This window comes from Kogia breviceps, chromosome 15 (genome assembly GCF_026419965.1).
Source record: "Kogia breviceps isolate mKogBre1 chromosome 15, mKogBre1 haplotype 1, whole genome shotgun sequence".
Classification (NCBI taxonomy): Eukaryota; Metazoa; Chordata; class Mammalia; order Artiodactyla; family Physeteridae; genus Kogia; species Kogia breviceps.
The window spans coordinates 85,110,620-86,147,459 of NC_081324.1; the positions used below are offsets into that span (position 1 = coordinate 85,110,620).

Consider the following 1,036,840-nt stretch of genomic DNA (forward strand, 5'->3'; position numbering starts at 1 on the left):
TAGGTTGTGCTAAGTGAGCCCAGGACAGCACACCTGCTAATCCGAGGGCAGTCTTTTCTGTATATTTCTTTAAGTCACCTCAACTCACTGTTTTATAAATGAATTCTTCTCCACCCTAAGCAATGCTATCTGTGAAATCATGGGTTTAGTTAGACTTTAGGTTGCTTGCAGTCAGAGAGAGAGACGCCCCCCCCCTCCCCGCCCAAGAACCCCACTGTTATGGTGGCATAGATAAATCCAGACATTTACTTCTCTCTTACATAATAAGAGTCTGGGTGGAAGCCGTCCAGAGTCGGTGCAGAGTCAGGGACTTGTAATTGCTATCTTGTTCCACCTTCCCTAAGTGATGCACTCAACCACGTGATCCAAGATGGCCCCTTCCACACCCACATTCCAGCCAATGGGAAGGTGGAAAGAGGATGTGGAGGACACACCCCCTTTTGTCATCACTGCTGCTCAAATCCCATTGGTCAGAACTCAGTCATATGTCTACACCTAGCTGCAAGGGAAGCAGGGATATGTAGTTTCTTCTGGGAGAAATTTTGGGGATTCTGTTGACATAAAAGAAGGGGAGAGAGAACATTTGGTAGTTTCTGTCACAATATGGCGGTTGTGTATTTTTCTAATAGATATTAAAATAAATCTTACTAAAATTAAAAAACAGTTTATTCCTGTACCACCTCCCATCATTTGGTGTGTGTATCACACCTGAGAAGACAGTATTGTAAGTCATCGTCCTTTGTGACAGTCATTCTACTGGAACCCTTGCCTTGTTGCAGGTAGAACAGAAGTTTGGATTTTCAGGATGTGGGCCTCGTCTTTTTTCTTTTTTTTTTTTGCGGTATGCGGGCCTCTCACCGTCGTGGCCTCTCCCGTTGCGGAGCACAGGCTCCGGACGCGCAGGCTCAGCGGCCACGGCTCCCGGGCCCAGCCGCTCCGCGGCATGTGGGATCCTCCCGGACCGGGGCACGAACCCGCGTCCCCTGCATCGGCAGGCGGACTCCCAACCACTGCGCCACCAGGGAAGCCCTGGCCTCGTTGTTTTTTATTAGCAACTCTGGGAGAGGTTGGACCCTCCTCTTTGTGGAGAGGAGAACGCCCCAGCTCCTTGGAGTATGTCGATATGCTCCTGCAGCCTTACAAGGGCCACCTGCCTACTTTCCAACCCATCCTCCAACTTCCTCCGGGAGTTGCCATCATGCTCAGACATGGGCAGGAGTTTAGCTGGGGAGTTCTGCTTCAGCTCTCAGAGGCCTGGGGAGTGAATATTGCTGACATCTCTGAACTGCAAACCTGCACATGCTGTTCCCGAGGCTGGGATCTGGCCTAGCGTGGATGCGTCCGCTGGAGCTCATACCTGAAGTTCTGATGGGAAGCAAGATCCAATTTTACTGACCTGTCAGCACCATGTGTGACGGCAGCCGCATGTCCCCAAGCTGGGGGAAGCCTCTCTGTTAAACGTTAATGATCTAAGAAGTCCTGACAGAAAGTAAAACCTGGAGTGAAATTCCATGGTGTTGTGGACAGTTAATTCTTTATTAGGTTTTCCTAAGATTGGGCTAAAAAGCATTTAATCTTAATTTTAAGTTTTGCGTTAACGCGTCATTGCATTTTATTGGTGCATTGATCTCCATTTGGCTGATCTGGGGCGGGGAGTGGAAATCTCTGTGCTGTGGTGTGGCCGAAAACTTCCTAACAGGTTACCGACCTGTAATTTTTGTTTTGGTGGGGATCTCAAGTTTGAAAGAGGAGGCAAATGCGGACCAGATGGGACTGTTTGTGTTCATTCATGGCTGGCTGGTGTTGAGTCTCTGTTTTTCTCTGTTGCCGTATGTGTTTAATAACTTCATGCTCCACTGAAGTTAGAGATTATATTAATTTGTTTTGTCTGAGAGAGCGTCGTAATGTGCTTTTTTGGAGAGAGAAGAAGAAAAATCAAAAGTTCCAGGCTTCACTAGTTTCGTTGCTATAGCGGTTGTCAAAGCAGAGATTCATTTTTTTTCAGAGTCTGGTGCCAGGAACGGAAACTCAGATGCCCCAGGGGCAAGGCAGGTGACGTGATGCGTTCGTTTGGCCATCTGGGGGCTGCCTTCACCGCCCGGTCCAATGAGAGCAGACCCTGATCACCTCCAGGCGGGAATTGGGGTCTAGAGTGGCCAGATTTTCCAATTTTTCAACCGTGGCTGGAATCTGGACTTTTATGAGAAATGTAGGCAATAAATCTAAATTAAAAATACTATGCAAGTGTCACAAAACACACCTGTAGTCCAGTGTAGCTCTTGGAATCTCAGGTTTTAGCAGATGGTTCATGAGGCTTATTCATCTCCAGCCACCTCCTCCCCTGCGCGCTAGACTTCTCTGTCTGTCTACGTGACATATCTCCCTGGAGGTCTCATGGGCATCTCCTCCTTGCCTGGTCTTTGCTCTGAACCCATTCCTCCTGCAGCCTGCCCTATTTCTGTTGATGGCCACTCCATCCTTCCAGCGGCTCAGGTTGCAAAGCCTGGAGCCATCTTTGATTCCTCTCCTCTATCACATCCAAGCCATCAGCAATTCTTGAGACTCTGCCTTCTAAATATATCCGGAATCTGACCCCTTCTCCCCCCGCCGTACTGCCTGCCCCTGCCCCTAGCCGCCGTCATTGTTCACCTGGACTGTTGCAGTAGCCTTCTACCTGGTCCCCCTGCTCCCTGACCTCACTCCACCCCAATCCTTTCTTACCACAGCGACCAGGGCAGCTCTGCTAAGTGTTAATTGGATCACATCCCTCCCCTGTTCAAAGTGTTTCAATGGCTCCTGTCTCATTCCAAGTAAAAGCCAATATCCTTAAAATGGACCAGAATGTCCTAAGTGAGCAGGCTTCTCTACTAGCTCTTCAACCTCCTATCTGTTGACTTGACCCACTCTGGGGACAAAGGCTTTCTACTGGCCCTGGCATTTTCCAGGCACGTTTCTACCTCAGGACATTTGCACCTGCTCTCCCCTCTTCCTGGAACCTCATCCTTTCTCTCACCCTCACCTTCTCAGACCTTTCTGCCAGTGGCCCTTGCTGAGAGAAGGTTCTTGACCTTCCTGCATAACATTGTGACCACCCCACCCCACTCCTGCCAACATTCTTTATCCCCCTTCCTGTCTTTGTCTTTCTTCGTGGCCCTTGCTACTGTCTAACACGCTATACATTTAACTTTTTTATTCTGTGGGTGATCTTTCTTTTTCCCACTAAAACGTCCACTCCACAAGGTCAGGGATTTCTTCCTGGCACGTGGAGAGGACTCATTTTTAAATGAGTGAATGAATGGTGTAGATTCAGGAAGGTTTTGTGCATTATTATTACAAACCCATGGATTTGTACAAAGTTATTATGTTTCAGTCTGTCACGATTGTTACTCTCTTTGATTTCGGTAAGTTTCTTTCTTTTTTTTTTTTTTTTTTTGGCGAACCTCGTAGCTTGCGGGGATCTTAGTTCCTGGACCAGGGTTTGAACCTGGGGCCACGGCAGTGAAAATGTCGAGTCCTAACCACTGGACTGCTGGGGAATTCCCTAGGTAAGCTTCTTAACCTCTCTGTGCCTTGGGATCCTTCCTGTAAAATAGGAATAATGATAGCACCCAACCTCCTAAGGCTGACGTTGGATTAAATGGATAAACATATGAAAAGCACTTAGAACAGCATCTGGCAAATAGGAGGCACCATCTTAAGGTTTGCATTATTATTATTACTGCTACTATTATCTATCCACGTGAAAATTAAAATGGCACAAATAGGGGTCACAACTATTATGGTCAGTATCCCAAACCCCGCTTCTCTACCACGCTTTCTCATCAGAGATAACCACAGCTACTACAACTTTTCCTTTATTTCAGAACTTTTCTATGCAGTTAAATACAAACATACGTACCTGTAGAAAAATACAGCACTTAGGCAAATAAATGCTATACTTCGCATAATTTTCTGCAACTTGCTTTCTTTTTCTCTCTCGACCACACATTGCGGAGATGGTTTCACACCGTTTCATAGACGCCTGCATCGCTCTTTGCCTCTGCTGTACACTGTTGTAGAATATGGGGCTGCTTCAGATTCTGTGGCTCTTCCCCACCCGTGGACATTTAAGCTGTTTCCAAGTTTTGCTGCTACAGACAGTGCTCAGTTAGCATCCTGGCGTCCGCCCCGAGAATGCACACGCCCTTCTCCAGGGTAGACTGAGGCACGAGATCGCTGTGTCCAAAGGTTGATGCGTTTGCCATTTGAATACATTTCCCTCTAAAATGGTGTTGCGGGCTTCCCTGGTGGCGCAGTGGTTGCGAGTCCGCCTGCCGACGCAGGGGACGCGGGTTCGTGCCCCGGTCCGGGAGGATCCCACGTGCCGCGAGGCGGCTGGGCCCGTGAGCCGTGGCCGCCGCGCCTGCGTGTCCGGAGCCTGTGCCCCGCAACGGGAGAGGCCATAGCGGTGAGAGGCCCGCGTACCGCAAAAAAAAAAAAAAAAAAAAAAAAAAATTTAAAATGGTGTTGCCATTCACTGTGAAAAGCCTTTACTTTCTTTTTTATTTTTTTAAATTGTAATTTTTATTTTGAGAAACAAAATAATGTGAAAAGTACGAAGAGTAACGTAACCAACATCAGTGTACTTAGCACCTAGGAATGTCAGCTGTGAACAGTTTGTCACATTTGTAATGTCTTTGATTATTTTATTAAAAATAACCCCAACATTACAGAAGAAGCTGACATTCTCTTTTGCACAATTCACCTCCCTCCCCAAAGGCTATCACAATTATGAATTTATCTTGCACCCTTGCAAACCATTTTTATATTTTACCTACGTGTAGAACCATGAACAATATCTTACTTCTGTGCATTTGACATTTTTATCTCAGTGTTGTATTGGCCACAGTATTGTGCAACTTGCTTTTTTTCAGCCAACAGTGTAGCTTGTAGACCTATCCACCTTAGCACATTTAGCCCTCCCTCGTTCTTTTTACCTGCTGTGTAATATTCCTTTGCACCGTGGTTTATTTCCTCTTCTCCAAATGATGGGCATTTAGGCTGCCTCCAGCGATCCGCTATTCCAACCAGTCCTGAGAAGAACACCCTAGTCAGAAAACATTCAGATTCTTCATCGTGTATTTTTATAGTGCTTTGGTTTTATATGCCATACAGAATAAGATGCTCTTTTTCTTCTCATAGACATAGAAAAAGCTTTGAAAAGAACACTACCACTTTAACTGTCTTCTTCCACCTGCCAGATGCTGATTCTTTCAAGGATAGAAAGACTGGATATTTACAGTTTGCTTTTATTAATTTGGTTATTGTCATTACCGATGGACATCAAGATGGAAAATTCCCACACTCTAGGATCTTAATTATTTGAATCTTTTTGTGTTGGATGTTCTCTTTCATTGCACCGATACTCGCTGGGTACCTACTACGTGCCAGGCTCTGTTCCAGGCAGGGAAAGCTCAGACATGGTCCTTGTAGTCATGGATCTCCATTCTTGGGGGAAATGGACACTAAAACAGACATAAATCGGCACCTGCTCTTCCCCTTCTAGAGTTCATTACTGAAGAGGTAATGGAGATGTGTTTCCTTGGCCAAGTCTGTCTCCTGGCCGAGCCCTCAAGGAGATTTACGGTGAGCGGTTTGAGTGGTGTTCTGCTTATGTATCGTTGCATAACAAGCCAACCCAACGATGACATTTATTTTGCTTTCTAATCGACAACTGGGCCAGGCCTTGGCAGGGGCAGCTGTCCCTGTAACTTTCACCCTCATCTGGGGCATCCGGCAGGAATCATCTGAAGACTTGCTGGCTCACGTGTCTGGAGGTTGACGCTGGTTCCCAGCAGGACCTCAGCCGGGCTGTGGCGGGGCCACCTCCATGAGGGCTCCCCGTGTGGTTGAAGACGGTGGGTTCTGAGCCAAGCATAACCACCCCCATGGTTGCCTGACTTCCTCACAGTAACGGCGGCCTGTTGCAAGGCTGAGCATCCCAAGGGGACCAGGCAGCAGCTGCATTGCCTTAGCCTCAGAAGTCACATGGAGTCACTTCTGCTGTCGTCACAGGCCAATTCATACCCAGGAGGAGGGCACGTTGGCCCGTGGAGGTGTGTCGATGTCGGTCGTAAGAAGGGCGTGTGGCATGGATATACTGGTGCGGCCATCTTTGGAAAACACCGTCCACCCCAAGGTGGGCCTTTAAAGCCATCCTTGGTCCTGTACAGGTGTTTAGCCAGATCTGCCAGTGGGTAGTGGCATGGCTGGCCTGGATGGAGACGGCCGTGTGGACTGTGGCTGGTACGGCGGCAGAATCACTGAGGGCTACTCGATGCGTTAAGACCTTGCACGGTCTCCTGAACGCCGCGCAACACCTGTCGTCTCTCCCATTTTACAGATGAGGAAACTGAGGTTGGGAGCCCTTGCGTAAGCTCCGGGGTCCACAGTTAATAAGCAGGGATGCTTGGCTCAGAACCCAGGCATATCAGTTAGAGTCCCGTCCTCAAGTCAGCATAACCATCCCCATCCGCCAGGGAGGGCAGGCTTCTCTGCCCTGAAAGCTCCCAGCCATGGGACTCCACGGGGCTGCCTCTCCATGGCCACCTGGTCTGCTAGGCCTCTGGTTACCATGGCGACAGTGGCCAGCCACGCAGAGAGACACCGGTGACCTTTCTCCCGTCCCCCCACTCAGTGGTTCTTTCCCTTATTGAGCAGAGAGAGGCATCAGGAGGACGTCTCCTGTCTGTCCGCTAATGGGCTTGTTGATTTGAGAAATGGTCCTAGGACGTCTCCTTGACTCAAGGCACGGGCGGAGCAGTTATAAAAATGAAATATGACGTCACGTCAGGCGGCCCATCACGGAGTTCTGGTGCCCGAGACTGTTCAGTTATCCACACCTGTTTCCAGGCTGCCAAACTCTTCTGTAAAAGACCTTTCAGGGTGGAATTTTTCCTGCTCCTTCCTCTGGGCTATTTTGGGAAGATATTCACATATTCTTAGACGTAACTGAGCATGATGACGAAAGGTGGGTGTGTGACGGTGTTTGCGGAAGAATCCTGTAGTCCATGGCCCTTTCAAAGGGAAATTCACACTTAAGGGTGTTCCTGGCTGTTTAGCACTCACCCCGCATGGCACCTCTGTGTATTAGTTGTAGGGTAGCCGGGCGACTGTTATACAAGTGAGACCATTTCGATCCTGGGTTATGAGGGGAGGCAGCTGCCGCTTCCGAATGGTGGTTTAAAATCAAAATGAATTGGGATTCTTTTTTTTTTTTTTTGCGGTACGCGGACCTCTCACTGTTGCGGCCTCTCCCGTTGCGGAGCACAGGCTCCGGACGCGCAGGCGCAGCGGCCACGGCTCACGGGCCCAGCCGCTCCGCGGCACGTGGGATCCTCCCGGACCGGGGCACGAACCCGCGTCCCCTGCATCGGCAGGCGGACTCTCATCCACTGCGCCACCAGGGAAGTCCGGGATGCTAAATTAGTTGAAATAGACATGAAAATTTCACATTCACAAAACACACCCGGCCACTGATGGCAGTTCGTCCTTCCGGTTTGCGCAGGTGCACGAGTCATGTCATCCCTAGCTTCGAATACCCAGGATCTAATCGCATCCTTGCCCTCCACCTGGATCCAAGCCCCATCGCATCCTGCCTGGGATCTGCCATGAGCCCATCATGTCTCCCTGCTTTCATGCTGGTCTCTTTACAGTCTGTTCTCATTAAGGAGCCAGAATGAGTCTTTAAAAATGTAAATCATACCGCGGTGCGCCTCTGCTCAAAACCCCAAACAGATTTTGCAGAGAGTGGACAATTCAGAGGCCAGGGAGGGTGCATGAGGACATGATACATCTTTTTTTCAGTAGCTTGCTATTTCCTTCCTGGCCGTGTGAGAAGCAGCCTGGGGGAAGCTGGAGTGGTATCTCCTTTTACTGGTCAGGCCAGATCTGACTTCCCAGGAGGGCCGGACGAGGGATGTGCCAGATGGGAAAGGACATTTCGGATCAGAGTGACAGGCACGTGGTGTAAAGGGGTGAAGTGGGTGCTCGCACGACAACCGAAGAGCTCCTGGGACCCTCCCTCCAGGTCAGGTAGTAGGGAGTGGTGGGAACCCATGTGCGGAGCCTGTGAGAGACTCCCCAGCCCTGGCCAGCTGTGGTCATACGGGAGTGCGGCTCTGATGCTACCAGATCTTCCAGGTTTTCAAGAGAGGTCAGGAGCCCGGACCTGTGGACTCTCCCTGTTTTCGTTCTTTGGCTATCACTGTGAACCCAGGGATTTTAGCATACTCCGTGTGTTTCAGCCGTGGAGTCACTCCTTGTTTGGATGCTCTAAATCACCCCAGCTTCGGCCGGCACGCGCTCCTTTCAAGCTGCCTCACGTGTCTTCCTGACCCATCCCCGTCAGCTTTGGAGCGTTCTCCTGTTCCCTGGCACAAGCTATTCTAGGTTCATCTGGTACATTCCTGCTCCAGAATCAACCATTTCTACAAGAATCCTGGAGTTGAGCCCTGTTTTAAAACGTTGATAGTAAACCCACGTTCAGAATGAATACTCAGCGGTGGCCAGACCTGCTCCTAGGGCGGCCCCCTGGGGTCCCCGGGTAGATGTTTCTGCACCGTTTGGAAAACCCCAGGCTGAGTGCCACCATCTCTGCGGAGATTGGCCTCTGCTCCCGGGCCCTGCGGGGCTGATGAACGACACAGCTAAGGCATCTGGACGGTTGCATTCCACTTGGGGCAGCCACCCAAGAAATGTCTGATAGGCACTTTCCCCGAGAGCTGCTCTCACAGGTTTCATCTCACAGAAATCTGTCAAGACTCAGGTGTACGTTCAGAGCAGGTGACAGAGCAGGCTCTATAGACCGCGTCATTTCCCCCAGTCCGTTGTCTGTGCGTTACTGTGAAGTTACTGGGAGACCCATGATGGGGCGGTGTCTGGAATGGGTCGTCCCTAAAGCACAGACCGTAAACCCATGGAGAGATCTCCCTTAAGAGCTTCTGCCTCTGCCCCGTAGGCCACTGGGTGCCGCCTGCGTCATGCAGAAGCCTGCCCGTGCTGAGGACGTGGACTCCGTATGATCTCTCTGGAGCATCTCTAGCGCGAGCCCGGGCTCCGATCGCTGGGGTGTTGAATCCTGGCTTGGCTACGGACTGGATTTGGAACCTTGGGCAAACTACTTCATCATCCTGTGCCTGAAACAGACTCACGGACATAGAGGACAGACTTACGGTTGCCAAGGGGGAAGGGGGGAGGGAGAGGGATGGACAGGGAGTTTGGGGCTGGTAGACGCCAACTGTTCCATTTAGAACGGAGAAACAAGGTCCTACTGTAGAGCACAGGGGACTCTATTCAATCTCCTGTGATAAACCATCATGGAAGCGAATATGAAAATATAGTGTCTGTATATGTTTAACGGAGTCACTTAGCCGTACAGCAGAGTTTGGGACAACATTGTAAATCAACTATACTTCAATAATAAATAAATAAATTAGAATCAAAGGGGACAAAAAGCACAGACTTGCAACTATAAAATACGTCATGAGATGCCATGAAAAAAATAAAGTGGAGACAGTAGAAACCGACCTCAGAAAGTTATGACAAGTAAATGAGTTAATACATGTAAATCCCTTAGAACAGTGGCCGAAACACAGCAAGGCTTGATAAACGTTGACATTTATGATTATGCGAATTGCTGGGTCCAGGCAGGCGTCAACAATTCCTGGGGTGTGAGTTGCATGGTCCAGTACATTTCTTTTTTCTTTTCCTTTTTCTTTGCTTTCCTCTCTTTTCTTTCTTTTTTTTTAAATCAACTTTATTGAAGTATCATTTACGTACAATTTAATATACTCATTTTAAGTGTATAGTATTTTGGTGAATTTTGACAATTTATATACACATTTAATCTTCACCATAATTGAGATAGAGAACATTTTCATCACCCCCAAAATACCTTATACCACTTTCCATACGGTACATCTCCCACTCCATCTAACCCTCTCCAGCCCCAGGTAACCATTGTTATGCTTTCTGCCACTATGGATTAGATGCGTCTTTTCTAGAGTTAAGTATAAAATATCCTCTTTCTCGACTCCCTTGCCTTTTTCCCTCCCTCCTTCCTTCCCTCCTTCCTTCCTTCCTTCCTTCCGTTGGCTTGAACTATGTTTCTGTCACGCGCATCCTCTGCTGGCTTCGTGGACGTGTGACCCGTGCAGTAACACAGAGCGCCACCCTCGTACTTTGTTCAATGCTTTGCTGTCGCCGGCTGGAAATTCTTCATAAGTTTTGAACGAGGGCTCCTGCGTCTTCACTTTGCATGAGGCCCTGCAAAGTCCACAGTTGGTGCTGCATGTCACCAAGGCAGTTCTCTCTGGTGGGGCGCCTCTGGTTCTCTGTGTCCGGGCACACGAGGGGCTTTTTCAGTGTACGTACTGATTGAGTGGAATTCCTATCACTGGGGCTCGTGCATCTTTTCCCGCCTCTGTTCTCGCCATCCAGCACCCGCCTGGGCGGCGTGTGAGCTCGTATATAACTGTGTGCAGAGCGCTTTATCTGAGTGTGCGGAGGGAATTCGATGACTCTCTCCTTCTCTGCAAATCTCCACCCAATCTGCGGTCAAGCAGCCGGCTCAGCTTTGGGAACCAGCCTCGAATGTGGTGTGGGTGTCTGAAAATATTAACAACGTCTTGTTTTCTACAGCCTGTCCTCAGTAGGTGGAGGTCTTGCTGAAATCTGACATCAGCTTGACAGCAGGGGGCAGTCCGTCCCCTCCATCCCGCTCAGAGCAGGTTTCCAAGTAGAAATGGCCTTCTGCCCTGGGTGGGCTGGGAGGACCGGGGGACAGGGGACAAGTGGGCTCCCGTGGCATCTCGCTCCGCACTGAGTAGGCACCTCTGCATACAGGCTCACGAGAGGCTCAGCCACTTCTTGCAGCAAGAGGCTGAGCGAGCCAGGGCCTGGACCCGGCAAAGCCTCTAAGCTGGGAAGAGCTCAAGGTTACGAACCCTCGTGAGGGAGGCACAGAGACCTTTTCTTCCAACCCAAGTTAGCGAAATTGCCAGGGGCTGTTGTCATTTTTCGGCTGAGTCCGAGGGATTGGGAGTCGAGATGGACTTTCCTTCTTTGGCGCGAATGAGCAGGCCGCCTGGCTGTTCTTTCATCGATTAGAATCGAGATGAGCTGAGACATGTCTTCTTTGTGCAAAGAGCTCTCCGTGGCGTGGCAGCCACCTGGCAGGTCTGCGAGGCTGGCCGGCCGGCCGGCTGGGGAGACCCGGGCACAGGCTGTGGATGGGTGAGCGCGGTGCTTGCAGGCGGAGTGCGGGGGCCTGGGCGACGTTAGCTGGGCCAGGTTCTTCGGTGCCCTGGCCTGGCTTCCGCTGTTTTTCCTCACCCCAGAGAGCGTCCTGCTAGACTTGCCGACGGTGTCAGTCGCAGAGACCCCGCAGGCATGCACCCAGAGAAGGCAGATTCGGGGCTAGAGAAGGCGCAGCACGATCGCCCATTGCAACCGAGCGATCATTTGCCTGGGTGCGGATGCGACGTCTCCTCCAGAGGATGTGCCGCGGGGCTTCTCCCAAGCCCTCTTCATTTTCTCCTGCTCGCTTACTGCACTCCGCAGCGCCTTCCTGGCCCAGCTTGTGCTTGTGTTGGTGGTCTCCGCTTTCCAGTTGTTCTCGGTGTGTTTTCAAAGGGTCAGTTCCACAGGCGGCTTTCGAACCACATCCTTAGACACCGGTAGGAGCTCAGAGTGGGCAACCTGCAACTGCCTGGCTTCAAATTCTGCCTCCGCCCCTGCTAGCTGTGTGGCTGTGAGCAAGTGACTTAACCTCTCTGTGCTTCCATTTCAGTGCCTGGTGGAGCTGACCATGGTACCTCTGCTTGTAGGGAAAGTGAAAACGGGTTAATACATGTGAAGTGCTTGGGATGGGCCCCTGGCACAGGGTGAGTGCTGTGTAAATATTAAACACTGTTACTTAAATCTCCCGAGAGCTTTTCGTGGCCTCACAGGCATCTGCGGAGAAGAGGCCACGTGCCTCCGCCTCTCATAAGTAGTTGATGTGCTAAAAGCACCAGGCCACAAGCCTCCCTGGCTTGCCAGCTGGGCAGCACTAAGAAGGGGGTGACATTCTCTCAGCCCCTGTCCTTGCCTTTTCCTGGGCTGGGAGTGGGACACTCGCTTTCCATCCTCGTCCTGCCGTCTCCGTGATGGGTGCCTGTCGGCGACATCCTGCCTGCTGGGCGGCTTCCACCCTGAGCCTTCACCTTTTGGGGCTGCCGAGAGGGCGGGTAGGCGTCACTGGGAGGGGCTCCAGACCTGCCTCTGCTACATCCAGAAAGCTCTTAGCTCTCATCTTTATTGGCTTCCCCGTAAGAAAGTTGTTCCTTCCTGAAACTCTACTCCTAGGTAAGTGGAAATGCAAATAAACGTAAACAGGGAGACACGTAGGAGAAGTGTTTCTTAAAACATTACACGTCATCACAGACACTTGGAGCCCCTTTCCAAATCCAGCAGGAGAGTGCATCCATATGGCATTTCCATACAATGGGATACGAGACAGCAGTAGAATGAGTGGGTGACAGCAGTGAGCATCGATAGACGTGGATCTCACAGATACAGTGTGGAGTGGAAAATGCAAACTGCAGAGGAATAGAATATGCTACCATTGACGGGAAGTTCAAAAGTCCAGAATCAATACAGCATGTCATAGTGTAAGTAGACATTATACGCTGTAATCAGGGTTAACAAAGGATGCAACCATGAGGAACCCCGAGTTCAGAAAAGGGGTTCCTCTGGGGTCAGGAGGGGAGAGTGATCGGGGAGGGGGCCCAGGGCCTTTAGCTGACTCGTGATGATTTATCTCTTTAGCTGAGTTTTGGTACACGTGCATTCGTTGTGTTTCAAACGCTCTTTTGTAAATCTTAAATATCGCATCGTATATGGTTTCTCTGAATAAAAGTTTGTAGAGCTAAAAAAAGGTAAGTCTGAAAGGTACTGGACTGCATGTCCTTGATTTCCTCCCTGGCCCTGAGCCTCTGGGATCCCCTGGGTGTCCCCAGAGGCCGCCAGTGGGACCTTGGTTTCCCAGGCAGGTAGGGTGGTGCCGTGGTAAGAGAATCGGAGGAGGTGTCTGGATCGTCCTGGTGACCTTGGATAAGATCTGGGTCCCCTCTGAGTGTCAGTTTCCTCACCTGTAGAATGGGGAGAATTCAGCCCCTGTAACTCTACTCACAGGGCAGGTGCAGGGACTTGCTGGGGTGATGGTGCCTTAGGGCATTTGGCTCAGAACTGGGTGCCGTGAACGTGCAGGACATAGGAGATGCTGTTAGTGATGATAGTGAACTCGAGAGCGACAGGAGGAGGGGAAGTGATGAGGACATGCCCTCCGCAGCAGAGACTTCTGCTTTGGTAGCTCCACATGCCTCCACCGTCTCAAGTTCAAAGCCCCGGAGGAGCAGTTTTGACTCTCGCAGCTTCCCAGCCTTCTCTTGTGGTCGCACACGCTGCTGCTCTTCTCTTGGCCACAGGCTGACCCTGACCCTGACCCATTGCAGATGGATCCCATGACTGATGGTGGCCTCAGACTAACCTCCCCATCCTGCCGGCCCCGGCCCTGACGCTGTGCTTCCCCTCGGGGCTGGGCTGGGCTGCGCCCCCCTCCCGGACTCTGGCTGGTGGGGGCAGCCTGTCCACCCCCTGCTCGTGGGCGGGCCCTTCTCTCTGACGGAGCAGGGGCTCCGTTCAAACGGGGAGAGAGCGCACAGGGAGGCTCGCTCTTCGCGGGAGCAGTCAGATGCCCTGGGCAACCCCGCTCCAGGGCCGAGAGAGCTGGAGTGGTCTGCCTGGCCGCCTGTTTTGCAGCAGGCCGTAGGATGCACTCCACTGGGTCACAGGGAGTAGAGCTGACCGGGGACAGAGGAAACCCACAAGCTAGAGAGGAGGAAGGGGAAGAAAGGCCAGGCCCCGTCTTCGCATCGGCCGCGTGGTGGGGTCTGTGGGGCCCTGGCATTCTGCTGAACTTACTGCGTGGGGTTTGCGTGGCGTGGAGGGTCACTGCCCAGGCTCACCCGCTTTTCGTTGGAACTCGGCAGAGAGCAACCTTGTTAGTGGGGAAATTTCCAGGCTGTTTGAAACCAGGCAGTGAGGACTCGGAGGGCCAGCTGTGTATCCAAATCATCTGGAAATACCAACAGCCCATACGTGGGAAGCTCGGGCCCATCCCTCCCGGCGGAGGAGAGCAAAGCCCCCGGCCCTTCGGGAAGCGGAGCGTGCTGTCCAGTTAACCCGTGCTGTACACCCAAGTCCTGACTGGACGGCCGTGGTCCTTGCACCACCCCCGTGCTTTCCCGCCCGCCTGGGACCTAGATCTGGGGCATTATGTCTTGGTAGGTGAAATCCTGTCTTCTCCAGCCCTCTGAGGAATCAGACACCCTATTTACTATCACAGAGGGCTCAGTTTAATCATGGGGTCATTTTCCTGGGCTATGCTCAAAAGTGATGACCTCAGTAAAGGCGTTTTTGGTTTCAAGAGACAGAAAACATTAGACAAGGGAAAATAGGAATGCATTGGTTCATGTGGTTGAAAAGCGTCACGTGTGGCTTGACCCAGCAGTTCAAATGGTGTTACCAGGACCTAAAATCTCTCCTTGTCTTGGATTTCCCTTGAGCAGGACCTTATACTGTGTGCATCCATATGGGCATAAGGCGGCCTCTCAGTAAAGCCCAGAGGGAATTAACAGTTCTTGCCAAGTATTTCAAACAGAAGTACTGTGTCTTATTATCACTGACCTGTGCCGGGTCTGTGTTTGGCCAGGCCTGGGTCAAGTACCCATTCCTGGAGATGAGAGTGGACTTGCAGTTAGCTGAAACACAGAGAGAGGGAGGAGATAGTTCCCAAAGGAAAACTGGAGTACAGTTACCAGTAGGGGGTAAATAATCACGCCGAATGGCTAATAACCACAGATGTCCACAGGCGTCTGGAAGGGAGCTACCCGTCTCAGGCAGCACAAGTCATTGTTTCCGACAAGGACTTGGTCTCGCTTCGTAATGTCTCCAAGTCCTGAACTAAGCCTGTAGCCTTTGTCGGGGACGTTGGCTTGAATCCTGGTCTTTCGCCCGGAGCCCCTCGCTGGAAGCGTCAACAGTGGCCCCGAGAGGGAGTCCAGCCCGGCGGCCTCCTTCATACAGGAACCAGGGAGGAAATAGGAGCAGAGAGAAATTGCTGGACTGTGTTAAATTCAGATTTATTCTGCTGGAGCTAATTGTAATCTTTATTTGGTCCCAAGTGATTCGTTCTTATAGTTCGCATTATAGCGGAGAAAATTAATTTTTATTCTGCCATAAAGGTGGCTGTAATAATCTGGGTTCAGGGTGGGGGATTACTTTAATAAGATTTGCCAATAGGTTTTGAAGGAGTCAGCTTTTATGAGCGTGGAGCAAGCCTGTTGAGGAGAGGACGCAAGGGGGGTCCGGGTGGGATTGCCAGGAAAAGGAAAAGGTTTGTTTGCTCCGTAAAGAGTACAGGCGGCATTTCATTCATTAAGTACAGCGGAGGCTCCAAGAGCGGGAGATGCAAGCAGATCTCAGAGTCTTTGGCCGACTTAAATGGAAGCAAATGCATTTAACCAAACCCCGAGCCTGCTCACGGGACCAGGGAAAATGCCCTCGGAGGTCAGGGCGGTGCTCTCTGTGGCCACTGTCAGGATTTGGAAAGCACACACCTTCTTCTGAGGGAGCAGGTGTTACAGACCCGTAATCTCTCATTTGAAATTGCAAATCCTGAAAACTCTGAAAACTAAAATGCTTTGGGTAAATTTTCAGCAGGATCATTTGGTGATAAAACCTCGCCTGAACTCATTTATAACTTTACTTGCGCCACTGAGGATGAGTGTTCCTATCTTTGACTTTGGAACCATTGTTGGTTTGATGAAAGGGTGCTGCCCCAGACCCCACTGAAAATGTTACTGTTAGGCGGTATATGCAGCGTATAGCTTTCCTATGTCAGAAAAACAAGAAGGCAGGAGATCTGGCAAAGAGGTGTTGGGTCTCTGTGAATGTCAGATTTTTCTGACTTGGGGGAGAGAGATCAGAGTTCCTGATTTTTATGTGAAATTCCTCAGTTTCTATAGGTTAGTTTCAGATTCAGATTTTTAAGTATCTTTTGAAGACAGAAGAAGATCCTCCACACCACTAGTCATCAGGGAAATGCAGATTAAAACTGTAATGAGATACTACTGCATAACCAATGGGATGGCTAAAATAGAAAACACGGCTGATGTCAAGTGTTGACAAGGATGTGGAGAAACTGGAACCCTTTGCTGGTGGGAATGTAAAACGGTGCTGTTGCTTTGGGAGACAGTTTGCTAGTTTCTTGAAAAGTTAAACAGACTTAAAAAAAAAAAAAAAAAGTTCATCAGCATTGCCCTATGACTCAGCAATTCCAGTCTTAGGTATCTACCTAAAAGAAATGAGAGACTTGTTTATAAATGTTCCTAACAGCTTTATTCATCATTGCCCCCAACTAACTGGAAAAGACCCAAATGTCCATCTACTAGTGAGTGCATGGACACACTATGGGATACCCATACGATGGAATAAAAGGGAATTGCCCAGTGATTCATGCGACAACGTGGGTAAATTTTAAATAATTATGCTGAGTGCAAGAAGCCAGATGCTAAAGTCTGTATATAGTATGACTACATACATATATGAATTTCTAGGAAAGGCAAAACTCTAGAGACAGCAGATCACTGCTTACCTGGGGCCATGGGCGGGGATGGGGGTTACCTGCAGACTAGCACAGGAACTTTAGGGGATCAATGGAAGGGTTCTAAAACTGGATTGTGGTGATGATTACGCACCTGTACAGTTTCACATTGAACCGCACACCTTAAAATGGGTGCATTTCATGGTATGTAAAGTATACTTCAATAAAACTATTAAAATACGTGAGGACAAATACATTCATTGAGTTGAAATTTAAAAAGTATAGAAATGACGATAAAGAAAAAAAGTGATTATGGCTGCTCCATCACTGATGCAGTCACTCTTCTATTGGTGGACACCTGGCTCGTTTCCAGGTTTCGGCCCCTACGTAAATACTTGGCCAAGTTGCTTCACCTCATGTTGTCTCTCAGCTTCCTCATCTTTCGGTGGAGCTCCTGGTCTCACCTGTCTCCCTCCCATAGTCGTGAGGATGAAGTGACTCATCTGTAGAAAGTGCTTAAATGGTACCTGGCACACAGAGACTCTATAAGTAAAGCATTAACTAGTATAATGACTGCTTCCGAGAGGAAACTTGCACATCTGTCATTTGACCAGTGTGCAGGTATATATATTAGGATAAATTTTGAGAAGTGCAATTACTCAATCAAAGGATACGTGCAGATTAATTCTGTTTTGTTCTTTTTTGTTTTCTGGGGGTGTGGGTATTTTTTTGCCACAGTATGTGGCTTGTGAGATCTTAATTCCCCGACCAGGGATCGAACTTGTGTCCCGTGCAGTGGAAGTGCTGGGTTCTAACCACTGGACCGCCAGGGAATTCCCAGGTGCAGAATAATTTTGGGTGGATTTTGCTATATGATCAATTTTACACCTTTGAGTGATGAATGAGATTGTGTCCCCAGAGCCTCACCAAACTGCAGTAGATCTGATATTTTGGATTTTTGTCAGCCATAGAGGTTAGAGGTGGCATCTCCCAGTTTGGGGAGGAAAAACCCTCCACTTCAGTGGGGTTGAAACAAAGCTCTTTGGGCTCTCACTGGCGTAGCCTGTTTTCTACTGGAAATGCAAAACAAGAGAGCCCTTCTGGGATTCTTTCCACTGAGATAGCTGGTAACCAGGGGAAGACCTCACAGCCTGTGGCGCCAGCTACATCACGTTTACATTTTGCAAATTGAATAAGAAATGCAAACGATTTCTCAGGACACAGCTGCCATGTCCCGGAACACATGGATAAGGTACAAACACAAACACATGAAACCCAGAGAAAAGCACAACATCCCAGCCGACAAGAAGCCTTTTGATTTCTCATCAAAACGTGAATGTTCTGAGGCACCGTAAAATGCGTGGCTATGTGAGAAGCATTCACAATCAGGGCAGGAGGAGAATGACATGAAAAGCACACGCTTTATGGAAGGTGGAGCGATTTTCCAGTTCAGACTGGCTTGTTTTGGATCTGACTGTTTGGAAGAAGTGGACACAATGGAAAAATGATTAGAAAGTAATCTGTTTGTCAATGTATTTATTCATTAAGCATTCAAAGAATGATTATTTGAACGCGTGGATTGTTGGCATTGGAAAGTCATCATCAGAGATCTGACATTTTTGCAAAGAATTCCAGAAACTCGGGGCCTCCGGTGTCTCATTGGAAGCTGGTTTATTTTTATGGTGCAAGGAGATGTTCATTTCTTGTATGTTTCCCTTTGCCCTTTGTTTTTTAAAGGACTTTCTGTTTTCTGTTTCCAACTTTTCAGCTGGAACTTTCTGGCTGCCTGTCTTCTGGTAGGAGTTTCTCCTCTTTCTACACAAGTCATGGAACCTCACAGGATGCCATGGATTCAAGATGTGTGCATGTAAGAGCTCCTCTAATCGGAGCCAGCGACTTAAAAAAAAATTTTTTTTTATTGGCGTATAGTTGCTTTCTGCTATTGTGTTAGTTTCTGCTGTACAGCAAAGTGAATCAGCTATATGCATACATATATCCCCTCTCTTTTGGATCTCCTTCCCATTTAGGTCATCACAGAGCACTGAGTAGAGTTCCCTGTGCTATACAGTAGGTCCTTATGAGTTATCTGTTTTATATATAGTAGTGTGTATATGTCTGTCCCAATCTCCCAATTTATCCCACCCCCCTTTTCTCCTTGGTAACCATGAGTTTGTTTTCTACATCTGTGACTCTATTTCTGCTTTGCAAATAAGTTCATTTGTACCATTTTTCTAGATTCCACATATAAGTGATATTATGTGATAGAGGCAGCGACTTGACCCAGCAGCTCTAAGGACCCAGTTTCTCGCTGACTTCCGGTTTGCTCTCCATGGTGTGGGCTCGAACTTATGTCCCTGGAGCTCTGAGCTCCCTGCTCAGTGCAGAACTACATCCCTCTGTAGTTCCCAGCCGCCATCCTCACACCACACTGCTCCTGGGAGGAGGGGAGGTCTCTTTGGGGAACTTTGCAGGGGTCCAGAGAACTTGTATCTCTCTGCAACTGGCCTGCATTGGGTCACGTGCCCATTAGTGACCAAATGGGCAAGGTTTCCCCCAAAGGGAGAGAAGAGAAACAGATACTGGGGAGGCAACTAACAAATGCCTAAATAATAAGAAAAAGACTTCTAAGAGTCTGGCAGTTGGCCAGTCCCCGTGCCTTTGGACTTAGGAAGAATCGACTTGGGATCTGTTCATTGCTTTGGGGGGAATGACTCTTGCTTTGAGTGATTGGTCTTGGGCTCAACAGTCTTTATTTCAGTACTTCAGATTCTGCTGAAAAAGCTACCCGCCCTCTTCAGTGACCTGTTTTCAGTAAAGAGGGTATGAGCTCAAGATGGAGCACACTCTGACATTCCGTAGTCATAGCAACTCGGGTGGTAAACATCAGCTTAATGCTATTTATTTATTTTATTTTTTAAATATTTATTTATTTATTTTGGCTGTGCTCGGTCTTAGTTGCAGCACACCGGCTCTTCGCTGCAGCATGTGGACTCTTAGTTGTGGTATGTGGGATCTAGTTCCCCGACCAGGGATCGAACCTGTGTCCCCTGCATTGGGAGCGTGGATTCTTACCCACTGGACCGCCAGGGAAGTCCCAGCTTAATGCTGTTTAAAGGGGAGGGGTGACAGGAATTAGGAATTGTGAGGGGATTTGAGGAAAGCTGGAGATTTGGAGCCGTAGTCTAAGCTCCAGATTCTACGGGAGATATTCAGTGGGATGTCTGGGCAGACACCATTTCTGGCTCCACTAGGGGACCTCCAGAGGGAATGCGTTGCAGCTACCAGGAGAGGGTTTCAGACCAGACCCAAGGGAGGGGCCTCTAACTCCTATCCTGATCCCCCCTTTATGGTCCACTTCTTGAAAGAGCTGTCTGTTCTCGGGGCTCCCCCTTGTTTTTTTTTTTTTTTTTTTTGGCGGTACACGGGCCTCTCACTGTTGTGGCCTCTCCCGTTGCGGAGCACAGGCTCAGCGGCCATGGCTCACGGGCCCAGCCGCTCCGCGGCACGTGGGATCCTCCCGGACCGGGGCACGAACCCGCGTCCCCCGCATCGGCAGACGGACCCTCGACCGCTGCGCCACCAGGGAAGCCCCCCCCCCCCCGTCTTTGTGTTCTGCCCACTCCTCGTCGCCATCCTTGTGCTTCTGGCCACCACGTCGCCACTGAAACTCCACTGAGTTCACCCAAGCTGTTGTCAAATGCTCGGGCTCTTCTCGGGACAGGGTCCCTCCTCCTCAGAGGTCTCCCCAGCTCTCCGATGGCTCTCCTGACACACGTCCGTCTCCTTTTCCGCCCCTGCCCTGGATGCCCCTCGGAGCCTTCTCTGCAGGCCTCGTGTCCCCCGCCTCACCCTCACACGTCGGGGGGTCTCGTCCCAGCCTGCCGGTGTCTCTTTGGGCTGCTTTTCCTCCAGTGACCTCTGTCGCCACCTCCCTTCCGACAACACCCACTTCTTGGCTCCGAGACCTCCCGAGCTGCAGCTGCCACGTCCAGTGCGTGAGCTGGCGGGCCTTTCTCCTGGGTGGGCCCACACGTCTCTCAGACTCAAATCTGACCCCAGCAGGATGCACCGTCCTCCCCCAAAGGCCGCTCTCGCCCATCTCAGTGGCTGTCCTGCCCTTTGCCCAAGCCTCAACCCAACACAGCTCTTAATTCTTTCTTTCCTCTCCCGGCTCCCTTTTCTTTCCCACCAGAGCTTAGTGGTTTCCTAGTCCTTTCAACATCCCTTGAACCTTCTCTCTCCGTCCCGTTGGCCCTCTTTGCAGTAGAGACTGGGGTGGATTTGAGGATATCGGAGCTGACCAAACAAAAAGATATGACCGTGAGCTGGCAGGAACCACGAGGGAGGCAGGGCGTTCCTGGGGGAGGCGGGCAGTAGTCAGGGGGCCCCAGATGACGTCCCTCACCCGCTTGGTGGGAGGTCAGGAAGCTCCCGAGGGCCATAGCACCTGGGGGCCTTTTATAGCCCAGGGTTTTTCTCATGGAAGGTAGCAGATGTCGGGTGCTTGAAAAGCAAGCAGTGTCTAGATAGTTAAAACCATGCTCATCTGGGCTACATTTAAAGCAATTGCATAAGTAAAACATTGAGTTTGGCCCCAGCGGTCTTTGGGTTCATGGTCCTCGCCTAGTCTCAAGAAGTAACCACGTGGGCAGGAGACAGGAACCTTCTCTGGTCCACGTGTGTAACAAGGTTACCACCCTCTATGACTTGGACCTTGGTGTCTGTGTCTGTCTCCGTCATTCCCGTTTCCAGCGCATTCTCCATCATTCCAGGGTGATGGTTTTTACCAGTTGCATCGAATGGGGCCATGTTCCCATGACGTCAGCGACTTTAGAGGCTTTCCCGTTACCCCTGGGATGAAGTCCAGGCGCCATCAAGCAGCCTCCGCCTGGCCCCGCGCGACCTGGACCTTCCTTCCTCTCCAGCCTGTCTGCCTCTCTCTCCCCCTCCCCCACACCTGCTCCAGCAGGGCTCTGTGCTCCCCGCTCTGGCCCTCTGCCCGGGCTGCTTTCCTTCCCCCAAAACCCTGTCCCCGCCCCTGGGCCTCGTTGATACCATTCATCCTCTGGGCGCTACCCTGGATTCCTGTGGCTGCTGTAACACACGATCACACCCAGGGGGGCTTAAAACAACAGAAGCCTGGTCTGTCACAGTCCTGAAGGCCAGAAGTCGAAAATCTTGGTGCCGGCAGGGTTGGTTCCTTCTGGAGGTACGGAGGAGTCCATCCCATGCCTCTCCTGGCCTCTGGTAGCCCCGGGCATTCCTTCTAGAAGTTGCTTCACTCCAGTCTCTGACCCCGTCTTCACGTGGCTCCTCTGTGCATGAAAACCCCTCTCCTTTCTCTTAGAAAGACGCCAACTCCCGGATTTTATCCAGTATGACCTAATCACATCTGCAAAGGCCCTACTTCCCGCTACGGTCATATCTGGGGGTTCCAGGTGGACATGAGTTTCTGGTGGATACTGTTTAAGCCACTGCAGGTCCCGTCTGCATTGGTTCCATCAAGCTTGCATCAGGGGGCCCCCTCCGCTAGCACGACTCTTGCTTTTCTTTCCTGGAATGGCTTATTTATGTTCAAACCCCAAACTAGACAAAATCCCTTGATCCATTGTGCCCTCTGCCTTTGGTGATTGGCCCAGGGCTGGCCCCTGATAAGCACTGAGTGAATCCCTGATGGGTGAACGGCCATATGGACTGAACGTTCCTGTCCCCCCCTCCCCCAAATTCCTGTGTTGAAGCCCTACCTCCAATGTGATGGTATCAGGAGGTGAGCTGTGGGCAGGTGATCAGGTTTGGCTGAGGTCATGAGGGTGAAGCCCCCGTGAGGCGATAAGTGCCCTTATAAGGAGAGGAAGAGACAACCGGGCTCCCTCTCTCTGCCATGTGGGGATACGGGGAGAAGCTGGCCATCTGTGAGCAAGGAAGCAGGCTCTCAGCAGACGTCAAAGCGGCCAGCACCTCGATTTTGGACTCCCCAGTCCCAGAACTGTGAGGAAATAAATCTCTCTTGTTACAGCTGCTGCACCTATGGTATCCGTTGTAGCACAGCCTGCACCGACTAAGGCACTGGGTATGCCTGATCCATCCCATGTGAGGCCCATACCCGAGGATCGTCTTGTCTCCCTTTTTCCTGTGTTTCTCGGGATGGCGGGCTGGGGTGCTCACCGTGGTGACCAGCTGACTGAGAGGTGGGCTGATTTTCGAGCCAAGGTCACCTGCTCTGGAGCCCAGGCTCCTCCCCTACTCGTTGGCTTTGAGGGGGGTGCTTCAAGGAAGCCAGGAGTGTGGGCAAGGCCCGAGTGACCTCTGGCTGGAGGGAGAGCAGGTGATGGGCTGTGTCCTTCCGTGGGGACGGTTCCCTAGTGGACGTCTCAGTGCTGGGTGGTCCTGTCCTCACGTCACTGTCACCACGCAGGCTGGATCCCTGTTCGGATCGGTGTTTTCACCTCTTCCCTTCCCCGGGCCTCTCGGCGCTCAGGTGGTCACTGAGAGGGAATGTCGAGGACATTGAGTCAGAGACTGGAGAGATTTCCTCCTGGGACAAATAAAACTGAAAAAAGGGAAGAAAAACCCTTTCATAAAACCACCAGAACTTCCCTGGAAGGGTGTGGCCGATAGAAAAATCATTTCTTCTCCTTTCTGTGACTTCTCCGGGGGAGACTAGCAGACAAAGGGAAGGGAGAGAAAAGGGTCATGGGGGCAGCCTGGAGCTCTGTCCGGCCCTCTGGCCGATCAGGGGGTCTTCGTAGCCCGTTTGTGGTGGGGAACACCCAGCTGTGTCTCCTCCCCCCTGGGTGCACTTTCACGTCCCTCCAGAGAGCGGGGACGCTAGCTGTGTTGGATGCTTCCTCCCCCGCCCCCCACCGTTTTACTGCCTGTGGTCTCCTCTGTCCCAGGCTGAGGTCTGGGGGGGGAGGCGACACCCTTTCTCACTTAAGCCCACCCGCGTTGGGGTTTCTGTTGCTTGCCCACAAAGAATTTGGTCCTAGAGAGTCAGCGTGCTTTGTCTAATGGCTTTCTGGCAGAAAGCAGCGGCAGGTCTTGGTTAAAGTCCCCAAAGCGCTCGAAATCGCCCCGAATCTGCGTTTCAGCTCTGCAAAAGGGGTACCGACCACCTGCTTCGGGCTCAGTGGGAACAACCTCGGCCACTAGGTGGCAGTGTTGTCGCACACGAGGCCCCTGTTCCCGCAGAGGCCACTGGAGAGGGGAACCCGTGGTCTGGGGCAGCTGGGGGTGAACCTCGTGCCCGAACGGGGCTGTCCCGGGCTGGCTGCAGGTGCCCGCACCGCGGCATCCCCAGGGACCTGCCCCCAGCTTCAGGGATGCTGTCCTCTGGGTCCCTTAATTTCCAGGATGACTCTGCCCAGCACGGAATCAACTCGGAATTAAATGAGAGAGCAAAAGGGACTGAGGGTTTTTTGGCTTTGTTTTTCCCCACCAAGACTCCCCAGAGCTGTTGCCAAGAGAAGCGGTTTGACGTGTGACAGGGGTTCACGGCACAGCCCCTGGAGCCAGTGTGGGGAGGATGTTTCTATTTCTTTGTGTTCTTTATGGGTTTTATTCTGGGTCATGTTATCAGTCAGAAGCTATAATGGAGCCCTTCTTTGCTTTGGTGAAGGGAGATGGCTGAGTCTGGAACGTTAGCCGCCATGGGACCAAACAGAGGAGAATAAGCAGAAACGTTCCGGGAACCCGCAGAGAATAGCAGTCAGAGCCTGGACTCTGGAGCCCATTCCCGGCTGCACCCCTTACTTGCTGTGTGACCTTAGGCATGGTTCTTGACATCTCTGTGCCTTTGTTTTTCAGTCATAAAATGGATATAATAATATTACTTATAAATTATGTCAATATTAATAATATAATAATCTGAAAATAATATACCATCTCACAGGATTGGGTAAAGAATAAATGTGTAAAGAGCTGATACACATAAATCAGTTATAATGGTGCCTGGCACGTAGTAGGCACTCGACAAATTTCCTAGTTATTACTACTATTAATTCATTCATTGGAGCCTGCTAGTGATAAACTTGTGATAATTCCCAGTCAATATTGATCTCTTCTTTCTCTGAGATTTGGCATATGTAACTTATTTCAGGCAAGTTAATAACAGATCTTTTAGTTTCTTTTATTGTTATCAATTTTTAAGATGTAGGTTTGTCTTCTCTTCTCCATTCAAATTTTAAGTTCCTCAGAAGCAGGCTGTGTCCTCTGCTTGTTTTTTTGTTTGTTTGTTTTCTTGTCACAGCTCTGCACTCCATGCACGCTGACTTACTTGACTTACTTGATTATCCAGAGAAATTAATCCCGACAGAAAATACGCTTGTTTTTTTTGTTTGTTTCTGTTTATTTGTTTTTTGCTGGCGGTAGGGGAAACGACATTTTCTAGCAGTTGAATAGCCTAAAGAATTGTAAGAGGGATGTTGAAGTCATATGAGCTCTTGGTGTTTAAACTCCTAACCCTGAAAGAACAGTCTTAAAGATTCATTGAAGTAGATTCTCTAGGCAGCAGCCACAAAGACTGGACAACCTTTGTTGCCCTTCCTCTCGTTACTTCATGTGTTTGAAAATTACAGACTGCATTAAAAAGATAAGGACGAGAAAGAAAGATATTCCATGAATGATTTTGGATTGATCCAAGCTAGCCTGGGTTAGTAGTGTTTTATTGTATTTGTCCAATGCCTTTTCTGCATCTGTTGAGATGAGCATACATAGGATTTTTCTCTTTCTTTTTATGAATGTGGTGCATCATTCATCTTTTAATTGTGCAATACCTGTTGTACACGCAAACAGAAGAGCAGTGAACCCACGTGCGGGATCCTCAAAATGACACAGTTCATATTTAATAGATCGTAACACGCATACGCATTTTAACATGACCAGAATAGTGGAAATGGTGCACAGAACTAACTCGACTGGTTTCATTTCACTTCTGGATGTGGGCACCTTCTAGCAGTGTGAGCTTCAGCTTGCTGATGTGGAAGGAAGGACTGGGAGGAAAGGATCACTTCTTCCCTTTCTTTCTGTGTCATCCATTTTCAGCATCAGTTGTCTAATGCAGGACAGTAACGGGAGTAAGAACGAACAGGATGGGGGTTCTTGGCTGGTTGTGTTTTACAGAATGCCTTTGCCTTTTTTGCTGCATTTGAAGAAAGTTCTGGTTTAATGGCAAGCTTGCCCTCTCTGAGCTGTCAGTGGACCTGCTGATTTGTCGTCGATGCGTTACACTTACTTGTACTGGCTTTGTGTCTTGTGGACGGAACTCCCATGCCTCAGGGCCACTGGAATTCTGTGCTCACAGGGCATCCAGAACACAATATGCAAATAGGGCACCAGCAGACAAGCAATTCCGTGTACCTCCTTTGCTCATGCGAATGCTTCGTTGTCCCCTTAGACTTGACTTACAAAGCACAAGTTCAAAGATAAAACTCTTAAAGATTTCAGAGGTATAGAGTGTGACCGCGGGGCACTGAACCAAGCCCGGGCCCTTCTGAGCATGGGGCCCTGTGTAACTGCATAGGTCACACGCCTAGGACGCATGTATATACTTCTGTTTTGTATACTTCTGTTTGTTGTTGGTTTTTTTTTTTTTTTTTTTTTTTTTTTGCGGTACGCGGGCCTCTCACTGCTGCGGCCTCTCCCGTTGCGGAGCACAGGCTCCGGACGCGCAGGCGCAGCGGCCACGGCTCACGGGCCCAGCCGCTCCGCGGCACGTGGGATCCTCCCGGACCGGGGCACGAACCCGCGTCCCCTGCATCGGCAGGCGGACTCTCCACCACTGCGCCACCAGGGGAGCCCTATACTTCTGTTCTGTCACTGCCCGCTGAGATCACTTTTGAAGACTCAATATCCTAAAGTAAACATATTAGCCCTGCAGTGGAGGTTGGTTTATTCTGGCCCCTGGGTTCAGATTCTCCAACTTGTGTTTCATACGGAGAATGTCAAACTCTAAAAGGAACACACTTCTTCAGGGTAATTAATGAAATGTCTTGTGTGTGATCTCAGGCATATTCCTGAGTTTTTGTTCAACAATAGTACTGGCAGTAAAGAGATCAGCCTTGACTTGGTGTAAATTGTTTCATTTGGGTAATAGAGTAGACTTTTGTGTTGCCTCCTACAAAGAACATCCTTTTTCTTCTTGTCAAAATGGTGCCCTGATGATGCTTTCAGGCATCCCCTACTTCATACTTCAGTTGAAGCCCACCTGTCTCCAGGCTCATGGGAAGAGACACATGACATTGGATGAGCCAATCAGAACGGGCTGCTCCCCCCCCCCCGCCCCCAGTGATTGGTTCAGAAATGGGCATGTGACCAATCAGAGACAAGAAGATGCACAGAGTTTTTTTTTTTTTTTTTCTTCCGAAACTTCACGAGAGAGACACATACTGCTTCTTGTTGGATTTTGAAAGAAGGAAAATATGAGACTTGGCGAGGCTAATCTTACTGAAACATGGAGATTGAGAATGAAGCCAGCTCCATGGAAGAGAGCAGAGTGATAGATGAAAATGCATCTTTAGAAATTTTTTTTTTTAATTTTACTTTCAGTAGACTTCACTCTTTTTGGAATATAGCACTATGACTTTTTGACAAATGCATAGAGTCGTGTCATCAGTGCAACAGTCAGGATACATCATCCCATCCCTAATTCTTTGTTTTAAATTTTTAAAGTTAAACCCTAGCCCTGATCCCTGGCAATCACTTCTCTGTTCCCCCATCCCTCCAGTTTTGATTTTTCTAGAATGTCACAAAAATGGAATCATGCAGTAGGTAGCTTTTGCAGGTTGCCTTATTTTAGGCAACAAAATGTGTTTGAGATTTATCCATGTTGATGTATGTGTGTCCATCGTTTGCTTTATTTCTAAGTTGCCTTCCGTTCAATGGCTGTACCAGCATTTGTTTGTTTATCCATTCACCCACTGAAGGAGATCTGTGAAGATGCACGTGGATGATATTGTTTAAACGCTGCATCCAGCCAGACCTGAAGCTAACCTCTCTCTCCAGCTGTGACTGCCGTTAAATTCCGGTTTCGTTTAGACTTGCATGGTGCGAATTTTCTGTGCATTGAAAGAATCATTTTTGATATCAACAATGGCCGGGGGATGGGAAGGCTAGTCTGAACTAGTGGGAAGTCTAGAGCAAACACACTCCACATATGACATTCCTACTAATGCAGTCACACAATTGCAAGTCGCATTATTGGGTTCCCTCATGGTATGTCCCTGGTGGGTGGCAGGAAGTGACACCTTGTTTGACACAGAGGGAAAGTGAATCCCAGGGGGATGAAGTGACTTGGTGCATAAATTGAGCTGATGGCAGACGTGCGATGCCAGCCCAGGTGTCCTTTGCCTCTTGTAAGCCTCAGCGACCTCCCTATATCTGGCAGTGGCAGAGCTGTCAGGGTTGCTTAGTGAATTTCCCTCTCTTACTTAGACAATCTCTGTGGGGTCCAATTTAGAATAAATATAAATGGAAATTAGAACAAGCTCGTCAACATTTCCCACTGTTCAACAGCTGACGGTGCCTTAATAGGAGGTCAAAATTACTGTCACTAAGATCTATATAATCCGTTTAATAATGCTCTTTTTACATCTGGTGCCCCATGGAAACCTCTCATGTTGGCTTAAGAGCGCTTCACTTTGTTTCTCCGAGTGCCTGTATCTCCTTGCTAATGAAAGCACAGTTTACCTTGAGGAAGCCATGTGACATTTGTTCCAGCTTTTTAGTAGGGGCAGGATCAAAGCCATCTGAATTGTTAGCCTATACAATGTTGTATTAGTTAGGTATCCCTAGCTGCTGTAATAAACAAACCCCAGCAGTGGCTCAATACATCATAAAATTCTTTCTTGCTCCCGTCTAATGTGGGTGCCATATTTGGCAGGTGGCTCCCCTCCAGGTGGAGACTCAGGGGTCCAGGCTCTTCCCATCTTATGGCTCTCCCATGGCCTGGGGCCTCAGAGTCACCTGCTTCTCACTGGTGGAAGGTGAAAGATATGAATTTTGACTTCAAAGTGATACGCAAGACAGGCTCTTATTTCATTGGTCAGAACTAGTCACATGGCCATGCTGGAATGCAGGAGAGGCCGGACGGTCCCTGGCTGAGTGGCCATATGAGATACAATGGATGGAAGGTTTCTGGTGCTGTGTCTTTTTTGACAGGTCGCCATCTCTCCCATAGACCCGACGCCTTGTGGTCGAGATTAAGGCCACTCTCCCTTTACCCCACACTCAAATTTCCAGCATCTGTTCAACGCTGTCCTCCCCTGCTTGGCTAATTTTGGGTTCATGCAGACAAAGCCTACTCGCCCTCAGAGTCGTGCATGCATATGGGGAAAATAAAATGGCTCAGGATAACTTTCAAAGAAAGGCAGTCTTCTTCCATCCCTCTGTAGCTTTGGTCTCTCTCCCTGAAGTCAGCCAGGTCCAGCCATTCTGCCTTTTTGTTCTGTTAGTGGTGATTATTTTATCATTCTACATACCATTCCCTATACCTCTACTCCTCGCGTTAACAAATTTAAACAGTAGCGCTCTCTCTATAAAAGATGAGAATTTAGCTGATTTACGCTCCTCCTTACTTTACTACTTTCTTACCGGTTAACGCTGTATTTGGTTGTAAGTCACAGAAACCCCTGTGGCCGTCATAGCTTGTGAATGGCCATCTTCCTTCTATGTCTTCACGTGGCCATCCCTCTGTGTGTATCTATGTCCTAATCGCCTCTTCTTACAAGGACCCCAGTCACGTTGGGTTAGGCTTAGGCAAGTGGGAGCTGGTGTTATTCCACTGGTTGTTTAATCTCACGTTGTGGTTCGTCCCTTCTGACTTCTGGCGTTACTTTCTCCGTGTGTACCTTCCGTGCTCATGGTTGCACGGTGGCTGTTTCGCCTCCACCCCCTCTCAGGATGGGAGTCCCAGCACCCACACTTTTACACCTGACATTCCCGTCAAGGGTTAATTCAGGTTCCTTAGAGAAGGGCTGAGTTTTGACTGGAGAAAAAGACCAAGTATTCTGCCTTTTACTATGGGTGGGGATTTTGGGAGGAGGGCTGCCTGGACAGGGTGTCCCATCTGCAGAACTCAGTTACTCCCTTGGTTTTCAGGGAGTAAAACTACTTTCTACTCTTGTCCTTACTCTGTGTGCCAACATGGAGTCGAGAGCCCCTTGGGGCTCCCAGTGGGCAGAGTAGTTGCAGCTCAAGCTTTCCTCTGTTGCCTTGCCATCAATACGCTTTCATCCACTTACTATCTGCCATAAATTTGTTGAAATATTTTATCTTCAGATGGCCCTCCTCCATTTCTCTTGTTCATAAATTTATTCCTTTCTGTACTTTTATGCCTTTATTTCTCCGGTGTTTCTGTAGAGATGCAAGGAAATGAGTGTGTTCAGTTTGTTACTTAAAATCAAGTTCCATATCTTTCTTTTTAAGGGAAAAAAATGTCAGTATTTCTCTTAGATTAAATAAGCAAGAAGACATGTTCATTCTAGAAAACTTGAAAACACATAGAAAAATGTGCCAGAATGGACTTCCCTGGTGGCGCAGTGGTCAAGAATCCACCTGCCAATGCAGGGGACACAGGATGGATCCGTGGTCCAGGAAGATCCCACATGCCGCGGAGCAACTAAGCCCGTACACCACAACTACTGAGCCTGTGCTCTAGAGCCCACGAGCCACAACTGCTGAAGCCCACGCGCTCTAGGGCCCGCGTGCCGCAACTACTGAGACTGCGTGCTGCAACTACTGAAGCCCGCGTGCCTAGAGCCCGTGCTCCGCAACAAGAGAGAAGCCACCGCAATGAGAGGCCCGCGCACCTCAATGAAGAGTAGCGCCCGCTTGCCGCAACTAGAGAAGGCCCATGCACAGCAGCGAAGACCCAATGCAGCCAAAAAAAAAAAAAAAAAGGCGGGGGGGTGGATAATGAAGAAAAATATGGCAGACAGTGGCAAGGCATCCGTAACCTTCATCTTCAGCTAAGGGTCTGACTGGGTTTGGGGCAATTTGATGGAGTGAATCTAAAGTGATCCTGAAGACAAAAAAAAAAAAAAAAAAAAAAGGCAAGATGAACTGATAGAATTTTGATAAAGTAGAGTAATCTCTCAATTTTAGGGCTCCCATAACAAAGTACTGCAGATTGGGTGACTTAAACAACTGAAATTTATTCTCATGGTTCTGGAGGCTGGAGTCCAAGGTCAAGGTGTGGGCAGGGCTGGTTTCTCCTGAGGCCGCTCTCCTTGGCTTTTGCAGACGGCCGTCTTCTCCCTGTGTCCTCACGTGGTCAGCCCTCTGTGCGTGTGTCTGCGTCCTAATCTCCTCTTCTTATAAGGACGCGTCATAACAGATTAGGGCCCACCCTAACGACCTCATTTTAACTTAATTACCTCTTTAAAGCCTCTATCCCCAAAATACAGTCACATTTTTCAATTAAAAACCCCTTAAACTGTGAAGTCAAAAAGATACTTCTGCCGGCTTATTCAGTTGTGTGCCAGCTTCCAACTACTCTCAGATTCGTACTTTACATGATACCCCAAAAGAAACTTCAGATGGGTTCAAGAATTAAACGTAATACATACAATTCGATAAGAGGGTCGATCCGAAGTATTCTCATCACGAAAAATATCAGTTCATACACCCGTCACCGCAGATTCATCATCTGAGGTGATGGGTACATGAATTAGCTAGATGGTGGTGATTTGTTCACAATATAAGTCATCAAATTGTACACCTTGAATATATACAACATGTTTTCCTCTTTGAAAATTGAAGTATAGTTAATTTACAATGTTGTGTTTCTGGTGTACAGCAAAGTGATTCAGATATATATATATATATATATATATATATATATATATATATATATATGTAGGTAGATATATCTTTTTTCATATTCTTTTCCATTATGGTTTATTACAGGATATTGAATATAGTTCCCTGTGTTATAGAGTGGGACCTTGTTTGTTGATCTGTTTTATATATACAACTTTTAATGGCCCACAAGATACCTCGATAAAAAAGGATTAAAGGCAAAAATGTAGACACACACATGAATATACATATACCCACCCATGGAAACCCAGTGGAGAGCATAGCTGAGTATATATTTGATCTTGGGATATTGGGAAGGACCTTTATGGCATAAAAGGAGTGGCGGACCTCATGAAGAAAAGGTTAATACTCTTCCTTATGTTTTAAATCTTGTACACTGGCCTTGGATGGTCTATGTAGAATATTTGTGCCCCCAGATCTTGCCAGAGAATATAGTCTCACGACCTCTGCTACTTACCCCTTTCTAAGACCTTAGCTGGTTTGGTAAGAAAGCACGTTCGTGGAGGAGACTTTGAAGGGTAGAATTCTCCTCTAGGATCTTATTCCGGATTTTATTTTTCCATCAGGCCAGACCTTCCAAGAGCTGTCAGCTGTCTTGCCTCACAATCCTTTGTCCTCTGCGTAATCGCCTTGGCCTGATGGTCCTTCACTGTCGCATCCCGCCTTGTGCGGACAGCACCACGAGGAGCCTGCCAATAAATCCACTGTATTGTAGGGATGCCACTTTGTCCCTCGGGACACCACGACCGGAGGAATTTCTCTCAGAGCCAGGAAAGGCTTTGCCTCTTGCTTTCATCTTATGAATGGTGTCCAACGGGTGACCTCATCGCGTGCTTTGAGAGCTGGACAATTCAGAGGCACATTTGCAGTTCCTTTAGTCACTGCCGAAGCTCTCACAATGCAGACTTTGCTCGCTAAGCTTTCCTCTGGCAGCAGAACATAGTGGTTAAGGGTGTAAACTCTGCCTGGAGCTTGACAGCTTGGACCCAGTTTCCCCTCTGCCACTTACTAGTTCTGGGATCTTAGGCCAGTCACTTAATGGCCTTAGCTTCCCCATCTATGAGTGGGGCTGATAATCAAATCTCCATAATCCCCAAATTGTGAAGATCAAAAGAGTTAATACCTGTGAAACGCTTAGACTAGTGCTTGGTACCTCATAAGGATTGTAAATAAATGATGACTGTGATGATGATTCTATTCTTTTCTCGTTGCCCTTATTTCTCTCTATTTTTTTTTTATTATCACTGTAATTTATAGTCATATCTAATCCTTAGTGGATTTACCGGTATATGACCCAAGACTTGCGCTTAAGACAATGAGTGACTATTCATTTTTGAGTACCGACACCCGCCTGCTTTTTGAAAGTTCGCTTTATGCCACTTGGCTTTTACGAAAGGATTACATTAGTGCCATTTTTCGCTAACCTGAAAGAAATCTAAAGAGGATCTCCCCTTTCACAAAAAAAGGCCCAAAGCGAAAAGAGCGTTCAGCATCGGTTTTGCAGGGAGTCTTTTTACAGAGGTGTCGTGCACCCCGACGGGTGAGAGTGGCAGCCCCAAGCTCCTTCCCCGGAACTCCATACACTCAGCATCTCAGCATCAAGTCACCATAGCTTTGAGCCCTATGAACACCTGTGCTTTAGCTCCCTTCCTTTCGTGCGTCGTTGGCAAGACGTGCTCTGAGGTAATTGCTTCCTTGCTTTGTGCGTTCCGGCTTACGAAGGACTTCACAGGAATGTTTCACTTTCAGATAGCGGGGGAAGCCTGTATACACAGAGCACCTACTGTGTACCAATAGTGTCTTTGAACTTTCAGTGGTGTTTCTTTCCACTGCTGTTCAGTTGAATCATCTAGAGAACACAGGAACTATTGGGCCCCTCCCCGAGACCACTTAAATGAATTCTGGTGGGCAGGGCCAGGTGTAATACATACGTTCTTTTACCAGGTGTACCTACCGCGTAGCCAGAGTTCAGAATCCCTATCTTAGGACGTGGCACCGTGTCTAAAAGGAGTTTACCTGTGTGTGGAGGTGAAGTCGGTGTCCACCTCCTCCTGAATCCACATTCATTTTCTCACCTGTCTCCCCATCATCTCCCTTTCACCTTAACTCAAACGTGTCCAAACCAAAGTCCTTATCTTTTTTCCTCCAGACCGGATGTTATTCCCATATTCTCCGTTCCGTTGATAGTTCTACAAACTACAATCTAGTACCTAGGAGTTCTCCATGGTTCCTGCTACGATTCTGCAGCCTCTGATGGGGGACACACAATTCTGGATTCCTGGCTTCTTCTCTAAAAACTCTCACTTTCTGGGTTTTACTTTGTGTTTCTCTAGAGTCTCCCTGTCTCCCTCTGGACCAAGAAGGAATTATGGGACAGCCTGGAGATCAAGGAATAAGACTTCTTCCTTTCCCCAGCAGGCTTGGTGTGAAACTCTAGGGCGGTCGTTAGGGGTGTACATTATAGAGCCAGTTTTTTGGAATCCTGACCTGGAACCGTCATTTACTAGACTTAATGCCTCTCTGCTGCAATTTTCTCTTCTGACAAATGGGATCTCCGTTGTTAAGTTACTGTCTCTTAGTTCCAAACTCATCTTTCTGTTCTCTGGTCTTTAATGCTGGGGGCTGGAATCTGAAAACCACATTTCTCTTAGCCGGTCGTTTCTTGTTAGTCTCTACTAACGGGGGTGGGGGGAGATGCTATAGGAGATCGCAGGGCTGGAGCTGGGAGAAGGGACCTGTTCCCTCCTGTCCACTTCCCGTCTGCTTCCTGTTTTCCCCCGGCTTCTGGTCTGCTTTTTATCTGCTTCCTGTCCTTGTGAACAACCCACGTTAGGCCACACAGGGCTCCCCAGTTTGAAATTTGAGGAGAATCTTGGGACAAAGGCCAGCAGCCCTCCTGCTTGATGACCAGCCGGCCTTGGTGGCTTCGTGCCCTCTTGTCTCTGTGGTCTCTCCTTCTCTCTCGGCCATGGTATATTTTATCTGGTTGAGAAAGACAGAAGCTCGTCTGACTTTTCCCATCTCACTGTTATATGGGTGGCTTTTGAATTCAGTAGTTAAGTATTTGCTGCCTTTTCTTGGTTATGTGACCAGTGACTTGGGTTTCAAATGCAGAGGCGTGGAAGGATCTGGTCCCCAGGTACCGCGACGGGATGCAGTTGGGGGTGGGAGCGCACTGGATGAGGATGAACAATAAGTTCCAGCACAGCTGGTCGTTTATGACTAACTCACCATTTGCACTTCTCCTCCTTAACCTGAGAGCGTTTGGCTTGACTTGTTGCATTGGCTACTCCTGAGGCTCCGGGCCATGTGCAGGGGTTTACAGGTAGCAGTGCTTTTCCACGTTTATTGTTACCTTAAAGGTATGGGTCTCTGGCTGCTTTGCCGGCAGCTGGGTCAACTGTATCTATTTTCCTGCTCTACCTGGGAATCCAGGCCGGTATCTGGGATGGGAGACAGTCACCTGTGATGGTAGAGTGATGAAAGCCTCACTGGGCGTGTAGGGATTTTGTCCATGAAGCTGGAATAGTGAGCATTGAGTTCTAGCTTCTTCAGCTGACCTGGACATAGCCTTGGCCTCACGGCAGAACCGCCAGGCCAGTTGGCGCTATAGGGCCATACAGAGAAGTGGAAAAAGCCTTCGGGATCGGACAGAGCTGGTTTGAACCCTAACTTCGACCATGTCCAGATTGCTTCATTTCTCTGTGCCTCAGTTTCACCATTTTCCAAAAGGGACTAACTGTTCATCTCACAACCATCGTGATAATCAACGGACTTAGCCGTTATATATGCCCAGGTGTGTTGGCACAAGTGCTCTGTAAGTGCTGTTTCTCCTTTAAGTGGTATTTTTTCATTCCACGTGAGAATTGCAGCTCTTTGCTTGGCAAACCTAGCAACCAGCTTAGTGACCACAGCGATGTGATATTTGAGAGGACGTGAATGGAGTAATAATATGATGGAGCAATGATTTGTTAATACTAATGATATCTATTAGCAACCCCGGGGAGAAGCCAGAGAAAGGCTCAGAAGGAACACAGAGAGATTTATTCTCTCAGGCATGAGACCATATGGCAGTCTTAGTTGATGGACATTCACTCAGCACATATTTGTTTACTTTCTTCTGCTAGGTACTGGAGATTCAGCAATAAACTGCATATCAAAGTCTGTGCTCTCATGAGCTTGAATTTTAATAGAGAGACTAGATAGAAGATAAGCAAACAAGTAAAAAAGGCTAATTTCATACGGTGACAGTGGCCTTGAAGAAATATAAGAAGAAGGTGTGATTAGTGACTGGATGTATTCGTCAGGCTTTAGCCAGGAAAAGAGAAACCACTCTAGTTATTTCCACAGAGGGAATTTAATCAAGGGAATTAGTCACTCGGGTGATGGAAGATCTGCGAAACCAAGTTGGATGTGGTAAACACCTTCTGGGAATGGTAAAGTAATCCAGAAATTAATAACAGCAGGAAGCTGCTACCAGTTGGACTGAAGGGACAAAGTGAGGAAATTGGATTATCAGAACCCAGAAGCTGGAACCATCCAGTAGATGTTAGCACTACTGCCTAGGAGAGCTGTATCCATGGTGGGGAGCGTGAAGAGGGCTGGAATCAGAGAAGAGGCACTGTCTCTGCCAGGAAATGCTGGCAGACAAGGGGAGAAATACCTCCCATGCTCCGTCTTCTACCAGAGCATCCCATTGCATCCAGAAGCCAGGGAGCAAAGGTGCTTGGGAAGTGTAGTTTCCTGTGATGCAGAGAAGAGCAGGGACGGGGCTGGAGAAACCCTTCCTGAGCTGAGAAATCCTGGTAGGAAGGAGTCTGCTCTGCTCACAGGTGGGTGATGAGCTTCCCAGCAAGTGCAAAAGTTCACAGAGGAAGACGCAGGAACAGGGTGGAGATAGACAGGAAAACACGAGTGTGAACGAACTCCTATCATTCCTCCATCCCAGAAACAACATCCACTGCACCATTCTGAACGGATAGGAACGCTTCCAAGGGCCTCCTTGTAGTTTCTGGCCACCGTGACCGTGGACACGGGGGTGCCCAGATGGTGGAAGTAGATGACCAGCTATTCTTCAGGACCACCCTTGGACAGATCAGTGAGCAGTTTCTCTTGCTGTTTCCAAAGACCTGGCCATCTGGCCCCCTGGAAGGAGAGCCTTCTATCCCTGGCTGTGCATGTCCGTGTTGTCTTGGGGGAATGAGAAGAGACTCAGCTGCAGACATGTCACAGGCCTTGACCCCCGGGTGGGTGACCGGGAGCCACAAGACTGGTACTCAGCTTCCAGGTAGGGCTGGCGATGGGAGCGGAAAGGTCTGTGAGTCTGTGGGCTGCATTATCTTGGAGCTGCAGGTCCCTCCGCTCCTGACCAAGGCACGTGCCCAGGAGTATCTTTTGTGCGCCAAGCACAGCCGTGATGTCTGTCCACGCACTTTGGGTCACAGAGTCCATGCCGGCATCTCCAGCGCCCTGGGAGTCCCTTCACTCTGGGAAGCTGTTAGTTTCCCCGCGAAGTTCTCTCTGGGGCTTCTCGGAGCCGTCTGTGAGTCAGAGCATCCGTCTGGGCACCTTGTGCTCTTGGTGAACCTGCCCTTGATTTTCTTCTGGGCTCATAAGGGGGCCAGTGATGAGAAGCCCTTTGCAGCTGGGCCCCACTAAAACATCCTCGTTTTCTATTTATTTATTTACTTATTTTTGGCTGCGCTGGGTCTCCGTTGCTGCGCGCGGGCTCTCTCCAGTTGCGGCGAGCGGGGGCTGCTCTTCGTTGCGGTGTGCGGGCCTCTCATTGCGGTGGCTTCTCTTGTTGCGGAGCGCGGGCTCTAGGCGCTCGGGCTTCAGTAGTTGTGGCACACGGGCTTAGTCGCTCCGCGGCATGTGGGATCTTCCCGGACCAGGGCTCTAACCTGTGTCCCCTGCATTGGCAGGCGGATTCTTAACCACTGCGCCACCAGGGAAGCCCAAAACTTCCTCATTTTCTGCTCTCAGGACCCACCTCATTCAGTCGGGTGGTGAAAAGCCCTCTAGGAAATCAGCAGACTGAATAGGGCCTCGTTTCACATTCAGAACTCTGGCCACACGGTCTACCTGCCAATGGGAAGAAGAATGATGCCACTATATGACATTAGGGGACTAAAGGTAGGGGTGTTAGCGTCTCAGACCCCGGATGTCTGTCTAAGGACAGTCTCTCGGCTTCATAAAATGCTCCTAAATTTGGATGTCATATTTTGTGGCAATCTGATTTGAGGACAAAATGAGGATCTGGGCAGCTGATGTTTATGGCTTTCCATATAAGTCTTCAGACAAAATTTGTATTGCATTTTGCTTGAGTTATGGTGGGACAGGATTGTAAACTTCACACTGTCATTTCAGGTAAAATGCAGGCCTTGGCCATAATAAAGAAGAGAGAAGGCTCAGCTTTAAATTTCTTGTCAATCAGATTTTGAGAGGTATAAAATATTATGAAATATCAATATAAATGATAATGAAAAAATAAAAGAAGTCCACAGTGGGAACAGAGCATATTAAACTTTGCATTTATTTTAATTTCCTTTTCCACATCTGTAAATAAGTCAGAATTTAAACCTTGCCTTGGGCTTCGCCGAGATTTTATGAGAAGATAAAATTTGAACCTCTTTCTTCCTAAATCTGGTCGGCTGAGTGCCCACCCCTCTCTGCTTAAGGGTATTGTCAGGCTGTGGAAGACAGACTTCCCTCGTTGCCAATTAATTTATGGGTAAATTCACCAAGAATTTAACTTCTTGGTTTGGAGAGGGGAAATAAACCCATCAAAAAATAATTTAAATTTCATCCGGAGTGGTGTTTCTGCATTGCTTGACATTGTCAAAATACAAATTGCCCCTTGGTGGCGGCAACAGCTAAAACTTCCCTTTGGATGAGGTTCCTTCTTCAAAGTCATCTCTCTTCCTCCTCCGTCTTTGATCCGAATCCTGCCCCATCTATGGGGATGCAATCTGGAGGAAACCCAGGTCTATATTATGAAAGTGAATGTATCATATGCATATTTATGTATGTATATATATTACATACATAAAATATCTACTATTGAAAATATATTTTAAACAGATATGGGATAACTTAAATCAAGACTTGACGTCTGTTCTTTCACTTAAGATGTCGTAAGCATTTTCTCACGGCAGTACGTATTTGTTGAAATCGTGGTTTTGACGACCGCTTAATATCTCACACAGAGTAAGACTTTAATCATTTATGTAATCATTTGCCCTCATGATGAGTTTTTAGGTTGCTTCCTGTGTGTTGCTGTTATAAATCGTACTCGTGTTGATGCTTGTACAGTAACCTCCTTTCTGATGCCCTCTTATTTGCTTCGCATGCACTCCTAGGTGGAGAGTTATTGGGACGGGCGTTTTGAAGGGTCTGAACGTTCACTTTGGTAACTGCCTTGTGTAGGTTATAGCCGTGCCTTTCTCCAAAGTCTGCCCGCTCCTTGGGGCAGAAACCACACCTGTCTTGCCCCTGTAATATCCCTACCAGGGCTGGAAATATAGTAAGTAAATATATTTAGATAGATAATTGGAGAAAGGAATAATGAATGACACTTCTCCTCCAGTAATTAATCTGACCCAGGACTGGCCATATTGATGACACTTGAGAACTTTCTTTCTTTCTTCCCCCCTGACCCCATGCACATCTTATTTGGTTGCACTGGGTCTTAGTTGCGGCAGGCGGGCTCCTTTAGTTGCGGCACGCGGGCTCCTTAGTTGCGGGACGTGGCCTCCTTAGTTCCAGCACGCATGCGGGATCTAGTTCCCCGACCAGGGGTCGAACCCCGGCCCCCTCCATTGGGAGCGCGGAGTCTTAACCACTGCACCACCAGGGAAGTGCCTCCCCCCTCAGCTTTACTGAGATATCACTGACCTGTAAAAAGCGTATATGTTTAAGGTGAACCATTGGATGTTTTGATATATGTGTACATTGTGAAGTGATTACCATAATCAAGCTAATTAACATATTCATTACCTCCACCTAGTTATCACTGTGTGTGCGTGTGTGTGTGTTGAGAAGATTTATTTTAAAATCCATTCTCTTAGCAAATTACAATGTACAATACAGTGTTGTTAACCGTGTCACATTAGCTCTCCAGAACGTGGTCATCTTGCTTAACTGAAACTTTGTGCCCTTTGACCTACATCCCCTCTTCCTCTCCCCCCAGCCCCTGGCAGCCACCATGCTACTCTCTACTTCTACGAATTTGACTGTTTTAGATTCTGCATGTAAGTGAGATCGTGCAGCATTTCACAGAGAATTCACCTTCTGAACACCTTCTGGGAGAAAGTATGCGGCAGCCCCTTCGTGGTTGTATCTGTTTCACAATCTCCTAATTACAATTTTGTCGTCCGCTAGGAAAAGAAAGCTCACCAAGGACAGCCCCGAAAAGGCCAAAAATTACTCAAGTCAACAGAAAACTGTATTTCACAGAATTTGTAACGGCTGCAGAAAAAATGTTACGGGGAGTCAGAGTCAATGGAGTATTTATTTGCCTTTTATCCTCTGGCGATGCTGTATTGTAAACACTGCTGCCTGGTTTATTTCCTCTCGCTCTGGTTGGAAGCCAGGCTCCAGGGGCAGAGGTTTATTTCAGGGCAAGGAAGCATTCCTGTCCGTTCTTGGCCTGATTTGCCAACCCTGGTTCCTGGTGGGCTGTCTTCACTTTGAAGAAGCTTCTTGGGTCTTTGCTCTTTGTGTTTCCCTACTTGAAAGAAACACACACACACACACACATACATATACGCATGCCCACATATACATGTTTATGTATATTTATATGTGTTTTAATTAACAAAGTAATACATGATTATGGTAACAAGTTTTAAGAAGATAGAAACATAAGTGGTAAAAGGCAAAAGTCCTTTCTGGAGTCTATAGATACCAAACATAAATATATGTACATTTACATATGTATGTATAAAATCTTAAAAAATTACCCCAATAGGATCATATGTGATACATTTATAATTTTTTATGCTTAATAACAGATTGTGGACACTTTTTCGAAACATGCTGATATAGCTCTGCTTCATTTTTCTTACAGAGCTCTGCCCGTTACCCCACTTTAAAAGTGTATAGTTTATCTGGTCTCCTCTTAATAAACCTTTGGAATGGTTTAAACTAGTAAATAATAATAATGATAGCAGGAGGTAAAGATTGAGCATTTATGTGTGTCAGCACTGTTCTAAGCGCTTCATATTTATTAACTCGTTAATCCTTACAATCATTTATATTTATATCCTACTTTATATGAGGACGTTTGAGGCACAGAGAGGTTAAGTAACTTGCCCAAGGTTGCTCAGTTAGGAAATGGCAGAGCCAGGATTCAAATCCAGGCTTCTGGCTCCAGCACATAAGATAAGTTTGTCTGCAGTTCACAAGGATGCTGCGGTGGACATCCTTGTCGATAAACCGATCTTTATGAATTCTCACTCGTGTTTCGGAAGGAGAGATTTCTAGAAGTGGGAATGCCGAGCCACCGCTTCACCCTCGTTTCAAAAAGAGTTAGGCGATGTCTGAACATCCACGTGGACACCACATCTAGGCGGGATGGGAAGAAGCGTAAATGTCAAAGGAATCAAGCATTAACACGTCATACCCAACGGCCCAATGGCTGGTTGCGTGGTGGGCTTGGTAGGCGTGCAGCCTGCTCTCTGGGGGGTGATTACAACAGAGATGACCACGACCCTCTGAGTTCGGGGCCTTGCAAGAGCAAGAGGGTGCGACGTTTTCCCTCCGGGGGTGGGTAATTCAGTCACGGGACGATTGGATCCGTGGTACACGGGGCTCCTTCCCGCCCTTGCCCCGGCTACTTCGGAACACACTTTACGTAATGACGGGACTTTCACCGCGAGGAGACCCAGGAGTCGGATGGGCGTGGCCAGTGGGTGGTGTGTTGTGCGGACGGGTGGAGGCGGCCCTACGTTAATTTCAGCACCTCTTCCGACGCGCCTCTCATTCTCCCTCTGCTTTCGTTTCTCGTGCAGTGACGGAGAGCCGCGCCATCGTGGACAGCCTGCAGAGGTTCTCCTCGCTCCCTGCGTACCTTCCCACGAGCTTGCACGTCTCTAACGCAGAGGAGTCCTTCTTCCTCAAAGAGGCCAACCAGGACGTCACTCGGAACTGCAGTCTGCAGGCCCGGGTGGAGTCGTTCTTTATCTACCGAGCCAGGAGCCCCCCGATGGTCAACGCCAGCTATGGGCCATTTTCCGTCGAGAAGACGGTGCCCCGGGAGCTCATGCTGACTTCTGCACCCTTTGGCAACATGGGCGAGTTTCCCTTCAACTGGAAGTTGAAAGCCCACATCCTCGGTAGCTCCATCTACTCCAACAGACCCAAAGTGCAGACCTTGTTCTACATCGCCGGGATGGGCTGGGCCGACGGCGACCCAGCGGAACAGCTGCCCTGCGTCAAGATGTTTGCTTTCCCGGAGGCCAGGGAAGTGGCGGCCAGCTGTCGGCTGCAAGGGACCCCTGGGCTGTGTGTGGCTGAGCTGGAGGTGCTGCCCGAGTGGTTCAGCTCTGGGCTGGACCTGGAGCCCGAGGAGGAGATCCCAGCCCTGCTGGGCGGCACGGCCATGGAGCTCTTCTCCACGCTGTACCCGGCCGACCAGGCCGGCCGCTGTCCCCTGGAGGAGGACAGCAAGTGGGAGAACAACATCCACTGGGGCCAGGACAGCCCCCCGCCAGCGCCTCCAGCCCGGGAGAGGATCGGGAGTGTCGTGGTCTACCCGACCCAGGACGATCTGAAGTGGTCCCTGCTGAGCCTGGATGAGAACGTCGTTATCTCCGTACCTCTGAACCTCATCCGGGAAGGCGACACCGCCACCTTTTTGGTCTCTCTGGCCAGTGGCTCTGTGGCTGACCACTTCACCCTTAGGTAAGAGGCTTCGCGGGGTTGGATGGGATGGAGATCAGCTCTCGATCATCAGTGAGTTGTTAGTCTGTCAGGTGGCTGGGGATGCTTTGCTGAGGATCCAGCATGGTGAGGATACTTACAAACATAAAAGAAGACCCATCAAAACAACACACCAGACAACGTAAAGCAGAGTATTTGGGGGTGGGCCCCGGGCATCCCTGTTTTCTAAGCACCCCCTAAGTATAATTCTGGTGTGAAGCCAGGATTAAAACTTCTGCTTTGAGAGCAGCAATTCAGGCTGTGAGGTCCACGTTTGTCCCCTTCAGGCTCCCACGTGGTAGTCTGAACCTCTTCCTGCCCCCTTGACGTGCCAGGCAGAATCCCATAGTGCCCGGAAGTGGACACCTTGTAAATGCATTCCAATTTCTAAATCCATGAAGGAGCTTTCTGAGACAGTGTTTCCCACCTCACAGCTTTCCATCAGTAAAGAATCCTTTATCAAAGCAAAGCAGCTGTCTCTATCTACATGACAAAGACTTGGTTTTAGGATTGCAGAAAGCGAGGAACTTCTCTGAGCGAGGGGGACAAACCTGTCTTTAGCTTATTTTGCTCACATAGGTTCCTGGGTAGCCGCAGGAAGCAGCAGTAGCTCTGCTACATACCGGCTGTGGGTCCTGGGGCAAGTCACCTAACCTCTCTGGGCCTCAGCTTCCTCTTTGGTAGGATGGGGATAATGATGGGATCTATCTCCCAGCGTGGTTGTGAGGATTACACAAGTTAATAAAGTTCTTAGAGTCACGCGTGGCATATGAGGGGTCTCCACCGAATGTTAGGCTGTGGTGTTTCCTGGTCCTCAGACGCCGAGCTGGTAGACATATAAACTGAAGTGCTTGTGGGGCTTTGTTTTGCTGGGTGCAGGTGAGGAAAAATGAGAATTAATCGTGAGTCCAGTATGGTCCTTCTGATTCTGACGGAGGCCGATGTACCAGATCACGTCTGTTTGGAGGTACGCTTGTTCAGAGCCTGGCAACAGGATCCCGAGTCTCTGGCAGATCCCAGGTGGGTTTAGTAGCCCGCAGGAAGCGGGCTTCCTATTCGGAGCCTCTTGAGTTAGTCTTGGTGGTAAAACTGATTCAGAAATTGGTGTGGACCCAGCCCTGTGCTAGTCACTCCACTGGTGGGGCTGGGGTGGTCTAAAACCCAGTTCTTGCTCTGAAGAGATTCTTCCAATGCAAGGCAGTGCAAGCTGCTCACTGTAGACCAAGAATGGCAAAGGGATGGTTTCTGCTTTCCTGCCCCTCCCTCTCCCAAGGCAGACATGACCAGTCAATTGCAGCACCTCAACACTCCTTCTGCCGTGGCAGACATTACTAATCTACTGCACTGAGCTCAGAACTCCAGGAAGCCCCTACCAATTCATGTGAGGTAGAGGGTATGACACTTAAGACTGAACTTATTTGCCATCCCTGATGTAGAGAGAATGTTGTTGGGTGAGAAGTTTGAGGAAAGGGAGAGCAGGTGGCCTGGTGGTTGGGGAAGTCTGGGAGCCTGGCTGGGAAAGGCATTTCAGGACAGGGGAATATCATAAACAGTACTTAGGTAACTTTCACTGAGGACTTAGAATGGTCCAGGCCACATTCTAAGTTGTTTACATGCCTTAACTCACGGAATTCTGACAACAAACAACTCAAGGAGGCAAGTACGGCTATCATCCCCATTTTTCCGAGGCACGGAGAGGTTAAGTAGCTTGCCCAAGGTCACACAGCTCGGGAGCAGTGAGTGTGAATCCCGGTGGTCTGGCTCTAGAGCCTGTGCCCTTCACCCCCATGGACCACTGCCTTTCGAAGACAAGAGGGGGCAGCTGTCGCACCCCCAGGCTGCATGTGGCTCAGTCATGCCAGAGCTGAGGGTCAATTTAGGGAGGCAGAGGCTGCTGAGACCAGAAGAGGATCCAGCCTACACAGTGTAGAGGCTCCTGAAGTGTTATCTTCTTGGTGAGTAGAAACCCCTCAAGGTTTTTCTTTCCCGCAGAAGTTAATTTTAGAGCTGAAATGGACGATAACACTGACTTTCCCTTGAGAGGTCAAATCGTGAACTGTCAGCCTCCAGGAAATAGTAGCCACAGGGCCTTTAGTTGTGGGGCCTTGGGACTGTCCCAAAGGAAGAACATCTAGCCTAGAGTTTGCAAACTGGTGGTTATAGCAAATCTAGGCCACAGATGTATGCTGGTTTTTTTTTTTTTCTTTTTAAAGCTCATATGGCACCCCTTAAAATATTTAAAAGAGTTGCCAACCTCTAATAATAGGGAGATCTCATGTGTCATTTACTTGGAAAGTGTTGAAGATTTGGTAACTTGGCAACAGTTGGCTGTAGTTAGGGAGTGGCTTTCCCCTTTAGATGGATCATGTATCGCCTAGTTCACCCCAGTCCCCACTACACCCTATTGTCCCACACCCGGCCCATTGCACTCACTTATCTGGCTCCTGTGAGCATTTAAAAACTCCTGATATAGTGTTGAAAAAAGGGGGATGCAACGCTTAGAAGAGGGGCTAGATTCTAATCTATGAAGGCAGGCATCACCGACTCATTCACTGTGTGTCAGGGAGACAGAAGTGGGCAGTGGGTGCATCACGGGAAATGAAACCTCCCCTCCATCATCACCGGCGTTATTTAGTGAATTAGTTGCTTCATGTAAAGCAGTTAGAAGGGTGCCTGGCGCCCTGTAGATGTTCAGAAAGTGTTAATTGATACTATTATCTACTATAATTGATGCTGTTATTCATACTATTATGTGTTAATTGATACTATTTAAAAATTTTTTCTATTGGCGTATAGTTGATTTACGGTGTTGTGTTAGTTTCTGCTGTACAACAAAGTGAATCAGTTATACATATACATTTATCCACTCTTTTTAAGATTCTTTTCCCATATAGGCCATTACAGAGTATTGAGAAGAGTTCCCTGTGCTCTACAGCAGGTCCTTATTAGTTATGTATTAATATTTTATATACAGTAGTGTGTATATGTCAATCCCAATCTCCCAGTTTATCACCTCCCCTTTCCCCCCGGTAACCATAAGTTTGTTTTCTACATCTGTGACTCTATCTCTGTTTTGTAAATAAGTTCATTTGTACCGTTTTTTCAGGTTCCACATGTAAGCGATATGATATTTGTCTTTCTCTGTCTGACTGACTTCACTCAGTATGATCATCTCTAGGTCCATCCGTGTTGCTGCAAATGGCATGATTTCGTTCTTTTTTATGGCTGAGTAATATTCCATTGTATATAGGGACCACACCTTCTTCATCCATTCGCCTTCCATGTCCTGGCTATTGTAAATAGTGCTGCAGTGAACATTGGGGTGCATGTATCTTTTTGAATTATGGCTTTCTCCAGATATATGCAATCGATACTATTAATTCATGCTTTTTAATAATTATGTATATCGTGCCAGGATCAAGTCGTATCTCTTATTGTATTATCATGGGCACCGTACAAGGTATTTGTGCCCATTTTATGAATGTGGAAACTGAGACTCAGAGAGGTTAGGGGTAACTTGCCTGAAGTTGTGCAGTGGGGAAGCGGTTGGGACTGGGGTGTGGATCTGCATGCAGGAGTTGAGAACTCCCTTTTAAAAACACTCTTTTCGGCTGTTCTGCTTGTGTAGGTGGGGACTGAGCTTTACTTCTCGAATCCTTCTGGGTCAGCATCTAGAGTTTCTTGTCTTTATGCCTTCCTAGATAGGACTTTTATTTCTTTTTGTTTGTTTGCCTACAGAAACTTTATTCACATGTAAATGATATGACAATAAATTTGATTGAAAAAACCAGTATATAACTATCAATTGCATTCTTATACAAGGATAAAGTTCTCATTTCTTTTACTGGAGTGTAGTTAATTTACAATGTTGTGTTACTTTCACGTGTACAGCAAAGTGATTCAGTTACACATACATACATGCATATATATATATATATGTATATATTCTTTTTCAGATTCTTTTCTGTCATAGGTTATTACAAGGTATTGAGTATAGACGACTAGTATTTCTTATGCTGTACTTTATGGCCAGAGAAGACTGCACTGAAATTATGGCAATAAATGAAGATCACCCAAATGAGGACACACAGAGCCTATTTATCCAGCGCTTTTTGCTGTATGGCCAGGGGTCAGTCGGCATCACTGGCGTGTGGCAGAGACTCAAGGGCAGACGGGGAAGGGGGGAAGTTTTTCATGGCAACAGGGAAGCCCGGGTCTGCTCCGATTGTTGCCGTGGGGAAGCTGCAGGTAGGCCCCCCAGCAGTGAGCATCCTTATGTGACAGATCTGGGGGGCATATTTGGCTTTTTTCTGGTTGACCTTGAATTGGAAGCAGAGGCTGTAAAAAGGGCAGCTGGCAGTCGTGGACCAACTTCAGACCTTTCTGGGCTGATTGTTGCCAAGGCTGTGGTTTGGCTTTTTGGCTTGGTTGCGGCCAGGTTGTGGGTCAGACTTTCATTGTCATATATGGTCTGGCTGTTGTCTTTTTGTGTATTCAGGCTCTCAAAATAAAACAGTTTCGGGGCCTAGGGGAACATGTTATTTCCCAACATAACTGATTGTCTGTTTTAATCATGTCTTTTATGAAAGAAATGTGACATATTTCATTCCGGCTCAGATGAGACCCCGGATCAAAGCGTGAACGTGCACAAGATTCGCTGAGATCTAATTTTAGAGCTGAAGACGTATGGACAGGGACAGATGTGTGCAGTTTTCATGTGTCACGTTGCTATTTCTGACGGCATATTGTATCGGGGCCAGTTTGAACAAAAGTTGGATTGGTTATTCTCTAACACAAATAGATCCTGTTAAACGCTACTATCTAAAAGTGACCCTATATTGAAAAGCCTTTTAGCAAAGGGTTAAAACGTGTGGTTTGGAGGGGTTGGGGGCTGCTGGCAGGGCAATGCGAGGCTGGATTCGGGGTAAGTCTTTCAAACCAAGAAAGTGTGACATGTTACGAAAAATTCCCCACTCCATCTATAATGTCTCCAAGGCTGAGAGTGATCCTGAGAAACTTTATCCCTGATTTATGAAAATAGCTCTTTCTCAGGTCACATAGAGACCCTCCCGGGCTGACCTCTCGTCCTGTCAGGCTGCGGAGCCCAGCGGTTAACATTGTAGACCCTGCGGCCAGACATCCTGGGTTCAAATCCTGGCCCTACCACGTGTCAGCTGGGTAACTTTAGGCAGGTTGCTTAACCTCTCTGTGCCACAGTTCCCCCACCTCTAAATGGGGGCAGTTCATGCTCTCAGTGGCTATTTAGGAAGCATCAGCTTTGTGCTCAGCCAGACTCTCCCATTTCATCTGTTGTCACCCAGTCCTCCCGGTTGCTCAGGCCAAACATCTAACCACCGGACTGACTTTTGCCATTTTCTCATACATCCCCTCCATCTGAACGGTCCTCAGATCCTGGGGCTCTTCCTGTACAGTATCCAGGATCGAACAACTTTCGTTGCTACGACCCAGGTCAAGCCAGGGGCCGCTCTTGGCTGGATGCCTACAGGAGTCCCCTGACGGGTCTCTCTCTCTCTCTCTCTCTTTGCCCCCTGAGGTCTTGAGCGAAAGCCAGAGTCCTCATATGGGCCCACAGGCCTGCCATGATCTGACCCTACCCCACAGCCTGCCGCACTGCTCTGATTTTTTGGACATACTTTATCATTTATGTTAATGACATACTATATCGGTGTTTATGGCCCACCTCTTCCAGCTAGAATGTGAGGTTCGTGGGGGCGGGGACTTTTGCCTCATTTGTTCTTTGATGTGTCCTAAGGAGCCAGAGCAGTGTCTGACACACAGTAAGTGCTCAAGAAATATGTGTTGGAACACACGTTTATGATAAGAATGCTCCAGAAAGTAGGCATAGAGGGAACTTACCTCGACATAATAAAGGCCGTATATGACAAACCCACAGCCAGCATCGTCCTCAATGGTGAAAAACTGAAACCATTTCCACTAAGATCAGGAACAAGACAAGATTGCCCGCTCTCACCACTATTATTCAACATACTTATGGGAGTTTTAGCCACAGCAGTCAGAGAAGAAAAAGAAATAAAAGGAGTCCAAATCCGAAAAGAAGTGAAACTGTCACTGTTTGCAGATGACATGATACTATACATAGAGAATTCTAAAGATGCTACCCGAAAACTACTAGAGCTAATCAATGAATTTGGTAAAGTAGCAGGATACAAAATTAATGCACAGAAATCTCGTGCATTCCTATACACTAATGATGAAAAATCTGAAAGTGAAATTAAGAAAACACTCCCATTTACCATTGCAACTAAAAGATTAAAATATCTAGGAATAAACCTACCTAAGGAGACAAAAGACCTGTATGCAGAAAATTATAAGACACTGATGAAAGAAATTAAAGATGATACAAACAGATGGAGAGATATACCATGTTCTTGGATTGGAAGAACCAATATTGTGAAAATGACTATACTACCCAAAGCAATCTACAGATTCAGTGCAATCCCTATCAAACTACCAATGGCATTTTTAACAGAACTAGGACAAAAAATTTCACAATTTGTATGGAAACACAAAAGACTCCAAGTAGCCAAAGCAATCCTGAGAAAGAAAAACGGAGCTGGAGGAATCAGGCTCCCTGACTTCAGACTATAAAAGCTACAGTAAGGCTTCCCTGGTGGCGCAGTGGTTGCGAGTCCACCTGCCGATGCAGGGGACACGGGTTCATGCCCTGGTCTGGGAAGATCCCACGTGCTGCGGAGTGTCTGGGCCCGTGAGCCATGGCTGCTGAGCCCGTGCGTCCAGAGCCTGTGCTCCGCAATGGGAGAGGCCACAGCAGTGAGAGGCCCGCATACCGCAAAAAAAAAAAAAAAAAAAAAAAAAGCTACAGTAATCAAGACAGTATGGTACTGGCACAGAAACAGAAATATAGATCAATGGAACAGGATAGAAAGCCCAGAGTTAAACCCACGCACATATGGTCACCTTATCTTTGATAAAGGAGGCAAGAATATACAATGGAGAAAAGACAGCCTCTTCAATAAGTGGTGCTGGGAAAACTGGACAGCTACATGTAAAAGAATGAAATTAGAACACTCCCTAACACCACACACAAAAATAAACTCAAAATGGGTTAAAGACCTAAATGTAAGGCCAGACACTATCAAACTCTTAGAGGAAAACGTAGAACACTCTATGACATAAATCACAGCAAGATCCTTTTTGACCCACCTCCTAGAGAAATGGAAATAAAAACAAAAATAAACAAATGGGACCTAATGAAACTTAAAAGCTTTTGCACAGCAAAGGAAACCATAAACAAGACGAAAAGACAACCCTCAGAATGGGAGAAAATATTTGCAAATGAAGCAACTGACAGAGGATTAATCTCCAAAATTTACAAGCAGCTCATGCAGCTCAATATCAAAAAAACAAACAACCCAATCCAAAACTGGGCAGAAATAGACATTTCTCCAAAGAAGATATACAGATTGCCAACAAACACATGAAAGAATGCTGAACATCATTAATCATTAGAGAAATGCAAACCAAAATTACAATGAGATGTCATCTCACACCAGTCAGAATGGCCATCATCAAAAAGTCTACAAACAATAAATGCTGGAGAGGGTGTGGAGAAAAGGGAACCCTCTTGCACTGTTGGTGGGAATGTATATTGATACAGCCACTATGGAGAACAGTATGGAGGTTCCTTAAAAAACTAAAAATAGAACTACCATATGACCCAGCAATCCCACTACTGGGCATATACCCTGAGAAAACCATAATTCAAAAAGAGTCATGGACCAAAATGTTCATTGCAGCTCTATTTACAATAGCCAGGATATGGAAGCAACCTAAGTGCCCATCGATAGATGAATGGATAAAGAAGATGTGGCACAGATATACAATGGAATATTACTCAGCCATAAAAAGGAATGAAATTGAGTTATTTGTAGTGAGGTGGATGGACCTAGAATCTGTCATACAGAGTGGAGTAAGTCAGAAAGAGAAAAACGAATACCGTATGCTAACATGTATATATGTAATTTAAAAAAAAAGGAAAAGAAAAGAAAAAATGGTCATGAAGAACCTAGGGGCAAGATGGGAATAAAGACGCAGACCTACTAGAGAATGGACTTGAGGATATGGGGAGGGGGAAGGGTAAGCTGGGACGAAGTGAGAGAGTGGCATGGACATATATACACTACCAAATGTAAACTAGATAACCAGTGGGAAGCAGCCGCATAGCACAGGGAGATCAGCTCGGTGCTTTGTGACCACCTAGAGGGGTGGGATAAGGAGGGTGGGAGGGAGGGAGATGCAAGAGGGAAGAGATATGGGGATATATGTATATGTATAGCTGATTCACTTTGTTATACAGCAGAAACTAACACACCATTGTAAAGCAATTATACTCCAGTAAAGATGTGGAAAAAAAAAAGAAATATGTGTTGGATGAATGAATGAATTTGGAAGTATTGCAAGGTATCATTGCTGGATGAAGGGTATGAATTGTCAAGACTATGAATTTATGAAGTAAATATGTAATGGTTTCATAAGTATTGAAGGTAGTGACACTTGAGGATCCAATTCTAGCAAAAGTTTCCTCTTGGCTACAATGTGAGAATGGATTCATCATTTCTAATGAAATGACGGGCAGTGCCAGTGTATCCTAAACATTGGTAATTCACACACCACCTTCGGGATTTTTTTTGTGTGTGTGTCATATCAGATACCACCATATCCTACCATCATAATTTAAGTCATATCCATGTGCCTTCTGCATGCAATTTTTATTTGCTCTTTTTCTTTAAATTAAATCACTTTAAAAAACTTATATAAATACATTTTAAAGAACACCTCACATCTGCCACCATAAATAGAAACCAGTATTACTTATTCACATGAAAGGGTATTACAAAGATAAATTACAATAATAACAACAGCAAAAAAACAACAACCCACTACTAAGTTCTAAGTAGGTACCATCACCTGTGGAAGCCATGAACCTGAGGTCTGCTCTCTGAAAGGGAGTTGACCATGTGCTGCCAAGAGATGAGGGCCACGGAGACTTTCCCCTGGAAATCATCACAGGTCCTGTAGGAGTCTCACTCAGTGACTCTCTGTTATTTAAGCCACATCTGTGCAACATCAGGACCATCTGCAGACCCAGGACCAGGCTTTGGGAAAACTGGCTGATGATGAGTTTCTCATCCACGGGATCAAGGAGGCACCAGGAAGCATCACTTCCTGGTCAGCTCAGTCTCCGCCATGGATGTCCTTTCTCTGACGTCACTTCCTGTTCCACGCCACTTCCTTGGGGACTTACTCTGTACCTTGCATTGCTAGTTAACGTTCCAGGTTGAGAATGTCAGACACCCCAAAGCCTCTAGATCCCCTGAGCACATACACCATCTTCCTTCATTTCAGCACCGGCAGCAGGGAGGTCAGAAGGGGTCGCAGGCAGAAAATCTCGTTGACTGCGGTGGGTGAGCCCTCAGGCTCGAATCTAGCTGTCACTGATGGAACAAATATTTTTGTGATCACCTATTAGGTGTCGCCCACCTTTGGTTTGCTTTTCTTTTTTCCTTCTTTCTTTTGAAAAAACCACACATGCTCTCGTCCCTCATCAAGTTCACACTCTCTCCAAGGAGGAAGACAGTAAAAAAGCAAGTAAACAAAATTATACGTCCTGAAAGCCCATGCCAAGGGCCATGAAGGAAACAGACAGAATGCAGTATATTTAAACTTCATTTATTTTAATTTTTAAAAACTTTTTTGTCTTGGGATAATCTCAGACTTATAGAAAAATTGCAAACAAAATCCAGATTTCCCCTAGTGTGAACATCTTAGGTAACCACAGTATGAATATCAAAACTAGGAAGTTAACATGGGCCTAATATTATTAACTAGTCTACAGACATTATTAAAAAGTGCCGTGTGTTCCTGTAACCTGGGAGCCCGCATGGCATAGAGTTGTATTTCCCTAGTCTGATGAATCCTAGTCTTCAGTCTTTTTTTTCCCTTTTTCTCTCTTGCATGACTTTCATACTTTTGAAGAACACTGAGAATGTTTCTCAATTTGGGTTTTTCTGGTATTTTCTCATGATTAGATTGAGGGTGTATGTATTTGTCAGGAATCCCAGTGAAGCGTTCGTCCGTCTCAGTGTCTTATGGGAGGTACGTGCTGTTGACATGCCTCATTACCAGTGATGTTTACTTAGGTTACCCTGTTAAAGTGGCATCTTAGGGCTTCCCTGGTGGCGCAGTGGTTGGGAGTCCGCCTGCAGATGCAGGGGACGCGGGTTCGTGCCCCGGTCCGGGAAGATCCTACATGCCGCGGAGCGGCTGGAACCGTGAGCCATGGCCGCTGGGCCTGTGCGTCCGGAGCCTGTGCTCCGCAACGGGAGAGGCCACGACAGTGAGAGGCCCGCGTACCACCAAAAAAAATAAAAATAGGAGTTCATTTAAAAAAAAAAAAAAAAAAAAAGTGGCATCTTTCCAGTTTCTCCATCGCAAGTATGCTTTCCCCCCTTTGTAATTAGTAATAACATCTGGGACGATACTTTGTGACTACCAACATCCTCTTTCATGTTATACTTTTGAATTTTAGCATCTGTTGATCATTCTTGCCCAGAATGCAGGTTTTTTTTTTTTTTTTTTTTTTTTTTTTGGCGGTACGCGGGCCTCTCACTGTTGTGGCCTCTCCCGTTGCGGAGCACAGGCTCCGGACGCGCAGGCTCAGCGGCCATGGCTCACGGGCCCAGCTGCTCCGCGGCACGTGGGATCTTCCCGTACCGGGGCACAAACCCGCGTCCCCTGCGTCGGCAGGCGGACTCTCCACCGCTGCGCCACCAGGGAAGCCCAGAATGCAGTAATTTTTAAATAATTGAACCAGGAGTGAATATTACAGGAGAATTTTGGCTCTTCCTGATCATTTCTTATTTGTATATAAGGAAGTGAGCCAACAGCAATTAGTCACCACCGAAGTCACTAGACTTCTTCTGCTGAAATGAAGGCAGATGCTCTGTGTGCTCCCGCGGTCCAGAAGGCTTGGAGGTGACTGCCATTCTCGACCTGGAGCGTTAACTAGCAACGCAAAGGTACAGGGTAAGTCCCCGAGGAAGTGGTGTGGACAGGAAGTGACGTCAGAGGAGTGAGATCAGTGCGGTCCAAGGGGGTTAACCAGGGCAGGCTTGAATGGGCAGGTTTCGATCCGTTAAAGGAAAATGGCAGGGAAGTATGATCAAAGAGTGTGGCGTGCCCGGGGCACTCTTGGCAGGCAAGGTTTTCACAGGGTTAGAATCACTGAGGCTTGCTGTCGGATTTCAACTCCCCCTTCCTGGCTGTGTGACCTTGTACAGGTTACCTCACCTCTCTGAGCCTTGCCTTCTTCTCCTATATAAGGAAACGAGTAATAGCATCTGTCTTTTGGGATGGCCGTGCAGAGTAAACGAGATAATGCAGGAAGGTACTTGGCTTCAATTTTGCCTGTGACGCTTGGTGCTGCTCTCAGCAGCATCTAAGTGGCGCCTGGAAGCTTCCTCCAGCACACGCTACGGGGACTCCCGCCACATGCACTTAATGGGCATCAGTCACGTGCCAGGCTCCCCATTAGACCTTATGTGCATCCTTGTGACAGCTCTGGAACTTACCTGTTTCCTCTACTTCCAGATGAAGAGACAGGCTCACAAGCACTAGGGCAGCTGCCAGAAAGTGACAGAGCCAGGACTCCAACCAGACCCACCCACTTCAAGCCCTCACGCATCTCAAGGCCCCCCCATTTCAGATGCTAGTAACCTCAACTCGGGAATTCCCTGGCGGGCCAGTGGTTAGGATTCCGCCTTCCACTGCTGGGGGCCCTGGGTTCGATCCCTGGTTGGGGGACTAAGATTCCGCACGCCGTGTGGCACAGCCAAAAATAAATAAATAAATAAAAGTTTTAAAAAAGTAAAAAAAAAAAAAAAAATCTCAGTGCTTACTTTCATACTTAATAGCAACCTGTTTGAGTAAGGTACCTCAGGTGGCACCCCAAATCCAGGCTTTATTAATTTTTTTCCCCCAAAGAAAACTCAGATTTCCCTTGGGGAAACGGTGTGTAGACACAGATGCTCTGAAATCTGCAATCTCAGAGCCCAGATCAAGTCTAGGGCTTAGAGCTAAGGTTTCAGCAGAGCTTAGAAAAAGGAAGGCAGGTGATTATTTCCCAAACAAACCGTAACCTCCACAGTGTGTTTAGCCAGCTCCAAACGTCATGTGCTGCGTCCAGTGAGTGTTATTTCTGTTACTTAGTGCACTGTGCTCAGGCCCAGCTCTACCCTGCTTTCCCTCCCAAGTTCACCGGAGTCTGGGAGCTCCGAAGGAGGTTGGTAGGGAGCAAGCGTAAATTTCAGAGGCTTGAGGATTCTAGCTACAGAGGGGATTTGTTTTGTTTTTTTTTTTTGCATGAAAGGTTCTTTAAATTCTATAGTGCTTTACAGTTTTCGAGAGTTTCACACATGCGATTTCACATAATCCCATAATAACCCTTTCCCACACCCCCGTGTTGCCCCTCCCCCCTTCCCTCTCCCCACTGGTAACCACTAGTTTGTTCTCTACATCCGTGAATCTGCTGCTTTTTTGTTTCATTCACTATCTTTTTAGATTCCACATATAAGTGATATCACACAGTATGTGTCTTTCTCTTTCTGACTTATTTCACTTAGCATCATGCCCTCCAAATCCATCCGTGTTATTGCAAATGGCAACATTTCATTCTTTTTTAAATGGCTGAGTAGTATTCCATTGTATATCTGTATCTGTATATCTATATCTATATCTGTATCTATATCTCACGTCTTCTGTATCCATTCGTCTGTGGATGGACATTTAGGTTGTTTCCATACCTTGGCAATTGTAAATAATGCTGCTATGAACGCTGGGGTGCATGTATCTTTTCAAGTCAGTGTTTTTGTGTTTTTTGGGTATATAACCAAGAGTGGAACTGCTGGATCATACGGTAGATCTAGTTTTAGTTTTTGGAGAAACCTCCACACTGTTTTCCATGGTGGCTGCACCAATTTACCTTTCCACCAACAGTGTACGAGGGTTCAAAAGGGGATTTTTTTGTGTGTAAATAAATGTATTTATTTATTTTTGGCCGCACTGGGTCTTCGTTGCTGCGCGCGGGCTTTTCTCGAGTTGGCGGCGAGCAGAGCTACTCCTCGTCGCGGTGCGCGGGCTTCTCATTGCGGTGGCCTCTCTTGCTGTGGAGCGCGGGCTCTAGGCGTGCAGGCTCGGTAGTTGTGGCGCACGGGCTTAGTTGCTCCGCGGCATGTGGGATCTTCCCGGACCAGGGCTCGAACCTGTGTCCCCTGCATTGGCAGGTGGACTCTTAACCACTGCGCCACCAGGGACATCCCCAGGATTTTTAAAAATTTATTTCTGTATTGAGGTAACCTTGGCTCATAACATTATATAAGTTTCAGGTGTACAACATTGTATTTCTACTTCTGTATACGCTACAGCCTGCTCACCTCCAAAAACTTAGTTTCCATCCCTCAGTAGATGATCCTCTTTACCTGTTTCCCCCTCCCTGCCCTCTTCCCCTCTTCCTACTCTGTTCTCTGTATCTATGTGTTTTCACTCATATGTGGAATGTAAAAAACCAAACAAACCAAATAATAAATGAACAGACCAAACCAAACAAAAACAAACAAAAGGAGATTTTGACCTGTGTGGATAGCTTTCTCTCAGGTCGTAAGTCTGGAAGACTGGAGTGTACCTAGATAAGGGCGGTGACCAAAACCTTGGTGTCCATTTAGTTCAGCCACACTTAGATGTTTCGTTGCTTTAACCTTGGCAGTCATGCTAGGAGGTTGCGGTGGTTATATCTTCAAGGCTGTCTTACGGACTGGGAAACCTAGCCTGCCATCTCCTTTCCAGAACCTTCTCCTGCCTGTGGGCATAGAGAGGGTGGCAAGTACCCGCAGTATCAGCCGCTGCTCTCCTGTGCCAGGTGTTGGTGGTGGGGCTGCTAGTCTGCAGGTGGCCGGTGCATGACCTTGGCACCCACAGCCTCAAGACCCTTCTTTCCTCTCCCTGCTCAGGGTGGCCCTGTTCCGGGGCCATTGATTGAAGTGCTCGCAGGGTGTGGCTCCATCACATCCAGGGATGTGTCAGGCACACCATTACCAGTCTGGCAGCTCAGACATCATCGGATAATTGTTTCTGTGTGTATGTGAGTGAGAGACAGAGAGAGAGACACAGAGAGAAAGAGAGAGAGTGTGTGTGTGTGTGTGTGTGGGGGGGGGTGCATACACGTGTCTCCATCATCTGGTTTCATTTGGCCAATGGCAGGCATTGGACAAGAGTCTGGACGGCGACAGAGAGAGAGGGGACAGCACAGCTAGTCCCCCTCTTTGCCCTCTGCTGGGCTGTGGTGTGGTTGCATCCCTTCATCTCTTGCCATTGCAACTGCTGGCGGCTCCTCTCCGGTGATTCTGGGATTCTGTACTCACTCCCTCCTGTCGTCCCTTTAGACTAGGGGTAATATGGTAGATCCACGGCTCCACACTGTTCCAAACATACTTAAAAGAATTTCCAACAGCTGAGTGTCAGTGTTTCCATTCATTAAAGTAAAATAAAGTTACAAATTCAGTCTCAACTGAACAAGGGTCCCCAGCATCGCCCACACGGGGCTGCTTCACCACCCCTAGTCAGTGTCTCTGCCCCGCCCACACACTTCTGTGAGTAGCCCCTCCCGAGACCTGCTGGGGCCCCGCTGGGCACAGTGGAGAGTCAGCCAGTGGGGTCGCCAGGGAGGAAGATCTCCGGATGCCGCTTCAGCTACCTTTGAAGGTTTGCCTGACATGCTTCCCTGGCTGAAAGTGAGGGTCTCGTTGCCGCCTTAGGGTCTGTCTCCTCTTCAGAAATTTAACCCTGTGAAGGACACAGCTAGGAGTTTTCGTACTAGGTGGTATTGATGGGGCCGGAGCCAGATGGGGTTGGCTGTCCCCCCGGGGCCTGTCCCATTCTTTATGTTTCGGATTCAGGGTGCTGAGCACTTGCGTGCGTCGGGCAGACACTGTGCTAAGTGCTTTCCATCCGTCCGTCTTATTTACTTCCTTTCAGTGGTCCTCAGTGAAGACCACCCCCATTTGTCACATGAAGAAACTGAAGCTCAGACAGATACGAGACTTCCTCAGGGGACACGAAGGCAGGATTGGAACCCAGGTCTTTCCATTCTCGGAATCTGAGCCCCTCGTTGCTACACTCAGAGAGACCACATCTTGAGATGATTTAGCTGAAATATCCATCAGAGGAGAATGGATAAGCAGTTAAATATTTATATAAAGAAATACTCTACAGACATGGAAGTGCAGGCATGCTACAATTGTTGGACAAATCTCAAAAATTTGCCAGCTCATACCTACAGCAGGATACAGTTTTAAAACGTGCAGTGCAGTTCTGTGTGTCGTATATAAACTCATTCATATGTAGAGTCCATGCGTGAAATATGCATATGCACATCATAAACACTAGCATCAAGAGAGGTAGGTTGAAGATACACCGGGTATTTCAACTATGTCTGCATGTTTTATTTGTTAATCTGGTTGGTGGGAGATACGGGTGTTTATGTGTTCATTTTATTATCCTTCATACTCTTTTAGGTGTTGGAAATATTCCATAATTATAATTTCACGAATATTTTATTATAAAACATTTCAGATAGATGGCAAACTTGAAAGAAATTTATAGTGAGAATCCACATGCCAACCACTTAGATTCTACCGTCACTATTTTACTGGTTTTGCTTTACCACGCGTTGGTCCATCAGTCAATCTCTCTGTTCGTCCATTAACCCATCTTATTGTTTGTTGTATCGAAAAGTAAATTGCAGACAGCTATTCACTTCCCTCTAAATAGTTCAGTATGTGCATTGTTGGCTAGAATTCAGTATTCATATGATTTTGACTGGGATTGCATTGCATCTATAGATCGACTTATGGAGAATTGCCATCTTAACAATATTGAATCTTTCAATACATGAACGTGGTCTATTTCCCCATTTATTTGCCATCTTTAATTTTCTTCAGAAATAGTTTGTAGTTTCTAGTGCACAGGTCTTGCACATCTTCGGTAACTTTATTCTTTAATATTTTATTTTTTAATGATATTATAAATGGAGTTGTTGATTTTATTTTCATTTTGACATTTTTGTTGCTGGTATGTACAAATACAGTTGACTTCTATGTATTGAGCTTGTACCCTGCAACCTTGCCAAATTCACTTATCTGTGTTTTTATACTTAAAATGTGTCTCTTGTAAACAGCATATAATTGTGTCTTGTATTTTTATCTATTTTGATGATCTCTGTCTCTTAATTAGAGAGGTAATTGCATTAATATTTAATGTGATTACTGATGTTAGATTTGGGGTCACTGTTTTATTATTTGTTTTCTATTTGCTCCTCCTGTTCGTTGTTTCTCTGTTCTTCTCCTGCCTTTCTGGGGATTATTTGAGTTTTTTAAAGAATTCTAGGTTAACTTTTCTGTAGGCTGCATTCTCTTGCATTATATTTTTAATGGTTGCTTCAGGGCTTGCAATATATATGCAACTTTTCACAGTCTACTTTGAGTTCGTGTGTCATTTCTAGTAATATGTAGATAGATAGTAGGTCCATTTTACCACCCGTGTCCTTGAAAGCTAAAGTTATATAATTCCATAACATAAAATATGTTAAAAACCCCAGAAGACAGTATTACAATTTTTGCCTTAAATGGTTTTGTGTATTATAAAAAATTGAAGAAAAAGCAAAAAACAAAATAGGTTTTTGCATTTATCCAGTTGTTTTGCCATTTCTGATGCCCTTCATTCCCTTCTGCTGGCGGGTCTGTCTTCATTTGTTGCCATTTCTCTTCAATATGTAGGACTTCTGTTGGAAGTTTTTTTGTAGTGCAAATCTTCTGGCAGCGGGTTCCTTTTATCTGAAAATGTCTTTATCTCATCCTCATTCTCAAAGAGTATTTTTGCTATTTATAGAATTCTGGGTTGGCAGATTTATTTTTTCCTTTCAGCACTTTAAAAATGTTTCACTCTCTTTTGGCCTCCATAGTTGCTAGTGAGAAGACAACCACGCATGGAGTTGTTCCCCTGTAGGGAATGTGTTGTTTTCCTTTTGCTGTTTGTTTGTTTTATATGCCTTTCAACAGTTTGGCTATGATGTGCGGAAGCATGGCCTTCTCATGTCTGTCTTGCCTTGGGTTTGTTGTGTACTTGAATTTGTGCATTTATGTCTTTCATCCACTTTGAGAACTTTTCAGCCATTATTTATTCAAATATTTTTTTCTGTCTCATTTCCTCACTGCTCTGCATGTCAACTGTAGGCTGTCATTGAGATCATTTGCTATTATCTAAAGGTTCTCTGACACTCTATTCATTTTTTTCTGTCTTTATTCTTGTTCTATACACACTGGATAACTTCTCTTGACCTGTCCTCAAGTTCACTGAATCTTTTCTTTGTCATCTTTATTTAGCTATTAAATTTATCAAGTGAAATGTTGTTTTCAGATATTGTAGTTTGATGTTTGAATGGAGAGGTGGAAAGGGTAGTTAGAAACATGGGTCTGAAACTCAAAATAGTTGTCTCTCCTGGAGATGGAAATTTAGGTGTCTTGGGTAGTTTGATCATAATAATTGAAGCCTTGGGGAAGGATGAGATTTTTTCAGTAAAAATGCTGAGAAGAAAAGAGGGCTTGTGACTGAGTCCTGAAGAACACCAACATTTAATAGTTTGATAAATAAAAGAGGAGAGTCTTCAGAAGAGCATCCAGAGAAGGCGCAGAAAAACCAGGAGAAGGCGCAGAAAAACCAGGAGAATGTGATGTAACACACACCGAGAGAAGAGACAGAACACACGGGAGAGTCAATAGAGGAGAATGCTGCTGAGAGATCAGGCAAGGAAATGAAAATTATCCTTTGCATTTTATATCTGGAGGCCATTGGTGACTTTAACAAGATGATTAATGGACTCTTGTGGATAAAAGCTAGATTGCAGGGGTTTGGGGATAAGATATATTAGTTAGAGATTAAGGTCACCTACATGTAGTAGAAATCCCAAAGAACACTGACCTCACCAAGACAGGGATAGATTTAGGGAAAGGCAAGAACTTCCACAAATAAGTATCAGTCTGGTGGATCAAGGATGTCAGAGCATCAAGGATTGTATGATTCCCTTGGCCTTTCCCTCATTGTCACAAGATGGCTGCTGCAGTGGTGGCCATCATGTCTACATTCCATGCAGAAGGAAGGAAGGAGGGAGAGGGGCAAAAAGTCATGTGCACCTGAGCCTGCCTCGCTTTAGGGAGATTTCCAGAAGCATCAATCAGCACTTTTTGATTAATGCCCAATGGCCAAACTCTTCTCATGATCAAATCCTTCCATGGTGAGTAGGGAAGTGTAGGTGTTTAACTGGGCATAATGCCAGTCTCCTCACCCCAGATCAGGGTTTTCTTGATGAGGAAGAAATGGAGGATGGGTGTTGGGTGAGCAATTAGCAGTATCTGCCACCCATGATTTGATGAACACAGGGAGCACAGTGTCTTTCAACGTCATTTCCAGGGGTTAGCTGGGAAGAGGAGGAGAAGCCGGAGAGTAAACTGGGCACCTGGGGTATCAGGAGGATTCTTTTCCCTAAAGCTGAGGGAAGCCTGTATGTGTTTAAATGCGGAAGCAAAGCTCAAAATCCTGGTGGGGCTGATTTCCCAGGGCCAAAAAGAACTCCTCTGTGTACCTTGTAGAGTTCCAGGACACAACTGGGTGCCCACACACTTTAGAGTGGTCAAGAATTTTATTTAAAAAAATAAGTAGGGCTTCCCTGGTGGCGCAGTGGTTGGGAGTCCGCCTGCCGATGCAGGAGGCACGGGTTCGTGCCCTGGTCCGGGAGGATCCCACGTGCCGCGGAGCGGCTGGGCCCGTGAGCCATGGCCGCTGGGCCTGCGCGTCCGGAGCCTGTGCTCCGCGGCGGGAGAGGCCACAACAGTGAGAGGCCCACATACCGCAAAAAAAAATAAAAATAAAAAATAAAAAAATAAGTAATTGTGTGCACAGTACATCTGATCCACGTGATTCATTAATGTGAAGCTGGTTCGTTTTGCTCTTTCACCATTTTGTGGTTAACTGCCAGTGACTTGGGCAGTAAGTAATTGTAGAAAAATTCCAAGAGGCAGTACTAATCAGAGATGCAAACTCCACTCTGTGATCCTTTCATCCTGATCGGTGGAGTGTTGCTTGGCGCCAGTTTCATTAGATTGCCAATAAAAGTGTAGTGTGCTATTCACCTCTCTGTTGATTCCATTAGAAATGAAAATACAGTCTCTACCGCCATTATGGTAAGTGACTACCATTCACTGTCATTTAGATAAATTTCATAAAGCTGGGAAGGAGGAAGATAATGAATTATATAATGGTGAAGCCTATAATCCATAATTTTTTTTTTTTGCGGTACGCGGGCCTCTCACTGTTGTGGCCTCTCCCGTTGCGGAGCACAGGCTCCGGACGCGCAGGCTCAGCGGCCACGGCTCACGGGCCCAGCCGCTCCGCGGCACGTGGGATCCTCCCGGACCGGGGCACGAACCCGCGTCCCCCGCCTCGGCAGGCGGATTCTCAACCCCTGCGCCACCAGGGAAGCCCCTCCATAATTTTAAGGTTAGATTTTTAAATTGCATTTCTTTCTATTGCGGTGGTCTAAATCCACAAAACTTTTTACCAGAAATTCACCAGGCACGCCTCCGTGTTCTTGGAGTATTTTACTCACACTTCTTGATCTAGCCTTTATCCCAGCACATCACAATTAACTGAATTTGTGTCAGTGTCTGCTTATTCGCTTCTGCAGCTGGGGACTGCTGATTTGTCAGTCCGTGTCCCCGGCGAGGACTGGCGGGCCGCCTGTTAGAGTTCATGAAGTCTCCCTTGGGTCGAATTAAATTTGAAATCCAGAATAAGAAAACTTGCCATTTACCTCCAGGGTCCCAAGTAATGATTTTTCTTCACTGATGACAGCTCAGTCGCACCTGTTACCTCGTGAATCCATGGGCAGTTTCCCTCTAAGTGGGAAATCAAAAATCTTTCCCAGGACTTGTGCCCTGGTGGGTTTAGCCAGAGGCGCCTTCTGCCTGCCCTTGGGGCTGGGACGTCCGGATCAATGTTCAGAGACATTTTTTCCAGAGGGAAGGAGCAGAAATAAAGATGCCCATTTTGCATCGGTGAGGATCATAGCTGCGGATACTTTATACACAGTATTTGAAATTCTGCTTGGGTTAAATGGCAGGAGAACAGTAAGGTGGCACCTTTCCTGTTGCAGCTTTACGGTGATCGTGATTGTGACCTAAGGAAGAAGGGAATAATATAAGGAGGACAGACCGAATGTTGGTGAAGACCGGCTCCTCCTCTCCTTCCTCATCTCTCACTACGTTCTCACTGCCTACACCGTCTCTTGGTTCCCAGAAGCCGCCACGTCTCCTCCCAACGCAGGGCATTTGGTTCGTCTGCTCTACCTGGGCTGCTCCCCCATGGTGAGCAGGGCTGGCCCCTCATCACCTTTCACTTCTTACCTCGAGTACCCCTTTTTATTCATTTTTAAATTTTCTGGCCACACGGCTTGTGGGATCTTAGTTCCCCGAGCAGGGATTGAACCCTGGTCCCCTGCAGTGGCAGCGTGGAATCCTAACCACTGGACCGCCAAGGAGTTCCCTGAATACAGTATATCCCTTTTTAAGATAAGCCTTCTGGACCATTCCTAAATGGTCACCAACGCCAACCATGCTTCTCTTTTCCAGCCTCTTTTCTTCCTGGCCCTCATCACTGGCTGAAGTAAACCAGGCTACTTATCAATATTTGTTCACTTATTTCTTGTCTATTTCTCCTACACTGGCAAGCTGGCTTCATGCAGGCAGGGACATGCCCCTGGCTTGTCACTGGGACTCAGTAAATGGGGAACAAACACACCTTGCCATCCCAGATACAGCAGTTAGCTCGTGGGTGGACGCCTGTTATGGACCGAATTGTGTCCCCGACAAGTCCATGTGTTGAAGTCTTAACAACCCACCCCCAGTACTTTAGAATCTGACTATTGAGAGAGAGAGAGAGAGAGAGTTAAAATGCCATCATTAGCACGGACCCTAATCAGATGTGACTGGTGCCTTTATGAGAGGAGGAGGTGAGGACACAGGCATACATACAAGGAAAAACCATGTGAGGGCCCAGCAAGAAGGCAGCCACTGACAAGATGAGAAGCCTCAGGATAAATCAACCCAGACGGCATCTTGATCTTGATCTTGGACTTTCAGGCTCCAGAGCTGTGAAAAAATAAACGTCTGTCATTTAAGCCATCCAGTCTGTGGTACTTTATTATGGCACCCCTAGAAAACGAGTTCAGTGCTCTACAATGGAAAACGAATAACTTTTAATAGAATTAGCTGGCGGTTCAGAAGTTTCTTACCTTCCCTGATCCTTGTCCTCTCCTTCATGACTCCTTTGTTTTTCATTCTGCTTCATTATAAGTTTCAGACTTCCGGGAGCACAGATTTTTATTCTGGGGTTGGATTGATTTATTGGGGGTCTCTGCTTGACAGATATTTGATCCACAAGGATCTTGCTCTGGACGTTGGGTGTGAAGAAGATTGTTAGGGCAAAAGGAAAAGATCTTACCAAGACCTTCTTAATCCCAAAAGTCCTCTCCTTGGAGCCTCATCCTTCTTAGATGGGAGATGACATTTCCACTTAAATTCTCCTGGGGCACAGGAAATTCTCCAGTATTCTACAGAATTCTTGTGAGAGTTTGCAGAGAGGCGAAGCTCTTAGCTCACTCACAAACACGTTTCTTTCCTTGTGTAGATGCAGAAGGTGGCTGTTTTTAACCAGTAAATTAGTCCCTTGAGTCCTAGATGTTTCCTGCCAGGGTTCAACTTGAAACAGGCAGACTCGTGCAAGGAGACCTCCTCTGGGGCTTCTTGGGAATTTCAGCCACGCCTTCCTAATGCCTCTTCCATTTCAGAAGCCCCCTCCCTTCCCCCATGCTTCTCTTTCTTTCTGGTGTGTCTAGGAGTCTTCACTCTTGCTTGTGCAATCATGTGTGTTGCTCAATTAGTCTCCCTCAGGGGTCGCTGGCTAATAGCAATTATGTACTGTTCAAGAAAACGGAGAGCAAAAAGAGACCATTTGTGACTCGAGAGAGAAATGGGAGAGAGTGGCTATTTCCAATGCTGCCTACAGAAAGGAAAAAAAAAACAAACCCTCAGTTTTGGTGGCTTCATGCTGCGTGTCGAGAGTTAAATTTCATTTTTGTAGCAGGACTGGATTGCACAGCTGAAATCCGTAAGATCAGATATAACATTTCCATCACTGAGCAGGTTAATAATATCCATAATAGGATTTGCTGACCATGAGAACGGCAGACCAAGCTGCAGAAAAGTTTTATTTATTTGCCATCTGTACGTACATTTTGCTATTATGGAAACTGTGTCAGAAATTGGACTGCAACTGGATTGGACACAATGTACTGTAACATTTGAGCTAAGATACACACACACAAAGCCACCTCTGTGTGTGTACGCACGTATGAATAATCCAGCTCATTGTCGCTTTCTCTAAGAAACTTGGTCTCAGACTCTGAATCTAATCTCTGATTACCGTGGACAAGCTCATTTAAATATGCAACAGGCACTCAAAGACTAGGAGATGGGGGTGCGTTTCCACGGCAGAAGGAGTGCCCATGCCTTTGCCTTATTAGTTGATCTCAATCCAGTGCCGGTCCTTCCTTTTGTGACACCCCAGGTGACTGTAAAGAGCCCATTTCATTGCTAGAGGACAAGTATTTTTGGAGTTAATTATAGCTAGTCAAGGAAGAGAGGAACACCTCTTTGCTTTTATCCTGAAAGAAGCTCAACTGACACGAAGAAATTAAATTGGGACTCAGGAATGTTGATGTCAGCTATGTTACATAATTAACATCCTGGGGTTGGTGAGCAGGCAGTGGCTGCCTTTAAGGAGCGTACAATCACACTCTGTCTCACCCGGTTAGAAAGTTTGATTGGCCACTGCCTCCTGTTCCCATAGTAACGCTGGAGTCCAGAGAAAGTGGTTAGACTATTCGGTGAGACCCACACATAAATTCAATCACTTTCTGTGTTCCCGTGAGTTCTTAATTTTGTTGTTTTACTTACTTCAAAAGCTACCAGGTTCTAGAATGACTTTTCTCTTTAAATTCATCTTAGATACCACATAAAATCAGTCTGTACCTTACACTTCGGGAGCTGTGAGTTCAGGGGAAAAGTTATTTCAGGCTACACCCGAGATGAGTGTAGGTTTTCAAGTACTAAACATAGGTGCTTAGGTAACACTGAGTTATCCAGTGAGAGTTGATTCCTTTTGCCTCCTCTTTCTACCCTGGTTCAGTCAAGGAGGTAAGTCTCTGTCTGATGCTCCAAAGTCCCTTGCATCCCCTGACCACTTGCTGATCTCCTTGTTGGTTGGTTTTGGTTTTTCTTTGAACAGTGAGAGTCCACACCCCAGGTTGGGAGCCTTTGGCAGGCAGCAGTGGCTGGCTAGAATTCAATAACATTGTTTTTATTGTACTTAGTTTAGGGGTTTCTTGTCTTTATGGAACGTGATATTGGGTTTTTCAATTTAAGTGCAGATACATCACTTCCTCCCCAGATAAATTTGTGTAAACGCAGTAAATTTGTTTAAACACAGTGAGAAGATTTAAAAGAAAATATTAAGTAAGAAATAGTACAGATGGTACTTTAGTAAGAGAGCATGGCATGGTGCGGGGATGCCTGGAGACTGGGGACGTTGGTTTGACAGCACGTGCCCCCTTGAGTCAGGCTCCCTCAGTTGAGACTGCACTTGGACTTGTTTCTTTAGAAGTAGCTGGGATGGTTGGCTCTGAGGTGGACTTTTACACACCCCTGTCTTGGCAGCTCTTCACCAGTGGCCAGCTGGCTGGTAGGGGCTATTTTTTAAAAAATTAATCAATTTATTTATTTATTTATTTACTTTTGGCTGTGCTGGGTCTTCGTTTCTGTGCGAGGGCTCTCTCTAGTTGCGGCGAGCGGGGGCTTCTCTTGTTGCAGAGCACGGGCTCTAGGGTGTGCGGGCTTCAGTAGTTGTGGCTCGTGGGCTCAGTAGTTGTGGCTCGTGGGCTCAGTAGTTGTGGCTCGTGGGCTTAGTTGCTCCGCGGCATGTGGGATCTTCCCGGACCGGGGCATGAACCCGCGTCCCCTGCGTCGGCAGGCGGACTCTCCACCACTGCGCCACCGGGGACGCTCTCCTCTGTCTTAAATGCTCAGTTGTCCCTGGTCTCCTGACCACACTCTTACTGCCTCAAGAGATCTGGGGAGAGAAAGGGAGGTGCTGATTTTACGTGTCAGCCTCGCTACCAAGCATAGTTTGTGTCCCAAACTGAAGTCTGCCTCAACTCTGTCCCAGCTTGGGGCATTCATGAGCGGGTCTGGTAGGACTTTAGGGGTTTATATTCCACACAACTTCCAACCTGCTGGGGAGTCCAAGGCCCTAACCTCCTTCGGGGAAGAACATTGCATGGTGCACAAGTGAGCGTAAGATGTGCGTGTAGGTCCCCAGTACATCCTAAGACAAGGAACTGGGGCCCAGGTGGCTCATCTGGGAGGTGATGGCAGAAACCAGAAGTGTGAGGTGGGGAAAGTGGGGCAGGGAAGGAGGAGAGGCTGATAGAGCTGCACGGAGGGGTTCCTGGGGGCTTCATCCGTCCTTGGAGCTGTGCAGAAAGCGCCTCAGAATTGTCTCACTGGAAGGTGGAGGGCCGGAGCGCTCGTCTGCTGGCTTCCGTCCCAGTCGGTTGAATATGGCCCCGAGGAAGTAACTGGGAAGAAACGTCAGGGACGCCAAGAACACTTTGGTTAAAAGCCACAGGCAGTGTATATACATGACCAAACGTAAAATACATAGCTAGTGGGAAGCAGCCGCATAGCACAGGGAGATCAGCTCGGTGCTTTGTGACCACCTAGACGGGTGGGATAGGGAGGGTGGGAGGGAGGGAGACGCAAGAGGGAAGAGATATGGGGATATGTGTATACGTATAGCTGATTCACTTTGTTATACAGCAGAAACTAACACGCCACTGTAAAGCAGTTATACTCCAATAAAGATGTTAAAAAAAAAAAAAAACGCCCCAGGCATGGGCGCACGGAGCTGTCCACCACGGCTGTGCTGAAATCGGGCTGAAAGGCGGGGATGCGGAGGGATGCTTCACACGTGTCTCGTCTGTTCGCGTGTGCTTATGTGTCTATACGTGCGTGCACGTGTGCGTGTGCACGTGCATAATTCATACAGGGACCGGGTTGGGCAAAGGTGCGGTTCCTCCTACTGGCTGGTCTACAAGTGGTATATGCATCTGCTATGGAGGGAAATTCTCTCTGGATGTCTGCGGGAGGTGCAATTACTGCAGATCACAGGTACCTGTGATGTGTGGTGCCAGCTGAAGTGCATGCTTGGCTGGGGTCTGGTGATTCTGATCACATGGTCTTGGTGGGAGTCCTGCCAGTTACCTGCCCTGGATCTGGGCCCACTTCTGGATTTGGATTTCCATCCTTCCCCTTCATTCTATGACATACCTGGTCTCTCTCTCTCTCTCTCTTTTTTTCTTGCGGTACGCCGGCCTCTCACTGTCATGGCCTCTCCCGTTGCGGAGCACAGGCTCCGGACGCGCAGGCTCAGCGGCCACGGCTCATGGGCCCAGCCGCTCTGCGGCACGTGGGATCCTCCCGGACCGGGGGTCGAACCCGCGTCCCCTGCATTGGCAGGTGGACTCGCAACCACTGCGCCACCAGGGAAGCCCTCTCTCTCTCTTTTAACATCTTTATTGGAGTATAATTGCTCTACGATGGTCTGTTAGTTTCTGCTTTATAACAAAGTGAATCAGCCATACATATACATATATCCCCATATCTCTTCCCTCTTGCGTCTCCCTGCCTCCCACCCTCCCTATCCCACCCCTCTAGGTGGTCACAAAGCACTGAGCTGATCTCCCTGTGCTATGCGGCTGCTTCCCACTAGCTAGCTATTTTACGTTTGGTCGTGTATATATGTCCATGCCACTCTCTCACTTTGTCACAGCTTACCCTTCCCCCTCTCTGTGTCCTAAAGTCCATTCTCTACATCTGCGTCTTTATTCCTGTCCTGCTCTTAGATTCTTCAGAACCTTATTTATTTATTTTTAAAGATACCATATATATGTGTTTGCATATTTGTTTTTCTCTTTCTGACTTGCTTCACTCTGTATGACAGACTCCAGGTCCATCCACCTCACTGCAAATAACTCAATTTTGTTTCTTTTTATGGCTGAGTATATATGTGCCACATCTTTATCCCTTCATCTGTCGATGGGCACTTAGGTTGCTTCCACGTCCTGGCTATTGTAAACAGAGCTGCAGTGAACATTGTGGTGCGTGACTCTTTCTGAATTCTAGTTTTCTCAGGGTATATGCCCGGTAGTGGGAGGTTCCTTAAAAAACTAAAAATAGAACTACCATATGACCCAAAAATCTCACTTGTAAATCTCTTTCTCATAAGCTGGCCAGATGGGGTTTCTATTGTGTGCAGGCAAAGAACTGTAACTTATAGACTTCCATGAGTGTTTGACTTTTGAGGTTATTATCACATGATTTTATAGCAAACATAAATAATTTCCATTGTGCCTCCAATATCTTTAGATTCCTAAAACAGAGACAAAAGTAGGATATGGTTCACCTTTTCTTCAAAGGCAACTGTAGTTTCTCAGTGCAGTTTATCATCTCTTATTTTTCCAGTTGAGATCACTTGGTTTTATCTTTTGCATTCCAATAGATGGTCCCAGGATATTGAATGATAATTCTTAACAGGACATTTGGTGCAAGAGGATGAGGAAGTGCATTCTTAACTGCCTTCTTTTTTTTTTTTTTTGCGGTACACGGGCCTCTCACCGCCGTGGCCTCTCCCGCTGCGGAGCACAGGCTCCGGACGCGCAGGCTCAGCGGCCACGGCTCACGGGCCCAGCCGCTCCGCGGCACGTGGGATCCTCCCGGACCGGGGCACGAACCCGCGTCCCCCGCATCGGCAGGCGGACTCTCAACCACTGCGCCACCAGGGAAGCCCTCTTACTGCCTTCTTAATGAAGCAAGATATTGGATGGCTGAGAAAAAAGACACCTAGGTCATTTCACTTCTCTGAGCCTCAGTTTCTTAATCATAAAACCATTAGAACAGCTGAGATGTACTCCAAATGCAGAGGTCCTTGGAATGTTTAAAAGCCCAGGAAAGATAGGTGGTTTGATGGCTGTAATCAGATGTCCAGAAAGTCCACTAAGCCCAGTTTGATAACACTGCTCTTGAAGTGTGTTTTGGGGTTGAACCACTCTTCAGATTATTCTAGCTCAGTCTAAATTTGTGAAAGCTGTGGGTGTTTTGCTCTTGAAAAATCTGTTTTCTTTGCCTTCTCTTTGCTTGAAAATCCTTTCTGCTTGTGGCTTCCGTTCTTGGCTGTTCAGCAGCAAAGACAGAGGAGACGCAGACACAGGTGAAGGCAGGGTGCCGTTGTGTTCCCCAGCGGAGTGCTTTGACAACTGAAGACAAACTCATTTCCTTCTCAGCAGCTCAATTCCTCCTCCAGATAGGCTTCCTTCTTTCTTCTGAGCTGTTGAGCAAACCTAGCCTGGAGTGGGACTCTCAGATTCCTCTGCCCTCAGCTGAATTGAGCCAGACAGGGCTTTCTTGTGGTAGAAGATTGCCTCTTTGATTTGCAGCTTGAAGACCCCTGGGTGCAGCTGCAGGTTGGCTGCAGGGTGTGAGGCTGCCTGTGAGAGCTGGTTCAGCTCATCCCTGGAACTGGTGTTTCCCAGAATTCCAGTTTGCCCATCTCTACCCACTACCCCAAACTCTTTTTCCCTTACTATTTTCATTTCAATTGATACCCATTTTTGGGGGGGGCAATACATTTATCTCAAAATAAAATCTTATATTGCTCCCTTAAGGCGGAAGATTAATCTCTTGATTTTCTGGCTTTATTTTTTTTCTAGTACACATGAAAATAAATGTGTAGCTATGGTAGGAAGGAGTTTATCACCTAAACCTATTTACCTTGGGAAAATCCTGACCAGAGAGACTGGGCAGTTGGCATATTGTCCTTTTCCCATGAGATTTCACTATTCCTTCCGCCTGTACGTAACACCAGTACTGCTGTTCAATTAATATTTTTCTTTAAATCAGCTCATATTTTTCTTGAATTTACCTATAACAGGAACTTTGTATCTCTTCTATAAATGGAAAAGCAGTATCATTTGCTGTAAATAGAAGACAACTGTAATAATAATTATGCACAAAAGCCAGTGTTGTAACATTCAAGCAAGCAGGTGGCAGGCTCTAAAATGCCTTGGTTTGGAGGCTCAATTAGTTTTCTCTGTTTAAAAGGGAGATTTGCAAGTGTTAGAGGAGGTTAAAGACATTAAGACACTCAACTGGAACTTTCCACCTGATTTAATCAAAAGGGTGGATAAAAATTAGAAGCTCTCTTTTTTCCAGCTCAGTATTATTTAATATTATGTCCTTGTCACGCCACCTAAGATATTCTCACGTGCCCTTAGGTGTTTGTCCCACGTCCTGAAAACACAGTTAAAAACAAAATGTAAAAAACAAACATTTAATTTCAGGTATTTAAAAAACTGAATGGGTTGCAAATATTTTAAAATTTGGCGAGGTGAAAGCTTGGTTTTTATCTCTGTTCCTTCCTGACTGCGTCTGATGGGATGGAAAAACTGTATGTGGCCTCTTGAGAGTTGGATGTCCAAGGGTGGAGGGGCCCCGGCCCCTGGCTCTTTGCTTCCCACCTCTGGGCTGTCGAGGGAGGCCGCCCTTAGCCCCTTGTTTCCCGTCCTGCCAAGGGGCGTGGCAGCTGAAGGCCGCCTGATGGACCCTGTTGTCGGTGTTGGTTGATGCTCTTTGCACTTTCTGTCCAGAAGGAGCCTTTTTAGTAACAGGGAACCAGAATGTTCTAGGTCACATGAGAACAGACGCCGATAAAATGTGTGTTCCACACAGCCCTGATGGAGCTCTCGGGCTACGGTTTCCCAGGGGAAAGCACCATCACTGTTGTGACTTTCCTGTACTTTAGAGTAGCTTTGGCAACGAAAAGAAATACGAGAGATTTCTTTGAACAAGTTTCCAAGGAATGCCAGGGTCTTAATAGTATGTTTTTCATTTAACTCATGGGAGGCAGATCAGTGTCATATACTGTTTCTCTTTTTTTTTTTTTTTTTTTTTTTTGCGGTACGCGGGCCTCTCACTGTCGTGGCCTCTCCCGTTGCGGAGCACAGGCTCCGGACGCGCAGGCCCAGCGGCCATGGCTCACGGCCTTAGTTGCTCCACGGCACGTGGGATCCTCCCGGACCGGGGCACGAACCCGTGTCTCCTGCATCGGCAGGCGGATTCTCAACCACTGCGCCACCAGGGAAGCCCTACTGTTTCTCTTGTGGGAGGTTCGTTCATTTATTAACTCAACCAATATTTGAGTGCTTTCCATTGGCCAGGTAGTGTTATTGTGCTGCCTCTGTAGTGGGGAAGGATGTAGTTCTGTGATCTCGTGGAGCTTGCATCCTCACAGGTGAGGCCCTTGGCGTCCTGGTGTTTGTGGTGGTCCTGTTTTCTGCACCAAACAAGAACTGGAGTACTTTCTGGTTCTGAATGGAGCCAAGTCCAGATGGACCCACAGCGGGAGGGAGGGAAGGTCAGCTCACTGGTGAGGAGAGAGAATATCTGGCCAAGAATGGTCTGGACGTGGGTCAGCATTGGGACTCTTGATGTCTTCTGAACCGGGGAGTGGTGTATGAAAAGTGATTTTGTAAGACAGTCTCTAGGTCCGGCCACATCTTTGTGGAATCTAGAAAAATGGTACAGATGAACAGGTTTGAAAGACAGAAACAGAGACATAGATGTAGAGAACAAACATGGACACCAAGGGTGGAAAAGTTGGGTGGGAGGAATTGGGAGATTGGGATTAACATATAGACACTAATATGTATGAAACAGATAAGTAATGAGAACCTGCTGTACAGCACAGGGAACTCTACTTCACTTTGCTGTACAGTAGAAACTAACACAACATTGTAAAACAACTATACCCCAGTAAAAAAGAAAAAAAAGGGATTTTGTAGCATTGCCAGCAAATGGAAAAATGCCCATCACAGAAGAGCAAATTAGTAGATTCCGCTTGCTTTTGCATGTTTGTTCTTAACAGTTTGTTGCCTTTTGTTCTCTACTTAATGATTTGTTTGTTGCTGTTTAAAACGCCTGTGGACACAAGACAGGATACATCAGTGAGTGAAGAGGCTGAATCCAGTGAGATGGGTGTAATGACGGAGCACCAGGAGAGCACAGAAGAGGGCACAGCCAGTGCCAGGCTCCGGGGTGGGAATAATCTTGGCTTCTAGAGGAATAGAAAGGGGGAGGGTTTTCCCAGATCCAGTCCCACCTGATTAAGTTTTTGCTTCTGCAGAGATAAGAACAGTTCACCAGATGAAGGCACCTCGGAGATGCAGTTTTGGTGTCGCAACAAGCAGTGTCATGATCCAGCTGGTATCACACCGGGCACTGTTACCCAAGTTTGAAATAAATCTCCAGCTCTCTAAGACCTGGGGCTTCTTGTCTTATATGCCTCCGGATGTTTATTTTTTTTTTTTAATTTTAATTTTAATTTTAATTTTTTTTGTGTGTGTGCGGTACGCGGGCCTCTCACTGCTGTGGCCTCTCCCGTTGCAGAGCACAGGCTCCGGACGCGCAGGCCCAGCGGCCATGGCTCACGGGCCCAGCCGCTCCGCGGCACGTGGGATCCTCCCGGACCGGGGCACGAACCCGCGTCCCCTGCATCGGCAGGCGGACTCTCAACCACTGTGCCACCAGGGAAACCCTACATGTATCTTTTTGAATTATAGTTTTCTCTGGCTACATGCTCAGGAGTGAGATTGCTGGGTCATATGGTAGCTCTATTTTTAGTTTTTAAAGGAACCTCCATATTGTTCTCCATAGTGGCTGTTATCAATTTACATTCCCACCAACAGTGCAAGAGGGTTCCCTTCTCTCCACACCGTGGATGTGTAATCTGTCTCTGAAGGCGGTTTCTGAAGAGACGACGCACAGTTAAAGAGTCTGCCGGACAGGGTAGACTGTGCCTGAGACAGTTCTGAACAGCCCGAGCTGCGTTATCCACGGCTTTGAATATCCCAGACACAAATCTGGTCTCTTTACAGTACTTGCTTTTTCCCCCCTCAGGGTGCATTCATGACCCATTGCACAGGAAGTCTCGCTTTTGAAAGGAAGATTAAGAAATATGGTTGCTTCTCACCTTCCAAGTCTCTGTAACTTTGGAGCTTATTTCACAGACAACGGCTAGAAATACAGGAGCCTAGAACACAGGTACCCAGCGGGCTTCTCTAGTTGTTCATTCATCAGACAACGGGTGGGTCTCTGGTCTGTGTGCAGAGGACAGAATTGCCCCTGGCAGGATGCCAAGCAAGGCAGTGTCGCCTGCAGCTTGCTCTCCCTGGTCTTTGAGGCTCCCACATCTACCGCAGTCGAGAACTGATGTGTCACCCAGCTTTTTTGCATCTGTAGGATCTGAACTAATGCCTCATGTTTTGGCCACAGCAGCATTGGAACAGGGATTTGACTGAAGGATCGTGTGTGTGTTTGTGCGTGTGTGTGTGTGTGTGTATGTATGTGCTTGACTCTGTGTCAGCGAGGTCTTGGGAGATTGTGCTCCTGGGCTGAACAAATTGAGGAGTATTGTCCTGCGGTGGAGAGAGCAGAATTTGCTCTGGGAACACCTCCCAGAGAGCAGCCTCGGGGCTGCAGAGCCGCTGCATTTCAGTGGATACAAAGTGGAGCTCCGTACGGGGCACAACCAAGTGGGTGGCAGGGCTTGTTACCAGAGGGCTCCTTGGACGTGCTAAAGGCAGAGGTTTCTCACGGGCGTCCCCTTAGGTTGGGACGTGTGAGTTAGTTACCTGTTCACTGTGGTATCCCTGGAGGCACTTGAGTTTACAATCATGGGTCAGAGGAGCTGGGACCCGGGTAGCCTTCTAGAAGCCCCCCAGCCCCGAGGCTGGCAGAGAACTAGTAAAGACATCACCCTCGCACACTCCCACCCCTGACCCGAGGGGCCACGGGAGCCGCTGTGGCGGACATCTCAGGGACAGTCGGCGAAGAACGGAAGTCCTCGTAGCCTTCTACCCCCTCCCGTCTTTGTCCATCCACAGAATCCCACTCCTCCCCCATCCCTGGAGCGGAGGAGAAAACCTCAGGCAAGACTAAAGCAGCCCGGCCAAATGGGGCGGAGCATCAAAATTAATTTGAATTTTAGGAAGTAAAGAAAATAATGAGTTTGTGGACCGAGGGTCATACCTGTTACATGTCTCGCCTCCCATCCACGGGCCGGTGGGAGGTGGAACAGAGTGGAATAAGACGTCCACCTTTCCCCAAGGCTGTGGCTGTTATTTCATGAGGACAGGTTAGTTTGATGATGGTTAGAAGGTGCACAGAGGGGGTGAATGCATACTTGTCTGCCGTATGCCAGGGCAGGCGTTGTACTGTGGGGGTGTACATACATTCACGCATTTAGCACTGAAGGCTACCGTCCAAATGGGCACTTCATCCCCATTTTATAGACACGAAGCAGGCCCAAGGAGGTTAAAATAATTAGTGTTAACTCACACAGATAGAAAGTAGCCAAGCCTGGCTTTGAACCAAAGCATCCGGGTCTGGAGGTGTGCTCTCAACTCCTCTGTTGCAGTGCTTTCTCAGGCATTTTCCACCTGGATAAAAGGGACCCTGGAAGATGGTTGGAGCACTTCACCTGACAAACAGCCAGGAGGATGCAAAGCCCTCGGGGGGCGGGGCTGGCGGGCGTCCTCCTGGGAGGAGCCGTGAGCTGGGACCTGTGACCACAGAACAGCCAGACACAGCACAGGGATGCAGCCCCGGTTCTGTGTCTGCCCACTTGTGTGATTGTGGGCGTGTGAATCATTTCTCTGAGGCGGTTTCACAGGTTTTCACGAGGAACAAATGAGAAAGTCCCTGGCAAGCATTCGGGTGGTAACCAAATGTGAGGCACTGTTTCTGTGGCTACTATAAGCCGCACGCGAGGAGGGGTGAGACCTCGTCCCGGGGCCTCAAACTCCACGCCAGCTTCCCTGCCAGGCTCAGTCTGCCTCTGTGCCCGAATTTGCCACCGAGGCTCCAACACCAAGTTTGGCTAGAGAGCCTTCATATTTAGCCACTGTCTCAGCATCGGAGAGATGCGGGCGTAGAGGCCTCTTCTGAGCGCATCTGCCTTAGGTTGAGAGGCAAACGTGGCTTGGCCTGGACATCGCTGCTCTGTTTCCTGCTGTGTTGGATGCAACCCGGTCATTCCAGTTATGGGGACCCACTGCATTTCATTGTGTGATTGATTACTTCGACAAGTGTACACTGAGTACCACGTGTGTGCAAAGCAGCATATGAAGTGGAGGATGTGGTCAAACGAGCCCAATGGGGTCTCTGCTGGTGTGTGTCTTCCAGTCTCGGGCACCATAATGTATATAGAAACCTACACAGGGAATTATTTAATATTAGCTGTGATAAGTGCTGGGAAGGGAAAATCGAGGTGCCGTAAGAGAAAAAAACTAACTCAGTCCTGTGTACCTGGGAAGGCTTCCCTGAGGAGGTGTTGATTAAGAATTGAAGGATGGAAAGGAAAGATCTGGATAGTTGGAGGTGGAGGGTGGTGTGAGGGAAAAGCTTCAGGCATAAGGAAGAGTATTTGCAAAGGGCTGAGGCATTCAGGGTTCAGGTGGGACAGAGCTGGTACCCCAAAGAGAATTTCATGGAGGGGCTTTGACTAAGTGGGGGCAGGGTCAAGGTGGTAACTGGCCCAAGGGTAGGGAGGAATTGCAGGAACCCAGGGAGAGCGGAGACTGAGGGACAGGGCTGGACCACAGGAGCTGTGCTCACAGGGAGGGGAACTCAGCCACCGTCACCAGCAGAGAGAAGCCAGGGGTATTAATGCCCCAACTTCTCTTCTCTCACCGTCTAATCTCCTGTTGTGCCTTCTATTGATTGAACCCAACTGGAAGCCAGAGGGAGGGCAAGGGGGGCCTCCATTGATGCTGTGCACAGCTGTCAGCCTCCAGTGGTACTGGACAAGAAGACAAGGATAGAAAAAGGGTCTGCAGGAGAAACAGAGACTAACCCGTATAGCCAGGTGCAGGGAAAGTCTGGGGCTTCCGAGGAACTGAGAAGGACCAGTAGGAAATCACAGAGCGACCATCCTAAAGAGAGAATTAAAATTGCACCTGCTAAGTGCTTAAAATTCAATCCTCATATGACACCTATGAGATGGCTTCCGTGCTTCCATTTTACAGATGAGGAAACTGGGGCTCAAGAGAGGTTGAGTAGACCGCAGAGTAGATAAATTCTAGAGCCAGGATTTGAATCCAGGCAGTATGGTTCCAGAGTCTGTGCTTTCAGTCACTGCGCTATTAGCCACTGCCTCTGCCGGGCAATTTTGTGATCTCTTAATCATGGTCCAGACCATGCAGGGTCTTGTGGGATTTCAGACTTTTTCTAACAAAGGTGGTAACCAGTGAAGAGTTTTAAGCTTGGGATTTTGATGGCTCAGGATTTGGAGCAGCTCACCCTGATTGCTCTGTGGCTTGTAGCAGTGGTTGCAGGGTGCTTACGGCAGTGACACACACAAGGACGATGGCAGGGGACTTGCTGATGGGCTGGATATGGGAGGCAGTTACAGAAAGGAGGCTGTCAAGGTTGACGCCCATGTTTCTGGTTTCATCGATTTGGTGGATGGTGGTTGCCCTGGACTGAATGGTGGCTGCTATGGACTGAATGTTTGTGTCCCCCTGCCTCCCCACCCTGCATTGATCTGTGAAAATCCCAAGCCCCAGTGCGATGGTATTTGGAGATGGGACCTTTGGGAGATAATTAGTTCATGAGGGTGGGGCTCTCACGATGAGATTAGTGCCCTTATAAGAAGAGACACGAGAGAGCTTTCTTCCCCCCTCTGCTCCCTGCCATGTGAGGACACAGCTGGAAGGCAGCTGTCTGCAAACCAGGAAGAGGGCTCTCAGGAACTGAATCTCCAGCACCTTGATCTTGGGCTTCCTAGACTCCAGAACTGCAAGAAACAAATTTCAGTCGTTAAAGCCACCCAGTCTGTGGTATCTTGTTATAGCATCCTGAACTAAGAGAGTGGTCTTTTCTCAAAGAGGACAAGAGAAGTAAGGTGGTTTTTGTTTTTATTTTTGGCTGAGTTGATCGTGAGTTCAGTTTTGGATTTGTTGAGTTTGATTTTCCTTTGAGACTTCTAAGAGGTGATTTCAAGTGTTCATTTAGCTATGCATTTGGGAGTTAGAAAGTTCTGTGTTGTAAAAATAACTTTGTGGATCATCATACTCTAGAAGGTAGATGAAGTTGGGAAAATGGATTTTTGTGTGTGTGTGTGTGTGTGTGTGTGTGTGTGTGTGTGTGTGTGTGTGAGTGAGAGGGAGAGAGAGAGAGAGGAAGAGAGAGAGAGAGAATTTATTTCTCAGGAGCTGTAAATACCAAGTTACTGAAAATTACTGACAAGTTTTCATGGAGAGAAAATATCCAGTGTAGCAGGGTGATGCCTTGCTTGTGTCCAGGTTGGAGAGGGAAAAAAATTCATAGTTGTTCACAAAATGCTTTAAATTACTATGAGGAAACGATTCTTTACTAGGCATTTGAAAATTTATATCACTAAACATTCTTAAAAAAATAGGTTTGGGGGCTTCCCTGGTGGCGCAGTGGTTGAGAATCCGCCTGCCGATGCAGGGGACACGGGTTCGTGCCCCGGTCCGGGAAGATCCCACGTGCCGCGGAGCGGCTGGGCCCGTGAGCCGTGGCCGCCGAGCCTGCGCGTCCGGAGCCTGTGCTCCGCAACGGGAGAGGCCACAGCAGTGAGAGGCCCGCGTACCGCAAAAAACAAACAAAAAAGGTTTGACAGAAAATGAGTTTAATTCCATAAAAGGTCAGGTTATTTTTGAGTTATGAATTGAATTTTTATACTTTAGCTTTGTTTATTAATATTTGGGATGTGTATCACAAAGGGAGAGGATCTCTGTTTCTGTAGATTCCCTTTATTTAATATTTGCTCTCTGTGCTCACAAGGACTTGGAAATATTGAACATCCTTTCACCATCTGTTCTCCTGTCCTTGCATCACAGGTGGTAACTTAATATGTGTATCTCTGTGAACTTTGGGAGGATTTTACTTGGTACTTTGAGTGGTAGAAATGTCAGAACCTGGCTGTTTTTGTCAGTACACTTTCAAATGCAAATGGAAGAAACCCACCTCAGAGTGACTTGAAGGGAATTTACTGGCTCATGTAACTGAAAGACAGCCTCAAGTCTGGCTGGATCCAGGTGCTTATACAGTGTAACTGGAAAGCCATCTCTTTCCACCTCCTCTTACCTTTGCTTTCCCCTGCTGGTTTCATTCTCAGGCAGGTGGTGGGCTCTTGCAACACTTATTGCTTAGTGAAAAGAGAGCTGGACTCAACTCTCCCTGAAAAATTCTGGGTGACATGTCGATTTCTGGGCCAGTCAGTGCAGGGCATGGGATATGCTGATTGGTTTGGTTGAGTCACATGCTTCCTCCTTGAACCAGTCACTGTCCAGGAGGATGCAATGCTTTGAATGGCTACACATACCAACTCCTGAAGCCAAGGGTGGGGTCAGCCTAGCCTGGCATACCTGGACTGAGCATAAGTCGCTCCCAAGGGAAGTCCAGGTAGGAGCTGCATCGGAAGAGGAGGATGGATGCTGGGTAGACTCTACTTGTCCACCTGGTCTTCTGTGGATCCGATGCAGGGCTGGGAACTTGTTGGATGACTCTCGTGACAGCTTTTCTGCACTTCCCAGTCTGTCTCTGGAGCATTTTAACACCAAGGGATGGTTCTTTGAAACGTCAGCATTTAGAGCCGGGATGGGGTCACCACGTGGGCATTCCTGTCACCGCCACCAGCATAGTGAACCCTGCATAGTTGCTGTATGCCAGGCTCCGTTCTAAGCATTTTGTATAGACCGTCTCCATTTCATCCTTGCAGGGACACTGTGCAGTAGTACTATTGTTAATAGTCCCATTTTACAGACAAGGAAACTGAGGCACAAAGAGGCTAAATGACTTTTCCAAGGTCACACAGCAGGAGTCCAGGTGTGTTCTCTTGTGTCCTTTTTTTCTTTCTTTCCTAGAGTCCAAGTTTTAAGTCAGAAATGTGGTCTTCACTTCACTATTCCGTCTGTCTGTTTCGTAGGACTGTTTCTCCTGCACATAGTAGGTGGTTAATGCCTGGCGTGTGGTAGATTCGCAGTGTGTAGACCTTAAGTTAAATCAAATACTTCTGAGTCACATTTGAATTCCAGAGCCCCGAGGCTGACTGTATCTGCTTTCCAAAACCCCTTTCATTTCAAAAGCATTTCTGGTTCTTAACGGCTGTACGTTTACTAATCCTAGGTTCCCATAAAACAATGTTACCTTGCTAACTGGATCATGAGAAGCCATTAATCGGGCCCTGAGAAATTATCAACCTCCCTGCCCCTGATGCTTGGGTCGCTCATGGGTGTGTGTGTGTGTGTGTGTGTGTGTGTGTGTGTGTGTGTATTGAACAGCTCTGCTATCAGAGAGGCACACATTGTCTTTAACTTCACTCTGTGGGACATGAAGATCAGAGACAGTGGTTGGGGGTCAGAGGGTAAAGCTGTCTGTGTTTTGTTGTGTCACACGTTTAAATGTGATCTGAAGGTGGACTGGTTTTCATGGTGGGAAGCCAACACTTGGGGCTCTGCAAAGAAGTAAAGTGGATGAACAGACTGTATTCCTGGTGGTACCACCATAACGGTCTTGAAATTGTGGCACACGTTGGCTTCATGGCTGTGACACAGCACATCCGGAATGTGTAGGGGAGCTGCTTCCCCTCCTGTCCACTGACACTGAAAAATAAGCATGTGCTTCACGTGGGGACAGGGGCAGCGCAGTTAGGGAGTGTCTGCAGCTCAGCCTGGGGTCCGGTTCGCCGGGGAAAGCTCTCCCAGGCATTTGTGCTGGGGGCAGGTGGTGGTGGGGATATTGTCTCTACAGAGGCTGAGAACTCAGATGTCGACAGTGTTTCTTAGTGGCGGCACTATTGGCATCTGGAGCAGGGCAGGACTGTTCCATTCACGGCAGGGCAATTAGCATCCCTGGCCCTAATCCTTTACTTATTAATTTCTTTAACGATGTTTTTGATGTGGACCATTTTTAAAGTCTTGATTGAATTTGTTACAATAGTGCTTCTGTTTTATGGCCCCGAGGCATGTGGGACCTTAGCTCCCCGCCCAGGGATCGAACCTGCACCCCCTGCATTGGAAGGCAAAGTCTTAACCACTGGACTGCCGGGCAAGTCCCCCTAATCCTTTAAATGCCAGCATTCTCATCTGAGTCTCGACTGGGGAAGAATCGGCTTCCATACGAGCTGGCGCTGGTGGCAGAGTGTATCTCCTTGCTATTGTAGGACCGAGGTCCCTGGGTTTTTACTGGCTGTTGGCCCTCAGCTGCTAGAGGCTGTCCAAGCTCCTTGTCACACGGGTGTCCCAACATGGCTGCTTACTTCCTCAAAGACACCCGGGAGAGAGATTCTCTGGAGCTGCTCTGCTTGCAAGATGGAGTCTTACAAAATGTAATGGAACCGTGGAATGACACTTCATCTCTTTTATCATACTATTCCAGCTAGAAGCAAGTCACAGGCCCTCCCCACACTCAAGGGGAAAGGATTCAGCAAAGGTATGGTCACCCGGAGTCGGGGGTCATCGTGGACCACCCCAGAGTTTGTCTGCAACACACGGTATGGACCAGAAACAATTAAGTGGCTAAGTAAGACACGCTGTAGGCTGGATCCAGTCTTTTTTTTTTTTGCTGGTTTTGGATGTCTGGGGCCAAGGCAGGGTTTTGGATGTGCTCATCTTAATGCCTTAGGAAGTGTGAAGGAGGGAGTGATTTGTCAAATTTCCGATTTGTCAAAAGCTATACGTATAGTTTGCTTAATTTTTTAACTTTCTTGGGTGAAAGATTAAGTTAAAAAATGAGACAAGAGGGGGAGAGAGCCCCATGGGAATCAGCATGTGTTACTTCGGGAACGTTCTCACTGGCATAAAGGTCCCACTTTGCATGTCCCTGTTCTCGGGGCTGAAATCCACGCCCTCCAACAGTCTGCTCTGTTGGATGTGATTTTCCAGCACTGGTTGTCTGTCTGTCCTTCAAGCTGGCTCCTGTTCTCTTTCTGACTGAGACCAGAAATATCTGTCCTCAGCATCCAGGTTCAGCCACCTGGACCAGAGGGAGCCCCACCTGCTCTGTGGTCATGAGCACGGTGGCCTCCTCGCCTTGACCCTTTCTGCTGCCCTGTCATCTTTCCAAGTTTAAGTCGTGGTCTGAAATGAGCTCTCAGCAGAGCCTGCCTTTGCCAGCCTCCAGGTGCCTAGTGGGAGAGGCGCACATCTCTCTCTGTGGTTGATTTATCACAGAGAAAGTGGTTTGCGGGGGAATCCAAATTAAAAGTATCTTTACACATCCTGAAAGTGCTCCAGTGCCCAGGGCTGGGCTAATCTCAGAAAGTGGTTCGAACACCAGATGTTCCCTGGCATTATTCTCCTTGACAGAATGCGATTGTCTGAAATGTGTCCCAAGCACTCTTATCCAAAGAATGTTCTGGGGACCACCTGCATCAGAATGGCAGCCTGTTTAAAAACACAGCACAGCTGGGTTCCGCCCCAGACTTGAGGGATCGCAGTCTTTGGAGGTGGGATCCAGGTACCTGTAACTAGGCGATTCCGATGTGCTTAAAAGCCCGAGAACCTCTGGTCCATAGGGCTCCAATGCCTCTCTCCTGTGACCATGGTAGCTTTCGTCCCTTACTGGACATCTTCAGCCCTCAGTCTGATATTTATGGGCACCCAGAGACAGATCACACCTTAGATAGAGACCTTTCATTCTACCAACATTTATTAAGCACCTCCAGTTTCCCAGGCGTGGCTCTCAGAACCAGGGATAATGCAGGAAACAAAACATTAAAAGAAAAAAACCAAAAAACACCTCCCCGCTCTCCTGGTGCTTCCATCCAGTGGAGGAATGCAGAGCATAAACAAGAGAAGCAAAGTTTGGGAGTATTAAATAGGGCTTTTTTTTTTCGATCGGGTGGTCTGGAAAAAGCTCAAAGAGATGACATTTGCCCAGACCTGTAGGCGATGAGGGAGTGAGTCCTGTGGGTGTCAGGGGAGACCTTTCCAGGCAGAGGGAACAGCAAAAGCAAAGGTTTAAAAGGTTTAAAGACAGGAAGACACGTGCTGTTTTAGGAACCACGAGGAAGCCAGCTCCCGGCCAATACAGAATGTTAGCCTGTCTCACACCATAAAATATGCATTTTTTAGACCATTGCCATTTAAAGCTACAGGTTAGTTATGGGAAGTTCTTCTTTAATTTGAGAATACTTGGCCAATGAAAATTAATCCACTGTAAATGGGAACGTAAAATCAGGTAGAAAATCTTGAGAAGAAGGAAACGCGATTGGGATTTTTCTTCTTCCTTGAGAAATAAAGATAAACAAACAAGTTTGTTTTATCTTACAGTAAACAAAATTCAGGCTCAGTAACTCCCTTTCTGTGCCGCTCGGAACAAAGCATGCATTGCCCGTTGACAACTTTTTGTTGTTGTTTTCCTCCAATTTTATATAACTGCGCAGTAGCGCATTTTTCGTTTCACACTTGACATTGCCAACAGGATCACAAAAAGGATCAACTCAGCGGAAGGATTCCAGGGCTTTTTCCCAATTTCCCCAAGGGCTTCACTCTGCCTTGCTATTAAGACTGCTCTCTTTTTTGTTTGTTTGGTTTTTTTTTTTGCGGTACGCGGGCCTCTCACCGCTGTAGCCTCTCCCGTTGCAGAGCACAGGCTCCGGACGCGCAGGCGCAGCGGCCACGGCTCACGGGCCCAGCCGCTCCATGGCACGCGGGATCCTCCCGGACCGGGGCACGAACCCGTGTCCCCTGCATCGGCAGGCGGACTCGCAATCACCGCGCCACCAGGGGAGCCCGGAGACTGCTCTCTTTTGAAACACTTATCTTTTCTTGTTGGTTTTCCCTCCTTCACTTGTGAACCGTCAGTAGATTTGTCTTGAGGGGTGGTTGGTGGATCCCTCCCTGCTGGACCCTCTTTCTCAGTAGCTTTGCTGGCATTTGTCAATCCTCCAATGCTACAAGATTCGGCGGTTTCACTCTGCAGTAGATGTGCATTGCATTTGCGTTGTGTTTATAGCTGAGCAGCAGCAGAGCCTGACGGCCCACCCTTAGCAAAGGCAGAGGTGCCGCAGCAGGGCTATGGTACTGTCAGCCGAAGGTCAGGTGAGAGTGAGGACTGATTTCCTTAAGGCTCTCAGCGCATCAACAGATATTGATAGTTTCTTAGTCAGCCGGTGTATTCTCCTGTATGTAATCCCTTAACTTCAAGAATACAGGTAACAACAGATAGTTGTATAACGAAGACCCTATCGAAGTATGAATGTAAGTTTTTTTGTGTGAATGTCAGGAAGTAGTTGTTATAAACATGAGCCAGAGACGGTCCCTGTAGGTTGGCCCCTGTGTTGTTTATTTCTTCATAGCAGACTGGGACCTATTAGCTCAAGAGCCAAACTCAATTTTTTACCCATCGAATAGTTTTAAATATACCCTAAATAAGCCAATTTTAGCCATTTAGAGCCTGCTCTGCATACCCTGCAAAACTGTTCCCAATGTCTGTTAGCCATAGACCTTGTAGCTGAAAGGCCTCAAGCTGCAGCTGCCCTTTGGAGCTGTTTGACCTGGAGACTTCCCACAGTGCTGCTTAGTGACATGTAAGCGCCCTCTCTGATCCTCTTCTCCCTGGGGTTCCCTGCCCTCTTCCCCTTCGGGCTAGTGGCCCTCATGCCATGTCATTTGGAAGGTCTTAGGCTATGAGGGACTTAGGCGTCACACAAACTTGTCCAGTTGTTGCCTAGGTAAAGCTTGTTGCATGCTACTGCCACCTTGTGGTCATATCTTTCCCTTGATCAGCCCCCAGATCCCTCAAGCTCATTACAGTACTGAGACCATTAATCGCTGTCACAAGGTTTAGATTATTGTAGTTTTTAAATAACAGGAGTTAAGAATATCACCAAGCCTAAAAATATTTCTCTAAAACAAACTTAATGAATATTCAAGACATGGATTTTTCTGGGCTTAGATTGTTCCAACAAATAGAATCTAAAATTGGGAAGGATTTGGACTAAGAACTGGGATTTTGGAACAATTTTATAACTGGCATGTAGGAGGGAGGCAGAACCTCAATAATTTGGCTTCAGGCTTGTGGTTTTGGTTTCTACCATCCATTTCTTCTGTTGTAACTCGAATTTCCTTTGGGGAGCCACTCCCTGCTAACCCCTCCTACGTGGTTCAGATGGGATTAATTTCACTCTTAGTGCAGAATAGTCCTTGTCTGGGCAAACCAATAAGCATTGTCCTTTCACCCCCTTAGGCCGCAGTTATAGGTCCAAGGTTGAGCGCTCAATCAAATTTAGCCAATGAAAACCTGGCTCCAGGAGTTTGTTCTAGGAGAGAGTCTTGCTTTTCCCTTGTGGATAAGGAGGTGAGATCCGGAGCTGTTGCAGCCACACTGTGACCACAGGAAGAGAGCCTGTCGGTGCACAAACCCCACATATGTGAGACCTGAACAGAGTCAGGTGCCTAGGGAAGTGGGGACATCGTTTGAACCTTTGTGTTAAGCCACTTCTAAAGCTGGTCCCACTTCTGGACATTGAAGTAGACTAGACACGAACCAGAATTGGATTATCTCTTTGGTCAACTACAATCACAGAAAATTTCTGAGACTTTGTCAGGTGCACACTGATGTCCTTTGAACCCAAAGTGTCGAGGGTTCAAGTGTAGAGTAACCTTTATGGAAAAAATAAAATAAAAGGATTTACTACGGCAAATGGGGGGTTTGCTCCGTCTTGGGATATGAGAGGAATTTCCTGCCAAGGAAAAGGAGTAAGATCAGGGAAATCATATCTAGAGAGGAGGTGGCTGGGGTCCCGCGTGGAGACTTAGAGCAGTTACAAAGGACATCTCACAGGGAGGGGGCTTGATGCCTGAGTGTACGATCTCTGGAGAGTATGCAGTAGTTCATGGTGAGAAAAATCATAATAGCTAACGCTGATCAGTTTCTTTGTCCCAGGTGTTCTTCTAAGCACTTTATATATAGTGATGCACTTAATCTTCATATAAACAACACTATCGGTAGATATTATTACTACACGCACTTTGTAGATGAGGAAACTGAGTTGCAGATGTTCAGCGATTGGTATCCGAGCTCTCACAGTTAGTTCATTGTCATCGTCACTAACTCCACCACTTCCCTGACCTTCATCCTTAGAAGCATCCAGCTCTCCTAGGCAGGTAGGAGTGCCTGGGGCTTCATAACCATCCAAAGGCAAAAATAGTTAGAATGTATTTCTTTTGGGGAAGAGGTAGTTAGGGAGTTTGGGATTGACAAGCACACACTGCTTTATTTATTTATTTATAACATCTTTATTGGAGTAGAATTGCTTTACAATGGTGTGTTAGTTTCCGCTTTATAACAAAGTGAATCAGTTATACATACACATATGTTCCCATATCGCCTCCCTCTTGCATCTCCCTCCCTCCCACCCTCCCTATCCCACCCCTCTAGGTGGTCACAAAGCACCGAGCTGATCTCCCTGTGCTATGCGGCTGCTTCCCACTAGCTGTCTGTTTTACGTTTGGTAGTGTATGTATGTCCCTGCCACTCTCTCACTTCGTCACAGCTTACCCTTCCCCCTCCCCATATCCTCAAGTCCGTTCTCTAGTAGGTCTGTGTCTTTATTCCCGTCTTGCCCCTAGGTTCTTCACGACCTTTTTTTTCCTCTTAGATTCCATATATACGTGTTAGCGTACGGTATTTGTTTTTCTCTTTCTGACTTACTCCACTCTGTATGACAGATTCTAGGTCCATCCACCTCACTACAAATAACTCAATTTCGTTTCTTTTTATGGCTGAGTAATATTCCATTGTATATATGTGCCACATCTTCTTTATCCATTCATCTATCGATGGACACTTAGGTTGCTTTCATGTCCTGACTATTGTAAACAGAGCTGCAATGAACATTTTGGTACATGACTCTTTTTGAATTATGGTTTTCTCAGGGTATATGCCCAGTAGTGGGATTGCTGGGTCGTATGGTAGTTCTATTTTTAGTTTTTTAAGGAACCTCCATACTGTTCTCCATAGTGGCTGTATCAATTTACATTCCCACCAACAGTGCAAGAGGGTTCCCTTTTCTCCACACCCTCTCCAGCATTTATTGTTTGTAGACTTTTTGATGATGGCCATTCTGACTGGTGTGAGATGACATCTCATTGTAGTTTTGGTTTGCATTTCTCTAATGATTAATGATATTCAGCATTCTTTCATGTGTTTGTTGGCAATCTGTATATCTTCTTTGGAGAAATGTCTATTTAGGTCTTCTGCCCAGTTTTGGATTAGGTTGTTTGTTTTTTTGATATTGAGCTGCATGAGCTGCTTGTAAATTTTGGAGATTAATCCTTTGTCAGTTGCTTCATTTGCAAATATTTTCTTCCATTCTGAGGGTTGTCTTTTCGTCTTGTTTATGGTTTCCTTTGCTGTGCAAAAGCTTTTAAGTTTCATTAGGTCCCATTTGTTTATTTTTGTTTTTATTTCCATTTCTCTAGGAGGTGGGTCAAAAAGGATCTTGCTGTGATTTATGTCATAGAGTGTTCTATGTTTTCCTCTAAGAGTTTGATAGTGTCTGGCCTTACATTTAGGTCTTTAATCCACTTGGAGTTTATTTTTGTGTGTGGTGTTAGGGAGTGTTCTAATTTCATTCTTTTACATGTAGCTGTCCAGTTTTCCCAGCACCACTTATTGAAGAGCCTGTCTTTTCCCCACTGTATATTCTTGCCTCCTTTATCAAAGATAAGATGACCATATGTGCGTGGGTTAATCTCTGGGCTTTCTATCCTGTTCCATTGATTTATATTTCTGTTTTTGTGCCAGTACCATACTGTCTTGATTACTGTAGCTTTGTAGTATAGTCTGAAGTCAGGGAGCCTGATTCCTTCAGCTCCATTTTTCTTTCTCAAGATTGCTTTGGCTATTCTGGGTCTTTTGTGTTTCCATACAAATTGTGAAATTTTTTTGTTGTAGTTTTGTGAAAAATGCCAGTGGTAGTTTGATAGGGATTCCATTGAATCTGTAGATTGCTTTGGGTAGTATAGTCATTTTCACAATGTTGATTTTTCCAATCCAAGAACATGATATATCTCTCCATCTATTTGTATCATCTTTAATTTGTTTCATCAGTGTCTTATAATTTTCTGCATACAGGTCTTTTGTCTCCTTAGGTAGGTTTATTCCTAGATATTTTATTCTTTTAGTTGCAGTGGTAAATGGGAGTGTTTTCTTAATTTCACTTTCAGATTTTTCATCATTAGTGTATAGGGATGCAAGAGATTTCTGTGCATTAATTTTGTATCCTCTGCAGTAAATTCTCTGCATGGGGCAGAGTAGGAGGGAAGGGGAGCAGGCTTTGGAGTCAGGGGATCTGGTTTCTAATCCTGGCTCTGTCACTGTCTAGCTCTGTGACCTCCAGCTGGTCACTCCCTCTGGGGGTGTGAGGGTCACAGTTTGATCATCACGATATTGGGAACAATAGTAATCATCCTGACCGTGGGACTGCTTGGTCAAATTGCTCTGTGATCCGTGTATGTGGAAGAATGTGATAAGCCATTAAAGTGGCAGGTACTGGTAGAAATGAGGAGGTGCTCTTGACAGTGGGAGGACTCTGCTTATGGAGACATGCATTCTGGAACATTCTCTCCAGTTGCCCCTTTGGCAGCAAGATGGAATGGCTGGAAACAGGGACACAATGGGATGCCTGTATTCATGGCTTGCATAACTCAATTCCCAGAACTTTGTGATGGCAAGAAAGAAAGCTCTGAGGAGTTAGCATATGTAGTCACCAGAATTCAACAGGAAAAGCCATCTAGTTGGGACAAAGAATGGCACCTGAATCTCTGGAGGGGGTCAGGAATGCCAAATGCAAGAGCGAGCAGGTGTATGTCTTAGCATCTGTGTTAAGGTCCTATAAGAAGGGAATACAGGAAGCAGAAACTTTAAAATATTTAATTAGATATGCAAGTATATGAGTCCCCTGATTCCACCCCAGGGTTCCTTATGGTAGGCAGCAAAATCAGGGGCTTTAGGACAACCTTTGAGTCCAAACCATTCTCTCCTGCTGCTTGAAATTCTGCCTTTAGGGATTCCCTTCTTTGGGTCTTTTTTGGATTTTGATAAATCCTTTTTTAAAGTTTCAGTCACTCCTGGGAGGGTCCATTCACCTGTTTTTTCTTTCTTTTTTAATTGAAGCAAATTTTACATAACATAAAATGTACCATTTCTAAGTGAATAATTCACTGGCGTTTAGTACACAGTGTTGTGCAGAGACTGCCTCTATCTAGTTCCAAGACATTTTTATGACCCCAAAAGGAGACCCCGTACCTGTTAGCTAAGCAGCTACTCCTTGTTCTGCCTCTCCCAGTCCCTGGAAACCACTCCTCTGCTTTCTATCTCTGTGGATTTACCTATTCTGGATATTTTATGGAAATGGAACCGTATGATACGTGGCCTTTTGTGTCTGGCTTCTTTCACTTGGAGTGATGTTTTTGAGGCCCATCCACGTTGTAACATGTATCAGCACTTCATTCCTTTTTGTGGCTGAATAGTATTCCACGATACATATATATCACATTTTGTTTATCCTTTCATCACATGATGGGCATTTGGGTTGTTTCTGCCTTTTGGCTGTTGTGAACAGTGCTGCCGTGAGATGCATGTACAAGGGTTTGCCTTAGTGTCTGTTTTCAATTCGTTTGGGTCTATATGCAGAAGTAGAATTACTGAGTCATATAGTAATTCTATGTTTAACTTTCTGAGCATCTGCAAAGGTGTTTTCCGCAGTGGTGGCACCATTTTACATTCCTACCAGCAGTGTACAGGGGTTCCAGTTTCTCCACATCCTTGTCAACATTTATTATTTTCCCTTTTTTGATGATAGCCATCCTCATGGGTGTGATGTGGTATCTCGTGGTTTTGATTTGCATTTCCCTGTTGACTAATGATGCTGAGCATCTTTTCATGTTCTTGTTGGCCACGTATATCTTCTTTGAAGAAACATCTATTTTCAGATGAGTTATTTGTCTTTTTTTGTTGTTGAGTTGCAAGAGCTCTTTATATATGCTGGATACTAGACCCTTATCAGAGATATGATTTGTGGATGTATCCTCCCATTGTATCCTTTCACCTTTGTTCATATGTTTTTAATTGCATCTTAGACCCTGCTGTTATGTGTGGATTTGATTAATAAATCTCTTGGAGGGAATCTTTGCTTCTAATTTCTTGGTGGCGGTGGAATGTCTGTCTTGATGAATCTGTCTTTGCTGACGCTCCTGTAACTCCTGCACACATACCATTTTTTTGCATCGTGGCATTCCTTTTGCCTTCTCTGTGGAAAAGGGTGCCCAGAGCCTCACTGGGCATTTCTCGTTAGTCCACAGGCCTCTGGGAAGCAGAGGGGTACCTTCACAGGTACCTTCGCAGCCAAGCATGTGCCGACCCTCTGCAGCATTAGTTCATGCACCCGGAAGTCCGATGACACCCTTTTCGTATTACTTACATTTAGTTAAGCACAGCAAGCAGCTTGGCCTTCCATGGCCCTGTCTTCCTCCTGATTGTTCTCCAGACAAGTCCACAGCATCTGGGCAAGTCCCAAGGCCATTGTCAGAGAACTTGGATGCCGCCTTGCAATCCCCGTGGTTACAGAGGAGATGTATTCTGGTTAGTAGCAACATGAAGATAGTTTTAGGAGCAGGGAAGAAACGGCAGACAATCCAGGCTGGGAACTCTCTTTGGCCTTTGCTCAGTGGCTGAAGCAGCTGGGGCCTTGGATTCTTCCTTGGGGAATTGAGTTCTGCAAACATCGTACCAGGCAGTACTTGGCCCCTTTAGCCCGCCTGAATGCTGTATTTCTTTTGCTCCTCTGAGGACCGCGTGGCCCCACTGTTTCCTCTTCACAGTGTGACCAGTGCTGCCTGCCTCCCCCTTGGTACCCTGGATGGCGCCATCCCGTGGGCTGGCATAGCCCCTGCAGCCTCTCAGACCCTCCCTCCTCATGGGGGCCCTTCCCCATCCCCAGGGGAAGAACCGGGCCCCGGATTCCATGCACGCCTGCCAGACACATCCGTCTCATCTCCGTCCCACGGGACCCCTGAAGCAGAAAGCGATCTGGTTCCCAACACACCGATCGGACAGACAATTAACAGACGTGGCAAAACGCCGGGGCCCCTACTTTGGGGCGCTTGTAAAAGTAACAGGACACTTAGTTTTCAAAGGAAAGGCATTATGGCCACTCTTCCCTACATGTCCCAGAGGAAAGGGGAGAGCTGTTCCAGCTCCCTGTTTTTGCTCCTGTTTTGAACTAAAATGGTCATATATATATATATATATATATATTTTTTTTTTCTACCCCACAGAATTAAGGCAGCAGCAGGTGTGAAAATAACCGCAGTGAGAGTCAGCAGCGAAGACCGGTGGGCAGTCCAGGAAGAGATTGACAATGACAGTGTTCAGACGGCAGCCACCCTCACCTGCAGGGGTCATCAGCCGGACACACAGAGCAGGTGAGCGCTGAGGTGCTCAAGGCACCTCGGCAGTGGTGGCCTGGGGACGGTCGCAAACGCTGATGGGAAAATCATGAGTGTGTGGATAAAGTGGTGCCTCTGCGTTTTTATTTTTTTGTGCCCTTAAAAAAAAATCTTTTATTTATTTTTTCATACATCAGGTTCTTACTAGTCATCCATTGTATACACATCAGTGTCTACATGTCCGTCCCAACCTCCCAGTTCATCCCCCCCGCCACCCCCCTCCACTTTCCCCCCTTGGTGTGCATACGTTTGTTCTCTACCTCCGAGTCTCTGTTTCTGCCCTGCAGACCGGTTCATCTGTACCGTTTTTCTAGGTGCCTCTGCATTTAATGGGAGATGTGTTCCTTTGAATTCACCCGCTCAGCTCCGTCCTCCAGCTTCTGAGCGTATTATCGGCTGTGCTGCGGGATGAGGGCTTTTTATCCTTTATGCTCTTTATACATCAATGACCTAACTAGGTTGGCGATCTCAAAAATTACCTGAACTCCTGTTTGATAACTGTTATTTAAAAATTTTATGATTGTTACTGTTATTGTTGGCAGTGAAGAGCTGAAGAATGAAATGCGGAAAATAGCAATGATTTAAGAGGCAAAAGGGGGAAATGTACATTTTTATGAGTGAACTGAGGGTGCCTCTAGCTGTCAAGTAATTGTCTCTCGGTGCTGAAAGGTAGAGGCGTTTTGCAGCTATCACACCTGGGTATTGGGCATGTGGGCTCGGGATGTGAAGTTGGGGCACTTGGCACTGCTGGCAGGTTTTCTCCAGCCCCGATAGCAGCCTTGCGTTTTCTGGGGCTGAGCTAGCCTGGGAAGCAACAGGAGGTTGTTGCTAATAATCTTGCATCTGGGCCCCCAGCAGGCGGAACGAGCTCTCACCCCTGTCGCCACAGTCTTTTCTACCGTCTCTTGGCCTCGCTTCTCCTCCCTTTTGGCTGAGCAATTCTGGCCACGCAGTTCCCCCTGGCTTTAAAACCACCAATGGCTCCCACTTCAGCCAGGATGAGACCCCTACTCCTCAGGCTGGCATAGAGCCCTGTTTAGATCTTTCACTTATCATCTTCTAGCGTCATAACCTGTTCTCTTTTCTTTCGTTTCTTGTTTTTGCCACAGCGCGTGGCATGCAGGATCTTAGTTCCCCGGCCAGGGATTGAACCTGCGCCCCCCGCAGCGGAAGGGCGGGAGTCTTAACCACTGGACCGCCAGGGAAGTCCCTCTTTCCCTGTTTTTAAACCCTTTGAGGTCCACGATGTTGGGCACCAAAGGGGCACTGGGGGAGTGAATGAGGGAGCCGGTGGGTGGGTGGGAGCGTGAAAAATGGAGCAGTTGTGTGGAGCTTGCCTTTTCTAATGGATTTCTAGGCTGAGGGCTGTCTCTGCTTGGGCGACCTCAGCCAACCTCAGCGAGAGCTCTGTTCTGCCTGATTTTGAAGAGCTCTTTCAAAGGGAAAGAGTGACTCAGGTTGAGTGATCAAAAGCCTCTGATTAGGAATATTGATCAGGTGATCTGGGTTCCTCTGTCCTTTACATCCCTTGACAGAGCTTTTAGTCTGCAGCCTCACGTGACCCACGGCTTCCCTGGAAATCTGAGTCTGCTGTCCGAACACTCCCCTATCCTGAGCTGTCGATACCAGGAAAGAGTCTAGAATTTTTATATTTGCTCAGTTGCAGGTACTAGAATTCTCACCTAAAAGTGGCTGCAACAATAGGATTTTGTCATCTCATGTGACAAGAAGCTTGGAGGCGGGTGGGTGGTTCCGTGGTTGGCTAATCCAGCAGCACAATTGTGTCACCCAGGTGCATTCCGTCTTCCTGCTCTATCATGCCCAATTCACTGGCTGTCATCCTCCCGCTTGTTTCCTCACGGCTGCAAGATGGCTGCAGCAGTTCCGGGCATCACAAACGTATCTAGTTGTATACAAAGACTGGAAGGGAGGGGGGCTTCTCTTTCGGCCAGGAAAGAAGACCTTTCCAGCTGGAAAGAAGACTTTCCCTGGAAGTCTAAGATCTCATCAGTAGTTCCGTGCCTTTGCTCAAGAAGCAGGGTAGTCTGGAAAGTTGAATATCTGGTATTATTTTCAGGCTTTGTACTGAGAGATGGTCTTTGATGTCAGGGAGAGGGGAGGTCAGCTAGCAGTATTTGCCACGCTTCTTAAAGGTGGGATGTGTCCAGGGTTGTGCCTCGATCTATGTTTTGACTCCACTGGAAGACTTCCTCTTGGTTGCGGGGCCGTTTATCCGGTGGACTTTGTCTGACCGATGCCCTTAGGTACCACACGATTGCAGCCCAAGCAGAAAGGGCTCCTCGACTCCTTGTGCACGTGAAGAAATTCAGGGGGGACGGGTACCAGAAGTGTCTGGATGCAGCACCCTTAGCACCCTGTCCCTCTGTCTTTCCTCTGGGTTGGCATCCTCTGCAGCAGGTCTTCCAGCATCAATCCTCCTGGCTCGGCCACTTCAGGGAGAGCCCTGTTCTGCTTCGTCACATCCAGCGCAAGTCTCTGGGCTGCTCGTCACTGGATCTGCCTGGAGTAGCATGGGTCTTGTACTCACTCTGAACCAAACTCTGTAGCCAGCTGTGAAAGCAGGGGATGGGGGGACCCGCCTGCATGACTTGGGCTTAGGGTACGGGAGAGGGTTCTGGGGGGAAGATGGGAGGGGCAGGAACAGGAGGTGGCCAGGAAGTTACGACAGTCCTGCTTGCTGACCCTCTTGTTGGGCTGGAGGAGCCCCAGGGGGGCGCCTGGACTTGCACCCTCAGAAATCACTGTGTGGGGCTCTAACGGCCGTCTCTGCGGTCTGCACATGGGAAATTGACTTGGTTGAAATACCGGCTGGTGGAGTGGTGATGTTTAAAACTGAAGGGAAAACACAGGCTGTGGTTATCACTTTGGGTTCTGAGAGAATCAATTTTGCATTCTCTTCAAAAGAGATTTAAAAAGTTACAAGAGAAAAAAAAAGTAGTTACATAACCAGAGTTACATAAGTATCAAACATTGCAGCGTCCTCTTCTTCTCTTGCTTCACTTTCCATTTTTGCCCTTCCCTGGGCTGTTAGAAGGGCAGGGATTGTTGCTGGCATGACAATTGATGCTTATCTAATACCCCTCTACAATCGCTTCCCTGATCTAAATAAATAATTGCTTCTTTTTATACTTTTGTGTTGTTGTCGAATTGTGAGATCAAATGAGGTGTGAAATACCAGCTCATGGACTGTGTTTGTCAGGCTAACAAAGTGAATCTATGAATATATCCCTCACAAAACATCCCGCCGAAAGCTGTAATCTCTGAATTGTGACAGCCTTGGGTGGAAGAGGGTTTTTAATAGAATATAATGTACCAACTGCCTGAAGTTCTGTGATAAGAATTAAAAATGTGTCAGTATGGGAAGACTCCGTGGGCTCGGTTAGGAAGGCAGAAAGGTCTTAATTCAAAATATTTTAATGAACGCTCAGTGTGAGGAAATGTGAGTAATAAAGATGGAAACCACAAGGCGCTTCCCTGGGGGCGCAGTGGTTAAGAATCCACCTGCCAATGCAGGGGACACGGGTTCGAGCCCTGGTCCGGGAGGTCCCCACATGCCACAGAGCAATGAAGCCCGTACGCCACAACTACTGAGCCCATGTGCCACAGCTACTGAGCCTGCGCTCTAGAGCCTGTGCTCTGCAACAAGAGAAGCCACCGCAATGAGAAGCCCGTGCACCACAAAGAAGAGTAGCCCCCGCTCGCTGCAACTAGAGAAAGCCCGTGCGCGGCAATGAAGACCCAACGTAGCCAAAAATAAATAAAATTAAATCTTAAAAAAAACAAGATGGAAACCGCAAGGGGCGTCCCTGGGGGCGCAGTGGTTAAGAATCCACCTGCCAATGCAGGGGACACGGGTTCGAGCCCTGGTCCGGGAGGTCCCCACATGCCACAGAGCAATGAAGCCCGTACGCCACAACTACTGAGCCCATGTGCCACAACTACTGAGCCTGCGCTCTAGAGCCTGTGCTCCGCAACAAGAGAAGCCACCGCAATGAGAAGCCCGTGCACCACAAAGAAGAGTAGCCCCCGCTCGCTGCAACTAGAGAAAGCCCGTGCGCGGCAATGAAGACCCAACGTAGCCAAAAATAAATAAAATTAAATCTTTAAAAAAAAGATGGAAACCACAAGATAACGGGTCGCATTGCCCAACGAAGCGAGAAGGGATTAGAAAAGTAAGCAAATCTGAAAGTGTTCAGAACAGATAAAACGAAACCAAGAGAAATGAAAGCCGGACGATGGACTCTTGGTGTGGGGAAACCACGTGCAACGAGCTAGGTTGAGATGAGGTTGTTTCTTCAGTGATTTCTGTCTGGCCGTTGGGACCCAAACCTCAGAGGAAATACGGTGCCACTCTGTGTGGTCAGAAACCACAAATGCAGAGCTCATTCTCATCTGAAAGTTGGTACCAGAGGCAGAGAGAAGCTCCGGGGTGCACCATAGAAACGGGAGTCTGTGCTTCTCCATAGGATAGAAGAGTGGAACCCTAAATTTACGTTTGTTGTATATGATGAAAAGCATGGCAAAAACAAACTTCTGTTAATCGATGTTTGAGATTTTTCTGTGAAAAGTTCTTGAAAGAAATAGACACACGCCACATGACTGTAGCCCAGTTGAAGGTGAAATCGACATCAAAGTTAAATGTTACCATGTCTGAACATCTGGATTCAATGTCTCAGGAGTTTTTCTCGGCCTGCTCTAATCCAGAAGTGATTATAAGGGGTTGAGCGGAAGAGATCACCCTTTCAACTAACTTGACTAACTCATTGCTTTTTGTGAAATTTAGCAGTTGAACCTTAAGGAACAAACAATGGTAACAGAGGAAAAGTCACCATGTTGTGTGTCATTTTATGGATCTGTGAAACACGAGCCAGGCTAAATCTTTTATTGTGCTTAAGGCATCTTATTCAAGTTAGAGAAGAAGGAGGAAGAGGAGGGGGAGGAGGGAGACAGGTCAGTGATGGTAACAGTTGCCTCCGTTTCTAAGAAGTATAAGTAGGTTTTTCCCACCAGACTTAGTTCAGGGTGGTTACTGTCCTTCTGTAAAATGTTTTATTGAGACGTAAAAGATAGAACACGTGGAACGTTGTAGTATGTCTCTGAGGGCAGTTTTGCGTGATTGTGTTCCTTATTTATTTGAAAAACCGTATCATTCGGTGCCTGACACCATTGTAAGTCTTTGTGGGAAAACACATTTTTTTTTTTTTTTTTTTTTTTTTGTGATATGTGGGCCTCTCACTGCTGCGGCCTCTCCCGTTGCGGAGCACAGGCTCCGGACGCGCAGGCTCAGCGGCCATGGCTCACGGGCCCAGCCGCTCCGCGGCACGTGGGATCTTCCTGGACCGGGGCACGAACCCGCGTCCCCTGCATCGGCAGGCAGACTCTCAACCACTGCGCCACCAGGGAAGCCCGGAAAACACATTTGTAAAAGTCAGAAATCTTAGAGCCCTAGGAGGCAGATAACTATTATCATTCCCATTCAACAGATGTGTAAGTTGAGGCACAGTTTCAGTGACTCCCCCAGATCTCAGAACCAGTAAGTAGCCAAAGCACTCTGCCTTTCGGGTCCACGCTCTTGTCCACGACGCTGGGCTCTCCACGAGGCATGAGGAGACGCCCCTGCTGTGAACTCTCCTTGCCCCCCCCGACCCCATCTTTCAGCTCTCTTGCCTTAAGTGGACTGAAAACTCAGTAAAAAGCAGCGTCCACAGCACTAGCAGATCATCTGGCATGTGGAAATAGGCGCTGTAGTGAGTTGAAGCGTGGCCCCTCAAAGGATGTGTCCACATCTGAATCCCTGGAGCTTGTGACTGTGACTCTATTTGGAAAAAGGGTCTTTACAGAGGTAACTCAGAATCTTGAGAAGAGGTGATCATTCTGGATAATCTGGGCAGGCCCTCAATCCAATGACGTGTCCATATAAGATATGTTCATTGCAGCTCTGTTCACAGTAGCCAGGACATGGAAGCAACCTAAGTGTCCATCTACAGATGAATGGATAAAGAAGATGTGGCACATATATACAATGGAATATATCAAAAGAAACGAAACTGAGTTATTTGTAGTGAGGTGGATGGACCTAGAGTCTGTCACAGAGAGTGAAGTAAGTCAGAAGAAGAAAAACAAATACCGTATGCTAACACATATATATGGAATATAAGGGGAAAAAAAAGGTCATGAAGAACCTAGGGGCAAGACGGGAATAAAGACACAGACCTACTAGAGAATGGACTTGAGGATTTGGGGAGGGGGAAAGGTAAGCTGTGACAAAGTGAGAGAGTGGCATGGACCTATATACACTACCAAACGTAAAATAGCTAGCTAGTGGGAAGTGGCCGCATAGCACAGGGAGATCAGCTCGGTGCTTTGTGACCGCCTAGAGCGGTGGGATAGGGAGGGTGGGAGGGAGACGCAAGAGGGAGGGGATATGGGGATATATGTATACGTATAACTGATTCACTTTGTTATAAAGCAGAAACTAACACACCATTGTAAAGCATTTATACTCCAATAAAGATATTAAAAAAAAAAAAGACACACAGAGGAGCAGGCCACGTAAAGATGGAGGCTGAGGGCTTCCCTGGTGGCGCAGTGGTTGAGAATCCGCCTGTGGATGCAGGAGACACGGGTTCGTGCCCTGGTCCGGGAAGATCCCACATGCCGCGGAGCGACTGAGCCCGTGAGCCATGGCCGCTGGGCCTGTGCGTCCGGAGCCTGTGCTCCGCAACGGGAGAGGCCACAACAGTGAGAGGCCCGCATACCGAAAAAAAAAAAAAAAAAAAAAAAAAAAAAAAAAAAAAGATGGAGGCTGAGATGGGAGGGATGCAGCCACAAGCCAAGGAAGCCTGGTGCCACCAGAGGCTGGGCAAGGCAATTTATGGATATCCCCTGGAGGCCCTGATGACACCTTGATTTTGGAGCTCTGGCTTCCAGAACTGTGAGAGAAAACTCTATTGTTTTAGGCCATTACATTTTTGGTAATTTGTTGAAGCAGCCCTAGGAAACGAATATGGGGGCTTAATGACTACATGGCCAATGAATAAATCAAGGCATCTCAATCCTGGATGTGTTATCAGAATAGCCTGGGAGTCTCTGAAAAGCACACACTCCTTAGACCTTACCCCTCATTGGGTCACAGGCATTGTTATTAACAAAACAAAACCCTATGGGCTTCCCTGGTGGCGCAGTGGTTGCGAGTCCGCCTGCCGATGCGGGGGACGCGGGTTCGTGCCCCGGTCCGGGAGGATCCCACGTGCCGCGGAGCGGCTGGGCCCGTGAGCCGTGGCCGCTGAGCCTGCGCGTCCGGAGCCTGTGCTCCGCAACGGGAGAGGCCACAGCAGTGAGAGACCCGCGTACCGCAAAAAAACAGAAACAAAACCCTAGTGACTTGAATGTGTAGCCAGGGATACAGGAATCAATGAAATGTTAATGAATTTCAGCACCGTAAAGAAGATAAAGGTACTTTGTTTTTTAAACAGTTTTAGGATTGGAAAATAATTGACTCGGAACACGTAATTCTTGGATTTACAATAGCATTTGCCACTGCACGCCTGGAGACCTCTGAGTACCAGCTACCACAACAGTTCAAAATCAAGATTTGATGTATAGAAATGCATCGTGCCCTGGACTCGTTTGTAATTCTCTCTAGAAAGTGGCAACAAAATTCACCTATAGGAAACACAGGACTCCTCCTCTCCCCCCAGAGGGGACCAGACCAGCGGAAGAAAAGAAAAAAAGAAATATTTAAAAAATATTTCTCCTCTTTTCCTAACCAGTGGGAAACTCTGTGCATTTATGCAGCTGGCTGGTTTCAGCCTACGTGTCATAGAAAGCTTCTTACTTCAAAAGTAATAGATGCTTAGCTGTAGAAAATTTAGAAAATACAACTGAGTCAAATGGAGAAGATACAAGTCATCTCTGAACCAATGTATGAGTCATAGGCAACCATTGTTAATATTTTGATGAGTATATCTGCACATGCTAACTGTTCACATATACACGAATGTACATAAATACATGACTTTTGTCAATACTAGAATTTGTTTACCTTTGAAAGCTGTTGTTTTCTGTAATAATGTAGAATAAATACATGGCAGCATCTTTTCATGTCATTAGATATTCAACCATAAAAAGAATTATCAACCTTTTGACAAACTGATGAAAGTGGTGGATTCTTCCCCCGCAAAACTACAAATATGCACACATAAACATTGTTTTCTAACAATTTCAGATTAATGGGACCTTTCCATGAACCTGTAATTTTTAATGTAATATTTAAAAGTGGTATAGTAGTCTGTTGATATTATAGAGGTGTGTCCTGTTCATTTACCATGTTTCTTTTTTACCTCTTTAAAACATTGCTGCTGGCCATTTGTATGATGTTTTATTTTTTCCTCCTTTTAAACATTGTTTTTTTTTTTTTTTTCTTTAAACATAAAATGTCTGTTGCATATTCCTGTAGATAAGTCTTTGGGAGAGAAAGCTACAAGTGAATGGGTAGGTTCAAAAGACGTGACTGTGTTTTAAGTTGGTGATGCTTTTGTGAAATGTTCCTGCCAGTTTACACTGCCAGCTCTGTGTAAGAGTGCCCGGTTCTCCGTTCCTTTGCCAACTTCGGGCATTGCCTTCAAAAGATAATTTGATAGTTGAAATATGGCTCTCTGCTTGCATTGACATGATTTCTGGTGAAGTTTAACAGTTTTTGTCATGTTTGACTGCAAATGTTTTTCCCCACTTGTGGTCTTTAGTGGGGTTTTTTTTTTGTTTCTTTTGTTATTTTTGTATTCTGACTTTAGCGATATTGTAGGCTTTTGTGTGGTCCAATCCAGTCATCATTTTCTTTCAAGTCAAGGGCTCCCACCTGGAGGAGGGATGGTGTAGGGGCGAGCAGGACGTGTGAAAGGCTCTGTCAAAACTCAGCCACGAGGGACTTCCCTGCTGGTCCAGTGGGTAAGACTCCACGCTCCCAGTGCAGGGGGCCTGGGTGAGATCCCTGGTCAGGGAACTAGATCCCGCACGCTGCAACTAAAAAAAGATCCCATATGCAGCAACTAAGACCCAGCAGAGCCAAATAAATACGTAAATAAATATTAAAAAAGAAAAAGAAGACCACCCATCAGCCCAGCCTCTGAACGGTGTCAGAGAGAACCAGAGCCAGACACTGGTTAAAGTGGTGGAGAGAGGCTTGATTCAGAAACCATTGCAGTGAGGGAAGAGAGACCCCAGGGTAGAATTGGGCTCCGTTCCCAATACAGTAAAGACAGCTGGAGGTTTCCAGCCAAAGAACAGAGTGGGCGTGGTGGCGGTCGATGGCAAGTTGCCCAAAGGAGACACGCAGCGTAAGGGGGGTTCTTGCTAGACCGGCCACACCAGCTAGATCCTTGCTGAGGACAGGCGGACCGATCGGACAGCAAGCCTGGGCGTGAGGGGTTTGACTGGATACGCAGGGTGATCAGCTATCAAGGGTGGGGTGTGGTGCCTCTCAACTGACGTAGCAGGATTCTTGCTGTAATTGGGCTGCTCAGGTGTGGCGAGGACACGGCCACCGTCAAGAGGAGGGAGGGCTCAGGGGAGCCGGTCCGTCTCAAGTTTGGTGAAAGCGAGAGTCTTTGTCCAGTGCTGCCCAGCGGTGCCCACTGCTGGCCTGGCAGAGAGGCGGGTGGTGTGAGTGAGAATTAAACCTGGTCATCTTAAGCCACTGAGGGTGTTTTTTAAAAAATTGAAGTATAGGGCTTCCCTGGTGGCGCAGCGGTGGAGAGTCCGCCTGCCGATGCAGGGGACACGGGTTCGTGCTCTGGTCCGGGAAGATCCCACGTGCCGCGGAGCAGCTGGGCCCGTGAGCCGTGGCCACTGAGCCTGCGCGTCCGGAGCCTGTGCTCTGCAGCGGGAGAGGCCGCGACAGTGAGAGGCCCGTGTACCGCAAAAAAAAAAAAAAAAAAAAAAAAAAAACAACCTAAAAAATTGAAGTATAGTTGAATTACAATATTATTTTAGTGTCAGGGTACAGCAAAGTGATTTGTGTGTGTGTGTGTGTGTGTATTCAGATTCTTTTCCTTTATAGGTTATTACAAGATATTGAATAGAATGCCCTGTGCTGTACAGTAAATCCTTGCTGCTTATCTCTTTTATGTATAGTCGTGTGCATCTCTGAATCCCGAACTCCTAATTTATCCCTCCCCCTTTCCCCTCTGGTGACCAGAAGTCTGTTTTGTGTCTGGGAGTCTGTTTCTGTTTCGTATCTGGAGTCGTCTTGTTACCAGCCCGAGCCGGAACCGAACTCAGGTTCGGCCGCCCATCGTCTCTCAAAAATTCAATGTTTGAGAGGCAAGGGGGGGTGGAAAGAGAAACATGCTTTATTCAGGGAGCTGCTGACCCCGGGAAGATGGCAGAGTAGCATCCCCCAAGTGACCTCCCCATCGCCGATCGGGGGGCAAGAGCTTTTAAAGGAAAGCTTGCAGGGTGCGCAGGTGAGAGCTACGTACAGAATAGCACAGTCGGCTCTGGTAGGCATCCTGAAGCTGGTTGTATGGTGGTCTGGTCAGCGTCATCTCGATTGTTTTAAGCACACTTAATCTTCAACTCCAGTGTTGGTTTGTTCCCATTTTCTTGGGGCCAGTCCCTGGAATTGTGCAAGCCGTGGATTCAGTACTGCTCTAGATGGAGCAGCTTGTGTCATGGGTATAGTTTGATTATCACGCCATTAGCTTTTTTCCCTCTGGTGGCTGTTTTAGTATCTGCAGAACAACTCAGGAATGTGCGTCAGACACTGTTATCTAAGTCCTTCAGGGAGGAACTAAAGATTCTGTGATGCTATTGCCCTAACCATTAACTGCCTGAGCCTCCTCTTTAGTGACTCAGGGGAGGCCTGGGAGACTACAGCTTTTCTACAAACAAGAGACGGGGCACATGGAAGGGCCTTTGTACATGGGAGGGGCCCTCAGGGCCCTGCTCGTTTTCAATTCGTATTATTTTTTGATTCTCCATATACGTGATATCATATGGTATTTGTCTTTCTCTATCTGACTTGCTTCACTAAGTGTAATATTCTCTAGGTCCATCCATGTTGCTGTAAATGGCAACATTTCATTCTCTTTTATGGCTGAGTAATATTCCATTTTTTATATACACACCACGTCTTCTTAAACCAGTTGTCTGTTGATGGGTACTTTCTATGTCTTGGCTGTTGTAAGCAGTGCTGCTCTGAACCTTGGGTGCATGCATCTTCTTGAAGCAGAGTTTTTGTGTTCTCCTGGTAGCCCAGGAGTGGGATTGCTGGATCCCATGGTAGCTCTATTTTTAGTTTTTTAAGGAACATCCATACCGTTCTCCATCGTGGCTGCACCAATTTACATTCCCGCCAGCAGTGCACGGGGGTTCCCTCTTCTCCACACCCTCTCCAGCATTTGTTATTTGCAGACTTTTTGATGGTAGACATTCTGAGAAGGGGGAGGTGGTACCTCATTATGGTCTTGACTTGCATTTCTCTGATACCTAGCGATGCTGAACATCTTTTCATGTGCCTGTTAAGCCACTGAGGTTTGAACTCACGTGTTACCACAACATGAATAGTCTATACTGACTGATACAAAGAGAATCCAAATATACAGTTAAAAAATACGAAGATTTTTTTCTGAGCAGTTTCAGGTTTACAGAAGAATTGAGTGGAAATTACAGGAAATTCCCGTATTACTGCCCGACATAGAGTTTCCCCATTATTAACACCTGGCATTCTTAGTGTGGCACATTTGTTACAATTGATGAGCCAATATTAAAGATGCATTCTTTTTTTTTTTAACTTAACTTTTATTCTATATTGGCGTATAGTTGATTTACAGTGTTGTGTTAGTTTCAGGTGTATAGCAAAGTGGTTCAGATACACATACACAGATACCCATCCTTTTTCAGATTCTTTTCTCATATAGGTTATTGCAGAATATTGAGTACAGTTCCCTGTGCTCTACAGTAGGTCCTTGTTGCGTATCTATTTTTTATAGAGTAGTGTGTGTATGTCCATCCCAAACTCCTAATTTATCCCTGCCCCCCTCCCTTTTCCCCTTTGGTAACCATAAGTGTGTTTGCAAAGTCTGTGAGTCTGTTTCTGTTTTGTAAATAAGCTCATTTGCGTCATGTTTTTTAGATTCTACATATAAGTGATATCATATGATATTCGTCTTTCTCTGTCTGACTGACTTCACTTAGTATGATAAAGATGCGTTCTTATTAACTAAAGTCCACAGTATGCATTAGGGGTCACTCTCTGTGTTGTACATTCTCTGGGTTTGGATGATGCATAAAGACAAGTATCCACCCTGCCCGCATCACAGAGAATAGTTTCACTGCCCTAAAACTCCTTTGTGCTCCATCGAATCATCCTTCCCTCCCTCCCCCCCAAACCCCTGGTAACCCCTGATCTTTTTATTATCCTTACAGTTTTACGTTTTCCACAATGTCATAGAGTTGGAATCACAGAATGTAGCCTTTTCGGATCGGCTTCTTTCACTTAGTAACGTGTATTTAAGGTTCCTCCCCGTCTTCTCATGGCTCGCTGGCTCATTTCTTTTCAGCGCTGAATGATACTCCGTTGTCTGGATGAACCACCGCTTATTTATCCGCTCACCTGCCAAGGGACATCTTGACTGCCTCCAAGTTTTGGCAGTTGGGAATAAAGCTGCCATAAACATCTATGTGTGTATTTTTTGTGGGCTTAAGTTTTTAACTCCTTTAGGTAAACACAAAGGAATGTGATTGCTGTATCTTATGGTAAGACTATGTTTAGTTTTGTATGAAGCTGCCAAACTATCGCTGAAAGTGACGGCACCATTTTGCATTCCCACCAGCAAAGAATAAGAGCTCCTGTCGCTGCCCTGTATCCTCACAGATATTTTGTTGTTAGTGTTTTGGAGTTTAGCTACTCTAATAGGTGTGCAGTAGTTTCTCACTGTTGGTTTAATTTGCAACTCCCTAAGAATATATGATGTGGAACATCTTTTCATAGGCTTATTTTCCATCTGTATCTCTTTGTTGGTGAGGTGTCTGATCAGATCTTCGGCCCATTTTAAAAATTGGGTTGTTATTTCTTATTGCGGTGTGTTAAGAGGTCTTTGCAGATCTTAGATACTTTATCAGTTATGCGCTTTGCAAATATCTTCCCCCAGTCTGTGGCTTGTCTTTTCATTCTCTTAATCAAATATACATTTTGAGTAGTGATACCATGTAGGGAATAAGTTCCTAGGTTTCAAAGTGGCTACATTTATTTGATGAAGAAGTTTTCCTAATTCTCAGTGTGGCTACTTTGGAGCAGAAACCTTTATATTTGGTTGTTTGGGTGTGGTTGCTAAAAAAATGTGTCTTACTTTATGCCTCTGAGTCCCCCTGTTGACCAGGAGGGCCTTGCTGGCTGAGGACTGTATTCCTGGCAGGCTCATTCCTAGAAATTCCTTGCAGCCACCTCATGGCCTCTGACTGCGGTCTCTCCCCACGGATCCATTCTGCTACCAGCTGCCAGACTAATCTTAAAATACCGCTTTCATCACCACCTAGCGGTTCCCTGTTGCCTACCTCAGCAAGTCTAAACAATTGGCTTGACTTTTTATGGTCTTTTTATTTTTTATTTATTTATTTATTTTTTGCGGTACGCGGGCCTCTCACTGCTGTGGCCTCTCCCGTTGCGGAGCACAGGCTCCGGACGCGCAGGCTCAGCGGCCATGGCTCACGGGCCCAGCCGCTCTGCGGCATGTGGGATCTTCCCGGACCGGGGCACGAACCCGCATCCCCGGTATCGGCAGGCGGACTCTCGACCACTGCGCCACCAGGGAAGCCCTATGGTCTTTTTAGAAGCAGGGTTCTCTCTGTCACCCAAGATGCTCAGAACTCTGGTGCAAGAGACAGATTCTGGGACAGCGAACTCAGCCAGTAGGTGACGCTCTGGTCAGTTTTAGGACAAGAGCCCAAGTTCAGCAGAACAAAGAGGATGCAATGGAGGAAAAGTCATCTCAGAGGAAGGTGACATCTGAATTGGTCCTTAAAGGATGAGTGGAAGTTTAAACCTAAACAATTCATTAAGCCATTCTTTAAATAATACTAATGCTGTATTGTGTTCGTTTTCCAGAATGTTCTTTAATGCACCAGTTTGATAGTGGTTGGATTGTCTCAGAATATGGAGCATCTGTGGAGAGTAGACTTGGATGGGGCCGTTTTGAATAGTCTCGGAAGGTGCCAACGTGGCAGGAGTTTTCAGGGGGTGTTGGAAGCAGATCCTATTAAATGCAGCGCTTATTTAGCACCTACTTTGTGCCAGGTTCTATGCTGTATACTATCCCTGTGAATTATCAAAATATACCCATGAAGAAGGTAGAACAAATAACCCCGCTTACAGATGCGGAAAGTGAGGCTCAGATATTAAGGGTCCACAGCTAGGTCCATAGCTAGGACTGGTGGATCTGGGATTTGAACCCAGATTTCAAGATCCTACAACAGTGCCTGGCACACAGTAGGCACTCAACAAACGTTTGTCAGATCATTCTAAGGCCAAGACTCCTTCCCCAGTGCCAGGGAAAAAGAGAAGAGAGCGGTGCTGAAGAGAAACTCTGCCAAAGGTCAACACTTGGGCAGGATTTTGGTGGCCTCCCCAAATCCCCAATTTAAGCAACATTGTTTGAGGCTACAGGAAGCTCAGGCTTAATCATTGCTTTGTCAGCTTCATGCATTATGGGTCCTTTGTGAAATAGAAATAGAGAACAGAGTTTCTCTGAGACACTCAAGTATCATGGAGATTCAGACATGCCCTTTCTTCCTGAGTGCAAATTTTGTTTCTACTGTGGGATTTAACTTCTGTAGTTCCCGGATGCAGGCAGAAATCGAGCCAGAGGAAACGGGAGGCTTTCTTTCCAAAGGTCTGCCCAAATGGTGATCTGCCATGGGAGCCTTTGCAACAGATTTCTGATGGGCGGTTGATGAAATTAATCGAGGGTAACCTGCAAAGTTGATGCTCTTGGGAATGACTCTTTGTTTGACCTTTTAGGTTGCTATTTGTCAGAAACCCCAGTCGCTCCATTCAATCATTTTTATGTCATTATTGTGATGTATTTATTTACTTATTTTGACGTATTTATTATGATGACATTATAGATGTCATTGACCAAATTGACCACTGGAACTAGGAAACCTTCCTCAGGTCTGGTGCAAGTCTTTGACAAAAGCAATCAAATGAACCTTTGAGCGCTTCCCCCCGGGCCCTCCACCCCCACACTTCCCTCATGGTTCCCTGGAGAAAGTAATCTGTGATTGGAAAGTATTCACTTAATGCAACCTGCCCCAACCAAGCATCAATTCCTGTAAATCTACAGAAAAGGTAGTACACCTGGTTACCTTTTTTTTTTTCTCCTGTGTGAGCAGAAACCTCTATGTTTTTTGAAAGGACATTTGATTTGGTTTTATCCAGTTCCATGGCCAGCATCCTCTGTTGCTTTCCACGGGTACAGGTGCAACGTGGCTCCATATTCTGTCACCTGTATCCAAACATAACTATTTAAAGCCACTTGATGCTGTTTGCAGGAAGGATGTGGAGCCTTCCACCCCCAAAGTCGTTCCTCTGTCTTATCAGAAGATCCACTTTTTTAATTAGTAGACTTTCTTTTTTCTTTTTCTTTTTGTTGGGTGTTGCTTTTTTTTTTTTGTTCTACTTTAGACTTTATTTTTCAGATGAGTTTTAAATTTACAGAAAAATGGAGCTGAGATTTCCCCTATAAGTTCCCCACCACTGCACACCCACTTTCCCCCATTATTAACACCTCGCATTAGTAAATTGCATTTGGTATAATTGATGAGCCATTATGGATATATTATTATTAATGAAACTCCATACTTAATTCAGATTTTTTAAAGTTTTCACCTAACGTTCTTTTTCTATCCCAGGATTCCGCCCAGCACACCACATCACATTTAGTCATCATGTCCCCTCAGGCTGTGACAGTTTCTCAGACATTCCTTGTTCTTGGCGACCTCGATGGGTTTGGGGGGGGGGAGTGTTGGTCAGGTCTTTTGTGGATGTCCCCCCACTGGAATTTGCCTGATTTTCCCCCCCTCCTGATTAGACTGCGGTTATAAGTTTTTGGGAGGCAGACCACAGAGGTGAAGTGTCATTTTCATCACATCACACCGAGAGTACCCACGACCGACACTTATTTTGTCACGGTTGATGTTGACCTTGGTGACCTGGTGGCAGCCAGTGTTGGCTAGGTTTCCCCACTGTGAAGCTACGCCATCCCCTGCTGTCCGCACCGGCCTCTTGGGAAAGGAAGTCACCACGCAGCCCATACGTAAGGCTGGGAGTCACGGTCCCCTCCCGTGTGGTGGGCTGTCTGCAAAACGTACTTGGGATTTTCCTTGCTCCTCCAGTTTTACTTCCCACACTAATTGCACCTAGTCTGTGAGCTCCAGGACTGAAGGATCTGTGTGTCTTTCCACGCAGAGTTGCTGTTGCCCAGCGCCATGGCTGGCACATATTAGGTGCTAAATAAGAAACGACTGGCTGCATGAATCATGAAGGATGATCTAGTTAGGCGCGCCTCACCTCCTGGACTTCCTTAGCAGCGAGGGACCTCAGCTGCAGAGTTGACGGTGGGTGGGTACGCTGGAGATTTGGACCTCACATCATCCGTCAGAGTTTCACTTCAGCCGCGGCACACAGTGACAGGCGTGTCCGCAGAGCAGACCTGGGGTCATGTGATGGAGGGTGAGCAGCACGGGGACGGGGCTGCGGTAGATAGGGGGCTGGGCAGAGAAGGTCTGCCGTTGGCTCTGGAATGGGAGTGCGGAAGAGCCAGCCACGAGATGACCTGGGGAAGGACCTTCTAGGCCGAGGGAGGAGCAGGTGGTACCTGGGTGGCGGGTTGGAGCTCTGGGAAGCATCCAGCCGAGCTTGAGCCAGTGTCTACTGAAGGTTGTGTCTACACCCGACAGGCCACCTAAGGCATCACAGGTTCTGGGGCTCAGGATGTGGATGTCTTTGGGCGATGCTGTTCTGCTTACCCCCTTGTGTATTTGCAATCCCGCAGAGTTGGGATCTGTGATGTGTGTCTCCCGGGCTTATGTGCCCGGATGCTGGGTCAGCGGGCTTCCGTCTGGGTCTGGCCTGTGGGCCCCACTGCAGGAGAGCAGAGGATGGGAGGGAAAGGAGGCAGGGTGGAGACATCCCTTCTGTCGCTGGCCCCGGCAGTGGCTGCACCCTCCTCACAGCCCAGCTCCTGCCGGAGGGGTGGCTATGGTCAGTTTCCATCCAGGGGTCCTTGGGCTCCTGTCTGCCCACCTCCCCCCATTGCTCCTCTAGCCCGGAGGAGGTCCTGGCTTCCTGCTCTTCTGATCTCTGCTTTCTCACCATCCCGTCCTACTTTTCACATTTGCTGTCACCTGGGCAACCACTTACCTGCACTGAATTCCCCTTCTTGTTTATTCCTGAGGTAGTTTGCATCCTGCTCACACACTGGCCTTGTACAGTGGGGCTGGGGGCCAAGAGCTCCCCGTCACGCTGAAGGGTTTTGGTTTTGTTTTTTCAGTATGAAACTCAGAGTGCATGAGAGGAGGGCCTGCGGTGGTTGAGCCAGCCTTGGATTCTTGCTTCACTAAGTGTTCTGGAAACCCTGAGGAGTACCCCTTCAGTGCACCTGAGCCATCCCTCACCCCATCGCCGCAAGCAGACGGGCTGATTGGGGCCCTTGTCTCTGGTTCCTGACAGGGACTGCTCAAGTCGTCCCCTCCGGACTGACACTGTAGCATTGCAGACCCCCGGCCCGAGGCCACCTGGTTGGGAGGCCCTGCTTTCTTGCTCTTTTGAGTGACATCTCTGTGATTATCTGGGGAGATGTTGGCATGTGATTTCCAAGAGAGGAAGGAGAGGGTTGGGTTCGGTTGCCACTAAGATTGGGGTGCAGAAAGGAGTGGAGCCCCCCGCCCTGCACATCCGGGGCCAGGACAGTCTCCCGGTGTCTCCAGGGAGAGGACTGAGACATGTGCACCCCGGTCCCCAACAAGGACACGCCAGCCAGCACCGGGGTCCAGCACTGCCCAGAAACATTTATTCACTCAATGTCTCTCCCTTGTGAAGTTTACATTCTAGTGGGAGGAAACAGACAATAATCCGTATTTACTCTAAGATGGAGAAAAGTTCTAAGGAGCTGAGGTCATACTGGAGTAGGGTGGTCCTAATCCGGTAGGACTGGTGTCCTTACAAAAGGGGGAAATTTGGACACAGACACATAGGCAGGAGAACGCCATGTGAAGCTGAAAGCAGAGATCGGGGTGATGCTTCTACAAGCCAAGGAACACCAAAGATTGCCAGCAAACTCTCAGAAGCCAGGGGAGAGACAAGGAACAGATTCTCCTTTGAAGCTCACAGAAGGAACCAACCCTGCCAACACTTTGATTTTGGACTTCCAGCCTCCGGAGCTGTGGGAAAATACTTTTCTGTGGCGTAATCCACTTTGTTACGGCGGTCCTGGCAGAGGGGTACACTTCCCCTTCTTCCTTTGTCCCCCTCCTGGGAATATAGATCTACAGCGGAACTATTTACAGTTGAGCGGCTGGCGTGGTTCCAGCCCATCTTTTTTTTTTTTTTTAACATCTCTATTGGAGTATAATTGCTTTACAGTGGCATGTTAGTTTCTGCTGTATAACAAAGTGAATCAGCTATACGTATACATATGTTCCCATATCTCCTCCCTCTTGGGTCTCCCTCCCACCCTCCCTATCCCACCCCTCTAGGTGGTCACAAAGCACCGAGCTGATCTCCCTGTGCTATGCGGCTGCTTCCCACTAGCTATCTATTTTACATTTGGTAGTGTGTATATGTCCATGCCTCTCTCTCACTTCGTCCCAGCCTAACCTTCCCACTTCCTTGTGTCCTCAAGTCCGTTCTCTATGTCTGCGTCTTTATTTCTGTCCTGCTCCTAGGTTCCTCAGAACCATTTCTTTTTTTTAAGATTCCATATATATGTGTTAGTGTACGGTATTTGTTTTTCTCTTTCTGACTTACTTCACTCTGTATGACAGACTCTAGGTCCATCCACCTCACTGCAAATAACTCAATTTTGTTTCTCTTTATGGCTGAGTAATATTCCATTGTATATACATGCCACATCTTCTTTATCCATTCACCTGTCGATGGACACTTGGGTTGCTTCCATATCCTGACTATTGTAAATAGAGCTGCAGTGAACATTGTGGTCCATGACTCTTTTTGAATTATGGTTTTCTCAGGGTCTATGCCCAGGAGTGGGATGGCTGCAGCCCATCTTCTTTTCCGAGTCTCAGAATGATCTCCCCAGGGTGGGATGCATGTCCATGCCGCCACCTGGGAGGGTTCTCTCTGGGCTCCAGGTGGCCTTCGCCCCTCCAGCACAGCTCATCTGCAGAGCACAGATGTCTCTGGGTGGATGATTCCGGTGGACACAGGGGTGAGAGATTCATGCCACATACTCGTTTAGCCAATAGATATTTGGCTGGGAGCACCGATGAGGGAAGGAAACCCAAATAAGACCTTGACTGCAGATAGCCCTGCCCACCATCTACTCGGGAGAAGAGTCTGCCCTGGAGGGAGCATGGGACAGGAGGGGGGCCCCGCCCTGCCTTGGTCTGGATGCACTTTCCCTCGGTTTCCCGTACCCTGAGCATCTCCGCACCCTGACTGCCATCCTGGGCCTTGCAGATCTCAGATTTTCGTGTAACGTGACCCTAGCACAAGCCAGCTACCAAAACCAAAAGGTGGACATCTGGGTCATTTCCACCTTTTGGCTATTGTGAAAAGTGCTGCTATGAACACTCGTATATAAGTTTTTGTTTGAACACCTGTCTTTCATTATTTTGGGTAGATGCCTAGGAATCGCCGGGTCACACACGGTAATTCTGTGTGTAACTGATTGAGGAGCTGCAGCTGCGCACTTCACTTTCCTATCAGCAATTTACAAGGGTTCTGATTTCTCACACATCTTTGGATGAATTAAGAAAATGTGGTCCACCTGTATGGGAAAAGAGTCTCAAAAAGAGTGGATATATGTATATGTATAACTGATTCAATGTGCTGTACAGCAGAAAGTAACAACCCTGTAAATCAACTGTACTTCAATAAACATTTTTTAAAAAGAATATGTGGTCCATCTATACAGTAGACTATCATTCAACCATAAAAAGGAAATGAAACACTGACACAGGCTACAATGTACAAGAACCTTGAAAACATGATGCTAAACAAAAGAAGTCAGATCCGAAAGGTCACATATTGTATGATTCCATTTATAGGAAATGTCCAGAAGAGACAAGCCCACAGAGACAGAAAGCAGGTTGCCAGGAGCTGGGGGGAAGTGATATGGGGAGTGATTGCTGAATGGGTAAGGACTTTCCTTGCAGTGTGATGAAACACTTCCAGGACGAGATTGTGGTGATATTTGCACAACATTGTAATCTACTTAATGCCACGGAATTGTGTGCTGTAAAATGGTTATGAGTATTTTACTGAAACCAAAACAACAACAAAAAAAGAGAGAAGTTCCTTTCTCAGCAAAAACCACCTACAGTGTGCTTTAAGGCCACTTTAAGAGATATTCAGAGGCTATCTCTGACATGTAATTTTTACCATCCACGTGGTCTTTCAAACTAAACCCCTATGTAAGAATCAGCTCCCGATCTGCTGCCTATAGTGAGACTTTGCAAGAATTAAACATATTTTTTAAGAATGCAAAGTTAATAATTTCAGAGCTTACAATTCCATGTGGGTGGTTATTCTAGCAGGAAGGATCCTAGCAAGGCTTTATGAGAATTAGCAACGGCTCCAGATTCAATCCCAGAGAGGTGTGACTCTGGAAAGAGCGAGGAGGCAAAGCTAAAACACCCACCACTGAGAGGCAAAGCAAAACAGGAAACAAGCAGATACCCTGGCACGCATGATCCACCATGGTGCACACGCAGGTCCAAACAGCAAGGAAGCTGACTGCTGTCTGCTCCCTAAGTGGACAGGTTGTTTTTCTTCACTCTTCTTTCTTTAAGAATGATCTCAAGGGACTCCCCAGGTGGCGCAGTGGTTGAGAATCCGCCTGCCAACGCAGGGGACACGGGTTCGAGCCCTGGTCCGGGAAAATCCCACATGCCGCGGAGCAACGAAGCCCGTGCGCCACAACTACTGAGCCTGAGCTCTAGAGCCCGCGAGCCACAACTGCTGAGCCCTCGTGCCACAACTACGGAAGCCCGTGCTCCACATCAAGAGAAGCCGCCGCAAAGAGAAGCCCGCAAGGAAGAGCAGCCCCCGCTTGCCGCAACTAGAGAAAGCCCGCGTGCAACAACGAAGACCCAATGCAGCCAAAAATAAATAAATTAATTAATTAAATAAAAAAACCCGATTTCAAGCCTATTTAAAAATATAGAGACTATTGTAACAAATATCCGTCTATCTGCTGCATAGCTTTGTCACACTTTGATATTTTCCTACATTTGCTGCAGAGCTTAAAAAAACAAAAGCAAAGGGAATTCCCTGGCCCTCCAGTGGTTAGGACTCCACACTTGCGCTGCACAGTGATCCCTGGTCGGGGAACGAAGATCCGGCAGGCCGTGGCGCGCAGCCGACTAAACAAAAGAGAAACAAACAAAAACCCCCAAACAAACAACAAACTATCCTTACTGTCTCCTTCCTTCCTCCTTAGAGCTAACCCCTATCCTGAATTACATGCTTCTCCCTCTTATGATTGTTTATATAATGTTATTGCGTAGATACTGCTAGGGTTCAAATGCTTGTGTCCCCCACCCCCCACCCCCAATTTATATGCTGGAATCCTAACCTTCAAGGTGATGGTATTAGAAGGTGAGACCTTTGGGAGATGCTTAGAGGTCATAAGGATGGAGCCCCCATGATGGGATATGTGCCCATATGGTAGAGACCCCAGAGCGGTCCCTCCCCTGTTTCACCACGGGAGGACACTGCAAAAAGTTGCCTTCTGTGGGTCCGGAAGTGGGCCTCACCCGGTCCTGAATCTGCTGGCACCTTGATCCCAGGCTTCCAGCCTCCACAGTTGGGAGGAATCAATTTCTGTTGTTTATAAGCTACCCAGTGGGTGCTATGTTGGTAGAGCAGTCCACATGGACAAAGACAGGTACAATTGCATAGAACTGTGTCTGTCATATTTTCAAACTATGTAAATGACATCATGCTATCAGGATCATTCTGCAACTTGTGTCTCTTTTCCTCAGTGCAACATTTCCTATGTTAAATTCTTGCCTTTCTAGATTTCAGTGCCCATTCTTGTAGGTACAATCTTTTTTTTTTTTTTTTTTTTGGTGGTACGCGGGCCTCTCACTGCTGTGGCCTCTCCCGTTGCAGAGCACAGGCTCCGGACGCGCAGGCCCAGCGGCCACGGCTCACGGGCCCAGCTGCTCCGCGGCACGTGGGATCTTCCCGGACCGGGGCACGAACCCGCGTCCCCCGCATTGGCAGGCGGACTCCCAACCCCTGCGCCACCAGGGAAGCCCGGTGCAATCTTAAATGTTTGCACCAGGTCCTCTGGGACAGTGGTTTTAAACTGAGGGTTGTGACTGTTAATGAGTAGTGACAAGTATTTTTTTAAAAAAGGGAAATTGATAGATGAGCACAGAATAGAAAATATCAGAGTCCATAGCATTGAATAAAGAAAACTATTATTTTATGAAACTTTAGTGTTGTTCATGTGTGATTTTTCGGAGTGGCCTTGCAAAATCTATTCCTTACTGGGGACCGGGGTAAAAAAAATGGGATGCCCAAGCTCCAGGGTCTGTCCTAGCAATGGGATTGCAGCGTCCTTGGGTGTACATATCTTCAGCTTTCTACATGTGGCCAAACGGCTTTCTGAAGTGGTTGTACCAACTGGCAAGTTGTCTTTGAGTTCAGAAGTTTCTGAACTTTTGGAAGTGAGAGGAGTTTTTCAGAGGCTTGTCCCTGTCCATCTTGTTTTGCGCTGATGTTCTTCTGGCTTAATTTTATGGACCCGCTGTTGGTGTTTGGTTGGGGAAACACTCATCTTAAAAGTCTTGCCGTTTAATTTCTCTGCTGTCAAGAGGCAGGATGAAGTTATTCCTCTTGTTCAAAGAATGACTTAAGTAGAAAATAATGAATGCAAAATGCTGTAGTTAACCATCAGCAGACAAGCTGTCACTTGGATCTTGGCTCTAAAGGGAAAGAAAAGGATATTTAATCATTTTCAAAACACAAAACAGCGGTGATGAATTCGCTGCACTTTGACGCTGAGTGACTCATTAAGGGTGCACTGTTATTTTCCAGTTAAAAAAGGCGCCTCGCATCTCCCCTTTGATTACATAGCTGTGAAGCGAGGTCTTTGCTTTCAAGAGCCCACCAGGTCTCCTGCACTGTGTAGACGTACGAACTATTGCTACTTATCGTGGGGTCAGTTGGGATCTCCTATATCCAGGTGGCAAATTGGTAGACTTCGAACCCGTTTTGTGTGACCTACTGAATGTCTCCCCCCCCCCCACCTTCAATTTGGGCCAACATTTAAAAACTCAGGAGCTCTGACTGCAAATACACATTTCAGGCATCTCTGGAGAAGCGGGAGGTCAGCAACATGGAGTCAGGCTGCTATTGGATGACCACAACTGCTGATGCTGCCTGTGGCCACTCTGTTTGCAAGGGACTGAGCTCTCTTATTTACCACAGTCCTCTCCACTCCCCACTGCCCTCCCCAAACTGGGTAAAAAGCCTGAACCCAGTTCCAACGTGTGTGTGTATATGGGGGTGGGCGGTTCCCCCCATCGCACCAAGCAGGGCTCCCACACCAGCTGGGTGTCCTACAACTCAACTCGATTCTGACTGTCCACCTGGAGTCAGCATCGGGTCCCACAAGACTGCCCTCTCTTCCCCCACTGAGATGCCAGCGGCAAGTCCAGGGTGTCACCTGTGCTTCTGAGTGACCAGCTGTACGTCGAAGGTTCCAACGACCCCCTCCTGGGCTTGTTTAACTTGCTAGAGCAGCTCACAGAACTCAGAGGAACTTTTTACTTCCTAAATTACTGGTTGATTATAAAAGGATACAGCTCAGGAACAGCCAAATGGAAGAGATGTGCACAGGCAAAGAGTGCAGAGAGGGCACGGAGAGTCTGTGCCTTCTCTAGGCCACCGTTCTTCCTGAATCTCCACCTGTCCATCAACCTGGAAGCTCTCTGAACCCCATCCTTTTGGGTTTTTATGGAGGCTTCACTACATAGGCATAATTGATTAAAAAATCATTGTCCATTGGCGAGCGATTCAACCTCCGGCTTCTCTTCCCTCCCTGGAGGTCGGGGAGGGGTGGGACTGAAAGTTCCACCCCTCCAATCACATGGTGGGTTGCCCTGGCAACCAGCTGCATCCTGAGGTGAGTTCCAAAAGCCACCTCACTAACGGAACAAAAGATGCCTTTATTACTGTCATCATTTAGGAAATTCCAAGGGTTTTAGGAGCTCTGTGCCAGGAGCAGGGACAGAGACCAAATAGATCTTTCTTATTATAAATCACAATATCACCCTGGGGTGGGCTGTTAGTTGGCATTTATCATTAAGCACACAGTGGTGTTTTTTTTTGTTTTTTTTTCTCTTAGGAATTATTTCTTTTTTAAAAAAATTGAAGTAGAGTTGCTTTACAATGTCGCGCCAATCTGGGCTGTACAGCAAAGTGACTCAGTTACACACATGCAGACATTCTTTTTTTCATATTCTTTTCCACGATGGTTTATCACAGGGTATTTTTTTTTTTTTTTTTTTTTTTTTTTGCGGTATGTGGGCCTCTCACTGCTGTGGCCTCTCCCGTTGCGGAGCACAGGCTCCGGACGCGCGGGCTCAGCGGCCATGGCTCACGGGCCCAGCCGCTCTGCGGCATGTGGGATCTTCCCGGACCAGGACACGAACCCATGTCCCCTGCATCGGCAGGCGGACTCTCAACCACTGCGCCACCAGGGAAGCCCTATCACAGGGTATTGAATAGAGTTCCCTGTGCTGTACAGTACGACCTTGTTGTTTATCCATCCTATATGTACCAGTTTGCATCTGCTGACTCCAACCTCCCACTCCATCCTTCCCCCAACCCCCTCCCCCTTGGCAGCCACAAGTCTGTTCTCTGTGTCTGTGAGTCTGTGTCTGTTTGGTAGATGGGTTCATTTGCGTCGCATTTGAGATTCCACATGTAAGTGATATCATATGGTATTTGTCTTTCTCTTCAGGAAATATTTCTTGATATCACCACGTATTAGCTGTGTGACCTTGAACAAGTTATTTGAACTCCTGTGCTTCCATTTCCTCAACTTTAGGGAAATTTTTGTATCTACTGGTAGGGCTGTTGTGGGATTAAACTATTTTATCTTTTTAAACTGCTTACAGCAGAGTCTGGCACAGAGGACGTGACCTGTAAATATCGCAGAATTAATATTATTATATCCACCTCTGGGTCAAGGTAAACATAAAAGGTGATGTGCTTTAAAGGAAGTAAGTACCAAAGAATATTCCTGTCTGGCTACTATGAAAACGAAAGATTTCCAGGTTGAAAGAAACAATTTAGAGCACCCATTAGAAATAAACCTTTGTACCACTGTGATAAATACACAGAAGTGATGGACAAGGCACAACGGAATGAACTGATAAAAACGCCCAGATTTCAACAGGGTTTCTTTCTAAATGCAAATAAGCTGAGTGCTGCTTTCGAGACCCACACTTGTGTGTTGTATCTGCAGGGGTCTCACCCTCTGAGGGTGTCTGCTGACCCTTCCGGCGTTGAGACCCCCCCCCGGCCCCCACACCACCCAGCGTCCGGCAGCTTTTTTTTTTTTTTTTTTTGGCGGTACGCGGGCCTCTCACCGCTGTGGCCCCTCCCGTCGCGGAGCACGGGCTCCGGACGCGCAGGCTCAGCGGCCACGGCTCACGGGCCCAGCCGCTCCGCGGCACGTGGGATCCTCCCGGACCGGGGCACGAACCCGCGTCCCCGGCATCGGCAGGCGGACTCTCAACCACTGCGCCACCAGGGAAGCCCTGGGAGCTTTTTAGAGGCAGGTGTAGCCTGGGGTTTGAGAGCAGAGAGCTGGGTTCCACTGTGGTGCCTTCCTTCATCTGTGACCAGCTGTGTGACTTGAGTCAGAAGACAAACTGTCTGAACCTCTTCTGTGAAGGGAGAATTTCCTTGCAGGCTCACTGTGGGGGTTAAATAAAGTAAAATAGAAAGAACAGCCCAGGCTTTGTCAATGCTCTCTTAACAGTTTCTTCCCTCCGTAGAAATCCACGCTAAAGAGGCTGGGATTAGCAGGTACACACTACTATGTGTGAAACAGGTAACCAACAAGGTCCTACTACTGTACAGCACAGGGAACTCTGCTCAGTATTTTGTAAAAACCTATAAGGGAAAAGAATCTGAGAAAGAATATATATATAGGTATATATAACCGAATCACTTTGCTGTACACCTGAAACTAACATGATAGTCTACTATACTTCAATTTTTAAAAATCCACCATAAAGACTTGAATCCAAATGCTGTGTTTTTAAAGAAGTTTTTCCCTCTAACACTGATTTTATTGACCCCAAACACACAATTAGGCAAAAGCAAATGTATCCTTAAGGAGAATTTCAAGGTTCGTTGTTTTGTTTTTCTCCCCAGAAGCCTATTTGGATTCCACCTTTACCTGTTTCAAAGGCAACAGCAAATAAAGGAATAGCTTTACCAGGGGCCTGGACCATGATTTATCGAGGAGCAGAAAAGACAGGAGATTTAGAAAGTATTTGGGAGAGAAAATTGCTGTGAAATCTGTTGTCTGTGTTCTTTTACTGCCTCTGGGAAAATTGAGCTGGTGATGTCTGAAATAGAGAAGTAGCAGATAGCTGCTTACATTTCATGGCAGCCCATGTTCCTAGGATTGGGAATTTGATTATTACCTATAAGCTGGGGATGGTTTTGGGATTTGCCCGAATCGTCTACTGGGAGGTAAATACTCTAGTCATTGAAAATTACAGTCTTTAGAGTCAGATCTGGGTTCAAATCTTAGCCCTGTCATTTCCTAGCTGTGTGACCTCAGACAGATGACTCAGTCTCTCTGTTCCTCAGTTTCTCATCTGTGACATGAGGAAGAGAATAATACTGTGAGGTTTGCTCTGGGGACTAAATGAGATAATTATCTGAAGTTTTTTTTTTAAGATTTATTTATTATTTATTTATTTCATTTATTTTTGGCTGCATTGGGTCTTAGTTGTGGCACGTGGGATCATTCGTTGCAGCGTGCGTGCGACCCTTTCATGCAGTGCACGGGCTTCTCTCTAGTTGTGGCGTGTGGGTTTTTCACTCTAGTTGTGGCATGTGGGTTCCAGAGCGCGTGGGCCCTGTAGTTTGTGGCATGTGGGTTCTAGTTGAGGCGCGCGAGCTCAGTAGTTGTGGCACATGGGCTTAGTTGCCCCACAGCATTGGGGATCTTAGTTCCCTGACCAGGGATCGAACCTGCATCCCCTGCATTGGAAGGCGGATTCTTTACCACTGGACCACCAGGGAAGTCCCTGAAGTTTTTAGTACAGTGCCTAAAACAGTGTAAGCCCTCCATAAGTGATCTCCTTAAAAAGATAAAAGAAGAAGTTCTAGTTAGGAGCAAGGAACAAAGGCTCAATAAGGAACACCACCCCATGTAAGCCGAGACCATGGGAGGGGTTTTTCTCTGTGCCAACTTTTGATCATGACGCATAAAATCACAGTCTATCCTGCAAGTAGGGTTACGTTTGGGACACAAAAATACATACCTTTCTATGAAATCTCTAGACACTAATTTAAGTATTGACACATGCTGAGTGGGCCAGCGAAGATGATCTGGGGGTCAGAGGTGGCCCCTGCTCTCCAATTGCCAACTCTCAAACACTGAGCAAATCCCTCTGAGTTGTGAGAAGTAGCCCAAGGGATGGGTGTGGCCGTCCAGTTTCTCCTTATGGGGGGTGGGGAGTACATTCAGATTTTATCTTATAATTACAGTCAGAACCAGGAGTCTCTGAGCCGCCTTTGTGGGTTATTGCTGCTCAAAGCGCTTCTTTTTTTTTTTTTTTTTTTTTTTGCGGTATGCGGGCCTCTCACTGTCGTGGCCTCTCCCGTTGCGGAGCACAGGCTCCGGACGCGCAGGCCCAGCAGCCACGGCTCACGGGCCCAGCCGCTCCGCGGCACGTGGGATCCTCCCGCACCAGGGCACGAACCCGCGTCCCCTGCATCGGCAGGCAGACCCTCCACCTCTGCGCCACCAGGGAAGCCCTCAAGGCACTTCTGTTTGTTTGTTTTTTCTCCAAGGGAGAGTATGGGCTTCTGTTGGTTTCCCTTTTCCTGATCCATAGCAGGAGACCCAGGCTGCGGTGGATATTGTCCCTTGTTGTTCTAGAGAAGTCCACCAGGTCCAACTGGTGGGTGGAGGGCTGCCTGTAATGTTGAGGTCTGTGGGAGAAATATTTTTGAGTTTCCATGGCTGGAAACTCGCTTTATTTGGTGCAGGGAGAGAGTGTAGGACGACCTCTTTCTCGGTCAAGTTCAGTGGAGCGCGAGAACTTCCTGAGGACCTGGTGGGGACACTGATTTTGTGATTACCTGTCGGTCCCTTAAAGACGCCTAAGTGGCTGTTCTGGGATCCCAGGGGGAAGGATTGACTGGATTCCTGCTTTAGGAGAGTTTGTGGGGGGCGCTGGGTAACAATCACTGCTGTGGATATTTTCCCACTCTGTTGCCTTGGGAACAGTTTTCTTAAGATAGAAAGCAAATTTATCTTAAATTGAAATGGAAACATTATAATTAAGCATTTACAACCAAAGCAGATTTATAGCTCTCGTGGTTACATTTCACATTGTCAGCAGATGCCATTGAAACTAAATAACCCATTGGAACTGTAAGAAAAAAAACCCCAGTTTTTTTCAAAACGTCTGCTAACAATGGTAGTCTTTATTCTATTTGTTTTCTCTGGTGCCTTCGTGACAATAAAATAGAAGGCAGTCGTGCACCGTGAAATTGAGCTGAATCGGGAAGGGCAAGGCTGGTGAAAGTGTATTTTTTTTCCAGTAATTCATTCAGGTTACCTTCACAGTAACTTGGGAAGGTAACTGGGGCTAGGAAATGTCCCATGTATTGGGGGTCTCTGCTGGCTTGAGGGAAGTGTCCTTTTTTCACTTTCAACCTTTTCTCTTTTTTTCTGTTAAAGATGAGAATAGGTCATTCATTGACCTCATGTGCATACAAAAGACTTGGGGTCTGTAATAGGACAAAACACTCCTAATTACTGGAATGACATCTTGCTTTTATACACGCTTCCTTAGTTTGCATGGAACGTTCTTCTTTATTTCACTCCGTGTAATGTGGAAAGTAATGCAAGGTCATTGTCAGAAAATTGAAAAACAGAAGCATAAAGAATCACTGTTACCGTATTTTTCTAGTTCCACTGAATGCTCTTATTCTCCGAATTTATTACATTCTGTATAAACAATTTTCTCTCCTGCTTTTCTTGGCTTAATATTTCATCACAGGCATTTACAAATATAATTGTAAATATTTTGTAAAGCTTTCACCAGCTCTGCACTATTTCTTCAGACGAATGTTACATAGTTTGCTTAATTTCTTGAATGGGGCCAGTTAGGTCGTTTCCAAATAGTTTTCTGATCTAAATAATTCTTGAAGCTTTGTCTTTTAGCGTATTTTCTTAGGTACATTTGCAGAAGTGATGGTACTGGATGTTGATATTTTAAAGGCTTATTCAATGCTTTGGAAAACTGCTTCTCTGAAAGTATTAGCTAGTACTTGTGATGGTCAGTTTTATGTGTTAACTTGGGACTAGACTATAGTCCCTGGTGGTTCAATCAAGCGCGACTCTAGGTGTTGCTGTGAGGGGTCTTGTAGATGTGCCTGATGTTCATCGTCTGTGGACTTTACGTAAAGGAGCTGATCCTGGATAATCTGGTGGGCCTGATCTAATCAGTTGAAACACTTCGGGATCACTTTTATTCTGCCTTTGTTAGTATTTTATTTAGTACTGTTTGCTATAGATAAATGTTATCTGTTTTTGTTGGAATGCAAATACCTTTATTTCATTTTTGTTCTGGAAGAATGATCTGCTTGGTAGTAGAAATCTAAGTTGGCAGTTATTTTCTGTCAGCACTTTGAATATAGCATGATACCGTCTTCTGGTTTACATGGGCTGTGTTGAGAAGTTACTGTCAGTCTATTTTTACTTTCAAGGCAATCTCTCTTTTTTCTGTGGCTGCTTTTTAAAAAATAAAAAATTCTTGAGGTACAGTTTGGATACAATACAACACGCCCACTTTAAATGTACATTTTGATGAGTTTTGACAAATTTATTCACCCGACTAATAAGTACCACTAGACGTTTCCCTGTGTTATTCCAGTCAACCTCCCCCACTCCCGTTCCCAGGCAACCACTGACCTGCTTTCCATCTCTATAGCTTAGATTGGCCTTTTCTACAGTTTAATATAGATGGAAAGATGTGTCTGGCATCTTTTGCTCAGCATAATCTTTTGAGATGTATCCATGCTGTTGTGTGTGTTACTACTTCATTCCTTCTCCCCTCCCTGGTATAGATACAATTTGTTATCTGTTTGCCCATTCATGGACATTTAGGTTGTTTCCAGTTTCACGTTATTATGAATAGAGCTGCCATAAGCATTCGTATACAAATCTTTGTGTGGAAAAATGTTCACCGTTCCCGTGGTTAAATAGTCAGGATCATTGGATCATATAGAAGGTGTATGTTTAATTTCATAAGAAACTGCCAAATTGTTTTTCAGAGTGCCTGTGTCATTTTATACTTCCAACAGAAGTGCGGGAGGGTTTCATTTGCTCCTACTCTTTGTCAACTTTTGACACTGTCAGTCTTTAATTTTAGCCATTCTAGTGAGTATATAAGGGTATCTCATTGTGATTTTATTTACATTGCCCTAATAACTAAATATTTTGAGCACCTTTCCCTGTGCTTATTTGGCAATTCATGTATCTTCTTTGTTGAAATGTCTGTTGAAATCCTTTGTCCATTAAAAAAAAAATCAGGTTGACTGTTTTCTAATTATTAAGTTGTAAGAGCTATTTTAATATTCTGGATACTAGTGTTTTATTAGATATAATCGGCAAAATTTTCTCCTGGTCTGTGGCTTCTCTTTTTATTTTCTTACCAATCCATTTTGTTTTTTTGTGTTTTTAAAAAAATCTTCTATCCATTGCAGAGCATTTATTTTCTTTCTTTTTTTAAAAAAAAATATTTATTTATTTATCTGGCTGTGTCAGGTCCTCGTTGTGGCGTGCGGGATCTTCAGCACAGCATGCAGGATCTTTTAGTTGTGGCATGCAAACTGTTAGTTGCGGCATGTGGGATCTAGTTCCCTGACCAGGGGTCGAACCTGGGTCCCCTGCGTTGGGAGCCCGGAGTCTTAGCCATTGGACCACCAGGGAAGTTCTTACCAATGCCGTTTGAAGAACAAAATTTACCAATTTTTAATTTTATGGTTCGTGTTCTTTGTGTCCTATCAGTTTTCCCCTGAAGTCATAAGGGTTTTGTACTATATTTCCTGGTAGGAGTTCTATAGTTTTAGGTCTATAATTCATCAGAGATTATTTTTGTATATAGCAGGAGGTAAAGGCCCAGGTTCTCTTCTTTTCTTTTTCCTTTTTTTCTCTCTTCCTCTGTTTGTCCCTCCCTCTGGCTCTCCTTCCTTCTTCTCTGCATCTGTCCCTTTCTCCTTTCTTTGCTACCATTTTGTTGTTGTTGTTGTTTTGGCCAATTATTTTCCAGCACGTTTATTGAAAAAAATTCTTTCCCCATTGGAAGTATCTTGCTACTTTTGTTGAAAATCAATTGACTCTATACATTTGCAAGTCCATTTCTGGACTCCCTGTTTTGTTCCTTGTAGCTATACGTTTATTTGCCTACATTATCTTGATTATTTTGAAACTAGGTAGTGTAAGCTCTTCAACTTTCATCTCTGCTTCAAAATTGTTCTGCTAGTGTAAGTCTTTTGAATTTCAGCATAGGTTCTTTCGAGATTGCAGTTTCATGGGTAGATTCCCTGGGCCTCTGCCGCTTTGTGGGCTCTGGACTCCAGTATCTGCCCCAGCCCTGTGAGGCTGTCAAAAGCTCGCAGCCCCTCAGCTGTCTCCTCCGGTACTGACAAATGCCCGCGGACGGAACGACACCCCCAGTCCTAGGCTCATATTCCTGGCCCTCCGCTGCCTCCTGGATTCTGCTGCAGTAATTCTTCACTTGTTTGTTTGTTTCTCGGATGCCTTCGTTAAGTCATCCTTATATTTTGAGCAGCTTTTATTGTGTCCTCAGCAGGAGAGCTGGTTGGGATCATCCAGGCAACCATTACTGAACAAGCAAGGGTCTTCCGGCATGATTCTGTTTTAAAAATTAAGGCATAATTGACATATGACATTATATTAGCTTCAAGTGTATAACCTCATGATTTGATATTTGTATATATTGCAAAATGGTTACCATAATAATCTAGTTAACATCCATCACCAGCAGTCACAAAATTTTTTTTCTTGTGATGAGAACTTTTAAGATCTACTTTCTTAGCCACTTTCAGATGTGCGCCTCGGTATTATTGACGATAGTTACCGTGCTCTACATTTCATGCCTATGACTTATTCATTTTATAACTGGAAGTTTGTACCTTTTGATCCCCTTCATCCATTTTGCCCACCCTTCTCCCCCCCCCCTCTGACAGCTCCTAATCGTTTCTCTGTATTTATGAGCTTGTTTCTGTTTATTTGCTTCTTAGATTCCACATATGAGATCATACAGTACTTGCCTTTCTCTGTCTGACTCACTTCACTCAGCTTCATGCCCTCAAGGTCCATCCATGTTCTTGCAAATGGCAGGAGTTTCTCCTCTTACGGCTGGATCGTATTCCACTGTATGTATAAACCACATCTTCTTTATCCAGTTGTCCATCCTTGGGCACTTAGGTTGCCTCCGTTTCTTGGCTACTGTGATAATAACGCTGCAATGGATATGGGGTACGTGTATCTTCGGCTTGATTCTTCTAACTGCTACAAAAGAGTCAGTGGTTGGGATACGTCGTGGCTTCTTTAACCATTCCTGCATTGGTGGATGTTTAGTTCGTTTATAAATTTTCTCTGTCTCCCATAATGGTGGGTTAATTGTGTTTGCACGTGTCTCGTTATGAACGTGTGTTAAGCACTTTTCTAGAAAAAGTTCCAGCAAATGGAAGTGCTAAGTCAGAGGGTTTGCACGTTTTGAGTATTTTGAAGCGGCCAATTGTTTTCCCCAATCGCTGTGCTGGTGGATACCCTCCCAGCAACGTCTGAGAGCTCTCATTTCCCTCCACTTTTCTCGGTGCTTGATATTATACAATCTTTTAAATAATGTCAGTTTGATGAGTGACAGTATCTCCTTATTGTTCTGATTTTCATTTCAGTGACTGTTGGGGAAGTCGAACATCTTTTCATACGTTTATTGACCGTTTACATTTCCTTCTCTGGGAAATCTCTTTTCATATCATTTGGCTGAGTTGCTTTTTCTTTACTGATTTATAGGTTCTCATTGTGTATTTTGGATATTAATGTTTTATTGATGTATCCAATATTGTCTTCACTTCGTCCCGTCCCTTCACTTTTTTGTGAAGTCTTCTGTTGCATATGTTTAAAATTTTATGATAGTCGAATTACCAATCTTACGTTCCATGACTTGGCATTTTATCTCTTAACACTAAAATCTTAAAGCTTGTCTCCTATAATTTTCCTAATAATCCTGCTTATGTCTTTGCATCTCAATGACTTGCGTAGATATACAACCCAGTATTACATTTTGTTGTTATTCACTCACATATTGTGAGCTTTTGCTGCTTGTACTTCACTTTCAGATTTCGTGGTATGAATTTTAAATGAGAGCATGTGGTGACCTTTTTGTAGGCTGCAAAAGGAGCTGCTTTTCCCATCACATCTTTTCTAGTTTTTTTTCCCCCTCTCATGATGACAAGAAGCCATAGCATAAAATGATGACGGAACACCGGGTCGAGCTTCAGGGGAAAACAGACCAGAATCTTGACCACCACCCGGCTTGCTGTGGGTCTGTCCACGCACCAGTATTTTCTCTCTTGGGGCCTCAGTTTCCTCTACTTAAAATGAGAGTGTTAAGTCTGCAATCTCGAAATTCTTTTCCAGCTCTCTTCCTAATTTTGTTGGGTTGGCCAAAAAGTTCATTCGGGTTTTTCCGTAACATCTGACGGATGTTACGTATAATATATACAATACAGTACTAGCATGATGAAGCTGGTTCTTTTAAAAGACTTGTATCAGTGTTGCTTAAGACCTTTGGCCTGAAAATAAGTTATACACTGAAAACCAGGGGCAATAAGATAAAAATAAAACTACAACAAACATTGAAAACCTTCTCTAGCATAGTTATGTCGCAAAGGTCACATACCGTTGATTGGTCTCCTTAGAGCCCCTCCATGAAACATTTGGAATACATTAGGAAAACACGTTTGGAAAATGCCTCATACTGTATATTCTCTGTTCATATTCTACTCTTGGAGGTTGCAAATGCACATTAACTTCGTAAGCTCTGCCAGTTGATGGGGGCAGGTGACCGTCACGAAAGCCCGGACAATGCCGGAATTCTCAGCCCGGTATGCGCAGAGCCCGCTTGCCTTGGCCAGTCACACCGCCCTTTGGCATCGTCCCTGTCTTGTTCGTGACTGTTTGGGCAGCTTGTCCTAATCCCCTACCCTCGGAACAGGGCCAGGCCTGACAGAAGACATCCCTTGTCCTTGCTGAATTGACTATTGTTTAGCTTCTGCACATGGCTCTGGAGAGCTGAATGGAGCTTTCAAGTAGGGCTTGTTTGAACAGAGATTTCTGGGTTCTGGCTTGGACCCACCTAGGCTGACTGTGCCCTGTCGAGAATGCCAAATTTGCGTTTTCAGAAACAGGCAGCAAAGTTATTACGATGACAGGTTTACAGTGAAGAAGCACTGTGGTCTAACTTTGATGTGGCTTCTAGAGTAAAACAGTAGGTGTCAAATAGGATCCTGGCATTGAATTCGCTGCCTCTCTTCCTCCTGGCTCAGTTTTCCACCGTGAGCCTATTCAAGGCAGCAGTTGTTCAGAAAAATGGCTAAAGGAGGTGTCTGCATAAAACACAAGTGTGTGTGTGTGTGTGTGTGTGTGTGTGTGCGCGCGCGCGTGCCCGCGTGCCCGCGTGTGATGTTCCTGGTCATTCCTAGTGCCCCACGGGATGTGAAGGTGATTCGGTGAGTACTCCCTCTGTTTTGAAGCCAAGTGCCAGCAGATAGCTTGGCCTCCTCATGAATTTAAGATCGTTCATATAGGCATTTGCAAAGATAGAGCTGACATGGTAAGCATCTTGCCTAAGGCATAAAAGAGAAAACATTTCTGTCATCCAGAAATCAGCTTATTTATCTCTTAGGAAAACATTTATAAATATAGTTGTAAGGAGACAGAAACCATTCCATTCTGGGTGATCTTGTTAAACTTCTCAGTTTGTTGACTCTGCATTTGAATACTTTCCTATTTCCTTTGCTGTTTCTCTCGTTAAGTGGATCTGGCGTCTTCTCTGATGCTTATTTTCAATCACAATGGAAACTGAAATATCTCGAGGTTAAGAAGTGAAATTTTAAATGCCACGCGCTGATACTTTTCTTCCCCTCTCTGTGAAGCTAATAAGAGAACTTTCAGTGTGGGTCTTAAAATGAGTCGACACTGAATTGGACTCATTAAAAACTGAAAAGACACCTCACCATCCAAGGCCCTCCAGCAATTTGAACAGAAGGTGCTCTATGTATTAAGAGAAGAAATAAGCACTTTGAGTTGAAGAGACTGCAACAAACAGCCATTGATGATTCAGGGGAATTCTGGACGGATTCCTAATTGGGGGGTCGGGGTCAGGGAGAGTCTGGAGCGCTGTGGAGGCGAGTGCACATTTCAGGAGCGGGGACAATAGGGTAGAAGGAAATTGGAGGGATGGAGGGAGAGAGAATAAAGACCCGGCTGGGAGAGAGAAAAGGAGGGGAGGAGAGGAAACTTGAGAGCCCTAAACACTGGTGGTCGACGCTGTCTTGGGAACGGAGGCCTTGGTTGAGAGGCAAGAACAGAGAGCTCTCAAGGATCAAGCCTGTCACTTCTGTCACTTCGGGACATTTGTGGGAATCACAGCATGCACGTAGCGACTAAAGTAAATCGGATTTGACATTGTGCCCAGTTCAGGAAGGCACAGAAGACTCCCCGAGAGGGCTTGAGAGAAATTTGCAAGGATATGGGGGTGCCAGGAGGTTTGAATAAGAAAGAAAAATACTGGGGGTGGGTTGAATTGGGAGATTGGGACTGACATATAGACACGACTATGTATAAAATAGGTAACTAATGAGAACCTACCGTATAGCACAGGGAACTCTACTCGGTGTTCTGTGGTGACCTAATGGGAAGGCAATCTGAAAAAGAGGGGATCTATGTATACGTATAGCTGATTCACTTTGCTGTACAGAGGAAACTTACATAGCATTGTAAAGCAACTATACTCCAATAAAATCAATAAAGCAAAACAAAACATAATAGCTATCTGACATTGAGCAAATCAATCTCCTTACGTTCCAGTGTTTACATCAGTAAAATTAAGGTGACAATAATACTTCTTATACAGGATGTTGTAAGAATTCAATGAGAGAGTGCATGTGAAAGGGTCTGGCACGTTCTATATTCTCGATGAATAATGTTAGCTATTACTGTTACTACTAATAGTAATACACGCTATTATAAATGCTTAAAATGCAAAAGGCAGATTTGTTGATCTCTGGCAATAAAGAAGGGAGAAGCTGGGAAAAAAAAATACTAATCAGAGAAAGACTATGTGTGTTGGTGGGTGTCTGTTTTTTTTTGAAACGGTGTCCTTATTCTTTCTTGACTTTTTTTTCTGAGTCTCCGGAAAAGGCCAGCAGACCAGATGGCTTCCATATGTGGTTTTTGCCTGGGATAGATCGTTTTCGAGGGTTTGCGGAATTCTTCATTTTCAAGAAAGGGAATCTGAAGGTGTGTGTGGTCACTCCTGTAGTTCATCAGAAGTTTGATTACACCTCCAGCCCGTGTGGTAGGGTAGAGCCACGTGACCGTTTCTGGCCAATGAGTCGTGAGTGGCAGCATGTGTCATTCACATGTAATTTCATGCCGGAGCATTTATGTACTGCTGCGGAACTTTCCAGAACTCTGCTCCAGGGGATTGGTCCTGGGGTCAAAGGACAGGCGATAGACCAGGGATCAACACACCCCCTTCTATAAAGGGCCAGGTAGTCAGTATTTTTCCCTTTGCACCGTGTGCAGAAAAGCAGGAAGCAAATGAGTAGGCCAGGTCCTGATAGCCCTTCAGTGTACGAAAGCCGGAGGCTGGCCGAATTTGGCCCGTGGGCGGCCTCGGTGCGCTGATCTGCAGAAGAGCGCGCCCAGCCGGTCCCCGCCAGACGTGTCACGTGAGCAATAAACTAATTTTTTCAGCCACTCTCAGTTCTGGGCTGGTTTGTGGCCTCTGCATACCTAGACTGATAGAAGGTGAAATGGGGTCAATTTCTGGTTTATACAAGTGAGGCCGCTTTCCTGGGAAGATGGTCAGGATGAATCCCCAGATCATGTCAGTTAAATCTGCATTTCTTGATCGCCAGCTGTGTGCTCCTAACTGTTCTGATGCTTCTAAAACTGTTCCCAGGGGACAGTCCAAAAATGTGTCCTTGTGAAAAGGATCCGAGAGCGGGGGTCCTGACGGGCCTGTGGGGATGATGGGGGTAAAGATGTTCTTTTTTAAGTTCTTGCATATGCACATTAAAAAAAATATGTATTTATTTATTAAGGCTGTACAGGGTCTTAGCTGCCACACGGGGCATCTTCCTTGTGGCATGCCAGGGGATCTTAGTTGCGGCTCGCATGCGGGATCTGGTTCCCTGACTAGGGATCGAACCTGGGTCCCCTGCATTGGGAGCGTGGAGTCTTACCCACTGGACCACGAGGGAAGTCCCAAGGTGAAGATTTTTATTTGTTTTCCAGTCTTCCTTGCTAGCGCTCCCTCCCGTGAGCCCCTCCTGGGTCTCGTGTCTGCTTCAGCCACGCCATCCGTCGCGCTGCATCCTCTTGTGTTTATTCTCCTGTCTCACCCATACATAATCTCTCTGTGCTCCTCCAAGGAGAGAACCCTGCCATATTCATCTCTGTGTCCTCGGAGGCTGTCGCTTCAGAAATTCCTGTGGCCCCTCAAATCCTGAGCCTGAACTTCTGGAACTTTATTTATAATTTCTGTAGCAAAATCCACAGAATTTCGAATTCCCAGGTAAAACCTCTGCTCCGTTGGCTGGAGAGCCTCTTTCCAAAGCGCACCCTACTCCACCTCCTTTATGACGGTCTGTTTTTCTCATCTCGGAGACATCCTCGGCCCGTCGTGCTCCGTCCCCTACACCGGCCGGCAGGTTTGCGCTGGGACGTGCCCTCGTGCAGCCTGCCCTTCTGAAGTTCACGCACGTTTTGTGACTCAGAGGGGACTTTTTACTCCCTCGCTTGATAGGAGGGATGCGTGTACACGGTGACGAGAGGCTGAGAGACGAGGGAGCTGCCGGGAACTGTGTCCTTGACTCCCACCCTCTTGTCACCTTCTTCGCGGGGATCCGTCCATCTCTCCAAGACTGTCTTTTTCCTCCTGATTCTGCTTGGCTTGAACATTTGCTTTCAGACTTGCTCTGCTGATGTCATTCTCCCACTTTGGGTCCTGGGTGGGGTGGAAGATGAATCAGTCCCCTGCGCTCGGAGCGGGACCCGGGGCCTCTGCTCTCTGGGGTCCCCTGACGTCCGTATCAATCAGAGCCGGCCTCTGCTGCCCACCGGGGCCCGATTCAGTCCAGCCGGAATGTGAGCATGTAGTGTGTGCGGCATCCTCGCAGGGCTCAGGGGATCAGGGGCAGGCAGCTCCTGCTCTCCGAGTGTTTGCAACCCCGAGAGGACAGGCAGGCACACAGCCCACCAGGGGTCCTGGAGGCTGGTGGTGTACGCCGGGGGAGGGTTAGAGAGAGGAGGGGACAGGCAGTTTGACTGGGGCGAGGATCTTACAGGTGATGGCGGAGCTGCCAGGGGCTCTCCTAGGGCAAGCCTGCAGGAAGAGCATGCTGGGGCAAGGGGAGAGGCTGGGCAGAGGCCCTGGGGGTGCGCGTCCCGGTGAGCCTGCATCAGGGGCCCTCGGGTGCGCACGGGCAGGTGAGCCCGGATCAGGGGCCGTCGGGTGCGCACGGGCAGGTGAGCCCGGATCAGGGGCCCTCGGGTGCGCACGGGCAGGTGAGCCCGGATCAGGGGCCGTCGGGTGCGCACGGGCAGGTGAGCCTGCATCAGGGGCCGTCGGGTGCGCACGGGCAGGTGAGCCTGGATCAGGGGCCCTCGGGTGCGCACGGGCAGGTGAGCCCGGATCAGGGGCCGTCGGGTGCGCACGGGCAGGTGAGCCCGGATCAGGGCCCGTCGGGTGCGCACGGGCAGGTGAGCCCGGATCAGGGGCCGTCGGGTGCGCACGGGCAGGTGAGCCTGGATCAGGGGCCCTCGGGTGCGCACGGGCAGGTGAGCCTGCATCAGGGGCCGTCGGGTGCGCACGGGCAGGTGAGCCTGCATCAGGGGCCGTCGGGTGCGCACGGGCAGGTGAGCCCGGATCAGGGGCCCTCGGGTGCGCACGGGCAGGTGAGCCCGGATCAGGGGCCCTCGGGTGCGCACGGGCAGGTGAGCCCGGATCAGGGGCCGTCGGGTGCGCACGGGCAGGTGAGCCCGGATCAGGGGCCCTCGGGTGCGCACGGGCAGGTGAGCCCGGATCAGGGGCCGTCGGGTGCGCACGGGCAGGTGAGCCCGGATCAGGGGCCGTCGGGTGCGCACGGGCAGGTGAGCCCGGATCAGGGGCCGTCGGGTGCGCACGGGCAGGTGAGCCCGGATCAGGGGCCCTCGGGTGCGCACGGGCAGGTGAGCCTGGATCAGGGCCCGTCGGGTGCGCACGGGCAGGTGAGCCTGGATCAGGGCCCGTCGGGTGCGCACGGGCAGGTGAGCCTGGATCAGGGGCCGTCGGGTGCGCACGGGCAGGTGAGCCCGGATCAGGGGCCGTCGGGTGCGCACGGGCAGGTGAGCCCGGATCAGGGCCCGTCGGGTGCGCACGGGCAGGTGAGCCCGGATCAGGGGCCGTCGGGTGCGCACGGGCAGGTGAGCCCGGATCAGGGGCCCTCGGGTGCGCACGGGCAGGTGAGCCTGCATCAGGGGCCCTCGGGTGCGCACGGGCAGGTGAGCCCGGATCAGGGGCCGTCGGGTGCGCACGGGCAGGTGAGCCCGGATCAGGGGCCGTCGGGTGCGCACGGGCAGGTGAGCCCGGATCAGGGGCCGTCGGGTGCGCACGGGCAGGTGAGCCCGGATCAGGGGCCGTCGGGTGCGCACGGGCAGGTGAGCCCGGATCAGGGGCCCTCGGGTGCGCACAGGCAGGTGAGCCCGGATCAGGGGCCGTCGGGTGCGCACGGGCAGGTGAGCCCGGATCAGGGGCCCTCGGGTGCGCACGGGCAGGTGAGCCTGCATCAGGGGCCCTCGGGTGCGCACGGGCAGGTGAGCCTGGATCAGGGCCCGTCGGGTGCGCACGGGCAGGTGAGCCTGGATCAGGGGCCGTCGGGTGCGCACGGGCAGGTGAGCCTGGATCAGGGGCCCTCGGGTGCGCACGGGCAGGTGAGCCTGCATCAGGGGCCCTCGGGTGCGCACGGGCAGGTGAGCCCGGATCAGGGGCCGTCGGGTGCGCACGGGCAGGTGAGCCCGGATCAGGGGCCGTCGGGTGCGCACGGGCAGGTGAGCCCGGATCAGGGGCCGTCGGGTGCGCACGGGCAGGTGAGCCTGGATCAGGGGCCGTCGGGTGCGCACGGGCAGGTGAGCCTGGATCAGGGGCCCTCGGGTGCGCACGGGCAGGTGAGCCTGCATCAGGGGCCCTCAGATGCGCACGGGCAGGTGAGCCTGGATCAGGGGCCCTCGGGTGCGCACGGGCAGGTGAGCCCGGATCAGGGGCCCTCGTGTGCGCACGGGCAGGTGAGCCCGGATCAGGGGCCGTCGGGTGCGCACGGGCAGGTGAGCCCGGATCAGGGGCCGTCGGGTGCGCACGGGCAGGTGAGCCCGGATCAGGGGCCGTCGGGTGCGCACGGGCAGGTGAGCCTGGATCAGGGGCCCTCGGGTGCGCACGGGCAGGTGAGCCTGCATCAGGGGCCCTCAGATGCGCACGGGCAGGTGAGCCTGGATCAGGGGCCGTCAGGTGCTCACAGGCAGGTGAGCCCGGATCAGGGGCCGTCGGGTGCGCACGGGCAGGTGAGCCTGGATCAGGGGCCCTCGGGTGCGCACGGGCAGGTGAGCCCGGATCAGGGGCCCTCGTGTGCGCACGGGCAGGTGAGCCCGGATCAGGGGCCGTCGGGTGCGCACGGGCAGGTGAGCCCGGATCAGGGGCCCTCGGGTGCACACGGGCAGGTGAGCCCGGATCAGGGGCCCTCGGGTGCGCACCGGCAGGTGAGCCTGGATCAGGGGCCGTCAGGTGCGCACAGGCAGGTGAGCCTGGATCAGGGGCCCTCGGGTGCGCACGGGCAGGCACATGCAATGGCCGGAGCAGGAACCGCCTCCAGACGGGCAGGCGGTGATGAGGTGACCTGAGCGTCCTCCTAATGGCGAGCAAGGCCGCTGTGAGCAGGGCTTGTCTGGGGATGAGCACAGCTGCGGTGTGGCGGGTGTGCCTCAGGACGGCGGCCCTGCTGGGGCAGGAAGAACGAGAGGCAGAGGCCTGCCGTGACGCAGCGTCAGTGAGGTTGACGGGTGGGAGGGGGGAGGACGGCGGTTCCAGGGGGGAGTCTGGCTGGAACCCGCAGGAGCCGGACAGGTTCCATGTGGCAGACCAGAGCGGAGTAGGAGGCCGAGGTGTTGAAATGTGGGCCTGGAGGAAAGCTCTGGTTCACGTGTATTTATTTTCAAGGGTTGCTCACGGCCTGTGACCACGGTGGCGTCCCTGGCTGTACTTGCCCTCCCTCTGCAAACAGCTGAAACCCGGCCAGAAGACATGAAACTGGTGGCACAGACCTGTGATCCACGGGGGAGGGAAACAAAGGCGGCTGCGACCCCAGGAAGCCAGCCAGGGTCTCCCGGTTTGGGTGGGACCTTGCAGGGACTGGGGAGCCGTGAGCTCCATAATTCCCGGAGAGTCTTCAGGGCTGGGCGTCGGTCAGGTTCGGAGCAGCTGGGTGGAAATCGGGGCGTGGACTGTGCCAGGAGCACGGCCCCTGGAGGTGAGACGTACGCTCAGAGAGTCAGCTGTCTGGGGTGCCCACCTCTAAGGATGGCTGGCCTGGGAACCCCGATGGAAGCAGGCCCCGCCCTGGGTCGCTGTCACGCTGAGAAGCGTAATTGCAATGACCCACGTGGGTGCTGGGAACGGGAGGACCAACGAGAAACAGAGGAGGGTGGAGTCCTGTTCACAGAGCCAGCCGGCGGGAGGACCATTGCTCACCTGGTTGCTTTTACCTTCTTTCTGCGCCCCAGCACCCGCAACGCGCAGACAAGGCCAGATGTGGAGTCACGGATGTTTACGTTATCTGCACACTCGAAGGGCACACCGGCGACTGATGTCATAAGTAGGTTGCCTTACAGCTCAGTCTGGGGGTGGTCCCAGCATCTGCTCAGGACCTCAGCATCTGTCCGTTGCACAGTCCCTTCCAGAGCACCCATCAATCTCCTGCCTACGTGGAGACAGCTAGGTCTCCTCAGGCTTGGGCTGCTTACCACCTTCGGTGGGGCCGTGCAGGTTAACACAGGCAGGGGGCTAAAACTGAGGCTGCCGGGAAGACTGCCTCTTAGCTCCAGTGCAGGGACCCTCTTCTGCGTCTGGGGAAACACCAGCTGTGTTCTTGGCTCACGTCACCTTGGAGGTCGTGGGAGTCTCAATTCTCGGCAGCCTCCGACTCCGCTGTTATCCCGTCTGCTGCTGCGAGGGTCTCGCTGACCAAGGCACATCTTTCTAAGGCTACTGAGAACGCATCTTAATTCTTCTCATCGAACCAAACACGTCATCTCTACTCCAGCTGAATCCATCTCCTTCTTGAACCGTGGCAGTATCACGTTAAGTGTTTCTCTCTTTTTGAGTCGGGGGCCATTTCTCTGTTCTCAAGCCATAGCCCAGAGTCAAATGATGAAATACAACTGAGTCCATCTGAGACCCCAGACGTCAGTGCATGTCATTGACACTGGATCTGAAGGGAAACCACTTCTTGTGAGGACTAGCTACTGACCTCATAGGCAAGGAGCTGGAAAATGTTCTCCTGAAATCTAATCTCAGCCCTTCTTTGTCATCTTTTAATTCTACTCTTTCTGAAGATGATGGACCATCATCCTTGTTGCTTTTCATTTTGGAAGTTTTTAAGAAGCTCTTTAAAATTCAGCTCCTCCCAGAAAGTTACCTTTGTCTTCTATTTTCCCACGTCTCCTGTGTTTTTCATTAATGAAGCAAAAGGGAAGGGGCGTGGGTCTCTCCCCAGTGGAACCATCTGAGTTATGAGTCTGTTTATTGCAAAGGGCTTCCTTAATCATTTGAATGATAAAGGCCATCAGGAAGGTGATCTTATTGAGAAATAATGTCAAAGTTAGATGAGAATGTTCACCGGGGGAGGTGCTGACTACACCCAAGACAGCAAAGCTGGGAGGTTCTCGAAACTTCTTTAAGTAGGGCATCTCCTGTCGACTGTTTCAAGAGAAGATGCACGTCTCGATTGGATGTGAAGCATCTCAGTTTCCAAATGATGACACTTTTATTTTATTTTAATTTTATTATTTTTTTATAGCCACGTCGCGCAGCTTGCGGGATCTTAGATCCCCGACCAGGGATCGAACCTGGGTCCCCTGCAGTGAAAGTGCTGAGTCTCAACCACTGGACCGCCAGGGAATTCCCCAGATGATGACACTTTAAAAGTACCACAAAGGGCAGCATATCTTCAGACCAGTTTATAAACTTTGTAAGTCGCCCTCTTCCATTGTCTGCTGAAGGTTCTTTTGACTTTATGTTTTCTTCTCTCCAGAACCTCAAAACTCAGCCTAAATAAATCTTGCATCCAAGCAGGGCATTCCTTTCAGGCTCTGGCGTGCCTACCTGCCTGACATCCATTTTACCGCACTGGTCTCACCAAGTCAGGAAAATTGCTCCCCTGCCCCTTCCTCTTGCTTTAATTCCGCTACCTTCCTCTGTGCTCTTCTTCTTCTTCTTCTTCTTTTTTTTCTAGTGACAGAGACACCAGTGGTTTAGGGGATAGGGAGATCTTAACACATCTGAAGCAAGGTGGTCCTGGAGCACCGCGCCCCCGCGTACAGCAGAAGTCGGGCAGGACGTGGCAGTAGTCTCTTCTCTGTGCTATTCTTCGGGTCTCCAGCAGGTCCTCCACTTCTTTCTGCCCTTCTGAAACTCATCTGCCCTTCAAGGGCCAGCCCAGTTCCAACATCTTCCGAGAAACGCTCTTCAACTGGATTTGGAATTCATTTTGCCCCGATTCTGTGCATGAAGTGGTTTGATGGAAAATACACTGGTCTCAGGGTCCCTAGCTTCATTGGTATTTTACGGGAGGCTCTCCTCAAGCAACAGAGACCCAACTCTAATGCCTTAATCCATAAAGGAAACAAATTAGCTCATAGACTTAGAAAATCCAAGGGGACCCCTGACATCAGGCACAGCTGGATCTAGGTGGTATAATAATACCAGCAGGAATCTGTTTCTCCATCTTTCGGATTTCTCTAGGTTTTGTTCATTTCCATTGGGGTGACAAGATGGCCCAAAGCAGCTCTCGGCTTTCACCCTCTCAGTAGTGCAATCTTTTCACCATGGATACTTCTCTTTCCCCGTGGTTCCAACAGAAATCTCAACTTGTGTTTCACTGGCCCACCCTGAGCCATGTGTCCATCTCTGAACCAATCACCGTGACCAGTGAAATGGAACACATTGGTGCGCCTGGCCTGCCCCATGACAGCCCTTGGAATTTCAGAAGAACCTACGGCCATCTGAACCACAAGGACTCAAAGTGTGGTGTGCGTTTTTCTACTGTTATCAGAAGAAAGGAAGTAGATGCTAGCTTGGCTAAAATCATATACATCTGCTACACTTGGATCTCCAATAAAATTAGAAAATTTAGAATTTGTAAACCAGCACTCTTAGCCAGTTTTATCCCTACGTAGATAGTAGTCCTTTTCTTTATTAAAGTAAGTGATAGGGCTTCCCTGGTGGCGCAGTGGTTGAGGGTCCGCCTGCCAATGCAGGGGACGCGGGTTCGTGCCCCGGTCCGGGAGGATCCCACGTGCCGCGGAGCGGCTGGGCCCGTGAGCCGTGGCCGCTGAGCCTGCGCGTCCGGAGCCTGTGCTGCGCAACGGGAGAGGCCACAACAGTGAGAGGCCCGCGTACCGCAAAAAAAAAAATAATAAAAAAATAAAAAAAATAAAGTAAGTGAATACATAAATATTTCTGTTTTTATTCGCTGTGTGATGTGCTTGGTTGTGTCTGTCTGTGCTGAACAGGCAGAAAGGGACAGCTTCTGATGAGCCCGGCAGTGAAGCTGGATTCTCCGGAATCACCCAGATAATTAAGTATAATTATGAGACGTGCTGTTAAAGGAGAAATATTAGGAACTTTAGAGTGTAAAACAGGGAAGTCTGGTAGAGTCGAGGAGTGATGGCTTTCTTGAAGAGGGGACCTCAAACTGAGACCTGAACGGGAAGTTGGTGTCACCTAAGGGAGGTGGTGGGTGGGTTGGGGGATGGGTGTTGTTTCCACATGCTCGGTAAACCCAGAACGGATACTGACATATCTAGCGGCATGGGTTCAATTTCTATAAAGACTTCTTAACAAACAACAGCTTCTTTGCATTTTCTGAGGAAGATTTCACCACCTTAAAAACTTGGCTATCCGATCCGCAGTCAGCAGCCGCTGAACTTTGCGCCTATATAATTATGGTGGTAGTTTTGCTCTTTTTGAACCACCCACAAAGCCTCATGCCCAGCACCCACAAGCCCATGTTAAAAGCTAACTAGCCAAGGGCTTCCCTGGTGGCGCAGTGCTGGAGAGTCCGCCTGCCGATGCGGGGGACGCGGGTTCGTGAGCCGTGGCCGCTGAGCCTGCGCGTCCGGAGCCTGTGCTCCGCCACGGGAGAGGCCACAGCAGTGAGAGGCCCGCGTACCGCAAAAAAAAGAAAAAAAAAAAAAAAAAAAAAGCTGACTAGCCAAGCTTAGGGATGGCATTTGGCCCCAGAATGAAGTTTCCCACTAGAAAGCTAACTGGTTCCCAGGATGTTGAAACGTTCAGCCTTAGTCTTGAAACGCTTATGATCCAGTTATTCCAACTTAAAGTTTGCAGGGGTCAGAATTGATCTCCCCAAAATTAAGTACACTAAAAGCATTGAACGTCTCTTTCTGAGCTAAAGCTTCCACCTGATAACATTTCCAATCCTCTCCTGACCCAGACTGCTTAATTCAAATCTTACTTGTGAGCAAATGGGTTTTCGTCAGTGGCAGGATATATATATATATATATTTTTGTTTTTTTTTTCTTTTTTGCGGGACGCGGGCCTCTCTCCGCTGTGGCCTCTCCCGTTGCGGAGCACAGGCTCCGGACGCGCAGGCTCAGCGGCCACGGCTCACGGGCCCAGCCGCTCCGCGGCACGTGGGATCCTCCCAGACCGGGGCTCGAACCCGCGTCCCCTGCATCGGCAGGTGGACTCTCAACCGCTGCGCCACCAGGGAAGCCCTGTGGCAGGATATTTTTAAAGTGCAATTTTCATAGTGCCCTTTAGCCGACCCTCCCCGGAGACGGGAGTAGGAGCTCACCCTGTGGTCCGAGTCGCTCCATCCTTGGTGATAAAATACCGCCGCAGTAGATTGGGTGTTGATGGGCTGGGCTCAGAGTGTGACGTGCATTTCAGAATCACATTTCTTCTCCCTTTTCTAAGATAAACACTCTGTTAGTTGTTTATAGATTTCCCCCTCTTTGTGCTGATGACTTCTCACATTTTTTTTTTTTTTTTTGCGGTACGCGGGCCTCTCACTGTCGTGGCCTCTCCCGTTGCGGAGCACAGGCTCCGGACGCGCAGGCTCAGCGGCCACGGCTCACGGGCCCAGCCGCTCCGCGGCACGTGGGATCCTCCCGGACCGGGGCTCGAACCCGCGTCCCCTGCATCGGCAGGCGGACTCTCAACCGCTGCGCCACCAGGGAAGCCCACTTCTCACGTTTTTGATGTATAAAATCAATTTTATTTCTCTTGCATTTTCTCTATCTACGATTGTGATTGCCTGCACTGGCTGTTCTTGGAAACTCATGAGTGTGGACTTGAAGAAAATGAACAAGTGAAACATCCAGTCACTTTACAGCAGGGTCCTTGCAATCTCGACCCGGTCTGGCTTGAAAGGAAGCTCTGGAGCCACAGCTCACCTCGAGCTTCTCTCTGCTGGGAGGGAAAGAATTAGACGGATGGTAAATGGAGGGCGATTTCTTCCTCTCCTGTGTGGCCCAGGAAAGTCACTCAATATCTGTCCATTTGAAAGGTTGATCCGATGCTAATGGTGAAAAAATATTAACGTGAAGCCAGTGAATTTCTTCTCTGCCAGAGGTCACCTCTGCTGGGAGAGGACGTCAGTTAGCCCTGGGCAGCAGTGAGGTGAGAGGTGACCCTTTGGACTCTGTGGGCTGTTCTCTGATTCAGTCCAGAATGTCAGATGTCTGCTTGGGGCCGGGTTCCCTCCCTCTTTAGCTTTTTGGATCAGGGGATGGCCAGAAAAGTGACCATGATCTGCAGAATTAAAGCCAGTCTGAACAGACACCAACCATCGCTGCATAGTGTGGACCGAGGGATACTGGGCACCTCTGGTCTGCACGGTGAGTGCTGTGTGCAAGTTACTCAGTTGCCCTGCGCCTGGGTTCTGGAATTGATTTCCAGACCAGACTGCAAGACTATTAGCCCAAGGCTGAGCTTAGCAATCAGCCTCAGGGGCATAGGGTAATTATTTATTTTGCTAAATAACACAGACAACGCTCTGGCTTAATTATAGTAGTTCTGCTGGGAAAAAGAATGATGGTGGTTTTTGTGTCACTGTCTGTCATTAATGAGACTTTACTCATTTTTATTAGCGAGACTCGTCCGTGCCCTTTGGTTTGAAATGATTTTCTAATGTGCCCATGTCGTTTATGAAAGAGGAATGTTTCCAGACTATCTTTTGGAGGTGAAATCATTGTGTTTTGGGAAAGCCTGAGTGTTCATCTCTTCCTGGGTTTCAAGACTTGACTGTGTAAAAATATACCATCTTCACCATCTTCATATGTCTCCATCAGGATTTGTTTTAATCCCAGCATTAAGAATCCCAAGTGTCAGGGCTCTTTTCAGGGGTCCTAACGATTGACCCCACTGACAATCAAGGGTCCTGGGTCTGAGTCCCAGCCCTGTCACCAGGTAGCTGCGCAGGGCAACTGAGTAACTTGCACACAGCTATTACCGTGCAGACCAGAGGTGCCCGGTGTCCCTCGGTCCGCACAATAATTTGCCTTGGGCAAATTCTTTAACGTTTGTGAATCTCAGTTTCCTAATATATAAAACAAGTGGGCTTATTCTTCTATTCACATATTAGCTGAGTGGCTACTGAGCCAGGCACTGTTGTAGGTACAGTACTAGGAATATGGTAAGAGAAGTAGGTAAGATTCCTGGTCACCAGGAGTTTATATTCCAGTGGGAAAGACAGACAGTAAGCACATAAGTGAATAAATGAGATCATTCTAAGACACAAATAAAAATGTCATTGAGACAGCTGGGAATGGAGAGGGGGAGGCTGCTTGTGGGGGAGGGGGCACAGGGCAATCCTCTCTGAGAATGGGGACATTGGGAAATGGTGGTATTGGAAAACTGAATAAAGCAAAGGAACCAGATCTGCAAAATTTAGAGGACGAGCCGTTCAGGCAAAGGAAAGAGCAAATTCTCAGCCATGCAGGCGGGTCCCTTGAAGTGTCATCCAGCTCTAAAATCCGGAGAATTATGTGCCAGGCATTTCTTTCTTTCTTTTTCTTTCTTTTTTTTTTTTTTGGCCATGCTGCATGGCATGAAGGATCCTAGTTCCCCGACCAGGGATTGAACCCGTGCCCCCTGCAGTGGAAGCACGGAGTCCTAACCACTGGACCACCAGGGAAGTCCCAAGGCATTTCCAACTGTGTCCCACCATTCTTTCAGGCTCGCTTGAGTCAACGCTGTTTACTTATTGTCCTGGGTCTGATTTTTGTGTCCTTACGGAGGTTTAGCTGGTGTCCTAAGCACCTCACTGTTTATTATGTGTTAAGCCTCCCTTCTCTCCTGGCCGCTTGCTTCACTGTGTGCCTCCAGTGAAATTCAGGCTGGGACTTGCCCTGTATCATCTCTGTCAGTTTCATGCTCGACGGGCACACCTCATTTTATTGTGCTTCACTTTGCATACACTGCGTTTTTGTTTTTTTGCAAATTGAAGGTTTGTGTCAACCTTGCGTCAAGCAAATCTATGGCGCCGTTTTCCTAACAGCATTTGCTCACTTCGTGTCTCTGTATCACATTTTGGTGATTCTCGCAACATTTCAGACTGTTCCGTTATGTTATGGTGATCTGTGATCAGTGATCAGAGATGTTATGATTGTAATTGTTTTGGGGTGCCACAAACTGTGCCCATATAAGACCTTGAACTTGGCTGATAAATGGTGTGTGTGTTCTGACTGCTCCACCAACTGGCCCTTAGCTCATTTCTCTCCCTCTCCTCGGCCCTTTCTATTTCCTAAGACACAGCAATATTGAAATCAGGCCAATTAATAGCCCTGCATTGGCCTCTTAAGTGTTCAAGTGAAAGGAAGAGTCTCAGGTCTCTCACTTTAAATCAAAAGGTGGAAATGATGCAGCTTAGTGAGGAAGGCAGGTCGAAAGCTGAGACAGGCTGAACGCTAGGCCTCTTGCACCAAACAGCCAAGTTATGAAAGCAAAGGAAAAGTTCTGGAAGGAAATTAAAAATGCTACTTCTGTGAATGCACTGAAGAACACTAAACAGCCTTATTGCTAATATGGAGAAGTGATAGTGGTTTGAACAGAAGAGCCAACCAGCCACAACATTCCCCTAAGCCAAAGCCTAATCCAGAGCAAGACCTTACCCATCTTCAATTCTGTGAAGGCTGAGAGAGGTGAGGAAGCTGCAGAGGAAATTTTGAAGCTAGCAGAGGTTATTTAGTTCCTGAGGTTTAAAGGACAAAGCCATGTCTACGTAACGTAAAAGTCCAAGGGGAAGCAGCAATTGCTGATGTAGAAGCTGCAGCAAGTTATCCAGAAGACCTCACTAAGATAGTTAATGAAGGTGGCTACACTAAACAACAATGTAGACAAAACAACCTACTCTTGGGAGAAGATGCCATCTAAGACTTTCATAGCTGGAGAAGATAAATCAATGCCTGAATTCAAAGCTTCAAAGGACAGGCTGACTCTCTCGTTAGGGACTATTGCAACTGGTGACCTGAAGTTGAAGCTAATGCTCATTTCCCATCCTGGAAATCCTAGGGCCCTGAAGAATTATGTTCCATCTACTCTGCCTGTGCTCTACAAATGGAAAAACAAAGCAGCTCATCTGCTTACAGCGTGATATACTGAGTATTTTAAACCCACCGTTGAGAACTACTGCTCAGAAAAAAAAATTCCTTTCAAAATATTACTTCTCAGTAGCGATGCACCTGGTCACCCAAGAGCTCTGATGTACAATGAGATTAGTGTGTTTTCATGCCCGCTAGTAATGCAACGTCCATTCTGCAGCCCACGGATCAAGGAGTGATTTCAACTTTCAAGTCTTATTCATTAAGAAATACATTTTGTAAGGCTATATCTGCCCCAGATAGTGATTCCTCTGATGGATCTGGGCAAAGTCAATTGAAAACCTTCTGGAAAGGATTTGCCATTCTAGATGCCATTAAGAACATTTGAGATTCATGGGAAGGGGTCAAGATATCAGCAGGAGTTTGGAAGAAGTTGATTCCAGCTCTCATGGATGACTTGGAGGGGTTCAAGACTTCAGTGGAGGAAGTCACTGCAGATGTAGCAGCGCAGGAAGTAGCAAGAGACCTAGAAATAGAGGTAGAGCATGAAGACGGGACTGAATTACTGCAACCTCATCATAAAACTTTAACAGACGAGGAGTTGCTTCCTATGGATGAGTGAAGAAGGGTCTTTCTTGAGGTGGAATCCACTCCTGATGGAGACGCTGTGAAGATGGTTGAAATGACAACAAAGGATTTAGAATGTGACATAAACTTAGCTGATAAAGCAGTGGCAGAGTTTGAGAGGACTGACTCCAATTCTGAAAGAAGTCCTACTGTGGGTAAAATGCCATCAAACAGCACTGCATGCTACAGAGAAATCATCAGTGCAAGGAAGAGTGAATCAATGCCGCAAACTTCACTGTTGTCTTATTTTAAGAAACTGCCACAGCCCCTCCAGCCTTCAGTAACCACCACTCTGATCATTTAGCAGCCATCAACACCAAGGCGAGACCTCCCACCAGCAAAAAGATCACGACGTGCTGAAGCCTCAGTTGATGATTAACATTTTTTTTGCAATAAAGTGTTTTTAAATTGAGGTATATACATTTTTTTAGACATAATGCTATTGCACACTTAACACACTACGGTATAGTGTAAACATAACTTTTAGATGCACTGGGAAACCAACAAATTCATGTGACTCAATTTATTGTGGTCTGGAACCAAACCCGCAGTATCTCTGAGGTATTCACTTTTCTTACCTCTCTCCCAGTGATTAGAAATTGCCTGAAAAATAATATGCAATTTAAGATTGTAATTCACCTATTCTTTTCAGCAAGGTCTAATGATGAAAAGTGCTGGCACTTCTAACCAGTGTTGATATTATTCTAACTCATGAAGTCGATTAGGAGAACCAGGCAGCGACTAAGTAATTGATGTCTTCAGCTGGCAAGGCACTAATTCTTCCTATGAATGCATTATGCCTTTATGTGTCTACCTGGTATCTAGAAATGAACTACTCACTGACAATGTCCGATGCATCTCAGTACACTACTAAAGAGTGAATGGTCTTAGAGCCTGGTTCACATCCTTTTGGGCAGGCCTGGACCTGGCTTCCCACCATCTTGGGACCCATTGACCCAGGGAGTCCCACCTGGATGGACAGACTCTGGCTCTTAGCCCCATTTCCAGTGAACGCTACCCTCCACATATTATTGTGATTTTCTCAGGCCAGTTGCTCCAAGGTCCATCTGGTTAAGCTAACCTCCTGAAGGGGCATCTGGTCAACCCACTAACCAGGCCCCATGGTCAACCCATCTTCCAAACAGTTATTTATCATGATTATTGAGTTTCCTTGGTGCCCTCTTAAATTTTATGCCCTAATTCTGGCCCTGATGTCAGGCTTCAGTGACACCAGGAGGGTTCCTTCTTCCTGATGGCCCATATGCTCCCTGAAAGCATGTTGGCACAGTCAGGCCACGATATTGCCTCAGTTCACTTGTTTGTTCAGGCTAGTGTTTGTCTGGTCTCTAAAAATTGCTTGGAGGATCCACGTATAGAAATGTGTCTAGATATCAGGCAGCACTAGCCCCTCTCATGCTGGATTCGACTTACTAGTCTCCTGACCTTGGAGAACTCAGTGTCTTCATGTATTCCTTCCTTCCTTCCTTCCTTCATACATGCATTCCTTCATTCTGAGTGCCTAAAAACATGCTTCAGTTTTTCCATCTGAAACTTGGTGTAACGATATCAACTTTAATAATACATCATAAAACAATAATACAATCCTATCTAGACTCTGTATTCAGATCTTTGCATCGCCAGCCCCTTGGGGTCATTCAGATGTCACCTCCAAAGGCAGACCTTCTCTGACCATGAACCAAAGTTGTCCTTCTTCACCAGTGTCTATCACATCGGCCTGTTTTCATTCCTCTCTAGCAATCGCATTTTGAAATTCTGCTTTTGTGTATTTGCCATTTGTCTCTCTCTCTTTTAGAATGTCGGCTCCATGGGGGTAGGGACCTTATTGGTTCTTTAAATACTGTTATATCCTCAGCACCTAGAAGACAGTCTGGTGCGTAATAGACGCTCGTGAAATTATTTGTTGAATGAAGGTCAGGGCACGGGTCAAATGCCGCGCCGATGTTTGTGAGAGTGTTTTGTTTCTTTTCAAGCTTCGTATATATGATGAAAGGTAAATGCTTGGAGGACTTTGGCCCAGCAGTCTCTTGGGAAAGTAATTTTAGTTCTCGGAATCTTGGCCATCTCATCTGTAAAATGGCAGGAATGGTAGTACGTGCCTCATAGGACTGATGTGAGTGTTAATTTGATAAGATAGCATACGAATAGCACTTGGCATGGGACTAAGTGACTTAACAGTCACCGTGGTGTGATGAGTTCATGGCACCAGCCTCCATCTTCAGTGAATTTCAGAAATACCCAGAATTTATTTAATGTCCCATTAGAGACTTTTTTTCATTATCAATTGATCCAGCCCTTTAAAACCCATTGCAGTGTGAGGTCATTTTCAGAATGGTGAGTTCTCTGAGTTTACTCTTTGGTTGTTAAATGGGAACTTTCAAAAATTAATCATGAATCTCCAGGTGTGATTTAAGTGGAGGTGAGCTTTCGTGGACTCCTCCTAGGTCTAAGTGTTGTCCTCTCCTAGGGCATCTCTCTCTTCTGTGTGATGTTCATTCAATGATTTTTTACTGAGCACCTACTTGGTGCCAGGTTCTGCTCTTGGAGCTGAGTGGAGAATAAGATAGGAAAGGTCCTTGTCCTCATGGGCTTATTCTGTTGATGGAGAAGTAACATGCATATGCACAAGTTAAGTGAACACACATACATACATGTAACCTATGTGCAGGGGAAGATGCTATGAAGACATAAGACAGTATAATGCAATAGAAGAGGGATGTGCTTGATTGTGAGGGGGGGTGGATGATTGTTTTAGATGAGGTGGCAGAGCAGACCTCCATGAAAGGGTGGCGCTGCAGGAAATGGGAGGTCCAGGCACGTGGGTGTCTAGAAAGAGCATCTAAGACAGCGGGAGGAGAAATTGGAGAGGCCCTGAGGCAGGGGTGTGGTGTGCTTGGTGTGTTTGGCTAAAAGAAGTTGGCCAATGCCACTGGAGCACTGGCTACCTTCTTTTTGCCAAACAGAGGGGAAGTCGTGCCAGAGAAATGCTGGAGCCTTTGTCTTTGGGGTCTCGCAGGCCTTGGTGAGGGCTGTGGGTTGTACTGCGCGAGGTGGGAAGTTATGGGAGAGAGTGGCTTATGTCTTCAAAGGATATCTTGGCCGCCCTGGGGAGTCGCTTCTGGGGGAGGGACAGAAGCAGGGAGACCAGCGAAGCAGCTGTTGTGATGGTCCAGGTGAGAGATGATTCTGGCTTGGGTTAGGCTGCCGTAGAGCAGGGAGCGAGGAACCCGCAGAATCTGGGCTTGTTCCCACAGTGGAACTGATTGGATTTGCTGACATTTTGGAGCCCTGGTGTGTGAACGAAAGACAAGCATGGAGGATAACAGCAGAATTTCACCCGCGCGACTGGAAGGTCATGGACCCGGGGAGGAGTGCTGGGAGGGGCCGGCCGGGGGGCAGGGTGGCGTCATGAGACTGGTGTTTGGCCACAGCAAGTTTGAGGTGCCTGTTCAATATCCATGTTAGGGAGTCTGGAGATCAGAGGAGAGGTCTGGCCTGGAGACATAACTTTGGGAGCCCCCAGTGTAGAGTGAGTATTAAACACAATGTCATTTCCTGGTGTCTTAGATTTTATCACCGTCCCCTCAATTCACCTTTTCCCACAGGAGCCGGACCACACACTGGCTCCTATCCCATTATCCCCACTCCTCGTCAGGGTGAGGTCAGGTCCCACCCAAGTCAGTAGGCTGTCCCGCTGCAGCCAGGGCGAAGCCGCCGAATGGGATGAGTGCCCAGCGGCGTATGGTGTGAAAATCTGTGCTGCGAGAGAGCAGCCCGTGGTGTAGCGGAAGTCGCCCTGTTCCGGGTCGTGTCACTGGTGGGGAAGGGAAAACAGGATACAGTCTGTTATGGGTAGATCTCACCAGGGCAACGGTGAGATCCCTCCCTGTTCGCAGCATTACTGCTCTGCTCTCCAGAGCAACTTACATGATTCACATGGTGCAGACGTGCCCAGCCTATAGTGTTTTCGGAGTTCTGAGTATCTCACGGGCTAGTGGCCAGAAGTAGAAAAAGAGGTTCTTTGTAACTGGGGAGAGAGGAAGAAAGTGCTGGGCTATGAAATTCTGAGAGCAGAGGCTCTACCACCTGGCGCTGCAGACCATCTCCATCCTGGGTCTGTGCAGAGGCTGTACCTTTCACGGGGACCTGTGACAGTTTTCCAGCAAAGACCCACCTGTTTGTGTATTTCTGTGACAATGAGTCATTAGTCTGGACCTGGCACTGGATAGTAAGGGGTAGGAGACATGTGCCTGCCCTTTAGGGCCTGACGGGAGACACACACATAAACGAATGAAGTTTACATGCTAAAACAAGGGTACAGGGATGGTCTAAGGAGGAACTGACAGACTTTCCTGGTGGAACAAAGAAGACATTTCCAAGGCTGTCCCTGTATCCGCCCGTAGTGATGACATGGGGATGGGCTTATGACCCAGCTCTGCCTGATACCAGGACCGAGACTTCTATTTTACTGCCAGGGAAGACGACAGTCCTCTCTCTTTCTCTCTCTCCGTCAAAACGCTGCTGTGTGGGTATATATTTTCATCTCTCTCAGTGTCTAGGAGTGGACTGGCTGGGTCCTATGGTAAATAACTTTTGGAGAAACTGCCAAATTGTGCTCCTGTGCAGCTGTACCATTTTACATTTCCCAGCAGCAATGTGTGACAGTTGCAATTTCTCCCCTTTCTCCCCAACACTTGTTATTTTCTGTTTTTTCTTTTTTCTTTTTCTTTTATCCCCTGGATGAAAGCCATCCTAGTGGGTGTAAATATCTGTTTGTTTTGGCTTAGACTATTTTAGCTCTGTTTTCTGTCCCTTGCCCGGAAGAGTTGTATTTGGTGCATTTTGGAAGGATGGTTTTGACATGTGGTGTTGGTAGGGATAATAAGTTCCGACCGAAGGAACTGCATAGGCTAAAGCATGGAGGTGGGAAAGCCTAAAGGATGTTCAAGGAATTGCAAATCATCTGGGGTATTGGGAATATGGTGTGTGAAAGGCCAGGAGGTCAAGGTGAGGGGTTGTGATTTGGGGAATCTTGGCTATCAGACTGAGAAAGAGCTAGTGGGGTATCTGAGTGGACAGATGTAGTTCATTGCGCAGTTAGTTTCTAACACCTTTTCTAAATGAAAATTTTTTTGTGGTTACTATGTGTGTACCAAGAAAGCTAATAACTTAGGGTTTGGTTGTGGTTTTTTGCGGGGAGAGTTTTGTATTTTTTGGGATGATTTGTTCATTTTTCTAACTTTACCAAAGATTGCAGCTTATACCTCAACAGAACAGGGATATTTTATTTTTTATTTTTTTTATTTTTTATTTTTTATTTTTTGCGGTATGCGGGCCTCTCACTGTTGTGGCCTCTCCCGTTGCGGAGCACAGGCTCCGGACGCGCAGGCTCAGCGGCCACGGCTCACGGGCTTAGTTGCTCCGCGGCACGTGGGATCTTCCCGGACCGGGGCACGAACCCGTGTCTCCTGCATCGGCAGGCGGATTCTCAACCACCGCGCCACCAGGGAAGCCCGAACAGGGATATTTTAAATCGCATAACTGCATACAAACTGGAGCAATATTGTTTTAAAAGTTTCTCTTTTTTCATTGGATAGCTAATGAAATAAACAAATAAATGCAAACTAAGAACTATGATAAACATCATGGGAAGATTTATTTGTCTCTTGGGGGTTTAAGTTTCTACCACCTTTACCGGGAGCCGTGTGCATCCTGGATGCTGCTTTGTCCTTTTTTTTTTTTTTTTTTTACTCATTAAATGATTTTTCTTTGGTTATACAGCAGTCCAACAAAGCTAAACACATGAGTAACCCAGAAGAACTAGACCTATAGCCCAGTCTTTCTAAACAACACTATCATTTTCTTTCTTTTTCATGTTCTTAAAATGAGAGAGTGTATGGAACACAGCTTGCATAATACCTGGGGCACGGTAGGTAAACTGTAGATATTATTGGACCATCGGTACCAGTCCACACCTGTGCACACGTGCCTTTTCACCGAACATGAGGCACTTTTTTAGGAGTTTGGGATTAGCATATACTCACTACTATATATAAAATAGATGATCAACAAGGACCTGCTGTATAGCACAGGGAACTCTACTCAATATTCTGTAATAACCTAAATGGGAAAAGAATCTGAAAAAGTATATATATATATTATATTATTATATTATATACATATTATATTATAATATTATATTATATTTATATTATATTAATATTATATTATATATTATAATATATATTATATATATTATATATATTTATATTATAGTATATATATTTATATTATATATTATATTATATATAATATATATTTATATTATAAAAGTATATATATTTATATTATAATATATATTATATTATATATTATATTATATTATATATATTATATTATAATATATATTATTTATATTATATATATTTATATTATATATATTATATTTATATTATATTCAGTTATATTATAACTGAATCACTTTGCTGTCCACCTGAAACTAACACAACATTGCAAACCAACTCTACTCCAGTATAGAATAAAAATGAAAAAAAGTAAAATGATGCACTTTAATGGTCTACTTTTTCACTTACCGTTCTATCGGAACGATCTCCAGTGTTGCCGTGGTGTCACAAACACCCCTTGAGTGCTGCAAATGTCTGTCCAGGGAGTTACCGTCATGTCACTGCTTGTCCTCTGTTGACATTCACAGCTGAGGGGAACCTTGACAGCTTTTATCCTGTCCAGTGTCTAGTCTTCCTTTGTCTGGCAGGCGCCCCCCTACTGTGTCACGGGTCACAGGGACCGTCCTCCCCGCGCTCGGCCCGCGTTGTTCAGGGTGAGGGTCACGCCCTTCCCTGCTCCCCGTGGGGCCACGTGTCCTGGGCTTGGACACTCCGATGACTTCATCCCTCTGGACACTGTGATTAAGGCTCGGGCATGTCACCCAAGTCTTGCCAGTGAGAGGCAACCATGAGCTTTTTTTTTTTTTTTCAACCCAACCATGAGCTTTTGTGTGAACAGTTTGGAAAAAGATTTTCTTTCCATGGAGCTTATAAGCAGAAGGATGAGGGGGTCTGGACTCCCAAACACCACCTCCTGAACCTGGCGTCAACACGAAGAAGTAGAGAGAGACTCTGTCCTGATGATGTTGCTTTGAGCCCAAGATCCAGTCTGCCCACATTGCAATAGTCTGTCATAGGAGCCAATACATTTTCTTTAGTTCTTTTTTTTTGTGTGGTACAAAAAAAAACCACCTCGTACCCTAAAATTGACCATCTTAGCCATTTTAAAGTCTACAGCACAGTAGTGTTAACGAGAGGTAAGTTGTGCAACAGGTTTCTAGAATTTTTCATCTTGTGAAACTAAAAATCTATGCCCATTGAACAGCAACGTTCCCTTTTCCGTCCCCCCAGACCCTGGCAACCACCCTTCTACTTTTAATTCTGAGACTTTGACTACTTAAAGCCCCGTATAAGTAGAATCATGCAGTATTTGTCGGTTTTGTGACTATCTTACTTCACTTAGTGGGATGTCCTAAAGGTTCATCCATGTTGTAGCATAGGATGGGATTTCCCTCTTTTTAAAGGCTGCATAATATTCCACTGTATGTGTGTACCTCATTTTCTTTATCCATCCATCCATCCATCAGTGGTGGACGTCTGGGTTGCTTCTGCCTCTTGGCTATTGTGAATAAAGCTGCAATGAACGTAGAGGTGCAAAGATCTCTTCAAGATCCTGTTTTCACTTCTTTTGGCAATATATCCAGAAGTGGAATTGCTGGGTGATATGGTAATTCTATTCCTAATGTTTTGAGGAACCGCCATACTGTCTTCCATAGCAATTGCACCATTTTACATCGAACCAACAGCGCACAAGGGTTCCCATTTCTCCACATGCTTGTCAACGTTTGCTATTTCCTGAGTGTGTTGTTTGAAAAAAATCCTATCAGATGTGAGGTGGTACCTCACTGTGGTTTTGATTTGCCTTTTTTGTTGTTGTTGCGGTACGCGGGCCTCTCACTGTTGTGGCCTCTCCCGCTGCGGAGCACAGGCTCCAGACGCACAGGCTCAGCGGCCACGGCTCACGGGCCCAGCCGCTCCGCGGCACGTGGGATCCTCCCGGACCGGGGCACAAACCCGCGTCCCCCGCATCGGCAGGCGGACTCTCAACCACTGCGCCACCAGGGAAGCCCTGATTTGCCTTTTTCCCTGATGATTATTGATGTCGCGCATCTTTTCATATGCTTGTTGGTCATTTGTATACTTTCTTTGGAGAAATGTCTATTCAAGTCCTATGCCCATTAAAAAAAAATCAAGCTATTCTCTTTTTCTCGTTGTTGAATTGTGGGAATTTTTTAATATCCTACGGAAATTAACCGCTTGTCAGATATATGGCTTTGCAGGTATTTTCTCCCATTCTGTAGGCTGCCTTTTCACTCTGTGGATTGTTTCTTCGGCTGCGCAGTTTTTCAGTTTGATGCGAGGCAGGGTGGCCTCCACTAGACCGCAGGTTTCCCATCTTCCAGCGGAGTATCTTTTACCCTTGAAACGATGAGCTGCTGTGTTTTATTTGTGGCATTGCAGGAGAAATCCTTCAAATGCAACTGCTTATTGAAACAGCTGCCTGCTAGTTGAGGCAGGTATTCAGCTATGAAATAAAGACAGTCTTTCTTGTGTTTCCACGAGACAGCCGTGTGCAGGGCGCTGGAGTCAAGGTGAAAGCTTCGTTCCTCGCGCCTTAGAGCCTGAGCCGCCAAACCACATTCCTCAGAAGGTTCTGCTGTGTGTTGTGAAGACAGCTGTGCCCTAGGAAATGTCCGAGAACGGGCCGTGTTCAAGGCAGGGAGGCTGTGTAACTCCTCTACATTAAAATACGATCTATTTTGCTTTCCAGTGACCATTTTCAAAAGGCATGTGCAGGTGGAAAATCCCATTTGCTGGTTGTAGCTGGCGTCCCCGGGGCAGAGCTCCACGCCCACATTAGGCATCTCCCTTCAGGAAAGACTTGCTCGTGGCTGCAAGGAGGACAGTGTGTGACAGCCTCCAGCTGCTACCACCCACCCTCACGGTCCCTCCGGGCTGCAGAGCTGAGCTGAGGCCACTTTCTCCCCAGGGAGCCCCCAGCCATCGACTGTGGACCACACGGACTCTGTCTGGGCTCTGGCCATCCCTGCCCCAGGCTGGACTTGTCTCCCAGGCATCTTTGCTCCAGAGCCCCGCGCTGGGCTGGGCGAGCCTCTTCCAGGTCTGCGTTGTTGTGGTCGGAGGCTCTCCCTGCGCCATCCTGCACCCTCCTTCTTCTCTCTCTCCAGGGCGTCACTCTCAGCTCCCTCCCTCCCAGCTCCATTTTAGCAGCTGCCTCTTGAAGCATCGAAATGACACAGGGCCCAAGACGCGTTCTCTCTTCGCGTCCCTCGCGTTCTTTGCTCCTGAGCCGCTGAACCCTGTTTCTTTGTGAGGCATATGTCTCAGTGGCTGGTCTTTCACACTGGGGGTGGGGGGAAGAAATAGCAAGAAGAGGTTGTAAAGAAAAGTTCCCAGCTCGTGTCGCTTTGGAACTGAGGGTGGGAGCAAGTACGGACAGCACGGGTCGTATCTGGGGAGGCCGGCTCCCCACCTGGGGTCGCTGATTTGCTCAGGGGTCAGAGTAAGGAAGCGGTTTGGATGCCTGGCCATCTTTTGAGCTGACGTCTTTCTCTGGGAGTCGTTTTCCCTGCTTTACCACCCTGCCTCCCCGTATTTCTGTTAAGTGTTCATGCTCGCCTAGACCAGGCCGATGGGCCGCTTTGCTGAGATGAGGTAGAGGCGCCCTCCCTGTCCCGGCCAGCTCCAGTCAACCCTGAGATCGCAGCTTAGCAGCACGAAGGAAAATGACTGGTTGGCGTAACTGCTGAGTGCAGGGCAGGGCCGGCTTCAGGCACAGCTGCCTCTTGGGGGGGCCCCCCTGCTGCCATCAGGACACAACCTCTGCCAGCCTCTGGGCACCGTGGATCCTGGGCTGGTGCCACCCTGAGGTGGCTTCTCTCCTGGGTGTGGTAGGGGGGCCTCCATCAATTCTAGGCTTCCCTCCTGGCCCCAGACAACCCCCCCTGGGAAAGATGTCTGTTCTCACAACTCCAAGCAACGTGCTGGAAGTGGGTTCTGACTCGCCGTACCTGGAAGGAGCCGGGGGTGGAGTCAGCCCCACCCGGACGGCGTGGACAGGGTGCGGGAGAAGTGGATCCCTAAGAAGTGGGTCTCGGGGGTGTGACAGGTAGATGTCGCGTCACCCGGAGGACAGGTTTAGAGGAAGGTTTGAAGAAACGAGGCGTGTGGGGGGCCACGTAGCACAGCGCCTGCCTCACAAGCACTTAGTCGGCGGAAGCTGTCGTTTAGGTTCGTATGACTGGCATCGTTTTCACCATCGTTATTATGGTATTTTTTTTTTTTTTTTTTGCGGTATGCGGGCCTCTCACTGTTGTGGCCTCTCCCGTTGCGGAGCACAGGCTCCGGACGCGCAGGCTCAGTGGCCAGCGCTCACGGGCCCAGCCGCTCCGCGGCATGTGGGATCTTCCCGGACCGGGGCACGAACCCACGTCTCCTGCATCGGCAGGCGGATTCTCAACCACTGCGCCACCAGGGAAGCCCATTATTATGGTATTTTATTTTATTGTTTTATACAACAAAGTGTGTCAAGATGCATATTCCCTTTACATAGCTGTAGAACTAAGAGGAAATAAGCGAATTCTCCCCGTACCTTTCTTTGTGACGGTGAGAAGTACATGCCCTTGTCTTCTCTTTCTAGAACACTAAAGAAGCATTTGAGACATCAGTTCAGTTTTTTTCTGTATAAGGGTTGCTGTTACCAACCTTGAGTTTAAAAGTGGCTGTGAAATTTCGCCCTGGTTTTTCTGTTGACATTGATTGGATATGTAACTCCGTCACCTACTTTGGTACCTTGTAATTAAAGCGTGACGTGTTTGCGTTAACGTCTGGGGAGTAGGGGCTCCAAAGGTGTTTAAAGAAGGCAAGTTTGACAGCATGAGCCTATGTATTATAAAAATGGCAAAGGTTTGACTTTCGGGGGTAAGGCAAATTGTTATCACCTTTCACTGAGTTGAAATTCACGTGATGTAAAATTAACCATTTTAAAGGGAACAACGCAGTGGCGTTTGGCCCATTCGCAAGGCTGCGCCTCCAGCATCTCTAGTTACAAAACGTTGTAAGCAGTTGCTTCCCAGTTTTCCACCCCTGCCCTCGGGAATCACCCATCTGCTTTCCATCTCTGTGGGTTTACCTTTTCTGGGTGTTTCATATAAACAGAACTATGCAGCACGTGGCCTTTGGTGTCTGGCTTCTTTCTCTCGGCAGAGTGTTTTTGAGGTTCATTCACATGGGTGAGTCTGTCATCCCTTGTGTGGCCGAATGATAGTCTGTTGAGAAGGATACACCTCAACGTGTTTACCCGTTCATCAGCCGATGGACATGTGGGCCACCTCCAGCTTCTGGCTATTGGAAATAGCGCTGCTGTAAACACCTGTGTGCTAGGATCTGCGGGAGTCCCTGCCTTCCTTTTTTAGGGGGGTGGAGTACATACCTAGGAGAAGAACTGCCCGTTCATAAGGTAATTCTGTGTTTAACTCTTTGAGAAAACGCCAGCCTGTTTCCAGGATTGCCTTTTGGAAATGATAATAATAACATCTACCTTAATTCTCGGGCTCGAATGCCAGCTGGGACCGGTCTTCCAGGAAGTAGACATGTGTAAAGCTGGTCTTCCTCACAGATATGCAACTCCATGGGAGACCGGAACAGAGTCAGGCTCATTTGCATCGGTCAGGCTCAAATGGCGAGAAATGATTTGCAAAAAGCATCGTAAAGCAGAATCTTCCTCTCCACCCAAATCTGTAGTCGTTGGTGGATGGCACCCTATTATGTGTGGACTGCTGAGTGTTCTCTGGGAAAATCTGTCTGGATACTTGTAGTCAGGTGCAGGACAGCATTATACTGCAATCCTGATTTAACGCCAGCCCTGTTAGAAGCAGGCTCTCATCAGCTCCACACAAACGATAATTTATGTCTTCATCGGCTGCGCACTTTACTTCTCACTGGCTTTTGAATCAAACCTGGATATGTATCTCCTTCTTTTTAAGAGTACAGTATATTTCACTTTCACTTAAAGGCGTCCGAATGGATTGTGAAAAGATTCAAACTCAAAACTGATCTTACCATAATTTTTAAAAAAATTATTCGGAGAAAACGGAGCCACTTGGATGTAGCCAAATCATGCAGTTATATCCTGATTTATGGCGCAGATTTTCTCACTCTCGCTCAATCCACCCCTTTCCTTATGAGAACGAATTCTGAAGAGTCTTTAAGCTAAGTTAGTTAACTCTTCCTTCACCTGATTTTTCTTTCTCAAGAAAATCCCTTTATTTTTTTCCAAGAATCTAAATTTTTTTCTCTTCCTACGCTGAGACAAAATTATTATGTTTTTGGTATTGGGACTCTTCTATTCTTCCAACTGTAGTTAATACTGACCAACTATTGAGGTTCTGAGGGGTAAAGTTCAAACATTCCTATCTTGGCATTTTGGATTTTTAATTTGCTTCCGTTTAAAGAGCAGATTAAAAGCATTTTGGTTCTGTCAGTTGGTTGAGTTGGTTTTTTGTGGCAAAGAGAAACATCACGTCTTGTGGCATCTGTCTTATTAGCTGAGGTCTGGGTGAAATGTTTTATCTTGGACTAGACAGGGCCTATTGCTTTGGGAAGAACAGAAAACTAGATGTGAGTAAAAAAACGGTAGTTTATTGGGAGGACGCTAGGTTAGTGCATGAAATTCGGAGGTCCACGCAATGACTGAGCTACAGGAAGATCAAAGCCAAAGGTATTTCTAAAGACCTCAGAGGAAGGAATTCCAAGAGACTCACTTCAGGGTTCTGTCCTCAATATTGTCTTATCTCTCAATCTTACTCTTTATTTTCATTCATTCGTCCATTCATTTTGGCTGGGCCGCGTGGCTTGCGGGATCTTAGTTCCCCGACCAGGGATGGAACCCGCACCCCCTGCAGCGGAAGCCTGGAGTCCTAACCACTGGACCGCCAGGGAAGTCCCTCAATCTTATTCTTTAAACTCAGTTGATCAAAAGAAAATCTGATTGGCTCTTTGCTATCCCGTGGGCTGGCTTTCCGTGGGTCAGACATTGCTCCGGTCCAATCAGTTTGGCTAGATGTAGGCTGGTGGGGGAGAAAGGGTCACCTAACACAGGCTTAGCTGCTGGAGTCCAAACCTCTGAAGAGTCTTTCTCAGGGATGGGCTATGAGCTGAGCAGACACCCCCAAAAGGTGTCCTCTCACCCCCTACCCCTCTTGTTGGGTGACATCTGTGTAACCCAATCTTCTCTACCTTTGTGTGCACAAACTACATGGCGAGAACACCGTTAAGTTTGGGCCACCCCACGTCCGTATCTGCTTCTTTTCGTGCAACGTCTTGACTTCCTTCTGGGGTCTTCCTTCCTCTCATCACGAGCATCGTGGATGGGCTGCAAATTAAGGTGCCCTACGTGCACTGGCCGTGCTCTGGGGACATCACCTGGTCAGTCAATCAGCGCTCTCTGCTGGGACGTTGAATCCGGACTGAGTGGCCGCGAGGTTGGACAAGACACGATGAGCACATCCATTTTATCTGTGCAACGGATGAGCTGTCACCAGCTGCCCTGGTTTCCGTTCTTTCTGAGACCTGTTTTTTTAAGCTTTTCTCTTAAACCAGGGAGCTGTAGCCACCTGGTGTCCTCCAAGAAATTCGACAAAGTCTGCCTAAGTCATTCAGGGTCAGTGTCTGTTGCTGACACCCCCAGAGCCCTAACTGAATCACTGTTGAAAGTCAGGAGAATGGCTCCGAAAATTTGGGGGTGTGGGTCCTTTGTCAGAGAGGAGAGTGTCAGCTAAGGTCACTGGGCTGTTTTTACTGAGACCAGAAGATAGTCTCCAGAAATTATTTGTAAAAGCAGGGAAAAAAGGCTCTAAAAATTCTCACTTGACTCAGTTTGGTTAGCTCTTGAACACCCTGACTCACTAAGGTTCTACAAAATCTCCTTCTCTTTTAACTGACCATGTTTTTGCTTGTTGCAAAGTGGGAAGGTAAAATGAGTTGCCTTCTGCCTCTTTTTCCCTCTTGACAAGGGTCTTCTTGTCCAATACTCCCATTTTGCTGCCGTGATCCCCTGCCAGCGGTGTTCTGTGCTGCATTTCTGTGCTGCTTGTACACCACTACCACGCGTAGAAAGAGCAGCACACCCTAACATACTTAGCTGGGACAAGGTCTCCTCATTCCCCTGTGACCTTCGTGAGTACTGGAACAAGGTCTGATTTCCCTTCTTACCTGTTACGCCATATACCCAGTACTTGGCACTTAGGGGTACTCAGTCAATCTTTATCGAATTGAATCGTGTTACTATTCTTTTTACCAAAACCTGTGCCTGAGTTTCCACTTTAGAATGCGTTGAAGGTATTGTGGTTCCGTCCATTGAGTCAATTAAGAGCTCCGGGTCTTTCCTCTGGGAGAGGTTTGGAACCTGAATTTTAATGTTAAACGTGGTGGGATTAGGCAAGTTGGGCTGGAAGTAAAGACCCCACGTGGCTACCTTACGGCTCCTTGACTTTTTCCACCCGCTGCCAGTGGAACCGCTCTTAAGCTACTGTTTCTCTCCGGCTTTGATTCTGAGCACCGACTGCAGTCCAGGCTTAGCTGTCATCTTGTTTCTGTCTACTAGCTTTCAACCGAAGGACCTGCTTGTCGTCCAGTTTAAGTATTGGCAAGAAGGCCAGAATTACCCGGGACTAGGAAAATTGTGTGGGGTGTGTGTGTGTGTGTGTGTGTGTGTGTGTGGTGTGTGTGTGTGTGTGGTGTGTATGTGTGGTGTGTATGTGTGGTGTGTGTGTGTGTGTGTGGTGTGGTGTGTGTGTGTGTGTGGTGTGTGTGGTGTGTATGTGTGGTGTGTGTGTGTGTGTGTGGTGTGGTGTGTGTGTGTGTGGTGTGTGTGTGTGGTGTGTGTGTGTGGTGTGTGTGTGTGTTGTGGTGTGTGTGTGTGCGGTGTGTGTGTGTGTGTGGTGTGGTGTGTGTGTGTGGTGTGTGTGTGTGTGGTGTATGTGTGTGTATGTGTGGTGTGTGTGTGTGTTTTGTGGTGTGTGTGTGTGGTGTGTGTGTGTGTGTGGTGTATGTGTGTGTGTGGTGTATGTGTGTGTGTGTGGTGTGTGTGTGTGTTGTGTGGTGTGTGGTGTGTGTGTGTGTGTGTGTGGTGTGTGTGTGTGTGTGTGTGTGGTGTGTATGTGTGTGTGTGGGTGTGTGTGTGTTAGCACAGTTATGGGCAGAGTGATGGCGGTCCAGGGAATCATAAAATTGCCCCTGGAAGGAATATCATTTATGGCTATAGCTTATGCTCTATTCTCCTCAGCCCTGAGACGTGTCCAGTTAATAAAAATCTGTATTTGAACAAGAAAGAGCTGGTGAAGAGAAAATGAGAAGGATTCCTCGGTGGAAGGGGCATGGACATAAAATCAGGTGTGATCCTTGCCTTACTGTAGTCTATCACTCCGCTGTATTATATGATTAGTGATAGAATATTAGCGCATGATATTGTGTGTTCCTATATTGTGTTACACTGTATGGATTATGAGAGAGAGTAACTGTGACATTGGACGGCTTGGGATAAAGTCTTGACCCTACTGTGTGCTGGCTGTGTGACCTTGGGTGAGTTGGGATGGTTTGACCAAGAAACACATTTTTGAGGTGTTATTAGAACGGGGTGGCTGTAGTTACAGCGGTCTGGTGCAGATGTGAAAAATTCTGGGCCTGAAGGTTCATGGGTTCTCGATGTATTACGTCTGAAGGCCTTGAGAACTGATATCCGAGGCCTGATGGGCTGTGACAATTACTCTTGAACTTCTGAACCCCCAGAACCTTATTTTGCTGTGGAGTAATATTGTCTTCTAAATACGAAGCTCTCAGGTGCTGTAAGAACCCTCTGAGGGTGTGGCCGTTGCTGAATTTCTATTTCCTGGCGTCAGGAGACAAATGTGCCTAATTGTTGACCGTCCCCGATTTTTTTTTTTTTTGGATTGACTTAATATCTTCAGTGGAATTAATTATGATCTCCCTTTGGGGTGGGGTCAGTTTTGATGTGTCTTGCTTGTGTTATTCTCCCTGCTGAAGTTAAGGGGATTGATACAGTATGCAATAGCTCACTTGAAAGTGCTAAGATCAGAAGGTAAAGAATGCCATGTGCCACCCCACTTAGACTTCCTGTTGTACAATGCCACTTTATATTGTAGCTTTTAGGGAAGAAAGGAACGTTGCTGAAGAAAGATCATCATTCCCTGGGCCCAGCAAAGGGACCAAGTTTCCAGAGCCCTACGACAAGGGGTGACACCCCAAAACATGGACTCACTCTCCCCTCTAACTTCATTGGCCGAGCAGCTGTCAAGAACAAAGGCCGCATCTCCTGATACCTGGCAAACAAAACAAACCGACTGCTTCTCTGAGGTACCCACCAGTGTATTTGGGGAGAAGTTTCGAGAACAAGTTGAGGAGCGGCTGCCCTTCTACGAGACTCTGGAGAGATTCCACGAAAGAATCTGGATGTCACGAAGGAGGCAATGGTTCAGGCAGAGGAAGCTGGAGAAACAGGAGAAGAAACGCTTGAAGAAGGAAAAGAAAAGGCTGGCTGCGATTGACCTGGCATCCTCAGAAAACAGCAGCGAGACCCCAGAAGAATGTGAGGGGACAAGTGCAAGACCCAAAAAGGAGCAAAAGCAAAATCGCCAGGGAGCTCCTCGGGAGAATGGAATGGAAGACCCATCCGTCTCCTTCTCCAAGCCCCCCAGAAAGAAATCGTTTTCCAGGGAGGAGCTGGTTAGTAGTAATCTTCAAGAGGCAGCTGGCAGTGGGCGTCTCACCAAGAGGAAGAAATCTTTCCCCAGAGAGGAACCAGTTAGCGACCCCGAAGAGTCAGGAAACAAGAGGGTCCCCAAGAAAAAGAGGAACGTCTCTTCCAAGGAGGAGCCTCTCAGCAGTGGACCTGAAGAGGCTGCTACCAGCGAGAGCAGCAGCTCCAAGAAAAAGAAAAAGCTCCGAAAGCTCTCCCAGGCAGATTAGAATGGACATTTCCCTAGCAGGGCATCACTTGCAGAGATATTTCCCAGCGCATCCCCTATAGCCCAGTAAAAGTCAAACCAAACCAAAACCAAACAAAAAAAGAAAGATCATCAGCATTGTTTTAAAATACAAGTAGCAGCAGGGTACTACCTTCGATTCAACTATTTTAAGTCCTTGTTTTCCCGAGCTAAGTCCCTTATATGTGGAATCTTAAAAGAAAATGATACAAATGAACTTATTTACAAAATGGAAACAGACTTCAAAAACAAATTTATGGTTACCAAAGGGGAAATGTGGAGGGGAGGGATAAATTAGGTGTTTGGGATTGACAGATACACACGACTATATGTAAAATGGATAAGCAACAAGGACCTACGGTACAGCACAGGGAACTCGGCTCAATATTCTGTAATAACCTATATGGGAAAAGAATCTGAAAAGGAATGGATACATGTACATGTATAACTTTACCCTTTGCCGTACACCTGAAACTGACACAACCTTGTAAATCAACTCGACTCTAATATAAAATAAAAAGTAACTTCAAAGGAAAGTTAAGGGGATGAAGTGGGAATTGAACACTATGAAATCTCCCAAAGGACAGTGTGCGTCCCTGGGTGGCCTTGTCTGTCTCTCCCTGCTGGATTGTTGCGGCGGTTGGTTTGAGATTGTGTTGAAACCACAGGAGGCCTGGATCCCGTTACCTAGGCGCTAACTCCGCAGTCTGCTTGGGAAGAGAATGCCTCAGTCTGTTTTCTAACTTTTCCTTTGAAACACTATTTAGCATCTCTTTCAGGCCCCCTTTATTCAACAGCCTTGGTGGAAGTAGGTTTATTACCACAGGTCCCTCCCTCTTCACAGGAAAATCAATAAGGTTCTTTCTTCCTTAGCTCCAGAAATGAAGGCTGTCTTTGACAATGGAAGTTGAAGGCTAGAATTGCAGGCCAGTGGGTCTAGCATAGGGTGACTGGTCTCTAAGGAATTCACCGGGATATTCCAGTTGTTAGATTCTTTGAACGCACCCCATCACAGCTCTTTGTATTCGTTAAGATGATTGATGTTAGCTGCTGTAACAAATGACCCTGTATCTCAGCGGCATAACACAGTCCAGCAAGGCCTGGATGGAGTTTCTGAGCTACATCCAAGTTCAAGCCGTGGTCAGGGACTGCTGCTGTCCTATGCTGTGCCATCTGGAAACTGTGCTTGTTGCCATGCCATCCGTAGAAGTTTCCATGGAAACCCTGGAACATCTCACTGGGTGTTTTCAAAGGCCAGGTTTGGCAGTGGCTCATGTTACCCCCCTGCACATTTCATTGGTCAGTAGGCAGAGACAGGGCTTCGAGGGAGGCTGGCAAGTGTAGCCTTTCTTCCTGTGCCCAGGAAGAAAAAACAGCGAGGTGAACGTGTGATATAGCCTTGATGCACACCCGTCAAGTACATTTTGCCGTTTTCCACCCTTATATTGCCTTCTTCTCATGGAATTACTTGTTTTCTTTTCTTTCCTTCCTCCCTCCCTTCCTTCCCTCTTTTCTTTTCTTTCCTTTCTTTCTTCCTTCCTTTCCTCTCTCCCCTCCCTCCCTCCCTCCCTTCCTTCCCTTTTGAAAGTCACACGCATGTTCCCCTCTGGAGGTCTGTTGAACTTGACCTTATATCTTTCGTATTCATCATCTGACTGTATATGCTGTTGTGTCTTATCCTTTAAATGTTTCTTTGTCTCAGTCTTGTCTCTCTCATCATCACCTGCTCAATATGTTCCCAAAGTGGTCGGCTGGGAAGAAGTTTTCCATTTGTCTGGAAGGGGTCGCTGCTCAGTGCCTACAGCAGAATGAGAGCAGTGCCTATTTTAGCTCTTAATTTATGCAAAAACTCTTAGCAAAGTAGAAATAGAAAGGAACTTTCTTAACTTGATAGACAGTATCTTTCAGAACTCTACAATAAACATTATGTCTAATAGGAAATCAGAGTTAGGACAAAAGAGGAGGAAGTGTGTTAGTATCATGGCTGACATTGTACTGATTGTCTAGCCAAGACAATAACACATGGGAAAGAAACAAATTATGAAGATTATGTATCAGTTTTTGCTGCAAAACAAATCACCCTAAAGATAACAACCATTTACTTAGCGTGTAATTATGTGAGTCTGCAATGCTGGTCGGGCTCAGCTGGGCAATTCTTTTTATGGACTTTGCTCTTGTACTGGCGGCCACCTGCTGGATAGTTGATTGTTGTTGTAGCCACTAAGCTGGGATGCTTCATTTCACAGAGGAACCTAACTGATACAATTAGAAGAAAGGGGACAACACGCTCGTTATCTGTGGATGATATTCTAGTCTACTAAGAAGATCTTAGTATTAGGAACAAGACTGCATTGAAGAAATTGGTTTTATCACATTTAAGCATATGTATACCAGTCAGCATTTTGGGGGGCCAGATGTTGGTCCTGAGAGACTTTTTTCTTCAAGCGATGTACTTGCAATCATCATCTGCATATGCAACGATCCCTTTAATTATCTCTGGGTTTGTCTGCAAAAGCTTTCTTGTTATCCAATCTCAGATATCACCCACAGATGAATTCAGAGAAGTCGAAGATGGTTAGCACTTGACAGAACATGAGAAATCAGGTATTCAGTACCTTCATTTAGGGTTGAGAAAATTGAGGCTAAGAGAGGTTAAGAGACTTGTCCATGGTCACACAGCTAGCATAGAGCAAAAGTATGTGTTATCAATAGAAATATTAGTGATTAGAAGCTAGGCTTTTTGATGCCCAGGTCAATGCTCTTCTAATATCACAGTCACAATTCTCTGACTTATGTCCACTTAAAAGAAGAGGCAGCCAATGGGAATGATCCTAGATGGAAGAGGACAAAAGTAGAACCCTCCATCGGTTCTGGCATCTTTTGAAGGCAGAATCTACCTAAAAACTTTTATGAAATTTGAACATTTGTTGTGTCCCAGTACAACTCAGTATGTCTTGGAGACATCAATGACCTTATATCATGTTGTTATTTGTAGGACACTGTTTAAAACTTAGCACTTAGAGTGGACAACCTTATCTTGTTTCTCATCTTAGAGGAAACGGTTTCAGTTTTTCACCATTGAGAATGATGTTGGCTGTGGGTTTGTCAAATATGGCCTTTATTATGTTGAGGTAAGTTCCCTCTATGCCATATGGAATCTAAAAAAAAAAAAAAAACTGGTTCTGAAGAACCTAGGGGCAGGACAGGAATAAAGACGCAGATGTGGAGAATGGACTTGAGGACACGGGGAGGGGGAAGGGTAAGCTGTGACAAAGTGAGAGAGTGGCACGGACATATATACACTACCAAACGTAAGGTAGATAGCTAGTGGGAAGCAGCCGCATAGCACAGGGAGATCAGCTCGGTGCTCTGTGACCACCTAGAGGGGTGGGACAGGGAGGGTGGGAGAGAAGGAGATGCAAGAGGGAAGAGATATGGGGATATATGTATATGTGTAGCTGATTCACTTTGTTATAAAGCAGAAACTAACACACCATTGTAAAGCAATTACACTCCAATAAAGATGTTAAAAATAAATAAATAAAGTTGTATCTACAAAAAAAACTTAGCAGTTACACATTTAAATAAATAATTATCTATTTTTGAACTATGTATATCCACTTATAATATTTTAGTGATGTTGAAGGGGGAGGGTTACACCAGAGATTAATGTGCAAAAGATGCTATATTGTTCTCCTTTACTCTTAATAGCAATTAAAGTATTAATATGATGAGTTGAATTCTTGCTAGAAGCCAGGCGCTGTGTTGAACACTCTGCATACGTTATCTAAGTGAATTGTCACAATAACTAGGCAGTGTAGGTACTATTATCCACATTTACAGATGAGGAGACTAAGGTGTGATGGGATTAAACCCAGGGTAATCAAATGACAAAAGGGGGATTCAAACCCAAGTCTGTCTAGCCTCCAAGTTCCAAGTTCAACTCTTGTTGATGTTTGCTCAGTAGGCCTGTGATAGTTTGAAAATAGGTATATTCTTATGACACTCCCTCCTTTAAGAGGTGGAGCTTAATGCCCCTCCCCTTGAGCCTGGGCAGGACTTAGTGACTCACTTCTAAAGAATAGGAGATGGTGGGAGTGATGGTGTGTGACTTCCGAGACCAGGTCATAGGAGGCATTACGCCTTCCTCCTTGTTCTCTCTTGGATCTTGCACCCTGTGGAAAGCGAGCCACCATGTCACGAGGACACCAAGCAGCTCTTTGGAGAGGTCCGTGTGGTGAAGAACTGAAGTCCCCAGCCAATGGCCATGTGAGGGCGCCATCTTGGAAGTGGCTCCTTCAGTCCGTCAAGCCTTTCGATGATGCAGCCCCAGCCGACGAGCTCACTGCAATCTCATGAGTGACCCTGGAACGCTGCTCAGTTTTATGTAACAACCTAAATGGGAAAAGAATTTGAAAAAGAATAGATACGCGTATATGTATCACTGAATCACTTTGCTGAACACCTGAAACTAACACGACATTGTTCATCAGTTGTACTCCAATATAAAACGAAAAGTTAAGAAAAGAACTCATCAGCTCAGCTCACTCACTCTGACCCATAGGAACTGTGAAATAATAAATGTTCATGGTTTTAACGTGCTAAATTTGGGGATAGTTGGTTATGCAGCCCTAAATAACTGAATACAAGCCCTTCCAAGGTAGACATGAACCCAGGCAGGCTTGTCTGAGTGAACGCCAACCCTGAGCTGCTAAGGGCCACATGAGTCAAGTTCCCCTCAAAGTTCCAGCTCGATGAGGGTAGCTTGGTTTTCCCCCAATGTCATAATGTTCACGGAGCATTCAGGCGATGCTGCTTGTGGGCCACTGGGGTACACAGGTCTCAGGCGATACCTCTTCGAGTGTGGAGAGCCCCGTGCCTAGCCTTTCACCGTCTCCAGCGTGGCTGCCTGTATACCTGTGAGCCCACAGGAGAGTGGGATATTCCGTTGTGAGTGGACACCACCCACGTGCACCCGGCTGAGATTACCGCATTGTCCCTGTGACTCAGTGGATCAGCAGACCTTTGCTTGTTCGACTCAACCGTGGGGCCTGACCTGGGCAGACAATGCAGCCAGTCTTCTCAGTGCACCAGAGACTGAGGATTTCTCTCCTGCTCTTACCTGAGGCCACCTTGGAAGACATAGCATAATATTTAAAAGAGACCACTTGTTTTTTTTTTTTTTTTTTTTTTTTTTTTTACATACACACGTATCTATTCTTTTTCAAATTCTTTTCCCATTTAGGTTGTTGCATAATATTGAGCAGAGCTCCCTGTGCTATAGAAGAGGTCCTTGTTGGTAATCCATTTTACATATAGCCGTGTGGACACGTCGATCCCAAACTCCCTGACTATCCCGGCCCCCCACCCATCCCCCCTGGTAACCATAACTTCGTTGTCTAAGTCTGTGAGTCTCCAACAGACCACTGTGAATGAGCAGGAATGGAAAAGTCGACCTCTTTCTCTGGGAAACAGGGTTGGGGTAAAAAGGAGTCTGCAAAGCCAGGTGTCAGATTGACGATTCAATCAGATTAAGGCATTGGATTTTCAGGAAGATGCCTGGAAAAGGGGAGCAGTTCATCAAGGAGGCCCCGATAACCCTTTCACGTGGCAGTGGCTCAGGGCCCCGGGGACCTGGGTGTCCGCGGGCTCATGAGAGCGCCCTGCTCCCCCTCCCGCCTCGCCTCACAGGACCGGGGAGCAAATGGGCTCCTTGACCGTCTGTGCGGACTGTGCCGCGTTCAGTTCAAATCTGAGGCTCAGCCTTTGTCCGCCTCCTGACGTGACCGCCGCTCCTTGCGGTGTCCTCCAAACACCGCTTCATGCTGTCTGCACAGCTAACCGCGCGTACCCCGTGTCCGGTGGGGCAGGTGTGAATGCGGCTGCGGCTTTGCCTCTTGCCCGTTACTGGGTGCCATGCGCCCCGCACCCCCCAGGGCCTTTCCAAGTCCACCTGCCATCATCCTTTGAAGTTTCGCGACCTCGGGGGGACCTGCGGCCAGGACTTCGTGGACGCAGGTCAGGCTGTACAAATGACGCTCTGGGCAGGCCATGGGGTCCTTGGGGTCCTGGAGGTGGTGGGAACTCCGTGGGAGTGACAGGAGGGCTAACGGGATCCTACCCTCGGCGTCCCTGCCTCCCGTCTCAGCCAGCCAATCGCTGCAGGGATGGATGGGGCAGCATCCGGGGAGAAATGCACCACCTTAGGCGGGCACAGGCTTCTCTGGTCCTGTTTCTTGGCAGTCACGTGAAGGAACCCCCTCTGTCCTTCACGCAGTCCTGCGAAGATTTCATTTAGCTCCTGAGAGGTGCCGGACAGCGTGGGTGGCCCGGGGACGTGGTGTGAATAACAAGGACACAGTTCCTGCTCTCTGAAGCTTACATTCAAGTGAGGGAGAAAAAAAATGAACCCGTAAATGTGCAAAAGCGCCTAATTTCGGATGGCGGCGTGTGCTGTGAATGAGAGTACAGTGAGCTCTGAGAGAGAGTAAAAGGGAGGGGACTCATATCCGGGGCAGAGAAGTCCTGTCTCTGCAGGTGGAAATCTGCGATCGGGATAATAGTTACGTGCAGAGCAGTTTTCTGCGTGCTCCCCACATGGGCTCCTTTAATCCTCTCAGCAGCGCTGTGAGGTCCTCACCTCCCCAGCCTCAGCTTTGCGAGGACCTTGACCACACTGCTTGAAGCATTTTGTCACGAGGCAGTTTGTCTTAGGTCCGTCGGTCAGTTCACGCTAAGGCACAAAAGACATCTGGGAAGGCGTGTGCGATATGTAAAAGTTGCAATGCATCCATATTTCCATATGCCCCCCCTTCCGCCCTCCAGAATCCCCCGGAAGCTCCCTGGTGGTCCAGCCTAACTGGAAAGAGACACAGGAGTGCTGGAGATGTATCCAGCCTTGCCAGGCTGGCACTCTGCAGAGCCGGCACCCCAGCAGGCGTGGGGCACCTAGGGGTCCCACCAGAGCCAACCTCACATGACAGGCTCACGACTTACTCTCTCTTGGCCCTCAGGCACTCCTCTCTGCCGTGTGATTTTGGGGTTCACGCCAACAGGCCGAGTCACCTGGGCTCCCTGGCCGCTGGCTTCTGGCCGTGCTCAGCCAGTGGGAGGCCTTCGTGGGAGACCAGAGGGCAGGAAGAGAAAGGTCCTTCCTGCACGTGTCCCCCGCAGGGCTACAGCTCCTGCTAGATGGCCCCCCCCCAGCCACCAGCTCTCACGGGGCTCCAGCAACACTGTTCTCCTCCACTCCCCCCCATAGCCCTTCAAAGTCGGGGCAGTGACCGCTTTTTGCTGTCGCTCCCCTCTGGCTTTTTCAACATTCCTTGTTATTTCTCTTATGCCCGCTTGTTCCTCTGCAAACATTCCCTTCGTCCCATACTATTCCATTAAACCAATATGAGTGGAACCCTGCTTCCTGCTGGGACCACTACGGCGCACCAGGCAGCAGCCCTGAGTCTTCGGCGTGTGAGCAGTGAGCGGTGTGCGTGGGCTCGCTGACGTCTTCCTGCAGAGGACACCGGGCAGGTGGCCTAGACCAGCCCCTGCCACATCCCGTGTGTGCTGGGGTTACTGCGTTTTGAATAATATTGGGGCTGGAAGGATGCTGAGAATTCCTTTGGTGGCAGGTTCTTGAACATGTCTTCATCTATTAATACAAAGTCCTTTTAAAAAAAAGACTTGGGGCTTCCCTGGTGGCGCAGTGGTTGAGAGTCCGCCTGCCGATGCAGAGGACGCAGGTTCGTGCCCTGGTCCGGGAAGATCCCACATGTCGTGGAGCGGCTGGGCCCGTGAGCCGTGGCCGCTGAGCCTGCGCGTCCGGAGCCTGTGCTCCGCAACGGGAGAGGCCACAACAGTGAGAGGCCCGCGTAACGCAAAAAAAAAAAAAAAAAAAAAAAAAGACTTAATATCGGACTGCCATTGCTTGAGAGACTAGCCTGAACATTTTTTTAAAAAAATAATAGCTCAGGGGAGTAATTGAGGCTTGTACTAGATTAATTCTTTTTTTTTAATTGTTTTTTTTAAGATGTTGAGGGTAGGAGTTTATTTATTTATTTATTTATTTTATTTATTTATTTATGGCTGTGTTGGGTCTTCGTTTCTATGCAAGGGCTTTCTCTAGTTGGCGGCGAGCGGGGGCCACTCTTCATCGCGGTGCGCGGGCCTCTCACTTATCGCGGCCTCTCTTGTTGCGGAGCACAGGCTCCGGACGCGCAGGCTCAGTAGTTGTGGCTCACGGGCTTAGTTGCTCTGTGGCAAGTGGGATCCTCCCAGACCAGGGCTCGAACCCGCGTCCCCTGCATCGGCAGGCGGATTCTCAACCACTGCGCCACCAGGGAAGCCCCTAGCCTGAACATTTTAAAATGCACTTTGGTGCAAGATGGTTGAGAAGCTGCGAGAGATGCTGAATTCATTTTGATCCATTTGAGTTGTAACAAGACATACCCTGTCCTCCCGAAACTATATTATCTTCAACTCTGTGCGTTCTTCACTTGTTGAACTATGATGGATGCTAGTCACTTAGCTCTAGATTTTGAAACAGAAAAAATAAACTGGGAAATGATCTCCCTGGATTTCAGGACGACCTATATTATAGAATGGGGTTGGGAGATGTGTCAATGTAAGTGTTAGTAATTTAGGCATTTTAAGGAGGTTTCATACTGGCGTTTGGGTCCATTTTCTGGAAATATGAGGGTGCCCATGACAGGCAATGCTAGACTTTAAGAAAGGAGGTTTGCTAGCACTTGGTATTGATTTATTGCTCACTTCGGCTCTCCCCAAAATCAGCTGAAATATGGCTGAACGCCACTGAAATGTCACCAGAGTTGAAATTATGAGGCAAGTAAAATAATGCCACTTGTGTATCGTGAGATACTGCATCTCCATCTCATGATAGACTTGAATGCTATCATACTTACATCAGTGTTTTTTAGTTGCAAGCAGAAGGGGCTTAAATCAGCTAACCAAATATCAGAGACAGTGCTTTGGCTCTAGTCCTGGGACAGTCCAGGGCGTGAATCTGGCTCCTTGGCTGGCTCTAGGACCTCCTAAGATGTAATCTTCTGCCTTGCTCTCCGCCTCCATCACCTCTTCAGCATCTGCATCCCTTTTGCCTTCATTCTCAGGCAGGTGCCCTTTATAGGCTGAGAGCTGAATTCTACCAGCTCAGAATCTCCTCTCTAAAGAGACCAAGGTTCCTAATTTCCTCCACCCCATCCATTTCTTTCTGTGCTTTGCAAAGGCCACTCTCTGTTTGTTAGTGCAGACTTTCTTTAGGTTGTGGACCGTAGCGTGGATTAGGTCTCAGCTCTTTTCCTAACAAGCATATTCTGGTCACGACCTTGGAGCCAGCTATTGCTTTGGATCCTGTTTCTAGGATTTCCTAACTGTGGCGCTGTAAGAAAGTCACACAGCATCTCTGAGACCGCCACATCATGTGTAACTTGGCAATGACAGAGCCTCTGTCAGAGGGCCGTGGTGAGATTGAAGTGATGAAGGCCCTGGCACAGTGCTTGGTACATGCCAGGTACCGGGCGGGGTGCTGTTGTAAAACACCTGGGCTCATGCCTTGGCTCAGAGAGAAAGTTAACCCAACTGCAGAACCGTAGCATCCCTTACGTCTGTGGTTGTCTCATTGTTTGGAATTCTTTTCTTTTACTTTATGCTGATAAGGGAACTGGATGGGGTCCGGTCTCTGGAGCCAGGGGTGGGCTCTACAGTGGCAGCTGGTTTCTGGAAAGCCCTGTCCCTTGGTGGGCTGTGTGAGATTTTATGAAAAGGGCCTGCATGACTGCTGACTCGTTCTCAGGGCTGAAGGCTGGTGCATGGAAGTATCTGCAGATGGACCGCAGGGCAGCCCCCTGTCTACCCTCTGCTTCCTGCTCCCTCCGTGAGTTTGTGCTGGCGTGTGTGCCCGCGAGCGTACGCGTGTACAGGATGTGCGTGCTTTTTGCACACGGCAAACTTATTGCCACCCCAGGACCTTTGCCCCTGCTGTTTCCCCGTCTGGAACACTGGTCCATGTCCTCCATCAGTGAAACCTCAGCTCTTAAATATCTGTTCTCAGAGGGGCCTCTTCTCACAGCTCTAGGCAAATGATGCCACCTCGCCGTCACTTCACCCCGTTTTATCTTTTGCTCTCTGTGCCTCTCTGCATCAGTCAGGATGGGCTCGTTGATGCGGTGATAGCAAACCACCCCCAAGCCTCAGTGGTTTAAAGCAACAAAGGTTTATTTTGCACTCACGCTGTGAGCCTCTGGGGACTCTGACCGTCACAATCTCGAAGGCGGCCGAGACGGCGCCTCGTCTTGAACTAGAGGCTTGTGCTGGTGCCGGTGGTGAAATACTTGCCCAGAACGAGACACACGATGTGTAGGTCAGGCTCCATCCAACCTCAAGTGGGCCAGAAAATAGGAAACGGCAAGTCTTTAGGGCAAGTCACTAATGACTATCAAATTCACTATTTAATAGTGGCCTCATTTAATTTTATATTTGCTTTGTAATCGTCTCCTTCTACCAGAATATACACTCCAGGAGAGCAGGACTCACCCCGCCTTCCTCACGACTGATCCCTAGTGCGGAGAGCAGAGCTTGGCGCCCACGAGATGCTAACACGTTTTATCACACGTTGGAATGAATGAGTTATACCAGAACTTAAGAGACCCAGCGGAGAGTGTAAGTTTGTGAAACCCTGGCAGAATTAGAAACTGGGTATAGACTACAGCTGCGCTTTTTTTTTTTTTTTTTTTTTTTTTTTTTGCGGTACGCGGGCCTCTCACTGCCGTGGCCTCTCCCGTTGCGGAGCACAGGCTCCGGACGCGCAGGCTCAGCGGCCACGGCTCACGGGCCCAGCCACTCCGCGGCACGTGGGATCCTCCCGGACCGGGGCTCGAACCCGCGTCCCCTGCATCGGCAGGCGGACTCGCAACCACTGCGCCACCAGGGAAGCCGTACAGCTTCTTTATATGTCTTCCTGGGCACATTGACCGTGCTGTTCTGGAACAGTCCTAACTTAAGACGTTTGGTTCCCGTTAGAGGCTCACAAACCTCCCGCAGCACGCTCTCGTTCTGTGCTCAGACAGCGTGGCCCGCCAACTCCTAGCATCTCTCAGGAGGGTGAATCCAGCCAGTGTGCAGCCGAGGAAGCAAACTGTGGCCTTAAGACCGAATAGAGTTTTCAAGGAAACTGGCTTTGCAGGCACTGACCTTGAAGGTTCAGAGGCGAGGTAGGAATTTCTCGCTGCTCAGATGTGGGGCCTGAGTCCCAAACCTGCCCTTTTCACCCAGCTGTGCTCAGTCTCCCAGCGCACTCCAGCCCGCCCCGCCCCCGGTGGTGGAGGGTGCATGGGGACGTGCTCAGGACGCCAAAGGTCGCCTGGCCGAACGGCCACCGCGAGGCCACAGGGCCGCTCATTAGTGCAGAGTCTGGCTCAGGCGCCGGAACAGATGTTGCCTCTTTCATCTCGTGGTTTCAGGCCAATCAGTGGTCGCCTTCCTCCGAGGGTCTGACCTGGCGCTGACCTCCGCCGCATCTCATCATTATCTGGAATCATTTTCATTCCTTGAGAACATACAGAGGTGGGAAATGAGATTGATGGAGGATGAGCCCTGGGCGCAAGTTCAAGGTGCTGGTACAGGAATCCTACGTGAACTCAATGTCTCCGTCCCTGGAACCCATACACAGAGGTCTTTCCCTGTCCTGGAACATCCTATTTTTGCATCCTGTAATGGGGTATATGAACAGCCTTGCATGACAACACCAAAAAAATCTAACTTTCAACCACCGTCTCCCATTATTTCATGCATGATTCTAGCTCATACTTGCTCCTCTGGACCAAATTAGTCTCTTAAAATATGACAGGATAGGCTCAATTCTGTGTAAAGAATTTCAGGATTGCTTGAATAGATACAATCAGCAAAGGGGAAGTTGAAGAAGTTACATGCACATAATTCTTTCTAATTGCGGTTGACTTGAGACCCAATTTCTATAGAGTAATTGGCCTATAAGAAAGATTTTTTTGAGGCTATTGTAATTAATACAATGGGCCAAGTAGGAGACGTGATGGGATCATTGGGTTTTAATTAATCAGTGACAGGAGAATTCCTGTTTCCTGAAGGGGAGCTTCTCTCTTAGGGAGATATACACACTGTGGGAATTACAGGGGCCTGCGAATCACCTCCATTGACTTTCTGCCCAGCTGACATTTATTGAAAAGCTGCCAGGTAAATTGAAGGTTCCAGGAATTCTAATCTGATTTTCGACCCAAAGGGCATTCAGGATGTCGGTCTATTTGTGGGATTCTCTTAACTCTACTCAGTTTCAAGGTTAATGAGGTTATAGATTCTGTTTGGGTTTGTATTTGAACACCCCAGCCTGTCTGTCTGGCTTGCCTTTAATTTTTTTGTTTGCTCTTGTGATGTTGAAATGACTCCAGGTGATTTGGAGGTGCTTTGAGAAAGCTAGAACCAAAGGTAGATATTTTACCTTCTTAGATTAAACTGGTAATCACGATTATTTGTGATCCTCCTTGGAAAAGTGGTCCTTATTATCCTTACTTCCCAGTGAGTCCACTGTAACAGTACCTGCCTTCAAAACATCAGCATCGGATGCGAGGTGAATAAATTCTAGAGATCTGCAGTACAGCCCTGCCTATGGTTAACAATACCGTGTTGTACACTGAAAAGTTGTGAAGAAGGTAGGTTTGTGTTACATGCTCTCACCACGATGAGAAAAATAGCATCGATGATTCCAAGCCCAGTAATGGCTGAGGAGTTGGTATCATGCTAATACCCTCACGGTTGACTCTGCAGAAAGTACAAAAACACCCAGATACCCGAAGGTTGTAGGGAGTGACCAAAAGAAGTAGACACCTGGCGACAGGGAGCAGTACTGTATGCATTACCCATTTTATGACTTATAGACTGACTGTTGGGAGGCCCCAGGCAGGGAAGCGGACACTCAGAAAATCCAGGCTTTCTCAATGCTGTTGTAAAGATGCCCACAGAGGAATACGTACATTGGAAGAGGGTGGGAATGAGTGATGCGTGGGTGGACCCAGCTAGGGACGGACTGGGGGGACCTCACACTCAGGGATCCACATGTTACACTCCGAGGAAGCCAAAGAGGTGTGGGGTTGAAGGGTGCACTCCGAGATTGACCGCTCATTCATTCATTTATTCACGGTGTATCTACGGAGTTCCTCCTATGGACCAGGTATTTTCAAGGCGTTGGAAGTATCCCAGGGAACATGAAGAAAAATCCCTGCCCCCATTGAGTTTACAACCTAGGAGACAGAAACAGCCCACAGCAAAAGCAAGTGAATAAATCGAGGAACTCCCCTACGTATGAACCTTCAAGTTGTGAACTTTCAAAGATGCGAACGTGCGTTCCCACGTCCGGTCGCGTAAGCTAGTTCACGTGTCTGGCGTGCATTGTCACGTGCGGGCGTCCTCTGCAAGCGGCTGTGCTTTTGTGTCCTTTACTGTGCAGGACTGTATAGAGTGCAGCAGTGCAGTATCTTTACTTCTCGCCCGTTCACTCGATGCCAGCCCCTGGATGCCAGCCCCTGTGGTGCACTGCTGTGCTTGTCAAGGTCCTGTACTGTAAGATTAAAAATGTTTTCCTGTTTTTGTTCGTTTGTTTTTTATGTATTATTTGTGTGAAAAGTATTACAAACCTATTGCAGTACAGTACTATAGAGCCGATTGTGTCAGCTGGGCACCTAGGCTAACTTTGGTGGACTTCACGAACACGCTCTCGCAACAGAGCTCATCCGTATGTCGGGGACTTACTGAAGAGTATGTTCGATGGCCTTAAGTGAGAAAAAGCAGGGGAGGGGGAGAGGGCTGGCCCGTGGAGGAGACGGGTCTTTCCGCAGCGTCACCTAAGGAGACAACACTTAAGAGGCGGCTTTTCAGGCCTTCCCTGAAGGTGAGGGTTGAGCTGTACAGGTGTCGTAGGGAAGGGGGTCCAGGTAGAGGGAAAGGCAGCAGGAAGACCTCAAGGCCGCCTCATGCCTGGTGCTGGAGGAACAGTGAGGGACCAGACAGAGTGACCGAGGGGACGGTGGCAGCAAAGACGCTCAGGGAAATAACAGGCGTTGGCGCGGGGGCCCCGGGTTGTGGAGGGCCTTATAGATCCTTGGAAGGAAATGGGCTTTTATGCAAATGAGCTGAGAGTTCCTTAAGGGTTTTTTGAACAGGACAGTGAAAGTATTTGCCTCTGATTTAGCAGGAGTACTCTGGCTGCGGTGTGGAGAGAAGAGAGTAGAGGGCTGGGGGTGAGGGTGGAAGCGAGGGGTGATTTAGGAGGTGATTACAGTGACCGGGCAAGAGGTGGATAATGGCTTGGACCAGGGCAGGTGTAGTAGATATGGAGAGAGTGAAGGCATTTAAAAAATATATTTCCCAGGCGGAAGTGACAGGCTTTCTGGACAGCACAGATGCTGGCTATTAAGGAAGGGGAAGCGCTCAGGATGACCCAGGTTTTGACCTGAGTAACTGGAAGGATGGATGGCCTTGCCTTTGATGGGGGTGTGGTCTTGGCCTTGGGGAAGAGAAGTTCGGTGTCAAGTCTGAGATGCCTTTGGGGCCCCTAAGTGGAGATGCTGAATAGGCAGTTGGATGAGAGTCTGGAATTTGGGAGACAAGTCCTAAGCCTCCCGCTTCTCTCTCTTTTTTCAAAATTTATTTTACTGAAGCACAGTTGATTTACAATGTTGTGTTAATTTCTCCCGTACGGCAGAGTGTGATTCAGTTATACATATATATGCACGTTCTTTTTTTATATTCATTATGCTTTCTCACAGGATAGTGAGTAGAGTTCCCTGTGCTGTAGAGTAGGACCCTGCTGTTTATCCATCCTACGGATAATAGTTTGCATCCGCTGACCCCAAACTCCCAGTCCACCCCTCCCCCGCCCCCGCCCCCGCCCCCTTGGCCGCCACAGGTCCGTTCTCTGTATCTGTGAACCTCATGATTCTTGCCCCCTCTGACTCCACCCCTTAAGGGCTGTGAATCCTCCTAGTCCTTACTGTTCGATGTCTGTGGTCTTTAAATGATGCTGTAGGTGAACGTGAACTTTCTTCTGATCTAGAGCTCTGCAGGCAGCTCCCCTTGGGCCTGATCTTCGCTGGGTTGGCCACGAACGTTCCCCTGGTCATCTAATTGTTGCAGTCCCCTTCACGGGGAGCCCGGTGTAATCCCTTGTGCAGGATGTGGCCCCCGTACCTCAGCGGGGAAAACACCAGGACGGGCGATACACTGGCACTGCTTGTAGCTGCCAGTTGGCCCCTGGTGACCAGGGTAGCCTGCCGGCTGCTGGACTCATAGGTGGCCTCCACAGCCACCTGCAGGAGCCCAGCTAAACGAGCACACACGGGGCGCGACCTGGGGACCCCAGCCTCATTAGCAGCTGCTCTCCTTGGAGGAGCCACCTGCCCCATAGGCAGCAGAAGAATCCGCGTATAATGAGGCCCTTCCCAGTGTAGGTGCAGAGAAATCCTGTGCAACACGACAGGAGAAAGGCTTTCACTGAGAAACAGACTCTTTGAAAGATAATTAGAGTCTTGCGTGTGCCTCTGCTTGTATATGTCACTGGGCCTGGCACAGAGGTGGGGACACGGTCCTTTCTATAAACGTGCCAGCGTGAATGAGTGAGTGAGTGCCATGTTTACTCTCCCTCCGGCATGACCTCTTCTCTGGAGTCAGACCGGTGGTGAACCCCAGAGACTGCATCGGTACCTCCATCGGACCTGGAGGAGAATGGTCTCTGCTGGGGCCCGTGGTCAGATGGGGCCACGTGACTGGTCCCATCCTCACTTCCAGACCAGAGCACTTCGTTGCCAGGGAGAGAATGACCAGAGCTCTCCTTTCCCTTTGGGTCAGAGATCAAATGTTCTAGAGGCAGAACAGAGTGTACAATGTACACCGTTTCTGTAAAAACAAGGCAAAAAGAATCACTCGTGTTCAGGCTCGTAGGTGCCCGGACTATCTCTGGAGGACCAATGAGAAAACGAATAACTTTGTGCCATCTGCAGCAACATGGATGGACCTAGACATGATCGTACTAAGTGAAGCAAGTCAGACAGAGAAAGACAAATACCATACGATATCACTTATATGTGGAATCTAAAAAATGATGCAAATGAACTTACTGACAGAACAGAAACAGGCTCACAGACTTAGGAAACACGAAACTTATGGTTACTAAAGGGGAGAGGTGGAGGGGAGGATAAATTGTGAGTTTGGGATTGACATATACACACTACTGTATTTAAAATAGAGAACCAACAAGGACCTAGTATAGAGCACAGGGAACTCTGCTCAATATTCTGTAACAACCTAAATGGGAAAAGAATTTGAAAAAGGATACATGTATATGTATAACTGAATCACTTTTCTATACACCTGAAACTAAGCCTTGTTAATCTACTATGCTCCAATATAAAATAAACATTAAAAAAAAACCCCAAACAACCAAACAGCAGTGGATTCCATGAGTCTTGGTGCATAACAAGAGTATCGCTTAAGGTTGGTGGCAGGAACAAACAGAGAGAGGACAGCTCTGAGAAGCTGTATTCAGGAAGCCGGTGGGAGGTGGTTTCTGGTCCGTCATTTCCTACAGAGGTTTTCAGAATGTTGTCAGAAAGAGAGAGGCAAAGGGGCGGGGGGAGTTAATCGTGACGGTGGTCTTTGCTGTCTCTGAGCTTGCCATGGTGATGCTGATAGAATCAAATAAGCTGGAAGTGAGGGTGAGTTGTTAGTGGGAGAAATAGTCCAGGATCTGGTAGCTGAGAGGGTGGAAGGGCCCATGGTGTTCGCTCATTATCAAGATTGATTGTTTTCAGCTCCCGGAAAATGTTGGTAAGCAACACCTCACACCAGTCCGTGAGGTACTGTGAAATATTTAAAAGCGGAAAAAAGAAGAATTTAATATCTTTCTTTTTCTGTGGTTGGAAAGTGGGGCAGTGAGTTGGCTGACTTATCCTGAGCTGCTTTGAGTTATAGGTGGAGAGTTTCTGGGAGTATTTACCGCAGGAAAATGTGTGTGAGATTTCAACACAATGAGAATAAGCCAAACAAGGGGGAGTTGACGATGGTAGCTTTCCTTTTTTTTTTTTTTCTATTGAAGTGTAGCCGATTTACAATATTGTGTTAGTTTCAGGTGTATTGCAAAGTGATTCAGACATACACACACACATATGTATTGCAGATTATTTTCCAGATAAGCAACAATGATTTACTGTGTAGCATAGGGAACCACAATATATTCTATATCTTGTAATAACTTATAATGAAAACTAAAAGATATATAACTGAATCGCTTTGCTCTACAGCTGAAACTAACACAATATTGTGAATCAATTATACTTCAATTAAAAAGAATAATGCTACAATCAACACTGGTGCACAACTTTTTATGCGGACGTATGTTTTCATTTCTCTTGCGTATATACCTAGGAGTGAACTTGCTGGCTCACGTGGTATGCTCTGTTTAGTTTTTTGAGGAACCGCACAGCTGTTTTCCGAATCAGCTGTACCATTTTACATTTTCACCAACAATGCATGACGGTTACCTTTTCTTCACATTCTTGCCCACAAATTTTTGTCTGTCTTTCTGACTACAGTCATCCTAATGGTTTGAACGTGGTATCTCACTGTGGTTTTGATCTGCGTTTCCTTAATGGATAATGATGTTCAGCATCTTTTCATGTACTTATTGGCCATTTTTATATTTTCTTTGGAGAAATTGTCTATTCAAATGCTTTGGCCCATTTTTTTTTTTTTTTTTGCTATTCAGTTGTAAAAGTTCTTTATATATTCTGGATACTGATTTTTTTTATCAGATATATGATTTGCAAATATTTTCTCCCATTCTATAGGGTGTCTTTCCATTTTATTGATAGTATTTGAAGCATTAAAGTTTTAAATTCTGTTTCTTCTTCTTCTTCTTTTTTTTTTTGTGCTTGTGCTTTTGGTGTTATATCTGAGAAACCATTGCCTGAACCAAAGTCACAGAGATGACTGCTTATGTTTTTTGCTAAGAGTTCTATAATTTTAGCTCTAACACTTAGGTCTTTGATCCACTTCGTGTGAACAGCATCCTGCTGTTTCGTTGCCGTGTGGGAATGTGGGCTAGAACCATCTATATTGCCTGCTCTTCCAATTTTTCCAAGAAGCCAGAAATACCAAATTTTTTTTGGTGTGAATATCCTGCATTTAAAAACATTGGCACCCGGGTCGAATTTCGTGAAAACGCAGTAGTGGAGGCGGTTAATAACATGGTCCTAGCCAGGCGCAGCACAGGTGCCACATTGTAACCTCTGGGTTTTCTCTTTAACTTCCCTGGTCGGCTAGAAATGCCATAAACGAACCCCTGTTCTTGGACTATTCCCGTTTGACAGTCTCAGGCTTTTTAAAAGGTTCTAGATAGCAATTGAATGAGAAGTCTTGAAATTAAACCAATGAGGAGAGAAGAGTTTGAGTCCAAAAGTCCCTGCTCTAAACTAGGGGCTTTTAAATGTTTTTAGACCTTTGCCTGCCGACTACAGTCTGATTCGCCAGCCTGAAACATTCTTTCCACAGCGAGCTCAGAGAGAGCAGTCAAAGCAGACAGGAGAAGGCAGTGCCTGGATCTTGTGAAATTGCAGGAGATGATTTATTCATGCCAGGTTCTGAGAGCTGGTCATGAGGTCATGACGAAAGGAGCTGCGTGACAGGCAGAGAGACGGACTAAAGACCCTCTGCCCGATGTGGATGGATCTGGATCTAGAGACTGTCACACAGAGTGAAGTACGTCAGAAAGAGAAAAACGAATATTATATATTAACGCATATATGTGGAATCTAGAAAAATGGTACAGATGAACCGGTCTGCAGGGCAGGAATAGAGACGTAGTTGTAGAGAACGGACATGTGGACACGGCAAGGAAGGAGAGGGTGGGCCGAACTGGGAGATTGGGATGGACATATACTCACTACCATGCGTCAAATAGATAGCTAGTGAGAACATACTACGAAGCACAGGAAGCTCAGCTCGGCGCTCTGTGACCACCTAGATGGGTGGGAGGGAGGCCCAAGAGGGAGGGGATATAGGTGTACATATAGCAGATTCACTTCATTGTCCAGCAGAAACTAACACTACATTGTAAAGCAATCATACTCCAATTTTTAAAAAAATTAAGAAAAAAAAAAAAAGACCCTCCGCCCTGTTGATGGGTTTGGTGAGCAGAGAGGTTTGTGTCGTTCCTCTCTGGGAGGACAGGTGTCGGGGAACGGGGGAGTCACGGAGTGGGAAGGACGTCTGGAGGGGAAGAGCGTGTGATGAGGGGCCCCAAGCAGTGTTGCCTCTTGTCTGAGCCCATTCTGCAAAGATTGGCCTGAGTCCGACCTCCTCCAGGAAGCCTTCCCTGACTTACCAGTTTCTCTCTCCTGCCAACACCGTGATACAGCCTCTCTGGCTTCTCTAAGCACACATTCCTCTGAGCTCTCGCTCAGACTGTTGTTTGATATTCAGTGCTTCCTTCAACGGGTATTTAATGAGCGCCAGCTAGGTCCCAGGCTAGGGGCAGAGGGGTGAGCAAAACAGGCTGAAATCCCTGCTTTCCTGGCGCTTATGTGCACATGTGAGATACAGAGAGAGAGAGAGAGAGAGTCAACATAACAGATAAATAACTTACTTAGTATGTTATACACTAAGTCCCCTACATACAAACGAGCTCCGTTCCGAGAACACGTTTGTAAGTCCAATTTGTTCATGAGTATATGACAGAGTTAGCCTAGGTACCCACCTAACACCGTCGGCTATATAGTGCTGTACAGTAATAGGTTTATAATACTTTTCACACAAATAATACATAAAACACAAACACAAAAAAATAAAGAAAACATTTTCGGGGCTTCCCTGGTGGTGCAGTGGTTCAGAATCCACCTACCAATGCAGGGGACACGGGTTCAAGCCCTGGTCCAGAAAGATCCCACATGCCACAGAGCAACTAAGCCCGTGCGCCACAACTACTGAGCCTGCGCTCTAGAGCCCGTGAGCCACAACTACTGAGCTCGCGTGCCACAACTACTGAGCCTGGCAGTAGAGCCCATGCTCCACAACAAGAGAAGCCCCCATAATAAGAAGCCCGCGCACCACAAAGAAGAGTAGCCCCCGCTCGCCGCAACTAGAGAAAGCCCACGCGCAGCAACGAAGACCCAACGCAGCCAAAGATAGATAGATAAATAAATAAGTAAATACTAATTGTATTTCTATAAACTATAAATAATTTGAAAATGAATAAAATTAATTTTAAAAAAAGATTCATGTAACACAGTGTTCATAGTAGCATTACTTACAAGTGCCAAGAAACGAAAGCGGTCTTTGTTGCTGTGCGCGGGCTTCTCATTGTGGTGGCTTCTGTTGTTGCGGAGCACGGGCTCTAGGCACGTGGGCTTCAGTAGTTGTGGCTCGCAGGCTCAGTAGTTGTGGCTTGTGGGCTCTAGAGCGCAGGCTCAGTAGTTGTGGCACACGGGCTTAGTTGCTCCGTGGCATGTGGGTTCTTCCCAGACCAGTGATGGAACCCATGGCCCCTGCATTGGCAGGTGGATTCTTAACCACTGTGCCACCAGGGAAGTCTTTTTGAGTTAGTGTTTTTGTTTCTTTCGGCTATAGACGTCGGAGTGGGATTGCTGGGTCATGTGGTATAAATATAAAATTGTATTTTTTAAATTGCAAAAAGCTTACTTAACTTTTTAAAAAGAAATTTCATTCTTCTATTTTATTTTTAGGATAGGATTTATCATGACCTGGGCTTACCTTGTTTGTGTATTTACCTGACTATTAAGAGAGAAATCTCGTCTATTTTGTCTACCAATGAATTCTCCGTGGCTAACACATATTCACTGCTTAATAAATGTCACTGAATAAATGAATATGCCAGGGATTGTAGTGACCACGGTGTTATGATAGGTTTTGACCTTTGAGAACTTATGTTCATAAGATTTAGCAATTGTGCTCCTTGGTATTTACCCAAAGGAGTTGAAAACTTATGTCTACACAAAAGCCTGTACACGGATGTTTATAGCAGCTTTGTTCATAATTGTCAAAACTTAGAAGCAGCCAAGCTGTCTTTCAGTAGGTGAATGGATAAATAAACTGTGGTCCACTCAGACAATGGGATATTTTTCAGTGCTGAAAAGAAATGAGCTATCAAGCCATGAGAAGACGGGGAGAAGCCTTAAATGCATATTATTCAGTGAAAGAAGCCAATCTGCAGAGGCTACATACTATATGATTCCAACTCGATGACACTCTGGAAAAGGCAAAACTCTGGAGACAAAGAAAAGATCAGTGGTGGCCGGCCAGGGGTTGGGGAACGGAGCAATGAATAGGTAGAACACAGAGGATGTTTAGGGCAGTGAAAATACTCTGTATGAGACCATAATGGTGGAGAACTGTACTATACATTTGTTCAGACCTATAGAGTATACAAAACCAAGAGTGAACTGTAATGTAAACTCTGCACTTTGGGTGATAATGACGTGTCCATGTAGATTCATTGATTGTAACAAATGTACCATCTGTTGGGGGATGCTGATAATGGGGGAGGCTCTCTGTGTATGGGGGGAAAGGGGGTATATGGGAAACCTTTGTACCCTCTCCTCAGTTTTGCTGTGAACCTCACACTGCTCTAAAAAAATAAAGTCTTTAAAAAAAATTACATCCTAGTAGTAGAGACAGACCCATCTTATCAAAGCAGAGCATATCAATATTCGTACCAGGCAGGCAGGAGAATAGGGCTCAAAACCCAGCTGACTGGGACTTCCCTGGTGGCGCAGTGGTTAGGAATCCGCCTGCCGATGCAGGGGACACGGGTTCGAGCCCTGGTCCGGGAAGATCCCACATGCCGCGGAGCAACTAAGCCCGTGTGCCGCAACTCCTGTGCTCTAGAGTCCGCGAGCCACAACTGCTGAGCCCACATGCCACAGTTACTGAAGCCAGCGCACCTAGAGCCCGTGCTCCGCAACAAGAGAAGCCACCGCGATGAGAAGCCCGCGCACCGCAACGAAAACGAGCCCACGCTCGCCGCAACTAGAGAAAGCCCGCGCGCAGCAACGAAGACCCAACACAGCCAAAAATGAATACATAAAATAAATAAATTACAAAAAAAGAAACAACAGATGACTGGTAGCTTCTCGTCTCCCAGAATGCACATGACACCCCCCTACACACAAATTGACAGGGTGTCCTACTTGGTCTGTTGAGTGTGTTTAGAGACTTAAACAGATACGTGTGGAACTCCTACACTTTTCCAGGCACCGTGCCAGCTGCCACAGTCAGAGCAGCAACAGTACAGGTACACGGTTGTCCTGGTGGCATGAACAGTCAGGAGAGGAAGTTGGAGTTCAGTCTCATCGTATTTACCGCGAGTAACCAGCAGGCTTACTCTGGGCCATTTGCATGGTGTAATCATCGTTCAGTATTTACCTGGCTTTTGGGTCATCTTTTAAAATAATGCCCAGAAAAAGGCTCATAAGAAAAAAGCAGAATCCCTGAGACCAGAGACAGCCTCTCTTGCTCCATTTCTAGAAAAAAAAACTCCTATGGGGAAAGCATCTCGGCCTGGTAGCTCAGAATTCTCTAGAAGTTTGTGGGGAGAAAAAATAGTTTAGGTGAATGGTACAGCCTGCTCGAGAGCAGTTCAAGCTTTTGAACTCTCCCTGGTTCTTTACTGCTCTCTCCCCGCCATTGCCTTCCCTCCCCATCACCCTCCCTCCGCAAAACAATCATCATTGCCATCGTGAGGGATTATCTGCTGAGAAATGGCAGGATGTGCTTCCTAGGGACCAGCTGCTGGATTGAGGCCCATCCATCTCCCCTGTTCCCATTTCTCCGCCTCCTTCTTGCTGGCGTGTCTGAGCTGCAGCCGTACTGTGCGCCCGAAAGCTGTCCCACGGTCACATGGAGGGGGCTTAGCTTTTATTACAGGGCGGGTTTCCATGGGAAACAGGGCTTCTGGGAAGCAAGTCCTTTTGGGGAGAGGCTGTGTGTTCTAGCTTGAGGCGAGAAACAGCCAAGTGGTGTTCCTGCTTGACCCCCCACCCCCCACCCCACCCCCACCCCCACTTCTCCACCCCAGGGAAAGGAAAAATATCTGATGATTATCTCATGACTGACCCTGATTCCCCAAAGGCGGCTGGTAATTATTAAATTGAGACAATCATGGAACACTTTCCAAATGGAAAGGCTTATGAAGAATAGATCAGGAACAGGTAAAGTTAATAGTTATAAACCCATTTCCATAGAAGTGGACTTACTAGCGGGCATGCCAGCTGCCTAGAAGTAAAAGACCCCCTTCCTCTGGTTTGAGGGAGATGACTTCAAATAAAAACTTACGCATAAAAGTGACCCTGACTGGTCCTGGGCAGCTTCCTGTAGGTAGCAGGTCCACAGGGGAAGAAGAGCCCACAGTTAAGGGGGGGCCAGCCTTCCCACACAGACCCCGCCCCCTTTGCCCCAAGACTGGCCACTTCTGCACCCCAAGACCAGAGTGCGGATTGAGCAGGATTAAGCTGCTGATAACGAGAGAGCTACGCTCCTTTTCTCCTCGTGCTGGGTCTTCACTTTTCTCGGCGGTCGTTTTTCTGAAGTTTACTGAGTGCTGAGACCCAGGAGGCATTAGAAGCAGCTCCTTAGATCTCCTTACAAGCACGGTGCAGACTAAAGAGAAACTGAAGATCTGACCTGATATGGCTGAGCATCTCTTACAGGAGGAGACTTAACAGATGGATAAGTGGAGAATCCCTGTGACCGGAGAAGTGACTTTGGGTTGGGATGTGGTGGCTGGGAAAGGGGGGTGCCCGAAGCCGAGAACCGAGCGCTCAGGTTCCTAGGATCCTGAAATCCCTCTCGCAGGGCCCCGGGAAATAGGGGTCCCCTGTTCCCACGCGAGCGCACTGTCATGCTCACGTGAGGCCAGGTCCCTTATTCAACACACATTCCCTTCCCGTGCAAAACAACATGTGCAAATAGACACGATGCTTTCCCAGGCCCACGTAGGCACCAATATTCTCCCCAAATTCTAACGCTCAGAGTTTGCACCCCGGGTCCACAGCCACACAGGTAAGTAGCAGTAGGAACAGCCAGAATCGAGGCCGTGCCTCACGAGTGGAGTAATGGTGGCCCTAGATGAAGGTGTCGGGCCACGTCCCGTGTGCGTGGCGCTTGGATCGTGGCGTCCGCAGGCGTGGGGTTGGGGAGGACTGAGCTGTGACAGCGCCCAGAGATGCGGTGCCGTCTGAGCTGCTCATTCAGGGAAGGACAGGGCCCTGAAGACGGATGGTCTGTCCACTCGGAGATGTGGGCAGCCTGTGAATCAGGCTCTGTCGACACCGCCTGTGGCCTGTTGAACTTGGCGAGCCTCCTTTGGGTTGACAAAGGAGAATGTGGCAATTTGTCGCTTTCTTGACATTCTGCTGAGTCTCAGGTTTTAAACCGCGCTTTACCGTGTGTTTGTTTTGCAGAACAAATGGCTCCTCGTATGAGATCTTGCAGGTGGACTTTGGAATTGACAACAGCAGCGGCCTGGCTGGCGCCCAGCAGATCACCTGGCAGGCGGAGTACCCGGTGGAGGGCGCCGCGAGGGGGCTTGTTGTCTCTGAGATCTTCGTCAGCCAGACCTCCTTTGTGGGCATCGTCCCGCTTGCAATGGTGAGATGTCGGGCTTCAGAGTCAGTGTCACAAACATGTTTCCCTCGAGTACTTTTTTTTTTTTTTTTTTGCCTCGCCGTGTGGCATGTGGGATCTTAGTTCCCCGACCAGGGGTCAAAGCCTGGCCCCTGGCAGTGAAAGCCCGGAGTTCTAACCACTGGACCGCCAGGGAATTCCCTGAGTACTTTTAATATTCAGAGAAACATGAGCATTTTATAATCTGCTGTTTTCTATGCACCTTGAAGTTGCTTGAGCAAGGGAAGCACACTTAAGTTATATCTTATTTCCTTGCTTTCTGTAACGCCTCCTTGGAAACGAGGGCCTGCTGCGTAAACCCGCTTTCCTTTGTGGACGCTGCTGAACCGCGTCCCGGGGAGCCCGTGGTTTTTATTGGCTCAGCCTGTGTGCGTGTTGTCCTGAGTGAAGACAGTTGCGTCGAAATGCATCAGGAGTGTGTGGTGGACAGCCTGTCTGTATGCTGAGTAAACAGCCCCTGGTCAGGTGCCCTGGGAGTTCCCATGTAGCTTGGGGATATTGGCAAACTCTAGAATGCAGATGGACCGAAAGAGCCTCGTTGGGAACTGACCAGATGAACCTGGATAGGGTCCCAGAGACCGCAAAACCACATGTGTTTCTGTTTCTGGCCTGGGGGGCGACCAGCTCTCTCCTCTGAGCTTGGCTGAAGCTCTCCTCTTCACAGTCAGGCTCAGGGAACACCTCTGAGAACAGTGTCGTGGACAGGGTTCCAGAACCTTAAAAGACGGGTCACAGGGATAATAGACCCCGGGAGTGCAATATCGCGAATGCCCTTTCCCACACTGGAAATGTCCAAATACGTTCTGCGCTGCTTTGACCTTCCTGTCTGGGGCCAAAGCATGGGGGTCCACACCTAGCGGTTCTAGGACAATCTGGGGGTACTTCTATCATCCACACTCAGAGTCGGATACCAGGGGTGAGATCCTTGCAAATAAAACCCTCTGTCCTACAATTAATCCTGCAATTCCCGTATTTGTGTTCTTGACTCTTTGCCCCCAAACTCCCTTTCCCTGCGTCTCCCCGTGTCTGGCTCTTCTTGATTCGACTGTGAAGAGGCACCTTCCGTGACCGGGGAGGCCAGGCTGGCCCTCCATTCCCCTGACCCATCCCTCTCTGTCCACATCTTCATCCTCTTCTGTCTGCTTCATAGATATCATCAGTGTTTGAGGTTTAGGACTCATCATCTGTGTTCCTCCCCAGAAGGAGAGATCTGTGGCGTAGGCTTCCCGTCAGTTTTGTCTACAGCCGTGTCCCCAGCACCTAGAACGACGCCTGGGGCACCTACGATTTGTCGAGTGAATGACTGAACCCCGTGCTGTAATCTGAGCTACCGGGATCACCTAGTTCTGGAAGGCTAGACGGTTGCAGACGACCCACACCAGCAGTGGTCTGCAGTTGGGTTTGAGGGTGGCCACAGTTTGGTGGGAAAGAGCCCCGTGAAGGTGCAGAGGTGGCTGGATGAGGGTTTTAGGACAGAGTGAGACAGTCCTTTGTTCCCTTTCCCAGGACCTTTTCTGTCAATTCTCCAGATCGACCAAGATCTGGCTGAGGTTGTGTTACCTCTTTACCTGAAGTCCTTAGGGTTTTGCTCTATGTCTCATCAGTACCAGGCAGTTCCCTGGGGCTTCTGCAGCCTCCTGCTGCTTGTAAGGACGAGTGTCGTGCCACGGGCAGGTGTTGGTTCCGAGAGGAGCTAGAAAGTGATGTGATGTGTGTTGACCCGCCAGGAGGCTGGAACCAGGACAAGGGGTCGGCCCAGTGCAGCCCACCGACCGATCCAAGCTTGCCGCCCGCGTTAGTAGGAAAAAGCCTTACCGGAACACAGCCTGTTCGTTTGTTCCGAATTGTCTAGGTTTGCTTTAATGCCGTGATGGCAGAGGTGAGCATTTGGGACGGAAAGTGTATCCTTGGCCAGAACTGTAACTTTAGCGTCTTGTAATAAAGTAACCTAAGGAGAATTCTGGTGAATGGGGACTATTATTCTGTTGTTATAGGGCTTCGGGGGATATTGCCTCCTCGTGCGGCCTTTCCCAATGAGACCTTTGCTTGCTGAGACCCGGAGGTGAACCCTTCTGTCACGCTGCTGCCTGAAGACCTAGCTCATGGCCCTGGTCTGGGTGGGGTGCTCGTCCCTGGGTCAGGGCACCTGGTGGGATGGGACAGGGCCTGGAGCAGGAGGAGGTGGTGAAACTCGGGCGAGGACGGAGAGCCTGGCAGAACGGGAGAGCAGGCCAAGATAGAGGTCGGCGTGGGCGACCTCCCCTCGGCTGCCGGCACCGCCCCGCGGCTCTCGTCTTCTGTGCTGTTCCTGTTCTTAGTGACAGGCGCGTGATGCGGCCCCGGGAGGGGTCCAGCGGACGCGAGCGTGCGCTTATTTTGGCTGCATCGCCGGCGCTGCTTTGTTCTCTGTGGCACTCGCCCCGCCACCCCGCATCTCCTCCCCCGCTGGAGCCCTCTGAGCCGCTTGCTTCTCCCGGCTTCCCCGGAGGAGGCATGTCTGTGACCGTTAGTGTCTCCCCACCTGGCTGATCGTTACTTAGGGACGCTTTCTTGCCTTTGCCTTTAATTCCCACTGGCTGGGAAGCGCCGGGGTTGGATGGTTGAGTGGTGTCGTGTATCGCAGTGCGTCTCTTGCACCCCTGTGAAGAGTGGCTCTGAAATGCCTCCAAGGGACCAGAGCTGTTTAATAAAGTTTGCGGTGGAAGCAGAGCTGGTAGTTCCTCTCTCCTCTTTAATCAGTTGTTGCAGCTGCTCTCCAAACCCGTAACTGCAGCAGGGTGGCCGTCAGGGGAGAAGTTTGCCCACTGCTCTTAGGGCGTAAGTCACTTTTATGTAATTCTCCCCCCCCCCACCTTCTTCTCCGTTCCCTTCTCCCCCTCCCCCTCCCTCTACGTCTCAGTGGCAACTAACCCTGTACACCTTACGCGTGACGTAAGGGTTACTCGTCCGTGGAATGTTCAGACAAAATTGGGCTTGTTACTGTGTCAGACTCCGCTGAGGAGTGGAAGCCACTTCCGTGGTGAGGACAGCAGAACTTTCAGTGGGAGCACTCAGGAAGGTACACAGGAGGCAGGACAGATGATACGCCAGGAACAGCACACAGGAGGCTCAGGAACCGTAGCCGGAGTGGGAATCCACGCACCCCTGGGCTGGGAGGCAGGAGGAGGTGATCTTGGGGCCCAGGGCTGGTCTTTGGGGTCAGCGCCTCTGGGAGCCAGAACCCATCAGAGGGGAAGGCCTGGGAATGGATCCGAGGGCAGACAGGCTCCGGCCGATGCCCTGTTTATTGTACGATGTGAGCCTGAGGTCCCGAGGTGTCCCAGAAGCCTTGTGCATTCAGAACCTGGCCACGCTGAGCCTTGGTCCTGCTCTCGTCTTCTCCTGGCTCACCCTTGACCCAGGGCGCTCCGTTTGGCCGATTTCTCGTCTCTTTCACCCTCAAAGCCAACTCTCACAGGGGGTCCTCCTGGCCACTCCAGCTAAATTCGTTCTCTCGCTCGTCTGTGATTCACGCTTATTTACGTGATGCTTTGTGCACTGCCTGTCTCAGTCTGGGCCCAGTCACGAGAAAGAATTTGAGCAGGCGGAGGTTGATATAAAGGATCATTAATTATAGCAGGGGCTAGAATAATGAGAGATTGCTTGCTAAGAAGTGAAGAGAGCTCTGAAGAATCTGGAAATGGCAAAGTCAGGAGCCTCCACTGCCCCGGGGTGGAGTTAGGGCGTCTGAGCCAGAGGCCTTTCCCCCAACCCTCCGAGATCCGGACCTTGCCGGAGAGGGTACACTCACAGCCCACTGAATGAGGAGAAGCCGCTGAGGTAGCATACCAGTGGAAATTGCTGGAAGTCTGGGGACAGCTGTCCACAAGGAGCTGTCTCAGCAGAAGCACTTGCTACCAAACCACTCACAGTGGATGCTGGTGAAAGATGCAGGTCACTGGGTGCTGCAGGAGCTGGATACAGGGGTGGGGGGGAAAGCCACCAGTGCTGGAAGAGTGCCCCAGAATCAGAAGGCAAACACTTTCCTACTGAAGTGTCTCTCCAGCGCCCCCTACTGACGTCGCGTGACTCTTGCCCCTTGGCAAAGGACAACTGTCAAAGGCTCAGATCCATTCTCCCAGAGCAGGTCGTGAGGGGTGCATTTGGAGCCAAGAGGCACTGAACTGATGACCAGAATACTCTCTGTCTTCCTGCACTGGATCACAAGCTCCTTGATGGGAGGGACCCTGTTTGTTTTCCTCACCAGATGTTTTCTCAGCACCAAACATGGTGCGTGTTGCACAGTATCTGCTCAGCAAAAGAGCAAACGGTTACATTTACCATCAGAACCTGAAACCCACTAGCTGGATAGCCCTCATTTGCTGTATCAGTTTCCTTCTGCTGCAGTAACAAATCACCACAAACGTCATGCTTTTAAAGGAACACAAATTCATTATCTTAGGGTCTGGAGGTCACAGGTCTGAAATGGGTTTCACGGGGCTAAAATCAAAGTGTCCGCAGGACTGTATTCCTTCCGGAGGTTCTGACGGAGAAGCTCCTCCAGCTTCTAGAGGCTTCCAGCATTCCTTGGCTTATGGCTCCGTATCACTCAGACCTCTGCTTCCCTCATCACATCTCCTTTTCTGACCCTCCTGCCTTCTTTTGCTTATAAGAAGCCTCGTGAATACATTGGGTCCCCCTGGATAACTCAGTGTCGTCTGCTCACCTCAGGATTTTTGACTCTCCCATTTGCCGTGTAAAGTCACACACTCACGAGTTCTGGGGATTAGGATGTGGGCACCTTTGGGGGACTGTTACTTTCCTACCACTTGCCTTAGGCAGGATCCCAACTCTCCCTGTCTTGGTCTTGCTCAGGCCGTGCACAGTGCCCTCCATTTGCTCCTCCCACGACCTTGTTTCATCAACACCCCTACCCCAGGCTGTTCCCTGAGCAGCTCTCTGGACCTCAGGGTCTTCCCCAGCCACCCAGCACCTCTGACAGCTCCAGGCTCCTGGGGACACCACACTCCTTCGCCAGGGAAGCACAGCAGAGCTGCCACAGGCGTGGTGACCACAATCTCTTAGTTTACACACACAGCCTCGCCCCAGGGAGGATGTGGACCACCATGTGCGGGGGCTGCATAGGCTCCTGTTACAGCTCCACATCTTCCTCCTCCGACCTCGGGGCCTGGGAGGAGATCGGATGGCGGAGCCAGCTGGCCTCTTAGTCTCTGTGTAGCCTCAGAGCAGGCACCTAAAATCCCTTTGCTTTAGTTTCCTGTGTGTGAATTTCCAAGTGAGAATACTTCTCCTGTCTGTTGCACTGGGGTGTCAGATGGACCAAATGAGATACAACAAAAACAAACATGGTTAAAATATCAAGGCAAATATAAAAGCCGTGTATGCAGTGGGAAAGTGTCACAGATAGATTGGAGCAGATTCAGCTGTTACGTAGAATTGATGACCCTCTCTGCCTTGCCAGTTTTGTTATCCTGTTGATTTACCTGGTTGGGGGGGCGGGTGTCCATACTGACAAAATTTTCAATTGTTTTCTTCTTTGAGGTAGTTGGCAAGGAAATATTTTGGTCAAGAGTACAGGCTCTTGGGCCAACCTGGCTAGATGGAAATTTGGACCCCAGTGTTTACTAGTTTTGTCATCTTGGGCAAGTCACTTAACCTCTCTGAAACTCAAGCTTCGTCATCTGTAAAATGTGAAAGTGGGGTTGCCTGCCTCGTAGAGTTTTATGAGGATTAAAGATGTACTGCAGGAACACAGCTGACAAAAATCCAGGGGAGGGAGAGGACCCCAAACTCTCCGTGAGATCCACTCCCTCCACCCCCAATTCCATGGAGCTCCTCAGCCTTTGCTTAACCCACATTATTTAATAAACTCAAGTGTCTATTGTGAAAAAAAAGAGCATGTTGGCCTGGCACATTGTAAGCACTCAGTAATATTTAGCCATTGTTATTTTCATCATTGCCATTGTGCTGTCTGACCACGTGTAAGTATATGTGTCAGAGTTTGGTGAAGGTCAAACAGAAGTTCAGTCTCAGTACGGGTGGTGCATTCTCCACCTAGAGGAAAGAAAGAGCTTATTTGATGAATCAGACACAGCCGCGGTGCAGGATGGAGAGGAGAGATGATGGTGGGTAGGTAGTCAAGGAAGCTGCTGCCCACTGAACATCTCACTCAACCTCACAGCATCCTCTGAGGAGGGACTGCTGTCTTGGGATTCAATCCCAGTATTATGATTTAGAAGTTTGCTGCCACAGTGTGTGACCCTGTGTAGTGTGGGGTGCTGTGGACACCCCTTGGGTAGCAAACCAACCTCTACTTCAAGAAGGTAAATATACAGCTTTAGGGGAAATCATGATAGAACTGGGGAGAGACCCCAGGCATGGAAGCCAGGGTGGGGGCTGATGCAATAGTCCAGGCAGGAGGGTCTGTAGAAGGACAGAGAGTGGTGATGTACTCATCTACCCACTCATGCATCCCTGCATCCATGCATCCACCCATCCATCCACCCATCCATCCATCCATCTATCCATCCATCCATCCATCTGTCCATCCATCCATCAATGCTTCCATCCATCCACCCACCCACCCATCCATCCATCCATCTATCCATCCATCCATCCATCTATCCATCCATCCATCGATGCTTCCATCCATCCACCCACCCACCCACCCATCCAACCATCCACCCACCCACCCCCCCATCCATCCATCTATCCACCCATCCATCCATCCATCTGTCCATCCATCCATCAATGCTTGCATCCATCCACCCACCCACCCATCCATCCACCCACCCATCCATCCATCTATCCACCCACCCATCCACCCACCCATCATCCATCCACCCATCCGTCCATCCATCCACCCATCTATCCATCCATCCTCATCCATCCATCACCCATCCATCCACCCATCCGTCCACCCATCCATCCATCCATCCGTCCACCCATCCATCCATCTATCCTCATCCATCCATCCATCCATCCATCCATCCATCCACCCATCCGTCCACCCATCCGTCCATCCATCCGTCCACCCATCCGTCCATCCATCCGTCCACCCATCCATCCATCCATCCTCATCCATCCATCCATCTCTTGGTCCATTCATCCGTCCATCTGTCCATTCATCTGCCCATCCATCCATCCTTCCATCCCTCCGATAGTCCATCAATCCATCCATCGAGCGATCCATCGATTGATCGATCCATCCATCCATCCGGTCAATCATTATACAATCGACCACTTATTTAGCATACGCTGGGCTGTGTGCTGGATTCATTACTTTTTGGTGCATGGAAAGGGATAAAATGGAACTGATGGAAATTTTGAGTTGATCACCAGGCCTTGGAAGCCACTGTGTCTAATGTTTCCATTTTAGCAGACAGCACAGATGGTCAGTGCCTTCAAAAATCCCGTCTTAAAAAGCACAGTCAAAAAAGGAGTGTCACAACCTAGGGCAGTAACGATGTTCTCTGCATCATCTTTAAAATCTAAAATTTTTAAATCGTCTTTGTGCTGCAGGGAAATGCCAACTTTGTGACTGTTTCTCTTGCCTTCATAAAGAAACGCCCTTCTTTTCTTTATGAAAGCGTGAGTTTTCTTTTCTCCCCCCCACCCCCAACTCTGTCCCTCATTCCCTTTCAATTCTCTGCAGTTTTATGTCCAATTACCGAGCTTTGAGCTTAGAGATTTATTTCCGTGGGTGGCTTGGAGTTTAGGGTTGCAGCCCACCGTTCCACTACAGTTCTTAAAACTAAAAAGCCCAGCTCTACTCATGCAGATAAAAAACACATTATCTTTCAAAAAGTTGGAATCAAAAAATGAACCTGCTTGGTGAGTTTCTAAGCAACTGGGCACGCAGGCGTGGAAAAAGCAAGAGATAATCAGACTCCTTTTTAGCCGTATTGGCCTGAAACTTTACAGCAAGGCCTGGGCGCAAATACTTCTTTATTTCAAATAATATTTGTGTGTCTACTCTGTGTTCTAGTGAATGACGATGAACAGACAGTCTCAGCCCTCCTGGTGCTTCCATTCTAGGAGAGGAGAGTACAGAATATAAGAAACGAGTACATCTGATCACTTCAGGCAATGTAGGCTATGGAGAAATTCATGCCGGGTCACAGAACAGAGACACTGGGATGGATGGAGGTGGGCAGCGCTAAGTGATCAGGAAGCTGTCTTAAGGATCTGGCGTTTGTTCTGAGAACTAACTGAGGAGAAGGAACCAGCTCTAGAAGGCTGCGGAGGGAACACTGCATCTTCAAGCAGGATTAAACTTGGTTTATCTGAGGAGCTCAAAGAAGGCCAGGCTGTTGGAATGTAGACCACAAGGCGGGGGGTCGGGGTCGGGCAGGGGAAAGCGATGAGATTGGAGAGGAAGCCAGGGGCAGCTTTTGCAGGCCTTGGTAGTAACAGATAACCTTTCCTGGGCTTTCCAGTGTCCAGTTATTTAGTCCTGATGGCACGAAACAATCAGGGACTTCAATCTCGTGAAGCTCCTGCTTCATACCACAGAGCACCTCTCTCCCTCCCTCTGTGCTGTTTTCTTCTTGGCCCGTTTGCTTTGCATGTGGCCCAGGCTTCAGAGGGGGCAGACTTTGTCCTGGGAGTTTCCGGCCCAGATCCAGCTCTAAGGAGGTATGTTTCGTTCCCCGCAGGCAAGGTCCAGCAGGCATCTCCTGGGCCTCTTGGGGTCTGTTACAGCTCCAGGGGGTCTTAAGTAATTAAGTCGGTAATTCAGAAAGCTTTGAAGGCTTGTGGATAGGTTTTTTTCCCCCCTGTCCTTTGTCTTTTGTTTTGTTTAAAACTTAAAAGTAAAATCTAACTAAATAGCGCTTGAATGCATCCTCCTAAAATCTTACCGATAAGGCTCAAGAGTTCATGGACTACGCAATTCCAACCCCCTTCCCTAAATGAAATTCGTTTTATCCTTTTATTTTTTTTTCATCCAGGGCTTTGTATCTACCTTCATACACAGATGTGGGGCTGCAGACAACAAAGGGGTTTGTTTTCTACGTGGCTGTGTGTGAAACCAAAGGGCACTGTGCTGTGTATCACATTCTGTACAGCCAGCACTATGTCTCAGAGGCTTTTTCATACCCGTGTGAATAGAGCTGCCTCGTTCATTTTTAAAAAAACTGCTCTTTAGTAGTCTGTGGTAGGCTATTCCATAGTTTATTTCCCTACTGGTGAATATTTAGGTGGTTTCCATTTCTTTCTCTCTCTCTCTCTCTCTCTCTCTCTTGTTTTTTTCTGCTACCATGAATCTTGTAAAGCTCCACCTGGTTTAGAGGTGAAAAGCGGGTTCTAGATCACGTGCCAGAAGGTGTAGAGGGGCTGTTAGAGGCAAGATCAGTCAATAGTCTGTTCGTTTCCTGGGGCTGCCATGAAGAATTACCACCAACTGCATGGCTTACCACAACGGGAGTGGGTTCTTTCACAGTTCTGGAGGCCAGAGCTCTAAAAATAAGGTATCAGCAGGGCCCTGCTGACTCTGATGACTTGAAGATTCGAGGTTCTCCCTTGCCTTCCAGCTTCAGGTGGCCCCAGGCATTCCTTAGCTTGTGGCCCCATCACTCACATCTCAGCCTCTGCCGTCTCAGGGCTGTGTGTGTGTCTGCGTCTCTGCGTGTCCCCTCCTTAACAGTACACTGGGCATTGAATTTAAGCATCCGGTATAACCTCATCTTAACTAATCACATCTGCACAGACCCTTTTTCCAAATAAGGTCACATTCTGAGATTCCAGTGGACATGAATTTTGGCCGGGTGGGGGGGTACACTATTTAACCTACTATGGGGGTAAGAAGCGGGGAGGGGCTACACATCGGCCACCCAGTCGCCAGCTAAGATCTGGGTGGTATTTGGAGCAGCCCCGTCCTACACCTTCCACATCTTTAGTGCGATCTGATGTTCTGGAAACTGACTCTCAAAGGCTGTTAGGTCTTTAGTCATTAACTCAGCTACAAAGCCTTCCCATTCTGTAGTGTCGATTAGACTCCATTTCCCAGGAAAAGACAGAGATCCCAATGCCTCTGAAAGGTATGTTTGCGGAACCCTGACTTCAAAAGTCCACCCAGATGACCTGCGGTCTCTTCTTCCACCAGAGCTAGTGAGTCGGTATAATTACTCGTTGGAGATTGCATACAACACCTTGCTGTAGGAATCCAGAGTGAACCTGACTCAGCTCTGCCTTTGAGGCTTTTCTTATATGCAAAAAAGAGCAAGGTGGTCTGCAGGCAGCCGTTCCCTTGGCCGTATAGTCAGAGTTTCGCCTGATGGGTCCAACCTGCTCACAGCTGAAAGGAGCGATTTTAGACTCCGTCCAGGAGAAGGTACATCCAGTGGACATACTTTACAAATGGCCAGAAATAACCATCTTGGTCAGATGACGTTGAAGCCACCCACTTTGTAAGTGCCACCACGTGCACCTGTCCAAGTGCGGGAGGCAGGTCAACTCCCCACAGCCGAGAGTTACCCTGGCTCGGGGTGCCAATGAGCATATGCAGTGAACCTGTCGCTGCGGTGGCCCCATAGCTGGATGTAGCTGTTCTGTCATTTCCTAACTTACTTAAAAATAACGGTATAAAAAGGATTGCCCTTGGAGAGTGAACTGGAGTCAGCTAAGTGGAAAAGGAGTAGGAAAAAACCCATTAAGATGTTTGGTTCCATTGACCCGTGTCTTTCTGGCAAACCTTTGCTGACGTATAATATCTAAGATGAATGGGAAAAACAGACCCAAGAAGCGAGCCTAGGAATGAAACCGGTGGCTGTCAGTTGAAGGAACAAAGTGATGGAAGTCTGGGTGTTTCTGTTACAGTAATGTGACATGACAAATTTCCAAGGCTCTGTCAATACCATGAATATTTATGACCTATCTATCTCACCAAAACCCTCCGTCAGGCGGTACCTCCAGCAAAGACTCCTGCTCGGGAATTGTTCTGTTTTGTTGGGTGATGAGCCCTGAATGACAAAATTGGGAGCAATTATGTGAAGGGTTTGTGCTTCTGTTTAACACGGAGGCTGTATTCTGAAGAAATAAATTTCTTTTTGAAAAAAAAAAAATCTCTTTTACTGTTGGCGGGTGAACTGGATTATTTGTCACAAGATGGAGCTGCCCATATGCAAGTGCTTCTGGGTACTGACCTCCAGGGGCCTCCTCTGAGACTCAAGTTCCTGTGTTGTTTGCTTGTTTGTTTTTAACATCTTTATTGGAGTATAATTGCTTTACAATAGTGTGTTAGTTTCTGCTTTACAACAAAGTGAATCAGCTATACATATACATATATCCCCATATCCCCGCCCTCTTGCGTCTCCCTCCCTCCCACCCTCCCTATCCCACCCCTCTAGGTGGACACAAAGCACCGAGCTCATCTCCCTGTGCTATGCGGCTGCTTCCCACTAGCTATCTGTTTTACGTTTGCTAGTGTATATATGTCCGTGCCACTCTCTCACTTCGTCCCAGCTTACCCTTCCCCCTCCCCGTGTCCTCAAGTCCATTCTCTAGTAGGTCTGCGTCTTTATTCCCGTCCTGCCCCTAGGTTCTTCATGACTTTTTTTTTAGACTCCAAATATATGTGTTAGCATACGGTATTTGTTTTTCTCTTTCTGACTTACTTCACTCTGTATGACAGACTCTAGGTCCATCCACGAGGTTCCTGTTTGAAATGACAAACCAGAGTCCTGGCAAACCAGAGGACTTTGCCCACCTGTGTGCTTGTCAGTGAAGGGACAACCCCTTCTCCACAGCTGGGGAAGTGTGGAGGCGTGTGTGCTTAAGAGATGTCACGCTGCCACAGCTCGGATCTAACCTGCCATTTACTTAAACTTTGTGATCTGAGCCGGCCTTTGGCGCCTCAGTCATCCTATCTGCAAAAGGGGTATGTAATATAATCCCTACTAGGACAACCTCAACAGGTTACTTTGAGGATTAAATGAGGCAACATTATATGTGCAGTTCTTGTTACAAAGAATACGACAGGTGTCATCAACTTCTTTTTATTAGTAACCCAGCACGCTTAAACGGGAGACATTTAAGAATAGTGGTGAAATTAAAAATATTTCCTAACAGGGTGGCATGGTCACTGACCTCACGTGACCCATGGGACTAGATGCAGCTTGTAAGTAATTGTCGAAGTCCCTCCCCTCCCCGCAGGGCACACCAGCTGTGCATCGGCGCCGCCTGAGAGAAACGGCAAATAAATGTTGTAATGCGCTTTTTTTTGGCATAGCTTATCGCGGAGTCCAGCACATCTTTTTCTAAATAACTTTAATTTTGCAAACTGCCAAGATGGCGTTTTTGATTGGCTTGAACTCTTTTTCCGAGGCGAGGGGCCCACAGGCGGCAGTCCCCGGGGTGCCCACTAGATGGCGCTCACAGACCGACCAGCTCGTGGCCGCGCTGCGCCTGCGCTCCCCTCCCCCGAAGGCTCCCGCGCACACCTGCCCCGCGGCCCAGTCTTCTCCCCAGTCCGCTGACGGCTTCATCCAGCCCTTTGGTCCCTTTCGAGTCCCGGTCGCCTCAATCGTGAAAAACGAAGGCCCCTCCCGCAGCCCCACCCGGCACTCAGCACGGCACCCGGGACGCACCTGGGCCGCACCTGGCCCGCGGCCTCCGGGCCCTCGGACAGGAGCTGCCCCTCCGCCGGCATCACCGCCCGCCCCGCGGCCGGATGGAGCCTGCGGGCGGCCGCTTTGCTCGCGAGGCTTTATCTCTGTAATGTGAAATCATACGTATTCGTTACAAAAATGTTAAACATAATAAAAAACACCCAACACTCCCCATAGGACGTTAGTTATATCGGAGAACCGTCTTTCGGGGCGGCCTGTATCCGTGAATCCGCGGCGAGAGGAGTGGCTGGCTGCGCAAGTAGACGGTGGTTGGACGCCGTATTTTACAGCAACGAACTCCTACTCTAAAGCTGGATTCTATTCGTGAAGGGGTTACATTCCTTTTTATTTGTAGATCAAAGAGGACAAAGAATCCAAAGTAGAGTTGTCGTACTTCATAAAAGAAATGAGCCCCAGTGGAAAGATTCGCTGAGAAGAAGAGATTTTGACTTGTAAAATACCTTGGTAAATTTAAGAAAGAAAAGTTTGTAGAAAAAATCATACCAAGGTTTGGAACGATTATTATTGTCCCTGTCTGCTGTTGTGATGTGTTGTTTGTCATTGTGGAGATAAGTTGTGCTTCTTGCGACCATAAGGAATGTGTTGCAACAGCTGCCAGGTGTTTACGGGGTCATCTCTGAGATTAATGGAGGCTGTTGATTCCCAGGGAGTCTGCCTTCCCGGCTCTGTGGACGCACCCACACTCTGAGGTCTCAGCCTGCCTTGCAGGTCCTGCTGTGGGGCAGGGTGTTCTTGGATAGGGTGCTTATTCACGGCACGGGCATCAGAGGTGGAAGCTAATTGTGCTTGTTCCTGCTCAACTGAGGCAAGAAGGTGGGAAACAGGTCAGCGACGCCCTCCTTGGCAATGGATTTCAGCCCTCCCCGCTCGGTGGGAACATGGCAGAGCGCTTCTATAATCTCTCAGGAACACTTCGTCACTCTATTCTCTTGATCTAAAGATCACAGATATGATGGAAGGTCTTCAGCACCGGCCTGGGAGACGCATTTTATTTTTTAGTTCATTCCTCTTTTGCTATTTTCCTTAACATCTCTGTTTTCGTTTCCTTTCTTGAAAATTCAGATTCTGCTAAAACAAAGTATTGTAACCATTCAGCAAACCTTTTCAGATAGGTTAATGTTTCACTGATCATAGATTTAGAACGCCCAGAATAGGGAAAGTTAACGCCGTAAAGAGTGTTGTGTTGTTGTATTAGGATATGGAGGGAATTTCAGAGCACAGATGCTCCCGAACCTTCAAGAACATTTAACAAGCACTGTGCCAGTTGTCATCTTATTGTCTGTCAGCTCCTACTCTGCCCTTCTCTTCCTGCTGTGGGATCTCGGAGCTGGACCCTGCAAACGTTTTTTTCCTTTGCCAGCTGGTGCACTGTTGGAGTTTTCCAGCAGAGGCCGCTGGAGAGACAGGGCACGATGTAGCAGGGGCCAGGGTTTTCCAACTGACTTCAGTCTGGTCTCGTTTTTGTCCCCTGCGGCACAGCTCCCAACAGCATGAAAAGACACCGTGGTGTTCATTGTCCAGTGAGCTTCACTGGCCCACACGTGGGTGACTTCCTGCTCACCTGCAGGGGACCCGCTTGCCCACGGCTCGCAGCGTGCTCTCCATCAGCAGTGGGCTGCCGCCACCTCCTCTGCAGGGAGTCTGAAGCTCAGCCTTGGGGAGAGGATGGATGCTCTGCATGTTTTACCCTTTCCTGGGCACTCTCCCCCAGCCCTAGAGCTGGTCACTGGGGCTCACATTTGCCATTCTTAGAGTCCCTAGATTTCTTTTCTTCTCTTGTAGTTACCCATCTTTCATTAGTTGGAAATTCCCACCTTAATCTTTTCCTGATCAGATGACTGGTGTGGTTTCTGTCTCCTGGCTGGACGCTTAACTGATATATTACCATATATGGTTATGTATTAACATCCAGAGACACTAGTGGTTACTTCCCGTAACCAATTCTGATTTGACTGATCATGTTTAAATATGTTTCCCCAGGACCCTTTCAGGCTACGTTTTCAGTGAATGAAAGCATGATTTGCTTTAAGCTTACCAGAGTATTACAGACGCTGAAAAGTAATCACACCATTTCTTTTCTGAACACTTGATGGTTTAGACTGGAGATTCTTACTCTTTAGTTCCAGAATCACGCAGGGAGCTAGTTTTTTTTGTGTGTGTTTTTTTTTTTAAAGTAATATATGTTTAATCAAATGCCTATAAAACATAACATTTATATCAACTAGTCACTTGCAACTCAACTCAGTAGGGGAGCTAGTTTAAAATGTGGATTATTAGGCCTCACCCCCAGAGGCTGGGTACTCTGATATACCGTTAACTGGCCTTTGTGTGTATATTTTTCACACTTAATCCTTACAACCACCCTGTTAAACGCCTAGATTTCATTCTACTGCTTTATGGCTCAAAGTAGTATCTTGTAGGCAGATGAGGGCTTGGTTTGGGGCAGAAACGAAGCCCAGGGCTTTTGATCTCAGACCCCATTTCCTTTCCACTACACTGCTTTTCTAGCACAGAATGAAACCTCTTTTCTGTTTCTTTCATACACATGATGAGGAGGTCAAGTCAGGCAAATCATTTCATTTTTCAAAATATTTTTTTCTCATCGAAGAGAATTTGCGAAACAGAGACATTTGTAAAGAAGAAAATAAAAATCATCTTTTTATTCCCCACTCCCTAGAGGCACGTTGTGATACGTGTAATTCCAGTTTCTTTTCTGTGCATCTATCTTGTCTTTAACAAGAGATGATCACATTTTACTTTTTACCCTTTCGGGCTTTTTTTGTTTCATAGTCGGACCGGTTTGCTGCCGTTGCATGATAAAGTTCCATAGAATTCAGCTGAAAGCCACAGTCATTTAGGGTCACTCATGCAGTGGCTGGGCAGCTGGGGCAGCTGGACCAGTGGGGGGAGTTCAGCTGGGGTGGTCGCACGGGGGGCCTCTGGCTCTCATCCTTCTCCTGGGACCAGCCTGGGCCTGTTCTTTTCATGGCCACGGTGGACATACAAGAAGACAAGCAGACTCAGCCGTAAAAAAGAATGAAATAACGCCATATGCGGTAACATGGACGGACCTAGAGATGATCATACTAAGTGAAGTAAGTCAGACAGAGAAAGACAAATACCATATGATAGCACTTATATGTGGAATCCCAAATATGACACAAATGAACTTATCTATGAGGCAGAAAGAGACTCACAGACGTAGAGAACAGACTTGTGGGTGCCAAGGGGGAGGGGGCATTGGGGGGATGGGCTGGGAGTTTGGGGTCAGCAGATGCAAACTAATATACATAGGATGCATAAACAACAAGGTCCTCCTGTAGAGCACAGGGAACTATATTCAATATCCTGCGATAAACCATCATGGAAAAGAATATGAAAAAGAATCTGTATGTATGTATAACTGAATCACTTTGCTGTACAGCAGAAATTAACACGCCATTGATTGTGTATATCAACTATACTTCAATAGAATTTAAAAAAAAAAAAAAAAAAGACAAGCAGAAATGCATGCAGTGCCTTGCAGCCTGGGCTGAGAACAGGAACACTGCTTCTCCGGCCTCCTTGCCACAAGAGGACAAATGATTTTCTTTCTCTGCGTCTTGCCCCAGCCTCCTATACGCAAAGGAGAAAAAACCTCTCACTTTCTCCTGAACTCCTCTCAGTAATAGCTCCTGTCACTTTGCACTATCTATTTATACTCAAGCTCATTTAAAATACCATCTAATAAAATAACCTGTATAATTTTCTTCACAGATGACTTTGAGGAAAAAATAATCATTATGTTATTAGATCACGGTACTCTATTTGACGCGGGCTCTGAGCTCCCAGTGAAAGTGTTGAATAGCTGAAACTTCCCACAGAAATGGAAATGAAGGAGAATCCAGCCTGGGTTAATGCAGGCACCTGGGACTCTGGAGGGTCACTGGTCTCCCTGCGGTGGGGGGACTGGATTTTTTTTCTCAGCAGAGGTGGAAAGAGGGGACCTCTGGGCTGAGGCTTGATGTGGGTAAATGTGGCCCTGCCCTTTGCCTGGCTCCTTTTTTTTTTGACCACTTCCTGTTGTCAGCATGTTTTCAAGCTCTAGTCCAGACAGAACAGTGTAACCAGGCCCTGAGAGTCCTTGTGTGATGTAATCCCATTGCAAGGAAACCGAAAGTCACACATCCAAAACCCACCTCGTCACTCTCCCAGGCCCTTCCTTGGGTCCTTAGAGGCCCCGCCAGATGGATCCCCTTCCCTTTTCTCAGCTCCCTTTTCTTAGAATGTCACTATTTTATTTCTCTATAAGGTTCCCTGTACCTGTTTCTTGGACGATGGTTTAACCTCAGGATGTAGATAAACTTCTAGATCAGTAGCTTCATTGCTTCATTTCATTTCCTCTTATCTGAAATCCCTTTCTGTGGCTTTAGAGTCTGAACTGTATCCATTGAAGGAAATATCCGAATATTTCCTGGGGGGTGAAGGGCACACTCCTGTGTGAGAGGTAAGGAGAGGAGCACGCGGTGATCCAGGCTGCAGAAGAGAATTCAGGCTCCGCTCCTGCCGAGTGGCCTCCCAGCCTGAGCGTGCTCAAGACTGCCAAGTAAGGTTGTGCAGGTTGTGCACTGCTCATGGGCATGGCCACGGCCATGTCAGCCACACTCCAGACATTGTAGAGTTGGGAATTAAGTAGGACAGTTGTATAGCAGATGGCAATAAAGCGCCTCATTCTAACACAATTGGTATATTATGACAATTTTCTGCGGGATGGAAGAGGCACCATTTTCTAATTTGCAATGAGCTAACAATAGCTTTTCTGAATAGAATTTCTTTTAGGGAACATATTATTTCCTGCAGTGATCCAGAGTCATCATTCATTCAACACTTACCAAATATTAAATGAACACCTATTATATGCCAGTCCCAGGGCGAGGCCCGTGAGATGCAATGGAGAGTGAAAGGAACAAAAAGCCTAGTCCCTCCATTCTAACTGGGAAGTCGCCTGTGAAACAACCAAGGACACACTTGGTTATGTGATCACAGCTGTGGGAGGGGCTATAATGGGCAAGTCCGGGGTGCGATGAGAGCAGGGGGTGGGGAGTGAGCAGATTTGCTGAGGGCCCCGGGGAGGCTCTGAAGGTTGATGAGGGCCACGTGGCAGATGAGGTTGGACAGTGTCGGGGAGCGGGTCTGAAGGAAGGAAGCCGTGAAGGCTCAGGGTTTCCTGGAGACACTGCAGAGCAAGTATGATGAGTTTACACGGTGCACGAACACCGTGTTAAGTAAAACCGAACGACATCGGGAGAAAATGCTTTCCTTTAATTCTCTTTCAACCTTTTGCTTAGGTCAAGAATGAAGTCTCTCCTGGGTTCTACTGTTTTTAACAATTCGTAAACATTTACTCATTTTTACTAGCGAACTAGTGAGCCTTCTGCCAAAGCCTTGGATAGGCAACAGCATCCAAATACCATTTAATAATAGTGCTTTAATTACAGGTAGCCCTGGCTTTGCATGGTGGTGTCAGAACACATCAGTGACCCTGCCGACCAAAACCACGCAAAGCAATCTTAAATGGGAAAAATTGTGTTTGTTTTGTGACCTTTAAAAGGTTTCGTCAGAGCATTAAAACCTCTCTCACTGTTGATTATAAAATGTATAGGGAAATGAAAAACACCAGTAAAACTAATATTGATTTGGAAAAATTGTAATTTAAAACAGTAGCAACATTGAGAAAGTATTTTATTTCCTTGTATAAAACTTATCAAGAACATTTTGAACAGTGTTTAATCTTCTACTCGTGGTTTAACTTACAGTAGGAAGTGAGCGTCTTTTCCATGGTTTGGAAGACTGTCACACTCTTTGGATCTAGAATCAGCTTCTCACACTTTATCCTTTGCACTTTCAATGTCGTGAAAGATTTCCGAGGATTTCTTTAATGTGGGATTGGTTGGCTGGTGTCATCTCCTATGGGACGTCTTTGGTGTCTTTGTTACAACCACTTTTTTTTTCATTTATGTTGATGAGTTCACCTTTGTTAAGTTCCTAACTCCATAGCTGTAGTCTCTGGACTCTGATAGTGTCTCTGGACTCTGATAGTGTCAACATTTGCTCCACCAGCCAGCTACTTCTGCTATGACTCCATCCACATTTAATTTTAATTTTACTTTCAGCATCATTGCTTTTCATTTCTTTGCTGCATCTCCAACTCCGTTGGCCTATCCCACCTTTCGATGATCCATTTTGGCAGGTGGTCTTATCACTGAGAGACAAGGAGACAACACACTTTCATACTTTGCTGTCTGGGTGTGAACTGAATAACAACAGATGCACAGTTATCAGTCACCAACAGACTGTGAAGTAATTGATGTGACTGGTCACTCATAATGACATCCATCTCGTTATTCACATAGTAACTCGTGGGCTGAAGAGCTAGCAAATGTGAAGAGCTAGCTAGAAGTTTGTACTTTATATATTTACTCGAAGTTTGTACTTTAGATATTTTAGTGAATAGAGTAGATCTTGGTAACCGAAAATTGAACTGTGTTGTAGGGGAGATTTGTGTTATTTAACTAAATTGTGGTAACTGACATCTGTGCATGGCAGGACTTTGCAAAGCAAAGGACTGCCTGTATATTTAGGGTTTTTGTGTTATTAAGATATAGTGGATGTACAATATTATATGTTTCAGGGGTACAACATAGTGATTCACAATTTTTAAATGTTGTATTCCAGTTCCGAATATTTCGTTTAAAGTTTCTTTTTATTTGTGGTAAGTAATGCTGACCCTTTCCATGTATGCTACAGAAAATGTCTTTTAACAGGTACCATGTGATATCACTTATATGTGGAATCTAAAATATGACAGAAATGGACTTATCTATGAAACAGAAACAGACTCAGGGACATAGAGAACAGACTTGTGGTTGCCGGGGGGAGGGAAGTGAGGGAGGGATGGACTGGAGTTTGGGATTAGCAGATGCAAACTATTATATATAGAATAGATAAACAACAAGGTCCTACCATAGAGCACAGGGAACTTTATTCAGTATCCTGTGGTAAACCATAATGGAAAAGAATATGAAAAAGAATATATATATGTGTATAACTGAAACACTTTGCCATATATCAGAAACTAACACAACATTGTAGATCAACTATACTTCAATAAAATAAATTTTTAAAAAAAAAGAAAGAAAGAAAACGTCTTTTAGGGACTTCCCTGGTGGTCCAGTGGGTAAGTCTCCACGCTCCCAATGCAAGGGGCCCGGGTTCGATCCCTGGTCAGGGAACTGGATCCCGCATGCGAGCCACAGCTTAGAGTTTGCATGCCACAACTAAGAGTCCGCATGCCCCAACTGAAGAAAAAAGAAAAGACAAGAAAAGAAAGAAAGATCCTGCGTGATGCAATTAAGACCTCGCACAGCCTAAATAAATATTTTTACTTAAAGTCTTTTAAAAATATGTATGTTTAAGTATCTAAGCACAATCCTGTAAAATGTGAATTGATTCAAAGAAATATTGATTATGGCCCATGATTATGGCAAACATTTTGAGGACCATGCATGAAGGACTATAGTTTGGGAAATGCTGCTTGGGTACCAGTCGCTGAACACAGGAGCGGTAGTGGTCCCTAAGGAAATGTCTCATGGAATACAGGTGGCTTTCTCTACTCTCTTCCCTCAAATACTGCCTACGGGGCTGTCCTGGGCAAATCTAGCTATTGGTTCCCATCATCACTTCCTCCAGTTTGCCTGATCTAAGTATACAGCCCCACAGGGAAATATAGGATTATTCTATGCACATTTCTTTGTAAAATCATGACATATCTCTAGGCTGATATATAGAGACCCCAAAGATTTTTCTTCCTAAATAGCCACATAATATTTCATAAGATGAGCATAATTTATTTAATCAATCTTCTTTGGTTACACAAAAGAAGGGATTGTTTTTCCTCCCTCCTTCCTTCCTTCCTTCCTTTCTCTCCTCCTTTCATTTTTTGCACTACAAACAGTAACGGAACAAATAAATTTTATGCAGATCCTTATTACTGGGATTGCTGGATCAAAGAACTGTGGATTATTCATGATAAATGAGATTTCCAGGCTCAGATTCCCATCAGCAGCATATGAAAGCGTCCACTGCGTCTCTTCTTTGCCAGCACAATATACTTTCATTCTTGACAATGTTGGCAACACGACGGGGGGAGGGTGGAGGAGTTGATTTCTTAGGCGTCTAGCAGCTTCAATGTTCTGTAGTTCTCCCTGGGAAATTCAGACATTGACATGTCAAAATGGGGTTGATTGTTTACCATTACAGAAAGTTTCCTTCCTTTGAAAAAGGATTTGGGCTTGGTTCCTTGAAAAGCCATTGTTTTGATCTTGTCAAACATTTGTCAACACATCCTTTGAAGCATTTAACTTAGTATCGAGTGAAGAAAGAAGGGGTGCTTGAGAAGATTCCACATAATTGTGGAGCTATAACACATTGAGTTGAATTTTTATCCACCTAGGTCTTTTTGGGCCAGAGGAGTCATTCCTGTCACAATTAGGAATTTCCCCTTTGAGCACTTCCATGGCTAAAGTCTCAGGGGAAGAAGGAGTGATCGTCTATTGTGCTATGACAAAAGGATGCATGCAGCTCTTGAAGAAAACAGGCATTTGAGATTCCTGTCTGCAACCTTTATATCATCCTGCCGAGGTTATGGAGTCCAGTCTTTACACTTGGAATCCTCTTCATTTTAAAGGCTGTAAGCACTCAATAACAAAGCTTGAAAATACATAAAGCAAAAGTTTCTACAACTGAGAGGAGAAATAAATAAATAAATCTACAATTGTAGTTGGAGGTTTAAATAGTTCTCCCTCAGTAATTGCTAGAACAAGTAGGCAGAAATTCAGTAAGTTGGGCCTTTGAGAAAATAAGTCATTTATCTAAGTCCATTCAGGGAGCGGGAGGTCCAGCATTCCAGGTCAAGAAAGACCTCACAGTCTCCCCTGTACTATGGTATATACGCATATACTGTATATGTAGAATATATCTACAGTGTACTGCCACAATGCAGATATATTCAATCTCTTACTAAAATAAGTAATAACAAAACTGCCCCAGTAGAAATATTTCCCTGGAAGATAGAAGACATAGGTTCCTGCTCTAAGAAAATTTCATAACCAGCTCTGAGACCTTGGGCAGGCCAGGTGCCCTCTTGGAGCCTCAGTTTCCTCCTCTGTATGATGGGAATGGTCCTATCTTCCCTGCTTACCTCCCAGGGATGCTGTGGCTCTCTCTCTCTCTTTAAAAAAAAAAAGAAAATTATTTATTTACTTTTGGCTGCATTGGGTCTGTGTTGCTGTGAGTGGGCTTTCTCTAGTTGTGGCGAGCAGGGGCCACCCTTCATTGTGGTGCACATGCTTCTCATTTTGGTGGCTTCTCTTTGTTGCCGAGCACGGGCTCCAGGTGTGCGGGCTCAGCAGTTGTGGCTCCCGGGCTCTAGAGCGCAGGCTCAGTAGTTCTGGCGCACGGGCTTAAGTTGCTCCCCGGCATGTGGGATCTTCCCGGACCAGTGCTCGAACCCGTATCTTCTGCATTGGCAGGCAGCTTCTTAACCACTGCACCACCAGGGAAGTCCAAAACTGAATCTCTTGATATAAAGGTGGCATGAATGGCATGGGTGCTGTGCAAGTGAAGTCACAATTACTTTCAGGGGAGGTAGGTGTCAAGTGTAATTAGGAGAAAAAATTCCCGGGTCTCTGTTATACACGGGAGTGTTGGTTTGGTTTCTAATTGAGATTGACGTCCTAAGCGACGATTGCTCTCTTAATTAGGCAGTAACTGGATTTAGGCCAGTACTGACTACATTGTTTCAAAGTCAACCTGCAAATCAGATAAGCATCAGAAGCATGTGGTGTCTCCATTTTTAAGGAGCCACTGAAAAGGACTTGCATTCCAGCCCTGCCGGCTTCTTAAACACAGCACGAGGAAGTCCGCCCCAACTCAGAGGCACGAAGTGAGGTTTAGAGCCGAGTCTGTAAAGCCTTTGGATCACCCAGGAGGCTGCTGTTTACAAGTTATAGGAGCCTGATCTGATTGGACGAGCCAGGGTCACGTGCCAGCTCTTGAACCAATCGCTGGGGCAAGAGGGATGCCAGAGGTTGATTGGCTATAGTCCTGAGTCCCAGAATGCATTTCTGGAACAGGCGGTGGTGTCAGCTGTGCGGGAGCAACAAGCGCCGGGAGGGGTCGAGGTTCAAGTTCCCAGGGTGGAAGAGAATCAGGGCAGACTTGGGGCCAGTGCTTATCTGACCATAGGAGTCTGGGCATGGCCAGTGTCCCGCTTGCGGAAATAGTGTCACTCTGTCCTCTCTCTCTTTGGGGTTTTGATGGCCCTTCAAAAATAGTTTCCAAAATCCGTTATGACATATCAATGTAGACATTAGATTAAGTCTGGGCTTCAGTGAACGTTACACGATCTAAATTACTGGGTTCAGTAACTGTCTCTTTTCTTCACTCATGCTTCACCTGCCTTCCCCAAATCAAAAAACAACTCATTAATTGAAGTGTCTAGTAAAGGCATGGATTTTTTTCTTTGTCTAGTAATAGGATTAGCTCAAATCAAATACTGAAAGCTGCTTGTCTGGGGCCCGTCTTTCAAAAGGAATTCAGAGGAATTTACATGAGGTGGAAAACCTGAAGGAAATCACTCCCGTGTAGCCATGAATATGCTCATTTTTCTTCTCTGGAGGAGGTGGGTAGAGCCACCGTCCAGCCCGTCAGCCACACGCCTCGGTAACCCCTACCTGTGCGCCACCTAAGCAGGTGCTAGAAAACAGTATCTCAGACCTTCCATCTGCTTAGACCTTGTGGCCCAGCCAGTGGCATGTTCTAGAGATGTGTGTGTCATTGACCTCATCAGAGAGGAGAGACTGGCTTCCCGGGGACAGCTAAGTTAACACTACTCCTGTCTCTTACAAACGGCCTAGCATTGTTTTCTGGGTCAATTCTCTGAAAGCAAAAATGAAACTTTCTGACCTTCCAGGGTGTGTATACTGAATATGATGATTCCTATTTACAGCTAAGGGGGTACGGGCAATAGGCAATTGCTTGTTTTGCAGTTTATGAAATTTGTTATGAAAATAGAAGAAAAAAACACCCCACTAGTTTCCCCAAAGTAGTGAGGGATTCGTTTGTTAAAGAATGAGAAAGCTTGAGCTTTTCTCTCAATACAGGTGAACAGAGTTTTGTCGTTGTTTTCCTAGTAACATAAAGTTCAGGGCTGGTCACTTTGTGCCTTACTTTATACAGTCCTGGAATACGAGCCAGGCAGTGGGTTGAATGGTAACTCCCAAAAAGCGATGTCCGAGTTCTTACCCCCTGGTACCTGTGATTATGACCTTATTTGGAAATAGGGTCTTTGCACATGTAATTAAGTGAAGCATCTCAAGAAAAGATCATCCTGGCCCCTAAATTCAGAAACGGATGTCCTTATGGGGAAAAAAAAAGAGAAGGGGACTTACGACACAGAGATACGGAGGAGAAACACGAGCAGATGGCCATGTGAAGACGGAGGCAAAGGTCAGAGTGATGTTACCACAAGCCAAGGGATGCTTGGAGCTGCCAGAAGCTAGAAGAGGTAAGGAAGGATCCTCCCCTAGAGCCCTTGGAGGGAGTGTGGCCCTGCCAGTACCTTGATTTCAGACTTCTGACTGCCAGATCTGTGAGAGAATAAAGTTCTGCTATTTCAAGTTCCCAGGTTTGTGGTAATTTGTTATGGCAGCCCTAGAAAATGAATACAAGCCAACCGTGTGCTTAAAGATTCCTGCGAAGGAAGGATGCAGTTGGATTTGATGTAACATAGCTGGGAAAACAAAAATAGGTTTGCAGCCAGCACTTCCATTAATTTGAATCCTTGGGGCACGATTTCACAAATGCTGGGGCAACACTGCAGAGTGACTTTGGATTATAATAATATAGTAGACTGCTTACTTTATATATTACTCTTAATACTTACATTTACTAAGGGAAAGATGGTGAATCATTTATCAAACAGATTGGAAGGATGGCTTTTATCTTGACATCACACATTTCCTCTTGTCAGGTTCAATGTGGAAAAAAATAGAGAATAGGACGTAATTTTCATTGAGTTCTGAGTCTTGCTACCTTCTTTCAACCTTTCTTAAGATAGAAATTCTAAAATGCTCTGAGCAAAAAAAGTGTGGTTGTTTTGGTTAGGTACGCTTATGATGACATGCAGCTTCTTCTTTACAGACAGACTTCATGAAGATTTCTTAGTTAGATAAGCTCTTTTGAGGTGGGTTTTCATTCTTGAAAGGAGAACGCTAGACCCAAGATCAGAGTGCCTACAAAACGACTTGGGTTTTGTCTTTCTGGGGCGGTGATTTCCTGCTTTATCCCCCATGTCATCGGCACTTCTTACTACCCTGTATAGTCTATGTGAGTTCTGGTAAATACCAAATAAATCGGTATTTGTTGAGTTTGTTCAAACATCTGTCATGACTCCAGGCTAGTGCCAGACTCGGGGCTTTCAAAGCACACCCCAGAGACAGGCCGCGCAAACTATGACACCGTGTGTGAAAAGGAGGCATTTAGTTATAAGGTGCTATGGGGACATATTTGAGGAGGCAGTTAATTTTGACTGCGGGAAGGTCATCTGGGAAGGCTTTGCATAGACATAACACTTTAGTAGGGTCTTGAAAGCTGAGTGGAGTTTTTCCATGAAAAAGAAAGATGAGGTAGGGGTAATAAAACCAATAACTAGCCTTCATTGAACACCTACAATGGGCCAGGCAGTGTTGCAAGTGCTTTAAATGCATTACCTTAATTATCACTCATGGCTGCTTTCTGAGGCATTGGGGGTTATTGACTACCTCTTACAGATGAGGAAATCGAGTCAGAGTGCGTTTCAGTGACTTTCCCAAGGGACACAGGCCAGGTGGGGAGCAGGGGGTCAGGCCCCCCAGCCTAACTTGGAACCACTGCACCACACCGCCAGCTCTCTGGGCAGAAGGGGGCAATGTGGGAAAAGGGGAAGTTGGCAACCCGTGAGCAGTTATGGAGAGTATATGAGTTTTATCCACCCAAGGACAGTATGTGACACTTGCCAGCTGCTGCTCTGCAAGGAAGTGACTGGACCTCGAACTTCGGCTTCTTCACACAGTAGGATCTCAGCAGTGGACTGACCATTGGTAAATGGACCCACCTGAATCCTTTCTCCTTCCTTCCCTTTTCTTCTAACAACTGTTTACTGAATGGAAGATACTTGGGATGCAGTAATGAACAATCAGAAAATGAGATCTAGTTTTTTGTTATGTTTACTGAGGGATATAGTGTATGTTCAGTAAAATTGACCCATTTTATAGTTTGATGGGTTTTATGAGTAGCTAGATCACCACCATCACAACGAAGATCTGGACCATTTCTGTCAGCCCCCAAAGCTCCTTCTTGCCTCTTTGTGACCATTCTTCTCTCCAGCACGTCTTTGGTGACCACTGATCTACCTTCTATCACTATAATAATATATATTGCCTTTTTCTGGAATTTCATGTTAGTAAAATCATACAGTATATACTCTGGCTTCTTTCGTTAGCCTAATTGTTTTGCAGTTCATTCACATTTTTGCATGTATCAGTAGTTTATTGCTGAATACTATTCCATCGTATGGCTATGCCCTAATCTGTTCATTCATTCCCCAGTTAATGGGTATGTGGCTTGTTTCCAGCTTTTGGCTTGTATGAACAAAGCTTCTATGTTGCTGTAGGGACACAAGTTTTCATTTATCTTGGATAAGCACTCAAAAGTCATTCCATTGTCTTTTAACTTGAAGCTTTTCTGTCTGTACAATCCCCCTACCCCACATACATAATTCCATCATCTCCACAATTTCTGGGTCTGTTCCTGTTGATTGATTTTCCTCCTGGTTACTTTTTGATTTCCTTCTGTACATGGTACTTTTTGATTTCCTTCCGTACATGGTGACTTTTACCTTGTTGAGTGCTGGGTTTTGGTACATTCCTTTCAATGATGCTGAGTTCGCTCTGGCATGCGGTTGTTTCTTGCAGGTAGGTTTGATCCTTTTGAGGCTGCCTTGAAGCTTTGTCAGGGCAGGTCTAGAGCAGCCTTTACTTGGGCTAATTTAGTCCTACTATTTCGGCATGTCCCTTCTGAGCATTCTATCCAGCGCCCCCTGTATTGCAAACTCTCTGGCCTGACTGGTGGGGACATGGACTCTTTTCAGCCCCGTGTAAGTTCTGGAATTGTTCAGCTTAGTGCTTCTGAGATTTTCTCCTCGGCCCTGCATGCACAGATGAGTACAATCAGCCCTCTATATTCGCAGGTTCCACATCCCTGGATTCAACCAACCTCGAACGGAAAATATTTGAAAAAAAATTCTAGAAAGTTCCAGAAAGCAAAATTTGAACTGGCTGCACACTGTCGACTATTTACATAGTATTTACATTGTATTAGGTATTATAAATAATCTGGAGATGATTTAATGTATATGGGAAGATGTTTATATGCAAACATTCTGCTATTTTATATGAGACTTGAGCGTCTGCAGATTTTGGTACCTTGGGGAGTTCCAATCCCCTGTGGATCCCGAGGAACGACGTAGTGAGTCAGGGACCCCAAGGCCCCTCTGCAGATCTTAGGGACTCTTTCTCTCTGCAGCAGCCCCCCTCTCTCCGATTACCTGCCTCACAAATTCTAGTTGCTTTAACCTCCCTGAACGCAAGTCTCTGTCTTCTCGGCTCAACAAAACTGTGGAGTTTTATTTCGATTTACTCTTCTTATGATAACCAAGGGACTCACCTTACGTTTTTGTTTTTTGTTTTTGTTTTAAATTTCTGCCCATTTTCTAGTGTCTGAAGACACTTGTTTCATGTATTTTGTCTGGTTTTCTAGTTATAGCACATGGAGCAGTGCTGGGTCATGAGTGGAAACAGAAACCCAGGGATTAAGCTTTGATGAGTGAGGTAGATCAAAAGCAAGTAAAGGAGTAGAAGATTTCCAAATTGTGGTGAATCCTATACAATGAAATAATATGTAGAAATAATGCAAGGGAGAGAGGAATCCAAAAAGACCCTCCCTCTCAGTATTAATGAGCTAGAACATGCAAAGTGATCAGCATTCTACTGGCATGGAGTGTTTTATGATTGTAATATTGATATTCTTCTTTTTTAAAAAACATCTTTATTGGAGTATAACTGCTTTACAATGGTGTGTTAGTTTCTGCTTCATAACAAAGTGAATCAGTTATACATATACATATATCCCCATATCCCCTCCCTCTTGCGTCTCCCTCCCACCCCTCTAGGTGGTCACAAAGCACCGAGCTGACCTCCCTGTGCCATGCGGCTGCTTCCCACTAGCTCTCTGTTCTACGTTTGGTAGTGCATATATGTCCATGCCATTCTCTCACTTTGTCACATCTTACCCTTCCCCCTCCCCATATCCTCAAGTCCATTCTCTAGTAGGTTTGTGTCTTTATTCCCATCTTACCTGTAGGTTCTTCATTCTTTTTTAAAATAAGTTTTATTTATTTATTTACTTTATTTATTTATTTATTTTTGGCTGCATTGGGTCTTCATTACTGCACGCAGGCTTTCTCTAGTTGGGGCGAGCGGGGGCTACTCTTCGTTGTGGTGCATGGGCTTCTCACTGCATTGGCTTCTCGTTGCAGAGCGTGGGCTTCAGTAGTTGTGGCGCATGGGCTCAGTAGTTGTGGCTCGCGGGCTCTAGAGCGCAGGCTCTAGTTTTGGCGCACGGGCTTAGTTGCTGCGCGGCATGTGGGATCTTCCCGGATCAGGGCTCGAACCCGTGTCCCCTGCATTGGCAGGCAGATTCTTAACCACTGTGCCACCAGGGAAGTCCCATCATATTGATATTATTCTTAATAAGCAGAATAGCACAGTGGATAAGGGCACAGACTCTAGAGTGAGACTTTCTGGGTTTTAGTAATATAATTTCTAATAGTACAATGAGATATTTACTCTATTAATGAAATATATAGTGATATAAATTCTGGTGTGTTTTTTTGTGCCTCCACATTCTCATCTGTAAAATGGGGATGATAAGAGTTACTCCTCATAGATTCGCTCTCAGAATTAAACACACAAAACTGTGTAAGGTAAACATGTTACGGAGTCCAAGCTCTTACTGCTCACCATGCGACAAATCAATAAACAGAGAGACGAATTGTTGGGGCAAGGACTAGAGACCTTGCTGGAAAGCCAGCAGACTGAGAAGACGGTGGACAAGCGTCCCAAAGAACCATCTTACCTGAGTTAAAATTCAGGCTTCTTTTATACTAAATGAGCAGGTGGTGTGGTTAGTTGTTACAAATTTCTTGGTGTCAGACTCCTTTGTTCTTGCAGCTGTCCAAGTAAGTCAGGTCACAATGTATCTATAAAACTGCAATGGGATAAATGTTATTCTCTGTTCTGCAACTTTTTATCTCTACATGAATGGGAAAGTATTATACCTTTAAAGGTCAGAGCCTTGAGAATGGGCTCTCCTGTGTATTTTAGGCTAGAGGCAACATTCTTAACTTGTAGCAGAAGCCATAGAATACAAAGGTCAAAGTAAAAGGAACAGATTCCATATGGAGTCCGATTTGTTCTTCCCTATTACATACATAGAGCCCACACATCGTAAGTATTCCACAGAGCCTGCTAAGTTTTTGTTGCTTTCCGATTACTTTTATGCCCAACAATGCCTTGAGCTGAGCAAGCGTTTTTCGCTGTGTTGAGCTCCACTGGGAAGACTTGGTGGGCATGACCGTGTTGAGAAGGCGGGTGGGTGCACCGCATTTCCAGGGGCATTTTGCCCACTGTCCCAGCATGTGACAGGGATCCTCCATTCTGGGGCCGGGCGGAATCAGCTGCAGCTGAACGGGCCCAGGGTGCAAAGGTGGAGAGGGCTGGCCTGGGGCAGGTGAGTCCTTCAGCACGTGCACTGAGCCACTTTGGTTCATTCGTAGCAGAAAGCCCTGTGGCTCACAAGCTCCAGGTCTTTTTTTTCCCTCTTTTCCATTGCCTCTGTCCCTGTCTTGCTTCCTGCCAATCATGGCCTGCCTTCATTTCTTGACTCGCTGGCTCTCTGCCTTTCTCCTCCATTTGTCCGTGTCCCTCTGTGCTCTCACCCAGTCTGTCTTTCTCTCTGTATCTCCCTGTCTGTTTCATGCTGTCTCTTTCTCTCTCTGTAGGGCCCTAAGTTCTCGTGTTTCTTTCTCTCTCTTTTGGACCAGAAGCTCTTCCTCTTCCTCCCCTTCCCTTCTCCCTCCCCATCTCCCTCCCCTTCTCCCTCCCCATCTCCCTCCCCTTCTCCCTCCCCATCTCCCTCCCCTTCTCCCTCCCCATCTCCTTCCCCTTCTCCCTCCCCATCTCCCTCCCCATCTCTCTCTCCCTCTCCATCTCCCTCCCCATCTCTCTCTCCCTCTCCATCTCCCTCCCCATCTCTCTCTCCCTCCCCATCTCCCTCCCCTTCTCCCTCTCCATCTCCCTCCCCATCTCTCTCCCCTTCTCCCTCTCCACCTCTCTCTCTCCCTCCCCATCTCCCTCCCCATCTCCCTCCCCATCTCCCTCTCCATCTCCCTCCCCATCTCCATCTCCCTCCCCATCTCCCTCCCCATCTCTCTTTCCCTCCCCATCTCCCTCTCCATCTCCCTCCCCATCTCTCTCTCCCTCCCCATCTCCCTCCCCTTCTCCCTCTCCATCTCCCTCCCCATCTCTCTCCCCTTCTCCCTCTCCACCTCTCTCTCTCCCTCCCCATCTCCCTCCCCATCTCCCTCTCCATCTCCCTCCCCATCTCCATCTCCCTCCCCATCTCCCTCCCCATCTCTCTTTCCCTCCCCTTCTCCCTCTCCATCTCCCTCCCCATCTCTTTCCTCCCTCCCCATCTCTCCCTCCCCATCTCCCTCCCCATCTCCCTCCCCATCTCTCTCCCCATCTCCCTCCCCATCTCCCTCCCCTTCTCCCTCTCCACCTCTCTCTCTCTCCCTCTCCTTCTCCCTCTCCATCTCCCTCCCCCCTCTCCATCTTCCTCCCCATCTCCATCTCCCTCTCCATCTCTCTCTCTCCCTCTCCATCTCCCTCCCCATCTCTCTCTCTCCCTCCCCATCTCCCTCTCCATCTCTCTCTCCCTCCCCATCTCCCTCCCTCTCTCTCCCTCTCTTCTCCATCCTTCCACACATGGGGTCTGACTTAAGCATTGAGAATCAGCCCAGCGCCTCCAGCCAAGCGTCCAACCCGTCACTGCACTTACCAAAGCACCAGCCAGGTCACAGTCACTGTACAGGAGGGCTTATCCATATTTAAATAAAGTTATTATTGTGGGCTTGGGTTTCAACAGAGCTAAGTTTTCCTCGGGAACAGTTTCTCTCATTAGTGCCATCAGATCTGGTTTCGATTTTAATTGAAGCGATGTCACTTGCTTGAGGAGTCTCTGGCAACTGGAAGTTGTGTTAAATTTTAATTTACTTCAAGCTGGATGAGAAGGTGTCACCCCCCCTTCCCCAGACAACAAAAAACACTATTTACAGGTTACAGTTGTAATTAAGGAAGTGCTAATAGTTAAGTAGAGGAGTGAATTGGAGAAAACACGTATAATTATTATTCAGAGTTGGAGCTCAGAGGTGTGGCTAAACTGGACCCACCTGAACTGGGGGAAGCAGAGGAAGCAGCAATGCCTGGGAGTGGAATTTAATCTCTGTGGGTTCTGCTCCTCTGCCTCTCTGCCTTTCCCATTGCCTCTGTGACTGTCTCTGTGTGGCTGAGCTTCTTGTACTCCGTTTTCCTCTCTGCCCCTGTCTCACTCTGTCTCTGTCTGACTGTCTGGCTTTTTCAAACTTGTGTGTTTTCTTTGTCTTTCCCTCTCTCTGTTTTGCTCTGTTCTAAAGCTGCGTGTTCTCTGTCTTTGACTCTCACATCGCAGTTGGATGGCTTCAGCTACGTTTGAGATCGTACTGCATCCCAGGCAGTGCGGGGGTCACAGGAAGAAAAGAAACCTGGTCTCTGTCCCCATGGAGTTCAGTCTCTGCGTGGCTTTCATTGGCTCAGTCTCCATGCCCTACAGAACCTCCCTCCCTACAGAGACGTGTAGGGACTCACCCATTGATAGCCTGTTGTGTCGGCCCTGGGGATAAATTTGACTTTAAGGCCCATTGCACAACCTTCTTCCCTGTGTGTGACCCCTAATCATGTCCATTAAGTAGCATTTTCCCCCTCATCCTCTTGGTTACCCACAGTAATGAGCTTGCCTAGGGCACTGGGTGATGCCTGATGGAAACTCCTTCCAAATAACTTCTGCCTCTTCCCTCAAAGTTAAGCCATCTGGGTAGTATTTTCACAGTGCTATCCTGTTTGGGATAACTTTCCTCGTGTTATTCAAGGATTCATAAAGAGCTGAGTTTTGAAATCACTTACTGCTTTGTGTCTAATAAATGATCAGAATCCAAAAATAACTATCAAGAGGGAAAGAACTGGGCTGAGTTCAGAGTTACATAATACAAACAGTGGGACTGAGAAGCATTATTTCAGTTGGAGCCAACATCTTGCTTATCTCTGAGCAAAGTTTACATCTGTCTTGCAGATCCAGAACTTCACAGGCTGGGGGAGAGTCTGGAATGGAACATACCAGAAGCCACATGTGGTCATGGCTTGGGGCTTTGGGACTACTTGGCCATGTCTACTAAAATGTAATCCTCACATTTGTAAAACATCTTTTTATAGGTTTTAAAATCAAAGCCTCTACAAATCTATCATATCCTTAAAGCTTTTGAGTGAGGACAAGTGGATTGTTAGGTCCATTTTACAGGTGAGGGGCCGGGAGGAGAGCTAGCACGGCAGCCAGGGCAGCGGGCTTGGATTCGCATCCTGGCTGGGTTGCTTAGCAGAAGAGTGATTCTGGCCGAATTAACGAATCCTTTTCTGTTTTGGTTCCCCCGTTTGTAAAATGAGAATGAAAATAGTAATCCTTCAATAGGGATATTTGAGGATTAAATGAGATTAGTAAAACCAATTAATATTTATTAAGACATACCAGGCACTGTTCTGTACTGCTTTTTTTGTTGTTATTAGATGTTAATTCATATTATACTGTATTTATTATAATTATGCATTATTAACAGGTAATGCATGTAAATCGCTTCGCACAGTACCAGACACTTATCGAAGTGTTTAATGAGATTAATTGTCATGAATTATGTTCAGCGGGGACTTACCATATCTTCTATCTTTGTTCATTTATTCATTGATCTGCTTTTATTGTAGGTTCTTTTGGTTCTTCATGTTACTTTAAAATTTCCCATGAATCTGAATAAATGCATCTGCCAAATACTTTCACCGAAATTCCCCAAATGTTAACATTTTCTCTACACAAACACACATTATTACTGTTTTTATGAAATGTTTGAGAGTTGTACACACAATGATCCTTTATATGTACATACTTCAGTGTGAATTGCCCCCAAGCCCTTACATAAGTAGAGTGAAATTATCAAAATCAGGAAATTAATACTGGCACTAAGATCTGTGTCACCCCCGGACCTTGTTCAGATTTCATCTGTTGCCCCACCAATAGTCATCTAAAGCCAAAGAAAAGTATTTTTTCCTGTTTGAGGATCTGATCTAGGATCACACACACCTGTGTTATGCCTCTTATTCCTCTTTAATCTGGAAGTTTCTCAGTCTTTGTCTTTCAGGCTATGATGTACTTGAAATGTACAGACCAACGCTTTTGCAGAATGCCCCATAATTTAGGTTTTGTCTGATGTTTCTTCATTATCAGAGTCCCTTTTTTTGGTTGGGGGGCGGTGAGGGAGAACACTTCAGAAAATGTTATATCCTCTTTTAGGACATATGATGCCTCTTTGTCCCATTACTAGTGACTTTATCTTTGATCACGTGGATAATGTGATGTATGCTAGCTTTCGGTACCATAAAGTTGTCTTTTCTCTTTGAAATTAATAAGTCTGTTGCACAGAGGTGCACTGACACTCTACAAATATCCTCCTTCTTATCATACTTTTAATCACTGGCAGCATCCACAATGATCCCTGCCTGAAACAATTATAGCAATAAATGGTGGTTGCCAGATGAAGGTATTCTAATTTCATCATTCTTTTTTACATTTACTAGTTAGAATTCTACCCTAAGAATGAAGTTTTCTTTCTCTTCTGTTTGTTTGTTTATATCAGTATGGACTCAGAAGCTTACTGTGTATTACATGTAATACAGTATATATTTTACGTTATATTATTAGCACTTACAGTTATTTCTAGTGTTGTAAAATTGTCCCAGGTTGCCCAGTGGGAGCTCCTTCAAGCTGTCTCTTGGGTCCTTTTGACATCTCTTCGAGCACTTCTCTTTCTTTCTTTTTTTTTTTTTTTTTTTTTTTTTGCGGTGCACGGGCCTCTCACCGCTGCGGCCTCTCCCGTTGCGGAGCACAAGCTCCAGACGCGCAGGCTCAGCGGCCACGGCTCACGGGCCCAGCCGCTCCATGGCACGTGGGATCTTCCCGGACCGGGGCACGAACCCGCGTCCCCTGCATCGGCAGGTGGGATCTCAACCACTGCGCCACCAGGGAAGCCCTATTCAAGGACTTTGTTACCTTCTGGGTCCACAATATATTTTAGGCTCTTTATCTTGTACTTTCTGGCCCTCGGCCCTAGAATCAGCCATTTCTCTAAGGAGCTCTGTTTCCTTTCTTGGAGAATGGTGCTTAGAACTAAAATCTGAGTCTAGATGTGCTGATTACTAAGGCACCATTGTCTGTATCTAAGCCCTCTCAGCGAACCGAACTAGGAAAAACACATACACACACACACACACACCTGCATTTACACACATATAAACACGCCTACATCCACCTTCCCCCAGGAGTTCATGCTGGTGTTTCTAATTCCAACTCATGACCGCAGAGTACACTCTTCTTTCCATTTTTAAACTCACTTCTCTAGCAGTGAGAAACCTGGCTCTCGTTAACCAACATATATTATTTGCTGCATCCTGGAACACACTAAAGTAGTTTTGGAATTGCTAACCCATACTGCTGTGGAAAACAAACCTAAATAGAATTCAATGTGTTTAAAGTTATTTTTATCTTTAGCCTGAGAGTATATAGTCAAAATGCTGAAAAGTTGCGCGTAGACCCACCTCTCAGCTCCCGCGCTGTTGGCCGCACAGCTTCCAGGTGTCCGCGCCTCTGGTGAGACGGGGTCGGGAGACACTGTCCTCAGCGCCTTGCCTAGGGGGGCAAGTCAGCCTCTCGGGCCGGCAGAGATCCTCATTTGAGGGTCCCACCGACTTCCCCAGTCAGAGTGCTGCAGCTGAGTGGAGCGGCTGCTTGGGACTACTGCTCGGGCGCTACAGAAAGCCTTCGTGGAGTCTGACACGTTATCACTTTGGGACCGCTGGCCAGCTGCTCCTGACTTGGCCTCGTGAAGGCTCAGACTGTCCCAGCCTCTGAACTGAAGAGAACCAACACCGCTAGCATATCTCTCACCGCCATGAATGCAAGGTATTTCAATGAAGCGTATCAGGAGGACATCTACAAATACCAGACTGGCATGTGCAAGTTCTGAGGAATGGGAATAACCCAATGTATCTGGGTGACCTTTGGAGACAGCTGAGACAGCTACAACAGGGCAGTGGCTGACACCGAACTCATAGCCCATCTTCTCCAGGGTCTTGGTGCTCCGACCAGCTGTCAGGCCTGAGCCTCTGAGGTGGGAGAGCCAAATTCAGGACACTGGTCCACCAGAGACCTCCCAGCCCCATGTAATATCAGTCGGCAAGAGCTCTCCCAGAGATCTCCATCTCAGAGGTAAGACCCAGCTCCACTCAACGATCAGCAAGGTCCAGTGCTGGACACCCCATGCCAAACAACTAGCAAGACAGGAACACAACCCCACCCATTAGCAGAGAGGCTGCATAAAATCATAATAAGTTCACAGACACCCCAAACACAACACCGGAGGCAGTCCTACCCGCCGGAAGGACGAGATCCAGCCTCATCCACCAGAACACAGGCACCAGTCCCCTCCACCAGGAAGCCTACACAACCCACTGAACCAACCTTAGCCACCGGGGGCAGACACCAAAAACAACGGGAACTATGAACCTGCAGCCTGCGAAAAGGAGACCCCAAACACAGTAAGTTAAACAAAATGAGAAGACGGAGAAACATACAGCAGATGAAGGAGCAAGGTAAAAACCCACCAGACCAAACAAATGAAGAGGAAATAGGCAGTCTACCTGAAAAAGAATTCAGAGTAATGATAGTAAAGATGATCCAAACTCTTGGAAGTAGAATGGAGAAAATACAAGAAACGTTTAACAAGGACCTAGAAGAACTAAAGAGTAAAGAAACAATGATGAACAACACAATAAATGAAATTTTAAAAGTCTCTAGAAGAAATCAATAGCAGAGTAACTGAGGCAGAAGAAAGGATAAGTGACCTGGAAGATAAAATAGTGAAAATAACTACCACAGAGCTGAATAAAGAAAAAAGAATGAAGAAAATTGAGGACAGTCTCAGAGAACCCTGGGAGTACGTTAAATGCACCAACATTCAAATTATAGGGGTCCCAGAGGAAGAAGAGAAAAAGAAAGGGACTGAGAAAATATTTGAGGAGATTATAGTTGAAAAATTCCCCAATATGGGAAAGGAAACAGTCAGTCAAGTTCAGGAAGCTCAGAGAGTCCCATACAGGATAAATCCAAGGAGAAACACACCAAGACACATATTAATCAGACTATCAAAAATTAAATAGAAAGAAAATATATTAAAAGCAGCAAGGGAAAAACAACAAATAACATACAAGGGGATCCCCATAAGGTTAACAGCTGATCTTTCAGCTGCAGAAACTCTGCAAGCCAGAAGGGTGTGTCATGACATATTTAAAGTGATGAAAGGGAAAAACCTACAACCAAGATTACTCTACCCAGCAAGGATCTCATTCAGATTTGACGGAGAAATTAAAACCTTTGTAGACAAGCAAAAGCTAAGAGAATTCAGCCCCACAAAACCAGTTTTACAACAAACGCTAAAGGAACTTCTCTAGGCAGGAAACACAAGAGAAGGAAAACACCTACAATAACAAACCCAAAACAATTAAGAAAATGGTAATAGGAACATACATATTGATAATTACCCTAAATGTAAATGGATTAAATGCTCCAACCAAAAGACATAGACTGGCTGAATGGATACAAAAACAAGACCCATATATATGCTGTCTACAAGAGACCCACTTCAGACCTAGGGACACATACAGACTGAAAGTGAGGGCATGGAAAAAGATATTTCATGCAAATGGAAATCAAAAGAAAGCTGGAGTAGCAATTCTCCAGACAAAGTAGACTTTAAAATAAAGACTATTACAAGAGACAAAGAAGGACACTCCATAATGATCAAGGGATCAATCCAAGAAGATATAACAATTGTAAATATTTATGCACCCAACATAGGAGCACCTCAATACATAAGGCAAATGCTAACAGCCATAAAAGGGGAAATTGACAGTAACACAATCATAGTAGGGGACTTTAACACCCCACTTTCACCAACAGACAGAGCATCCAAAATGGAAATAAATAAGGAAACACAAGCTTTAAATGACACATTAAGCAAGATGGACTTAACTGATATTTATAGGACATTCCATCCAAAAACAACAGAATACACTTTCTTCTCAAGTGCTCATGGAACATTCTCCAGGATAAATCATATCTTGGGTCACAAATCAAGCATTGGTAAATTTAAGAAAATTTAAATTGTTTCAAGTATCTTTTCCAACGTCAACACTATAAGACTAGATATCAATTGCAGGAAAAAAAAACTGTAAAAAATACAAACACATGGAGGGTAAACAATACACTACTACATAACCAAGATATCACTGAAGAAATCAAGAGGAAATTTTAAAATACCTAGAAACAAATGACAATGAAAACACAATGACCCAAAACCTATGGGACACAGCAAAAGCAGTTCTAAGAGGGAAGTTTATAGCAATACAATCCTACCTCAAGAAACAAGAAATGTCTCAAATAAACAACCTAACCTTACACCTAGAGCAATTAGAGACAGAAGAACAAAGAAAACCCCAAAGTTAGTGGAAGGAAAGAAATCATAAGATCAGATCAAAAATAAATGAAAAAGAAATGAGGAAAACGATAGCGAAGATCAATAAAACTAAAAGCTGGTTCTTTGAGAAGATAAACAAACTTGATAAACCATTGGCCAGTCTCATCGAGAAAAAAAGGGAGAAGACTCAAATCAATAGACTTAGAAATGAAAAAGAAGAAGTAACAACTGACACTGCAGAAATACAAAGGATCATGAGAGATTATTACAAGCAACCATATGCCAATAAAATGGACAACCTGGAAGAAATAGACAAAGTCTTAGAAAAGCACAACCTTCCAAGACTGAACCAGGCAGAAATAGAATATATAAACAGACCAGTCACAAGCACTGAAATTGAAATTGTGATTAAAAATCTTCCAACAAACAAAAGCCCAGGACCAGATGGCTTCACAGGCGAATTCTATCAAACATTTAGAGAAGAGCTAACATCTATCCTTCTCAAACTCTTCCAAAATATAGCAGAGGGAGGAACACTCCCAAACTCATTCTACGAGGCCACCATCACCCTGATGCCAAAACCAGACGAAGATGTCACAAAAAAAGAAAACTACAGGCTAATATCACTGATGAACATAGATGCAAAAATCCTCAACAAAATACTAGCAAACAGAATCTAACAGCACATTAAAAGGATCATACACCCTGATCAAGTGGGGTTTATCCCAGGAATGCAAAGATTCTTCAATATATGCAAAGCAATCAATGTGATACACCATATTAACAAATTGAAGGAGAAAAACCATATGATCAACTCAAGATGCAGGAAAAGCTTCTGACAAAATTTAACACCGTTTTATGATAAAAACCCTTCAGAAAGTAGGCATAGAGGGAACTTACCTCAACATAATAAGGGCCATATATGACAAACCCACAGCCAACGTCGTTCTCAATGGTGAAAAACCGAAACCATTTCCTCTAAGATCAGGAAGAAGGCAAAGTTGCCCACTCTTACCATTATTCAACACAGTTTTGGAAGTTTTAGCCACAGCAGTCAGAGAAGAAAAAGAAATAAAAGGAATTCAAGTCAAAAAAGAAGAAGTAAAACTGTCTCTGTTTGCAGATAACATGATACTATACATAGAGAATCCCAAAGATGCTACCAGAAAACTACTAGAGCTAATCAATGAATTTGGTAAAGTAGCAGGATACAAAATTAATGCACAGAAATCTCTTGCATTCCTATACACTAATGACAAAAAATCTTAAGGAGAAATTAAGGAAACACTCCCATTTACCATTGCAACAAAAAGAATAAAATACCTAGGGATAAACCTACCTAAGAAGACAAAAGACCTGTATGCAGAAAACTATAAGACACTGATGAAAGAAATTAAAGATGATACAAACAGATGGAGAGATATACCATGTTCTTGGATTGGAAGAATCAATATTGTGAAAATGACTATACTACCCAAAGCAATCTACAGATTCAATGCAATCCCTATCAAACTACCAATGGCATTTTTCACAGAACTAGAACCAAAAATTTCACAATTTGTATGGAAACACAAAAGACCCCGAATAGCAAAAGGAATCTTGAGAAGGAAAAGTGGAGCTGGAGGAATCAGGTTCCCTGACTTTCAACTATACTATAAAGCTACAGTAATCAAGACAGTATGATGCTGGCACAAAAACAGAAATATAGATCAATGGAACAGGATAGAAAGCCCAGAGATAAACCCACGCACATATGGTCAACTTATCTTTGATAAAGGAGGCAAGAATATACAATGGAGAAAAGGCAGCCTCTTCAATAAGTGGTGCTGGGAAAACTGGACAGCTACATGTAAAAGAATGAAATTAGAACATTCCCTAACACCATACACAAAAATAAACTCAAAATGGATTAAAGACCTAAATGTAAGGCCAGACTCTACAAACCTCTTAGTGGAAAACATAGGCAGAACACTCTATGACATAAATCACAGCAAGATCCTTTTTGACCCACCTCCTAGAGAAAGGGAAATAAAAATAAACAAATGGGATCTAATGAAACTTAAAAGCTTTTGCACAGCAAAGGAAACCATGAACAAGACGAAAAGACAACCCTCAGAATGGGAGAAAATATTTGCAAACTAAGCAACTGGCCAAGGATTAATCTCCAAAATATACAAGCAGCTCATGCAGCTCAATATCCAAGAAACGAACAACCCAATCCAAAAATGGGCAGAAGACCTAAATAGACATTTCTCCAAAGAAGATATACAGATTGCCAACAAACACATGAAAGGATACTCAACATCACTAATCATTAGAGAAATGCAAATCAAAACTACAATGAGGTATCACCTCACCCTGGCCAGAATGGCCATCATCAAAAAGTCTACAAACAATAAATGCTGGAGAGGGTGTGGAGAAAAGGGAACCCTCCTACACTGTTGGTGGGAATGTAAATTGATACAGCCACTATGGAGAACAGTATGGAGGTTCCTTAAAAAAACTAAAAATAGAGCTACCATACTACCCAGCAATCCCACTACTCGGCATATACTCTGAGAAAACCATAATTCAAAAAGAGTCATGTACCACAATGTTCACTGCAGCACTATTTACAATAGCCAGGACATGGAAGCAACCTAAGTATCCATCAACAGATGAATATATAAAGAAGATGTGGCACATATGTACAATGGAATATTACTCAGCCATAAAAAGAAACGAAATTGAGTTATTTGTAGTGAGGTGGATAGACCTAGAGTCTGTCATACAGAGTGAAGTAAGTCAGAAAGAAAAACAAATACCGTATGCTAACACATATATATGGAATGTAAAAAAAAAAAAAAAAAAGGTTCTGAGGAACCTAGGGGCAGGACAGGAATAAAGACGCAGACATGGAGAGTGGACTTGAGGACATAGGGAGGGGGAGGGGTGGGATGGGACGAGGTGAGAGAGTGGTATGGACATATGTACACTACCAAGTGTAGAATGGATGGCTGGTGGGAAGCAGCTGCATAGCACAGGAAGATCAGCTCGGTGCTTTGTGACCACCTAGCGGGGTGGGATAGGGAGGGTGAGAGGGAGACGCGAGAGGTGATATGGGGATATGGGGATATGTATGACTGAATCACTTTGTTATACAGCAGAAGCTAACGCACCATTGTAGAGCAATTATACTCCAATAAAGATGTTGAAAAAAAAAAAGTTACATGCTACTCCTAGATTTTCATAGCTGAAAACAGTGAAGTTTTCTTCTTTTTTTAAACAGTGAGATGAGAAACTTAAGAAAGCATTAGATGTTTTTGTAAGTCCATTAAATTTTCTTTGTGATTTACATGAAAATTGTTTCAATGTTTGTATATGGAGAAGGAAATTTTTTCTTTTAGTTGAAGTATAGATGATTTACAATATTGTGTTAGTTTCAGATTTTCAGCAAAATGATTCAGTTATACATATATATTTTTGGATTCTTTTCCATTATAGGTTATTAAGAGATATTGGATATAGTTCCTTGTGCTATAGAGTAAATCCTTGTTATTTATCTATTTTATATATAGTGGTGTGCATCTGCTAATCCCAAACTCCTAATTTATCCCTCCCCTTCCCTTTCCCCTTTGGGAACCATACACTTGTTTTCTATGTCAGTGGATCTGTTTCTGTTTTGTAAATACATTTGTGTTAATTTTTTAGATTCCACATATAAGTGATATCATATAATATTTATCTTTCTCTGTCTGATTTACTTCACTCATTATGATAATCTCTAGTCCATCCATGTTGCTGCAAATGGCATTATTTCATTCTTTTTTATGGCTGAGTAATATTCCATTGTATCTATGTACCACATCTTCTTTATCCCTTCATCTGTCAGTGGACACTTAGGTTGCTTCCATGTCTTGGCTATTATAAATAGTGCTGCTATGAACATTGGTGTGCATGTGTCTTTCCAAATTGGAGTTGCAATCCCACTCCTGGGTGTATATCTGAAAAAGATGAAAACTTCTTGAATAAATTGGGGACTATTTCCTCTTCTAATTCATGGAAGAATTTCTGAAAATTGGAGACAGTTTTTCTTTAAGTATTTTTTAGACTTCACTGGTGAAGCCATGTGGTACTGGACTTTTCTTTGTGGGAAATATTTTGATTTTTACTTCAATCTCTTTGTTATAGGTCTATCAAAATTTGAACTCCTTGAGTCAGTTTTGGTAGTTTGTGTCTCGCTAGGGATTTGTTCTTTTGCATCTCGTTTTTAGCATACTATTGCTCTAGTATGCCTCTATAATTTTTTTTTCCATAAGCTTGGTCCCCTCTTTTATTCCTGATTTTAGAAGTCTGTATTCCATCTCTCTCTCTCTCTCTCTCTCTCTCTCTCTCTCATTTATCTAACTACAGCTTTGCCCATTTTAAAATCTTTCAAAATAACTTACTCTTGTTTTATTTTTACTGATTATATTGTTTTCTATTCCTTTTATTTATTTCTACTCTTCCTTATTTCTGCTTGGGTTTGGGTTTAGTTTGCTCTTTTTATTTTATTCCTGGTCCCTGAAGGTGGAAGTCTAGGTTACTGATTTGAGATGTTTCTTCCTTTTTATTGTGTAGGCATTTACAGCTATAAATTTCTTTCTAAGTATGACTTTCTCTGCATCTCATAAGTTTTGGTGTGTTGTGGTTTTGTTTTCACTCACCTCAAAGCATTTTTCTAATTTCTTTTGTGATTTTTAATTTCTTTTGCGATTTCTTCTCTGAACAATTGGTTGTTTAAAAGGAGGCTTTTACGTTTTCACTTTTTGTGGATTTCCTACATCTCCTCCTCTTATGTCTTTCTACTTTCCTTCCATACTTATTGGAGAAGATACATTTCAGTTGTTGTACTTTTCAACTCCAGAATTTCCATTTGGTTCTTTTTATCATGATTAATCATAATTTATAACACTTTACTGGTATTCTCTCTTTGGGGAGACATCTTTCTCATACTTTCCTTTAGTTCTTTAGACATGATTTATTATTTATTTATTTATTTAGTTCTTTGAATGTATTTGAAGTAACTGATTTAAAATCTTTGTCTAGTAGATCCAACAGCTGGGCTTCTTCAAGGATAGTTTCTATTGATAGTTTTTGTCCTGTGACTGGACCATGCTTTTTTGTTTTCTTGCCTGTCTCCTAAATTTTTGTTGTTGTTGTTGTTGTTGAAAAGTGGACATTTTAAATAATATAAGGTAGCAACTGAAAATTAGATGATCTCCCCTCCCTTGGGTTTGTTTTTGTTGTTGTCTGTAGCAGCAGTGGTAGTAGTTTGTTTGTTTAGTGACTTTTGTTAATGAATTCTGTAAAGTCTCTATTCTTTGTTGCACATGGCCACTGATTCTCTGTTTGGTTAGGTTGCTGGTCAGCCAGTGACTGGACAGAAGTCCTTAGGCATCTGAAATGAATGCATCCCAAACTACCAAGAGTCTCTTTGAGTGTGTTCAGACATGCTTTCAATCCTCAGTCAGGCATTAGACAGCTCTGTATTAGCTTTCACTTCCTGCTTCCATAGAACTTCAAGGTCAACCAGAGGTGAGAGCTTAGAGCTTTCTCAGGTCTTCCTTGAGTATGAAGGGGTCCTGGGAATGCATAAAGTCCTAAGTATAAGCATGGTCTTATAGATTCCCCAGAATATGTATTAACCTTTCAAAGCCCCCTGGACATTCCATTCCTCATCTTTTCCTGTTAAGCTTTTTGATTAGTCTATTGTTTGTCACAACTGTTATCCACTGCCTCAGGCAGCTATCTATGAAGTTAACTAACTGCCTATAATTGCTTTAAACAAATACCTCTACATAAAAAGCTTTTCACACTGGGTGAGTTCAGAGTCAGGTCAGATACAGACAGCTTTGTAAGTGGGATCTTCCAGGGAAGTAGCAGACAAGTCAAATAATGACAATTCTTTGGGAATGAGGTTTTGAAAGATATCCAGCCCTGATCTGCTCTCTGTGGCTGTCAGATTGTGATATTTTTTGTGAATGTGAGCTGTTATTTTTCAGAGCTACTACTGAGCTGGAGAGTAGGGAATGGGAGTGAATCAAGTTAAAATGCCACAAAATTCTCTGTATTTACCAAGTTTCAGCCATTTTTCTTGAAGAAATGCTCTCCTGGCTGCGCAAGCCTTTGTTTTATTTCTAGAGTTCTAGAAAGTTGATTTTGACTTTTTTTTTTTTTTTGGCCAATTTCCTCATTGCTTTTACAGAGTTTTCAGATGTCCCTACTTTGCTATTTTCACAGATGTCACACTAATGTGCAGTGTTAATGGAAACATCTTCATGAAGGAATATAAATATGCTTTCAAGACATAAAACCTAGAGCTGGCACAAACAGGAACACAATAAAAGAGTTGTATTTTGATAGATGGTGAATTTTTAGCAGTCTCTGGCACCCGGGGATGATTTAAATGTAATATTTAATATGACAAATTGCTTTCTCACTGTGCCAGAGGCAGGTTGAAACTGCCTTTGGGATTTTTGAGAAGGTGTTGGTGGACACTGGAAACCATTGTTGCAAAAATCTCAGCCACACACTGAAAAAGCTACAGAAGGAGACATGGTCACAAATGTATTTGAAATAAAATCAGCAAGCTCCGATTGGTTGTGATTTGTTGTTATGAAAAATAAAGTCACTTCCCTTGAAACTCAATTTGAGAAAATGATTATAGAGTCTTCTTTAAAGGCTGTGAGCTTCCTCAGGGTAGAGACTGATGTTTATTTTTGTATTTTCTCTTTCCCTAGAGCCTAGCATGTTGTCTAATCTCATGTGCATTAGTGAAGACCTTCAGTTTCAAGTGACATAAACCCAATTAAAAGTGGCTTAAGTAAAACAGTTTACTTTATATCTCTAAATTTCCAAAGATAACAGACACAGATGTAGCTGGGTTCAGGAACCCAGAAATCTTCCATGGGAATCTGTCTTTCTCCTACCGTTGTGTCTGATTTCTTTCGTTTGGGTTTCACTTGAATCAGTCTTTGTGGACATGGAGATGGAATACCTTGACGGACCACAATTTGGTTAATCTTCTCATTTGTGAAGCCTGATTTGGCAGCCTGGGTCAGTGCCATCCAAGCCACATTCTTTGATAGCAGAGTGGGATGATACCCAAAGGAAAAAATGAAATGTCATTTCAAAGAAAGGAAGGATGGGTGGATGTTCAGTATCCTTGGATATGCATCAAGCAAAATTAACGCCTGTCTGTTACACACAGAAAATACCCATACTGAGTTTTCCAATTGTATCATGAGTTGAAGTTAGCAATCTGTTCTAGAGCCGTGATTCTGTCTCTGTTCTTCGTACACACTGTGATTATTCCACACCATTATCCCACCTTTGGTAGGTTCTCATCTCAGCTTCTGCACTGCTTCCTGTCCTCGCTGTACAGCTTACATGTAAAAGTACATAAATTTCATCTCCCTGGTGACAGTGGGATCCTCAGGAACATGGACTCTATTGATACTCTTTTGGACATATCTCCTTGACATTCCACCTAGAGGAAAAGAAATATGTAAAAGAACAACCAACAACTTATTTTTTCATCTCTCTTAGATTGGGTTGGCATTGTTTTCAAATATTCATTACAAAGCTGATGTTTCCTATTGACAAGTAGGTACTATTTACAGCTTTAATATCAATGAAAAACAATCTATAAACTGGGAACAATACTAGTAATTACTTTAGGAGGGTTGTTGAGAAAAGTCAATGAGCAATTAATTACATGTAAAGTACTCAGAACTCTCCACCCTCCTCCCCCTCCTCCTCCCCCTCCTCCCTTCCTCCTTTCTCCTTCCCCTCCTCCCCCTCCTCCCTTCCTCCCCCTCCTCCCTTCCCCCTCCTCCCTTCCTCCCCCTCCTCCCTTCCTCCTCCTCCTCCACCTCTTCTTCCTCCTTTCTCCTTCCCCTCCTCCACCCTCCTCCCCCTCCTCCCTTCCTTCTTCTTTCCTCCTCCTCCCCCTCTTCCCCCTCCTCCCCCTCCTCCCTTCCTCCTCCCCCTCCTGCCTCCTCCCCCTCCTCCTCCCCCTCCTCCCCCTCCTCCTCCCCCTCCTCCCTTCCTCCTCCTCCTCTGCCTCTTCTTCCTCCTTTCTCCTTCCCCTCTTCCCCCCTCCTCCCCCTCCTCCCCCCTCCTCCCTTCCTCCTCCTCTTCCTCTTCCCCCTCGTCCCCTCCTCCCCCTCCTCCCTTCCTCCTCCTCCTCTCCTCCCCCTCCTCCCCCTCCTCCCTTCCTCCTCCTCCTCCCCATCTCCCTCCTCCCTTCCTCCTCCTCCTCCCCATCTCCCTCCTCCCTTCCTCCTCCTCCCCCTCCTCCTCCCCTGCCACCTTCTCCTTCTCCTACCGCATCTCTTACCCTTTTTCACATTTGGGGTGGAGGATGAGGGGCTGATTTAGGACATTGAATGTGGGACCCGCTTAGTGCATGAGCTGAGAGTAGGGGCTCCCAGGAGCGAAAGGAACACTTGGATCTGTTTGGTCCATTCTGGTGGAGCCAATTGCTGAGTGTTTTGGTGAATCTCACTGCTGAGCTGAGTTGCCCAGTGTCCACCAGCTTCTCTAGTTGACTTCTTCTCTTCGGACAAGTGTGGAAGTAGCATCTCCACCACACTCCCTTTGTGGACCCACTCGGTGGTTCTCTAATCCATTCGTGAAACACCTCTTTTACAGCATCCACTGTAATCTCTGTATTTACTGAGTTCTTGTGGCTCATTATCTGCCATCTCTGTTCTAAATCTGGTACATGGATTGACCCATTATATCCTCATAAGGTCACCACACAGCAGGTACTTTTATTATCCCTGGATTTCAGATCAGGGAACCCTGGCACACGGGGAAGTATCTTGTGGCAGATGCTGTTAATGGATTATAAAAAGCCACTTACAAACCCCTCCTCCATGACCAGCTCACTTTCCCAGCCTCCTTTACAGGTGGGCTGGCCGTGTGACAAGCTTTGTACTTCCTGATGAAGAGGAGCTGGTGTAGCACGTGACCCCTCCCCCCTCAGCCTTCTCCCCGCTTAGACAGTGGATGGAGATGGCTGATGTGATAGATGCCATCTTGCTATGTTGAGGGAGTGGCCAAGAGAGCTGCAGAGAAGTAGTAGCCCTCCCCTCACTGAGTCACTGGACCAGAGCCAGCAGACACATAGCTCCAGAATTCTGGTCATGAGTGAAGCGTATAAACCCGTGTTGGGTTATTTCACTTGAGTCAGATTTTCTGTAACTACAGATCCACATGATCCTCACCGAATCAGAGGCTGAGCCAGTTTCAAACACAGTCCAGTCCCGGAACCCACGCATGCTCTCTTCTGCACTACTTTTCCCATGCCAGATACTGTTCCAGGTTCTCTGGGTGCAGTGGAGGTCAGAGCAAAGATGGCTTTGACCCTTGGGGAGTTTACAATCTCATGAGCAGTCAGAGTTAATTAAAACATAAACACAATAAATATATAGTGACCACTTGTGGTTATTACCATACAGGGCAGACTAGGTGCTATGAGAAATAATAATGCAGTGCTAACACACACTGTGGGCAGGCAGAAGAGCCCTGTTTCTCCAAAGAAGTGGACATTTACGCTGAGATCTGAAGGATAGAAGGAACAGGGAGGCGTGTTTTCGGTAGAGAGCTCTGCATATGAAAGAGCGGAAGGCATGAATGAGATTCACTGTTGGGAGAACAGAAAAGACCTCTGTTTGAGGCTTGACTGTGATGAGGGCAGCAAGAAGGAGCCAGAGAGGTGGGCTAAAAACTGCAGAACTTTGAAGGATGTCAGAGGAGGAGAGAAGTTAACATGATGTCAGTTTCACAATGCCTAGCGCAGGGCATGGTGGGCCAGGAATTGTGAGTTCCCAGGCTTGGCTGGGAAATCCCGGGGAGGCGGGGCTTGGAGGTTTGGGGGTAGAGGACGCTGGTGGTCAGCTCAGGGGTGGGGAGGCTTATAGCCTGCAGCTAGTTTTCTCTTCTGTGTGCTGCTGTCTTTCCTAGTTTGAAACCAAAACGAAGGCTGCGTTCACTCTGTGAATAAGCCCTGAACACAGGCCGTCGTTCACCAAATGAACCTCGAGCTTTTAAGATTTGGCAAATATCGAAAAGAACTCCTGCACTGTGTGCGAGGGGTGTCTGCAGGGCACAGGCTGTTTTTTAAATTGTAGAACAACCACTAAGGTCGGAGGTAGCCTGCGGGTCCCCCCTCCCGGGGCTCACGGGCGTGCCTGCGGCTGACACGTGCCCCCTTTTCTCCCGCGCAGGACACGGAGGTTCTGAACACGGCCATTCTCACCGGAAAGGTGGTTTCGGTTCCCGTCAAGGTCGTGGCCGTTCAAGAGGACGGCTCGGTGGTGGACGTGTCGGAGGCTGTGGAATGCAGGTCTGCGGATGAAGACGTCGTCAAGGTACCGCGGGGCTTTACCTCCACGTTCCCGGGCGTTCGGTCGTTTCCCTCCCCTCCGTCCCGGGGCTGCTCTGGGCATCCCAGGCTCCGGAGGGCTGAGACCGGGACGAGGATGCCGAGGACGGAGGGGGTGAGGCCAGGCGCTCGCCTGGAGTCGGAGGAGGCTGCGCGCGCCGTGCTGCTCCCGGCCTCGGTCTTCCTCTCGAGCAGAAACAATTCTCTTCCCCTTCTGTTGCTCATAGGACGGTATTTCCCGAATTTCAGCCACAGCTACCTGCCATCTTCGCAATTTTTGCCAACTTCCTGCGCCAGATAATATAATTTACTCATTATATTTTCTTTAAACGCCTCACTTTTCAACCTTAAATACCTTAAATGTCTCATTGGAAGACAGTAAGATCCGTGAGCTTGGTGCACTAATGTTTTCTTCATATACATGAAAGTAAACGACTATTAACGTTTTTAAAAGTCCATCCATGTGCCCCCTAACTCCACTTGGGTACCAGTGGGACACAGCTCACAGTCTGGGGAAATCTGGCCGTGGCACGTTTGTGCTGCATCCGCCGTCCTATTAGCTGCCTTTAGGGCTCCGTATTCAGCCAGGAGCCCCAGCGCGTGATGGTTTTTCATGTCTTTGCCCGGGGTCTGTTTGAATCACTGAATTTAGAGTTTCTGCCCATTTTTTCTTGGCGCCCTGATTGGCAGTTTCCTCTTGCAGCAGAGACCCCGAGAGAAAGACTTACATCTTTAGAATGATTCTTTCTCTTTAAGCTGCTAAGAGAGCTCCCAGGTCCTATGTCTTCATTCATTTTAGAAAAACTCAGTACCGCTGAGTTCTGCCTTCTTTCTGCCCTGCTGGCTCCTGTTCGGCTGTGAGATGCAACTCGGTCCCCGTCCGAAGGACTTTGTGGTGGACAGAAAATCCTGCAGGCTTTTCCCTGTGTCGGAAAAGATCTGGGAGGGATTCCTTCCTTCTGACAGTGACCTGCAGGAGGTTGTGCCTTAAGCCGGAGATGGTTTTGATAAGGAAGAACTGATGTGTCTGTGAGGCCTAATTTAAAAAAAAATTAATCCTTAGGAAACCCCAATTTGGCATCGCCTGCTTTCTGGGTGGAATGCTAATTCTTCCCCCGAGACAGAAGGTGGACTGGCTTCAAAGTACACACAGCCTTGCCCTGGGGCTCCTGGCAGGCCTCGGACTCTGCGGGCAGGTTTGATGAAACAAATCTAAAGCCTTCGATATTCTGAGTCTAGAAAGATCTGAGCCAAGTCATACAAACTCATCTGCACAGAATGAAAAATATTGATTCATTGCCCTTGTTTGCCTTTGAAAATGCATGTTATTTACCACCGCCCTGTCATTCCAGGAGGGAGACATTGGTATGGCACTCGGAGGTGGCATCTGTGTGATTATGCCACCCTGGGCTCAAACAGATGGCTCAGCTCTGTAGACCCCTGGGCCTTGTTCCCTCCCGGGAGCCTGGTGTGGAGCCCCCAGGGCGGGATCTCTGCTCTCCTGCCCTGCAGAGCGCTACCCTACAGAGGCAGCCCAAGTTCACGGGTCCCATTGTTGCCCTATACTTGGTGGTCTCCCCTTTGCAGAAATACACTAAAAGCGTCCTCCCCTGAGCCCGAGAGAGAAATTGCTTGGAAGACAGTAGTTTCTGGCTCAGCGGTCGCTTTGGTGGCCTCTTGAAGATGGGGCTCTCTTCTAGCAAACTGTGGCCTGATCTTAGCAAACGAGAGTGTGCAGAGCCCCAAGTGCAGAACTGCTGTAAGACGTTTCTAGGGGAGCCCAGGCTCTGCTGCAAATCCCGGCGCCTGGGTCGATCGAGGGGGATTCACTAAATGTCTGTGATGCGTTTGTCACAGCTTTCGTGTCAGCATTTGTCATAAATTTTGTCATAACGCTAAGACGTACAGCGTCGTCCTCAGAGCTGTCCGCTGGCCTGGGCGTCACCCCAGGGGCACCTAAACACGTGGGTGCTCATTGGCACCCCAGGGAGAGACCCCCTTGGTCTGTGGATCTGTCACCCGGTCACTTCCTCCCGGCGCAGGAAACGCTGTGTGATTCCCCAGGGAGAGTCTTGCAGGTTTCCGCAAAGATGGTCGCGCGATGGAAATCCTGAGCGTTGGGATTGAGACTTAGGTAAGGGACAGAGTAGAAATTCAGGACGGTGTAAAGTGTAGTGATACACAAACTGGCTTCTTTGACTTGGGCCCGTATGTATGACGTCAGGGGGAATAAATCTGAGGACAGCAAGGATTTTGAAGGGCTGGAACCTTGGCAAGATGGGAAGCGATCTGTGTCACATTTTAAGTGGACAGCTACTTCTATGTTAAAAAAAAAGCCATACATAGAAGACGCATATTAATTGCATGTGTGTGTGTGCAAGAAACCTTGGCAGTTTTGCTCACAGTGAGGTCTGATGAACCAGCTGTGTTTTTTAATTGAAGTTTAGTGGATTTACAGTATTGTATTAGCTTCAGGTGGACAGCATGGTGATTCCATGTTTTTACAGCTTATACTCCATCAAAAGTTATTACAAGAGCATGGCTCTAATTCCCTGTGGAACCACCTGTCTGAAGCGGCTGCCACAGGCTGATATGACTTTTGTTGGCATGAATGGGTGCGTGACCCCAGAACAGAGGTCACAGGTGGGCAGACTGCAGGCTGCATGTGGTTCAGAGGAGTGTGTGTGTGTGTGTGTGTGTGTGTGTGCCTGTGTGTGTATTTAATTTGCTGCCATCCTGTAAAAATTGGCAAATCACATAGAAATCCGGATTTCCAGCCTCTTCTGAAATTCACAAGGTCGAGTAGCCCTGGGCCCACACTGCTTCCTGTGACCCTCCACCCGGAAGCGACCAGAGGACGGCCCTGTGCGTACCGCCGACGCATCCAGATCACCCCAGTCTCCACCCTTTCCTCTTGCCTCCCGCATGGAGGTGGAGGGACGTTTGTGATTCCGCGTCACACTTGTGCTGCCGGTTTTTTGATAGTAGGTTTCAGAGGAAAGGGAGCTATGTCTTGTCCCTTGGTCTCTATAAGTCAAAGATGATACATGTCACTCGTCCCTCTGACGGAGAATTCTGTATCTTTCTAGGCATAAGAGGAAGGCTGGAAATTGGATCGTATTCTGTCAAAGACTGTCTGAGGGGCTGAGGGCCCTTGAAATCAAATCACAGGAGAAATGATTGAAGGAAGTATGAGTGTTGAGCCTGGTGATGAGAAGAAAAGGCCCAGGGAGAGGTGAAGAGGGAAACATGACGGCTCTTTTGAAGTCTTTCAAGGGCTGTCCTTTGGAATGCAGAGTAGATTTGTGCTTTTTAGATTTCAAGAGAGGAAGTCAAAAGGGAACCACTCTAGCTCAACATCAAGAAAAATAATGCAGAGGGAGTGCGTTTGGGGGGTGGGGGTAAGCTTCTAAACAGGTGATGTCAGTTCAAATCCTGACTCCATGGGGGAACAGCTTTATGAGCTAGTAGTGAAGTATCATTCCTATGGCTTTCCCATCAGGGAGTCAGTTGATAAATGATGTTTTCTGAATTTACAAAGGAGTTTTGTTTCCATCCTCATGACCTGGAAGGCATGTGTGTCAGTTTCCTCTTGCTGCTGTAACAAATGAACGTGAATTTAGTAACTTAAAACAATGCACATTTATTATCTGATGGTACTGGAGGTCAGGACCCTAAAATGGGTTGGTTGGCAGGGCTGTGTTGCTTCTGGAAGCTCTAGCAGAGACTCTGTTTGCCTTTTCCAGCTTCTAGAGGCCGCCTGCCTTTCCTGGCTGGGGCCCCCTCCTCCATCTCAAAAGTCCACATCGTAGCATCTTCAAATCTCTCTCTCTCTCTGACCTCTGGTTCCATCATCGCCTCTTGTTTCTCTGGCTCTGAGCCTCCTGCCTCTCTCTAATAAGGACCTTTGTGATTACATTAGGCCCACCTGGTTATCCCAGGATAATCCCTTCACCTCGAGATCCTTAGTTACATGTGCAGAGTCCCTTTGCCACATGTATTAGTTTCCTAGAGCTGCCATATCAGTTCCCACAAACTCAGTGGCTTAAAGCAGCATAAATCTGTTCTCTCCCAGTTCTGGAGGCCAGAAGTCTGAAATCCAGGTGTTGGCAGGGCCATACCCCCTCCAGAAGCTCTAGGGGAGGATCCTTCCCTGACTCTTCCAGCTTCTGGGGGCCCCAGGTGTCCCCGGCTTGTGGCCGCATCCTTCCCTGCTCTGCCTCCGTCTTCACATGGCCTTCTCGCCTGTCTCCGTGTGGCCTTATTCTCCTATAAGGGCGTTCGTCATTGGATTTAGGGGCCACCCTGATTCACAATGATCTCATCTCAATATCCTTAAGTTAATTATATCTGCAAAGACCCTGTTTCCAGATAAGGTCACATTCACAGCTTCCAGGGGCTAGAGCTTGGATATATCATTCTGCGCTCACAGTTCCACCTACCGTGTAAAGTGACATATTAGAGGTTTTGGGGATTAAGACGTAGACAGCTTTGAGGGTCTTTATGCTGCCCGCAACAGCACATCTGCGGTTCTTTGCTAAGTGTCTTTCAAGGTCTTCAGAGGGAGGAAGAAAAATGCAATTTCCATGTTGTAATTGTGATTTAATCTTTGAGTGTCTGTCTTGCTGACCAAGTGATGGCCTCCTGTTTTTAATGTGTTGGTAATTGTACTGTGGGTCAGTGAGTTGCGGTCTCCAGAACCGCAGAAGCCCTGGCATACATCACCAGCAGGGGATGAACTCATTCACGCTTGGAGAGAAATCAATGTAAAGTCATGCTGATCTTGAAGAGGGTACCCTCCAACTTTTGGCTGCAATAATCAAGTTTCCAGCCTTCTGGTATCAGCCGGACTTGAAATAATGAGATGCGAAAGGCCTCCTAAAAGGGTATTAACATTTTAAAGCCTTCTCTGCCCCAGGGAAGGTCTTTATTTCCAAAATTTGTCTGTGAAGGGCAAAGGGTAGGCAGCAGATGTGCTGTCGAAAAAAAAATACAACGGTTTCTGCTGCTTGTGTGGGGTCACTAGACAGAGCCCAGTGTCACCGCTGGAGGATGCAGGAAGCTTCGAGAGAGCAGCTGCATTTCCTGGCTCATCACGTGGCCCCTGCCAAAGGCTGTGTGACCCGATTTTCCTTAAGTGGTTGGATTCACAGAGAGGATAAAGTGGAAGGTGGGCGTGCCCTGAACATGGTCCTTAGAGAGGCAACTGAGAGCTGAGGTCACAGAGCCAGAGACATCCCGATTCAGGCGGAGGGGACTGGGGGGATCTGGCAGGCCTGCCGTGAAATCCTGTATTGGTGAGCTTACTTTTGTTTTGGTTGCAAGTGATAGAAACGCAAATCCAACTGTCGTAAGCCCGGAGGGGGGGGGGCAATATATCGACTCATGTGCAGCTAGAGGTGAGGTTGGATCCTGAGGCACATCTGGACTCGATTTCTCTCCTTCTCTGATCTCTGCCTTCTTCTGTGTGCTTTGCACATCTTCTCCCTGGGCCCGGCATCCCTCCCCGACTCCCTGCATCCGGACCAGCCCCAGCCGTCCTCTGGACTCTGGCCCAGGTGCCCCTGCCCTGTGCAGCCGCCTCCTTCCTGCCGTTCTGTGTCCTGCCTCCCACACCGGGGTCCTCACCTCTGTGCTTCTGTGCCCTGTGTGGATGCACGTATTAGGGACTCGGCATGTCGTGTGTCCCTGTTCAGGTGGCAGGTTTGCCCCCTGAGGCCAGGTCCATGTCTCACTTCTCTTCCTGCCCCGAAGGGTCTGTTAGAAGGAGCAGCGAGAACAGCCACAGCCCCCGGTGACACCGTGCCAGACTCTGGTCCACTGGTTCTTTACACATTGCAGCCTCCGACCCGCCCGGCACCCCGACAGAGTAGGTACCACTCTTATGCCCGTTTTACAGCCCAGGAAACTGAGACGGGAGAGGTTGAAGTGTCTGGGCTCAGTGGGTGGTGAGTAAGCATTACCACTGCATGTCCAAGTTCATGGTACCGAAAAGTGGAGAAACAGTCCCTTCCTATTTCCTCTCTCCTGTAAAGCAAGAATGAAAGGCAGGTGTTTCTGAAAATCCACACTTGATGTAAGACGTTTGATTGTTGGCAAGTGATCCAGTTGAAAGAGACGTGCGGACGCGTTTTGCCCGGCGGCTGTGGTCCTCACCTTCCACGTGTCCTGCACTGTAGGAGGAGATAAGCCTAACGGAAGGTGGGGCCCAGGCACCTGGGGGGTGGGATTGAGGACCTTGTGGGGATCCCACGGTGTTGATGAAATAGGTTCAGAACAGTCTCTCTGCACTGACTTATCTCCAGAGGGTCCTTGTCTGCTGTGGGCTCCAGCGGGCTTCCAGAGAAACCCTCAGGCGGGTCCTAGTGTTATTAGAAGGAGACGGAGAAAAATCCAAAAGTGGTTTAAGCCCGTTTCTTTCTCTTTTGGCAAGGCTTGGCAAACATTCCTACAGAAAGCACTGTTCTTCTGTTTCTCGGCATGAATTGCCTCCCCTTCACCCATCACCGGGAGCCAGGCAGCTAAGAATAAGTTGTCAGGCAGTTTGGATGTCATGGCCTAATTTTGTCCTTCTTGATGCTGGTAATTGGGGCTTCCATTGTTCCATTCTAATGGGAGAGGCGTCATCTATTTCCTGTTGGCCGGAGGATCGAGAGCGCACCATCCCCAACCTTTTGTTCCTGTTAACATCGTTCAGATTTCAATATCAATGAGATCTTTTGTTCCTTTCTGTCTTTAGCATCTCTCACGAAGCACTAACATTCTGGAATTGTTTGGGCATCATGCGGAGAGACCTTGGGACCAGCCAGTGTAGATCTGCAGCCGCCCGGCTTCGCGCCCTCAGTAAACAGAGCTGCGTTGGGGAGACGGTGTTACTGAGGTCTTGGGTCGACACCGAATTAGATGTCGGAGATAAGAGTTTTGGGCAAACCAGAAAAGAATAGCTTCATCGCTTTGCCAGGCAAAGGGGGCCACAGCGGGCTAATGCCCTCAAAACTGTGCCTCCGACCTGGAGGGGGGGGTAGTGAGGACTTTTATAGCAGTGGCTCAAAGAGGGCGTGGTCAGTTCGTGGACCTTCTTCTGATTGGTTGGTGATGAGGTCATCGGGAGTCGGCATCATCAACTTTCTGGTTCCAACCGGTCTGGGGTCTACGTGCCTGTGGGCAGCAGACAGTTAACTTCTTCCACCCAGTGGGGCTTTCAGTATCTGCAAAACGGCTCAAAGGTATTGTTCTGTGTATCCCTTGAGGGGGAACCAGGACCCTGCCCCAAGGCTGCACTACTGTGTCTTGACGGCATCCCCTCCCTTCCCTAACTAACAACTGCTTGAGCCTGCCCGTTGGAACTCAGGGAAGGTCACGGAGGCTGAATGAAGCCACTTTCCTGTAATCAAGAAACGGGGGACACAGAAAGGCTTTTGTGCCCGGGAGCCCACAGGGCCCTGCTCAGTGTCAGGCCTGTGACTGTGTTTCTGATATCAGGCAGGGTCAACTACGGCCGCTGTGCCTCTGTCTCCTGGCCCATTTATCCTTGATGTTTTGGGGCTTGGTTCACAATTTAAACTCCTTCCGTGAGCTTTGATGGGGGGCAGAATTTATCAGCTTCGTATTCAAATTCATCGAGTTTCCTAAAGAAACTCAAATCATTTCAATACACTTCGTTTATTTAAAAAATTTTTAAAAATGTATACAGTTTTTAAAGGTTACTTTCCATTTACAGTTATCACAAAATATTAGCCACATTCTCCATGTTGTACATACAGCCTTGAACTTATCGTTTACTCAGTAGTTTGTATCTCTCACTCCCCCACCCCTAGATTGCCCCTCCCCCCTATTTAAACTTTAGAAGTTAACTGTCTAAGAAAAGTGATGCACAGGGCGTTTAATTATTGTTGCCAAAATACAGGTCACCCAGTTGCTAAGTGCCGGGGCTGGGGTTTGACCCCAGGAAGCTTGGCTCTTGGCCCCTGCTTTACAGAGAGCACCCCAATGTCACAGGGAACTTAGCCCTGTGAACTTAGGGTGCTTATTTCAGGGGCAGGCTTCTTTCCCCCCTACTTTGGGATTATCCGTACACTGACTTGTTTTATACATATCCTGAGATTAAGACAACCTTCCAAAGATAAAAATGTAGCCCTCTTTTCTCTGAAACATTTCAAATGTCTGGAGGGACATTCAGTGATGTTAGGAACTGGTGAACGTAAGAAGAAATCCCACGAAGAGCTGGAACTGACTTCTTCAGCCAGGAGCACTGTGCAGCAGAGACTCAGTGAGCATCGGTGAGAGAAGTCTTTGGAGAACCTCACACATTTTCCCCCGAATATTCCGGAGTCTTGCATGAGCAATTCATTCATGCTTTATTGATAGATATCGCTACGCGGAGCTGGACTTTGAGAAAGTAATGCTGCCTTTAGCAGCAGGTGGAAATACAGATTCTGTCTCAGTCAGAAACGATGGGATAAGATTTTTCTGGGACTGGATGGACTGGATTACGTAGCCACCGATTAAACAAATGGGCTCATATCTCTGCTAATTCATTTTCAAGAGGGACGGGCTTCCAGCAGTCAATGATCATTTATATTCAATGTATATACTCAGTGTATTCCTTCTAAACTGCTCTTGGATTATTGCCTGGAGACATTTCAGGTTTAACTTGAAATGCAAAGAGAGCGTCTCAGATTTCAAAGCGCTGCTTTCCACTCCCCTTCCCCCCTGCAGCTTGCCTTACCCTTCTTAAAGGGCCCCTCTCCAAATGTTTCAGATCATTTTGACCACTTCTGAAGCTCAGTTTAACAGGCTCTTTTTTAAAATGAAAGGCCTCAGCCCGAAGCGATTGGCCTAATATAGTCACCTTTTCATGCTCTGGACAACAGAGCAGTTTCCATTATCAAGGGTTTCAATCGTGTCACTCCCCAGTGAATTACTTTCAAAGAGATGAATTTATCCACGACTTCCTGACATCCTTTGTGTCTGACACTTAATAAATATTTGGGTTACACTCTGACTTCTTTTCCTATGAGCAGAGTTTGTAGGGAGAGCAGTCGGTGGCCGTATGCTGAGACTGTCTGTGTGTCTGAAGCCCACTCGTGGGGACGGTGGATTTCCATGTGCCTTTCTTGACAGCCTCTTTGAGTGAAAGACTGATACTGAGGATCTTGAAGGATTTTCCGGTTCTGATACCAGTGCTTGCACCGTGGCCTGGGTTGGGACAGAAGGGACTTTGGTCAAGGATATTGGGCCAAAGCAGTTTGCTTTCATAAATAGGATATAAATAATATAGAAAAAACAAAACTTGTGATAGGACCCTGCTTCCTGGCATGTGCCAATCCAGACATCACTAATCAATCCCAGCACTCCTTCATTCGACAGCCCAGATTCCTTCTCCAGCAGAGAGGTCCCTTGAGCAGCAGCTAAGAAGTGATTTGCATTGGCAAGTGAGACGAACCTATTTCCTCTTGCTGGTAAAGTCTGTGGGGAGCTAGCAAAAGTTTTATTAAGCATTGAAGAGCATGATGCTAATGAGGCTGTGATATGGACCTCAAAGTTTGATATATTGGAGGGAGAAAAAAAACAAAACAACACTTCTGTGCCATTGCTCTGCGTCCTGTCATCCCTATCAGGATGTCCTTAGGCCAAAGGTCATAAAATGATAGGCCTTGAGGCAAATCCAGACCCCAGGACGTGCCCCCAGACAGAGGCAAAGTACTTTAAAAATGTATGTACTTAGATGCCAACATTCAAACATTAGTAGATTTCACCAGAGCTCTGGAATTCCCGTTTCTCTCGCAAAGTCCAGAGGTCTCTGAACACAGCCCATGTGGCAGCTGTGGGCTCTGGGTAGCAGCCGCCGTCCCCTTTGGGCAGGGTTCGGGCTGCTCCCTCAAGTTTTTCACCATATCCCCAAGTTCCCTGACCTTCACAGCAAACCCACCTCCCTCGTTTCTGTCACCTCCCTGGGCCGGCAGGGATTTGATTGTTGAGTCAGCCGCCACCAGCATCCCCGGAAGTGCCACCATCCCAGGCCAGTTGTGCTGAAGAAAATCTGGGTGGATTATAGTGGTAAACGGAAATCTATTACAAATAAATTAGATGTTAGTTGTATCAAGTGAGATGTATTAGACGCGATTATTTTAATTCATTGCTATCATAGGTCGAGGTTTTCACAAGGCAGAGTCACTTAGTGTAAGAACAGCTGTAATTTCACCGTGGAGGCTACTTCTCAAGCTGTTCAGACTGGAATTTTTATATCCAGGATTTTAATTAGCCCATGTCACACTGGCAAGGACTCCAAGTTGATCAAGGGGGTGAATTCCAGGGACTTCTGTGCTGCTGAGGCATTGCTCTGCTTCACGCCTTCCTCTGTGACTGGCTCAGCCTGGCCGGGCAATGATTGCTGGTCTCTCTGGAAATCTTCTCCGAGAGTGTGAGTCTGGACGCCCTGGCTTCTCTTGGCAGGGCTGAGCCAGTCTCGTCTCTGCCAGATCTTAGCTTGGGCCTTTCAACCCCCCCTCTTTTCTGCATTCTGATTTTGGAGAAATTGGTGAGGTCATCGTTGGCATTTTTCTTTTTCCCTTCCCCTGGAGCCTCGGAGATAAAAAAAAAAAAACCTCTCAGCTGCCGGTTTTTATACCTTGAGGTCTCAGTTCACAGCATTCTTTGATAGAAAAGTTTCTTTTCTTAGGGAAATTTTCAGAAGTACTTTCAAGATAAGTTTGGAAAACACAAACCCTGCAGATCCCTCGTTCCCCTGAGAATACGCTCATCCTGCCCCAATGCCCTTTGTTTTTTTTTAACATCTTCATTGGAGAATAATTGCTTTACACTGGAGTGTTAGTTTCTGCTTTACAACAAAGTGAATCAGCTACACATACACATATGTTCCCGTATCCCCTCCCTCTTGCGTCTCCCTCCCACCCCTCTAGGTGGTCACAGAGCACCTGAGCTGATCTCCCTGTGCTAGGCGGCTGCTTCCCAGCAAAAGTAAACAAATGGGACCTAAGGAAACTCAAAAGGTTTTGCACAACAAAGGAAACCATAAACAAGACCAAAAGGCAACCCTCAGAATGGGAGAAAATGGTTGCAAATGAAGCAACTGACAAAGGATTAATCTCCCAAATTTACAAGCAACTCATGCAGCTCAATATCAAAAAAAACCAAACAACCCAATCCAAAAATGGGCAGAAGACCTAAATGTACATTTCTCCAAAGAAGATATACAGACTGCCAACAAACACATGAAACAATGCCTTTTTTTAATGTGACTAATTGACGCACAAACCCCCGAACACCTAAGCCTGTGACTCCAGCACCTGTGCCGATGGAGCCTCGTTCCCAGCGCTTCTCTCCGCCAGGTTCAGTGTCTGCAGTCAGAGCCGGTGCAGGAGGCTGGGCAGCGCCATATGCTGGGCTCTCAACCAGACAAACAGCTCTTAATCCCTCCTGGGCCACTGTTTAATGACTAGGAAGTGCTTGGATCTTTTCCTAACTTCACAAGCGTTCGTGGTGCTTTGAAAATCTCCCAATGTTGAGGGGTAAAAAGCTAAAATGAAAACATTTCCCAGAGAAGCGTATGCTAAACTTTACAACAAACCCATAATTTTGGGCCTCATTTGCTGGCGTGGCTTTGATAAGGGGCGCGATTTTGGAAGCACTTGTCTGTCCAGGTAGAATCACACCTTGCTGCACGTGATTTGGTTGGGGATTTATCATGGAGGTGACCCAACCAGCAGAATGCAGGCATTGACCGGTGATGTTGGCTGATGAGCCGGGGGTTGAGGGTGGACGGGAACGGGTGTCCGTGGGTCTGTTGTGGAGGTCTGTCCTGAGCATCTCAGATGAAGGTGAGTTGAAGTTGGGTAGACCAGAGGCGACCATCTTGTAAACACCGTACAAACCTTACTGTTCTACCAGTCACTGTTTTTGGCAGTATTTTGCACAGGAGTCTGTCTCTTCCACTCGGACCTCCTCGAGGGCAGAGACACTTGGGTTTGCTTTATGTCCTCAAAGCCCTGCCGGGAACCCGGCAGGTGTCATCACTGAGTTTTAACCTCAGACTCGCTGTGACCTCTCTGTGCCTTTGAGATGGATCCTTGTCCTCCCTGGGCTGCTCGAGAGTTGCATTCTCTGAGGGCTTTTTAGCACCAAGACTTTAAGATTCTCTAAGGAAGGCATGTGTTTTGGATGAGCTGGGAAGGGAAAGAAGCGCAGTGGTCTCCATTCTGCCCACGCTGGCCCCGAGAGCTGCCTTGGCTGGGAGGCCTGGACGATCAGTCAGTTCCGGGCTGGGTGCTGGGCACACAGCGCTCCGGAGAGAGGAAGAAATAACATCCCAGCCGTGGTGCAACTAGGGAAGTGAGACTGACCTGCATGCAGAAAGAATTGATAAGAATAAAGGAGCCTGAGAGCAAAGCCTCATGATCAGAACTTGACAGTGAATTAAGGAGTCTCCTTAGAGTGGGATCTTTCAGTGTGGTGATGGGTGAGGAGGGAGGGGCTCACAAGACCTTCCCGTTCCTGGTCGTACGAGCCTGAGCGGAGCACTTCCTCTCTCACCGATGCGTAGTTTCCGTATGTCCACAAGGTACCAGGCCTTGTGCCATGAGCCTGAGCTGCAGAAAATTAAATAAGGCAACATGCTTGTCCTTAAAGGCTTGCCTTATCATCTAGGAGGGGCAGAGAGGTAAGCATTACCATAGTAAGTCATAGTCTATGAAGGTACAAAGGTGGATAGAAGGTTCCTTGAGCCAAGATCCATGGACTTATCTCCTAGAAATCTTCATGAGAATTATTTGACTTTGCATATTCTTTTTTTTTTTTTTTTTTTTTTTTTTTTTTTTTTTTTTTTTGTGGTACGCGGGCCTCTCACTGTTGTGGCCTCTCCCGTTGCGGAGCACAGGCTCCCGACGCGCAGGCTCAGAGGCCATGGCTCACGGGCCCAGCCACTCCGCGGCATGTGGGATCTTCCCGGACCCAGGCATGAACCCGCGTCCCCTGCATCGGCAGGCGGACTCTCAACCACTGCGCCACCAGGGAAGCCCTGCATATTCATTTTTTATGATAGTCTATAGACTGTGTAAGCAACATGCACCATTGTCAGTAGACCCAATCACTGCTGCTTGATTTCAGTTCCAGTGTTTGGATTTGTGTCCATGATTGTACGAGGGGCCCAAAGGACTTGGAGCTGTATCACATGAATAGTTTAACTCTTGAGAATTCAGCTATATGCATTTGGCCCGAGATAACATGGGGTGGTCCTTACATTTACATGCATACGTATACACATATATGGGTAGAAACCGTGCATCTTCTAGTCTGGTTATCTCTGTTCCTCTGCCTGGTAAAGTATCCGTCAGTGTACATTGGCACAGCTGGTGGGGGGCACGTGAGCACAGCGGGAAGAGTCTCCCCATCTTCCAGAGGCGTGTGATGCCTTCTTCTGGTGGCCAAGCAAGTGAGTGGGGATGGTGTCAATGACCTCTTCCTTCAGGAAGACATAAAAGACTGAACTGAGGCCTCCAAGGAACCCTTGACTAATGAAATGTTAGAAGAACTGGAAGATACTTTTACAGAAGGTGTAGGTAAGAAAGCCCACAGGGAGAGCCAGCACACTGTAAATTGCTCGAGTGTTCTGAGCAGAGAGAAATGACTGAATAATTTGCATATACCACCCATCTGCACAATTGCGTGCTACCTATAGTTTTATATATATATATATATATATATCCGTATATGTATGTATATATCCTACACATACACATTACTACATATTCTTTGTATTAAAAATCATAAATGCTGTGCCTGGTGAATGAAAATAGGGATTTTCTTGTAGAATACTGGTTGGGTGCAATTTTGCTTCAGTTAACTTTAGAACCCAACTGCCATTTGCGTGGGACATTGAGAAAAGAAAGAGGTATGTTATAGGCACATGCTGTATTTGTGCCAGTGGAAGGCCAATTGACATTACAGATGAAGGAGCAGAGACTCAGGTTAAATCACCTGCTCAGAGTCATGCGGTATTATTCAGCACACTTCAGTAATGTCTAGGGGAAATAAAAGATGATGGAGGTGGTATGCTTACTTATCGAAGGGAAGGGGTAGACAGTTATGACTCAGGTTGGGAGGTTGCCTCTGACCAGCGAAAGCAAAGTCTGGGGACCCACTGGGGACAGGAGCACTGTTATATCCTAGAGCTTCTTATTGTATAAATCTTATTGTATAAACTTTAATGAGGGAACTTAGTCACCAGGAGCACATAGCTGTTTGCTAGAGTCAGGCAGGCCTCTTTTTAATAAAGCAGCTTAAATTTAACTCGAACTGGTTACTTTAGATACAACGGAATCCCCCTAGGGCCCTAAAGGGCAGTTTTTATTATACTTCTGCCTAAAGACTGAGACTTTTGCCCCATAGGGGAGACAGAGGATATGGAACTGTGTAGAGTTTACGCAGCGGCTGCTGTCCCCCTCCTGAGCCAGCTGTCCCGGGGATGCTGCTAGCTCTTCCCTTGAGGGCCCGATGGGATTCGTCGAGCAAGCCCGGGGGGCACAGGCTCCGTTGTGTGCAGGCTCTAAAGCTTCACACTCACACCAGCCCCTACGGGGCCTGTAGCAAGTCAGTACAGTTCTTCCCTTGGATTCTTTTTTTTTTTCTAGCTTATACGGCATTCAGCAGGGTCCACCCTGGGGAAGCAATTGCTCGATTTCTCTTCCTCCCTGTGGGCATGTGTCTGTCTCCAGATTCCAGGTTAGTCTGTAGCCCTGCATCAGCAGTTCTCTGATGGGTTTAAGAAAAGCTTTTAATTTGCAGTTTGGTAAGGGCAAGAGAAGTGCTCTTTTCAGCCATCTACCTCTCTGAACTGAAACTGGAACTTGGCTGACTTGATTTTGTCTCTGATTTTTATCAAGCAGAGGATAAGCCAGGCCCCTCATTTTAAGACTACTTTAAGTGAAAACTAAGAATGAAGTGAATATAGAGAGGGGATCAGCGGTTACTGCGGCAGCTATTTGACCGATAGAAAAGGACAGTGTTGGGTCAGAATCCACCGCTTGGGACACTGGCCTTCCGTTACAGGCTAGGTGACCTAACTGAGCGTTAGTCTCCTCATCTGTAAAATGGGTAAAGGGTAACTTTCCCACAATGCTCCAGTGCAGGATTTATTTTTCAAATTAAGGGCCAGTTTTTATGGGATCTCACCAGCATTCTGTAAAAAGTGAAGGAATAGAATAGAATGGAATGGAATGGCATGGCACAGAGGGGAGTGGAGTGGAATAGAATGGGATGGGATAGAACGGAATAGAAAATTCAGAGTGACTTGCAAGTAAAGAGGTTAAGTATTTTTTCATGAAACTTTGGCTTTTGCCTTTATGTATACTTTTTGTGTATTGGTCCTAAGGTAAGATGTATTTTCTAATGTGGATTGTGCTTCAAACACTATTTGGGACACATTGTCATAGACTGTATCAGTTAGTTACACCTGCATAACAAACAGCCCCAGGATCTTAGTCACATGCCACCACGAGCTTTTTTTTATTGCTCACAGGTCTTCAGGTCAGCTGGGGTTCACCTCATCAAGGTTGCAGACCCCAAGAGGGCAAACCCAATCCTTTAATTATGGTTTTTTTTTAACTTTTTATTTTATATTGGAGTAGAGTTGATTAACAATGTTGTGTTAGGTTCAGGTGTACCGCAAAGTGATTCAGTTATACATATACATGTATCTATTCTTTTTCAAATTCTTTTCGCTTTTAAGTTGTTACATAATATTGAGCAGAGTTCCCTGTTCTGTGTTTTCAGTATTTTATGGAGAATTTTTTGTTAAAATTCTGCTGGGCAAAAGGAGTCATTTGCCCAAACCCAACATCGTTGAGATAAAGCCTATTTTACCTCTGGTGGGTGGAACCACAAATTCACAAGGCAAAGGGTGAGGGTGCAGTGCTGGGTATGGCACTGAAATCTACCACATGAGGCAATCGAGAATGTCAGGTGGAGGGGGAAATTCCCTGGCGGTCCAGTGGTTAGTACTCTGTGCTCTCACTGCTGAGGGCCTGGGTTCAATCCCTGGTCAGGGAACTAAAATCCCACAAGCCATGTGGTATGGCCAAAAAAAAAAAAGAGAGAGAGAGACTGTCAAGTGGGATGGTGTTTTATAAATTGTAAAATGCTGTATGTGTCAGGTTTCGTCTTTAAAGGTGTACCCCTGCTTCCTCCCTTCCTCCTTCCCTTCTGTCCCCCTGCCGTCAGGGGTGAAGAGAAAGGTCATACATATGTAAGAGAATTCCTCACTTATCTTCACCTTTGGGCCCCGAAAAAGTTCCTTGATGTCTCCTCCTTACTTCTGAGAAAGACATCCCTCTATTTTGCTGCCAGTGTGCAGTCATTAATTTGCATGTCTGTATATGTTGATTTCTTCCTGTTTCCAATTTTTCTAACTAGACTGAAGAATCTCTCTAGACACGACTTGTTCTCTTCGGTACTTTACCTTCCTGTTACGCAACAGGTATTTATTTGGTCAGGGGTGTTGGAAGACAGTATTATATCGGTGACTTACATTTAGCGATCACTCAGGAAATGGTGATTTTATTTGATTGTTTTTCGCCTGAAGCTCCAGGTGACAGGCAACTCGTTTCTTCTCTCATCTCAGTCTCCGAACTCAGAGTGGGTATTTGGTGAGTTTGGCATTCGTACGGGGCCATTGGGTTGTACAATGCACGCTGGAAACTCTTGGGTCGACTTAGCATGGAAGAGCTGGACCGAAGATCAGCACCCAGAAGACACTTGCTGTCCGTGAAGTGATTTTTGTGGTTCGTCTTATTTAGTACTTAGGGCAGGAATTATCATCCCTTGTCTCATTTCTCGGTTCCCCGTTCTGGAAAACGTCCTTGCAGAAGCTTTCCGTATCACACTCGCCCACCTCCCATTCTGTCATGAACCCACATCATCAGAGGTTTGCCTCTTCTCTGCTGAAGTCCTTTTGTCAAGGTCTCCAGGGTTCATGGCCAATTCCAACAGTTATCTTTCAGTCCACAACTGACTCGACTTCCTCTCAGTGTTTGATATCAATCCTACCCTGTCTTTGGAGAATCTTCACCACTTGCCTCTGAGACACCATTCACTCTGTGGCCTTTCCTTCTTTTTAAAAAATGTTTGGCCATGCCGCGTGGCATGTGGGGTCTTAGTTCCACGAGCAGGGATCGAAGCCGAGCTCCCTGCAGTGGAAGCACGGAGTCTTAACCACTGGATCGCCGGGGAAGTCCCCCTGGCTTTTCCTTTTTAACAAATTGGCCCCATATTGTCAGGTCCTTATGTTCATGACCTCTAAGTGTTAGCAGGCTCAAGGCTGAAATGTGGGACATTATTTAATCTCCTGGCTTTAAATACTGCATATGCTGGTGTAATCCAAATTTATTTCTTCAGCTCGAGCCCTTCTCCATGGACTCTGTACTTGTGCTTCCAACTTCCTACCTAACATCTTCATTCAGATGTCTGATAAACATTTCACATTTAATATTTTTGAAATGGAACTCCGGATCCTTTCTCTCTTCCCCAAATCTGCCTTCCTGCAGGCCTCCCTTATCACAGGGGTGGCGATGCCATTTTTTGGGTTCCTCGGGCCAGAAACTTCGCAGTCATCTGTGGCTTCTCCTTCCCTCACACCCAACAGCCACTCCAGCAGCAGCTCCTGCCAGGGCTGCCTTCAAAGGCATCCTGAACCTGACCACATCTCGTTCCCTCCATCACACCACCCTGATGGGAACCTCTTTCACGTCTCTGTTGCACGGGCTCCCCTTCTGCCACTTGCTCTAGAGGCGTCCTGTTCTATCGTCCAGTCATGCTACTTCCTTGCTCCCAAACCCCACAGCTTCTCATTATACTTACACAGTGGAGTACAATCGAGCCCCCCTGGCTACTTTTGTGCTCCCTTGCCCTCCTTTTTGGTCCTTGAATATGGCAAGAACATACCCGTCTCAGGGCCTTTGCACTTCCTGATCTTCTGCATGTGCTCATGACTCGCTTCCTCACCTCATTCAGGCCTCTACTCAAATGTGATCTCTCCAGGGAGGCCTTCCCTGCCCATTCTAACTAAAACCGTGACCACTGTTTTCTTACCTTGCTTGGTTTTCCTTTTAAGCCCATCTCGCTACCTGATATTACATTTATATCTAGGTGTGTGTTGAGTTTGTCTGTCTCCCCCATTCCACAGTCAGCTCCATCAGGGCAGGGACTGTATTGTTCATCACTCTATCCCCAGCCCCTAGGACAGTTCCTGGGTCTTAGTTGACAGTAAATAACTATTTATTAAATGAATGAATGATTTATTCTTATTTGACAGATGAGGGACTCTGAACTTGCTCTCTCCGTCCTCCAGTGATAGGACGGGAGGGAGTCCAGGCTGGGAACTTCGGGTACCCATGGGTTCACAGATGCAGAAGCTGAGCCCGGAGATGGGGAGTGACTTATTCAGGCCTGATGAGGGGAAGAGTTTGGACAAGGACCCAGGTTACTGGACCTCAGGCCGAGGCACCGAGCTGCTGCTTCCAGCTCCTTCTCCCTGGACTTGAGTACTAGCTATCAAGCTGGTCTCTAATTAATTGATACCTCATGCTTACTGACACATCCGCGGTGGCCTGGAGCCAGGGGCAGAGGAACCAGTGGACCGAACAGGGGCACAAGGGATGTTTGGGGAGGACGGGAGTGTTCTGTGTCCGAGCACGACCGTGGTTTCACAGCGTATATGCGCTGTCAGTCTCACCCAGCTGTGCCCTCCAAACGGATACGGTGCATTGAACAGAAATTACACCTTGATGAGTTTCATTTACAAAATCCCAACGTTTGCGTTTAGGTCTTGCCTTTCCCAATCAGGTCTTCCTTCTGTGGGCTGTACGGAGGGGGTAGCGCACAGTTTGAGGACCCCCTGCCCCCCGATTCAGAGGACCTGAGCGTGAATACCCACCCTGCCCTCGCCAGCTGTGATCTCTGCGCAGGCTGTCTCTCCTAGGCCTCATTTTCCCCATCCATGATATAGGGACAAAACACTCAACGAGTGGGATATTTGGAGGATTTAATGGCTATCGTTCTGTGTAAAGTTTTAAAAACAATGCATGATGCATAGTAAGCACTCACTACATGATAGCTGTTATTTTTGCTCTTTGTACTTCTTGGGGATATAAAAGCTCAAGGTCAAATGAATATTTTTTGAGTACCCACTCCTCCTCAGACACAATGTACTTGCTAAACTTGGTAATAAATACAAAATGTTTGATTTGATCATTGAATTGAAAGATGTTTTTTCTTTACATAGTTTCTTTTTGCCTATCTTAATATGTAATTCAGCATTTATTGTGAATTTGTGAGAAACATACTCTTTGATTATATAGCTTTGCCCCCCATTACTCAAATCTTTTTTTTTTAAATGTCTTTAGTAATGGCAACATTTAAAAATTTTTTTTTAATTTATTTATTTTTGGCTGTGCTGGGTCTTCGTTTCTGTGTGAGGGCTTTCTCTAGTTGTGGCGAGCGGGGGCCACTCTTCATCGCGGTGCGCGGGCCTCTCACTATCGTGGCCTCTCGTTGCTGAGCACAGGCTCCGGACGCACAGGCTCAGTAGTTGTGGCTCGTGGGCTCTAGAGTGCAGGCTCAGTAGTTGTGGCTCACGGGCCCAGCCGCTCCGCGGCACGTGGGATCTTCCCGGACCGGGGCACAAACCCGTGTCCCCTGCATCGGCAGGCGGACTCTCAGCCACTGCGCCGCCAGGGAAGCCCTCAAATCTTTTTATTCTTCATTAATACACAAACACACATAACATATATTTATAAAATTAGTATTAATGCGTCCATGTAATTCTAAAAAATTTTAATTTTATTGAAATATAGTTGATTTAAGATGTTGTGTTAGTTTCAGGTGTACAGCAAAGTGATTCAACTACATAAGTGTGTCCATATAATTTTAACTCCGTCATTTTTTCACTAAATATTATATCATGATTATTTTTCCTTTTTCTTAAATTTTATTTAAATTTATTCTAGGATTCATAGTGTTTAATTGGTATGCACTGCTATTTATTGAACTAGGCATTGTTTCATTTTTATTTTCATTACGAACATTGCAGAAGGCACCCTTCACTTTATTCAGCTTAAACAAACACCATTTACGCTTCTTTAGCTGCTCTTACCAAGTTGCCAAGGGGATAGACTGCTTCCATTGCCATGATGATGTAGCTTTTTTTCTTTCTAACACATTTCTCAAGACGGGGGAGGGGTTAAGAGAGAAGCCTCGTAGAGCAGGGGCAGCTCCTACGGTGCAGACACAGACGCATCAGGCGCCTGGCAGGACTCAGAGGCAGGGCACTGATACACAGACTCAATTCTTGCCTCTTTTCTAAGTAGAAAATGAAGCGAACGTTGTATCTCACAAGATCCCCAAAGGAAACATATTTACATCGGGAGACCGCCGTTTGCCTCTATTACTCTAAAGTACCGGAACTGTGAAAGTGTGATTTGACAGTAAAACAATGAACCTCTAAAGGCAGCCTTCCTAAGATGCCATTGACAAGCCGTCTGGCACGTGCTCACAGATTAACCTGTGGCACAAACTGTCATTTTCAATCTCCACGTTCCTGTCCTCAGCCCTTCTTATATTAGGATTCAGGGCATTTGCTGTTCCAGCTTTTCCTCTGGGGGCTCAGAGAGCCCCGAAGGTATCTTTTGGATGAGTGGTGGAAACCTGACTCTAATCTTTACCTCGCGGTGTCTACCTGTCTCTTCCAAAAACACACACGCCCTCAACCGTGTGACATGACACAGGTCAGGTCTCTCGGTTCCTAGCCAGAAGGCCGAATTCGCCACGGGGAATCCAAATTGCTCAGCTCATTGACCTCAAACTTGCTTAGGATTTGGACGAGGTTTCTTCTACCAGTCTATCTCCTCTCATGATATCCAGTGACATGACACCGCCTAAGCCACCTTCTCCCACTTCTAACCCAGACACAGGCAACTCCTGGGACGCGAGAATGAATGGGACCCAGAGGAAACCAGTGACATATTCACATTGAACACTTTATGTGGGCCATCCCTGCGCTAGACGTGGAGACACAGGAGATACGAGGAGACAGGTCCGTGGTCTCGAGCAGATCACTTTCAGGTGAAGAGCGGAGATAGGAAACAAGTGAACAAGCAGGAGCATGCAGAGAGTGGTAAATACTGAAAAGTAACTCATACAATGTAACACGGACACAGCAATCCAGTGTAACTAGCATAGTGTAAGCCACGTGACTTAAGCAATAGGAATGGTGTAATATGCTGTCAGTAACACAGGCATCGTGTAAATATAGTTGACGTAGTAGCACACACAGTAAATTAGAGAGAGGAGAGTAGTAGAGCGGCCAGGTGAGGGGCGTGCAACTTTACATTAGAAGTGACTCAAGCAGTCCCTTCTGAGGAGTGTGTGACATTTGAGCTGAGTTCTTACGTGATTTATGCCACTCTTGGTGGCAAGTAACAAAATACCGTGGACCGAGATGGCTTTGACAGCAACAGAACGAAAAACACGTGATAAGAAGTAGAAAAGTCAGGTGGTTCCAGGTGGGCCGGCCCAGGTGGTCACTGAGGATGTGGTTCCTTCCGTCTTTCTCTCCTTCCATGCTCGCCGTGTCAGCCTGGTCCTTGGCCAGCCCTCCAAGGCTCTGAGGTCACCATGGCAGCCCCTGTTGTCACCTCCCATGTGGCAGCATCCAGTGGGAGAAGGAGGGACCCCTCTCTGGGCATCTCGGAGCCAGGAGGCCCTTCCCAGAATCCCCGGCAGACTCCTCACGCCTCCTCGGCCAGAATTGGGTCACTTGCCTTTTCCCTAAGCCAGTCACTGGCAAGGAGCATGGCTGGACAGAAAAGAGGAAGATGTGTGTGTGTGTGTGTGTGTGTGTGTGTGTGTGTGTGTGTGTGATGGGGCGGCGGTGCTGGTGTGTGACGGAGTGGCCCGCAGACAACCAGCTATATCTGCCTCAGACCTGAACGACAGGCAGGTCTCAGTCACAGGAAGATCGTGGTAAGGTCTTCGGATGGGGATAAGCTCAGGAGAGCCAAGGGAGAGAAGACCCCCCCCCGTGGGGGACTGGTGGGGAGTCTGTGCGGGGGGGCAGGGAGGGAAGTGCAAAGGGAGCCTGGAGAAGGAGGCAGTACCAGGTCCTTAGGTCTTGTCAGCTGTGCTCAGGAGTTTGGACTTGGTCCCGTGTACCGTGGGAAGTCTCTGGAGAGGCCAGGCGTCAGCAGTCCTGGGGGCCAGTATCATTACACACACAGGTGAAGCCCTGGGAGGTGACGTTCCCTCTCTGTACCTGGATTCAGTCCAGGTAGAATGAGGGTCAGGGTGCCTGCCCCACACAGCTATTTGTGGGGCTTAAGGCTTTGAGAGGGGAGGAGGAGCATTGCAGACGGTGAGGTCCTTTACCACTAAGAGAGACCTGCCGCAGTTGACTCTCGTTATTTGCAGTAGTTATGTCTTACAAAGTCACTGCAAACACTGAATTAGCAAATACTAAACCATTCTTTCTCGAGGAAATGCACACACACATACATCTCATATGGATCATAATAATCCTGAAAATACAGGACAGTTGAGGTCTGTACTGTAGAAGGTAGGATGGGGAAAGTTCTAGCAATAGCTGATGCCCACCTGAGCCGGGAGAAGCTGAGGGCAGAACCCCCGACTGCATCCACTGTGGAGTTCTTGTCAGTAAGGAACCTTGTCCTCTTGAGATAGGTCTGCATGTAGCCACTGCGTCCAGGGATCTTTAGGGGTCTTGTCGAATGTCTCCCGGGGCAGTGCTCTGGAGGGAAGGCAGGGGTTTCTCTAGAATGGGTCTCCCACCCCTTTCTAAGTACTTGAGGAAGGGCAGCGGGGCTCGGCACTGGGGGTCAGCATCGCAGGAATGTCAGATAGGAACATGGCGCAGCTCCATTCCATTTTCTGCTCTAATAGGAAATCTTGTCCTGATTGCTCTCTCTACAATCCTGAGGACAATAATGCAGATTCATATCCCTCAAACATGCCCCCAAAGACAGCGGATTTGCTTGTCTCACGGGTTTTCTTCTCCCTTTTAAAACGTAAAGCAGACCAAGGGAGGGGACGGGCGAAGTAGATTCTTTCAAGCTTCGAAAAGTGATTGCATTGTCTGTTTTCAACTCCCACTGGAATTTCAGGGGGAGAAACACATTAGCTGCCATTTTCCACTGCTCTCCGAGGGCAGATTTGCTGCGCAGAGAAGTAGAGCCTGGAGGGCAAGGGGCTGTGGCCCGCTACGTCCGGACAGGACGGGAAAGCGGCTCCGCAGGTGAGCTCAGCCTGACGCCCGGTCTCCCTCCAGCCGTGCTGCGTAGTGCTTTGTGGTCCAGGATGATCAGGTCAGTGTCCCTGGGATTTCGGTCCATCGTCCCATTAGTGGCCTTGGTTAATTACGCTGGAAGATTCCTAAAGACGTCGGTGCCAGTGACAGTGGCAGGGACCCGTGCCTGCGAGGTGGTGCAGGAAGGGGTTTAAGCATCGCGAGACTTATTTTCTCCTCAGTCTCTGATTTCACTCTACAGTGAACCAGCCTCATCTTTTCCTTCCCGGGGGAGCAAATTCACATTCACGCTCTTTCTGCGGGGGGGGGGAGGGAGGTGACGAGAATTTGTCCCGAACAACGTGGAGGTTTGCTCTTTGAGTTTCGACCTCGGCACTGTTGACATTGCTCTGAGCCGTTCACCTGTTCACGTGGAGGGGGCAGGTGGACGTGTGCACCTGGGACTTGGAAGGGAGGCCTGGGCTGCAGGTACTGATTCAGGTGAGGAAGAAGAGGTCAGAAGTGAGTCTTCATTTGTGGCCTGCAAAACGGGCTGGCTGGTGGCATTCCAGGTGAGCTGGGGAGTGCTGCCCAGCGCCACACGATACCCCTAAAAGTAGTGTGTGACCTCCAGCCAGTGACGTCGCATTGCTGGCCTCAGGTTCTTCATCTGTAAAATGAGACTGTGGACCCCTGGCGGTTTTGTGATTCTGTGCTGAACCGAGTGTTGGTTTTGTCTCTTCTGCACCTAACATGACCTTTGCTCCCTCCCCCTCCCCACTCAGATACATATGTAACAGACGTTCATTCTCCTGATGGTCCAGGAGAGAGAGGCATCAGCATTTTCCTTGCTTACGGGGAAGATGTGAAGTGAAATGGGGGCTTACGTTGTCTAACGGCCAACCCGCGAGTGCATGCATGCTAAAGGGTGCCTCCACGTGCTGAGCCAGAAGTCTGTAACGCAATGCCGCGTCCTCACCTCCATCCTGCAAAATTAGAGTGTAATGGGGCAAAAATAATTATAGCCACATTTCCAGTGCATCCCATGAGTATTTTCCTGCAAGGTTTTTAATCTAGTACAAAGCTCTCTTGGTTTTTCAGGGGAAAAAAAATCCCCTTTATGGCTCGACCGAAGTGTTGTTTTAGTAACATACAGTTACCTTTTTAAGCATCTCCAGATACGTGCAAGAGTGAAATGTGTTGCAAGTGGGGTTTGATTAGTGGTGTTTTGAGTACATAAAGGAGGTGAGGTAAAGGGAAAACACACACACACAAAAGGCAACAAAGGTTATGGAGCTCCATTAAATTCTGTTTATGATTTTACTTGTCAGTAGTTCGTAATACAAAAAGGTTTTCCTGGAGTCTGTTTATCAGCATTGGTCCCTAATTAGTGCCTACAAATTACCTTTTGTTCAAGTCATGTTCTCCTGGTTGTCTTGGGTCTCGTAAATCAGAGCTGTTGCAGTTCATGAACTTTCTCTGTCAGGTTTTGCACGTGCTTTTTCCTGCTGATGCATCTGGAGATTCTATCCCCTCCCCCAAGGTCTCCAACGGCTGCGATTCGATTTTTGCGAATGGGAAGGAGATGAAAAGCAAAGTGGACACGATCGTGAACTTCACCCACCAGCACTTCACCTCCCAGTTAGAGGTCACCGTCTGGGCTCCCAGACTCCCTCTGCAGGTTGAGATCTCAGATACGGAGCTGAGCCAGATCAAAGGGTGGAGGATCCCAGTGGCTTCCAACCGAAGGTGAGGAACCAAGGGGGTGGGGGAATGAAGTTCATTGAGGACTGTGGTTCTGAGGTTCCTGGGGCTCAGATCTGAGGCAAACGTCCTCAGGGGCGCAGGCCCTAGAGAAGTGTGTAATAGTGGGATCGGAGTTCAGCTGGATCTGACTTGGGTACTTACTTTGACAGGAGGCGATTATAATACGGATAATAATCATCTCTACCTCGTAGTAGAATAGTTACTAGGATTCAGTAAAACGATGCAATGCATAAGAAGCACCTAGCACTAGGCCTGGCATTTAAGGGAATAGCTCTTTTTCTATTCCCTACTTTCCTGTCCTTCTTTCCTAACTTCCCTCAGTTTCCTGCTTATATGTCAGCCGTCCTCTGTGGAGCACAGTACAACGGTTAAGTTGTGGGCTCTGGAATAAGGCCACTGAGCTTCACCCTGGCTTTCTCACGTATAGCTGTGTGACCTTGGACAAGTCATTTAACCTCTCTCTTCCTGTTTCTTCATCTATAAATTGGAGATGACAGTAGAGTTACTGAATAGAGTTATCCCAAGAATTCAGTGAAAGGATACATCCTGCAGTAGATAGAATTCTAAAGATAACATCCCTTCAAGAGTCCCATCTCCTGGTTATTCAATCAAGCACAAATCTGGGACTGCTGTGAAAGGATTTTACAGATGTAATTAAAATTCTAAATCCGTTAATCTTAAAATATGGAGATTATCCAGGTGGGCCTGACCCATCAGTTGAGCCCTTTGAAAGCAGAAAGTTTTCTCTAGCTGGTAAATGGTACCATACAGTATGAAACCTTTAAGAGTGGACATGTTTCTACTCAGCATAATTCCCTTGAGATCCACCTCAGTCGTTGCAAGTTTCCATAATTCATTTATGTATTTTTCTGAGTGTATCCCCTGGTAGGGAATATCACAGTTTGCTTAATCATGCATCCACGGAAGGACACGTGTTTTTTCCAGTGTGGGGCTATTTTAGATAGAGATGCTATGGCAGAAGTTTGACATACAAGCTTTTGTATGAACGTAGATTTTCATTTTTCTGGGGAAGATGCCCGAGAGGGGAATTGTTGGGTTGTATGTTAAGGGCATATCTAGTTTTAAAGGAAACTGCCAAACTGTTTTCCAGAGAGGCTGCTCCATTTTTCGTTCCCACCACCAGTGTGTTAAGTCATCCAGTTACACATCCACATCCTTACCAGTGCTTCAGAAGGTTATCTGCAGTGTGGTACCATTTGTGATGATATAGGAAAGAGAAGGCAGATGAGTGGTTGCCGTGAGTCAGAGATGGTGTAGAGGTGTAAGACAGTACACAGGACACCCCTGTGGTGATGGATGGACCAGTCCTGTATCTCGGTTCTGGTGATGGTTACACGAATCTGCGTGTGATAAAAATCACATAGAACTACATATACACACAGACAAATGGGTGGGTATTCATTTAACCTGTCGAAATCTGAATAAGCTCTGTGGTTTGTACCAATGTCAATTTGCTGGTCTGGTATTGTACCACAGGTATGCAAGACGTTAAATCTGGGGGGGCTGGGTAAAGAGTGGACAGGGCCCCCCTGTATGATTTTTTAAACTTTTAATGAATTTGAAATGACCTCGAAATTTAAAAGTTTTTTTTAACACAACAGAATGCAATCGTTTTATTAATATGGTATTTCTAAAACTTCATTTATTCACTCACCACTTTTATGAGACTGCAACTTTTGAGTACCACCTAGGATATACTTACTCCTATTCTTTTTTCAGTTTTATCTATTTATTTAAGAGAGACTCCACATCACTATCAAAAATAGCCAAGTAGTAAAAATTAATGCAAAGAAAATAAAATATTGTTATTAAATTCCGAGTAGATACAGTTGTTTGTCTGAATTTGTCTTTATGAGCTGGGAGAGACTGGAAGGTATCAGAGAGCCCTTAAAGATCGCCTGGCCCCAAACAGAGACGTTCCCTGTGATATAATCAGGAGGATTGAAAAATAAAATGAAAATAACCTTTCTGTGTGTCAGTCAGTGTTTTTAGTGCCACCTAAAATCATCTCACTTAACAGCAAGGATGCTTACCCCTCACTTTGGGAAACTCAGATTGCTAGGTGCTGGTGACATTTTTTTCCTGTAACTAATAATCTAAACTCAAATTAATTTTTCCATTTTAAAGAGTGTTGAGAAAAAAAATAATCTCATTTCTTTTCCCAGTCAAGTCTGAATTAAACTCAGTGTAAGCAACCTCCCCCGAGTATGATAATTTACTGTATATGCATCACTAAGAGAAGATGGTAGGACCTGTGGAAGCTAGTTTTACTTTTCTCACCTTGAGGGTTAACCTTTCAGGGAGGTGGAATGACATCGTGTTAAGAAAGTGGATTTCAGAAGTGACATGGTTGGTGCTTGTCCCAAACTGCTAATCACGAGCTCTCTGGGCCTCACATTAACTGCTCTGAGCCTTGGTTTCTTCATGTGGAAACAGTAGCATATGCTTCAGGGCTGTCGTGAAGAGAATCGAAGTCCGTTATAAAAAGGGAGAGAAAGGGACTTCTCTGGTGGTCCGGTGGTTAGGGCTCTGCGCTTTCACTGCCGAGGGCCCGGGTTCGATCCCTGGTCGGGGAACTGAGCTCCCACAGGCTGTGTGGTGCAGCCAAAAAAAATTTTTTTTTAATTTTTAGAAAAAGGGAGAGGACACCAGTAGGAGGACAGCGGGCAGGCCTGGACTCGGCGTCGAGGGGACCGGTTGTGTGGCTGTGACCCCGTTGCCCCTTCTGTCGGTGCCTGGGTTTCCTCACCGGCGAGATCCGCTCCTAGAACACCCTGTTCCTCGGGGCCTGTGCCGATGACGTGGGTCACGTGTGTGGCTGGCAGGTGGCACGTGGCCCGTTCACGTCGGCTCTTTACAGGAGCGCGCAGGGCAGGACCCGGCACGTGATAGGTGGAACCCAGCGCGTATAAGTCTCTGCCCCTTTCTCCCCTGACCCAAGACCCATCCACCGAGGGCCGCAGACCAGTCAGCAGCCATCAAACCAGGTCCTTTCATAAAGGACACGGGGCAGCTGTATCTCGAGGAGAAGGTTCTAGAACGGCCGAGCCAGAGAGGGTTTCTCAGGGCGGGTGTGGGCGGGCGAGTAGGGGGACAGGAGGAAGCGGGAGAAGCCAGGACGCAGGTGCCAGACGAGGTTCAGTAGTTTCAACAGCTCTGCGGGTCGGCGGCCGCTCAGATGAGGGCGGATGGGTGGTGGGAGGCTTTTACCCTGATCGCCTTTAGGGCCCGGAGCTCAGAGGAAGCCGCTTCTGTAGAGACGGGAGGGCCTCATCCAGGGAAGGGGCCGGATGTGGGCGCCGCCCCCAGGTGTGGTCGCACCTGGCCTACATCTCCTCAAGCTCACCTGCAGGGCGGTGAGGGGGGGGTCCTTCTCATCTCCACTCCCAGGGTGAGGTGCCCATGTGGGAGTGACTGATGGCTCAAGGCCGATAAAGGGAGGTGGATGCAGGCTCCACGCGGCTCTTCTGACCCCAGACCCCCCCCCCCTACACCGCCGTTCCCTCCTCCAGCTCCAGTTCACCCCCGCAAGGGGGATCGTGATGAAGTTGCAGGCTTCCGGAACACGGGACAGAGATGCAGCCTCTGGCCGTGTGGGGCTGGGCCCCCCTGGCGCTGGGCGGGCGCGGCGGGGGCCGAGCTGGGCTTCTGCGCTCCGAGCACGTGGCCGTACGCGTGGCGCTCGGCGACCCCCGGACGGCGCCCCGGGGAACGGACGTCGGAGCAGAGACGGCGGGTGACCCGGTGGTGAGCAGGTCTGGCGGGCAGAAGATGCAGCTCGCGCCAAGCAGAGCAGAGTCACGGGGAGTCGGGACAGAGGGCTACGCGAGACACCTCTGCACAGCGATGACGTTTGCTCTGCCGTGTGTGTGTGTGTGTGTGTGTGTGTGTGTGTGTGTGTCCCCGTCCCAGGCCCACCAGAGACAGCGAGGACGAGGAGGACGAGGAGAAGAAGGGCAGAGGCTGCTCCCTGCAGCACCAGCACGCCGTCGTGCGCGTCCTCACCCAGTTCGTGGCAGAGTCACCGCGCTCGGCTCAGCTGAGCTACTTGCTGGGCCCCGACTGGCAGTTTGACGTCACTGACCTTGTGGCGGACTTCATGAAGGTGGAGGAGCCGAGAATCGCCCAGTTACAGGGCGGCAGGACCCTCGTGGGCCGCGAGCCGGGCATCACCACCGTGCAGGTACAGGCACCCACCCCCGCCGCCTCCCGCGACCCCGGTCTGTACCGATGCGGGGCCAGGTAGATGCTGTCGCGCGGGGCCGTGGGCGCCCGGGTCAGAGAACCATGGGCTGTAACGGGGGCGGGGGGGGGGCGGTCGTCAATTCCAACAATCCAGACTCAAATTATATCTTGCATTTTAGAGAGAGTTGAGAAGAACATCTCATTTCTTGGACCAGAGCTGAATTAAACACACAGTCTAAGTAATCTTTCCCCCAATACGATAGTTTACTTTTCATGTATCACCGAGAGAAGAGGGTAGAACCCGTGAAAGCTAGTTTTATTTTCCCGAACTTGAGGATAGAACATTTAGCTATGTTTTACCTTAACGGTGGACGAAACATTTAAAAATAAAACGTATTGCACTAAAATTAATTTTAAAACCCTCTCCATTTTATTATGGTAATAGTAAGCCTATTTTCTAGCCAACGTTGACGGGATAATTCTGCAGAAGGAGTGCAGCATGTTTTTTTAACAACAAACTAACATGTTACTGCTCAGAGCCAGTTAAGTCAGATTTTTAGGTTTGGCCGAAGTTCATTTTTGGCAAAGCTGTACGCAACATTGTATTTATATTACTCTTCTATTTCTGTGCAACAAGTCGCCGCTGGTCTCCCAACTTGAAGCGCCGCTAATTTATCAACTCAGAGTTCTGAGGCTTGGGAGTCCAGGTGAGCCTGGAGAGCCAAGCCAAGTGAGCCACAAGGCCGTGGCCAAGGTGTGGGCCAGGCTGGGCTTACGTGCGGCTCCGGAGAAGGGTTTGCTTCCCAGCTCAGGCTGCTGGCAGAATATGCGGTTCCTCGTAGCGTAGGCTTCAGGACTCTGTTCCCTTGTGGACTGTCCGCCAGGGGTCATTCTCCGCTCCTAGAGGTCACCTGCATTCCTTCCCATGGGGCCTCTCCATGCGTAATTGAACAGGGGCACACAGCGCTCACACGCACGGTTTCCACACGTGCCCTCATGTCGGGGAAACTGGGAGAACACGGTGGTGGGAACACACAGCAGTTAAGGAGTTCCGAATGGTGTGAGGGGCGGAGACTGAGGTGTCTCGCTGGCCCTGCAGGTCCTGTCGCCCCTCTCTGACTCCATCCTGGCTGAGAAGACGGTGACCGTCCTGGATGACCGTGTCACCATCGTGGACCTGGGCGTGCAGCTGGTGGCCGGCTTGTCTCTTTCCCTGCAGCCTCACAGGTCGGACAAAAGAGCCATCATTTCAACGGCAGCTGCCCGAGATGTTCTTCAAGCCCCGCAGCAAGTAAGAGTCCAGAGTCCTTTCGTCCCTGGCCAGTTGAGACCGCTTCTCTCTCTCTGTCACATCCTGCAAAGGAGATCCGTAGAGAGAGCACGCATAGCTGGGACTGGTGACTCTTGAAGCTTCTTCCTGCTTCTTATCCAGTCTGTCCTGTCTCTGAGAAAAGTACTCAGCGGCTTAGATACGTTTTCCTCGTATGTGCTTCTAATCCACCAACCACGTGCCCACATGCTCCTTGCTTTAGAGCAGCCTTTTCTGTTTTAGGCGCAGTCCGGTGCTAGATCGTGAGCAAAGGCTCACACGTTTTCCCTTTTGCCAAAGCAGGTGCCTTCTGAGGCAGTAAGTCAGTCCCCTACCCACGAACGAGTTCCGTGCCGAGAGTGCGTTCGTAAGTCCAACAAACTTAGCCTGCGTACCCAGCTAACACAATCAGCCATATAGTGCTGTACCGTAGTAGGCTTATAATACTTTTCACACGGATACTACATAAAAAACAAACACAAAAAAATAAGATTTTTAATCTTACAGTACAGGACCTTGAAAAGTACAGTGGTACCGTGCAGCAGCTGACATCCAGGGGCTGGCATCGAGTGAAGAGGCGAGAAGAGTTACTGACTGGAGCAGGAGAGGGGGGGGAGATGGTAGGGTGCGACTGCACTCCATACGGTCCTGTACAGTAAAGGACACAAAAGCACAGCCGCGTGTAGAGGGTGCAGGCACGTGACCATGTACGCCGGGCACGTGAACTAGTTTACGTGATTGGACATGGGAACGCACGTTCGCATCTTGGAAAGTTCACCACTTGACGTTTCGTGTGTAGGGGAGTTACTGTACTCAGAAATTCCATTTCAGCTACTTGAACAAGCGTGGCTAATAGGCACCCAGTCACCGCTGCTGACAGCTATTGCATTGCCAACTCTCAAACGCTCCCCCATCTTTAAACTTCGACGTGTCCTTGATAAAGATCCCAGGGCACTGCGCCTTTCAAGCCGGCCGGTCTCGTAACGCATCCTTCCTTAACTGCTTCCAGCCAGTGCGTGTTTTGCTTCATCAGCAGTGGCTCCCTAATAAAGAGCGTTCAAAGGGCTGTTCTCTCGAGCCGGCGCCTGATTAGTTGCACCTGAATAGGATTCAGATAAATTGCCTGATCTTTCAAACTGTGTTTTAGAAAGGTCAAAGTCAAATCCTGTCGTCTGGCATGCCATAAATTAATATACACTTGAAGGCACACGTTGAAGCGTAGTGTTTGTTTCTCACGTCAACTATCGCTCTAGCTTAGGGCTGACGTCGAGAGCCCAGGCGGTGTCGAGAGCTCTTCACGAGGATAAAACACAGAAATCAATTTTTCTCAGATTGTATGTTTAAATAACATTACATGGGGAATCACATTTACATTTGCAGGTCTGAAGGAACCTGATTGTAACATAATGCTTTGCTTTCGTTTTTCTCAGGAAGCAATAGTCAGTTCTTGGATTCTGTTCAGTGATGGTTCGGTGACACCTCTAGACATTTACGATCCCAAGGATTTTTCAGTTACTGTCTCATCATTGGACGAAATGGTGGTGTCTGTCCAGGCAAACCTTCAGTCCAAATGGCCGCTTGTCGTTGCAGAGGGGGAAGGGCAAGGGCCCTTGATTAAACTGGAAATGATGATCAGCGAGCCCTGTCAGAAGAGCAAGAGGAAGAGCGTCCTTGCCGTGGGTAAAGGGCACGTCAAGGTCAAATTTGAAGCAGACGCCGAGGAGCGCCACGGAGGCACCAACGACGTTGAGGGCGTCAGTCGGGAGCATAACGACCACCTCAGGAGCAGCACAGAGCGCGAGGGGAGCCAGGAGAGGGCAGTGCAGCAGGGGTTCCAACACGGCGCCTCTGCCGGCCACGAGGACGGTACCAACAAAAGCACAGCCCCTCAGCCTCCCGTGGAAGGAAAGGAGAAGAAGTTGCTCAAGGGTGGCGGTCCAGACGCCTTCACAAGCTTCCCCACCCGAGGGAAGTTACCGGGACCCCATAATCCTAGTGACCTTACGGTGACCTCCAGGGGGTTAACCGACTTGGAGATCGGCATGTACGCCCTGCTCTGCGTCTTCTGCCTGGCCATCTTGGTCTTCTTAATTAACTGTGTGGCGTTTGCTTGGAAATACAGGCACAAAAGATTCGCCGTGAGTGAGCAGGGCAACATCCCCCATTCCCACGACTGGGTGTGGCTGGGGAACGACGTGGAGCTCCTGGAGAACCCGGTGGACGTGACCCTCCCGTCGGAGGAGTGCACGACCGTGATAGACAGGGGGCTGCAGTCCGAGGAGAGGAACTTCCTTCTGAATGGCGGTTCCCAGAAGACTTTCCCTAGTCAGCTGCTCAGACCTTCTGACTATGTCTACGAGAAAGACATGAAGAGCGAACCTCTGAGTTCGTCCGGCCCGAAGAGGAAGAGGGTCAAGTTTACGTCCTACACCACCATCCTCCCGGAGGACGGCGGTCCGTACACCAACTCCATCCTGTTTGACAGTGATGACAGCATCCAATGGGTCTGCCCAGATATGGGGCTGGGCGCGTCCCAGGGCTTTAGAGATTACATGGAGAGGCTGCAGGACCAGATGTAAACTCCTTTCTCATGTTCGTATTCACCTTTATGCCTTCTGCTTTTTGAGTGGTGGAGCCGTGAGTCTGATCAGCAGTGGGGTCTGAGTTAACAAAGCTTCGTCTGTGGAGGTCTGGCGGGATCCCTTTCGAAGCAGGCACCAGGGAGAGCAAAAGGCAGCTGGGTTTGAAGCCAGGATGTGCCCCCAGATGAGCTGCAAGGGGGTCCTGGAGAAATTCTAAGACCACGGTTTCGTCGGCTGCCTGGTACTAGCTCAGTTCAAGCATAATAAACCAGACCCCACAGACATTGTTAATCATCTCGTGGCAAAACGGCCGTGTGGAATTAGAAAAGACTTGGGTTTGATTTTTCTACTCCTAGACCTTTTAAAGCACAGTGGACATTTCTTGCCCTTGGCCTGAGATCGGACATACGTGAAAGAGGCTGAATGTAGCCACCTATATTTGTTACGAGCGCTGCTCATTATTTTTATACATCTTTGCACCTGCACCTGGTTCCTTTGACCTCTGCAATTCTTTCTGAAACATGAAGATGAGCAATTTCATGCTTTTCTCTGAAATCTGTTTGATTTACATATGAATTTTAGTCCCTGTTGTTGCCACATCCTGTTTTTTCCCGGGTGTCTGTGCAGGATTTCAGGGTCTTTCCAGTTTTCCTCACCATCTCCCTTAGGGGCAAATGTCTAAGAAGCTTAGCCTCGTGCCGTCTTTCTTTCTTTTTGGTGTTGAACTTTCTTGTATCAGACGGGGGACGTGGGATTTTACTTAAAATATTAATATACTGTAAGGGAGGGCCATCTTCTTTACAGTTTTCTACATGAAGCTCAAAAACTTTGGAGGAAAGTTGGGAACAGTGAGCCTTTGCTTTTATCTTCTGCTTGCGGGAGTCATGAGGACCTCTTTGCTGGGGTGCGTTTCTGAGGACCAAAAAAAAAGCCCTCAAAATAGTTGTATTTATACTAATGCTTTGTGGCCAGCACCATTGGTTATCCAAACTGAAATCAAGATCTAGAAATGATACGCAGAGAAAGGAAATTGCATAGGAGTATCTTCAGATTACACCTTCTCTTTTACCAGAACAAAACTTTCTCAAAACAGTAGATGAAATGATGTTTCAACTTAGCAAAATATGTAGAAATCTACCCATTCAGTGATTTCCACCCACCTCCAAAACAAACAAACAAACCCCAAAACATATATCTATCCTCAGTCATGACTCTGGCAGAGATAAAAACCTATACAGGGTGTCCATTAATGGAGAACAGCAGTGGGTTTAGCCCCCAAATTCATAAAATAAATGACTCTTGCAGAAGCTTGAGAAGAAATTGAGATGAAAAACCATAGCTGTTGGGAAATCGAAGTGGCAAGAGAGAGAGAAAAAAAAATCATGATTCCTGCATAATTTTTAAATAAACAATGTTTTTCAAAGAACAGCATGCCTGGTCTCAAGCAAAGCAGGAAGTTCAGACTAGGAAACTCTGAAAACCTTCTGTTCAGATGCGCAATAGCTGGAAAAGCAGACGCTGGGTGCGTATATGCCTTATTCTGAGCTTTCCTGAGCCACTTGCATCTTTGAGAGGTAGAGTTTTAAAGGCCCAAACAGTCAAGGACCTGCAGGAGGTGTTGAAACAGTGTCTTGAAATCCTGGTGGCTGCCTGGCCGGGCCGTTCAAAGGGGTGTGCTTCCGTGGCTCTCTTCTGGGGTTCCGTGGACGGCAGCGTGACGGCCAGCCTTCTCCAACCCTGACGAGGCAGACACAGAATTCTCCCTGTGTCTCTTGCCCACAGGACCACAACCCGTTGGTAAAGTGCACCTGAGTTACCAGTGATAACGCTACCTGACCTCAGAGGCTGGTGTTCAGTTGCTCTTGTGTTTAAAATGGGGGTTGGGAGCTCAAGCTGGTGAGGTTCCCCAGATCCTCCAGTGTGATTGGGCAATGAAGCCACGAGACCCAGGCCTCGGCTTCCAGAGGAGTTTGCAAAGAGGTGGCTGACACCTTGTAGGAAGAGCGCCTCTGGTGGCCAGAGGAAAGCTGCCTCCGCTTTTCAAAGGGCTTGGCAGGGAGGTAGCTCAAGACCAACTGTGTAGGGCTGGAGAGGGAGTCACGCACTCGCCGAAACGTAGCTGTCCCACGTGAGCCCTGCTCCTCCTATCAGATGTTTTCCATTTTCTCTCCCTTTGGGTCTTGGACATTCCAGACACAGTGGGGATGTCATGTCTGAAACTGAGGACCGTCAACTGATGCAGAGGGGCTGGGTCTCTCGCACACACACGGCAGAGGCTGCCTCGCACTGGTAACGTGAGGCTTCCCGTGGGTATCATGCGGGAGGGGACAAAGGAAGTGACTGTTGTCTTGGGGGGCCTTCCTAAGGGGCACACAAAGTAGAGCATCTCCTGTGGTCCGAGTGCTTGACGGGACACAGGAAGCAAACTGGGGAGAATTAGGAAGAGCCAGGCTTTCTCTGCGGAGCCGGGAACTGACCGTTCTCCTGAAGACGCCTCCCTTGGGTAAGCTGACGTCACCCAGAGCGATGCAGGCTGCATAAACCACCTTTGCTGGTTTCTGCTGAGACTCGGTCAGTTCAAAATGAAAATCAAATGGAAGGTTTCAGCGCAGAGGCCCCTTTTAGCGTACCACACACACTCCCATATATGCACACGTACATACGTATTATACCCACGTGTGTGTGTGAATAGTGAAGAATCAGAAATTCAGTTTTTTTGTGGGAATCGACACTGTCAGTTGTTCTCAGACTTGGTGTGATCACTGTTCAGCTTAACAGAATGTCACTGAAGTTCTTTCTGCTCTACATATTCCCTGCTGACTAGAAACTATGGGTTATATCGGTTTGTTTTCCAACTAGTCAATTTAAAACAAATAGGAACTATACCTCCAAAATATTTCAGCTCAAATGGGGGGGGGGCATGGGACTTCCCTGGTGACACAGTGGTTAAGAATCCACCTGCCAGTGTGGGGGACGCGGGTTCGATCCCTGGTCCTGGAAGATCCCACATGCCGCAGAGCAACTAAGCCCGTGCGCCACAACTACTGAGCCTGCGTGCCACAACTACTGAAGCCCATGCGCCACAACTACTGAAGCCCGCGTGCCTAGAGCCCGTGCTCCGCAGCAAGAGAAGCCACCGCAATAAGAAGCCCACACACCGCAACGAAGAGCAGCCCCCGTTCGCTGGAGAAACTGGAGAAAGCCTGCGCGCAACACTGAAGACCCAATGCAGCCAAAAAATAAATTAAATAAATAAATTAAATGGGGGGAATGACGTAAATTGCTAAGCCTTGAAATATGGTTCACTGGGGGCCATGCATTTGCCTGGATTTCCCAGGTTCTTAGGGCTGAGATATCCAAAGGATAGTTGTCAGTAACCTGAAAGAAACAATGTCAATAGAGTCCCTTCCTCTCCCGTGAGAATGGGATGTTTAGACTCCCCTTGAGTCAGACACCAGCAGCCTCTAGAGGGGACAGCAGGCCGCGAGCTCCGTGAGTCACACAGAGGGCAATTCAGATGCCCCATGAGGACCAGGTGACCTGCACCCGTGGAGGACGTGAGACCACTGTCTCCAGGGGCCAGACAGGCTGCTTTGCAGGCCAGCGTACAGCTATCAAGGAGCAGCTGGCACGCAGAAGTCCTGCAGTTAAACCTACAGTGTTGCATTTGCAAGAAAGAAAGAAGAAAAGACACTGGAAGTTTCCCCCGGAAACTTCCCCCAAAGGACACACTGGCTAGCAGACCTCAGAATACTCTGTGTGAACCGAAAGGGAGTAATTGACTTCCTGGCTGTCTTCTTTTGCACGCTGGTCAGGCCGAGTTCCCAGACTATAATCATCCTTAAACCACAGGCAGAGAGTTTTCATTTATAAAAATTAATGCAGGGAGAAAATGGATTAATTTTCGTCCCTTTGCTACATCTGTAGTTGAAGTGCTTTGTACCTGGATAATTTTAAGTCTTGGGAAGTCTGCCCTTGTGCGCGTTCATCAGCTTTCTTGCCTCAGCGTTTTAGAGGGGTGTCTCCCCAGTGTTGGGATGCGGACCAGAGTAAAGTGTCTGAGAAGATCCTTCATTCCAGCTCCACTGGCCACAGAGGGTGGTTTCATCTGACTCTTTCCTTCACTGTTGACACCAACGTCTCTCTACTCTCGTCAACTCAAAAATGGCCTCAATTCTCCGTTCTTGTCTCTGTAAATGACACGATAGACGGTTTATAAACCCAGCGACCATCTCCTCCCTCAAAATGATATTACGTGTAATGTATTGCGTGTCACCTGTTGTGTAAAGGAACAGTATGGGTGGTGGAAGAGTTCTGCTAAAATACGGATAGCGGATATTTTCGTATGTAATATAGGCAATATACTGAAACACTGAAAGGTGTGTCGGAATAAATACATTTTAACATAAAAGCATGCAAAGCTATAGCTTTTAAATGTACAGACAGCCCGCTCAGAAATATCTAAATTGATTACGGGAAAACATCAGAACCTGACGTCGTGAAATGCACTGAATTAAAGATGCAGCCTTTAGAGAGCGTGACTTCTGTTGCGATGGTTGATGGAATCTGCCAGAACATTTTGATCTTACTCTTCCTTCCTTTTGGATTTTTTTTTCCTTTTCCTTTTATTTTTATTTTTTTCCTGGAAATATCTCAGAAATAAAGTGACATCATTTTCTAGCATAAAGGTATATACTAACCACAGGGTAATTCATCCTTTTTAACATGAAAATAAACATTTAAACATTCTCCAGTGGTTTCATTATTTTATCCACATTTTTCTCTTTTACTTGCAGCATCTCTATGATTTGACTATCTTTATATATTTTTCTTTTTAGCCAGAGATTTTAATACCTTTGACGCAGCAATAATTGGAAACCAAGAGAACATGTTGCTTGAAAGTTGCGAATAACTTTGACCTTTGAAAAAGGTAAACCTTTCATGTGTTGTCCTAGCAGACCGGGGGACACTTCTTCGCTGATGTTTCAGAAGGTGGACTCCTGATTTCCAGGTCCCTGCCCGGGGTCAAACTGTCTTGGACTCAGTGCTGACATGTTATGCCTCAGCCCTGCCGTCTTCTCCCTTTTGGTCTCTACTTACCTGTGACTCACTCGTGTGTCCATATTTGGGGCAGGGGCTTGCGGTGCTGAGGGCCCAGAATAGGTAGAGCTCTAGACACGTGAGAAAAACCCGAGAGAGTCGGGGATCCTGCTTGGAAGGCTGATGATGTCTCAGCTGAACGGTTGCCGGGTGCATTGCTGAGTCCCCACGGCTCTCTGTGGCTTGTGTGCCCTTTCCGACGCTGCCAGCGTCATTTGGGCATTTTGGCAAATGGCACTCCTTGTTATCGGGATGGAAAGGGATGTCTCTGTGGCAGTAACTTGACATGTCATAATAAATGCCCCACCCCGAGCCTGATCTTTCACTGGGCCCTCCAGACATCATATGAGGAAGTGAGTGTCAGCCTAGGAATTGGCCTTGTGAAATGCAATCTGCAGAGTGACAGGCTTCAGATGAGCCCAGATGCTCTCCCAGTTTCCACACATACCCCCATCGGCAGGATTTCTCACACTTTGGCTGATTGTTTCCCACTAACAGCCTCTCCTTCTTCTTCCTGGAATGGAGGAGGACGGAGCCACAGACCCCGAAGCCTCTCCCCAGATCTCAGCGTGCATGTGTGCAGTGTAGTAAAGTTGGCTTCTGAAAGAGAGGGAAAAAAGAAAGTTTGAAATGAGGCTTGTAAAAAAGTGAACCCTTTAGATTTAGTGCGCAAAATGCAAACACTGCATTGCAAACTTTTTGTTAATTGAAATGCTTAATGCCTGTTAGTTTCTTTATGGTTTTATACAATTCAGATCAGTTACAGAGGTCGTTTCTTTATTGGTTTATATAATGTAGATCACTTACGGAGGTTTTTTTGTTGTTTGCTTGAAACATTTTTTTAAAAACACAAAAAAGTGCAGAAGCATTCTAACCCGGTTACAGTGTTTGTAGCCTTTTCTGTGAGTCAAGATGGCAGGACATGATCACTTTCCAGGTGGGAAGTAACAATTCAAGTCTGATAGAGAAATTATGCTACCTGTCCAAGAAAGCAACCATGCCATCAACTGACAAACTGGACAATCTTCCCATTCCATGAGATGCCTTTATAATTTCTTCGGCTCTTGGTCTGTTGTTCTGATGAAACCTTTACTTTTATCCTGAGGACTGCAATCTCTTTAGGTGCTGCAGCAACTGAGGTCAGTTTATACACCTACGCTGCCCACTGGAATAAAGCACTTTACAAACAGAGGGATGGATATTGCTTTGGGATTCAGGGCCCATGTGATGTTGACTTTTCCACCCCCTAGACAACATTACTTCTCTAAGATGGCTTAAATCACTTCTGACCTGAAACTTCTTTCTTTACTTCAGTTGGTCAAAGAACATGGACAACGTTTTATTTTTCCATGATAAGGTTGGAGCTGAAATAATCTGCTCTTTTATTGTTGCCTCTTACAGGAATCTGAGTCACTGAATGAAATAACCCAAAAGGCCAGTGTAGACACTTCCCCTTTGAGATAGTTTTTTCACGTAGAGATGCTTCCTTAGACAGTGTGCCTTCCCCCCCCCTGTTGTAATCACTGTAGGATCTCCATTTAACCCATGTGTATTCACACACAGCATGCTTTATTCCCATAAATATGTTAGGCTGACAAGGGTCACACGCTGGGCAGTGTTAGGAACACCCTTCCAGGTTTTCAACGCTCTAATTGACTGTTCTGGTTGGTGGTAATGCTACTTGGTGCATCTGAAAATTTGCATCAGATCTGCTACCATACCAGTTACTCCGGGGCGAGGAATTGTTCGGTACCACCAGCTTCTGTGCCAAAAGGCGCCAGGACTGCCAGGCAGGAGGACCCAAGTGCTTCCTCTGGGCACAGACCACCACGCAAGTGATTTCCTCTTTCTGTAGTTTTCTTCCACTGGGACCCTTTTTCTGGACTTCTAGCAAGGGCATCGATTTCAAACCCAACGCGGATTCCAAGAACAAACCCATTGCCCGAACCCCATGACAGTGGATGTTCTAGGGACGTCACCGCAGGTTTAAGCAAACGCCCGAGCTATGAGAGACAGGGGCTGAGAGTGGAGAATGAAATCATAAGCAACTGATGCAAGCCAGGAGAAAAGAAGTAGCTCTGCCACTGCCTGGCACACAGTGAGTATTGTACAGCAGATCCGTGCTCTCGCAGGGAGTCGCGTGTGTCTCGCCATGGCAAACAATTTTTCCGACGCTGCTTTTCTGTAACACGTGTCTGAAGGGCAGGCTGTCTGCTGACGATTTAAATCTGTACCCCCAACCGTCAGATCCCAGCCCCAGACTCTTCTCTGGTGGATCCCACCTGGGCTGCGAAATACAGGGAGGGAGTGGCCAGGCCCACATCGCCCAGCCAGTTCTGAACTTTGGGGTGGCCTCAAGGCCCCAAACACAGTGGGAACAAATTCTGTCCGGCGTTTGAAACAAACAAAAGACAGGGTGTGATCTTCTATCTCCGTTCTTCTGAGTTGGATTCTCTTATTCCCTGGTCAACACCAGCTATTATAAACAGAGCATGCTGTTACTTCTCTATACATGCTGTGCTTCTCTATACTTTCTTGGTTGTATAATGAACCCATCTCATACTACCCATGGCTTTCAGTATGATTGATCCGTTGTATCTGTCCCACAGTATATTTAACCTATCTGTAAAGGCACTTCCAAACATTTTGAAAATGAAGAAATAAAATGTGTTGGATGATTCCTTGTCATAGTAAAACAATCAGTGGGTAAGCTCCAGGAAATTATCTCATCCTCTAATAGTTGTTCAAAGGAAGATATTAAGAAGTTTCTAGTTTCAGTGTAGGGGCAGCTGTCTTCAGGGTTTTGAGGACAGTCATTGGCTGAGACCTTGAGAATTTGAGAAAAGCCTGGTGTATTTAAGTGTGAGAACAAAATTCCACAGGAAAGAGGCTTGCTTTTGTGCCCTGGGGCAAGTACTCTGGCTAACCAGCCAGTTGAACTAACTAAGAAGGTCCCTTCCAGAAAGAGGAAGTGGTGACTTTCTGTCGTGCAGACAGGCAAACTCAGTTCTTGGAGAAAGCCAAGACAAGTCCATTTTTCCTTAAGGCTTATAAAGTTACATTTTAATGAGCAGGAAAGGTTTATTCAGATTTGTCCCTGCCAGCACAGGCGGAAATCAATTCTATTTATAAAATTGGAGTCCCAGGAAAACTAAGTGAGGCATCAGACATTCCACTTTACATTCATTGTCTTGGGATGTGCTACATGGAACTCCGGGACAACTTACACATTTCAATACATTGGGTCCCCTCCGCCCTGCGAAGTAGCACCGGGAAAAGGACTCTCATCACACCGCACTCGTGCCCTCTACAGATAATTGGCTCCACAGCTACGTTGCCTGAACTAAAAGGATGGCTGAGGAATCCTCTGTCAAAATTCAGCTTTAGGAAAGCAAGTGCCCTCGCAGGACAGAGACAGGGTAGCCGCCTCAGGCAACTGTGATAACCTGGATCCAACATCCGCGCCCCCCGAGTTCGCTGAGATAGTTACAGGGGCCGATGGCAGCTTCTCAACCAGCCGTGCAGTCAGCACTATTTCAGAGACAAAGGTGTTTACAAAACTCCCTCCCCTCCACGCAAAGGGCAATGACTATGAACAAAGCATGACTGGGCTGCAAACATAGGTTCTTTGTTTTTTGGGGTTTTTTTTTTTTTTTTTGGCCGGGCCGCGGGGCTTGCGGGATCTTAGTTCCCAGAGCGGGCATCGAACCCGTGACCCCTGCAGTGGAAGCGGGGAGTCTTAACCACTGGACGGCCAGGGAGGTCCCCAAACACTGGTTCTTTGCCTTGACTCTCGTTTAAGCAATGAGGTCAAGCAGAACTCAAGGAGGCAGCCTATCCAAGACATTTGAAGCCACTTTGGAGCCAGACTGATGGACATGAAGAAACTCGAGGTGAGTTTCCAGGGGGATCCGGGCTGAACCGCACACGAAGGAGACTGCTGCTTTGCTCCAAGATGCCTCAATGCTGTTAAAAATGGATTTTTTTTTTTTTGCATCCTAAATTTTTTAATGATGCTTGACCTACAGATAGTTCACATGAACTTGAGTGTTGTATATGCAGATATTCTTATATTGAGTGGCAAGATTAGCAACAGACAGTATGGAAGTTGACACTCCCTAATAGTATTATTTTTTTTCATAGAACACAGGGGGAGCTTGTATTTTTTTTTTTTTTTTTACTTTATTTATCAACAATTTAAGACCATCTATGACCTAGGGGCTTTGTCCCTTTCAGCAGAAATCAGAATGTAATTTGGACTGTACAGTTTATGGTGTCCTGTCAATTGAAAGAATAACGTCCTTTACTGCGCGCGTTGGGGAGGTGATCAGAGACCCAGGGAATGGAGCATAATTATTGCTCATCTCTGTTACTCCACATGCGTTAGATCCACCTGGGGAGAGATTCCTTCCGGCTGGATCGGGAAATGCTACCTTTAAAGCTCATTTGAGGAGAAAGTAGCTGCTCTAAGCCTGAAGGATCTTTAAACGAATGAGGTCTTTGGTCCTAATCTTTGTCTGCTCCTCAGGGCGGCTCCAAACTCCGCCATCTGAAATCCAGGTCTGACCCCGGGAGACCTGCCCTAGCCCTAGGGCAGTCCTAACCCCTGTACCCAACATTTAAAATGCAAAGAGCGAACTACCGAGCCCCACATGACTTGCAAGATAATATTATGCCACGTCCATTCGCTGTGAAGTTTAGAACCCATAACGTTTTCGTGACTTTTGAAAACCACTCACGGGTGAGATAACGTCCTGAGAATTTCTGAAGGCGTAGAGTGATCAGCAAGAAGTTGTAGCCCATTGTAAACAATGATGAGTTGCTTAAAGCTAGATATTTTCAGAGGCAAAATAATCATTTTATCAAAGAATTACCTGTCGTATTTCCATGTGGGTTTATTATAAGTGTTTGAGATGCCTTGGAGTAGAACCTCTAATAGGTGGAAGGACATTTGGGGTGTCTCCTGAGCTCTCGAGAGAACCCTGGTTCCAGGGACCAACCATCTGGAATTTTCTCTTCCCAGTGATGAGGTGTGTGTTCAGAGAAGACACAAGTCACAGGAGACCTGTTAGTAAATTATGGAACTGAAGGTACGTAACCGAAAGTGGGGTCTGGCTGCTCGCCACTCAGAAGCCAATAAAGAGGCAAGTTTATTGGAAAGGAAAGTCTGGTTTATTTTGGATGCTGGCAGCCGGTGTGTGGGGTTGAACTTCTGTCCAAAGATCGCCAGTCGGGGGCAAGAGCTTTTATAGACGGAGGGAAGGGGCTGCAGAAACAGCACAGGCAGCTCTGACACGCATCTTGAAATTGGTGGGCAGTGGTCTAATCGTGTCATCTTGATTGTTTTAAGTACGGTTAGGCTTCAGTTCCAGGGTCGGTTTGTTCCCATTTCCTTGAGGCCAGTTCTCGGCACTGTGGCAGCTCATGTCATGGCTACAGTCTGGTCATCGTGTAGTTCACTTCTCCACCTGGTGAGGGTTTCTGTAGCTACAAGACGGCTCCCGGGACACGGCTCAGGATATCATCTCTAGCCCTTGAGGAGGAACGAAAGGGCCTTGACTTTGCCTAGTGACTAAACCGTTACTATTTGGTCTCCTTTGACTGTTTTCCTTTGCTTCTGCCTTTTCTCACTTCTCTGATTCAACTTATTCTTTGGCCACAGTTTTTCCACAGACGAAAGAGGACATGGGGGACAAGGACCGTAGGGCCCTCTTCCGTTTCAGGTACATTTTATCACTTTTCATTTAATCTATCTCTGATAATGAACCTGTAGTTGGGAAATTATTAAATACTCGTTAAAAACGTCTGTTACCTTAGCTTTCAATATTCGAGATATTAAAACCACCAGAATGCTTTACTGGACATTAACATAAAATCATAGAACAAAGCAAGAAAACTCCAGATTGTTTTCCACGTCAAGGGGAAATATTTCCATTCGTAGGAAATGCCCAGTAAAGAGCTCAAATAACCACTCACTTGATTAATGTGAGAATAAAGGGTCAAAAGTGTTAACTTTGTCACCAGGTTCATGGATGTGACAAAAAGGCAATGAAACTCCATGTCTGCAGGTCCCTAACACTCTCAGGAGGAGAGGGTGCTGGCAGTAGCGGCTGTGGGTGGTGTCGTTATGGGATGTAAAATTGAAATGCTGTTCCAGGTGGAGGGAACAGAACATGCAAAGGGAGCCAGTTCCATGTGCTTGAACCGTCGGGGTCAGGGGATCCTGGCTGCGTCGGGGAGCCTCCCGGCTGAGCCTGTGTTTGGGGCTATGATTCTCGTAGGGAGGGGTCAGAGGCCCCCAGCAGGCGAGAGATGTGACCGGCATTGTAGTTTAAAAATAAACCTAAGGCATACCAGCCACACAGAGAGCTCTAGATTTGGGTCTGGGGTGCTAGTATATTTCTTATTCCGCAGTGTTCACAGACATCTATCTCAAGGTGGGGAGCCCCGGGCATGAGCTGCCCAGATTCCGGAAAGTTCTAAATGAAAAAGAGTATTGTTGGGCCAAGAGGGTAGATTTGAAGTAAAATATGATCGACCAGACCTCTTAAGTGTAGCATTTCTCCAAGTGTGTCGTAATGAAGAAAGTTGGCCAGATTAGAGGGTGGGCAAACCGGAAACAAACAAACACACACACACACACAAAGTCATTCCAAGAACAAATCCTGCCATGGGAAACACTTTTCAGTCTTCCCCGTTGAAGAGTTTCAGGCCACTTTTAAGGCTTTGAGAAATCTGCCTACAAAGACACATTTCACATATTTCAAGTATTCCTCACCTGCCTTTTCCGTAAGTTACTCACTTTAGTTTTCTTTTTCTGTTTTCCATTTTAATAAATTATTATTTATTATTTGCCTGTTTTTGCCTAAAACCGATTAAAACCCTAACGGGCTGCACTGCACACTTTGAAGGATGCTGCTTTAGAGCGTTCTAGCACAAGCCTGTCAAGGCCGATTCTACATCGCTTTCATGTTGCCTGTGTTCAGGGAGTAAATGTACCAACGTGGTGAGGGGCCAGGGCATCTGGGGGGCGGCTGCTGAATGCTCTCAGCACAGTTGCTTCCCTCGTGATCCCATTCGTCCCTTGCTGAGCTTACAAGGCAGATCTGGGACCAGGCAAGCTCTGGGATCTAAGACAAACCACGGACCCATCCAGGAGTCAGGGCTGGCTGGTGGCTGCTTAGCCTGAGAAACTTCGGGTCCGGCTCAAGCTAAGCACGAAAAGGAAGGTAAATGCTTTTTATAAAAATCCATCTCGGGCTTCCCGGGTGGCGCAGTGTTTGAGAGTCCGCCTGCCGATGCGGGGGACGCGGGTTCGAGCCCCGGTCCGGGAAGATCCCACATCCGGGAACCCGTGAGCCGTGGCCGCTGCGCCTGCGCGTCCGGAGCCTGTGCTCCGCAACGGGAGGGGCCACAGCGGTGAGAGGCCCGCGTACCGCAAAAAAAAAAAAAAATCCATCTTATAAGAACGAATCTGTCTCATATCAGGCCAAACACTAAGATGACATTTGCATTAGGAAAACTGAAACCAGCTGCTTTTACTTGTTCCTTGATGTTTGTTTATAAAAACAGGATTGAACTAGAATTCACCTACCGCACGATTCATTCATTTAAAGTGTACAGTTCAGTAGCTTTCAGTATATTCACACCTGGACCATAATCAACCTTAGAATATGCTCATCGTGTGCCGAAAAGAAACCCTGTCCCACCGCCAGATTTCTCCCCAAGTCCCCCGATCTGCAAGCCTAGGGAAGCTCTAATCTGCTTGCTGCGTGTATAGTTTTGCCTTTTCTGGGTATTTCATGTGAATGGAATCGCCCAACATGGCGGTTTTGTGACTGGCTTTTTCACTCAGAATAATGCTTTCAAGGTTCAGATATACCTTAACCCTGGTACACCTAATCCACCTTGATAGACCTAAATATAAAAGCTAGAATTTACAACTTCTCGAAGAAAACATAGGAGAATATTTTTTCTTTCAACTTTGGGGTCTGCAGAGCTTTCTTATGTCACAAGATCATTTAGCATAAGCAAAACATCAATAAAATCGACTTCATCAAAACTAAAAACCTGTTTTTCAAAAGACACCATTACGAAAATAAACAGGCTGTCCAGAGAGTGGGTGAAAATGTGTCTGGTGCAGAAGACTAGTATTCAGAATATACAAAGAACGCCTGCAGCTCCATAAAAAGACAAACAGCACAGTTGAAAATGGGTCAAAGTTTTGGTTTGTTTTTTTTTTTTTTGTGGTACGCGGGCCTCTCACTGTCGTGGCCTCTCCCGTTGCGGAGCACAGGCTCCGGACGCGCAGGCTCAGTGGCCATGGCTCACGGGCCCAGCCGCTCTGCGGCACGTGGGATCCTCCCGGACCGGGGCACGAACCCGCGTCCCCTGCATCGGCAGGCGGACTCTCCACCGCTGCGCCACCAGGGAAGCCCGGGTCAAAGTTTTGAACAGAAATTTCCCAAAGGAAGATCTGCGATGGCACAAGAATGAGTAACCTTCCACCGTTTGCCGTCAGGGAAATGTCACTTGCAATGATGACGAGATACAAGTGCATACCATCTGTTATGGCTAATATTAAAAAGAACGAAACACCCATCGTTGGGCAAAGGTGTGGAGGAAAAATTTTCCGACATTGTTAGTAGGACTGTAAAATGCTATCACTGCTTTGGGAAACATCTTGCCAGTTTCTGGTTAAGTTAAACATATACTTAATATATTAGCTAAGAATAGCGTTCTTTGGTATTTATCCAAGAGCAATAAAAACATGATTCTACACGAAGACATGTGCATAGCAGTTTTATTCATAATACATACCAAACACAGAAATAACCCAAACAGCCATCCACAGGAGAACGGATAAACAATTGTCTCTTTCAAACAGTGGGATGTTACTAAAATAGGAACGCACTTCCGATTTATGCAACTTCATGGGCATAGTGAAATGAAAGAAGCAAAACATAAGAGTACTTACTATATGATTCCACTTACATGAGTTCAAGAATAGGCAAAAAAAAAAAAAAAAAATCCAAGGGGGTAGAAATCAGAGGAGTGTTTGCCTTTATTGTGGTGTGTGTTGATTAGTAGGGGCGTTAATGTGGGTGATGGAAATCTTCTTTGCCTTTGATCAGGGAGTGGCTGATGTCGATAAAGTCCTTTTCAAAATTCACCAGACTATACACTTAAGACCTTTCCCCTTTAACTGTATGCAAATTACACTCAAACTAATGTCATGAAACAAAGATCTTCCAAAAAATACAAACAAAGCAAGCAAACCCCAAATATCCTTGGTGAGACCCTTTTTGCTTCTGTCCCTACTTGTGGCCAGATTTCCCCCAGTCTCAGAATTGCTCCCCTTTTCCCTCCCCCTGCCTCACCCCCCCTCCCCCCAAAAAACAACCAAAAGAACGCTAAGCAGGAAAACTTGGAGAGGGAGATTTCTGTGACCTTTGTTGGCGGGACCAGATTTAGGGGTTGGAGGAGGGAGAGACCTGAAATGAAGACAGGAAGGACCCACCTTGATGCCCTGAGCCCCAGGTGCAGAGCATGGGGGCCGGCTTAACTGGGATGCTCTTGGTTTCCCGTGGGACCTGCACGGGCTGGTCACCTCTGGCCTCAAGCCTCCTTTTTCATTTCCACCTTTTTCATCGTGTGTGTGCCTTGGCAGAGAAAGGTGGGACCACACTTCTTTATGGCCCCTCTGGCCTCCTTTCAGCCTCATGAATGGTCTTCCCTGGGCCAGGCTTTTTTTTTTTTTTTAAAGAAATTCTATATCTTTAAAAAATACATTTAAAAAATATTAATTTATTTAGGCTGCCCCGGGTCTCAGTTGCGGCACGCGGACTCTAAGTTGCAACATGCATGCGGGATCTAGTTCTCCGACCAGGGATCAAACCCGGGCCCCTGCACTGGGAGCGCGGAGTCTCACCCGCTGGACCTCCGGGAAGTCCCTGGGCCAGGCTCTTGATTGGGGTCAGCCCGTTGATCATAACTCGTCTTGGAAAAGCTGGGCAGGAAAAGCTCTCCAAACAGGAGCCAGGATCTCTGTAGTCAGAGAGTGCTGTCTGAAAGGGAAAAGTTAAAACTCCGGTAGAAAATTAAAATGCAGCCTGAATTATACCAACAGCATGTGATGCAACTCTACAGAAAATTACATGAGGAGATGAATCACTTGGAGATAGAGAAGAAACTTTCCAAAATGCATGAAAAAAGAATCAGCCACACCCCTCAGAAGATGTAGAATCAGGAAAGAAGCAGTCTCTTTTGTCGAAGTCCGTTATTTTCAGAGCTTAGAAATTTCAGAGAATTGGCTGGTGGCCCTGAGCACCACGAGAAAGCACAGGGACGTAGAGAAAAACAAAGTTCGTGGCAGACACGAATTATGTGGAGTGACTTAAATCAGAGCTTTTATCAAAAGGTTCTTATGCCCCTGCTGTTCGAATACAGAACTCGGCAGAAGCTGCAGGAATGAACGCGAGGAAAAACTGAGCATTTAAACTGCTAGATTTGGGCTTCCCTGGTGGCGCAGTGGTCGAGAGTCCGCCTGCCGACGCAGGGGACACGGGTTCGTGCCCCGGTCCGGGAGGATCCCACGTGCCGCGGAGCGGCTGGGCCCGTGAGCCATGGCCGCTGAGCCTGCGCGTCCGGAGCCTGTGCTCCGCAACGGGAGAGGCCACAGCAGTGAGAGGCCCGCGTACCGCAAAAAAAATTAAAAAAAAATAAAATAAAAAATAAACTGCTAGATTTACTTCCTCTCTCGACTGCCCAAATTCAGTAGAAAAAAATATCATCTTTAATGAAAGTAATTTATAGACATATTATTTTACGCCTGACTTTTTGATTAGATGTTGGGATTGGGGCAGGGAATTTAACATTTAAGTGCAAGGGGTTTACCTGTACTTATATATTATCTAAGCATTTTGCAGCCCTCTCTCCAGCTAGGCTCCTAGAAATCGAAACTGACACGTGGCTCATGGAGGAGGGATATTGCTACTGCCGAAGCTGTCTATGACATGTCCAGATCTCACGGATATAGGATTAATCACTTCCAGATGTTTGCTTGGGGTATAGCCTCTTCCTCTGGATTGCAGGCTCCAAAGAGCAGAGACCAGTTCCTGATACAGAATGTACTATACCCCAATAATTATTAAAAAAAAAAAAAAGCAGAGACCAGTTCCTTATACAGAATCTACTATACACCACCCCCCCCCCCCAAAAAAAAAGCAGAGACCAGTGCCTGATACAGTAGAGTGCTTGAGGACAGTTGGTGAATGAATATTTGAATGGACGAGTTTTATGATTGTCAGGATTCTTTGTCAGGATTGTCAGGGTCGACAGTAACTGAAATCCATCAAACAAGGAAAAAAACACACCAAAAACCAAAACCAAACAGACAGACAGACAAAAAGAACAACAACAACAAAAAGGAAAACAAAAAACCAAGGAATTTATTGGCCCTTGTAAGTGTAAAGTCAGGGATATGATTTCAGGCATAGCTTGACCCAGCTGCTCAATCAATATTCTTAAGAATCTGAAGCCACCCCGCCCCCCGACCCATTCTCTTTCTTCATCTCTCAGATATGTTTTCTTCTGCATTGACCTCATTTTCAGATGTTTTCTCCATTGTTAGCAGACAAGGACCCGAGTTGATCTAGAATTACTTTCTGCCAGCTCAGTCCCCATAAACACACATTTAATTGGAAAAAGAGATATAAATGAGGAAGCTCCCGTGCCTGGAAGTTGCTGGCAGCCATTTTGTGATCATGAGGTGGGTGTGACTAGGATGTAGCTGGCGGTGTGGAGAAGAAGCATGAAAACCAGAAAAACACCGGGGCCATGGAGATACTGTTGAACTGCTGGATAGAGCTGCCCCGAGGTGCACTGTGCAACTTTATGTGAATCAATAAGTTATCTTAACTTTTGTGTGTGTGTGTGGTACGCGGGCCTCTCACTGCTGTGGCCTCTCCCGTTGCGGAGCACAGGCTCCGGACATGCAGGCCCAGCGGCCGTGGCTCACGGGTCCAGCCGGTCCGCGGCACGTGGGATCCTCCCGGACCGGGGCACGAACCCGTCTCCCTTGCATCGGCAGGTGGACTCTCAACCACTGCGCCACCGGGGAAGCCCCTTGCTTCATTTTTTAAGCCATTTTGAGTGCAGTTTTCTCTTATTTGCAGTGGAGAGATTTCCAGCTGACAGGGGCCAATGGCATGTTTTGTGTGTAGCCAAGAGGCACTTTAAAGGATTTTAGAAGTACATTTATTTGTGATGGAGGAGAAGTGAATAAGAAGTGGAAACCAACCTTACAGTTATTTTCAGAAGCTGGGTGATTAGTTTCCTGCTTAATGTCCCCATTTTTCAATCCACTGGTGAAAACACCCACTCCCACCTCCTCATTCGAAAGTCAAAACAAGAAACAAACACGAGCATCTATTAGTGGACTTCATTTCATGTTGGTTGCTGGTGGTGTCACAAAGATTGATTAGGTACCAGCCTTACTGTTGAGAATGAGGTCACGATTGAAGTGTAAATTGAGGACATAGCACACAGAGCCCTGTGGGCTGGGCTGGCTGTGTAATCTGCAGGCGGGATTAAAAAAAAAAAGATAAAAGTACCAAGGTAATAAAATATTAAGCTTTTTCTTGTGTCTCTCTCTCTCAACTTTTGGCATTTCTTATTTGCTATTTAGTGCTGTTCTAGGTAAATAAAAATTTTAAGTAATGGGAACAAATTTTGCCATTAATCTTTATACTGTGCAAGACCAGTTTTAGATGTAAATATCAGTGCACTTAACTTGTATGCAGAATCATCAAATATCAGTGCATTTAACATGCATTTTATAGATTTTAAATGCATATGTATTTTGTTCTTGCCAGGACAGTGGAAATGTCGCACAAAACCGACTCAACTGTTTTATTTCATGTCTTGAGATGCACACATTCTATGAAAAATCTCTCCCTTCAGCTTGCTGGTGAATAAGGGAGAGATGGAAAGAGAAGGAACTCTAGATTGTTCCTTTTTTTTTTTTCTTTTCTTCTAGGTCATCCTTTTCAGGATCAGTGGATGCTTAGTGTAGGAGAGTAACATGAGTTGGAAAGCCCATGGTAGGGTTCTCTGGTCATTCGTGCGTCTTAGAATGCTGCTTTTTTTTTTTTTTTTTTTTTTTTTTTTTGCGGTACGCGGGCCTCACTGTTGTGGCCTCTCCCGTTGCGGAGCACAGGCTCCGGACGCGCAGGCTCAGCGGCCATGGCTCACGGGCTTAGTTGCTCCGCGGCATGTGGGATCTTCCCGGACCGGGGCACGAACCCGTGTCCCCTGCATCGGCAGGCGGATTCTCAACCACTGTGCCACCAGGGAAGCCCTATGCTGCTTCTTTTTGCATTCAGAGCAAGTTCAGGTTCAAAAGGAAAGTGAGGGAGAGGGCGGGTCAGTGACCCTGCTTGCCATCTGAAGATGGATCCACCAGCATTCCGTGTGAGCGGGGCAGCAGGGAATAGCGGGCACACACGTTACATGTACCTCCTCTGCTCTCACGCGTGCCGTGATGCTGCATCTGACTTCCTTTATACACACAAGTTCAAAGAGAAACTTGTTAAGAGTTTTAAGATGGTGACACCAGAGCATTAAACCAACCGTGGGGCCCTTCTTAGCCTGGCGCCCCATGCACCTGCCCAGGCCACACACCTGTGCAGCTGGCTTTGCCTGCAGGGCATCAGAGGAAGGAAGTTGTTGCGATTTCATGGAAGTGGTGGCTTTGGAGACAATGAATGAGGGCGAGGGTGGAGACACAAGGCTGGTTATTCCTGGGAACCGAGTGGGGAAGGACCGAGTAGCATGAAGGACACATCTAGCGCCTGTGGGTCTCGATCTTACAAACTCAGAAGAGGGAAAGCCGGGGGTGGCAGTGGGCTTTGAGACACCATGGACTGTGGGATCAGAAAACCACGATTGTGGGCTTCCCTGGTGGCGCAGTGGTTGAGAATCCGCCTGCCGATGCAGGGGACGCGGGTTCGTGCCCCGGTCCGGGAGGATCCCACGTGCCGCGGAGCGGCTGGGCCCGTGAGCCGTGACCGCTGAGCCTGCGCGTCCGGAGCCTGTGCTCCGCAACGGGAGAGGCCGCGACAGTGAGAGGCCCGCGTACCGCAAAAAAAAAAAAAAAAAAAAAAAGAAAACCATGATTGTGAACCCAGCCGTGCTCACGCAGATGGTGCCTTGCCCTCCCTGATCCGCTTCTCCATCTCTTTATGGAGAGGGGACGCCCTCCCTTGTAGGGTTATGGTTGAGAATGAAATGGGGTGAGACAAGACGGTTGACACTTCATCCATCTTAATCCGTATTGTTTTCCTTCTGTGTATATGCTATGTCTTGCCAAAGGCTAGACTCAGCATAGAATTGTTAAGCGATTGAGTTAAGGCCTCCCTGTCCTGGATGACACCCTGAATAAGCACGTGCTGACAAGCCATGACATCCGTGTTGGTGGCGGGACGCTGGGACCAGGTCAGGCCATCACAACGACCTTTGACGTTACACCCCGTGCCAGCTGTCTCATCCGGCTGCACTCTTGGGAGACCTTTCAAGCCTTGTCTGAACATCTGAAGGAAGGAGAACATAGGGACACTTCTATTACTAATGATAAAAGCTGCCATACACTGACTTAATTTAATCCTCCCCAATAACGGAGATCCTACTTACCTCTGAGTTTTGCAGTTGAGGAAATCGAGGCTTAGACATTAAAACAAACCAACAGAGGCAGGTGACAGATCTGGAATGTGAGCCCAGGCATCCAGACTCTGTGCAGCCTATCCTCCACCCTGTGTGTACTGTGCGGGCCCCCAGTTCGGGGGAAAAGCCGTATATCGCAAAGTGTGTCAGAGAGTGGAGGTGACACATTGCAAAGAGGCTCACCTTACAATGTCACCACGACATTCCGGGATGGAGGTTCGATGGTGCCAAGCGAACTCCTTAAAGGATGAAGAGGAGAGACACTTCGAGCTGAATTGTAAGGCCAAGGAGAAATGAAAATAAAACAACTCAAAAATCAAAATCATATCTGCCAGAAAATGGGGCCCGTTTTGGCAATTTTTCAACAGGCTGCTTTGCAGACCACCACCTCTGTTTTGTAAAGTGAGACCACATCTGCTTTCGTGGCCCGGTTGCTTCCATAAAAACCGGATGTCCCGTCATCCCTTCCCCTGACTCTGTCCCCTGTCACACAGCTGGCTACACCGGCAAGCTAGCCACGTGTGGTCAGTAGCTCATCCTTGTGTGTACAACGTGACACCAAATAGACTAGAAGCAATGAATGAAGCAACAAACCAAAAAACCCCCGGAGCCCTTTAGCTTTAACACATTGACAAGTCTGTCTTCCTCTGAAAAAGAAGCCAGGAATCAGTTACCCAGTAGTTTTTGAAACAGAAAACACAGTCGTTACACCAGAGTATAAGGCTGTTTGTAGGAAAGTTGCAGGCATATTAATTCTGTATGGGGCACAACTGGCCTCGAAAGAGAGTGAGTCACAAAGGGAATCTGGCGGCTCACACGCTACATTTAATACCGTAGAGTATGAAAGAGCAGGAGTGAGTCTGTTAAAATCGAAGTCAGACATGTCTGCCCCCAACCCCCCAGAGCTCTCGTCTCTCGGGGGTAAAAGCCAACATCCTTGCCGAGACCCACGTGGACACCCTTGTTCTGGTCTCCGCCCCCCTCTGATCTCATTTGCTGCCCTCACTACTGCTCCTGGCCTTCCGTCCCCACTTATTCCCAAACACCAGGATGTCTCCTGCCTCAGGGCCTTGGCACTTCTCTTCCTCTGCCTGCAAAAATCTACCGCCCTTAGGGCGGCTCCCAGCACACGGAAGGAGGTCAGCCAGACTTGTGAGTGGGTGGGCTAGAGGAGAACACCTGCCCCCCCAGATCCGGGCTCAGCTCTCTTTCTAGTCTGAATGGTAGATGCCAACGGTAGGGGTCTAAATCTGTGCACAGAAAACACCTACCGACCGACCATTTCCCCACCACCAACAGATGCTTACCGTGCTCGATGGGACTAAGAAGCAACAGCAGTAAGAAGTGTTCTCTCTCAAACACGGCCTTCTACCGGCCATTGTGTCGGACACAGGCGATTTGCAAATACGGGGGGCGGTCCTAACAACCGGCCGCAAACTGGTTGTATCCTGCGCGTTTCGAGGGGAGGAAACGGAAGTTCACCGAGGTGAAACCTCTCACGTAAGGCCGTACAGCGGTGCAGCCAGCTCGGAAGATGATCCAGCTGTAAAATTGTGGGTCGGGACCCAGGCACGGAGGGCACAGACCCTGCCAGCTGTTCCCTCTGTGGTCATTGCCATGACAGCCCTGTTTGTGGGGAAACTTTTCTAAGATGAGCTCTGAGCTGGGACATGGAAGAGGGGAAACGCTGGGGTCTTCATCTGGCCCGCGGAGCACTTATTTATATCCTTTAGAATTTGATGACTAACACTTGAAAAATCAGGTTTTGCATTGTAAGGCGTCCCATTCGCTTGCTTCTCTTGAAAGCATGGAAGTAGAATTTCCACTCTCTAGAAACAGGTGTGGGTGGAGAAAGGGACCAGCTGGCCCATGTGTGGGGTGAACATTTATTCATTCTTTCTTTCTTCCACCAAATATTTTTTGAGACCTACTCTATGAGAGCCATTGTTCCAGGCACTGGGGATGTGATGGTAACCAGAACTTATACTTTTGAGGCAGGAGACAGATAATAGACAAATAAATAAGTAATTATAGAGTAGGTTCGGTGGGGTAAAGGTCTATGGAGAACAGCACAGCAGGGGAGGGCATAGCAAGTGGCTGGTGGTGGAGATGGGAGTTGAAAAAGAAATAATCAACCAAAGACCCACTGATGAGCTGACATCTGAGCACGGACTTAAGGAAGTGAGTGAGTAGGCCATGGGATATCTGGGGGAGGAGAGTGTTCCAGAAAGAGCAAGAGCAATGGCGAAGGTCGCAAGCCTAATGCACGCCGGATGCATCTGAGGTCCAGAAAGAGGACCAGAGCTGCACCAGGGGAGGAGAAGCAGCAACGCTGACCAAAGGGCTCCCATCTGGTAGCCATGGGGGCTTGGACCATTCTGGAAGGGGGCAGGCGACATAAGCAGTGGTGTTCTTGCCTGCTGAAAACGAATTTCCCTTGTAACACGTCAGGTCTGTTCCCAGCCCCCGGGGCTCACGGGGTTAATCACGTGGCCCCCACCCACACAGGAGGGGTTGAGAGTTAGAATCCTATTGGGAAGCAGGACTAACAGCTGCCGTCGAATGATTACCTTCTGGATGTGAGCACAGACGTTCGCTGAGGCAAGTACACAATCCAAATGGTTCACAGAACGAGAGCAATTCCAGCCTGAGAATTCTGCAGTCAGGGCATCTCCGAGGCTCTGGCTGGGACTGGTGTTGAACTCTGGGCAATTCTGAAGGGACTTTTATTCTAGTGGCTGATTCGGCAGCAAAAAGGGTGAAGTCGTCAAACCACACAGAGGTCAAGAAGGCATCACACGTGATGGATGTGACATTTCCACCTTGTCCGGCTGTCCTTCTATCCTTTCAACACTGAGCAAGCTTTGTTGCAGAAAAACACATTCTATCATTGCTTTCCCGATGTTCAGATTCAGAAGTCAAGCCAACAGCCATTTCTGCCATGGGGTAACAATAATGATGGATTCTTTACACATGCAAATATATTCTGTGTGATGCTTTAGATGTATAATGATAAGACACTGGAAGATAATGAAATTAATATTTTAAATACCATGCCCTGTGTAAATGACAGTTAAGCTTTTGGATGGATCAGGAATCATCACATTGTTTCATTCTGCTGGGTAAATACTCATCAGGCTGTGATGACATCCTGTAATTACCTAGGGCTTGGGGGGAAATTAGATTTCCTTTGCCACCTGTAGCTTTAGCTCCTGGTGTCCTCGAGGCCAATGGGGAGGAACCCTTCACTACACCAGGTGTCCTTCTGCCGGGTAAGTTGTTGGAGCCGCTGAGAACGACTCTGCTTAGCTCAGGGTTAAAGTCTAATTCTAGACCCGGACAAGTGGATTAATGGCCAAATCTGATCACGAACAAATAATGGAATGAGCTTCAGGCTGATTAGCTGTGCAGATTCATTATTTGGTTTAAGGGAAAGTGCGCATTTCTCTTCATGAGCAGTATCTGCTCACAGAGCAGAGAGTGGGTTTTTACGTGCGTGTTGCGCGTGCGTGTACCAGATGCCCTGCTACGTGGGCGCCCTGCAGGCACAGGGTCTCATTTAATTCTCGCCCCGGCTGTACCATCTGGGCATGTCATTATCCCCATTTTAGGGGTGGAGGGAACTGAGGTTCGGAGAGGTGGATTCCTTGTCCAAGGTCACACAGCGAAGGGAGGAGTTGAGATTCTAATCCAGGGACACCTGCCTCCGAGACACCCCGAGACGATTTTGCAAAGGTCACTGGACTCAGTGCAAAGCTCCCACCAGCGACCCCAAAGCAAAAAGCGACCTCGGGATTTGGAAGACGTGGGGTCTCTTCCCCTGGTGCGCGGGGAAAACCTCCCTCCGGCCCCGCCCACCAGCCCCAGGGCCGCGGAGCCTCCCTCCACCGGGAAGGTGGCCGGGCTCAGAGTCTCCGGGTTGGGCTCCGTCCGTCCTTATACGGCGCCCCCTGTCGGCCCCTTGGAGCGTCTCCGGGGTCCGCGCGGGGCGGGCTGGGAGCGGGCGCGCCCTCTAGCGTCGGCGGGCGGGAATGCACCGCGCGGCGCCAGGACCTGCAGGTGGGCGCCCCCTGGAGGCGGCCACGGCATCGGAGGCGAATTCCCTCCCAACCTCACGGCGCAGCCTTCTCCGCTGCTTACGTGTCCCTGTCCTTTCCCTCTTTCTTTTCTTCCTTCCTCCCGCTCTCTTTTCTTTCTTTCTTTCCCGTTCTGCCCTTTCTCGCCACTTCTAATAATCTAATTAAATCGGTGAACCCTCTTGCACAAGGGCACAGAACTCAGCTTGAAATTTCACATTTTTGTGGATCACAGGCCCTTTTTGAAGGTCATTCACAGGAGTCCCGGCCATATCAGGCCCTCTGTTTTAAAGAGAGGATCAGGCCACTTAAATTTCTTTTTTCCCCCCCAGATTTCTTTATTTAATACAAATAAAGCCTACATGGAATTTCCAAATAGGTGGTATGTTTTCAGTGTTCACATTTGAATAAGCAAATGCTTTTAAATTGCAAAAGGTATAATACATAATGCACAAGTTACTTCCCAGCACCGCTCAGGAAATGCAGACAGCAGTTTTCACTGGTGTTATGACGGGCTGTTCGCTGTGTCACTGGATGTGCACCTTTCTTTGGATGTGACATCAAAAGGCCCAGCTTGATTGCTTTAAGAGTGTGGAGACTGAGCCCAAACTATATTTGCTCTTAACCCCCCACTAAGATCCCCTGATGGAAGCGTTTGGCTGTTCCAGCAGCCAAACCACGTCTCCTGTTGCCAGCACCTGGGCGTGTGAGGGCCCGGTGAGTGTTTGAGTGACCCCCGCTCCTGGAAGCTTCCTAAGGCTTCTAGTAACAGCAGTGGCTGCCTTAGTGAGTGTGTGTGGTGTGTGTCTGGACTTGTCTCATAGCAGCCCCGGAAGGAGGTGGATGGCTGACCCCCTTTCCTGGAGGAGGGGAGTGGGGTGCACAGCGTATCGTAGTTACAGAAGCATGAGGGGCGTGAGGACCGGCCCCCAGGGGCGTCTAGTCAAGAGTAACCCCTGGGCTATCCCGATGCTGCGGGAGGAAAACAGGAGAAAACTGGGCATCAGGAGGAGGAACAAGCTGGGTTACACAGTGGGGGGACAGCTGAAGGCTGCTTAGGGGCAGAGTCCCTACCTCTAGACCCCAAATGTTGACAGTGGCTGTTAAGATGCAAAGATGCTTCTGAGGGGGCTTCCCTGGGGGCGCAGTGGTCGCGAGTCTGCCTGCCGATGCAGGGGACGCGGGTTCGTGCCCCGGTCCGGGAAGATCCCACGTGCCGCGGAGCGGCTGGGCCCGTGAGCCGTGGCCGCTGCGCCTGCGCGTCCGGAGCCCGTGCTCCGCAACGGGAGGGGCCACAACAGTGAGAGGCCCGCGTACCGCAAAAATAAACAAACAAACAAAAAACAACAAAAAAAAGATGCTTCTGACAGAGGGACACAACACAATGCCCTCAGGTAGATGAAAGGCAGAACTCTGTTATTTACAGCTCCTGCTGAAACGGAGCAGGACCCTGTGAGCCGTGCCCCTACCCCCATGTCCTCGGCCTGCTTTTTGTCTGTGGAAAAACTTTAGCCAAAGAATAAGTTGAATCAGAGAAGTGGGAAAACGCAGAAACAAAGGAAAACCGTCCAACAAGACTAAATAACAATAGTTTAGTCGCTAAGCACAGTCAAGGCCCTTTCGTTCCTCCTCAAGGGCTAGAGATGATATCCTGAGCCGTGTCCTGTGAGCCGTCTTGCAGATGCTGAAACCCTCACCAGGTGGAGAAGTGAACTACACGACGACCGGACTGTAGCCATGACATGAGCTGCCACAGTGCCGAGAACTGGCCTCAAGGAAAGGGGAACGAACCGACCCTGGAACCGAAGACCCACTGTACTGAAAGCCAGCAAGAGGACGCCGGTCCGACCACCGAGGACCAAGTTCAAGATGCCTGTTGGAGCCGCCCGTGCTGGTTCTGCACGGAGCCCCCTCCCTCCGTCTATAACAGCTCTGGCCCCCGATTGTCAGCGGGGCGTGGTGGGGAGTCGGCCTTTGGCCAGGGCTTCCCCTCCGCCGCTGGTTGCCGGCCCCTGAAATAAAGCAAACTTTCCTTTCCACCAACCCGGCCTCGTTATTGGCTTTTGAGCAGCGAGCGGCTGGACCCCACTTGCGGTTATACTACGAGAGAAGGCTGCCAGCAGGGCCCCACGGGGGGTTGCACCTGGGGACAGGTAACAGAAGCTGGGCTGTAGGGGACATTGGGCAGGGTGGGCGTGGCTAAGTTTTGAGCTCCCCCTGGGGACTGCCAATTTGCATAATTTCATGGGCTCTTGGCCATAGAGGCCGTCTCAAGTGGCACCCGGTCCAGGACGCTCGGGGAGCTACCGTGTGGCTGGCGGCCCCATGAGGGAAGTGGCTGGGGGGTGACCTAATCCGCTGCTCAAGAAGGAGAATGGACCCTCCTCTAACAGAGACCTCAGAACCGGGTTAAGATAGCATGAAAAAAGACAAGCAAACAAACTATACCACAGCCTGTCACTTGGGAAGGCCACGGGCTGTTTCCATGAGAAATGTCTCCTTCACCTTCCAGACTGCTTTCCCCCTGATGTGTTGGCAGGACCAACTGAGACAGTGAACGAGGTTTCTTCCTGTTTTCCAGTAGAGGGGATGGAGGCACAGAAAGTTGGAAGGACGGATTTCAAGATGCAAAGACAGCTGGGCCAGCCCTGGACCTGTGTCTCTTCTCCCACTTCCTTGGCTGGCAGTGTTTTTTGGTGAAATCACCGATCTCTTTAGGGCTCACAATCCACAGCTGATGACCAGGCATTTCTTCTGTGTTGTTGTTTTCCTAACGTAATTACCTTGGGAAACATCTGTCGTTGAACACGGCACTGTAGGCACAGCCATGCCCGATTGATTTCTATTAATTCCACTCATAAATCATGGATCAAAGTGGATGCGGAAGCAGAGAGCAATGTGGCAGGAGTTGGGGAACAGTGAGATGCCGTTCGAATTTCCCTTGTGCAGGGAAGTGGCTGGAACTGGGTCTGTCACCCCGTTGGCTACTTTCTCTTCCCCTCACCTGCTCTGATGTCCTTCACAGGGGTCGGAGGCTCTCCACTCAGCCCTGCGTCCTCTCACGGATCTGCCACGGGAAAGTTCTTGCTCTGATGATGGACACCTTTCAGACCCACCCTCCCATCTTTGATCTCCTGTAGGTGCTTTTGTCATCTTCGCTTATATTTCCTGAAGGATGCAAAATACACCAGCCTCTGTGAGCCGTACTTGCTCCTGTGTATGTAGCCCAGGCAGGACCTAGGAGACCTTGGGGTGCATTGGGGGGGAGAGATCACCCCCCAGTGAGTGGAGTGGAGTTTCTCTGCCAGCCCAGAGAGCTCCTGGGCCATTCAGAGGACGCCGGACAGCTCTGGCTGAGTGAGAGCACCTCAGGGTTCCTGGGGACCCTGAACAGGAAGTGACCCCGGGAAGCCCATGGCCGTGATGGGGGTGCCGCCCCACTAATGAATGTATTTCTCTGCTGCACCTCAGCTGCTAAACTGCATTTAGCAGCAGATACACGGCCAGCATGTGCCAGAAGGCAAATGTTTTCATCTGACATTTGGTTTGGGACCATTTGAAAATGCAGTCTTGGCAGGAGAAAAATGGACTTCTTTTCCCATAATTCCAATTCGACCAGAGCCTCATTTTCCACCGACACGATGGAGGTTGGGTAGACTGGTCACCTCACTGCACCATTCGGGAACATTTCCCCGTAATGAGGCATTTAATGATCTGGGCCGTTCCAGTGTTTTTCTCTAACTGCAGCGTGTCCATCAGTAAATCACCAGAATAATAAGAATGAGTATTTTGTTCAGCAGGTCTCAGGGGTCAGTGCTGCCCATAAAGATGTCCCTGCCTCGTGCTGGGGGCGTCCCGGTGATGTCCTCCCACTGCTGCAGTGTGGAGGGGGCTGGAACCTTCTCTGTCTGAGCCCCTCAGTCAGCTTGCCTCACCCCTGACTCTGCTGGGGACAGTGTCGTTTCTCACCGGCCAGGTTCTTAGACCCCAACTCCATCCTGTTACCGTCAGGAAAGACACAGATGATCCTCTTTACCTGTTCCTTTTGGTTTGCTTGGAGACAGTGACCAGGGATGTGTTCAAAGAATTTTTTTGAAAACCCCGATTTTCCTTACGATTGTCAACTTAAAAAAATGCACAACGTGAGAGCTGCGAGTTAAGTTTTATCTGGGGCAAAATGAGGACTGCAGCCCGGGAGACAGCGTTTCAGGGAGCTATGAGGACCTGCTCCAAGGAGGCGGGGAGAAGGTCAGAATATATGTGAATTTGGTGAAGGGGGTGTACATGCAGCTGAGCACGTATTTTTTGCAGAAGGTTTCTGCTAGTCACAAGGAGCAGTCGTCACGTGAAGGATTTTAGTGATTTTCTAGATACGAGCAGACACAAGAACGGGGCTCATAAAACTGGCTCCTGATAATATCTACCATCTGAAGACCTGTTCTGCCAGTTTTTCCCAGAGCACAGAGGGCCTCCTTCCTGCTCTCCACCCTGAACTCCTTTCAGGGGCTGCTGAAAGTTAGCGGCTGCAGAGCACATGATTTAATCCTTGTAGGGGTCGATGGCAAGCGCCAATGGTGAGCGCCAATTAGCAGTTGACATGATACGATGCTTCAAATCTCCTCTTTCACGGAACAAATATTGATTTAGCATCTACCACGAGCCAGCCATTTATCTCCTCGGCTGTGCCCATTTTATTAGTAAAAGAGGGGGCACGGCTGCCAGCTGAGAAGGCAAATGCGGGGGTAGATGCTGGGGCTTTGAGGAGACAAGACACAGGCACACTGAGTGGGAGAGAGAGGCAAAAGTCCTCCCCTCAAGAAGGGCATCTGCAGACTCCCCTGGTGGCGCAGCGGTTAAGAATCCGCCTGCCAATGCAGGGGACACGGGTTCGAGCCCCGGTCCGGGAAGATCCCACATGCCGCGGAGCAACTAAGCCCGTGCGCCACAACTACTGAGCCTGCGTGCCACAACTACGGAAGCCCTCGTGTCATAACTACCGAAGCCCGTGCGCCTAGAGCCCGAGCTCCGCAACAGGAGGACTCCCCTCAAGGAAGAGCAGTCCCTGCTCGCCGCAACTAGAGAAAGCCCACGTGCAGCAACGAAGACCCAATGCAGGCAAAAATAATAAATAAATAAATTATTAATTAATTTTTAAAAAAAGAACCTGCTTAGAAAAAAGGCATTTGCAGTACAAATGAACTTATTTACAAAACAGAAGCAGAGCCACAGATGTAGAAAACAAACTTATCATTAGCAGGAGTAGGGCAGGGAGGAGAGAGAGGGATAAACTGGGAGACTGGGAGTGACATATACACACTGCTATATATAAAGCAGGTGACTAATAAGGATATACTGTATAGCACAGGGAACTCTACTCTGTACTGACCTAGATGGGAAAAGAATCTAAAAAAGAGTGGTTACATGTATATGTATCACTGGTTCACTTCGCTGTACACCTTGAAACTAACACAACATTGTAAATCAACTCTACTCCAATAAAAGTTTTTTTTTAATTTTTAAAAATTAAAAAAAATGTGAATAAACGAAGGACATTTCTGCACACAAGAGATCATAAACCTGCAAACAAAGTCCTAGCAAAATGTGACTTCAAATGCTGATGGCTGCCAACTGTGTGAGTGCTTATGCAAGATGAGAAATTCAGTGGAGAGCGGAAATCAATAAAACTGTTCTCTTTAGTTCTCCTTTCTTCGGTTAGTACATTTGAAAGGGGCCAAAGAAGGCAAAATAACATTGTGTTTTGACCTCCCATTACGAACTGCACGTTCAATGTAACAGACACGTGTGAAATTGGGAGGAGATGGGAGAACGTGTTCTGTCATGGCCAACGTCCCGATTACAAAATTATTGTGTCTCCTCTTCTGTCCCTCCTGCCCCCCGGTGCCCCGTCCTGGTGAGGCTGCAGCCCTGCGGAGCTGGGCTCTGTCTCCTCCCAGGACCCCACAGCGTGGGGGTCGTGATCACGGGACGTCAGGCTGTTACCTCCCAGTGGGAGGTGCTTCTTCCTGTTCACCAGGCTTCATCCCCCTCACTTCATCTGGTGTTTGTTTGCAAGACCTTTGGCGTGGGTAGCGCCGCTGTCGTCACCTTCACTTTACCGATGGGGAAAGCACGCAGGTATGACGGCAGCAAGGGTGCTGTGAGTTGGCAGGATTTCTGGAGCGGGACTCCGTCCTCTGACCTCCAGCGCCGTGCTGCTCACTGCGGCGCTCTCGAGGGATCACGGACCCCCGGCCGCCCTGAGTGCAGGAGACGGAGGCTGTCGTGTTGGGGGCAAAGGCCAGTGGCTACGTCAGCGTCACTCCTGTGCCATTCAGGAACCACTCTGGCGGAGGAAGCTCTGGGGTTGTCTTCAAGGGTGCAAGCGAAAGAGAAACCGCAAACTCCCTTGCGATGAGAATCTTCTCTCGCTGCTTTGAAAGCTTCAGCAAAACCCATCAATTTCACCCCCAGCCAGGAGGGAGGGAGGAGAGGCCCTGAGGTTGGGAGGGGCGATTATGATATTTCACCTGGTCCTGAAACCACGCAGTCAACCCGCAGTCCGGCACGAAGGCATTTTCCTCCCACCAGCATTTTCGATGCAGGCCACTTAGGGTGACATCAGGAGCTGGAGGAAAGCAATGCTCAGAGAGTTCATGATCCTGAGCGGTCTTGGGAAGTCTGGGAACAAGTTCTGAAGTGGAGTTTCATCTGAATACTATGCACATGCTACTTATTTTATTGTCGGTTGTTTCCCAGCTAAGTCACCAGGCTCCCTCCTGCAGGGTGTCTGATGGCAGAAAGGAACAGGTGAGAGTGCTTTCTTAGCTCCCACTGTTGAAGGAAACATACACATCCGGAACATTAAGGGCGGCAACTCTCAGATGTTCAGCTGAGATGGCCTGGGATCGGCCAGGCATCATTTTCCACCTATTTTGATTCTGCTCATTGATGTCAACTCTATAGGTGTCTAAGATGGGACCCATTTAATCTCCCTAAATTATATCCGGCCAGTCTCTCATGGAGCAATTGTTTAATGAAATCTCCACCTTTATCAGGCAGTGAAACTACAATGGATGACATTCTGACGGGTGTATTAGCCTCCGTGGATGCAGTAGGAGACTCAGCTGCGGAGAGGGGGTCCTAACTCAGAAAACGTCTGGGACTTGAGGTCAGTCTGGGTTCTGAGCAAGGATGAATGTTTCCGAACTGGAAAGCAATCGTTTGTATTCACAGTTGGCTAATGGGGCTTGGAGCTTTTTGTGGGGTCCCTTACCGGTCTGACAAAAGGAAGTTTCGTTTGAATATTTTCCTAGTGTATTCCTGGCAGATGGGGGTGTAGGAAGATTGCACCTCTCACACGGGATGGAAAGAAGTCAGCCAGATTGCTGGACCCCTATAATTGTATCCCACATACCCTGGTTTGACTAGTAGTCGTTTTGATGGAAACTGTCCATCCCATAAACCTAGGTCAGAGCTCTGAGCTGTGACCTCTGAAAGCATCAGAGGTGTCTGTCCACTTTCATGAGTGGGTCGTGTGAACGTACCACAGAGCTCACATAGACTCACAGCATTTGGAAATTGAGCTGAAAAAAAAACAGTGCCATTGTGCTCCCGTTAATTTTATAAAGGGACGTAAGCCATGCTGTACCTTTGGTATTGTTGGAGCTTTGGGGAAGAATACACCTGATCCTAGAAAATAGTCTTCATATACATAGTGTGGGTCTTGGAATTTCACAGATAGAATTTCAGTTTCTTGGGCATCCTAGATCTACCCTGTATTAGTGCCAAGTAACAGAAGCTTCAGCCGGAAGGTTTTAAACCAGAGGACTTATTATCTCACACACCAAGAAGGCTCCTCAGCATTTCAGGTGGTTCTTTGTCTTGTCTCCTCATGGCCACAAGATGGCTGTCAGAGCTCCTAGCATCACATCCTCATCCATTCACATCCAAAGGCAGGCAGGAGGCAAGCTTTTGGGGGAGGGTGGAAAGGAGAGGCCTGGCTCCAACAGAGGTGAACCATCCTGTGTGTCTCTTTTTATTAAGAAGGGAACATTACAGAAGCCCCCGTCAGTGTCCTCTCAAGTCTCCTTTGGCCGACATCGGGTCACAAGTCATCTCCAAAGAGCCTGAGAAAGTAACTCAGTATCCAGCATCTATTATGGGATGTGGGCTGCCAGCAATGAAGAGAAGAAGGGGGTCATTGGTGGGCAGTCAGGGCATCCTTGCCCCGGAAAAGGCCTTTGAATCCGGGTTCCTCCAGGGAGAGGTCACTGGTTAAGCGGTTACCGGTCATTATCTTCTTTGAGCATTGGTTTACCATCTCCTTTTCCTTCTGGGAACATCTTCGGGTCTGATGAGGCATGAGAAGGGATTTGGAAGCAGTAGAGCATGGGATGAGGGGGGATGTAGGGTCCCCTGGGAGGGCCTTCAGCCATCAGTCAGAAGGAGAAAGATGTACAGAATCGGGGCAGGGGGCTTGGCCTGAATCCAACACCCTGACCTGCTGTGGTAGAAATGGGCAGAAATAATTTATACGTTCTTGCACCTTAAACTTCAAGAGGTATCGTATAAAGATCTGGATTTTTGGCCTCCTGTGAAAAATACAGAAGACCAGAGACAGTGGGTCCACATCCAGGTGGCGGCACCGGGGAGGGGATGTCAGACCAGGCCCGGGCTCCTTGGGTACCGCCGTCCCCCGCTCCTCACGCCTGGGTCTTCCTGGCTCTGGTGGGCGTTTCAGCTGCCCCTCCGCTGGGAGTGGCCCTCGTGTGGTGGGATCAGGAAAGGGTTGCTATTTTGTGGAGGGAGGGGGAGGCACGTGGAGCGGGCGCGAGGGATGCACCCAGCCTCAGATGCTGCTCCCGTGGCCGAGGGGCGGCCTGCAGAGCGCCCGGGCCGCGGGCCACAGAGTGACAAGGGCACGGCTCACAAAATCGACGTCGGCGAAGTTTATGCCCTATGAGGTGTTTCACCCGCAGCTTCGATCCTGGCGACCCCGCAAGGTGGGTCTGTCAGCACCCCCATAGCATAGACGAGAAGACACCTCCCCGGGTGACCTCCCACACAGGGCGCTCTGTCCCGGTCCTCTGTGGTCCTCTGCGGTTGGATTTCCCCCCAGGGAAGATGCAGCATGTTGAAGCTGGTGACACTCCAGACGCCAAGAGGAGTTGAGGAGACGTTCACTCCTGAGGAGGGCAGGGCGGCGCAGCAGGTCCAGGCCTGGGTGAGGTGCATGGAAAGGGGGGCTCCTTTCTGGTGGCTATGGGATGGGGCAGGGAAAAACTTCCATGTGGGCTGGGTGTCTGCAATCTGTGGACTTCCCGCTGGCACCAAAGGAGGGAGGGCCCAGGGGCCTTCGTGGGGATTACCCAGATGGGAGGCTGACCGAGAGCTTCCATGTCCTGGAAGTTTCAGCTTCCGGCCTCAGAGAGGAGGAGGACATGCCCTGAGTCTGGGTGGGGGGACCTGATGCCCCCATAGTTCTCCTGGCGGGGGAGGGGCACTGAAGGGCCTGGGAAGCAGGTGACTGGGGCTGAGGGAGCACGGCTCTGTGGTGCCTGGTACGTGTCCGCGTATAGACGATGCCCGTCCGTGCAGTGGGCTTGGGGGCCCCCGTCACGGTCGTTGTGATGACCTCAGGGCATCGTCGGAGCTTAGAAATGGCGGCCCAAGAGAAGGCTACCTCGCTCGTAAAATACAACATACGCCAAGGTATGGAAGCAACCTAAGTGTCCGTCCACAGATGAATGGATAAAGAAGATGTGGTATATATATCTACACCTATGTCTATACTTACATCTATATCTATATCTACACACACACACAGTGGAATACTACTCAGCCATAAAAAAGGATGGAATTTTGCCATTTACAACCACATGGATGGACTTGGAGGGCTTTATGCTAAGTGAAATAAGTCAGAAAGGGAAAGGCAAGTAGTGTATGGTATCACTTGTATGTAGAATCTAAGAAATACAACAAACTAGTGATTATAACGAAAAAGAAGTAGACCCACGGGTATAGAGAACAAACTATTGGTTACCAGTGGGGAGAGGGTGGGGGTGTGTGGTGGGCAGCACAGGGGTAGGGGAGTAAAAGGCACAAACTATTAGGTATAAAGTAAACTACAGGGATATATTGTACAGCATGGGGAATGTAACCAATATTTTCTAATGACTATAAATGGAGGATAACCTTTAAAAATTGTGAATCACTATATCGCACACCTATAACGTATATAATATTGTACATCAACTATACTTCAATTAAAAAAAAGTACAGCATTGAAAATCTTCCTGTGATTTTTTTTCCATCAGTGCAGCTAACCTGTCAACTTAGAATCCCACAAACCCCACTGATTCAGATGCAGTTAATTTGAAAGTCATGGTAATTGTGACGAGGCAAGTTGAAGGGTCATTAAGAAAACCTTTCATGTGCAGAGAAAAAGAGCCCAAGTTAACATGACACATATGAGTAATGGGCAGGGTTATTGCAAACTCTTAATGGAAAAACAACAAAATTCTCAGTCCTGACAAGATAATGACACTTCATTATTATTTATTATTATTCATTATTATGCAAAACGGTTGAGCTTTGATGTTTGTCCACATTATTTAAATTATCTTCCATGTGAATTCGACAGTAATAACATTGTATTTCTTTTTTCACATTTCTAATCCTTTACACTTTTTCAATCTGCACAAGAGTCAGGATCGAAGAGGTTTTGATGTATTTCTCCACTGAGGACTCAACAGAGTTTGCTTTGAAAAAGAGAACATAAATATTCACCAAAAAAATAAAAAAGGCAATTGGAACCTGCCTTTACCAACTGGCACTTGTCACATGCTGCTTTTCTGGGTTCTGTCAAAAAAATTTTCCAGAAGAATCTATCCTTACACTTTTGCTCAAACCTGCAGGTCCTAGATCAAGAAAATCACCAGTTGTCTAGACAGAGGGGTGAAGCCGTGTACCGTGGTCCTTTCTGGCTACAGGAAATGACACTCTTGTTTTGCGTAACATGCTTAATTTGTGTTGCACTTTGCCAGTTTACTTCACACTCTGTTACACACTGTGGTACCCAAGAGACTTCCAGACATTGAAGAGCTGCTCAATCTGGGTGGATTCTGTGTGGAGACGGAAGGAAAGATAATACCAAGCGTTACTCACAGATCTCTCCTTGGTGCTGGCATTCTGCTTGAACGGGGTCTTGACTTCTGCCCAAATTTCCCTGCATGCCTAGAGCTCAGTCCTTCCCAGATGTCCACTATCCTTCTGTCATCCTCATGCAGTTTTAAAAAATCCTCCCTTCACCCCACACCATCTCACAATGACCTTGTCCATTGAGCACTTTTCCTTTACTCGAGTTACTGCTTTACTTAGAAACAGGATTGAAAGACATAAATCACACATCATTGACATAAATGTATCAGCTCGTGGCTTCTACCTGTCATTAGAAGTTGAGATTTCAGGACAAAAAATCAGTGTCTCCTGAATCATGACCTTGCATACGTCAGCTTCTTTTCAGAAACAAATGGCATTGTGGCAGCCCTCGAGGAGAAGTGGCCACGTGGCATCCAGTGAGTGAGAAAACAACCCGTTCTCAGTCCAGACAGAAATCTACGACAACCCCCGGACTGTTTGGGGGTCTATTTGGAGAGGCGGGATGGCATCCCGGGAAAATAAGACCCGACACAACCTTAGGCTTTGGTTGATTTCGCCTTAAATGAATGTAAATACAGCTTTAGTTTCCCCTAATAGCTCTGAGTTATTCTGAAGGCTTTTGGAAGCCCCCAAACTTTCGTTCCCATTCCTTTGACCCAGGTTCCCAATATTCAGTCTTTTATTTGACACCCTCATGAGGATCATATTTGCAGTGTCATCTGCATTGTTAATTACTGAATATTTTCCTTTTAAAATACGTTGCTCAAATCAAAAAATGTTTACAGTGGAAACCACATGAACACTATGAATAGAAAAGCAATATCATTGGCTATACATAAAAGATAATTATGAAAATAGATACAATGAAAGGAAAACATTACACCAGGGGTGATCCTGATGCCGGCTTCCTATTGGTTTAAAAGGGAGATTAGTACGTGTTTGACAGAAGCTAGCAGCAAACAGAGTGGGGGAGCAATATTAGAATATCCCCCCCAAAACTGGAACGGGGACCAGCTACTCCTTCGCCGTGAATTTCATGTTCCATAAGCTCCAGTTGGATAACATTGGAAACCGTCAGCTTGTCATAGAAAATCACCCCCTCCACCACCATGAGTATACGCTCCACACTCAGTCACTGAGGTGGTTGGGTCTTTGTTCACTTGTGTTCAGAAGTTTGTTAGGTAGTAGCATTTTGCTGGTCCCCTAGTCCTGAGCACAGATCCTGATTGGTTTGAGCCAATCACGGGAGTTCCTTTCCTCTGTGCCAATCCGTGCTGCTGGGTTGCACCGTGTGACCCACTGAGACATGCTGAGAAATCTGCTGGCATTTCCAGGAAAATTTTTCTTCTCTGATGAAAGTAGGAGCAATGTAAGAAGGCCCCTCTCCGCCCCTTTATCTCCCGTTGGGGCTCTGCTATGAGGATGCCTGTATATATCACAGCCATCTTGATACTAAGTGGTCCAAGATTCCGTACATAAGCCAATGAGCTGAGGATGGAGGTCAGAGTCTGGAGCCCTGCTGGCACCGTTGGGTTGCTGAGCCAATTCTGCATGCACTGCAGTGCTTCTTGCTAAATAATAAATATCCTTATGGATTAAGGAAATAATAACTGAATTTTCTATTACTTGCAGCTGAACACATTGCTAATGAATACATTCATCCTATTTACTCCTATTTAGGTCCCAGTTATCCTCAAACTTTAGCTTTTACTCAGCCCGTCTGCGCCATCCTTGCCTTTCTGCCCTTGACCTATCCATTTCCCAGCCATTTTTTTCTAGGTCCTGTCCAGTATTCAGCTCCAAGACACTGAAGTCATGGTAGATTTCTGAGGGTGGCAGTCTTCTTGGAGGTGGCTGATCAAATAACTAAAACATATAAAAATCACAATAACAACAAAATTATTTAGGATGTATGTGGACCAAGAAGACCGGGAAAGCAAAATACATTGTGAATGAGTGTTTCTTCCTTTTTTTCTTGTTTTATCCATCTGTTAAATATTTAGTAATTACCTAGGAAATGCCCAGCACTTTTCAGCATCAGGGACATAATATCAAATGACACAGAGACGTCGTGTTTTCGTTACTGATATTGGCGATGCTGTTTCCTTGGGCAAATGTGTCTCATTTGGCCCCTGAGCAGATCAACAAGTGCACAGCCCTCCGTCTAAACTCCGCAAGTTTTGCCAGAGTGGAAACTTGTGAAATTGTATTATTTGTCTGAAGGCTTTATTCCGTATGCTCTCTTGAGGAACATTAAAAGAGAAAATAAAATTAAAGTTGTGGGAAGGATGAAAGCCATCTTGTACTAATGAAAAACATCTGTTTATTCCTGTTGGTGAATGGGCATTCGACCACTAGACAGGATTTTTTTGTAAAGTTAGAAATAAAAGTTAAACAAAAAAGAAGTAAAAGAAATCAAAGGTGGTTGTTGGTACTCAAGGAGAATTGACAGCATCAAGGCTAAATGTAGTTAGAAAAACTGTTGAGGGAAAAGATCAGCCATGTTATTTCACAGTTTCAGATGCACATGTCTGAAATTTAGTCTTGCAAATGCTCAGATCCTACTCATCTGGACGGCCCTTCATGCGTCCATTTGATAGGGATTAATTGACGGTCTTCCACAAGCTAGATGGTGCTAGGGCTGAGGATGCCTCGGTGAAGAAGCCCGACCTGGCCCCCAGCCTCAGGGAGATTGTGACGTATAGGGTGACACGCTCATGGATCCATAACACTTAGTGGCTGGGGAGGTGTGTGGCCACAATGGCAGGGTAAGGAGACCCGGAACTCACCTCCTCCCACCGGCACACCACAATTACAACCATTTGCTGAGCAATTCTTGATGAGAATGACCTGAAAACTAGCGGAAAACATTTTCTACAACTAAAGAAATAAAGAAGGAGCCACAACGAGACAGGTAGGCGGGGCAGCAATGAAAAGAAGAATATTTCATGGCATGGAAAAATGATTTGATTAGGAAGTTGGGATTAACATATACACAGTGCTGTACATAAAATAGAGAACCAGCAAGGACCTGCTGTAGAGCACCGGGAACTCTACTCAATATTTTGTAATCACCTGTACGGGAAGTGAAGCGGACGAAGGCACGTGTACGTGCATAACCGAATCTCTGTGCCGTACACCTGAAACTAACGCAATATGGTAAATCAACTATACTTGAGTAAAAAATTTTTTTAATAAAAATGATTTGAATTTCTAAGTTCAGTGTCCATAAAAAAAGTTTTATTGGAACACAGCACAGTCATTTGTTTAAGTATCTTCTGTGGTCGCTTTTGTGTGACAAGGGCAACAGAGACCACAGGGCTCCCACGGGGAAAACTATTTCCCATGTGAGCATCTACTGAAAAAAAAAGTTGCTGACCTTGTTGTATAAAACGGGGGGAGAGGGACTTCCCTGGTGGCCCCGTGGTTAAGACTCCGCGCTTCCACTGCAGGGACCGCGGGTTTGATCCCTGGTCGGGGGACTGAGGTCCCACACGCCACACGGTGTGGCCAAAAATAAATAAATAAGTTTTTAAAAAGGGGGAAATCTGAACAAAACTGTAAAGTGCAGGCTGTGGGGATGTTTTGAGGTCTTGCTTGGGGGGGGTTCAAGGAAGAGAGAGGGGCCGGTGGGGTGTAGACATGAAGAGGAGGAGGGTGACAAGGTCCAGAGACCATGGGGTCAGGTCATATGGGATGGCGTGGTGAGGAATCGATAGTCGACCTTGGTACGATAAGACCTAACGGAGGTTACGGCAGGCAAGGTGGGTGAGATGGAGGACGGGGCTGGGCTTTGAAGGCGGAGTTGCCATGGCTTGTAGGTGACATAGGGTGCAAGGAAAAGAGGAAGAAGGAGGGTGTCTCCCTGGGTGATGCACGTGGTGTCAGTTACTGAGAGAAGGGTGTTGGGGGAAGGAACAAAGTCATGGGCTTAGAAACTTGTGTCTCTGAATGTCAGAGGCCTGTTTAACATCAAAGCCTTCAGAGGGAGTGTGGCTCCACCCACACCTGGATTTCAGTCTTCTGGCCCCCAGAACTGTGAGAGAGTGGATTGCTGTTGTTCTAAGCGGTTTGGGGCACTTGTGTGGCTGCCCTAGAAAATGAATCCCGTCCCCGTCTCTGCCTGCAAAGGGCCACCATCCAAGGGGAAGAAATGGACGCACAGACAGCAAAGCACCTTCTCTGGAAAAGCCCACAGCTTGGGCATCGTCAAGGGCTTTCTATCTTGCCTGGCTAGCCTGCCGATTTCCCAGGGACCACATTTAGGTGAGAATCAGCCCTCAAAAATGAACGAGACTGCACGTGACCAGCTCTGGTCAACTTCCAGCCGGCTGCCCACCGCTGAGGCCACTGCCATGGGCTTCTGCTGGGACATGGACGTCGCCCACTATTAATTACAGAGGCTCTTTCACCCCAAAATCCACCCCAGGAAAAAAATTACACCTTTGATGTTGCATTCCGTTTATTGGGGATGTTTCCTCCTCCCCTTCTCTCCCTCCTGGGTTGCCTTCTGAGAACTCCGTGTGGATCTGTCGTGTGCAAAATTCTAATGACTCTTCCCAGGACAGCAAGCCTCTTCTTCTTCTTGTACTTTCTCAAAAGCTTTATTTCTTGGTTCTTTTCTATTTCAGCACAGAAAAAGGCGGCTCTTGGCAGGGGCAGTGCATTTATTACCACTTGGGAACATGCCAGAGCGGCCTAAGGGGGTGTCTGGGGAGAGAGCCCATGAACTTTTAAGTGCAAAGGTGCACATGCACCCAAAGGGAAAGAGCGGAAAAGTCACAGACTGCGTCTCAGAGCTGGACCACAGCCCAGTCTGGAGTGGCTTTGTGGGCAGCATGCTGTCTGTTTAGGGTTGAGGAACGGCAGTGTCGCCTGAAAAAGGAAAGGCACAACGTGACAGTTGTCAGTTGTTAAGTTTTATTTGGGGCAAAATGAGGAGTATAGTCCGGGTGACAGCAGAGAGCTGTCAGATAGCTCTGAGAAACTGCTCCAAAGAGCTGGCGGGGGGAGGGGGGAGGTCAGGATACATGTGATTTTGCTGAACGGGGAGTCCATGCAATCAAGCACGTATTTTTTGCAGAAGGTTGCTGCTAGTCTCGTGAAGGTCACTGCCAGTCACAAGGAGCAGGCGTCACCATGAAGGATTTTAGGGCTTTTCTAGATACGAGGAGATGCAAGAATTGGACCCATAAAATCGTCTCCTGAAAATATCTGTCTGAAGACCTGTTCTGCTAGTTTTTTCCCAGAGCACCGAGGGCCTCCTTCCTGACCGCCACCCTGAACTCCTTTCAGGGGGTGTTGGAAGTCAGCAGCTGCAGAAGGTCATAATTTGATCCCTGTAGAGGCAGATGGCAAGTGCCAATTTGTAGGTGACAGTGGTGTTGATCAAATGCAGAAGTAGTCCTGAGCAGAGGGGCGGCTCTCCAAAGGCTGAGCTCTGGATCCTTGGGAGAAGTGGTACCAGGGCTAGAATAAACCCAAAGCACCCCTTTTAAAGGTGATGATGGTGAGGTTTCTTCTTCTGACTCTGCTCCCAGCATGAGAACTTGGAAACCTTTTCCTCTCCAGACGCTTCCACTTCCCCTCCTGCAAAATGAGACGGTTGGGTTGACTTCCTGATTCAGGTTTTTTTTTGGGGGGGCGGCTGGGCCATCGGCTTGTAATCAGGGATTGAACATGCGCCCTCAGCAGTAACAGCACAGAGTCCTAACCACTGGACCGCCAAGGAATTTCCCCCAATTCTGTTTTGTACGGAACACTTCTTAAGAGATGTCCTTCTGGGAATTCCCTGGTGGTCCAGTGATTTTCACTTCCAGGGGCACGAGTTAGATCCCTGGCGGGGGAACTAATATCCCACAGGCTGTGCGGCGCAACCAAAAGAGAAAGAGATGCTTCTGAGAAAACGAATACTTTCATAGCCAAGTCATTTCGTAGAAGTCTTAAACAATAGCTTATCTGAGTGACTTACGAGGTACGCCAGGATATAAAAGCTCAAGGTCTAGCAATAAGGAAACCTGTTTAAATTGGCCAAACTCTTTCATTTTATTCACCTGTCTCATCTCATCTCTATAGTTTTCACGAGAACCAAGAGACACCTGATCTAATAACCTACCACACATTCCTGTAAACGGGCATCCGTGTGGGTACAGATCTTTCCAGGTTCCTCTGGGTCCCTCCATTTTCACGCTTAGTTCCCTGCTCCCCGTCTCATGCCAGCTTTGCTCACTCCCCCTGGACTTGTAACCCACACCCCTTGAGGGGCTGGAGCCTTCTAACTGGTTCCCGCATCCCCTCTTGGCCCCTCAGATTCATTCTCTGTCATTTTAAGTGGAAATCTCATCCTATTCTTTTTTCCCTGCTAACCTCCTCCTCCCCGCTGTTCTTGGAATAAAAGCAAATATTTAAACATTTCCGTCAAAGCCAGGTGTCTTCGAGCCCTGCCCACCCTCCAGCCTTCCACCCCACGCGCCCCTGCGCTTCCGCGGCCCAGCTCCGCGGCCGCCCTCTTCCATGTCCTTTAGCCCACGGTTTCCCTGTGCTCCGGACATTTCCTCCCCTGCTGTTACCTGGTTAGCGCCTATTCACCCTCCAGGTATCAGCTCTGAATTCTACTCTTAGGGCAGACTGCTTCGATTCTACAAAAGCAGGGCAAACCACACTATTTGACATTCTCAGGCAACCACGTGGATTTTCCTTGTAGCCCTGATCCCGTCACGCTATTTTACATGATAGCAGGACCGCAGAGCTCTGCCTTCGCCCAGTGGCCGTTTTACACACCTTTTCGTGAAGAGTTGATTGACCTTTGTTTCCCCACTGGAACTGTGTGACCTCGTGGGGCTGGGGCAGGTCTGGTTTCACCCCCCCTGTTATATTCGCAGCTTTCATCTTGGGAGCAGGCATTGTAGGTGCACAGTAAACCTGTTGAATGTATAAACGGATGAATTAATATGCCAGGTTCTATTCTAAGTACGAGACGTAGAAAGGATGGGTAGGATTTGACCATTGACCTCGGGAAGGTGAATGACAATTAAAATAAAGTGTGTGTTAAACAGAAATAGTGTCACAGATGTAGAAAACAAACTTATGGTTACCAGGGGGAAAGGGGAGGAGGGATAAATTGGGAGATTGGGATGGACATAGATGCACTACTGTATATAAACTAGATCACTCGTAAGGACCTGCTGTAGAGCACAGGGAACCCTACTCAATGCTCTGTAATGACCTATATGGGAAAAGAATCTAAAAAAGAGTGGATATATGTGTATATGTATCACTGATTCAGTGTGCTGTACGCTGAAAGTAACACAAGATTGTAAATCAACCAAACCCCAATATAAAAAACAAAAACGTGTGTATTGACAGCTCTGAGTACAAAATAGGACCGTATAGAGGGGGGTGTGGAAACTCTGAGAAAGAGGAAATAAGGAGGAAGATCTTCCCAGTGGGTGTTTCCTCTGAGCTCAGAGGAGAGGAACACACGCGTGTTATGGTGACCACGTTTATTTTGTTAACACAGCTTCACGTGCCCGTGAACACGGCACAGTGAGGCCAAACAAAGCGAAACGTCGGAATTCGTAGCAGAGAAAGGTTTATTACAGGGCCACGCAAGGAGGCGAGGTGGCCCATGACCTAAAAAGCCTCGAGCTCCCCGAAGCCTTTTGGCAAAAGCACCTTTAAAGGCCAGGAAGAGATATGGGGACATATGTATACGTATAGCTGATTCACTTTGTTGTAAAGCAGAAACTAACACACCATTGTAAAGCAATTATACTCCAATAAAGATGTTAAAAAAATAAAATAAAATAAAGGCCAGGTGAGTGAGGGGGTGTGGGGTGGGTGTGGGGGTGGGGGGGGCGGGGGTGGATGGCGCCTCGGGGTACGTGATCAGCTCGTGCACAGCTCTCTGATTGGCTGATGGTGAGGCAGCAGGGAGGTGTCACAAGGGTTCACAGGATCGGTCCTTATGTCGCAGGGGGCCTGGGGCTATGGGCTCACTGTCACCAAGCGGTTCTTCCATTTAGTGGGGGGTTTCATACCTGCAAAACAACTCAGGAAATTTGCATCAAATACTATTATCTACGTGCTTCAGAGAGGAGCCAAAGCGGAGGATTTGGGGGAAGGCCTGGCCGGGGAAGGCCCCGTAGGGTCCAGCTCGGTTACAATTTGTTTACCTGGACAGCATTACTTCCTAATTTTTCTGGTACGGACTCAGTTTTTATTCTTAGCCTGTGGAGGTGCAGTGAGGCCAGCCTGGGATACCGGATACCTCATCCGGGCCCATCCTGCTTCAGCATGACCTTGTCTTAAGGAACCGGATCCCCAAAGACCCCACTTCCAAATAAAGGCACATATTCTGCGGTACTGGGGTGAAGAACGTCAACACACACATTTGGAGGAACACAGTTCAAACCGTGACAGTTACGAAGTTCAGCAGGAGGTTTAGGGGACTTCTGAGGAGTTCTGGTTTTATCCTTCAGAGGACACATTGCCCGAATCATAGATGATCCAAACGGCTCTTTCCCGTATCATCTATAAGCAAACAGGGAGGTCGGTCGGCATCCTCGCTTTCTCTTTGCTCCGTAACACCAACAGCTGCAAAACTGCAAAGCTGACGTTCTGCGTGAACCCTTAGGGTTACTGCTTTTAAGCTGAAGTGTTTTCTTTTTTGTGACGCAACTAGGCGCGGTGAACTGCTGCCATATGAATTTTCCTGAGCTGTAATGGGTCTTAGGCTGCTGCTGTCACACCCTCCGTTCTCACCCTCAAGGTCCTAATTCCCTTCCTGGGTGCAGACCAGGATGGAGGCTGTAGAGTGACCTCTATTTGTCTGGAGAATCTGCACCATATGGTGAGGACATAGCTCATGGGAAAGGCTACGGGGGGCACAGCCCATACTGGGTTCAAAGGACAGACTCAAGCAGTTACTAATTAGGGGAGGGAGGGGATACAGAAACAAAGCAGGAACACGCAAGAAGCTATAGTGCAGCCTTGGGGCAGAGTCCTGGTTCCTCCTGAGGGAATGCACATAACAACCTGATCTATACCTCTGAGTCCTTCTACAGGAGCTAAGGCCCCCCGCCCAGGCGGAGGCGTGTGGAGCCCAGACTGGCTGGCACCAGAAGGCTGATCTTTGAGATTCTTCGACATCACTCTGCGGTCTCCCCACCGACCGACCGGACCCGAGGAAGGCCACACGCCCTGCCACCTTCCCTCCACAATGTGCACATAAAAAGCTCTTCCCCAAAACCCAGACACTGGGATCAAATTATGCTTCTTCGTTTTTATAACTGAATTTTTACAATAACTGAAGGGATGCTCTTGTATTTTCTACCAAATTGAAACTAACACATTCCTCTGGTAGCCCGTATTTTCTCCCAGGATGTGTAATTTACTACCTCTGGCCCCTGAAGGAGAGGGGGGATTGTTTTAATCTGTTCTCCTATTTATGCCACAATTTTAGGCTCTTTTCCATGAGAAAGTAAAGAACACTCTCAAAAAGAGGTTACCTTTAGATCAAGAAGGGGAAAACTTCCTTTTTGTTCTCTGGTGCGTTCACTTAAATAGGGCACTTTTGGAAAAACAGCGTTATGAATGTCCTTTGGGTTAAAGCTTCTTACAAAGTGTCCCAAATGGTTTACACCGTTTCGTTTCTTTGGCGGATATTGAAAGGAGTCAGATGCTAGGTGGAAAAAAATTGCTACCCAGGCTCAGGTACGGGTGTGTGTATGTGTGTGTGTGTGTGTTTGTGTCTTAGTACAAGGGAGTCTGGACCTATGGCAGGTATATAGCTTTGCTTTTCATCTGTTATTCTAGGTACGAGCTAAGTGGCTCCTGATACTGGGGGGAAATGGAGATCAGAAAGTATTTATGATCACAGAGTAGCGATCCCGGTAAAAGATACACATTTGTGGGCTTCCCTGGTGGCGCAGTGGTTGAGAGTCCGCCTGCCGATGCAGGAGACACGGGTTCGTGCCCTGGTCCGGGAAGATCCCACATGCCGCGGAGCGACTAAGCCCGTGAGCCATGGCCGCTGAGCCTGTGCGTCCGGAGCCTGTGCTCCGCAGCGGGAGAGGCCACAACAGTGAGAGGCCCGCATACCGCAAAAAAAAAAAAAAAAAAAAAAAGATACACATTTGTATGCTCTTTTAGGAACAGTCACAAAGGACCTCAACTTCAAGTCTGATTGTGTACAAATGATACAGAAAGGAGAATGTGATGTTGAGGGCCAATGGGAAAGAAAGAGGTGGAAAGGGGGTGAGGAAGGGGAGAAGGGAGGGAAGGAGAAAGGGGTTTATTGAATTAAGTTATTTTAAAAGCAAAGTAAGCTCATGAATAGTGAGATATTGATTCTGCTGGAGAAGGGTTCTGCTCCTAGCAGGTTCTCAGTGTGGGTTCAGGTGCTGGAGAGAAGGCAAAGCTGGACAGATGTTTGCTCACCTGGATCCAGGGAAGACAGGGCAATATCAGCATGTGGCGTGCCCTGAAAAGCTGCCCTGCGCCTCTTTCAGGGTCCTGGGTGCCCCGAAGAGTCCCCAAGAGAGGGAGGTTTGCAGGTGCCACAGGCGGGGTGGCTCTCGTTCAATCTGAAAGCAGGACAGCGTCTGGTTTCCACTCCCATCTCTGGTGTGTGTGCCAGAGGGGAAAAAGCCCGGTCCTTTCTCTCCAGCCCTGTTCTTCTCTTGTTGGGCCACCTGGCTGTGCTCCTTAGTATCAGAAAGAGATAAAACTGTTCCTGGACAAGCCGACGGGCAGAAACGTGTCTCTGTAGGTCCTGAAATTCGGATAAACATCTGGACTTCCGAGTGCTTATTGAACAGAATTGCACTGCCGAAACCTCAGGGCATTATCCATCACTCCCTCTAACTTTGTAAAACCGAGACAATTATCTTTCCGGTCCAAGCTTCACATAATGGTTGTACAATGATTTTTGTTACTGCATGGCACTGCGAGAGACATACTTTTCAGCAGATATTATTAAAAGGCTTTTAATCCATGAAAGCTTAACCAGCTCAAATGGGTTGAAAGCACCATTGCTCCCTTGTTGAGGATACATGAGGCATCTTTATCTAATAACCACCATTTGCTATAATAAAGATTTTAGACCAAAGCTGATGAATCAAAATGTGTTGTTTAAAATCTGTTCCTGCCAATAGCTGTAGACTTTCATAACCTTTTTTTTTTTTTTTTCCCCCGTATGCGGGCCTCTCACTGTTGTGGCCTCTCCCGTTGCGGAGCGCAGGCTCCGGACGCGCAGGCTCAGCGGCCTCGGCTCACAGGCTTAGTTGCTCCGCGGCATGTGGGATCTTCCCGGACCAGGGCACGAACCCGCGTCCCCTGCATCGGCAGGCGGATTCTCAACCACTGCGCCACCAGGGAAGCCCTTTCATAACCTTTTTTATTGCCTTCTCCTCCTTTGAGGATGGAAGGAAAGGGTATTATATTACCTCTAAAGTCCCTCTGGCATCTGAATTGAACTCTCTCTCTCTCTCTCTTTTTTTTTTTATGCTCCACCTGTAAGGATATTTTAGCCTACTCCCACAGGAATGGTTTAGAGCTTGGAGGGAAACAGGAAATCTTGGGTCTCTGAGTTCCATTGTATGCTCAGAGGAAGCTGCTCCAGGGGAAGCTGCCTGTTCACATAGTACCTTTTTCATATCCGTTTGTCTCCAGAAAAACGATGTCAGATAGTTTTGTACCCATTTTCCTTTCTAGGAGGAGGACTTCCATCCACTTCTGGCTCACTGGCTTTACAGAAAGGGCTCACGTACAACTCTGAAACAATGACCTGATAGTAATAATGATAACAGCCAGTGCTTATTGGGTATCTGGGCTTGTCTGCAATTATGTTCAGATCTAATTTGCACACCTAATAAAAGAATAGCTAGTACTTATTAGGTCCTGAGCCAGACATAGAGCAAAATCTGCACTTGCATTGTCTCCTTCAGTTGTCTCCACAATGCTCAAGGATCGAGCATATTATTGTCTCAGAAACCGCCTGTTTGGTCACCAGACATTGCCCTGGCCTCCTGGACACCTAATTCTGTGATGTTCTCAGCATCCTTAGACTGAGTTCTGGCCAATGGAATGAGATGTGCACATTTCTAGCCCTGGTCCATGTTACCACCCGCTCAGTCCTTCACACTACCCCTTCCCTCATCTCTGGGCCAGATGAAGAGGACGGCCAAACGCTGTAAGCTGGAAGGAGCCTGGGTCCCTGCGTGACTCCACGGAACCGCCATAAAAATACGAGTGTAGACACTTGTCTGCCTATTAATCCAGGGCGTTAGTCAGCTCAGGCTGCCGTAAAAAACTACCACATGCCAGGTGGCTTCAGGAACAGAAATTCGTCCTCTCACAGTCCTGGAAGCTGGAAGTCTGAGATCAAGGTGTCGGCAGCATTGGTCTTTCTCCTCGTCTTGCAGGCGGCCACCTTCTTGTTGTATCACGTGGTCTCTCTCCGTGCAAGCAGGTGCCTGATCTGCCTTCCTCTTCTTATAAGGACACCAGCCCTATTGGATTAGGGCCCCACCCTTATGACCTCATTTAACCTTAATTACCTCTTTCAAGGCCCTACCTCCAAATTCAGTGATGTCGGGGGTTAGGGTCTCAATGTATGAGTTTTGTGGAACACATTTCACCACCATAACGGGCGGTGTGGCCCAGCCTTGGACTATGACTCTGCTGGATATGAACAGAATGTAGTCACACGGGAGAGAGATCCGTCACCCAGCGTACCAGGAGTAGATCATGACTTTTCAGTTTGTCCTTGTCTAGTCTTCATAAAGACTGTGCCAAATTCTCAGTATTTGAGCCTTTGGTTTACACACACACACACACACACACACACACACACACACACACACACACACATATATGATCTACAGTATATATAAATATATAAACTACAGATATTTATTTAGTGGGATCCTGGTTGGGAGGGATAAGAAAAAAACAGATGAGATACCACAAAGCTTTGGATTGTCAAACTGGACTCCTGGGAACCATCGATGATACCCAACAGCAAGCTTTACTAATAATTTCAAAGACATAAGTGATTCTGAGGCAGAGGTGAGGCAGGCAGTGGTTCAAAACCATCAGCCCAGCTCTCCAGGTCCTTTCTTGACTCCTTTGGACTCATGATGGATCAGATTTAGCAAAATGAGGTCTCCAAGTGATGCATTTTTGTGTTAGGTTTCTGTCCTCCTCAAAGCATATGCTCAGAGGGGATTCAGCGGGATAGATTTATTGGGGGAGGTGCCCGTGAGGTAGGGGAAGGCAAGGAGAGCCTTCAGTCCGTGCAGCAGGGCTGGCACCTGTGAAGGGAGAGGGGGAAGGAAGGACTGAGCAGGCAGGGCGGTCCCGAGAAGGGCTTGGCCAGCTCCTTAGGAAGCCTCCGAGCCAGAGATGACCCTTAGAGAAACCCCGTGTCAGGCAGGCATGGCCCAGCGCCATGCCATGCTCCCCATTTATGGGGGGCGGTCTGGGAGACGCATGGCCTGAGATGAAGCTACAGTGGAGTCACAGGTGTCACAGCTGGAGTGTGTCACCCAGCTCTGCCCCCATGAAGCAGGCCCTTCTGCAGGAGACGTGAGTAGGGCATGTATGTGGTCATCAAATATGTGGTCATGATTGGTCCCCCAAATTGGTGTTTGGTTATGAAACACCTTTATTTTTCAATAGTTACACAACATATGGGTCTTTTTTTTTTTTTTTTTGTACGTGGGCCTCTCACTGCCGTGGCCTCTCCCGTCGTGGAGCACAGGCTCCGGATGCGCAGGCGCAGCGGCCATGGCTCACGGGCCCAGCCGCTCCGCGGCACGTGGGATCCTCCCGGACCGGGGCACAAACCCGCGTCCCCCGCATCGGCAGGCGGACTCTCAACCACTGCGCCACCAGGGAAACCCTTATGGGTCATTTTTCAAGCAGTCATGTCTTATACATACTAGGATTCCAGATATATTTACCATATGCCCACTAGACAGACCAAGTATGTCATGCTAACAATTAAGTCATCTCCTGCTGGCAAATACCATTGTGTTTCCCAGAAGGTTTCCTGATAAGATCATCAGATTTAACACATATAAACACAAGATGCCCAGTTAAATGTTGATTTCAGATAAACAAGGAGGGACTTTCCTGGCGGTCCAGTGGTTAAGACTCTGCACTCCCGATGCAGGGGGCATGGGTTCAGTCCCTGGTTGGGGGTAAGATCCCGTAAGCCGCATGGCATGGCCAAAAAAGAAAAAAAAAAAAGATAAACAAGGAATATATTTTTCCTTGGAATATAAGTGTGTCCCATGCAATATTGGGGACATTTTCATACTAAAAAATAATTTACCTGAAAAATCAAATTTAACTGGGCAGCCTGTATTTCATCCGGCAACAATGCCATCTCCTGTTTATTAAGACGCGAGAGTGTGTGGTCTTTCTTCCTTCCCGGGGCGCTCCCAGTAAAGGAAGAGAGTGGTTTGCAAGCCTGCTGCTAACCCTTTTCCTCCTAGCAGATATTTGGGAGGAGTTTGGGAAAGATGCCTTCTCTCTACCCATTCATCATCTGTGTTTCTTTCACCCAGCCATTAACACACACAGACTGGGAAGTTTTTTTAACCACGGATACGTTAGGAAGAGTTTTGAGTGTGGGAAGGGCCTCTCTGGGAAGAAATACAATAGGAGGCTGGGTAAGACATCCAGGGAAGCTGCTGACAGAGGACATCGTCTTTTCTTCAAGCGCTGAGAGTCTGCAACCCCCTTGGGCTTCCTATTTTTTTTGAGCAAAACTTTTTCTTGTTTTCACATTTTCCTTGTTCCTCCTCTCTGTGCAGAGTGACTTAAAGTTCAGAGCACATTGTAATGTGACATGAACAGAAAATACATGATCAGTTATGCAGTAAGGCCCGTGCCCATCCATCAGAAGAGGCTAAATCAGTCAGAAAGGCCAAGTGCTGTAAACTGTGGGCCAGCATAGGCTGGGGGACTTGTGGTGACCCGTGACATAAATCCATTCTCAGTCTGACTTAAGTAACTGAGAGAATTTATTGGTTCTCATAAACGAAAAAGAACAGCAGCAAGGTGGCCTTCAGGCAAGTCTTGATCAAGGTCTCATTTAATTTCTCTGTGAAACTCTAAGCTGAGTTTCTCTTAGCTTGATCCTCCTGGCATCGCCTACATCCTCAGAGCTGCTGCAGTTCTGCCCTATACTTCCTAAGGTGACAGAACCGAGCAAGGAAGAGGTGGAGGCTGGGTGTCTACCCAGGGCATCTGAATCCAGAATCTGAGCTCATAACCAGTAGACTGAACCCAGGCTGGATATTATGTACCTTATGTGTAAACAGCCACTGCCCTCAACTCAAAGCATCAGTAAGTAGAATGTTAAAGAGAATCAAATGTATCAGCTTCCTACATTTGAGGATCTCTCTCTTATAATATTGATCTTAAATTCGGGGGTGATTTGGGCCAGTTCTTCAGCCTTTCAGTATATTTCTTTTGGTTCAGGGAGTAGAAGGTTAAAGAAAATCAGAGGTAGCACTTCTCTCCTTCTTAGAGTGTTCATATTAGCAGCACAAGTGATTTTTGGTCCGTTCTTCAACCTTTCAATAAATTCCTTTTAGTTACTGAAATGTGGTAAGAGATTAACATGGGGATGGTAATGAGAACAACAGAATGAGAAATTTCATATACAGGGAAGGATTAATTATAAAGCTTTTTTTTTTTTTTTTGGTGGTGGTACGCGGGCCTCACTGTTGTGGCCTCTCCCGTTGCGGAGCACAGGCTCTGGACGCGCAGGCTCAGCGGCCACGGCTCACGGGCCCAGCCGCTCTGTGGCATGTGGGATCTTCCCGGACCGGGGCACGAACCCGCGTCCCCTGCATCGGCAGGCGGACTCGCAACCACCGCGCCACCCGGGAAGCCCTGGTTATCTATTTTAAATAGAGCAGTGCGTACATGTCCATCCTAAACATCCTATCCCTCCCCGCCACCCTTCCTAAAAACCTTATTTCTGATTGTTTTACACTCAAGAGCTCTGTTTCCCCCTCAAATGGCCTCTGCCTAGATCTTGTCAAGCATATAGGGTCTCCTTCCTTACAGATCTGCCCCCGATGTTAAAATGGTAGACATTTCAGTTCGCTTCACTTGCTCTCCGCCTTTTTCTATGCCTGTTTCCCCCTTCCTTTCCTGCACGATTTGAGTTGGGTGATTATTCTTTTTCTCCACCTACCGGTTTGGCCACTTCCCATCCTGTTGCATTTTTTAACGAGTGGCTGACGTTTCAACTTGTTATACCTGATTGTGAATATATCTTCTGAAAATAATTCATTGACTGTCAGGACCCTTATGAGGTGCTATGAAGTCCTCCCAGAGGAAGAAGACTCGCTGGGGTTCCCCTGTGTTCCCAGCCATGTGCGAACCCCCTGTTTTTCTGACGCGTGTTCTTAGCTTCGTCCTTTGCTCCATTCCTAGTCCTCTTCTCGGCCATCCGAGCTGGCAAAGCTTGGCTCTGCCGCGGGCTTTCCTCAGCATCTTCCACGTCATAGTTGATTTCAGAGCTGTTTTGGAACATAGCTCCCTGTGCAAATACTTTCTTTGCTTCCTCCGAAACAAAGGCTTCAGTTGATGACTTTCAATAAGTGAAAAGCTTAAAACTCAACCGTTTGCATGGCCATTTTTATAATAGCTTCTCTACTGTGTTTTTACAGCACAGGGCGGGGGGGGGGGCATTCTGCTTTGTCTTCCATTTGAATAATTTCTGATAATCATGTGTTTTTTTCCCCTAAATGCGGATGTTTTAGAACGTTGTGTCTAAAATGGCTTGCATTAGAATGAAGCATCTAATGTTTGTCCAAATTATGGTCTACTTCTTGGAGAATTGACATTCATTCTCCTATTTCTGTGTTATTAATTTTGTATCTTGATGTGACACACTGTTTTTTGTTTCTTTTAATTTTATTTTTGGCTGCGTTGGGTCCTGTTTGTTGCGCGCGGGCTTTCTCTGGTTGCGGCGAGCGGGGGCTACTCTTCGTTGCGGTGCGTGGGCTTCACATTGCGGTGGCTTCTCTCGTTGCGTAGCACGGGCTCTAGGCGCGTGGGCTTCAGTAGTTGTGGCACGAGGGCTCAGTAGTTGTGGCATGAGGGCTCAGTAGTTGTGGCCCACGGGCTTAGTTGCTCCGCGGCACGTGGGATCTTCCCGGGCCAGGGCTCGAACCCGTGTCCCCTCTGTTGGCGGGTGGATTCTTAACCCCTGCGCCACCAGGGAAGCCTGACATACTGTTGTTTGACCACTTGAAACAGTTTTGCAGTTGGTTTTGTTGGACTGGGTACAGGTCACAGGGTGATACTCTCTCGCTGTCTGCAGAAATTTTATGGCTCTACTTTCTCTATCTTGCGATGATCCTTAACCTTTATTAGCCCAGACTAGGCACCTAACCAGGGCCATAGAGGATAGGAAAATATGGCTTTTACTCTGTGGTGTTTCATGCCAGACCTGGCACAGAGGGTCAGGCAGGAGGTTCATAGCTCTGTTCTAGAAGATACTTTCACATGATACAGAACTGAACCTTGAGCAACCCGGCTTTGAACTGTGCGGGTCCACTTAGATGTGTGTGGGTTTTTTTTTTTTCAATAGTAAATACTTGAGTGTTACACCATCCGTGGTTGGTTGAATTTGTGGATACGGAGGGTCAACTGTAAGTTATACGTGGATTGGAGGGTCAGCACCCCTCACCCCTCGTTCTTCAAGGGTCACCTGTGGCTTGTTGTGGTCAGACCAGGTACTTCACTGGGCTTTGCTGTGTGGCCAGACTAGGAGGACAGAGCCCCGTCGGAAAGTTGATCATGATCACCCCTTCCATAACTTTTTCTTACTTTGCTTCCTTACTTCACCTCTCTTGAAATTCTTTGAGTGCTATCCTGTTTTATTAGCAGCTGTTCACATCCATTTAAATATCTCCAAATCATCAAGACGGAGTTGCTTTTTCCCTGGTAATGAACTGACACAGATGTTACCATGTGGGGTATTTGGTTAAAGAATCAACATTACGTGTGGGCATTCTTTTCCCTGTACCCTGACATCACTCCCCTGCAACCCCAGGGGGGAAGTTAAGAGTCAAAATTGATCATTCTACTTATTTTAGTGAGAAAATAATTCCCTTTTCATGCTCTTAATATCATGAGAAGCACGAGCCAGATCGCTCACACCCCGACCATGGTGACGCAAACTGCACTGTTTCCATTGCTGAGAAGAAGGCAAATCTTAAAACCCTTTTGCCTATTACAAAACCTAATTATTTCTTTTGTTCAATATAATCTTGCACCTTTAGAAATCTTTTCAAACTATACGCTACTGAAAATTCCCCAAATGTTCCCTTGACCCTCACAAATCTTTATCCTTTTGAAAATGTACAGTAAACATGTCAAAAAGCACTATTATCAAATGCTTCTGATTATATATTTCCACAAAAGGATTCTAGCTTTTGTCTTTTGTTCCATCAGAATTTCATTTCTTGAGGCTGGAAATATCAAACCCTGCATGAGAATATCAAAGCTTGTAAAAATATATCACCTCCTTATAAATTCTAGTTTTCAGAACTGCTATTTATTAAAGGGAATGAATAGGATTTTGCATTGGGCCTTTGGATTATGCATGTACTTTATAGGTTGCTTATTTTTCCTCTGAGACTTGAAGTGTAAGTAATCAATGTAAAAAGGAATTATTTAAAATATTTCCCCCCAGCATCTAATTCTTTTATTAATTAAGATTTCTAAAGATGAAAAAGAGCATAAAGTAAAATGGGAATAATTATGTAGACACCGTACATGCTTCATAGAAAAAGGAGGAGGAGAGATATGCTCTGCGTAGAATGATCAGATTTACCAAATAAAAACGTAGGACCACCAGTTAAATTTGAATTTCAGATAAATAATCAATAATTTTAATATAAGTATATCCGAAACAATGTTTGGGACATACTTATACTAAAAATTCATAACCTATGTGAAATTCAAATTTAGTCAGATGTCCCTTATGTCACCTGGAAACCCTAGTTCTGAGAGAGGTGATGGGGAGGGACGTATAAGGAAGAGAAAAGAATGACTGATATATTTCACATCGACAGGGATTCACCAGACGGTTAAGGGCGACAACATAGCTTGGTGAAAATGAGAATAAAAGGTATACGAACAACTCAGGACGGGCTCATGAAAAGATGCTCAATATCACTAATCATCAGACAAATGCAAGTCAAAACCACCATGAGATATCACCTCACGCCTGTCAGAATGGCTGTCATCAAAAAGAACACAAATAACAAATGCTGGTGAGGGTGTGGAGAGAAGGGAACCCTCCTACACTGTTGCTGGGAATGTAAATTGGTGCAGCCACTATGGAGAACAGTGTGGAGTTTCCATAAAAAAACTGAAAATAGAGCTACCGTATGATCCAGCAATCCCACTCTTGGGTATATATCCGTAAAAAACAAAGGCACTAACTCCAAAAGATACATGCGCCCCAATGTTCATGGCAGCATGATTTACAATTGCCAAGATATGGAAACAACCCAAGTGTCCGTCAACAGAGGAAGGATAAAGAAGACGTGGCGTATGTGTACAATGGAATACTACTCAGCCATAAAAAAGAATGAAATTTTGACATTTGCAGCCACATGGATGGACTTGGAAGCACGATGCTAAGTGAAATAAGTCGGAAAGTGAAAGGCGAGTACTGTATGTTATCACTTTTATGTGGAATCTAAAAAATACAAAGAACTTGTGGTTATAACAACAAAAAACGTAGACACAGATATAGAGAACCAACTGCTGTTTACCAATGGGGAGGGAGTGGGAGGTACAAAATACTGGGAGTAAAATAGGCTACAAGGATGTATTGTACAACATAGGGAATATAGTCAATATTTTGTAATAACTGTAAGTGGAGTGTAACCTTCAAAATTGCATTAAAAAGAAAAATTATTTTAAAAATCAGGGTAGAAAAAAATAGTAGAATTAATGTCATAGGGTGATGATTGCATTTTAATCATTGCCTAGCAGGTTCCTTCCCTGGGATAGTCTTAGAGATCCTGACAGATGAACGAGTAGGGCCGTCCTTGCCTAAGATAGAAGGTGTGAAAGGAGGAACATTGGATTCGGACTCAGGAATTCATTCAGCCTGAGCCCCGTGTAGGCCACATGCCCTACTTTGCCGGACCTCAGTTGTCACACTTGGAAATGGAGCCAACAGCCCCTGTCTTGCCAACTTTCTAGAGATGTTCTGGGAATGAGATGCCTTGATGGATGTCTTTAGAGACTGTCAGGGACTGCGCGACCTTATCTGTACCTTTTAGGTGCTAAGTCTGGAGGGTCAGAGACCAGAGCTGTCTTCTTCTCTGCCTCATCCATAGCTCCTAGTGAATACTTAGCACAGAGTCAGACTAAAACAAAACTTTATTGTAGGAGCAGATGAATATCAGTATATACATTGTTAAATTTAACCAGTCGTGGAGAAAACGGAAATGCACAATGTAATGTAAATGGCTGCTGTAACAGCAGATTAGGGGTGGAGACTAGCAGTTCCAGACCCTCCAGATTTCCCCAGATGTCAAGACAGCACAAAATATTGGTAAAATAAGTAAGTCCTTAATTTTAGGAGTTACTACAAAACTGTTCCGCGAATAAAAAGTAATTCTGTTGAAAGGAAAAGGGTGATGTTATGGAAGAGAAACTGGAAAGGCACACACACAAGTTACACAGGGAATGTCTACCTCTTTGGGTAGAACACTTTTTTATTCTCATCTTTCCTCTCTCAGTGGGGAGATTTATTTGCATAACAAGACTCCAATCAACCATCAATGTGGCACAAACCAACGGCATTTCAACCCCTTTTTGCTAGTTGATGATCGCATTGGCATTATATAGGGTCCCAAGCATGAAAATGATCAACGTGTAATTAATTACTATTCATCAAGGGATGAAATAGAAACCAACGTGATTGAGATGTTTGTTCGCCGGAGCTGAAGAGACCTTTTCCATTTAATAAAAAAGTGATCATTTTGAGCCTAATAAAGGCCTAAGCAGGGGCATCCCTGGTGGCGCAGTGGTTAAGAATCCGCCTGCCAGTGCAGGGGCCACGGGTTGGAGCCCTGGTCCGGGAAGATCCCACATGCCGCGGAGCAACTAAGCCCGTGCGCCACAACTACTGAGCCTGCGCTGTAGAGCCCGTGAGCCACAACTACTGAAGTTCACATACCACCACTACTGCAGCCCACACGCCTAGAGCCCATGCTCTGCAACAGGAGAAGCCACGGCAATGAGAAGCCCGCGCACCGCAACGAAGAGGAGCCCCCGCTCGCTGCAACTAGAGAAAGTCTGCGCGCAGCAACGAAGACCCAACGCAGCCAAAAGTAAATAAATAAATTTATTTTTAAAAAAGAAGGTCTAAGCACCCAAATTAAACCTTTATTTTTCGATCTTTCAGCATTTTCAGCATGAGCGTTCTCTGCTACAAAAAACCTAGCCTCAGAGGGAGAGGTTTAGAACTGACAGTCAGCCATGAATCCAACCGGAGTTTCTTCGGCACATTTAGCTGAAAGTCTGAGCTGGCAAAATAGATATGATTTTGTTCGCTAGGCTTTGTCATGAAGAGTAAAGCCCAGAATATGTTCACTTTTTCCTTCTTCGTACTAGGATCCTTTTACTCTGCATGGGTGTTCTTACCTAGATTAAAAAATAAATAAATAAAAACTAAGATTCCAGTGGACTTACTTTTTAAAAAGTATTCATAGACTTTTCTCCTATTACAAAGTAAGCCACCAGGTTATTTAACTGATTTTAATCTCTCAGGGCTTTATCTTCTGTTTCTCCTGCACTCATTTCATGTGTAGAGGAATGTTTACTCTGTGAGACCTGTACCCAGGTTCTGGTATATTCTGTACTTCTTAGACTCTTTTATACCTGGGGTGAGTGACTCATTCTAGGTATTTAATCATATTTCCTAAAGACACCTAAGTTTTAACATGTGAAAGCAAGGTCAAGTGACAGCCATCTGTGATATCACTGGCTTCCTTGATTCCATATCTAGCCACTTAACTTTTCCTTTGAATTCAGCTCCTGACTCCCTGCATCTGTTTTCGTTTTTTAATTTAAAAAAATTTTATATTGGCGTATAGTTGATCTATAATGTGGTGTTAGTTTCACGTGTACAGCAAAGTGATTGTTATACATATACATATATCCATTCTTCTTCAGATTCTTTTCCTGTTTAGGTTATTACAGAATATTGAGTCGAATTCCCTGTGTTATACTGTAGGTTCTTGCTTTTTATCTACTTTATATATAGCAGTGTGTATCTGTTAATCCCAAACTCCTAATTTATCCCTTTCCCCTTTGGTAACCATAAGTTTGTTTTCTATGTCTGAGTCTCTATCTATTTTGTAAATAAGTTCATTTGTATCATTGTTTTAGAATCCACATACAAGTGATATCATATGATATTTGTCTTGCTTTGTCTGACTTCACTTAGTATGCTAATCTCTAGGTCCATCCATGTTGCTGCAAATGGCATTATTTCATTCTTTTTTATGGCTCAGTAGTATTCCACTGTATATAGGCACCACATCTTCTTTATCCATTCGTCTGTCGACGGACATCTAGGTTGTTTCCATGTCTTGGCTGTTGTGAATAGTGCTGCGATGAACACTGGGGTGCATGTATCTTTTCAAATTATGGTTTTTCTCTAGATATATGCCCAGGAGTGGGATTGCTGGATCATATGGTAGTTCTAGTTTTCGTTTTTAAAGGAACCTCCATACCGTTCTCCATAGTGGTGGCTTCTTTTCCTTGTAAGATGCAAGAATTATGTCCTGGAACTGGGCTGTTGTGATGGTCTCTTTACTGAACTTCTCACGTTCATTTGCATCTGCCCCAATTCATCTTTCATTCGCTACCAATTAATTTCCCACCGTATGATAGATATAGATCAAGTTCCTGAGTTTTTGCATCATCCCATACGGAAACTCCATACCCATTAAGCTGTAACTGCTTGGTTGGGGAGATCCGCGACCCACGGAGAAGGAGACTCGTCACTCTAGCCCCCGGGAATGACTCACCATCTACTGTGAATCGCAGATGTTGAGATAAAAGCCCTTTGAATTATCTGGTCCTCGGAAGCAGCATACTGGTTCCCGAATGGTCCCCGGTGGTCGGTTTAAATGACCTGGCCTCGGGGAATTAGTACATTTGGGGTACTTATTAGTTATATGTTATTTGCCCAAGAGTCTTTTCACATTTCCCACAAATGCCCACGCCCCGGTGAGTAAGGAAGGAGAGGCCGTAGAAATCCCCGTCCACACTTGGGAGGACCAAGGTCAAGGGCTCACACTTCAGCATCATTCGAATCACCTGCAGGGTTTGGAAACTGCTGATCAGCGGTTCTCGAACCGCCTGACGGTTTGAGAGGGGGGCTTTGAAAATTCCTGACCTCTGAGTCCCACCCCAGACCATGTGGTTGAATTGGTCTGTGGCAAGACCTGGGAGAGGGAGAGAGGGAGGGAGAGAGAGAGGGAGAGAGAGAGGAGGATATGGAAGCATTATATTTGATAACGAAAACATATTTTTCCATTTTTGCAGTCAGCCAAAACTACTGCCTTCGTTTAGTTTGGGGTGGAAATGTACTTAAATTTTTGTACATATTTTGATTAGATAATTATAAGAATTTGTTTTGGCCAGGTAACTATTTTTAAAGACATAATACGGAGGGTAGACTATTATGTTTCGTTCTCTGATCCCAAGTTTCTAATACTCACCAAGCCCCGTCTCCATGAATAGCGCTGTCCTAGGACCCGTGGCTGGAACCACATCAGCCCCTCCCCCTCAAATTCACATCAAAAGTGCAGAGTACAATTATTTTTAATAGCTATTGCTGCTTGAAACATTTTAATAGTATATTTCATAAAGATGATAGTGATTAGTGAGAAGTATACTTGAGAGACCACGGTGGTGTAATTACTTTACATCTTGTATCTCATATGGTCTCTCCAACCAGCCAGTGGACCTCTGTTTTATGCATGAGGAAATTGAAATTTCCGAAAAGATGACTTTTGCCTCCTAAGTATCAGAGTCAGGAACGAAACTCGATTCTCTGACTCCAAAGCCATGCTGGTCACCGTTGAAGATGAGTCCATTCAAATGGCCTTTCCATGGGATGGGGGTGCTTGCAGGACTAGTTTGCCCGGGGCATCCATTCTACAAGCGCCTCGGGTGAAGACCTTAAGCGTTGTCTACAAGGAGCCGTGACGACACAGGAGTCCCACCGGAGGTTGGGAGAGAGGCGTCCGATGGTCACTAAGCCATTTCAGGCTTCTGTCTCATTCGCCTAAAACAGACTGGCAGTGGCTGTAAATTAACATTTTTATAAATGCCATAATTATCTTGTGACTAGTACCATTATGTCACAATGTTTTTGCCTATGTTGACAGTATTTATTTAGAAAGTGTCAACGTTTACAGTTCTCCACAGTTTCTGTCAACTTGTGTTGGCATCTCTCTTTAAAAAAAAAAAATGAAAGGAATCAGCTGGGCTATTTTGGCCTTTACGGGGGCCCCCTGATCTTGTAAGTGACTTGCTGCTGGTATGAAAAAAAACTCTGTAAATGATAAGGGATGTCAAGGAGAGGGGAAACTTCCATCAGGCAGCGTGATTACGGTCATGGCCAATGTTAGTTCACCCAATGATAATTTTGTCTTTGTAATCAGACAAAAACACATAAACCCAGGAGAATTAACAAAAGGGATCCCTAAAATCCTAAAGCACCTCATCCTCTCTTGAAGACATGTTCTCTTCCATCCTGAGGCAGCGTCGCCCTCAGGTGAGGTTTATGTTTTTATTTATTTTTTATTTATTATTTTATTTTTTGGCTGCGTTGGGTCTTCGTTGCTGCGCGCAGGCTTTTGCGGTGAGCGGGGGCTACTCTTCCTTGTGGTGCGCGGGCTTCTTGCGGTGGCTTCTCCGTTGCAGAGCATGAGCTCTAGTGCGCGGGCTTCAGTAGTTGTGGCACGCGGGCTCAGTAGTTGTGGTTCGCGGGCTCTAGAGCACAGGCTCAGTAGTTGTGGCGCACGGGCCTACTTGCTCTGCGGCATGTGGGATCTTCCTGGACCGGGGCTCGAACCCGTGTCTCCTGCTTTGGCAGGCGGATTCTTAACCACTGCGCCACCAGGGAAGTCCCTGGTTATCTATTTTAGATGTGGTCGTGTGTATCTGTTAATCCCAACCTCCTAATTTATCCCTCCCCTCCCCCCGTTTCCCCTTTGGTCACCATAAGTTTGTCTTCTATGTCAGTGGGTCCATTTCTGTTTTGTAAATAAGTTCCTCTGTATCATTTTTCAAGAAGTGTTGTCTCTTAAGAGAGGACTTCAAGTTGAGGAGAGACCAGCCAAACAGCCAGGAAACACAACACCCCGGGAACAGCCCTAGTGGTGAGTGGAGGCCTCACACATTCTGGGATCTATAGGGTTGCCCATGGTCAGTGGAGGGGAAGGGGTGGGGTTGGATGCTTGGGCGGGTCGGTGTGGGGTGAGGGCTCCTGATATCAGGCAGAAAGCAAATGAGGACAAACTTTGTTACCCCCCCACGGGTTTGGGGCTTTAGCCTGAAGGCAGTGATGAACTGCTGGAAAGTTTTCAGCAGGAGGTGACCTAATTAGATTGCATTTCAGGAAGAGTTTCTCCTGCCTGCTTCTGTCCCTAGGCTCACATTAGAGTCTGTATCGAATAAGTTAATCTTTAATTACACATTCCATAAACAAACAAACGCCAAGCTCCATTGAAAGGGAACATTATCTTACACAGCACTAAAAACCAAACACTGCATATGATAAAACACTATGGATGGTAAGATGGATCTGAAATTAAGTGATGCGAAACTGAAAAAAATGTCATGTAAGAATGTATGAAATACCCAGAGTCACTTAAGGCTTTGATGTCTTCCCAGTTTCTTTCTCCAGCGAGTTTGGGGGTTCTGTGAGTTCAGACGAGGCTTTATACTTCTATAAACATGGCTTTATAGAAGTTTACACTGCATGACTTATTGACCTGTTTTTCAATCAGTTATGCAGTAGGTGTTAAATGCATGCATACAAATGAACTGAACTAGAAAATATCAGCTCATTTGAAGGGAACACCAAAAGTTCCAGTGTGTATGAGACGTTTTCATCCTTTAAGAAATTGGCCATTTGGGAGAAAAACTACAAAGAAAATTTGTAAAAATTCACTGCATGAAAAATATCAAAGCCCTGCATGACATAATTTAAAGAATCATGAATTTCAACCTGATTTGTGACAAATCAAAACAAAACAAAAACGAAACAGTCCCATCTGCCCATTTCCCACTCATCACCGCCCCCCCCACCCCCCGTCCTTTATTTTTGGCCACATCACGTGGCATGTGGGACCTTCCCCGACCAGGGATCTGCAGTGGAAGTGTGGAGTCTCAACCACTGGACCGCCAGGGAAGTCCCTGCCCATTTTCCTTTGCTGGAGGCAACCACGCTATTTTGATAAGTTTGGGGCATTTATCTCTATAGCTCTAAGTAGTATGTTTTACTGAAATGTTCCTTTTTGTTTTGGTTCTTATTGACTTTATTAAAAGAAAATTCAGAGAACTTTATTTGTGAATATCAGGACTTATACCTGAAATGGGGTTAATGATCTCCGCCTGCACACACGAAAGGAAAGTTGTGGGAATCACATCAGTTAATGGAGGTGAAAATGACTTCATATACTACATGTTACATACATGGAAAGCCTATTATTACTTGACTGCATACTAGAATATTGAAAACTAGACTTATCTATAGGTCCTAGGAGAATACTTAGCAAATGACAGGATTTCAGTAAATATGTGTCGCGTGAATATACATACAGTGTCCAAAACAAAACAGTCATGTAAAAACAGAGATTTTCATGGTGGGTGTGTATCTGAATGTGCTACTGAAGATAATGCTGGTTGCTGTGACGAAGAAACATGACACTGTGATGGATTCACGTAGTACCTTGGTTGCGGTGATGGTATTTTGGGTGCAGACATGTACCCACACTCATCAAAATGCATATATTAAATATGTGCATTTTTTGGTATATCAGTTATACCTCAATAAAGCTTTAAAACTCACCCTGAAAAAATAAACCGAAAAATATAAAATGGCTCAAACTCAGTAGAAGTTTATTTCTCACAGCTACAGCCCTCCATGTGGTTTTTCTGAATCGTTGACTAGCACCCTTCAAAGCAGTAATCTGTTGCATATGTGGCTCTGGCAACATCAGCACAAAGCTTCTAAGATGGACGTGAGGGACTCCCTGGCAGGCCAGGGGTTAGGACTCGGTACTTTCACTGCCGGGTCCCTGGTTCGATCCCTGGTCGGGAAACTAAGATCTTGCAAGCCACGCGGCGTGGCCAAAGAATAAATAAAAAAAAAAAATAAAAGGGATGTGATATCCCATGACCAGATGGAGAAAAGGAAAAAATAGGCAGAGAAGGCACATCTGCATCTTTAAGACGCTTAATGTCTGCTTATATCGCCCAGTCAAGGTCTGGTCACATGACTCCAGCTAGATGACGGGAAATGGGATGCTGGGAAATGTAGTTGTGGGATGAGCGAGTGTTTCCAGCAAGAGCACCAGGAAGGCACATTTGATGAACAGCTAGCCATGCTGTCACTGCCTGTGTCTTCGCCAATCCAGGTATTCTGGTTCGGAGCCAACGCTCTCTTTGACCTTTTGATGCCTGTGTTAAATTGTGTGTGTGTGTGTGTGTGTGTGTGCAAAATGAAAAAACGATTCTTACTTTGTTTCCAAATATAAAGACATGCAGTATTTTCCACATTGTGGTACAGAATTTCTTTCTTCCTCTTTTCCTTTATTGAGATCTTCCCAATTCATATCCATGGACTGGTTGGGTGTTCTTGATGGGCAAGGATTCTACATATTCTTCAGACTGTCCAGTCAGAGTCCAGGCACGGAATTGGTGCTCAGTAGCTATATTAGTAAATCAAAAATATCTAAACATATGTGGGTATACTGACGAGACTTCTTTCTTTGTAAGCAGAAAGAAACCCGCTTGGATTAACTTAAGCCAAAGGTGATTTAATGGACAGAGATTAAGGGGTTCCTGGAACTAGTGGGACGCTTGATATTGGCTCAGGAATGGCAGCTCAAGGCTGCCCAGGGGAACTGGGCGTGGGGACTTCAGTAGTGCTTCCTTGGCACAAAGGGACTAGAAAACAAGCCACTTTGGGGGTGAAATGGAACACAAGCTATATTCAATTCTTTGTACCTCTGTTCAAGGTGGGGAGAGGGCTGTAACGGGTCTAGCCTCTGGCTCACAGTGACCAGCTGAATAGAACACATCCGACGCTGAAAAAGAATTCTGATGCAATAAATATGGGACTGTTAAGAAAGAGCAACTGATTCTGGGGGAGTCACATGGAGAAATGAATACATAAGAAATGCCCAGCACATTCAGTATAATTCTTTTTTATTTTCAACTCAAAGCACCTAGTCCTCTGGGGGTAAGTATTATTTGCGTTACAAGACTCCAATCCCTCACCATTGAAGGGAAAGTCAAAGGAATTTTGACCTCCTTTTGTTAGTTGATTTTTAATATTAGCGTTACTTGAGGTTGGGTGAACACATTACTACATCTCATTCTTAGTCCAAAGCTCAGAGACAGTTAACTTGTCATTACTATTGATTTGTCATAAATTGCTTCTCCTCGTGGGTGTAAGTAGGTACCATACAGATTAAGTCACTTGTTAGCAGAAGCTGAGATTAAGTTTCATCCACGTATGAGTTCATCACAGAAATGAAATTCGGTTACAGAAAACTCTCTCTTTCTCTCTCTCTGTGTACACACACACACACACACACACACACACACACACACATTTAGGGCAATACATTTTTATGTATATAGGGAAACTGAAGGGAAGAAATGATGTAGCTTGTGCATAAAAATTCAATTTCACATGTATAAAGAGAGAAAGGAGTTAATTTTGATTTTCTTTCCCCTGCAACGTCTTAAAAAACAAAGAAAAACAGAAGACAGTTCAACACAAAGGCAAGAGGGGCCAGCCATCTTCATTCAGCCTCTGTTAATGCAAGCTGAGTCAGCCACAAGATGCATGCAATACTCCGCGACCAAAGCGGGACCGTAATTGAATGTTTCTGTCAAGGGAGGCCAAATTCATCTATGAAATCTCTCACGCTCTTAGCGCCAGCTGAAATGCCTGTATTGAAGGCAAAAGGCAATAAAGAGAACATCTTGCCCTTTCCCTGACCAGCTGAAAGGCCTGATTCGTGAGTGTGTGGGACCAGCCTCAGTGGGTTCCTTAACTGCAATCTTGGCACATCACAAGTCGCTCCCACGTGACATCTAAGGGCAGCAGAAGTGCTTAGGGGAAGCACTAGTGTTACCGAACGCAAGTCCACGTGCCTGGCGCGTTGTGAGGCCAAATAAACTGAAGTGTCAGTTTGGAGCAGAGAAAGAAAGGTTTATTGCAGGGCCAAACAGGAGAACGGGTGCTTTTGAAACCGTGGCACTCCGATTGGGACTTGAACCAATGCACCGGGACTCGAACCCAGCCAAAACCCAGACTGGGACTTGAACCTACGGTCTTTTAACTGAGATCACGCACCTGGTCTCAGCACTTCATGAAGTTCCGGTCTTGATGTCTCATTGCAGAGAGAATCCAGTGAGGCACAAAGCGATAGGTAAGAGGTGGATTTATTTAGAGAGAAACACCCTCACAGACAGAGTGTAGAGGCCGTCTCAGAAGGTGACAGTGGCGCCAGGGTATCTCGGGCCGTCAGTTTTTAGGGCAGTGGGTGATTTCACAGACTAATGAGTGGGAGCAGGACTCCAGCTCTTTGGGGGAGGGGTGGGGATTTTCAGAAATTGGGCCACTGTCCCCTTTGTTACCTTTATGGTCATCTTGGAACTGTCATGGCGCCTGTGGGTGTGTCACATAGCTGATGTGTTACCATGAGCGTCTACTGAGGCTCAAGGTCTAGCGGAAGTTGACTCGTCTGCCATCTTGGACCCATTTGGCTCTCATCAGTTTCTGTCGTGCCCGAGGGCTACGTCATTCTTCTTCAGGTTGTGTCCTGCCCCCTTCCCTCTTGTTCGAGTTTGCGCTCGAAAAACCCCGCACTCCCCAGCGCTCTGGGGAGAGTTTTTATAGGCAAAATTTGGGGTGAGGGATGCAGGGTGTGTGACTTTCTTCTGATTGGTTGATGGTGAGGTACCAGGCGGGGCCCCAGGGAACTTGGGCTCAGCCTGAAGTTCCCATCCTCCACCTGGTTGCCGCACTATTGTTTCTGGACTGCTTCTCTTTTGTCTCTGCATCCCCTCCCTTCCCTAATTAGCAACTGTTTGAATCTACACTTTGGTACGCAGGGAAGGCATAGGAGGCTGCAGCCTACGAATAAGAAATGGGGGGCTTGGAAAGGCTTTTGTGCTCAGGAGGGTCCCACAGGGTCCTGCTTGGTTTCAGCCTCAGACCCTACCTCCTCCTCCTTAGTCCAGAATGTATACACATATGTGAAATAAAATTTATATTTTACGGCACGACAAGAGAAATCTAAACATGAAAGATTCTTTTCTGCCCTTTGCCCTCTCCTCTCTCCTGCACTGTGCATTGTGTATCTGCCTTAGACATCAACCAAACCTCCCCCGTCAGATAAATACCTGCTCAACCATAAAGAGCAACATTTTCCGAGCCTCAGCAAGACGACTCCTTAAAAGATGACGTTCCTTCCGGATCTTGTGAGGGGTCACATGACCCACCACAATGGCAATTAGATCTGGATTATGTAACCTGTCAATATATGTCATTTGATGTACAGCCCTGTGTCTCAAAAAAACTTATATAAACTATGTCTTGACTTCTAAGGGGTGGAACAGTTCTCAGAGCTTTCTGAGATGCTCTTCCCGGGTGGTAACCCTCAAATCTGGCTCGAATAAAACGTTCCAATTTTTTCTTAGATCGAATGATTAATTTTTCATTGACACATACCTCACCTTTCCTGGCTGTCTTTGGAGTTCCTCATAATTATGTGGATTCCCCGTGCACATGTTAATACCTTTGATTTTCTCCTGTCGATCTGCCTTATGTCGTTTTAATTGCCAGCCAAAAGAGCTGAGTGGGAAAAGAGGGGAAATTTCTTTCCCCCATACACTGAAGCTTAAGCTGATTACATCCACCATATGCACCCTTGGCTTCTGTGCATGGGGTGGAGTGAAAGGTCTTTAGGCTGAGTCTAAAGAACTTTTGTTTTCAACCAAATGGTTACTACTTGCATTTGCTGGTGTTCACCATCTAAGAAATGATGGCGCCCTTGTAGGCCATCACGTCCTTGCAGAAGACGCTGCACCTAGAGAAGGCTGCAGGAGAGAGGAGGAGCCTGTCATTCCTCGGTCCGGCAGCCCCGCCCCATATCTTTGTTTTCTCTGTAACTCTTGGAGGTGGCAAAAGCCAAAGACAACCTTGTGAGTAGCTTTGCTTTCCATGTTGATTTGCCTTCCTGGGAATGACGTCAGTGGGTACAGCCGACATTAACAAAAGAACAAGACTTTGAAATATACATCGCTGTTATTAATTGAATACACTTATTGCACAGGTATGCTTTTGGTTGATTTTGCTTGACATAATTAGGGTTTCTCAACGCTGGCCGCACAGTGGCGTGGATAATCTTAGGAGCTTTTGAAAGTAATCATGCCTGGGACTCAGCCCCAAAGGCTCTGATTCAATTGTGAGATGAGCCCCAGTTGATGGATGACATTATTAAACAACTTCTAGGGTGATTATAATGCACAGACAGAGCTGAGAATCACTGACCAACTTCTGTGATCTCTGCCAGGATGATTTATCACTTGGATTGGAATGTATGTCAGGGCAGCTCCATGTCCTGACAGGCTACGGAGGATTTCTCCCACATTAAAGTGTGACAGTGACAGAAAACTCGAGATACACTCTGCTGTGACCATTTGTTACGAACATCAGCATGCATGTGTCACCTGTGTTATGATTAGTGGCAGAAAATCCTTCAGAGCCAGGAGCTGGTGGGATGTGTTTCTAATGATAAAATAAATGTTCTAATGTCGAAGTCTTGCCGTGGCTCAGGAGAGTAAATTATAGCTCTGGGTAAAGTTTAACAAAATAAGCCATAAATTTGGGTTGGGCGTCAGTTTCCCAGTTTGCTAGACTGGAGTTGTTTTGTGGGACTATAGCGCAATGATCAATTCTTGTTATTTAGGATCCTCCCTGTCTTAGAATTTCTCTTACCTGTTATGACCAAAATGGACAGAAAAAGGAAGCTCACAAAAATGAAGTTGTCATGATTTTTAAGAAAAATTATGGTGATTTAAAAATACCTATCAGGGCTGCCCTGGTGGCGCAGTGGTTGAGAGCCCGCCTGCCGATGCGGGGGACGCGGGTTTGTGCCCCGGTCCGGGAAGATCCCACGTGCCGCGGAGCGGCTGGGCCCGTGAGCCGTGGTCACTGCGCCTGCGCGTCCGGAGCCTGTGCTCCGCAATGGGAGAGGCCGCAACAGTGAGAGGCCCGCGTACCACAAAAACAAAACAAAACAAACAAAAAAACCTGTTCCATTGGTTTTCTTGAAATAATTGGCTCCCTGAATAAATGAAATGTAATTAATACATGCATAGATCATGAAACAGTGCTGTGGCCAGCACATGGTTAGGGCTTAATGAATATTGACTCTTGTTTTGATATTATTATCAAATTGGTCCTCTGCCTTCTAAATAGAGAAACAAAAGTCCAGTGCAGAGGCTATAGGTGGGAAACACCTGCCACGACACTCTCTCCCCATCATTGCTTTGTCTCCGTCTTGTTTTCCGTGCGTCCAACCCACCATTCATTCATCTCCAGTTAGAAAACCAACCTCACAAGACATGCATGTGAACGAGCTGCTGCCTCCCTGCTGCTGCTACACATGTGAGCTTGCAGAGCAAGGCCGCCTACTTCTACCCCAGCAGAAGCAAGTTTTCAAGGAGAATATTATTCCAGCGTTGTTCTTTATAGTTATTGTATAAAAACCATTTTACTGCAGCTATTAGAACAATCTGTGTGAACAATTTTTATGGCTAAATGATGCTCCAGCATATGGCTACACTGTCATTTACTTAACTCTTTCTCTACTGTTGGATATTTAGGACATTTCTTGTTTTTCGTGATTATGAGCAGGGTGATGATATTTTTCTTGGACATAAGAGAGAAAGTCCTCCTTGAGAGGAAACTTGATGATGGCATAAAAAAGACAAAACTCAGCTATAAACCTCTGTGGGGGGATGATTTGCTCTAGCTGAGATAAAAAGTACTTTTATGGAGGAGGGGCTTCACCAAGGCCCTAGGAAGGGAGCCCTGACCTCCCAAAGCCCGGTGTGACCTGCACGTAGGTCCAGAGAAAAGATGCCCCAGAGGCAGAGGACGTGTCGCTGGGTGTGTCCACAGGGGTTTATCAATATACAGGAGACACCATAGAGTGTACGTGCATTTATTCATTTAATGAATATTTATTGAGCACCTACTATGTAGCCAGAATTTTTGGAGCCGCGCTTCTCAAAGTGCAGTCGTCCCCCACGAGCAGCATCGCCTGGGAACTTGGTAGAAACGCAGATTCTTGGGGACCACCCCAGACCTACTGCATCAGAAACTCTAGGAGTGGGGACCCTAGATCTCTGTTTTGACAAAGCTTCTGGGAGATTCTGATACATCCTCACATTTGAGGATCATGATTGTAAGGTGGCCCAGGATTATAGCAGTGGATAAAATCCCTGCTTGCTTTGAGCTTACAATGTAATGAGAGGAGCTAGACAGCAAGCCTGTGTTTAAATACCACACAATATGTCAAGTGATGAGTTTGCAGGAGGAAAATAAAGCAGGGGTACCTGGGCAGATACCTGAAGGGGATGAAGGAACATCTGGATGCTGGAGGGAAGGGCGTTCCAGACAGAGGGCACGGCAGGCATGAAGACGTGCCGAGATGCTCTGGGTGGGCTTTGCAAGATTCTCTGTCTCCACACCAGGCAACGGACTAGATGGCCGAGGTACCGTCTCTGTGCTGTTGGGTTTTGCTGTTTGTGGTGATTGATTTGATCTGTCAGCTTGACCAGGCTAAGGGATGCCCACCTAGCCGGTAAAACACTATTTCTGGATGTGATTATTTCTGGAAGAGATTAGCATTTGAATCGGTAGACTGAGTAAAGATAATTGCCCTCACCGGAGCGTGTGTGTGTGTGTGTGTGTGTGTGTGTGTGTGTGTACGTGGGATGGGGGCCGGGGGGGCTTTGAGAGCCAAAAGAGAATAAAAAGGCAGGGAAAGGGCAAACTTGCTCTCTGCTTGAGCTGGGATGTTTATCTTCTTCTCTTTGGACCCAGATGGAGCTATGACCTGGTTCTCCAGTTTGCGTAGGGCAGACGCTGGGACTTCTCAGCCTCCACGATCACGTGATCCCAGCCCTCATAATAGATCTCTTCCTGTGTGTATCTATCTATGTCCTCTGGGTTCTGTTTCCCTGGAGACCCCTGACGAATGCACAGTTGGTTGGAGATCTTGCAATGGAGGGTAGGGGACCCAGAGACGAGGAAGCCCTGGGTAGTGTGGACAATGTAGAGTCCCAGGAGAACAGTGTGTGTGTGTGTGTGTGTGTGCGCGCGTGTGCGTGTGCGCATGTGTGTGCGTGTGTGCACGTGCATGCTGACTGTTATTCTGACTTTCCCCGGAAGATATGCGTTAGCTCCCAGATCTGAAACCATCCAGGGCAATTTAAAACGCATTATGGGGAATTCTTTGGTGGACCAGTGGTTAAGACTCTATGTTTGCACTGCAGGGGGCACAGGTTCAATCCTTGGTTGGGGAACTAGGGTCCTGCATGAGGCACGGTGTGGCCAAAGAACCAAACCAAAACAAAAACCACAACTATAAGTAAAAGAAATTTTAAAAACCATTGTGAGTTGATGAGCTTCTCACTCTTTCTTCCCCTACTCAGCAACCTCAAATAGGATGAGGGTGAGACAGGGTGAGAAAACTTTGAAAAGCTTGGCGGTGCAGGATTAGAATCATTGGCGTGTTTGGAAAAGCTCTCCAGTTGACGTCACCCTCAAAGAGCCCAGGATGACTACAGTCCTCTGCCTGAAGTCACCAGGTAACGCAAGGACACGATTGCAACTGTTCCGAAAGTCGCCTCCTTCGGAGTTGCTTTTTTTAATTCCGAGCGAGGCTCATTAACATGAAAATCTGCCATCTGCATTCGGTCAACCCGTAGCTCCTGAACATATTATCTGAAACATTTGCTCTGTTCCCGAGCTGTCATCTTGGGAATGAAAGAGCTGAGGCGCTGAATGGGTTTTGATGGACTCAGGAATCAGAAGAAAAGTCCAAATGATCTCAACTCACTTCTTTGACGGTGTTATGATTTGGGCTTCCTGGTAAAAGCTTGGTTTGATTAATAGGAAAGTGTGTATGTCCCCAAGTGGCATCTCAGAAGAGAAGCGAGACATCCATGTATTTGAGTGACATCCTCCTGTGACACTGCCTGTGCAAGTGATGAATCCTAACGTATGACTGACTCTCCAAGTGTGTGCCCTGGGTCGGGCGTGGCGGGACGGGTCCTACTGCTCTCTTCATACTTTAGACCAGGACACACGTGCGAGTTTACAGCTGAAATTCGACGGCAGGGATTGGTGTTTCTGTTTGCCATGCGGAGGGACCCCGATCACTGCTTTATGTTTGGAAAAGGGAAAAGACAATCCCCTTCATTGAGATATTGAATTTGGTTACTTACATGGGCCTGGGACAGCCTTTGAAAAGTACTAGATGCCTCCCATGAAACAGCATCTGGGAAACACTTGGCAACTGCTGTCAATATGAATAATTCACTGTTAATTGATTACAGACGTGCTTCTGAAACCGACACGCCTCACGGAGTAATGGATGATGGTGTAATGGAAAGCGGTGTTGAGGACTATTATTCCTACCCCACCTCTGCGGGTCGTAGCAGAGAGAAGACCTGGGCTTCTTTTGGTTCATCTATGAATCAGTCATGGACAGATGTTTAAAGAAATCCCATGTTCTGTGGTCTTTACACTCTGAGTAAGGATGGTACTGTTTTAATTTAATGATGACGTATTCTCTTTGGGAATCTGATTGTAATAAGCAATTTTGAATTAACATCTATTTGGCTAACATGAACCAGTCCGAGTCATGGATTGTCTACTCAAGTGTCCACAGTTTATCACGGGGGTGGGAGAGAAACAATACGGTAGAAAGGACATTTATCCAGGTCTGAAACCCACATAAGACCTCATATATCATCATATCACTTGATCTCAAAAGACCCTCATTGTACTTGGGAGCAAATATTTAAAAGAACATTAATTTGTAAGCATTTAAAATTTTACATGAGTTTTGTTACCTTTCTTCTAGAAACTTTAATAGCTATAGAGACTTAGAATAAGCCCCTGGTCTGGGTGTGATTCAGCCTCTGAGAGATGAGGGTAAACCCCTTTTTCTAGGACTCTCACCTACCCCCGATTTCTCACCCCCTCCTTACATTAGAACGCATTAGCCACAAAGAGACTTCCACAGGCCCTTTTCTTCCCAGAACGGACCTGCAGGACTCAGCGGTGACGGGCTCCTTATACAAGTAACTAATTGTTCATTGTCTTCTCTGCCCTTAGGTTGTGAGCTCCCGTTCACTTTTAATTATTATTGTTTTATTATAGTCTCAGCATCTTCCCATAAGGCTGGACCCGACACACGGTAATATCTGAAAGTGGATTCATAAGATCCAAGCACAATCATGCTGGAAAATTGGATGTGTCTCTGGAATCGATGAAAATGTAAATGCAAATAGAAAAAACGACTACGTACAACATGGGCATGTTTTTAAGTCAATTTATAATTTTCATCTGTGGTCAGCAGGCAGCTTAAACAGAAGTGAGTTCGAAAAATATTATTTCTAGTTCCTTGCAAAGATTTCTGAATCAAAATCTCAGCTTTGTAACTGGTTAAAAACATAGGCTCTCCTGTACCTGAGGGATATTTTTAAGAAATCCTCAATTCTACAGAGGCACTGTCCATTCATTTTCTCTGCCTGCAGGAAGCCTTCCCTGACTGCTGCAGATTCTTCCTTCATCTTGGCTCCACTGGCAGACTATTCAGATGGGGGACACCCTGGGTCATGTCAAGGGGTGTGAGCTCCACGCCATTAGGGGCCCAGAAGATGCTATAAGATATAAATGGGGTTAGCCTTAGTGCTAGTTATTTTCTATTATGTCACTCCATAATCTTATTCATAGCACTTATCTCTACCTGAGGTGATTGTTTCTTTGCTAATTGTGTATTCGTTTTTTCTTCCCAATATGAGATAAGCTGCAAGAGAGAAGGGATCATATACGTCCTATTCAGTGAAGTCACGCTGATGACAGGAACGGTTCCTGACTCCTAATAGGTCCTCAATCAATATATCTGTTGATGGAATGAATGAGGCCGTAGTGTGCCTCCACAGATAAGTGTTCGTGATTCCTTCGGAATGGCTGAGGTTGCTTTATGCAAACACCTGTTCCGATGACATTTTCCCTCAAATGAAGCAGCAATAAATATTCTTGTGCCTGTAGTTTTGGTGGCTGGTGAAAAATATGAATTAGGTATATTCCTGAAAGTAGATTGCTATGCACTGGAAAGTTTATAGATATTGTCCAAAGGTTAAGCAATTTGCATCCTCATCAGAAGGGTGCAAGAAGGCCTTTTTCTCCCAGGCCCTAAGCAAAATGGATAGTATCAGTGGTTTGAGCTTTAGAAGGGAGTTTGAAAGGATGGAAGGATGCTCTCCTTCTGGAGACCTTCCCTGGGCACAAATCTCAAGGGTATAATGGCAGCAACAGAGCAGGGTTCATGTTTTCAAAACGTGTGTGTGTCTGTGTGTGTAAGTAGGTGTAGGTGTGTGAGTGTGTGTCTGTGTATAAGCGTGTGTCTCTGTGTGTAAGTATGTGTAGGTGTGAGTATCTGTGTGTAAGTAGGTGTGGGTGTGCAAGTGTGTATAAGTGTGTCTCTCTGTGTGTAAGTCTGTGTGTGAGTATCTCTGTGTGTGAGTAGGTGTCGGTGTGTAAATGGGTGTCTGTGTGTCTGTGTATAAGCGTGTGTGTGTCTATGTGTAAGTAGGCATAGTTGTGTAAGCAGGTGCCTGTGTGGGTGTGTAAGTATGTGTAGGTGTGTGAGTAGGTGTGGGTGTGTAAGCGGGTGTCTATGTGTGTGTGTACAAGCGTGTGTGTGTAAGTAGGCATCTGTGTGGGTGTGCAAGTAGGTGTAGGTGTGTAAGTGGGTGTCTCTCTGTGTGTATAAACGTGTGTCTGTGTGTGTAAGTAGGTGTAGTTGTGTAAGCAGGCATCTGTGTGGGTGTGCAAGTAGGTGTAGGCGTGTAAGTGGCAGTCTCTCTGTGTGTATAAACGTGTGTCTGTGTGTGTAAGTATGTGTAGGTGTGTGAGTATGGGTGTGTGCCTGTGTATAAGTGTGTGTGTGTGTGTGTGTGTGTGTGTGTTTGAAAAAACTAAGTTGTAAGTTGTTGCTCGAAAAACTTGGAAGCTCCAGGAAGTGTCACATTGACTCTAAATGAACTTCCTCAGGCGAGGGTGGGAGTTCGTGTGGGACGGAAAGTTCTGAACTTCCTTAGGACTCGAGGTTCGCCAAGCCCCCATTAGCCTGCGACGGAGTAAGAGAATCCAAGGACCTCACTTTCCTGGACATGAGTTCTGTGACAGCCGGGAAATGAAGGAACGTTCTACCAAGTGTCGGGGCCGCTAGGAAAACTTTTTTAAAGCATAACACCTTGTTATTTAAACCTGGAATCAAAACCTCTGGCAAAGTCAGTCGGGAGGCAGATTTGCCGTGGAATTTGATGTTCGGTGCAACTTTGAACTTTGATAGCCATAACAGTGAGATATAAATAGATGAATACAATCTCGCTTGATATGCCCGTTTTCGAATAGCAGTTTTACCATAAAGGTAATAATTCACTCACAGTCGTAGAGCTTCAACGCATGCACATTCAGTCATTACAGTGGCCATGGCACTTTGACTCATAATCAGATACACCTGGCACTCTTTATGAGGATCAAATGAGAATTATGCAAATTTTGAATTATTTTCCATTTCCAGGAGTGCACTCGTCTCAGAAAATAGCCCTGCTCTGTGTTAAAAGCAGGCCACGACACAAGAGCCTTGGTGCTCCGTGCCGTGGATAAGCACTGAATGGTTTGAAAAAGCATTGGCTCATGGCAAAAAGATGAAGCAGTGAGAGGTACGTGAATTATTTTAAAATCCTCCCAACAGAATAGATTTTTACTGAGTACTTAATATGTAAGTACTCTCTGTGCTAGGATCTCTGTTAAATGCTTTTTTTTTTTTTTTTTTTTTTTGCGGCTCGCGGGCCTCTCACAGCCGTGGCCTCTCCCGTTGCGGAGCACACGCTCCGGACGCGCAGGCGCAGCGGCCACGGCTCACGGGCCCAGCCGCTCCGCGGCACGTGGGATCCTCCCGGACCGGGGCACGAACCCGCGTCCCCTGCATCGGCAGGCGGACTCTCAACCACTGCGCCACCAGGGAAGCCCTGTTACATGCTTTTAAGTATTTATCTGAATTAATGCTCACGATGATCCTAGAGGTGGGAAAAGTTACTTTCCCCATTTTACTGATGAAGACATAGAGCCTTAAAGATGGTAAGCAATTTTTCTTTCTTTTTTAAAATTTTTATTTTATATTTGAGTAGAGTCGATGAGCAATGCTGGGTTAGTTTCTGGTGTACAGGAAAGTGATTCAGTTATACATCTACATGTATCTATTCTAGCAATTTTTCTACACGTATACTGTCAGTGAGTCAGAGCCAGTTCTTGAAGTGACTCAAGGAAAACCTACCTAATACCTTCTCCTCAAAGGAACAAAACCCTGAACCCTGTGCGGGAAGGGAAGTAAGCGCTACCCCACCTCCTCCCCAGGGAACGGGTGAAGACTCCTTGTACTGGGAAAAGCATCAAAGAAAATCCCGCTCCTCCTGGAGGAGAGAAGGAAACCATTCTGGGCAAAGAACAGTAGACATCTCTAACGTGGGTGTGGGTCATTCCTGCTGCTACAATACTTCCCCAAAGCCCTACCTTCCAGCGCCACGGCACTGCACGTCAGGTCTGGAACTGATGCTTTCCTGCAGTCTGGGGGCAGCTCAGCCCCAGTGGGGCCAGACGGAGGCAGAGAAGGAAAGGGCTAATATTTCCCCTCAAGAAAGAGAGGGATGGAGAAAGCAGGGAATCAAGTGTTCACCATAAGCGGTTGTCAGAAGAGGAAGCTGGAAAAAAATTGGGGGGCCACCTTGTGATCTAAATTGAAAGCTGGGAGGAATATAGCTGGAGAAGAAAGAAACAGGACATCCAAGGGCCAGACAAATAGTTCTCTTTCTATGGTTTTGCCCTGTTATGAAAATAAAGAAAATGTGGAAGCAATTTAAGAAACAATATTCTGTCTTTGGAGCAAAACTCTAGCTTGGCTCAGAAACATTGCTTTTATCGTCTCCCCACTGTTTGCAACGCTACAAGAACTGTTTACTAGAGTGCTATTAAAATGAGATGGGACCTTTTTGTTTGTCCGCAAGTTTATACACGAGAGCCAAGACTTTGGATGCGTGTGTCTGGGGGCGGGGGGGGGGGGGTGAGGCGTGTACCTAAACGCACAGTTTAAAGTAAAAAGAGAGAGAGAGAGAAAGCAAACCCTCTTCTTCCTCCACGTGTACTCGGACCTGCAGTCTCTGAAGGGGTGGAGGCACGGATGCACTGACTGGATGGCTTGCCTATCTTCTGAACAGTAGGGATAAAACAAGCTCTAGCCCAGGCTGGGGGGCTGTCACTCCTTGTCTTGGTGTTTGTGTTTAAACACCAAGTTCAAGGAACTGAGTATTTAACTAAGGAAGAGACAAGAGAGCAAGCTCCTGGGTCACTGGTTTGAAGTGTATCTGTGGGTCCTACAGATGCATCTCACCCTTCCTACTCCGGGTGCGCAAAGACTGCCCCTTTCTCCACTATAGTTGCGTCTCAGGCGTGAGAAAGGATGAAGGAAGTTGGATGCCCTCTGTGTGCCGACGGATGCTGTACTTCACACAAGTCTGGAATCCTTTCCTTTGTATGAGAAGGGGATGCTAAAAATGTCAATTTCTCATTTGTCAACTCCATAATTGCTTAATTCCGATGAATAGCAATGGAAAGGGGAAATTTTGCACCTGTGATTTAATCAAGACTCCAACTGCTTTATCCCACTAAGTGTTGATATATTTTGCCAAGTTTCTTCGTTAGGCCAAATGTCTAGAGAACGCCACCTCCCATCTATCTCCCCAGAGTTAAGAGTTCCACCTGTTATGATTGAAGGGTCATTTAAATAAGAGCAACTTTTTTCCATGATAACTTTTCATTTACTCTGTGTCCCCTGTTTCCGAATAGCATCATTTTCATGAAGATAAAACGTCTCTGTAATTAGATGGTCAATGGCTAGCATTTCAGATTAAATCCCAAGTCCACCCACATCAAATAGCAATGACTTCATTAATTTGATAACATAATATAATGTATTTGGTAACCACCGACGTAAAGATGAGCTATTGAATTAAGGTTCTTCAAATACCGTTGGGATAAGAGCCTAATTCACCACTCATGATTTTTATATCGAGGAGGGGTTATGTCAGGGATGGGTGTGCGTGTAAATTGTCCCTTCTCTGCAGCCGCTGGGATCTCGATGGGACAGAGGAGCTGAGAGTTTACATACCAGGGAGGTCAGTTATCAGGTGGTTCTAAAGAGGGGGGGGCAGCTTTGATGCTAAGCTTCAGGGAATTCCTGAGAACTTCCTCGACTCCAGAGTGAGTTTGAAGAAAATGAATATTACCTTTACAGACCTACTCCCACTGAAAATGGTAATTGGTGTCTGTGATACCACAGTCCCTAAGGAGACAAGTTCAGAAGTTGTACGACCCACGGTGGACACGCAGTTAGCGAGCTGTCCGCGAACGTCTTTACATTCTGTCCTTTCTCTAGAGTTTTCCAAAGAGTGGGTATGGCTGCAGTTGACTTGTCCAATGATGTGACTCCATCAGACAGGCTGATGAAAAGAAAACCCTTTTGGTAAAAATAGCGAATATGTGCGGGAAGTGGAACGGTGGTCCTCCGAGGATAGGTGTCCAGCCACAAGAAGGGACAACAGCCTCCTGGGAAGGTGGATCTTACAGCGGCTGTGTCCCTGTCTCTCTCTGTCAGCCTCTTCCCAGAAGATGCTTTGACCTCAAGCTCCATCCTCTGCATGGGCAGCTGGGTGGCTGTGCTGACCTTGGAGAATCCTCCCATGCCTTTGCTCTGCAGCTCACAACGGCCATGCCCTGTCAGAGTCCACGTGTAGCAGCCGCAATTGATGCCTGTCTGAGATGCTCATTCTCTGCCTTGTGGGTCAGTCAGGGTCACTGCCTGTGGAAGAAGAAGACAGGAAGTGCCAGTCATGGAAAAGTCTTCTGTACAATAAGATCTGCAGCTCTCGTGCCTTCTTCAGTATCTCTGCAATGCTGACAGCAGACTATGCCCTGTCTGTACCTTTGAGACCCAGCCTCTTTAAAAATAAACAGCTTGTGGGCATGTGGGCTCCTTTTCGGCATTCTCTCATGATTTAAAATATTCTGACTCTGACTGACAAAGTTTGCATAAGGAGATTGTGGGGGATAGGTAGACGGGGCGGGTTGGGGGGAGAGAGAGAAGAAGAGAGGTCTCTGATATTTATTTTTAAATCTGTAGTATTCTTTAGGGTTGGACCCATAGGAGACCAGCAGCAAATGTACAGGCCAGTTCATATTTTTGTCTTCAGGAGACCTCTGCATTATTTCTGTTTCTTGAGAAGCCCATGAGCTGTGTCTGCAATTTCACCCCAGTCTGGGGCTGCTATTAAATTTGCAGCCACTGAGCCTCAAGCAGAAGAAAATGTCCCCTAGTCCCTGAAGAGTTGACATCTTTTGAGAATTCTCTGGCGGTCCAGTGGTTAGGACTCGGTGCTTTCACGGCTGGGACCCAGGTTCAGTCCCTGGTCGGGGAACTAAGATCCCACAAGCCATGTGGTGAGGCCAGAAAAAAAAAAAAAAGTTGACATCTTTTCCTCCAGAGCCAGACCCACAGTCATGTTCACAGCTCTGCTTTGGCAGCAAAGCTCAGCAAACACATCCCAACATCTTTTCTGCTAAGTTCAAAGTATTGACATATCTTAGCAGACTTTGGTCTGTGTAAAACGAGAATGTCATTTTTCTCTTTAGAGCATTAGAAACCAAAATGAATTTGAGCTATTTTGCAGGGTGGGAGGGGTGGTGGCGAGGATATTTTGACTTTCTTTTAACATTTATTTCACCCCAAGGAGCATTTCCGTGCTTCTGTGAAAGTGCTTGGATCGATCTCTGAGAGGGAAGACACAGCATGTCCTTAATTTGACTGTTTTAGGACCAGTTAAGGTTCCCTGCTCTCAGCCAGCAGTGCAGTTGGCGAGCCTGCAAAAGACACTTCATTCCATCCCATGTGACACTTTAATGGTGCAGGTGAGCGCACGAAGCATCTTTTCTGAAAATGCAAATCCCCAGGGAGTGGTGAGCACACGGGAAAGATGAACTCTAGCCATTTGGGAGAGAGGATTATGGGATCCTTGATAGAGAGCTTTACAAAAGAGGCAGGTTATAAAGACTGAAATCCACACATAAGGCATCTGTAGATTTTTCTTTCTTTTCCTTTTTCTTTTGTTTCCGTCAAGGGATTTTATTTTCTGTAGCAAAGCAGAGGGCATGCGAATGGATGCTTGGGAGATGCAGAAATAGGATAGAGACTCAGAATAAAGTGATAAGGAAAGAATCGATCATTCACGCAGGCAGGACGACCAGGATTTCCAGCGAGAGGAAGCAGTGGGAATGGACGGGCAGGTTTTCCTCCTCGGCTCCACGCAAGATGGATGGTACCCGGGCTATTCTGCAGTCCACAGAACGTCACAGCTGTGATATACAATCTTTTACCAAGAGCAATGATACTGCGGTTTAAAGTCGGGGGAAAAGTAAGCACTCTCGGTGAGCTAAAGCCAGTAGTGTGGGGAGATGCAGCCACTTTGGAAGCAGAAGGAGGTTTGGTGGTGTCCCGGAAAGATAAACCTACCCTTGCCTTCGAGCCCAACATCTGTGCTCCTAGGTGTACACGCAAGAGACATATGTGCCTGTATCCGACAGAAGACGTGGCTATAAATTTCCATTGCGGTTTTATTAATAAAAACCCAACCTGGAAACAACACAGTGTATATTCATATAATGGAATACTGGACAGCAACTAAAAGCATAAACTCAAATTTCACTTCTGGGCAAGATAGAGTAACACGAACTGGATTCCCACCCCCTCCCCACCTCAGAAACGACGGCAAAAGAAAATAGAACATGTGAAACAACATTTCAAAAGGCATCAGACCACAGAAGACAGCATCCCTGAGACACAGGAGACGGGCGAGGTGAGAGCTATGATCTCACTGGCTCAAGGCCTTGAGAGAGTTTTCTGGCCACGGTGCAAGGAAGGGTATCCAGGTGGAGCCTGTGGAAGCCTTGACTTGTCAGTATTTTGCAGGATGCCCCAGGGCTGGAATTTGTCTGATGTTTTTTCTCGTATTTTCACATGGGGTTATAGTTTGGGGGGAAGGAGCCTACAGAGGTAAGCCGTCATCTGTTACCACATCATACCCTGGGTATGCGCCACCAACGCGACTTATCATAATCGAGCTGACCTTGATCACCTGGCTGGGGTCTCCAATGTAAATTTACTTGTATTCCTCCATTTCTATGCTGTCCTCCTTGGAAGGAAATCGCTATGTGTGGTCCACACAGAAGGAGTGGGGTGGGAGATGCAAATTATATTCATCCTCCTTGAGGGCAGAATGTCTACATAAGTTGGTTGGAATTCTTGTTGCATGGAAAATTTGCACTTTGCCCCATTTATTAATTTATTCATCATTTATTTATACCAGTATAGACTCATGGACAGTTATTTTATACTTGGGGTTATAATCCAATACTGCTTCATTTATTTATTTATCTTTGCTCCAAGTGTTCCAACTTTGCCCACTGGAAGCTCTTTCAGTTGGCTCCTGTGTTCCAGTGACATACCACCATCAATGTGGATTTTTAAAAATGCATTTCCTTCGTTTCTGGCACTTTAAGATGCTCCAGACTCATCTCGTGTATTTCATGCCCCAGTCCTAGCATCAGCCTTTCTCAAAAGAACCCTGGGTCCTTGTATTGGACAATGATATTAGAAACCAAGATCTAGATGCTAGGTGTGCTCACGGCTACTGGGTGTCATTATTTTTTTTTTTTTTAATTTTTTTTTTTTAACTTTTTGTGGTACGCAGGCCTCTCCCTGCTGCGGCCTCTCCCGTTGCGGAGCACAGCCTCCGGACGCGCAGGCTCAGCGGCCACGGCTCACGGGCCCAGCCGCTCCGCGGCACGTGGGATCCTCCCGGACCGGGGCACGAACCCGCGTCCCCTGCATCTGCAGGCGGACTCCCAACCACTGAGCCACCAGGGAAGCCCCTGGGTGTCATTATTTTTAAGCCCTTTCAGCTGCTGAAGCAAGGAGATATATGTGGGTATACTAACCCTTGTATATCCAACACATATCTATAAATATTTCTCTATGTGGCTATCTGTATCTATGTGAAAGTACACGTGAATTCATATTGATGTCTCCAACTCTGGTCCATTACCACAGGGATTATTCCAGTGTCCTCCTCTTGTTTATCTGTAAATTCCAACTCCCACAGTCAGAAATATGGTTCCCACCATCTGCCATCTGCTTACTGAATTGTTCAATTCTACACGCATGCTATTTTTAAAAACTTTGGAAATAATTTTAGACTCACATAAAAGTTGCAAAAATAGTGCTGAGATTTTCTGTGTACCTTCCACCCAGCTTTCCTAATAACGTCTTAGATAACCACGGTGCAATTATTAAAGCCAAGAAATCAACATTGCGGCCTTACTCTTAACTGACCTATACAACTCATTTGGACTTTACCAGTTTTACATGCACTCTTTGTGTGTGAATAATTCTATGAGGTTTAATCTCATCTATAGATTCATATAACCACCACCGCAATCAAGAAACAGAAACAGCCCATCACCCCAGGAAACTCTCTAGTGTTACTATTCTCTCCAACTCTGACTCTTGCTCTCCGTCACTATAATTTGGTCATTCAAATCATACAGTATGTAACCCTTCTAGATTAGCTTTAAAAAAAATCAGCATAATGCTCTTATAAGCCATCCAAATGGTTTTGTATATCAGTAACTCTTTTTTTTTTTTTTTTTTTTTTTTGCGGTACGCGGGCCTCTCACTGTTGTGGCCTCTCCCGTTGCGGAGCACAGGCTCCGGACGCGCAGGCTCAGCGGCCACGGCTCACGGGCCCAGCCGCTCCGCGGCACGTGGGATCTTCCCGGACCGGGGCACGAACCCGCGTCCCCTGCATCGGCAGGCGGACTCCCAACCGCTGCGCCACCCGGGAAGCCCAGTAACTCATCTTTTTATTGCTTAGTATTTCATCCTGAGTACATACCTTAGGTTATTCATCCTTTCACATTTTGATGGACAGTTGGATTGCTTCCCATCTGTGGCGATTACAATGAAAACTGCTATGAACATCTGTGCACAGGTTTCCATGGAAAGACAAGTTTTCTTCTCTCTAGGATAAATGCCTAGGAGTGGCATTGTTGGATTACAGATCTGACACCCCAGCCATGCAGCGGTTAAGAAACATGTCCGAGTTCATTCAGTTTGTAAGGGGACAAACCAAGATTTGGCTGTGAGAAGTTGAACCCCAGGTCCTGTGTTTTTAACCACAATGCTCTGCTGCTATTTATTTATTTACTGCTGCACCGCACAGCATGCAGCACCTTAGTCCCCCCACCAGGGATCGAACCTGTACCCCTTGCAGTGGAAGCGCAGAGTCTTAACCACTGGACCGCCAGGGAAGTCCTGTGCTGCCTTTTAATAACTATAATCGCAATAATAATAAGACCCATGTTAACTGAGCATTTATCACGAACGGACCATATGTGAAGCTCTGTACTTTGACCATCCCTAATGTTCACAGCACCCCCGTGTGAGGGAGGTCCGTCCTGTCATGACCCTTCATTTATAGATAAATAATGGAGGCTTCAGGAGGTTAAAGTATGTGGCCAGGGTGAGACAGAAGTTCAGTGGTTAGGGACCAGACCCAGGGCCAAAGCAGCTGCTCTCCAGACGGAAGGGGATCTGCCTTTGTTCTTGGCCGTGCAGTGTTTATCACGTGCATAAAGGCTGCTAATCCTACCTCCACAATGAGAGGGGAACGCGTCTCAGTCAGTGTGACCTGGGGCCATGAAGCTTCTAGAAAGTGCTTCCCACTGGGAAGCAGAATATCCAGCTCATTCTTCCTGGGAGCATGACAGCTCTGTGCCAGCTTTGTTTTTGATCTTCAGGGTTTTAGGGACAGTTTATTAACTGACAATTCCTCTTCATGCAGCATCGTGAGAACTTTGGGCCTTGAAATGTCAAACGAATGTCTAGGGCTGGGGAGCTATTTGTTTTGACCGGATGATGGATGTTCCTACTTGAATCATTAAGCCTCTTTGGTCCAGACAACAGAAATCACCTCTGGCTCTCTGATGCCATCAGAAAAGTATCTGGAAGAAATGTCAGGTGGCTGCAAGAATCTATGAGAACGGGACTTCCCTGGTGGCACAGTGGTTAAGAATCCACCTGCCAATGCAGGGGACACGGGTTCGAGCCCCGGGCCGGGAAGCTCCCACATGTCGCGGAGCAGCTAAGCCCGTGCGCCACAACTACTGAGCCTGCGCTCTAGAGCCCGCGAGCCACAGCTACTGAGCCCGCGAGCCACAACTACTGAAGCCCGCACGCCTGGAGCCTGTGCTCCGCAACAAGAGAAGCCACCGCGATGAGAAGCCCACGCACGGCAACGAAGACCCAACGCAGCCAAAAATAAATAAATAAATAAACTTAAAAAAAAAAAAAAAAAGAATCTACGAGAAGACTGGGGAACAGACTCGAACCAGGTATAGAAAAATGCCTTGGATTTTCTGCAGACCGTTGTTGCCAAAGGAAGTTCCAGTCCTTTCCAACCCCCTGCATTCATCAGACCTGCTCTGAGTTTCTGCTCTCAGTTACTTTAAGTGCCTGTGTATTCAGATTCTGTCTCCAGGGGCTATTTACAGTCTTACCTTTGCTTCCATTTATAGTTTGAAAGCTCCTGATTTTCCCAGACTGAAGGCTTCTTCTTTTTTTTGTTTTTTTTAAATTCCAAATCATGTGTAGGTGGGAATTGGTTTTCTAGGCGGGGAGCCCTCTTTCCACATTTACTATCTTGACACTTGGGCCCCCTCCCTGGGTGTTGGCATCTCATTACAATGTTGCCTTCGCACGGAGGGAGCATGTTCTTTCCTTGTGGGGGGGCGGGGGGAGGAACGGCAGGGTCCAGCAGAATCACCACCATTGCAGGCTCTCGGATGCTAACCTTAGCTAAGCCCCGTGTGTTACTTCCAGGTGGGCACTCTACTGCATTGCATGGGTTCCGATCCACTCCCCTCCTCAAACAAGGCAGTGTGGACGCAGCCACCATTCTGGAAGAGAAAAAAGGGTCGCTGTCCTGGATTCCGATAGAACACTCTGGGTGAGGAGGGCCACATGGGGGGGGGGGGAGAAACATCCCATCTCAGGCCACTGCAAAAGAGAAATTTTACCCGAAGTCCCAAAGCCCCGGGATTTTGATTTTTACAGCCCATCCCTCCCATGTAGTGAAAGCCCAGCCCCATTTTCAAAGCCTCAAAGCCTCCTCCCCATAAAAATCTGCCCAGTATTCTTCTACCCCCTGCCTTTCACTGTATTCAAGTCATAGGTCTTCATCTTTTCAGCCAGAAAAACAGGGAGAATTTTCAGAAGACATGCATTCCCATGAGCCTCTCAGCTGCAGGCAAATACTGTCGCAAAGAAGCTAGCACTTTGCCCCAGAAGCTCTAGATGGAGTTAGTTTTGCCCGCCAGTGGTTCCCTTTTTCTTAAAGAATGTCGTTGGGCTCTTCTTACAAGTGGAGGTGAAAGTACAACCGTGGGAGATTTTGTGTCTGCTTGCCGTGGTGTGTTCTGTGCTGAAATGACCTATAATGGGAAAAAGAGACACTTGTTTGTTTCACCATCTGGACCAAGGTTGGATCCTCAAAATATCACTCCAAGGCAGAGGCTGTGTTTTCTAGTGAGTATTGGATGCCCATATATATTCACAGAGGTGGGAGACCTATTGGGTTGGCCAAAAAGTTTGTGTGGGTTTTTTCTGTAACGTCCCATGGAAAATCTGAACAAACTTTTTTGGCCACCCATTACTTCTCTTGCTGCCCTGGTGTATATCTCAAGATGTGTTTCACTGGATTCTATAGTCTTTCTGACCCTGCATCTTCTGGGTACCCATTGATCAGGGAGACAGTGAGGAAGGGGTGAAAAGACGCGGGTTGGAATCATAGCTGACATTAATTAGGCACCCAGTGTTTTCCAAGAACCTTTCCAAGTCCCCGTATGTGTGTTTTTAGAAAATCTTCAGGTTGGCTCCGCAAATGGCATCGGTGGAGAAGCCCCTGTTGGTGCATGGATTCAGGACTCCGTAGGTCATGGCTGGGTCATCGCCGTAAGCTGTTTGGGGTCTGATTTGCTGCTCAGTAATTCCTGCGTTCTCTGTGTGCACAGCAGATCTGCCTACCGTTCTTCTTCCACGCAGGCCGTGGGGATCTTGGTGGTGCTGTTTTCAATCCACGCGATTTCTTTGCAGCTGCTCTCCGTTGTGGAAGAATTTACCCACTGCTTTTCCGACACTCTAGGCCGTGGTGGAACCCTTTGATATTTCCTCCTAGAACATCAGGCAGGCATTGCACCCTGTGGTCTTGCAGCTTCCCTGGAGAATGGGATGGAGGCCGAGTCCCCCAAACCTGTCTGAGGTTTTGTGGTTCTGTCCCTGGGGACCCCTAATGTCCCATGTTCCTCAAGGATCAATAATGTCTATTCCTGCTTCCCCAAGTCCCAGAATTCCTAATCAGAGGGCTTCTCTTTTTTTCCTAGTGGGGTAAGAGAGAGGTAAAGTATTCCTTTGACCCAATATGCATTTTTCCAAATTTCTTTCATCATCTTGTTTATATCTCCATGGAGAGTTTAGAGTTTACAACGGCCCCCGCCCCCCGCCAAAATCAGGTGAATACTCTTACTTTTCTTTTTCCATCGCGTCCTACCTTCCTTGAGGCAATAAACATAGAATGCACTCCTGCTCCCTAGATGTGGGTACGAGTCACAAGACAACATTTAACACCTAGGTTAGTATTTCAAAAATACAGTTCTACCACTTGTGCCATATTCTTAAAGCTGTATGGTGGAGTAGGGGTATATGCTGGGGAAGCTAGTATGTTAGTCTGAGATCGTCTCTCTTTTTCGGCCGTGCCCTGCGACTTGTGGGATCTCTGTTCCCCGACCAGGGATCGAACCCGCGCCCCCTGCAGCGGAAGCGCCGAGTCCCAACCACTGGGCCGCCAGGGAAGTGGTCCCAGTCTGAGATCTTCTTACTTGTCTGTGCCTTTTTGTGTTCTTGTTATTTTTCCACCTTTCCATGACTCAGTAGTCCACAGAAAGCATGATTCTTTGCCTAAATGAGACACCATCTCCAAGCCCGGCCCTCTGTGCCTGTGTCATCACCTGACACACTTTTCTACGTCATGGATGCTCTGTGCTCACCTGCCATCAGCCACCAATCTCATTTCTGGGAACACCTTTTGCTCTTGGATTTCTCCTTACTTCTCTTAAAAGTTCCTCTTCGTTCTCCGTCTTCTTAATACTAGACTCTCAAGGCTCGGTCTTGAACGTCTTCTCCTACGCTCCTTCCAGGGGTAACTTCATCAAGTCTTGTGGCTTTAAATACCATTTTTAACTAGTGTCTCTCAAAGTCTTCTCTCTGCCTCTAAGGCCACATACCCAAGTTTGTACTTAACCTCTCCTATTACGTGTATAAAATATATTTCGAACTGAACACCTCCCAGATTAATCCTCATCACCCCAGTGCATCTCCTACCGTTTTCATGATCTCATTCAAAGGTGTCATCATTCATGGAGTGGCTCAGTCAAACTCCTTGAAATTGTCCTTGACATCTTTCTTTTTCTTATAACCTAGAACATTTCCCCATTTCTGCTATTACTTCCTCAACAAGAATGTAAGCACCAGGAAGGCGGAATCTGGGCTTTGTTCCCTCCTGAATCCCAAGTCTAGAAAACTGCCGACAAGTATAAGGAACTCCAAACGTATTTGATGAATGAACGAATCTTTTACATAGCCGATCCCATTAAAGTTTTTTTATTCTAAACTCTTAGAGGCATAAGATTATTTAAGACAAAAAAAATCCCTGTCTAGAAGATTCAAGAGTTGGTGTATTTCAGGACCACCAGCGTCTGACATTTTGATCTTCCATTTGCCTGGTCCTCAGGGGCTAGAAGATTAGGAGGGCTGACGCAGAGGAAATTCTGGTGAACGGGGCATTTGAGCGAAAAATTTATACCGTATCCTTGTTCGCAATTACCCACAGAAAAGACTGAATGCAGGATGTGCTCTAGAAAAAGCTTTCCAACTGACATCGAATCTAGATCCCCCCTCCCTTTTTTGTTGGGACACCACGGTCTCCTCAACCAAAAATACACTGTTCCCCTCAAGCCACTGCTGTCGTAAAACCCTGTTTAACAACACAGGTGCCACCTCGTATTTTTAGCTCTTGGCTTTGGATGAGAGAAGCCACAAGAGATTTATGTGCCTGTCAAAGAAGGGCAAAGCACATTCTACCTCTGCCTCATATATTTTTATTCTCTTCGTGGTGCTGGTGATATTTCCTTGTTTTGGTTTCTGTCTTCTCACTCTGCTTTGATTCATATTAATCACTAGGAGACGAAGATGTCATTTCTATGGGTGAGACTTAAAAGAAATTTACAAGTGAAGGAGAACATCATTTTCGACGGCGGGGACTTTTCCTTCTCATCCAATCAATTCTCAGAATGTTGCCTGCTTAGGACAGACATAGAGGCGTGCCATGTGGGTGAAGTTCCTCTGCATACGTACACTCAGGTCTTTTAACTCCTGGGCAGTGCAAAAGAAATGGCCTGCGCTGTTCGTTATTGACTACTGACAATGATTCAGTAGCAGTCAGAACTGATGGATGTCTGGCCTCCAAGTCGTTCAGCAGCTAAATGTTTGATTTACGTTGTGCCTGAGTTTTCAAGAGCCACAAAAGATTTCAGCCCATAGGATAAATCAGACTATGGATGGATGTGTGGTTGCTATGGCAATTGATATTGTCACCATTTAATGACCTCATCAAACTTGAGTATTTGGTAACAATGCGGCACCTGTACATAATTTAACAACAAACCACAACAACTTGTGACTCCATCTGAAACATTCCAGGAAAATAATTAAAAGCAACCTGAAATAAATCACCTCAAGCCTGAGATGTGTAAATGTTTGAGCTGTGAGAATGGACACTTTCTGGAAAAGATTTTATGATTGGAAGTGCTATTTTTGATGAATGGTGCAAAACCACGATTGGTTGTAAGGGATATACCTTTGTAGCCAGACCAGTTTTTCCTGCTCACTTTCAAATAGGAAAAGAAAAATACGTGCTTTTCCACAGGAAAAGTCAGTTCAGTCTCTGTTAGACAGTGCAGGGGCCATTGTTCAGACATTCTGTGAAGGGATTAGAGAAAGTCTACCTGCAGGAGGGAAAAGAAAGGGGCAGATGGTCAGAGAGAAGCAGAGGAAGAGAGGTCAGAAGTCTTTAGAAACAGGATAAAGAGAGGAGCTGTCTTGTTTATTGGGAATGATCACTCTTTGAATCCTTGTGTCTTTCCAGTAAACCTCCTCTTTGCCACAGCAAGGCAAAGCAGGTGCTGTTCCTTGCAAATAAAACAAGGATTGGCCAAGTCAGAGTAATTTATAAAATAAACCTCTGAAGCACGTCTTTCCCCTCCTTAGATGGGCCTGAAATGGACTCAGATTCTTCTCTCGGCATGTATTGGTTACTATTTCTTTTCAAAATATCGGCAATGGATGATACATAAAGGAAGGCTTGGATATTTAAGGAAGTGAAGTTACTTGGTATTCAGATCAATGTTTATTTTTTAGTTTTTTTTTTTTTTCTCTTCATTTCCTTGGTTAAAATACAACACACTATTGGGACAAAATAATCTGCATAATGACATGAGTAAGAAAAAACACAAAATATTTGGCTTTGGTTGTCACTTGGCATTATCTAATGATATTTTACGATTCTTAAATGCAAAATTTTTGGAAACCAGTTTGAAATTGCCTCAAAGACTCCATCAATTTACTGAGAAAACACCACCATTGGTATTTCTGGCTTTTTTTTTTTTTTTTGCTGAATAATGGCTACATGCGTAAACGTGGATATATATTGCATAATATGTGTGTGCGTATGTCAATTAATGTTTCTTTCCGTTTGGCAGTATTTAATACAGCAAAGAAACTTTTGACAATACCTAAGTACAGGACAGAATTCAGTTTTCCTAAGACGTTGGCTATAACGAGAGAAATAATGAAAACGTTCACAGTTCAGATCGACCATCTTCTAGGAGTACTACGTGCTGAATTGAAAACTAACCCCCTAAGAAAGCTTCAGCACAAATGGGCCGCAACCAGGTCCTCTTCTTAAAGTCCTTGGATGATGACAGTTGTCAAATACTGGGGCTGAGAAACATCAGGAACAAATGTAATAATAAGAACGTGGCCGAAGCAATTTTTCTATCAATAGAACAGCCCTTTTGTCCCAGGGGAGTGTTTTCCGAAGATCAGACTCGTTTCTGTGTTTTTGTGCTTGAGGACTTTTTACATTAAATACATTCAACGTACAGGGATCCGGATCCATGCACTGCTGTCAAATATGTGTGTGTTTAGACACCCTGATGGAGTGACCCCGAAAAGAGGGGGCAGTTGAAGGTGCAGGGACGAAAGGGAGAATTGCTGGAGCTATTTCCTTGAACAGGTGAGGACAGATGCAACCTCATCTGGGGGCGGAGGGGTCTTGAAATAGGAGCCTGGCCGGTTCCCAGATGCTGTAGTGGGGGAAGGCATCGGATACAGTCACAGGCAGGTGGGAGCTTGGGGAAAACCTTGGCTGCTTCAATACTGTTCGCGAAATGGAAGTAGCTCGTGTCAGGACATCGTTCGGTCAGCGACCCCGCTCGGAAAGGTCCGGTCTTGATCCGAGATGCCGCGAGTTCCCACGGACGCCTGTGCTGCTGGGATCCCCCATCCTGGAGCTTCTGTTCTGCTCAGACAGGGGTGCTGGGAGGGACTTGCTCCTCAAAGGAAAGCGGATGCACGATGGTCTTGAAGCCGATGCCTTCCGGGACTCCTGGAGGGTAACTTAACGGGGTGCCTGAAGCCCTGTGGCCTCGACCTCTCTCCATTTCAAGTGCGAGCCCCCCAGGAAGGCGGGCTTTCAACTGTGGGGAGACAGCGCGTGTCTACACCGCCGGACCTGGAGAGGGTCTACACCACCCGCAACGCGTGGGTCCGCATCGCCGTACCCGCTGTGAGTCTACACCTTCCACACCGCGCGGGCCGGGTTATTCCTCCGCGTGGCCGCCAGGTGGCCCACGCGTCGTCATGTCGTTTCACAAGCAATCCACAGCCTGAGAGTCCACGTCCTGAAGGTGCCCAAGACTGTAGGGCGCCGGTGTCGAACGCGTATATCCATGACAAGGGGGGCGGAGTCACCCCAAGTCCTGGTACCTGGAGGCGGCTCTAGGGGCCTGATCCCGCGGCCCCACCACGTGGCTGGAGAGGCCCCGCCCCTAGGCCCCTGGGCCCCGCCCCTGCCGCCTCCAGAGGTCCAAGCCGCCGGGAGGACAGGGCGCGCAGGCGCAGAGCAGCCGCGGAGGGCTTGGCGGGGCGGGGCCGAACGGCTTCTAAGCGCAGGCGCAGTAGTCGGGCCGAGGGTGGGTGAGGGCGTGGTAGCAGGGCCTGCAGGTTTGCAGAGAGGGTGGGACGGATCAGCACAATTTTTTAAAAGTTTCTTTGAATAATAGGGTCTTATTGTATAGCTCAGGGAACTATAGTTAGTATCCTGTGATAAGCCATAATGGAAAAGAATGTATGTATATGTATAACGGAATCACTTTGTTATAGAGCAGAAATTAACACAACGTTGTAAACCAACTATACTTCAATGAATTTTTTTTTTTAAGTTTCTTTGAATATATATGGATGTAGCATTTTTAAGAATTACATTCCGGGAAGAAAGAATTCCCCTTTCAAAGTGAAATATCATTGTCTTCCACTGTGGCAAGGCTAAGTTTGGGGAGGGGGGAAGGGTTGCAGAGAAAGGGGCAAATTAGCACTTTTCCTTATTTTTTCTGACATTTTCAAGTAATTATTGATTAAGTCTGGGTCAGCCCCATTTTTACCTTTTTGTTCACATTTAACTACTCGTCCCCAGCACGGAATGTTCCTAGTTTTGGGGGAGTGTTGGAATATAAGTGAAAACAAAATCCTCTCCCAACCCAGAAAAACCTCTCCACGAACGTAGTAGAGAAAGAAAACAGACTTATTATTGAATAACCTTTAAAACAGAATGTAATGTGCGTCACAGGGCAGTGCCTAACGGCTAAGAGATTGGGAAAACAATAATCGCACCCTTGTATAAAGCCAACCCGTTATATGCGTGTCCTCAAGTGAGAGGACTTTGCAACACCCATTTTTCACACAGCGTTGGTCCTAACTTTACCTGATCATTGGGTTAGCTAATTGGCTTTCTCCAGAGGAAAAACAAGTTTCACATCTTTATGACAGCGGGTGGTCTTGGGAGGGAAGGACCTGCCAAAGTTGAACAACTCACATCCCACAGAAAGTGGGAGATAAGGGTGCTGTCTTCCTTGAGGTTTACATTCCAGAGATGAGAACTGCTCTAAAGAAGCATTGGAAGGCGGTACCATTGGTACCCATTTTACAGATGAGGACACAGAGGTTAAGTTACCTGCCTGAGTTTCATGCATGGTAAGTGAGAGATCCAGGACCTCTCTCAGAATATGTATTTTATCTTTTCTACCACATTTCTCCATGAGTCCCAGAAGTATTGACACATAGCTCCCTGGCTGGAGGGAGTAGGGAGGTTGCTGAGCCCCGTACAGGAGACATTGTTACTGAACCAAACTTGGATCCACTCGCCAACACGCAGTAAAGCCAATCAACTGACACTGGGTGGTGCTGAAGGAAAGTGCAGCATTTATTGCAGGCACCAAACAAGGAGTCCAAGACAGCTAGTGCTCAAAACGCCCAAACTCCCCGATGGGTTTCAGCAAAGCATTTTTAAAGACCAGGTGAGGGAGGGGCTTTCCAGGATAGGTGATCAGCTCATGCAAAATTCTCTGATTCCTTGATGGTGAGGTAACAGGATGGTGTCACAGGGGTTCACACTCTCAATCCTGAGGTGCCAGTAGGACTTGGGGGCTACATGCTCATGCTCATCAAGTAGTTAATTTCTTCCATTTGGTGTGGTTTTAGCAACTGTAGAACAACTCAGGAATGTGCATCAGATACTATTATCAGGGTACTTCAGAGAGGAGGTACAGCAGAGGATATGGGGGAGGGGTCTGACCCTGGGAGGGCCCCATAGGGTTCTGCTTGGTTATGACAGCATGATTCTCACCCAACCAGGAACAAAATGAGCAGTGCTGTCATCAGTGCTCCTTGGTGCCCCCCTCTGAGTCCCTCTGTCTGTGGGAATTTTTATTATTATACTAGTAATAGTTCCAAGAACTCCTGTGGCTGGATTTCCTGTTGTTGAGACAAGGAGAGCTCAGCATATTTACCGAGATGCTCTCAATCGTCCTAGTGATTCACGTCTTTGTACTACTGTGGTCCTATTCCACAGGTGATAAAACTGAGGCCCAGGGTGGCTTCAATATCCAGAGGAGGACTTGAATGACTTCAGCTCTCAGATAGGAGGGAGGGGAGGGTGAATGAGTTAGGTCACTGCCCTTTGCTGTAAATGGATCTGGGTGAGAGTCCAGGCTCTGCCACCTCCATGCTTTGTGACCTTGGGCAATGGCTTAATTTCTTGGAGTTTCATTTCCTGATCTTCAAAAACAGGGTTATAACTCCTGCTACAGGGGGCTGTTGTAGAAATTAAATGAGATAAACGGGGTTGTTGGCCAAGGGGTTGCCAGAGTCCACGGGTCAGTCACTGCGCTACACCCATCATTGTTCTTAACTGCGGGAGGTGAGGTGGGCCAGGTTTCTGAAGTCATTGCACATGTTCCATCGCGTCTATTTCCAAATGCCGTCACGTTCGTGTTTAGGGCTTAAAGATATGAATTGGTGGGTGGGGCGGGGGTGGGGGGAGGGGCGGACACAAACATTCAGTCACTAATAGTGTGCTCATGCCCTGAAGGAAAGACAAAATATGTCCCCAAAGTCCTGAAGACTCACACATTTGTACAAAAGATGGTGCTATTGCTTCCAGAGAAGAGCCTCCATATCCAACTCTTCCCCTACCTTGGAAGGTGAGCTTGTTAGTGAAGACCAGCAGCTCATGATGGAGGAGCAGTAATTGTCACCGAACACAAGCTGGCGCGCCCGACGCACAGTGAGGCCAAAGAGACCGAAATGTCGGCGTTTGGAGCAGAGAAAGGTTTACTGTAGGGCTAAGCGAGGAGGATGGGTGGCTTGTGCTCAAAAAAGATTGAACTCTCTGTTGGCTTTCAGGAAGAAGTTTATTTTTCAAACTTTTTTTTGCGGTACGCGGGCCTCTCACTGTTGTGGCCTCTCCCGTTGCGGAGCACAGGCTCCGGACGCGCAGGCTCAGCGGCCGTGGTTCACGGGCCCAGCCGCTCCGCGGCACGTGGGATCCTCCCGGACCGGGGCACGAACCCGTGTCCCCTGCATCGGCAGGCAGACTCTCAACCACTGCACCACCAGGGAAGCCCCCAGGGAGAAGTTTTTATAGGCAAAATTTGGGGTAAGGGTTGCAGGGTATGTGACTTTCTTTGGATTGGTTGGTGGTGAGGTAACAGGGCGGTACTCCAAGAACCTTGAGCTCAGGCTAAAGTTACCATCCTCCACGTGGGTGAGGGTCTTAGTTCCTGCAGAAGAGCTCAAAGATATTGCTCTGCGTATCCCTTGAGGGGGAACCAGGACCCTGCCCCAAGGCTGCACTCTTGTCTCCTGACTGCTCCTCTGTTTCTGTATCCCCTTCCTCCCCTGATTAGCAACTGTTTGAAGCTGCCCTTTGGAACTCAGGGGAGGTCAAGGAAGCTGAATGAAGCCTATTTCCTACAAACAAGAAACAGGGGACTCAGAAAGGATTTGTACCCGGGTTGGGGTGGGGGCGGCCCACAGGGTCCTGCTTGGTTTCACTCTCACAACCTGGCACCAAGGGGCCACTTCTAAGGTTTAATCTCAGGGAGTTTGGATCTGCCACATCCATGTAGCTGCAATTTGCCCATATGATCACGCCAATCTGGTATCCAATAGAAGATACTGAAAATAGCCTCACAAGTGCTGGTCCACAAAGCCAGCAGCTGTGAAGGTCAGAAGAAAAGGCTTGCATGGGTTAGAGAAAGGGGTCAAGGCCCCTACAGTGGAGAATGATGGACATGGCTTGGGGGTGGTCACTATAGAGCTTGAAATGCCAATTAGAGAGCATCTGGCATCTGTGCTTTACAGAGACAAACTTTTAAGCTATATTGATGAGTAAGAAACAAAATGCTCTATCAGCTAAACAGAGCCATTACTCATGAAGTGAATGCAAATGTGACATTATCCTCTTTCATCACCATCTGATGTCATACTAATTAGTAGTAAAGATTCTATAAACTGGACCCGATGCTCCACTCTAAAATTAAATGGAAAAAAAAACCGGGGAACGTGATAATTTTGTCTGTATCTTGGGAATAAGAGATTATGCAGGATTATACCTCTGATTCTGACACCAAGTAAAGTTCTGGTACCAATTCCTGTGTGTGTGTGTGTGGGGGGGGTTTCCCACAGCACCAAGCAACCCTCCAATTGCTGGATGTGCTACAATTCAATTCAATTCTGACATTACTCACCTGGAATTAGCATCTGATCCCACGAGACTGCACACCCACCACCTTTAGGTGCCAATCACAACTTCAGGTTGTTACCTGTGGCTCTGATAGAGTCGCTATAGATGGAAGATTCCAAAGACTTCCTTCTTGGGTTTAGTTACTTTGCTAAAGCCGCTCACGGAACCCAGAGAAGCATTTTCTTGACTAGATGACCAGTGATTGTGAAAGCATATAACTCAGGAGCAGCCTGACGGAAGAGATGCACAGGGCAGGGCACGGGGAAAAGGGGCGGAGCTTCCACGCCCTCTCCAGCTGCTATGCTCCTGAAATCTCCACATGTTCATCAACCCAGAAACCTTGAAACCCCGTCCTTTTGTGTTTTTTGTGGAGGCCTCATTGTCAGGGGAACCACTGACCGAAACCGCCTGCCCTGGCCAGGCCTGATAGTAGCCACTCGCATGAGTTCTCTTACAACAGGAGGTCCTGGTGAGGAACACGGACCTAACAAGCTACCACCAACCGGAAGGAATTCGGGAAAGGTCAAGAGGAGAGAGGATACAGACACCAGTCCGTACGTCCTACCAGCCTCCCAGAATCCTCTTCGCCGGAATCCACCTTGGCTGAGCGATGCGCGCGCCACCAGGAAGGACCCTGCGTCAGAGTGATCGGCCGGAGACAACCCGGAAGCGAACCCCATCCCCAGAAAACCCGAGCCTGCGAGCCACATGGCAGAGCGGTCCTCCTGGTCTCCCCGACCCTGCTGCCCTCCGCCCGGGCGCCCCTTCCCGATCAAGTCTCTTCCTTTGCCGGCACGCGCGTCTCCGCGGGCAGTTCATTTCCGAGTGTTAGAAAGAGCCCACTCCCGGGCCCTGCCAGGGGTGCCCCTTCCTGCAACATCACCACATAGGCACGATTGATTGAATCATTGGTCATTTATCCCCTTCACAGCACCATGCAGGGTGCTGTGAAGGCTCAGCTATGCCCCACTCACCCCAAAGCTTCCCCAGCTGCCTTTCCACTCACCCCAAAGAAGACGGAGACCCACTGTTACTTATTTGCATTTTTTTCATTCTGTCCCTTAGTTCCGTTAAAGAAGGTTCTGCTCTTTCACCCCTGTCATCCCAGAGTTTAGCACAAGGCTGACCCCCAGAGAGCAGTGCTTAGATATTGAATACATTGCCATATATTGTTTGGTCCAAGTAGCATGGGAGAGCTCTGGAAGAAATGAAGAATTCAGAAATAAAATCCCACCCTTGGGGAGCCTAATAGATCTGCATGTTTGCTGAGGGCTGGAGAATTTGGGGGTATTATTCAAGGAAACCTCAAGCATATAGGATTCTTCTTGTCCTCACATTGTGCTTTGGGGTAATTGAGAAGAAACCTATGAATATAATTTAAATTTTTATACAATTTTTTTTTTTTTTTTTTGCGGTACACGGGCCTCTCACTGCTGTGGCCTCTCCCGTCGCGGAGCACAGGCTCCGGACGCACAGGCTCAGCGGCCATGGCTCACGGGCCCAGCCGCTCCGCGGCATGTGGGATCTTCCCGGACCGGGGCACGAACCCGTGTCCCGTGCATCGGCAGGCGGACTCCCAACCACTGCACCACCAGGGAAGCCCCATAATTTTTATACAATTTTTAAAGGTTATTTTCCATTTACATTTATTACAAAATTATTGGCTATGTTCTCTGTGTCGTAAAATACATCCTCGAGCCCATCTTACACCAAATAGTTTGTACCTCTCGCTCTCCCACCCCTAAGAGGAATTTGAATGGTGAACTAAGCCTTCTGAACAACCAAGAATGGAGGCCTGTTTCCACAGACAGCTACAGATAGGAGTGTCAAAGCATTTCTTCTGCAAAAATTATTTCGTCTGAATTTGTTTATTAACTAAAAAGATGTCTGAGCAGAAATAGACGATGGTTAGAAAAAAAGTAATGGAAATCATCTGTGCTCTCATTTACTGACCTTTTCCTTGTTCGTGGCAAAGAATATCAATTGCAAAAGCTAATTAAAAATTCCTCTACTTCTCTCGTGAGATAAGATAAAATATGGACTATAACATATAAATAAACCAAAACCCTGATGTAAGATCAGGAACACAATTATTTGCTCACAAAACATCCTTTGCTGTCCATTCTTCTGATCACTAAGTGAGAAAGCATTTCAAAGCTTTTGAGACAGTGAAACAGGCTCTCTGAAGATTGTTGGAATTTCCAATTTGAGAGGAAGTTTTCTCAGACATCGATGAGGTGCCGATGAAAACTTCAACCTCCCTAACCACCATGAAATGAGATCTTTCCCAAACGCAGCATTTCAATCTCCTCTCAGGCATGCAAGGCAAAGGGTTCATTGTGTTGTGAGGATCGCTCCCTGCACAGGGTAGGCGGGCCGTGCCTGCCCTTCGAGCATCAGAGGTCTCTCCACAAAACTCTGATGGTCCTCTTGCCGGGAGGGCCCGCAGTAGGACACAGCAATGAAGTCTGACTTTAAATATGGCAATTATTCCTAAAATGTCTTTGTTGACAGCTGGCGAGGCACAAAATAAACACAGGCCTCTTTGCAAGCAAGCAGGAATTAGCATAACCGGCAGCTGCTGCGTTACCCACAGACGTAGAACCATAAAGAACCTCGTTCCTTCTGAAACAAAGTTAAAGAAGAGACATGCGTGGAGTCATGAGTTACCACCTGCCAATGTCCAGAGAACCAAAGCAAAGCCAAAAAAAAAAAAAAAAAAAAGTCCATTGCTTCCAGCCTAAGCACTCTCCAGAGTTCATTTTTCTAATTAAAATAGGAACGAATCTTACAATAAAAATATGGCAGTCCAGCGATTAAATGCCCTTGTAGATAATAAAAAAAATATATTGGGGCTTCCCTGGTGGCGCAGTGGTTGAGAGTCCGCCTGCCGAGGCAGGGGACGCGGGTTCGAGCCCCGGTCCGGGAAGATCCCACATGCCGCGGAGCGGCTGGGCCCGTGAGCCATGGCCGCTGGGCCTGCGCGTCCAGAGCCTGTGCTCCGCAACGGGAGAGGCCACAGCAGTGAGAGGCCCGCATACCGCAAAAAAAAAAATATATATATATATATATATATTGAATTCATTCTCCATTATCCAAAAGGCAGCAGATCATTATCAGAGTCAGCCATGGAGAGTGTTCAGTAAAAGTCTCCTCTGTTTTGTCTTCCCAGATGATTCTCAAAACGCAAGAGCACATAAAAGGGAATTTGAGAAAATAATGGTTTTGTATTTTGTTCTGGGTGAGTCCCAGCCTGTGTGGCCTCCGAGCCCGTGGACATCCAAATCTCGGGAAGGTTAGTCTCGGTGGCTATAATTAGAAATGGAACACCGCCCTATGTGACCATCGGATTTTCTTCACAGCCCAGCTCCCTTCTGGCGCCTGAGTGACCGACAACAAAATTATTTGCACACTCAGGTCAAATGTGTACTTTCCTCTTAGCAGAGCTGCGGGCGATTCTTAGGAAACTGGGTTTTTATTGCTCAAGAAACCTGCGAGAACCGGAGACACATGGAGGGCAGAGAGAGCTCTAATTAATCAGTGTCTTCCTGTCTTCTTCAGAAATACCGTTTCCTGATGGATACGCCGCTGTCTGCCTTTTGGCTGCAAATTTCTGTGTTTTGAAGTCTATCTTGAAGGTGGCGTTTTATTCAGACCAAACCTTTTTGAAATAGACTTTTATTTTCTCACGCCCAGTTCCAATAAGGGATCTTCCCTGAAAGACTTTCTCTCTCTCAACCCACTGCTGTTAAGACGGTGCTGAATCTCCAGTCCCGTCGCCTAGTCCGCATTGGCTGCGAGGTACCTTTATACCTTCACAAAGCTCCAAAGGCAGCTGCCATCAGGGCACGACATTTTTGTGCACCCACAAAATCAGCTCCATGGCCTTTCTCGCCGACGCTGCAGAGGCAAGCTGCCCTCGATAGTTTTTTTTTTTTCCACTTTAGTTGTCGAAAGTAGGTCAATTTTAAAAATAAACACCAGTGCGTGGCCCCAATCCCAGAATGTGTAGAGCAGGCCTAGGGATGATTCGGAAGTAAGAAAGAGACTGGTTTTAATGTGACCGAGTGGCTTTATTTCCAAATTCTCTGCACATTTCAGATGGAAGAGAATGAAAATCCAATGTAATCACTCAACCCACAGCGCTTGGTCATGTGGTATATCCAGCCCCCAAGGCCTCAGTAGTAGGGCTGCAAATTGGTGCAAAACACACGAATTTCAGGACTATTGCAGGAATGATCAGAGAAACTTATTTTTTTTAACTTCAGGGCCTGAAAGGCATACGGATAATTAGAGCCTGGAACCGTGGGGTGGCTCAGAGAGGGAAACCATCGTCACCGAGGGCAGAGCTAAGCGGAACTGGAGATTGATGACTTGCTTGAATCCTTGGATCCCAGCAGAGCCAGCTGTGCTCTTTTTAAATTTATTTTATTTTATTTTTTTGCGGTACGCGGGCCTCTCACTGTTGTGGCCTCTCCCGTTGCGGAGCACAGGCTCCGGACGCGCAGGCCCAGCGGCCACGGCTCACGGGCCCAGCCGCATGTGGGATCTCCCCGGACCGGGGCACGAACCCGCGTCCCCCACATCGGCAGGTGGACTCTCCACCACTGCGCCACCAGGGAAGCCCCCAGCTGTGCTCTTAAACACTTTACTTGTATCGGACTCTACCTTGAGCCACTCTTTGCTGAATCCAGTTTGAGTGGGTTTTCTGATAGCTGCAAAGCACTGGCGCAGGGCTTGTGGAAGAAGCTACCGACCTGTCCTACCCTGGGGGAGGGACATGAGGAGAGGAAAGACCATCAGCAGGTGAGCACACATCCCTGGGGAGTCCTTGGAAAATCGACGGGCTGTAGAGCAGCCCTGATGCTAAGCTCTGATATGACGCAGGGCCCAGCAGCGCGTGGCCGGTTCTCCTACCCCACCCTGTGTGGCAGCCGGAGGAGGAGGCTGGCCACGTGGTCTGTGCGACGTGGAGGGGGGCCAGACAGAAAAGCAGGTACAGACAGCTGAGCGTGACTGCAGTGGAACCACCGAGCATGAGGAGGGCACATCACAGGGGCAAAACTGCCCTTTCAGGACCACCTAGAACCCTGGGTCCTCTTCTATCTCCCAGGCCTTTGAATTCCCAGACTCTTAACCTGATCCGCACCTTCCAAGTGGGTTCACTCCTTCAGGGAGGAGTCAACAGAACACACACATGCACGTGTGTGCGCACACACACATACACGCACACACATGACGTGGGTCATACAAATTAATTAATAAAATGGAAAGAATGCACCCTCTGAATACAGAGGAAAGAGCCTCTTTTTAATAAAGATTTACTAAAGGGAATAAACGTAAATTTTAGACAGTCTGGGCCCACAAATAAGGCTAGTCCTGGCGGCCCAAAGCGAGAGAGACTTACAATTCTTGTCATATTGCTGGAAATATTGCCTCTGGCTCTCATGTATCTTGAGAAACTGAAGGAATTAAGTACAGGAAACTGGGGAAAGTGGGAAAGAGGTGCAGCCAGCAGAGGGGAGGAACTGTCTTCCATGTATCTGATGTCCCAGGTTTAAAAGAGTAGAAGGTGAGGATGGATGTGATCTCTACTGGGACAGGTCTGCAAGGCTCTCCTCCACGCCCCCGCAGACCCTCCTTTCACCAGCAAATATGCTTCTGTAAGGTCCTCACGCATTCTTTAAACGGATTTTTCCAAATGCAGGGTGATCACGCGCCGTGCAGCTAAACGGGTCCTCAAGCCCCCAAGCAGCCTGTCTGCTCACAGAGGAGCAGATTTAGGGGAACCCCATAAGGAAGGAATACGACTCTGGGGTCGCCCAGAATTGCACCAGTGAAGGAAGTGGGAAGCATCCTTAGTAAAGAACTCTGGGCGGAACTGAAGTCAAGTAGGCATGTTTTTCCCTTCCCATAATTGTATCTCTTATTTTAGAGAAACAACAGAAGATAGAAATTTGTTAGGATTCTAAGGCCAAAGTCGATCTTAGCATCCTGCTCTGCCATGTCCTGTTGTTGGTGAGGACAGGTTTATTTATTCATGACCCTGTGAATATTTAGGATATGGCAAAGCAAGACACCAAAGGGAAGCCCTCAACCAAAGCGGTACGCCTACTAAGCTCACCCTTAGACTTTTTCTAGTGAGACGATTTCTTTCGTCATCATGGAGAAATTAAACGGACTTCGGAAATGAATTGTAAAAGAAGGCTATGTATATGTAATTTAGTAAATGTATACATGCAAATATATTTAAATATACATTATGTATTCCGTGTGTGTTCTACACTTAGCAGTACCGTTTATTAAATACAACATGTATAGCACATGTGTAATAGATACACTTGACAAAAAAATGTGAAATACACTGTATATCGTGTTTTATATGTAGAGTTTCAATATTATATATATATATATATATTTTTTTTTTTTTACTGTTTGAACGTCTGCTTTAATCGATGTGATAAACTCTGGTGTCCAAGGAGAATGGGAAGCGGGGGGAAACGGAAGGGCGAAACGATCGACAGACCCCTGGGTTCACCTACTGAGCTGAGTGCAGCAGCGAAAGGCTTCTTAGAGCTGGGCCGTGGGCAGCCGCGTGGCACCAGCTTTCTGGGACAATCTCAGTTTCTGAGACAGAAGACACTGGCCCTTTGTCAGCCCACCCATCAGACGGCCACCAACTCTCAGTTCTTGTGACAGATGTTCTCTCCTCAGGAAGGACCTTACCCAGGCTGTGCGGCCGACCCGGATCTCCAGAGCCTCCCCGCACTCGTTGGGGTGCGCCTGAGGCCTCCTCTTCCCGTTTAATGCAAGTCTTTTGGTAATAATTACCTGCATCTGTAGGACCTTAAAGAATTTTTGATACAGCGAGACAGAAATTTATTATCTACCTTTTTTTCAGTTTAGGTGGCAAACCTCTTCTTTGGTGACTAAAAAACAAAAATCAAAGATGAAAAGAGGGCTTCCCCGGTGGCGCAGTGGTGGAGAGTCCGCCTGCCGATGTAGGGGACGCGGGTTCGTGCCCCGGTCCGGGAGGATCCCACATGCCGCGGAGCGGCTGGGCCCGTGAGCCGTGGCCGCTGAGCCTGCGCGTCCGGAGCCTGTGCTCCGCGACGGGAGAGGCCGCAACAGTGAGAGGCCCGCGTACCGCAAAAAAACAAACAAAAAGATGAAAAGAAAATGGAACACGGACTGGAGACCAATTCTGGACAAAAAATGATTTGTACCAGACCCAGCACCCAAATCTGGGAAGATTTTACCCTTTTTACAGAAATAGTCTTCACTTTACCAGAGATTCATGCTTGCACTTATATTGTTTTATTTTAATTAATTCTATAGTTGCATAAATATTTCACAAAGTAATGTAAAAAATGACATAATATATAGCACAGACATACACATTATATGTCCAATATGGATCACATATATACATATTATATATCCAAAATGTGTCACAAAAAATAATGGATTACAGGGGTTCGTTTCCGATTACCCAGGTGGCTTTTTCCTGTACTTTCCTCCAAGGGCGCCCTCACCTGCTCTATTATTATCATCATCATTTCTTTTTTCCCCCCTCCTCAGCCACTGGTACAGAACTCCATAGTCATTAGTAACCTGTCTGTCACATTTTTCTATCGTGAGACATTCAAGCTCTTCCAGCCCCTTTGAAGTCCAATTTTAAGTTCGATGCAAACTACTCCCGTAGTCCTAACAGTCTAAGAAGAGCCTGAGACAGACGGTAATTACCCAGGGCTGGCCTTTGCCGTCTATGAGAATGTCATTTCCTCTATTCCTGCCAGACAGCAGCCCTGAGCCTCCTGTTCATCCAGACTGGCCCCCTACCCCCCGGAACACCTGTTTATCACATGAGAGTCCTCACATTTCGTTGGCTCTTTGTTTATTTAGACGTCTGGGAGCAACAAAGTCTGAATTAAGGCAAGGCATTTATCTACATAGATATTTATAAAGAGATTTTTGATAAGAAATTGGCTCATGCAATTACAGAGGTGGCAAAATCCAAGATGAATCCGAAGGATGAATCCGAAGCTGCGGACCCAGGAGAAGTGACGGGTTAGCTCTAGTCTGAGTCCAGAGGCCTGAACCAGGAGAGCTGATGCTGTGTTTCCAGTCCAAAGGCCTCACAGAGCCCCACACGTGGCAAGAGCCTCGCTGATGTGAGAGGCTCTGTTCTCATTCACAACAATCATCAGACTCTTCTATTAATTTAAAAAAAAAAAAAAAGAAAGAAAGAGGACTTCCCTGGCGGTCCAGTTGTTAAGATCTGCGCTTCCATTACAGGGGGCACGGGTTCAATCCCTGGTCAGGGAACTAAGATCCCACAAGCCACACGGCGAGACCAATGAATGAATGAATGAATGAATGAATAAAGCCGCATATAGTTGGGTCTGGGTTAAAAAAAAAAAAGAAAAGAGTCTCATCAGATGCCCCCTCTCATCATGGTGGAGGAGGCCCTTGGTAGTGGCGGCTCATGTGGCTCTCGTGCTTCCCCCTCCCTCCCCTGCTCGCCAAACCCGCGTGTCAGCTGCCCCAGTACACCCTGCTCTTTCTGTCACCATCACCTTGTAACTGGGACACACGTCCCCTCAGGCATGATCTCTGCTGGGAGTCTCTTTCTTCCTTCCTCTTCCTTCCTTCCTTTCTTATTTATTTATTTATTTGGCTGCACCAGGTCTTTTCTTTTTTTCTTTTTTTTTGGCGGTACGCGGGCCTCTCACTGTCGTGGCCTCTCCCGTTGCGGAGCACAGGCTCCGGACGCGCAGGCCCAGCGGCCACGGCTCACGGGCCCAGCCGCTCCGCGGCACGTGGGATCTTCCCGGACCGGGGCACGAACCTGCGTCCCCTGCCTCGGCAGGCGGACTCTCGACCGCTGTGCCACCAGGGAAGCCCTGCACCAGGTCTTAGATGCGGCATGCGTGTGGGATCTAGTTCCCTGACCAGGATCAAAGCCGGGTTCCCTACATTGGGAGTTCAAAGTCTTAACCGCTGGACCACCAGGGAAGTCCGGGCTGGGAGTCCTTCCTGATCTCTCCTCCCCAGAGCACAGTCCATCCCCCCCTCTCCTGACCTGTTGTGATGCCTCCCATTTCTCCCTGGCTTGCTCTTACCTGGGTGATTCTGATGGTTGGGTGAGAGGTCTGTACTCCTCAGAGCCGGGACACTCGGAGAGGAAGATTCACGTCTTGGTCTTGACTTCTTAGCATGCGATGGTTCAGGTAGATAGTCCAATGCTTGTGGAATGCACTAGCCAAGGTTCTGCTTGATTTTTTCCCATCTCATTACCCCACATTGCATTCTTACCTTTCCTTGTCTCTTTTCTTTTCAATAACTTTCTCACAATACAATTTATACACGCTAAGATTCATCCATTAAAGTCTGCCATGCAATGATGTTTAGTCTATTCACAAAGTTGTACAACCATCACTTCCATCAGTTTTAGGACTTTTTTATCATCCCATTAGCAGTGGCTTCCCCAGTCTCTTCTCCCTCAAGCCCTAGGGAAACGCCAGTCTACTTGCTGTCTCTACAGAGTTGCCTGTTATGGAGATTTTACATAAATGGAATCATACAACATGGGACATTTTGTGTCTGGCTTCTTTCACTCAGCATCACGTTTTCAAGGTTCATCCACACTGTGGCATGTGCTGGAACTCCCTTACTTTATATGGCCGAATAATATTCAATTAGATGGATATGCTCTATTTTATATATCACTTCATGTGTTGATGGACTTTTGGAATGTTTCCATTTTTTTTCTATTGTGAATAATGCTGCTGTGAAACATTCATGCATAGGTTTTTGTGTAGACGGCTGTTTTCAATTTTCTTGGGTATATACCTAGGGTTGAAAACTGTTAGATTTCATTTTCACTTTATCTGGTCTGCTCAGAAAGCTTGCCTTCCCCCACTTTCATGGGAAGATAGCCACTCCTGCCTTCCCTTAGCCAAAGGGGACACATGGCCTTATTGCGGCCAATCATATGAGTATGACACCCAGGCCAGGCCTCTCTGAGTCCTTCTCTTGAGACGTTACAGTTGCAGCTGGAGAAGCAGCTGTAGCTCTGATGTCTCGGGGCTGGGAGAATGAGGTTGGAAGCTTTGGCACTGGCTTCCCTCTCATGGTAAAGGCCTGTCTTCTCTGGGAAAGAGTAGAAGCCGTCTCAGCAGGGATGGACTTGACCTGCAGAGAGAGGACAGCTTTGCATCCCCTTCCCACCCCAAGGTGCTGGCTCTGCGGCTGTCCTCTCTTCCCTCCAAGTCCAAGAGATGCCCCCACCAGCCACACGTGCTGAGACCACCGCTTCAATTCTTAGCTGTGTCCGGCTGTCTTTATGTCACTTGCAACTGTTGCTGAAAACTCCGGCCTCTGTTCACCAGTGCAGAATAGAAACGCGGAGACAGAGCTTTGGAGGAGTAGAAAGGAGTAGATTTATTACTTTGCCAGGCAAAGGAGGCCACAGAAGGCTAATGCTCTCAAGACTGTGCCCCAGTTCCTGGGAAGTAGGAAGGGGTCTTATAGTTTCAGTGTGGAAAATAAGGTTGCGGGTAAGGAGGTGGGCTGATGTAGTCTTGCATTCTTCTTTCCTCCCTGAAACGCTGAGATCATTAGGTCTGGCATCAGGTGGTTCCAGATCAGGCTCTGGTGGTGCTCGAGGTTATTGTTCCACGACCTTCTTTCTGGCATGAAGAACGCTCACAGGGCTTCCCGGGTGGCGGAGCGGTCGAGAGTCCGCCTGCCGATGCAGGGGACGTGGGTTCGTGCCCCGGTCCGGGAGGATCCCACGTGCCGCGGAGCGGCTGGGCCCGTGAGCCGTGGCCGCTGAGCCTGCGCGTCCGGAGCCTGTGCTCCGCAACGGGAGAGGAAAGGAGTGTTATCTTGGAGGACTAAAAATCAGGTGCGTAGTTCAACTTTAGCTAGGGGGCAATCATTTTCAGGGTGCAATTGAGCAAGAAAGAGGGGGGAAAGCATCAGTGGGAGATCGGTTGAATGGGCGGAAAGCATAAGGGCTGAATCAGGGCTAATATAATGGGGGGGGGTCTCAAGTTTCTGCTACAGCACAACTGGATAAATCTGGCGAAATAGAATGAAATTCAACCAATATCTTCTGAACGTCGATCATTTTCAAAGCTGTGTGCAAGGCAATTTTGCTGATCAGAAAAGAGACATGACCCTGTGCTCTGGGAGCATCTTAAGGACTGTACCAGTCTTTTTTTTTTTTTTAATATTTATTTATCTTTGGCTGCACCGGGTCTTAGCTGCAGGACGTGCGATCTTCGATGCGGCATTTGGGCTTCTTAGTTGTGGCATGCATGCGGGATCTAGTTCCCTGACCAGGGATCAAACCCGGGCCCCGTGCATTGGGAGCAAGGAGTCTTAGCCACTGGACCACCAGGGAAGTCCCTGTACCCAGGCTTGTAGCCGAAATTCGGCCTCTGTACCCCAGTCCCGAATTGGATCTCAGAAACAAGAGTTTTGGGTGAAGTAGAAAAGAATAGCTTTATTGCTATTTCTGTATGTAATCAAGCCTATGTTTCATAGGAAATATTTCCATTCAAAAGGAAAATCAAAAAGACTAAAAGGGAGCATTTGAGGTAATGTTTTGAACTTTCAAAGAAAGATGTTAAGCTGAGATTTCTCATAATTGTACTCCCTCCGTAGAATGATCGTTCCGTTAATTTAAAAATCTCTTCCGGGGCTTCCCTGGTGGCGCAGTGGTTGAGAATCCGCCTGCCGATGCAGGAGACACGGGTTCGTGCCCCGGTCCGGGAGGATCCCACGTGCCGCGGAGCAACTAAGCCCGTGAGCCGTGTCCGCTGCGCCTGCGCGTCCGGAGCCTGTGCTCCGCAACGGGAGAGGCCACAACAGTGAGAGGCCCGCGTACCGCAAAAAAAAAAAAAAAAAAAAAAAAAAACTCTTCCGAAAGGAGGAGGAGTGAAGGAAGGAAGGAAGAAGCACGTGAGCAGCAGTTCTGTCGGTGGAACAGCCCCTGGGACGCCATCAAAACACTTTAAAAAAATGTGTTTAGAGGCTAATCCTCCCTCTACCCGGTTGAGGGTGGGAGGGAGGGTGACAAAAGAGGGAAGAGGTATGGGAACATATGTATATGTAAAACTGATTCACTTTGTTGTAAAGGAGAAACTAACACACTATTGTAAAACAGTTACACTCAAATAAAGATGTTAAAAAAAAAAAGAAAAAAGAAAACTTTCTCTATTCCACCACCAGGTAAAAAGTAGTCCAGTGGTCCTGCCTAAACGAAAAGAGCCCATCTAAGCTATTAATCAAAATTCTAAACATGATGGAACGTCAACGCTGGTCTCAGCCTGGAGGACTGCAGCGAGAGGGGTTTCTCTCTTTCTGCACCCACCTCAGCCCCAACCATCTGTGAGCCAGGAAGCAGACCCTCAGCTGCCATCCAACCTGCGAGTGCCTTGACCTTGGACTTCCCCAGCCTCCAGAACTGGGAGAAATACATACCTGTTGTTTGTAAGCCACCCAGTCTGTGGAACTTGGTTCTAGCCGTCACTTTGGACAGCGTCAGCAGGAAAGACACAAGAAGTGAGAGAGACCAGGGTAAGGAGGAGATGAACCTGCAGGCAGAGGGGAGGGGGACGCATGTCCTCAGGGAGGGGAGGAGGGGTGGGCTAGGCATGCGTCTTCCCGCTGCCGTCACACCCGATCGCTCTGGTTCCTGCCCTTCGGAACGTGCATTACCATCTGAAAAAATACTGATGGTTCATTGGTTTGTTGTTTGTCTCACTTGCTAGAATGTTAGTTGCCTGAACATACAGATGGTGCCAGTTGCTGCTTCAGGACCTAGAAAACAGCATGGCAGAGGAGATGTTTGGCCAGGTGTGTGAGATGAACGAGGTAATAAGGTGAGGCTCCCTGTTGCCCCCAGTCCAAATCCCACACCAAGAGACTAGTGTCTAAGACTATTGCTAAGACAGTAGCAAGACTTTTGTCTTGCTCACGGGGCTCTTCTCAAAGAAGCACCCTCTTTGCCACTGTTTTGTCGTCATCCTGCAAAGCTGAGCTCAGGTATAGGCTTCAACCCAGCCTCCCCTAATTTCCCACTCTGGTGGGGTCTCCTTTGAAACTCCCCAGGTGGGTGTCTGGGAGGCATCTCTGTTCCCAGTATTTGACTGTGGAACTAACTGCTTAAATTTGAATCCTGATCCTACCACTTTCTAACCCCTACCTGGGGAGTTTGGAACTTGGAGACTCTGTGAACTGTGATGTGAATCCCACCCAGGATGTGTGCAGGTCTCAGGGGGGCCTGGTTACCTGCCCAGGTGAGGTGCTGTTGAGGCTGCTTTGGGGGGAGGGGCTGACACGTCCAGAGTGAGTTAAGACCTGGGAGGCTGCATATCCTTATGACCAGGTGTGGGCCAGGCTTAGGTAATCATGCCTTTTATGTCCAAACAGGGGCACTTGGGAAACCCCAAGTGTGGGGCCCTTGCAGGGACAGACCCTCCCCCCAACCCCGTGTCTGCTGCCTCTTGTTCGTAGAGAAGCTGTAGCCTCTTAAGCGTTCCCTAGGTTCCAAAGAGCAAATTTAATCAGGGAAGTGAGAAAATGCAGAAACATAGAAAAACAGTCAAGCAAGACAAAATAATAAGCTTAGCCATAAAACAAAGTCAAGAACCCTTAGTTCCTCTGCAAGGGCTGTAGATAATATCCTGAGCCACGTCCTTAAGTTGTTTTGCAGGTACAGAAACCCCACCAGTTGGAAGGGGTTAACTGCATGCTGACCACAGGCACTTAGACCCCAGACCGCTGGAGCCTGAAGACTGATAATGTTGACCCCCGTGACCTCACCTGCTTACCTCACCACCCACCAATCAGAACGTTGTCCATGAGCTGATCATGTGCCCCATGACCCTCACCCCCACTTTGTCTTTAAAAATAAGCCGTTGGGGGGTTCAGGTCTTTTGGGCACGAGCTGCCTGTTCTCCTCGCTTGGCACCTGCAATAAACACTGTACTCTCCTTCACCACTGTCTCTAGATTGGCTTTGCTGCGTGTCGGGTGAGCGGACCCAAGTTTGGTTCTGTAGCACTTTCTTGAGTAAACTAGTCATGATTAACAGCCATGCTGGGGCAACAGGCAGAAACCGTGATGTCCCTGGGCAAACAGGGGCTTTTGGTGATCCTGCCCATGCAGGACAGGGAACCAGTCCAGAGCCCCGCCGAGGACCGTCCAGGGGCTCCTGCTGCAGGACAGGGGGACCCCAACAGTGAGAGAGTATGTGGGATGGGTAACAGGTTTAGCAGCTGGGTGGGGTTTAGGAGGGGAAACAGAAGCAAATTGTGCACAGCCCAGCACTTGACCCTTTCTGGGCTGGCTCATGACGCATTAATGCGGCAGCTCGTAGAGAATTCTGCACATTTAAACCAGAGCTCCTCGGTCTATGCCCCTCAGAGAGAGAAGCCCACGGCCCTTCCACGTTTTGTGTTTAAGTGGTCCATGCATTTTGCATTGTGATCTTCGGTGCACATTTCCTTGAATATGTTCCCCTAGGTGTTTGCTGTCACTTGCTTAAATAGCTCAAATGTTGCTGGCAGAAAAGACACAGTTCTGACAGATGCGCGGTGTGGAGCCCTGTAGCGAAGTGTGTTAGAGCTACAGAGCCATGAGCAGTCCATGACTCACCCACACAAGGGACCGTGCTGTCGGGGGCACATCTGCACCTAGAAGTGGGTATTTAAAGCAAAACAAAAATACCTGATAGCCAGGCAGTCTTCTAAATTTGCCTCATGGGATCCTCCCCTGGGGGCTTCGGGCGTTTCCAAATGGAAGAGATTAAACAATCTGGTCGGATGGGGGCCTTGGGTTAAGTAACTGCTCAGAAGATTCCAGAGGACTCCACAGGCAAACCTTAGGGAGATTGTGGGTTTCAGACACCACAGTAAAGAGAACGTCACGATAAAGTGAGTCACTTGAGTTTTCTGGTTTCCCAGTGCCTATAAAAGTGATATTTACACTGCAGTCTATAAAGTGTGCCATAGCCTTATGTCTAAGAAAAACAATGTACACACCTTAATTAAAAGTGTGAAGTGATATCTCATTTTGGTTTTGATTTGCATTTCTCTGATGATTAGTGATGTAGAGCATCTTTTCCTGTGCTTCTCTGGAAAAATGTCTATTCAGGTCTGCCCATTTCTTAACTGGGTTGTTTGTTTTTATTTTGTCATTGAGTTGTATGAGCTGTTTAAATATTCTGGATATTAACTCCTTATCTGTCATGTCATATGCAAATATTATTGTCCTATGCAGTAGGTTGCCTTTTCATTTTGTCAGTGGTTTGCTTTGCTGTGCAAAAGCTTCTAAGTTTAATTAGACCCCATTTGTTTATGTGTGGGGCCTTTTTGTTGTGCTTTGGATGGACCTCTGCCATTGGAATTACCCTGCAAGATGATGTCTTCATTGCTTTGAACCCCTTTGCAATTCCCTAAGGAAAACCAGGTTCCCCGGACTCTGGCGAGAAAGCAGATTCCACAATAGTATCATCACAGACTGTTTCTTTAACTAGAGTGAAGAATACGTTTTTTTCAGATATTGCCTTTTTATTGACTCAGATAAAATCCATCCAGAAAACAATTTCCCTCCATTTACCATAAGTGTTCGGTGCACAACAAAACGAGCAAGACATTGCAATGTGGCATGCTGATAGAGGCATTCAAAAAGAATCAACAGGAAATAAATAACCAGATGTAGGTGCCATCATAAGAACGAATTCACAAGGCGTGTTAAGTGAGTGGTCCCAGTTAGATAAGAAACCTCGAACATAACAGCATCCCTAGGAGAGATCATGGGCTGCACAGCCCGATGCAGCCACTCTGCCTCAAGGTGAAAAATTGCATCTTGCAAGGGTCTACCTCTACAACTCACCTTTAAGGACAAAGATTGTTAGGGGTGCGGAAAAATTACTCACCTGTCTTTTCTTCCATAAAATAAAAGGAAAACAGCAGGGGGTGTCCCTGAAGAAGAGTCTGGAAGCACCCTCTGGATGGCACTCAGGTCTCCATCAGGGCAACAGTCCGAGACGTATCTTCCAAACTGCTCTGATATGGACACATTCCAAACTCTAGCAAAACACACTTGTCTTAGTGGGTGACGGCTCATCCCAGGTCGGCTTTGAAGTATCCCAAGGGCTAAGAGATTGGGGTTATTCTTAAATATTGTGCCTCTAGAGAGGGAGGAGGCATGTCTCACCTAAGTCAGAAGACACCCAAACATAGCAAAGGGGGCTTCAAGTGCAGGAAGGGACCCAAAACACAGATGTTCCTGTCACCATGAGGATATGCCCTGGGGTCCTCCATGCAACCTCCAGAAAGTTACGATCTGTTAACTTTGCTTTTAAATTTTCCCTTAGCATTTTCTAACAGGATACTAGTAATGATAATATCTAGCTAGAGGGGACGCATCTGCCGGCAGGCGCGGGGATGGAGGTGTTTCCATTGCACCTGCCATCTGTGTGGTGATGGGAGAGTGACCTGCGGTGACTTTCACACTACCCCAGGACCAATTTCCACAAAATAAAACCTTTCCAGGATCCATAAAGACCGTCTACTTGCAACAAAGCCTCTCAGAGTAATCCGCCTCATTGGTGACTGGTGAGATGTTGAAACTCTTGTTGATTCCAGTAGCATTATGAAGCTTCATCAAAAGATATCACAGTTGTAAAGCAGAAACTAACACACCATCGTAAAGCAATTATACTCCAATAAAGATGTTTAAAAAAAAGACGTCACACATATTTGATGAAGGTCTTGTTTGCATTTAGACCTTGTCTTCCCCTTTGCTTTCCCCCATCATGACTGGGAGTTAGTGCCATTTCCAGAAGGAAAGTCTTTGGGAGATTGGCGTGGATGAGCGTGGGTTGAGGACACTTCTTCAAGATGACGTACGAGAGTTGCAACAGATGTGGGTAAGGAGCTGAGAAAACCCAAATCCTGTCCCCCTTGTGCACATAGATACTGAAGCCAAATCTGGCCTCTGTACCCCGACACCGAATTAAATCTTGGAGACACAGTTTGGAGTGAAGTAGGAATGAAAGGCTTTATTGCTTTGCCAGGCAAAGAGGACCACAGCAGAATAATGCCTTCAAAACTGTGTGTCCCGGCCTGGAGGGGGCTAGTGAGGAGTTTTATAGGAATGGTGCAAAGAGGGCGTGGTCAGCTCGTGGACCTTCTTCTGATTGGTTGGTGGTGAGGTAAGTGGGAGTCGGCATCATCAACTTTCTGGTTCCTATTGGTCTGGGGTCTACTTGCCTGTGGGCAGCAGACAGTTAACTTCTTCCACCCAGTGGGGGTTTCAGTATCTGCAAAACGGCTCAAAGATATTGTTCTGTGTATCCCTTGAGGGGGAACCAGGACCCTGCCCCAAGGCTGCACTACTGTGTCTTGACTGCATCCCTTCTCTTCCCTAACTAACAACTGCCTGACCCTGCGCGTTGGAACTCAGGGAAGGTCACGGAGGCTGAATGAAGCCAATTTCCTGTATGTAGGAAATGGGGGACAAGGAAAAGCTTTTGTGCCCGGGAGCCCCACAGGGTCCTGCTCGGTTTCAATAGGACTGAATTTCATGTGTGTGAGGCCAGATATGAGAGTTCAAATAAAACACGGTGAGACTTCCAGCACAGGGAGATCTGTCACAGCGCCTGCATCCGGCTGTGATGAGCAGGAAGCATCCAAGACGTGGTTGACGTCATCAATGAAATCGAGAAGGAGATGTGTTGTATTGTTGTTACATGGCTCCGTCCTTGGGTTACCTTGACATTCCCCACCCCAGCCTTACTTTTAAGTTAAACTTGCTGCTATTTCGAGGATGTCCTTACCTGGACATCAAAGAGCAAAATTTCCCCCCATGTTCTCTCTGATTTCCAGCCAAGGATCCGACTCCTCGAAGACACGGTTACTGGGACCACCTCTGCCATGCGGGTTGTGCTGGGGCCTCAGCGGAAGGCGGGTCTGCCTGCTCTCCATCTGCAGGGGCTCCATGCCCAGATCCACGCCTCCTTTGTCCTCCCGTGTGCCACACACGGATGTAGTCCTTGGGGCATCCTGGTCACCTTGACAAGTCAGACACACCCCGCCCTCACGGCGCTCGCACGCAATGGGACAGTTCGGACAACGCGCACGAAACGAATAAGCACACACTGCTAGGTGGGAAGAAACTCCTAGGTAGGAAGTCAACGGGGTGATTTGATGGAGAGAGACTGGAATGGAGTGTTGGAGCAGCTGTAGTCAGAGGGGTCCAGGAAGGGTTGTGTAGGGGATGGACAAGGATGCGTTCCTCCAAGAGGGGGCGTGCGAAGGAGCCAGACCTCGGCAGGAGCTCCAGGCAGAGGACAGACAGGGGCAACATCGGGGGCAGGAACCGGCTCAGCTTATTCTAGAAACAGAGATAGGCCTGGGGTCCCGAGGGAGTGCCTGCTGACCACTTGACCACGTGTCAACAAGACCACCTATGAGACAGCTTTTGAGGGCACTGATTCCAGATCTGTCGAGGAAAGAGGACGGTCTTTGAAAATGCTTTGGTTTGTTGTTCTTTTCCAACTATCTCTTACCCAGATCGCAGCAGGATGTGAGCTGGTTCATTTAAACAATCTGTGCCCCACTCGCATCAAGGACCCATGGAAGGCACTGTGTCCAGACAGGATTCTCTGAGAATCCCCGGGTGCAGATTCCATGTTCTTAGATCTTTTGCCAGCACAGAATCAGAGCTGTCATATGCTGTATGACATGTGCCATCATGTCGGCATATCAGTGGCACTGTCTCGTGATGGTGGGATAGTGGGACATTTCCGTAGAAATTACAGAGGTTAAGACAACCCTATCATCCACCGTTGTTCCCCTGCAGTTGTAATTCTTACCTTTGTTATACTAGCTGGAGGCCTCACGCTTACTTTTATTATGACAAAAGCTGATTTTACTTCTTTCAGTCAGTGCTTTAATTTTCCACTAGGATGGTAAGAAAACTCATCTTTTAGAACAAACTAAGCCGTGTTTTGTCGGTTGAACAGTTTAGGGAACCAGCAGCCTTGGGCAGCTTGGCGAAGGTGAATGTAATGACAGGATTTGCTACTTTTCACGGAACCGAAGTGGAAGAAAAGGTTGACGTCCTAATCTATGGAAATAAAACATGAAATCACACATGCTATAGTGGGGATTTAAAAACAGGTTCGTACATTTGAGAAAACTTGAATGCTTATGAGGTATTGGATGATTTCTATTATTGTGCACCGTTTTAGGTGTGACACGGTATATTGTGACCGTGTTTAAAAAATGGTCGTTATCCTTCAGAAAAGCGTACTCAAATATTTACAGATTATACGTAAAAGAATCTATCTCTGGAGGGATTTTCAAAGGTGGCAGAAACATGCGGACACAGACAAGGTCCAGGATTTTGCTTATGCTGACCTGACCATGTGACTATTTGGAAATTGACTCAGTGTTTTGACCCCATGACCACACAGTCCACGGCCATCTATGCTGTCTCCAGACTTTGGGCCTTCTTTTTATTAGGTCCAGACCCATCTTTAGAGCCTTTGTTCACAATTTTTCTTCCGAATATGCAGTGATGAATCCGTTCAGAGCTGATTCTAACTTCCACACACCACAGAAGCTTCCAAATGCATTTTGGCCCTGGTGAGAATCCCTTACTGAAAGGTCCTCTGAATGGAATAATTGCATAGACATAATTCCAGGGCTCTGTGCCATGTGAAATTGTAAATAGCACTGACAATGTAATTTGCACTCATTTATGACACAGTAGCTCATTATGGCTCCAGTTTTCATCACCTCCATTAAAAAGCTCATCTGTTTCTCCGACAGAAGCTTGTTCTGTGTGAGATGTGGCTCTTTGCTCATCGAGATTGCCTGGGAGTGTGGACTCGTGAGAAGTGAGCCTCTGTGGTGCTGATGGTGGCATCCATGGCGGAGCGGTACCCCAAAGTGTGTTTCCATGGCAGCTAAAGAGCAGTGGGTATTGTGAGATTGGGTGAATCGTTATTTTTTTTGATTTTTAAATTAATTTATTATTAATTTATTTATTTTTGGCTGCGTTGGGTCTTTGTTGCTGCGCGCGGGCTTTCTATAGTTACAGCGAGCGGGGGCTACTCTTCGTTGCAGTGTGAAGGCTTCTCGTTGCAGTGGCTTCTCTTGTTGCGGAGCGCGGGGCTCTAGGCACACGGGCTTCAGTAGTTGTGGCGTGTGGGCTCAGTAGTTGTGGCTCGCGGGCTCTAGAGGGCAGGCTCAGTAGTTGCGGTTCACGGGCTCAGTTGCTCCACGGCATGTAGGATCTTCCCAGACCAGGGCTCGAACCCGTGTCCCCTGCATTGGCGGGCGGATTCTTAACCGCTGAACCACCAGGGAAGCCCCTGAATCGTTATTTTAACAGGTGCATTTTGCTTGCTCGAATCCCAGGAGTTCTCACATTAAATAAATGATTAAAGTAGACTCCACCACCAATAAAATAATCATAATAATGAGGAGTGGGGGGAGAGGGGGAGAAACGTACAGCCAAGTACTATACTGGCTTGGGGACCTGTTCATGGATCAGTTTCCATTTCTTTGCGGTTGCTCAGAGTCCTCTGCTCTACCACTTACTCTGCTATTTTAAATCTCGGATCCCAGGTGTTGTTCACCTTTCTGAAGACATCACGTCTGCTCTTTGTCTGCCAGCCAGCATCCGCAGCTGGACCATGAGATAGGAGCTTCCCATCCCGCAGGGTCTGTGGGATGGAACTGCCCCTCCTCTCTTGCATTCCTGTGGGAGTCCTCTTTTCATGGAAGTTGGTTAAGACAAAGTTCTGCCTTTCTGGTGCCTCTTTATGAGATAAAGTTCTCCCTGCTCCACGTCAGGCAGTGTGGCGAGCCGCCTGCTGTGTAGCCCAGGAAGTGGACAGCCCCCCCCCCGTCCCCTAGCCGCCGGCCTGGGGGGCCGCTTTATCTGTCGTGGCTCTTTGGGAAGAAGAGAATGCTGAGACTGCTGACACCCACACTCGACGGGACAAATTTGCACTGCTTGGTCTGAAAGAACAAGGTTACTTCTCTCGAACGCTTACCCTTTCAGCTCGATCAAGCCAAGAGGAATCATGTTTCGGGTGCTGCTTTCTTACTGGTCCCGTTGACCAATTCTGTAACGCCATCATTTATTGACAAATTAGTTTTGATTACGCAACAACAACAACAACAACAAACCAAGCAAACAAAAAACCCTGAAATATTTGCAGAGACTCTCCGATCTGGCTCTGTGGCCCCAGTACCAACACAATGCCTGGAACACAATAAGCACAAGATAAATTCTGTGATGGAAACGAGAAAAAACGAAAGCAATCGGATGAGAAAGAGCTGCCCCCAGATGAATTCTAACTGGGCTCTTGACCCTGCTCTAGATATGGCATCAACCAAGAGCTTAAACAGAGTGCGATCAGATGGGAACACACAGACCCATGGAAACCTGGAGAACAAAGTTATTAATTCATTTCCACCTCTCTGTGTACTTTTTTTTTTTTCCCACATAAAAGTGTGGCAGGAAAGAAACCCTTTAGGATATAAAATAATCAGCCTCTCACTGCTAAGAGAGGAGCATTAAAAAATATTCTGCGTAAGGGCTTCCCTGGTGGCGCAGTGGTTGAGAGTCCGCCTGCCGATGCAGGGGACACGGGTTCGAGCCCCGGTCCAGGAAGATCCCACATGCCGCGGAGCAACTAAGCCCGTGAGCCGTGGCCGCTGAGCCTGCGCGTCCGGAGCCTGTGCTCCGCAACGGGAGAGGCCACAGCAGTGAGAGGTCCATGTACCGCAAAAAAAAAAAAATAAAAAATATTCTGCGTAAGAAGGAGTTTCCTGTTCCTGTCCACGCATGTTCTGCAAATGTCAACCTATAGATGTCGTTTAAGATCCATTGAAGTCTACAATTTTTTAAAAGGAAAACTTAACTTCTATTACATCTATTCTAATGTTCTTGTCTCTATTGCATTAGTTACCTAGGGTTATTTTATTCTATACTAAGGACATGAAATGTAACTTCCTTTTTTTATGGAAAATTTCAAAATACATCAAAGTGAAAAATGGAGCAATATGTAAATGGACTTCCAAATACTCATTACAAAGTTTTAACCATTATTACCATTTTACTAATCTTGTTTCTTTGCATTCACTCCACCTGGAATATTTTTTAAAACATGCCAGATATCAAAGCATTTCATTAGTAAATACTTTGGGCTGCATCTCTAAAAAGGACTTTAAGAAAAGCATAACTATAGCAACGTCATTACAAAATTAACAATAATTTTTTTTTTTTTTTTTTTTTTTTGCTGTACGCGGGCCTCTCACCGCTGTGGCCTCTCCCGTTGCAGAGCACAGGCTCCGGACTCACAGGCTCAGCGGCCACGGCTCACGGGCCCAGCCGCTCCGCGGCACGTGGGATCCTCCCGGACCGGGGCACGAACCCGTGTCCCTGGCATCGGCAGGCGGACTCTCAACCACTGCGCCACCAGGGAAGCCCTATTCTTATTTTTGATAAGCCATTTCCTTCTTGATATTCACTACTTGTCAGTTAAAAGTAAGAAGTATGGATATTTCAGGGAGGGTTAATAATTCTTTCAAGGGCTGAAGGGAACATTTGAGTCATCATCCAGTCAGGTAGACTGAAGGGTTAAGGCTTCTCCAAAGACAAGGCATAATTTTGTCTTTTGTATTGAACAGTAAAACAATCAAACAAAAATCTAATGCCAAGATTTCTTTTTAGGTGTGACTGGAACTTGAAGTAGAGGACAGTATCAAACGAATGCATATAATAGAAATCTTTAATCATCCACAAATCATGTGGCCTCTGGACCACACCTTAGTATGGGGGTTGGTTACCAAGGGAACCAACCAAGATTAGAGGGTTGGAACTTTCAGTCTCACCCCCTGATTTCCTGGGAGAGTAGGTGGGCTGGAGGTTGAATCAGCTACAAAAGGCCAAGGATTTAATCAATAACGTCTATGCAATAAAGCCTTTTTAAAAACCCAAAAGGAGGGGTTTGGTAGAACTTCCTGGCTGGTGAACACATGGAGATAACAACATGTTGATAATGAAATGTTGTGAATGTTTATTGCCATAGAAACATGTCCTAAATGCTTCCTGTAGATTAAGTTCATTTAATTTTCACAGAAATCCCATGAAGAAGTAACTGTCACTGGGCCCATTTATAGATGGGGAAACAAAAGCACGAGGAGATTAAGAAACACATCCAGGGCTTCCCTGGTGGCGCAGTGGTTGGGAGTCCGCCTGCTGATGCAGGGGACGCGGGTTCGTTCCCCGGTCCGGGAAGATCCCACGTGCCACGGAGTGGCTGGGCCCGTGAGCCATGGCCGCTGAGCCTGCGCGTCCAGAGCCTGTGCTCCTCAATGGGAGAGGCCACAGCGGTGAGAGGCCCGCGTACTGCAAAGAAAAAAGAAAAAACAAAACAAAACGAAAAACACATCCAGCCCAGCAATTGCACCCCTAGGAATATACCTGATAGAAATGAAAATATATCTTCACACAAAAGCATATACAGGAATGTTCATAGCAGCATTATGCATCAGAGCCAGAAGTGAAAATAACCCGGGTGTCCATCCACTGATGAATGGATAAATACCATGTGGTACATCTGTCCCCTGGAATATTATTCAGCCATGAAACCAATGAAGTTCGGGCGCACGCTACCCCATGAGGAACCTTGAAAACATGATGCTAAGAGAAAGAAGCCAGACACAAAAGGACACATATTGTATGATTCCACTTATATGAACCCTCCAGTGGTGCAGCCACTATGGGAAACCATATGGAGGTTCCTCCACTTATATAACCTTCCACTTAAATGAAATCTCCCGAAGGGAGATTAGTAGTTGCAGGCTAGGGGCAGGGGGATGGGGAATCACTGCTGCTGGGCATGGGGTTTCTTTGGGAAGTTCCAAAAATGAGTAGCAAACCGTCATCACTGGAATTAGTGATGAAGATTGCACAACTCTGTGAATATCCTAAAAATACCATTGAATTGTGTACTTTACGAGGGCACTCTTTTTGGTATTCAGTTTATATCTCAATGAAAATGTTACTCTAAAAAGAAAAATAAAGGTGTCCAAAGTCACAGGCAGAAGTGACAGCTCTTAGAGCTGGAGTAGAATTGGGCTGCAGCGTGTGTGCTCCTAGTTTCTCTACTATGGACCATTTATTCTTAATGATAATTGAAGAGAGACAAGATTTTTCACTCTATGGAGAAAACTAATCCCTGCTCTGAAGATTAAAACCACTGTAATCCATGGATGTTTTCAAAATTAATTTCAGTTGGTGCAGCTGTTTGGAGACCCATGGAGGATAGTGTGTGTGCTGGCCTCATTTACTATTAGCATCAGGGAGCTGATTTTATAGTTTTCTACATAAACGGGTGTGATAAACTCTAATTAGAAAACAAATTACAAAAAAAAAAAGAAAGAAAACAAATTACAGTTGACCCTTGAACAATAATGGGGACTTACGGGCATTGACCCTCCTTGCAGTTGAAAATCTGCTTTTAATTTTTTTAATGTAAATTTATTTATCTTATTCATTTTATTTTTGGCTATGCTGGGTCTTCGTTGCTGCACCACGCGGGCTTTCTCTAGTTGCGGGGAGCTGGGGCTACTCTTTGTTGCGGTGCGCGGGCTTCTCATTGCGGTGGCTTCTCGTGGAGCACAGGCTCTCGGCTCATGGGCTTCAGTAGTTGTGGCTCATGGGCTCAGTAGTCGTGGCTCGCGGGTTCTAGAGCACAGGCTCAGTAGTTGTGGTGCACAGGCTTAGTTGCTCCCTGGCATGTGGGATCTTCCCGGACCAGGGCTCGAACGTGTGTCCCCTGCACTGGCAGGTGGATTCTTAACCACTGTGCCACCCGGGAAACCCCCGTTTTTAATTTTTGACTTCTCCAAAACTTAATCGCTAACAGCCTACTATTGACTGGAAGCCTTACTGATAACATAAACAATTGATGAACACATATTGTGTATGTATTATATGCTGTATTCTTATAATAAAGTAAGCTAGAAATTATTAGAGAAATGCAAATCAAAACTACAATGAGGTCCCACCTCACACCCGTCAAGATGGCCATCGTTAAAAGTCTACAAGTAACAAATGCTGGAGAGGGTGTTTTGAAAAGGGAACCCTCCTACACTGTTGGTGGGAATGTAAATTGGTGCAGCCACTATGGGAAACCGTATGGAGGTTCCTCAGAAAACTAAAAATAGAGTTGCCATAGGATCCAGCAATCCCACCCCGGGGCATATATCTGGAGAAAACCATAATTCAAATGGGTACATGCATCCTTATTTTCAGAACAGCATTATTCACAATAGCCAGGACATGGAAACAACCTCAGTGTCCACTGACAGATGAATGGATAAAGAAGATGTGGTACATATATACAATGGAATATTACTCAGCCATCAAAAAGAACAAAATAATGCCATTTGCAGCAACATGGATGCAACTAGAGATTGTCATACTAAGTGAAGTCAGTCAGACAGAGAAAGACAAATACCATATGATATCACTTATACATGGAATCTAAAATAGGACACAAAGGAACCTATCTACAAAACAGAAACAGACTCACAGACACAGAGAACAGACTGGTGGTTGCCAACGGGCGGAGGGTTGGGGGAGGGATGGGTTGGCATTTTGGGGGTCAGCAGATGTTAGCTATTATATAGAGAATGGATAAACAACAAGGTCCTACTGTAATGCACAGGGAACTCTATTGCACTAATAAGAGCAGTTGGGTCAGAGGAACCTGGAATTTTTTCCTGGATCTTCCATCAAAATGTCTCTGATTTTTGGCAGATAAACTCTCCATAACCTCGGTTTTGTCACTGGTAAATCTGGATGATTAATTAACTGGTTACTCAACACAGTGGCTTAAAATGGTCATTTATTATCTGTCTTGGGTCTGGTGGTTGCCTGCGGGTTCTCAGGCGTCTCTCCTGTGACTGCTGTCAGCTGGTGGTCACGGCTGCTGCCCTCTGAAGGGCGTCCACTGCGGCACAGACATGGCCGTGATGTTGACCCCCTGCATCGACCCCTGCTTTGCTCCCTAGTCCTAACAGTCTAAGCGTTTGCTCTGGGGGCCCATTAACTTCTTGCCGCCTCATCGGTAAAGTCAGTTAAAGTCATGAGTTAATAAGTACTAAGGGCGGTAAGTAAGTAGCAGGTAGCTGCCCGGTAGGGCTGCCCAGCAAGTTCAATGACATGCCCCATGTGCTGTCTGTTAAAGCCGTGTCTGAAGGCGGCACGGACTTTATCAACTAGCTGCTATTATTTTGAGGATCCTGATAAGGGGCTATGGAAATGACCCCTCCCTGAGCCTCACGCTTGACTCTGAGCAGCACATTTTGGTCACGATAGAGGCTTTTATGTGGGACACAGACGCTCACACGTGGTTCTGTGAAGACCAGCCGTACGGCCCATTGTCATTGCTCTTTTGCTTTTATAAAAGAAGGTTAATAGCAAAGGCGTACCTGGCCCAGAAGCCACGGTGGGCTGGAATTTATTGAGGATGAAGTAATTCTCTTAGTGTTCCAAAATTCACCTCCTGAAGATGGAATAAAAGGAAAGGTGGATTTATCCTTCTCTGTGTCTCCCTGCCCTTGAGGTATATCTTTGGAAAGCTGCAGGTATTTTTTCTTCTTGAAACATTTAAAGGTGTCCCCTTTATATCAGTAATAGTTGAATTAATGGAGGTGTTCTGGGCAGGCAGGGGACAGGCTGCCTGGCTTTGAGTCCTGGCCTCCTTCAGTGGATGTCAGTCTATAAAAACACCATGTCGTTGGATTAACGTGTCAGACCTGGGAACAGTTGCCTTGTAGCGTTTGGAGAATGGAACACCATCCTAGCTTAGCATCTTCCCTATGGTTAAACTATCAGGATTTACATCCTTCTTTGCCACAAGATTATTTTTCAACAGCTTTCAAATCCTAACAATGTCTTCTAGACCTGGTCTGCAGAATTCTTGAAGCAGACCGGTGCCCGGTGAGAGACATATTTAGCCAGATTCATACGTATGTGACTGAGCAAAGACGAACAGCTCTTCAATGGAGCATGAAATGACTTCAATCTGTAAAGCTCGGTGTGGCCTTACCTGCCTGGCCCTGCCTGGGCTTCATCCTGCAAAGTGAAGTTGGAGAAATTTCAGGGGTCAGAACCCGAGAATAGGCAGGATTCTCCTCCCCATTACATACAACACGCTCCTTAGCTTTTCCTGAGGAGCACGGACTACGGATGGAATGAGCTAATTATTTGTGCAATTGCTTTTTCTTTTCAAAGCCATACCCCTCCATATAATCCTAGCTGGAAAGGTGAATTCAATGAAAGAGGAGTCAATGGGGAACTATCGTGTGTGCCCCCAACTAAAGACAGCAGCCAGCGCTCCCCTCCAGTCCGCTGTCTCCATGCATGAAATGGGTCCCCGATTAATTACTCTTCCATATTTTAGTGGGAAAAAGGAGGTGCTATTTTTACCTGTAACTTTCTGATATTCAAAAGCTGACGATCGACTTAATTAAAGGATACACACCATGCCAGGCGAACAGATGTGCCCCGTGCCGTCACTTGGCAGAAGACAAATGTCTGTCTTACTATTGGTCTCCTAGATCAAAAGGAGAAAGACCTGCAGCATCTCCAGACACAGAGAAGAGGTTCAAGCTGCATTTATTCAATGAGTGTATCTGACAAACTAGATACCACCATGCAAAGCGTCGGCATCCTTGGACAGGGAATGCTATTTACTTGAGCCAAGAAATGTGGGAAATGTCATTTATTTCTAACTATGGCTTGCTTATAGTTATTTCTAAGTTCCTTTGAGTTTGTTTTCAATTTCTTATTAGGAGACAAGGGGATAGAGTTTGTGGATGGAGTACCATTACAGGAAGGACAACTCAGTCTACAAAAACCACCCAAGTGGAGAGAGAACCGTTTCAGAGTTCTTTGTCACTCTTTGGGATTTCAAGGTTAGAGAAAAAGGGTCATTGGCTTATTTTGGTTTCCATTCATCAGACATTTTGAAAAAGCCTTTCACTTATGCCCCCTCATGGATGAGTGTGTCATGAATCAAAAGCTGCACAAAAACAACGTTGAAGGAACAAGAATGTCATTGATATCATTCGTGTGAATGTCGTTAATATCATTTGTGTAAATGTCGGTGCTTTTGTTCCATCGGACATCATTTATTGTTTGGAGAAGGAGATCCAAGGAAGGGTGACACACACACAACCAAAGCCCAGAAATGGGGATGTGGCGTGATTCCGTCAAGGACAAGCTCCCAGAGAGCTTCCGCCGGAAGACACACTGGGATTGGCTGCCCTCTCTGTCCATTGCGATTCCCCGACCCCTGCCCAAACCCAGACCTGGTTTTGCAACGGGGCTGCTGCCAGGTCACCATCTCTCTGTCTCCTTGTGAATCCCGTGCCGACAGAGACAGATTGTCCAGAAAGATCGGCAGTGTTTGTTCGACCTATATATAACCTGATGCGGGGGCATCACCTTTACCGCCATTCTTCTTATGCTTCCCCTGCTGTGGTGTCAGACTTCCGCTCTGGAATCTTGTCGCCGTGGGGCTGATCCTTCACGGCCTTGGGCGTGAAAACTGGAGCTGCTGGTGTGGACAACAGGGATTAAGGCACAGACGCTGCTCCTTCCTCCTGTCTTGCATCCCTCCTTCCACCTCTCGGAGGGCATGTCCAGGTCCTAGCATCTGACTACACGCTGCTGGCTCTGTGACCTCGGGCTGGCCTCCCTGAGGCTCCATTTCTCCACCAAATCATCGGGACCCTGCCATCCCCTCGAAGTGTCGCTGGCAGTTTATGAAGACGATCAGGCAGGCTGACCGCACGCTCAGTTGCTCAAGGAATATCTGCTGATGGCTGACTGGACAAGACGGGGGAAGGCGAAACCCAGGTTTTTCTTAACTCCACTCATTTAAGGGACACCTTCATGATTTGGGGGTCTCTGCAGCCCCAGTTCTTAAGGAGACCAGTGGATGGGAGGAGGCGGCCCAGCCTCTGGATGGTTTGCCCATTACTGGGAGGGGCCTGGGGAAAGGGGTCCCGGTGGGGAGAGGGTGGGCTCTGCCTCTGTCGCCTAAGGCTGGGGGTACCAGTCCACACAGCTCTGCCCCACGTACCTGGATGGCTGAGCAGGGCGGACATACCTCTTTGAGTCAGTTACCGAGAGACGGGAGTGGCCAAGAGACAGGGGTGTGACCCTCAAGCACCGTGGGGACAGTGACCAGCGAGGAGGCACCCCATTTCTGTGGCCTCTCCCCAGACCTGGGCTGTACGGGCAATAGCTCCTCGGGGGCAGGGTCTCGTCGGGGAGGGAACACCTCCTCTTTGCTTCTTGGTGGTGCCGGGCAGGCTGGTCCTCAGGCCTCCAGTTCCCAGGCTCCTGCAGGGCGAGGTGGGCCCCTGCTCTGTGCACCTGTGAAAATAAATATAGGAAAGCTCATTTTAAATGGAGTCAGGATGCCCTGAAGGGGAAACTCACCCATGCAACTTGTTGCAGCCTGTATAACCCGCAGGAAGAAAGGAGATAAGAATGTTACTTTTCGGGCTTCCCTGGTGGCCCAGGGGTGGAGAGTCCGCCTGCCGATGCAGGGGACGCGGGTTCGTGCCCCGGTCGGGGAAGATCCCATGCGCCGCGGAGCGGCTGGGCCCGTGAGCCGTGGCCGCTGAGCCTGCGCGTCCGGAGCCTGTGCCCCGCAAGGGGAGAGGACGCAACGGTGAGAGGCCCGCGTACCGCAAAAAACAACAACTCCTCACCACCCCCTCAAGGTCAGGACACACACTCTTGAGGGCATGAGCCCACTGTGGCCACCTTTGCCTGGCAAAGCAGTACAGCTATTCTTTTCTACTTCACCCAAAACTCTGCCTCTGAGATTTAATTCGGTGCTGGGGTACAGAGGTTGCATTTGGCTTCAGCAGGAGGAATTTACATGATAATCTGATGTCCTGAGACAGTCCTAACAGGGACCAAGTGGTTGCCTTATAGTGGCTGATATCCTTTTAGTGAGACCCAAATGGGTAAAAATACTCCTGGGCTGGGTGCATCCTGGCAGATGTTTTACCGGCTTTGTCAGGGAACAAAGTCTTCTCCACAGAACAATCACGTTGTCAAAAAATAGCAATGATGATTACCCTCTAAATGGCACACCTAGAAACTGGTGGAGAGGGCCAGAAGGAAATGCGCATCGCCATTGAACAAGGGGTCCAGGTGCTTCCGGTTATAAGGAGAAAAATGTCTGCAGTTTGATTATTGGGATCTGTGTCATACTTGACTGCTTCCTAACTGCAGACCCAATTTTTCTATCTGTAAAAAGGGATGCTGTAGCTAAAGGTCAGGATCCATTGCACAAAAGGCTTGGAATGCACTTAGGCAAATTGCACCCAGGTAGGCTATTGATCTGTAAACTTGCCTTTGCTGGATTTTCTGAGTAGACATTTACAAGTGGATCCTCTTGACATTTGGTCTAAAACCTGCTCCCTTCATAAAATCTATCTTCCCTTTAACCTTCTGGATAGTTTACTTATGGATGAAGCAAAACCCCAAATGAATCAACATTAGGACTTGTTAGCTATTTCAGTAGTTTTGCGACAGAAGAGTATTAAGTATATAGCTTGAGCTTTGAAATGAAATAGGTTTCATTTGAATTTGCTGTATTAATACTGTCCTAACAGCCACGACGAAAATTAACTTTTCTGTGTAATTCACTTGGAAAATAAGCAGCTTTGTCCACACCCAGCAACCAAAGCAGAGAAATGACCAATATTTAAGAAGCTTGCATCCTTTCCTAAAAGGAGCTTAGACTTATGTGTCATAATCAACGTTTCCTGACGAGGCCGAAATAACTTCGTTGTATTTGCACTCATTCAGAGATGAAAAAGAAGGGGTTAAAATAGTTCGGGAGTTGTTCATTCTAAATTGGTGTCATATCAAAAAGGCAATTCTCAATAGAAGAGATTTAAAAAATCCTTATAAGCATAGGGAAAAAAAATCATCATTGACCGAAGAATCAATGAAAATAAATAAAAGAATAATGAAAAGTTTTACTTTCAGTCATGGCAAGTTAGGTAAGTCTGGGATCATTCTAAGGTAATGAACCCTTTCTTTGAGGACAACAAAAAAGAGTGAATGTAAATAATAGTCAAAGTTTATTAACAAAGAATTCCCAAGCTAGTATCTAGAGTTTTACAGAGACCCGGGGTCGGGGGGATGGTGGTCCAGGATTCTGAGGCCTCCTTACCTCTCTGGAGGCCAATTTCAGAGGAGTTATTGGATGTACTGGAGCCTGAGAGGTTCATTTCACAGCTGTGTGATGAGCGGGAAAAGGAGTAAGGTTTGGGAGTTCCTAGATGGGGCCTTGACGATTCCCTCCACATTGTATCTGGGTCAGGAGGGGAGCACCTCAGGAGAAAATGTGACCCAGACTTAGGTTTTCCTTCCGAAGGACAGCATCTCAAGCCCAATCCCCTTTCATTAACTTTTCCTTTTCCTAGATAGATAGAAACGGATCTAGACTTAGGTAAGGAGAGACTTTATGCAAAGTGATTACTGAAACAGGGGAGAAGAACCACCGTGATAGGGGAAGGAACTATTGTAATGGGGAGAACGTTCCAATCTGAGATCAGCAAACCTGTCAAGGTGCAGGCAGAAAAGGGGCTTTTCTTTTATAGGGAGGAGTCCACAGGCTAGGAAGGATCTGGTGTCAGAAGTGGCATAAGCCCAGGGATTGATCAGACAGTTGATCAGGACGGTTTTCCCCAGAGGTCAGCTGATTGTCAGGAGTGGTTGTTAAGAGGGGTTATTCCTTGTTTTAATGCTCAAGTGTGGGACAAGTTTTAGGGGCTTGGGGAAAGGAGAGAAGTTGGATTCAGGTTTGCTCAAGTCGAACTAGTGGGAATTTTGGCCAGATTGGTTGGTGGGTACAAACAGTTCTGCTAATCGTTCACCAGGCAGTGAATGGGAATTTGGAGGGCCTGTGTCTGGCCTGTCCTAGGTAAACAGGGGGTCATCTTTGGGTCTTATCTAAGTCATTTGGGGAAGGGTGACTTCTAGTTTTGGCAGTGATACATTAGAGTAGGGAATATTTCTTGACCATCGCTGTTTTCCAGGAGCACAGGGCTCACATAAAATTCAACACTGTGAAGATCCAGACAGGTAGACACACAGGCACGTGGGATGGATTGCAAACCAGCATGAGAAAAAAGAAAGTTTGGGAAATCACGTGGCAAATGTTAAGAGTGGTCATTCTGGGTGCTGCCTTTACAGATTCTTTTTCTTTCTTCTTGTGTATCTACAGTTATATATATTTATTTATTTATATTTATTTATATATTTTTATATATATATACTAATTTATTATTGGTCTATTTGGGGTTGTTACAGGGTCAAGGGGGAAAATACACATAACTAGAAACACAAAGCCTAGCACAAAATAAGTGCTCAAATTTACTCGTGGTTACTCATCATCACGGTCATGGAATTAAAATAATGTGGAGGGCTTCCCTGGTGGCGCAGTGGTTGAGAATCCGCCTGCCGATGCAGGGGTCACGGGTTCGTGCCCTGGTCCGGGAGGATCCCACATGCCGCGGAGCAACTAAGCCCGTGAGCCATGGCCGCTAGGCCTGCGTGTCCGGAGCCTGTGCTCCACAATGGGAGAGGCCACAGCAGTGAGAGGCCCGCATACCGCAAAAAAAAAATAATAAAATAAAAAATTTAAAAAAATAAAATAAAATAAAATAATGTGGAAAAGCTACTTTGCAAAGAACAAAAGAGAGAAATTAGTATCTTACGAAAATTTCCATTTCCAGCAAAGTTTCCTCATAGGAGCAAAGCATGCCCGGACCTTGACTGTTACTCCTCTAACCTAATGATTGTGCAGGAATCTGTCATAAATCCCCCCTTGGACCTTTGGAGCACCTCTGAGGAAAGGCAGTGGAAGACAGGAAAGCATTCCCACAAGGTATTGTTGCCATTACTCAATGGGGTAAGATGCCTTACACTGGCAGATCCAGGGCTGTCTGTGCCACGACCATGGGAGTACCTTCTCCCATCCAGAGCCACGTGGAGAAGACTTGACTGTGTCGTGGTGCCATTTGCCACCTGTGGGTGTTTTGCTGAGGCTGAGAGCTTGATGCCAATGCTTTTTGGCTCTGACTGGAAGCTCTGGAAGCATTTTAGAGGCTGTGTTTAGGATCCCCTTTCCTTAAATGCTCTGGGTTTTGTTTTCTCTCAGTTTGTCCTAAAAATAAGACAGGGAGTGAAATACTCGAGACCACTTGATTTTGTGACTCTCACTGGGTGATTGCATCCGGTAGCTCAGGGCTCTGCTTGGAAGCCCGGGATGTGGGTTGTGTGACAACTCTTGACACGCCTGGGAAGATGAAGCGGACTGCGTTCTTGGCCGTTTCACTTCAAGTTGAAGGTGAACCTGGTCACTGGGGACAGTGTCTTCACTCAAGGCTGAGAAAGTTCACAGGACAGCTTTTGGCCCCCAAAGCTGGTGAATCCCGGAGCTGACACGCAAGTCAAATTAGAAAGTAGGAAAGGGGGCCACTCATAGGTCCAGAGGAAACTCCAATTCAAAAAGGTACATGAACCCCAGTGTTCATTGCAGCACTCTTTACAATAGCCAAGATGTGGAAGCAACCTAAGTGTCCATCGACAGATGAATGGGTAAAGGATCATGTGATACAGATATACAGTGGAATATTACTGAGCCATAAAAAGGAATGAAATACTGCCATTTGCAGCAACATGGATGCAACTAGAGATGATCATACTCAGTGAAGTAAGTCTGACAGAGAAAGACAAATATCACACTATATCACTTATATGTGGAATCTTAAAAACAATACAAATGAACCTATTTACAAAACAGAAAAAGACTCACAGGCATAGAAAACAAACTTATGGTTACCAAAGGTGAAAGGGGGGAGGGATGAATTAGGAGTTTGGGATTATACTACTATGTATAAAATAGATAAACAACAAGGACCAACTGCATAGAATAGGGAACTATACTCACTACCTTGTAATAACCTATAATGGAAAAGATCTGGAAATGAGTATATATACATATGCAGAACTGAATTACTTTGCCGTACACTTGAAACTAACACAACATTGTAAATTAACTATATTTCAAAAAAAAAAAAAAGAAAGTGTGCCACTGAGTAGAAAACCAGGTTATGGGCATGGGCTTTGAAGTCCATCCAAGTTTATTCAAGTGGAATAACATCTGTGGGCCTTCATTTTATTTTCTTGTTTGTAAACTACATCTATTACTAGAACCTACTTCACAAGCCTCTGGTGAGGATTAAATGAATTAAGATGTGCAGAATCTTAGAACAGTCCCCTGCCCATAGCAAGCCCTCATTAGGTGTTTGCCATTATTAAATTTCAGCCTGTGAGCCAAAGCCAGTCAATCGAGTTATTTTAAAGGATGTTATTTGCTGTACAATATTTTGTGTTTCTCATATGCATACAAGAAACATCCAGAATGATGAACAGTGGCTATTTCATTTAGTATTTTCTGTGTCTTTTAACTCCTTAGCACTGCATGTGAACAGCAGATAGCCTTTATATATCTATATCCATATCTGTACCTGTAGCTATATCATCTATAACTATGTATCTTCCTATGTTTATTCTAAAACACGACGTAGTGGAGTACGTTATTATTCCTACTAACGTAAACATGAGCTTTCATAATCCACTCTGTGTCTACACCATTCCTGCTCCTGCCCCGTTTTGCAGCATCCGGAAAACAGACCACTGGACCCTGGACACTGACAGCACATTAACAAGCACATATTAGATGTGACAAAGGGGCTTTTCTACTGGATTCATTGGAAATATCACTGGGTGATTAGAGGATACCAGCTAATGACTTTGAGTAAGCATTTCTTACAATTAGTAGTGACTAATGAAAAATAAATAGGGCAGTAAATCCCACTGCTGACATTACGGTAGGGAAATTCACTGGCCTGAATAGCCCTCAGTTTAGAACTTGGAAGCAGCACCAATGAGAGATCTCTAGATTAGGACAGTATTGCACACCAGTTAAAGCTTTTATTGTGTGCAGCGAAATGGCCTGGGGTGATGCCTCTACTTTGTCATTTATTAGCTGTGGGATCTTGGGTAAATTACTTAATCTGCCTGGGCCTCAACTCTCTCATGTATAAAATACGGTTCCTGATAATAGTATGACCCTCGCACATAGGATCACACACGTGCTGTTAGTATCATTAGGGAGAGTGTATCAGTCAGGTTCATGGCAGGAGACAAATAGCACATTCAAAGGGAAAAACTGAAATAAGCTAATACAGGAAATACTTGAAGAAGGGTGGACAAAGTTAAGGGAGCTAATAAGAGATGGCACCGCACCTGGGAATATGCACAAGCATAGTCATTTCCACCTCCAGCCTTGAAGGGAAGAAAAGTAAGTTTTTACCAGACCCAATGAGAGCTGTGGCCATGGGAAGAGGACCGGCCAATGGAGGCACACTCTTCCCTAGAGTAACAGAGACGCCGCCGAACCATGGCAGGAAGAGAGAGAGGGGAGCAAATACCCTGACCTCTCTCTGCCCTCGTCCTTGGCAAACCTGCCCATGCCTCTGTTGGCTACAGAAGTCAGAGGGAAGGGAGTTTAGGGCACGTGGCACAGAGAGGCTAGCCTCCTGAGCTCAGAACAGGGCAGGAACGGGAAGGGTGGGCAGTGCATCCGGAGCGGTGAATGGGAACTACCCCACCCAGAGGACAGTTATCTTCAAGGTCAGCTGCTGTAGACACTGACTCAAGGTGAAGAAATGGAGGAAATATTGCCTATACAGTGATGTCTCTCTTTGCTAAGAGCTGATCAAGGGACAAATATTGCTGTCACAATCACTCCCTTTTAAAATCACTTTCCTGTGGTTTAGCTAGGATCCGAACTGGTGACCATCCTCTCAAGAACTGGAGAAGAATCGAAACAACAGCAAGCATTTCTGTAATGCTTTATAATTTACAAATTGCTGCCGTATATTGAATCACTCTTGAGCCTCATAATGAGACTGTTTCAGTTAAATATTTAGAAACATTTATACATGAAGAAATTGAAGCATGGAGAGCTGCTTTGGCTAGGGCTAAGACTCGTGTAATTTTGAAATATTGATGTAAAATTAGTATAACATAAAATTAACCATTTTAAAGAGGATCATTCAGTGGCATAAAAACACGTTCACATGACGTGCCACCATCACCTCCAATGAGCTCTGAAACATTCTCATCAGCCCCAAAGAAAACTTGGTACACATTAAATCGTCATCTCCTCATTCTTCCCCCATCTCCGGAAACCACAAAACTGCCTTCTGTCTCAATAGATTTGCTTATTCCTGGCATCTCATGTAAATGGAATCATACAGTATGTGGTCTTTTGCGTCTGGCTTCTTTCACTCAGCATCGTATTTCTGAGGTTCACCCATGTTGTAGCAGGTGTCAGTGCTTCTTTTTTTGTTTTGGCTGTGCCATTCGGCTTGCAGGGTCTTAGTTCCCCGACCTGGGATTGAACCTGGGCCCCTGGCATAAAAGCCCTGAGTCCTAACCACTGGACTGCCAGGGAATTCCCAGTGTTTCATTCCTTTTTACGGCTGAATAATATTCCATCGTGTGGGTATAACCCACTTTGTTTATCCATTCATCCATTCATGGAAATTTGGGTTGTTTCCACTTGAGGCCATTGTGAATAGTAGTACTACCATGACTTATTGTGTAATTTTAACCTGTGTCTTTTTAGAACATTCATGGAGATGATTTGAAGACCTAGCTTTAGAGCACAAGATCTCGAATTTACTCCTCCCCTTCCTTGATCCAGCAATATGCTTGGAGGGCTTTTAGTGGGGAGCAGGCTCTGTCCTAGTCACTGGGACACAGCAGTGAACAATATAAATCCCATCTCTCGGGGCACCATGCAGTGACTTAGGAGATGAACGCAATGGTTCCACAGAGACACACGGCCTGATGGTAAGAGCTGAGAAGAAGCCGGTAAGGGAGGTAAGGAGCGCCATGGATTGGAACAGATGGCCATCCCATCCTGAAGGTTCCAAAGAACTTTCTCTGATAAGGTAACATTTCAGCAGAAGCTTCATGGAAGTGAGGGCAGGAACATTTCAAGGGAAGAGTGCTTTAGGCAAAATCAAACCCAGATTCAAATCCTAGCTCTGCCAAAAGGCAGCTGTGTTACCTCGAGCAAGTGACAGGCTCTTTGAGGTTCAGGTTCCTCCTCTGTATAACAGGATAAACAATACCTGTCTCATAAGTTTGTCTTCTCGGTACCTTGAGAATACTGTAAATGGCTCTGCTTTTTAGCCGTTTGTTGTTTCGATGCAGAGGGCTCCACGGTGCATTTAAGGATCTGGCAAATGCTTTGAGAACAAAATTGGAGGGTGGCATTTACTTCTCTGTGCTTCTTTCTCTTCAAGATCATGGCCCCTCAAGTGCTGGCTTTTTTTTTTTTTTTTTGGCAACCGTGAAGACAATTTTTGCCTCTCCATGCACGTGCGGTTGCTAAAAGCTGTACTGGGTTCTTATGATATTTAATTCAAAATACTCTCTCAACACATGCTGATGGAACCAAAACTAATTTGGCAGGTACTTCTCCAGGTGGGGATGCCAGAAGATCTAGGACAGTAGCCAATTTCAGGTAATCTGAAACAGCAGCAGAATTCTATATATATCATTTTTGCCCTTATAACATTTAACAGTTTTTGTTCAAGGGCCATCTCTTCCTTTCACTCTTAAAAACTTTTTCCAGATTTTGCTTTAAATTGAGATGCTGGGAAAATCCACATCTAGGTAAGGAAAAACAGCCTTTGCTGCTCAGAGAGACATTTATCTAGTGGCTGCCAGGGAATTTACCGCTGAATCCCCTGAGTGGTAAGTTATGTGAACAAAGATGCTTGGGAATATCCATCCTTCAAAGAACCGAGGAGTGAGAAAAAAAGATGAATGTAGGAACGAAAAATCTGGTGCAATTATTCCATATTATCTGCTCTTGGGTCATTTCAAATATTCAACAAGCTTCTCGGCACTTCTGAATTGTGATTTCTCTGTACCCATCTGCGTCTCTCAGTGCTGCCAAAGTGTCTTCTTATCAAGTTGTCTGGGCAGTGATGGCCCTTGTGAATTACCTCTCCAAAGCCCACGCTGAATAGGAAGTCACCAAGAGAGTGAAGTTTACAAGATAAGGGCTGCCCTCTCATGTCCCAGCATCCTGTATCGGTCTTGGCTGTTCTGGGTGTCAGGGGGTTCAATGGTTCTCTTACACAGCTTTGACGTTTGAAAGTGTGGCTGCCTCTGATAACAGACATCAAACCTTACAAGTTTTGAGATAGGATTCAAACACCTCTCCCTCCAGTGGGGATGTCTTGTTGTACAAGCCGTCGTAACTCTGAGACCCCAGTCCTTCTTCCCTTGCTGGGCTAAATTTTGATACCAACCACTCTTTCATTCTCCAGTAACGGGCTCTTTGCTATCCAAGACCGTTAGGAAGGTACTGGAACTGGTGGACTTCATGGGAGTGGGCAGCCGTGGAATGAGGATGTCCAAAGTTGATGAGGAGGAGGAGAAACTGACCAGGCAATGGACCAGAAGATGGCTGGAGAGATGTGGGCGGTTACATGTCTAAATTCAGCACTGGCCTCCATCACTTATGAGACCATCAGTGAACCTCACTGTGCCTCAGATTGCTATGGATACAGTAAAGTACTAGTAACCCCGATGGCGGAGCCTTGCTGGAAGCATGCGGTGAGAAAATGCATGCAAAGCTCAAATGCTTGGCCCAATCCACACCGACCTCTCCTCTCTTTAGTAAACATGCCACTCCAGGAACAAATCTATGTCTTTTGTTATCTATCTATTGATGCCGCTTGATCAAACGAGAGTTACTTACTGTATCCCTACTCTGTGCAAGGCGTGTTCTAGGAGGACTGACAACTTGAGAAGTGTATTTCAGTATGATTAAAGACAATTTTTTTAATGCATTTGCTCTGATGGATGAGTTCATGAACAGTCAAGAAACCCTGAGGTTTCCAATCTCCCAAGTGGTCCCCTGTCCTTAAAAGTCCAAACTCTGAGGGGGTCCCTTCACATAAAACACAGTGTGACGATTGCCCCCAGAGTTATATAACTGAGTGGTGACCTCACTGCATCTACAATTCAGAATTCTTTCTGCTACTCTTGAACTTTCCCGAGCAGGGAAGGAGTGGAGGAGGTTGCGGTGGCCAGGGAAAGTAGACGAGGTGTCCCCATGGCTGCCCTTTGCCTCTCCTTTTCCCACCGAACATCTGGTCTGTCTGGGACAGAGAGAAGGGACCAGACATTTCACAAGTGGCTTTGCAGACAAATTCCATTACGGATTCTGTCACCTGCAGCCTTCATCTCCCCATTTCTTGAATTCAACAGAAACAGATTTTACTGTTCTAAACTTGGGACATTTGGAATATAGAAAGCAGGTGGTGCTCCAAATCAGGGGTGATCTGGATAAGAGACTAATGAGATAAAGTCCCTTTACTTCAGACTCAAAAAATAGTCATAAAAGGAGTGGGATAGGGAGGGTGGGAGGCAGACTCAAGAGGGAGGAGATATAGGGACATATGTATATGTGTAGCTGATTCACTTTGTTATAAAGCAGAAACTAACACACCACTGTAAAGCAGTTATACTCCAATCAAGATTTTAAAAAAAAAAAAAAAGAAAGAAAGGGAGCCTTGTAAAAAATGTCATGGAATCAATACATGGGCTCCAATTAGGCATGTTAGTATGGAAATCATGCCCATGTAAGACTTTAGAATCAGCCAATGGAAATTAAAATGCCAGGGCCAGGGAGATGAGTGGAAGGTGGCCACGCATCAGAGACAAAAAGAATGGACCACCCCTCTCTTGGTTATTATCCTGTAGACATGTGGCCCTTGGAAGAACAGATATTTTGATTTTTTCAAGAGATGCCAGAAATCTAGATTGACTGAAAATCTCCCTGTTTTTTTATGTTGGTGACAAATTTAATTTAGTTTTCAACATTGTGCAGGTCAATATTGAAAGAAGCTGGGGCTTCCCTGGTGGCGCAGTGGTTGAGAATCCGCCTGCCGATGCAGGGGACGCGGGTTCGAGCCCCGGTCTGGGAAGATCCCACGTGCCGCGGAGCGGCTGGGCCCGTGAGCCATGGCCGCTGAGCCTGCGCGGCCGGAGCCTGCGCTCCGCAACGGGAGAGGCCACAACAGTGAGAGGCCCGCGTACCGCAAAAATTAAAATTAAAAAAAAGCAAAGGAGGCTCGGAACAGACCTTTGAGAAGCAATGTAGCCTGCAGACATCAGGGTAAGACCTCCAGCATCGAGTTTGGTTTGAGATGTGAGCTGCAAGGAGATTTTTTCAGACGAGCGGTCTGGACGCTGTGAGCACAGCTGGATGGGCCCAGGGTCTGTGGGTTCTCCTAACTCAAGGCCATGGAGACGGGCTCTTGCTACCTAAGACATGGACTTCACGTCTGAGCCCGGAGGCGTGGAAGAATGAAGTTGCATAACTGATCATTAGCCACAGAGCACGAAGCCTCCCAGCATATTAAGGGCGTTATCAGCTGAAGATGGGTGGCTGTCTTTCCATCCTCCGCTAATGTCTCAGCTCGGCGAGGAATTTAAACCTCAGCTTTGCATTACAAATTTAGGAAGAGAACCAATGATAAGAGCAAAGTCGGTATAAATCTTTCTCCTGAGAAACGCTGGAAGCCACGATCCAGTAATGATGCCTGGATGTGTTTCCCATTAAGCTAATGAAACATACACGCGAACAGAGTCCATGAATACACAAGTCGTCTGTGTATTAGGTTACGGATATTTTTAATGTTTCATGTGATGTCTTGTCATCCTAAATAGACGCAAGAAGTTTGTTTAGCGATAAAATAAGAAGAAAACCACATTCTACTTGAAGGTCCATTGATCCTCCAAGGACAGAAATGAGGCCAGTCTTTCTAGAATTCCAGGTGCTACTAGAATCTGCTGGTTCCAGATGCTAACATGTTCAGAGAAAGAACGGTCTCTATTTCATGGTGGAGGGACTGAGCCCAACTGACCCAAGTTCAATTCCTAGCTCTGCCATGGACCAGCTATGTTGTATCCAGCATGTATCTTAGATTCTTTTTCATCAGTGAGGATGATATCAATTTTTACATGTTTCCATAATTTCAAATAAAGTATATAATCCTGACTCAGGTTGTCTTAAGCAAAAAGCAAGTTTCTCTTATTCAACAGCAGGAAGTCCAGCTGACAACAGGCTACAGAGTTGATTGATTCAGAAGCTCAGGGATGTCATCCAGCATCCAGGCTCTTTCTGTCTCTCTGGTCTACCATCCCGGACCTTCCCTTCTTCCTCAAGCAGGGAGCAAGGCTGCTGTAGCAGCATCTAGACATAACTGCGTCTAGACATAATATTCAGCGGGAAAAGAGAAACCTTTTCTTTCCAATGGCTTTTGATGGAATGAATGCATTTTCTCTTCACCAAGGACTTCCTAGTAGAACTTCCTTCTTCTTGGCAAACGTCAAGTCGCACGTCAATGGATGAACCGATCAACGCCAATGAGAACCATTTACCGTGACACCAATTAGGATGAGCTTATGGCTCTGCGCAGGAGTTGTCATCTGGACAAGACTGGGACTCCACTCCATCAAGAAAGAGTGATGTTTGTTGGGAAGGCAACCAACAAAGGTGACCCCAGAGACTTCCGCTGTAAAGTACCCTGCACCTGTGTGCTAGGATTATATCGTAGGTTTGGGGACCTGTGGACACGCATACTACTCGTACTAATAGCATGAGAGCCCATACCGCTCGCCTACTCGTATCACATCAAATGATGACAAACTGAATACTTCCCCCCGGGATCAGATACAGAGATGTATTGGGGGGTCCTTAAGCCCACCCCCAGGTTTCCTGATCCACTAGGAGGACTCACAGGACTCAGCACATAACCATACTTATGGCTGTGATTTATTACAGCAAAAAAATATAAAGCAAAATCGGCAAAGGGAAAAGATACGTGGAAGTGTCTGGAGGAAACTGGGCTCAAGCTTCCAGAGTCCCCTCCCAGGGGAGTCACACAGGATGTGCTTAATTCTTCCAGTAGCAATTTAAGACAACACGAGTGAGATGCTGAGTACCCGCGAAGCTTGTGGGGCGCTCGGCACCTAGCGTATTTACTGGGGGCTGGTCACATAGGCGCCTTCTGCCTGGCACATACCGGAATTCCAGACTCCTAGAAGGAAAGCAGTGTTAACATGAATCATATGATTTGCGGTTTAGGCATAGGGAAATACCTTTACCAGACCCCCGCCAAGGGCTTCTAAGCAGTGTGGTCTCAGGTCTGCTATGTTTTCTCTTCACATAGGAGAGAACGTTGCACTGGACCTTACACCATCTTAGAGAGATAAAGAAAATGTTGGCGACGGACTTCCCTGGCGGTCCAGTGGTTACGGCACTGCGCTTCCACTGCAGGGGGCGCGGGTTCGATCCCTGGTCGGGGAACTAAGATCCCGCATCGCATGCCGAGCAGCATGGCCAAAAAATAGGAAAAAAAAAATCTACCCACAAATAAAAAGCTTCCAATAAAAAAAAAAAACGTTGGTGAATATTGATGCAGCAGCTACCATAAAATTTAGATTATACCTACACCTGGTCTACATCCCACCGACATAAAATTGAATTGTTCCCTAAGGTTGCTTACTCAAAAGGGAAGATACATTCTTTGAACAGTAAAAAGTTTGTTTAAGTAGGTCTGGATCTGCTGATGTGTAATATTGAGATCATAAATATTTGTGGGAAAAAATGTCTTTAAGATGATTGCTAGAGAAAAATATGATAGGTGTGCTATGGTGTAAACCGGGAGTTTGATTATTAACCTACACTCTGTATCTCCCTGACTTGATCTTTAAACGTCACTGCTACGTGAAAGACCTGCCTTTAACCAGAAAAAGGAAATCTCCTTTGTCCTGGATTTTTCTCTTTATAGACCTGTGTGTAAATCCTGGTGACGCTGACAGATACTTTCCTAAAAAGCAGTGCAAATTAGTGCCTTCCCGTGCCAAACCCTTTACAGAGAAAGACAAACCTCTTCCTTCACCTGCAAGTTTTCACATCACCCACATCACCGTCAGCTCAGGAGAACCTTGTCAGCACACAGAGGCAAGAAGTTGAAGGAGCGATTTCCCAGTGAGGATCCGGGGAAGACTGCTCAAGTGTGAATCTTTCTTGGTGAGTCTTTTGCACAATGTGGTGCCCCGGAAAGAATAAAGTCAAAGATATGGGATTAACTGTAAATGAGTTTTCTCACTTGGAGGGAAATTAGATACCTTGTTGCATTTTCCTCCCTCCAGTTGCGCGTATGCAGCGTTTGCTGTGAGATGCTACAGCGGGAACTTTCACCTCCACAGGGTCTTCTGTGCACCACGAATATCTCTGCACAGCCCTCCCTGCCTTCTTCCCTGGTGCTTTCTCCAGCCAAGCTCACTGGCATGTGCTGGTGGAGGGGAGAGTTTAAGTACGTTGCCTCCAGCCCAACGACTGCAAAGAAACCTACAAAAGAGGTCTGTGGAGCCCACGTTCCTTTACACAATTTTTACATTTTCTTGCATACTATTTCTGCAAGGCTGTTGTTTCCCAGTACAAGCCAGAAAGTAAAAATCTAGAACAGAGGCTTTAGTGCATCCTGTCCTGAGGTGTTTCTGCATTCGCCGTCATCCGGACCCCCTTACCCCACCACTTTGGCGACAAGGTCGTTCTCCAGCAACATTGGCTGATAATAAGTAAAGAGGTTTGGAAAAAGTACCTGGTATGCATGTGGCATTATTCTATTGTCACACATACAATTCACTGGGTGAACCTTGGGGCAGAACATCATTTTAATGAAACACTTTGTGAGTCTTAGCTGAAGAGATGTGATCAGCATTGCTGTTTTGCACAGTCATGGATTTACTAAACCATGATTGCGTTTATATAACACAACTTCGCATGAATAAAAAGGAATAAATATAATTAGTATTTGGAAGGGCAAGAACGGCTGAATAAAAATGTTCATCTTTTATTAATCACATACATTTTGCATGAGGAGATTACTTTGCCCGGTTTGGGCTAACATCACAGAATTATTGTATATAATTGTGGAAACAGCTAGCCTGTGACAGTTTAATGATATTTTGCAAAACCTTTGTTTTGTAGGCTGCTCGTTATCCGCTGACTTCCCCAAGTTGATTTCTTGATCACAGAAAATTTCTGAGGACAATCGACGCAGCTATAGCGCTTCGCATGCTGCTGTCACGTGCTGCCAGCTCCTGTAGCAGAATCTCACTCTATCCAATTTCCACTGAGATGCTTCAAGGGGACGGACAAAGGCCAGTAGCAGTGGGTGATGGGCCCTGGGTTTCCCCGTAGTGTTTTGACCCTGGGAATATGTTCACCTCACATCCAGCTTCACATCTGCTCGGCTGGTGCATTAGTTTCTGAGATCCATTGTGATAAAGCACCACAGATGCTTAAGTGACAGAAATGTCTTCTCTCACAGGGCTGGAGGCTAGAAGTCCAAGGTCAAGGTGTGGGCAGGGTTGGTTTCCTGTGGAGGCTCCGAGGGAGAGTCTGTTCCAGGCCTCTCCTCCAGCGGCTGGTTTGCTAGCCATCGTTTGCATTCCTTAGCCTGTAGAATCGTCACCCCAACCCCAGACTTCACCTTCACATGGCCTTCTGTGTGTGTCTAGCTCCAAATTTCCACGTCTTATAAGAACACCAGTCATATTGGATTAGGGCCTACCCTAATGACCTCATCTTAAGTAATTACATCTGCAATGAACCTATTTCCCAATATGGCCACGTTTTGAGGCACTGGGTGTTAGGACTTCAACCTGTGGATTTGGGGGGAACACAATTGAGCCCATAACAGCTGGTCACATAAGAAAGCTTCTTGCACGTGGATGTCTGAAGACCTGAAGGACAGAACTGCAGACTGTCCTTGCAATGGACTCACCTGCAAGAGAACCAGAGAAGACACTCTCTTTTGACAACTGCATATGACAGTAAGACTCTCCTTTTACTCTGCCTCTAAAGAACCTCACGATTTGCTGGTGCAAATTGCCTTTAGCAAAAGCTCAATGATATCTTCCTCCAGCAAGGTTTCTTTTTTCCAGGCCTCTCCAGGTTTGAGGCGTAGACAGAGCAGCTATTCTTTGGGCTTCTCACCGTCTTCTTTCCCATCCTCTGCTCCCTTTGCATCAATACCATGGAGATGCTTCTTCAAGGCCTCCTCCTACTTCCCCCTCAGTCTTTGTAGCCTGGCTGGGGGGAGCTAAGCAACGAAGAGACAGAAAAAGAACATTTTCTATCCCTTGGGCCCAGGATCCAGCCATGCCTGAAGCAATGACTTTCCCTGAATCACTTCTTTCATTTGGCACATGAACCAAGGTTTTCCCTTTTTGCTGAAACACATCTGAGATGGGCTTGTCAGTCTCAACAAAAGACCTGATGAGGGACTTCCCTGCTGGCACAGTGGTTAAGACTCCACACTCCCAATGCAGAGGGCCTGGGTTCAATCCTTGGTCAGGGAAGCAGAGCCCACATGCATGCTGCAAGTAAGAGTTTGCATGCCACAACTATGGAGCCTGCGAGCCGCAACTAAGACCCGGTGCAACCAAATAAATACATAAAAAAAAATTTTTTTTAAAGTAGTCTTAAAAATAAAAGACCTGACGAGTATAATTCACATGGGAAGATATAAAAATGCAGAAAATAATTGAAGTCCATTCCAGAACAGGTGTTTTTTATTAGACTCGTCTCCTGAAACTTTTTGAGTCAAGCTGAGTCAAGGTGCAATAAATGCCCAAAGAGGAAATGACGGCAAGCTCTTCTCTTAGTAATCGCAGGAAAACAAGAGAGAGGGGTTGCTTCCTAGAGCTTCATCCCAGCTCAGGGCCCTGCTGCTTCTCCTGTCCACCTTCCATCCACCAAAGCAAGTCACACGGCCAAACTTGGCATCAGTAAGGTGGAGAAATATGGTTCTCCTCTAGCGGGGGAGACTTCAAAGCCACAAGGCAAAGGATGAGAGTGCACATAATAAATACAGACAGAGGGGGGCATTTGGACAAAGATCCAATCAGCTGCGCTGTGTTATTCTCTCTAGCTCCGTGAGCCCTCTCTGTAAGCAACAGCCTGATGTGGCAAGAGGTCACCTTGGACTTCATTATGGGCCAGGCACTGTGCAAAGCACGTTGCATGAGAGTTATCTCGGGGTATCCTCACAGCAACCCTGGAAGCTAGGTACAAGGTATACATCACTTATACATGAGAAACCAGAGCTTCCGAGAGTTGACACAAATTCCCAGGGTTGCACAGACCTGGCAAGAGGAGTTGGCAAGGGGCCCCAGCAGTCTGACCCCAGAGCCTATACCCGTCTCCCTCTCCTGCATTATACTCAACAGAGGAAATGCATGAACGTCTGCCTTCTTGATCATTTTGATAAGGCTTTTATCTGGCATCTTCTGGCAATGAACCTGTTCTGGGTGACAGAGGCAATCGTGAACACAGCATGTGAGCTCACTGCTCAGGGCTTCCCTGGTGGCGCAGCGGTTAAGAATCCACCTGCCAATGCCGGGGACACAGGTTCGAGCCCTGGTCCGGGAAGATCCCACGTGCCGCGGAGCAACTAAGCCCGTGAGCCACAACTGCTGAGCCTGCGCTCTAGAGCCCGCGAGCCACAACTACTGAACCCACGTGCCACAGCTACGGAAGCCCGCGCACCTAGAGCCCGTGCTCCACAACAAGAGAAGCCACAGCGATGAGAAGCCCGCGCAAACGATCCCTGCCCATAGGAGCGCATGTTCCAACACTGCGGGCACGTGGTGATAAACGCATAAATAATTTTAACGAATGATGTACTGTTCCAGCAAGAAGGCAGAGTGATGGAACAGAGCGTCTCTAGGGCATCAGGAGTGAGTGAAGGATATGTGATTTTATGACGATGGGGGTCAGGGAGGGTCCTCAGGAGGAGGTGATATTTTATTTTAAGCTCAAGGGCTGAGAAAGACCAAGCTATGCAAAATCCGGGGAAACCCCTATCCAGGCAGAAGCAAGTGCAAAGCAAGTGGCATATTTGAGAACCAAAGGTACGTTGACTGTGGTGAGAAACTGTCAACACTTGATTTCTCATGGCCCCGATCTTTTCACCTGCAAAATAAGAATTAAAATCCGTGCTTCTATACCTTGACAAATGTATTTATAATCCTGTGTCTAAAAGCTCACAGTACATTTTGAAGCCACATAGACATATAAGTGATTATGGTTACATACATATAAATGGAACTTATTATAAAATTGAAATGACTTTTGACAATGGATTTTCCTGTTGATTTCCCTTACTCGGCATATGCAGCCATCACTGATGGCTGGTGTCTGCTGTGATGTTAGTTAAAGGTCGGGCTATGATCAGCCTCTTGCAGGGCTTTGTGCTGTATTTCTTAGCTCTCTTTTGCTGCTGGGAAAAATCACTGCAAATTTAATGGCTTAAAACATATGACAGCTGTTATATATTACATACATGATCTCATTTAGAGGCACAAGGGAATTAGGTGGCAGGGCACGTGTCTTAGAAATTTCACTTGTGAGACAGGAACGGCCATCAGTCACGTGACAACGCTTCAGTTCAGTACGAGAGTGTCCAAGGCCTTCAGCTAAACATTCTTCTGCCCTTGAGTTTATGTTTGTGAGAGAAAGTCTATTCAGTTCGCTTAAGTGGGACTTACGAATAATATATTGGAGCCGATCTCAAATTATGATTCTCTGGTCGTGAGCGCTTACCGTTTATCCCTGTTAACCACAGCTTAACCCAAAGTGTGGTGACAACGTTTATTATAGGAAATGTAACGAGGGTTTTGAGTTTCCTGTGGGTAGGTTTTGGGGTCATTTTCTTTTTCTCAACCTTGCATTCACCTCCTTGTCCACCTTCCCCTGTTCTTTTCCTGTCCATTACTTTTGGAATCTCTTCATCTCATGTCTTTTCCAGTTCATAGAAGACACAACGGTATAAAAAAAGAATCTCTGCAACCATTCTTTCTGCCCACGGATTTAGGCACCAATCCCTACAGGTTAACGTTTACGTATTTATCCCAACACAGGCTGGTTGTTTCTGAGGCCTGCCTACGTCTGGGACTTTGTCCCATTGACGTGACTGATTACACACCTCTCGGAGGGTCTGCACAATAGCTTTCCCCTTCTGGGTAACATTGATCACCTTCCCTATCAAGGGAAAAGAATAATGACGCTAGAGGAATTGCAAAATTACAAAGCTCTAATGTTTGCATATGGACGGATTCTTACACTCTGATTTTTGAGCAATTTAGAAGGGAATCAGAACAAATGGATACCAGAGGGGAAAGGGGGGGTGGTGGGAGGAATTGGGAGATTGGGACTGACATACATACACTATTGATACTGTGTATAAGATAGATCACTGACGAGAACCTACCGCATAGCACAGGGAACTCTACTCCATGATCTGTGGTGACCTAAATGGGAAGGAAATCCAAAAAAGAGGGGATATATGTATACGTAGAGCTGAATCACTTTGCTGTACAGCAGAAACTAACACAATCGTGTAAAGCAACTATACGCCAATAAAATTAATTAAAGAAAAAGAATTTGGAAACATATGAAGCTGTTTGTAGCATGAACAAAGTACAGATGATTAAACGCAATGCTTAACTTTTCCACAGCCTATCAAGAGTGTATCTCCTTCAATCCCATCTGTGAAATGGGAATAGTAATAGCGCCCACCCCCTTGGATGCTATGGAGGTTCCATAAATGGAAAGACATAAAGTACTTAGGATAGTTAACACACACACACTCTTTCTCTCTCTCTCTCTCTCTCTCTCTCTCTCTCTCTCTCTCTCTCATACTGGCTAGCTGCTATTACGATAATAGTAGCACCTCCCTTTGGACCTAAGGTCATGGTCACAGTGAAAATGCCCAGTGTCTGCTCCCATATTGGACTCCTTACTGATACTGTCAGCATGGTGACTCCGTGCTGTCATAAGTATACACATATCAAGGTGACTCTGACCCTGGCGGAATCAGTTCCAAGTTGTCACCCAGCTGTAAGCGATGTGGTCTCCAATGCGAAGCGTCTCTCAGGAAAAGGGTCCTTTCCACAAGGAAACCCTACGAATCCAGAGAGCTCAGCTGGTTTCATCGTTCAAGCCCTTCCACAAGGCAAAGAAGAACAGGACCTTGTTACAACTTGGGATCCACTCTGCAATTTATGGAGTGCGTGTCAGCAGCTATTACTAAGACCAGTGTGAGGAAATCCCTCGGTGGGGATTTAAGAAAATCTGTGGATAGCATCGTGGAGATAGTAGCAGGTAGAGAGAGTCAGGCCTTCGGTCTTGGTCAGAGACAAGGGGGTGAGGTAAGACTATCTTTTTATTTATCCTCCTGGCGGCAATGAAGCTTGAGCCATTTGCTGAGACCAATCACATGACAAGTTTAACTCAGTGACGGTGGCCGGGGCCAGACTAGGGTCAGCAAGCATGTCCCCAAGGTGCAACTGGTTTTTTTTTTTTTTTCTGTTTTGTTTGTTTTTAATTAATTTTTATTGGAGTACAGTTGCTTTTCAATGTGGTGTTAGTTTCTGCTGAACAGCAAAGTGAATCAGCTCTACGTATACATCTATCCCCTCTTTTTTGGATTTCCTTCCCGTTTAGGTCACCACAGAGCACTGAGTAGAGTTCCCTGTGCTCTACAGCAGGTTCTCTTTAGCCATCTGTTTTATACATAGTGGTGTCTCTATGTCAGTCCCATTCTCCCAATTCCTCCCACCCATCCCCTCCCCCGCCCCCCCCGCCCGATATCCATCCATCCATTCTCTATGTCTGTGTCTCTATTTCTGCTTTGCAGAGAAGTTCATCTGTATCATTTTTCTAGATTCCACATGTAAGCGATATTATACAGTATTCGGTTTTCTCTTTGTGACTTACTTCACTCTGTATGACAGTCTCTAGGTCCACCCACATCTCTGCAAATGGCACAATTTCGTTCCTTTTTATGACTGAGCAATATTCCATTGTATATATGTACTACATCTTCTTCATCCATTCTTTTGATCGGCATTTAGGTTGCTTCCATGTCCTGGCTATTGTAAATAGTGCTGCAATGAATATTGGGGCACATGTATCTTTTTGAATTATGGTTTTCTCTGGGTATAGGCCCAGGAGTGGGATTGCTGGGTCATATGGTAGCTCTAATTTTAGTTTTTAAAGTAACCTCCATTCTTTTCTCCATAGTGGCTGTATCAATGTACATCCCCACCAACAGTGCAAGAGGTCCCCTTTTCTCCACACCCCAGGGTGCAAAATTTAGGGAGTCACTTGCTTTCAGGCTGGGCACTGGGTGCCTCCTTAAGTTCTGAGTCCTGGGGGCCTCACCCTAGTACTGACCCTGGAAGGTGGTTCATATTATGTAAAAGTTCCAGAAACGAAGTGTGATGTCACTCCATGTTTCCTCAACCTTAAATCGTGCCCTCCTTTAAAAAAAAAAAAATCTGTCTGAAACTAATTACTGTGAATTAATCCTTTACTCCCCTAGCCTACTTCATCTGGAGCTGAAAGGCCTCTGGGCAGCTAAAGACAGGTTCTTGATCACACCTGACCTGCATGCAGTTTCAGGCAGAGAAAGGGCAGAAGTAACCAGTGGCTTTTCGAACTAAAGAAGAACTATCTGGACAGCTGTTAACCCCCTGTCCCCCTTATCTCAGGCTGGCTGCAAGGCCTGGCCCTACGTTTCTGCGTGTTTCACCTGCCCCTGGGGCCAAGGGTACTCCACAGTGACTGACAGCCGCTGAGCCCCTACTCCAGGCTCCAAGTGTGAGGGCGGGAACCTGCTTGAACTCCCCAGCCGCCCTGAGAAGGAGGAATGCCGCGACGCGACCCACTTTACAGGTGGCAAAGCTGAGGCCCACCCCTAGTGTCCCTTGGCAGGTGTGAGAGCTCCACAGCGCCCCCACGGGGCCTACCGTTGGCAGGCGCCTCTGTAACGTTCCGCGGGTGCTGGGTATGGTCACTCCAAGGTGAAGGGCACGGCGATGAGGCTTCCTTCCCTGGGCTCTCACCCTGTTCTGGGCGTGGACTCATCTAATGCTCGCAGCCGTGGTCTCAGGCCAGTGTTACTATGAGATTCCCTTTGTCCTCACATCTTCCATGGTGGGTCCGGCCCTCCCTTCCAGCAGAGGTGATGGAGCCCAGGGGAGGTATATAACCTGCTGTGAGCTCTCGGAGCTCAGCTTAGCACAGAGGCTATAACTAGGCGTCCTTGGGTCGCCCCACAATTGCCGTGTACTTTGGCAACCTTACCTGTAAAATGGCAGGAAACCGTTCGTGTCCTATGGGATCGTAGTCAGGAATATTTGAGTTCGCTTCGGTTAAGCATTTAAGGAAATAGCAGGTGGATAGGGCGTGTTTTCTGAGACTAGTTATGGTTACGATGTTGGCCCTGGCCGGTGGGAAAGGTTCACAGGTGCTGTGGAGCTCACCGGCCTCCCCCCACGATGGAAGGCCCTATCCAAGTTGGGCTTTGCTGAGCCCATAAGGCAGCCCCCGGATCTGGCACACACCCAGCTGTTCATGGGAATGTGGATGTTGTCTTTGATCTTCTCTCTCTCTCCTCGCTTCTCTATCTGATCATGCAGTCTGGTCAATTCCGCCTCCTAGCCGTGTTTTTCTTATCACCATGCTCGCGGCCCTGACGTTAATCCAGGCTCCATTGTTGGTCACCTGGCCGTCACAATGGCCCCAGAGAACGGGAAGGAACTTTCGGTCCATTTCAAACTGGAATGTGACTTCATCATTGCCCCGTGTAAGATGGGCTGTGTGGCTTCACTGCTGTTAGGACAAAATCCAGATTTAATGCGAACCTCCGGGATCTATCCAGATCTATGTGTTTCCAGATTCCATTCGTCTAAGGCCATTTTCCCTCCCGGACGTGTGTGCTGTGTGCTCCCAGGTCAGTGTAACGATGCTTGGTGCTGCTGAGGTTCAGTTTTGTCTTCCGCTCTGTGAAGGTGGGCTCCACAGCTGTCCTGTTGGCCCCCCTCTCCCCAGCAACCCAGGTGCCTGACACGAGGTGTGTGTCCCGACACCAGTTGGAAAGATGGATAAATGAAAGATTCCAGAGCCCGTGCTATCTCCTCTATGCTGCATTAAATTTCTAGCTGATCCAATGAATGTGTCTGTGGTTTTAAAACAATCTATTAAAGCATTTCAATTTGGAGGCTAAAAATATCAGTTTACCAGATTCAGCTGACTGGTATTAATTTAACCGATTGATGAGTTTGTTCAAGAGCTCATCTGATTTTTTGCCAGATAGTTATATAACTTTTTATATAACGGTCTTAACTAAATCTAGAAAAATCACAAACTAAAAATATATTTTTCTCTATCGGGGGATCAAATATAGATTTAGCTACAGTAATATCCTCAAGTAGAACTACGCTACGAAGAAAGTCAATCATATGTTTAATAATTCCCTTTAAAATTGGACCCTATAGGGACAAGTCGGGAAGAGTCTGCAGCAGAAGATAAAGAAGGAAAACCTCTGTGGGTGGAATTGTGAGAAAAGGGACGATTTCTAAAAATGAAATATTTATGGCTAGTTGATAATATTAGTAAAATATTTTCTAAAATATTGAATGGGAAAAAGGATACAGAATTCTCAGCAAATAAAAGAGAAAAATTGGGGGGACTTCCCTGGTGGTCCAGTGGTTACGACTCCCAGCTTCCCCTGCAGGGGGCACGGGTTCAATCCCTGGTCAGGGAACTAAGATCCCACATGCCATGCAGTACGGCCAAAAAGGAAAAAGAAAAAGAAAAAGAGAGAGAGAGAGAATTTTATAATTATCTTAATAGATGGAGAAAAAAATCTGACAAATTTCTGCATGTCCATGATGTAAAAAGGAAACATGTAAAACCATAAATAGAAGGAAAGTATACTGACCTGTGATAGAATATCCACAAAATATAACCTACAGCAAGCCAGACCTAATGGCAAAATGTTGAAAGCTATCTTTCTGTGTCTGAAAATGAGACAAAGGCGCTCAGTATGACCGCTTGTATTAACCATTGTGCAGACGTCCTAGCCAATCTAATGAATAAATAAAAAGAAAAAATATATATTTAAGGATTGAATGAAGAAATGAAACTGCTATTATTTGCAGATGGCATGATTGTATATGCAGAATAGCTAAAAGAATATAGAGATTTTTAAAAATCAATAAGTAGGGACTTCCCTGGTGGTTCAGTGGTTAACAATCTGCCTGCCAATGCAGGGGCCACGGGTTCCATCCCTGGTCCGGGAAGATCCCACACGCCACGGAGCAACTAAGCCCGTGCGCCACAACTACTGAGCCTCCGCTCTAGAGCCTTCGAGCCACAACTACTGAAGCCCGCGTTTCTAGAGCCTGTGCTCCGCAACAAGCAAAGCCACCGTGGTGAGAAGCCCACGTACCGCAACGAAGAGTAGCCCCTGCTCGCCACAACTAGAGAAAGCCTGTGGGCAGCAATAAAGACCCAACACAGCCAAAAATAAACAAACAAAATAAATAAAATCAATAAGTAAATTTAGTCAGGTAACTTGCATGCCAAATCAATATAAAAAAATCAATCATGTTTTTGTATCACAGTAATAGACACTTAGAAAATGAAATTAAATGTTTCCATTTAAAATAGAATAAAGAGAGAAGATAATGAAGACTAAATCTAATGAAAGATATTCAAGACTTCTACGATGGAAACTGTAAAGCATTATTCAGATAAATTAAAGAAGGGATGTCCAATGGGATATGCCATGGTTCATGGATTGAAGTCTTACTATTGCAAACATGTTAATACAGTTATATATAATGTCCATCAAAATCCCAGAAGGTATTTAACCAGCTGATCCTAAAATTTATGTGAGGGGACTTCCCTGGTGGCACAGTGGCTAAGACTCTGCGCTCCCAATGCAAGGGGCCCAGGTTCGATCCCTGGTCAGGGAAATAGATCCCACACGCGTGCCACAATTAAGAGTTCACATACTGCAACTAAAGAGCTCACCTGCTGCAACTAAGGAGCTGGTGCAACCAAATAAATAAATACATTTTTTAAATTAAAAAAAATAAAATTTATGTGAAACTACAAGGAACCTGGAATAGGCAAGAAAATCTTTAGGAAAACAGGTGATTTTGGAGAAACTATCAGATTTAATAAAATGCTTTAGTTATTGCATCAGAACAGTATTGGTGCAGGGAAAGAGAAACAGACCAATGAGACAGAATAGAGCTCCTGGAAACAGATCGGCACCTTTAGGGACCCCTGCCTGCTGGCAAACGTGACCCTGACCCTGCAGTGTGGTGGGAAAAGGACTCTTTTCAATAAATGGTGTTGGGTTCTTCAGAGAGCATCTAGAAAAAAAATCATGATCATTACCTCACACAATATACAAAAATCAGTTTCATGGGAATTGTAGAGCTGTAGGCAAAAGGTAAGACACAGGATTTCTATAAGAAAACCTGCAAAGATTTCTTAAGCCAGGCATAATAAGCAATGCACACAAGCATTGATGATTTAGACTACATTAAAACTGGGAATTTCTATTTATTAAAAGACCACATTCAGAACGTGGAAAGTTAAACCACAGAGTGAGAGAAAATATTTGCACATATAAAATCAACCAAAGGCTCATATCTGAGACATATAAGATTTCCACAAATCAATAAGCAAAAGACATTTAAAACACATTAGAAAAATGGCAGAATTCTTAAAAAAACTTTTGTTTTTGTATTTTTTTCTTTGCTTTTTTCTTTTTTGTTTGTTTGGGTTTTTTTTTTTTTTGGTGTTTCTTTTTTCTTTTTTATTGTTATTTGAAAAGGCACTTTTAAGTATTGGGAAGTGGGTGGTTGATATCCACAATCAAAAAATATATCAAAGTGTTTTCAACCTCATTTGTCATGACATACAAGTTAAAACCTATCAACGTAGCTAAAGGTTTGAAAGCCAGACAAATATTCAGTATTGGTGAGGATTTTGAGTAACTGGTTTTCTCATATTCTACTGGTGGAAATCGAAACTAGTCCAAGCATTGTAGGAAACCATTTGGTGTTATCTAAATGAAACATATTTATAACCTCCAACCCAGCAATTTCACATGTGCACCAAAACACGCGTACGAGAATGTTATTAGCAGGATGATTAAAATATCCCCAAATCAGACAAACCCAAATGCTCAGTATAATGGGTTAAAATACATTTTGGTATATTTCAAATATACCAAAGATAAAAGGTTTTGAGTATAAATACATCATATACAAAGTGAAAATGAACACACCACTGATATACTCCGAAGAGAGACAGCTCTTACCAAGTGAATTCGGAATGAAAGAAGCCAGGCAGTAAAAGAATATATACTGTGATGATTCCATCCATGAAAAGTTCAAAACAGATAGAACCGACCTAGGGTGCTGGGATATGGGACCTGGGGCAGTGATTGTGGGTAAAGGACCAGGAAGGCAGACCACAGGGAATTTGGAGACATTTCTGATGTTTTAGTTATTGACCCAGGTGAAGGTTGTACATCTGTGTTCCCTGTGTAATAATTCATCCAGCTATTCTCTTCTGATTTGTGTACTTTGAAGATCAGTTACAGTTGAATTTTAAAAGCTTTTAAAAATTGTATTGCAGGTGTCCAATTTTAGGTGAAAAATATTGGACAACACCGTGTAATTTATTCAGTGCTCTGTATCTTGCGACTACTCCGTAAACACTGATGAATTTGCATTAGTTACTGGGAATATCATTATGGTGAGTATTATTTTCTCAGAATGTACGTGAGAGGGAAGAAGTCTCACACTAACATGTCAAATATCAGATTTAATAAAATGCTTTAGTTATTGCATCAGAACAGTATTGGTGCAGGGAAAGGTAAACAGACCAATGAGACAGAACAGAGCTCCTGGAAACAGATCGGCACCTTTAGGGACCCCTGCCTGCTGGCAAACGTGACCCTGACCCTGCAGTGTGGTGGGAAAAGGACTCTTCTCAATAAATGGTGTTGGGTTCTTCAGAGAGCATCTCTCTCTTTCTGGAGCCCTAGTGGACAGGCATTCTCTTGTCTATAGAACTGGCATTGTGTTTCTCCTGGTCCTCGGAACAATGGATGAGGGAGAAATTGGATCGGGTTAGATATTTTGCTGCAAGCAGAGAGTATTTATAATTATGTTGATTTATCCTTTAGTTCATTTTCCCTGATGAGATTCTGATCCACGAAGACGAGATGGCTAGAGACCAAACAGACGGGAGGAATAGCACTTTGCTATTGACCCTGAAAAATGCAGGAACACTGGGTTAAAATTATGGTTTGAATGTGCTTTAAAGGACTAGATGTGTCTCGTTTACTTAGACTCCCAGCATATGCTTCATCTTTATAAGATTAGTAAGAGCCACGAGACCCTCCACAGTTGAACTCCTGATTCACGTAATTTATTCTGCATCGATAAATATATTCCCTGACCCTGGAACAAAAATAGGCAGGCCTTCTCAATTCTTTTGCAGGAAAACATTCTCTTGCTTTATTGGGGGGCACTGGGGGGAAAGATGATATTTATATAGAAGACTGATCAGCATTAGAATAAAAGATTTATCTAGTAGTCTGAGCTCTCTCTTTGGAAGAGACTTCTCCATTAGCCAAAAAAGTGCATATACATATCAGATTATCTTAAAGAGATCCACACACGGCTGTTAGAATTAACTTCTGTCAAGGGTGACCAGTACAGTGAAGAACGGACTTGATGTATGCAAAAAATTTCCCATTATAAATAAAGATTATTTTTTCTTCCCATAAGCTACAGCCGTCACGATAAAAATGATCCACTCTGGCGGGAAGAAAGAGGTGGCAATTCGCAGGTAGAAGGAGGGTATTGGTGTTTGGTTTCATCAAATTACGTGCCTTTTCATCTTCTGTGTGCATGGTATTGTATTCAGTGGCTTTGCATATTTAATTTATTTCCCCAGGCTGCACACAATTCTCCTTGTGCTGAACCAGCTTCCTAAGGGCCAGGGGCAACGCCTGCATCTCGGATTCCTGCTCAGATGTGTTCCGTGTGAAACGCTGGAAAGCCTGCCCATCCTCATGTGTAGACACCCTGACTCTCACCGCCTGTCTCCACGTGGACACTTCCTGTCGCCCTCGCCACCCAGGTCACTCCACGCGGCTTCGTTCATGTGGAAAGGATGGTGCGGGTCTCTGTAGCTGCAGCCTCACTTACTCAAGATCCCTCCTTTGCGCAAAGCTGCAATGAAATCGACATGCCGTCTCCCTGAGAATACTTTCATGCCGCCAGCGCTCACGTGGACGCTGAAATGAGGGTGAATTATTAGGTTTTTTTTTTTTTGGCTTTAAAAAAAAATGTTCTTTAATTGCGGTCAAAGTCACATAATACAAAACATACTCTTTTCACCATATTGACCCGCACGGTTCGGGGGCACTAAGTACTTTCACATTGTTGTGCAGCTCTCGTCATCGTCCGTCTCCTGAACTTCTCACGCCCCCCAAATTGAAACTCTCTCCCCATTGCCCCTCCCCCCCAGCCCCTGCCCCCTGGCATCCGCCAACGTGCTTTCTGAATCTATGAATTTGGCTATTCTAGGTACCTCGGAGAGTGTCACATAGATGTGGTTCAAGAGTGATCTCACAAATGATCAGTCCTGCGCTCTTGTTAGGAAGCTACTGGGCTAAGTTTCCACCCAAACAAGGGAGTAAAGCAAGAAAGAGAAACACGCAGGAAATGGGGGTGTCAGCACAGGAGAGGGTCCTGAGGATCCCTGGGATGAGGGGAGACCCAGGTGGCTGTGACCAGGCCTAAGGGCACCCAGGCCACACGAGGCAGGTCAGCAGGTGCCGGAGGCTCTTTCTGGAAGATGATGGTTAGGCTCGTGGTCAGTTTCCTGCTCTGTAAAATGGGTCTAATGTGACGAACTCCCACGGAGCTGCGAAGAGTGAAGACATTGTGTGTAATCGCCAGTCTTGGCCCCTCCCCACTTTCTCTAAGAAACATTTTATTTTACATGTAAAATTTCCAATAAAGATTTCCCCAAAGCTCTCTTTCCAAAGTAGAATAGGACGTTACTTTTCCTCCAGCAGGGTGAAAAGTTAATGAGTGAGACAATTTAAAAGTTGTCTTATTTTAGTAAAGACATCATATACATAAGAAACCACTATAACTCACATCCACATTCTGAAATGAAACAATTTCAAGGGCTCGTCATTGGTTAAATGGTAACGTTTGTGGAAAGCACGATATCAGGGAGTATTAAAAAGGCAGGTGGGCAGCTCTCTCTTTATTAAAAGGCCACGGAAGAAACACACATTATCCCAGTTCAAAAGAACGTCAAAAATGTCTTCTCTTGACATTCAGCTTCAGATGATTTAAAATTTACCTCCTATAGCCTGTCCTACTTTTGTATTCTTAGCCGCAGATAAAATAGTGGCTTTCATTGTTAGGCAAACAGCTTTGAGGACCCAGGGTTCAGTCCCGTAGCTATTCTCATGCTTTACTCTACATGTTAGCTTTCTTTGTAATCCTATTATGGAAAGAAGAAATGTCTCACAACTTTGATCTAACCTCCAATTCCAAGTTGCAGCCTTTGTTCAAGTGATCAAACGTACTTGATACACCTGCCATGGAAGATATGAAAGCTCACATACATGTGTTTCTGTGTGTGTGTTTATATCACACGAAACACATCATCATTTTGAAGCCGTCACATGTGAACACGAGGGAGGACTGCAAAGTGCCCTGTGGTTTCTCATCTGAAAGGTCTGATGTTGATTTTTCACAACGTTTCCCTGAGCGTCTTCAGGCAAGCCCTTGATAGGCAAAGCGGGTCAGAGATAAACTAAGACACAGCCCCTGCCCTGGAATTTCTTTTGTTCTAGGAGAAGGACACAGCTCGCATAGAAACAGCTGCTGTCCAAGGTAGACACAGGTCAGGAGGGGGATGAGAGGCAGGTGTAGGGCCACAGATTCTCTGGACACAATGGACCGAACCTCTGTTTTGGTGAGATGACTTTCGTCCTGAGTATTTAAAATCAGGAAGTGAGATGTTTGAATGAAGAGGATACTTCAGATAAAGGTAAATGGCTGCAGTCACTATGGAAAACAGTATGAAGTTTCCTTAAAAAACTAAAGATAAGGTTACCATATGATCCAGCAATCCCACTCCTGGGCATAGATCCAGAAAAGACAAAAACTCTAATTCAAAAAGCTACATGCACCCCAAAGTTCATAGCAGCACTATTTACAATAGCCAAGATATGGAAGTAACCTAAGGGCCCACCAACAGATGAATGGATAAAGAAGGTGTGGTACAAGTACATACACAATGGAATATATATATGTATGGATACACACACACACACACACACACACACACACACATTGAATATTACTTAACCATAAAAAAGAATAAAATAATGCCATTTGCAGCAACATGGGTGGACCTAGAGGTTATCATACTGAGTGAAGCAAGTCAGACAGAGAAAGACAAATAGTACATGATATCACTGATATGTGGAATCTAAAAAATAATACAAATGAATCTATTTACAAAACAATACAAATGAATCTATTTACAAAGCAGAGACTCATAGACACAGAAAACCAGAAAACAAACTTATGGTGACCAAAGGGGAAAGGGCGGGGAGGGAAAAATTAGGAGTACGGGATTAAGAGATACACACTGCTATATATAAAATAGATAAGCAGGGCTTCCCTGGCGGCGCAGTGGTTGAGCAGCCACCTGCCAATTCAGGGGACACGGGTTCGAGCCCTGGTCCGGGAGGATCCCACATGCAGCGGAGCAACTAAGCCCGTGAGCCACAACTCCTGAGCCTGCGCTCTAGAGCCCATGAGCCACAACTACTGAGACTGCGTGCTGCAACTACTGAAGCCTGTGCACCTAGAGCCCATGCTCTGCAACAAGAGAAGCCACTGCAATAAGAAGCCTGCACACCTCAACAAAGAGTAGCCTCTGCTCACCGCAACTAGAGAAAGCCCGTGCACAGCAACGAAGACCCAATGCAGCCGAAGAAAATAAATAAATTTAAAAAAATTTTTTTTAATAAAATAGATAAGCAAGAAAGATTTACTACATAACACACAGAATAATATTCAGTATCTTGTAATAACATGTAATGGAAAATAATCTGAAAAAACTATATAACTGAATCACTTTGCTATACACCTGAAACTAAGGCAATATTGTAAATCAACTATATATCAATTTTAAAAAGGATCCGTCGGGATTAGGGAGAAGAGAGAGTAATTCTGAGCAGATCTGAGTCCCCAAAGAAGACTGAATTTGGAACAGATACAAAGTGAGGGGGTCAGTCCTGGCCTAGGCTTGCAATTCAACCATAACTCTCATTTATTCAGGATTCAGGAAATAGTTGGCAAAGATGGTTTTTCAGATACTTACCAGTTTGTGTTCAAGTATACACGAGCAGCTTGAAGGTTTGAGTAAATTACAAACAGCATGGATAGGTCATAAACAGGGTTGAGAGGGCAGTACTAGAAACAGAGTTAGGGCATAGTGACATATATGTAGATGAAAAGTGCCCATTTTCAAAATATCACAATGTATATTACAAGGATATGTGAGTTCTTCTAGACAAATATCAAACATGCTAGGGTGGTGCCTTTGACTAAAAAATGAATGGAATTAAAGAATGAAGGTAAAAAAGAAAGAGTAAGGAAATGGACATTTCATGATCCAGTGATGATAATGTGATACAAATCAAGTAGTATGGCCAACTCAACCCTGTACCCTGAGTACAGGACGTTTTTTTAAGCAATAAAAAAATAAATTTATTTTAAAAGAAAACTCCGCAAACCAATTAGTGTAAACATGCATCTGAGCCTCTAATTAAATGATTTCTGTTTACAGGGTCAAGTTTCGTAACTGGGCCAAGAAGCCCATAGATCCTGAAGAACTCAGTGGTTTTGGGGATTGAATAGAAAGTATGATGAGACATGGAGTCTCCAATCCAAACGCCCACAGGAACCACTACGGAGAACAGCATGGAGGTTCCTCTTAAAACCAAAAACAGAGCTACCATATGACCTAGCAATACCACTCTCGGGCATATATCTGGAGAAAACCACAATTTGAAAATACACATGCACCCCAAAGTTTACAGCAGCCAAGACATGGAAACAACCTAAATGTCCATCGACAGAGGAATGGATAAAGAAGATGTGGTCCATATATACAATGGAATACTACTCAGCCATGAAAAAGAATGAAATAATGCTACTTGTAGCAACATAGATGCAACTAGAGATTGTCATACTAAGTCAGACAGAGAAAGAAAAATAGCATATGATATCACTCATACGTGGAATCTAATTTTAAAAATGATACAAATGAACTTATTCACAAAACAGAAACAGACTTCCAGGTATCGAAAACAAACTTATGGTTACCAAAGGGGAAGCCTGGGTGCCGGGCGGGGGAGGGATAAATCAGGAGCTTGGGATGGACACACACACACACTACTGTGTATAAGATAGATAAGCAGCAAGGACCTACTGTGCAGCACAGGAAACGACTCAATATTCTGTGATAACCTATATGGGAAAAGAGTCTGAAAAAGAATGAATATATGTATATGTGGAACTGAATCACTTTGCTGTACACCTGAAACTGACACGACACTGTAAAGCAACCACACCCCGATAAAAACAAGCAAACAAACAAACCAATGCCCGCAGGAGCCAGGGGCATATGTAGTCTCTATGGGGGGCATGAGCCCCTGGAAGGCAATAGGGAGAGACGGGGGCTGTGGCACCTGAAGCTCACAGGCCCCGCCTAAAGCAGCCAGCGTCTGCTTCCTCCCCGGCTGCTAATCACTCCTATGTGGTTATGTGGGCTCAGTCGTTACATTTTCAGTTATTTTACTGAAATGCTATTATCCTATATTTAATGTAAAATCTTCAAACACGTTAGAACACTGACGAGAACAAAGGGGTCATTTCTGAGAGCCAAATCCAGTGCCTAGGTCACACTTGCAACCTTTGACCCCGATCATGCCACCCTGACTTCACCTGTCCCTTCACATCTGACGTGCCACGAACCATTCAAATATCTGACACATTTCCAACGAGTGCACACAGATCACAACAAAAGCCCCACCCTAACCACAAACCTGAGGTGATCCGCTACAGTTTTCCACTGAGAGGATCTTCTAAAAGGTTTTTATTGCCAGCTTAATTGTAGACATTTTTCTGAGATATAGATAGTCAGATGTACATTTCAAGGGTTTACTTAGGTCTACCTACGTATCTAAAGCCATATGTAAAATAATGGATTCACTTACACGCGCACACTCACATTTCGTGAATTCAACTAACATTCTTCATAAACGCCTTCGACATCAATAACGTCTTCATCAGCACCCTTGCCCTCCTCCAGTTCTGTCTTGTAAGGGCATCACTTTCATATCTAAGTCATTTGAGAAATAGCAGCCCGTGGTGTACTGTGATCACAGCCACGGTGCCACTAACATTCCTTTAGGGCAATCCTTGTTTCTTTGTGCCTGGCGGTGCATAACTGCAAGGGAACCGAGATCACTGGGGTACCGACCAGGGTTCGTGGCTTTCCCCGAGCGATAGAAATTGACAAGAGGCCAGGTCAGAAACTCAGGCAGGGCTTTATTGGGGCCCCTGCTGCAGCGGGGCAGGGGGCGGGGAGAGCAAACAACAGATTCCCCTGCTTGCTCCCTTCCTGACTGGGGGGCGAGCTGGTTCCGTATCTGGGGTGAGGGGAGGGGTGTGTCCAGGGGTTGGGCCAGAGGCGTGGCTTAGGTGGTCTGCCCCGCCCCCCTGGTGTTGTGGTGTGCGGGGGGGGGGGGGGGGGGGGGGCGTGCGCGGTGCCCTGCGTTTGCTCCTGACACCTTGTTTTCGCTCCTGACGTTATGTTTTTGCTCCAGGCTCTTCAAAAGTGGCAGTTGGGTGTTTTGGTCTCTTGGTGTCTTTTGGGTCCAGAGTTTGCCCCAACTGCACACACGCAGTTTGTTTAGTCCGCTACAGCGTCTTTGTATCTTGTTGCTCAAGGAGAGGTGTGTCCAGGTGCAAGCGCTGCAGCAAAGGGGCCCAGGTCCCAGCCTGTCTCAACTGGACAGCATTTTCAGGGCCTATTGAAATTGCAAGTTCATATTAAATCCCCAAGGCTGGCAATTGTGAGGCTGAGACACCAAGGATGATAGCAAAGTCTCTACTTAATGACTTGCCTCTCTCTTTTTTACCGTTTGGTTCAGTTGACCTCGTGAATGTCCAAATCCAGCACCAGCCAAGCTTGATTCAGGATGACGTGTCTTCCCCAGACCGTACCTCATTGTTGAAAATAATACCATTGGGACATTGCCCCGTGGTACCGGGGGCTTTTCTCAGAGGTAATGACTGGGGAACACACACTTCCACACCCGGTACCAACAGGCTTGTCTGTCTTTACAGCACAACTGATAAATCGGACTAAGCCCAACCCTCCTTTCCCTGTTGATTGTATCATGATGGCTCTCTGCATCTTGGGCTACCGCTCGAGCGAAACTTAGGGAAGGAAAATAAAGCATAGAAAACCTGGATTGTCGGCAACTTCGCCTCCAGTGTCAGGAAAAAAGGCCACTCGGTCGCAGGTGCCATATGGCCCCAAAAGGAAGAGTCCCTAGGACATTTTCACCAGCACATGCCTGATCTACTGTGACAGGTGCTGTGTTGCCAGAAGGTACATGGGTGTTTCCCCTTAGAGAGCAGATCGGGGGGGCGGGGATCTGAATGTCCTGGGAACCTCTGAAGCTTGCCTACCTATTTTCCCCTGAAATACACGGATGCTCAAAGCATCTGTCTAACTTTCTGGGGTCCTGCAGGAGAAGAGTGTCTCCTGTGAATTCTGTCTGTTACCTTCTTTCTTCCCCCCCAATTTCCCACTCCAGTGACTGGGAATTTGTCACACCTGGGATGTTACTGGTACGCATGCTGTTTGGTGGCTGATGATAAAATAGCAGGTACTGAAATTCCTTTGGATAAACTTCGAAGTAGGGTTTATACTTAAATTACTAGGTAAAATGAGGCAAAAGCCTCTATGAGTTCATTCTCCTCTCTTCCCGTATCCCAAATCACTGATTACATTAAATTGAATTCTGAAAGTTTCTAAAACAGGGATACCTGGTTATTGTATGACTCTTGCATTGACTATGTAACTTCTGTTGCATATTCCTCTATATGGTAGAGCTCTTAAGTCCTTGTTTCCTGCCAAAGCCCCTCTCAGAATGTATCCATCCAGATGGTTCTCTTGTGTTAATGCAGTAGGGGAGTTTTAAATAAAGAAATCTAACAAAGACACCATGGGAAAGGGTCCCAGGGTTCGAGGAGAATGAGGAAGCTGATTTTCCTCCTGCAAAGACAAAAGTGACATCTTCTTAAAATTGTTAATTCAACTTGAAGGGAGAAATAATTACCTCTCTGGCCACCACACTGAAATGTCCACGGAGAGGAAAATGGAGTTCACCCACATTAACTCCGTGGGTCACAGCCCAAAGCTGCATTAGCCTAAAAAGGACGTAACTCTGCTAGATCCAAAGCGTGTCCTCGAGAGAATACAGTGTAATTTCGGGGGTGATTCTAGTTAGAATCAGATGGGGACTTGTCTATTTTTAACGAATGTCTCATGTATTGTGTATAAGCAGGTCCCCATTTGGACGCTGGGTGAAGCAGGGACTGGGCGTCTGAAATGCTTTGCCAGGTTCTCGTTGATTCACACCGCGGTCCCGGTATTGATCTTGGCAGAGTCATTCGTGACGTCAGATCCTACCACACAGGACAACTTCATCTTTACTCTGCCCAGGGCGTTCAGACAATGACACCTTCTATTCATTTGTGGCCATAGATAATGGCTACCCCTTAAAAATACAAAGCCTAATGGATCAAATTCAAAGCTCCTCCCTCCGCAGTGGGAAAACAGGCCTGGCCAGGAACAGTTTTCTCACAAGCCTTAACGGGTCACTCTAGCTCTATCATTTCATGTGATTGCTTTCACACATTCAAACTGTCAAAAAGAACTCTGCGTTCGGTAATTAGAGAGTAACTCAAGTCAGGAGCATAGAGCGGGGAGTATTCTATTTTATTTTCCCCAAATGCTAGAAATCAAGCGTTCACGTTTGATGATATAAATTTGAGGATGATTGACAGTCATTTTGCTCAAGGAAAAAGCAGGGAAAAGAAATCTAAAGAGACTTCATACTGGTTTTAAGGAAGCTTTCTTACAGCATCCGGGGTGCTCTATTTGGTGCATATCAGATCTGAAAGGAATGAACAAGTCACCGTAAAGAAGTACTTGAAGTGAAGCTCAAACGGCAGCCCAGTACTTGGAGAAGGCGCTGGCGATGGTGCCTTATTCACCTGGGTGTCCCTTGCACACAGCACAGACTTCAGACTTCCTCAATGGCTGCTGAACAAATGATGCTCAGACATCGAGATGTCTACAGAAAGCGGGGGAAATGATGGAAACGTTGGCGCACGTGGAAGAGCGCAGCGTGGTGGAGCCTTTGGTCTGGGGGATCTGGCCCTGACTCGCTGACTCACCCCTCCTGACCTCAGAAACATCATGTGCCTGCTCCGAGTTTCAGTGAAACCCTTTATCAATCAAAGGGCTTAATTCTAAGGCTGGGAGGCCCTGGCTTCCTGGGTCATGGGGCTCCAGGGCAGAGAGAGGCATGTGGGTCTGGGCGTCTCCGTTCAGGGTTTGAGGCTGATGCTGTGGTTTCAGCGATGTGGCTCTACCCCTGCCTGCTCTTCTTTTACCAAAAATCAGGGATCACTTGGGTGCAGGTGGTTTCCTCTTCTTACCGATCAATTCACAGCATCCGTGAAGCGCCGGTCGCACATAATTGCCAGTGGGACCTTGGCTCAGGGACCCAGGGTGATGACGGCAGGGGATTTTCAATGGAGGACACGCTAGTGAGGACAGCAGATCCAGGCTTTGTGGAGATCCCACCCATCCATCCATCTCTTCACCCAACCATTCATTCATACACAAGAATTGATTGAGGATCCACTCTGTACACTGGGATGATGGGAAAACGTCCCTCAGTTCCTAGGTAGTGATGGCAGTGGATTGACACTGGTGGACAATCTAAGGAGGTGTGTGGTGAATTTGAGGGATTTCCGGGCTGGGCTGAGCAAGGAAAATATTTGACCACAAGGTGGCAGTAGCAGACAATGGGCTTAGTTGGGGGGACACTGACACAAGTCTGTGGACAGAAGTCACCCACCTCATGAGACTGTCTAGAGGCTGTGGTATGGCGGCCACTACCCAGAAAGAGAGGAGAACCAGGAAACTCTGGAGAGGGGTCTTATGTGTCCAGGCGATGTCTCTTAGGAACATGGCGGAGGCAGTTGGGGAGGGGGTCTCTGGGTGAGAAAGTTCCAAAGTCCAGTAGCCAGATGCTTGGGGTCTCTGTGGTGGCAGGATTTTCTCCCCCGTGGCTAGCAGATGTCCGGTGCAGTTCTGCGGGGTATGCAGATCAGACAGGCTCTAAGTAACTAACATGTGCTTATTTCGTTTATGTTTAAAACAATTGGTTGTGTAAAAACTTGAGTCTGGCGCCACTCGGCTTTTGAGCTAATGGGTCTCACCCAGCCTGCTGTGAAGAAAGATACAATCTAGGGGTCAATATACAGGGAAGATCTTTGGCTCATTTACATAACCTGAGGGTGATAGATCCTGGCTTCATGGAGGTGATACACTAGTGAGTGATACAGAGACATACACCCGTCCATCCGTTCATACAACAAGCGTTGATTAAGCACCTAGCACCACGCTGGACAGGGGAGCTTCAGAAATAAGGGTGATCGCACACCGTAGGATCGCATACTCCCGGGTATGAGACAAGCACAGATTTGGGTCTCAGTACAGACAGCAGGAGTTACGACGGAAGGGGAGACACTGAGTGACGAAGGCCCCATGTCGGCAAAGTGGAGCGAGTGGGGAAGAGCATCATGAGATATTTTTAGAGGGACTGGGAGCCAAGCTGACGCTTGGAGGATGAGGCGAGACAGCCCGGTGATTAAGCAGGGAAAGGAGTTTGCAGGCAGAGGGACCAGCGCTGACAAGGCTCAGAGGTGACGGCACACCGGGCGCCTATGGGACTGTGTGTGGGTTTTTTGCCGCGGGGCTGGATGGGAGGAGAGGAGTGTGGGAGCTGCCCGGCGGTGCGGGCAGGGAGCAGCCAGATGGAGCAGGACCTGCGGGTCCACCGAGAAATGGAACCCGGGAAGATTTTGCATGAAAGCGGTAGATGATTCTGCCTGACTGTGCAGAAGAGAAGGGCGGAGGCTAGGATGCCAGAGGGGAGACAGGTCCTGGAATCCAGGTGACAGATGCTGAGGGCGAGAGGGAAGGTGGCACACAGAGAAGAGAAGAGCTCAGACTGCGAGCTGGTGAGGTATTGGGGCTTGGGGTCCTGGGGAGGAAGTGCAAGTTGACCAATGGCTTCTGGGGGACTGAGAACCTGTGTCCCCCTGACCGAATATCCCTGTGCCTAGCCCTGCCCAGAGCTGGCATTCAATGCCTCCCTGCTGCAATGATCGGTATTTGATGACATCTCAGAACGAATCCAATGAGAGTAGCTGGAAAATAATCATCAGAGAAACGCAAATCAAAACTACAGTGAGGGCTTCCCTGGTGGCGCAGCGGTTGAGAGTCTGCCTGCCGATGCAGGGGTCGCGGGTTCGTGCCCCGGTCCGGGAGGATCCCACGTGCCGCGGAGCAGCTGGGCCCGTGAGCCGTGGCCGCTGAACCTGCGCGTCCGGAGCCTGTGCTCCGCAATGGGAGGGGCCACGACAGTGAGAGGCCCGCGTACCGCAAAACAAACAAACAAACAAACAAAACACTACAGTGAGGTACTGCCTCACACCGGTCAGAAAGGCCATCATCAAAAAGTCCATAAATCAAAACAATAAATGCTGGAGAGGGTGTGGAGAAAAGGGAACCCTCCTACACTGTTACTGGGAGTGTAAATTGGTGTAGCCACTATGGAGAAAAGTATGGAGCTTCCTTAAAAAACCAAAAATAGAACTACCACAGGATCCAGCAATCCCACTCCTGGGCATATATCCAGAGAAAACCATAATTCGAAAAGCTACACGCACCCCAATGTTCATAGCAGCACTGTTCACAATAGTCAAGACATGGAAGCAACATAAAAGTCCATCGACAGAGGAATGGATAAAGAAGATGTGGTACATACATACAATGGAATACTACTCAGCCATAAAAAAAGAATGAAATAATGCCCTTTGCAGCAATACGGATGGACCTGGAGATGATCATACTAAGTGAAGCAAGTCAGACAGAGAAAGACAAATATCATATGATATAACTCACATGTGGAATCTAAAAATATGATACAAATGAACTTATTTACAAAACAGAAACAGACTCAGAGACTTTAAAAACAAACTTATGGTTACCAAAGGGGAAAGGGGAGGGAGGGATAAATTAGGAGTTTGGGATTAACATATACACACTGCTATATAACATAGATAAACACCAAGGACCTACCTTACAGCACAGGGAACTATACTCATTATTCTGCAATAACCTATATGGAAAAAGAATCTGAAAAAGAATGGATGTATGTATGTGAATAACTGAATTGCTTTGCTGTGCAGCTGAAACTAATACAACATTGTAAATCAACTATATCCCAATATAAAAGAAAAATTAAATTAAAACAAAAAGAGTAGATGGGAAAGAGACTCAATTCTGACTTAGTGAATCTGGGCAAGTTTTATATTAGATGCAACATATGGTCTGAAAAGACAGGCAGGGTTAGAATTGACTAAGATGGAGGGTAGTGGGGGGAGAAAGGCATTCCAAAAGAAGAAGAGTATATAAACCCAAGGAACGGGGTGCAGTGTAATTAGCAAGGGGTGGTTCACTGTAGATGGTCAGCAACACGCTGTGTTTTGAAGGCAGAGGTGGAATGTTGGTAGACAAAGTAAACAGGTAATATCTTTCTACATAGGTGCCTTTCTGTGTATTTTTTCTCAGGTGAAAATTAATTCCCCCCAAATTAACATTGAAACCTAACCCTCAAGGTGGTGGTGTTAGGAGATGGGGTCTTTGGGAGGTGATTAGGTCATGAGGGTGGAGCCCTCATGATGGGATGAGTGCCCTTATAAAAGAGGTTCCGGAGAGATCCTTCAGTTTCGGTCACTTAAAAACCCTTGGTTTGGGTCTAGGACAAATATTGTGTCTTGTTTTCCAAGGACAATGGAGACCCAGATAATCCAGAAAACCAGCTCAAAGTCATATTACAAGGAACATGGAGGTGTGTATAAGTACTCAGGGCAGCTCCAGGCTACAAGGAAGGTAGCCAAGAACCTGAGTCTGGCCAGGCAAGAGAATTCATGCCTAAGACTTATGGCACCCGATGCTAATTGGCTGTGTCAGGGTAGAACTTTCTAGAACAAGGAAAGTTATAATGCCCCCACCTCCTACTAACACTGCAAGCACAGCATCTCATAAGTCTTATGTAAAAAATACTTTCTTCCATGAGCTTGTGTACTGGTAACAAATTAATGGTTGATTGCCTGCATCTACCTGCAACCTTATTTTCCTATTCCACACAATGTTTTTTGTTTGTTTGTTTGTTTAAACATTAGTTGATTAGTATTTAAGATTAAAAACTTGGAAATTTTCACATAAAAATCTAGATTTTTCCAAAACTAAAATGAGGTACTACCTCACACTGGTCAGAATGGCCATCATTAAAAGGTCTACAAATAACAAATGCTGGAGAGGGTGTGGAGAAAAGGGAACCCTCTTAGACTGTTGGTGGGAATGTTTTACTGTGGAGAACAGTATGGAGGTTCCTCAAAAAACTAAAAATAGAGTTGCCATATGATCCAGCAATTCCACTCCTGGGCATATATCCAGAGAAAACTATAATGAAAAGATACATGCACCCCAATGTGCATAGCAGCACTGTTCACAATAACCAAGACATTGAAGCAATCTAAACATTCATTGGCAGATGAATGGATAAAGAAGATGTGAGATAGATACACACACACACACACACACACACACACACACACACACAATGGAATATTACTCAGCCATAAAAAATAACGAAATAATGCCATTTGCAGCAACATGGATGGACCTAGAGATGATCATACTAAGTGAAGTCAGTCAGACAGAGAAAGACAAATACCACATGATATCACTTATATGTGGAATCTAAAATAAGACACAAATGAACTTATCTATGAAACAGAAACAAAATCAGGGACATAGAGAACAGACTGGTGGTTACCAAGGGGGTGGGGGGTGGAGGAGGGATGGACTGGGAGTTTGGGATTGGCAAACTAGTATATATAGAAATGGATAAACAACAAGGTCCTACTGTAGAGCACAGGGAACTACATTCAATACCCTGTGATAAGCCATCATGGAAAAGAATATGAAAAAAATATATACAAATGAGTCATTTTGCTGTACAGCAGAAATTAACATTGTAAATCAACTATACTTCAATAAAATTTTAAAAAATCTAGCATAAAATAACACAGCATTGTAAATCAACTCTACTCCAATAAAAATTAATTTAAAAAATACATTAAAAAATCTAGATTTTTAGAGTCTCTTGAAACTGGAAGAGCTATTCCCACATGGGAGCAAGTGGCTGGGGCCAGGTGCATGTATGACTTTCAACGTTGCCTACCTTCCCCAGGTCCACAGTTTTCACCTGAAGTCCTTATTTAAATGTCTATTCTGGCCTCTGCATGCATGTGAATTTGAGAAGCCAGGAAAAGCAGAAGATAGGAAAGGGCCTGTTTCTGATCCTTTGATCCCTTCGATTGTCTCCAAGCTCTTGTAAAGCCCAGCCCTGGCTAATGACCCTTGCAATCATCAGACTCAGAGCCTGGCAGGGGCCCCCCTTGGATGTGTGAATTCATAAGTGGGCTCTGGAGCTCCTTTGTAGGTTATACCCTAGCAGATCATTTCTTCTTTTAGAGATCGCCTGTCTCAAATTTTATCCCTTTCCTTAATAACTACCTCCCTTTTGTTCTACTTGGGTGAACCTAATACAATTTCTCTGAACATCTGTAAAGTTAATTCATCTCTGTCGCCTTGTATTTGAAACGGAACCAAAAAACGACACTAATCTCTAATTTATAACAAAGCAGTGGTGCATGAATTTCATTACATCATAGGGAACTAAAAGACAGACTTTGTTTTATCTCAGGATGAACTTGGTGAAGGCCACTTAATATCACATTTGTTCAGTGAGTTGAATAAAACTGGCTGCTCTGTTTGCTCCCGAGGGTATTAAATATATACTCAACCTTTTCAACCTGTGACTTCTTCCTCATTCTTAGCTGAGAAAAATTCTCCTCTGTCAAAAAGAAATACCAAGATCAAGTCATTTAATCCCTGAAAAACAGATGCATTAAAACTCCTTTATTACGTAACTCTACACAATTTACTTAATATAATAGTTCTGTCCACACAACCAAGTGAAGCCAGAGTAATGGGATTTATTACCACACATGTTAGGTATCTTATCAAGAAAAAGTCACATCCTGAAAGATGGTTCATTTCATGAGCAAGTTGCCCCATTTAAATAGAACTCATTTTGTAGGCTGAGGTTTGTGTATTTAAATGATTATAATTTACTTTTGCTACTCAGGAAAGACGAAGCTCAGGTGGGGTGAACCTCTAGCTCATGAATTCTCTGCGAAGACCAAAGAGTTTGTCCCCTGCTCCTGCAGGTACCCACTCTCCCTGGGGACGTAAGTGCCTGCAGGTTTGTTATCTGTAAGTGGCAAAACAGAAAAATGAGGTGCTCACAGCGACCAGCGGAAGCCGTCAGGTGGTTCTGAAGTTGAAATAATATGCTTCGGAGACCCCTGTGTTTACTAAATCTGTTTTTTGTTTTTTGGGTTTTTTGTTGTTGTTGTTGCACCAGGCAGCATGTGGGATCTTAGTTCCCCGGCCAGGGATTGAACACACACCACTTGGAGTCCTAACCACTGGACCGCCAGGAAGTCCTACTCAATCCATCTCTGACAAAAATTCCAGAACGACATGGCAGCTTCACCTAACACTGTGTGAGATTTCAGTCTACTTTCCCTGGGTTCAGGCTTACCAGATAAAGTATAGAACATACAATGCAATTTGGGATATACTTATACTAAAAATGGAGTCCTCAGATAAGATATAGGATAGGTTGCCATTTGGGAAATACTTAGGCTTAAAAAATTATTTGTGGTTTCTCCGAAATTCGGATTGAACTGAGAGAGCTGGGGGAGGGAAAATTGGAAGATTGGGATGGACATATACGCACTACTCTATATTAAGTAGATAACTAATAAGCGCCTACTGTACAGCACAGGGAACTCTATTCAATACTCCGTAATGGCCTATATGCGGAAAGAATCTAAAAAAGAGTGGGTATATGTATATGTATAACTGATGCACTTTTCTGTACACCTGAAACTAACATAACATTGTAAATCAAATACACTCCAATACAAAATTTTTAAAAACCCGCAAAAAACAAAACAAAACAAAAAACCCCAAAAAACAACAAAAAAAACCCCAAATTGAACTGAGAGTCCTGTATTTTTATTTACTAAGCCCGACAACCCCCCCCAATGCCAGCAATTCATCACCCCCTGCCTCACAGCCTATTCAGGGCAGGACTTCATTTTAATACAAGAAGAAACAGCAAATACACATCAGACAGATGCTGTGTCCAAAGTCTTTCACTCTTGTTGGCTTAGAGTTCTCTTTGTGTGAGGGATGATCAAAAGTGGCTACAGAAAAGCATTTAAAAAAAGTTAATTTATTTATTTTTGTCCACATTGGGTCCCTGTTGCTGCAAGCGGGCTTTCTCTAGTTGCAGTGAGCTGGGGCTACTCTTCGTTGCGGTGCGCAGGCTTCTCATTGCGGTGGCTTCTCTTGTTGAGGAGCACGGGGTCAATAGTTGTGGTGCACGGGCTTCGGTAGTTGTGGCTCGCGGGCTCTAGAGCGCAGGCTCAGCAGTTGTGGCACATGGGCTTAGTTGCTCTGCGGCATGTGGGATCTTCCCGGACCAGGGCTCAAACCCACGACCCCTGCATTGGCAGGCAGATTCTTAACCACTGTGCCACCAGGGAAGCCCTTCCAGAAGCATTTTAAAGCTTCTAAATCTGACATGTATGGATTGGAGAGTGTAGATCCTAAACTTTTATGTTTGGAGGGATTCATGATTTGACTTTTAGCACAGAGAATCACTGTAGAGTAATTAAGAATATAGCTGAAAATGGTACATGTATACAACGGAATACTGCTCAGCCATAAAAACTGAAATAACGCCATTTGCAGCAACATGAATGGACCTAGAGATTATCTGACTAAGTGAAGTAAGTCAGAGAAAGACAAATACCATAAGATACCATTTATATGTGGAATCTAAAATATGACACAAATGAACTTATCTACAAAAGAAAAACAGACTCACAGACATAGAGAACAGACTTGTGCATGCCAAGAGGGAGGGGATTGGGGGAAGGAAGGATTGGGAGTTTGGGGTTAGAAGATGCAAACTATTATATATAAAATGGATAAACAACAAGGTCCTACTGTATAACACAGGGAACTATACTCAATATCCTGTGATAAACCATAGTGGAAAGAATATGGAAAAGACTATATATATAAAGAATATAGCTGAATAGGATATTTGATGTGATTACGTGTGTACGTGTGTGTGTGCATGTCTATGTGTGTTGAATATGTGTATGAGTGTGTGTGTGTGTTGTGTTGAATTGGGGTATATTTGTGTGCGTTTGTGCACGTGGGCATGTGTGTATATTAAGCACATTGTGCACATGCATATGAGTGTGTACATGCTTTTGTGTAGAGTGTGTGCACGTTTCTATAGATGTGTGTGCATATTTGTGTGTGTGTATGTGTGAGACGCTGTAACTTAGGGGTCATGAGTGAGAGTCAAAGCCAGCCTGCCCTGGGGGGAGATCTCACTTCCTCCCCGGTCACCTGTATGAACCACAGCAGCCCCTTCAAATGCGCATGCTTGGGTGGTCTCATGCGTTGAAGTGAATAACAGAATCTATATCATGAAGTGATTGAAACTATTTAATAAGCAAACATACCTAACACAGATAAAGTGGTTCGAACGATGTCTGTTACATAATAAATCCTCAGTAAATGTCGCTTATCATCATTGCTGCTGTTCTCATTGGTGAGGTCGAATGCACAGGAAATTTTTCCTCCGGGAAATCAGTTGCACTCTTTGTGCCTTTGATTCTTCATGTATACGTTGTGGATAATACTAGTTCCTACCTCACAGGGTTACGGGGAGGATTAAACGATGAATTCACATCACTTGCTTGGGGGGCAGGGCAAGTTCTTGGTTGAGAATGGGGAATCTGGAGCAGACGGCCTAAGTGTGAGTCCCACCTGCACCAACTCTTGGCTGTGTGATCCTGGACAATCAGTCTCTCTGAGCTTCAGCCCTTCTCATCTTTGGGACGGGGATGGTCTGAGAACCCATTTCCTGGGGTCACTGTCAGGGTGAAATGTAACCATGTAAAGTACTAAGAACAGCACGTAGTAAGTGCCATGTAATTGGTGAAGGGACTTGAAAGCATTCCCTTCCACCCGTCCTCCCCTGGGTCACGGCCCCTCCTGCTCCACTGCTAAGCCATGTACGTAGCCATATAATGATCATATGCTCTGAAGAGCATACTTACCCAAGCTCTCCCGTCTCCTCCTCCTCCTCCTCTTTATTCTGAGCTTTTTTGAGCATAAACTAGCTCATCTGTCTCCAGGCAAGGACAGGAAACTGCTGTCCCGTTTAAAAGAGAGAAGATTTGCGGCTTTGCCTAATTCAGTGTGCTGCTGGTGACGCGGTCAAGTATTTAACGTTGAAGTAAGAGGTTTACTGTTTATGGAAGATCACGATTAGGTGTTGTGCCTTGAGAATAATCCCTCACCATGGTTGATACACTCCATCCTGGCCCAGGCAGGACAGAACATTATTCAGTGAAAACACAGGTTCCAGACACAGATGGTCTGGGTTCAAACCCTGCCTCCATGTTTACAAGCTGTGCTCTTTGTGTGTATTTCTTTACTTCCTGAATCCTGTTCTTTGCATTCAAAACGCAGCTATTAAACTAACTGTATATACCTCAAACAACTTTAAAAAATATTTTCATTTTTATACAAATTAAAGTTTACTTTCCATTTACAGCTATTACGCAATTACTGACTCTATTCCCCATGTTGTACATACATCCTTGAACCTATTTTATACTCAATAGTTTGTTCCTCCCCTCGCCCCCCACTGGTAACCACAACTTTAAGCAGTCTAATATACATATATTCAGAGTCCCCAAAGGAAGGGGGGGCAGAAAAATAGTTTAAAAAACAATGGCCAGGACTTCCCTGGTGGCGCAGTGGTTGAGAGTCCGCCTGCCAATGCAAGGGACACGGGTTCGAACCCTGGTCCAGGAAGATCCCACATGCCGCGGAGCAACTAAGCCCATGCGCCACAACTACTGAAGCCTGCACTCTAGCACCCATGAGCCACAACTACTGAGTCTGCATAACTACTGAACTGCATAACTACTGCCATAACTACTGAACCCACATGCCGCAACTACTGAGCCCACATGCCACAACTACTGAAGCTTGCACACCTAGAGCCCGTGCTCCGCAACAAGAGAAGCCACCACAATGAGAAGCCTGCACACTGCAACGAAGAGTAGCCCCCACTCACCGCAACTAGAGAAGGCCCGCGCGCAACAACAAAGACCCAGTGCAGCCAAAAATAAATAAATAAAAATAAATAAGTGTATTTTAAAAAACCTTATTACTGTACTTACACTTCAGCATATTCTAAAACACCATATAGCTGATGTAATTAATTTAGTTACACATATATACAGCCAAATGATTAATAGAATAAATGAAATTCATACATACACATGCATGTGTGTACACAAATACTGGATACTTGTTTAAGTTAAAATGTCCTATTAGGGACTTCCCTGGTGGTACAGTGGTTAGGACTCCATGCTTCCACTGCAGGGGACACGGGTTTGATCCCTGGTTAGGGAAACTAAGATCCCTCATGCTGCGGCACAGCCAAAAAAAGAAAAAAAAGTGAAAAAGAAATTAAATGTCCTATTATTTTTTTTCCTTTTGAATCAGTTTTTCTTTGAATAAATTTAACTCACTGCCTTTTGCACACTCAATTTATTTCAATTAACCATAAACCGTTACTATGAGTATTTTGTTTTTTATTGTTCAAGATTTTCACGACTGGGCCAGCGTGAGCCTTTAATTAAAGATCTCTTCCCCTTTAGAATTCCTTCCCATGTTTTAAAAATATTCTTGCTTTCTGGCAACAACAGCAAGTTGCTGACGTCATTTTTGCCCCCGGGCTTAGAATCAGCCACTTTCCAATAAGTGCTGGATCCCTTTGGCTGAGTTGGTGTTGGAGACCGGAATCTAGGGTCTAGTGGGCACTGGTGCTTGGCAAATGGGCTGATGTGATTCTCAGACTACTCTTAGATGGTGATTTAGGTTAAATGTTGACCATGGCCACTGAAATGTAACATACGAGGCTTTGTACCCAATTGTTTATTTCACAAGCTCCCCTCTCCCTCTAGGGCTATGACACCAGCCCCCTCTTGCTCAGCTGTGGCTCCATCACCTCTGCCTCCCATTTATATGCGGCTGCTCCCTAAGGATTTGCTTAATTGTTAGTTAATTTTTGCCTCAGCAACAGATCGTATCAGTGCATATACACCCTCTGTTGGTATCTTGACTATTCTTACGGTTCTTCCAGCCACTGTCTCTATGGTGATGACTGACAAATAGGTTCTCCCAGGCTGAAACTTTCCTCTAAGATTCAGGTGTACATCACCAGTTATAGAGTAGACTTGGAATTTTAAAATAAGGCTTTCAATAAGTAGAGATGTTTTGCTTCATGTAGGCAAAATATGGACCTGAAAGAACCCTTCTTAATTCAAATTGTAGTATTCCCAAAAAAGACATGGCGCAAGAAGAAAGATCTATGAAGATCAAAGTTCAGCCTAGCTTTGAAGAATAACCTGTTTCATGGATGCTTAAACAGAGAGAAGAAGAAATAAAGAAAAACAGAAACAGTAAAGGGAGCAAGGAAAGAAGGAAAAAGAGGAAGGAAGGAAGCAAGGAAGGAAGGGAGGGAGGGAGAAAAATAGGAAGATCAGAAAGGAAAGATGAAAAAGAGAGGGAGGAAAAAACCAGAAAATCCTAGCAAAGGAAACTATAAACAAGACGATAAGACAACCCTCAGAATAGGAGAAAATAGTTGCAAAGGAATCAACGGACAAAGGATTAATCTCCAAAATATATAAACAGCTCATGTAGCTCAATATTAAAAAAACAAACAACCCAATCAAAAAATGGGCCGAAGACCTAAACAGACATCTCTCCAAAGAAGACAGACAGATGGCCAAGATGAAAAGCTGCGCAGCATCACTAATCATTAGAGAGAAATGCAAATGAAAACTACCAGGAGGTATCAGCTCACACCGGTTAGACTGGGCATCATGAGAAAATCTACACACAACAAATGCTGGAGAGGGTGTGGAGAAAAGGGAACCCTCTTGCACTGTTGGTGGGAATGTAAATTGATACAGTCACTATGCAGAACAGTATGGAGGTTCCTTAAAAAACTAAAAATAGAATTACCATATGACCCAGCAATCCCACTACTGGGCATATACCCAGAGAAAACCATAATTCAAAAAGACACATGCACCCCAATGTTCATTGCAGCATTATTTACAATAGCCAGGTCATGGAAGCAACCTAAATGCCCATTGATAGACGAATGGGTAAAGAAGATGTGGTACAAATATACAATGGAATATTACTCAGCTGTAAAAAGGAACGAAACTGGGTCGTTTGTAGAGAGGTGGATGGACCTAGAGACTGTCACACAGAGTGAAGTAAGGCAGAAAGAGAGAAGCAAATATAGTTTATTAACGCATACATGTGGAATCTAGATAAATGGCACAGAAGAACCAGTTTGCAAGGCAGGAATAGAGACACAGATGTAGAGAACAAATGTATGGACACCAAGGTGGGGAAACGGGGTGGGAGGGAATTGTGGTGGTGTGATGAACTGGGAGATTGGGATTGACATATATGCATTCATATGTATAAAATAGATAACTAAAAGAACCTGCTGTATAAAAATAAATAAATTTAATTTAATTTTAAAAAAGAAATATTTGGGAGACAGAATCCACAAAATATAGTAAATAAATAAAATAAAATAAAATTATGGGAATCAAGTGGCAAAGGAAGCCACAGATCAAGGTTCAGGTTTATGCTGGAAGTTTTCTTGGGCAAATTACTTCAACTCTATTGTTTTTAGTTTTCTCTTCTCTAAAATGATGATGCAAGCATGTGCAAACTTAAAAACAAATATGAGTGAACCTAACCAAATACCTGGTTATTGGCACTAAATCCACCTCTGTCAAAATATCCAGATAATGAGTGAATCAATGACATACACCTGGGAAGTGGATGCTGAGGTCCTAGACTATGTGCGTTACCATTGGATGCTTCTCTGCCTGGTTCCGTGCCTTCAACGGCTGTGAAGAAGGACTGGTGATGAGATGTCATTAAATGTGAATTGCACTTTTGATAATTCATACTGTTTATGATTCACTCAAAATAGTATATTTAACCTGAGTGTACCTTAACCCCTTAGATATTACAAATGCAAAATTATTTTTTATGTGTGCCAACAAGGCTAAATATTGTTCAATGGTTTTAAAAAACCAGTGTTGAACCACAGAATTAAATACTTTCCGTCTGTCCTTCATGGCCACCTAAATTATAGTTTGGGTACTAATAGCTGATTGAAATTAGAATTAGAACATTCCCTTGTTTGGACCCTTTGATCTTTCCTCCATCTTCCCTCCACCCTTTTACAGAGTATAATTTAACGACCAATAATCGCACAAGGTAAGTTTTCCAGTGGCTGGTGAGTATAAGGAACTCTCTGTCTTTAAAGTCTGAGCCACTGAGGTTTGAAATTGGCGAAAGAGGGATTTCAGTAAATGAATGAGGGTGTGCAAGAAAATGGCTTTAAGTGTATTTCAGAAAGGCTTGTTTAAGAAGTTTTATAAGTCCTCAGCCCAAATCTACAGGCAACCCCAGGGGACACTGTCCTCCATCAGGGTGGAAACTGAGAGAAGATGCCTGATGGGGCCGTAACTGCGGGGTCTGTGCCTTGGGCGAGACACCAGGCAGGGGGGACCGCAGCACCGTAGAGCAGCCTCACCGGCTGCCCGATGGGACCCGTCAGCTGTAATCTCATCAGGCTCAAGTGTTTCTTCCTTTCAGTCCTGTCTGCTTACAACTCATGTTGTACCAATCCCCCCTTCCCCACCCCATCATAAAGCAGGAAATACACTTAGGCTTGGGTCTTCTGTCTCCTTCATCCCCTACTTCCCCAATTCTCCAAGTCCAAAACTAGAAAAAAAAAAACCCAACTTACACAGGCTCATCGGCCATGGCTCACGGGCCCAGCCGCTCCGCGGCACGTGGGATCTTCCTGGACCGGGGCACGAACCCGTGTCCCCTGCATCGGCAGGTGGACTCTCAACCACTGCACCACCAGGGAAGCCCCAACCTAACCTTTAAAGTCCTCTTCTAAAGGTCGCCATCCTGCAGTTTCCAGCATAGAGAGGGTACCCGAGTTAGCTATTTGCAGATTAAATAATTGGCACATTTGGAATCTCAGTCTTTCTCAGGAGTAAGGCTGGAGTCTGCTTATTTATACTTAAAGGCTCTTGTTTGCCTATCTCTTGGGTTTCTAGCACAGTTTCTTTGGAGGGATGATGTACTGAAGGGTCCACAGTTTAATAGCCAGATAATCCAGTCACAATGACAGGCGGACTTCCGGAAAGACGAAAATCTCCTAGCACTTAGGACTTAGCTCTGTAAAGCTTTTCAAAGACCGGGCTGGCTACACAAAGAAAGAGGCCTCTGTGCTGATAAGGGGGAGATTTCCAGTCGGTGCCCCTGATAATTAAATGGCCTTGTCAGAAGGTTGAGATACACACTGATGCATTTGGGAATATTTCATTTTAGAAAGATGTAAACACATAAAGGAGAATAAAAAAGGATTTTAAAGAATTGTCTTTGATTCTTTTGATGTCAATCAACCTTAAAATGTGTTGCTACCAAAAGACATCCAATCCTTTGAGGCTCTTTTAGGAAAATGTGGGGCTTGACAAAAGCTTAAAATGTGCTTTCATACACTTGTTAACTTTTATATATGTGCATCGTTGAATTTTTATTATGTAAATCTGGGTTGGGTAAGGCTGGAGGCTGCTTCTTTAGCAAATGTAAACAAGGGACATTTAAGGCAATTCGAATAGAAAGAGCATTTGGCCAAGGTAGATCCAGGTTGATGGTAGAAATTGCTTTGCCCCAGGAACAGACTTGGGCAGCCACGTGGAAGGTTAATATAAACGCGCCACCTTCAAAACAAGTGATCCTTATAAAGTCTGCCATTACCTGATTAATTTATTGCAAGCAAGAGGGATCTTGTCAACAGCTTTTACTGCTGTACGTACCGATTTATAAACAGAAAACAATAGTTCTACATTATTCTGGAGGGTTTGCTGGAAACTGGGTAGCTGTCATGGTAGATGATGTTTAATCTACGTCGGTTTTGCATGGAGAGGCATTGCAGCCGGGGGTCCAGAGGGACTTAGGAGCCTGTGTTCAAATCCTGGCTCTGCCACTTCTTAGCTGTGCACATCTGGGCGACGTCATCAACCTCCATGGACTCATTTTTCTGTTCTGTGACACAGGGATGATGGTGCTAAAGCTCCTGCCCATGTTAATAATGAGTTAATGAATGCGAAGAGCTTAGTCTAGTGTCTAGCACATCGTTTGTGCTCTGTACGTGGGAGCCCTCATCATCCCCTAAGGACCAGCCGTGTAGACATCTAGTGCCTCTCTGGCTCCTGTTTTCCACTCGCCCCACCTTCCAGAAGGCAATGAACGAGGGGGCTGCCTCTGGTGAACAGCAAAGGGGAGAAAAAAGAGAAACTCCGAGGAGAGGATCATTACAAAATGGTAACATTGCAGAATGTTATTTTAGCCACAAAGTAATGGGAGAAAATGCCAAGGGAATGTTCATTCTCTGTGCTTATGTTCCTGTGCCTTAAATGAACTTTTATGTGAAAAATTACTTATGTGGCTTGATTTTTCGTACGCGAAAAGAGGCAAACAAATCTGTGTATTGACTGCTTGGAGTGTCCGGAAGCTATGGGCGACTGTGAAGATTCTTTTTCTCCCCTCCCTCCTTCTTTCCATCCTTTCTTCCTTCTTCTCCCCACCTCTCTCTTCTCTTTCTCCTCTTTCTTCCTTCCACTATTATTATTTGATATTCCCCAAGAGCCAGTAGTGCTGTTTGGACCGTACAAAAATAGATTCCTCCAAATGGCTTTGTCTCCCTAAGAGATGATAGGCTGCTTTTTCCCCTCGGTACAAACCAGAAATTGAAACAGATGACCTGTCTTCAGCAGCGTCAGGCAAAGGAATCTGGCTCACGGAGAGTCCGTCTCTGGACATATTTGGAAAACAGTAAGAGAAGGAAGTGATCTTGGTCCACAGCTGGAGGTGGGGATGAGGGTCCACCCTCTCCAGGGCTGAGGTAGACGTAAGGCTCTCTCTTCTAATGGCATCCTCACTGTACTAGATGCCTTTTTATTGTTTTTGCACAATCTTCTCAAAATAACAACAGTTTGACTGCTCAGGGTATCAAAAAACAAAACAGTAAATTTTAAGGTCTAATTGGCTTTATTAAATGATTCATGAATTGGGCAACATCTCATCTAGCAAACGGCATGGGGGTAGCACAACATGGAAGGCTTTTATAGTAAGAAGGGTGGGGCAAGGAAAGGAAGTCATCAGCAAGGAAAAAGTGAAAGTTCATTGGAGGAAAGTAGAAGTTCAGGTGACCACGGCTTCTCATTGGCTGAGCTGCGGCATTTCCCATTGGCTGGGAAGGAAGGAAGTCTTCCTTCCTCCTGTTGGGTTAGTGAGTAGCTGCACTTCCTGTTTGGGAGTGCCCGTGTCTCTTCCTGATGGTGTCAGTAACTGATGTCTTCCCGTTTGGGGTAATTGCTGATGGGTGGTGGGGTTTGAGAATTCTCTCTACAGGCCTTCCAACCACAATTTTAGTTGGAGTCTCCTTTTATGCATTTTCACAAGCGGTAAATAAGTCAATTTAGTGGATTTAGGGAATTTATTATCATTACGCACTGTACTCTCAGGGTCATTCAGGGGTATATTCAGAGCAGCAAAAAAATCTAAGTTGCCAATGTGCAGGGTCCCAGGTAAGGTCGAATAAGGTGACACTGCCTTCTGTCTCAGCTCTCTTACTGTAAACAAGCATCCTTTTCATGATCTATGTGTTGCTACTTTTTTTTTTTTTTTCATTTTTGTTGATGATTTCTGGTTTAAAATGGACCCTAAATAGTGCTTAGAGCTGAAGTACTGCCATGTGCCTTAAAGAGAATCATCAATAGATAAGGATGAGTTCTGGTGCTATAACACCGAGAATTCAATGTTAATGAATTAACAATATATATTAAATAAGTTGTCTTTAAACATAAACACACATTTTTAAAGGTTATGGGACTTCCCTGGTGGCGCATTGGTTAGGAATCTGCCTATCAGTGCAGGGGACACTGGTTCAAGCCCAGGTCCAGGAAGATCCCACGTGCCGCGGAGCAACTAAGCCCGTGTGCCACGACTACTGAAGCCCGTGCTCTAGAGCCCGTGAGTCACAGCTACCGAGCCCACGTGCCTAGAGCCTCTGCTCCACAACAAGAGAAGCCTCCACAATGAGAAGCCCAAGCACCGCAACAAACAGTAGCCCTTGCTCTCCGCAACTAGAGAAATGACAAGAGGTGCCCAGGAATCCATATCTGTATTTCCTCTAGAGTCACTAGCTCCGTATTAGCTAATTCAGTGTTCACGATGACTGTATACAACACAACCACCACGGACAACAAGAATTGACTTCTACTTGGGCAAACAGTGGACTCGGTTATTCCTGCTTCTCGGTCTTTGCAGATTTTTTTATTCAAAGAAATAGAAAGTCAGTTCAGGGTTAACATTTGCCCCGCCATCTATGGGGGATCCATTCTTTTCAATCCATTGACTTTTCTTTCAGAGCTGGCTTAATTAAAACTGCAACAAGAAAGTTATGAAAGGGAATGGTGTTTCCAGGTTTGTGCATATGGTAACCAGCCCTGTTCTTGGCTGATTGTGATATTTATTGTTCTTGGTCTGTTGGCGTTTTTATGATGCTGTGACTCAAATTTTATAGCTGTTTGACCAGGCTAATTTTCCATGTTGCATTTTGTCAGCCCATCCCAGACACCCAACGAGTTACCTCTGAATCACTTGTGCTGTGAACCGTAACACTCGCAACATCCAGAAAGCCTCTGGTACACTCTGCTCTCCAGCAGCTTGGAAACAGAGGTCAGGGAGGAGAAAAATGCAACATAAAAAGTTCACCCCAACCTTTTCTCATATAATTACTAGGAGATGATAATTCCTAGTAATTCCCATGAACATTTCTAACTGTTGTGACAGCTATAAAGAGTACCTACAAGATGAATGGGATAAATGTTGACTTATGCATCCGGTCTCCACCGTAATAAGTTAGCATGGCTGAATGAATATTCTCCCCTCCTCTGATAAAGATCCTGTGTGAAATCTCATTGTGATGTGGCTCAGATGAAGGAGGATTTTGTTCTCGGTTCCAGAAGCAGCAAAAGGACTGTGACATTTTGTTCCAAAATATGACACTATATTTGAAGACCAGGGACCCCATCTTCTTCAGTGCTCCCAACCATAATGAACTCATATATATTTTTTAATCGAAGTAGAGTTGATTTACAATGTGTTCATTTCTGCTGTGCAGCAAAGTGATTCAATTATACGTATATATACATTCTTTATCTATAATTTTCCATGATGGTTTATCACAGGATATTGAACACAGTTCCCTGTGCTCTACAGTAGGACCTGGTTGTTTATACGTTCTATATGTAACAGTTTGCATCTGCTATAACCCCAAGCTCCCACTCCGCCCCTCCCCAGCTCCCCTCCCCCTTGGCAACCACAAGTCTGTTCTTTATGTCTATATGAACTCATGTATTTTAAATCCACACTCTAACCTGACTTTGACTATGTGCCGATAAGCCAGGTTGGGCTCCTTCCTTCCAGCAGCTCCAATTCCATTATTGTGGTCTGCACATCCTCCAGGTAGAGAACTGTATGCAGTGGACATTAGCCCTTTGTGTCTGAGTATGAGAAAGCCGAACCAAAAATATTCTAAACCTGGAGGGGGGGGGGCGACCCCTGCAGGTTGGTTCAGACTGGTTTTTTTCCCAAGGACAAGGGGATTTTGGCGCTTAAACTGGGAAAGTCCCAGAGAAACCAAGAGGGGTTGGGTCCTTAACGCAGTTAGGTATCTTGCAAATCAGTCGTGCTCTGCGTTCTTTTGGGTGTCTCCGTAAGAGAACTTTAATTAATTGATTAATTAATTAATCAATTAATCTATCTATCTATTTGGCTGTGCCTGATCTTAGTTGCAGTATGTGGGATCTAGTTCCCTGACCAGGGATGGAACCTGGACCCCCTGCATTAGGAGCACGGAGTCTTAACTACTGGACCAGCAGGGAAGTCCCCATAACAGAAATTTAAAAAGGAATTCCAGAACATAGCCAGAAGGCCAGAGAGGGATACTCAAGTGTGGGCCCTTTTGTTTGTGAACTTACTCTGGACGATGCCTCAAGAAAGCCCTAGGTATCACCCAATGTTCATCTCCCTGTACACAGTGTCTGAGAGAAGGAAGGGACATTAAGGGGTCACCCACTCATCCAATACTGAAGTTCCTCCAAGTTTGAGGCTTCAAATAGACTTGAAAGGAATACGAAATACAAAATGAGGTTAAAATTCGAATCTATGTTCTCATTTTGTTTGTTTTGTTTCAGTTTTTTAAAAAATTACTTTCATTTAGTGTATGTACATCTAAAAGAGCCAAGGAGGAATTTAATTCTCTGAGCTGGGGTCTGTCCTCACTGGTCCCAGGACTCTCCGGGCTCTAGCCACACTGTCGTAGAAGAGGAAGCTCTGGTCTGGAGTTTCCGGCCGAGGACTTATTAACTCAAGACTCAACACTTCTGAAGCCTGTTCCCATTAGTGGCCATATTTGAACAGACCCAGATCGGCACACTCATTAATATTCTTACCCACGTACTTTGGTTCTAAATAATAGACTATCTTGAACATTTCCCAGGTAGTTTTATTTTGTATCATATATTTTATTCAAACTTCTCTGAATTATTTAGTTAGAATTTATAAAGGCGGTGATCATGCCATTTACCTCTTCTGATTTTCCCACTCAGCAGGATCTTAAATTATTCCAATATTTTGCATCACCAACAGAAATAAATAGTCCTGTATAAAATTTAGGTCACATCAAGATTTTCTGACTGAATAAAAGTGTCAGTTGTCTGAGAAATCCTTCCAGGCAATTATAAATATGTCAAAATATGTAAAAGCATGGCATTTGAGATTGAGTCGAGAGTAAGCGTTTAAGAGCGGTTGTAAACGCTTATATTTACAATTAATAGATGCTTAACTATACACACTTCTGTGTACTCTTGAGAGCTGGCGTAACTAAAATCCAATTTTGAGATGAGAGTCACAGTTGGCTAAGCAAGGTTTTGAAGGTGATCAGGAAATTTAAAACAATAATAATAATAATATTGATAATATGAGTTCAATTGGGTTGCAGGAGAAGATGGGGAAGGGTGAACATCTTTCTGTTCCCAAATCTTGAGATTATAGGATTTGTCAGCCTAGTCTGTGAAGCACTGGGATTTTTTTTAAACATATTTTTTAAAATTAATTAATTAATTTTATTTTTGGCTGCATTGGGTCTTTGTTGCTGTGCCCGGGCTTTCTCTAGTTGCGGCGAGTGGGGGCTACTCTTTGTTGCGGTGCGCGGGCTTCTCATTGGCTGGCTTCTCATGTTGCAAACCACGGCCTCTAGGCGCGCGGGCTTCAGTAGTTGTGCCACTTGAGCTCAGTAGTTGCGGCACGCAGGCTTAGCTGCTCCGCGGCACGTGGGATCTTCCCCTAGCAGGGCTCGAACCCGTGTCCCCTGCACTGGCGTGCAGATTCTTAATCACTGCGCCACCAGGGAAGCCCCAAGCATTGGGTTTTATATTTAATATTTATGGAGGTTAGAAGAACTACTATGTATAAAATAAGTAAGCTATAAGGATATATTATACAACGCATGGAAGATAGCCATTATTTTACATTAACTACAAATGTAGTATAACTTTAAAAAATTGTGAATCAGCCTGTTGTATGCCTGAAACATATAATAATTGTACATCAACTATACCTCAATAAAAAACATAAAAAGGAGAACTGGAATACCTAAAACAGGATGAATCGGGAAATTTTCACTGTCAGTAAATTTCAGCCTGTAGGACACCTTTTGTTTCACATGGGCTATATTTTTATGACTTTTGTGGGTCAGTAGTTGAGACTTTAAGGGTCATAGTTTATCGACACAGATGTCCACTTGTGTCTGCTTATTGAACTTCTTACAACCACAACGGAAATAAAACAAAACCTTTTCTCGACTGCCCCCTGACAAATGGGTTTTAGCCCTATTGATGACCAGATCACATGTCATAAATTCTTATTGAATTGACTAGGAGTGGGGTCCAGGCATGGGAGAATTTTTCAAGTTCTGTAGATAATACTAACATATACTCAGGGCTAAGAACCATTTCCAAACGATGCAAGATGTATATTTATCCCCCTTTCAAGGAAAAAACTCACACTGTAGGTTTCTCTCCTAGAAATCTACATTTCCCTTGTGTCAGGGATTAGAGAAGAAGGTTTGGATTTCAAAAGTCTGAGTTCTCGCTGGTGGCTAGCTGAATTTTCCTTAGAAAAGAGGGTTCTAGGTGTGCCATCAGAGGGGGTGTAGCCTATTTAGAGGGTTACCAAGGCAAGGGACCCTATGTGTAGGAGGAAGAGCTGTAATTTAGGGGTCCAGCTGTCCTGGTTTACCCAGGATTGATGGGTTCCTGGGAAATGAGACTTTCTGTGCTAAAATAAGAGTCCTGGGCAAAGTGGGTTGGTTGGTCACGCTATCTTGTAACTCGAGGACAGCATCCTAAGGGGTGGCAGGTGGGGACCTTACCAGGCAGGGTGGACACAACTTCTCTGGCCCCAGCATGGCTTAAAGGGAGGGAGCTTATGTCTTTGAGCAGATGCTGTGAACCTAGGTTAGGGGCACCAAGGAGCAGCAGCCACGAAGGATGGAAGGCCAGAGGATTTCCTTAATTTCTGCAAGCTCCAGGAATCTAGAAAGTTCCACGACAGATGGGGTAAAGAGTCCCCTGAAAATCACCAGGGTTGATTTCTCGCCAAACCAGATGGATGGAGCAGAGCCAGACTGGGTGATGCTAAGAAAGATAATAAATGTGATATGTGGTGCACGTTAGCACGCGATGCATTCGGTTTCTTAAACCCCTACGTTAGCAGAAATGAAGAAAGCAGAAGACCAGAAAGACCACTTAGAGAAGCAATGGGGGGTAATACGCCCCAGCCTTGCTGATTCCTTCTCCCTGCATAACACAGTCCTGGGGAAAGCGCAAATGGCTTAGATGCTTGTTCCTGAGAACCAGCCAACAGCTTCCTTCTCAAGACTTGCTTCACGTCTGCCCACCGCTGTGTCCACCAATTCAAAACCATTGTGGCAAAGTAGCAGAGGCCCTATGGACTCTCTCTGGGAACCATTACGTGCTTAAGCGTGATTGTTAGTGGGGCCCAAGCTGGAGTCCGCGACGAGCCTGCTTTCCCCTGGAAAGCTTCCAAATGCCTCCACATAACCAGACCCGGAACACAGGGTTTCTTCTGTTCTGGACTGAGCAGCACGAGGGTTCCGCAGAGTTCCACGACTAGCCTGAATTCCCATCAAACCAAGAATTGAAATCCAACCCTTGTGCATCCAGATGAAGAGGAAACATTTTAGCTCGAAGATGGAGGGACCAAACAAATCCCGTTGGCCTACAAGCTGTTTCTAACAACGAAATCTCTGCTACCATTTGTGATAAGTGAAGGTCAGACACCCGTTCAGAAACCCAACATCACAGAGACAGGTGCCCGGATCTGGGAGCAGAAGGTAGGCCCAAGAACCCTCCCGAGGGTCCCAGAGGACTAGGAGGGACCCGTGGCCCGTGGAGCAACAGAAACGTTACAAGCAAAGATTTTCACAGCTGGCCGTGACGAGACGCCACTCAGCCACGACCTAGGCTGTCGCATTCACGCATCAGGCCAGTGTGCTGGGTCCAGAGGGAACAAGCCTGTTCGATTATGACAACCGCCTTCTGTCAGGGATCCCGGGATTTTGCCCGGCGTGCCACCTGCGAAGCTGAGAGAGAGCTGCCTGGACCAGGAGGAAAAGCACTGGATGGTGAGGACGGATGCGCTCCGTTGACCCACAGCATGTGGGATCTTCGCGGGCCAGAGCTCGAACCTGTGTCCCCTGCATTGGCAGGCGGATTCTCAACCACTGCCCCACCAGGGAAGCCCAAGGACAGGACATTTGTAAGAGCGAATTTCCTGGGAATTATATAACAATGTAGAAATTATTTTTCTTCTTGTAGTTAGGATCTGAGTTATTTTCTATTTATATGCAAATGTCAGATTCCTGAGCCTTTTTTTTTTTTTTTTTTTTTTTTTTTAACAATGCTGACATAGTATTTATTTCCTACAAATTTAGGTGAGGGGTGTCTTGATATGATAGTGAAACCATTCTGCTATGAGGTTAAGAAAATGCATTCCTGACTCCAAATGGGCATAGAGCTGACATTGTTCGTTTACATATTCAGATATGAGAAATCATTCTATTTTTTCCCAAGAGTATAATGATGTATTGATTTTTTTTTTTTTTTTTTTTGCGGTACGCGGGCCTCTCACTGTTGTGGCCTCTCCCGTTGCGGAGCACAGGCTCCGGACGCACAGGCCTAGCGGCCATGGCTCACGGGCTTAGTTGCTCCGCGGCATGTGGGATCTTCCCGGACCGGGGCACGAACCCGTGTCTCCTGCATCGGCAGGCGGACTCTCAACCACTGCGCCACCAGGGAAGCCCCTGATGTATTGATTTTTAAAATCAGTGTTGAATTTTATAAAGAAGGATTTGCCTCTTAGTAGCAAAGCTGATGGGCAGACACACCAACTTTGTCTTCTAATTATCCGCAACCTGCTACCTGTACACGGTAATGACTTTTGGGTGAGACCTTTCTTAGTTATTTTGTATTTGCCTGGTAATCCCTGTGTCTGTGTGCTTCCCTTTTAACTGTATTTTAAGTCCTTACTGGGAGAGAAGCTTATAATTAAAATGATTGCTAGTTACAGGTTGTTAATTAGTGGCTGTCTAATGAGAAATGACAAGACAATTTGGTCCCTGCAGGGAGGTGAGTGACCAGAGAACAACTGCTATTTAGGGACAGTGTGTTTTTTGTTTAACTTCCTTCCTGCAGACAAGAGCTCCAATGATGACAGCCTGTTTGGAACGTACCAGAGTACAAATAGGAGAGAAAACAAGGCAGAGGGGTCTAGAAATTCTTCAGAATGACAGCCTCCATGGACACCCACTGATGATGTCTCTACAACCCAAGCCACCATGAAAAGATCACACTGAAAGGCAATTCTTTGACCCCATTGGTCTTCAACGCTGTTAGCAACATTGCAGAAACATCTGCTTTGTTCTCCTTCGCATCCAGACCTAGCCCTCATTAACCAGGGTCCTTCTTACCAGATGATAAATGAGAAGAGAATTCATCTGAGTTGAATGAACATTATCAGGACATGTGGGCTTAGTGACTTGCCTGCAGATGTCATGTCTGTGTGTGTGAGGAAGTCATTATAGCACTTGTTTTAATTCAGCCTGCTCAAGGCAAGGATTCACCCCTCACATACACAAGCAGAAGGAAATGCCGGCTGAAAATGCCAGCGCCTCTGAGATCAACAAGGTACACTATTGCCCAGAGGTTGCTACCTTCTTTGAACTTGCCTACGGGTGCTTCTGTGAAGGAGCAACCCATAGCGTGCTTCCTATTATGCTGTTATGTTAATGATTCGCTTATGAAGATATTACAGGTCAATGGCCATCAACAGCAGAATCATCTGGAAGGCTTGTGAAAGCAAAGACCCCAGAGTTTCTGATGTGGTTGCTCTAGGACCTGAGAATCTGTACCTCAGACAAGATGCTGCTTTTCCAGAGACTGCTCTGAAAACCATTGCTATCGGTTATGAAGGGCATTTCAGGAAACCGAATAATTTCATTGGAAGATGTGGGAAGTTCAAGGTAAAAAATTGTTTTCCCTGTTGCCATCACCGCTGTCCTGCTAGAAAAGGGTTCTTTGCAGCCCCAGTGAATGTCGTCTGTTTGCAGGGGATATAAGCATGGGGAAAGGAAGAGCAGCAAGCCTGATGCTTCTCACGGGACCTCAAACTGAGATCCGGCAGGGGCAATGGAGGAGAAGAGGCTGAAGCCAACACAAGGGAAGAGACTAAGGGGCTCATTATGGAAATCAGACTCACTCCTTTGACAGAGGATTTGAAACATTAATAGGCAGAGAATGTGGGAACACATCAGCCCAGCCTTTGGGGTCACATTGTCTCTGGATCCTGGCTCCAGGACTCAACTGGCCCTGTGAGCTTGGTTCAGGTCCTTAAACAAAGTAAGCCCTCGTTCTTTCTCTATAAAATGAAAACAGCAGTATCAGCTGTACTGCAGAGGTGTTGTGGAAATTGAATGGACCGCTTAGCTTAGCTCATAGTAAGAGCTCAATCGGTGTTAGGTACCATCATCTGCACTGTCATCATCATCTTCTTGAAGCTGTCAGGAGGAAAATATAGGTGAGTAGACAATTTATTTTTTAAATTTTTATTTATTTATTTATTATTTTTTTCCCGGTACGCGGGCCTCTCAGCGCTGTGGCCTCTCCTGTTGCGGAGCATAGGCTCCGCACGCGCAGGCTCAGCGGCCACGGCTCACGGGCCCAGCCGCTTCGCGGCACGTGGGATCCTCCCGGACCGGGGCACGAACCCGCGTCCCCCGCGTCGGCAGGCGGACTCTCAACCACTGCGCCACCAGGGAAGCCCAGAAAATTTATTTTTTGGATAAGATTTTACTTAGCTATGAAATAAGCTATTTATTTGACAATTTTTTATTAATCAAATAATCATGCTAATGAGTGAATAAGGCTAAAAAGAGATGTGTTTCCTGGGAAAAAAAGAGAAATGAGGTAGTTTGTGCAGTTAAAACATGGGGAAAATTGGCCCACACGGAGGGCTGGATTTTCTAGAGATAAAGTACAAAGGAGATGAGATTCTAGGCGTGGCATTGAAGAGAAGTCCCAACATTTGATGGCAAAGTACAGGAGGGTAAACCTACAATTGAGACTGACATTTTATGACCCCCCAAATTAGGTCATGAAATCCAGGAGAGAAAAATCAGGAGAGCAAAAAATAAATCACCTCCACATTAGTCAAGGCTCCCAATGTATGATGTCCAGCCCCCCTTTCCCCACCACACACTTCTAACTCACCTGCATTAAAACAACTTTGTTCACCAGAACATTCCGACCTCTGCACCTTATTTTGTTCCAAACCTTCTTCCTATGTTGAATATCCTTTACTATCCCTCAATTTGCTCATCTGTAAAATTCAGATAATCATACCGTCCCTTAAGATTGGTGAATAAAGTACTTAGACGTACCTGGTTTGCAGTAAACGTGGTATAAATGCTTGCTGCTATTATTATTATTATTACCTTCTCCACGATTTATTTCAAATGTCAACACATCCACATGAAGCTGGCAGCCGCGGCCATGGGGTCATTTCCTCCCTGGATATGACAGAGAGAGGGTACTGACCAGAAGGTCAGTCTATCAGACTGAAGCTGAGGAAGTATATTGTTATATAGAATGAGCCTATAAAGGAGGTTTGGTTATTATTTTTGCAAAACTGTAACTCTATAGAAGGTATTTTGACTTTCCTTTTAAACTGAGAAGTGTCACATAAGGGAATGCAGAAGAAAACTACGTATCATCCAGGAAGACATTGGAAGAATCTGCAGCAGAAAAGAGAGGGGCTGGAATTTGTGTGTTACCTCAACTCTCAGAGCAGCGAGTGTGCAGTGAGACACATCCAGAAGCATCACACCGGGTTGCCCTGGCAACAGGCATCTCCAGTTCTCACAGTGAAGATGTTATAATGAGAAAAAGGAATATTCAGAAGAAGTGCCAGTGATGGTGGGGGGGGGGCAAAGCAGCACGTGGTCTGTCAGCTCCTTTTTAGGGACAGTTTGAGAGGGAGTTTCAGAGAAGTTGTCAGAGACGATGAAAATTAAAGGGTCTGATGAACAACAAAATTGCTTGATGGCATATCCCTGGGCTGTCACCTGCTCACCAGTTCTCTAGAACACGGAAGGCGATCCCACCCTTCTCCCTGCGTCCTGCCTGCATCTGTACAAGCAGATGCCTTTGGCTCCAAGTAATGACATAACATAAAGGAAAAGTTTTTCCTGATTGCCTAGTGGTTTAATTCTTTCGCTTCCTAATGGAGCCGGTGTAGAATTTTATTGCCTGCACTTCTGTATTAGATAATAAAGGGAGAGGAGCGTTTGATGACCACATTAGATTAAGTTAAAACAGATTGATTTCTCCATATATATTAGCTCCAGTTAATGAGAGACAGGGAGTCTACCTTCAACAGGTGATGGCTGGTCCACAGCTGAGCTGCTGGAGCTCAGAATATGCTTGTATGGATTCGGCCACTGGTCAGCAAACTGTGGTCCGAAGGCCCTATCCAATCTTCCACCTATATCTGCATGACCCATGAACTAAGAATGATTTTTACATTATGAAATGGCTGACATTAAATCAAAAGAAGATAGTATTTTGTGACATTTGAAAGTAATGTGACATTGACATTTCCATGTTTATAAATAAAGTTTTATTGGGACACAGCCAGGCTCCATCATTTATGGATGGTCTATGGCTACCTTTGTGCTGTAACAGCAGGGCTGAACGGGGACCACAGAAACCTAAGCTGTTTACTATATGGCTCTTTTCAGAAAAAGTTTGCCAACTTCTAGATTAGGGAAACGGTTTCTGAAATCTCACTTCCTTTCACTTTGAGCGATCATTTCCCCCTTCCTTTCATGTACTGATTGATTAATTCAACAAAAAGTGAAGGGTCCGTGATTTGTTCCTGCCACTGAGCTCAATACCGTGGCTTCACAAAGAGACAGTGTGAGCCCTGATGATGAGAGTTATAGTCGAGGACCAGGGAATGAGCATTCCAGGGCACAGGCTTTGCTGTGTCCTCACTGTCATTCAAACGCTGCTCTCAGCTCACACACTCAGCCAAGCTGCCATGCCACCTGTGTTGACCATAATGGCTCCTCCTCATTAACCTAGAACTTTCGGGGCGTTTGGAGAATATAAAAAGGGAGGGAGACAGTCCCTTCCCACGTGGAACTTCTAGTCACCTGGACAGTCCAGTGTTGCAAAATTGAGATGAGTGAGAGCACAAGAGCATTGCGTTATCAGGGGTTCAATCAGGCCGTTATAAAGAGTAGGAAGGTCTTTAAATTGGGCCTGAGCCATTACGTGTTCACCACAATAAAGAATCATTCGGTGGTTGGGAAATGCTTGTGGTCTCCTGAAGGTGTTCTGACCTTTTTGTTACCCATTCCTGGACTAGAGGTCCTCACGTCTTTGCTTGGACCATTTCTGCTCATGACAGGAATCATTTACCTTGAGAATTGCCCCCTGACCGGCACAGTCTGCATTAAGACCCCCGCCTTTAGGCTCTCACAGTTCTATGGCCATTTCTCTAAGAGATGGCCATCACTGTTGGAATCCGCCATTGGCTACACCATTTCTGTGCTCGATTCTGTGCTCTTTGAGGCAAGGGTTGAGTTCTCTTCATCTGCATTTCCAGGACTTGGTACAGTAAGCCTGGGACATAATAGGTGGTTAAACACTGCTGGTGAATGAGCATGGGAAGGGGTCACGCAACCAGAGGTTTCCAGGGACCAGCCATGACACATAGTTAGCAGTCTAGGTGAAAGAGACAAGAGAGAGGGGTGGGGAGTGGAGTGGAGAGCCCCATTTAAAGGAGCAGCTGCTCTTCTACTCTACCTGTGTAACCGAGTAGGACCCTATGGGGCTGTCCTAAGACAGAGCCCCTCCCCTACATCCTCTGCTTTAGCTCCTCTCTGAAGTACCTAGATAACAGTATCTCACGCACATTTCCTGAGTTGTTTTACAGATGCTAAATCCCCGATCAAGTGGAACAAATTAACTACTTGATTGCCACGAGCACGTAGCCCCCAGACTCACTGGTGCCTGAGGATTGAGAGTGTGAGCCCCTGTAGCACCGCCCTGTTACCTCACCATCAACCAATCAGAGAATTGTACACGAGCTGATCACACACCCTGGGATGCCCCTCCCTCACCTGGCCTTCAAAAATGCTTTGCCGAAACCCGTCAGGGAGTTCAGGCTTTTTGAGCACTAGCTCTCCCAGACTCCTCGTCTGGTGCCTTACAATAAACTCTGCTCTATCCTTCAGCACAGCGCAGTGTCAGTGTATTGGCTTTACTGCACATGGGCGAGTGGACCCGAGTTTGGTTCTCCAGCCTCATCTCTGCTATTCCTCACTCATGTCCTATGCGCTGAGCTTCATCTACAGCACCACTTACCTCTTCTAAATATTCCCTGCCTGGGACCTCCCTGGTGGTCCTGTGGCTAAGACTTCGTGCTCCCAATGCACGGGGTCCGGGTTCGATCCCTGGTCAGGGAACTAGATCCCACACGCTGCAACTAAGAGTTCACGTACCGCAGCTAAGAGCTGGTACGGCCAAATAAATAAACAAACAAATAAAATTTTAAAAAATAATAAATATTCCCGGCTTCTCACAGCTCCGACACTTTGCATGTGTATTTTCTTACACAGGGCAAGTTTTTTCTCCTTGTCTCATCGTAGCCACCTCCCCTCACCCTTCTGGACTGAGTACCAATATCACTTCCTGTGGAAAACCCTCCCTGACACTCTTGAACTGAAGTTGTCGCCCCTCACCACTGCTAACCTCTCTGTTCACCTCTGTGACACTACGCTGATCACACAGGACTGTCACCAACTGTGCACGTGACCGCTTGACTGAGTTGCCCCTTGAGGCCAGTTTCATCCCAGTATCTCCCAGAGAGAAGAGACAAAGCTAAGGGCACTTGGGTGCAGACTGCTGAAATGATGGATGGATGCATGGAAGGATGGATGGATGCATGGATGAGAGAAGGAATAAATTAGCAACTCATAGTAGGTGCTACAAATAATTTTCCAATTTAAATTTGAGTCATAGGAAGGTTGACATTTAGCAAAAGATGGGGGACCTGATAATTAAGTGACAATGTTCTCGGGGCTTCCCCGGTGGCGCAGTGGTGGAGAGTCTGCCTGCCGATGCAGGGGACGCGGGTTCGTGCCCCGGTCCGGGAGGATCCCACGTGCCGCGGAGCGGCTGGGCCCGTGAGCCGTGGCCGCTGGGCCTGCGCGTCCGGAGCCTGTGCTCCGCAACGGGAGAGGCCACAACAGTGAGAGGCCCGCGTACCGCAAAAAAAAAAAAAAAAAAAAAAAAATTATAGTAATTTTATAATGAAAGTAGTAGGTGACATAAGCCCACAAGGACAAAGCAAAGGGAGAGTGTGACAGCGGGAAAATTTGGAAGTTGAAAAACCGATAGGCAAGCGGTGTTACCCACCAGGGTTCTTGGACTCGATCGGTAGAAGTTGATAAGAGGTCAGATGAGAAATTCAGGCTTTACTGGGGCTCGCGCTGCAGCACGAGGGCATGAGAACAAGTAACGGGCACCCTTGCTTGCTCCCTGAAGGGGGCGAGCTGTTTCCGTAAACGGGGTGAGGGTAGAGGTGGATCGGCGAGTGACGCCAAAGGCGCAGCGTAGGTGGCCTGTCCACCCCGTTGGCGATGCTGTGTGTGCAGAGATCACGCGCCTGACCCTGCTCTTGCTCCGGGCACCTCAGAAGTGGCAGCTGGGCTCTGGCCTTTCGGTATATCTTGTTTTTCATAATTTTCCCCAACTGCCCATATGCATGCAGTTAGTTTCAGTGCCTTAGAGTTTCTTTGTCTTCTGTTCTCGAGGAGACGTTTGTCCAGGTGCAAAGCACTCCGTAAAGGGTCCCAGGTCCCAGCCTGCCTCAGTGGTAATTGACTCAGCCGGTCAAAGACAGCCGACACTGAACTTGGCGGTGTGGGTAATCCAGAAGAAATTGAGTTTGCCCTACCGGGCTCCCCAAAGCCTCAGGTGTTTGGGCACCGTGACCAACTGAAAATGGCGACGTGTGCATCTGAAAGCACACGGATTCCCTGAGAGTCTCTAGAACCTCCAGATGGTGTTTCCTACCCTCCCTGGCAAGCCTCCCGCTCCCCAGAAGGAGACTCTGAATCACTTTATGGAGAGGGCAGACTAATAGTGAATTCAAACCCCAGGCCTTCTTGGGGAGGGGACCTCACAGTGAAAATAGAGATGAGAGCAAAGTCAACCTGCTGCCCCGTGAGGACACCCCAGCGCCTTCCAGGGCTCAGCTCCAGAAGGCAGACTGCCAGGCCCACGGCCTCCCTCTGTGCCTCCCCTCCAGGCTGCATGCACCTCCAGGGAGACTGACCAGCCTTAACCCACAAACTGCAAATTACAAACACTGACTGTGATCCTGAAATGAGCCAGCCCAGTCTGGAAAGCCTCCCAGGTGGCTAGTTCTGTCCACAGACCCAGAGCTTCTGGGCAGCTTTTCCATCCACCATCTTTAAATACGAACAGCAATGACCCCAGACACTGGAAGGAAACCTCCAACAGGAAAGACAGATGGGAAGAAAAAAATTGCAACAAAAATGGGACAACCTAGAGGAAATGAGAGCCGGCAGGGGCAAAGGATAGTCAAGAAAACCTTGAATGTTTTTTTTGTTTGTTGTTTGTTTTTTGTTTTTTGTGGTACACGGGCCTTTCACTGTTGTGGCCTCTCCCGTTGCTGAGCACAGGCTCCGGACGCGCAGGCCCAAGGGCCACGGCTCACGGGCCCAGCCGCTCCATGGCACGTGGGATCCTCCCGGACCGGGGCACGAACCCGCGTCCCCTGCATTGGCAGGCGGACTCTCAACCACTGCGCCACCAGGGAAGCCCTTGAATGTTTATAGTAAGAGGTCAGGGAGTCGAGGGCAGAGAAGGGGCACACGGTAAGCTGTCATTCAGGTGTCAACCCTCACCTGGAGGACAGACTGGAGAGAACGTGGGCTCGAAGCCAGTGGACCGCCAAGATCAGGGAACACGGTGATACCATCCTACACCCCAGCACGTGGTGGAGAAGAAACGCACTTCGGGGTGTGGTGATTAACTGGGTGAGGGATGGACAAGGAGGATTCCTGGGCAGGATTTACACCCGGGCCTGGCCGACTCCAGCCTCTCTGAGTCTGTGTCACCAAGTCCAGAAAACAAGGGGTGACCCACCGACTTGGCAGGCAGTGTAGGAGCTGCATGGGATTTTGTGGCAGCTCTTCTTAAATGACTAGACATTACACACACGGGAGGGTTTATGATTAATAGTAAGCCAGTGGGAGAATGACAGATGAGTTAACCCATTGTCTCAGCCTAAAAGAAACAAAAGGCACATTTTAGCTTTATTTTTTTCTCGTCTGACTAGTTTTACCCAATCACACTATGACGTTTTGTTTTGGGTTTTTTTTGGCCACCCCAAGAGGCATATGCAGGATCTTTCCCAGCCAGGGATCGAATCTGTGCCCCCTGCATTGGGAGCGTAGAGTCTTAACCACTGGACTGCCAGGGAAGTCCCACACTGTGATTCTGACATGATTCCTTCACTCAACCAGCAGGTTTTCCATAATTACAACTGCCGGTTTCTCTGCTTGACACAAAGGTACTGAATTGAATCAGAAATGACTCCCGACCTTAAGAAGTCCCTGACCCTGAGTGCCAATCAGAGAAAGGGGACCAGGGAGACACTCTCGTCATTATTCCATCCTATACAATGAGGCTGGAAAGCGGGCCATGGAGTGTTAGCAGCCGTGTTTACAGATGCTTGAAGAATCACGTACAGGGTAAGAATGAAGGACAGAGAGAAGCAGAGAGGAGAGACCAACGGAGCCGGGGTCACATGCCCAGCCCTGGCTCTATTTACTCCCGAGCCTCAGCCCTACCCGGTCCCTCTCTGACATATGGCTTCACAAGCCTACGAACTCTCTCTTTGGTCTGACGAGCCTTTTCCATTGGGTTTCTGTCACTTGCAACCAAAGAAGCCAGACTTCTACATATCATTTCCTGGAATGGGTGTTCCTTGATCTGTGCCTTAAGAATGATAAGAAAGTTGCTGGGAAGAGAAGGGAAGTGTCACTTCGGATGGAAGGAAGGACGTGGGCAAAGAGACCAGTACGTTGATGGGACAGAACAAGAGTGCGGCTTTAGAGGCGAGCACACGAGTGTCAGGGGTGCAGAACCCAAACAGGGGAGGGAAGAGCAAGAGACTCTGACTTAAGTGTCTTGGCTGCCGGATGCAGAACCCTGGGTCTTGTCACCTCCAGGCTCCATGTGGACAAACAGTCACCATCGTGTCTCTAGAAAGTTCCAGGAGTGGGTTCGTTATGGGGTCACACGCTAATCTCTGGGAGGCATGTGAAACAGGAGCAGAGAAAGACAGTGCTTCTCCGGTCCAGTGGCTGAAGGGCAAGTGTGAACGACCTGAACGTGACATTTAAGTCCTAAACGAATCCACTAAGTGGATTTCAGGAAGTTCAAATGTACAACGAGAGAGAAGATGATCATTTCGCTAACGACTCATAAGTAAGCCAGACATGACCTTGCACCTTTTTAGCTATTTTCATAGAAAATGCTTTTAGTCGTGGTCAGAGAGGAAGAAGTTCCAAAAAGGAAAAAGAAAGAGGCGCGCACGCACGCGCACAAGAACTGCACTGGCTCCGAAGCCTTAGGGATTATGCTGTTTGCTCAAAGACAAACGAAGGGTATCATGATATAAGGACATCTCTGCCATGAATATCTGATCATTCCGTGAGATTAATGTCCGTTAAGCACAGCGGGCTTGATTTGAACGTGCCTCCTGCCTTCTTTCCGGGCAAAGAGAATTATCAGGGAATGGGCAGGAGAAGAATATTAGTGTTAATAAAGCAGTTTATTCCATTGCCCTTTGCTGGCTTCAGAAAAGGGAGTTGTCTAATGACAATTACGTCCCTCAACTGAACGGAGAAGGAATTTCCGAGGGATAAGAACAATTGGTCGTGGCTTCCTGCTTTCTTGTCAAAACACTCTTTTCAGCCCATTGGGCCGTATTTGCAGCAGAGGGGTGGGCTGGCGTGGCTGATATCTGTTCTCCACGCCTGCTCGGCACCATTTACCCTTCCTCTGCCCACGTTACCCCCACCCCAGGCTCCCCAACAGGAGAGGCAGGGACTGCCATGAGGAAGAGAATGTGTCCTACCCAAAGGACACACAGCTGTTATTCAGTGGGCATGAGGTCCCAGTGGCGTCACAGCCCTGATTTTCCAAAGCAGAGGTCCCGAAATTGAAGCCGACGCATAGGAGAACAGAGAGAGAGAGACTCCGATCCTTAACTGAGTCCTCTGATCAAGGAGTGCCTAAACCAATACTCAAAACGATTTATTGAGAGACCCAGGTAATAGCACCATTGTTTTTCTTTTTGATTAAGGCGGTTTGAGTCGGGTTTCTGTTTCCAGCAACACAAAGGGGACGGAAGTCAACCGTGACATCTGTGTTCCAAGAGGCCAAGTGTTAGGTCAGTTGAAGACTGAGACAGCCCTGGACCCGTGTCAATCACGGATGGGAAGTCTTCATGGAAGAGGTGGCATTTGGCCCGGATGGGGCTCAGTCATAGAAGAGGGACATCCAAGGAGAGTGAACAGTAAGAGTGTTCAAGCGGGGGGAAAAAGGCTGCTCAGCAGGGTGTCTCCACATCTCGTTTTGCTCCCGCAGTGCTGACACAGGCCTGCTGTCCTAAGATGGTGTTCATAGCGCCCCCTCCCATGGCTTAGAGAATCTGCAAGCACCCAGCTTCCTGACGCCCCAATTCCCAACTGTCCTATATTTAGTGTTCAGCTTTCAGTGTCACCGTGCTGTGATCCTGAGCTCCATCCAGGAAATCCAGAGAGAGAGAGAGAGAGAGAGAGAGATCCTGAAAGTGGGTCAGGGATGAGCTCATTTTGGAACTAGATGAGGGAAATTTGCCTTCCTGAAAATAGCAATGCTCCGAGGGCAGGCTCCACAGCGAAGATGACTCACTTGTGAGTTGCATGCTTGCCATAAGGCTGTCTCTGAACTAATTATTGTCTGCCAATAAATGACAGGCATGAAAACAATAAAAATAAACTCAGTTCAAGGACACTCACCAAAAAAGGAGCAATTAACATTCTGAAAGGGCCATTAGTGCAGGAGGCTTAGGATAAATCTTTTCTTGTAAACTCTTAATCATATTCGGCGTTTCAGAGCCAGCGTTATGAGTCTTGTGTTGGCTAATAGCTAAACAGTACTTACATAGTGTGTCCCAAGAGACCAGGGTCAGAGCTTTAGAATGAGTGTCTGGGTCTGCAAAATATATGCTTTCTCAAGCTGCATGTGTGCGTGTGTTTGTGTGTGTGTATGAGAGAGAGAGAGAGAGAGAGAGAACCACTATTTGACTTTGTGTGTGAACGTATGTCATTCTGTGCATGTGCGGTTTCCCTCCTAAAGAAATACTGTACTCTACAGGGTAAACGTGTAAAAATTATTTTTAATCTAATGATGCATATACTATTACATTGTACTCCAGTGTGTATTAAAAACATCCAGAAACTAGGTTCTAAGGATTGGGAAGTGCTTCTGAGAATTCAGAAATATTCGCAAGTACCCTCCACTCCTGTGTAACTGAAACAAATGATTTCTTTTTCTTCCTTGGATTTCAATCCCCTGATTCTTGAAATAGCTTCCTGACTTTCCATGGTCGAGACCACCCCCGTCACAGGCACTCCAGATGCCCTCCAGGGTAGGGCTATAACCCAGGAAGAGCCAATCCAAGTCGAGTCCATCAAACTGGCACCTGCGACCGGCTCGGCGTGGTCGTGTGACCCTTCCGAGTCCCACTTGCTGTGGCAGCACCTGCCAAGGGATGAAGGCACACGGGAAGTAAAGCATCCCTGCACACGCACAGGCCTCTGCCGCATGGAATGTCAGCCTGCCTCTGGCATCGGCCACAATCCAAACATATCGGGCTAAGCCTGCCTTGGGCTCGCCCGATTTGGGTCAGAAGCCACTTCCTGTTGTCACAGGCCTTGTTTCCTCCTGAAGGCTTAATTAACTGCACCAACATTTCCAGCCTTGATTTTTCCTGTTTAGTTTCAGTTTGCGAGTTAGCAGTTCCTCGCCAGGCACAACTTGGAAGGCATAGAATCAAGCAGTTCACTCCAGCCCTTTCCGGTCTAAGGTGGCGGGCGTCCACCAGGGGCTCCTGTCGGATGGGATGGATGCTCATTGAATCTGGAAGAGAGAAGATGTGTGGTCTCTCTGGAGAAAGCCTCGGGTTGGGTTCTCTCGGAGATTGGAGACCAGCCCAGTAGCCTGAGGCGGCCGGCATCCCTCCCAATGACCCTGAATGGGACCTCCTGATCCAGCGAGAGCCCGAGGCTATTTCCGCCTTAGGACAAGGCAAAAAGCTTCTCCCACCTCACTTCAGCCAGACCAGAGCCATCCACCCTTCCTTGCACACCCTGAGGCAGGAAATGGCTTCTGCCCGTGGGAAGGCCGCAGCTCGGAGAGATTTCATGGGCTGACTGCAAAGATCAGACACAAATAAAATGAGTCCTCTAAAATCGAGGTTTGTACCACTGTGGTGTCCTCCCACCCGGGCAGCCTTAGAGAGCCCAGGACAGTGGTAACTCAGAAAATGGGAAAGGAGAAAATGGTTAGAGCTAGAATGTGTCTAGATTATAGAACGTTCATTTCCAGGTACCAGTGGACATTCTATTTCCTAGACCTAAACCATGGGTCAACTCTTAATGAGCTCTGACATTAATTTAAGAGACTTCTATCATATTTTAAACGCATAGAATAGAATTTTTAAAAATCAGAGTATATTCTTGGAACAAAGGTACATATTCTTTCAAATAAAATTTTCATTTAAATTGTGTGTGTGTGTGTGTGTGTGTGTGTGTGTGTGTGTGTGTGTGGTGAGTCCCAATATAAAATGAATTTCTCCCTGTGGGTTATGATAAAGAAACTGAAAAGCACAAGCTGGCCGGCTGTTCCTGACCTTGGTCAGCCTTCAAGACCTAGATCGTGTCACCATTTCCAACAGGCTGCCTTTCTACTCCAGCCTGGACTGCCTCCTTCCATCTCTGAAAGTTCGGAACCAGCCAATTTAAAGCCCAGTTTTACACGTCCCTGTCTGGATCTTTATTATTCAGCGTAAGTCTTCCATCCATCACTCAGTCAGCAAGTGTTTCCTCTTCCACATGACCGTTCCTCCTTCTAGCAGCTCCTCTGACATAACATAGAGCCCCATAGCAGGTGCCCAAGCAGAAATAACCTCAGGCCAGCCTGGGAAGTCAGTGAGAGAAGCCGAGAAGACCCCTTGGGGCATGGACACGATTTGCCTAGGAGACGTGAAGGAAGAGTGGTCATTGCCACAAAGAAGGCTCCCTTCCTTTCTGCTTGCAACACACGGGCCACTCCATTTTTAAAATTTCACACTCGGATAGGCACACAGACACGTGAAATATTCCATGCTTCTCTCAGCTCTCCTGTAAGAAAACAGCAGCTCCAGGGCAATGATCAATGGCACCGATGCCCAGTGTCTACTCCAGGGAACAACAGGGAGAGACGGGGACTGTAGCAAAGGTGGAGAATACAATGTGCTCCTCGGTGGGCGTGTAGGACCAGTGGTGCCACAGCGTCAGCTTTCCCAAGGAAAACCCCAAACCATCTGTGGACCACCGGGATCTCGTCCGTGCCTTAAGGGAACAGACCGCTGCTAGAGATGTGCATGAGGGGTACTGACTGATGGGACAGGACTATATGCTCAGGACAGCCCTGGGGGGACGGCAACCGCTAGGATTTTGCCTGGGATGAAGTTGCCCGTGAAAGGAACACGCGCGTGTGGAGAAGGTGCGCTAACTTGTGTTTTTTATACAATCTGTTGCTTCTTAAAGAAACGCACACAAGCAAAGCCAACTTCTACTGCCCAGGGGCTGTATGAACCCTTGTTAGCATGTTTACCTGGAACAGAATGATCTGAATATTTATTCTCATCATGGACACTGCTTCCGGTACAGCGTCAGATGCAGTTTCTCAGTCTCCTTCCTCCCCAGATACTGAGCTCCTTTGCAGGTTAAAAGAACAATTCTTTCCCCCTCTTGCCCAGCTCTATTTTAAGCAAGTTCTGAAGGTACTTCAGCTCCCTTACAGGGTCACAGAGGCCCCCTCCCTGCAGTGTTGGACATTGGTAAATTCAGCCACTTATATCCAGCTTCTCAGACTTCGTAGTTGCCACGCGGTTCTCAGAGACGGTCCATCTAACTCCCTTTAGGGGCGGGGGCATTTCCCAGAGGAAAGTGGGGACGGAAAAGTGGCCATCCTACACGGTGTGTTGCACTGGGCTCTCCAATCCCTCCTCTGATGTCCAGTGGGCAGGGGTGTGACCGAGAAGAGCAAACCAGACTCCATGTTGGATCTATTCCTTTATCTCTAACCCTTGTGGCCTGTTGCCTGTGCTGAGTCATGCTGGCTCTGCATCTTTTGTAAAAGAATGCTGCCTAGAGCCTGAAATATACAGGAGAGCTCTTTCTCAAGGCTCTGACCTTGAAAGGTGTAACACTTTTCCATTCATATAGATAAAACATTGCGGAACATAAAATGACAATAGTCTTGCGGAGGTTTATAGGAACAGGGTGACCTGACCTACATGCACAGCTGAAGGAACAAAGGATTCCTGCACCAAGAAGTTTGCAAACAACAGCTACACCCCTCCCCTTGCAGTTCAAAAGAAACCTGAAATCTAACTCGCGTAAGATACTTCTTTGGGACGCTACTCCACTATCTTCCCGGTCTGCTAGCTTTCAAAATAAAAGTCGCTATTCATTGCCCCTGCACCTCGTCTCTCCATTTACTGGCCCGTCGTGTGAGCAGTAGAGATCAGACTTGGTAACAGGGAAGTCCTTCTTCTCAGAGGCTGCCTTTGTTTCCCCACCCCTGGTGGCCTCTTGTCATTACACCCCAAGCCCTGGAGTGTAACCTAAGCCAGAGGTGAGACACTTGTTTTCTGGGCAAAATTACAGAGAAGAGAACTATCATTTTGGTGAGGGTCCTCTAAGCTCATGGGGGCCTCCCCTTGGAAAATAAATCTGAGTGCCTAAAGCTCCTCTTCAGGTGGCAGCTAGCAGAAACACTTATGTGGGAGGCTAATTGGGGTCAGAATTGTGAAGTATGAACGGAGAGAAGGGAAGTTATGAGACCGTGATCGGATGCTGAAACTGGATGCTGCTGGTCTTCCGTATCAGAACAGGCCCCGGACATACATTACCCAAGAAGCAATGATGCAGTTTGTTCCATTTTTCTTACTCTTACCTGTTCTTGGGGATTATGGTATTAATCCAGGCTTGGGATTTGAAGAATGGAAATCACTTCAGGGCCAAAGCTGGTGACCTGAAGATCAATATCCCATCTGTTTATGGCTCACTGGTCACTTAGTTTGGCGGTGTCTTCTTTTATTAATTCAATGGACATTATTTTTTAAGTTATAAAATCACATACACTCATCGGGAAAAGATAAAACTAAAAAATATACAGGAAAAGAGACGACTTAAAGATAGCCGAGTTATGTTTGCATTAACCACCTCTCATCCTCTTTCTTCACAAGTGGAGGCGCACACACACACACACACACACACACACACACACACACACATCAGCTAAAGCCAATCTGACCTTTGATATTTAGCTAATTAGCTAACCCTCCCATGCCACCTCTTTGGGAACGTTCCTTATCTTCACTCTGAATTTCCATGCGTGCTAAGGGAATTACATTTCATTTTGTTTATTCACGCCACAATGTCTTTTGGGTGCCAGGTTCCGTTCCAGGCCCTGCCGTATACACAGTAGGCAGACGAGCCCCTGCGTCGCGGGTCTTTCACCGCAGAGGAGATTTTCCGGTGATTTCCATCTCTGCGCCTAACTAGATTCTTGGTTTCTCTTCTAACTTCCACTCTTGTTTCCTGCTCCACTGAGGCTTTCATGGGATACAGCCACTTTGACTTGATTTCTGCCTCCCAGCCATAAATTCACCCTTTTTGCTGGGGCTATGCGATGGTCAACGTTCGGTGGCAACGTGCATGCGCTAAGGGATGCCCAGAGAGCTGGCAAAGCATTATTTCTGCCGTGTCTGTCTGTGAGGGTATTTCTGGAAGAGATTAGCATCTGATCCAGGAGACTAAGAAGATCACTGTCACCCACGGGGATGGTTATCCTCTTCTGCTCTGAGGGCCCAAACAGAACAAAGGTTAAAGGAAGGGCAAGTTCTCTCCTCTGGAGCTGGGACATCCATCTTCCCCTCTGCGCTCGGTCATTGGAACTCCTGGTTCTCAGGCCTTTGGACTTGGATTGAATTACACTACCAGCTTTCCTGGTTCTCCGGCTTGCAGACGGCAGATAGTGGGGCTTCTAGGCCTCTGGAACCAGGGGAGCTAACTCCTGTACTAAATCTCCTATACAGCTCTCCGTATATCCAATTGGTTCTGTTTCTCTGGAGAACCCTGTATAGTACAGTCTGCAAAAATGAATCTGGGCCCTTATTTTTTTCCCCTTTACCAGCTGACACTGAAGCTTTGTCAGTAGAGGGCGCTGGAGAGGCACTGCAGAAGAAACGTCTATTGCTCCCGGGTTCCAGAAGGAGAGGAAGGCACTGGAGGATAGGGGTGGGGGGGGAATGCTTCGAGTGCGGGCAGTCAGGATCACAAAAGGCTTCTGAGAAGTTTTTAGATGGGGGAACAATGCAGTAATGTAGGGGCATAGAGCAATCGCAATTGACCTTTACTGTTTCCTTCTGCAAAATGAAAATAAAAGTTCCCAAGCTGTCTAAATGCACTGTAATTAGCTCTCTGGGGTGATGTGTTAGATGATTAAATACTTTAAAAACTTTGCCTCCTGGATGATCCAGAAATTGGCCAGTGCTACTGTTCAATATTCCACTGTCTACCTGGACAGTGCTCTTATTGGCCTGGGTCACAAAAAAAAAAGGGAGGGGGGTGGATTTTGTTCAGTCTTTTTATCCTGGTTGAATTGACCACAGCTAGATTTGTGAGATCAGACTCAGCAGTTTAATTATCCTAAGTTCTTGAGTAAAATCAATGCCCTTTGGCAAACCTAGTTTATATCATTAAAGTCAAGTCATCTGTTTGTTTTCCAAACGTTGCCTACCAAATATAGTTTTCAGTAACAGCACTCACAGGTTCATGGTTAAAAATCAACAGTCCTTTTAATCGTTAAATACAAATACATATATCAATATTACGAGAACATCATTTGCCTTTTTTTAGAAACAAACTCCAATTTATGATGACATGATACAGGATAAGAATAAATCTGATTTAAATGTTGAGATAAAGGTGGAATGTAAATGTTGGCTAGCTTTTCCTTTTATTTATGTAAATATTCATGTCAGTAGCTTCTGACTGTTTCTCTGAAAGTTGTTAGAGAATTCTGTGGTTTTGTCTTTCTTTATAATTATGGCTGAATTAAGAATTTTGCAGTTGACATATAATTGCAGTTGACATATAATTGCAGTTGACATATACCAGTTTTTTCTAACTGTTTATATTTTGTTGCCGATCTACCTCCCTAATCAAATATTTTCACCTCCCACTTCGTTCAAGTTGTGATATGTTTGCTAGCTTTTTCTCAAAAGCAACTCATCTAAAAATTACCGTATATCCAGGCAACCCATGCTATAGGTTGAAAGCGAGTGTTTCCCTCCCTCCCACTCTGATATGAGCTGGATAGTGTATTTCAAAATGGCAGCCATGTTGTGGTTCCCAGTGGCCAAGAATGCAGACCCGAAACGTCAGAGTAAAGACAGCAACCCCACATCTTAGGATGGTTTGCTTCACATAAATATTAAGACCTGGGATACCCAGACAGTTACAGATAGCATTGGGGTTACTTCCTGTCTGTGTTTGGTTTATATTTATTCCTGCTGCAATGTATGTCTCAAACAGTAATAGAAATTCTTGCAAGTTCTTGATCAAGCTAGCTTTTCCCAGATTTAATTTAATGATCCCTTATTGCCTGTTCTATACTAATAGAAATATACATTTTGGGGGGAGATAGATATTTTTTCTGCATGGATGAGCATGGCCTTGGAATTTCATTAAGTTGGGTTTTATTCCCTGTCTGTGTTTTCTACTGAAATACTGATTTTGTCTACATTAATCTGACAACCTGGGTGAGAATTCATTCAAAATTTATATTTTTGTTGGCTTTGTTGCTTGATTTACCCTGACTACAAGTACAGTATAGGAATTCATACTAATGTCATTTATTTTATAGTGCGCTTTGCTTTTTAGTTACCAGTATTCTATGAACTACCATACTGGCCCTTTGTTTTCATAATGATACATATAAGGAATAAGTTCAGTTTACTGGCATATTTGTGGTATTTCTTCTGCTGTATTCCAGTATTATTGGCTGATGTCTTTCTCTTAACTATGTGATTTTATAATTTTTCAGCACTGGTTGGCTATTATTTCAACTCCAGAACTGTTTCCTCATATATAATATACAGCATATTGTGTTTACATGAGCAACGTTATATATTTTTCCTACAAAACAATTTTAAAATCATTTCCCAACTGTGTATGATGTGAAGTACTTGGATTTTCCCCCATTAATATTTGTCTTAAAGAAATGAGTGTGGGGCTTCCCTGGTGGCGCAGCAGTTGAGAGTCCGCCTGCCGATGCAGGGGACGCGGGTTCGTGCCCCGGTCCGGGAGGATCCCACGTGCCGCGGAGCGGCTGGGCCCGTGAGCCATGGCCGCTGAGCCTGCGCGTCCGGAGCCTGTGCTCTGCAACGGGAGAGGCCTCAGCAGTGAGAGGCCCGCGTACCGCAAAAAAAAAAAGAAAAGAAATGAGTGTGTTTTATACTCGGTTATGTCTTATGGACTAGAAAATAAACTATTTCTGCAAGACTTACTGAATGAATAACAGGACAGTAGCATTTACCAAGCACAGAATTTTTGTAAAGCATAGGACATCTAGTTATATTTGAATTTCATAGAAATGACAACTTTGGGGTTTTTTTAGTATAAGTATATCCCAAATATTACATAGGATATACTCACACTAAAATTATTTGTTGTTTATCTGAAACTCAAAGTGAACTGAGTGTCCTCTATTTTCTTTGTTAAATCTGGTACCTCTATCCTCAGACAGCGCTGTCTGGCCCCAACTTGCATTTTTTTTCTCTTTCCTTCCCTTCTAGATCCCTTTTCCTCACTAAAGAAGAGATTTCTTTGGAGAATGTGGGAAACTTGAAATAGCTTCCAAAATAAAGACTTGGAAGCTTAAGATTTTAAATAAGGGTATTCATAGCGTTGCCCCTTATGTCTGAAAATGTAGCAAACTAAAGACTCTCTTCACATTATAGAGCATCAGACTATGGACTTCTAAGTTAGGACAACAGAATATTCATGCCGGAAGCAATCTTGGGGGTCGCCTCGCCCGACAACCTCGTTTCACAGATGGAGGGCGGGTGCCCTGGGTCCCCTCTAGCAGCAGGCTGTCTCCAGGTCGGGGGATATTTCCAACAGAGGGATTTTTGCCGAAATATGATTCACGGAAAGTGTGTGAAATAATTTTGAGGTGGTACACTGACCACAGAGAAAGTTACACAGGCTGAGGCCACACCGCGTGTGGAGCTGGGGAAGGAAGGAGCAGAGGCTGAAGAGGGGAAGGTGGGCTGAGGAAGGCCTCATATTTCCTCGGCGGCCCCGAGACCCTTGTGAGAGGTTCCCCACGCTCTCCACCCGTTCCTCCACTTTTCTTGGGACCACCACCAATAAAAAAAGAGCTCGCTGGTTTGCACAGCAAAGGAAACCATAAGCAAAACGAAAAGACAACCTAGAGAGAAAATCTTTGTGAACAATGCTACCGACAAGGGATTCATTTCCAAAATGTACAAAGAGCTCAGACAGCTTTACTATGAGAAAAACAAACAACCCAATAAAAAAATGGGTGGAAGACCTAAATAGACATCTCTCCAAAGAAAACAGACGGATGGCCAACAGACACATGAAAAGATGCTCAATATTGCTAATTATTAGAGAAATGCAAAGCAAAACTAAAATGAGGTATCACCTCGCACTGGTCAGAATGGCCATCGTTAAAAAGTCACAAATCATAAATGCTGGAGAGGGTGCAAAGAAAAAGGGAACCCTGCTACACTGTTGGTGGGAATGTAAACTGGTACAGCCACTATGGAGAACAGTATGGAGGTTCCTTAAAAAACTAAAAATAGTTACTTTATCATCCAGCAATCCCACTCCTTGGCCTATACTCGGAGAAAAACATAATTCAAAGAGTTACATGTGCCGCAATGTTCATTGCAGCACTATTCACAATAGCCAAGACATGGAAGCAACCTAAATGTCCATCAACAGATGTATGGATAAAGATGTGGTACATATATACAATGGAATATTACTCAACTATAAAAACGAATACAATTATGCCATTTGCAGCAACATGAATGGACCTTGAGATTATCATATTAAATGAAGTTAGAGAAAGTGAAATATTGTATGATTTCACTTATATGTGGAATCTTTAAAAAAAGATATAAATGCATTTATTTACAAAATATAGACTCTCAGACATAGGAAACAAACTTATGGTTACCAAAGAGATATAGGGGGTGAGGGATAAATTAGGAGTTTGGGATTAACAGACACACACCATATATATATATATATATATATATATATATATAAAATACATAAATGACAAGGACCTACTGTAGAACACAGGGAACTATATTCAATATCTTGTAATAACCTATAATGGAAAAGAATCTGAAAAAGAACATATCTATGTGTGTGTGTGTATACCTGAATCACTTTGCTTTACACCTGAAACTAACATGACATTGCAAATTAACCGCACTTAAAAAATGTTAATAAATAAAGGTCCAGAGCAAAGGAAAAAAAAGTTTGCTAGAATTTACCTGTTGCAGGGGAGGGAAAAAAGGAGGTCCCTGGGGACAGGGCTCTCTTTAATATCCATGTTCCTTTCAAAGAGAAGCCAAAAGGCATTTCACGTCACAGACACCTCCTTCAGCCACTGGGATATAATTTTGATAAACCTTATTCCTCTTTTTAAAATAACAGAAAACACCTCCTGTGTCTTTGAATCTACAATGCAAACCTAACATGTCAGCTTTACATCGCTCATGCTTGCACAAGCCAGCTTTTAATTCCTGTTCAGCTCCAAATGAAGAGTCAGCAAAGGGCTAGAGTTTTTTTTTTTTTTTTTTTTTTTTGCGGTACGCGGGCCTCTCACTGTCGTGGCCCCTCCCATTGCGGAGCACAGGCTCCGGCCGCGCAGGCTCAGCGGCCACGGCTCACGGGCCCAGCCGCTCCGCAGCACGTGGGATCTTCCCAGACCGGGGCACGAGCCCGTGTCCCCTGCATCGGCAGGCGGACTCTCAACCACTGCACCACCGGGGAAGCCCTGTTGTTTTTAAATAAAACCATATATGTCAAATAATCTGACAGGGAGGTAACCAAAGCCTGATCTTTTTGGAATCATTTGATTCTTTAAATTTAATTTTTATTTTATATTATAGTTGATTTACAATGTTGTGTTAGTTTCAGGTGTACAGCTAAGTGATTCAGTTATACATCTACATATATCCATTATTTCTTAAAAAATAAATATTTATTTATTTTGGCTGTGTTGGGTCTTCATTGCTGTGTGCAGGCTTTCTGTAGTTGCAGCGAGTGGGGGCTACTCTTTGCTGCGGTGTGAGGGCTTCTCACTGCGGTGGCTTCTCTTGTTGCGGAGCACAGGCTGTAGGTGTGCAGGCTCTGTAGTTGTGGCACGTGGGCTCAGTAGTTGCGGCTCGTGGGCTCTAGAGCACAGGCTCAGTAGTAGTGGCACACGGGCTTAGTTGCTTCGCGGCCTGTGGGATCCATCCCGGACCAGGGCTGGAATCCATGTCCCCTGTGTTGGCAGGTGGATTCTTAACCACTGTGCCACCAGGGAAGTCCCCATATATCCATTCTTTTTCAGACTCTTCTCCCATATTGGTTATTACAGATTATTGAGTAGAGTTCCTTGTGCTATACAGTAGGTCATCTGATTTTCACTTTTGGAGTTCGTTTGGTGCCAGCGAGTCAGTGGTGAGATGGAGGGAAGTCTGGGTGTTGTAGGGATGTCACCTGGCCCCGGGAGCACTTGGACTGACGTCATGAGGGTGCAGCCCATCTGACTTTCTCCAGGCCCTGCCTCATGGCCACAGCCTGGCACACCTTTCGGAAGGGCCATGAGGTGTGGCCCCTGTTCCCTGCCCTGGGCGCCCCTGTTGGCCGGAGATGAAGGATGCTGCAGGGCTGAGGACCGCTCGGCATCCCGGTGCACGCCGGGATGCACGCTCACAGGGTGAAACTATGACCGATGCAAGGTGGCGGGGGATGAATCCGACTTCCTTCCTCCTTCACCGTGGACCGCCTCGGCCCCCCTCCTTCCCGCCCCCTCTCAGCAGCCAGCGCCACGGGTGGGACAATGATTCCTGCTGGACGCCAGGCAGCGGCCAGCTTGGCAAAGCCCCTCCTCCCTCCCGCCTCCCCCGCCTCCCCTGGGTCCTGCCCTGCCCCAGCCCCGCTTTGCACAGCATAATAACGTCAGCCTGCAGAGACATCACGGTGGTCTCACCCCGGATGTAGGCACTGGTGGGCCTGCCACCCAGGGGCTGGTTAGACGTCTGCTGGGGAGGACATCCCGTCCTAAATAAACCCCACAGGCAGGCTTTCTGTCCTTGTGCCCTGCTCCCCTCCACCTGCCTGGAAAACAGACAAGATACCTGCAGGTACAATCTCACCATGGTGACATGACAAGCCAACCTGCTAATCATGGCGGCAGAAAATGGAACGGTCCTGGGTTCTCATGAAATGAGCCACTGTCCGAATCCTGGGCTCCCTACCTCCACACTCCTTGTTTATGCTAACTCTGCCCCATCCTACCTCGTACCCTAGCTCTGTGTATCTTTCTGATCTCCATGAATGTTCTAATCCACCCCAAAGGCACACTTGCTTCCTTAATCAGCGATGGAGAAGGCGGTGAGAGGCAATTTCTCCCGGGCTTCTGAGCTCTCAGCATCCAAGGGCACATCCGGGGGGAGATGAAAATGAGGAACCCTTTCCCAGCCATGTCAGGGGTCCCAGCTCCGTCACCCAGCTCCTTCTAGCTCCCATTAATGACTCGTCTTCTTGTCCCCTCCTCCACCCTCTACAGCACATCTGAATTCAGAGCTCCAATGCCCACAGCAAACCTGGATGGACCTAGAGATGATCATAGTAAGTGAAGCAAGTCAGACAGAAAAAGACAAATAATACCATATGATATCACCTACATGGGGACTCTAAAATATCACACAAATGAACCTATCTACGAACCAGACACAGGCTCACAGAGGTAGAGAACAGATTTGTGCATGCCGAGGGGGAGGGGAGGGAGGGGAGGGAAGGATTGGGAGTTTGGGATTAGCAGATGCAAACTAGTATATATAGAATGGGGACACAACAAGGTCCTACTGTACAGCACGGGGAACTAGATGCAATATCCTGTGACAAACCATGCCAGAAAGAGCCGTCCCTGCTGCTACGTGTGGCCACGGGCAGCTACGGCCACTGAGTCTTCTCCCCTGGGTCGCGTAGCCACATGAAGTGGAGAACTGGGTAATTAGCGTACTTCGTTTAAAAATTAATCTTCTGCTCGCTACTAGAACTATAAGAATCAGTATTTTACAGTTAACCTTTCTGGTTGGAAGTGTCTTCTTAGCTGCGCTCTGCTCCTGGCCGGCAAGTAGAATTATTTTTTCCCCAGTCTCAACCGTCCAGTCCCCTTCCTGAGGCAACCACGATCTCCCAGTGCCGTGTGGCCACATAGAATTGTGTGCTTTTACACGCACACACAGAGTTTTTACCCCATTCTAATTCCAGACATCCGAACATGTCGAAGAGGGTCGACCACCCTCCCCCTCCCGCAGGGTTGGTGAGCCGTATCAGAACTCACCAGGGCTACGCAGCGGGGAGGGAAGGCAAGAAGGTGCACAAAGTAGGGTTAAGTGGCAGAGAAGCGAATTTCTGAAGGTCCTGTGGAAACCGCCCCTCTCCCCTTGCCTCTTTCTCTCCCGAAGCTTCTGGCGGCGTAGAGGAATGCTCTCCCGCGGGTGGGCGCACTTTCTCACACCACCTCCGGAGGGGCGGGGCCGGGGCGGGGCACCCGTGGGCGGGGCCGGGCCAGGGAAGGGGCGGGGCCAGGGCGGGGCCAGGGCGGGGCGCTGCCGGGAAGTCCCGAGGGTCCGGAGCCCAGGAGGCCACAGAGGCTGGAGAAAAGTTGTGGGATCCAGCCCCAGCAGCCGCCAGAGCCGGAGCCGCCGGGGCCACGACCACCCAGCGGGGATCCGGCACGACCTTCGGAGACGCAGCCGGACCCGCCCAGTTCGGCTGCCCGGGTCGCCCCGGGGTCGGGGGGGCAGCCGCGGGGGCCGCGGGCGGGAGGCGTGAACCTGGGGGCTGCGTGATGCGCTCCAAACACAGGGCCCCGGGGCTGTGCGGGGCCACCCTGCCGGGCAGAGGTAAGGCAGGGGCGGGGCCGTCTGTTGCGCCGGCCCTTGGGCGGGGGTCGCTTGAACTTGGGGTTTGTTGGGGAAATCTGGAGAGGGCGCTGCTGCCAAAGGCAGCGCCTCTGCGGGGCCCCTTCCCTGGATGGGCAGACCCTGGGTCAGCCTCGTGGGGGGCTGGGGCAAACGTGTCCGTTCCAGGATCTTCAGAACCCCTACCTGAAGCCATCGGAAGCACCTGGAGTCGGACTGCGTTCCGATCCCGGAGGTGAGGAGGGGGCGTGGCTGAGGGCATGCGTTCACTGCAGCCCACTCGGGCTTTCGTGGGGTCTACCCCCAGCCCACACTGAACACACTATAACACCTGGGATCCAGTAAGCGGGGTCCGGTTATGTGAACCCCCTTTTCCGCCAATCATAGGATCACCTTCAACCCCCCATCTGCACCTTGTCAAACTGGGACTGGCGGAGAGCCTGGCTTTTCGCACCCCTTCTGCCCAACCCCAGTTCCCAGAGCTGCTCGTGGATCACCGAGGCAGGCGCGCTCACAACGCGGCTACAGCAAACCCGAGCTTGGCAGAATTCGCGGACTCCCCCTGACACCCCAGATTCGGTCCGATGTGATTTGGGGGTTGCAGGTAGGGGTTGTCGGGCCCAGAGACGCTGGTGGGTGCGAGTCTCTGGAACAGAACCGGGCTTCCCAGGAGTCCCCTACCTGCAGCCTTTCACCCCAGGGGAACGCGTGGCTTCTTGGAGTGGAGGGAATGTCACGGACACGTCGGACACAGCCCAGCGCCTGGAGCATTCACTAGCAGACCAGCTGGTGATATGACAACTGTTATTTTCACTGTGCACACTTGGGGCGGGGGTCACCGCGCCGACTCGGCGGGTGGGGCGGGAGAGTGGTCTCCAAGCTCCTGGCGCAGGTGGCATCAAGCGCCCTTTCTCGCCCAGCACTGGCTTTGGTGGCACTGGGGACCTGCGAGGGGCCAGGCTTTAGCCCTGCAGGGACGCTGGCGGCGCACGGCTCCTGCCAGGGTCCTGGGGTGCGGATACAGGAGGACAGAAAGCGAAAATGTGGTTTTTTTGCCGCCTGCGCAGTAGCAAAGGGTCTGCAGGGCCGCATGGGTTAAAGGCACTGGCAGCGGGGCCAGGGCATCTCTGCGTCTTGCTTCCCTGCCCAGGTTCCACTCCGGCCCCTGCACGAGCTGATGGTCAAAAACTAAATCCAACTCAATGGGAATCTTTTTTTCTCTCCTTCCTGAGACTCTTTAAGCTGGGCTTGACGCACTTCTATAGAGATACTGAGACACACCACCAACTGATGTTAAAAAGTTGCATTTGCTCTTCAGAAATCCACCTTCCTTGAAATTTGAAATTCTCCTTCTATCAGCCTAGTCTTGAGACAGCTTTCAGTCTCTGTGTGTGTATGCACAAGTTGTGTGCGTGTGTATGTATACCTGCTGTTGTTGTTTTTTTAAATGTGCCTAAACTCAAGTTCATCTAGAGATGGGCCAAAGAAACAATAGTCTGACACAACACTCCAGAAAAAGCTGGCTATTCTGGATTTATTAAGAGGTGGAATTGTTCTGTTCTTTATGGGCAATTTAAGGTGCTTTTCAGGCATAATCTTGACTGCATACTTGCAGACTTTAGAAATTGACATCCTCATATGAGGAGGATAGATTTTAACAAGCTGTTTAAACAAACTGGAGCTTGTGGTGTCCCTGTAATTTATGTTCAGCTAAGCAGGCCCTTCCATGAAAAAAACTAAGGTGCCAACATCAGGTGAAACATAAATCTTCTAAGATCTGCTGTTTGAAAGAGTCACTCCACAACTGGGCCAACACTCAGTGTATAAAACCGTCCTCATCTTGAGAAAGTTCTGTCTTCATCACTATTCGAAACCCCCCTCCCACTTCCAGTGCAGATAAATATTCTCATCCAAGGAGGCTGTACAGAAAAAAAGAAACACTTTGATTCTATTTCAAGCCAACCAGTAGTCCAGATCAGAGGAAATAGCTGTGTAACCGGAGCAACTATGTCAAGTGCAAGTATCACATGGGCGCAGGGATGAGGAAACTGCACATTGAATGGAAGGATTGCTAAATTCTCTCAGCTCATGGGACTACATGTGATTTATTTAGAATCAAACACCGATCATCCAGAAAGGCATATATTAAAAAGCAAAATTGTCCTTCTCCATTTCTCCCTATTTCTAGCCTTGCTCCTAAGGGGAGCCATTTAAAACTCTTTATCGGTTTTTGTTTTGGCGATCGCCTCCTAGTAGGGCTGTTTATTAATGTGGCCAACTCTAATGCTACTTTATCTGTAATCATTTTCCTCCCTTCTTCACTTAAAGAATCCAGGTTGTGTTTGCAACCCAGTATGCCCAGCTCAGGATAAAAAATACTACAATTCCCAGATACCCTTGCAGAAAGGAATGGTCACATGACATGAATATGCCCAATGAGATGCAAGTGTCGGTTCTGGAGCGGGGCTTCTCGGGAAGCCCAGCGTCCCGGATCTAAGAGCGTGGGACAGAAGACCTGATGGCTGTGGGGAGGCCGCCTCTCAACCCCAGGGTTTGTGAGCAGGCTGCACGGTCCGGGTGGGTTTCTCTCCCTTCTGGTGCGGGCTTGTGCAGACAGCTTGGGCAGCCCCTGGGTTCTTGGTCTCCCAGCTTCTTGCATTAGCATCAGGTTTCCTCCTCAGAGAGAGTTTCCTGTCCCTGTGGGTTGCATGGGGATCCCTGAATTAATTTCTGTGGTCACATCGAGCTGACTTTGCCCAAACCCTTGTATTACTTGGACTTCAATGGATCCCAGCTCTGAGGCCAGGAGGCTGAGAGTCTAAGTGGGTAGAGACCTGGATTCCGTGGCAGATTTACCCAAGGATGGAGGAAGGGGCATGAGAGTTAAAAAGAAGTGATGTTTGGCCCTAGGGTCCTGGCTGCTCACCAAAAATGAACTCTGAGTGAGAGAAGAGGGTATAAAAGACCATCCGTATACATTTTAGACATATGCAAGTAATCACCCATGCAAATTCCACTTTACACTCATATGTAGCATGCAGGCTCTTTCCAAGGATGCTACCACATTAGTCATGTACCATGGAGAGTCATTTCCTGCAAATTACAGAACAAATTCCTTTCACATATATACGACATCACTAACGAAATACAGCTCAGATTTCTCTACTTCATTTGTAAACTGCTTTTTGACCTAATTCAGCGTCTTTCTTTTTCTTTCCTTCGTCTTCCTACTTAGCCATAGAAGACCGAGGAGGCCATTGACATCATACAAAGATTGTTCTCGGGCTTCCCTGGTGGCGCAGTGGTTGGGAGTCCGCCTGCCGATGCGGGGGACGCGGGTTCGCGCCCTGGTCCGGGAGGATCCCACGGGCCGCGGAGCGGCTGGGCCTGTGGGCCGTGGCCGCTGGGCCTGCGCTTCCGGAGCCTGTGCTCCGCGGCGGGAGGGGCCGCGGCCGTGAGAGGCCCGCGTACAGCAAAAAAAAAAAAAAAAAAAAAAAGATTGTTCTCACTGTGAACTCTCTTCCTGTGACAGGTCACATCGTCAGAGCAGATATCACCTTCCTGGAAGAAACCAGTGTTTTCTGAGGAACTCAAGTTCACAGTGCAGAGGTGAGTCATTATTTATAGTCAAAGCTAATTGGTTGGCAGTATTACATGCAAGCTATCCTTATGGGCTAGTATTTTTCTTTTGGAGAATACTTCTTTTGGGGGGATTAATGCCAGATTTAAGCTTTTGAAGGCAAACGTGTTAGTTTCATTTTACTAGGAACTTAAAAGTTCACGTGAGGTATGTAATTTGCCTGAGCTGATCCAAAGTGCAGATTATTTTCTACATTGAAGAAATAGATCAGGAAGACCAAGCATCATGGGAAAATTGCTATGCTTTTCAGAGATGTCAGACTGTGTCATGGGATTGGAACTCCTGTTCAAATGAGGATACCAGCTTCTGTCCCGAAGGTTCAGTTTTCTCACAGGGGTTACTTTAAGATGTCTGTGGACCCATCAGAAGCGAGTCTTGAAGTTTCATTTCCAAATGCAACTAGGTGACCACCGTGCCACCAATAATATCAGGGTGGGCAGCGCCATCCAGCTAGGGAAGGAGAGGCTGGATGAAATCATGTTCCACTTGCAGAGAGGTTGGCACTTTTGGCCTTCATGGGGCCCAGGAACATTCTCAGCTCAGCGGGCTGTAGTTGGCGACAAAGCTGTCATCAGGGCATCGTCAAACAAGAAGACGCGGTGGTCAGTGCCCTCGTGACTATCGTTAGTTCATCACTGATTTGCTCGTTGCGAGATGCTTGCCCTGGGGTCGGCCAGCGGTTGCAGGCATGCAGCAGGTGAGATTTTGCCAGGTGCTCGGGAGTCGTATATTCAAGAAGAGAAAAAATCGTTTCTAATGTCAGAAAGCCTTTGGCGTGAGACTGAGGGACAAATCATGTACATGCATAGAAGTACAGCCCAAATCTAAAGGGAGGGAGTGGGCCAGCAGGGATACCAGTATAAAGAGAGGACAGTGACATGGCCGCTTAGACCTTGTGTTCTCGTTGAAGGGGAGGAGGGTGTCGCTTTCTTTTGCAGAAATGAGAGGACTAGCTGAAAGGTCAAATGCATGCAACAAGAGGGTGTAAGAAGAAGATATAAGTATTTTGACATCAAATTTGGGGTTAAAAAATGCTGAGACTAACACCTATTTTTTTTAACTTGTTGAGAAAGAGTGTTAGCACATTAAAACCTGGGAAAGTCTCAATTATTAGGGTGACGTGGCAGTGGCAGACTAACGGAAGACTGTCCACAAGAAAATTACTCAGCAGAGGTGTATCATGTCTTCATTAAAAAGCACACAGTCCTTTTTCAATGTATGGTGCTGGGGTCATTGGCCATCAATGGCAAAATAAATGAACCTTGACCTACACGTCACACTTTTTACAAAAATTAAGTCAGAATGGATCACAGATTTAAATGTAAAATGTAAACTAATACAACTTTTATCAGGAAACCTAGAACATCTTTAGGACCTAAGACGTGGTGAGCAGTTCTTAAACTTGACACTGAGAGCTTGATGCATAAAAAGAGAAAAAAAAGATAAATTGGACCTCATCAAAATTAAAGATATTTAATCTGCAAAAGACTCTGTTAAGAAGGTGAAAAGAAATGATAGACTGAAAGAAAATATTTGCAAACAACATATCTGACGAAAAAAAATCAAAGTTCAATAATATTTTTAAAAAGGTGTATTTTGGCAAGACTGGGAAAACAAGAAAAGACATTTCACTGAAGAAAAATATGAATGGCAAGTAAGCATATGAAAAAGATGTTGTACATTACTAGCAATTAGGGAAATGCAAACTAAGACCAAGATGAGATGAGAAAATAACTACACACCTATTAAGATAGCTAAAATTTATAAGTGTACGTATATAATCATTTATTGTATATATATTTATGTGTGCGTGTACACACACACACACACACACTGCCAAATGTTTGTGTGTATTTGGAGAAATGGATTTCTCGTGCATGCTGGTGGGAATGTAAAATGGTACAGCCAATCTGGAAAATAGTTGGGCCGTTTCTTCGAAATTCAAACATGAAATTCAAACATTTACCATGCAAGCCAGCAGTGGCACTTCTGGGCATTTACTTATTTTATTCCTTATGTACCTGTACATGAATGTTCATAGCAGCTTTATTTGTAATAACCTTAAACTGGAAACAATCCACAGGTCCTTTAACGGGTGAATAATAGTTAATACGTAGAACATCCATACCATGGGACACTGCTCGGAAATAAAAGGAGTTAAAAAAATTTTTTTTTATTTGGCCGAGCCTCGGCGCATGCGGGGATCTTAGTTCTCCCACCAGGGTCCGAACCCCGGCCCCCTGCAGTGGAAGTTCGGAGTCCTAACCACTGGACGGCCAGGGAAGTCCCGGGATGTACTGTTGATACAACAGCTTGAATTGATCTCAAAGGCTTTAGGTTGAGTGGAAAAAACCCACCCCCTAACGGCCATGCATACTATGTTTCCCCATATATAACAGTTTTTGAAATGATAGGTTTATAGAGCTGGAGAGGAAATTATTGGTCACCAAGAATTCGGGGTGGTGGTGAATTTGCTGGATTCCAGAAGGTCACGAGTGTTGCCCTTGAAGCTGTCTCTAGGCCTCCCCCAGAGACAGTGTCTGTTGGCACTGCCAGGTCAGGAGATCTTCGCCCAGAAGTTTCTCTCTGCCCGTTGCACACCATGGACTCTGGCAGTCTTTCCAAAACTCTGCACTTAGTTCTCTCCTGGGCTCCTACTCAGGATAGTGACAAGGGTGGGGTGGGAAAGCAATCTCAGGAAATATGGGACCAAACAGAGCTTCATTTCTCGTTCAGCACATGGACATCGGTTGGAACACCCACTGAGTGACGGATGCCACTGCACTGAATTTTGAGATTAAACGGGGGGAGGATGGCATGTCCGTGCATGAGGCATTTATCAATACACGTCCCCGTGGCTTCATGACATGTTCCTACATTCGGATACAGCATTTTGTGGTCAGCTGGCTCTGGGACAAAATGAGGATCTGCCCGCTGATGTTTATGACTTTCAGTATAAGCGTTCAGAAAAAAATTGTCTTCCGTTTTGCTTGAGGTGTGGTGAGTCAGAAGTCTAAACCTCCTAGAATTCCCAGAAGGATTTGCCACATGAATTGAGAAAGAGGACAGAGCCTTAAATTTTTTGTAAATCGATCTTTAGGAGATGTCGTAAACCTATATCTGTAATTAAAGCTTACTTAAGATTTGCATTTCCTTTAATTGCCTTTTCTGTATTTGAAACACAAGGAGAATTTAAAGATCTACTTAGAAGGTTCAATCTGAATGTTTTAGTCTCAAGCCTGTCTGGCTGTGTGTCTGCTCCCTTCAAATGGAAAATATTCTTGTGCTACAGCAGGGGTTTTAAGGAATGTTGTCTAGCCCTGTACTTCCATCTCAAGGTCTCAGTGTTAGGTGTGCTGGTTGCTACTGAGGTATCACTGTTCCTAAGCCTACTTGTAAAGAGAGCTATGAAATGTACATATGCATACTAGCGCTTGTATCCACATACACACACATCCATCTATCTATCCATCCATCCATCCATCCATTCACCCATCATCCATCCATCCATCCTCATCCATCCATCCATCTATCCATCCATCATCCATCCTCATCCATCCATCATCCATCTACCATCCATCCATCCATCCATCCATCCCTCCATCCACCCATCCATCCATCCATCCACCCATCCATCCATCCACCCGTCCATCCATCCATCCGTCCATCCATCCATCCATCCGTCCATCCATCCATCCATCCATCCATCCATCCATCTATCCATCCATCCATCCATTCACCCATCATCCATCCATCATCCATCCATCATCCATCCATCCATCCATCCGTCATCCATCCATTCATCCGTCCATCGTCTCTCCCCCGCCAAAACATGATTCATATTGATAACACTGATTCCAATAAATCACCAGGGTTCACGCTAACCTTCCCCCTTTCCTTATTTTTAACTTCTTTTTCTGACGGTGAGAAACCTGGTTTTCGTGTTCTCTTATACATTTATGTATTTCTTCAATCCTAGTGTGTGTGGTTTCAAAATTGCTAGTTGTTTATAGCCTTACACTATCCAGTCAAAATATAGTGTGTAAAGTTACTTAGACTAGATCTTTTCTTTCTCACTTCTTTAGGGTGGCAGGTTCCTCATTTGTACTATAGTTTGGCTCATTATTGCCATTTATATTCCATTTTGGGTTGTCCTACATCCTGATTTTTAAAAAATCATGTGTTTACTTTTAGAATATCTGAAACACTGCTATGGTTCTGAGTCAGAGCTATACAAATTGTCTGCTCAGAGAAGTGTGCCTTCCCCCTTTATCCCTACTCCCCTGTTCCCATACCCCCCTTCTTTCCACACCAATCTCTTTAGTTTCTGGTTTTCCTACCTATAATGATTTTGCACCAATAAGTAGATACATGTGCATTTTCATAGATCTTCTTTCTGACATGAACGAGAGTGTATTACGGATGCACTCTTGTACACTTAACAGTATAGCATGGAAATTCCCCTAGTTCAGTTCCTCATTCTTTCTCCATCCCCCTTTAAAATAGATTTTGTTTTTTAAAGCAGTTTTAGGGACTTCCCTAGTGGTCCAGTGGTTAGGACTCCGCACTTTCACTGCTGAGGGTTCAGGTTCAATCCCTGGTCGGGGAACTAAGATCCCACCTGATGCAAGGTGCAGCCAAAAAAACAAAAATAACAACAGAAAAACCCCAGCAGTTTTAGGTTCACAGCAAAATTGAGCAGAAAGTACAGAGAGTTCCCGTATACCCCCTACCCCTGGACATGTCTCAACGTCCCCTACCGTTAACATCCCACACCCCATTCTTTTTCATACCTGTGTAACGCTTCATTTATAGACGCGCCACCAGCTATTCAGACCCTCCCCTATGTGGGGATATTTTTTATTGTTTCCAATATTTTGCAGCTACAAACGGTGCTACAAGGAGTAAACTTGTATGCATGGGTTTTTATGTATCTGGAGGAATAGCTTCGGGGTGGCTTCCTAGAAATAGGATTTCTGGGTCAAAACGTGTAAGTGCGTATGACGTTTTCTTAAGCTTTGCCAAGTTTCCCTCCAGAGGGGCGGTGCCAGTCTGGACTCTCGCCATCCGTATACGAGAACGTTTCCCCTCAGCCTGGCCAGCAGAACGTGTTGGGGTGCTTTTTAATTTTTGCCAGTCTGTTAGGTGAGAAATGGTATCTCAGTGTTGTTTCAGATTGCATCTAATTAGAAGTCAGTCTGAACCCTTTTTCTTAATTTTTGCGAGCCACGTTTGTACCTTGTGAATTTTCTGCTCCCGTGTTAGTTACATTGCTGTTTCAGTTTGAGTTTGAGAAGTGCAGATTTCAGGGGGAATTCGATTTCTTGGTCTAAAACATGTAATTGGTTTCAGGTTAGGTATTGGTACCTGAATCTGACAGTGCCCTGAGAAACTTTCAGCAGTGGCCGTGACATGTGGCTTGGAGGGCGTGTGCTGCTGGCGGCTGGGCAGCATTGCATTGGGATCGGACTGGTCTTGGTGTCAAGAAAGTTTGAAAGAGATCTTGGGGAGGTTCATTCCTGATTTCTAATGGAAGTCCTTCTTCTCGTGACAGAGGGACCCTTCAGATCTGAGAAACCTCATAGGGCAGTGGGGCAGAGGGGTTAAGAGTGAGGGCTAAATTCCAGCTGCAGGGGTGTCAATGCCAGTCACCCCCCAACTACCTGTGCAGCCTTGGGCTTGCCGTGTGTCCTCTTGGTGGTCAGTGCATGTTTGTTGGGGGAACAGTTGAATTTAGACGTAGTGTAAGACTCTGGTCTGCAAATGAAGTACGTGGGGTTGTCAACGCCGGGAGAACGGGTGACACAGCAAATAAAAGTGTAATGGGTATGAAAGGTGAGGACCTCTAGGGACGTTTGTCTAATTCTGGGCAAGGTTTCCTCCTGCCTGGCGTTAGAGGTGATTTATCATTTCAGGTATACTGATAACGCTTTGTCTTGTGTTTCTGTAATGCCAGTCATCTACCATTTTGGTGACTTTACTTTTTGTCCTATCAGTGATGGGCCTGATCTGTTTTCTCTTTTTTAATTAGAGTGTATTTGGTTTACAATGGTGTGTTAATTTCTGTACAAAAAGTGACTCAGTTATACATATATATATACATTCTGTTTTATATTCTTTTCCATGACGTTTATCCCAGGACATTGAATACAGTTCCCTGTGCTCTACAGTAGGACCTTGTTGTCCATCCGTTATGATCGGTCATCTTCATGAATTTAACGATGATATGCACCCCAGGTAGAATCATTTACTCACAACTTAAGTCAACTCACTTTAAAAAACATATAAATTCATCTAAAAAGGAAGCTTGACATCCACCACCATAAATAGAAAACTGACTTGTGATAAAGAAAAGGTTCTCATAAATATAAATACCACATATGCAAAGCAACAATATTGAATTCCATCTAGGTACCATTACTTACAGAAGGGCCTGGGCTGGAGGCCCGCTGTCTCTATTTCAAAGGAGAAGAGTCAGTGTTACAGAAAGGTTAGCACTGAACTGAGACTTCTCCTTGACGTCTCAGTACAGAGGGTTGCAGGAGAACTAGAAGGAGACAGCTGTCTTACTCGGCCACTTGATGTTATTTAAGATCTGGTCTGTGCATCAAACCATATCTAGAACCAGGAGCAATGGCAGGCCTTGGAAAAACTGGCCCACAATTTCTTTATCATCAGAAATTAGGAAAAATGAGGCTTAGATGTACCCAAGTCAGCCCCTTGGGGATCAGCCTCAGTGGTCCAGGATCCCTGATTCAGACTCAAGAAATCTAGCTGACTCCTTCAGGGTTTGTCCACCTATCTGTGTAGTTCCTAGAGATGGCTAGAATGTAGTTTTCATTTTACAGGTATTTTCTCACCATCTCTTATGTGCAAATTCTGGTTAATTTCCCCCCTACCTCTCTTAGTTTGTTCACCCATTTGTTCTTTCATTCCTTCCTTCCCTTCTTCCCTCCCTCCCTCCCTTCCTCTCTCTCTCTCTCTCTCTCTCTCTCTCTCTCTCTCTCTCTCTCTCTCTCTCTCTCTTTTTTTTTTCTGATAAATAATCCTGACCCTCATGGAACTCACAGACTCTCTAGAGGCAGAGAGAAGGCAAATGTGTAAATTAACAAATATTCTTCCCTAGGCAAAAATGTAGCTATTGAATAAATGAATCCAGAAATAGTTACGATAGCAGAATTCAACATTCCATTTAGGAATTATAGAATGAGATGAAGCAATACTGATGAGCTTCTACAGAAGGCATCAGGATTTTCTTGCTGAACCAAAGAAGACTGTCCATCAACATGAGTCAGCAGAGTACCTACTAGGGAGGCCTGTGTGGCAGCTTCAAGAGAGACAGAAACCTCTGAGCTGGGGGTTCTCTGACCATACAAGCTGCTGCTCAAGCCCCCGAGGAAGTGATGTGGACAGGAAGTGACCTGAGAAAGAGAAGAGAGAGGACAGTGAAGTCCAGGTGGAAAACCAGAGGAGCCTTCCTGGAGGAGGAGGCTTGGGAGGATGAGTGGGGCTTGGCTTGGTGACTGCAAGCTGGTGAAGGTCCACTGCTCTCCCAGGGCATTAGTAAAATAAGATTGGAAGTTCCACTCCCTGGAATTTCAACTCTGCCCATTTCAGCATCTCAAAAGTTCCTAAAAAGTTTTCATCCACCCATCTTAATTCCTCACAACAGTTTTCAGAAGTACTCATGAGAAAGCGCCCCACTTTCCAGATGAGAAAAAAGGAAGGTCAGGAAAGTGAAGTGGCCTTCACAAGAGAGCAAAGTTAAGGAAGCTGGTTTGAACCCAGCTCTTTCCATCCCCGGAGTCTGATTTCACACTCGTGTGCTCTGTTCAGAAAGGCAGCATCACAGGGCCTTTAAGCTCAAATGCACACCAGCAGGCGAATGGAGATGCAGGTGCGCCTGTGTTTATCCAAGGACGCATTTACCAGCCATGGAGAGTAATTAGCGCCGCGTGTTTCAACTTGGACCAGCCTTTAAAACATAAGACTGAACAGAAAAACGAAAAAGCAAGTTGTCAGTGTGTACCTAGACCAGGAGGTCACCACACGGAGCTTAAAACGTGCAAAGCAATTTCATGCATTTCTGTGAGTACATATGTGTGTGGTAACAAGTAGAAAATAAAAAATGTGCATGGAAATAATACATATAAACATCAGGTTGTCTCTGGGGAGGGCCGGGGGTGGGTGGGATGAGGTGGGTGTCCCCAGGGAACCTTAGGGCCTCTCTGAGACTTACTTCCTGCGCTAGGTGGGGGGACAGAATGGTTGGTATTCACACTATTTATAGCTGCCTGATGCATTTACCAGTTTTCAAGCGACGGCCATATAGTGGTCACACGGGCACATTGTCTGTAGACTTTGAGACGAGGAACTTTTCTTGAAGTGGTTGGAGACATACAGATTAATTCACATGTGCTTTGGCTCAGTTTTGCATGTAATACACATCAAATATTTGATCCACTGGGCTGAATCCTGCATCAGGGACCCCCACCAGTTGGCGGAGGCTTTCTGAGAGGCAAAGTACAATGAGTCTGTTCTTGGCACTTGTTTCTGATGGGATTAGACTGAGAAAGTGGTATACAGCTGTGTTCACTATAATACCAAATCAAAGAACCAGAATCCAAACTAAATACTCAGCTCCAAACATAAGATCCAGGAAGAACAATAGTTCTGAGGCTGGGAATGGGAGTGTTATAACATTCATTCAGTCAGTATTTCCTGAGGGCTGACAGGGTGTCAGGAATTCGGCCAGGCATTGGGGCTACGGCAGGAAACAACAGCAATGTGATCCTTGCCCTGGTGGAAACGTACACTCTATCAAGGGAAACACCTCCTCCCTCCAAAGTAAGCAAACCTACAGAGATAATCAGTACAGACATGAGTTTAAACCATTGCCAAAATACATACATATATTTGCCAAATCCGATTCGCTTGCAAGAAAATAACACACATCTATTTTTCATTTATTAAATATTCGTTGAGCACCTACTCTGTGCTAGCCACTGACCTGAACACTGAGGCTGCAGCAAAGATCCTGAGGCTGCCTCTGATTGGCCAGATTTGAGGCAGAAGCTCATCTCTGAACCAATGACTGTAAACCCCAAAGATGGGATACTCTGATTGGCTAAGTCTGGTCACACGTCCACTAAGCCTGGTCACAAGTCCACCCCTAGAAAATGTGGGCTCAAGTCAAACCACACGGGCTGAATCAAGCCAGGGTGGTTTCTCAGAAAGCAAGTAGGAGACTTTTCCGTGAACGGCGGGGGATACTAGATGTTAGTGATGAGATGCCGCTGAAATGATCTCCAGGCTTTTTCTCTGAAGTTCACCACAGCCTTTCCTTTTGCCCTGTTACTTCAGAAACACGTTCTGAACCAGAACTCCTTGCCGACTTGTGCTTGCGGCAGCCTTGGGCTCCTTTCTGGGTGGCTTCCGGGAATAGCATGCCAGGAGCCTGGGCTCACAGGAGACATAAAGGGCTCCCTTCTTTGGGGTGCTTTCTTTTGATGTTATGGTTAATCAGACATATGCCTGTGCCTGGGACGTCTCCGGGGCAGGACGCCCCATCTGCCGCAGTGCACTCAGATGACAGAGAAGCCAATGCACTGTCTATTTTTTTTTGTTTGTTTGTTTTGTTTTTTGTGCTAGGCGGGCCTCTCATTGTTGTGGCCTCTCCCGTTGCGGGGCACAGGCTCCGGACGCGCAGGCTCAGCGGCCATGGCTCACGGGCCCAGCCGCTCCGCGGCACGTGGGATCCTCCCGGACCGGGGCGCGAACCCGCGTCCCCCGCATCGGCAGGCGGACTCTCCACCGCTGCGCCACCAGGGAAGCCCCTGCACTGTCTATTTTTAATGTTCCTGGCGTGCCAATCAGGTTGCAGCTCATTGATGAAGACATCTGATAACAACGCCTGCTGCTCTCTTTACAAATGCACACTTACCGCTTCACGAGTCTCCGGAAAGGTTGACCAGCCCTGCCATCTAGGCAAAACAGTATTTTCTCTCCAAATCTGCAGTCGTCCTTTGCTCCTGCCATAACATATGACCACAGACTTAGTGCCTGAAAACAACCCACGTTTACTGCCTCACAGTTCTGTAGGTCAGGAGTCCGGTGCGAGTCTCATCCAGGTGTCGGCAGCGCTGCGTTCCTTCTGGAAGCTCTCGGGGAGAGTACGGTTTTTTGCTCATTCAGGTTGTTTCTTCTGGCTGTGGGCTGAGGTCCCTGTTTCTTGGCTGGCTGTCCACTGTCCTCCGCTTCTGGAGGACGCCCCCATTCCTCGACTCAGAGTCTCCTTGCTCCGGCTTCAAAGCCAGTCATGGTGGGTGGGTCCCTCCCATGCTTCCAGTACCTTCTGCTACTGCATCTCTCTGTCTGACTCGTTGGCCTTCCTCTTCCACTTTTTTTATTTTTTTGCGGTATGCGGGCCTCTCACTGTTGTGGCCTCTCCCGTTGCGGAGCACAGGCTCCGGACGCGCAGGCGCGGCGGCCACGGCTCACGGGCCCAGCCGCTCCGCGGCACGTGGGATCTTCCCGGACCGGGGCACGAACCCGCGTCCCCCGCGTCGGCAGGCGGACTCCCAACCACTGCGCCACCAGGGAAGCCCCCTCTTCCACTTTTAATGGTTCACGTGATTATACTGGGCCTGCAGGGATAATCCAGAATAACCTCCCTTTTTCAAGGTCTTCAGTTCCATCTGCAAAGATCCTTTTGCCATAGGATGTAACATATTCACGGGTTTCAGGGACTTGATCAGAGGCATCTTTGGGGGGCCACTGCCTACCACAGAAGCCTCAGAATGCTGAAGGGTCATGCATGGACAGGGTCGGGGTGGAAGGTTGAGGTCATGGAGGCCCCCCCACCGCCCCGCCCGATGTGAGCTTCTGCCCTCCTGATCTCTCCCGTGCGTACTGGGAGCCTGCTGCTAACAGAGCAGGTGTATTTCTGTGCCCTCTCCCCTGGGTCACAGAAAGAGCCCAGCCTGGCCCGGCGAGGCTGGCACCCTGACTCCTCTGTGAGGGCCTTCGCGCTTGGGTGCGAGCAAAGGGGCGGCGCGGCCTGCTGGTAAGGAGTGTCTGGGTGGGAATCCCAGCACGCTACCCTCCAGCTCTGCAACTCAGAACAAGCCACCCAACTCCTCTGCCTTGGTTCCTTCTGCAGTGTGGGGCGGCTCCAGGGCTTCCTCTGTTTCAGGCTCAGTTCTGGGCCACATGGACATGGACATGGTGCTAACCAGGGCTGATCTGGTCGTCCTCTCAAGGCGTTTCTACTGTAGCGGGAAAGTCAGCCTCTAAACACAGTTGTACAGAAATCCACAGGCTGATTTCAGACGGTAGAAAAAGCAGTTTGAACACTAAGCCTGAGTATTGTGAATGGATTGATCAGCAGGGCTTAGGTGGGGAGGAGAGCTTATCAGAAAACGTCATCTAGGAATGAAAGCTCCGTTAAGAGATGAAGCAGAGAACTGAACAGTGGGAAGGTGCCAGCCGCGGAGGCTTCCAGGGAGAGGGTTACGGATGAAGCCACGGAGTGTCAAGGCCCTGAGGCAGGAGCATTTCCCAGGAGATCCGTGTGAGGAGGGGATGGGAGAGGCTCAGAGCACAGAAAAGGGGCAAATGCCCCTCCCCCTGCCCCCTGCCCCGCCCCCGCCCCCGCCCGTGGGAAGAAGTGGAGAGAGACCAAGTATCGAATTTGGATTTTGTTTTTTGTTTCACAATTGCTGAAAGAAAAAAACCTGCCTCTGTGTAAAGGCAGAAGTGAGGCTCTGAATTCCAAAGTCCTGGAGGTGAAGACAGGGTTGTTTCCTGAGGGCCTCAGAAGGATTTCTCAGTTTTCCATGTGCGTTTCCAGGAAACCCTTCTTTTTGCTCACTTGAGAGTTTTGTTTTGTTTTTTTTGCGGTACGCGGGCCTCTCACTGTTGTGGCCTCTCCCGCCGCGGAGCACAGGCTCCGGACGCGCAGGCCCAGCGGCCACGGCTCACGGGCCCAGCCGCTCCGCGGCACGTGGGATCCTCCCGGACCGGGGCACGAACCCGCGTCCCCTGCATTGGCAGGCGGACTCCCAACCGCTGCGCCACCAGGGAAGCCCCACTTGAGAGTTTTTTACTTGAAAAAATAGCAACAGCAAAAGCCAGTGGTCTGCTGAATCGACCTATTACATTTTTGCATTTGGTTCCTGTGTAGATAGCTGTTTCTATTTGTTTCTCCCACCTTTTATAGTTTCATGGTTGCTTAACAATGATGTGTGCAGTGAACAATCTAAAAAAATTCAAAGGGACAGTGCTACTCAGGGGTATAAGGCACATGTTGTGATTTTTATCCTAATTAGAGGGGTATTGTTTGGTGAGAATTGGGTGTCTTCTATAAATGGAATATACCTTTATCTCTATTAATTTCATTTAAAAAAACCCCTCTACTTCTGTTGTGTTTTAGGTTGACTGTGGTTCAGTGTCATTTAGACAGGACTTCAAAGACCACTTAGTGAGCGAAAAGAAGAAGATAATGTATTCCATATTGTTATAATTTATAATCCCTAATTATGAAATTGGATATTTTAATTATGGTAATTGGCACAGTTTTTGAGCCACATAGCCTAAATCCACAAAGCTCTTTGCAAATAATTATCCACACTACCTTCTTTGTTCCCTTATATTTTATTCAAAACACTAGAACTTATTATCTAAATTTGTGTCATCCTTTGATTATGTGCTCCTTGCTGACAGCTGCTGACTGGTTGCTTCTACATCCCCAGCCCAAGACTGGCAGCTTGTTAGAGCTCATTAAATATTTGCTGAATTGAATTAAATTTGAAATACTGTATTAAAAATCTTGCATGAAACTCCAGGGTCCTTAGTGGTGATTTTGTTCTCACCATAGCAATGCGCTTGTACTTCAGACTTAATAAATGTATTGGAGCTTTCCCTATAAGTGGAAATCAAAACTTTTATACATACTTGTACTTCGCTGGGTTTGGCTAAAGATTCTTTCCACTTGCCCTTGGGGTCGGGACATCGGGATTGATGTCAGGAGCTGTTTCTCTGGAGGAAAGAGAAATTCTACTGAGTCAGCAAAGTGATCGTTTTGAATTGCTTGGGATCTGACTTCATTTTTTTGAATATTGGAGATCTGGCTTGGGTGTCAAATAGAGAGGCCGATTTTTTTTCTCTGCCAATTTGAGAAAGATTTGGCTCTGAACAGATGATTTGTGATGGAACATGAGGAAAATTCAAACCCAGGGCTCAGGGCTTCCCTGGTGGCGCATTGGTCCAGAGTCCGCCTGCCGATGCAGGGGACGCGGGTTCGTGCCCCGGTCCGGGAGGATCCCACGTGCCGCGGAGCGGCTGGGCCCGTGAGCCGTGGCCGCTGCGCCTGCGCGTCCGGAGCCTGTGCTCCGCAATGGGAGAGGCCGCAGCAGGGAGAGGCCTGCGTACCGCAAAAAACAAACAAACAAAACCAGGGCTCAGAAACTCGAATACTTATGCAGACATCGTTAACCTCCCTCACTTGCTGCCATAAGCCCCCCTCCTTGCTCCTGCGCTCCAGCCACGTGGGCCTTCTGGGGTTCCATGGGTCACCAAGCTGGTTCCCGTCTCAAGACTTTTTTTTTTTTTTTTTTTTTTTTTTTTGCGGTACGTGGGCCTCTCACTGTTGTGGCCTCTCCCGCTGCGGAGCACAGGCTCCGGACGCGCAGGCGCAGCGGCCACGGCTCACGGGCCCAGCCGCTCCGCGGCACGTGGGATCCTCCCGGACCGGGGCACGAACCCGCGTCCCCTGCATCGGCAGGCGGACTCTCCACCCCTGCGCCACCAGGGGAGCCCTCATCATATTTTGATGGGCAGAAAACTGCTGACTTTAAGGCACGTCGAACGTATTTACTTATTGTCAGTGATGAACAGGAAAGACCCACAGGAGTGTATCGTTAAAAAAAATGTTTGCATGTAAAGAAAATCGCTGGTCCACGTGTTGATTCCACATTTTCAAAATAAAGCCGTCCCCTGGTACTGAAATTTGCAAGGTTCAATGTAAAACAGTGAATAAATCGAGTTCATGTATAAGCAGATAGACTAAGATCAGTTTCCGTCTATCTCAGTGTTTCACAGTTTTGTTCAGTGTTCATTCCCTGGTGCCCTGTGTACTGTCTGGTACAGAGTAAATTGTTGATAAGTATTTCTCAGTAAGCGAATCAAGTTCAGAAACAGCCCTCAGTATCTGATCCATGTGTTCATTCAGCAAGTATATATTTGTTGAGTATATAAGCAAACCTTAGAACTATTCACAGGTACCATTTCCAGTGTCCTTCTAAGAGCACAGCTGGTCGTCTGATTGCCCTTTTCTGCAGGGAGGTGGGACCATGTGAATTGTTTGAGCTGATGGAAAATGGAAAATGAAAAATGGAAGCACTTTCTTGCTTGGTCTTGACCTCCACCTCACTTCTTTGCCTCCATGATTATGAAATCTTGTTTTTTTTTAAAAAAAATTATTGAAATATAGTTGATTTACAATGTTGTGTTAATTTCTACTGTGCAGCAAAGTGTCTCAGTTATACATATATATATACATTCTTTCTCATATTCTTTTCCATAATGGTTTGTCACAGGATATTGAATACAGTTCCCTGTGCTCTACAGCAGGACCTTGTTGTTTATCTCTCTATATATAATAGCTTTTGCGTCTGTTAATCCCCAAATCCATCCCTCCCCACCCCCGTCTCCCTTGGCAACTACCAGTCTGTTCTCTAGGTCCCTGAGTCTGTTTCTGTTTCATAGATAAGTTCACTTGTGTCATATTTTAGATTCCACATATAGTGATATCATTTCCTCTTTCTTTTTTAAAAAAACTTTTATTGGAGTCTAGTTGATTTACAATGTTGTGTTAGTTTCAGGTGTACAGCACAGTGAATCGATTAAACATATGCATATATGCACTCTTTTTTAGATTCTTTTCCCATATAGGTCATTACAGAGTATTGAGTAGAGTTCGCTGTGCTATACAGTAGGTCCTTATTTGTTATCTGTTTTATATATAATAGTGTGTATATGTCAGTTCTAATCTCCCAATTTATCCCTGGCCCCCTTTCCACTCTGGTAAACATAAGTTTGTGTTCTACATCTGTAACTCTATTTCTGTTTTGTAAATAAATTCATTTGTACCTTTTTTTTTTTTTTTAGTTTCCACATATAAGCGATATCATATGGCATTTGTCTTTCTCTTTCTGACTTACTTCACTTAGTATGATCATCTCTAGGTCCATCCATGTTGCTGCAAATGGCATTATTTCATTCTTTTTCATGGCTGAGTAGTATTCCATTGTATATATGTACCACATCTTTATCCATTCCTCTGTCGATGGACACTTAGGTTGCTTCCATGTCTTGGCTATAAATAGTGCTGCTATGAATATGGGGGTGCACGTATCTTTTCAAATTATAGTTTTGTCCAGATATATGCCCAGGAGTGGGACTGCGGGGTGATATGGCAACTCTATTTTTGTGAAATCTTGCTTTTTAATTGAGCCTTCACCATCCTGGGTCCATGAGCAACTACAGTGACAGAACCTCTCACCCCATTGATCCGTGTTAGTCATTCAACACATTGGATAAGTATATTCTTTTGCTGTTATAGCAGCTGGTGAGATTTTGATTTGGGGGGCACAGTCTGGTTCACCCTGACAAATAGGAGCTCGTCTCTCTGCTAAACGTTATATTAGATGCAATAAACAAGACAGGCTCCACCCTAAAGTGTTAACAGCCAATTAAAATGCCTCGTAGAAACTAAGTGAGAGATACAGTAGAGTTGGCAGATGGATGTAGTTGATATCAATCTACCTGTGTATGTATATATATATACATACATATATACACACACACACATATATACATCTACTTTATATATGTATATAAAGTAAAGCTTTTATATATATATATATATATATATATATATATATATATATATATCTACTTTATATAGAGAGTTGAAGTTTACCGTTTTCTCTTCCCCAGCCGTGATCTTTTGCTGTAAGATAACCACTATCCTGAATTTGATGTGCTTCATTCTCAGAAGCTTTTCATGTAGCAATTTGGGTGCTCCTGGTCATAAGAACTTAAAGCACCATCTGCAGCTTGACTTAAGAGTATCCACGAAGGAGAGATTACAAATGTAGACTTACAATGACCAGAGTTAATGAATATTAATATTGCCTAAGGAGTCAATCCATTTCATTACATTTTACATTGGTTCTAATAAATCTTTTCCCACCAGCAGTCCTGACAAATTTAATAGACTTTATAAATAATTAGCCAATACTAAATGTGTCATAAATTCACCCCAACTTTAGAAAGAGTCCCAGTAACTACTTTCATGCTGTATTCTTGCAAACAAGCCACAATTCACAATTAACTCTGGTTTAAAATGCGACAGCTATTTGATGCTGTCAAACGACGAGTTTTGCTTACGTGCAAAAAAACCAGTTAAATTCCCTATAATGACAGGTCTGGAGAATGCTAATTTCAGTGTCCTCTAGCCCCCGTGGCAGGACTTTGCTAAGAATGATTTTAATGAAAGGTACTCTATGGTGAGGGAAAAAAATCCAAGTTCAGAGAAACAACTGAAATGTAAATCAGAGTCACAGAAAGCTGTGGTTCTGTAATCAGTTGTACCGCTTTTTCTTCCATCAGAAATTTGGTAATGTCAACTCAGCAAAGTATTACATGCGTTTCACCTGTTGTGTGCACCTCGTCAGTAAATGCAATATGGTGATTTATCCTTAAGATGCAGCCTTGTCTTTTTTCTTCTAATATGAAAGAAAGCACCCATTAAGTTTTGACTTTTCATAAGCACACAACATCTACATTAAAAAGGTTCAATTCCCTCTTCTTTACACTCTGAAAGATGACAAAATCTGCCACCATATTATTATTTGAGATTTTCTAGGGAATAGGACAGCAAATGACCTCTTATATAGCTAAGGGAAAGATAGATTTTGTCATATTTTGTTTCTCATTTAAAGGTCAAGCTAGATTTTTTTCTTTAGTGGATTTGTTCCTTTCACGAGATAGAAAACTAGCTCCTAAGTCAGTTTCAAGTTTTTCAGCATTTTTATGCAGATTTTAAAGCTTTAGACTGAAAAAAGCAAATATTCAAATCTCCATTTCGAAATCCAACTATTCCACTTTAAAGATAAGAAAACTATATTATAGATAATATTCTGACATGTTAAAAGAAAATATTATTGAATCATAAAATCACTTTTCAGAAAAGACTTTTTGGAAAGAATTAATATATTGTTTCAAAATAAGGCAGCAGCGCATTTCTTGTGTTTTCTTACAGGTTCCAGGAAAAGTTTGTGTTTTCACAGTAATGTTTCATTGAATGAAAGGGAAGTTGCAAAGATTTAGCTGATAGAGCTAAAGATACATAGTACAAGCCCAGTGAGAGTACTGAAAACAAACTGAGTTATTCTCTGGAAGGGTGCATACCTTTGCTCCCAATTGTCTACTTTAGAACATTTTAGAAAAGCACAGGAACACACGGAGACACCCTGTTAGTCTTCACAGGGGTGATGTCATCACACATCGCGTAGCCTCTAGCAAATTCCACTGTATTATTATAAACATTTTCCTGATCTCACTATCTTCCTTAAGTGGTTTTCTGACACCCTCAAGGGTTTCCCTAATCACATTTGGAGAAGTACTGTCCCAGCCCGTACAGTTTAGAAGGTTTGAATAATTACCAATGCTTCCTTCCACTTCTATGATTTCTGTCCATGTTTTGTCACATCCGATAACTTATTTGCTTCTCACGCTATTCTGTATCCCTGTAAATACGTAAGGCAGAGATCAAAGACCAATTTCTAGGTGTGAAAAGTGAGGTCCCAAAACTTGCCCAAGTTTGCCTAGTAAGTCTCCCTTCCAAGACAAAGCTCCCAAGTTGCAGAGTTCTCTTTGCAACATTTATCACATCCATGATAGACGCCACATGTGTGCACATGAGGTCAGAATCTCAAAATCAGAACAGAAGTACCACAGGAAGAGCCCAGTAAGCGTACTGAAGCACATATAAAAATGCAAACAGAAGAGTTAGACATGAGTTCTCTTTTTACCTGACTTGAATAAACCCCTCATTCCTTTTCTAACTTCTCTCAGAGCTAATTCACAGTCTCTCAAATTGTAAAATATTTCAAGTGGTAAAATATTATAAAATATTTCAAAATTTTCCTAGTCTGTCATTCCTACCCCTGTAGCCCAAAGCATCACCTACCCATGAAACACGCGCCCCTTCCTACCACTTTTTCTAGCAAATATGCGAACAGGTCCTGCAAAATTATTTCCATCTTAGCTTATGCCTTTCTGGCATCTTAGAAATGTCAGCCTACAGAGAATGAGATGTCTGGGAAAGATAATTTAAATGACCTACTTCCATATCTGTTGTCTGCCAGCTTTATTCTCAAAAAAAAAAAAAAAACCAAACAGAAAGCAAACATAATCCATAACCCAAGGCAAATGCATTTCCTTTGACAAGAAATGGTTTAGAAAGCTATAAGTTATGAGACAATATTTTAAAAATGATAACACTAAATTATTTGACATTTACCATGTGTGAAGTGAATTTTTCATGGGGTAAGACAAATATAACATATTTAGGGGAACTATCTTGGCAATAGCAATTGTTAGTGAAGCTCATTATCAAATAAAATATATTAAGAAGCTAAAGGGACAAATAACTTTATAGAAGGCATGGAGTTGGGGTCATCTTCAGTCTAACAGAACTTTAAGAAGATTCTGAAATTGAAACATTACGTTGAACAAAGTAGATAATTATAATCGGATTGGACGAAACGATTGAAAGATAATCTTCCTTTTAACAATAAGAATCATCATCACGTTACATCATTGCATTCAAGGTGAGAAATCTCCATGAGTAATATGGAAGGAAAATTCTCCAAGAAAATGGAAAGGGTTGGCAAAAGAACCTATCAACTCTCCCCCCATAATGTGAGCTCCCCATGTTTTCTGTAGAAGAATCGATGCACAGGGTAGACAAGAAAAAATGCCAGACCTTGGATTAACTTGCAAAAAATCTGCAGGCAGTAACATCTGGGCCAGTAAATTACCCGGACAAAATAAGCGGCTTTGTTGATGTGGAGAGATTTAAATGGAATTGAACAGCTGTAAATAAGCCAGGAGGGCACTCAAAGAGTTTGGACAAGGGCAACGGAATTAAAGTCAAGTGGAGTAGGAAACAGATGCAAGAGGGAGTGAGTGTTCAGATGTCGTAGAGGATGGCTCCCCCAGTGAAGTCCCTGACTGGGGATCTCTCACAGGTCAATCGTTACAGACTTTTCTAGAGCCACTTGGATGGAGAGGAGGAAGGAGAATTCCCCAGAAGTGGGCAAGGATATTTGGATAAAAATAAATATATAGAATAATAATAACAATGATGATAATGTGAGGAGAATTCGTGACAAGAAAACACACTTCCCAATGGCATGACCAAAAACTGAGATGTTTCAAAAACCCCTTAGAAGCCAATATCGACCCACCAGGTTTGTGTTTAAACTCCTAAACTACGAGCAAAGTAAAGCCACTTGGACTCTCAGAACTATTTATTCTTGCTTTGCACACAAGCACAATGGAATTGGTTATCTGTGAAAGGAATATTAAAGGCCCTCAGTATAACCTAGCTATGTGTCAGGTCCTAGGTGAGCAAGAGGGAAGAGATCCTTCTCTTTTGGAACTTGTAGAAAATAAATGTTCTCAGGCCGAAGTCGTTTACAAGAAGCAAATTTGCATAGGTCGAACGTTTAAGAAAGTATGCTAAAAGCAATGAAAAGTGACAGCACATGGTAGTGAGACTGGGAGGTGAAACTATAAACATCAAAGAGGGGCTTCCCTGGTGGCGCAGTGGTTGAGAGTCCGCCTATCGATGCAGGGGACACGGGTTCGTGCCCCGGTCCGGGAGGATCCCACATGCCGCGGAGCGGCTGGGCCCGTGAGCCATGGCCGCTGAGCCTGCGCGTCCGGAGCCTGTGCTCCGCAACGGGAGAGGCCACAGCAGTGAGAGGCCCGCGTACCGCATTAAAAAAAAAAAAAAAAAAAAAAAAAAAAAAAAAAAAAATTAAACATCAAAGAGAAGAATCTATAAGGCTTGTTTGTCCGTGACAATGGAATAAAGGAACAGGCCAGATTAGAGGATTAGCTCCAGAGATCATCTCTGCATCCAAGTGACTATCCAGGCTGCCGGTGTGTATAGCGATGCTTCTCAGTGACACACACACACAGAGTCGCACACACGCACACAAACATTACCCTATAGTCAGAGCATTCTGCTTAAAGAGCGCGAAAGCAGAACACAGTTTGGAAAGATACCCATGAAAGTGATTGAAATAGAGTTTGGTTGCTTAAGGAGTGTATGAATCCCTGAGGTTTAATGCATTATGTGTTCTTAATAATGATGGATGCATGGGTTGTCCTGCCTTTGATTTGACCTCTGTTTTGCTCTCTTGACTGCTATGGCGTTCCACATATGGCATTCCTATCCGACTCAGGTGTACAAAGATATCGCATAGGACTCACCATGCGGGCTGGTTGGGGTGTCAGAAATAAGATCCGGAGGGGAGTTTGGCAGGAGGGCTACCACATGAAATCAACTTCACTGTTAGGGTGGATTTAGGAAATAAAAGTGCAAATCCCTGGGCAGGATACAGTGCCATCAATGCCAAGAAACTGTAATCCAGCCGGTGGTTCTTGGCTCTGTCTCGCAAGGTCTGCCTTGACGTTCCCTAGGCTCTCCTAGGACCGGAGGAAATGCATTTGGAAGGGTGGCCTGAAAGGGCTAATGTCTTCTCAGCACATAGTTTTAGATGTAGAATGAATTCTGGTAACCGAAGGATGCATTTACAGAAATAAACTTCCAAAAAAGAGTGAATTGGACATTTTAATATGAGTCTACATCATTTATTGATGCTCCTAAAATCAAGAAAGGTGAGCTGAGTTAAAATAATGTCTGTTAAAATAAGCTACTCTCTTCATGAGACTCTTAAAAATCCATATGAAGAGAACATTCTCCCATCCCATTGCGAGGATAAATGCTCAGACGTTTAACAGCTCAGATGCTTCCTGCCCAGGTTCCCTCTGGTTCTGAGGATTGCTGTCCTTAGCCCAACGCCTTCAGGGAGGTGAAATTAGTCTCCTGTGTGTGGGATTTCATCAGCTTCTCTTAACTCCTTTTTCATTAGGGAGGTATATAGCAATCATTGTAAAATTAAAATAGAGATTTGACTTCCCAGGAAATTATAAAAGGTGACTGCTAAGACAGCAAAGGAAAGGAAGGCTTTAGGGAAAGGATAAAGTTGATGGAGGAAAACAAAGTGTGGCTAAGAATTTCAAATACTGGATACAAAATTAAAATCATGGCTGATTCATAAAACACAAAAATGAGTTAATTTGAGCGAATTGAGTAGTTTTTCCTTTGGTCATTTCTTTTTTCTCTCTCTTTGTTCATTAAAAAAAAAATACTAAGGTGTATGTGAGGAAAGAGAGAAAGAGAAAAGTGGGTGGGGGGGGAGAGGAAGGAAAGGAGGAAGGCAGAAAGGAAGGGAGGAAGAAATGGAGGAAGGAAGGAAGAACCTTCCCTATGACGTTGCACTCATAGGGGATTTTGCCGATAAAAAGCATATAAGTCTTTAATCATTTAATATGAATCTGGCAAATCATAATAAAATGTCTTTATCCTGTAGAGAATGTATCAGTATTTGAAGCTAGTGACAGCTAATAGGAGGAAAATAGTAATAAAGAGAAAAATATGAAAAGAGGCAAGTATACAGACATTATTTTAATTTACAAGCTACAGTGGTGCTTTCATTCACTGAGTGAGCTGAATATCAAAAACATTCTCTTATTTCCCTGTTGGGTTGGTGGTATATAGAAAATGAAAACGTTACTTATTCTTTGCAAGCTCATTAATCATGGTGTAGCATTAACATGATAAGACTTAGGGATTAGGTCTAGTTATATCATTACTTGACATAAAATCCATTCAAGAAATATATCTTTAGAATGAAAATGTGCATTATGAATACATTATGAATATATTTTGACCTTTTGCCTGTGCTCCACAGGACTTCAGGGAGTAAAGTTATGGAAGTACCTTGATTAAAATGAATGGATTTTTTAGGGGTTCAGAGCATTGAAGGGTACAAGGAATTATGAATCAAGCAAGTGTAGGCAGGAAAAATATGTTAACATGTTTTTACATTCTTGTTCTTTTTCTCCCTCCTGCTCCATAAAAGCTTGTTTTACAAACAGATTGTACCTACTAGGAGAAAAAAAATTGATTTTATCATCATGAACCCTCAGTGCTTAATTTTTATGTTTTTTATTGGCAATTAAAAGGCACTAAAAGCTGAGAGTGCGCCATAACGGAATAATCAAGAAATTGATAGTAATCATTGGGGGCAGAAAATACATTAAAAGTTGCTTTGTGAGACCCATTATAATGTGGTCTACACAATATTAAATTATTCAAATAAAAATGCTTAATACTCAGTGAATCAGCTTTCAGTAAAACGTGAAAGTTAACAGTTTTTTTTCTCCCACGCCTTCCCAGACACCACTAAAATAAGAGTATTGGTTTCACCTTTAAGGCATAAATCCAAGGGACAAATGGAAAGGGAGAAGATGTAATAGGAAAAACAGCAACAATTACTGAAAGTTGATGATAGTAAGAAAGCAGAATCCTATCCTAATGGGGAAAGAGAAGGGAGCCACCCAGAAATCTACCTTATTCTACAGAGTTCTGCCTCCTTCCAAGTCCCATGCATCTGGGTACTTGCCCCACCCCCACCCCCGCCGCCGATGCTGGGATTTTCGCTGCAGACAGTCAAGTAGCGTCTTCAGCACAGTGAGCATATCCCACAGGGAACCAAAGCTTGGGCAGTCATCCGGGTGGGGTCACAGAAGGTGTACTTAATTCCCCCGGCAACATGTAACAACACAACTGAAATGTTGTCTACCAGGGAAGCTCACTAGTGACTCATTGCCCAGGTGTTTTTATCGCGGAGCTGGTCATGTAGGCATCCTCTGCTTGGCACATACCAAAATCCCAGACTCCCTTCAGGAAAGCAGGTTGTCAGCATAAACTGTATTGTCTACATACATCATTTTGACAAAGTGAGCCATTCTTACCAGGGAGTGGGGGGGAACCCTCCTGAAATCCAACTTTCAACATACCAGCCAAGGGCTAACCTTGTAAACTGGCCTTTCAAAGGACAGCACTCTCAGGACTGCAATGTTATTGTTTACTTCACCCAAGATTTGTTCAAGCTCAAGGAAGAAAAATAACTTTCATTTCCACTAGACATTATGACTAGAGGAGTGTGAGCCTGGAACTTTAGGCAGCCCATATTGCCTTCACGAAAAAGTGTATCTCTCCTTGGAATTGACACAACAGAAGAAAAAGTTGAGAGATGGAAAAAGAGAAACCACATTCTGCTAAGCCACTAGATACAGCCATACCTGCACCTCAGAGCTTCCCTGGATGCTTGTTTTACAAGCCTATACATCCCCTTGTTTTGTCTAGACCAAATGAATTTTTTTTTCACTTGCAAATGAGACATAATTTATTTACCCCATCGAGTCAAGACCTATTAGAATTAATCATGGGATACTCTTTTCTTAGAAAACAGGAGAAGACATTAAAGAGAGGTTTGAAGGAAAGGAGGGAGGAATAAGATGAGTGGTAGAGATGAGAGTGAGAATAAAGCTTAAGTTTTAGCTGAATGGCCAATCTGACAACCAGGAGGGTTTAAAGAGGAAGCCTGAAATTCTCCATAGAAATCTTATTCTTCTGCCCCAAAAAACGCCACCCATTAAATAAAATGCACAGTCAAATACATTAATATATCTGAAACTAAAACACCACCCTCAAAGCATCACTATTATGAAAAAGTAAATTTTAATTGGATTATGAATAATACAAAGCAGTAGGTTTTGGTAAAGAAGCTTGTTCTAGGCTGATACCCTAGGGAAATAATTTCTAAAAACAATAATGAATTAGATTTCATGCTTCAGGAGAACCCTTAATCAAAGTCTCATATTGAATCTGAGATGGTGGATATTTATAACCTTAATACAAATGACCTATTCATTAGACATTGGTCCTGGATTTTTTTAAAATTTTTTTAATTTTAATTATTTTAGTTTTGGCTGCGTTGGGTCTTCGTTGCTATGTGCGGGCTTTCTCTAGTTGCGGCGAACGGAGACTACTTTTCGTTGAGGTGCGCAGGCTTCACATTGCGGTGGCTTCTCTTGTTGTGAAGCACGAGCTCTAGGCGCGTGGGCTTCGGTAGTTGTGGCACTCGGGCTCAGCAGTTGTGGCTCGCGGGCTCTAGAGCGCAGGCTCAGTAGTTGTGGCGCACGGGCTTAGTTCCTCCCCGGCATGTGGGATCTCCCCAGACCAGGGCTTGAACCCATGTCCCTTGCAATGGCAGGCGGATTCTTAACCACTGTGTCACCAGGAAAGCACCCCTCCCCTCTTTTTTTTTGGTGTTGCCCCACAAGAGAGAAAAGAGAGAAGAGTTATGGGTCTGGATTTCAACAAAACTTCTTTTAGGAAAGAAATCAAATGGTTAAGTCATCCCTTGCTTTTGAGTGAACCAGCTTTTAGAAGTGCAGACGTGGAAAAGAGATGAATGAAGCTTCTGTGTCCTGAAGTTAAGAAGCATTTAGACTCCTTTTAAAGGGTAGAATAGAATTTTGATATCGCAGGAATAATTCTCTAATTACAAGTAGAGAGGAACCTGAATTACTAGTTATTTGCTGTCAGTCTGTGGCAGGTGTCACAAAGCCAGGGGAGGGAACAGGGAATGGAATTGTGTGAGGGTGCCCCTGAGTGGGTGAATGGGAATTTTAGTGTATTACAAGGCACTTGCTACTCACCTCCCATCATTATATGATCCTGATAGCACCAGACTTTCCACAGAGTACTAGAAATCCATATTATGCATAAAATCTCTGGACTTTAAAAAATTTGTAGCTAATTCATCATTGTGCTGACTGAAGAGAACACCTCTGAGGTCCAACCTGCTTCTGAGAGGTTGCAAAATTTATTTTAGGGCGTATTTGGTACTAATGTGACTCCAAGTAAGACGCCAATTGGGACATTGAGGTCACATGGGATTATTCAGTTATTGGGGACTGTATGATCTCACTGGATTTGCTCAATGAGGCTGGGCTTTTGCTCACACTATAGCTCAGTGTGGGATGGTGGGCATTTCTGCTCTATGCAGTCACTCAGGGACCCAGGTTCCTTCCCTCTTTTGGCTCTGTCATATCTTGGGCCTCAGCTTCCTTTGTAATCAGCCGATGGAAAGAATAAAGGGAAAGGGAAAGAATATGGAGTACACTCAGCTCTATTACCCCAAAGGTGATATAATTTGTTATCATACTATTGCTTTAATTTCCATTTCATCAATTACTGGTGAATTAAAATTTTTTAAGTTAATTTTACTGGCCATGTGCAGTTCACCTTTCATGAGTTGCTTGTACAATGTACTTTATAATCTGTATTCAGTTTTTCAAATGTGGAATTCATTTATTTTTTCTTTTGAACAATTGGAATAAACTAGCTTGATTGCCTTCAAATCCTCACAAGCTGCTTTACGTGTTAAACTTGATCCTCACCATCTGTTTTCACAGATGAGGGAAGCAGGGCTCAGATAGGTGACTGCCTTACCCAGATTGTGTAGCTGAATGGAGAGGAGAGGGGACTGGAGCCCAGGACCCTAAATCCAGGCTTTTCCACAGAATTTGATGTGTCTTTCCTTTCCTTCTCCATCTGCAATGCCCACCACAGAAGAGGGTTGGAGGGGGAGAGGAAAAGAGTAAAACCAAGAACTCTTGATGGCCCTGCAGCGTGGGAACAAGGAATGTGTGTGAAGACAGCGAAACGCCTCCAGAGAATCTGAGGAGTGTGTGACTTCAAATCTTGGTCCTATGGCATCACCATAGAAGTAGCCCTCCCCTCAAAAAAATGTAGTTCTTAAACCAGAGGTTCTTAACGAGAGTGCTTTTTCTCACGGGAGAATTTGGTAAAAATGTCTGGAGAAATGTGGGTTTTGTTATACCTGAATGGAGCGTGTTTGTGGCATCTGGTGAGTAGAAGTTAGGGCTACTTGTAAGCAGCCCACAATGCACAGGGCAGCCCCTACCGCAAGAATCCTTCCCGAAAGCCAGTCTTCTCAAGATTGAGAAACCCTGCTTTATACCAGAAATGCACAACCCAGAGCCCTCTGAAGGTTAATATTTTTGTGCTTTGTATTAAACACATTTACTTAGCCTCAGGAAATTCTCCTTCAACTCAGCCATAAGAAAGAACAAAATAATGCCATTTGCAGCAACGTGGATGGACCTAGAGATGATCATACTAAGTGAAGTACATCAGACAGAAAGATATAGATCATATGGTATCACTTATATGTGGAATCTAAAAAAAAATGGTACAAATGAACTTGTTTAGAAAACAGAAATAGTGTCAAAGATGTAGGAAACCATTTTATGGTTACCCGGAGAGAAGCAGGGGATAAACGGGAGATTAGGCTTGACATATACACACTACTATATGTAAAATAGATCACTCACAAGGACCTACTGTAGAGATCATGGGCAAGTTACTCATTGCCCTGTGTCTCAGTGGTCCTGTCTGTAAAATAAGAGTGAGAGTCTACTTCACAGTGTTAATATGAGATTATATGCCTTCCTATATTCTGCAGATATTTATTTAGAAACCGCCATGTTCCAAACGCCATTTCGGTAATCAGAGACACAGCTGTGAATAAGACAGTCCTTGCTCTTAAAGAACACAAATAAAGAAATGACAAGGGTTTTTCAGGTAGAAAGAAGATAACTGGGGATTCTTCGAATTGATGGTGATTTCTCTTGGGAAAATACCTAGAAGTTAAATTGCTAAGTCATAGAGTATGTGTATGTGGTATAATAAGAAATATGTTTGGTCTTTGCACCCACGTCCTGGCACAGAGCTCCCCAAACCCTGGGAGTTTCCCGAGTGATAGAAGTATTTTTGGTAATTCATAAGGAGCTCCTTTCGAGCACACCTGAGACTTTGCTAATGAGGTGACTTAGGGTGGGGCACCTAGGTAACCTCAGGTTGGAGCCGATCACCAGAAAGACCAAGTGATTAGAGGGTTAGAGCTTTCAGCTCCATCCACTGACCTCTGGGAAGGGGAAGGTGGGAGAGCTGAAGATTTAACTCTAGGAAACCTCTTGAACAATGAGGTTGGATGCGCTTCCTGGTTGGTGAACGTGTGGAGGTGCTGGGAGGGTGGTAAGTCGAGATGGGTCATGGAAGTTCCATGCTCCTTCCCCCCTCCCTGCTTCTCTTCCATCTAAATACTCCTGAGGGACGTTCTTTTATCATAAGTCCATAGACATACGGAAATGTTCTTTGAGTTCTGTGAGCCACCGTAGAAATGATCAAACCTGAGAAGGGGATTCTGAGATTTATAGTCAGTGGGTCAGAAGTACAGGTGACAACTTGAACTTGCAGTGGAGTCTGAAAGCGGGGGGAGACCTCGACTTGTGGAGTCTGATGCTGTCCCTAGGTAAATATTGTCAGAATTGAGTTACATAGCAAGACACCCAGTTGGGCTCTAGAGCATCAGAGAAGTGGTTGGTGGTGTTGGAAACACTCCAGAGTATATGATTAACTTAAAAAGGAATTGCCAACTAATTTTCACCAGCAATAAAAGAGAGCTCCCTTTGATCCACATTTTCACTAACATTTGTTGCCCGGCTTTTAAACTTCGGTTATTCTAGAAGATATGTCGAGGTACCTTATTGTAGTTTTAATCTGAATTCCCTTGATGACCGATGTTAAACTCTTCTTTCATGTGCTTTGTGGCCACTTACATAACTTTCTTGATGAAAAATCTGTTCAAGTCTTTTGCTCATTTTTATATTAGCTCGTCTTTGATTATTGACCTGTAGGAGTATTTAAGAGAATCTGTATCAAATTTGTCTGACCGAGGTATTGCAAATATTTTCTCCCAGTTTGAGCTTTGCCTGTTCATTGCTATGATTACATCTTTAATCAGCAGAAATGTTTAATTTTCTTAAAGGTCAGTCATTCTATTCTTTTATCATTAGCAATTTTGAGTCCTGATTAGGAAACGTTTGCTAAACCCAAGGTAACAAAGATTTTCTCTTCTGTTTTCTCTTACAAGCTTTATTCTTTTAATTTTAACATTTGGGTCTATGACCTCTCTCAAATGAAGCAGTGGGTCATTTCAGTTCCGACTTTAACAATAAAAAGTAGAAAGCTGAAAATTACCTCTCTCCCTATATTTTCACATTATCTTCGTGCAAAGAAAGCAAAGGGACATGTATCATGTAAAAAGTGACTTAAACCATCGAATGAAGCAAAAAGTCATAATCACATGGACAGCAAAATAAAAAGCATTGTCCATTTTACTGTTTGCAAAGTGCTTTATTCCTATGGGTAATGAAAATGTATAAGAAGGTTTTTTTTTCCTCTCAGCCTTTGCAGGACCTAAAGAGACAGCTTCGTATTTTGAAAAAAAAAATTTTTAATATGTATGTACATATATAAATATTTATATATAAACACACATATATATATTTCATCTGAAAAACTGACCTAGTGTAGCAACGACATTTTGAAGGCATCTCGTAGAACATGAAGATGGTCCAGTATTATGAATTGAAAACGCTATTGCTTTCTTGGACCAGGAGGATAATTTCCCTAATGGACTACACATGCCTTGGATCTTTATTTTCCATCTGGAAAATAATAGTGACCTGACCATCTTGTGTCAGAGTTCCCTATAAAAACACCGAAGCCCAGGTCATATTGTTCTGTGAACTTTCTCTTCTATTTAAAAAATCTAAACCGTAAATATACCAGAATAGCTTAAATAAATTTTATAAATTCATAGAGATCATTGGTGGGTACTAACCATTCGTCCACAAGAAATCTAAGATGGAGTGTTTGCATTTTGTAAACAAGAAACCCTCAAAATAAAAGGTATTCATTTTTTCCTGAATGCCATTTTTAAAATTCCACTTTCCCTTCTCTTTTTGGATCCACATTTACTTATAAGCATAGAGTCACCTGGTGAGAACTCACTGGTGTCTGTGGCTCAGGCCTCCAATATCCCAGGACCAAAAGGACGGGATAAAGCTGTTAGTAGGAGCCAATTATATAAAGTGCTGAGGGCTTCTCTGGTGGCGCAGTGGTTGAGAATCCGCCTGCCGATGCAGGGAACACGGGTTCGAGCCCTGCTCCGTGAAGATCCCACATGCCACAGAGCAACTAAGCCCGTGGGCCACAACTACTGAGCCTGCGCTCTAGAGCCCACGAGCCACAACGACTGAGCCCGTGAGCCGCAACTCCTGAAGCCTGTGTGCCTGAAGCCCGTGCTCTGCAACAAGAGAAGCCACCGCCATGAGAAGCCTGCACACCTCAGTGAAGACCCAACGTAGCCCAAAATAAATAAAAAGTGCTGAGCAAAAAGGTGGATGGGAGAGAGAGTGGATTTGCAAATTTGGGAGAGGAAGTTGGTTCCTTTCCTGCCAGCTTTTTAGACGCGTGACAGCATGCTGCTTCACAGATGAGTGTCACAAAGGCAATTTTTATGTTGTATGTCCCTTATTATCGGTTACCCGCAAGGTCTGGGGAAAGAGCCGAGCTTGGCAAGCTGCACTAATGAAGACGTAGGAAGCAATCGAAACGCTGGATTGCCAGAGAGAGCCCCCTTTCCACAATAACGACGAGGGACGGCATTGACCACGTGGCCAAGGTGATGCTGTGATGCTGCCAGGCCCCGGAAGTGCACACATGGACGAAAATAGCCCGAGAAGAATCTGCTCAGTAACGTACCATGATCTTTCAGCTGAAATGTCCGCAGCCATCTTTGGGGACCCAAGCAGAATCCCCAGCCGTCTCGAGCTTGTCTTATCCCTCCAGAGCTCTGCGTGTCTGAGCCACCAGCACCTTGTCACCCCGGCCCCATACGAATGCCCCCTCCCTCCTCTTCCCACAAACAGACAAAACCAAACCAGTAACTCAGAGCAAGAGGGAAAAGGGGGCCATGGCCTCATCTCTCACTACACCTGAGTGGTAAGGTAGTTTGGTCCCTGGACTGGAAAGTGAGAAACATTGGTCCTCTTTCTCTTATCGCCACATTGGAGCATCTGGAAACACTTTTACCCAGGCTGCTAGGGAAAAAAATAAAAGATCAATTTTTAGAGGTGACATTTCTTGGTGCCTTCTTTTTAAAATCTGCGTCTGTTATCTCAAGTTCTGAAACACAGGCATTGAACTCTCTGGGAGGAAAGAAATGCATGCTTAGAAAACTAGTGTCCAGTCATATGGAGATTTGCTTTTCCTCATTTCAGGCAGCTGGAAAACTAGGAGCAAAAGCCCAGCTTCGTGATCTCTGAGCGTCTGGGTGAAGCAAAGGCCCCCTCGTGTTTCCCAAACCTTGAGCGGAGCCGTGAGTATCCACGTGTTACGCGTATCTCAGTGACGTCTGGAGGGGTGTTGAATGTTGGATGTAGACCCCCGCGCTCACCACAGCGGGGACTGTTTCTTTTTGTCTGAACTTCTGAGCCTTTCCCCTTCGTCCCAAGCTTGTGTGTGCCTCAGGCGTTGGGAGATCAGAGGGGTTTTTCCCTGTCGTGATGGCTGCATTTGAAAAGCAAAAATATATGTGGATGGAATTCAATAGAAGGATGTTGAAATGTTCATTTTCATGTTAAAAATGATGATTTACCCTGGGGTGAGAAGAAACATTTATCCTGGAAAATGAAGTCACTTTCCAGTTCCATCTACAATCCCGACACAGGCCACACCGTTTCCAGGTGAGAATCCCTGGAATCGGTGCATTTTGTGACGTCCTCATCCAGTACATGTCTTTCCCCCATCAGTTGAAATACTGCATAGTGGGAGGTTGAAGGTTTAAAACACATAGCTTTATGGATACCAGGGGGAGAAGGGATGGGGGGGTGGGGTGGGAGGAATTGGGAGACTGGGACTGACGTAATACACTACTACGTAGGAAATAGGTAACTAACGAGAACCTACTGTAGAGCACAGGGAACTCTACTCAGTGTTCTGTGGTGACCTAAATGGGAAGGAAATCCAAAGAAGAGGGGATATATTTATATGTATAACTGATTCACTTTGCTGTACAGCAGAAACTAACACCACACTGTAAAGCAAATATAATCTAATAAAAATTAATTAAAAATAAAATGTATAGCTTTGCATGATATAATATAAAAATGTAATTATTCCAAGACATACACCTTTCAGTGTTTCAGTTTACTGCATACAAGCAATTCCATCATCCACATTTTGCCCTAACTTTTCCACCACCCATTTAATGCACTTCTGTACAAGGAATGACATGTATTTCACTCTCCAAGGTGATTTTCCCAGAGGAATCGTCACTTAGTTTAAAAACCTTTTACCCTGTGCCAACACAGAGATTGAAGGCGGGGATGTGATGAAATTATTGAAGTGGCTGAAATGAAGAAAAAACATAACCTTACTGGTTCAAAACTGTGTGAGGGGTGTGTGTGTGTGTGTGTGTGTGTGCGCACAAGTGCATGCAGAGTAGTTCTAACAGCTACAGCTTACCCTGCAATTCCCCAAATCTGCACATAAAACAGAACAACACCTTTACAAAAGGGTTAAATAAGAATTATAAGAATCTGCAATAGCTGGTTTTCAAATAAAGGTTAAAAATATTTTAAAATGTACATAGTCTAAAGATGTGGTAACAAGATCAAAAATACATTTTTCAATCCGTGTTGTTCTCGATTTCCCAAATATCCTGTCTGTATGGCATATGGACCTGTGATAAACATATAAAAAGCATATAAGAGGAAGCATCACCACGTCATGGAATGCTGCTCTCAAAGACATGGAAAACTGGATAAAAAGTGGGAGGAGCTTCAAGAACTGCCAGTCTCAGCTGCAAGTCTATGCTGACCCCCCAACCTTGTGGGATATTAGAGTTGAAGGATTAGTTACCCATTATCCAAGGTCTCAGGATGTCTGGGATCACACCTCTTTAGAAACTTGAAGATAATCCCAGGAAACCACTGCTGTCTTCTAGCCAAAACTCCGTCTCTGTACCCCAAATTGAATCTCAGAGACAGATTTTTGGGTGAAGTAGAAAAGGATGGCTTTATTGCTTTGCCAGGCAAAGGGGGCCATGGTGGGCTAATGCCCTCAAAACTGTGTGTTCCCCCTGCCAGGGGGTGGTGAGGAGTTTTATAGCAATGGTTCCAAGAGGAAGGCGTGCTCAGCTCGTGGACCTTCTTCTGATTGGTTGGTGATGAGGTAATTGGGAGTCAGCATCGTCAACCTTCTGGTTCCTATTGGTCGGGGCTCTAGATGCTTGTGGGCAGCAGACAGTTAACTTCTCCCACCCGATGGAGGTTTCAGTCTCTGCAAAACAGCTCAAGATATTGTTCCGTGTATCCCTTGAGGGGGAACCAGGACCCTGCCCCAAGGCTGCACTCTTGTCTCCTGACTGCTTCTCCTTTGTTTCTGCATCCCCTCCCTCCCCTGATTAGCAACTGTTTGAACGTGGGCTTTGGAACTCAGGGAAGATCATGGAGGCTGAATGAAGCCTATTTCCTGTAATCAGAAAATGTGGAAACCATAAACAAGACGAAAAGATAACCCTCAGAATGGAAGAAAATATTTGCAAATGAAGCAACTGACAAAGGATTAATCTCCAGAATTTACAAGCAGCTCATGCAGCTCAATAACAAAAAAACAAGCAACCCAATCCAAAAATGGGCAGAAGACCTAAATAGACATTTCTCCAAAGAAGATATACAGATTGCCAACAAACACATGAAAGAATGCTCAACATCATTAATCATTAGAGAAATGCAAATCAAAACTACAATGAGATATCATCTCACACCGGTCAGATTGGCCATCATCAAAAACTCTAGAAACAATAAATGCTGGAGAGGGTGTGGAGAAAAGGGAACACTCTTGCACTGCTGGTGGGAATGTAAATTGATACAGCCACTGTGGAGAACAGTATGGAGGTTCCTTAAAAAACTACAAATAGAACTACCATATGACCCAGCAATCCCACTACTGGGCATATACCCTGAGAAAACCATAATTCAAAAAGAGTCATGTACCACAATGTTCATTGCAGCTCTATTTACAATAGCCAGGAGAGGGAAGCAACCTAAGTGTCCATCATTGGATGAATGGATAAAGAAGATGTGGCACATATATACAATGGAATATTACTCAGCCATAAAAAGAAATGAAACTGAGTTATTTGTAGTGAGGTGGATGGACCTGGAGTCTGTCATACAGAGTGAAGTAAGTCAGAGAGAGAAAAACAAATACCGTATGCTAACGTATATATATATGGAATCTAAGGGAACAAAAAAAAAAGGTCATGAAGAACCTAGGGGTAAGACGGGAATAAAGACACAGACCTACTAGCGAATGGACTTGAGGACACAGGGAGGGGGAAGGGTAAGCTGGGACAAAGAGAGAGTGGCATGGACATATACACACCACCAAATGTAAACTAGATAGCTAGCGGGAAGCAGCCGCATAGCACAGGGAGATCAGCTCGGTGCTTTGTGACCACCTAGAGGGGTGGGATAGGGAGGGTGGGACGGAGGGAGATGCAAGAGGGAAGAGATACGGGAACATATGTATATGTATAACTGATTCACTTTGTTGTAAAGCAGAAACCAACACACCATTGTAAAGCAATTCTACTCCAATAAAGATGTTAAGAAAAAAAAAAAAAAAAGAAAAAGAAAATGTGGGACACAGAAGGACTTTTATGCCCAGAAGCCCCACGGGGTCCTGCTTGGTTTCAGACGGCTTGGTGGAGATTCAAGGAGAGAGGTAAACCAGCTTCCACCTGTGCACCCAGGTCTGTGATGGCTACAGGTTTGCCAGGAAAATCACTGCATCTCAGCCGCGATGGAGCTGGAGAGGGAGGGAGAACATTCAAGGTTGAGGAGGCAAGTGTCTGCTTCACATCGTCCTGCAAACAAAAACTCCTGAAGCTGAAATTCAACGTGTAAGAAAAGCAACCATTATAATCCCATGGATGTTTTACTGTTAATCACAGCTTTATTATAACCATTTCCAACGTTGTAATTGATATTTATACCAAAACAGTTTCCTAACTGACTGCCGAAAGAACACATTTGCTGAACTGGTTTATTAAAGCATTTCATAATTATCTGATTTCACCTGCCAAAGAAAGGATTTCTAAAAAAGAACAACCTACTTCATTTTTGGTCTTTGATTCAAACTATAATAGCTGTGTCTTCTTTATAAAAGTTTTGGATTATTTTAGTGGCAGTAATTTAAAAAATGCAAAAATAATACCCATCTTGGTATGGGGTGTTCAAAGTACATGAATCATTACATTAAAAAATGAATGTGTATGCTCGGGAAATGATACAAGCGTACTAAATCTGTTTAAAGGACGGTGTTTAGCCATTGACTTCTGCTTCTGTTTGGCTCAGATATTTATGAAACAATGACGGGCGAGCCCTGATGGCATTGTTGAGTGCCCCAGGAAGTCACAGTGGGGACGAAATCTTAATCACCTAAAGACATCAGTCCTTTCAGCTAAACATCCATTTGCAAATTAATTCTGGAGAAGAAGGCATCACCACTAAACCAGCTTTGGATAAAACAGACTTTAGAAAACAGTTCAATTGTGGACTAACATTTGACAGTCACTTTTGACTGTTTTATTAAGAATATCTAATATTCAGTCTCCAAACTATTATCCTATCAATATTAGCCAGAAAAGATTTTCAGTAGTATAACAGAGAAGATAGAACATAAGACTCTGGTAATTTTTTAAAAATTTATTTTATTGACGTAGAGTTGATTTACAATGTTGTGTTAATTTCTGCTGTACAGCAAAGTGATTCAGTGATACATATATATTGTTTTTCATATTCTTTTCCATGATGGTTTATCCCAGGATATTGAATAGAGTTCCCTCTGCTCTACAGCAGGACCTTATTGTTTATCCATCCTATAGATGCAAGTTTGCATCTGCTGGCCCCAAACTCCCAGTCCATCTCTCCACCACACCCCTGCCCCTGGGCAGCCACAAGTCTGGGCTCTGTGTCTGTGAAGGCTCTGGTAATTTTATATTTTGTGAGAAAAATGGAATCTTAAACTTTCAAAAAGTGGGCTCCACTGCCCAAGTCCAAGTCCAGCAGAATGGTTCAGCTTCAAGGTTAGACAGTAAAAACATTCAGGGCTTCCCTATCTTTATTCGTGATACACAGATAGTAGAGAGTCATATTGGTGGGAACGTGCTGGTTTCATCTGTGTTGTAACTTAGTTTTTCCTGCAAAGTGAGGTCGCACCACCAGTGTGAGTTCACTGTTTCTAACCGCAGTCCAGCGGGATGGTACTGGCTCGCGTTATTACTCTCATTTCATTGTTGATGGAGGGCTCAGAGAGGTTAAGGGTTTTGCCTAAATCACCCATCTGACCCATGACCTTGGGGCAACATCAACTCCCCAGTTTTTTGAGCCCAAATCTTAAGTCGGCCTGTGTCTCCGCGTGGCCATGTTAGGAATCGGGGTCCTTAAAGCTGCCTATTTCAGGAAGGTCAGTGGATTCCTTTGAGGCAATAACAAGCCTGAACTGTGAACCTCTCTGAAGGGCACAATATACATTTTCTGAGCAGCCAAGTGCAACCGATGTCTCACACTGACAGCTGTATTCGAGATACTCTCTTTCCCAAATAAATGGTTTCCCTGACCAGAAAGGCTCACGACCCCAGGACACAAAGTTGCTACCTTTTCTTCTCTGCTGCAAAGAGAAGCCCCTCTAATCAATCTCTGACTGTGCAGTAAGCCTGCTTATATCACCGACGTAAAACACCCCCATGACAAGATGGGCGGTGAATCAGTTTTCTATTTCTGCTGTAACAAATTTCCAAAAAGTAGGTGGCATATATTAACCCCAGTTTATTCCCCTAGAGTTCTGGAAATTACAAGTCTGTCATGGGTCTCACTGGGCTAAAGTCAAGGTGTCAGCAGGCTGCGTTCCTTTATGATGTCTGTAGAGGACAATCTGTTTGTTTGCTGGTTCCGGTACCCAGAGGCCCCCGCATTCCTCCATAGAGGCCACTTCCTCCATATTTTAAAGCCAGCAAGGTCTCATCTCTACAGCTGGACCTGCCATCACATCTCTTTCTTTGACTCTCCACTTCTGCCTCTCTGTTCTGATTTTAAGGGCCCTTGGGCCTAGGCTGTGTTCCCCTGGATAATCCAGGATACTCTCCTGACTTTAACATCAGTTTATGAGCAATCTTAATCCCATCTGCAACCTTAATTCCCCTTGGCCATGTAAAGTAACATAGTCACCGGTTCTCCGAGTTGGGACATGGGCGTCTTTGGGGGCTATTATTCTGCCTACCAAGGAGGGAACTAAAACTTTGGATAAGTCATCTCGCTTGGCTGAGATAGCAATGGGTGCTGCTCATTTGACCTAGGGCCCCAGCCCCTCCTCTGTCATCCAATAACAGGCTCTGCATACTGAGAGGCGTGGGCACAGAGCAAACCAATCGTCGTGTCCACCCCCCTCGCCACCGTGTTTGGTGGAAGTGTTACCAAAAGTGGGGTGCGGCCGCTCGCCGCTCAAAAGCCAGTACTCGAGAGGCCAGGCTGGTGGAGAGGAAAGTTTGCTTTATCTTGGAGGCTGGCAGCTGGGGGAGAGGATGGACCCGTGTCCAAAGGCTGACTTCCCCCTCTGACAATCAGGGGGCAAGAGCTTTGAAAGGGGAGTTTCAGGGGTGCACAGGCTTAGGGAGGGGCCCCATTGCAGAAACAGCACGGGCAGCTCTGACTGGCATCTTGACCTTGGTCATGTGGTGGTCTGGTCGGCGTCCTCTTGATTGTTTTGAGTACAGTTCATCTTTGGCTCCAGGGTCCAGTTGAGGCCAGTTCTCGGCATTGTGGCAGCTCATGTCACGGCTACAGTCCGGTCGTCGTGTAGTTCACTTCCCCACCTGATGCGGGTTTCAGCATCTGCAAGACGGCTCCCGGGACACGACTCAGGATATGATCTCTAGCCCTTGAGGAGGAACAAAAGGGCCTTGACTTTGCTTAATGACTAAACTATTATTACTTGGTCTTGTTTGACTGTTTACCTTCCCTTCTGCATTTTCTAACTTCTCAGATTAAACATATTCTTTGGCTAAAGTTTTTCTGCAGTCAAAAGGCAGGCTGAGGACATGAGGGGGAAGGACCGCAGGGTCCTGCTCTGTTTCAGAAGGATGGGAAGGGGACCCATGCTGGCTCACTCACTGTGCTTTTCTAGGATTTTCCATCCCGAAGCTGATAGAAATGACCCCCTTGCCCCCGACCCCCCGAACCCTGAAGGTTCTGCTAGTATTTGAACCAAGGGCTTCATGCAGTCACGTTTCCCTTAGGTTGGAAAGGGCATGTTTGCAGCACAGAGGATGAAACCAGTCTGTAGAAACGAAGAAGGGAAGAAAGACAGAGGGAGAGAGGAGAAGAACAATTTCTAGCGGTGTTTAAGTCCCAGAATCCGAGGGAGTGTTATCAGGGCCAGCCCACTTCCACATAGAACAACTTTAGGAGGCAAGAAATGACCCAATTCTGCTTAAGCTGACCTAGTCTAAGCTTTCCCCCTTTGCTACCAGAGTCCTGAGAAACCGAGACAGAATATGCCAAGATTATTTCTTGAGGAACATCAGGGTTCCTAGAAAAAGTTGGAGAGATGCTGGCCTGAGGCATGAAGGCAAACAGGTCTCAGTAGGGGATTCTGTGATCTTCTAAGAGGGGGAGATAGACATGAAATCCTTCCCACTCACAATCCGAGGAAAAACTTAGGTAAAAGAAGCAAATATTATTTTCCATCTGGGTTTTGGAAATCAAGGTCAGAGGCAAAGCATTGGAAAGAAAGACATTTAACCCAGACCTAGGAGGGGTCACTAGTTAATCTCAATCCATGAACCCACAAAGACGCCTCTGCCCCCCTGGCAAGGATCGTTACTAAGAGATTGATGAGTTGAGATGCTCCGAATGTGAGTTCTGGACCACAGGTCCCACGGTTTCAAATCCCAGCCTTTCCTGTTGCCACCTGTGGACCTGGAATAGGACAGCGGTGCGCCTAAACTTCCTGGGCCTCCGTTTCCACACCTGAGAAATGGTGATAACGCCAGAACCCCAGCTGAGCTAATTCATGCAAAACGCTGCTTAGAACAACCAAGTTAGAGCTGACACACCTTCAGAGCTCGTCTTAGCGTCCTTATCACCTAAACGTCCCCAATGACTGGACTGACCACAAAGGATGTGTCTGTTCTCTTCGATCCTTTTTATTGCTATTAACTGTTTTTAATCTGACCAGTGCTTGACGGGAGATGAGCAGGTGGCAGGCACAGCGAGCCGGGCAATGCTTAGACGACAGCATCCACATCAGGAGCTGAAGACCTTCTCTGACACAAGTTTCCTTTCCGCTCACCCGCTCTCTGTTTACCCAAAGGAGAGATACATTCATGCCTTCACTGAAGCTTTTCTCCTGCCTTCAAACTGGATATTCAGCCCCAGCAATCGCTGTCTCCGTATCTCTCATGTCACTCACCTGCTGGGCAATATGCACTGACGCAAAACTGTTTGATTTCTCGAGCCAATAGCTATTTCTAAAGCCGACGCAAAAGCGACAGCAAAAAACCACTAATCACGTATTTCTTTATGGGATTTGGGGAAGTTTCCTTTTTCTTTTCTTTTCTCCCCTCCAGTGTGTTGACATGAACCTACCTGTCTTTAATAGGCTCCCTGAAATACTAGCTAAGGAAATACTATGAGCGAAGTGAATTGCTGTTCCTGGAAAAACATTGTATGACGAAGTTAGGAGGCAAGAAGTCACAAATGCACTTCAAAGCAATGAGCAAACTCTGCTCTAGAAGCAGCTGTGCTGTAGTTTTCTAGCCAAGGTGACCGTGTGCCGCAGCACAGGGTCAGAGGTCAGAGGAGCCTAGGGGACCGTGCTTGGGTGCATTTCTTCCTTTTTTAAATTTCTTTTTCAACCGAAGTATATTTGATGTACAATATTATATGCTACAGGCGTACAATATAGCGATTCACAGTTTTTAATGGTTATACTCCATTTATAGTCATTATAAAATATTGGCTCTATCTCCCATGTTGTACAATATATCCTTGTAATTTATTTTATACATAATAGCTTGTACCTCTTAATCCCCACTTCCCTCTCCCCACTGGTAACCCCTAGTTTGTCCTCTATATTTGTGAGTCTGTTTCTTTTTTGTTATATTCACTAGTTTGTTGTCTTTTTTTAGATCCCACATATAAGTGATATGGTATTTGTTTGTCTCTGTCTGACTTATTTCACTTAGCATAATATCTTCCAAGTCCATCCATGTTTTTCCAAATGGCAAACTTTCATTCTTTTTTTGGCTAAGTAATATTCCATTGTATGTATGTATGCGTGTGTGTGTGTGTGTGTGTGTGTGTGTGTGTGTGTGTGTGTGTAAAACATCTTCTTTATCTGTTCATCTGTGGGTGGATGCTTCCATGACTTGGCTATTGTAAATAGTGCTGCTATGAACGTTAGGGTACATGTATCTTTTTGAGTCAGAGTTTTGTTTTGTTTTGTTTTTTCAGATAGGAATGGGATGGCTGGGTTATATGGTAGTGTTATTTTTCGTTTTTTGAGAAATGTCCATATACTGTTTTCCACATTGGCTGCACCAATTCACATTCCCATCAACAGCGTACGAGGGATCTGGGTGTGTTTCTTGCCCTCGCCTAGTGGCAGATGTTTTTTGCTTTGTACTGGGTGAGGATCCAAGGTGTGCGTGTGTTCTGTGCCTGTCACGCAGCAGCCTCTGTTCACCACCTGTCCCCGTGGACATTCTGGCACATGAGTCAGCTGCTCCAGGTGCTACTTCTTCATTCTGAAGCCTTGGTACCTGAACCACCCAGGCGCCCTGCCTGGTCCCCAGTCTTTTCCATGAGCACCGGATGGAGGCCCGTGAGAAAGAGATGATCAGAACATGCAAACTTCCCTTGTCTCTGGGGCTCCAAGGACTTCTCAGGTATGATGGTATTCCACAGTTGGCCTTTAAGAATCAAGACTTCTCTTGTTGTCCACTTAGAAGCTTTCCCATCAACCTTTCCTCTGTGCTCTGAATGACTGTGGAGTCTGCAATGATGGCGTCCAATGATCTCATATGGCAGGAAGTGTGGAGATATGTGGTTCCAATGGGTTCAGCAGCTCTGTGCTGTCACTTCCTGCCTTTGCATTCTGCCATTTTCAGAAAATGTCTTTGTGATGTGGAGCTTGTTGTCTTGTGGTTGTGAGCTCCTGCTCCAGTCCCGTGATACTGATCTCAGCACATGGATAAAGGGCTCTTTCTGACCAAGATTCTTCCTGTCCAGGAAGAAGATATTTCCCAGAAGCCTCCCAGAGCTTCCCTTTGTGTTTCATGGGCTAGAAATAGATTGCATGGCAATCTCCAGACCCATGGAGAAAGGAATGATTAGGACCAGTTAAATGTATAGATCCAAGAACCTCAGTGAACCAAACAAGATAAACTTAAAGAAAACCACACCCAGACATATCGTTATGAAAATGCTGAACACCAGAGGTGAATGTTTTAAATCTTGAAAGTAGCTAGGGAAAAATCACATTACATACTGGGGGTGGGGGAAGGGTGAAGGGGATTTTAATTATTGGAGCTTTCTTATCAGAAACTATGGAGTCTATATATGTATAACTGAATCACTTTGCTGTATACCTGAAACTAACACAACATTGTAAATCAACTATATTTCAATTAAAAAATTAGGAAATAAAACCCCAGAAACTATGGAGTCTAGAAGACATTGGAATTACTTTTTATGAAATACATGTTATTTTATTTTTAAAAAAATCTGAGGATTGGACCAGGGAGAGATGCTTCCTTCCTTGAGAACAAGATTCACTACCTACAACTAAGCAAAATCAGAATTTGGTGGACAAGAGAGAAGTGGAGTAAAATAATATAAAAACAGGCACATGTATACCCTACGAAGGTCAAGAGACAGAACATTACAGATACGTGGAAAACTCCCGTGTGCCCTTTCTAACCTCGACTCCCACTCTCCTCTCCCAAGCAACACAGCTGAGATTTTATTAGGAATTTAAAACAGAATCTATGTTAGAGGTAATAAAGAGCTATTTCCCAAGCTTCAGGTTCACCAAAGCTATTCTTGGTCCAGCTGCTGATTCTGAAGATCTCTCAGCTAAGATGCACCAAAAGAAAGTCCATTCAGCTAAACTTGACCACTTTCTTGGGTGTAGGAATCTTCAGTCCCTCTTTGGAAATTTCCAGCATGGAGTAGATAGTGAGTCTAAAGTTATAGGTTTTACACTCTGTTCTTTTTTCTTTTTTCCCGGTCTTTTTTCTCTCTGTGTTTCATCTTGAATTACTTTTACTGCCATGTCTTCACGTTCACTGGTCTTTGCTACTCTGTATTATCTGTTCTGCCGCTAATCCCACCCAGTGTCATTTTCATTTCTGTTAATGTAGTATTCATCTCTGATAGTTCGACTTGATTCTTTTTTACATTTTTCATGCCTCTACTCAATCTTTACCTTAAACATATGGACTATATTAATAATGTTTTAATATCTTAGTCTACTAATCGTATCATCCATTGCATTCTTTTTTGACAGATACTGAAATTTACATACTTTGTTTTTTTTTTGTGTGTGTGTGTGTGTGGTACGTGGGCCTCTCGCTGCTGTGGCCTCTCCCGTTGCGAAGCACAGGCTCCTGACGCGCAGGCTCAGCGGCCATGGCTCACGGGCCCAGCCGCTCCGCAGTATGTGGGATCTTCCTGGACCCGGGCACGAACCTGTGTCTCCTGCATCGGCAGGCGGATTCTCAACCACTGCGCCACCAGGGAAGCCCTGAAATTTACATACTATAAAATCTATATATATACTAAAAATACTATGTACTTATATATACTTATATATATATATAAGTATATATATAAGTATATATAAGTATATATATATACTTATATATACTTATACTATATACTAAAAAATCTATATAAAACAGATTTTTTTCTATAATTATTCTTGAGTTGTGTTATGAGACACAGTTAGGCTTATTCAAAACAATGTGATCCTTTCAACGCTTGCTTTTTAGCTTTGTTAGTCAGGCCCCAATTATCCTTTAGTTGACTCTTTTTCTGCATTTTCCCATAATGTGAGGTTTTTACCTCACATTTATGCACTGTTCAGGACTTTGCGGAAAGTTTGAAGAGGACCCCCTGCAGATCCGTGGGGAGATCTCTCCTCCTGTGCTCTGTTCTATGTGCTCTAGCTGCTTTCTCCTCCTCAGACCTCTACCTCTATCTCCTCAGCTCTGGAAACTACCACGCTCTGCTTGGAGTGCCCTCTCTGTGCTGGAAACACAGCAACAAGGTAGGGCCATCGCAGGACCCAATTAATTTGCATCCCTATATCAGAGATCAAAACCCTGTGTTGCCTTGTCACTGATGTCTGAAAACCATTGTTTCCTGTATTTTTCCCACTTTCTCATTGTTTCAAGTAGGAGGTCTAATCTGGTTCCTGTTATTGCATCTTGGCCAGAAATGGACCTATCCCATTTCTCTTATAGAGTTATAGCATTTTATCCCTGGATTTGGACATTAAAACACCATCAACACGTGTTAGTTTAGGAAAGGATCCAAGCACTTCTTATGCATCAAATGATATCCTCAAAAGGGATTAAGACCCGTTTGCTTGGTTAAAACCCAGCATATGGTACCATGAAGCTTCTTGCATCACTCATATTGCTGTAAACATTAAACCTGTTTATAGAAACATTTTTAATTATGTGCTGTTTGCACATGTGCTGAAACCACAGTCTTAGGGTTCAGAGTTTGCACATAAATTTATCACAGGAAAAAGAGAGAAAGATCTGCAGGTTTCGTGTTTTCACACTTCTACCGAAGAGAGGCTTTTAAGGGAGTAGATCAGAAACACTTGACAAAGAGGCATAGTAATGCTGACTGCAGCCAGGAAAAAGTTGGACGCCCAACTATTTTTCTCTGAGCACCCCAAGGATTATCCTCTCACAGCACCCAGGATTTCCCAGCATAGTATTTCCACAATCTGCAATTATAAACTTAGTTTTGTTTTTATAAATCAGTTCTTAGTGACAATGATCATGTCTATGAAGACTCAATCCCATAGCTTTCAATACCAGCATTGTGGCAATCCCTCAGATAACATCTTCTCCCATTATCTGTGCACATATCCTGGGTAAGACAGAGCCCAGGGCATCCACTCACAGATTTGAGTTTGGACACATAACTCAAGTCTAAAGAATCACAGTATTCTAGTCCCTGATTGATGGGTTCAGGTGTGATCATGTGACCTGAGTCAGATTAATGACATTAAGTCCTATGATTTGGGCTGGAACTATTTTGGAGAAAAACAAATAAGCACTTATCTTTCAGTGAGGCTTTCGAAACTGTAAGGGTATGGGTTGGGAGATGCTAGGAGCCTTTCAAGGTAAAGATCTTGCTTGAATTCCAAATGAAGGAAGTCATACTCAAGGGGTGGAGAGAATCATATTCTTGGGAACAATGTCTGAGATGCTGGATCAAGCTGTGTCTGAAGCCCTTATCTCTGGAATGTCAGCTGTGTGAGCTGCCTTGTATAAGTCGGTCTGAATTAAATTTTCTGTCATTTGCTACTAAAAGTATCCAGCCTAATGAAAGCTATGTGAAAGCACCATGCTAGGTATCAGGAAACAGAAAAATATAAACATTGATTTTTTTTCCAAATAAAAGTCTCCATCCAAGAGAACCTATATTAGTGATCGTTAACTACGATTCAAGTTAATGACTGATTCATGGGGCATTTGAGAGAAAACTCAGAAGTTTCTTGCCTCAATGGTGCGGAATAATTATCCCATGATCTGTGCTTCCTTATCTATACTAGGGATTATAATATTCAATGACCTAAACACTCAGGGGAATCTTAAGTGTTTCAATTTTACTTCCAAAGGGTATATCCCAGGTAATGATGCTTCTCTATTTTCATGAAAGGAGAGGATTCTTAACTTCTCTGTCTCCACAGAATAGCAGCTGTTCTCTCAAATGCTGTCAATTACACACACTTCCCTGAAAAAAAATCACACCTGGGATTCAGAGGTCAAAAAGAACTGCCGGTTGGAGAAACCTGTTTTATAACATCCTCTCAGTGCCATACAGAGGGAGACGATTACTAAACTGTGTTTAATTATAGGAATATTAACTCTGCTAAACTCCTGGGGAAAAGGAAAAGGAAAATATTTATGGATACACGAGGGCAGGTCACCAAATGCAGCTCAGCAATTCCCTGTCCATTAATTCTGCTTTAAATATAAATGAGATAATTTTCTAAGGCAAGGTTTGAGGCTCACAGACATGAATGCCTCTAAATTCCATTTGGCAGGGGAGGGGCAGACAAGCAGATATAGATATCTGATCTAAGCTTGTCTGGCTACCAGAAAGGAAGAAAAAAATCCATGCCCTCACTTAATACTTCAATTTAAGGAGTTGGTTTGTGCATTGAGAAGGCATGTGGACCATGACCAAAGAAAAGAAAAATGAGGATACTGTGTCAAGAAATTTAGACTGTGTGACGCTCTGGAATCTCACAGAATCCCTTAGTGAATATAATCTCTATTTTCATTTGCGAAGATGGAAATTGGAAATGGATTTAAACAATGCTGCTAAAGTGTTGTGTTATAAACTCCACAGAGAGGAAGAAGGCAGGTGACATTATTTCAGGAGAAGGGGCAATGTCCACATTTAGATGAGTGTGGGCAGGTCAGAGAAGCACTGTCCCCCCAATTTACCCTGATTTCCTTTAGCCTCAAGGACTTGGTCACCATGGACCCAGCTCCAAAAGTGGGGTTTGGGATCCAGATCCCAAATCAATCAGCCTGGAATTATTCTGGCCTTTTGTGATTGGTTCAAGAACAGCACGTGGCTCCATTTATCCAATCAGAATGGGTTTCTTATTGTAACAGAGAAGAGAAAACCTGATCCATATGGGATCTATTCCTTTAGCCCTAACCCTTGTGTCCTGTTGCCTGTGCTGAGTCATTCTGGCTTTGCACCTTTTGTAAAAGAATGTTGCCTAGAGCCTGAAATATACAGGATAACCCACTCTCAAGGCTCTGCCTCCCAGGCTTGACTGGTAAAAGTATGGCACTTTCCACTCATATAGAGATAAAAAGTTGCAGAACAAAGAATAACACTTGTCTTGTTGGAGATTTACAAGAACATCTATCTTGACCTGACCTACATGGACAGCTGCAAGAACAAAGGAAGGATTATCACATCCCCTCCAGGTCTGGCCGGCACCAGGAAGTTAGCAACAACCAGCCACACCCCATTCCCTTTTAGTATAAAAGAAGCCTGAATTCTAAGTCACTGAAGAAGGTTCTTTGGGACACTAGTCCACCATCTTCTCTGTCTGCTGGCTTTCCAAATAAAGTCACTATTCCTTGCCCCCAACACCTCATCTCTTGATTTATTGGCCTGTTGTGTGGTGAACAGTATGAGTTTGGACTTGGTAATACGATCATTTGCCACCCAAATCTTTCTGCACAAGGACAGGCCTTTAACCGACACTGCATCAGCCCCCCACACACCCCATGCTCCACCAGAGATCGCACTATCTGATTTCCTGTGGGGGTGCTGCCCAAAGCCACAAAGTCAGAGAGTGGCAGGGCTGGAATTCACCCTCCCAGCTTCTGACTGGCTCCAAAGTGTTGTCAATTGTTCCAAAAGATCAGCAGAACCAAATATGTCAGCCTCTGATCCAATTTGCCAGCAAACACAGGGAAACCCTCTTAACAAGTACTGGCACCAATTCAGTCACTGCCTAATTTAAAATGGAATCTTCATTTAGTCAGTCAGTTTCATTTAGAGGCAAGAGCACTCCTCTTGGTTTTCTGTGAGTCCACGCCACTGGACCTGCATGCACAAACAGCTACCACCCATTCCCTGACCTATTTATACCTCCACTCCCCTCCCACCTCACCTCCCACCTTCTAATAAGAACCATGCCTTCACTTCCACATGTCACACCTGTCAAACTACCTTCACATCTATGGGTCCCACAACAACCCTGGGAGGCAGGTAGGGAAACTGCTGTTGTAATTACTAGGAGAGCACACTGAGGATCAGAGACGTTGCCTGGTTTATTCAGAGTCACACAGCATGTTAAGTCTAATCCTGCCAAGGGAAGAACACCCCTATCTACATACAGTCAGACCTCTGCAACCACCCGGACTCTTTCTCCCGTCATTGGCTTCTGGAAAGACACTATCACTTGCTCATCCTTGGATCTACCCTGGATAAATCCACATGTCCTCTCCCACCAGAGCTACTGCGGGCAGACATCCGTGCTAGCGTCTGAAACATGGAATGCAGAGCCCTGAGGTCAAATGTGTCCTCATGTTTCCTCTGACTCAAGAAATGAGTTTCTGCAGCACCTTTCCCTTTGAAGATGGGCTTATCCAGGGCGGGTCGTGATGATCACAACAGAGACCAGCTGTGCTCTGTGTTCCCAGCCAGGGCTAAGCCGATAGTATTTGAAAACATCATAGATCTTCATAAGAAGAACAGGTCTTATATTCAGGGTTGGAATGTGCACTCGTTGAGTATTTTTGCTTGTACCCCTGCAAATTAGTACTGGCATCGCTGCCCTCGTTTCTAGGCAACAACAGTACGTGCACATGTGTACACACCCGCATGCCACTATTTGTTCCGCTGGACAACGGTATCAGGTAGAAAAGGGTGAAGGAAGTTTTAGGCTCTCCATAAGGCTGCTCCCCACATGCTCCTGGTGCTTAGAGTAAATCTAGATGGATGACCACAGCCCACAAGGTCTCTCTCGCCTGCTCCTTGCCCCCAGCACGCTGCCCACACGCATGCCCTCCTTCCCTCTGCTTCAGCCACCTGGGCTTTGCGTTGGCCTTACGTAATGCGAGTGTACATGAGGCAGGGTATTTGCCTCGGCTGTTTCCACCTCTGCAAGATTCTCCCCCAGGGTTATAGCACGACTGTCTTCATTTTAGTCTTGAGTCAAAGGCCACCTGCCGGAGAAGCTGTTCCCGACCACTCACCTGACTTCCCGTGGCAAATTATCTTTTTTCTAGACATAACTCGTTTCTTTTTGCTTTTTCAGCGTATCTATCAGTATCTGATGTCTCCACTGGCCTCAGGTTTTAGGCGCTAGTTTCAACTGCGGATCTAATTCTCTTCCAAAGCACAGCAAGAAAACCCCCCAACATCCTCAGCATCAAACCTTTTAATACAAAATGTGCATTGCCTGGCATGTAAGACTGGTTTGATGCATGCATGTTCATTAAGAAGCTCTTATCTTCTTAATGAAAGTACTGCTGGTCTCCTCTTCACTTCTAGAGAAGCTTCTCACATGTTAAATGCACGTTCCCTTGCCCCTCCTTGTTTCATTCAGATCAAATACTAAATGCTTCAAACTCTGTCCTTAAAGAGCTGAATGCACAAGAACTGACTCCTAGAACTGGATCTAAGGCTGAATCTCTTTTTTTCAAAGGAAACAGTCCTTCTGTAATGCAAACAACGATCCCTAATCTGGAATGGTAAACTCTATAAATTTTTCATAGCAAGCCAATGAACACTGGAGCTGCTAAGGGTCTAAGATTGCAGTTGTTTTGTCTTTAAGCCATCAAGTTAAAAAAAAATTCAGATTGCAATATCAGGCAGTGTTGATGTTATGGAACCAAACTTGAGTCTGCTTGCCCAAGTGCAGGAAAGCCAAACTACTGACACGTGGTTGTCGTGAAGGAGGGGGCAGCGTTTACTGCAGGTGTGAAATAAGGACTTCAGGCAGCTAGTGTTCAAAAGACCTAAACTCCCTGATGGGTTTCAGGCAGCATTTTTAAAGGCTAGGTGACGGACGGGGAGTCCCAGGGTACGTGATCGGCTCATGCACAGTTCTCTGATTGGGTGACGGCGAGGTAACAGGGGTTAACGTTATCAGTCTTTAGGCACCGGTAGGTCTGTGGGCTACTTCCCATTCTGCGGATCCTTACCCTATAATTGATAGAACTCTGCTCTGTATGAGAGGATTTGCCAAAGGGTTAGTTGATAAACTTGGTAGAAATTCGCTTTCTCACAGAGGAAATGAAAACTGTGAGGTTGTGGAATGTGCCCCCAATCATATACCAATTCAGCCAAGGAGAGAAACATAAAATGTGTCTCCCAGCACAGCGCTGACCGTCCTCCATCCTGTCTGCCTTTCCCATGATCCTTTAGATGAGGGAGGGTGGTGAGTGGCTGGTGTCTCTGGAAGATTCAGAAGCGTTGAGCCACTTTTCTCCGGAGCATGGAGTGTGGAGTATGGGACAAGGAGGGGGCTGCTAGCATCCTTGTCCAACTTCTCTCTTCAATGGGGCAAAAAGCCCTAACCCTCCCTCCTAAACACTGTGAATAAGCAACTTGACAAAGAAACCCTTAACTCACACAGCAGGGTCTGAAAGGAAGACTGATCTCAAGTTCAGGTGGGCACACAGGACACTGAACTTCCTCATCTCTAGTGCCACAGAGCCAGGGAGGCAGGCACTCAGAGATGCATTCCTCTTCATTAATAAAGGAGATTAACCTTAACATCTCCTGGCAGCTGTTCCAACAGACTGCTCGTTATCGCAGGGAGCAATTTTTTAAAGACCCACAATGATACGCAATATGTCACAACAGCTGCCAAAGTGTCTCTCGTGTAGTGACTTCCTGTGCACGTCTCAGAAGGGTTTCTTCTTAGAATCTTCCATGGGGCTCTTCATTTTCTGTTGCTTGAAGGCACCTTTAGAGGGGATGCCCTGAACATAAACGTGACTGGCCATTGGTGCTTTATTTCTGCACAGTCCAGTCCAGACCACACAGGTGCTTGACTCTCATGTCAACTCAGGTCACAGAGACACCTGAGCTCGTGCTCAGGGTCTCCCCTTGAGAAGGGGTCTTGTAATAGGGAAAACCAAATCTGACTCCATATTGGATTCATTTCTTTTACTTTAACTTTTGCATTCGATTGCTTTTGCTACAAGAATGTTGCCTAGAGCCTGAAATACTCAGGATAGCCCATCCTCAAGGCTCTGACCTTTAAAAGCATAACATTTTCCCATTCATACAGAGGTAAAAGTTGCAGAACAGAGAATAACATTTGTCTTGTTGGAGGTTTACAAGAACATCTATCTTGACCTGACCCACGTGCACAGCTGCAAGAACAAAGGATTCCTGCACCAAGAAGTTAGCAACAACCAGCCACAGCCCTGCTCCTTTAAGTATAAAAGAAGCCTTTCTTACAACCTCCAAGAGCTGAATTCTGCAACTACCTGAATGAAAGGGAAGCAGATGCTCCCCTATAGAGCCTCCAGAAACACAACCTTGTCACCACCTTGGTTTTAGCCTGTTAAGACCCATGTTCAACTCTTTGACCTGAAAAACAGCAAAATGATAGAGTCATGTTGTTTTAAGCCACTAAGTTTCGGTAAATGTGGTAGAGTTTAAAAACTGATGCACTAGAGGACCTAACTGTCTCAGCCACCCTTGGCCTTTTGTTCTACGTGATTTTATAAATAGCTTAGCAGGGCGATGCAGCAGTGGCCCAAGGGCTTTGCCAGAAAATCACAGTGATGTCAACATGGTCCCTCACACCAAGTGTCATGATGGGCGATGTGCATGGTACAGAAATGGAAAAAACCACCACACTTACCAGTTTGCAAAACTGCCCACTCATGGATGTTTGTGTTTGTTGGTTGAAGTCACATTTAATAATGGGAACGTTTCACATTAAAAACAATAGCTCGGGACGTCCCTGGTGGTCCAGTAGTAAAGAATCCGCCTTCTGATGCAGGGGACGTGGGTTTGATCCCCGGTCTAGGAATTAAGATCCCACGTGCCACGGGGCAACTAAGCCCACGTGCCGTAACTACTGAGCTCGTGGGCCTCAACAAGAGAGTCCACGTGCCTCAAACTACAGCACCCACTCCCTCTGGAGCCCGCGTGCCACAACTAGAGAGAAGCCCACATGCCACAACAAAGGGACAGCATGCCGCAACTAAGACCCGATGCAGCCCCCCAAATAAATAAATAAATAAAATTAATAAACAAAATACATATTTTTAAAGAGAAAAAAAGGATTATTAAAAAAATAAAAACAATAGCTCAATAATAGATTTCAGGTTTGTTTTGAAAGCCCTTGGAGGAACCAACAATTTTGGGTCACACATGGAGACAAGTGGTTATGTTCTCCAGGTCTCTGTCTCCTTACTTCCTATTTCCTCTCACACCCATACTCGTCCTTCACTGAGATTACAAGCCCGGTTGCCTGGAGAAGTGTTACTTTAAACCCTGACCTATGGGACTCTCAGCACAGCAGGCAAAATGGAAACGCCAGTGAACAAGAGGAAGTAGCCAGCCCACGTGTTTGCTGATTTGAGTCTTCCTGCTCCTTTCTACTTCAAGAAATCAGATGGGTGACATTCGCCTTGGTAAATGATGCATTTGAACTTTGACATCTCATTATACAGTGCAGTCAACACCTTGTAGCAAAGATGGATGCTTCGGGGACACTGTTCTGAGCACCCGCCCCTCACGTCCCCAGCAGAGACCAAGCTAACAGGAAACAGGGGTCTCTTCTAACCAGACCCAACTCATCTCCCTGCAGAAGCCAGCCTGGTTTTACGTGACTGTCTCTCAACTGGGAATTTTGAGCAGCCCTAGAGGGGATCCCACAGGGCAAGTCAAATGTGGCTGTAAAATCCCGGAGTGGCTGCACAGATCTCCCAGGAATCAGGCTGTGTTCTGTTCCATTAGGTTTCACTGTGCTGAGTTACTGCCTCTCTCTCCAGGCTCCCCTCCCCAAGAGAGAGAAGAGAACTTGACTTATGTGTTTTTTTTGAAGTACAGCTGATTTACAGTGTCTTGTTAATTACTGTTGTACAGCAAAGTGATTCAGTTATACATATATATATATATATATATACATTAGTTTCTCTTTTTTATATTCTTTTCCATGATGGCTTATCACAGGGTATTGAATAGAGTTCCCTGTGCTCTACAGTAGGACCTTGTTGCTCATCCATTCTACATAGAAAAGCTTACGTCTGCTGACCCCAAACTCCCACTCCATCCCTCTCCCAACCCCCTCCCCCCTGGCAACCACCAGTGAGAGCAGAAGTTTATAATCATCATCTATAAATAGGCTGCCTCATCAGCCAAAGGTAACTATTTTTCGGAAGAAGAGATGTTTCTGGGGAGATTGAAAAGATTGGCAGATCAGCCCTGAGGTCCGCAGCAATACTTGTTTCTTTTCCTTCTCTTCCTCCCCCTCCCCTCTCCCCCTCCCCCTCCTCATCTCCTCCTCCTCCCTCTTCTTACTCTTTTTTCCGAAATATCCCTCATCCTTCCTTCTTCTGTACTCTGGAAAGAACGCAGCACTTCTCCACCGGATTCTGAATAAATGAAGGCACAGTTACTTCCCCTGGGGGGGGGGGGAAATCAGTGTTTTAGACTTTAATTATGGGATAATCCTTCATTTCTGATTAGAGAAATTTCCTCCAGATAGGAGGAGAAGTCTGTTATCGGGCAGGAAACACTTCTCAGTGCACTCACGGATGCCGACAACTGAGTAATAAACGTTGCCCTAGGTGTGCCACTAAGCGATGGTTATTGATCAGATGACTGAATGGAAATACCTTATCATTATAGAGCATCTTACTTTTTAGACACCTTTTGAGATTTCCAATCCAAGACAGTGGATTGAACCCATGGTCAGATCTCCTTTTTGCCACATAAAAATGATGGTGAAGGGGAGAAATGATGAAATCCCCCTCTGCAAGTTATTTGAGGGGACTTGCTGAGGAGTCACCATAGATAAAGAAAACACGTAAAACACCTCTGGCAGATGGAAAGCAAATGAAGGCAAGGTCAGTGATGGAAGAGGCAGGATAATCTTCATATAGAACTAAGATTTCAGGGATCCCTTCTCCTTCTAAAAATGGGACTCAGTTTATTAGGCACAGTGAGCTCAAGACATTGAAGACAATAACAGAACCAACACTTTCGATGATGGCTCTAAACATTAATTTCACCATAAGCTTTCCCCGCCTCAGTCTTACCAGAATGTTTTCAACCCCAGTATCTCTGGGGTCAACTAACATTTACCTGAAGTCCAGCAATTTCATTTTGGATACTTTGTCTTCTGTGAGATACCAGCAATGCTGAATTTAACACATTTTATCAAACACAGGCAGAATATAATTTTTAAAACATATATCATGTCCTTCCCTCTATGCAGTCGTATCTATCTCCTTGTAGCCCTATGCAGTCAAGTTATGGAAATGATAACTTGCTAATACTACTAATGGTTTTAGGGTGCTTTAACCTGAGAGAAGTTTTGGTCTCACCTTGTGATGTTATTTAGAATTTTTTATAATAAAGCATTATTTTAATATAAGTGCTAACACGCCAGTGAAAAATGCATAAGTCCCCATCTATCCACAAGCTAGAAATGGGATAAAGCAAGCATAGTTAAAACTGTCATCTGGACAGTTTGTAAAATTGTTAGGGAACCAAGCTAGGGTCCGCTCACCCACACACAGTAAAGCCAATCTACCGTAAGGGGTTGTGGTGAAGGAAAGCACAGCGATTATTTCAGGGTGTCCAACATGAGGCCAAGCAAGGAGACAGGCAGCTCGTGCTCAAAAGACCCAAACACCCGATGGCTTTCAGGGAAGGTTTTTTTTTTTTTTTTTTTTTTTTTTTTATTGCTTCTTATTTTCTTTCTTAAATTGAAGTATAGTTGATTTACAATGTTTCAGATCTTCAGCAAAGCGATTCAGTTATACATATACATATATACATGCTTTTTCAGATTCTTTTCCATTATAGGTTATTACAAGATATTGAATACAGTGCCCTGTGCTGTACAGGAGGTCCTTGTTGTTTATCTAGAGAAAGGATTTTAAAGACAGTGTGAGGAAGAGGGTTGCCGGGTACCTGATCAGCTCATAGACACTCTTCTGATTGGTCAGTGGTGAGGTCATCAGTAGTCAACATCATCAACCTTCTGGTTCCACCCGGTCTGGGGTCTCCCTGCTTGTGGGCAGCGTGCAGTTAACTTCTTCCACCTGGCGCGGGTTTCAGTACCAGCAAAACAACTCGAGGATATGGCTCAGAATAGTATCTATAGCCCTTGAGGAGGAACTAAAGGTCCTTGACTTTGTTTTATGGCTAAACCATTATTATTTTGTCTTGCTTGACTGTTTTCCTTCATTTCTGCACTTTCTCATTTCTCAGATTAAATTTGCTCTTTGTAACCAGGGGAAGCCTAAAGGAGGCTAACGGTTTTCTACAAACAGTAGGCAGACAGGAGACACAGGGGGCTGTCCCGGGAAGGCCCCGTAGGGTCCTGCTCAGTTTCAAAATTAAGACCATGAAAGAAGTTTACCAGGCTCTGGCGTGCACTGTGATTGAAAGTGTTTTGCAGTCTTTCTCTGCATCTCTCCTGGGCAGGGCTGATGCCCAACCAGCAGCCTGGTCACAGCTGTGCCACAGGCTGTGGGCTGGGGCCCCTTCTGATTGGTCCAAGCTCTGGCATCTTTGCTGATAAATATCTTGACAGGTCCCCCTCTTTTACGAGCACACAGAATTAATAATGAAAGTAATTTCATTATAAATTAACCGTGTTCTCCCTGCATGTTGGGCATTTTGCCAAGAGCTATGCCTGAATTACCACGTTTAATCCCCCAAATACACCAGCGGGGATAGTCTAGTAGGCATTATTTTACCCTGTTTAGAAACCAAGACTCCAGAGCTTGTGTAGATTCCCTAAGGTCATGGAGCTAGTAAATGGAGAGCTGGGATTGAATCTAGGCAGCTGAGTACAGTAAGTCCCCTACATACGAACGAGTTCCATTCCGAGAGGACATTCATAAGTCCAATTAGTCCGTAAGTCCAACAAAGTCAGCCTAGGTACCCAACTAACACAATCGGCTACGTAGTACTTTACTGTAACAGGTTTATAATACTTTTCACACAAATAATACATAAAAAACAAACACAAGAAATAAAGAAAACATTTTTGATCTTACAGTACAGGACCTTGAAAAGTACAGTAGTACAAGCTACATCACCACTGCTTTTATACTTGCTTCCAGACACCCTGGGCTTGAAATAAAGATACTGTACTGCTGTACTCTGTACAGCACTGCAGCGTAAAGTACACAAAAGCACAACCACCTGTAGAGGATGCCCGCATGTGACAACGTACGCCAGACACGTGAACTAGCGTACGTGATCGGACACGCGCACGCACGCACCCATCTTTGAAAGTTCACGACTTGAAGGTTCGGATGCGGGGACTTACTGTACAGGGTATCAGAGGTCAGCAAACTTTTCTCCATAATGAGCCAGTTAGAAAATAATTTAGACTTGGGGCCCCACCATCTCTCTCCCAACTACTCTGTGTTGTAGTGTAAAAGTAGCATAGAGAATAAATGGTCGTGGCTGTATGTCAATCAAACTCCATTTACAAACACAAATGTTGAAAGGATGTGCCACCCAACAGCGATTTTTTGAATATATAAATACTTTTTATTGGAATGTAGTCAATTTACAGTGTTGTGTTAGTTTCTGCTGTCCGGCAAAGTGATCCCGTTATACATATACATACCTTGTTTTTTATATTCTTTCCCATGATGTTTTATCTCAGGATATTGAATAGAGTTCCCCATCAGTATTAATATACAGTATCAATAAAAGCGCTAAAAATGTGTCACATCGCATTCCTGCCATAGAAATACCCAGAATCTATCACTGACTAAGACAGACCAACAACGACCAATTTCTTTCCTCAACGTTTGAAACTGGCTTTGTTTTCCCTCTTCCACCTTGAAAAAAATATGTGTTAGCAAAGGCTTGTCTGAATACAGGCACAGATCAATACGACCCACACCTTCATGGTTTTTGTCTGTCTTCTCCACTTTGCTGAATCCGGTTCATTCTCTGGGAAAAATCCTTTTATGCTTTTATATTTTGATGTGTGCTAGGAAATGACAAAACATCTAACCCTTATTAGGTGCCCCTTGACATAATAAGTTTACTGAATACAATCATTAGGGCTTATATACTGAGGCACTACTTAGCTGTAGAGAGTTGGATACTATTGGAAGATTTGAAGTGTGACCACCCACTCTTGAGCACACGCATCAAAGAACACTTAGAAAGTGCACCGTGCTTAATCTCGACGGACAAAGGTGGTTATTTCTGGTCATGTGCTCCGTGTACCCAGCGGACATCCACTCTCCTTGACATTTTACAATTGCTCCTTTCAGCTGTGAAATCATTTTTATATAACTGAGATAACAGCTGTTTGCAGAGCACCTCACTCATTCTGGTTTATAGGAGAACATAAAAGCACCATCTGCTTGAAGTTTATTCTGGAAACCCTCCCCCCAAACAGCAGATAGACCACTAGATGCTAGACGGCCTCAAAAGAATCACTGACCAGCTTGCTTTGCAGCAAAGAGAGATGCAGGCAGGATCTCAGTGGTCTTATGGAGTGAGTTAAAGTAAAATAAATTCCAAATATATAAAAACCTATTTCTTGTTTGACACACAGAATTCAGCCACACCACAAAAGGTATGACTTTCTTATGGTCGTTGATGATCTCTGGCTGCCTCTGGAGTCACGATTCTGAACGTTCATTGAGGGACAGGGAGGTGGGTCGATCCCAGAAGCGGATGCAGAAACAGCATGGCAGACACACGGTGCCAGAAGCATCACTGCTCGCTTCCTGCGGACGAGGTCAGGATTGCTTATCAATCCTAGAGTTCTTTCCGTTGAACCCAGAGTAGACCTGAGGACCATTCCAGCCCAAGTGTCAAAGTGCTGCCCTTCAGCCAATTTTCTGCCCCCATCAGATAGGGCTTAACAAGACTGCACTGTAGCAGCCAAAAAATTGAAAACAGAAACAACCTAAACGATTGTCAATAGGAGAAATCCAAACACATGTTGGTACAACTATACTCTAAAATACTATGTAGCAGGTGGAAAAAAAAAAAAAAAGGGAGAGACAGATCTATTTATACTAGTAAGGAAATTCATCAGAAACGTATCATTGTACCAAGACAAAAAAAGACAAATTTTTTTAATTAAAAAGAGGAAATTAAAGCAAAAAACTCATATCAATGTATGCAAAGAGTAACTCACATAGAGTGACTTATTTTAAAAATGTACATTATTTTTAAATGTATATTTTAAATAATATACATAATATATCATTTCCAGCCTCTACACAGACAGCTCACTCCTCAGAGAGGGCTTTGCTGCCCCTTATTTACAGCAATAAATCCTACCCCTTCCCTCTCAAGCCTCTCTCTCTGGGCTGTTTGTTTCAGAGCTCTTACCACTATGAGAACCACACATTCTATCCATTCATCTGTTGATGGTTCACGCCCTAAAAGAATAGGCTCTCCGTGAGAGCAGGGACTTTGTTTTGTTCATCTTTAACTCCTTCGCACCTAGAATGCTTCCTAGTACATAGTAAGTGCTCAAGAAACATCGCTTGAGGGACTTCCCTGGTGGTGCAGTGGTTAAGACTTCACGCTCCCCATGCAGGGGGCCCAGGTTCGATCCCTGGTCAGGGAACTAGATCCCACATTCATGCCACAACTAAGGAGCCTGCCTGCTGCAACTAAGACCCTGCACAACCAAATAAATAAGTAAATATTGTTTTAAAAATCCGTGGAAGGAATGCATACGTGAAAATGCACCCAGCAAGGCACAATTAGAACTGGGTTGTGTTGAGAGCCCGAGGTCCGCCCTTAGGTCCTGGTCCCACGGCCCTAGCTGTAATCTTGCATACTTCCCATTTCCTCTGGGGGCTCGTAACTGCCAGTTGAGAGGCACGGTGCTCTCCTTCAAAACTCCCCCTCAGCAATATCGGAGGCCTTCAGGACCCACAGTGAGCGGAGGCTACAGGTGAAGCATGGAGAATTCTCCCATCTACTTAGGATTCATTTGTGGAAGTTTAGCTTAAGGAGATGACACGTGTCTCAGTCCAAACCACGTTCTTCCGGAGACTTTACAGAAGAGCTCCAAGGGGCAAAAATGCAGGACAGCATATCCTTCTGCCCTAAAATCCACAACCATCCATCTCTGCCCTCTACCAAGCTCGTTTCCTGCCGTGCCATGAAGTCAACAAAATCAAAACACAGATCCTGCTGATGAGGATATCTTCCCTCAGTCTCCAAGAACTAGGTGTCCCCGGAAGCTTGAATTAAAGCATGAGGTCCTCTCATTCGTTCATTCATTCATTCAACGAACATTGACAGCCTGCCTGCCTGTGCCAGGTATTGTTGGAGGTGCCGAGACGATGGGGACAGCGCCCCACTGTGGGTACAAAACAGCCAAGTCCCTTCCCTCATTGATTTTACGTCTGGGATGAGGACACACCGGGAACAAATCTCTTCAAAGAGTCATAGCCGTGCAGAAAATAAAACAGTGTAATAAACGGAAGAGAGCAATGAGTGAGGAGGGGCCGACGGGTTGGGGGCGGCGTCTCTAAGGAGATGGCATTTCTGCTGAGAGCTTATTGAAGAGAAGGCGCCAAGTCTGGGGAAATTTCGGGAAGCAAGTCTCTGGAAGGGAAAAGAATCAAGTACCACAGCCTGAGAATCGCTTTCGCAGAAGCAAATCTTTTTTATTTATTTCTTTATCTTTGGCCGCGCTGTATGGCTTGTGAGATCTTAGTTCCCCTGACCGGCGATTGAACCCGCACCCTCGGTGGTGAAAGCGCAGAATCCTAACCCCTGGACAAGGGAATTCCCTGCAGAGGCAAGTCTTGAAACGTCACTTGATCAGTTTTGATTAGAATGCAAAATGGATCTCGATTCTGGCATCGGACACCTGAGTGATGGTGTATTCGGCTCCTAGAGCTGTCATAACAACGTGCCACCAACTTGGTGGCTTAAAACAAACAAAATGCACTTTCTCACCAGCTGGAGGCCAGGAGCTTCAAATCAAGGGGTCGGCAAGACCACGCTTTCCAAGAAAGACTCCTCCCTGCCTCTTCCAGCTTCCGGTGGCCCCAGGCATCCTTAGCTGTGGCGGCATCCCTCCAATCTCTGCCCTGGTGGTCACACGCCTTCTCCTCCCTGTGTGTCTCTTAACTGTTCTCACCTCTTCCTGTAAGGACATCAGTTATCTGATTTAGGTACCTCCGTAAATCCAAACAATTTCATCTCAAGATCCTGAACTAATGATATCAGCAAAGATCCTATTTCCAAATAAAGTCACATCGGAACTTCCAGATGGATGTGAATCTGGGGGGACACCATTAACTCTGTCCGAGCAGTAGATATTCTTGCTGATTCCGTTATGATCATTTAGGTTTGTGACCTCATTCTTTGGTCTCAGCCAGGCAGGGCAAGACAGGCTAGAATACATTTGGACACTTTTTTTTTTTTTTTTTTTTTTTGCGGTATGCGGGCCTCTCACTGTTGTGGCCTCTCCCGTTGCGGAGCACAGGCTCCGGACGCGCAGGCCCAGCGGCCATGGCTCACGGGCTTAGTTGCTCCGCGGCATGTGGGATCTTCCCGGACCGGGGCACGAACCCGGGTCTCCTGCATCGGCAGGCGGATTCTCAACCACTGCGCCACCAGGGAAGCCCCTGGACACTTTTTTAAAGTCACAAAAGGCACTGAGCCTGGGGCATTCCCATGGGTTTATTATCTTTGTGACCCATCAGCCCGTTCGGTTTCAGGTTCCGGAACCTCACGCATCAGTTTGTTCTCAAATGTGGCCTCTGAGCCTTGTTGTTTATGGAGCTTCAACCATGCTTGGGAGAAGAAATCTGGTCACATCCAGGCCAATGAAACAGAAACACAGGATGAACTGTGGGACCCTCTCCATACTCAGCTGGTCAGCTCCCCACAAGGCTCTTGAACTGCATTTGCATTTCAGACTTTTCTGTTCCCCGAGAGGCTAGGAGATTCTCAGAGCAAAGCTGATCACCCAGGGGCTGGTTTCTTGACTTACAAAACTGCTGTGTCTGCCCTGTGTCCCGAATACCTTTCAATGAAACCATCTTCAGTAATGGTAGGCCTTCGTCTTGATGTACGTGAAGGTGAAGGTCATAAACAATAGGTTCTCTACAGGACCCACTTCTGTAGTTTCCACAATTGAAAAAGGATTGAAACCGAAGAGCTGTATGGTTTCCGAAGAGCTGCACTCATGGCGTAAGTGGTAAATGAAATGCTCCTGGAATGTATTCTTCTCATTTAGACCACTTGCATCACCTACTTGGGAAACAGGAACTATAAAGGGGCCCCAGGGACCCGGCGAGTTGCCCGCGGGGATGATCCCACACCTCGGCCAGGAGGGGGGCTCCCCGCGAGCTGCGCTGGAAGCGCGAGTCGTCTCCGAGGGCCTAGGCCGGCTCTCCGGACCACAAGGCTGGGGAAAGGCGGGTTCAGAGACCGGCTCACCCCTTGGATTCCCAGTCCCAGTTTGACATAATCGAGGTGAGAGACGGATGGGGCCCCGGGGTTTGGGGAAAGAGTGCAAACGACTCGGCTCCCCGTTCCGAGTCCCACAGTCCCTCGGAGTATTGGGGTGCGGGGCAAACCGTGTTCAGCACCCCTTCCTTCGCCGCCGTGTACACGCATGGATCAGGAACCGGTCTGCAGGTGGCCTCAGGTAGGGGAGACCGGGTGCGCAGAGCCCAGTGGAGCCCGCCATTCCAGGGATGGGGCCCCCCCGCCGAGGTGCTGGACCAACGAACGCCCTTGCCAGAGCCCGGAGACTAGACTCAAGTTCAGGTTCTCCCCGGCGCCCCTGGAAGCCTGGAGGCAATTGCCCAGCGCTGGGGGCGGGGGGGAGAGACAGCCGCGCTCCCGTCCGGCCTTTCCCGGCGCGCGCGCCAGCATCCGGCTCGGCGGCCGGCGCACCCTCGGGGCGCATCCTGAGGTCCCGCCGTTCGCATCCCGCCGCTGACCCGCGCGGGTGGAGGACCCCGCGGCTGCGCCCCAAGCCCGGCAGCGTCTCGGATGCCTGCGCCCCGGTCCCCGCCTCGTTTCCGTCCCCGCCCGGGGCCTCCAGGACTATCCCCGGCCCGGGGCGGGGCCCAGCAGCCGCAGCGTCCCGCGCGGATGCCGGGCGCGGGGGAGAAGCGCGCGGGCGGGGGTGCAGGGCGCCTTGTGCGCGGGGCAGGCGGCAACGCCGGAGGCAAGGACGACGGTCGCGCCGGGGCGGCTCCCACCGGGTGCGCGCAAACCGGCGCCGCCCGCGAGGAAAGTGCGAGTTGGCGGACGCGGCCCTTCGCCCCTGCGGCGCCGGAAGTCTGCGCCCGGAACCTGCCGCTCCGATGCGGACCCTCCTCCACCCCGCGGCCGTCCCCGGGGGCGGGCGGGGGCCGCCTCCCGCCTGTAAATTGCAATGTTGCCTTGGGAGCTCGCGATTTCCGGAATGAAAGATCCCATTCCTCTGACGCGCACCCATCTTCGGCCCTAAGAGAATACGCAGCCGTGAACAAGGGACCTGTGCTGCTGCAGATGGACATTTACCTGTATTTTAGGTGCGCGTGTGTGAGGACTCAAAACGTGCGTGTAGAAATACACCACTAACTGCTAATGGAGGAAGGCGTAACTGTTCACTAGTGACCCTTACTCACTCCTGGAGCCTTAGCGCAGTGCGCTTCAGTTATAGCTATTCAAGAGGGAAGAGACCCCCCTCCTGCAGAACTGTTCCCGCAACAGCATCTTCAGCCCCTCGCGGTTGCCTCAGGTGCCGCCCGATCAGGTGCTTCCTGCTCCTGTCGCGGGGGGCGACCCCTCTCCTGGCAATACACCAGCGCACAGACAGCACTCGGACGCCTGCCGCCGCCTCTTCCCCGCGCCCCTGGCCCAGCGCTGGGACAGCCACCTTCGTCTTCTCTTCTAGGACAGGGCTCAGGCCGCCCTTCTCTCTCCCGGGCGGCTCAGTCCAGCCCCAGAAAGGAAGCCAAGCTGACTGTGCCCTGTGCCACCATCTCTCTGCAACCGAGGGCATCCCGAGCCTGGAAAGCTTCTCAAAAGAAAAGAAAACTGAAAATCCCGCGAGTGAATGAGAATTAGAGAGAGAGGGAATGAGCCACTGAAAATCCACGTGCGTTCCCAGACTCAGGCACACGGAGGTGCCAGGCCTAAGAGGAGCTGGGAGTGGGCTGGGGAAGGCACTCAGCGTGGAGCAGGTCCCCCAGGAGGCCACCGTTGGAAATCTGCACCCAGGCTGGGGCGAAGGCAGCTCACTGGGTTTCCACGTTGATTCCACTTGGCGGCGGTGGGGAGAAGGCAGCCTGGAAAACAGGACGCAGGCCAGAGGGGTCAGAGTTCAATGCCAGCTCTCGTGGGTGTGGGGAGCAGAGACTTGTGGCTTTTATTGTTTGCTTGTCTTTGTTTTGTTTTTTTTTTTTAAAAAAAGGAAACTCTTGCTGATAATTTCCCAAGATTCCTTCCATTAGGCAGATGCAGTTATAAAACACATGTGGGCTGCCTGGTGCTCCTAAAACAGCAGAGCTATCTTCTTCTGTTTCTGCTACGCCTTCTTTCTCTCTCTCTCGAGCCCAATAACACACACACACACACACACACACACACACACACACGTTTCTCACCTTCTGAATTCATCCAGGAGTGCTTATACCTGGCTGATGAGTCACGCTGTTCACCCTTCCCTCCTCCTATAAGATCATATGAACAACAAAACCGTAAAAATAGCCCTAAAAATGTACCCAGCTTTCCCCCCGCCTTTCCCTCTTTCCCTCTTCTTTGCAGGCTTACAATCTGCAGTTCCTGCTTCCCTATCATCTCTAACCTTCCAGCGCTGAATATTTACTCTCTCCAAGTTGTAGAGTTCATGCAGTTCCCAGTCCAGAATACCATGGGGAAAAGAACAAAACACCTTTCTGACTGTCTCATGTCCACGTTTATCTTCCTCCTTCCATATCCTCACACCCTCTGATTCTCTCTCTCTCTCTCTTTCTGGATAAAGAGTCAGTCCATCCTATGCCCCATCCACTTGTAACTAGGATTTACTGAGCACTTGTTATGGGCCTTCCTTGCTTCGCTATGCTGTTCATTTATTTGTTTGCTTGCTTATTCTCTGTCCCCAGGACCACCCGTCCAGCCCTCAATGACAGCTCCGTGGAGCATGACTTGAATTCAACCTGCTTTCCCAGCCCCTGGAGCCGTGCCCGGCATAGTGTGAAACTCATGACCATTTGTTGGGTGAATTAGTCTTGTAAAGCTCTGCATATTATCCATTTTACCACTGAAGAAACTGGGATTCAGAAAGATGAAGTTAAAATGGCCTAGCTTGCAATGACAGTAGTATTTTGGAGCACATAAGCCAGATGCTCTTCTGAGCATAATCAGTGAGTTGACTCCTTGAATCTTTATGAAAAGCCCACAAGTATCTGCTCTCCTTAGAGCCATTTTACAGGCAAGGAAACAAATGCTTAAAGATGTCCAGTCGTTTGTCCAGGGTCACACAGATGGCGGGGGCTGGAGCTGAGTCCATCCCAGGCAGTAGGCTTCTAGGTTCACATTCACCAGGCAGCTCGGTGCCCGGGTGTTTCCAGAAGTTGTGTCCCACCCTTCCTGCACGACACACCGATGGCTTGTTACCGACCGGGGTTCCTCGGACTCTTTAATAACTAGAAGTTGATAAGAGGCCGGAAGAGAAATTCAGGCAAGGCTTTATTGGGATCCTGCTGTAGCATGAGGGAGTGAAAATAAGTATCAGGTTCCCTTGGAGCGCTCCCTGAGAAGGGCAAGCTGGTCCCTTCAAATGCAGTGCGGGTAAGGGTGGGTCCAGGAGTCGGGCTGGAGGGGCAGCTTAGGTGGTCTGGGCACCCCCTTGGCGATGCCGTGTGCAGGGGGCGTGCGCAGCATCCTGCTTTTGGTCCAGGCATCTCAGAAGTGGCAGCTGGGTTTTGGCCTTTTTGTATCTTGTCGTCCATAATTTGCCCCAACTGCACCTGTGTGAGGTTACTTTTAGCCCCTTACAGTTTCTTTGTTTCTGTTGCTTGCAGAGGCATTTTGTCCAGGTGCAAGCCCTCCAGTAAAGGGTCCCAGGTCCCAGCCTGTCTCAGGTTCTGTTGGCTCCTATTTGCTTGCTCATCTCTGGGTCAGATCTTAGTTGCTAGAACTTTCTACATCCAACAAAACTTTTTTTTTTTTTGCTAACTTCTGCTTCTTTTCACACTCCTAGAACCAGCCTCATCACAAGCTTAGGAGACACCAGCCCACCCTGGGCAGGGCCACCTCCTCAGAAGTCTGAGTCTCAGCCCCAGAGGGGCTCCGTCTTGCACCCTCTGGAGGCAGCACCAGCCCCCGGGTTGTGGTCTTTCTTCTGAGGTCCACACTCGTAGGTACCAACATAACCTCAGGGTTTGGGAAATTAAATAAAATATTTCAGGCAGAGAGGCGTGTGTGTCCAGCAAACCCTGGTTCCGTGTCACTCACTGAGGGCCCCTTTAAGAAGAAGTCGCAAGTACTTTATTTTCCACCATTTAAAGCATACCAGAGTATAAAACATTCTGATTTAATGTGAAGTATTTGTAGGAGGATCTGTGTGATTTTTACGGTGAATTTGCTGAAAGAGATATTAAAGACTTTTGTAGAGAAAACATATTCTTCTGCCCATGTAAATACATCATAAGCTATATTGGAATGTAGCAGGGAACTGATTGGAATACAAAATAACAGTCCATTAGCTCTGATTTTAAAAAGGTGTAAAATTACATAAATAAAAGAAATATGTTGGCCTAAGTGGATATGGGTACAAATCAGGGGAGGAAATGCCACAAAATAATGCTGGTAAACGGATTCTTATATTTTATTTGTGGTATTATAAAAGCAAACGGCAGCACTGTGATTCAGAAAATATGGGTGCCTGAAAAGCATGTCACAATATAAAATTGGATGGGATAAAAATGAATGGCTCTGTTGGCAAGCGAAGAAATTAAGCAAAACGAAAACATACGTTGGACTGAATTCCCACACAGGTTTGTTGGAGGAAATGTGGAGAAGCCAATATTTCTGTATAAATCAGTGCAAGACATACAGTAAAAGATCGAGGTGAAGAAAACCCAAGGTCATTCTTATGCATGCAGTAACAGCCAATATTTGTTTGGCTATTATTCACACACTAACAAGTGGCGGGGAGAGAAAAGAATTCTAATAGAAACTAGCTTGAAACCTAGCTTCAAGAACATCCTAGAAATTCCATTCCTCTTGGAGCCTTGGCTTGTGGTAGTGAGACATTTAAATTTAAATCTCGTAAGGAAATAACCCAAATTCTAGCTCTGATTCGTCAGGTGGGTAACGGGGTGTTACTTGTATAGAAAATCACGCTAGGATGGGAATCTGTCTCCAATCTTTTCTGTGATGTTTGTGTTTCCATTTTTTGCCACTAGAGGTAAAGATGTTACCATAGTCTGTAAACCCACTGTTCCCGTCTCCTTCCCTGCTGGGTTTTCAGCATGCTACCTTGGTTCACTAGACATGGTGTAAAGATGTTGCTTTTGGATGAAGATGGATCTTGCTTGCTGGCAAACAGAGTAGCTCTTTACAAAATGAGTGATACATACACTCCATTCAAAAGGGTGATCAGAGACAGTGTAAGCAGGTAGTCAACAGATTGTTGTACCTTTTTGCTAATTACTAGAGAAATGCAAATCAAAACTACAATGAAGTACCACCTCACACCCGTCAGAATGGGCATCATTAAAAAGTCTACAAATAACAAATGCTGGAGAGGGTGTGGAGAAAAGGGAACCCTCTTGCACTGTTGGTGGGAATGTAAGTTGGTGCAGCTACTATGGAAAGCAGTATGGAGGTTCCTCAGAAAACTAAAAATAGGACTCCCATATGATCCAGCAATCCCACTCCTGGGCCTATACCCGGACGAAACTCTAATTCAAAAAGATACATGCACCCCTGTGTTCATTGCAGCACTATTCACAATAGCCAAGACGTGGAAACAACCTAAATGTCCGTCGACAGATGAATGGGTAAAGAAGTTGTGGTACATGTACACAATGGAATACTACGCAGCCATAAAAAAGAATGAAGCAATGCCATTTGCAGCAACAGGGATGCACCTAGAGATTATCATACTAAGTGAAGTAAATCTGACAAAGACAAATATCATATGATATCATTTATATGTGGAATTTAAAATATGGCACAGATGAACCTATCTACCAAACAGAAACAGACTCACAGACATAGAGAACAGACTTGTGGTTGCCAAGGGGGTGGAAGGTAGGGGAGGGGAGGACTCGGAGTTTGGGATTAGCAGCGGTAAACTATTATATATAGGATGGATAAATGACACAGTCCTACTGTATAGCACATGGAACTCTATTCAATATCCTGTGATAAACCGTAATGGAAAAGAATATGAAGCAAAGAATGTCTACCTGTGTATAACTGAGTCACTTTGCTGTACAGCAGAGATGGGCATGACATTGTAAATCAACCATCCTTCAATAAAAAAGCTAAATTAAAAAAATAAAAATAAATAGATTGTAAACTAACCCAAATTTCTTTGATTCAGTCTGGTTTGAACATTAAATATAATACCAGCGGCTCAAATTTTTGTTTATTTTGTTTTGTTTTGGTGTTTCTTGAGTAGCAACCTTAGCTATTGCCACAGTTTTTTCAAGTATGCTATTCATTGGATTGATAATTAGCAAATTGAGGGACAGATAAAACAACACAAGTCACAGGCGTTCAAAACGTTCAGGGCTCTTGATTCCTGGTGAACAACTTTTTGTTTGAGCCTGGAGGATTTATAGGGAAACAGTGAGAAACGCAAAAATTTAAAGAGAGAATGGGTTTTGTAAGACGAAGTGTATTACAGTGATTTGCTGTGCCTTCTTGTGGCCTTTTTCTGAGCGGCTGCATCTCCACATGTAAAAAGCAAAGTGATCTTGACTTCAAGCCAGTTTCCTCGCAGGCGTGGACTTGGGATGATTTTCCTCATTTAAGATGCTTCCACCCTTCACTGTCATCCTTTGCCAGTTTTCTTTAGGAGATTGTGATCCATCTGAGAGCTTAGAATCCCCTTCATGGATCAGGGATACAAAGAGCAGTCACGGATACAGGCTACAGACGTGGAAACAGCCTCTGTCCCAGCCACGTGCCTGAGACAGCTCAGGAGATGGCCAGTCCATCCCAATTTACTACCACCATCCTCGCTACTCGTAAAAGAACAGCTCAATATTTAGCATGCCTGTGCCTTTCCTGGGAATGTTAATAACATGTAGATTCTGATTTGGTAGGTCTGCATTGGGACCTGAGAGGCTGCATTTCTCATTAATTTCCTGATGGAGCTGATACCTGCATCCCATGCGGTGACCTCTCTCAGCTCAAGGGGGGGAATGAAACATTCTATCCAGCTAGCTAGACATCAAGCACTGAAATGCAGGCATTTCCTGCTCATGAACTGTAACGGCTAGTACAACAATACTGATAACAGCCACCATTTGTAGACTCTGCATATTGTGTGGATATATAACAGGAATGCTGCAAACCTCACCCCACCCGTGCATATGATGTTACAGATCATTAAGTACTAATACTTACTGACCTTTCCCATGAGCCAGCTATTTTTCTAAACATTTCATGTGCATAAGTCATTCCGATCGATCTTCACAACAAGCCTGTGAGGCGAAGGGTATTACTGTCACCGTTTACTTTGAGACACAGATATTCACATGGCTAAATCTCTCCTTTTCGTCAGGTTTTTGCTCAAATATATTCTTAAAGACTCTTAACTCACCTCCTGTTTCAAATTGTCACCCACTCCCATCACTAGCGACCCCGATCGCCATTATGTGTTCCCTCTCTATTCCCCACTGTACTTAGGACCTTTCAGAATCTAACACAACTTAATTGCTTCTGAGGTATATTTTGTTGTTTACCCTTTTATGAAATGTAAGATCTCTGAGCAAGTTTCCTCTATTTTTTTCCGCCGATGTATCTTCAGCACCAAGGGGAGTATTCGCAATACAGTGGACAATCCGAAAACGATATACTTGTGGAAAGTGGAATGAAGAGGTGAGGGATGTGAGGGAGGAGAGGGTACATCTGGGACGGGCTGTCAGCCATGGTTGCTGTGGTGGCCGTGCTGATGCGGGCCTTGTTTGGGGACCACCGCTCGCTCGGGTGGAAGCTAGGCTTGGGAAAGATTGAGAGTCACTAGTCCCCCTGAGTGCCACTGGCAATTCCCTCTACATCACATGCTAACGTGAAGAAGTTTGATGCCACCAATCCCCTGCAAGGAAAGACGAAACCATTTGATTGAGGGGTTTAGCAACATGTAGATCAAAGAAACCAACCATAACATAAATTCCAACCCATTCAGATGGACAAATAACGGAACGCTCTCTGTTTTGGCCATTTGTTTTACAGCTACTTGTAGGTCAAAGTGACTTCAAGATATACGGTAAAAACCTCCCCCCAAAATAGTTGAACAGTCAAAGCAAAGAGACTGCTGAGTGCCCCCGCCCGTTGCCTAATGCACTGACTCTTGCAAAAATTCATGGTTGGGGGGAAATTTCCATCATCTTCGCTAATGAGGGGCTGAGGATCTAAGCTGTGGAAGAAGTCCGCTTGGGTGGTTACACTGTGCTCGGATACCTGATTGGGACACCCAGGATCAGAGCACTCGATTAGGGATCCCTGCACATCACAGAGCGTGAGCGTCAGTGAACCCCGCACATTAATTGTGCTGATAAAAATTAAAAGTGTGGGCTTCCCCGGTGGCGCAGCGGTGGAGAGTCCGCCTGCCGATGCGGGGGACGCGGGTTCGTGCCCCGGTCCGGGAGGATCCCACATCCGGGAACCTGTGAGCCGTGGCCGCTGCGCCTGCGCGTCTGGAGCCTGTGCTCCGCGACGGGAGAGGCCGCGACGGCGAGAGGCCCGCGAACCGCAAAAAAAAAAAAAAAAAAAAAAAAAAAAGAAATGTCTGATCTGCGCGTCAGCTGTGCTAATGGAGAAGGCTCCCTGGGAGTGAATATCACAGAAGAGATACCGTATCCGTGCGACAGAGGTGGGGTCATTATCGGGGTCAACGTGAACACGCCCAGAAGGATATCAGCACCATTCTTGTAGCGCAGAGAGGGCGTATCTCTGACAGCACATGCTACATGCACAGACCAGTGGCAGTGACAGCACCAGCAAACGCGTCCCCGTGGAGGGGGGTCCCGACAGACTTGATTTCAGACCTGGGCATATGGTGTTTTTGTTTATGGAAATTTGAAATGCCAGAAGGTGAGCCGGTTGAGGTGAGGGGTTCAGACCACGATGGAGCTCAGACAGTGTATGAAGCCGCACGTGAGAAGGACAAGCCGATGCAGGCACACTCGGGAAATATTTGGTGAATGGATGGAGGGGGGATGGATGCAAATGGCTAAATACAACACTTGCTCTACCTTTTAAGACAAACCCAAGGCGGTCAGCGTCCCGGGTACGAGAAAGGTGCCACCACGCTGCAAATTCTTCAGGCTACTTGCCTGGCCGTTTGAGCAACACAGAACATCCCATTCAAAACAACATAGGTACCAAAGGGAGTTTACTGGTGTGACTGTCGGTGAGGCGCATTGCGTTTAGACAGGGCGGGGGGGGTGTGTGTGGCTCAGACAATGGCACCAGGACTCATCTCCTCCTGGCCCTTCTCTCCTCCGTGTGGATGTCATTGTCAAGCTTCACACGGCAGCAAGATGCAACAGGGAAGGGCTCTGTTTTTCAGCTCAAGTCCTGTTAAAAGCACGTCTTCCTTCTCAAAAATAGCCGATAAATAAAGCGAAATGAAACAGATTGCTTTGCTTCCTCGTCTCATGGGGTCAAAGCCCACCCCTGGCCTTCTGGAGCCCTGCCAATAAGATGCTTTGACTGCCTTAATATAAGGCACATGTTTACTTCCAGAAAAAAATGAGGTTATTCTCTGTAATAGAATTAGATATTTTTGGTTACTGAGTGATTTTTTTAAAAAATCTACTAAAATTAGTGAATGTAAAAAAAAAAAAAGTAAAAGCCTGAATCTAGAATAACAGAACAAACATGAACAAAACCACATTTGGAAACGAATTATGCTTTCGCACTGGAATAAGAGATAAGTAGTTCTTATTAAGCTGGGCCTCAGTATTAGTCACTCTTGATACTTTTCCTTCTAGCTCAAGACGCCCCTTCAGAAAAATCTCAGTACCTCTCTGGGCAGTGAACCATGCTTTTGGATTTGATATACGAACTGAAGTGTCATTGTCATTCTTTATGGAAAGGGTTGGAACTTGAGAGTTCAGTGGTTCTGAGTTCAAATACCAGCTCCACCTGTCACCTGCTATCCAGGTGAATGTACACAGTACAACTCCCGTAAGTCTCAATTTTGTCCTTTGGAAAATAGGGAAAAATCAATCTTTCAAGATTCAATGAATATAAAAAGCCACGTTCATAACCCATGCAGTGCTAAAATACAAGCTATTTTCCCTTCCCTGTCCCTAAGCGGTCCTATCTGCACTGAGCGGGACTCTCTTTTGGAAACTGTAGCCAAACAAAGCCCAGCCTATGATCAAGTGGCTATAACTCTCCCTCTGCAATCCAAGTTTGAGGGTTTCCGCTCTTGCAAATCTATTCGTTCTGTGCAAACAGTCTCGGGACAAATGATATACTTGGAGGAGCCAGTGTGCTTTGGCATACTCAATCCGTGATTAGAAAGATGCTGGCCCATTCAGTGCAGATGGGCATATCAGATTTCAGTGGAGAACACCAACAGTGGCACTACTGATGCTCCTTTTCTGAGTGCTTCAGAGGAGACGGAAGCCTGCAGAGGGCGCTGCCTGTCTTAGGAACCAGCCTTGCCCCGGGACACTCAGAGGAAATCAATACCTCCTTGATAAGTTTCTCCTTTAGAGCCAATTTGTAACTTTTACCTCTGAAGACACACAATCAGTCAAACATGAGCAATTGCTGAAGTCTGAACTGGACATCGGTTTCTTATACATCACAAGTTTGGAGGAATAATTTCAACTCCAAGATGTACTTTCCGTAGCTTGTTCACTTGGAAGGTGCCCGTTGCCTTTGAGGTGAAATGTAGCCTGCGCTGGAATTTGGTAACAATGTTCAATGTTTCATAGAAGGTGTGAAATAACATTTCTTTGGCTCATCCAACTTTTTTGACAGATATTTTTGAGTAGCAACAATTTTATCAGGCCCTCCATTATGTGTCAGGGGATGAGCAAAACACTTGATTCCTGCCCCCTTGGGGAAATCTCCTATCAAGTGAAAAGTCAGATATGAAACAATGAATTTCAAAATTAATCATTTAATTACATTTGAGATAAGACATCAACTAGAAGTGCATGATGCTTTTTTCTTTAATTTATTTATTTTTGGCTGTGCTGGGTCTTCGTGGCTACGTGTGGGTTCTCTCTAGTTGCAGCGAGCGGGGGCTTCTCTTTGTTGCGGGGCGCAGTCTTCTCACTGCGGTGGCTTCTCTTGTTGCGGAGCACGGGCTCTAGACGCGCTGGCTTCAGTAGTTGTGGCACACAGGCTCAGTAGTTGTGGCGCACGCGCTTAGTTGCTCCGTGGCATGTGGGGTCTTCCCGGACCAGGGCTCGAACCCATGTCCCCTGCATTAGCAGGCGGATTCTTAACCACTGCGCCACCAGGGAAGTCCCTCAGTTGGTTTTTGAATAAAGTTTGGACACTGTTAGCATGAAAGAAGCAAGCAGTCTGACTCTTCTCACAAAGGTGAGAGACAAGTTGCCATACCTCACCACTACCAGCACCAAGTAATTCCTCAAGAAATACAAGCTTCATTAGTAAAGATGACAATTCCCGTCTCGATTTCCTCCCATACCGAAGCCTTCAGTATCCATGGTTGCTTTTATCGTTCAGAAACAATCGTCTTAAGGTGTCAAGCAGAAAAGGAACTGCTGTCATTACTCCACAGGGCCACAGGGGGCAGTGTTGAAGAGCGGTTCTGTGAGGATCTGCAAACTAATTAGCTGCTGCTCAGATAGATACCAGCGTTCAGGCCACGGTTGGGTGCCACGGTACTGGTCTTTTTAGTTCATGTGCAGTTTTAGCCATTCTTCTCTAGATCACCATTGTTGTTGAAACTCGGCCTCTGTTCACCGGTGCCAAATAGAAACGCAGAGACAGAGTTTTGGGTGAAGCAGAAAAGAGTGGCTTTTATGGTTTTGCCAGGCAAAGGGGGCCACAGCAGGCTAATGCCCTCAAAACTGTGTATCCCCCACCCCTGGAGGGGGTGGGGAGGAGTTTTATAGCAATGGTTCAAAGAGGAGGGCGTGGTCAGCTTGTGAACAGTCTTCTGATTGGTTGGTGATGAGGTAATCGGGAGTCGGCGTCATCAACCTTCCGGTTCCAACCTGTCTGGCGTCTACATGCTTGAGATCAGCATACAGGTAACTTCTCCCACCTGGTGGGGCTTTCAAGTATCTGCAGAACAGCTCGAAGGACACGGCTCAGAATATTACCTATAGCCCTTGAGGAGGAACGAAAGGTCCTTGACTTTGTTGAATAGCGAAAGTATTATTCTTTTGTCTTGCTTGACAATTTTCCTTTCTGCATGTTCTCACTTCTCTGATTAAATTTCTTCTTTGACTAAAGTTTTTCTACAGACAGAAGGCAGGTGGAGGACATGTGTGGGAGTCTATTCTGGGAAGGCCTCGTGGGGTGCTGCTAGGTTATACTGTCTCTGATGAATACTCCCAGAATCAGCTGTGTTATTTTGAGAACAGCTCTCTGAATGGATCTGTATTGACCTTTAGCTGAACCGGGTCACTGGCTGAGACTTGCATTTTCCATGAGTTGATTTTATTTTGGGTAAATGTACCCCTCAGAGTAGAGGAATTAGAATATTCACTTCTACCTGACCAGGAGGTCCTGGATTCCTTATGAAAACTGAGCCCTTTACTTTCCAGAATTAATTTTGTAAACCAAGAGGGTGATGCCATTTTTGCTCAGCCATTGGAATAGAAGCTTTATGAGGGAACACACTCTGTCCTTTCATAACCCCATTTACTGATTCGAGTAGAAGCCCAACCTTTCGATGAAGTAAATGGATGATGAATGAAGTGACTTAGACATTTGTTATATGAGGATTTTAAGCAAATAGATATTTACGTAACTAAGAGGGACGGTTGAGCGACCCTTGTTTAGTCTTCATTTCCATGGCTGGATGAAGTGGGGTCAGTGTCATTTTAAGTACGCTGTCACAAGAACCCCGTATGATCTCAGTCTTAAGAGACATCCTGGTTTGTACTATAATAGTCTCCTAAAGACGCCACGGGCCCCTATTAAAAAAAGAAAGAAATTTTCTCATCTGAAAATACAAAACACAAAACATAAAAACACCTCAGCCTCAAGCTTGTCATGTGGACCAGCTTACTATCTGCCCAGTACCAATGCTGAAGTCTGCGCCTTACATATGTATGTGTAAAACGTTCTTGACAACACTCCAGACTCCCGGGCCCTTCTGTTTACAACCTTGAATAGAAATTATGATCTCATTTCTCTGCCTGGATCTAAGTGGCCACACTCCACTGGGTCAAAGGTCATGCGAGACGGCACATCTTCATCATTTGAAATCAGTGTCCTCAACGCGGTGCAGAAAGCCCGCCACGTTTTCTTGCTTCCTGTCACGCCGCTGAAAATACATTTCCGCGTCCCCCTCTATTCCCTTCTATCCTCACATACCATCTGATTTTCAGCAGAGGAGCGTGTCTCTTATTTCACAGAGGTAATTAAGCACTTCACAATGTTCCCCCAGCTTCCTTTTACTGAACTTAGAGTTCTGCTTATAAATGCTCCCTTCTGTCCTCTTCCTCCTGTTCAAACGAAGGGACTCTCTTCCTCTCTAGAGTCAGTTCCTTCACGTGTTGGCTGGTGCCCGCTCCACACATCCTGTCTAGGGCCTTCCATGGTCATTCTTCTTTCTCATAATCAACCTCTCAGCTAGCTTCTTCCCATCTCCGTACGAATGTGTGTAGTTTTCTCTATTCAGATCAACTACAAGCAAAGCAGACTTTCTTCAACTCCATATCCCCCTCCATCCCTTTCTCTCACTTACTTTTCAGCATAACACTTCTTGGCGCGATGAAACAATCTGTCTACATATTTCTGACTCAGCAAATGGTTTTCGACCTCTTGCCATCTGACTCCCCTATTCCTTCATCGCGCACTCAAAATACCTCTTCATCGTACTCCATAGCTGTCGTTTTCCTAAATCTAATGGGTGGATTTCAAAGCATTTGTTCCCACCTGGCTACTCCTTCTTGAAACACTCTCTTCGACTGATTTTCTTGATTCCACACTTCCCTGAGTTTTCTGCCTCCTTTTGGTTTATAACAGGTAAGTCTCGGTTGGAGGCTTTTGACTCCTGTACTCAGCAATTAGATGTCAGAATTTTTCAGTGTTGCTTCCAACATGATCATGAAGGCCAGGAGTCAGAAATCAGAGGCTCTTTGACTCCAAAGACTGGACTGGTTAATCTAGAGCTTGCTTATTAATTATTACTTAATTAGTAATTAATACTTGCTAGTTATTTGCCTAAATGTCTCTCAAAAGAAAGAATATGACACAACATTGTAAATCAGCTATACTTCAGGGACTTCCCCGGTGGTCCAGTGGTTAAGACTCTGCCTTTCCAATGCAGGAGGCGTGGGTTCGATCCCCGGCTGGGGAACTAAGCTCCCACATGCCGTGAGGTGTGGCCAAAAATAAAATTAAATTAAATTTAAAAATAAATCAAGTATACTTTAATAAAAAGAAAGAAGGAATATAATGTCCGTGATGAAGCGGCTATGTCCCTGTGTTGGCCACAGGTCTTTTCCTATGTCACTCCCAACAGAAAAGCTTCTCTCTCCAATGAACACTCACAATGATGCGACCTCCCCTGTGAGTCCTGGGCGGGCTGGGGCCCGGTGAGAGGAAAACCAAGGCTGGTGAAGCAAACGTGAGGGGCACTGTGTCTTCCTTCTTTGGCACTTCCAGAATAGTCTTGGGGAAACCAGATTAAATTAAGAAGCAGGATAAACTTCCCCCTACATTTAGACCATCTATCTAGGTAGAGGACATAGGGGTTTATGCCAGAGTCCTGGCCAGGGATACAGATGTTGCATAGAAACATTAGGCCAAGTGACTTGAGAATATAAGTGAGACTTGGCAGGGCGTGGGTCCAAAAGGGAGCAGAACCCCTGCATACAGTTTTGGAGGTGAGAAGAGGCCTACGAGGACCGAACCCTTTTGCTATGGGCTGAACTGTGTTCCCCAGGCCTCGATATCCCTTCTCTATGTTCTGTAGCATCCTGTCCTTGTCTCTACTTGCTGTCATAGTGATTTTTAGGAACGAATTTAGCAAACAGTCAGGCAATGCTTACCACCTTGTTTCCGCCCGAATTGCTCGTGTGTGTTCCGGCCACGATCCTGGACGGTAGCGGACCCTTGAAAATTGAGGCAGTGGCGGTCATCTCAGTGAAAAACTTGATCCTCCTTTGTTCCTGGCTAGACGGTTTCACTCACAATTACCAGAACCTCATTAACAGCTACGGTATCATGAGTAAAGGGTTGAAATGAATGACACAGAAAGGTATCGTAACAGAGTGCTAGCCTGTGGCGTGACTTCCGTCCAAAAGCTTCCGCACGTTATGCCCATAGAAGTCTCTGCAAAGTCCGGCAGGTTGATGATCACAGACACGATAGATCTTCCTCCTGTCACTTTTTCTCCCCCTCCCACCTTCTCTCTCTCTCCCTCCCTCACTGTTATTTATTTATTTTGGCTTTACTATGAGGCACGTTTCCTGTCTTGATTACACTATATTAAAACGAGGCCTATAATGAATGCAGCGCAGATACAAAGATTTTTTTCAGGCAAGTCGTTACACACGCAAGCTGTGATATTGTTTATGCGGGTGGGATTCTCCTCTCATTAATAATCTTATAGGAAGGACCCTGGTTAATGAGGAATGGGGCTGAAAAGGAGGCAATGAGTGGACTAAAGAAATAAACAAAAATGCACGGTGTACATAACATCAGAAAAGCCAACTGGGTTTTGCAGAGCTAGAGGGTCAGCAGAAATTTTGGCTGCAGTAACTGTATCTGGTCATACACTGAAGTCACATGAAGTCTCCAATTTTCCAGTCCTTTTCTGAATCTGAATGCTGGTGAGTAACCCAGGCAAAAGCTGACGGCCCTGTGTCCTCTGGTGCATTTCCATAGCGCTGAGCCCTGTAAACATGCTGGGACCACCTGGGCTTTAGTTTGCAGCTTGCGGTTTCAAAAGACAGAAAGCTTCCCGCAACTGCAACCGCTCTCTGGGCTCAGATCTCCCAGTGTGTGCCAAATTGTTTTATAATTCCTTATTAAGTAGCAGTGAAATAAAAACACACAATTAGGACCAACTTTAATTATATGCTGCCCTCCCAAAGAGGACTTAAATTCCAGCTAAAAATTGGACAGTCAAATAAAACCCAGGGAAATAACAAGGAACAAAGAGAAATCTCCAAAGAGCCTGGCACGGAGAGCAGGTTTCAGATAATTAGAGATAAACTCGGAGATTTGACTGCTTGGCTTTACTTCTAAGGAGCTGGTGTTCATTTTAAAACGTAAGTCTGAATTTTTTTTTTAAAGAATCAATAAATTCTTGTAGTGATGGGAAGATATTAAACTAATTCATTATATTTAAACATCAAAATGGAAATTATAGCTTCATGCTAGCCAAAGTAGCATATGATAGCAACATTTACATTCAGGTATGACTCTTTCAAACCTGCTATCAACAAGTCTCACGACCCATAACAGAACTTTATTAATTTTAACTTTATGAAATAGGCAATATTACAGTGTTGTAAAAAAAAAAAAAAAAAAGTAGACAAAGGAATCCAACATTTGCATATAGATAGAAAAGAATTCAGCTTCAGATGACTAGTGGAAAATAATGATTTTCAATATTTCCAGCTAATTTTCAGTAAATTATCATTTAGGAATGTCACTGTCATGTTATTTAAGTATGTAGATTGATTCTCTCTTAGCTTATCATGTAAAAAATAAAGATGAAATTGCTTTTTCTCCAAGAAACCGCTACACGATGTAGTTGAACCCCAGGAGAACATCTTTGGGTTTTGCCGCATTTTAACCAAACCCAGGCAAAATCTGTAAAGTATGTATTTTCCCTTCACTTCATTTCACTACTTTTGACTCAAATTCATAGATTTGTTTTTAAGATTTCACCGTATATTTTATTAGTACATAAGCACAATTCATAACAAGTATAACAGGCGCTACGCGTCGAATGCCAAGAAATTCTGCTTATGGAGGCATCATTGTCCTTCACCCAAAGTCATGGGGTCGCTGAGTGGCGGGGGACAGAATCTGAACCCGGCTGGAGCTGGTTTCAAAGGCCTGGCTCTTTTTTTGTTTGTTTGTTCACTTCTTTATTTTTTATTGAAGTACAGTTGAATTACAATGTTGTGTTAATTACCGCTATACAGGAAAGTGACTCAGTTATACATACATATATAGATCTACTTTTTCATATTCTTTTCCATGATGGTTTATCACAGGATATTGAATATAGTTCCCCGTGCTCTACAGCAGGACCTTGTTGCTTATCCATTCGATTTATAATAGTTTGCATCTGCTAAACTTAAACTCCCACTCCTACCCTCTAAATTAGTTTCTGCTGTACAACAAAGTGAATCTGTTATACATATACCTATATCCACTCCTTTAGATTCTTTTCTCATATCGTCATTACAGAGTATTGAGCAGAGTTCCCCGTGCTCTACAGTAGGTCCTTATGAGTTATCAGTTTTATATATAGCAGTGTGTAAATGTTAATCCCAATCTCCCAACTTACCCCCTCTTCCCTCACCCCCTAGTAACCATAAGTTTGTTTTCTACATCTGTAACTCTATTTGTTTTGTAAGTAAGTTCATTTGTACCCTTTTTTTAGATTCCACATATAAGCAGTATCATGTGATATTGAGAGACAGAAGTTTTTGACAATGGGAATTCATACTTTCTAATCATAGGACATATTTAACTATAAAAAGAGGGCATCACTGGTTATCATTTATTGCACAGACATTTAAGGAGCCCCTGGTACCAGGGTTAGGCTTGTGACCTTTGAACCTGCTGCAAATGACATATGCCTGAATACACACTGTTGGCTCCTTGCTTTGTTCTGTTGCAGATTTCCCTGTTCTTGACATTCTACTGAGATTCTATTAAATGACGGGAAAAAAGCACACAGACTGCCTGGTACTTTTTCCTCAAGGGAAAAGGTATTAAATGCAACATCTGGGTATTTCTCCAAGTATCATACGAGGGGCTGCGGAAGCCTCTGGGTGCGGCAGAGTCTAGACTTTCCATGGGCGCCTTCTCGGGGTCTTCGGAACACACCTCCCGGAGGTGGTGGGAAGTTTTCCACTTGGAGTCGTGTTTAATGTTTATGTGTCTGATTCTGGGCAGGCGGTTGGCTGGGACTGCGGTGCGGGCAAGGAAGGGAACACGACTCAGGTGGCTCTGAGGATACAATTCCCTGTCTGTCAGAGGCTCAAGTTCATGGTGATCAGGTACAGGAGATGGTCCGCAGACCCAGAAACTGGCGCCATCACTCTAAACATTTTGTGCCATGAGTAAGTAGCACAGACACCACAGCCCATGTGGGATAAGCCCGGCTCCTTTTCTGTGACTCGTGGAAATGTCAATATCGGGTACCGCACTCAACCCAGCAATGCAGCGCAAAGCCATCGAACTAGGCCCCTCAGAACCAGGAGAAAAAGATATATTTGAAAACCAGTGAAACCACTGAAATGAGATATGTGACGGAGCAGGGCTGCCCTGAGACCTCACAGCTGCTTCCCAGGCCCCCGGCAGCACGGGCTGTCCTGTGTATTAGAAGTAGCGCTAGGAGAGAATGAATTAAATTTGTTTCCTCTGAGCTGATGACTTGTGTTCTACAATATGCACTACCTACAAGATCAGCTGAATCTAAAAATAAAATGAATGAATACTCTAATTTGAAGCACAAAACAGATATAAACAATATGACTATCTTTTAGGCCAAAGAAGGCAAAATCCCTCCCCCCCTTGCCCTCCTCTCCTCCCCCTCCCCCTCCCCCCTCCCCCTCCCCTCCCCCTCCCCCTCCCCCTCCCCTCCCCCTCCTCCTTCCCTTTCCCCTTCTCCTTCCCCTTCTCCTTCTTCTCTCTCTCTCTGCCAATCCACTGGTAAGCCACAATTCATTCACAAAGGTAGCCTCGTTTAATGTCTTAGAAAGTGCAGTTTATTTGGCCTCGTTATTTCTAACTTGGGGACAAGGTTTGACAAATTACAAGTCACCGTACTCATTTTCTGTACAATAGGGAAATGAGTTTATTGCCTCCGTGATGGATCACCCGTAGATCTCAAACATAAGCAAATTAACCCCATACTTATACAGCGAGGTTTTGGCAATTTTTGTGCTAGGAAGAGTGGGATACAAAATACATCCATTTTGGAAGATGTGCATTGTATATTTTAATACCTGAAAATATTATCCCACGATCGTCCTAGTTTTGCCTAGAGAGTTGGACTAAATTGCACTCCAGTACACTGGGAAGGAAATACTAACATTAAATACGTGCAACGTAATCCAGACTAACAGAGCCTCTAATCTCAGGGTTACTGGCTGGAAGGGGCCGTCCCACCACCATCCCTCCCCAGAACTCATTCAGATTTACATGATTAACATGTATTTATTTAAAAATTCACGGATTTCCTCAAACCCTTGCTTCTCAAGCAATGCTTTTCTTCTCTAAAGGGTTTTCACAATTGGATTTGGCTTCATCAGCTCTAGGCGGTGCTGAGGATGGTGTACACTTAATCACAAATGAATGCATTTACAGCCGCTGTAACAGGATTACCGGGACTCCATCTCAAAGGCCTCAGAGTTGTTCTTGCATTCTTATAACGACCTGGAAAGGTTTTTGTAGATGGCTTTGCGCTGTTTATGGGCCATAAAAACTTGATATAACCTAAACTTTACCTGCCACGTTCCATTTATTTCTGTGGTAAATGCAAAATATCAGAGTAATTTACGTTCTTAAGCAACGCGTGAGAAAATGAGAAGAGAAAACTGGGAACGGCCTGATTTCTGCCTTTTAAAATTCGAATGAAATAAAATTAACATCTCAAGTGCACAATATCACACGTGCGATGAGAACCAACGCTACGTGAGAAAAACATAAGAACATATATGATTGAGAACCAAAGTAGGTAAGGAAAACTACGAACAAGGCTGTATTGACCTGGGTCTGATCACACTTGATCGGTCACGAAACCAGGTCTGGAAGGAGAGGAGTCTTGGGGGAGCAACAGCTCGGTTAGAAAGACTTGGATGGAACTTTGTCTCTTGGCCGAGGCTGTCTGGATCCGGGACGCTGGGTGAGAGACTGGAGTAGCCCCAGCGCTGGGACGTTAGCCCGCCCTTCTCCTGCCTTCCCATCAGCCTCCTGTGCAGAGGTGGGTACTTTGCAGATTCCTGGCCTTTGTCTGCCCTCCAGTACCGCCAAAGGAGGAGAACCATCCTTATCACACACTGGCTTCTTTCAATACTCAGAAGAACACCATGAAACAGGTGGTGCCTCGGTTTACATACGATTAACCCCTGCAGGGATGTACCTATGGGAAACGACCCATAATCACACAGCTCGCAAGATGCCTTGTATTTTCATTTGGGGAGAAGTCAAAGGAAAGGAGGGCTTTGCCGCAAGGGCCAACTGAAAGACAACGGGAGGCTCTTACCCTGACTTTTCCATCAGGCTTCTTGGTGGGGCATCAAGAGGGGGGTCTCATCAAGAGTGGTACGCGGGCCTCTCACTATCGTGGCCTCTCGCGTCGCGGAGCACAGGCTCTGGACACGCAGGCTCAGCGGCCATGGCTCACGGGTTCCCGGATGTGGGATCTTCCCGGACCGGGGCACGAACCCGCGTCCCCTGCATCGGCAGGCGGACTCCCGACCACTGCGCCCCCAGGGAAGCCCCAGGCCCCCTCCTTTGAATCCCATCTCTGCCTCGGGCTGGCTGTGTGATCTTGCCCACGGTGCTTGACTCCCCTGTGCCCTGTCAGTGAAATGGGAACAGTAACAACGCCTAGTCTGGAGTGTGCGAGGATTGAATTGAATGATATGGCATAGGGGAGGGGTCTCCTTCAAGGTGGGCTCCGCATACATGGTGTGCAGAGAAAAGTTGCCATAGGGAGCCCGAGACTGTTATCCTTGGAATAGGATAACCGCTTGCAAGATTGGCTGGCATCAGAGAGCTAAGCTGACTCGCAATGTCGAATGGCTCCTAGTCGATAGTTACTAAAAGGGGCTCACCGTGCCTAGGCTATATCTGTGCAATGATATGGTTCGGCTGAACACCTGCTTTCCTTGTCGTTGTCTGGAATTTTGGCCAAGCCGGGCAGACGGTGCTCTAAGTCACCAGCCCCCAGGAAAAGCCCTGAGTCAGTCTGGGCAGAAATGCGGCGTGCGTGCTGCTGCATTCTTATAGCCGGGAGCAAGTGTGTCTGTGCGGCCCTCGCTGCGCGTGGACACCCCCAGAGCCACCGCCGTCCTTTACAACCCCGCTGAATATCACATCTATGCCACTGAGATACACCTCAGCTGTGTGAACCTCTCTCTGACGAGTCCTGTGAGGCTTTCTAGAGGATCTCTGAACATGGGGCTGGTCTTGGGGACCCCTGAAACACACGGGGACCAGCATTACTTCCTTCTTTTATTCTTTTATGAATCTCTCACAATTTTCTAATGGAAAAAAAAACACGCTTTTGTAATTGAACTGAATTTACTTTAAAAAAAAAATTGAAGTAGAGTTGGTTTATAATGCTTCAGGTGTACAGCAAAGTGATTCAGTTATACATATATATATTCTTTTTCAGATGCATTTCCCTTCTAGGTTATTGCAAGGTATTGAATATAGTCTCCTGTGCCATACAGTAGGTCCTTGCTGTTTATTTTATATATAGTAGTGTGTATCTGTTAATCCCTCCTAATTTATCCCCCCCTTTCCCCTTTGGTAACCATAAGTTTGTTTTATATGTCTGTGAGTCTGTTTCTGTTTTGTATATAGATTCATTTGTATTAGTTTTTAGATTCCACATATAAGTGATATTATATGGTATTTGTCTTTCTCTGTCTGACTGACTTCACTTAGTATGAAAATCTGTAGGTCCATCCATGTTGCTGCAAATGGCAGTATTTCATTCATTTTTATGGCTGAGTAATATTCCATTGTATATATGTGCCACATCTTCTTTATCCATTCCTCTGTTGGTGGACACTTAGGTTGCTTCCATGTCTTGGCTATTGTGAATGGTGCTGCAATGAACACTGCGGTGCGTGTAGCTTTTCAAACTAGAGTTTTCATCTTTTCTAGATGTATACCCAGGAGAGGAATTCCTGGATCATAGGGTAGCTCTATTTTCAGTTTTTTTTTTTTTTTTTTTTTGTGTGTGTGTGTGTGTGGTACGCGGGCCTCTCACCGTTGTGGCCTCTCCCCTGTTGCGGAGCACAGGCTCCGGATGCGCGGGCTCAGCCGCCACGGCTCACGGGCCCAGCCGCTCCGCGGCACGTGGGATCCTCCCGGACCGGGGCACGAACCCGCGTCCCCTGCATTGGCGGGCAGACTCTCAACCACTGTGCCACCAGGGAAGCCCTATTTTCAGTTTTTAAAGTGACTTCCATACTGTTTTCCACAGAGGCAGCACCAATTTACATTCCCCTCAACAGTGTAGGAGCGTTCCGTAAAACCAGTATTTTTCATCCTTATTTTACAGACAAGGAAACCAAGGTACAGAGACATTAAATTCACCTCGGATACCCCAGCTGGAAAGTGACACAGCCGGCGCTCTCTCCCGGGCAAGGTCTGACCACACACTGCTTGCTTTTCACTTCTACAGGGGCTTCTATCCAGTGATTTTAAAATACAAACACAGATGACACATGGAATGATTACATTCTCTTGTTGGAGAACTAAAGCAGCAACACCGGTTTTCTCACGTGTGTAGACATATACAACACTATTAGGAGACTAGCTCTCATAACCAGAGGTAAATGTTCTAAAATACAAACCTTGGGAAAGCTGCCTCGTGTTATACGTTGAGGCTCTTCCAGTGATCTTTGAGGTGACCTGCTTTATGAGTCCAGCTTCTGCAAAACCTTCTTTGAGACACAACTGTGTCTTCTTGAGTTCAGAGCAAGGAATTGGAGAGAAATTATTTCTATCCTCATACATTGGCCATATCTTTGAAACTCAATATATATGGCGGTGATATATTTTTACAACTCTGTAAATACATTTGTGTCTGGTGAAACACCAGCCACATTTTAAAAAATTTCTATAGCTTTTCATGATAAGCATTTTTATTGTTAGAATTTTTCATATGATGTATTTCATTTATTCTTGAAAGGGCAAGAGGAGAAGCCAGTGTCACCAGAACTCAGGGCTGGAGCCTTGGAGGAGGGATACTCTTCTTCTAAGAGCTGTAATCTTGGAGTGGTGGGATTACTGTCAGAATCTTGTCACCAGATTAAAGAAGCAGGAAAGAAATACCCGGATATGTCTCTCCTCCTGCTGTCTGTGGTCTGGTTGCTGCTTCCCATGGGCCAAACCCAGTTGGAAGGCAGAAGATAAAGGTCAACTTTCTAAGGTTCAGAAAGGCTGTTACACTTCATGGTACAGCAGAACCTAACACAACATTGTAAAGCAATTATACTCCAATAAAAAAAGAAGTATGTCATAGTTGCAATGTAATAGAGTACATCTGGATCGGTAAATGCTAAATAATCAGGATTAAAGATCTGACATACAAAAAAAAAAAAAAAAAAAAAAAAAAAAAAAAAAAAAAGGCCAGAAAATAGATCTTGTTGAGAATGTTTGGGAAAGGGAGACTGAGTTTTCCACAGGGTGTTTCCCACTTGCGGGCAGGGAGGCTGGTTCTGAAAAGCTTCTGAGTCACTTCTGTCTGCTTTCTGGTATTTGCTGGTTGAGAATCCCCGCCATTATTCAACTTCTCTGAGGTCCTGAATACTGGAGATCCTCAGCCCAGCGTTGCTCAGTTATGAGTGTGAAATGCCTTATGTACTAAAAAGGGCTGTGTCTGTTCTAAGAAGATCTCACCACCCTCACACAGATGGTTTTCCCCTGGGTTCAAGTCAAACAGACTCAGAAATTAGCAAGTCACTCCCAGGGCTGATTGTACATTGCTTATCTCTTAAATGTGGTTTAATGAGTCGATTTAACTTTAACTGAAAATGCATTAAAATGTATTTGCTCTAAGTAAATATTTAAATGAATATAACACACACTAGGGAAGGAAGAGGCTTGTTTAATCCGGTAGGTCTTCTCTCCAGGAGTAATCTTGGTTTTCCCCTTATAGGCTGATTTTTCTATTAACCACAGCATCTCCTGCCCTGGGGGAGCCACACTGAAATTAACCAGGCCCCACCCACATAGAGAGCATCTGGGTTTTCGATACAGAACTTTGTCGGAATTGGTTGCCTTCCAAGCGGTCCTTCTGTCGTCACACAACTACATCTGTGTCTGGATGATATGAAATATTAAACCAGGTATGCATTTCCCCCACATTCCTTTGTACTTCTGTTTACAGCCAGGCAGCTGGGACATTTCTGGCTTATTGCTCAAATGACAACAGTTAGGGAAGAGATGCAAATAAAAGGCAAACAAGTCTACGGCCAACTTTTGAGATTCATCACAGAAACTTTAAACTCAAGACAGAGCCAATGCTCTCCAGACAGCACAGAGTCAGAGGACGGGGAGAGGGGTGGGCGTTGAGTGAGAAGAATCTTGTTCTCCTGAATTTCAGATTTTAGGTTCTGATCTAAGCAGTAGGGAAAGAAGAAAATGTGACTTGTCAGAATGAGTTTCTCTTGTTCACCTGGAATAAACAATCCACATGCCTGGGGGACGGTGAGAGAGAGTCTGAGAGAAAAGCAAGCAAGATTGGGAGGTGTTCTAAGCTGATGGCGGTTGGGTGATGCATCCCCTAAGTAGTTTGGGAGTCTGGAGACCGAAGCAGCCTGTTACCCGTCCTGTTTGTTCTCCAGTCCCACGTGGAGTCCCTCATGCCTCCTTGGTACTGAAGGGTAGTAACGGCCACATGTGGGTCTCTGGCAGAGGGGCCTGGTGTCACCCTCCAGCTCTCTTGTTTCCCACCCAAAAGAAGGCACTAAATCCCGTCTTGTGTGGCTGACATTTGCCCACACGCATTAGCAAGAGCCAGAAAAGAAGCCTGGGTCTCCTCGCTGGGCCTGGGTCCAGCACCATGGGCGAGGGGTGGTCGTCCTTCCCAGTTATCAGGCAAGGAACACTGAAAGTAGAGGATTCACGCAGACAGATTCGCGGTTGCCAAGGGGGAAGGGGTTGGGGGAGGGATTGAGTGGGAGGTTGAGGTTCGCGGATGTGAGCTTTTATATAGAGAATGGATAAACAACCAGGTCCCGCTATATAGCACAGAGAACTATCTTCAGTATCCTACAATACACAATAATGGAAAAGAATATAAAAAAATGTATATCACTGAATCACTTTGCTGTACGGTGGTAATTAGCACAGCATTGTAAATCGACTATATTTCAGTTAAAAAAATTAAAATAGTAAAAAAGTAGAGGATTCCATCCTCTTTGACATCTACTCAAAATGGAAATTCTCTGTTATAAGAGTTTACCTGACTACGCAGCATGTACTAGAATAACACATCATATATTTTTTCTTCTTTTATGAAAATTGCACAAAATAAACTTTATCAGAAAACGCGGAGCCATACAGCAAAAAGCAGACATGTCACGTGTATTCGACATCATAAATATCAATGTTAAAAAATCTAGAGGAATGCTTGATTTGTATATCATTATACCAAATTGTATTTCAAAATCATTGTCACGTAAGGAAGCTCTCAAGGAGTGTACTCAACAAAATATGTGTAAGAACAGTATTACCAAGGTGTGTCAGGCCATTACTTAACGAAATTACATTCATTTCCTGAAATTTTGTGGTATTTGTGGCATTGATCAACTTTTAAAAATATTTACCCTGTTGTGATTTAGGTTCTCTCCCTAAGTAAATATGCACATCCATTCCTGATTTTTATTTGTAATTTTAATTTTTTTTCTTAGAGATGGTCCCTAAAATTGTATACTCTCAAGACTTAAATGAGAAAGTCAATGGGATTAAAGTAGATTCCATTTCTTTTTTTAAGATTCTATTTTCTATACATCTTGGTCTTTAGATTCATATTTGTACCCCTCCTTTCCCAAAGTGTGGTCCTCTCCATAATCAAAGGAGCCTTACAGTTTCACTTGCAGAATTTGGAGATCACTTCAAATGAGACCACACTCTGCAAAGTCTGGCTGCTGTATATGAATCTGTTTACTTCTTACCTCCTGGTAATCAGAGCCACAGAGTTGAGATTAGCTAGAGGGACATCCACAGTATGTGAGAAATTGGCCTTTTCTGGTGTGTGTTAGGCTGCAGTGATTTGTGGGTTATTTGTTCCTCTGTATATGCTTTGCCTTTGCTGACTGCTGCACTCCCTAAACTCACTTAACCACATAAAGTAAACATAACTAACCTTTGCAGCTACTTAGATTCAAGCAATTACTCAGCTATTATATAGAATAATAAGTTTGCTGTGAAATAATTAGGATGTGCAGAAATAAATGTTATTAATAGAGCCGTGTTACCTATAATAGTGTAATGAACTAATTGCAGAGTTTAGAAGCCTCGTTTGTTTTGAAGTAGTTAAGGTGACGATTTTTAACGATGTCACTGCCCTGGTATAGTCTAGAGATGAAGCAATTTCTACCTCTGGCGTGGGTGCATCTTGGCCAATGTGCTTCTCTCCATTCTAACTCTATTTTCTAAAATGCCTGTCAGGGCATTTTAAAAAATAAATAGCCTCCATCCTTATGGAGAACAGATTTACATACCTAAAATTTCAGCAAGGCACATACATAAACATCACAAAACTCAACAAAGTTCCTTTCAAGCTTTTGTCAAGCACAGCCACATTTTTATTATAGCGCTTAAATCAAAGGTTTGCGTGGCTTATTTTAGCCTTGGGTTTCCAAGCAGTTGACATTAACAGTGGTGGTAGAATCAGCGTCTGTATTTTCACATACTAGATTATTTTTCTTTTTAAAGTCAAATATTCAAAACTGCATCAGTGAACATACAAACTTTCTGAAAAGGCCACTTAATTATCACCCTCACTGATTTGAGAGTCCTCCTTTATGGCACCAAGACTGTTTCCTTTGTGTGGCCAGTGAGGGTTCTTGAAAGAGCTGTGCCTTGTTCATCAATTGCTATTCAGAACCAAATCTTTAGTGTCTGGTGATTTTTGCCTTTCTGAAGAGTTTCCTGTCATTGTACAAGATTATCTCGCTGTTAAAATGGGATCACCTAAGCATGCTAATCTTCCAAAGTGACGTGCGCCTGAAAGAAGGCCAATGAGTGACTTTCTTTATGTGTCAATTAGCAAGTGCCAGCTTCTCAGCTGAGAAAGATGGGGAATCCAACATGGTCCTTATTCATCCAGAGAACAGCGACTTTGTGACTTTTACGTGCCAGGAACTACGGGACAAGGGTCCTTGCAGAAGGCTACTCAGGAAAGAGGAATTTTAAAGCTAAGCTTTTGCATTTATTTAATGTTTCCATTTTTCTCCTTTGGAATTTGAAGGACCGAGGGGAAGCCTGAGGGGAGAGACAGCGCGATGACGTGTGTTTCTTGCTTTGATCCAGAGAAAGGGAATTTAGAGAGATGAGACTCTCAGGCATACAAGCATGGGAAGCCTTATCATCTCGAGGTCATAGGTGATTGTTTTCCTTTCCTACTTTGCTGTTTTTCTTAAATCTTCAGGAATAAAGATGTTTTACCTCTGTCAACTACAAATTGGCGCTCACCATTGGCGCTTGCCATCGACCTCTACAAGGATTAAATCATGTGCTCTGCAGCCGCTGACTTTCAGCAGCCCCTGAAAGGAGTTCAGGGTGGAGAGCAGGAAGGAGGCCCTCTGTGCTCTGGGAAAAACTGGCAGAACAGGTCTTCAGATGGTAGATATTATCAGGAGCCAGTTTTATGAGCCCAGCTCTTGTGTCTGCTCGTATCTAGAAAAGCACTAAAGTCCTTCACGGTGACGACTGCTCCTTGTGACTAGCAGAAACCTTCTGCAAAAAATACGTGCTCAGCTGCACGTACACCCCCTTCACCAAATTCACATATATTCTGACCTTCTCCCCGCCTCCTTGGAACAGGTCCTCGGAGCTCCCTGAAACGCTGTCTCCCGGGCTACAGTCCTCATTTTGCCCCAGATAAAACTTAACTCGCAGCTCTCACGTTGTGCATTATTTTTAAGTCGTCACATCCAAGGTTAAGAAAAAAAGAAAAACAAAATCCCATCTGTATCCTGTGGGATGTTTCACCTATAACAATAGAACAACTCAAGCAGTAGTGATTAAGCCATAGACCAAGAAATATTTCCTTTGCAGAGAGAGCAGAGGGTGGTGGTTTTGTGACTGTTCAGCCTCTCCTTGATGTCCCTTGGCCTGTTTCCTTCCTTTCTTGCTGTCATACTTTCCCACTTGGCTTTTCATCCTCACGCTGTCGCCTCACGGTAACAAGATGCTGGGAGCAGGTCCACCCGTAACTTCTGACACTTGTGTCTGCCGGAGAAGGAAACCTGAAGACAAAGCGTGGCCGCAGTTTTATCAGGTAGGGGCTGGGTCTCGGCCACTTCCTGCTGTCTCTTCTCAGGTCACGTGACCACTGCAAGGAAGGCCAAGAAAATGTCCAGCAAAGCCACCCGGAGAGCCAGGACGAACCGCAGCCAATCGGAATGCACCCCCCGAGGCTGGGCGCGCCGTTGCTCAGAGAGAGTTACAAAGGGAGATAATGGATATGGGTTATGACCCATATGACCCAGGGTCAGCTCCGCCTTCACCCTCCCTTCATCCAGAGACCTGAGAAAACCACCAGTCCCTGAGTCCAGCCCGGGGCTCTGTCTTATGTATGTGCTGCATCCACATGGCACATGACGCCTTTTTTTTTTTTTTTTTTTTGCGGTACGTGGGCCTCTCACTGTCGTGGCCTCTCCCGTTGCAGAGCACAGGCTCTGGACGCGCAGGCTCAGCGGCCACGGCTCACGGGCCCAGCCGCTCCGCGGCACGTGGGATCTTCCCGGACCGGGGCGCGAACCCACGTCCCCTGCATCGGCAGGCGGACTCTCAACCACTGCGCCACCGGGGAAGCCCGCACGTGAAGGCTTTGGTCTTTGAGTCCGTTGGCTCAGCTTTGCCACTCCACACCAATGCTCCCGTCCCCATCACAGTGGCTTGGATAGACGGGCCATCAGCTGGGACGCCTGGCGCCTGCTGAACTCTCTGTTATGTCTCTGCCACCTGAATACCTGTGGGTGGACCTTGGAGGTTTAGACAAGTGTCACCCTCCTCCCCGCCCCCCGTTATGGCCTTTGCATTCTTTGGTAAAAGACAGCAATTCCCCCTGGGTAGGCATGGGGAACCTTCCCCAGGGGAAATGAGAAATTATGTCTCTTACCCACGACGTCCACCAGGAAATGCCCTGCTTTCCGAGAACTCAGGGAGAGAGAAACAGCATTCCCAGCCCCTTCCTGAAGATGACCCATTGCCTTTTCAAGTCTTCTCTGTTGAAAGCAAAAGCACTTCTTACTGGGATCTGGAGGAAGAAATCCCGCAGGAATACCCTAACATACTTCGGGGGTGGAGATGGAAGAGGTTTGATTCCTCGTGGAAGAAATGGGCAGAAACAGCATTCTGGATACAGTGAGAGGATGGATAAAGCTGCCTCCTGTGCCAGATCTGGGTTCTAAAGAGGAGAATAAGGTAAAAACCGTGTCAGGTCAAAATAACTCCGTAAGCCCAGCAGAACCAGGGTTACTGCTAAAGTGCAAATAGATCATTACTGTAATTGTTAAGGGATTATGTTGTGTAAAAAAATGCAGGTCTTTTCAACATCAAAAATGCACTCAGTGCAAAAAGTGCCTCCTTTCGTGATACCCACTTCTGCTGCCTTTCAGTGGACACATCTACAGAAACTCATGGCCCCGGGAACGTGGGTGCATGCAGAAATGTGGCAACCCAGCTATCCTGGCACCAAACGCTGTCTGTGTGTGTGCTAATCGGTTAGAAATAATATCCCCAAACTGGGGAAATTCACAAACCTGAGACCCCTCTGCAGTTCAGACTCCAAATTTATTTATTTTTTAAATAAAAAGAGCCACTTGTTCATGAAATGGATCGCATTTGGGAGAGTAGCTGTCTCGTGATGTGATAACTACAGCATAATAGCAATAATTATACTTCCTATTAACTGGCTTTCATTTGATTGTGGAACACAGACCTCTTAAGTCCAAAAAAGGCATGCCACCATTTAATAACATACAAGAAAATCTGAACCGTTCTGTAATTAAGTTTTCAGGGCAAAGATGAATTCAGTAAGTGACTAAATATTTCTTTTTGACAGAGGAGAATTTTTTTCTCGGCAAACAATTTGCGAAGAACTAGGAGGATTAAAAGACAGAGCTGGGCTTCCCTGGTGGCGCGGTGGTTGAGAGTCCGCCTGCCGATGCAGGGGACGCGGGTTCGTGCCCCGGTCCGGGAAGATCCCACGTGCCGCGCAGCGGCTGGGCCCGTGAGCCGTGGCCGCTGAGCCTGCACGTCCGGAGCCTGTGCTCCGCAGCGGGAGAAGCCACAGCAGTGAGAGGCCCGCGTACCGGAAAGAAAAAAAAAAAAAAAAAGACAGTAAATTTAATAACCCTGGCAGCAAACAGAGCAGTCGCATTTATTCAACCTGTTGAACAAATGTGATCTTAAGCGGTGCTCACAGAATGCATCTTGGGATAAAAAATAAATAAAGCCTCTCCTTTAGCCCCATATGATTTAAAGAAATTCCTGCTATAAATTAAAGCTTAGTCTATGTATTTGTTTTGACTCAAAATACAAGGTGACAGCCAACTTGACAGACGTGCAAGGGAACGGTGTTCGGTTTCCCCAGGTAACATAAAAGTGGTAATTAAGAAAAGTGACTACATTCTATAGGCAACGGTGTTCCCCCCAAAAGCCTTGCTCTGACAGAATATAACCAACAAAGCACAGTCATAAAATAGCCCCTTGCAAGAGCAGCTGTCTTTTTACGCCGCTGAAGCCCCTGCCATGCTCTGGAAAACCAAACGGAATGAGAATCACAAGAGCCTCCAGAATCGGAAGGACCAAGGAAATGTAACAAGCCAGTTTCTACTTCCCTTTTTCTCTGGGGACTCAAGTGCCTCGAGGACCCAGACCCACAATATAAGTAAAGGACCCCCCACTAAGTGATGAGTATGAAACCGAGTCCCCCTAAAACTGAGCTCCCCTGCGGAGCTGGCGATTAACCTCTCTACCCAAAATGTCCTTCCCTTTCTCATCCAACACTGTTCCCCTCCGGACTGCGGAGGGTCAGAGAAAAGAGGGGATGGAAATTGCACACAAGCCCCCGTGTCCCTGTGTTTAAAGTAAAAGCCTTTGCTTTAGTCTCCCAGGCCTCCCCTGAGTCTCAAAACACCGGCTCAAGAGTGAGTGATTAGGAAATGTGAAGATGAGAAAACAAAGAATGCCTGTTGGGCCTGGAAACTGGTAACCATTTAGACTACAACCCAGCCCTATAGTAGAGTCACTGAGCTCCCAGTTTCCTAAAAGATGGAGATAAAGGTCTAACACACATTCCTAAGTTGTTGTTGTTGTTTTTTAACCTCCACCAGCTGAAACCTTCTGACAGCAAGCACGGGGACCCCAGACCAGCTGAAGGCAGAAAATTGGTGATAAGCAAAGCTCCGCCTTAAGGCCAGCCCATCCGAGACCTGAGCACTGGCAGCCCCTCCCCCTCCCTCCACTGCCCTTAACACCTCTGTCTCCCAACCGGTGACTTGGAGATGGTCTTAGGACATTAGTCCACCATCTTCCTGGGTTGCTGGCCTCCTGGATAAAGCAACTTTCCCTTTTCTACCAACACTTGCCTCTCAAGCAGCCAGCATCTAAACTTGGGTTTAACCTGGCCTCACCAGGTTACAAGTTGATCAAGTAGGGTCCGTGCACCATCTAAAGGGGAGGGAGACTTGAGACCCAGTCCTCGGTCCCACTGTCATGTGAGAAGATGGACGCAGGGCACCAGATCCTATGATTTCAACAGAATCTAGAAACCTCGATTTTTTTTTTTTTTTTTTTTTTTTTTTTTTTACACTGTACGCGGGCCTTTCACTATTTGACAGTCCCTTTCCTTCAAGAAGCCTGGATCCCTTAGCTGGACCTTAACTTGTTAGGAGCTAATGGGAAATCTGAGGGTGAATTTGACCTACGATGGACTAACTTTTGACACCTAATAAAATCCGAGTTCATAGAGTCTGTGGATGTGAGAAGGGCATCATTTTCATCATCAAACACCTTTCCATGCATTCCCTAAATACAATTGCAGGTGAATGGGATTCAACTCAGCACATGCATCACCCAGAAATTGGGAGGAGGAGGTGGGGAAGGGCAACATCTCCTTGTTACATGTGGACCAGAAGAAAATCCTCAGTCAGTTTCCACGTAAAAGAGCTTCCATTTGGCTTTGCAGAAACAAGTCATAGCAAGCCTGTGATGGGGTCTGGAAATGTTCAAAATTGTCCTGCAGAAGCAGTCGTTTGGGGAAAATCCTAATTCTCTGAAGTCATTTATGCCACTTAAAGCCCCCAACATGCTTGCGGCTTCTTTGAAACACATGGATAATTTGCGTGATTTTAATTATAAAGGTACTTTTCAAATTTATTGCATTTTTAACGGATTTTTATTGTTTTTAATTGTAGAAGTCATACCCAGTTGATTCGTAGATCTATAAGGAGAAAGTCGCCCAAGGATCGTTGGGCCCAGAGCTCATACACTCGTTGGAAGTACGGTTAAGAATTTCTTACACGTTCTTCCAAATTTCACTCACTCTGCGGCCCACCGGCCATTTCTAAGAAAGCTCCCTTTCCCTAAATGTTTACAGTGTCATTTGATTTCTCATGTACAGCTCCATAGCTCACCCAAGTGGTACTTTTAAAGGGTGGATTAGGAAAAACAAAAAAAGACAAACAACTAGAAAAACGCCTCTCTCCAGAAAGTTTGCCACAGTCTTCCAGAATAGTGTCCTGAGTATTCTGAAAATCTAAGATCACTGTGAATATGAACTATGACCCGCCCCCAGAGTTGCTTGCAACCTGCACAACTGTACGTGGTGACCCTCGGCCAGAACATGTGATGCTCCCCTCCCTGCACCCACAGACACCCCTCCCCCACTCGCACGCCCCGTCTGCAAACGCCCGAGGGCCTCACTTCGCCATGGTCACTTCTGTGCAATTCTTCTGTCCAGCGTTTCCTTCTCTTTTCCCTGTGTCAATCCAGACACCAAACTGAGCCTGGTTTTCTGGTTCAATCATGACCCATCCTAACAAGGATCTCAGAGGTTTAGTTCAGTGGTTCCCAAACGGGGTAAATTCTGCACCCTTGTCCAGGGGATATCTGGCACTCCCTGGAGACATTTTTGGTTGTCGTGTCCTGGAGGGGGATGATGGTAGGTAGGTAGAGGCCAGGGAAGCTGTTAAACAGCCTGCAATGCACAGGGCAGCCTTCCCACAACAGAGAGTTGATGTCCGAGCCCAGACGTCAGTAGTGCCAAAGTGGGGCACGCTCTTATTTAGTCCCTTGATGGAGGGCATCCAGGGCTGTGGGAAAAAGGCCCGTCACTTTGCCTCCTGCCGACCCCTGGTTCCCACCCCACCTCTCTCCACCCTCGTATCTCTCTGCCCTCAGAGCGCTCCGTTGCCCTTGACCTCAGCACAAATGGGCTCTTTGCCAGAGCCCCCCACTGAGCACCGCCTGGCCCTCCCTGAATCTGTATAGCCGGTCACTTAGTAACCGGTCCCACAGAGACGTCCCCAGCCCAAGGGCACCTGCCAAGACATTCCCCTGGAAAAGGTCTCATGGAAGCCAACAAGGGAGCAGAAAACTTCCAGCTTTGCAAATACATATGGAAGTCATATTTTATTCAAATTTGAAACATGGTTTAACCAGTGTGTGATAGGAAATGCTAATTCAATAGGACTGTATTTGAATAATTGGAAATAATGGGTATCACACAAATTAGTAATCAATCTTCAAGAACCAAGCTATTTCACAGCCGATTGGCTGACTAGATTGTAAACTTAGCTAATGATACTGCTCCATTATGGTACCAACTGCGCCAGGAAAATAAAAACACCAGCAATTTTCAACTAATTCTCTCTGACATCAGGGCTTGGGATCTGAACCAGAGAAGGGAGACATTATGTGTGAGTCTTTTTAACAATATGATCTCAGTTTATCTTTATGCTACTCGGTGGTGTGGGTGTTTTGATGATCTTTATTTTACAGACCATTTAACCCAAATTCAGAGTCGTAAAAGCACAGTTTCTAAATCAGTTCGTATGATCTCATCTATATAAAATTAAATATTTTAAAATATATAAACATGTACAAGGAAAATATTTCACCTGAGAGGATCATTCCTGAAAACTACAACAAAAACCTACAATTCAGAACGTGAGTAAATCCAAAGTCATCCAGGAATGACGCTTTTTTTCTTTTTACTGGCTAAGTGGGCACCTCGCTGACACATTTAGCCTCGGGAGGGAGACAAGGAACCCCTTAGGCAAAGATGCGGAGATGAACGCAGAACCTCACCCCAGGCTGGCGTGTCCCTGGGAAGCCTACAGAATCCTACAGACTGCACGTCACACTGAAACCCTGTCCCGCCTGCGCAGACCCTCACTGAGGTGCTGTGGCAGTGAACCCTCCTCCCAAGTCACACCCACGAAAGGCAGCGCCACTCTCATGCCCTCCTTCATTATCTCTGCCCTTAAGCCCCACAAAGCCCCATATTCTCTTTCAACCCTTCCCTGTTTCTCCTGTGCGTTACATCCCTTCTTGATGAACTTTCTGTCCCGTGTGGATCTCACAAGCAATCCCCTTAATTATCCTCGTACAAAGACCATCCACGACCTGGTCCTCTCGTCTTTCCACTATGCTTACCCAGCCAGTTAAAAACTCCTGAGGACTTCAAACACCTACCTAGGCCGTACCCACGCCCAGGCTGTCAGGGGCTAGAGGAGAATCTCTCAAGATATTCTTGATGTCTCTATTAGTTCCTGGTCTCCAGCCCTGAGCTGACCCCCAAGGCCACTTAACTCCAGGCGTCTTCCTCACCAAGTCCCTTTCCCAATCTCTGAATCATTTCCCACACTCCCAGCTCTCAGGGAAACTCCTGCCTCGCAATTCTTTGAAGCAACAGAGACCATCGGGTGGGATGGCCCTTCATTGCCTGGCTCGCGCCTTGTCGGTATCTGCTATCACATTCGGGAAATTATCACCTTGTTGGTTTCAATGGACCAGGTCTCACCTCAACATCCTGTCTTCTCATTTATTCTTCATTCTTTCCGTTCTCATTTCTCATGCTTTCCATCCAGACATTCTTCTGAAATTGCCCCTAGAAGATCACTGATGACCTTCTGGTGGCCAAAGTGATGTGCCCTTCTTTTCTCTCTTCTCACATATCTTGCTCCCGCTTTATTCTGCTTCCTTTCTCTCTCTGCCCTCTAGACACGTCACTTTGAGAAGTTGAGGGCTCAGACTCTGAGATCAGACTTCTTGGGTTCAAATCCCAGCTCTACTATTTTCTCAGCTGGGGACTGCGGGCAAGTTATTTATCGTCTCAATGCGCCAGTTAGCTCATCCTGGAAATAGTTGATAATAAGCAGTATCACAGGTCATGAGGTTGATGTGAATATTGAATTCTTGGCTTTGATGGTTCTAGCCAAGATTTCTTTATCAAACACTTAGGCCCTGGGAATACTAATGTGGACAACTGGTTCCATAAGTCAAAAGAATTTCCTGTCATTAATTTGTTTAAAAACCCGATTAATTAAAAAGAATGTCTTTACTCTTGCTCTCCTTCAAACAGCCATCAGGGCTCCTTTATAGATCTTCAAAGTCCTCTCCTTTTTCTTCTTCTGCACAAATACTGGGACTCCTTTTATTTTCAAAGGTATATTTGATCTCTTTTAAAAAAATATATTGACCTCCTTTCAGATGCGTATTAAATTTCATTTCAGAGCCAGCTTGCTGATGACTGAAAAGCTCTTTCTCCCCTGAAGATCACAAAGAATCTTGGGAATGGGTCAAGGAATGGGTGACATTTGGGGCAAATTCAGGTGGAAAAGAAAGTCTGCAATTTTGACGTCTTGGGATGTCGATTATGATGGACTCAACCTGTGGGTGGTGGGGACCTGTGTCCTTCTTTCTTGCTGTTCAGTCTTTATGAATGTCTTCTCCGTGCCAAAGATCATGCTTGTCTTCTGACTCTGAACAAGGGATCAGGGGCAGCGGGGGCAGTGAGCAGCTCTATCGTCTAATTTCAAACCAAACTCCGACCCCAGGGCATGAAGATACAGGACATACATCCCGTTCCAGCAAAGATCAGGGAAAGGAAATCCCATCACATCTCCCAGCACAGGTAGTTCAAGCCTGTGGGGTTCCCTGCCTCCCCTCTGTCTCCTGGCCTCCACCCCCAGCTGCGTCTGCTGTAGGCAGCGCTAGGGAGACCCTGGAAACAGAACCCTCAAAGCATACAGCGACCTTTCAATCCAGTGACTGCAACTAGACTTTCCATGGTGACCAATCTAGATGAACTTGACTTTCTGGTTTTTTTTAATCCTATTACATTCTCCAATATTTTGTTAACTCTCTAAGCTATTCTCTGATATTTTCCAGATCTGCCTTAATAGTCCAGGCCCTCAATCTGTAGACTTCTACACATGTGTTTATCTACACACTCAAATGTTACTGATTTCATTCACAAAGGCCAATTATAGCCCAGAAGAGAACTGTTCCTAAGGACTTTGAAAACAAACAGGGCAACAGCTAACGTGGATTTCACTGAGGTCTGATATGGCATGCTTGAATTTATGCCGGTTTAATTTACTAGACGAAAAAAAAAAATCAGATTTCTTTGAAGTAAAACACCTTTTATCTCTGGGGTTTAGTTGAAAGCTTAATAGAAAAGAATGTGCCACAGGGAGATCAACTCGGTGCTCTGTGACCACCCAGAGGGGTGGGATAGGGAGGGTGGGAGGGAGGGAGATGCAAGAGGGAAGAGATATGGGGACATATGTATACGTATGACTGATTCACTTTGTTATAAAGCAGAAACTGACACACCACTGTAAAGCAATTATACTCCAATAAAGATGTTAAAAAAATAATAAAATAAAATTTAAGATTAAAAAAAAAGAATGTGCCAAACGTAGGGCTGGTAAGTCTCATTAAATTGGAAACTGGAGAATTATTGACTGCGTTAAATAATTCACCTTCATTAAGAGGAGAGGGGAAAACATCAGAAAAAGATGTGCATCTTTTCACCCTTGAAATGCATGTGTTGGATTGTTTTTTCCAGGTTAACATTCGTACTAAGGCACTTCTCCATCACTTCTGCAAATCATTCCTGACAAGTCTTTTCCTTCTTTCCACTGTTCTGAAGTGAACTGATAAGGGCACGGCAATGGAAACATCTCCAGCCTTCTTAGAGGGTGACGGGGCCTCCAGGAGCTCCAGATGCTCCTCTCTCTGCAAATTGTTGGCCATCCTACAAGACTTACTCCCAAGAGCATCTTCACTATGTCACCTTTCCTGTCTCCTTGTGGATATACACACACAGGCAGAGTTAATGTCTCCCATATTTGTGTGCCTGTAGACTTTTTGACATACCAACATTTACAGATGTGTTATATTGCATAATTTATACTGGGGCCCACCAGCTGAATCCAGCTTAAGGCCTTCAAGTGTAAACTGGTAAAACAGCTTCTAAGGAACTCCTACAACTCAATAACAGAAAAAATAAATAAATACACAATTAAAAATGACAATTAAAAAACGGGCAAAGACCTGAATAAACGTTTCTTCAAAGACGATATACAAATGGCCACCAGGTATATGAAAAGGTTCTCAGCATCACTAAACACTAGGGAAAAGCAAATCAAAACCAAAATGAGATATCACCTCGCATCTGTTAGGCTGGCTATTATCAAAAAAACAAAGATAACAAGTTTTGGTGTGGAGGTGGAGAAATTGTAACCGTTATGCTCTGTTGGTGGCAGTGTCAAATGGTGTATCCACTATAGAAAACAGTGTGGAGGTTCCTCAAAAAATCAAAACAGAGTTACTGTATGACCCAGCAATTCCTCTGGGTATATATTCAAAAGAACTGAAGGGGATCTCAAAGAGATATTTTACACCTATTTTCATTGCAGGATTATTCACAATAGTCAAGACATGGAGACAGCCCAAATGCCCATCGACAGATGAATGGGTAAAGAAAACATGATACATACATACAATGGAATATTATTCAGTATTTAAAAAGAAGGAAGTCCTGCCATATGTGACAACATGGGATGGACCTGGAGGACATTATTCTAAGTGAAATAAGCCAGACACAGAAGAACGAATACTGCATAATCCCATTTATATGATGGATCTAAAATAGACAAGCTCATAGATGGAGGTGGGGGGAGGGGAGGGAAAAATGGTGACACTGTCTAATGGGCATAAAGTCACAGTTATACCAGAGGAATAAATTCTAGAAAGCTGCTGTACAATGTAGGTTCTATGGTTAACAATACGATGTTGTGTACTTAAAATATTTTTAAAGCGGTAGATCTCATGCTAACACAAAACAAAACAAAACCAAATAAAAGGGACACGAGGAAACTTTTGGAGGTGATGGACGTGTTTAATACCTTGATGGTAGGGACAGTATCATGGGTACATACAGTAAGTCTCCTACATACGAACGAGTTCTGTTCCGAGAGCGCATGTGGAGGTCCAGTTTGTTCGTAAGTCCAACAAAGTTAGTCTAGGTACCCAACTAACACAATCGGCTGTATTGTACTGTACTGTGAGAGGTTTATAATACTTTTCACACAGATAATACACTGTACATAAAAACAAACACACAAAAACTAAGAAAACATTTTTAACCTTACATTACAGTCCCTTGAAGAGAACAGTAGTCCAGCATAACAGCTGGCACCCAGGGGCTGGCGTCGAGTGAACGGGCAGGAGGAGTTAGTGACGGGAGCAGGAGAGGAGGAGACGGTAGAGCTGAAGGATCGTCAGCGATAGGGGCCGGAGGGCGAGCCGTGATTGCACTCACGGCTGAACGCACGTTCGCATGTTTGAAAGTTCGCAACTTGGAGGTTCGTATGTAGGGGACTTACCATACACGTGTCCAGACTCATCAGATCATATGCGCGACTCACGCACAGCTTCTTTTGTGCATCAGTTACACTCAAGAGTTCCGCATGTAAAGAAGTTGTCCTTCCCTCCTAACAAGTAAAAACCTGAACAGACTGATAATTCAACAACTCTCCTTGAATCCATAAGAAAGGGGAGGACACAGGTCAAATCGCTGTGGCCATCACGACCACAATGAGGCCATTATCTTTCACCTGACAAGTGTTCACCACACTCTCGTTAAACATTTCAGTAGTGTTTCATCAATCACTCCAAAAAGTGTGTGTGTGTGTGTGTGGGGGAGACAGAAATGACAATCCCTATTAAAATATAAAATAAAACTTTTAAAATTCAACCCAGGGCTGCCCTGGTAGCGCAGTGGTTGGGAATCCGCCTGCCAATGCAGCGGACACGGGTTCGTGCCCCGGTCCGGGAGGATCCTATATGCCGCGGAGCAACTGGGCCCGTGCGCCACAACTACTGAGCCTGCGCTCTAGAGCCCGCGAGCCACAACTACGGAAGCCCGGGCACCTAGAGCCCATGCTCCTCAAGAGAAGCCACCGCAATGAGAAGCCCGTGCACCGCAACGAAGAGCAGCCCCGGCTCGCCGCAACTAGAGAGAGTCTGCAAGCAGCAACGAAGACCCAACGCTGCCAAAAATAAATAAATAAAATTCAACACAAGGAAATTAAGATTTGTAAATAGAAAATAATAAGCTGAAAACCCAAGCATTTTATTCCACCGTATTTTATAGCAGAAAGGATTTCACTCTCTGAACTATGTCCCTGCTTGGTTACTTCAACTCGTGATGCAACTCTAAGAAAATTAGGAATTATACCAGAAGCGCAAGAGAGTTTCTACTGTGAAAAACAAATTCTAAAACCATGATTTACAAGCCTGTTTGTGATAGTAAAGATTATTCAGCCATCCTTAATTCCGGATAATGGAATAAAGATGCCAGTGAGTTAACAATCAGTGAAGATGCCTAGGTATAATTAAATTCATTCGATTCAGATGTGCATTGCAATAATGCCTGTCTAGGGGAAGCATGCCTATTTTCAAATTCTTATTCTTTAAGCCAGCTTCATGTAGGCACAAACTCTTAAAAAGCAGCGCACTATTTGCGATATTAAAATTAAATACGCCAAATAAGTAATTTTATACGCAGTTTTCCAGAAAGCCCTTCACCCCGCATCTGATTGTAACCATGAATGCAAAATAGCATTTTACAATTTTATTGGCTGAATGAGCAGAACAGATTTAAATACATGTGTAATTCTTCTACATGGTACATATTGTAGCTCTGATTTCTCACGCTGGATTTACTTAATCTTCTAACACAAAGTGTGGTTTCTGATAGAAATTGAATTTCCCCATATAACTACGTCTAGCCATATAAACATTTTTAAAAGTTGAGTACAAAGTACGTTGGAATCATTATATCAACTTCATGGGATGGAAGGGAAGCTTTAATCTAATGATACCATAGTCTCTAAAAGCAGCTTTGGCTTTTTGAAAGGGTGAAAATACGGAGGTCAGGGATTGAACACTGGCAATTTTCAGGTGAACTATAGGTTCTCTATAAAGCACCGTTTAGGTGCACTGTGTTTAAATTCGATCTTCATTAGTTCCCAGTTTTTGTTTAAGAGGGAGATTTTAGATAAACAACCATATTTCAGCCCTCTCTCCTTCTGTTAGATTTCCTTAATCCTGGCCTGAACTCCTATGTGGCAGCTGGATCTGAGAATGAGGACCCCCAGTTCACCCCAGTCCCAATGGTTTCCCATGCCTCCACCCCTTGCTACTCACTGAAGTATAAGTGTCCACTGCCCCGGTAAGATTGTAAATTGTTTGTGGCAGTCTAGGAGTTAGCTGCACTTAGAATCAAATCCAATACAAAAGTTGAAGTTGCCTGTAAACGGATGTCGATATAAGCCTTAGACAGTACCAGAAGGAGAAATTAAGAAAACAATCCTATTTTCCATCACATGAAAAAGAATGAAATGGGCTTCCCTGGTGGCGCAGGGGACGCGGGTTCGTGTCCCGGTCCGGGAGGATCCCACGTGCCGCGGAGCGGCTGGGCCCGTGAGCCGTGGCCGCTGGGCCTGCGCGTCCGGAGCCTGTGCTCCGCAACGGGGGAGGCCACAGCGGTGAGAGGCCCGCGTACCGCAAAAAAAAGAATGAAATACCTAGGAAGAAACCTACCTAAGGAGGCAAAAGACCTGGACTCTGAAAACTATAAGACAGGGATGAAAGAAATTGAAGACGATCAAATGCATATTTTAAAATAATAAATGAGCAAGGTTCGTGCTGTCAAGTCACTGGAAAACTAGTGGGAGAGACAAACTAAACAGGTAAACGGGGACGTTAAGAAACTAAGAACAAACTGTGAAAACTTTCGGAAAGATACAAACGTGGTCACTTGGGAATAGTGGTGTGCCAGGTGGGAGGGCTTCCCTGAGGAGGTGACATTTGGACGGAGACCCGAATGGTAAGAGGGAGACACTAGTTGAAGACTGAGAAGAACGTTCCAGGAACAAGCACATTCAGTTGGTTTTCAGTTTCCAACAAGAGCATCCATTCTTCTGCCCTTAACATGTCCTGGGCTCCATTTTTCTCTCAATGCAAATGTCCTTCTCTTGCTGACCAGGGAAGAGGAAGGCAAAGGTGACAGAAGATTCAGAGGAACCCGACAGGTCAGCATGGGAACCACCACTTCAAGCTTCAGAAGACCTTGATTCACTGCCGATTTGAGTCAAACATCTTTTAGAATACAGCTGGTGCTTTTCCAGAAACTCACAATTCTTTTGTTCCTGGTCCTCACCTCCTGTTAATTATCATCCCTTTAAGCCATTCTACTGAGCACAAAAATACCTCCACAAGACAAAGATAGATTGTTGACCTTCAAAAGCGAAAGTGTAGAAGTTACCATCTGATTGCAAAATAAACAGAATTCATTCCACAGAAGCATCCCATCATGCTGGGGTGAACGAGGGCCTCTCTCAGAAAGCAGATTTTATTTAAATGCTGTAACACACTCAGGTCTCCGCTGGATGGCAAAGCATCATCCCACTATTAGCTGTATTAGCTCTCCACACGTTATTCATTTATTTTTGAGTGGCGTTGAAGTGCTACATACCTAGTAATTAATGCCAGCAATGCTTTTTGCTATTTCTCTTTGGGCAGTGATTTCACATTTCGCAATAATTCTTCATTGCTGTCTCTGATTGTCTTCTCCCGCCACACACTCTTTTTAATGGATGTGTGCCTCCCAAAACAGTCAATTGCTTTTGGTTAATGTAATGTTTATAAAGGAAACTGTCAAAATCGAGTTCCATCAGTATTCACGATCCTTTCTAAGATAAGATGAAATCAAATTCACTGAAAGTAGAGATTAAAACTTTTGTTCACTCTTTCACGGTCCTGGGAGCATTCCTTATTTTACTGTAGGACTCGGTTCAGTAGTAAACACTTGGAGTTGGCCACCTTACAGCCATCCTGCTCCTTCCCTGCCGTTCTTTACCACAGAGACCAGAAAGCAAAAATATTTTCTGGATTCTCTTGTAACTAGGTGTCATGTGACCCAGTTTGAATCAAGGTCACATAATTGAAATTTTTTAGGGAAAGCAAATCTATTCCAATAAAAAGCAAAGACATGTGAGAAGAAGTCTGTTGGCACCACCCCCTTTTCTCTCCCTGGAACATAGATGTAAAGGATGGAGATATAGCAGTCATTTTGTGACCATGTGGCAGGAATCACCTGCTGAAATGGGGGGAAAATGAGGGAAGGATCTGGACTCTTGATGACAACATGAACGACTACTTCATCTATAAATTGCCCATATCCAGGCTTTTTATTACACGAAAACCTAAGTTCTTTATATATTTAGACACTGTAACAGGGATTTATGTTACCCAGAGCTGAAAACATAATCTTACCATACCTTCCCCTCATTAAGAGCCTTGGACTTAATTCTCTATGTTTTCTCAATAAAGAATCTCCCTAAAGCATACCTTTTCTTATTATCCTTCTCCATGGTTACTAGAAAGCTCCATTTCCTACCTATCAACACAGGTCCATGGGGTACTGTGGAAAGAGGACGATAAGCGAAGGTTGAAGTTTCTTATCTGTGTCTCCCTTGCAGTATCTGCCAAATTTGTGCGAATTGCTTTATTTCTTGGTTGTTCTGTGTCTGTGAAGTCTTATGCAGTGTACAGATCAAGGATAATTAAAATATTCCAGTTCTCTAAGCATTCAGTGTTGCCCTTCTAATCTGCAGGCATTCAAGAAGCATTTTTTAAATGTGATTTAGCTCAGAAAATATGAGCTTTCATGTGTGTGGGGGCACACCCCAGGAAGCCCTGTGGTCAGTTCCCCATGTCCTGGCTTTTTGTTCTCTTCCTACTCAAGAGGATCCTAGTGGAAATTAAGGATTATTATGTGGGAGATAGTAACACACCATGACTGCATGTCAATTACTGCCTTGTGACAACTGCCTCACAGAGGGTCTGTGCTTAAAAAATTAAGATAACACCCATGTGAACTTGGCTTATCTAAGCTCCTGCAAAACGAGAGTTTTGGAAAACAGTATTAAATTGTCATGGGCCAATTGTTCCCACAATTTCATAAAATAATGGTTTCTATATTAGCCTGAGTTAATAAAAATAGTCTGATGAAAAATGTATGTGATGAATAAAAGATAAGCATTTTTTAATCAGTTCTTGTTCTTCCCAGTCCTAATTACAATTATTTTTTGTATTCACGCAAAGATTTTTATTTTCAGAAAAGTAATCATGGTTTAATCAATTCAACAATGTCGAACAGTGATGCGGATCATTTTTTTTCAGTTTTGGTTTGCAAAGCATTTCATTAAAATGCCTTTTGCTCCAGGTTTCACCCAGTGAATGGAGTCTGTGAAAACAGAATAAATGTGACACCTCCTCATCACCTATTTTAAAAAGTGTCCTTGCATAGCTTCTAGGTGATCATTAAGCTACTTTCTGACTCTGTAGATTTACCTGTTCTAGACATTTCACACAAATGAAATCATACAATATGTGAACTTTTGTGAATAGCTTATTTCGCTTGGCATCACATTTTTAAGTTTCATCCATGGTGTAGCATGTACTTCTTTCCTTCTAATAGCTGAATATTATTCCATTGTATTTTCATTATCTATTCATCACTGCTGGACATTGGGTTGTTTCCCTTTTGGGCTATTTTTATTTATTTATTTATTTGGGTTTTTTTTTTTTTTTTTGCGGTACGCGGGCCTCTCACCGCTGCGGCCTCTCCCGTTGCGGAGCACAGGCTCCGGAAGCGCAGGCTCAGCGGCCACGGCTCACGGGCCCAGCCGCTCCGCGGCACGTGGGATCCTCCCGGACCGGGGCACGAACCCGCGTCCCCTGCATCGGCAGGTCCCCGGACTCTCAACCACTGCGCCACCAGGGAAGCCCCATTTTTACTTTCTTGCATAATTGCCTTGTCTAAAACCTCCAGCCCCTGAACCGACTGGCCATGGAACCCTTTGGACAGGGTTCCGTGGACTCATTATGATGTGAAAAGACAAATTTCCTTCTTGCTTTAGGCAGTTTAAATTCAAATTTCTGTTATTTCCATTTTTTTTTATATGTGAAATAACCTAAACTTATAAAAGCCAGCATTCTTCCACATACACAGGAAACAAGACAAAACAAAAGTTATGTGTCTAGTACAACAGAGTAGATCTAGGAATTGAACTTAGTTCTGCAGGTGGAATCAGCTCAGAAGGAAAACGCTTGCATAAAATGGTTGATAATATGGAGGCAGATGTGCATCATATGCTGGTAGAACGGCCAGAAAATGCCGTGTTTGCAGAGGCTCATGTTTCTCCACGGCAGCGATTGCCTAGGACTGGGCCCAGCCCCCTTTCAGAAAGGAGAAAATGCCTTTAGTTCAACAAGGTGTCCACGATTCCCTAATTATGGAGAATAACCCCATTTCCCTTCCTTGCATTGCCTTCCCTGGAACCTACCGGCATTTGAGTTTCCCCAGGGAGGAGCTATTTCAAGTCAGCGCCCTAATTAATCTCCCTATTAATTACTCATTTTTTGAGTACCGCGTCTGTCTTCCTTTTCTTAGTGTTTGCCTTTGAATGTACTCATTTGTTTAACTTGATTTTGTTTGCAAAAAGAACTTTGTATTACACAGTAAATGGAAAAGTGCTTTGCCCCTAGGGCAGAGTCACGGCCCTTTACAGATGTTTCCACACTTTACCAGCTACTCTCACATCTCTACCAGGCATAGTTTTTCTGACAGTACTATCGATATTTGGGAGCAGATAATCTTTGTTGTGGTGAGAGATCTGTCCTAGACAAGGTAGGATGTTTAACAGCAACCCTGGCCTCCACCATGAGACGCTAAATGCCAGCGCCACAAGCAAAAATGTCTCCTGCGGGAGCAGCCGACGTGTCCCTGATGGAAACACTGGTATCACCTCTTATTCCTACAACTGATTCTTATTCTACAATACTCATTTTAGCTATGCTTCTCTGATGGGATTCTGACGGATACAGAAGATAATTGTAAAATACCATAAAATTATTCAACAATATAAAATTCTTGCGGGACTCTTACATAGAAAATATTCCAAGCCTGAAGTTGTGTCTCTCTTTGCTAAATAGGGAGATTAAAAAGTGTAAAAATCCTGCCAGGACCAAAGAGACTCTCCTCTTAATGGAACCAAAATCAAAAGGTTAATTGAAATGGAGATAATTTCTCTCTAAGTGACTGAATGTTATTTTACGCCGTGCCTAGCGCCACCTGACACCAGCTTGTACGGTGGCTGACCCACGCTCCTCCGTGCTCGGAAACACTGATCTGATCTGACAAGTGGAAAGGAAGCCCAGGAAGGGAAGGAGATTTATCCAAGATTTGGGTGGAGGCGTAACACATTTCCGTAATTTCTGTATTTTCTAAATCTCGGACACCTTACATTCACGAACATCCCAATATGCGTTTAAGAGTGTCAAGGTGTTCAGGTATGCGTGACTCTTGGAACCTAGAACACAAGCTAAGAGGCCCCAAGCAACCATAGCAGGACATCACTTGAGTTTGGAAACCAGCTACATTCCTAGCATTCTGCAAGGTGATTTGCATTAGCCTTTGGTTCATCAAATGGTGTTTGGTACCCGCCCTTGTGGAATGTAAAACCTAATGGTTGATTTGTTTAAAAAGTACAGTGAAACAAGATTAATGATAACACAGCAACCACACAACACAAATTCTTATTCCACATCAAAGTAAAAGCACGTAGGTTACTTCAAATAAAAAAAAAAATGGCACTGACATTTTTTTTTTTTCTTTTTGTGGGTATTTATTGATGGATTTCAGTCCCTAATAAAAAGACCATGACCCTCGATTCGACTCAGTCTTTCACTGAGATACGGAATCATTTTTCTTCTTTGGACGTTCAATTGGAACTGGCAGAGAACAGTACTTCTTTTGAGTTAAAAAAAAAAAAAACACGAAATTACTTTCTTTCTTTCCACAGGAAAAAAAATCAATAGATTTTCAAGTCAAACTTGATTTTATTTTCAATGCTTTGCTAAAACATATGCCATGGTTCTATTTAGGATTACAAGAGAGCAGGTGAAAGGTTAAATGGGAACAAGCTGTGATCACTGGCTTCACAGAAGGGCAGCATCACACTTTGGGACCTCATTTGTTTATGGACCTCATTCGCATATGGACCTCGGTGGCACCTGCAAATCTTATTCGTTTAATCGGAACTATCCCCACTCATAGGCAAGGAAGCGTGCCCTGAATCTAACCCAGGAGGAATTTGTGTGCTTGCTTAAACTTACTTTTCCCCTATCATTGGTATTCTTATTAAATTTTTCATTCAAAGCTGAGGTTTAAATTCCTCGCCGAGCTGAGACATTAGCGGAGGATGGAAAGACAGCCACCCATCTTCAGCTGATAACGCCCTTAACATGCTGGGAGGCTTCGTGCTCTGTGGCTAATGATCAGTTATGCAAGTCCATTCCTCCACGCCTCTGGGCTCAGACGTGAAGTTCACGTCTTAAGTAGCTGGAGCCCGTCTCCATGGCTTTGAGTTAGGAGAAAGCCGCTCAGAACCCACAGCCTCTGGGCCCATCCGGCCGTGCTCACAGCGTACAGACCGCTCGTCTGAAGCTATGCCCTGCAGCTCACATCCCAAACCAGACACCGAATCTGGAGGTTTTATACTGATCTCTGCCGTAATTTCTCTAAGCGCTGTTTTCTCTCTCTCATAACCCCTTCAGTGTTAACCTGTGCCAGGTTAAAAACCCAAAGAGAGTTGGACAGTCTGAATTTGGGAGATTTCACATTCAACTCTGCTTCTCTTGGAGAAACGATTTTACCGGATAGCCCTGGGACTTCATATCTGCAGAGCAACAAACCTGAGAACTAAAGAGACAGCGTCTGTGTCTAGACGGCTGTGGGTGTGTGTCCCCAGGGGCCTTACCGCTTTCTCTTTCATCTGGTCGACTTGCTTTTACCTGTCTTGTCCTAGCAAGCATGTGGGTTCAAGGTTCTTAATTCTCTATATACCACCCAGACGCAGAGTTTCCTATTCACCTGTCTTATATGAGTCCTGTTGGGCAGGAAGAAATTTCCCTCTCCCCTTCTAGGTCCTTCTGGCTGGTCTAAGTATTAAACTGACATGAGACAGATGAACAGGAGAAAAATCAAACACAAGTTTAATCCCATGTATATACATGGGAGAGACCCAGGACAACTGAGCGAGTTGCCAACATGGCCGAGACCCTCACCTGAAAAACCATCTTCAGCTAAAGACCAAAGAAGATGTTGAGGGTGGGGGTTTGGGACCGCCGAGAGGAGGAAGGTAGTTCACATAGAGATGGACAAGCAAATGTTTGGTAAATAGATGTTTGCTGAGCCAAGCAGGGCCAGTGGGACGCAGAGGAAATTTAACAGACAGACCGCTGGGCTCCCCCCCGCCCCCCCCGTCTCCACACCTAGTTCCTACTATGGTTACCTACCGTGCTGCTCCCTTCCTGGGACGGGTCCTCGATCTATAGTCTTTTAAAAGTTAGGGGGAAAGTCAGAGTTTCCTCCTGAGTCTTTTGGGCCTTGATTGTTTTGGGCTGGAAATCATCCACATGCCCAAACATTTCAGGGTGGTAAGTTTTGTTCTCCTGCAGCCCGATCACATATTCAATGAGGAGATGTACAGCCCTCTATTCTAAAAAGCAACCGCTCTTCATGGTTAAGAGCTCAAGATGGTACATAGGCCCCAATTACCTTACAGCCAGGGAGTTTCACATTTTTATGGGGCACCTACGCATACAAAATTTGTTTTTCTCCTGTTACCCTCTTATGTCCATTGAACTATTAGACCAGCCATAGAACCTAGAAAGGAAGAAGGGAAAGTTTTTTCCACCCTATCTGGTTATTCTGGAGCCTTTGCATTTCTGCATGAAATTAAGACTTGGTACAGTGGTATCCATTTATCCACTGCTGCCTAGCACGTTACCAGAGATGTGCAACTGAAAACGGTTCATCTACGGTCGGACAGGTTCTGTGGGTCAGGAATCTGGCACACGTGCCTGGATCCTCAGCTTAGGGTCTCACCAGACCACGACTGAAGGAGGCCGCCAGTGCCGGGTCCTCATCTGGAAGCTTGACTAGTAAAGGGTCCACGTCCCTGATCCCTCAGGCTGTTGGCAGATTCATTTCCTTGCAGCTGGATTCACAGAAGCTTGCTTCTCCGAAGCCAGCAAATGAGAGAGATTGTAGAGCGAATCTGGGAACTACTACCAGCAGGTAGCAGTAATCTAGCAATGTCTACGAGCAAGATGGCGTCCTACCTGATCTGCAATTCGGAGCGGCGTCCATCACTTTTGTTAGAATCACGTCGCAGATTGGATCCACACTCAAGGGGAGAGGACACACAGAGGCACGAAAATGTGGAGGACACCATCATGGGGGTGTCTTGAGTCCTGACACCACGCTCAGCTTGCAAAAGCCTTCCAGGATTGTGACTGGATTTCACAGAGTGTATAAATCAAGGTGGGGAAAAATGGCATCTGAACAATAGTGAGTCTTGCTCTCCCCATAGCACTATGTTTACCGTTTCTCTTAGGGATTTTTGTAGCTTTCCTTTGGGATCGTAAGCTATAAAGATATCAGTAATGATGATCTGTAACCAACTGCATAGGACTTTTTGAACTTAAGATGATTATTTTTTCAATACACCTTTTTTCTCTTTTGGATCAGAAGCTATAAAGATGAAGTTTGGAATTCTCTGAAGACATCATTGCCACTAATTGGAAGGAACTTCGGAGATTTGATGCCATCACACAAAAGAAGGCAGATCTGATGATGTTTTTGCCACACCTCCCTCCCCTGGAATCCACCTTTGCCTGAAGCCTGTATCACACCTGGCTTTTCCAGTTACACGAGACAATTTGCCTTGTTTGATTTTAAAATTTAATAATATCGTTTCAGTGCTAAATAGGATCTTAGAGACCTCTCACTTCATGTACAAGGAAACTGAGGTCCAGCAAGCTGAACTGGCCGGACTAGAAACTCAGCTGGTCCCTAACTTGCAGTCCAATAGTATTTCTGATATCGCAGGATATTCTTGAACTATCCCGAGGGAGTAATTCAGGGGCAGTGAACTTAGCCCTCCCTGTTTCTGCAGTATTTGACACGCCACATGAGATGTACTTGGAATTCAGGGTCTCTGCCAGTAGCTGCTTCCTGTTACACCTGAGCTGTGTCAAGGAAGAGAGAGAAGAACCTTTACGAGCAGCTTCAGAGGCTGTCCCATTGTCTACCTCTTCCTTCCCAATGTGAATTCCCAAAGGCTCAGATTTCTCTCTGTTTTAACCTAGAGTCTTTCTGGAAGACAGAAAGTATAGGATGAACGTGAATTTCCATAGTGTCTGAAGAAGTGGGTAATGAACAGACAATTCCCTTTAGCTAAGAGTGGAAATATATTATTTCAAGGACTCAGTCTCCAGATCCTTCCATGGTGTTCACAGTTCATGTTTCCACAGTGGGAAAAATCACAAAAAGGAAGATAGTCCACTCGTAGGAAGATCTGCCAAAAAAGACACCACCCAGTCAACTATTGTGGTCGCCTCCATTTATTTTGCTAAAATACTCATGCATATCCCATTGGCTTGTGTCCTGGGCTCTGAGAAGGCTGCCATATTGCCACCAGGGCTTGGACAGGCTGATTGGAAAATCAGTCATCCCGGTTTAAACACGATTTCACATGGCCAGTTCAAGAGTTCTTCCTCACACCAGCCTACATCACTGCCCTGTCCAACGGTCTTTCTACTACTTTCCAGCATTCTCTTTGATGCCATATTCAAATGTACTCTGATCTCTATGATAGCTATGTGCTCCTTTTAAAATCTCCAAAACTGAGGTGTCCTTTGTCCATTTAAACCCATGACTACATTTTCAGCATGAGTTCTGCCTTTGAACATGTAATAAAAAAAAATCTTTCCATAGCTATCCATTTTCATCGTGTTTCTGCAGAATTTAGGGATTCTCTACACGCCAAGTGACAATATCCGTGTCTGTGTGTGTACATAGATACACGTGTGTGTATGCACACACGTACATATACGCATATACCTGTGCACAAGCACATACAGAAGAAGCGTGGAGAGACAGGAAGGCAGAGTAGGAGGGTTTAAGCCTGTTCACACTGGTTTTTCTTTCCTTATTTAGCCATGAGTGGCACTGGCTGAAAGCGCATTAAAGAACATCCTCTCTCAATATCCTCTTAATCTCATTTATTTCCTTCAACAGAACTTGAGGTACAACGGAAGCCTCATCTATTGCTTAATTTTTCAAAAGAATTGCTATGGTAGCATGGTAAAATAGAAAAAAAGCCCCACAGCCCTTTCATAAATATGCTACTATAAACACACAGTTTTGAGATTTAAAAACAGATTATAAATCTGCCCAAAGTGAAACTCTACGGTTGATTACTTCATTTTTTTTAAAAAAATGAAAACTAATGTGTTTTTAAAAGTTTTTCAAAGGTCACTGATCTGCATAGCAGTTGCCAAGCAGAAGCTGGTATCCTACTCTCCCTAATTTTAAGAATAATGGAGATAAAGTAAATAAGTGATTAAAATGTGTTGAACGTTTATATCTATGTATACACACAAATGTGGAATTCTTTCATTAAATTGTGAAAATAATCCTGAGAGATAGATAGGTGCTTTATCCCTATTTTAAAATTCGAAGTTGTAAAGCAGCCATACTCCAATAAAAATTAATTTAAAAAATAAATAAAATTAGAAGACTGAGGCGATCAAAGGCAGTAAATGCTGTCACGTGTTACAAAATTCTGATATTGATTCTAATGATCTGAAATTAGCAAGTCTAATTGTCCCACTGGCACTTTCACTTGGAAACTTTCTACTACATTGACACTGATTTTATGTAGCATGCTTTAAAAGAGTATCTGATGTAAACATGGTAAGAACTAATGACCTGTGGTATAAAACCCCAGCAGGATAGCAGATTAAATTTAGGCAGGAAGCGAAAGTATACCTTGTTTATCCTACCTTTAATGCATATAGTTCTATTTTATGGTCCTTGAAATATACACGTGTGCAACTCAGTCAAAAGACTGCAAACAAGAAGAGAGTGCTGATTTTTATCCGTTGCTTATCACGTAGGCAATTCACCGTTCTGTTCTGATGAAATAAAAATTCATCAAAGGCAAGAGAAAAAACATTAAACAAAATTTTTTCTCTGCCCGATGTGGCCTCCTCCCTCCCCTCCCGTGTGCCTTATGCATCTTCAGTGTGCGTGAACCAGACCTCCCCAATGGCAGAAATACCTGCTCAACCATAAAGATCAATTCTTCTCCTTCTGGCACCAGCCATGTAACTGGTTAGAAGACAAGATTCCTCTTTCAATCCTATAAAGGCCCATGAGGACCCACCATTCACCTTGTACACTCAGACATCTTTGGTGAGCTTTATGTACAATGCCAAGGTATCATTTCCCTTAAAGATTAAGATTGGTGCAAAGCAGGCTGGTCAGAGGGCCTGGGGAGATACTGGGCCCCACCTAATGGAAGTTCTTAGCTTAAAGACTTACTTATGACATTATTAGTGTCACTAGCTATATATTCCATGTATTCTGCCTATTTTACAGGATAATTGTTTCTGGCATTTAGCCTCCAATAAAAATAATGATGACCGCACAGCTTGGAACAGTTGACCAATTATATATTTCTATGAGATCAATGATTGTAATAGTGTAACTCTAAATACAGGAAGAAGCAGCCAAAGGGAACCATTTCCTGGACCATATCAGACCAGTATGACAGGTGGCTCAGAGGCCTTTGATTCCTGTTAACCGGGGCCTAGTACAGTAAGAGCACACTGGATGGCCCATCAACGAAATCCTCACCCGAACTGGGAAGGAGCCTTCCTAGCGCCTTGAGACAAATAGGTCCTGAAATGCCTCCCAAACCTTGGTTGAAGTTAAGACCAAAAGGGAGGAGATTGTAAAATAAAGAATGTTGTCCACCATCCAGTTCGACAAGAATCAAGTCATTAGTCACTGTGTTGGCTGACGTACAATACACCCTGAAAGGAATTCAGGGTGACCATCAGGATGAGACATTGTGTGCTCTGGGAAAATGCAGAATTGGCCGTAAGACAGTTCTATATTTTCAAGAGAAAATGTTACGAACCCAGTTTCTTGCGTCTTCCCATACTTGGAAAAGCACTAAAGCCGTGAACTAAAATATCTGTCCCTCATGAACTTAGTAACCTTTTACCAAGATGTGATTACACACACCCCTTGATTAGAGGTACCCCTTCGCCAGGATCACATCTATACTGATCTCCCCCCACCGCTTACCTCTTTGGAAATACCCTCAGAGCTTTCTAAAAGGCTGTCTCCCAGGTTCTAATCTTCAGGCTGGCTCAAATAAAGTTTTCAATTTCTTTCTTAAATTGGTTCTTGATTAATTTTTTTGTCTACATTTTTCACACCAGATGTTCACCAGACACAGTCATTGTTTTTCCCGAGCACAGGAAGATTATATTCTATAGCTGTTGTGATTCCTTAAGGTCCATATGACTAAATTCTAGTCAATGAAATCTGGGCTGAAGTGATACATGTCACTTTCGGGCTTCAGACATGCATGAGCTGCTGCCCTATGCTGTCCTGTCTCTTCTGCATGCAGGGCTGGACTAAAGGCTGGTGAGATAGCAGAGCCACACAATAGAAAGAGCCTTATCTCTGAGTCACCATTTGGAAGGGAGTGCACGGAACAGTCCCCACACTGTTACACACAGCCGTGTGCCTGGCAGAGTTCCAAGGCGTCTGCCTCCTTTTGCAAAGGCCACAGCTCCCGACGGGCGTCTCATTGCCTTCTGGGAATAACGTGTTCCTCTCGCCCTTTAAGCTTTGGAGGAGCAACTGCTTCCCACTTTTGCTAGGTCTTGGGGGCTTCATCATACTTCATTGGTTACCTTAATCCTGTCCACACCCGTTTAAGGGGTCCTGCGTATTAATATTTGATCACTCACTTGAGTATGACATACGGTCTTTCTAGGATCATGACTGTTACACTTCATGTACAGTTGCAATACGGAGGAACAAATCTGACTCCATAATGGATCTGTTTCTTTTGCTTTAACCTTTGTGTTCTATTGCTTTCATTACAAGTTAATCACTAAAAGGATGTTGCCGGGCTTCCCTGGTGGCGCAGTGGTTGAGAATCCACCTGCCGATGTAGGGGAGACGGGTTCGTGCCCCGGTCTGGGAAGATCCCACATACCGTGGAGCGGCTGGGCCCGTGAGCCATGGCCGCTGAGCCTGTGCATCCAGAGCCTGCGCTCCACAAAGGGAGAGGCCACAACAGTGAGAAGCCAGCGTACCACAAAAAAAAAAAAAAAAAATTAAAGGGATGTTGCCTATTGCTTAAGGTACACATAATGGCCCATCTCCAGTGCCCTGCCTCCCATGCCTGAGTACTAAGCTAAAATATCTTCCTTTAAGCTCACAGGAAACATCCTGACCAGGCCCACCTGTGAATGGCTGCAGGAAGGAAGAAATTAATGCATCCCCTCTGGAGTCTGATGAGAACCAGGAAATATCTGCAGCAACGTATTGCCTTTTTTACTTTACTTCCTTCCTCACTTCCACCTTTTTGTTCTGTAAAAGATACTAGCATCCAAATCTGGGCAAGATGGTTCTTTGGGACATGAGTCCACCATCTCCTAGGTCTGAGGGCTTTCTGAATAAAGTTGCTATTCCTTTTGCCTCAGCACCTCCTTTCTTGACTGATTGGCCTGTCATGCAGAGAGCAGGATGAGCTTGAACCCAGTAACACAATGATAACTGCAGTTGGCACTTACCTATTGCTTACTTCGTGCCCTGTTGTCGTAAATGCTTGGGAACTATTGATACTACACCCATTTTACAGATGAGGAGACTAAGGCATATATAGATTGTAATTTGCCTAAAGTCTAGCAAGTAAGTAAGTAGCACATCTGGGATTTGACCTGGGACCATTTGACTTCAGGAAATTGCAGTTTTCTACTTCTAAAATCTGAAATGGGGACTTCTCAGGCTAGCGATTTTTCCAATTGCAATGTCAGTGGTGGAGTTTATTACACAATTTACTTCTCATTACCACCATGTACTGTGAGAAATGCTTATTCAAAGTCATTTGCTGAGTCCTCCAAGCACCCAGTGATACTTTCAATGAATCCATCAGAAAAGGTTTTGCTGCACACCAACCAATCTGCTCTTATGAATGAATAATTAGTGTGCAGTGTCTAACTTTCTCTTAGCCAGACAATGAAAAACCAGGCAGGAACAGGGATGATTTATATCTAATCAAAGAGGATTATGTAAACCCCTTCACAAATTAATGGAGGTAAGAAAAACATTCACAGCCATTTTTACACCTAAGCCTTCCCATATTTCAAAATAAAAGCAACTTAGTTGGTAAGAGTGATATGCGGAAAGCCAGGTCATGCCAGCTCGCAAGAGCTGATTCCCAAGCATTCTGTGAGCTTGTTGTAAAAACAACCATTATCGACTAATTGAAAACCAAACAGTGATCCAGTCCCCTGCCACTATTCCAAAGGCAATAGAGATAGTTACCACTACTGCAATGAGCAGTGCTGAGGCTGAAAGAGGTTTCAGTCTAATGAATCTAAATCCTTTGAAGGTGCAAAATCATTTCAAGTAGATCAGATACAGTGACAATATGCTTAATGGAAAGAACAGAGTGAGATGCTCCGCCACCGGTCAAGTCACGGTTAAGCTGCAACCATGTTCTGTCTACTGAGACACAAGATCCACAAAAATCAGCAAAAATATTAACTGAGTATCAATTAGCTATATGGAATTTACAATAAATAACATCATATTTTTATTATTATTTGTAAATGGTGTTTTACACATATTTTACATCAGAACAGCTCATCATAAACTTATATAGGAATACACATATGTATGTTTAACAATTATATGTATTTTCTCACTACCCCATAAAAACCCAAAGCATGTTCACTTTATTTTCAAAAATGGCCGTGTAGATAACAACAATATAAGAAAATTATAAAAGTCGTCATATCATCACCTGTTCTACTTTACTGTATCCGTGTAACAGAGTCCACCAAAACTTAGTGATCGGATTGTTTACTACAACTCACAGTGAAAAACACTTACAGTCACCCCTTTGTATCCGTATGTACAGCTTCCATATCTGTGGATTCTACCAACCACGGATCAAAAATATTTGAGAAAAGAATATCAGGAAGTTCCAAAAAGCAAAACTTGAATTTGCCGTCCCATTTACATTGTATTAGGTATTATAAGTAACCTGGAGGTGATTTAAAGTATAAGGAGAATGCGTTATACAGGTTATGTGCCAATACTGTGCTATTTTATGTAAGGAACTCCAGCATCCGTTGTATTTGTTTTCCACGGAGGGGGTTCCTGGAATCAATCCCCCAGATCCACAGATCCACAGACAACTGTGGTAAGAAATACATTTCATGTCTCACTACCCATGCAAAGACACACTCTTGTACAACGGAAGCAGAATTTTACAAATCTTTAATTTCTTTGTTACATGCAATGAGTTTCAATATTTTCTTCTTTCTTTTCTGTTCTATTTTGTTCTGTCCTGTTCTAGAATGCTTCGTGTAAACTGTTGGTTTCAATAAATAAAGAAATACACATACACATACGTACATAAAATGTTGCTTTCAACTCTTATTGAATGACAGCAAGCCATTATGACCTGTAAGAGATCCATGGAAGAGTGTTCCCTAACAAATAGGTGACAAGAAAAAGTCAGATTTTCATTTAAAGTAATACATGTACTTTGCAATAATCATTTCACAGTATACGCAAATCAAACCATCACACTGTACGCCTTAAACTTAGCGATGTATGTCAATTATTTCTCAGTAAAACTGGAAACGATACTCATAGACTAGAATAGAGATTTAAAAAGAAATGTGCTACAGAGCTATGGCGAGACACGGAAGGACCTTAGACTGTTATGTGAAAGAAGCCCATCTGAAAGGCTACATACTGTGTGATTCCAACCCCTGTCCTTCTGGGAAAAGCAAAGTCACGGAGACAGTAAGATAGGCAGTGGCCAGGAGTTGGGGGGAGATTGATGAAGAGGTGGAGCACAGAGGATCTGGGGGGCCGTGCAACTGACGCATGTGACACTGTAATGGTGGATACAGGGCATTTTGCATGTGCCAAAACCACAGAAACGTACAACACAAAAAGTGAACGCTAACGTAAACTACGCACTATAGTTAATAATGACACGATATGAGTTCATCCTTTGTGAGAAATGCATCACACAAGTAGTAGAAGAAGCTGTGTAGAGAAAAGGAGCATATGGAAACTTGCTGTATTTTCTGCACAATTTTTCTATAAACCAAAGGCTGTCTTAAAAAATAAAATTTAGGGCTTCCCTGGTGGCGCAGTGATTGAGAATCCGCCTGCTGATGCAGGGGACACGGGTTCGTGCCCCGGTCCGGGAAGATCCCACATGCCGTGGAGCGGCTGGGCCCGTGAGCCATGGCCGCTGAGCCTGCGCGTCCGGAGCCTGTGCTCCACAACAGTGAGAGGCCCACATACCACCAAAAAAAAAAAAAAAAAAAAAAATTATTTTAAATGTAGACTAAGATGGAGATTAAGTGTAGTATTTCCTATGGCATTTGTGGAAACATTTTTTTTTGCAGGACTGGCAAACTCCATCTTTACTAGCGGTGACATTTTAATATACACCCCCCCACACACATTCCTGACTGTGCTGAAAGGCTTTATCTCGACAAGGATGTCTTGCTAGCCATACTTTTAAGTGACACTTTTATATACTGCACAGAGAGATGAAAATTCATTAATGGCTTTCGAACCATCCTCCAGTTTTCTGTGCATTTCCTCCTGATCCTCTGTCTGTTTATGTTTTGATGGCTTGTTTGGGGAAAGTTCCAGAACATGAGAAGGCTTCATCTCAGATATCTATGAAAAGGAGATTGGAGGACAGAAAACAATGGCACGGAGAAGGAAGTTGAGACGAACCTTTAGTAAAAGCAACAAAAACTGATTTTGGCTAATGTAACAAAAAGTGGGGAGGGATTGTAGGAAAGACAGGAGTTTTGTTGCCGGAGCAGAGTTAAAAACCCAGTGTCCAATGGCACCTAATTGAGCACAGAACACACTAACTTGGCTATTTTCTGACAAAGATCATGGATCTTTCTTGCTCTGCAAAGAGAGCTGTGGTTTCTCGATGCTTTGCCACGTGAATAGGTTTTGCGATAGAGAAGGGGGTCCGATTTAGAAAAATTGGGGGTCCATCCAGAAAAATGAAAATTAGTGAACAGGTGACTGTGCCTTGAACAAGATTGCAGGAGGAAAACAAATTCCCCCTGGTCGTAAAAACACCATTATTTACTTGTACTTGAAAATGGGCTTTCCGAGTGTCGAATTTAAAACAAAGGAGCTCATTTTTAATGGTTTCTGTCCTAGACAGTTTGACATGAGGTGCGTGTAATGAATTCATCACCGAACAGCAACTACACTTGTAAACATCAGGCAGAGAGGCAGGGGACCTGGCGGCCAGGGTGTGGGAAGGTTAGGGTGGATATTGAAACAAAGGCTCTTAATTTTTCTCTCTAACCTCTAATCCCTCAGGACCCATCAGATTGTCTCTTTGATCGGGAGGACATGCCCTCCCATCGTTTTCCCGAGAAGATTTGCAAGAGGAAGTGAAACGGTCTATTTAAACTGACTCTTATTTCATTCATTAAGAATGCCTTACTAGGGGCAAACGGTTCATTCCAAGGCTTTTTTGTACCTGTGATTTTGAACTAAGCCATGAGAGGATCCCCCATGCCATATACAAACACAAAGCATTAAACTCAATATTGGGACGTTCAAATGTTTCAAGATTACACAAAACTGCTCCAGAATCCAACACTGGCAGATTGCTTTGAGCTCCAAATATCAAAATGGTTAGCTCACCCTTCTCATCTTAGGGAAATGTGGAGGCAAAATGTTAGCAGGTGTTTGCTAGCATTCTTTTTTTTTTTGGCCATGCAGCATGCGGGATCTTAGTTCCCCGACCAGGGATCGAACCCGTGCCCCCTGCAGTGGAACTGCGAGGTCTTAACTACTGGACCGCCAGGGAAATCCAGACGTTTGCTACCTTTGACGGTCCCTTCTGATGTATGTGTTGTTGTCCGTATCATCCACAAATATGCACGAGGCTGCCATGTGTATTTCAGGCTCCAGGCAACATTCTTTTACAAAAGATGCAGAGCCCGCACGACTCAGCACAGGCAACAGAGCACAGGGGTTAGAGCTAAAGGAATAGATCCAACACAGAGTCACGTTTCCTCTTCTCTGTCACACTTATAATTGAAAGAGGAAATAGAAGAGGGGTCAATGTCACAGAGGGATTTGAAACGCTACAGTACTCGTTTTTGAGATGGAGGAGGGGCCGTGAGCCAAGGAACGCGGCAGCCTCTAGATGCTGGAAAAGGTGAGACACAGATTCTCCCTGGAGCCTCTGGGGGAAACTAGCCTTGCCCGACACCTTGATTTTACCCACAAAATGCCCCTTTCATATTTCTGATTTCCAGAACTGTTAGACAACAAATGTGTTGTTTTAAACCACTAAGTGTGTGATAATTTGTTATAGCACCAAGGGACATCTAATGAACTATGCATACTGGGGAAAATCACAGGGACCTGAGTTAGCCTAACTGCTCTAATTAGCTGTGGGTGGTCTGGAGCAAGCCACATACACTTCCATGGTCAGGGTCGGTTCAGGCCTTAGAGACCATCGGAAACAGGGTCAGCAACTATGGCCTGTGGGCAGCCTCTAGTCCTGCAAAGCCCTCATGCTAAAAATGTTTTTACCTTTTAAATGAATATAGAAATAATCATATAATGTTCTCGATTTTGCCTTTTTTGGCCTGCCAATAGATTTCCTATTTGGTCCTTTGCTGGGGGGGGGGGGGCATGGGCTGACCCTTGATCTAGAACAAGCAAACAACAACAACAACAAAAAGCAAAAACAATGCATCCCTTTGGGCTCTTTGCATTGTTTAACCGGTGGCAAAAGCTACACTGAAAAATAGGTCTTCCCATATTTAATTCCAAACCCTTCTTGGGAGTCCACCTGAAGACACTTATGTGTGGGGAAGATGATAGATTGTAAGTTTCATAATTGATTTTTCGAAAGGAAGAACAACCTAGAAGCCACAGACCCAGGATCCTCTTGGAGTGTGTGCCACGGATCTTGAAACTGTGGCTTATGCAATTAAAGATCCCTCAGCAGGCCGTTCAGCCATGAAGTTAACGGCCTATTTTGCTCTCAAAATTTGCTCTCTGCTTCTCCAATATTTAGAATCCAATTTCCACCAGCACAGATGAATAATGACCACCCCCCAACCTATATACTCTGTATGGAGAAGAATGACGATCTGACGTATTGATTTTGCTTCCTCCTTCTTCTCCCTTCTAGAGATGGCAGGAAAGATAAGCTTGTTTTCCTTGAAACCCCCTGTGCTTCAGAGGAAGTAAATAATGTGCAACTCCAAGGAGCAGCCCTGAAGTTCCAAAATTAGTTCATATATTTGGGCAACAGTGTACAGCTCTAGGTTTGGGGAGAGAAACTTGGGAGTGTTCAACTAACAAAATGATGTTTAGGACAGCCCTCTTATGCATTTACAGAAAATTGGAAAGAATGTTACCCAGCGTAGAAAAGATGTTTTGTATAACTTGGAGCTCGTTTCATTTACTAGTTGCCAAGAATCTTTATGTGTTTTCTCCATTACCTGTTTTAAATCAACTTTGGGGAGTGTAATTAACGGACAATAAGAGGCACCCATGTTAAGTACAGTCGGATGAGTTTTGACATCCCTGGGCCTGGGTCTTGGGGTGCAGAGCCCCCCTTGTCCCCTCCCCTCCCACTGTAGACTGTAAATGCCCACCCTTATGAGAAAACACAGGGAGAACAGAGAGAAACCCCTAAAGCTATAGGTGGTACCTGAGTTCTCTACTGGCCAGATAGTGGGAGCCCCTGAGCCTTGGTTTAATAACTTGAGTTTGAATTGAATAAAGCTTCAACCAGTGACACCAAAGACCACAACACCGTTTCTGGAGAGTGATATTGATTCATGTGGATAAAGCCACTGTACTAATCAAACTTCTTCTAGCACTTAGAGTAATTAGTTTCAAATACCTTCCATTGAGGGGTACAGCACAACAGGCACTTTAACATATTTTTTCCTTTAAAGACCATAAATTAAAATGTGGATTTGTGTTTGCTTTGGTGTCACCCTTCAGTGCAATCCATCGGGATAAAATTGGCGTTAGAAGCCCAGTGAGTCCAGTCCAGATATCTGAACTCAATGACAAACAACCATAAATTATTTTAGAAAGTTCTTCAATATTCCATCACCTGATTTCTTTTTTTTTTCTTTTTCCCCTTCTTTTTAGTCAGAAATGTTAGTTTTCAGAGCATTTCTTTTTGCTGTGACATAACTACAAAGTTGGATTGTTACATGTTTGTGCATATAGTTTTATATATAACTAAAATATTATCAGTGGAGATGGTATACTTAATACGTTTTGTTACTGGAAAGGTCAACGTTTCTTTTTCAATTCTTTTTCTTCTTGGTTATATTTTCTATCTATATCTTTGTTTTTTCCTTTTTCACTTGTTAGAGTTCTTTATCTATTAGACATCAACCAAGGGTTTATAGTCTATACCATATTTGGAAACACATAAAATTCCACCTTAACACAGATTTCGTATTTAACAATACGGACATAATATTTCTTACAATGATTTTCTCCTCATTGTAAATCCTCCACAGCTTGAAATATAAGACAGTACATTCCAAAACACAAGGACACTATTTGAGAATCGGGCCGTCTGCCTATGATCAGGGATGTTTTATTCACATACGATCTTGCTACTTGCACGGGGTGAATATATCATGTCTCAGTGATAAGAAAAAGCAAGATGGGAAGCATAAAAACAAAGCACTGGGAAATACAAAATCAGATTATGGTCTTTTTTACGCCATGAAATGGCTCAATAGTCTTTATCCTGAAATTAACATGTGCGTCCTGATGACGGCACACACGCACTCCCAGGCTGTGATGCTCTTCACAGAACAGCTGTTACCAAGTTGTCTAACGTCTGGGATACATTCTTCCATCAGGGCTTCTCCGTCTAAGCGAGGGGGTTCAGCTTTCTCTTTCTCTGCCTCCTTATACGTTCGTGTCCTTGGTTAATAGCTCTGACTCCCCATGTGATTTGAGGAGACCTGGTGCAAGTGTTCTAACCTCACAGGCTCAGTTCAGCTCACGTGTCAACTACCCAGCCCACTCCCATAGGTATCCACTCTTCATCTTTAGCTGAAATGCTTCCCAAACTCGACCCCAGTCCTTCTCCCAAAGGCACTGATTTCTGTTTGTGTCACCGGCTTGGTTTTGGTGCATGACGTCATTAGCCTGAGGCGGGAGCTCTTTTAACTGGGGCCCCTCTAGAGAGATGCTTCCCTTCTAGCCAAGACATCTGCATTCAACAGATTCAAGTCCAATTACCTATTCAAATCACTTACTTTTTGTCGTTAGAAGAATGCAGCCTCCCCACAGTTGCCTCTTCATCTTCACTCCCTTGCCTGGGAAAATGTGAATTTTCTTTCTGCACATTTTAATTGTAGTTTCTCTTTTGATTTTTCAGAAGGTGCCAAATTCCATTGAACTTTTTTACAAGTCTTTGTAACAATTTTAAATGCATAAGTGGAGGTTGGGACCCGGCAACACAAAGAAGTTAATTTCAGAAAAACAATAACTATACTTAGTTCTTTCTTCTCTCCCCGCCCCCTTGTTTTTCCTGCAAGCTTTTACACATGCATTGTTACAGTCTGGCTTAGAAGCAAATTAAATTATCTTAATGTACAAACAAAATGGATAAGGGGTAAAATCTTCATTTAAATATACTATGTTCTGGATGAAAAAAGCAGGAGTGAAAATTGATGAGCAATGAACAAAAGAAGAACTACAAACCAAGATACCGCCTTCTAAAACTACTGGTATAATTCAATCTATTTAAAATTATACAGTGTTTCCTATCCTGTTGTATCACATACTAGTGCCCTTGAATCCCTTTAAACACATTGACTGTTTACTAATAACTTAACCTAGATTATATCACATCTTCACAGAAGTAGATTTTCCATCTGTTCAACACTGTTCAGCTTCACACCCTGCCATTTCTCCACCTTATATTCAAGCAACAGCCAATTAAATGTGGTGGCAGGCATGGGTACAAACAGCTTAGACCAAGCTCTGACCACATAAGTGTTCGAGAGTTTTATTATCTCTTTCCCTACCGTGCTCTTTCATACTTTCATGCCTCCGCTTGCACAAATCTCTCTTGTCCCATAGTTTTTGCCAGGCATTCTTATGACCCAATGGGGCATCATCCCTTCACAAAGCTTTCTCTCTACCCCAAGCTGCACTAAGTATCCCTCCACCAAGCCCCACCCATACCCTTTATGTATCTATTGTATGCATCTCATTATGTACTTTCTGTATTCGGTTTTCACTTAAAACATAAACTCCTTGAGGAAAGGGATTGGGTCTCACTTATTCCTGAATTCTCAGTTTCTACCACAGTCCATCGCACATAATAAAACGTTTGCAGTAAACTGGAGGGATTCATTACGCTCATTTTTAAAAGCCCTTTCAGCTCTGATATTTTATTCTACCCATAGGGTAAATGGTCAAAGAAGGACCCATTATTCTCAATTTAAGATGCATGAAGCGTCAGACTTGGGGCTCCAGCTGTATTCACGGTAGATTCGGTAAAAATTTCTTATGATTTATGGAATCTGCTTAGCTCACGTGAACAGAATTCATCACTCCAAGCCCAGGGAGCTCCAGCCCTCTGTCCGATCGGGGCATCATGCCCTGTGACCAGACAAAGGCTGTTTTCGAGTCTGGTAACTAACATTTCTGTCACCTCCGCAGTCACCTCTGGCTGAAGCAGAGAAATTTTATTCCTGGATGGTGTTGACTGAAAGACCAGCATTTCTGTATTTGCTGCAGTGGGCTTGGGAGGAGGCATTCTGGAAGCGTTAGGGTGTTTATCAGCAGAATCACACACACTCTGAAATCTCAGTGGCTTGCAGCTGTAAAGGTTGACTCTTCATGCACGTGTGATGTGGCTCTGGCATCTCCTCCCTAGTAGCTGCGCTACCGCAAGTGGTCCACTAGGTCCTCGCAGCAGGGGAAAGAGTGATAGATACAAGAAACACTGGCTTTTAAATACCTCTTCTCAGAAGCCATATATGTTACTTGCCCTCCCGGAGCAAGTCACCAGTCCCAGTGTAGCTGCAAGAGAAGCAAGGAAAGATGTATAGGGAGGTATATCGATATACGTGAGGCACTTCCCGTCTCTGCGACACCTTCCCAGATATTTGAGATGTCATTCATCAAAGGCATCCCAACAGGCCATTCGGAATAAACCCCATGTTTGGAGAAAAATTCCCTTTTCAGTTTTGTGCATTCAAAATCCAGAGTCTGAGAACTTTATTTTCCCTTCCCTATACAGCAGATTCCGGCTTCAAGCACAGAAATTCTTGGACTTGAAGCTGTTATATTATGTTAATGACTTTGGGCACAGAAACACAACAGGATGCTTGTATGAGAAAACATGATTCTGACAGAGCTGGTGGTGGACCAGCTTTATGCTCTGGTCTGCTGCCTGGGACTAGTGTCCTAATAAGCTTTTAATGATGTTCCCCCTGATACCTGGGGGTAAGCTGCTCTGCCCACTGCCGTCTTTTCCTAGAAGACAAATCAATTAAGCCCCAGGGCTTCCTGACCTTGTCTTTTCCTCTGCCTTATCCTGACAACACGTGTTTCATTAGCACACTTGGAAAGCCCTCACCCCAATTTGTTTCTCCAGATGTTTTGCTCATTGTATGTCAAATAAGATACATTCTGCCTTCAAACAGCCCAATGGTTTAATGCTAGAGGCTGGGCAGCCGTTTTTGGGTATTAATGACTCCTTCTAGGGGAGCTTCATTGCTGAATTTCCCAGACGTCTATAGAGCTGTCGTGATCCTCAGTGACTCCAGTGTTTCTCCCGGGTAGCTCTTCGGGGTCTGGTGCATGTGTTATTTTAGCATCACTTGGTGGCACTTGCTCACATTTATTCCTGGAACAATTGTCTAAGGAGGATTTTCCATTTCACACATAGTTTTTGCTTTATCCATTGGGATTCTACTCTCAGACATACTGGCTCTTCTGTACTATTAATTGATTGATTGATATTATATCAATTCATGGATACTTATTTTATTCTATGGGTTATTATCCAACACTGTCCTAGTTATTTTGTTGTACACATTGTTCTGGCTTTGAACATTTTGAGTTCCTTCAAGTTGGTTCTTGTAATCTTTCCATGTATTTCTGTCACATTTGAGTACTTCCTTGTACCTTCCTTGTACCACAAGATGCTCCAGGTTCATCCAGTAATTCTTCTGCCTCAGCCCTGGGGTCAGCATTTTTTTCCCAAGAGCCCTGATCCCTATTATTAAAGAATGGTATTAGAAACCAAGATCTGGGCACTAGGTGCTCTCATTGTTACTGGGGTGTCACTGCTTCTAAGTCCTCTTAGAGGACAGAGCTAGGAAATGTGGGTATACATGTGTGTATACCAACCTGTGCACACACATACATCTATATTTGTGTGTGTGTAGTACTTGATACTAGTACCTGATTCCAATCTAGTGCCACAGGATTTACTCCCATCCTCTCCATTTCCATATATGTAACTTTTTTCTCCAACATTAAGAAATCTGGCTCTTCAATATATTTATGTATTATTTCAATCCTAGAAAACATAAAAAGTATTTTCATAATTGCTAACCTATACCTCTGTTAAAAAAAGAAACTAAAGTTTCATTTCAAAATACATGTATTATATTTCACAGACACCAAGAATGTAGGGTCCTTGTAAACCATGGTGATATTTTCTAAGTTCCTGTAGTAATTGTGTTTATATTATCACCGTGGATGATGGATGCAGTTGAACTTCATTATGGAGGTGGTCAGTGGGTTCACCTGTTGGTGTGAGAGGTTCCCAGGCTAGAAGAGCAAATGATCCCATTGTCTCTGTTCCGGTGCTTTTCTGTGGGAGACGCTACAGGTGTTTGGGGTGCACCATTTTCATAGTGAGGTCCCATCCCGGTCATTTCAGGCTCTCACCATCCCAGGCCCTAAATGCCAAAAGGGTTCCATAGTCAATGCGACAACTCAGATCTCTCCATTTCCAAGTGTCCCATTCTGGGGTGGGAGGGACAGAGCAGGGCATTATCTGGCCCAAGGAGAGTCTGAACCCAAACCTGCTGTGAATATCATCTTCTCATATTCTCATTTCCCCGCATCTTGGGGTACACGGGTCTTAAAAGCCACACTGTTTAAGCGGTCGCCTGACTAGTTCTCTGACGTGGAGGGGAATGGCCTGCTGGGGTGTGGACAGTCCCGGATGGACGCTGTGTCTCTTGGCCTTCGTTCAGCCACACACATGGCCGACCTGCTGGAGTCCTCATCACGGCTCCCGTCTCCTGTCTGTATCTGCAGCTTTGGAGAACATAGGTTATTCTCCAGCAGACCTTGTAGAAACGGAGGTGCATTTTCTCTTCTTTTTTTTTTTTTGATGATTATCTAGTGTTTTGTTGTTGTTGTTGTTTTTGTTTTTTGTGTTTTTTTTTGCGGTACGCGGGCCTCTCACTGTTGTGGCCTCTCCCGCTGCGGAGCACAGGCTCCGGACGCGCAGGCTCAGCGGCCACGGCTCACGGGCCCAGCAGCTCCGCGGCACGTGGGATCTTCCCGGACCGGGGCACGAACCCGCGTCCCCTGCATCGGCAGGCGGACTCGCAACCGCTGTGCCACCAGGGAAGCCCCGATTGTCTGGTTGTATTTGCAATTAGCAAATTTAACTTCAAAAAGCACCATTCCAGATTTTGTGTAAACATTATTTTAAATTTGACATTTCCCTCTGTAAGATAAACAAACACCTGATCTCTCTACATTGTACCATTCATTCAAATATACAGGTCCTGTCTGGAAGCAAATCTTCTACTAATATATTTCATGCAAAGAGATTTTTTAATTCTAAGGATTTTTAACTATAGCTACATTGTATATGTTCATTATGGATATTTTATGTAACAGTATTTAGTGATACGTTGTTTACAGTTGTGTTTATTTTATTTTATTTATTTATTTTTTTTGTGGTACGCGGGCCTCTCACTGTTGTGGCCTCTCCCATTGCAGAGCACAGGCTCCGGACGCGCAGGCTCAGCGGCCATGGCTCACGGGCCCAGCCGCTCTGCGGCATGTGGGATCTTCCCGGACCGGGGCACGAACCCGTGTCCCCTGCATCGGCAGGTGGATTCTCAACCACTGCGCCACCAGGGAAGCCCTGTGTTTATTTTAAATGAGACATTAAGAGATCTCATTCATATCAGGTAGGTTTCTCCACAGTAAATAAGACAATATGGAAGCTACTTTTTTACCTACAGTGAATGAGCAGTTAGACTGTTGCATAAACATTACAACTTACCATGATAGCTTTTTTCCTTACATGTTCATGAAGTATTTACAACATAAATACTTTTAAGGGAAAAATTCTACTATGTACATTTTCTCTTCTGGATGACCAGAGTCAAAGCAGAAGGTTTTACTTAATTATGTGTCTCTGGGAATAGGACTAGGATGACTGACTTTTTTTTTTTTGTTGTTGTTGTTGTTTTGGTTTTTTTTTGCGGTACGTGGGCCTCTCACTGCTGTGGCCTCTCCCGTCGCGGAGCACAGGCTCCGGACGCGCAGGCTCAGCGGCCACGGCTCACGGGCCCAGCCGCTCCGCGGCACGTGGGATCCTCCCGGACCGGGGCTCGAACCCGCGTCCCCTGCATCAGCAGGCGGATTCTTAACCACTGTGCCACCAGGGAAGCCCTACCTTGTGAATTTTCTTAATCAGAACCCTAATTACCTTCTGTCAGATGGTCCTGAGTCTCCTGCATTTGGGTCACTCACCAGCGGGGAGGTTTTACACTCCTGTGAGGGCAACTGTATGCATGGCAACCTCTGTGCTCTGGTGCTGAAGTAGCCCATCTGCTGGAGCAGAGCAAAATGCACAGTTGGAAACTTGCCCACGCCACTGGTGCTGAGAACACCGCCCCCAGCTGGCTCCAAGACATTCAGATTAAGGACCTGCTGTGCCTTCCTCTCCAAGATCAATCTAGACACTTTTGCAGGAGCATGGCAGTACAACTGGGGAAGAGATCAATGTGAACTGAAGGTCAAAATCTCACACTCCAGTAAATCAAAATTGCTTATGTTTCTCACACTCCAAACAGGAAACGGACACGCTAATTTTACAGAGGCTGAAGGACGCTAACAAATGCCATTCATCTGAACTTGGGTAAAAAGATGCTGTCATATATATGCTCGGTTTTGTTCCCCAAGGGAAGCTGTGACATGAGACTGAGGCCAGGCTCCTGGGGTGAGGGAGACCTGCTGTGTTTATGTTTTATGTCATTGACAGGTCACCTGCTGTCCCACACAGAATCGGTAGCAGCAGATTTCATAAAACAGCAGTGCAGGCTGCAGGGGATTACAGATACACGCTCGCGGCCCTTCTCTGAGAATGGAAGCCATTTGGCCCTTCCTGGACAGGGACGTAGAGCCAGTCTGGTCACTGGCCATTCACTCGCTAAGGGTTCCATGTTGAAGAAGATTTTACGACAGACAACAACAAAAAAGCCTCGCTGAGCCCCCACTCTGCACCCTGAACCCGATTTCTCTATCTTTAAAGCTCGGTCAATCATAAAGCAAGATAATTTAAATCATTAGAAAACACTGAAAATGAACCGAAATGCCTACCGATCACCTATATTTAAGGCAGATGGATGGCAACGCAGAGGCCTATTGAAAGAGGTAGGACCAAAGTAGCCTTTCTCTTTCGCCAGGGGAAATGTCTGTCCCTGGCGGCTTCCCGCCCTCTCACCCCCCTGGGTCCTGAGGGACCACAGGCATAGGCGGCTCCTCAGATGGGCACGGGGACCCGTGGGTGCACACAGATCAGCAGAGCAAGGCAGGCGTGAGCTGCCGGGGAAGAAGTGGAGGCGTCCTCTGGAGGTAGCACACCGCCCAACGCTCCACCCGGAGATGCAGCTCTCCCACGACGGGGATGCCGGGGCGAGATGGCCCTCAGCAGCGGGCGGGGGGCAGCCTTGCCCAGCAGGCGTCTGGCTCTGATGCTGGACGCCTGGCTCCACCTCCACCACACAGGGGTCACCTCTGCCAATGGATTAGCCTCAGCATCCACTCTCTCGATGGCCGCTGCACGGCAGCCACTCCGCCTTGATGGTGACAAGGGTTCTACAGAGCCAGAGAGGATAGGTATAGGGTGGATCCCTAAATCAGAGCGCGCCCGCTTGAACCCGGGGCTGCAAGAGGCTCCTGAGGCATGGGCAGTCTACAACGTCAGCTTGAAGGTTAACACGGGGGTGATCTGTGTGGTCCTCACACCAGAGACCCTAAGGGGATAGGCTCCTGGAACCTCAACGTTGTACTTTGGATCTGCCTCCAATTATGGGTGGGTGGGTGGCTTGATATTCTGCATACCTAGAGCTTTTCTAATCATAGAGAGCCCTGGGCCTGGAGAACACACCACATTGACTAGAACATTGTTTTCTGTGAGTAACACACAGCCACACAGTGATAGGATATTAATGGTATAAAGTAAACAAAGAAATTGACAAAGCCACACAAGTGGAAGAAAGCTTATCATGCTCACTAATTCCCACTGGCTGAGAAATAGGTTCTTGTAAAGATTAAACGACAGATGGGAAATGTAATTATAATCTACATGACATATAGTATACGTACATGTAATCTAATTCAACATACAGACCACAGGAACTAAATTTTTTTTTTTTTTTTTTTTTTTTTTTTTTTTTTTTTTTTTTTTTGGTGGTACGCGGGCCTCTCACTGCCGTGGCCTCTCCCATTGCGGAGCACAGGCTCCGGACGCGCAGGCTCAGCGGCCATGGCTCACGGGCCCAGCCTCTCTGCCGCATGTGGGATCTTCCCGGACCGGGGCACGAACCCGTGTCCCCTGCATCCGCAGGCGGATTCTCAACCACTGCGCCACCAGGGAAGCCCAGGAACTAAATTTATTCATTAAGTTTTCAGAGTTTGGAATAACAAAGGACCAAAAACATCGTCGATAATAACCAATTTCAGAAAGCAAATTCGGGATTCTGTTCTGATTTTTTTTTTAATGTTACTAGGACAGCGTCATTGATACAAAATTTTATATAATAATTTTGTTCCCTGTGAATTAATTCTTCAAAGCCTACTATAAAGCAGTGACCCCATATGTGATTTCACATCCTTCCTCTGTTTTTTATATAAATCGGTGGTTTTCATCTTTCTCTCGTGGATCTTCATATTCCACAGAGAGTAAGTCATATTTGGGGAAGGACCCGGGGTTGTGGTGAGAACATAGTAGTGAAAGGTTCAGCGTTTCCTGCCTTGAGAGGCACATCATGTAGCCAGGGGTCCATGTAATGATGTCTTTGGAACAAAGGTAATGGTCTTAACAATAATAATATTCACTCAAATAGATGACGGAGTGGCACATCTGCTAGGTGGTGTTTGGCTGTAATTAACAGAAACCTGAGCTAACAATGGCTTCAAACAGACAGCTGTCCTCAAATTGAACATCCATAATTAGTTTTCTGTTGCTGCTGTAATGAATTACCATATACTTAGTGACTTAAATCAAAACAAATTTATTGTCTTACAGTTCAGAGGGTCAGAAGTCTTAAATGGGTGTCACTGAGGCAGGAGGTACATGGGCTCTAGGCCAGACATTCATTACCAGCCCCCTGTTTACATTTCCTGAAGCAAGAGATAAACGGGCTCCAGGACTACATATTTATGACTCCTGTCTACATTTTGAGATCTGCACCTCGATATAAAAACCAGCAATAGAAATAGGGTAAATAACCGGACATTGGGCATTTTTGAGGCAGGGACGGAGTGGGACTAAATCCTGTTAAAAGATCAAGAGGTCATACATCTCCGATCCTTGGGGCACGGGAGACATTGCACGTGCGCAGAAAAGCTCCTTGGGGGTCAAAAAGGGGGCACCACCCCATAACAGGTGATGCTAAGGGCGTCCCATAGGCGTCTGGTCTGTGATCCATCTTGGAAAGGAGCTGCGCACGCGTGTTAGGGAGGGCCCTAGGGCAGGGCAGGTGCGGAGAAAGAAACCAGATAATTGGCCAGAGGCAAACAGAGACCCGGAAGAACTGCCCTATATAAGTGACTTACCGGCCTCTTTCCTGGGCTCCTCCTCGTTAGGGGGACGCCCACGCTCTCGCCCTCCGGGTGTGCATCTCTGCCCTGCTTCTGTCTTAGCCAAACAACCTGTTTCTCTGTGTGCTCTCCCACTTGTTGCTGTGCTGTGTCTCTAATAATAAACTTTGCACCTGTTTTTACAGTTTGCCTCCGTGAGAAATGCGTTTTTCACTGGGGGCAAGAGCCCGGGGGTGAGCCGGCTGGGATTCCCGGGTTTCCTCCAGGCTCCCCGGGTTCAAGTCCCGGGCAGGGAGTTGGATCTCGCTTCACGCCACCACTCCCTGCTGCCTCTTCGAGATGATCACGGGGCTAAAATCAGATGTCTGCAGAGCTGCGTCCCTTTCTGGAGGTTCTAGAGGCAGATCCCATTCCCTGTATTTTCCAGTGTCAAGCGGCTTCTGGCATTGCTTGGCCCGCGGGCACGTCCTCCATCTTCAAAGCCAGCCACGGCCAGTCCAGTCTTTCTCACATGGCATCACTGTGACAATGACTCCTCTGCTTCCCTTTCTCACATTTAAGAACCCTGTGATGACATGGGATCCGCCCTGTTAATCCAAACTAATCTGCCTGGTCAACAACCTTCATTCCATCTGTTACCTTACTTCTCTTTTGCCGTGTAATGCAGCATATTCACAGCTTCTGGGCATGAAGAGGTACATTTTTGCTACTGTTTTGCCCACCGCAGCGGGTGTTCTCAGGATTGACCTGGAAGTAACTGGAAGTCTCCGCGCTTCCTTCCATTCCACAGTTCTTGGTACACAGCCTGTTTTCCAAGGCTCATTCCCTCGTGATCCCAGCATGGCTGTCTCCCATCCAGGTGTCATGTCCTCCAAAACTGTATATACAGCAGGAAGGCACAGGAGGGTGGCAGGAAGCTCTTTACGCTGTGTGAGTATTTTTTGTTTATTAAGAAGAAAACGATTTCCCAGGGCTCCAAGATCACTTCCCCTCCTCTCTCATTGGCCATAAGTGGATCACATGCTCATGTCTAGACCAATCACAAAGGAGCACCGGGTTGCAATGACTTAGGCTAGACTTGATTCATCTCCAGGGCCTGGGAACAGGGCAGCTTGACCAAATCAGGGTCCTGGCAGCAGGGAAAGGAGCACAGCTGTGGAAGAGCCAATAGCAGTGACAGCCACAGGAGACCAATAGATGTGAGGGCTTTTCAGCACTAGTATTCTGGCAGTTAAGGTCAGAGAGAGGAAGAAGTAGGAAAATATCTTTTGCGAGGACTTTAGAAAAGTTTTTATTGTGTGTGTATATATATATATTTTTAAATACACATAAATTAAGTTCAAAATTGACTTTACTCTCAAGGAGGGAGCATATTGCAGTTAATAAAGACTGCTTTTTAATTTTTTTTGGAACTGTACCCTAATTTTTCCCAAGGTTGATCTTTCTCATTTCATCCAACAAGGAGGGATGAGCTCTTTATCTCAATGAGATGTGACCATCTTAAGGGCCCATCAATTCATTAGAAGCAAAAACTATTTTTTTAAGAGCTGAATTATAGGATTATTGGGGGTCCATTTTGATTCTGAAAGGCAGAGATAGAATTCTTTCAAAGTCACTTAGGAAATCCGAGACCCTTCAAAGTGGCTGAGGAGGACTTTATGTTAAAAACAGTTATTTCATTGGCACCTCTTTGCGGTTTTCTGTGTCTTATTAAACTTGATCATTTAATGACGTCATATTTCACAGTCATTAAAAAAGTTTCAGGCATTTGTTTCAAGTTGGAAACACAGTCACAATTATAAATTTGGCAACTTAACAATTGTATACTAAAAAAAAGAGAACGGGACAAAATTCATGTATTGTGATGGGAGTAATTATGGTCAATATGACATCTGTGTGGCACACACGTGCACCGCAAATGCACACGCCCTGAAATTCATGCCATATGAATGTTAATCAAGTCCATGTGAATTCATCGTGGACAGATTTGTGGCTGATCTCTGACTAGGTTCATAAGGAAAGGGCCATCATACTCATTCAGCCATTTCTCCCACCAGCGTGCCCTAAATCATGGAGGCGCTCAGCAGCGATTCATGCCTTCAGTGCATTTAAGGGAAGAAAGTGTGGGTTTGTGTGAGTCGTGAGGCTAAGGGAAGGTGAATATAAATCAACATGAAGCAACCACAGCAGGGAAGAGCATCATTTTTCCATCAGACTGAATTAGAAAACCAACCAGGCAGATAAGAGGATGTGCCCCAAAGCCTAACCTGCAGTCTCATTTTCAAACTGATAACGTGTTTTAAAAACACCGTATTCCATTTTCTTGTAAATACTTTGAATTACATGAAATACCATCGTTTTAGAATCATCACAACATGCAGATTATTTTTAAGAGAAAGAAGATTGAAAGTCACTAATAATCTGTCACCAAGAGGCAAAGACGGTTGATATTTTTGGTGACTTTTCTCAGACAAATATACACCTAAAATATAGTGTTATACAGGTTTGTTTGTTTTCAACAACAATTTTCAAGTAAGTGCAATTTCAAATAACTCTTCCAAGACACAGAAACATGAAATTTCAACCCACATATGGAAAAGCAACGAGTCAGACGTTTCCCCGGTTGACGACTGAAGGAGTTTACGGGATGGGCACGTGTCCCACAGCCTGGCCTCGGCGGCCACGTGTCTACATCTCTCGTGTCTGAGCTCAGCCACATCCCACAGGAAGCCCTGTTAGGCTTGTAGCTCTTTGTGGCTCTGTTTCTCAGACACAGTTTTACAATCCGCTGTAAAATCCTCCCGAGGCCAACCTATACCTTCTAAATATGTCTCCTCTATTGAGATCAATAATCCATCGTCCACAGAATCGCCAGCTGCTTTATATCTGGATGATGCCTTGTCCTTGTAAGACTGGATGCCTTCTGACTCCTAGAAACGGCCAGTTGAACATGACCCCATGCTGATTAGACAGAGCTGTGGACCAGGCAGGCCGGTGTTAGGGGACCTCAGTAAAATCAAATCTTTAACAACTAAGACTGCACAGCAATTTTCCTACCTCTTCCTGTCCCCATACACATCCCCCCCAAAAGAAATTATTTTGTAGAAATTTAAAAATCTCTCTCTCTCTTTGGGAGAGGGGTCATCGGGGGTATTGGGCCAGCAGTTGGCAACAATTTATAGCAATTGAATTGTGAGCTTTTTTGTATAAGGTATTTATTCCTTTCTTGCTTCAAATTAACCGTATCTTTTTATTTTAAATTTTTATATAATTTTAAAAGGTTACTCTGCCCATTTACAGTCTTCACAAAATATCGGTTCTATTCCCCATGGTGTACGATACTTCCTTGAGCCTCTCTGACACCCAGAAATTAATAGTAGTTTTAAACAAACCTGATTACATATGGGTCTTTATAAATTTGACTTTTCTTCGTTCATCTTCTCTTTTGTCTTTATTATAAATTTTTAAATAAGAAATGCGAACTGTATTAAATTCTTTCTGCATATTATGATAGGTTGACATATTAAAAGTCCTTTCTGGCTGAGAAAGAACCACTCCTCCAGGGACTAGACAATTCTTAGAGATAATAAAGGGCCCAGCTGGGAGTTTGCCTCTAATCCACAAAATAACCAACCCACGGCCAGACCTACACCCCAGGAGGCATTCTTCCCCTGCCTTAATCATTCCAGGGCCAGGTGCCTAAGCGGGGGACCATTCCTGTAGCACAGAAGCTTTCCAACGAGTCAATCCTGAACTGTTTACCCTGCTGTCTTTGCCTTTCCCCAGCAAACACCCATAAACGCCATGGGAGTTCCCTGGGGAAAACCTCCCCTCACCGTTTCACGCGTCCTGAGTGCCCTGCTGTCTTTCCACGTGGTCCTGCACGTTATGTGTCTCCCAACTCTAGGACTTGTGAGTATAATAACCTTTGTTTTTCCCGAGTCTCCCCTGTGCCTCCTTTTGTGGTTGCACCCCACCATCACAATAAAATATATAAATACGTGCAAAATGTTGCCATTTGCAGCAACGGGGATGGACTAGGAAGGCATCGTGCCAAGTGAAATAAGACAGAGAAGGACAAATACTGTATGATGTCACCTGTATGTGGAATCTAAAAAATACAACAAAGTGGCGAATATAACACAAAGGAATCAGATTCACAGATCTAGAGAACAAACTAGTGGTTACCAGTGGGGAGGGGGAGGGGCAAGATACAGGTCAGGGGGTGGGGTGAGAGGCACACGCTACTGGGTGTAAGATAGGCTACAGGATGTATCGTACAACACAGAGAATAGAGCCAATGCTGTGCAATAGGTGTAAACGGAAAGTAATTTTAAAAATTGTATAAAAATTTGAAAAAAAAAAACCCCAAACAACAAACAAACAAAATATATACACACACGTTATTTACCAGAAACCTAATGAGCCAGAAAAAAAGTATTTTTACTTAACAAAATGCGTATCTTAAGTCATGCACTAGTGGGAATTCTGCATATGGACAAATTATGATTTTATATTGTTGGCTTGTGTCATTTCCTTCTGAAATTACATGCATTATCGGAATTCTTTCTCCTGAACAAATGGAGACAAAATTCAAAACTCTACAGAGAAAAGGATGGAGGCCGATGCAAGAAGTCAATAAAACATCAGATGAGTTGATAATACGAAATGCATACCCCAAAGGCCGCTGTCTTTCAGTAAACATTTGTTTTGTTTTTCCTCACAGATTTTTCCTCTTGCAATGATACCCATACACCTACACCTTGTCAACAAGTGGCCGTTTGTAGACGCTGCTAAGAAAACACAGGGATGGAAGGAGAAGCTTTGCTTCCACTCCTGCAGGGACCAGGGATGCATATTGCTCTTCTCTGAGTAACAGAGAATGTTACTCATGTAACAGAGTAATGTTCTACCGCCGAATCTTCCACAAGTTTTCAAGGCCTTCTAGCATATCACGAACTCAAGCCCGAGGGTGAGGGGTGCGGACTTTGCCTCCCTTGGAACTTGGGGAAGCCCCACTGTACCTAAACGCTGACAGCCTCCAGACCGTGAGCTCTAGCCTCTGGATCTGAGACCTGCCCATTGCTGATGGCCCCATGACCTCAGGCCTGCCCCCAATCCTCCCCCGACCTCTCAATTTCTTCACCTCTAAATTCTGGATCCTGCAGTTGACAATATGCAGATACCAGCTGGAAATATCTATCCTAGTCATTTCTGGTAGGCAATAGCTATAGAGAAACAACTGGTAAAGTGAGTATTTTAACTGTGCAAGAGTTAACTGGATGTGCCAACATGACTGGGCCATGGCCGGGCTGGGGGAACAGATAAACCATTGTTTCTGGGTGTTTCTCTGAGAATGTTCATGGGTGAGATTAGCCATGGAATTGGTGTCTCTTTTTATGGCCCTCCCCAGTGTGGGTGGGCATATCAGCCAGTGGTGAGGGCCTGGATCCAGCAAAGGGCCCATTCCTGACTGCCTAAGGCTCACCTGAGACACCTTGTCCCCTGCCTCGGACGGGACTTACACTGTTCATTCTTTTGGTTCTAAGGCCATCACACTGTGACTTGAATCACCCCAACTTTCCTGGGTGTCCAGCCTGCAGACCTAAAACTAACCCTAACCCTGACCCTGACCCTGACCGTGACCGTGACCGTGACCCTGACCCTGACCCTAACCCTAACCCTAACCTAAAACTAACCCTAACCCTAACCCTAACCCTTAACCCTAACCCTAACCCTAACCCTTAACCCTAACCCTAATCCTAACCCTAACCCTGCAAGTCTTGGGGCATCTCAGCCTCCACCATCAACTGAGCCAATTCCTCGTAATAAATCTCCATACGTCTATGTATATCATCTCCCACTGGACCTGTTCCTCTGGAGAACCCTGTCCAATACAAACAGGAATCTTGTACTTCCTCTGTGCATGCCAGAAGGGAATAAATATGTATAATATCCACCTTTCTTTATATGGGCAAAAATGAATAAATATACATACACAGATGTCCTTTTGTAAGTTCTGAGACCACTATTCATTCGTTCCATAAATATTTATTGGGTATGCCAATTAGCTCTTCTTGCATGACAAACGATGAACGGCCAAAGTAGCTTTAAATACAACTATTTGTTTACACATGACGCTCCAGGCTGGAGATGTGGTCTGGCCTCAGCTGAGATGGGCTTATCCTATGTGGACAGTCACCAGGGTCCAGTGGCCTCATCACATGCTTGGCAGCTGGTGTCAGCTCTCAGCAAAGGTGCTGGAGGTCACAGGCCACGTGCTGTTCTCATTCACAGGCTCACCCAGGCTTACTGGGGGGTGGGGGGCAGTCAACAGGATTTCCAGAGCAAGAGAGGTCAAGCTTCAAAGGGCAAGCGCTCGTTAATCCTCTGTTTAAGCAATATTTACTAATTTACTAACAGCCAGAGCAACCCCCAAGGCCAAGTCCAGACACAAGATGTGAAGAAACAGTCCCACGTTCAGTGGGAACAGCGGAAAGTCATTTGCAAAGGAGTGTGAATAAGTGGGGGCGAAATGTGTGGCCACAGGGCTTCCCCGGTGGCGCAGCGGTGGAGAGTCCGCCTGCCGATGCAGGGGACGCGGGTTCGTGCCCCGGTCCGGGAAGATCCCACATGCCGCGGAGCGGCTGGGCCCGTGAGCCATGGCCGCTGCGCCTGCGCGTCCGGAGCCTGCGCTCCGCAACGGGAGAGGCCACAACAGTGAGAGGCCCGCGTACCGCAAAAAAAAAAAAAAAAAAAAAATTTGTGGCCACCTACCTCAGTGGGCACCTATTCTGTGCCCCACATTCGGTGATTTGATGACAAATGACCCCCCCAAAAAAAGTGAAAAATAAGCAAAAAAGAAAAACGGACAAAGTAATCCCAGCCCTCATATCCTAGAGAGACAGAGCTTAAACAAACAGACACATAACACATAAACAGGGCTTCCCTGGTGGCGCAGTGGTTAAGAATCCACCTGCCAATGCAGGGGACACGGGTTCGAGCCCTGGTTCGGGAAGATCCCACGTGCCACGGAGCAACTAAGCCCGAGAGCCATACTACTGAGCCTGTGCTCTAGAGCCCATGAGCTGCAACTACTGAGCCTGCGAGCCACAACTATGGAAGCCTGCGCGCCTACAGCCGGCGCTCCTCAACAAGAGAAGCCACTGCCATGAGAAACCCGCGCACCGCAACGAATAGTCGCCCCCGCTCGCCGCAACTAGGGGAAGCCCGCGTGCAGCCACGAAGACTCAACACAGCCAAAAATAAATAATAAATAAATTTAAAAACAAACAAACAAAACATATAAATAAATTTGTACAGCGTGTAAGAAGCAGTGCCCGGGAAGAGCAGCCAGCTAGAACCGTAGGTCGTGATCCTGAGGGCTCTGTACAGACGTGAACCTGATGCCACCTGCCCAGGGGGAGGGGCCAACCGCAGGGCACTTCTGGACCCTCGGATCAGGTTGTGACCAATCAGGACCCTATGGGGCTTTCCTGGCATAGGACCCCAACCGCCCATGTCCTCTGCCTGCCTCTTGTCTGTAGAAGAACTTCAGCCAAGGAATAAATTTAATCAGGGAAATGAGAAAAATGCAGACGCGATGGAAAATCAGTCAAACAAGACAAAATAATAATAGTTCAGTCACTAAGCATAGTCAGGGCCCTTTCGTTCCTCCTCAAGGGCTAGAGATCATATCCTGAGCCGTGTCCCGGGAGCCGTCTTGTAGCTACAGAAACCCCTACCAGGTGGAGAAGTGAACTACACGACGGCCAGACTGTAGCCATGACATGAGCTGCCACAATTCCGAGAACTGGCCTCAAGGAAAGGGGAACGAACCGACCCTGGAACCGAAGCCTCACTGTACCTAAAACCATCAAGATGATGCTCATCAGAGACCAAGTTCCAGATGCCTGTCGGAGCCGCCCGTGCTGGTTCTACATACGGCCCCTGCCTCCACCTGCGCACGCACGAAACCTCCCTTTAAAAGTTCTTGCCCCCCGATGGGCAGCTGGGCGTTGGCTGCGGACACAAGTGCGCCTCCTCCCCAGGTTGCTGGCCTCCTGAATAAAGCATCCCTTCCTTTCCCACCAACACTGTCTCCGGAGCATCGGCTTTCAAGCAGCGGGCAGCTGAACCTGAGTTTGGTAGCAGGCTCAGTGAAACCAAGTTTCATCCGGGGTCTTTGAAGGACTTTGTTCTCTCCAAGGACTGATGAAGGTGGCGACACTGGCCTTTGGGGGGAAGCTCGACTGCTTTGAAATGGCCTTCAACCATGAGGACCAAGAGCCTTCTTTCTCCCTGTGGCAAAACAGACAGGACAATGTAAACACGGGGTCCTCAAAGCGATTAATTACTTCGCAAGTGGGTGGAGTAAAGAATAAAAATATTAATTTTGTTGCTACTGTTGTTTGTTTTCACTTAAAAACAAGTTCTGTTGGTGAACATCGGCCCTTACGTATCACTCTACGCCACACGTTTCCAGGACCCCAAGCCTGACAGCCTGGTTGTCTTGAAGCACCGCAGCCTTTAACCCCATGTGTGAACCTCACACCTAAATGATGCAGCCCATATACTGCTCCAGCCTTCACCCTACTTCCTCCTGCTCACAAAGCACGGAGTCACATACACAGGGTCAGAGAATGCACCTCTTACTCTCAGCCAAAAGGGTTCCAAAAAGCATCTTAAATCAAATGACATAGTAAAACCCCAAGAAAGCAAAGCCCTGAAAGAACCTTATAATCAGGGTGGTGACGTAACTTATTCCCTATCCTTGGACATTTCTGAGTGTGCAAGGAGAGTGCTATAAATAATTAGCTAGGACGATAGGCAAAAATAGGTCTGCATCACATGTAGTTGACAGATGAGGAATTCAGTTACCTAGTTACAGATATTTTTATGAGCCAGAATGATTCCATGCCCATTTAAATGGTGTTACATTACTCTAGGAATTATCTCTTATTTTAAAAAATCATTTGTCTGAATTTAGGGAGCAACTGTTAATAGTATGGAAAACAAATTTTGCATTAACAGTCAAAATAAAAAAGGACTAGGAATCGTATAGGAGCACGGACTTATTTGAAGAAAACACATTTCCCCCTCCCCGCCCCGTCCCCATAAAGCAGCTTTTCAGGTCAGTTAAGAAAGCAGAGCTGATGGGAAAGTCATATGGAAACAAAACAAAAAGTTCTTTTGCTTTGAGGTGCATCATCTTTCGTGTTTTGACTTCCTCCTCTCTTTTGAAGTTTGAAAAAAGCTTTCTTGAGAATTGGGCTGAATGGTACTTTGCTGGTTCCCTAATTCGAATCCTTCTGGGGGTGAAGAATACGGCTCTGCGGTAGCCGTGCTGACGGTGCGTGAAAATGACTGGATGTCAGACGCCTCGTGTCTCCATTGTCCTGGCAGCCTGGAGCTCTTGATTAGAATTTCTGTGGGCTGTGAGCCGCTCACCTTTTTAAAAAGGGCGAGCAGAAGAGGTCTCCAGAGTGACGAAGGTCTGCATCTTCCCAGGCCATGAGTTGCCCATGCGTCCAGCTTGTGAACAAGGGGAGAAAGTCCACACATTGGCTGAAAAACGAGGCTGTGAAGCTATTTGGAGAGCTGTTGATGCTCTTTAAAATAGGGCATTCTAGGAAGTTGACAAAATAACGATATAGCTGGGATTTCGAACAGGATTTGATTATTATTCAGAGTGACAGGAGTTCCCTCTACAAGCCCACACTTGGGGAAATATTTAGAGAAAGAGGTGAAGAGGGTGGCTTAGAATGATGCCCTGGTGACTTCTGATGGTGAGTGAATGGGTGCCTATTCCAGCTGGGACTTCATTTTAAAGAAAAGCCCCCAACCATTTCTATCTCAGTAATGGATGTCTGGCTACAGGGCCAAGAAAACAGCGTGAATATAACAGTGAATACCCAAAGCACCATTTATTTTTAGGAAAAGAGGTGTCACATTTGAATACTTAGGCCTTGACCCTTGGCTCTTGAGGGAAAAAAAAAAAAGAAAAGAAAAATTTCAACCAGCTTTTGTTAACCTGAAATAGAAAAGATCACCAATATAAACAGTATCAAACCCAAACGTGGGATAATTCAAATAGTTTATAATATCATTTTTAATAAAAGCTCTATCTCTCTGGCTCTATAAGGGGACTACATTCTCAAGCCAGAAGATTCATTAATGCAAAATCTCAGGGAGTTCTTATTTTCCTTTAATTAGGATTTTTCATGGGCTATAAATTACCAATTTCTTTCAGGAGATTTTTACCTTTTGGTTCCAGGAATTCAATTTATTCAAATTTAGATATTCAGCTTAAGCTAAGTGACATGTTTTAGACAATCCCCTCTCAAACCTAATTATTTTATCTCCCTTTATAAGTTACTTGCACATATAAAATGTGATATATGTGGAAATGCAAAAAATTATGCCCTGGAAAACATTTGAGACCTCCTCCAATGTCAACATTTGTATGATATCAAAACATATTTTAAGATATTTTATTAAAAATGCTCTGCCACCTTCCATTTTCTTCCACATTGTTAAAATGAATTGTAGAGAAATAGAAAGTTAATAATTAGCATTTGGATGGAAAAATCCCCAAAGTTCATGAACTAACGGATGGATAAACAAAATGTGGTCTATTCATACCATGGAATAGCATTCAGTTTTTAAAAGGAATGAAACACTGACCCAGGCTATGGTGTGTTTGGGCCTTGAAAATACAATGCTAAAGGAAATAAGCCAGGCACAAAAGACAACATATTGTGTATTTCCATTGACGTGAAATGCCCAGAATAGTCAAATCCATAGAGACAGAAGATGGGTGGTTGCCCAGGGCTGGATGGGGTGCGGGGTGAGGGGGAATGACTGCTAATGGGAACACGGTTTCTCTTTGGGGCGTTGAAAATGTTCTAAAGTCAGGTTTGATGATGTTGCTCAATTCTGTGAATATACTAATAAACTTTGACTTAAATTGTATATTTTATTTTATATATTTTAAAATAAATTTACTTATTATTTATTTAATTTGGCTGGGTTGGGTCTTCGTTGCTGTGCACGGGCTTTCTCTAGTTGTGTTGAGCGGGGGCTACTCTTCGTTGGGGTACGCGGGCCTCTCTTTGTGGTGGCTTCTCTTGTTGCAGAGCACGGGCTCTAGGCGCACGGGCTTCAGCAGCTGTGGCACACAGGCTCAGTAGTTGTGGCTCGCAGCCTCTAGAGCATGGGTTCAGTAGTTGTGGCTCACGGGCCCAGTTGCTCCGCGGCATGTGGGATCTTCCCAGACCAGGGCTCGAACCCATGTCCCCTGCACCGGCAGGCGGATTCTTAACCACTGCGCCAGCAGGGAAGCCCAAATTGTATATTTTAAAAGGGTGAATTTAATGGTATGTGAATTATATCTCAATTAAAGACTGGACTTAGCCAATGGAAGGCACTGATGCTAGACTGGCAGAGGCAGGAGGAAGAAAGAGTCCAGGGTGTTCCTCCCCTTTGTTCTTGGCCTCAGGCCAGGTTTGCAGCAGTGGCTGACTCCCCTCCAACCTCTGTCTCCCACTTGACATGCCTTTTGCGGGTCTAGCTCCACTGGGTGATGCTGGGATTTAGTAACACTGTAACCGAGCAGGACTCTCTGTAACCAGGACAGATGCCACCCACACCCATGTCCTCTGCCTGCCTCTTGTCAGTAGAAAAACTTTAGCCAAAGAAAAAGTTTAATCAGAGATGTAAGAAAATTCAGAAGCAAAGGAAAACAGTCAAAAAAGTCAAGGACCTTGAGTTCCTCCTCAAGGACTATAGATAATATTCTGAGCTATGTCTTTTGAGCTGCTTTGCAGATATTGAAACCTCCACCAGATGGAAGAAGTTAACTATATCATGCCCATAAGCGTGTAGACCCCAGACCAGTTGGGACCAGAAGGTCGATGATGGTGACTCCCAGTTACCTCACCAGCAACCAATCAGAAGAATGTCCACAAGCTGATCACACACCCCACAACCCTCTCCTCAGCATGTAGCCCCTTCCTCTTTTCCCTGTATTATCTCCAAATGAAATCTGAGGAGTGGGGGGTTGGTTCTTTGGGACATGAGTCCACCTTCTCCCGGGGATTGCCAGCTTCCTCAGTAGAGCTGTCTTTCCTTTTACCCAACACTTGACTCTCAGTATTGGATTCTTGAGTGACCAGCAACCGAACCTGAGTTAAGCAACAACATCATGGCCTTCCTTTGCCCTTCAATCCACAAAACGCGCAGGGAACTAGGAATACAACAGTGGAAATAGAGATATCACCTACCCGCGTGGAGTTTACAGGCTAGTCGGTACATGCCATCCCATTTAAAAGTAAAATCACAGTGGCTGTACAATTCAAATCGTACCTGTGGTCATGCAGTCCTTGACTTTGAAAAGTAATGATTTGTCTTCTCCACAATCTCTGGGATGTCCAGTGCTCTCCTTAAGATATTTGCAAAATCTCTGTAAATTTATGTTTGTGTGGTTTCTCCTATTGTCACACTCTAGAAGCTGTGATCTCCACCATCTCACATATCTGAATCCCCAGGCTGTCTTCTTCTGTTCTGCTCTAGATCAAAATCCAGCAACTTTTCCATCTTTCCCCCAATCTTCCACCTAAAATTTCACTCAAGTCATTTCTAAGTTGAGCAAACTTGAGAAGTGCGATCAGAAGGTCTTGTTGACCCTCAGAGCCAACTTCAGCACACAGGCATATCTTTCTCCAAAGATATGCCCTCTCTTTGGCCTGATTTTCAGAACTCTTCGACTTCAATCCTTTTATATTCTCAAGTTTACTTGATACATGGTAGTCAGCACCTCACTTCGGAAAGTGGGTGTGCTTGTTTCCCATTGCTTTCTTGATCCAGAAGGAATTCCCACATAGAGATGTTACAAGAATAAAGAATAATATAACCAATGCCCATATACACGGGGCAGACTTTGGTTAAAATATTATGAACACGGTTGAAAGCTCCTGGGTGCCCTTCTCCAATATTATTCTTTTTTCCCTTGATGGAACTGGTACCCTAAGTCTGGTTTTAAGCATCCTCTTGGACTCCTTTAATCAGGAGTTTGCAATTCTTCTTGGCTTTGAACACATCACCTTCAATACCAGGTGAGAAGATTCAAAAAGGGGACATTTCACATTTAGACTCAGGCTTATCAGATCTAATGGATACTAATATTTTATAAAGAGACAATCTGTTTCATTACCTTTTTAATTACTTGGTCTAATACATCATTTGCCAGCAGGAACACTGATAAATTAAGAGACTTAAAAAATGGTCTGTATCGTATCTGTCATGAATTCACGCTAACCCACATAGAAACACAGAATCTACCTTTGTATTGCTTTCTTTTTTTTTTTTTTTTTTTTTTTTTTTTTTTTTTTTTGCGGTACGTGGGCCTCTCACTGTTGTGGCCTCTCCCGTTGCGGAGCACAGGCTCCGGACGCGCAGGCTCAGCGGCCATGGCTCACGGGCCCAGCCGCTCCGCGGTATGTGGGATCCTCCCGGACCGGGGCACGAACCCGCGTCCCCTGCATCGGCAGGCGGACTCTCAACCACTGCGCCACCAGGGAAGCCCTGTATTGCTTTCTTGCAAATAATTCAGTGTTTATAATTAATATTAACTTGTGACAAAGGGCTTGTTTCTGTCAAATGAAAAGTTTTGTTTAAATATAAAGTGGGAATTTTTTCTCTAACTACAGGTTTTAGTGATTTCTGTGTCCTGTTTTCCAGTCCTACAGTATTGCTGGCAGCGCACTTGATATGGGAAAAGAATTTAAAATACTCTATGGGGGGCAGAGGAGAGAGTTGAGATAACTGATGCGTGTGATAAACTCCCAGAAAGTTGCAGGGCGAATTCACATCGCTTAATTCAGCAAAAATATTAACTGGTGTTCTGTAGTGGTTGGTGGCAATAGAACTTATAAAAAATAATGTTTGGGTAAAATCTATATACCTATTTTGTATATACAAGCAGGTAAATTGGAAACTCTGGGAAATGTATAAGTAAATAAGTGTTTTTGTGGGTGTCTTGAGTATAAATGGGATGTATCAGCATTTACCCTTCATTTCTAACTTGTCCAGAAAATGGGGGGAGGAGATGAGCAGCGGCACCACGGTGTATGGCATATTGTGGAGGAGGGGCTCTCACACGTCATTCTCGGAGCGGACATTTAACATCCTTGAAGGGAGGTGGAAACATCCCCTTGTACCTGACTGTCAAAGGCCAACATTTATTTAAGCCTCAGAGAATGCAATAAACATTTCATTAGAAAATACTTGATCCTAGAATGAATATCCTTCTTTAGGAAAATGAATGTTGACTGCTTACATTTTGTATAGAGAAGCACTGTTTGCAGAAATTGAGATCTATAGAATTTCAGAAGAAAATGTGTTCACTCTGCAATAACTGCATCTGACACTTTCATCTTTAGAAGCTACTGTATACTCTGGCCAATTTTTTCTTTGGACCTGGGAAAACATGTAATTTTAAAACACATGAAAGGGATATCGCCCCTCAAGAGTCTGTTTTAGAACAATCTGTGAAAGCTACTCTGGGCAATATTTTATGCACATCAGAATGGGAGGCATCACCCCTCTCTAATTAAAATGGATTTCACTAAATTTCACAATAAGTCTTGAAGTCAGAGATATTACAGTGTTCTGGGATAAACGTGAGGCTGGGATCAGCTCTGTGTGCCACGGCTGTGGGTCACTGCCAGCTATGTCTGTGCCAAGGTGCTGGAGGGCACCTCTGGGCATCACCTCTGTGCTGCTGTCTCCCCCTGGTCCTCGGAGCTCAGAGCCCTGAGATCTGGGCTGCAGCACGGGGGCGTGGAGGCCATGCCCCTCTGAGTGATGACTGCTCTTCGTCCGCTGTGCTGTTCGCTCATCTGTACAGACACAGTGGTGCTTTCTTTGTCGTCAGCCTCTCTAGCCAGTGCAGAGGGAGGCTGTCAATCTCACCCCGTGATGGAGAAGAAAGTTCTTGCTCAAGAGAAGATGAGGGTGCTGGGGGCTCCAGGCTTCTGTGTGCAGACCCTCCTGTGTTGTTGTGTGGGTGTAAATTCAGGATTGTATGTGAACAAACACAGAACAGGAAAAGTTTCACCCCACTTCCAGGCACTAGACTTCCTTCACCATCATTCCATCGAATTATCTGTGGATTTCTTTTTTTTTTGAATTTAATTTTTATTTTATATTAGGGTATAGTTGATTGACAGTGTTGTGTTAGTTTCAGGTGTACAGCAAAGTGGTTCAATTATAGTATACATATATCCATTCTTTTTCAGGTTCTTTTCCATTATAGGTTATTATAGAATATTGAGTAGAGTTCCCTGTGCTCTACAGTAGGTCCTCATTGATTATCTATTTTATATATAGTAGTGTGTATATAAGTGGGTTTCTTAAGGAATCGGTCCCATCAAAAGTTGATGGAGGCCTAGGTGATTCCATTTTGACATAACAAACTAAATTTTTTAATAGTGAGATGCCAAAATCAGATTACAGAAACTGTGATATATTTCAACTGTTTATATTCTCTGAATTCATACTTCTCACACATGACAATATTTTTACATAGGTTCTTGTGCTAGCTACATACAGTTACACCACTTAACAGATACTTATTCACACCACACTGTGGATTCCGTTGTCTGGTACTGTGTGAATTTTTAAATATTGTTGAATTTATTGTTTCATGCCTTGCTGCTATCAAAACCCCAAAGAATAAGAAGTCAAGCTGAAAGTTCTATCTAGCGGTCTTAAAAATCCACCTAACAATATGAAAAATGTAGCCGAACCTCCAGATGGCTGTTCCCAATGTACCATCCCAGCGAGAGGATATTTACAAACCCCCGGGAGTCTGCACATGGCAAACACAGCTAACTCTAGTTTCCTCTGCTCTCTGTGGATTTGCTCATCACTTCACCCAAGTCTTCCAGAGCAGCTGCAATTAATCTCCTTGTGTGAGATTCCATGAGCACGGTCATCTGGTTTTTCTCCTGACTCAATTTGTTTTTTTTGGAAACAAGATAGCAATCACTGTAAAATTAAGATAAAATCTGAGTTTCTCAGAAAGTTTTCAAGGGCAGCTTTGGAGAAAATGAAAGTAAGGTCATAGCTCTAGAGAAAGGATAAAGTGGATGGAGTGAAGCAATGCTGTCACTTGAGAAAATGCAAACCATGGATGTCAAGTGAAAGATGGCAGGTTTATAATTCACAAGAGGGAATTAACTGTAAAGTACAACCTCTCCCTTTTTGTTTTCTTGCTCTCTTTCTCTTTTCTTCTTCTCTTTCTCATAAACCTAACTCTGAGAAAAAGAAGAGAAGAATGGGAAGGAGGGAGGGAGGGGTAAAAATCTTTCCTCTAATGCTTCTTTTCCATTTTCCCAATAAATTATGAACTTTTTTGGTGTAAAAGGTGTAAAAACATCAACAATCCATCCCTTTGTGGATGTATCCTCTTCCATGAGGTGAGTGATGGGGAGAGTGATTAAAATAATTCTTAAAAGGCAACGGAGTTAACAGATGTTCAGTAATAATTTGAATTGTTGAGAAAAAAGGATCCATTTATTCACTGTCCAAGGCTATTTCTGTTAGTTTTTTGATTCCATCCAGTAAAATGTAAATGTTACTTATTTGTCACTGGATAATTAATCAGCATGTGGTATTAGTGTGCTTAGATCCAAGGATTAATTATCATTACTTAGCACAAAAAATCCATTGAATGAAGTTGTCTTTTAGATGGAAAATGCACGTTATCAGTGGCCTTTTGTTTGGTCTCACTAGACTATACAGGTGCTATGCTGTGTGTGTTCCTTGACTGAGATGAATTTTAATTTTTGCCAGAATAAAGGGCACAGGGAAACTTACAGATAGCAAGTCAGAGAGGAAAAACAATATGTCTTTACTTTTATGCTTGCTCTTTGCTTTTTTTTTCCTCTTAGAAACCTTGGCTTGCATTCAAACTCTGACTAACAAATAAAAAAAAGAAAATTAAACAAGGAAGCTATGATATTAAATACTTATGTCTTTGTTCTTTTTTTTCTGATTAAAAGGCACTAAAAGGTGAAACGAGGATATCATGGAATAGGTGAGATTGAAAATTAACTGAAGGGGCTAAAAAAGACTTTAAGTTGAATTAATTCATAAGAAAAGTTTGAAATTAACACTGCTTTAGAATGCTGTTCACGCCAAGTTCATTCATGCAGACAAAATGTGTTAAAAATCAGGGGATCTGTGTCGGATTGAAGTGGAAGGTTGCCTCCGTGAATTATTTTCACTCCCTCCCAAATTGCTGCAACAATAACTGTGAACTGATTTTATTTTAAAGGAGTAAATCAATAAGGACTAAGAGAGACAAAGGAGACCACAGGAACAAAAACTGCTGGACGCTAAGCTAAATCATATTCCAACAGGGAAAAGCTAAGCGTCAACCCAGTTTATTCCAAAGAACCCCTCAGAGGTTCAGGAATCCTGACACCAGAAGCCTCCAGAAGCAGCTGCACAGGCAGGGCTGGCAGCAAGAGAATTTGCTTAAGAAGTTGGATCCCTTCTCTAGCTCCTTTCATCCTTCCCAAATGTGGCAGAACACATGATTTCTTTCCTGTGATGACTTAAAAGGGAGGGGGCTCAGGTACACTTGAAGGTGAGCTAATATACTCAATACCAGCAGGGCGTTCTGAACCCTGATGAGACGCACGGCCCTCCTCACCTCCTCTGGAGCTGGGCTCCAGAATGATGACTGCCAGACCACGCCTTCCACACCATGTTCACAAGATCCACCTCTGAGGAACTGCAGGAGCTAACTGGGAAAGACACCAAGGTACTGGCATCAACGGTTCAATGAAATAGCCCAGCCCAGCCTGCACTGGATATTCTCCACCATGTCCCTTACTCCTAAATGGGAGTCAGCGGGGTTCACATCCATGAGAAATCTTCCAGCCCAAAGGTACACACTGAAACAAGCAAGCACGTAACGAAAAGCAACCTGAAGGAATTACAGCTTTGCAGAGAGAAGAAAATTTATAAAAGAAAAAATAATAAAGATCAAGACATAGGGATGGTGGCTTCCTTGGTGGCACAGTGGTTAAGCATCCGCCTGCCAATGCAGGGGACACGGGTTCGAGCCCTGGTCTGGGAAGATCCCACAAGCCACAAAGCAACTAAGCCTGTGGGCCGCAACTACTGAGCCCGCATGCCACAACTACTGAAGCCCACGGGCCTAGAGCCGTGCTCTGCAACAAGAGAAGCCACCACAATGAGAAGCCCGTGCACGGCAACGAAGGGTAGCCCCTGCTCGCCGCAACTAGAGAAAGCCCACACGCAGCAGTGAAGACCCAACGTAGCCGAAAATAAAATTTTAAAAAAGAAAGATATAGGGATGTAATCAGAATATACTGGATGTCGAAATTACTCTAAAAACAAATCACTTAGAAGTATTGAAAATGGTTGTCTCTGAGTAGAGGAATTAGTAAGAGTTTGGGGTAAAAAATATAAATAATAATTCTTACTGAATTATTTGACTGTGAGGTTGTAAATGTCTAACTTCGATTTTTTTTTAACACAATGATTCATGCCATTTCTTTCCAAGTTTTCTTCCAAAAGTTTAGATTTTCATTTAAAAATGGTTAAGGTGCCTTGTGACATGTTGAATCATTTGATAATCCCTGAAAAGAGTCTGACTTCTCATAGTTCAAATAATCTTATCCGTGAATTTACCCTGCTCTGTGGGATTATGGCCAAGGCGAGTCCAGATTCATCAGAGTACAGTCAGCTCAAAAGTGAAACAGTGAAATGATAAAACTGCTGCACACAGCCAGCTGGTTCAATGCCATTACAGGACAGAATCCATTTCCAAACAACTTCAAGGAGTACAATTTAAGTGTTCAACATGGGGATATCGAATTTATGATGCAAGGCGAAAGTATTAACGCTGAAACTCAAAGACATCCTGCAGATAAAAAATATTCGTGCAGAAAGGAAGTGGCTTTTGCTAGAACATTCATTCTAGTACACAAGAATCTTTAAAAAAATCGCTTAGTACTGGGAATTATGAAAGGTAAAGATGGTAGAATTAGTAGGTAGAAAAGTAGGTAGAATTAGTCCCTGCTGTAGGGCCGCCATTAAATAGAGTACCTAGGCAAAGGGTTTCTGTTGGTGTTTCCCACAGTTTACTTACAGTCTTGGAAACCTGTGTTCCTTATCGTGTCCCTCCTGTATTCTCAATCCCTTTTGCGTTAGAACCCACATGGCTAGGTGTTTGAGCTGAATATCTTGGGAGTATAGGTGTTAACACAAAAGCAACAAGCAAACCAAAGCAAAACAAAAAGCATTGTTTGACTGTTCCTCATGAGAAAATAAGAACTGTGGCACTACGTCTAAGATTTAGGGTGGGAATAGAGCGTGTTAGGCAGGGAAGGGCAGGCGAGGCACCGAACACGGGCTAGCGCACCCAGGAGGCTGGTGAGCAGAGCATGGGGTGAATTTCTGCCCCTGCCTAGCCTTTCTGCTGATGCCCTTACACCCTGCATATTCAAGTTTAGTGGACTTGGCCAAGAGAGAGGAGTCCCATAGATAGTTGGAACAAGGGATTCTGAAGGTGTTTCCCTACGGGTGAGTAGCCAGAGGATGTTTTACGTGTAGGTTTATGAACAGAGATGCCTTACGTTCAATTTGCGTGTTTCTGTAACGGAAACCCTTCCTTTGCCTCCTCTGCACACCACCCCACTTCACCAGATTCTACGCAACTCATAACTGCTTTGTGTAAGTAAAGATGATGTGAAAATGAAGGAAGGCACTGAGTCTTAAACCTGGGGTTTATAGCTTGCAAATGAGAGAAAAGCTTAGAAATAAAAGCCAGAGGGAGACGTGACTACAGGATGATAAGCCTCTGAGGGAAGGCTTTAGACGTCCACAGAGAAAACAGGGACTTTCAAACCATCTTATGCAAATGCCAAGGTCCAGCAGATCCCAGCCAAACCCTGGGCAACCTGTATAAGAAACAGGACACAAAACTGCAAAAAAAAAACAACAACAAAAGAAGTCAACCTGGAAGAAGTGAGTTGATCTGACTTGCCAAAACAAAACACAGGCCATGTGCCATCCGTATTCTACACTGTGAGTGGATAACAAGGAAGAGATTTCCTCCAATGATGCAAGCCCTGAGTCCCATTTAATTAGATATTTATTTAATCGTCTTCATTGAAAAGAAAAGGATTCCACAAAACGAGAGTAGTCCTAAAATGGAAGTCTGTTGAAGGGGAGGCCGTGTTGATTCACTTTCTTCTCCGTTTGCCATTTATTCGGTTGTGATGTGTTAGGAAACTTGCTTTATGTAACTTGATGGGCATGGTAACTTTCACCTCTAAGAAGAAGGCCCCTTGGTCTTCAAATGAGGTCTAAGGGTGACTGATAAATTTTGATTAGTTAGGGGAACTTTAAAATGGCCATGTGTTGGTCCAAATAGCCACGAATAAAAACTCATGTTCTGAAAAGTGCATTTCCCCCAATATTCAAAGCATGAGGCTCAGAACAGAAGATCCTGAGACCTAAATCTATATGCTCCATAAAAGCAATTGTGAGGCAGCTCAGCTGATTCACGGGGGTCTACGTCTCTGCTATGACCACGGACTTTGGTTCAGCCAGAAGGTAAGTTTCAAAAAATGATAGTGAGTGATCTCAATGTCAAGGTCAAAGTCACACACACATGCATGTATACACTCACACAGAAACACATGTGCACACAAACCTACATATATGTACATGCACACACATCACACAAACACAACATATACCCATGCACAGACACAGAGTAAAGATGTATTTCCTTGGCAATGTCCACAAGCAAAGTTCAGCAGCCAGAGTTGTGGAAATCTGTGCCCCTAACTGTCACCTCTATATTCTATATTCCCTAGACTACTACATACCTACCCACTTCTGAGACTGGATTTCAAGACTTTCTAAAGATGGCCCAGCCTGCATTTCCTGCCCCACCTCTGAGTTCTCCCTCCTACTCTCTCTAAACTGGATTTGTCTTGGCTATTTACAATAGCCAAGACATGGAAGCAACCTAAATGTCCATTGACAGAAGAATGGATAAAGAAGATGTGGTATATACATATATGTGTACACACACACACACACACACACACACACACACACACATAATGGAATATTACTTAGCCATTACAAAGAATGAAATAATGTCATTTGCTGCAAAATGGATGGACCTAGAGATTATCATACTGATTGATGTAAGTTGGACAAAGAGAAATATCATATGATATCACTTATATGAGGAATCTAAAAAAAATGATACAAATGAACATATTTACAAAACAGAAACAGACTCACAGACTTAGAGAAGGAACTTATGGTTACCAGGAGGGAAGGGTTGGGGGAGGGATGGTCAGGGAGTTTGGGATTGACATGTACACACTGCTATATGTAAAACGGATAACCAGCAAGGACCTACTGCATAGCACAGGGAACTCTGCTCAATAATATGTAACAACCTAATTGGGAAAAGAATTTGAAAAAGAATAGATACATGTATATGTATAACTGAATTACTTTGTTGTGCAACTGAAACTAACACATTGTTAATCAACTATACCCCAAAATAAAATAAAAAGTTAAAGAAAACAAAAACAAAACTAAAGGTAAATAAACTGGATTTGTCAACATTTGGTAAATAAGACAAGGCCTTCCCTCACCTCCAGCCTTTTCCTCACTCCTGCCTACGCCAGGAGCACTCTTCTTTCCATCTCCAACAGGCAGAATCTAGCCAACGAACCATAAAGATGCTTCCAGAACCCCCTCCTACATTCCGTCTTTCTAATAGAGGACTGTGGTAGCCCCCATCCCATCCTATACCTACAGCAACACTTACAAAATCCCGTGTGAGCCTACATCCACTCGGCATTGAGAGCGGAGGTTGGCTGCTCTTCTCCATGTTTCCCATAAAGTCACTGACAAGGCCTGCACCACTGAACGTGAGCCGTACTTATTTAGATTAACAAGGGAAACTTTATTTTTCGCTGTCGTTTTCCTCTGCCTTCCTAAATATGTTGAGAAGATCCAGAACAAAATCATAAAGTGAAAACTGCCACAAACATAAGATTAGCAGGCCTAATCTGGAGGCTTTTCATCACTTTTTCTACCTGAGGTGCTGTGGCCAACACTAGTCCTTGTGGACTGAGCCCATCTCCTACAATTTTGGCTTAAAAATCACAGATACTCACATTTGCACCCTCCTCTGAAGCCACAGGTGAGCAAGTAGCTCAATTCTGACCAGTGAGAGGCTAAGGAGCATTTTGGTGCTTCTGGGAAATTTTTTTCTGTCCAATAAAAACAGAAATGCACTCTGAGGTTTCCTCCCCTCCTCCTTCTCCCTCTTTTTGGTGTTAGTATCATGGGAGAGAGTGATGCCCTAGAGCAGCAACAGCCACTTTGAGATCATGAGGAAACAATCTGAGTATAAGACTTATGAGCTAAAAAGATGAAATAATCTTATGTCTTGATGACATCATTAATCCACTGACCCATTCCTGGAAATATCCTTCTGGAAGAGTTATGAGATAATAATTTTTAAAAATAAGTTGCATATTCTGGACATTTCATAGAAAAGGAATCATACAGTCTGTGGCCTTTTGTGTCTAGCGTCTTTCACTTAGCATCCTGTTCTCAAGGTTTATCCGTACAACTCGTGATGTTTTAAAACACTTTACTGGTGATATCAATGGACAATTAGGTTTGGACACCCATGGGTATTAGGACAGAGGGGCAGTCTGCACAACACTTAGGACCATGTCTGGCGCTGAAACTGTTTAGGTTTCAATCCCAATTCTTCCCCTTACCAGCTGTGTGGATCAGAGAAGTTATCTAAATTCTCTGTGCCTCTCTTAATTACCTGACTGAAAGGAAGTTATAACACTTATTTTATAAAGATTTTAAGAGATTCAAGATAATCAAGAGCTTGCAAGAATGTCTGTTGAGAGTCAGCCTCTACTGAGCTATTATTACTATCTGTCGAAATCTTGAGTAGATGAAATCCCCCATAGATGTCAATTTCAGGCCAGGAAAGGAAGCATCTTTCCATCTGCCCCCTGAGCCTTATTCACCTCTGTAGCCCAGGGCTGGGAAACACCGGGGCATCTGATACATGTTTTTTGGGAGAAAAAATCAATTATTGAGTATGTGTTCCCCATAAAGTCCTTTTTGCCTTTTCTTAAATTTACTAAATCTTTTAGTTTTCAAAAAAAGGCAGACACCAAAATATTGTATGAAATCTCACAACCATTAAATATTAGTAAATCAATGAAAATATTCAAATAAAACGTCTTGGCTGGTCAAAGGCTTCATGTTTCAAATTCTAAGATATATGTGTTTTGTTGCTTCTTTCCCCTCAAAAACAAATGGGTTAAAAGACAACATTCATAAGTGCAGGAAAGTAGATTCACTCTCATTGAAGCAGTAGAGATTTACTGACGGGCATAAAGAGTCTCACAGAATGATGGAAGGCGAGGGAGGGAGAGATTCTAGACGGAGCTTCCAGGAACAGCCCCCAGAACCACTTAATAGGACTGGCTTGCGACGGGAACCCCAAAGACCCTGCCATCACGGAAGCCCCCATCACTATCCTTGACCCCAGAAATACGCTGCTTCCACCATCTACACCCACAAACAGATGCTCTGTGCTTCTGTCTGCTCGCTCAGCAATGCCTCCCGCGGGTGTGCCTGAAGACTGGAACAGGGTTCACATGCCCACAGCGCCGCACCCAGGAAACTGAGAACATCATCTTCTGGATTCTGGGTTGGGGATATCAACCCACAACAGATGTTAGCGGATGTACAGTTTTCAACTGGAGTAAAGTGATAGATGGTTACTAGAATCGAACTCCGTTTCCTCCTGGGCACACAGCTAGCTGTGCGGCATGTCTCAGCATCCTTTGCAGTTAGGAGATGTCACGTGACCAGGTTCTGTCCAATGGAAGTGGCGGAGTCACGTGAGCTGCTTTTGGGCTGGGCCCGTAGACTCCTCCCACACAGTCCTCTTCCTGTTCTCTCTCCCCTTCAGCCGGCAGGAGGCACAGACCCAGCAGAGGACTCTCAGCCCTAGGGATGACAGGGCCAGAGCATGAAAGGGGCCTGGGTCCCTGAGTGACCGTGTGGAACGGATTACCCCATACCCGCTGAGCTCACTGGACTCTGTCTGGGTTAAGCCACTGAGACGCAAGAGTGTACCTCCGTCTCCAGCCACCCTTGTTTTAAACTAATACAGGGCAGACCTGAACAACAGATCAATGTCCCAGGGATAAGCACTTGCACCCTCAATTTTATTTTATTTATTATTTATTTATTTTTTGTGGTACGCGGGCCTCTCACCGCTGCGGCCTCTCCCGTTGCGGAGCACAGGCTCCGGACGCGCAGGCTCAGCGGCCACGGCTCACGGGCCCAGCCGCTCCACGGCATGTGGGATCTTCCCGGACCGGGGCATGAACCCACGTCCCCTGCATCGGCAGGCGGACTCTCAACCACTGCGCCACCAGGGAAGCCCACCTCAATTTTAAATTAAAGCTTCAATCGCTAAAATTGCCAGGCATCTTTAAAAGAATAATCCCCGTCACACCAATTAGACTTATTATGGGTTCGGCAACTGATCAGTATTCAGTCTCTATACCAACACACACCAAACATTTATAGAGCTGTCAATGCCTTGCTGTATGTGTTGCCCAATAACCAGGTTTCAAAATGCAATCGTATAAAATACTGAACACTGTGGAGCAACCAAAACCCTTGTAAAACCTTGTAAAACCTCTGTCAAGAAAACGCACCGAACTCACTTTATGACCTGCTCTATCAGGTATTGAAATGTTTGCATATTTAAAGGTTTTCTTGGTAGAGAAAAATCATTTCTTCTTCTCTATGGGTCATTTACTTTTCTGCATGTTAACAGGAGGAAAAAAAAAGCTGACATTTCCTCTAATACATTACTTGATATAAATATGTATGAATCTCAAATGCATTCCTCCAGGGAACACAGGGTGTGTGAACTCAGGGTGCTGGTTCCCTTCGGGCCCCAGGAAAGGTTGCTGTAATGTCTCCATAATTGACCCTTCCCCAGAAGTTCACCCCGAAAGCTCCCTGAGCGTGAAATTTCTAGTTCAATTATTATCTTCCAGGTTATCTAAGTACTAATCTCTCGCCACATTTTAGGAACCAAAGGGAATATCTTAAAAAGTTGAAAAAAGGTGGGCTTCCCTGGTGGCGCAGTGGTTGAGAATCCGCCTGCAGATGCAGGGGACGTGGGTTCGTGCCCCGGTCCGGGAAGATCCCACATTCCGCGGAGCGGCCGGGCCCGTGAGCCGTGGCCGCTGAGCCTGCGCGTCCGGAGCCTGTGCTCCGCAACTGGAGAGGCCACAAAGGTGAGAGGCCCGCGTACCGCAAAAAAAAAAAAAAAAAAGTGGAAAAAAAGTGAAAAAGTCACACGTGTAATTGTTACTGACATTTTTAAGACTGGGATCCTTTACGATCCAGAAAACCACTGACTGACTATCTTTCATCTTCTACTCTCTGATTCTTTGTATGTGGCCTGGAAAGGGAAGTGGTGGCATTATGACCTTATTCTGTGTGATGTCGCCCTTAAGATTAAACCTTGTGGTTAAAATCTCGGATTCTGGATTTGAGAAGCGTGGGTCTCAATCCTGACTTCACCACTAACTTGCTCTGTGGCCCAAGGGAACTTGTGTTTCCCCTTGAAGCCTCAGTGTCCTCTTCTGTAAAATGGTAAAACTGAAAACTCTCACTGGTGTGTGTGGGGTTGTTAATGAGATAAAATACATAAGATGCCCGGGGCAGTGACCATCACACAGTTAAGGTTGTTTTAATGAGGTAATGTTATTTGTTTTATTTTTTTAATTTAAAAAAATTTTATACGATTTTAAAGGTTACTTTCCATTACAGGTGTGACAAAACACTGGGTATATTCCTCATGTTGTACTTACAGCCTTCAGCCTACCTTATACCCAATAGCCTGTACTCTCCCCTCCCCTACCTCATAATGCCCTCCAAGTCCATCCACGTTGCTGCAAATGGCAAAATTTCATTCTTTTTTCTGGCCGAGTAGTATTCCATTGTGCGTGCGCGTGTGCGTGTGTGTTCGCGTGTGCGTGTGTGCGTGTGCGCGTGCCTGCCACATCTTCTTTATCCATTCATCCGTTGATGGACACTCAGGTTGCTTCCATATCTTGCCTATTGTAAACAATGCTGCTATGAAAGTTGGGGTGCAGATGTCTTTTTAAGGTAGCGGTTTTGCTTTTTTATGGATATGTGCCCAGAAGTGGAATTGCTGGATCACATGGCAGCCCTATTTTTAGCTTTTTGAGGAACCTCCATGCTGTTTCCCATAATGGCTGCACCAGTTTACATTCCCACCGGCAGTGTGTGAGGCTTCCCTTGTCTCCATATCCTTTTGCCAAAATTTATGATGCAAGTGTGAGGTGATATCTCATTGTGGTTTTGATTTGCATTTCCTCGACGGCTAGGGATGTTGAGCGTCTTTTCTTGTGCCCGTTGACCACCTGCATTTCCTCTTTGGAACACACAATTCATGTTTGGTACATCTTGGCTCTTATTTTATTTGGACATGGAAATATCTTTCAATATCCACATGTGTCTGAATCCCAGAGCTGCATTAGCAACACGTAGGTCCATTTGTCTCAGTCTCTAGAGAAAAGACCCCAACTTCACTTTAAGGGAAGTTTCATTCATTCTTCCCTTTGACTTGAGCATCTACAATGTGCCAAAGATTGGGCACAAAATAAAGATACCAAAGTTACTGCCCTGGTCTGAACAAGGACTTTGCAGGAGTTTGGGGGAGCTGTTCTCTGTCCCTTTTTCTTCCCATGGCTCACACTCTCCCCCAGTTGCCCTCAAGATGGCAACAGTAGTCTACGGACCCCAAGTAAATCTATCCTCTTGAAACTCCATCCTCCCTAAAACAACACAAAATCATCCTCGTACGGTTCTGGAGGCGAGAAGTCTGACCTGGGTCTCAGTAGTTACGATCAAGACACAGCTAAGACTGGATCCTTCTGGACGCGCGAGGGGAAATCTGTTTTTCTGCCTTTTCCCATTTTTAGGATCCAGGGAGGGGGCTTTACATGGAGAGGGGTGGCTCCACCCTCTTCCTCCCTCCAACTTCAAGCCCCCGGATTTCACCTTTCTCCTCTGACAGCCCGCAACCATCCCGGTCCAGACCCTGGGATACGGAAGAGAAGCGAGATTAGGAGACACAACGTAGGGCACGAGCCTCTCAGAGGCAGGGCAGAGCTGGGAGAGGCACGAAGTGACAGGAGTGAGCAGCCACTGGCGTCAGGCGCGTCCCCGACGCTCCTAGGACTCGGCCAGATGGAACCCAGCGCAAACGGATGCAATCGGTGTCTAACGTGGAAACATCGCAGAAAGGCAAACATCGGGATTCTATTTCTGGTAAGTCCTTATATCTGTACGACAACCCCCAGATAGACACCAGGACAACAGCAGGGAGTCGGGGGGAGAAGAGGCACCTGCTCTCCAGTGACCAGGTCCCTCCCCTCCCCCGCTCCATGTGCCTTCATCTGAGGGGGGAGGTGAGTCCCAATTCATCCTCTGGCTCTACTTTTTGCTTTTACTTGAAATCGAGTTAAGGGGAAAGTGAGGGTTTTTTTCTCCTGTGTTTCCTTTCCGAAGTGGATAAACAAAATCTAGACCAATAGGGTCGATTTTTTACAGAAAAGGGGTAGAGCTCATATGTTTCTGTGAAAGTATAGAATTATTACCCTGAGTGTCTTGCATGCCCCCCAAATGTGCCCCTTTTAGAAATATCAGAACATTTTATAGCGAGATACGACCAAGCCCTTGTAAGTACTTGAGATGGTCGCCCCTGGCCCACATTTCAATGTCTTCAGACAAGGGACCCAACACAGACGCCAGTCCAGTGAGATACAAGGTCTTTCCAATTTTGCTGGAACATAAGGCTCAGGGCACAGATATCGTGGTGGGCACACGTTGAAGATGAGGTCAGTGTTAGAAGTTCCCCACCCTTTCCATTCTTCTAACCTCAGATGAACCAAATCAAGTGTTATTTGGGGATCACTATATTTGAATAAATTGTTGAAATATCATTTGGCCCCAGGACAAACTAAAAATGGCTGCTGTTCGCTTTCCAGAGGGTCTGGCCAAACTGGTGTTTACTCTCTCTCAACTCTGCAGAATTTCCAGCGCCTGGAAGGTAGGAAAATGTACTATTGGAGGCTGTTGTCTGTGTTTTATAGTATTTGTTGATAGGCACGAAACAGGAAAATATAATTAGAGTTGCATGAAAGATGAAATCTATCTGGTGCTTGTGAGGACTGTCTGTTTATTCTGTTATTTGTCAACGTTCATTTCCTCAACAGGCCATTTTTTAAAAAAAATTACAGATAAAAGTCAAAAGAGAAACACCAAACATGGTTGCGTCGGCTTTGGGAAGTTGTCAGATCCATGTCCATATTTAGCTAAAAGGTTGTATTTAATCTGCCTTTAATGCTGTTCACAGACAGCTTCTGATTACCATGTCAGCACTAACTTCCCAGTCAGGTGAGTGTCACTTTGGGAGTGGATTTTCCTACCTAGTAACTAACCCCAGTCAAACCTTCAGATGACTGAAGCCCCAGCTCAAACCTGATACCAACATCATGAGAGATGGCGAAGCAGAACAGCCTGATCAAGCCATTTCCTGAATTCCTCACCCACAGACGCCATAAGTGATGATCAAAGATCATTACATTAAACCTCTCATTTCTGGAGGTGAGTTTTATACCATAATGGATAACTAATACACTTACTGAGTTTCTTGCAAAAGAAAAACAAGTGCAGGCTTTATTCACACATATTCTCACATTCATTTATTCAACAGATATTTACTGGGCACCAGGCTCTGCACTGGGTCCTGAGCCAGAGAGAACATGTCAGTCAGACCCACTACTTCCTGAGTCCCCCATAATTAAAAAGTCAGCCAAGCACAGGGCTCACCGCAGCACGTGGGGCAGGGGCTGCTAAGTCCAAGAACAGCGCACTCAGGATGCAGACGGGCTGGTCCTCAGTCCTGCGAGCCCAGATGGGCTTTTCAGGGATGTCAACACCTCTCTGTTCAACAGAACTTCCTGGTGATTCTGGATGCATGGGAATTGGGGTTATTAATCCTGACTCCAAATACTTAGTAAAGATAAAGACTGACCCAAAGGTGAGGTTTTAGTTCAGTTTCAGGTTGAGGTGGGACATGAGAATCTGAGTGAAAACATGAAAAATCATTGGCTGTCGCCACAACTAAGGTCATGAGAGTCTGCAGTATAAGTCATATGTGATATTTTTAGGAAAAGAGGGGGGAGACGGTGTAAAGAATTTTCAACTGATAAGAGAGAATCTATAATTGTCTATTCATTTATTTAAGAATTATTTTTAGGGCATCTGTTATGTGTCTGGCATTGTTCTGGGTTAAATGATGACAGACAATAGAAACAGGGTCCATCTCTTTATGGGGTTTACAGTCAAGGTAGGGGAGAAAGAGAACAGGTAAAAATTAAAAGGGTGGGATAATTACAGAGCTTGGTGATTATTTTGAGGTGCATGAGATAGGAGAGTGACTGAGTTCCAGGCCATTTTGGAAGGGGCTCTCTGAGGAGCTGCCATTCCAGGTAAGACCTAAGAAATCAGAAAAAGTCATCAATGTAAGAATCAGGAGTACAAGTATTTCAGGGGGAGAGAATAGCAAAGAGCATGTGGTAAGGTCCTGAGGTAGGAATGAGTTTGGCTTGTTGACGAAAGAGCCGGAAGGGCCACAGTGGCTTGAGAGCAGGGAGCAGAGAGGTGGATGGGGAACAGGTCGTGCAGAGACACGTGTGTCCATGAGGTCTACAGTGCTAAGCCCGTAATATATGCAAAGCCCTGGGCTGCTCAGGTGCTCGAGAACACGGGTGCATAGTTGTGACCTCTAAGGAGCTTGCACTCCAGATAGGGAAAAACTACGTGAAATTAAAGAACTGCTGAACAAGAAACGCCCATCATCCGTCCCCTGCATTCCTCCATTTTCGAAAGCTAGCCCCACCCCTGGCCTGACGGAGGCCTCCCTACTCTTATTACATTGTGACCTCATCTCCCCATCCCAGATGACTGGTCCAGAAGTAAACAGCTGACCTCAGCCAGGCCAATCACATGCTGTCTCCTTGATATTCCATCCATCAGTGACATGGGCTTAGTTTGTACCCAGAAACCTCAAAGTCAAGGGGCAGCTGAGAAACCAGACGGAGAGAACGCGATGACAGCATGAAAAAAAAGGATAACAATAACAGTAATAGCATAGACTCCGTAAGCACATACTAGGTCCCAGACTTTATTCTAAGTACTTTAAATATTAATATATTTAATCTTCACAACCACCTGTGCAGTTGGTATTGTTACAGCCATTTTGCAAACTAGAGAACTGAGGCACGGTTTGGATATGCGAAACACAGAGAGAGGATAAAAAGATACCATTTGGTCCCAGAGACAGAGAATGAATGATTAACTGCTAACGATCTAAGATCTCGGTGGGGTAAAACAGACACAGCTGTGCTTGGCACGTGAACAGCGCTCACTGCTCTGTTGTCTGGATTTCCACGTAAGGCAGCACGTCACAGCCCACCCCAGCCTTTGAAGAGGTTTGTTCAGGAGCTCCAAGCCCTCATCTGGAAGCCCACAGGCCAGGGGGCTCTGTGAAGTGAGAGTTGAGGGCGGCCCCCGCCCTTCTCACTCCTCAGGGTCCTCAAGAAGATCACGTTGGCTCCTTCACCCACGGGGCATACGCCCTTCCTACTCTCCAGCTGGGCGTATCAGGCAAAGTTTACATTCAGCATACCTTCCTACACTATCTAACCCACGCACGCCAAGCCTCTTTGTGTCCGTGAAGTGTCCTTTTACGCACACACTCTTCGGTTTGGTTCTTAGCGTCACCACCTTGCTTCCTCGAAACCGATGTCATGCCACGCAGCCAGAATGTCCTGAAGTTGTCATGGAGTTAATTCTGATCCTGGAGCTCTAAAGTTTGTAAAATCTTGTTGAAGCCGTTTTCCTCTAGCAGACAGCAAGATTAATGTTACAGCTGGCTCTGAAGGGGTCAATTTGCAAGTTGTAGGATGCAGCAAAACGGTGCCAGATGATGCCCAGGATCTTTTGCCAAGAGTGAGGAGGGATTTCTTGAGGGCCAAGTGGCTCCCCCAAAGGCCAATCTTGCCCAAGCGAACGGTGCCTTTTGGGAAAAGTCTAGCGAGGGCTTCTGGGGCTGGCGGTGAGCCACCCTGATTGGGCTCCCGGTGTTGCGTTAAATCTATCCACCAAATGTTGACTGAACGCCTTCACGGGGCACTGTTCTAGGTAGGCAGAGGTAGCAGGGAGAAAAGCAGACAAAGGATTCTGCCTTCATGGAGCTCACGTCTGAGAAGAGGAAGGCAGGAAAGCCAATGAGATAAAGTATACTGTACGTCACAGGAACACAAAGACAGATGAATAAAGCCATAAGGGGGGGGTTTTTGTCGCTGGGGATTTGCTATTTTAAATCAGATAGCTTGGAAATGCTTCCCTGAGAAGGTGACATTTGAACAGCTTGGGAGTAGACACACAGGAAAGCCAAATAAATTGATGATGAGGATGATGATAACAACAGTTACAATAATAATAAACACCTATAAAGTACTTAGTGGGTACCAGTACTGTCCTAATACTTTACCTCATTGAGTCTTCATTTACACATAAATAAACTAAGGAGCAGAGAATCAAGAAGCTTGCCCAAGGTCACACCGGCGATAAGCCGCTAAGACAGGCATTGACCCAGCCAATCTGGCTCTAGCGTCCATGCTCTGAAGCCCCTCCGTCTTCCTTATAATACAGTAGAGAATGGATACATGTGTGTGTCCAGAAACATACAGACAGAACTCAAGCGTCTTGCCTTGGCTTCCCACTGTCCCCGTGACACGGGAAGACACTTACTTCCTCCTGCTTCTTTTCAGAACATCTGGGATAATAACAGGACCCGCTTCCCAGGGCTGCTGTGAAGTTAAAATGAGCTATAGACATACAGCTCTTAAAAGAGTTCCTGGCCCGTGGTAAGTGCTCCATAAAGAAGGTTAATATCACCATTATGATTGTTCCCTTTTAAATCATGGGTACGGTGTAGGGGAAAATAAAGTCATCCTTGGTGGAGAGAAGTTCAGGAAACACTGATCTGTCATCTCCGGGAGGCTTTCACAAGGACACACCTTTCCACATTTCTTACTTTTTCAGCCGATAAACAACGTATCCAAAGAGATTGGACCCTTCTGGTCCTGACCACTGACAGAGACAGATGGGAAACATCTGTCTTTTCCTCCTGCAAACAGGAGGAAAGTGGGGGGGGAAGGAAGTCCTGTGATTGCCCCATTGGGTCCCACAAGGAGAGGCTTGTGTCCTTGTAACACCATCCCATGGGTTTGGACGCTTGATATTAACACCAGCATCAATATTCCATGAGCCTCTCTGTTCAGGGAGGTGTCATGACTTCCCTGGTTTTAAAGTTTAGCAGGACCATCCATCCTACAGCCTCTATGGGCAATAACTTGTTAAATGCCCACAGAAGGAGAATGCTAGCCTATGATGGGGTCAGGAGCCCCAAAGAGGAAAACCTAGAGAGTCTTACATTTATTTTGGACATTCTAGGATCACGAGAGCATCTTTTATGTTCCCCAGGGAAACACACTTTATTTCACCTCTCTAGCTACTCTCTGGAATAGCTCCTGCTTTTCTTAGCAGCAGCCTCTGACAAAATTCAAGAAACTTTATTGACTGAGAAACTCAGCCTCCAACCGCTGACGGGCACATGAGAGGGAAGGAAAAGTGTCTGATGCAAGGCAGGGAGGGAGTGAGGCTGCACCGAAGGATGGGGAAGAGGCAGATCTCTCAGGTGTGCGAGCGGGGGCTCCTGTGAACTCTAACCACTGTTCTCTCATTTACACATCGCAATTTCCATTCCTTGTGACTCAAGAAACGTCATATGTTACTCGAGCCAATTACCTACGTGCATTTTGCTCTTCCTCTCCGTCTTGGGCAAAATTCTGATTTAATTTCAACCCACAGGCCAGTTGGGCCCATCACCTTTGAATGTGATTATACACACGTGAGATGTGGCTCCATCCCAGATGCCCCCTGTATGTGCCATTGTGGATGTGGAGAGAAATGTTATGTGTTGTACTTGTAATGTTCCACACATGGTCTCCAAATGGCCCCCAGGCACCCATATGGATTTGGTAGCTGGGGTTCCAACCTTAAAGCACTCGAGAAATTCTAACTGGGGGACTTTGGGACTATCCTCCAGTGTCTGTGGGATCTCTCTCTATGTCAATCCATCAGTATCCACACACAAGTCAAGAACAGAAATCCAGGCATTCGGGACATCTGGTTTACCCGCCACACTCCCTCTAGCTCAGAGGTTACACCTGCCTCTGTTGGTTGTTTGCAGTCACGATAATTTCATGTAGACGGGATGTCTTGCTGTCGGAGTTAAACACATTTGACCCAATCAATAGAGTTATTGTTCTGAGGCCAAAATATCTCTGGCTCATAACCTGGCTGTTGTTTCCCATATTAAATGAATGTGATATGACTTTCTAGCCCTGCCTTGGTAGAATCCTCCCAGCTCTTTAAGAAGATGAAAGAAATAAGAACAACGTCCTCTGTGCACTCCCCTGACACACTTTTCATTTCACCAGTTACACCACAGCAGCAGAACAAATATTACAGCCTGCTGTGCAGTTCTATAATGAATCCAATAAATGGCAGGAACCTCCTATCCTCAACTGTTCTCATTTAGGATGTGTTTTTCCTCTAATATGTTTCTCCCCCAATTCTTTGTGCCATGGATCCACTAAAGTAAAACCCTTTAAGAATCTGAAATTCACCGGGAGCCATCCTCCACTTACGGCACAGAAATTGCTGGCTCTGGCGCTCTCTGCTCTGTCAGTGTGATCTGAACATAAATGCAGGTATTTGTAAGCAGCAGAAGCAGTCACTAACGTAAAACTGTCAAACTGTCAAAACAAACTTGGAAACCCTGCCTGAGAAATGTGTTCACTTTCCTCTCATTTACTGCTCCTCCTCCCCTTCAGCTCAACCCAGAGGACTGCAGGAGTCCAGTTACTATCTTTCTTCTTGGAAAGAGCTGGGGCAGCCACCTTCTACCGCAACCTTTTCTAGAATCAAAACCCAGATGCAGGGCTTCCCTGGTGGCGCAGTGCTTGAGAGTCCGCCTGCCGATGCAGGGGACATGGGTTCGAGCCCCGGTGCGGGAAGATCCCACGTGCCACGGAGCAGCTAGGCCCGTGAGCCACGGCCGCTGCGCATCCGGAGCCTGTGCTCCGCAACGGGAAAGGCCACAACAGTGAGAGGCCCACGTACCACAAAAAAACCCCCCCAAAAAACCCAGATGCATAGGGCATTTGCTTGTAGCAAAAAATGATCAAATCACGGGACCTACCCTGTTTTAACATGGCTGCTCATTGGCAGAGAAAACTGACTTTGAAATAAAGATAAAAATTCAAACGTGATAACCAGTCTCCAAATTTCAGATTATTCTCCATTGTAGTTTATTACAGGATACTGAATCTAGGTCCCCGTGCTATACAACAGGATCTTGTTGTTTATCTATTTCATATATAGTAGTTTGTATCTGCTAATCCCAAACTCCTAATTTATCCCTTCCCCACCCCCTCTCCCCCTTTGGTAACCACAAGTCTGTTCTGTATGTCTGTGAGTCTATTTCTGTTTTGTAAATAAGTTCATTTGTATCACTTTTTGAGATTCCACATATAAGTGATCAAATATCATATGATATTTATCTTTATCTGATTTACTTCACTTAGCATGATAATCTCTAGATCCATCCATGTTGCTGAAAGTGGCATTATTTCATTCTTTTTTATGGCTGAGTAATATTCCATTATATTTATATTCCATTATACACACACACACACACACACACACACATATATATATATATCTATCTTGCATCTTCTTTATCTATTCAACTGTCGATGGACATTTAGGTTGTTTCCATGTCTTGGATATTGTGAATAGTGCTGCTGTTTACATCGGGGTGCATGTATCTTTTCTAACGAGAGTCTTCTCCAGATATATGCCCAGGAGTGGGATTGCTCGATCATATGGTAGCTCTATTTTTAGTTTTTTTAGGAATCTCCATACTGTTTTCCATAGTGTCTGCACCAATTAACATTCCCATCAACAGTGCAGGAGGGTTCCCTTTTCTCCACACCCTCTCTAGCGTTTCTCTCTGCCCAAGTTGTATTTAATTTATAATTGTCTTCTTCTTACAGTGAGTGAGTGACAATGGTTTTCCAACTGTAGGGTAGATGCCATTTCTTAATTATCTGTATTTAAGTTAAATAAGCAGGTTTCAAGATAATTTTAAGTAACATTAATACTATTGTTTGTTATATTGTGGTAAATAAGGCAAAAGTCAACAATGTGACCTAAAATGCTGAAAGTTAGGAAAATCTGTAAGAAGAAGACAAAAAGATGTATATAACAAAAAAGAAACAAACTCACAGATATAGAGAAGAAACCAGTGGGGAGAAGGAAGCGGGGAGGGGCAGGATGGCGTATGGGATAAAGAGGTACAAACTATTATGTATAAAACAGATAAGCACCAAAGATATATTGTACGGCATAGGGAGATATAGCCAGTTTTGTAATAACTTTAAATGGAGTATAATCTATACAACTATTAAATCAAAAAAATAAAAATAAATAAAACAAAAGGATCCACAGTCTCGTGTGCCTGTGTGCATTCCATTAATTACTAAAACCACCATTTACAAAAGTTGTGATGAGTAATGCAAGAGTTAATACCCTCTGAAACCTTCTGTTTTGACCTAAATATTTCGTTTTCCTTGGTATTGTAAAAAAAAAAAGTTGATTCTACTCACTATATATTAAACAGCATTTCCTAAAGTGTTGGGCCTCCCGTGGGTGGTGCCCAGTGAGATTTTAGGGGACCTCCCTCCTCGGCCCCAGACAGAACATTAGAACTGAGAATCACATAGTGAGAAACTGTATTCCCTCTTCAATTCTCTTTCAATCCTTTCCATTACAACAAGGGGGAAAAATCATTTTGAAGGCAGAAATCTTGAACAGCTCTAACATTTGCTAATACCGTTTTTAACCTAGAGAGACCTGGCCTTAAGCCCAGAGCCTCTGCAAGAAGCGGAAGAATCTAACTAGAAAAGTCTGTTAGTAGCAATGACATTTTGTGTCACTGAGGTGATCAGAGTCCCAAGGGACAGTGCCGTAATAACGGAGATTTTTAAGAATTCTTCCCATGAGCAGCAACCCGGGGGGGGAGGCAGGGAAGAGGGGGTCTCCAAGGTTTTTCAGCTCCTGGAAGGTATCAGAGATCTCGAGCCCTGTCTCTGCATTTCTGTTAGTCTTGCCAGAAGGCCTGGAAATGGGTGACTTCAAACATCAGACCCACAGGCATTAGCCTCCCAAACATGAAATGTGATGGGTAAGGTCACCCCTTCTCTCACGCCCGGAAAGGCTTTCTCCTGAAAAGACTGGCTTTATCTAGGAGCTTTCCTCCCACCTCTGAGCCCCTGTCTGTCTTGGGCTAGGACTGCATCACATGCCCAAGCGTGGTCCAGGCACGGAACAAAGCGGGTGGGGTCACCACGGCTTAGGGCAACCACGATCCGCCCCGCGGAGAAGGGGAGGGGCAGGACCCCGTTCCAGCAGGACCCAGGCCTATATGAAGTTTGCTCGAGTTTATCTCGCTGCCCACCGGCCTGTCTTGGGCAGGAATGCTCTGAATCCATCCCTCCGAGCACAGAGGGCCTCTTCTGTCCTCAGAGGCCTCCTGGACACCACACTGGATCTGAGGCTATGTCTTGAAACTCGCAGCCAACGTTAAGCCCTTCCCCAAGACAGAACACGGGCTCATCCCTGTATCAAGAAAGGCACAGGTTACGACTATATAGGATGGACAACTTCCTGTTACCCCGTTACTGATCTTGAGCCTAAGATTTCATGTGAAAGAGGAGAAGACATTTCTTCTGGAAGAACTGACGGGGCCAGGCAGGTTTCAGTGTGACTGAACGCCGGGTTCTCTCTTTCTGGAGTCTCACCGTCTCTTTTTCAAAGAAAACTCCATTACGGACTCAGAAGTTCAGCTAAACCTCTTCAGTGTTAATTGAGGGGAATTTAAGATTGTGTTAAAGTTTGAATTATGAAATTTTGAAAAGAGATATGATTTTGCTGTCAAATACAGTAGCTAAGATAATTCAAATAAGGCTGTTCAACATTAGGAAACAATGAATAATGAATAATGATAATGAATTCTCATTATCGTTTTGGGTCAATAGCCCGTTTTCATCTTTCTTTCCATGATTATTTTCCCTTGGATGTTGTAATATTCCCACTCTTTACCCTTGTTTGTACAATTAATTTGGATTTGCTTAGCAAATGTTTTGTTAATAAACTTATAACATGACCCTGTTCATTACCATGAGTTTTATATCAGAGATACCTTAATTGATAGGCTGATGGCATCCTGAACAACAAGCAGGTGACTGTATTTTAAGAAAAATGTAGCCAGCTTGCAGGATGCCATTACTAAGCTCCAACAATGCCCCAAGCTTTATGCCAAGACCTTTGGTCATCACATCAATAATGTGGCTGGAAATACTAGAGGGCATCGATGGGGGCTTCAGTTAAGCTTTTCCTTACTTAAAGCAAAAAAAAAAAAAAAAAAAAAAAAAAAAAAAAAAAAAAGGAAACAAAAGTTTGCCATCTTCCTGTCTTTGAATGTAAACAAGTGAGGATGTGATTGATGTGAGGATCTCTGGCAGCCATCTTGTGACCATAAGCAGACAAGGATCAACCAATATGCAGTGGGTTCAGTAGAAAGATAGAGGGAACCTGAGTTCTTGGAGACCTGGGAGAACTGCTGGACCTAATCTGAAACTGCCCAGCTTTAAGCTTTTTGGTGTGTTAATAATAACTTTTTGTTTGGAACATTCTGGTTGAATATTCTGTTATTGTCACAAGGTAGCATCAGAGGATACACAAAGGAGCTGAGCTTCCAGTGTGAAATTCCAAAATCTTTGAGGTGAATAAAGACGATAGTCAAGGGTTGGATGTGACCTTTCCTGAGACCCTAAAAATGCAAAAGGTAAAACACTGCCTGTGCATGTTAAGCATGAAATTGACCCTGACACAATAGTCCTGTCTTTCTCAGAGCAATTTCAAAATGCTATCCCCTGCCTGTGTGAGTGTGAATGCTGCTGTGTGTCCTCATGAAACACATGAACGTGGACAGATACCTCGGATGCTCTTATTCATATTTCACAGCTCTGACGTGGATGCATGGAGTGGATAGTTTCAATGAAGACTGCCAGATGCAGACAAAACCATGGGTGTGTGGAGCTGAATGGGTAAAGGAAACTGCCTGACTTCTTTCAATCCCATGTGTTAGGTGTAATCATGCTATACCATCAATTGTCAGAAGTTCACATAGAAAATATACACATGAACACAAATAAATAGGAAGATATCCATGTTCAAGTTTTATGTGTTAACATTGTTAAAATGTCCATACTACCCCAAATCATTTATAGATTCAATGCAATCCCTACCCAAATTCCAATGGCATTTTTCACAAAATTGTAAAAAACATTCCTACAATTTGTATGGAACCACAAAAGACCCCAAATAGCCAAATCAATATTGAGAAAAAAATATAGCCAGAGGCACCGCACTTCCTTACTTCAAGCACTATCACCAAGCTACAATACTCAAAACAATATGGTACTGGCATAAAAGCAGACATATAGATCAATGGAACAGAATTGAGAGCCCAGAAAGAAATCCATACGTATAAGGTCAACTAATATTTGACAGGGGAGCCAAGAATACTCAATGGGGAAAGGACAGTCTCTTCGATAAACGGTATTGGGAAAACTAGATATTCACATGCAAAAGAATGAAATTAGACCCCTCTCTTACACCACTCACAAAAATTAACTCAAAATAGATTAAGGACTTAACTATAAGATCTGAAAGTGTAAAACTCCTAAAAGACAACATATGGAAAAACCTCCTTGGCAATAGTCTTGGCAAGGATTTTTTTTGAGTCTGACACTAAAAGAAACAAAGGCAAAAATAAATAGTGGGACTACATCAAACTGAAAAGATTCTGCACGGAAAAGAATCAACAAAATGACAATGTAAGGAATGGGAGAAAATATTTGCAAATCATATATCTGATAAGAGGTTAATATCCAAAATATATAAGGAAATCTTAGAACTCAATATAGCCAAAAAATCTGATTGAAAAATGGGTAAGGACCCGAACAGACATTTTTCCAAAGATGACATGCAAATGGCCAAAAATTACATGAAAAGGAGCTCAAAATCACTAATCCTCAGGGAAATACAAGTCCAAACCACAATGACATATCATCTCATATCTGTTAAAATGTTTATCATCAAAAAGACAAGAGATAAATGCTGGCGAGGGTGTGGAGAAAAGGGAAGCCTCGTGCACTGTTGCTGGGAATGTAAACTGATGCAGCCACCATGGAAAACAGTGTGGAGTTTCTTCAGAAATTAAAAACAGAGCTACCAGAGGATCCAGTGATCCCACTTCTGGGTGTTCACCCAGATGAAATAAAATCACTATCTTGTAGAGATATTTGCACCTCCTTCTTCATTACAGCATTAATCACAATAGCCAAGACATGGAAACAAGCTGAGTGTCCCTCAATAGCTCAATGGATAAAGAAAGTGTGGTGCGTATATACAATGGAACAACACGGATGGACCTAGAGGGTATTACGCTAAGTGAAATAAGAGAGATAGAGAAAACCACATGCTGCATGATCTGACTTAGATGTGGAATCTAAAAAAGTTGAGCTCATAGAAACAGAGTAGATTGGTTGTTGCCAGGAGCTGGGGCCGGGTGGGTGGGGAGGAATGAGGTGATGTTAGTCACAGAGTACAAACTTCTAGTAAAGTGATGGGAATCGAATATATAGCAGCGGGATTATAATTAACAATACTGTATTGTACACTTGCAAGTTGCTGCAAGAGTAATTTTTAAATGTTATCACAGTAACAACAATAACAAAATGGTAATTATGTGACGTAGAAGATGTGTTACCTTGATTGCGGTGATCATTTCACAATATACATGGGTATCAAATAATCACATTGTACACCTTAAACTTACACAATGTTACCTGAGAATTGTATCTCAATAAAGCTGGACGGGGGTGGGGGGCGGGCAGGTGGAGGGGGAAGAAAATATACACATGAAGCTTCCTTTTGTCTGCCCGGTGAATAGACTTGTAAAAAATCCAATCCCCCTTAACTATAAATACAAAAAGATTTTTTTTCTTACAGTTCAGAAATACCCATCCTTTCTCAGATCCCAGGCTGACATCAATCCTGCCCAGACATTTTGTGGGATTGGATGCCCTCTCCTCCGGCTGAGTCTCCTACTGCGTCCACCGTGGGCTTATACGCCTGTCAGAATGTCATTCGTCTTAGTTTCACTGCCTGATGAAAGTAGAAATTTCATTTAAAAATTGCTCCATGACAGATTGAGAGGATACAATTTAGGGAGATTAAATAGTCTGGGTTGTAGATGCCTATAAGTGTCTACATCAGTGCGCGGGACGAGAATAGCTGGGGAGTGATGCATTGCCGACCCCAGGCCATTTCTCAGCTGAACAGCTGACAGTCACCCACACGATGTTCCAAATGTGTGTGTTTCCTCCCATAATGAGGCATTAAAAATAACACTCCCACTTCTTCCTCTGGGTGATGATGAGCCAGACAACTGCCACCAGGCAATCCACAGGAGAAAACCTCGTTGGATATTATAGAAAGGCTTGAGAATAAAATATAGAACCATGTGCATGTTATTCAAATAAAATTTTTATCAATTCAGAACTAGTTCCCAAACTTTCTGAGACCACTCAGGATCATGGATTCTCTGGGCTCTTCTTCCTGCAGCTTCGTCATGTCATTCTAAATAGACTGCATCTGACAATACAGATGGGAGGAAAATGTCTTACTGCTGGACTGTGCTTTGGGGGATCTGTTGAAATATCTTAATTCCCCTCTTCCAACTTCAGTATCTCCCTGCCTCTTTGTTGTGGGGCGGGTGTGTGTGTGTGTGTGTGTGTGTGTGTGTGAAATTGATGGGTTTTGCTTATACGTTCTGAGCTGCAGGGGAAGTGTCTCAACTCAAGGGAGTTGGAGGTTTTCTTTCATTTGCGTCCTTGAAGACGACCCCGTCCTTCCCCCAACCAAAGCATTTCATGCGTGGCACAGAGTGAGATTGAACCATCCTTGTCCTTTTACCTCCACAGCCTGATAGCCTCGTTCTCTATTTAGTGACCCTCAGGGATTAGCAGAAGGATCAGTGACCCGGGAGTCTGAGGACTTGAGTTCTGACCAGGGATCTTCCATCAACTCATGGGCAATTTAGGCAAGCGACACCTGCTTGGCCTCCCCACTCATAAAGTAAACGTTAACTCCAATCCGACCTTCCCAAGGGCCTCGAAAAAGTCACATGAGATGAGTGCGCAAAGCGCTTTTCAAAGTGCTGAGTAGCTCTAAGATTTGACCTCCATCAGGTCCTACTCCTGTGGCCCCAAAGCCACAGCCAATCTCAGCCAGGCTGTACCCTCGTCAGGATGTGGACTCCCAAGGTCAGGATGCGGACTCCCAAGGTCAGGATGGACCAGAGAAGAGGCTGCTGATCACGATTTTGACATCACGATGCTGTTTGTAACACGACATCTCTTCATATTTCCTCCCAGTTCCATGAGGATATGACACACTGAACATAAATAGATATCATGTGACAAAACACAACCTTTTCTCCCCTGGCCCTTTCAAATGTATTAATAAGGGATAATTTTCCCCCGTCCCTGCATGAAAAGTCCAGCAGACCTCATGACGTCTATGCTTACTGTTAGACCAAACTCGGCTTAATTGGGGTCCTGACCATTGTTTCTATTCATAATTGACACTTCAGGGGAAGATGCAGTAAGTCCATCACAGCTTATTTTTCCCATAGATTACAAGTAAAACCTGGACAAACTACACACACAAAACAAAACCAAAACAACCTCAGAAACATAATCAGAGAAGCCTGGAGGGTGACTGATATCCTCCCAGTTTATTCTGCCACCAGCCACTTGTCCTGGGAGTCCCGAGCCTTCTCCTGGACATCTGAGAAACACCTGTAGCTCCTGGGCTCTCCTGTCTCCTCCCCGGAGCACCTCCCTGCAGTGAGACGGGGCTGCTGGGGGTAGATGGTGAAACCAGAAGTACAAGGCAGTTCAGTCCTGATGAAGCAGAACGTGTCCGGAGGAAAACACTCGTGGCTTGTTTCCGCCCGCCCCCGGCAGCCCCTCCAGGGAGTCCTGCGTATTGAATGGAGTCCAGCCAGGCGGCCCGTGTGCCTCTCTCTGCTGTTGTGGTTATTATGATATAGGATTAGGGACTTCCCTGGCGGTCCAGTGGCTGGGACTCTGCGCTTCCACCGCGGGAGGCGCGGGTTCCATCCCTGGTCGGGGAACTAAGATCCCGAGAGCTGTGAGGCACGGCCAAGAGCAAAGGAAATCGGGTTGGGCACGTGGCTCGCACACACAGCCCTTGGTGCGCAGGCCAGGACCAGGGTGACGAGAGGGAGGCTATAGTCTCCGGTGAAAATTTTAAGGGGGCACCAAAGAACCCAGTCATCTAGATAAAGAACATTTTAATGAAATATTTTGAAAATCAAAATTCATCTAAAATATCTATGATGGACAAAGTGTCAACAGGTTAAATAAGAGCAGACTCTGAACCGCACTTGCGCCATTCTACACCACTCACCTCACCCTGGTTCAGGCTGTTTGTCTCCCACACCCCCAAACACACAGTGCTCTGGCTGAGCTGAAGTTTGTAGGACACACACACACACGTGCGCGCGCACATCCATAGACCTCTCCGTGACTCAAACTGCGCTCAAGAAGAGAAATGTAAACGTTCCAGTCGAGCAAAGAATGGTTTTCACAGCTAATCAACCTGAATATTATCCTATTATCAGTTCATAATTACACCTGGCTGTTGAACTCATGACCCAGGTCTAGAATATGTCACAGGGAGCTATGGAAAGCCATTCTCAACGTGCTTTTGAGACGGGCTGGGACCCTCTGCTGCAGGGCTCGCACCTGGATGAATGTCTCCTCCAGCAACAAAATACAAAGAAATGATAAGGGACTAAAAATAACTGCATGCATGCGCAGCTGGGGCAAATTATGGACAAGATGCAAAAAGACCAAACCAAACAAACAACAAACAAACAAACAAACAAACCCAGCTGCCACTTCTGAAGAGCCATGAGCAAAAACAGGGTGTCAGGAGAAAAGCGGGGTACTGTGCGTGCCCCCTGCATACCACACCACCAAAGGGGTGGGCAAAACACCTAAGCCATCCCCCCGCCTGACCCCTGAACCCACCCCTACCCTCATCTGATATAAGGAAACAGCTCGTCACCCCCCTGCCCCACCCCAGCCAGTGAGCAAGGGAAACTGTCACTTGTTTTCGCTCCCCGCACCGCTGCAGCAGGGGTCCCAATAAAGCCTTGCCTGAGTTTCTTGTCTGGACGCTAATCAATTTCCATTGCTTGGGAAAGGCCAAGAGCCCTGGTCCATATCACTTTGACATTCTACCTGGCAGTATCAAGAAAGTCGACAGAGCTGGGAGACTTCTAAGCTGGCCTAAGACATTCTATGCGCTAGAGCTACAGGAAACAAAGGACATGTCACTTTCTGTCATCACATGATGGGTATTAGCCCAACAAAATGAAAGAGTGTATTGATTCCCTGAACAAAGGAAAAGTCATTTAAATATAGAGTTATTTACAATATTAAATACATCATCTTTTGGTATAGTTGTAAATCTGATGTATCATTCAAAATATATTTGCATGTAAGATGAATGCATCAGCAGTGGTTTTGTGTGATGATAGATGTTTGCTATATTTGCTTTAAACAATTGATCATATTTTGAAGTTATTTAAGTCATAAGGCAAAATGTCTTTATATTTACTCATAAAGTATGATTTCCAGTGCTCTTAATTTCTTTTTGGTAACTCCAGGTTTCATCTACTTGAAGAACTTTAATTTTTTTTTTTTTTTTTTTTGCAGGGTAATTCTGGTGAAGAAAATGTTCACCTTTGTTCTGAAAGACATTTTCATTGGGCAAAATTTCTAGATTCACAATTGCTTTCGGTTCTTGTTTTTTTTTCCGTGCTGTGAAGATGTTGTTCTCATTTCTAGCTTGCATTGTTTCCAATAAAAAAAAATCTCCCATCATCTCTCTCTGTTCCTCTATGGGAACTGTATCTTTTTATTCTGTCTGTTTTTAGGATTTCTGTTTATCAGAGAGCTGATTGCTTTCAAGCAATTTGATTATGATGTGTCTTTGTTGGTGTCCATTGACCTTTTTGATTCTCTAGGTTTATAGATGGTTTTGTTCTTTGGTTTTTTGCTTTTATAAAATCAGATTTGGAAAATGACCTGCTATAAGTTCTTCAAACTTTTATTTATTTTTCTCTCTCTTTTGTTTCAGGAAATCCAGATACATGTATGTTTGGCCACTTGAAAATTTTGTACTGTTTATTAATGCTCTGTTTATATTTCTCCAAGTTTTTTATTCTTAGTGTTCCATTTTTGAATAGTTTCTACTGATATATCTTCAATTTCATTAATCTTTTATTCTCCCTCAATACATCCTGCCTGATGTATTTTTCATCTCAGATACTGTTGTTTTCGTCCCTAAAATGTGATTTTTAAAAAGATACATGAAAGGGTAAGCTGGGACGAGGTGAAAGAGTAGCATTGGCATATATACACGACCAAATGTAAAACAGACAGCTAGTGGAAAGCAGCCGCATAGCACAGGGAGATCAGCTCAGTGCTTTGTGACCACCTAGAGGGGTGGGATAGGGAGGGTGGGAGGGAGACACAAGAGGGAGGGGTTATGGGGATATATGCATACGTATAGCTAACTCACTTTATTATACAGCGTAAACTAACACAACATTGTAAAGCAATTATACTCCAAGAAAGATTCAAAAAATAATAAAAATTAAAAACGTAAAAGATACATGATTTTATTTAATATGTTCAGTCTTTCTATAGCTTCTTAGTTGTGTATCATAAAGTCATAATATTTGTTTAAATATCCTTCTCTACTAATTCAGTTATTTGAGTCCGTTTTAAATTATTGATTTTTCTCTCTTCAAATTTAGGTTACATTATCCTGTTTTTGGACTAGACAGGAAATTCTTATGATGCATTTTTAATCATGGTGTTAACTTGACATCAATTTATCCAAAATCACTTCAGAAAGCCCCAAGTCGGCTCCAGTCACATCAGAAGGCCAGGTATTACTTGGTTGGTGATAATAATTATGTTTTGCTCAAATGCTGTATTATTTCTCTTGGTAGTAGTCTCCAAAGATTTTTGATTGTCCATTATCTAAGCGAAAAACAAAGTCTGTGTAGAATTCCTAATATCCTGCTTATGATGACTATTAGTCGAGTCCACCCTTTCCTGACAGGAATCATGATGATAAGATTATAATTGCTGACACCCTGTGTTTATGTGTCAGCATGGGGCACTCCTGCCCTAGTCATGGGAGCAGTTGTTATGTATGCTGCAAGGTAGGGGAGGAGCATGTGGTGGAGAGATGTAATTTACAATTGTTTATATCACCGACATCACTTCCATCATGGGTTGAAAAACCCTACACGCTCTGAACCATTTCCTCAGTTCATCTAACTTCCTCTCATACCCTTTTCCCTTGGGTACAGCACTGGATCTTTTATTGTTCCTTGAACACAGCAGCCATGCTCCCCGCGTTAAGACCTTTGAAATTTTCTTCTCTCTCTCCGGAGCAAGCCTTTCCTCCAGCTATCACTTGGCTTTTCAACTCATTTGCTGGAGGTCCATGCCCAATTGTCAGCTTATCAGCGACACTTTTTTTTTTTTTTTTCTATTTTTTGGCCACCCCGCGCAGCATGCGAGATCTTGGCTCGCAGCCCAGGGATCGAACCCGTGCCCGCTGCAGTGGAAGCTCGGCGTCTTAACCACTGGACCGCCAGGGAAGTCCCTCAGTGAGGCTTTTCTAATCATTCCCTTTTCAATTATTGTCTCCACCACTGGGTGCTTTCAATGCACCTTTCCCTCCTTTATATTTCTTCATAGACCTTTACCCCACCTGACCTAATGCATTCACTTGTTACATTTTGATTGTTTTCCTGCCCCTGACACACATGTACACCCATAGCTATACAAATGCCATGAGAGAAGTATCTTTAATTGTTTAACATCATGTCCTAATTCCTGGAAAAATGACTGCCACGTGGTAGGTACTCAGTGCATATTTGTTGTAAGAAAGAAGAAAAAATTAATGAACAGCTGATATACAAACTCAACTCACATTCCAGTGAATGCCCTGCCCTCTCTTTTTCTCCCTGTGCTGCTTCCAGAGAAGACATGAATACAGCATTTTCTACATTCCTTTGAATACCTGTTACCTTTCCTAAGAGCACTTTCCCCCTAAAAGCTGGATGAAACTGAAGCGACTGAAGCCTCTGTGAGAAGCTAGAAGTGTGGAATTGCCATAGTAATTGAGTCCCTAAAAGCAATTTCCGAAGATAAGTTTCTAGTTTGCCTTCCATCTTCTATCAGCGTGTAGCGCCTTGACCCATATTATACATATAAATACTGTCCCTGTGGATGTCGGTTCAGGGGCTCTTGCTCTGATGCTCAGACAAAGCAACTTGTCTGTGAGATATGCCCATGGCTGCCTTCTGGGCGGACACAGTCACACACTGTGGTAGTGATCTCGCCCAGGTGTGAATAGATTGGGGTTACGAATAAAACCACCTTAAATACATTTTGCTATTTTATTTTATTTCTTCTGCTTTTTGGATAGAAATCAGTATTTTAGAAGAGGAACAAATGTGTGTGTGTATATAGTCTCTACCCAACAGTAAATAGATCTATAGATACAGATATACAGATACTGATATAGATACAGATGTTATATATAGAGAGAGATATAGATGATACAGATATAGATGATATACAGATGCAGATGTAGATGTAGCTATCATTGTGTTATGATTAGGTCATTCTTTCAACAGCATTTGATTTGGTTAGATTATTCCATAAAGAAGAACAACTTATTAATAGAGAATATTTGTTTCTTTTTTTTTTTCTTTTTTTTTTTTGTGGGACGCGGGCCTCTCACTGTCGCGGCCTCTCCCGTTGCGGAGCACAGGCTCCGGACGCGCAGGTGCAGCGGCCACGGCTCACGGGCCCAGCCGCTCCGCGGCACGTGGGATCCTCCCGGACCGGGGCACGAACCCGCGTCCCCCTCATCGGCAGGCGGACTCTCAACCACTGCGCCACCAGGGCAGCCCCTGGATATCTGTTTCTTCACCAAAGCTTTGCCACAAGTACCCACATGAGCAGAATCCTGCAAGCCTGACTATGTGTGCCCTCCCAAGTTCTGCACCTCGTGACACATTCTGGGCTCGGGTTGGCTCGAATGCATCCGCGTCCATCAGGACACATGGAGAAGCTCCTGACAGAAAAGAACCATAAGGGCAGTGACCGTGGTCTACTTGCTACAGTAACAGAGAAGGCTCAGAACTCTTGTCACTGTTTATTTCTTCAGATTCCTGGGCCCCTCAGAAGGGCGAGTATGAGACATAAGGACCCTTGAAGACCTGGCACTGACTTGGTTTCTTGCCAAGAGGCAGATGTGTAATCAAGTCTCCGCCTACAGCCTTAAAGAGCAGCCCCTTTTCTGGGCTTACCGGGTGGCGCAGCGGTTGAGAGTCCGCCCGCCGATGCAGGAGACACGGGTTCGTGCCCCAGTCCGGGAGGATCCCACGTGCCGCGGAGCGGCTGGGCCCGTGAGCCGTGGCCGCTGAGCCTGCGCGTCCGGAGCCTGTGCTCCGCAACGGGAGAGGCCACAACAGTGAGAAGCCCGCGTACCGCAAAAAAAAAAAAAGCAGCCTCTTTTCTTTTTACAGTTTTTTTTTTTTTTACAGTTTTTAATCACTCACTTTGCATCCCTATTCCAAGCAGTTGAGTCTTACCTACTTTTTCAAAAACTGGATATCCTTCAAATCTCTTTTAACATAAGACTTATCCTCCATCCCTTCCCTTTAACTCCTTTAATTAAACTTTCTTTTAATTGAAGCTTTATTCTCCTCCTAGAGATGTGCTCCACTATTTCTCCATCATTTTCCAACTGTCAGAGGACAAAAATAAGCCTGCTCGTGGTTCACAAGCTCCTCCTCAACTTCCCACACTACATGCAAAAAAGTAGTTGCTAAAAGGCAATTTTCATTAAAAATTAGTGTTAGATTAATTAGTGGTTTTAAGAATCCCCATTGAGATGTTAGAACCAGAACCCCCAGCAAGCAGTCTTCTGTTTATATGTGGGAGTTCAATCAGACGGGCTTATCTCGTGATTACTCTCGGGATGGCATGAAACCATACCATGACGGTTTGGTTTAATGATAAGTAAAGATAGTAAGAGCTGACAAGCAGTGACTGTTTCCAAGAGTTTGTACATGTTTCTGAGTTTTCTTAGTAAATCTGTTTTACGTTAATTTTAGAATTTCTACAAGAAGTGTTTAAAATTGCACCCCTCTTGAACTTAAATTTGCATCAAAGTGTTGAAAGAATGGCATGTGCTTCTGAGTTTGACACAGGGACAGATCTTAGACAGAATCTGCTTGTACATTGTGAAATCTGTGTATCTGGCCATGGGCAACTATGTCCTGCTTTCTCAGAACATTGATTATTACTGCAGTAATTCTGTCCTGATGTGACTGTCAGTTGTGTTTATCATACAACATAAGGATGACATTGAAAATCCCATTGTCCAATGATACAGAGGCTTTAAAGAAGAAAAGAAGGCAGGTCAGATTGAAAGCAAGCTTTTTGGCTACTGTCTCTAAACACCAACGTATAAAAAAATGGAGCAAACGAAATAAAAACGGACACCTTATATGGTAAGTTCCACCAAACAAACCACTTATGTAAATCAAACAGATCTCTAAGAAAAGCCTGAACATTTCCCCCTATATATTTACAAGAGAAAAAATAGAATAAAAAGTAAATAAATAAATAAAAAAGAATGTCAAAGGCCAGGAGAACCAGATGTTGGTACCTGAACAAACAACATATGTGCTGACCTGAAGTACCCGGGAAAGATACTTGCGGGAGATTGGTATGCTTGAAAGACACAGTGACCCAAGTATTTTTTTTTTTTAATAACTATTTGCTTAAATCTTAAAGATGGAGGGACATTTGAGTGTTGACAATTATTACGGCAATTCAGAGGCCATTGGTTATGCTTGTTCAAGGAGGTGAAACTGAACTCCCCACTATCAAAGTGGTGGACAAAAAAGTAGAGAACTGTAATCCTCCAGCCACGCTCTAGCAGCAGACAGGGCCTCGCACAGATAAGCCCACTGGAAAGCACACGGCACATGGGCCTGTGGTTGGCAGATAAAAAGCACGTAAGAGCAAAAGGGATCCGTGCCCACCGCGTATGTCTTTCAGAGACAGGACAGACAGGATCAGAAGCAGGAAGAAGCAGGCAGAAGCTTCAAGAATCACCAGTCAGAGCTATGAGTGCTCTAGCTCACCTCTGCAGGGCGTGATCACCAAGAGAGAGAAGAGGTCTCATCTGACGGGGGACAGAGGATCTCTGGGAATCCCAGCTGTGTGGGGCTTGTGGAACGTCCTGGAAACGCCCGTTGAAATGATGGCTCTTTAGTCCACCCTGTGAGGCTCCAGGGAAAGAGAGAAATCGGCCACCAGCTGCACGCCCAGGTCCACGAGAGTGATACGGTGGTGTCCCTATGAGGTGGCTATTCCTATCAACTCCATTCTGCAGATGAGGAAACTGAGGCTCAGAGAGGCGACGCATCTTAGCCGAAGACGCAGAGTTAGGTTCACACAGAGGCAGTCTGGTCCCCGCGCCCACGATCTTAAACCCTATTCTAGACTATCTTTTTCTAAAAGATAAGAGAACCTACCAGGCAGAGGTGGGAGGATATTCCAGGAAGGGCAACGACACGTGAAAGGACTCTGCAAAAGAGAGAAATCGTGGTCCGTCTGGGGACCCGGAGATAGTCAGCCTGGCTGAGGAGGCAGAGTGGTGGCCACGCCGCCAGGTCCCATCGCTTTTGCCAGCTGGGTAAGGCGATCCCGGCTCAGCTTGAGTGTCCTCGTGTGTAAACGGAGAGAACAGGTAATCAGGGCATTTCCTGCCCAACCTCACTGTGTTTACGCAAAGGCTTAGCAGAGCACTTGGCTTCTGGCCAGCCCAGCGTCCCTCCGTGCCAGCTGTCACCATGGTTACTGTTATTTGGTGGGGGGGGGGCGGGTACTGGAAATGGGGATGGAGAGGTTTGCACAGGCCCGTCTGTTTTGACTCTAGCGTACTAGACATGAAAAGCCACTGCGGGATGTTAAGCAAGGGAATGGCGTTATCAGGTTTATAACAGGGAGAGTTTACCCTGGAGAAAGTCAGAAAGAGATTCGGGGGCAGAGGCTGAACCTCAGGAAAGGGGACCAGCTTGCAGAGACGTCTAGTGATCCCGCCGTTCCCACCACGTGCCAGATCTAAAGGGCTGAACGGCGGCAGTGAAAGATAAGACAGGGTCTCCCTTGAGCCTTAGACCGGAGGGCCTGTGACCAGGTTTGGACCTGACAAAAGCAATCAGAGGCTCCGGCGCGGAGGTCTGTGGCCCCGGGCTTGGAATCATCCCGGCAAACTTTTTTCTGAAGAAGGCCTAAGAGTAAATGCACTAGCCTTCATGGGCCGTGTGGGCTCAGACACAACTCTGCTGTGGTAGCACAAAGGAGCGTGTCTGTTCCGGTAGAAGTTTATTTCCAAGATTTTATTTACAAAACCAGGCAGAGGAAGAGAAGGCAAGATGGATTCAGTGAGGCTTAGGAGATGGAACAACAGAATTTGCAGTCCAACTGCATATGGTGACTTGAGTTAGGTCCTCAACTAGCTAATGTCCACATGAAGAGAGATAGGACATATCCTGGATTACCGTCCAATTCATGGACCTTCCTAAAGACGAAGTAATGCAGTGTTTCTCAAACTAGCAATCACAAACCATTCGTGGGTTGTGAACTTGATTGAACTATCAAAAAGATAACATAGAATAGCATGTTATAGTTCAATAGTAATAAAATCATATTTGATATTAAAGTTAAATCATTTTATTTTAGTCTAATTAGTAAGTGGAATTATTTTCTATAGGATTTTAAAAAAATTGTGTCTGTGTGTTTTGTGTGATATACGAAATTTTTTTAACATCTTTATTGGAATATAATTGCTTTACAACGGCGTGCTAGTTGCTGCTGTATAACAAAGTGAATCAGCTATACGTATACATATATCCCCATATCCCCTCCCTCTTGCGTCTCCCTCCCACCCTCCCTATCCCTCCCCTCTAGGTGGTCACAAAGCACCGAGCTGATCTCCCTGTGCTATGCGGCTGCTTCCCACTAGCTGTCTGTTTTACCTTTGGTAGTGTGTATAAGTCCACGCCACTCTCTCACTTCGTCCCAGCTTACCCTTCCCCCTCCCGGTGTCCTCAAGTCCATCCTCTACGTCTGCGTCTTTATTCCTGTCCTACCCCTAGGTTCTTCAGAACCATTTTTTCTTTTAATATTCCACATATATGTGTTAGCATACGGTATTTGTTTTTCTCTTTCTGACTTACTTCACTCTGTATTTCGTTCTAGGCCATGGCCAGCAAAGTTGAAAAAATACTATATAATGCAAACACTGTAAAGTGAAAAGAGCACAGAGCTACGAAATGGAAAGACTAGGTAGGCTTTCCTCCAATTTCTGCCATTTTTTAGATTTGCAGAAAGATTTAACATCTCTGGAACTCAAGTTTCTTATTGGTGAAATTAAAGCTTTCTTTTTCTCTTTTTTGACATCTACTCATAGTTCTAGGCCCTGGAAATACAAGGACGGACGAGCTGGGCCCCGCCCTCAGGAAGCGGGCATCCTGGCGGGGGAGATACGTGCGTCAACAGATACGTGAAGAAGGGTGGCAGTAATGCGAGGAGCGGTGGTTATGGGGGCGGGTGCCGCTTCAGAGAGGAAGCTCAGGAAGGCCTGGCTGGAGAAGGCGTGGCGATGCGAGAGTCCCGGGGAGCGGAGCCGGGCACTGAGAGCCGCCCGGGGAGAACTGACGGCGAGGCTCGGAGCTGAGCGAGTCCCTGACCTAAAGCAAAGGCATCCAATTACCAATGGCTTGGATAAAACTGAACACGGGCTTTTAGTCCAAATCTCAAAGTCTGCGTCATGACGCTGCTTCCGCATGGACGTGCTCCTCAAAATTGCCTTTCCTTAGGTAAGCTGCTGGATGGTTTCAAATAAATGACAACAAGCCAACCTTTAACGTGGTCCACGTGTTAGAGGCCACATGTTACCAGCCGCCAGACTCAACTGACACCTTGATGTACCGCCACCTCGTTTCTCGGATTTCTCCTCCTCAAACGAGTGATTTCCTGATTGGAGAGGCATAAACACACCCCGGTTCATAGTGGCCGTTGCTTCCCTGCTGCAAATAGGAGTCTCTACTCAATCTCTGCCTGTACAACAGTCTACAGGTAATACCAATATAAAACACGCCTTTGCCTTATGCTGGTTGGGGCTGGATCTCCTTGAGTTGCAATCAGTCTTGAACTTCAGATGAGTTTTCCTAAACTCTATTAGGCTGGATGCGAATGGAGCCTCTCGGGGAAACCAAGTGTTCCCAGGCATAGTTTAAACATGATAAAGTCTCAAGGTGTGAGTGTATCATTTTCAGAGAGCGGCTGCGTGCCCCGCGACTGCTCCCCTGTGAGTATCCTGAGTAAAAGACAACTTCAGAAAAGGCTGAAGGAAACACCAGACATGTCTTCTATAACCAAGACCAGAGGCAAATCTGTGGGCAGAGGAAATTAGAACAAGAAATAGGAGGGAGGACAAAAACCCACCGAGAATCAGGAGCTCACGAATAAGCCTCTGATCTGCCTGGAAAAAGGTCTGTTACCAAGAGACGGGACAATTTGATGCCAAACAGCTTGACTTCACATCCCACCTTGACGCAGCTCAGCTGAGGGTTTGGGGCAGAATATTTCAGCTCTGTGCTCCACACCCCCATCTGTAAAATGGGGCTAATAAAATATTAACTGCCTGAGGTCATCGTGACACAGTCAGTAAGTTAACACAAATAGAGGATGCAGAAAGACCCACGTGGTCAGCTCTCGGGAAAATCTTAGCCTTTATCGTAACTGCCCTTACTTCCTTGTCCCGGTCACACCCCACCCGCCAGAGGCAGCAGAATCCTCCAGTACCGAGGCAGGCAGCCCATCACTCACAGCCTCAGGAATGGCCTGATCGGAGAGCATGACCCTTCTCTCTCTCCTTTTATAACCTGAGCACTTGCCAAGCTGAGGCATGAGTCGATCGAACGTTAGCAGCAAACTTCGTCTTCTCGGAGACAGCACCGTCCAAATAAGGAACTCGAAGACGTTATTCAGCACAAAGCGCTCCTCATTTAATTCACTCCACGGTTGCCCAATGGGAGAGCAGATTCTGCGTTTCATCCCCGTTTTGCTTCCTGCCTTGAAAATCAGCTATTGCTCGCGAGGCGGGCATCTTCTCTCATTATGACCCCGTGCTGGGGACTTCGCTGCCTCAAAACATTTGATTTCTTGAGCAGATAAAGATTTCCAAAGCTAAGTAAAAGAAAACACTCACATTGGATGGTGTTGGGGGAATGTCCTTTTCTTTTATTCCTAATGTGTTTACAATGCATCTCTCTTGCATAGGCTCTCTGGCACATTGGTTGGGGAACTGCTGCTATAAAAGCGAATTGCAGTGGCTTTAAATTGTTTTATGGCAAAATTAGAATTGAAACCACACCACCCCCTCTGAGTTACCCACCCCGCCCTGCCCCAGCTTGGAGCTCCAACCCTGAGGTGATGCCCTGCAGGGAAAGGGAGGTTGTAGCCAAGGTGCCCAGTTCTCTGGGTGAAGGTGAGGCACGAGTACAATAGTCTGAGTGGGACAGCCTGGGAAACCGGCCTGAATCCTGTGTTCTACCCACGCCTTGTTCCTCCGTCGCCCGACTCTGCAGCCTTTCTGGGCTCTGCCGTTCTATGGGACCAGGGCTCCCCGCAGGTGGACTCTCCCATTTGTTAACCAGCGACATATATACGTATATTGATATATATAACTGTGCCTCGCCTGCCAATGCCAGCGCAACCAGGTCTAAACGGGTCACTTTCCTGCTCTGGGGCACAACGTTCACCTTCTGCAAAGCGGGACTGTGACTCTGGACTCGCATCCATCCCAGATGCCCTCCAGATGTGCAGCATTTACTAATCACAGAGGAGGGGAAGGGCACGTACCCCGGGTTTTAGCCCAAGTGCATGCCCTGCCTCGCCCTAAGAACTCCGCTGGGGTCCTGGCTATGCAGATGCAGCCGAGGTGCAGGGTGGGTGAGGTGTGGTCACCCAGCAAGAGGCCAAGTTTGGAAGCAGGACTCCTGAGTGCGCCCGTCAGGGCTCTATCGCTGCTGCTGGAAAAGGCAAAACAACAGAAATCGACACCAAAAACATTCTCTCTCAACAGCCGTACACATGACAAAAATGAAGTAATTATCTTCTAGGTGAGTCCTGCTCGACCCGCTTCTCCATTCACTGAGAGGTTTGGATCCTAGAGAAGGATGACATTTCATAGGATGCCGGGCCTGCGGGAAGGTGTCTTCACCCTGAGACGCCAACCTCCCACCTCAAGCACAGAGTCCATCTTCCCTCCCCCCCGCCCCGGGGCACAGAGCCCCATAGAGTCCTCCAGCCAGTGGCTGCAACTCCATGAAGAGGATGCTTGGAGGCTTGTAGCATCCACCACGGGCTGGTAGTCTGGAGGACATTTCTGTGTCTCCCAACAGCGTTCCGTTACCTGCTCCATCCCCTCCCCCAACAAAACCAACACACACTCATATGCATGTGTGTGTATTCCCAATTGAGGCAGTCATCTCTGCACTGGGCACTTGGCATGATCACATTTGTTCTTTTAATATTTTGAACCTTAAAAAAATTTTTAAACCTTTTAAAACTTTCTACAAATTAAAAAAAAAAAAAAGATGTTTAGGTTTTCTATATCTCTTTGCTGCATCTTTATTTCCAGCTCATTCTTTTATTCCCCAGATAAAACCATCTTTTACTGCTAACCCACTGCAACTGACAGGGAATGTACAGACAGCTGCAGTGTTTCACTCGGCTTGGGTGTCCTCTCTGTGGCCATGTCTACTTCCCCCTGGTTCCACACCCTTTCCTGACTCACATTCTCCCAGTCTGGTCACCCTAATTCCTTTGGATAAACTCTTCAGCACCTCCTCAAATGCCAGGGTGGGCAGAGCCCTCAGCGAGTTCACTCCCAGAGTTAAAGGTGCATTGGAAAATAAGTCGCTATTTTCTGACACTGGCAAGGACATTATTAATGGTATATTTCTTTTCTAGAAGGTATAGACGCGATGCATGTAGGCTTTGAGTGAAGGAACCGTGATTTATTCATGGTTTATCCCTATGGGGGCATCGCACAGTGGTTTGCTTTTAGAAACAGCTAAAATATTTATTTCTGAATAAGTCAGTGAATAGTATAAAACAAGAAGGAAAATAAAAACAAAGACTGTGCGCCTCAGAGCCCAGAAGGACAATCACACAAGAAAGGGCACGGTAGGGAATCACAAAAATATTACTCATTTCTTTTCTAAATGCTGGAAAGGAGAATGTTTGCCGTAAGAGCATCGTCCTGCAGTTGAGTAGGGAAACGTTTTCTCCGTGTGAAGATCAGCTCTGGGACAAATTGTGGAGGATCCAGTGATTTCCAAATCTTACCATTACCAGGGAGAATTTTCTGAGAAATCTCTCATTTCCAGGGCCCCAGCTCATAAATTAGACTAAATTAGACTCTCTAAAGGATGAGGTCATGGAATTTCCATTAAAACAAAAAAAGCCTTTTCAGGTGGTTGCAACACAGAAACCCCGGTCTAGTCGGCGGGACATAAGATTCGAAGACAGAAGACCTGTTTGGATGTTTGCTTCCATCACTAACTAGCTGTGTGACCATGGCAAGATACTGCACCTCTCTGAAACTATACCTTGTGAAGGAAAAGATAAGAATGTCCATCCCTTGCCTATCTCGTGCCTGTCTTTAGGATCAAATAAGTCAACGTGTGAAGTCTTTTTATGAACTGCAGAGACGTGTAAAAGAAGGTCACGGCTGTGATTATGACTTGGGGTGGGGATGTGGGTAATCCTTTATACTCAAAACTAAGAGTTAGCTCAGTCCTTCTTTATCTGGGGCCAGGGACCCATCTTTGTGCTCTAGGAAGGAGGGGACCCGAGAAAGTGAAAGGGGAAGGAAACCAATATGCAAGGGGTGGCTCCATTTAGGCAAGCATTTGTTCAATGGTTTAACTTCAATCGGCCCCTTTAATTGCATGGCTCTTGCCAGTAAACGGTCATTTCCGGTTCAATCCAGACCAACGCCTTCCGTTGGCATTTCTGCACCCTCTCTGCGGCCCCATCTCCATCTGTTCCTTCAACTCTGTCACTTCCATCTATCTCCTTGACTTCTCGCTGAAGAGGTTCGACTGACTCGAGGCTCCTTCTGGAAAGTTCCCCACAATGTACCCTCGCACCCCGAAGGACAGCGTTTCTGCTGTGCCCACCTGCCCCGGCCCCTCCTTAGGCAGCCGGGAATCACAACGCATGCGCTGGCGGCGGGAAGAGGGGTGGCCTGGGGTGTCCGGCGGAGCCCCCCAAGCCCCAGCAGGGCGCCCGTCCCCCGACCCACCACCTGGTCCTCTGGCTTCTAGTTGCTTCTAGAGCTGACTGCTCTCCCTTGCCCTCGAAGAATACTTGAATGTCAGGGGGCCTCGTGAACTAGGGGGGCTTCAAGCCCACTCCGTTACAATGGACATTTGGGGCTCAGAAGACCATAACTGAGTTCATGAGCGTTGGAGATCTCAAAGGCAAGTAACAAATCAAGGTCCAAGAGCGTGGGGTGAGGTTGCTAAGACGCGGCCCCCGCAAGAAGGGCGCAGGCGCAGAGACCGGAGGCCGGAGGCTGCAGGACGGCGGGGCGGGACCCGTGACGATATCACTTAGCAGCTGTGCAGCCTCAGTTACACCTGTGAAAGTGGGTGTCGATGCCTAGCTTCACGAAGCTCTCGGCTCTCAGGGGAGTTTGGAAAGGGTGACTTCCTAAATAAATATCAGGCCACGCCCTGCTTGGAGCGGTGAAAGCAGAACGAGCTTGATTGACACAAGGGGATTAACAAATCGAGAGCCAGGTCTGGGGCATCCCACGCTGCGGCACCAGGCGCTGTAACAAGGGAACCACTCACTACCTACCAGCCGTGGAAAGATCTTCAGGTTAGATAGATGGATCTTGAATATAGTTCCCTGTGCTACACAGTAGCTGCTTCCTTATCTATTTTATATACAGTAGTGAGTGTGTATATGTTATTCCCAAACTCTTTAATTTATCCCTCCCCCGTCCCATTTCCTCTTTGCCAGGATATATTATGAAGCGAAAGAAAGTACAGAAACGTGTACAGGATGCTACATCTTGCATAAGAACCAGGGGCTGGGGATATAAGGATAAGTACATCCCGATTTGCTTTTATTTGCATAATAAAACAAAGAGACTATATATGAATTCATTGATGTGTTTCCTTTCAGATGGGAGACCATAGGGTGGGGATAAATGGGATAAAAATAATATTTCTCAATGCATATATACTTATTTTGAGTCAAAAATTTTAAATTGAGTCTCAAAAAAAAAAAAAATCAAGAACCATATTTTCTTAAATCCTTCCCCTTTTCAGGCTATAGATCACATTTATCTCCCCCATAGATCACATTCTTAAACATTGCAGTGTCAGGGCGCAGAGAAAATATACCTGGCTACACTCTTCAGGATCAAACCAAATTAAGATGATTCTCTTCTACTGCAGGTGGATTGTTTCATCTAATACCATAGTGAAAGGTTTCTCTTCAAGGAAAACAATCTCCTCGTTCAAGTAACAAAAATATTTTCTGAGCTGTGTTAGTAATATGCTTCTGAGGCCAAGTTGCTGAATATCTCCAAGTGCTGTGAAAACAGATCATCCTGTAATTTGTGTTTTATCTTTCTTTTCCCCAGACCCTGAAGTGTTTTTTTGCCTGTGACACACACTGACACACCTTACCTCAGGGGAAACAGCTGTTCTTTCTTTTGGCTGCCCAAGTTTGCTTTTGGCTTCCCATCCCTTCAGAAAAAAATGATGGCTTAAAGACACTCCAACGGTCTGAGACAGGCAAAAAAAATAAGTTAAATAAATGAGGCAGTGATAAGAACTAGTGAAAAAATGTCAACCAAGGGTATAAAATCTATTTTGAATAATAGGTCATGCTTTTCATTTTAGGTTCTCACCAAACCTAATTAAAGTGCACAGTCAGCATGTATTCTTGAGAACCAAATATGACCCCAATTCTATGTTAAAACAATATATGATCACATGTATTACATATACAAACAAATATGCATGTATATGCCTCTAACATCTACTTGAATATGTAGTCTTTGATATATGACTTCTATATGTCAGATAAATACAGATACATTGTAAGCTAACAAAAGTCGCTGGAAATCTGTTCAAAATGAAATTCTGTGCACAGAATTTCCATGAGCACACACGCACGGGTATTTAACGATACTAGTTTCAGGCATTCGTCTGCACCAGGAGTTGTCAGCGTGTTGGGTTCACGGATGTATCTTGTCCAACAGTTTGTTTTGTTTATACTGAGCAGTTCAAAAGTATTTGAGAGAATATTTTTAAATGGGCATCTTTCACTTAAAAATTCAAAATGTTAGACACTCTTGAAAAAGTAGAATAGTTGGAAACTAAATCAGCAACCCCACCTGGCACCACTTGGCTGGAACAGACAACTGTCTGTTTTAACATGAGGGCCCTGGGGTCCTGATGGGGCTTCACCACTGAGCTGTTGTGTATCATCACGTTAGTTCTGTGTCCACACTTCCCTCAAGTGTGGGGATATCACAGGTAACCACACAGGGATGTGTTTTAGAAGAAAAACTGTAGCGTTGACATAGTGCTTTATAAAGTGAATAATAGGTCTCCTTTTTATGCAAATATAGAGCAAAGCAAATGGATCCTTTTCATCCAATGTGCTATCCCCACCCCAACTCCTATAGGCATCAGGCTTTGTGACCTTTGCTCAATACTTGTTCACCTGGACCTGGGACAGGGGACCAGGCACCGAGGAAGGGTACCATCTAGCCCTTCTCCGATAGGCGTTTATGACAAAGATGTGAGGAAGAATCGGAGAATAAGATAGACGGTAAATTAGTGAGATTACAGTTGAGGTACTCGAATCTATGGCCATCAAAATTGGCTGGGGTTTCTTGAGATTTTAAAAAGAACCAACTTGGGGGTTAAGGGCACTGACCCTCTGTACAGTCAAAAACCACTGTGTAACTTGTAGTCAACCCTCCTTTTACACAGTCCTCTTCCTCTGTAGTCGAGGTTCTGCTTCCAAGGATTCAAGTCAACCTCAGGCTGTGTAGCACTGTAATATTTACTACTGAAGAGCTTGAGTATAAATGGACCAGGCAGCTCCAACCTGTGTTGTTCAAGGGTCAATTGCATAAAGATAAACGACACCATTGAAGAAATTTCTCCCAAACAAAATAGTTCACATTAAGACAGGAAAAGCCTTCTTAAACTGATTATAGCACAGCTCCGGAGAGTAGCAGTTATTAAAGCAGGAGACTCTAGAATTCCTTGAGTGTTTTCATCACACAAAAAGGAATACAATGATAATAAAGAGGGTGGGAGGAGAGTCTTGGGGGCGATGGACATGCTTACGGCATAGATTGTGGTGATGGTTTCAGGGATGGATACTTAACTGCAAATTCATCTGGGTGTATACATTAAATATGTACAGCATTCTGTATGTTAATCATACCTGAATAGAGTGGGATTTTTTTTAAAAAAATCAATTACTTGAAGATTCAGCATCTCCTAAAGCTATCATCAGAGTAAAGAAGATGTGGTACATATATCCAATAGAATACTACTCAGCCATAAAAAAGAATGAAATAATGCCATTTGCAGCAACATGGATGGACCTAGAGGTGATTATACTAGTGAAGTAAGTCAGAAAGAGAAAGACAAATATCATATGATATCAGTTATAAGTGGAATCTAAAACCTGACACAAATGAACTTATCTATGATACAGAAACAGACTCACAGACATAAGAGAACAGACATGGGATCAGCAGATGCAAACTATTACATGGATAGTACATAATACTATCCATATATCCATATATCCATCTTGATGGATAAACCACAAGGTCCTACTGTATAGCACAGGGAACTATAATCAATATCCTGTGATAAACCATCATGCAAAATAATATGAAAAAGAATGTGTATATATATACATATATATATATAACTGAATCACTTTGCTATACAGTAGAAATTAATACAACATTGTAAATCAACTATATTTCAATAAAATAAAAATTTTTTTAAAGAATATTATCAGAGGCTATCCGAGAAAGAATTCAATTCCCTCCTAGAAAAAAAAAAAAAAAGAATAAATGCTGTCTGTCAAACACCAAGGCCAATGATGCAGCATAGGAGTGTGGATGTGTATGTTATCCTAGATTTGTAGTTACACAGGTTTCCTACGAACAACCTACTGCCAAATAAAACCTGGTCGGGTCGTTTAAACACCAAAGGCTGTGATTGGGAGTGAGGCATTCATAAACCTTTCCTGTCCCCACTGAACACCCCTCCTGACTCTCCCATCCCTCCCTTTGATGGCCATTATTTACAAAGAAAGAAGACAAATGACCAACCATGTAAATCATGTGACGCTGGAAAGGTCATGCTAACAAAGCCTGTAGCTGCCTTTTAGAGTGTGTTTGAAGGATTTAAAACCTAATTACTGTGTCCAGGATTGTAAAGAGGAAATGATAACAGGGGCTGCAATAAGAATTCAAGGCAGAAGAGCTGACTATTTTCTCATTACATTAACAGCACATGTTGCTGACACAACGAGGAGCCCAAGTGCCATTGCTTCAGGTACTGTGCCGATGTAACCAAGCAGGACCCTAGGGGACCTTCCCCAGACAGACCCGTCTCCCATATCCTCTGCTTTCGCTCCTTTCTGAAGTACCTTTATAATAGCATCTCGTGCATATTTCCTGAATTTTCCAGATGCTAAAACCACCACCAAATGGAAGAAATTAACTACTTGATGACCGTGAGCTCATAGCCCCCCACCCCAGACCTACTGGCACCTAAGGAATGATAGTGTGAACCCCTGTGACACCGCCCTGTTACCTCACCATCAACCAATCAGAGAATTTTGCATGAGCTGATCACATATCCTGGAAAGCCCCTCCCTCACCTGGCCTTTAAAAATGCTTTCCTGAAACCCTTTGGGGAGTTTGGAGTTTTTAGGGCATGAGCCACCCATTCTCCTTGCTGGGCCCTGCAATGAACCTTTCTCTACCCCAAACTCTGACGTTTCAGTTTGTTTGGCCTCACTGTGCATGAGGCACATGAACTTGCATTTGGTAACAGGGAGACTGAGGACACCCCATTAAAGCACCCCCCTCCCTCTCTGGAGCCTGGGCTGGTGACACCTGTTTCAGATGCCAGGACTCAGGGTTCCATCTTACCACCATCTTCTGTCCTCACCTACCAGTGAGACAGGCTTTCTGTTGGTGAAATAAAATGTATTACGGGAGCTCTGCCCCTCACCTTCCCCTCCTTTTCAGGTTTCATCATCTATTTCTAGAACTTTCCCCTTCCTAGGAATACTGCCTACATTACTTCATTGGAAGAATTTCTCATTCTTATTTGCCCCTATATGTTCCATGTCTGTTTACTTACCCCCCCCCGCCCCAATTCCTGATTCAAGACATGTCTTCCAGCTTTATTGGGGTATAATTGACAAGTAAAAATGTGTAAGTGTGTGGTGTGCAGTGTGGTGAGTTGATATATGTATGCATTGTGAAATGATTACCACAATCAAGCTATGTGACACATGCATCATCTCATAGTTAATGTGTGTGTGGTGAGGACACTTACCATCTTAGCAAATTTCAAATGCCCAAGACAGTATTATTAACATGCTGTAAACTAGATCACCAGAACTTATTCATCTTATAACTGGAAGTTGTACCTTTTGACCAGTATCTCAAGGCATTTTCATTCCATCCCATAACTACAGGATCAGAGCCAGCTTTGATAATCTTTTTTAAATTAATTTTTATTGGACTATAGTTGATTTACAATGTTATGTTAGTTTCTGCAATACAACAAAGTGAATCAGTTATACATATACCTATATCCACTCTTTTTAGATTCTTTTCCCGTAGAGGTCATTACAGAGTATTGAGTAGAGTTCCCGGTGCTCTACAGTAGGTCCTTATTAGTCATCTATTTTATATATAGTAGTGTGTATATGTCAATCCCAATCTCCCAATTTATTCCTCCTCCCCCTCTTTCCCCCTTGGTAACTGTAAGTTTTTTTTCTACATCTGTGACTCTATTTCTGTCTTGTAAATAGGTTCATTTGTACCATTTTTTAGATTAAGCTTTGGAAATCTTAAGGCTCATTTTATACAAAGGAAATGAAAGCCTTGTTAGAAGATACCACGTTCAGTGGTGTTTATTATTAGAAGGACTGGTTAAAATCTCTACCTGTAAACATTCCTGTTCAACAAAGCTGGAGAAATTAACCTCCCATAACAAAATGTAAGAGTTCATTAATTTGAAAAGTCCTGATATGGGAAAAACTGAATTTGCATGAGAAGAAAAATAAAGGCAAAACCAAACCAAAACAAAAACCCAAACATCACAATTTTATCTAATGTATCTGTAACAGAATTCACTTACAAACTTCCATTTACCCATAATTTTCTCAGAACCCATATCCAGGAATATTTCATGAGATACTATTAAGATAAATAAGCAAGAGCCAAAAAATAAAAGATAATAACAGGGAATGCCACCAACTGTGGCAAACAGGAGTGAACATACTGCCAAAGGGACAGCCACTGATCAGATGAACTGGACTGCTGCCAGGTGGGAATGCGGACACAGTGTTTCTGAATTTTCAGATGTTTCAAGAAAAACAAGAGATTGATCATCTATTTTTTAAAATTATCAGTAGGTAACTAAATGTTTTTTAAAGCAAACAATGCAAATCTTGAGCCGTATTTGCCTCAACAGTCACTGCATTTTAACCTCTGGCCTAAGGTTACCCTGATGTGTGATTCTGATTCCACTGGAAAGGCTCTGAGGTGGATATGTTGTTTTTCATCTGTTTGTTTGATTGTTTTAAATATATAAAACTTTGGGGTACAGATATTGGTTGGCCTCTTTTGCATCATGCTCCAATCCTTATTAAAAGCTCTTTCCAGCTCCACAGACTCTGCTAGAAATAGACAGTACGTTTCATCTCACTTGCCATTTCAAATCAAGTAGTAGTGGCAGCTGGAGAGAGTTCTGTCTTGAGATGGAGCGGGCTCTAGCAGGAAGCAGTGCTGGGATCGATTAGTTATGTCTACCATGAGCACATGCTAGGTAGTGGTGACATGCAAGTCTTATCTCTACCATCTGGGCTCACAAATAAAATCCAAATTCCAACGTATATTTCAAAGCTTTGGAAGACCCTACTTACATTTATAGCATACTACACTGCTGATCCCTTTCTTCCGATATGTATCTTAACCAACCTCTCCTTCCCCACACACGTGTATAAGAAGAGGTTTCTCACTCACCATGTTCCCACATTCTTCCAAATTTTTGATAATGAGTACCACTTTCTAACATGCAATCTGTTCTTTCTGCTGTTTGCCAGGTATTCAACATTCAGCTCAAATATGGTGAAATTTGTATATCCTTTCTATATGCATATATATATATATATATCTCATTTTTAAACTTTTTATTTTATATTGGAGTATAGTTGATTAACAATATTGTATTAGTTTCAGGTTTACAACAAAATGATTCAGTTATACATATACATGTCCCAATTATGTTGTTACAGAATATTGAGCAGAGTTCCCTGTGCTATACAGAGGGTCCTTGTTGGTTATCCATTTTACATATAGCCGTGTGGACATGTCAATCCCAAACTCCCTAGCTGTCCCTCCCCCCACCCTACCCATATATATATATATATATACTTTGTATATCTGTCCTAGACATCTGATCTCAATTTCTCTATGCTCCCGCTAAATTCTGTGTCCACGTTTACAGGAAACTTTTTCAAATTGTATTATGCCTCCCATAATACATCGTGAGCCTTTCAAGGGCATAACTTATGTCTTCATTACCTGTGTATACCTATAGCATCTAGACAAAACCAGATTCTGTGTTTGTTGAATGAATGAGCAGATGAATGGAGCAGTTACCTTGGATGACACACAAATTTGATTCAATGGCATCTCTTAGGTCAAACTTCCCCAGACTTCGGTTATCCATGTGGTACTTTCACAATTTCTGCTGTACCAGCATTCCAAGAGTGACTTACAGTTTTTAAGTGTCACTGAAAAGAACACAGCGTAGTGCGTGTGGTGCTTTAAATTCAGAGCGTGAGAAGCTCTATTGTGATTTGTGTGTGATCGGATCTCTCCATCCTTCTCAGGCAGAAAGCAACTTGCCAAAGTTTTATATCCCTGCGCACGCACCTGACTATACACCTATAATTCAAGCAATACCATCCATCAGCCATTGTTTTCATGTTATACTGACATTAATTTCCAATACATAGTCAAATAAATATGAGTATTAAATAATTTTTTAAAAAGTTTGTCCCTTTATCATTGAAAGCCATGTTATAAACCATCAGGGCACCATGCTTGAGGAAACAATGATTTAAGTGATTTAAGTGATTGGCCCCTGGCCAAGGGGCTAGGTTGGTAACCCAAGCAGGTGAGAGCTCTTCTTTAGGAGGTTTTGAACTGAAACTGGTAAGAAAAAAAATTTGGGGGGGTTACAAGGTTGTACAAATATGAGCCTAGGTCTGTATTTGGCCTCAATCCCTTCCGTGTGGAAAAGTTTCTCTGGGGAAATGATGACCAGGCACAAAAACAACAACAAAGAGGAAGAACCCAGAAAGTATCTTGACATGGCTCATTTTCTTTTTTTTTTAATAGCATTCATTTTTTAATTGAAGTATAGTTGATTTACAATATATTAGTTTCAGGTGTACCACATGGTGATTCAAAATTTTTAGAGATTATACTCCATTTATGGTTATTATAAAGTACTGGTTATATCCTTTGTGCTGTACTATATTGTACCATATTGTAGCTTATTTAGTTTTTATACATCTTTATTGGAGTACAGCTGCTTCACAATGCTGTGTTACTTTCTGTTGTACAACAAAGTGAATCAACCATTTGCACATATATATCCCCATATCTCCTCCCTCTTAAGCCTCCCTCCCATCCTCCCTATCCCACTCTCTAAGTCCTTGCAAAGCACCGAGCTGATCTCCCTGTGCTATGCGGCTGCTTCCCACTAGCTATCTAGTTTACATCTGGGAGTGTATACTCTCACTTTGCCCTATCTTCCCCTTCCCCCACTCCCCGTGTCCTCAAGTCCATTCTCTATGTCTGCATCTTTATTCCTGCCCTGCCACTAGGTTCATCAGTACCAATTTTTTTTAGATTCCATATATATGTGTTAGCATACGGTATTTGTTTTTCTCTTTCTGACTTACTTCACTCTGTATGACAGACTCTAGGTCCATCCACCTCACTACAAATAACTCAATTTTGTTTCTTTTTATGGCTGAGTAATATTCCATTTTTTATATGTACCACATCTTCTTTATCCATTCCTCTATCGATGGACACTCAGGTTGTATCATTTTCCTGTAACTCTCATTGTGAAGGCCATTTGATCTTCTACTTACTTTGAGAATGGATAAATTCCTCCTTGCCCATTTGTTCTGGGAGGTGAGTTACACTGACCTCCACTTATTACTAGGACACTGGATTAATTCAGTTCTACTTCTAATTCTGAGGGTCCTGCCCTGTGGCTGAATACTCTGCTCTCCCTGGCGGGGGGAACAAACATTGTCAGGAATAAACGGTGTCACCTCACGGTATCTACACTACCAAGGGAGAATAGTTTGCTTCACGTGAATTGGTTTTCATTTGCACATTGCTTACACTGGAGCAAATGTCAAATGCCTTTCTTTCATGCCCTTATTTCGTTCCTATTCTTGTAGTCATTACGGCCCTAACTTTAGAGTTAAATCTTTGACCTAGAGGGACCGTTAGAATTGACTTTCTGAAATACCTCTATTAAGGATTAATGTTTTATTCAGCTTAGAAATGTGGGCCTATTGATTTAACTTTAAATATCACATTCTTCATTTAGAGTGGATGTTTACTTTTCTACAATCTGCAGGGTCTGTGCTGTCTAAGAGGCATCGGTCACTAAAGTTCTATAGATTGGCGCAAATCAGCAATTACTTGATTTTCTAGTGAACCAGTGAACAATGCAGAACACAGATAGATTCCCATTATTTCAAATAAAAGACATGTCTCCTTTAACAAGGAAACACCTCTGTTTAGTTTTCTGTGTAATTAATTTCAGCAAAACAGCAAAATGCAATTGCTCTATGAAGAGAATAACTCTGTGTTGGGTGTGGTCCGATATATATGTTTGTTCTTCCCCAGTCTTTTTGGGAATCAAATTCTCATTCTAGAGCTGTGATTAGTCATAGCACAGATGGGTACCACAATCCAGCCTTCCCTGTGAAGCTGTAGTTCAGCTAAACTTGCTGGGTCCCTCCCATCATCTCCACACCTCAGAGAGCACCCCAGAACCCCAATGAAAATTCTCTGAGCTCCATCAACTCTCTCATAAGGTTTTACTCTTTCATAAATTTTTTAGAACATATTATGACCAGCATCACACACCCAACAGAACACATATCCTGGAATAAGGTAAACCCAAAATCAAGATCCATTTCCACTAGACTTTAAACTTCTCTAAGCCTTCGGCTCCTTGTCCATAAGACAGAGATCATATTACTCATTATAAGGACTTTCCCATGAAACAGCCTACCCAGAGGACATTCTAGAAGTGTCAAGCACCTGGAAGATAGTCAACAAATTTGAGTCTCCATTCTTTCCTGTTCTGAATGAAGGAGGGTGAGGAAGAGCGATACGAAAAGGCGGAAAGTAGGACTTTTTCAACAAGTAATTGTTAATAAGGAAATTGACACATTTTCAGTGGGATTTAATATATTATATGGACCTAGTACTTTACTACAGACAATTTAAAAAGTGTTGGTCATGGTCCCTGCCCTCTGATCATAGGATAATGCTATGAAGACAGTGTACAACTGTAATGGTCTTTTTCTTGCAATTACATGATGGCACACATTTTGCATGGGGCGATGAAGCCTCCTCGAAGTTCTGGAGATGGTTAGCAGCCGTAGGAACGGACCAGATACTACCACTATTTTTTGGCAGAAGAGTAGACTGAAGCCAGAAACGCTAAATGTCTTGCTGATGGCAGACAGCATCCAGGTGGCAGAGGAGGTGAAGCATCATCTCCTGACACCCTGATCTCTTGCCTTTTCCACCATCCGTTTATAAACACATGCCAATGAAAACAATGTGGAACCATAATGATGAGCAGGAACAAATATTAATGGTTTACCGCATGTCAGACCCTGTAACACGTCTTTTTAATATACTTTTGCGATGCTTCATTTTATGTGTTGACTGGACCGGGCTAAGGCGTGCCCAGAGAGCTGGTAAACATTCTTTCTTGGGGTGTTTGTGTGGGTGTTTCTGGATGAGATTAACCTTTGAACTGGTGAACTGAATAAAGATCTCCTTCACCAACAGGGGTGGGCATCACCCGATCTGTTGAGGGCCTGAATAGGACCAAAAGGCAGAGAGAGGAAGGGTGAATTTTCTCTCTCTGCTTGAGCTGGGACATCTATCTCCCTTTGCCCTCAGATATCAGCGCTCCCGGTTTGTGGGTGTTCAGACTGGACAGGACCTTACACCCCTGGCTCCCGTAATCCTCAGGCCTTTGGGTTTGGACTGGAATTACACCACCAGCTTTCCTGGGACTCCAGCTTGCAGACGCAAGATCACGGGGCTTCTTAGCCTCCATGATCGCGTAAGTCAATCTCTCATAATAAATATCTTTCTATATAACTACCCAACATATATCTTATTGGTTCTGTTTCTCCGGAGAACCCTAACACAGTTGCTTATTTCACCCATCTTGTTTGTACTGTCAAACATTTCTGGTACAGACCCGACATGCTAGACCACAGTTCCTTCTGTCCCAGTTGTAGCTATGGAGAAAGGAAGGGTAACTATAGCTGGCAAATCTGCAGTTTTTCTTAGCATTATTATCACCATCCCACAGCACTGTCAATACGGAGTATGGGAAATGCACAGTCCCCCAAAGTGGGTTTTCAGATACAGAGAAAACTTGGAAAATGGATGACTAGTGTGTTTTTGCACAACTGTACTCAAAAAAAGGTTAAGACGGTAGGTAGCCCAAATATTCATTGAATGATGCACTCAAAGGATGCTGGGTAGTATTTGATTTATTTGTTACACTGAGTTTGGTAACATATTTACTGGGGAATTGTAAGATAGAAACCCTTAGTTAATAGGAATCGCTTTTGGCAGGAAAGACCATAAAAAGTTGTCTTTATTGGGCAGTGCTTGGGGTCACTGCTTTAATTTGGAAAAAAAAAAAAAATCATGCGGGGCTTGAAAAATTTGCTTCTAGAAGAGACCAATAACATAAAGACACTTTACTAGCCGATCTGTTTATTTTTCTGGGAGAGGTGAATCCTTAGGAAGGTTAACCTGATCCTACAGGGAAGAAGGGAAGTTAAAAGTAAAGAAGCACATAGGAATCTGTGTGAGTTTCTCGTCCATGTAGTTTAGCCCATATGTGGCCATGCGACTTCATTGGTAAATGAAATCTAAACAGCAGTTTAGAAGATGTGATTAGAAAAGAATGAATAAAGGATGTGAACAGAAATGAACATTTGCTGCTAGCCCCACTTGACAATGAAACTAAAAGAGAGAATTTCTTCCTTGTTTAATGGATGAGTTGTGGAAATCTGAATTCTCCCCTTGCTTTATAACCTCATGGGGTTCTCAGCTCAGCCATGATTTCTGTTTCCTCGAGCTCCTAAAGCCAGGAATTCCTTTCGAGCACCCATTTTATCCAAGTGAGAGTCACTAAATTCCCTGCAGATTTGCGGAGCAATAAGATTTAATCAACAGAATTCTCTCTCATCTCTGCCTCTATTGGTGCAAATACTTTTTGACTAGAAAAGAATTTCAGGTTCTTCTTTGTGGTATTTCTTTTGTGTTCCTTAATTCCTAGTATAAGCCAGTATATATTCATTTATTTGCAATGGTTTAGGGAGAAAAGAACACATTTTCTCATCTCTGACAGACAATAACTTTCAACTCTCACATCTTACTTAAAACAAGTCATTTTGTGGAAAATCCAAGAGCAAGAAAATAAAAGAAATAGAAGTGTCCTCGAAATAAGCAACATCACTCTTCACCGTGGGCTGTGTTTTGTGGAAAACTGGGGGGCTCTCTTCACGTGACGGGTAAGATCACACACTCTGGAATTCAAACCCCTACTCTGCCCCTGGCCATTTGGGTTACCTGTGATAAATGACATCACTTTTCTGTGCATCAGTTTTCCCATCTATAAAATGGGATTCAGAAGAGTATTACCTCCACGGGGTTGTGGTGAGGATTAAGCGAGTTAAAACATAGGAAGCAGTGAGAATAGTGCCTGGTACACTGGCATACGGTTAGTGCCCAATCAGTGCAAACCATCACAGATATTGTTATATACAAAGGTGGTCTCTGCAGCTCACTGTGTACCGCGGATCACATAATATTCCTCAGAGGGTGATGACAGAGCCAAGATTAGAACTGAGGTCAACTTACCTCCAAATCTTTGTCTTTTGCCCATAATTAGGGGTATAGTTTTCTGGGATAAATATGCTTCCTTAATGGATCACACTAAACCGCTTAGGATCAAGGACCTCATCTGTACCTGGACCTCGTGTTGATCCCAATGTCTTGGATTTTGAGTTGATGCTGTGGAAGGGTGAGCTTTTCAGGAGATCTTGGGAGGTGAGTATTTTGCACAGAGGAGGAATAGGAATAATCTATGGCCAGAGTGTAGACTGTGGTTCTTTTTAAATATGTTCACAAATTCTTCAACTCTCCTCCCCTCTACTAGGTGGACACTAATTCCCCTGGCATTGAGCGCGGGCTGAGTTAATGACCCACTTGTCATGAACGCAACATGTGAGAAGGGACAGTCTGTGTCTCTGAAATTAGGACATGAAAATCACTGCGAATCCCCCCTTCCCTTCTCTCTTAAATCCCTCACGTTGGGGAAATCCAGCTGCCGTGTCATGAGAACAGTTAAGTGGCTCCATGAAGAGGCCGTGGGGTAAGGAACACAGGCTCCTGATAACACCCAGCGTGAACCCGACAGCTCCGTGAGGGACCCGTTCCGGAAGGGGCTTCTCCAGCCCCAGACAAGACTTGAGTTGACTGGAGCCCCCATCACATCTTAACTGCGAGCCCACTGGAGACCCCAGGCCAGAGGCATGCAGTGGAGCCACTCCCAGATTCCTGACCCACAGAAGGTTTGTTTAAATACACACTTCTTTTTCTAAGTTGCTAAATTGTGGGTGACTTGTGATGCAGCAATATATGATGAACACAATTGGACACTCAGTAAGTATTTAGTGGCTAAAGTGCTTCTCCAACAGTTTGCGGATGTCTCTGAAGACTTGCCATGGTGCCTGCCACGTGGCAGACTTTCTATCAACCCTCCTGACTGCATTCTTCCTAAAAGAATGCAGGTAATATTCATAGGGAGTCTTCATGGGAAACTCAAGGAATAATGGTCATTCTTTGCCTGTCCGGTCCGTATGCTCTTATTTGTTGTTTTCTCAATTTTACCCTGAGGATGAAGAGTTTGAACTCTCACTCCTGGCTCCACATTTGGACACACGACTTGAATATTCACAATATGTCCAGGGTGCTACTCGTTCAGGGATGAACAAAAGAACCGAGTCTGTTCAACAAGGGATTCCTGGGAGTTCAGAATTTTTGAGGACGAGCCACCCATTCTCCTTGCTTGCCCTGCAATAAACTTTTCACTGCTCCAAAAAAAAAGGGGTGGGGGGAATTCTTGGTGAAATGTCTGGGAATAAAATCTTTCCATCTGCTAGATTTGAAATTAGAAAGATATAAACCCTGAAACTGTTGGGGGCCACCCCACAGTAAGAGCCTGACTGGGTCTGAACACAACACAGAGGAAATCTGTATTGAGAAATGGAAAGAAACAAAGTCCTAAGAAAGCCCTCAGTCCAACTTTGCAATATACCATAATGGCCCTTTTTAGGTCCATGACCCAACTAATTGCCTTATTTGGCTTAACAAATTTTGACTTGAGTTTTCATAGTTTGTAACCAAAGAAGTCCAATGAATGTAGGGATGTGTGTGAGACCTCCCAGATGCTGCTGTCTGCCACACCTACCCATGTGTTCCTAAACCTTCAATAATGCCTTTGACTCCATTATTGCAGTTCCAAGTGGCGCCTCTAGAGGCTCCCATTCAGAAACCATGCACCTGCCATCTTCCCCTCTCTGTAAACCCAACCCTTCCGGAAACCTTGGTCAGCGAGCTCTTTCTAGATGCTGTGCCTTAATCCAGGCAATGCAGATGCTATTTCAAAGCCAGAGTTTTTTTGTTTTGTTTTGTTTTGTTTTCTATATAGGAGCCAGCTTGTTACACATTTCTAAGCAAGGAGCAGGACAATTTTAATTTTCCAATATGACAGCCCATCCACCAGAAGACACTGCGTTAAGCCAGATTCACAAAGTGCTTCCCTGGGGCAGGGGAGACTTAAACATATTAACGTCTTTTATTAGGTCATTAGCAGCTCACTATTGTCTAGTCCAGCTGAAACTAGAACCCTGGACACAATGATTGCAGGGATAAGTTGGTGGGCACTATTTCTGTGCCAGCATGGATTTATTTCCATTTCTTTGCCAAGAATGAAAATAGCTAAGCACCTGCTAATGATGTGGGACAGGCTTCTGGGGTCCTGGAAGCCACAATTTATGGATAAACACTGTAAGTACCAGCCCATAAAAGCATAAACCCATCGTTTTGTCAGGAAGAGAAACATGAAAAGATGACCACGCTGGAAATATATTTTTCATGCTTCCTGTGGAAACTTGGCAATGAGAAGAACACATGCTTTTCAGGTGAAGTGGTTGAAAACAGCAGTGTGTATAAAATTCAGAAAAGCTCATTACCCACCAACCAGCCCTTCAGATGGAGAAGCACTTGGACTAGAACTTTGCTACAGCTCGTAAGACACCCCCTCGCCATGCTGTTCACAGCCTCCAAGGCTGACAAAGCGGTAGTGCACAGGGGTTAAGAGGTCAGGCTTGGAGCTGGCTCAGAGGTGGGAACCCTGTCTCCACCACCCAGCAGCTGGGTGACCTTGGGGAAGTTATTTACCCTCTTACTGCCCTGATTCCTCATCCGTACATTTTTTAAAATGCATTTATTTTTTATACAATTTTTAAAGGTTACACTCCAATGACAGTTATTACAGACTATTGACCGTATGCCCTGTGTCGTACCATAGATCCTTGTAGCCTGCTTTACACCCAATAGTTTGCACCCCTACTCGCCCACCCGAATGTAAATAGTAATTACCTCTCTTAAAGTCTTGTTTGAGGCATAAATAAGTCGATACTGATAATGTGCTTATAACAGTGATTGGCCAATAATAAAATTGAGCTACTGATATCCATTATCTACATTGTAAGCTACTAAGGGCAGAAGCCAGCGGATTGCACTTTTGTAGCTCTCTAAATTTTATGAGCATTACCCTGCACACAGAGGTTCAGTGAATATTTGTGGAATACACGCATTCCGTGAAAACCAAAGGAAACTGAGATAACTGCTTAGATCTAAGTCTGCACCCAGCGAAAACCCGTTGGACTAGACAGGTGCCATATTCCTTTTCTTACCTCCAGCGAAAAGGAATTGACAGGAGCTGTTCCAGAAAACACACAGCATGCAAGGCACTCATTTCATCATTGGGTCCTTCCTCCCTTCCTCCTTCTCTTTCTTCCAACTATTTTCACTGAATCCCTACAGTGTTTCAGGCACGCTGCTAAGCCATGGAGAGTCCACCACTGAATGTAACACAGTCCAAGAGTCCATGAAGCCTCCAATCAAGCGGATGTCACAACGTACGATATACGTACAAATACCCACATATTGAAGGTCAAACGTTGTGAGGTCCTTTTACAAACACAATCTTACTTTATTCTCCCCCAATGGCATTAAATGTGTGCATGACTCACACAGGTAACATGTGACAATTCAATTATATATGCTGAGAATAACAGAAAGTGAGAAAAATAGAAAACCTATGTGTGATTCTTCCTACACCCCCTCTTAAACCAGACTTTGACCTAGAAGGACCTAAGGAATAAGCAACAGCCAAATGCAAGGACAGAAAAGAAAATTAGTTCTTTGGTTTTGAGTTTCAAAGTGCTCAAGTGCTCGTATTTTTAGTTTAACTGAAGGAATTTTGAAGGTTCATTATGACTAATGGTAGTTTAGACCGTAAGCACTCTGATTTAGAACTAACCTCTGGATAAGGTACAAATCACTAGACCTTTAACATCTCCACGTTACACATAAGAAATTAAGATCTCAGGAGTTAACATAACTTGCCAAAAGTTTAAATAGCTAGAAAGTGATGAAGTCACATTTGAACCAATGTCTAAAAACTTTAGCCATCATAAGACACTGCTTCTGAAATGTCTATTTCTTTATAATGAGCTAAAGTTGGTTTCCTTTGAGTTTCTACTTTAGAGACCCAGAAAGAAAGAATAATTCTCCTCCATCATCTACACAATGGCCCTTTCAATGCTTAAAAAAAGCTCCCATGCCTCCCCCATCACTCACCCCTGGGCCCTTTTGCTTTCCCCTCACTCAGCTGAGCACTTGTACTTCCTCAGATTGTTTCTTCTGTAATCTGATCTCAAGGACCCTCAGCCCCCTGGACACTCTGCACGAGCACATTGCAATTTCCCAGTGTGACTTTTATAACCTGGAATGAAACAGAATTCTAGGACACAGTGGCGGAGTGAGGACTATTCATTACTTGCCTTTTTTTTTTTTTTTTTTTTTTTGCGGTACGTGGGCCTCTCACCGCTGTGGGCTCTCCCGTTGCGGAGCACAGGCTCCGGACGCGCAGGCGCAGCGGCCACGGCTCACGGGCCCAGCCGCTCCGCGGCACGTGGGATCTTCCCGGACCGGGGCACGAACCCGCGTCCCCTGCATCGGCAAGCGGACTCTCAACCACCGCGCCACCAGGGAAGCCCCCAAACGATAGGAGTTTTAACGCTGGTGATACTTAACATTATTTTAGGTGATGCATAGATGTCTTTGTCTTTGTTTTTTGTTTTTTTTTACTTTTAACATTTTAATGTGTATTAAGAAATATAACACACAAAACTCATGTCTTCATGGATTATAGATTTGGAGTGTGGCTAACATATAGGGTTTTTTTAAAAGTCTAAAAGATGAATTAATTCACCATTTGCAACAGCACGGATGTACTTTGGAGGGTATTACGCTTAGTGAAACAAGTTAGACAGAGAAAGACAAATACTGTATGTTATCACTTATATGTAGAATCTAAAAAATAAAACGAACTAGTGACTATAACAAAAAAGAACTCACAGCTATAGAGAACAAACTAGTGGTTACCAGTGGGGAGAGGGAAGGGGGGAGGAGCAATCTAGGGGAAGGGGAATATGAGGTGCAAACTACGATGTATAAAATAAATAAGCTACAAGGGTACATTATACAGCACACAGAATATAGCCAATATTTTATAATAACCATAAATGGAGGATAACCTTTAAAAATTGTGAATCACTATGTTGTACACCTGAAACTTATATAATATTGTACATCAACTATACTTCGATTAGAAAATAGGTGAATTAATTTTTAAAAATAATAAGTACACAGAGGCACAATGTTATGTGCAGTCCAGTTGGCAAAAACTGTGACGGTGGTGTGAGAATGCACTTGAGAAAACATTATCCCCTGAGAGGGTTTTTTCTGCTGATGTGCAAGCTGTCTGTTCCAGGGGGAGGGAAGCAGCGTCACCAGCTGCAGCCCCCTCCCGACCCCAGCCGAGTCCCTGTCATCACTCACGCCTCATCGTGGCCAGCTTGGCCTCCAGCCCTTTGGAGCCTGGGATGCTCAGATCAAGACCCCGGACAGAAGAAAGGGGGGTGGAGAAAACAAGTAAACTATTAGATCTGTAGATAAACAGAGACAAATAGCTACAGACTGACAGAGAGAGAAAGAGAGGCTGAAAGATGCTCAGAGACAGAGACAGAGAAAGACAGGGACTTGGAGTAGAAGGAAATAAAGACAAAGGAAGGCAGAGGACCCGCGAGTGTAAACCTGGTTCTAGATCACCTGTGTTTCTCTGACCTGTGCTGCCACCGATTCAGTCTGGCCCTCACACAGCCCGGCTCCAACGCTTAACAATAATTACCCAAGTGCTTACTTTTCATTCCTTCCCTGTACCTGGATCTCTTAGCACTTGAGCAAACTCTGCTTCATCTCAACTGTACCCTATTAATAGCATTCTTTTGTTGTCGGAAGAAATCTTCTTACCCAGATAGGGCTAAATTAAAATTTCATAAAACATCAGGTTGTCACAGGACTCACTAGCAAATGACAGCTGTTTAATTAAAATTTAAACTTGATTAGTTGGCTCTACAGAAAGAAACACTCCAAAGGGAAAGCATAAAACTGTGAAAAATCAAGCCTTGAAATAAAGACTTTATTTGAATAAGTAGTAGAAACTGTAAATTGGTCGGTGCCACGTGGGTTCCAATGGCTAGTCTTGGGCTGAGATCTCGGTCTCTCACACAGGCCCCATCTCTGCCTCTTGGCTGTACTGGGAGCCCCTTCAAGGTAAAGAATGGGTATAAATTAATTTTTTAGGTCGGGGCACAGTAAAGGGCTCGAAAGCGAGAGGGAGCTTCAAAACAAAACACAAAATGTCACAGCAAAACCTCTCATTTCTCACAGATTCAACTGTCTGAGACTGAGGTACTAAGTGGGAGTAACTCTGCAGAAGGACAAACCCTGCTGTCTCCTCCCTTAAAGCTGGACCTGCCACGGTGACCCAAGACCTGACATCTAAGATGCATCTTAGAAGATCATGAATAATGAAAAATCATTTGCGGAATAAACTACTGCAGAAAAGCAAAGCAGAGCAAAGAAGACAAGACAAAACAATGTCCTTTAGGGAAAATTTGAGAGAGAACTCTGATCCCTCTCAATCCCCCCAAACAATTTAATTTCTTTCTTTTAAATAAGAAAATGGCAAAGACATCCAGATGGCCAACAGGTGCATGAAAATGTGCTCAATGTCACTAATCCTCAGGGAAACGCAAATCAAAACCACACTGAGATACCACCTCACACCTGTCAGAAGGGCTATCATCAGACTGTAACAAATGTCAAGTGTTGGCCGGGGTGCGGAGACAAGGGAACCCTCGTGCACTGCTGGTAGGAATGTAGACTGGTGCAGCCACGATGGAAAACAGGATGGAGGCTCCGCAGAAAATGTCACATAGAATTACCAGAGGATACAGCAATTCCACTTCTGGAAATATATCCAAAGGAAACAAACACAGATGCACCTTCATGTACATACCAGCATTATTTATAATAGCCAATACGTGAAAACAACCTAAGTGAAGGGTGGATGGAAGGATAAAGAAGATGTGTATACACACACACACACACACACACACACACACACACACACACACGATGGAATATTACGCAGCTATAAAAATAATAAAATCTTGCCATTTGCAACAACATGGATGGAACTTGAGGGCATTATGAAATAAGTGAAATAAGTCAGACAGATAGACAAATACTGTATCATCTCACTTATATGTAGAACCAAAAAACCTCCAAAACCTCAAGCTCATAGATACAGAGAACAGATAGGTGGCTGCCAGTGATGGGGTGGTCAGGGGTGGGAGAAATGCATGAAGGGGCTCAAAAGGTAATAAACAAACAAACATAGATAAATAAATGTAAGTGTTAGGCTTTGGGAAATGAAGTGTGTACATTTTCTGCTAACGTGGACTCAGGCGATTATCAAATTCAGTGGAAAACAGATCAACCATGTCCAACAGAGAAAATCAAAGTACATGTAATAAAAGAATGGGTGGGTCAAATGTCACCCTCAAATCTTAAAAGACTGCACATACTTCTGCAATAAATAAGACACAAAATTGGATTTGGGGGGATGGGCGAATATTTGAATAGGATAAGGAGTTTACATGATGTAGAAGAACCAGGCCACTTATTTAATAAAGCTGTAAAAAAAGAAATAAAATAATAAGGAACAGGATTCTTTGAAAATTATACTCTCAATAAATTATATATAATTCTATACTATAAATTATATAACTATTTCTTCCTCATTGAATTCACCAGAAGGAAACACGTGAAGTTAGGAGGAGCCGGACAGATCAGAGATACTATGAGAGAATTCTTCTAATACTTCATCTAAAAATAAAAGTTATGTTGACAATGATGACAAGTATTTTTTCTGTGTGATAAATTATTCACGACCTTTTCCTTCAGATAGAAAAGTAAAGCACGTTAGCCAGCTTAACATATAAATCACATGCTTTGCCAAATTATTATAATTCAAAGAAATTCTGATGTGCTTTTCATACATTTACACATAATATTTCAGGACATAGATACATATTAATGAAATTGCTTGCTGCAAAGCTGTTTTCATTTTCCCACATCACATCAAATCCAACCCTATCATTTCTTAAGTCTTAGAGCAGTGCTGCCCAATAGGACTTTCTGCAATGATGAAAATGTTCAAGAATCTGTTTATCAAAGCAGAGTTGTGGCTTCTGAACACTTGACATGTGGCTAGAAGGACTGAGAAACAAAATTTTTAAATGATTTCAATGTAAATAGCCACGTGTGATCAGTGGTATGATACTGTCCTAGATAGTATCGGGGGGGGAAAAAAAGCCCACTCTTTCTAATTCTTTAACAAAAGAGAAGGAAACCATTTTTGTTTGTTTGGTTGGTTGCTTCCTTTTCTTATTTCACAAAGGAGTCTTAAAATGCAGAAGGACGGATTGTCCAATGCATGTGTCTCTTTTTCTTAAATGGGAATCATGGTATTCAGCAATTTACAAACCCTTAGTAATCTGGAAGGTTTTACTAACGCTTTCAAATAATTTACCCTGGAATAGGATGCCTGTCTATTTTTATAAGAGAAATGGACCATTAATTTAGCACTGTCCAGGAAGTCATTCTTTCCTCTTCAATACTAATAATCACATGCTCTTCTCTAAAAGGGGCCACCAGCTGGGATGCAGGGGTCAAAAGGAATTGAAGGTTTTAAATACCTTTGTTTTGGGGTGTGTACCAGCTGTGCTAGCCTCTGCTAGAGATGGAAATGAGAAGAAATATTAATTAAACGGGGGCAAGGTACCAAAAGCAGTTTGGCAATTTCTGTCAGGTGTGTAGCTCATGGACAGAAACTCTTGTAAATTCCATCTGAAGGGGGGACTTCAGGCCAGTAATTTTAGTTACTTTATTCGAGTTGATCCTGCTACTGGACAGAACAAAAAAATCCATGCTCTCACTTGATACTTCAATTTATTTATTTATTTATTTAGGCTGTGCCGGGTCTTAGTGGTGGCATGCAGGATCTTCACTGCAGCATGCAGGCTTCTTAGTTATGACATGCATGTGAGATCTAGTTCCCCGACCAGGGATCCCCTGCTTTGGGAGCACGGAGTCTTACCCACTGGACCACCAAGGAAGTCCCGATACTTCAATTTAAAGACTTGTGTCAGACATTGGGAGGCAATGGATGCATGACTGAAAGATAGAGGCAAAATTACCAAACCTAGTGATTAGAGTGTGTAATGCATGCTCGCCTTGTGTTAAAACTGCTGATATTCACACAGAATCTGTCTTCAACAAACAAACAAACAAACAAACAAAAACCGTATCCTTAGAAAGAAGAACAAAGCTGAAGAATTCACACTTCCTGACTTCAAAATATATCACAAAACTATAGTAATCCAATCAGCATGGTGCTGGCATAAAGGACAGACACACGGAACAATGGAACAGGACAGAGTGCCCCAAAATAAACCCATGTGTCAGTCAACTGATCTTTGACAGGGGAGCTGAGAACACACAACAGGGAAAGCATAGTCTCTACAACAAATGGTGTTGGGAAAATGATATCCACATGCAAAAGAAGGAAATGGGACCCCCATCTTCCACTATACACAAAAATCAATTCAAAATGAAATAAACACCTAAACATAAGACCTGAAACTCATTGAAGAAAATATAGGGGACAAGGATGACCTCAGATAGATGGAGGCCAGGAGGTCCCCATGCTCATTTCCCTCACAAAAACAATAAAAATGATAGATAACCATAACCAACAAAAAATAGCTCTGGGAAAGCTCTGGGCTACAACAAAAAAGCCGTAGAAATGCTGCAGAATTCAAAACCCAGAATGGCTGTGTAGAAAAGCCAAGGAAGTATTTTGCCTGTGTCACCCCAACCCCAGCCCAGAGCCACTCAATGCCAAGAGGGATCGCCTTGGAGGGAAAGGATGGAAGGGGAACCCTATCAGTCTCAGCACCATGGACATTTGTCATCTTTGCTACCTAGGACCCACCAAGGCCCCAGTCCTCACCAAAGCTGAGCCCAGATGACAGAGCAGGTGAGTCCCTGCCTCTGCATCTTCTCTCTGGGGCTGGAGCTGGGGCTGTGCTGGCACCTACCCACAGAGCCCCAGAGGCTGCTGTGCCCCCCTCCCCAGGATTGGGATGCCATGGCACACTGCCACCTGTGGGACCTGATCTGTCACTGCTCTGTGTCCCCCTCCATCACCACCCCTGGAGCCCAAGTCTGATCTGCCCCTCAGGGGACCAGCTGCTTCTTCTCTGAACCATTTTGGTACAAAAAAAAAAAAATATCAGAAACAATGAAACCCTGTAAATGTGTATGTGTGTGTGTGTGTATACACATATATATGCAGATGTCTGCATATATTTCTTTTTTTGAACTTTATTTTATTTAATTTTTTATACTGCAGGTTCTTATTAGTTACCTATTTAATACATATTCATGTATATATGTCAATCCCAATCTCCCAGTTCATCCCCCCACCCCCCACCACTTTCCCCTGTTGTTGTCCCCCCTCTTTGTCCCCTTGGTCTCTACATCTGTGTCTCTATTTCTGCCCTGCAAACCAGTTCATCTGTACCATTTTTCTAGGTTCCACATATATACGTTAATATATGATATTTGTTTTTCTCTTTCTGACTTGCCTCACTTTGCATGATAGTCTCTAGGTCCATCCACGTCTCTACAAATGACTCAATTTCGTTCCTTTTTATGGCTGAGTAATATTCCATTGTATATATGTACCACATCTTCTTTATCCATTCGTCTGTCGATGGGCATTTAGGTTGCTTCCATGACCTGGCTATTGTAAATAGAGCTGCAGTGAACATTGGGGTGCATGTGTCTTTTTGAATTATGGTTTTCTCTGGGTATAGGCCCAGTAGTGGGTTTGCTGGGTCATATGGTAATTCTATTTGTAGTTTTTTAAGGAAACTCCATACTGTTCTCCATAGTGACTGTAACAATTTACACTCCTACCAACAGTGCAAAAGGGTTCCCTTTTCTCCACACCATCTCCAGCATTTGTTGTTTGTAGATTTTCTGATGAAGCCCAGTCTAACTGGTGTGAGATGATACCTCATTGTAATTTTGATATTCGTTTCTCTAATTATTAGTGATGTTGAGCAGCTCTTCATGTGCTTCTTGGCCGTCTGTATGTCTTCTTTGGAGAAATGTCTATTTAGGTCTTCTGCCATTTTTTTGATTGGGTTGTTTGTTTTTTTTAATATTGAGCTGCATGCGCTGTTCATATATTTTGGAGGTTAATCCTTTGTCCGTTGATTCATTTGCAATTATTTTCTCCCATTCTGAGGGTTGTCTTTTCGTCTGTTTATAGTTTCCTTTGCTGTGCAAAAGCTTTCAAGCTTCATTAGGTCCCATGTGTTTATTTTTGTTTTTATTTCTATTACTCTAGGAGGTGGGTCAAAAGAGATCTTGCTGTGATTTATGTCAAAGAGTATTCTTCCTGTGTTTTCCTCTAAGAGTTTTATAGTGTCAGGTCTTACATTTAGGTCTTTAATCCATTTTGAGTTTATTTTTGTGTATGGTGTTTGGGAGTGTTCTAATTTCATTCTTTTACATGTAGCTGTCCAGTTTTCCCAGCACCACTTATTGAAGGGACAGTCTTTTCTCCATTGTATATCCTTGCCTCCTTTGGCATAGATTAGTTGACCATAGGTGCATGGGTTTATCTCTGGGCTTTCTACCTTGTTGCATTTATCTATGTTTCTGTTTCTGTGCCAGTACCATATTGTCTTGATTACTGTCACTTTGTAGTATAGTCTGAAGTCAGGGAGTCTGATTCCTCCAGCTCTGTTTTTTACCCTCAAGATTGCTTTAGTTATTCGGAGTCTTTTGGGTCTCCATACAAATTTTAAGATTTTTTGTTCTAGTTCTGTAAAAACTGCCATTGGTAATTTGATAAGGATTGCATTGAATCTGTAGATTTGGGTAGTATAGTCATTTTCACAATATTGATTCTTCCAATCCAAGAACATGGTATATCTCTCCACCTGTTTGTGTGTCATCTTTGATTTCTTTCATCAGTGTCTTATAGTTTTCTGAATACAGGTCTTTTACCTCCTTAGGTAGGTTTACTCCTAGGTATTTTATTCTTTTTGCTGCAATGGTGAATGGGATTGTTTCCTTAATTTCTCCTTCTGATCTTTCGTTGTTAGTGTATAGGAATGCAAGAGATTTCTGTGCATTAATTTCATATCCTGCAACTTTACCAAATTCATTGATTAGCTCTAGTAGTTTTCTGGTAGCATCTTTAGGATTCTCTATGAATAGTATCATGTCATCTGCAAACAGTGTCAGTTTTACGTCTTCTTTTCCAATTTGTATTCTTTTTATTTCATTTTCTCCTCTGATTGCCGTGGCTAGGACTTCCAAAACTATGTTGAATAACAGTGGTGAGAGTGGACATCCTTGTCTTATTCCTGATCTTAGAGGAAATGCCTTCAGTTTTTCACCATTGAGAATGATGTTTGCTGTGGGTTTGTCGTATATGGCCTTTATTATGTTGAGGTAGATTCCCCCCATGCCCACTTTCTGGAGATTTTTTAATCACAAATTTTGTCAAAAGCTTTTATGTATCTATTGAGATGACCATATGGCTTTTATTCTTCAATTTGTTAATATGGTGTATCACACTGATTAATTTGCATATATTGAAGAATCCTTGCATCCCTCAGATAAACCCTACTTGATCATGGTATATGATCCTTTTAATGTGTTGTTGGATTCTGTTTGCTAGTATTTTGTTGAGAATTTTTGCACCTATATTCAACAGTGATATTGGTCTGTAATTTTCTTTTTTTGTGACATCTTTGTCTGGTTTTGGTGTCAGGGTGATGGTGGCCTCCTAGAATGAGTTTGGGAGTGTTCTTCCCTCTGCTATATTTTGGAAGACTTTGAGAAGGATAGGTGTTAGCTCTTCTCTAAATGTTTGATAGAATTCACCTGTGAAGCCATCTGGTCCTGGACTTTTGTTTGTTGGAGGCTAAACAATATGTTTAGCCACTCATGGAGGCTAAACAATATGTTGCTAAATAACCAAGAGATCACTGAAGAAATCAAAGAGGAAATTTAAAAATACCTAGAGAAAAATTACAGCGAAAACACGATGATCCAAAACCTATGGGATGCAGCAAAAGCAGTTCTAAGAGGGAAGCTTATAGCAATACAAGCTTGTGTTTCCTTATTCATTTTCTGTCTGGATGATCTGTCCATTGGTGTAAGTGAGGTGTTAACATACCCCCCTATTATTGTGTTACTGTCGATTTCCTCTTTTATAGCTGTCAGCATTTGCCTTATGTATTGAGGTGTTCCTATGTTGGGTGCATGTATGTTTATAATTGTTATATTTTCTTCTTGGATTGAACCCTTGACCATTATGTAGTGTCCTTCCTTGTCTCTTGTAACATTCTTTATTTTAAAGTCTATTTTATCTGATATGACTATTGCTACACCAGCTTTCTTTTGATTTCCATTTGCATGGAATATCTTTTTCCATCCCCTCACTTTCAGTCTGTATGTGTCCCTAGGTCTGAAGTGGGTTTCTTGTAGACAGCATATATATGGGTCTTGTTTTTATATCCATTCAGTGAGCCTGTGTCTTTTGGCTGGAGCATTTAATCCATTCATGTATAAGGTAATTATCGATATGTATGTTCCTATGACCATTTTATTAATTGTTATGGGTTTGTTTTTGTAGGTCCTTTTCTTTTCTTGTGTTTCCCACTTAGAGAAGTTCCTTTAGCATTTGTTGTAGAGCTGGTTTGGTGGTGCTGAATTCTCTTATTTTTGCTTGTCTGTAAAGTTTTTGATTTCTCCATCAAATCTGAATGAGATCCTTGCCAGGTAGAGTAATCTTGATTGTAGGTTCTTCCCTTTCATCACTTTAAGTATATCATGCCACTCCCTTCTGGCTTGTAGAGCTTCTTCTGAGAAATCAGCTGTTAAGCTTATGGGAGTTCCCTTGTGTGTTATTTGTTGTTTTTCCTTTGTTGCTTTTAATAATTTTTTTTTGTCTTTAATTTTTGTCAATTTGATTACTATGCATCTCGGCATGTTTCTCCTTGGGTTTATTCTGACTGGGACTCTGTGCTTCCTGGACTTGGGTGGCTATTTCCTTTCCCATGTTAGGGAAGTTTTGACTATTATCTCTTCAAATATTTTCTTGTGTCCTTTCTTTCTCTCTTTTCCTTCTGGGACCCCTATAATGTGAATGTTCGTGCGTTTAATGTTGTCCCAGAGGTCTCTTAGGCTGTCTTTATTTCTTTTCATTCTTTTTTCTTTATTCTGTTCCATGGCAGTGAATTCCACCATTCTGTCTTCCAGGTCCCTTTCCATTCTTCTGCCTCAGTTATTCTGCTATTGATCCCTTCTACTGTATTTTTCATTTCACTTATTGTATTGTTCATCTCTGTTCGTTTGTTCTTTAATTCTTCTAGGTGTTTGTGCTTTAATTCTTCTAGGTCTTTGTTAAACATTTCTTGCATCTTCTTGATCTTTGCCTCCATTCTTTTCCCGAGGTCCTGGATCATCTTCACTATCATTATTCTGAATTCTTTTTCTGGAAGGGCTGTCTATCTCCACTTCATTTAGTTGTTTTTCTGGGGTTTTATCTTGTTCTTTCATCTGGTACAAAGTCCTCTGCCTTTTCATCTTGTCTCTCTTTCTATGGATGTGGTTTTTGTTCCACAGGCTGCAGGATTGTAGTTCTTCTTGCTTCTGCTATTTGCCCTCTAGTGGATGAGGCTATCTAAGAGGCTTGTGCAAGCTTCCTGATGGGAGGGACTGGTGGTGGGTAGAGCTGGGTGTTGCTCTGGTGGGCAGAGCTCAGTAAAACTTTAACCCGCTTGTCTGCTGATGGGTGGGGCTGAGTTCCCTCCCTGTTGGTTGTTTGGCCGGATGTGACCCAACACTGGAGCCTACCTGGGCCCTCTGGAGGGGCTAATGGTGGACTCTGGGAGGGCTCATGCCAAGGAGTACTTCCCAGAATTTCTGCTGCCAGTGTCCTTGTCCCCAAGGTGAGCCACAGCCCACCCCCCAACCCCGCCTCAGCAGAAGACCCTCCAGCACTAGCAGGTAGGTCTGGTTCAGTCCCCTGTGGGGTCACTGCTCCTCCCCTGGGTCCTGTTGCACATAGTACTTTGTGTGTGCCCTCCAAGAGTGGAGTCTCTGTTTCCCACAGTCCTATAGAAGTCCTGCAATCATATCCCTCTAGCCTTCAACCTCTTACTCTCTAGGAATTCCTCCTCCCATTGCCGGACCCCCAGGTTGGGAAGCCTGACACAGCGCTCACAACCTTCACTCTAGTGGGTGGACGTCTGTGGTATAAGTCCTCTCCAGTCTGTGATTCACCCACCCAGCAGTTATGGGATTTGATTTTATTGTGATTGCGCCCCTTCTACCATCTCATTGTGGCTTCTCCTTTGTCTTTGGAAGTGGGCTACCTTTTCAGGTGAATTCCAGTGTCTTCCTGTCAATGATCGTTCAGCAGTTCGTTGTGATTCCAGCACTCTCGCAAGAGGGAGTGAGCGCACATCCTTCTACTCCACCATCTTGAACTAATCTCTCTGAATACATTTCTATAGACATGAAGAATATTGCAGAAGGATACACATAGGGTGGGATACACTGCGTATGTGGGGAATATAGAAAAACTGGGAGAACAAAAGCAACAATAAATGAAAGAAACAAACCATGTGATTCAAGCTCTCTTTTCCCAGAAAAGGAAATTGAGGTCCAGAGACAGGGAGTATTTCACCCAAGGTCACACAGCAAGGTAGACAGGAGTACAGACCTAACAGAAGCGCTGGTGGAAGAGAAAAACATCCTCAGAGTGAATAGGGCGCAGCCTCCCTCAGTCACCAGCCTGGTGTCCTCACACCCTCCGAATTCCTGTGTTAAGCCGTGTGTTCCTTTCCAAGACAAGACCTCTCACCCCCACCCAGCATCTACCACCTAGGTCTGGATGGTTCACCTCCGGCTGGGGTCAACCCCGTGGGAGGATGCTGGTGCTAGGAGCAGCCGTGCCACCTGCACAGTCTCCTTCATCAGAGCAGGAAGCCTGGAAAGAAAGCTGCTGAGCCACTGCCTAGATTAGGGCCAGGCCATCCTTGAGGTGGCATCCGGGGAAGGAGATTTGGGAAGAGGCTGGATTTTCTAAGCAGACACCACCTCAGAGAAGCAGCCACACCTATGCTCAGCCAGCTTCACTGGCTCTGTATGCCCACAGCAACACTCCCCTCACCCCAGGCATCCACGTATCATTTGCAGCTCTGCCATCACTGTGTGGCTACTATTAGTCACATCGTACTTTCCTCTCAGTTGCCTTCTTTCTTTATTTTCACTTAAATAAACGTATTCTTAAATAAAGTCTTCCTTTGCATCAACGGAAAATGTCAGTATCACTGGTCATCGATAAAAGAAACTTGAATTTCACGAAAGAAGAACAGGGCTACTAAGTGGAAAGTGGGTCCTGTCGCTTATCCAAGACACTTAAGCAGCTGTGACTCCTTGAGCTAACAACCAGAAATGACAGGGAGTGGAGCTGACAGTGGTGGCTAAATAACGGAGGCTCACAGACGGTAGCAAAAGCATCACTCTGCCGTGGGTGTCGAAGGTCGGGGAGAGTGTGTGTGTGTGTGTGTGTGTGTGTGTGTGTGTGTTGCGACGTGTGAGTGTGTGTGTCTGTGTGTGAGTGTGTGAGTGTGTGTGTGAGTGTGTGTGTCTCTGTGTGTGTGAGAGAGTGTGTGTCTGTGTGTGTGTGTCTGTGTGTGTCTGAGTGTGTCTGTGTCTGTGTGTGTGAGTGTGTGTTGCAACGTGTGTGTGTGAGTGTGTCTGTGTGTCTGTGTGTGTCTGAGTGTGTCTGTGTCTGTGTGTGTCTGAGTGTGTCTGTGTCTGTGTGTGTGAGTGTGTCTGTGTGTGTGGTGCAACGTGTGTGTGAGTGTGTGTGTCTGTGAGTGTGTCTGTGTGTGTCTGAGTGTGTCTGTGTCTGTGTGTGTGAGTGTGTGTGTTGCAACGTGTGAATGTGTGTGTGTGTGTGTGTGAGTGTGTGTGTGAGTGTGTGTCTCTGTGTGTGAGAGAGTGTGTGTCTGTGTGTCTGTGTGTGTGTGTGTCTGTGTGTGTCTGAGTGTGTCTGTGTCTGTGTGTGTGAGTGTGTGTTGCAACGTGTGTGTGTGAGTGTGTGTGTGTCTGAGTGTGTCTGTGTCTGTGTGTGTGAGTGTGTGTGGTGCAACGTGTGAATGTGTGTGTCTGTGTGTGTCTGTGAGTGTGTCTGTGTGTGTGAGTGTGTGTGTCTGAGTGTGTCTGTGTCTGTGAGTGTGTGTTGCAACGTGTGAGTGTGTGTGTGTGAGTGTGTGTGTGTGTGTGTGTGTGTGTGTGTGTGTGTCAGGGGTGTATTCAGGGACTCTCTGGACTTTCCATTCAATGTTGCCATGAACCTAAAACTGCTCTAACAGTTAAAATCTGTTAGAGAGAAAGAGGGAACTCAAAGGGCACTTAACTCCTCTTACAGAGTCCTTGACGCAGTTTAAAGCACTGTAGTCCGCGTGGTCCCACTTGGAATGCCACGCGGCACCCTGTCCCGGTGGTGTCAGCACCCACGGAAACCTCAAAGTCCACGGTCACTCAGCATATATGGTTCTTCAACAGCACTTTGATGGGGGTACAAGCATCCCCATCTGGTAAGCCCACGCTGTATGCCTACGCCCATGTGGACGGTCTGATCACGCCCCCTTCTCCCCTTAGCTCACCCCACCCTGAACACCGACACCTGTGCCGTTCTCCCGACACACCAAACATGACCCGCACCTCAGGGCCTTTGCACTTCCTGCTCCCTCCCCTGGGAAAGGTTCCCTTCCAGATGAAAACATTGCTCACTCCTTCACTTCCTTCACTTCCTCTGCTCAGGTACCACCTTATCCGAGAAGCTTCCCAGGAGCACTTCTGTAAAGTACCACCGTCACCCCCATCACTGTATCCCCCTTGCTGCTTTATTTGTATTTATAATAGTTAAAAATCCTGTCATTGCATGTATTTTTTATCTATCTATTTTGTACCTCTTCACACTCTAAGGGTTATTAACCTGAAGACACTTGGGGGTCCAGGGATGCATTTCATAATCTTGGGTGCAATAAAAATGATAATTTTATGTCCATGGACTTCTACTGTAAATGTAACATTTCCCTCAAATATTCTATTATAAATATAGGCAAAAAAACATTGTAGTATTAGCAGTGTCTGTGACTCTGTCACCAGGAGAAATTAAAGATATTTTCATATCATATTACAGTTATAACAGATGCTTCAAAATGTCAGTTATACTCACCACCACTTCAAAATTATAGTAGCTATTAGACCTGCCACTAGAGCTTGTTACTAGTATAGTAACATAGTAATAAAGAAGTGCGTATTTTACTATTTCACAGATTTTGATAGCTACATCCTAGCATAATTCATTCCCTTTGTAATGCTGTGTGCTTTATCTTATGCATTTAAAAGCATTAATGTGAGATGAGTCTACAGCTTCCATCAGACACCAAAAGGATCTGCAGAACAAAAAGGGAGGGTGGGAGGGAGACGCGAGAGGGAGGAGATATGGGGATGTATGTATACGTATAGCTGATTCACTTTGCTATACAGCAGAAACTAACACACCACTGTAAAGAATTATATTCCAATAAAGATGTTTATAAAAAAGAAAAGATACTACAGCACTAAGCTATTAGTTCTGTGAGGTCAAGGACCACATTTGTTTTGTTTACTGCTCTATCCACTGTGCCTAGGACAACGCTTGGATGTCATAAGGACCCAGAAAGAATTCAATGAATAACGTACTTAATGAATTCTGTCAGTGAAGAAACTGATGCTTGAAGGATTTGGGTAACTTCACAGGGACACCACAGCTGGGATGTAGAAGAGCCAGGATGCAAACGCCTGCCTGGCTGGTCCCACAGCGCACGCTTTCCCAGCCTGAATCCCGCCTGTCAGGGACCGTGGCGGGTCCCCCTTCCATCAAACTAAAGCTTTCACAGAACTGCACGCAGACAGAGCAGCTGCTCTGTATGAATAAGCATGAGTGTTTGAAAGCTGAGGTCTGGATGCACCTACGATCAGACCTCCCTACTTTAACCCCTTCCCATCACAGTGGTGGATGATAAAACTAGAGATACACAGGGTCTCCCCAGAGCACGGATTTAGCTAATGCTGGTGTTTGACCCCAGCTTCCCCACTCAGAGCTCCTTCCAGGGAATCGGGATGCAGACAGCATCTTCAGATCATATACCGTGGATTAGGCTTGCTCCCCTGTGCTGAATGTAGAGACTTCTCTTTAAGGAAGGCACGTGCACCTCATTCTCAGTCTTACTGGGTCCCACCCAGCTGTGACAGGCTGTGATCACCGTGCAGAGGGAAGACAGGCTGCCAGCAAACGGGCCAGAATACTAATAGCCCCTGTGATCTGGAGTGATCCACACACGCTAGGCACTGTTCTGGGCCTCCGCCAGCATTAACTTTGCGAATGCTGCTGAAGTCCTCTGAGATGGTAAATCAGACAGGGAGATAAGGTACGCTGCTGGAAGAAAACATCCCCACCACAGAGGTGGTTTGAAACAACAATGGTTTCTTTCTCGCTTACATATGTGTGGATCAGTTTAGCTAAAGCCTGTCTCTCTCTCTCTCTCTCTCTCTCTCTCTCTCACACACACACACACACACACAAGAGCACACGTGAGGTCCATAAGTCAGGAACCAGGCTGATGGAACAGCCACTATCCAGAAAGTTGGCCTTCCCGTGGAGACAACACTGTGGAGTTTCTGGCAAAATGGCAAAAACGCATATTCTAGCCCAGAAGTGATAATAATACGGTTGATGTCTGGTCACACTTCGTGTGCCCCCACCTGAGAACTATTTGTGCAGAGCACTGATGACTGTCACGCGTAGCCTCCATCATTAGCCCTGTTGGAGGATATGAGCAAACTGAGGCTCACAGAGGTGATGCGACTCGCCCAGAATCACATACCCGGAAGTGCAGGAGCTGGACTTTGAACCTGGGCAGCCTGGCTCGGGAGACTAGGTGCTCGGCCACTGTACCGCTCTACCTCTCCGTGAATTCCAGGCTTTCCACTCAGGCCAAGGAGCGGGGTTTCCCTGAGCAGAACCTATGTGCGTGGCGGCTAAAGTCGAAAGAACCAATGGACCCAGGTCTCACCTTCCAAGCTCATCACCTTTAGGTTGGGTACTTTATCTCTGAATCAGGCTGTGCACACACAGCTACCAAGACATCCTGGACGGAACCGAGACAAGGCCACGGTCAGCACACAGCTCATTGCTTGGGTCTTATCACCAAATACAATCTGCACGTTTGGGGAGGGAACCGTCTAAAATAGTCAGGCATAAACACACCGGTTCAGAGGAGCAAAACACCAGCCCTACACTTTGGGGAAATTCTACATTTTAATAAAACCCATAATAATTTTTAACAAGAAACATTGTTTTCTATGCGTGTTAAAAGTGTTTCTTTGTCAAATGCAAACATTTAAATGCTACCCCAATTCTAACTCTGTTGTTTCTTAATTTCTTAAAAAATATTCCTGAAAATTTGAAAACAAAAAAATGGAGACAGCCCAAGTGTCTCTACCGTACTCTAAGGCGCTGGTCGCCATGGAGGTCACAGCTCCGGACAGGACCCCTCTGTCTGCCCCAGAGGCCCCACCAGCAGCCGGGGTGCCCTCTGCCACACTTGCTCCTCTCCCTGGGCTGCTGGTGGCCTGAGGACTGGACCCTTCAAACCCCCCTCAGATGGTTTGGCAAAGCCGTTTCATTAGGACGGGTCAGAAATAGAAGCTCATTATTTCAAGAAGGGACACAATAGATTCTCTAGAGAAGCTGTCTTAGGGAAGATTGGGTTTTGCTTCTGAGACATATTACTTTAGGTTCCAATATATAAAAAAGAAACCGTGACCTCAGTTGCTTTCTTAAAACAGTTTGTAAGATGACAAAGACAAATGCCACGTGTCATTAACTGAAGTTGTGCAGGTCGGGAACGTAGGCTCTCGGTCTCTGCTCCTAAGAGGCCGCGGGGTCTGAAACAAGTCTTCCCTCCCCTTTGGGTGTGTGTTTTTCACACTAACACGGGAGCAGAATAGCAGCTGTTAGGGCTGCCTACCCAGGTATTCAAGTCAAAAACCTGGGGGAACCGGGTCCCTGCAAGGGAGGGACAGCCTCCAGCGGGACCTCCCCCGGCACGGAGGGGAGAGCCTGAGAGCCGCCCTCCCGAGGCCACGCCCCCGAGGCCACGCCCTGAGGCCACGCCCTGAGGCCACGCCCCCCGAGGCCACGCCCTCCCAGCCTGACGCTGGAACCTGACCAGCGGTCCCCACCTGGAACTCTGTCAATGGCCGACGCTGTCGGTCCCGCAGCCCAGAACAATCTCTCTCTCTGACCAGTCCTGCCTCGACTCCTTCCTTTCACAGATCTCGGCCCCTAATATTTCGCCCCCCCAAACTCTTTCTGAGGTCAGTTTGCAGCCGACTCTCACCCAGTAACGGATGCGACGCGGTGCGTTCAGACCCCAGCTTCTCGCCGCTGGCCGGGGATGATGCAGAGTTGAGTTGCGCACGGACTGCCCGAGCGCCCCCTGTGGAAAAGGCACCTGCGTGGTGACCCGCTGGTTCGGACCACAGCCCCTGGCCCTCGGCCCTTTCCCTGTCTCACTCCCACGTCCTCACCAGGCTCGCGGGGATCATCTGCCTCAAAAATCGCTTGGGGTGCTCAAGGTGGCAGGGAGCCATTTCCTTCTGCCACCTAGTAGGGGACGAGCAGCTGGTCTCAAGGTGATACTGCAGTAGGAGGCAGGGGACTGATCCTCAGGGGCCCCACAGACCACGGAAAGGAATCTGCACTGCCTTCTGAGGGTGACGGGACACAAGACAGCGTGCTAAGGAGGACAGTGTCTGAGAACTGTGGCCAGCGGAACCACTGACCACTCCCACCTTTAGGGATGCTCACGTGCCTTTTGCTTATGAAGGGCTCCGAGTAGTTCGCCAGTAAGGAGACCTGTTTCAGTTCATGTGATAAACGGAATAGTGCCCCCGGCCCCAGTGTTCACACCCTAATCCTCAGAACACGTGAACGTGCTCCCCGCCAGGGTATGAGGACTTGGCAGATGTGATTCGCTTCGGGACCCTGAGACGGAGAGATTATCCTGGATCCTGTGAACGGGTCCAGCATCACCGCAAGGGTCCTCACAACCGTTAGAGGAAGAGGAGGGCCAGCGTCAGAGAGACGCCGCTAGAGAAGGACTCGGGTCCATTGCTGACTTTCAAGATGGAAGGGGTAACCAGCCAAGGAACGCAGGCACCTCTAGAGCTGCAAGAGGCAAGGAAAAGGGGTTCCCGCACGCCCTCCAGAAGGAGCACCGCCCAGCTGACACCTTGGTTTTAGCCCCCGTGAGACCCCCGTTGGACGCCTAATGCACAGCGCAGTGAGATAATTATTTGCTTTAAGTCACCGAGTTGGTGGTAATTTGTTACAGCAGCAGGAGGAAAGGAATATAGTTCATTTTTTCAGGTGTCCTTCAGCTTTTACTGGACCCCAGAATATTCTTTTTTTTTTTTTTTTTTTTTTGCGGTATGCGGGCCTCTCACTGTTGTGGCCTCTCCCGTTGCGGAGCACAGGCTCCGGACGCACAGGCTCAGCGGCCATGGCTCACGGGCTTAGTTGCTCCGCGGCATGTGGGATCTTCCCGGACCAGGGCACGAACCCGTGTCTCCTGCATCGGCAGGCGGATTCTCAACCACTGCGCCACCAGGGAAGCCCCAGAATATTCTTTTTAATAAATTTCTTCGTTTATTTATTTTGGGCTGCGTTGGGTCTTCGTTGCTGCGCGCGGGCTCTCTCCAGTTGCGGCGAGCGGGGGCTGCTCTTCGTTGCGGTGCGCGGGCTTCTCATTGCGGTGGCTTCTCTTGTTGCGGGGCATGGGCTCTAGGCGCATGAGCTTCAGCAGTTGTGGCACACGGGCTCAGTAGTTGTGGCTCGCGGGCTCTAGAGGGCAGGCTCAGTAGTTGTGGCGCACGGGCTTAGTTGCTCTGTGGCATGTGGGATCTTCCTGGACCAGGGCTCAAACCCGTCTCCCCTGCATGGGCAGGTGGATTCTTAACCACTGTGCCACCAGGGAGGTCCCCCCCAGAATATTTTTAAAAGAACTGAGAAAAAGAGGAATGTCCCAGATGGGACGTGAACAGAATGTTTGAAGACGGATCCAGTTATCAGTTCTACTTTGAGTAAAAGGATCATCACTTCTTCTCCACCCCCCTCACAAGGGAGAATCACATATGAAGATGTGGAACCAAGCACTTTGGAAATTATAAATCAATGTAATAATGCAAAGTGGCATTTGTAACTGGCCGCCTATACTGCCTCTACCTGAGATCAACAGCCTCCAGTAAGCTCTGCCCTTGGGATGAACATCACAGGCCGAAACCCAGAAACAGAAATCTCCAGGAGGCCTTAAACAAATGACAAGTTAGAAAACCCCAAGTCAAATGGAAACAGTTGGCCATTTCAGTTACAGAATGATGGTCAAAACAAATGTCCCTCCAAAGAAGTCAGTTGCTTATTGAGACGTCTGAATTTTCAGGGCAATTTGGAGAGAAAGACATCCTTTGAAGGACACACACCGCACGGTGGCCACTGGCATCAAACTAGAATCTCGCAGCTCCATCTGCTAGGAGGCCAGCCGAGCCCCACATGCACAGACCATGGTGGCTTCATGTGACGCGGACAGCAGGCTTTAGACACAACGTTGGCACAGATGTTTCCAAAATCGGGCCATGCTTCGTTGCGTTGATTTTGAGATGCAGTGGGACTGTAATGGCATTTTTGTTATTAAAAGTTGCAGCAGGTCTGCCTGGTGGCGCAGTGGTTGAGAGTCCGCCTGCCGGTGCAGGGGACACAGGTTCGTGCCCCGGTCCGGGAAGATCCCACGTGCCGCCGAGCGGCTGGGCCCGTGAGCTGTGGCCGCTGAGCCTGCGCGTCCGGAGCCTGTGCTCCGCAACCGGAGAGGCCACGGCAGTGAGAGGCCCGCATACCACCAAAAAAAAAAAAAAAACAAAAAAAGTTGCATCAGTAAAAGTTTCCAATTGGTCCCTGACAAATGTGATGTGTCCACCTGACAAGGCCACTGGGTGCCCAGACTAAACATTAGTTCTGGGCGTGTGTGTGAGATGAGATGTGAGATGTGAGATGTGAGATGAGATGAGATGAGCATTTGAAATGGTGGGTTCCGCAGTGTGGGTGCGCAGGTCTCATCCAATCTGCTGAGGCTCTGAATGGAACAAAAGACGGAGCAAGGAAAGAGTGATCCCCTTCCTGCCTGCCTGCTGAAGCTGGGACATCTGTCTTCTCCCGCCCTTGGACTGGAAGTTACACCATCGACTCCCTTGCTTCTCTTTTTTTTTTTTTTTTTTTTTTTTCCTTTTGCGGTACGCGGGCCTCTCACTGTTGTGGCCTCTCCCGTTGCGGAGCACAGGATCCGGACGCGCAGGCTCAGCGGCCATGGCTCACGGGCCCAGCCGCTCGGCGGCATGTGGGATCTTCCCGGACCGGGGCACGAACCCGTGTCCCCTGCATCGGCGGGCGGACTCTCAACCACTGCGCCACCAGGGAAGCCCCCTTGCTTCTCATAATTTGTGACTACTATTGAATTACAGCAGCAGCTTTCCTGGGTGGGCAGCTTGCAGATCATGTGAATTCTCAGCCTCCATAATCATGTGAGCCAATTTCACATAATTTATCTATCTACCTATCTATTTATCTATCTGTCTATCTATCTATCTATTACCTATCACCTACCATCCATCTAACACCTTTATCTATTATCTATCACCTGCCATCCGTCTAACATCTCTATCTATCTATGTATCATCTATTATCTCTATCACCTACCATCCGTCTAACACCTCTATCTTCTATCATCTATTAGCTATATCACCTACCATCCGTCTAACATCTCTATCTATTCTCTATCTATCTATGTATCATCTATTACCTATCAATCACCTGCCATCCATCTAACACCTCTATCTATCTATCATCTATTATCTATACGACCTGCCATCCGTCTAACACCTCTATCTATCTATGTATCATCTATTACCTATCAATCACCTGCCATCCATCTAACATCTCTATGTATTTTCTCTATTCTCTATCTCCATCTCCCTGTCAACAACCTGCCCTGCCCAGAGACAGACAACAGCCGAAGTGACAACCAACCGGGCCAGATGCCTCCATCGGGCCTTAAGCAGCCCCAGGCAGGAGTGTCGGCTTCCTCACCGGCCCGCCTCTGCCTTTAGCACAGACGAGCAGCCCGTAATGGAATGACCGAGCTTTCAGCAGCCTGTGCTGGCAATGTGCTGCTAAGTATTAAGTAAAAGCCGTCGTTTCCCCTGCAGACATCTCTGTTTGGATTTGTATATGTCATGTGCTACATCCGTGTTTAATTAAACCCAGTGGGCTGGCTCGGAGCCTACCGGATGTGACTGTAAGGCACCATTTCCCACCCTCACCTGCTTTCCTGCTGGAACGTCCCAGGAAGGAGCTGGCTGGGGCGGATCCTACTCACCCTGTCTGACGATGCTGCTAGGGGGCTGCAAGGGCTTTCTCTCTCTTTCCCTCTCTTCTTCATCCCCTCTTCCTTAATAGAAAGAATCGAAAGTGCCAGAGGTATCACTGGCTTTTGTACTCACTCAATAAACCTCATCACTCATCACTTATTTTGAGTTCCGGCTTTTCCATGCTCCTTGAAAAAGACAAACACACTCTCTTTGGGCTTCATTTATAAGGGTCAGTGGTCATGAATGGGAATTGCCTGCCAACTGAAAATGTTATTTCTCCATCTTCGGAGACACTTGTAGAGAGTATGTGAATGAAAAGTACTGCCTGCCATATCGGTAAACAAAACACGCTGCAGACATCAAGCCATCACATTACAGCTGCCCCAGCAGTGAGCCCTGAGGGAAGTCAGGATAGAAACAGGATGCCCTGGGGAGTTCCCTGGTGGCCTAGGGGTTAGGATTCCAGGCTTTCACTGGCATGGCCCGGGTTCAATCCCTGGTCGGGGAACCGAGATCCCACAAGTCACAAGGCACGGCCCCCCCCCCCAAAAAAGAAACAGGATATGCCCCTCCAACAAGCCCTCAGCCACTGCAGTCTCCCCTCGACATGCACCCTGAGGAGACTCAGGATGAGAAAGCACAGGATACGGGCCCCAGAGAGCTGAGGGCCACATCAAAGGAATGAATTCAGTGAGCCCAGACTCTCGCATCTTCCCACGCACAGAAAAGTGCTACGTTCCTTAACATGACATATCTGATTCTCTTTCATGCACAGTAATCTTTCGATGTTCCAATGACCTGGTCTTTATTGCAAACACTCCTGCACATCCTGACTTCCCCCTTGCCTCTTCAGAGAAGTCCCTTAGAGCTCTCTTGAGACGCTGTGTCCCGGGCTTAAGTCCTCAGTGCTGTCTGCCAAAGAAAACATGAGTCTCAACTTTCAGGGTGTGCTTTCTTGTTTTTAGTCGACAAGTATTAAAAAGAGACTGGAGCCTTCTCCTTAAAGCAGTGGGCTCAGGGTTGCCATCTGAAACATCTCTGGAGAGACAAGGAGACTTTCCAAGACTCATTCTTAGCAGGACAATTATTCATCACCAAAGCAGGGCTCGGACCCAAAGAGGAAAGAAGTCAACAGATTTCTCCTTCTCTCCGCCCCAGCTTCTAATGATTCTCTGATTGTTATTTGCATGGATGTGTTTATGGCTCAGCGGGCCGCAGGCAGAACTGCCCAGTCTCCTTGTTTATCATTTCCCTCCAGGCACATATTACAACACTCCTTTAGGTCTAGAAAACTTCATTAGAGGATCAAAATTAGCTGGCTTTTCAGAGCTATTTTTTTTTCAAAGAATTTTTTTCTTAAAATTATGTCCCAAGTCCATACTTTTCAGAAGGTGGTAGAATTGGTAGAAAAAGGAAGAAATATCCGCTTTCTCCCCCCAAGCCTAGCTTGTGTCCAGAGGGACGTGGCCTTCCTTACAGGACTCTACAGAGTCGGTCCTTACCTGAGCTAAAGCAAGACAGTAGTTCACCCCGCCACCCCGCTCCTCGGGTACTTCACACTGGAAGATGCCTGAGGACCTGCCCAACGATGTTGAGAAATTCCACAAAGTGGAAAGATTTTATCGTGTTGTTATTTTGATTATTCGCCAGCAATGCCCCTGATAGAGAACTTGCCTTTAGAAGATAATAGCGATGATGAATAAAGAGCATATATATACTGAGCATTTTCCAGCACTGTTCTAGGCACTGAATTAACTAATGTCATCTTTGCAGCCAACATGTGAACCGGGTATTAATACCGATCCCATTTTGCAGATGTGAAAACGAATACACAGGCATTTCGCAGATTCTCCAACCGTAGAAGCCTAGTAAGTGGTAGCCAGTTGTCTGTGCGCTGAACCTCTAGGCTAGAAAAGTGGTCCCGGCTCAGCTGGAGCGGCTGAAGGAAGAGTCCACACAGTGTTGGCCGGATGGGAACTGGTATCACTACTGAGACCCAAACCAGGCCATCGATGCCCATGCTCCTCGAGAACAGGATCCACGCTGGAGCTCAATGGAAACCTCCTGACACTAAAGAGAAATTAGCTCAGCCCTTTGTGGAAGGAACAATGCAGAAAGCAGCTCATGCAAGCTGGAGGTGCACAGACTGATTCCAGCCTGTGCAGACACAGAATGATCCAGAGAGTTTCTGTAGCTCTCTCATCAAAGGACTGAATTCATTGTCTTCACCGAGTTCTACTTAAAAACCTGAATAAACACTTACACGAGGTCCCTGTATGCAAATTAACCGGAGTGACCACACAGAACGCGGTCTTGGGATGACTGGGGCAGGCTCTCTTCACCTGGGTGCTGCTGACCTCTGGGGCCAGACGCGATCCCGTCATGAGGGGCTGTCCTCTGCAGGGTCGGGTGCTTGCGTGGCCTCTACCCAATGAGTGTCACTAGCAACCTCCTCACCCTCAGGGAGAATGCCAAAGACGGCTGCAGACATCGCTAAGCCCGGTCTGGTGGCAGAACTAGGATACAGGGGTTTACCAGAATGCACATTCACAGAGGGCTTTACAACTGGGAGAAGCCATGAGGTCCAGCATCAGGGAGGTCCAGTCTCCACAATCTGTGAACCCATCTTGAAGCCGAGCAGGACGCCGTGGGGCTCCTGGGCACAAAAGCCTTCCCGTGTCCCCCGTTTCTTAATTACAGCAAATAGGCTTCATTCAGCCCCCCTGACCTTCCCTGAGTTCCAAAGGGCAGGTTCAAACAGTTGCTAATCAGGGGAGGGAGGGTATGCAGAAACAAAGGTGGAGCAGTCAGGAGGCAAGAGTGCAGCCTTGGGGCAGGGTCCTGGTTCCCCCTCAAGGGATACACAGAACAATATCTTGAGCTGTTTTGCAGAGACTAAAACTCCCACCAGGTGGGAGAAGTTAACTGCATGCTGTCCACAAGCACTAGACCCCAGACTGGTTTGTAATGCACCCAGCTCAGCTCCAGACCCACAACAGAGCATAGATAAATGTTTTCTCCTCCCTAACAATTTCAATTTGTTTTATAATTAATGTAGTCATGATAATACTTCACAATGTTCATTGGCAAATAATAAGTATTTAGACTCACCTGTTCTAGGCCATGAGAAAGGGCTTATAATTAATGGTACTGTTGTGGGAGAAATGTTTGAAGTAATATTAATCTAAACTCTTTTTTTTTTTTTTTTTTTAGCGGTACGTGGGCCTCTCACCGCTGTGGCCCCTCCCGTTGCGGAGCACAGGCTCCGGACGCGCAGGGCCAGGGGCCACAGCTCATGGGCCCAGCCACTCCATGGCACATGGGATCTTCCCGGACCGGGGCACGAACCTGCGTCCCCTGCATCGGCAGGCGGACTCTCGACCACTGCGCTACCAGGGAAGCCCCAATCTAAACTCTTAAAAATCTGTATTAAACTGAAAAATATTTGGTTTTTTCTTTATAATGTATTCATCTTTAAATATTTTTCTTTACAAAAGTCCTGCATGGCTGCATCTGTGTTGTAAAACGCAAGCATTACGGATGAAGTCAGTCGCTCCTGACCTTTCTCCTTCAGTCACTGTCACTTCTGGGTAAGCAGTGTCGTCAGTTTAATGTCTATCCTTTTAGACGTTTCTTTTCTCATATGCACGGGAAGGTTGATGATGCCGACTCCCGACTACCTCCCCAACAGCCAATCAGAAGAAGGTCCACGAGTTGACCACGCCCCCCTCTTTGAACCACTGCTATAAAACTGCTCCCTACCCCCTCGAGGTTGGGACCCACAGTCTTGAGGGCATTAGCCCGCTGTGGCCCCCTTTGCCTGGCAAAGCAACGAAGCTATTCTTGTCTACTTTACCCAAAGCCCTGTCTCTGAGATTTAATTCGGTGCTGGGGTGCAGAGGCTGGATTTGGCTTCAATCTCAGCATATCGGGTTCCTCTCGTGGAGGACTCTGTGGGCAGCCACCCACCAGCGTCGCCTGCGGTGACGCCCTGGGGCCAGCACGTGTTTCCTTGGACCCAGAGACTATTTCACACCCTCCTTTCAGCTGTCGGGTGGCTCAAGTGCCCTGTTTCAATGTCTTGGTCAGTGAGGGTAACAGACCCTCAAGTCTCAGCCAGACCAGGTCCCATCTGTACATGATTTTAAAGCAATATGGCAGGACCCTGGGACACGTTTACAGATGCTGCAAGGACCCTGCCAACCACTCCCCAGGGACCCCCAAGCCCAGTCCTTGTGGTCCCTACACTTCGCATTGTTGTAGCAGCTCTGGAGGCTTCAGAGGTGAAAAAAACAAACAAAAATGCAAACAAACAAAAAAAATGCAAACAAAAAACAAACCAACCAACCAAACAAACAAACAAAATGTGCTCTCTAAGAGGGCTAGGATCGACAAATAACCACCCCCAAAGGTTGCAAATGTGCTTTTGTTTGTTTGCTTGCTTGTACGTTTGTTGGACTTTTTATAAATGGTCAGTTGGTTTTTGCTTGTCTGAAAAAAAAATTGGAGGGTCTGGCCATCCTGTACTCCCATCCCCACATGGAAACAATCAGTTGGAACCAGTCTTGGTGCCTCTTTTATTTAAATGGAAAAGTGTTCTCTAGGTCGTCTGTCTCTGTTGTTCCTTAAAATTTCGCTTACACCCTACCCCATTCACTCATCCACCTTACACACGCCTGATTCTCAGGAAATGTTATTGTAAGATTCTTGCACGGATGGTGTGTGAAGCCCTGTGCTGAGCACCGTGAGAACTTTATGAACGTTTGACCACGGTCATGCCCTCGGGGGCTGATGGTACAGGAGGCCCCGTGAGCGCCTTAGAAATCTACAGGCCAGTGTTCCTGCCCAGTTGAGTTTCACTGCCCTTTACAGTGTGGGAATTCAGAATGGTGAGTCCTCCCTGGAGATCCTCTCTCTTCTAAGTTAATCGCAGTTTCCTCCTACCACAGACTCACCACTACGCCGAGCAGGGTCGGCCAGCACACCCTCCTAGAGGTGAATGCTGATGCGGCCGTACCTGGAGAGGCCAGAGCTCTGGGACCATTTCCTCAAAACTTGGCAGGTCAAAGGAATAGAAAGGGGAGAGCCAGCTTGAAATTCAGCACCAAGGACAGCCTTCTCATTCCCCGTCCCAACCCACTACCCAGAAAAAATCTGGCTGTTTTGCATGGCTACATCTGCAATGTAAATATTGAATAGGTTCGGCTCGTAAAGGGAGATTCACAGGCAAACTCCGATGTGGACATAAAATCACAGTGTGGAGGCCCCTTCCATCCTAGGAGATTAGACTGTGTTCTGTCCCATTAGGTTCCCTCTGCCAAAAAGGCGGGTTAGTGTGCTAATTTACTGCTTCTCTCTGCAAGCTCTCCTCCCCCCTTTGGAGAGAGAGCAGGACCTTATAATCATCACCTAGAATGATTCGGTTTATCAACCAAGGGTGGAAATGTTCCAGAGCCAGAGATGGTTCATGGGAAACTGGGAAGGTTGACAAGTCAGCCTGTAATGCCACAGCAGCTTTTCTAAGCAGATTTCTTAGAAATGGCCCTACTCCTAGTACTATCCATAATAAAAGCTCTAAGAAAATAGGAATAGGATAGGATACCCCACCCAAAGAAATGGAAATGGCCAGTTATGTTACATCTTAATAAACATCAAACTCAACGATGAAAGACTGAGTTGTTTCCCCCCTGAGATCAGAAACAAGACAAGGATACTTGCTCTCACTACAGTACTTTTATTCAACATTGTTCTGAAGATTTTAGCCACTGCAAAAAAAAAAGAATTATTCTATTAATTCTAAAATAGAGTAGAATAGAATAACATAATTTTAAAATACAAAATAGCATAAAATAAAAATCATAACATAAGGAAAATCGGTCTGGTGGTCAGCAAGACATGAAATTGTCCCTATTTACAGGTGATAGAAAATCCCAGGGAATCTACAAAATGGTTACCAAATTTTTTTAAAGATTTTTGCAAGGTTATGGATACAAGGTTAAAAAATAATCAGTTGGATTTACTTGCAGCAGCCAACTGGAAAATGAAATTTTTTAAAAGTCATAACAGATCCAAAATATAAAATACCTAGGAATAAGTCTAACAGATACGTTTGGGCCTTGGATGCTACAAAACACTGCTGAGAGAAATTAAAGAAGACCTACATAGGGACTTCCCTGGTGGCACAGTGGTTAAGAATCTGTCTGCCATTGCAGGGGACATGGGTTCGATCCCTGGTCCAGGAAGATCCCACATGTCACAGAGCAACTAAGCCACAACTACTGAGCCTGTGCTCTAGAGCCCATGAACCACAACTACTGAGCCCACACGCCGCAACTACTGAAACCCGCATGCTCTAGGGGCCACGTGCCACGACTACTGAAGCCCTCGCACCTAGAGCCCATGCTCCACAACAAGAGAAGCTACTGCAATGAGAAATCCGTGCACCTCAATGAAGAGTAGCCCCCACTCTCTGCAACTAGAGAGAAAGCCTGGGCCTAGCAATGAAGACCCAATGCAGGTAAAAATAAATTTTTTAAAAATGCTAAAAAAAAAAAGACCTACATATATAGAAATGTATACCATGTTCACTGAGGTGGAAAACTTCAGTATGATTAAGATGTTAATTCTCCATACTGATCTATAAATTAAATGTAATCCACATACAAATTCCAGAAGGTTGTTGGTAGAAATTCACAAACCGATTCTACAATTCTGAAGGAAATTCAAACAACCACAAAACAAAACAACCCAAACCAGAGCAAAGTTGGAGCACTTACTTGATTTCAAGACTTACTCTAAAATTACAATACTCAGGGCAGATACATTTTTAAAAAATAGATACAATCATCAACATCACAGGATAGTAGTCAGAAATAGATCCATCTATGAATGGTCCTGATTTTTGACAAAGGTGCCAAGAGAATTCAATAGAGAGAAGAAAGTTTTTTCAACAGATGGTGATGGATCAACTAGCTATCCATATTAGAAAAAAAAACCCCTCATTTCATACCACAGATAAAACATAAATGTATCATATAACTAAATACAATCTTGTAAAGGTATAAAATTTCTAGAACAAAATATATGGCATTTGGGGGCAAATCTGGCTATGAAAATATTGCTTAGATAAAACACTAAATGTGCGAATCATAAAAAAATGTATTAGACTTCAAAAAATGTTAAAGATTTGATCTTTTTAAAATACCACTAAGAAAATAAAAAAGAAAACAACCGACTTAGAGAAAATATTCACAAAACTTGTATCAGATGAAGACAATCTATAAAGAGCTCTTAAAATCAACAACAGGAAAAGAAACAACCCAATAAGAATATGGACAAAGAATGTGAAAAGACACTTTATAAAAAAGAAACATGAGTTGTCAGTAAGCACAGATGTTCAAAATCATTAGACAACAGAGAAATGCAAATTAGTATCAAAACAAGATAACACAGCAAACCTATACTCATGGCTAAATTTTAAAACAAACAAACTGACCTTGCCAAGTGTTGGCAAAGATGCCATATAAGTGGAACTCTGACATATACTTGCTGGTGGAACTATTAAAATGACCAACAACTTTGGAAAACAGTTTAGCGTTTTTCCATGTTAAGTAAATATATAGCATATGACTGACATATTCCTCTTCTTTACCTAAGAGCAAAAAAATCCACAAAGACTTGTTTACGAATGTTCATAGCGGCTTTATTTTTGAAACCAAAAACTGGAGACAACTCAAATGTCTATTGACCGGTGAATGGAAAAACACATTTTGGTATGTCCATATAATGGAGTATAATTGGCAAGAAAAAGGAAAAAACATCGGTGAGTCTCAAAATCATTATACTGAGTGAAAGAAGCCATGCAAATTAGATTTCATAATGCCCACTGGTATAAAATTCTGGGAAAAGCAAACCGATCTAGCTTGGTATCTAGCTACTGATACCAATCTATCAGTAGCTGCCTGGGGATATGAGGCTGGATGAGTAAAAACAGGTATGAGGAACTTTTGGGGACAATAGAGATATTCCTCATCTTCATTGTGATGATGTAGCTTTGGGTGTTTACATATGTCAAAACAGCAAACTGCACACATAGTGCCTGTTAGTTTCTTCAGTCTTACTTCATTACAGTTTAAAAAATCATTAAGAAAAGATCATAACTCTCTCGGGCTTCCCTGGTGGCGCAGTGGTTGAGAGTCCGCCTGCCGATGCAGGGGACATGGGTTCGAGCCCTGGTCTGGGAGGATCCCACATGCCGCGGAGCAGCTGGGCCCGTGAGCCATGGCCGGTGAGCCTGTGCATCTGGAGCCTGCGCTCCGCAACAGGAGAGGTCGCGACAGTGAGAGGCCCGCGCCCCGCGATGAAGAGTGGCCCCCGCTTGCCACAACTAGAGATATGAAGCCCAGAAACGAAGACCCAACACAGCAAAAATAAATAAATTAATTAAGAAACTCCTACCCCCAACATCTTCTTTAAAAAAAAAAAATCATAACTCTCTCAATTTTCATAGTGCAAGTGTAAACTAAGAGGTACCAAAAAAGCTCACCAAACTCTAGTTGGTAAAGAGATATAGCCACTTTAAAACATAAGTTTTTAATTATGTTGCATAATTAGTGTTAGTTGCATAACACTTAGAAAGCACGGAAAAGTCAAAAAGAAGAAATGCATTCACATTTTTGCCATTCCGAGAAAACCATCATATTTCCTAGTGTGAAAATTAATAAAGGGAAATCTCACTAAGATGGAGTCAGAAGACCAGAAAGAGGAGCTCTCATGCACATACCACTAAATGTCAATACAGGTCCCAAGAGGAAGAGACAAATTCTGCATCTCCATCCGGAAATGGCACTACTTTACCACCTGCAGCAGGAGGAAGAAAAATTTTCTCTACGCCTGGCAACAGCTCGGCCAATGAGAGACCATCACAACTCAGCCAATGAAAAGCCACTATACGTCAATCTCCCAGTTTCCTCCAATGGACTTTTTGTTTAGAACAGCCCCTCCCAACTTCCCCTGTCCCTCTATAAAACAGAGGACTCAATGTCTGCTTCATTCCTTCTCCCAGTTTCATAGGCTCCTTCCCTCCCAGTTCTGTCCTCTTGCCTCTCTGTGTTGGGGTGAATAACACTTCAATCAGCTCCCACACCATGAGGACTGACCCAGCAAATGGGCGGCCGTGTTCTGTAAGTCGAGCCTTCAGGACGCATCACAAGAGAGGATGCCATTACTAGCAAAAATGGCTTGATCCTCTGTGCCAGAAATTTTATCAGGATAGTCTTCTTCCTGGAACAGGAATAATCTCTCCAAAAGCCTGATGCTGAAGAGCTCTGACTTACTCAGCCCTGCCAGCCGTGCCAGGCCCTCTCCCAGGAACTTAATGTGTGTAACACATCTGCCAAAACCTAGAAAAATGCTCACGAAAGAGGATTCAGCTGTGAACATGTGCCAAGATGAAAATGTCAGACATTTTTGGAGATGATGTAGAGAAGGGGAACGCTCACACATTGCTGATGGGAGGGTAAATCGGCATCACCCTTCGGGGGTACAATTTAGAAACATGTAGTAAAGTTGAAGCTGCGCTTGTCCTGCAGATCAGAAATCCTACTCCTGATTGTATGTATGTGGCTGTACATATGTGTGTACACATACAGATACATGTATATGTATCTGTGCGTACATATATATATAACGTGTTTGTACACATGCACACACATAAAACATAAGAATTTTAAAGAAAGCTAATTGCAAATGGATCGTCACAGTATAATAGTATAATATCAATACTATTACCCCCAAACCTCAGAATAACCAAGTTTGGAAGAATAGCTACCTCCTGCGAGGGAGATAAGAAAATGCAGTCAGAATTGGTATGTTAAGGCTTCAATTTTATCTGTCATGTTTTCTTTCTTTTAAAGAAACTACAGGATATTTGACAAAGTATTAGGATTTGACAAACTGAATGACAGGTCCATGGGTGTTTGTTATGCACTACTCTTTAGTGTTCTGTAAACTGGAAATACTGAATTTAAAAATAGAAAGCTATCATCATCCCAACTGTCTGTGGTTTGGTGGATTGCACTGGTGTTGTTTGAGTCTAAACAACATATTTTTATCAGAAATTCTCCAAGAAAACTCCTATCTGACTCCTAATTCATCTCATAATATTTTACAACCATAGGAAAATTATTGGGGGTTCTTTTTCTTTTTCTTCTCCTTTTAATTTTTTTTCCATTAAAGAAGCACCTACGTTGCGGATTGGTTTGAGTGACCTTATTTTTGCTGAGCTAACCCTTCTCCAGAATCCAAAACAGTAAATCCCAATAACGAGCAAACGTCAGGGGCTTCAGTTTTCTCTACCAGATCTACAACTGTTTCTCATACTAATAGCTCGTCCTAACTTCCAGCTCACGTGATTGTGTAGAAATCACCATGACATGTCTGGGGACATCTTAGACAACTGACCCCATTATACAGTTTTTTTCTGTCTCTCTTTGTCTTTGATGATATCCCCAACCCCTTCTAGAAAATGCAGGCACAGAAAGCATCTCGCGCTGATTCTCTAAATGCAGCCTTTAGGAGCTGTTCTTCTCTCCATTCTCCACGTTAATGTCCAGAATGAAGGCTCTTATCATGCATAATAATTTAAATTTCCTTTGTAAGCATATGCTCCTTTTAAGTCTCCTAACATAAAAAATGAAACCCATGCTTATTGGCTTATGAAAGAATGTGACAGATCCTCACAATATCCATAATGGGTGGGTGTGACTTCAGTGGTTCTCCTCATTATCCTGGAGGTGGATGTTACGGGATTTGTCTGAGCCAGGATCTTGGGGATTTGCATTTTGATTGGTTTCATCTAATGATGTTTCAAATAAATAACATAGTCTCACATGTTGAGAAGCTCAGAAATTACACAGGGAAAAGTTGTCCTCCCGTTGCTGCACCCTAGCTCCTCTACACCCCTCTCTTCATGTCAACGGTGTTATTATCGGTTTCTTTATGAATCAGACGGAGATAATCAGCACATCTAAAACAATGGTGTTGACTGTGCACATCTGTAACACTTGGTCTGGCCCAAAGGTAGAAGGTGCCCTGGCAGCTCTCCACACAGGCCAAGGAAAGCCCTGGCCTGGAAGTGATGCCCATCATTTCCACTACAGCCTCAGGGGCCAGAGCAGCCACAGGCCACCTTTGACCACAGGGGAGCCAGCAACTCAGTCCTACCCTCTGCCCGGAAGTTAAAAGAGCAGGAATGCTTGGTGAACAGCATCATGGACATGAGGACATCAAGGCTTAGAGGAGCCAGAATTCACACCCTTCTCTGAGGACTCAGAACCTGATTGTAACTCTCCCGTCACTGTTTCATGGATTTCCCTTTTATTGAGAACCTGGCCCCATCTCAGTCATGGTAGCACATAGAGTTAAGGAAGCAGAGCACCCTCAACTTTTCCAAAAATGTCTGCTTCCACATGATGTGATCCTCTGCTATGTTGAGCAAGGTTGCTCTGCCCTGGCATTAGGGAGAGCCTCACTACCTCTGGTGCCTTCATCACCTAGACGAAGCAGGCTGGCTTCTCCAGATAAGAACAGCTGTGAACGTGGCCGGAGAACCAATTCCTTTGCATGCTGGTTAGCTAGCTTCTCCACAGAGACCTTGGAGGGTGACCAAAACTCCAGCCACCTGCAGGCTACGCTGGTCACCAGGGGACGAAATAACAGCTGCATTTGACATCAGTACCAATTTGTTCTCACTCTTCACTTGCCCTGGCATCTCAGCATCAAGATCTTCACACACAAAGGATGACACTGTAGTTTCAAACGCGTTCTTACCAGACAGGGTTTCTCAACCTGGGCACTATTGATGCAGTAGACGAGATCATTATTTTTTGTAAGGGGGACTGTCCTGTGCCTTGTAGGATACTGAACAGTTTTCCTGGCGTCTACCGACTAGATGCCAGTAACATCCCAGTGTGACAACCCATGATGTAGCCACAGATTGTCCACTGTCCTCTTGGGGACAAAATGCCCCCCTCTGCAAACCACTGACCTAGGACAATTATTCTAAAGTAATTCAATCTAACCACATGGCTAGAAAGGACTATGGGATATAACTTTTCTTACTTGTCCTTTGCTGGTTACAGCCATTCAAACGCCCCTGAAATATCATCCGTGAGATTGTGCTCACACTTCCACCTGCAATAGTTTTATTCAGAAAAATGCATTTGTTCCGAGTAATTATCAGTGAAATGCCTGTATGAGGTGATGGCAAGTAGTGATAAAAAGTAATACATTTCTCTTTTGTCCCTTAAGACTTGCTCATGGCTCCAGTTATGGGACATGAAAACAAAAAGAGGCTCAGGATAAGGTATGGCCTCCATGTTCATTACTGGAGGAGCTGTTTTTCTGGATTCCAGGAGAGGGGAAAATGAATTCACTCAGTGCTCCAGAACACATAAGAAAGGTGATAAAGATGGACTTAGAGATAGCATCAATAGTGCATTTTCAGATGACAAGAATTCCAGGTAATGACAAAATCCGGATGGGAGTCAGTCCCAGGCCAGATTCTGGAGGATGAAGGCCCCAGAATGCAGGGTGACGTCCCTTTTCATGGGTGAGCTGGACTGGCTCTGCCCACGCTGCACTAATGTGGGGCCATGGGCCGTGAGATGGTCCTCGGGGAGGCCGACCTTTGCCATTGTGAGCATGCCTCCACTTCCTGCCCAACTTGCTGCTGCAGGGGAGGGTCAAGAATGCACTGGAAACAAGCACAGCCTCCTGGGGCGTTGGGTCTCAGGCCCCAAATCTCAACAAAGAGACAATCTCTACTCCAGCTCTGATCATTCAAGGTCAGAGCCCTGAGAGCCCGTATTTTTGAAAACATGTCTTCTCCCTGATCTCGGGAGCGCCGACTCACCTTAATGAGGGGGTTAGAGTCTGGAAACCACGCTCCTTGAATACAGAATCAGAACACGTGGTCTATTAGGTGGTACCTTATTAAAGGAGCATCATATTTGAAGTTAGGATAGTCCTAGAAAGCCCAGGCCAACATCCCTAGGATGAAACAAGACACTGAAGACACACAGTCACCAAGGCCAGTCTACACATGTATGTGCCTTGGGCAAACACACATCCAGCTGACACACAGCCCATCTTGAACAGCTACTGCATGTCAGGCTCTGTCCTAGGCACCGAGGAGATAGTGGGGAACAAGGCAAGGGTGGCCGTGTGAATAGTTCCTTACATACTAGTGGGAGGAGACAAGTAACCATAGTGAATGGGATAGACATGAGTGCCCTTCAGCTCGCAGCCTGCTCAGCACATGGCAGGAGTGCACTTCTTGGCCCCTGTGATTGGGTGGCCCTGGGACTGGTTCTCTGACCACTTTATGAGCAGAACTGATGTGTCTCTGTTGCCGGCAGGAGCATTTCATTGCTCGTACAAGACCCTCCGAGGACCAGTGACGTTCAATATGGTGGCTGCTGCTTCAGCCTAGTTCCCTGGGCAACGATGGCCATCAGAGTCATCCAGCTGACCTGAGATGGCCCCGTGGCACAAGGAAGAAATAAGCCTGTGTTATTCAAAGATTTTAAGGTTGTTTGACATCTCAGCATAAACTAGTCTGTTTAACTGATATAGAGACAATGCAAAGACAAAGATGAAAGAGAGAAGGATAATTTAGATGTAATCGTGAAGGGAAGCTTCTCTGAGAGCCTGCTACGGGAGCTGCAATCTCAGGGTTGGAGACATGGGAACATCAGGAGAAAAGGTCCTGGGGTAGAAACAGCATGTCATGTCCAAGCAATCTGTACACACACCCTCACACAAAGACTCAGATGGAAAGAGACAAGAAGGAGGCAGGAGATGAGGAAGAGCTGCCCTTGGCCCCCCTGCAGGCCCATCCAGGAGATCCAGTCCATCGGTGGTTCAGTCAATTTGGTAAAAGATTGCACCATCCAAGCACTGGCTGCATTTTCCAGGGAGCAGGCTGAACTTTGGTCCTACTTTGGATGCAGAGATCTAACACCTTCTGACTGACCATTGGCGCAGATTAATAGCAAGATACATCTCAACTACTAAAATAACTAGACAACAAAGAATTGTGCAGGTTTCCCCCATCAGGTGCTATTTACCACTCCAACGAGGGCCCTGAAACTTAGTGTTTTAAATCATATCCCTCTGTATCTCCCAAGTAGCTAGGCAAGATGCCTTTTTCATTTACATATCAAAAGAACCCTCTGAGGAAGCTACTATTACAATCAAATGGCACAAAATGAAACTGAATTGGGAAAGCTAAGTGGCAAAGCCTAAGGTATCCCAGTCAATAAGTAGTTTAGCCAAGATTCAAAACAATTCTGACTTCAAAATTCATGTTCTTTCTACCGCACCACATTACCCCTGAGCTAGAACTGCAACCACTTTGGGGGCTTACTTTCCTGGCACCCCCAAAAACAATACAGGATCTGCATACCTTCAGATGAATTCAACCAGCAATTTCTCTCATCCCTCAAAAGTCGGGTGTTAACCCATAGCAGGCATCACCTCCTTCCATATGCAGTAATTCTGACAGTGCTATGTGACATGTCACCCTTCCCTCTGATAGAGCCATTCTCCAGAGTTCCAGGAATCCAACTAACTCCAGAATAGATGAAAATGGTTGCTGTACTCCTGCTCTAACATTTCAAAGCATCATTGTCCTTCTTCGGGAGGAGTGATCCCTTGGATATTTACAATTCTCAAGCCCAAACTCATCTATGACTTCCCTGTTCAAAGTAAAAGTGAGAAAAATAGTGAATCTCCCTGAAGCGTTCCAGAATATCCTGACCTTGAGTTCCTCCCTAGTTCACTCTGTTCATCTGTTATTTCGATTCAGGACACAGAGTTATGACTGAAGACGTTCCCCGAGTGCAGGACAAGATGACTTTGATTTCTTGTATCTGTGGGCGGCCAGCTCTTTGCTCCCATCCCAAACTCTTGTCATTGCAGTTCCCATGTGAGTGGACAAATGAAAATAAGACACAGAACAGCTAAATGATGGAAGCCCAACCTTAATATATTTTTTGCCTTTGTTCATGCAGAATACAAGAAATCTCAACCCAAAATAGTCAGGGCAGGGAGAGGTGCAGGTGAAAGTCTCCAGACGTTAGCAATACAGGTTGGGGAGTTTAAAGCCAAGGGAGTGTTCGTCTTCTCAGGAAATGTGCTAATGTTGCTATCAAGCCACCTATGGAGTTAATCCAGTCGGATGCCAATGCTAACGTCTCCTGAGCAAGAAAGCACTCAGAGCATCAGGACTGAACCTCAGAGTGAAGGGGCCCTTTTGCAGTGATTAGTGCCCTCTAGGGCTCCCCTTTCTCCTCCAGGGAATCAAGTCTTAGCAGCTAGAACGTGAACTCTGAATGCTGCCCTCTGAGCTCCTCTACCCAGGACCAGCCAGCCAGGCTGGTGTGTAAATCACAGGGTAAAAAAGATGACTGCATACAGATGGCCTAATCTCAGTCATTTCTCTGTCAGAAACGCATGCCACTTATTGCCAGTACATGCTGATAATCGCCTTCAAAACGTGATTAAACACCACCAGCCAAGAAGGGCCATTATGCTTAACAGACTTACTAGCAAGAGAGGAGAGCTGCAAACTACACGTGGAGTAAATGGGATCTTTTAAATTACACTAGCCGATCTATCGTCATTTTGTTTTTAGTGCAACGGATTGTTACACATATAACTAATAATGCTAAGTGGTAAAGTCAAGCTTCAACTCTTAATAGCCTCATTTAAATTAAATTTGTATTTATTGTCCTAATTATTTACCCAGCCATCTGACCAGGACACTTCCTTACACCATAGGGAAAGGGCTATCATCTCTCTACCATAGGGATAATTAAAATACACTGGTTCTTGAGTCAAAAAATTGCAGAATAGAACCAGGCAACAGACATTCTGCTAAAGCCTAACTTTTTATTTCTTTCCAAGGTCACATTTTGCAAATAGTTTAGACGTTGCAAACTAGTCGCTTACTAGTTAAATGGTCACGAGACCATAATCTTAATTATAAGCATCACCTCCACGTGAACAGTGTAACTGTCAGGTCCCCTTTCCAAGGCGTCTGCCCGGGTTCATGTAAAAACTCGCCGCTGCGATCTTCCTATGCAGCTCTCAAAGGTCTCTGTTTAGACTCGTCACAATAAGTAAGCAGTTCCTGAGCATCTGGGGACGAGTTCTCCCAGGCTGGAGGCAGTTGCCAGGAATGAAACTGCTCTACACTAGACGTATATCCATTTATAAATCGTGGGCCGCATGTGTAGCTGCAGGGTCCGCTAGCTGGTTCCCGAAGGGCTCTAATCCCAGCCCTGCTCCCTTCCATGCAGTGTGGGTGGAGCTGACCCCACTTCCTAACATAGGAAGGGACCCAGGGCCTCAGCCAAGTGCATCAGCGCATATCCCATCCGCCCAGGCAGAGAAGCCCATGCGAGCCTATGGGGACAAAGCACCACGTGCAGGACGTTAAAAGAAACTTGTAGGAGTTGTCGGTAAAGAGCACCTCTCTGTTCTTGTGGGATTTAGAGCCATAGGGACCTGAGTCTGGAGCTGCCAGGTGTTGGTACGTGAAGAAAGTCTGCCAGAGACACAGAGGAGGTATGGCCCAGAGATGGTTAAAAAGTTGATCATGATGTAAACGTTTGAGACCCTCGACCCATTATGCCCCGGTTTTAGTTTTTGAATAGACTTGGTTTTTTAGAGAAGTTTGAGACTCACAGCAAAATTGAGCAGGAAGTACAGAGATTTCCCAGCTCCCTCTGGCCACACACGTGCACAACCTCTCCGCATTAGCAATATCCTGCATTTGTCACAGTCAGTGAACCTACACTGACTCATCGTGGTCACCCAACGGGCACAGAGTTCACTCTTGTCGTAGGTTCTATGAGTTTCGGCACATATATAAAGATATGCATCTACCATGATGGTATCGTACAGAGTAGTTTCACTGTCCTAAAAATCCTCTGGGTTCTGACTCTCCACCCCTCCCTGCCAGCTCCTGGCAACCACTGATCTTATAACTGTCTCTGTAATTTTGCCTCTTCTAGAATGTCATAACGTTGGAATCACACATTATGCAGCCTTCTCAGATTGGCTTCTTGCACTTAGCAACAAGGTTCCTCCATGTCTTTTCACGGCTTGTGAGCTCATTTGTTTTTAGCTCTGAATACCATTCCAGTGTCTGCATGGACCAGTTATTTACCCACTCACCTACTAAGGGACCTCTTGATCACTTCCAAGTTCTGGCAATTCTGAACAAAGCTGCTGTAAACATCCTTGTGCAGGTTTTTGTGAGGACATAAGTTTTCAACTCATTTGGGTGCCTGGGCTTTTTAGTTCCCTGAGCCTATAATGATCTTTATTAGTCAGAAACTACCTGTGTGACCTCGGATGAGTTACTAAACTTCACTTAGCCTTGTCTCATACTCTTTAAGGAGGGGTAAGAATATCCTTGCTCAGCATCACAGAACGGTCAGCTTCAGAGACTAGGGCAGAACACAGCAACAGGCAATGTTCTTAGCAGGCGGCATCGCAGAGGCTGTGGCTCTCGGGGTGTTAAACACGCCCCCCACACCTGCATCCTAGCTTCAGCCCTGATTACACGTGGACTGGGGTGCCCTCTCCATGGCCCCCAGACACCATCTGAAGGGTCTGGGGAATTGAACCCAGGCCTTTCGTGCTGCTTCATGATTAGTCACAAGACTTGACCGTAAAAAGGGGATCGGTGGGGCCTCCCTGGTGGCGCAGCGGTTGAGAGTCCGCCTGCCGATGCGGGGGACGCGGGTTCGTGCCCCGGTCCGGGAAGATCCCACATCCGGGAACCCGTGAGCCGTGGCCGCTGCGCCTGCGCGTCCGGAGCCTGTGCTCCGCAACGGGAGAGGCCACAGCGGTGACAGGCCCGCGTACCGCAAAAAAAAAAAAAAAAAAAAAAAACCCACCAGGCTCAGCACCGTCAACCACACGCTGTGGGTATAAACATTGTTGTAAAACTCATGCTGTTTTTTAAGTTGGCATCGGGTCCTAATGTAATGTAATAACATCAACTCTGCACAGGTAATTACATCACAATATGTTTTAGTGAATATCTGGGGAAAGAAAACGATAAAAGGGGGTAAAAAAAATAAGAAAGAAAGATGATGCACAGTGTAAAAGAATGAAAGATAAGATTTTTTTAGTAGTAATAAAATAGTTGCTTAATTCAGAAAGAAAATACAAGTTGGAACATCTGTCTCCTAGGAACCACTGCTATTTAAAGCTTGACTTTCTCACGCATGTAACTCTGTGGAAAGGAATCTAAAATTTTATTCTAATTTCATATATCATGGTGAGACTTGGGCAAAAAGGTGTGAAATAATTCACGAGAAACATCATGAAACCAATCTTCCTCACCGCACCATTTTATATACAGGGGCGGATGGGAACGCGCTCGATGTGGAGTGGTGAGGGTGCTTTGGAAGAGGGTGCTTGGTCACTTTTGTTTTTTTAAGTTTTTTATTGAAGTATAGTTGATTTACAATGTTAATTTCTGCTGTACAGCAAAGTGATTCAGTTATACACACACACACACACACATATACATATTATATATATAAACATTCTTTTTTATCTTCTTTTCCATTATGGTTTATCACAGGATATCGAACACAGGTCCCTGTGCTCTACAGTAGGACCTTGTTGTTTTATCCATTCTATGTATAAAAGCTCACGTCTGCTGACCCCAAACTCCCAGTCCATCCCTCCCTGAACCTCCTCCCCTTTGGCAACCATCAGTCTGTTCTCTATGTCCGTGATTCTGTTTCTGTTTTGTCAATAAGTTCATTTGTGCCATACTTTAGATTCCACATATAAGTGATATCATATGATATTTGTCTTTCTCTTTCTGACTTCACTGAGTATGATCATCTCTAGTTGTATCCATGTTGCCGCAAATGGTATTATTCCATTGTTTTTTATGACTGAGTAGTATTCCATTGTATATATGTAACACATCTTCTTTATCCATTCATAGGCTGATGGACACTTAGGTTGTTTCCATATCTTGGCTATTGTGAATAGTGCTGCTATGAACATAGATGTGTGTGTATCTTTTTGAATTAGAGTTTTGTCTGGATATATGCCCAGATGCCTGGGCACTTACAAGCAGACTAAGGAAACAATTCCAATTCTATGCCAGCTCTATTAGCACCAAGGTCTCATCTACCCCACGCAAATGATAACCTGTGTCTTCAGGGCCTGTACACATTTCTTCTCACTGTGTTTGAAATCGAACTCAAATTCATACCCCTTTTTTAAGAATACTGTATATTTTACTTTCACTTAGAGGTGTGAGAATGAGTTACCAAAAGTATCAAACTCAAAAGCAAGCATGTCGTAATTTTCAAAGTTGATCAGAAAAAAGAAAATGAGCTGACCACATAGCAAAGTGGTAGAAGAATTAGGATTTATTGGGCAGATTCTTTGTGTCTCACTTAGCTGACGCTCTGGCCTTATGAGAGAGAATTCAGCAGAAGTATTTCTATAGGGGAGATCATTCTTTATTCACCTTCTTTTTCTTTCTCAGTAAAACAGATACATTTGTTTCTAGGACCTTTATTATGGCTCTTACTGAAATAAATTTTATTTCGCTTTGGGAAACTTAACGTTCTTTCAGTTTTAGTTAATGTTGATCAGCTGTTGACATATTTGGTAAAATTCAAACATAATTAACTGGGTATTTGGGATTGTAATTTGCTTCTCTTTTATAGTGCATAGCATGGACTTTGCTTTTGTGCGCTAGGCTGACTGGAGCTCTAGGTAGAGCTTGGACTCATCTGGAAAGGGGCTGTTACCTTGAGAAGAACACAACACCATCATAGCTAGACTATAGCGAGACTAAGTAAAGCACAGGATTTGTTAATGGTACGCTGGGCTCACTTATGAAATCGAAAGTTGTAATAATAAGGCCAGAAGTTTACCCAGCTCCAGAACCCGAGAGGAATGGATTCCTTGACCTACCTCCAATGCTCTTTTTTTTTTTTTTTTTTTTTTTTTTTGCGGTACGCGGGCCTCTCACTGGTGTGGCCTCTCCCATTGAGGAGCACAGGCTCTGGACGCGCAGGCTCAGCAGCCATGGCTCACGGGCCCAGCCGCTCTGCGGCATGTGGGATCCTCCCGGACCGGGGCACGAACCCGCGTCCGCTGCATCGGCAGGCGGATTCTCAACCACTGCGCCACCAGGGAAGCCCCAAAGCTCTGCTTTTAATAATGACCTGGCATTTCTACTGCAGTCCATCTGTCTCTAATCATAATCTTGAGAGGAAACATCAGACTGACTCTCTCTCTCCCTGAGGCCATTACGGGTAAAATAAATACAATATTTAAAGCAGAACTATTGTAATTTGCTAAAATGGGAAGGAAGGTTTTCTCTCAGGCCAACAGTTCAGCTAAAAGGAAAACTCTCAGAAGGGCCATGAAGTCAAGTAATACATCAGAGTGCCAGAAAAGTGTAAGAAAGGGGTGAAAATTGGCCAAAGAGGGGTAATCATCTTTTTAAAGAAAGTGGCCATTTGATGTTTGTGGTCTTTCACCTCTGCTCCTATCTCTCCTCCCCCAACCCAGAACCGGGGATGGAAAGGTTTCCTTTGGCACATCTGTCAGAACTGCTTTTGGGCTCATTAAGACGTTGTGATGGCAGTTCCCTTTCATCTGTCTCACGACATCCTTTCCAATGGCTGCTTTTAAAATTTTTCTTCGTGTCTTGAAGTGTCCTCCAAATATTGTTTCATGCCTTTTAGACAGCTAATTAGAAGCATCTGATGTCTGGCGGAATCAGTGTGAATTCGTCTCGTCAAACTTGTCTTCCACCTTTAGATGAAAGTCTGGGCTTGAGAGGAGGAGGAGGAGAGAGATTTTTGACGGTGGCTTGATTTGCTTTAGACTTTGGTGCAGCTCCTCAGTTACCGTCACCTGATGCCCTAATTATGTTTGCAAGGTTTTGCAAAGTTGGTACAGGTCATCATGACTGATTCACCTGTGAACGTCACGCACAGAGGTAGGGACCGATGGGCCAGAAACTACCCCGCATACAGGTTCGCTTGTAGGAGTCCATCAGTCCTCTGACCTACGAGGGGGGCTTTTAATGGAAAACCATCAATACACCATATACTGGTACATTCGTGCTCTCTTTCATGATGTTGTGTTCCCCCAAATAGGCCTTGATCCTTGACTGTCTCATTATTTGTAGAAACATTCTTGCATGAATTTCTGGTCTTCAGTTTTCCTCTTTGGTCTTGTAATGGAGGGTATGTTAAGATAAACAGGTTTCTTTTTTTAACTTTCTACATAGAGCTTTTGTAAAGTAGTCTAATGTCCTTGACCTTATGGGAATTCCATTAGGTTTAGCATTTTGAGAAACCACCAAACCACTTCATTTTTTTCCAGTATTATTGAGATATAATTGACATACAATATTGTATAAGTTTAAGGTGCACAGCATAATGGTTTGACTTACATACTTCATGAGATGATTATCACAGTAAGTTTAGCGAACATCCATCACTTCCTATAGATACAGAAGAAAGAGTCATGTACCACAATGTTCACTGCAGCTCTGTTTGCAATAGCCAGGACATGGAAGCAACCTAAGGGTCTATCAACAGACGAATGGATAAAGAAGATGTGGCACATGTATACCATGGAATATTACTCAGCCATAAAAAGAAACGAAATTGAGTTATTTGTAGTGAGGTGGATGGACCTGGAGTCTGTCATACAGAGTGAAGTAAGTCAAAAGGAGAAAAACAAATACCGTATGCTAACACATATATATGGAATCTAAGAAAAAAATGCCATGAAGAGCCTAGGGGAAGGACGGGAATAAAACACAGACCTACTAGAGCATGGCCTTGAGGACACGGGGAGGGGGAAGGGTAAGCTGTGACGAAGTGAGAGAGTGGCATGGACATAGATACAGAAGAAAAGAAAAAACTATTTTGCCTTGCAATGAGAACTCAGCAGCTACTCTTTTAACAACTTTCACATAAAATATACAGCAGTGTGACTCAATCATGTTGTGCGTAGTTATTTACCAAGTGCTTGTACCATTTTACATTCCCAGCAGCAGCGTCTGAGAGCTCTCACCCTCCTACATATTGGCCAATGCTTAATACGGTCAGCCTGTTAATTTTAGACGATCTAATGGATGTGTAGTGGTATCTTACTGTGGTTTTAGTTTACATTTTCCTAATAACTCATACTGTTTATTTTTCTCATTGTTTGTAGCAGTAGGGTAAGCTGGACCCAGTTATTTACTTTTTCAGATAGATAGATAGATAGATAGATAAAATATAGATAGGTATATAGACGTAGAAGCATACAGATGTAGGAAAAAGCATGACCTTTGCAGTCAGACTTGGATTTGACTCTTACCTCCCATACCCTACCCGATCCCTGTGTGGCCTTAGAAAACTTACTTTCTAAGTTTCAATTTCCACATCTTTAAAGTGGGAATAAGGTTAATGGCAGCCTTAATAGGAGGTTGGAGGATTCAATTGAATTATATACATGATACCCTGAGCAAAGTGTAGACCAGATAGCACGTGCTCTAAAAATCCCACAGGGTAGAATTTTCCCCTTGTGGGTACATAATTTCAACATTTGCGACCAGCTGCACATAAAATTATGAGACCGGCCAGGGACTCTTTCAGCCAGGTCAAATGACCTCTAACAGTTAAGCAGCCCAGAAGTCTAATGTATCATTCTCTCCATGGTACAGACCCAGCAGTTAGTGCTATGATAATTTCTACCCAAAGTAAGGCACAATGGTGTATATGCCGTTACGACCTGGTTTGACTGCAGAGTTGTATAATGCAGGCCTACTCAAATGTAATGTAAGACATATTGTTCATCTGATGACTTGTCTGCAGAACTCACCACACCCCAGAGTGTACGGGGAACGGAATGACTGAATTATAATTATGCTATGGAGTAGAAAATGCAGAGGCAACTATAACTCTAGAATCATCTTCATGCTTTCTATCAAAGAGGAGTCCTCTGAACACTTACTACTAGAACGTACTGTACGTGGATTTAACTGGGGGCCCCTGCACTGGTGAACTGTATGATGTCATTTGGCTTGGCCTGAAGATTTCACAACAGCTCTTGCGATCATGCTACGTGAAAGGCTAAGATCTGCTTCGGACAGTCACATCCAATCCTCCACAGAAGAAACCCCGCCCTCAGCGCGCGCTCCGGGGGCTCGGCAGCCGCTTTTACGCTCAGTATCAAAGGAAGATGCTACCTTTGCCCCTCAGGGACGTCCCATTTCAAAATATTCCCCACCTTCAAAAGAAGCAGGGGAGGGGAAAGGAAAACTGACAAAGAACTTGCTGTCACCCTCAGACACTTTGATGTCATTCAACCTCACCTCCAAGTAGGGAAACCATCAAAATATTTAACAAGGCACAGCCGGGCATGAGTCTACTAGCTCAAAACTGTAGCTTTTACCTTCCGGCCAGGACTGCAAAGAAAATATTCAGGTTGACAGCTGACTGCGGTAGAAGGAGGGCCTTCCATTCAATTTTACGTCTGTTGGACAAGAGTACATCTTTCTCCTTTAATTCATTCTCCATGAAAAGGAGCATTTGGAGAAACTGTCATTGTAAGGGGTGACTGGCTTCCAAAAGCAAAAAAAAAAAAGACTCCCAGAGGAAAGTGCAAACTTAAAAGTTGTCAAAGGACACAAATCATTTTGTTTCTGTCTTACAAATAATTAGTAAATCTGGAGAAGGAGCCAATCCCCCAAATGAGACTTCCCCCATCCTAATTCATTTTCAAAATGTCATTAATAAGCATCTCTTATTTACAATTTCTCTCTGCTATTTCTTGCTCTACAAATTTAACAACAATAAAAGCCGATGTTTTTCAAACCTCTTTTTTTAAAAAAATTTTTTTGGCAGCGTTGGGTCTTCGTTGCTGCGCGCGGGCTTTCTCTAGTTGCGGTGAGCGGGGGCTACTCTTCGTTGCGGTGCGTGGGGCTTCTCATTGCAGTGGCTTTTCCTGGGAGCACGGGCTCTAGGCAAGTGGGTTTCAGTAGTTGTGGCTCGCGGGCTCTAGAGCGCAGGCTCAGTAGTTGTGGCGCACGGGCTTAGTTGCTCCGTGGCATGTGGGATCTTCCCGGACCAGGGCTCAAACCCGTGTTCCCTGCACTGGCAGGCGGATTCCCAATCACAGTGCCACCAGGAAAGCCCCCAAATCTACTTTTTATTGAAGTGTAGTTGATTTACAATGTTGTGTTAGTTTCTGACGTACAGCAAAGTGATTCAGTTACACTATATGCATATATACATATGTATAATATATTGATACTATACATATATTCTTTTTCATACTCTTTTCCATTATGGTTTATTACAGAATATTGAATATAGTTCTCTGTGCTCTGCAGTAGGACCTGTTGTTTATCCATCCTATATATAGCAGCTTGCATCTGCTAATCCCAAACTCCCACCCCATCCCTCCCCCACCTCCCCCACTTGGCAACCACAAGTCTGTTCTCTATGTAAAGACGCTTTTAAGGTGCAGTTCATAAAGAGCCTTCATGCAGTAGCTCATATACAGAGATTGGAGGAGAAAAAAAGAAATTTGCTACTAGACCCATTTATGCAATCAATTTCACAGGAAGGTAACTCGGCCACAGGGCGTTCCCAGCTCTAACCTGCAAACTGGGACTTTTAATTTCTGCATGCCTTCCAGAGATGATGATTAAAAGATAAATAAATTGTATTTTAATGCTGGGGACTTATGAAGTCATCCGTGTCTCGGCTACTCACTACTGCTGGAAAATGTTTCCCTGAGCAAACCTAGCTGCACCGACTCCACAGAAGCTCTTACGGGAAACCTGGATGAAAGCTCACAGCTGTGAGGCACAGTAAACGCTGCTGAGTTCTTGGTACCAACACACAATTCCCAGGTGGAAATAAAAGAAAGGATAACGTCCCCTTCCCTTTTGCACAAACTCCTCAACATCCAGACAGCCATTTCAGTGAACAGCTGCAGTTGGAATATTTCTACTAGCAAATGATGTGAAATGAAACAAACACACGGAAATCTCATCGTTTTGAAGGGAAGATAAAATAGGGAGAGCAACAGCTATGAGATTCTGCCCCAGGCTCCTAAAGCCTTGTACAAGTCACTGTATGTTTTCCTGTGGCTTCTTACGTCAGGTTCCTGCCCCACTCTGGTAGGCAAAATAATGGCCCTTCTGCGCCATTATCATCATGATGATGATTGCATTGGCCCTGCCCCCATCGTAATCCCTGGGACTATGAACAGGCTATAGGTTACACGGAAAAGAGGAATGAAGGCTGCGGACGGAATTAAGGTTACTAAGCAGCTGACCCTGAGACGGGAAGATTGTCCTGCATTGTCGCAACGTAATCATAAGGTCCTTAAATGTGGAAGAGGGGGCAGAAAAGGAACCAGAGCAGGCGGTGTGACAGGACTAGACCTGCTATTGCCAGCTTCAAAGAGAGAGGAAGGTGGGGAATGGGAGCGGCTTGCAGAAGGTGGACAGGGGAAGGAGATGGGTTCCCCCCGGGGCCTCCAGAGGGCACATAGCCCTGCCAACACCTTGCTTTTAAGCCAATGAGACCCTTATTGAGTTCTAGCCTACAAAACCGTAAGATAATATTTGTGTGCTGTTCTAAGCCACTAGGTTTATAGTAATTTTCTACAGTAGAAAAGGAAATTAACATACGCAAGTATCACAAGAGGCTCTAGGTGACGCAGACAGTACACACTGAAGAGCAGAAAGCTTTAACAAGCCTTCCTACTGTCGTAAACTAATATCCATTAGTGACTGACACTTATTAGGCTATAAATACATACCCGTTGACGTGTAATGAGGGTAAGGTACTTTGTTAAAAAGAGAGCCTCTTATGTAACTATGAACAATTACCAACAATTTTGCACTTGTCAGGGGTGGTCGCTGATGGCACCGCAGGCTCCCTAAACACATCTGTATAGGAGGAGGCGTGGCCTAACCCTGACCAATCAACGTGAAGTGATATCCGCTCTGGGCTATTTACTAGAACATTTTATATATTCTCTCTCCTGGATACTAAGCTGGTGGAAGATAATCTACAGATACTGGTGGCTGTCTTTCAACATATGAGGGAACGGCCTTAAAAGGAAGGCAACGCAGAAGAAAGCAGAGCTCTGAGATGGACAGAGAGTCAGAATCTTAAAAACATTCCTTGGGCACCTGGGTCTACCTGTTCATGACACTGACGCAATCCCCTCTCACTGTCCCCTGAGGCACACACTGTCACACAGTCACCAGCACCCCTCTGGGGTGAGCAAGATGAGGAAACATAGAAAAGTCTTCCTGAAAAAGAGCTTCAAGAAGGAGGCACCAAAGACAGTCAGAGGTGCTTGAGCCACTGGTCTCAGAGGAATTTGTTCTTGGACTCCTACAGTTGTGAGCTGAGGAATTAGTCTGGAACGTCAAGGGTGACTCCGTTCAGCCCCTTTCAAGGATTCTGGGTTTTTCTGCCTGAGGTTTAGTCCAATATCCGTTCTCTATTTTCCTACTTGCTTATGTCTTTATTTAACAGGACAGTGTAGTGAGTAAGATAAGAACATGGATTCAAACCCCAGGGCTGTTAGTAAATGCAACTTCAGTGCATCCGTTTCCCTGCCTGTAAATGGGATAGTAATACTACCTGCCTCAAAACACTGTATATAGCAGGAGGCTCAGGCTCAGCACATAGTAATCCCGGGATGCATATGCTTCATAGCCCCCAAAATTACACGGAGGGGAAAAAAGCAGGAAGCAGACCTCCAAATAGTCACATTTATATATTTCAACTTAACACAATGATTAAATCCAATCGTTCTTAAACCAAAAAGCTAATTTGGAGATTTAATTATTTTGAAGGACAGGTCCCCTATGGCTCACTTATTCCATGATGTTGGAGTGGGGAAAAAAGTTAATAGCTTTCTAAGTATATCAATTTTCCATTTAAAAAAATCTGGTTCTCATTTAGTAGTCTGTCAAGGGATTATCAAGCTACTTGATTTACACTCTTAACTCACAAGGCAGGAATAAATTAGTGCAAATGTATTAGATCCTGTTCCCTGAAATTTCCCGTCTTTAAGTTGCACCAGTTAAGCTCATGCATTTTTGTGGAAGTTGTTAATAAACCTATTTATCAGAAATTTGACTTTATTAAGTTTAGTCAGTAGTTTTCGTGAAATAACCTAAGGAATAGTGCACACTCGCTCCCTCAGATCTGCACACCTGACTCTTCGTCGGCAAAACAAACAAATGACGAAAAGAGGAAGAAAAGCAAAAAATAAAGAGCTCATCCAAGTTGCCGCAAACGGCAGGGTTTCCTTCGTTCTCCTGGGTGAATAATTCCAGTTACTATAGAATCTAAAAAAAACCAGACTCACAGAAACAGCAAACAGACTGGAGATTGCCAGAGGTGGAGAGGTGGAGAGAGGGGAAAGTAGGTGAAGGAGGCCAAAGTGTACAAACTTTTAGTTACAAGACGAATACGTGCTGGGCAGGTACTGTACAGCACGAGGACTACAGTTAACAATATTGTATTGCATATTTGAGAGTTGCTAGGAGAGTAGTTTTTTTTTTTTTTTTTTTTTTTCCGGTACGCGGGCCTCTCACCGCTGTAGCCTCTCCCGTTGCAGAGCACAGGCTCCGGACGCGTAGCCTCAGCGGCCATGGCTCACGGGCGCAGCCGCTCCGCGGCACGTGGGATCCTCCCGGACCGGGGCACGAACCCGTGTCCCCTGCATGGGCAGGCGGACTCGCAACCACTGCGCCACCAGGGAGGCCCGAGAGTGGATTTTAAAAGTCCTCACCACACACACAAAAAAGACTGTAATCATGTCAGGCAAGAGATGTGTTCAATAATTTTATTGTGGTAATTATTCTCCAATATACACACATATAAAATCTCTGCACTGTATCACATATGATGCGTATCACATAGGATATCGCTTGTAGGTGGAATCTAAAAAAATGATACACATGAACTTCTTTACAAAACAGAAATAGACCCACAGACATAGAAAACAAACTTATGGTTACCAAAGGGGGAAAGGGAGGGGGAGAGGTAAATTAGGAGTATGGGATTAGCAGATAGACACTACTATATATAAAATAGAGAAGCAACAATGATCTACTGTAGAGCACAGGGAACTCTGCTCAATGTTACGTGGCAGCCTGGATGGGAGGGGCGTCTGGGGGAGAGAGGATACATGTATATGTATGTCTGAGTCGCTTTGCTGCGCACCTGAAACAGTCACAACATTGTGAATCAGCTCTACTCCAACAGAAAATGAGAAGTTAAAGTCACCGGGGGAAAGAAAAGGATCTGAAGATGAGTAGATATATGTATATGTATAACTAGAAAAGATTTTGTACACCTACAAAAAACGCAACATTTTAAATAAATTTTACTCCAATAAAAATAAAAATAAAATTAAAAAGAACAGGTATATATATATCCTGTATAACTGAATCACTTTGCTGTACACCTGAAACTAACACAACACTGTAAACCAACTCTACTTCCATAAAAGAAAAAGAAAACAAGAAAAAAATCACTGCATTGTATACCTTAAAGTTACACAGTATGCTAATGATATCTCAATAAAGCCAGGGAAAAAAAGAAAAAAAAAAGCTGAATGTGATAATTATCTGTGAGATGATTTCAAGTCATTATTGCTCTGAATTCCAGCCTTCCTATGTGGCCTTACCCAGCCACTTCACAATAAAACGTCATCGGGGGCTTCCCTGGTGGCGCAGTGGTTGAGAGTCCGCCTGCCGATGCAGGACACACGGGTTCGTGCCCCGGTCCAGGAGGATCCCACGTGCCGCGGAGCGGCTGGGCCCGTGAGCCGTGGCCGCTGGGCCTGCGCGTCCGGAGCCTGTGCTCCGCAACGGGAGAGGCCACAGCAGTGAGAGGCCCGCGTACCGCAAGAAAAAAAAAAAAAAAAAAAAAAGTAATCGGATCTGATGACGAGGCTCGTTCATTCAGTGAATGCTTTTTGAGTGCTAACTCTGGTCCTAGAAATGTTCTAGACTCCAGAGGTAAGGGATGGAGAAAACAGCCCCTGCTTTTACGGAGGTGGCTTTCTTGTGGAGCGAGAGGAAACCTAAACCCACCACTCTCTACAGGGTCTGGAACGTAAAGGTGCCAAGAGAGTTTCATGGAACATGGATTAACAAGGAGAAGGAACTCCATGGCCGGTGACAGGGTCTGAAATGACGGAGACCGGCCTCTAAGTTTTGCTCTTTTTATATTCAGAACTGACTAAAAATAATAGGTAAATGATATCCTTTCAATTCCGTCCATTTTCTTGGCAATTCCAAGTTACTAGGAGGAAAGCAAGGAACGGTGATCTCTAAGAAGGTGTGATTGGAAGAATCTTTTTGTTCTGGTCACAGAGAGTAACTCAGAGGGATGGGTGCTGTCAAAGGATGATGTATGTGGAGTCCAGGAAGCGGGGCTTAAAAGACCTGCACGCGCGCGCACACACACACACACACACACACACACACACACACACACATTTATTTAAGAATGAAAAATCTAAGCCCGGAGAAGGACAATAAAATAAAACCCATGTAAAAGGATGACCTAGAATACACTGACTAACCCGGGAAAAAGAGACGCTATTTTGAAATGTCTCGTGTTGAAACCATTGAATTGATTGCTTGATGTTGCTTTAAGAGATCAAAGAACTCCCATCCCGGGCTCTGTCATAGGTATTCCTTCCTCCTGGAATGTTCTGATTCCGAAACTTCTAAATCTGCCTCCTTTTTACTATTCAAATCTCTGCTAGGAGGCCAGTATCCTCCAGAAGCTTTCCCTGGCCCCCCTCCTGTAGTAGGAATGCCCAAGTATTTCTCAGTGGAATTACCCAATTTAATTTGCCTAATAAAATTATACCTAGCTTGGACTATCTCAAGTATACACTCAGTTAGCAGCTTATTGTCTTTCTTTTCTACTAGAAAATAACCTCTTGGAAATCAGGAGCCTGGTCTAGTCCCATTTGCTGCTGTATTCCTAGTGCCTAGAAGAATCTGGAACAATCTAGAAATATTTGTTGAATCAGTGAACGAACCTAGTTATGCTATAGAAAAGTAAACCGGGGCCCAGAAATGTGAAGTATCTTGATGGGGGTCGCACAGATCAGGGGTCCCCAACCCCCAGGCCATGGACCAATACCGGTTAGGAACCGGGCCGCACAGCAGGAGGTGAGCGGCGGGCAAGTGAGCTGAAGCTTCATCTGCGGCTCCCCATCGCTCACCTTAATGCCTGAACCATCCCCCACCTCCACCCCCATCCGTGGAAAACCTGTCTTCCATGAAACCGGTCCCTGGTGCCAAAAAAGTTGGGGACGGCTGGCATAGATCACTGGTGTCAGAGCTGGGATACAAAGGCATGACCCATGACCTTTGTGTGCTTGGGTTCGTGAACTCTTGGTGAAAGAATCCTCACATTTGGCTTCTTTCTTTCATTCGGATCCTTGCTGCTTGTAATAACTTCAATGCCGATGATGTGGAGACACAGAGAGATGTCAAAAATGCCTTTTTTTTTTTTCATACCATAGTGTCCTGTCAACCAGGAAGAAATTAACATTGAAGAGTCTCTGAATCACTAACATTTCACCTCCGTGAGAGGTTCTGGGAAACCTCCTCTCCAGCAAATGACATTAGCCATTTAAGAAACAATTTAAAACAAAAGGGCATTCCAGAATATTGCCAATAACACTTAGCAAACCTCATTAATGAGAGACTCTAATGTGGAAATCACCACAATTCTTTTCCACTGCAAAATACTGTAATTAAGCCGTTGTGTGTGTGTGTGTGTGTGTGTGTTTGTGTGTGTGTTTGTGTGTGTGTGTTTGTGTGTGTGTGTGTGTGTGTGTGTGTGTGTGTTTGTGTGTGTGTTTGTGTGTGTGTTTGTTTGTGTGTGTGTGTGTGTGTGTGTGTGTGTGTGTGTGTGTGTGTGTGTGTGTGTGATTTAGCAAATGAATAATTACACTATGCCCTTGAGGCTTCCTGCTACTCTGGAGCATCAGGCTAATACCCTTGCAGTCTTGTCTGGAACTCAATTTAATGAGCAATATATTCTGAGCCATGCTCAGGACAATTGACTGCTTTATACAAGATATTAGAGCAACAGCAAAATTACCCAGTGTGCTGCAGGCCATAAAACATGAAGGATGGCTGATATTTACTTAGGCTGCATTTAATTCTGAAAAACAGACCGTTGTTAATTCTGCAGTGGTCACTGAGAACCTCATATGTGACAGACAGCCTGTGTTAGAAAGTAGGAATATAAGAATGACACAAGATGCTGAGAGGTTTGTTGTCTGTTTAAGGGCGTTTACAAAAAGTCACAACATCAGGCTTCCCCGGTGGCGCAGTGGTTGAGAGTCCGCCGGCCGAGGCAGGGGACGCGGGTTCGTGCCCCGGTCCGGGAGGATCCCACGTGCCGCGGAGCGGCTGGGCCCGTGAGCCGTGGCCGCTGAGCCTGCGCGTCCGGAGCCTGTGCTCCTCAACGGGAGAGGCCACAACGGTGAGAGGCCCGCGTACCGCAAAAAAAAAAAAAAAAAAAAAAAATAGTCACAACATCAACTTGGAAAAATGACAACATCATCCTCTATGCCACCTCTAACTTCTGCTCTTCCCCCAAATCCAAAAGTTAATGCTGTACATGACTTCACCAAGAAGACATCGGACATTGTGGATCCAAGAAGACTTGAGTCAGACCCTCCATGACTTTTGCAGCTAACCAAGCTTCACCCCATCGCTTCCCAGCCTAGAAGACCCTGAGGTCAGAAGGAGTTCAGCTGGTTTCACATTAACACCGTTCACCAGTTGCATTATTAGCACAGCCTTTTAAACAACGGGTAATGTTAAGTTCTTCTGCGAGATCTAGATTGGATTTTATTAAAATCATGGTCCAGACCTTTCTTGGTGAATAACTTGCAAGTGACACCAAGTAGCTTGACCCCCATGGAACGGGGTTTCCTTCAAATCCTGTGCCAATGAAAACACTGACTCACAGCACTGGCCCCCAAAGAAGCTCTGGAATCACCTTGCAACTACTGCTCTCCTGCTGACTCGTGGCTACAAGCTGAAAGAAGTAGAAATGGAGACACGGTTCTGTCCAAGAATGAGGCGGATTATACTGGAGGAGGGACCGTGTGTTTGATTCAGTGAGGAAAAACGTGTTTTCAGGCAATCTTGCAGGTCGACTCTTGGCCAGTGAGACACTGGAAGAACATGAGGACAAGGAGAAAGCTATGGAGTTTGCACTCCTACGACCTCCAGAGTGAGTGAGCCAGGATTAATTAGCTCGGATGGTTTACTAGGTGTGGGAGGAGGCTCCAATCTACCTGAACTGCAGGGTCTCCAAGGCCCGGTACCCAAGCTCTTATGGGCCCTCCTCCTTCTAACGACGCTACGTTACAAGGTCATGTTTGAAGTAAGTAATTAGGCCTGGAGCCCCAGGATGGCTAGCTCGTCTCACATAAGCACAAGACAACAGAGGCGTTTGGGAGGAGGGTGTATAACAGACAAAAGATGAATTTATCAGAAGATCGACCTGAATTGTTCATAGAAGAGGGACAGTAACAAGCCTTGCGTTCTGTAGCTCAGTATCCATCCATCTCTGTAGTGCGTTCCAGGGATTTGGGGGCCCATCAAGTGAACTATATAACCACGAGAGGGCAGCGACACACAATGCGTTTATTTGGACCCTACTTGGAAAGGATGGCAGGAAAGGCAAGTCCCTCCCAGGGTGGGACTTTCCTGCTGAAGTGTGGGGCCCACCAGCCAGAGGGAGAGGAAGGCTGGGGCAGAGGGCAATTGGAAAGGACCTCCCATTTCCAGGCAATGTCTCTCAGCGCCTGGCGGGGCATCTCTGAATCAGAGAGCTCCTAAGGGCAGCAATGGCTTAGGGTCTTATCTATGGCTAGCAGATGCTGACTGCAGTTTTGTGAGTTATGCAAAGCAGGCAGGCACTAGGTGGTTAAAATCTGTTTATTTGGTAACAAATGCTGGAGAGGGTGTGGAGAAAAGGGAACCCTCCTACAGTGTTGGTGGGAAGGTAAGTTGGTGCAGCCACTATGGAGAACAGTATGGAGGTTCCTCAGAAAATTAAAGTAGAGCTACCATATGATCCAGCAATCCCACTCCTTGGGCTCTAATTCAGAAAGACACACGCACCCCTATGTTCACAGCAGCACTATTCACAATAGCCAGGACATGGAAACAACCTAAATGTCCATCGGCAGACGAATGGATAAAGAAGATGTGGTACAGACATACAGTGGAATACTACACAGTCATAAAAAAGATTGAAATAATACCATTTGAGGCAACATGGATGCAACTACAGATTATCATACTAAGTGAAGTCAGTCAGAAAGAGAGAAAGACAAATATCATATGATATCGCTTATATGTGGAATCTGAAATATGACACAAATGAACTTATCTGTGAAACAGAAACAGAATCATGGACACAGAGAACAGACTGATGGTTGCCAAGGGGGGGGAGGGGGAGGGATGGAGTGGGAGTTTGGGGTCAGCAGATGCAAACTATTATGTATAGGATGGATAAACAACAAGGTCCTACTGTAGAGCACAGGGAACTTTGTTCAATATCCTGTGATAAACCATCGTGGAAAAGAATATGAAAAAGAGTGTCTATATGTGTATAACTGAGTCACTTCGCTGTACAGCAGCGATTGACGCAACACTGTAGATCAACTATACTTTAAAAAAAAATTTAGGGCTTCCCTGGTGGCGCCGTGGTTGAGAGTCCGCCCGCCGATGCAGGGGACGCGGGTTCGTGCCCCGGTCCGGGAAGATCCCACATGCCGCGGAGCGGCTGGGCCCGTGAGCCGTGGCCGCTGAGCCTGCGCGTCCGGAGCCTGTGCTCCGCAACGGGAGAGGCCACAACAGTGAGAGGCCCTCGTACCGCAAAAAAAAAAAAAAAAAAAAAAAAAAAAAATTTTAAATCTGTTTATTTGGGTTATATTTAAAACAATTGCATGTATAGAAATTTGATTTGGGTGCCAGCAGGCCTTAGAGCTAATGAATTTAGCTGTGAAGAAGGAAGCAACAGAGGGCCAGTAAACAGGGGCCCTCTTTGGCTTTTCTTATGTAACAAATCTCCTAAACCAAACGTTTGTGAATCTTCATTGTCTTGTCTGTCCTGCCTGATGTCAAAGTAGCGTGGGAAATAGAATTAATACGGCCAGAATAAAGAGATAGCAGGGCTTATTCTCCCGGTGAGGTGGCCTTTGTGAATTGACTTGGGTTGGCAGCAACAGTGGGAATGGACTTATTACCCCTTCCCAGGTCTTGGTGCTACAAGAAGGGGAAGCAAAATCAAATGAATCCAGAAACACTGAATTACCTGCCCGCCCCCCACCAGCCTGTGTCCAGAATGGCCCTTTTCACACTGCAACATAAGGCTGAGTTCCTTACAGGAAGGGAGCTAACAGTCAACCGTATCTCTATTGTTTTCTGCGGCACGCAGGATCTTAGTTCCCGGATCAGGGATTGAACTCGCACCCCCTGCTGTAGAAGCATAGAGCCCTAACCACTGGACTGCCAGGGAAGTCCCGTTTTCTGCCTTTAAAAAAAAAAACTTTTCTGAAGCCAGTATGATAGAATGTTAATCTGTAACAAAGCTAGAGTGCATATTTAAGTATGGTTAAAGTAATGCATAACTTTTTTTAAAAGTTAAAAACACAATTTCTGGGCTTCCCTGGTGGCGCAGTGGTTGAGAAGTCCGCCTGCCGATGCAGAGGACGCGGGTTTGTGCCCCGGTCCGGGAAGATCCCACATGCTGCGGAGCGGCTGGGCCCGTGAGCCATGGCCGCTGAGCCTGCGTGTCCGGAGCCTGTGCTTCACGACGGGAGACGCCGCAACAGTGAGAGGCCCATGGACCGCAAAAAAAAAAAAAAAAAACTTAATAAATCACAATTTCTACTTAGTAGAAACCTTTGTTTCCAAGGCACACCTATGAACCCATAGCATGGTTGAAAGTAACTATCTTTTTTTTTTTTTTTCTATTTGCTTCCAGTTTTGCTTTGTTTCTTAATAGCAGATGGTTTTGCTTAGCTTCCCTGGCTCTTTAAGTGTTGCACCTGACTGAGACTTGACCCTGGCTTGTCTCCTATCTGTAGCAAACCCTATTAAGTTTCCTATTAGACTAAGGAGCCCCATTGCAAATCTAAAGCTCCCACATCTATTAGCTTCTGTTAAAGAGTATCGCCTTCTCAATTTTTAAAAATAGGTCAAATTCTTAGAAAGTCTTGGAAAGGTAGGAGAATGGATTTGAATCTTATGTGAGAGTTTAACCCTTACATGCGCATAACGTTAAAAAAAAAGGGCCTATTATTTCCACTTCCTTTGAATATCCCTTAAACTGGACATAATGCACCTAATTTGTGGCTTTTACTAGGACAGGACCACGCTTTTTTTTTTTTTTTTTGAGAACTAGGTTTTAAGTAACTAGATTATTTGTAGACCCATAAACACCAGAATCACACACGTGGGGAGAAGCGGGGGGCGTGAACTTGCTGGACAAACTGAGACTAAACAGGGGAAGGACAGAGTCACGTCCTCACCCTACACCAATTCTACAGCAGACGCCTCTCGAGTGGAATGGTGGCGAGAACTGTCTGCATTGTATTTACCTTATTATTTTAGTTCCTCTCTTTTCCGCAAGTGTTTCAAATTAAACGTGTGAATGTTAAATGTGTGTATACTATGCATTCTCTGTATACTTAATCTGCCTGAGAGTAGCAGAGCCCAACACGACGGAACTGGACACACCTGAACTCCAGGGGTGAGAAAGCCCTCCAGAGGAAGTGCCCCAGGTGGCAGAAGAGGAGCACGGTCCTTCCCCGGTGAGATCACTTCGAAGATCCCAGAGACCTGGAACCGTGTCACAGACACAAGCATCTCTACGTCGGGTGGGTGGGGAAAGAATAAAGGGTAAAGAGGAGACACCGAAGAGAGTAAAACCAGTTAAGTTCTGAGTGCCTTCGATGCGCCAGACGCTGATTTCTCCATCAGAAATCTATGAGTGTTCTCAACTTGGATTCCTACCTCGTGGGATGTGTCCCGGGGGACGTGACATCAAGCCCGTTCTCGGCACAGGGCTCTCACTGCCTGGAATCCATCCAAACGCTCCACACGGCCTCCGGAGTCTCATCCTTAGTGTTTAACCCCGTGGTGTCTGCATCTAACTGCTCCTGAAAATTATGCCCACCCTAGTAAGGGACTGATTCATCTCCTCAAAGTGGCCCTCCCCTCCAGGCCCGCTCCCCCCAGAAAGCCCATCCCCAAAGGCTCCATTACCAGCCACTATCAATGCTTTCATTGCACCAAAAGCAGTGGGTCTCAAGTTAATCAGCGATGCGATCCTAGCCTCCGCTCAACTGCTTCAAATATTTGGCTGGATTAATACCCCTACCTATGCAAATAGGACCCCCTGAAAGATTGGTTTTGCATTTCCCAACAGGATAGCAGGGAGAATATGCTTTTGGTCTTAATCGCATCTTGAGTTGGGATTATGATAGAACAAAGTGGTGGGAATCTTTAAAGGGTTCTGCTGTTCTTCTAGACCATAAAGAAGCACACACTTTTCTTCCTGGGGTGGACCCCTGAGCAGGGGACACGGGCTCGAGCCCTGGACCAGGAAGATCCCACGTGCCGCAGAGCAACTAAGCCCGTGAGCCACAGCTACTGAGCCCGCGAGCCACAACTACTGAAGCCCGCGCGCCTAGAGCCCGTGCTCTGCAACAAGAGAAGCCACCGCAATGAGAAGCCCGCGCACCGCACTGAAGAGGGGCCCCCCACTCGCGCAACTAGAGAAAGCCCGCGCGCAGCAAGAAAGACCCTACGCAGCCAAAAAATAAAATAAAGAATAAAATTTTTTTAAAAAAGGTATTTATGGCCTAGAGAAGAGGAACGGATAACAAATTGTAACAAAATATGTGGCGATAAGCACCAAACCCCAAACCGAATGGCCTGTGAGTTGACAGTGATTTGAAAGCAGGGGAGGGCCTAGCCCAGAGTGGCCCATTGGCCTGACGGCTTGAGCAGCCCCTAGGAGAGGCGCTCCGTGCACGGGAAGCATGAGAGGACTGGGCAGATGCCTTTGGCAACGGGGACCACAACTTGTTTCGCCTGTTGGACGCGTCGACGCGCAGTTACCATCGTGAACGTCTTCTGCTTCCAGGTGGGTCCCATCAACTCCAAGAATGACCTTCAAGACAGAGAAGAAAGGATGCCCCACCGGAAACGCAAAGCTCACCTGGGTGACTATTCTGCAGTCGTGAGGTATTTTCAGTCTCAGTAAAAAGCCAGGCCGTGCCCAGGTGTTCAAGATGCAGGGTGACAAGCGTAAGCCCAAGGAGCCAATGACCCCACGGGGCCGCCACCCCAGCTTTGCGCGTCAAGGTGTGCGCCTTTGCTCTCGGCCCTCTAGCCTCGTCTTATCTTTCCGTTTCAGTCCTCAACTCTGTACGGCAAAACACAGTAAAGATAACAAGGACGACAGAGTGTCATGGACATCTATACACTACCAAGTGTAAACTAGACAGCTAGTGGGAAGCAGCCGCGTAGCACAGGGAGAGCAGCTCGGTGCTCTGTGACCACCCAGAGGGGTGGGATAGGGAGGGTGGGAGGGAGACGCAAGAGGGAGGAGATATCGGGATGTATGTATATGTATAGCTGATTCACTTTGTTACACAGCAGCAACTAACACACCATTGTAAAGCAACTGTACTCCAGTAAAGATGTTAAAAAAAAAAAGAACGATATATTTTTACAATATCGTTACCAGAATCTTCCCTCTGACAAACGTGAACCCAAGTAACTCTTGCCACCGTAAATCAAATTAAGTCATCTGGGTATAAAAGGCCAAAGAGTAAAAGCCTCACAGGCCTGCCACGGAGCCACTGCGAAGCTGCAGGACTCGGCTGTGCTGATCACATAGAGGGGTACCCGGCCACAGAAGCGCACTGATTCATCGTTTTGCTATCGGGTCTCGCGGGCACTTCCTGCTGCCTTGACGGTTTCCGCGGTTCTGCGTCTGGACTGCGGCCACACAGGTGAGGGATGGCGGAAGATAGTTCTCTAAACGCAGCCCGTTTCTGTTTCCCAGGATCTCCCACTGGTCTTATTCGCTGACTTTTACACCCACGTCTTTACTCCTGCACTTCGGTGTGCTTGTCGGAAAATGTATCCAAACGGCCCTTTGGTTCTCAATAGACGGTGAGGCAAGAGCTGGTCCCTAGGGAAAGACAATCTATGTCTCCCCATTGCTCTGGAGATACGGGCAGGGTGACCCCAAACGGTGTTGTCTTTGAAAACGTCCTTCTATTTACCAACGCCCTGAAGTAGGAGCTCCAGCACTTTGCCATGTGTGTTCATTTTCTGTTTAATCGGAGTCTGAGAACCAAATCACTTTCTGCTTCCGAAAAGTGACGGACGTGTCTGGCAGGTGTGGATGGAATCCGGGGGCCGGTTCTTCCCCTGGGGACGGGAAGGGCCCCCATGAGGTGGGAGGACCGGTCTGAGAGGCCGCAGGGGCCGTGCAAGCCCCGGGATGGCACCATCCAGGGGACTGAGGGGGACACTGTGCTGACCACGCTAGGAGACAGACCGAGGTCCCTGCTGGGGCTACTGGGACTGCTTTACTTCCCTGAGAAGTAAGGCAAATGTCAGGGCTTGGCTCTTTCCACACTACTTCTGCCTTAAATATGGCTGTGACGCTCGAAATTCCAGAAGCCATGCTGCGACCAGGAGGGAAAGTCAGAGCCCGCCATACAGACTGCAGGCCTAATATATCTGAACCACTAAACCGACAGCAGCAGCTGCCTGGACCCAGACATCTTTTTGCTAAGCAAGCAAAATCAAGCACGATCTCAAGGAGGTTAAGCCGCTTGAGTTTTCTTTTACTTGGCACGAAAGCATTTCGAACAGACATTAGCAGTGTGCGCTGGGTTAAGATTATCTCAACACTCTGAGATGTTATCACCTGAAATTAAAAAGAAGATCAGATATCTCTTGTATCCAGTAACAGCAAAACGGATTCTAAGGCAATTCCCAGGGTGGTAACTTGAAGGAGGAAGAAGAGATTAAAACGCACGGCTACAGAGAAGGTGCGTTAATTTCGAGGCCAGTCTTTGCTGAAAGTCAGCCTATCACATGCTCTCTCTCCACCGACATTACTATGAAATAGTTCAGCTACAGCAAGGAAACCCTATTAATGACGGAGTGTGGAGCGCGATCTATACTTCTTAAAAAGAGGTGGCAGCCACTAGCGGCCCCTTCCTCTCCTGACATTAATGATGTAACTAAATATATATAAATGTATACATAATTTTGGAACTCATTAATGCTATAACTAAATGCCACCCACATACTTGAATCCTGATCTTTGGATTTCCTCATGGCAGTCCATTTTCTGTAGAATAAAAAAAGCAAAGAACAACGTGTCTCTATTCTATGACCGGCTATAATTAACTCCAGAAATATCTGTCCTTCACTCACATACAGCACTTTTTACAGTCATTGGAGGCATCACTGATATACTGTACATTGGCGCCGCATTCTAAGAGCTACTAATAAGATACGGCTTAGATGTTTCCTCTCCACTCAAAGTGCATTCCCCGCCTCCCAGCCTGTGAGTGGCTGCCGTATTTTTAACTGAGCTCAGTCACTGTGATCAGAGATTTGAGATCGGAGATTGAGTTTCTTACAGAAATCAAGGATGAGCTGGGGTTTTTCACATGCACATATACACACAGGCTGTCTCTTTTTGGGTCTTAGCTCAAATATTATAGTGCATCGTGTTCTAATTGCAATAAAATTTCGGACACCGTATCCATTATATGCGAAATTTACATACAAGTGGCGAACAATTGCTGCTACGCCTTGGTCTGTGGATCAGCGAATCCTAGTAGGGGCTTTATTAACGTCCTCGGTGATGGAGATGCTGTATCCGACCCTACGGATTTCAGCTGTGCAATCCAGCCCTGCTGCAAAATAGAATCTAACTCCTCATGGCTTTTTTTTTTTTTTTCTCCACAACAGGCAACCGCCAAAATTCAGTTATTGAATCTATGCTGTAGGAAGCATGGGAAATATCCACTCAGTATCAATTTTCATCAAGCCACAAATGTTTTCCTTTCTTCTCTTCATTCCGGTACCTAATGATCACTGGCTAGGAGCCCTAAAAGGTACAGGTTGACAAATTAAAACCTCAAAATACTGGCCAGCAGCAAGTCTAGGCCAGAAAAAAAAAAAAACAAAACAAACAAAAAAAAAAACCAGATGGGGAAGGGGGCCTGGAACTCTGCAGTAGAAGCTGCATTAGGGAGCCTTGGATGAACGGCCCAGAAACTTCCTTCGTGAGATAATCTTCCCTGCTCTCTCCGAGTTTCAGGGTGAACCCTGGCAACGTGCGCTGGCGCTCACAGAACTGGTATGGCCAAGTCACCGTCACCTTGAAGACCAGCTGCCCACAGTGGAATTCAAGCTTCAAAAGTTAGTTCAGATCTTTTGGAGAAATTTTATGTATTTATTTTTTTTAATAAATGTATTTATTTTATTTATTTACTTTTGGCTGCGTTCGGTCTTCGCTGCTGCACGCGGGCTCCTCTAGTTGCAGTGAGCGAGGGCGAAGCGTGATTGTTAGTGGGGCCCAAGCTGGAGTCCGCGACGAGCCTGCTTTCCCCTGGAAAGCTCCCAAATGCCTCCACATAACCAGACCCGGAACACAGGGTTTCTTCTGTTCTGGACTGAGCAGCACGAGGGTTCCGCAGAGTTCCACGACTAGCCTGAATTCCCATCAAACCAAGAATTGAAATCCAGCCCTTGTGCATCCAGATGAAGAGGAAACATTTTAGCTCGAAGATGGAGGGACCAAACAAATCCCGTTGGCCTACAAGCTGTTTCTAACAACGAAATCTCTGCTATCACTTGTGATAAGTGAAGGTCAGACACCCGTTCAGAAACCCAACATCACAGAGACAGGTGCCCGGATCTGGGAGCAGAAGGTAGGCCCAAGAACCCTCCCGAGGGTCCCAGAGGACTAGGAGGGACCCGTGGCCCGTGGAGCAACAGAAACGTTACAAGCAAAGATTTTCACAGCTGGCCGTGACGAGACGCCACTCAGCCACGACCTAGGCTGTCGCATTCACGCATCAGGCCAGTGTGCTGGGTCCAGAGGGAACAAGCCTGTTCGATTATGACAACCGCCTTCTGTCAGGGATCCGGGGATTTTGCCCGGCGTGCCACCTGCGAAGCTGAGAGAGAGCTGCCTGGACCAGGAGGAAAAGCACTGGATGGTGAGGACGGATGCAGAGTACAGGAGGTGATGCCGGGCCGGAATGCACGCGGAGAGAGGGTCAGTGGTTCGTGGAGCTGCAAAGGAGGAGGGATGTCAGGTGTAGATCTGATGAGCTCCAGAAGCCCTCCTGAATATCTGAACTACGTGCAACATTCCATGGTGTGTCGGGATCCCTGAGACACAGAGAACTGATCTCCTCAGGCAAAATGCCAAAGGATGTCCCCGGGGACCCTGTGTCCCTGTCAAGCAGGACCACCTAAAGGACCCATGATGCACGGATTGCGGGACTCAGGGGAGAGCAGGACACGGTGCCGCTTATAATCATACACTGCTGTGCTGTGCTGTGCTGTGCTGTGCTGTGCTGTGGACACCCGTACCTGGTCCAAAGTGGCCCTTCCCCTTAGCAGCACCAGAATGGCCTCAAGGCTCTGCGATTGTTCTGTGTGGGCAAAAGGTAAAGCAAACTTTTCTCCAAAAGCACAGCCAGGGACAGTGAAACGTGGCGGGTGAAGGCGTGCAACGGGCTGGCTCTTGTTTCTATGGCTCAGTACTGGGTCGGGCTGATGCTGCCTAAGCTTCCAGCCAAGGGACAGCAGCGGGGTGACAGTGTGTGTGCGCTGGGTCAGGTGCCGCCAGCCCCCCGCCTCACAAGACCTGCCACAGCAGATCACCCATCCCTGGCCCTCGGCCTCTGAAGACTCGGCCCTGCTCTCCCATTTTTAAACGGCGCCAAGACCATCGAGATGACGTCCTCCCGACTGCAAGTCCACATGCTTACCTGCGCTTGATCAACACGTTCTTCTGTCTGTCCTTCTGATGTTGATACACAAGGAAATCCTTCGCTACTTAAAAGTCTTTAAATGCTAGAGAAGACACAGGTGCCAGCCCAGAGAGACTTTGAAAGGGCACAGACGACAGTTATCCTAAAGGAAGGAGGGGGCAGGTCGACTGGCATCTCTGACGTCTCGATTTCCATGACCATGAACGTGGACGTCCGTGACTCCAGGTGAAAGGAGTCAAACCAAGTGATGAGAAATGATCATCGTGCATGTTCTTGTCATTTGGCTGAAATCTGGGGGGAAAAGGAAGAATCCCATTGGGTCCCACTCTGTCATGCAGTTGGAAACCCCGGTTTCCCTTTTGTTTCAGAAGAAGTTCCAGAAAGTTCCACCTCCATTTGTAAATCACAGGACAAGGACATTTGTTTATTTATTTTTGGCTGCATTGGGTCCTCGTTGCTGCACGGGGGCTTTCTCTAGTTGCAGCGTGGTGCATGGGCTTCTCATTGTGGTGGCTTCTCGTTGCGGAGCATGGGCTCTAGGCGCACGGGCTTCAGTAGTTGTAGCACGCAGGTTCAGTAGTTGTGGCTCACGGGCTCTAGAGCACAGGCTCAGTAGCTGTGGCGCACTGGCTTAGTTGCTCTGTGGCATGTGGGGTCTTCCCGGACCAGGGTTTGAACCCGTGTCCCCTGCACTGGCAGGCAGATTCTCAAATACTGCACCACCAGGGAAGTCCCTGGACAAATTTTTAAAAATTTATTAACCCAATGAAAAATAGCAATAAACCGTTAAGTGTTAATATAAATAACAATTTAATTAAAAATGACTACTTTTCAAAACAAAAAAATGTGAGCAGAGTGGCACAGCTTTGCATGTTTGCACATCTCTCGTGCCTGGCTTAACAGAGGACGGCTGGATTCTCATATCAGTTTCCGCATTCCATCTGTTGCAATCTCACATATCATGCCGCTTCTGGAAAACTCACAGTACACACAGGAAAGAACAAACGTGAAAAAGCAAATAACAATTTGCTGCTGATGATGATCATGATGAAAGAGTCTCAGGGACTCCAAGGGTCCCTGGAGCCCACATTGAGAACCACTGCTTTATATATTTATTTTTATTTAAGTATAGTTGATGTACAATATTATATAGGTTACAGTTGTACAATATAGTGATTCACAATTGTTAAAGGTTATACTCCATTTAGAGTTATTATAAAATATTGGCTATACTCCCTGTGCTGTACAATATATCCTTATAGCTTATTTTATACACAATAGTTTGTACATTTTCATCCCATACCCCTACATTGCACCCCCCATTTCCCTCTCCGCACTGGAAGCCACTAGTTTGGAGAACCACTGCTTTAGATCAACATCATTCCACTGATGAGTACCATCCTCTGAGTATAAAAGGCCAGTTGTCAGTGGTCTCACACTCACGATGTGGGAAACTCTTCCCTAAGAGGCTCTGCTTGGCTCAGTTTCACTTCACACCCTCTGCCTTGTATCTTTCGTCCAACCCTCTGGCAACTTTGCCAAAAGAAGCCAATGGCCTATTTTTAGTGTCTCTAAACTGGCTCCACCAAACCTTGGTATAGGAAGGTGTAGAAACTGAGGCTCAAAAAAATTGTGTTACGGCCAAGATCTAACCACTGGTAAGTGGAACCAGAATACAGGCTATAAAGTCAAGCAAGATAATCACAGACAAGTCTCCACCCCTCAAGTGCCTTCCTGATGGTTCGGCTGAACTGCTTGTGTCTATGGCTCACGCGTTAATTCTCTTGATCGTCCCTAGAGGATGGAGAGACCCTAGTATTTCAGATTTTAAGGAAGAAGATGTTCCAGGGAGATGAATTTCAGGAAGTGAGAGGATCATGAGAATACCATTCTTTTCTAGCTAACAGTTTCTTCCGCACCCATCCTAAAGGAAGACCCCTAATGAGGAAATCCAAAGATCAGACCAGGATCCTACGTGTCATCCATCGGCCAAGCAGACACATCAACAAATCGATCCATCCCACAACTAACGTCTGCCCTCCGGAAATCTTCAAAGTGGTGAGGAATAATTATGAAACATATGAGTCAGACGGACAGGACAAGGCCAGGGGGCTCTGACTTGGAGAACCTTGAACTTGATAGGCTTTATGAAATCGTATTTTCTTCCTTTCTATCACAAGGTACCACAGCACGTGAGTTGATCACGGATTACTTATCCCACAAATATTTACATGTCAAGCAGTGTTCTTAGCCTTGGGGAAAGTTTCAGGCACCGTCCCTGCCTGCACAAAGCTGACGTCATGGTGAGCGTCAAGGACACTAAAGCAATAAATAGGATTATTTCAGGGAGTGACGAATGCTATGGAGAAAATAAAGCTGGGTAACGGGAGAGAGCGCCCGGAATGAGTCTCTTGGGGGTGGCACGGGAAAGCGCTTTAGAAAGACACGGTTACACTCGATGATGAGGAGGAAACAGCCATGCAAAGGTGCAAGAAAACAGCATTCTAGATAAACAGCAGAAGATCAAAATGTCTTCAGGGCTTCCCGGGTGGCGCAGTGGTTGAGAGCCCGCCCGCCGATGCGGGGGACGCGGGTTCGTGCCCCGGTCCGGGAGGATCCCACGTGCCGCGGAGCGGCTGGACCCGTGAGCCACAACTACTGAGCCTGCGCGTCCGGAGCCTGTGCTCTGCAGCGGGAGAGGCCACGGCGGTGAGAGGCCCGCGTACCGCCAAAAAAAAAATATATATATATATATATATATGTATATATATATGATGAAAATCTCTGTTGTCAATGACATTTTTTAAAAGCAGGGCTGGCAGAAACTTGGCATGCTTTTTCACCGGCGCCCTACCACTTCTGTCCACGTTTCACCGGCCAAAGTAGATCTATGGTCAAGCCGGACATCACTAGGGCAGAAAGCACACCGACCCCATGTGTTTGGGGGAGGCACGAAGAGCTCCCTGCGGAACAATCCCCCTCATGAATGACATCATCGTTATTATCACAATCACTATCGCTACCTGTCACTGATATTTTCCGCTCTCATTAGTAATGCAATCCGTCCTTCCGTCCTTCCCATCTGAGCACCCTCGTTATCTGCTTCACGGTCCTCACTTGCCCTCAAAATCCAAAATCCAATTGCACTAAATCGTCAGTGTCTGCAAGTGACCTAAGGGATGGGCTTTTGCCTTTTTTATAACACCTCACGCCACGTGACAATGAGGCCGGTAGATAGATAGTCCCCGGGAAATATTTGCTGTCTGAGTGGATGAACATAAGTCTTAGAACTTTCAAAGACAGTACAAAGGGGCCTCCTTGGTGGCGCGGTGGTTGAGAATCCGCCTGCCGATGCAGGGGACGCGGGTTCGAGCCCCGGTCCGGGAAGATCCCACGTGCCGCGGAGCGGCTGGGCCCGTGAGCCGTGGCCGCTGCGCCTGCGCGTCCGTCCGGAGCCACAACAATGAGAGGCCCGTGTACCGCAAAAAAAAAAAAAGAAAGTACAAAGATATGTTGTGTATGCATATTATTGAGTGTCTATTTATAACATGTATTATATACTTAAAATATGAATATTACATGTGCATATAGGTATATGTTTGTATATATACATGCATATTATATGTGTGTAAGTACAGACGTGTATACATGTATATAGAGTTGTTAAAATGCTTTCGGGAATCGTATTAGCGATAGAGTCGGGCTACCTTTGTTTGTCTAGTTCCTATAACAAAAACACCTCTCGCATCATTATTTGTAACTAGTCCCTCATCAACTCATCCAATTTGCGTTAACTCCTTGCATTAGCTGCTATCTAACTTGCCGAATGCGCTACTTCAAGTTTTGAAATTTTTTTCAAGAAAAGTAAATTGATTTGTAATGATCACTCAGACAAAACTTTTTCAAGACCAACATGCAGAATCCTACTTTCCATATCCATCGTTTCCCAAAGTGCTCTACTTGGCTTTGCACTTTTTTTAATCAAAAGAAAATGCACCAGTCTTCCATTCATTAAGTTTCCATTGGAGCCGTGGTTATATTTCTTATTAAAACTTTTCTAAGTAGTGCAAAAAGAAGACAGACATAGAAAAATCAAACCTCAGAAGTGCTTATCCATCAGCAGTTTTGATAAAAAGCTATATCATTAAGAAAGAAAATATGCAAATTACAGAAACAAGGTCACAATTTAATTGATATAAATTGCAGCCACTTGCCTATCTCATTTCCGAGGGAAAAGGGATTTTGTGTGTGCAGTGAAGTCACTTCTTCGTAAGGAAGAAAAGTCGCTTGGCCATCTTTGTTGCTCAGGCTTGTATTTAAATCTCCTGAATCCAGCCCACGTGGCTCCTGCACTATCTGACCAGCATGTGAGCATCTGTGACTAACTTCGGAGTCAGAACAGCAACCCCCTTTCAAATGGCCATCCACTCCCCAGGCCACGAGGGCTAGAGAAGCCATCAGGTAATTAGTTATTGATTTTAAATAGGAGGACAGATTCAAAGGGTCTTGGATTGAAAACAAACGTACAGTTACCAAAGGGAAAAAGCCGGGGGGAGGAGAGGTAAATTGGGAATGTAGGTTTAACAGATACACACCGCTATACATCCACAAGGTAGATAACACGGTAAACCAACTGTATAGCACAGGGAAGTATATTCAGTGTCTTGTAATAACCTGTAATGGAAAAGAATCTGAAAAAGCAAAGCGAATATATATGTGTATTCACTTTGCTCTCCACCTGAAACATTGTAAATCAGCTATACTTCAATTAAAAATAAAGAATGATAAAAAAAAAACACCCAAAAGGTCTCAGACTGGCTTGTGAAAACTACAGTATGATTTATAATAGAGCTGGGTTAAGAGGGATACAGGTTCAGAGAGCTACAAGTTTTAAATCTGGATATGATTTCATGCAGGTACATAAGGAATAGCAAACCATGCTGTAGTTATGTTATACACATACACATATATGTATATATAGGTATCTATCCGGTAAACTCAGGTCCTGTACTCATCAGTAATAAGTCCGAGAAATGTCTGACATTTTTATTTTCCCATGTGACATTTTGCCTGAAAGTGTACCTTTTTGTATGCATGCCATTATTTTGGAAATGCTACTTGAAACCAAATTATTTAGAAACTGAAGCCGACATTCACGTTCATAAAACCCTAGATAACCATTTACTACTGAACGGGAAGATCTGCCAATTTCTAATAGATTTTCCCCTTTGGGAGGTAGGATTTTCATCATTTTAATTTTGTTTTTATTTTCTAATTTTCATTTTCAATTTCTTTCTAAAATTTGTTATCTAACTGAAATGCTTTAAATTTCAAAAATATTTTAAAGCATTTTTTTTTTCTAAAGGAGAGAGGCTTTTCATTAATTTGGAAAGGAGAAAACTGCAGGCTTGTCAAACAGCAATGACATATTTACTATGTATCTTCCCTGCTGTTGCATTTTAGTCTAATCGAAAATGACTGTCTACATGGCTACAATTAGTTTCCAACAATTTATATTCACCCTTGCTGGGGCTCTTACTTCACTCATCTGTTTAATTCCTTTCAAAGCATGAAAGATGTTTTGCTTCACTGGAAAGAGCACTGCTTTCAACTTAGCAATGAAAAAGGTCAACTACACCAAAAATCACACTTTTATCTAACCTATCAGAGAACTAATATTGTTGGGTAGTTATACATCCTAAAGTCCGCTCAGGGTCAGCCCTTCAGCTAAGGACAATTGGATGGCATGATCTGTTTCTACTGTAGCAGAGCTCGAGGGGGAGGGCTGGCTACCTGAACTGGGTAACACCAATTTTAACAAATTGCTCAAAGCTGGGAGTGGGCTACTGTGAAGTTATGGAACCTCTAACTGCCCTGGATATGGGGGACTTTGCACGCGCGCACCTGCAGAGTCTTTTGTACAGACCCTCCTCTTCATGCTCACGAGAAAGGCTGAAGGCAGGAGTGAAAATAGAGCAAACCCATACAAAGAATTTTAGAAATGGACAGAGGATCGGAACAGACATTTTTCCAATGCAGACATACAGATGGCCAACAGGTGAATGACAAGATGCTCAACGCCACTAATCATCAGAGAAACGCAAATCCAGAGTAGAGTGAGATATCACCTCACACCTGTCAGAACAGTCATCATCAAAAGATGACAAAAGTGTTGGTGAGTGTGTGGAGAAAAGGGGGCCCTTGTGCACTGTTGATGGGAATGTAAATTGGTGCAGCCGCTGTGGAAAACAGTATGGAGGTTCCTCAAAAAATTAAAAATAGAACTATCATATGATCCAGCAATCCCACTCCTGGGTATTTATCTGAAGATTAAAAACAACACTAATTAGAAAAGATATATACACCCCTATGTTAATTGCAGCATTATTTACAATTGCCAAGATGGGCAATCTAAGTGCCCATCAATAGATGAGTGGATAAAGAAGATGTGGTGTATATATATACACACACACACACACACACACACACACACACACACACACACACACACACACACACACACACAATGGAATATTACTCAGCCATGAAAAAGAATGACATCTTGCCATTTGTGGCAACATGGATGGACCCAGAGGGCATTATGCTAACCGAAATAAGTCAGAGAGAGAAAGAGAAATACTGTATGATATCACTTACATGGGGAACCTAAAAAAACAAAGCAAATGAACAAACATAACCAAACAGAAACAGAGTTACAGATACAGGGAACCAGCAGGTGGTTGTTCAAGAGGGGAGAGGTGTGGTAGGGGGAGGGACATAGGTGAGGGAGAGTAGGAGGTACAAACTTCCAGTTGCAAAGTAAGTGAGTTATGGTGATGAAATGTACTGTGAGGGGAATATGGTCAATAACTGTGTAATATCTTCGTATGGTGACATATTTAATGTCACTAGACTTAATCGTGGTGATCCTTTGAGAGGTACAGAAATATAGAATCACTAGGACGCGTAATAGGAACTAACATAGTATCATAAGTCAATTATACTTCAAAAACAAACAAACCCACTCATAGAAAAAGAGATCAGAATTGTGGTTACCAGAAGGAGGGGTGGGGGAGGGGGGATTGGGTGAAGGTGGTCAAGTACACCCCCAATACTTATTTATCTTATAACGCGGAGATTGCACCTCCCAGTTCTAAGATAAATAAGTACTGAGGATGTGATAGATATAATTAGCGCTGCTGTAATTTAGATACAAAAGTTAAGAGAGTAAATCCTAAGAGATCTCATCACAAGGAAGTTTTTTTTTTTTAATTTTGTTTTTGGCTGCGTTGGGTCTTCGTTGCTGTGCACAGGCTTTCGCTAGTTGCGGCGAGCGGGGGCTACTCTACGTTGGGGTGCGCGGGCTTCTCATTGCAGTGGCTTCTCTTGTTGCGGAGCACGGGCTCTAGGCGTGCGGGCTTCAGTAGCTGTGGCTCGCGGGCTCCAGAGCGCAGGCTCAGTAGTTGTGGAGCACTGGCTTAGCTGCTCGGTGACATGTGGGATCTTCCCGGACCGGGGCTCGAACCCGTGTCCCCTGCATCGGCAGGCGGATTCTTAACCACTGTGCCACCAGGGAACCCGGAAAAGATCTTTTTATTTCTTTAATTTTGGATCTATGGGACATGATGGACGTTTGTAAAACATTGCGATAATCATTTCATGATGTAAGTCAAATCATTACGCCGTACGCCTTAAACTTATATAGTGCTGTATGCCAATTACGTCTTAGTAAAAATGGAAGAAATAAAGAACGGAAAACGGAGCACACCTTTCCTGCTGCTGCAGGAAAAGCCTGAAGCCCTACACCTGCCCCTCGCTGCACCCTTTCCTCATCGGAAGCAAAAGCCTTGAGGTTAAGGGCCTGTCCAGCATCATGCATGACTGCACTGGGGAGGTCTTTCGGGCACGGGGAAGCTGTGTGTAAGTACCACAGTGGAGGGAAAACCAGACTGAAGGCTGGGCCAGCTTGCTGAACGAGAGACATTTCCTTCTGCAGAGCTTCCTGAGTTCCTCAGTAGAGCTTTTGACTGAGTTGGGACAATAGCTGACGGTAACCGTCATCACCTTGTTTAGATTCAGTGTCTGAGGCTGCTGTCCAACAGTTTTCTCCATCCCTGGTCCTGCATCAGACCGCAGCGTGCCCGGAAAGTCTTGTGCTGTCGCTCCCAGTAACAGCAGTCACCTCTGTCTGACAGCACATTACGGCAAAAACTTTTTACCTAACCAAGTGTGAAAGAGAAAAGTCATTATGTGTCTATTGATTATTGTCATACGCTACTTTATTTAACGGCGACTTATTTTCCACAAGTGATTAATACAAGGAGACATAAAATATGCATATATTTGGAAACCCAGTTATTCGGCTGAAAAACCCTCTTACGGCTTCATTGTCTTGGCTGTGCTACAGTTTCCATTTGGAGGTCCTGCAAGGTGATTTTTGCCCTTGACAGAGAGAGGATGTTCTTCCCAAGTTCACGTGTGTTGAATGCCATGTCACTGAGAAGCCGTAAATTCTTTGCTCAGGATCCAATGGGAAATCAAACTCAGGTTTCTACCATGAGGTTTAAATTTGAGTTTAAAGACATGGTTAAAGGCTCTTTAAAATACACCAAGTGTTTATCGAACGTGTGTTATGTCCCAGGCACCGTGGAACTCAAGGGTCGACAAAATCCCAGCCTTTGAACAGCTTGTGCCCGAGTAGGGAATAGAGTCAATGAGCCATTAAATGACGAGGTGATGAATTCTATGATGGGGGGTGCAAGCAACCCTGGGACGTTGCAGAGGGACACAAACCAGGACGTCAGCGCTGAGGAAAGGCTTTCTTAGAGAAGTATGTCCATGTTGAACAATAAGGCTGATTGGAAGTAGGCTCAGCTCAGGAAGAAAGAGAGGTCTTTGGGCCGACAAAACTGTAGGTGTAGCAGATGCCGCCAGGGCCACACCCACAGAGCCGCCTCATCATTCGTGCCACCTTCCAGCTGGTCCTTTATGCATCTCCTGTGCTTGAAGGCTCTCCCCCACCTCTCTAGCTGCTGAAAGCCGCGTAGCAGGACAAAGGAAAGAACACTCCTCCCTCCCAAAAGCCCTCAATCTATAAATATTTTCCAACCCTTTCCAAACTTGAATCTTGTGCGGCCACGTGACTTATTTTAGTCAAGCGTGGCGATGTGCCATTTCTGAGTCTAGCTACAAGAGCGCTTGCACGTTTCTGCTTTTTTCTTGTACCTCTGCCTCTAGCATGAGAATAAGCCTGGGCTCACCTGCTCAGGGTGAGAGACCAGGTAAAGCATAGCCACTTTATCCTAAATTTGCCCACGGTCAGCTGACAGCCAGGCATGTAAATGAATGTCAGGCAAAACTGGGGAAACAAACAAACAAACAAAATGCTAAGGTAATACCAGTCAGTATCAGCACAACTGCTCCGTTTACCCATAGTCTTGTGAATAATAATAAGTGGTTATTGTTTAAAGTTACTGAATTTGGGGCTTACTTATTACACAGCATTATTATGGCAACAGCTAACTGGTATAACACATATCGTGACTTTAATCGGGCTTATTGAAGATTTGGAGCCAAATGAAAATGAAAACACAGTTTATCAAAATTTGTGGGATACAGCAAAAGCAGTGCCTAAAGGGAGATTTATAGCACTGAAGGCATATATTAGGAAAGCAAATATACTGAAAATCAGTAATCTAAGTTCTCACCTTAGGAAACTAGAAAGAGAAGAGCAAACTAAATCCAAAGTAAGAAGAAGAAAATAAATAATTAAGAATTAGAGCAGAAGTCAGTGAAAATGAAAACAGGAAATCGGTAGAGAAAATCATTGAAACCCAAATATGGTTCTTTGGAAAGGTCCAAAAAGTTGATATGCCTCTAGGCAGGCTAAGAAAGAAAGAGAAAGGACACAAATTACTGATATCAGAAATGAATGAGGGGACATCACTACAGATCCCATGGACATTAAAAGACATTAAAGAATTACTATGAACAATTCTATACTGACAAATTTTATAACCTAGATGAAATGGACCGATTGCCAAAACTCAACAAGAAGAAATAGACACTCCGACTAAGCTTAAAACTATTAATGAAATTGAATCAAAATTCATAACCTTCCAAAACAGAAAGCTCCAGACCCAGAAGCAACATGAATGGATAAATAAACTGTGGTACACCCAGATGATGGAATATTATTCGGTGCTAAAACGAAGTGAGCTATCAAGGCACGAAAGTACACGGAGGAAACTGAAATGCAGATTACTAAGTGAAAGAAGCCAATCCGAAAAGACTACTTTTCAGGCTACATACTGTGCAATTCCAATTATATGATATCCTGGAAAAGGCAAAACTAATCATGGTCTGTGATTTGCCAGGGTTTGCAGGTAGGAGGGTTGGATAAGCAGGACACAGAGGATTCTTAGGGCCGTGAAAATATTCTGTATGATACCATAACGACGAAAAAAAACGTCATTATACATTTGTCCAAATCTATAGAATGGACAATACCAAGCTGACCCTTACGCAGACTGTGGACTCTTGGTGATTATGAAGTGTCAATGTAGGTTTCTCATTTGTTACAAATATTCTTCTCTGGTTCTTCTATATGGGAATCTTTGCACTTTCCCCTCAATTTTGCTGTGAGCCTAAAAGTACTCTAAAACAAAATCTTAACTAAAAAGAAAGAAAGAAATTGAAGTTTAGGGAGGTTAATAAGTAAAGGAAGCAGGAATTCAATTTAGATTTGTGAATTTTCCTTCCAGAATCCAGGAGCTCGGTGACTCAGCCACACAGATCTGCTTCCCATGTAGCTACCTGCTGATCTGCTGCCAGGTTGGTGTTCCCCTCTGACTGGCACATGGTCAGCTCAGCCCTTCCCTTGTCTACTTCAGACTGTCTTGCTCTATGTCTGGCCACCCTATGGAAATGTACCAGTTCTGATCTCTACCAGAATAGCTTTGGATAGCCAAGGGCCTGCTACTGAGAATGAACCGGTGGCAGGCACAGAATTCATTAGAAGATGCATCTCACATTTATGCAAGAAAATTGCAAGGTGGTAAACAGAGCTCTTTCTGCTTTTCTGTTCCATGTTTTCTTACGGTCCTCCTCAACTTCACGCATGAAGACCGCAGAGAGCTTTGAAAATGAATATCTGTGCCGTATCAATACCGACTTCTCTTCCCCCTAAAAACCACGGGAAGGTTTAGATGTAAAAATAGCTGCTGAATCTTTTATTCTTCCCACTACTTTGAAAAGGAGTTCACAGAATCCTCTCTGGTTGTGTATAAATCACTCCTGTTCCTACTTAGTTGTACTGTTTGGAAAAGAGAAAATTGGACACTGCTCACTAATCGCCCATCCGCAAGCACATATTAGTTGTGGTACAAAGAGTTTTTTTAGTGCATGAATCGAAAGCATCACTGAGTGAACCGGAGGACCTCAGCTAATGACTTTGGAAAAGCGCTCTAGACAATTAATGGTGACTAATGAAACGAAATAGTAAAATAAATACTGGGGCTGACATTTTGATAGGCAAAGTCACCAGCCACAGCTGAAAAGCTGTGCTTACCTCCCAGGGTCTCTGTATTTCCCTGGAACAGGCCTGGAGTTCATTTTTTTTTTTTAATTTTTTCGGTATGCGGGCCTCTCACTGTTGTGGCCTCTCCCGTTGCGGAGCACAGGCTCCGGACGCGCAGGCTCAGCGGCCATGGCTCACGGGCTTAGTTGCTCCGCGGCACGTGGGATCTTCCCGGACCGGGGCACGAACCCGCGTCTCCTGCATCGGCAGGCGGACTCTCAACCACTGAGCCACCAGGGAAGCCCCGGAGTTCATTATCAATGTCTTAGTGTCCTATTGCATTCACGGAAATTTTTCAATTATTCCTTTGTTTACTTTTGTTCATCTATTTCTAACTGTCTTCACTGACAGCACTGGCCTTCCCAGAATCATAAATACAGAGTACATGTTGCTTTTTTATTTAGCGTATCTTGATTTCTTATAAAATTGATAATTATCCATAGGCTTAGTAGCCATTTTATCTATTTTCTGACAGTTATATTTTTGAATATCCTACCAATGGGAATTAATCAATCCAGAAGTATTTCTAACGACCTCTATTCTCACCACTGGGACGGTGCAGATAAAGATTCTGTATTTTGGCCATGACAGTAAGTGATGCTTGTTAAATCTAAAGCCAAGCTCATTTTAGAAATTATATGAATAATGATCAGATCCTCCAGCCCTCCATCTTAAACATATTGTTCCTGGGTCCCTACAGATGCTACCTATTTCCAGAATGGACTGGCTAATTCCCAGCAGAACAGATATTTCTCAGTTGTTGCTACGGTCGGACCATTGACATAGGGAGGGTAATTAAAATCCATAGATTAACAACACAAATAGAATGTTCTTTCAATCTGATGTCAAGTATTGCTTCAGAGCATCATCAGAAAGTTTCTTTTCTTAACTAGGTCATTCAATTCTCCTTCCCCTTATACCATGAAATAACATGAAGCATTAAAAATGGTTAAATGCTTTGGTACTAAGGAGGCTTGGGTTTGAATTTCAAAGGTACCAGAATAAGAGTGGCTTTGAACAAGTTTCTTAACCTGAATCTCATTTTTGTTTTTTCTTTTTGGTTTTTTTTGATTGTCTGTGTTTTGTTTTCCATTTGTGAACAGGATATTACAATATAAATCTTGCTGAGGTGTTCTAAATATCAGAAGTAAATTTTGGCCAGAAGGACATTCTGGTCTAGGATGGATACTCAAAATGGTAGTTAATATTAATATAATTCAAGTTTTAGAAAGAACTGATTGTCTTGCTTAGTATATTTAATAAAGATGATTATTTTATGTGAGTTTACTGTGGCTTGGTATTTAGTGGATTAGAGATGTTTTCAAAAAAAGTCTTTTTTTCATGGCTACGAGTGTACTCATGATCTTCTTACCTCTGCACCTTTGCATAGGCTGTTCCTTACCTCCGCGATGCCATTCCCTATCCTTGATTTTCAGAGCCCTGTACATTTTTTTTTCCTACTTCGTGGCACTTTCATTGAAGATTCCAACTTAACAGGGAGTCTTCCATTATTTGTGCTCCTGGATAATTTTATTAAGACTTTTTATAGCAACTTCTTTCCCTTGTGTAGAATTACCTACTTCCCTTCTCCTAGGTAGTAAATTCCTGAAAAAATATAGGCATTTCTTTGTACCATTGTTTACTACGGTAGGATATATTGAGTTACTGGTACCTTATTTAAATATATGAATAATTACAAATAAGTAACTAATATGTATTTTAATGGGTATGAATACATGGTATCAGAATTTCATAGATAGACTTGTTTATTAGGTGGCTGAGTAGGTAGAGATGTCGAAGCTCCGTTAGCTGTCTAACGGGGTATAGGTATGGCATGCCATGAGTATTTATACCTTAAAATATGTTTTCTCCTTTAGGAAATTACCAACTATGATTTAAGATAGAGATTTGCCTGACAGAGCATACATGTGAAAAATGGTATTAATATTCTGCGAGTAGGAGTTATTCTTTCTGGAGCTTCTATTTATCTATAAAACAGGCACATGTCACATCTTCAAGTGATGTTTATAAGTCACTTTGTATTGTCTGCACAATCTTCCAGTTGACTGCAGTCTACCTGCTTCATTCATTCATTGAAGTCACTTCTTGGCTGATGGGGACCCTTAGAAAATTCCACAAATAGTGTATTATTTGCACCCATGACTCGTGCTACAAAGGGAAAAACAAAAACAAAAAAACAACAGGGAGTTTGCACAGCATGTTATATAACAGATGGATCTTACCTGGTCTCAGTTTCAACCCCTGGTAATTCCAGGAAGTCAGGTTGAAGACATAAACAATGGACACGGCTGGCAGGTGAAACTTCCCACTGTGTTTCATACAAAGAAGGAATTTCAAGCCCCATTAAATTGGGATTCATCTTTGCTTGGTGATGGACATATTATTCTGTCTAAATACATTTATTGCCATGAGCTAATATGCATCAGAAGTTGTGTGTACCAGGGCTGATTGGGACGTTCTAGTTATTCTGAAGGGTTTTAAAGCTGTCGAAACAATGTGCCTATGGCTGAGAATGCTGTAAATCCTGATATTTCAACTTTAAGATGCTAAGCCATTCCAGTGTTTGATTATTTAGCTGTTGTAAGGCAGTTGTTCCCGGGTCTGCCATATTAGTTGACTTGACATTCCAAAATTTATGCTAAAAATAGAACTGCCACAGGACCCAGCAATTCCACTCCTGGGTATATATCCAAACAAAACAAAACAAAAACAAAAAAAATAATTCGAAAAGATACCTGCACCCCAATGTTCATAGCAGCACTATTTACAATTGCCAAGATATGGAAACAAACTAAGTGTCTATCAACAGATGAATGGATAAAAAGATGTGGTATATTTGTTTCTCTCTTTCTGACTTACTTCACTCTGTATGACAGTCTCTACGTCCATCCACATCTCTGCATGTGGCACAATTTCCTTCCTTTTCATGGCTGAGTAATAGTCCATTGTATATCTGTACCACATCTTCTTTATCCATTCCTCGGTTGATGGGCATTTAGCTTGCTTCCACGTCCTGGCTGTTGTAAATAGAGCTGCAATGAACATAGGGGTGCATGTGTCTTTTTGAATTATGGTTTTCTCTGGGTATATGCCCAGGAGTGGGATTGCTGGGTCATATGGTAGTTCTATTTTTATTTGGAAGGGGAATGGGAAGTAGTGTTTAATGGGGACAGAGTTTCAGTTTAGGAAGGTGAAAAGTTCAGGAGATGGATAATGGTGACAGTTGCCCACCAATGTGAATTACTTAGTGCCACTGAATTGCACAGATAAATATAGTTAAAATAGTATGTTTTATATGATATGACTTTTACCACAATAAAAAACAACGTTAAAAACAGATGTGGTATACGTATCTACATAACCATTTCCTACAGTCCCCTGCAATTTGGGCGGGGCTCAGAAGAGAAGCTTTGTATCTGCTCACTTGGTGCCAGCTGGGGCTCAGATCAGCTGAGGCTGAGGGCGGCTCCCTCACACGCTGGTGGCTGATGTTGGGGCTGGACCACAGAAAAGAGGCTCCTTGGCTTCCTCACACCATGAGGTCTGTGTCCCAAGCATGAGCAAGGAAGCTAAGCAAGAGCCAAGGGGAAGCCATACCTCCTTTCCCAACCCAGCCTTGCAAGTCACACACAGTCAATGTCCCCTGTTTCTCTTCCTTGAGATAATCACAAATTCAGCCCAGTTTCAGGGGAGAGGAAAACAGAGTCCACCTCTGGATGGAGGAGTCATGAGGTTCTGGAGAGAATAGGAAACTAGAAATATCAGTAAGGCAAATTTTTGGAAAATGGAATTTGAAAATCTTTTGATACATGTTGATAATTACCTTATTTTTAAAAATGGACCTTATCAATTAAAACAAATTTAAAATTTTAGTTTCGATTTGAGTTCAGTTTAAATTTAGATTTAAAGAAAACTGAGAGGATAGTAAGAGATTCTATATATACCCTACACTAAGCTTCCTTTATTCTAGATTTTAATGGTTTAATAATGCACATTTATTTTACTTCTCCCCCTGTATCATTTCTTTTAAAATGGAGAAGATAAAAGATCTAAAAATAATTTTAAAAGGAATTTAAATATAAAATAGATAATGAATATCGATTTGAGTCCCTAATACTTAAAGACGTTTTATTATGTGAATTAACCTACAAGTGCCTATTAGTTCAGATTTCAATCATCACTAAAATTATACCTGTGCATTAGCTCTCCTTTATCAGAGTAGATTTCACACTTTGATGCTACGTAATCAGACTGCTCCACTCTCTCATTCTAGCATTTTGAAGCATTACTAACTATCCCTGAAAATGATGACACTCCTCTCTTTTACTGGTGGAAAGATCAATATCAATTTTTTAAAGAAATGATAGACTTAAATAGAAGAATGATCCTAGAAGCAGACAGAACAACCAACAGAGACCGGCTCTAGGTGATGCAAAGTTCTTGTTATCATAATACCGACGTCTCCAGTTTGTATGGATTTCCCAGGAAACACAGTCCCACCCAGCCAGTCATCTGTGCTTTTTAACAGTCCTGTTTATGCGGGCTGTGGTCGCTTAATGTCGACTCTGGACTAAGCTCCCTCATGCACTGTGTCTTCTTTGAACTTGAGTCCAAAGGAGAAAATATGGATTCTTCTGGATGGATTCTCATCCTCTGATTTGCAGCTGCTAACTCAGAATTTCTGCTGCTCAAATGAGGCTTCACCTGGCACCTCCTCCAAAGTGATGGACAAAATCCTTACGCTTGAGGACCCAGTCTGCAAGCATCATCTGTGCCAGTCCATTTGCTATATCTGCCTTATTTCTCTTCTCTCAGACCTTAGAACTTCTGCACGTCTACCGAATCTGCATGTGTTTCCATGGCAACTGCATCAGAAAATCAGGGCCAGGGAGCAAGGAATTCAGGGTATAATAATTTTACACAGGTCACTGAAATGTGGGAACACAAGTATTTGAATTGGCAAACAATCAATAGCTTCCTTTCCTTAAAAAAAAAAAAAAAAAAGTTGCCTGGACGCTTTCCTTTTGGTCATAGGAAAACTAGTCAGGCAAATATCTTTCCGTCCAATCTCAAGACCAATTGCATTAAGTCTGAGGTAGAGTGTATGTGATGCATAAATAAAGTAAGTAATTTAATGTTTTTATTATAGAGTCTGATGTGATTTTTTGGAAAAGATTCTAACAATTTTGAAATGCACAGTAAAGGAAATAAAAGATGTTCCTCTTCCCCCCACCACCTTATCCCCCCAAAATAACTACTGCTGGCATTCCAGTGTCCAGCCTTGTAGCCCAGATCCACTCAGACAAAAGCAGATGATTAACAGAGCTAGGTAAGTTTTATTTATATGGTGTTATGCCAGATACTCTAAAGATATATTTCCCTCTGCCTGAAATATATTATTCTCCCACGCCTGCATTTCATTCAAGTCTTTGCTTAAATATTGTAATAGTGAAGAACAAATCTGACTCCATATTGGATCCCTTTCTTTTACTTTGACCTTTGATTTCTAATGCTTTTGCTATAAGTTAAGAATGTTGGGCTTCCCTGGTGGCGCAGTGGTTAAGAATCCCCCTGCCAATGCTGGGGACAAGGGTTCAAGCCCTGGTCCGGGAAGATCCCACACGTCGTGGAGCAACTAAGCCCGTGCGCCACAACTACTGAGCCCGTGCTCTAGAGCCCATGCTCCACAGCAAGAGAAGCCACCGCAATGAGAAGACCACACACCGCCATGAAGAGTAGCCCCCGCCCGCCGCAACTAGAGAAAGCCCGAGCACAGCAACGAAGACCCAACGTAGCCAAAAATAAATTAATTAATTAATTTAAAAAAAAAAAGAATGTTGCCTATAGCCTGAAGTACACAGGTGAGCCCATTCTCAAGGCTCTGACCTTTAAAGGTATAACATTTTCCCATTCACATAGAGATAAAAAGTGGCAGAACAGAGAGCAACATTTGTCTTGTTGGAAGTTTATAGGAACATGGTGATGAGACCTACCTGGACAGCTGCAAGGGCGAGGGATACACCCTCTCCCCTTTGAGTATAAAAGAAGCCTGGGGCTTCCCTGGTGGCGCAGTGGTTGAGAGTCCGCCTGACAATGCAGGGGACGTGGGTTCGCGCCCCGGTCCGGGAAGATCCCACGTGCCGCGGAGCGGCTGGGCCCGTGAGCCGTGGCCGCTGAGCCTGCGCGTCCGGAGCCTGTGCTCCGCAACCGGAGAGGCCACGAAATTGAGAGGCCCGCGTACCGCAAAAAAATAAAAATAAAAAAAAATAAAATAAAAGAAGCCTGAATTCTAACTCGGGGAAGATGGCCATTGGGTCACGAGTCCACCATCTTCTCGGTCTGCTGGTTTTCTGAATAATTCTGAATCAAGCCGCTCTTCTTTGCCTCAACACATCATCTCTCGATTTATTGGCCTGTCGTGTGGCCAGCAGTACGTGCTTGGACTGGGCAACGATACTGCACACTCACAAAGACTGTGCTGGCCACCCTAACTGAAATAGCGACCACTCCCTGTCCGGGCGTCTCTACCTCTCCTCTGCTTTATGTTTCTTTACAGTACAATCACCCTCTGGGGGATATTACGTATTTGTCTGTGTCTGTGTTTTACTGACCATCTTCTCCTACTTGAACATAAGCCTCATGAGGACAGAGACTTGGTCCCTCTGGGTCACAGTGTATCACAGCATCACTACGCCAGACACAGGCTGGGACCTTGACACACACGTCTGTTAAACCAGTGAAAAATGGAAGAATGCTATGTGTATCTCTTCTCTCCTACCTGTGCCCAGAGCAGACATGTCTAATCACTTGCATGATCCCGTTTTCCCGTTAGGTCTGCTTATCATTTGCAAACTCTTCCTCACCGGCTGCTCCCAGACTCTACCAAGAAGGCACTGGAACTGCTAATGACTAGAAAACACCGTCCTTGCTGGTCTCAGGTCTAGGATCTGTGACTGAGAACTGCAGAACACCAATGGATCAGACGCTAGTATGATTGTTAAAGTCATTCCTAGTCCCTCCTCATCACTACTTTCAAAAGTGAAAAATGATGTGTCTATGTCCATCTCAGTCTCCCAACTTATCCCTCCCTCCCCTTACCCCCCGCAACCATACGTTTGTTCTCTGCATCTGTAACTCTACTTCTGTTTTGTAGAGAAGTTCATTTGTACCTTTTTTTTTTTTTTACATTCCACATAGAAGCGATATCATATGATATTTGTCTTTGTCTGTCTGACTTACTTCACTCAGTATGACAATCTCTAGGTCCATCCATGTTCCTGCAAATGGCATGATTTCATTCTTTTTTATGGTATGACATACACACACTACTATATATAAAATAGATAACTAATAAGGACCTGCTGTAGAGCACAGGGAACTCCACTCAATACTCTGTAATGACCTATATGGGGAAAGAATCTGAAAAAGAGTGGATACATGTAGAACTGATTCACTGTGCTGTACACCTGAAACTAACACAACATTGTAAATCAACTACACTCTAATAAAAATTTTAAAAATAAACAAACGAGACCTACAAAAAGTGAGGGAACCTTCAGTCTCCATTGGGTCAGAAGGAAACACTGCCAAAGAGACAGCACGAACAGCCACATTACAAGAAAAACAGACCCTCTACCTGTTTTTGAATTGTTTTCCCAACTTGCTACCTTCTTTTACTGATTTTTTTTTTTCCCGAAGCACAGGCTCTGGACGCGCAGGCTCAGCAGCCACGGCTCACGGGCCCAGCTGCTCCGCGGCATGTGGGATCTTCCCGGACCGGGGCACGAACCCGCGTCCCCCGCATTGGCAGGTGGACTTCTCAACCACTGCGCCACCAGGGAAGCCCTTACTGATTTTTTTTTGACCCTAAAATTGGGATAGTAATAGACTTACCCCTCAGAGTTGAGTTGTAGAATTCAACTCTAATATATGTAGAGCACTTAGAAATCTGGTACATGAGAATTTTATATATTTGCTATTATCATTATAGGTTGTTATTATTTTAACATTCAGTAAGAACCTGTGTTATCACCATCACTCAACACATAGTTTTTCTTTGCTTTTAGTATGAATAGTCCCGATTATAAGTTCTAAAGAGGTGGATTTCAAATATTTTGACCACAACTCACTAGAGAAATACATTTTATACTTTGAGCGATACGTGTCTTGCACAAAAATGTGTACACACACATACTAAAACAAAATCTCACAAAACTACTTTTATCCTTACTAGCTGCACTGTTGTCAAGTACATCCTATTCTATTCAGTTCTATTCTATTCTAACCTAGGATATTCTATCTGATTTGAAAAATAAATGTTGGTCACAGTGCATTAACTTATTTGATACCACTAGTGTGCTGTGGACTGTGGTTTGAAAGACACTACCCCAGAAGAAGATCTGGGCTCTTAGAGCCACAAGGCTTACTGTATATTTACTTTTCCTTATTCTCTGATTTCTAATGGCTTCATCACATTTTCTGTATTCAATTTTATTTCTCCCACTGGTTTCAAGTTATGTTTTATTTATATTAGCTTAGTGGTTAATCTTAAATTTTTAAACAATTTAGGTTTCACCTAGGCAATTTTAACAGCAAAATGCACATTCCTTTTTAAAAAAATGTGTTCCTGGGTCTGTGTGTATTCCTCCTGATATATTCTAATATTCAAATTGTCTTTTTTACACTCTTACAGAAAAATGTCAATTCTTGGGCATGGATAATGTATTTTTTCCAAAACTAGAACAAATAGTAATTAGAACTCCCCACCAGGGAGATGCATCAGACACTGACTCAAGCACAATTTGCCTCAAATATCCTCAGGTTTAGTTAGACGAAAGTCACAGCTGTGGATATTGTTTCTGATTTGGGAAATGTACCAGAAGGCATGAAAAATTAGCAAGACATACGTGGAAACTAATCCACCAAATTAAAAGGATTCTGTCTGAGTCCCTATTCAGCAGATACTGGCCAAATGACTTTGGACACTTCATCTTTTGATGTGTCAGATGCATTTTGTGTAAAATAGAGGTTCTCACTGCTACGGAGTAATGTTGTTACGGAGATTAATAGAATTTCCTCCCCTATGTTGGAGAGAAACATAGTGTACTTCAGACAAAGAAGATATTCAAATAAAAAAGTCATGGCTTCAAACAAACAAGCACAAAGGGACAAAGGAAACTTATCAAGGTGTTGATTATGTCTGTCACCTTGATTGTAGTGATGGTATCACAGGCTTTTGCATACGTTTACATTCATCAAATTGTACACATCAAATATGTGCAGTTCCGTCTATGTCAATTATACCTCAATAAATCCATTTTTTTAAATAAAAAAGTATGGATCATTCGATTATGTTTTTTAAACTGGAGGTTTCCAAATAACTCATTACCACAAAACTTGTTTATCGAGGACGTCAAAAAGTTTTGAACTGTTTTGTGTAGCTTACAAAATGAGTTGTTAAACAAAACGTCTGCCTTCTGAAATTTTTTGTCTGATAAAATTGATTCAATTATTTTATATAAGACCTCACTTTTATCTGACGTTTTCCATAAATTATTATCATTATTTTATAACACAAAATAACTAAGTTGTTTTAGAAGTATATTAGTCAATGAAGTTATTCCCCTTAAGCAACAATTTAGGATGCGGGCAAGGCTTTATGAATAAAGAGACAGACTCTTTTCATATTGCCTTGAAAGGGACCCGTTATATGCACCATAATCTGGGTTCCAGGAATAAACTTTCACTGGGGCTTTGTTTATATCCCTGTATTGTTGTCAGGGCTGAAGAAAAGAGCCCTTTGTAACCCTTCTGTCCTTATAAAGGGGCATTCAATGGGGAAACAGAATTCAACATAAGGAATTTCACTTTACAACCAAACTTACTATAACTCATTAATTTGTATTGCAAAAGCCAAAGGGATCCTTATGTGTAAATGGAAAAAGGAAAAACTAAAAAGCAGAGATTATACCATCTTCATGAGACCTTCACAAAAGACGTTGTGTTTAGAGTGATTTAAAAGGAATTATTTTTATAGCAGTAAAACTAAGATCATTAATTTCCAATGGTGAAGATTCCATGAGTAGTCGGAAAGGTCAGGGGCGCTTTTGCAAATACGAAGTGTGCAAACACAAAAACATATTTTTTAATAGTCATAGAAAAACCTCCACTGCTTTTTGGGGTCGCATTGGGTCTTCATTGCTGCGCGCCGGCTTTCTCTAGTTGTGGTGTGCGGGCTTCTCATTGCGGCGTGCAGGCTTCAGTAGTTGTGGCCCGCGGGCTCTAGCGCACAGGCTCAGTAGTTGTGGCGCACGGGCTTAGTTGCTCCGCGGCATGTGGGATCTTCCCGGATCGGGGCTCGAACCCGTGTCCCCTGCATTGGCAGGTGGATTCTTAATCACTGCGCCACCAGGGAAGTCCCATCCTCCACTGCTTTTAACTATGGCAATGATTTCTGCTCTACTTCAATCATAGGGTCTGGGGAAACTCCTTACTATTTGTAGCAAGAGCTAATATTCAATAGAGGAGCTGAGAAATACAAACTGTACCGTTTTAGAGATGCAAAAGGAGAGTGTGGTTGACAAAATAATGACCCCTCCCCAAAGAGGTCCATGTCTAAATCCCCAGCACTTGCATACACGTGTTATGTTACACAACGAGGGGGGATTAAGGGAGTAGATGGAATTAAGGTTGTCAATTAGCTGACCTTAAAGTAGGGAGCTTGTGCAGAATTATTTGGGTGGGTCTCGTGTAATCGTAGGCATAAAGGAGTTTAAGTATTGTGCACAAGAGAGGCGATATGATAACGTTTCAACTGGCTGTGGCCTCAGAGATGGAAGACAGGACCATGAGCCCCAGAATGCAGGAAACGTCTAACACGTGGGAGAGGCAAGTAAACAGATTCCCCCCTAGAACCTCCAGAAGTGAGGCGGCTTCGGGCACCTTGCTTTCAACCCAGAGAGGCCTGTGTAGGACCTGTTACCCACAGAGCCATAAGCTCATCAACTTGTGTTATTTTAAGCCACCAAGACTGTGGCCATTTGCTACAGCACCAGAAAACCAGCACAGGATGTGTGATCTAGGAATCGGTAACGATTAGATCACATGGGAAATAACCATATGTCCCTAAGTTGCTGAGTGAGATTTTGATCCGGCTTAACAGTGACATCAAGTAACATTTCTTTGTATGAGAAGTCTGCACCAGGTTATGGATACTACGTAAAGGATGCTACGCTACTTTGTAAGGCTGGTATGCAGCAAACATGCAGTACCCACGGCCCAGCGAAGAGAGCTTTGGCCCCAAATTCTGTTCACGAAATAGTGCGGAAATCGTTCCTTCCAAAATGAAAATCTCAGGCCTGGGACAGTCGAAGCCAAAACTGACATCAAGATCACGGTGGGGAAAAAAACAAAAAAACCAAAATGACAGAAATTTTAGTGGTTATGTGCTAGCTCCTAGGATGCAGGTACTGCAAGGGGATGAGTAATTATAACCATGAAAGTGCACTGGTTGAACTTTAAATTACTCATTTCTTTATATGAAAATCATGTAAGGAGGGGTAGGCAGCGACCTCCACCCACTCGAGCTCTAAGCCCCTGGTGCTGCATTTAAACACCGGACTTTTAAAAACAGAAGTAAATAAGAGAAAAACAAAATCATAGAAAAGATTTTGGGAAATTCGTTTTCCTAAATATTTCTCTATGTCTGTCTCTCTGCCTTGGTCTTCTACCCCTTAAAATCTATAACACACACACACACACACACACACACACACACACACACACACACACCCCTTACCTAACCATGTATTTTCATGTAGGGACATTGGCCGAGAAAATCTAAGAAGAAGAATAGGAATTGAGGGATCCTGAATCTCCAGGTTCATCCAAATGCCTTCACCAGGGAGCAGATCCTCAGGGGCCGAGACACAGGGCTCCTCAGCAGTAAACAAGGGAGATTTCTGTGCCAATAAAACATGGAACAAACCGAGTCAGCTGAGTCTCTTGCATCCCCTTTGCATTTTATTATTAACCAGTGCCAGAATAAAACCTGGTTTGGTTATACTCTGTGCACCCTTGGGTTTTTGCTAAAGAGGACGCAGGCATGCCTGAGGTGCCTCTGTTGCTACAGATCTCGCCCGAGTTCCCAGAACTCTAGTTAAATACCTTGAGCTGCAGGGCATGGGTTAGAACTGCCAGGCAGAGGGAATTTGAGCTCGAATCTGTCTTAAAACCCCATCCCTGATCTCCCCCCCATCCCCATTCCGGTAAACGTGCTTGAAAACGGGAAGAAACGGGGCAAGGATATGGTTCACGGGGGCTCGGATCGCCGTGTGCTGCGGAGATGCCCAGAGAGCTGGCACTTCCCGCATCGCTCGCCCACTTTCACCCTCATGACCATCTGACTCAGCTTATCAGTTGTAGATATTTTGGAATGAGGTGTGGCAGAGGGTAAAGGTGTTATAATTCCACCCGCCACGTGACTGCAGGCGACTCAGTGTACCTCCCTGCCTTCTCCAGGTGCAAGTGACCGAGACAGTCTCTTCACAGTGATGGACTCTCTTGGCCATGTCCCACCTGCCGTCGGGTGAGAAACCCGGACAGTGGCTAATCTCTCCCTTTTACCTCTGCACGAGGACGCACGCAGATCGGGGACGTGGCTAAGTTAATGGTTTATCTATCATACGAGTTCCCCGAGATTGAAACAAGCACGGCGCGCTTGAATCAGCGCACAGGATTTGCACCACGCCCTGTCGTATCTGCTTCTACCTGGATGGGGTGAAAACACCCTTTGGGGGTACCCTTCTGCCGTGCACCCACCATCACACCACACGTGCCCACTTCTCATCCATCTACATTTCTCAGCATCTCGATGCGCAAAGAGCTACATCTCATACAAGGCGGGCTTCTATCGGAGAAACAGATGAGCTTGCTCATAAATGGGATGAAAAGTAAAGCCATTATGAGCTACTGTGTCATAAATGAGTGCAAATTACTTTGTCAGCGCTACTTACAACTTCACATGGCACAGAGCCCTGGAATTGCGTCTATGCAGTTATTTCATTCAGAGGACTTTTCTGTAAGGGGCCTCACGATGGCCGAAACCCATTTGGAAGCTGGACACGGGGGTCTGAGCCTGCTGTGAATGTTGGGGGGCTGTGTGTTCAGAAACCAATGGGGGCTCAAGGCTTCAAGGAGGAACCAGTTTCTGGAGAAGAAGAGATGCTCCAAGTTTAGATTCAACACTTAAAGGTTGTGGTCTGGGTGGTAGCAGAATTGAAATATTGCGTTAAACTCCTAATGTAGTTGCCAAGTCAGCATAAGTCTTCCCAGAGAAAGTAAAACCTCGGCGCTAAGCTGAGACCACGGGTTCTTATGAGCTCTGAGAATCTTTTGAATAGTTATTTGAAATATCATAAGTATATGGCTCAGTTTATAACTAAGGACACGCATAAGCATACTTTCAAGGACTTATAAGTTAAGGACACATATAATTATCTCACTTAAAATGAATTCTTCTCAAAGTGAAAGACAAATACCATATGATATCACTGATATGTGTGGAACCTAAAATAGGACACAAACGAACTTATCTACAAAACAGACAGACTCACAGACATAGAGAGCAGACTGGTGGTTGCTAAGGGGTTGGGAGAGGGGTGGGTTGGGAGCTTGGGGTCAGCAGATGCAAACTATTCTATGCAGAGTGGATAAACAACAAGGTCCTACTGCAGAGCAAAGGGAACTCTATTCAATATCCTGTGATAAACCATCATGGAAAAGAATATTTTAAAAGAATGTGTGTGTATATATATGTAACTGAATCACTTTGCCGTCCAGCAGAAATTAACACAATATTGTAAATCAACCGTACTTCAATAAAAAAGGAAAATGAATACTTCTTAGTATTACAAATTTCATGTAAATATAAAAAATACCCCAAATTTAGTTATATCGTAAGTTGATAATATGGGTTTGCCTCCCACCCAAATTAATGTCAGGCTTGTTTTCTCTAAACTCAACAAATCTTGGGATTCGGTTATTTTTCTCTAAACTGCGCATGGCTGCTTGTTCTGACAGAGCTTAGTTTGTAGCTGGAGTTCATCTCAATAGCTCAACAGAGAAAACAACGCTTGGTTTTGTCTAAAAGGTTTTTGTCATCATCCTTATGGAAATTCGAGTATGGACTGGAGGACGTAAAATCAACTCTCATCATAACAGAACTGAACACACGGTTTCCAGCTACTCCAGCCAAGGTAAGGATTATAACCACAGCGGGGAAAATGGACAATAATTTTGTCTCGGTCGACGGCATTTCCAGGGCAAAGTCCCACAACCCCAGATGTCACGGGCTGACGTGGAGCTATCATCACCCCCATTTTACACACAAGAACCCTGAGGTGCAGAGAGGCTGAGGGGGCGTCCACGGGGCCGGGAGGAGCAAGACCTGGGAACAGACCCCGGCAGTCCGGCTCTGGAGTCTGAGCCCCTGTCCACGTTCTGACTTGGGGACCTGCTGGGCTATCCAGCCCCCAGGTGACCTTGAATCTTGTTTTTTTCTGGCCTTGCCGCGCGGCTTGTGGGATCTTAGCACCTCAACCAGGGATCAAACCCGTGTCCCGGGCAGTGAAGGCGCAAGAGTCCTAACCACTGGACCACCAGGGAATTCCCAAGTGACCTTGGATCTTAAAAGTACCCTTATGTGTCGTGGGGTAACACTGTTTAACTCGTGAATATCACTGAGATAGCATAGAGGTTGTCAAGCTGTAACAGCCTGGGCACTAGAGGTTAAAGCTCTTACTCATATGCCAGGCTGGGCGGCCCTATGTGCCTGACGCCACCTGGGCTGCCCTGTCTCTCTGCCCCCCTCTCTGTGCCCGGCACACACCGCCCACCTGGGCGAGTGGCTTCCTCAGGCCGCCCTCCGCACCGACGCCTCTCCACCCTCCCGTCTGTCGCGCCTTCCACCTGAAATGTGTGCTCTAGGAATAACCGATGGACTGTCCCCTCTTCAAGGACCCCGATAACCTTGTGACTCCGAACGGCACACACCGTCTGCACTGGTCTTGTTTCTGAGTTCCGTCTACACTACCTGTGCGCTCGCGTCTTCTCTTCCCAAGCAAAGTGCAAGGTCTCCAAGTGGCAACCTGGAGGTCGATTGCTATAGCTAAGGCACCCAGCGCAGAGTAGATTTTGCTTCCCAGCGGGTGAAGGTACTAGATGCTGAATTCGGATTGATCTGTGTCACTGATGGATGTCCCGGCCACCTGGACCACTGTTATTGGTCACCTTATTCCAGAGCTAAGATAGATATTGTTCCACGTTTTATTCACTGTTAGCAACTCATTACTATTCATTCCTCAACAAGAGTGTGGTGGGATCCCCAAGACCTTTGGGGACCAGGCAAACCCAGACTTAACCAGGTGGACTCTGCATTTTGCAAACGGATGACAAATGTATATCTTTCCATATTCATTTAATGCAAATTTCTTCTTCAAGGGCTTTCCATTCAGGCTGAAGAGATGTATCTGTCAGAAAGATGATGTTAAGTATTTGGGGAGTGTATTTCATTTAACTTATTTTTTTAAATTGAAGTATAGTTGACTTACGGTATTTTTATTTCTTATTTATTTATTTATTTTTTTGCGGTACGCGGGCCTCTCACTGTTGCGGCCTCTCCTGTTGCGGAGCACAGGCTCCGGACGCGCAGGCTCAGCGGCCACGGCTCACGGGCCCAGCCGCTCCGCGGCACGTGGGATCTTCCCGGACCCGGGCACGAACCCGTGTCTCCTGCATCGGCAGGCGGATTCTCAACCACTGTGCCACCAGGGAAGCCCAACTTACGGTATTTTTAAATGAAAGTTTAGGTAATTATGGAAACAACTGAAAACTCAGAAATGTAAGAACACAGTAGTAGCCCAGCTTAGAATTACAACCCCATCTCTAAAAACTGTGGCACGTGTGATTACAAATCCTCTGTAGGTCATCCAGCTGTAAAGGGAGGAAAGGACTTGGCTTTTGAAATTATCTTTTGGCTTCAGCAACACTTAGAATCCAATTTCCACCGGCAGGGATGAGTCAGGTCTCCCCCCGGCCACTCTCATAGGTGGTTAGGAAGAGCAATCAAGTGTATTGATGTCTCTGACTTCCTGCCTATTCATGTTTTCAAGAGATGTGTGGGAAACACATTTCCTTTGACAGCGCTGTGCTTCCGATCAAGCGAAAACCGCTGAGAAAAAAATCAGAAGCATCCATTAAGTTCCAACCCTACCCAAAGCTCCTGAACACGTGGGGAGCACTGTAAAGGATGTGTTTCCAGAGACTGAAGGATTTTGCGCCAATAAAATTATGTTCATCAGAAACACCTTATTCATTTAATGGAATCTGCAAAGATCATCCATCTAAAAATATTGTTTTACTGACTACTTAGCCAAGCCAAACAAAAAAGTTTCTCTCTTTGTTCCCCAAATTCCTTTTTAAGAAGTTACTGTGAAAAACGTCCAGTGTACAAAAAGACATAAAGAAATAATAGAAGATGGGGGGGATGGATTGGGAGTTTGGGGTCAGCGGATGCAAACTATTGTATATAGAGTGGATAAACAACAAGGTCCTACTGTAGAGCACAGCGAACTATATTCAATATCCTGTGATAAACCATCATGGAAAAGAATATGAAAAAGAAGGTATATATATGTATAACTGAGTCACTTTGCTGTACAGCAGAAATTAACACAACACTGTAAATTATACTTCAGTGAAATTTTTAAAAAGAATAATATAACAAAAGTTATTCTTCACTGACCTCAAAGAATATAAAAATAAAAAGTACAAGTGCAATTAAACCTTCTGTATACGCTTTCCAAATTTCATTCTGCTGCTTCTACAGAGGTAAAATCTACCCTACGTGTGGCGTTTGTTTTTTGCTCTCTCTGCATGCTTTTAATTATCAACAGAAATCAAATTTCAGTAAAGAATCGCCAAGGAAGGACCCTTCACTGGCCCAGCGCAAGTGAGCACAGATGTTTGGCCGTGACCGTTCCTCTCTGCGGTCTGTTCGATCCTGGGCTGAGAGAGGATCGCAGGCTCCAGGTCCTTGGTTTAGCCCCACGTGAAGAAGACAGACCCCTGAACCCCCGCCAGTCACTTTGCAGCGATGTCCACCAGGGGGCGCTAACGATGACAACGGACAGTCAAAAACATTTCCCAAACCGGAAAATTATAAATGGTGAAATCTGATGATTATATTTACAGAGCAATGCTCAGTCCGGTCGTTCAAGACTTCATTTTAGGAATTCCCTGGTGGCGCAGTGGTCAGGAATCCGCCTGTCAGTGCAGGGGACACGGGTTCGAGCCCTGGTCCGGGAAGATCCCACGTGCCGCGGAGCTACTGAGCCCTCGCGCCACAACTACTGAGCCTGCGCTCTAGAGCCCACGAGCCACAACTACTGAAGCCCACGTGCCTGGAGCCCGTGCTCCACCACAAGGGAAGCCACCGCAATGAGAAGCCCGCGCACCGCAATGAAGAGTAGCCCCAGCTCTTCGCAACTAGAGAAAGCCCGCGCGCAGCAACGAAAACCCAACACAACGAAAAACAAATAAATAAATTTTTTTTTTTATAAAAAGACTTCATTTTACTCTCGATTTCTGGAAAACCTCATTTACCTCCAACCACACCCCCAGGCCACCAGAGAGTCTTCTTTAAAGCATTTTGTTCTTTTTCTTTATTTCTTTATTTTAAATTTTTTTTTTTTTGCGGTATGCGGGCCTCTCACTGTTGTGGCCTCTCCCGTTGCGGAGCACAGGCTCCGGACGCGCAGGCTCAGCGGCCATGGCTCACGGGCTTAGTTGCTCCGCGGCACGTGGGATCTTCCCGGACCGGGGCACGAACCCGTGTCTCCTGCATCGGCAGGCGGATTCTCAACCACTGCGCCACCAGGGAAGCCCTCTTTATTTTTAATGTAACGGAATCTGAAGCTTGATAACATTATGGGGAAAAGGGGATATGAAAAGGGGAGCTGGGGCTGTGGTTGATGCTAAAGGAATGAGTCTTTTTACATTTTTTTTCCCCCGTTTTTGCACAACTTTGTTCAAGTTTCTGTGTTCCAGGGGACAGAATCCTGTGATGTGTCTTGGCTAACATACATCTCGATTGGCCTTTTCCACCAAGAGAAAATTCAGTGTGGGGAGAGTTTCATTTGAAAACAAAACAAAAACCTAGATGTCTGTTAACGAAAGAAAGAGGAACAGATGTTGTCGTCTAAGAAAGGTTTCTCTAAGCCACCAGGTGACTGGAGAACAGGAATGAGAAAGCAACAAAGGGTGTTTGTAACGTTTATGCCCAGAGTAAAGGCAGATGATGCTTCATGATAACAGGTGAAGATGGCAAGATGTGAAAACTTCCAGGTACAAGAGGAATACGCCTGGGAAGCCAGAACCCGGGGCTACCAGCTGCACTTCGAGCCCTCTTGGGATTTCCATCAAGATCTATCCGGAAATAACTTGGGATAAAAGGGACGAGAGAAAATGTTTTTCCCAGGCATCCTCAGTTTTCCCGAGCTTATTTGATTTGAGTTTTGATTACTGGAATTACCTTGAGCTGTTAATCGCTTAGTTTCAGCATAAATACCCTGTTGTCTCGGGTTCCTCCTTTGGATCCCCATCTTTTTCCACATGGTGAGAAGCCAGCTTGAAGTAATTGCTCTAGGATCTATTTCCAGGAAAGTATAATTCATCTGAAGGGGGGACTGACTGAAACACTAGTAGGAAACCCTTTTGGAGAGTTTCAAGGTGAGAGATAGCCAGGAGCATTATTAGTCAGGGGAAATAGTAGCCTCTGCCGGGAAAAGTGAGTCCTTTATAGCACAGACCAGTGGTCCCTAACTCTGGCTAAGCAGTGAAATCATCTACGGAGGATTTTCTGAAATACCCATTCCTGGGGGATTCTGATTTCGTTCATATAAATCTGTATGTCGCACACTCTTCCCAAGGAACTGAAATCAGTCAGGTTTGGGACCCACTGGACGGACACATCAGCCTTCCACCTGCCTTTCTCACCTTTATTGATTCAAACCTTGTTGACATGTGATCAGCAGAGCATACGCCAAATACGTGCGGAGGGATTTCACTTCCTAAAACCGTGTCTCTCTCCAGAAAGAGGGAGGCGTCTAACATTAGGGTTCTTCGTAAAGCTACTTACATGGCTGAGTTCTCTGACACTTTATCTTAGCTGACAGCAATAAACAAATACTGTGTGGAGAAAGAGCATTCCACCTGAAATGACCTAAATGCAGGGTTTAGATGCTTAGAGATCGTATAATATAATTGGCCAAATAAGAAGAGGAGAGGGGGCTGCCGTGGTGGCGCAGTGGTTGAGAGTCCGCCTGCCGATGCAGGGGACGCGGGTTCGTGCCCCGGTCCGGGAGGATCCCACGTGCCGCGGAGCGGCTGGGCCCGTGAGCCGTGGCCGCTGGGCCTGCGCGTCCGGAGCCTGTGCTCCGCCACGGGAGAGGCCACAACGGTGAAAGGCCCGCGTAAAGAAGAGAAGAGGGAGGAGAAAAAAGCGAGGAAAGATGGAAAGAAAGGAAGGGGAAAGGATGGAGGGGAGAGAGAGAGATTGCAATTTTACAGAGTTTGCACTTTCTGAGGATATGACTTTACAATTGTGAAGTATTCAATGCTCTTGCTATCCACAAGTTTTAAAAAGATTATTGGGACTTCCCTGGCGGTCCAGTGGTTAGAACTCCACGCTTTCACTGTCAAGGGCACGGGTTCGATCCCTGGTGGGGGAAATAAGATCCCACAAGCCACGCGGCAAGGCCAAAAAATAAAAAGACTATTGAGAGAAAGAAAGAGGCAAGTGATGGCAGTACAATCGTATGTGCATATGCCCCCTGGGCATGAAAAATGTGTCTACACACACAAACAGGCGTGCATAGCTCGAGACACCCTGACAACTCAGACACCGATTTCCAACGTTCTCTGCAAACAATCTAGCGAAACGTGAAAATGATTGTGTTCCTCAAAACTGCATTAAAGTGGTCCAGACTGACATGATGTCAAAAACATGGACGGAAAATGGCAGCAGAAAAGACAATATTTCCACATGTACTAATTTACAACACGTCTATGTGACTCGCTTGCTAAAGTAATTGTTAAAAATAGATATTTGACTTTTTTTCTATACGGTTAAAGTTGATGCCTTCAAGGTTTTTCTTATCCTCTCATTGTGAAAATGAAGAAATGCCTTAAATTGCTACTCATCTTGTTTTGGTTCTATTATATGTAATAAATACATGATTATATATTATTACATACAAATATAAGTTTACAAGGAAACTTAAGAAACTTAAATATAAGTTTATAAGAAAACTTCCCACGTTTCTGGAAAGTCACAAGACAACTTTTTATTTAAGCTGATAAGGAGAAAGCAGAGTTCATTTTAAGGATGCAGACCCCAGTTTTACAGGCTCTGGCCTGCATCTCTCTTTTGTCACCCCTCTCTGCAGTGTGCAGCCCACTATTTTGTGGGAACTACAGCAGCGATTGCCTTCCACTCTGTAGGAATTCGCCTACCACCTAGGGGGACTGTTTTCATTGCTCCTGGCTGTTCAAAGAATTTATGCATTTGTAAATATATGCAATGTTGATATGTCCACTAGACCTCCATAAAGCTGTTTAAAAATAGAGTAAATGAAAGAGAAAACACATTTTTTCTTTACACCTACGAATATAAAAAGGGAACCCACCAGCATCACATGGACAGCTTGTTTCTGGGGAGTACAATATGCTGTTGTCAAGAAGAAACAGCAGTCACGCATTTCTAAGACCTTCCCATGAATTCAGCTCTGCTCTCGGTAATGTGAGCTGCAGTTAAACAGGGGGTCGGTCCTTCTCTCCTCACAGATGAAATATTCTTATCTGCGGTTAGACGGTTCCTGAGTTATCCCACAGAACTGGAAGAAAGAGTAATTTGGGATTTTGCTAGGGCGTACTTTTGGGTCTCCTGCTGCAGGCACTGAATACAGGATTCAATCCCTTGGCAGTGGTCCAGCCTGAGCCCACTCTCCTCCACTGCCTTTCACCGCGTCTCCTCTCCCTGCCCACCGCTGAGCAGACCAGGATTCTCCAGAAATGATTTTACTTTAAGTGCTCTAAAGTAAACTCTGGTTTCTTTGTGTGAAATGGCTATCGATTGAGAGAGAAAGATTCAGTGAAGGTTAGAAAGTACCAGAACCTATGCAGGAGGAGTTCTATTGAAAGGTTGTTTGGGGTAGAGCCAAGAAGCTGTGCACATGTTTTCAGCCCTGCTGAGAAAGGTTTCCAGTTACATCAGCATGTGCTTATTGAGCACCTACTGTGTGCCAGGTCTTGTACTGGGCAGTGGTGATTCATGGAAGTATGTAAGCTACTCTTTGCTATCACACCACCCACAACTAAATCAGAGGTGGGGATATAAAGACAATTCTTAACACGGTAAGGCAAAGTGCTAGCAGAAGGAAAGATAAGTTAAATCTGAAGGACCGAATGAAGACCGACAAGGAAGATTCATTACTGAAAAGAAACTGAAAATTCATTTTAGAAACTGAGCAGAAATTCTACAAGCAGGTAAGGAGGGCCCAGGGAAATATGGCTGAGCTAAGAATATAAGCAAAGGCACAGAAAAGCCTGTCGTGTTGCAGGGAGAGGAAACAGCCCAGTGTGTCTGAGGGCAGTTTGCCTGTAGGGGAATGTAATAAATTTGCGATGTCTATTTTCAATAACCTCCTTGTGCACCTCATTCTGTCCTTAACAAATCAAGCAGGTGAGCCTAATGGATCTGTGTTTCCCTCCAGCTTTTTTTTTTTTTTTTTTTTTTTTTGCGGTACGCTGGCCTCTCACCATTGCGGCCTCTCCCGTTGCGGAGCACAGGCTCCGGACGCGCAGGCTCAGCGGCCGTGGCTCACGGGTTCCCGGATGTGGGATCTTCCCGGACCGGGGCACGAACCCGCGTCCCCCGCATCGGCAGGCGGACTTGCGACCACTGCGCCCCCAGGGAAGCCCAAGGCAAGAGTTTTGGGTTTGACATGTCAATCCATTGCGCTCCACGCTCGCTAGCAGTGCTGCTCTCCTGTGAGGCTCCAGCCTGGGAGAACTCTATTCAGGTGACTTTTTGCAGAGGTCTCAATATTCAGGGAAAAAAAAAAAAGAGTGCTCTCTGGGATGGAGATTAACAGGAAGGAAAGCCAAAATCTAGAGATGAGGCTTGACCTTCCCACTGGCCAGGCAGTGCGAGTCAACTGAATAGTCCGAGTCAGGATTTTATAAAACCTGAGCCAGTCAAGGGGCAGCCCCAGGATTCCAGAGAAGTGACACTGATCAACGCCATCTGGCCGTTGTATCCATTACCCTCACTCTCGCGATGGAAAGAATGTATTTTAGTTTCAAATGACATCATATCTGCAACATGATGAAAGTGTGATTTGTATTCTCTGTTCATGGAAGAACTAAATTACAACGTTGAGGTTTGGTGGCAAGAGCCGGATTAAGACTCCTTCTTTCTATATGACTCATCGGGACCAAACTGGGTTCTGAACGAGGCAATGGCCCCAGAAGGATTTCTGAATTTTGGAAAACAGCTTCATAAATTCCTTCGGGGACTCTTATCCAGCGTTCCACCGGCACATGGCAACCAGAAAAGAACGGTTCTTCCTATTTTTTAAGTGATTCATCACTACCATGGCAAATTAATCTAATCACCTGTATATCTTAGTCCAACTGTGTAAAATCATTTATGCACAGAAAAAATAAAATAGAGATATAACTAATATGGTGAGAAATCTATACTGTTTCTTTCAAATCGGTCATATACAAAAGGGCAGTCACCTAAAAGCAAAATAAATCAAACAGCAAACAAACAAACATGGACATTTTAAGCTAAGAAGGGGTTTTATAATTGCTACCACTGGTACAATTTAATTGTAGCCTCAGATTAATAGTCTCAAAAACTTTGTTACAGAAATAATAACCTTCATACACTTTTTTAATGGCTACAAAAGAAAAATATATTCATTGCAGAAAATTTAGGAAATGTAAATAACTTGTGATATCAATCATACACCCACCAAGAATAACTGTATTGATTGTATATTCTTGTATGCTTATAGTATTTGTATAAATGCATACTTTCTTTATCATGTATATGTAAAATTATAGCCCACTCTTTTCACGTAACAATAAATCGAGTGAGAGGTAGATGGGCAAACTGGCCAGAGCGCCGTAAGACAGAAGGAGAAGGAAAACCAGACTGGTGGGGGCTCCACGATTCTTCTCCAAGGTTTTCTAAATGGGCTTAGGATGTTAGCATGCTTCATTTCCAGAACGTTTCTGCAGTGATTCAGTGACTCACCTTTGAGGGGGACGTTCAAGATGGCAGACGTGGAGAACACCTTCCTCCCCACAAATACATCAAAAATACATCTACAAGTGGAACCACTCCTAGAGAACACCTACTGAATGCTGGCAGAAGACCTCAGACTTCCCAAAAGCTTTGTGGCTGACAGGGTCTTGATGCTCCGGTTTGGTGTCAGGCGTGAGCCTCCGAGATGGGAAAGTTCAGGACATTGGACCACCAGAGACCTCCCTGCCCCACATAACATCAACAGGCGAAAGCTCTCCTAGAGATCTCTATCTCAACGCTAAGATCCAGCTCCACCAAACAGCCAGCAAGCTCCAGTGCTGGACACACCATGACAAAACACTAGCAAGACAGGAACACAACCCCACCCATTAGCAGAGAGCCTACCTAAAATAATACTAAGATCACAGACACCCCAAAACATACCACCGGACGCAACACCCTGCCCAACAGAACGACAAGATCCAGCCCCACCCACCAGAACACAGGCACCAGTCACCTCACCAGGAAGCCTACACAAGCCACTGAACCAACCTTAGCCACTGGGGGGGCAGACACCAAAAATAATGGGAACTACGAACCTGCAGCCTGAGAAAAGGAGACCCCAAACACAGTTAAGTTAAGCAAAATGAGAAGATGGAGAAATATGCAGCAGATGAAAGAGCAAGGTAAAACCCTACCAGACCAAACAAATGAAGAGGAAATAGGCAGTTTACCTGAAAAAGAATTCAGAGTAATGATAGTAAAGATGATACAAAATCTTGGAAATAGAATGGAGAAAATACAAGAAATGTTTAACAAGGACGTAGAACTAAAGACCAAACAAACAATGGTGAACAATACAATAGATGAAATTTAAAATACTCTAGAAGGAATCAATAACAGAATAACTGAAGCAGAAGAATGGATAAATGACCTGGAAGATAAAATAGTGGAAATAACTACTGCAGAGCAGAATAAAGATAAAAGAATGAAAAGAATTCAGGAAAGTCTCAGAGACCTCTGGGACAACATTAAACCCACCAACATTCAAAATATAGGGGTCTCAGAAGAGGAAGAGACGAAGAAAGGCTCTAAGAAAATATATGAAGAGATTATAGTTGAAAACTTCCCTAAACATGGGAAAGGAAATAGTCAATCAAGTCCAGAAAGTGCAGAGAGTTCCATACAGGATAAATCCAAGGTGAAACACGACAAGACACATCTTAATCAAACTATCAAAAATAAAATACAAAGAAAACATATTAAAAGCAGCAAGGGAAAAGCAACAAATAATGTACAAGGGAATCCCCATAAGGTTAACAGCTGATCTTTCAGCAGAAACTCTGTAAGCCAGAAGGGAGTGGCAGGACATATTTAAAGTGATGAAAGGGAAAAACCTACAACCAAGATTACTCTATCCAGCAAGGATCTCATCCGATTTGACAGAGAAATTTAAAACTTTACAGACAAGAAAAGCTAAGATAATTCAGCACCAAAAAACCAGCTCTACAACAAATGCTAAAGGAACTTCTCTAGGCAGGAAACACAAGAGAAGGAAAAGACCTACAAAAGCAAACCCAAAACAATTAAGAAAATGGTAATAGGAACATACATATCGATAATTACCTTAAATATAAATGGATTAAATGCTCCAACCAAAAGACATAGACTGACTAAATGGATACAAAAAGAAGACCCATATATATGCTGTCTACAAGAGACCGACTTCAGACCTAGGGACACATACAGACTGAAAGTGAGGGGATCGAAAAAGATATTCCATGTAAATGGAAATCAAAAGAAAGCTGGAGTAGCAATTCTCATATCAGACAAAATAGACTTTAAAATAAAGATTATTACAAGAGACAAAGAAGGACACTACATAATGATAAAGGGATCAATCCAAGAAGAAGATATACAATTGTAAATATTTATGCACCCAACATAGGAGCACCTCAATACATAAGGCAAATGCTAACAGCTGTAAAAGGGGAAATTGACCGTAACACAATAGGAGACTTTAACACCCCACTTTCACCAATGGACAGGTCATCCAAAATGAAAACAAATAAGGAAACATAAGCTTTAAATGACACATTAGAGAAGATGGACTTAATTGATATTTATAGGACATTCCATCCAAAAACAACAGAATACACTTTCTTGTCAAGTGCTCATGGAACATTCTCCAGGATAGAGCGTATCTTGGGTCACAAATCAAGCCTTGGTAAATTTAAGAAAGTTGAAATCATATCAAGTATCTTTTGCGAACACAACGTTATGAGACTAGATACAAATTACAGGAAAAAAAACTGTAAAAAATACAAACACATGGAGGCTAAATAATATGCTACTAAATAACCAAGAGATCACTGGAGAAATCAAAGAGGAAATCAAAAAATACCTAGAAACAAATGACAATGAAAACACAAGACCCGAAACCTGTAGGATACAGCAAAATCTGTTCTAAGAGGTAAGTGTAGAGCAATAAAATCCACCTCAAGAAACAAGAAGAATCTCAAATAAACAATTTAACCTTGCACCTAAGCAATTAGAGAAAGAAGAACAAAAACATCCCAAAGTTAGCAGAAGGAAAGAAATGATAAAGATCAGATCAGAAATAAGTGAAAAAGAAATGAAGGAAACAATAGCAAAGATCAAGAAAACTAAAAGCTGGTTCTTTGAGAAGATAAATAAAATTGATAAACCATTAGCCAGACTCATCAAGAATAAAAGGGAGAAGACTCAAATCAATAGAATTAGGGCTTCCCTGGTGGCGCAGTGGTTGAGAGTCCGCCTGCCGATGCAGGGGATGTGGGTTCGTGCCCCGGTCCGGGAGGATCCCACATGCCGCGGAGCGGCTGGGCCCGTGAGCCGTGGCCGCTGAGCCTGCGCGTCCGGAGCCTGCGCTCCGCGATGGGAGAGGCCACAGCGGTGAGAGGCCCGCGTACCACCAAAAAAAAAATAAATAAATAAAAAATCAATAGAATTAGAAATGAAAAAGGAGAAGTAACAACTGACACTGCAGATATACAAAGGATCATGAGAGATTACTACAAGCAACTGTATGCCAATAAAATGGACAACCTGGAAGAAATGGACAAATTCTTAGAAAAGCACAACCTTCACAGACTGAACCAGGAAGAAATAGAAAATATAAACAGACCAATCACAAGCACTGAAGTTGAAACTGTGATTAAAAATCTTCCAACAAAAAAAAGCCCAGGACCAGATGGCGTCCCAGGCAAATTCTATCAAACATTTAGAGAAGAGCTAACACCTATCCTTCTCAAACTCTTCCACAATATAGCAGAGGGAGGAACACTCCCAAACTCATTCTATGAGGCCACCATCACCCTGATACCAAAAGCAGACAAAGATGTCACAATAAAAGACAACTACAGGCCAGTATCACTGGTGAACATAGATGAAAAAATCCTCAACAAAATACCTGCAAACAGAATCCAACAGCACATTAAAAGGATCATACACCATGACCAAGTGGGGTTTATCCCAGGAACGCAAGGATTCTTCAATATACGCAAATCAATCAATGTGATACACCATATTAACAAATTGAAGAAGAAAAACCATATGATAACCACAATAGATGCAGAAAAAGCTTTCAACAAGATTCAACACCCATTTATGATAAAAGCTCTCCAGAAAGTAGGCATAGAGGGAACCTACCTCAACATAATAAAGGCCATATATGACAAACCCACAGCCAACATTGTTCTCAATGGTGGAAAACTGAAACCATTTCCTCTAAGATCAGGAACAAGACAAGGTTGTCCACTCTCACCACTATTATTCAACATAGTTTTGGAAGATTTAGCCATGGCAATCAGAGAAGAAAAAGGAATAAAAGGAATCCAAATTGGAAAAGAAGAAGTAAAACTGTCACTGTTTGCTGATGACGTGATACTATACACAGAGGATCCTAAAGGTGCTACCAGAAAACTACTAGAGCTAATCAATGAATTTGGTAAAGTAGCAGGATACAAAATTAATGTACAGAAATCTCTTGCATTCCTATACACTAATGACAAAAAATCTTAAGGAGAAATTAAGGAAACACCCCCATTTACCATTGCAAGAAAAAGAATAAAATATCTAGGGATAAACCTACCTAAGGAGACCAAAGACCTGCATGCCAAAAACTATAAGACACTGATGAAAGAAAATAAAGATGGAGAGATATACCATGTTCTTGGATTGGAAGACTCAACATTGTGAAAATGACTATACTACCCAAAGCAATCTACAGATTCAATGCAATCCTTATCACACTACCAATGGCATTTTTCACAGAACTAGAACAAAAAACTTCACAATTATTATGGAAACACTAAAGACCCCAAATAGCCAAAGCAAGCTTGAGAACAAAAAATGGAGCTGGAGGAATCAGGCTCCCTGACTTCAGACTATACTACAAAGCTACAGTAATCAAGACAGTATGGTACTGGCACAAAAACAGAAATATAGATCAATGGAACAGGATAGAAAGCCCAGAGATAAACCCACGCACATATGGTCACCTTATCTTTGATAAAGGAGGCAACAACATATAATGGAGAAAAGACAGCCTCTTCAATAAGTGGTGCTGGGAAAACTGGATAGCTACATGTAAAAGAATGAAATTAGAACACTCCCTAACACCATACACAAAAGTAAACTCAAAATGAATTAAAGACCTAAATGTGAGGGCAGACCATATAAAACTCTTAGAGGAAAACATAGGCGGAACACTCTATGACATACATCACAGCAAGATCCCTTTTGACCCACCTCCCCGAGAAATGGAAATAAAAACAAAAATAAACAAATGGGACCTAATGAAACTTAAAAGCTTTTGCAAAGCAAAGGAAGCCATAAACAAGATGAAAAGACAACCCTCAGAATGGGAGAAAATATTTGCAAATGAAGCAACGGACAAAGGATTAATCTCCAAAATATACAAGCAGCTCATGCAGCTCAGTATCAAAGAAAGAAACAACCCAATGCAAAAATGGGCAAAGACCTAAATAGACATATCTCCCTAGAAGATATACAGATTGTCAACAAACACATGAAAGGATGCTCAATATCACTAATCATTAGAGAAATGCAAATCAAAACTGCAACGAGGTATCACCTCACATTGGCCAGAATGGCCATCATCAAAAAATCTACAAACAATAAATGCTGGAGAGGGTGTGGAGAAAAGGTAACCCTCTTTCACTGTTGGTGGGAATGTAAATTGATACAACCACCATGTAGAACAGTATGGAGGTTCCTTAAAAAACTACAAATAGAACTACCATACAACCCACCAATCCCACTACTGGGCATATACACTGAGAAAACCATAATTCAGAAAGAGTCATGTACCACAATGTTCATTGAAGCTTTATTTACAATAGCCAGGACATGGAAGCAACCTAAGTGTCCATCGACATATGAATGGATAAAGAAGATGTGGCACATATATACAATGGAATATTACTCAGCCATGAAAAGAAATGAAACTGAGTTATTTGTAGTGAGGTGGATGGACCTAGAGACTGTCATACAGAGTGAAGTAAGTCCAAAAGGGAAAAACAAATACCATATGCTAACACATATATATGGAATCTAAAAAACACACAAAAAATGGTTCCGAGGAACCTAGGACAGGACAGGAATAAAGACCCAGACTTAGAGAATGGACTAGAGGACACAGGGAGGGGGAAGGGTAAGCTGGGACGAAGTGAGAGAGTGGCATGGACATATATACATTACCAAATGTAAAATAGCTAGCTAGTGGGAAGCAGCCGCATAGCACAGGGAGATCAGCTCGGTGCTTTGTGACCACCTAGAGGGGTGGGATAGGGAGTGTGGGAGGGAGGGAGACGCAAGAGGGAGGAGATATGGGGATATATGTATATGTATAGCTGATTCACTTTGTTATACAGCAGAAACTAACACAAGATTGTAAAGCAATTATACTCCAATAAAAATGTTAAAAAATTTAAAAAAGCAATAAATCATGAATCTGTACAATGTATTAACTATTTTTCTACAGCATCTGTTTTAATGCCTTCATTGAATTCAACGGAAAATAGATTATATTTTATGTACCTAGTTTCATAATGTTGAAACTTTAGACTAGCTCCTGTTCTCACAATCATATGCATGTCTTTGATAATTACATTATTCACAATATCTTGGAACATGTGTCCAATTATACCCTGGGATAATTTCTAGAAGTGGCATTTCTGGGATTTGTCCCCATTTGGATACATTTGCCCACCCAAAAGTACTGTTTAGAGTGTTTCTCAACATCTATTCATTTTACCCTGGGCAGAAATTGTCCTCCTGTAATGGTCCCCTGGGTTTGTGGATTAACATCCCCTGGAAAACTACAGGCTTGTGGCAGCAGAGTAGATGAAGCCTAGAGCCTCTGTATGAAGGGGACACCCGCTCTCTTCCCAGGACTGGCTCCATGCCGTCTCTCTTGAGTTTGCAGACAAGGAGCCGAGGGCTCCTGTGAGATCCAGGGAGAGCCTCGGGACACCTCATCCCCCAGGACACGGTTAGGAGGGAGAAAGTTTCCCAGTCTCTCCTCAGCCAGCAGAATGCTCAGTGTGCTGTGTGTCTGTGTCTGTGGGCATTGTATAAAATTTGGCCATCACAGATATAAAAGGCAAAAAACATACAAACCAGAACAACGTTTAAGAAACAAATTCAATATTGAACGAAGGTCAATTCAGTGAAACTATATCACAGGTATTTAGAGCATGATGACTAACTCACCAGGTGAGTATACCTGTGAGACCAGCTTCCAGCTCAAGAAATAGCATGTGGCCAGCCCGGGTGGCCCATGCTCTCTTCCTGTTACCACCCATCTAAAGACACCCACTACCCTCACTTCTAACAGCAACAGGGGTTGATTCTGCCCGTTAGCCAGATAGGTGTATCTGGCTTTTTTTGCAAAACATTATGTTGCCAAAGCTCCTCCAGATCTTTGCTCAAAACCCGTCAACCCCACCTTTAGCAGGAGTTAACATAAATCTTTAAGTTCAAGGCTCCAAAGATAAGAAAGGAAGTTACAAACAAACGAACAAGCAAAAAAACCCAAATGGAACCAGCTGGGACCAAGATGGTGAAGAACCTGACCTCCAACAGACCCTGTGTCATTATATGCTGATTTGACTACATTAATATATTAAGTGACACACCTACCAGCAGCCAGGACCAGACATGAAGATCCAAAAATAGCATAGAAGGGGGGGGGCACCCCTCTCCCTTGAAAAGCCCCGTCCCTGCCCCAGTAGCCTAATGCATATGCCTCCCCATCAAGCCTTACTCCTCTTCCCAGGTGGGCAAGAAGTTGATCTGTGAACTTAGTTCCCCTTCTCCATTCTTTGGCCGCTGAATAAAGGTTATGCTTCTGATTCATTACTCAGCTGCTTGAAACCGAATGGCAAAAAAAAAGCGCCTCCTCCAGGGTAAAGCCCAAGCAGGGTCCATACAACTTAATTCGGTAACAATTATGGTACATGGAGTTATGGATAATTTCTTCTTGTTGATGTAGAGTAGTCCTGAGTATGAAGGTCATTTTAGTTTTCTTTGTACCATTCCCACAAGTGCTGCTTTGAGAATCTGCTATTGGCCAGCCATTTTCTAGATTCTAAGAATATTAAGGTGACCAAGGACAGAGAAAGCTCACATTTTATCAGAGGCACACATGGCTAATAAGTTTGGAGAAAGATAAGTATTCCATGGCCAATAATGCAGTGAGTGTGAAGGAATGTAAGGTGATGAGTAGGAAATACTATCTAGGGTGGTCATTGCAGAGATCTCCAAATAGGCGGTATTTGGGCTGAGATCCAGATAAAGACCAGAGGTCAGGAATATAAGCTGGAGTTGCAGATCGTTCCATAAGAAGAGGTTAATTAGACAAAGGCCCTGAGTCGGAAACAAACCCAGGCTCTCTGAGGCACAGAAATGAACACAAGAACATGGTGAGAATAGGAGAAAAGGCTGTATGATGGGATTTAAAGGTTGGAAGGGACTAAATGCTCAAGATTCCGAAAGGCTCCAGATTCTCTTCCATTCATGCATCTACGAGCCAGTGTCCAAATCTCCCCTTCTTCTAAGGGCTCCAGTCAGATTAGATTCAGGCCCACCCTATTCACCTTCTCTGAACTCCATTACATCTGCAAAGACAAGGTTTCCAAAGAAGGTTACGTTCATAGGTACCAAGGGGTAGGACTTCGGTGTGTATTTGGGAGAACACAATTCAACCCATAAAAACGCCCATCAGCAAGACCTGCCTTCTCTAAGCCTCAGCTTCCACATCAGTAAAACAGAAACGGTGAAATCAGCGACCATCACTGGGTTATTCTAAGAACTAAAGGAGATCAGGATAGAAAATGCATCATTCTGAAGGGGTGGTCCTTTGTAGTGGAAGGAGTTGGATGATATGAGAAAGTCTTTTCCTTGTTCAGGTCTCTAAGGAGGAAGGATGTAGTGGTGGGAAAGTGTCGGGGAGCAGGAAGGGAATGGGTGTGAGTCAGAAAAACAATTTTACTTTTTTCAGGCTCTACATAAAATCTATAATGAAATAGGAATTTTAAAAATAAAACAGGGCTTCCCTGGTGGCACAGTGATCGAGAGCCGCCTGCCAGTGCAGGGGACGTGGGTTCCAGCCTTGGACCGGGAAGATCCCACATGCCGCGGAGCAACTAAGTCCATGAACCACAACTACTGAGCCCACGTGCCACAACTATGGAGGCCCCTGTGCCTGGAGCCTGTGCTCTGCAGCAAGAGAGGCCACCGCAATGAGAGGCCCCCGCTCGCCGCAACTAGAGAAAGCCCGCAAGCAGCAACAAAGACCCAGTGCAGCCAAAAATGAATGAATAAAATAAATAAATTTATTTTAAAAATAAATAAAATAAAATAAAACAAAAAAACCCAGGAAACTCTTAATCCAACTTGGGAAAACTTGGCATTTCAGACCTTTGAAAACTGAAGTGTTACTGAATTAGAGCAGAATCTGAGAAAACATATGAAAACATTTAAATTGTGTAACATCAGATAATTCTTTATCACTAAGTTATGTTGAAAAGCCCGTACAAAGAAAATTCTATATATCTATACAGGCACAAGACTAAGCTGATAGAACTAAAATCAATGCTATATGTCTAAATGGACATTTTTCTATATTAGATTCCAAATTCTTTCTTTTCAGATGTACCAACAACTTGATTTTTGCTCAGGGAGAAATCACCCGTTTCATCCTCCTGCATATCACAGTGGCAACACTTCCTTTGCCTTTGGAATCTTCTTAAAGTTCCCCTAATTCAAGGCTCCTGTGCAATTAGGTTGCCACATTTTCTCAATTTAGAAATTCTCAAGGTCCCTGGTGGGTATTTCCAAAGAATGAATTTAGGAGACCGCTTAGCTACGAGATGTTTTGTTCTAAGTATCCATTTCCATGTGCAAATTTGCCAGCCATCCACAGACGCACATGGCATGAGTAAGTACAAATGTACTTCAAGAATAATGCAAGAGGGACTTCCCTGGTGGCGCAGTGGTTAAGAATCCTCCTGCCAACGGAGGGGACACAGGTTCGAGCCCTGGTCGGGGAAGATCCCACATGCCACGGAGCAACTAAGCCTGTGCGTCACAACTACCGAGCCTGCGCTCTAGAGCCCAAGAACCACAACTACTGAGCCCACGTGCCACAACTACTGAAGCCTGCGAACGTAGAGCCCGTGCTCTGCAACAAGAGAAGCCACCGCAATGAGAAGCCCACGCACCACAACAAAGAGTAGCCCCCGCCCGCCGCGACTACAGAAAGCCTGCACACAGCCATGAAGACCCAATACAGCCAAAAATAAATAAATTTATTTTTAAAAAAAAGAAAAGAAGATGGGGTATGTATACACAATGGATATTACTCAGCCATAAAAAAGAACAAAATAATGCCATTTGCAGCAACATGGATGGACCTAGAGATTATCATACTAAGTGAAGTGAGTCAGAAAGAGAAAGACAAATATCATATGATATCACTTATATGTGGAATCTAAAATATGACACAAATGAACTTATCTATGAAACAGAAACAAAGTCAGATATAGAGAATAGATTTGTGGTTGCCAAGGGGGAGGGGTGTGGGAGAGTGAAGGATTAGGAGTTTGGGATTAGCAGATGCAAACTCGTACATATAGGATGGATAAACAACACGGTCTTGCTGTAAAGCGCAGGGAACTCTATTCAATGTCCTGTGATAAATCATCATGGAAAAGAATATGAAAAAAATATATATGTATAACAATCACTTTGCTGTACAGCAGAAGTTAACACAAATTGTAAATCAACTACACTTCAATAAAAAATGTTTTTTAAAAGTCACATCCTGGGACTTCCCTGGTGGTCTAGTGGTTAGGATTCTATCTATCTATGCATCATCTATCTATCTACCTATCTATCTACCTATCATCTACTCTATCTATCCATCATCCATGTATATATATATATATATATATATGTCCATCCATATTTATGTATGTATGTGTGTATGTTTGTATGTATGTATCTATCTATCCACCTAGTCTACCTGTCCATCCATATCTATAAATCTATACCCATCCATATGTATGTATGTATCTATCTATCCATCTACTCTATCCATACATCCATCTATCTATATATCTATATCCATCCTTATGTCTGTCTGTCTGTATGTATCTATCTATCTCCCTAATACCAAAGGATTGTTTTGCCCTAATATGTTATGTCATCAGATTGAATACAAATATATACTTTCATCTAAGTCACTTCCAACTGAGACCACTCTTACAGTGAATGACAGTGGGTGTGTCCTTTAGATATAATAGTCTTCAATGCCAACAACAAATGATATAGTGCATCAAGCCATTTTCCCCAGTGAAAGCAAAATCTCCCAGTAAGCGTGAGCATGTCGTGATGGATAAGCCTCTTCAGAAGCTGATCTCATGCAGCTGAGCTGTGCACCACAGGAGGCGGTTTTGTTAGCTCAGGGGAACAGTCAATCAGATGCAAGAAACTCCTCATCCGTTTGGCCTCGTGGAAGAACTAGGCAGGATATCAAAGATTTGCAGGGACTAAGGAGTTGAATTTCTGATAAAATAAAAATGAAGCATGTCCCCCCTCTGACGATAATGACCAGAGTTAAGTGAGCGCAGTGTTGCCTAATGGGAGAATGATCTTGCAGCATCCCCTAAAAGGAGTAACCAGGCTGGAATGAAATGCAGCATCACACAGTCCACACCGGAGGGCAAGCGGCTTCTTTCCAGGCTCCTCTCATGAAAGATACAGCTTAATAAGTGCAGGGGAACCCCGTCCCCTTCCTATACAGCGTATGACAGCTGAGATGTGTCCAAAGGACCCGCTAATATATTTTAACATAATGACTCACCAGCTTTTGTTTTGGGTCTGTGCTTAAATAAATAAACCTGAACATGTGTTCCTGCAGTTTGACAAAAATCACTAAGTCCAGAGCCGAATCATCATGGATTCCCCGACTGGGGACAGTTTTAGTCATTACTGCTCTAAAGACCAGCTTTAAAAAAAAAGTAGGGGCTTCCCTGGTGGTGCAGTGGTTGAGAGTCCGCCTGCCGATGCAGGGGACACGGGTTCGTGCCCCGGTCCGGGAAGATCCCACGTGCTGCGGAGCGGCTGGGCCCGTGAGCCGTGGCCGCTGCGCCTGCGTGTCCGGAGCCTGTGCTCCGCAGCGGGAGAGGCCACGGCGGTGAGAGGCCCGTGTACCGCAAAAAAAAAAAAAAAAATTAATTAATTAAAAAAAAAAAAGAATAACAGGCACAAATACACACCATTTATCATTGTTCCTTTCTTTTCCTTTTGAGTCCTCTGCATTTAAAATTTTACATCCAATTTGTAGATTTCTTAAAAAAAATATTTCAAATGCTATTTAAATCACATCCTTATATTTCTCTGAACCCCTTCTGTTCTTGCAGTGTTGTAAACAATGGGTGGGCAACAAAAGAAAGTTTACTCAGCCAAGCTACAGTTCTCCAAGGAAGCATAGCTGTTTCTGTAATTGCTTCAACATTTTATTTTCATTAATTACAGAGAAAAAAACCCAGAACAACACCTCCCCAAACAAAACCAAAATAAAGACACACACACACACACACACACACACACACACACACACACACACACACACACACACAGTGAAGAACTATTTAACTGCTCCTGGTTTATCCTATTTTCTCCCTGTAGGACTTTCACTTCTGCAGATTTCAGTATGGCTCAATACCTTACATCTGGGAAAATTCCATTGCACATAAACACAAGAGAGCATCAAATTACTTAATGTCTCCCTGCTTGTAGAAGCTATCTGTGTTCTGTTTATTTGGTTGGGTTTTGTGTTCCTAGTTTTTCTCTCTTCCCGTAGCCAATCCCCCTTTTGGCGTTAGCACCTGATTTCCTTTGGGGATGCGCCTTCCCCATCCACTGCATCTCCTTGGATCTGGTTCAGAGCGGGGGGCTGATCTCAACCTTAGGATGCAGGAGGTCACCCGGCCCAAACCTGGCCAAGCAGTGCATCACACCCCATAGAGACTATAGAAATGGGTCTCTTGAGAGGACGTTGTTCTTAATTCACTCAAGTTTCTCATCTGATAGGTGGATAGTTTGGAATTACGTGGGCCTATCTTGTATTCACTTGGGAAGGGTCTACCTGAGAATTCCAGCATAAAACCGAGCCAAAAAAATGGAAGTCCCATTGCCTGAAAACCATTTTTGAGAGCTTGGTTCTCTCCTGCACGGTTCAGCATCAGCAAGCAATGCATTTTCATTTTTATTTATTTAATTTTGATCTGTGCTTTTTCTCACGGTTGAGTTAGGCCTTGGTCACTTGCATAGAAGAGTCCTGACAGATACATGCAGGGCAGACCCGGTGCCTTAACTGCCCTCAGTAAACTCTCTCCTGCTTCTGTACCTGGAAAGCACTGCTTCCTGCTTCCAGGATCCTCAAGATGCTTTTCCCTTTTTTTAGTCTGGAAACATTGCCGCAGGGGTTCAAGTAAATGCCACCTCTTCTCCTATGCTCCCATGATGGGCCGACAGGCCTTCTTTAAGGCTCATAAGCCTTTGATCTATCCCAGTTGACTATGAGTGACAGAAGGTAGAGAGGGTGTCTGCACCCCCTTAATTTCTGCGGCCTCCAGCACAGGGCTGGCCACGAAATAACTCAATAACGTGCTGACTGTTCACAATAGCCAGGACATGGAAGCAACCTAAGTGTCCATCGACAGATGAATGGATAAAGAAGATGTGGCACATATATACAATGGAATATTACTCAGCCATAAAAAGAAATGAAACTGAGTTATTTGTAGTGAGGTGGATGGACCTGGAATCTGTCATACAGAGTGAAGTAAGTCAGAAGGATAAAAACAAATACCGTATGCTAACACGTATGTATGGAATCTAAAAAAAAAAAATGTCATGAAGAGATTAGTGGTAGGATGGGAATAAAACACAGACCTACTAGAGCATGGACTTGAGGATATGGGGAGGGGGAAGGGTAAGCTGTGACGATGTGAGAGAGTGGCAGGGACATATACACACTACCAAATGTAAATTAGCTAGCTAGTGGGAAGCAGCCACATAGCACAGGGAGCTCACCTCTGTGCTGTGTGACCACCTAGAGGGGTGGGATAGGGAGGGTGGGAGGGAGGGTGACACAAGAGGGAAGAGATATGGGAACATATGTATATGTATAACTGATTCACTTTGTTGTAAAGGAGAAACTAACACACTATTGTAAAACAGTTATACTCAAATAAAGATGTTAAAAAAAATAAAAATAAAAAACAAAGATGATGTGATATATAAATACACACACATACACACACACACACACACACACACACACTGGAATACTACTCAGCCATCAAAAAGAATGAAATAATGCCATTTGCATCAACATGGATGGACCTAGAGATTTTCATACTAAGTGAAGTAAGTCAGACAGAGAAAGACAAATACCATATGATATCACTTATATGTGGAATCTAAAATATGACACAAATGAACTTATCTATGAAAACAGAAATGGACTCAGGGACATAGAGAACAGACTTGCAGTTGCCAAGGGGGAGGAGAAGAAGGGGAGGGAAGGATTGGGAGTTTGGGATTAGCAGATGCAAACTATTGTACATAAAATGGATAAACAACAATGTCCTACCGTAGAGCACAGGAAACTATATTCAAAATCCTGCGATAAACCATCATGGAAAGCATATGAAAAAGAATGTGTATATATGTATAATGGAATCACTGTGCTGTACAGCAGAGATTGACACAACATTGTAAAGCAACTCTACTCCAATAAAAAAAGAAAATAACACACTGAGAGGGAGAGAGGAACTACCATCTAACGTTCTTTATGGATTTGATCTCTGTCAGGTGCCCGGCTGTCTGAACAAACTCTCCTACATTTTCCAGGATTTCCGAGTGCCTTTCTCTTCCAGCTCTCCATTACGAGCGGAGCACAGCTGACCACTCCATGTCCATTCAGTCTGCTGCTTTGAGGGATTCGAGACATTTATCTCCCACAATTCTGGGGGCTGGAAGTCAGAGACTACGGTGCCAAGCACTGTCCTAAAAGCATTACTTTAAACAATTCTTTTAATAGTTCAACAAATAGGCACTAGTAGAATCATTGTCTTACAGGAAGGACTCAGAAACCCTGAGAGGTAAATTTGTCAAGATTACACTTGACAGATTATATGATTATATGTAATATATAGAACAGATACATATTAATATATACAGGACATATATATCCTAACATTTATATAATATATATCCTTATGCATATAATTATATTAGATACCCTAGTGAATAAATAATAATATATTATATAATATGCTACATAATATATTGTTCCTAATCCTTATATTATTATTAGTTAATATTTTAGGAGCAAATGCTGGCTTTGAACCTAAGCGGTCTGTTCCAGAGCCCCTGTTCTTAACCACTACTTTTATATTGACCATCTTAAACAGGATCTGCTCTTAAAAAATCTCCCTATATAAATATAATGTGATTATTAGGTATAAGAATGAATTACGAGGGGATGGAATGGTTAGAAATATCCCGGGACACTGGTTCTTACCTTTGGGTACACATTGAGATCACCTGGGAGAACGACCAACCTCTCAATTCTGTGCAGGAATAGCTGATGTTTCTGTCTTTCAGCCCAAGTGGTGCCGCCCTGCAGTAATGGCTTAACCACATTCTACAACTAGTTTTACCTGCACACTTTGAATTTGTGCAATTATAAAAAAGACTGCTTTCTGTGTAAGCATCATTTCACAGTATATGCATACATTGAGGCTCACTGATATTTCTAAATCCCACAACTGGTATTTGCAAAAGTCACATTTTCACCTATTGTCATAAAAATAAACAATAATTTGGGAGAGCGTCTTCAAAGGTTCCCTCTTCCTCATGATATTTCAAAGCAAACAGGAGTCCTGTGGGATATTGCTGGGTGGTTTGATTTCAGTTTTGAAAACAAGGTCATCTGTCTTATCAATTTTTCCAGGGGTGCCTGTCAATCAGGATGGACTTCTCTTCCCTCTAAGGTTACCATGGGACCCCCTCCAGGAGGGAGTTCAGCAATGTTTTAGACCCTCCATAACCACTCCCCAACCCCCAAGCAAAGCCCATTAAGAGTCAGGATAAGAGGAAAACACACAGAGGGCATCCCAGCCAGTTCCAGCCTTCGGGGAACCCAGTTTCTGCTAAAGAAGATAAGATTCATTCCCCAGAACAAAACAGAATAATCTGAGATTATAAATTAGAGGTAGCAACATGGTGCCATGAGGTCTGGTTTTGTGTCATGTTGTTGGGCTATGTCTTACTGCCAAAAAAGAAAACTTGATAACATTTGAAACATCAGAATATTCTATGCAAAAATCCAGATCCCTGGCTTCTCTTGAAAAATCAGAAGTCTCATCAATACCCACCGTGCATTTCCACACGGCAACATTTACTTGAGTTGAACAAAGGCCACCAAGTATTTCCTAAACCCCAGAACCTGTGAATATGCCAGGTTCACAGACTTATGAAATGGAGTGTTACCCTTCTCTTTGTTGTAACCAATGAGGGCAGATGGGAATAATCATAATATTATCACTTTCCATTGCACCGTCAACCTATTATCCAATTTGGCATCCCATTTCAGGAGTGCCCCTAGAACCAATTAGTGGTGAATTATTTATATGAACAGCTGTTGCCAAGTATATTCCAGCTGTTGCTTCATGAAGAGCATTATGTGTTAGTAAAATTTTGCCCAAGGACCATGTAAGAAACCAAAGTCAACACCAAGTGTAAGGAATTTCTTATCTCATGTTCAAAGTTAAAGACATAGTCACACACTGAGACCCTCCATATGCAAAGCTAAAATAGCAATCCTTCCTGTCCAATTGTAGCTTTACAGTTGCAAGCTAGGACTCTTATTTGCTATCGTATTCTGTGCAAGATCTGGTCTTAGGAGGAAACCCAAGTGCAAATTCTTCCACCATCAAACGCAGACACTCTGAGGGGGCCAGTCGTAGGTTACAACTCACCACATCATGCAGTAGACCTCACAGGATGGGGTTCCTCCAGCACTTTGACATTCCTTTCATTTGCAAAATATCACTTATAAACGTGCACACTTTCATGTTAACCAGAGAAAAACTTTACTGGGAAGTCAAAATATTGACAGCTTCAAAAGAAATGAGTTGAGATATTTGCAACTTTCTACCCAATGACTTCCCACATCAAAACTCATCCGTTCATTGTATCATCTCAACCTCCCTTTTTCACTCCCAAGATGGCAGGTTGGTAACAGGGCAATTTATTTGGAATAGGCTATTCAGTAATTGTTAGCGGATTGATTGAATTCAGGAGACAGAGTTCCATTTTAATGGGAAATTTGGGGAACGTAAGGCGGGCTGTGCTGGTGAGAATTTTATCAACAGTCACAAAACTGGTAATGAGAAATATGATTGTCTAGATGGTGTCTGGGAGGACTCAAGTGTCCATCGATGGATGATGAGTGGATAAGCAAAGTGTGGTCTATCCATACAGTGGAATGATATTCAGCCTTAAAATGGAAGGAAATTCTGACACAGGCTACAATATAGATGAACCTTGAAGACATTATGTGAAATTAACTAGTCACAAAAAGACAAATGCTGTATGATTCCAGTTACATGAGGTCCCTACAATAGTCAAAATCATAGAGGCAGAATGTAGAACGGTGGTTGCCAGGAACTGGGGGGAGGGTGGAATGGGAGTTAGTGTTTCATGGGAACAGACTTTCAGTTTTATAAGATGAAAAGAGTTCTAGACACATTATGAATGTATTTCATACCACTGAACTGTCCCCCTAAAACGGTTAAGATGGTAAAATTTATGTTATGTGCATTTACCACAATAAAACAATGGAGAAACAAAGATAATGAAGATATAATATTCCTGAAAGGAATTTTGAAAAGAATTCGGCCTATGGATGTGTTTATGTGGTGCAGGAAGAGTGGGGTTACTATCCCCCAGAACAATGAAAGCTTTGCTTCTTCTATCTCCCACATTGCTTATTTGTTATTACTGAAAACATTTAAATTGTTACTTTAATACACTTTTTAAAATTTTAGTGAAGTTTAGTTGATTTACAATGTTGTGTTAATTTCTGCTATACAGCAGAGGGACTCAGTTATTCACATATACATTCATTTTCATATTCCTTTCCATGACGGTTTATCACAGGCTATTGAATAGAATTCCCTATGCTATACAATAGGACTTTCTTGTTTATCCATTCTATGTGCCATAGCTTTGCATCTGCTGACCCCAAACTCCCAATCCTTCCCTCCCCCAGCCCCTCAGTACACTTTTATATTGACAAGAACATTATATAATGTATTTTAGACTAAACCACACAAACAAGGAAATGTGAGTTTGAGGTTTTTCAATGAAAAATTGCAAGGACAGAGATGAGGCAGCTGGCATGGGACTGACGGCCCAGGACTCAGATGTCCAAGTGTGGGATGGAGCCAAGAAGGGCAAGGGCTTAGGACTCCGCCTCTGTGACATACCCTGGAGATCCCTGTCTTGGTAACAGCAGAGAGAACAGCACTGTTGCCATGGACCTTGGATGCATGGGAGCCACCTCCAGGAGGGGCAAAGCTGGGGCTTCTCCTGGTGACCTCTGAGTAGCAGACTTAACGAGACAAAATCATAAATCGTGGTTGTTGGGGAGTAACGGTGTGCAGGTGTCACTGGCCGACCAACTAACAGTCCCCTCAGGTCACCGGTCAGCATCTGCTGAGGTTCTGAAGCCTGATAATGTCACGTCGTACGACGGCAACGATATGTTGATTTTATTTAAATGTATAAACATTAAGTAGGCTTTAAATCCTTCCTTACGTATAATAAAATACCAACTCCTATCAGTCCCATCTCAAAAATAGCTGGCGAAAGTCAGACTCCATGTCACCATGGGCATTGCCACCATCCAGACCCACACCGCTACCATCCCTTCTGGGACATTTATAAGAACCCGCAATCTGTTTCCATGATTCCTTTTTTGCCCTTTGACAGAGACGTCACTTTAATTTAAAAAAAATTCTTTTTTTATTGAAGTATAGTTCATTTACAATGTTGAGTTAATTTCTGCTGTACGGCAAAGTGATTCAGTTATACATATAGATACATTCTTTTTCATATTCTTCTCCATTCTGGTTTATCACAGGATGTTGAATAGAGTTCCCTGTGCTGTACAGTAGGACCTTGCTGTTATCCATCCTGTAGATAATAGTTTGCATCTGCTGATTCCAAGCTCCCAATCCTTCCCTCCCCCGAACACCTCCCCCGAACCTTGGCAACCACCCCTCTGCTCTAAATGTCCGTAGTTCTGTTTTGTAGATAAGTTCATTGGAGACATCACTTTGTTTTTTATTTTATTTTATTTTATTTAAACAAATGTTTTACTGACTTTAGGTCAGCTGGGAACAATTACGTGTATTTATGCTTTATGATATTTCATCTCATTGGAAAAAAAGATAAATGTTACTTTAGAGACTTTTCACTTTCATATACTTGCTGCTCTGGGTTCAGAAAATGTTCAGCTCTTTCGTGCGATATGTGTTTCAGTACTACAACTCATCAACGAAAGGTGTATGCTCCAAATTTCCACTTGCTGCCATTGACTTCCGGCCAGAAACAAACTTCTTTGCAGCATTTGTGACATCGGCGTCAGCTACCGAGTCAATCTGCTGCAGGACTGTGGATGGCGGCACATATGAACCAGCAGCTAGAGCCTGGGACCCGACTTCACCCAGGAAACCCTCGGAGGACTCCACTGACATTAGGTACCCAGCTTTCAGCTTGTTCTTGGCAACTTGGACATCTGTACTAGAAAGGTTTCCTTGAGCAACTGTTTCTACTTGGTTATAGGCAGCCTCGATAACATCTCCAGCAGCTGCAGCCTGAAAGATAGTGTAAATCTCAAAGAGTCCAGAATCTGAGTAACTGGCGTTAAAAGCGGAAACATCAAATGGCTGGTGAACTCCCTTGGCAGCGGCTTGGCACAGAGAGCCGGTGGCATTGCTGCCCCTCTTAACACGTGGCCCAGCACCGAGCACATGCTGGGGAACACTAAACGCATTTGCTTCTGCACTTCCTGCAGCAGCGCGTTCTGCTACAAGAGCGGCATGGACGAGACCGGCTCCATTCTGTTCTCGAATTTCACCTCCATGGTACTTGCTCTTCGCACCAGATAAACCAAGCCCACCCTTCACGTTGAGAAACTGTTCAGCAACTTGCTTTAGAACAGGATGACTCACATCAGGGCCAATCAGAGCCATTCTTGCACTTGTGAAATGATTCTGTACATAGTCATGTAACTCATCTGGTGTCACTTTTCCAATCCTACAATCAGGACAATATAAGGAATTAGCCAAGGCATTTCGGGAAGCCGCAGCATGCACATTTTCAATGACGTGAGCCTGTGGATTCTGAAAAGCCACAGCTTTGTCAATGCTTAGCTGAGACCGAAGGGCAGCTACCTCCCAGCGACGAAATCCTGGTGCTGTGGTGACACAGAGCAGGAACGCCACTCGAATATCAACATCATCCCGCAGGCATTCCACAGTATAAGCCATGTTTTCCCTTGTTGAAATCACACTTAATTTGCCACCCACGGCTTCAATTCCACGGGTTACCTTGAAAGATGAAGCTCCTTTTGCAGTCAAACTGGATGCAAGACGAAGCAAATGAGACGTTCCCGAATCGTTGGAGTCCTCATATCTGCTGCCTGCTTCAATGAACAAACCAATTCCTGAGGCAGGAGCACAGTTTTAGAGAGAAGCAATCACTAAACCATTTGGTAATTTGGTAAACTCAAGGTCCTGAGGATGTGGAGGCGCTCCTGCAGGGGTACTTGTGGCTTTAGCTTTGGGAGCAACTCTGAGGGAATAAAATCTCGAGAGGGACCCGGCCCTGGCTATTAGCTTCCTGGCTCAAGACTCAGAGACGTCACTTTAAATGTGAAATGGCAGAGCATATGCCACGACCCCTCTCCAAAGCCTTCAAGGACATACATACCATATTCCACTTCGACTTTTTAAAACTCCCAAGTGGTCGCCGAGGCTCTGAGGGACCCGACCCCACTCACTCCATCTCCTGCCACCTCTCTCTTCCTCACTGACCACAGGTACCTGGTGTTAATTCCTGGATGCAAAGCAACGGTGACCTCTTCAGAAAGAGAATCTTGGTTTCGGATGCTTTTATATGAGAAAGCCTAAAAACCTCACGAGGCCTCCAGAGATTCACGACTGGTTGTCTTGAGCAACTCTGTGTAAAAAGCCAAACTGGTGGACCAGGTTGGTGCGGGGCCGTTCGGGGAAGCCGCGCGTGGGTCACAGGTAGGACGAGGTGGCGGCTGCCGGCGCCCCCGGCACGGAGGCCGCAGGAGCCCGGGCGCTTCCAGGCGTCTCATCGATCTTGGCGGCGAGGCCGCGATGCTGACGGAGCAGCGAGCGCGGGCAGATGAAAAAGATGCTCCGGGACTTTCATCCTGGCGTCGTCTTGTCTCCGGACGCCAGGGCAGGGGAGCGTCTGCTTGCGCGGGGGACACGGGTGCTGCTCCCTGGCCCAGAGACGGTGATAAACAGACGGAAGGAGCTCGCGGGTGGGGCCGCTCTCTTCCCCACCCCACCCACAACACGAAACTCGCTGTACGGAGGGGTGCGCGCGACCCTCTCTTCCAGTGAAGCAGCAGAGACGCTTTTCAAATGACATTCATCAGGGGAGCTGTTGAACAAGCCATGAGCGCTGCACCCAGGGGCGGAGGGGCGCACGTGGCGGGGTCCTTGGCGACGCCCTGATCCCCCCCCCCCCGGGCACAGCCTCCGTCACCTGCCACTCCCCGCGCTGGGGGTGGGGGGCACGGACGGCCTCACCACGTGCTCATTTCACCCCCTGCACCGCCTGCCAGGCAAACGGCAGAAGGAACCCTGCGCTCTGCAAGTCTGCGTAAGCATTTGACTGTGCGTTGAAAATCAAATAACTATGATTTCTCGAGCGTCTCTTAGCTGACAGACTGGCAGCTCGCGGGTGGGGCCGCTCTCTTCCTCACCCCACCCACCTCGGCTACAAAATCCAACACTGTAGATCCAAGCGAAGAGGGCTCCTTCGCGAAGTTTCGGGAGTAGCAGATGAGAAGCGGAAAACTGACGCCTTGAAGGAAAGGCAGGCGCGAAGGGTGCTCCTCGAGCCGGCTGCCCCGGGGCGTCACTGGATCTCAATCGGGTGGTGACATTTGGGGGAAAACCGCCACACACACACACACACACACACACACACACACACACACACACACACACTCTCTCTCTCTCTCCCCTCAGAATGACCCAGTCTGCGGTGTCAGGGGGCGGGGTATTTATACTCCACTCCTAAGAGCCACCGGTGAAGGGAGGCTCCTGCGAGGGCCTGCAATTAGTGCCCAGCTCTCCCAGCCCAGCCCGCAGTCACAGGGCAAACTCTTTCACAGCTGTGGGTAGCAGGGAGAGCCCCTGGGCGCCGGAATATGCAAGGCAAGCGCCAGAGTGCATGGTACAGGCTGGGAGATCCAGGAGTGGTGTGAAAGGCAGATAGACTGATGACCTACAGGGTCTGTGATACCTTCTCCCTCTGACTAAAGCTCCACCGTCACTTCCTCTGTCTGGACCAGTTCGCACTGTCACTTCTGCTTCAGTTTGTACCTGCAGCTGCCACCACACTGGTGACTGCACGGCACTTTGATTGCGTACCTGACCGTCCCCGATAGATTGCATACTGACGGAAGGCTGGGGTTGCAGGCTTTCGTACATAAGAACGCAGTACATCCAGCTCAGTTTGAATCTCCGATAAACAGAGAATATATTTTTAGTCCAAGCATGTCCCATGCCTATCCCGTACGTGTGCTATCAACTGGGAATCACATGGTACCTGGCACTGGACAAGGGCTGATTCTGATGAAAGAATGGACAGAGCATTGGAAGCAGCGTGTAGCTAATCACCTAGAGGTGGGCTTGCCTCTGGTTTTACAGCAAGCCTGTGTTAACCTTGCCACGGTGAAATCGGCACAGCGGTCATTTTTTTCTCAGTGACAAGACACTCAAGGTGCACGATCTTCGGGGAACGCACTGGCTCTCTGTCGGGTGCGATCATCACCTTTCAGGGCAGTAACGTGGAAATCACAGCACGGCCGAGACAATGAAGCCATGATCAGCTTGTGGGTGAATAAATAACCTCATCTCTAAGCACCCATGTGTTTTGTGTCTCTTTGTGTTAAATCGTTCAAGGAAGCAACTGTGTTATTTTATTTTATTTTATTTTATTTTGCGGTACGCGGGCCTCTCACCGCTGTGGCCTCTCCCGTTGCGGAGCACAGGCTCCGGACGCGCAGGCGCAGCGGCCATGGCTCACGGGCCCAGCCGCTCCGCGGCACGTGGGATCTTCCCGGACCGGGGCGCGAACCCGCGTCCCCTGCATCGGCAGGCGGACTCGCAACCACTGCGCCACCGGGGAAGCCCCACAACTGTGTTATTAAATTCAATCGCATGTAATGATAGTCAGCAGGCTCACAAAGGTTACTTCCCGCTTCACTGATCAGTTAAGAAATTCACCCTGAGGACTTCCTGGCGGCCCCGGGGTTGAGACTCCGCCCTCCCGACGCAGCGGGCACGGGTTCCATCCCCGGTCGCGGAACTGGGATCCCGCATCCCGCACCTCGCGGCAAAAAAGAAAGAGAGAGAAAGAAAGAAAGGAAGCAGAGAAAAGAAAGTCGCCTTGATATCCTGTCCAAGATAAGTGATGCCTTTTTCATGAGGCGAAAGTTCGCTGCCGTTGGGGAGGTGATCGTATAGGACACGGAGTCCCAGGCCACCGGCAGACACCCACAGGCCACGTGAAACTGACAATGCCTTTCAGCTTCTGTCGACCTTTTCCACTGCAAATTTACCTGATTAAGGAATCTCACTCCATCCCCTGGAACTTTTATGAAAATTGTCCATTTTTTCTGTCTCTGTGTATCCGTGCGTGCTGAAATCTGATCCCTAGAATGGCTTTTTCTCCGCGCAGTCTGAGGGCTGTGCGTGGAAATCCTTCCAGAAAGAACAGACAGATAAAAGCAAAGGCATCAATCCCTGCAGCCCTCGTAGAGCTGCTGGGAAGGCTCCTGCTCTGAGAATTCAGAGAAGACACTACGTGCCTCGCATAGAATTTACTGTCCCGGAAGTCCTGACTCAGAGGCTGACCTCTGGTGGGAGATGTAACAGCCTTGACATTGACATGACACATTGACGTATAGGGAACTCAAGCCCGCCTTCCACCGGGGGCAGACGTGGCCACAGTAAGTCAAGGAAACTACATATGGGTCTTTTGGCAGCAGGAAGGTGAACCTTTCTAAATAATAGTGTGAACGATACAGGATTCCACAAATGGAAGTTTCAGCTGTGCACCAAGACAATAGATGAGACATTTCTAAGTGAAGGCAAGAGCTGATCCAAGAACAGCCATCTTCTTATCTTTGCTTAATACTTACAAATGTGCTTCAGTGCCCATCACAGTATAAAAGAAGCCTCCTAAGAACCAGAATCCATAAAGGAAATTAGATTCAGTTCATTTGATGAATCCCTACCCTGTTGCTCTGGTCCTGGGAAGCCATGGGCTTACTGAAGTCTCTGGCATAAGACTGGTAAGAGCTGGCATAATTAAGCTAGAAATTAATATTAATGTAAATGATTATTGATAAATGAGATTTTTGCAACTTAGTAATGGTGTGAGAAACCATTTTTTCCCCCTACCGTGGACAATTAACCATGAAGAGAATAATTACAGACTTCATAAAAGCAAAAATCAAATTAGTTTGATACGCTTAGGGAATTAGAAAATGTCCTACTCATTAGTTTTCATAATGAAGAGCAAGAAACATAAATCTGCTCAATAATACAATGATAAATTATTTAATCTTTTCTTTTGACTCTCCATTATGGTAAATTAGGAAGAAAATGAGATAAAAGTGGGGACTGAGACTCAGAAGATCAGGACAGGTTTAAGAAAGAGCTGAGAGTCTAGAGGCCTGGCATCTGGCGAGTCTGGGTTTCATCACAAGAGTTATCTCTGCTGCACAAGAAGACTATTTAACTCGGTGCTGCTCTCTTTGGTCTCATTTAGATCTATCTGTGGACTGGGTTCAGGAGAGAGAGAGAGAGATTAAAAAAGAGAGAGAGATGCTTCAGTAACTCTTTCGGTAATTGACACAAGTGGAAAACGTATTCTCAAGTATTCATGGATTTATGGATATAGATCATATTCTGGGCCCTAATAAAAGATTCAAGTAATTTTAAAGCTTTAAAATAATAGGATTTATTTGACCAAAATGGAACTAAATTAGAAATCAATACCAGATCTATGAAAAACTCCCAGATATTTGGGAATTAAATAACACAATTTTAAAGACGAACTCAAACCAGACATTAGTGTTTTGAACTGAATGACGATGAAATGTAACATATCAAAATTTATTTGATCGGGTTTGGTGAACTGGGAGAAGGTAAGAATGGCTTCTGGGTGTTGGCCACAGGTGGATAGTAGCTTCGAGTAATTTTAAACACAATTTCCTTTCCAGATGGATGGGGAGGTGATGAAGAAAGGTGTTTAGGAGTGTTAACTATCAAAAGTGCTACTCATGATCACGAGTTAAGATAAAACATTGCCTGCAGGCATTCTTTGCCCTCAAGGAGAAAAGCGGTACAGGTGGTAATGAACTGCTTTCTTAATTTAAGCCTGCACTTTCATAGAAGTTCCCTTTCTGGCCATGTCTCATCTAAAAAAAACTGAGCTCTTTGTGCAAATTAAATGTGATCACCAAAGCTACATCAATCCATTAGCATCTGTCTTAGTCCCCTTGTGCCGTTATAATAGAACACCACGGACTGGGTGCCTTCTTTTTCACACCCCCGAGGGCCGAAAGTCCGAGATGAAGATGTGGCCACAGATTGCGTGTCTGGTGACAGCCTGCTTCCTGGTTCATAGAAAGCTGCCTTCCCTCTGTGTCCGTACTTGGTAGAAGGAGTGAGGGAGCTCTCTGGGGTCTCTTTTATATGGGCATTAATCCCATTTCTGAGGGCTCCACCCTCATGACCTAACCACTCTCCAATGGCCCCACCTTCCAAAACCATCACGTTGAGGGACAGAGCTTCAACACGTGAATTTGGACATTCAGTCTTTCGCAGCAGTCAGAGAGATTTTGGGGAGTGAAATGGTAAATTTTTTTAAAAAAATAAAGTTTGATTTTGAAGTGTGGACAAATAAAATTCTTTCATGATTTCCTAAGCAAACCAAGAAACTACGAAGCACTTTTAGGCAGAGGGGGAAATTTTATTTTATATTCAAACAAACAGATATGATTTGTAATTACATTACCGGTTGAGTTTTCCAGATTAATTCTGACCATTCCATGACAAAGCATAGCGCATCGTCATGTAAGGAGTTCAGGGTGGTTCATTGTGACGTGTAAACACAACCATGACGATAAACTTGGCAATTAAGTCAAATAAATCCTGACAAATAATATGCAAAATTCATGCATTGTGGTGGCGCTAATTCTGGAGGATCGCATTCCTTTTTTCCTGGATGACTCAGATGGGATGTGGAATTCACCCACGTGGAATCGAGCCTTGATGAGCTTATTGTGGTTACGGGGACAGCTAAATCACTGATGAGAGACATCAGGAAACAATCATCACACTCGTTCAGACCTTTCTGCGACAGTTGTGAAGTCAGTGACTCATGTATCTGCAACTTTTAAGGGATTTTTTAAAATAAATTTATTTATTTTACTTTTATTTATTTTAGGCTATGTTGGGTCTTTGTTGCTGCACGCGGGCTTTCTCTAGTTGCGGCGAGCGGGGGCTACTCTTCGTGGTGTTGCGCGGGCATCTCATTGCGGTGGCTTCTCTTGTTGCGGAGCACGGGCTCTAGGCATGCGGGCTTCTGTAGTTGTGGCACGCGGACCCAGTAGTTGTGGCTCGCCGGCTCTAGAGGGCAGGCTCAGTAGCTGTGGCACACGGGCTTAGCTGCTCCGCGGCATGTGGGATTTTCCCGGACCAGGACTCGAACCCGTGTCCCCTGCATTGGCAGGTGGATTCTTAACCACTGCGCCACCAGGGAAGCCCATAAGGGAGTTGTTTTTTTTTTTTAAGTGAGGTCACGGGAAGCATGAGCCCAGGTGAGGGGGGTGGAAATTGACCTGAATGAATCACGGTCATGGCAAAAGCATCGTTTGCCCACGAGCCTCAGTTCCAGGGGAGACATTAGATGTAAACATCCACAGAGATGGGCCTCCAACTTCCCTTCTGCAAATTAGTGGCCTCTAGCCTTCCTTTGAAAAATATTTTTATTTTACTTAAAAAATATTTAATACATAAATACACATTTATTTTTTAAATAACATTAAACACAGATTAGAAAAGATAATGAAAATCATTAAATTCCGACCATCCAGGGGAAAAGATGTTTATATGCCAGTAATCTTTTCACTGATATGTGGATGTTTATAAAATATATAAAATGTGTGTTTTAACCACAGGGTGCCTTCAGTGACTAAAATAAGGGTATGTACAAATAGCATTTCAAGAATAATATCACAAACACAAAATAATCAGACGTGGTTTCTCACTTTTCCTACTGATGGGTCCCGGGCTGGAGTCGATGCAACAAATGCATATTTTACAGACCGACTCTGCCTTTTCTGTGTGAGCTCAACTACAACTCTGGAAGCAGCTTTAAACGCTGCTCTGCAGCGTTATGCATCTTTAACTCAGCTTTATAAGCCATTCTGTAATTAGTCACAGGCCAAATCAACATCTTATAAATGTGTCACCAGGATTGAAATCAGTAACCCATTAACACAATGCATTGTCTGGCTTCTCTACATCTGGGCAATGTGATGTTATTTTAAATGGTCTCAGCCAGACACCTTTTGGCCCTAAAAGCTGACCACTTATAGGCGGCCCCTTGCCGTTCACAGAGTGAGGTGGCTGGGTCAGGTTAGAGGTGAGTGATGGGGGCTTAAACAGCAAAGCTTCAACAACATTGCTTCTAAGAAATTGATCTGTATTTCACAAACGCTTTGGAAATGAGTAAGCAGGTGGCTGCAATTTATATCCATTCAGTTTTCCCTGCTTTTTTCCCTTTTTCTCCCTGGCTGACAGCTTTTTAACAAATTGCTAATATACAAGTAGTTATGCTGTTTGTTTTTTTCCAGGTCTGCGTGCTTCTTTGCCGCCATCCTGGGACGTTTTCATCAGAAATGTAAGCACAGTCTACTGGAAAACCCAACAAGCAAAATAACAAAAGTATGTCCTTTTTCGAAAGAAAAAAAAAATACATATATATATAAATAGATCCCTTGTGGAAAACTATGAACAAGGACAGATTATGATTCTTCATTGTGGAATTTGGTGATTCTTTCTTCTACCAGGCCCTGAGTTTTCTTATAATCGAAATTCTTCTTCTTCAAAAACCAAGATGGAATTTCGAAATTTCTAGAGTGCAGGTCGGAGGCAGATAGTAAGAAATGCAAAATTCCAATGGGAAAAAAAAATTTTTTTTTGGCCGCCCCACGCAGCTTGTGGGATTTCAGTTCCCTCACCAGGGATTGAACCCAGGACCCCGGGCAGTGAAAGCGCCGAGTCCTAACCGCTGGACCGCCAGGGGATTCCCTGGAAATTTGAGATGGGTAGGTGACACTGACTACAAGGTTACAGAAGGGAAGGAGATCTTCCATTGTCTGGTAACTTTTTTTTTTTTTTTTTTTTGCGGTATGCGGGCCTCTCACTGCTGTGGCCTCTCCCGTTGCGGAGCACAGGCTCCGGACGCGCAGGCCTAGCGGCCATGGCTCACGGGCTTAGTTGCTCCGCGGCATGTGGGATCTTCCCGGACCAGGGCACGAACCCGTGACCCCTGCATCGGCAGGCGGATTCTCAACTACTGCGCCACCAGGGAAGCCCCTGTCTGGTAACTTTGTTACTCATCCTCTTGCAGAGATACTGAAGGGCCTGAGTTGCTGTTGATAAAAGTCATGGCATGAGTTGAACAGAGCAGCTGCTTCGTCTACACTTCTGTGGACAGCAGGAACGAGCATCTTCCCCTCTCCGGTGCGAGTGGGACGGATTGGCGTAGCTTCTATTTTCAAGGCAGAAGCGTATGACCCCAAGCTCCTACCCGCACCACTACCACCACCATCGTCACCGCTTTCTCAGCAGATGCTCCCAGTGGCCTGGCTAAGCCATTGCATCTTTAGGGATATAACACCAACCCCAGCACAAATCCTCCAGCCCCCAGCGCTAACGCCGCTCCTCCCCAACTGTTAGCGTCTCCAACCCCGCCTGCAAGACTTCCTTGATTCCAATGCCACCTCCAGCAAGTGACGGCACAGCCCACGCCTTATGGGACTCAGTGACCGTATAGCAGAGACCCCGGAGAGCTCCCTTGCCCCCTTCCCCACTGAGGACACAGCGAGAAGATGGCATCTGTCAACCAGGAAACGGGCTCTCACCAGACACGGAACCTCTGGGCATCTTGATCTTGGACTTCCAGCCTCCAGATTTATGAGAAATAAATGTCTGTTGTTTAGAAGCCACCCACTCGATGGTGTTTTGTCATAGCAGCCCGAACAGACTAAAACCCCATTTCTGAAAAGCCTCTTACGTCAAATGATGTTAAACCCACTGAAGAAGGTAGGCTCAGAAAGAACTTTATCGTTAGGATTAGCGAATGCTTCATCCAAACTGGGACACTTGTGAAAGGGACAGGGACACACTAAGTGCCCACGGCCGGGTGGTGGCTGTACACGGGGGCTGCCCTCCACCCACCAGGCCATACGGTCCCCGAGTGATCATGACATTACCTGCAAGAAAAAGACTGTTCAGGGGTCTTCAGTCATCCAGTGACATGTGTTTTCCATTCCATTATGAGTATTAACTTAGACAATTATTAGCCAACATTGGAAGACCACACAATGTAACATAAAAATCTACATTTCAGGCCTTTCTTAGAAAGAAGGGAAAGCTGGTACTCTGGGCTCATGTTCCCAGGACAATCCTGAGCTGCGAGCGGCGGCCACAGTCAGATGGGGATTTGCTTTTCTGATGCCACAGTCCCCACTCCTCCCTATTGTCACACCTGGCTCATCTCCTCCTTGGGGGGTTTAGGTGTTTACTTGGAACCTGCCCTACTCTTCTGCTCTGGGGTCCCTCCTCTGAGATGAATGACATCCTAAAGTGCCACCCCACCATCCTTCCCGGGACCCCAGAGCAGGCTCTCAGCTGGTACATGCCAACAGGCTTTCCTCCAGGCCCTAGCAGGATAAAAAGACTGCGGGGCCCAAAGAGAAGAGAGATGGACAGGGCAGCCTACAACAAGGAGCTGATAAGACACTGTGGCCCAGAGGTCAGGGCTATTCCTTTCACTCACTCAGGGATTCTACTTCAAACCCCAGTTTTGCTTCCTACACTGACCAGTACCATCTGTGGCTAAAATGTGACTATCAGTGTCTCTGTTGGTCATCTTTTCAGCCTAATTCACAGCATGAACTTTGGGGAAACGCTGCTGGAATTCCCTGGCACGGAATCTTCCATGCTCCTTCCTCTATACGCCCACAGCATGTCCTAAGGTGCCTCTAGTTTTGCTGTGCCACTTTCCTGTCTGTCTGTAGGTCATTCCTGAGTCCTGAATCCCTCACATCCAATGCAGCAGCAAGTTTTAACAGCTGAACCAGTAAAAGGTCCTCCTCTTTCCATCTACTCTTTGCTCTCGTCTTCTTATGCTTGGACTAGCGCAGTAGCCTCCCAACTGTTCTATCACAGTCCCCTCTGGTCCCATCAAACCATTCTCCACACAGGGGTCACAGGGATCTTTGTAAATTGCAAAGTGTCTTAACTTCACTCTCTTGCTGGGAAGCCATCAACAGCTTCGCAATACACGTTTAAAGTATGAGCTCTGAGCCAACCTCTCCTGTCTACCCTGACCATCTTCTGGGGCCAGGAAAACAGGCTACTTCACCTTTCCTAAAACATATCAGGCTGCGGCTGACTCAGGGCTGTTGCGTTTGCTATTTCCTGTGCCTGAATGCTCTTCCCCTGAATGTAGCATATCTGACTTTCACATCCTTCAGATCTCTGCTCCAATGGCCTCCTCCGAGAGGCCTTCACTGAGAACCCCACCTAAGAGCGGCCCCATTGCTTCAGCTGCTTTCCATCACGTGACCCTCTGTTACTGTTTCCCCATGTACAGTGTTCTCTGAAACCATCTGGTTTATTTCCTTACTTACTATCCTCACAGTTGACGTCTCCCAAGGAAACGTGAGACCCCTAACACAGCCCATCCTCACCGAAACAAGCACAGTAATCATCCCTCACCACCACGTCCCGCTGGGAGCCAGGACACCAAGATGGCAACAGCAGGTCAGGGGTGGGATGGCAAGCAATGACTATTTTCTTCTCCAAAGATGATATACATGCGACTGTTGTACTCAAGAAAGGATTTCTGTTCCAGGAACGCTGTCATCAGTGCTTTTCTCACTAGGGGTCCTAACGATCTAGGAGATGTTACACCTTTCACACCCAGAAGCACACAGGTAGAGCAGGCAACCTAAGCAGAATCATCCAGGACGAGCAGTCAGGACAAGCTCCTGGGTACATTCTGGTCGACTCGGCCTAAGGCTGTATAGGTGATGAGAGGGGTTCTGAGAGCAGGTTTGATCTCAAAGAGTGCTGTGACTGACTGGGGGTGACCCTCGGGCCCAAGGGAGGGCCGAACAGGAGCCTCCACCCTATGACTTCTCAACTCCAGTTTAGAACACTATGATGGCATTCGCATTTGCAGCAACATGGATGGACCTAGAGATGATCACACTAAGTGAAGACAGAGAAAGACAACTGTCACGTGATGTCACTTCTACGTGGAATCTAAAATATGGCACAAAGGAACTTATCTACGAAACAGAAACAAACTCACAGACGTAGAGAACAGACCTGTACTTGCCAAGGGGGAGGCCGATGAGGGAGGGAAGGACTGGGAGTTTAGGATGAGCAGATGCAAACTATTATATAAAATAGATAAACAACAAAGTCCTACTGTAGAGCACAGGGAACTATATTCAATATCCTGTGATAAACCACAATGAAAAAAAAATGAAAAAGAATGTGTATATATAGGTACCACTGAATCACTTGGTGGTACAGTAGAAATTAACACAACATTGTAAATCAACGATACTTGAATAAAGTAAATTTGGGGATTTTTTTTAGTAAATTTTTAAAAAAATAAATAAAATACTAAAAAAAAAAAAAGGAATACTATGATGGCATTCATACAGCTGAGAGACTGCTGTTCTAACTGATATTTGCCAAAGGCCTCATGTCTTGAGAAGTTAATGATGTGTTTCTACACCAGTTAATAACCCCAACTGTAATATTATCAATGTAATTGCATAGCTGTTCATAGATGAAAATCATGTTCCTAGATAACTCATCGGAAAGGTAAACGTGTCAACCCAACCCTAAGCTGAAAATTATTTGATTGTCTTTCTTTTAAGAAACAAGTAGTGACTTCCCTGGTGGCCCAGTGGGTAAGACTGGGCGCTCCTAATGCAGGGGGCCAGCATTCGATCCCACATGCCCCAGCTAAGAGTCTGCAACTGAAGATCCTGCATGCAGCAACTAAGACCCAGTGCAGCCAAAGTAAAAATAAATAAATAAATATTTTTTTTAAAAAGGAAACAAGTAGCTTATGGAAAATATTAATCTGATAAACTACAAAGTAAGTTAGATTAAGCAAATCAGTTACTCTGTTTTCTTATTTTAAATAGGGTCACATGTTTGTCAGAAAATTCCTATAATTCCTAAATTAATATAATTAATTAATAATTATATAATATATATAACCTATATAATAATATAATTAATTAATATACTAAAAATAGAATACATTCTAAAATTCTTAAATAATAATTTATTTCTGTGTTTAAATGATGTTAAGTTCTCTTTTAAAATATCTTTTTTTCACTCCAGTGGTATTACTTAAATTTATAGAAACAGATTTAAATTTGGCACACAAATTAAATTTTGCACTGACGCTCAAAGGAGAAGAGGACTAGTGTGTACGAGCATACAAACAATGACAGAACATGGAATTTTTTATTTGGTGGGGAGAGGGGTCTCTTTTTAAGATGGGAGAATTGACACAAGAGTCTTCTTGCTAAATGTAAGTCCAGGAAGCGCACACACATCTGGTCCATTTGTTCTGCTATACCTCCTCTTCCATGTTTAGCTTTTTATGCGTTCTTGCAGTTTTGCAGTTTGAGGAAAGCATTTCTAATCATGAGAATCAGTAGAATTCAGCTCACTCCCGAAATCCTATCACTTCCTCAGTGACAGAGCAGTGGTGTTGAAAGTGTATAAAAAATAATGAGGCTACAGCTTCTTTTGAAATTTGTATCTTATTAACTCACATTGAATTTTCCTATTTTCTATTAATCATGAGCTGGAAAACTATCTTTCATTTCTGCCAAGCATCGGAAAATAGAAAATAGTAGCTTTCTCAGTCTGTAGAAAATAACTTATTGTGCAGTGAAATCCACAGATTTATAGTACATGTAAGTAATCCTAATGGGTGGCTTGAAAAATGTTCCTGGTTTGTTTAACACCACAGATTGTCTGCCAGTATCAGATAATGATAGTAATAAAATAATATTAATAATTTATCTCATTCAGCGTGTATTTACCAGCAATCACCTATGCTCTCAACGCCGATGTATTGTTGTGGTACCCTGCTTGTTGCCACCCCATCATACACACATCCTTGGTCTTCTCTTTTTCGCTAACAATATCCCCAATTTTAGCTGGCTGTGCAGAACAAACACTGCATTCACCCGCCTCCCTTGCAGCTATATGTAGTCGTGTGATGAAATTCTGGTCCTCTGGATATGGAAAGCAATGCACACATCTTCTGGGTCAGAGCTTTAAAAGGAGAGGACATATCTTCCACTTCCATCATCTCCTCTCCCTCCACCAGCTGTAATAGGATGTGAAGGTGCATCTTACTGAAGCATTTAGTTAATGACAATCCTTAAGAGATAAGCAGCAAAAGAGAACGTGCTCTTACATGAACACTTCTTAAAGAATGCTTAATGTTTCCAGAGACTCAGACAAGTACGAAATGATCACCAGTCTACACACGAGGTAAAGTAGCACCATCACTGTTTGAAAGCTGTAGAATCAATCTAGCAATCAGAGAAAGATACACGTTGATAATGCCATTTGCAGCAACATGGATGGACCTAGCGATGATCATACTAAGTGAAGTAAGTCAGACAGAGAAAGACAAATAATCATACGATATCACTTATATGTGGAATCTAAAAGAATGATACCAATGAACTTATTTACAAAACAGAAAGTCACGCACAGACGTAGAAATCAAACTTAGGGTTACCAAAGGGGATAGTGGGGAGGGGGAGATAAATTAGGAGTTTGGGATTAACAGATACACACAACTATATATAAAAGAGATAAAAGAAAAAAAAAAGAGAGGGAAAAGGACCTACTGTAGAACACAAGGAATTATATTCAATATCTTATACAGTAATAACCTATAATGGAAAAGAATATGAAAGTGATATATACAAATGAATCACTTTGCCGTATAACTGAAACTAACACAACATTGTAAATTAACTACACTTCGATTTTTTTTAATTTTTTTTTTTTTTTTTTTAAATGGTACCTCTTGAGTTAAACATCAGACCTGGAAGTCAGATTTTCCAGCTAGGGCCTTTGATAAGGTGGTGACAGGGAGACAGAAGAGTTTTAAAAGCTAACAAAGGCAAATTTCCTGTGAGAGCCCTTATATCATTCTAACAAGCAAGTGATTTAGCGTAGAGGGTGGTGAGATAATCCATCAGGGCTGAAGCAAGCTTCAAATTCTTGAGTAGCAAGTAAAGCTCTCAGAGTCCAACAGTATTACAGGTAATAAACAGCGGTTTTCCTCTCATTCCTCCCCATAATGACTCCTGCACAGACAGACAGCATACTGCTAACCCCTTGAGATTAGAGAATTGATACTTAGATGTCCCAAGAATTTGGCCAAGGGCCGTATGTGGTCAAATAAAAGTAGAGAGAACCAAGGTGACTTATTTTTTCTCTGTCCACGGACAACTTTCCCTACTGAGGTGCCCTTGCTCTGCTCATGAATAGGGACTATACTTTCCATACACATTTGCTTCCAATCAAGCTGGGGTGCGGTCCACCCTTTCTTTACTCTCATAAATGAGAATAAAAGTGGGTTTCCTTTCTGCAAACATAAAGCTGAAAAACACACCTGCGGCCTCTTTGTACTAATAGATACCCTGTGTCATCCTGGCAGCCCAGGCTCTGGATTCGACGGTACGTCTGCTATAGGTTGGATCATTACTATTTTTTTTTAAGCAAGCAAGAGGAAGACTTCTAGAATGGCTGGGACTGGCAGTTGCCCAGGTGTTTGGTCTTGTATGTAGACACACAGAGCCTAGTGGGAGAAAATCCCTCATGTTGTCTGCAAACAAATCTCTAAACCTTTCTGGACTGCTGTTCATGAATGTTCAGTTGGGCCTTCTGGGGTATGGGTGAGACACTGATACAGAGATCTCTGATAAGGTTTGATTACTCACATTGAAAGTTTCCTGGTCCTTTTTATTTTAAAAGATGCTTCTGATGGCCTTTTATGGAATGAAATCAGCAAACAAATCTAGCCCAGGATGAATGTCTGTCTATAGACATAGGGTCAAGTAAACAGCGAAATTAAATACCAAGAGGGAATGCCCAGAATACCACTAATTTTCCTGAAAAGAGGTCTGGACTTGACATTTGGCCCTTAACACTTAACCCAAAGTGAAAAAGAGTATTTTCTCGACTAACTATTATAATTCATATTACATATTATATATATACAGATATACATATATATATATATGAAATTTTGACCATACATATCCAAATTGGTAATAACATATATTTGACCACACATATCCTAATTTGGATACGTATGTGTATATATATACATATATATATTATAATAGTTGAGAAAATATTAGATACATGATTGATGATACTCTTTTTCAGTAAAATTTCTCAATAATGGTACTGAATTCTACCTTCAGTACTTTGTTGGAATCCATTCTCAAATCAATAGCTTTGTGAAGGCCAAGACTAAGACCCCGGGAATTCAGGTTTTCTTTAATTAGAATACAAAGGAGTAAATAAAATTGTATTCTAAGGGACTTCACCATTAGATTACAGCAAGTCAATTTTGAACAGTATTCTAAATACATTTTTAATAAATTGAGTCCACTTTGGTCCATAACTGACTCTGTTACTGTGTGTTGTAGGTAGTTCCATCATAAAATACACTCTCCGTGGAAAGGCAGGTATCAAGTTGAGGACATTGGAAAAATTCTCCAGTGTTGAATTTTCAGATGTTAATGTGTGTTTTAAGATAGCCTATAGACACCAGGCTTTTCCTGTATCTTTTGGGTGTCCCCTCCTCCAACACATTTTTATAAAGGATTAGAGAGAAATGTTGGACTGTATGGAATATTAAAACAGCCACTTGCGATGTTATCGATGTCTCTCTATTTTCAGTGAAGGTTGGTTTTTCTCTAAGCTGAATCTTCCAGAAACCTGTGTTTACAGTGACACCAAAACAGTGAGCTGTTTGGGGATCTGTGCCTCACCGTACCACGTGGAAGGGAAAAGTGCACCTTTGCTCCCAGGTGATGTGTCATCTACTTGTCCCTGTAGAGGAAGGAGTCATTTTTGTTGACATTTGAGACGTGTTTTAAGCTGTCGCTTTCATTAGGGTTTTTCATAAGCCCATCGTGATTAAAGCCTCGTGGGGTGCAGAGATCAGTAGGAGTGTTCGGTGGTAGATGCATCACAGATTTTGGTTTACATACAAACTACGGTACATAAAATAGAATAGCAACAAGGACCTACTGTGTAGCACAGGACACTATACTTAATATCTTGCAATAAATTATAATGGAAAAGAATCTGAAAAAAATACATATGTAACTGAATCACTGCTGTACACCTGAGACTCACACAATATTGTACATCAACTGTATTTATTTTTTGTTTTTTAAACTATATTTAAATTTTTAAAAAGTTAAACATAGTTATCCTATTATCCAGAAATTCCACCCCTAAGTAATTACCCAAGATATTTTGAAATGGATGTCCACTAAAACTTGTGCATAAATGTTCATGGCAGAATTACTCATAATTGTCAAAATGTGGAAACAACCCAAATGTCCATTAACTGAAAAATAAACCAAAGGTTTGTATCCCCGCAATGGAATTGTAGACAGTCATAAAAAGGAATGAATTAGTGATACATATTATAACATGAATGGACCTTAAAAACATGATGCTACGTGAAAGAAGCCAGTCAGAAAAGGCCACATGTTATGTGATTCCACGCATACGAAATGACCACAATCGGCGAATCCAGAGACACAGAAAACCGACGAGTGGTTTCCAGAGGGGCTGAGGAAGAAGGGAGGGACTGCTAATGGGTGTGAGGTTCCTTTCGGGGGGGTGATGAGAATGTTCTGGAATTGCATAGTGGTGATGGTTGCAACCTTAGGTATATACTAAACACATGGAATGGTCCACTTCAAAAGGTGAGTCCTATGACATGGTGATTTTATCTCACTTTTAAAAAAAGAAATTATTAAAGCATCCCTGCTTGTCTCCTTTCCCTTCCTTGAGTCACTCCTCTCCACCGATGTTTCCTGGGAACACCTCCCACATAAATTAGTTATATTGGAATACTTGCTTCAAAGTTTGATTTCTTTTTTTGGTACGCGGGCCTCTCACTGTTGTGGCCTCTCCTGTTGCGGGGCACAGGCTCAGCAGCCGTGGCTCACGGGCCCAGCCGCTCCGCGGCACGTGGGATCTTCCCGGACCAACGCACGAACCCGTGTCCCTTGCATCGGCAGGCGGACTCTCCACTGCTGCGCCACCAGGGAAGCTCATCAAGGTTTGATTTTGAGGGAGGTCAAATTGAGGCAAAAATCCAACTGACTCCCAGTTTAAGGTGAAAGGCAGGTGCCCCCTGCTGGTAGCACGGGGAGGAGCCGGGATTACAACAGATGAGGTTCTCCGGAGGAATCCCCTCTACTGTTTGGCTTCCTGGACTGTCACTCTTTGTGCACCCTCAAAATTTGTAGGCGCCATCTTTACAAAGATGGTCTAGCATCTCGCTTTGGAAAGTTGGGGTTCGCACGTCCCCATTGCTTGGTTGAACCCTGAAGCATCCCTTTATAATGTTCTATTAGAAGTGTCGGAATAACATAGCGACTTTCCATAGTGACTCATAAATAAAACGATACAAATCCAGCCACTTGAATATGCTTTGTCTGTCCATCACCATCCTGAATTTGATGTTTGTCATTCTTCGTAGCTCTTTTAACTTCAGGGTTTGGTGGGCTTCTCGGCATGAGAGTTTAAACACATCTCTCACAATTTGAAAAAAAAAAAAAGTACCCATAAAGTTGAGATTTCACATCTAGAATTAACAATGGCCAGACCTCATGCATTTTCATTTTTCATAAAGAAACAATCTATTTCATTTACCATTTCATTTATTTGACCTAACAAATCCTCATTCGCAGGCTAGGCTGACAAATTCAACAGATTTTAGAAAGCATTCATCAATATCCAGTTTGTCATAAATTCACTCCAGCTTTGGAAACAGGCCCAGAAGCTAATTTTATATTACTTCTTGCAAATGATCCATAATTCATAATTACTGTTTCCTTCAAACGTGACACGTATTTGATTCTGTAAAATGGCAACATTTGCTGACCACTCACACACACACACACACACACACACACACACACACACACACACTTCCATCAAAAGTAAAGGGGGGAGGGTAGGTATTCTCCAAGGACAGGCCATCGCCAGCCACTCTTTTAAAAATACTCTAGGGGAGGGGGCTTCCCTGGTGGCACAGCGGCTAAGAATCCTCCTGCTAATGCAGGGGACACGGGTTTGAGCCCTGGTATGGGAAGATCCCACATGCCGCCGAGCAACTGAGCCCGTGAGCCACAGCTACTGAGCCTGCGCTCTAGAGCCCACGAGCCACAACTACTGAGCCCGCGAGCCACAACTACTGAAGTCCACGCACCTAGAGCCTGTGGTCCGCAACAAGAGAAGCCACCACAATGAGAAGCCCACGCACTGCAACGAAAAGTGGCCCCCGCTCGCTGCAACTAGAGAAAGCCTGTGCGCAGCAACGAAGACCCAACACAGACAAAAATTAAATAAATGAATAAATAAATAAATTTATAAAAATAAATCGATAAAAATACTCGAGGGGAGATAAAAACAACTTTTAGAGGAAAAAAATTAAAAGATGTCTGAGTAACAGGAAGCTACAAGGAGAATTCCCATTGCTTATTTCAGCAAAAAGATGTTAGTTTCAGCTTTATGACTGTTGGTGGTATGTGACCCAGAGTAACTTTTTTTGTCAAAAATTGCAATTTATTTCAGGTGTTCAGATAGGTAAATTGAAAGCTCTGGGAATTTTTAGCACCATGAATTACTGCTGTGGCTTTGGAATAAATAGGGCTGTTTTGACTTCATTCTTTCTTTCTAACCCAAGAAATTATTTATTGAGTCTAGGCATGTGAAGTAGCAATCCAGGGACCCGTTCAGTGTTGACACAGACCACATATGTATGTTATCCCCCTTGGAGTACTTAACCTCCTTGAAAATATGTGAAAAATACCTTTAAAAATATTTGACTATTTTGTGAACTCAAAGGAAAACACTCATTTAAGCCTCAGAGACCATAGCAAGTTCTTCGGTATTAAAAATGTGATCATAAAACCAATATATTCCTCTTTGGAGGATGGGATGTGATGGCTAGGATAGTTTCTCTCTAGAGACATTGTTATTCAGTACTTGAGAGCTATATAGAAACAGCCCGAAAATGCTTTAAAGTGGCAAAATCTAGATCAAACAACTCTACGCTTTTAGACATTTCATGTTCAGAAGCCATTGGATCAACTCTCAATTAATTCTTCAGACCTCAGAAATAATATTCTTTAAAAAACAATAAGAGTGTTACCAATATTCACTAGTCAACCTTCCAACCTGTTCAGCCTCAACCAGGCTAAAAGTTTACACGGAGAAGCTTCTGTGGTCAATATTCTATTCATTGGAAATGGTCCACATTTCCAAGATAGGTAAAGTCTTCTTCCTGATGCAAATGGAATTCACAACAAACATTGATTTCTGCGTGAGAGATATTTCAGGAATCACTAAGTAAATGTGGTACAGGGACCAGTGGACTCTGACCAGGGTTGCCTGCGTCTATGGGTTGAGGTCCAGCAGGCATCTCTGAGCCTGATGGACACAGGGGCTGCCCAGCTGTGCTTGACGGTGTGCTTGGAGGCAAGGTGTCCTCAGTTCACTGCTAAGCGGGAAGAATGGAACCCTGACCACTGTGCTGCTTCTTTTTAAAAAACTTTATTGAAATATAGTTGATTTACAATGTTGTGTTAATTTCTTCTGTACAGCAAAGTGACTCAGTGATACATATATAGTCTTTTTCATATTCTTTTCCATTGTGGTTTATCACAGGATATTGAGTATACTTCCCTGTGCTATATACAGTAGGACCTTGTTTATCCATTCTGTACGTAATAGTTTGCATCTGCTGACCCCAAACTTCCAATCCACCCTTCCCCCACCCCCTCCCCCTTGGCAACCACAAGTCTGTCGTCTATGTCTGTGAGTCTGTTTAGTAGATAAGTTCATTTATATCATTTTTTTAAGATTCCACATGTAAGTGATATCATATGGTATTTGTCTTTCTCTGGTCTGACTTACTTCACTTAGTATGATCATCTCTAGGTCCATCCATGTTGCTGCAAATGGCATTATTTCCTTCTTTTTTATGGCTGAGTACTATTCCATTATATACATGTACCACATCTTCTTTATCCATTCCTCTGTCAGTGGACATTTAGGTTGTTTCCATGTCTTGGCTTTTGTAAACAGTGCGGCTATGAACATGGGCCCACCCTGCTTGTTGATTGGTCAAGTTGTTGCTGTGGCAACTGGACTCACCCATCCTCAGGGTGACCTTCTCCTAGCATGACATCCACATCATCTACACACATAGACTATATCACAGTGAGCAGCTGTGTTCTATATCAGGGTCTAGAGAGGTCTGGACACTCCCATTTTGAAGATGCAGTAATATTTTCAATAATTTAAAGACAGAAAATATTATAACGTTTCAATGAAGAAATGGCAATTGATGGTTTACGAAACCGTGGTACATTTTAAATATAACATTTCCCAAAATAATCCCTTCCACACATAGAGATTTTTTTTTTGGTAAATATGCTCTTCACAAGATAACCATGACATTTGAAAATGTGAATTAGGGACACATGGTAGATATTTTAGTTTGATGATGGCACATAATTTTAAGATAATTGAACATCTTCACTGGCCATTTTTCTTTCACCCTTTCGTGTGATTTCGTTTGTTCAGCATCAACCACTGGCAGTGATGTTAAGCGGCTTAATTCATGGCTTTCTCGAATTTTGAACGTTATCCCTTCCAGGATTTTGCTACTCGGCCCCACCGCCAAGAAAGGACTTGCTGAAAAGTGTCTCTATTTGTGGTTAAAAGAACAGCTGTGGAAAAAATAAACGTTTTCCAGGTTTATATCATTTATTACAGAACCTGAAACTATTCAGCAAAACAATGTCCATTTTTTTCCCAGCGGACTCTCAGCCCAACGTGTCAAAGCAACACCGGCTGGATTTCATGCCAATGTTCAAGTCTGCAACGTTCCCATTATCTCTAGGGCCTTGTTTTTAGCAGAAAACATTTGTGCTGAAAATGGACATTCTGAAAGAGAACGCAAGAAAAGTCTTAACTCAGGTTCTGATGTTATCAGTTTCAAATTTTTCAGACAGTTACTGGCAAGAAAGCAAGAGGGTTCCGTTGATTTGGAGAAATTCGAATTGATGTAACTAGCATAAAATAAGACACTAAAATACTTGAAACTTTAAAATATGAGAATGGTTACGAAGGTCATGTTTTGTGGAGGAAAAAGAAAACCATGAAGCTTGGGTGATTATTTTTCTGTGAGGCTTTCTCCCTAGTCTGAATACAAAACAACACACATAGGAAAGTGTAATTGTTGTCTGGGGATACTGATGCCGAAGATGTGTATTGAATTGCATAGATGGAGGGGGGAAAATAATTTCCCAAGAGATGTGGAAAGGAGAAGAGGGTGCAGCAAAGTCGCGGGACCTATGGTGTGGAATATCACATCCCCCGCCCCCAGCAAAGAGCTAAAAGTCGAGAAGCATTTTTAAAAGCTCTTAAAAGAAATTTGTGTCTTAAACCCTTGAACTTTGAACAAAGGGCATTCCTTTGAATTCTTAAGACCCATGTATTCTTTTTTTTTTTTTTCTGTACGCGGGCCTCTCACTGCTGTGGCCTCTCCCGTTGCGGAGCACAGGCTCCAGACGCGCAGGCTCAGTAGTTGTGGCGCACGGGCGTAGCCGCTCCGCGGCACGTGGGATCTTCCCGGACTGGGGCTCGAACCCGCGTCCCCTGCATCGGCAGGCGGACTCTCAACCACTGCGCCACCAGGGAAGCCCTGCCCATGTATTCTTACTTCACACACAGTTGGAACACATTGGGCTATTCATTCAACAAACATTTATTGATTAATTAAAAATGCCCTGGCGCTGTACTAACTGGGTGCTGGATGAACAAATTGGACACAGATTCTTCCTTGGGGAGCTTATGGTCTAGACAGAGGTCGTGCGGCTTCCTAGGCAGAAGTGGTGTATAGATTAGACAGTCAGTACAGGACCCGATGTGGGGACAAAACCAAACAGGAGCAGGAGGAGAAGTGACAACATACAGCCACGCGGATGTTGGCAGCAACAGCATAAACATCAAAGGTGAAATTCCAAAGAGCTCGTCCTTTGGGTCACTTACGAGGCAACAAGCTGGCTCAGAGCAATGGCTCCAGTGACAGTCGGTGTTTTCTGCACGGGTCACGGCAGTAACCAGTGCCCACGGGGTGACCCTCCGTCCTGCCCCTGAGTTTAGCTTAAATCCTCCCTCCATTAAGACGGCGAGGAAGTGCAATGCTTTTAGGTCGGTTGGCTCTCCATGGAACGTGATTAATATTTAAAGGCATTCACTTTTGTTATAATGTGTATAGAATCACTCAGTTTTTTATTAAAGTGTAGTTGATTTATAATGTTGTGTTAGTTCCTGGTGTACAGCAAAGTGATTCAGTTATACATACATATACATATTCTTTTTCATATTCTTTTCCATGATGGTTTATTACAGGATATGGAATATAGTTCCCTGTGCTACACAGTAGGACCTTGCTGCTTATCTATTTTATATATAGTGGTGTGTATCTGCTAATCCCAAACTCCTAATTTATCTCCCTCACCCCTTTCCCCTTTGGTAACCCTAAGTTCGTCCTCTATGTCTGTGAGTATTTCTGTTTCGTAAATAAGTTCATTGGTAGAATCACTCAGCTTGAACGTTGCTGGGAACGGGAGATGTCTCATCATTATCTGACAACAGTCTAGGCTTTTTGTCAACACGGCACATATGCCAGGTCGATGGCTATTTTACCCAGAACACTTTTTATTGCCTATCCAACTTGGCCAGTGGCTCTGATATACCATCGTATCCACTGATTCACCACATCAAGGACGGGAAGATGGAGATGAGGGTTGGGAGACCCTTCCACAGCCCCGTGTTTGTTCTGTCAGCACAAACCTGCACGCTGAGACCAGAGGAACACGCATGTGAAGGCACCCCCCCCACACACACCCTGCCCCAATGCTGCAGATGACTGAAAGGATATAATGGCATTTCAGAGAAAGTGTATAAGTAGAAAACAAATCCTAGGAACTGAGGACTTGTTTCCAGGAATAGGTTTATAACTGAAGAAGAATTGGAAACTTAATTAAACAGATGACAGTCAGGCATATTCCCTTTAGGAATTAAAATCACTAAACTTATTTTTAAAAGCAGAACCATTCGTGCGTGGTAACTTGGGGACAGACCTCCAGGCTGGGGTAAGCTAAGTGCCAACATTGCTCTCCAGAAAAGAGTTCTAAAACGATAAACTACACGTAGCTATAAGGTAGGCAGAAGCCCACTGTTGCAATGTGTAAAATACCGTTGCATTTTCGGAAACATTCATTGCTACTACCCTGACCCAGAAATGTGAGCAGCGGTGAAATCTGTCTCTGTAATACTCCAGACATCCTATATGAAATGTAGAGGTGTCAGCGCAGTACTCAGATGATTGGCCGACGTATTACCAATCCCAGGATGAGGATGTTTAAAACCCCAGATGCCTGACATCACAGACACACGGTAACTGAATTCTGGGGGATGGCTGGTCTCACATTCACCCGCTTCCTCCAGGTTGGTACCCATTGGTCCTAACTGTGTGAGGTTGCATTAGCTTCTCTGTTACCCAGGGAAGCAGAAAGCAATCACTGCAAAAATAAGTCAAGTAGAGGAAAAAAGGTGACTCTTATGAAAATAAATTTCAGATCATGGCTGTATTCAAAGGGTAAAGTAGATGGAGTGAGAAAGTGTGTGACTTTCCAAAATTCAAATACCGAAATACAAATTGAAGGTGAGAGCTGGTTTAGAGTACACAAGGTCAACTAGTCATTAAAAACGGTAATCGGGGTTCCTTAGACCCTCTCTCATCCACTTCTACTTTTTCCATGGAAAAAGACCAGATACCTAAGTGTTTGGTAAGAAGGTGCCGGCAGGGGAGTGTGGGAGGAAATGAGGGAGAAATATATACATCGCCTTTAATGTTTCGCTTTTAATCTTGCCAATAAAAAGCCAATGTTCCTGTAAACAATTGAAATAATGTAGTATTAAACTTGTAAAATATACCCCGATCCACCATCTTACATGGAATGTATAAATTTATATGGATTGAGTACACTAATAAGGTAATAACAGTGAAATAAACTCTTTAAAAGATGCCAAGAGAATTAATCATTTGAATTGTTCAAGGAAAATGAACAGTTTATTCCCTGGACAGTTTCCATATTCAAATGTGGTCTTATTTCCCTGTTAAGATGAATCTCTACAGACCATGCAAATATTTGCTATTTAACATGGGGTCATTCATCATTGTGCGGTGTTAGCAACTGAAGACCTTGGGATTAATTGTTATTTGACACAGAAGTTCTTCCAGCCAACTGAGCTTTAGGTGGAAAATGCAGTCTGTATAGGCAGCTACCCCTGGCCTCTGTTCTGCAGCCTCCAGGGAGCAAAGTCACGTGAGTGACTTTGTCCATGCTGGACATGGATTTGCCTGTCCATTTAGCAGATTGGAGTGTATAGAGAACACACTCTAGCAAGCCTAGGCAGAAAATTAATAAGTACACCCGAGTTGATTTCCTTGCTAGCTCTGTTTTCCATCCTTCTTTTCCTTTTTTTTCCGTTTTATCCATGGCTTGAATTTTTATTTCTGTTCCTCTTTTCTTTTTCTTTTGTTTTTACTTTATACTGATAAGTGGGCACTAAAATCTAAGAAATTTGACAAGCTGAAAGAAGAGGCTTGAAACTACCAGTGAATCACATTGTAATTCAGACATTCACATTTTTGGTGCTGTTTTCAGATCACCTACATAATTGACATCATTCAAACAAAAATGTGAAGACTTTAGGGAATCAGGACTTTCACTTTCTCCCCAAATGGAGATTAAGGGGAAAATACGTTAACCTTATTTTTCTTTTAGGGCCAAGTATGATATATAAGGACAGAAGGGACAGAAGGGGATTAAGAGGGACACAGCTTGGAAACTAAAGCAAATGCCAAATGTCAATCCAAGACGAAACCCAGTTTATTTCACGGAGACCCTAAAAAGAAACACACAACAAACCAGGTCCCTCCGGGGCTCTACAAAACACAGAGCCACTAAGCAAACCCCTCCTGGACCAGCTTTGCTAACCAGAATGACTCAGAGAGGTGAGGGAGGTAAGTCAGCCGCTGACTCCTCCGGTCCAGCGCGAGACGGCCGTGTACCCCCTGGACCAGATAAGGCCTTTTCTCTGCTGATCGCTTCCAACCTAACCCCGCTCAGCTCGGTCCCAGGAAGAACAATGGGCTCCCCTCACCCGGGCAGGGTCTTTCTCCCCCTTGGGCAGGGTCTCGTATGAAATATTCCCAGGTATATGTGGGATCCATTATGGGCCCCAGGACTTGCACAACTTTAGCCCCCGTCAGAGAGAGACACCCTCTCTCCTCTGCTTCCCCAGGGACAGCTCTCTGTGCTGCCACCAAAGGCTGCTTTAGCTGTCTCAGTGTGTAGGACCCCTGTCCACTATGCCCGCCTCCCCACAGGGAATACACCTCCAGCTCTGCAAGTGGCCTAGTCCAGATGCTCTCACCAGGCCAGGTTAGGGTTGGGGTTAAGGTGAGGGTTACAGTCCAGCTTTGTCCAAATGAACCCTCCCCACCTCTCCTCCATCACCCCATCCTGGCCCATTACCACAGAGTCATCTCACTGGTCATCAGTAAGTGACTTTGAGACGTCCACACGGTGGCCTGTCTCAAAATTCACCACGGGATCTGTTATCTACCCCTTCTGGGTACCCGAGTCCAAGCTCCCAATAAACCATTCTGTTACCAAAATTCATAGAAAATTTATGTTGACTAGCCCACCTCTCCCAACAGACTGGGAGTCCTTAAAGTCAGAGGTGATATTGTATTCACGGCTGTGTCACTAGGTTCCAACACAGAGATGACCACAAGGCAGGTTCTCAGTAACTGCTTATGAATTTCATGCCCAAGCACCTTATCATTGAGGAAATAATAAGAGCATGATGACGAAGGATCTGAAATTGAGGTGTTGTAACTGTACATAAACAGTTGTACAGGTTGTGCACTGCTCAACTAAGAAGGCTCTAGTCACATACATGAGCATATAAAAGACGTTTTCCAGTGTTGATTAGGGTTTAATGTGAACAGTCTCCCAGAAAAGCCCTGTATGGGTCAGACAAACTTATCTGTCTCTCCTAACCTCTTTCCCTTCTCAGGTGGAATCTCCACTAAGGTAACCGAAGGTTTGTCAGAACACAGTTGACTCAACGATGAAAAAGTGAATCCGAAAACTGAGTCATCAATCCATGGGTGTGAGCTCATAACCTGGACTCTTTTCAACAAAATCAACTTCAAAACTATCTTCGAAAAATATGGTTTCATATCAAGATATAAAATTAATTGCACAAAGACCAATAGTCATGCAGATCTCAAAAGAGTTGATGATACAGTCATGAAGAATCATTCCATATTAGGAATGAGAAAACTGTTCTCGATTCTGCATACGAATGCAGCAAAAACTTCAAAGAAATCTCTTTACTAGGAATGATGAGATGTAAAGACAGGCAAAGTAGTGAAATTATTCTCTGCTGCACTGCAAGAAAATGTAGCCGTTAAAAGGAATATTTCTACGGCTTGTTTTGATGTTTTCCACAGTTGATTTAAAGTCATAAACTGAATTGTTTGTTTCAAAGGAAGTTTCTACACAGAGGACTTTTCGAAAGTATTTCTGAAGCCAGTAGTTTGTGGTAGTGTCACGGAAATCTGTCTTGAATGACGGTGCTGCCCTGCGGCAGAGCCTGGCCTGGGCACAGCTGGGGAATCAAGAAGCAGAATGCGCACGAATGAATTAACAAGCGGAAAACGTCTTCAAACTACAAGCCTCCGGCACTGAACAAAACGGAAGACAACACAGCAAAAAGATCCTCAATGAGAAGGAAATGATTCTCATTGGAAGGACGCTTAAGTTACGTTCACGAGCTGTATAAACAACGAGACACAACAAAGTAAAATCACTGCCATGTGAAAGACAGAAATAAACTGGGTATTTTTCTTTTAATAAATTTATTTAGTTTTGGCTGCGTTGGGTCTTCGTTGCTGCGCGCGGGCTTTCTCTAGTTGCGGCGAGCGGGGGCTACTCTTCATTGCGGTGCGCGGGCTTCTCACTGCGGTGGCTTCTCTTGTTGCGGAGCACGGGCTCTAGGCGCTCGGGCTTCAGTAGTTGCAGCACACGGACTCAGTAGCTGTGGCTCACGGGCTCTAGAGCGCAGGCTCAGTACTTGTGGCTCACGGGCTTAGTTGCTCCGCGGCATGTGGGATCTTCCCAGACCAGGGCTCGAAACCCGTGTCCCCTGCATTGACAGGTGGATTCTTAACCACTGCGCCACCAGGGAAGCCCAGAAATAAATTGTTAAACTTCCTATAAGTGAATGGAAAACATGGGGGAAGAAAACTGAACACGTAACTCCAAAGAGGGCAGGAATGAAGGGGGAAGATAAGCATTAAAAAAAGAGAGAGGAACTTCCCTGGCGGTCCAGTGGTTAAGACTCTGCGCTTCCACTGCAGGGGCCACGGGTTCGATCCCTGGTCGGGGAACTAAGATCCTGCGTGCCACACGGCACAACCAAAGGAAAAAAAAAAGAGAGGGAGAGAGAGAAGTCCCTTTCTCGCAAATGGTCTTCACTTCTCTCTACTTGATCATCCTGAGTCATCCATCCAGGCCCACCTCAACCCACCCCATCTGGGAGGCCCCTCTAACACTTTATGGCAAAGTGATTTGGTTCCCTCTTACCCGGATCCTAAAGGCCACACCTGCCTGCCTTATAACATCTAAAATGTTTTTATCACAATCATTTGATATCTTCTTGTTTTGGACACCCAGAATCCATTGCCTCTTTTGCAGATTGGGGCTTGTGGGTAGGTTTAGAGAGAACAGCCCTCCTCCCCATTCATGCTCCAACATGGCACCACTCAGGCTTTAGGGTGAACCACGGGAAGATGACGAGTGCCCAGAGCCTCCTCGAAGGTTCCGAGTGACCCGCCATACCTGGGTCAGAGATAAACACATGGCCTGGAAACCCCACAGAGGACAGCATGGGCAACTCGAGGGCAATCAGCCCTCCGATGCATAAATCGGAAAGCATTTACGATTTACTGCGGTGAACACAAGCATACACGTCTCAGGAGACAGCAGCCTGGGAGTCATTCGATGAATAGCCTCTTGACTCTTCCATTCCATTGAGAGCTGGAAGTGGGGACGTTCTGACTGCTCAAGCTGAGGTCTTCGTAGCTTTTAGGAAGTCCTGAGCGAGCCTCCCTAGGCTTCTCATCTCCCCAACCCGATCGCCCTCAAACTCTGACCTGATTCGTTGCAGATCTGCAAAAGTTCACCTTGGTCATCTACCTTGTCAGAATCTAACACTCTAGGTCAGTTTCCATTTCTGACTACCCTTCCTGTACCATCTTTCTAAATGGCCCACATGTAATAAACACGGATTAATTGACAGCACGTCTTCCCAGATGATTTGCAGCTAATTCCAATACCCAGTCTATGGACAGACACCACCACCTCAAGACCTAAAAAGGGCTAAGCCCGGGAAGGCTGCACCCATACTGCAATCAGAGTGAAACCCAGAATTTGATGGGTGCTAGTGAAAGGGAAGAAAAATAGCTTCTTTTTCACTGGACATAAGCCTGGAGAGAGGTCATTCTGGATCTGCATACAGCCCAGATTACCACACGTTGGAGGAGTCTGTCTGACACTGGAGCCAACACAGCAGAAGGAAGAGCTGGGAGGTAGAACAAGAGAAACCATGTCTCATTAGCCCCTGGATACAGCTGTGCCTGCAAGCCAAATTGCCAACAGATGCTCCAGTACCTGAGCTAAAAATCCTCCTTTTTAAAAGCCATATCCATTTTCGTGTGTCACTTGCAAAATAGTTACATGATTCCATAAAGTCAGGACCACATATTTATCTTGGTCTCTCTGGCTTTTAAAACGTGAGAAAATACTGAAGAAAGAAGGGAATGATGAAGAAAAGAGAAAAAAAGGAAGGAAGGCGTAGCAAGAGTGATATTTAGATTTTAATTGAACAGGCAACTAAGAAATAGAAAGGATATAAGCTGGCAGCCTGATAATCTCCAAAAACACTTGTTCTACCCCAAGAGATGCTGCCCACGAAATAAAAGGCACTGTTTATAAGCTTGATATCGCAGTCCCATGGGTGTTTTACAACTAAACCTCTTCTTTTAAAATCTCATTACTATTTCAAAAAGTAATTTTAGTTGGATTGTGAATTATTTGGATCAGTGGGTTTTGATAAACAAGCTTGTTCTAAACTGATACACCAGAAAAACCACTTCTAAGAACAATTTAAAATGAATTGCTTTTTTCATGCACCAAGAGAACCCTCAGTGGAGGTCTCACAGGGGACCCAGGTGGGAGATATTTATAACCTCAGCACAGGCGACCCACTGCTAACTCACTGATCCCCAAATTTCAGTTCTGTATGACCACACAGAGCAAAATGAAATGAAGAATTCTGGACCTGTATCCAAGCAAAACTTCTTTTAGAAAATTAGACATGTCTGGGCATCCCTGGCTTTTGAAAGAGGCAAGGTGGGGGAAGGCAGACGTGGAAAAGAGGAGCATGAAGGCGAGCTGTACAAGTTTGGGAATTATTTTTTACCCTCTTTTATGAGCTGAGGAAAACTGGAACCCAAGATCACTTTTCAGAGGCACCGTTTGGAAACACGGACTGCATCGTAGCTCCGTGCTATTTTAGGGTGGGTACCAGCAGGTCAGAAGAGCAGGCAGGGAGCATGAGTGGTGGGGTCGGCCAGGGAAAGTGATAATCCGGGGACCTCAGGACTCACCTTAATTCAGACCACAACCTAGCACCCACGAGTGTTTTCCAGGTGTGCCAGGTGTTTTCACAAATGTATCAGTTTTCTACTGCAAACCTGGGTTGAAATGCCCACTTTATCGTCTCACGGCTTCCCTGGGTCAGAAGCTCAGGCAGGTCACCTGGGTTTTCGGCTGTGCACCTTAAGGCAAAAGTCAGGATGTCGGCAGAGGACCTCTCTTTACTGGAGAATCTGCTCACCAGCTCATCTGGAATGTTGGCTGAGTTAATTTCCCTCTTGGGCTTTTCCACGTGACCTCTGTGTCTCCAAGCCAGCAACCACACACACATCAAACCCTTCTCGTGTTTCCGAGCCCTACGACTTCCTTCTCTTTCAGGCCAGAGAAAGCTCTGCTTTTTGGTTTTTTTTTCAGCCAAGCCACACGGCTTGTGGGATCTCAGTCCCCCAACCAGGGATCGAACCTGGGCCCTCGGCAGTGAAAGCACCGAGTCCTAACACCGGACCGCCAGGGAAGTCCCGAGCTAACCCTGATTTTAAGGGCTCAGTGATTACACGGGGCCCACCTGACACCTCCAGGCTGCTTGCCCTATTTTCAGAGCGACTGATTAGTAAACTGAATTATAGCTGCAAAGTCTTTCTTGCATGTAAGGGAACATATTCCCAGGGGAGACATCAGGGGAAAAAGTCATAAGAACCAAAATTCTGCCAAACCCAATGACATGTACATTTTATGTGAAATTCTGAATGTTTAATTATTGACAACCATTCAAAAGGGTTTTTTTGACATTTTGTTAGCCCAAGAGTCCACTGCTTGGGTCTAGCCGCATGCTTAGTAGAATAAAATACCCATTTGGGTGCTGAAATCACACATCAGCACTCCGTTACATGGGGTGGTATTGCCTTGGGGGCGTAGCACTTTACAGGTCTGTTTCTCAGCACATCGCTGTCCAGCGCAGGGCAGTGGGGTCTCCTGCTGCACAGCATCATGCACAGACCCAGGCACCTTTTATCTCGTACATCTGCTGCGTCCTTAGGACTCACCCTCTTTTTTTTTTTTTTGCTACGCGGGCCTCTCACTGCTGTGGCCTCTCGCGTTGCGGAGCACAGGCTCCGGACGCGCAGGCTCAGCGGCCACGGCTCACGGGCCCAGCCGCTCCGTGGCACGTGGGATCCTCCCGGACCGGGGCACGAACCCGCGTCCCCTGCATCGGCAGGCGGACTCTCAACCACTGCGCCACCAGGGAAGCCCAGGACTCACGCTCTTTTACAATCAGCCAATGGATGGGAGAGAGAGAATATGGAAAGGTCAGACCTGCTCTTAATTACTTGAGCCCAAAGGTGTCACACATGACCTCTGCTCACATGCCATTGGTGAGAACTAATGATAGGGCTCCGGTGAGTGTAGGGAAAATGGAGAAATCAACCTGCTATGTACTCAGAAGACGGCACCAGAAGAATCTGCCACACAGATTAACAAAGGATCCAAAATGTGCTTTTATTACTGGAAAAAATGAATAATGTCAGTGTGACTAAAAATAATCGTAGAAACAATGGGCTATGGGGAATGTACTTGTGGATTTCAATTTGAGAATTTGAATGAAAAGATATTTGGTCAAATATCCTTATTCATTAAAGCCTTCTGGGTATCTGTAAAGCCTAATTTGATTAACAAAATGATTGAGTTAAGTGCAACTCCTCAGGAACCTAGAACATCACAACGAAGGGTGGTCTCTATAGTGGAGAAAACGTTGATTGTCCAGGAGAACAGAGAAAAGAGGAGTGGCCATAGCCTGCTGGCTGTTCCCACAATTTCCCTTCTCCTCTTCCACCTTTGTAACTGAGATTAAAGTTATTTGGTGAGAAGGGAGATGGGCTGAGCTAACGGACTTCATTTCCCAGCCTCCATTACAGCTAGGTTTGGGGATGAGAGCTGGCCACGGGAATATAAGTGGACTTATTTGGTGCAGCTTCTGGAAAGGGTCTTAGACTGGGTGACTCAGCCAGAGGATGCACTGGGGGACAGTCACGCCATGGGGGCACAGGTTAGAAGACAACCTGACAGTCCCTGCTGTTGTTTGTGGTGGTGGTATCATTTTCCATACCTACCTATCTATGTATCTATCTATGTATCTATCTATCTATCTATCTATCTATATCTATCTACCCATCCATCATATCTATCTATCTATTATCTATCTATCATCCATATATCATCTATCTTCTTATCTATTATCTATCTACCTACCTATTATCTATTTATCTACCTATCAATCTATTATCTATCATCCTTCTATCTATCTACTTATCAGTTTATCTACCTATCTATTTATCTAGATATATTTAGATAGATCTTTATTTTTCTTGATTGATATGTATGTATGTCAATAATATCATATTTAACTAAACCTCTATTTTGAGACATTTATGTTGCTTAAAGTTTTGTACTGTCATGGTTATAAGAAAGCACTGCAAATAAGCTTTCCGTCCATGTCTTTACACATCAGCCTCTAGTCTCTGATGTCAGCCTCTGAGTCTCACTTTCCTCATCTTAAAACAAAGGTAATGATACCTTTGCTGTTTACTTCAGCCAGGTAAAAATCAGGTAATGAAATCGGGAGGGCAGCATAAAAGCAGCTATGAGAGCACTGAAAGGGAGTCATCATTAGACATAAAGAGGCTGCCCTCCATGTGCCAGCAAATGAGATAATTTATATGAAATGATTTTGAAAATGTGAGATGTTCAATATAAATTACAACACTGTGATTTAATTACTACCCCTCTTAAGTGTCTGTGCTAAGTGTCAAGCTGAATGACCCCAAAACATTTGCAAATCTTAATTTTTTTTCATCTAATATGTTCATCCTTAGAAGCAAAATTTCTCCAAAATGAAAAATAGGAATCATATGATCATCTCAATAGATGCAGAAAACGCTTTTGACAAAATTCAACATCCATTTATGGTAAAAACTCTCAACAAAGTGTGTATAGAGGGAATAGACCTCAACATAATAAAAGCCACATATGACAAACCCCCAGCCAACATCATACTCAATGGTAAAAAAACTGAAAACATTTTCTCTAAAATCAGGAACAAGACAAGGATGCCCACTCTCACCACTTTTATTCAACATAGTATTAGAAGTCCTGGCCACAGCAATAAGGCAAGAAAAAGAAATAAAAGTCATCCAAATTGGCATGGAAGAAGTAAAACTGTCACTGCTGAGGATGACATGATACAATATATAGGAAATCCTAAAGATGCATCAAAAACTATGAGAACTCATCAACAAAATTCTATAAGTTGCAGGACACAAAATTAATATGCAGATATTTGTTACACGTCTATACACAAATCACAAACTTTCTGAAAGAAAAATTAAGAAAACAGTCCCATTTACAGTTGCATCAGGAAGAATAAAATATCTAAAAATGCAAGATAAGAACAGGATAAAAGCTTTGCTTGAAGGAAATAGTAAAGAGCTGTTAAGGTTGTGTTTCATGGGAAGTTAACTCTCAGGTGGAGATCAGCACAGAGGAAGTCTATACCTGCAAGTGCCCCCAGGATGAACGCCTGCAGAAGGGTGGTGGCATTATATCTGGAAGAGGCAGAAGATGAGCTACCCTGTAGCATCAATGCTGGCCTCGGTTAATCCCACGGGGAGCTCTGAGGCAGGCCTCCCCAGGAAGGGGTGCACACCCAGCATCTGGGACAACAATTCCTTCCATCTTTAAGAGGGGGTCTGGGCGGTGCATCACAGCAGCATGACAAGGAAATACTGTCTCAGCTGTGGGCAGCTTCCCTAACTCCCCGCTGCACTTCTGCCCAGAGGTGCCCCTTCCCATACTCAAACCCTCCTAAACTGTCTTCGGATGGGAACCCCACTCAGCAGCAGTTGGTGGGGGGGGGGTGAGGCTGGGGGAGAAGATAGTACGTAGAGAGGAAAGAGCCTCTCCGACCCCTGCAGGATGCGCTGCTACACACCATCCGCTGCTCATCTTTCACCTCTTGAAATCCAAGTTCAGATGCTTGTCATTAGTGAAGTTTGTGTAGATGTTACACAGACAAGACCAATGACAAATTGATGATCATGCTCTCTTCCTGATCAAGTAGGTGCCCCGGGCCTGTCCCACGTGACTGTTGTCTATTAATAACCAGAGCAGCTGCAATCCTCGGCTGGACCACACTGCATGAAAAGGCCACATTGCCCCCAAGTTCCGTCTCGGTTAGGGGCATCAAGACTTAAGTACCAAGGAGTCACCATCTGCATCAGACGTCCTCTATAATGAGCACCAAATACAGTGCCTTCACGCGCCTATTTACAGCACAGAACTCACGGGCAGCCTAAGAATGCTGTTTATCTAAAATAATAAGAACAACATCCGAGTGTTTACAGCGGGCATTGTTTTCAAAAAGGAATTTTTTGGCGGTACTTAGGATATGGATACAGTCAGTCAAAGGAGTTTCCCTCTTTCCTGCCCTAGGCAGATGTGGAGGATTTGCAATGCAGGAAATAAAACAAAACAAAAACGGCCACATGGCAGTGTGGTCTCAGCAGCAGGTTTTGAGATGGAAACAGAAGTACACAACTGTTGAAGCCCCATGTTTCCATTCCACAGCTTCTGGCAACACTTCCACCCACAGGGAAGGAATGTTGGCAAATATTGAATTCAGCAAGTTTCTGGGATATAGAAACCAGAATTAATGGGACATGGTACCAGGATCGTTGGATACAATATAGGATAACACAGTAAAATTTCAATTTCAGATAAATGGCAAATGCATTTTCAGTATAAATATGTCCCAAACCTCACATGGGACATACTTATACTAAAAAGCATTGTTTATCTGAAATTCAAATTGACTTTAGCATCTAGTAGTTTTACCGGCCAAACCTGCAACCGTAGTATAACCCAAAGGTGAAAGAGTCAATGAAACAGCCACTCATTGGCACAGAAACCAGATTCAAATTTTGGTAGAGTGTGGACTCTGGATTGAAGTGAGCCTAAATTTAAATTCTAATGCATCCACTTACTACATAAATATCCTTGGTTCAATAAATTTCACCCTATTCAATATTCAATTTTCTCATCTGGAAATTGACTATAATAATGATCTCAATCAACCTAGATGAATTGCTATAACAACCCTTCAAGCTAATGGCTGAACACCAGAAAGGTTCATTTCTCATTCATATCAGGGTCTAATATGGTCAGTGACTGCCCCCTGAGGTCATCCAGGGTCCCAGGATTCTTCTGCCATGGTCATTTCTCACCTGAGTCCTCTTGGCTGGACAGCAGGTGACACATAGGAGCCATGACTTTTATTAGGTATGATTATTACACCTTAAAATATTTTAAAAACTCCTAGCAAAAAGGAAGGTGCTTCACAGGTTTCACCTATTATGACAATTATTTAAATTATTATGATTGCATACCATTGTGTTTGTAGAAAGATTACACCCATGCTTTTATCCCAACCTAAAGAGAACAGTGTGGGTAAGAAAGCCATATTCTCGAGCTAAGATTCACAAATGGGGGCTTCTCTTTCTTCTCTTCAATATGCAAACGCTTTTGCACCATTTCTGTGATGGTTTTTGAAGAGGTTCTGGAATTTATCCCAGTAATAATTAAATGTTGCTCATGCCACGTCCCGTGTTCACCTAATTGTCTCCTTTGTGTGCTGGAATAATACATAAAAATGAGAAAATTAGCCTTGTGGCACAACGTAGGAGGAAAAAGTGGCTTGCAAGCCCTGGGAACAATAATTAGGATTTTGCTCAAAATTGCCCACGATGTGGGCTCTCTGAGGATGTGAACTGGGGTAGCAGAGGGGAAGAAAATTCACAATCAAATGGACAGAGAGAGCAACATAATAGGTCTCTCTTATTATTTGTTTCTATAATAGATTCCTTGGTTGAAAGAGCAATTAATCATGAAGAAGGACAAATGAACAAGGAAAAGCCAATGGCACTGGCCCCACGGTTGACAGTTTGCCGTGACCGAGGAAACTGTTTCACAATAAGGATGATTTAATGAGGCTGTCTGATCGGGCCATAAGTCTTACAAACCAGCCCCTACTGGAAAAATTACTAGAACTATATAATACGGCCTCAGGAATAGAGCAAAACTTATTCCTGTTGGCCTGGGGCTTTCCTCTTTTTTTGCACTGAAATTCCTGAGACCTGGGGAACGCTGCCGTCATGGGAAAGCCAGGACAGTGGGTCACCCTGCTCAGGAGGAGGTTATGCATTTACTCCAGAGAGTAGCAAAGCCAGTGGTGACTTGCAAACGGCGTGGGATTTACACATTCAGAGGCTCTCCATCTGGGTGGCCACTGCTTTCCGGGGACGGAAGCACGTTAGGGGCAGAGATGGAGCCTTATTCATCTCTGTGCTGGGGACACGGGGCCTGGCACAAGAGCAAGCACTCTTTCAAAGTTTGCTTCAATTATGAATTGCACTTCATTGAATGAATAATTCATATAGACATTAATTAAATTAAATCGGAAAGACCTCAAGGCTAAGGTCGTGAAACCTGACCTGTCCCGGGTCTGATTCTGTGGCCCTAACGCGCTGAATAGCCCTGTTGCTTTTAGCCCCTTACTTTGAGGGAAGCGACCCTCGTGTCCCCTCACATCTAGGGCCAGGCCAGGAGACCAAGTGGCTTTCAGAACCAGGTGGGTGATATCACACGATGAATAGGACCTTGAGGTCAGGGAACCTGTGGCATCACAGAAATCTTCACCAGGCAGGAGAAAAGATTAAGAATCTAAAAACGTTTCTTGTGATTTTTCAATCCATTCATTACCCCGAATAGTTTGCCTTTCATTTTAAAAAGTCCAAAATCGGGACTTCCCTGTGGTCCGGTGGTTAAGACTCTGACCTTCCACCACAGGGGGACTGGGTTCCAGCCCTGGTCGGGGAACTAAGATCTCACATGCTGTGCGGTGAGGCCAAAAAAATTAAAATTAAGTAATATAAACTAAAGAGTTCAAAACTGATTCACCTGAGTCTTTAGTAAAGCCATTCTTGCTTTACTGGTGAGGTAGCTGCAGGTACACAGAATCGAGATGTTGTGCTGTTCTTCACTGGGCAGGATTCAACCATGAGAGCACATTTTAATTTTTCATTGCAATATGATACATGACGTCACAAGGACAATTTATACAACCACACCACAGAAAAGGAAACATGACTGATGGTCCACACGCCCTTCTTACCAGAACTCTCAATCCTGGACCCCTATATCCTTCCCAGAGGCAAATATAACTATAATGTGTGTGTGTGTGTGTGTGTGTGTGTGTGTGCATTTTTTTGTGATTTTTTTTCTTGTCTCTGCAACCTGCTTGGTGACTGAGAAGGGTGTTTTGATCTTGAATGTTTAACCCAAGCCTTCCTTAGTGAGTTTGGTTCAGGGGCAGCCTCTTCCCCTGGAGGGAGCAGACGGGTGATGGAGTGAAGATGAAGCTGATTGGCTGGGTCAGGGCCAGGCCTGGAGGGCACTTTGCATCCTCCCCAGTGATTCCACCATCCTGCTCCAGAGAGAAACCTCTCTGTTGTTCCCTGCCCTGGGATAAGACTCAGGGAGGAAAGACACACCTCCTGATGTCAGGCGCTCATAGAAACAGCAGAGCTGGGGAAAGTCATGAGCCTAGAGTAATAATCAGCCATGAATGAGGACGCCAATTCTGTTCCTAACACCACGTGGAAAGAGCCAGGTGGAGAGAAACACAGACGGATGCTCTCTGTGTGTTTTATGTAAAAACAAGGCCAGCATACGTGCACGGCGATGGTCTGCATTTTCTACAGGCCCGTATATGTGCAGAAATGCCCAGGTAAAGATTTGGAATAATCCACACAAAAATGCCAACAACGGTTATCTCTGAGTTGGGCGCTAGGATAAGCTAGAGCCGTATCAAGTTGAATTATTTATATTAGATTCCGGTTTAATTTTAATATTTTATATTATTTTTAGAACTTTCCTACTGAAACTCTTTTTCAACGAAAATGTTCAATTTTAATGTTTGTATCCGTTCGTGTGGAGGCATTCCTTGTAATAAATTAGGACAAATCCATTTAAACCGTTGTTTTAAAATGAAAACAATGTTCTTTTCTACACAGGACGGTGAAAGGATCTCACCCTGTTTACCAGATAGATTGCAGGCCATGCCACTCACCCACGTCTGCCCACGTCAAACCTCAGGCCACCCACTATCATTCACTTTTAAGAGCAGCAGGGATGGGGGTCCTGGGGGGAAGATGGTCCAAGTGTTAGATGATCAGTAAATGCTGATCACGTCTCAGCTGCCCAAGTGCCATCTGCCTACGGACATGTGGTGGGACATTCCCACACTCATTCACAGAGAGGACATCATCACCATTAGGATGGATTTCCATTAAGGCTCATTAAGGCTTCCCTAGGGACCTTAGATTGTGGTCCCTTGGCCAGGGTGCCTGGTGGTCAAGGTCCCTTCTACCCAGGCATCACGCATCTCCATGAGTGCCTGTCTGCTACGTCACAACTTCTCCAGGAAAATGTAACAGGTACAGTGTCTGGGAGACCTATATCATACACATATGTGTGTATCATACATGTGTACATATGTATGCATATATATATATATTCCTAAATATGTACCTAATATATATTCTTATTATCTGTCTACATAAATATAAATATATATACTCCTATATATACATTCATATAGATACACGTGTTCCCGTACACTATATCTACCTGGTTATCTATCTGTCTATTCCTGTAGAGATAAGTGTATGGGTATGTCTATGTATACAGATATATACCTTTGCAGCAAACTAAAAAGAATTGCTGCTCTGACAACAGTGAAGACACTTTGCTTCCCAGACAGCACCAGTTTCCCTGTTTAGTGCTGGTTAACGTTTCCATTAATAACTGGTGAGACACAGCTAACAGTTTCATCCCCGAGGACAAAACCCTTCCCATGATGGGACCCTCAGGCTGTACATCTGTCTCCTCACATTCTCTCCTGGGCTATGTCACCCCACAATTCAAAAAATGAAGATACATCAACAAGAGTAATGCCCCATGCAAAGGGCGGCTCTAAGACGAAATGTGCAGATCCCAGGACCCTGTTCATTGCTGGGTCAGACCCAAGGCACTGCGGGGTTCGTGTCCCATGGAGGCTACTCCATCACAGTCTAAAGAAGCTCCTGTAGACTTTGGGAGAGTAGAATGTGTCAATGGATGTTCATCAACTGTACAAAGGTACCATACATAAATAAAGGAGCTCCATAGAGAGTTGAGGACGATACCGTAAACCTAGTTTTCCATGACGCGCTCTCTAATGGGTGCTTTGGTTTTGCACGTGGCCCCCAGCTCTGCAGAATTCCTTCCAGAAATGAACTTCAAAACGCCGAGGGGGCCTGATAACTCAGACTTCAGAGGCTGGAGGGGTCAGAGCAGGCAGTGCAGGAGGAGTGAGCCGGGTAAGGCCTTGGGAAGTGCAAGTAAGGAAGGGGTCTGTGTCCTGAGCCAAGGCTGGATCTGCAGGCTGCGGGGCGCAGCAGAGGTTGCCATCACCCAGGCAGGGAGCCCAGTCCTTGGCCTTGACCAATAGGAAGGAAGTGTCTCTGGCTGATTCTATGGAGTTGACGGGTCCCTCCCAGCAGCATCATGAGGATGAACTGAGATACTGAGTGTGACGTCTGTAGCTCAGAGCTCAGCTGGGAGGGGGCTCAGAGCTCAGAACAGGGAGGGGCCCTCCCCATGGGGTTCAGGACCCAGCATTTGGGTGGATCTGCACAGAGCACGGTGCAGGCTGGGGAAGTAGCCTCCCGGGACCTGGTCTTTCCTGGACTCCTAATGGATCATTAGCTGTCTGTGATGTTTATCAGTCTTGAGCTGGGAGGAATATGCAAATTAAGGGAAAGCCATCAGCCAACAGAAGCATGTTTCCCACAACTTACTGGGGCCGTGGCTGACTTACTTTCCCGCAGCCCCTGCCCCATTCCTCTTTGCTTCTGCAACCACTTTAATGCATAATTTATGGATGAAATTAATAGACCCATCAAACAAGGCTATGCACACAGTGCCGAGTTCAACCACAGATGTTCCCAATAGTGATTATGTTAGAATAATAACAACACGGAAAAAACGCCTGGTCATCAGTATTGCATTGGGAGCGCTAAGAAGACTGACGGTCTCGCCGATCACACCCCAGCGAGGGGCCTATGGCTGCTGGTGGTGCCGATTCCCTGTCTGCCGTGAGATCAGCCAGCCCCACTCCCTATGCCTCGGTTTTCGTTGACTCCCACGACCCTGCATCCCGGGGAGAAAGTGGAGGCATCTTCTTCAGGCCCACAGAGTAGCCAGCAGGGCCCTTCTGTTAATTACCTGTCTGCCTCTGGGCTCTAGGATGGGGAGCTGCCCCCTGCCACCGCCTGTGGCTCGGACTGCAGCTCAGTGAGGGGCTGTGTTTCCCTCTCCCCTCCTCCTGAGGACTCACGGGGTGACCCTTGGGTAAGAGAGAGGCGGGTCCGAGTCCTCACCCCACTGTGGCCTCCGCGGTGGGGGTGATGCACTTTTCTATATCCCTCAGCCCCTTGGCTTCCTCATCAATAACGCCTCCTGTGGTGAAGGTTACAGGGTGTCACACAGGTGAAACACCCGAGGGCTCACCTGACCCACAGCAAAGGCTCCCGAAGCTCAGCTGAGGTCACTCATATTTTCTAGGGAGCTTCCCATAAGCCCGTGCTGGGTCCCCGCTAGCGACAGGAGTCGAGACCCAGACTCCTTCATCCAGTGATCACATTGCCTGGAGACATCAAGAAGTTTGGGTTTGTGCCTCACATTCATGAAAGACGGCGGAATTACACGTTTGAATCTGTCTCCAAAGGAGGCTGCAAGCCCAGTGACAGATCACACAGGGTGGATTGCTGCAAAATCCTTTCATCGTGCTACTTAAAACTCGCACCCATCACAAGGCCCAATTTCCCCTTGAAACTGGGACAGTTGTGACTCTTGAACAGTTTGGGGATTTAGAGGCACTGGTCCTCCACACGCAGTCGAAAATCTGCATAGAATTTATAGTCGGCCCTGGTATAAATGGTTTATCTGTATCCACACCCCTGGATTCAACCAAGGGAAGACAGTGTAGTATTACAGTATTTACTATTGAAAAAAAAATCCATGTATAAGTAGACTCGCGCAGTTAAACCTGTGTTGTTCAAGGGTCAACTGTATCTCCAACACATCTTTTTTTTCATTGTAACGTTTGCATTTAAGAGCATTCACTTGTTCATTGTGAGCAGTTAAGCTATACCAATATTCTGAAACCTGATTTTGTCTATTCTCCATTTATTTATTGAAACTGGACTTTTGGGGGGAAATAGCAGTATTTGAAATGCCCTCGTTCTTTTGTTACATCCAAGAAGCTCTGCTAAGATACTGAGTGAGGACATTTATGGCTGAGATAAAGAGGGGCCTATGAAATCCTGAAATTAAAGGCTGAATTCTATATGCTTTTGTGCCTTTTCCTGAGGAAACTTCCATTGCTTTAATTAGATTATGGGAAGTGGCGGCAAAGGGCAGAACAAGAAAGAAAGAGGCGCATACATGGTGGGAGAAGGCAGCGCTGTGAGTTCAGGCGGGAATTTGCAACCGGATGCTGCGGCCCCAGGTGCGCGCCCACCTGCAGGTCCTGGCGCCGCGCGGTGCATTCCCGCCCGCCGACGCTAGAGGGCGCGCCCGCGCACGGCCCGCCCCGCGCGGACCCCGGAGACGCTCCAAGGGGCCGACAGGGGGCGCCGTATAAGGACGGACGGAGCCCAACCCGGAGACTCTGAGCCCGGCCACCTTCCCGGTGGAGGGAGGCTCCGCGGCCCTGGGGCTGGTGGGCGGGGCCGGAGGGAGGTTTTCCCCGCGCACCAGGGGAAGAGACCCCACGTCTTCCAAATCCCGAGGTCGCCTTTTGCTTTGGGGTCGCTGGTGGGAGCTTTGCACTGAGTCCAGTGACCTTTGCAAAATCGTCTCGGGGTGTCTCGGAGGCAGGTGTCCCTGGATTAGAATCTCAACTCCTCCCTTCGCTGTGTGACCTTGGACAAGGAATCCACCTCTCTGAACCTCAGTTCCCTCCACCCCTAAAATGGGGATAATGACATGCCCAGATGGTACAGCCGGGGCGAGAATTAAATGAGACCCTGTGCCTGCAGGGCGCCCACGTAGCAGGGCATCTGGTACATGGTAAATCCTCAAACTACTATTTTACTATTATTAGTGTTACTCTTATTACCTATCATTGTTACTACAGTATTACTACTACTATATGATTACTGTTACTGTAGTACTATATTTTTGTATTTATACATTGGGCTGCAGTTTGGCCATTCTAGATATCTGTCTCAAAAGATCTGTTCCTTTGGTTAGAACACGTAGTTCTAAAACTTTTTAATCTTTTCCATTCTTAAAAGTTATCCCAGGGCCTAAAGTGTTTCTTTTTTTGTGCAATGTACTCCCATGCCATTGAACTTCACCCCAGTTAAATCGATCTGGCTAGAACACCTCTGTGGGCAGAGAGATCAGATGAAGACTCAGGATTGCTGGCTTAAAGGACTCCTGCCGGCTTCTTGCAGGAAAGAGAAAGAAAAGCCAGCCTCTTCAAGGATAACCCCAAAGGCCACGTGGCCCAAAGGCCCCGGGCTGGGAGGCAGGCAGCCTGGGTTCTGATTCTGGTTCTGCCCGTGTGACTTCAGCGGGGTGCTCTGTCTCTGAATGTGGACACGAGGAGGTCAGTGGATTCGCATCCTTTTGGTTCCTGCAGCTGTGATGACCTGGCTCCTGGTTCTCCCTTACCTATTAGAAGAGTCTGGTATTTGCATGGGTCCGAGTAAGGAGAAACCTGCCATTGCCAGCCTCAACGGGGGGACATGGATTCACAAAGTCCTCTGTTGGACTTAAGTTCAGCTAGTGCCCACACATGACCTTGGCAAGTTACTCCTTATTCCTCCTGCAAGGGTCAGCATGTGGTGACATTCAGGGTAGGACACATGACCTTCAACCTTCACTTTCAGCTGGTGTCCCAGCCGGAAGCCCTGCAGAGAGGGAGGGGGCCAGAGGCATCCATCAGCTGGAGCCCAAGGTCCCCAGGGACCATGTTATGAAGGGAAAAGTGCCCGGCACTGATTGATCTCAGACTCTGGTCAAAGGCAAGTCCATCTTCCTTTATGGAGCCCTTCTCCAGCTGAGCAAGGTCACCGTGCCCTCTGCAAGGACTCTGGATAACCTAAGACTGGGTTCATGTCCAAGTCCATCCCTCTCTAGCTGTGCAACGCTGATGTGATGGCCTAACCTCTGAGCCTCAGTTTCCTCCACTGGAAAATGAGGGTGTTGATTCTCCAAACTGATGGCACAAACATCACCCATGAAGCACTCCCCTGCCCCACCCTCTCGCTGAGCCCGGGTTCGGATGCTTCAGTCCTGGTGCTGCTTTCTTCTACTGCCTAATCAGGAGAGCTGATTCCCACCATCAAAGCTGAAGGTCAGGAGTTGAAATTGTGAACCAAGCTCCAAAGCATCAAGGATAAATGTATCTCAGCACCCCAATGTTCACAGCAGCACTATTTACAATAGCCAAGACAGAGAAGCAATCTAAGTGTCCATCAATAGAAGAATGGATAAAGGAGATGGGGCATATATATATATATATATATATATATATATATATATATATATATATATATATATAGTGAAATATTACTCAGCCATAAAAAGGAATGAAACAATGCCATTTGCAGCAACTTGCATGGACCTAGAGATGATCACACTAACTGAAGTAAGTCAGGCAGAGAAAGACAAATACCACATGATATTGCTTATATGTGGCATCTACAAAAAAGGATACAAATGAACTTATTTACAAAATAGAAATAGACTCACAGGCAGAAAACAAACATATGGTGACCAAAGGGGAAAGGAGGGGGAGGGATAAAGTAGGAATTTAGAAGTAACAGATACACACTACTATAGATAAACAACAAGGTCCTACTGTACAGCACAAGGAACTATATTCAATATCTCGTCATAAACTATAACGGAAAAGAATCTGAAAAAGAATAGATTCACATTATATTATATTATACTAATATTATATTACATAATAACTGAATCACTTCGCTGTACACCTGAAACTAACACAACATTTTAAATCAATTATACTTCAATTTTTTTTAAAAAAAGGATAAATGTGTCTCCAGGGAACACAGGCGTAGTGTCTGTAGCTGACCCTGCCTGATATTTGAGACACAGTCACAGCCCAGGACCCCAGTAACCGCCCGCCCCCCGCCTTGCCCTGAGCAGGGCTGATGGAGAAGAGCAGGGCGGGGGCAGCCAGGAGAGGAGGAGGGGAGCTCGCAGCTCTGTTTACTGAGGGCGCGAAGCCGGGCGGCTGCAGATCTACACTGGCTGGTCCCAAGGTCTCTCCGCATGATGCCCAAACAATTCCAGAATGTTAGTGCTTCGTGAGAGATGCTAAAGACAGAAAGGAACGAAAGATCTCATTGATATTGAAATCTGAACGATGTTAACAGGAACAAAAGGTTGGGGATGGCGCTCTCGATCCTCTGGCCAACAGGAAATAGATGACGCCTCTCCCATTAGAATGGAACAATGGAAGCCCAAATTACCAGCATCAAGAAGGACAAAATTAGGCCATGACATCCAAACTGCCTGACAACTTATTCTTAGCTGCCTGGCTCCCGGTGATGGGTGAAGGGGAGGCAATTCATGCCGAGAAACACAAGAACAGTGCTTTCTGTAGGAATGTTTGCCAAGCCTTGCCAAAAGAGAAAGAAACGGGCTTAAACCACTTTTGGATTTTTCTCCGTCTCCTTCTAATAACACTAGGACCCGCCTGAGGGTTTCTCTGGAGGCCCGCTGGAGCCCACAGCAGACAAGGACCCTCTGGAGATAAGTCAGTGCAGAGAGACTGTTCTGAACCTATTTCATCAACACCGTGGGATCCCCACAAGGTCCTCAATCCCACCCCCCAGGTGCCTGGGCCCCACCTTCCGTTAGGCTTATCTCCTCCTACAGTGCAGGACACGTGGAAGGTGAGGACCACAGCCGCCGGGCAAAACGCGTCCGCACATCTCTTACAACTGGATCACTTGCCAACAATCAAACGTCTTACATCAAGTGTGGATTTTCAGAAACACCTGCCTTTCATTCTTGCTTCACAGGAGAGAGGAAATAGGAAGGGACTGTTTCTCCACTTTTCGGTACCATGAACTTGCACATGCAGTGGACTAATGCTTACTCACCACCCACTGAGCCCAGACACTTCAACCTCTCCCGCCTCAGTTTCCTGGGCTGTAAAATGGGCATAAGAGTGGTACCTACTCTGTCGGGGTGCCGGGCGGGTCGGAGGCTGCAATGTGTAAAGAACCAGTGGACCAGAGTCTGGCACGGTGTCACCGGGGGCTGTGGCTGTTCTCGCTGCTCCTTCTAACAGACCCTTCGGGGCAGGAAGAGAAGTGAGACACGGACCTGGCCTCAAGGGGCAAACCTGCCACCTGAACAGGGACACACGACATGCCGAGTCCCTAATACGTGCATCCACACAGGGCACAGAAGCACAGAGGTGAGGACCCCGGTGTGGGAGGCAGGACGCAGAACGGCAGGAAGGAGGCGGCTGCACAGGGCAGGGGCACCTGGGCCAGAGTCCAGAGGACGGCTGGGGCTGGTCCGGATGCAGGGAGTCGGGGAGGGATGCCGGGGCCAGGAAGAAGATGTGCAAAGCCTCCACCTTTTGGGGGACCTAGGTAGGGGTCCAGTGTTCCTGGGATACGGGAATATCCCTGGTGAATAAACCCTCCCTCACTCTCTCATGCCTAGACCGGGTGCTTCCGGCTAAAGTGGTGCACCTCTAGCCCCACAGGTGGGCGTTTGACCCAAGCAAGACCAAGGCGTATATTCTCTTCTATGGCCACAGAACTATAGGATCAAGAATGGACACAAGAGCCAGTTCCATTCACATCTGGGATCTTGTTGGAAGCATTAGGGAAGAGAAGCTTCATTTTTCTGAACTTGAATATGAAATGACATAAGCCTCTGGGCGTTGGAGGTCATATATAGAAAGAGTGCCAGCAATGGGAATGCAACTAGAGATGATCATCTAAGTGAAGTCAGTCAGAAAGAGAAAGACAAATATCATATGAGATCACTTACGTATGGAAACTAAAGTACAACACAAATGAACCTGTCTGCAAAACAGACACAGACTCACACATATGGAGAACAGACTTGTGGCTGCCAAGGGGGAGGGGGAGGGGGGAGGGATGGAGTGGAGGTTGGGTTCAGCAGATGCAAACCATTATGTATAGGATGGATAAACAACAAGGTCCTACTGTAGAGCACAGGGAACTCTATTCAATACCCTGTGATAAACTATAGTGGAAAAGAATCTGAGAAGAATATGTGTGTGTATATATATATGTGTGTGTATGTGTATAACTGCCTCACTTTGCTGTACAGCAGAAATGAACACAACATTGAAAATCAACTATATTTCAAGAAAAAAGAAATGTACAGGAAGAGTCCATCTGAGAATAAATACAAGATAGACGATAACAGAACTAAGGGATGGAGAGAAACCAGAACCTAATGAGCTTCCGATCCAATTTTGCTTGAGGTCATTACGGCCACTTTTAGCTACGTGAACCAATATACTTTCTTTACCGGTTCAAGCAAGTGAGATTTGGGTTTCTGTTCCTTATCAACAAACAAAATGCCCAGAGATAACTAGGGAGGGAATTCAAATGACAACTGCCAGACCCCACGAGCTATCACAGCTGTCCGATCCCACCCACTGGATAATGCTATGTTTTGTGCAATGAGTGTAGTTCAATCATGTCTCTCTAGAGCACCGATTCCAAGAAATATATTCCCTATAATATTATAACTCTCAAGATTCAAATTTGAGGAAGACTTAGTCCCACAGCCCTCTGGCAGCTGCTGAAAATTAGCCCAGAACATTCTGCTGATTTATCAAAGCTGATATTTCTTCCAGAGGTGACATGGGACTCTAGTAACCGCACTGCGTGTGTAAGCAGCAGGGAAATTTTGATTTCCCTCTGACAGCCCATCCGTCAGAAGATTTTGCCTTCAACGTTGGCAGGCCAAGTGTGAACATACGATGCCTCCCAGGGGATGGGAAGGCTCTAGTACGTGATGCCCTTTTGTCAGTCCTTTTGCGTCTCTCTGCTGTCAGTCCAGTTGATACTGGAAGCTGAGAAACTGAATTGTTGCAGGGATAAGACGGAGGGCAGCATCCTTGAGATGGTACGCCCACCCCACCAGTACACATGATTGTATTTTTATTTCTCTCCAAGAGTAAAGAGTTCATCCCCTATCAGTGATGCATGATTGGCTTCTGGGGTTCTGGGAACTACAGTTCATTGACAAACAATACAGTTATTAATTGCAGAAAACCAAGAGCCCACCAGCATGAGATAACAAGAAAGACACTCAAAAATTACAATATAATATAAAATAGATAACCAACAAGGACCGACTCTATAGCCCAGGGAACTATACTCAATATTTTGTAATAACCTATAAGGGTAAAGAATCTGAAAGAGGAAAAAAAAAGATATATATATATATATATCACTTTGCTGTATACCTAAAACTAATACAACATTGTAAATCAGCTATACTTGAATATAAATAAATAAATATCAATAAATAAACTGTTTAGAAAATTACAATATAGTCACTCTCTAAAATGGTATTTTCCCCATGTGATATCACTTATATGATTAATCTAAAATACTACTAATGAACAGATCTATCATATCAAACAGAAACAGACTCACAGACATAGAAGACAGACTTGTGGTTGCCAAGGGGGAGGGGGGTGAGGGAGGGAAGGATTGTGAATTTGGGGTCAGCAGATGCAAACTAGTATATACAGGATGGATAAACAACAAAGTCCTATTGTAGAGCACAGGGAACTATATTTAATATCCTATGATAAACCATCATGGAAAAGAATATGAAAACGAATATGTGTACACCTGAGTCACTTTGCTGTACAGCAGAAATTAACATAACATTGTAAGTCAACTGTACTTCAATAAAATTTTTTAAAAATTAAAAAAAAAGTATCATATTTTACCCTCCTCCAAAATTCCACATTGAGATTGTATAACACACCATTTCAACCATTTAATGAAAATTCAATTATTTGTGTTCAGAGTAAGTGTAGATTTCCATCTGACAACACATCCTTCGGAACATATGAAGAAGAGAAGACTAAAATAAAGAGGGAAAAATTCGAGTTACTTCAACCTCTCCCAAATCTTATCTAAGATTCCCCTCAACACCACCTGTAAAAGTAGACCTCGCCATACAGTGCCACAGGAAGTCTGCCAGGCTCAAATGCAAGAAATTGAAAACAAAAGCAAGCAAACAAACGAAGCCCAAGTGTCTTTTGAACTTTTAAAAGCTCAGGTGTTCTTTCAAGGCTTTTCAAGGATTACTTTGATCATGGGTAGTTCTGCCTTACATATGCACTAATAAATCTCTGCAGACCTTTCCACTGTCCTATTATTATTCCATTTTATAGATAAGAAAACTGGGCTCAAAGAGATTCAGTCATTTTCCCCAGGTCAAACAGAAAAGAAGATGGAACCAGGATTGGAACCAACATCATTTGCCTGAAAGCTTAACCAAGGAATTCACTCCCCCTGCATTCTTTTTCTTTATAGGGAGCCAAAAGTTCCTTTTTAACTTTCACTGTTGGAACCTAAAAAGCACAAATCTACTCTGCATTCCAAAGGACGGCCCTTGAAAGACTTCAAAAGAGCCGTCATGTTTCCCTCTTCACCTCTCCCTGGGCCTTTTCTTCTCATCACCAGGCTCAACACTCATACTTCCTTCAATCATTTCTCCTGTGATTTGATTTCAAGGGCCCTCAGCCCCTCAGACAGTCTTTGACAGAATACGATCCAATTTCCAGCCTTCCTCTTATGCCTCAAAAGATACAGAATTCTCCGTCAGAGGGACGAGTGACATGTATCATCTTTGACTTATAGAGACCAAGGGACAAGACATAGCTCCCTTTCCTCTGAAACCTACTATCAAAAAACCGGCAGCACAAGTGTGACGCGGAATCACAAACGTCCCTCCACCTCCATGCGGGAGGCAAGAGGAAAGGGTGGAGACTGGGGTGATCTGGATGCGTCGGCGGTACGCACAGGGCCGTCCTCTGGTCGCTTCCGGGTGGAGGGTCACAGGAAGCAGTGTGGGCCTAGGGCTACTCGACCTTGTGAATTTCAAAGAGGCTGGAAATCCGGATTTCTATGTGTTTTGCCAATTTTTACAGGATGGCAGCAAATTAAATACACACACAGGCGCGCACACACACACACACACACACACACACACACACTCCTCTGAACCAGATGCAGCCTGCAGTCTGCCCACCTGTGACCTCTGTTCTGGGGTCACGCACCCATTAATGCCAACAAAAGTCATATCAGCCTGTGGCAGCCGCTTCAGACAGGTGGTTCCACAGGGAATTAGAGCCATGCTCTTGTAATAACTTTTGATGGAGTATAAGCTGTAAAAATATGGAATCACCATGCTGTCCACCTGAAGCTAATACAATACTGTAAATCCACTACACTTCAATTAAAGAACACAGCTGGTTCATCAGACCTCACTGTGAGCAAAACTGCCAAGGTTTCTTGCACACACACACATGCAGTTAATATGCGTCTTCTATGTATGGCTTTTTTTTTAACATAGAAGTAGCTGTCCACTTAAAATGTGACACAGATCGCTTCCAATCTTGCCCAGGTTCCAGCCCTTCAAAATCCTTGCTGTCCTCAGATTTATTCCCCCTGACGTCATACATACGGGCCCAAGTCAAAGAAGCCAGTTTGTGTATCACTACAGTTTACACCGTCCTGAATTTCTACTCTGTTCCTTACCTAAGTCACAATCCCAACGCTCAGGATTTCCATCGCGCGACCATCTTTGCGGAAACCTGCAAGACTCTCCCTGGGGAATCACACAGCGTTTCCTGCACCGTGAGGAAGTGACCGGGTGACAGATCCACAGACCAAGGGGGTCTCTCCCTGGGGTGCCAATGAGCACCCACGTGTTTAGGTGCCCCCGGGGTGACGCCCAGGCCAGCGGACAGCTCTGAGGACGACGCCGTACGTCTTAGCGTTATGACAAAATTTATGACAAATGCTGACACGAAAGCTGTGACAAATGCATCACAGCCATTTAGTGAATCCCCCTCGATCGACCCAGGCGCCGGGATTTGCAACAGAGCCTGGGCTCCCCTAGAAACGTCTTACAGCAGTTCTGCGCTTGGGGCTCTGCACACTCTCGTTTGCTAAGATCAGGCCACAGTTTGCTAGAAGAGAGCCCCATCTTCATGAGGCCACCAAAGCGACCGCTGAGCCAGAAACTACTGTCTTCCAAGCAATTTCTCTCTCGGGCTCGGGGGAGGACGCTTTTAGTGTATTTCTGCGAAGGGGAGACCACCAAGTATAGGGCAACAACGGGACCCGTGAACTTGGGCTGCCTCTGTAGGGTAGCGCTCTGCAGGGCAGGAGAGCGGAGATCCCGCCCTGGGGGCTCCACACCAGGCTCCCGGGAGGGAACAAGGCCCAGGGGTCTACAGAGCTGAGCCATCTGTTTGAGCCCAGGGTGGCATAATCACACAGATGCCACCTCCGAGTGCCATACCAATGTCTCCCTCCTGGAATGACAGGGCGGTGGTAAATAACATGCATTTTCAAAGGCAAACAAGGGCAATGAATCAATATTTTTCATTCTGTGCAGATGAGTTTGTATGACTTGGCTCAGATCTTTCTAGACTCAGAATATCGAAGGCTTTAGATTTGTTTCATCAAACCTGCCCGCAGAGTCCGAGGCCTGCCAGGAGCCCCAGGGCAAGGCTGTGTGTACTTTGAAGCCAGTCCACCTTCTGTCTCGAGGGAAGAATTAGCATTCCACCCAGAAAGCAGGCGATGCCAAATTGGGGTTTCCTAAGGATTAATTTTTTTTTAAATTAGGCCTCTCAGACACATCAGTTCTTCCTTATCAAAACCATCTCCGGCTTAAGGCACAACCTCCTGCAGGTCACTGTCAGAAGGAAGGAATCCCTCCCAGATCTTTTCCGCCACAGGGAAAAGCCTGCAGGATTTTCTGTCCACCACAAAGTCCTTCGGACGGGGACCGAGTTGCATCTCACAGCCGAACAGGAGCCAGCAGGGCAGAAAGAAGGCAGAACTCAGCGGTACTGAGTTTTTCTAAAATGAATGAAGACATAGGACCTGGGAGCTCTCTTAGCAGCTTAAAGAGAAAGAATCATTCTAAAGATGTAAGTCTTTCTCTCGGGGTCTCTGCTGAAAGAGGAAACTGCCAATCAGGGCGCCAAGAAAAAATGGGCAGAAACTCTAAATTCAGTGATTCAAACAGACCCGGGCAAAGACATGAAAAACCATCACGCGCTGGGGCTCCTGGCTGAATACGGAGCCCTAAAGGCAGCTAATAGGACGGCGGATGCAGCACAAACGTGCCACGGCCAGATTTCCCCAGACTGTGAGCTGTGTCCCACTGGTACCCAAGTGAAGTTAGGGGGCACATGGATGGACTTTTAAAAACGTTAATAGTCGTTTACTTTCATGTATATGAAGAAAACATTAGTGCACCAAGCTCATGGATCTTACTGTCTTCCAATGAGACATTTAAGGTATTTAAGGTTGAAAAGTGAGGCGTTTAGAGAAAATATAATGAGTAAATTATATTATCTGGCGCAGGAAGTTGGCAAAAATTGCGAAGATGGCAGGTAGCTGTGGCTGAAATTCGGGAAATACCGTCCTATGAGCAACAGAAGGGGAAGAGAATTGTTTCTGCTCGAGAGAAGACCGGGGCCGGGAGCAGCACGGCGCGCGCAGCCTCCTCCGACTCCAGGCGAGCGCCTGGCCTCACCCCCTCCGTCCTCGGCATCCTCGTCCCGGTCTCAGCCCTCCGGAGCCTGGGATGCCCAGAGCAGCCCCGGGACGGAGGGGAGGGAAACGACCGAACGCCCGGGAACGTGGAGATAAAGCCCCGCGGTACCTTGACGACGTCTTCATCCGCAGACCTGCATTCCACAGCCTCCGACACGTCCACCACCGAGCCGTCCTCTTGAACGGCCACGACCTTGACGGGAACCGAAACCACCTTTCCGGTGAGAATGGCCGTGTTCAGAACCTCCGTGTCCTGCGCGGGAGAAAAGGGGGCACGTGTCAGCCACAGGCACGCCCGTGAGCCCCGGGAGGGGGTACCCGCAGGCTACTTCGAGCTGGCTGCTCAGCTGGGGGTCACATCCTTTCCGTGACCTCTTCCAACACAACTCATTCAACTGCATGTATGTTTCGTGTGCATATTGGAAAGCTATTCATTTTTCCCGCCCAGCATGTATCTCCCTGCTACGTCATGCCCAGTCACTATCTCTCCTCTTTTTTGGGGGGGCCAAGCTGCACGGCTTTGGGGATATTAGTTCCCCGACCATCAGTCAAACCCCCGCCCTCTGGAGTGAAAGCAGGAAGAGGCCTAACCACTGGACGGCCAGGGAATTTCCTCCACCTCTTCCTTTTAATAACAACCTTACATTTTTCATGTGGGTACCACACGTTCCTGGCAGAAGTACAGATCTTCTCTGGCTTACGATGGGGTTTGTCGAGGAAAAGAATCAAGAAACAATCAAGAAGAATAGAAAAAGAGTTTTATCTGAGCCAAACTGAGCACTGGCCCGGAAGCCAGCTTCCCAGATGATTCGGAGAAGCTGCCCCAAGAAGCAGTGTTTTCAGCACGGTTTTATATCATGTCCGAGCAAAGAACGTTAAACAAGTCAGGGATACACTTCCTCAAGGTTTCAAGAAAATAAAAACAGACCAGTACGTACAGGCACAGCACATACAGCAAGGCCTTGGCACCTGGGAAGGGAGGCATTTAGTATTTATTTTTAATATGGACATTCTTTACTTCTGGTCAATGCGCCCTTTTCTTTAATAATTAAAGCACTGTGGGGACTTCCCTGGTGGCGCAGTGGTCGAGGGTCCGGCTGCCGATGCAGGGGATGCGGGTTCGTGCCCCGGTCCGGGAAGATCCCACGTGCCGTGGAGCGGCTGGGCCCGTGAGCCGTGGCCGCTGAGCCTGCGCGTCCGGAGCCTGTGCTCAGCGACGGGAGAGGCCGCAACAGTGAGAGGCCCGCGTACCGCAAAAGATAAAAAAAAAAAAAGCAGTGTACAATGTCCTTTTTAAAAAATTTTTTTATTGGCGTATAGTTGCTTTACAATGTTGTGTTAGTTTCTGCTGTACAGCAAAGAGAATCAGCTATGCATATACATATATCCCCTCTTTTTCGGATTTCCTTCCCATTTAGTTCACCACAGAGCATTGAGTAGAGTTCCCTGTGCTATATACAGTAGGTTCTCATTAGTTATCTACAACGTCTGTTTGATAGGCCACAAACAGGCTATTTTTAGTTAGCATCAAATCCAGGTGAACTCATGTATAAGCCAGAAGGACTTCCCCATATCTCACTACGTGAAATTCTCTTTTATCAGGCTCATGTCCCAATAAGCCCATCATAAGTTGAAACTATCATTACGTTGAAACGCACTTAATACACCTAACCTGCTAAACATCAGAGCTTAACTTATCTGAGTTTATATATGCTCAGAACACTTATGTGAGCCTGAAGTTGTGCAAAATCATCTAACAAACACCTACTTTATAATAGAGTGTTGGGGCTTCCCTGGTGGCGCAGTGGTTGAGAGTCCGCCTGCCGATGCAGGGGACGCGGGTTTGTGCCCCGGTCCGGGAAGATCCCACATGCCGCCGAGCGGCTGCGTCCGTGAGCCGTGGCCGCTGAGCCTGTGCGTCCGGAGCCTGTGCCCCGCAATGGGAGAGGCCACAACAGTGAGAGGCCCGCGTATCACAAAAAAATAAAAAATAAATTTAAAAAATATATAATAGAGTGTTGAATAGCTCATGTAATATATCAAGTACTGTAAGGTAAATGAAAACCAGAATGGTTGTAAATATATTTTTTATTTTAAAATATTTGGCTGTACCACACAGCACGCGGGATCTTAGCTCCCCGGCCAGAAGTCGAACCCACACCCCCTCCCGTGGAAGTGCAGAGTCTTAACCATTGGACCACCAGGGAAGTCCCACGGATCAGTCATTGACCCTCAAGATTGCACGGCTGGGGCTCGCTACCCAGCATCACAAGAGAGGAGGTACCATGTGTTGACAGCCCGTGAAAAGACCAAAATTCAAAATTCGAAGGTTGCTACTGAGTGCGTGTCATTTTCTCAGCCCTGTAAGTCAAGCCATCATAAGCCGGGGACCATCTACACGTGTACCTTGGTGGTGGTGATGTCTTCTACTCCAGCGGGCACATGACGCAAACCTGCCCAGTTCATTGCATCCCCTTGACCTGAGTGACTATTTCAATTGATGCTCAAACAAAGAACCACAGAGACAGACAATAATGACTGAGTTCCTGGTTCCAGCTCTACCTGAAGCCTATCATCCCGAGAAACTTAGCTACATAAATAGTTGATTTAGTAAACATGGTTTTTTATTTAGTTTTTTACATGTTTTGTTTTGTTCTGTTTTGATATTTGAACCTGAAAGACTTCTTACTAATACAGTATGAATCCAGGCTTACACTAGCGCTAGGGAAACAGAAAAGATTAAACATCAATCTATTCTCACTAGAAGCTCACTGCCTTCAAAGGGGATCCTGCAATGATTATCCCAAACTGAGTTGCAAAGAAAAGTGACTAGCTTTCAACCCCCCCACCCCAATCATAAGCTTATGCTTTTCTTACAATTTTCTTTGCATCCACGTTCACCTGATTCAGCCTGTTCACAAGTGACTGAGATGTTTACACTGTTTTTCCCCATGTCCACCAGCAGCCTCTCAAGAATCCCAAAGAGAATTCCTACCTATCTTTGGCACACTAAGTAAACAATTTCCCCATGTTAAATATTTTACTTAAATCATCCCATAGTGTCAGAGACTTCCAAAGTTTCACCATCTATCAAAAGACAAGTCTATTTTGTGTGTGTGCTCAAGCTCGGGTTTTACACCTTGAAAGCGTGTTTATGTCCTTTTATGGGGACTGATTTCCATTAAGACTGCATGTTATTCTGAGTAGAGGGACAATGTACTTCCTGCCCCTTCGCGCACTGGGGACGTGAATGCAGGGAGTAGTTGGGAGGCTGAGATCTCCCTGTCAGTTATGAGCTCAGGTGTGTCAGTGGTAGAAAGTGGGCAGCAGGGGTTCTGTGCCAAGGAGAAGGGACCTGGCAGAACCAGAAGCTAGCACAGGACACCGTCAACAGCTTCTCTGACCAGCTGACATGTTGCCAGAGGGAGGAATGGCATCGTACAATGAGGTCAGAAGAACGCTTCCATCCTCAGGGCTCCCGTAGCCCGGGAGTATGACAAGCCCTCCATCTCTCTTTACGTTGCTTAGACGGTCCACGGTCACAGTGTTTTAAATGACTGGACTTTTTTTTTAGTTGAAGTACAGTTGATTTACAATGTTGTATTAACTTCTGATGTACAGCAAAATTTCAGTTAGACATATATATATATATATTCTTGTTCATATTCTTTTCCATGACGGTTTATCACAGGATATAGTTCCCTGTGCTCGACAGTCAGACCTTGGTGTTTATCCATTCTCTATACACTAGTTTGCTTCTGCTCAACCCAGACTTCCAATCCTTCCCTCCTTCACCCTCCTCCCCCTTGAAAACCACACGTCTGTCCTCTATGTCTGTGTAAATGACTCTACTTCTGTTGAGTTTCCATCTTAAGAGACCACTGACTCTCAGCGAGATCTTTGGGCTGAAAAGAACTGCAAGATTATGTTGGCTTCAGAAATCTGCCTTCAAGGAGGGAAGGTAGCAAGGACTCCTCCTTCCACGTGTGTAGAAACGGAAGCCCCAGTGGGTTCGTTGAACTACCCACAGCCAACGCAAAGGCAACGCAGAAAACTACATCCTAGAGTCTAGCGCTGCGATGCTGTCACCAGCACCACCACCCAAGAGAGAAAAAATAATAGCTCTGATACAGGTGAGCAGCTGGGATGTGCCAGGAATTATTACAGGGATATATCATCCCATATCATCTCCATGAACAAAGGTATGTCAGGGGTTCTGTTTTCATCTTCATTTTACACAGGACTCAAGGTACGTGGAGGCCCTAAATAGGAAAGAATATGAACTACCCAGGGCTTCAGCTTCTGGGAACTCGAGAAAAAAGTAGTCAGAGGGAAGTCCGTTCAAGGATGTTCACTGGAGCATCAGTTTTAACGGGAAGCTGTCAGAAACAGCCTCTAAACGTCCATCGGTGAGGAAGCTGCCTAGTGAACTGGTGTGTGTGTGCGCGCGAGTGTGTGTGTGTCTGTGAGTGTGTGTGTGTGTGGTGCAACGTGTGTGTGTGGTGTACAATGTGTGAGTGTGTGTCTGTGTGAGTGCCTATGTGTCTGTGTGTGTGTCTGTGTGTGTGTGTGTGTGTGTTAGAACACGAGGCAGAAGGTAGAACGAAGGTGGATGGATGGTCACTTCATCTCTTGTGCCTCAAGTCTTTTCACCTGTAAAATAATAAATTTCAAATTGACTTTGATAAATGAGGCGGGTGTGTCCGCCTGTTCTTCTGAGCATGTGGTCTGATTGCCTTTCCCGCCCCCTTTGAGTTTCGGTGTCTGGGCAGTAAATGGAGTGGAGTGACACGCTCATTTCCAAACAGAAGCTCCAAGGGCACAAGACCCCTCGCTGGCCCTTTCTCTGCCACAGTGGTGGTGGCCACGGTGTCAGCCCGGGTCCCGGGGTGAGGACAATGCAGAGTGAGGCCCCAGCTGACCTGGGCACGGAGTGTAACGAAGAGGCGGCCTCTGCTCTTTTCATGATTAAAACTTAGGGATCGGGCTTCCCGGGTGGCGCAGCGGCTGAGAGTCCGCCTGCCGACACGGGGGACGGGGGTTCGTGCCCCGGTCCGAGAGGATCCCACGTGCCGCGGAGCGGCTGGGCCCGTGAGCCGTGGCCGCTGCGCCTGCGCGTCCGGAGCCTGTGCTCCGCAACGGGAGAGGCCACGACAAGTGAGAGGCCCGCGTACCGAAAAAAAAAAAAACAACAAAAAAAAAACCTTAGGGATCACAAGTAACAATGGAACACATCACTTTTGACTCTGTCATCTCAGTTTGAAGACAATCAAACAAAAACCAAGAACAAAACCTGGGAAGAAGCCTTACACCCACTTCGTAGGCTTGTTTTATGTTTTGTTTTGTTTTTCCACAGAAATGTGAGTTGGCAATTCCAAAATCATTTAGTCTGTTGTAGGACTGGGCAAATCAATACATACACGGTGACTCATGAGAACCTGGCTTTTTTTCACTGAGGGAGGAAGGAGTTACAGGATGGCCAGGGAAGCAGTGAGAATGGACCCGATGCTGTTGCATTGGGATTGGACAGAGAAAGACAGAAAGAACGCCCTGGGTTAATTAGGGCAGAAGAAGACAAACAGGGAGGGAGAGCCCGAGAGAAGGTAGAGAAAATGCACTTTTTTTTTCAACATCTTCATTGGAGAATAATTGCTTTACAATGGTGTGTTAGTTTCTGCTATATAACAAAGTGAATCAGTTATACATATACATATATCCCCATATCTTCTCCCTCTTGCGTCTCCCTGCCTCCCACCCTCCCTATCCCACCCCTCTAGGTGGACACAAAGCACCGAGCTGATCTCCCTGTGCTATGCGGCTGCTTCCCACTAGCTATCTAGTTTACATTTAGTAGTGTATACATGTCCATGCCACTCTCTCATTTCGTCCCAGCTTACCCTTCCCCCTCCCCATGTCCTCAAGTCCATCCTCTACGTCTGCGTCTTTATTCCGGTCCTGCCCCTAGGTTCTTGAGAACCTTTTTTTTTTTAGATTCCATATATATGTGTTATCATACAGTATTTATTTTTCTCTTTCAGACTTACTTCACTCTGTATGACAGACTCTAGGTCCATCCACCTCACTACAAATAACTCAATTTCGTTCCTTTTTATGACTGAGTAATATTCCATTGTATATATGTGCCACATCTTCTTTATCCATTCATCTGTCGATGGACACTTAGGTTGCTTCCATGACCTGGCTATTGTAAACAGAGCTGCAGTGAACATTGTGGTACATGTCTCTTTTTGAATTATGGTTTTCTCAGGGTATATGCCCAGTAATGGGATTGCTGGGTCATATGGGAGTTCTATTATTAGTTTGAAAACACACTTTTTTTGCATTTAAAAAATTTTTCTTATGTATAACTGATTCACTTTGTTGTAAAGCAGAAACTAACACACCATTGGAAAGTAATTATACTCCAATAAAGATGTTAAAAAAATTTTTTTCTTAAAAATAACTTTATGGAGGTATAATTGTTATACATGTTTTTAAACAAGTTAGACAGCTAAGGAGTGACAGAGAGGTAGAGAGAAAGAACAATGAAGCATAGAGACATAGGAAGTTAAAGACAGTCATGAAGACAAAAGAAGTCAGAGAGAGAGTATTTGTGAGTTGAATCTTGCTCTGTATTATCTGCATTCTTGTGTCTCCACTCCTGCTCATCCAGTGGGCTCTGTTCCTTTACACAACTGAGCTGTGACAGCAAATAATAATTACATAAGTATTTTATTTAATTCCTATCTTGAACCTTACTATTATCCCTTCACCAAAGACCTGGATGACCATTTCATTGCAATGGTTCCTCTGTTGTCTGAAATACAGCTCCTTATACATCTTGGGCTAAATTAAAATTGAATGAAGCTTCCGGTTGCCACAGAACCAGCAAGCCAATGACAGCTGGTCAATTAAAACCCAAACCTGATTAGATGGCCCCACTGAGAGAAACACTCCAGAGGAAGAACAGGGTACTATGGCAACTCAAGTCCACGGTCAGAATTTTATCTGAATATAAATAAACCCTTCTGTGCATTTTTTACTGTGAGCTGGCCAGTGCCTTTGTGACTTCACTGGGCAGTGAGGACCTTGGCTGGAGCCTTCAGCTGATTCCCAATCTTTCAGTCCGGGCTTATCCATGGATGGATGGAGAGATGAGGGGAGGGCAGAGCAGGAATGAGAGGAAGATAAGGACAGAAAAATACAGGGAGAGGCAAAGAGATTGGGAGAGAGAGGGAAAGAGACAGTGAGAAGAGAGAGAGAGAACAAGCAAGAGAACATGTACGCTTAAATGAAGTCAGAAAGAGTCAGAGACAGGCAGAGAGAATGACTGTGTGACAAACTGAGGAAAGGCATGAGGTTAAGCATGATGAGAAGTACACAGAAAGTCCTAGAGCTGGTGAGACAGCTAGCGGAGGGCAGCCAAAGAAAAGGTATAATAAAAGACCCAAATGGAAACTCAGGAGATGAAAAATACGGTGTTTGAGTTAAAAAGCGCAAAGATGGGATTAGCAGCAGATCACACATTTCAAGAGAAAATAAGTTGAAGACATAACATATTGAAAACTATTCAAAATGAAGAAGAAAGAGTAAAGAGACTGAAACAAATCAATTAAAAAGTCAGAGGCCTGGGAGTCAGCATCACACTGTCTAACATACATATAATTGGAGCCTAAGAAAGAAAAGATAAAATATGTGTGTGTGTGTATGTCCAAATCAAGAAATTTCCAAGAAATAATTGTCAAAAATTATCCAAATTTAATAAAAACTGAAACCCTACAGTTCCAGGAAGTTCAAAAGTCCCAAAGTAGTCTAAACATTTAAAACAATCATATAAGATACATGAAAATCAAACTGCTGAAAATCAATGATACACAGGAAAATTAAAGGATGTCACAGAGAAAAGAATCATTAGGTATAAAGAAACAAAGATATGAATGTCAGCAGACTTCTCAACAGATAATAGAATGGCTCCTTGATATTTACCCAGGGGGTTTGAAAACACTTCCCTCAAAATATTTGTACACGAATGTTTACAAACATTTTATTCTTCATATCCAAAGCTTAGAAGCAATGAATACAAATAAACGAGCTGACTCTCACTGACTAACCTGGGTGCTATTAAGTGCAAGGAGTTAAATCATGATGTCACATCATTACAGAGACAAGTCAGAATGTACACCTGATCCTGTAATATCCCCTACCCCACTGAGGACAAAACCTCTTCTTAGCATAACTTGTCTAGTTCAGACATTTTTTATAAAAAATGTATTAAGTGAAGAAAGTAACATGTCATTTGGGGCAAATCTGACAGAGAACTGCAACTTTTTTTCCCAAGTGTTTGAAATTTCTATCACTGTAAAAAAAACTCTGAAAGAAAAGAGCAAGAAGCAGAACTCAGTAAAAATTCAACCTGAACTCCATGTCTCCCATATTAACTTGCCCAGAGGAACATTGTGATGTTAAGATCAAATCCAACCTTCCATGATTAAAAAATGTAAGTAACAGGATGTATGTTAACATGTGTAGTTTTTTCCCTCTGATAAATTATTTACCACTTTTTTCCTTAATGGGCATAAGTCTATTGAGATTAACATATAAAGTGAATGCTTTGTTAAATTATTATAATCTAAAATAATTCTAACATGCTGCTCCAGCATTTATGAATAGCATTTCGAGAATCAAATGCATACGAAAGAAACTGCTAGATATAAACTTATTTTTGTCTCCACAGCTGTATGATATTACATCCAACTTCATAATTTATTTGCCTGAATCTTTAAGCATCTAAGTGGGCTTATTTCTCACGACAGACCTTTATCTTGCTAGACAAAGAAACCTCTTTGAACCTCCCCTCAACTTAGAGAAAAGTTCCATCTTTTTTTTTATTGTCTATCAATTCACTATGTTGAACAAATTATTATCTTTTTCCATTTGTACAAGCAAACTCAAATTGCAAAAGAATGGATCACCTGTTTTCTTAATTCCTTACCTGAATCATAATATTCATTAACATGTAAGGAGATTTCATCCTACGAGAACCCTGTTTTGTCTAGACTATAGCCCCAAATCATGCTGCCACTGGGAAGTGATTAAAAACTGGATCCAGGCTAACAGCTCCTTCACCTGTACCCTTGCCAAAATCTCAGACCAGAGGTCCCTTCTCTCCACCTCTGCTGAAAAAAATATCCAATCAACCCCGGGTGAACAGCGAACCTTCAGGGACCCAGTAAACTGCATTTGTTCAGGAGACAAACACAAGCTGAGCTATTATTTTAATTTGCATTTTCACCAGGAGGTCAGAGCTGCTACAAATATAATTGTGCCAGTATCTATAATAATATTGCGACCATTACTTTTTTCTCATTTCACCTGAGAAGAAAATTATATAGCTTATTTTATTAGACAGAGTTTTCAATGAGCTTGGATATTAATGTAGAATACAAAGTGTCAGGAAATGTTACTACAAGGAAATGAAGGGACAATTGAAAGTTTCCTTCTTTTTCTCACAGAGGAAACTTGGGGGGGGTGAATAAGACAAAAAGGACCCATCTGTCCTTCTGATGAAGCCATCCTCTCATCTCAAAATATAGATCCTACAGTTAAAACCAGACTCTGGTCACCTATTTTAAAAGTCATATATAGACACTTAAGATTTGAATGTGAATTTTGCCTAGAAAATGACTTGTTTTCAAAATGCCACTCGCAAATTTAGTCTAAGTTTTCACATGTAGCGTACTTTTAAAATTTTATAAAGACATTAATTTTTATTTTAAAACAGTTCGTAAATAATTATAATTCAGTGCTACAGACCACGGATCTTATTGGGATGGATGGTAAATAGTTAAGGCCACACAACTATGGCAACTATTCCATTCTGGTGTTTTTACCTCAAAAGGAGACACTGATAATACTTGAATAGGCATAGATGTGTTCCAATAAAACTTTATTTACAAAACCAGGCAACAGGCCAGATTTGGCCCAATGTCAAAATTTTCTGACCTTTGTTCTCAATGATCATCCTTCTATGCTCACCAGAGCTACTCCTTAAAGCTTTTCAGTCTCAAATAGCTGTAACTCTACCTTTTCTGGCTTTTTTTTTGTTTTTTGTTTTTTTTTAAAATTGAAGTATAGTTGATTTACTATATCATGTTAGTTTCAGGTGTACAGCACAGTGATTCAGTTATACATATGTGTGTATGTGTGTGTGTGTGTGTGTATATATATATATATATATATATATATATATATATATATATATATATATATATATATATATATATACACACACTTCAGATTATCTTGCCTTATATGTTGTTATAAAATATTGAGTAGAGTTCCCTGTGTCATACAGTAAGTTCTTATTGGTTATCTATTTTATATATGGTAGTGTGTATATGTTAATCCCAACTCCTAATTTATCCACCCCCCCCTTTGGTAACCATAAATTTGTTTTCTATGTCTGAGTCACTTTCTGTTTTGGAAATAAGTTCATTTGTATCTTTTTTCTTCTTCTTTTTTTTTTTAGATTCCACATATAAGTGATATCTTATGATATTTATCTGTCTGGCTTACTTCACTTAGTGTGATGATCTCTAGGTCCATCCATGTTGCTGCAAATGGCATAATTTCATTCTTTTTTATGGCTGAGTAATATTCCTCTGTGTGTGTATGTGTGTGTGTGTATGTGTATATATATATATATATATATATATATATATATATATATATATATATATACACACCACATCTTCTTTATCCATTCATCATCCACCGATGGACTACCCTTTCTGTTTTCTGAGTTCTAAATCTTGCTGCCATCACTCTTTCACACCCCACATGAAATTCTTCAGTGACTCTTCTCAGATCCCCCTCTGCACATCCAGAATATGACTGTCCTCACCAACTCCACCTCCAGAACTACATCCTTGGCCGAAGCTACCATTTACTGCAGGACGCTCCTAGGGAATCTGGCTTTTGCCCTTATTCCCCTTCAGTCTTTGCTCAACAAGGCAGTCAGAGTAAGACCATTAAAATACGTGTCAGACCTTTCTCTCCTCAAACCCCATCTCACACAAAGATAAGGTCTTTTTATAAAAAGTCAAGAGAAAGACAAATACCATATGATATGCCTTATATGTAGAAACTATAATATGACATAATGACATAAATGAATGTATCTATGAAACAGAAACAGAATCGTGGACATAGAGAACAGCCTGGTGGTTGCCAAGAAGGAGGGGGTCAGTGGGAGGTTGAGGCTATAGCAGATGTAAGCTCTTCTATAGAGAACGGATAAACAACCAGGTCCTACTGTAGAGCACAGGGAACTCTATTCAGTCTCCTGTGATAAACCATCATGGAAAAGAATATTTCAAAAAGAATGTAGGGACTTCCCTGGCGGTCCAGCGGTTAAGACTCTGTGCTTCCACTGCAGGGGGCGTGGGTTTGATCCCTGCTCGGGGAACTAAGATCCCACATGTGGCACTGTGGGGCCAAAAAAAAAAATAATAGTAATATAGAAAACCAAAAACCAAAAAAAGAATGTATGTATATACAGATGTATATACATCTCTCTATATATCTGAATCACTCTGCTGTACAGCAGAAACTAACACAATATTGTAAATCAACTATACTTCAATTTTTTAACATACTGATTAAAAAAAGTAAAGAAGTCAAGAGCCTATCATAGGACCTACCAGCCCCGACACAGTCCTTCCCCATCTCTCCCCGCACCTTCCCCTTCATCCTCACTGGCCTTGAATGCTCGCCCCACATCCCCTTTGTCTAGTTGTCTTGTTTCCATGTATTAATTCAACAGCCATCTGCAGAGCATTAAGTCTGTTTATGATCATATGTTTACTGAGATGACGATGTAATGATGCCCCTTCACGCACTCTCTGCGTCCAAGTCCCGTGTGCGTCTTTGTAGGAGAACATTCTTTTTGCTCCTTTTACCACCCATGGAACAACCCAAAGTGCACCGTCATTAAAAAAGAAAAAAAAAAAAAGATGGGAGAGCAGAGAACATAGAGAGGACGGAAAGGGGGGGGGGAAGCAAAAGAAAGAAGGGAAGACAAGGAGAGGGAAGATGGAGGAAAGGAGACGGATGGAGGGGGACACTCTTCAGAAGACCACACCTATTTAGGAAGCCAAAGTGGCTCAAAAAGTTATTTCTGTCCCTCTCTCTGATGCTTCTTTTTCAACAAATATTTACTGAACCCCGACCAGATGTCAAGTTGTCTTCTAGGTAGTGAGGAGACAGAAGTATATAAAGACAAACATGACCTTCCCTTGGGGACTAAACATTCCCGTGAGGAGAGAGAGAAGTTCGTCAACAAGGTCACGAGATGATTTTGGACGTCAACAAGGTCACGAGATGATTTTGGAGTGCTAAGTGCTATGAAGGAAATAAAAAGGAGGATGGGTGTCATAGAACTGGCAAGGACACTAGCCAGGGGGGTCACTGTGGTCACCCTGGCAACAGATGATGCCGTTGGGCTCAGGTGTTGCCAGGTGAGATGGAGCGAAATGGCTGGATTCTGGATAGATCTTTGGGGTTCCACATGATGGTTAAAAGTGGAGAACCGTCACGGATGTCTCCTCGATTTTTGAGTGCTTTTTTTTTTTCCCATTAATTTTTTAAATTGGAGTAGAGTTGATGTACAATGTTGTGTTAGTTTCTGCTGTGCAGCAAAGTGAATCAGTAACACATATACATATATCCACTCTCTTCTAGACTCCATTCCCATATAGGTCATTGCAGAGCAAAAAACAGAGTTCCCCGTGCTCTACGGTAGGTTCCTATTAGTTATCTTTTGTATGCAGTCGCGTGTACGTGTCAATTCCAATCTCCCAACTTATCCCCCCCGCCCGCCTGGGTAACCATAAGTTTGTTTTCTACATCTGCGACTCAATTTTATTCCAAGCACATGGGAGGCGCCATTTGCTGAGACAGGGAAAACTGGTGGGAAAATTCTGTCAACACAAAGAATGGGACTTGAAGAACGCTGTGAACACTGGAATGGCCACAAGCTTAGCAAACCCTTTACAAATTAGATTTCCAAAACTCAATGCTACTGAAAGAGTTGATTAACAGGAATTTCACTCTATTAGAGGCTTGTTCTCTGAGTTACAAATGAAGCCCTTTGAACTGGAACTCACATCAGCATCACGGAGTAATCACTCACGGACCGGGAATAAAACACATAATCAATTGGCAACGGAAAGAGAATGCACTTTGGGGGAAACACAGATCGCCTCTGTCCAAATGACTGTCTGACCGGGAATGACTTGGGAGGCGCTGGCTGTGTGATGTGATGAAGGTCTGTGTGCCTCGCCTGGGCCGGTGGCATCCGGGAGCTGCACCACTAAGAGGAGTGACAGCCACCCAACAGAGACGCGGTCCTCTTCACACATGACTCCACGTGGCTACTCCTCATCACAGGAAAGATCTGGGACTTGGGAGACGGGAATCTGGGGGTCAGTTCAACTTCTGCCTAGCTGAGGATCATAAACAAATACTCTCTGAATCTGGAGCAGAACAAATAAATGACCAGGAAAAGTCACCCCCCCATGCCTCAGTTTCTGCGGCAGGTTGAGCTTACTAGATGGTCTCTAATGATGCCATCCAAATCAAACACCAGCTGTCAACCTACCTTCAGCTACTGACATACATCTGATTGACACACGGATATAAATTCCACTGTCAACAAGAGCTGAGTGTGCAAGTGAGTGAAGCAGGCCCGGTTGGGATGGGGTGGGGTTGGCTGGGCAGAGAACCAGAAAACTGGGGGGGGCAGGGGTGGAGCATGGATTCTGGAGCCAGGCTGCCTTGGACCCTCGCAGCAGCCGCTGGGGACATCCTCGGCTGGAGTAATTGTGCCTTATTGATTTACCAGCTCCATTTGGCAGATGTGGACATTGAGGCTCAGGGGGGTCCAGGCTCTTGCCCCAGGTCACACGTCCAGAGAGTGTCAAGGCAAGATCTGAACCTGTGTTCTCGTCTCACCCCAGGTCCCAACGCTCCTAATCGCTGTGATTTAGTGCTTTGCCATCTACTGTCTCTCTGATAGGTCCCGTCTTTCACTTCCTCTGCTCAAACTGGCCAAGACAGCAGCTGGACCAAACCTCCCACCTCTTTCCTCCCTCTGCCTGTATCTCATGGAAACAGCCAGGGATGAAATCAATCAATCCCTCTCTAGCTCCCTCCTTCCTTTCCCAATGAAGGAAAAGGACGGATACAGAATGAAAAACTGGGTAGTCCCTGCCCTCAGTGAGGGCACCATCCTCTGTCCACCACCTGCCTGGAAATGTGGCCAGCTGGCCACACTGGACTTTACTTCCTTTTAAAAGTTGCAGATAACAATCAAAAATGGGAAACGGTTTTCATCTTCAAGTTTCTGGCTGGTCATGGACCTCAGGAATGTCGGGCCAACCTGGGCTCCGACTCTCACATGAAAAGAGTGGAGCTGAGGGCGGCGCCCGCTTTCGGTGGGAACGAGCCTGGTCTTCTGTCCCCATCCGCGCTCTGCGCTCTCACGCCCACCGCCCAGCCGAGCACGTGGGAACCGGGTGCTGGAGGATCTGATGTGAAGCCCGGTGACCTGCGGTATCTGCAGCACTGCAGGCACCGCGGCGTTTAATAAACGTGTGCCCGTGTGCCTGTCCTCGGGAGGCTTAGGATCCCAAAGACAAGAGTCCCGTGGAGCCGCCGGGCGGGGCGGGGGATGGGGGGGGCCTGGCCACGCGCTGCGCCTCCTGCTGTTTCCCTGGCCCTTTACCCTTTCCACCTGGGAGACACACACTGATGGCCTCCTCCCTGCGGACCACGCCTCCTCATTACCAGCAGCTTCGCTTCGGCTCCGACGTGTGACCGCCCCGAGCGGCGGCGCATCACCACCCCGAGGACGGCGCAGGGTCAGCTCCACCTCGAGGACCCGTTACCTCCCTCCTCGGGGGTCAGAGGAACTGCAGGTCGGGGCCCGCCTGCCACGTGGGGACAGAGCAGGGCAGCTCGTCCTGCGCGGACCACCCCCCCCCCCCCCCCGCCAACTCCCTGCGTGGGAGCCTGGCCTGGTGCAGCTGCCTCTCCAATGGGGACTCTGGGCGGCCCTGGGGACCACAGGGAGCTCGGAGGTGGACGCGCCTCCCGGGTGGGGCGCGGCCCTCCCGTCCGCCCGGGTTCTCCAGCAGGACAGCTCCTCCTGATGATTTATCCCCCCTCTGCGAGCTGCCCTCCTGCAGAGAAGCCAGGACCTCATGACCTTCACCAGCCGAGGGTGGGCGTCTCCCAGGGTCAACGGTGGTTCTGGGAAAATGCAAGAGGGGGCAGGTGTGCCCGAGGCCTACGGCGCCCCTTCCCTTGGTCTTTTCTCAATGCCCTGCTCTTTTTCTCAGAAAAGAACCAGAAGCTTCTCCAGCTGACTCTAAATCAATAAAGACACAATTACTCCAGCCAAGGATGTCAGCGTTTTAACTTGGTCTTTGTTAAAGCAATTTCACACACACACACACACACACACACACACAGAATTCTGTTCCCGGGCACAAAGTCCTTGCTGACGTCACGGACGCCAAGCACTGTGTCCTTCACCCGTCCTGGTTCCCACCCCTGTGCCTGGCACACAGGCAGGCGTGTGAAGGAAGGACCGACGCCCTACGGTTTCTAAAGAAGGCTGGGATGACGGTGGATGAACCACCGGACTGACCTCATTTATCCTCTAGATCACACACACTACAGTGGGAAGGAAGGAACTGAAATGCGATCCCCCAACAACAACAAAAAAGGGCCAACGGCACATAAAAGACACGCACCACCTGGGAGCCTGGGAAGCACCAGACGGCCTGGCCGGCGGGTAACCGAGGAAGCGGAGACGAGGCCGCACGAGCCGCTTCCCACGGTCAGAGAGTTAAAATGTAGCAACTAGGCTCCACCGAGGGGATCACCGGGACGGACTTGAACGACGTAAAAGCTGCAAAACCAGTAAATACCCGGATGGGGGAACCGGCAAGAGATCCCAGCGCGCCGATTCTTCTACTTTCAAGTCACGGGGCCGACGTCACGGCTCAAGCTGTGTCATGGAAGAAACAGAGACGGCGTGGTGATGGGCGGGGAGGCGACCACAGCAGCCACAGTGACGGCAACAAGAATAACAGGGACAATAATAATCGTTCCAAACCTTGGTGTGATTTTTTCTACAGACTTTTCTTTCTTAAATTTACCAAGGTATTTTACAAGTCAAAATCTCTTCTTCTCAGCGAATCTTTCCACTGGGGCTCATTTCTTTTATGAAGTACGACAACTCTACTTTGGATTCTTTGTCCTCTTTGATCTATAAGTAAAAAGGAATGTAACCCCTTCACGAATAGAATCCAGCTTTAGAGTAGGAGTTCGTTGCTGTAAAATACGGCGTCCAACCACCGTCTACTTGCGCAGCCAGCCACTCCTCTCGCCGCGGATTCACGGATGCAGGCCGCCCCGAAAGATGGTTCTCCGATATAACTCATGTCCTGTGGGGGGTGTTGGGTGCTTTTATTATGTTTAACATTTTTGTAACGAATACGTATGATTTCACATTACGGAGATAAAGCCTCGCGAGCAAAGCAGCCACCCGCAGGCTCCGTCCGGCCGCGGGGCGGGCGGTGATGCCGGCGGAGGGGCAGCACGTGTCCGAGGGCCCGGAGGCCGCGGCCCAGGTGCGGCCCAGGTGCTGTGCTGAGCGCCGGGTGGGGCTGCAGGAGGGACCTTCGTTTCTCACGTTTGAGGCGACCGGGACTCGAAAGGGACCAAAGGGCTGGATGAAGCCGTCAGCGGACTGGGGAGAAGACTGGGCCGCGGGGCAGGTGTGCGCGGGAGCCTTCGGGGGGGGAGGGGAGCGCAGGCGCAGCGCGGCCACGAGCTGGTCGGTCTGTGAGCGCCATCTAGTGGGCACCCCGGGGACTGCCGCCTGTGGGCCCCTCGCCTCGGAAAAAGAGTTCAAGCCAATCAAAAACGCCATCTTGGCAGTTTGCAAAATTAAAGTTATTTAGAAAAAGATGTGCTGGACTCCGCGATAAGCTATGCCAAAAAAAAAGCGCATTACAACATTTATTTGCCGTTTCTCTCAGGCGGCGCCGATGCACAGCTGGTGTGCCCTGCGGGGAGGGGAGGGACTTCGACAATTACAAGCTGCATCTAGTCCCATGGGTCACGTGACAATGCCACCCCCGTTATATTTTTAATTTCACCACTATTCTTAAGTGTCTCTCGTTTAATCGTGCTGGCATACTAATAAAAAACAAAGTTGATGACATCTATGATATTCTTACATCGTAACAAGAACTGCACATATGTTGCCTTATTTCACCCTCAGAGTAACCTGTTGAGATTGTCCTATTAACCCCCTTGACAGAGAAGGAAAGCAGGGCTCCAGAAGGATAAGGAGCTGTCTTAGATCCCGTGGCGTCGGTACATGTCCTCCCTTGGCCACACAGGCAGCCTCATTTCCCCAGCTGTGGAGAAGGAGGGACTGTTCCTCTATTGATGAGCACAGAGGGGCAGAGGAACTTTGTAGGCAGGACCCAGGTTTGGCATTTCTAAGCAGAATCCCTAAATTAAAGGAGAACGAACGAGGTGGATCTGGGAGAGAGTTGATGTCTCTCAGCGCTCATAAACATTTGCATATTTATGACTCCACCTTGTGATAAACAACTCACTTTCTCCCTCAACAGTCAAGGTGATTTTTTTTTTTCAAAAGGAAAATTATTTTCTCAGAATACAGCCTCCTGATGATTTTACCACCTTTGAGGGCCAAACAGAAACATAAAACCCTTCACATAATCACTCTCAATTTTGTCATTCAGGGCTCATCACCCAACAAAACGGAACAATTCCTGAGTAGAAGTCTTTGATGTATGTGCCGCCTGACGGACCTTTTTCTGTGAGATACGTCATAAATATTAATGGTATTGACAGAGACGTAGAAATTTGTCATGTCACGTTCCTGCAACAGCAACACCCAGAATTCTGTCACTTTGTTCCTCCGACTGACAGCCACCACTTTCTTTCCTGAACTTGTTTAGCTGGGTCTGTTTTTCTTCCCATCACCTTCACAAACTCTCCCTCAGCAGAGGTTTTCCGGAGTGGACACAGGTCACCCGAATTCAACATCTCAATGGGTGTTTCCTTTTTCTTTTTGATTTAGCTGACTTTCGCCTGCATTCTGCTCTGCAGCCCTGTGTATTCCTCAGTTTTTGATTGTGGGCTACTATATGGCATAACCTCACCCTCTCCCCACCCCCCATTAAGTGAACGCTGCAGTAACAGGTTTGCCGAAATGTGTTCACTGGTGTCCACGTGCTGGGTTATTAGCTGTGCGTGGCTGAATCGCCCTGGACAAGTGCACAGGTTCTACAGCAGCATCTACAAAGTGCAGGGTTTCAAGATCACCCGAGAATGATGGTTCATGCTGGTATTTGCACAGAGCATTCACGGGATGACTTGGGCTCAGGGAGGGAAGAAACAAACCTGCTGAGAGAAGACAATTTTCAGTATGTCGAATGGGACGGCTCCAGTTGCTGGTCCAGCAGGCTGAATGCCTAACGTAAGTCTGTAGATTAAAAGCCACATGATAGTGGGGACGTCCCTGGTGGTCCAGTGCTTACGACTCCGAGCTCCCAATGCAGGGGGCACAGGTTTGATTCCTGGTGGTTGGGGAACTGAGATCCCAAATGCTGCCCAGTGGGGCAAACAAAACTAGAATAGAATTTTGAAAAAGGACCTGACAGTGACTCACAACCACGCTGCCCTAGCCACAGGCCGCCTCTGCCCTTCAGGGATGATCTCTCCTCCTTCAGTGCTATCTGGGTTTCTTGCTTCTCTGGGGAGGCCAGTTTTCTGTGTGCTGTGCACACCGCATTTCTGTCGTATCTCAGGGCTGAGTTTTACTTAGGGAGGCTCTCTAGAGCGACAACGGGCTTGCATGTAGTTTGAATTACCCAGTGCTGGGGTGGCGACGTGTGTTACAGTGCATTGCTGGGTTCACTGTGAGAACTGGCTGTGACATGGCCGCAAGTTAATGGAGCTATTCAGTAAAGTGAGACCAAAGTAGGTAGTGTTGCTTCTTAACTTGGTTAATTTTTTTTTTTTTTTTGTGGTACGCGGGCCTCTCACTGTTGTGGCCTCTCCCATTGCGGAGCGCAGGCTCCGGATGCACAGGCTCAGCGGCCACGGCTCACGGGCCCAGCCGCTCCGCGGTATGTGGGATCTTCCCGGACCGGGGCACGAACCCGTGTCCCCTGCATCGGCAGGCGGATTCTCAACCACTGCGCCACCAGGGAAGCCCAACTTGGTTAATTTTTAATCAGCTCTTTTGGCTGTCTCCAAATTCCATAAACTGCTGAATGGTAGCCTTCTGGAAAATTCTGCCTACTGTAGCTAGAGTTAAACAACTTCTGTACACTTGTTTTACTTTTTACAATTAATCTTCTTATGTTGAAGTAACTATAGACGCATGGAAAGTTGAAAGATGGGAAAAAGAATCTTGTGTACACTGCCCCAACGGTGACATCTTACATAGCCGAAGTACAATACATAAAGCCAGAAAACTGACTTCGGTAACATTACTGTTTGTTTGTTTGTTTCTTTGGAGTATAGTTGATTTACAGTGTTGCGTCAGTTTCAGGTGTACAGCACAGTGATTCACTTTATAAATAGATGGATAGATACAGAAATAGATATATACCCACTCTTTTTCAGAAGTCTTTCGTTTATAGGTTATTACAAAATATTGACTATAGTTCCCTCTGCTGTACAGTGGTATATGGTATATGTTAAGCCCACCCTCCTAATTTATTATTTCACCCCTTTCCTTTTGGTAACTGACATTGGTAACATTACTGTTAACTTGACTAGAGACCTTATTCAACTTCCAACATTTTTTAACCTGCATTCATTTGTGTGTATACGTGTGCATTTCTGTGCAATTCAATCCCATATACAGACCTGTGTACCCAACAGTAAATTAGATGCAGAACTCTGTCATCATTACCAAGGATGTCTGTGACGTTGCCCATTTGTAGCCACACCCACCAACCACCCGACCTTCGGCCCATTTCCCCTGTGGCGACAACCCATCCCTCCTCCATGTCTGCTGTTTTTTCATTTCACGAATGGTACATAGAGACTTCCCTGGTGGTCCAGTGGCTAAGACTCCATGCTTCTAACACAGGGGGCTAGGGTTTGATCCCTGGTTGGGGAACTAAGATCCCACATGCTGCGTGGCATGGTCAATAAAATAATATAAAATAAAATAAAAATAATTTAAAATAAAATATAATATTAAATCCCCCTTAAAAAAATGGTACATAAAAGGAAACTTAGGGCGTGTAACCCTTTGAGATTGGTATTTGTTTTTCACTAAGCCGGATTCCTGCATGTCCATCGAAGCATTTCTGTGTCCCTAGTTATGCCTTTTGCCTCACAAATTGGTACACTCCCCTGTATGGATGTACCAGCCTATGTTCCATTCAACTACTAAAGGACACTTGGGTTATTTTCCTGTATTTTTTCAGTACAAATAAATCTACGTATACACATTTATATTCAGGTTTTCACGTGAACATAGATTTTCATTTCTATGTGTTAAATGACAAAGAGTGTGATGGTTACTGGGTTGTCTGGTGAGTGAACGTTTAGCTTTGTGAGAAACTCTCAAATCGTTTTCCAGAGCAGCTATACCATTTTACATTCCCTCCGGTGATGTAAGAGAGAAGCAGTTTCTCTGCACCCTCACCAGCATTTGGTGGTACCAGGGTTCTCTAGTTTAGCCCATTCTAATAGGTGTGTGGGGGTATTTCATTGTGGTTTTAATTTGCTTTTCCCTAATGGCGAATGATGTTGAACACCTTTTCGTGTGTTTATTTCTCATCCATATCTCCTCCTTGGGAAAATATCTGTGTCTCTCACCCATACTCCAATAGGATTTGTTGTCGTTTTTCTGCTGAGTTTTGTGAGTTCTTTATATTGGGTTGGCCAAAAAGTTCAGAAAAAAACCGAACGAACTTTTTGGCCAGCCCAATACATAAGGGCCCCTTGGCCCAGAATTTTTTGTGCTTGGCTGAATTTTTTGTCTCTTTTCGCCTTAAAGGTCAGCTTTTAGAGAGGCCTCTCTGGACCACCTGGCTAAGTTGTTTCCTCCTTTTCTCGCTCACTTGTAATCCCCTCTCATAGATCACATCACAGTCTGTAATTCACGCTTACTTGTTTGCTTCCCTATTGGATCACAAGCACTTGGCTTGTTTGCTCAGCAGGTGTTTCTCCAGCACCTAGTGTGGTGCCTCGTACACAGCTGGTGCTCAGTGAATGGTGTGTCTACACGCAGAACCCTCGCTGGCCAGCTGGATGAGCCTCACTTGCCTCGAGCAGGACCCCAACTCTCCCACTGGGCCTTCTTCAGGCTGCTCGGAGCTACACGCCCTTCCCCTCAACACCTGCTCTCCTGTCACCTCCCAAGGCCGTTACCTGCACCAGTTCACAGCTTAGTGAATCTCTGGGCTGTTGCCGGAGATGCATCCTGTATGCCCTCCACCGGGTACTCCGCCTGCCAGGTGATCTGCTGGGCGCCAGCCAGGCCGCTGCTGTTGTCAATTCCAAAGTCCACCTGCAAGATCTCATACGAGGAGCCATTTGTTCTGCAAAACAAACACACGGTAAAGCGCGGTTTAAAACCTGAGACTCAGCAGAATGTCAAGAAAGCAACAAATTGCCACATTCTCCTTTGTCAACCCAAAGGAGGCTCGCCAAGTTCAACAGGCCACAGGTGGTGTCGACAGAGCCTGGTTCACAGGCTGCCCACATCTCCGAGTGGACAGACCATCCGTCTTCAGGGCCCTGTCCTTCCCTGAATGAGCAGCTCAGACGGCACCGCATCTCTGGGCGCTGTCACAGCTCAGTCCTCCCCAACCCCACGCCTGCGGACGCCACGATCCAAGCGCCACGCACACGGGACGTGGCCCGACACCTTCATCTAGGGCCACCATTACTCCACTCGTGAGGCACGGCCTCGATTCTGGCTGTTCCTACTGCTACTTACCTGTGTGGCTGTGGACCCGTGGTGCAAACTCTGAGCTTTAGAATTTGGGAAGAATATTGGTGCCTACGTGGGCCTGTGAAAGCATAGTGAGACCAAGGATGGGAAAGGACCCTGTAAGGTGCATAGTCCGTGACATCAACCATGACCTACATTAACAAGGAGCTATGTTGGATTCTTCATGTCCTCAGCCTGAAATGGGATGGGATGTAATGTAAGAAAACCCCACCTGGAATGTAAGTTGGTGCAGCCACTGTGGAAAACAGTATGGAGGTTCCTCAGAAAGCTAAAAATATAACTACCGTATGATCCAGCAATCCCACTCCTGGGCATATATCTGGACAAAACTAATAATTCAAAATGATACATGCACCCCTATGTTCACAGCAGCACTATTCACAATAGCCAAGACATGGAAACAACCTAAATGTCCATCCACAGAGGAATGGATAAAGAAGATATGGTACATGTATACAAAGGAATATTACTCAGCCATAAAAAAGAATGAAATAATGCCATTTGCAGCAACATGGATGGACCTAGAGATGATCATACTAAGTGAAGTAAGTCAGACAGAGAAAGACAAATATAATACGATATCACTTAAATGTAGAATCTAAAAAAAATGACACAAACGAACCTATCTATGAAACAGAAACAGAATTGCGGACATAGAGAACAGACTGGTGGTTGCCAAGGTGTGGGGGGGATGGAGTGGGAGTTTGGGGTCAGCAGATGTAAGCTGTTCTATACAGGATGGATAAACAACAAGGTCCTACTGTAGAGCACAGGGAACTCTATTCAATGTCCTGTGATACACCATCATGGAAAAGAATATTTTTTAAAAATGTATATATATGTATATCCGAATGACTTTGCTGTACAGCAGAAATTAACACAACATTGTAAATCAACTCTGCTTCAAAAAAATAAATACATAAAAGGAAAGCCCCGCCTGCCTTCACTCATGGGGTGGCAACACTGTACGTGTGTTTGGAGGAGAGGGAAGAAGTCAGATGGGGCACGTGTACGTGCAAAGGGCCAGTGTCCTCCTCAGTACATTTCTATATAGGGAGAGCCTCTCATCATGGACATGGACTTGTACATTGTAGGCTGACTCTTGCACTGAACAGAGAGTTCAAACAAAAAGCCACCCAGCACAGGATTTGTGAATGACTTCTGTTGCTTAAGTCTGTGTCCATCACCATGTTTCTAGCTTTACCCAGATCCAAGGAATATGACAGCAAGGATCTTTATTCTGGTTTCCACGGGAAGGAATGGGTGAGGCAGAGTAAGCAGGCTTTAGGTTCCACTAATTCGAACGATTTCAGAGGACCTGGGACCAAAAGACTGTCCAGGTTGCCTGGCACCTGGCCCTGGGGTTAGTGATGAAGGCGGGTGGAGAGTGGCCCTGAGTGTGAGAGCTCAGTAAGGGACGTGGTTGGGGTAGAGGCTCCAGAGGGACTGGGTTTTATTTGCAAAGCACCCTTCAGGGCTTCCTACTATCTTAGAAATTGGCTGATCTTGGGAAGGGCGGTCCCTTCCATGTCAGCAAGGGCCCAGAGGTCAAAGCATCGAGACACAGAAAATAAAAGATGTGGGTACCACAGCCGAACCCACCAGCTTGCCTTCAGGGACCCCTTCCAGCCATTATTACTCAGCTTATCACTCACAGTGACAATAAAGGTTGTTTTGTAAAGGGAAAGGGAGAGAAACACAGAGAGAGAAAAACTTTCCTTGCTCTCTAATGATCTAATGGTTATGTCCTCTGATAGATTATTTTCCTCTGATGGATTTCAGGACGTGCTGAGGGTGAGATGACAAAGGTTCTCCTACTTTGCATAGTCCTGGAAATGGGAGAAGAGAGGTTGCTTCTGGTATTTAGGACTATTGTTTTTCTTTATTTCTTTTTTTGTAGTGTTTTTTCCTGAGCATTAAAGTTAAGAGCTGACCAAGAACCAGGTAAATACTGAATGATGAGTTGCATCAAACGAACCCAAAGCGCCCTTGACTTCGTGTCCCAAATGATCTTCACCCTCAAGGTAACTTGTTCAACCTCTGACTTTGTCTATAGACAGTAACTTTATGAGAACAAAAGTGTGTCTGTGTGGTTCCTGGTTCCATCTTCAAGGGCTGGCATGGTGCCTGGCGATTGCTGGAATTCATTCAGTATTTGTTTAATTAATTAAATATCCTCAAAGTTCTGGCAGAACATCCTGTAAAATTCTGGGGATGTACTTTATATTCTGGGAGGCAAGGAACTTCCAGTCAACTGAGTCCTGAGCTATATTCTTTTGCTTGGCTGGTAAGTATATTTAGATACACTTTCCTTCCCAGGAGAGATTTCTTTCTCTCCTATTAGAACATTAGTTCTCTGGTGGCGGAAGGGATAGTAGGGAGTTTAGGACTGGCATGTACACCCTGCTATATTAAAAATGGATAACTAATAAGGACTTACTATATAGCACAGGGAACTCTGCTCAATATTATGTAACAACCTAAATGGAAAAGAATTTGAAAAAGAATGGATACATATATATGTATAATTGAATCACTTTGCTGTACACCTGAAACTAACACATTGTTAATCAACTCTACTCCAACATAAAATAAAAAGTTTTTTAAAAAATAAAAGCACTACAAAAATTATAATAAGGGGGGAATAAAAGAACATTAGTTGTTAACTGCAGGCAGTTTTTGGAATATTTGGCCATGCGTGGAGATGAGTTTGGGAGCCACAGTTTGGGTAACTGCTGGTGGGTAGAGACCAGAGATGCTGCTAAATATCTTACAAAGGACAAGACAGCTGCCTCACACCCTCCGTGATCATTTTCTGGCTCAAAATGTTAATGGTGCCAGGGCTGAGAAACCCTACACTGAACTGTAAGTTTTTCAAAGGTCAGAGCCTGTTATTAACACCTTTGTCACTCCAGGGTTTAGCTTAGTAACTGGTATATTTATTTGGTCAGTAATTTTTTTTTTTTTTTGTCCTCACCTTGGCTTGTGTGACCTTAGTCCCCCAACTTGGGATTGAACCCAGGTCCTTGGCAGTGAAAGCATGGAGTCCTAACCACTGGACCTCCAGGGAACTCCCTGGTCAGTAATATTTACTGAGCACCTGCTAAGTGCTAGAAAATGGGAATACAGATGCAGCTGGAAAAGAGATGCAGTCCCCGCCTTAGCAATCATGTAAATTAATCACAAATAGCAGTAACTGTTATCATTAAAATCAAACAGAGGAGTTTAATTTGTATTAAAAAGTTAGATAGCAAATTAAAACTACAAGGAGATACCACAACACACCTATCAGAATGGTTAAAATTAAAGAAAGAAAGAAAGAAAGAAAGATAGAGAGATGGATAGATAGATAGATAGATAGATAGAACCAAATGCTGTCAAGGGCTCAAAGAAAATGAATCACTTATAAACCTATATGTGAAGGTTCATAGCAGCTTTATTTGAAACAGCCCCAAACCAGAACGTTGCACAAATACAATGGTTATAAAAACTGTAGTGTGTACATTCATACCAGGGAACACCAAGAAACAAAAAAGAGCAGCATTGATACAAGCAACAACTTGGCTGGATCTCAAGGGAATTAGGATGACTAAAAGAAAATTTAAAAGCCAATCTTAAAAGGTTACATACAGGGTGGCTCTCTTTATAGAACACCCTGGAAACGGCACCATTGTAGGGGTAAAGAACAGATTCATGGCTGCCAGGTGCTATGGCCTGAAGGTTTGAGTCTCTCACAGATTCCTGGGTTGAATCCTCACCCCCAAGGTGACTGTGTTAGGAGGTGGGGTCTTTGGGAGGTGATCCGGTCACGAGGGCGCAGCCCCCAGAGTAGCAGTAATGCCCTTACAAAGACCCCGGAGAGCTCCCAAGCCCCCTCTGCCATGTATAGTTCCAGGCAAAGCTTGCATCACCAAATCTCTCGTTTGGTGGGTGCTGCTGTTATTATTTTAATCTCAAACACAGTTTTCCAGCATGTGTACTCTAGGAAATTTCCCATCTGACTCTTTAATGATCTCCTAACAAGTAATCCATCCCCTTGCCCTACTTTCCACCCACAAGAAAATAATCTTTTTCCTTTCTCTCTCACGCTCTTTTTTTTTTAAAGTAAAATTTACCTTGTGACTTTATTTTTGCTTTGCCAACACTTCCCAGAGCTGAAAACAATAAATCTTGATAATGAATAAACACTCTTCTTTCTTCTGCTTTCTCGGCTGCCAGATCCACAGCTATTTCTCAAGATAACGACTCACACTCACTTCCAGCTTAGCTGATTTTATCAGCAGCATCAGGACCAAGTCCTGACACAGCTAAGACAACTACTGTAATTATTTTTTTCTTTGCCTCTACCTTTCTGACAATATCCCAAACCTCCCCAGAAAGTGATGGTTCAAAATTATTTAAAATGAACTCCCTAAATACAATTCTTGGAAGTTGTCTTTCTTTTTGTTTCCTCCTGTTATTGCTCTTGATAAAAAATACTTATCATGTAGACAGACTTACGGAATCCATTTCTGAATGAATCTCCCTAAGTTAGAAAAACATCCTAGCCTGGGTGACTTAAGCAGTGATGTAGTATAAGCTGACAACACGCACAAGGGAAGGGCTTTCAGATCTTTTTAACTCTCCTTAAGGATCCTGGGGTAAAATTTGGGGGTGAATATTCATGGGTCTGTGGGTTCGTCTTAGAGCAGAGCTGGGGATTTGTATTTTTAATTGTATACTCTAGTATCACTTGTTGAATAAAAATAATACACTCTCAGGATTCAAAATCCAAAAGCCTAAAAGAAGATAACTGAAAATTCTCCGTTTCATTGCTACACTCCAAACCATCAGCCGAACAGAATTTTTATTCGTTTTCTCATTGGTTCTCCACAGATAGTCTGGGCACCTACGAGCCTGAACACGAGTGATTCTTTTTGCCTTGTTTTTACAGAAACGGTGTACATTGTACACTCTGTTCTGCCTCTAGAACATTTGATCTCTGTCCCAAAGGGAAAGGAGAGCTCTGGTCATTCTCTCCCTGGCAATGAAGTGCTCTGGTCTGGAAATGAGGATGGAACCAGTCACATGGCCCCATCTGACCACGGGCTCCAGCAAGGACCATCCTTCTGAGAGGGGAAGGGGTGGGCCACGCTCGGGACTTGGGAAAAAGGCAGCCCTGGCTGAGGGAGGAACTGTCCAAGAGCATAAAATTTCTTGTACACTACAGGTTCTCTGGCTGGTCTAAGAATTAAATTGACATGAGATAGATGAACAGGAGAAAATCACACTTTAATAACCTATATATATGAGGGAGATCCAGAAAAACTGAGCAACTTGCCAAAATGGCTAAAACCCTCACCTTAAATACCATCTTCAGCTAAAGACAAAAGAAGTTGCAGGTAGAGGTTTAGGACTTGAAAGGGGAGGAAGGCATTTCACATGGAGATGGAAAAGCAAATGATTAGTAACTAAATGTTTGCTGAGCCAGACAGAGACAACGGGACACAGAGTGGACTCTGATCTCTAGGTCCTGTTTCCCCACCACCACACCTAGTCCATATTCCTTGCAGACATCTCCGGTTATAGCTCTATTCTGGGACTAGACCCGCTGTCTGAATTTTTTAGGCAGTTAGAGGGAAGATCAAAGTTTCTTTGTGTGAGTCTTATGGGCCTTGATTGTTTTCGGCTCAAAATAACTTGCATGCCAAAGAAATATTCTGGAGTGGCAAATTCTGTTTCCTTCTAGAACCGTTGTGCACCGTTGGTGAGAATGTAAAATGGTACAGCCGCTGTAGAAAACATTATAGTGATTCCTCCAAAAATTAGAATTACCATCAGATCCAGCAAAATTCCACTTCTGGTTCAATACTCAAAAGAATTGAAAGCCAGGTCTCAAAGAAATACATGTGCACTCCTATCCATAGTGAGACAGGAGGGAAGGGGGCGGGGCACAACCTTTAAAAGAATGACATAGCCATAGGACAAGACAAAAACTGGTGAGAACCAACTAGGTCCAAGAGGGCAGATGATGGAGGGCAGATGAGGTGGATCCTGAGTCTCATTATACGCTCATTGTAATACATTAGCAACTATATGACACACCCACCAGTGCCATGACAGTTCTGAGGCCGACCATGAAAGGCCAAAAAGTGGGTGGTGGCCCCATTCCTGGAAATCTCCACCTCTTCCCCAAATAATTGGAATACGCCTCCCGCTCAGCCAATGAAATTACGCAGCCCATAAAAACTAACCACACCATATTTCTGGGCTCTCTTGCTTTCTGAGATGGGCCACACTCTGCCTCTGCCTGTGGAGTGTGTTTCTCTCTAAGTAAATCCACTTCTGACCTAGCACTTCGTCTCCCAATTCTTTCTCCATGAAGCAAGAAACTTAAATTCACCAGGAATAACAGCAGCATTATTCACAAGAGATAAAACGTGGATGCAACCCAAGTGTCCTTGGAGACCGATGAATGGATTAGCAAAATGTGGTCTGTCCATACAATGGAATATTATTAGCCTTAAAAAGGAGGGAGGGCTCTTTGGTGGGGCTAATGGAGGGCTCTGGGAGGGTTCACGCCAAGGGGTACTTCCCAGAACTTCTGATGCCAGTGTCCTTGTCCCTGCGGTGAGCCACACCCACCCCTCCATCTCTGCAGGAGACGCTGCAACACTAGCAGGGAGAGGAATGGTGTGTACTGAAGTAACAGACCTCTGTTGACCAACCGTGTGGCTGACAGGGTCTTGATGCTCCGGCCGGGTGTCAGGCCTGAGCCTCTGAGGTGGGAGACCCGAGTTCAGGACATTGGTCCACCAGAGACCTCCCAGCCCCACATAATATCAAACGGTGAAAGCTCTCCCAGAGATCTCCATCTCAATGCTAAGACCCAGCTCCACTCAACAACCAGCAAGCTACAGTGCTGGACACCCCATGCCAAACAACTAGCAAGACAGGACCACAACCCCACCCATTAGCAGAGAGGCTGCCTAAAATCATAATGAGGTCACAGACACCCCAAAACACACCACCAGATGCAGTCCTGCCCACCGGAAAGACAAGATCCAGTCTCATCCACCAGAACACAGGCACCAGTCCCCTCCACCAGGAAGTCCTACAGAATACCCTGAACCAACTTTACCCACTGGGGGGGCAGACACCAAAAACAACAGGAACTACGAATCTGCAGCCTGCAAAAAGGAGACCCCAAACACAGTAAGTTAAGCAAAATGACAAGACAGAGAACTACACAGCAGATGAAGGAGCAAGGTAAAAACCCACCAGACCAAACAAATGAAGAGGAAATAGGCAGTCTACCTGAAAAAGAATTCAGAGTAATAATAGTAAAGATGATCCAAAATCTTGGAAATAGAATGGAGAAAATACAAGAAACATTTAACAATGACCTAGAAGAACTAAAGAGCAAACAAACAATGACAAACAACAAAATAACTGAAATTTAAAATTCTCTAGAAGGAATCAATAGCAGAATAACTGAGGCAGAAGAACGGATAAGTGACCTGGAAGATAAAATAGTGGAAATAACTACCTCAGAGCAGAATAAAGAAAAAAGAATGAAAAGAATTGAGGACAGTCTCAGAGACCTCTGGGACACCATTAAATGCACCAGTATTTGAATTATAGGGGTCCCAGAAGAAGAAGAGAAAAAGAAAGGGACTGAGAAAATATTTGAAGGGATTATAGTTGAAAACTTCCCTAACATGGGAAGGAAATAATCAAGTCCAGGAAGTACAGAGAGTCGCATACAGGATAAATCCAAGGAGAAACACGCCAAGACACATATTAATCAGACTATCAAAAATAAAATACAAAGAAAAAATATTAAAAGCAGCAAGGAAAAAGCAACAAATAACATACAAGGGAATCCCCATAAGGTTAACAGCTGATCTTTCAGCAGAAACTCTGCAAGCCAGAAGGGAGTGGCAGGACATATTTAAAATGATGAAAGGGAAAAGCCTACAACGAAGATTACTCTACCCAGCAAGGATCTCATCCGATTCGACAGAGAAATTAAAACCTTTACAGACAAGCAAAAGCTAAGAGAATTCAGCACCACCAAACCAACTTTACAACAAATGCTAAAGGAACTTCTCTAGGCAGGAAGGGTCTATCGACAGGTGAATGGATAAAGAAGATGTGGCACATATATACAATGGACTATTACTCAGCCATAAAAAGGAACGAAATTGAGTTATTTGTAGTGAGGTGGATAGACCTAGGTCTGTCATACAGAGTGAAGTAAGTCCGAAAGAGAAAAACAAATACCATATGGTAACACATATATATGGAATCCCAAAAAAAAAGGTTCTGAAGAACCTAGGAGCAGGACAGGAATAAAGACGCAGACGTATAGAATGGACTTGAGGACACAGGGAGGGGGAAGGGTAAGCTGGGACGAAGTGAGAGAGTGGCATGGACACATATACACTCCCAAACGTAGGGCGGATAGCTAGTGGGAAGCAGCCGCATAGCACAGGGAGATCAGCTCGGTGCTTTGTGACCACCTAGAGGGGTGGGATAGGGAGGGTGGGAGGGAGACATAAGAGGGAGGGGGTATGGGGATATATGTATACGTATAGCTGATTCACTTTGTTATACAGCAGCAACTAACACAACACTGTAAAGCAATTATACTCCATTAAAGATGTTAAATTTTAAAAAAAAGGAAGGGAACTCTGGCATCTGCTACAACATGTATGAACCTCGAGGCCATAATGCAGAATGAAATAAGCCAGTCACAAAAAGACAAATACTATATGATTCCACCTATATGAGATACTTAGAACGGTGACTGCCAAAGGCTGGAGTGGTGGGGTGGAGAAGGTGACGTTATTTACTATGTACAGAGTTTCAGTTTTACAAAATGAAAAGAGTTCTCAAGATGGAGCGTGATGGTGGTTGCACAAAATTATAAATGTATTTAATATCACTGACGTGTACACTTAAAATGGTTAAAAGTTTATCCCATTTTTACTTTACCACAATAAAAAGAAATTGAGGGAGAGACACAAAGGGAGAGAGAGAGAGAGAGAGAAGCTTCAGGAGCTCATTTACATGCTGAATTTCATCAGTAAGAAATCAGAAGTTATTCTTGTAACTTTCAACCCATCTGCTGGTTTTCAATACCTCTCAGTTGGGCAGGAATTCAATGGAAGAAACTTTTATAGGCTCCTGAAATCCCAAACTGCATAAATCCGCCTTAAGTGAAGAGCTCTCCGTCAGGAAGTGTGCATTCCCTGGTATCCAATTAATTAAAGCTCAATGATTCCATCACGTCCCCTACTTGGCGCATTGTATTCACTGCAACAGCCTCCAAAGCTTTCTTATAGGCCAATGACTCCAAGGTAATTAGGTCTTAAGTGAATCATACTTAAAAGGATTGCGTGCATTTGATTTCTCTAACTTCTTCTTTGCTAATTACAGCTATGCGAATGCTCCCGACATCTTCTGATGGAAACGTGGTCTTATCTAGAATGCGCTGATTATGATATTGTTTTGTCTGGCTCATCAAGTATCGGCTAGAATCATGCAGGAGGAAATGGTAAAGGACATTAAAGAAAAGTGTGTTTCTCTTGTGTTGCAAAACCTGCCCAAGTCCAGGGAGAGAAAGCCAAAATGAGACGCTCAGGGTAGGAAATGACTGCGGTGTTCATCTTGAGAGCAGTCACTTCTCTAGGCTCCAGGAAAGGGAAGCAGGGTCCAGAGAAGGGTGCAGGCACCAGTGCTTGTGCACCAGCCCCGGTGCTCAGCTCACATTAGCAGAACTGGAAAACCTCATTTTGAGGGAACAGATTCATTAGTGCATCACAAAGGAATGAGAATGATGTAAGGATACCAATGACATCTGGGTGTAAGTACTAGCTCAGCCCTGTAGAGGCAGCAAAATTTGCCACCAAATTTTGTCTCTTTGTGACACAGGAAGTGGGCAGGGCACAAGCTTTAAAAGAATAACATAGCCATTGAGGACACGACATAAACTGGTTAGAACAAGCTAGGTTCAAGATGGCAGACGACTGGCTTCCACTAGACCTTGAGCCTCATTATACACTCACCGGCGCCATGACAGTTCTGAGGCCAACCATAAGAGGGCAAAAAGTGGGTGGTGGCCCCATTCCTGGAAAGCCCTGCCCCTTCCCCCCAAATAGCTGGAATACTCCTCCCACTGATTACCCAGCCTCTAAAAATTAACCACCCCATATTTCGGGGCCTCTTGCTTCCCGAGATGGCCCACACTCTGTCTACGGAGTATGTGTCTCCCTGAATATACCTGCCTTCACTTTATTATGCTTGGCTCTAGAATTCTTTCCTGCACAAAGCCAAGAACCCACACTTGGTGGCCTTCCCAGGCGCTCGCCTGAGGCCTGGGGTGTGACCGTCCTCTCGCACTGTTTTTTGTTCCTGCAACATTTGGAATAAGGATGATTTTAGGCTGGTTATTTTTAAGAAAGAGAAGACTCAGGAAGCCTTTCTTTTTGCCTCCCCCTTAGCTGGCTAAAGAATTTAGATAAAGAACGTATTCTTGGCATAGAGCTATCCCCAGAGATACCTGCAAAGAATACGGGCTTGGTGTGGTGAGCGAAACTGGTTACCTCCCGGGGACCCAGCTGAACTGAATCCCCCCTGGTCAGTCAGGGACTCTTTCCTGCTCAGATTTACCTTGCCAAGCAGGAAACTGAGTTTGCCGCAAGCAAGGCACGTTTTTTTTACTCAATGGCCAGAGGATGAAGAAGGGGAATTGATGCTCTAAAGGCACCAGTTCCCAGAAGGGAATGAGGCAGGCTAGGACCTGGGACTTGGGACCTGGGACCCTTTGCTGCAATGCTTGCACCCGGACAAACCTCTCCTTGAGCAACAAAATACAAAGAAATCATATGGGACTAAAAACAACTGTGTGCATTTGCAGTTGGGGCAAATTATGGACAAAAAGATACAAAAGACCAAAAAACTCAGCTGCCACTTCTGAAGAGCCGGGGAGCAAAAGCTGGGGGTCCGGAGCCAACGCAGGGCTCTGCGCATGCCCCCTGCACTCAACTCATCCAAAGCGGTGGGCAGACCACTTAAGCCACGCCTCCAGCCCGACCCCTGGACACACCCCTCCCCTCACTCCGTATAAGGAATAAGCTCACCCCCCTGGGGTGAGCAAGGGAAGCTGTTGCTTGTTCTCACTCCCCACCGCTGCAGCAGGGGCCCCAGTAAAGCCATGCCTGGATTTCTTACCTGGCCTCTAGTCAATTTCTATTGATTAAGGAGGCCAAGAGCCCTGGTGGGTATCAGAAGGGGAGTAAGGGAATTTAAGGGGTAGAAGGCAGTCAGGTCATCAGGGCTCTAGGAAAGGGGTGGAGATTTCCAGCAGGCAGTTGGGGCATGCACTGTCTTCCACGCTCCTTTCCACGTGGCACAAATTGTGCAGAGTGTAAACCCCCCTTTGGGCAGAGACCTCAGCACCGTGATGAAGCAGAGGTGACTTTAGGACACCTCCAGGTTGCATCTGCGCAGGTGCGTTCCTGAGGTCAAGCCCAAGCCACTGTATCTCTCTAAGGACAGCTGCAAAGTGTCTTTGCCAAACAACACCATGTACTTTTGAAACAAACGCAGAGGTAAATCAAGGCAAGGAAAGCGGTGATCTTTAGCTTACTTTGCTCTCTCTCTGTCTCTCTCTCTCTGTGTCTCTCTCCCCCTCCCCCTCCCCTCCCCCTTCCCCCTCCTCCTCCCCCCTCCCTCCCTCCCTCCCTCCCTCCCTCTCTCTCTCTCATGGGCTGCTTAGCATGGGAGACAAACTCAGCAGGGACTAGAGTTCAGAGTCCACTCTGCGCCCCCCTGTCACTGCTGCCTGGCCCAGCAAACATTTGTTTGCCAAACATTGGCTTTCCCATCTCCACGTGAATTGCCCTCCTCCCCTTTGAGGTCCCAAACCCCTACCTCAATATCCTCTTTTGCCTTCAGCTGCGGATGGTGTTTAAGGTGAGGGTTTCAGCCATTTTGGCGAGTTGCTCAGTTTTCCTGGGTCTCTCCCGTGTACACATGTTTTTAAACTTTGATGTTCTCCTGTTCATCTGTCTTATGTCGGTTTAATTCTTAGACCAGCCAGGAGAACCCAGAAGGGCAGAGGAAAATCTGTTCCTCCCTGACAAGGAAGGACACATAGGAACTGGCCAGTGTCTAAGAAACGACAAATGAAGACCAGAGGCCAGCTCTGACCCCCAGACCTTCTTCACTCAGCCTACTTAGCATTTGTCAAAGTCAAAATTAAAGATGTCATATGAAGCTATGCATTTCCATTGGTCAGCAACTTCACTCTATTACAGGACAGACTATGATCCTACACATGATGATCAAAAGCTGCCACAGAGGGCTTCCCTGGTGGCGCAGTGGTTGAGAATCCGCCTGCCGATGCAGGGGTCACGGGTTCGTGCCCCGGTCCGGGAAGATCCCACGTGCCGCGGAGCGGCTGGGCCCGTGAGCCGTGGCCACTGAGCCTGCGCGTCCGGAGACTGTGCTCCGCAACGGGAGAGGCCGCGACAGTGAGAGGCCCGTGTACCAAAAAAAAAAACCAAAAAAACCACAAAAAAAGCTGCCACAGAGAAACACCCTCCAAGGGGCTCAGCTCACAGGGGTGAGGCCCCTCGCCAGACACTGTCTCTGCTCTTAACCAAAACTGCTTTTACCTTTTCAATGAAAATTTTTAAAAAGGCCTGACTCTACTGTGCTGGGCTCTGACAAAGCAATGATTTCATCTGTTGCCTAGAAGCAGGTAAAATGAGAACCCAAAGGGGTTTCTGGGAAGAAAAACAAAATACAGCATGCAATTATCTTTGAGGCTCTATTTCATTTACCTAATTGTGTGCTTTCATTACAAAATCAGCTTTTTGGTAATTTCTTTCTTCATAGTTGAAGAAGAAATTAAACAAACAGGCAAACAAACAAACAAAAAACACACTGCATTTGGAGTCAATTCTTAGGGTCCATTTCCGCTGAAAGAAGAAAGCTTTAAGAACGGTGTTTCAAAGGCTGGGCCGCTCTTTTTATTTTAATTCATTTAATCCCCACAGTGAGCCTGCAAGGAAATTGCCACTTCATAGAAGATGTTCAGAGAGTTTGTCATTTAAATTCACACAGCTGTTCAGAGACAGAGGTGTCACCAAGGAACCCAGCTCTCTACCTTCAAACCCCAGGCTATACCTGCCTCTAAAAAGCCCCCCGTTTCCCTGGGTCTGAGAGATTCTTTCCAGATCCCACTGGGGGTTGCTTCTGTCACAGCAGGATGCTGGGTGGTGTGGGGGGGGCGTCTCAAGGCCAGAAGGGCCAGCAGACACCCTCAGAGGGTGAGACCCCTGCAGATACAACACGCAAGTGTGGGTCTCGAAAGCAGCACTCAGCTTATTTGCATTTAGAAAACAGCCCTGTTGAAATCCCAGCCTTTTTATTGGTTCATTACGTTTTTCCTCAACTATCTTTTCTGTGTATTTATCACAGTGGTACGAAGGTTTATTTCGAACGGGTTTATAAATGGATTCTTTCAACATTGCATTTGTCATTTGCATATTAATCATATAGGGATATGCTTCTTTGTGACTAAGAAATGCGCTTTCTCATTTATCTTGAAATGCATTGCTCTCCTGTCTAGGCTTCCCCCACTTTTGACCCAATGTGGATAATAAAAATGTTAATTTAGTCAAAACGTATAGGTCCCTCACTCAGTGCCAGGAACTGGTGCAAGCACTTTACATGGATAAAATAGTTTAATCCACACAGCACATCTATTGGGTGATGTGATGGGCGCAGCTCCCAATGGCACACGCATTTCCTAATCCCAAGAACCTGTGAATGTGACCTTCTCTGGAAATAGGGTCTTTGCAGATGCAATCAAATTAAGGATCTTGACATGAGGAGACTGCCCTGGATTATCCAGGTGGGTCCTGTAGTGGGTTGGATGGTCTTTTTAAAAGACATGACCACTTGGAACCTATGAATGTGACTGTTATTTGGAAAAAGAGTCTTTGCAGATGTAACTAAGTGACAGATCTTGAGATGCAGTCATCCTGGATTAGCCAGGTGGGCCCTCAATCCAATAGCAAGTGTCCTTATAAGAAGACGAGGAAAAAAAAAAACAGAGAAGAGGGCAGGGCCACATAGAGATAGAGGCAGAAACTGAAGTGATGCTGCCACAGCAGAGAATGCCAGAAGCCACCAGAAACTGGAAAAGGTAAGGAAAGATTCCTGTGGGCAGGACGTTCCCCTCTTGGCTTTCCCCTGTGTCCTCACAAGGTCTTTGCTCTGTGTGTATCTGTGTCCTAATGTCCTCCTCTTTTAAAAGCATCAGTCAGATTGGCTCAGGGCCCACTCACGTGGCCTCATTTTACCTTAATTCCCTCTTTAAAGACCTATCTCCAAAAATAGACATTCTGAGGGTCCTGGGAGTTAAGACTTCAGCAGGTGAATTTGGAGAAAACACAGGTCCACCCATAACAGTTAACTTTGCAATAGTTCACGTGATTCGACAGTGCAAGCGACCCGGCGTGCTCTTGAAAGCAATGCCTTTTCTCTGTTTTGTAGTTTTTATTCCCTCTATTAACTGGAAAATAACAATTTGCTGTAATGAGTCACTCAGAGTCAAAGAACACCAAATCCATCACCCATTCTTGTTTTTTTTTTTTTTTTTGCCAACGAGTAAATATTACTTTCTTTCCGTTTATAGCATCATCTAAGTGACAGCCGATCCATCGGCTTATCTGCTGATGTTTAACTACAGCATTTTGCATTCATCATTCCCTACTTACATCATTCTTTTAAAAAGAGGAAAAACTTCATTCTGCCTCTTGACAGTGGGAAATTAAGTGGTGAGCCATAAAGATGAGTGTTACTCTGGAAAATAAAATGCCAGCTGCAGAACTATAAAACCCAGCCAGATGTGCGCCATCCCAAAACAAGATACACAAGCGCTTGCTTCTGGAAAACTCTCATTTCAGAGAGTAAAGAGACCTTCTAGCTGCAAATACAACTTGCCAACTGGTACAACCACTTGGGGGAGCAATCTGGCACCACGGAAAGTTAAATGTATGTCTACCTAAGGGTGCAGGGATTCTACTGCTATGAACGGACACGGAAGTCTTGGCATCACCTTTTTTACTGTAACTCACATTGTTAAACAGATTTTGCACGACAACTCAGAATGCACACATATGCACCCGTGCACACACATGCAAATCTTAATATTCACGTGGATGGACAAAAATATGAAATGACGGAGTTGTCTCTGGACTCGATTAACACTCCTTGCTGTCAAAATACAGCCTACAGAGCTCTGGCCTCCCTGGACACGGCAATGTCAATGAAAATAATCAATACACATCTATAATAAGAACAGGAAAGAGTTTTATTTGAGACAAACTGAGGACTGGCCCGGAAGCCTGCTTCCCAGGTGACTCGGAGAAGCCGCTCCAGAGCAGCAGGTTTTCAGCACGGTTTTATATCTTGTCAGAACAAGGAACACTAAACCAGTCAGGGATACATTTCAAGGGAAACACACATACACACACACAGACCGGCACATACACAACGAGTCAGCATGGCCTTGGCACCCGGAAGGCAGTCTTATCATCAAAGGAGGACCAGATCGGTGTTCCAGGAAGGGAGGCATTTAATCTTTTTTTTAAAATTTTTCTTTTTTGGCCGCACTGTGCAGCCTGTGAGAACTTAGCCCCCCGACCGAGGATCGAACCCATGCCCCCTGCAACGGAAGCTCAGAATCTTAACCACTGAACTGCCAGCGAAGTCCCATTTAATCTTTATTTTTAACATGGACATTCTTTACTTTTGGTCTAATAACTAAAACAGATGTACAATGTCTGTTTCATAGGCCACAAACGGGCTATTTTAGTTAGCATAAAATTCAAGTTAACTCATCTATAAGCCAGAATGACTCTTCTGTACCTCAATATGTGAACATTTCTTTTGTCACCACCGAAGATCATGTTGGTCTAGTACCTCAATGACATCGTGCTGATTGGACGGAATGAGTAAAAAAGGTGGCTAGTACCTTTTACTGGAGGCCCTGGAAAGACGCGTGTGCTCCAGAAGGCAAGAAGATTCGGGGACCCGCATTTCAGGGAAGCTGTACCACATCTAGCGGTCACAGGCAGGCAGACATCCTCTGTGAAGCGAAAGGCAAAGTGCTGCATGTACACAATGAGGAAAGCACAGGGTCTAGGCGGCCTCTCCTTTGGGTTCTAGAGGAAACGCGTTTCACACCCAGGAGGGCTGCTCCGGTTCATCTACCAAGCGACATGCAAGGCTGCCAGCCCTGAGTGGAGCCAACGACAGGAAAGGGCCCTGCGGTCAGTCCAGGCTTTGGTGCGATCATTTCTAATGTTTGGGACGAACCAGGCCGACTCCATGGCCCCGGAGGTATAACCACGGGGAGGAAGATGCAGCATGAAGCTTACGGGAGTCCCGGTGGGAGAATCACAACACAGACTCTTGGGATTCCAAAGCAAGACCACGCCACCCAGCGCAGCATACTGTATATATTTTAAGAAGCAGCTCTCTGCAGAGCACAGTTAACTCTACTCAGCATTCTGTAATAACCTTATACGGGTAAAGAATCTGAAAAAGAATGAATGTATGTATATGTATAACTAAATCGCTTTGGTACACCTGAAACTAACACAATATTGTAAATCCACTACACTCCAATAACACTTAAAAAAAAAATAATAAAAAGCAGCAATTCTCACTGGGCCCTCCTAGAGATTGAACACTTGGCCACAAGGAAACGGGGGGGCCTGGGTCTGGAAATCCCCAGGGGCTGGATTCTGTCTGCACTGCCGAGGTTTAAAGTGATAAAAGGGCACAGTAGCAGCCCTGAGTCTTCCTCGCCCAGCCCGGGTCTAGAATCCCAGCTCCACGGAGCTGAGAGAGGCCACTGACGCTGGGGAGGGCTCTTCAAAGCCAGCCCTCCTCCCAGGCTTGGCCCCTGGCTCTCTAGGAGGACCTGTCTGGGGGAAAAGAAATGTATCTACCGTCGTTCTGGATCTCTTTATTGTTTCTTCTTGGGTTTTTTTGTTTGTTTTTTGTTTTGTTTTTTAAAGCAGTTGAAGTCAGGATGCTTGGGGGTTCTCTAGTAACCAGGAAGGATGACACAGGCAGAAATCAGGCTTCCTTTCTACCTTTCTGATAGTCCACTGAGCCAACGCAGTGGGAGCTGGGCCACCTGAGCCCTGTGGGTGAGAAGCAGGGACCCTGGGGGGGACGGCCAGGTGTTGCTGGTTTGGGGAGGTGGCAGCAACTTGGGTCTAAGCCTCTCTTGGAGGGTTTCTGCCTTCCCATATGCTCCTTCTACCTATAGCAATGTAATAGGGAAGAACAAATCTGACACCATATTGGATTTGTTTCTTTTAATCTTTTTTTAAAATAAATTTATTTATGTATTTATTTTTGGCGGCATTGGGTCTTTGTTGCGGTGTGCGGGCTTCTCATTGTGGTGGCTTCTCTTTTTGTGGACCATGGGCTCTAGGCACATGGGCTTCAGTAGTTGTGGCACATGGGCTCAGTAGCTGTGGCGTGCAGGCTCTGGAGAGCAGGCTTGGTTGCTTACTTTAACCTTTGTACTCTATTGCTTTTGCTCCCAGTTAAGAATGTTGCCTGTAGCGTGAACTGTATAGGACAGCGCATTCTCAAGTCTCTGACCTTCAAGAGTGTAACACTCTTCCATTTATATAGAGATAAAACATTGCAGAACAAAGAATAACATTTGTTTGTTGCACGTTTACAGGAACATCCTGACCTGACCTAGGAGGATAGCTGCAAAGGATTCTGACACCAAGAAGTCTGCAACAACCATGCACCTCCCTCATCTTTCCTATAAAAGGGCTTTGCTGAAACCCTTCGAGGAGTTCCAGGTTTTTTAAGGCTTGAGCCACCCATCCACTTGCAGGGCCCTGCAATAAAACTTTCTCTGCTCCAAACACCAACATTTCAGTATTGTTTGGCCTCACTGTGGGTCTAGCACATGAACCTGCATTCACTAACAATCCAGGAAGCAGTCAGACTCCTGCTCCCCGAAGGCTCAGCTTCTCCCAGGGTCTATGAGGGTGAGAACCTGGGCGGCTGCTGGGATCACCTCCCGGGAGGGGGCAGCTCAGGGAAAACCAGAAAGAAAAGACACCGGGGCAGCGGTGGGGGGTGGGGTGGGAGAACTGCTACTGCAGGGTCAAGATGGCAGTGGCTCATGTTTTTTGTTTGTTTGTTTTTTCTGAATAGACAAAACAAGCATATTACAAAAATTAATCAAACAGTACAGAAAGCATGAATTAACTAACGACTTTTTATCCTGTCCCTACATCCCAGTCCCCTTCTCGAGGATACCACTCTTCACAGTTCCTGGTGTGACATATGTATGTAGAGTCCCTATTTTTGCACCTTGTTTTTCCTGTTTAAAAATGCAACTGTAGGGGCTTCCCTGGTGGCGCAGTAGTTAAGAATCCGCCTGCCGATGCAGGGGACACGGGTTCGAGCCCTGGTCCGGGAAGATCCACATGCCGCAGAGCAACTAAGCCCGTGAGCCACAACTACTGAGCCCACGTGTCACAACTACTGAAGCCCACGCACCGAGAGCCCACGCTCCACAACAAGAGAAGCCACTGCAATGAGAAGCCCGCTCACTGCAAGGAAGAGTAGCCCCTGCTTGCCGCAACTAGAGAAAGCCTGCATGCAGCAACAAAGACCCAACGCAGCCAAAAATAAATAAATAAAATAAATAAATTTATTTTAAAAAATGCAACTGTAAGAGAGTAAATCTTAAAAGTTCTTATCACACACACACACAATTCTAACTGTGTATGGTGACAGCTGTCAACCAGACATTGCAGTGATCATTTCACAATGTATACAAATATCAAATCTTTGTGTTGTATACTTGTAACTAACATAGTATTGTATGCAATTATGCCCAATAATAATTTTTTTAAAAAGCAGAATCTGAAAAAATTCAATTATTAACTCTTTCCATTTTAAGCCCCATAGGACCTTTTTTTTTTTTTTTTTTTTTTTTTTTTTTTTTTTTGGCAACGCTGCCCAGCTTGTGGGATCTTAGTTTCCTGACCAGGGACAGAACCTGTGCCCCCTGCATTGGAAGGGCAGAGCCTTAACCACTGGACCCACCAAGGAAGTCCCTGCATGGGAGTTTTAATCCCACACTTTTCCTGCTCCCAGGGTGTCACCCAAAATTTGGGGGTTAGGCGGTGCAGCTCACTCTACCTGCAGGGCCGCGGGAAGGTGGAAGGGCCACCTCCAGGTCTGAGTCCCTGGGTATCTGGGTAGAACTCTCTAGGGCTGCGACCCAGGGCGGAAAGGAAGGGAGTGGCCACATGAAGTCCCTCTGTCGGAGGAGCGCATCCTTCTGGAGCACCGCATCCTCCCCTGTAGGCATCGTTACCTCAGACTCTGGAAGGTTGCTCCTTTCTGCGTGCTTCACCCCATGAGCCCTGGCGCTCACCGCCCGACCACGTGGCTGGCGGGTGGGACCGGAAGTAACGGAGTGGGCAGAGGGAGGTGGGGAGGGGCGGTTCCGGAGACTGAGCGGGGCTGGAGGTGGTCCAGAGGCGGTGAGGACGGGGAAGTCTTAGGTGGGGAACTGAGACAAGACTGAGCGGAGAGGCGGGGGAGGCGGAGGCGGCGGGGGCGGCGGGGGCGGAGCCAGGTGGGCGTGGCCTGGGCGTGGCCGGGGGCGGTCCGGTCCAAAGCGCGCGAAGCCTAGCCGCGCAGAAGCAGTGGGCCGGGAGGGGCGCGGGCAGCTGCCCTGAGGGGAGGGGGTCTTCCGAGGGGAGGGGAGCCGGGCGCGCACATCCGAGACGCTGCCGGGCCGGTGACTCGGCAGCGGGTGGCGTCCCGGAGTCCGGGGAAACGGCGGGGGACGCAGGACGCTCTCCGAGGTCGCCCCCGGGCAGAGGTAAGGCGAGGGTGGGCGGCCGTCGCGGTGGCGCTCTCGGCTCGGGAAGCTCCCTCCGATCTCCGGGTGCTTTCAGGCGGAGGGCACCTGAACCGGGAGTTTGTACGCGGGAATCTGGCGAAGTTGGCTGTTCGCTCCGGGAGCGCCTGTGCAGGAGCAGCTTCTCCTCCCTGGATGGACGGGTCCTGTCCGGAGTCTTGCGGCTTTGGGGGGCCACTTTGGCTGCTCCCGCATCTCTAAGTGGTGCCCCAGGGTCGATGAGGGGGTGTGGACAAGGGGAAGGTTCTGTGGAGCGTCTCCCAGCTACCTACCCCTGGCTCAGTCAAACTGCGGTCCTGGGGTGGGAGTGTCCTGGCTTCTTGCTCATCTTCACCCCACCCCAGACGAGGGGTCCCTGCCCTGCCACGCCGAGGTGAAAGGCCTGCAGGTCCGGACTGTGAGTGCGCGGGGGGGCCCTGGAGGCTCAACCCACCTTGTTACCGCCTGCGCCCTGCGTCCTCTTCTCAGCAGCTGCAGGTTCCGCCCCGTCCCAGGATGGGCTGATTGCTGCAAGCCTAGAGCACATCGTGAGAATCACGGCCTCTCTCCCGGGAGCCTTTCTGCCTAAAGCTGGCCTATAAACGCATTGGAAGGGGCATTGACAAGTGAAATGAAAAAGTTGCTTTTGCTTTCCCAAGATCACTAGGCACAGCTGTGAATAACCTGGAAATCCAGCTTCTTTGAAGCTGCAGGTTCCCAGACATCGTGACTAGACCCACTTTTGGAAACATCCTCACTACCGTTTTTAAATTGAAAATTTAAATACCTGGAACTCCAGGTATGCAGGAGTGGGTTGGAAGCCAGAGAGGTGAGGAGAAGGCAATTTTTTTCTGTTAACTTGAAAGGCAAACAGATCTCCAGGATCAGGGTGCAGAGGAAGGAAGGTGAATGAAGAGCGAAGGACCTATAGCTATTTTGTTTTATTTTATTTTTAAAAACATTTATGTATTTGGCTGCGCTGGGTCTTAGTTGTGGCACGTGGCTTGGGCTCTTCATTGCGGCATGCAGGATCTAGTTCCCTGACCAGGGATTGAACCCGGGACCCCTGCATTGGGAGCGCACAGTCTTAACCAATGGACCACCAGGGACATCCCTATTTTATTTTATTTTTGTTTGTTTGGGTTTTTTTCGCCGCGCTGCGAGGCTTGTGGAATCTTAGTTCTCCGACCAGGGATTGAACCCAGGTCCCCTGCCGCCATCCGCGGCGGGTCCTCAAAGTGCAGCATCAATCGACGAGAGCGGGTAGGGAACTGAACGCACCAAGGTATGGGATCAGAAGGGCACAAGCAACTGATGGTTGCAAGGCAAGTTTAATAACAAAGCATAGCCGTATATATATCCCCTAAAGCAGGGAATTTGCTTAGTCATCATCTTATCGGCATCAGCTGGTTGATTGGCTTTTCGGCTTAGTCACGCCTTATCGGCATCAGCTGGTTGATTGGCTTTTCGGCTTAGTCACGCCTTATCGGCATCAGCTGGTTGATTGGCTTCTCGGCTTTTCCCTCAAAGGCACCAATTTCCCCTCCAGGGTTGCTTTTCCTAGCTTTAGGGAACAACCAGGGACTCCCAGTAACTGAGCAGTTCCCTGGAGCGATTTGGCCAAAGGCCATCTTTTTTACTTTCATACCATAAAGTCCAGGATGCATACCAAGGAGAGTATGCCCTGAGGCTTATGAGGGTCTCAATGGCGCCTTCCTCAGAGGGCAATGCTCGCCACATTTCCCCCTCTTTTATTTTTTAAAGCTTGATAATGCAATTTCAACCCATACACCTCCTGACGAAGAGCAGCGAGACGGCCAACAACAAAGAGTAATAAACAAGGTAAGGCAATTAACATCAACAATACACATGACCCCACGGTAATCAATCCTGTGAGTCCATTTTGAAACCAATGCATTGGGTTTAACCATTGAAGCTGATCCAAGAGTCCTTGAATTAATTGTTGGGGCCCGTCTTCTTGTAGATGAGCTTCTTGAATTGCTTGTATTTCCGCATTAAGTTTTTGTATGTCCGAACTAATGTGTCCATCAGTCCATACACTTAAAAAGTGCATTTTTACTTTGTTCCAATCCCAGTCAGTTTCATTATAAGCGTGTTGAGTCACACAAATCCAAGTATATTTAGCATGGCAAATCAAACGCATTTTCAATTTTAAAGCCATAATTTGGTCTCCTAAACCTATGAGAGCATTTTTTTTAACTCATCAACCTCAGTTTTTAGTTGAGTATCAATATGACTTTGTAATGTTAATGCAATACTGGTAGTTTTAGACAATTGATTAACAATGTGCTTGTTGTACAGTTTTACTTAATGCTAAACCGGCGGTAGCGGCTGTGGCTGTTAAAGCGGCTAAGGCTAATATGCTACATATTAATATTCCAATGAATCGTTTAGGTCTTTTTAAAGCTTCAGATAATTCTAGCCAAGCTTGCATGCTAGTACTATGATACCATGGTTCAGAAATATTTACAGGCAGCATTACATAGGAAGGTTGTTTTAACATCATAACAGAAAAAGTTCCTTTCATAGGCAGAATGCAAGTACTAAAAATACAATTCTGACAAGTTATATTATATCCTAAGGAACCAGAAGTAAACTCAATCTGTAAATCTCCTATTAGCAAGGCATATGAAGGTGTAACACAAGTAATAACCGGTTGATAAGAATAAGACAATGCAAACTTCCCAAAATCCCAATGCTTATAAAAAAAACCAAACTATTATTAGTAACAGAAACTGAAGAAATTAAAATGGTACCATTATTATAATTTAAGGTGCACCAGATTTGAGAATTCAAAATCAGATTGGGGAAAATCAGAAGGAAAAAAGGAGGGAAACTTCAAACTTGTAACAGCTTTAACTACCTTTAAACTATGGCCGGCCAGTAAAGTCCCTTGTCCTCCTACATATACTTCAACACAAAAATAGTATCTTTGACTTTGCAGCTTCTATTAGAGCTCCACTTTCAGCTTTATGATTAGACCCATCTTTGTTGCTGTAATTACCAGTCTCATTCTTTCCATTTTTGTTATTGTTGCCCTGTGAAATCATTTTTTCTAGAACAGCAAGAAGATGTAAAGCTTTCTCAGCTTGGTAGGTTAATATATACAGGTCTACGAGCAAAAAACACACTGCTTGGGCAAATTTTTCTTCAAAAGGTTCTATGAACTGATAAAGTTTTTCACCAACGGATATGGCTTCTGTATACTGTCAGATATGATACAGGATGACTGCTTGATTGTAATACAACATACTATTTTCAAGATCATCTAGTCCATCCATTTCTTCAACAGCCAAGTGCACCTGATTCTTCAACTGGTTAAGTGTCTGTCTGAAACTATCTGTTGTTGTCTGGTTACTTTTGAAAAACTCAGCTATTGCCGTATTCAAAATTATTTTGAATATATATTGTAGGCAGGCAAGATGTTGCAGACAGACATCATAATTTCCAGCTATGAAAGCCTGGAAAGCACTGGTGGACAACTCCTTCTCTTGATCAGTAATCTCAGCTCGCTCCTTGGATACTTTTTGTCCCATATTTTTTTTACTTCTGACTATTGCCCCGAGTTACTATCAACTTTACTATGTGGCCACACTTTCACTCTTCACTCCGGGGATTCACCTACCGAGATTCAGATGTCCCTCATGTCAGGTCCCTGTTCAGGCGCCACTTGCCGCCAGCCGCGGCGGGTCCTCAAAGTGCAGCAACAATCGACGAGAGGGGGTAGGGAACTGAATGCACCAAGGTATGGGATCAGAAAGGCACAAACAACTGATGGTCGCAAGGCAAGTTTAATAACAAAGCGAAGCCGTATATATACCCCTAAAGCAGGGAATTTGCTTAGTCACGCCTTATCAGCATCAGCTGGTTAATTGGCTTTTCGGCTTAGTCACGCCTTATCGGCATCAGCTGGTTGATTGGCTTCTCGGCTTCTCCCTCAAAGGCACCAATTTCCCCTCCAGGGTTGCTTTTCCTAGCTTTAGGGAACAACCAGGGACTCCCAGTAACTGAGCAGGTCCCTGGAGCGATTTGGCCAAAGGCCATCTCCTTTTTTACGTTCACACCATAAAGTCCAGGATGCAGACCAAGGAGAGTACAGTTGGGCCCTGAGGCTTATGAGGGTCTTAATGGCGCCTTCCTCAGAGGGCAATGCTCGCCACAGTCCCCGGCAGTGGACGCTCAGAGTCCAAAACACTGGACCGCCAGGGAAGTCCCGGATCTGGCTATTTTAGATTCGGTGGTTTGGAAGGCTTCCTTGAGAAAGCAGACTTTGGAAGGGAAGCATGAATGAGGTGAGGGAGGAGAGCTGTGAATACTGGCCAGGCAGGACAGCAGGGCAAGTGGAGGCGGAGTAAGCTTTTGCTCTGTTGGAGAAATTGCAAGAACAAATGGCTGGAGCAGAGGAAGGAGAAGAGTCCAGGGTGGTGGGATCAGGAAGATGGCAAGAATGGCCCCATCCAGACTCTGATAGGCCCTTGGAGCTTGTAGAGTCATTTGTTGGCAGTTCCCACAGGTACATGGCATTTCAAACCAAATGCAGTTCAGAATTTATAGTGCTCATTTGTAAACTACTTGTGGACCTAACTCAGTCTCCAAGATTCCTATTCATAATTCTGAATAGAATTTTATTTCCTCCTTTCCACTTTGGGAACAGAGGACCCAGGGGTCACCATCCACATACAGACTTCCCTCATCGCAACCTTACCTGTCCGGGAATCTTCATGTAAGAAGTGCAGAAACCTCCTTTTTCTGAGATCAGGAGTCAGAAAACTACAGTTAGGGGCCAAATCCAGCCCATCATCTGTTTTGTAGATCAACTTTCAGAATACAGCTGCACAGTTTCATTTATTCATTCTCTCTGGCTGATTTCCTGCTCCAACAAGAGCTGTGTAGTTGCAACAGAGCCTTAAAATTCTCTTTTTCGTCTTCCATCCTTAAAATATTTGAGTTGTATGAGGTAAAGCACAAAGAAGTATTGGCAAGTACTTGTCTTAGGAAAGAATTTGTGAGTGGTAAGTGAATGAGAGCATGCGAGATCGGCTGGAGTTTCCTTTCCTGGTGGAATTATACAGCAGGGCTATGTCCTTGCTGACTCCACCGAATCTTGTCTGGGACAGTTTTCCGTCTGCTTTAGAAGATCTCTTTCAACTAGAAAGATCGTTGCGCATCTGTGTTATGCCACGGGGTTTTTGGAAACCTGCATGTATCTGATGAGCATTCCCCGAGTCTCGGTTGCCAATACATGGAGAGGGCATGAGATCTGTGTATTACTTACCATGATGTCCATGCAGTTAGTATAATACCACCCCAGAGTGTCTGAAATGATCGGAATTTATGATATTTCATAACCAGAAGTTCAGAGGTGGTTGGCTATTCCAGTAGCACACCAGCATCCTCCAAATGTTTTTGTTTTTCCACTCCATGATACCCAGTGCACTGGCTGTCATTCTCCAGTGTGTTTCCTTATGATCACAAGATAGCTGCAGCTCTTCTGGACATCACACACTCACCCAGCTGTATCCAAAGGCAGGAAGAGGGATGTTTCTCCTCATGTATATCTCTTTATCAGGAAAGAAAACCTCTCCACAAAGCCTGCCACTAGTCTTCAGATCCCACCCTCCTGGATTAAAAGGAGTTTAGTCAGGTGAATATTGGACCTTTGCAGGATTTGTAGCTGGGAGCAGGCCCTGTTGTCAAAGAAAGAATCGACTGCTAGATAGGTAGCCAGTAATCCTCCTCTCTCTCCAAAGGTTGTATCTGTTTGATTCTCTGTTTTTCACAAAGGCCCTGGGTGTTTGTTTCCCCACTTCCTCTTGGTTGCTGCGGTGTTTATCCTGTGGGCTTTGCCCGACTGACACCTCAAGTACTGCACGAATGAAACCCAAGCAGAAAGGGCGGATTGGTACCAGGGGTGTCTGGACGCAGTATCCTTAGCGACCTGTCTCCTTGTCTTTTCTCTGGGTCGGCAGGCTCTCCTGCAGGCTCTTCCCTCCTCGTGGCAAGTTGATCACTAGCAGCTCCCAGCATCCATCCTACCAGCCTGGTCACTTCGGGGAGAACACCGCTCTGCTCCATCAGATCCAGCACAAGTCCTGGGGCTGCTTGTTAGTTGCTCTGCTTGGAGTATCCTGGCTTATGGGCGCACCCAGAACCAATCTCTGTAGGCAGCCTTGGAAGTGGAGGGAGGTGGGCGGGCAGTAGATGGACCCTGCCGGGGCTTAGAAATCAGCAGAGAGGTTCTAGTTGGGAAGATACTAGGAGGTCAGAAACAAGAGGGGGCCAGGCTGTCACTGTGGTCTTACCGATCCCAGGTATTGGGCCTGAGAAGTCCAGACCTGATTTTCCAACTCTACACCCTCAGAAAATACTGTCTGGGTACAAAATCGTGATATCTGTGGATTTTGTGTAGGGCATGTATTTTCTTACACTATTTGATCGAGTAGTGATGTTGTCAAACTCAGAGAACAACCCAGATGGTGTTTATTACTTCCGTGAGAATACATTTTGCATTCTTTTTAGAAGAGATAAGAAAGATTGCCCGAGACAAAGTAAATATATAACCAGAGTCGTGTAATTAGGAGAAGTCCTCACATTTCATGCCTCTTCCTCCCTACCTCTGTGCCTTCCCTTTTCCTCTGTCCTTGCTTGTGCTGCTGGAAATGCAGAAACGTTTGCTTTGGGAAGCCAATGTGTGCCTATCTAATATTCCTGTAAAATCTATTCCATAATATTAATAAATATTGCTTATTTTATCCTTTTTGTTGAATTATGCTATCGGATGAGATGTTAAATGCAGGCTCATGGGATGTGTCTGACAGAGTGGGTATATGAATATATTACTAACAAAACATCCTGCAAAAGCTGTAATCTCTGAATTGTGGCAACCTTGGGTGGAATCATCTTAATAGAATATAACATAGAAACTGCCTGAAGTACTGTGATAAGAACTCTAAAAGCTGTTCCATGCAAAAACCCAGTGCATTGGGTTAGAAAGGCAGAAAAATCTTGATGTTTAAATAGTATTGTAATGAACATCCATTGTGAGACCATGTGAGTAAATGAATTTGAAAACCACCTGATTACAAAGGAGGACAGAAGAGATTGGAAGAATGAGCACATTTGAAAGTGTTCTAACAGCTAATGCCAAGCCAAAGGAAATGGGAGTCGAGCTAACAGACTTCTTGCCTGGGGACTAGATACCTCCCGAGAGCTTGGAAATGGGGTTGTTCCTTATATGAACATTGTTGTCCCTGTTGCCTTGGATATGCCTGAATATTCCCAGGAATGAAATTACTGGGTCAAAGTATCAATATATGTGCATCTTCAGTTGACCCACAGATGCATAGATCTATAGTCTGAAGAGCTGCTCTAGCTATTATGAAGACCAGTGATCATGATAATAGATGCTTAATATTTATGCCAACTTGTCAGGGGTGATTTGTTATTCAGCCACAGCTAACTGATACACCCACATTGATCTCTACTGTCTCTTCAATATTTTACCCTTCACTATGTATACAGCATGTTTTAGAAACAATTTATATGTTAACTCATATTATTTTCTAGCTTCATTAATATATTATTTAAGACTGCAAATGATAGAAACCCAGTTAAAACTGGCTTAATGCACAGGGGCAATTCATTAATTCACATGATAAGAAATTCATGTGGATCAAGGTGTTGAGATAATATTATTAGGATCTTCTTTTGCTCAGCTTTCTGGGGGTTTATTATTTTTCCTTATTGTGGGAAGGTGAGCCCCCAGAAGCTCCAAGCTTTCATTCAACCAGGTTAGTATACTCAGAATGAGGCAAAGCTTTTCTTTTTCAATAGTTACTTAAAGGATCAGGTTTAATTTTATGGATTCAGGTGAGCCCTATGTCTCTCTTTGAACGGTGATGATAGAATGGGACCCACTGATTGGCTTATCCGGGGTTTCCAGCCTAACCCCAAAGCTGGCAGTGGTATCACTCCCATTTTAGTTTCCTGGACTGAGAATGGGGAAGGGGCCGTTTGCCACAGGAAGTTTAATATGCTGTTGTCAGAAGGAAGTAAAGGGGATGCCAGGTGGGCTAAAACTATAGACCTTTGTCCACTTGAATCATCATCTAAATTAGTAATGCTAGGTTAGAGCCTATAAACTGGTATGTTTAATCTAATCATTTAAATTCCCAAACAGATATGTAATCATTTAGTCTCTTATTCATTATTTATTCCATTTTTTAAAACTTGAGTACCTACTGTGTGCCGGCCCCTCCACTGAATTATAATGTATGTTGCTGAACAATCCAGGTATGGTTCCTGTATTCAGGATAATTCTAGTAGAAAAAGAAGTTCTTAAAGACATATATAATTATGATAAGAAGGCTTCTCCTTCAAACTAGGGTGGAATAAATAGATGAATTTACCCTCTACCTGAAACACTCAAAAACAAAATATACATGAAATAATAGTTTTCAAGACCCTGGGTACCAGTCATTTTTGCAAGTTCATCCCTGAGAAAAAACAAAGGAGGTAAACCCTCACTTGCCCCGGGATGCTGACTTGAGAGCATTCCAAGACCACAGCATGGGAGAGGAGAAGCCACACAGAGCCTGGTGGACTGCCTGAGTTGAAGAAATAGAGTTTGAAGTCAAGGGAGACAAAGGCAACTACATTTTTCAGAGTATAGGGGAGTAGAAAGAAGCACAAAGATAAAATTCTAGAGATCTGCAGAAGGTTCCTTTGCATGTTCTTAAGAGTAGGTATCAGCACCAAGGTGTGAGAAAGCTACCCAAGTCTGGAGAAAGAACCAGCACAATGGATTAATGAGAACAGTGGTGACACACAGGGCTGGGAATAGTTCTTGTTTCTACCAGCCCATCTGGAAAACCTCCTGACTGATAGAGATTGAATAATGCACACAGAAGGGTCATGTCCCAGTAGTGGTGAATAATTAGATTGAGCGCTGCTCCACTCCTGACAAACTGTCAAGAGTGAGACCTCAAAGGACCAAACTGTTTCCAAGTAACGTAACCGTGTCCCAGAACAAACCTCAAGAATATTTATAGGATTACAAAAATACCCAGCACCCAGTACGATAAAATACACAATGTCTGGCATGCAGTGAAAAATTACCGGATTAAGAGAAAACCAAATTACCGGATATGCCAAGAAGCAAGAAAAAACAACCCAATATGAGGAAAAGCAATCAGTCAATTCCAAGCCAGAATTGGCATGGATGTGAGAATTAGCAAACAAGGAGATTGAAGTAGTTATAACTGTATTCCATATGTTCACAAGTTAATTAAAGGCATGAAAGATATAAAAAAAGATCTCAAATCAAACTTCTAAAGATGAAAACTACAAATGAAAAATACACTGGATGGGGTTAATGACAGAATGTTGAACTTGAATGCATAGCAAAAGAAACTATCCAAAAAGATCATTTTACCACCAGGATGATTGTGCTTTCTTTCTCTGCATGAAAAGCTCAAATAACTCACCATCAGCAGCTGTGGACTTCAACCTGGGCCTCCCATGGATGGTGGTGATTCTTCTGTGGGACTGTCTACATCTTCTTGCCTAAGATCCAATGTCCCTTGTTAGTGAATGAACTAGCCAAGGTTAGGAGTGGAATTTGTGCTTCAGGATTGAATTTTTCCTCTATAAAGCTCACCGCTCATCATGGTGATTGAAATTTTAAACCTTGGTCTCAGGAGTGTCATGCTCCACCTGGCTTAAAGACAGCAAGGTAAGAATTTAGCTCTTATATATTGAGTAATGGCAAAAAGGAAGAGCGTTATTATGATGAGTTCAATAAAGCTTCCATTGGATATAACTCTTGCAATCCTATCCTGATCTACAGCAGTTAACTCACATCTTACTTGGATAACAAGTGGGTTTTCGTTGATGGAAGAATATTTTTTAAATGCATATTTGTAATCTGCCAGTATTCATGATGCTGGCAAGAGAACTCACATTATAGTCTACACCCCCTCATCAATATTATCATAATAGGGAGAGATGGTAATGTTTACACTATTATGGGCATTTCAGAATGCCATCTCCTCTTACTTCTTTAAGATAAGGACTCTTGATTGTTTGTAGATATAGATATCCCTTTCTTCAATTTGAGCCCTTTTCATATTTCTTTTTTTAAAATTAATTCTTATTGGAGTATAGTTGATTTACAATGTTGTATTAGTTTCAGGGGTACAGCAAAGTGAATCAGTTTTACATATATCTACTCTTTCTTATACTCTTTTCCCATATACGTCATTGCAAAGTATTGGGTAGAGTTCCCTGTGCTATACAGTAGGTCCTTATTAGTTACTTATTTTATACATAGTAGCGTGTATATGTTAATCCCAATCTCCCAATTTATTCTTCCCCCCCTTTCCCCCTTGGTAACCGTAAGTTTGTTTTCTACATCTGTGACTGTTTCTGCTTTGTAGATAGGTTCCTTTGAACCATTCTTTTAGATTCCACATATAAGTGATAGCATATCATATTTGTCTTTCTTATGATATTTGTCCTCATATCATAGGATATTTTTCTTTGTATTTATGAAATCAATTTTCTCTATATGTAATTGAGATGCCTAGTCATTCCATGGCTGTGAATTCATAAGAAAACTAATATCAGAAAGATCTGGCTCCGTGTAGGCAGAGACGCTGAAATCTCATCTTTTCCTTGCTAAAAAAAGAAGATTTCTAGCCATGACCTGCCCAAAACGTCTGGAGAGGAGTATAATTAGAAGGGCTGGTGAATACAAGCCTGTTCACCTCTTTCCCCTTTGGTCACAGACAAAAGCTCTTAATACCCATTCATTGAAAGGTTGTCCCAATGTTAGTGGTGAATCATATCAACCAGAGACAAGCTGAACTTCTTCTACCCCCAGGGATCATCTCCTCTGGGACACAAGACCTTAGAAAGCCTTGGACAGAAGTGAGACCAGAGCTGGTGGTGTTAGGTTTGAGTCTGAACTTTTCTTTGACTGGTTCAACAGGTTGACTGTCTTTTAGATCCTTGGCCAGGTCACCTTCCTCTTTTTTTAAGAAATAAAAATTTTATACATTACATATCTTATATGTTACCGAACTCCGGTCCGGCTGCTCAATAATCAGTACTCAAGAGAGAGAGACAAGTGTTGGTAGAAAGGAAAGATGCTTTTAATCAGAATGCTGGCCATCTGGGGAGACGGTGGACTCAGTGTCCCCCAAAAACCATCTCCAAAGATTCTGCTCGGCCATGAAAGTTTTTAAAGGGAAACAGGGGAGTCGTCTCAGTTAATCAGTGCGATACGGGGTCAGAGTCACCTCCATCCCCCACGGTGGGCAGGCTTGTTGACTTCTTGTGATCTTTCTTTAGATGCTCTCTTGTTCATACAGTTTGTTCACGAGATTACTGAAAGGGAAGCGAGGGAAGAAATCTGGTCAACTCTTAGTTACTTATTCTTCATTTCTACTTTGATCTACCGAAAGAACCAATAGGTTAGGCAAGGTGTTGTGTGATCAAAATATTGGAAAAGTGAGCTTGGGCGAGAGATGAGTGGAGCATGGGGGCGCCTGGTTGAAGGTTAATGTCAAGACAAAAGGGGCCTCCTGCAGAGAGCTCTTTCCTGCCAAAAGCTGCTTATATATGTAAGGTGTGTGCAACCTGATAATTATCTATCTATTGATAGACACAGATATATAGTAAAATGATTACTAGAGTCAAGGTAATTCATGTATCATCTCCCCACATAGTTAACTTTTCTTGATGTGTGTGTGATGAGAGCGTCTGAAATCTTCTCTGTTAGCAGATTTCCATGATTCAATCCAGTGTTATCAAGGGTACTCACCATGCTGTGCATTCGCTCTGTAGATCTCGAACATGCTTGCCCTTTGTGTACCATGTCTGCCTTGAATAACGGAGTGAAATTCTTTTTTCAGCCCTCAGATACCCTATTTTGTGATACTGTCACACCTTTGACTTGATTTGGGGGGTTCTTTATAATCCCTTATGTAGCAAGCTCCACAGTGTGGCCCATGTTCCTCACAGGCCCAGCGTGCAGGAGTTCCTCAGTCACCCTCTGTTGAATGAGTACACCCATGTGTTTCATACTCAAAGGCAACTTCAGTCTATGTCAGCGGTCAGTTTGCTGTGTGACCTGCAGTTGATCAGGCAGTGTTGCTGAAACACTAATAATAATGCTTTTGTATGAGGCAGTTCTTGCCCTGAGCAGGGTCCTCAGAATCAGATTATCAGATTTAGTTCCAGGCAAGACTGCAAGAGTATAAGCCCAATGCACTCAATTAGCAATAAGTCACAAGGACGCATAGTGTAATTGCTCCTTTTCCTAAATAACAGAGACACACTGTGACTTAATTACAATAGTTTCACTGTGAAATAGAATTGGGGTAATTTCCAAGGGAGTATATTTTACATTAATGAGATTTTCTCAGTCTTACTGGCATTACTGTAAAATGCCTTTATGTAGCAAATTATTTTCTAAATTGCTCATGTTGTCTGTGGAAAAAAAACATTTCCAAATTTCCTTCTGCAGGTGAAATGTTATGTGCTTCAGAAAAGTCTCCACACTAAACTTTCATGGGTGACAAGCCTTGACTGCCCCCCCCCAAAAAAAAGGGCAAGTATGGTCTTTCCGATGTTCGTGTATCTCCAAAGCATGAGCATTCAGTTTAATATCCACCATTAAACATTCAAGTATAAGAAATTTTTCCATTAGGAGTCTGGAAAGCTGAATCCACCAACAGTCAAGGGTCTTACATTTGAGTCCTAACTCTGCCTCTGGGTATCAGGCATTGTTACCAAATGCCCAGCACTACCAAAACATTGGAGTTTGGAGCAGAGAAAGGCTTATTGCAGGGTCATGCAAGGAGACACGTGGCTTGTGCCCCCAAAACCCCTGAACTCCCCGAAGGGTTTTAGCAAAGCATTTTTAAAGGCCAGGTGAGGGGGAGGTGTGGTTGGTCGTTGCCAACTTCTTGGTGCAGGGATCCTTTGTTCTCACAGCTGTGCACCACGGCTCCTATAAACCTCCAACAAGACAGATGTTATTCTCTGTTCTGCAACTTTTTATCTCTATGTAAATGGAAAGATGTTATACCTTTAAGGTCAGAGCCTTGAGGATGGGCTATCCCGTGTATTTCGGGCTATAGGCAACATTCTTAACTTGTAGCAAAATGATGGAATACAAAGGTTAAAGTAAAAGAAACTGATCTAATATGGAGTCAGATTTGTTCTTCCCTATTACTACATGACCTTAGACAAATTATTTAACATTCCTTTTCTCCCACTTGCTCACTTATAAAATAAGTGAGCCATTCATTTATTGGGTACCTCCTATGTGCCAGCATTTTTCTAGGCATTAGGACAAGAGCAGCCCATGGGTGTAGACTAGATTCTTAGTTTCCTGGAGCTATATTTTAGCAGCAAAGACAAAAAAACACATAGATAAATGAATAAGCAAAGGTTAATTTGATGCAAATACAATCAGATGATATAGTTGAGGTGGGGCTTGTAGCTTTGGGAGAAAAGCCCCTCGGAGAATGGTAACATTGGAGTGGCAATTTGAATAATGAGTCAGCTCTAGAAAATTTGGAGTGAGGGCTTCCCTGGTGGCACAGTGGTTGGGAATCTGCCTGCCAAGGCAGCCTACGTGGGTTCGAGCCCTGGTCTGGGAAGATCCCACATGCCAGGGAGCAACTGAGTCCGTGCACCACAGCTGCTAAGCCTGCGCTCTAGAGCCCGTGAGCCACATCTACCGAAATCCGCGCATCACGGTGAAGGGTGGCTCCACTCTCCACAACTAAAAAATGCCCACGCAGCAACAAAGACCCAACGCAGCCCAAAATAAATTAATAAATTAATAAATTCATAAATTAAAAAAGAAAATTTGGAGTGAGAACATTCCAGGAAGACAGAGTGGTACAAAGATCCTTGAGATGGGAATTTACTGATTTCTTAAAATATCTTCAATTATAAATTTCAGTGATATCTCCTCTTGCAGCAATTTCAAAACAGTGTCCCACCTGTAGCATCCTGGGTTCTCCATTGTCATGGGTTGGACTTAATTGTCCTTATCTTGACTGAGCTTTCATGCAAATGATCCCCTTATGAATTGACTGCATCTAATTAATTAAGTGTGCCTATGACTCCTCCCCAGATTCCCGGCATTTGTCTCCACCATTCCCAATCTAGTGTGATCAGCCAGCTGATAGAAAAGCAAAGAAGAACAAGGAACCCCTTCTGTTCACACCTTGTAGACCCTGGTGTCCCGATTCCTTCCCGGTGACCAGCAATTGCCCAGAGAGCATATCAAACTCAAGTTTGTCATTCAGCTAGTATATACAGCAAGGTATGATGAAGACATGTCCCAGCACTTCTAGCTAGCATTGACAAAATCGACATTGATAGAGATGATTAGAATAAGGCAGCTAATACATATTTCACACATTGATCTGGTAAGGCACTGACTCTGTGAAGGGACGCATGATGCTATGATGGGTCCACCTGTTATCTAGAAATACATCAGTCCGTAACAATGGCTGGTTCAGCTCAGCCCACTCCACAACAGTCAACAAGAAAGAGTCAGAGTCTGGTTGCTATCACCCCACACCTTGGAGCCAGGAAATGTGCTCCTCCTTTCAGTCCATGATTCAGAAAGAAAATGCTTCGGCAACATGGTAGCTAGTTACTAGTGGAGGTGACCTTGTGAAAAAGACAACTCAACTTTTGCATTCCCCTTAAAATAGGAGGTAATAACCGTCTACTTGGCGGAATCCCAAGGCTTAGGTGAATATAATGCCAATGAAGGACCCCTATGGTTATTATCAGTTTTCTTCATCGTCCTCATCCTTGGTTGTCACCTTTTCAGTTAAAGCTTTCCTTGAACACCCAAAATGTAAAACAACAACTCTCAGCCATGAAAAAGAATGAAATAAAGCCATTTGCAGCAACATGGATGGACCTGGAGATGATCATACTAAGCGAAGTCAGTCAGAAAGAGAAAGACAAATACCATATGATATCACCTATCTGTGAAATCTAATATATGACACAAATGAACATATCTACAAAACAGAAACAGACTCACAGACATAGAGAACAGACTTGTGGTTGCCAGGGGGGAGGGAGGGTGGGGGAGGGATGGAGTGGGAGATTGGGGTCAGCAGATGCAAACTATTATATACAGAATGAATAAACAAGGTCCTATTGTATACCACACAGAACTCTATTCAGTATCCTGTGATAAACCATAATGGAAAAGAATATGAAAAAGAATCTATCTATGTATAACTGAATCACTTTGCTGTACAGTAGAAATTAACACAACATTGTAAATCAACTATACTTCAGTAAAACAAATTTAAGAAAAAATACAACTCTCCATTCCCTCATCCTGCTTTATTTGGCTTCTTTGCATTTATTACCATTTGACATGTTGTATATTTATTTGACTGTGGTCTGTTTCACTCTGGGGGGAAAAAAAAAAAAAACAACTTCCCTATCATCAAAGTCTAGCTTTCCTCCCTGCAGGATCGTCCGTGTCTAGATAAGTGTGTGGAATATAGCTGGTGCTTAATAAATACTTGTGGATCAAACAAATCAACGGTATCACAGTCTGTTATGCCACGAGGCTGAGGTTGAGCTATAGGGACTGACCAGTGGCTGAGTTAGATGGATGATGCAGAGACGATTTTCATCTCTTCTCGGCCTATTCACCGTTGGAGAATGAGCTGGAAAAGAATTTGGATCACTGTTTTAGGCTGCCATCTCATGGACCAAGACCAGCTTGAGCTTTGTAAAAATCAAGTCCTTCTGAGATGCTAAGCATTATAGATACAGACCATATTACCTTATTACATGCCATCATGTGACATCAGGGAATTCTACCACCTTCTTTTTCTCTGCTGAGCTCAGATTAGACATCAGCAGGAGAGGTCTAGGTTTGGTGGGATGATGAACCTCCTCTCTTCCATGAGAAGGAGGATGTGAGGAAACAGCTAGAATAGCTTACCCCACTCAAGGGCTGATAAATCATTATTGAAAGTGGAAAAGGAAGATCAGGCAATGGTGAATTGAAGCATCATTTCATGGCCTCGGAAGACATGGCGTGTGAATCACTGATCTGGATCCTAATCCTTGAAATTAATTGAAATACCAAGCAATTTAAAAATAATAAGATGATGAATTTAATAAGAATTTGCTGAGTGTTGCCTGACCGTGGATTCTAATCTGGAAGTCTTTTGTTTTCCTTGTTTTGATACATGAAATATACTGTCCTCTTGTTTATTTTCTTATAAATGAACTTATTAAAATGCAACAAAAATTGAATAAGCTTAATTAACTTAAGCAAATGTAATATTTTCATGGAGTAACTGAAGGGAATAGGACCTAACACACTTATTTATTTCTGTTATGTGCATCAAAAGTATTAAATGACTGGCTTAATGATCCTTCCACAGACCAATATTGTTTTAACGGAAAACAGAGTTAATCATAAAACAATTCCCTCTAGCAACATGGAATGAATACGTCATGGGAGACTGCCCTTCTTGGTGATTAAAGTTCAGATTTAGCCTTCCCTGCTCTTTCAGAAATGTCTGATTTGATCTTCTTTTTGCTGCGCCGCTCAGCTTGTGGGATCTTAGTCCCTCAAACCCAGGTCCTTGGCAGTGAAAGCTCGGATTCCTAACCACTGGACCGCCAGGGAACTCCCTGATCAGTTTTAATTTACAGTAAATATCCGCATATTTGGAAGCTAATTTTACTCTTTTTGTTTGTTTTCTATCCTGTCCTGCACAGCAAGGCTCCATGGGCCTGTGGTTTTCTTGGATGACCTGAGAAGGGTAGGGATAATAATACCAGTAATTATATGGGACACATCATGTTCCATATAACATGCAACATCAGAGAACATTTATGGTGGGTTGTAACTCTGCTGAGGGCTTCATATGGCTATTCAGTCCTTCCAGCATCCATCTTATGGGTGAGTAAACAGAGGCACTGAAAAGTGAAGTTACCACCTCATAGGCTGAGCTAGGGTTTAAATCTGTAACTTTAAGTTTGTAAACATTTCCTGATAGGTAAATAAGTAGATAGGCCTGGTAAGGATAGAGAATGGATAAAACCCCAAGCAGCAAACTCAGACTCCCTGAATGGAATAGAAAAGAACATCGTTCTACCCAGGTCCATCCTCCAGGGAACAGCTCTGGGATTCCAGGGAGAAGCTGGTCTTTTTCTTTTTTTAATTTTTAAAATTTTTATTGGAATATGGCTGATTTACAATGTTGTGTTGGTTTCAGGTGTGCAGCGAAGTGAATCAGTTATACATATACATGTATCCACTCTTTTTTAGATTCTTTTCCCATACAGCTCATTACAGAATACTGAGTAGAGTTCCCTGTGCTGTGAAGTAGGTCCTTATTAGTTGTCTATCTTCTATATAGTAGTGTGTATATGTCAATCCCAATCTCCCAGTTTATCCCTCCCTCCCCACCCCTTACCCCCTGATAACCATAAGTTTGTTTTCTACACCTGTAACTATTTCTGTTTTATAGATAAGTTCATTTGCACCCTTTTTTTAGGTTCCACATATAAGTGATATCATATGACACTTGTCTTTCTCTGTCTGACTTACTTCACTCAGTATGACAATCTCTAGGTCCATCATGTTGCTGCAAAGGGCATTATTTCGTTTCTTTTTATGGCTGAGTAATATTCCCTTGTATATATGCACCACATCTTCTTTATCCATTCCTGTTGATGGACACCTAGGTTGCTTCCATGTCCTAGCTATTGTGAACAGTGCTGCTATGAACACTGGGGTCCATGGATCTTTTCAAATTATGGTTTTCTCCAGATATATGCCCAGGAGTGGGATTGCTGGGTCATATGGTGAGAAGCTGGTCTTGAGTGGGGTACCTGGTGGCCACTGGCTCCCGCGCCTGTGGGTGTCTTTGGATCTGGATGTCCAGGGAACGGACACTATCCATCTTTGAGCTCTGCTACTGTCTGTGCCAGATTCTTCCCCTCCAGGTTTGCCCCATGGGTTGACAGAGACGACCATCAGCATCTCTAGGTTTCCCTTCCAGCTTAGCAGCTCTGATAGAAAGCGACACTTCGAAGGCTCCTGTCAACAGCCATAATGCAGACTTGGGCCCTTTGCTGTATAAAGCAGTCTTAGGACATGGGGTGAAAGTTGAGTGAGGTTTCATAATTAAGTATTAGTAACATACCAATGTGAATTTCTTGATTTTATGTCTGTTCTGAGGGTTTGTAGGTTTTATTCTTGTTGTAGGAAGGCACTTCAGTAATTGAAAGTGATCAGGCATTAGATTGGCAATTTCCTCTCAGGTGGTTCAGGGGAGAAAAGAGTTCCTTATACTATACTTAAAAGTGTTACAGGGGACTTCCCTGGTGGCGCAGTGGTTAAGAATCTGCCTGCCAATGCAGGGGACACAGGTTCGAGCCCTGGTGTGGGAAGATCCCACATGCCGCAGAGCAACTAAGCCTGTGCACCACAACTACTGAGCCTGAACTCTAGAGCCCGCGAGCCACAACTACTGAGCTTGTGAGCCACAACTACTGAAGCCCGTGCACCTAGAGCCCGTGCTCCGCAACAAGAGAGGCCACCGCAATGAGAAGCCCGCGCACCGCAACGAAGAGTAGCCCCTGCTCGCCACAACTAGAGAAAGCCCGCGCGCAGCAACGAAGACCCAACGCAGCCATAAATACATAAATTTATTTACTTTTAAAAACCTGTTATATAACTTTGTGAATATTTCAAACTAAGAAAAATATTTAAATTATTAATGAACTGTCCCTCCAACGTCTGTGCGTTGGCTGGGTCCCGTTGGTGCGGGCTGCACTCTTGCTAAAGGTGACTCCTCCAGCTGTGTCCCATGTGTTCCTCTGGCACCAGCAGGCTAGCCCCGTCATGCTCTTTTCATGGAGACAGCAGAGGCCCCGGGAGCAGCTGAAACCCACCACCTTTTAAATCCGAGGCTCAGAAGTGGAACACTAACACTTCTGTCTCCTTCCGTTGGCCAAAGCAAGGCTCGTGGTTGAACTCCAAGTCAAAAGGACCTTTCAGGGGGATGAACTGATATCATCCCATGGCAACAGGTGTGAAGATTGAGGTCATTGATGCAATCCGTCCCCCTGTTGTAAGCAAAAGGATGGGGGGGCATATGGGGATGCTGAGAGAGGTCCTCCATACCTGTCTAATATGTATGGAGAACATCCATAGCTAGCAATTAATAAATGTTAGTTCTTTATTTTTAATTTAAATATAGTTGATTTACAATGTTGTGTTAGTTTCAGGGGTAGGGCAAAATAATTCAGTTATACATAATGTATATCCCGTTTTCCAGGTTCTTTTCCATCATAGGTTATTATAAGATATTGGGTATAGTTCCCTGTGCTCCACAGTAGGTCCTTGTTGCTTATCTATTTTATATATAGTAGTGTGTCTCTGTTAATCCGTAACTCCTAATTCATCCCTCCCCCCCCTTTCCCCTTTGGTAATGATAAGTTTGTTTTCCATGTCTGTTAAATGTTAGTTCTTTTTATCATAATTAGTTCCAATCTCCAACAGTCCATATTTTTAAAAGAGATGTTGGACCAAGAAGAAAGACTGAAGAAATATCTTAATGTTCCCCGTACCTTCCTTTGTGATGATGAAAGTTAATTTTTTTTGAGTGCCAAGCAGATGGTTGGAATTAAAGATCTCCAAAGCATTATGATGTCATTTGCATCATTAATTAAGCTTTATCCAATATTGCTTTCATAAATCTTGAGTAAAGTAGCTGCAAATGGACATAGCTCTAGTTTTTAGACTCTTTTAGACTGATAACTTAAAAATGCCATCTAATGCATTTATAGGGCTTCCCTGGTGGCGCAGTGGTTGAGAGTCCGCCTGCCAATGCAGGAGACACGGGTTCGTGCCCTGGTCCGGGAAGATCCCACATGCCGCGGAGCGGCTGGGCCCGTGAGCCGTGGCCGCTGGGCCTGCGCGTCCAGAGCCTGTGCTCCGCGATGGGAGAGGCCACAACAGTGAGAGGCCCACATACCGCAAAAAAAAAAAAAAAAAAAAAAAAAAAAAAAAAAGCCATCTATCTGCCTATCTTATATTTCAAGCGCAATGCATTTGAGTTAAGATTTGGAGAGAGTGGCAATAAAAATGGAATTTAAAAATATGATAATATGAGCCTATTTCGCTTTTTAAAATATAAAAGACAAAAAGGAATAATGTTTGAAGATAGTTATAAAAATCGATAGCTTAATGTACAGGCCAGTTGAAGCCTACTTCTTAAGCTCCCCTGCTGTTTAAAGCTTGATTTTTAAAGCTTGATTTTCTCATAAACAGCCCCAGTTGATTAGAAAGTATCTGAGAATTCAATCTAATTACATGCATAGTTTTAGGACTTGGAAATGATTTGTCTGGAACGGCTTAAAATTTAATCTTCCTCTTCACCCAAATTTATACTTGTTGGTGGATGGGAACTTACCATATATGGAAAGCTGAGTGTATTTCAGAAGGGGCTGCCTGCTTACAACCAGACTCAAGAAGCCATTATTCTAATTCAGATTTACTACCAGCTCTGCCAGAACCGGTCCCTCTTCAACCACATGCAAATGATAACTTATGTCTTAATGGTCTGAACTGCTGACTGCCCCTTGAGTTTTGAGTCAAACCTGAATTCCTATCCTTCTTTTTAGAATGATACATACTTTACGGTGATTCAGAACTGGCTGAGTGTTAAAAAAGGTTTAAATGCAAAAGAGGATCCCCCTCCTAATTTAAACATTTTGTCAGGAGAAAACTGAGCCAAACAAGGTAGTGAAATAATGCAATTATTCTGATTTATGGTGCATATTCTGTCTTTCTTAATCCACTGTCTTGCCTTCTGAGAGGGAGAATTCTGGAAAAGTATTTAGCTAAAATAAGTGACTCTTTACTCCACTTGCTTTATCTTTCTCAGTAAAATCCATGTATTTTTTTCTAACAGGATCTGAATTTATCTTTTCCTTTTTGAGGCAAGATTTATTTGATGGGAAGTGTCTTAAATTTTCTTATTAGTTTGAGTTAATATTGATCAACTACTGAGCATTGGGTGGAAATTCAAACGTAATCATCTGGGCATTCTGGATTTTTAATTTGCTTGCTTTGAAAGTGAATATAACAGTAATTTGCTGTCAGGGATTTATGGGGAATTTGGCTAAATAACACTTAACTATCCTGGTGTAGATGGGAGCTGAATCCTTGAAGAACCGAAAATGCTCCACAATTGCCCCAAAGTGGAGGGATGGTTTTTTTCTCTGAGCCCACCTTGGATGAAACAACACAATACTTCAAGAAGATCACATTCAAGGGGTAGAAATGAAAAGAGAAACGTCTTTTTCTGCGAAACAGGGTCGGACTAAAAAGAGAACTCTAAAGACAGCTGTCAAGATGGAAATCCATCCAGGTTAAAAAAAAAAAAAAAAAAAAAAATGGAGTGCCAGAAAGTTACAAGAAAAGGAGGCCAGTAAACGAGCAATCGTCCTTCCGGTCGAAAGTGGCCCATCTTCGAGAGAATCCTGGGATCCACCGTTCATGAAGTCACCCTCCCCACACCCCGACGGAACCAGAGCACCGAGCGGTTATCTTCAGCACGTTTGTCAGAACTCTGATCTGCCAGAGACCGGCGATGACAGCTCAGTCTTTCATCTGTCTCCCAGCGTCCGATCCAAAGGCTTCTGTTTAAATGTGTATTACCGTGCTCCCCGCAGCATCCTCCAAATATTGCTCGCCGGCTCCTAGGCAGCTAATTAGACGCATACAATGTCTGGCTGCACGTGCATGAATCCTTCCCAAACCTACCTCCTACCTTGTGACACAGGCCAGGACTTGAAATGAGACGAGAGAGATTGGCGCCTGCTTGTTTGCCTTTAGACTTGGATGAGGCTCCTTGTGTGTGCTGTGTGTGCTGTGTGTATGGGTTTGCACGCTCCAGCATGCCTTGGATAACTTTCCAAGTCAACGGAATAGTCCTTCCTCATATGTTTAAAACTGCTGAATAACACTCCCTCCTGTGGATATTAATCCACATTTCCAGTTTTTCCTCCCCCCTGCAGTCTTTAAAGTCCGGTCCAGTTTGAGGGTGGAAGACAGGTATTGTCTCATAGGCTAATTGGTTGTGTTCAGGAGCTCTGTGATGAGCAATGTCTGCCTTGAGCGCAGGAGTGGAGTGGATCCTGGGGGTGTCATATCGTGGCTGTGTCGTCTATGTCTGTGGGTCTGTTCAGGAAATTTATTTTAATTCACATTTAGCAGGAGAACAAGAAACCAAATAACATTGGTGAGCTTCAAAACTTTGCTCCTTTGAAAGATGAAGTGGGTCTTTTATGATGAAGCCTCAAAGGTCACTTAGTGTAACTTCTACCGGGGCCACAAGTCTGTCCAAGGTCAAGGGGGAGGGTCTGTGGACCTCACCTCGGGATAGTAAGAGTGTCAATGTCACATTAAGATAATGTGAATGAGACCTAGAGAACAGACCTGTGGTTGCCAAGGGGGAGGGGAGCTGGGGGAGGGATGGACTGGGAGTTTGGGGTCAGCAGATGCCAACCATTATATATAGAACGGATAAACAGCAGGGTCCTACTGTAGAGCACAGAGGACTATATTCAATATCCTGTGATGAACCATCATGGAAAAGAATGTATATAGATATGTATCCCTGCGTCACTTGGCTATACTATAGAAATTAACACAACATTGTAAATCAACTACACTTCAATAAAATTTTTAAAAAACATAAAAAGATAATGTGACTCTCCTTGCAGACTTTTTTGGTCAATCAATCTGTTGTAGGTTTTACCCCACAGTTAAAGATCATGCATAAAACTATGATACCCTTAAGAGAAGTGCCCTATTCAAGATTAGATGAAGGAAGCTATAGGCTTTTAATTGAGAGCAGAAAAAAGGGACAGGAAAGGGCTGCAGAGGACCTCTGGGCAGACTTGGGCACCTTTCCTGATCTCTACAGAATCATTTTGCTTCTGGAAAATATTTACCTTTGGCTGATGAGGCAGCTAATTCACGGATGATGAGTACGAAGCCCCAGGCTCTCCCCAGGGGAGGCTAGTTTGCAGATGGAGACAGTTATTCAGTGCCACGAGCTGCCCAGGCCATAAGGAACCTAATGGGACAGAACGCCGTCTAATTTTCTGGGAAAGCCAGCCAGCCACCCTGTGATTTGACATCCAATCAGGGTTCCCGTTTGGGGCTACCTGGTGAGCTGTTCAAAATTCCCATTGAAGAAGCAGCTTTGTAAAACCAAGCTGGCTTCCGCAGGGAGGGAGGGGGCTGCCTCTGGGTGTGTGAAACTGCCCCTGCGATCTGCTTGTTAGATGTCGGTTTGCCTGACTCTGCTTCCCCCACCCCGACCTGCCACGGAATGAAGGCACAGGGGGCCCAGAACAGAGTCCCGCAAATCTGTGTACATCCCTGCTGCATGGAGATGCCAGATGGCTACAGAGAGGAGTGAGATGTATACACCAAATATATACATTCTAATAAACAAACCCGTGTTGTGAAAAGGACAGCAGTAAAGTGAGTCATTAACACAGCTCAGGAAATGAAGCACTACCAGTGTTGAGACTGATTTGTTTCAGGATACCCATACGCTTTAGTACTCCGATTGCTTATTATCTGCATCTATTATCTATTAAATGGTTTGAAGTTGAAAACAAATTTCCCAAGAAGGGACACATTATAATAGCATAAATCCTTTGAAGCAAAAACAAATCAACAAACCCAACAACAAAAAAAAATTACTTTTCCAAGAGGATGCCATGATGGAACCATGATTTCAACTCCAAAAGCAAGGTCAGCTTTGCCTCCATTGCCTCTTCTTGCATCTCAGATGAACCCCAGTGCTTTATTGTTGGCCAGTGGTACTCCAGACATCCTAGGGCACACACCCTGCCATTGAAATGGCCCCCAGGATCGGGCGTCATCATTGACAAAGAGACTCATCTCTGTGGTTGACCAAGGTATTTGTAGACCAACCACTATTTCCATCCCATCTGGTGCCGTCCATGACCCTGCGTCCATTTAGGAGAGAGACAGAGAGAGGTGTACAAAGTTGCTGAGCAAACTGATGTGGTCAGTGTCTACCTGGGAATTTGCAGCAAGGATGCTGACAAAGATGGAAGATTGCATCCTTACAGCCATTGGGAATATTTTGAACCAGACTGCAACAACATTTCAATTGAATGGGATTTCTAAATACAGCACATACATGTACCCACACCAAAGCAGCCCCATCTGTGGGAGAAACAGCAGCCCCTATTTAATGATGCTAAAGCAGCAGCACTGCCAGAATGAGATGCCTCAGACTCAGACCCACTTCATCATTGGCTGTTTCCACACACTTGAGGGTGCAGAGCAGATGCTTCTTTCTGGGGTGATGTCCACAAACCCTGCCTGAGATTGTTCAGTCCTCCGTGGAGATCTCTGGCCCCATGTTAGTTCGTTTGACTGTCATCTGTCCCCAGACAGGGGAGGTCGAAGAGGTAGATTTACCAGAAGAAGAGTGGGAGGAGAGATGCCAGAGCACAGTGCATCCAGCCACTCTTCCTGGGATGTGCAGACCTGGGTTCAAATCCCCGCTTGGTCGCTTCCTGGATGTGTGACCTCAGCCAGATCCTCCAACCTCTCTGAGGCTTTTTTCTCCCCATCTGCCAAGTTGAGGTGATACTGTTGCGAGAAGAAAGAGGGTGTGGTGAGCAGAGTGCCCTGCCTTTTAGTAAATGCACGAGAAGTCAGAGAGTAGTTGTAGCAGCAATTGTAGTTATCATAAGAGCGTTACAATTGGATGCTTGTCTCATTTCATATAACATATAATTGCAATCTGTAGGCTAGACAAACAAAGCATTTGGGCCCACACAACATTTTTGTACAGCTTTTGTACATTGAAGATTTGAATTTAGGAATGTTAGTTGAAGTCAAGGTTTCTGGCTTATCTTGGGGGAAAAAAAAAAAAAAATGAAGATCTTGCTGAAATGGATCTGCCTTCCCCTATGGGAGCAAAGCAGCTGAAACCCAGGAGCTGCAACCCCCTGCATACAGGACAGTGCCCTCCACTGGCCATGGTGATAATCACACCTCAGGAGCAGGCGCTGTTCGTTACCCATTTTATAGAGGCGGTCACTGAAGCCCAGTGTAAAGAGCTTGCCAGAGTCAGACACCCAGTAAGCAGGAGTCTGCAGCAGCTTCCCCATTTCCATCAGCGCGCCGTATCCAGACCTGCTTCCCCCGCTCACCCACCTGCCTCTCCTCGAAGGCAGAGCGTTTATGCCTGCCTCTAACAGGAGGAATCCAAAGGCAGAGAGTTCACAGACTGTATCTGATTTGGACGGAGACCTTGGAGATCCTCTAATCAGTTTTAACCTCGGAGTTCTAGGTCTTTATCCTGCTGTTCCCAAGGTTCAGAGAGAACTTACTGACCCTCACTCAGCCAGTCAAGAACTGAACAACCAATCGGGCTTCCCCGGTGGCGCAGCGGTTGAGAGTCCGCCTGCCGATGCAGGGGACGCAGGTTCGTGCCCCGGTCCGGGAAGATCCCACGTGCCGCGGAGCGGCTGGGCCCGTGAGCCGTGGCCGCTGCGCCTGCGCGTCCGGAGCCTGTGCTCCGCAGAGGGAGAGGCCACAGCGGTGAGAGGCCCGCGTACCGCAAAAAAAAAAAAAAAAAAAAAAGAACTGAACAACCAGGAAATCTGCATCTCCAGACACCTGGCTCTTTCCTGGGTAACGTTTGCCTTCCAGTGGGGAGGAAGATGATCTCTAGGAGGAGGCCTTTGCTGCTGTCTCTAGTCTCATGGGCCGTGCCTTGTCCTCGTCACGGGTAGGCCATGCATGCACCTGGTGGTCACGATTAGGAGTCATTTGGCAGAAGCCGTGGCCTTTCTCACCAGAAGGCTCACCGTCTTCTCATTCCTCCAACCTGCTGGGCATCCTCCCCCAGGCTGTGGCCCATCTGATCCTCCGTCAATGCCACGTTCAAAGGGCAGCATTAGTGATGCGGATAGCAAACACCTAATTAATATATAGCCCGGTGGGTGGATGGCCAGTGGACGTGTGAACATACAAGACGCTGCACTTCATCGGCCATTAGGAAAACACAAAAGCACAGTGAGATACCCACTGCACAGCCGTCAGAACGGCTACAATCGAAGAAAAGATTGACGATTCCAAGGCTTGGAGAGGATGGGGACGGATGGGGACTGTCTGCTGGGGAAGGTAAAACGTACGGCCACTGTGTGTGTGTGTGTGTGGTTTTTTAAATTTTATTGAACTGCAGTCGATTTACAATGTTGTGTTTAGTTTCTGCTGTACAGCAAAGTGATTCCGTTTTATATATCTATATTCTTTTCCATTATGGTCTATCACAGGAGACTGAATACAGTTCCCTGTGCTGTAAGTAGGACCTTGTTGTTTATCCATCCTATACATACTAGTTTGCATCTGCTGACCCCAAACTCCCAGTTATTCCCTTCCCCACCCCTTGCCTTGGCAACCACAAGTCTGTTCTCTTAAGTCTGTGTTTCATAGATACGTTCATGTGTGTCATAGTTTAGATTCCACATATAAGTGATATAATGATATTTGTCATTCTTTGTCTGACTTACTTTGCTTTGTAGGATCATCTCTAGGGCCATCCATATTGCTGCAAATGGTAATATTTCATTCTTTTGTTTTGTTTTGTTGCGGTTTGCGGGCCTCTTACTGCCGTGGCCTCTCCCGTTGCGGAGCACGGGCTCCGGACGCGCAGGCTCGGCGGCCACGGCTCACGGGCCCAGCCGCTCCGCGGCATGTGGGATCCTCCCGGACCGGGGCACGAACCCACGTCCCCTGCATCGGCAGGCGGACTCTCAACCACTGCGCCACCAGGGCAGCCCCTTCATTGTTTTTATGGCTGAGTAATATTCCATTGTATATAGGTACCACATCTTCTTTATCCATTCATCTGCTGATGGACATTTAGGTTGTTTCCATGTCTTGGCTATTGTGAATAGTGGTACAGCCACTTTGGAAAACAGTTTGGCAGGGTTTTTTTTTTAAGAGTTGAATATATACCTTCCCTGTAATCTTGCCATTGTACTTATAGATATTTGCCTAAGAGAAATGAAATGGTCTATCCATACAAAGAGTTGTTCATGAATATTGATAGCAGCCTTACTTGCACTTGCCAAAACCTGGAAATAACACAAATGCCCATCAACAGGTGAATGGATAAACAAACAGTGGTGTATTCGTACAGGGAAATACAACTAAACAATGAAAAATACTGATACATGCTACAACATGGATGGATCTGAAAATAGTTATGCTAAATGAAAGAAGTCATGCAGAAGATGTATGATTCAATTTTTATGAAATCATAGACTGTGAAAACAAGTCTATAACTTCAGAAATCAGACCAGCAGTTGTGTGCAGATGGGGGTGAGTGTCCCAGGGAGGGGTGAGATGGAGGGATGGACAAAGTGGTACCAGTAAACTTCCTTATCTCAATTTTACTCCTGATTTCGCAGGTTTATACATAGATCAAAACTTACAAAATATTGTATATTTAAAATACTGGCAGGGACTTCCCTGGGGGTCCAGCAGGTAAGACTCTGAGCTCCCAATGCAGGGGGCCCAGGTTCGATCCCTGGTCCGGGAACTAGATCCTGCATGCATGCCGCAACTAAGACCCAGCAGAGCCAAAATAAATAAAAAGTAAATATTTTTTAAAAATACATGTATTCTATCTTACCTCATGTATACCTCAATAAAATTCTTCAGAAAAGCATTTGACACACGGTAGATATTTAGTACGTACATCTAGTGAGGGCATCGCACTGCGTTTGTGGCAGAAGGAGAACGATTTTATTCCCCTTCCTTTGTTGCTCCTCTTCTGTTCTCAAGGAACTGGATACTGGGGAGGATGTGGCCCCCTGGGACATCGGTCGGGGATGGCTGTGGGCTGTGGGTGTCTTGCTCCTAAGAGGGGGGAGTGAGGTTCTGGGGCCGTTCACTGCAGCTGTGCTCTGCAGACCTCTTCCTTTACGAGACCCCCGTGCGGATGGAGAGGAAATGCTGGTGTTCAGGTTGCAATCAACAGTTTGAAACAATCTATGAGCATATGGCTCTAACTGTGTCCTACAAGCTGAGTACAAGGACACGTGGGAGAAAAGCTCACTGCTGTAGGCACTGTGTGGGCAAAGGCTTGGAGACAGGAGGAAACCCGCTGTTTCAGGAATTAGGACGAGACCCTGCGGCTTGTGCGCGGTGAATGCTGTAAAGCAACAGGAGATGAGCAATGCACGCAGATACCCTATCGTGCAGGGCCTCCCAGGACCCTAGAACAAGTTTTTGGTTTGTTTGTTTGTTTTTCCCTAAGAACGGTAGGAAGTGACTGGAGGATTTTAAGCAGGAGAGTGACTTTATCTTACTTCTGTTTACTTAAAACAGTTCAGTCTGGAAAAGCAGCTGCTGTGTGGGGAGGCAGCTGGAGGACTGAGAGAGGAGAAGGTGGGCTTCTGCTTTGGAAGCTTCTCTCGTCATCCCGGAGGGAGGTGATGGTGGCAGCCAAGAGGCTGAGGTCTGTCTTGAAGGGCGGCCCTGAGTTAGTTTCTCCCTGGGAGCTGAGTTGATCTGAGCAAAGCATCGGGGGTATTCTGGACCAGGCCAAAGGCTCCGTGTCAGTTATATTTATTGTGATGGGTGATCCTTTTTTTTTTTTTTTTTTTTTTTCCCTTGGCTGCATTGGGTCTTTTGCTGCGCGCGGGCTTTCTCTAGTTGCAGCGAGCGGGGGCTACTCTTTGTTGCGGAGCACGGGCTTCTCATTGCAGTGGCTTCTCTTGTTGCGGAGCACTGGCTCTAGGCTCGTGGGCTCAGTAGTTGTGGCGCATGGGCTCAGCTGCTCCACGGCACGTGGGATCTTCCCGGACCAGGGCTCGAACGCGTGTCCCCTGCATTGGCAGGCGGACTCTCAACCGCTGCGCCACCAGGGAAGTTCCTGGGGTCTTTTAAAACCCAACCTGTGCACAGATGGCTTCATTATTTGGTGGCAGCCCTAGGCCAGTGGGTCCCAGGACTCTAGATCTATATATTGCCCTGAGAGAAAGGCTGTTCCTCCCAAGAGGAGTCTTTTCCCCAGTCTCCTCCATTCTCTTTATTTATTTATTTTTATTTAATTTTATTTTTACATTTTTTAATTGAAGTATAGTTGCTTTACAATGTTGTGTTAGTTTCAGGGGTACAGCACAGTGATTCAGTTTTATATATATGTGTGTGTGTATATATATATATATATATATATATATATATATATATATATATATATATATATACACATATGTAGATTCTTTTTCAGATTCTTTTCCCTTGTAGGTTTTGACAAAATATTGAGTACAGTTCCCTGTGCTAAAGAGTAGGTCCCTGTTGGTTCTCCTTTACTCTCCATGAAGAAATCACCTCTCATTTTTTCCTCCCAATTTCCTCCCAATAATAGTTCTTGTCACATTACCTTAAAGATGAACACCCAAACCCGTTTAAAACAGCATCTGATAAAATAATGTAATCTTCTCTGCAGCTAGAGATGAGGAAAATGAATGATCACAATAGTGGTCCTATCACTGTCTTGTAGCAGCCATCAGCCTTTGGAGCAGCTTGAATGCAGCTGGTAGGAAGGACTGTGTGGGTTCCCCCTTGAGTTGGTGGGAAAAGAGCAGGAGCCTGTCTCTGACGTTTTGGGGGATGGATGCGGGGTGGGGACGCTTCTTTGCTGCACTCACAGTCACTTCAAGTACAATTCAGAGCTGTCCCCTTGACCTCAGGGTTGCTCAACCCCAGCACGATTGACATTTTTCTTTTTCTTGTTTTTTTTATTTAATTTTATTTTTTTGGTCGCATCCCACAGCTTGTGGGATCTTAGTTCCCCAACCAGCGATGGAACCTGTGCCCTCTGCAGTGGAAGCGTGGAGTCCTAACCACTGGACGTGCAGGGAAGTCCCGACCTTTTTCTTTGGCTGATTCTTTGCCGAGAGGGGCCATGCTGAGAATTGTAGGATGTGTAGCAGCATCCTTGGATCCCACCAAATAACGGTCCCCCCCCCCCCCAGTGGTGACCGAAAATCTCCAGACATTGCCGGTATGCCCTGGGTGACACAGTGACCTGTGGTTGAGAACTCCGATCTGGAATAATCTGTGTCCCTGAGTCCTACAGAGTTAAATGATCTGTTGTGACCCAATTAGGGGGGATAAACTAAGACTCTCCTGACCAGTGACCACCCTATCGTCTTCTGAGTTTCCTTCACCTGTGCTGAAGGCCCTGCAGAAGGGCTCTTGTCCTTACCCACAACGTCACTGATCCTTTCCTTTGCAAGTTCTGTGTTGTACATACTCATAGGATGTGGGTGGCCTTAGAGGTCAGTAGCTTTATTTTTTTCTTTACTACTTTTTTTTTTTTTTTTTAATTCTCTGGAGTCCTAGAGTCTGACATTTTGACATCTGGATGTTGCAAAGGTCAAGATGGGGTTTCCATTCCATGAAGGGTCAGGAAAGGACACATGGGGGGTTGACTGGAGCTTGGGGTCGTCCTGGGTAGGCAGTTCTTAAGTGGGAAGGAAACTTAAGGCCGTGGATTTCCACCCGCCTGCTCCAGCTTGAGCATTCCCTCCCACTAAGCGGCCACCCAGCTGGGGCACACCTGCACACACCCACAGGTGTGCCAGTATGGCCCTGCAGGTGGCGCTCTACCCAAATGCATCCCAAGGGGGTGCTGTTCATACCTTAGGTGGTGCAGCTTTGGGTGTCAGGCCAGGCATCTATGACCCTGGGACAAGAGGTCTGGATTGGGAGTCAGCAGTTCTGGCTTCTAGTTCTGGCTCTTTCATTATTTTAGTTAAATGACCCTGGACAAGTCCTTTCTCCTGTCTGGCCCACATCTTCTCTTGAGTAAAATGAGTCATTTTTCAATAAGATTCGTGTTTGTCAAAGTGTGGCATCCTTAACCATTATAGGGTTTTTTAAAAATTTGTTTTATTGAAGTATAGTTGATTTACAATGTTGCATTAATTTCTGCTGTACTGCACAGTGATTCAGTTATGCATATATATTCTTTTTCGTATTCTTTTCCATTTTGGTTTATTAGAGGATATTGAATATAGTTCCCTGTGCTACACAGTAAGACCTTGTTATTTATCTGTTCTTTATATAATAGCTTGCATCTGCTAACCCCAAACTCCCAATCCGTCCCTCCCCACCCCATTCTAGGTTTTAAAATAATGTCGGTGTTCCCTGGCGGTCCAGTGGTTAGGACTCTGCACTCTCACTACTGTGGTCCGGGTTCCATCCCTGGTCAGGGAACTAAGATCCCACAGGCCGCGGTACACAGCCAAAAAAACCCCCACACAAACAAACAAGATAAATTAAATAATGTAGGTGGTGCACAGGGAGGGTGTATATGTGTTTGTGTGTGAATATGTATCTATATGTGTGTGTGTCTCTCTCTATATATAGAGAGAGAGACACATACATGCATATGTACCTTATATGTATATATTCATATAAATAAAGTGCATTAGAAGAAAGCGAAGGGAAGCTAACACACCAGAATTAGGATCCTGCAGTGCCATTAGTTACAACAAGTTCAGTTCGTTTGGGAAGTTAGGCCTGAGTTAAAGAAAAGTATCAAGCCAGTCATATTTTGAAGACGACATGGATGTAGTAAAATGTGTGTCGGGGGGTGACAGCATCTGGGCAATGGTGGCCAAGGACTTTGTGTCTTCTTCAGATCTAAGGTCAAGGTCACCTGTTCCCACGGCATCCCTCCGGCACGAGTGAGAACGCATCAGCCATCCTCAGAGGCTCAGAGACAAATCCCTGGGTGGCACTACACAGGGACACCCATGGCCCCTGAGAAGTGCACACCTTTCGTAAGGGTTGGGGGGGACAGGATGAGTTAAAACCACTGTTCTTTCTGCCCTAGGATTTCCAGCTCTGATCAGGGGGCCGGACTCCTCTGTGTCACCGCTTAGGACACACATCCTTTCTCTGTTATCAACATCATGGGTCATCAACCGCCACAGACATCTGCAAGTGTGACTTTAAAAAGCCAGTGCAGCAGCATTTTGGTCAAAGGTGAGAAGTTCCCTGCTTGTTAAACTGCCACCTACCCATCTGGAGTGGCTGCCTTTTCCTTTGGCTTCTCCCTGCCCTCTGGGTACCAAGCCGGTTTCAGATTCCACCTGGAAAGCTCCTGAGGTTTTCAACCCACCGTCAGTGAAACGTGTCAAAAAGAAAACAGTACCAGGTAATGAGAGAGGCCAGGGTGGGTGAGGCTACTTTAGAGAGGACGGCTGCTCAGGGAGACCCTGCCAGGAGGGGTATCTGACTCCGATGGGAGAAGGGGCCAGGCTGGCAAAGGTCAGGGGGTGACAGTTCCAGGCAAGGGAACAGCAAACACGACTGCTCAGAGGAGGGCCGTGTTTTGTGTGTTTCAGTGATTTCTATAGGTTTTATATTTAATAGTCACAGTAACATACCGAAAGAACTGGCGTTAGTCCCCATAGTAACATTAATGAAAACTTTAAGGAAGTCACTGAGCGAAAGATCCAGGCCGAGGGTGTGGACCTCAAAATCTGCTCCCTGCTAAGTATTGAACTTCAGGTGAGGGGTGTGCCGGTGAGGTTTATATAAATACCCTGTTTATAGGAGGGAGAGAGAGACAGAGAGAGACTCCCAGAGGAAAAAAATATTACACTAGAAGCCATAGGACTTAGATTCTCCTTCTGGCAGAGCTATGTTAAACTTCAGGCATGACCTTGGCCAAGCCAGCTGGCCTCTGTGTCCCGGTTTCCCTGTCTCTTTAGGTGGAATAGTCATCTCTCCCCAGCTCACCTCCCAGGGTGGTCCCAGGGGCAGGACGTGGTGTGGAAAGGAAGGTACAAATTACTGTCACAGACACATGCCAGGCTTCCTTAGGTCAAACAGTTAATCATAGCTGTTGCATGTGGTGCGCTGGGTCCACCATCCTGCACATGATAGCGGGTTATTTCTCCAAATGAAGATTCCATTTAATAATGAAGCAGCAACTGAACAGGACTCAGGGATTATGAATATCATTTCCCAGATCTCTTGGCAAATTGCACAAAAGACTGAGATATTTGGTGGCTGGATTCCTGAGGAGCCATTGAAGGAAACTGGGGGCTGGGAGGTGAACGCAAGTTCTCCCACCTTCTGGCTTGGGATCCTTGAGGAGCACACCCAGCTTCTTGCAGCTTCTGCCCTGTCAAGACAGGCATCCGCTTCAACGGTTTCTAGAGGTAGCCAGCCTCCCTCCTCCTGAGATCACAAGACTTCTTCTGCTGTCTGGGGTTGACATGAGAGTTTCAGCATCACTGATGAAAGTCATTTCCAAATTCCATCACTGCATGTGGAAATTAGAGGAATTCCCTGGTGGTCCAGTGGTTAGGACTTGTGCTTCCACTGTAAGGGGCCCGGGTTCAATCCCTGGTTGGGGAACTAAGATCCTGCAAGCTACGTGGCCCAGCCAAAAAAAAAAAAAAAAGAGAGAAATTAACTCTGGGTGTCAGCGAGACCCTTGAACATTAAACGGTATAAATTCCCCAGTTCAGGAACTGTCTCCATCCCCTGTCAGGCTCCACCCTCTTTCCTGATAAAGAAAACCCCTCCTTAAATTGATCTATTAAGTATTTATTTTTAAAAAAATTTTATTGGAGTAGAGTTGCTTTACAATGTTGTGTTAGATTCTACTGTACAGCAAAGTGAATCAGCTATACGTACACATCTATCCCCTCTTTTGTGGATTTCCTTCCCATTTAGGTCAGAAGCATGGATTTTTTTTTTTTCCCTGTCTCGTAATAGGATCAGCTGAAATCAAACATCCAAAACCGTTACCCCAGGGACCCCTCTTCCAAACTGGATTTAGAGTTTACTTCCAGGATCAGCAAACTGAAGGAAATGGCTAAGCTGCTTTCGGTTTCCTGCTCCCATGCAGCCATAAATAGTCTCCCTTTGCATCTCTGGAGGAGGTGGTCAGTGGTACCGTTCCCCCATCATCAACACTGATAATCGCTGACCCCTGCGTGGCCTGGGCAGGGGGTCATAAAAGCCCAGTCTCAGATCTGAGATCCCTTTAGACCCAGGAGCACATTTTAGAGAACAGTGTGTTGACATCGGAGAGGGGAGGGTAAAGTTTACATTTCTTTTCTCTTAGGAACATAAACAATGATCATTTTCTGGCGTGGAACTTTTGGAGGCAAAAATGAGACCCTTATGATGATGTTTATGATAATATGCTAATGATTATGCTTCCCATTAATAAGGGGGACCCAGAAAATTGTTGGTTTTTTTGTGTGTCGCTATTTTTTTATTGACGTATAGTTGATTTACAATGTTGTGTTAGTTTCAGATGTACAGCACAGTGATTCAATTATATATATATGTATTCTTTTTCAGATTATTTTCCCTTATAGGTTATTATAAAACTTTGGAGTTCCCTGTGCTATACAGTAGGTCCTCGTTGGTTATCTATTTTATATATACTAGTGCTTATCTGTTAATCCCAAACTCCTAATTTAAATTAGGAGTTTGCGATTATTTTTCAATTTAAGAGACATTGGACAAAATGGGATGCCAAATAGTTTCCCCAAACCTCTGAAGTATTTGTCAGAGGATGAGAAAGATTTTCTCTCCATGAAGGTGAAGGCCAATAGATACTGTGTTTTTCTAGCAAGATAAATGCCAGGGACTGATTAGTTTTGGTCCCGTTGCACACAGCCTTGAGAAATGAGCCCACTTGCACGCTCTGAGACTTTGGCAGAGAAATGATGGAGTTGGCTTTGCTGTAACATTAGAAATCAGAAATACTGCTGCGGCCAGCAGGTCCATCCGTATGTATTTGTGCCCCGAAGTATGACTCAAAGGTGCTGGGGTAGCATGCCAGGATTGCTTTGGATTATTATAATTTAGCAAATCATCTAATTTATGTATTAAGCTGGCTCAATAGACATATCCCCTTGTGCCTTCCTCTAAAGAAAAAAAGAAGGTGGTGAATAATGATGACATAGGCACAAAGTCACAGGGTCCATTGTTTTAAGTGTCAAATGCCTAAATAGAAAGATGGCTGGACCAGAACCCACACTCCACCCGAGAGCATCTGTTTCCAGTGGGTGGCAATTAGTAGAACAAGAGATAGAATTTTTATAGAATTTGGTTTATTGCTACATTCGTTTAGCCTTTTCTGAAAGATAATTCTGAAAGAATTTGGGGGAAAGAAGCAGTTTTTCATCAGATTTGCCCATAGTGACAGACAGCCTTCTTTTCATTATGCAGAGAGATTTTTTAAAATGTCTTAGCTACACTAACTCTCCTGAGAGGAGTTTGCTTCTTGGTGGGACATGGGAGAGGGCGGGGCGGGCTCAGGGTCAAAGGGGAGGGGGGTGTACATTCAGACCTTCTCTGGCCAAGAAACTGCCACCACTTTCCTGCAGTTCCCCAGCTCACCTGCATTGGACCAACCCCACACAGCTCACCCTCCTAGAGTTCTCTTTCTTTTTTAATTTAATTTTTATTTTATACTGGGGTATTCTTGATTTACAATGTCGTGTTAGTTTCAGGTGTACAGCAAAGTGGCTCAGTTATACATATACACATATCCATTCTTTTTCAGATTCTTTTCTAGGTCCTTGTTGTAGAGTTCTTTTTTATCATTGTATTTATTAAGTTATTCAAGTACCCTCTGTGCTTCAGACCCACTCTGATTCTAGGCATACAAAATTAAATGATACCCATCACTTACCTTCAAGATTTTTACAGTGAAGCTGAAAGATATCTGCTGGCCATGTTCCTATATGTAAGAGGAGGTATTTTACAAGTGATATGGTTACATATTTAGACAAAGAGCTAATTCTCCCAAGAGGAAAATGTTTCATCAGAGAAGGCTTTAAAGTAAAGACAACATTGAAATGGGGTTTTGAAGGATGGGTAGGAGTTTGTCAGGAAGAATAATGATCTGTGAGTAATATAAAACCAACAGCTACCCTTAACTGAGCACCAACTATGGGCCACATGTGCTTTTACCTGTTTGAAATGCCTTATTACTATTAATCATTCAATGGTAGGAGTTATAGAAACTCATATCCATTTTACAGTTGAGAAAACTGGGGAAATTGACTCTCCCAAGTATAGGTAGCTTTTGGAGCAGGCAGACTGTCCTAAAACCTGGGCTCTGAGCTATCACACCCCACTGCTGGGTGTTCCGAGAAGAAGTTTCTGGAAAGAGAGAGAAATCTAATGAAACGTGAATGGTTGAAGAAAGTGTGTGCATCTCATCTGCCCAAGGACTGGAATGTGTGTGACTCACCCACCGTATGACTTGGGGACAGAAAATCAAGCCCCTCTGAACCTCAGCTCCTTCACGGAGTGGGATGGGCCAGTGGCCTCCCGCCCAGGAACTTGTGAGAATCCCTTTCCTTTGGGTTCCTTTCTATCTCTGTCCCTCCCTCTCGCCCTTTCTTCCTAACACGTGTCTGCTGAGTATCTATTACATGCCAGATACCTGGAAAAGCCCTGGGAATGCAACTTAAACAGGGCTGGGTAAGGATGGGCCCCAGTGCGGTGGCTCAGGTGATTCAGGCTTGGCTGGCCAGTCAGAGAGCACTTAGTTCCAGGTGTGGATGGGCCAGTCGTCCTCCGGGGAGCCCGAGGCACTGCAGGATGTTGACAGCGGGCATCCCTGGGTCGGAGGGATGCCTCTGCTTCTGTATTTCTCTTTGACTCTCTATCTCTCTGTCTCTCTCTCTCTCTTTTAACAAGTTCTTTTCTTTTTTTTAAATTTTATTTATTTATTTTTGGCTGTGTTGGGTCTTCGTTTCTGTGCGCGGGCTTTCTCTAGTTGCGGCGAGCGGGGGCCACTCTTCATCGTGGTGCGCGGGCCTCTCACCGTTGCGGCCTCTCCCGTTGCGGAGCACAGGCTCCGGACGCGCAGGCGCAGCGGCCATGGCCCACGGGCCCAGCCGCTCCGGGGCACGAACCCGCGTCCCCTGAATCAGCAGGCGGACTCTCAACCACTGCGCCACCAGGGAAGCTCTCTCTATCTCTTGATCTGCCTTGCCATCTCCCTGTTCTGTTGGTTTTTATTTCTTTCTGCGTCCTTAGCTGTCGTCTTCTCTCCTGGATTAACTCTCTCTCTTTTTAAAATCAGTCTGGCTTCCTCATTCTTTCTCTGTCTCTCTGTTGACTCTATCTTCCTCTGTATGTCTCTCTTCCTGCTTGATGTCTTCCTGTCTGCCTTTCTGCTTCTTTGACTCTATTCAGGCATTAGGTTCTCAGTCTATTTCTCTCTCTCTCCCTCTCTCTCTGTGTCTGTTACCGTCTCTCTCTCTGGCTCCCTCTCCTTTCCAATCTCTTGGTCCAGACACCCAGAAACAGGACTTGTCCAAGGGAATGGGGACCAGCCAAAGACTCAGCTGCATTCTCCCCTGTGACTGGACCTACCGGTAACCAGTTGCAGGAGTCTTACAAGAGGCCTCACTCACCCTTCAGCGAGGTCATTGTTGTGAACTTGAGCCGTGTGCCTGTCTTCTGGAGTAGTTCTCTCAGTAGCTCTGTCTAAGCAGGTCTGGGTGTTAATTAAATGACTGATATTTGCGTGCTAGTTGGGTGGCAACTTGGTGTCATACTAAATTTTAATTTGGTCTAAGCTGGGTAAGACTCTCAACCACCGCGCCACCAGGGAAGCCCTAGATTTTGGACTTTTGACCCCCAGAAGTGTGAGCAGATGTGTTTCTGTTAAGTCACACATCGTATGGTGATTTGTTACAGCGGCCCCAGGAAACGAACGGGTTTCTTCTCTCTGGGCCCCTCGGTCCTCTGCCCTCCTCCTGGGAGGGTCCATGCAGTTGTATATTCAGGATTTGCCTGGATAGTCCAGGGTCATCTTATCCCCATCTCGAGACTCTGAACTTAATTACACCTGTAAGTCCCTTTGTAGCCGTTAAGGTGACATTTGCAGATTCCAGGGATTAGGGTGTGGATCCTGTATTCAGTCCATCACTCGGAATGCTGCTCTGTCTCCCGTTTCTCTCCCTCTCACAACTCAGAGAAGGGGCCCTTCTAAGGAATCCTCTTTTCAAACAGAGGAGACAGACAGGAACATCCGTCTTGAGCTGCATCTCCTACTCAGAGCCATGTGGATGGAGACCAGAGCAGGTGAACATAACAGAACCCCTGACTTCCCTTGACCTTGACTGAAAGAGGCTTTTACCAACACGAACAAAATGATCACATTTGACCTGCCACTTCTGGGACTGTAGAAACCACTTCCTCTCACAAAACGATCTTCATCAAGCTGTGTGGGGCATCAGCCGAGAGCTGGTTCTGTGAAGCTGGGCACTCAACCATCCCCATCCCGCTGCTTATTAGAGGTTGGCCTTGGGCACACCGGCAACCACCCCTGAGCCTCAGTTTTCTATCCTGTAAAATGGGCATGATAATGGCGCCTCCTTTGAGGGTTGCTGTGCATTTACAGTTTCTCTGTATTTCCCTCTCCCTTTCTCTCTCTGCTTTGTTTCTGTGACTCTGTCTTTATCTCTTCCTTTGTGTCTCAGCTTCCATGTTCTCTGCATTGTGTATTTCACTCTCTCTAGCTGTCTCTCTAGTTGTGTCTAAATGTGTGTTTCCTCTGCCTGCTGTTGCTTTGTTCCTCGGCTTTATTTGAACAGGCAGATTCTCTTTCTGTCTCAGTTTCTTTGTCTCTCTCTGTCTGCCCGTCTCCTGTTTTCTTTCTCTCTCACTCACTCTGATGAGGGTTCTGTTCACAGAGTACTCTTATGGTCCTCCTCGGTACAGAACCGGGAGATTCCTCATCCTTCACCCATCCACAGAAGCCTGACAAACGCCTGTCTCCCAATTCAGAGTCCGCTGATGGAGGTTGGCGCTGAGTGATAGAAGACATCTCGACTTCACTTTGCCTGTTCTTTATTATCTGTCCAATAGAGAGAGAGAGACTCAGCCGTGAATGGAATCGACTCAAGCCTCTTATATTTTTTGTTCACTGGGACGTGGTACAGTCCTACTGAGATACCAACACAGCAAAGACAATCACACTTGACCTCCAACCTCAATTACTGAGGCTCTGGGACATCGGTTAAGAGCGTGTGCTTTGGAGTTTGGCAAGTCCCAGCTCAGCATCTGACCAGGTGTGACCTTAGCTAAGTCACTTTCTCTGAGCCTCAGTTTCCTCTTTTGTAAAATGGGTGTCATAATAGTACCTCCCTCTGGGGCGCTCTTGTTTCTTCCGTCTTCACCTCTATCCATCACCTGCTTGGTCTTTGGGGACATTTTTGTTGGTGACTCTTGCTCCTTGCAGAGCTCAAAACTGTCTTTTTTCTCTACTTGTCAATATAATGATTCTTTCTTCTCTCCCCCATCGTCTCCACTCCCCTCCCTCTCTCCCTCTTGTACCTTCCCCCCACCTCTCATCATGGTCAAATCACTCTCCATCCTTCGGAAGTCCAACAGGCTGCATTATGACGCCCAATTTTACAGATGAGGGACTGGAGACCAGCGAGATTCTTGCTGGCTTGGGATCACCCAGGAAACTTGCAGCATAGCTGAGAGATGAACCCATGTCCTGTGATTCTTATTTCAGAGCCTCCTTTTTTAAAAATTAATTTTTATTAGGTCTAATTGATTTACAATGTTGTGTTAGTTTCTGCTGTACAGCAAAGTGAATCAGTTATACATATACATACATCCACTTTTTTTTAGATTCTTTTCCTATATAGGTCATTACAGAGTATTGAGTAGAGTTCCCTGTGCTGTGCAGTAGGTCCTTGTTGTTGATCTATTTTAAATATAGTAGTGTGTGTATGTCAATCCCAATCTCCCAATTTACCCCTCCCCGCTTCAGTGCCTCTTATAATGACTCATCTGCCCTTCCTAGCAGTGAGGCCAAGGATGTGAGCTGGTCGTGTAGGCTCTGGTGTTTGTCTCTCACTGATAAGTGAAAAATGTCTTAAATACTTCAGGATTATATAAAAAATGTAGAGACTCCATGTCAGCCACCCTCCCTGTGGACTCAAGATGAAAGAGCACTGATTTTTGTTATTATGATGGCAGAGCGTCTCCTGGAGATCAAGGGCAGGAAATTAACCATCCCTTACTCAAGAATGACCTGGAACCAGCCTTGGAGCTCTTATTTCTGCTTCTCTCTGCATTTGTCTCTCATTATTGCTCTTCCTACAGAGCAACTTTCCCTGCTTTTCAGTTTGTGGAGCCACCAACTGCTCCTAAGTTTATGTCTCTACCTCTCAAAAATAGAGCTAAGGGGCTTCCCTGGTGGCGCAGTGGTTGGGAGTCCGCCTGCCGATGCAGGGGACACGGGTTCGTGCCCCGGTCCGGGAGGATCCCACGTGCCGCGGAGCGGCTGGGCCCGTGAGCCGTGGCCGCTGAGCCTGCGCGTCCGGAGCCTGTGCTCCGCAACGGGAGAGGCCACAGCAGTGAGAGGCCCGCGTACTACAGAAAAAAAAAAAAAAAAAAATAGAGCTAAGACAGACTTCATCCCTTAATCTCACTCCTGTTGTCTCACTGGCCCAGTTTGGGTCACATGTTCACCAATGGACCAATCAAAGGTGGCCAAGCTGGGCAGGGTCATTCTTCCCAACATGGCGGCCAAGGTCCCTCTTGCTGTTACCATGGGGATGGCTATCAGGAAAAGAGAAATTCCTAATAAGCATTTAGAACAGCATTGTTTGATGGCTTCACATCCATTTAACACTCATGGGATGACCACATACCATGTGCCAGACGTGAAAGTTGGTCTCTACCTTCGTGGGCTTTCCAAATTCTTGGATTTTTCTTGGTTCAGTTCCCCCCACTTTCCAGGGGGAACATTTGTGTTTAGTGTCACTTCTCCAGCTTCAAGCTTTCCATGGAGGGGTTGCAGACTCATCTGTTTTATATTCTGTTGTACAAATTATGAAGAAAGACTCGATCAAGAAAACTTACTGAACAATACATAAAGCCCACCAGCCCACCATCTTCTTTGCAGTGACCCCTTAGAGGGGTTGGATAGGTGGGTGTTACTGTCTAGTTAATGTTCACTACTGATGGATGTTCTCTGTCCGCGGGTAGAGTGAACATGGGGGTTTCTTCCTGTTTTTCCCTTTTCCCCATATTAGCTGTTACCCCCTTGACACAGGAACTGTGCTTTGAGCCCGGCTGAATTTGTATTGAATTTCCCTTTAAGTACTGTCTTTTTAGAAGCGTCTCTCTTCATTTTCTTCAGGGACCAGCAGGTAGCTGGATTTCGAAAGTGTCTACTGCCAGGATAACAGGAAAACATGTTATCAAAGACCACAAAAATAGAGTTTAAATGGTGGGCTAGGCAGACTTCAGAGATATCTGAGGCTCAGCACTACAATTAAAAATCATGATTTAAGCTGTAGCCAAAACCCTAGTTTCTCTCGGGCTGAAGTTTCCAGCTCTCTTGAAGTTTCATCTGTCATAACTCAATCATAACATCTGAGGGCAAAGAGAGAAAAATGAAATAAAGTTATCACGAGAGTCCCCTTCAGAGGCTGGCGTGGGGAAGCCAGCAGACAGAAGATGAGCAAACAGATTTCAGAGTTGGTTATTACCCCTGGGGCTTTCTGAACACAGGAGAATCCAGTGTATAATCAACCACAAGCCTTGTGGTCAGTATTTATGAGCTTCGGATCTCCTTGTATATTTCTCCTACCAACAGAACTTCACATGGTGCAAAACACATTTAATCAGTTTTGGGGGGCATTTTTGCTTGTTTGTTTGTCTGAATCAAGTTTTTAGGAATTTGATTTTTTACATGCAAAGGGTTAGTTTTTTGGTTTAGTTAAGATAAAATTTTAACTTCATTTATCACAAGACGTGGCTGGCTACAGCAATACCATGGTAGCTACAACAGTAAGCATTTACTTCTAAGTGTTTTTGGTCCAATCTTGGCTGTGCCCCTCCCTGGGCAGCCAGTGCTTCAACTCTGCCCGCCCAGTGGTAAGAACAGAACCAATAGTACGTGCATGTCTTAAGAAAAGAATTGCAAGGAACTGGTCTGTGCAGTCGTAGGTGCTAGCGAGGCAAGTTAGAAATCCACAGGGCAGCTGGAAACTCGGACAGGAGCTGACCTTGCAAAACATGGGCTGGAGTTCTTCCTTTTTTCATGGAAGCCTTAGTTCTGCTCCTAAGAACTTCTCCCCACATCTAAACTATTGATTGATTGATTGATTGATTGATTGATTGGCTGTGTTGGGTCTTCATTGCTGCGTGCAGTCTCTCTCTAGTTGCAGTGAGCAGGGGCTACTCTTTGTTGTGGTGCACGGGCTTCTCATTGTGCTGGCTTCTCTTGTGGCAGAGCACGGGCTCTAGGCGCGCGGGCTTCAGTAGTTGTGGCATACGGGCTCAGTAGTTGTGGCACACGGGCTTAGTTGCTCTGTGGCATGTGGGATCTTCCCAGACCAGGGCTCGAACCTGTGTCCCCTGCATTGGCAGGCAGATTCTTAACCACTGCGCCACAGGGAAGCCCCACATCTATACTTTTGTGTCAACTTTAATGAGTTCTTTTCACCCCCAGTTCCTCAAGGCTTCCTTTCCTTAACGGACATCTGAAATATCTATTTGTGATTGTTTAATCTCGCTGGTGAGAATGGACTCTTCCACACTTGATCTCTGTACCTATTGATTGTTTCTTTATTTATCATGTTCATGCACAGAACAGAAATTTGACAAGAGTATATGTTCAGATAATACTTGGTGCATGGATGAATGACCACAGTTTTAATGCACAGAAATCTCTTGCATTCCTATACACTAAAAACGAAAGATGAGAAGGAGAAATTAAGAAAACAATCCCTTTCAAAATTGCAACAAAAAGAATAAAATACCTAGGAATAAACCCACCTAAGAGGTAAAAGACCTGTACTCAGAAAATTATTATAAGACACTGATGAAAGAAATCAAAGATGACACAAACAGATGGAGAGGTATACCATGTTCTTGGATTGGAAGAATCAATTTTGTGAACATAAGTACACTACCCAAAGCAATCTACAGATTCAATGCAATCTCTATCAATTTACCAATGGCATTTTTACAGAACTAGAAAAAAAATCTTAAAATTTGTATGGAGACACAAAAGACCCCGAATAGCCAAAGCAGTCTTGAGGGGAAAAAAACGGAACTGGAAGAATCAGACTCCCTGACTTCAGACTATACTACAAAGCTACAGTAATCAAGACAGTATGGTACTGGCACAAAAACAGAAATACAGATCAGTGGAACAGGATAGAAAGCCCAGTGATAAACCCATGCACATATGGTCAACTTATCTTTGATAAAGGAGGCAAGAATATACAATGGAGAAAAGACAGTCTCTTCAATAAGTTGTGCTTGGAAAACTGTACAGTTACATGTAAAAGAATGAAATTAGAACACACCCTAACACTATACACAAAAATAAACTCAAAATGGATTAAAGACCTAAATGTAAGACCAGACACTCTAAAACTCTTAGAGAAAAACATAGGAAGAACACACTTTGACGTAAATCACAGCAAGATCTTTTTTAACTCACTTCCTAGAGTAATGGAAATAAAAACAAAAATAAACAAATGGGGCCTAATGAAACTTAAAAGCTTTTGCACAGCAAAGGAAACTATAAGCAACGAAAAGACAACCCTCAGAATGGGAGAAAATATTTGCAAATGAGTCAACGGACAAAGGATTAATCTCCAAAATATATAAACAGCTCATGCAGCTCAGTATTACAAAAACAAACAACCCAATCAAAAAAGGGACAGAAGGCCTAAATTGACTTTTCTCCAAATAAGACATACAGATGGCCAAGAGGCACGTGAAAAGCTGCTCAACATTACTAATTATTAGAGAAATGCAAATCAAAACTACAATGAGGTATCACCTCACACTGGTTAGAATGGGCCTTATCAGAAAATCTACAAACAACAAATGCTGGAGAGGGTGTGGAGAAAATGGAACCCTGTTGCACTGTTGGTGGGAATGTAAATTGATACAGCCACTATGGAGAACTAAAATTTGAACTAAAAATTGAACTACCATATGACCCAGCATTCCCACTACTGGGTATGTACCAAGAGAAAACCATAATTCAAAAAGACAGTGCACTCCAATGTTCATTGCAGTGCTATTTACAATAGCCAGGTCATGGAAGCAACTAAATGCCCATCGACAGATGAATGGATAAAGAAGATATGGTACATATATATAATGGAATATTACTCAGCCATAAAAAGGAATGAAATTAGGTCATTTGTAGAGATGTGGATGGACCTAGAGACTGTCATACAGAGTGAAGTGAATCAGAAATAGAAAAACAAATATCCTATATTACCGCATATATTTAGAATCTAGAAAAATGGTACAGAACAACCAGTTTGCAAGGTAGAAATAGAGACACAGATGTAGAGAACAAATGTATGGACACTAAGGTGGGAAAGCAGGGTTGGGGGGTGGTGTTGGGATGAATTGGGAGATTGGGATTGACATATATACACTAATATGTACAAAGTAGATAACTAATAAGAACCTTCTGTATAAAAAATAAAATAAATAAATAAAAGTTTAAAAAATAAAACAATACAATTTTATTTGGGGGGGCAAAAAATACATGTAAAACATGACAATGCTTCACCTTCTCTAGCTCAATTATCATGTTTTCAGATTTTTACTCCACATTTTCTGTTCTGTTGACAAGTAGCTATCAGTTCCCAATTTAATATAAATGTAAAGCAAATCATCTATATAAAAGAGAAGAAAAAGAGTACTTACCACGTACATTGTTGAGAAGGTTAAGTTAGCACTATAATTACACGTGCCATTTCTCTTCACACTTATTCTGCTTGTTTTCTAAAACTATAGCTCAGAGGATTGTGAACTCTGTAACCCGGTCTCTGTCAAGAGTGAGCCATGAAAAGACTGAATGGGCAGGACTAGGATTTCAAGAAAGATCTGGGTCGTTGAGGAAATAAAGTGTATCCCTAAATAACTCATTTGCAAAATAAGCATTTGCTCTATCAAAAATGTACACTCTAAGACCCATTGGATTAGGGTGTGTGAGCGCTGAGTACTCTTGCTTTGGCCAATGCAGGAATCAGACTTCATGTCCCTTGTGCCTTTGTGCCTCCTCCGTCATTGCAGGTAATGTGATGAGCTCTGATGCATTGCAGTGTGTTCTTTAAGAGGTGTTCGTGGTGGTGGCGAGGGCCCCAGACATGAAACCACAGGAGAAACAATGAAAGAAAGCATCAGTGTTTATCTAGTGAGAAAAGAAAAAGGCTCATGCCTGGGACGAAGAAGGGATGGAAAGTCTTCTTAAGGATTGGAAGGGTCATCATGTCAATGGAGTCTTTTTTTTTTTTTTAAGTGAATTCCACTTAAAAGTTCAAGTAGAATTTAAAAGGCAACTGATGTGGGCCCTAATCCAAGGAAGGAAGAGTGGTCTTTGGTGTCTCTGCCTCTTCTTATAAGGACACCAGTCCTATTAGATTAGGGCCCACCCTTATGACCTCATTTCATCTTCATTACTTCCCTAAAGGTCTTAGGACTTCAGTAATTCAGTCTGTAAGAATTTCAGGGAGGTTTGCAGCAATGTGGATGCAACTAGAGATGATCACACTAAGTGAAGGAAGGCAGACAGAGAAAGAGAAATACCAACCGATATCACTTACTTGTGGAATCTAAAATATAACACAAAAGAACTTATCTATGAAACAGAAACAAACTCACAGACATAGAGACTTGTGGTTGCCAAGGGGGAGGGGGTTGGGGGAGGAATAGAGTGGGGAGTTGGGGTCAGCAGATGTAAGCTATTCTATATAGAATGGATAAACAACAAGGTCCTACTGTAGAGCACAGGGAACTATATTCAATATCCTGTGACAAACCATCATGGAAAAGAATATTAAAAAAAGAATGTATATATATGTATAACTGACTCACTTTGCTGTGCAAAAGAAATCAAAGCAACATTGAAAATCAACTATACCTCAATAAAAAAATGAAAAAAATAAAATAAACAGGAGAAATTATATCAGAAAAAAAAAAGAATTTCGGGGAGACACAATTCAGCCCATAACATTATCCAAAATGCAGTGAGTGCCTGAGTGGTCACGTAGTCTTTGCTAGAACATTTCCAGTGAATGTCCTGACATTGAGAATCATCATAGAGGCGTGGATTGGTATTTGGAAACTCTTCATTCATGCTTTGACTTGGGCTTGAGACCTGAGGGATTGTGATTTAATAAAACGCTTTCGTTCCACTGTATTGAATAGATATTGATGACCTTCTCTGAGCAGAATGAGGTACAGAGAGCTTTGTGAGACCCCAGGATGGGCTATCTTTGCCTCCTGCCCGTAGAGGGTTATAATCAGGCTAATGAAAAGAAATGGTTAATAATCGGGCTTCCCTGGTGGCGCAGTGGATAGGAATCCGCCTGCCAGTGCAGGGAACACAGGTTCGAGCCCTGGTCCGGGAAGATCCCACATGCTGCAGAGCAACTAAACCTGTGCGCCACGACGACTGAGCCTGTGCTCTAGAGCCCGCGAGCCACAACTACTGAACCCACGAGCCACAACTACTGAGCCCACGTGCCACAACTACTGAGCCCGCGTGCCACAACTACTGAGCCCGTGTGCCACAACTACTGAAGCTCATGCGCCTAGAGCCCGTGCTCGGCAACAAGAGAAGCCATCGCAATGAGAAGCCCGCGCACAGCAACAGAGTAGCCCCCACTCACCGCAACTAGAGAAAGCCCGCACCTAGCAACAAAGACACAACGTGGCCAAAAGTAAATTTAAAAAAAAAGAAATGGTTAATAACTTCTAAGCTGGCACTAGGCACTGTTATAGGTATGTTTGATATATTGACTCCTTCAAGCCACAGATCTTTTTGAGTTAGGTATTACACAAAAAATAGTATTTATTGTGTGACTTTACAGATGTGGAGACATTATGTAACTCACCTCAAATCACCCAGCTAATAGGTGGTGGACCCCTAGGTACCCATAGGTGCTTGCTGGCTCCAGAGCTGCCCCGATCAGCTCTGTGCATGACTGAATTTTCAGTGTGTTGTGTAGATATAGAGCATTCTTAAAACTATTAGAAAAAATACCCCCGGCTACTGCTTTTCCATCAAAGGGATCAGGTTGTTGGAGTTAGCTTTTCTGAATTTTCAAAACGCTTGTGTTTCCAACCACATCCCCTAAAAGGCCCATTTTCTTCTTTTTACTAAGGTTCTTTGAAGGTCTTTTGGAGAAGGAAGAAAACTGCGATTTCCGGGGTGTGATTATATCATAACCTTTGAGAGTCTGTCTTTCAGACTAAAGAATGGGCTCATGTCTTTGTGTTGTTAGGGACTGTACTGCTTGCCAAGGAACCTTAGTTTCTGGAACACCAGAAACCAGACAAGCATCATCAGCCGGGACCGCATTTTTTTCCTTCTCGGAGAGAAATAAATAAAACACTATTGCTGCCCTGGAAGAGCGCCTGCCAACTTCCTCTGCAATAATTAAGTTTTCAGGCTTCAGTATCAGCTGGACCAGATACTAACGAGATGCTAAAGTGCTCAAAGAAGTTACATCAACATTTTAAAGCTTTCCCTGCTCCAGGGAAGCATCTTAGTTTCAAATGCGGTCTCTGATGGGTAAAGGTGAGGCAGAGTGTCTTCTGATGGATGGGCTGTCAGAGGAAATCTAATGTGACCCGCTGCTTGCTCAGAAATGGAAAGGAAATTGATCACTAAGTAGAACCTGACGTCACCTCTGGGGAATGTCTGCAGCTTCCAAAGGGCAGCTGCAATTCTGGGCTCAGGTGCAGTGTCTACACAAGAGGTGAATGGTGGGACTGGAGTTCAAACCCAGGCACGGGGTGTCCTACCCTTCATGCACGTAGCCACACTCTATTTTGCCTTTAATACAGAAAAGTGAGGCTCCTCTCTTGGTCACAGTGACTCCATGACCCTCAGCAAGTCAGTTCCACTCTAGGAATCTCAGCTCTTCCTCTTAACACAAAAGGTAAGCTCGGTCTATCTCCCAAGCCCCGCTGTTCTATGAATATGATATAATATCATTTATCAGTCGGTCAGTCAACAAGGGTCCATGCTTCCAGGTGCTTCTTGAGGCATAAAGGGGAAAGCAGTGAGTGAGACATTTCATATAATTGACAATTTGTAAAATGCAAATCATGAAGCAGATGTGTTTTCATCATCATCATTATTATTATTATTATCAACAGTAGCAGCATTTCTGCTCCTGAAAATAACTCAGGGGCTCCCTGGTTATGTCTCTGGGATGTTAAAAACCTAAACTAGAGACCACTGTCTAGGTCTGTTGAGGACAGAAGGGGCCATAGCTTAGCTACATTCAGCCCTTATTGGACTCCTTTTACTAAACTTTAAAAGATGCTAATAGTCACAGCATTAGACTGTCCAGTGCTCCCTGTGTAACCCTGGTTCTCACACAAAGTGCTGCAGACTGTCCTGCAGTCACTTGGTAACAGCCTCTCAGACCCCCCTTAGCCGTGGCTCGTAAAGCTGGCTGGCCGTTAACCGCACCTTCTGCGTGGAGCTTGTCTCTTACCTCGCGGCTCCGTGTCAGAAAGCTGAACTTTCCGTAACACACTTCAGCAATGGAGTTGCTCGCAGAGGGGAGAGTGGGATGCGCCTAAGGATGTGTGCGGGCAACTCACGTTCTCCTGCCTGAGGAAAGAAACAAAGGAAACAAACAAACAAAAAACATTGAACAAAGCAGTGGCCTGGCCCTTTGCCTGGTGGAGCCGAGATGAGTGGGCAGCTCCCGGGCAGGTGGCCTGAGGACCACGGGGCACATTTGTACTCATTCTACGTTCCCGGAGGGACCTGATCCCTCCTTCGCTCTGCTTGCTACCGGGAGTCCAAGAGACTTTTATGTTTACTCCCTACGGCCCCTGGAACCTCTTTTTGATTCTTAAATCAGGTTGTGTAAACATTCAGTCTATTCCCCATGGGGTCCATCCGGTCCCTCTCCCCCGGGCCTTTCTGTTTCTTCCTTAGTTCTGTGCCCCTATTTTTTTTTTTTTTTTTTTTTTTTTTTTTTTTTGCGGTACGCGGGGCTCTCACTGTTGTGGCCTCTCCCGTTGCGGAGCACAGGCTCCGGACGCGCAGGCTCAGCGGCCACGGCTCACGGGCCCAGCCGCTCCGCGGCACGTGGGATCTTCCCAGACCGGGGCACGAACCCGCGTCCCCTGCCTCGGCAGGCGGACCCTCAACCACTGCGACACCAGGGAAGCCCTCTGTGCCCCTATTTTAATCTCGCCATCAAATACTCCATTCCTTTCTATTTTATATTGGTGATAATGCATTTCCCACAGTCTTTAGAACTGTGGTTATATGTGGGTAGATACCCTGCATAGATGTCTATGCAGCAGAGTGCAGAGTCTGGAGCCACATGACATAGATTCAAATCCTGGTTCTACTACACTTTCTGTGACCTTGGGCTAGTTGTTTCATCTGTCCAACCCTTGGTTTCTTTCTCTTTTATTTATTTATTTATTTTGAATTTATTTTAAAAATTTTTGACTGCACTGGGTCTTCGTTGCTGCGCGCGGGCTTCCTCTAGTTGCGGCGAGCAGGGTCTACTCTTTGTTGCAGTGCGTGGGCTCCTCATTGCAGTGGCTTCTCTTGTTGTGGTTCACGGGCTCCAGAGTGCAGGCTCAATAGTTGTGGCACACGGGCTTCGTTGCTCCACAGCATGTGGGATCTTCCCGGACCAGGGCTCGAACCCGTGTTCCCTGCATTGGCGGGAGGATTCGTAAGCACTGCGCCACCAGGGAAGCCCTGTCTCTTTTTTTAAAATTTTTATTTTATGTTGGAGTATAGTTGATTTACAATGTTGTGTTAGTTTCAGGTGTACAGCAAAGTGATTCAGTTATACATATATATCTATTCTTTTCCAGATTCTTTTCCCATATAGATTATTACAGAATACTGAGTGCATGTGTGTATATATGCATATATATATATATATATATATATATATACACACACACACATATGCACTCTCTCTCTCTATATATATAGGCCCTGTACCCTGCAGTAGGTCCTTGCCTTGGTTTCTCAGTCTTTTCAAAATACTCATTCTACGCAATGGAAGGGTCCTTTGGTTTGTTTTAGGGCCAATAGGCAATTTTTCTAAAGTTCCCAAGTTTTTTCAGATCATCTTTTCTTTACAGCAACCAGGAAGGTAGAGAGTGGAGAACTGATTTTGCTGAATGATTCTCAGGCACTCGGTTTTTAAAGTGATGTGGATACAGCAATCCTCTAGGATATAACTGATTTTTTCTCCATTCCACAGTAAGAGACCAAGGCTCTGGAAGTTTACATGCCAAGATCATTCATGAACTAAACAAGTAAAATGAGGTTAGAGTCCCATTCATCCCTCTCCAGGGTCTGTGCTTTGTCAGCTGTGACAAAGCATGATGATAAGCATGAAAGAAACACTTAACGAACTTCATGGATGTTTTAATTGGCTGCTGCATTAGTGGGACGACGCCCTGAATCATGACTGAACACCCATTTCTTCATGAATGCTGAAAGGTTAAAGTGAGCGTACTAAGATCAGTCAGAGGCTTTGACCCTCTGGGGAAGCAAACACTTCCGCATGGAGCCAGATGGATGTTAAGCATCTCATTTCCCTGTGTGCAGGAGATGAACTGAATAGCAAAATGAAACAACACAAAGACAAAATGAAATGGGAAACGTTTAGAGGGGGGCTTCCTCTATATAGAAGGCATTCCTTGAGGTTGAACCAATACAAGGCTACTCATATTCTGCATTGTATATGGGTTCATTAAAAAAATCAGTGGCCTTCACTTAAAAAAAAAAAAAATCAGTGGCCTCACCAATCGATAAAGCTTTGGGGAGACACAGCCCTGTCTGACAGCACAGAGGCTGCAAATTGCAGAAAAGTAGACGTCTACTGTCCAGGAAGAAGGAGTTCTTTCACGTCAAATCAATAGGCCCACATCTCCAGCCTACATAAACCGTGGAACCTTGATGGAGTTGTTTGAAAAACCAAGGCTAGTAAGCCCTGTTTTTATTTGTTTAACTTCAAAGGTCAAGATCGTGGGGTAACCTTGCCTGAAGAGAGCAAAATTAAGAAGGGAAGAAAAGTGTTTTTCACCTGCATGCCAGGGAAGGCCAGGAACAGATAGAAATCAATTCCTTTAACATGGAGATGCCCCCTTTGTAGGACGCATGTTTCGGAGGTTGACTTGCAGACGTTACCTGGTAGGTTTGCTTCACAGGCTGGAGTGTAGCCTGCTGCCTCAGGGTGTGGCCTTCCCAAGTCCCAGGCATAAATGCACCAACTAGAATCCTTGTTATCAGCCTCGAGTTCTTACTAATGCAGGGTTTCTCAACCCTGCCATTTGTGGTCTGATAATCCTTTGTTGTGAGGGTCCATCCTGTGCATTGTACAGTGTTTATCAGCATCCCCAGCCTGTACCCACTAGATGCCAGAGACCACCCCTTGCCTGAGTTGTAACAACCAAAAATGTCTCCAGACCTTTTTGCTAACTGTCCCCTGGAAAGTCTTTTACCCTCAGGGTAGAATTGTCCCTGGGTGAGAACTGAATTCTACTTGCAGAGAAAAAGGTGGAAAGGAGGATAATATCTTGGATCTCATAAAATCTCATAAACTAATCTTTAAAAGGTTGGGGGCTTCAGGATGATTGGAACCAGAGATGAAACTGTGACTGGACACTTGCTCCTGTTTCTTGTTTCTACGCAACGTTTTACTTCTCCAGATAAGCTTCTTCACAAAATAGGGGCCATGACCGCAAGTAGATTGGAGCTCCCATCTGTGCAACTCTGTAATAAGGATGGAAAAGAATCTTTCCCAACCAAGTTCAGTCCAAAAGCTCCTAAGAGGGGCTCTAGTCCAGCTTAGGTAACATAACTAACTGCAAGTCAGTTCTGGACCTGTGTCTGTGTTGGGAGGGAACTGAAGGACTCCAGATGGCTCATACAGTCTCCTGTTGGGCAGGGGTTTCCTGCTAAGGAGAAAGGAAGAAGCTTTTCTCATTCATTCATCCATCCCTCCCTCCGTCAATCAGTCATATACTTTGTACCATTCACTGTCTTGAGCACTGAGGATATGAAGATGAACGCTCACCTGTGTCCTGCCTCTGAAAGGTTTTCAGTGTGGTTTATTAGATATGCAGCTAAACTGGGACACAGTGCTATGTCATATCAGCAGATGGTGATAAGAAACTCTATTTCATGATTTGGGAAATGATTGAAAAGGGTCTGGAAGTAGATATAGGAGGTATGAGGGAGCAGAGACAGAATTTGATTAGGAAGACGGTGAGAAGTAAGGCGTTTCTCATAGTTGAAAAAGCCTTTTGGCTCTTTTTTTATAAATGCGCAACGTGCTTGGGAAAATAGGGGAGGTATCAATTGTCTCAAAGCTCCGATTGTAGGGGAAGTGTTGGAGATGATGTCGAAGGACAAGTGTTACCAAGGCTGTCCCTCTAGGATCATACCCATGCCCCTCCCTCGACGAGAAACCAATTCTCTTATCTAAGTGTCAGGAGGAAGCTGCAAAGAGAAAAGACAAGAACCAGTTAGAACCAATGATGTCCAAGATGGCAGAAGAGTTGACTTCCAGTCGACCTTGAGCCTCATTATAGGCGTATTGTAGTACATTAGCTAAGTGACACACCCACAGGTGCCATGGCCCTTGACAATTGCCATGACGACAACCAAACAATGACTAAAAAGGAGAGTTGCATCAATTCCAGGTGCAAACCATGCCCTTGTTCTTGGACGACTCATGAATATTCTTCCCACTGTTTCTAAATCCCTCCCTTTTACCTTTGACCCTCTTATGTATGTGGTGTCTGCCTGAATCGGGTTGAGGAGTTAATTTGTGAACTAGGTTCCTGCTTCTCCATTCTTTGGCCATTGAATAAAGCCTGTGCTGTTCCAGTCTCAACATCGGTTTTGTTATTTTGAATCAGATCGGAAAAAGAACCTCTCTGGCTGAGACAGGGAGTCTCCACCCAGGCTAGGACCCCGGTGTATGTCTGGTCGACCAATTTGTTAATAGAAGCATGAAGAGCGTGCCAGCTGAGCCAAGGAGTTTGGGCTTTACTGTGTGATCAGAGCAGGGTCATTTTAGACAATGGTCAATGGGTGAGAATTTTTGAAAATTAGCTTTGAAAATAATGAAATTGACAACAATGTAGCATGTGGATAGGATAGAGGAAAGGTTATTTCTAAAGTTCCCTTCCAAAGATCCAAACATTCTACTGGAATTCTTGTTTCCTTTATAGCATTTACCCCTGGCTGGAATTTTTCTTTAACTTGTTTATTTGCTTTGTTCTGTCTTTTGCCCACAATAGAACGTGATCTCTGTGGGTTGTCACAAGTCTCTGGGGTTCACTTCTGTATCTACATCCAACACAGCATCTGGTGTAGACAGGGTACTCAGTAAATATTCCCTGAGCTTGTTCATTCAGCCATCTATTTTTCATTTATTCAGTCATGCATATATCCAGTCATCTGTTCAATGCAGCACTTAATGAATACCTACTCCAGTTGGTTCATTAAAAAAGAGCATTCTTGGTGAATATGTGGGTATTTGGAAGAAAATAATATCCAGGTTGATAAACAGAAACTCAGAGATGTTTCCACTGGTGCTTCTGTGGCTCCGTTTATTTATTTTTTTAAGATTTTTTTATGTGGACCATTTTTAAAGTCTTTATTGAATTTGTTACAGTATCGCTTCTGTTTTATGTTTTGGTTTTTTGGCCCTGAGGCATGTGGGAGCTTAGTTCCCCGACCAGGGATCGAACCCACACCCCTTGCATAGGAAGGCGAAGTCTTAACCACTGGACCTCCAGGGAAGTCCCTGTGTCTCAGTTGAGATTCTGCAAGTGGTTCCTTATGTAAAATAGGGCATCCTCCCCAATGGAGGAATTTTCCTCTTCATGGACAACCCAAGGAAAGACCTTTCCAGAATGTTTGTTGATGGATGGGTAGAGAAGTCTGGAATGTAACAGTTCATAGCTTCTGTGGAGAGTTTACTCTCACAATCATGGCTGTCAAGGATTTAGAAATTGGAATACCCATACTGGTGGGAATGTAAAATGAAGCAGCTGCTTTGGGAAACAGTCTGGCAGTTTCTCAGAATATTAAACATGGATTTCTCAAAAGACCCAGAATTCTCACTCCTAGGTATACATCCAAGAGAAATAAAAATATATGTCAACACAAAAACTTGTACGTGAATCTTCATAGCAACATTATTCGTAATGTCAAAAAAAAAAACACCCAAATGTCCATTTTCTGCATAATTGGATAAACACATATGGTCTATCCATACCATAGACTATTATTCAGCCATTTAGAGGAATTACACGCTGTTAGATGCTAGCATATGGATGAGCTTTGAAAACGTGCTCAGCGCAAAAGAAGCCAGTCGTGAAAAGCCGTATATTGTATTATTGCGTTTATATGAAATGTCCAGAACAGAAAAGTCCATGGAAACAGAAGGTAGATTTGTCCCAGGGGCTGTAGGCAGGGAAGAAGAAATAAGCAGTGACTGCTAATGAGTAGGACGTTTCCTTTGGGGGTGATGAAAATATCCTAACATTAGTTAGTAGTGACTATTACACAACTGTGAACCTAAAAAGCCACTAATTTGTACACTTTACAAGGTGAATTTTATGATATGTGAATTTTATCTTAATCTTAGAAAAATCACAACTCAGTTCTCAGGGGCATGTAACCAGGTTATGTGGGAGAAGGACTCAGGGGCAGGACTGTCAACCCCAGGAACCCCGTGAGTCCGCTGGGGGAGACGGTTTTGCGCAAAGAACCGTGTGGGGCCAGAGTACGAAGGGTCTTTACCTTAGAAGAAAGATAGTGGAGGACCTACTGCACAGCACAGGGAACTCTACTCAATACTCTGTAATGGCCTATATGGGGATAGATCCTAAAAGAGTGTATATATATATATTATATATATTATATATATAATATATATATATACTGATTCACTCGGCTGTAGAGCAGAAAGTAACACAACATTGTAAATCAACTCTACTCCAATAAAAAATTAATTTAAAAAACTTAAAATTGTCAAAAAAACCCACGAAAGATAGTGAAATGTAGGGAGTAATAGGGATACTAAATCATTTGTTACACAACACTGCTTATGTGGTGTTTGGCTCTCATGCAGCCGAGATGAAGACACCAGTCGTGGCTACTGAGAAAACATCTTGAATACTTTGTTGTTAGTTGGATTTGAAGACCTTCGGAAACTGTCAAGGAATTTAAACTTGAATTTATAGTAAAAATGGCCGAGACAAAACAAGCAGGCCACAGCTCCCTAGCACCTGTGCAAGGGAGACGTCACTAATTGATCCCACAAACGGTGTCTTCCTAGAATCAATTCCTTCTCAGGACGGGGTTCCCCCAGGAGCCTGTGTGAGTTAATTTACGTTCACAAATGTGATGAATCCTTTAATATTTATGTTAAAGTCTGTGGGAGCAGGAAAAATATTTAAGAAGGATTGGAGCATGATGTCAAAGAGGTGCACTTTTGTGCCAGATGGTTTTATACATTGAAAATAAATACATTAATTAACCCACCTCGGTTTTTTGCTCCAGCCCTCAAAATCACACTGTCAAGGGAAGCATTATACCAAAGACCCTAAAACGGCAGCTCTTGAGGCAGATACAGTCCCAAGACTTGTTCTGTTTGGCCGACATCATGCTTTATTGTTTTCCTGGTGTTGATCAACATTGAAATGTGATCGATGTCACCCCAAACCTAGTTTTTCTTTCTTCTCTTGAAAAATCAGATGCTCTAGAAAGACACCACCAGCCTCTGCGCAATGAAACAACTAGTTCTAGCTGTAGCGGCTGCCCCTCTCGAGTGCGATACGTTCATTTAAGTTTGGCCCTCGGTGTTCCCAATTACATTGCACCAGATCTGATGCCATATTGTCTCTCTGAGCCGCGTGGGGTTTTTCTGTTTGTTTGTTTTTGTTACTGCTTTCGTCATCGGAATAGCACCTTTTGAACTACCATTCGTGTCCAGGAGCACTGAAAATTTATGGGTAAATTACCTTTTCGTAAATTGAATTATATTACGGTTGTTCAAGATGAGATGATGATAAGTTTGTTCTGTTGTGCTAGTGTCAATCTAGGTTTTCCATGAAGTAATAAAGTGGGATCATTTCACCATGGCAGTACGGGTGCGGGGCAAGGGGCAGGCATTGTAGATACGGGCTATGCCTCACGCCGCCTCATGGAGTCATTTCCACCGGTTCTAAAATACGACACAAATGAACCTATCTATGAAACAGACACAGACTCGCAGACATAGAGAACAGATTTGTGGTTGCCAAGGGGGAGGGGGTTGGGGAGGGATGGAGAGGAAGGTTGGAGTTAGCAGATGTAAGCTTTCATATATAGGATGGATAAACAACAAGGTCCCACTATAGAGCACAGGGAACTCTATTCAATATCCTGTGATAAGAGTCCAGCGCTTGCAGACAGAATTTTCTAGGCAGCTCAGAAGAGGTCTCTTAAAGGCACGGATTTCATTTACCTCTAGTCATAGTAGGAAGAACAAAAACTCCACCCACTGTAACACGTTTTAGAATGTGGAGCCCATTGCTTGTGCACCAAGAATTTCCTCATGAAGATACTAGGGTTTGGCTGGATTCTGAATTCCTGGGTCTCCTGAGAAATACTTACCCTGAGGCTTTGAGTTTGAAAGTCCAGCCTTCTGTTGGCAGCAAGGACCACATCTGTGCCGGCCAGGTCCCGCCAGCTTGGTTCGTTCAGAGCCCCCCGCTTCTTTACCTTCTGTTTGTGGAATAGGTGGTTGAGAGGCGGCGTTTGTATTTCCGTATTTCCCTTTCCCTGGAATCACAGAAGTAAAGTGTCAGTTACTGAGGAAAAAATGCACAACCTACAAGTTGAGAATTATGTTTTATTTGGTGGGCTGTCTGAGGACTCAAGTTCAGGAGACAGCCTCTCGGAGAGCTCTGAGGGACCACTCCAAAGAGGTAAGGGCGGAGCCAGGATATATAGGGGTTTTTGCAACAAACCCAGAACATCAAAAGATTACTGTTCATTAAAGGAAAAACCAAACAAGTCAATGAATTTAGTGCTTTTTATGTATGGGAAGATGCAAAAGTCTGGGCTCATTGAAATGATTTTGATAGGGTCAGAGTAAAGGGACAAAGTAGGTGATTAAATAGTTAATCCCACTAGAGGATTGTAAGTAGAAAAAATATGGGAGACCCCTATAAGTTAATGATGACTCAAGAAAGCAGGTTTGCTTAACCACAAAACCAAGCAGGCTTGCTTAGCAGCAAGACCATGCAACAGAAGCACGAGACAGGCCCCCAAACAATAAAACAATGGTGGCGTGAGACCCACATCCTGCCCAGTGAGCTCAATAAGTTAATGATCCCTAGGACATGCTCTCTGCACACATTAAGAACAATAACTTACGGACCTAGCTGGACCATGTAGGGAGGCAAAAAACTCCCCCGCCCATCCTGGAGGAGGAGCTGATGATCGAAGCATGAGTAGTTGGTCATAACATCCTTTGTTTACTGATATGGCCGGTGACATTCTTTGTCCACATACCTGAGGTTCCCGATGCACAATACACAATTTTCTTTTCTCCAGTGTTTTCTTTTTTCCTAATAGAAACTTTACTAAGTAGCTTTCACAGGAGCTGGAAAAATTCTGTAGACCTCCCTCTTACTTCCCCCCTGGAAAATCTATTGATCCTGCCACAATGCCTTTTTTTAATGTGACTAATTGACGCACAAACCCCCGAACACCTAAGCCTGTGACTCCAGCACCTGTGCCGATGGAGCCTCGTTCCCAGCGCTTCTCTCCGCCAGGTTCAGTGTCTGCAGTCAGAGCCGGTGCAGGAGGCTGGGCAGCGCCATATGCTGGGCTCTCAACCAGACAAACAGCTCTTCTTTTTTTTTTTTACGTTTTGTTTTTATTTATATTTATTATTTTTTTTAATTGACGTACAGTTGATTTACAATGCTGTGTTAGTTTCTGGTATACAGCAAAGTGATTCAGTTATATATATATATGTATAATGGAAAAGAATATGGAAAGAACATAAATATATATGTGTTTTTCATATTCTTTTCCATTATATGTTATTACAAGATACTGAATATAGTTCCCTGTGCTATATGCTAGGAGGTTGCTGTTTATCTATATTTTTTTAACATCTTTATTGGAGTATAATTGCTTTATAATGGTGTGTTAGTATCTGCTTTACAACAAAATGAATCAGTTATACATATACATATGTCACCATATCTCTTCCCTCTTGCGTCTCCCTCCCTCCCACCCTCCCTCTCCCACCCCTCTAGGTGGACACAAAGCACCGAGCTGATCTCCCTGTGCCCTGCGGCTGCTTCCCACTAGCTATCTAGTTTACGTTTGGTAGTGTGTATATGTCCATGCCACTCTCTCACTTTGTCACAGCTTACCCTTCCCCCTCCCCATATCCTCAAGGCCATGCTCTAGTAGGTCTGTGTTTTATTCCCATCCTTCCCCTAGGCTCTTCCTGACATTTTTTTTTTCTTAGATTCCATATATATGTGTTAGCATACGGTATTTGTTTTTCTCCTTCTGACTTACTTCACTCTGTATGACAGACTCCAGGTCCATCCACCTCACTACAAATAACTCAGTTTCATTTCTTTTCATGGCTGAGTAATATTCCATTGTATATATATGCCACATCTTCTTTATCCATTCATCTGTTGATGGACACTTAGGTTGCTTCCATGTTCTGGCTATTGTAAGTAGAGCTGCAATGAACATTTTGGTACATGACTCTTTTTGAATTATGGTTTTCTCAGGGCATATGCCCAGTAGTGGGATTGCTGGGTCATATGGTAGTTCTATTTGTAGTTTTTAAAGGAACCTCCATACTCTTCTCCATAGTGGCTGTATCAATTTACATTCCCACCAACAGTGCAAGGGTGTTCCCTTTTCTCCACACCCTCTCCAGCATTTATTGTTTCTAGATTTTTTGATGATGGCCATTCTGACCGGTGTGAGACCACTCTTATTCAACATAGTTTTGGAAGTTCTAGCCACAGCAATCAGACAAGAAAAAGAAATAAAAGGAATCCAAATCGGAAAAGAAGAAGTAAAGCTGTCACTGTTTGCAGATGACATGATACTATACATAGAGAATCCTAAAGATGCTACCAGAAAACTACTAGAGCTAATCAATGAACTTGGTAAAGTATCAGGATACAAAATTAATGCACAGAAATCTCTGGCATTCTTATACACTAATGATGAAAAATCTGAGAATGAAATTAAGAAAACACTCCCATTTACCATTGCAACAAAAAGAATAAAATATCTAGGAATAAACCTACCTAGGAGACAAAAGACCTGTATGCAGAAAATTATAAGACACTGATGAAAGAAATTAAAGATGATACAAATAGATGGAGAGATATACCATGTTCTTGGATTGGAAAAATCAACATTGTGAAAATGACTCTACTACCCAAAGCAATCTACAGATTCAATGCAATCCCTATCAAACTACCACTGGCATTTTTTACAGAACTAGAACAAAACATTTCACAATTTGTATGGAAACACAAAAGACCCCGAATAGCCAAAGCAATCTTGAGAACGAAAAATGGAGCTGGAGGAATCAGGCTCCCTGTCTTTAGACTATACTACAAAGCTACAGTAATCAAGACAGTATGGTAATGGCACAAAAACAGAAATATAGATCAATGGAACAGGATAGAAAGCCCAGAGATAAACACACACACATATGGTCACCTTATCTATTTTTTTTTTGTCACCTTATCTTTGATAAAGGAGGCAAGAATATACAGTGGAGAAAAGACAGCCTCTTCAATAAGTGGTGCTGGGAAAACTGGACAGGTACATGTAAAAGTATGAAATTAGAACACTCCCTAACACGATACACAAAAATAAACTCAAAATGGGTTAAAGATCTAAATGTAAGGCCACACAGTATCAAACTCTTAGAGGAAAACATAGACAGAGCATTCTATGACATACATCACAGCAAGATCCTTTTTGACCCACCTCCTAGAGAAATGGAAATAAAAACAAAAATAAACAAATGGGACCTAGTGAAACTTAAAAGCTTTTGCACAGCAAAGGATACCATAAACAAGACCAAAAGACAACCCTCAGAATGGGAGAAAATAGTTGCAAATGAAGCAACTGATAAAGGATTAATCTCCAAAATTTATAAGCGACTCATGCAGCTCAATAACAAAAAAACAAACAACCCAATCCAAAAATGGGCAGAAGACCTAAATAGACATTTCTCCAAAGAAGATATACAGATTGCCAACAAACACATGAAAGAATGCTCAACATCATTAACCATTAGAGAAATGCAAGACAAACAGCTCTTAATCCCTCCTGGGCCACCGTTTGATGACTAGGAAGTGCTTGGATCTTTTCCTAAACTAACTAACAAGTGTCGGTGTCACCAAACTCAGGTCCAGCCGCTCGCCACTGAAAAATCAATCCGAGAGAGAGAGAGAGAGAGAGAGAGAGAGAGAGAAATGTTGACAGAAAGGAAAGATGCTTTTAATCAGAATGCCGGCCATCTGGGGAACGGTGGACTCAGTGTCCCCAGAAACCATCTCTGAAGATTCTGCTCAGCCGTGAAAGTTTGTAAAGGGAAACAGGGAAGTCATCTCCATTAATCATGGAGACGGGGTCAGAGTCATCTCTGTCCCCCACTGTGGGCAGGCTTGTCGACTTCCTGTGATCTTTCTTTAGATGAGCTCCTGTTCACACCGTTTGCTCACGAGATTACTGAAGGGGAAGTGAGGAAAGAGATCTGGGCCGGTGTTAATTACCTAGTCTTCATTTCTACTTCTTTGATCTGTGGAAAGAACGAATACATTAGGCTAGGTATCCTGTGATCAAAAGGTTGGAAAGGTGCGCTAGGGCCGGAGCTGAGTGGAGCATGGGGGCGCCTGCTTGAAGGTTAGTGTCAAGACCAAGGGGCCTCCTGCAGAGAGCTCTTTCCTGCCAAAAGCCGCTGGCAGATCCCCACTAGTCAGAACATGGCATTTCTGTGGGATCCTGGGTGAAGGTCCCTCTTCTGTAACTTCTTCCTGCTGACATGTGACGCCTTATTCTCAGAGTGGAAGATGTCGACAGGAGTCTGTAGCGTCTCTTTGCTGACAGTTGTAGTTGCCCGTTTACATATATGGGCAGAATAGGCTACAATTATTTTGATTCCCACAAAGATAATGGATTTTTTATGAGCAACAGTGTTGCTTAAGGAAACTGGATATTCCCTTAAGGCCAGTTCTTGGAATTGTGTTCACTGTAGATTCAGTACTTTTTTTATAAGCAAGATGCAGGGGACATGGAGGGACCCTTGTACTGAGGGAGGTGGAGCAGGGATCTGCGTGGTTCCATTGGTGCAAAAGGGATGAAATGCTAAAATGAAAACGTTCCCCAAATAAAGCATATGCTAAACTTTGCACAGAGTCATTGCCTGGGGCCCAGGATGCCCTGAAATTTGGATAAGGAATAATTTTTGGAAGATACCTGTCTTAAAAGGGTAAAACCTTATTGAAACTGTTTTGGGCAGACTTTTTTCTTTAGGGGAAAACAACGAAAAAGTCTTGGTTTTCCCATCAGGGTGACCCATCAAACAGAATCAAAAAATATTCCCCACCGTCTAATGGAGATTTTAGAGGTGGGGAGGGGTGTCAGGGACCCTGCTGTGAAGATGTTCTGTGTGCCCTAATTTAAGTTGAGCAGCTTACTCTTTCGGCTCTGAGATGAAAGCCAGTCTGTATGTGCATCTCCCAGGCCCCTTGGGAACTTTGGGGAAATATAATGAAAAATACCATCTCTGCCAACTCAGAAAACCTCTCGAAAAAAAGGTAGAAGGGAAAAAATTATTATTGAATAAGTATTAACCCCAAGTGTGTGCTCATTGCAGGCGAGTTGCTAAGAGACCACAGAGACAGACAGCTCTCTCACCCTTGTATAGAACCAAGCAGATACAACCCATCCCATACATGTTGTCAAGATGAACAATATCCAGTCCTGTAAGTAAAAGGATTCAACAGCACCGTTTGCCACAGGGGGTCCATCCTACACTCTCCTGTTAATTAGGGTCCTCACTTGTGTTTGCTAGTTGTCTCTATGCAAAGAAAAATAAATTTCTCAGATTTTTTTTTTTTTTTTTTTTTGCGGTACGCGGGCCTCTCACTGCTGTGGCCTCTCCCGTTGCGGAGCACAGGCTCCGGACGCGCAGGCTCAGCGGCCATGGCTCATGGGCCCAGCCGCTCCGCGGCATGTGGGATCCTCCCGGACCGGGGCACGAACCCACGTCCCCTGCATCGGCAGGCGGGCTCTCAACCAATGCGCCACCAGGGAAGCCCAAATTTCTCAGATTTTTAAGAGGAGGGGTGGGTTTGTAACGTGGGGACAGGTATTGGCAGAAGTTAGGCTCCCCCCTCCCACAGAAACTGGGAGATAGAGGTGTTATCCTGTTACTTAACATTGCAGAAAAAAAAAAAAAAAAAAAAAAAACATTCCTGACATGTAAAGGTGGCAGATGCTTATTTAGCTTTCGAAAAGATTCATATACATGGAAAGGAGGCAGGGGAAGAATTCATAAGTTTTCTAAAGTAAACGCTCCAAGAAAAAGAGACTCTTTTTGCACCAGGAAAAATCAAAGCTAATTTTTCTTTTTAAAAAATGTATTTGCGGGCTTCCCTGATGGCGCAGTGGTTGAGAATCCGCCTGCCGATGCAGGGGACACGGGTTCGTGCCCTGGTCCGGGAAGATCCCACATGCCGCGGAGCAACTAAGCCCGTGAGCCGTGGCCGCTGAGCCTGCGCGTCCGGAGCCTGTGCTCCGCAACGGGAGAGGCCACAACAGTGAGAGGCCCGCATACCGCAAAAAAAAAAAAAAAAAAAAAAATGTATTTGCTCATATAGAACCCCAATTAGTTTATTAATTATTTATTTTGTTTACGTGTAGGTTTTAGGAGTGTCAGACCTGGGACACAGCCAGGCAGCGGAAGAGCCCAGGGGGTTCAAGTTTCTTTGGTTTAGTCACTGCCAGAGCTGACAATCCTGCCTCTTCTCCCTGGGCATTTGTGCTGAGGTATTAACTCAGATTTGTTAAGAACACTGGTTTTGCACTCAGCCGCCATGGGTTCACATCCTGGCTCTGTCTCTTACTAGCTCTGTACCCTTGACCAATTACTCTCTCTGAACCTCATTTGTTGCATTGTGGTATAAGACCAAGAATACTTTACCTTGCAAAATTATTGTGAGGATTATGTGGCTATTGTCAGTTGAAAAAACAACGCACAACCTAAAAGTTGAGAATTATGTCTTATTCAGTGGACAAAACTGAGAACTTAAGCCTGGGACGCAGCCTTCTCAGATAGCTCTGAGGGGCTGCTCTGAAGAGGTAAGGGGGAAGTCAGGCTGTGCAGGGGATTTTGCAGCAAAGACCAGGCAGTCAGAACATCAAAGGATTACTGTTGATGAAAGAAAACCAGACATCTCAAGTTAATGAATGTAGCGCTCTTCTATGAATGGCAAGATACAAGAGTCTGGGCTCATTGAAATCATTCCTCTGATGTGTGCACCTCAGCTCTCCAGGGCCAGGATCCTGCTCTTCTCCATCCTGAATCCCCTCAGGGTCACTTTTGGGGGTGGCTGCAGTGGCGGAGGGCTTGGGAGCTGGCAGCCCCTTTGTCTCCGTCCTGAATTCCCTAAGGGCTCACTATCTGGGGGCGGCTGTAGTGTCTTGATGGCTGCAGAAACCTTTGTTTACTGATACGGGAGGCAACATTTTTCATTCACAGTGTATATTAAGTCCTAGGAATAATGCCCAGTACCTAATAAGCACTCCGTATAAGGTAGCGATTATTACCCTTATTATTACTCTTATTATAATTACCCTTATTATTACTCTTATTTCAGGGGTTACTTGACTATAAGACGAAACAAAAAAATGATGTAGGTTCTCCCTAGGTGTCAAACACTAAGCAATCACTTTGCAAAACTCTGTAAAGAATGTTCAGTATTTGAGTCTTAGGAAAATTGATTATTAAAGGGTTTTCATGTAGTTTGCATATCTTCATACAGATCATATAGATTTTATGTGGATTGCATTTTTGTGTATATGTGAGAGACATCATCTGATTCTGTAGTTTTTCTTCTTTTAAACATAGTTTCACACTTCTCACATTGAGAGCAGGGTCACGAAGAGGGATGACACTGCAAGACCAGGTGTCCCTCAGTTCAGGCAGATGAATACAGTGGCAACTCCGTGGAGGGAATCACACAGATCAACTTTTTGCTTCTAAACCAAAAAGAAAACAATGGATATTTCTTACGAGATCCGCAGATGGAAGATACTTTCCTCCAGAGTCTCTTGCTGCTGCTAGTGCCCTAGAGTAATATGGTGGCAACATTTAGGAGGAAAGCAAACTATCCAAAGACAACATTTTCTAGATAATATTTGCAGATCGTCTCACATGTGCTCACAAAGTAAAATCGCATAAACCATCCACTTTCTCTGTCCAAGTCCTGGTGGCCTTCAGTTCTCTCAGCGTGAGATGCCTTGCGTTTGTTTCTCTTTGTCCTTCTTGGGACTCAGAGAGCCCTGCAGGTGTCGTTTAGCTCAGTGACAGGCTGCTAACTATGACATTTGTTCTATGTGTCGTCTATTCCTCCCCCTTCCGTTTGCCTCCATCCCCCCTAAACCCAATGTTTGATGTGAAACAAATGAGACTCAATTCCATGTCAAAAGGCCATATTTGCCCCTTTGGATGCAAAGTCCAATATTTATCTGCTTCCTGGTCAACCTTGTAAAGTTTGGGTTTTCTGTCCCTTCCCCACAATTGGAAAGGATCTTCATTTACCTTGGTGATGAAGACGAGAACTTTCTCTCCTGTCCTCTACACTATTTATTCCCAGTGCACGGAATGGAATAGGGCCAGAGAAAAATAGCAAGGATGTATTGATACATCAGTTTATGGTTCTTGAGCACGTTTTGGACTCTTCCAGGATTGGTTAATTCTGCAATTGCATGAGGTCATCAAAGATCCAGTTTCTTTTCTTCCTTCACTCCATCCTCCTCAAGTCAAACTTGGTGGTTGGGTTGCAGCACTTCCAGGAATCATACATGGTATAATCCATCCAACAGGAGAAGGAGGTGCCTATGATTGTGTCTCTTTTTAAATCAAATAACCCTTCTCCAGAAGCACCCTCTCTCATTGTCCTTGTACCGACTCATGTATCCCCATTCCTAAACCCATCACGGGCAAGAAGAATGAGAGTAAAATGACTGGAAGCCTATGATAATTTGTTCTTCTAGAAAATAATAAAGTGTTTCTGTGTGTTGGAGCATATAAACATAGCCATGCAATAAGCCACCAATAATATCTGTGGCTGATATGAATGATAAGGAGGTCCCAGTCAGGGGAAGTTCTGAAAAAAAATAGTATTCCAAGCAAAGAGAAAAACAGTTGCAAAAGTCCTTTCATATCTGCATTTTATTCACCAACATGGACAACTCCCAGAGGAAATCAGATAGACCTTGGAAATGACCAGTGGGCATTTGGTCATTTGAGCTTGGTCACAATCTCAACCAAGTTGTAGCTCCAATCACAACTACAATGCCAGATGTGATATATTTGCTGGAGTATATAAACTTGGCCTCATGTATATTGCCTATCATGGCAAATTAATTTTTTTTTGTATTTTCTGTCCCAATCAGGAAAGAGGATTGGAGATAGTTTGCATTCATGCAGGTCAGACAAAAATATACACATACAGTTTTCCCCCAGGGCTCCATTCAATTTTCTGTCCTTTTCCAGAATATCTTCCAAAGGGATTTGGACCACCTGGGTAGGTGACAAAACAGCATATTGATTTGTTACTTTGATAATATCATACTGACTGAACAGGAGGTAGGTTAGGGTGATGGAAATCCAGAAAAGATAGTAGACAAGACACAATGAGGATAGGTTTTGATGCACAGTTGCTGTAGTGACTAGGACTGTTGGTCCCACAAGCATGTCTCTTCTAAGTTTGTCATCAGGAATGGAGGTAGACCAGAAGTCTGGAAAAGCTTCTCAACCATCTACTCCCAGCTGAGTGGAGAATTGTGTCTGTGTGGCTTGAGGGTGAACTGGGTCCAATACAAAGTGAGGACACTGTGATTTTCCTTCCACACAGGACTTGTTATACATTTGCAAGAGGTGTGGTTAGATAAAACTCTCCAACTCTGAGCTCCTGCAAGATCAACCTCAGCTTTTGCCCCAAGATTTTACTCTTCTTTGTCAGTCTTCATTCAGTGATGAAACAAGGTGATGCTAAGGTCACACACTTCTTGAGGCAGCTTGTAGCCAATGGGTGAGAAAGATGTTGGTAGCCAAGGTCACAGTCCTCTTAGAATGGCCTCAGCCAATGACCAGCAAGGTGATGGTTAGAGAGTCTAGCCATTCCCACCTAACATGGATCCTCTCACAGCCAGTCCTGAACGGTGGACAATTGTTCTGAATGGTTTTTGTATAATTTCAGCATTTCATTTCTTATGAATAGAAAGTTCTTCATGGTTTCCAATGCTGATTCTTTTTCTGATGGTAGGATGCTATTTATAAGTTTGAAGCAGGATTATGGGAAGAAAGGAACAAAAAGCACATGGGGTTGAACAATGATCAGACTTTTCTCCAAATGAAGTAAAACTGAATATACAACTGTGGGTTGTAAAAAGGAGAGCGTTCTCGAAATGCATGATGAATACTTTGAACACAGGAGAAGGGGAGAGGCAGTCCTCCTGTTATGCATCTCTTTTGGAATTGTTCATTATAGGTGAGCTTTATTTTCTTGTAGGTGAGCTTGCCTGCAATCACTGGGTCCCAGGGGCTGGTGCAGGATGTACTCACCCAACGTTTCTCCCAGCCTGTGTTCTGGAGAGACGTATTCTGCAGAGAGGCATCTACCATGGGGCTTCTCTGGCTCCTTAAAGAGCTCAGAGGAATGGCTGTTAGGCTCACCTTTGTCAGCACCATAGGTTTTTTGTTTGTTTGTTTTAATTTCAATGGTATGTGATTTTATTTTACTTTATTTTTAAAATTTATTTATTCTTTTAACATCTTTACTGGAGTATAATTGCTTTACAATGGTGTGTTCGTTTCTGCTGTATAACAAAGTGAATCAGCTATATGTATACATATATGCCTATATATCCCCTCCCTCTTGTGCCTCCCTCACGGGTTTTTAAGAAAACAAAAGATGGTCATTCATTCCATTTTTAGCTCTGATTGAAAACCCTGCTAAGGTTATTCTTTGTACAAACCTGGACGTGAGAATGAAGTTTTAAATCCCCTCAGACTGCTCTAAAAACCAGTTAAGGGCTCTGTCAGCGTGACCTTTTTAATGTGGTGTAATTTACATGGCTGGTTATTTTGAAAACAGCCTCGGGCATGGATGAGCTGGGCTAGCTCAGGAGGTGCGAACAGCTATCAAAACGCCTCTCTCTGCCCCCTCTTAACAGTCCTGTGATGCCAAATGGCTGGACGAGGGTGCATTGGCTGTGGGATGCTGTAGGACAATGACAGCCACAAAAGCAGGATGGCATACAGCCTGTGCTTCCCCAAACATTTTGTCCTTCTTGATGTCCTTTGACTAAGAGGGAGGCTAAACTCTCTCCTCGGTGGCCTTTGTTAATGTTCTTAATAATCTATAATTATTTATATAATTTTAGTATATATATACTATATAGTATACCTATAATTATATATAATTATAATATACATAATTAAAACAAATAAATATATTTAGGAGCTGCTGAATGTTCTCAGGAATATAATTATTTATTTATATAATTATAGATAAAATATGTATCTATAATATATAGATATATATATCTATATGAGATTAGATAGATATAGATATAATATATAGTATTGTATCTATATATGATCTATATATCTATCCAAACTTATGTCTATAATTTATATAATTTATAAATATAATTTTATATAATAATATATAAAATTAAAACAAACTAGTATATATATATTTTTTATTTTAAATGTCTGGAGATTACTATTTAAGTACCAAATACTTTAAAGGATTTAGTTATGGCTTGTGGAATATTCCATCGGAAAATAAACAAGTTAACACTTCAGAAGCTGACATGAATTCCTTTTCTTTAGGGGAATCCTGCAAGTTACATTATTTCTGAGAATTTAACTATCGCCTCTTAGGAACCAAAAAAGAGCCAGGATTAGCACACCACCCCTTATACTAACCTGGATTATTAACACACAGTTTCTAAATCTAGGAAATGGTATCTCCATCATGTTTGATTGGCATGTTTTTGAATAGAAATGAAATTAGGGATCATTCGGTACAATTGAAAATGTTTTGTATTTTCTCTTTACTAAACGTTCCTTGACTGTTTTTGTCTTAAAAACTGTAATCTTCATATTATTTTAGTGGATCTGAGTCTCAGAGAACATACCAGAGAAGCAGAAAGTAAAGGGATTGGGGCAACCCAGTCTCTGATCCTGGCAGAGCAAACAAAGGTATAGGACTCACAGATGGGTGCTGTGGGTAGGTGATTTCATCAGACCATCGCCAGGTCTTGGTTAAGTAGGAAAATGTGAGTACCTGGTATTAGCGCTAAAACAGGAGAGGAAAATACACAAAGGGATCATTTGAATGGACCACGTACTCTGTTTTCTCACCAGTGTTCTTGTGTCTGCGATATTCCATCTTCTGACAATCATTTTTCTTCTGTATCTTTCCTTAAAACTCATTATTCAGCAAACATTTGTGAAGCACCTACTAGGTGCTAGGCATTTTTTGACGTGCCTGGGATACACCAGTGACCAAAACAGACAAACTGCCTAGTCTAGGGAATATACTGGACCTTACGTGTCTGTTAAATGTTTTGGGAGCTTTAAGGAGATTTGGAATAATGGTAGGTTCATGGCAACAGGGAACCCTGTGAACAGCCCAAATCTGACATTGTCTCCAAAAGTAGTTGGGTGTCTGGATCCAGCCCTGTCATGCTGCTGGGCCTCCATTTCTGCTTTTGAAAAATGAGGTTGGGGGACCCATTATGGCCTGTGATTCTGGGGAGAACTTTTCTTGGATCTGGCATCTTTTTCATAGGAAGTTATAATCGTTTATGCTTCTCCTCCATCCTTGAGGGCCTAGGAAAGAAAGTCATAAAGTGTGGTGTTTATTCAACAAGAAGATGTGAAGTAAAACGGGGCCTTACTTATTTCATTCTTGACTTGCTAATTCGATGTTGGCTCTCGGAAAAGGCTGAAGACAAAAGCCGCGATGGAAATGTTATCCGTCACTTTCATTCTGCAGAATATTAGTTTCAAGGAGTTAAAAATACCTACACTCTTTTTTTTCAAAGCCTTTGTTGAGCGCTTCACCCAGTAGAATTTCAATCTGTCACAAAACTCTACTGTTTAAATTTGTTAAAAGATCCTGTTTGTGGTTTTGGCATAAAACTATTTCTTACTTCCATATGGTCAACACTTAGGGATTGTCAGAAATGGCCCAAGCGTAAAATCTGAATATGCACCTGAGAGCTAATTTATGGAGGACTGAGTACATCTGGTAAGGAACACAGACACACACACACACACACATTTACACAAACATACACATGCGCGCATACACACACATGCACATATGTACACACACATATATACACACGCACGCATATATACACACATGCACACACTTAGAGATTAAGCACTTCCATTAAGTGAGGCCTACAGTTTTGTGAGTCATGATTGATTAGGACAACATGCTCTTTCTGGAATGTATTTATCATCATTTGTCACTAACTAGTCCATGAGAACATGTTAGACACAAGTCTGCTTCTCCAGCTGTCTTGATGTCCAGTAGATCAGAGCCATCGCAGTTTCATGAACCATCATCGTTGTGGATTTTTGCTTGTGTTTTTTGTTTGTTTTGTTTCTGCGGACACACCTCAAGATCCCCTCCTTTCCTAAGGCTGTGATTCCATTTTCGTGATGGGAAGGAGATGAAAAGCAGAGTGGATGTGACTGTGAACTTCACCCGCCAGTTAGAGGTCACCATGTGGGCGCCTAGACTCCCCCTGCAGGTTGAGATCGCAGACGCGGAGCTGAGCCAGATCAGAGGGCGGAGGATCCCGGGGGCCTCGGACAGAAGGTGAGGAGCCAGAGGGAGGATGGTGGGACCCATCCTCTGTGGGCCCAGGACACTTTGTAAAGGTGGGACCCAGGCCCCAGGGAAGCAGCACGCACAGGGGGCAACAGCAGCCCGGGCTTGGGGTCCGATGGCTCTGATGTGCCACCCGCTCGTGGCGAGAGAAGCCCAGACCGAGGTCGTGACGGCCTGGACCAGGAGCCAGGCTCTGCCGACCGCTAGCAAGTTGACTCGAGACTATTATTTAACTCCTCCGGGTTAAGTTTTACTATCTGAAGATAGGAGCTGCCGTAGCACTGGCCTCGTGGAGTGGTTACTACCATTAAATAAACAACACAGGTAAAGCATTAGTGCAGGTGTGGCTTTGGGGGCAGCTTCACAGTCCCATACATTTATTCCCTGTGGCCCCACTGGCCCTTCCTTCTATCGTTTTCCTTTTACTACTTGTAAGAGTCAGCACACATTTCCTGACGGTGGTGCACCTGTGAAGAGGGTGGCGCTGGAGCTGGACTGCTGGGCGCTCATCCTGGTCTCTGCCCCTTAGAGCTCAGCGACCCTAGACAGGTACTTAACCCTCCTGTGCCTCAGTTTCCTCATATGCAACCGGGAGTGATAATGCTGCTCCATATTCTTGTTCTAATAATCCAGTCACTAAATGTATGTATATATATACACATATATGTGCTACATATAGAGTGCATTTATGTGCTATGCATATATGCATAGAGATATAAAATATTTATGTTGTATATAAATGAAATATACATGAAGTACACAATAATCCATTAAACCTACATACAAATTATATATATATAACAAATATTTACATAAAATGTTTATATAATGCCTATAAATATGAAATACTTATATAATACATGCATAGAAAATATACATGAACTGCACTATAATCCATTAAACATACATAAAAATTATACATATTACTATGTAGTATATTCTCTATCTACAGTATATATTATTATATATTATATATCATTGCTATATATGTATATATATTATATATACACACTACACATATATACCACATATACTTTTGACCCTTGAACAACACGGGCTTGGTCTGCGAGGGTCCACTCATTTGTGGATTTTTTTTTTCAATAAATATGTTGGAAAATTTTTCGGAGATTTGTGACAATTTGGAAAAGCTTGCAGACAAACATGTAGTCCTGTAATATGGAGAAAATTAAGAAAAAGGTATGTCATGAATGGATAAAATATATGTAGATACTAGTCTGTTCCTATGTAGGCATAAAAGTGAGTGATATTCAACATAGAACTAATAATGTGTTTGTTGGTTTTCCTACTGTTGTGTAACTTTGCTTTCAAAGAATTACATTACCGTACAGTATGCCTCTCTCTCTTATAATTGGAGAAACTACCTATCAGCCTATTATCACAGGTTAAGTGGTTTATTAAAAAATGTAACAAAGTTTCTAATACTGTATTATGAATATGACTGTAATATGTATGCCATAAAATTTTGTAACGATTTATTTATTGGGGTAGAGGCTAGCTGACCATAAAGCAATCATATGACTGCTTCTTTGCTATCAGTGTATGAATCCTTATACATGTAAATAAGTATGGATTTCTTTTTCACTTTATCTTTTCATTTTTGATGTCTAGTGTTAGTAACACGTGTAGCATCTCTGGCGTTTTGTATCATCTAAGAAAATATTTATGTAGGTACTGACAAATACTTCATCTTCTAAACAGAGGGCATGAACTTATAATGCTGCTAAATACAGTACAGTGATGCAAGTGTATTTTCTCTTCCTTACGATTTTCTTAATAACATTTTGTTGCTCTAGCTTACTTTATTGGAAGAATAGTGTATGTATACATGTAACGTACAAAATATGTGTTCCTCAACTGCTTGTTATCAGTAAAGCCTCCAGTCAACAGTAGGCTATTTAGTCGTTAAGTTTTGGAGACGTCAAAAGTTAGCCGCGGATTTTGGGCCACACGGGGGTAGGTGCTCCAGTCCCCTCGTTGGTCAAGGTTCAACTGCATATGTGTACATAGTACAAAACACAATGCTCAGTACAACCTGATGAAATAAATGCATAACGGCTCCAACGGAGTAGGTATATTTCTCACGCACACGGCTCTCTCTGGTGGGTACTTGTGTTTGACAGTTGACTCTTGTTCGTTTAGTAGTTCAGGGACCCAGAATCTCTCTGTTAGCTGCTGGATGGGAAAACTGAGTACGGAGAGGCCCGTACACTTTTTTTAAACCTTGTCCTAGAAATGGCTTCTCTTTTTTCTCGAATTCTGTTGGTGAGAGGAGTCACTTGGCCATGTCTGGATGGAAGGGTGTCTGTGAGAGGCGACCCCCAACTAGAGAGCTTGTCTGCAGTTACCAGGGTCTACAGATGGTGGGGAAACCTACAGTCTCTGCTGCATTTTTTTCTAATAGTATTGCAAACTGTAAAGTTCTGTGGGCTCTGTTTCCCCAGTTTGCTGGCTTGCATTGAATCAGTAGGGGATAAAAAGTTCCCTGAGGTCGTGTCCAAGGACATGTGGGCTATGAACTCCCCAAGCACCTCTGAGCACTGCTCTTTGTTTCTGCCCAGACTATGCTCTTCTTTTTCTTTTTTTTAAATTCATTAATTTATTTTTGGATGCGTTGGGTCTTCGTTGCTGTGCACAGGCTTTCTCTAGTTGCGGTGAGCGGGGGCTACTCTTCGTTGCAGTGCACGGGTTTCATTGCAGTGGCTTCTCTTGTTGCGGAGCACGGGCTCTAGGTGCGCGGGCTTCAGTAGTTGTGGCTCGCGGGCTCTAGAGCACAGGCTCAGTAGTTGTGGCGCACGGGCTTAGTTGCTCCACGGCATGTGGGATCTTCCCAGACCAGGGCTCGAACCTGTGTCCCCTGCATTGGCAGGCGGATTCCTAACCACTGCGCCACCAGGGGAGCCCGTGTGGTCTTCATAATCAATCATTCTTTATGCCACCAACAGAACCAGAAGCACCGAATCACACCTGCACGGACACAAGGAAACAGCAGTGTCCCTTGCAGCCGAGTATCAGTGTGGACCAGTGGTAAAGAATTTCCCAGTTTTGGGGAAAAATAAGGTACAACACAAATTCTAGAATAATGTGTCATCACTGCTGAAAAATAGGAGTGAGTGAGTGGTCAATACTATTCATAACCGGGCTGCATTTTTTAGAAAATTTTCTCCTGGGTTTACTTCATTCAAAAACTTCATCAAGAAACAAGGTGGCCCAGATTTGAGCAGCGTGCTTAGATCTTCTTGATTGTGTTGGCAGGGGTAGCATTTCCTCCTACGCTTTTGGGTTCTTCTGGCTGCCCTAAAAATTAAATGGACATGAGACAGAGAAAATCAAATTTTAATTTTGTGCGGTCGGGAGTTCATAGAAATATGAGGCTCAAAGAAGTGTCCAGAGCAGGTAGCTTTCATACTTTTTAGATGGAGAAACAACACATTTGTGAAGAATTGACAAGACAAAGAAATTTGGGCTTGGGGTAGTAATTAGTGAAGAAGTAACAAGGTTTGTTTATACAGCCCTGATTTCCGCCTCTTTGGTGAAAAGGATGTCTTTCTATCTCCTGGTAGAGGGAAGGTACCTTTCACGTGGGAGATTTACTTCCTGCTTTCAGGGAGACAGAAGAAATGTTCAGAGCATCCTTCTTGCACCAGCTGTTTCTCAAGTAATTTTATTTCAAAATAATCAATATGCCACTTTGGCACATTTTGGAACAGCCTGCCCTGAGCCCGTTCCGTAACATTGTCACAAAACAAATTACAGCGGCATAAATTTGCTTTTATAATATTTCTTTTCTACAATGGGTGTTGCAGAGTCTATAAAGAGACATATAGTATAAACAGCCTGAGGGGGAGAAAAAGAAGAAGGAAACTTTCCCCAATACCATCCTAAATAAGTGATTTTTGTTGTTATTGTTTTGCTTTGACTTTCAAAATAGTTATCAGCTCCGAGAATCAAGCAGTTTGGAGGCAATGAATTCCCCGGCATGGGAGCTTCATGAGAGCGCTGATAACTGCCTGTGGCTGGATATCTGATTTTGAGGCAGAAGAAAGGCTGAAACGAGAAGATAAAGCGCCCATCCTGTTGCATAAACAGAAAGTGAATTAAAGAGAAGGACGTTTATGTTCATGGAATCTAACAGCCTCTTAAGTGGTCGCTGTTACTGGAGAAGACAGGCTTCCAGGGAAGGGCCTCTGTGCTCACCTCGCTGCTGGGCACATGCACAGATTTAGAAAGATAGAAGGATGCTTCATGTCCTGGCTAGTGTGAATAGCGCTGCAGTGAACACTGGGGTGCATGTCTCTTTTCGGATTATGGTCTTCTGCAGATATAAGCCCAGGAGTGGGATTGCTGGATCATACGGTAACTCTATTTTTAGTTTTTTAAGGAACCTCCATACTGTTCTCCACAGTGGCTGTTATCAATTTACACTCCCACCAACAGTGCAAGAGGGTTCCCTTTTCTCCACACCGTCTCCAGCATTATTATTTATAGACCTTTTAATGATGGCCATTCTGACGGGTGTGAGGTGGGACCTCACTGTGGTTTTGATTTGCATTTCTCTAATAATTAGTGATGTTGAGCATCTTTTCATGTGCTTCCTCTACTCAATACTCTGTAATGACCTGTATGGGAATAGAATCTAAAGAAGAGTGGACATATGTATATGCATAACTGATTCACTTTGCTGTACAGCAGAAACTAACACAACATTGTAAATGAACTAGACTCCAATAAACATTAATTTAAAAATAAATAAATAAAAAGATAGAAGAGAACAGAGTTCCACTTGGTGATGGAGGGTTGTCGAGGCTGTGGTGCTAGTGGGGGTCCTGATGCCCTCTGTGAGACAGAGGGCAACCGGAAATAGCCCCAAGATTAGAGATCGTGTCTACGTAGGACATAATAACAATGACGTAGCAGGAATATTCCCCCCAAGAGCTGATGACACGTTACAGGCTGTGTGTGACGTCGTGATTTATAATAAATAGATATTTTAGTTGTCGTCCATTGTTCTGGCTCCCATCTCCCCAGACTCTTAGAATTTGAGCCATAAGAGCCATGGGAGAATCTTTTGTTGTAATCTTTGGTCTTTTGTCCTCAGTTCAGAGCCACAGAGGTGACACGGGGCCTTTGTCATTGCAGGCAAGCCCTTCACCCTCAACTGTTTCCCTATGGTCCTGTGAGTCATCCTTTCTCTGTGTCCCGCAGAGTCTGTGCTGAACCCCGTGAAATCCCTCCTCCGTCCTTAATAACCATCACTCTGAAATTCTGTTGAGGGCTGTGTGCTGGCCTCAGGCCACACACACTGCACATGTTATTTTGCTATTTTCCTCCGTGCTACAAAAGTCACATGAGAGGTGGGCACGCCCCGATTTTACATGAAGATCCAGTGCTCATGCCTTTTGTCTGAGTCAGGGTGGATCCGACCATGGAGCTGCGTTTGTTTCATTCTGGAGCTCAAACCAGTGGCTCCCAAGGTTTATTACACACTGGCAACACCAGGGGCTCTTTAAACTGACTGATTTTATTTATTTACTTCTGGCTGCGTTGGGTCTTCGTTGCTGCACGCGGGCTTTCTCTAGTTGCGGCGAGCGGGGGCTACTCTTTGTGGCAGTGCGCGGGCTTCTCATCGCGGTGGCTTCTCTTGTTGTGGAGCGTGAGCTCTAGGTGCGCGGACTCAGTAGTTGTGGCTCACAGGCTCTAGAGCGCAGGCTCAGTAGTTGTGGCTCGCAGGCTCAGTGGTTGTGGCTCACAGGCTCTAGAGCGCAGGCTCAGTAGTTGTGGCACACAGGCTCAGTGGTTGTGGCTCACAGGCTCTAGAGTGCAGGCTCAGTAGTTGTGGTGCACAGGCTCAGTGGTTGTGGCTCACAGGCTCTAGAGTGCTGGCTCAGTAGTTGTGGCACACAGGCTCAGTGGTTGTGGCTCACAGGCTCTAGAGCGCTGGCTCAGTAGTTGTGGTGCACGGGCTTAGTTGCTCCGCGGCACATGGGATCTTCCCGGACCAGGGCTCGAACCCGTGTCTCCTGCTCTGGCGGGCGGATTCTTAACCACTGCGCCACCAGGGAAGCCCCAGGTGCTCTTTAAAAAAATCAATGGATTCCTGGCTTCTACCCCAAGACATCCTGAGTGAAGTGCCGAGGGCTGAAACCGGGCAGTGAGATGCTAACAGGCTCCCTCAGCAAAGTTGGGGGACCACGGACTCATCCTTTTCATCCCATAACGGCCTGTCTGGGGCTGTATCTTCCACTTGAGTGAAAGCAAATTGAAGGCAAGAGACAGTGTCTTTGTCTTCGGGGTTCTGGGCAGGAAGCAGCAATGCTGGCACAATATAAACACCACCGTAGTACCTGATGGCTGAAGAGATTGGTAAATGAGTCAGTGACAGGCCTGTCAGACCAGGAGAGGATCCCAGTCCTGTCATTTTACTCTGTACAGTCCCACAGTCACTGGAAAATTGAAGATATTTAAAGCATCTTTAATGATGATTTACACTCGCTCTGGTTTTGTTTGATTCCCAAGACCACCAAGAGAGTGATGAGGAGGAGGACGGGAAGGAGGAGGGGAGGGGGCGCTCCTGCAGTACCCGCGAGCCGTGGTGCGTGTCTGTAACCGAGCAGGACGCTATGGGGCCTTCCCAGGACAGACCCCTCCCCCACATCCTCTGCCTGCCTCTTGTTTGTAGGAAAGCAGCAGTCTCCCAGGCCTCCCTTGAGTTACAAAAGCCTGGCTCAAGAATTAATGATTGAAAGGATATGAGCATGTAGTGACAAAAATTGCATTTGGGACAGGAGAACTGGTAAGAATTTAAGCGGTAAATTGGCCATCTGGCAGTCACAGAATCTTTAGTTCCTCCCTGAAGTACCTAGATAACAGATGCACATTCCTGAGTTGTTTTACAGATGTTAAAACCCCCACCACGTGGAAGAACTTAAATACTTGATGACCATGAGCACATAGCCCCTGATTATAAACCTCCATTTACTTCTGCAGGCATTTTACTTTTTTCTTTCCTTTTTTCCTCATTAGTTTTGTGAGGGGCGGAGACCTGAGGTGTCTCGCTGGCCCTGCAAGTCCTGTCGCCCCTCCATCCTGGCTGAGAAGACGGTGACCGTCCTGGATGACCGTGTCACCATCGTGGACCTGGGCGTGCAGCTGGTGGCCGGCTTGTCTCTTTCCCTGCAGCCTCACAGGTCGGACAAAAGAGCCATCATTTCAACGGCAGCTGCCCGAGATGTTCTTCAAGCCCCACAGCAGGTAAGAGTCCAGAGTCCTTTCGTCCCTGGCCAACTGAGACCACTTGTCTCTCTGTCACAACCTGCAAAAGAGATCCATAGAGAGAGCACGCATAGCAGGGACTGGTGACTCTTGAAGCTTCTTCCTGCTTCTTATCTAGTCTGTCCTGTCTCTGAGAAAAGTACTCAGTGGGTTGGACAGATTTCCCCCTTATATCGTTTTGTACACTGACGACGGCGTGTGTCCAAATACCACGTTATGGCGGGTTATCTGTGAGAGGGAAACTGCCTCAGACCACAACCGAAGGCTCACATGTCTTCCTTTTTCTAAAATAAGTAATAACTGATACTTGAAGACTCTGTTTCTGCTATTTAAACAAGTAGGGCTAACAGGCACGAAATATCTGTTGGCTGATATTAATTATAGCCAACTGGAAACCTCTGCTCCACGGTTAAGCTTGAAGCAAATTCATTTCAATTATACCAAGGTCGTTGCGTCTTTCAAGCACATCTGTCCCCATAATACAATACATCTTTTCTCAGATGCGTCAAACGAGCCTGTCTTGCTAATAAAGGATGCTTGAAGTGATAGTATCTCGAGCAGTAGCCTGATGGCTGTGCTCAAAAGTGATTCAGAGGCATCACGTGATCTTTTAAACTCTTTTTGGAAGATTCAAAGTCAATTTCTGCTTTATGACATTCAGTTAGTTCATATACACAGGACTGCATTCATGAAAGTATACAAATTTGTCCCTCATACCCGAGGGGTTATAGCACATTATTTATGCCAGGATAATGGATGAAATTTATGAAATGGAAATACAGACACAGAAGATTCGCCGTGAGTGAGCAAGGCGACATCCCCCATTGCCACGACTGGGTGTGGCTGGGGAACGACGTGGAGCTCCTGGAGAACCCGGTGGATGTGACCCTCCCGTCGGAGGAGTGCACGACCGTGATAGACAGGGGGCTGCAGTCCGAGGAGAGGAACTTCCTTCTGAATGGCGGTTCCCAGAAGACTTTCCCTAGTCAGCTGCTCAGACCTTCTGACTATGTCTATGAGAAAGACATGAAGAGCGAACCTCTGAGTTCGTCCGGCCCGAAGAGGAAGAGGGTCAAGTTTACGTCCTACACCACCATCCTCCCGGAGGACGGCGGTCCGTACACCAACTCCATCCTGTTTGACAGTGATGACAGCATCCAATGGGTCTGCCCAGATATGGGGCTGGGCGCGTCCCAGGGCTTTAGAGATTACATGGAGAGGCTGCAGGACCAGATGTAAACTCCTTTCTCATGTTCGTATTCACCTTTATGCCTTCTGCTTTTTGAGTGGTGGAGCCGTGAGTCTGATCAGCAGTGGGGTCTGAGTTAACAAAGCTTCGTCTGTGGAGGTCTGGCGGGATCCCTTTCGAAGCAGGCACCAGGGAGAGCAAAGGCAGCTGGGTTTGAAGCCAGGATGTGCCCCCAGATGAGCTGCAAGGGGATCCTGGGAACCTCATAGGACACTGTTTTTGCACACTTCCTGAGACCAGCTCAGTGCTAATCCAATGAACCAAGAATTCATGGATGTTACTCATTATCTCTGGGTGAACAGCCTTGGATTTGAGAGTTGATTTTTCAATTCTGAGTCCTTTGTGAACTTCAGTGGTCGACACTTGTTTGTGGCCTGAGAGTAGACATGTGTAAAAGATAACAGAATGTAGCCACCCTTATTAACAGTGAGCTCTGCTCTTTTTAAAAAAATACTTATTTTTATTGAAGAATAGTTGATTTACAATCTTGTGTTAGTTTCAGGTGTACAGCAAAGTGATTCAGTTATACATCCGTATATATTCTTTTTCAGATTCTTTTCCATTATAGTTTATTACAAGATATTGAATATAGTTCCCTGTGCTATACAGTAGGTCTTTGTCGGTTATGTATATTATATATAGTAGTGAGTATCTGTTAACCCTAAACTCCTAATTTATCCCTCCCCACCCTTTCCCCTTTGGTAACCATAAGTCTGTTCTCTATGTCTGTGAGTCTGTTTCTGTTTTGTAAATAAGTCCATTTGTATCATTTTGTTTTAGATTCCACATATGAGTGATATCATATGATATTTGTCTATCTCTGTCTGACGTACTTCACTTAGTATGATAATCTCTAAGTCCATCCATGTTGCTGCAAATGGCATTATTTCATTCTTTTTTATGGCTGAGTAATATTCCATTGTGTATATGTACCACATCTTCTTTACCCATTCCTCTGCTGATGGACATTTAGGTTGTTTCCATGTCTTGGCTGTTGTAAATAGCGCTGCTGTGAACATAGGGGTGCACGTATCTTTTCGAATTAAGGTTTTCTCCAGATATAGGCTCAGGAGTGGGATTGCTGGATCCTATGGTAGCTCTATTTGTAGTTTTTTAAGGAGCCTCCTTACTGTTCTCCACAGTGGCTGCACAAATTTACATTCCCACCAACAGTGTAGGAGGATTCCCTTTTCTCCACACCCTCTCCAGCATTTATTATTTGTAGACTCTTTGATGATGGCCATTCTGACCAGCGTGAGTTGGGATCTCACTGTAATGAACTCTGCTCTTGCTTTGATGCACTTATGCAAAGGGCTGGGACTGAGGTCCGGCTGGATGCCAGGGGCGTGCACTGCACAACACTGAGAGTGGGGTCCGCATGAAATTTTGTGCCCTCAGCTCCTCATTCCACCCCACCAGTCTCTGTGCTGTGCGTGTGCATCAAAAGCTAGTTTCTTTGGCTTCTGGATTGTTTTAGAAACATGAGTGAGGGTGGGAGGATCAGTCTTTTCTTCAAGGTCTGTGTGATTGGCGTGTAAGTTTAATTCTCTGGGATTTGGCATGTTGTGTCTTTTACTGGGAATCCATGCTGGATGTTGGTTTTCCCCATTTTCCTCACTTCATGGTTCAGGGGTGGTACCTTTACTCTTATCCCTACTTTATCTTTCCTACTTTCCCTTATTGACATATCTCATATCTGAATTAGACAAGGGGTTTTATTTAATAAATGAGTGTCAATAAAAGAGGGCTATTTAACAAATAAGTTTTACATGCAGCTTTTTTTAACATGAATTTTGGGGAAATGTAGAGAACCATAAACGTGTTTATTTTTTCCCACTGGTAGCGCTAACTCCTTGGGGAACAAATGGGCTTCATTTCTGAGGGTCGAATCTCTCAGTTAAACTACTTTTAGCTCTATTTATACAAGCATTGTGTGGGCATCATTCTTTTACATCCAATCCGAAATCTAAAAAAAGTACTGGTATGCACAGAAAGGAAATTGCCTAGGAAACAGCCTCAGTGGAGGCTCGCCATATGCCTGAATGAAAGTAAAAAGAAAGAACTGGAATAATGTTTCCATCTAACAGTATGTACATTTTCATCTATATGATGACCAGTAAAATATTCACAGCAGTTTTTCTGGCAGAGACAAAACGTTCACAGGATGAGCACAGAGAGAGGTACACAACACAAACACACGCACAGACACACACATCATAAGAGGAAACAGCTACCCCAAGATCAAGAAGTCGTTATTAGGAAAAACACGGGGACTGGAATTCAGTGGCAAAGAAGAAAGGAATTGCATATTGCATGAATCTTGGATAACTTATAAAATATAAAATGCTACTAGATGAACTACGGGAATGGTGTGAAGCAAAGCAAGAATTCAAGAGTAGGCAGATTTGAAACAGTGTTTATTTATTAAGGTGGAATCTGGGGACTTCCCTGGTGGTCCCAATGCACTTACTCTGCGCTCCCAATGCAGAGGGCCAGGGTTCGATCCCTGGTCAGGGAACTAGATCCCACATGCCGCAACTAAGAGTCTGCATGCCGCAACTAAAAGATCCTGCGTGCTGTGATGAAGATCCCGCATGCTGCATAAGACCCGGCACAGCCAAAATAAATAAATAAATTTTAAAAAATAAATCTTAAAAAAAAAAAAGATGGCATCTACTGAGATGGATATTGGGCTAGAACGGCCCATCATGGTCTCTATCAAGCCATTTCATCTCTAAGAAGTAAACTTTTTTGAAGGTATAATAAAAATTTTTATTTTCCTTATGCTTCATTGATCTAACAGATAACAGTCTGTTCAAAATAATAGTAGCAACAATGTATTCGACTATGTATGCTTAAATATAAGTAATATGAATGACACCAGTGATCAAGGGACAGGAGAGAGGAAGTAAGATTTTTAAGCTTTTTAATTTTTAAGCTGAATCAGTAATGCTTTATTTATTGAAAAGAGAACTTAAGCAAAAATGCAAAACTAACATCTTAAATTTCCGTGGTCTATACACTGGCCCCTTATTATTCTTCTGTAATATCAAATCATTTTATAATACAAATTTTAATATGAAAGGTAGAGCTTAGGAGCGCACCCAGTATGCCATGATTCCTCCAAAAATGTGAGCTATTATTATTCTGACACCGCCTTTCAGACGCAACGCTCTTTTTTAAATTGAAGTATAGTTGCTTTTCAGTAAGTTGTATTAGTCTCAGGTGTACAACAAAGCCATTCAGTTATATATATATTCTTTTTCAGATTCTTTTCCCTTATAGGTTATTACAAGATACTGAATATAGTTCCCTGTGCTATACAGTAGGTCCCTGTTGGTTATCTATTTTATATATAGTAGTGTGTCTCTCTGTTAACCCCAAACTCCTAATTTATCCTTCTACACCCTTACCCCTTTGGTAACCATAAGTTTGATTTCTATGTCTGTGAGTCTATTTCTATTTTGTAAATAAGTTCATCTGTATCACTTTTTTTTAGATTCCACATATGAGTGATATCATATGATATTTGTCTTTGTCTGACTTACTTCACTTAGTATGATCATCTCTAGGTCCATCCGTGTTACTGCAAATGGCATGATTTCATTCTTTTTACGGCTGAGTAATAGTCCACTGTATACATGTACCACAGCTTCTTTATCCATTCATCTGTTGATAGACACTTGGGTTGCTTCCATGTCTTGGCTCTTGTGAATAGTGCTGCTATAACCATTGGGGTGCATGTAACTTTTTGAATTAGACTTTTCTCCAGATACATGCCCAGGAGTGGCATGTCGTATGGTAGTTCTATTTTTCGTTTTTAAGGAATCTCCATACTGTTCTCCACAGTGGCTGCACAAATGTGCATTCCCACCAGCAGTACAAGAGACACAACCCTCTTATCCTAACAATGGTTCTCCCTCCTGCCTTGGCTCTCTCATTAGGGGGACGTCTTATTCTATGTGAGTCAGTTTATGGAACCTTTTGTCCAGCCTGTGCTCACAGCCAGCTCACATAACCTCAAGGGTAGAACCTGCATATCTGACGACCCAATCTAAGAAATGGAATTTTAAGGAGCAGGGGCTGGAAGGAAGGCCCTAGTCATCCAAGGCTCAATGGCTGATGACCCAGGGATTCACAGCAGGGCACCATTACCCTCTTCTAATCATTGTCCATGGGTGGGAATGTTGAAGCCAGCTTCCAGTACACTCTTCCTGTATCTCTTGTCCGTGTGTGTGTGTGTGTGTGTGTGTGAGAGAGAGAGAGAGAGAGAGAGAGAGAGAGGACAGGGTACAAATCACCTCTTGTGAGTGTTATAATTGGGGTGGAAAAGTGAGGCTGGTAGAGCTTGATTTTTAAAAAATTTAACTGGAAAATGAAGCCACCAGACCCAAATCATTTGATGTGAATATAAAAGACATCGCAGTGGGTACATAGAATCAAGTCTTCCTATAAGAGCCTCTAAGACATTACCCTGAATATGTGAGCATGGTGACCTAGAGGGAAAAAAATCTCATTTACCCTTGATTTCTTCTGCTGTGAAAGAGAAGGAAATTTATGTTATCTTTTAAAAGCCGCCACATCTCACATACATACACTAATATGTATAAAATAGATAACTAATAAATTAAAAGCTAAAAAAATAAATAAATAAAAGCCACTACCTCTCATCTGTGCTGCACTTGGCCTAATGGGTCCCCATGAGAAAGGAAGGAGTGTCCTATGTTACCGGAGAAATCACCAGTGATTGTGCAAAGCCACTCTGGAAATGACAGCTGTAATATACATGCGTCGTGAGCCAGTCCAAATGTGGGTATTTCACAGGATGCTTCGACCATCCAGACCTGGACCCAAATTGTGTTTCATTCCAAAGTCCTGGATCCTCTGCAATATCCATCTGTCTTAACCAATCCTGTTCATGATTATAAAGGAAATGGGTATTTATCGTGAAATATCTAGAAAATGCATGCATATATAAAAAAATAAATGAAAATGGCCAGAAATCACCACTAGCAACAACAACAGCAAAGGTTATTTAAAAAGATGGCTAGTGCTTGTAGGAAGAGCTCTTGTGTTAGCCAGGGGATAATTCCATGGCTCTCCACAGTGACCAGTGGGGAGGTGGCCCCGCGTCGTAGAGAGAAGTGCGTGCTAATGCAACATAATTATTCAAATGAAGCCTGGCCCTTCTCAGAGGCACTTCCAATGTTCTCTCCGTTTGGACGCTTGACATTTGACCCATGCATAATGGGAATTCATTTCTGAATAGAAGCATCTAAATTCAATTACAGGATGAGTCATAGTCAGCCAGCCATCTCCCTCTGGAAAGGGAGACTTTGTAGAGTTTGGGGGGGTCAGGGGGGCTTGCATTGGGGGTGGGAAGCAAGGGATATCCTGTTAGTGATGAGGGGCCTGCTGAGAGCAGCTTGCAAATGACGACGGTTCCCACGGGATGCGCGCTTGGCTTGGTGCCAGAAGCAAACTAAGAATGAAAACATGGCAGAGCTTCCCATCGGCGATGAGACGTACCCCCCACCTCCCTAAAGATGGCGTAGTAAGGAGGGAAGACCGCGTAGATGAGCAAGATACCATCACCCCTATGCAGTCACGTTGCGGTTTGGATTTGCATTTCCCTGATGATTAGCAATGTTGAGCGTCTTTTCATGCACCTGTGGGCCATCTGGATACCTTCTTTGGAGAAACGTCTCTCGGTTCCTCTGCCTATTTCTTAAGTGAATTCTCCATTTTTTTTTTTGATACTGAGTTGCGTGATTTCTTTAATCATTTGGATGATTCTTCTAATAATTTGGATATTAACCCCTTATCGGTACCTTATTTGCAGATATTTTCTCCCATTCCCCTTTTGTTTGGTTGATGGTTCCCCCTGCTGTGCAAAAGCTTTTTTAATTTGCATGTACCCGTGTGCATGCGTGCCTGCATGTATCTGTGTGCCCCTATGTATATGCATTTGTGTGAGGGGCAGGGGCTTATATGGGTCCAAGATCGCCAGGACGTTGATACTGCAGACCAGGCAGAGCTTTAGAGACATGAGAAAACCTAAAACCACTGGAAATTCTAGCTGGATCTGAAGATGTCTGCAGGTGTTTCTGCAGACAGGTGAGTGCCTTTATTGACCAAGTGCCCTCCAGACTCTGTTACCTGTGCACCCACTTTCAAAACTTCCAGCATCACCTTGGCCATTTCGGCAAGTAGCACATTTTGCTTTCAGGATGAAAAGCAAACTCTCCTTTGGAAATCCAGGGTTTGAATAGCTTGCTGTGTCTTAATAATCCCCCCTCAACCGAGCCTTGTCTTTCTCCAAGCCCCACAGGAGCCTGTGAATAAACGGACAGAGAGGTAGAGGTCTTTGTGAAGCTGCATGTGTGATTTCCTGCTTCAAAAGGAGTTGGCAGACTATGAATCGAAATGCTCTCTCTGGTTTCCAAGTCCATTCTTTCCCATCAGCATTATTTCAGAAATATGAAAAAATATATTTTTCACGAATAGCTTCATCTAGTTCTTTTTCTAATGGAAGACAGGAGGACAGAGTCACTGGCCTCCAGGCCTTCCTCCCAAGATCTCAGCCTATCTATATAACTGTTAGTCTAATTGGATTCAACAATAGAAGGAACAGAGAAAGTTTAAAATGAGGTTCATAAAAGAAAAAACAGTTTTTATTTAGAAGTTTATGTGCAAAGTGCAAATACTGCACTTAAGGGTTTTTTTGGTTTTGTTTTTGTCTCAAAGTTCTTTAGCACCTACTGAAGATGTCTTCCTGCATTTATACAATTTATATGCGTTATGGTGGGGTTGCTGTTTGTTTTTAGAAAACTTAAAATATATCGGCAAGTGCAGAGAAAGGACGAATATAAACTCTTCCCTCGCTGGAGACCCGTGGAACACCATTACTTTGTAGACGGAAGATAATCATCCAAGGGCATTAAAATCCACTAGGGAAATTTTCCTCTTACTCTAAGAAGCCTGGAATATTATCAATAGATAAAACCAGCCAATCTTTGTGTCTTAGGAGAATTATGAAAATGAGTCTGGCTTTAATTGTTGGTCTGGGTTACTTGCTTAGATGAACTGTGTTTATTTTATTTTAGATTGAGGATGGTCTCAAAATACTGCAGAGGCTGAGAGAGTAGAGGCCAACTTTTGACTCACTGGGATAAAGCACTTTACAATGAGATGGGGGTTGTTTTGAAATCTGGGGTCTGTGTGTGGCTGACTTTTCTAGCCATTTAAAAATGTTTTACCAGGTTAAATGGCCAAGGTTATTCTTGACCTATCACTGTTCCCTTTATTTCTTTGGCCTGGGATTATGTAAAAAAAACAAACAAACAGGGAGTTGCTCACAGCTTTGGTATTTTATCACAAGTGTATTTATTTATTTTTTAGATATTTATTTATTTATTTTGGCTGTGCCGGGTCTTAGTTGCAACACGTGGGATCTTTTAATTGCGGCATGTGGAATTCTTAGTTGCGGCATGCATGCGGGATCTAGTTCCCCGACCAGAGATCGAACCCAGGACCCCCGCATTGGGAGCGTGGAGTCTTACCCACTGGACCACCAGGGAAGTCCCTTATTGCAAGTTTAGAATTAAACAACCCATTAAGTTTATGATAAAATCTGACCCAATGAATGAAATGACAAACAATGACAGGTGTAGACACTGGCCTCCCCCATCCCACCTCTTAGGAGCAGTTCCTCAGAGCTCTTTGAGAGGCTGTCTCCCAGCCTATCGTCCTCTGTAAGGTCCTCAAGTAAAACTGAAACTCACAGCTCTCTTGTGCATTTTTTATTTCAGTCAACAACTGCTAGAAGTGCCATCACTGTAAAGTGCATCTCGAATGATAAAAACAGATGAAAAGGTCAACAGTCATTCTGGGTGCTGTTCTAAGCGAGCCTCCACACACCATCTGAGGCTTAGGTAAACTCTGAGGCCCGGGAAGGGCAGGCGTTGGGAGTGGAGAATCAAATCACAAAGAAATGGTCAAACCCAGGGGAAAAGAAAGGCTTATAAATCAAAGTGAAAGACACACATCCACCTGTTACTTAATATTTTACCGATGATCCAGGCTCTTGGGGGAAAAGGTTGTTGATGAAAAACTAGTGGCAAATTAATGTCAACAACACTGCTTATCTGTGACATGCGTTTCAACAACACGCTATCTTATCACATACAGATGTGTGTGCTGGCCATTAGCCCCCAGCCCCAGACTACTGTCTCAGAGCAGTGGATTAATCCTGGGCTCGCGGGGCCAGACATGGGCTTATGTACGTACGTATGTATACATGTATGTATGTATGTATGTAATCTTATTGAAGTACAGTTGATTGACAATGTCATGTTAGTTTCAGGTTACAGCAAAGTGATTCAGTTATAATATATAGAGACATATATATATATATATTCTTTTTCAGATTCTTTTCCCATATAGGTTATTAAAAATACAGAATATAGTTCCTTGTGCTACACAGTAGGTCCTTGTTGTTTATTGATCCTTGTTGTTTATTTATCCCTTCCCCCCTCCTTTCCCCCTTGGTAACCGTAAGTTTGTTTTCTATGTCTGTGAGTCTATTTCTGTTTAGTAAATAAATTCATTTGTATCATATTCTTAGAGTCCACATATAAGTGATATCGTATGATATTTGTCTTTCTCTGGTGAGTTTGAGGGAGAATCAGGGTGAAGTCCTCCAGGGGACTGATGAGGGATGTGTGTGAACGCAGCATCCATCAGGAGGAGAGGTAGGCAGGGCTTTCTACAGCTACCGAAGGAGAGCCAGTGGCCTGATGGCCAGGTGACATGCTTTTCTTGGTCGTGGAAGCTGCAGGACAGGTGAGCCTTACAGAGAATTTCCGAAGGGACCAAAGATGTGGCATCAACGTGTACTGGGTCCAGAGAGCATGAAGCTCTTTCACTCAACAGTTCAAGTAAGACTTTTCCTGACCCTTAAGCTCTTCTCTGGATCCCCTGCTCAGACCCTTGCGGGGGCGGGGGGGGGGGGCACAAAATCACTCAAGAGGCTGAGAATTGGCCAAAGGAGGAGACAGGATGCAAAATATCTCACCATAAGCTTCCCGCAGAAGGAGACCCAAGCTACGGGAAGGGAGAAGGTTGGCAGATAAATCAAGAACATGGTTTTGATCTGTACCGTGGATGGGATATTTTAATGAAGGAAGTGAGCTTGTGTTCATTACCTCAACTGGCTATGGGTGGTCGTACAGAAGGAAGCAAAGAGGGAAAAGTCCCCACGAGACATTTCTAATACCAGCTGTGTCTGGGAGTGTCTGAAAACCACTCCCAGCTTTAATAATGCACTAGAATAAGTTCACAGAACTCAGGAAAGTGCGATACTTAGGGTTGTAATTTTTATTAGACCTAAAGGGCACAATTGGGACCAGTCAAAAGAAGGGATGCCGGGGGGAGGGACCCAACTGACCTTTCCCTGCGGGATCCTGGACAGCATTGCTTCCTCCCACCTGTGCTGTGTGACATCGTGCACAAAGCACTGCCTTCTAGGAGGCTCGTCTGAGCTTCTTCACTGGAGCTTCTTCACATAGGTATGAGTGATTGAACCATGCCAATACGGCTTTTTTAAAAATTAATATTATTGAAGTATAGTGGATTTACAATGTTGTGTTAATCTCTGCTGTACAGCAAGGTGACTCAGTTATACATATATACATGTTCCTTTTCATATTCTTTTCCATGATGGTTTATCACAGTATATTGGGTCTAGTTCCCTGTGCTCTACAGCAGGACCTTGTTGTTTATCTATCGTATGCATAATAGTTTGCATCTGCTAATCCCAAACTTCCAATCCATGTCTCCCCGCACCCCTCTTGGCATCCGCACCTCTGTTCTCTACGTCTGTGGGTGTTTCTGTTTTGTAGATAGGTTCATTTGCACATGCTGACATAGTTGACCTCAATTTCCAGCCCCCTCGCCTCACTGGGGCTTGGGTTGGCATCACCTGGCTCCAATCCCCAAACCTTGAAGCACCTAATTGGTCATTCTGGCCTGGTCAACCCTGGCACTGAGTCCCTTAATTGGCATAAACTCCCAGAAGTGGTCCGAGCAGCCGCAACAAAGACACGGTAATCACTAGGGAAATTACAAACCTCCCTTTGCATAAAGTTGAGTCTTTAGTAGCCAAGGGTCTGTTGTTTAAACGTGAGCAGAAAAACAGGTTGGAGCAGGAAAACAAAAACATGTTGGAGCAGGAAAATGTTGTCGACCTTGAGCAAATTTGAAAGGGACAGAAAAATTTGTGTTCCTGTCCCACGTTGCCTGCAGTGCATTCTCGTGTGTTGCAGACTGTGTCACAGCTATGCCCACGTGATCTGGGTTTTCTTCTCTCATCCCTTGCGACCCCAGGGAGGTCAGTCACCAGGTGGGGTTTGACGTCTGTCTTCACGGGGTGACATCCTCGTCCTGGGGGCTGTGATCCTAAAGAGGGAGGACATGGTCAGAGGCAGAGGTTGGCAACTTCCAGGTGCTTCCTATCGTATGAAAAGCTTTCCCACAGTCTCTTTATTTTATCTGGTCAAGAACCTTGGAGGCAGGGAGGTCAGAATATCGGTATTTCGTTTTGTGGATGAACTGGCCCCAGCAGTTAGACCTCGCCCACCAGCCCAGCGAGCTGGTGTAGGAATTTGAAAGAAGATCCAAGCCTTCCGATCCATGGCTCGTTCTAACGGTGCTGAGTTGAAAGTCCAGCACTGCCCTTCGGACATGCAGAGGGAGGCTGCTACGACTCTGAAATTGAGCACGAGAGACCATCAGTCTCTCTCTCCGCGCCATCACCCTGTGTGCTCTGGCTGGAAGAAGGGCTGTAAAGTCAAGCAAATTGTACAGTGAGTCCCTTGAGCTGAGAAATGTTCAGTGCGGCACCGGAAGCTTATGCCAGCATCGTGCTTTTTACCCCCTCAAAGACGGATGAGTCGGGAAGGTGAGTAGGGAATTGAATTATGCTAGCAGGTCCCGAGACGAGACTCGGAATCCAACAACAATCCGGTACGAATAAATATTCATCTGGCAGCATGTCCGGTTGCGGTCCATTTAGCGTGAAGTTGTGAGAGCTGGACGACAAAAGCCCAAGAGCTCATTATCATGAGTCGACTTGGAAAAGTTTGGAGTAAGTTCTAAAGTAGTTAAGAGGGCATTTGAATAATGGAACGAACATGCTTATTTCTTTACGGTTGAGCAGCTCCAAGTCACTCAGCACCCTTCCCTCCTGCGGAGTGCCTGGCAGCAGCGGGACAGCTGATCATCATTTGGAGGGAGAATTAGGAGTGTTATTTTTAACTCCCCCATTCTTAGAGGAAACACACATCTGGAGCCTTGTAAGGAGTGATTATTAGCTGTTCAGCTGAGAAATAGCCTGGTGTCTACAATGCAGCGTTTTCCAATTATTTTGATATTTTTCAATGCATTAAATGCTAGAGGCATATAAAATTCAGCTCATTTAATCTCTCTGAATTATAGTTTCTCCATCTGTCATGGTTTTACAGTTTAATAAAATCATTACTTTTTATAAACCCAGTAAAATCCTGGAAACTATTGGAGGGAGCTCAGCTTCAGCTGGAATTTTTTTTTTTTTTTTAGGAGGAATAAATATATCTGAACTGGAAAATAATTTTCATATTTCCAGTCTGTTAAGAGAGTTTGGTGATTTTTACTGGGTCACTCATCGAGCTGACAAAAAAAATGTACTTTTGTATTTGTCTTATGAGATATTTCCAAAAACTGTGGTATCAGAAAGTAGTGCTTTCTGCTGAAATAAAAAGAAATAAGCCAGACTCCCTGACCCCCATAACTCAATTCCACATCCCTATGGTTTTGACTGCATTTAGCAATCTTTCTTTATTGAAACTCACATATCCAGGTCAGATCTCTGAAATGTTGAATAGAGGGCTGGAAGGGTCTGTATGCTTTGCTGAATGCATGCCATGAACTAAGCCAATAGTAACATACACATGAAAAAGTGAAATTTGCGCTGTCAAAGAAAGGGTAGTTGTGCTAAGGTCAGTTTCATGCTAAAGCAATAGCAAACGTTCTGCATTTTTTAGAAACTCTGGGAAAACTGCATGGGAGCCCAGAATATATTCTTCACCTGTGCATTATAGTTTTGGGGATTTGACTATTAGAAACTCTGTTTCATTGGGAATCCTCCAATGCACATTTGTATCAGTGCCCACTAACAAATACTCAAGTAGGTGGATTTATAAAATCGGGTTTTATTATTTCATAGAACACAGGTCTAAAGCTGCGTGACCAAACAGTCAGTTCAGAAGCTTGTAGATATCTTTAAACACCCAGGATTTTTCCATCTTTCTGCTCCAGTTTCTTCAGTCTATTAGCTTGGTCGTTATGTTCACCATCTCATGACACCAAAATAGCTGCCAGCACTCCAAGCATCACACCCTCATCCAATCATAGTTAAAAGCAGGACAAAGTCAGGGGTCTCTTTAATAAAAAATACCTTTATAGAATCCCTCAATCAGATTTTCCCACAGGTAACTTTGGCAAGGATTTGGTCACATGCTGTTGACAAAGGAGATCAAAAGACCCTAAGGTAGTGAACTGTATCAGCAAAAGTGAGGAGAAGTAGAATAGCTGGGGATAGGCAACAGAGAGCTTTCCATATATCTCTAGACATAATTAAGGCATCCTTTGCTCTGACAAAAACACTTTGTGACCCATAAACCTCATTAATTCAAATGCTCCTCATTTGAGATTCATGGCAACTTGGTCAAGGAAAAGTTATAAACTAAGAAAATATCTGGTAAGCAAAGAAAAGGTGTCTAAAATAATAGTTCAAAATGACAAAAGTATGGAAATACCACAACCTCATCTAAGGGCTAAACAAGCCCACATTTATGGCCACCTAATAAGATAGAGTCAATGTAGTGTTCCTTCTAATTATCTCACCGTTTTTCTGTTTTATATCACTGTTATAAACAGCAATTAAATAGAAAAATCTTATGTAGATAAAAAGGTGACCCACTCTCCTCATTGCCCAGCCAAAGCCCTTTCCCCAGCAACTGATCACAGTTTTGTACTGAGCGGTCCCGTATCCCACCCCCAGTCCCAGAAATGAAGCCTGATTCATTCTAAGGAGACCAAGCCCCCTTGCCTGCGATTGGCCTAAGGATGAGCATGTGACCCAGTGGTGGGCAGAAAGTCAGAAAGGGCAGTCAAAAGTAGAGCTTGTGGGAAAACAAAATAAAGAGACAAATCAAAATACGGGGGGCAAAAAACTTTCCAAGAAGAAAAAGATAGAGCCTTTCAAAGGCTTTTGTTGCTCTTGCTTTTCATCTCTTTCCTGCTTGGGAGGCTAATGTGTAAGCATTTCATGTTTGAAGCCCAGGTAACTATATGTGTCCAGAAAAACAAACAAACACATGTACAAGCACAGACCAAGATGTCTGGCAACTGCATTCCTCCAGACCGCTGGCTGTGCCAGCCAATTCATCATCTGCTCCGCCCCCTTGTTAATCGTAGCTAAACATTCTAACTGGTCTAAAGAAATGCCACCTGATTCTCTGATTCTTGCCAAAGCTACTGGCTGTGATGGTCATTGCTGTTTCTGATGAAAAGGAAAACCAGTAAGGGCTGGAGATGTCAAAGGCATCCCACCCTCAAAATGAGACTTTCTCCTCAATATCATGTGGAAGGTTGAAGGAGAAATGAAATAAAAATCGAAAATGAAATAAAATTTCTCATGATGTGAACCTATGTTGTTAAATGCTCTCTGAGCATCACCTGATGTCATTTTTTACATCACCAACGGGACTGTCTACTGGCTGGAAAACATTGTTAAAATATGTACTAACCAGAATCAATATATTTATGCTTCTGAGGCTATTTTAAATATATAGCAAGAAGCAGATTCTTCTGGGTGAGAAATATTGATATTACCCACCATGATTTTTAAAATAGCTTTTGTTTGCATGAACCAGAATGAAGAAACACTATTTAAAACACTGTGTGTATGTGTGTGTAGATGTGTGTGTTATACAAGCACATATATCAGTTCATGTATTCTTCTGTCATTTTAGTTCCAAATTTCATAACAAGAAATCAGTAGATGGTTAGTAATAACCTGGAACATATCAAGCTGTTTTCAGAAATAGTAAGAATTTTTACTGTTATTAGTGGCAAAACGCCATTGTTGACTCAAGTGAATTTTGAAACAACACTATTTTGATGTTTAAATCTACAACAGTTTGTGTGTTTGGAGATTTATTGTGATGGGGTGAGATGCTGTCAGAAGGAAGAAATATATATTTTGCCTTAGAACTTAATCTAGAGGCAGATTTCATTTTTTCCTTAGGGGTCTTGTTGCCTTGAACACCTATTTCTCTCCCAAACCTTCTCTTCTATTGTTTAATCAGCATTTTCCAATTTCAGATTTTTGTTGAACTGTTCTTACAACTTTTCCCACCATTACAATAATATTTGTACTATTATCTACATAATATTTACTTTAAAATTCTTATTTTACTTAAATAAATGTATTTTTTATAATTTTCTTTTTTTTTTTAAACCCCACATTTGTTTCTTTATTTATTTATGGCTGTGTTGGGTCTTCGTTTCTGTGCGAGGGCTTTCTCTAGTTGTGGCGAGTGGGGGCCACTCTTCATCGCGGTGCGCGGGCCTCTCACTGTCACGGCCTCTCTTGTTGCAGAGCACAGGCTCCAGACACGCAGGCTTAGTAGTTGTGGCTCACGGGCCCAGTTGCTCCGCAGCATGTGGGACCTTCCCAGACCAGAGCTCGAACCCGTGTCCCCTACATTAGCAGGCAGATTCCCAACCACTGTGCCACCAGGGAAGCCCTAAATAAATGTATTTTTAAAGGAAATTTTAAAAGCAGGAAACTGCATAAATACTATGAATGGAAAACCATTATCATGTGTCAAAAATAGTAGGTAATTATGGAAATAAAACAAATACAGAACATCATGACGTAGATGCTGCTACTTGCCTTAGGCTTTGAGCCTGAGTTCTGCTTCCTTTATGTCAGAAAGGAAGCTTCCAGAGTATCAGAAAGAATTCAGAGATATATAGGCATCAAACGAACAAATTCCTCATGACGGAGGCAGAAGGTTCCAAAGGGTTATAGAAGGGGAATCACTTAGTCACCTTGAGTTGTAATGTAGTTTCAACTCCACCTGTCTATCACCCAGAATCATGCCTGACACCCTGGTGTAGAGATCCTCTGCTTTGTGACTGACCAGCTTGGGAGCCCACAGTGATGGGCAACATTAGCCCCACCCCCATCCCAGGGGGTGTTTCATGATTGGTCTAATCCAATCAGGTAATCCCATTCCCCTGTCAGTGATTGGGCCAGAGATGGGGCATGTGACCATGTTATGGCCAATCAGACATTAGGAGATGTCTTCTGGTTCCTTGTGGGAAACATTTTCCTCTTTGATAGCAATTATAATAGGAGAAAGCTCCTATTGGCCCCTGCTCTTGTTGGCTGAGTTTTGTATGCCTCACACCTGAACACATTTACAATGTATACACATGTCCTTTGTTCATACCTGTTTATGCCATGGTTATTCCCAGGGTCTGACCTTGTTTGTCCTGTGCTCTCTGCTAGTATAATCTTCCTCTCATTAACCTATACAAATCCCAATCATCTTTTTATCTTCAAAAAGCAGGTGCTAGGAAGACTTCTGTGAGATAAAACATTTGGGGAGGAGATGCCAAGAAAATAAAAATACTACACAACAAAAGCAAAAAAATCCTTTAGGATTTTGTATCAGTCTGGATAGTATATCTGTCTGTATCAAGTATTGGGGGTTTAATAGGTTTACTATTGGAATTAGACTGTGGGCAGACGTGGGAGAGGGGAGGTCCGGAGGCTGCAGCTGGAGCATCAGAGGGAAAGTCACAGTGATTTCAGCCTAAAGCAGTGGAGCTCACAGGAAGTCTGATAAGTTGCTCTGAGCTTGTCCAGAGTGCTGTGAAGCCGTCACGTCTATCTACCATGGACTCGGGGTGATAATGGCTTTTGCTTCATTTTTGCCTTCCCAATCTCATTTGATTTCCTCTTAGTGGAAGAGATTTCTGGAAAGTAGTCCCCAGGCTTAGAAGGGAGTAGTGGTGGGGTTAAATTGGCAAAAAATAATCCAGTACAGATTTGTATGTACCAAGGGAAGAGAAAAAAATTTGGAACCCTCTTCCCTCCTTTCTTTCTTTCTTTCTTTCTTTCGCTTTCTTTCTTTCTTTCTTTCCTTCTTTCCTCTTTCTGTTTCTTTCTTTCTTCTTTCTCTCTTCCTTTCTTTCCTTCTTTCTTTCTTTCCTCTTTCTTTCTTTCTTTCTTTCACAGAATATTGGATAATCATCTACTACACACCAGTACTGTCCTATACTTGGGGTGACAGTGCTAGGGACTGAATGTTTTGTCCCCTCGAAATTCATATGCTGAAGCCCTAGTCCCCAAATGTGATGGTATTTACAGTTGGGACCTTTGGGAGGTAATTAGGTTTAAATGAGGTCATAGGTTTAGTGCCCCTATAAGAAGAGATGCCAGAGCGCTCGCTCTCGCTCTCTCTCTCTCTCGCTCTCGCTCTCCCCCTGCCCTGCCATCTCTTTGTCTGTCTGTCTGTCTCTCCCTGCGATGTGAGCACACAAAAAGAAGTCAGCTGTCTTCAAGTCGAGCAAAGTCCCACCAAAAACTGAATTGGCTACAACCTTGATCTTGGACAGCTCGCCTACAGAACTGTGAGAAATACATTTCTGTTCCTGAAGCCACCCATTCTATGGCATTTTTGATGGCAGGCCTAGCCAAGTAAGACAACAGTGAATAAAGGAGACACAATCCTTGTTCATGATTATTTTTACAGTTAGATGATGATGATGATGATGGTGTCTCATTGCTGTCATTGCACCTGGTACAGGTTTATAGCTACTTTTTATTTCCCTGGGGAATAAACTTGCATGATCCTTTTGTAGGTGTCCCCTGTTCAGAAAGCTGATTTTGGACCATCTAAATGCAAAACTCTGATCCCTAGTTAGGTGGGGGCTTGGAAGAGGTGAGATAAGTTTTTTAAGAAGGAAAATAACATAAAAGAAACAAAACAGCATATATCCCCTTTTAGTTTTTCTTCCTTAATTTTTCCTAGAAATTAGATTTCTGTGGCATCAGGTTCTCCCTGAATTCAAGAAATCCTCAACAGGATGGTAAGAGATGCATGTCAGTGAGCGACAACTTTAATCTTTATGGATTAAGTGATGGACTTTGGCGATATCACCTAATCTGAATTTTTCTCCTTTACCGGTGGGTTTCCATTGGCAGTGAGCTTGCCATGTTGAGATAGATAACTCAGGATGCAGACTTGACTGGTTATTAGCCGAGACGAAGTACACAGTCTTTTCAAGAAGAAAGGTGGTAATGAGACTCAGGCATTCCTTCCAGTGCTACAGGAGAAGGAAATCAAACACAATTTTCAAGCAGGGTTTCCAAGTTTCCTTTGACGGTTTTCCATTTTCACATTAGTGAACCCTGCAGCAAATACCTGTATGTGGGTTCAGATTAAATCCGTAGAAGGGAGATGACTACAGCCCACCATTCCTGTGCTGTAATGAAGGCCATATCCTAATGAATTTCAGGTTCTTTAAGGCTTTTTACCTTAGTGGCACCACGACACCAATCACTGAGGATTAAACATATTGGAGGAGAAACACACCCCAAATGAGAATTGCTGAGGCTAGGAGGCTCCTATCATTTATTGGATTAGTTATAAAACTTTACACAAGACTGTAATATTTGTTTCGCTGCTGTGGTGTGACTGGTGAAATGAAAAGGTATAGCAGGGGAGTGCTTAGCAGACGTTCTCTTATTTCCTCCATCGTTTTCATAGAGCTGGGAGGAATCTGTTCACTCAGAAATTAACACCACATCATATAATATGAGGAACAAAAGTAAGATATGAGTTGGAGACATTTTGGCCTCAGAACAATAACCCCATTGACTGAGTTAAATGTGTATGACTCAGGCAACCACCTGCATGAAATCATCATGGCTCCTGGCAGCCAGTAGGAGCACATGGACCAGCTCAACTAGTGGGAGAGAGGCTGGTAAACCAGATGTCCCGAGCGGGAGAGAGGCTGGTAAACCAGATTCCCTGAGCTCCTGCGTCTGCGTGTTTTAAATGTCCCAGAATTACTTGTGGGTATTGACAGATTGAAATTCATAGGTATCTCCAGCACAGAGCTATTGTGGGATATTTCCAAATTCCCCAAGTTAATTTATAACTGAAGATAGAATTTCAGTCACTTCCTTTGTGTGGATAGAAAGGCCGGCTCATGAGCCCATATGTGTTTCTGGGGGGCATTTTGACAACATTTGCTGAGAATTACAAATACTTCCAATAATATTTCTCTCTGCATCTAGAATAGCACCATGAGGAGGCATCTGGGATTGAACCATCTCACATCTGTCCAACAATATTCACACAAATGCTATGGACCCACAGCCTTCAGACATGACTGCGTAACTCTGCGTTGAATTTCAATCAGTATTTTGCCTAAGAGAGAGATGAAGAAGAAACTGCACACAGGTAATTGACTTGAGTAATGCATTCTTTATCCCAAAGAGTAGAGCTTGAGACCTGTAAACTGAAGAAAAATGGAAAACAGGCCATACTGACTGCATTCATATGACAGAGGGGGTTCCCTTCCTCCCCACCAGCAGGGCAACCCCACTCCCTCCCCTCCCTGTATCTAATCTTCTCTCATGTGCTCATATGGGTTTGGGGTTTATAGTTTGTTTGTTTATCTAGAAGTTGCTTCTAAGAGTATACGAGTATATTCAGAGTACATAGAAAAGTGAAAGAATATTTTCCTGAGTCACATAATAAATGCTCTCATGATCTTTTATTGATAAAAAGGAAGGTAACAGGTTTCTAGCTTTCTCCCTCCTTTTAGACTGGCCACTTCCTTCTCACATGTACCAAATTATCCCCTACGTAAAACGGAGAGAGTGGAGATTCTCCTACACTTTAGAAGCAGGTAACTTAAGACCCCACCTATAAGATACGTGCTGAAGAGGCACAGGGAACAAGCACGTGTGATGTGGTTGGTTGATGGGAGCCAGACGGTGAAGGGTCTTCTGAGTTATTGCTAAATTATTGTTCTTTATTCAGTGGATGCTGGGAGCTACAGAGGGTTTTCAAGCAGATGAGTGATAAATACATTAATGATTGGAAAGACATCCATTATGGCTTGTGGAGTGAGGATGAAGGAGCATCTGGGAACACAGAGCAGTGCCGCCATCCCCCCAGCCCAGGCTGGGCAGCAAAGACACATGGTCATAGAACTGTAGACCCTGTGACCATGAGGTCAGGATCTCTTCTACGTCCTGACCCCCGTCAACTGTACCAGCCCATGCTTCCCACTCCCCGGTCCTTTGTGTACAACCCACCAGGGTTTGAACATATGAACATCTTCTTGTTACTATTTTTTTTGTAATTTTCACTTTTCGTTTAAACTTTTTGTAAGTTTATACAGAATATGTGCAGAGCTTGAACTTTACAAAATCCAGACACCCAGATAAAAATCCAGAACATCACCAGGGCTCCAGAAAACCCACTCACGTCCCCTTCCCATCCCTACTGTTCCCCAAGAGTAACAACTACCCTCACTTCTAACACTCTAAACTCAGTAGAAAAAATGAGTCCATGTCTTGAACAGGCACCTCACTGAAGAGGCTAAGTGGCCAAGAAACCTAGGAAAGGTTCCCAAGGGAAATCTAGTGCAATACCCCTATACACTCACCAAGATGGCTCAGATGAAAAAGAAATTTGCAAAGTCTTGGCAAGAATGGGGGGCGACCAGAACCCTGATATTCTCTGCTGATGGAGAGTGAATTGGTACCAGCCCTTTGATGAATTCTCAGCTGCTATCTCCCAAAGCTGTGCACATGCATTCCTTCTGACTCCTGTGTGTGCACGCACCCTGGAAGTGCACTTGCAATCCCCCCAGAGACACACCCGGAATGTCCGTGACAGCTCTGCTTGTCACAGCCCCAAATAGGGAAGTATCCAAAAGCACACCCACAGTAGATGGATGGCTAAATCATGGTCTATTCACTCACTGGAGTACTACGGGGCACTGAGAATGATGAGACTGTCATATGCAATAATAGATGGATCACATGATCCTATGGAATGAAGAAAGTTGGGCTCCAAAGACAACATGATATAGGATTGTATGTGTGTATGTATGTACGAATGAATGCATGTATTTACGGTTGAACCTCAAACAGTGCAGCCGTTAGGAGCACCCACCCTCCGTGCCGTTGAAAATTCTTGTATAATTTATAGTGAAGTCCTTCCTGTACACAGTTCTTCTGCATCTGTAGTTCCACGCGTATGGATTCAACCAACTACAGATGGTGTAGCACTGTACGGTTTACTTTTTTTTATATAATTTTTTTTAACCCCACATTTGTTTATTTATTTTTGGCTGTGTTGGGTCTTCATTTCTGCGCGAGGGCTACTCTAGTTGTGGCAAGCGGGGGCCACTCTTCATCGCGGTGCGCGGGCCTCTCACTGTCGCGGCCTCTCTTGTTGCGGAGCACAGGCTCCGGACGCGCAGGCTCAGTAGTTGTGGCTCACGGGCCTAGTTGCTCCGCGGCATGTGGGATCTTCCAGGTCAGGGCTCAAACCCATGTCCCCTGCATTAGCAGGCAGATTCCCAACCACTGCGCCACCGGGAAAGCCCTGTTTACTATTTTTGAAGCTTTATCTTTAAGCAGGTTTAGGTTTATAACAAAACTGAGATTTCCCTGCTACCCCCTGTCCTCACACATTCATAGTCTCCCCCATTATCAATAGCACTCACCAGAATGGCGTATTTTCTACCAAGGATGAACCTATATGGCCATATTAGAAACATGAAATTCCATACTTGTAGGGTTCACTCTTGGTATTGTCCATTCTGTGTACTATTTACTAATAAAAATAAAATCCCCATATAAGTAAACCCGTGAAATTCAAACCCATGTTGTTCAAGGGTCAACTGTATGTAGCTTTATTTGTATCTATCATCTATCTACCTATCTTTCTATCAATCATCTATCATTTATCTATTTATCTGTCATCTATTACCTATCAATGTATTATGTCTATCTATCTATCATCTATCTATCTAGTATTTCTCTCTCTCTCTCCCTCCCTCTCTTTCTCCCTCTCTCTCTCTCTCTCTTTATCTATCTTTTCCCTTTCCCAGGCACTAATGTGCAGCTTTTAAGTGAAAAACAGGTCTGTACTGAAGAAATGTCCTTATTCCCAAACACCTGGGTGTCATGAAATACACACATTGAGAAAGTCAGGCCTGACCCCTTGCTGTTCATCAGCTTTAAAAATATTTTATGGGAACGACTAAGGCAATGACTTTTCAAAATGTCATGCTGTGGAAGACTGAGAATACGCAAAACCATTTTGCAAGTGATATGTTTTAAGAAAAAAAAAAAAGCTTTTTAAGAATTTTTAGTTATAATTTTAAATTCTGCTATTAATTTTAAAAATTAAAATATTTTTACCTTTGACTCCCTTGATTGTATTTAAATGAATATATTTGGGCTTCCCTGGTGGCGCAGTGGTTGAGAGCCCGCCTGCCGATGCAGGGGACGTGGGTTCGTGCCCCGGTCCGGGAGGATCCCACGTGCCGCGGAGCGGCTGCGCCCGTGAGCCACGGCCGCTGAGCCTGTGCGTCCGGAGCCTGTGCTCCGCAACGGGAGAGGCCACAGCAGTGAGAGTCCCGTGTACCCCCCGCCAAAAAAAACAAAAAATATATATATATATAAAGTAAATTAAATAAATGAATATATTTATAAAGGAAATTGTATGTCTCTACCAGAAATGGAAATATGTATCACTCATCACCAAAAAAAAAAAGAAAAGAAAAAAACCACTTCCTCCAAATATGAAATGGATGCAAAATAATGTTACTAAATCCTATTTAGATTCAGTTGACTGACAAAGGCTCTGATCTGAGGTTAGCTTTCTCTTCATTAAAAAAGATGATTTGCTGGTATCAGAGAGGTGTTTGGCAAGTAGTAGCATCAAACAAATAGAATCTGTAATAAAAAAAAAACTCCCTACAAACAAAAGTCCAGGACCAGTTGGTTTCACAGGTGAATTCTACCAAACATACAAAGAGGAACTTATACCCATTCTTCAAAAAGATTGAAGAGGAGGGAACACTCCCAAAGACATTCTATGAAGCCACCATCACCCTGATACCAAAACCAGACAAAGACACCACCAAAAAAGAAAATTACAGGCCAATATCTTTGATGAATATAGATGTGAAGTTTCTCAACACAGTATTAGCAAACCGAATCCAACGACACATAAAAAAGATCACACAGCACGACCAAGTGGGATTCATCCCAAGTTCACAAGGAAGGTCCAACATTCGCAAAATCCATCAGAGTGTGATACACACCCCACATTAACAAAATCCACACGATCATCCCAACAGACGCAGAAAAAGCATTTGACAAACTTCAGCAGCCATTTGTAATAAAAACTCTTGCCAAACTGAGAATTTATTTTAATGTAATGAAGGGAATGGAAAGATAACTGGAAAGCAAATGAACAATGTGGTTCTTTTTTAAAGGGAACTTTACTTTATTTATTTACTTACTTATTTTTGGCTGCACTGGGTCTTTGTTGGCTGCGCGCGGGCTTTCTCTAGCTGTGCTGAGCGGCGGCTGCTCTTTGCTGCGGTGCATGGGCTTCTCATAGCGGTGGCTTCTCTTGTTGAAGAGCACGGGCTCTAGGCGCACGGGCTTCAGTAGTTGTGGCGCGCGGGCTCAGTAGTTGTGGCTCGCGGTGTCTAGAGTGCAGGCTCAGTAGTTGTGGAGCACGGGCTTAGTTGCTCTGAGGCATGTGGGATCTTCCCGGACCAGGACTTGAATCCAAGTCCCCTGCACTGGCAGGTGGATTCTTAACTACTGCACCACCAGGGAAGCCCAATGTGGTTCTTTTTTAAGCCTTGGGCTGTGACAGCAGCTGAAACCCTCTCCCTTCCGCCAGTGGTGTGAACCCCATTCTAAGGAGCATAGCTCTTGGGTTCCCGTACCTTCTGGGGGAAAAAAGTGATGGAACCGAGGTCCTCTCTCACCTAAGGATGGATATTCCCACAAAAGGCCAATGCGGCGATTTCAAGTGTTCAAGAAGGATTTTCTACCATCACATAACACCACCATAAACCATTATTTCTGAAAAACAGAAATTAACAGGGCCTTTTCAAAGCCGTAAAGTCTCGCCTTTGAATAATGTAAGGGTATGAAGGTCACATTTGATGCTACCCGACGTTTCTGTCTGACATTTAATTTTCCCATAAACTTTGTCCTAAAATGAGAACTCTTGATCAAATATGGAACCCGATGTCTGGGAGCTGCAGAGGCTTATAGGACATTGTCAAGGGCCCCAGGTGTCTGGTGAGGGATGAGGGTACAGTCACATTTGCAACTTTTGTCCTTTTTCTTCTTTTGAGCATTTTTTTTCTTCTTTAATTTTTTTTATCGAAGTATAGTTGATGTATCATATTGTGTAAGTTACAGGTGTACAGTATAGTGATTCACAATTTTTAAAGGTTATACTCCATTTATAGATATTATAAAGTACTGGCTACGTTCCCTGTGTTGTACACTATATCCTTAGAGCTTGCTTTATACCTCTTGCTCCTCTCCCCCTGTCTGGCCCCTCTCCCTCCCCTCTCCCCACTGGTAACCACTAGTTTGTGCTCTGTATCCGTGAGTCTGCTTCTCTTTTGTGAGTCTGTTTCTCACTAGCTTGTTGTGTTTGCAACTTTTTTCCTTTCTTAGAGCTGCTCTGACTTGTTTGTTAGTGTTTCCTCATCCTTCTCGTAGAATGGAAAATTAATAATATTAATCAGAGTCTAACCCTTTCTCTTTCATTCCTCAGATTATCTTTTTTCCTTTCTTGGACTGTTTTCCCCATGTTTGGACCCTAGAATAAGCTTGGGAAAATTTAAAAAGTTCAGTTGGACGGCATGTCTAAAAATGAAGCTTGTAAAACTCTTCTTTGATCAAACTCCAGCAATTTCCACAACTTCTCCCTCCTATTTAAACCCCAGTTCGAGGTGTGGTTGGGGAATCTCCTCCTGGGAGGGGGCCCTTTTACGTGGTATATTGAGATTTGATCATAGGATGAGGAATTTAAAGGGGTTAATTTTCAGCTTAAGTAACAAAGCAGAGCGTAACCTTCATTTTAACACAACATGCTATGAATATATAATTTTGTAGAGGTAGCCGTAACCCACTCAAACATCAAACATCAACCCATAGACAAACAGACTTGCTCCACTATTTAAAATCATTAAAATTATCGTTAATCATTTCGTTATTCCGCCTTTCAGTTGCTACACTGAATTGTTCCAATGGGATCCCTTTTTCGGCGCGATATTCCCCAAATTTGACCCCCGCCCACCAATCACGCTCTTTCCTCCTCTTCCCCGCTGTACTATTATCAGCAGCCTGGGAGGTACTGTATATTTCACAAATATGCCTGTTTATTTTCTATCTTCCCCACCGGAATGAGAGTCCCATGAGAGACGGGATTTCCATCTGCCTTTTTTTCATGTTTTATACCCAAGCCCCAGGCCGTCCTCGACACACAGCAGCTGCTCAGTGAAGAGTTATTGTCTTCTTAATTAATGTAGCTCTCAACTTCAGGCCAGACAATCCTGCAACACCTAGAGGGGAGGTGGGTTTTCTTTTTTTTTTTTTTTCCAGCGGTACGCGGGCCTCTCACTGTTGTGGCCTCTCCCGTTGCGGAGCACAGGCTCCGGACGCGCAGGCGCAGCGGCCACGGCTCACGGGCCCAGCCGCTCCGCGGCACGTGGGATCTTCCCGGACCGGGGCACGAACCCGCGTCCCCTGCATCGGCAGGCGGACTCTCCACCATTGCGCCAGCAGGGAAGCCCGGGAGGTGTGTTTTGATGGAGCCTTATTCCTCCTAAGAAATCTATCCTCCCTCCTCGAAAAGGCTCCCTGGTCAACCACTGTACAACCTTTAATACATCCAGCCACCTGCCACATGACCATTTTATCACCCCCTCTTCATGGTGTCTGCATTTGGAGGCGGCTCGTCTTAAATTTCACCCACATTCCCATCAGCAGCAGGAGTTCTCTGCGTTAGGTACTCCAAGATCACGGCCAATGCAAACGGTAACTTGTGAAATGTGTGCCTGGAGTGACATTTCTTCAATTTCTGGACAGCCAGTGGGCGATTCGAATATCCTAGGGTAATAAACTGTGTGCCCACTAAAGACTCAAGTGAGGGCCTCCACAAATATGATGAGAGTGACAGCCCAGCCATGGCTGATACATGTCAATTGTGCCTGATGCCCAGGTGGGGGGGACTGGGGAGATCTGTGCACCAATCAGCCGATGCTGTCACCAGCCTGGGCGGCCGGGGGGGAGGAGAGGACACCTGACTCCTCTTCCTAACGGGGCATCCCATGGGAACCACCCGTTGCTTTCTGGATCTGCCTTGCTTTTCCCTTTTCCCAGTCAGGCAGCCAATTACTGAGCAAATAACAGCAGGGATGCAGGGTCTGGTTAATTCTGTCCAGTTCAGGACGCCTCCAGTGGGGAAACTCTGCCTCGGGACCTCCCCACTGTGTTGGCTGAAACTTTATCAGATCCGTTTCCCAAGTCCTCTCTGCTCAGTTCTGCTTATTTTTCCTCTTTCATCTTCCATGTGGGCATTGCCTCCCAAACTGTGTGTGCTCCTAATTCTCCCAGCGTCTGCTTCCCAGAGACTAAAACTAACAAAGTGGTCTTTCCCATGGATACATCGGAGATTCCAAACTATTCAGGAAGCTTTGAAAAGCTGAAATATTTGACGACACGTAAAAATTGAAGACAAGAGGCCGCAGCCTACTGGCAGCCCTCGGTGTGCTTGGCTGTGCACCCTGGCCCCGTGCGCACCGCCGCCTGCAGCCCGCAAAGTGCAGCCAGTGCCCTGCTAGCTCTGGGAACTGCATAAAATAAGACAGGAAGCATGTGGGAGTTTTGCTTAATTTCTGCCCTTGGCAATAAGGAAAATTTACAAGAAGATAGTAATCGCGAAGTCCAACCTGTCTGATGATACCAAATTCACTATTCTTGACTTCAAAGTGAGGGCCTTGGATTCCTGTGTTGGCCTCTCTGATGAGCTGGGCAAACTCAGTACCTTTGCTGAAAGCCTCATAAAGAGAATGGCCCAGAGACTTCCCCGGCAGTTCAGTGGTTAAGACTCCACGCTTCCACTGCAGGGCGCACGGATTCGATGCCTGGTTGGGGAACCAAGATCCCACATGCCATGCACAGCGCAGCCAAAAGATTAAAAAAATAATCAATTTCTTTTAAAAAAGAAGACTTCCCTGGTGGCGCAGTGGTTAAGAATCCGCCTGCCAATGCAGAGGACACGGGTTCGAGCCCTGGTCCGGGAAGATCCCACATGCTGTGGAGCAACTAAGCCCGTGCGCCACAACTACTGAGCCCGCGTGCCACGACTACTGAGGCTGCACGCCTAGAGCCCGTGCTCCGCGACAAGAGAAGCCACTGCAATGAGAAGCCTGCGCACCGCAGAGAAGAGTAGCTCCCACTCGCCACAATCAGAGAAAGCCCGCGCACAGCGATGAAGACCCAATGCAGCCAAATAAATAAATATATTTATTTTAAAAAAATGATAATGGCCCAGAGTATGGTAGGAGTTGGGGATGATGCAAAGGGGGAGGTACAGGAGACCTTTCCCACCTTCAGAGTTGAGCCAACATCCTTTGTGCTCACTTTGAATTGGACAAGCCAAGTATCCTGCAAGACAGCCGCTGGGGAGCGGGGAGCGGGACGGACACAGAAACAGAGCAGCCAGCGTGGATCGAGAGTGAGCTGGAGTCCCCACGTGTGCCTGCATCTCTCTGGAGACACACCTGGAGAGCCTGGATTAGAAATCCACGTCTTCACTTGGACACTGCTCAGTATTGTGAGCAAAGAAGGCTGTGTGTTGGATTCTGAATATCTCATCGTGCTCTGGTCCCTGTTCCTAAACCAAGTGACACACGATGGCAAAAAGCCTACGAGTCTTTCTTGGATATGGCGGTCCCTCCATCAACCAAATTGATGGTCCAGGATGAGGGCTGCCTCTAGACGGTGACCCTGTTGTGAAAAGTGACTGATGATGACAAAACCAAAGTCAAAGAAAACAACTTGTCTGTGAATTTTCCTAGGATGAAAAAGAAGACATTTAGAAAGAAAGGGAAGAGGTGACCAGACTGCTGTGTGGTAAGAAGTGGCAGTATCAAACTTGCTGTGTTGCCCTTGAAAAAAGGATCATGCACCTTCCAGGGCCACAGATGGAAGGCCCCCAGCTGCACAGACTCCAGGTCAACTTCTGGGAAGCTTTGACTGCCTGGAGGCACATAAAAACTTGAGAGCGTCTGTGGGTCCGTGCGCCCAGGTATGGACCGCCGGTGATATTTCAGGCAGTCCTTCTACAGCCTCCTAGAAGGCATCCACCAAACTTTGAAGGTTCCAAACTCCATCTTCCGTCATGTGGATGATGCAGCAGCGGCAAGTGTATTGGATGCATCTATAGAGGACCCTGAATTGTGACTCAAACACCAAGCCTACTTTCCTTGTGTCTTTTTTTTTTTTTTTTTTCTGCATTGGGTCTCCTTTGTTGCGTGCAGGCTTTCTCCAGTTGCGGCGAGCGGGAGCTACTGTTTGTTGCGGCGCGCACACTTCTCATTGTGGTGGCTTCTCTTGCTGCAACGCACAGGCTCTATGCGTGCAAGCTTCAGTAGTTGTGGCACACGGCCTCAGTAGTTGTGGCACGCGGGAGTCAGTAGCAGCGGCACGTGGGAGTCAGTAGTTGTGGCTCACGGGCTTAGTTGCTCCGCAGCATGTAGGATCTTCCCGGACCAGGGCTCGAACCCATGTCCCCTACATTGGCAGGCGGCTTCTTAACCACTGCGCCACCAGGGAAGTCCTTTTGCTTGTGTCTTAGTTTTTCATTGACCTTGGTCTTCTTGACTAGAAAGGTCAGCTGGCACCACTAAGCTTTCCTATCCATGCAGACAACTACAGGTTCTTCTGTCCCTTGTCGAGAAAATACTTTAATATCCTACAGAATTTAGATGTTCAAAGAAATTGTTCACAAAAGTCAGTTACAGTTGTGGTTCTCTTTTAAAGTTATAATAAAGAAATGCTCTCAGGCCTCTGGGGGAAAAATAATTGGAAGACCACATCACGTAAAAATACACATTTCCCCATTTTCTTTTGTAAAGACAGAAGCTGTTATAACACTGTATTCACGCTGTTGCCTGGCAACAGGTAGTGGGCTGTCAGGAGCCAAAGTCCCCTCTGCTAGGGGTACCTCCCCCCAGTTTGCTGAAGTCCCCACTTGTTAGTGATTTTTTACTAACACTGAGGGTGAGTGGGTGTTAAACATTCACTATTACATTCATGCTGTGTCATTTTGTGCGGCAAGGTTAAGAAGACAATTAAACTTTTGGGGGAAGCCACGCCTTCACCCAAAGCAAGTCAACCAAGGATAGATCAAGAGGGCCAGTTATTTCTAGAGAGTTGGGAGAGTACGTATGTGTTTGGAGAAGTATTTAAAATGCAAATAATACACCTGAAATGAACACAACATGTAAATCAATTATACTTCAATTTAAAAAAAATTGTTTTAAAGAAAATAAAAGCAAATCTGTTCAGTACCAAGTTAAAAAAAAAAAAAGTCAGGGCTTCCCTGGTGGCGCAGTGATTGAGAGTCCGCCTGCCGATGCAGGGGACACGGGTTCGTGCCCCGGTCCGGGTGGAGCGGCTGGGCCCGTGAGCCATGGCCACTGAGCCTGCGCGTCCGGAGCCTGTGCTCTGCAACGGGAGAGGCCGCAACAGTGAGAGGGCCGCGTACCGAGAAAAAAAAAAAAAAAAAAAGATTTAACGATGATGTCCCAGGTGAAGACTTTATGATGCATCTCGGGAGACAGATTAGCAGCAGCACTTGCTTTTGTAGTTATTATTATTGTTACTCTCATTTACATGCAGATATCATGCCCCTTAAAACGGTGCTTCCATCTTAATTTAAATAACCACAATCCTCTTTATTGCCTGGCTCACCAAACCTTTTCATCTTAGACAAAGACAAAGGTTTTGTTGCTACCCAGTTAAATTAATTGTTCCCAGTTTCTGCATCAATAATGGAATCCTAATTAATGGAGCTTTATGGACTTTGAAAAATAACAAATGATGATTGTTGGCTTGAAGTGTGGGGCTTGTAGACATATGGATGATTTGGAACACTTGTAAAGGACTTTGTAAATATTTTTAAAATATCTTACTGCTCCTGGCTATAAAGAGCCCTTTCGCTAGTACGTTAAAATCTATTTAAATTAATGCTGAATTGCACTGGAACTGCTTGCATGATTTAATGTAAAACTAAACTTTTACTATGGGACTAAATCTCTTTAAGAGTCTAGCCTTAATCTTATCTCTTCTCCCCTCAACAATTTCAGCACCTAACTCAGGTAACCTGATGTTGCTTTGGGGTGAATCAATCCTTACTTCTATGGGACATTTTCATTCATGTAGATGTCACTGTGTGTGCTATTTGTGGCTGGTTTTTTGGTTTTGTTTTTGGCGGCACTGCACGGCTTGTGGGATCTTAGTTCCGCGGCCAGGGATCAAACCTGGGCCCTCAGCAGTAGAGCGCCGAGCCCTAACCACTGGACCGCCAGGGAATTCCCTGTGGCTAGTTTTTCTGTTTTTTTCTTTAACTTTTTATTTTATATTGGAGTAGAGTTGATGAACAATGTCGTGTTAGTTTCAGGTTTACAGCAAAGTGATTCAGTTATACACATACACATATCTATTCTTTCTCAGCTTCTTCTCCCATTTAGATAGTTACAGGATATTGAGCAGAGTTTCCTGGCTAGTTTTGATAGAGTACAAGAATGCCTTGCTTTGCACTGCTTTCTACCAGGCTAAGAGATTTCGTCAAGAACTAAATCAGCGTTCTCATCAAACGCTTATTATCCTCCTTAATCATTTACCTTTCCCAGCTCTGCCTTGTTTTTTTTTTTCTTTGAGAACCTGAACACAGTCTCTGACTTCTTTCTCCGCTCCCGTCTTTATGCCAGGAGAAGGAGAAGGGGGTCTCTGGAGCGTAAGGGAGGATGTAGCTGCTCAACTTCTGCCTGGAGACCACTTAATCACTTATTCATCACCCTCCTCTTCCGAAGGGGCTGGAGTTCTGCGAAGTCGGAGTGACGTCCTGGGTGAAACATCCAAGGTTTCAGTTCACTTTCTCCTCCCATCGCCAAGAACGTCGCCATTTGGCTCATGCAGTTGGAATTGACCTTTCATAGCGTTTCACCAGCTAATTTCTATGATGCCAAGGTGTCATCCCTGACTTTATCTTCAGTAAAAGCTTGCTCGGATTCAAGGCACAGAGGGAACTTTGGCTTTCGGGTGGCTTGAGGAGGGAGGGCAAAGGCCACCTTCCCTATTCGCCACTCTGTATATCTAACAAATAACTAAGCAAATTTGCTGGAAACCATTCTTCGAGTTTTAAAAGGAAAGTAACATCTTGTCACGCAGATCTTTGTTCTGTGCTTGAAAAACCAATGGAGAATAATCCTTTCCCACTCATGTTGGCCCATTTCTGGACAAGCAGGAACTCCGGGAAATTCCGCTTTTCAGGCCACTTGTGCTGCGGGTACCACACACCTGGCCGATTCCTCACTGTCATCGAAGCATCTGGGCTAAATAAGTGGGCACCAAGCCAACGAGAATTGGGGGCGGTTTCTTTCCACGCAAGATTTAGGGACATCAGCTTCTTGTTCTTTTTTTTCCCACAGTTTGACTATATTCTACTATTCTCAGTTGAATTCAAATAATTCCTTTAAAATGATTAATTAGTTGGGCTTCCCTGGTGGCGCAGTGGTTGAGAGTCCGCCTGCCGATGCAGGGGACACGGGTTCGTGCCCCGATCCGCGAAGATCCCACGTGCCGCAGAGCAGCTGGGCTCGTGAGCCATGGCCGCTGAGCCTGCGCATCCGGAGCCTGTGCTCCGCAACGGGAGGGGCCACAACAGTTAGAGGCCCGCGTACGGCAGAAAAAAAAAAATTAATAAATAAATTAAAAAAAATAAAATAAAATGATTAATTAGCAACAGCCCCATGCCTGGCCGGAGTCCCACGGTGCAGGCGAAGAGACGGCCATGCCGAGAGGGAAGTCCCTCAAACTTGCAAAATCCACTGTGTTTGCAATTGTTACTGGCTTTTCACTTCACTGGGATGAATTTCCCCGAAGGTGTCCCATATTTCTAGTAATTTTTCTTTGGAGGCTCCATCGGTGAAGACTAAAGTTCTAATAAATTAGCCAGCCTTGATGTGACGAGATGTCCTCAAATCACAGTAGACTGTCAAACAACAGAACCGTTGTCATTGGCTTTTCTTGACCATTTGTGACTGTCTGTAATTAATTACAGCTCTTTAAGCCCAGGCATCCATTTTAGAGATAATGCATAATAGAAGCCTTTTATGTTGGATTCTCTATGTATTCTATTGTGAATTTCTTTCCCTTCTCTTCCACCAGAGAGTTCCTGAGAATGGTCTTTGTGTGCAAATTCTAATTATCATTCTTCGGTCTTGCAAGCCACTTTTCCCTCCTGCGTGGGGACATTTTTTCTATTTCTTTTTTATTGTCTATTATTCCAACACAAGAGGAGACAATTAGGTGAACACTGACCTTGGCACGGACAGAACATTAATTATCAGTGGGATAAATGCCAGAGTGCCTACAGTTGCCATCAAAGAAACAGATGTTTTATTTTCAAGTCCAAGTTGGGTATAAAAAATGCGAGGAAGAAAGAAGAAGGTCCTTACTGTTCTATCATGTAGCTGAAACAGGGCCAGTTCTGGGGAATGGCTTTCTTAACAGGGGGTTCTCCTGATGACTAAGAGCCTGATTCTTTCTCTTTTTATTGAAGTATAGTTGATTTAAAATGTTGTGCTAATTTCTGCTATATAGCAAAGTGATTCAGTTATACATATATATATACATTCTTTTTAATATCCTTTTCCATGATGGTTTATCACAGGATATTGAATATAGTTCCCTGTGCTCTCCAGTAGGACCTTGTTTATCCATTTATCTGCTCATCCCAAACTCCTAATCCATCCCTCCCCCAGCCCCATCCCCCTTGGCAACCACAAGTCTGTTCTCTATGTCTGTGAGTCTGTTTCTCTTTTGTAGATAAGTTCATTTGTGTCATATTTTAGATTCCACATGTAAGTGATATCATATGATATTTGTCTTTCTCTGTCTGACTTACTTCACTTAGTATGATCATCTCTAGGTCTATCCATGTTCCTGCAAATGGCATTATTTCCTTCTTTTTTATGGCTGAGTAATATTCCATTGTATATATGTACCACATCTTCTTTACCCATTCCTCTGTTGATGGACATTTAGGTTGTTTCCATGTCTTGGCTATTGTAAATAGTGCTGCTGTGAACATAAGGGTGCATGTATCTCTAACTTTCTTGTGAATTGTAGTTTTGATGCAACAGCAAATTTATGTGAAGGTGGTTGCTCTTGAATAGTCATTGTTGATGATATTTGAAGAGAATCACACAGGATACTAAATAAAATAAAACAATTGATTTGAGTAAATGTAGTTCTTACTGCAACAAGGATGAAAATCTGAGTAAGTTTTTGCTTTTCTTCCCTCAACCTCATCTTCCCTCTTCTGTAAAGTGAAAGGGCTGGATAAGATCCAGGCAGGTCTCCCAAGAGTTTAGTAGGAAACATGCAGGACAGAGTCCTGGTCTCATCAAAGCTCTTCCACAGTCAACACTGGGAGACCATGCAAATTGTATCCCTGTCTTGGAGTTTCAGCAGGCATAATAAAATAGTAGTGATTCTGCAGGGACATAGAGAATAGACTGGTGGTTGCCAAGGGAGAAAAGGGATGGGAGAGGGTAGGAGTGGGAGTTTGGGATTAACAGATGCAGACTGGTATATGTAGGATGGATAAACAACAAGGTCCTACTGGATAGCACAGGGAACTATATTCAATATCCTGTGTTAAACCATCATGGAAAAGAATATGAAAAGAATGTATGTATATATATATATATAAAAAACTGAGTTACTTTGCTGTACAACAGAAATTAACACAACACTGTAATTCAACTATACTTCAATAAATAAATTTTTAAAAAATATTGGATTGGCCAAAAAGTTCGTTCAGGTATTCTGTAACATCTTATGGAAAAACCAGAACAAACCTTTTGGCCAACCCAATAGCAATGATTCTGAAAAGTCCTGCAATAAAGAGACCTTTTCAAATTTGCCTGAGTTTTCCATCCATTCATCCACTTCTTTCTCAAATGTTTGCCAGGATGCCTCATATGAAAAAGTAGGCGTGTGAATGGAATACATACATGCCTAAAATATTCAATTAAATTAGACACATGAGCATCTCAAGCTTACCTGAGCAAAGTGTCACAACTCTGGAGTAGCCCTTATCACCCAGGCTAATTCTAAAACCTGGTCTTGACTCAGATGGTGGTCACAAATGGAGTTGAGTGGCTAGGACTGGAAACAGAGAGACATTCTTTCTGCAGAAATTGCCAGAAGGCTTTTAATCCATGAATAACTCAATCACACAAAATGGGATGAAAGAGCCACTCTTATTTGCAAGAGAATACATAAGACACCATTTTTCTAATAATTACTGTTCACTTAAGTGAATTAAAAATTGGGGGAAAAAAATCCATAAAAACTTGGAGCCAAATCTGATCAATTAAAATTCTTTTAAAAAATCCTCTCTCAGGTAACAGCCTTTCACTCATTTTGTCCATCTTTGGGATCTGAAAAAAATGTGTCTTCATCCCATGCTGGGCTTTTAGTGGCCATGTTCTTTTAAGATGACATTCTAATTTTAGATGTCTCCTGAATGATGGAGCATTCTGTTAACTTCCAATTTGCACATTTGAATTGAAGTCTCTCTTCTGTCTTCATGGATCTTCTCTTTCATTCATCTCTTGGGCCCAATGTGTGTGAACCCCTCAGGGATGATTTAGGGGACTGTACTCTACAAAATATTGGAGCTCTGGGCTTTGTACTATTTCTTTTCCAGGTGTCATAATATCTAGAAAAAATAATACCAAAATTGTTCTTAGAAGATCAAGTTCTAGAGGACCCCACAGATATTCTGACTGAGTGGACCAAGACGCAATGTAGCTATCATTTACCCAGGAGACATGCATAGATCTATTCCATGCTCAGCTATTAATGTTGAATTTATGTTGCTGAACATAAAGTCATAAAAAGTCCCAGTTGCACTGTTTTATCAAAGAGGTGTTTCTTTATTGGTCTCTCATGAGTGATTTGCACTTCAAATTGGCATCAATTCGTGGGATGGAACACAGTAACTGGAACTTAATTGTATCATTTGGTCCGTTAGATGGCATTATCTGAAAGGATTTCCTGGATCCATCTAAAGCGTGTATCAAGAGGCAACTCTACAGTTGTACATTTGGGAAACGATTTAAACAAGTCTAAATGCCTCTAGATCTTTCCTGTCAGTTGGAAAATCAGTAAAGTGTGTTCTGCAGTGAAGTTGCTGTTCTTCTTGTTCTGGCATTAAGAAGTCACTTGCAAAGGAAGACTGTTCACTTAGGACGTGAGAGTTTCTTTTGTGGACATCTCCTGGAAGGGCCGCCATGGACAGCGGTTCAGGTTGTACACTGAGTAAGAACATCCAGGTGACAAGGCAGTAGAGGGCTGAGATTTAGTCCTCATTCCATATGATCATTTAAGGGTGGTTTCAAGTTCCTTCCCACTCCTCCTATGGAGAGGAGGAGTCTGTGGCCCCTCGTCTTAAATCTTGGCTGAATGGCTCTTTGACCAGTAGGTTATGGAAGTGACTCTCAGTTTCCTGGCCTAGGGATGAAGACAGTGCCTAGTAGTTAAAGAGGACTTTCAACTATTTCTTGCTTGAAACACTTGCTCTTGCTGATTTAGTGACGGCTGCTCTCAGGGATGTTAGTGCCCCAGCACAGACTACTTGATCTAGAGCATGAGTCAGCGAACATATTCTCTAAAGGGCCAGATATATTTTATTTATATATATATAAATATATATATTATATATAATTATATATAATATAATTATATATAATTATATAATATATATATATTTATATATATATTTATATATATTGGAGTATATATATTTATTTATATATTTATATATTTTATATATATTATTTATTTTATATATTTTAGGCTTTGTGGGCCAAACACGGTTTTCGTTGCTTCTTCTCCTCCCCCTCCCCCTCCACTCCTCTTCCTCCCCCCCTCCCTCCTCCTTCTTCTTCTCTTCTTTATCCTTTTCTTTTTCCTTCTTTATTCTCTAAGCATTTAAAAATGTAAATAATAATAATGATAAACTTTCTTACCTTACAGCCTGTACAAAATCAGACTGCTAGTTGGATTAGCACACTTCCCCAGCATAAATACTTCTCCGGCAGAGGAGTCCTTGCTCTAGAAAGCCATCTGTATATATTAAAATGATGATGCAAAGGACATGCGGGCAAAAATGTTTTCCTGGTCTCTTTTCTTAGTGAATGGACTTCCATTGTCTCACCAGTGACAGCCTTCCTTCTTCCTCCCTTATTTCACTGGAACAATTGGTAAATTCCCCCTTTATTCTATACAGAAATTCCACTCATTCAAGACCAGGGTAGTTAGTTTCTATGTGGAAACTCCCTAACGAGGGCAGCACTGACTGGGTCCTGAAGCATGTGTAAGAGTTTTCCAGGAAGAAAAAAATGTCTCTTTCTCCAGTCCTCTGATCCTCTCAAAGTTCACAACCTGAGGATTAGATGCCAGTCATTACATCAACCTTTTAAGAGAGAGCAAAGACCCTTTGAAGGTCTCTGTTTCAACTTTGCCTTCTTGTGGAGGAGGAGCTTTAGACTGAGGACCAGCCAAAGATGTAATCTCCTCTGGAGTTTGATTTGAGGGTTACCACAATATTCCTTTATCCCTCAATGCTCGAGGTGCTATCATCCATGGTGATTCATGCTTTTTGGGGTACCAAGTCAATGATCATACAGAAAAGCAAATTCTGCTGGGATGAGAGCATATTAACAAATCTTTAGAAGTTTAGAGTCCATGGAATCTTTTCCACATGATATTTAGCTGAAGACAGGATTTATTGATCTCTGTGAAATGGAAGGAAGGGAGGCATCAGAAGACTGGACTTTGAAGGGAATTTTGGGAGGAAGAGCCTTGTGAAAGGACAGGGACACAGAGGTGAAACCCCCTTCCCACGTCGCCAACCCCTCTTCAGGGACAAGGTAACACTTAGGCGCCTTTGCGTTATTCCCAGTTATTGGTACACAGCAGAGATTCAAAATAGCATTTGCAGAAGGGATAAAAAAGGAAAACTACAACAAAATACTGCCATTTGCAGCAACATGGATGCAACTAGAGATGATCATACTAAGTGAAGTCAGTCAGACAGAGAAAGACAAATTTATATCATATGATATCACTCATGTGGAATCTAAAATATGGCGCAAAGGAACCTATCTACGGTCAGCAGATGCCAACTATTCTATAGAGAACAGATAAACAACCAGGTCCTACTGTAGAGCACAGGGAACTCTATTCAATCTCCTGTGATAAACCATCATGGAAAAGAATATTTTAAAATGCGTGTATATCTATGTATAACTGAATCACTTTGCTGTACAGCAAAAATTAACATGACAGTGTAAATCAACGCTACTTCAATAAAAAAATATTTTTAAAAAGAAAGGAAATCTACAACAGAGAAGTTAAAGAGCTCAAGGAATGGTTTCCCATGCAGATTCACACAGCTGGAGAGGTTTCAATGCACGAGGATATCTGAAAGCCATTTCTTGCCAGACAATGACAAAACTACCACTATTAACCATGTGTTTCATCTCACTGAGACCACCTGGCAGCCGTGTGGAGTAAAGTGTTACTATTATTACCATTTTGTAGATGAGAAAACTGAGGCTTAGAGAGGGGAGGGGAATTCCCCAAGGTCTTAGAGCACCTAAGTGATGGATCCAGGATGGATCGCCCCCTTGCCAAACACCAAAGCTTGTTAAACCTGGATATCAATTAAAATGAGTCCCAAATGCCACTTTTCTCCTTCCATCGCCAGACACACAGGATGAGGAAGTAGAAGGTTAAAGCCAATCAGCTCTAGGGGGTTTTTGGATTGTGTTTGATCGCAGTTTAGAAAATGTTATTACCAACTGGATGGGAGACATTTATTTGGTTTTTCAAACTCTGGTGATAATTCTTGGTGCATGAGAGGTAGTAAGTGATTAGTGTTTGGAGATCATTAGAGAGAACCATTGAACTGACAGTTTCAATTGGGAGGAAGGGTCAATTATTAAGAGCTGGAGATTGTAGGAGAGAAACATTTTAGTATTCACACATTCTGTGCTAATGCGACTGATGATTTGCTCTTTACAGCTTAACAGAGAGTAAAATAAATTACCATAAATGCAAAGAAAACATTTTCCCTAACAAGAAATGTACTGAATATGCAAACATTTAAATGCATAATAGGGCTGACAATAAAATGAGTTTGGTGCATTCCCTTGAAGGAGGGTTTATAAGACTTTTATAGGAATTTTGACAGATGTGTGGGGTTTTTTTAAGAGAAATTCTTTTTTATTTCTACTCTAGAGTGATAATCATTATTAACTATTTGGTATACATCCTTCTTGATAATTTTTTCGATATGAAGTTTTTGCTTTCGCATAAATGAGATCACATTTACTGTTTGATATCTGTTTGCTTTGTTTTTTTTAACACACAATGAACATCATTCCAGGTTAGTACAGAACTATCTAATTCACCCTTTTTTAAATTAATTTTTATTGGCGTATAGTTGATTTACAATCTTGTGTTAGTTTCTGTTGTACAGCAAAGTGAATCAGTTATACATATGCATATATCCACTCTTTTTTAGATTCTTTTCCCTTATAGGTCATTACAGAGTACTGAGTAGGGTTCCCTGTGCTATAGAGCAGGTCCTTATTAGTTATCTATTTTATGTATAGTAGTGTGTATATGTCAGTCCCAATCTCCCAATTTGTCCCTCGCCCCTCTTTTCCCCTTGGTAACCATAAGTAACCATAAGTGGTTTCTTTTTTGTTTTGCTTTGTTTTTATAAATTTATTTATTTATTTATTTTTGGCCGTGTTGGGTCTTCGTTGCTGCGCGTGGGCTTTCTCTAGTTGTGGCGAGCAGGTGCTACTCTTTGCTGCGGCGACTTGTTGCGGAGCACGGGCTCTAGGCGCGCAGGCTTCAGTAGTTGTGGCACGTGGGCTCAGTAGTTGTGGTTCGTGGGCTCTAGAGCGCAGGCTCAGTAGCTGTGGCGCGCGGGCTCAGTTGCTCCGCGGCATGTGGGATCTTCCCGGACCAGGGCTCGAACCCGTATACCCTGCACTGGCAGGCGGATTCTCGACCACTGCGCCACCAGGGAGGTCCCCATAAGTGGTTTTATGTTATCAAATTCTGTAAAAACCTCTATTTTTCCCGATTCATGCTACATACGACTGACATCTTCATACATGGATGTCATGATTAAGACAAACATTGATGGCCCGAATTTGGGAGATGCTGAAATCGTCTTTTTGCTGTCCACTGTTAAGATGGTACATATTTCACTTTGCTCACATCTTCTTTTCAATTCTTACTTTCTCTCCTTTTCCAGCTCTTCACCATTTTTTTCATTCCCATCTTCCTTACTGGTTTGGAAACTTTCCACGCTGTGTCTCTTATTTTAGATGTTGAAATTTCCCTGTGCTGGGCCCGGTTGTTCACGGTATTCCTGAATGTACTTTACCGGTTACCAATGACCCCTGAAAAGTGCCCCTTAATTGCTTAGGGAGCAGGAAGAATATTCCGGGTTTGTTTTTCTTCTACCAGGTGCAGTCAACCACTGAGTCTACTCTTTTCTGAAGTCCGTCTCAGTTCTTTTTCCCTTCCACACCCATCTTTGTTTCTTTCTTGATTATATCCAGTTGGGCAAAAGTCCACACCTTCCACAAGGCTGGGAAATCATCCATCCAGAGTGGAGAGTCCCGATCGTGAGCACACATGAATCACCTCGTTAAACATCAGTCACGTGCCGCATGCCCAGAGTTTCTGATTCGGTAGGTCTGGGGTTGGGCCTGAGCACTTGTGTTTCTGCTCAGTCCCCGGTGATTCCTGTTGTTCTAGGGACCACGCTCTGGGGATCATAAGCCTTAAAGAAGCTTTTTATTAAATTTATTTTAAAAATTTTTATTTTATATTGGAGTAGAGTTGATTTACAATGTGTTCATTTCTGCTGTACAGCAAAGTGATTCAATTATACATATATATTATATATTCATTCATATTATACATGTATATGTATATACATTCTTTTTTAAATATTCTTTTCCATGATGGTTTATCACGGGACATTGAATATAGTTCCCTGTGCTCTACAGTAGGACTTTGTTGTTTATCCTTTCTGTATATAATAGTTTGCATCTGCGGACCCCAACCTCCCCCTCCATCCCTCCCCTAACCCCCTGCCCCTTGGCAACCACCAGTCTGTTCTCTATGTCTTTGACTCTGTTTCTGTTTTGTAGATAAGTTCATTTGTATCATATTTTCGATCCCACATATAAGTGACTTCATATGGTATTTGTCTTTCTCTGACTGACTTCACTTAGTATGATAATCTCTAGTTGCATCCATGTTGCTGCAAATGGCATTATTTCATTCTTTTTGATGGCTGAGTAATATTCCATTGTATATTTGTACCACACCTTCTTTATCCATTCACCTGTCAATGGACATTTAGGTTGTTTCCATGGCTCGGCTATTGTAAATAGCGCCGCTATGAACGTAGGGGTGATCTATCTTTGCGAATTAGAGTTTTGTCTGGATATATGCCCAGGAGTGGGATTGCTGGATCCTATGATAGCTCTATTTTTAGTTCATACTGTTCACCATAGTGGCTGCACCAACTTACATTCCCACCAACAGCGTGGGAGGGTTCCCTTTTCTCCACACCCTCTCCAGCATTTACTGTTTGTGGATTTTTTGATGATGGCCATTCTGACCGGTGTGAGGTGGGACCTCATCACAGTATTGATGTGCATTTCTCTAATAATTAGCGATATTAAGCGTCTTTTCATGTGCCTGCTGGCCATGTCCAGATAATTTTTAATGGCTTCTTACCTGGGAATCAAACATCTTTAGCCATCCCACCTGTATGTCCCACTTGCAGAGGTACCTGGTACCACCAGTTTGGGAGTGGAGTGAGGGGGTGGATTTGTAGAATAAATTGCAGTGGATCGTGTCACATTCTACACACTGCTGGCCTGCGACCCAGCCATCACTCTCTCAGTGTGTCACGCCCTCCTGAGTTGCATTCCCGTTTTCTCTTCCAGCATCTCCTTGTCCTTGTGTGTCAGTATCTTAAAAACAAAATCAACTTACTGCTATTTTAATGGCATTTGAGGAACAAGTACAAATAACTCTTTATGTTTATACAATCATCTTTACCAAACATGGACTTCCTGAATTTAGGGGGTGGGGTGGAAAGTTTGAATAATTTAATTTCCATTATAACTGAGGGCAAAATTCCAAATGCTGATATACTTCAGTTCAGTTCGGGGTTACCGTCAATCGCCTGAATTTATTGTTGGTCTTGATGAGTCCCGAGTGTGCTCAGATCTCTCCCTTTTAGTTCCTCTTATTCAGTAACACAAAGACATAAAAAGTCAACAGTTTCTATTCATGGTGACAAAGTCACTTTTTCCCCCATGTTGCACATGGTTTGAATGAAAGCCAAGGTTTTTGTGAAAAATGATTTAAATATATTTTTAAAAGACCAACTAAGGAAATAGGGACCTATGACGTTTTCTGTCTGCTTAGACTTGGGGCAGAAATGGTTCCCCTACCCTTCAATCTGCAAATAAACTTCCACATGTTAAGGCACCTCCATACCTTTGTTTTCTGTGGTCTGTTGGGGCAGAGGCAAAGATCAGAGCATGTTTAAAATGTATATGTCTGTTTCTGGATTCGCATTGATTGAATGGTATTCTGGACCAATCTAACGATAACTAATTCCTGGATCTCAACATGCTAACATCTTGTGATGACTGGTGAACCCCTGGAAAAATGGGTAAAATTTGCATTTTCTATACAGAATCAACTGCAAGACAATAAAGGAGAGCATTGGATACATGGTTTGGCAAACAAAAAACTATCTTTAAAAAACATTTTTTTTAAAGTGAAGTATTGTTGATTGACAATGTTGAGTTAGTTTCTGCTGTACAGCAAAGTGACTCAGTTATACACAAGTATACATTCTTTTAGATATTCTTTTCCATGATGGTTTATCACAGGATATTGAATACAGTTCCCTGTGCTCTACAGTAGGAACGTGTTGTTTATCCATTCTATATATAATAGAAAAAACTATCTTTTAACCTTGACATTTCACATGATGACTGTGTACTGTAATTTCCTTGACCCTTTTTTCTATGTCTTACTATTTCTATTACTACTACTACTAAATATATTCCTATTAGCTACTGCTCAGTTCATGTAAAATGATACATTCCCTGCAAGATGGTAGATTTCTGGTATAATTTGAAAGCTGAATGCTAAATGAACAGCACCTAAGAGATAATATTCTTTCTATTGACAAGATATCAAGAACGACATTAGAAAAATACTTGTTTGTTGCCTTTTCAAAGTATACACTTTAGTTGTTGGTGTCTTTTATAAAAAGATTAGGGCTTCCCTGGTGGTGCAGTGGTTGAGAGTCCGCCTGCCGATGCAGGGGACGCGGGTTCGTGCCCCGGTCCGGGAGGATCCCACGTGCCGCGGAGCGGCTGGGCCCGTGAGCCGTGGCCGCTGCGCCTGCGCGTCCGGAGCCTGTGCTCCGCAACGGGAGGGGCCACGACAGTGAGAGGCCCGCGTAGCGCAAAAAAAAAAAGATTAGGAGTGCAATAGCAAAATAATGAACCAAAGTAGGGAAATTTTACCCTGAGATGTTGATAATTCATCCTTTGTGGATTACACACTAGACATCTTTAATTTTATATTCAGTATCTGATTTTCCTAAAGTCACACATTGTTTCACTCCATCAACTTTACCCTTTCTCTAATGGCATAAGCTTAACGTTATTTTTTCTAAGAATTACCTTTCGTACTTACTAGAAAGTCAAAGCTTTATCTTAATTTTACAGTGACTGTGATCTAGAGTTAAAAGAAATCCCAGATGACTAAGAGGGGTTAATAAAATCACAGAGAAAGAAGGCTAATTACCATCAAGCTGGACTGCATGGGCCGGGTATGGGATGAGCAATTCTGAGAATGCAGCGTGTACCAGCGTTATCCGTGGCGGTGACGTCAAACATCTGGGTCTATTTTCAAGCATCCTCTCGCTGGGATGGGTAAATTAGACCCACCATCCGGTTGTTTGCATGAAATTTATACTATTCATATGGTACACATTTTAAGAGAGTCATTGAGACCAAGTCCAACCCTGCTCAATTTTCTGGTGTTTAGAAGCAGCAAGAAGTGATACAGAAAATTAGCTGGTATTTTTAAACTTGCAGTGGTGGGTCTCTCTCTACACTGGAGTTGCCTAGGCCATATCATTCCAGGACTCTTGTCTGAATCCCAGTTTGGGTACTTATCTCATCCTAGGCTGGCTGCAAATGTTTTTCTAAAGATCTCATGCACTAAATGAATAACTCCATTCTTATAGCAAAATACCTAGTGCCTTGAAGTTCTGCCTGGCATGTCTCTGTTCTGGACTTCTAATAATGTTCCATTTCCTCTTCCATCAGGAATCTGTTTCTAGAAAGAATCCCTTCAGTTTCTGGACAGTGTTTTCTGTTGATAAGCATGCTCTGAAATGCCACCAGATGCTGAATCGTGCGTACCTTAGCGGACTCTTCCAAACACATCTTCCGCGAGTGTCAAGAAGAGGGGGTGGGGAGTCAGTGGTCCCGAAGCTAAGGCTGATGGGCCTTGAGATAAGATGGGTCCAACTGACTCCACCGCCAGGACTGCTGGGTTTTGTGTCTCAGAAAATCTAGTTTGCGTGTGGGCTGAGATCGGATCTTTATCTTCCCAGCCCTACCCTCAGGAACTACATGTCTTTTCCTTCTGAGTGACCCCGTTAGCTCCCATGCTGAGCCTGATTTCTGAGTTTTCATCTAGGCTCCCAGTGTGCAGCTGAGCCCACCTGGATATCTTTGCTGACCATCGCCATGGGCTGAGTTGGATGGGGAGGAAAGTCACTCTGGGTTTAAAACAAACCCCACACACATACAAAAGCCCGACATAACAACAAACAACAGCCATTTGTAGCATGCCGTGGCAGCTGAACAAGCAAAAGGATTGTCGAATGAACATGAGAAAAGGATGGGGCTTTGTCACTGTTGAGACAGAGAGTCCCCCCTAAATCTAAACTTGTGTTGTGTTCTCTTCGACCACAACGTTATTTCTACTGTTTTGTGTAGTATTCGCCCACAGGGAGCTCTGCATTTTTGGTTTCTGAAGCAGAGCTCACCGGAGAAATACCTGTGCGTGTGTGTGCGTGTGTGCGTGTGTGTGTGCGTGTGTGTGTATGTGTGTGAAATGTCATGGGAAGCGTCAACTATTTTATATATGTATACATTTATTTTTATTTTTTCGTATGCACAGTGTTGGTCTATGGAGTTACTTTCTAAACCTATTTGTTCCTTTTTTATATGACTTCCTACTGACAAGCTTTTTAAAAATCTGTTTAAAAAAAATCTTTTTCATTTTTTCTACAGTGCACTGCTACCAATGTCCCCTGCTCTCAGCTTGCTCCTTGGGCAGGTCCCCTGCCATCAAGTTTGCTTCTTGTGCACTCTTACCTAAGAAAACAGATAACCTCTTCTTCCTTTTTTTCTTTAATACATTTTTTTAACTTCTTTATTGGAGTGTAATTGCTTTACAATGTTATGTTCGTTTCTGCTGTATAACAAAGTGAATCAGCTATATGTAGGAAGGAAGGGGGCTTGTTTGTCCTGGTCACCCGGTACCTAGCACACGGCTGTGCCGTAGCAAAGGCTCACTCAGTATTGTCTCACGAGACAGTGAAGTTACAGCAGTCAGGCTTAAAGCAGGAGGAAATCATTCATAGAATCCAGAGGCCTTCCATTTTCCTAAAGCACGTGAACATAAACACACAGACTCAGTGGGTCTATGATGCCTTACAAGAAGCTTTCAAAATGCCCCTCTGATAGTTGGCTGGGTCATTCATGAATGCACTGGTGCATGTCAGAGATTCGTATCCGTTCATTTTGGGAAATTCTCCAGCCATCTCTCCTAGGCGGGTCTTCTTCTAGACGGGTCTCTGTTGATTAACCTTTGGGAAATCTCCATCATGCTTATCAGCTGGGCTTCGCTGTGTGGCCATGATGCCTAGAAACACTGCACGCGTGTATTCTGACCACGTGGCTTCTCACATACTTGGGTCTACAGCGCATGCTTGGTTACCTGTCTTTTCCAGAAATTCTAGGAGTGTCCTCAGCCTCCCCTGCCGCTGTTTGCACGCATTCACCCTTGAAATGAGCAGGTCCTTTCACTAGTCAGTGGCTGATACAGGTGTGAGGGCTGCGGCGTATTTAAGAGTCATGGGGGTCTTTTTTCTGTACCCTCGACATCATTTCTCCCAGAAATAAAGGACTCACAACGGGGGGAAGTTGGCAGAGCGTTTTGCTCACTTGTTTCAGTGTGTTGGATGGTGACTCTTCCATATGGTAAAGTTGTGTTAGGGAAAGTAGACACAGGTGATCAGCAGCCAGACTGCAGTGATAAAACCCTAGAGCATGACAAGGTGCGTTGCTCAGAGGCTCTTTTTCAAATAGTTTTGCCTGATGAAATTCTAAGGATTTATTTTCTTCAACATAATTGTGCAACCTTCAGAAATCTCCTGAAAGTGACCAAATGACCCCTTGCCCACCCTGAAGTCTTTGCCTTTGAAAACGTATTGGGAACATTTGAATAGCTTTTATCTGAAAGAGAGTGCTAGTAATAAGTATTTCTGACTACTGAGTTCTCCCGAAGTCTGTGACTTTATTTACATCCTCTAAGATGTTCACTTGAGACATTTGAAAATATAAAATCCTTTGTCGGAATACCAGGCTGTTAATATTACCTCCTTATACATTCTATTTTCCCAAACTGGCATTTATTAAATAACTGCAATATAATTTTACATGGCAGTTTGGATTATGCATAAGCTTCATGTTTGATTTATTTTTCTTTGAGATGAAAGGTGACAGATGACACTGATGAGAGGGTGTTTTAAAAATATCTCCCCTTTGCAGCTCATTCACTGTAGATTGACAACTCAGAGAAGGAAGAAAAATATAAAGTCAAAAGGGTTGATTATGCAGATGCTGTACACACACTTCACAGACTATCAGGCAGGAGAGACTTGCGGTTATGGAGGGGCTGTCTGGGAAGAGGGTGCAGGCAAAGGGAAGAAATGATTTAAACGCTAGGCAAATACAGGGAATTTCAGACATGTCAGGATTGTAGACTAGCCCTGTGAAAGAGGAGGAAGGAAAATAATGATTTATTAAAGGTAGGGGACAAAAAAGATAAAGTTAATAGTTAATGCTCATATTTTATTATTGAATTACTTTGGCAGCTGTGGCTTCCCTGATACATTTTTAGTCTGGTGTTAAGATCGTGCAGTCGTGTCTGGGCATATGATGTCTACCTGGGCTGAATAAATGCCAGGATGCCGCAGGGTTGGGGTGGGGGGAGAACATGGGATCTCAGGGGTATGGCCCCACCTCAGCCACTTCCAGCTGTGTAACCGCCCCCGGAAAGGGAATTAATGATCCCAGCCTTGGGAACCTTACAGGAAAGCTGGGACACAATGAGTTAATAGATGGAAGTAGAAATAGTGAAGAGTAATAGTTCATTGGAAAAATGGCTTAAAATATTAAAGTGTTGTATCCAGGGAAGGGAGCACTGTTATTAAGGTCAGATCTGACTTTTCTCGAAGCTCTTTTGTCTTCTCCACAGCTCCTAGCAAATATCCAGTACATATTTGCTGGGTAAATAAATGTAAATACATATTTGTATGTGTGTAGATAGATGGATAAATAGATCATCAGACTTTCCTCATCCTGTGGAATACCGAAATGTCCTCTGTGGGGGGTGTGTGTGTGTGTGTGTGTGTGTGTGTAATGAATGAGGATCCCTATTTATTTTTACAAAGCTTAAAAAACATGTAGGCCCCCAAGCATTTCCTTTCTAGGTACAAAATTACTTCTTCTTGAGAATGACAAATACCATAGGATATCACTTATATGTGGAATCTAAAGTATGACACAGGGCTTCCCTGGTGGCGCAGTGGTTGAGAATCCGCCTGCCGATGCAGGGGACACGGGTTCGTGCCCCGGTCCGGGAAGATCCCACATGCCGCGGAGCGGCTGGGCCCGTGAGCCATGGCCGCTGAGCCTGCGCGTCCGGAGCCTGTGCTTCGCAACGGGAGAGGCCACAACAGTGAGAGGCCCGCATATCACAAAAAATAATAATAATAATAAAGTATGACACAAATGAACTTATCTACAAAACAGCACAGACTCATGGACATAGAGAACAGACTGGTGGTTACCAAAGAGAAGGGGGTTGGGGGAGGGATGGACTGGGAGGTTGGGGTCAGCAGATGTAAGCTTTAAAAAAAAGATAACAACAAGGTCCTACTGTAGAGCACAGGGAACTCTACTCAGTATCCTGTGATAAACCATCATGGAAAAGAATATTAAAAAAAGAATATGTATATATATAATATATGTCTATATCACTTTGCTCTACAGCAGAAATTAACACAACATTTGTAAATCAACTAAAATTAAAAAAAAAAAAAAAAAAACAGAAAACCAAAATTACTTCTTCTTTTTCTTCTTCACTGAAACGTTTCACAGTCTGTATCCAGTCGCTGAATATACAGAACATTCACATTAAGCAGTTGATTGTGTTTCTGATTTATAAAATTTGGGGTATTTATTATAATTACTTTTTAAAATGGAAGTATACAGTCATGGTAAACAATAATTGGGGAGAGACATTCTTGAGGATTTTGATGAAAACTTTCCCATAGGATACCAAGCCACATTCCAGGCAACTAACTGGTACTCAAGAGTTATATTTATTAAATTAAAATTTTTGAAAATTAAATGTATAATATTGGTTGGGGTTTTTCATTGTGTGTCATGAATACAAGGGAGTCACGGAGTTGGAAGTAAGCAGGGAACGCTGGATGCGGCCTGTGCGTGGCTGCCCCGGAGGCTGAAACCTCGATAGAGACCCCATGCCAGGAACCATCTAGAATATGAACAGTCTTAGCACCATGAAAGTTGCACTGACAACACCCATTCTAATTTCCAGCATAAGACCTTGAGGGGCTATTAGAAAAGAGAATTTATGCTGAGAAAGGGAAAAAAGGAGGAAACACCTCACAGCATTACCTTTTTCTACCCTCACCTCAAAGCACAGAGCCCCCTCAGGGATCAGCGTTATTTGCATAACAAGACTCTTATCAACCGTCAGGGTACAACATGACAAAGGAATCTAGCCTCTCTGGGCTAATTTGCTATTTAATATCGGCATCACCCCATCATTATGTAAACAAACTCCACCCTCACAATGTTAGCTGAAAGGCGGAGAACAGCTAATTTGCCAATACGACTGACTTGCAATTTGCTGTTATGCTTCAGGAATTAAAGCAGAAGAGCCTATCAGTAGGTAACTAATCAGAACCCGCTGTAGAGCACGGGGAACTCTTCTCAATACTCTGTAATGGCCTATATGGGAAAAGAGTCTCAAAAAGAGTGGATATATGTATATGCACAACTGAATCGCTTTGCTATACACCTGAAGCTAGCACAACATTGTAAATCAACTGTACTCCAATAATTTTTTTTTAAAAAAGCAGAAGCCTATCAGATGACAGTAATTACTAGTAAGAATGAAAAGTGTTGGTTGGCAGCTGGCCCTCCGTGCTCTGACCTCACAGCCCTGACCTGAGGACACCAAGCTTCCGGGGCAGGTGGAGATGGAGGTGCCCAGTCCCTGTGGTGGCCAGAGTGCGAAGCACCTGCCCGTGGACGTAGGTCATGGAGAGCCATTGACAGAGACCTGCCGGCCCGTATTTTTGCACTGAATCCTGTGTTATATGTCAATCTGAAACCATTCCATACTGTGAGCCCCATTTTAATCACAAGGAGGCCAGTCTCTGTCGTGGTAACAATGACCATATGGAAATAAACAACTGAATACAGCAGCCTGAAAATTGAAGTAATAGGCATTTAGCGTGGTTTAAGGAGAGATGCTTGGAAAATTAGATACTAAGCGCTGGTGTCGCCTTTAGGTTTTTAAAAAGGATATTATTTTCTGAATATTATGGAAAACAACCCAATTGTTTCCAAATATAAAAAGCATTTAAAAGGTTTGGAGTTGCTGGATTCAAATATCGCCGAGAGAAAATATTTTCTGTCTCTGGATTACTGAAAAATGGTGTTTCTCCAAACGAAAGAGCCAAGCAATTCACGTTCTGTTTTCTAAAGAATACTGCGCTTTACTTTCACGTGTTTTCCAAAGGAAATGCTGCAAACGTTCTCTGAAAATTGAGTGTTTTCCTCTGAGCTCTTGACAGCCAAATACTGTATTTACACGAAACTTCCAAGACGTGCAGCGCCCCCTAGTGGGATAACGTCCGCCATCACGGCTTCATCGCGTGTTCGTGCATCTCTCCTGCAGATGGTTTGAGGGAGCAGAGCCCACTAACCCCAAAGATGTGCCAACAAACTTCGACCACAAATACCCAGGGCTTCCAATTCACTTTCCTGGGTATGAAATACATTTAAAATGTTCATCAAAATGTTGTTACTGCATGAGGCTCGTGCCGCCTGAAATCCAACTAATGCGGTTTTTGCTGAATTAAGAAATATAAATTCCACTTGCAGCTTTTTCCGTGACTCCGCCTTTAGTGATTCCTCTAAACTCTGCTCATTTCTCTATAATGTCTTTAATGCTTTCATCATAGTAAAAGTGTTTCTGGCAATGTTCTGTCACTGAGGAACAGTAGATGAAGTTAGGATTATCAAAACGGGTAATTAGAGGCAAATTCATTTTTATGTGTTTGGCAAACGTTGCCATTTGATAGAAGTAAACACCTTGTCACATCTGAAATCAATGATAATTATAAATGATGGAGTATTTGCAGGAAGGCAACACGAAAGTAGCTACTAGGCCTGCTTCCGAACTTAGAATAAATGCATTAACAATTTAATATTGACCACTTATACATGAATTCTGTTCAGTGTGTCAGTACTTCTGGTGGCATGAGATTTATTAGACTAAGTAATGTAAAATGGAATGAAATAGACTAAGTCTTTTTTATGAAATAATGGTACCCGTTAGATCGGGTACTCTAAGTCAAAGTGGGAATTTTCCTCTTTGTAGACACTCTCTGAATGGTGGATGGTGTGTTGAAACTCATGCTGCAGACAGCCCTAAGCCTCAAACTAAAACAGCCAATAAGAATGATAAAACAGATTTGAAAAAGCAGTTATCTCCAGGTGGAGAGAGAGAGTTTGGGAAGTTTGGGAAGGGTCCTTAGGTGTCTGCAAAGGTAGTATACTTTCTAACGTTGGTGTGTAAGTGTGGGTCTTCTGAGAGTGGAGATTAAGATGGGATTAGATAAGCAAGAGATTGATTAGGGTAAACAATTTTGAGGAACATTTGGCAGGAAGCCAGGGGAGGTGGGAAAAGCCTTCAAACCTGCACATCCAGTTGTTTGTGGGGGAAAAAAAAGGAAGGAAGGGTGGGTGGGTGGAGTCTAGAATTACAGGAAATTTGGAACATTGGTAAGGGTCCGCTGGGAACCGTCAAGCCAAAGTCACTATCACAGAAGCTTTAGTGTGCAGGGCAGCCTGCCTTGAGCAGGAAAGAGGACTATTTGCCTCTCACCTTAAGCCAAGTGAGAGATAGGATTGTGATATTTTGCCCTGGAAGTTGTAGGGGCACAAAGCCTGACACCAGAACCACTCCTGAAAATCCCTGCAGGGGCAATGCCTTTGCTAGAACAGCCCAGTGGGAATCAGAGCAGACAGGTGTCCACGTAAGGAAGTAACTGCATCCTCATAGCTCAGAGCCAGTGGTCCGTTATTCACCTGCAGGGTGAAGAGACCCCAGTAAGAGGGGAGCTAAATGCCTTGGGACTGGGTGGGGACTGGGGGTCCGCCTAAGAAGCACAGCCAGCATTGAGGATGTCCAGTTAGAGAAAGGCAGTGGGGAGTTTTCTCAGTGTTGGAAAACAGTAGATGTTCAATAAATGTTTGCAGTAGCAAATTTATCTTGTTATGCTGTGTCGGCCATGAAAGCAGAAAGCACAGGTATTGCAAACAGAGGGAATTTAACTCAGGGAACTCATTACAGTGGTGATGGCAGACCTTAAAATCTTCCCAGAGATTAACAACTGACAGTAGAGAGACAAAGGGAGATGGTAATATTATTACAGCTGGGAGCCTGGGCCTTAGAATTAAATCTTGAATCATAGCAGGCCCAATGGGTTGGGGGGATGGAGAAAGAATCCACAAGAGACACTCAGCTGCTATCTGAGATGCTCCCCACAGCAGAGAGAGGATGTGGGAAAACGCCTGGCTTCTCCCCGCCTTCCACCCTCCAGTCTCCTGCCAGGGTCTGTATTGGGCACATCTAGGCAGGAGCAAGAGAGTCTGGGAAATGCAGTTCCCTGGAATTTGATGCAAAGCAGAAAGTCAACAATGGATCTGAGATCAAGCAGGCTCGTGAGCAACCCACATGTCCTCTTAACAACCACATGTGTCAGGAGACTTGTAGGAAAAAAAATCAGGTGACAGTGACACAGACTGCAGTTGGCATTCTCCATGGAGCAGTTCTATGGCCTCATTTAGACCAGGATCCTAGAAAACTAGACCCTTTTTGATTTGGAACTTTTATAAAAGTTCTGCATATGAGAGATTTTGCATAATGACAAGGATTGTTGCCAAGGGGCAAGGGGGAGGCAGTTTTCCTTTTTGTTTAGTTGGCACATAATTAAAACTCTTATACCAGTGACAGTTTTCAAATCCGGCACAAATCTATTTAATATCAGAAAAGCTTTGAGGCGCTGCTCTCTGGGAATTATATAAACTTAAAAAAGCAAATAAAGCCTGGGTTTTACAAAGTCCCAAAGCAATACTAGAGAGGAGAATATTATTATGTTCTTTATAGGGACACTGGCTTAGGACAAAAAAATGAGCTCCAGAAATGTCTCTAAATTCTTCCAGTGCATTTCCTTACCTTTGGACCAACTCTTTGGAGAGTTATTGGACATGATCCTTGTTTGGAACTTTCTGTGGAAGGAAATGATTTCCTGCCTCACACAATAGGCACCAAGATAACAAGTGTTCTTGATTGGCCAGCAATTTGACAATACTTGAAGTCAATATTTAAAAACAAAAACAAATTGAAAAGTATTTAGAAGAAAGGCAGAGTAATCTGTAGGCAGAAGAGTGGATAAAAGACAACCATTGTTCTCTTTTACTTGTATTGCCCTGAGCAATTCAGCTCTGCCCCCAATGTGCATATTAAATTCAACATCAGCAACAGCAACAGCGCTTGTGGCAAATCAGAAACACCCTCTTGGAAGATGTCCGTGGACACTGCTACTTCTCTACAGCTCTCTTGCTAAAAGTGAATTCAGTAAAGAGCCCTCCCCAGGTGCCCTGACATTTTCAGTTCCCATTAAGTGTGGGCACCTAGCAGTGTCCTGATGGAGATCATAACCTGGTCTTGCTCCAACGGATGGGGAAGTGTGGGTCAGTGATGGAAATTAAACAAAGGAGGAAACAGAAAGGCAGGACTTATGTTCAGGGAAGGGGCTGGGAACAAAGAGACGAAGAGGGGACTCTAAGTCAGGGCGTTTGGGGAAATGGGAAGGTGACATTTCAGAGAGGAGCCTGGGAGATGTGAAAATGAACCTAGGGATCTCCTGCTAGTTATTTTAGGGGAACCACTGACCGAAAACGCCCGCCCTGGCCAGGCCTGATAGTAGCCACTCGCATGAGTTCTCTTACAACAGGAGGTCCTGGTGAGGAACACGGACCTAACAAGCTACCACCAACCGGAAGGAATTCGGGAAAGGTCAAGAGGAGAGAGGATACAGACACCAGTCCGTACGTCCTACCAGCCTCCCAGAATCCTCTTCGCTGGAATCCACCTTGGCTGAGCGATGCGCGCGCCACCAGGAAGGACCCTGCGTCAGAGTGATCGGCCGGAGACAACCCGGAAACGAACCCCATCCCCAGAAAACCCGAGCCTGCGAGCCACATGGCAGAGCGGTCCTCCTGGTCTCCCCGACCCTGCTGCCCTCCGCCCGGGCGCCCCTTCCCGATCAAGTCTCTTCCTTTGCCGGCACGCGCGTCTCCGCGGGCAGTTCATTTCCGAGTGTTAGAAAGAGCCTACTCCCGGGCCCTGGCAGGGGGGCCCCTTCCTGCAACAGTTAGAGGGGGTGTGAGGGGGGGAGGGGGGAGTCTAGAAGCCAGTGGGAAAAATGGAACAAACTGGTGAAAGCAGTACTGGGGGCAGGAGTGGCTGGACATCCTTTTCCTGAGCATCTTATGACCATTTTATGACCGACTCTCTCAAAGAGGAAAGAAACTTGCTGATCACGCTTGAACACTCACCGCCTAGAGTCTACTTTTCAAAGTCAATTTCAGACATTAGTTGACTCCCTCCCCCAAACTTCTGCACTTGTTTCAGTAAAGACAGTGTAACATTATTCTTAGATTACCATTAGAGGTTACATGTAAAACAATGTTAAACATTATAATGTTTAATGTTAATTTAATATTTAATTATAATGTTAAACAATGTTAAACATGTAAAACATTAGAGGGTACATGTAAAACAATGACCCACAATGTTTTACATGTAAAACAACGACCCTCACGGGGAACGTTGCGTAGACGTTAACAAATGCATACGTCCATGTAAGCATGTTCTTATCTGGATGCAGAAGCTTGCTGTTGCCCCGGGAAGCAGCTAGGGGGTGGAGCAGGTGGGCGCTGGTGTAGAGGAAGCTTGGTCACGTGCTGAGTGGTTAGGGATGGGCGGAGGCCAGGGTGTCGGGGTGGACCACGGCCAGGGAGGCACCTGTGTAATGGGCGTGGCTGGCAGTGGGGTGACCAGTCAGACAGTGGCTCTCAGAGGCTTCAGGACACTGGGGCAACAGGAGGGACCACTGTGGGGTCTTCAGGGGGCACTTGAATCTCTGAGGAGCCTGTCTGGACAGGTGGATGTATCAGGACATGGCATCTGAGAAAGATGAAAGACGGGGCAGCAAGGAGGCTGGAGGGACCGCTGGATCTCAGATTGCAAGCCAGAGACTGTCCCCAGCCAGATCCAAGCCAGACTGGGGTGCCAGGTAAGGCTTAGGGGTGGGAGGTGAGAAGCAGGAAAGGACAGGGATAGTGGAGGGGGAAGAGGGGGAGGGGGAGGGAGACAGGGAGAGGGTCCCGTGGGGTTTAGTGGATTTTACTAGATCTTCCATGTCATTAATTTCACATCTGCAAAGGGTGACAGCTTTTCTTGTGTTTGCCAATATTCATCCTCCTGTGTTCTTCAGTCTCTCTTGTTTTGCTTTGTTTATTTACTGCACTGGTTAGGACCGCTCACCAAATGTTGAATATTATTAGTGACAGAGGAGATTGTCTAAGGTTTTTTCTAGGTTTCTGATGGATACTCTGAGTGAAGAAATTGAAATAATTTCTAGCTCATTGAGGATATATGACTTGTTTGTGTTTTATTGTTGGTTTTCTTTGGAGAGAATGTACAGAATTTAAAGAAACACATTTTGGCAATCTACTGACATGATTTTGTGCTTTTTCTCCTTTTCCTCTATTTTACAACAATAGATTTGACTGAGGTTGTTACATCCTTGCATCTCTGAGAGAAGTCACCTTTGGCTCCAAGGAGTAACTTTAAATACACTAAAGAGTTTGGATTTTCTGATAGGAGTTCACCCTTGCTACCTGTTTTATAGATAAAAAGGCTAACTCCCTCAAGTTCTTTTCAGATAATTGATTTTCCACACTTTGTTGAGTGCGCTTTGTAATCTGTGTTGACCCGGGAAACCCCTCAGTATCTTCCTTTCTGAGATAATCCCTTCTCTTGTTTGACATCGACTTTCCTCAGGGGAATCCTTCTCCCCTGAGGACACGGTTTTCTCTGAAGCCTTTAGGTCATGGCTGACTTACCCCTTGCAACGGTTCACTCATCAGCTTGCAGGCAAGGTGATGTCCTGGTTCTCCTCGATGATTCTTCCAGAACAATGTTTCCATCCCTCCTAAAATGCTCCAGCTTTAAAACTCGAGGTATACCACCCTTTCCCCTTCCTTGTTGCAGACAGTTGTAGACCCTGGTTCATTCTTCCACAGTTCTTGAAGTTCTCTGACTCACCGTCATGGTCTTTGACTCATTCCTTCATAATCGAGATTTAAAGCATATGCACCTCTTCAAGGAGCCGTTCTCATTGTAGTTGGTGTATGGAGGAAGGCAGGATTCTAAATACGTGGAGGGATAGCCAACCTTTATTAAGTTGCTACTATTTTCCAGTTAAGTCCCATGGCTGACACTATCAAATATCAAGTTCTCATACATGTCCGGGCTGTTCCATTACTCCATTGGTGAATTTGGCTACTCTTGTCTCCATACCACAATCCTAATGACTTCAAAGAGGTAATACATCCTGATAATTGGCAGAAAGTCCCTCTTTTTCATTGTTTTCTTTATAATAATGATCTCAGTTATCCTGGGCTTGGCAGGGTCAATTCCTGGGCTCAGTCTTTATTCCAAGATAACATGATTGAAGCTAATTTCTGTGAGTGTTAGAATCTCTGAAAAGAATGATGGTCTCCTAGCAGAGGCATGCCATGTGGTTGGGTACCAGCCAGGACTTTGGGGTCAGTCCCAGCCCTGCATCTCATCAGCAGGAAAATGCTGAACCCGTGAAAATAAGTCTAATGAGAGACTCAAACACATCTGTTACTTTGAAGCATAAGATAATGTCTGTTAAATTACCCATGGAACATAGTAGATATTTAATAAGTGATAGCTGATTTTATGATGATTTACAAAATTCTGATAATCTTAATAGTACTATGTGGGGGATATTAATTAGGATTAAAAGAGCTAATATAAATAAAGACTCAATATAAAGTAACACCTGTCAAATATTACTTTTAGATAACTCATCCAGGTTAATTTCCATCACTAATTCTCTTCTCTGTTCTCTTCTCTTCTTCTGCTTCTTTCTCTTTGCAAATCCATGTCATAGAAATAAGGTAGAATTTGGGAAAGAAAAGTATTCAAAATGAACTTATACTGCTCTTTGAGCAAAAAAGGTAAATACATTTTTGGATAGCAGTGATCTTCCCCAAACTTTAATTGATCAAATTCTTGGGAGAAGAGTTATTGTAAATAATGTTGGCAGTTAACAGTATTCTGTATGGAAGTTTAAGACAAGTCAGTTTTATTCTGACAAAGAAGATAAACATATTCTGTTTATTCTGATAAAGAAGAAAAACACACATACACAAAACCCAGAACTATTCATCTGGAAAAAAATAAATGAAGGCTGTGACTTCTCTCTGGTAATATTTTCTGATCTTTCTTTCTACTAAACTTGAAAAATAAAAACCTCTCCTTGAATTAGCATCTACCACTAAATATGACAGCCAGTTCAAATCAACATTACTAAAAATATTTTAAAAATTTAAAATGCCGCAAATAGGGATAGATCAATATCTTGAAATTTCCTCATTTCTCTCTGTAATTGATACTCCATTTTTGAGTTTCAAAAATCCCACAAGCATTGAACAAAACTTCAAGAGGAAAAATGGATCAATGGAAACAACATGCTTGGCGTATTTTATAACAAATATAGAGTAGCTATAAATTGGTTATGTGGTGCTGCATGTTATAAAAGCCTTGTCAATATCTCTGTCTATATACAATTATAAGACGGGATGATAGAATGGGGAATGCTTGAAAAATCTATATGGTAAAAGTTGCATACAACACGTGCCCATATAAATGAGATTGTGCAGGTTTATAGTCCTGTACAGGAAGATCACTTTCCTGAAAGAGAGAGAATGCAACTTGTGTGAAACTAATTGGGGGAAACTTAAACCTCAAGCTGAGCTCCAGATGCCTTCCCTGATAGAAATGAGTTGACTTTCATGTACTGATGACATTCAGGGTTGGCTTGATCACCAGGAAAGTTAACCATGACTAAATATGATAGCAGTTTGCCACACGAACTGTGGATGTACTTTAAGTAGTGAACGTGGGGTCCTGTGACCCTGAGATTTCTAGAATTTGCTTTGATTTTGTGTACTTCGTAAGAGGAAATTTATTTTTAAAGATAGATTTACATTTTTATTAAGAGATTAAGTTTACTTTTATTACTAGATTTAAAAGAATTTCTGTTTCTGGCCAAGATGAAATAACAGGGTCTGAATTGACCTTCCTGGTTTAGACAACTTAAATAAATGGAAAAATATATATATATGAAACAAGAGTTTTGGACATAGGGCATCAGACAATTCAGGGCAGTGATCACTGAGAGAGGAGAAATGATGAAGGACTTGGATCCAGAATATACAAAAACTCCCCCCTAGTAACACAGTCAGATGTCCTAATAAAAAAATTAAAAGGATATGAAATAAAATTTTGTAATGATACTAACCATCATTATCCACAAGGGAAATGCAAATTAAAACCACATTGAGATACACTATACTCCTATGAGAATAGTCGAAATTAAAAAGATTGACTGCAAATTATTGGTGAGGCTGCAGAACAACTGGAATTTTCATACATTCCTAGTGGTGATGTAAAAATGTACTTTCTTCGGGATACTTTGCGAACCGTTTGGCAGTTTCTTAAAAGTTAAATATACCCCTCCCTGTGACTTAACTGTTATACCTCAAAGTACTTACCCAAGAGAAATGAATGAACATGTCTATACAACAAATTTTGTATGAATGTTTATAGAAGATTTATTTGCAATGGCTGAAAACTGGGAACATCTCAAAGGTCCATCAACAGGTAAACAGATAAATTGCAGTATATCCACACAATGGACTACTACTCAGCAGTAAAAAGGAATAAAAAATTGCTATACCCAACAACATGAATGGATATCCAAACAAATACGCTGAGTGAAGGAGCAGACATACTGTCGGGTTCCATTTATGTAAAATTATGCAAATGTAAATGAATCTGTAGTGACAGAAAGCCAGTCAGTGGTTGCCAGAAGCAGGAGGTAAGAATTACAAAGGGACATAAAGAAACTTTGGGGAATAATGGGCATGTTCATTTTCTTGATTGCGATAATGTTTTATGGGTATAAACATATGTCAAAAATTTTCAAATTGTATACTTTAAGTATATATAGTTTATTTTATGTGAATTATAAATCAACAATGCTACAAAAAGGCAATTTGGAAGGGTGATAAAGCATCATTTAGATGGGAGAAAGTCGTCTATATAAAATCACGTGTAATTAGGTAACTAAATTGCTTATTTGCCATGCAAAAGTGACAAAACATGTGAAATTATAAGTACTGCTTTCCTTAAGCAATTCACTTAGTACCCTATCAGATTCCATTTTTGATAGTCTGCACATTGCTTAAAGGAAAACAAAGTAAGGATTAATCATGCAATTTTTAGCTTAGGGTGGAGCTGATGAGTTTCATTTCCCAATTTATTTTTTGGAAACATGATTTGCCTATATGAATACATAACGCGGTTGTATTCTTAATATTGCCTTTAGGGTTATTTATACAGAGATAATATAACAAGAGAAACGTTATTCATTTATTCTAATGCACCCTTCAGTCTCTGGGTGATAACAGCTCTGATGCCTGGTGATATTGGTGGTATAAATATTACATGTTAGACTCGGGGTGGTGAGAATTGTTTGATAGCAGGAGAGTCTCATTATTGGCTTTGTATGTATTCTGTCACATGGAGGTTTTCTGTGAAACAAAGATGATTTAGGTTTACTTTTACAGCATCAATAAAGATGCTTAATCACTATTGTCTCTCCACGGCGTTGTAAATCTGGGGCAGTAACATACATGGTAGGCACACCACGTTTATCCCTCTTACATCCAGAATAGATAGTAATAGTCCATTGTGATACTCTGACCCAAAGCTTTGCTCTCTGAATCCCGCTCATCACATTCCCTAAAACAAACACCAGCTCCGGGGAAGGTGCGCACGGAGGCTGCGCCCAACTTGACACTTCAGCTCTAGAGAATTCTGCAGACATCAACGGCTCTGCTCTTGTGTAGCTTTTGGTATAAAACGTGTACTGTCTGCCCAGCATCGGGACACTCATTAAGAATAACAATGACAATGCCTTTCGTTTCATGTAAATTCCTTGTCTTTTGCACAAATGTAGTACACGCTCACTAGAGAAAATTTGGAAGACACTAAAAATTACAGAGAAAAATAATTATTGTACATAATCCTACCACCAAGATAAAACAATTAGTGGCATCTTCAAGGGACTTTTTGTTGAGATACGTATATTTCATTTGTGAAGGTTGATTTGGGTATTCTTTCCACATCTCTACTTAAGTGCACATTTTCCAGTACCTTCTTGGACATTTGGAGCGTATTTATAATAGCTATTTTAATATCGTTGCTCTGTTTCTATCACTTGTGTCATTCCTGTATCTATTTCTATTGATCAGTTTCCACCTCCTTATGGATCATGTTTTCCCATTTCTTTGTATTATGGGAAACATGAGCGTGGCCAGTTGTCAGCTGACCTTGAATGCATGAGTGATACAAGCCCGGCCACATGAAGTGCGGACCAGTTGTCCCACATGAACTTGGCCCAAATTGCCAGCCTACAGAATTGTGAGCAAGCTGATGATTGTGTTTTTAAGCAACTCAGGATTTGTTTGGTTATCAAAAGCTAATTGATGCATCAGGTAAAGATTTATGAAAATGATGAATACATATTTCATGATATCTCATAATCTTGAGGGACACATTAGGGTAGGGGATTAACAGATACAAAGTACTATATATATTATAAAATAGATATGCCACAAGGTATACTGTATAGCACAGGGAATGATACCCATTATCTTTTTTTTTTTTTACATCTTTATTGGAGTATAACTGTTTTACAATGGTGTGTTAGTTTCTGCTGTGTAACAAAGTGAGTCAGCTATACATATACATATATCCCCATATCTTCTCCCTCTTGCGTCTCCCTCCCACCCTCCCTGTCCCACCCCTCTAGGTGGTCACAAAGCACTGAGCTGATCTCCCTGTGCTATGCGGCTGCTTCCCACTAGCTATCTATTTTACATTTGGTAATGTATAATAACCTGTAATGGAAGATAATCTGCAAAAATACAGAATCACTATGCTCTACACCTGAAACTAACATACTATTGTAAATCAGCTATACTTCAATAAAGCATCATAAAAATAACTATTTCAGTTAATATAGAAGAATAAAAGGACATTAATCCAAATGATTTGAAAAAATAATGTGTGACTAAGTTCCCTGACAGATCCAAAATGGGTGTTATTTTCCACAAACGTGGAACATACCCTGCTTCCCAGGTTCCCTCTGTGTTTCTTGCATGTGTCTCCCTGAGTCTCTCTTCATGGTTTCTGTTTATTTGCGGATGAATGTCCCCTCTCTGACTCAATTCACAGGGAGAGCAGGATGAGACCACTCAGTTAATTTCTCTGCTTTTGCAGCTGCAGTAACTCCAGTCTCCTGGGGTAGAGCCCAGATGAGACAGACTGGGAGTTCATGATTCCTACATACTGCTGTCTGTCCACTTTTCTTTGAGCTGTTTTCATGCCCTCACTTTCATCCTTAATTGACCATAATATCGACTGAAATAAAATATTGCATTATTTATCATTATTGAACAGTTTCATATTTCTTGTCCTTAAAGATATAAACAGATGAGTAGAGTATTTTCTATTTCTCTGAGACTACTACTGTAAATTAATTTGCTTTTTACTTAAGAGACCTAGCATTTTCCTCTCTCAGAGTTAAGGCTCCTAGAAGAACTGGGAAAACATAGGTTTTGTATGGCAGCATTAAGTGTTCCATCCGGATACTTTCTTGCAAAAATTACAGTTACTGTTACCACTAATCGTTATAATAAAAATTAACAAGTTAAACATGACAGCTGTCTGGGAAGTTTATACCGAGCTCTAGGGACCGAGTTCCTTTGTTTCCCCAAACAGGATACACAGTGGATTTTTTCACACATTTACTTACTTAATTTAGATCAATACATGCAATTTGGCTTCTCTGAACCACTTATTTGAGGAAAATGTCACCGCTTCAAGCTGAACTTTACTAGTGCAATTTGCAAGTAATGATTGAATGATGCAAATTGTCATCAGGCAATTTAGTCAAGATTGGCGATGGAGTGGGAATATTATAGCTGCAGAAATTAGCTGCTGTGAAAAACACCACTATTTTAAAAAGTAATTTCAGCAACTTGGAAAAATGAATAAGAATTCCATTTTTTGATTATTGAGATGGAAGATGTTAAAATACAGAATGAGTCTAAGGCACTTAAGCTCCAATAAAAACTTTCCTCCTAGAATTTATCCTAAACTGATAGCTCAATTTTCCTTGATACAACCTGGAAAACACTAGAGATTTGAGCTAATGTGTCATAAAAATGTGCGCATGAGGCTGCTGTCTGTAACCTGTTTGAAATGGAAAACATTTAGAGCACAGTGGTTAAGCAGGCACAGGGTTTGAGACCAGAGTAAGCAGTGGCTTTACCTTCGGGTATTTACTTAACCTCCCTCAGCTTTTACTTCCCAGTCTGTAAAATGGGACTGACTGATAGGTACCTTCCTTGTGGGAATGTCATATAGATTAAAGGAAAGCATGACATAAGCCTTTGTAAGTATAATTCCTGACACTTAAGAAAGAAATGTTTTATAATATAAATGCTGCTGTTGTTATTACTTAAGGGAACAATGAAATAAATCAATGTTTATATGCTATAAAAAATGATAATGTCCATTTTAAAAATAAACAGTACAAAGGAGCATAAAGGGGGGATATTGCATTAAAAATTTCCCCTTATCTTATAGCCTCTCTCTTTTTGTCTCCACAGATAGTCATTGTTAAATTGTGTGTGGTGTCTGTGTGTCTGTGTGTCTGTGTGTCTGTGTGTTCACTCTCCAGAGTCATTCAGTACATAATCAAGTATACATCACTCTTTTACAAAGATGTATGGAGGCTTCCCTGGTGGCGCAGTGGTTGAGAGTCCGCCTGCCGATGCAGGGGACACGGGTTCGTGCCCCGGTCCGGGAGGATCCCAGGTGCCGCGG

The 1,036,840-nt window shown here is 45.2% G+C and overlaps 3 protein-coding genes, 4 long non-coding RNA genes and 3 pseudogenes across 10 annotated transcripts in view; 8 read left to right on the top strand and 2 right to left on the bottom strand.

Annotated features, from left to right (window-relative positions):
* TMEM132B (transmembrane protein 132B) overlaps window positions 1-273,574 on the top strand; it is a 383,413-nt gene extending 109,839 nt beyond the window's left edge. Inside the window, exons 1-9 of one of the 3 annotated variants that reach the window (XM_067014886.1) lie at window positions 18,533-18,554; window positions 41,518-42,409; window positions 91,134-91,280; window positions 184,275-184,461; window positions 232,464-232,607; window positions 257,473-257,678; window positions 261,630-261,900; window positions 263,002-263,193; window positions 264,642-273,574. In XM_067014886.1, coding sequence (XP_066870987.1) covers window positions 18,545-18,554; window positions 41,518-42,409; window positions 91,134-91,280; window positions 184,275-184,461; window positions 232,464-232,607; window positions 257,473-257,678; window positions 261,630-261,900; window positions 263,002-263,193; window positions 264,642-265,790 — 3,198 coding nt within the window. In that variant the 5' untranslated portion in view covers window positions 18,533-18,544 and the 3' untranslated portion in view covers window positions 265,791-273,574. Of the gene's footprint in view, window positions 1-18,532; window positions 18,555-41,517; window positions 42,410-91,133; window positions 91,281-184,274; window positions 184,462-232,463; window positions 232,608-257,472; window positions 257,679-261,629; window positions 261,901-263,001; window positions 263,194-264,641 lie in introns of those variants that run through there. The other 2 variants (XM_067014888.1, XM_067014887.1) reach the window with 2 other exon arrangements.
* LOC136792737 (nucleolar protein 56 pseudogene) lies at window positions 159,032-159,748 on the top strand (annotated as a pseudogene).
* Window positions 273,575-389,194: 115,620 nt separating the features above from the next.
* LOC136792680 (uncharacterized) lies at window positions 389,195-895,961 on the bottom strand. Of its 2 annotated transcripts, XR_010836824.1 has the most exons (5): window positions 895,748-895,961; window positions 892,352-892,465; window positions 875,730-875,899; window positions 854,335-854,478; window positions 649,351-649,413 (listed from the first exon to the last, which is right to left on the bottom strand). XR_010836824.1 is itself a non-coding variant. In XM_067014889.1 (4 exons), the coding sequence occupies exons 1-4, from the start codon at window positions 895,739-895,741 to the stop codon at window positions 389,287-389,289; spliced, it is 825 nt and encodes a 274-aa protein (XP_066870990.1). In that variant the 5' UTR covers window positions 895,742-895,961; the 3' UTR covers window positions 389,195-389,286. The 2 variants fall into 2 exon arrangements, 1 of the variants encoding a protein (XP_066870990.1); XM_067014889.1 differs by lacking the exons at window positions 649,351-649,413; window positions 892,352-892,465 and adding an exon at window positions 389,195-389,625 and having other exon boundaries at window positions 895,570-895,961.
* LOC136792738 (uncharacterized) lies at window positions 474,430-562,181 on the top strand. The gene is made up of 6 exons (XM_067015693.1): window positions 474,430-474,737; window positions 474,976-475,106; window positions 475,203-475,291; window positions 478,035-478,111; window positions 560,206-560,292; window positions 561,808-562,181. Exons 1-6 carry the CDS (start codon window positions 474,430-474,432, stop codon window positions 561,857-561,859), a joined length of 744 nt encoding a protein of 247 aa, XP_066871794.1. The 3' UTR covers window positions 561,860-562,181.
* Window positions 565,942-568,069, top strand: LOC136792681 (uncharacterized). The gene is made up of 3 exons (XR_010836825.1): window positions 565,942-566,157; window positions 567,017-567,305; window positions 567,946-568,069. It is a non-coding gene; the product is annotated as an uncharacterized lncRNA (long non-coding RNA).
* LOC136792682 (uncharacterized) lies at window positions 635,810-643,382 on the top strand. The gene is made up of 4 exons (XR_010836826.1): window positions 635,810-636,249; window positions 636,971-637,030; window positions 637,439-637,587; window positions 640,821-643,382. It is a non-coding gene; the product is annotated as an uncharacterized lncRNA (long non-coding RNA).
* LOC131742193 (cytochrome b-c1 complex subunit 2, mitochondrial pseudogene) lies at window positions 800,938-802,286 on the bottom strand (annotated as a pseudogene).
* Window positions 895,962-896,146: 185 nt separating the features above from the next.
* Window positions 896,147-973,959, top strand: LOC136792683 (uncharacterized). Its single transcript, XR_010836828.1, has 3 exons — window positions 896,147-896,260; window positions 898,043-898,120; window positions 973,746-973,959. It is a non-coding gene; the product is annotated as an uncharacterized lncRNA (long non-coding RNA).
* A 19,706-nt stretch (window positions 973,960-993,665) lies between these two features.
* Window positions 993,666-1,036,840, top strand: part of LOC131742340 (uncharacterized) — a 56,940-nt gene continuing 13,765 nt past the window's right edge. Inside the window, exon 1 of the long non-coding RNA XR_010836827.1 lies at window positions 993,666-993,827. This is a non-coding gene — a long non-coding RNA (uncharacterized lncRNA). The remainder of the gene's footprint in view (window positions 993,828-1,036,840) is intronic.
* On the top strand, window positions 996,116-1,002,901 carry LOC131742195 (V-type proton ATPase subunit C 2 pseudogene; annotated as a pseudogene).

Excerpts from the sequence above, each read along its gene's own strand:
- LOC136792738 (XM_067015693.1), top strand. The coding sequence starts at position 474,430 with ATGCGCTCCAAACACAGGGCCCCGGGGCTGTGCGGGGCCACCCTGCCG. Across the intron at positions 475,107-475,202 it reads ATGTGATTTGGGGGTTGCAG|GGGAACGCGTGGCTTCTTGG; the intron begins GTAGGGGTTGTC and ends CTTTCACCCCAG. Across the intron at positions 475,292-478,034 it reads ATTCACTAGCAGACCAGCTG|GTCACATCGTCAGAGCAGAT; the intron begins GTGATATGACAA and ends TTCCTGTGACAG.
- LOC136792680 (XM_067014889.1), bottom strand. The coding sequence starts at position 895,741 with ATGCCTACAGGGGAGGATGCGGTGCTCCAGAAGGATGCGCTCCTCCGA. Across the intron at positions 854,479-875,729 it reads TAAGCTGTGAACTGGTGCAG|GACACGGAGGTTCTGAACAC; the intron begins GTAACGGCCTTG and ends TCTCCCGCGCAG. Across the intron at positions 389,626-854,334 it reads CGGATGAAGACGTCGTCAAG|GTGCACAGAGCAGGGGCCCA; the intron begins GTACCGCGGGGC and ends TTATTTTCACAG.